General features: G+C 38.5%; 10 protein-coding genes across 19 annotated transcripts; 5 read left to right on the plus strand and 5 right to left on the minus strand.

The window, feature by feature from the left end:
• Positions 1-23645: 23645 nt before the first annotated feature.
• pot (zona pellucida domain protein papillote) lies at positions 23646-163484 on the plus strand. Its single transcript, XM_083110111.1, has 5 exons — positions 23646-23926; positions 73381-73451; positions 145910-146281; positions 150256-150395; positions 159405-163484. The coding sequence occupies exons 3-5, from the start codon at positions 145910-145912 to the stop codon at positions 161608-161610; spliced, it is 2718 nt and encodes a 905-aa protein (XP_082966237.1). The 5' UTR covers positions 23646-23926; positions 73381-73451; the 3' UTR covers positions 161611-163484.
• A 73920-nt stretch (positions 163485-237404) lies between these two features.
• On the plus strand, positions 237405-581952 carry Dhc1 (dynein axonemal heavy chain 1). Of its 2 annotated transcripts, none has more exons than XM_083144626.1 (77): positions 237405-237527; positions 286037-286174; positions 294761-294862; positions 295623-295805; positions 304262-304451; positions 306327-306487; positions 311325-311450; positions 312357-312521; positions 315414-315521; positions 321993-322299; positions 323190-323207; positions 324106-324329; positions 326680-326827; positions 327954-328135; positions 332787-332993; positions 337680-337876; positions 339296-339440; positions 342076-342196; positions 343158-343439; positions 349470-349660; positions 353493-353738; positions 357701-357890; positions 377365-377600; positions 378282-378563; positions 388206-388444; positions 390622-390862; positions 391243-391442; positions 398607-398771; positions 402390-402542; positions 407074-407281; positions 408720-408881; positions 411229-411453; positions 416464-416636; positions 438081-438259; positions 439512-439699; positions 444291-444485; positions 464868-465006; positions 465205-465362; positions 467075-467193; positions 467743-467870; positions 469251-469447; positions 471711-471896; positions 475725-476049; positions 476787-476929; positions 478924-479058; positions 480288-480528; positions 484427-484632; positions 485480-485643; positions 486118-486240; positions 488601-488793; positions 490953-491083; positions 491767-491915; positions 493179-493348; positions 495195-495421; positions 497731-497953; positions 498557-498755; positions 499798-499943; positions 500892-501107; positions 502870-503135; positions 510913-511081; positions 513586-513741; positions 514401-514556; positions 520259-520415; positions 521865-521995; positions 523485-523738; positions 524600-524790; positions 527125-527246; positions 527806-527974; positions 534351-534503; positions 561893-562119; positions 563574-563651; positions 565737-565931; positions 568050-568312; positions 570780-570936; positions 575323-575535; positions 578832-578984; positions 581455-581952. In XM_083144626.1, exons 1-77 carry the CDS (start codon positions 237438-237440, stop codon positions 581839-581841), a joined length of 14082 nt encoding a protein of 4693 aa, XP_083000752.1. In that variant the 5' UTR covers positions 237405-237437; the 3' UTR covers positions 581842-581952. The 2 variants fall into 2 exon arrangements, with proteins under 2 accessions (XP_083000752.1, XP_083000753.1); XM_083144627.1 differs by having other exon boundaries at positions 353559-353738.
• Positions 581953-588597: 6645 nt separating this feature from the next.
• On the minus strand, positions 588598-613256 carry Fbl6 (F-box and leucine-rich repeat protein 6). Of its 2 annotated transcripts, none has more exons than XM_083110032.1 (9): positions 613199-613256; positions 610988-612178; positions 609544-609707; positions 605131-605300; positions 604369-604509; positions 602962-603133; positions 598624-598830; positions 597440-597599; positions 588598-595355 (listed from the first exon to the last, which is right to left on the minus strand). In XM_083110032.1, the coding sequence occupies exons 2-9, from the start codon at positions 612043-612045 to the stop codon at positions 595103-595105; spliced, it is 2325 nt and encodes a 774-aa protein (XP_082966158.1). In that variant the 5' UTR covers positions 612046-612178; positions 613199-613256; the 3' UTR covers positions 588598-595102. The 2 variants fall into 2 exon arrangements, with proteins under 2 accessions (XP_082966158.1, XP_082966159.1); XM_083110033.1 differs by lacking the exon at positions 613199-613256 and adding an exon at positions 613055-613074.
• Positions 613257-623531: 10275 nt separating this feature from the next.
• Positions 623532-884680, plus strand: raw (NDT-like domain-containing protein raw). Of its 8 annotated transcripts, none has more exons than XM_083144445.1 (16): positions 623532-623673; positions 700096-700253; positions 847371-847480; positions 849464-849578; positions 852871-852950; positions 854297-854409; positions 855384-855598; positions 857713-857821; positions 858074-858168; positions 858837-858900; positions 859706-859784; positions 863034-863219; positions 867917-868061; positions 870322-870466; positions 874881-874964; positions 882340-884680. In XM_083144445.1, exons 2-16 carry the CDS (start codon positions 700222-700224, stop codon positions 882475-882477), a joined length of 1710 nt encoding a protein of 569 aa, XP_083000571.1. In that variant the 5' UTR covers positions 623532-623673; positions 700096-700221; the 3' UTR covers positions 882478-884680. The 8 variants fall into 8 exon arrangements, with proteins under 8 accessions (XP_083000571.1, XP_083000575.1, XP_083000573.1 ...); XM_083144449.1 differs by having other exon boundaries at positions 863034-863132; XM_083144447.1 differs by having other exon boundaries at positions 859706-859775.
• Positions 884681-908668: 23988 nt separating this feature from the next.
• LOC145977798 (selenoprotein F) lies at positions 908669-927160 on the plus strand. The gene is made up of 5 exons (XM_083110087.1): positions 908669-908771; positions 915310-915428; positions 917663-917778; positions 923697-923806; positions 926365-927160. Exons 1-5 carry the CDS (start codon positions 908730-908732, stop codon positions 926464-926466), a joined length of 489 nt encoding a protein of 162 aa, XP_082966213.1. The 5' UTR covers positions 908669-908729; the 3' UTR covers positions 926467-927160.
• Positions 927161-949155: 21995 nt separating this feature from the next.
• On the plus strand, positions 949156-1036566 carry Pep (Protein on ecdysone puffs). The gene is made up of 14 exons (XM_083144691.1): positions 949156-949243; positions 976115-976425; positions 977413-977553; positions 982309-982517; positions 991766-991802; positions 992153-992242; positions 994428-994529; positions 997111-997257; positions 1001910-1002011; positions 1003831-1003915; positions 1018267-1018482; positions 1027144-1027283; positions 1028489-1028584; positions 1035528-1036566. The coding sequence occupies exons 2-14, from the start codon at positions 976126-976128 to the stop codon at positions 1035933-1035935; spliced, it is 2073 nt and encodes a 690-aa protein (XP_083000817.1). The 5' UTR covers positions 949156-949243; positions 976115-976125; the 3' UTR covers positions 1035936-1036566.
• On the minus strand, positions 955040-956977 carry LOC146005446 (uncharacterized). The gene has a single exon (XM_083144688.1). It carries the CDS (start codon positions 956975-956977, stop codon positions 955040-955042), a length of 1938 nt encoding a protein of 645 aa, XP_083000814.1.
• LOC146005447 (uncharacterized) lies at positions 957559-959400 on the minus strand. The gene has a single exon (XM_083144689.1). The coding sequence runs from the start codon at positions 959398-959400 to the stop codon at positions 957559-957561; it is 1842 nt and encodes a 613-aa protein (XP_083000815.1).
• A 25120-nt stretch (positions 1036567-1061686) lies between the features above and the next one.
• Positions 1061687-1074249, minus strand: LOC146005373 (uncharacterized). Its single transcript, XM_083144586.1, has 2 exons — positions 1074027-1074249; positions 1061687-1062790 (listed from the first exon to the last, which is right to left on the minus strand). The coding sequence occupies exons 1-2, from the start codon at positions 1074027-1074029 to the stop codon at positions 1061795-1061797; spliced, it is 999 nt and encodes a 332-aa protein (XP_083000712.1). The 5' UTR covers positions 1074030-1074249; the 3' UTR covers positions 1061687-1061794.
• Positions 1074250-1094119: 19870 nt separating this feature from the next.
• On the minus strand, positions 1094120-1111429 carry LOC146005278 (uncharacterized). The gene is made up of 5 exons (XM_083144396.1): positions 1111304-1111429; positions 1108174-1108326; positions 1105019-1105131; positions 1103242-1103663; positions 1094120-1094816 (listed from the first exon to the last, which is right to left on the minus strand). Exons 1-5 carry the CDS (start codon positions 1111352-1111354, stop codon positions 1094791-1094793), a joined length of 765 nt encoding a protein of 254 aa, XP_083000522.1. The 5' UTR covers positions 1111355-1111429; the 3' UTR covers positions 1094120-1094790.
• Positions 1111430-1145277: the final 33848 nt, after the last annotated feature.

A 1145277-nucleotide genomic window follows, 5' to 3' on the forward strand; every position in this document is an offset into this window, starting at 1 on the left:
ATTCGTAATGTTACAGAAACATATCAGTGCAACATTACAGAAACGTGTCAATGTAACATTGCAGAAACATGTCAGTGTAACATTACAAATACATTTCCGTAAGGTTTTGTGATATTTCAGCTACATTACAGTGATATGATTGTACATTACGGTTATATTGAATGGAATCAGTACTGTATTCACGAGTGAAATATTTAAGGGGGCCTATTGGGGTTAAGCCCCTTTACGTCAATATTTATTTGTAAATCATTTCCTGAAAATAAAATTCACAATGTTTGATACCTAATTAGGAATGATATTTAATTATATTTATTTTACCTCTCCTCAAATGACCACGTATCTCAATTGCTACAATTATTCTCGAGGGGGGGGAAGTGCATAAAAGTACGAAATACACATTTATTCACACCAGACAACAGTCACTTACAACTAAAAAAAGAAAAATACTCGTATTCACCACCAAATCCTAAACTACCTTCAAATGTGTGTAAAGTTTTACGTGCAATAATAAGCTCTGCGTGGTTTTTTGCACCCTGTCACAAAGAAGGTGGGATTTGAGTGATGTGATCAGCATAATGCTCCCGTCCCCTCTACTAATAGATGAGAGGCTGGAAGCATTTTAGTGTTGTATGAAATTCATTCATGATTCTATGAGTCACGGTCATCTGAAAATTCTACTCTAATGTCTCTGTATGAATGAAAACATTTTTGCTGGACAGAATACATGTTCCACATGTATGGTTTTCAACCTATATGGTGTTCGAACTTTCAGAATTACACAGCAATATTCCAAATTAATTTCAAACATCACAAATTGAGCACATGTCTTCAAATATAACTTTCGGATACTAAAATTTACTATGTGACATTCTCACCTTTTACATATCTCAAATAAAAATTCAAAATGAATGTAATAATATCCTATATACTTACATAATTGGAGAAATGTAGATACACTTTGACCACAAAATAAATTCAGTAAATGAACCAGTAACCACAACTGGGAAATAAATATCAATTCACAAGTGCAATGTGGAGACAAGCTAAACTTTAGCAATTTTTAGGCAGTAACAATACGAAAAATATAATTGAATAATAACTAAAAATTTATAAATCAATGAAAGGTTTTGACATTCTCTATAATATTAAATGTGCAGTGTGTATCAGAGGTTGTAGTTACTAGTTAGAAAAATTAATTCTCTTAATGATACTTGTGAGCAATTTACATTGAATTATTACTTCAACGATATAATTATATGTTCTCATTTCTATTATTTTTTAATCATTTATATTTCACCCATGTTTGACTTTCAACGTTGTTATGGTGGTTAGGATGGATTGGTCAGTTTCAGAATACACTGAGAAATTGAATTAAGCTCCTTGTAATGAAGGGATTTCTGGTTCGAAACTCTGGTAGAGGCACATTGCAGTGATACGGATCCCATTTTGATTTGTAGGTCCAGTCCCGATTAGCCTATTTGTGCATAAAGTGGACTTAAAACATCAATTCAAAGAACCAAATAAATATCAATAAGCATACTTTGATACATTTTTTTACAACAGCGAGTGATCAGACAGTATCCATGTCACCATTGAACTCTAAAAATTGGATATGCATCACTTCAAAGAAAAATTATTATACGTAAAAATAATATTTTTTCATAAAATATATTCTTTATTTGTCTAAATTTGTCAAAATACAATTGCTTCTGTTCTGTTAAGAAGTATTTCATTGCAGGTTCTCCGCTATAACCTCTTGTTGGAGTGCAGTAACATTCATTTTTTCCTGAAAGGAAATAATGTCATAATATCAATTATGGTCAGAATTTCCATTTCAAAAAACAATATTTTGCACAAGTAAAATAAACATCTTAGTCTTGAAGAAAATTGCAAAGCAAAATCAAGAATTTACATTCTTCATGTCAGCACCATTCAGTTTTTTTTTATAAAATTAACCTTGGAGAATGCCATAAAACCGATTGAATTTTGGCAAAAAAAATTGCTTTTACTTCATATTATTTGCTCAGAACTAGCAAAAAGATTTTTAATGAATGCTCAATATGTTATGTAACATCCATAACTTTAATATTAGTGAAAATCAATGTTTCCATCTACTTTTTTAGAAAATCTCTCAGCATTCCGCAGAAAAAATGTCATATTTCATCTTTATTTTAATATGCAAAATTAAATACAACATCTGCAACTTGTGCAATCGTGCAGTATCATAATTAGATTTTAACCATTCATTTTATTTTTGTCAATAATCCATATTTCTACCTACCTAATTATGAAGAAACGATGATTGTATGGATTTTTAGCATAAAAATAACTAAATATTACCAATTTTTTACCTCTTGAAACTTAATAATACCAATTGAACCACAAATGACCTAAATCTAGTATATTAAACTTGTATTGTTTCATAGTTTTGAATTATTGTAACTTGAAATCCAAATTTTGTCCAAAAATGATCATTCTTGCGAAAGAAACTAATCTTAAATCAGCCATAGAATACTTAATTACTGCTAAATATGCATAAAAACTAACTGTTGGAGTCATAAACATCTTAGCATTGAAGAAAATTGCAAAGCAACATCAAGAATTTACATTCTTCATGTCAAGTTTCAGTTTTTTTTATAAAGGTAACCTCGGAGATCCCCGTAAAACAAATTCAATTTTGGCAAGAAAAATTGCTTTTACTTCATATTATTTGCTCAGAACTAGCATAAAGATTTTTGTGAATGCTCAATATGTTATGTAACATCCAAGTCGTTAACATTAGTGAAAATCAGTGTTTCCATCTACTTTTTTATAAAATTCCTCGGCATTCCGCAGAAAAAAATTCATGTTTCATCTTTCTTTTAACATGCCAAGTTAAATACAACATCTGCAACTTGTGCAATCGTGCAGTATCATAATTAGATTTTAACCTTTTATTTTATTTTTGTCAATAATCCATAATTCTACCTACCTAATTACGAAGAAACGGTGATTGAATGGATTTTTAGCATAAAAATAACTAAATATTACCAATTTTTTACCTCTTGAAACATAATAATACCAATTGAACCACAAATGACCTAAATCTAGTATATTAAACTTGTATTGTTTCATAGTTTTGAATTATTGTAACTTGAAATCCAAATTTTGTCCAAAAATGATCATTCTTGCGAAAGAAACTAATCTTAAATCAGCCATAGAATACTTAATTACTGCTAAATATGCATAAAAACTAACTGTTGGAGTCATAAACATCTTAGCATTGAAGAAAATTGCAAAGCAACATCAAGAATTTACATTCTTCATGTCAAGTTTCAGTTTTTTTTATAAAGGTAACCTCGGAGAACCCCGTAAAACAAATTCAATTTTGGCAAGAAAAATTGCTTTTACTTCATATTATTTGCTCAGAACTAGCATAAAGATTTTTGTGAATGCTCAATATGTTATGTAACATCCAAGTCGTTAACATTAGTGAAAATCAGTGTTTCCATCTACTTTTTTATAAAATTCCTCGGCATTCCGCAGAAAAAAATTCATGTTTCATCTTTCTTTTAACATGCCAAGTTAAATACAACATCTGCAACTTGTGCAATCGTGCAGTATCATAATTAGATTTTAACCTTTTATTTTATTTTTGTCAATAATCCATAATTCTACCTACCTAATTACGAAGAAACTTTGATTGAATGGATTTTTAGCATAAAAATAACTAAATATTACCAATTTTTTACCTCTTGAAACATAATAATACCAATTGAACCACAAATGACCTAAATCTAGTATATTAAACTTGTATTGTTTCATAGTTTTGAATTATTGTAACTTGAAATCCAAATTTTGTCCAAAAATGATCATTCTTGCGAAAGAAACTAATCTTAAATCAGCCATAGAATACTTAATTACTGCTAAATATGCATAAAAACTAACTGTTGGAGTCATAAACATCTTAGCATTGAAGAAAATTGCAAAGCAACATCAAGAATTTACATTCTTCATGTCAAGTTTCAGTTTTTTTTATAAAGGTAACCTCGGAGAACCCCGTAAAACAAATTCAATTTTGGCAAGAAAAATTGCTTTTACTTCATATTATTTGCTCAGAACTAGCATAAAGATTTTTAGTGAACGCTCAATATGTCGTGTAACATCCAAATCGTTAATATTAGTGAAAATCAGTGTTTCCATCTACTTTTTTAGAAAATTCCTCAGCATTCCGCAGAAAAAATTACATGTTTCATCTTTCTTTTAGCATGTCAAGTTAAATACAACATCTGCAACTTGTGCAATCATGCAGCATCATAATTACATTTTAACCTTTTATTTCATTTTTGTCAATAATCGATAATTCTACCTACCTAATTACGAAAAAAAATATGAATATAGTATATGGAGGGCATCACAAGCCTCATGAGAAACAAAACTATACAAGACTACATGAGAGAGAAAGAGAGAGATGATTAACATAAGTGAGTAACCTAACAAGTGATTAAGAGAGAAATATTATTAGGAATTTAGTTTTGTCACAAAAAAATTACCCATGTGGTGATTGATGGCTGGAAATATTGGAAAAGCTAGCTTTGCATATTATCTACCTAACCTAATATCATGCATGAAAAAATGAAAGGATACAACAAAATCTCTTCTCATTTTACATGTATTTCATAACAAGAATGTCTCACATTATAGTGGATAATGAGACAGGTCAAAATACTTATATAAACACTAGCTTGATAGCCAGGCATAGCTAGTCATTTTTTTTTTTTTAATATACACTGTCTAGTCATGGCATACTGTCACTTTCAGAGGGCTGTGTTTCTTTTTTAAAGCCAGTATCATGTTTGTTTTGTTTATAATTGCACTTCATTGTAAACAGAATTTTGATTATGACTGCTATGTTCATTTGAGCTATTATTAAAGGTTTTTTTTCCTAGGATAATTTTATTCTTGATAGCTTGTGCAACCAATCGAGAGCTGATCTAACAAGTATGACCGTGGCTGTGGTGCTGCCGTAGATTTACATTACGTAACGATGTCACAGAACAAATTAGTTGATTCGTAATTTGTATTAGATAGAGGCTCTGAACGTAACAACTTACGTGGTATTCTACGCCTCTTCACTACGCACAGGGAAGTGAGAAACAACATTATTTAAAAAGAAGAGGGCAAATTTTGTGCAAAATTTATGGGGAGGGGTCATATACCGTAAACGAAAACTATATAGATATTTTTAACAGTAAAAACATGCCGGGAAATACTTTGCGTCTCGACCATTCACTTTTTCACTACACACAACGCAGGCAACTTATTTCTCGCGATTATATTTTCATGAGGTGGAGAAGTTCAGTGCTTCTTTACGTCCACATATTTTAATTAAACAAACAAAACAAAATGCTTCTTTAAACACTGGCTTGAATTGCCTTGTTTCCAATCACTTTTTCACACACGTTACACAACACAGATTAAATATATATCGTGCATAAGTATAACACAATTAAACACACTTTGGCATTAATAATATTCAACTTACCACTCAATAAACAACATTATTCTTCATAAGATGTGCACGACTCCAGGTCAGCGTTGAAGGTAACAACATGGCCGCCGCAGAAAATGTCCTGGATGGCCGCCACGCAAGCATGATGACTGAATCCAACGTTGCGGAAATGTCTCTGAAACATTTCTCAGAGATGTAAGAAAAATGAGACGTTGCAGAAACTAGACAATGAAACTATAACATTGCAATGTTTCAGAAACAAAACTGGGACTTCATGTGATGCTTTCTGTAACGTCAACGCGAAACCAGAATGTTAGAAACATAAATGAGAGATTGTAATATTTCTGAAATATGTCTGAAACTTGGTGTGCTGTATGGGATATCGCCAACATGATATTTATCGCCAACACGATATATATCGCCAAATATTGTGACGATATATCGCCGACACGAAATATATCGCTACAATATCTAACGATATATCACCGACCGCCAGATATCGTGACGATTAATCGCCAAAATATCGTTATGATATATCGCCGATACGATATATATCGCCAAAATATCGTTACGATATATCTCCAACACGATACATATCGCCAAAATATCTGACGATGTATCGCCAACACGATATATATCACCAATATTATGACGATATGTCGCAGACACGATATATATCGCTAAAATATAGTGACGTTATATCGCCGACACGATATATATCGCCAAATATCGTGACGATATATCGTCTAGTGGATATCGCCTGGACGATATCTATTCAATATCGCGACAACATAAACTGGAAAGGAGTGCTGGAAGGAAAAAATAAACATGGAACTATTGGAAGCGTTCTTACAAAAAGTGAGGAGAAAAGGGGGCGCTGTACAGAGACGGAAAATGGAAGAGGTAACTTAAGTGAGAACAGACAAAACGAACAAAATTCCTATAACACCTGTACGGAATGTGCGAGAGAGATATTCTAAACTGAAAAGGGGGGGGGGATTCAAAGTGATGTAGTGCGCACAGCCGATGGCTCGCACATGAGATGAGAAATAAATCTAATCTAACAATCTTGGCTGGATTTTTTTCCAGGAGGAGTTGGAATTGTAAATATGGATAGTATATAATAACGATCTACGTTTTAAGAGGGCGGAACACACAATAAGATATTCATATATTTAGATCATTCCACTCTCAAAAATTGCTATCAGGGGTCATTTTAAGGGGAGTTTGTATTTGCCACTTTGGTTTTTCCCGAGTTTTCAGTTTTTATTTAAAAATATAGATTTTCTCAAAATTTCGAAGCGGGCCCTATGGGGCTCCCGGGTACATCAGTGCAAGTACACACACATTACTCGAAATATATAAAATGGAGGTTGATGCTTTTTTTGACCAATCAGTTGACACCGTTAAGCATGTCGTTTCAATTCTTCGAATTGATCATGTCCGATCTTCTCAACTGATGCATTTTTAGTTCATAACAAGGAACAGTAGATGATAAAAAGTAACCTTTAATGCATTTCTGCGCGTATTTTGTGCACAGAAGGGGTGGAGCGGAAAAATATTATTGTCTGGCATGACTCATCATAAGAATGAAATTTAAGTCTCCTGTTCTCTTTCCTTTTTTTATTCTTTGGAAAGGGAAGTTCACGAGATTTCACCGATCATTGGGCAATCTAACGCAAAGAATGTATCTTATCTCCAAATCTGAATGATTTTCTGAAGAGAATACGGGGGCGGGGGGACGCAAACCATCAAAAGAATTCAGTTTCACAAATGGTGTATCTTAATTGCAGAACTTGTGAAATCTTATTTCCTCACCGGTGAAGTGGATGAGCGTCATGTTGGAATTTAGTTCAGTTAACACGGAATTTTTCAATAAATTAACCAGGGTTGTGAAAGGTCCAGGAATTTTAAGTAAATTCAATTCCGGTCCAGGAGAGAAAATCAGTAAGCGTAAATGAGTTCTGGACCGTTAAGAACCTTTTCTTCAGTAAATTACTTCTATTCGGTCCAGGAACCTTTTTTTCCAGATTAATTTCAATTTGGTCCAGGAACCTTTTTTCAATGAAACAATACGCAACTTGGACCGAATTGAAATTGTGGGAGAAAAATAGGTTCCCAATAAAACCCATTAGAATGTATGTGTTTCTGAACCTTTAACACCCCTGAAATTAACCTCATGCGCATGGTTACATTTAGAAGTGTTGCCAGTGTAGTAATTATGCTACCAAAATTAAATGCTCCTTGTTTCTGTTCCTTAGATATTAGAACTTTACTCTACGGAATACCAACGGTGTACAGTCACCTGCAACAGTGGGACACATATATCCTGAAGTACTCGCTTCCCTGCAAGGCGTTATGTGTGTTGCCTCCTCTAAAATCAACTTATCGCCGTATAGTTAGGCTGCATACATAACGCCTCGCAGAGAAGCGAATATTTCAGGATATAGGTGTACCACTTTTGCCGGTGACTGTACTCAATGTACTGGACCACGGAAATGATAGAAGAACGTATATATTTCGGGGAGAGGGGGCAGACAAGAAAAGATGTCTCAGAAATAATAATAGTGTTTCATTATTACGTTAATATAATGTATACGTCCATTAATAACATGTATAATAACTAATAGTCCTCCTCCGTGGCAGTGCGGTCTAAGGCGCTGTGCTTTGGACTCCGACTGCGGGACGGCATGAGTTCGAGTCCCGTCTTCGGGTTCTCGGCCTGTGTGTAGGACCGGTGGCAACGCACCATCGAGAGGAAATTTGGGAGCTACGAGTGAGTAGCGTAATCCTGTCTCGCGAATTTCCTATAATCGACGTGCTGACCCCACGTTACCCCATTACCGGTTCAAGATCTCCACACCTCTAGGTAGGATTGTGGGAGGGAGACTGGCAGTCGGGAGATGGCCCAAGGCCCTTCTAGGGCTGCCGAGCCACGGGTTATTACTATTATTAACATTGCTTGTTATTATTACACGAATAGGTAAATAGACCGAATAAAAATAGAGATAGGGTAGTTCCTATAAGAGTACGCGGTCTTGAAAGAGTACGCAGTGCCAATTTCCAAAGTTGGCAGCATTGTAGGATGGTAGCTTTCAAGCGTTAGCAAGCAGCAGTACGGAAGGTTGTGTATGAGCATGAATGAAGTAACAAGCGGCTGGCAGGGGACTGAGTAATTAGCAGGTAAGTACATTAATGCCATTTCAGTGTAATATTACGCTTGTAGAATATAACGTCTGCACAATAACACTAAAACGGGAAGACAATGACCTGTATAGTAAAGATCTGTGCACGCCTTGAGAATACATAGGTGTGGATTTCACATGTCTAGTCTGATTGATTCTGCCATCTGGTGACCAAACATTAAATGCGGCGTTGTCCTCAAAGAGTACGCATTGAACAGGACCCAAAGAGTTCGCATGCGTACTCTTGAGGGACAGGCAGGGCAGTTTCTACGTAGTAAAATTCCTTGAATCTGTGATATTTTTTAAAAGATATCGGAGGTCACAATTTCTCGATAATTTTCTGTAGAATTATATTACATAGATTGAATCACAAGTAAAATAAAAGTACAGTATCCTATGTGCATAAATTCATACGTAAAAGACAAATTTTGTGACAATAGTTATTATTTCATCTACAGGAAAGATGTCAGGCTACAAAAGGAAAACAAACCGTAAATTGGTGTTCACGGAGGAAGTATTGAATGACTGCTACAGGCGATTACGACTGGGAGAAAGCAAAACGAAAATTGCCGCATCGCTGGGAGTAAATGAGTGCACACTCCGGAAAAGAATGAAGGCTGCCAGTCCGTTTTCATACAAAAATTTCATTTTTTACAATTTTTTTTGGCATGTTACTAGCCTATTCCTCTCCAATCATGGAGGCATAATGACATCATCACCATATCGAACAACATTGGAGTGTGTATCATCCCAAAGTACGGAGCCAAGTGAAGGAGGCAAGCGTTGCAAAGGGGAAAAGCGCTTGAAATTTGATGCCGCTGTACCTTCCACATCTACAGAAGTTGTCAACTGCCAGGATGCCACGAAATCTACGGGAATCCAATTACAGAAGACTGGATTCAATGTGGAGGTTGTGAGCAATGGTGGCATGAAGCTTGCTCTTCATATGAAGGACAGGGTGCCTTTCAGTGTGACATGTGTTAGAGGTTTTATTTCCTTCATCTCCACGACACTTTCAAGTGCGTACTTTTAGACGACGTGTTGCGTACTCTTTAAGGACTAGTCCCCTAAGAGTACTATTTTGCATCCATTTAAAAATATAATTGTATGTCCTATATTTTGTTTCAATTCATTTTATTTTTAGTTCCATACGAAAGTAAAGATACTACTTAAGAGGTAGGTGCAGTTGTTTTGTGTTTCTGTTTGTTTACCTTCCCGTAATATGACTTTAAACACTAAGTGCGTACTCTTATAGGAACTTACCCTATGTATAACAGCACATATTCATGATCTAGCTTATGTGACGCCAAGGGTCCCGGGTTCGAATCCCGCTCGGGCTTTGTTTGTGAATGTCAATTCATCAATTTCATCATTTCATCACTCATCTCCATCTTCGCAAATTAGTCAAGAGGCACAAAACGCGAAGTAAAATAATCTAAATCAATCAATCAATGATCTAGCTTACGTGTAGTTAAAATCTCCAAAATTTGTATAAAAACAACTGTCCTGGAACGGAAATTAATGTCAAAAATATAAATATTGATTGAACAAAAAAGGATGTTAGATCATGTTGACGAAAAGTAAAGTTCCTGATTAATACGTATTTTAGGCACATTATTATTAGTAGTGTGCATACATTGTTACTATTATTCAAAGCCGTATGATCGCAATCTAATCCATGTCTTCCAGAAAGTTTGGCGGAAATAAATAACTCTCGATTATACAACAAATGTTAAACAAGTATATTTTCATTATTTAATTTTAGTACTTGGTCTTTCGGGAGGTGTCCGGACCACCTGGACCCCCTTTAAATACGCCACTGCGCCTGTACAGGATTAATGTATACTCGAACCTAGAGTCGAAACCGCAGCTCCAACTCGATTTCTCCCTTTCCGCCGAGAAAGAGGAAAACTCGCTGCGCAAGGATTCAATCGCTCGTGACAGAAACCGTCAAATGCCTTGCAAAATGTCGACCGATTTCTACAACACGCTGCGAGGGAAAGCAATCAAGCACCCACTCTTTGCCTGAAACCGATGTAGTCAAGATAAAATGCACATTCTGCGGTTCCCTTGCTTCTCCCTGCAATGAGTCATAGAATAAAAACCAACCACAAAGAACGTATAACGCAGGTGCCAACCTTCCACCGAAAGATCTTATAACTAAACACTACGTCAATAGATGGCGTTGTTGTTCTGATAGATTGACTGCTCGACGGATGCGAATGGATGAGCAAAGATAAAATGTGATTGCAAAAGCTGAAAGTGTGACAATTAAGAAAAAAAAGGCAATTGGACAAATACTTCGCAGGGATTGTAAGAAAATAAACGACTGATAACGTATTTCGGTACTATTATCGTATGAGGGAAACGCCTACGAATCATATATTTCGGACTTTTTTACATTGCTAACGTGTTATTTTCGAATGCGGAACATTTCTTAAGGTGAAATAATGCATTTCTAACTAAGATAATGTCTATTTCTTCTATTTACGAGTACTTACTGTTACTTGTTGTTTCGAATCTGTAACACATTATGGCCGTGATAGAGTACTGGTTTAGGGGGCGTTCTGAGAGCGTTTTGTCGATTTATGCAGTGTTGCAATCTCGTTCACCGGAAAATATCTACTTTCGTGCCCGGATTTGAAATTATGCTAATACGTCGCATTTAAGTGTACAACTTGTAAAATAACTTTGCGATTTACCACATACATTGTCCATACACAGCAATTCGGAACCATCTTTCTTTCGCAATTCGTTAATGCTCCTCTTCCTTTACGCACAACAATCTTTCAACCTTGAATATTGACGTCAGACGAGGAATGCCTACGTGGTTAGGTTAGGCCTGTTAGGCTAGGTTCCATTAGCATAAATACAAAGAAAAATTAATATTTTCGCTAAGAGACGCGTTACCTTGTATTGCCTAACATGAAAAAGCTCTCTCCTGTGACGTCAGAACACAATGTTGCTACAGTGTTGTGCGATAAGTGACACCCATTTAGGTCGGAACCATCTTTCTTTCGCAATTCGTTAATGCTCTTCCTTTACGCACAACAATCTTACTGCTGCTGGCTGGTTTGAGTTTTAAGTCCACTTTATGCACAGTAAGGCTAATCGGGACTGGACCTACAGTTTAAAGTGGGATCCGAACCACTTGTGCCTCCACCGGGTATCGAACCCGGGACCCCTTGATTACAAGGCAATGACGCTACCACTGCGCCATGGGGGAGGCCAAGAATCTTGCAACCTTGAATATTGACGTCAGACGAGGAATGCCTACGTGGTTAGGTTAGGCCTGTTAGGTTAGGTTCCATTAGCATAAATACAAAGAAAAATTAATATTTTCGCTAAGAGACGCGTTACCTTGTATTGCCTAACATGAAAAAGCTCTCTCCTGTGACGTCAGAACACAATGTTGCTACAGTGTTGTGCGATAAGTGACACCCATTCGGGGAAAATGGCTTGTTCCGTGGATCTGCTGTTCTTATGGTAGGGTTACGTTACGTTAAGAAAACATAGTTTATTTCGTTTTTTTATCGATTTCCATACTTGACCGCCAATTATTACATGCAGATTCGTGATTAGGAGGTCTCAATTAGTGAGTAGGCGAAATTTCATAGCAATTGGAGAGTGGTCCGGTATTGTAAACGCGTTCCAAAAAAAAAATTAAAAATACTCGACACGTGGTTCTAGTGAAAACACGGCGAGGCTGAACACTGGCTACGGGGTTGCATCATCTTAACACACGGAACATTGCACTCTCATGCAGAAAGCAAATGGCGGGAGCAGAAACAGCGTGTCGGACAGAGATTTTCGCAGAAAACAACACGCATTCACATTAAAATGGATTAAATCTATATTCAGGAACTTCCACAACGCTAAAGAAAATGATTTCCGTAAGTACTTTCTCCCGTAAATTTGAAGGAAATTTGAAGGAATCCGTTTCCCCTCATACGATAATGTTACCCATATTTCTTAAGTGTTACAAACGTTTGTCGTTACTTATTCTTAATAAAAAATAATGTGAAATAAAGAGTATCAACTTATCATCTACTTGATCCACCACGAATGCAACATGCGATTCACCCTCGTACTTCCTTAAATACATCAAAATACAATTCGAACGCTAGGTAACGCTGCAATGAATGACATTCAATGAAGATTTAACTGAAAGTCCTGAGCGTTTGATCCAGAAAGTACCCAACAACAGAGAGCTTTATCGGTGGCGCTGCATTTTACGAGGAGAGACAGCCCTCTTTCTTTCAAGGTCAACAGTTCATTTTTACTTCTTATTTTACGTCACTTATCCGCCTCTTTATGCGCGACGATGAGGATGGATGATGAATAGGTGGTTCTGATGAAAGAGCAAGCATGCCCAGGGAAAGACTCGAACCCGGAACCTTACTTATCAGAAAAAATAAGGTTTTAAGGAATAAGTCTCAACGTAGCAGAGAGAATAAGAGGATAGAGAAAAACAAAAATAAAGGAGGAGACAGAGGAGGAAAAGTGAGATGGAAAAAAGAAGAGAATAAAGACAAAGAAATATGCAAGAGTCTAATTACTTTCGGAACAACTCCAGCGGACTACGCGAGTCTGTCTAGCGAGCCTAGTGGGCGTGTAGAGCCTGAGCAGGGCGCTTAGCGATAGGTTCTGGGTTGAGATGACGTCAGTCGCTCGCTTCGTTCATTGGCTGCTTCGAGAGTTGTGACTCGTTCCGAAGCTTCAAATGCATAACAGCCAAAGATGTTATGGAAATAATCTCCCTCTACACACACACAGAGAGAAATACGGAAAAGGAAGAGAAATAAAACAGCGAAAATATATATAAAGAAATAAAAAGAAAGGAAAGAAGAATAAAATGAGAGAAAGTGAAGAACACAATAACAGACGATTGGTAGAGGGTAAAAAGGAAATGCGACTAAAAACGGGAAGAAGAAAACATAAGAAAGAGTATGATCCAGTAGAAAGAAAGTGAGGACATAGAAATACTCAAACCAAGAAAAGAAGATCGAAAGCTAGATAGAAGACACAAGAAAAGAAAACTGATACAAATAGAATTGGAAACAGAAGAACAAAGGCAATCATTTTTTTTATTCGAAGAAGAAGAGGGGGTCAAGCGATCCTCTTCAGTCCACCTGCCCCTATCACTCTTTCTAGCTTCGTCACCAGGGGTGCCCAAAAAGAGGATAATGGCGCAAACCACGCCATAAGAATTTTGGAAGCTGACTTGTCTTAAAATAATACGAAGTTCAACATGTATATAGTCTACTAAAGGACATGTAAAAAGGTTACACCTTGGCACCATGCTGCAATATGTGCGATGAGGAGGACTCCCATTAACATTAGCTGGTTCGAAGTCACTTTCCGCTGGCACAGCCGTTGCCTTGTAATCAAGGAGCCCCGGTTTCGATACCCGGTGGAGGGACATAGTGTTTCGGATCCCACTTTTAAACTGTAGGTCCAGTCCCGATTAAGCTTAGTGTGCATAAAGTGGACTTAAAACACCAAATCAATCAATCAATCAGGTGCACCATATTTAATCCGTTAAATGAAGGAATGGAAAAATGAGGGGGGAGGGCAAACCAAGTAATGTGTTCAGCAAAGCTCAGAAAAGTGACTTTCAGTAACAGGATTGCACACACGCTGTCGTAATTAAATATTTTATGGGGATTATGACACGATATGGGGGGACGCGCCATTGGTTTTTGGGAGGGGGTATGGGCACCCCTATTTGTGACTGCTACCTGAAATACTTTGTTTGCGACCGTATCTAATCCTATCCTACCTACATATTGTATTATGCTTATGGAGGGCGTTGACCCACTGTACTCCCTCGAGAATTGCGTCGATTTTCTTTTTTACCGACAGGTTTTGATGCTTTACGTTATATAAAATTAGTTCCAGCGCGGAAAATAGAAATAACGGAGATATTTGATCCCAAATTATGACCTGCGAAAATAAAAACTTACCATCTCGAAGTACTTTCGTCGCTTTTATTAGTAAAAACCTGTTGTGTGCACAGTCAAATAGCTAAATAACATGTGTAAAAGGTCTCACCATGAAACATAAGCAATAACTTAACAAAAACGTCGAAAATTGATACCAGCACCAAGCCTAACATCTCTAACCTAATGACGTAAAATTACAAACACCAATAAAACTATCACTCGCAACAATACTTTCACTTCTATTTTGTTTTCATAAGTTTTCAGTCATTCTTGTTTGATTTACTTTATTTTATAACAACTACATTTATGAAACTGTAGGCTGCTGCTGTTGTGAAATTTCGGGGTACAGTCGGTCATCATCCCCCAGGCTTACTTTACTTCAAAATAACAAATTTCCGCGAGCTAAAAATAACTGAAAACGTTCATAAAAAACATAATTTTCATAAACCACGCATTCATTTTCTCGAGGGGCTATATTGGGTCAAGGGTACCGACTTATGCTGGTACAAAATAACACTATTAATCTTACAACATATTCGCTACAATGATACATTCAACACAGTGACGTACGCAAGGGGGGTTACGGGGTTTAACCCCCCCTTGAGCTTGTGAAATGTTATGAAAAATGCTGTGGAAAAAATTTTGAATGGCCAATTTATCACAGTCAAAGATCTGGGACAATACTATTACTACTTCTACTACTACTACTACTAATAATAATAATAATAATAATTTGAATTATTATTTCCATGCAACATGGAGAAAAGCAGAGCATTCCAAACACACGCGTCTTTCAGAGTGAATGCCTTGAAAATAAACACGAATTCTTGAAAATAAAATGTGAGGGTAACTATGATTTAAAAGAGAAAGAAATGTTTTGTATCTCAGTTGCAACAATGTATTGAACATCGGGGTACGCAGGATTTTTTTTCGGGAGGGGCTGGAACAGTAAATGTGGATAGCACATGGCTTCGTTTTGGAGGGCAGGATGCATAATAAAATATTTAGTATTTTTGGAGCTTTTCAGTCTATTAAAATTGTATTCAAAAGACAAAAATGGTAATCGGGACTCACTTTAAAAGAGGTTTCGCATTTATACATTTTGATTTATTAAAGTTCTTAACGGATTTTTATTTGAAAATTCTGATTTTCTCAAAATTTCGGTAGGGGCTGTAACACCATCGGCCACCCCTCTACGTACGCCAGTGTTCAATGAACATGTATTTTTTTGTGTGAACAATGAGAATAAACTAAATAAAGTTCTTGGTTCGTTGTAAGCTGCTAATATATAGACAAAGGCTAGGCGGACAAGAATACAGTTACCAGTTCGCCTTCCCATTGTATTGTTTACCGCGGCACGTTTGAATGTTTCGCCTTGTTGACTAGATAATTATTCAAACGACAATAAGCTTAACTATTGTAAAATGTTTTGTTGGCAAGAACAGCGAGACAATCCAGATGTGAATTATCGGGGACATTTATGCGGGGAAGAAGCCGGAAAAATTCCAACCAATTTCGTGAATCGAATCCGGATCTCCCGCGTGATTGTCAGACGCTCTACCGACCAGACCACCACAGCTCCTTGTATGAGTTCCATACTTTGATTATTTCAATTCAATTTAATATATTTTCTTGTCTTTATGGATTTTCTTCACCCTTAAAATGTCTCACCTCGTTGACCAGACAATTATTTCGTAACAAAGAAACAAAAAAATGATCCCAGGATTTGATAAAAATCGAATGACTAGAAAGTAATTTCGTTCTATTGTTTTCATAAATACTAAGCATTCCCTGACATTCGCTACGAGACTCGGCGGCAAGCGGCCCGGCATCAACGCTTGTCTTTCCCGGTGAACGGGTCAGCGACAGTCTCTAGAGTCGGCTATTAAAATTACAGTTTTTATATTGTGTACTAACCTTGACTACAGAAGGTGTTGAAAATGATGTCCCTCTGCTGCAACACATTCCTGGCATCTCCGAAGGAAATTGGGATTTACACGTGCAAGTTCGTCTACTGTAATTCTCCCGATGTTTCGTACATTACTCTCTTTTAACTCACGGATGGTGTGCGGATTGTCTTTGTGTACTTTATTTTCCCATTTTTCTTTCCACTTTTATTCAGAACTCACCCTGTTACTCTAAACTTTTTTACGAGGTTTAATATAAGCAACTGTCGCGGACCCGTTCACCGGGAATGACAAGCGCTGATGCAGGGCCGCCGAGTCTCGTAGCGAATGTCAGGGAATGATCTGTATATTTATGTAGATTTCTATTACTTAATAGTAGTAGTAGTATTATTAGTAGTAATTTAGCTAATTAATTAATTAATTGTGATTATTATTATTTAATTAAAGTATAATAAAACAATGGTAATGTGAATTTGGAGAAAGTTTTAGACATACCCCCCCCCCCCTTTGATGAAATCCTGCGTACGCTACTGATGCAACAAGGTAGCAGCAGTACTCACCCTTGTTGCCCATGGCTTGATCAGGTGCAAGGAACACATGTCAGCCTCATCGTAACTCTCTAGCCGACACTTGCAGTTTGGACACACATTTCCACCTTTCAAAGAACGTGACACACACACAACACACGCCAGCAAAGAAATATATCCACACAAACACAGAACAATCAAAACTACAATTCACAACGTTCCCAATTTTTCGCCCCGGCAAATACCCAACGCGTTTACTCCCTTCGAACAACTACGCACTGGCGCGTCTTGTGCTATTGCTAAGATCACGTGACCTGTTCACAGAAGCACAACACAGCTGGCGAAGAAGCAAGCTATCAGAGTTACAGGCAGATAAATCCAGCCCTTGCACACAAGGTTTTTCACTGTAATCTAATCGAGGTAAAACATTTGAAGGTCAATTTTTAAAAGAAGGAACGAACTTACATGAGCTTCAAGCTTGTGGTTGACTTGAAAAGTCATGATAATTTTTGTCGCACGTAACTTACTAAATTTAGGGGACCTGATTTAAAAAACGGGACATTTTTCATATTTTCCTGAAGGTAAACGGGACGGCAAAATTGCACACATTTAAATATAAAAACTGTTTCGTCATGAAAAACTCAATATGCTGACCAAGGCAGAAATTTATTTTATTATGAAACATAAACTAAACGTAACGTTTCAACCTTCTAGCAAGGTCTTCTTCAGACTCTGCACCAAGTACAAATGTAACAAGGTACAAAACAGGACGATATATATACACAAACATTACCCCCCCCCCTTGAGACTATTTTAGGTGAAAGTACAGTTGACAAGGGAAAGCCACCTTCTGGAATGTTCCAGAACAACTTTCATCGCTATGTTGTTTCAACCTGTCTTTCAGCCTCTTTTTCGTTTTTTGAGACATATAATTATAAAAAAATTCAACAAATTGAATGGGAATAAGAACAAATCCACTTCGAAAATGGTTGTATATTCCTTGAAAAATCGAAAATATGCTGAATATGACCGAAAATCTATCAAAATATGCTCTATTTCGTAGAAATAGCCAAATATCCCGTTGTCCCGTTTCGCACTAGAAAGTTCGTGTCACATAAATCACGCTAAATTGTATTGGGGGGGGGGTGAAAACACAATAAGGCGAAATGGGATAAGGCGAAACGGGAGGACACGCTTTCAGTAATATGAAAGTAGTAGACACGCTGTCGTAATTAAATACGACGCCAGAGGTCCCGGGTTCGAATATCGGCTAGGACATGGATGTTTGTGCTTGTCGTGGGGATACTACCGCTTTGGGATATTCCTTTAAAAAAAAAGTCGTTTGGGCGTCTGAGTACCATGCGAGAGACCCGGTGAGGGAGAACCGGGAATTTTTCCACCTGTTCAAGCGGCTCCAGCACCCACCCAATAGCAAAGTGGGTACCTGGAGGAAACTCTGGTGGGTAAAGGCTGCCAGGGACGTGGTGCTGATCACATCATCCCCACCTTCGGCCGTGATCAAGAAAGTGTGGGGCCCTAAATCAACTCTATACGCCTTCATGGCGTTGTGCAAAGTACATGGGAGCACTTTACTTTTACTTTCATGGAGATTATGGCTGAGAGGAATGCGCCATTAGTCAGGGGGGATGGACACACCACATCCTCAACACCAATTTCCAAACACTGGAGAGCCGAATCAGTGGCCAAGTGACTTTCCATCTCGACACCGAAATTCACGAGATAGAGTCCTGAGTTTTTATTATGAGTGTCCCTTCATAAAAATCATCACCAATCCTCACCGTCGCGATTAGATAAAAGGTGTAGACAAGCGACGCTAAGTAACGTTACAAGCACAACCCTACCCTTGCCCAAACAGAGTGCATTGCCGCAAGCAGAAAAAACTCGGGCTTGTTCCTCGGAGAGAACAAAGACCTGCTACAGAGCAGCATCCGATCTCATTAAGATGCAGAGGCTCATCTCCAGGTTCCTCTTGGTACAAGAAGCCAGAAAGAAGACGCACGGTTGATTTAAAGATTGAAGAAAAAAAACTCACGTGTCAACAACCAAAGTGGTTGCCCCCTCCTCCCCCCACATGGGGGTCCAAGAATCAACATTCGGTTTCTGCTTTTGCAGGTGCGACCGTCCATGGACCCCGAAGGATTGTGGCGGCAATACCAATGCAGAGAGCACCGCGCATGCGTGCGCAGAGAGTTGAAGAAAGCACCAAGATCCTTATCCCTTCAGGTGAAAACCGAGCCCGCGAGGCAGTGGTGCCAATTCCGAGGGAATAGCGCCAGGCATAGTAATGTTTCTTGTGCTTATTTACGCCACGACGCTTTCGTGTTCTTCTAGGGCGACGGCGGGGATGATGAAACGAAATAGTGGACGAGCGATCGCAATGAAATAGTCAAGCTTTTACCAGTGAACAAGGGCGGATCCACTGGGAAGATGATGGGGCGACATTCTCTCCCAATTTCTAAAATTGGGTTCTTGGATAAATTCTAATTAATTTACACGCATGGGCGTAACTTGGCGGGGACAAGGAGGGCGCTTGCCCCCCAAAAATTAAGGTTACTAAATTTAAAAATTAAGGATTTTTCTCTTAACCTCTTGGGACCCGAGTAACAAGGTATTTAGAGTATATTTTATGATTGCGCAAAAGTAAGTTATTTAGCAAAATAGTTCTGGACTATTTAAAGGATGGAAAACTTGTCGATCCTGACTCCGAAAGTCTGAAGTTCGATTCTGCCCCCAGAAGTCCCAAGTTTAATTCTGCCCCTTAAAGTTCTCAAGTTTGATTTCTGACCCTGAAAGTTAAGCCCCAAGTTTGATTCTGACCCTTAAAGTTAGGTCTCAAGTTTGATTCTGACCCTTAAAGTTCTCAAGTTTGATTTCTGACCCTGAAAGTTAAGCCCCAAGTTTGATTCTGACCCTTAAAGTTAGGTCCCAAGTTTAATTCTGCCCCTTAAAGTTCTCAAGTTTGATTTCTGACCCTGAAAGTTAAGCCCCAAGTTTGATTCTGACCCTTAAAGTTAGGTCTCAAGTTTGATTCTGACCCTTAAAGTTAGGTCTCAAGTTTGATTCTGACCCTTAAAGTTAAGTTCCAAGTTTGATTCTGACCCTTAAAGTTAAGTCCCAAGTTTGATTCTGCCCCTGAAAGTTAAGTCCCAAGTTTGATTCTGACCCTTAAGTCCCAAGTTTGATTCTGACCCTTAACGTTAAGCCCCAAGTTTGATTCTGACCCTTAAAGTTAAGTCCCAAGTTTGATTCTGACCCATAAAGTTAAGCCCCAAGTATGATTCTGACCCTGAAAGTTAAGTTCCAAGTTTGATTCTGACCCTTAAAGTTAAGTCCCAAGTTTGATTCTGCCCCTGAAAGTTAAGTCCCAAGTTTGATTCTGACACTTAAAGTTAAATCCCAAGATTGATTCTGACCCTTAAAGTTAAGTCCCAAGTTTGATCCTGACCCATAAAGTTAAGCCCCAAGTTTGATTCTGACCCTTAAAGTTAAGTCCCAAGTTTGATTCTGACCCATAAAGTTAAGTCCCAAGTTTGATTCTGACCCTTAAAGTTAAGTCCCAAGTTCGATTCTGACCCTTAAAGTTAAGTCCCAAGTTTGATTCTGACCCTTAAAGTTAAGCCCCAAGTTTGATTCTGACCCTCAAAGTTAAGTCCCAATTTCGATTTTTCCCCTACAAAGTAAGGCCCCAAGTTACGTCCATGTTTACACGTCACAGTATTGCATGTGTATCGTTGGTTTAAGATATTGTACTTTGTAAGTCTTGTAATAATGAATGTCCGTTATTGTTACTACTTCTACTATAAAGCTTCCACGTGGTTAGCTCTCTCTCCTTTGGTGTGAGAGGTCTCGGATTCGATTCCTGGTGGGAGCCTCAAACAGGAACACTTCCAGCTAAAGTTTTCACACGGGCAAAGTGGACTTTCAGCGCCCCCAATCTTTCTACTCTGATCCTTTTACTTTTCACCCTTCTCCAATAAAAAAACATAACTATGTTATATATTTACGGTTTTAATGACGAAAATTATTTTCCTTATTTTTAAAATACTTTAAGTGCTACTGTTAATGGTCACATTTATTGTAGGCACTTAATACCTACATAATGACGTCAAGATAAAGAGTAATCTCCTAGCTTAAATTGCTACATGATTTTGCACTATACTTATTGTTACGCAGCAGTAACCTCAATTCATTCTTGTCAACAATAAATCCAACCATGTATTTTTTCAGGATTTTTTCCAGGGAGGAGCAAGCATGGTCATTTCTTTTCCAGGGGGGTGGCAAACGAGATATATTTTCCCCCATAATAGTGCTTCCCCCTCAAAAAACACATATTCAGATTCAAGCTATCATGTTCATGAAACATTCTTCCAAATTAACATACATTCCTGTGAATGAAATTAAATATATAAGTTTCATTTCCCAGGGGAGGGAGGAGTGCCCCCCTTTGCCCGCTCCTCCGGACGCCCATGAATCCAACTATCTTTATAACAAATAGCCACGCACCAGAGGGCACATAGTGGTTGGGAGGGATCCCACTTCAAAATATAGGTTCAGTCCTGATTAGCTTCCTGTCCATAAAGTGGACTTAAAAATAAACTCAAAATACAAAAAAGTACATACTTATGTAATCAGAAATAAGGTTTTGGCAAGGGAGACGTCCCGGGCCTCAAAACATTTTCGGTGTTGGCCCAGCATCGTGAGAACAACTGGGAAGCTTCTTGAATAGAAATAGCGGGCTGCTGTCTCGAGACGCAGCAATCTTACAGATTATGTGGTAAAGACAAACAACAAAGATAATGCCTTCAAATAATTCCTGAAGCTTTCCCGGCAGATGAAGAGATTCTCTCTGAATATCAGTCACGTCAGTTCCAATTTCGTTTTTAGAGCTTACGAGAGCTAACGTCAATTTCATATTCAGGAAATGAATTCCTGAAAATGAAAGTTACGTTAGCTCTCTTAGGGATAGAATTCCTGAAGATCAAAGTGACTTAAGCTCTCTCATGGATGGAATCCCTGCAGATAAGTGACGTTAGCTCTCTTAGGGATTGAATTTCTGAAGATCAGTGTGACATTAGGTTCCTCTTGGATGAAATTCCTGCAGATAAGTGACGTTAGCTCTCTAAGGGATGGAATTCTTGAAGATGAAAGTGAATTTAGCTCTCTCATGGATGGAATCCCTGCAGATAAGTGGCGTTAGCTCTATTAGGGATTGAATTTCTGAAGATCAGAGTGACATTAGGTTCCTCTTGGATAGAATTCCTGCAGATAAGTGACATTAGCTCTCTTAGGAATGAAATTCCTGAAGATGAAAGTGACTTTAGCTCTCTCTTGGATAGAATTCATGCAGATAAGTGACGTTAGCTCTCTAAGGGATGGAATTCCTGCAGATAAGTGACGTTAGCTCTCTCATGGATGGAATCCCTGCAGATAAGTGACGTTAGCTCTCTCATGGATGGAATCCCTGCAGACAAGTGACGTTAGCTCTCTTAGGGATTGAATTTCTAAAGATCAGAGTGACATTAGGTTCCTATTGGATGGAATCCCTGCAGATAAGTGACGTTAGCTCTCTTAAGGGATGAAATTCTTGAAGATGAAAGTGACTTTCGCTCTCTCATGGATGGAATCCCTGCAGATAAGTGACGTTAGCTCTCTTAGGGATTGAATTTCTGGAGATCAGAGTGACATTAGGTTCCTCTTGGATAGAATTCCTGCAGAAAGTGACGTTAGCTCTCTTAGGGATGGAATTCTTGAAGATGAAAGTGACTTTAGCTCTCCCATGGATGGAATCGCTGCAGATAAGTGACGTTAGCTCTCTCATGGATGGAATCCCTGCAGATAAATGACGTTAGCTCTCTTAGGGATTGAATTTCTGAAGATCAGAGTGACATTAGGTTCCTCTTGGATAGAATTCCTTTCAGATAAGTGACGTTAGCTCTCTTAGGGATGGAATTCCTGAAGATGAAAGTGACTTTAGCTCTCTCTTGGATAGAATTCATGCAGATAAGTGACGTTAGCTCTCTAAGGGATGGACTTCTTGAAGATGAAAGTGACTTTAGCTCCCTCTTGGATAGAATTCCTGCAGATAAGTGACGTTAGCTCTCTAAGGGATGAAATTCTTGAAGATGAAAGTGACTTTAGCTCTCTCTTGGATGGAATCCCTGCTGATAAGTGACGTTAGCTCTCTTGGGGATTGAATTCCTGAAAGTCAGAGTGACGTTAGCTCTCTAAGGGATGGAATCTCAGGGTGAGAATGAAGTTTAGCTCTCCAGGTACCTACTGATTAAAGATGGATGAACCTCAGAGCCGCTTATGAAGATACATTATCGACAATATCCCCACCTTGAGATGACCCACCCCCAGGTGTTATTGTTCGGATGCCCAACCTTCCACGTTAATTCCCAGCACGATCTACAAATATCGTGAATACTTTCACGCCGCAAACAGGCATTTCTCAGCGTAGAGGTTAGCAACCGTTCCTCGGCGAGCTTCGTAACCACCTGGTGTGACGTCACGGCAAAAGGAGCCGAGGCACGACATGAGAGCTAGGCCTACGAGTAGTAGTGGTCGGGCCTTGGTTGAGCGCAAGGTACGGTTTTGTCAGAGGGCGCTGCCGTAGCGTGCTTTCGGGAATGCCGTGGTAACGTCGAGCCAGTGTTGGAAAAAAAAAGTTCAAGGTGTAAATTCTTTTGTGTGTTTTTTACGAATCGTCAGCGTATGGATTGACGGAACGCAAGAGAGTGTGTTTTTGGTGACTGACAACAATCTTCGAGTTATTTGAAAGTGTTTTTGTCATTTATGGATTAAAAAACTGTGGCTTTTCTTTCGCGCCAAGCGGATGTAACGAAAACAGGTAAGGGAACTGTTTTTGATTCAAGTTTCGTCACTTATTTTTCACGTTGTTCTCTCTGGCCTACGGTAAGAGATAAGAGTTTCGAAATATATGTTATTTAAAAGTGTTTTTCACAATGAGAAGAAAATTATCAAAACACCAGGAGGATCGCAGGGTTTTTTCTGATGGTTGTCAAAGATTGAGGTGTGTCACATCTTCCAATAACAATGCATTTTTATATTCCCACTGTTACAACTGGATGTAGACTATCAACGATAGAAAGTTTGTATATTGAGGTAAAAACGAACTATACACAGTCAATTAATTGTTGCATTGGAAATGGGTTAAACTTTAGATTTGGCAACATTTCAATCACAACATAACACAGTAATAAATGAACATAATTTGTATTTTTTTTTTCATTTAGCTTGGCTTTATCGCAACTTTTGGGCCAATCGCGACGATCAGGTTGAGTGATGATTATGCGAGATTCATAAAGGGACATTCGCAAGAAACACCTATTCCAAAGCCGGGACTCGAATCCGGGAACTTCGGCGGAGAGATAAAAAGTCGACCGGGATGTTTTCTCCAGGATTCAAACCCAGAATCGTGACGTCGTAGCTCCCTGCACTGACCACTCCGCCAAGGAGCTCGACTACATCGTGCTGGGAATTAAAAATTATAAACTAAATGACAGTATATTAATAGGAAATACATTGTTACTACTCATCAGAAAAATACTAAAAACAATAGTCATCATTCTTTGTGAGTGTCCCTTAATCAATTTAAACATATCATCCCCTATCCTCAATTTCGCAATTAGCCAAAATCACGGAATTTGAGTATTGCATTTTAGACAGTGGATCATGGCTCACTCGCCCCCCTCCCCTCTTGGTGCCGCCTCCTGCAAAACACACCGAAATTCCTATCCTCAAAATCCATTACTATTACGTAAATGTAAAGAAACACCCTACTCATTGCTTGAATTTTGTTTTAAATCCACTTTATGCACTGATATGCTAATCGGGACTGGACGTACAGTTTATAGTAGGATCCGGTGGAATTGCCTCCACCGGGTATCGAAACCGTGACCCTTGATCACAAAGCGTCGACATTACCATTACGCCATCCCTCCGCTGTTATTCATTGCAACATAAGTGAAGGCATATGTGGGAGTTGGAGGTAGAGGCCTACACTTTCACTATCTTTGCCATTTGTGAAGGTGGTGTGATCAGCACCGGCCGTTCAAGCACAATTCCATTCCCTGAAAGGCACGCAGAATGAAGAATAATGATTACGAAAATAGACAATTCGCCTGTTTTCTTTGCGGCTGACTGTCAATTTGGTATACCCACTGATATTCCACTGCGTTATAATGTGTGTTCCAAGTCCTTCTGAGGCCTCTCCGATGGCGCAGTGGTAGCGTCATCGCCTTGTAATCAAGGGGTCCCGGGTTCGATATCCGGAGGAGGCACACAGAGGTTCGGATCTCAATTTAAACTGTAAGACCTGTCCCGATTTCTCTTTCTATGCATAAATTGGACTTAAAATTCAAAGTCTTAATACCTAGTTCTTACACCTCTACACAAAAAAGAAGCCCCCCCCCCCCTCGTGGCGGAGTGGTTAGCGGTTGCGCTACGACGCCAAGGGTCCCGGGTTTGAATCCCGGCCTGGGCATGGATGTTTCTGAGTGTGCATTCATCAATTTCATCACATCATCACTCATCTCCATCTTCGCAAATTAGCCAGAAGTGGCACAAAAAAGCAAATCAATCAATCAAGAAGAAAACATGACGGAAGAGTATGCCCCTGTATTTAGTTAGGTTATTGCTAGCATTAGTATAGACACATCAGCCTGAATATTATTTGTTATTAGCTTCTATATGCACTATTATTGTCCAAGCCAGCTATAGTTGGACCGAAATTGGGCAAATATGCTGCATACAAATTGACTTTCCACACTACTGGCGCGAGTGTAGTCAATGAGAGCTATTTACACTTACCCGTGTTGGTAATATGTGAGAAGATTAGCATAATAACAAACTGAGAAAAATTGTGCTGGTTTCATGTCGATAACATCTACTTTTTTTGTCTCCTATTTCGTGCTTTTCGATGCCTTTGTTATAAAATCTTGCAAAGTTTCTATTCATTTCGAGGCGCTCCAACATGATCATATTCCTTACCAGTACCAGTGTCTTCACATTGCAAGGCCGTCTTTATTACATACGACGTCATTATTCACAGGCCGTGGATCGCAACACGATATCAGCATCACGACTACAAATAGACAGAAAACTGAAGTAGTTTGAGTGTAGTATTCTCAGTGTAAGTACATAAAAATGTACTAATTACAACACGGTGTAATTGTGATGCTTATATATCATGTTGCTATCCATGACCTACCAGTGATGAGGTTGCATGTACACAAGTCTCAGCAAAGGCCTTCTTATAAGACGGCATCGTAGGTGCATAATTCTTTCCCAAGCCAGAAAAAGACACGTTCTAACTTCCGTTAACATTTTCTTTTTCTTCAGATCAAGTGGCATGTTTCCTCGCTGCCCATATGTTAAGATTATTACAGGAATTTGCAGTGTTTCTGCAAACAACGGCAATTGGCGATTTTGTAATTATCTTCTAGTTTGTTTCTTTGGCTGGAACTGGTTTTGAGGGGTGCATTTTCTACACGTCTGCCCTCTGGTGATCGGACGGAGATGGAAGACTCGCTATCATGTAACATGAAGATAGTTGCAGTTGCTTTGAAGCCATGTTTTTTTTTTTTCTTTTTAAATCATTCACTTTCTACTTTTCCGATTCTTCCTCGATTTCTGCGTCTCGTGACTCAACTTTACTTTCATTTTTTAAATAGTTCTTCTTTGAATCTCGCGATGAAATGAGTATTGAACGACGAAGAACTTTAGTCTGGAAGCAAAGGATTTGAAGTTTATTATCTTGGATTTTAGTTTTCGTTTTAACAAGATGAGGCGAAATTCGTGGTGATTGAAAATGGGTTAAATCAGAACACATACTATAGACAATATGTGAAACGTACAATTTCCAGTAAGATGAAGTACGAGTGAAAAACCCTTAATTGTTGTATTTACATATAGGTTAGTAAACCGTACCGCTGAATTATTAGAGTTTTTAGAATTATTATGCGAAGGTTTCTTTTTTTACTCTAGTACACCAATATGCCACTGAGCTCCCACCATAATTGGTGTAAAACCAGTGGCGTGCGTACGATTTTCGTAAGGGGGTGATTGCCCATAAAGGGGGGGGGGTATGTCTTCTTTTTATAGTGACAGTAATGTTGCTATTGTCCTCTTTTCACGAATTCTGAGTCGAACCCCCACTAAGACCTCTTGGGCACGCCATTGTTACACCGAGAGTGAAGTTTAAATACCGAGGACGAGAGAATCTTTCTCGTTGACGAGAAGAGACTAAATGAAACCGAGGACTTGCAATATGAGGTTACCACGCTAACCACTCACCCCTCTCTTCTATCAGTTCGTGTTGTCCATGTCTGTTGGTTACTTTCCATAAGTATGGGAAACGTCAGAGATATAACTGACCTTCCGTACCACAGACGGACATCCTCAATTTTCATGTCACTAATAGTCTAATAATAATAATAAGAAGAAGAAAAATAAATAAATTATAATATTAATAGCAATAATGAGATCTGCTCCATTTTCTTTATCGGCGATGGTCATATGCAAGGTGTAGGTCCAGTCTAAATAAGCCTCTGTTTTATAAAACTTTTGTTTTTCCCATTTATTCTTATGTTATATTTGTTTCATTAAAGGTTTTACATGTGTAGGGCAAAAAATTATCACAACAATCTTTCAAGAGCCTCCCCGTTGGCATAGTGCTAATATCGTCGCCTTGTAATCAAGGGGTCCTGGTTTCGATACCAGTGGAGGCACTTTAAACTCTAGGTCCAGTCCCGATTAGCCTATTTGTGCACAAACTGGACTTAAAACCCAAACAATATTTTAAATATAAAAGAAGTGCGGTATTTGAAAATTTTCCGCCGGTAACTACTTTTGAAGCATTAGAATATCATATAAATTATTTTCATAGCAAGTACCCACAAGTGAATCACGAAATACTACAATTTAATAATAACAACAATAGTAAGAATGTATTGCTCTGTATAAAGCTAAAGCAATATATAAATAAAGACATGCTTCCGTGACAGAGTGGTCATCACAGCGCGCTACAACGCCAGGGGTCCCGGGTTCCAGTCCCGGCCCGGGCATGGTTGTTCTTTGTGAGTGTTCCTTCATCATTTTCATCATACCATCACTCATCCTTGTCTTCGTAATTAGCCAAAAGTGGCAGAAAAGCGACGCTAAATATAAAAAATTTAAAATTAAAACAAATAAGGGCGTTTTTCGATTACAAAAACATCGCACTCCTCATTGGAAGTTCCGCACCCCGATCGCACCCTTGGTACCCGCCATGATGATGTACAGAAACAGAGCCCCATTGAGGAAGTGTTCCGACCGCGAGTTCCTGTGGTGAGCCCGTTCACTGGCAGCAGGGTTGCCGTGTGAAGGAATGTGAAAAAAATCACTATATTTCAATACTAAAATTAATTAATTAATTTTCAGGACGTTGGTGCAATAAATGAAAATATGGAAAAATGGTTCAATAGAAACATCCTTTCTTAGTACTCAGGTAAATTTTGATCTCTTTCTGTCGACCGATTCTCGAGATAATTGTGACCAAAAGTTATCCCGTAAGCTTACACGAAGCGCTCGAATTCTCCCCAAAAGTAGACGATCACCTTAAGAATCTTTATTCGTAACCGTTTCTCGAGCTGTTGTCCAACAGTTCGGGCACCAACTCGGAACCCATTTCGGGTCTTATCTCAAGAAGGTCTCCGGTTACGGGACCGCTAACAATGCAGATGGACGCTTGAGATTTAGAGCATGTGAAGTAAAGCAGGAAGCGGAATCCAGTTTGCTGGAGAGAGAGAGAGAGATTTCTTCCAGATCGTTTTTGGAAAAGAGGAGAGCAATTAGAAAGAAGGAAGCTGCACGCAAAGACGACACAAAGGGAAACCATCTTGAGGAAATGCAGTAGAGACGAACAATTGGAGAGAAGGATTATGTTTCCCGAGCGGAATAATCTCTGTGAAAAAGTCCAAATGCGCCCGCTATGTAACGTTTCGCGTTTTAATATGATGATCGGGAGATAACAAGGAAACATCATTGTAATAAGTGAATTTTCCTCTTTCGAAAAATCATATTGCAAAATCTGAAAAATTACATATGCTTAGAATTCTATTAGAGCTTTTACGTGAATCTTCGTGTTGTTTGCTTTCAGTGTAGTTTAGATCAATTCTTTAATTGACGTTACAGCTGCCCTGACGTCGGCCAAAGGTCCTGCCGAGCCTTGAGAACTTTTGGCGACATTTTCAAAATTAAATTTGAAGTCCTCTTTATTTAAGAATAGGCTAACCGGTGGGAACTACAGTTTAAAAGTTTAGAGTAAGATCAGAAGTTCCACGTGTCACCGACGGGTATCGAATCCGGGATCCCTTGGTTATGATACCGGCTGGCCAGAATTAAAGTTACCCAACTCAGAGCCTGTTTGAGGCATCGTAGAACTCTGAAATTTGGGGAATCCACTATGCAGACCATGGGGAAGAGGATGGCAATAAAAAAGTTCAATTTTCCGCCACGAGGTTGAAATGTAGCGCTGCACTTCCATGATGGTACAAATAATCACGTTAAAGTGATTTAGCTGAGTTATTAATTAGAAAGACAATTGTTAGTGGCTGGAAGTTGCGAGAAAATAATCTCTCGTTTATTGCAAGATTGCAAGGTAAAGGCAAATCCATAACCAATTGGAGCAGTTTACGTCATTATTACAACCCATCATGGAAGTACAGCGCCACATTTCAACCTGGTGGTGGAAAATTGAACATTTTTTTAGCGCCATCCTCTTCCCCATGGTCTGCATAGTGGATTCACCAAATTTCAGAGTTCTACGATGCCTCAAATAGGCTACAGAGGGCTCTGAGTTGGGTAACTTTAATTCTGGCCACCCGGTATATACGCCATCGGGGAGATCCAATGAACGTGTTGAACTTGATACCATATGTTGCCTACATATGGCAACAACTTGTCACGTGGCTTAAGAAAAAAGTCAGTGAGAATATTTTCCTGTGGCTGTAGTTACTGTACGCGTATAATTTTCAAAGGATATAACCGGATAGATGACCAAAAACGACAAGAGATCTTAGCAGAGAAAACTTTCCCAATGTAATAATTATTAATTGTTAAGAAAATGTAACCAAGTAGCCATTGAAAGAGTCGCGAAATTAGCAAACCTCTGAGGAAATGCTCCTCTCACCAACCGTTCAACTTTCGTTATTTATCGCTGTAGAAATTCCTCTGATTTATGGACAGAGCTTACTATGCAAATGCACCTTTGGATGTTTCCTGAAGAATGGCATTTGCATGTTGTAAATGCCCTAGAGAGGCATTCAAGGAGGATATCACTTCGCAGGAGAAATTGCAATGATTCTTCGGTTGTGGAAAGGTAGGGAATGCTAATCTCATTGAATAACAATTAATTTCTAGTACCCTGAATATAAATGTAAGCATTTTCAATGGTTTGTGGTTGAGCATTGCCCTGACGGCCTTGAGCTGAGCAGCTTGTAAGAGGCGCTAGAAGTGTACGAATTGGCGCTAGAAGAGGAAGTGGGGCATTAACCGAGGGTGAACAAGCGCTGCAAGTAGAAGAAAGCCGCTGAGAGGACAAATATGCATCCAAATTGAGAATACAGGCATTTCAAGTGAAAGAGACCCACTAAAAGAGGGAATTAGAGGGCCAAAGTGAGGAGACAGACACTAAAAGTCAAAGAGACCCGCTAAAAGAGGGAATTAGAGGGCCAAAGTGAGGAGACAGACACTAAAAGTAAAAGAGACCCACTAAAAGAGGGAATTAGAGGGCCAAAGTGAGGAGACAGACACTTAAAGTAAAAGAGACCCACTCAAAGAGGGAATTAGAGGGCCAAAGTGAGGAGACAGACACTAAAAGTCAAAGAGACCCACTAAAAGAGGGAATTAGAGGGCCAAAGTGAGGAGACAGACACTTAAAGTAAAAGAGACCCACTAAAAGAGGGAATTAGAGGGTCAAAGTGAGGAGACAGACACTAAAAGTCAAAGAGACCCACTAAAAGAGGGAATTAGAGGGCCAAAGTGAGGAGACAGACACTTAAAGTAAAAGAGACCCACTAAAAGAGGGAAGTAGAGGGCCAAAGTGAGGAGACAGTCACTAAAAGTAAAAGAGACCCACTAAAAGAGGGAATTAGAGGGCCAAAGTGAGGAGACAGACACTTAAAGTAAAAGAGACCCACTAAAAGAGGGAATTAGAGGGCCAAAGTGAGGAGACAGACACTTAAAGTAAAAGAGACCCACTAAAAGAGGGAAGTAGAGGGCCAAAGTGAGGAGACAGTCACTAAAAGTAAAAGAGACCCACTAAAAGAGGGAATTAGAGGGCCAAAGTGAGGAAACATGCACTAAAAGTGAAATAGACCTACCCACTGTCACTTTTTGACTAATCGCGACGATAAGTATGCGTGATGATATTGATGAAAGAACACTCACAAAACACACCCATGACCAAGCCAGGATTGAAACCCGGGACCCCTGCACTCTAGCGCGCTGTGTTAATCACTCCGGCTGCAACTTTTGTTGTCAGCACAGTGTTCCAGGGGTAGTAGACGGTGTGCAACACGTCTGCACATTCAGAGGTCTTAGGTTCGAACTACGGTCTATATATACGTTTTTGTGATCGGTCCTCATTCTCTACGTCATCATTCACCATGCACCTCAGTCAATCTAGTAGTTCACGACGTGAAACTTAAAATAACAACAGCCAGACGCGCACAGGAACCCAAATGGCAGTCCTTCGTTGCGGTGACTGAACATACAAAGGCCATTGTCAATCGTCCGTTTTACTTGCAAGCAGCGACAGACAACGAGTGCATCAGAGCATACGTCACGGTGCCAGTCTTGCCTGTGTGATTACTTCTTCCTCCTTTTCCTTCAGCTTTCACTACCCTGGATACTCACGATTGGATATGTTCCACATATGGACGGCAAAGAAACACAGTTTCACAGTAACGGTTGCTATCTGTCGCATGTTGGCGTTTGCGAGTGGGTTTCCTGATGTTTCCATAAGTGCTTGCTTATGTTCACTGGTATCAAAGGCAGTGTTGCAGCATCGGAGCAAAATTTCCCTCAGGTGAGGGAATTTCAGGAAGAATTTATGTGGGTGGGCGAAAAGAGGGACATTTTATGGAAAATATTACAGGGAAATTTGAAGACAAGCGTCAAATAAGACATTTTTCCTCAAGAAAACTTTTATATTTGAATTCTTTGATTTATGCACAGAGAGGCTAATCGGGACTGGACCTACAGTTTAAATTGCGCTCCGAACCTCGGAGTATCGAAGTCCGGAACCCATATTACAAGGTACGTTACCACTACGCCTTAGGGAAAGCCTGTTATACATACATACATAATATGTGTGTGTGTGGAAGGGGGGGGGGTTCACTGCTTTGATTATTGACAAGTCAAGGGTTGACAACAACTCATATTTGCAATGCCAATGTACAACTCGCCACATAGTGGAAATATATATTTTCCCACTTATACCTCTGACGAAACAGAAATAATAATTTCAATTTATTATTTTTGAGTTCGCTACAAGTTGCTATTATTTCAAATAACAATTAAGATTATTGTTGAAAATATTCTCTCCGGATTCCCTAGTAATGTAATCTTTTCCACAACTCACCTGATCGATAGCCCGAGACAATCTTTTCAGCATTCGTCGCCAGGAAAGCTTCATAACTTACTTCAAGATTATTGTTATTATGCAGTTGTGGTTCTCAGTTTCCTAACATAAAGGGTTTCTTCAGTTTTTGTTCACAGATGGGCTAATCGAGACTGGACTTACAGTTTAAAGTAGGATCAGAACCACTATGTGCCTCCACAAGATATCGAACCCTTGACCCTTTGGTTATAAGGCGATCACATCACCATTACACCAACAGAGAGGCACCTTAACATGAGAAGGATATACTTCACTGTAGCATGGGTAATATAGTTGCATTATAATGAAAGGTTTCCAGACTCGTTGACAGATGGCGGAGTTTATTGTACATTGATTTGGATCCCATTTCTTGCTGTAGATTCAATATCGATTAAGCTATGTGGCTTTAAATCGAGAGTTAGATATGTTATTCAAACTAGTAACGCTTTGTAGTCACTGCTATTTTGTTTCGAAACGTTATACATTACCGTTACACTGTCACACAACAAGAAGATAGAAGTGTTTAAACAAGTATTACATCTTTTTTCCGTGCTGCATGTTTTCCTAATGTAATTTTTCTTCCAGAATTTCGTGCACACGTTTCGTCCTGGGGTGTATCTGGTATCTGAGCGATGTTCTCTGAGCAAAAACACTCGTTGAGTAGACCGATCATTCACTTGACGATGTGTGCTCATTGATCAAAATATCAGTACCTTTGAGTAATGAAATCAAATAAAAATGAAATTTAAATGAGGAAAGCGGCAAATGAAAGTGTAAAAAATTACTCGGGCTGGGAAGCAGCACCTTTGTCTTTCAAACAGCATGGTAACAATCAAAATACATTTTTATTGTTGCACGATCGTCGACGTAAAGGTATATACTTGCGCATAAGACAATGGTAGTAGTAGTAGTATAGTGTAGTGTAAAACTAATACTATAATTATTGATTCTGAAAACAATGACCCGGAGCTCATGAATCAGAACAAAAACATAGTTTTTGCACCAAACGTGCTTCGAAATTTTCTTTTTCACACACTTGCACAAGTTTCCAAAATTACAGTGTATATTTGGAATAAACAGCACTTTCATTTTAATACAATTACAAGAAGTGGAAAATCAAGCAGTTAAGCACAAGTACTTCTTCTTCTTCTGAGGTGCAAGAGGTGACCCTTCCTCAAAACACCCAAATGTCAACCTCACTTCCACGTAGTACACCCTGTACTGCATTTTGCGGACTAACGATGCTCTGGCGTCTGGACTCAAGGCCAATATAATCCTCTATCATCACACAATTTTCTTCCCGAGAACGAAACACAAAAACGCAATATTCTGTGGCTCGAACCTGTGGTGAGCAGGGTTCGATTTCGCTCAGGGATCAAGTGAGCAGCGCTCGCCGAGCAACGCTCATTTGGGCGTCAAGTAGCTGAGCGCTCAGATACTGGATGCGCCCCTGGTCCTCCAGTTCTGAATTTATTCAAGTTAGGAAGAACAGCTACAATTACCCAATTACTCATGTAAATTCAGTAAACACGGAAAGTAACTCGTTGCTTGTCATATGTTATTCCCTAACGCAGGGGTTCTCAAACTGTGGTACGCGTACCCGCAGGGGTACGTGAACTACTTGAAGGGGGTACGGAATCAGCTCGGAGAGTGTTTTTTCATCCATCCATGGTGTACCTAAAAGCAAGAACCGAAATAGACTAAATTGGAGCCGAACCAGACATCTTGAAACTGTGTCAGGCTATGCAGGCATATCCTTCTCACTAGAAACTCTGACGGTTTACAATAAAAACTCCAAGATTGAGCTTGACAGTTTGTTTACAAACTTATTTGTGTTCTTTACTTATTTTTTCAACAACTCTGGAAAAAATATATGAACATTAAAGTTCTTTCATGTACATTTTTATTTTTGTAACTAAACAATCATAAATATTGTAAAGTAGGAACACCCAATAAAATAATAAACGTAGGATTCTAATCAGTGGCGTTTACTGAGTCCAAGATCTGGGATATCTCACAATGTCACGTGGTCCTAGGCTATGAATAGAAAAAAAAATACCAACTCATAAGAAATCAGGTTGCCAACTCATGAGGAATCAGGTTGCCAACTCATGAGAAATCAGGTTGCCAACTCATGAGAAATCAGGTTGCCAACTCATGAGAAATCAGGTTGCCAACTCATAAGAAATCAGGTTGCCAACTCATGAGAAATCAGGTTGCCAACTCATAAGAAATCAGGTTGCCAACTCGTGAGAAATCAGGTTGCCAACTCGTGAGAAATCAGGTTGCCAACTCATGAGAAATCAGGTTGCCAAGTCATGAGAAATCAGGTTGCCAACTCATGAGAAATCAGGTTGCCAACTCATAAGAAATCAGGTTGCCAACTCCAGAATCAGCATCTTCATCTTACTGATATGAATAATATTATTTACAATTTCTGATCAATTTTTCTCCCGTATTTTATTCTAGGCTTCGCAGATAGCCTAGCTATCCTAGAATATACGCTCTTGATTCTAATGTTTCTTTGCTTACCATCTTTCCACATACAGTCCGAAAGCTCCTCTATTGCAGATACACGCCTCTAACATAACAAAAACGCCCCACCAGTCAGACAGCCAAAAAATCCCCCAAAACCCACTATTAGGAGAAAACCTATAATTGGGGTACATTAGATTTATTAGTTACGACTAAAGGGTACAATGAGAAAAGAGTTTGAGAACCTCTGCCCTAACGGCATGAAATAGAGTTAAACGAACTTTGTGTCCGACACGGAGCGAAAAAAATGGGCAAAAGAGGGAAATTTTACACCTGCCACAGGGAAATTGCATCAACACTGATCGGAGGTGTTTTCCGTGTACCACGCAAGCAATGAACAACTTTCTCTTTTTTTCTACGTGGGTCGCTCATCTGAGAAGAGGGCGCTGGGGTGTAATGTCCAAGGAAGTGAATTGGTTGCGAAATAAATATCATCTGTTTGAAATTCTGCCCCGAATTGGACCCTCCTTGATAGTGACACGTTCGCAAAGCTCCGAAATTGCGTGTTGGAACTTGACAAAATAGTTTGTATCGCGTCCAGCCTTCTGTAATTTCTTTAAACGGTTGAAATCTAGGAATGTTTATCAAGGTGTGATGCATCCGTTACACTCGAAGCCGTTTGCAGAGCTGTTGTGATGCAACAACCTATGTCAAAGCCTTGTTAGATTTCAACACAACAGATGGCGCGCATGTTGGTTAATATTAATCGTTTCTCAAATGAAGGAATTTTTGGACTGATCCTAGATACCTTTTAGATGAATATTTCTCTTTTAAAGGACGTTATTTCTTTCATTCATACCTGTTTGCATGGTTAATCCCAAGGAAGAAATAAAATGCAAAATTATCAGTTAACGTAAAAAATGTCTGTGTTTTGTTTTACTTATACTCAGTTTTGTTGTAAACTTATTTGTAGTACAGTATAGTGTATTTGTTTTACTTATGCTCAGTTTTGTTAGTGCAGTATAATGTACACTGGGATCCATGAGTATTACCGTGCAAATTGTCCATCACCATGTTCGTGCAGTTAATTTAACCCAATAAGAGCTTCAAGAATTAATGAAAACTCAAGACAAGCTGTTGATAACTTCTGCACCAGCATACATAAAACTCCATCGCTTAAAAATACATAGGATTTAAGAGAAAAATTAATGAAAATAGTCATGTACAATTTGCACGGTAATATTCATGGATCCCACTGTACGTACTTGAGACTGATTACTATCGGATGTCGCTTGTTTCAGTTCGATCACAACATGAAACAAAAATGCAAATAGAAAGAAGCGAAACGAGTGTAGTACACGCCAGTTCATAAATAGTATTTGTATTCGTTTTTTGGCCGCGGTGGCTCAGTCGGTAACGCGTCTGACTACCATGCTAAAGGTCCCGGGTTCGATCCCCGGCCGGTTCAAATCCGGTAACTTTTCTAACGTTGGAAGCGGCCACGGCGCCCACCCAGCGTCGAATGACATGGGTACCTGGGGGAAACCCTGGGAAGTAAAGGCGGTCAGGGGCGTGATACTGATCACATCTCCCCCACTCACGACCGGATCAAGAAAGTTTGGGGCGTTACTCCCACACCTCCTATATGCCTGCATGGCGTGGTGCTAAGCACACTTTACCTCGTTTTTTGATTGCAGAATATAAACTTTAAATTAAGCTAACTTTATCTAAACCATCCTAGGTGTTTGTTGTCTCTTAATCTATTCTCTCTCTCTCTCTCTCTCTCTCTATGTGTATCCTTATCTCTCTCTCTCTCTCTGTCTCTTTATCTCTCTCTCTCTGTCTCTTTATCTCTCTCTCTCTCTCTCTCTCCCTCTCTCTCTCTTTATCTATCTATCTCTGTCTCTTTATCTCTCCCTCTGTCTCTTTCTTTCTCTGTCTCTTTATCTATATATCTCACTTCGTCTCTTTATACACACACACACGCCCCCCCCCCCCCACACACATGGCATATATATATATATAGGGAGGGAGTAGAGAAAGAGAGAGAGAGGAGAGAGAAAACAAGAGAAGATAATTCCTTGCCTCAGACATTTTCCTGGAGATCATCTTTCCGCTTCATTTCCCCCTGGATGTGCTGCAATCACTCCTTGACCACGGCTCCCTCTTCCGTCCGAGGAATTTACAGCCGGCAGAAGAATTCTTCTTTCTTTGTTTTCCCCCAAGAGCACGCCGCCTGCGTCAGTTGTGAAACATCGTGCTTCACGTTCTCTTTATAACGCGTTTTAAGTGCGCCATATCGGCGTTCCTTTTGAGGATACACTTTCTCTCGGCTTCTGCTCCTCGCAGCGTGAAGAAGCCCTGGCCCATCATGCATCAACTCTTCTGGGTTTCCCATAAGAGGGCTGCTGCAAAAACAAAGTAGCACGCCCTGATACAATGATGGATTTATCAGATGGGAATCCTGCCTCATTGTTGGAAAGGGAAATAATTCGTCAGCGATTGTTGTGCGTAAGAAAGTTGTCGATTATTGCCCAGATAAGGGAATTGTCAACAAGCTATTGGCTCGTAAGTGGAACTCTCTGAGCAAGTAGACCGAAAAGGTGTTTTGCTGATGTCCTTGGGTGTATTGTTACCTGCTTATGTGTGAGACCGTATGAATGCGTCATTATCATTAATTTAATGTCTGTACTCCACTCTCAACATAGAGCGCGGGCTTCATTTGCAAGCTGGAAATGAACTTGCCGTTATCATTGCAGTCGTAAAACATGGAAATTGCTAAGAAGATCGTGTTTTGTGTATCACGACAAGTTAAGTTCAGTGGCACTCATCACAATAACCTATTTCGAGCAATTTCGCCATGTTTGCTACTGTTTTTCCTGTAGAATGAGAATAATCTGGCTATTCTGCATTTGTAGCTTGGAAGCGAGTCGTAACTCCCGACGCATCCAATCGAGAAGCGAGCCGGTGACGTCATCTCAACCCACCACCAATCGCTGACCCCCTTGGTCACGCGCTACACTGTTCGTAGGCTCGGTAACTAGGCACAGTGAGATTATTTCGGTAACTTTTCTGGTTGTTATGCATTTACAGCTTCGAAGCGAGTCTCAACTCCCGACGTATCCAATCAACAAGGGAGCCGCTGACGTCATCTCGACCCAGCACCAATCTATAACTTTCCCTCCCACGCTGTACGCTGTTGGTAGGCTCATTAGCTTGACTCGCGCAGCCAGGGCTATAGATGTTCCGAAATAATAAAACAGTCAAAGACGCAGACTTTGGGGGGTGTTCTCCAAATGTACCTTATCCCACCCCATCAGTATTCACTCTCAGTTATGAATTTTTATTTTCTAAGTGAGAATTACAGTATAGGTTAAATACATTGGCAAACTTCCTGAAGTTATACGAGATCTGTTTAGTAGGTAATATAAGTGAGGTTACACATACGAGTACAAAAGGTTGTTTGCAAAGAAATAAAGTAGCAGGAAGGCAATGTCAACTAAAGAAATGTGAGAACAGAAATGTTAAAAGCGACGCAGGAAATGCAAAGATTTCTTCTTTAACAACTATAAATACTGAATTAGAATGGTTAAAATTTTCAGAATCACCGAGTCGTTTAGTAACAAAATCATTCAAAATTTGCCAATTGGCCGAAAGTTTCGACAGTACTTTTATAGCAATCTTCCGCTTATACATATGAACGTTCACATGTTTTATAAATCTGTCTGTTGTAGTATTGGGTTGAACGATCTTGGAAGCACTCTAATCAACATGCAAATGCGAATTTGAAACCTGGGGGTAAAAATGAATTTTTCAAATCATTTAGAAGTTCATATCATTTGTAAAATTGCTAGAACTAACTCGCTTTATTTCTATTTTTTTTTTTTTTTTTGGCAAAATGCAATTCATATTTAGAATTATCTAAGTACCGGACAGTTTATGCATTCCTGTATGTATGTATGTATGTACGTATGTATGTGTGTGTGTGTGTGCATGAAGCTTTAGTTTCTACACGTTTCATGCCGTGACGACACAGGGGGTAATGTGGAGGCAGGGCCCCACAAGCCGAGAGGAAGTGTCACCTCATCCATTTCATCATTCGACATCATCGCGAATACCCCGATACTTACTATAAGAGCGACGTAACTTTAGCCTTTGCGGAGCTGGTGTGATCAGCACCATGCTCCGGCCTCATTTACCCCTAGTGTTGACCCCAGGCATCCATTCATTCGAGGCTGGGTGAACACCAGAGCGGCTACATGCAGGGATATTATTATCACATACCCCGGGAGTCCAACCTGAGTCTCCCGCGTGACAATCAGACGCAATATCGAGTGGACTACCACGTGTCTATCTCTCTCTCTCTCTCTCTCTCTCTCTCTCTCTCTCTCTCTCACACACACACACACACACACACACACACACACAAATTTGGAGGGGGGTCCAGCCAGGATGCCCACCCTCCAAGGCCAATGGCGTGTCCCGCTCTATAATAATAATACGATGATAGTTATCTCGTTTACTATTATTATTATAGTGTTTTGTTATTCTTCGAATCGTAATTTCAGGATGAATGTCTGCTCACACTTTTCAGAAGCAGTATGAAATATGGGCCTCCCCGATGGCGCAGTGGTAGCGTAGTAGCCTTATAATCAAGGGGTCACGGGTTCGATACCCGGTGGAGGCACATAGTGGTTCGGATTCCACTTTAAAACTGTAGGTCAAGTCCTGATTACTGTGCATAAAGTGGGCTCAAAACACCAGCTCAATCAATCCAGCAGTATGAAATATTTCACTGAACTCTGAAGCAGTTCTGTGACGTCTCTTGGCTAAGAAAGAGCAGAAACTAAATTGTGATGATTGCTCTAAATACTTTGACAACTGTACAGTGAAACTGAAAAACTTTTCTCAGATAAAGAGTACAATTAAGAAAGTCCCCCGTTTCAACCACGGCGGCTAGATTAGTGATGGTTCGCTCGGACAGCTTCGCTTAACTGACAAGGTTGAAGAGATTTAACAAAAATATGAAGTGAATCGTGTTTTACTAGAAATTGATTGAATGATTGATTGAGTTGGTGTTTTAAGTCCACTTTATGCACAGTTAGGCTAATCGGGACTGGACCTACAGTTTAAAAGTGGGATCCGAACCGCTATGGGTCTACTCCGTTTTGAATTCACAAGATGACGAAACGCATGGCGCCGGTCTTCGTAGTGGAGGGACCAGCGCAACGCGCTACGAACCCAGAGGACCCACGTTCGAACTCTCGTTAAGGCAATGTACAGTCACTGGCAATAAAAATCGGACACCTATATCCTGGAATGCTCGCGTCCCTGCAGGGCGTTGTGTGGGTTGCCTAACTGTACGGCGGTGGTAGAACTTGATATTGAAATCTTGCTATTAAAAGCGTCGTAGAGGACGACGTAGATGTCCCATCTTTATTGACGGTGACTGTACGTGTTTGTCCCCTCATCCATCTCATTATTCAAACTCATCGTCGCGAATACCCCGAAATGTAGAAAAGCGGCGTATATTAACCGAAATACATCCATGGCCGCCGAACTTTGTGTCCAGATGAGGGACCAGTTGGGTTCATTCGGGAGTATCTTCAGCATAAGAATAAGTACACGTCTATGAACCAAGGAGAGACGAGGAACACCCCGCGTTCTACTTCGTAAACGTTTGCAACAAGGCCACCAATGGGTGAGGCTTTCCTGCCAATCGAGTGGAACAAAAGCCTTGTTGTGTTGCCGACATCCTCATTTTTCATAGATGACGCAAGCAACACCTACATGCATGGCCCAAAGTGTTTTGATCTTCTGATGACAACAGGCGAATGCGAATATATATTTTGCTAACGGTCATTCCTAAACATATATCTTGCCCTTATCCTTTTTGTATTTGTGCACGACCGAAATTATTACAAATGCAATACTATAGGCGACTCCGTTCTTGAAGCAACTCGTATGCTTCTTGATGTCACGCTCTACTTGTAGGATGTTAGTAAAAATCTCTACGTTATACATTCATGTAGGCTAATTCGGGTGAGATCTACAGGTTAAATTGAGATCCGACCTGCTGAAAAATGGGTTTATCAGTTCTTGATCTGCGAGGCGAGAGCGTTAATCATAATGCTATCGGCAAGGACTTCACGTCAGAGGAATCCATGTTTCTGAAAAGGCCAATGTACATTAGAGTACTTAATGAATCCAGGCAGATTAATGTTAAAAGACTATGATTTCGGATATGCTCATGTTAGATGACTCGATGGATTCGAACAGGTGAAGCCGACTTTAGTGGCGGATTGGTAAGCACACCTCGGGTTCGAATCTCGGTCAGAGCATAGGTGTTCTTTGTGAGTGTCCCTTCATCAATTTCATCGCATCATCACTCATCTTTTCGATAAACCAAAAGTAGCAGAAAAGCGACGTACAATAAATCAAATCAATCAGTGAATCAACAGGTTGATGTCAAGAGGACTCGATGATTTCGAACAGGTTGATGATAGAGGACTTCACGATTCCGACCAGGTATATTTTAAAGGAGTCCATGATTTCGAACACGTTCAGATTAGAGGAATCGTTAATTCCTGATAGGTTGATGTTGGAGGACTCAATGATTTCGTATTGGTTGATGTTCATGGTTGTGAATAACTTTGTTAGTGAACAGCACAGTTATGAACAAATTTTTGCATTTTTACTATCGCTGCTCGTGAGAATTATATAACTTCCAAGTCTGTATCGAATCTCCAGAGGAAGCATTGCACGATGTGAAGTAGTTTATTTGAGAGTAAATCAGCTGCTAGATATACGTAATGCCAGGGCAAGCTTTCGTAATAAATACAAGTATTACTTATGACGAAAAAATGGCAGATTAGAAATCTAACAGGCCTCCACCGTTCTGATTGCAATTAAGATATCAAGCCACTCTGAGTTATGTCCAGGTATCGAAAGTAGGTCACAAGTTCTGCCACCTCTTACTTACCTCTCACTGCATCTGGTCACGATTTAATCGTTCGCTAGGCTGTCGAACCAATATTACATAAAGGCTGTTCCATATGCAATTGGATGTAGAGGGATAAATAATCAGGTCTTGCAATTCACTTTAAGAAGCTATGACTCTCTTATAACTTGACAAGTTTAAAAACAAGACCCTGCAAATAGCTGTTGCGCAGCTCAGTGTTGCAGCCTGGAGGGAGCGGAATGGTCTGAGGATTTTCAACGAAATTTGTATTCGCTTTTTCCTGGCCTGTTGTCTATCTGTCGGAGTACAGAAATGCAGCCCACATTTCGCCAACGACTCTTTTCCTTCTTTTAAAATTTGAGAAACCATCCATTTAGATACTCCCGTGGCGGCGCTTGTGGACTCGACAACATTATACTTAAGTTTATGTAACTCCTTCTGATTTCGCAAATATGTTGCAACATTGTAAACAATTTATCTGGCCTGTCCTCTAAGGGGCTTTCTAGAGCAGATTGTGGATTTCGTTGGACCCGCATGATTTGATTTTTGCATTTCAAATATATACAGCCAAGAGTAAAGAGCAAGAACATTTCAATGCGTTAAAAAAGAACACAGGCAATCGTGTTATCAGATTGCCTTCTCGTAGTGATTGTTGTACGATAAACAATATAACCCCCACCCCACTCTGCTTTTTAAAAAAACCAGGCCACTGCTGGATGTCGCATTCCGAAAATGAAGTCATTCGCCCTGTAATTTATCTTCGTTATAAACGTTAACGCGCGTGCATAATACTGCAGTTTACGATCCGCGCACCGAACGCATTTTCAAAGACCGGATTAAATCAAATGAACCACTGATAAACTGATATGAGCCGGCACCGACAATCTACACAGTAAAAATTGTTTGTCATATTTGTTTTAGCATAATTTTGCTGAGTTGGCACCACTCGTAGTCTCAAGGCCAGACCAGTACGTAGAAGAGTGGTGGGGGAGGATGACGTAATAGGAAGTGCTCCGCAGCGATCTGAGCATATCGGGACTTAACTTATCAGGCTATAGCTGTTTGATACTTCTGATACATTCTTCTCAATCTCAATGTTTTCTAAATTAGAAGCGTATAGAAGCTTAGGTTACCAGGAACATAATTCTGGTTCTATAGCCTGACAAGTTAAGTCCCGATATGCGCAGATCGCTGCGGAGCACTTCCTATTACGTCATCCTCCCCACCACTCTTCTACGTACTGGTCTGGCCTTGAGACTACGAGTGGTGCCAACTCAGCAAAATTATGCTAAAACAAATATGACAAACTATTTTTACTGCGTAGATTGTCGGTGCCGGCTCATATAAGTTTATCAGTGGTTCATATGATTTAATCCGGTCTTTGAAAATGCGTGCGGTGCGCGGATCGTAAACTGTAGTATCACGCACGCGCGTTAACGCTTATAACGAAACGAAGAGAAACCACTGGGCGAATGACTTCATTTTCTGAATGCGACATCGAGCAGTGGCCTGGTTTTTTTTTAAAAGCCGAGTGGGGTGGGGGTTATTTTGTTTATCGTACAACAATCACTACGAGAAGGCAATCTGATAACACGCTTGCCTGTGTTCTTTTTTAAGGCACTGAAATGTTCTTGCTCTTTACTCTTGGCTGCATATTTTTGAAATGCAAAAATCATATCATGCCGGGTCCAACGAAATCCACAATCTGCTCTGGAAAGCCCTTAGAGGAGAGGCCAGAGAAATTGTTTACAATGTTGCAACATATTTGCGAAATCAGAAGGAGTATCTAAATGGATGGTTTCTCAAGTTTTAAAAGAATTGGATTGGATTGATTTGTTGTGTAAAGTCCACTTTATGCACAGTAAGGGTAATCGGGAGTGGACGTACAGTTTAAAGTGGGATCCGAACCACTATGTGCCTCCACCGGGAATCGAACCCAGGATCCCTTGATTACAAGGCGGCGACGCTACCACTGCACCATCGGGGAGTTCTAGTTTTAAAAGAAGGAAAAGAGTAGTTGGCGAAAGGTGAGCTGAAGTTCTGTACATCGACAGGTAGAAAACAGCCCAGGAAAAAGCGAATACAAATTTCGTTGAAAATCCTCAGACCGTTCCGATCCCTCCAGGTTGCAACACTGAGAACCAACGTCTTTGCGAAGAATGGAATGGGGAAATGTGGTGTGAGCTGCGCAACAGCTATTTGCAGCGTCTTGTTTTAAAAACTTGTCAAGTTATAGACAATATTTTTTCCATTTTGCAATCTGTTTCTGACTTTTATTTCCTAATCAAAATTAATATAATTTTTATTTTTTATTTTCTTTCCTCTGACTTTTGCCTTTCAGTAAAATTTGTAGACATCTGATAAATTAACGCATACTAACTAAAGTTTATTATGATCCAGCATATTTAGAAATTTATGAATTATACTATTTTCTGCCTTCATTTGGAGTTTCAGTTGCAATTTTACTGTCCTTCATTTCTGTTGTAGTGTCTCCAACGTTACTGCGCCATCTATTGGCAAACAAACGAATTTTAGAGTTCTCATTTCAGATTGGGTTTTTGTGTTACGTTCACTTTATGCACATATAGGCTAATCGGGACTTGACTTACAGTTTAAGTGGGATCCGAACTACGCTGAGTATCGAACCCAGGACCCCTTAATTACAAGGCGACGACCTTACCACTGCGTAATCGGGGAGGCCCGTCACTGTAATTGTTTGATTGATGGATTTGCTTTGCTTTACTTCGCTTTTCTGCCAAATTTGGATAATCGCGAATATGAGGATGAATGATGACATGATGAAATTGACGAAGGGACAATCAAAACACACGTTAACTCACTGGTTGTGAGTCCAGACGCCAGAGCCTCGTTAGTCTGCAAGAATGCAGTCCAGGGTGTACTACGTGGAGGTGAGTTAGGCATTTGGATGTCTTCGGAATGGGTCAATCCTTACCAGATGACCGTATAAGACCGTTTTTAAACCAGTAACAGGCCTTTACACAGGCGAGGATTTGACACTAGGCTATCCTAGGCTATAGCCTAAGGGCAAGGATGTAGGGTGTCCGGATTCCCCCTCCCCCGAAAACTAAGTACAGTAAAACCTCGATAATCCGGACTAATGGGTGGTATAAGTTGACCGGTTTAATGAAAGTCCGGATTAACTGAAATAACTTAAAGAACAGTAGAAAGTGCATTAAAACTCCGTTTATAGCAACAGAGCACGTTTATTATGGTGTATTTAAAGGGCATAGGCCTAAATACACTACATAGTACAGTACAAAGTCTGCGGGAAACAGTGGTTGACTGCCTTTTCTTTTGGAAGTTCTCTTGTTGACTTCTAGCCACATTTAAAACCTTGCATTCTGTCCGGATTAAGCGAAGTCCGGCTTATCGGTGTCCGGATTGACGAGGTTTTACTGTACTAAAATTAAATAATGAAATAATAAATCAGCTGAAATTAAATAATGAAAACATACTTTTGTTTAATAGAGGGATATTTCTCATTTGTTTCCGCCTAATTTGTAGGAAGGCAAAGGATTATATTGTGATCATACGACTTTGAACGACAGTTCCAAAGAAGATTTATTACTACATATAATAATATGAATAAAATATTACCAGGAACTTTAAATTTCGTAAACTTGATCTAAGATCCTTTTTTAATATTCAATAAATATTCAATCCTTTATGTATTTGACATTAATTTCCTTGCCAGGGCAGTTGTTTTATTTTACAAATTTTGCCGACCTTATCTATACGTAAGCTAGATAATGAATACGTGCTGTTATATCACTATCTTTATGCAGTCTTTTTACCTTATCATGTAATAAAATATATTAATTAATTTGAATATTTTAATTAATACTATTTTAATTAATTGGTATAATTATAATTATTTAATTTAGACATTATTATTATTATTTTATTTTGAGACACTTGGTTTTGATCCCGTCCCCCTCCGAAATATATTCTTTGAGGCCGCAAGTCCAGGGGGGGCCGCACAAAAATGAGACGCTGAAGGGGCAGGAGTGACAAAAACCATCTATCATTAAAATTCCTTAATACTGTGATCAGTGGCGTATGCTGAGTCCAAGATCTGGGCTGTCTCACAATATCACGTGGTCCTAGGCTATGAATAGAAATAAATTTACCAACTCCTAAGAAATCAGGTTGCCAACTCACAAGAAATCAGGTTGCCAACTCATAAGAAATCAGGTTGCCAACTCATAGGAAATCAGGTTGCCAACTCCTAGGAAATCAGGTTGCTAACTCATAAGAAATCAGCTTGACAACTCCTAACAAATCAGGTTGCCAACTCCTAATAAATCAGGTTGCCAACTCCTACCAAATCAGGTTACCAACTCATAAGAAATCAGGTTGCCAACTCCTAACAAGTCAGGTTGCCAACTCCTAATAAATCAGGTTGCCAACTCCTACCAAATCAGGTTGCCAACTCATAAGAAATCAGGTTGTCAACTCATAACAAAGCAGGTTGCCAAGTCCTAAGAAATCAGGTTGCCAACTCATAGGAAATCAGGTTGCCAACTCGTATGAAATCATGTTACCAACTCATAGGGGATCAGGTTGCTAACTCCAGAATCAGCATCATCATCTCACTGATATGAATAATATTATTTACAATTTCTGATCGATTTTTCTCCTGTATTTTATTCTCTTAACTTCAGGCTTCGGAGTATGAATATGCGTTCCTGACTTTGACAATAGCAAAGTAAAACAACATACCAAGCCCTTTTACTTACTTATTTCATGAAAGATGGTAGAATGAAGGAGTTTCTAGCGTTGAAATAACTTATTACATCATAACATTATTGAACCACTTAACAATGCTCGAATACAAGCAATTGTTATTCTACAACAATGAAAGTGAAGGGATATTGACTGTTGTTTTTCAGATCGCGGCCAGTGTGGCTACATTTATGTAGGAAGTGAAGTATCATGATTACAAAATAATGTCGGCAGGACCCAATGGATAGACTAGAGGCTCAAATTTTAAAAATCCTCCCCCTGCCTTTGCATAAAAGTGCGCTGGCATGCAGCTGGATACTTCAGAGGTTAACATAAGGCAAATAAACTGTTTAATTGTATGGTTATTGTTGCGATTGTTTACCGAACGCTTACTACAACTGACGGAGGACCATGTTTCTTATTTCACCTAAAAATCTGATATTTGGACTGTTAAGTCTGTTCAATCGCTCAAATGAACCAACACGTTTGACAGCTGTCGTTTAGTGATTGCAAATAACATTTGACTTTTCACTTGATATAGCTATTGTTTTAGAACGCAAAGAACACTAACACGTACAGTCAAGGACACTTTTGTGTTGTAATGATTTAATTGAAAGTCAATGGTGCTGTTACAACCCAGAAGTGTTCGTGACTGTAAATAATATGATCACATACACTCAGTGGCGGCGATTAGGGGGCGAGGGGGAGCAATTGCCTCCCACGTTTCGCCACTTTTGCCCCACCACTATGCTAAACCTTATCAACAAAGGGAAATATACTGTCTTTGCCCCCCATTTTTTAACCCAATCGCCGCCACTGCGCACACTGCATGATTGCAGCAAGGATGTTTGTTTTTGAGATCATTAACGAACGTCCAAAATGCATACCGGTGCACCTTCTTACCCTCCAGCTTACGTCCATTCAGCTGGCGTGCACAATGTTGCCAACCGCTAGCATTAGTGTATAACCTTAGTCACAAACGAAACAATAAACCAGTAGACAAACATGGGAAAAACCCAGGCTCCAATCTACGCGTACTTAACTGATTGCCGTTAACGCGTCTCACAACTACGGATCATAGAGATTCTTACGGTATTCCTCTCTATCGCTTCCCCCCCCCCCTCCTCACAATACTTCCAGACGCAGGTAAGGTCAGGGACGTCCTTCGGAATAATCTCTCTCTCTCTCTAGCAGCTGAAACAACGCCTGATTAGCTAGCTCCTGCGTACTCCCGTAAAAAACTCCAGAGAAAGATCCAAGGGTCAGCCATCAAATGCGAGTCAATGTTGCCAAAATCCGAGGGCACAATTTCCCTTTCCAAGGGGCAAAATTTCCCTTTCCAAGGGGCAAAAATTCCCTTTCCAAGAGTCGGCCTCCGTAGCGGAGTGGTTAGCACATCGCGATACGACGCCAGGGGTTCGCGGGTTCGAATCCCGGCTTGCGTATGGATGTTTGTGAGTGTCCATTCATCAATTTCATCATCATGTCATCACTCATCTCCATCTTCGCAAATTAGACAAAAGTGGCTCAAAAAGCGAAGTAAAATAAAGCAAATCAATCAATCCCTTTCCAAGAAGCAAATTTCCCTTTCCAAGGGGCAAAATTTCCCTGTTCAAGTGGCAAAATTTCCCTGTTAAAGGGGCGAATTTCCCTGTTCAAGGGGCGAATTTTCCTTTCAGAGGGGCACAATTTCCCTTTCCCTTTAACCTGTAGAAATCACATAATAATAATATTAATACACTAATATTTTCATTGGACCATATTCGTATGTATGAATTAATCACATATGCATGTCATACATGTCAGCATCATCACTTCCGGGCCAGATGTCCTAGGTTTGAACCCTGGTCAGGCATGTGTCAGTTCCATTCATTCAACATTTATCCTCATCGTTGCTGTTAACTGAATATGCATAAAAGCGACGTACAATAAACAAAACAGAAATATAAATAAATACAGGTTATACTTAAAGGAGTGGAAATTAAGTAACATCGAAAATTGAAACTTATATCTAATAATCTGTGCTAACATTGATTTTGATGTTCTCAAATGTCCCTGATAGTTTCGTATTATCAATCAAATTTCCCCCTATCGCTTAAAATTTGCTTAAAATTTCCCTGCAAAAAAGGGATATTTCCCTTTGGGTGGAAACACTGATGTGAGGTAACTGTTTTGCAGCGGTGGGTGGAAGATTAAATTACAAGGCTGGAAGGTGGCGGCAGGATCGCTCATGGCCTTCGCATCGTGACTCGAGATGTGGGCTAGGTGTGATTTGATGGACTTGAATTCCAAGGTTGAAGGACAAGACGGTGGGATGAACGTCGCCTTAGGTGCTGGACGAAGTGGTGCAGGATTTTGAAGGATGAACATGTGACGGTAATAGTCACGTCTTAACTAGCTTTCAGACTGAAGCGACACGTGTCGCATGGAAACGAACTCTCAGAAATAAATGCAACCTTTCGTACCGAAGCGACACGACAAGCTGCACGTGTCGCTCGGACTGGGCCGATTTCTCAACGTGCGCATGCGCGGTGAATTATTTTCTACAGACTGGGTGTGACCCGTATCATTTGTCGTAAGGGAGATTTTAGACCGAAGCGACTAGCGCCACGGGTTCCTTTCGGTGTATAAGAAAATGTTTACCACACATGCGCGAAAGAGCTAGCCGAAGCGATGCACGATGTTGAGAAAACGGATCAGTCTAAGCGACACGCAGGTTCTCGTGTCGCTTTCGTTCGAAAAGTTTCCAAGCAACATGTGTATCTTGTCGTTTGTCGCATCAGTCTCAAAGCGACAAGCGACACAGAGATTTCACAGCGAAGCTACAAGCGATACGGGTCCTTTTAGTATAAAGCAAAACATTCACCGCACATGCACGAGCAACACACCGAGGCGAGAAAACAACCCAGTCCAAGTGACACGCCAAACGACACGTGCAGCTTGTGTCGCTTTGGTTCGAAAAGTTTCATTTATTTCCGAAGGTTGGTTTCCAAGAGACATATGTCACGCGTGGCTACTGTCTGAAAGGTACCTTAGATTGATTGATTGATTGTTTTTCTTCTTTCGGCTAATTTGCGAAGATGAGGTTGAGTGATGATATGATGAAATTGATGAATGGACACTCACAAACATTGATGCCCAGGTCGGGATTCGAACCCGGCACACCTGGCGTCATAGCGCGATGTGCTAACCACTCCGCCACGGGGGGCGAAAGCTACCTTAGAGATACTCCAAGTAAAAGCATAGAAAGGAAAGAATAAGTGGAGAACGAACTGGGCTCTTCAGGCAGATGCTTGAATAAATGCCACAATGCTTGTTGACTCCTATATCTTTGTTTTTCATCAATACACATAATGAGCCAATTGCAAAGAGCTTGGATCTTGAAGAATCTTCTTCTGACACCTTAAGAAACAATAAGATAATACCCAACCACCCAACAAATGCAGTACAGACACAGCAGGTTCACTTAGGGATGGGACAGATTAAATGGAGGGATATGTCGTGATGAAAAGCGACAGACAAGATTCTGGAACCCAATACATAAAGCCGAAGTGGAAAAGCAGATCAGAGATTTGTCGGAGGCACAATACCCACATGGTCAATGCTCATTTTCGTCAAAGACTCTTGCCACAAACCTTCCAATGAGTGGAAAGAATAGCCAGCACAGGCCAAGGACAGACAGCAACCGAACAATAAACCACGCTCAGAAGAAGCAGATAAAACAAGAATTAACAAAAGAAAAATAGAATTATGGACAAAAGCGCGACATGTAGGTTACGACGAAGGCCAGCTCAGACACTGACCTGCTTTTCTGAAACAAGAAAAGAAAGACTAAAGCCGAACTACGTGTGCGAATTCCAAATGCCGAAACGAACCCAACCGTGACAGTCTGTGGAACATGTAGGCGAGTGCTAGAAGAGCAAATACGCATATTCATGTAAACTGTGCTTCTTGATCAACAATGTGCGAAATTCCTCTTTTGACTCATTCCGAGTTTCCGAGGAAACGATGACGCCATATCGGAAATGACCCCACCTCGTCGACATTGCGTCACAAGGAGGAGAACCCAGCCAGAAAAAGAACAAAAACTGCGATTGCTATTCAATGCATGAGTTCTTGAAGAACGTGACGTAACTCTTTGTGGAAAGGATGAACACTTTTTCAGCACACCGCCTGCGGACTTCAGAAGAAACTCAAGTTTACTTTCGTCCGAAAGCTTGATTGGATTGCTCACGGCATACCACGGACACCGAGAAGCTTTTGGAGTCTCCAGACATTCCCCTGGAAGCCTCCAGCACTCTCCAGGGACACTGAACTTGCTATTAGAGCCAGTGTTCGAAAAACTACTTTTAAAAACTCAGTTAGAGTTTCTTCATTCAAAAAGTAACTCAGTTACAGTTAGTCATTTTAAAAAGTAACTCAGTTACTCGGTTCAAAAAGTAACTTAGTTACAGTTACTCAGTTCAGAAAGTAACTCAGTCACAGTTACTCGGTTAAAAAGGTAACTCATTTACAGTTACTCGGTTCAAAAAATAACTCAGTTACAGTTACTCGGTTCAAAACATAACTCAGTTACAGTTACTCGGTTCAAAAAGCAACTCAGTTACAGTTACTCGGTTCAAAAATAACTCAGTTACAGTTACTCGGTTCAAAAAGTAACTCAGTTACAGTTACTCGGTTCAAAAAATAACTCAGTTACAGTTACTCGGTTCAAAAGTAACTCAGTTACAGTTACTCGGTTGAAAAAGTAACTTAGTTACAGTTACTCGGTTGATAAGGTAACTCATTTACAGTTACTCGGTTCAAAAAGTAACTCAGTTACAGTTACTCGGTTCAAAAGGTAACTCATTTACAGTTACTCGGTTCAAAAAGTAACTCAGTTACAGTTACTCGGTTTAAAAAATAACTCAGTTACAGTTACTCGGTTCAAAAGTAACTCAGTTACAGTTACTCGGTTCAAAAAGTAACTCAGTTATAGTTACTCGGTTCAAAAAGTAACTCAGTTACAGTTACTCGGTTCAAAAAGTAACTCAGTTACAGTTACTCGGTTTAAAAAGTAACTCAGTTATAGTTACAGTTACTCATTGTAAAAAGTAGCTCAGTTAATTTCTGTTGGAAATGTCCTTGCAAACAAATTATAATCAATGATTACTACTTGCAATAAAATAAATATATGAAGTTCCTCAAGAAGATTCACTCCCTCGACAAAGACTTCTTTATAGCTCAGGCGTTTCAATTGAATTTTTACCAATGACAGTGCTCAAAGTGAAGGGGGGATGCGGGGGGATGATATCCCCCAGCTAGCAAAATTTTCGCACAGCATCCCCCCCCCCTTGTCTCATTGTGACCATGTTAAACCATAGGAGCATTCTCCCAGTCAACCCCAAGGATCGACCAAACTTCCCCAAACTAACATTTTCCAATTCATGTGCTGACCAATAGCATACAAAAACATTAACTAGTAACCTATGGCCTAGGGTGCAGGGTTTCTAGGAGCGCGGAATCAAACGAGGTTTCGGAAAATTAGTCAATAATAAATAAAGACGTCTTCTTTTCTACCGGTATCTCTTTCACAGGCCGATCGATTATTGAGGTTAGCAACTAAGGCGATATAATTTACATTATCAATAATACCGTATTGTTAGAAGCAATATTTTATCTGATGGGAGGACTGGGTAGAAAAACTCGTATTGGTCTATACTAAGAATAAGGGTCTGACAGAAGAGAGAGATAGAAAGATAATATATATATATATATATATATATATATATATACAGGGTGTCATTTTAATGGCGCCCACGGACCACAGATTCGTATAGAGGACATCAAAACACACAACATTTCTCAGTAACATTTTTCTCGCCGTTCAAAAAAGACTGTTTTGCCGCCTGGATGCTGGCAACCCAACACAACATTTGATCGTATCTGTGACGTCATTTCCTACGGTGAAACAGCACACGGCAGGGTTGCAAGTAACACGCAAATTTTGTGAAAAATTACAAACTACCAACCACATTATTAGCTGTAAAACAAAGCGAGAAACGCGTCCAGTAGACTGAAAATCATAACCTACCAGCCAGAAGATCAGCAGTCATCTCAGGGAAAGGGAGAAGTGAACCAACGATATGAGAAATGGTACAAAACGTATTGAAAATGAAGTGTCAGTATCGGATTTTGTCTCAGCCTACATGTCAAATATCAAGAACAATAAATGTTATTGGACTTACAGCTTACATGTGGCTGTTTACGCCCAACTACATGTCAAATATTTGCAAAGTCGTTGAAAGATTAATATCTACAGGTTTGTGTCCAGATGCCACGTCGTACTTTTGTACTGATAAGGGAAGTATCCGAGGTTCACGTTGTTACATTACGGCTAAAACACGTACAACCACAGTAACAATTTTATGATGAATCAGTAACGAATGTCCTGTTCACAGCTGCAACTATTACATGTGTATCCGGTGCATGGATAAACACAGTCGTCGGAGAGCTTGTATTACTACTACATATATCCCTGTATTTTCAACGATTTTTGCCACTTGCCTCATAATGCCCTGAATATACATTATATTAGCCTATGTGTTGCTTAAATTTGGAATTTAGAGTTTTTTCATTTGTATTTTGTCATCTGTTCTGTTTCACTGTGTCACAGACAAACAGTATCAGAAGGACGAAGTGGATAGACTAAATTGTAGATGCCAACTTGGTAACTAGATTTGCAAATATTTGACATGTAAACTGAAGCAAAATTCGATATGACCACTTCCACTTGAGTTCTATTTTATTTGTACCATTTTTCGTATCGTTTGTTTACTTCCTGTTAGGTTACAGAACGTGTTTTCTCGTCCTTGTTTTACGGTACATAATGTGGCTGATTGTAGCTATATCATTTTTCACAGAATGTGTGTGTTCCTGGCAACCCTGGAACGCATCGCTTCACGACGGGATATGACGTGACCAATGCAATCAAATGTCTGTGTGTGGTTGCCAGCATTCAGGCGGCAAAATGTGCTTTTTTGGGCGACTGTAGCGCCGAAACTACGCACCAACGAGAAAAATGTTACTGAGAAAAGTTCTTTGTTTTGATGTCTTCTGTACGTTTCCGTGATCCGTGGGCGCCATTAAAATGACACCCTGTATATAGATATAGATATATATATATATATATATATATATATATATATATATATATATATATATATATATATATATATATATATATCGTCATGCTTTTTTTCTCTCTTCACAGAGAGAGACGAGGGGAAGGAGAGAGAGGGGCTGGCTGGAGAAAGAGAGATAGAGACACGATAAGAGAAGGATAGAAGAAAAGAAAGAGAGATACAGGATAGAAGAGAGAATGATAGAAGAAAAGAAAGAGAGATACAGGAAAGAAGACGGAAGGATAGAAGCAAAGAAAGAGAGATACAGGACAGAAGGATAGAAGAAAAGAAAGAGAGATACAGGAAAGAAGACGGAAGGATAGAAGAAAAGAAAGAGAGATACAGGAAAGAAGAGAGAATGATAGAAGAAAAGAAAGAGAGATACAGGAAAGAAGACAGAAGGATAGAAGAAAAGAAAGAGAGATACAGGAAAGAAGAGAGAATGATAGAAGAAAAGAAAGAGAGATACAGGAAAGAAGACAGAAGGATATAAGAAAAGAAAGAGAGATACAGGAAAGAAAAAAGAAAAAATGACAGGAAAATAGAGAAAAGAAGAGTGAAATAGAGAGAGAGAAGAAAGAAAGGGAAAGGAAAATAAGTGAGAGGTAAAAAGGTTATTTTATCTGTCCCTCTCTCTCTGTTTTGGTCTCTCCTCTTTCTCTCTCTCTCTCTCTCTCTCCTTCTACACAAGGAATGCAGAGAGATTTTCCAAGAGAACTTCCAAAACACTTGAAAATAATTTAGAGAAACACCTATTGGTTTTCAAGCCTTCTCACACATCAAGAAATCAAGCACTTCCTGCTCTTGTGAACCCCGGATCAAGTTTCACCCGTCCAGACCCTTGGAAAAACATACTTTGATGAAAAATTGATTCATCGTACGATGCCCAAGGGTTATATACCAAGGTTGCACCATCGAATGAAGCTATAGTGTTCGATCATGCGCTAATGACGCTGATAAATCACTATAATCTTCCTGCCAAGCGACGAGGGGGGAGTTTAAACAGGTGGAGGTGCGTGGAAAAACAACCACGCTTTCAAGGACAGCGCAAAATAAATATTCCGGTCACAAAGACCAGACCTTCCTGTTAGGCATAAAACTGCATACGCCCTGTTTTTTTTTTTTAAGTCATGCCTGGATGCTTCCGATTGTTACCAATGAACGCTTATACCCTGGCGGTATGAGGTGTAAATTAATAAACCATCGTATTTTCCTAGCTACATGTTTCTTGTCTTCCGGTCAGGACACAACTTGAAGGATCGGGACACTGAGGGACGAGGTCCTCCAGCCTCCTCTCGCCACTCACACTACGCAACCCTCTGTGTTGATATACTTTTGCGTAGATTGCTTATCATAGCTGTTATTTCGCCAAGAGCGGTAGTGTCCCCTTTAGGATTGGAATATGGAAGAGGATTCGAGTATTTGTAGGGAGAAGTTTCAAACCTTGATGCTTATAAATAAAACCAAGGTGTTTATATATATGTTTGTGTTTTCTAAGATTATTGTACTTGAGGAATAAATATAATAAAAGAAAAGTATATACAGAATATGAATATAAAATATAACAAACAAAATCATATATATGTTTGACCAGTGTTTCCAAAATTTCTAAATTGACTTGTATATGTTAAGGATTTGTTTGGTGCTGATATTCAGCTTGAAAATCTTACGGAAATTTATAATGATAAATATAATAAAATACTAACTTGGAATATATGATATTATCTAGTAAATTTATTGAGTAATATAGGTCCTTAGACCTTAAGCCTCCCAAAGGAACAGGAGTTGCAAGTATCTGGTCTTCCAGAAGTAGGACGTTCCAAAGGCTTCTTCTTATTTTGCTTTCAAGGAATTTAGGCTATCTTCTTCATTAAGAATAAACAAAGAATAAGTAATGAAAGAGAAATTTTATATATATTGAATAATTAGAACATACCAAATTATAAGTCCTTAGACCTTGAGCCTCATAAAGATTCAAATGAAATGGACTTCCAGAAGAGAAGGAAGTTCCAAGGGCTTCTTCTTCATTCCATAATGTTGTGGTCATCTTCTTCATTCTTCTTAATGATTCTCATCATATCAAAGTTCACACTATACACAACTATTTGTTATGCCCCCTCCTTAAAAAAAAGTATCCTGGTAAAAAAAATGTAACATTGACTTTGCTTGTCTCATTGCACTAAGCGCCGAACTTTAGTACATAATAACAATCTGACACTAGGCTAATCGCGACGATGAGGATGAATAATGATTTAGACATAACATAACCTAAATTTGATTTGAGCTTTTGAGCAGACATCCGTGGTGGTGTGGCTAGCACAGCGCACTACCACGCCAAGGTCCCGGTTTTATTTGATTTGCTATTATAGCGTCTCTTTTCTGCCCCTTTTGGCTAATCGCGACGATGAAGTGATTGTAGGATGAAATGGATGACGGGACACTCACAAACGCCCATGAAAAGGTCGCTAATGGCTGAGTGTTAGCACATAGCGCTACAACTCCAGGGGCTCCGGGTTCGAATCCCGGCGGGTACATAGGCGTTCTTTGTGAATTTCACTTCATAACATCATCATATCAAACCAATCAAGCTGTCTAAGCAGCTTCGCTTATATAAGTTCGTTATGAAACGAAACGCCAGCCTTCCTGTTGCTGGAATTCTTGCATCAGTTTCAATGGACTCCTAATTGCTGGAAGCGTAAATGAGTGCGTTTCCTTTGCCAGCTTCTTTCCTGCCGAGGAAATTGGAGGATTCATTGGAACCCGTTTCCTTTCCCCTTCGATTTCTATAACCGCCCTGAGACTCTTGAGGTGTTTGGTTTCTCTTCCAGTGGGCAGACCGAAGCGCATTTCCCCCATTCTTTGGCCAATGACAGGAAGTGGGCGATTGGGCTTCATAAGCAAGCATTACGAAAGCAAAAAATCAGAGTTCCCCCACACTAAAACTTGCCGTTTCTTAAAGCATTGACGACTATTCCAAAGTTAATCTTTTTAATGTTATTCTAAAGATTAAGGACCTTCCCAATGGTGTGTGGTTCGTCGTAGCCTTGTAATTAAGGGTGCCAGGTTCTGTAATTGGTGGAGGCACATATTGGTTCACTTTAAACTGTAGGTCCAGTCTCCATTAGCCACTTGGAACACAGTAATGATTCAGTTTTAACAAATTTATTTAGTTAAGTTGAAATTGAAAACGGTTTTCGGTTTTGGAAAAAGTTTTTTATTCCTATTTTCAAAACTGTTTTTCTTTTTTAAAGCAGATAGTGCCAAATCATTTATAACACGCTGAGAAATTCCGATCTGTATTTATTACAATAAAGATTCTGCACCCACAGAAAACGCTTTCTTTTTAAAGAAAAAAGATAGAGAGATGATTTAAAAAACGAGTTTAAGGTTTTGGAAAGTTTTGTCGATTTGAAAGCCGTTTTTTCGGTTTTAAACAGGAAAGTGTCAAATAATTTCACCAGGACACACAAAATACGGCTATATTGTCTTGCAAGAACATCTATGAAACTTAAGCATGTTGTGGTGAAATTATATGTCACTTTCCGTTTTAAACTGAAAAACTGTTTTGAAAATGAAAAAAAAAACGTTTTTTATGCACGGCATAAAAAGACGATTAAAGTGGAGATTCCAACGCTCGCACGCACAAGCAACCCAATCACATCTCGCCAATCACCGAGAGAAGATGCTCTTGTGCAGGAAGACGAGATGAAAGAAAGATGTACTCACGCACTGGCGAGACGCCTCACATACCGATTATCCTTGGGAGGAAGCGCCTGTCCTGCCCTCTGGTGGCGATGACTTTCGCTGCTCGGCTCCTCCCTTCGGCGTCCGGTGCTTCGGAGAAACTCAGCTTATTCTCTGCAAAGAAGAAAAAGCCAATTAAACCCTTCCCGGTAAGGTAAATATTTGCACTTTTACTTTCTCTGGTCTGTGTTATGTTGCGACTGCACCCAATGCTATCATAGTTTCTCTCTCAAGTACATATGCAGTACGTTCAGCAATGTACGCAAAAAAAATTTAGTATTTTGTGCTCTACGGCTGGAGATGCGTTTATATACAGGGTGGTCCATTTATAATGAAAATTTTAAAATATGGAAAAATACACGTAGTACGAAAAATGTTCTGTATGAACAATATAATGCTGGAAAGATGCCGTAAGATGACGACGCTATTGGTTATGTTGCAGCATAATATGTTTTCATGATGTAATCACAATACACGGTGCAGATGTGCAAATTCTGTCTTGCGTAATTTGATATATAGAGAAGGGAATGCGATACAGGTCTTGAAGACAATTGAATATGCCAGGAATTGAGGTAGAGAGCAAAACACTTAATTTATTTAACCGAATACAGCATTTTTTGATGATATATGACATATACACAATACACAATACAATTAAAAAAAAATGTGTACTACATGATAAAATCTAGAGAGAAGACCAATTTCGTTAAAATAAAGAAAAAACAAATTTCAAAAGTACAATGTACATATATTAAAATACACGTTAAAAGTAAAATTACACAGGTTATTATCATAATAAAAGGTTACTAGGCCCCAGTGGATTATGACAGTATTGGGATATGAGAAAATTAAAATACGTATTATGGCTAAAATAAGAAGTGATAAATTGCAGTTGTTTCGGAATACATAATGACGTGTCTTCAGTGTAATTTTAGATAATAAATATGGTATATTTCACTATTTGAGAGTAAAGGTGAAGTTTTACACGAAACAGGGGAACATAACGAACAAAGACAACCGAGGTGTATAATGAGTGCCAGCAGTCCCAACCATGGTCTTCACCTCTCTACACGATGTGGCATGCTTCGCACCAGGTTGTCCAGTGTATCCTGAGGAATACGGTCTCATTCCTGTATGGCGGCCTGTGTGAGCTATCGGAAGGTCTGTGCTGGGTTGGGACGATTGACGATAGCTGTCTTCAGGAGTGTCCATGCACTTTCGATGCAGTGAGGTTGGGGAATAAGCTAGACACCCACGACTGGATGAATTCTGTGCTGTGCAGAAACTGAATGATGAAAAGGGCATGGTTTGGGGGGCACTCACAATGTTTTCAGAATTGTTTTGAGTACTATACTTACTTTTTGGTTTTTTTTTTCCTGCATTGAGTCTATTTAATCTGCACATTAACGATGACAAAAAACGGTGTAAGGAAATTCGGAGCACTCCATTTTCAACCTAAACAACCTGTTCGACAAATAGTATACTATTTCACATCCTTTGTACAAGATCTGCGTTCGTGAAAGCTGTTTTGTGTATTAGTAGTTTTTTTATAGTTTCTTTTTATGTTATTTTATTTATGTAAGTGTCTTATAATCTTCATGTAAAACAATGTACCTAGCTAATCTGCTATATCTTTCTTTGTCGGGTTAGGTGGTAGACATAGGCGTAACTAGAACTTTATATTTGGGTGTGCACAAAAAAAATGAGGTCTTGTACCTTTTTAATAGCATATTTTCTAACACAATCACTTGGCTCTTTAACTGCACTGATGTTTGTAAAGGAATATAAATTCACTAAATGACAGTGTTGAACATTTCTGAATATATGTAGTAGAACAAAATCAAATTGCATAGAAATTACACACACACATAAAATGTTCATAAATGTTACAAAAAAATACATCAAAATACACGTCATCTATAACAAGTGATGTCTGTCAAAATGTACAATGTTCTTAAACTCATCAATAACTTCATTTACATCAATAGACTAAGCTTTTTCCTGTTCCACAAATAGCAAGAGCATTGCTTCCAATCTATCCTGCTTCTGAGTTGCTCTTAATTTAGTTTTAACTTGGGAAAGCTTGGAGAGAACTCTCTCTCACACGTGCAGCTTGTGACAGGTATAGAAGAAAAGTGCTGTTGTACAGAGTAGAATGCAGTAAATATCTTCTTTCTCCAATGACATCAAAATATCGAAAAACTACAAACACTCGTTTCATCAGCGATAATGCACACGTTTGTACCAAGTAATGACATTTTTAACTTCTTACAAACTGCCGCTTATTTTCTCTCTTATTGAAATATCTGTCTTTAATTCTCTTTGATAAAGCAGCCCATTAGGGTGTGCTACCCCGTAGCTACGCCTATGGTGGTAGATCAGCATTTGCTGTACGTCGCCCAAGAGTAAAGACCATTGAATTGAAGTGAAGTGAAAGTTTGTTTTAAGTCCTATTTATGCACAGATAGGCTAATCGGGACTGGGTCTGCAGTTTAAAGTGGGATCCGAACGACTATATGTCTCACTGGGCATCGAATCTTGGTCCTACAAAGAAATTAATGTCAAAAACAATTTTTAAATGAATTATTTATTAAATACCAAAAAAGTTTGTTAGTCCAGCTGATGAAAAGTCCATGGTCATTATTGATATTGTTTTTTTATATATATTTGGAGCGGTTCGCATGAATTTTCGTAGGCTCTGTCAACGCAAAGCAATATAGTCTCAATCTACTTCTTAGCTTCGTGTAAGTTCTACGGAAATACAGGGTAATTATAAATGATTAATCGGGTTTTAAAGTGAAAATATTTCCTAAACTATTAATATAATATGTGTGTGCTAATCATGAAACGAAAGAATATACCTGAAAGTTTAATTTCTCATATTTGTAACCTTGGCGCCTGCCGACAGATGGCAGCACAAATCTAGTTTCCAATATGGCGTCTATGCAGCAGAAAGCAATCTGTGTGTTGGAATATGAGAAGTGTTTTTCCGTTGTTACCGTAGAGCGTGCACCGCCAGGTCACCAAAGAATTCTGCTATGGCAGGGACAGTTTAAGGAAACTGGTTGCCTGTGTAAAGGTAAAAGCCGTTGAATTGGGCTTTGTGCTAAAGATTACAGCGCTTTTCCTATGGCCTCCAAGGTCTCTCGACCTTACGTTTCGTGATTTTTCCCTTTGGAGGCATGTGAAAGATACAGTGTATGTGCCACCACTACCAACAACTTTGGTTGAGCTGCAGGGTCGCATTACAGCTGCATTTACGACCATTGTTAGGGATATGCTAGAGCGCGTGTGGGGCGAACTAGACTATCGCATAGATGTGTATCGCGTGACGCAAGGAAGCCACATTGAAAATTTGTGAAAGTATGTCCGAAACTTGGACAGTTTCTGTTTATTTTCATGTATCATTCTTTATTGTATGTGTTATATATTTTTTAATGCAGCCCTTTGAAACCGATGAATCATTTATAATTACCCTGTATATCAGTTTCATATTATGAACAGCAAACAAATATTTTTCTGTTTTAATTTTGTACTTGGTTAGTCTTTCTCGAAGGGAGGTGCACCCCAGGACTAAATATGTCTTTGAGGGGAAATACAAATAAGAGGTAGAATGGATAAATAAGAAGGCAATATTACAGTAAAACCTCGCTAATCCGGACTAATACGGGGAATAACTGAAATTACCTAAAATAACTAATAAGTGCATTAGAACTCCGTTTATAGCAACAAAACACGTTTGGTTCATTATGGTGTATTTAAAGGGCATAGGCCTAAATACACTATACAGTACAGTACAAAGTCTGCGGTAACTAGAATTTCATCAGTGGTTGACTTCTAGCCACATTTAAAACCTTGCATTCTGCTTTCCCCCCCCCCCTTTTACCTGTCCGGAATAACGAGGTTTTACTGTACCTTTACCCGTCTGCGCACAAAGCTCTTAATGTAGATTCAAGCTTGGCAAACATGTTCATTTCATTTCGAAGACAACCTTTCGTTGGAAATTAGAGACTCTTGCATAGGCATCTGTCCTCCAAATATTGGCAAGGGATCGAACACTTTCTCTCTTTACGCAGACCAAGCACCGCGATGTCTACCATCACATCTCAAGTGGTCAAGGTTCGTTCGGGTTGCCTTTTGCTCAAGCAGAACAAAGAATTTCACTCCGTGCAAATGATAGAGTGCGTAGGAGGCGCGTTTTGCGATGGAAAGTTGTCCTTTAAGGCTCATTACTATGCCAGGATCGTTTGGACACTGCTTCTGGTTGTGTGCCAGAAAAAAAAGTTCTATCCAAGGGCAAATTCCGTTATTGTCATCTGGTTGAAAATAAGCTCCAAGCACATTACGTTTAAATGAAAGCCAATCCTCTTTTGTCTTGTCTAAAGTTGGCTGCATTTATATATGCTGATTTTAAGATTATTACTAGTTAATCTACAACTGTTGTTTACCCGGGCGTCGGGAAAGGGGGGGAAGGGTCGAACAAGTCCGTCGAATCCCTTTCGAAATTGCATTAGATAATTTCAAGTTACTCAAAAGCAAAAAACTCGTTATTTTTATTGTTAATACAAAGGTTCAGCTACTTAGTATTGGAGCAGAATTACAAAGTAAAAATGCGTTAGATCGAAAAACAATTAGTGCAAAATGCAGGAACTAGGTTATATTTTCATATTCTGCCATTTAATCTAAAGAATAAATGATTCCACTGCTTTCAAAGTTCCAAAAGAGACCACACAACATAAACAGCATGACTGAAAGCTTTTCCTTGAAGGATGTGTCTGAAGTTAATAACAAAATAGAATGCATTTCAGTCCACTAACTGTATTCAAACACTTGGTCTGGATATTCACTCATTTAGTGGATGGGGTAGACAAGTCTCTCAGGATATAAGAATAATATATTTATATGAGTGATGAGCATAGTATGACAACCAAGTACATCACTATATCAAAATAGGAGATACAAACTTGCAAAATTGAATATACAAATAAAATTATACAATAGATCATGCAAAAGTATACATCATCAAAAGTTCATATTGTAAGCTTTCCACAAGTTCAGTTAATAAACCTCTGGCCTTTTTGTGAGATGCTAGAATTGAGATATTCCTTTGCTGCCAAAAAACAAAATTCATTCCAGAATTGTACGATCTATTGTTTTATGTAGGTGTATTTAGGTACTATCATTTTGAAAATCTATCGATGAAAAAGAGAGATTAGTCTATTAATACAGCGTGTCCAAAAAAGATTATCCTGGTTTTATAGTCGTTTAATTTCCCTTATATGTGGGGTACATGGACAAAGTTTATATGGGAGTAAACAAGAACCTAAATGTTAACGGTAGAATATTGTAAATTTTACGGTAACTTCTAACAGTACTCATCGATGAATAAAATATACAGCGTGTCCCAAAATGATTAGGCCTAGCGGGGTTTCAAGTAGTCGGTATATTGCAACAGACGAAGGTGAATGTTTATATCGTACATGTACGATAAGAACGGCTGTGGAGGTTTGCTACCCTGAGAGCTTATCATTTGTTTCCCATCAGTCACAGCGACGTAAGTGTATTACAAGATGGCGACTCCCGTGCAGAAGCCCTTTTGTGTCATTGAATTTGCAAGGTGTGGTTCTGCTGTTTCAGTTCAGCGAGCTTTTCGTCGGCGATTTGGAAGTGATCCTCCGTACAATAACAACATTCGTCGATGGTTTGACAAGTTTCAAACAACTGGATGTGTCTGCAAAGGGAAGAGTCCTGGACGTCCAAGTGTGTCGAGAAACATTGGACTACCGGATGGATGTGTGCGTGTCACGATAGGTGCTCGCATTGAACATTTGTAAGCAGTGTCGGCGATTTAGGTGGGAAGCTTTAATAGTTCTTTATGATTAGTGGTTCAGGTTGCTCTTATTTTTGATTGTTTTTTGTTTTTATTAGTGGTGTGAACCCCCTAAAACCAACCAAAAAAAACCAATTAACTCAAAGAGGAAGAAATCAATACAATAAACCCTAAGAAACCAATTGCTATTATTGCATAAATTATTCCTAGAACTCCGAAATATATAAACAAAGAGCCCTTCACACACACAAAATGAAACAAATAATAAACAAAAACAGAACTCTTCTTGAGTTTAGTTAGAATATTAGCTTTGGGAGTTATTGGTGATGTTATATCCTCCTTGGTTTTTAGAATTATTAGTTCGTTTGTGATTTACAAGACAACTGTTTTTCTTAAGCTGTTCCTGCACCATGTCTACTGTCCTTGTCCACCCTCAGTTTTGTCACTTAATCGTCGCTACTGTTTATAAGGTACACTAGGTAAACTTGCTGAGTTGTTTACTCCCCGATGGTGCAGTGGTAGCGTAGTTGCCTTGTAATCAAGGGGTCCCAGGTTCGCTACCCGGTGGAGGCACATAGTGGTTCGGATTCCACTTTAAACTCTAGGTCTACTCCCGATTAGCCTTTCTGTGCATAAAGTGAACTTAAAACACCAAGAAACTTTGTCCTTGTACCCCTTATATAAGGGAAATTAAACAACCATGAAATCCCGATAATCATTTTGGGACACGCTTTATAATAATAATAATAATTTTGGAATAAAATTGGTTGGTCTTATTAATATTAATAATTATTATTGCATAATCATAATAACCATGTGGAATGTGCATTTCCTGTTACATGGAGTAAACTTTCTCAACCGTGTGCTGGAAGAAGCCTTTCTTCAAGAAGAAAAAATCGCAGAGACCTCGCATGGTTTGCGGGTGTTCTTCATGGATTGCGTGTCAACTTTCCAATTAATAACAAAAACAAGGAAAAGATGAGCGAAATTCGTTCCCCGGAGGGGGGTCAGACTGAGCAAAGCGTGCGAGGCGAGGAACGGACGACTCGAATTGGAGAAAGGATTCGAGCGAGAAAGCATTTTCGAACAGGCAGGGCGGAACCAGACTAACTTGATCTCGAGGCTTGTTTTTTTTCGTCTCTCTTCGCCTCTCAACAGTAGAGGTCACGGCACGCATTTTGTGCGAGTTCGTCGCCGTCTTCTGTTCTCTGTTGGACCATGGTTAGGCCCGGTTCAGACGGAAGCATTTCCCTAAGGATTTTTGCCAGTATATATAAATCAGTGGCGGCCGGCAGCTAGTATGATGGGTGCCAACATGATCAAGAAATAAAAAAAAATCTCCATGACTAATGTCATAGAAATACAGTAAAAACTGCATATCCCGGAACCTCTGTAAGAAGGAAACCTGTAAATACGGAAAAAAAAAAGTCCCCAGAATGGACCGATTTTATACCTGAAAATGACCTGCTTAAGGCGGAAACCTCCTTTACGCGGAAACGGAGCACCATTTAAAGACCAACGAGATGTTTTTATTCTCAGTAAGACGGAAATTTCTTCCTTTATTTTTTTTCGCTCGCAAGAAAACAATGCAATACTGTAAGGAACACGTCTCTGTTGCTACTCGCTTATCGGTAATATTGTCGATATGAAAGAATGCGCTACAATACAATTCTGTTTCTTTCTTTCATCTCTTACCCTCTTTCTCCACCTTTCTTTGTCTATTTCTCCTCTGTTCTTTCGTCTTCTTTCTATTTTTCTTGTTATCTCTTTCTTTCTTCCTTTTTCTTCACTTTTATCTCAATCTTTCTTCACCTCTCTTATTCCATCTTTCAATCTTTCTCTTTCCCTCTATGCACATCGCGCTACGACGCCAGGGGTCCCGGGTTCGAAAAGATACATAAATACGTACTGTACGTTCTTCATATACTGTAAAAAGTATAACAACATGTTGTGTAGTTACATAATTGTAATCTCTGCTATGCTTATTGCGACTATATCGCATTTTTTTCATGTACGTACATGCATTAGTACTCTACATTACAAGAAATGCGAAATGTATATCTGTCTTTCCATTATTTCCTGCAGCGCTCTGTACTGTATTTAAAGTCAACCCTGTATAAGAAGGAAAACTGTTAAGACGGAAAAGTTTGCTCGGAACCATCATGTTCCGGGATAGACAGGTTTTACTGTATAATGAAAGAGGTAATTTAAATGGCATTTTGTTCTCTGAAATTTACATGCAGAAAACAGTTCAGAGTGTCTAGGATTGATGAATTGGGTGATTGTTTTACTTCGCTTTTCTGTCACTTTTGCCTAATCGCGAAGGTAAGGATGAGTAATGATACAATTAAGTGGATGAAGGGACAGGAACCCTCGCAAAGAACACCAGGCAGGAATGCTAAGGAAAATGATATCGTCTAAAGCTGGCGTTACAGGTATGGACCTTTGAAGATGTCCATGACATGATTGTACCCACACTCAGAAAACTATAAGTGCATCATATCGATTGATGCACCAGAATGCATCTATTGATGCACTAAAGTGTGTTTTAAGGCTTATTCAAAGAATGAAATTCACATTTGATGCACTTGGGTGTATTTTTGTATGTCGTGAAAGAAACACTAAAGTGCATAATTTGATTCAAGTAAGGATTTCTTTCAGTCGAGATGCACTTCAATGCATCAGTTGATATTTCTTGATGCATCTTCCTGCATCTTTCTGGATGATGCACTTAAACGTTTGGTCTGAGCTACAGATTTTATGTTGCTCAGACGAAACGTTTAAGTGCGTCATTAAAAAAATACATTCTGGTGCATCAAAACGCATCAAGGTGCATCAACTGATGCATTAAAGTGCATCTGGACTGAAATAAATCCTCACTTGAATCAAATGATGCACTTTGGTGTTGCTTTCACGACATACAAAAATGCACCCAAGTGCATCAAATGTGAATCTGATTCTTTGAAGAAGCCATAAAACACACTTTAGTGCATCAATAGATGCATTCTGGTGCATCAATCGATATGATGCATTTAGTTTTCTGTGTGCAGGAAGTACCAATGTTACTTCGGATATACCAACATATCACATCCTATGTTTGGAAGAATTCATTTCATTGATTAGTTGATTTAATTTTCCCCACTTCGCTTTTCTGCCACTTTGGCGAGTCACGAAGATGAGGGTGAGTGGTGATAAGATGAAATCGGGTGAAGGGACAGTCACAAACACATAAGGAGGATACAACAAGTAAAAGGATTATACAGTGGTTGTGAGTCCAGACGCCAGGGCCTCACTAGTCTGCAAAATGCACTCCAGGGTGTACTACGAGGAAGTGAGGTTGCCATTTGGATGTTCTGGAAAAGGGTCACCTATTACACTCCGCATTCCTTTGAACGTATCTGTAACAGAAAACTAAATGCATTTGATGCACCAGAGGCTCATCCAGTAATGCACTAAAGTGTGTTTCTGACCTTTGCCAAGAGTCAGGTTTACAGTTAGATGCATTTCTGTATTGTAAAGATAATGCCAAAGTACATCATATGTTGGAAGTATGAATTTCTCTCTATGTCGAGCAACTGATGCAATTTTTAAGCATCTTCCTACATCTTTATCGATGATCCACTTAAATATCTGGTCTGAGCTACATACTTTATTCATTTTTTATTTGTGTTTGTTTCAAACGATGCATTTACTTCTCTGGAATATCCATATATGATAATTATATAGATGTTTGCACCATGGTTTTAGGTTTGGACATTTTAAGATTTACGTGGGTTGACTGCGTCGCTATTATGTAGCTGTAGCTGTCGCTACATTTTTAAAGTTGTAACTGCAGCTTAGCTACAAAATCCTTGTAGCTGCAGCTTAGCTACAAAATCCTTGTAGCTGCAGCTTCGCTACAAAATCCTTGTAGCTGCAGCTTAGCTATAAAATCCTTGTAGCTGCAGCTTAGCTATAAAATCCTTGTAGCTGCAGCTTAGCTAAAAAATCCTTGTAGCTGCAGCTTAGTTACAAAATCCTTGTAGCTTGTAGGGAAATTTTCTAATCGAAAATACCTGCCTGTATGATTTCATCGCAAGTTACCAACAAACTTCCTGATAGACAAAAAATTGATCATTTTATTTATGCCGTTAGATGTTATCTTCCACATACCCGTTATTGCCTGCACTTTGCACATTGGAACTCGCTTTCCCACCCGCATAGCTCCATGTGCAGGCAATCTTCGTTCCAGTTTGCTAAGGACAAAACATCTGGTCTTGCCGCTCCACTTGCTTGACATATATATTCCTAGCACCTGCTTTTGCACGTCGTGGTGGTTTACCGGTTAGCATAGCGTGATACGGAGCTACAGATTCTGCATAAGAATGCGAGGTTTTTGTTCATATTTCTCTGTCAATGAAAACTAGTGTGGGACGATATATCGTCCAGACAATATATCGCGATATTGAAAAAATATCGACCAGGCAATATCAACTAGATTATATATCGTCACCATATTTTGTCGATATATATCGTGTCAACGATATATCGTCACGATATTTACGATATATATATATATATATATATATATATATATATATATATATATATATATATATCTTAGTTTTTGATTGATTGATTGAATTGGTGTCTTAAGTCCATTTTATGCACATTAAGGCTAATCTGGACTAGACCTACAGTTTAAAGTGGGATCCGAACAACTATGTCTCTCCATCGGTTATCGAATCCGGGATACCGATATATATCTTAGGGACGATATATCGCCGATATCACGATACGGGAAAAAATATCGTATCGTATCGTCTGTGACGATATATCGCAATATCAAATTTCCGAAATCGTCCATCCCTAAATTGAAAAGTTATACCCCAATTACAGTGCCGAAAATTTGCCCTGGTTTATCGCAACAATTCTTATTTATTGCATATATTTATTATGCACTCCTGTCTAGATTAATTAGATATAATAGAAATGTAACACCAAAGTAAGGGCGACAAATTCATATTTTCCGACAATTTTCTATATTTTTCATAAAAACTACTTTCTTTTATGCTTAAATTTGGACCTAGACTTCCTTGCACAGAGGGAAATTTCCCTTCATGTGGCAACACTGCCTCTGCCAAGTGTAGCACAGAAATCAGGAAGGAACAAGCAGTTTCCTCCCGCAAAGTTTCCAGCGGTGGCAGGCCGCGTGCTTATAAATAGCCACTCGCTTCGGCTCCCTCGCCCTCCCCCCTCCGATCGGGGAGGAAACCCGGTTATCAGAAGGGTGCGACGGAGAATGATCAGTGGCGTGCGTAAACCAGTCTTTAAGTTCTTTAAAAATATTACTTACAATCTGGTTTAGAATCCTGATTTAATAGTTTGTATAATATACAATGAGCAATTACACATATATCAAAGCTAAATGTAGAAAAATGTATTTAAAAGTTTGGTTTACAGGTGGTAAACGCGGTAACATGTAGAATACACACTGTCCAACTGTTACCTTCCCTTTTCTCACCCCCTTTCCTTTGCATTTACACCACAGGCTATTTGGGGGCTGTGCACTACATTGTGCCATGAAGGAATATAAGGAGGTGATGTGGTCAGAACCCCGCTCTATAGCCCCTTGGTATCCATTGATTGGAGGCTATCTGTGGCTGTGTTTTAGGTCCACTTTATGCACAGAGAGGCTAATCGGGACTGGACCTACAGTTTAAAGTGGAATCCGAACCACTATTTGACTCCAACGGATATCGAACCCGGCACCCCTTGATTACAACGCGACAACGCTAACACTGCGCCATCGGGGCGGCCCTGTGTATGCATAAATATTGGAGAAATTTCCACCTAAGATTACACATCTTCGGTAGGAGCTCTAGACGAAACAGGACACCAAGCCGAACCTGTCCTATCTTGTCATACACATACGCACACACACCCTTATATATATGAAATAAGGCGCTAAATTTACAAAATCTAAGAAAAATTGCTCTCTAAAGCTGTCATATCTGAAAAGCATGAGTATTGTTTTTAATATAGGAGCGACTGATATGTTGATTTGCAATATACTTTGAACTTCCGACAATATTATATAAATAGCATATCTAAGTATCTATAAAAGTCCGTAGGTTTTTATCATCAGCATTATTACTTTGTAAGTAGTATTAACACGCGGATGACAGAATTATCTAGAAATATTGAAGACAATTTCTGAAGGCAAAACATAAGTTGGTTTGTTTCCAAAGGTCATCAACAAGGCAGTAATCATTACTTTGAAATCAGTGACATCTCGTGGCTATTTCACGAAACATTGTTCAATGACATTCGTGCATTTCATGCATTTTTGCAGCGACATGCAATTTACAATAGGTGTTATTAACAGAATACATAGCATGTGCCAAAATGCCTTCACAATAAAAGCAGCATACTCAAGGGTATTAATTAGGAGAATGTTTGTTTTGAGATTGCACAGAATGGAGATAAGTTCACATCCATTCCAAATGGTTTCCTGTCAATATGGCATCAACACTGAGTGGGCTATAGCCCCACCGTTAAATTGTCTTATCCCATCGAAGAACCACATTCAGAGAGGGGCAAACACATAAATAAGGAAAGTGAGACAAAGAGAAATGGTAGAGAAATACGAGAAAGAACGGAGAGAGAGAGAGAGAAAAAGACTAAAGAACAAAGAAAGAGAAGTGACAAAACAAAGAAATGGAGAGAAGAATAGAAATAAAGCCAGAGAGAAAGATATAAAGAAAAGTGAAGACAGAGAGAAAGAAGATGAAATAGAGAAACAGGAAGAATGAAAAATGATAGAGAAAGAAATGGAGAAACAGGACAAAGAAGGAGATATATATTGCTGTGTCTTCCTCTGTTTCCTTAGACTGATAGGAAAAGAAAGATAGAAGGGAAGAATGAAAGAGAGGAATAGAAATAATGAAAAAGAGAGAAGTAATAATAGAGAGAAACGGGAGATTTAAAGAGAGAGAGATAAATCGAAAACAAAAGAGAGAAACAGCAAGAATGCAAGGAAGGGAGAGAGAGAGAAGTAGAAATACAGGGACTATGAAAAGATAAAAAGAGGAAAAATGAATGAAAGATAGAAATAGAAAAGAGAAAAACGGAAAGAATGAAGAAAAGAGAAAATAAGAGAAACGGCAAAAATGAAAGGCAGAGAAGGAGCAACTAAAGAAACAGGAAGAATTAGAGAAATAGAAAATAAAAAGAGGGAGATAAATAGAAAAACAGAATAATGAGAGAGATAGTAAAAGGAAGAGTGAAACAGAATGAACGATAGATAGAAAGAGACAAAGAGAAAGAGATGAATAGAAAAAGCAAAAATCTTAGACACCACCGAAGGAGCTCTTATAAATATTTTACCCATCCTTGAACAAACTTGAATGAAATTCTCTGAGACACCACCATGCGGGAGATGTCCGTTCAATTTCCGGGGCCTATATTCCCAATCTAGCATTCAGCCATTATCTTACCTACCAACCATATTAACAAAGCAGTGTATTAGAAAACGCTAAATCACGCAGCGGTGAAAGTCAGTGATGTCTCCATCGAGTGAGGGAAAGGAGGAAGATTCGCCGTAGCCAAGACAGCGCCGAGAGGCGCTTGGAAATTCCTCAAATGTTCCCGGTTTCCGGAGTAGCTCAGTTCGTCATAGCGCCTGTGTGTTCAAGCGGCAAGAGAGAGATGATGTTGCACCATCTGTTGCAAGGATGGTACTGTTTTGCTTTAATGTGTTTCTTTACGTCGCTTTCCGTCCAGGTTTGGCTAATCGCTACGATGAAGATCAAATTGTTATTCCTCTTTTTCTCTTATTCTATTTCTCATTCTTTCACTTCTTCTGTTTATTTCTTTCTTCCTATTTCCCTCTCCTTCACTCTTCCTTTCTTTCTCTCCTCTATCTCTCTCTCCTTTCTTTCATTCATTCTTTCTGTTTTCTTCTCACTCTTTTACTATTTCTCTCTCCTTCATTCTTCCTTTTCTCTCATCTTTCTTTTCCTATTTCTGTTTATTTTATTCTTCCTCTATCTTATTGTACTCTCTCTCTTTCTCTGTTATTCATTCTTCCTGTTTCTCTCTTCCCTCTTTACTTTCCCTTTTAGCTATATTTTTCTTCCTATTTTTCTCTCGATTGGTTCTTTAGTGTCTCTCTCTCTCCCTGTGATTTATCCACACATCCACCCACCCAAAATTTCCTGATCAACCGTTACCATTTAATGCCCAATGTATGATTATTTTGGCTCTAAATTTACCCTTACACCTATAATTATGAACTTACGTCCTCCCAGCTGGAAAAATACTGGATTCTCTGTAATTCTTTTCATTGCATATCTCTTTCTTTATTTTGTTCTCTCTGTTTTTCTTCTACCTTGGCTTCTCTTTCTACCAATCTATTTTTCATTATTTCTGTTTCCTATTCCTTCTCTTTCGCTCTTTTTAGATTTAGATTTATTCTTTCATTTCTACAATTTATATATATATATATATATATTGCATTTAGTTTATCTTATATGCTGTCTCTTAGTTTGTCCCCTATGTACACATTCTTTCCCCTCCTCTAACAGCTCATTCACTCCACTCGTTCTTCTTCCAGTCTTTCTTCCTCGCCTCGCTTTTCTTTTCCTTCACTTTCACCAAAAACACTCCCACTTTCTCTAACTTTTCCACACTTTCTGCACTCTGTTCCACAACTAATTTGAGTGCTTCTTCTGTTCCCACATCCTCCAGCCATTTTTCCTGAAGGGCGCGCGTTCCCGCGCATTCAAACAGATGATCCGTCCCGTCATTCCCCTTACATATTATACATTCATATGTCCCTACCTCTCTTTTCACCGCACTGTCTCTTCCCCCCAGTCTCAGCCATACTCCTTTCCCTCTTGTAATCAAGGGATCCCACGTTCGATTTCCACGAATCACATCCTACTTTATACAGTACATCAAATTGCGATTAGCCTCTGTGCATAAAGTAATATTTTTAGGGAAATCGTTTCCAATGTCAGGATTCAAGCAATAATAATAATTTTCACTTTAGTTTAATGTTTATATTTGATTATTAAATGTTTCGCTTCTAGTTCCTTCGTTAGCCGCGACGATTGCAACCGTGTGGAATTTTATATACATTAGAGGAACATAAATTAAGAGTTTTTGAAAATAAAATCTTTAGAAATATATTTGGACCTAAAAGGGATGAGGAGACAGGTGAGTGGAGAAGATTACATAATTTAGAACTACATGATTTGTATTCATGTCCAGATATTATTAGAATAATTAAATCAATAAGACAGGTGGGCAGGCCATGTGGCACGAATTGGAGAGGAAAGAAGAGTCCACAGGGTTCTTGTTGGGAAACCTGATGGTAAGAGACCTGTAGGAAGGCCAAGAAAATCGGTAGGGATGGAAAAGAGTGGATATATCTCGCTCAGGCTAGGGACATATGGAAGGCTTGTATTGCTGCAGCGATAAATCTTCGGGTTTAAGAAGGCTAGAGAGTTAATTAGTTATATATTTTATAACAATACAAGGATACACCAATACTCTAACCAGGACTCGAACCCAATGGCAGTGCGACAGAGTGGACCATTCATGTTTTTATGTTTATGCATTTAAAATCATCCACATCTTCCGTTAGTTTCATAACAATAGAAATAAAAGAGAATGCAGAAATAAACCACAACAATTTACCAGCACAGTGTATAACATTCTTTTTCTTTCTTTTCAGGATACCAGCAGTAAAAATGTGATATACCCTCCTTCTGACGAGTTGTATTTGGGAGAAAATTTTACTACAAGGTACGTTCATGTAGTAGTGATGAGTTTTGCAAAAATAGGAAGTATATATTTTTCTAGTTTTAGACTAGAAACAACTTGTAGATCTCAACAACACCAATAAGTTTTTTGCATATTTTAATGAAGCTCAGTGACAAAGGGGGCAAAGAAGGGTCGCGGTCCCACTATTTAATAAACATGTCCTCCCAACTACACCCTAAAGAAAAGACAAGGAAAAGTTGATAAATAAAATATTTTTTATTACAAATATGCTTTCTAGACATATTTTGTGATAACTTAATTGTACTTCTCACCATATAAGTATTCTCCCTCCCTTCTGCCTATTTATTCAATTTTTCTGGCGTTTTATGTACAGTCACCGTCAATAAAAATGGGATACCCAGATCTTGAAATAATCTCTTCCCTGCAAAGCGTTATGTGTGTTGCCTAACTCTACGGCGGTATTGGAAGCTGCCATTGAAAATTTGCTATGAAAATCCACTTATCATTTGTGGCATTTTATTTTTCACCCCCTCTTACCTAATACCGATAGGTGATGAACTTGAAGTTGAACCGCATTGGGATTGTCACGAAAACTATGGATTCCACACTAATATAGGTCGTTTTCGCAACATAGCCTGAATGTTAGACAACCCGAGAAACACTATCGTTGTGCGGATTGTGTAGAGTCACGGATGTCTGTTTGTGCGGAATTTAATATCGATGGTTCTCGATTATTTTTACATGTCACCCCTTCCCACCCCACCCCTATGGGTGCCATGGATGTCTTACCCCAAAATATTATTTCCAGATTGCAAGTGATACGTGTACCAAGTTTGGTTGAAATGGCTCCAGGTGTTCGAGAGTTATGCCGGAACAAACAAATATACACACACACACACACATACATCCATTTTTATATATATAGAAGATAGATAGATTACACCATAGCTTCCTTTTTATTCCTATTCTATTGCCATCTCGGTGTCCGAGCGGTTGACTTCCGATCTCTCCAACGTGGGTTCTGGGGTCGAGTCTTGGCCTTTGGTGCGAGTTGCATGTATTCATCATTCATTGCCGTGATTAGCCAGAAACGGCCGAAGTAAAATAAACCAAATTAATCGACCAATGAACACACACATGGACATGACTCAGCACAAGCCCAACAGAGCATTATACTGGCTGTGAGGCCAGACGCCAGAGCCTCGTTAGTCTGCAAGTGCAGTCCGAGGTGTACTACGTGCAAGAGAGGTTGACATTTGGGCGCTCTGGAGAAAGGCATTCCTTACAGCCCTATAGCATTCTTACCTCCAACTTCTGAGTTAGTAGGCCGATATGCTAACAACTCCATTGCAACACTGTACACCCATCGGCAAAAGTAATACTAGGCGAAATGTCATCACCATTATCATTATTTATTGGTTCAATTTTACAATACATAAAGTAACATGCACAAGTATTGTTAGTTTATTACATTGATCTCGCTATTCTGTGAACCAAAACAGTGTTATGAACTTCGTTTGTCATTTGATCAGCTTGTATCTGCGAAGGCGTATTTTGTTATGTTTTCAATTTAGAGCTGGACAACCGGATATGCGTACCACCGACAAAACGTACCTACCATCCGGGCGGCTACCTGCGAAGGGTCTTCTAATGAGTCTTAAAATATTTGCGATGGGACAAAACGTACCACTTGATGGGACGGCAACAAACATCATTTACCGAAATTACGATTTTTTCTAGTTTTGATGGTTTCCATCACACTTTCGACTGGCAAAATTACTATATAATTTTTATATAGCTATTTTGGCGTGTTTAAAATCAGCTGTGGTTAAGGTGTCCTCCACATTTTTTTCTTTTCTTTTATCTTTTCGTCTTTTTTTTCGATCTTTTTTTTTAGTTATGTCAGTTCTAACCTAACCTAACCTAGCCTAACTTAACCTAACCTAACCTAGCCTAACTTAACCTAACCTAACGTAGCCTAGCCTAACCTAACCTAACCTAGCCTAACCTAGTCTAACCTAACCTAGCCTAACTTAACCTAACCTAACCTAACCTAGTCTAACCTAACCTAGCCTAACCTAACCTAACCTAGCCTAACTTAACCTAACCTAACCTAGTCTAACTTAACCTAACGTAACCTAACCTAACCTCACCTTTGTCGTGTAGGTTGCCTAGAGTATCGTTGTAAATCTTGGTAATTGGCGTGTCTTCCTCTCGAACCATTTCCTTCGCCTCTTGCATAGGCTTCTTCGCATCTAACTGATCATCATTCGGGACTCCACAAACGGGTGGCAGAGAGCGCACCGTATTGGAATGTCCGACATGTTCAAGCGTTTTCCTTGAAGTGGTACGTTTTGTCGCGGAGTAAATATTTTGAAGGTAGATGTTTATCTGAGTGGTACGTTTCGTCGCGAAAACCCTAGTGGTACGTGTTGTCGCTGGTACGTTTTGTCGGGACACCGGACAACCGAAGCCGATTAGTTTTAATTCTGGAAAGCAGAATCAGCAGGGTGTAGAAATTGTGTTCCTTAGATTCTTTAGGAAGTGCAATTGAATCAATTGTGTCAGCATCTACCGTCCGTTACGGGATCTCAGAACGTGGCCCCTGCACTCGATCGCAATCAAACCTCAGTGCTTATATTATGCAGGGGAGGTGCTTGGTGATCGTACATATCTCGTTCCTCACGGTTACCTTAGGTGCGGAAAAGAAAACGTAGCATTCCTTCGGCCTTCACCGCGAGACGTAATCCGCTTATCTTGCACGTGCCTATAAGATAGCTTGGCTGGCATTTTTCTTGGGACAGCACCGTGTGAAGTGCATCGCTCGCGCAAAATACATTGTCGTTGGGACTTTCGTATCCCTGCTGAGATGGAATACGCGTTTTTCGTTCATCTGTTCATTTTATTGAGACGCCGTCGCATACACACACTGGGTTCCTAATTAAATTCATTAACCAGTAACTAAAATGTATATTATGTGGTTGTGTTAGTTCTGTGGGTTGGTCATATAGTGTTAGTTATTAGCGGAGTAGTAAGTACATTGGGGTTACGAGCATGAATTTGAAGAAAATAAAAATTGCAATAAATGAGGTGATAAAAAAAACATTAATATTACATAGATTAATTAATAAGTAACAAGATGATAAGTAAAAAGTAATTATTACATGGGATAATATATATATCAACTCCGGTGGAGATTTAATCAAATTCTTAAGTTTTCAAATATTACAATTATATTCATACAGAACAGAGTAAGATTTAGTTGAAGTTTTCAAACAATTACGCCAACTACGCGTAAAAGTATCTTAATGCAACTTTAACCCCTTGAGATTCCACTGGAGTCCAGCGGTTAATAAACAGTTATTTGTAATACTTAAAATATGTATAATGTAATTGTGCCCTCCATCGGTTAAGTCCCCGAAATTTGCTATTTTTTCCCCCGGGTTGTAAGATGAAAGGTCAGTTGAGGGGCACATTCTCGGTTAAAAGTTCGTGAACACTTTCTCTCACGGTTATGAATAGTGATGCACAATTTGTCTACCGTTGCTGTTGACTGTACACAATTAAAGCATACAGCCAACCTCTGTTGCGTAGCGGAGTGGTTAACACAGCTCGCTGCGACGCCAAGGTTCGCGGGTTCGAATCACGGTGTTATTTGTGAGTGTCCCTTCAATATCGCCATATCATCACTCAGCCTCATCGTGGTAACGTCGTCGCCTTGCAATCAAGGGGTCCCAGGTTCGATGCATCGCAAAGTGGTTCGGATTCACTGTGGGCCCAATCCCGATTAGCCAACCTGTGCATAGAAGTGAACTTTAAAACAACAACTCAACCCTACCTAATCGTCGCGAGTAGTCAAAACGGCAGAAAAGAGACGCTAAAGAACAAAAAAATAAATCAAAGCATGCACGCTATGCTGCTATTGTCCTTGTGCTAACACCGTGTCCGTTCTAGTCCTACATTTAACCCTTTATTACCTTCTTGCATTACAGTTTTATAACGTCTGACGTTCTCATTCCACTTAATTTATTTTTTTGCATCTGTTCTAACGTTCTCGTACCAGCACGATGCACAGAATAGTGCAACTTCCGCCATTCGGTTATCCTTGGTGAAAGAAGAAGAAGAGCCTCGGCAAGGTGCACTGCATCCTACCTTGCTAATTATCCAACGACCTTGAAGGGAAAAGTACTTATGCATATACCGTTAAGGGCAAAGGAAGCCTTCGTAAAGGTTTTCCGAATATACTGCTAAGTGTGCGCCTACCTGCTCCGTGCGTTTGATGGTGCTGCTAATTCCTTAGCAGGGACTAAGTGTATTAGAAGCTTATTCTAAATTCTAATTTGTGTGGGAAGAGGATTTTTAGGACAAGGATTTGCAGGAGGAGTGAAGCAGTTTTACTGTCTGCCTCTTCCTTTTCTGATGCAAACGTTTTGGAAGGTGCTCTCTTGTTTGTTGTCCTTTGTTTGTGCACTGAAAAGGCTGGGTTGAAGGGATTGTCATTCAAATCAATGGCTCCATCTATGAATTTTCTATGAATGGGCTCAACAGTACTCTGTTTCCATGTTATTTATACTCTCTCTCTCTCTTTCTACCCGTTCTCCCCTCCTCTCTCTTTGCATTTACATACATATATTACTCTTTCTGTTTTCACTTTCTTCCTTCTTATGTTTCGCCATACCTTTTCTTCTATCTTTAATTGCTTTCCACTCTTCCTTTCCTCATCTGTTTCTTTCTCTGTGTATTCTTTCTATCTTTAGTTACACATCTTTCTCTTTACGTTCTCATTACTTCTTATCTATCTTCATCTTTCATTGTTTTCCTCTGTTACTCATCCCCATTCTCTTTTTATTCTGATTTCTTCCTCGGTTCCACCATCTTTATGCTTCTTCATCTGTTTCTCTATCTTCTTCTTTCTGTCTTTAGCTGTTCCATTGTATTCCATCTCTTCGTTTTTACCATTGCTTTCTCATCTCTTGCTTTCTATCTTCATTTCTTCCTCTACCATTTTCCTTTATATCTTCGTTTCTTTCTCTGTTCTTCTTCCCCCTTTTATCTCTATCCTAATCGCTTCCTCTGATACTCCTTCTTTATTCCTCTTCCTTTGTTTCTCTACCTCTTTCTTCTTTCTGTCTTTAGCTGTCTTCATTTTATTCTCTGTTCACTTCACCTTTTTCTTTCTATCTTAATTTCTTCCTCTGTTTCCCACATTTATCTTTCTATCTTCATTTCTTCCTGTATCCCTCCTCCTTTTTTCCACCTTCACTTATATGTCTGTTCATCCATCAATTTTCTTTCTATCCTCATTTATTCCTTTGCTTTTCCCACTACTGCTCTATCTTCTTATTTCTATCTTTATTTCCATATTTCTTGTTGTCTTTGTATCCTATCTTTCTTTCCCCTCTCTGAATGTGTTTTGTTATTTGCCGTCGCTTTTCTGCCACTTCTTTTGGCTAATTGCGACGATTAGGGTGAGTGATGATTAGGCGAAATTGATGAAGCTTCACGCACCAAGAACATCCATACCCAGACTTCATTTCTCTCTGTTTATCCACCTTTCTCATTCTCTCCTTATATCTTCCTGTTTCCCTTCTTTCATTCTATAATTCTTTATTCCTCCGGTTATTTCTTTCTATCTTCCTTCTCTACATTGTTTCCTTCCTCTATCACTTTATCTTTGCCTGTCTCTTTCTCTCTTCACTCCCTTTCTCTGCTGTTGAAAGTTTCTCATGCAAGTCTAAGTTATTTGGGGTGGGCTGTGGTTATTGCACGAGGGTTGCGTCATCTTTGATTCAAGTAGGTACTTGTCTGCATTGAGAAAATGTCCTTAAGCATCTGGTCGACAATGGAAGAGATTGGATTCGTCTAACTGTAGTTTACGGGTGTGCTAACATAGCACTCCTTTCGTATTCACACTCTTTGTTGGCGACAAGGCTGAAGGTGGTATACTAATTTGCTCTGGCGCTTTGCCGAGGGTTATTCCTGTATTGGCTATAGCGGTTTCTTGTCCTTCATACACAACTCTAGAAATACGTATACCACGATTCTCTATACGTAGTGGGTTTCAATAGTAATGTCCAGCAGTGGTGCCAACTAAAAAAAGAAAACACACATAAACTAGTTTTATGAAGCAAATACAGTACTAGTGAAACAACTCCTGTTCCACACTTACATAGTTCACTGTATCATCTTTCATAATACCGATATTACCAGGAATAGTAATAATGTATGTAGTTCGGGGATACTTTAGCACCACGACACCTGTACACACGGAAAATGTTAAATACTATACGTGCTTCCATCCACGTGATTTAAACATGCGATACTAGCGCCATAGCTCCCATGATAGATAAGTCAGTTCAGCACTGAAATGCGATTCAAAGTCTTTGATCGAATTATACACATAGATTTGGTATATAAACTGACTTGCCAGTGAGAGGTTGGATTTAAGCGTGAGGATTACAATATTGAATTACAAAATGTTTATAGGAAATTATAGGAGGGGCTACTTTCTTTCAACCAACTCACTTTCTTTTTTTCTTTTTGTAAAATAGATAATTAAATGCTTCATTCTCCCGCCATCTCTCGACTCCAGAAATGATTAGGTAAACTTTCGTACTTTGCTTCTTTCAAGCTTATTGTATGAATTTAATAATAAAATGAACCTTGTTTTTCATAAAATGAACTTACTTTTCTCTAATGTGAATCAAAGGCAGTACATTTGAAGCAGAATATGTTCCGCAAATTTTATCTGACCAAAATAATTTGAGTAAATAATTCGGCATAAAGGGTGTGTGTGGGGGGGGGGGCTTATGTTCTACATTTTGGGGGGAGTGCGTCATAGGCCTTGGGGGGGATGAGCGCCCCTGACAGGCAGTACCTCCTACCTAATAATAATACCTATCGGCGCCAAATTTGCATGTGCATTGATAGATTGTGTGAAGTTAATGTATTACGCTAGCAAGTGACAGTTTGAGTAAGGTCTTTTTTTTCAATAACTGAAATATATGAAAATTAAAGTTTTTTTTGTTTCAATTTTTTTAATATAACCAATCATAAAGATTTTAAGCTTAGGAACACCCAATAAAATAATAAACATATAATTTTAATGTTTATTTCTTTATCATCTTTCCCGTATGTCATTTAGCTGTATTGCAGATACACGCGCCACCAATCAGGCAGCCAAAAAATCTCCCCAATACACACTATTTGGAGAAAACCTAGGGTGGGGTTACATTAGACGTTTAGTTACGACTAAAGGGTACAATGAGAAAAGAGGTTTGAGTACCGCTACCCCAGTGAGCTGGCTGGGGCGCCTCAAGTATCTGAACGCTCAGCGAACAACGGCCAAATAAGCATTGCTCGGCGAGCGCTGCTCGCTTCATCGCTGGGCGAACTTGATCTTTGCTCACCACAGGTTTGAGCCAGGCCCGTAGCCAGGCAGAATCCAGGGGGGCTGAGCCCCCTGGCACTTCCTTTAGTTCCCTTGACATTAGGCAAAACTATTTTCTGTAATTTCTTTGCAGTGAAGAGTGAAAATATAGAGATAAGATATTATTTTGCTTACAACTTTTGTGAAGGATAAATTCAGAGAACATGAACAACCGCTAATACATTTGTTCGGAGAAGTCGAAGTAGCGGCAAGTATTTAGAAGATTCTCTTCTCTAGACTCTAGAAGGTTCTTTCACAGGGGAGCTGTACTTTCGCTGCCCCTGTTGCGACCTCCCACAGAAATCTGTGACTTTGATGACATCATGCAAATTCCCTTCGCATCTGTGTCAAAGGTCAACCAACAGCTCCCAAGTTTTCGGAACGAAGGGGAGTTTCATTGCCTCCGCCGGGGGTGGAATGTACTGTAGGCAGTATGATTGTATATCGTACATTCTTTCTTCTGTGATATAAATATCTATATCATCAAATGTAGTATGGGGTGTGTAGTGAGGGATGATGTCAGTAGCAGTCAACACTTGAAAAATCTATGTTTTAAAAGATATAGAAAAAATGTAGTATTTGTATGATGTTTCTAAATTTCATATAACTTCATGACCCCCCCCCCCCACATAATTTACCTTCATTTAATACTGTTAAACTTTTGAAAATTGGACTTGGGTTACAAAGCCCCCTGATAACCTTCAACCCCCCCCCCTGGAGATCAATTCTAGCTACGGGCCTGGTTTGAGCCACAGAATATATCGTTTTTGTATTTCGTTCTCGGCAGGAAAACTGTGTGAGGGTGGCGGGTTGGCGGACAATGAGGAAATATTTATGATTAACGGCTTGCAATATAGAGTAATTACAGAGGAAGTTCAAACAATGGAAGGTAATATAATATTCCACTTTTTGTAATTGTATTAAAATGAAAGTGTTGTTTATTTCAAATATACACCCTAGTTTTGCGAGGGTGTAAAAATGAAAATATCGACAGTTTTGTCTACATCAACTATTTCCATAATTAACAGCTTTTCAAACACTGAAATCTTGTCCACTTAAAGCAACCACATTGATCACAGATTATTCAAAGGCACTGATATTTTGATCAATGAGCACGCAGCGTCAAGTAAATGATCTGTCTACTCAACGAGCGAAGATCTTGCTCAGCGAGCGTCGCTCAGATACTTGACGCGCCCCTGGACTAAATCGTGACATCTGGTAGCCTTGGGACACTGTGCTTGGGACAATCCGCTGACAGAGAGGCGTTGAAAAATTAATCTTGTTGTAGTGCACACGGAAAGGGAACTGTATTTACTGCAAAAGGAAATACAGAAAAGTTATGTAAAAGAGAGAGATATGCCTAAGCACAACTGAGACCAATTAGCTTGCCTCCGCCAAGAACAGAGCCACTTTCACTTTTCGAGGGCGTCAGCGGTTCTTTGTAAAAGTATGAGAGAGAGAGAGAGACAGAGAGAACGGGTGCATGAACCTTTTATGGCTCCTGCCAAGTGCGAGTAGGGGTAACGCATGTGGGTTGCGTACGGCTGTGTCGTGCGTTACCTGCGTTTTACAGCCACGCCCTCGCAAGATCTGAAAACGCAAAACAATGTCGCTTTGTAAACGGTACTCGCATTGTTGTGTTCATGTGGGGCTGAAAAAGAAATGTTTGGATATAAAATAATTCTTGACACCCATTGTTGCCTTGTTGCTCGTATTGTTTGGCGCCCTCTGCTCTACTGATTCTGTGTATCCCGTGCTCTGGTGAGCTGATCCGTCGATCTCCCCCCCCCCCATCTGGAAATTGCCATCGTTCATTTCAAATTATCAAAACAAGAAATCGCTAAATTTTCTTGTTAATAACAAATAAAGTTCAGTTGTTCAGTATTCGAACAGAATAATCATTTCCAACAACATTCTCTTCGTAATTACAGTAAAATCTCGTTAATACGGACCCCGATAAGCCGGACTTAGCTTAATCCGGACAGGCCTAAAAAAGAAAGAAAAATAAGCAGAATGCAAGGTTTTAAATGTGGCTAGAAGTCAACAAGAGAACTTCCGAAAGAAAAGGCAGTCAACCACTGATGAAAGTCTGTTTCCCGCAGACTTTGTACTGTACTGTATAGTGTATTTAGGCCTTTGCCCTTTAACCTTTAAGTGGGTATCTGGGGTCTAAAAATTGTTTTAAAAAAAATAGCCTTAAAAGTTGGCAACACTGTTCATCTTTCCGTTACCTTCATGTTGTTTACTCCTTGAGAGGTAGGTCTTTTACTCGCCCGATTGTTGTGCGCTGGTCCACAATAACAAAGAGCTCCGCTTTCTGGGGTGTTATCAGCACCCCAACTACCTACTTGCGTATTGTTTTAAACTTTATTTTGCTCGAGTGTTGCAATACTTATGGCTTTTCTTTTCTTCGAAATGAAATACAAGAAAGAACAGGAACATGTCAAAAAGCTATTAGAGTTATTCGACGTGGCTAGTAGTGCAAAAGAAAAAAAATATAATAAAATAAGGAATTGTCCCTATATAATAGAAGGAAAAAGGAAAATTATAAAAATGTCCTGAAAAAGTTTCAAATTTAGTTATTTTCATTACTCGCAATCTTACAACCGTACAAATAATGTAAAATTACATATATTACAGTTATAATTGTTACAAATATAACTGTAAGTGTATTTTTTCTGTGGGGTGTCGTGAGCACTTGTGTACAATTTGGCCACCTACCTACTTAAAGGTTAAATACCCCATAATAAACGTGTTTTGTTGCTATAGACGAAGTTTTATTGCATTATCTACTGTCCTTTTAGGTTATTTAAGTTAAACCGGACTTTCGTTAAACCCAGTAGCGTACGCAGGATTTCATCAAGGGGGGTGTTATTTCTAAAACTTTTTTCAAATTCACATTATCATTGTTTTATTATACTTTAATTAAATAATAATAATCACAATTAATTAATAATACTTATAATTAATTAATTAGCTACATTAATACTAATAATGCTACTAATACCACTACTCCTACTATCAAGTAGTAGAGATCTACATAAATATAGTATTTATGAAAACATTAGAACGAAATTACTTTCTAGTCATTCGATTTTTATCAAATCCTCGGAGCATTTTTTTGTTTCTTTGTTACGAAATAATTGTCTGGTCAACGAGGTGAGACATTTCAAGGGTGAAGAAATACAAGAAAATATATTAAAATAAATTGAAATAATCAAAGTATGGAACTCATCCAAGAAGCTGCGGTGATCTGGTCGGTAGAGCATCTGACAAGTGACAATCACGCGGGAGATCAGATTCGATTCCCGAAATTGGTTGGAATTTTTCCGGCTTCTTCCCCGCATAAATGTCCCCGATAATTCACATCTGGATTGTCTCCCTGTTCTTGCCAACAAAACATTTTACAATAGTTAAGCTTATTGTCGTTTGGATAATTGTCTAGTCAACAAGGTGACACATTTTAAAGAGAGACATTCAAACGTGCTGCGGTAAACAATACAATGGGAAGGTGGACTGGTGACTATATTCTTGTCCGCCTAGCCTTTGTCTATACATTAGCCTCTTACAACGTACCAATAACTTTATTTAGTTAATTCTCATTGTTCACACAAAAAAAATACATGTTCGTTGAACACTGGAGTACGTAGAGGGGTGGCCGAAATATTTTATTATGCATCCTGCCCTCCAAAACGAAGCCATGTGCTATCCACATTTATTATTCCAGCCCATCCGGTACGGAAGTGTCTTGAACATTGTTGCAACTGAGATACAAAACAACTTTTTTCTCTTTTAAATCATAGTTACCCTAACCTAACCTCATAAACTCGTGTTTATTTTCAAGGCATCACTCTGAAAGACGCGTGTGTTTGGAATGCTGTGCTTTTCTCCATGCTGCATGGAAATAATAATTCAAATTATTATTAGTAGTAGTATAGTAGTAGTAGAAGTAGTAATAGTAATATTATTGTCCCAGATCTTTGACTGTGAAAAATTGACCATTTAATTTTTTTTCCTACAGCATCTTTCATAATATTTCACAAGCTCAAGGGAGGGGGGGTTTAAACCCCGTAACCCACCCCTTGCGTACGCCACTGGTTAAACCGGTCAACTTATCCCCCCATTAGTCCGGATTAACGAGGTTTTACTGTATGTCAAAACAATGAAGTCAGGGAAAATCACATTAATTGCTTAACTTGTAATAAACCGTACACAGACAATTATTTTTACCTAGTGCAAGGCCTGGGGCAAATGCCCGGGTTGCCCCTCCTTTCAGCCGCTTCTGCTGAGGCTTGTCTTGTCCCTTTCACGATCTCTCATTCAATTTTCAAATATGAATACATACAATAGACCACACGCATATCTTCTATGCCTGCTACACCCGCTTCTCCTGTGCAAGATCCTGGAATCTATTTCTAAGGCTTGATTCACATCTACGCTCATGTAAGGAGGTGTTCGTTAATTCTCTCTAATAGAGCACTGCATCGGACCGCTTTCGCTCGCTCAAACTCGTTCGAATCTCCCACGCTCGAGCGTGCTATGCTCGATCGTATCGCACTCGTAGTGGAATGATTGGCAACGTCCCCTATTACAGAGCCTAATAAGCAGCACTGTGAACCTAAAACCCATACATGGAAGGAACCACTCTATGCAATTACAATTCTAAATAATAATTCCGTATGATATTATGTAAGACTCAAATACAGCACATGTGAAAGCATGCAATATCTACAGACCGAAACGTAAAATGGATACACATGCTGAGAGACCTGCCTAAGCAATTACAAATATCGTATCACAGTGCAAGAAGTACGTGTCATCATTGTTCACTTACCGAAAAGGATAATAATATTCTGCGAAATAATAAAATGCAGTTTTAACCTACAATCGAACATCATTTCAATGTGACAATAATCGTAGAAACATAAAATGTCAGCCTAAGCAGTTTCAGCCCATAATCATTTTATTTTCACGAATCTCGGTAAGATACACAAAACTGCATTTTAACATGGAGATGGTGACTATGTCACTTATTTTTCAATTTTACATCGCCTTTTACTTCACGATCCATACTTGATGGCCCACTACCATAGACAAATGACGGAAATACGTGTACTAATAGGGTTCGAGAGTTCGAGTGTATTTCGCTCTTTCGGTCGTTTTTCGCTCGAGCGGAAGAACTATCAATTCTGTGTGCCATCTATCGTTGCCCGTGCGAACTATTTGCCGCTCCAGCGAAAAAAAAACGCTCATTGCAGCACTCTACTCTCTAACAATCCCACGGATTCAAAAGCAAACATTGTTGCAGCTGTGTTACCCCAATAATCCATCAATACAGGAAGTGCATGTAAGAGGTGGAGGAGTCAAGACAAGCCACCTGTCCATCTTCTGTTATGAGCCGATTACCTTTCGTCTCTGATGGAACAATGGGGTGGAATTACCACCAACCAACTGTTCCAGCACACGCCCAACAATCCACTCCTGAGTCCATGCCGTATTGGTTGATGAACTCAGGAAGTCGATCACGCTGCATGGCTTTTACGGCGTTGACCATTGTTGTGGCAACTCATTAGTCCTCCTTGCTTCCTCGTCTTGATATTCTGATTGTTGTAAAAGCCATGGAAACCTTTTGCGTGCAAACTTGCATGCATGTGTGATCGTCTTTTGTTTCCGTGTGTCAGCTCCTGATGTACGATTACGTTTTATTGCAACTTTATGGTAAGGTTTCAACTTTCTCCCAAGTGCAATCCACCTAAATTTTTAATCTGCTTAATTCGTTTCCGAGCTGCGCCATCTGTATTGTTGCAAAGACATTCAAAAGATCAACTATATTCTCAATCAGTCAGTATTCTCCTACAATGGAAATCAAGGGGTTCCAGGTTCGATGCTCGGTGGAGGCACACAGTGGTTCGGATCTCACTTTAAACTGTAAGTCCAGTCCCGGTTAGCCTGTCTGTGTATAAAGTGGATTTAAAACAACACTCAACTCATACAGGGTCCTCTCCAGAGAGTATCTCCCGAACCAGCTCAGGGACGGACGAAATACTTTTAAAAGTGCTCTACTTTTGTGGTCTTCAACGATTTCTCTCTCTTTCGCTCTGTTGAATTAAATTATTTTCATTCAATTTCGTTTTTTACGTCGCTTTTCCACTCATTGGGTAAATCGCGACGACGGGGATAAAAATGATCTGACTTACAAAATAGTACAATAGTAGATCCATGTCTTGCTGAAGTTTGAAAACCTGGGTCCTTATTGTTCGTAGCGTTTACTACTGAAGTTCATTCTAATAAATGCGTATGTTTATTCTTTTCTTCTTTCCGTCGTGTCTCATTCTTTCTCATCCTTGCATTTCTATTTGATTTTTGCTCTCCATCCATCCTCGTTTCTCTCATATAGTGCATTTGAACATTTCCAATGATCTTGGTACCACAAGCAAAGTAGTACTTCTGATCACTTCTTGCTTCAATAGATGTTATGAATCCCCTAGTAAGAGTGGTGCCTCTGAACATACCTGACGTCCATAGATGTTATTAACTCACCAGAAAGACTGGAACCTCTAAACACTTATGTTATGAATCCTCAATAAGATTGGTGTCTCTGAACACTTCTGGTGCCAATAGATGTATTGAATCCTCAGCAAGAATGGTGCTTCTGAACAATTTTAGTGCCAACAGAAGTTGTGAATCCTCAGCAAGATTGGTTCCTCTGAACATTTCTAGTGCCAACAAATGTTATGAATCCCCAGCAAGAATGGTGCTTCTGAATACTTCTAGTGCCAATAGATGTTATGAATCCTCAGCAAGAATGGTGCTACTGAACAATTTTAGTGTAAACAGAAGTTGTGAATCCCCAGCAAGAATGAAGAATTGTGCCTCTGAACATTTCTAGTGCCAACAAATGTTATGAATCCCCAGCAAGAGTGGTGCTTCTGAATACTTCTAGTGCCAATACATGTTATGAATCCTCAGCAAAATTGGTACCTCTGAACACTTCTAGTGCTAATAGATGTTATGAATCCCCAGCAAGAATGAAGAATGGTGCCTCTGAACACTTCGAATGTCAATAGATGTTATGTCCCCCGGCACTGAACATTTCAAATGTCAATAGATGTTATGAATCCCCAGCAGCAATGGTTCCTCTGAACACTTCTAGTGCCAATAACATAAATATAACCCGTGGCGCTACAGTCCTGGAAGGGGCTTGGCCTATCTCCTGACTTCCAGTCTCCCTCCCACAATCCTACCTAGAGATGTGGAGATCTTCAGCCAGTAATGGAATGACATGGGGTCAGCGCGTCGAACCCTCAGCTGTTATAGGAGATTTCCCAGACCGGGTTACGCTACTCATTCGTCACTCTCCAATTTCCTCACGATGGTGGGTTGCCACCGGTCATTTACACAGGTCGAAAACCCAGAGACTGAACCCAGGCGAACTCGAACCCATGACGTCCCGCAGTCGGAGTCCAAAGCATAGCGCCTTAGAACGCACGACCATGGAGGAGGACCGTCTAGTGTCAAGAGATGTTATGAATCCCCCAGTAAGAGTGGTGACTTTACACACTTTTAACGTCAATAGATGTTATGAATCCACCGGCACTGAACACTTCTAATGTCAATAGATGATATGAATCCACAGCAAGAATGGTGCCACTGAACACTTCTAGCATCAACAGATGCTACGAATTCCCCAGCAAGAGTGGTGTTTTGAATACTTCTTTTGTCAAGAGATATTATGAATGCACCATAAAGGGTGGTACCCTTAACCACTCCTTGCGGCAATAGTCCAATAGATATTGTTACGAATCCACCATCAAGAAGGCGCCATTCAAAAGCGACTGGAATTCCCAGATGAAAAGGCAGCCAACCTGTTACCAAGCACAAAAGCCGGTGTCTTTTTTGTAGCTGGTTCCAGGACCTGGCGACCTCGGCCTGGATTTCTCGGAAACGTCCAGCAACACTCCAGCTGACGAATTTGATCTGCCTTTTCCAGGATTCTCTCAAGGCTGCTGGCCACTTCACGCCAATGACTGAAAGAAGAGTCGGTTTCTCAATATTGCTACAACATAGAACTTTCCATCAGGCACGGCGTAAATGAAGTTACATTGCAACTGCAGCGAAGGATACGAAATCCTGCTTGATTGAGCTGTGATGACTAAGTGTCGGCTTTCGACTGGTAATTGTTACACCTTCGCCTCAGGCTTATTAGCACTAATTTAGAACTTCCATTAATACACGTTGGAGATGTTTCTTGTTGCAAATTAGCAGGTACGAGTGGAGTACATTCATCAAGCAAAGGTTTAGCAGCTATATATATTAATTAAAGCAATTGTTAATTTTGGGAACTATGAAAAACACAGAAGAACTTCAAGGGCGTCTTTCCAATGCCCCCAATTATGATATGGGGTCGTAATCAGCATCACGCTCTGGCTACCTTACCTCCAGTTATAAGATTATTATTGTAGATTGGGTGAACCCCAAAGCCGCTCCATGCAGGGTCATCGTTGAAAAATTTGCACTTGAAATCACCCAGCCTGGGAATCGAACCCAGGTTTTCCTCGCGGCATTCAGACGTCCATCCGTGGTTACGTGTATTAATTTTTACTGTATGTTAAATGTAGCATGGAATAGAATTCACTTCTAGCATGGGCCTTTACAATAATAGTGCATTTTTCTAGACATAATGAAAGAAAATCCCCAGATATCTTGATTGTACTTCTTTTCTCGGCACCTCCTTCCTAGTAACCATCTTCATGATCCCACTAATATTAGTTCGATATAATTTACACTTTTAAAAGGAAGCACAATGCAGATATTAATAACAATATTTCTATCGAACAACCTTTTTTCAGTTACACATGCAAAATTCACAAAACCCAAACCATACATCTTTGGATCAGAATACAGCCACTTCATCATCTCTAAATAACAACTCAACAACTCAACAAATTTCTATTGGACTTACAGTTTCAGAGGGCTGTTTATGCCCAGCAAACATTATAAGTACATAAGATACATTTTTTTAATATACATTTTACACACAAATTTAAAAAACGATCTTAAATACAATTTTATATAACTACATTAACTCATTCAGTAACAGAAATATATTATAATTTTATATCAGCTTTTCTAAAAAAAGCAAGTATAACATATATAATTCTAACATCTGGAGCATAAAACATAGATGTTATATTAATGGGAAAAGGAACATGAATTTTTAATAATATTTTCTGTAAAGACTTTCTTTTCTCTAAGTGAATTGCGCATTCCATCTGTAAGTAACAACAATCTCCTAGCAATCGAAAACCCTGCAGGTTAGTCAATAATCATTTGGTAAGATTCATTGGCTTAGTTTATTTTACTTCGCTTTTCTGCCAGTTTTGACTAATCCCGAAGATGAGGATGAATGATGATGAGATGAGATGATATAAGAACGACACAATATTAGCCCCACGTAGGACTGTACTGACCGTGATTGATTGAATTGAAAATGTTGGGTGCGTCACATTATACGGGGTACAGCCATTCACCGTAACTAAAACCTGAGGACCTTTACCTGGGTTAAAAGCTGAGGCTGTAAAGGGACACTCAGCACACATAAGGATCAAACCCAGGACAACGCACACACAGCCCTACAGAGGATTATACTGGCCTTCGGTTCAGACGCCAGAGCCTCGTTGGCCTGCAAAAAGCCGTTACCGGGGTGTAGCGTGGAAGTAAGGTTGACATTTGTGATATACACTACTTCTCGATATGTGTAGAAACAGTGGATCCACTAGGTCTAACTTTTGCTGGATTTAGAAACAGTGGATTCATTCCTGGACTAACTAGTTAAGCTTTTGCTGAATGTAGGAACAGGATCCCTTGCCCAATTTAACTAGCTTTTGTTGGATTTAGAAACAATGGATTCGTTTCCTGACGTAGTTAATCTTTTGTTGGATTTGGAAACAGTGGATATGTTCCCTGTTTCCATGTTAGTGTACATTCATTTTATGGAACAAATTGATCTTTAAAGGAATGTCTGGTTTGGAAATCAGTAATCGAAGGTAAGAGTTAGCTGCTGATTTAGATATCAACGAACAATTTCAGAAAGGGCCATCCCTTACAACTCTCATTTGGCAAACATAAACAATTGCGTCACAATGTCTTAACATAAGTCTGTTTTAAATCCAACATTGTAAACGCTAAATTACTCACTGATGCGGAGACGAAGCACTATGTAGAGTTAACAGTAGATGTTCAGGATTGAACGAGGGTCACAGACCTCAACAAATGCACTAAGTGGTTGCTGCATTGCACTTGAGTACAAATTTTAATTACATCTGGGAACGGATTGTCGAGATGTAACACGCAATCTAATGCTGTAAAATAATCAGTAGGAAAAAGACGTGGAGATAAACCGATTGCTTTCTACTAGGTATAACTTCCTGCATAGAATTTCAATTGTCGCCTCATCCTGCATTCTCCCCGCTGGGAGAAAGATTGTGTGATGAAGACGTAACACACACGCACACAGGCTGCTACATATTACAGCACCATCATACCAACACACAATGCTCTGCGTGTCATGTTAGTCTGATTATTATGTGCATTACATGATGTATGTAAGGAGGTCACTAACACAGACATGCAATACCATGCCAGTTTGACACTAACAATAAAGTACATTTCCATGGGACATTTCTGATGTAAAACGCCTTGAGAGACAAAGTCGTGGTGACTTGAAATTGCTTGTTGAAATCTAAATTTGCAGCTAAGTTAATATCTCTTGCCTTCAATTACTGATTCCCAAACCAGACATTCCTTTAAAATCAGTTCCAAAAAATTAATGTACACTAACATGGAAACATGGAACATATCCACTGTTTCCAAATCCAGCAAAAGATTAACTACGCCAGGGAACGAATCCATTGTTTCTAAATCCAGCAAGAGCTAGGTAAATTGGGCAAGGGATCCTTGACACGTCCTTTCCCATTGCACTAATATTTATTGTTATTAATTACCTTTTCTCTTGTACAAATGTTTATTGTTCTTTAATCTTAATTTCTGTGATTTACCTATCACTGATAACGTGAGGATAGTGACTAACCTGTATGTACTTATCTTGTTAAGAGCTGTTGCCATGGCAATTACTATTGTCTTTTGGTCTTGACTTTGAAGTTCGGGCTCGGTTTTTGAATAGAGTGATCAAGTTGAATTATAGGAAGTTTAATTTCTTTGAGTGGAATGGATTATATGTTAGGCATATAAGTATTTAGTTTGCAAAGAAGTAAAATAGACTTCCTTTTTCTTAGTGCAAACTTAACTTTGATTTTTATTTGACGAACTAACCGAGAGATATTATTACCCCATACCCTGAGAGGCATCAAGTGAATGCTTTCGAGTCTTTCATGTGAACTTATTATTTGCTCTTTTAGTTAAATCATGTTATTTTGACTAAAATAACGTGTCATCCTGTTTCTAAATTCCGCAAAAGCTTGACAAGTTAGTCCAGGGAAGGAACCCATTGTTTCTAAGTCCAGCAAAAGCTAGGCAAATTGGACCAGGGTGCATATCAACTGCTTCTAAATCTGGAAAAACCTTGACAAGTTAGTTCATTAGACGAATACAGTGTCAGAGTATGGCTCATCGCACATTGTTGTTGATATTTGAGAGTTATTATGAAGGTTGCTGGATGATGGATCATGTAATATTACAAGTTATTGTGTGATTTGGTGGATTGAAATTGTGTTTAATTTGTGTCAATTAAGCGTGTGTGTGATCTTCGAGAAGATATATAAGAATATAAGTAAGAAGTAAAGTAAAAGGCCATTTAAGGTCTACAAACAGAGTCCAAATGGAAGAAGACTCAAACGATTGTCATAATGCTGCATTAATGCATCAAAATGCTAGTGTTCAAGTTAGTTATGTGGATCCCGATGTTCCTCCTTCTCCGGCGCAATATATCGAAGTGGATAACATCAATAGTGAGGAGTATCAATGTAATAATTCACAAGAAGGATCAATGTCTCAAAACACAGAAAATTGTATCAAATCTCAGAACAGAAGGATCTCCTATCAGAATTTATATGAACTCGACAGCTCTGGCCCATACATTGTCTTGATAGAGGGTATAGGGAAAAATATTGGAAATCTAGCTGGGGGAAGCCTAGGAAATAAATTTAGGAAGGCAGAAATACCAGTGAAACATATTGATCAATGTGGTCGTAATAGAGTTAGAATTACGTTTAAATCTGCTCTGGAGGCAAACAAATTCGTCAAAAATACAAAATTTCAAGCTGAGCTCTCGATCAAATCTCGTATACCGCAATCTTTACTTCAACGAGAAGGACTAGTTTACGGGATAGAATATGATGTTAGCGAGCAGGATGTACTTGATGGCGTTCAATCGCCTATCCCAGTCATTGACGTCAAACGCATGAAAAAGAAGCTGTGGAAAAATGATGGAACATTTTTGCTACGAGATACAAAACTTATATGTCTGACATTTTTGGGGCGAATAATTCCCCAAAAAATAATCATAAATAGCATGATATATGAAGTTAATCCAAGGCAAAAAGCTGTTCTTCAGTGCAGACAATGTTTCAGATATGCACACACGGCAACTCAGTGCCGTTCCCAACCAAAATGCGCAACCTGCGGAGACAATAAGCATGGTTCCTCCTGTAACCTACCAGTAAAATGCTCTAATTGCCAAGGAGCTCATTCAGCTCTTGATAAAAATTGTCCAATGTGGCAAAGAGAACAACAAATACAGGAGCGAATGGCGAACGATAATCTCTCTTACCGTGAGGTTAGAGAAATTATTGAAGGCACATATATACAACCACCATCTATAGAGGAAATTCTGAATCCCATTGTAAACAAAACAGATTTTCCTCCTATTCAGTTTCGTGCCCGACTAAATACTTCACCTAGAGGCTCAAAAATTCCAAATCAAAATGCACAACCTACCCTTACATCTAAACCTATCATAATTGCAAATCACAGCCCCAACATTAATAAATGGCAAAATCATTCTGTTGGATCAAATTTAACTCCAGTTGCTTTAACGTTTCATCATCCTATTCCACATACATCAGGGAAGACGATAGAAGTACATAAAAATATCAGAGTGACACCAAAAGAAAAAAGGAAACATCCTAGGAAACCAAGGATACATACTCAATCCAACCCTTCCACAACATCAATTACAGATACTTCTTCTGCTGAATCAGAACCCAAGACCTCTTTAAATATAGCACAAAATGCTTATTCTAATTCTAGCTCCTTAAGGGTACAGCATGCTAATTCAATAGATAAAAACTTAGAACAACCATCCTCTTATCTCCCATCTGAAAATATTCAAGAGGTTTACACCTCATTATTAAAGACAATACCGCTTCTATGGTCTACTCTTGTGCAAATAAAAGAATTACAGCAACAGAAACTTCTTTTACAACATATTAATACCCTATCTACAAACCTGCTGGCCGTTTTACAGAATCTCACCTCATAATAAATCAATTATATAAAAGTTGACTAATATGACATTATTACTTCAATGGAATGTCAATAGTTTCTCTGCACGTAAACCAGATCTACTAAAACTAGTGACGGAAAGACACCCTTTAATACTATGTTTACAAGAAACTAAGGGTCGTCCGCAAGAAATATATAGAATTTCCCATTATCATTGTATAGGACCTCCATACAAAGATACGGAACGGGGAATTGGTATATATGTCCATGAAAAGGTAGCCTACCAGGAAATACAATTACATAAACATAAAAAACTATTCCAGAATTATAAAGTAGAAGCAAGAGCAATCCAAATTTACATAGCAGGATATAAAATTACGATAATCAATGTGTATATTCCTTCCAATTACAATTCTCAAAATATAAAACAAACTGATTTACAAGCTTTAACATTCAACATACCCAGTCCTTATTTAATTGTCGGGGACTTTAATGGGCATCACGATGCTTGGGGTATGCATACAGCAGATAGACTTGGCACTAGTATAGTGGATTGGATGGACGACAACTCTTTCATCGTTTTAAATGATGGATCACCAACACATATACCTCGAAATGGAAGTAATCCAACATCAATTGATCTAACTATAACATCGGACTCATTATTCCCTCAATTTCAGTGGTTCATAGAGGATGAACTCCATGGTAGCGATCATTTTCCCATATATATTCGTGCCCAATTTTTACCAAGCCAACTTTTTCCCCCCGTCCAATTACCAATTCTCCGCTGGAAAACTAACAATGTAAAATGGGAATTATATAAAATATTAATAGATTCCTTTATTTTAAGAAAACATCTTACTTCCTCCCAGCCTATATCTTATTCACTGCTACTTCAATATATTACTAAAGCTTTAGATATACTAACCTCGCGTAAAAATACTCATTGTGAAACAATGTTTCCAAAGATACATTGGTGGACGACAGAATGTGAAGAGGCAAAATCAAATAGAAAAATCAAAGAAAAACAATATGCCTCATGTCCCAATCCAGAAAACCTCATATCATGGAAAAAGTCCGTAGCTCAAGCACGAAAAATATACTTACAAACCAAACGACAAGCATGGATTAACTACTGCAATTCGATAGACATGCAGGAATCATCCCGAAATATTTGGCATAAATTCAATTCTTTACGCAAACCACGTTCTCCTCAAAAAAGACCGATAGATGACAGTTGGCAACATCAATTTCTCTCCCAATTAACTCCACCATCTGTTCACCTACATTATGATAATAACGAGAATCTCCCTTCAAAATTTACAAAAGATTTTCCACCTGTAACCCGAGAGGAATTAACAACAATTCTTAAAAATGTGAAAAACACAGCACCAGGTCTTGATGGTATTCCGTACCAGGCCATAACACATTTACCGAATACCGGAACAGATATTCTTGTTTCACATTACAACAATATATATCAAACCGGCATAGTTCCGTTAGAATGGAAAAATCATGTAGTTGTTCCAATTTTAAAAGCAAACAAATCTCCGGACCATGCATCCTCATACAGACCAATAGTACTAATTTCAGTTTTGGAAAAAATATTTGAGCGCACATTGAAAAATAGACTATCCTGGTTATTAGAACGTGAAAATTTTTTTCATTCCACACAATTTGGATTTCGAAATAATCTTAGTAGTCAAGATGCTATAGCCACTCTAACAGCAGCAATTCAAAATAGTAAAATTACACGTTCCTACTGTTTCAGTTTGTTTATAGATATTGAAAAAGCTTATGATTCTATAAATTTAAATAATCTTTGTCATAAATTAGAGAATCTTCATATACACCCAAAACTTTCAACAATTGTGTGGAATCTATATTCCAACAGGATTATATTCGGATGGTTCGCCGACAAACTAAGCGATCCTCGTTCCACTTCAATCGGCATACCTCAAGGCTCACCTCTGAGCCCTCTCTTATTTAATATCTATACGAATGAGATACATGCATTACCAATTCTACCATTTCATCCCCTTCAGTATGCGGATGATTTCTGTTTCTATAACATTACAGATGATGCTACTCAAGGTATAATAGCAATGCAGAATTTAATCGCCATCATAAGAGCGTGGTTTTTCAAAGAAGGATTATCCATCAGCGAAACAAAATCAAAAATTATTTGTTTTAATAATAAACGATTGGATACTCATCCTAACAATATACCACACATTTCTAATATCCCAGTAATAGAAACACATAAATATTTAGGTATACATTTTGACAGGCGATTCACATGGAATACACACATCACGCATTTAATCAATAAAGGCCGTAAAATAATAAATATACTCCGTAGTATCACAACAATTAAATGGGGTGGCCACCCCAAAATCTTACTGCTATTTTATAGGAATTGTTTTCGATCAAACTTTGAGTATGCAGCCTTTAGTTATGGGGGTGCAAAATTAAGTCTTTTAGACAAAATAGACATACTACAGAGAAAAGCTTTGAGGACCTGCTTAGGTCTCATGCAGTCCTGTCCTAATGTCAGTGTATATATGGAAAGCAGAGAAACTAGTTTGACACATAGACGGATCCAATTAACAATAAAATTTCTGCTCAAAACCTGGGAAAATCATACGCACCCATTCAATAAATTATTTGAAATACAAAAACAATGGACAGAAAATAAAGCCATAGATCCTAAACACACATTCTTTTATTTTGTATATTGCCAATACATAGACCTGGAATCACGTGCAAAGTCTTTTACCTTCCAACATCCTTTAATTTATCAATTAGACATACCCTTATATACCCAATGCAATATCCATTTCAGGGATTTAGGAAGACATATCATGTATAAAGAGAAATGGCCAACACACCTAATCATATATACTGATGGATCCAAAGACCGCCTCGGTGTGGGTTGTGCTTATTTCATTCCAGATCAAAATATAAGCAAACAATTCCGTTTACCACCTGACACTTCTATTTTCACTGCAGAAAGTTATGCAATATATAAAGCTCTCACATACGCTATCCATAATAATTACACAAAAATTCTCATCATAACAGATGCTTTAAGCGTATTAATGGCGCTGAGTTCCTCATATCCTCAGATTTGTAAACATCCTTTATTCATCATACTTATAATCCAACAAACTCAGTATGCTAATGGAAGAAATATCAACGTCCAGTTTAGTTACGTAAAGGCTCACCAAGTAAACACGGGAAATGAACGTGTGGACACATATGCCAAAGCCGCTCGATCATCGGAAACTACCTCACTTGCGAGACTTCCATACACGGACCTTCTTCCAAGAGTTAAATATAAACTTCAAGATAAATGGAAACAGTGGTGTATAGAACAATTTCAATCCACGGGCAACACATATAAATGGTTTGCAGAACATTCACAAAACAAACCTTGGTACTACCCATATAATTTTCCAAGATCAGTTATTACTTTTATAATACGTCTACGTACAGGTCATGTTCGCACTAATGATCATTTATCACGACTACATATTACAACAAAACAAGCCTGCGCATGTGGAGAAGATAATCAAGATGCTACACATCTCTTTTTACAATGTCCCAATTTCGACAGAGAACGAGATAAATTATATAGTGGTTTACGTCGAAACAGAATTCCATTCCCTACATCTCTTACTGCCCTGCTCACGGACCCTACTCCTCCCACCATATGGCTTCTTTATGGATATGCAAGAAGATGTAATTTGACGATCTAACAAACAGTAAAAATAAATATCAATAGATGTTTTTTTTTTCATTCTTGTGAAATATAAGTGAATAGCGAACTAAATACATAAAAAAAAAAATAAATAAAAAAAAACTCAGAAAGATGACTAAAATCGACTACCAGTTGATAGGGTCAGAAAAAGAAGAAGAAGAAAGTTTGAAGTTCGGGCTCGGTTTTTGAATAGAGTGATCAAGTTGAATTATAGGAAGTTTAATTTCTTTGAGTGGAATGGATTATATGTTAGGCATATAAGTATTTAGTTTGCAAAGAAGTAAAATAGACTTCCTTTTTCTTAGTGCAAACTTAACTTTGATTTTTATTTGACGAACTAACCGAGAGATATTATTACCCCATACCCTGAGAGGCATCAAGTGAATGCTTTCGAGTCTTTCATGTGAACTTATTATTTGCTCTTTTAGTTAAATCATGTTATTTTGACTAAAATAACGTGTCATCCTGTTTCTAAATTCCGCAAAAGCTTGACAAGTTAGTCCAGGGAAGGAACCCATTGTTTCTAAGTCCAGCAAAAGCTAGGCAAATTGGACCAGGGTGCATATCAACTGCTTCTAAATCTGGAAAAACCTTGACAAGTTAGTTCATTAGACGAATACAGTGTCTCTAATCAAAATTTGGCAAAAGCTTGATAAATTATACCTTGTCAAATCAGCGTGGTTACACATCCATGGGAACATTTGCATTAATACATTCGTGAGAAGGGGTCAAACCGGACGTGGACAAAGCAATCTTTCGATGTCAGAAAATGCCTCGGTTTGTTTCTCACGACTAAGCGCCATTGTTCTTGAGAAAGAGGTCAATATTTCCCGCCAAAAGAAAAGCGACTGGAAACGGAACACGAGGTCTCGTCGTGAATATTCTTTGCAGTGTTTCTTACTAGTCGCAGACGGAGGCGATGCTAATGATGAAACGGTACGCTGCCTGTTCCTTCCGGGTCGTCTTTGTCTGGAGCTGAATTAGCACAGGAGCATTGCATAATCAATAAAAGAAAGCTGTGCCCGGTGCAACAGGTGATGTTGAATGTAGATGCATCTACCACAATGGAGAAACAACAATCTTGAATACCGTGTTTAAAGATTGGTCAAATGCAAGCAGTGTTAGAACATTATGTTATGCCTGAAACACAACGAGGCTAGATTTCCCGCTGGATTTTCCCGTTGAACTTGGACTAGTTGCGTGGTACTGCCTGATCCGCTAGTTTTAACCTCACACGATACTTGTTACCATACTTGTCAATATACTTTTGTTCCCACAAGACATTGCGCAGAGCAGATCGATTTGAGTGAGTGAGTGAGTTTGTGTTTTAAGTCCACTTTATGCACAGTAAGGCTAATCGAGACAGCACCTAGAGTGAGATCCGAACCACTATGTGCTTCCACCCGGTATCGAACTCGGAACCCCTTGATTATAAGGCGCTAACGTTAACACTACGCCATCGGGAGGCCGAGAGCGATTTTAAGAAAGTTGTAGAAGAATAGCTAAGGATGTTATTTAAAATTAGAACTAAACGAATTAGAAGAAAAGTATGGGCTAGAAATTGGCTCAAAAGAAAATATAGTAATCAAGTTGTATTGTACTCAAGCTTTTTAATGAACTCTGGTATGTATATTCATACACGAGATTCGCAGGATTTATTAATAGCTAAAACATATTTTGCTCAATTAAATATGTGAAATACAGTGGCAATAATGACGTATCATGCCGAAGGCTTGACTCAAACCCCTTCATAAACCTTCATAAAACCCTTCAAGAGCTTCCTTCAAGCACATAACAGCGGCAATCTTCAGCGGATCTTGAAAAATCCGCTGATACGAATTCTTCCGGAAATCGTGTGAAAAATAATGCAAACGAGTCATTCCATGCGAAATCAATACAGCCTCCAACCTGACCATCTCCGATTTTCATGAAATTTGGGGAGTTGAAACTATGCATGGAACTTAGTAACTATGAAAATTTTTAGTCTCGTGCGTCTTGTAATTGTTAAATTATTCAAGGTCAAAGTTAGCAGAAATTGCACTTTTTGAGTCCGCTTACCTGTACTAAATGTGCTGTAACTCCGCCACTATTTCGCCTAGAAAACTCAAATAAAGCTTATTGTACAGGGAAGTGAACAAGCTTTCTAGTGATATATAACAAGCCTACCTTTGGATAAAAATATAATTTTGTCACGTGACCTTGGCTTTTGACCTTGAATATCTCAAAACATGTCATCACCAAAAATCGTAAAATAAATATATTTGGTCCCTCATGCCATACTCTAAAACATATCAAAAAATCATTCTGGGACTGCCATGGCATCAGAAGATACAAAATAATATGTTTAACTATGTGACTGATAAAAGCCTCATTACATGAACTATGACGAGTCAAAAGTCCTTTAACACCCCCTACAAAATGTAAAGGAGTTATCCTGGTCATGAAAGAAATAGGTTAGGCACAGGGAGATATCTAGCTGTGTGTGTCAAGCGCAGGTCCGGCATATTATTGACCGCCATATTGAATTCAACGCAAACATTTGAAACGAGAAATGAAGCAGCGAAGGTTTTCCCAACTTATTTTTTGGCAGCAAAACGTTATACGCATATCTTTCACTTACGATATATGTACATTATAGTGTTGTCACTCACATAGAACATTTGGCAATGTAGCAGGTGCAACAACATCGCAAGCAGCAACTATGCCTTCTCTCAGATGGTCAATATCAGGGACTTTTAGTGCATGCACCATTCTCTTCAAATGTTTCTGAAGGTAAAAGTCCTCCTAAGATGTTAGATCTGGGGAATGTGCAGCCTTTTAATAGATCCCCATCTGCCCATCAATCTACCTAGAAATTTAGCATGAAGAATGTTCACATAGTGTGGTCACACACTGTCCTGTTTCAAAACTCTGGAAAAGTGCAATACCCCATAAGCAAGGATGAAAAACCTGTTCACTTAACACATTCAAGCAGCCCTCACCATTTAAGGTTCCGTTGTTGAATATGGACCAACCATTCCAGTTCTCCATACACTATACCACATCATTAGCTTACCAGCAATATCCATTCGGCTGGGATCTGTCTACTGTAGATTATCAAATCACAGGTATTGTGTATAATTTTTATTAACTTTACCAGGAACATAAAAATTAGCATCGTCACTGAAGAATTTTTCATTCCAAAGGAAGTGTCACGTAATTGTTTGAGATACTTTTCCCAATATTCTCCACTATTCAAGTATTTGGTGAATGTTGCTGATTAGAATCATATGCAATGGTGCGTATACTTCTTTCTGTCCCAAGATGTCAGCGTGATCTCGCCGAGTTCCTGACACATTAGGAGCATTCTTAATACTTTGTTTTTAACACCTCGAAAAGGAGAAAATGATTACAAGCATGCAGTAATAATTTTTTGCTGGTTAAATATACTTTGGAAAAACCTTCGCTGCTTCATTTCTCGTGGAATTCTAACCTGATTTGATATTTCACATCACCCACTTTCCTTTGAAATGTTTGCGTTGAATTCAATATGGCGATCAACAATATGCCGGACCTGCGCTTGACACACACAGCTAGATATCTCCCTGTGCCTAACCTATTTCTTTCATGACCAGGATAACTCCTTTACATTTTGTAGGGGGTGTTAAAGGACTTTTGACTCGTCATAGTTCATGTAATGAGGCTTTTATCAGTCACATAGTTAAACATATTATTTTGTATCTTCTGATGCCATGGCAGTCCCAGAATGATTTTTTGATATGTTTTAGAGTATGGCATGAGGGACCAAATATATTTATTTTACGATTTTTGGTGATGACATGTTTTGAGATATTCAAGGTCAAAAGCCAAGGTCACGTGACAAAATTATATTTTTATCCAAAGGTAGGCTTGTTATATATCACTAGAAAGCTTGTTCACTTCCCTGTACAATAAGCTTTATTTGAGCTTTCTAGGCGAAATAGTGGCGGAGTTACAGCACATTTAGTATAGGTAAGCGGACTCAAAAAGTGCAATTTCTGCTAACTTTGACCTTGAATAATTTAACAATTACAAGACGCACGAGACTAAAAATTTTCATAGTTACTAAGTTCCATGCATAGTTTCAACTCCCCAAATTTCATGAAAATCGGAGATGGTCAGGTTGGAAATTGCACATATCTGTGTTGATTTGGCATGGAATGACTCAAACGCTGCTTTATGTTAAAAACACCGTTAGCGGCAGGACGCGGCTCGCCAACGGTTCTAACGATCGGAAGTTCGAATTTCATATAAATAATTCGAGAGAACATTTCTCGCCCAGTTGTTCTCAGAAATTTATCGCGTAAACAGTCGTTGCCTCCGAATTCTCTGATTTGCAATTGTTACGTAAAAGATCTACCGCTGAGTTGCGACTGCGTTCCCGTTGTTTCTCCGGGGTAGTACCCTAAGCTATAGGTGTACCTCTCGCAGCCAATACTTCTAACACCAGGCTCTCACATAGCCTGAGGTTTAATCCCCAAATCTACTTTAGATTTATAGGATAATTATCGGCGAATCACATTTGTCGTGTACAAATCTCATCGGTTTGGGCAACTTCCTAAAATTATTAAACACGAATGCACATAATTTTTCAATCGAGCAGAGAACAGAAACAACCAACACTCGGAAACCACAGAAAAAAAACTTTTCCTTGCCTCACAGATTATCTTCACATTAACAAACTTTCGCTCTGATTGGCTGTTCCACAGAATCTAGCAGAGAACCGGGTCCTAGTCGTCAAAACCAGCCTTGAAGCCATCATTTCCAACCAAATAGCCAGGCCAGCATCAAATAGGGAATTCGTACTGAAAATCCATTTCAATGTGATTCGTCCTTTTGTCGATTTATTTGTTGATTTGGTTTATTTACCTCGCTTTTCTGCCACTTTTGGCTAATTGCGAAGATGGGGGTGAGTGATGATATAATGAGATTGATGAATGGACACACACAAGCACCCGTGCCCAGTCCGGGATTCGAACCCGGGACCCCTGGCGCCGTAGCGCGAAGTGATAACCACTCTGCTACGGGGGCCGGCGGCCTTTTGTCGAGGCATTGGGTCTGCCCTAACGACGATTTTTTTTCAATTTGTGTCTTGTTTCGGGAAACAAAGATTTAAATTTCGAAAAATTAAACGTGTTCAAAATTCCTCTTAGAACACTGTTCGCAGAGATCTATAGCTAAATAGTAAACCGATTATCGCACTGGCATATGCAGGGAAGGAGCTGTTGGGGCCCTTCCTGAAATTTTTAGAAAGCAAAATTTTCTAATGAAAAAAGTAAAGAACTCGGTGAAAACCAAACGTACTTTAAAATTACTCCCGCTTACCATTTTTGTCTTTGAACAAGTTTTGAAACGAAGGTTGAAAATGGTAATTACGAAATATTTTATACTGTTCCCAGAACGCAGATATGTAATATCCACCTACACAATTCCACCACCTTCTGAAAGAAATTGTGCGTACGCCAGTTGATCAGTGCAAATGAGGTCTTCACAAATCAAAGTTTATTAGGAGACATTAATCTACTGTTTCTAGCTCCACCAAAAGCAAGGAACATCAAGTCAGGATGCAAGCTACTGTTTCTAGATATACGTATTAACGTAAACGATGTTGAGCTAGATTTCGAATGTACTGTTTCTAGATACACCAAAAGGAACAAACATCGGGTCAAGATGTAAACGACTGTTTTTGAATTAATCAAGAGTAGACTTACATTGAGACACATTCGAATCTACTGTTTCTAAATCCATCTTCTTGAAAAAAATAAGCTACATTGGTCACAATCAAAAGCAAACCAAGTAACATTAGATCGCGATGTAAACAACTGTTTTTGGACCAAATTATCCAAGTCAGAATTTGAAGTACTGTTTTCCGATCTTTCAAAAGCCAGTCTCGGAGACGCAGTAACTCGTTACCAAGCTGTTGTCTCATCGTACATTTCAACTGTTCGGCTCCTCACACTGGGTTCAATTTGGTTCTTCAAACTGGGGCATTCATGTCAATGCCACAGTGAAGTACTGTAAGCAAACAGAAGGAAAATAAAAGATAAATCAAAGAAAAGCGGGGGAATCCGTAAAAAAATTCACGGAATTGACGCCCTGGGTTAATTTTCAGGTGCCAGGGCATCAGCTCATACCTCGAAAAGTATGCGGGTGCAGGAGGGAATATTTCGGGGCTTCCCCCTCTTTTTCATTTCGACTGTACATCGTCAAGATAATAATTAACCCAAGAGGTATAAAAACGATGTACAATAACCGAAATAGACCTATCGAAAGCAAGCTAGTCGCCTCCCTGGTAACGTCGTCGCCTTGTAATGAAGAGGTCCGGGGTTCGATACCCTGTGGAGGCACATAGTGGTTCAGATCACAGTTTAAACTATAGGTCAGTTCCAATAAGCCTATTTGTCGGTCTCCGTGGCGGAGTGGTTAGCACATTGAGCTACGACGCCAGGGGGTCCCGGGTTCGAATTCCGGCCTGGGCATGGATGTTTGTGAGTGTCCATTTATCAATTTCGTCATATTATCACTCATCGCAATTAGCCAAAAGTGGCACAAAAGCGAAGTAAAATAAAGCAAATTAATCAACCAATGAAAACCAATTAGCCTATTCGTGCATTAAAGGCCTTGAAACCAAAAGCAAGCCAAAGCAAGCTACTGTTTTTAGAACTCTAAAAACATTGGATGGTTTGCCCGTGCAGATTGTACTGTTTGTGAGTAAGCCACGACACGAGTATCCTTCCTGTACGAGTGTGCAACAAGCAGAAGTATACACTTGGGAATGGAAGGGCAGTTGAACGGATATAGCACAGTGGTTGCACAGGAGACAAGTGTTTCCTTTTGCCATTCTAATGGGTGACTGCGAGGGCTGACAGAAAGGCAGCCATCGGCCTTGAAGTAATAGTGACATTCGTTCCCTACTTCCGCATGTTCACATTCAAGGACGTCTTCTGCGGGCAACGGATCAGATAGCTTCTAGTCGAGGAGCGTATCGTATCCATCTCGTCCTGTGGAACGCTACAATTACTGCTAACAATAAGGAAACATGCTTTCAAACAAATATCTTGCTGAAGGCTGTACTGTTTATTTTAGTTTCAACGTAAGAAGAATGGACAGGAACAGCAGGGCCCGAGCCCACCCAATAATAATAATTCTTATTACATATATGGTATTGGATTCACCCCTTACACCCCAACGTAGTGGTGTGTTCACATTCTAATATCTTTAAGTATTTTTATTGAAAGTGTTAATAGCATGGAGAACAAGTTATTATTTTATTGTTCTTCACGCAAATACAAAAGAATGTTACGTACATGTAATGAAACATATCCACTGGACTTTATATTTACCACATACAATTCAAAATCGTTCTTACATATCCTTTTTGTTGTTTTAGCGTCATTCTTTCTGTCTCTTTCTTTATCCTTTTTCTTCCTCTGCTTCTCTATATCTATTTCCCTCTCCTCTCTCTCTCTCCCTCTATTTTCGTCTTATTTTTTATATCTCACCTATGTAAATGCTGGCGTGGCTGGCTGGCGTGCGTCAGTACTTTGGATGTTTGCACCCGTAACAAGATGTCTCGTCATTGACACTAATGCATATAAACGTTATGTCAAGTGCAGTGCCAGGAACAGAAATAATATAAACCAGGTACTGTTTCAGCGGTTATATTACTGTGTCTGTTCTCTTACACAGATGAAATATTTTAAGCTTCCTTTGCACGTTTTGAGTCATGGAAACCCGAAATTTAACACTAGTGTAAATTATGAAAACATACAGAGAAAATACTTTGTTTTGGGATAACAAAAAATAACTTCTTGTAACCAAATATTTGTTTGAATAGGCGGAAAGCAAATGATGGCTCACCAGAGTGAAGGCTATCAATTTTTTTGTTTGCTGTTTTTTGCTTTCTATTAATATAAATCAATCAGATTTCATACTTATATTTGCCTTGCTTTCTTGTTTTATTTTATTGTGCATATACGTATTGCTATTGATGTAGATATGTTAATGCTCTCTTGAAGATTTTGCACCCTGAACCCATCACATTCACTGCTTGAACATCATTGAAACTACGAGGGATGATCGAAAAAAAAAGTTACAAAGCCTATTATGGCGTATGTGTTAGACATAGCTGGAAGATCAACACCTGATGATGGAGGGCACTCAACACTAGTCCTCGATGTAATCACCTTTTTTGTTCAAGCACTTGTCACAACGGTAGATAAGGTTTTCCATACCGGTTGCACAGAAATCCGCGTCAAGTTCTCGTAGCCACCGTGAGGCAGCTCTTTTGACATCATCACATGTCAGATAACGGTGGCCAGCCAACCAAATGGTAGTCCCAGCTCAGCTGATATTTAGCGTAATGTTCTTCTTCTGTCCTCACGAATACACTCATCCACAAGAGCACAGTTCACGTCAGTGGTTGAGGTACTGGGCCTACCACTGTGTCCAGGGTTGTCATTAACAATACTGGTCCGTCCTTCTTTGAAGGCACGACACCACTTCGCTACATGTTGCCTTGAAATTGTCCCCTCCCCATACACCTCCACAATCTGCCTATGAATGTCAGCAGGTGTAGTGTTTTTGGCCCACAGGAACCGCACCACTGCCCTCACTTTTACTCTTGACCAATTTTCTAGACGAGTCACCATTTTAAATGTCCGCTTCTCGGGTATACATGGTCAGAATCCGAAGTCCTCAAACTCGCAACAAGACAAACATGTTATTAATTTACACATAAATTTTCGTTACGTTAGAGTGAATAAAACAAAAGTTATATGCTTTGTAACCTTTTTTCGATCATACCTCGTACTATTACGCTAATGTGGGTCAGGGGGGTAACAAGTCCTGTCGTTTGCATTACAAAGTGGCCATACAAAAGACCGTTTTTGGCCCGTTATTGTTTGTTTGACGCGATCCCTGCAGACAAGGATTAATTTCTCCAAGAGCGACACTAATCTCCAGCGCTAATTAATGTTAACGAATGTATCTTCTTGGTCTCTGGCTGGTTGAACAATGGAGCCAAAAAGCAACGCAGGAACACGACACGTGCTGTCCCAAGCGGAACGGAAGAAACTTCCACGGCTGGGTTTTACTACCGGATACACAGGAAATAAATGTGTCTGACGACGGGGTGGCCTTCTCCGAAGACCCACAATTCAACTGGCGCGGAACTCTCGCGGTCCCAGGTGAAAGGAAGGCGCTGGTTGTTGGGATCGTTGTAACGCCAAGGTGCCAGAGAGCATGCATCTCGGATGTCCGCACTTAGAGGTCTTAGATATCCACGAGATCTCCACCGAACAACCATATTCGCCTTCGGGCAGGGTTGTCACAGGTCCAGGAACCCCAATGGGTTCTATTGGGTTCCGCTGCAGGACCGGAACCTTTTTTCTCGCACAATTGAAATTCGGTCGAAATACTGAACTTGGACCCTATTTAAATTGATCCGGTAAAAAGGTTCCTGGACCGCATTTAAATTCAGCCGAAAAAAGGGTCCTGGACCGAATTTAAATTCATCCGGAGAAAAGGTTCCTGGACCGAATTTAAATTCATCCGGAGGAAAGGTTCCTGGACCGAATTTAAATTCATCCGGTAAAAAGGTTCCTGGACCGAATTTAAATTCATCCTGTAAAAAGGTTCCTGGACCGAATTTAAATTCATCCGGAGAAAAGGTTCCTGGACCGAATTTAAATTCATCCGGAGAAAAGGTTCCTGGACCGAATTTAAATTCATCCGGTAAAAAGGTTCCTGGACCGAATTTAAATTCATCCGGAGAAAAGGTTCCTGGACCGAATTTAAATTCATCCGGAGAAGAGGTTCCTGGACCGAATTTAAATTCATCCGGAGGAAAGGTTCCTGGACCGAATTTAAATTCATCCGGTGAAAAGGTTCCTGGACCGAATTTAAATTCATCCGGAGGAAAGGTTCCTGGACCGAATTTAAATTCATCCGGAGGAAAGGTTCCTGGACCGAATTTAAATTCATCCGGAGGAAAGGTTCCTGGACCGAATTTAAATTCATCCGGAGGAAAGATTCCTGGACCGAATTTAAATTCATCCGGAGAAAAGGTTCCTGGACCGAATTTAAATTCATCCGGTAAAAAGGTTCCTGGACCGAATTTAAATTCATCCGGTAAAAAGGTTCCTGGACCGAATTTAAATTCAGACGGAAAAAAAATATTCCTGGACCGTATTTAAATTCAGCCGGAGAAAAGGTTCCTGGACCGAATTTAAATTCATCCGGAGGAAAGGTTCCTGGACCGAATTTAAATTCATCCGGAGAAAAGGTTCCTGGACCGAATTTAAATTCATCCGGAGAAAAGGTTCCTGGACCGAATTTAAATTCATCCGGAGAAAAGGTTCCTGGTCGGAATTTAAATTCAGACGGAAAAAAAATATTCCTGGACCGAATTTAAATTCATCCGGAGAAAAGGTTCCTGGACCGAATTTAAATTCATCCGGAGGAAAGGTTCCTGGACCGAATTTAAATTCATCCGGAGAAAAGGTTCCTGGACCGAATTTAAATTCATCCGGAGAAAAGGTTCCTGGACCGAATTTAAATTCATCCGGAGAAAAGGTTCCTGGACCGAATTTAAATTCATCCGGAGAAAAGGTTCCTGGACCGAATTTAAATTCATCCGGAGAAAAGGATCCTGGACCGAATTTAAATTCATCCGGAGAAAAGGTTCCTGGACCGAATTTAAATTCATCCGGAGAAAAGGTTCCTGGACCGAATTTAAATTCATCCGGAGAAAAGGTTCCTGGACCGAATTTAAATTCATCCGGAGAAAAGGTTCCTGGACCGAATTTAAATTCATCCGGAGAAAAGGTTCCTGGACCGAATTTAAATTCATCCGGAGGAAAGGTTCCTGGACCGAATTTAAATTCATCCGGAGAAAAGGTTCCTGGACCGAATTTAAATTCATCCGGAGAAAAGGTTCCTGGTCGGAATTTAAATTCATCCGGAGAAAAGGTTCCTGGACCGAATTTAAATTCATCCGGAGAAAAGGTTCCTGGACCGAATTTAAATTCATCCGGAGAAAAGGTTCCTGGACCGAATTTAAATTCATCCGGAGGAAAGGTTCCTGGACCGAATTTAAATTCATCCGGAGAAAAGGTTCCTGGACCGAATTTAAATTCATCCGGAGAAAAGGTTCTTGGTCGGAATTTAAATTCATCCGGAGAAAAGGTTCCTGGACCGAATTTAAATTCATCCGGTAAAAAGGTTCCTGGACCGAATTTAAATTCATCCGGAGAAAAGGTTCCTGGTCGGAATTTAAATTCAGACGGAAAAAAAATATTCCTGGACCGAATTTAAATTCATCCGGAGAAAAGGTTCCTGGACCGAATTTAAATTCATCCGGAGGAAAGGTTCCTGGACCGAATTTAAATTCATCCGGAGAAAAGGTTCCTGGACCGAATTTAAATTCATCCGGAGAAAAGGTTCCTGGACCGAATTTAAATTCATCCGGAGAAAAGGTTCCTGGACCGAATTTAAATTCATCCGGAGAAAAGGTTCCTGGACCGAATTTAAATTCATCCGGAGAAAAGGTTCCTGGACCGAATTTAAATTCATCCGGAGAAAAGGTTCCTGGACCGAATTTAAATTCATCCGGAGAAAAGGTTCCTGGACCGAATTTAAATTCATCCGGAGAAAAGGTTCCTGGACCGAATTTAAATTCATCCGGAGGAAAGGTTCCTGGACCGAATTTAAATTCATCCGGAGGAAAGGTTCCTGGACCGAATTTAAATTCATCCGGTAAAAAGGTTCCTGGACCGAATTTAAATGCTTTACAGATAAAAAGGTTCTTTACGGTCCAGAACCCATTTACTCTTGCTGATTTTCTCTCCTGGACCGGAAATGAATTTATTTAAAATTCCTGGACCTTTAACAACCCTGCCTTCGGGTGCCGTCGGACATGATTCCTGTATGTGGAATTCCTGGCGTACGCAGGGGAGCTTGATGGGGCTACAGCCCCTCCAGAAATTTTGAGAAAATAAGAAAAAATCAAATGGAAGCAGTAAATTTTATTTTTGATTTTTTTTGTTATTAAGCGTCGATTTTCTGCCACTTTAAGCTAATCGCGACGTTGAGAATGAGTGATGAAGGAACACTCAAAAAGAACACCCATGCCAGGATTCGGATATGGAACAATTGCGTCGTAGCACTCCGCAACGGAGGTCTGCTGGAACCAGTACAACACTCGGGGAAAAGACAAGTTGGTGGTTGAAAACACCCCTTAACATACCCCCTAATTACCATTCTTGTCTTGGAACAACTTTTAAAACGAAGGTTAAGAATGGTAATTACGAAATACTCGTATTTTATAGTTTATCTCACCTCTTCCTAGAACGCAGCTATCTGATATTCACTCTGTGATTCTCCCCCTCCCGCCTCTGAAAAAAATATGTACGTACGCTAGTGTGATTGGGTGTATTTTAGAGATTTTACAAAGAGGATAGAAAGGTCAAAGGTGAAGTATGAGAGAAGAGGGCGGAGACAGAACAAGTCTCCACCCGCATACATTCGAGGGTATGCACTTACTGTCCTGGTGCCTTTAAATAAACCAGGACGTCAGTTGCCCTGAATTTAAACGGTTCCCTCACATTTTTGCCTTTTCTGTTCATTATTCAAAATATACAGTATATAATACAATAATAATAATAATGGTAGTACAATATTGTTTGTAAGAATTTTGCACATTTGGATTTATGTTTACCCATTCGGCCTCCCGATGGCGTCGTCGCCTTGTAATCAAGGGGTCCCGGGTTCGATACCAGGCGGAGGCACATAGTTGTTCGGATCCTACTTTAAGCTGTAGGTCCAGTCCCGATTAGCCTATCTGTGCATAAAGTGGATTTAAAACAGCAACTCAATAAACAATGTTTACCCATTCTGGGAGCCAGAACTGTAATTAACTTTGTTAATATATATAGAATATAATCAATTAGAAGTTGTTTAATGGAGCTTTATTGTAATTAGTATTCTGTAATTAATTGGAAGTTGGTAAGTGAAAAATTAGTAATAATGAGTTATTTATAGATTTGTTTATATCCCTTTCTTTTTGATTCGTGAATTTAGTTATGCGTGAATTTTAATGTAGTGCACATACTTTGTAATGTGAGTTATATTTAACACTGTACGTTGATAATAATAATAATAACAACAATAGTAATAATAAATCTAATTGCCTCTCTTTTCTCTCTCTCTTTCCACAGGAGAGAAGTGGAGAGGAGAGAGAGAGAGAGAGAGAAATAAAAAAGGAATGAAAGGAGGAGAGAGAGAAGGAAGAAGGGAATGAAGAAGAAAAATGAAAGTAGGAAGGTTTTTACTCTCTTTCCTCTATCTATTCCTCTCCTCTATTTTCTTTCTATCTCCCCTCTTCTATAACTCTTCTCTCTCTCTCTTTCTTCTGTCTCCTTCCACTTCTGAGAGAGATAGAGAGAAACATCTCTCTCTCTCTCTCTCTCTTTTTGCCTTTCTTTCCTTCTTTTTGTTTCTTTCATTCTGTCCTTGTTTCTTTCATTCTTTCCTTGTTTCTTTCTTTTTCTCCCTATCTCTCTCTCTTTGCACTTTCTCTCCCTATCTCTCTCTTTTTCCACTTTATATCTCCCTATCTCTCTCTCTCTTTCCACTTTCTCTCCCTATCTGTCTCTTTTTCCACTAGAGAGAAAGAGAGATAGAGAGAGAGAGAGTGAACGGGGAAGGACCCCTCCCCGAAAGATAATTGTCTATTCTGGTAAATCAGAACAGATTTGGTATAATACTTTTCAATTTCTTCGTAAAAAGGTACAATTTTTTAACGTTCACTATTATATACATGAAGACGTCTCCTTCCCGATTCTGGGGACCAGAACAAGGCCCAATAGCTCGGTCGCAATAAGCTAACCTATTTTATATAGAAAAGGTTGTACGCTCCTTATTGAGGTTTTTAACCTCTTTGTAATTCCGCCGCTGTCACGTGCAGTGATGTGTTCGGAACACTATCCTGACAGGAATTCCGCGTCAGCATTCTTGCTCGGATAAGAAAAAACGGATAATCAGAAACATGCAAGGACAGCACTCAACACGAGCGTCACAGAGGATTATACTCGCTGTGAGTCAAGACGCCAGAGCCTCGTGGGGTGAAAGGGGTGACCCTTCCTAAAGACACAATAAAGTCAACATAACTACCAAGTAGTACACCATGGACTGCATTGAGCAAACTAACGAGTACAAACAACGTCTACAGCGGGTTACGGCACACACTACAGCATACAGAAACCATTGTGCAAGTAAAACACTAAAAGGAAGCATGGAAAAAAATATATTATGTCCCAGACAGAAGAAGATAGAAGGAAATACATTGAGAAAAGAAATGAAGTCAAGAAAATAGTGAAGGAAGCTGAAATAACATCCTGGGAAAAAATTGGAAATATGGTTGAAGAGAAAGCTAGAGAAAATAATACAAGGCAATTTTGGAAAGTTGTAAAGAACTTGAGAGGAAAATATGGAAAAACAATAAGAACTATTAAAGATGGAGATAAATTGATCACAGGAAAAAGGGATGTGTTGGATGTATGGCGGAAACACTATGGAGAAAAATTCCGGAAAGAAAATAATAACCCAGAGGAGGTAGGGGTGATATATGGACCATACATGGAGGTTCAAGACCCAGATATAGAAGGGGAAATAAAGGAAGATGAATTACAAATAGCAATAGAACTGATGAAGACAAGAAAAGCAGCAGGATCAGATGGAATAAATCCAGAATTAATAAAATATGGAGGTATGGAAGTAGTTAAGAATTTAACGAAGATGTTTCAAAGAATATGGAAGAAAAACAAAATACCAAATGAATGGAGAAAAATTATCATTATCCCTCTACATAAAAAGGGCAGTAACAAGTACAAACAACGTCTACAGCGGGTTACGGCACACACTACAGCATACAGAAGCCATTATGCAAGTCACGAAAAATTTATAAATTTTGCTGTAAATATTTGAGAAGCAAAAATGGACCCCTCTATACAGGAATAAACTTAATACTCTGGTAAGGACATAAATGTGTTATTAGAAAAGCTATGTTTATTTTGTGTAATAAGTGCAGTTTGTAAATCAAATTTAATATTATATTCACGATTTTAAAACTAACTTTCCATCTGATTTTTCACCGTTATAACAACGAAGTATTATTCTATTTACAGCTTTTGAACCCGAAAGTGATTCTGTTTTTGTGCAGAAATTTTGCTTTTTTATTTACCAAAAATATCTCGACTTATTTGACTTCAACCGTCCCCTGAAACTGAAGAATAGGGGGGCGGGCAAAGGCGTGAAAGCACTGGCGTACGCAGAGGGGGCTGAAGGGGCTACAGCCCCCTCCGAAATTGTGAGAAAATCAATATTTTTAAATAAAAGCAGTGAAAAACTCAGGAAAAAACAGTGCTAAATGCAAAGTCACCTTAAAATGACTCCCGAATGCCATTTTTGAGAGTGGAAAGATTTTATTAAGAAATTTCTTATTGTTTATGCCGCCACCCGTGGAAATCAGCTATGCCCTATACACCTTTACAATTCCAACCCCTACCGAAAAATTATCCTGCGCACGTCGTGCACGTATGGTAAAAGTGACGACTCCAGGCACGAGGGAGCCTAAAGCGCTAGAGGCCTTCTTCTCCTAAATTACACAATGATGATTCAGACCGATTTCATGGAAAGGCAAAGACGTTCCAAAGCGTACACGCACAACGAGAAGAATATGAAGAAACAAAGGAATTCTTCTTTCTTCCTCGTTTTCTTCTCTTTCCAACCGTTTGCTCTGGGCCGCTAGCGTGCTGAGAGCATTCGTCTGCGCGCGTGTTGCCGAGAGCTGTATGAAGTTGTAGTCCCTACGGTTCACAGACCGCCAAGCCATCCCCCCCTTCCCCCGTTGCCAGCAGCCCCTGACCACGCAGGGAGAGAGAGTGTGAGGTGTTTTTGAGCGTGACTCGGTTCCGAAAGACAAACCTTCCAAAAAAACACAGACGAGAGACAGGTAGATTGAAAAAAAAAACTATCTATACTTCCGTTCCGATCCCTCCAAGATAAACAAGGATCTTGGATTGCCCCAAATGTCCTAGGCAGGCACGTATCTTCGTCCAAACCAAGTATCTCACATGTAATTTGATTTCATTTTTATTTCGCGTCGCTTCGTTGCCACTCTTGTCTGATCGCGGCGATGATGAGTGATGATATGATGAAATTGATGAAAGGATACCCACAAGTAGTACCAATGCCCAGGCTGGGATTCGTACCCGGGACCCCTGGCGTCGAACCCTATGCTAACATAAAAAAGAACAATAAAACTTTACAATTAATACGAGGGGGTATCAAAAAGTTGTGATCATCACCATGAAATAACTACTTTAGAAACTTGATGTTATGTTGTGGTAATTAAGACTTCTCTACGTAGTCACCTTCCAAAGTCACACATTTCTCCCAGCGTTTCTGAACGCTCCGTAGGCCTTCATTATATAAGCCCGCAGATTGCATGGAAAAAACACTGTTCGACCTCGTGAATGACGTCATCTGTAGCATCAAATCGCCGACATCGCAGCGGCTTTTTCATTTCTGGAAACAAGAAAAGTCACTTGGTGCGAGATCTGAAGAGTAAGGTGGATGTGACAATAATTCAAAGCCACAGCGGTTCCACCTACCATAGCTTAAGCCTGTTTCATGCATGATCATTTGTAGGGTTACTCGTCGATCTTCCAGAATGCGATCTTCATCTTTCGTCACTGTGGCCGCATCATCAGTGAAAGAGGGTCATCCAAGTCTAGGCTCGTCTGCGAGAGAAATGTGATGTGATCAGTCTGGAAATTTCTTTTCCACCTCACAACCGTGGCGTATGATGGACAATCATCCCCACAGACAGTCTTCATTTCATCGTGTATTTGCTTGGCGTTACAGCCCTTCATATGTAGAAACTTAATCACGCTGCGAGCTTCAATATTCTCCATCTTCCTGGTTACTGACTTCTACCACCACTTGCACAAACAACATATTAACACGGTATTTGCGCTATGATGTACATAGCCTTCATTCACGTAGCTACATTTAATAATTTTACTTGATGATCACTACCTTTTGATACCCCTCGTATATTAATAATATTAATATGCCTATTAATAATATTATTAAAGTACGCCAATAATAATGATTATATTATTATTTTTACATGAACAGGTAAATATATAATATAAGAATAGAGAAAACAGCACACATTCATTATCTAACTTATGTCTAGTAAAGATCACCAAAATTTGTACAAAAACAGCTGTCCTCCAAAGAAATTAATGTCAAAAGGAATTTTAAACGAATTGTTTATTGAATACCAAAAAGGTTGTTAGGCCAAACTGACGAAAAGTAAACACCTTGGTCATCATTATTATGCGTATTATTGATACGCATGAATTTTCGAGAGCACTGTCAGCGCAAAGTGTCATCACAATCTACTAATTTTCTTTACGTAAAACCTGCTGAAATAAATCATCTTCATATTATTATATCGTAAAATTGTAAACAAATATTTCGGTTACTTAATTTTGGTCTTGGTAAGTTTTGTGGGTCCGGACCCCCTGGACACCCCCTCTAACTACGTCCCTGGTCCAAGGGCATTGTCGTCAGTGGCCTGTGTAGGGATGTCCTAACTTCTTACAGGTGGCGAAAGAGAGGGAGGGACAGATATATGACAGCAGACTTCGTTTGATTTTCCGTGGTGCTGGACACACCATTGATACCTAAGCTGTAGGGCCACTCCCACAAAACTTCCACTTCTCTGAGTGTATGGGATTGAGAGAATGATATACTCAAGATCTCACCTCCAACGGTTCCAGGTTCGAGTTCTGGCGTGAGGATGGGTGATCTTTTTTCACACTCTTCATCAGCTTCATCCAATCATTCACCCTCATCGTCGCGGTTAGACTAAAGAGACAGAAAAACGATGTAAAATAAGAAAAATTCCAATTCAGATTGAGAGAGATAAAGACAAGCAGCTGCAGAAAAAAGGGAGAGAAAGAAATTCTGAGAATGAAAGAGAAGAGGGTGGAATACGAAGAAATGGGGATGGATAACTACAAGTGAGGAAATGAAGAAATAAATAATATATAGATATAGACGAATGGAGAGAATGGAAACTAGGAGAGAGAGAAAGACGGGTGGAGAGGACAAGAGAAGGGGACGGAGGAAACAAGATGTAGTAGCGTGAGGAGAGAAGCAGAAGGGAGGAGAGACGAAAGGAAAAGAGATGTAGAAAGAGGGAGAGAAACAGAAGAGGACAGAGATGTGTAGAGAGGGAGAGGAAAAGAGCAAGAGACGCAGAAAGAAGAGAGAGGACAAGCGAAGAGATAGAGAGAGCATATGTAGAAAGGGAGGGATTGTGAGACTTATACAGAAAGAGAGGGAAAGAAAATGAGGCTCAGAAAAAATGTAGGAAAGACATAAGATGTAGAGCGGCAGTGAAGGAGAGATGCAAAGAGAAGATCTAGAAAGATAAAAATGAAGAGAAAGGGTTTAAGGCTCGGCTGGATCTTTGGCATGCAAATGAGCGAATTTTTTCAAATTTTCCTTTCCATTCGAAAAACTTCTTGGATATTTCAAAATTTGAAACATTACATCAGCTTAGAATTCCTTCTAGAGCATTGACATGAATTTTGATGTAGTTTTCTTTCACTGTTGTCTAGATATTATCAATAGTTTTGTGATTACATAAGTCTATTAAACTATTGATAATATATCTAGACAACAGTGAAAGAAAACTACATCAAAATTCACGTCAATGCCCTAGAAGGAATTCTAAGCTGATGTAATGTTTCATATTTTGAAATATCCAAGAAGTTTTTCGAATGGAAAGGAAAATTTGAAAAAAATCGCCCATTTGCATGCCAAAGGTCCAACCGAGCCTACACATCGGACCCCTTTTATAGCAACATCTTCACCTTCGTGTACACCAATCTGGTACCGGGCTCCGATAATGAACGAAGTACAAACCTTTTGATTGGGCAACAGCAATAACAAGAACACCTTAACAACGCCGTAACAATTGGAACGAATTCATAAAGATCACAACAGGATCAAATCCTCATCTTCGTAATAACTCATCTTACCCTAGAAACTTCCACCATATTAATCTTGTCCCGTACACTCACAGAAACATTACACACGCATTAAACTTTGTTTTTATTCGAGAGCCAAACAAATTATTCATGTTCCACATTGGTTACACACGTTTTACAACCTGCTAATGTAATTTTCTCAGCGGAACGAAATTGAGATGGAGAAGATAACGTTGCAGACAAGGAACAAGACAGTGACACAAGAGGTAACGGGGACCGCAAAGGCGCTTCCGGTCAGGCGTCAACCGTGGCGCTTGTCTTTTGTTCTTGCCTACTAGACCTCAGCTCCAAAGACCCACGGCTGCTGACTCCGAGATCAAGTCATGCGATTCGTTTGAGTCATCCCGAGTGACGCGTTCGTGATTCTTTTGTGGGGAAATCGTCGCCTGATTGAGTCGGGTCTGTGACGTTTATTTCGGAGAGGCTTGTGTAATTTCGGAAACACTGTAAACATATAAGGTTGTTTCACCGATAACCTGTGTGCACTACCAGGGGCGGATCCACGGGAGGGTGATGGGGGTGATCGCCCCTCCAAAATAAAAATACTTGGTTTTGCATACATTATATTTAATCTATATATTGTTTGTATGCAAGATGGCTATACTTAATTTCATTAACACATATTTTGTATATCTTGTAATACCTATTATTATTATTTGCATCCAGTGGCGGCGATTAGGGGGCGGGGGGCATGACTTTTTGTCACTTTTGCCCCCGTACTATGCTAAACCTTATGTACCAAGGGAAAATAAACTGACCTCCCCAGTTGTAGAACCACTGTTTGCATCTAATTCTATGTTCGATACCCGGTGGAGGCACATAGTGGTTCGGATCTCACTTTAAACTGTAGGTCCAGTCCCGGTTAGCCTTACTGTGCATAAAGTGGACTTAAAAACACCAACTCAAACTCAAGTATGTAATTCTATATTGTAGTGTTCTGATGATAATCCACATTTCAAAACAAGTAAATAAATAACGAGCCTCATGCTTCATGTATATTTTGACATATTCATGGCTCATCAGTAGCCACAGTATCGTAGCCTGATTAATTGATTTGGTTTATTTTACGTCGCTTTTCTGCCACTTTTGGCTAATCGCGAATTAGAGGGGTGATGATATGAAATTGATGAAGGGGCTCCCTAAGAACACCCAACTCTAACACTAACTCGAAATAATTGGATGTCCGGAAATGGGACACGCTTTACCCCCCCCCCCCGCAAAGTGAATGTGAACCTAAAATACATATTTCCAAAATTAATTTAGTAATTTATGGCAGTTGTTATAAGAACATATAAATTCAAACTCAAGCCTTTTTTTTCGAGGGTACATCAATATTATGTGGGGTATATACACACCTCGTTTGCCCCCCCCCCCACACCCTGGAATAAAAATTAGTTGCTTGCCCCTCCGTGGAAAAAATCCTGCCGACGTCCATTGTTGAGTGTGACATTGTTGATGCGAGGAGATATGGAGATGAATTAAGAAAATGTTCAAACATCAGCTCACAATTCGTGAAATGAGATGTCATTTCTTCCTTTACACACCATCAAATTTCCCTGACATATCGCTGTAATTTAGTTTCTGAGAAAGCAACACACCCCTCAGCCATCGTAACTCGTGGCACGCCGTTTCCTCAGAAATCCTGTGCAGTGAGTAACATGTTTCGCAATGCAATGTGGGAACAAAAAGAGCATAATTTGCATGGAAAATTGTCATGAGAGGTGGCGTGCGTGTGTATACAGAAGCCATTTTCGTTTCATTGGTGCTGTGCCTGCAGTTGGAACATGAATATCTGTAGGCTACTGCAGCATTTTTCAAGATCTGAAAGTAGCATTGCGTAAGCGTTGACAGTTACGCAACCGGAAATGTTGGAATCGTAAGACTTTTACGCTTCAGTGAACTTCAGGTATTAGCGATCTTAACTGAAGAACGAATACAGGGGAAATTCATTCCAATATTTTGTCCTCTTGCTTGGCGAGCTCTACATTGTATCTAACTTCTCTTGACGACTCACCTGACATCTATATCGTTGATGGGCAGGATTTCCCATAAATTTGCAAATTTAAGCCCATTGTATGCTCAGATAAGCTACTCGGGACTTTAAAGTTAGATCGGGACCAAATATTCACTACCTAGCTACAGCAGCAGAATATAGTTCCGCACAATCTTAAAGAAAGTAGGGCCTTATCTTCCTCAAAAGGCGTGAAGATTTTGTGTAAAATAAAATCCTAGTTTCTTTACGTTTGTCTGTAATTAGCTACAGCAGCTCATTTTATTTACTCTGAATTGCCAAGGGCGCAAGAACTATTTTTGGATACTATCTTAGGTGAGGTGTCAGCACAAATGAAGTATAGTGTTGGTGCTTTAGGTATGACGTCATCAAGATGGCCGCCATGCGATCACGCCGCGTTGCATTTAAATGGCAATAACTCTCACCGATTAGAGAAATTTCAGAACCTAGGTGCCCCATTTTTATTGCCGGTGAGTGTACACATGTAAACGCCAAAATTATGACTTCAATGTAACACCACTACAAGAGCAAGTAATAAATTAAATGCCTAGTTTTGGATATCAAATTCTAATATTTTCGTATCAAAAGCATGCGTGAAAAAATATCCAGGTGCACTTCTAGTCCAGAATCATTTCTTAATCTGAACTAAATTAAAACCTGCAGATGGCGTTCTGTTCACTTAAACAACATAGCACCGATGTCCAAAACATATCCAACAATTTTACTCGCAAATAATATCAACTTTTTACAACTTTATACATTATTTAATATGTATGCACCTTTGAAATTAAATATTAATAAATAATTATGGCGCAATTATAAATAGTAATAGTTAGATTATGTCTAGGTTTGTTGACAAATATATAATTAGGTATAAATTAGTTAACCACGATCTAATGAATTGTTTTTTGTTCCCTTAATCAATATCATTAAATAAATTTGATAGTTGCCGATTTCCATTAGCATGCTGCATTTTGAACACCAAAAAATTCCACTACAAAATTTGTTAGCACAAACTAAATAACAGGTTTAAGGAGAAGCTCTCGTGGCACCTTATAATTAATGCCAGGGCTCGGCGGTTGTAAAACGCCATTCTAGAGCATATGTAAATAACAATAATATGATTGAAGTTGATTTTTTATATCTATGGCAATTGAAAGAAGCCTAGATTTTGGGCTAAATTTAATATGCATTTTTGTATGTTATTTAGATGTATTACTAAATGCAAGTGACCTCAGTTTTCCCCCTGGTCAGTGTCACAACATTCTTGGAAGAATATCATTAATCTCTTTTCAACATATTGTTGAGACATTAAATAACCATTACAGCAACGAGTCTAAGGTGAAAAACGCTTCAGCGTGAAATGAGAGATTTTGTAAATCCGTCCACCAGATGTCTCGCGCAGTACAGAAAAAGAAAAAGTGAACCATCTGAAACTTTGACCGCCCTTTAATCGTTCTACTCACAGGTGGCTCTGTTTCCTATTGTCACTGTTTTTCTGGGATAACTTCAAAGGAGCCGACAACATATTGTTACTGTATAAACCAGAAAGAAAATACTTTCTGACTAATCCTCTTCTGTTCCCCGTCCGCCATTAGCGGGACAAGAACGAACTTGCCTTGCCAGCAGTGATCTTCCCAGCAGGGAATTTTCTCAGGAAAGGGGAATTTTAGAGCCGAAAATTACAGGAAAGGGGGGAAGGGAGAAGCATCCAAAAATGTTCAAGAAAAAGATAAATTAGACAGCATGCATTAATTCATTACAGAAGTGCTTGACTCAAGGTTGCTTGTGTTTTTCTTATGGTTGAAACGCCTGAAATAACACTTCGTTTCAATCTGAATTCAGCTGATTAACTGTAACGAAACGACAAAGAACGTTCAAGTTATAATTTTAATTAATAGTGAAGACGCACGGTAAGCAAATTTCGTAAATTTAATATCTAATAAAAAGGAATCAAATTAAGTACGTACATAGTACAAATTTAAGATTTATCCATCCCCAATTAATATACTAATATTTTTTTATGACATGCAGCCATGCATATGTTCACAAAAGCCTAACTTCAAGCTAAATTAGCCTTCACACACCCTAAAATCGTTTGTACACATACCTAGAAGGAAATCTCGGTATAAACCCTCAAGAAGTGTCTTTTTCGTATTTGTTTGTGAAAGAGGGATTTTTCTTAGAAAAAGACAGGGAAATGTACCTCTGGCCAGGAATACACTGCTTGCCAGAAGAAAATGGCTAGACCTGCTGGAATGTTTCCAGAAAGATGGTCATTCTACTGGAAGGCGTGGCAACTCTTTGCCCTCCCGCCATGTTATTAAATGCTGTTAAGCAAGTAAAAAGCAAACCGCAGACGAACTCGGAGAAAAGAGTCCTTACTAGTTTATCCACCTTGTTACTGGCAGTTTGTAGAAAAAAAAAAAGACTGGAATCACGTAAAGGTATACTGTATCGTGTAATGAGCTACGAACAGACGTTGTCCAAAAATCCACAGTCCGTTGTGCCAAGTTGAAACTCAAGGTGTGTCTTGAGGTTCAGCAGGGACCAGGGGCGTGCTGGGGCAAGGGTAAGCCCCTACAGCTTATCGGCAAGAAAGCAGAAAAATGCAATCTTGAACAGCTCTAGAGTACGCAGAACTTTTTTCGTAGCTGGATGGAATTGTGAAGGTGAATATTATGTAGCAGCGTTCCAAGGAGGGAGAGGAGGAATACATTACAAAATATTTTGGAATTACTACATTTAGGCATCGTTTTAACAGTTGTTCAAAGACAACAATGATAATCGGGAATCATTTTAAGATGAGTTTGCATTCACCACTTTGATTTCATCAAACTCTTTACTTGTTTCATTTGGAAATGTTGATTTTATAAAAATTTCGGGGGGCTCTAGCCCCCATCAGCTCCCCCTGCGTACGCCAATGGCTATACACAGTAGTTTAAAACCAAGAAATCATAGCCAACCAACACAGGCGGTTAGGGTAAGATCTTGTTGATTAGAAATGTCCCGTTTATTGAATCGATATTTTTCAAAATATCGAAGGGAAGCGAAGATCAAAACAAACAATTTTCTAATGATGTTCCTGTGCTCAAACAAGCTTCTTTTCGAAGTCCTCAGAAAGAAAATACTTTTCTATCCTGCATATATGAAACCATGCGTCACATACTCTGAGCATTTACTTGCAGTGAGCCTTTGTCGTCTCTAGCAATATTGAAAATTGCTTCAGCGTTAACTTGCTCGAGGCATTTGATAGAGTTAAGCTGTGTTTGGATGACGAAGGAATGACGTCACTCGGCAGATCGGAGACAACGGGATGACTCTCATCTCCCACTTTGGGCGAGGTCCGGCAGTTGTTCCGAAGATGGGAGGAGTGGAGATGCAGGAAGAGGCTGGAGTGGCTCGGCGAGGCCATCCGCAAAGGACATTGCCTTGAAGGCTGGAAGATGGCAGCACTGTTGTGGGTAGAGAATCCTTGCAAAATGGCAATGAACGTGAACTGGCGTGGGTTGTATTGACAATATATATGCTGCACTCTTATATATAACATTATCCACATAATGCAGATGTATATATAAGTAATGTTTTTGAACCTCCTTGACGTTGTAATAAGGATAGCCAAGGTATGTTGACTAACGGAATTAGATGACACTCGTGAAAGAACACTCGCAAAGTAGGGTCCTCACGCAAGAAGCCAGAGCCTTCGGTGACTTGTCTTGGGTGTGGATCCTCCTGTTCGATAGCTTATCTTATGCTGCTGAAAAGCGTAAGATAAGATAGCCAGCAGGAGGGAACACCCAGGCCAAGACTCGAAGCCAGATCTTTCGATGACTAGATCGTGAGTCAACTACAAAACGCTCGACCGCCAAGGTGCGTGTAGGATTGATGGAAAGCACAGAATAAACTGCATACTAGAGTGATTCTAATAAGGAGGGCCTGTAATAGGCTAATTAGTAAAGAATGCCTTTCACAGCAATGCATACATTGATTGAGTGAAACAAGATTATTTCTGCCAACTTCCGTGGCAGAGTGGAGTGGTTGGCACAGCCCGCTACGACGCCATGATCCCGACCTGGGCATGGGTGTTCTTCGTGAGTGTCCCTTCATCAATATCATCATTCATCCTCATCTTCGTGATTAGCCAAAAGCGGCATAAAAGCGAAGTAAAATAAACCAAATCAATCAACGAGATTATTTTTCTAGAAAAATATTTCAGTTATTAAAATTTTCTTTCCATTAGATCAATATTCTAATGCATTTCCTGGAATTTTCTCAATTCTTTGGTCCATCCGCGGGGGTGAGGGGAGCTTCAGGCCCTCCATCGGTACACCCTTTGTTCGAACCTTCTTTTTGAGCATGGATATGCTCACTGCTTTGCTTCCAGTTTCCGCATTTCCAGTGCACGGCAAGAGCAGGTACTGGAGAAAGAACAGTGCCCTAATCGAGCAGAGTCTATAATTTAATGAAATCTAGGTTCAAGGTTTTCCTGGCACAACTGGAGAGAGCGATAGAGTCTGAGAGGCTAAACAATATAACTGCACCTGAAGTTCTCCCAACCTCAGGAGATTACTGGGCAGCGATAAGGAAATGGAGTCACTGGAACAAATGCTGAGGGATCATTACTGGAAAAAAAAATGAATGACTTTCTCTTCCTGCCTGTCCCGTGGAAAGAAAGAATGCCTTAATGAGCATAAAAAAGCTCTTTCTTCAGAGGATATATTTTGTACATCTCAATTGTAGCGGCCGAATCGTTAGAAAGTCATAAGGTGGCGTCAATGACAGCGGTTGTCGTGGGCGGTGTTCGCTCTTCCTTTGATGGAGAACGTGAATAATCATGGAGGTAAGAGAGCTGAATTGCAGTTTGCTTTGCGGCTACCGGTAGCCGATTGAGACGAGCAAAAACAGGGTCACTGTAGTGGATCTCCGCTTGCGAATGGCTAACAAAAAAGGGTAATTTTCCCTAAGTTTGGCACGGTGGCGTGAAGCCACATATTCAATGGAGTTCAGTTGCTCAAGGACTATAAATGTCACTAGAGTCAGAGTGGCAGAAGCCGTTTCCCGCCTGAACCAAATTTAACCCAAAGTTCTTGTAAGTAAACACTGGATTCAGGCCCGTAGCCAGGATTTTATTTTGGGGGTAGGGGGTCATCACTTATCAGCACAGGCGTCGCCAGAAATATTTGTAGAGGGGGCATATTAGTAGAAATAATAATGACAATAATAATTATTACTACGGATATAATTGTCATTTTATGATAATAACTATTATAAGTCATTAATAATAAACCAATTTTAATCAATTTTTTATTATTATTATAGAGTTTGCTACTTGATCCACCGTATGAGTGAATGTCCAACACAACTGTTGTCCATTATTTTCTTACATTTTGTACAGTTAGTGTACTGATATTTATAGTTATTGTATTTTGTTATTAACTTTTACACATTCCGTTAAAAAAAGGCTTTAAAAGTTAGGGGTAAATGTTACTCATAAAGTTTATATTGTGTGACTGACCTCTCACAAAGAATATTATATATATTGAGAGCTGTGGATCCATTTATTCGTTGGATTAAATGGTAGAATATAAAAATATAACCTGGATCCTCTATTATACACTAAACTTTTTTTCTCGATCTAATGTTTAATCCTGCTAAGTAAGTAAAATTAATTACCACTATACACTATTTAAATTAGATATTTGTAGGATTTCGGGGGTGGGGGCTTCAGCCCCCTTAGCCCTCCCCTTGGCTACGTGCCTGACTTGATCAATAGATGGCACTAATTGTCCTCATGGACTTAATGCTGCAAGAAACTGCATGGGACCACTTTCACTTGCTCGAACTCGTTCGAGTCTAAAACGCTCGAGTGTTCTACGCCGCGCCGTGCCGTGAATCACTTCGGCAAAGTTCATACGCAAAATGCTTACCCTGCATGTTTTCAACGCAGGACCTGATCTTCTTTGCGGGAAATATCGCGCAATGTATTGTGGAGGAAGTTGTTCACTGAATATCATTCTTAGGGTTTACGTCATTCAGGGAAACTAAGGACTTATTTACAAAAACAAAACCAAACACAACTTGGAAATTTAGTTATACATTGCCAGATTGTGCCCAAATTCTCCAGACTTAGCGAGTACGTTTGAAAGGGAACGAGACAGATCAACGAAGAGCTTCCAAAACAAGAGCACGCATTTCCCTGCGCGTGGTGCTACCCACTCCATCAATCGTGTCCATCTTCAAAGTTCTGTGACGAATGAAGAAGGGGGAAAGCCAGGGTGAGAGGTCGGTGAAAGTATGTCTCCTAGCAACTCACGATGATTGATACTTGCAAATCTGTCTTTACATAAACGATATTGAAATTGCATTGTCAACATGAAAGCAAATGCATTTGAAAAATGTCTCGCTCATGCTGTGGAGCTTGGGCGGTCGAAAAGGTCAAGAACCACGTGGGTTTTTGCAATGACTTTCCAAAGACAACTGCAGATGTCTTTGCTTCGTTTGAATTGTTTCAGCCGGGAGAAAATATAACAATGCAAATTCTGATTGTGTGTTGTTGATTTGGTGTTTTAAGTCCACTTTATGCACAGTAAGGCTAATCGGGACTGGACCTACAGTTTAAAGTGGAATGATTGTGTGTTGTGAAAGGAAAGTTACAACAATAGAAATGTTAATAGCAGTGGCGATTTCTCTGGGTGTGTAAGTCGTGTGTCAACGGCCAAAGGAAAATTAAATAAAGAAGAAAGTATCTGTACTTTTATAAATTATGATTTTGAGCGTTTTTCTTCAATTGTCAGTCTCGAGCGCCCGGTAGTTTTCGGACGCGGCGCAGCGCGCAGTGGTTGTCAGGCAGGCAGATCGGTCCCGCACTGCCAAGGCGTTGGAGAGGAAATACAACGTCTTACCACTGCCAAAACATAGGATGACCGCGCATGCGCACCCTGCCACCCACCACCATGGTTAGCTTCTCAAGGCGTTGTATTTGTTTCCAACGCTTTGGCTTTCATTCATCCCGCGTTCCGCGTTGTTTGGCTCGTGATTGTTGTGCATTATTTTTTAAACGTGTGGTGTGAAGTAATGTGATTATTTTAAGATGGAGAATAGTGAAACGGTTGTGCAAAATTATTTAAATAATTCATTTTCTTCGCTTTCGTATTCAGAGAAGAAACAAGTGATTGACAATGGTCGACCATGTCCGAATCTCACTATGTCAACGTGTGTTAAAGGAAAAAGTGGTGCTGGAAAAGGTTTTGAGAGACATTTTCGAAAAGAACTCTATGAAATTTGAGACTGGCTTTGCGGGTGTGATGTGTTGAATAAATTTTACTGTTGGACATGTTTATTATTCTATACTAAAAAAGGTGTTGGGAATTATCAAGGGTATATCAAGGGTATGCGGATTTGAATCATCTCAATACTGCAGTGAGAAAACACAGCGAGTCTGAATTGCATCTTTATAGTTTCTTTAAATTTAGTAGTTTTACTAGAATTGACGTTCTTTTGGATACTCAACGAAAAGCTGAAATAGAGCTACACAATGAAAAAGTAAAAGAGAACAGGGAAATATTAAAGAGGTTGATTAACGCCGTCTGCTATTTAGCAAAGCAAGAACTGCCATTCCGAGGCCATGAGGAAAATGCAGCCTCTCTAAATAAGGGCAATTACATGGAATTCCTTATTGCAAGTGCCGAGTTCGATCCCTCATTAAAATAACATTTATTAAATTCTACAGTTTTTCGCGGTACTTCGGCAGGCATTCAAAATGATTTAATAAATTCAGTTTCGGATGTTCTGAGAGACGAAATCTACAATGAAATTCAAAACACAGACTTTGTGGCTATCATGGTCGATGAAACATCAGACATTAGCAAAAAATCTCAGGTGTCAACAGTGTTACGTTTTTTTTCGGCCTCACAGAATAATATCATTGAAAGATTTCTTGGATTTCATGACATGAGCGCCGATCAAACTGCAGGAGCTCTTTTTAGTCGCGTGACTGAAATAATGGATACATATAAGTGTGTGGATAAATTAATTGCCCAGACATACGATGGATATTCTGTAATGAGTGGTCATTTGAATGGCCTTCAAAGTAAAGTTTTGGAAAATTATCTGAAAGCTTTTTTTATGCATTGTTATGTTCATGTCATGAACTTGGTGCTGCAACAATTGTTAGAATGTAACAAAGAGCTTAAGGTGTTATTTTGTGGTCTTAAATCACTTAAACCTTATTCTCCAAAGAGGTTACACGAACTTTCTGCTTTCATGTCCAGAAAGCTCCCGTCATTAGCTCCTACCAGATGAAATTTTACCTCTAGGCTAGTGTGGACAGTCAATGACAACAGAGAAGCACTGCTTATGTTTTTTGAGCATGTTAATGAAAGTGGAGACTTCGATCATTTGACTGCAATGACTCTAAGAGGATTTTCTAGCTTCCTGAAGAATTTCGAAAATATATTTTTAAAAAAAGGCTTTATCCAACTTGCTTGCCTTTTCAGACGTATTATTCAGTATATTGCAGTCTAAAAATGTTGATATTTTGTACTGCAGTAAAAAAATAACTGAATTTCAACAACAGCTGAAAAAGGAAAGTGAGAATTTCGAAACACTATGGAATTCTATAACTGGTGCAGTAGAAGAGGAAGAGGTTGTTGAAATGAAAAGGAGGCGACTGAACAACGAATCACAGAAAGACCACTGCCGGAGGCTTTACTTTGAAATCATTGATAATATCAGCAACCAGATATCAATTAGATTCGCATCATTTGAAAAATTGCAATATTTTGATTTACTAAATCCCACAAAATGGGGCTACTTGAATAAAAGAGAAAACTTTCCTCACCATCTCGTACATAAATTGCAGAAAATTTATGGCAGTGTGTTTAATTTAACCAAACTGCAGAAGAATGAACTTTATGTTTGGTATGCTTCCACTGAAAGATCAGAGAAAACACCAATTGAGATTGTAAATTATCTACTGGACACGAATCTAGTGGGTGAGTTTACAGAAATGTATAAATTAGCAATGTTGATCGCAACAATTGCTTCCACCACGTCATCTGTCGAGAGATCGTTCACATCACTGAAGAGGATCCACACATTCTGCCGATCTACTCAAACTCATAACCGGATGACGAATTTAAGTCTTATCTCCATCCAGAAAGAATTACTTTCTAAGCTGCGAGAAGGGGATAAATCGAAATTTCGAAATTTTATGAGGCGGTGATCAGCGCATTTCTCTCTAAAGAAAGAAGAATGGACTGGAATTCAAGTAACTATAAGTAATGAGCAGTTGATTTTTCACAATTTACCTTTTGGAAGGATAAATGAAGGGTAAGGGGAAAAACCGGAAATGTACATTTTAGCGATTTTTCAATGAATGGGTCATTCTTATGTCCGCGGTGGTTTTTAGGGGTGATAGGAGTTCCACCAACCCCTCTGGTTGCAAACTCGTGCTTTAAAAATTGATTGTATGGCGAAGTATTGAACATAGTATATTCATTTTCTCCTTACCCTTCAAATATATTAATACTTTAAATGAAGTATTTACTTCATTTAAAATAATTTATGTAATTTAATGTTTTTCTAAATATTTATAAAATTACACCAAAAAGGTACGGAGAAAATTTGTAATATTGGTTCACAGAAATGAGAGTGGGAGGGGTTAACATTCCTTCTTTGCCAACGCCTGAAGTTCAGGGTCAGGAGACGCCACTGGTTAATAGGCTACTTTAAAAGTTAATTTGCTCATTCTAATGGGTTTTTCCTGTTCACAACAAAGATAGCCAAACTTTCCAATAGATGGAGCTACTTACTTATTTAAAATTACATGGCAAACTCCCAACGGTTGATCGAATTCATTTGCGATAATTTCTTGGCTTAATTACTTTAAAATATAATGAAGTTGTTCGTTTTAATAGGTAGACCAACAGGTCAATAAATAAATATATATATCGCGATAAATTTGCATTTCTGATAACCTTAACTTTAGCAAATTTGATATCAGCAATTGATAGAAGGTCATAATCACATCGCTTTAGTTAATTTAGGTTATCTGTTAATTTTATATGTTAGTGTCATCATATTCGGAGGCAAGTATGACTGGAACTTGATACAAGCAGTTCATCTGCGACAAAGACATCAGAGTCAGAATACAAGCAAGAATCTTGATGATGATATTTTCAAGCAGTGGTGGCCATTAGGGGGGTGGGGGAGAGCGAGGGAAGGCATAGGGTAACTTCGGTGAATAACGCCAGGCGGGAAACAACGCCATTTCAAAGTTTCAACTCTGAAAGCATGGACGCATGTAAAGTTAAGGGGTGACTCACCGTTTTGCGATAAACAATGGTGCCTGGTAGCATTGCTGATAAGAACGGTTGCCATTGTCGAGCCTTCATTTAAGATAAACACTTCGAACAGTGTAGACGTTTGAGTTGCGTTTCGAGGAAAAAGGGTCCACATTTTCATCGCGCCGACAAAGATGAGTGTTTTTCTATTGTAGGATTAGATTTTAAATGTTAACAATGTTGTACGTACACAATACGTTTATTACGTAAGAGAATTATGTGTGTACGGTTTTCATGGTCGGTGTCGTAAGTTTAGAACAGTTGGTTAAACTGCAATCTGTTGTTTCGGGAAATAACGCAATCATCGTGTCGGGGAATAACGCCACTCAATTTAAACTCAAATTTAAGGAAATGTTGATTTCGAAAATAGGTTTATTCTTGCTCAGTTACCTTCGAGGCGTACAGATATTTATTCTCGGTTAATTTCCTCTTTCAGATGGCGAGAAAATGTAGAAATATACAGGCCAAATGGTCAGTAGATGACTTTAGGCAAGCTATGGCAGCCGTCAAACAAGGAATGAAGATAGCATGTGCTGCACGTTTGTTCCAAATTCCTCGCAGAACTTTGAGGGACTGGGTATCGCGAAAAGACAATAAAAGACATGCTTTTTATAATAAGTTACTACAGTAATTATTTTTCCTAGTACAGTTTAGTAAAGAAAATGTGAATGTTTTTCTTGTAATTAAGATAATGTGAATGTTTTACTTGTAATTAAGAACATGGCGTTATTACCCGACAGGTCTGGAAATAACGCCATTTTGCATTACCAGAGAATTTCGTATTTTATTGCTTTCATTATAACAGTGCAATCGATATTTTATTATTACACAATAGAGGAAAGTTCATTCTCCTAAACATGTAAGTTTCATGTTCCTAACAATAAAAATGTATGAGTTATAGAACAAAATGACCAATTGGTGGCGTTATTCACCGAAGTTACCCTATACTCTATTTGTTCACAAGGTGAATATTTTATGCACATTATTAAAGTAGTAGTGTGCATAAATCCACTCAAGTACTGTAAATGATGATTCTAATCTAATTATTGCCTTCGTGTACGTTAGGTTGAAATAAATAACCCTACATTACACAACAAATGCTAAACAAAAATAATTTGAAAGCATTTAATATTAATATTTCGTAAGTATTTCTGCGGAGAAGGGGTCCAGACTCCCTTGCCCCCTCCTAAACATGCCCTTGTCTAAAGAGACACAATAGTGACATAAACAGTGATGAATTGCGTGCTCAATTCGAATGCTAATCTTTTATAATCCACTTCAGGGGGTGGCCCGGGGGTTAAAATCCCTCCGGAAATTTAAGAGCCCCCCCCCCCAAATTTCAATAACTTGGCAGAGAAATTTGACAACCATGTTCATTTTTTCTTTTTTCATTCACTTCAATTTAACGTAGAATGTACAGGGTGGCCCAAAAAAGGTAAACGAAATTTAGAATCGTTACCTTATGTGTTCGGTTAAATTTTTTGGGCAAGCCTGTACTTTTCTGGCTTTTTCGTAATAATGAGCACTGTTTCAGTTCCCTTTATAATTAAATGTGAAAATAATGAGCGAATTTAAATTTTCGTTTGTTTTGACGACTGCTAACTAGTAATATATAATACAATTCCATTTTATTGAATCTCAACAATGGACACGTGTGGAACGGCAGGACTGGTATAATATGGACTTCTATTGTTGTAAAAAATTTCAACTTCTTTCAACTATTTTAACGGTTAGTCAGTCATCAGTTTTGGTGAGGAATGGTACTGCCTACATGTGCAGTCATTAAGAATTTTACACTGAAATTAACTACGTATTAGAGACAGGGGTGCCCACAGGGAGGTTTCATGACGTGCCTGCGTCATGGGAATTTTTGGCGGGGTACAAAATTTTATACCAATTCTATATATCTTCACACACAAATGGGGGGGGGGGGATCGTTTTGTTCGATTCACTTGTTATTGATTTTTAGTTTTGGTTATTATGTACAGTTTTTCTACCTACCTGTGGGTGATCGCGGCGATAGGATTGCTCTTATGCCTTTAGAATCGGTTTGGAAGGGGGGACGTGCTGTTCGCATTTATACAAGGTTAGTCGAGCAGACAAACTGTGAAGAATAAGGTTCAGTACAGTAACAATGGCAGTGGCCTGTGCAGTTTGGTACGTTTTATGTTAGCAAACATGAAAGTGAGCCTAGAATACGTAAAATAAACATATATTGCTTAAATAAGGCTGTGTTATATTGTTCCGCAAATTTTATCTGACCAAAATAATTTGAGTAAATAATTCGGTATAAATCGGAGGATTGGCACCTCTAGAGGTAAGTGGCTATTTTGAAATATTAGTATTGTTTTTATAGTATTATTATTTGTTGCCTATATTATCCCCCGGGAAGTTTGATATCCCTTCCGTAGGAGTGACTGTATTCAACACTGTACGTAAATTCAGTCCTTCTACAATTTAACGACTCTTACATGAGTCACATTCATTAAAAAAGCTTCTGTATGTGGTGACATCATGATAATCATGTTGACTTAACCCTTAGTAAGTGAGAAAAGAAGTTATTGTTGACGTAATTTTTACACCGCTCCTCCACCCCTCTCGCTGAAACGACTTCCTAAACACGGTCGTTTCGACGGCTTGGGAAAAGTTATGCCAAGTACAAGGTTTTCCACACCGATTTTCTCTTTTTTTTCGAACCCCTCTCCCCTCCCCCCGTCTTCAATTCTCGTCGATTCCCACGCCCACGTTCCTTCGTTCTACAAGACCTGGCCACACTCGATCGCGAAGCATTTTTCCCAGCGACGCGTAATCCGTGCGTGCGATTTCGCATGCTCTCACTCACGCAACCTACTAGGAGAAAGTGCGGCCTGCCAATTGAGAAGAGCTGATCAAAGAACATCGGATGTTTCCCGAAAGGCCACGACGTGTAACTCAGCATTCATGGCAGAAGATACATCGGGAGGGGAGGGGGGAACGGATGTTTTGGTATTCCCTATCTGGAGGGCTGCCACGTCCCGGAGAGGGTAGCACCAGTCCGGCTTAGGCCAAGGTAAAGCATGAGACACTCAGGGCAACTAAAACTGAATGATAACAAGGAATTAAAGGAAACAACTCATTTAACTCACTACAGAAGGTACGAACCGACATATATTCTGAAAACGTTGGCACAATACATTTCAGATACTTGATTAATTTTCCTTTTACAATTTCAAATTAAAATGTTTGTTTTCTTAATTCTTCCAATTTCTTCTTCTATGGAATTCTTCTGTGGGATAACGTCTTCTTTATATATATCTATATTTCCACAGGCTTCTTCTTCTATAGGCAAATCGGCTTCTTCTTGTATGGAATGTACTAATTGGCTTCTTCTTCTATGGAATAATAGGCTTCGTCTTCTAATATGAAATTCCACAGACTTCTTCTTCTATGGATTACTCGGCTTCTTCTTCTATAGGAAATTCCACAAGCTTCTACTTCTATGGAATAATCGGCTTCTTCTAATATGAAATTTCACAGGTTTCTTCTTCTATGGACAAATAGGCTTCTTTTTCTTTGGATTAATCTACTTAGTCTTTCAATATGCAATTCCGCAGGTTTATTCTTCTATGGACAAATAAGCTTCTTCAATACTTCGGGTCGCTGATTAGTACGCCACCGCTTAATACGAGCAGAGAAAGGGATAATCAAGGAGCGCCGCCTTGTCCCGCGCTCACCTTGATCCCGGTCTGGAATATATGCGCCTACACGGAAGTGCTTGGGGGCTGCCTCCGACTTGGCACCACTCCGGGGTGATATGCAAACGGCGCTGATATGCAGTCTGTAAGTTTAGAAAAGACAAGAGACGCGTAGATGAAAAATTGCGTAATGAGGGAACCTTGAAACGAACTATAGCTAGGAAGAAGTGAAAGTCTGAATCGATTCTAGAGAGCTAAGTGGGACACGCCATGGACCAAACTGAAGAGCGGTATTCTATTATTGGGGAAATGAATGACTCGAAGTATAAGGCGAGGGCTGAGATATCACTAATTTCAGTGAAACGATACAGTAAACCTAAGACACGCATGGCCTTTTTTGTGGTCCCTCAAATCTATTCCTCAAATGTGAGGAACATATTACCAGACAGATAATCGCAACTAGATCAACAGTCTAAAGTGGGATCCGAACCCGGAACCTTCTTCAATTGGATTTCCTCGTCTCTCTTAGGTCAGAATATAGGTGTGTAAGGAGAACTGAAGAAAAAACGTCCAAACTATGTTAAAAAAAGCAGGAGATTGGAATTGATACACTCTACTTGTTTTGAGGTGATCGCCTTCTGATGGCTTCTTCACGACCGAGCTGGCGCCTCTAGTCAAGGTCGACTGGAGATTCAAACGTCTTTGTGCCTTCGACAGAATCCGGCTCCTCCACTGGACAAGCAAAAGATTCGGTTTTTATAACCTTACAAAGTGAAAGACTGGACATGTTGCTTCTATAGTGCATGAAAATCGTGTGAGCCATGTCGGAACTAAGGCCAGAATTACAAGATGGCGAACTATTTTCCTAGACATTTCTTTTTTCTGGAAAAATCTTCACATTATATGTTTACACCATGTTCTGTGCCTCTCCCATGTGAAAATTCTAGATCCTCCTATGCTTCTTGAGGTAGATTGGATTGGCATCCATACTCTGGAAGGTAGCGTGATCTTGGCAATTGTCGATGATTAGTCTGGAATCGAAAAAAGAATCATCACGGCACATAGAGAGTTCAAAGAATCAAATGCACCAGACACACATTGCATGATGGAGGCTGGTCATGATTCTCACATGTGAGAGGAAATGGGACACGATCGTGTGGAAATTGCAGGAGCCTTTCCCATTGCTCCGTTCAGGGACCTATTTCTTTACATCAGCACGCTTCTTGAATTCCACTGAAATCCGAGTCACCTCCATTGTCAGTGTCAACATCCTGACAGGCATTTGTAGCGTATCCGGTCATTTCTCTGCGATTTTAACACGAGGCTGTTTTCTCGCACTCGCCTACCGGGCCGATCCGCAAATTGAATAAAATTGTCTCTTTCCTCAAGCGAAACGTGCCACTGCCTATCAAGACTTCGTGTGGGACGTGCGTGTGCGATTTTGGTTGCGTGTGTCTATCAGTGAACAAGCTTTCTCGTTCTATAGTCCGCGAGGAGTACGAGTTTTTTCCATCGAACTCATTGTCCAATGAGAAGCCTATCGGTGGCGCCTCAGCGACAGGTAACGGAAGCTGATTGACACTAGGGGCTAGCGACAGCTATAGCAACTTGTAGATACAGGCTAACAGCACCAAACCTGACCTGCCTAACCTCCTCACGTACTGCTAATAGCAGAAATAAACACGTGAATAGATTAGGCAAGTTACGTTAAATACTGCTATAACGTATAACGTAGCTTGCACAGCAACTAAAATATGTGACGGCTTAACAGCTACTGCTGGCACTATATCTCCTATACTCACGAGTGCGCTTCTAGTCATAGTTTCTGGCGTGAAGAAAATAGTTTACAGACTATAGCACAATTAGTTTATTTTTAGATTAGAGCAAGGATATACAGTGAACAAGCTAATCTTAAACAACTTACCAAGGTTATCAGCTGGATAGTTCTGCAAGCGAAGCATGAAATACCGATATTATGCCTTGTCTGGGGTGTCATTTTACCTAAACTATTCCACGTGAACAATAACTTGCGTGCTTTAAATGCTTACGTGAATAGGGTAGATTGATCAGGTTTGGTGTTCTTAGCATTTCCTTTCTTGTCATGGAAAGATGAGGACTGAGTTGCACGTCTGTACCTCGAGTCCCCTAACCAAGCATAATAAGTTCTCAGGCCGGTTGCAGAATTGTCCAGTCAATAACCTAACCCATTACATTCTTCGCCATGTACATCGACGCAATCCGTTGACAAATTAATGTATTATGCAAAATTATTTGTACTTGTTTACATTTTTATGTTTTCGTGCTAGATAAACAAGAGGAAAGAAAAGTATATAAATCTTAGATTTATCTGACACCTAATCTAAATACTGTTTCTGGCCTACTAACTCCGATTGCTGCATGGTCTTCTTTCAAGCGATTCTACTTCAACCTAAAACCGAAAGTGAACTCGCGTGTATGCAAATTCCATGTGGAAGCTTTATGATGGTGGTTACACTTCACATGCCGCAAGGACCAGTTTTTGTGCTCTACTTAACGATAAGAGAACAAGTCAATCCTGAACTGGCAAATCCTTTTGTTTGCAAATCGTACTGCAAAGTAAATCTTTGCTCGGAATTATAATGCGACTGGCTGCACAGAGTTCATGGCGCAATGCTTTTCGATTCATATGGATGAAGTGCAACTCGATGGGTAAGGTTTTTTTTAACATAGTGCTGAGAAAATGAAAGTTAAATTTGTTTTAATTCGTGATGCTCTTTTCTCATATTTCTGGACAGAATGTCGAGAAACAGCAACTGTCAATGAGCTGCTAGTCAAGCTTACTACGAAACCTAAATTGTTGAGCTCGAAATCCAAAATAAAGCATAAATGTTCGTTCTGCGAACACTTCATAGCATGAAATTTCGGCAACAGTTCGGTATATCGGAGGCACATTTCTTCATTTTTACAGAAGAAACTACTTACGGAAATAAGTTTCTCTAAGGTTTCCAACGTTCGTCGAGGTATTTTCTTTCATCGTGGAATCTATTTGACCGGGAAATCATGTATTTTTCAAGAGAAATGTCTCACCGACGCACAAGTACCATTGCTTTCGCTACGTGAACCGGATGCTGCATACGTTTGATGACGTAACCCCCAGTCAGTGTTTCCAACACCCTTTTTTTTAACTTTGCTTACCTAACCTAACCAAACCTAACCTAACCTTATCGGAAATGGTTCGTGGGGCTATCCGTCAGCTACCCGTGCATAATGTACAATTTGCACACGTGACGAACACGATAGTAGGTATTTTCGGTGGAGAAGGTTTGAAACACTGCATACCTACAACGGTAGTCAACATGTGCCCGCCATATTGTGTGTTACGGAAGCGAAAAAAAAGGAATATCAAAAACTACTTTCTATGTGAAAAATTGTGTTTGTTTTCGTGTAAAAAGCATAATGGCACCTTGAACTATGTTCCACAAAACACAATTGGTAAGTACGAACCATGCGAAACACAAAATATCCGATTTTAATGTGTCTCCGATATACCGAACTGTTACCGAAATTTCTACTTCCAAAAACTGAAAATATGTATTAATCTGCATACAATTATTTGAACCTTTATAATTATAAACATCGTAGTATTACTTAAATATAAATAAATACCTATATACTACTGAAATGTATGCATTAATAATTAAATAATAAGTTTACCTGAAATTGTACACGTACGCATCTCTTCTTCACAGAAATAACAAAACAAATACTATGACGAAAAGATTATCCGTATCAATCAGTTTAATGTCACTGCAAGATATTTGCAAAGAAGTATATTTTTAGTTGTCCCGGTCCGTACTGCTACTGTCGTTTGATTCACTCTCGGTTTGTGTGGCTTGAAAACCGGTTCCAAATTGCACACAAAAAAACAATTCTTTTTAACACTTTTCCGAAACGGAATCTTCGATTGCTGACCTAACTTCCTAGTTGCTAGATTCCAAGAATGTTTAGCAAACAAGGATGATTCTGTTTCCATTAGTGTACGATTTTGTGCATCAACTCAGATTGCAACTTATTATCACCAGGAAGAGCAATACCAATTCCTTTTTCGTCGAAGTTACGTCTCAACCGGTCGCGGAATACAACCAACCATGCCAACCAAATGTTCCTCCTTCTCTCTTTCTCCGTTGTTGGCGCTAGTGATTTGAACACGTAATGAATGAGGGGGGGGGGGAAGTCAAGGAAGTTAGCAATGAAACTATACTTTATAAATAGTGCTATCAATAACAATACGGTCCTCTTGAACAGGAGGGTTTGTTTAACAGTAACACTGAACATGTTCGAAGAAACGTCTTTAAAGTACTGTTTTTCAGGGGAAGTTCTTTGATGTAGTGTGTATTTATTTGTCCAATTCTAGGTGAAACTGATGTACAGTAACTGATACAATTTGCTAAGCGTCAGTCAACATCTGTTCCGCAACGAATTGAACAACCAAATTTCTCGGTTCCGTACTGTTAGTGTCTTTTCCAAGAAGGCGTGTTTGAAGAAAACCTAACCTATTAAACTACAGCACCGTTACTTTAAATGCTTTAAATACGGAAACAACTTCATTGACAAAGGAATTTATTGAGCCGCAGTAAGGCTGTAACCTCAACGTTTACACGATTTTTACGTCATCACTCATTGTTCAAAGCACAGGTCGTGTTAGACATATGGATTTCTTATAATTCTTACACTGGTATGAAATTTCTGAATTTGTTTACTTCGTATCAAAACTCTAACGTGGCGTGAATCACGAAAAGATACATGATAAACCACGCAAGTAAATAAGTAAGTAGATTTAATCCTAACATACGCTATTGATACAATATTTTTTTGCCAGAAAAATATTTCGGATGCTATACAGCAACAAAATATTCCGTGGACCTTAATTTGCTTCCATAAAACGCTCAAGAAATGATTTAATAGACGTATTGCCTGATAAATTTATGCACGCACGAACACACGCCTGATTCCCGTGCAAAGATTGAATAATAAGTGCGACATTTATCCAGCAGGTAATAAAAAACAAACATTCCGGAGTGATTTAAAAGCCTGTGTCAACATTTATAAGCCGACGGTTATCATCTTACACACCATTGATACACATTTTTGTTAATTTGTTAATACATTATGCATTTCGCCTTAAAATCGTTAACATGCTTTGGGATATGCTATTTGGCTATGGAAACAAAAGAGAGAAACAGTTCTCCTCCTTACATTAGTTATATCTAATTCACATCACTAAGAAACATAATCATATACGTCGCATCGGGTGAAAATACATAGTGGTTCAGATCCCAGTTTAAACATAGCCCAGTCCCGATTAGCCTTTATGTGCATAAAGTCGATACGCGGCAAACTCTTGAAAGTGCATGGGCAATGATACAAATGCAATTGATAAAGCATACAGCTTAAGCGGTTAAATTACTTTAACTTGTATAAGATTTAGGACGTGTATTAACTTTAGTATGATATCTCCTTTCCTGGAAAATGTGTTCAATACAATAATCTTGACCAATGATGAGGACAAATTACGTTTGACAATTCACCAATCTGTGCAAAATATCTGTGTATTTATTTTGTTTATTCGAAAATAGTTCATGATTTGTAAATGGTTCATGTTCGCAGTAATTTTGTGCAGTGGCAATTTAAATGAACATTCTGTTATGGTTTATAAAAGCTCATTTCAGCCATAATCATAGAGAAGGATGGTTAGCAAACGTGCAAATGGGAATCAAGATATGGAACGAAACGAATGTACACTCCACGATACTGGTACCGAATCTTATCAAGAGAAATCAATGAAGAATACCCGAAAAAAAATCTACGGCTCTTTCCCTGCTCACAGCTAATTAAGAAATTACTAAGCGTGATTATTTCCCAACATCGTGATTCTTCTCTGCAGCAGAAAGAAAAGTCAAGAAGAAGACGGATGGGCTTCTGCATCCCTTGATTGCCTCTGCGAATCACGGATCACTTGATGCATGACTGTAGAGTTGAAATGAGGTTATGAACCACTGGCAATTTTTTATTAACATTATCAGCTCTCATGTTTAAGAAGGTGAAAGTAAACCGGTGTTTATGCAACCTCCAAGGGGAGACATGCGTGTATGTGGACCGTCGATGAAGTATGAATGTCGTAGAGTTCTGCATCGCTGTTATCAGGTTTCGCAACATTAAGGTTGATTTCTTGAAAGTTGCTTTCCAGTTCGCTGACGAAGCCGGTTCCTTGCTCATTCGAGATCTGACTGGGAGATAAGTTGCACAATGATCCCAATGAGCTTCAAGTTGCTAGTTCAACTACAAGTTCTTGTGCAATACGTGCATATGATCAGTTTTTCATACCACGTTTGTTTCCTGTAGAATCTGTAACACGTAAGACAGTAATTTTGTACAGTGGGATCCATGAGTATTACCGTGCAAATTGTCCATCACCATGTTCGTGCACTTTATTTGACCCAATAAGAGCTTCAAGAATTTAAAGAAAACTCAAAACAAGCTGTTAACAACTTCTGCACCAACATACAAAAAAATCCATCGCTTAAAAACACATAGGATGTAAGAGAAAAATTAATGAAAATAGTAATGGACAATCTGCACGGAAATACTCATGGATCCCACTGTGTAATATGTTGTCCTAGGTGATTCCAAAGGCATCGAAAACTTTGATACCTTTAAATATGCCTCAGGCCTTTAATTTGATATGCAAGCACCTTCACAAACATGGAAGTCCGGCATATTATGCCTTTCCACTACTTAATGACAAATACATTTATGACAGCAGACTGCTTTTGTCTTTGATAGAGATTGGCGATATTGCGAATTTATACACTAATAATCCTCTAATTGGAATGTACGTAATTGTGAAAAAATTAAGATAATACCTAATACGTATGTTGGATTTCAAAATTCACTACCACACAACTCAGCTGGAACCAAACAACCTTGAGAAGCAATAACAATATTCAGAATCAGAAAGATTTAATTCCTGAGGTGCATAGACGGTTTTAAGGCATGGTGTGTTTATAAACCAACATTTGGCTCGTTTAAAGGTTGTGCCATCAACCTCCTGTCAGTGCGGGGATGCTAATCAAACACTCCACCATTTATTTTTCGAATGTCACTTAAGGCAACAACACCGAGACTCTTTATATAAAAACTTACAACACGCACAGGTTCCATTTCCGATATCCTTATCTACATTAATATCTGAACCTCGTACTTGGAAACTTTATAGTTTCGCTCGAAAACATAGGTTTACAATCTAAACAGCTATGACCCTCACGATAAATTAAATCCAAAAGACCTCGCAAAGTCGTTATATCATAAGAACAGAATGGACAACAGCACTCAATACTATACTATAATAGTATAGTACCTGAACTCAGCAACTTTGGCTAGAAATCGCAAAAGTACGCGGTGTGAGCCAAAAATGAAAAGAAGAAGTGATTAATATAAATAGTGATGTAGCCTGTGTATTTATACACTGATATATTTTATACGTCAACGTAAGTATATACAGCCTGAGTATATTGGAGCACATCCTTTTCCTTCATGACATATACTATATGTACTTGTAGTTAGCAGTATGTTTTAATGAAATGAAAGATAATTAGTAGAGAACGTTCTTTTTAGATTTCTTGTAAAGCTGACCTCCACGGAAGTTTCTTTATAACAACTTGCTCATGGATTTTTATGAGATGGCATTATTTCAAACTCGCCGCCAGGCGGCAGTAATTGGCCCTGCGTTTGCAATTCTGGAATGAATCTTCATTGCAATCCTTGAACACGCCACTGTATACAATCAAGCCACAAAAAAGAATAGCTGAATCACGCCTCTCACCATAAGACACCAAATAAACGTCAAGGTGGAATGGCCAAAAATAACAAACTTTGAAAAGAAAGAAGTAAATGCAAACACGATTTGTGGCACTTAACTTTACTTGACGCTCGTTTAACTTAGGTTTAAGATAGTGTAAGTGGGTTACAGGGATAGAGAAACTTGGTGCTCTTGTCCACGATTTAAGTCGTCTCCACTGATAATATTATTCAAGTAAATGTTGAGAAATCATGTCCAATCATCGTGACTTTCGCGAACCTTGTCTGCAACCCGGTATTACGAGATGCTAAAAGGTTCTGAGACATTCCTGCCATGCGAACGGCTGATTGCGTAATATATTTTGACACGTGAGCATCCTTTAACTTATTTTGAAGCTCGTAAAAAACGAAAGTGGTAACGGGCCATGACAATTCTTCTTTACATCTCCTTTGTGTAGATTCTTGCGTATGGTCAGGCCTAACAATAACTGCTGTTTTCTTTGAAAGAGATGATGATACCGTTTTGTAGATAGTGTACGGTGATGACGCAAGAGGGGGACAAGGGTATGAACGCCCCCTAACGCCCTCGGCCTTCCCACACACTTTCTTTCTGGTGCCGTCGCTAGTTGGATAGGACAGTTGACTGTGATTTGAACAATTTACCTCACGAAGCGAGTTGAAAATAGCCTAAAAATAATCTCACTTTTTTTATTTTACCAACCCAATAACTTGATCTGATACATTATATTGAAACAAAATGAGAGAGGAAAAGAGAGGAGAGGAAGGAATGGATCACACAGATTAAAAACATTAAATTAGAAAAAAAGCCAAAATAAAGAAACCGTAGATAGAAGAAAGATAAAAATCTAGAAGAAAAGTAAGAAACAATTTGGAAAAGCAACGAATTTTAGGGCAACTTTATGCACAGATAGGCTAATCTGGATTGAACCTAGTTAAAAGTGGGATCCGAACCACTATATGCCTCTACCGGGTATCGAACAGTGGCGGCTGGCAGCTAGTCTGATGGGTAGTGCCAACGTGATCAAGAAATCGAAAAAAAATCGCTAGCATATGTCATAGAAATCTAACGAAAGAGGTAATTTTAATGGAACTTTGTTTACTAAAATTGCAGACAAAAATTCAAAGTTCCTAAGATTGCTTTATATTACTTCGCATTTGTACTACTACTACGATGCCAGGGATCACGGGTTCGAATCCCGGCCTGGCCATTGGTGTTCTTTATGAGTGTTCACTCATCCTTATCTTCGCGATTAGGATAAGTGAACACTCACAAAGAACACCCATGCACAGGCCGGGATTCGAACTCGTGCATGCTGTGCACGGAGGTCAGCCAGAGTTTCTAGGAAATAAATACTACTATTAAAATTTCGACGCCTGTCACCTATACCACTTGTTTTTTAATTAATAGAATTGATGTTTAAATCTGGCTTGGGACGGCCAAGTTGTTTAACTTTTAATTTAATATCGTATAGTACCTTGGAAAACGGTGTATGTGATAATGCTCTAATCTGACTCATCCATCTTTACTCACTACCCTTTCTTTCACACACCATCGGATACTTTCACTTCACTAAAAAGAAAAACACTGAGACACCGAGTCGATCACGGAATTCTCGCCTTGCTTTGTTTATAATTTGCAATCTCAGCACGGCAGACGGCACATCTACAATCGATGTTACTAACAACTAAAATATGATTATCTGCTAAATGAACTGTGGATCTACAATTTTTAAAATTCAATGCAAGAAATTGAATTATATCTCCAAGTGAAATTCTTATACTGATAGATTTTCGTGTGATTTTTTACAAATATTAAAGTAAAAAATCCCCATGTGATACGAATTCCCTTTGATATTTAGACAATTGTTTTTTACAGAAAATGTCTTCAATATTGTCAACCTCAGTTGCAACACGTGAGTGTCTGTGTGCGTGAGAGCAAGGGATATTTTTTTTCTTAAGGAAGAAATCGATAACAAAAAAGTCTGGATGGCTCTTTAGATGCATCTATCTAAATGGTTATATACATTTGGGAAGATATTACTTTCGTTCTTCCCAAGTATGCAGGAAAGTATCTTTCTCGAGAACGAGTATTACAAATCGGTCAGGATTAGTCACTTCTCTATGAAGTTTGCAACTACGCGTATGTCAACACAATGGCTGGTTGTCTTATGGCTACCACCTCCTTCCTCGTTTCCTGCGGAGACTTTTTCATGCCTCCGCGCATGCCTCTGCGCACAGGCCAGACTATGCTGGCCCAGAGCAAGTGAGAGAACAGCTGGGGATGCGGCGCAGGAATTGATGCGACCCTAAGCTCGAACGCTTACAAGATTCGAATCTCCTTCTTCGTAAATGTATATTAACTTAACTATATTTCCGCGAAGCAAGTGCTTTTTCTGAGGTAGAGCCATGGCACGGCGGCTCTCCCCTTAGAGCTGGTATCGAACCTAGGACTCCTTGATCACAACAAGCAGGCGTTACCACTGCATCGGGGAGGCCCTAGGTAAAGTAATGAAACCAAAATAAATAAGTTCAGAAAAAAAAGAAGCTGGAAGAACTCAAAGAATAATTGTAAAACAATGTAACTATTGTTTTTGTAGTAACAAATGCTATAATTTTACAGCATTTCTCTGCTTTTTCCTCCGTGCACTGTTTCTCTGTACATCGAGTGTATATCGACTTCAATCGAGTACTGCTAAAACTGCCTTTTTATCCTCTTTTCACATATTTGTCGATTGTTGTATTGATCGACCTTATACAGTTAATTTCTGCTAAGGTCCGAAGCATCCACAGCGTAACTGACTGTATTGTTTTTGCTCACAGAACCAACGCGAAGAACTGTAGAAAGAATTGTGCCATGGATTCTGTGCTATCTTACGGACACCATAACGGTCCTCTGCAAGCCACCGAAAGGGAAAAAACACAACATGTAGTCTCATTGTTGACATTTTGCATTTCATGGTACACTTAGTGCGCAGAAAGGTCGAACTATGCAATAACGGGCCAGCAAGCCATGCAGCAAGTTGAGCAATTGTCGCAAAGGCAGCGACAAACGAAAGTAACTCCTCAACGGTTTAAACCGCTCTGAACGACTCCGTTTTACAAGCAATACAACGCAACCAACGTCCAAAAAGCAACGGATGGGCCACTTTTGTTTCCCCATCGCTGGTTCCTAAGGCCGTTCGGTGGCGCCACGCTTCGGTAGGCTCGAAAAGACGAACAGTTTGGCAGTTGCTCTGAAGCAGATTCCTAGACCAGCTGCGAATTCACGAAGCAGAAATGTTTCCACAACTTCCTGCCAGTGTTGTTTTATACAAGACGCCAATTGAGAAATCGCCGTTGGATAAAAGTTGCAGCTGGTAAAGGAAAATGTAAACAATGAGAAAAACGTGACAACACTCTAAGCTCTTACAAAACGCTTGTTCTGCAAAAATGCAGTGGAAACCGTTCAATATCAAAGGACATATCCAAGGAAGGTCCGGACCCCCTCCCGAAAAATCTTACGAAGTACATAAGTTAAATAATGAAAATGCACATGTATTTATTGTATAATCGATGTTATTTATTTCCTCTGAACTTATTGGAAGGCAAAGATTATAGCTACTGGTCATACGGCTTTGAAGGACAATACTAAAGAAGATTTGTGCACATTAATACTTACGATAACATGGACTGGAAATTTACCTTTTGTCAACTGGATATAACATTATTTTTCGTTATTCAATAAATATAAATTCTTTGTCTTTTTGAGCAGTTGTTTCATACACATTTTGGTGATCTTGAGTACACATAAACTAGATAATGCGCACATACCGTTATATCTCTATTCTTATACTGTCTTCTTATCCATTCATGTAATAATAACAATATTAATTACTTTATATATATATATTAATAGTTAATTTAATTTAATATAGTTATTATTATTATTATTACTGAGACAATTGATTCGGATAGTCTATGATGAGGGGAGAATAGATGTAGAGATAGTGCAAATAATGCGATAAACACCATGCTCTTGTAGTATTTTTTCTTACACGCTAATTTGATAAGAAACTGAATGTTTGCTAGAGAATCATTCACTAGACAACTGCAGGAAAACATAACGATACTTTCGAGAAATCGAATGACCACTTGAGCGGAATCAAAGATCAAATCGATTGGGACACTATGGTTCATTCCAGTGTCCAGACTTTCAACAATGTCTGAGTTTAATCAAACTTCCTATAGTCGACTGGAGAGTGGTATTGAACACACTAGCGAAATGCTTTTGTAAGACTTTAACGAGATGTACCGACCGTTGTGACTTGTGAACGAAAGTATCCTTATGAAATGTGCAAAAAACTTCTTTATATTTGCGTCCTCCTCCGTGGCCGTGCGATCTAAGGCGCTGTGCTTTGGACTCCGACTGCGGGACGGCATGAGTTCGAGTCCCGTCTTCGGGTTCTCGGCCTGTGTGTAGGACCGGTGGCAACCCACCATCGTGAGGAAATTTGGGAAATCTCCTATAATGGCTGGGGGTTCGACGTGCTGACCCCACGTCACCTCATTACCGGTTGAAGATCTCCACACCTCTAGGTAGGATTGTGGGAGGGAGACTGCCAGTCAAAGCCCTTATGGGCTGTAGAGCCACGGGTTATTATTATTATTATTATTATTATTTATATTTGCTTCAGGGCATCTAAAGATAAGTTCCAAAATCGTAAATGAAATTAGTGTACTTATATCTGAGAATGTGTTTCTTCTATGCAGTGTTAAGCTGAAGTATACTGAGAAAATGTTCTATCTACTTGCAGATGCCTGGAATACAGCGACTAATCTGCGTGGCGCTGCTGTGCTGTATGTGCCCTCGCAGTATCGTGTCGCAGTCCAACTACGCAAGCCACGGGAACAATATCGAGTATGTTGGAGAAGGGCTTCCCGACACAGCCACTTTGGACGGCAAAGTGACGAAACTGGACGACATTTCCCCTATCATCTTCCTCAACAGAACGAAGGCGGCCCTGAACTGCGCTGCGGGGTCGATGCAGATCGAATTGAAGTTCGAACGTCCTTTCTACGGCATTGCCTACGGTGACTTCGACCGTAACAGCGCCTGCATGGTCAAGGGGAGTGGTGACTACAGCTACCGCCTGGAACTGCCTTTGAAGGGATGTGGAACTAGACAGGTAAGGACAAGGCTTTATAATTAGGACTCTGAAACGGAAAGTCTTTAAAATTATGATCTATAAGCTTGACTTTTGTCACTTATCTTTAGGCTGGTGGAAAATTCACCTTGCTTCCACCGCTTCTTCTCAACCAGGTTCTGATCCTTCTCAAAGTGTGGAAATAACTGAAAAATGCATTTACAGACAATATACAAGTTTCTAATAATTTCCTACGTTTACTCGCTTAAAACTGGAACAGGTGAAAAGACTCATTCTTATATCATTCATCAATCATAAACACAATACATCATCACGATCACAATTAGCACGTGCCTTTAACACGAAACACGGAAGTGTCCATTAAAATTCACTCCAGTCCACTCACTAAACGCCATGAACTCAAAAATGTTCTGCGATCCTTGTTTAATCTCACCAAGTTGTTCGCAACTCCCGTTCTTTACCGTTTGTTCAAGCCACCCCATAATCTTGGTCCAGCGAGTTAGAAATGAGACGTCACCAGCAGTAAATTATGACGCAATTTGAAATCACGAGTTAAATTTGTTTAACTAATGGATCTTTCTTCTAAATAACGTTGTCTGTGACACAATAGATATTTAAAAGAAGTTATAACCGCTAAACTAACTTAACAAGAATATAAATCATTGCATTGAAATTTCCCATAAATGATTTTTAAAAAAAGGTCACGTGCTTGTGACAGTGGAATAATTCGACAGAATCGGATGTTACGTGGTTTGAACTGCTGCAGCTAAGGAAAATATAACAATTAAATGCAAATGTACTAATTTACAGCTTCCATTCCTTCCTATCTGTTTTATTGTCTGCATAAAGTCTCCAAGAAGAGAAAGCATGCATCTTCTGTCTGCATTTGAACCAAAGCAAACCATGCTGAATTTTGTAGAGATAAATATGATTACATGCAAAAAACGTCCGCGAAAGAACAAAATGCAGGAATAAAACCTACAAATGATTTTAAAGATGTGTCGAAATACTGACAACTGATCAGTAACCCCAAAAAGATTTTAAAATTTTCCTGATTTTTTTTTCCCTTCTTGCCACAAATACTTCCTGAATTTTCCTCGTTAAGAACAGCGTGACGACACCGGGTTATCATAGCTATGCACGACAGTCAGCGAAGATGTTCTGTGTCCTCAACTTTCAGGACTGAAGCAGTGTCTTAGTCTGTGGTTGTAAACTTATTAGTGTCCAACATATGAAACCTCAGGTTTGTAAAACACAGTTTTTCCTAGAAATTCACTTACTACAGCCTAACTTTGTCGCTAGAAAAGCGGACATTGAGTGGAAACTACTTCTATAAAATGATTGCAGTGAGGATGAAGTCAAACATTCATATTTGCCCCAAAAAGAACCGATTAAGCGGAGAGGGAGGAAGTGGCTATAGCCTCCTCCGTCGAGACATCTAAAAAGAGGAATTATCCCACACACAGAAAACTAAATGCACCAGAAACGCACCGATTGATGCACTAAAGCGTGTTTTATGGCCTCTGCGAAGAATCAGGTTTATACTTTGATGCATTTTCGTGCACCGTTTGTAAAGGTAACGCCCAAATGCATCATATAATGCAAGTGAGTATTTACTTCTATGTCGAGCTGTACTTTACAGCGCCTTGTACACGATCAAATAAATCATGAACAAGTCCTTGAATTGAAATCTTAAAAGGAAATGACGCTAGACACAACGACATTTTTCTCATTGGTTCCAAGGTTCGGTCGAAGATCCAAGTCTGACTGTTGACCAATCAGAGCATATGCTATTGAAATCGATTATCGAAAAGCGACCTCTAGGTTACGAATGCAGTTGTAATGGCGGCCGGGTGAGATGCAATCAATGTATCGCTTCACATTTTAAAATGACAATAACAATTCAACCGAGAGGAATAACGTTTCGAATTAAATGGTTTTAGGTAGAGAAGAATGGCGCAGCTTAAATACATATTTAACAATGATTACTGCGTGTCATTCTTTAGAATGAAGGGATCTGAACCAGTTAACTGATGGGGTGATGTAAACTACTCATCATTCATCCTCTTGATGAGACCACTCGTCATAGACATGACGAGTTATTGCTTGGCATGCGAAAGGTACAAATTACACAAAAGGAATTAAACTACTGAAAAGACAATGGCAACTCGTTGGATTTTGTGAACCGTTGAACCTGTATCATGGCTGGGTGTAGGATAATTACCTGTCTAACTGAAGTCTCTGAGCTGAATGAAAATAGCGAAGTCCTCTGTAAGCTTCTAACTTGTTGACCAAAGCGTGCTTCCACTATCGACCTCCTGTCTTGCTGACCTCCTCTCTCTACCAACTCAATTCCCAAAGTCCAGTCTCTTCCCAGCTTGTCTCACCTCTATATTCCCTGGCCATCGAGCTCTTCCTCGATGCCGAATCGCCGAATCGTGTTTATTATAATTGCTACCATGCAAACCGCTGACACCAAACCCAGAAGTATTACCTGCTTCCTGAATACTCAGGAGGTTTGCATGGCACAACACAATGCATTGTAAACATGCCTAAGAGGCTTGAGACAGCTGAGAAAAACAAGTGAATGCCCTGGTCAACATGAAGCGTTCAGAGAGACTTAATAAAATAAACATACAATCCTATGGATTGATACGTTCGCGCCCTCTAGGAAAAATTTTCTTCTTTGAAAATTTAAAAGTCAAATCGCAAAGCTTGACATGACTCAGGTTCGCCAATTCCATATATTTTCTTAAAAAACCCAAATATACAAAAGAAAATCCACCAAAACATAACTTCCCTTGTTTGCCGTAGCCTGAAGGAAAGAAAAATTTTTATTCCCTAAACTCTATAATGAATAATACCCTTAATACTAACAAATTCGTATGTTTATACGATGTAAAAAACAATAATATATACTATTATAGGACTAGAAATCACAAAAGTTCGTGTCGTTAAGCGAAAAAACTCTTAATGTACCACATTTTGTGCGTACGTACTGTTTATTGATTACTGTACACGTATGGAAGAATATTTAAGTATTTTTCAATTGTAAGCACCGTGCACTCACCATAGACGGTGTAACTCGATGTGTATTTCGTGCTGTATGTATTATATACATTGTACTCGAGAAAATTCATCATCTCACTTCTTTCCAGTTTCTAATATGTCCTACTTCTCCCTTTGGAAATAAAATTATCTCTGTTACGGCTAATCGCTTATCTATTTATTTATTTCCATGCCGTACACACTGCCACGTCTTGGTCAAATGTGAACTTGTCCAAGTTTCTTTGATCGTGTACATGAGCAATTTCAAACCATTCAAGATTTCCAATAGGAACGCTGTTCAACGACTTCCAATTACGTTCAATTCAACGACTTGTTCTTGATTAATTTGATCGTGTACAAGGTGCTTAAAACATCAATTGATGCATTTTTTCATTATCTTCCTGCATCTTTCTCTATGATGCACTTGAAGTTTTTGTCTTAGCTACAGACTTCATCCATTTTTTCAGCTGATGCATTTACTTTTCTATCTGTATTTGTAACATCTATAGAAACGCCATCCGAGAAGGCATATCTAACTAACACCAAATTTTCATTGAACCTAGCGGGTGGAAGTTAAAAATAAGAGGCTACACATGAGAGAATGACTAATCCGTGACTGTATTTCTCTGTAAATTAGTGTTGAAAGACAAGTGAAGAGAATTTTCAATTAAGAATATTGAAATCAAAACTTTACTTTCATTCTTGTATTAAAATTACAGTCGATCAGTGCTTAAAAGGTTGAAAACTGTATGTACATAAATAATTAAATTTCACAGTATACATTTTGAAATGAATATTGTGCAATGGTTTTTCGAAAATAAACCCATGCAAGTGCCCGAAGTTTCGACTGCATCAAGTTTTAGTGTATACTTTGAAATTAACTACTGATATGTGATGTTTTATGTATCTATATACAGCACATTTGTTTTATTTTCCTCCCTGAACAGGATCCACAACGTGTCTTCACAAACAATATCGTCGTGCGGTTCCATCCAGGATTGGAGATGGACGGAGATGAAGTGATCACAGTCGTCTGTCGGTATCCACCCCCTGTAGCCCCGCTGCCCCCTGCTCTACCGGCCCCTATGTAAGTATATCCCTAACCTACCGTAGTACACAGTTTCTAATTTCTCGTTATAAATCGATAACCTTAGATTCAGCTATTGAGTTTGTGGTAATTCTCTTACTCTTATATTACGTGAAAAGAGATACTTTCTCTGTATCCGAGACAATACTTTCAATAGCCTCAGTTAGAGGCACGTATGTAGAAATATGTTTCGGGGGGAGGGGGGGGGGTCGGGTTCCGAACCAAGTGTCTCAAAATAATTAATAATAATCGTTTATTTTAAGTGTTGAGCACAGTATGAAACCTAATACAGCACTAAGTCAAATACAAAAGTACAAAGTTACACGAATCAAATACATAAGCTGTAGAATAACATAACATAACAAGTTAGCATATTTACACTTCAAGTTACAGTTTTCAATGAGATCTATTATATCTCTGATACTAATAATTGTTTATTGTTATATAATATCTGCAATTAACTGTGTATTGTTCTAATAATAATAATGATCATATTTATTGAAGTGATGATAACGATTAAACAACCACTATGTTATACAAAATTAAAAAAAATTGAATACATAATTATAAAATAAAACAGTGGATCCTACAATTTTATACATCAACATAAATTCAAATTGTAGGTTTCAACAAGATCAGCTACTAAACCTCTTGCCTTGTTTAGGCATGTGAGAATTGAGATATACCTATGGGAATATCTGGGAATTTTATAAGCTATATTATTCAAAAAGTATTCACTGTCAACTTGGAAATTTAATATCTTCTCTACAAAATTTAACCTTTTCATTTTTCTTCTTTCTTCTAAGGAAAACATATTCAACTGTGATAACCATTCAGAGTAATGTTGGTCATAGTAATTTTTTTTTAAACTAATAACCTGATAAAAAGTTTTTGAACTGATTCAACTTTTTGAAGGTGACTGGTTGCAGTCAAAAACCATAATTCATTCGCATATTCAAGAATAGGACGAACTATCGTTTTATACAGGAATATTAAGGTATCTTCCTTTTAAAAAACTTTCCATGAGAAAAATATATAACCAAGCATTCTCTTTGCTCTTTTGCAAATGTGCACATCAAATATGAGAGAGGAGTCTATTACTATTCCTAAGTCTTTATGACTGTCGCACACTTGGATTTTATTTTCATAAATAAATAAAATAGTTGGAGACTATATAATGATGATGATGATAATAATAATAATAATAATAATAATGTTTAAACTAAAATAATTATAATTATATGAAATTAATTAAAATAGTATTAATTAAATTATTCAAATTAATTCATATTATATTTTCATTACATGAATAGGTAAAAGGAAGGTGTTACAATAGTGATATTACAGCACATATTCATTATCTAGCTTACGTGTAGTTAAGAAAAATTAATGTCTAATAGATAAAGAATTGAATATTTTTTAATATAAAGAAGTACCTTAGATCCAGTTGCCGAAAAATACAGTTCCTGGTGATATTTTATGAATGATATAAGTGGTAATAAATCTTGCATAAATCTTCTTTGGTATTGTTATTTAAAGTCGTATGATCACAATATAATCCTTGCCTTCCAATAAGTTTGACAGAAATGAGTAACCTTCGATTAAACAACAAGTATATTTTCATTATTTAACTTTTAGTTGTTTTATTATTTCATTATTATCATTATTTAATTTTTGTATTTATTAAACCTTTCGGTAGGGGGTCCGGACCTCCCTAAATACGTCCTTGCTTCAGTTGTAACGGTAGGTTCATATAAACTTAGTGTTTATCATCACAAGTAAGGGCTTAAATACTGCAGTATATATATTTCTAACTTCAATTTGTATTAATAGACATTCCTCTATATATCTACACACAGAACTCGAAATGAATCAACCCAAGCTACATGCACTTTTAATACATCTATGGACACAGTTAAATGTGTAATTTTGTTATCTTTATCTTATCTTTTATCCTTGGGAAGATAGTAGATCCTGATCTTCCTAATGGATGCATCACAGGGAACAGAATCTGACAAAAGTACCCTTTTATACATTTCTGTGTGTATTTTGACACACCAAATAGTGCATCATTTGCAATTTATGTACGTTAATGTGTTATTGGAGTCAACATATATGCGACAATTGACACGCTTCGGGTTCTGTGTGTAACAGCTCTAGTGCGAATTATAGTTTCAAAACAATAACTGTATTCCTAAATTTTCTGTAATATAACATAAAAATGCGTACGTTTCCTTCAATCCACGCTTTCTTACACGAGCACAAGCACTGGTATGTTTGTTAGATAAACGTCATCAGCCGTAGGTTAAGGATCTCAAGATAGCATAAATAATAGTCGGGTCCCGGGTTCGATACCCGATGGAGGCACATGAATCCACGACTTTTGCGACACCGTCGTATGCGACACTAGCATTTCTGCCGTCCTATGCGACACTGCATGGAAAATATATTCCATGACAGTTGCGACACCGTCATCTGCGACACAAAGTGTAAATAGCTTCCCGTCACACTTTATCCAGGCTTTGGACTGGCAGCATCATGGAAGCTGGTGTGTTTTTTAAAACCTTTATTAGATTTCCTTCACACTGGCATCATGGAAACTGGGTGTTCAAAAGCTGGATGTATTTATCCTTTGTCAATGACGGATTGTTTAGATCCCTTGTCAGTATAGGAGCAGACTGCAATCCCTTGTCAATGTAGAAATGTAGAATGCGTCGTTTCTCTTGAAGTTGAACCAACATCTTACTATTTTCATTCTATTTTCTGAACGTACGCCATTCTCCTCAAAAAGCGCTTAAGGCCTCTATGCATTTCATAGTCGGCAAACGCTCTTTGTATTCTCTCATCTAATGTAATGTACTGACGTCGTCTACGTTTCCCTTTAAGATTCAAGGCCCTCCTGTCACACAAGCAGTCGTTGTACACAGCTTCTAATCTTAAAGTCTCACTAATTGATACACGTTAGGACTTGACTTTTCCGTCAATACATTAACTGTATGGTTCCATCCCTCGACTGCATTGTTAGTGCTGTGCTGCTGTTGGGAGCAGTTCCACATGGAAATGTTGAAAACAGAGTTGTCCATCCACTGTTCAACGAAATAATCCAAAATTTTTTTCAATATGTCGTGGTTTGGCACATCTTCCATCACAGACAGCCATCCATCATCGACGTCAGCCACAGGGAGGTAAGCCAGAGCTGAACACATTCTTATACACAACCGCACGTCTGGATCTGTTTTGTAATCGTTTGTCAGTCCCAACTCCTGCACCTTTCGCCACAAACAATTGGTTAAAGTGATAATTACAACCACTGATCTGAGCCTCGGGAAATACTTTCTTCAGAGACGCTATTGCTGCTGCACGTACGCAAATGTCGCTAATTCTGGTAAACAAATTAGAAATCGTAAGGAAAAATCCAAGCAGTGTCGCTTATGACGAAAAGAAACAACAGTTTTTGCCTTAGTGTCGCAAATGACGGTGTCGGAAATGTCGGAACTCCGAGGCACATAGTGGTTCGGATCCCACTTTAAACTGTAGGTCCAGTCCCGATTAGCCTTACTGTGCATAAAGTAGACTTAAAACACCAAATCAATCATTCAATAAATAATAGTCGTAAATCTGCGCGCGCACACACACACACGCTAGAAAAAGAACCGTTCAAGCTAAGACAATTTGGGGATGTAATGCTGATATCGTATTGTGATAAATGACCAAACAAATGACGTTCCATGTAAACAATCAGTTTGCGCAGGTTTGATAGAACGGCGAAGGATCTGACATCCACTAGAACAGCGGAGAGGGGTAATTTTGACTCATAAGAAATGCATTAAAAAATTATTTTAGAATAGAAACATATTTTTAATTTATATTATTTTCTGTGCTGTATGTGTTATAATCAAAGTGTTTAGTTGCTTTGTGACACATTTTGGTTACAAATAAAAATTATAATAAACAAGTGAACACTCCAGAATACGCAACATTTCACCACGAGAAATTGCTACTTGATGCGACATGTTCCCGGTCCAAGAACACTACCTATATGACGACATATAATCTGTGGCAAGTGTGAACATGCTAAAGACAGGTTGACACAGGAACCGCAACCTAACGCTGATATTGCAGCACGCATAAATTAAACGTTACAAGGGTCAAATTGACCCCTCCCGCTGTTCTAGGAGTATAACATGGAATTTCACAGAAATAAATTATGTTTTGTAGATTTTAATATACCATCTTTCAATGGACAAAGAATTATGAAAAGTCACAAAATTTCGACGAAGAAATAATAAAAACGGGATAGTTATTAAAGAAACGCCGTTCTAGTGTTAAGAAAGTGCCGTTCAACGACACCATATTATCTGCTTGGCTAAAAAAGGAAGCAAATCAAAGGTATAGTGAACATTTAGCATAATTGAAGGGAAAGCTAATGGAAGCATTCGGTACACACTGTCAAAATAATTGCTCAATCTCCACGAACAAAGGCTCCGTTTCATGGTAATTAGGCTTTGTTTCACGAGGGAAAAACGGCTTGAATGAAATTTCGGAAAGAGCGCCAGGTTTCAGTATAATTCTCTGCGTTTGATTCTGTGAGGTTTCGGTTCATAAATTACGTAAATGGCGACGAAGTGAGGGGTAAATTACGGTGCTAAATGTATAACCTGGCAATAAAACTAAGACAATTGCCTATGCCTGGTAAAAGAGCCTTGCGAAACGAGGTAACAATTAATGTGATTTATCTCGTTGTTCCTTTCCCTTTGGATTCTATAAGCGTGCAAGAGATAGAGAGCCCTTGCACATAAGTCTCGTGTATGGTGGCGCCACATTTTCATGACGGTCTGATTGATACTTGTATAAGGTGGGATGTGTAGAGGTGGAACTGTCGAACGCTTTTTTTTGTGTTCGAATACCAGTGATGAGCGTCTACACGTAAACAACCATACTCTACATTCTACACGTAGACTATTTTATACACGTAGATTACGTAATATATGTAAGCAACATGGCGAAAGGTGATAACTTAGCAAAGGGCACCTTGGAATTAAAAGAAAATTATACTGCGTATCAGTCGCTGATGTGCGAGGAGAACTTTTCATACCCTTTCTTCCAAGTTCGAACAATTTCTCAGCTAGGAAGATACTTAATGTAGGAAATATTATAGTGTTTTATGGGAAAAGACCACTCTTTTCTCACGACTGCCATCTGTTGTTGTTTTTTGCATACTATTTGTCTTCTTCCATAGTTGATAATAGAAGAGAAGATAAATTTTGTTGTAAATAGGATTCTTTTCATTTCGTTAGGAACCAATATAGTTGAAAATGTCACTTTCCTTTCATGAAACCCTTGAAAATGCACTTTAGATTGTCTACGTAGTTTATGTAAACTACAACCCAATGTAATCTACGCGTAGATTACGTGTAGACAACGCATGTAGACGTAAACTTATAGTCTACGGCACATCACTGTCGAATACTTAATATATTGTTTAGTGTATCTTGATAGGTTTGGTTGTCAGCTTCACAATAATTATATGCTTTGTAAACTATAGCATAAAGGGCATTCCGAGAGAAGGTTGTGGGTTCAGTCCCCCTCCGAAATAGTTTTGAAGTAATGTTAATAACAACACATCATGAATAATTCCTTTCTACTGCCACCCGGCACGTATCTAGAAATATGTTTCGGGTGAGGGATCCGAACCAACTGTCTCAAAATAATAATAATATTGATGATATAGTAGTAATAATAATAATGTTTAAACAAAAATAATTATTTCATTAAATTAATTAAAATAGTATTAATGAAAATATTCAAATTAGTTAATATTTTATTCTTATTACATGAATAGGTAAAAGGACGATATAAGAATACTGATATAACAGCACGTGTTCATTATCTAGCTTACGTGTTCGGCAACATTTGTACAAAAAACACTTCCCTGGCAAGGAAATTGATGTCAAATAGGTAAAGAATTGAATATTTATGATAGATCCACTTGACGAAAAGTAAAGTTCCCGGTGATATTTTATGAATGTTACGTTGTAAGTAGTAATAACTTTTACATAAATCTACTTTGTCCGTAATTCAAAATAGTATGATTATAATATAATCTATGCCTTCCAATAAGTTTGGCGGAAATAAATAACCCTCGATAAAAAACGATTATATTTTCATTACTTTTAATTTTAGTTATTTTATTATTTCATTATTTTCATTATTTAATTTTTGTAATTAGTAAGTCTTTCTGGGGGGTCCTGACCCCCTGGACCCCCTCTAAATACGTTCTTGACTGCCACTTCTTTCATATTTATTAAAACATTGTCATTAACAGTGTACAATATGAATAATAATTTCTGTTGGCCTAAGTACGGGAAAATGACTGATTAATCAGGAGATTCATAGTTACGGTAATTAAAATATTTGAAGCTGTCTCCAATACATTTAATTCTGACCATCAGTGTAAATTGAAAATAATATGCAAATAAGACTGCCAGGTATTACATGCACCAAAAATAACAGTTGAAAACAGTATATACATAATTTAAAAGCAGAATTATTTAAAAATAAGAAAATCACAGAAAAAATAATATAATATGGGTATGATGAATTTATAAGCGTGTGCATATGAATCTAATCTATACTATAGAACTAATAATAGAAACAATTTGATTAAGTATAACGGAAAATAGTATTAAACAACGACTAATATAAGTTAATCTAAACATTATATCGTTATTTACTCAAATCAAGGATTGAGATGATCACATTTGAAAGGACAAGACAATACTAGCTTCAGAAATAAATTCACTTTGTGAAATAAAATCTAATTGTCAATTGAAATATTTATGGAGTAAGTTTGTGGCTATTGCATTTTTATGGAAGGATAAAATTACCCCTGGCAAGGTTGGAAACTTTCCCGTGTTGCCAGGAATAGCAATGCGTGACGTCATCTTGTGCTCCTTGAATATGCAGACGATCCCACCTCTACGTAACCATCTCGTTGGGTTGGGTTTGTCGGTAGAAATGAAAGTGTATGTTGTTCTTTCTTTTCGGAGTTCTTTTGGGAAAGAGAAAGGCGTGGGAAGCGACATCTCTTGGAGTACGTCAGCTCATTCTTGTACCGATTGTTTTGTCCTTTCTCTGCCATCTCTTTCGAACAGCGGATGAAATTGGTGTACAACACCTCGTACCACAGACTCGGCGACACGAGTGACGCGAACTCGGATACGAGAACAGGCTGCTAACATGACACCCTCCTCCCCCCCCCCCTAAAAAAATCGCCCACTTTCATGGGACCTTGTGTGAAAGTTGAGGACAAGAAGACGGTCCTGGAACTAAATGTTCCTTTTTTCCTTCCGAGCTAGTAACATGCAAAAAAGAACCGCGATTCTTTTGTTTTTTCTTTCCTTTAGAAAAAAGTAGTCCATGTTCTGGTAGAAGTATCACTATTCTAAGGACATGCTCAGGGAGGACTGACGTGTTGTGTTTGGAAAGTAACTCCGTTAGTCACTTTAAAAAGTAACAAGTTACCTTCACTCTTACTTTACTCTAGACAACCCGTATTACGTGTTTCATTTTTAAATTGCAATCGAGTGTTATTTTTTCAATGACATCAAAAAGTAAACATTAAGTTGAGAAGCTATAGCTACTAGGAACATCATTGGCGTATCCGGCGGGGAACAAGGTGGCACTTGCCTACCTGAAAAACGAGTGGTGAAAAATTCCATTCCGATCATTGGGCTTTTTATGTGGAAAGTATCATCTTCGCGATTAACCAAAAGTGGCAGAAAATCGAAGTGAATAAAGCAAATTAATCAATCAATAAATTATGCGAAAAGTAAAATAAACGTTAATCCATTTTAAAACAATTAAAAATAAAGCATTGGCCTCTCCTGGAAAAAATGTTTCACCCGGAATGAAAGTTTCATTGCCCTCATAGAAAATATCTGGATACGTGATAGAAGATAGACTTTTTGCACAATGTGAAACTTATCACAGATAGCTAGAATCACAAGAAGGTACACTTGAATGCTTTAAAAGGAAGTCTAGATAGATGAAGATTTTCATAATTGGGAATATCATAGCGGTTTCTTGAAAAGAAAGAGGAATTTTTTGAAGCGGCTGCAGCCCTAATACAAACCGTAAAATCTCGAGAGGCAAATTTATAACCTGCAACTAGTTGAGGAAACTTGCGGTAGAGGACACTACCGGGCAGCAACAAACAGAGACGTCTGCGGTGAAAGCGTCAACTACTTGCGCTGGAGAAACTTCACGTTGGTCTCCTTCCTTGGTTCGTAATGATTTTATTCGTGTTTTATTTTTTCATCACACATACCTGGTCAGTAGTGAATGTAATCGACACAAAACTGGCCTTTGCGGCGAAGTGGTTAGAGTAACGAAATATGAAGTCCGATGATTTAACTATATCACATTCATAATTACCATGAAATGGATATTCGTGGAGATTTTAGCTACCTAAAAGATCACGCATTAAATATTTGGCCTCATGAGGCCTCCTTCATCCTCCAAAAAAGAATATTGGCTACGACAGCCACTCTGTTGAAGTAAAAGATATGTTCACTTTCCTATTTCATTTATTTATCAGAGATTCAGATTATTTTAATTGAGTTTCCATAAGCTATTACCCTGACACATATACGGAACGAAACATGAGAAGGTGGTGTATTTGGGGTAAAGTAGTGTGTGTGTGTGGGGCGGGGCTTTGGGGGAAGTATATTACTATTGTACAGTACGTCCGTCTACCATTGTGACATCATCTCGATAACTTTCTTCACCGTGGCTCCTGGTAGTTTGTTTGCAGGGGTACAGAAAACTGCGCTACGCCACTGGTCTGTTGTTCTGTCTATCCACTTGATCTTCAACATAGAATCTTCTTTCGAAGGTTTACAGTCATTTCTTTTGTAGAGTTATGCACTATCCGTCCATTGCCTGAAGCATATATGAGTACTTTATTGTGCATGAGTGTAGTTCATATGTTCTTTTCTTTTTTTCCAGCGCTGTCGACCCCGTCCCAGTTCCAGTCGTGGAGCCTCCTCTCAAGGGATTCCACATTCTCCTTATCATCTGCGCCATCTTCTTCCTGAGTCTTCTGCTCCTGGGGTTGGGCTGCTCCTACTACTGCCTGAAGAGAAGGAACATCCGAGTGGTGAGGAGGCGACCTTTCTCGTCCGGAACAGGTTCGGAGATCACGAAGCTTTCTGGGTCCACCTTGGGCAACCTGTCCATGTTCGAGGGACTGAAGATTCCCAGGGCACACGCCACGAGCACTTCCGGATCCGAAGCGGCTCTCATCAGCGGCTCCGGGGAGCAATCCGACACCCTTCCGAGCGACTACCCTTCCGAGTCCCCAAGCTCTCTGCATTCCGAGGTGGAAGACGTCGACACCCGCAGCCTGAGACAAGACACCGTCAGCTCCGGCTCGTACGAGAACAAAGGCTTCGTGGACGAGAGATCCAGCTATTACTCCGACACTTTTGCTCATAGCGAAGGCGAGATTATCGCCCCTCCGACTATAGTGGTACCAAAACCTGAACCTAAATTCGATGTTTCTCTTAGAGTCAAGAGGGCGCCCCCTCCACCCCCACCGCACATCGAAGCCATGCAGATCCAAGAGAGGAACCTCACCACCATCTTGGAGCGGGAGGAGAATGTAAGGACAGAAAAACAAAAGACTACCTTCACGTACGTCCCTGAGATCCACCCACCCCCGACAGTCTACACTAGGATCAAGAAGGAGCCGGAACCTATTGACGAGTGGTCTCAGGGCGAAGACACTATTGATCACAGGAGAAGGTCACTCACGAGCCTCAATACTGAGATGACTGACACTAGGTCCATGACGGAAATCGTCGAGTCGACATCCAAGAGGTACATCCCTCCGCCACCTGAAACGCCCCCACCCCCTCCCCCGATGCCTCATCACCTCTCCCTCTACAGCACCGACATAGAACAGGCGGCCGAGCTGCAGACGTCCAGCATCGTTCCTAGGCAACCGGAAATCACAACCCAGACCGTGGACGATGTCTACCTGAAGACCATCACCGAGACCAAGACTGTCGAGGACATCGAGCGCCACAAGCGAGAGATCACAGAGTATCACATGAAGCCGCGCATACAGCCTCCTCCTCCAAAATGGGACGTTGTGATAAGGAACTACCCCGCGCCGAATCAAGCCAGCGAGACTCAAGGTCCAGAGTGGGAGAGATTCTCCGAACCATCAGAGAGTGGCTCCGAGCATCCAGGAGCGCTAACGGACGTCGACGAACCCGACATGGCCACGGGAACCACGGAGTCTCCAAAGACGAACTGGGACGTCCTCATCAGAGTCCTGGACCCTCCTCACGTTGAGCAAGCCCAAATTGAAGTCCTTACCGAGGAGGACAAGGAAAAGTGGAGGCAGATCATCACCACGGAGTCCACCTTGAGGACTCTCCTCACCGAGGCCACAGTCAAGGAAGACTACGAGAAGATCCGAAAGGACCAACGCTACGAGAAGCTGTTCGAACCGAAGAAGTGGGACGTCATCATCCGTGTCCTGGCACCGCCTGAGGAACCTCGCCAGTCCAGCAACATCCCGTCCCGTTACAGAAAGAAATCCGACTGGGACACCAGGAGCCGACGAAGCTCGCTGCCGACTCTGTACGAGTATGACTCGGATGGTGGGTCCTCCGTAAGAACCAGAGGCCCAGATTCCATATCCGGATCAACGTACGGCATGGAACCTCCGTTCAGATCTCGCAGAACTTCCAGATCCAGTCTACGCTCGGACATGGACGTCCGGTCAATGACTGAGGTGACTGTGGACTTCGCCCGCATGGAGACGGACACCCTCAGCGATGTCAGCGGACCTAGCTACAAGGGACACCGCTTGGACGTTCTCGACGACATGCCGTCCGAGGACGACATGGGAAGCCTCGTGAGGTCCGCTAGCCAGCCGTCTCTCGCCAGAAGCGCCTCCGAGTTCACGGAGCATTGGGTAGCCGAGCGCGAGTCTAGCATGCAAAGGTGGGGTGGATATCCGTCTAGCCCTGAGCTCGACACTCGCTCAACTCGAAGTCGATCGACCGTAGGAAGCAGGAGAATGCTGGAAAGATCTTCCACAGAGATCCTTATCAGCGGTGCATCGATGAGACAAGATTATGAAGATGCATCGTGGTACGGAGAGGGGGACAGCATAAGCAGCTACAATAGGCTTAATTAATATTCACACATTATAATTCAATAACAACCCGAGGCATAATAAACCCACATATACACATAAGATAATCAAGTTTTCATTCAAATATTATTGACATTCAGATCAAGAAACTAAAAAAAGCTAACGATTTTACATTTTGTGACAATTGCAAACAGTTGTCATAACCTGGACATAAGGTTTATTGCTATATCTCAACACTGAAAAGGTGATACACCCAACGGCAAATTGTCCATCACCATTTTCATTCAACATTCAATCTGTTTTCCACAACGTGATGATCAAAAACGTCAATGAGTAGAGGACATCTGCTTCGAATCAAAATAATTCCGTTCCTTAAAACAACACAGGATCTAGAATGGAAAATAATTACAATAGTGATGGGCAATTTGCCATTACATCAAAAACAAAACCGTTGGGGTAATATATACACCATGATGCTTCTTAACACGAAAACATGGTTGCAAAATCGAACAAGTAATAAAACGAACTAGTGTAAGGATTTAACTGACAATAGAAACAATAAAACTAATCCTAGCACAAATTGAAAATTCTGATAACCAGTGCCAAGAAAGCTTTGTAGAATGAGAGAATGAACTAATCGAGTGACCAAATTATATTTTTATGTAAAACAGAAACGCTTTTATTCGATTTTTAACTGTTACAAGGCGTGAGAGACATTTTAAAGAGTGAATGTGTGTTTTTATAGTATGTTGATGTGAATGGTTGTGCATTATATGTTTGCCTAATAACAGTAACGGAACTTCAAGTATCATCAACCATCACTTGAAAAGTGAATGGTGATGTGGAAGAAGACATTTGATCCGCTGACTGGTAAATTCTAACACAAAGTTGTGTTAACTTTTTAAAAAAATATGTGCTTAAGTAAAGCGAAGTTTTCCTATCTATATTTTTACACTAAAACGCGTATAGTTATGTACTGTACAAATCCTTGCACAGTACAAGCACCAATGTTTTCATTATCTACTCTACATAGATATAATCTCTTGACTCCTAGAGTAGAACTGGAGACGTTGGTGTAACCATAAATGGGTTATTAACATTCACTAAATGTAAGCCAATCGCCAAAGGTGATTGGTAGGTGCTTTTCCTACTTATTAACCATTAACCTATCCCTGATAGATCACGTTTACATTTTCAACCGTGCTTCATTTTCAATTGTTTTGCTTTTTTGTTAACAAACTTCCTGCCCTGTCTTTCGCAGATGTACATTATTTATATTAAATAATTTTGCAATAGTCCAGCTAGAAATCAATACAGCAATGTCGATGTGCAACATTATCGTTTAAGTAACGATTCTGTAGTGCTATTGTGATGCAAGTCATGAATGCAAGATCTATGTGCATGAAATTGTGACTTTGAAGATGATCATTTAGTCGTTGGGACCAATTTCTATGTTACGTCGTGGTGTATTGATGACTGTATTAGATGTTATAGTTATAATTTCGCTCACTATTGACAACGAAATGCAGACAATGACTAACATTATAGAATTGTTAAATGCTTTCTTGTTTTGAGAGTATGCGACCAATGTCACGAAACAGTTATGCATGCTAACTCATCTTACTCATAATTATGGATCATTTTTTGAATACATTGTTAACTCACTTATGGTTTACTAAAAAGAAAACTAATAATCTTTCAGTGAAAATAAGTAAAATGATTCAAAAACAGGTACGAAATGCATGAACAATTATGTTTTCCGAGGAATAAATAAATAAATAGAAGTATTAATATTTTTTTATAAATATGGATTTTGTGTCAATAAATTTCAAAAAAATGTTTCTTGAAAATTAGAACTGTGTGATTTATGATGAAATTCTTCCATTCCACAACTATTACTTCAGTCATGTAACAAGCAATGTAATAAAATAAAAATTATTTCTTTTTAAAAATTAAGTGTTTTTCTTTTGTATATTCATAACCACTATATTCTATGAAATATACATGTATCTACTTTTCCCAGCCAGTTAAATAATACTCAATATCCTGCCTGCCTTAAACTCGTGTAAATTCATTACACGAGGCACAGAAAAACTTTACAGGGTCAAAAATATGTTAAACTTGAGATTTGAAATCTTGCAATTGCTATTTGCTCAGTGAAGAATAACAGCATAGTAACCCCCAAGATGACATATTTGTAAGTTATTTTCCTTTTTGTTCACTATAATTTCGGCAAATAGCATCCGCCAGAAATCGATACCCTGGGCTGTTCATTCTGTAATTCGTAATAGTAGTAAAACAGGCAAGATATATATTTACATACCTGTCCCGTAGGTGTTCAAATATTAATTTTCTTTCATAAATTCAATAACAGAGAATTTGCACTCTTCCAGGAACAAGCCAACTAAAGTTGGAAGAAATATTTGTCAGTTCTTGACGTTCTGAAGCTAGCAACCAAGTTGCATTGTTTTCCCCCCTTCATATCACTCTACCAGGTACATCTTGTAGAGTAGGATGCATAAGTATTACAAAGCAAATTGACCATCAGCATGTTCATGCATTTTATTTTCCGGATTGAAACAAAACGTCAAACAAGCTGCTTACAACCTCTGAACCAGCATACGTAAAAAAACAATCCTTAACAACATGTAGGATGCAAGAGAAAAGTGATTCAAAATAGTCATGGACAATATGCTGAACAATACTTGTGCATCCTTACTGTACGCCCCTACCTCTGCCCTTCCCCCGTTCCGCCGCCACTGCTCGCAAGACAGAGCGTTGTCTCCTCAAGATGAAAGTAAGTGAAATACAACGATCTGAACATTTTGTTGACTCAAGGCGCCGCCACCGGGTAAATACTGAACTATTTGAAGCTCTCTCGGCACTCCTCAATTTCAGGCGATGCTTACACGTAAGAGCGAGCGATTACCAATTTCACCTTGAATGTTTTCCCTGTGAAAGCGAAAGTTGTGTTCTTTTCTGCTGCCAATGGTGCTTGTTGATGTACTGTCTGCACACTTATGCACTTTCTCGCTGTGCACATCCCTTTCTTCAATTAACACAGACGACATGCACAGACGCTGACAAAGAAAAAGCTAGAACGAAATCAATGTTTCAGACCCTAGGGAGGTTTAACACGAAGTACGAGGTCTCGCGCCACATACAAATAATTAATTGTTTGTGAACGGTTTGTTAAGAGTTAATAGGACACCGGTGCCATCAATTAAGCAACTAATCTCATTCTTTCTTTACTTGTTTTGACATGAAAGGGTCCCCGGTTCGAATCCCAGCCTGAGTATGGGTATTCCTTGTAAGTGTTTCTTTAATTTGATTACTAACAGTGATTATATCATTATACCGGGTGAGTCACCTAAAATTACCACCGGAAATATTTCGTGAACAACAATAAATATTGAAAACTGCTTTCGCAGATATAAAGGTATGAGCGGGGCTCATGAAATTAGCTGACACAATACGTTCAACTACGTACGTAAGGAAGTACGATTTTCAACACAAACTTAGTTTTTCAAATGCCGTCGTGCATACAGCTTGCACGCTTGTGCTGCATTTTTCCTACCCTCGCCATATCATCTCGGCCTTTTCAGAGTTTGAAAAAACGTATGGTTAATCCGTGTACTTTGTTACGCCCTTGCTTCTTAGATAAAATTGATAAATCAATTAGAAAGAAAGATAAAAATGTACGAGTATAAGATGCAAAGTTTAAAAGTTGAAAACTTCAAGATTTGTCATGACCAAACGAGAAGAGCATGTTTGTTCCGGTGTACTAAAAATTATCACGTAAGTGAATGGGCGCCAATTAAAAATTAGGAAGATGTTAATGTACTAGTCTATATGTATGTAACTCATGGTGGAATGTTTAAAATTTATACTTTTTAATGTACAATTATTTGTTAACTCAGAAAGATCTGTCAGATCCTTTTAGATAATTTGTCAAAGCTTACTTATGTTCAAACTACACATTTTATTGTAAGCCGCAGTTGTTGGAACGTAAGAACTTTCCTAAGCACAACACATAGTATGCAGAAGAGTAACATGTTTGTTACGATACACGAATCACGTCAAAAGGGGGATATGTATGTTACGACACACGAATCAACTTGTGAGAATGTTTGTTTCAATCGTCAACTTCACGTTACAATTACTTGAGAACTACTTGACGTATTACAATGTAACAAACGCCATCCTTAATGCAGACAAAAAGAGAGCATGGCAGCTGTGGAAAAGTTTCCCCAATCCTCCCACACACAACACTTTCAAAGCACTTCGTAAGCATAGTAAAAACCTTATGAAACAGAAATACACAGACTATGTAAACACAGTCACAAATGAACTTCTTACTAATCCGAAGAGATTCTGGACATTGATAAATTCACGGAGACAAAGCAAACGCATCCCTTTGGAAGTAACACACATGGCATTTCAGCTGTTGGTAATGATAGAGCTGAAGCATTCAATCAAAGATTTAAAAAAAATATGTTTCGAATGATGTTTTAGATCACCCGCCTATCAAATCTATCTGGTCTCACTCTCTTTCTACCGTCTTTACAGAACCAGGTGAAGTCTTGCACTTCCTTACCTCCTTTTCTTCTCACCGAGCATCTGGACCAGACAATATTCCTACTATTTTCCTTCAAAAAACAGCTCACTCACTAACTACTCCTCTTGCAATGTTATACAATAGGTGCTTCTCTGAAGGCTGCTTTCCCACTCAATGGAAGAAAGCAAATATCATTCCTATTTTTAAATATGGCAATGCAAACTATACAACATGCTACAGACCCATTTCTCTCCTCTCCACACTTGCTATTGTCTGTGAAAAAATTCTAAAAAAATAGACCTCTGAAATTCACATCCCCTTATATTAACCCAGTAGAACATGGCTTTCTTCCAAATTCTTCATGCCTTACCAATCTGTCTTCTATGCAATCCTATGCCATAAACGCAATTACTAATCGTAATCAGTTGGATGTCGTGTACTTTGATCTGTCCAAAGCTTTTGATTCAGTGGATCACCATTATTTACTGCATAAATTAACTGACAGATTTAATATGACTGGAAACACGTTAAAAATATTGAAAAACTATCTAAGAAATAGACAACAACGTGTTATACTTCCTGGAACTCATTCTAACTGTCTTCCTGTTATATCTGGTGTGCCGCAAGGAAGCGTTTTTGGCCCTCTATTATTTGTATTATATCTGGATGATCTCACAGATCTATTTAATTCCCCAATCAAGCACAATTCTAATGTTCGCTGATGATTGCAAGATTATGAGAGAAATAAAACAGCCATCAGACATGCAACTTCTCCAAAATGACATAAACAGATTTTCTGAATGGTGTAAGCGATGGAAACAGTCCATAAACTCTTCGAAATGCTCTTACATAACAATTTCATTGAAGCAAAACATTCTTGAATGTAATTATACACTCACCGACATCCCTCTAGCAAAAGAAGCAAAAGAAGGTGATTTTTGCTTTTTGAAAGTCAACAACCCAAAAACTAAGAGCCGAATAATCTGAAATTTGGCAGTTTTCGTCAACTTTACTGGTACTACCAGTGCACCAAAAATTATTAATTTCTGAGATGTCAAGGTTCAGACCCCGGTTGATTTGACATGGAATGGCCCTATATGAAAAATTTTACATATATTTTGATTTTCAAGATTGCATCTTATTATGTTTACAGCACATTCTGTGCACTCAAAATGTGGACCCGCCATGCAAACCTAACTGTAATTGTAGCATTGCTACCGGTTGTACATCGAATGATAGCCGATAACAAAATACGTATTTAAACTATGTTGCAAATATAAAATTCAGGTACTCCGCCGTCGAAAAGTTCGGACTCACAATTGGATTATGTGAGGATAACAAGAGAGGGCGGGGGGGGGGGGTAAGTTGACGGGAGGTCGACGGGTCTCACTTATCGCACAACACTTGAGCAACCTTGTGTTCTGAAGTCACGGGAAGAGGCTTTTTTTAATTTTATGCTAAATGCCTAAATTGTTAGGTTAGGCTATCTATGTTTAGTTCTCTAAATAATATTTTTTCATTGTATTTATGCTAATGGAACCTAACCTAACAGGCCTAACCTAACATCGTAGGCATTCCTCGTCTGACGTCAGAACACAAGGTAGCAAAACTGTTATGCGAAGAGGAAGACCCGGAGGTCGACAGCCAACAGTTCTTCCACTTTATTTTCTGATTAAATGTTAAGTATCCCCGAAACGCCTGAAATTCCTTCATTTTCTTCTTTTTCACATTGATACTTACGTATTTTGCATTCCTAAGGATTCTTCAAGGAGCCATTTCGTTTTTTTCGCGGAAATAAGCTATATTTTCGACGTATGAAGTAAGTTTTGTTCGTTTATTTTCCCCTTCAGTAACACGCTAAATGGCGGTCACAGTTTCGCTACCGTAGTCGGCATGCAGTGTTTCAACCCCACTCCACCAAAAAATACCTACGTAGCCCCACAAACCATTGACGCATAGCCCCACGAACCATTCATACATAGCCCCACGAACCGTTTCCGGTAAGGTTAGGTTAGGTAGGGTCACGTATAGGTTACAATAGTAAAAAATAGTTTCGAAAAAATATGCGTAGCCCAACACATCATCCTCGCATAGCCCAACGAACCATTGACACATAGCCCCACAAACCATTTGCGGAAACGTACCTTCTTCAGCTACAAAAACACGTGTTTGGAAACACTGACCGAGATTGACTGGGATTACGTCATCACACACAGGCTATATCCACCTGGAAGTAAATGGATGCAAGAGCTTTCGTGCATCGGTCACACATTTATATCGAAAAATTGAATGAACGATGCGAGAAAACACTTCCCCGAACTTCCACAATTCTAAAGAAACTGCATTCGGTAAGTAATTTCTCCTGTAAATTTGAAGAAATGCGTTTCGGGGATACTTAAATTTTACCAATGAGTTAACTAAATGGTGCTCACGGGAACTGAAGGTCACTACTTTACACGCTAATAGGCTTTCAATTTCACAACTACATCGTGAAACCGGGGTTGAAACCTAAGACTGACCATTCCTTTGCAACAACCCTAAACAAGCACACACCACAAAGACTTCACTGCTGTCATAATATCCGCAGTTTAAAACTCGCCTTCTAACTTACTTCTTCTTCCACACGTAACGAACTGTCCAGTTAGCGAACCCAGTTTCTTCTCTTCGTCGATTGTAGGATCGTCAACTCCATGTCTAATACATGTTATTTATGTGTATCAAACATTGAGTACAGCGACCTCTATTGAATGGGTCTTAACAACTATCATCCAAAACGCCTCCCTTTGCATTACCTCCTGTTCAAAGTATGAGGTCGCAATTGCGGAAATAATACGTAATGCAACCAAACCCAACAAGCCTCAACAACTCAAAATATATAATTAGTAACATTATGAACTAATCTAAGCAGGGTTTGCATGAGCAGACAGACAGCCTTCATAGAGTTGTTACGGGAACTCTCTCACAAATCACATTTAACCTCAATGTTATTAATTATAATTCGTCAAGTAAAATGTTATTCAATTTATTGATTGAATTACTTTATTTTACTTCGTTTTTCTGCAACTTTTTGGCTAATCGCGAAGATGAGGATGAGTGGTGATATGATTAAATTGATGAAGGGGCACTCACAAACACCCATGACCAGGCCGGGATTCGAACCCGGGACCCCTGTCGAAATAAAATGTTTTATCTTTAACCATGTTCTTTTGGCATAAAAACAGCTACAGAATGTGTTAATTTCATATTTTATTTGAAGTCGTTACTGAATATTAGTATAAAGAAATTATGGTTAGTTAAATCGACTGATCCGCCATCTGGCGGTTCTTTCCAAACAAGATTTTTGCACGACGAATAGCATCAAGTTTTCAGTCTATCACAGTCAACGGTCCAGTTGACGAATCTAAGTTCTGTGATTATACTTGGCAGTAAGAGCGAAGAGTGAATTAGTAACATAGAATTTTGCAATTTTAGCAAATTAGATTCGAAAGGAAGGTTTTGTGAAAATCGGAAAAGAAGCGATATTTGACGCACTTAAAATATTTCGGAGATTATTGAAATTCGGAATAAGCCAAGAACTACCAGCTAAAATAGGAGGAAGCATTCTAAGTATTATGTCATTCAAAAATAATTCCCGTGGCGGAGTGGATATCCGAGCGTCACGGGTTCCGGGTACGAATGCCGTTTTGGACATGGCAGTTCATCAATTTCATCATATTATCACTCACTTCACAATTAGCCAAAAATGGCAGAATCGCGAAGTAAAATAAGCCAAATCAATCAATCACTGAAAAATAGTTCGGATGCAGCACAATAGTACAACAAAGGTAAAATACAAGTAAAACAAAATATAAATTTACTCCACACGAAAACTCATGAACGAGCTTTTGATTGACTTGTTGTTTTAAGTCCACTTATGCACAGAAAGGCTAATCGGTACTGGACCTACAGTTTATAGTGGGATCCGAACCCCTTGTTGCTCCACCGAGTATAGCACCCTTGATTAGAAGGCGACGACGTTACCACTACGGCATCGGTAGGCCTGTTTGAACGACCTACCAATGTTTCACACAGAACTAGGATCTCCCGTTTCTTCAGTTCTAGGCCCCTCCCCATATATGTATAGCCTCTGACCTATTAGTCTATATACCACCAATGTATTAGTCTAGTTTTATTTCACCGTTCGAAAAACCGGTTACAGTGGTGAAAATAGTTTACACGCTGTATTGATCGTTGCCAGTTTCGGACAAAGAATAAAACTTTGACCTCCGAGAAGATTTCCAACACCTGCCCCTTTTCACACCAGCCTTCGTCTTAAGTAGAGGCACGCTACTTCTGTGGCATAACTCACTACCGTTCGATAAGGCTGAAAGCATGAAAAATTGGGTGGCTCATTTTCTTCAAGTCTCGAGAACGCCCCTCACCTTAAAGCTTTAAACTTCGTAGCTGTATGATAATGCGTCAGACTGACATGTCAGCGCTAGCTTTGGAGTTCGTTACTCCGTCGGTAGCTGCAGAGTTCAGTGTTTTACACTGAAATAAAGGATCTAAAAATGATCTTGGAAGTGGTGTTGAAGCTCGTTCAATGAATGAGGTTTATCGGAGCCAGGCACCACGCCACCTGTTGAGGAATAGGATAATTAACTCGAGGTTTTGGAAGTGCTGAGTTAACGATTGAATTGATACCATTGCAGATGGGATCAGGCTTTTGATCCAAGCACGAATATAGTTTGTAGTGTGTATGTGGTTGTGTGTGATGAGTAGCAGTGACTTAATTACAGATTACGGTACGTATGTGCACCGAAAATGCTCTTTGAAGCGATTGTGAAGAAGATAAGAAACGACGAAGTACCAGACTGTTATATAGAGAAAGGTAAGTTTTAATGCTAGTTTCATTTACCTAATTGTAATATAATTAAGCCTTGTTTCCATATTAAAACCAATAAGTTGCTGACCAAGGCAGTTTATTAAGATAAAAACACTTAACACGTAACGTTTCGACCCTGTATCAGGGTCTTCCTCAGTCGAAGAACTAAACTAAAATGATCATTTTAGTTTAGTTCTTCGTCTGAGGAAGACCCTGATACAGGGTCGAAACGTTACGTGTTAAGTGTTTTTATCTTAATAAACTGCCTTGGTCAGCAACTTATTGGTTTCATTTACCTTCACAGTAAGAGGGCAAGAGGTTAACAGGGTCATAATTTTCATAAGCGGTGCGTGTATGTGTGTGTACACATAATACGCCTATTGCTGTTATTATATCAGCTCTGACAATCCAGGCTATGTATGTACAGGGTATCCCAGTTAAAATTAGGCCGGCAAATAGACAAATGTCTGAGCCGGACTACTTTCAACTGGGATCTGGAAATCTCGAATGGAACACACTTTTTCTCCATGAAGTGTTTGCCCATTTCTGGAACAAAATATTGATATTTCCAAGCAATTTCCAACACTTAAGTATTTCTTAATTATAATGGTCGAAATGTTCACGATCCTGAAAATCAAAAAAATGTTTCCCGAAGATGGAATCGTGACGGGGTATTTGCAACAACGTACGCCATTGCTACACAGCACACTATATGGCTTTACAAATCTAAATTGCAAAAGGATCATAAAAATCTTTGTGAAACGAAATTTTAACTTTTGGCGGAATGTTTAACGTAGTCGTAAGTGATGTGCCGTACACTAGAAGTTGACGTCTACATGCGTTGTAGGCTATACACGTAATCTACGCGTAGATTACATTTAGTTGTAGTTTACATAGACTACGTAGAGAATCTGAAGTACTTTAGAAATAACTTTGAAGGCTTTCATGAAGGGAAAGTGACCTTTTCATTAAAATTTCGGTAACCACCAAACGTCTCTAATTCCCTTATTTTCGTATTTTTCACATTGATACTCACATATTCTGCATTCGTAAGGATTCTTCTATTTCGCGTTTAGTTTTTTGCAGGCAAATAGTCTCAATTTTCGAAATATCGAGTATTTTTATTTTGTTCGCTTTTGCTTGCGTTACACGCGATATGGCGGAGAAATCTTGACTAGCGTAGTCCATGATCAGTGGTTATGCAGTGTTGCGACCTTCTTCATAGCAAAATATCTAGGTTCTAGTATGCAGAATACTTAAGTATGAATGTGAAAAATACAAAAATAAGGGAATTAGAGACGTTTGGTGGTTACTGAAATTTGAATGATATGGATAACAACATAGACCTTTAGCCTAAAAATAAACTTGAGTCTGCTGACGTCAGAACAGAAGGTAGCAAGAGTGTTGTGCGATAAGTGATTGAAATAAATCAAAGCAACTGATTGTGAAATAGGTAATACACGTCTCGTACTCTCATTTGATGTCAAAGAAAAAGTCTGACGAACTTTGGATTTTTTCCCACCTACTCGGAGCGAATTGACAATATAGAGAAAGGCTCCAATTTTGTTAATTTTCGGTACACTAACTAATTTTGGCCTCCTAATCATGAATCTCTTGTTAAAATGCAGGGTATTTATCCGATTTGTTTGAAATTTGGGATTGTTACTAATTTGGGCCTCGTAATCACGAATCTGCACTTAAAATTTGGCGCTCACGTATAAATTTGGCGTTGATTTGGGGGCAGGTGAATCCGGCCAATTTCTAACATGCCCTTAACAGGGAGTCTATAGAAACAGGCGGGGCCGCGATAGCGGTTGGGGGCGGTAAGTCGATTACCCCAGGGGCGGAGCCTGGAACCGGCGGGAAATTCGGAAATCGAGGATGTGGAAATACGAACTTAATTGAGATTATTTTGCTATTTGCACGTGTGAGCGCCAAATTTTAACTGCTGGCGCTGATTTGGGGGCAGGTGAATCCGGCCAATTTCTAACATGCCCTTAACAGGGAGTCTATAGAAACAGGCGGGGCCGCGATAGCGGTTGGGGGCGGTAAGTCGATTACCCCAGGGGCGGAGCCCGGAACCGGCGGGAAATTCGGAAATCGAGGATGTGGAAATACGAACTTAATTGAGATTATTTTGCTATTTGCACGTGTGAGCGCCAAATTTTAACTGCTGGCGCTTATTTGGGTGCAGGTGAATCCAGCCAATTTCTAACATGCCCTTAACAGGGAGTCTATAGAAACAGGCGGGGCCGCGATAGCGGTTGGGGGCGGTAAGTCGATTACCCCAGGGGCGGAGCCTGGAACCGGCGGGAAATTCGGAAATCGAGGATGTGGAAATACGAACTTAATTGAGATTATTTTGCTATTTGCACGTGTGAGCGCCAAATTTTAACTGCTGGCGCTGATTTGGGGGCAGGTGAATCCGGCCAATTTCTAACATGCCCTTAACAGGGAGTCTATAGAAACAGGCGGGGCCGCGATAGCGGTTGGGGGCGGTAAGTCGATTACCCCAGGGGCGGAGCCCGGAACCGGCGGGAAATTCGGAAATCGAGGATGTGGAAATACGAACTTAATTGAGATTATTTTGCTATTTGCACGTGTGAGCGCCAAATTTTAACTGCTGGCGCTTATTTGGGTGCAGGTGAATCCAGCCAATTTCTAACATGCCCTTAACAGGGAGTCTATAGAAACAGGCGGGTAGCCGGAGCGGAGCGGAGGCGGGGCCGCGATAGCGGTTGGGGGCGGTAAGTCGATTACCCCAGGGGCGGAGCCCGGAACCGGCGGGAAATTCGGAAATCGAGGGTGTGGAAATACGAACTTAATTGAGATTATTTTGCTATTTCCACGTGTGAGCGCCAAATTTTAACTGCAGATACGTGATTACGGGGCCAAAATTGGTGAGTATACCGAATTTCAAACAAAATGAAGAAATTCCCGGAATTGTCAAATCCCTCCTTAAAATTCCATGTTGAGTTACAAATTGTACTGGATTTTGAACCCCATCGAATTTCACCACGGATCCTTTGCACGTCATGGTGTCGCAAGTTCGTTATGACAAATGATGAACAGTAACGCAGGTTTATTTACGTTCTATAACTGTTACACAGTTACAAAACCGCGTATTTGGAAACACTGACCGGTTGTTACGTCATGAAACGCTCGCAAATATTTGGTTCACGTAGTAGACGGATAGCAAGGGAACAGCTTTCGTGCATCGGAATGAAATTAATGTCGAAAATTACATGATTTACCGCCAAAAAAAATTCAACGAGGGAAAAACAAAATTCCAAGACCTTCCTAAAGTATAAATAAACGCATTTCGGTAAGTAATTTCTCCTATAAAATTGAAAAAAGACGTTTTGGGGAAACGAAAATTTTACCAAAACTTTTTTACGCGTAATTGTACTATCTGTCCAGAAAGTAAATGCTCGTTGGATCTGGCCAAATCTGGAACTAACGTCTGTATGAGAAGTTATTTGCAAAATGTAACAATGCCACTTTGCATTTACAATACATGAGATTTGTCACATTAGATCAGACTGGTTAGAATACGTTAGGACAGAAGTCTATTCCAGGTTGTAAAAATAAACTAGTGAGAAACAGCAGGCATGTTAACGAAGTTTGCAAGATTGCTGACGACTCTTAAGACAAAATTTCAACTTGGTTTGATCTAGTGATGAAGTGTGAAAGTGGTAAAGAGCTGGCCCAGTTGTCTGAAGGTCGCAGGTTCAAATCTTTTGTATAATTTTGGACATTTATAAGAGGGTGAATATGAAAACTCTTCTTCTGATAAATATAATTACTTGTCGATATCACTTGGGATGTGTTTTTCCACATAACTTCTCCAATACTCAATTACTTCCTACATGAGGCAATAAGGTGAACAGAGAAATATTCGTGACCCAACAGTGAGGTAAAATAGAGGTTGATTTTTTTTTGTAAGTCATGAAAACCCTACATCTCGTTTACAAATTCCTGGGCACTGCGCTGCAAATCAACCAAGGATTACGTCATACTGCTGAGAGAACATTCGCGTTGACTGTGTGAATTGTGGTCTCAGGCAGAGAGTGCGAAGCTTGCCAATCGTTGAACTTCGCATGCTCAGCTCGCAGGCTTCTAAGTAAGACTGTTGAATCATACACGACATGGGCTATCCTGTCCGTGACCGAATTCTAAATTCCCACCTATTCAATATTTAGAGTTAACAAGAAAACATAATATTTCGTAGTTTCGAAAAGAAAACCAGTTTAATTGTTATATTCTGTTTGAAATATTTTCTATGAATATCAGATAAAATAGTGCAATATGGTTTGAAGACATGAATACGAGTATATAAGCAATAAATCAAGAAGGACGGTGTGGTAGTAGTTAAATCGGGGTTATAGCACACCTAGTCAGCATTTTTGTCGACACCGTGGGAAAATGAGCTTTTTTCCCACGCTATGACGTCATCGATTGATGATATATTGTTGGTTGATGTATTAATTGTTATGAAAGGGAGTGGTCAGGTAATGTATATTTATTTGTTTTTGTGTTGGTTGGGGGCTGCGACAGGTAAACAACGGAGTTTCCAACTAGGGTTATTGATCCATTGCTATGAAAGGGTGTGGTCAGGTATTGTTTATTTGTTTGTTGGGGGGGGCTGCGACAGGTAAACAATTGAGTTTCGAATATGGTTGTCGATTGTTTGTTATGAGAGGGTGTGGCTAGGTATTACGTCATCGAGTGATTATTTGTTGTAGGTCATCGATGGAGTGACAGGTGATGATAGGGATTAGTGTTAGGTATTGTTTATCGATGACGTCACCGATTGATTGGATATGTACGGATTAGTTGTTTACAGTCGGTAGATGTTTCTCGTCTGGCTGTGCTGTGCAATGGCAGGATTAATATATAGCTGTGTGAACCAATAAGAATGCATGTGCGCGAGCAGTCGAGTATCAAATAGAACACTAGAAATGCGGACCAGGTGTCCATCGCAGATGTCGAATGTGACAATGTGCGTGGTCAGCGATTGTTGTTTCCCACGCTAAAGCACGTACGACTTGATATTTTCTCCACGGATTCCGAGAAGCATATCAAATTCCGAGAACTGCAGGTGTCGGTTGTGCAAGAAGGTGGACATGAGACACGTTCGATCGTTGGTTCCCACGATCCAGATGTTGTTCAATGTCAGATTATATGTTTTGAGTTGAGTCACATTTCTTCCCACGGTGTACGAAGATCGCATCTGGTTGCCACATGCAGGTGTTCGAAAAAATGTGGGATTGCTGACGTGTCAATTTTGCACCTGCAGCTAGGGTAGAAGAGTCGTGGGAATGCTTACGTAGTTGATTTCCCACGCTAAAGCACGGATTCCAAGAACTGTCGGTTGTGCAAGAATGCTCTGGGTGGAGAGTATGCCAAAAGAATGCGCGAGCGCATGCGCACATCTGGGATAGAATATAAGTGAGCGTCGATCGATGTGAGCACTTGTGCTACAAGTGCTAACACTGTGGTATTCTTGACATCAAGTGAGATATATGTGAGCCCCTGCGATATTCTGCTGGAGCAATGTGAAAGGGTAGAAGATGGATGAGCGGAGAGGAAAAAAATGATCCTGCAAGAGATTATCCGAATGATGGGTCGAGGTGAACCATGACGACGGCGTGATTTGTTGGAACGTTTGAGGTCGGAAGTGTGTAGTTTGGATGGAAATCAAGAGGGAGCCGGAACATCGGCTAGTAGATATGACAATTTCGAAGATCTCCCGCTAGAAGAGGGGGGAAACGGTGCGTGGTCCGGGAGAGATTCCCCACACGAAATATGTGGACATTAAAGAACTGGACTTTCGTTGACTGAAAAAGTAGAACGGCACGTGCACTACGATGACGTTCACCTTCAGACCACCGGATGAGAAGACAGACGATATGACTTGGGTGCACGAGGGTTTGGACGCCGTACTGAACGAAATTGTGGAACGTCACAAACCGTCGGACAAAGTTGGTGTGGTGTTGGAGAAGAGATCTGACGAGTCGGTTCGACCGATCGGCTTGTCGCTACGCAGGATCGACCAACTGGGGTCGGATATGCTGTGGACTGTGGTGGCCCGTGTGCTGCAATCGAACGCCACGTTTTTGTCGACGGACCTGCTGCAACTGCGTCTGTCTGTGATTGTTATGCCTATCGGGTATGGAACGCGGAAACTGAACTCCCGCGGGCTTCTACCGCACGAGCAATACGCTAAAGTGAAGAAAAGTGAAGAGCGAGTCCAGGGGTGAGAAGATATGTCTGGCAAAAGTTCTGGTGATCGGACGGATGTATACCGACAAAGAGACAGATCCTGAGTATTTCCGGAAATACCACAAACAATTTAAGCTGGGGCGTAGAGTGCTGACGTCGGAGGCGTTGGAGTTGTGTGGAAAGGCCGGGGTGTCACTGGAGCGGGAGGTGGTCTCGCCGAACTAGCTGCGTTCCAACGTTACTTCGGAAGTGAGTACCAGATATTTGTGTTCAGCGATCTGGAGAAGCCGGATGTGTTGTTCGCCCAAGAGATTCCTTAGCAGAAGAAGTCCATATATCTGTTGCTGAATCAGAGAGACAACCACTATGGCGTCATTGTGAATCCTGTGGCTGCGTTCGCCATTCCTTATTTCTGCGAACGATGTTATGCTTTTTCGCGAAACATGCGGCACGTGTGCAAAACTATGTGTCACCTGTGTCACACGTCGCCCGTATGCGAGGAGGAGGATGTGGTGCGTTGCGAACGATGCAACAGGATGTTCAACAGCGATGTGTGTTACAATAACCACCTTAGCACTCGCTACGGTGGTAGTATGGTGTGCACACAGATACGAAGCTGCACGAGCTGTTACCACCGACCCTGAGATTGCAAAACATCGTTGCGGATATAGATACTGCAAGACTTGCAAAGGGCACCGCGAGATGAACCATCTGTGCTATATACAGAGGGATAAAGGAGGCGGCAAAGATACCTGTTCATGTTCTACGATTTCGAGGCTACGCAGTGTACGCCGTACATCGACCGACCCTCGACATATGTGCACGAACCCTGTTTGTGTGTGGTGCAACAAGTCTGCAGTGCATACATCGACAACGCGGACATGATGAAAGGTTGCGTACAGTGTGGTATTCGACAGCACTGCTTCGAGGGAGAGGACACCGTGCAACAGTTTATGGACTACGTGTTCGTGGAGTGACCCTTCTTCAAGAGGATTGTACTGGTGGCCCACAATTTTCGATCCTACGACGGTATGTTTGTGTTATCCGATGTGCTGAAGAGGGATGTGGAAGCACCAGAGGTGATCATGGACGGTACGAAAATCCTGTTTATCAGCGTGGGGAAGAAGTTGCGAGTCCTGGACTCATTGAACTACCTGCAGATGCCGCTGTCGGGTTTCTCCAACACATTCGACTTGGAAGAGACAAAGGGATTCTACCCCCATTTGTTCAACACCAAAGGAAACCGCAACTACAAGGGTCCCTTCCCCAACGAGCGGCTTTTCAATCCGGACCACGTGTCGTCGCAGTACCGCGAGAAATTCTACGAGTGGTACAACCGAGCATCGAAGGAGTACGATTTGTACGACAACGCCTACGAGTGCTGCAAGTATTGCATTCAGGACGTCACAGTTCTTCAGAAGGGAGTGCTCAAATTTCGCCAGTACTTCCTAGACATCGCCCATGAGGACATTCTACAGGACTGCTTCACCATAGCAGCGGCATGCTCCCTGGCGTACCGAAGACATTTCCTTGTGTACAACACCATAGTTGTGATACCCCGCGATGGATACCGCAACATGGGTAATCAGAGTAAGATCGCTCTGAAATGGTTTTTGCACGTGGAGAAGACGGAGAACATAGAGCTGGAGTATGCCGGTAAAAAAGGGAGCATGTGGCTGTGAATGGGATTCCGGTAGACGGTTACGACGAGACTACAAGGACCATCTACCAGTTCGATGGGTGCTAATTCCACGGTTGCACATCCTGAGACCCGTGTCGAAGCATATCCAATCCGACCCTGCAGACACGATGGGTGCCCGATACGAGCGAACACAAAGGATATCGAACCTTCGAACATTGGGCTACACCGTGGTGGAAATGTGGGAGTGCTCGTTCCGAGAATTTCTACGGACCGACCGGATCTCGACCGCGAACTGCAGCAACAACCGCTTTTACAAAGTGCCCCGCTGGTGGTGAGAGATGCGCTATACGGCGGTAGAGTGGAGGTATTTAAAATGCTGGGAGAAGTTGACACTGGAGAGGAGAAGAAAATACGCTACTACGACATCACCTCGCTGTACTCGACCGTGAATAAGTTCGCCAAGGCACCTGTGGGACGCCCAGAGGTTTTTTTCGGCCCAACAGCACCGACCCAGGAAGAGGTAGTATATATGGACGGCATAGCCAAACTCAGAGTGCTTCCTCCGAGAAACCTATACATCCCGGGGCTGCCTATGAAGACTGGTGGGAAACTGTTGTTTCCGCTGTGTTGGAGTTGCGCAACGGGACTCCGGCAGGAAGGAGAGTGCGACCACAAGGAAGTGAAGAGAGCTATTACCGGAACGTGGGTGCTGGACGAGGTTCATCTCGCCGTCGAGAAGGGTTACATGATCCAGGATGTGTACGAGGGGTGGAAGTGCAAAGTGAGCGTGCACAACCCAAACGACAGGTGAGGCGGATTGTTCGCTCAGTATGTGAACACGTTCCTGCAAATCAAGCAGGAGAGTAGCGGTTGGCCAGAGTGGTGCACAGACGACACGAAGAAGGAGGAGTACATTCGCACCTACAAAGATCACGAAGGGCTCGAATTACGTAAGGAGCGTGTCGGCAAGAACCCAGGACTGCGAGCCGTCGCAAAGCTGTGCCTAAACTCTCTCTGGGGTAAATTTTCAAGAACACCAACAAACCACAGACGTCGATCATACGAGAACCCCGTGATCTATTCGAGAAATTGACGGAGCCAGGTGTCGACGTCAAGCAGGTGATGTTCGTCAACGAGGACACCGTGATTGTGAGTTGGGACTACCTAAACGAGTGTACACCCCAAAACAACAAGGGGAACGTCGCGATAGGCACATACACAACAACATTCGCCAGGATTCGTCTGTACAAACTGTTCGACGTCGTACGTGAAGATACATTGTACTGAGTCACCGACAGCGTGATTTTTCGCGAGACGAGTCGATCACGAGGTAAACTACAGTTGGGGGACCATCTGGGCGATTTGACAGACGAAATAGTGGACTTCGGTGAAGGTGCATACATCATGAAATTTGTGTCTGGCGGTCCAAAGAATTATGCTCTGAAGACGTGGTCCCCGACGAAGGGAAAGGAGTTCCATGTGATGAAAATAAAAGGGATCACGTTGGACCACGCCACAAGTTCGAAATTGAACTTTGAGATGGTGAAACATTTTGTGCTGCACATGAACGACAATAAGAAGTTGGTCATCCACTACCCCAGAAGGATTGCGAGGAAACGTCGTTTTGTGCTTGTGACAGAACCACAGGAAAAAACGTAGGTAGTGAATTCCAAACGTCGCATAAGAGATTCCACGTTGGACACCATACCGTACGGTTACCGCAGTGCCCAGCAACAATAGAAAAAGCGGAGGAATTGGAGGGAGAGAGACAGCGGAATGTTTCTGTCGTGGAAACAACCGTTCCGTTGCATTGTGGCCGGTCCTAGCGGATGCGGGCGTTTGTGTTGTACCTATTGTGCAATAGATGCGAACTCATCGACGGGGACTTCAAGAGGATCGTGTGGTGTACGGAATCCAATTTCGCACCACTCAAAGTGGACGGGGTGGGAAAATGTAACGGGATGCCAAATTACGACGACCTGAGGGTCAACCCTCCATGCCTGGTGATCCTGGACAACCTTATGAACGATGCCTATAATGCGAACGATGTGTCCAACCTGTTCACCAAAATGTCCCATCACGATCGGATCAGCGTCATTCTCCTGACTCAGAATCTATTTCCGAGGGGTTCCCAGTCGCGAGATATCGCCCTAAACGCCAACTACATGGTGATCTTCAAGAACCCGAGGGACCATCTGCAGGTGTCGACGCTTGCGCGGCAAATATACCCAACGAAGTGGCGATGCCTCGAAAAAGTATTTTAGGATATCACCCGACAGCCATACAGTTATTGTTTTTTTGGACTTCACACAGGACACACTGGAGCCTCTTGTCGGACTTGTTTCCAGGAACTTACAGATACTGCTCGGTTCACGTTCCCGACCCCGATCGGTGCCTTTCTTACGACCGACATGAGCAAATATATACGCTGCCATAAGTCACTCTTACAGACACTCCGAACGTCGAACCCAAGGATTCGCAAAGCTATTCTCAAGGAGGCGGATCCGAAACTATTGAACGCCCTCTCCGAGTGCTGTCTAAACGTGTTGAACAAGAACGTACCCGTTACAAAAGTCGTCAAGCGCAAGTTGCGACAGTACAAGAACGTGTTGCGGAAACTCGCCAGCAAAAAGATGTCGCTATGACATCGGAAACATCTTCTGGTGCAAAAGGAGGGTTTCTTCCGGTGCTGTTTGGGAGTGTGATTAGCGTTCTGTTGGGAACACTTCTGAAACGGTGATAGAGATGACGTCGACACAGTACAGAAAACTGATCATGATGACCCCGAATCAGTTCGAGAAGATCAAGGGGAACAACCTGAATGTGCAACTGTCGGGTCTCGATCGGGAGATTCACCACATCCTACACTCTAAAATCATAGACGAGCACGAGAAGTGATCATTGTATCGACAGGCCCGGGACAAGTATCTCCGTGTGATTCGGAGGAAGGAGGTACCGATATCGATACCTGTGGCTGTGGTGTCTGAAGGTGGAGAGGTAGCTGCGGCAAAGGTGAAACAAGAGGAAGATAAGAAGATCCATACGCCACCGAGACAATTTCCTTTCGCATCGACGGAACGCTGGTCATGGCCGAAAGTGGAGGACGAATCTGAAGAAGAAGAAGAGGAGGAGGAGGAGTAGAGAGCAAAAAAGAAGAAAAGAGTGGAGAGAACACCTATCAAACTTCGACTACGAAGACAACCCGTGGAAGGAAATAGACCGTGGTCGAAACATGTAGCATGGGAACCCTTGAGGATGTGAACAAGACTCTTCACGACATCTACCATGCTCCCGAGAAGGGGGAGTCCTTCACGACAGCGGAGAAACTCTGGGAAGTAGCAGGGAGACGGATACCGAAGAAGAAGGTCCTGGAGTGGCTCCAGCAACAGGATACATACACGTTGCACCGATCGAGACACATCAACTACCCCAGGAACAAGTACAACGTGACAAACACGGACGACCTTTGGGAGGTGGATATGAACAACATGCAAACCCTGCAACGGTACAGTCGTGGTCGGAAATATGGACTGACAGTGATTGATGTGTTTTCCAAACGTGCGTCCGCCGTGGTGCTGAAAGACAAAACACGTCCTGAGGTGACACGCGGGTTTGCCACTGTGCTACGGAAGGAGGGTCGTAAACCGTTGATCCTACAGACGGACGCGGGCATGGAATTCAAAAACGCCCATTTCTATAAACTGCTGAAGGAGAAGGAGATAGAGCACCGGATCCCCAGAAACACAGATATAAAAGCGAGCGTTGTGAAGCGATTTAACAGAACGTTAAAAAGTCGTATGGGGAAGTACTTCACAGCTCGCGGCACATACAAGTACATCGATGTTCTTGGGAGACTCGTGGAGGGGTACAACTACTGGTACCACAGAAGTGTAGGCATGAAACCTGTGGATGTGAACGAAGGTAACATTTACACTGTGTGGATAAATATGACGAACGGGGATAGTGGTGTTCAACGACAAACGAAAGCAAACTTCCGAGTAGGCGACAGTGTTCGTGTGAACAAGCTGAAGCTCCCCTTCGGAAAAGGATACATACCGAATTGGCCAAGGGAGCACTTCAAGATCCAGCGTGATACAGCGTGATACAGCGTGATACAGCGCCACCCGGTACCGGTGTACTTGGTCGAGGATCTACAAGGGAACATATTGTAGGGTTCTTTTTACACGGAGAAACTACAGAGGTTCATCATTCCATCGAACGGATTCTTCAACGTCGCACTCGCAACGGGAAACGGGAGTATAAAATCAAGTGGCTTGGCTACCCCGTGTCATTTGTCTCGTGGGTAGGTGAAGAGGACATCCGGCGAACGTCGTAGAAGACCAATCATGGATTCGGGCGAATTTATGATGTTCCTACTATAACGAGTCCATTCAGAGTCACTGTTATATTGTCATTAAATATGCTAAGATTGGAAATTTAAATCTTCATTTTTCAATGGGGGCTTTTATTTCATTAAATTCCCCATAATAAATAACCACAGATTACGAAATGTCATCATTTTCGGAGATATATTTAAAAAGTTATTCAAAATTAAAATATGGTCACGTATTTTATTTATTTTCATGCTCCATTGTAAGCATTGCAAAGAACGGGAAATTTTGTAGCAGTAATTCTTGTATTTGTTAATATTTCTTTGCTAATTAGTACTCACATTTGTTTCACAAGGTTTTCCATACATTTGCAATAAAAAAGAGCACAACTTTTAGTTAATTTAACATTTTGATGAAATTTGTCAAAGAAAAATGCTTAATAGTGATTGATCTTAGTTCATGGCTATTTTGCAGTGTTGCTAAATCACTTTTGGTAAAATCGAAAATATCGCAATAATATAAGGACAATAAACACTCAAAATATATTCAATTGGGTTAGTAGATAATACAAAAGTGTCTTAAAATTGTATGAAACATAATTTTATTACATATTTAAACTTGTAAAATAAGTTTACAGCAGTTTCTATTAAAAGGTACATTCGTGCTGTACAAAAAAGTAGTGATTCAATAGTCTGTGTGTCCATATCACAACTTGACAGTGAAGGATACCTGGTTCGAGGCTTGGATAAGAAAAATGGCTTCCAAAAAGACGACAAGTTAGCGTCGGGGCCAAAAAATGGATATTTGTCTGTAACAAATCCAAATTAAAGTTCATAATGGACAAAAAACGGATTACTAGTTGTTGAATCAACAGTGACATCACTTTATACCGAAGGATCTTCATAGCAGAAGTGGTGAAGTGATATTTAGACTTAGAAACCAGATATATTTTTAAAAGCCAGCCCCAGGTAAGGGAGGCTGGATTTTTCTGCTAACATACAATATACTTCTACAAAGAAAGGAACATATTTGATAGGAAGATAGAACATTTAAAATACATAAATATGGCCATCTAAGCTTGCCAACCAATTGTCAACGCTTGGTACATTTGTAACTTACTAGTAAGAGCATTGTAAAAAAGAGCAATGTAAATGTACTCGTAGGCATGGCCATGCATTCCAAATATAATTTTGTTAAATGGTGAAGAATATATAATTGTTCGAAAGTTTGATTTCTGGCTTATTTGTGAAAGCATAATTTTAGAAGTATGGTTAGTTAGTTTATATTGACTGAATATTATTTTTTAAGAAATTGCAAATTGAATAGATTTGTAACATGTTTCAAGATTAAGTTTCTGTTCACGGCACGCCTTGGCATTGGGAGTCACAACTCGCTACTTATTGCGCGAAATTTTTATCAATACTGAGGCGAGGAACATTCATTTCGGTGGTTGTAACCTCATACTACCATCCAACTGTTCGATGGACTATTTTCCCGGAAACACCATCGCTCGGTACACGACCAAACTACCGGAACCTGTAGATTTGGGGCCGGAGTGGGAAGTGGGTCTGTCCGAGGTTCTGTACCCACTGTATTTCGACAACGTACTAGTAGTTCGTCTGGATGAGATCGTGTCTTGAAATTCCCTGTCATGCAGTACGACCATGTGGGGAGCTCACGTTGAGCATGTTCGATTCGTTGAAAGACGAACCTCGCCAGAAGATGTGCTCCTATATCGGCAACTTCATCACCAATATAGAGTCAATTTTTGGAAAGTGCGTGTACCAAGCGGAGGAGGAGGAGCAGAGTGGTCCAAACCTGGTGAGAAGAAAAGGATTGCGTGGAGAGCGAGATAACAACGACCTCTCCTTTAGTCTGGCTTTACAGATTCCGGAAGAACGGATAGTACCCACCTACGAGGAGGAGGAGGAAGACCCGAACGTGGTACATATGCCTGCGGAGGAGGAGGAGAAGGATGGCGACGATCAAACAAACCACAACACGAAGAAAAGGAAGAAGAATGAGCCAAACTACTACCAGTACCGGTACAACGTGAAGGTGCTTTCCACGAGAAACACAACAAAGTTGGTAGTGATGACCACATCTTGGAGCTGCCTCCGCAAATGTACCTCTCCGACCGAACTGTTGGCCAACATGCACAACCTTCTGCCGGACAATATGGATGCTGAAGGTACAAAAATACGCCATGATCAACACAGCGATCGCTCTGAGCAACATCCTCGACCAGATGGATGAAAAAGAGACAGCACCCTTTCCCGGTGTTCCAACCAAGGTTACACCGTTCAACAGTCAGCTGATCTTTGTGTATTGCGACGTTATCGAACACCGATTCACCGGGGAAGTCAGATCCCGCCTGTTTGCGAGTGATTTCCCAGGATTTCTCGGAGTTGGGTACCCGGAGCGTTGCACATCACAAGTTTGAAAGAGTGTACTATCACCCGTTCGATAAATACTCCTTCGAAACCATCGACATCAAGTTCCGGAACGATAAATACGACCCTTTACCGTTTCACGCCAACAACATACCATCCCTGGTGGTGCTTCACTTTCGACGAAGACAACGACAGAGGGATAGATACATAAAAGTTCGAGACGCAAATAGAAGTGGGCATTCGTAGGAAGTACGGCACGATGACCAATTCGATCGTCGACTACTACACCTTCCAGGCTCAGACTGGTCGTGGCGTGGGTCCGTACTACCAAGGACGAAGATACCAACGTGGGCACGGCATCTTTTTTCCCCCTGGTTGTTCCGTGCGGTGACACCACTCGTGTTGTCTGGCGCTAAGGCTATGGGCAGGGGGGCTACAGGAGCGAATATTTTAGCCCAGATGAGCACAAAACACAACCCACGTGGCCGAACAGGGAGCACCCAAAAAGTCGCAGCGGAAGAAAAAACAGCTGATCGAAAGAGGCTAAACCTAGTGCAAACCCTAGACAGATCTTTTCTCCGCGCCCTAGAAGAAGAACCACGGCGACCCCAGGTCGATCGGCGTGCGCTGCAAACAGACGTCCACCGTAGTCGTTGGGGAAAATGACATCGACCAAAGAAGAAGAACCATGCCTGCAGACGATACGTCTGAGTCTTACACTGCGGCTGCTGGAACCCACGGTAGTCAAAACAAACAATTGGGACTGTTTGGTGCACTCGCTGTACCCGCACAACACGTTGGTGGTTGGTTCGAACAACGAGCCGATCCGTTATAATAACACTGTTGTCAAGATGATGAAGTATCCCGACGTGCGGTTTATGCTACCCAACGTAGATCGCGCTGCATACGGAGCTGAAACAACAACGACGACGGACGTCCACCGTAAACCATGGAGGGGATGACATCGACCCTTGATCTGTTCGAAGAACCACGCCTCCAGACAGGGATTGTGAAGAACCACGAGGAAATATGCCACATAAGAAACACATGATCACCAGGGAGATGTTTTCAAACGGATACTTCTTGCTGTGTTACCAACTGACATCCGACCTAGCCGACGACAACAGCTGCAAAAGTCTTCCGGAAAAGGACACTCCCAATGCCGTTCAATTCCAAGACACCCCTGGGGGTGGGGTGGCAAAGGGGTTACGTAAAAATAATCGAAAACGACCGATATTAGTGTCGAATCCATAGTTTCCGGGGTCGATAAGATGAATAGGGACACTCCCAATGTCGTTCAACTCTAAGTTAATTTTACACTATAGTTAGAATTCAATGTTTTCCTGTTTAATAGAAGATTGGGATAAATAAATACCCGAGCAACGACGGGCAATCAGCTAGTATTTAATATAATGTTCGTTAATTACCAATAGGTAGAGAATTAAATCTACTTTGTTGTTTTTCTGCCTTCAATCAACTCTTTTATCCATCGTACACTAAGGGAGCTTTCAGACCGAAGCGACAGGCGACAAGCCGCATGGGAAGTTTGCACCGAAGTTACGATCAACACCGAGCCCCTTCCGTATATAGGCAAATATTCACCCCATAGTATGCATACCAACTAACAGACCGAGGCTATACTCTGCACGATATTAAGTTTCAGCGATAAAGAACACGAACACCTTGTCGTGTTACTTCGGTTCGGGAGGTTACATTTACTGAGGGTTCGATTCCAAGCGGTTGCTTGTCGCTTCTCGCCTGTCGCGTGTCGCTTTGGTCTGCAAGCTCCCTTGAGGGAGCGTTCAGAACGAAGTTACAAGCGACATGGTAGTTCACACGTGACACAGGCAACTTCAGTTTATTAGCAAGCATTCACAGTCCGAGGCAACATGACGCACGGTATTCTGAAAACTGTTTAATCCGTCTAACACGCAAGAAACTGATAGACGCATGATTAGAGGAAGAAGAAGAATTTGTATTCTATAGCATGTTATTGATTCGTTGTTATAATAACCGTGTGTAAGATGTACGTGAATGGCTTCCATGTATTAAAGTTATATTGTTTAATTTGAACCTACGTATTTTGTATGTCTTGTGCATGTATACATAAGAAAACACACACAACAACAAGGCTTACATCTATGGCGCAGTCGTACAGGATATTCTTGGTGATTCTTCGTAAGAAGAAGTATGGATGAAGACGTCGCGAAGAGTACACGACGATCATCATTCCAGCATAGGTTTATGCAAGGAGAAATTGTGTCGGCTTGATCAATTTCTACGGTAAGAACCAAGATTACACGGTTTGTGTATTGATTACAATAATTGTACAAGAACAAAGTTTAAATCAGTGTGATACGGATTGTGTTTAAGATATTGTGATATTTCGTTGACCACAATTATGAATATGTTCGGTTTGAATTTATTCTCCGAGTTCCGGCCAGATTCGGAAGAAATAGAAGATTATTTAACGAGGTTTGAACAGTCTTGCTTGGCTCATGATGTTAATGAAGCCAGGAAGGTGCCCATACTGATTGCAGTTATAGGGTCTGAAGCTTTCAAAGTGTTGAAGACTATACTTGCACCTGAACCAGTCGAACGGCAAACGTATTCGATCCTCAAGGACAATCTGCTTAAACATTATGGCCAGAAAATAAACAAATATGTGGAACGTTTCAAGTTCAGGCAATGCACGCAGGAAAGTGGTGAGAATGCAACACGATTTATGGTACGTGTTAAGGAACAAGCACTAAAATGTAGTTTTGGCCATTACTTACAGGAAGCCATTGTAGAGCAAATAATTGTAGGCGTTCGGTCTGACGCCATTAGAAAGAAATTACTATCTGAACCTACATTGACTACAGCAAAATGTCAAGATACTGTGCTTCAAATGGAATTAATTGAGCGGGAAACACAAATGTTCACACATCGTGAAAAGAAATATAGTTCTAATGTAGTTGCATTTGCTGGGACACAGAAATTTAAACCATGTTTCCAGTCCTCGCAAGCGCACAAAAAGAACTTTGTCAATCCTCAGAATAGAAGTTATAAAAGCACTAAAGAATGTGATAGATGCTCCAGAAGGCATGATCTTGGACATTGTCCAGCAAAATATTCGATATGTTCATTTTGCAAAAAGAAAGGTCATTGGCATGTAAAATGCAAGTTTAGGAAAAATAATGGTGGAGTTGCGAGTAAGACAATTACAAGTGATCAAATATCCACGTCTAATATTAAACCTTTAGACACTATTGTTGAACAAAACATACATAACGAATTTCATGGTTTGTCTTTATTGCACGTCGAAGTTAGTGATTCTCATCCGCCAGAAGATAATACTTGCACTATTTCATCGAACACAGAAAATACACAAGTGGAAGATGCAACACTCACTCGTTCAAAAGCAAGGAGTGTTAGCTTCAAGCCAAGAGCACAAGCTATAGATGGCACTAATGTTCTTGTGTCAGCAGAACCGTGCATAGTTGATTTGTGTATTGATAAGCGAATTGTACAATGTGAACTAGACACTGGATCTACGGTTACTCTGTTTAATAACAAGTCTTTCAAACAATTGTTTGCACATCGGCGAACACAATTTACTTCACTAACGTTACGAGGCGTGAATAATGATACGTTAAAGTTGAAAGGTCAAACCTTAGTGGATTTATCATTGAATGATGTATTATATAAATTACCGGTTATTTTGTGTGAAGAAGAACTGCGTTATCCGTTGATTGGACGTTCATGGCTCGACAGTATTCATCCGGGTTGGAGAAAACTGTTAACACAATGTAACACTGTGTTGACAAACACGGGATCTGAACGAAAGAATAACGAAGATATTAATACTAAAATACCGGAAAGTAAAGGTTTGAGAGTACAGCTGGAGAAGAAACTTGACCAGAAAGAAAAGGAGAATAAGGAAGAGCATCTGAGGCAGTTGGCTCAGAAGGCGAGAGAAGAGAGAGCTGGAATTCGAACACAGGCAATGAGAGATAAGGAAGATGAATCAAGGGAAAGTGACCAACTGCGATACAAGAGACATAAATATATGACTGAGCGGGAAAGGCGAGTGGATCGCCCACCATTTCTTGGATCACGGCGGGGCCGAGTAGAGAGGAAGAGACTTGACAAAACCTATCTTGCATATCTTCCAAATGATCCAGTCTGGGTGCAGACCCCGAAGGTAAGTTCGCCCAAGCATGTACCAGGAATGGTATTGTCTAGAGTTGGCAACAGCCTGATATATAAAGTGCAGTTGTTCGACGGATCGACACGAACGGTACACGTCAGGTGGCTACGAAAACGTGGGTGTGAACCAAACCCCCATCAACAGATCTACCTGATCCAAACCTTGAATCGATACCAGAAGGACAGCCGGAGGATGCAGAGGGAAGATATCACGAAAACCAACCATATACAGACGCTGGGCACACACCAATCAGAAGATCGAATAGACTTAGGAGACCTCCTGATAGATACGGTGAGACCAGCACTTAAAACAAAAAAAAGAAACTCCAGGAGGAGATGATAGACGCATGATTAGAGGAAGAAGAAGAATTTGTATTCTATAGCATGTTATTGATTCGTTGTTATAATAACCGTGTGTAAGATGTACGTGAATGGCTTCCATGTATTAAAGTTATATTGTTTAATTTGAACCTACGTATTTTGTATGTCTTGTGCATGTATACATAAGAAAACACACACAACAACAAGGCTTACAGAAACAATCGACCCCGAACAGTTTGTTGCGTCGCTTCGGTTGCAAGGTTTAATATAAGGGAGAGTTCAAACCGAAGCTACGCGCGACACATTCTGCTTTGGAACTAGCCCATCAACAGCAGTATTGCACACCGTGGCGATATGAGACGCCGTGCAAGTCTGCGTTCGATCGGTGGAATCCCCAAACGACACAAGGGTTTCGCACCGAAGTGACAAGCGACACAAGCTCATTTAGTCTCTAAGCAGGCTTTCCCCACGCATGCGCTACCAACGGAAAGAGGCGACACGATGCACTACATTAGAAAACGGTCAAGTCCGAGCGACACGAAAGCACTCGTCATGTCGCTTCGGTTCTGAAGGTTATATTTATTACTGAGGGTTCATTTCCAAGTGGCAGGCGTCGCTTCTTGCCTCTTGCTTTTTACTCCTTTGACTTCAGGCAATATAGATTCTTTACGTCAACGCAGAGTATCTAACTATTTTGTCCTATTACTAGGTTTTTGGTGCGAAATCTTTAGTTTGCAACCAGTACCGAGGATGGAGCTGTTGATTTTGAGAAGAGGGGTCGCAATGAATGAACTGTTTGTGCTGGCGAGAATTTTATGTAGTTGTCCCCAATAAGGCTGGAAGAGGACCTACACTAAACAATGGCAGTGCCTACCTCCACATCGTTTGGCGCAAGGATGAATCAAAGGAAACAATTGGGTACAGTGCCTTGAATAATGTAGTGCGGAAAACGGACGGTTTTGGCCTCTCTGGCAGGTTCCACTTAGAAAGGATACCGCTAGAGGCGCTGGTGTCGGTACAGGTGCTTGGCATTCGTCTGCTTATAATGGAAGTAAATGGAGTTTTCGCTGCAACTTCTTGATTATTTTACATAAAGCATTTCTATGAATGTGATAATTGCTATGATATTTGGTACAGTGGTCGCGAAGATATTAACGAACATTCTAGACAGTCGACCACGTCCTGTTATCGTCATACTTTCGTTAATAATACGGGAGAAAAAATACGCTTGGAATGTTCTTGGCAACTAAATTTTTGTGTATGAGTAGAGAGGCAGCACTTCGTTCCTACGCGTCAGCAAAAATTCGATGCGACTGGTGTTATGTTACATCCGGTCGTAGCGGTGTACGAGCGATTTTATTGTTGAGTCAGCAGAACGTGTCTGATCAAGTTGAAGACATCGGAAGCGGTGGGGGAGGGGGTCAATGGATTTGTCACGTTGTTTGTTGATGTATGCTAACCTAACACGTGCGTATGTTTGTGTGTGTGTGTGTGTGTGTGTGTATCTGTGGAGGAAATGCGCGCGCAACCATTGCGTATGATGCAAACACATGAAGAAATGATTTAAAGATATCGCCGAATTTTGCCGTACCCCGAAAGCTTAGCGGCTAAGGTTATTGCTCTGTAAAACAAGAGGCGTCGAGGGTTCGATTCCTGGTAGAGTCAATATTGATTGATTGATAGATTGAGTTAGTTTTTTTTAAGTCCACTTTATGCACGGCAAGACTAATCAGGAGTGGACCTACAGTTGAAAAGTGGTGATTCGGACCACTATGTGCCTCCACCGAGTATCGAACCTGGGACCCCTTGATTACAAGTCGACGATGTCAATATTGAATAATTTCGATTAGCCTGTGTGTACATAAAGCCAACAAAATGGCTGAGTTCGAAAATCGAGTTGGATTAGTGGTTAATGTTGTCACCTGGCAATGAAGAGGTCGCGGGTTCGATTCTCTAGGTAGTTAAATTAGGCCAATTGTTTAATCCCGCCATTATAGGTCGCAATTAGTCCATCTGTGCATAAATAGTGATTGAATAAAATCAATATGGCGGCCTTGGGTTAGTGGTTAATGTTGTCGCCTGGTAATGAAGAGGTCGCGGGTTCGATTCTCTAGGTAGTTAAATGAGGCCAATTGTTTTGTCCCGCCATTATAGGTCCCGATTAGTCCATCTGTGCATAAATAGTATTTGAATAAAATCAATATGGCGGCCGCGTTTTGTGTTTAGCGGCGGCGGCGCGGGGGGTGTTTTTTATTCCGCGAGATGTTTTAACCAAGTGGTTGAGGGTTCGATTCCCAATGTTGGTGAAAATTGGATATTCAATTGTATTTGTTTAAAAGTTCCGATTAGCTTTTTGTGCACAAAGAGAAAATGAACTCATTGGAAATAGGATGTTTATGCTGTAATGAAAAGGTCCCGGGTTCGATTCACAATGTCAAATTGGCTGATAATGACGTTGTTTTTAAAATAAAAAAGAAGTAGTGTGGTGAGTCCCCATTAGTATTTATGCAGGAACAGATATTAAAAATCAAAACAAAATGGCTGTGACTGGTGTTTAGTATTCGAAAGGTTCCAGGTTCGAGTTCCTAGTTATATATTTTTTTTTTTTTAGTTTACAGAATTAGTCCCCATTTATTGCATTTTGGCGAACACGTCCTCCCCCTTTGTGGCATTAGGACATGTTGGAGATATACTTAGAAATTGTTGTCAAAGTGCCTAATAATGATTTTCTGTTTAAATAAAAAAGAAGTGTGTTATCAGTCCCGATTAGCACGAACAGATATTCAAAAAGCAAAACAAAATAGCTGATATTGTTGTTTAGTATTCAAAAGGTTTTGGGCTCCAATGCTGGCAAATTTGCAGAATAACATTGATTTGTTTAAAAAGTGAGTTACTATTCCCGATTATTTTTGATACACAAATAGAAAATGGGGTGATTTTGGAGTTTTGCAACCAAGGGGGGTCGAGGGTTCGAGTTTTATTAGGGGCTAATGTTGGCGTTTTTTAACGCAGTCCCGATTAACCGTAATGCATAAAGCTGTTTCAACGAATATCGAACCTGGAACCTTTTCATTACAATGCAAAGACTTTACCACTAATGTATGCTATGTTTTAAAACCAAAAATAAATAATAGTATCGATTTTTTAAAAAAATGCGTTACCAGTCTCGATTAGCCATTATGCACAAACAGATGTGTTTTGAAACCAAAGGGGGGTCGAGGGTTCGATTACAACTGGGTATGTGTGTTGAGGAAACTAAAGGTCAACAGGCATGGAAAGTTTTTACTCGCCATCTCAAAATAAGTTTTTGGGCTTGGTACAGGTAGCTTTTTGTAGAAAGCCCCACAACGACATCAACGTGGCTACCATCTGTGGGGGCCTCTTTTTTTTTAAGTTGGAGAGGGGCACAAAGCCGTTTGTACCATACAACGTTGCACCGAAGAACCAACTTGTCAACTAGTCACTCACTCCATCATTAAAGTGCACAACATAATATCAGATTTGCACTGATAATAAGCAAAAAATTATAGCGGCTGCATAATTATATTTCAATGACAGCAAATGGTTTCAAATGAATGGTTTTCACTTTATTTTTTACTAAGTAACAGATTTGGTAATGAAAAGCTTTAACATCTGCATATAATATGAGATTTCTTTTGGTATCCAGTTTGTATGTTGACCAAATCACAGATATACTATTACTAAGGATAGCATTAACTTAATCTAATAAAAATATATTCCACTGCATTACAAAATTAACTCATTCTGTTTTCTGTTGTTTGAATCCATATGGTAAAGTCTCGAAACTTGATGCACATCTTTTTCTTTTGGTATATACCACCTGAAAAACCCTTATTTCCGGCTTACTAACAACGGAATGTGTTTTTGTGCGTACGATTTTGTTCGAGTTGAGTAAAGTTAAAGAGGAGGTGTTGTTGAGAATAGCATTGGTGAGTGATTCGAAATTGATTGTGCTGCTGTTTTTATGGTTTAGACATATGCCTTTCACCTTGCAAACAGTAGTAACATTAGTATTGTCTGGATTTTATACCTCAAATGCATAACTTTTCGGCCCACTGGATGAAAATGCTCTGATATAAGCATTTTTCCCATAGAGTTCTAGTTCATTTGTTAGAAAAGGCGCATTTAAGAATTCCCCGAGTCATAGGTAGTAAAGTCCAACTTTTGGCCCCATCCAGCAGAAAGTGATTATTCAGTATTTTTAAGTTCAAAAAATCGTTTCAAAAACTCAGTTTGCTGTGCTCTGTAGTGAGAAAAAGTTAAGCCGATTGTTTCGCTGCTATACCTTTTTATTTCTGCTGCAACCCCACAATGCAACTGGAGGTAAGTGCGTGATATAAGTTTGTTTTTCTAGTTAACTGTTATTTCAAACTGCTTACCCTACTTCTCTAATGGTTACTAATTTTAATCTCTAGTGCTTGTGTGTCTGGTGTGTAATTGACCAATGTAGCTCAACCAACAGTAGAATTCACCAACGATAAGATGTAAACCAAATTGAAATGGAATAAAATTAACACTGCAATAAAAAATTCTAGGGTTCGAATCAAAGCGGGGTTATATGTATCTATATAAATTTGTTTTTAAAAACTGTGTCACCAGCACCAATCAACCGCTGTGCGCAAACAGCGAAATTGTTTAGATGGCCGCTTTATGTACAGATGGGGTAATCGGGGCTGGACCTACAGTTTGAAGCGGAGCCTTATGTATGTATTTAAATTAGTTTTTAAAACTGTGTCACCAGTCCCAATCAGCCGCAGTGCGCAAACAGCGAAATTGTTTAGAAGGCCGCTTTATGCATAGATCGCATAATCGGGACTGGAACTACAGTTTGAAGCGGAGTTATATCTATCAATTGAAATTAGTTTTTAAAACCGTGTTACCAGTCCCAATCAGCCGCAGTGCGCAAAAAGAGAAATTGTTTAGATGGCCGCTTTATGCACAGATGGGGTAATCGGGGCTGGACCTACAGTTTGAAGCGGAGTGATATCTATCTATTTAAATTAGTTTTTAAAAACTGTCACTAATCAAAATCAGCAGCTGTGCGCAAAATGCGAAATTGTTTAGAAGGCCGCTTTATGCACAGATGGGGGTAATCGGGGCTGGATCTACAGTTTGAAGCGGAGTGATATCTATCTATTTAAATTAGTTTTTAAAACTGTGTCACCAGTCCCAATCAGTCGCAGTGCGCAAACAGAGAAATTGTTTAGATGGCCGCTTTATGCATAGATGGGGTAATCGGGCCTGGACCTACAGTTTGAAGCGGAGTGATATCTATCTATTTAAATTAGTTTTTAAAACCGTGTTACCAGTCCCAATCAGCCGCAGTGCGCAAAAAGAGAAATTGTTTAGATGGCCGCTTTATGCACAGATGGGGTAATCGGGGCTGGACCTACAGTTTGAAGCGGTACCATATGTATCTATATAAAATCACTCCTTTAAAACTGTTACCAATCCCAATCAGCCGTTGTGCGCAAAAAATATAAATTGTTTGGAAGCCCGCTTTATGCATAGATGGGGTAATCGGGGCTCTACATATAGTTTGAAGCGGAGTCATATGTATCTATTTACATTTGTTTTTAAAACTGTGTCACCAGTCCCAATCAACCGCTGTGCGTAAAAAAAGAAATTGTTTAGAAGGCCAGTCCCAATCAGCTATTGTGCGCAAAAAGATGAACTGTTTAGTAGACCGTTTTATGCACAAAAAGGGGTAATCGGGACTGGACCCCACAGTTTGAAGCAGAGCTATATGTATCTATATAATTTTTTTTTTAAAATTGTCACCAGTTCCAATCAGCCGCTGTATGCAGAAAAAAAAATTGTTTAGAAGGCTGCTTTCTGCACAGATGGGGTAATCGGAACTGGATTTCTGTATTTGTTTAAAAAGCCATAATATACACAGATAGGCTAATTGGGACTGGAACTACAGTTTGAAGCGGGGTCGATATTATCTATTTATCTATATAAAACCGTGTTTGTAAAATTGTCTCCAGCCCCAATCTGCCTTTGTGCAAAAAAAATAATAAATAAATAAATGATTGTTTAAAAAAGCCATATTATACACAGATAGGCAAACTGGGATTGGTCCTACAGTTTAAAGTGTGTTTAAAGTATGTTTTCAACGCATTCTTGTTGAACTGTAAACCATATAGTTTGAGGTTTTTTTTTATGTAAATACATATTATTCACAGATAAGCTATAAAGGGGTGACTCTACAGTTATTGTGTATTTATAGAAAATAAAAACACATGTTGTTAGGTAATTTTGAACTTTATAATTTTCAGATATCTTCGAAAAATGGAAACTGGAAGTACTACTAATTTTGAGAGGGTTATTGAAATAAGCACCCAAGAGGTGTTGAATAAAATCAGAAATGAAATCGGAGAATTTAGTCAAAGTAGCTGTATATCCACCCAGGGTGTGCTCAATGATTTGGATTTGGCCTTGGATACAGCTGGGGGAAATAATTCGATTGACAACATAGACAAATCCGTAAACATTGATACTCAGGATATTTTTGTTGCTGTTGCCAATGAATTGGGGGAAGACATTGCTAATAAATCAACTGGGGTTGATTATTCACAAAAGCATAATAAGCACAAACAAAATGTCTCTTCTACTGTTTACAGTTATGGTAGTTATAGTGACTACATCCAATCTACGCCCTCCACCTCAATGGAAAATGCAGGCACTGCTAATTTTGAGAGGGGTATTGAAATAAGCACCCAAGAGGTTTTGAATACAATCAGAAATTAAATTGGTGAATATAGTCAGAGTAGCTGTATATCCACTCAGTGTATGCTCAGTGATCTGGATTTGGCCTTGGGTACAGATGGAGCAAATAAATCGATTGACAACATAGACAAATCTGTAAACATTGATACTCAGGATATTTTTGTTGCTATTGCCAATGAATTGGGGGGAAATAATGCTAATAAATCAACTGGGGTTGATTATTCACAAGAGCATAATAAGCACAAACAAAATGTTTCTACTACTGTTCATAGTTATGGTAGTTATAGTGACTACATCCAATCTACGCCCTCCACCTCAATGGAAAATGCAGGCACTGCTAATTTTGAGAGGGGTATTGAAATAAGCACCCAAGAGGTTTTGAATACAATCAGAAATGAAATTGGTGAATATAGTCAGAGTAGCTGTATATCCACTCAGGGTATGCTCAGTGATCTGGATTTGGCCTTGGGTACAGATGGAGCAAATAAATCGATTGACAACATAGACAAATCTGTAAACATTGATACTCAGGATATTTTTGTTGCTATTGCCAATGAATTGGGGGAAAATAATGCTAATAAATCAACGGGGGTTGATTATTCACAAGAGCATAATAAGCACAAACAAAATGTATCTCCTACTGTTCATAGTACTGTTCATGACCTCAACCAATCTACCCCCTCTACCTCTACTGCTATTAACAGCAATCAATCCAGACCCTCTGTCTCTATTTCTAGTGAGACCAACCAACATGTTGAAATGTTTCCTAACAAGTATAACAACCAGAATACAGGGATATTTGGGTGTATTGGAACAACCAATGAAAAATGTGGAGATCTTTTCCATTTAGAATCTGTTTTAGAGACTAGAGAATTGGAGCAATGTACAAATCATATTTCGCCAGCGTTATACCAAATGGTTCTTAGGGATTGTATTCAGGAAGCGGAAGTGTGCAGACAGGTAGGCGGTGGCGATGATGCAGTGTTACATCATGTTGAAGTTATAGAAGAGACAAAAAGGCGTTACCAAAGATTCAATATGGAAGGACGAATGGTGCGTGCTCGGTTGCGGGGGGCACCACACAATGAGAATCCGGTGATATGGGTTCAGGAGGGATTGCAAGAACTGATCCAATATGTTCTACGTGATGTGGCCGAGCATGACCAAGTTGGTATTACTATCAGAAATGAAGATCACCCTGGTCGCCCTTTTTGGTTATCTTTTCGGGAAGCACAGGCGATAAATATGGAGATATTGTGGGCAGCATTGGAAAAAGTATTGCAGAGCAATACAACATTTCTTTCTGACAACAATTTCTATGTATATCTCCATCATGTCCAAATGCCACGAGGGGGAGGACGTGTTCGCCAAAATGCAATGAATGGGGAACAATTCTGTAAACTAAAAAAAGGAATTATAACTATTAAAAATTCCGATAGCAGGTGTTTGGCTTATGCGTAGGTTGTGGCAAGAGGTATTAATGTTTACAAAAATGAACCTAAAAAACGTTATCAGTATGTTAGACAACATAAATGTGTTATGGAAGAAGAAGTGGATAAACTGTGCAGAGAAGCTGGGGAAAATTTGAATAGTGGTGGAGGAACTACCGAAATTCAAAAATTTCAGGACTATTTATCTGATTTCAAAATTACCGTATATAATGGATTTTCCGGGAGTGATGTGATATATGAAGGTCCTTTATTACCTAGGCGCGAAACTTTAAATTTGGTGTACATAAACAACCATTTTAATGTTATAACATCTCTTACAGCTGCATTCTCCGCTAATTTCTATTGTGAAACTTGCCATAAAAAATATGATCATGTTTCTAGACATCTAGGATCCTGTACAGCTGTTTGTTCACAATGCCAAGAAAAGCCCAAATGTACTGTTTCAGAAACCAAAATAAAGTGCACTGATTGTAACAGATTTTTCTATGGTCAAAAATGTTACAATAATTATAAAACATGTTACAATAGAAAAAACTCTCTTTGTCAGACAGTAAAATGTTGTGAAAAATGCCTGAAAGCGTATGCTATCCGTACAAACAGAAATCCTCATATATGTGGGGAGAAATTCTGTGTCAGCTGTAAAAATATGGTACCATCTGAACATCTATGTCACATCCAAAAAATTTATAGCAAACAAATATCTTCTCTTATATCAAAAAAAGCAATGCTTGTTTTCTACGATATTGAATCGAGGCAGGACACAAAACTAGAAGGCACTGAAAACAATTTTCTGCATATTCCAAATCTTTTGGTGTGCCAAAATGTATGCTATAATTGCATTGAGAACAAAGATATGTCTCAATGGTGCAGTGTATGCGGGAAAAAACAGCACATTTTTGATAGTACAGAACCTGTTTACAATTTTCTGCAATTTGTTTCAGCTCACCGCACCAAAATTAACAATATTGTGTGTATTGCACACAATAGTAGAGGGTATGATTCGCCCTTTGTACTGCAAACTATGATCGAAAAAATGAAATGGACACCGTCTGTTATCATGAATGGAGCCAAAATATTATCTTTGAAGATGCACAATATCCATTTCATAGATTCTCTCAACATTATTCCAATGGCGCTCAACAAATTACCGAAAGCATTTGATCTCCCAATGTCCAAAGGGTATTTTCCTCATTTTTTAATACTTTGAAAAATGAAGAATATGTCGGATGTATCCCTGGTACTGAATTTTACGCTGTTGATTCTATGATGGAGAATCAGAGAACCAGTTTTTTGGAATGGCATAGTGAACAACAGAAAACAGGGGTAGTTTTCGATATGCAGAAGGAGTTGAGAAAGTACTGTGTAGAAGATGTTAATGTACTACGTGCTGCCTGTTTGAAATTCATGACCACTTTTGAAAAAGAAACAACAGTGAACCCATTATTGGAAGCCATCACCATCACTTCAGCTTGTAATAAAGTATTCCGTAAAAGATTTTTGAAAGCAGAACATATAGGAATTATTCCTAAAAACGGATACAGATGGTGTGATATTCAGTCTATAGAGGCTATTCAATGGTTAGTATGGGAGGAAAAAAAACATAAAATCGAAATCCAACATGCAGCCAGAGGACCAGAAGTAAAAGTTGGAGGAAATTTGAAAGTAGGTGGATATTTTAAAGATCAAAAGGGGCAAGAGCATGTATTTGAATATCAAGGATGCAGAACACATGGTTGTGTCAAATGTTTCCCTACTTCACGTACAGAACCTCTTCATGATGACCCATATGATACTTTATCTTTTCGGTATGAAAGAACAGAAAATAAAATTACCAGATTAAAAGCACTTAACTACATTGTCCATGAGATGTGGGGGTGCGAATTTCACCAGCAGTTGAGAAATAACAAAACCATGAAACATTATGTTGAAAAACATCCGTTATCAATTAAAGCTCCCATAATTCCCCGGGAGGCGTTTTACGGTGGTAGAACTAATGCTACCAAACTACATTACACTGTGAAAGAAAATGAAACAATTCAATATAAGGATGTATGTAGCCTGTACCCTTATTGTTGCAAAGTTAAAAAGTTTCCAGTTGGCCATCCGGTGAAAATTTATGTGGGGGAAGAATGCCCTGATATTTATTCTTTTGAAGGGCTTTGTCAAAGCAACAATACTTCCACCGAGAGATCTGTACCATCCTGTGTTACCATATCGAACCAATTCAAAATTAAATTTCCCTCTATGTAGAACTTGTGCCGATGAAATAAACCAGGCGGAATGTAACCATACTGCTAGGGAAAGAGCTATAACTGGAACCTGGGTTGTGGATGAAGTTCAGAAGGCAGTTCAAAAGAAATACAAAATTTTAGAATTACATGAGGTATGGGAATATAATGTTGAACAATATGATCCTGCAAAAAAATCAGGTGGTGTTTTTGCAGAGTACATCAATACATTTCTCAAAGCAAAAGTTGAAGCAAGCGGCTGGCCATTGTGGTGTATTGATCAAGAATAAAAAAAAAAAAAAAATACATAGCTGACTATTTTGAAAAGGAGGGTGTGTTGTTGGATGAAAACAGAATATGTGCTAATCCTGGATTACGAAGCTTAGCAAAACTTATGCTGAATTCATTTTGGGGTAAATTTGGACAGAGAGAAAACCCTGGTCAAGTTAGTATTATCAACAATCATAAGGATTTTTTCGATAAACTAGAAAATCCCAATGTTGAAGTACATCAAGTTATACCTATAAATGAAGATATGTTGATAGTTCACTGGCAATATCTCGAAGAATCTGCACTTCCATTATCGACTGTAAATGTAGTTATTGCAGCATACACTACAACCCATGCACGATTAGAGCTTTATGAATATTTGGATACATTACGCGAAAATGTATTGTACTATGATACCGATAGTGTTATTTATATTCAAAGGCCAGGTGATGTTGATCTGCCTGTTAGAGACTACCTAGGGGAGTTAACAAATGAACTAGAACTCTATGGGAAAAATGCTTATATCAGAGCATTTTCATCCAGTGGGCCGAAAAGTTATGCATTTGAGGTAGTAAATCCAGACAATACTAATGTTACTACTGTTTGCAAGGTGAAAGGCATATGTCTAAACCATAAAAACAGCAGCACAATCAATTTCGAATCACTCACCAATGCTATTCTCAACAACACCTCCTCTTTAACTTTACTCAACTCGAACAAAATCGTACGCACAAAAACACATTCCGTTGTTAGTAAGCCGGAAATAAGGGTTTTTCAGGTGGTATATACCAAAAGAAAAAGATGTGCATCAAGTTTCGAGACTTTACCATATGGATTCAAACAACAGAAAACAGAATGAGTTAATTTTGTAATGCAGTGGAATATATTTTTATTAGATTAAGTTAATGCTATCCTTAGTAATAGTATATCTGTGATTTGGTCAACATACAAACTGGATACCAAAAGAAATCTCATATTATATGCAGATGTTAAAGCTTTTCATTACCAAATCTGTTACTTAGTAAAAAATAAAGTGAAAACCATTCATTTGAAACCATTTGCTGTCATTGAAATATAATTATGCAGCCGCTATAATTTTTTGCTTATTATCAGTGCAAATCTGATATTATGTTGTGCACTTTAATGATGGAGTGAGTGACTAGTTGACAAGTTGGTTCTTCGGTGCAACGTTGTATGGTACAAACGGCTTTGTGCCCCTCTCCAACTTAAAAAAAAAGAGGCCCCCACAGATGGTAGCCACGTTGATGTCGTTGTGGGGCTTTCTACAAAAAGCTACCTGTACCAAGCCCAAAAACTTATTTTGAGATGGCGAGTAAAAACTTTCCATGCCTGTTGACCTTTAGTTTCCTCAACACACATACCCAGTTGTAATCGAACCCTCGACCCCCCTTTGGTTTCAAAACACATCTGTTTGTGCATAATGGCTAATCGAGACTGGTAACGCATTTTTTTAAAAAATCGATACTATTATTTATTTTTGGTTTTAAAACATAGCATACATTAGTGGTAAAGTCTTTGCATTGTAATGAAAAGGTTCCAGGTTCGATATTCGTTGAAACAGCTTTATGCATTACGGTTAATCGGGACTGCGTTAAAAAACGCCAACATTAGCCCCTAATAAAACTCGAACCCTCGACCCCCCTTGGTTGCAAAACTCCAAAATCACCCCATTTTCTATTTGTGTATCAAAAATAATCGGGAATAGTAACTCACTTTTTAAACAAATCAATGTTATTCTGCAAATTTGCCAGCATTGGAGCCCAAAACCTTTTGAATACTAAACAACAATATCAGCTATTTTGTTTTGCTTTTTGAATATCTGTTCGTGCTAATCGGGACTGATAACACACTTCTTTTTTATTTAAACAGAAAATCATTATTAGGCACTTTGACAACAATTTCTAAGTATATCTCCAACATGTCCAAATGCCACAAAGGGGGAGGACATGTTCGCCAAAATGCAATAAATGGGGACTAATTCTGTAAACTAAAAAAAAATAATTTATAACTAGGAACTCGAACCTGGAACCTTTCGAATACTAAACACCAGTCACAGCCATTTTGTTTTGATTTTTAATATCTGTTCCTGCATAAATACTAATGGGGACTCACCACACTTCTTCTTTTTTATTTTAAAAACAACATCATTATCAGCCAATTTGACATTGTGAATCGAACCCGGGACCTTTTCATTACAGCATAAACATCCTACTTCCAATGAGTTCATTTTCTCTTTGTGCACAAAAAGCTAATCGGAACTTTTAAACAAATACAATTGAATATCCAATTTTCACCAACATTGGGAATCGAACCCTCAACCACTTGGTTAAAACATCTCGCGGAATAAAAAACACCCCCCGCGCCGCGCCGCCGCCGCCGCCGCCGCCGCCGCCGCTAAACACAAAACGTGGCCGCCATATTGATTTTATTCAAATACTATTTATGCACAGATGGACTAATCGGGACCTATAATGGCGGGACAAAACAATTGGCCTCATTTAACTACCTAGAGAATCGAACCCGCGACCTCTTCATTACCAGGCGACAACATTAACCACTAACCCAAGGCCGCCATATTGATTTTATTCAATCACTATTTACGCACAGATGGACTAATCGCGACCTATAATGGCGGGATTAAACAATTGGCCTAATTTAACTACCTAGAGAATCGAACCCGCGACCTCTTCATTGCCAGGTGACAACTTTAACCACTAACCCAACTCGATTTTCGAACTCAGCCATTTTGTTGGCTTTATGTACACACAGGCTAATCGAAATCATTCAATATTGACATCGTCGACTTGTAATCAAGAGGTCCCAGGTTCGATACTCGGTGGAGGCACATAGTGGTCCGAATCACCACTTTTCAACTGTAGGTCCACTCCTGATTAGTCTTGCCGTGCATAAAGTGGACTTAAAAAAAACTAACTCAATCTATCAATCAATCAATATTGACTCTACCAGGAATCGAACCCTCGACGCCTCTTGTTTTACAGAGCAATAACCTTAGCCGCTAAGCTTTCGGGGTACAGCAAAATTCGGCGCCATCTTTAAATCATTTCTTCATGTGTTTGCATCATACGCAATGGTTGCGCGCGCATTTCCTCCACAGACACACACACACACACACACACACACACAAACATACGCACGTGTTAGGTTAGCATACATCAAGAAACAACGTGACAAATCCATTGACCCCCCTCCCCCTCCGCTTCCGATGTCTTCAACTTGATCAGACACGTTCTGCTGACTCAACAATAAAATCGCTCGTACACCGCTACGACCGGATGTAACATAACACCAGTCGCATCGAATTTTTGCTGACGCGTAGGAACGAAGTGCTGCCTCTCTACTGTATGAATTAGGTTCATTCTTATTATCATCATTTCTTTTAAAGATATACACACTGAAGCATTTGTATTTTTGATATTTACTGTCTCTTTTCTTCCGCTTTAAACTAATCGCGGCAATGATGATAATGATGATTGCATGAAACGACAAGGGGTACCCCACAAAACTTTCTTAGTGCCATCGACATGAGTGTAAGGAAACTTTCAAACCAATGGGACAAGCGACACACACTTCCAGACTGTAAAATAGCATTCATTGCACATGAGGGTCAAAACAGCAAACGATACGTTCATATGGCGTATTCGCGTGCTACTTGTTACTTCGGTCGGAAAGCTCCTTAAAGGAAGGGTGCTCAGACCGAAGCGACGCGCTACAGGGGGAGTTCCCAACTAAGTGACAAGCGACATGGTGCCTTCAGTCTATTAGCAAGCGTTCGCTGCTAATTGTGCGAACAACAGATAGGCGACACGATAAACCGCACATTACAACAACAGATCTAGGTGACACGATAAGCCACACGTGTCGCTTTGTCGCTTCTGCGTCGCTCAAACTGGGTAATTTCCTCAATAGATTGCAACATGTTGCCGTGGTTTGTTGTTCGCGCATGCGCGATGCAATGAGTGTATTGCTTTAGGGAGATAGCGCACCAAAGCGACAAGCGGCACGCGACACTTATCGCTTGAGGATTTCACCAACCGAACGCTGGCCTGTGCTTCCCGTCATGTTGCTCTTGATTGGCTCGTTTCCAAGCAACATGTGTAGCTTCGGTATGAAAGTTGCCTTGAACCGAAGGACCCGTGTCGCTTTGGTGTGAAATCCTCGTATCGTTTGTCGCGTGTCGCTTTGGTGTAAAATCTCCTTGAGGAAACGGTGCAGTCAGAGCTTGTGTCCCTACGGTTCGAAAGGTTGCATTGATTACGGACTGCTCGCTTCCAAGCGACACTTGTGGTTTGTCGCCTCGGTATGAAATATCTCTCAGGATACTATTTATGTTCTAATAACATAGAAAAATAAAACTCTAGTACGCAATCCAACACCTGACGTCCGGAATCACTTTGCGATGTTTCTTCTTGTGTTTCGCATGCTATTTATTTATTAATTTTATTTTACTTTTCTTTCCAAATTAATGCCGTTTCGTGACTGCAAATCACTCCACAAATATAACTGTTTCCATCAATTCACGTACCGCCTTTCAAGACAAACAATTCTACACAATATTCGTCCAAAAACTAACTAAGCCACATTACTTTCATAAGAAAATTAGCACTCGTACTGATCGCACTGCCATCTATGTTTGTCATCCGTCTGGGGAACTAGTTTCTTGGGTCGTTTTCCACACTACGTTATTCAAGGCGCTTACCTTGGGATAGCAGTTGTTGAGGAAATTTCAGGATTTTGCAAGTAAAGATACCTGCAACACGAGGGTATAGTCTGGGCAAATTCGTTACAGGCATCGTGTCGCAAATAGGATTTGCGAGGGGGAATCTTACAGAAACAACTCGAAAGAGCTTGCTAAAGAATCGAAGAAATGTTGAAACATCCAGAAATATGGAGAAATAAGAGAATGCTTAACCGACGCAAGAAATTAATTAGAAATGAGATGTTGATGTGGGCAGTGATAAAAAATACGTTTCCCCAGCGACACATGCAGCTGATAGTGCTACTTAGGTTCGGAAATTGACATAGGTTGTTACTTTGGTCTGGTCACTTCTTACTTCGCTCTGACCTATGCGACAAACAACACAGGACAGGCGAAAACCGAGAAGTGTCGCTTGCGAACGAACCAACAGTAATAAATGCAATTCTTCGTGCCGAAGCGCCGCGACAAGCAGGAGAGGATAACGATCACACAGGGAAGTTATGCCACAAATTGATTACATTTCCTCACAGAATTAAGGTGTTTTCTTGCTCCAATTTTAGTTTCCATGTCTTCCCTTTTCACCGAATCCCGTTTCGCCCAATTACCCAGAGGCGCATTATATCATATTTCCCATCCAAGTAAAAATTTCGGCGAAAGGGGAATTCCCGTTTCGCAGATTTCAAGGGAGGGAATTCTCCCTCCGCTGGGAACTTTCATGTTTAAACAGACAGAATGCTTAATAAAAAAGTTAAAAGCTGAGAGATACCTAGAGAAAATGATTACTGAACGCGAGGGGGTTTGGATGGGGAAATATTACAATTGGCAAGGGAGGTTAATGTCAAAAATCTCATCAGTTCCTTCCATGAGAAGACTACAAAAATTTCTTTAGGTCCGTTCCTTAGATGGCACGATTTTATGTGGAATATACCTTACTCCTTGTGCGGGAATAATCGTGTTGTGAAGATAACAACTATTGTATGTCTCACTTAACTGTTCAGTGTGGTATTTAAGAAATTCTACTGACTGTCTAGGGACAGCATGAGACTATGACTTTATGCCATATAACATTTTCCCCCCATGGATAAAATTTATTAAGCAGAGGAGGGATACAAGTACCCAGAGGGGATACAAGTACCCCATCCTCCCCTACAAATACCACCCTGCTCGTTATAGCAGTAGTTTTTACTTTAAAGGCGTTAAATATATTTAAGCTGTTTTAAGGATAAACAAATAATAAATTTCGTTACTATGGAAAAGCAAACAAAGTCCGCAATTTTCGCAATTTTCGTAAGGTTTACAATATTTTTTCATAAATTTTCCATTCAAAGAACGATAATACTTCTCTCTCACAATATTTTTATACAGATAGATATCTGAATCGGTATTTTAGCAAAGTACTTCTATCTGGAGTACTATTACAGCTTAAAATTACTAAACTTTAATACATTGAAAAATGGAAGTAATACTGGATTTCGGAAGAGTATAAAAACTAAATAAGATAGCCTTTTTTGTGTAATAGACGCTGATTTGGGTTTCCAAAGAATATCCTTTACTCCGAGTTAATAAATATTCGCAACTGATTAATTATTTTGTTTGTATTTTATTCGAGACTTTCGAGACGAGCCGTCTCGTGCCGTCCTGTGTCTCGTCTCGTGGGCAATACTATTGACAACCCTAATCTTCTCGATATGCTTACCACAAACTATATGCTTAGTTACTTAAAAAATACATGCCAGAAATAATATACAGATTAAGGGATTTACTTAGCAATGAAATTACTTGTATGTTATTTGTCATACATTATTATACCTCTGCCAAGTGCAAAATTGTCCTGTCGCATATTCTTTGCTGTCTCTAAAAAAAAAAAACTTTGAATGGCGGCCTGAATATTGAACCGAGAGTTGTATTGATTGATTTTGTGTACGCGAACATATCAGTGCATTGTGTTTGCAGTTCCAATGCATTGGCTTGTACATTTCGCGTGTAGGTCAAGTGTTCGTGTGGCATGCCGCTAATTGTGACACGGCACACTGTTTAGTTCGGTGAATCTCCAACGTAGCCCGAAGGAATGCAATCACGAGATAGCTAACTCTTACTCGCACACGAACGAAGAGAAAGAGAGTGACCGCGACTGGTACGACATCTGGTGCCGAGGCTGAATTTACGATGTTCTTTCAAGACTACATTTACGGAGGTGCTCCTAAAAATGTTTGTTCCTCGGCAAACTTCTGTTAACTTCGGAAGTAAACGAAGAATAAATGTAGATAGACTAGTATATGATTGATTTACAGTATGCATTAAACAACTATGAAATAGTATTCTTACGTAACGATCGTTTCCGTCAGTATGTTGGTGTTACTTGTCAATAACTCACGTGACAATTTCGGGAGGGGGTGGGATGCTTCCAGCCTCTTCTTTAACGACGTCCTAGTTCCATTATTGCGAAAAGTTGAAGCAAAAAAAAAAAAAAAATAATAATAATAACCATTCAAATTTTATTTGGGAAATTCAAGTCTTTGCCTGATTTTTAAGTTTGAACAGCAATGTAACTTGGGCTAACTTTAGGAGTTATGGAGGGGCAGAACATGAATCTTAGGTCCGGAAGATTAAATTAATTACCTCAAGATGCACATTTTGATAAACCTGAAACTTTGGAGCGCGAGTGCACCCATTGCCCCCGCCAAGTTACGCATATACGAGGGTTGGAGAGTAAGTCATGGCAACCCAGTAATAATACATCGAAGGATGTATTAAAATTTGTTGTATACAACTGAAAGAGTATCCATTATGGATATTTTGTTGGTAGGAATCATGAAAGAAAATCCAAGCAACCCCGTGACATACACATGTATTAATGTACAAGTTACAAAAACCTGTCTGACCTGTGATATACACATGTGCACTTGTTACAAAAACTTGTCTGATTATGACAAATCTTCGAAATAATCTCCCGCATTGTCCACAGCACTCTGCCATCGATGTGGAAGATTTCCTGCAGCGACATCTACGACGTGCCGTTAGAGAGAAGCGTCCAGATCTACTGCATAATGCAATCATACTCCACGATAATGCAAGGCCACATAAGGCAGCTTGTGTACGGGACCTACTGCGCAACGTGCTGTGGACAATGCGGGAGATTATTTCGAAGGTTTGTCATAATCAGAGAAGTTTTTGTAACATGTGCACATGTGTATGTCATGTCACAGGGCCAGACAGGTTTTTTTAACTTGTACATTAATACATGTGTATGTCACAGGGTTGCTTGGGTTTTCTTTCATGATTCCTACCAACAAAATATCCATAATGGATACTCTTTCAGTTGTATATAACGAATTTTTAATACATCCTTCGATTGTCGAATTATTACTGGGTTGCCATGACTTACTCCCCAACCCTCGTATATAATAATATAATTACGCGTGGCGCAATACCCTGCGAGGGTCAAGGCCTACGCACCGATTGCAGGCCTCACTCCCACCCTTCGAGGTGAGAGATCCAACCAGTCGGTTGTAGGTTTCCATGACTGCATTACGCTGCTTATTCATAGCTCCCCAATTTCATCAACATGGTGGGTGGCCACTGGTCCCATACACTGGTCGAAATCTCAGGAGAAAAGTTGTTATCCCCCATTCATGGTCGTAGGCAGGAAAAATTTCGGGGGGGGGGGGGTTCACTCATAATTGTTCCTATGGGCGTCGCAAGAAATTTGAATAATAGAAATAATAACAATAATAATTGTTAATATAATAATAATAATATTTTTTTAATTTCATAAACTAATTAATTCCAAACGTATTATTATTATTGCTGTCCTTATATTATTGAGGATACTTTTCTACTCTATCCACCAGAATTGTGAATTGTGAATATGCAGCACAACTGTTGTTGTTTATTTATTTTACGTTTCATGCAGTGTGTATTGAAATGAACAGCTATTATACGTATTTTGTTATTAAATTTTAGGTACCTCAAGAGAAAGCTTTAGTCATAAAGTTTATGTTCTTTGGCCATTCACATAAAACTTAATTTTTGGAATTTTGAAAACCGTGGAAACCAGTTATTCTTTGGATTAAATAGTAAAGCATAACCTGTTGCCTGTATCGTAACCTCATTTTTTTGATCTAACGCCGTTTTTCTTTGGTTATTCTGTTGGGATACTAACTGACCGTACTTTATTTCCGTTATTAACAATAAAACTAACAAACGTCTTGTATACGAAATCCATACCCATGAAAAAATGGGTCAACGGATGAATAAAGATTATTATTATTAGTATGCACTATACAAATATGTGTTTTATAGGACCGCATATAGATTAAAGTCGGGCCGCGATAACAAGCGGTGTGCAATCAGAACGGCAGAACGTGACCAAATTCTGTCTCGTTGGCTGCCATGTAGCTGGGGGTTTTCTGCGTTGCCACGTTCGCACAAACAGGCAGACAGGTTAATCAGCTGTTGGCAAGCTCGGGAAAAATAAAACGTCACGCGAAATTAAGCACGTACGTATCAGTATGCTAATATATGTTATTTCCGTCGTTAAGTGATAAATTAACGAATCTAGAAGTTTGAATCTGAAGTTAACTTCCCGTGTGAATTTTACTTTCTGGCAAGCATGAAACATTTTCTCTTCCTGCTCTACACAGCAACCGAAAACCTTCACTGAAAGAATCTTTGTTGTGTTTTTATTATGGTACATTGCAAGCATCAGCTACCGGCATCTTTTTACTTGTATTGTATCGTATCACAATTACCTACAAAAGAAAATGCGCCTTGTATTAACAACAACTTTGATTTCATGCCGCCTCTCTTTGCCTTCTTTGTCACACCGCGACGTTCGTCTTTTTCGCAACTCGATACCGACCGCAGCTAAGCCAGCATATTGTTTTTGTATACGAAACTCACCCTTTGATATGTAACGACATGGAATTTATTCTTCTGTGACATTGTTGAAGCTTCAGAACGTATGTATTTCTTGGAAATTACGTATAAACAAATTACGTACAACTTGGTTTCGTTAACACATTTTTAAATTATATTTTGGGGAACCTACAAAAATTTACCTCTGAAACAGAATTTCAGAGAAGTGAGTTACTGTATTACGGAGAAGAATTTATCAAGAACAAATCAATTGTGTGTGAATTGATTGATTGATTGAGTTGGTGTTCTAAAGTCCACTTTATGCACACTACGGCTAATCTGGTATGGACCTACAGTTGGAAGTGGGATCCTGTGTACCAATTACTTTCTTTCTTCTTTCCGACATTGCAGTACAATTTCTCCAAACAACTCTTACAAACACACACACGAACGCCCGCTCACGCACAAAAGTATTCAATACAGAAATCGGACTGAATATTAATCAAAACTCACTTCACTCAGCCAAAAGCTCTCCGGATATTAACGTTGTTCCTTCAAATATGAACAGAGTCAGAATGAGAACAATGGAAGTGTCCCGTTGTTGACTGTTTAACCAGATGTTTAATCCTACACGTGTTCCTATGGGGTCGCGAAAATTCTGGAGGTCAATTCGGCAATAGCACGTCGCTACCAGAGTGGGTGGTTCCACGCCGGTTGCTAGCGCGTCCCGACTGTAAATGTATGTACTACAATATCGAACCGCTCGGTAAATGTAACGCTCTACGAAGCTGGATATCCTAGATTTGAACTGTTATAAACGGGGAATTTAAAAATTGGAACGGGAAGTTTGGGACAATCACAAGGGAATTTTCAGTCTGGTCCAGGAACAACACTGGGAGAACAGCAGAAGTGAAAATCAAGGGGTCGCGGGTGGGCTGTGATTCTGAGAATTAAATCAATTTCAGAATTCAAAATGTTTGAAAATTCTAGCTCTATCATTCCAGGATTGTCTCCCTGTTGTATTTTTGTGAAACTGCGAATAAATTTTTGAAAATGTGTTACAAATTTTGGTTTATGAACTTCCATTAATCCAACATGCCAGAATTTCGGTGGGGGGGGGGGGGGTGGTTGAACCATTAAAAGAACCTCTAAATACGGCAATGCCCCCATTATAAATAATATATTTACGATAAACTCAAATAAGTGACCTGGGAACCTTCCTACATTACGTCTGGACAAAGAGGGCGAATAAGATGAGGGACGGCAGTGATAGTGCACGAGAACGGTGTGAAGAAAGTTTCTTGCTCGTATAATAACTAGTGCTATTAGTGTCAAATTACGAAAAAACTTAGGTTGATAGATTATAGCGAGGGAAGAACCCACAATTAATATGAAAGGTATAGTTGAACATGTGAGGATATAAGGAGAGGGGTTATGAAAAATAGAAAAAACACACAAAAAAACAGCTTCATTGATGTATGGAAATGTGTGTACAGCCGCATAGGCTCATACTGAAATAAACCTATATTCTATATTTATGGTGGGCTAGTGCTAATCTCCGCCCTCCTGGTGACATCGACCTTGCAAATACACTGTATTTATGTGTTAAAATGTGTTATCGTTTATTGACTGTAAATCAATTCATGAACGTGAAAAACTTAGCAACACTGAAGGAAGATCATATTAACATATTAAGCAACCGTGTCTTGTTGTTGAGGGAATGAAAAGAAAGAAGAAACCTCCTGTTGCTTTTGCTTCGAAAGCAATCTCTATTAGCAATATTATTCCGTGCATTCCGATCGAAATAGTACATTAGGGAATCTCATAAACACGGCCTGACAAATTGTTTCGTGTCGTGTTTCAGGTCGTACCAAGACGAAGGAGTTAAGCTGTCCCAGGGACCATTGATTGTACCTTTAAGCTAGTTCGCTTCTTCGCGCTGGAAATCAGCTCCGTGGCTTCACATTGTCGTGACCAGGAGCCTAGTTTATGTGCTTTTTGTTTCTGTCCTTTTCCTGGTTTAGCAAGATTTAATCAGAAGATCGACCGTTGAATGGAAAGGGGGAATGGGGAAGATTGGTGCGCTGCGCCATCTAACATTTAGAAATGCAATCATCATTGTGGTTGGTGGACGTTACATACCCTCCCTCCGAGACGATAAGTTTTAGGACAATTTGATATTCCCGTGTCCGGTAGACATTCGTAAACATGACGTTGGATTTGGCGATCGTGTTCGCCTTGCAAGAGTGAAAATGTTGAGCTGAACATACATGTAATCATTCAACTGTTAACACTACATATACACTAGTGTTTCGTGACCATTTTTATAGCCATGGATGAAGCCGACGACATGAGTAAGGTAAGTGGTGTTCTTTAGCGTATAGCGTGATAACATGCATTGGACAACAGCAAGTTATGTAGTTTCTCATTATCCTTCTACAAATCAATTTAATGACGGAAACGATATTATTGTTGCGTTCCCAGACTAAAAGATGTCACTTCATTCATAATTAGTACAAAATACCGGAAAACGACAACATTTGTTCGTTACTTATAAATTTACGTATTCTGATTTTTATATGATTATTTCCCCTGACAACACTCTGTCTTATCAAAGCAGATAAATGTTTATCTTTCTTTTGTATTGCCTGTATCATGGAACTGTTTGAGAAAAAAGTACGAATGATATTTATAAATACAGCTCACCATTGTACTTTGTATTTTACCTTGAATTCTAATAGATACTTATGTGATGAGGTTTTACGGAGTTTTTTTGGGGGGTGTAGGAAAATAACTGCTATAACTCAAACGCAATTCTAGAACTTTTTGAACATTTTTTTAACTAAAACACGTGAAGTAACCAGTGACATGGACGTCCCCAGGTCCCCGCCCCCCCCCGGGAGGGAGGAATATTTCCCCATGTAATAGTGTCCCCCTCAAATAACTCCTTCATAGTGTTGCCCACGGGACGAGACGGGACAGGCTTTTAAAAATTCGAGGCGAGACGAGATTGATCATGTGTCCCGAGACAAACGAATATTTTCGAGACGAGACAGCATTTCCACTAGACGAGACAGGCCAAATTCTCGTCTCGTGGGCAACACTACGTCCTTCAGTATGAAGTTATGCTCCTGCCACGCCCTTATAATAATTAACATAAATTATTGAAATTACATAATGTGTGAAATATATAACTTTAAGCCGACATTCAATTTCCGGGCAGTACCCCCTCCTTTTCGGACATCCATGGCCAGTGGCGGTATCAGGGGTAGGGGCAGGAGTTTGCTTGCCCCGTCCGCCCACCCAGCTAAAATAAACTAGAAATAAATAACACTGCGGAAATATTAGTTTGTTTTTTATGTACGATATGTATGGTATGCTCAGTAAGAAATATCCCCTCCATTTCTGTCAACCTGCGCCTTCACTGGAAGCAGATTCAGAAGTGTTTTGCCTCCTCAATAGCGTAGTGGTTATGTCTGTCGCTCTATAATCAAGATGCCCGTGTCAGTGATTGCTCACTTTAAACTACAGATCCACTCCTGTATAGCCATTAGTGCATAAATACAAATTTTTGCCCTCTTTATGCAAGAATATAACTTTACAATTTTAAAATGTTTAATATTTTCAGCGGTTAATATAGACATGCTTGCATAAGGCGTTTCTTATACAATCTTGTCACAATTGATTGGTACCAATAACAATCCATCTCCCTCCTAGTGTGACAGTGCCCAGTGCCGAGGCAAAAGCAGCACGGATGACCAAAACAAAAACGCAGCGGCGGCTCCTGACTCTGAATTAGGTGAAGTGCTAGTAGGCAGAAAATGAGGTAATATAGATAATTAATTATCAATTATTGCACATACCTATTAGAAAATGGGGTATGTGTAACTATTGATGTAATTTTCTCCATTAACGAATTATCTTCCTACTAGCCCTTCACCTAATTCAGAGCCAGAAGCCGCCGGTGCTAAAATATTTGGAAACTGAAGCAGTGTGCGAATTAACTGGGAGGATGCGGGGGATTTACCCCTACAAAAATTTTTATCCTCGTCAGAAGAAAAAAATGTAATCCCTGACAGGTACTTAGAAGTAGGGTAAGGTGGAGTCACGTATGTCCAGTTTACTGATTTTTAAAGACAGAATATTCCTAATAACACATTATTTCCTTCCTCTCTTCTGTAAATTTAATAAATTCAAGTTACAGCATTTCACAGCGTAATCATCCCTCCCTGTTCTTTTCTCAGTCCAAAAATTGGTTTATAACATTTCATAATAGTCGCATAGGCGTGTCAGATAACGAAACCAATTATAGCGGCGCAGAATCTAAGAATCTTCGGAAGATTAAATTTTGTTCTTCCGTACTTCCCAACATTTCGTAATATTTCGACTGTAATACACAAAGCAATTACAACTAATGTGTTCAATTTTGTCCAACCTGAAAACTGTACCTAATCTGTAATGTTCAGTTTCAAGAAAATCCAGGGCATTCTAATATTGCACCCAAGACAATTTAGTAGTAAATGATTTTTAAATACCATTAATACGCGCACCTTTTCTTTTAAAAAAAGAAGCTTCACGTAATGGTCAAACCCCACTTCTTTTTTTAAATTGGTATAAAATCTGCGACGATTATGCGTGAAATGCGGCACGTCGCTTTGGTTCTCACACAAAGACCTGAGGCTACGGTATGTAGTCATTTAATTTACAGTAAAACCTCGTTAATCCGGACTAATGGGAGGGTTAAGTTGACCGGTTTAACTAAAGTCCGGATTAATTGAAATAACCTAAAAGAACAGTGGAAAGTGCATTAAAACTCCGTTTATAGCAACAAAACACGTTTATTATGGTGTATTTAAAGGGCACAGGCCTAAATACACTATACAGTACAGTACAAAGTCTGCGGGAAACAGAATTTCATCAGTGGTTGACTGCCTTTTCTATGGGAAGTTCTCTTGTTGACTTCTAGCCACATTTAAAACCTTGCATTTTATTTTTCCTTTTGCCTGTCCGGATTAAGCGAAGTCCGGATTATCGGGGTCCGGATTAACGAGGTTTTACTGTACTTATAAACAATTTCTGGCAACAGTTAGTTTTTTTTATGTTACGGGGAAAAAGGTTCCTGGAGCGTATTTAAATTGATACGGGAAAAAAATGTTTCTGGAGCGTATTTAAATTGATACGGGGGAAAAGGTACCTGGACCGAAATGAAATACTTTACAGATGAAAAGGTTCTTTACGGTTCAGAACCCATTTACGCTTGCTGTTTTCTCCCCTGGACCGGAATTGAATTTATTTAAAATTCCTGGACCTTTAAAAACCCTGCTTTAATGTTAAAAATGCAGTCTGGGTATACCACCCGTGACAATTTACGGGTAAGATTTCGGTAACATTACCTAACTTGATACGGAAAACAGAAGCCAATCAATAACAGTACATGGCATTTTCGAATTCAGCGCCCAAATGTGTAAAAAAAATGGCCGGCTACTATTGTTTCTATGAAAATGTCATTGTTGAGCACTGTGATTTGCCAAAATTTCAAGAGGGCACCAAGCTCCGTGAGCCTATGCCTGGTACACCAGTAAATGACAAATGATCCTCATAGTTGCGATTAGGCAAGAGTGGAAGAAATGCGACGGCAATTAACAAAAGAGAAAGGATGTGAATATGTAAGGGTTAAAATGGAAATAAGTCATTTTAAGAGAGATAAAACACATTTTCAGTGTTAATTTGTTTGAGTTTCTGTGTTAGTCAACTTTATGCACAGACAGGCTAATCGGGACTTGATCCACAGTTTAAAGCAGGGTTGTTAAAGGTCCAGGAATTTTATATAAATTCATTTCCGGTCCAGGAGAGAAAATCAGTAAGCGTAAATGGGTTCTGGACCGTAAAGAACATTTTTATTTGTAAAGTATTTCATTTCGGTCCAGGAACGTTTTTCCGGATCAATTTAAATTCGGTCCAGAAACCTTATTTTCCGCATCAATTTAAGTACGGTCCAGGAACCTTTTTTCAGGAACAATCAAATTACTGTCCACTAACTTTTTTTCAATGAAACAATACGCAACTTGTACCGAATTTAAATTGTGCGAGAAAAAAGGTTCCGGTCCTCCAGCGGAAAGCAATAGAACTCATTAGAATTTATGGGTTCTTGGACATTCAAAAACCCTGGCTTAAAGTGGGATCCGAACCACATTGTGCCTCCACCGTGTATCGAACCTGGGACCCTTTATGTCAGTTATTAGTCTTGGTGTTCTGTTACAAGCATATTTAAAGCGCATTTGAATTAGCTTATTTTACTTCGCTTTTCTGCTACTTTGGCCAGTCACGAGATGAGGAAGAGTGGTTGGCTACTTACCGTGAATTCCTGGAATTCTGCTTCAATTTTTCTCCATAAACGTGCAAAATTGCAACTTTTATTAATCCAAATTGCATTGAATGTATACATATTTATAATCTATGTCTTGAACATCTTGAGTGGCATCTTTGCTTCCTATATGGCCACGTTTCTGTACTGTCGCCCACATGATTTTTCCGTGATTTATGTTCTTATCAATTGCAGAGTTATAATAGTGAAAGTTGTTGTTTCGCACTATTTTTTTAGCTTTGTTTTTAAAGTATTTATAACTAAGGAGGCTGTCGTTATTCCCGGTATTTATACAGAGCATTCCCTGACATTCGCTACGACACTCGGCGGCAAGCGGTCCGGCATCAGCGCTTGTCTTTCCCGGTGAACGGGGTCCGCGACAGTCGCTAGAGTCTGCTATTAAAATTAAAGTTTTCATATTGTGTACTAACCTTGACTACAGAAGGTGTTGAAAATGATGTCCCTCTGCTGCAACACATTCCTGGCATCTCCCAAGGAAATCGGCATTTACACGTGCAAGTTCGTCTACTGTAATTCTACCGATTTCTCGTACAATACTCTCTTTTAACTCACGGATGGTGTGAGGATTGTCTTTGTATACTTTATTTTTTTATTCAGAACTGACCCTGTTACTCTAAACTTTTTTACGAGGTTTAATATAGTGGTCCTATGTCGAACGGGAACACCAGAAAATCTCGTTGCAAAACGTCGCACTTCTCCACAATTCCTTTTTCCGAAGTAACACTCGACAAGATAAATTCTTTGTTGTAATGTAAACTTTTGTGGTGCCATATTAAGCCACAATCTTCAACACACGGACACGACATAACACAACTTCCGAGGGAGGATTATACTGGCGTCAGTCTGCAAAGTCAACACAAAGGGAAAGGGAGCGAAGGCAGGGAGAGAGAAAAAACAGAACTGTAGCGTGCGACTGTCGCGGACCCGTTCACCGGGAAAGACAAGCGCTGATGCCGGACCGTTTGCCGCCGAGTCTCGTAGCGAATGTCAGGGAATGCTCTGTATATTTCAAATGATAGTAGTCCATAAGTTTCCGAAATTCGAGGACAGTGTTGTTAATCCATGGTGCACGAGGCTTTGTCACTCTGCGCATTTTAACGGGGATGTGTTTATTCGCCATACCTGGCAATGACTGTTGATTTACGTACAGAACCTTTGCCTTTTTAGAACATATTATGACGTCTATTAGCGACTCCGATGTGTCAGTTCCCGGCGTTGGCTTTTTTACAATTTGAATCCCGTCGAGTTCTTTAATTATACCTGACAGTAATTTTGTATCTGGTTCTTTAGGTTTAAAAAAAATCTGCGTTTACATCTCCGATACAGATATAATGATCGTAGTTTGCGAATGTAAATTGTAGTACATCGTGCAAACACGACATTTAATTGTTTGCAAAGATTACTTTCTCTTGGTTGCAACAAATTTCGACTATTAATATTTCGATTTGTTCGTCTAGTTTTAAATAATTGTCAATTTCTACTACTTTACCATCGAATATCTTGCAAATGGCGCCAATTTTGGTTCACACACTGCCACTAGCTGCCATTTCAGTCACCCTGGAGCCGTGGAACGCATCGTATCGCGCTTTGATTGTTGAAGCGCCATTTGCAAGATGTTCTTTTCCACAATAATAATGGCACACATATGGCTCTAAGGCAAGCACATGAATAAAGACGAACTCTTTTTATTTACCGTGTTGTGTCATTTTAAAAATCATCAGGTTTTTCAGTTCCACCCTGTATACATACTGTTTAACTGAATTAAATTAGAATTTTTAGGTACGCTGTAATCAGACATACTCTTTATATTATTTATATTGTTAATATATTTGTGTGTGTGTGTGTGTGTGGGTGATAAGAGGCGGTAATAGGAAAAGTTGAAATAGAGAAAACATCTGCTTGTACGCTTGAATTTTTTTAAAGCTCGCCTTGAAAACTGGGAATTATACTTGAATTTTATCATGGTCATAGACTGGGCACCCTATATTAAGAATGATCTTTGTGTTCCTCTTAGAACTTGGAAAAACCGAGGTACAACATAAGCGAATTTACCGTATGATCTGATATGTGGAAACAGTAATATATCCCACAGATAGATGGAATAATGCTCCCCATTTAAAGTCACGTGATTTCCCGTTAAAATCCACTTATATGTTACTGCATGTACAGTCAGCGGCAATATAAATGGGACACCTAGATCCTGAAATAGCTACTCGCTCCCCTGCAAGGCGTTATGTGTGTTGCCTAACTCTAAGTAATTTCTTCCAAACGCCGTAGTGTTAGGCAACACACATAACGTATGCAGGTAAGCGAGTATTGGAGGATTTAGGTGTCCCACTTTTATTGCTGGTGACTGTACGTAACGGTCTCTATACCCCGTCCCAGCTAACTGTAGAGCAGGGCCGGGCATGGCGGTAGAGGAGGAGGAGGGAAATCGAGTGGTGAAAGCGCAGCGTTGCCAACCGTACGGTCCTGACCGTACATGTACGGACGTACGGTCCAGACCTTAGTCCGTACGCTAAATGCACGGCTTGTCAAAATTTGCTCTTACAGTTTTATCCCTAATATTTCCCTAAGAAATTCTTAGACCAATCGTACGGACCTGGAGACAAAAATACGGTCCGTTTGCCATGTGCGTTCGGTATTATCGTTTTCAAAGATTTGCAACGCTTACAGTGCGAAGGAGGAAATCGGGAAACTCCCGTCGCCCATTGCACAATTCCGTTTCTCTACTGTTCATTGGTGGAGCCGTCTCGTGTCACTACTTGCGCAGAAACTTGTTCTCGTTCGCCTGGTCTACAGTTAGCTAGTACGGGGTTTAGTTCTATTCCTGGTGCTGCACATTTCATGGGTTTGGACCCCCACCTTGTGCAGTAGTTCCAATTCAGAGCGTACACCGGAGGGGCTAGGTGGGACTGTAGTTGTGTGAAAATCTGCACTTGATTGTTTCAAATTAGCATATTCGCTCAACGTAGAAAATATCAAAAAAATAATGAATTAATGTTAATGAAGATTTTTCATTTCGACTAACGACTATTTTAGTCGCAGCTGCCTCTCTTCGTGAATATTATCAACTAATTTTTCTGCCTGTCTCCTGTGGCGTAGTGGTTAGCACAGCACACTACGACGCCAGGGGTCGCAGGTTCGAATCCCGGCATGGGTTTTCTTTATATCAATTGTATCATATCACTCATCCTCATCTTCACAATTAGCCAAAAGTGGCAGAAATGCGATGTATAAACCAAATCAATCAATTTTATTCTGTCATTACTGACAATGATAGTGTGGATATTCACAACTTGATTCTAAAAACACAGATTGACATGCAAATCTCAAAGATTAGTTCCACAAGAAAAATAAACAGAAATTGTTCAGTTTTTTGTGAGTCATCCTGTTCCTCAGAGTTTCATAAACTCTTGCTGTATCGACAGAAAGATCAATTTCAGCTTCTCGTTGAAATCTTTCGTACTTCTGTTTGTTTTGTGGTTGTGACAAGGTTGCTTCGAGCTTGCCTAGTAGCACTTAGTACACCTGCTGAACGCTAGATGGAGCGCAGGAGGTTCTTGCTGGATAGTTGTTTGTTTGAATCAGAGATGTCGCCGCCGTGCACAAATCTGCAACTACTGCCGTCGCCCATGCAGATATTATTTGAAGGAATTTCTTCCTTTGATTCTCTATGTTCGAGTACTGTTACGTGACCTCTGAAAATAGGGATATAATTCAAGAAGTAAACGCTTTTAAACTTTACCTTGTTTCATGAAATAGACAAATAAAAGGATTTTACATATTGTTTTATTTTGGTATTATCGCAATATTAAGGAATTTTAATAGTCAATGGTCTGTCACTTCAGCCATTTCAGCGTCTCATTTTTGTGCTGCCCCTAGCCCAGGATACCCTAGTGGCCAATCCTCTCATGTCTATATTCATCTGTTTCTTTAACCCCCCAATCTCTCCCCCTCTGCTTCTCTTTAACTCTGTCTATATTTATATGTGTTTTCTATTTCTCTCTTTTAATCTATTCATTCATGTGAATCTCTATATTTTTCTTCCTCCTTTCGTCTCTTTCTCTCTCTTTATCGAAATGCTTCTGTATCTTTCCTTCTCCTTTTTTCTATTTTTTAATGCATCCGCTCTCCCTGTGTTTTCCAATTTCCCTCTTTTTCTCACTGTATTCATCTGTTTCTCTCTATTTTTGTATCTTCTCATTCTTTCTATGTTTCTCTGCATCTGGCCCTCTCCCCCCTCGGTTTTTCATCTCTCGATCTTTCTTTATTTAATTGTTCTCTCTTCGTAACTCGTTTTCTCTGGATTTATTGTCGTTTCCTCCTTCTTCCACTGCTTACCTTTGTCTCCCTTTCTTCCTCTTTCTTTATCTTTATTAATATGAAAATTAGCCTATGCTCAAGCAATTTCACTCGGAACTTTTGTCAGCTTCAAAATGCTTCAGCCTTTTAAAAGGGTATGTATTGAATGCGATTAGATCCCTCTGCACCAGTGTTTCTCAATCACCCGGTACCGAGCCCTGGCATCAATTATACCAGGCTGGAGAGGTTCTCCTGAAATTTGCGACTTGCAGCCCGAGGTGGCAATCACTCGGAAAGATCATTCGTTCGGGTTTCTACTGCTATAACCAGTGTGGTATTTAAGAAATTTCCAGAGGAGGGGAAATTTTACCGACTGTCTAGAGACAGCATGAGATAATGCTTATATATTGTTGCATGACCCGATATAATATATATGTAATAATATGTATGTATTTATATATTATGTGATTGGTTGATTTGGCGTTTTAAGTCCACCTCTATGCACAGTAAGGCTAATCGGGACTTTGCCTACAGTTTTTAAAGTGAGATTTTGACACCCACAGCCAGAAATCTAGTCTGGGACCTAATTTTTGGGGATCTGAATCAAACTTAGGCATAACTTTTGGGGGAAGCAGAATCACAAAGTGTTCTACCACATAAAAATAGCGCACAAGACTACTTTGCTAAATTACTGTTACATTTGCGAAATCATAAAATTTACTCATTAACTTGCTTCTCAGGACTCAGAAGCTTAACACAAGTTCTATTAGCCTGTTAATTCTGGAAATTTGTTAGGTGGGCAATGAAAGGTATTGTATATGTAACTTTATTCATCACTAGATACATCAAGCCATCCATGGCCACGTAATTTTGCATTTGTTAAATCTTTCATGGGCAACAAACAAAGAAACTCAATTCTTTACTACTACCTCAATCTTGTGTAGATGCACTTGCAAATTTTCAAAACCGATGTTTTGATCAACACGGCCTTCAATGCCAACAGCTTTATCAGATTTCGTTCATTTTGAAGGCAGATTCCTGATATAGCAGTGTCTGGAACTCGAAATGGTCACTTTTGCTACTAACATTCTGGCTTCGAAATATAGCTCATTATTTATATTATTATAATAATAATAAAAAGGTACACTGTTCTTTAATAAATGACTTCGTAAAGGGTTATCGTGCTTGCGTCAAAAATTCCATGTAGGCTATCTTCGTGTACTATTGTTCCACTCATACAAATTGAGACGTTCTGAGGTGACAAGTTCGAGTCACGTGGCAAAAAAATTGTAACTTTCAAAAGCATTTTCCTGCCAAATTCCGTGGACAAAGAAAATAGCCCAGTCAATAAAGGTTTCATGTCGGGAATAATTCCGTAAAAGCTGAATTTTGGTCAGTTGTTAGAACACTAATAGTAGTGCAAATTCCCAAAAGTCCCCGCCCCTCCTCGCAGTGCTTCCCCCTCCCCCAGTACCCCCCAAACATCAATTTTGCAGACACTCAGTTATTGACCTAAATCTCCGTAACCAATTTTTTTAGTCTTAATTCTCATTAGATGGGCTACAAAAAAGATTCTGTTTAATTTTTCGATGATGTTGTTGGTTTTGCCGTAATTTAAAAAATAATCTTCAAAAATTGAATTTTTTCTAGTACTTTCTGAAGTTTTTGCCTTGTAACTTTTGAACAAATTAAATGACAAACTGTTTCGAATAAAGTTGTAGCCTAATTTATAAGCTTTAAAACGATATCAGTTTTAATATATTTTAATGAAATATGCGTCATAAAATGTGTCTCCAAATGGAGGACAGCGCCAAAAAAGTCTCTCTTTATCACAGTCCGGCGGTTAAGTCCGGAATCATTGACTTTTCGATAAAAGCATGAGACTTGGTAGAATCAATTGTTATACCACTAAAGACATGTTCGGTCGAGTAGCCAATCGCCATCTGCGTGCTGATGGCCGCCATCTTGAAAAGATTCCGCCATATTGGATATTTTTGATTTGATATATCTCGGGAACGGTGGCACCTTTCAACTTCAGGAGTTTTCAGAAATGCTCCAAATAGTGTAAACTTTCATAATATATCAAAAAATATATTTTGAAAAATAGAAATAGTGGTTTTGTAGAAAAACTCACTATACCTAGGTAATACTTTATGTGAATAACTCCGAGTTAAAAGTCTTAATAATTCTCGAACCATGGTATTGTATATTTTGTAATGTTACGAAATGTTTGTTAGAAGACTTTAGACGAACTAAACCCTTAATTTTTTTTCTTTTTTGGTATTTATAAATTTACCTCAAATAACATTTTTAAAAGAAATACAAGATATACATATGTAACCCAATTTGATTTCTGAAAATATGAATGAAAGAAAAACACATTTTCATTGTAACTGATGATACGAAATAGTGAAAATTATTTAGAAAATATTTTGCTATGAATTTTTCATAAGTTCGTTTCCCTTCTTTGATCAGATCTCAGAATCGTATCCTTCACATTCGCATAATGTAGTGGAGGCAAGATTTTCCATTCAACACTTGGAACGTCCAGTTCACTGTTAACTTGGCGCGTATTTTATGATTTTTCTCTAGTTATCACCAGCAAATACTTACATACATTGTCAGCCATTGACGTATCCAAGGACCTCTGTCGCTCTGTATTCCTCCATCAGAAATCAGCAGAGCTGGGTTGACAGCAAAGGCACTTACAAAGATACCAACCCTATGGCTATAAGTGCTGGAGGTTCTTTCATGATACAGAAATTTTATTATTCTAACATCTGCATGTCGACAAAAGTGGATCACAATATCCCATTCTAACCATGTCACAAACGAGTAAAAACGATTGGGATATTTTCCAATAACTACACATTTCCGGATGGCCTTAAGCTCAAAACGCATTCCTCTTCATAAACTTTTATCGTCTCACATAATATATATGAAACAAAGTTAAAATTAACAAAATGAAACAGTAATTTTGCCAGTAGTATTGTATGGATGTGAAAGTTGGTCCATTGTATTAAAGGAGAAACATAAATGAAGAGTATTTCAACATAAAATAATTAAATCAAGAAGACGTAGGTGGGCAGTTCACGTGGCACGAATTGGAGAGGAAAGAAGAGTTTACAGGATTCTTGTTGGGAAACCTGATGGTAAAAGACCTGTAGGAAGACCAAGACGAAGGTGGAGGGATAACGTTGAGATGGACTCGGTAAGAATGAAAAGATTGGATTGATCTTGCCCAGGATAGGGACAGATGGAAGGCTTGTGTTGCTGCAGCCATAAACATTCGGGTTTAGAAATGCTAGAAAGTGAGCGAGTTACTTAAGCTGAGTACCTTTCAGCCTTCAATGAATTAAGATCTTGCAAGTAAATAAACCACCTGTTGCTGACATGTTATGAACTAGATGAGTTGATAGCAATGAGTGGATACCCAAACTTCAACCCATTCACGTGATGTAACAGCACTGCTGTTTTTGTTTCTTAATGATTAAATAAGTCGTAATGATGTGACATGGGTTTGACGTCACTCAAAAAACCGTAAATCTTCTGAAAACAATACAGTCCAATTTTTGCATATTGATATTCAATATACGTACCGTACATAATATGTAGAGCCCGGAAGTTTGGCAAAATGCCTCTTTTTATCTACTGCATATATTAATAAAATTTTTCCGGATATACGTTTCTTATGTTGTTTCGAATGTTTTAGAAGCCTTTTCATTTTGCCTATTTCGCCTATTTGGGACCCCACTGCCTATTTTTAATTATAATGCCTTTTTTTGCCTTTTTCAATGAAATTTGACCATTTTTTTTAAAATGTATATATAAATCATTTTTCTCCCAAAAGACGTTGTTGGCATTTATTTTTCTTCCGTTTATTATGTGAATAATTTTCGCCTTATTTAAGTAATATTGAACTCGTGCATGTTTCAACATTGCTGAAGGAGGAAAGTGTGAGAAAAATGTATTTCATGCTCAGTTAGGATATTGCCTTTCGGTTAACATTTCCTTGTGCATGATTGACTGCTGAAGTGGACAGGTTGATTTCGAACACAAAGAAGATATTTCTGAAATCTCCCTCTCGAACCCGAAAATTTAAGGAAGTTGCATCTGAGCTTAGTTTACCTCCGCAACCAGTCTTGACCAGATGGGGAACCTGGATATGGATATCAGTAGCTATATATTATGCTAACAACCTTGAAAAAATTAGTGAGGTGATAGATGCTCTTCCAGAAAATGAAGCGGCTTCAATTCGTGTAGTGAAAAAAACTCCTGTGCTATTCAAGTTTATTTTTGCACATTATGGTGCATTGCCAGAGACAATTACAATCATAGCATCCATGAAAATCTACGAGGAATCTATGCAGCAGATGATGGAAGTGCCGGGAGAAAAGGGGTCAGCTGTTGCGGAAAAGTGTAAACGGGTAGTGAGTGCAAATGAGGACTTGAAACAATTGAAAACAATTTGTGATATTCTAAAAGGTGAAAATGCTGTTACCAAATGAGTCCAGCTACATTAGCTTGTTTTATGTATGCTCCAATAACTTCTGTCGAAGTAGAAAGATCATTTTCTATTATGAAAAACATTCTCTCTGATAGACGACTATCAATGAATGTTGAGAACTTAAAAAAACACCTTGTAGTTATGTGCAATCAAGACGGAGAAAATTGAAATACTCTTCCCAATGTAGATCTTAACATTTTGCCAGAAATTATAGATAAAAGTAAGCGACTTCCAAATGTGCCTTTTTTCGGTTTATTTTGCCTTTTTTTCATTTTTAGTGCCTATTTTAACGAAAATAAATGCCTGAACTTCCGGGCTCTAATAATACGAGTATGTATTCAAAATATCGAACTGGGTTCAGTGGTTCCCGGCTAGTCACAACTATATGAAGACGATAAGAGAGTCATCATGTTGGGAGGCTCCACCTTGAAATGACTGCCTTAAAATGCCCGGCGGTGTTCTTACTGGAGCAAACCAAAATTCCTTCTTATTTTGTACAAGGGATTCATTTTGTAAAGTTTGACATGCGAGGAAAACAGCACATGCCCATCAGACTACAACGTATGCACTCTACAAACTGCATAAGGATGTATACCTTGTCAATTGTAACACAGAACTTGACTCAAGATATCTCAATTTGGAAGACTAGTGCATGCAAGGAACTAAAAAAGCCCAAAACTCTCAGTGTAACAACTTAAATTGAGAGAAAACTTCACATTGTTCACCTGGGAAAGACCCTTCATGAAATAAACTTCTTTCTATACATCAAAACTTTGTGCAATCCGCAGTGGGGTTTTCCGCTCAAGACCATTACAACCAAGCACAGAGTACTATAAACTGTCCCGGGAATCTATAGAGCAAGCGAACGAAAGTAAGCCTCTGCCCAAGAGGGACTCGAACAATGAAATTTTGCCACGAAACGGGATTGCGTGGACGGGCAAAAGGGACTGCACTTACCAGCTGTTTGCATCAGCGTGTACTGCTTTGCTCCCTTTCTCCCCTTCTTTTCCGTTATGCGCGGGATTGCTCCAGAGATTCCCAGGATAGAGTATAGGTGTTTGGTGTTGAATGGGAAATCTTACCTGTATTATGTTATCCAAATGTGAAGGATTTGAATTTAAAACCTGATCAAAAAGGGAACCGATGTAATGAGAAATTTATTACAAAATATTTTGTAAAACAAATGTCAGTATTTTCGTATCATCAATTACAATGAATGCCTTTTTCTTTCAAATAATAAAACAATTTAATAGAATTTCAATTACTTCTACTTTCAGAAATCAAATTGGGTTGTATATAATTGAATTTATCTTAAAAATGTTATGTAAGGTAAATTTAGAAATATAAATAATAGTATTTTAAGAGTTCAGTTCGTCTGTAATGTTACCAAATATACAATACTATTGAATGGTTCGAGAATTATTAAGACTTTTAACTCGGAGTTATTCACATCAAGTATTACATAGGTATAGTGAGTTTTTCTGCACAACAACTATTTCTATTTTTCAAAATAGATTTTTTGATATATTATGAAAGTTTATACTCTTTGGAGCATTTCTGAAATATCCTGAAGTTGAAAGGTGCCACCGTTCCCGAGATATATCAAATCAAAAATATCCAATATGGCGGAATCTTTTCAAGATGGTGGCCATCAGCACGCAGATTGCGATTGGCTACTCGACTGAACATGTCGTAAGTGGTATAACAATTGATTCTATCAAGTCTCATGCTTTTATCGAAAAGTTAATGATTCCGAATTTAACCTCCGGACTGTGATAGACACTTTTTTGGCGCCGTCCTCCATTTGGAGACACATTTTATGACGCATCTTTCATTAAAATATATTAAAACTGATATCGTTTTAAAGCTTATAAATTAGGCTACAACTTTTATTCGAAACATTTTTTTGTCATTTAATTTGTTGAAAAGTTACAAGGCAAAAACTTCAGAAAGTACTAGAAAAAATTCACTTTTTAAATATTATTTTTTAAATTACGGCAAAACCAGCAACATCATCGAAAAATTAAACATAATCTTTCTTGTAGCCCATCTAATGAGGATTAAGACTAAAAAATTATTTCGTGCCTACGACCATTAGTTACGGAAATATAGGTCAATAACTGAGTCTGCAAAATTGGTTTGGGGGGGCGCTGGGGGGGGGAGCACCGCGAGGAGGGGCGGGAACTTTTGGAAATTTGCACTGCTAGTAGTGTTCTAACAACTGACCAAAATTCAGCTTTTACGGAATTATTCCCGACATGAAACCTTTATTGACTGGGCTATTTTCTTTGTCCACGGAATTTGGCAGGAAAATGCTTTTGAAAGTTACAATTTTTTTGCCACGTGACTCGAACTTGTCACCTCAGAACGTCTCAATTTCTATGAGTGGAACAATAGTACACGTAGATAGCCTACATTGGCCCTTTTTTGTCCTTCATTGACTGGGCTAAAAGGAAAGAGGGGAGGTAATCTTCAATCATGGCCACATGTTTGACAGTTCCAGGAATAGAGGCCACATGTTTGACAGTTGCAGGAATAGAGGCCACATCTGTGTTCGCCAAACGGAGCTTCCAGTTGTCGGACAGAAAATATTGCAATTGAATGGCAAAGTAGGAAAAAGTAACTAAATTGCCAATAATTTCTTATCCCCCCCGGGTTAAAATTTATCAAGCAGAGAGGAGGACACATCCAGAGGGGGGAATATTCCCCCATCCCCCCTACGAATACCACACTGGCTATAACAGAAAATGCTTCAACCTATCCGCTTCCTGTTTATGTATTTTTCTACACGATCGGAAGTTTGATATTCCCAAAAGAACAAGTAAAATAATAATATTACAAGCCTAATGCTAAGTTTTCTCCCCCTCCCATAACCATCCACCACACAGACCTCTCCTTCTCCAGCTCGTCGTGGTATAGGTCGGTGGAGGAGGAGCAGTTTCGGGTTCTCGCTTCTGATTGGATGTGCAAACTGTTCCTCTTGCCCAATGTGTGTCCTTGTCCTAAGCAGGTTGTTTTACAACCTGCACTTTTAATCTTTCTCAAGGCTCTCTTCACACTTTTTTTTTAACTTTAAAGTATAGGGTTTAGATAAGGAGATAATTCCTCGTATCATGCAAAATGGCCATCCGGGCAGAAGCACCTCAAAATTTTAACTAGATCCATTCCATAATTTATTTATTAGAGGAAAAGGTCTAAATATGGGCCCCCCTTTTTATGTTGTCATTTTCGGAAGAATATGAAATATATACTTAAATGTAATAGCCTGCTAAAGTATAGGTCTCCATTTATATATATATATAAAAAATAAACAATTTCCAAAAAATGATAAAATTATGTATTTCAAAATTGTGGTCTAAATATGGGCTACTAGTGGCAATATCACAAAAAGTAATTAAAATTAATAAAACACTCATTTATCGCTAAATCATTATAAAATTCATATTTATGAATAATCTGTTGTTTTGAAAATCACGCGGAATGGGAAGAATCGAAATTAAGAAAACCAACCAAATATTTGTTGAAAATGTGATCTCAACATTAGACCTCATGTCATAGCCCATATTTAGATCATCACGCTATTTTTCTTCGTCAATTTATTTTCGCTCTCTGTGGTACATATTTCACAAACAAATCATGGCGTTATAAAAGCCCACATTTGTTTTATGTACCGCTAATATCATAACCTATACAAAGCAGATGAGAATTCAGAAAACGCGGAGTTAAAACATACCTGCAAAAAGTTTTCGGAGGTCGCAATTCTATAACAGCGTCCAAGGCCGAAACTAATCACCACTTTCTCTTGCGAATTGGCGCCGCAACCTTTATCCTTGACAGATAACCAGTTCCAATAGCTTCTGCCAGCCTGCAGCACTCGGGAGCGCTGATAACTCCAAAACCCATATTTAAACCATCGCCCATATTTAGACCTACTCCTCTAGTATTAAATTTCACATTTCAACGAATCATATTCATTAACGAATAACGTTTTAAAAAACAAAGTTATTTACGTGTAAATATGTGGGAACTGGGTCATCGACCTTTAAGAAACGAATTTACCGGACCACGGATTCACGAAGGTTGAGAACCACTGCTCTAGGTCCAACTTGGCTCCCCCCCCCCCCAACCACCAACTTACGTAGTCGTGCATAATGTCGTACCATTCAGAGCGTGGCAAGTTCAATCATGGAAGACCCTATTGATTTACTTTTCCGTCTCTTCCTACAACGCCGGCCATTCTCCCATTTCCGCCCGCCGTTTCTTCACACGAGGCGTTGTTAGCGTTGCATGGCAACCGTTGCTAGGGACGCCGGAGATGGACATTGTCGCGGGTACGGACAGTCTCCTCGAGTGTACACTTGCTTGTCTCTGTGCGCCTTGTGAATGGCGATCAGGCGAAAGGCATGGAGGAGTCACGAGATTTCCCGTGGTTCCAAGCGCTGCAGATCACGCAAAATCCTGTGGAAGGTAAGTCTCGTGTGAGGAGAAAGTATACGCGCAGGCGCCGGCTTCCGTGACGTAGTGGTTAACACTCCGACGTAAGGGGACCAGAGTTCAAATTCCGACCTGGGCACGGGTGCTCTCTGAGAGTGTCTTCCAATCAAATCCATCACATCGTCACTTATCTTCATCGCCGCGATTAGCCAAAAGTGGCAGAAAATCGAAGTAAAATAAACCAAATCAATCAATATCCGCAGGCTTTGTTACAAGAAGACACCGAACGAAACCAAGAAAATATATGGTTTGTTTGACTGTACTTCTCGTCTCTTTTTCCTATTTTGGGGCCTCCCCGATGGCGCAATGGTAGCGTCATCGCCTTGTAATCAAGGGGTACCGGGTTCGATGCACGGTGGAGGCACACAGTGGTTCGGATCCCACGTTAAACTGTAGGTCCAGTCCCGATTACCCTTATTGTCCATAAAGTGGACTTAAAACACCAGTTCAGTCAATCAATCAATCTTTTTTCAATGTTATTTTAAATCCCTTTTCTACCTCCTGAGTTAATCACGACGATGAGGATGAAAGATGAAACACCCCCCTCAACTTCTTCAACATCCACCTATTTTTTTCAGGAAGGCCTAATATTGTCGTTTCAGTTTGGTGTTAAGTCCACTTTACGCGACATGTGCAGCTTATCGTGTTGCTTCGGTTCGAAGAGTTGCACTACTGAGGTTTCGCTGCCTATCGCTTCGGTCTGAAAGCTTCCTGTGTAAGATACCACACCGGAACAACAGGCGACAACAGTGTTTCATTACCGAAGTGACAAGCGATACGAGATCCTTCGCTCTTCAAACATTCACCGCCCTTGCGCCAACAACAGTCTGAAGCAACACGATGTACGGTATTGAGAAAACATGCGACAAGCGACATGTGCAACTTGTCGTGATACTTCCGTTCGAAATGTTCTATTTACTTTATTAAATACTTAGTTTCCAAGCCACACGTGGCGTTTGCCGCTTCGGTCAGAAAGCTCTGTAAGAGCAATTTTTTCCCATGTTTGTGTTACAGTGACACTCCAATGAGGTAGCTACAATCACTAATCGGTCTTCCAGATAATATAGTGGCATGCAGAGGCGTCTCGTGAACGCATGCGGTCATGCGTCAATTGTGGGAAAAAGGACAGCTTGCTCTGCGCCGATATTCATGAGCGTTTCTACATTCTAATGTCTTCATATAGGAGAAGTATTTATTTTACACGAGAGCGCTGACTAACTAACTAACGCTCTAGCCTTCTTAAACCCGAAGGTTCATGACTGCAGTAACACAGGCCTTCCATCTGTCCCTATCTCGACCAAGATCTATATACTCTTTTCCATCTCTACCCATTTCCTTTAGGTCCATCTCAAAGTTGTCTCTTCATCTTCGTCTTGGTCTTCCCACAGGTCTCTTACCATCTGGTTTCCCAACAAGAATCCTGTGAACTCCTCTTTCCTCTCCCATTCGTGCCACATGGCCTGCCCACCTAAGTCTTCTTGATTTTATTATTCTAATAATATCTGGACAAGAATGCAAATTATGTAGTTCTAAATTATGTAACCTTCTCCACTCACCTGTCTCCTCATCCCTTTTAGGTCCAAATATTTTCCTAAGGATCTTATTTTCAAATACTCTCAATTTGCGTTCCTCTTTCAATGTAAGGGACCAAGTTTCACACCCATATAATACTACAGGCAAAATTACTGTTTTGTATATTTTAACTTTTAGTTTCTTAGATATTAAACGAGAAGACAAAAGTTTATGAAGAGAGAAGTAACATGCATTTCCTGAATTAAGCCTACTTTTTATTTCCTCTTTAATATAATTTTCCTTTGTTAATATTACTCCTAAGTATTTGATTTTGGAAACTGGTTCAAACGAGTTGTTATCAATAATTAGATTTTGATTATTACCTAACACTTGCTTTCGTCCTGTAAGCATATATTTAGTTTTCTCTTTGTTAACTTCCAAACCTATCTCTTTAGCAGTTTTGAAAAATATTTTAGCATTATTCTTAATTGTATTTATATTATCCCCTAATATGCCTACATCATCTGCATATGCTAACAACTGAGTCACACCATTTAATTTTAGTCCTTCTTTAGTTTCGTTTACCTTCCTAACAGCATATTCTAAGGCAAAATTAAAGAGCAATGGAGATAATGCATCTCCTTGTTTTAACCCATCATGAATTGTAAATTTGTCAGACACATTAATACCCACACGAATTTTACTTTCTGTTTCACTGGTGCATACTTTTATCATACTAACAAGCTTCTTAGGTATTCCAAACTCTACTAATATATTATATAATTTATCTCTTTTGACCGAATCATATGCTTTTTTGAAATCAATGAATAGCTGATGGACATTTTGATTATATTCCCACTTTTTTTCAAGTGTCTGTCTGATGTGAAAAATTTGATCTGTAGTTGATCTGTTACGTTTAAATCCACATTGATAATCACCTATAATTTCATTAGCATATGGGATTAGTCTTGTTAAAAGAATGTTAGATAATATTTTATATGTTGTTGAGAGTAGAGAAATTCCACGGTAATTATTGGAGTTCATTTTATCACCTTTTTTAAACACAGGAACAATTATGGATTCTTTCCACTGTTGAGGGATTTCTTCTTTATTCCATATTAAACAAATTAATTTATGAATTTGACATATTAATGAATTTCCACCATATTTAATTAACTCAGCTGGTATTAAATCAATGCCAGGTTCTTTGTTATTCTTTAGCCTTTTAATAGCATCTTTAACTTCAGTCAAGTTAGGTTATGGAACTAAAGGTTCTGCTGTGTGCACTTCATTTACTTCTGATTTATCTCCTAGATGAACATTTAAAAGGTCATTAAAGTAGTTCTTCCATCTATTTAGAATATCGCTTGGATCAGCTAGAAAAACACCGTCTTTATCTTTTATCAAGTTTACTTTAGGTTGCCACCCCTTTCTAAATTCATACACCTTTATATAAATCTCTGATATTTTTGTTTTTGCTGTTTGTTTCAATTTCGTTAATTTTGCTTTTCAAGTAATCTCTTTTTTTACTTACATGCGTCAATTGTGGGAAAATAATTATTACTTTATTTCACGTCAGATCCAAGAAATGTCATATACGCTTAGGTGAGCGCTCTCGTGTAAAATAAATACTTCTCCTATATGAAGAAATTAGAATGTAGAAATGTTCACGAATGTCGTCGCAGAGCAAGCTGTCCTTTTTCCCACAATTGACGCATGCGCAGCATTCACCGCATGAGTTCACGAGACGCCCTCTTGTGGCATGTTATTTCAGTAAGGACGTTCCGAAAGGACTACGCTAGCGGTCCAGGGTTCGAATCCCGACTGGGCATATGTGTGTTCATCCACATCGTCGCGATTAGCCAAAAATGGAAGAAAAGCGAAGCGCAATAAAAAAAAAATCAAAGGAAACTAAACGTTCAGAGACGAACGAGACAGACGTATTTTCTATTACAGGGTGGCTTCTCAACGGGAATTCCTTGAATTCCGGGAATTATGCGTGAATTCTACGTTAAATTTTCTCCGTAGACGTGATAAAATTGCAACTTTTATTAATCCAAATTAATTCATGCATTTACAAATGCCCCGAGGCAAGTTTTTCACAGTTTGGCTTTTATTTTTATCGAGGAAGGAAAAAGGAAACTGCGTGGAAAATGGGACAGAATTCTCTCAGTCCGTTCCGTTTACTTTGTTGTCCTTTGCAGAACAATCTTTCTGACAGGCAGATTATTGCAAGATCTCATGAAGTTGGTTATGTAAATTTGATTTTTGAAATTCTTATACAATTAACAATTTTTCGTAGATGTATTTCGAGTCTTGAGTATGTGTAATGCCAAATGTAAATTTCACACCTTAAATTGAATATATTAAATAGTATATATACCGTTTAATTGAATTGAATTAGAATTTTTGGAATGGAATCACACAAAGCCTTTGTATTGTTAATATATTCGCGTGTGTGGGTGGTGACAGGGGTTAATACGTAAGGTTGAAGTAGAGAAAACATATGCTTGTGTAGCCTTGAATTTTTGGAAACCTCGCCTTGGGAACAGGCAATTATACTTGAAATTTTTCATGAAGCATTTTTCTAAACCCATTTATTTTTACTATTCGACTTAATCAGATATAACAATTATATAGGCAGGTGACAAATTTTTATTTGTTGCAATAAGCCACAGGTTATTATTGTGTGTGCTTATACAGAGTATTCCCTGACATTCGCTACGAGACTCGGCGGCAAGCTGCTCGGCATCAGCGCTTGTCTTTCCCGGTGACAGTCGCTAAAATTACGGTTTTCATATTGTGTACTAACCTTGACTACAGAAGGTGTTGAAAATGATGTCCCTCTGCTGCAACACATTCCTGGCATCTCCGAAGGAAATTGGCATTTACACGTGCAAGTTCGTCTACTGTAATTCTCCCGATTTCTCGTACAATACTCGAGGATTGTCTTTGTATACTTTATTTTTTTAGATTTCCACCATTTTTCTTTCCACAGGAAATTTCGTTGCAAAATGTCGTCGCACTTCTCCACAATTCCTCTTTCCGAAGTTACACTCGACAAGAAAAATCCTTTGTTGTAATGTAAACTTTTGTGGTGCCATATTAAGCCACAATCTTCAACACACGGTCACGACACAACACAACTTCCGAGGAAGGATTATACTGGCGTCAGTCTGCAACGTCAACAGAAATAGAAAGAGAGCGAAGGCAGGGAGAGCGAAAAAAAACAGACTGTAGCTTGCGACTGTCGCGGACCCGTTCACCGGGAAAGGCAATCGCTTATGCCGGGCCGCTTGCCGCCGAGTCTCGTAGCGAATGTCAGGGAATGCTCTGTACTAACAAAAATAGAAACTAGAAATTTTGCACAAAAATTCGGCACGCCCATGTGGCACCACAATAGACCAAAATGAACAAAGAAAATGTAATATGTAGCAGTGGTACAGTCTTACAACCATGCAGAGTTTCGTTGAAAATTGGCTGATGCTTCTTGACAATAACAGCATTAATAGCGTCAGTGTTGCCGACTTACGGATACATTATGGAAAAAAGCTTCTAACACAAGCTCTATGAACGCTTGTTGGACCAAATTTGCAAGGAACCACAAGAAAACATCCCTCTTTCAGGATATGCAATTCCCATGCGCCATTTTGAAAGAAAAACTGAAAAAAACTTAGAAAATCTTAATTCTCGGTCAATTTTAAAAATTGGACGTTTCCCCTCTGACCCCATATTTTTTGAAAATTGTGAACATGTTATTTTGTTTTCATTATTACATGTAAAAGTAAATATATATATATAAAAAGCGGTGGTTGAAGAGTAATAAACCCATTTATAAATTCCTCACTACGTTTTACAACACTAGGGTGACCAGACATACTCTTTTTAAGAGTATTATACTCTTTTAGAGGTTCATATGCTCTATACTCTTTTGAATTTGCAAAAATCCCCAAATATACTCTTTTCCTTGCTATTTAATTTCATTCATTATTTTACGCGTAAAAATGCCTTAAAATCCACAGAACGGAAAACGTCAGGATGTCAACAAACTGAAGTATTTACTCCTTGACTCAAGAATTTCCTATGAACAATTTCATGTGTCACTTTCGTATTCCATCAACAAGCAAAACATTTCAAATTCATTGGAATTTAATGATAATGATTAGGACTGAGCCGATACCACTTTGAACCGATGCCGATACTCTTACCGATACTCACCGATACCGATACTTGAAAATTGCAATAATTAAAATTTGTTCAAATATTGATCAATATTGGTGTGTAAATATTCTCCTCCAATTACATGCATCAACATACCAAGAAATTTGCTTTAGAATATTCAAGAATTGCATCAGAATATTAAAATAGATATTATGTAGTCACAAAATATAGTTTTCGTGCCAAATTAGTGTAAAATAAAAAGGAAGTTTTAATTTTGCATAATTTCCAGGATAATCAGATTGTCAAGAAGTCGCGCGGGATTTTTTCGGACCCCGTGAAAGACCAAAATGCCGGAAAGTATCGGCTGGTATCGGCAGCTGAATTCCTACGGATACTTTCCAATTCCGATACCAGTGGTATCGGCCGATACCGATACATCGGCATCGGTATCGGTTCAGCCCTAATAATGATATTTTTGTAATTTACTGTGCAATTTTAAAAGCCGTTCAAAATCATCTTGCAGATTGAGGGGAAAGAAAAAAATCAAAGATGGGTAAGTGGAGGTCAGTGTGCAAAGATTTAGTACAGGCTGTATCAAATTTTAAAGTGATTGTGCCTCTTATAAAATTCATGTTTACCGTGCCTGGTACAAATGTTGGTTCTGAAAAAAAGTACACTCCTGGTGTCAACACTCGAACAAGTAATGAAAGTGAAATTCAATGTGGACATGACCTGTGAAGAGTTTGGACTGGCAATAAAGGACGATTTAAACATACTCAAGAAAGCAAAATCATCCCAGAAGTTTGAACAATGGTGCCATTGGTGAGAAAGTATTTGTAATTAGCTAATTACATTAGACCCATAAGTAATTTGAATCTGTAGAGTGTAGGCGTATTTTATAGGGGCTATAATAGAAGCAATAACAAATAGCCACCCTTATTTTCGTTTTCTTTTTATGTTTTGTTCATGCGCACCATCAACTTATAGACTATACTCTTTTTGGTCGACAAATATCTGGTCACCCTATACAACGTATAATGTTAGTAGTAAGTCATCTCTCGAAAAGTATGTGCGTTCCTTGCAAAGGCGGCCGCAGGATTATTTTCTCGGGAGGGGGAGGGGTGGCAGAGGAAGATTTCATATATTTTCCCAATTATTATTATTATTTTACAAATCATAAGATTGAAATTGACTTGATCTTTTGGCGTTGTTGACAAGTTCAGACTTGTCTACTATTGAGATAAACTGAATTCACCTTGCTTCCCTTTTCCATAAGCATCTATATTGTCTTTTTTTTCACGATGCACCGATATCAAAGATTAAACAAATCATAGCAGAAAATTTCTCCAATATTTGTATGGAGTTGTGAGATATAAGACCATATATTTCTACTTTATTGCCACAGCATGCAACAAGGTTCGTAGCTGACTCCACCACTTGAAACTTTTACTTTCCGTGGAGGATGAGAGAACTTTTATTTCTTACTTTCAACGTTATTTCTTACCCCCAATCAATGTTTTCACATGACAACACGAACGCTGTCGGGTAGCTCGTTGATAGGCGCTGCGGTGGCGACATCTATATTCCCTCCGTCGAATTTCATGGCAATGGCTCAGTGCTTTCGTTGCCGTTGAACAGTCGGGAGGGTAACGTGTGCGTCGAGGTGCGTGGTGGCGATCGAGCATGTTCGTGGAACCGGACACTATCAGAAGAGACGACGATGACTTCTCGACCACTTCGTCCGATCCGGACACTCTGGACAAAGTTCTGGAGGTAAAAATATCAAGTTTATTTTCCTGGGAATTTTGTTTTTGGCGGGCTTAAAGATGCACAAAGAATTTTCAAGTGAAATTCTTTCTATTTGTTCTCTTATCTTTATTTAATTTTCCCTCTTCATTCACTCCGATTTATTTTCTCTGTCTCAATATGTTTGTTTTTTGTCTTACAATGTCTCCATTTATCTCTCCTTTTCTCTTGGATGTTCTTCCATTCTCTCATTTTCTTCCTTTTTCTGTGTCTTTCATTCCATTAGTTCTTTTTCTCTTTCAACTTTATTTCGCTTTCTCTCTTTCTATTTTCATTTTACTTGTCTTTTTCTAATTCGCTTTCTTGACCTCATTATTGTTTCTCCCTTTAACCTTATTGTTTCTATTTTTATTCCCATTTCCCTGTTTCCTTTCTCTTTTCTCCTCTTCTTTCTCCCCAATTTCCTCTTTCTTTTCCTCCTATTATTTACTTTGTCTTACTCTTTCTCCTCATTATTTTTCTTCATTCCCCTCTTCTTTCTCACCAATTTCCTCTTTTTCTTTTCCTCTTATTATTTATTGTCTTTCTTTTTCCTCATTCATTTTCTTCATTTCTCATCTTTCTCTCCAATTTCCTGTTTTACTTTTTTTCTTTTCCCTCATTCCTTTTATTTTCATACTTCTCTTTCTCTGTAGAGAATATAGCAATATTATAAACGAATATTGTGATATTAAACGACCGTTCTTTCCGGCATATTAGACTTATAAGACGCACCCTCCTTTTTTGGTAAATATTTTTTAGGGAAATGCTTTATCACTGATTAATTTTCAGTGTTTCAAATATGAAGTAACATGTAGGTCTACTTTCAACAAATAACTTAACCTAATCTAACTAGAAAGGAATACATTTTAATCTTCTTAATCAAAACCCCGACATTCATCCCCGGAGCTAAATGAAAGCTCACTTGAAATCTCTTCTCAATCAGAATCTTGAGTTCTCATACAACAAATTGTCTTCTAATTGTATTAATGCCACGCTGTTTAAATTATTTAACCACTGCCTTAGTTTTCACAGCATCCCATGAACTTCTTGTAAAATGTTTAACCTCTTCCATCTTCCTGATGGTGCAACTTAAGTATCGGGTGTATATAAGACGCACCCAGTTTTTCAGACCTATTTTATTGTTTTGGTCTATTTTACTTTTCTTTTCTGCCACTTTTGGCTAATCATGAAGATGAGGATGAGTGATGATATGACGAAATCAATGAAGGGACACTCACAAGGAACACGCTTGTCCAGAAATATTCTCAAATAGACAATTATAAGCTGTTTACATTTTCTCCAACCTTCCGAAGAAAAATTCAAGAGGTGCAAAATAGGTGTAGGGTATGCCTCAAGCTATTTCTCTTTTAGAAGTTCCTCATGAAAACGGATGCGGATATTATAGACGCCATATGTGATGCAAGATACACATTCTTGCTTTGAAGAAATATTTTCTGAGATATTCTTAATGTGCCGTAGCATTATTTTTTTTTCATTTTTAAAGTTCTTTAAACTTTTTGCGAGGGGAGTTATAACCGCATCACTCTCCTTGGGCACAGCGCCAGTTATGAACACATCGTTGAGATCATATTCATAGGTTAAATCTATGTAAGGAGATTTTGAAGGTTTTAACTGTTCTCCAAGCGCGAACGTCCATTGGTTCAACTGGCTTAACTCCTCTACATTCGTCCTCTACGGTAACCCGAAGTTTGCTTGGTTTCATATCAAGCTACGCTAACCAATCCACAATGGAGATTGGTCAAAACCAATGTACCGGGTGTCCCAGAAGTCTCTCCCTGATTACAAACTTTATTCATACCCACTATATGCAGTGTAGAGATGTGAAAGTGGTGCCGAAATGTTGGAAAACTAACCAAGTTTATTTGTTGCAGGTTTCAGTAATGTGGCTGTAGTGTAGCAGTGTCAGTGCCAAAGAATCCGGAATTAATGCTCTTGACATCGGGTGGCATCTTTCCATACAATGTTTCTTGGACTTGACAGGATTTGGGAATGAAGATAAATTCCATTTTTTAAATACCAACTTATTGATGGCAGATATTCTAGACGAAATAATTCTGTACATTTGAAAGTTCCTCTGCACTGTTATTGGTGACCGGGTCTCGTGATACCAGAGGACATGCTGAGCTTTTTCCTGATTTGTGAACATTTCCGGTTTTCTGGGCACTGACACTGCTACACTGCAGCCACGTTACTCAAACCTGCAACAAAAAAACTTGGTTAGTTTTCCATTTTGGCACCACATTCACATCTCTACCTTTCATACAGCGGATATGAATAAAGTTTGTAATCAGGGTATACCCGGTATATTAAGTAGGAGTTCTGTGAGTTTCGGCTGTTCGTTTGCGTGTCTCTTAAGGGCAAACTTAATATATATATATGGATGGGGGTACACTTCAAGCGACTTAGATGGAGTGGACGAAAGAGGAAGTTTGTCCGCAATTCTTGTTACATAATTCCTGACAACGAAATGTTGGAGAAGATCCAAGTTCATTCTAGGAAAGGAAATAGTCTAAATATGGAGTTTGGGTTAACTTCGAGGACAAAATCGTGTAGAGCAGTGTTCCTCAACTGGAGGGCCCTGGCGTCAATTTTACCAGACCGCTAGAGGTTCTCCTGAATTTTGAGACTTGCAGCCAGAGCTGGCAACCAACTGGAAGGATGGCCTTTCGTTAGGGTTTCCACTGCGATAAGAGGATTTTTTCTCGCCAGTGCTGCAGCTAGGCGCCAGCTCTGAAAATCAGGTGCCAGGAAACCACCTATTAGCAATTGTGCATACTACAGTATGTTTCAAAAGTCGCGCAATCTAAACTTTGAAAATGTATATCATGAAAATCGTAAACACCGCGTTTTCTGCACTAAACTAATCCTGCAGGCTATCACTGGGTTCATAAATTTATGTTAGCCTTTAACTAAATAAAAACAATGACATTATTTAAAAAAAAAACATTGTTAATTTGCTGAAAACATCTTGAGAACTGATTTTCAACAAAAATACCAACTCTTAAACAATTTGTGTGATCATATGTTGCTGTTTGACTGGTTGTAAAACAGTTGCTTTGTGAGGTACAGCAGAAGCAGGGCATTTTTATTGGAAAACCTCTTGCACACGAGTGTAAGAATGAGTAGTAAAATTCTCTTCAGCAATGCACACGCACTGCTCCAAGGAATACGCCATGCTGAATCAATTAAGAAAAACAGGCACAGTAGCGGCGAAAGTGAACGAAGAGATTTCAATGTAAACAGGGGCAGTCTATGATTCTCTCAAGAGCTCAATTTCGGCACAAAATCTTGATTTACGATTTTTCACGTAAATGTATAGCCAGTACTTAGACACATGTTGCATGCGACTGTTGACAATATTTCGACCTGCTAGTGTTGCCATATACGGAGATATGTTTCAAAAATGGCACTTTTCATTTACCCATAAAATCGCCAGTCAAAAATTCATCAAATGTTGCACATGACTAATATTGGTCGCAAATGACAGACTGACTTGGCATAAGTCATCAAATGTCTAATTATGACCCTTCGATAATTTCTTACATATTTTTCTTACTCAGAAGTTCATTTCTGGAAAACTTTGAATCTTGCTTTCCGTCAGTTATTAATTTATATAATTTTCTGAACGGGGTGAACTGATAATTTTAAGCATTGAGAAATATCTCAATGAATGGGGCTCTATAATGCAAAAAAACCGGTGTAAATATCTCTTACGGTTTTCATGATATACATTTCCAAAGTTTGGGTTGTGCGACTTTTGAAATACTCTGTATAAGATGCTGAGCATCACGGTATTCAAAACATCCCTAAATTATTTGAGAAAGCAGGAAATGGGGTGTTGGGGGACAAAGGGAAAGAAATTGTTACTGACTCTATGGAATGTTCACAACGTTGATAAAAAAAGAAAAAATATGCTAACTTACGATGTACTGCAATAAGAGTCATCAAAATTTTTTGATCCCTGATATATATATATATATATATATATATATATATATATATATATATATATATATATATATATATATATCTGTGTGGGGGGGGGTGCAGCAGTAGCGATTGGGTACCAGAACTGGGAGGGGAGTGCCAAGGGACATCTATAATTATTCATGCTAGGAAAGAAATTAAGGCGAAGAGTAACTATTTCGCACAAGGTATGCATTTATTTCAATATCAACCAAATCTTCAACCTGTCCTCTTTCCGTTCATGTGTTTTTCTACACCATCGAAAGTGTGATATATCCAAGAGAACTAGGAAAATAATACTCCCATATGTGTAATGCTAAGTTTTCTCCTCCTACTACAGTCATCCAGCGCAGCGGGGAAGAGTCGTTGAGGGAGAAGTGTTTTGGGGTCCTTACATTTGGCTGGACATGGGAACTGTTCCTCTGCTTTTAAGAGGCCATAGTGCGGGTGCAAAAAGTGAGGGGGCAACTGTCCCCCACGCTCTCCATAATCGTCGCCAATGGATATCGTCTCATACCCTTAGGTATGGGGGGATCTTTTGGGAATGTAGCTCACTTATCATCATTCATCCTTGATGGTAAAGCACTCTCTGCTCGTGGTGAGCTTGGTGGTAAGGCGCTAGAGGTACTAAATTTACACACTTGAATGGCAACACATGACACTTGAGTTTCACACCCCTGAAGACTGAATCAGCATGGGTAATGTAAGGATATGTCTGTCTCTGTACTGCAATTGAAGAGGCCGTTAGAGGTTATGCATGTGACTGTACGTAGAGTCTGACTTGCGACTAGCGTTAACACGCTCTCCCTAGAACCTCCTCCTCTTTCTCTATTCAATCGTAACTTCTCCTCAATAACTGAATTGGAACTGACCCCGAACTCTCTGCCTCCCAGATATTTATTGCAGTTCAATTTACTAAACAAATGCACAGTCAGGATTGTAGCCTCTTCCTGGATTTCGTCCGTTTACATGTTTATACCGCTGATGACCAGGAAGAGCTTCAGTGCTGTCTGACACTGCATTCCTGTGATGTTTCTGAATATTTCCTGATTGGAAAACGATGGTTGAATGACTGGAAGTTGGAGTTCGTTGTCCATACTAATTAAAAAGTACTAAGGATCGTTACGATGTCCCTCTCCGGAAAAGAATTCCCTTTTGAATTCGTCTTTATGTCTGATCCAATCTTGTAGGGGTACCGTTTATTATAAAGTAAGAACCAAAAATGAAAAGTAATAAAGTATAAACCATGAACCCATCCAAAGTGAATATCATATAAACCCACTGACACACAAGAACATATGATACAATGCATTATTTCTGCTGAATAAGTGAGTGGATCAGCGCCACATAACATAACGCATGCATTTTTGATGTAGAGACCTGACGTCACATGGCGTCGGCCGTCAAAACACACTCATTTAATACGTCACTTCAGAGCGTGACCAGCCTCTTGCGACACAAGACGTGTTTGTCTACACGAGACAGTCATTGCACCGTTTGAAGGTAAGAGACTCGAAATTACATAATAAATTTGTGTTTAACATTGAATGATAGATAACTAATAGCCTTCCTTCACCGTAAATAATGTGGAGCACTGAATAAGAAATAAATCGAAGCACTTGTATAAATACATAATTCGTTCCACCTGTGTTGCTAGTAATGTTTGGTTACTAGGGCCAACACGTATGCCGAATATTGCGAAATTGAGTTTATCTCACATAAATATAATCGTAGCACGTATCACTATAATTTTCCTGTATTATTATTATCGATGGATCGCCATCTTTATTTTTATATTAACAATATATATTTACTTATTCAACTCCGTCCTTCGATATGAAATATGTACACACTCATATTTAACATATGAATTAATAATTCACGTATAAATAATATTTAAGCATCGCAATTGTTACACCTTTTGTCCATGCATATCAATGTTGTCTTTATTCTTCTATTAAAATTGTTCGTTGATAATTCCATAAACATGCATTGAACACACGCTGAGAGTGAAAAGTCCACCATCGTTAACCTCGATGTCGTTCACCCAAAGTACGATGAACAAATCAATCGTAACATTGTCCATTTAGGATAATCATCCTTTATTCCAGACACGATGTTCAGCTCAGATTGACTATAACTCATGGAATTTTACTGTACCTGAGAGTACAGTACTACTACGTGTCTGCCACACTGAACCCGGATTGTACATTTCCTTCTGTTTGTCACTGTATGCACACTGAATGAACATCTTCCCTGTAGAGTTCTGCTGTCTGCGTTTCTCGTACTTGCACTCTGGGAAGAGACAATTTGGGGAAGTTCAAACTTAAGGGTAGAAATGTGATTTCATCTGTCAATAAGAATTGTTCTGCACTGGAGTATTGATAAATACACTTTTGGTGCTGAGTGTATCATGTAACGACCAATGGAATGTGTGGTCGTTTGTTTTCCCGGAATAGGAGAACTATGTTCCTGGAGGAATAATCACTATGTGTACTGCTTGTTTTTGAGACGAACTTCGTGGGGTGGACCAAAGATTTTACCTCTTTGATGAAAAAAAAAAACTGGAACATTTGGTGTGAAAACTTCTTGTACTGCTAACACTTCGTTGGGCGATTCTTCATTTGAGGCTTTGTGAAAAAGAATAGACGTAAGTTCGTAGAGTTGTACAGTGTCTCTCAAAAGTTTTAGGACAACAACATTTTAAACTAGGCAACCCAATTTACACAAGGCGTTGGTGGGTTGCATATAGAGTTAGGCTCAATTTCAGGGTTGCCACATGCACATTAGGTATTTATAAAATACGCGAAAGAAAGATATCCAAATATTATTGCATACAACTAGAAAAAAATCAGTATTACATTCGTTGCAATACTCTCAGAAAGAAACAACGTCGATTTTCTAGTATTTCATTGTTGATGAGTCTACACAAAGGAAACGTGGAGAGAGGAAACGAAAGGGAACAAAGGAGAGGAGAAAAGAGAGAGCAATAGGGGAAGACGCAAAGTAAAGAAGGGAAGAAAATAGAGGACGGAGGAAGTGGATAGGAGAAGTAATAAGGAGAAGGAAAAAAGATGCGAGGAGAGATGAGGAAAATGGAGCAAAGAGGAGAGAAGAGAGGAAGGAAAGCGAGGTGATGGAAGAGGAGGAAAGGAGTTTGGAGAGGGTAGGAGGAGACGAGAAGAGGGGAGTGGAGAGTAGAGTAAAAGAGAGAAAGAGAGAAGAACGAAAAGATGAGGAGAACAGTGCCGTGGAGTCGGAAATATAAGACAGGAGAGGATATAAGAGGAGTGGAGAAGAGTGGGATGGAGACAAGAGGCGAGAAAAGTAGGGAAGGCGGTATGAGATAAAAATAGAGGAGAAGGACGGGAGAGAAGAAGGAGAAGGAGAAGTTAAGAACAGAAGGAGACGAGATGAGAGAAGGGGTAGTTGCAGAAAATACGTCTCGGCGTCAAGGACTGATGCATTGATAAAATTATCGACATGAAACATTCATTAACATTTTATAATGTATTGGAGAATGTATTAGATCGGTGCGAAATTCCTTTTGGCCGAGTTCAGAGCAAGATAAAATTTTCCACGTAAGATCTTTGATTTTACCTGCGATTATACCACTAAAAACATGAATGTAATTTTCATATTTATAAGAATTATCCAATTTTTCTCCTCTTCTCGGTTCGTTGAAATTGAGATTTTGTTATTTAACATTTCCCCTCCCCCCATCGTTAATTCCAAACTGAATCATTCCGTTTCATACGGCGTGGACAATGAACGCAATGGGATATGTCTAAAACGTACGAAAAGTTTCTGCCACCAGAGGGGTTTGAACCTACGACCAACAAATTATCAATCCTTAACGGTAACCACTACCCCACAAGCTTTCGCTCCTGAATACAGCTAGAAGGAGCTGACCAATGTGAAATGCAGATGCAACCCCCCTCCTACATGTCATGTGCAAAGAATACTTGTTTGTAACAAAGAAGACGAAGGCAATACGACTCGGCGAAAACATTTAATGGAGAATTGCACATGATGGTAACTTTTCAGTCGATGTTTGTGAAGGTATCTTTGCATTGAACTCGAGTGGAAAAAGGGGTAATATTAGTGTGTTCTGAATTGCCACAAATATAAATGGTTATTTCATTAATATTTGTCAATGTCTTTGAAGCAGAACACAATTATTGTTAGAGTATCATAAGTCAAGATCTGATACGTGAAAATATCCCTTTGATCGTGTGTCAATTCATTTATTTGTTTATTTTTTTTTTAGTAAATTCCAGTTTTAGAACAATCTAGCCACTATACACTATTATTACAAACAATGTTGCCACGCTCATGTTTCATAGAAGGAGAAATATTTTTAAAAAGAAAAGGAAAGAACACCTCGTATGGAGGATCGAACCTAGGACCGCTTACAATGCTCTCAAGAACTCTAACCAATACACTACTTTCTTAATTATTCTGTCGCCTCAATATTGTAAACGTTATCCTGCAAAAAAAAAGAAAAAGTTCAATACTCTCATATTGCTCTGTACTTGTATATACTTTATACACATGCATTTGAAATCTTACTCTGAATTTCTTTCTTCGTATTAGTATATCTAAGGTTGTGAATATATTTTATTTGTAATTTTATAACGGTTACATGAACATCTACGAAATAGTTCCTTATAACTTGGTATCTGTAAAGAGATACATTCAAGTTTTCAAATGATTTTAGACCACTAGATTTTGGCAAGGGATTATGTGTGATCCGTGTCCAGTCATCAATGCTGAAACAAACGTTTGAAAACTCTGTGGAATTTTCATTCTGAGATAAGTTGCCTTACTTGCTACATGTATGCGAACTACACTCTGTCCCACTTAGCTCTGGAGCAGGTGAACGAAACAAGTATCTGAGCAGCGATGAACATATGAGAGGAACGGAATTGCATGGAGGGAGGAGATCCACTGCAGTTACCAGCCTTTCCAGCAGCGTGTATTGCCTCGCTCTGTCCACTCGATCCCCCTTCCCCTCTTTCCCCTTCTCTTCCGCTATGCGCGGCTTTGCTCTAGGGATGGCCAAACGGATCAGGATCCGAAAATTCCGGATCCGGATCCAAAAGTTACGGATCTGGATCCGGATCCGAAAATTCCGGATCCGGATCCGGGTCTGAAAGTTTCGGATCTGGATCCGGATCCGAGAGTTCCGGATCCGCGGATCCGGGTATGAAAGTTTCGGATCTGGATCCGGATCCGAAAGTTCCGGATCCGGATCCGAGAGTTTCGTATCTCAATCCCATTATAATATTACCACAACTTAAAAGGTATTATGATATTCGATTACAAAGAAATTTTTCGTTAGTCCTACAAGAATTTTTTTCAAGTGTTGTTCCTAAAATACTTTGCTACGCATCGGCTAACACACTCGTGCACACATGTCAGAGGTGATTTTGTAAATGCCATTAAAACGAATATGTATTCATTCGAATGTATTGGAAATGAAAACACACATAAATGTGAGACATTCCATTCCAGGATGAAACCTTTAACACATATAACAAGATAGAAATGTTATACAAAAATTATACAATTGTTCTACAGTTACACAAATTAAAATAAAACATTATAATATATGTAGTGTTAAATAATTACAAGGGAGGTTATCTAAGTATCCCCCTCCGATTTCCATGAAACTTGGCAGGTGTATAGTGGGGCCCAAAGGCAGAATTGTGTTTTTTTGTTTCAGCTAAAAATCTGTTTTAGGGGGCAAAACCCCCTCAAATGTCAAGATGAAGACAAATTGAAGTGAGGATCTGACCCCTGTGTCCCCATCCGATTTCCATGATACTTGGCAGGTGTATAGTGGGGCCCAATGGAAGAAATACGTGTTTTTTTTGCTTCAGCTAAAAAACAGTTTTAGGGGACAAAACCCCCTCAAATGTCAAGATAAGGACAAATTGAAGTAGGGATCTGACCCCTGTGTCCCCATCCGATTTCCATGATACTTGGCAGGTGTGTGTATAAACGGGCCCAAATGAAGAAATACGTGCTTTTTGTTTCAGCTAAAAAACTGTTTTAGGGGGCAAAACCTCCTCAAATGTCAATATGAGGACACATTTAAGTGGGCATTTGACTTATGTGTCCCCCTCCGATTTCCATGAAACTTGGCAGGTGTATAGTGGGGCCCAAAGGAAGAAATACGTGTTTTTTTTTGTTTCAGCTAAAAAACGGTTTTACAGGGCGAAACCCACTCAATTGTCAAGATTAGGACAAATTGAAGTGGGGATCTGACCCCTGTGTCCCCATCCGATTTCCATGATACTTGGCAGGTGTGTGTATAAACGGGCCCAAATGAAGAAATTCGCGTTTTTTTTGTTTCGGCTAAAAAACTGTTTTAGGAGGCAAGACCCCCCTCAAATGTCAATATGAGGACAAATTTAAGTGGGCATTTGACTTATGTGTCCCCCTCCGATTTCCATGAAACGTGGCAGGTGTATAGTGGGGCCCAAAGGAAGAAATACGTGTTTTTTTTGCTTCAGCTAAAAAACAGTTTTAGGGGACAAAACCCCATCAAATGTCAAGATAAGGATAAATTGAAGTGAGGATCTGACCCCTGTGTCCCCATCCGATTTCTATGATACTTGGCAGGTGTGTGTATAAACGGGCCCAAATGAAGAAATGCGTGCTTTTTGTTTCAGCTAAAAAACTGTTTTAGGGGGCAAAACCCCCTTAAATGTCAAGATGAGGACAAATTGAAGTGAGGATCTGACCCCTGTGTCCCTCCGATTTCCATAAAACTTGGCAGGTGTATAGTGGGGCCCAATGGAAGAAATACGTGTTTTTTTGTTTCAGCTAAAAAACTGTTTTAGGGGGCAAACCCCCCCCCCAAATGTCAAGATGAGGACAAATTTGAAGTGAGGATCGGACCCCTGTGTCCCCCTCCGATTTCCATGATACTTGGCAGGTGTGTGTATAAACGGGCCCAAATGAAGAAATTCGTTTTTTTTTGTTTCGGCTAAAAAACTGTTTTAGGGGGCAACCCCCCCTCAAATGTCAATATGAGGACAAATTTAAGTGGGCATTTGACTTATGTGTCCCTCTCCGATTTCCATGAAACTTGGCAGGTGTATAGAGGGGCACAAAGGAAGAAATACGTGTTGTTGTTTTTTGTTTCGGCTAAAAAAAACTGTTTTAGGGGGGCAAAACCCGCCTCAAATGTCACGATGAGAACAAATTGACGTGAGGATGATCTGACCCCTGTGTCCCCCTCCGATTCTCATGAAATTTGACAGGTGTATAGAGAGTCCGTATGCCCCCTGTTTCTTCCTATGCCATATCTACGTGGTTTCGGGGTCAGATCCCCACTTCAATTTCTCCTCATCTTGACATTTGAGGGGGGGGGGATGAAAACACACATAAATGTGAGAAATTCCATTCCAGGATGAAACCTTTAACACATATAACAAGATAGAAATGTTATACAAAAAATATACAATTGTTCTACAGTTACAGTTCTACAAATTAAAATAAAGTTCTGGATCTGGATTTCGGATCCGCTAGGATCCGGATCTGACCATCCCTTCTATACACCTGCCACGTTTCATGGAAATCGGAGGGGAACACAGAGGTCAGATCCCCACTTCAATTTGTCCTCATCTTGACATTTGAGAGGTGGTTGCTCCCTAGAACAAATTTTTTGCCGAAACAAAAAAACACGTATTTCTTCATTTGGGCCCTGCAAGTTTCATGGAAATCGGAGGGGGAGACTTAGACCTCCCTTGTAAGTGTATTAATTAATTACAAATCGCGCACGCGCGCACACACACACTATATATATGTGTGTATGTATATTATATATATATGTATATTAGCAGGTAACAGTATATTATAAGCACATTGTTACTTTCCAAAGAAGCGCATGTGGGATGGCAAAACGGATCCGGATCCGGATCCAAAAGCACCGGATCCGGATCCGAAAGTTTTGGATCCGGATCCGAAAGTTCTGGATCCTGATCCGAAAATTCTGGATCCAGATCCGAAAATTCTGGATCCAGATCCGAAAGTTCTGGATCCGGATCCGAAAGTACCGGATCCGGATCCGGATCTGAAAATTCCGGATCCGAGGATCCGGATATGAAAATTCCGGATCCGCGGATCCGGATCCGGATCTGGCCATCCCTACTTTGCTCCAGACATGCTGGGAAAGGGCACACTTAATTGTTTTCGCAAGAAGTATGTATGTGTGCCACACATTTAATTCTTTCTCACATGAAAAAAGAAATGTTGTCAATTTGCATTCAGGGGATAGTTTCACAGTTACAAACTATTTTTGCCTTGATAAGAAGTTTAGTGTAAATAGTAATTTTGTTTGTATTTTTTTTTAAAAAAATAGACCCTCTCCAAACTCCTTTCCTCCTCTTCCATCACCTCGCTTTCCTTCCTCTCTTCTCTCCTCTTTGCTCCATTTTCCTCATCTCTCCTCGCATCTTTTTCCCTTCTCCTTATTACTTCTCCTATCCACTTCCTCCGTCCTCTATTTTCTTCCCTTCTTTACTTTGACTCTTCTCCTATTGCTTTCTCTTTTCTCCTCTCCTTTGTTCCCTTTCGTTTCCTCTCTCCACGTTTCCTTTGTGTAGACTCATCAACAATGAAATACTAGAAAATCGACGTTGTTTCTTTCTGAGAGTATTGCAACGAATGTAATACTGATTTTTTTCTAGTTGTATGCAATAATATTTGGATATCTTTCTTTCGCGTATTTTATAAATACCTAATGTGCATGTGGCAACCCTGAAATTGAGCCTAACTCTACATGCAACCCACCAACGCTTTGTGTAAATTGGGTTGCCTAGTTTAAAATGTTGTTGTCCTAAAACTTTTGAGAGACACTGTACATGACATGGAAGTGTGTCAAGTAATATGTATATTAGGAGTGTAGCATGACACTTTAGTGAAGGAATTCGTGTAGTTTACCCTCTGGAACATGTCGTTGTTTGGACTTGTAGATTCAATTGAAGATTTTGTTCGAGACGTAGCACGACAATTTTGAGGGGCTGTGTAGATTCTCTGGAACGTGGCACGTCGTGGTGTACTTTACGAATTGCCTTAACAAGTGGGGGGGGGGGGGGTACTTGATCCCTTGTAGAGTAAAGCTGGAACATGTTTCTGCATTCTGGCTCCCAAGCTGGCGAATGCTGTCAGGATACTGGACGCGCTGGTTCCTGGTTCGACATTTTCCTTTCGGGTTTGGGAATGCCGAATTGTTTTCCTTGCGGCTGACATTGGCTGTTCTCTGGCCGACAGCTGATAAATTTCGAATTTGAGACAGGTTTAAGGTAAAGGTAATATTAGCGTAGATTTAAGATAGGATTTTTTTTCCCGGGAAAGGATTATTTTGATCCAATCTTTTTGGTACAACACTCAAGAATAATATTTTGTCACTCATGATTTAAAAATGCCATTATCAATTGAAATATACTTAAACTAGTAATAAACTCTTATATTATACCCATTAAAATATGACTAAAATGCTAATTCCCAGTGGAAATAATATAAAAAGAAATATGATGAAAATAGCTTCGTGAAAGCTACCACGTTTATTCCAGAATCTAGAAAGAAAATAGGATAGTGCTTCTAAAGCAATCGGAATTTTAATTTTTTTTGTCCCCGTAAAGTACCAGTGATATATGTCGTGATTCGATTAATTGAGTTTAATTCATTATTGCTTGTTGTGAGTTACTATTTGATAACGTTCTAACAATCTGGCAACCTGTTACAACCTAAAGAATTTAGCCGTCATCATTTCTGCTTCAAGTCTACGTGTCTCCCTCGACCGGGTTTTTGCTGGCTGGTTACCTGATCCCCATAACTGGAGAGGTGCGGAGGGGAAATTCTTATGTTAGCAAAATTCTTCGTCGGGTCGTAGATTCGAGCGTGCAAGATATGTAAAGCCGTGTAACTGAACTCTGGCCGCTGCTGTGTTTCTCGGATGCCGTTGAAATGTACCCTTTGCGTCAATAATGTATTGCATGCATCTACATCAATGCCTATGTCCTTAACATGCTTCTGCGTTTAACTGTACAATGACAATGAGGAAATAGATTCGTTTGCGGATGTACGCCAAGTTAGTTTATCGATTACTTCTAAAATACATGACGATTTGCTGTGAAATACTGGTCGCTAGTAACTCGTGCTTGAATGTATTGCTTCTTCTACTTTACTTTTGATGAGAAAACCAGTCTTGTGCATTTAAAATGAAAATACCATATTACTATAAGGACATATGAAAACGTATTTAAAGCTAAACGAGTAATAATGTTATTTTTCGCCTTTCGCTTATTTTCCCTACTGGTTACATTTACTTGTAGAAGCCTGTTTAAACTTTGCTATGTAAAAAAAATATATCTTATTTTAGTCTCTTATGTTACTCATAGTGTGCAAGTGGTCGTTAAAAATGTAATACTTAAATACAAGAGTACACGGGAAACGATGCTTATTTAAAGTCGACCATCCAAAAAAGAAAATAATTAATCTATAAATATGCGATAATTGCCTTATATTATGCTAACATCACTAAAAATGAAGAATCTATCATTCTCTCAACTCATTCTAAAATATGCTGAGCATATTATTGGAGCAAAGCTTAAAACTAAAACCGTTGTGGTTTAACCATAATCATTCTGCGATGGCAGAATGGATTACCAGGATTTTGGTTGCAATCCAATATCCGAAGGACAATACTTGTTATTTTGGCGCAAAAAAATCTTGACGTCGACGTATACATATTCATATAAAATAAATATTCTCAATAACTTGCGCTTGATAAAAAACTTTGCTAATATAAATGTTTACCTTCTTCTGAAGTATAACTAAAATTTTAGTGATGTAACTACTAAGCTAGTATAAATTATACCCCTTAAACAAAATATTATCGCATATTATGAAATTTGAATAAATTAATAGACTAATGCCTTTAAAAAACTTACTTTGTGCACACTTGAGTCGTGTAGGACCTGTTTAATGTTAATAAATGCCGTAACTTGAAGCAAAATTGCAATATTTATATTTTAAGATTTAAAACAATCTACATTTTAAAGTTTTTAACATTCGAAGCTATAACATGCTAAGGGTAAATATTCAACTGTCAAACAAAACAATGTTTCGGACAGAAAAAACAACATAAATATATAATAACAAAAAAAAATCTAGTTAATATGTGAGAAACGTCCACGCCGTGTAAAGTGCTCTCCTAATTATCTTCTAGTTATTCAAATTAAGTTGGCTTAGCCTAACTGTGCTTAAACCATAAGTATATGTATATGTGTGTACGGACTCTTTCACGTCACTACTGCTTACCTGTGTACGGACATCTCTCGTCACTGCAGCCTATTTATACATCTATTACTTCTCAACTAGAACTTTTAATTAATCGGGCGGTTTATACCCTAAATCACGGTACGCCACTCTAACTATATACGCTTGGCGTAATAGCGGACATAATTGTACAGCGTGTCGAGGAATATAATTAGCGTTTCGTTTCTTTACATATTAACATGAATTTAAAAATTGAGGCAATGTATTCGTAAGTTAAGGTAACATAAGGCAAGTGACTATCTCGTATAAACTTGACTATCTCCTTAATCTAAGCTCCCTTCATGAGGTGCTAGGAGACTTAAGTCATTAAGAATATAAATGAGTGGTCCTCGGAGCCTTATTCGTTCCCAAAACTATATATGTATTAAAAATGTAATATCCTCGTTGCAATAATCTTAGCAGTTATAGTTCAAGCATTCTACATCATTTACAAGTTACGCTCAGTTTTAAACAAAATTTTAATTAAACATTTAAGAAATTTCAATTAATAATAATAACAAAAACAAAATATTGACTCAGAAAAGCATACTCTCTGCTATGACTCGATAAAATGCATCATAGTGCCACAGAGTCAAAGTCAATAAACTAATTTATTTTCCTCGTTCATAATATAACTTCAATATTCACTTTTAATCCACGTTTTTAATTAATTAATATGTTAAGGGTAAGCCTAATCACAATCTGAGCAAAATGCACAGGAACGTTAAACATATAAAAAGAATTCGTTTAAAATTACTGTAGCTTACTGCATTATTTTAACCCTCATAAACAACGCTCTGATAATTTTCGTATCCAAGATCATGATAAAAAAAAATCCTATCTTTTACGTTCTAAAACCACTGTAAATGCAAGAAACCATCGAATCTAAATGCCTTTTCTTCTACATTAACTAAAATCCTAAATTTTACGTTCTGGGACCACTGCACATTCAAGGACCATCGAATCTAAATGCCACTGCTCAAAATTAAATTAAATTCTGGAAATGGTGGAAATTTTCCAGATGGTAGATCAGTCATAGCCAGGGTACCGAGTTCGCGAGCGAAGCACAGCGCTACCAGGAGCGGATTGATAGGGAAACGTCCACGGACGTTCCGGGGCCGGCCACATTTTTAACGAAATGGGCCTCCCTAAAGTGCGACATCGAACCTTCCGCCACGCGGAATGACGGACGCTCCTGATACCAAACCGCGACGGAGCTAGGGCGCGGGTTCCTCCACATCTTTACATATTGTGGATGACCGACCCTGACTTGAGGTCGATAGGTTTCATCTGATTCATCCTCGAGTTAAAACTCGACATCTATCATTGTTTACTGCACTATTTTTCCCCCGCTGAAACTTCATACTTAATATAAATCCGCGCGCAACTTTTCAGATTCCGTGCTTCAAAATGCATACTTTTGATATTAAAATAAAACTGATAAAACCTTCATTCTGATAATTTTTAGGTGTGGTTCCACTTTTCATGCTCTAAAATTGAAATTTTCATAAGTGAAATCCTGCGTCTATCACCAATTTTCATCTCATCCATATAATGGATGAAAGCCCTAAGCATCTCCATCCACGTCTCATACCCTTAGGTATGGGGGGATATTTTGGGAATGTAGCTCACTAATCATTCATCCTTGATGGTGAGCTTGGTGGTAAGGCGCTAGAGGTACTAAATTTACACACTTGAATGGCAACACATGACACTTGAGTTTCACACCCCTGAAGACTGGATCAGCATGGGTAATGTAAGGATATACCTGTCTGTCTCTGTACTGCAACCAGTGACGTGCGGTGACGTCGACACTTGGGGTAACAGTCAGTGGTGTGGGTCACACCCCTCCTCCTTTTAGGGCCAGTATTCCTACAAAAAAGAAGAATGTCAATGACAGGAAAAGATTGCAAAATTATGAATGAGTACTAGAAAAAAGTACACGTAATTCCCACCCACATTCGAAAATAAAAAACTATTTGATTTGACTCTAAGCCAGAGATCCTGGGTTCGAATCTCGGATTGGCCATTTGTGTTCTTTGTGTGTGTTCCTTCATCTATTTTGTTGTACCAAAGGTGGCGGAAAAGCGAAGTAAAATAAACCAAATTGAGCAATCAATCAATGATTTGATTTCATTTTTGTTACTTAGCGTCGCTTTTTTGTCACATTTGGTTAATTGTGAAGATGATACGATGAAACTGATGAAGGGACGAGGACAGGGAACGCCCATGCCCGGGTCGGGGTTCGAACCCGGAACTCCTGGTGTCGTAGCGCGCTGTGATAACCACACCCCCGCGCTTGGTTGATTTGGTGACAGGTAACAAAACACAACACACTTTTTTGTAGTTTCTTCAATGATATTCATTTGACTTTTTGAGTTCTGAGATACATTTTTCATTCCAAATTATTTCATTATTCACTGCAACACATAGGACAAGAATGCGCACTCATCACGGGTTCGAATCCTGGCCTGGATTGTTCATATGAGGTCCCTTCACCAATTTCATCATATCATCACTCAATCCTCATTTTCGCGATAACCAAATGTGGCAGAAAAGCGAAGTAAAATAAACCAAACCAACAACAATATGAACACTCGTTCTCTTGCACAAATAAATACATCCGTATTTATGACTGTTAGAGACAAAGAGTAGTATATTTAAATAAAACACTAGATGGCCGCGGTGGCTCAGTCGGTAACGCGTCTGACTACCATGCTAAAGGTCCCGGGTTCGATCCCCGGCCGGTTCAAATCCGGGAACGGTGGAAGCGGCCCCGGCGCCCACCCAGCGTCGAATAACATGGGTACCTGGGGGGTAAAGGCGGTCAGGGACGTGATGCTGATCACATCACCCCCACTCACGACCGGATCAAGAAAGTGTGGGGCGTTACCCCCACACCCCCTATACGCCTTCATGGCGTGGTGCACAGGGGAACACTTTACCTTTTATATATTTTTTTTAAAATAAAACGAGAGTTAGAGAGAGCCTGAGCACATATTTGTAATTTAATCATTATATATTCCATATTTGAAAAAGAAAAAAAGAAAGAAAGCATAACATTATTGTCTGCACATAACACGTTCCCATTTCATAAATAATAAAACTACATCCCATATTATACATACACACATATTGTACACCGTGTAAAAGGTTGTGTAAATACAGAGAACATAAGTACTGCAGAAAATTTTACCCTGTGTTCTTTAGAGGATTTACAAAAAAATTATGAGAAACCAATCCCCTATCTGTCCTATAGGAGATAGACTGGAGGACCTGAAAGCCTGGGCTTTCAACCATTGCAGCGGGGTGGCGAGGGGACAAGGGAGGTAGAGGTAGAAATCTTCCTTTTCCTTGGGCCGGCCGTTTCTACCTGGAAACTGGTCTGGCGGAAGAAGAGCGAGCTAGGGTATCCAGCCAGCTTTGCCCGCGGAGAACACCGATGACGAAAAGAGCGTGGAAAAAAAGGTGTTGCATATGAGCTGTGGTGGCTTTAACAAGACAATAAATATTGTGATTTGAATATAATTCGAGATGTGAGATTGATTGATCTATCTCTGCTAGACTAGCTACTCCTCAGTGCACGTCACTGACTGCAACTGAATATCTGCCGTGAGAGGTTATGCCTGTGACTATACGTAGAGTCTGACTTGCGACTAGCGTTAACACGCTCTCCCTAGAACCTCCTCCTCTTTCTCTATTCAATCGTAACTTGCTCCTCAATAACTGAATTGGAACTGACCCCGAACTCTCTGCCTCCCAGACATTTATTGCAGTTCAATTTACTAAACAAATGCACAGTCAGGACTGTAGCCTCTTCCTGGATTTCGTCCGTTTACATGTTTATACCGCTGATGACCAGGAAGAGCTTCAGTGCTGTCTGACACTGCATTCCTGTGATGTTTCTGAATATTTCCTGATTGGAAAACGATGGTTGAATGACTGGAAGTTGGAGTTCGTTGTCCATAATAATTAAAAGATACTACGGATCATTACGATATATAGAGAGTAAAATAATTTATATTCTTCGCAAATTAGCCAAAAGTGACCGAAGAAGCGAAGTAAAATAAATCAATCAAAATAATTTATTTGTTGTAATAATATAAATATATTAATACTTTATATTATGTATCAGAAGCATAGATAAAACGCCTATAATTCTTCATATTTATTTTATTACAATTGAATTCTTGTTTACAATAAAATTTTCAGCACAGTTACTTTTCAATTGCCAGTAACTGCAACCGAGTTACTTATCAAAATGAGTAGCTGTAACTTTAACTCTGTTACTTAAAGAATTAACTATCCACACACTGTTACTAACATATGCATGCCTGCATATATGCCTTGCGTCGTATATTAGTCGACCTCAATCAATAAAAGTCGCTTCAATGATCGCGTGAGTTATGTTTCCGTAAAGTTCACGTGTGTTCGGTCGATGCATGTGCTGTCTGTTTTGTGTAATGACACTTAAATTAGACCCGTTCGTCGAAACAAAGCTTGCTGTTTCAATACAAGCCCAGCGATAGAAATAGGAGAATGAAAGTAGGCTCGTAGCCAGGGAACGGGTTTATATGTACCAAAATATGTGGTGGATACGTAAACATATTAATTATTTTAATAGAAATGTGGTATTACTGTAGCTATGAGCTCCAATAGCGAAATAAAATGCATTAGACTTACATGACATTAACTGTAGTGCAAAATTCAAATACGAAACGTGTTTTATTTTTGGTTACCAAATCAATGCAGTACAAAACTTTATTTCAAGTGTTGCAAACTTGATTATCCTCCTGTTGTCTCTATAAGGACAGATGCACATTGACCGAAACTTCATTCAGTAGCGCATGAAGTATATTCTGTCCGGGTATATCTGGAGCAAACGTACGAAAACAAGTCTCTGCGCAAGTAGTGACACGAGACGGGCAATGAACACGTGAGAGGGAACGGGATTGCGTGGAGGGAGGGACGCGCCTTCACAGCAGCGTGTACCGCTTCGCTCTGCCCACTCGATTTCACCCCTTCTCTGCCGCTATGCATGGCCTTGCTCCAGAGATTCCCGGAGGCAGAGTATGATGGGAGTATATTTAAATTATACAATGGATTTCACTGCGAAAACTTGCGCTTGCAGTCTTTATTGTTGACAAGATGCATTATCTATTGTCAAAACTTAAAGTAAATAGAATACAGATGGACGGATAACATATTTAACAGAAAAACGAAAATGTTGTACAGTAAAGCTTCTCAATAACGGACAGGCCTGGGGGAAAAATAAATGTCCGTTATTAAGAAGTGTCCGCTATTCAGAAAGAAGTGTAGGATGTTACACAATAGGATAAGCATAAGTATATTACAGTACGTACTTTACGAACATAATGTTTTTTTCCTACATTCAAGGAACAAAATACTGTAATATACCGTGAATTTAAATATACAGCAATTTTTCTTTTTGTGATATTGCCACTAGTGGCCCATATTTAGACCACAATTTTGAAATAAATCATTTTACCATATTTTGGAAATTGCTTATTTTTTTTTAAATGGAGACCTTCTATACTTTAGCAGGCTATTACATTTAAGTATATATTTCATAGATATGCATTTTAAAGGCAGGTGCTTGATATTTTAATTTTTTTCCTCCGAAAATGACAAAATAAAAAGGGAGGCTATATTTAGATCTTTTCCTCTAATATAACACCTCCCATTTCAACATGCGTTGATGAGTCAAATGTGTGCATTCATGTAGAGAGAACACTTAGGCGTCGGGTCCTTTCAGCCACTTCTTGAAAGAAGTTCTATCCTGTGCCAGTCTTTTCACTTCGTCCGGTGTCTTCCCTCTCTTCTGTGCCAGTCCATAAATGTACTGGTTCCAGTTCAACCTGGGTCGTCCCCTTCCTCTCTTTCCTTCTGGTCGGGCCTCAAATATTTGTTTCGGTTTACGCTCTTCCTCCATCCTAATAAGATGTCCCAGCCAGCCTAATTCCCTCTTCTCGATGATTTCAATCAGTGGTTCCTGATTCAGGCATTCTCTTCTTATTGTTGTGTTTCGTATCATATCTCTCCTTGTCTTTCCTACAGTTTTTCTTAAGAATTTCATTTCAGTAGCAGTAAGTCTGCTCTCCAATTTAGTTTGCATTATCCAGCTTTCTGATCCACATAATAGCGTGGGGAGATAGACTGTTTTATATATTTTCATTTTTGTTTCTTTACTAATCTCCTTTTTACCTATAATGGTGTTACTAATATTATAGTACAGATTATTTGCTTTCTGAATTCTGTGATTAATTTCAGAGTCCATTTTCTCGTCCGCAGTTAGTATGGTTCCTAAATATTCAAACTGCTCTACTTGTTCTAAGGTCTTATTATTCCAATGAATGTGCATCCTTGCTGGTTCTTGTTTAGTGAAGTGCATGACTTTTGTCTTGCTAACGTTGATTTCCATCTTTCGTTCTTTGAATGCTCGGCCCCACTCTAGGACAGCATTTTGTAGGCTGTTGCTATCTTTTGCTAGGAGAACAATATCATCAGCGTATACTAATGTTTGTACCCATACCGGTTTCATCTTATAATTTCCAATTTTGCATTTTCTTGTTCTTCTTTTGCATTGCTTTATAATTTGATCCATGAATAATATGAAAAGAAGAGGACTAAGCCCATCACCTTGTTTTACTCCTTTTCCCATATTAAATTCCTTGGAGCATTTTCCATTTATTCTAACCGTTCCTTTAACGTTCTTATATAGACTTTGAATTATTCTAGTCAGTTTTGACGTTACTTGGAACTGATGAAGGGCCTTCCATATTTGTCCTCTTGGTACTCTGTCGAAGGCAGACTTTAAGTCAATAAAAGCTGTAAATATTTCCCCTCCTCTGCTTAATATCTTCTCTATTGCATTCCTCAGGGAGAAGATTAGATCTTGAGTTTGACGATGAGGCCTGAAACCTGCTTGTTCTTCTTCCAATTTATCTTCCACTTGTTGCCTTAATCTTTTTTCTATAATGCGTGAATATAGTTTCTGGGCTACTGGCGCTAAGCATATTGCTCTATAGTTTGAGCAATCGAGGGTATTTCTTTTTTTATGTATAGGAATTATTACATTCTGTTCCCAATCTTTTGGTATTTTCTCTGTTGCCCATATTAGTCTGTATAAGTCCCATATCCATTTTAATATTTCCTTTCCTCCATATTTTATAAATTCTGGATGTATATTATCCCAACCGGGTACTTTACCAGTTTTTAAAGATTTAATTGCCTCTTGTACTTCTTTTAGTTGGATTTCTTCCTCAGCTTCCACGTTCTCATTTTCTTCCCTCATGGGTCTTTCCTCATACAATTCCTCTTCTTCTTCTCTAAAGGTTTCCGCATAATATTCATTCCAATGTATCTAAAATTTCCTTCAAATTGGTTTTCACCTCGTTATTCTTGTTTTTGATATTCCTTATTTTCTTTCCTCGTTTTCCTTCCAGATTTTTCAACACATGCCAAAATTTTCTTGGATTATTTTTATGATTTTCTTCTATTTCCTTTCCAAATTGTTCCCAGGTTTCCTTCTTCGCTGTTCTCACTATCCGTTTTGCTGTATCTCTTGCCTGTATATAATCTTCTTTGTCCTCCATTCTTTTGGTCTTTAAGTATTTTAGCCATGCTTTCTTTTTGATTGCAACTTTTTCTTTCACATTATCGCTCCACCATCTTGTCTGCTTCTTTTTATTTGTTATCTTTACTATTCCACATATTTCTGTTGCAACTTCATTGAGGCTTTCTTTCATTACTTTCCATTTATTTTCCACATTCCATTCTTGTCCATGGTTTTGTTCTTTTTCTCTAAGTTTTTCTTTCAGTTTCCTCTGAAACTCCTTTCTTTTTTGGGTTTCTAATGTTGATATTTTAAGTTTAGTAAGGTTTATCTTAATTGGTGCAGGTAGTGGTTTGAATCGGGTCGTCATTACTAGTAGTCTATGTTGAGTACTGAGCTCGGCGCTGCGAGAAACTCTTACATCCATTACATCATAATGGGTGTTTTTTGTATATACGCAGTAATCTATTGTGCTCTGTGCTCCTCTGCTAATTGCTTCAAAGGTAATTTGATGTATTCTTTTATGCGGGAAGAAGGAGTTTCCGATGCGGAGCTCGTTATCAATACAGAACTCCAGCATTTTATCTCCATTGCTGTTTCGGGTCGTTTCAGCACCATACCTTCCCAAACTTCCATGTCCTCGTCTAATTTCATTTCCCACTCTAGCATTCCAATCTCTCATTATAATAACGTTTTCCGTTACATTTCTAGCCTCATCTAATATTTGTTGAAGGGAGTTGTAATATAGTTCTTTTTCTAGTTCATCTTTATCCTCTGTAGGAGCGTATACTTGTATAATGGTAATCCTACGGTTTAATTCCAATTCCAAATTGAGTCTTATTATCCTAGAGTTAACTGCTTTCTAGTCAGTTACTCTAGTGTTCAGTCTTTCGCTAACAATAATTCCCACACCTTCTTTTGCTCTACTCCTTCTTTCTACTCCTGAATACCTGAGAACATATCCTTTTTCCGTGTCAACCTCTCCTGATCCTTTCTTTTTGACTTCACTAATTCATAATATTTCTAGTTTGTATTTCTCCATTTCCTTTACAATCTCCACTTCCTTTCCTGAGAGAGAGGTGATGTTCCAGGTTCCAAATCTCATAGTCCGTTTTACCTTGCATTGTCGTCGTTCTTTACTCTGTTCGGCTTCTATTCCTGTGTTTCTCTGAATATGTATTATTTCACTTCATGTGGGTTATTAGCCCTACGATGAAGCTAGGGCAGTGGGAGGAGTGCTCCCTTTAAGCCTCTGCCCTTGCTTGGTTTTTTTTCTGGGTTTGCTCCCATAGCCTTCGGGTCAAAACCCTTACCACAAGGCAGTGGGGTTGTGGCTCTTCCGCCTCTTAGGATGTTGGGACTCTACAGTCTTTTCCATCTCTAGAGCCGTTGGCCGGTTTTCTGTTAGGATTCCTTCCCTTAGCCTTTGGGGATCCCTCCCCTCCCTACAAGGCAGTAGGAGCAGTGCTTATTTAATGGCGGCACTTCCTCGCCATGTCACAATGCTGTCATTGGGCTTTTCTGGGTTTTTATTGAGTATGGACTTGCCAAAGACCATCCTCCCCAGGCCCTGTTAGCATTGTCGCCTCGGTCCGGGACTGCTTATTTGGCATTGCCTTATTCGCAGCTAACCACCATATCTGGTGGCCGTTCGTTATCCGCCACCTGCGACCCGCCCAGTTGCTGAGGCTCGCATCGGAAAAAAGCTTCATTGAGGCTTCTACCGCTGGGGCCTATGGTTATATAGAGTGGAAATCAAATTTGTTTTTAAAAAGAGACGAACTAGAAACGAAACCAGCTCTGTTGTTGAAGTACTTTCATGCTCTGGCTACACTTTCTGATAGTGCTGACATCTCTCTTTGAAATCTAGAGTTTGACACGTTCTTTAGTCAAAAGAACATGACTTAACTAAAAGTGAAAATAATAAGTTATCATGAAAGACTCGAAAGCATTCGCGTGATGCCTCTCAGGGTATGGGGTAATATCTCTCTGTTAGTTCGTGAAATAAAAATCAAAGTTAAGTTTCCACTAAGAAAAAGGAAGTCTATTTTACATCGTTGCAAACTAAATACTTATATGCCTAACATAAAATCCATTTCACTCCATGAAATTAAACTTGTTATAATTCAACTTCGTCACTCTATTCAAAAACCGAGCCCGAACCACAGATTACCCGAACTTCAAAGTCAAGACCAAAGACAATCGTAATTGCCATGGCAACGGCTCTTAACAAGATAAGTATATACAGGTTAGTCATTATCCTGACATAGGTAAATTACAGAAATTAAGATTAAAGAACAATAAACATTTGTACAAGAGAAAAAGGTAATTAATAACAATAAGTATTAGTGCAATAGGAAAGGACGTGTCAAGTTAGAATGAGATCAACTCCTTCAAATTTTAAGTAAACCATATCCTAAGCAAACTGAAATTTCCGTATTGCCACCTAAATAAAAATCTATATGCTATGAAGTCCGTGGTTGTATGATCATCACTTATGTATGCAGCAGGTTATACTTTTCATTTAACGCATGATCGAAGTGGAACGAGATTCAAGAGGGGAACGAGACGAGGTGTTAGAACTCTGAATGGGACCGAGACATTATCAACTCAAGATGTGAACGAGTCGGTTGTTAGCAGCTTGGAAGAAAACCGAGAACACAACAAGTATTTACAGTGCGAGACGAAGCCGAGATAAGCACTTGAGACTCATTCCCACCCAACATGTCGGTAGGTGCCGGGGCTTGCCTCTAGTCGATACCTTTCGTGGAGATGAGGCCTGCTCCTGCTCATAAATGGTTTATTAAACTATTTCCAAAGCTTCATCTCCATTGTGATATTGTTATTGTTTCTTCACTACTGTGTTGGTGTGTGAAAGCAACTATGTCTGCAGCAGGACGTAATATGTCGGCGGACTCTTCCTGCTGCGTTTTAGGCTTTGAGCCAGGCAAGTTGCCGAAAATATTTGATAGCATGTCATAACTCTTTTCCTTCTATGTGTTATTACTCCACTCCCCACATACCTTGATGTAAATGGAAAGGTTTTTTTACTTTTACTATTAGAAATGACAATTACAGTAATTCTGATCTAAATTATTAATAACGATGATAATAATTAAGATTATAATAATTACACTAATTAAAGTATGTGAATATTTTAATAATTTATTTGACTAGTTGGATGGGATTTAACACCATTACTGGATTCAATTGAATATTTGCCCATCATTAATGCCGATATATCTGAATTAACAACTGAAGTGCGCAGCTGTGTGTATGACAGGAGCAGTCCAAGGACAGTGTAAGAGTTCATTGAGGAACGTGGGCAAGTAGTACAATGCCTGTAAAGTGCGATATTCCCGAATCAATGCCGTGGAGAGCCATAGGAAGGATGGAAGCTGGACAGACAGCGAGAAGTATCTGTAGCCCTTGGAGTGTCTCAAAGTACCATTTATCGCCTGTACCTAGGTATATTCGGTTCCAAACAGGGGGAAATGTGCGACGAAAGCAAGGTCCGCGAGCAACAACAGCAAGAGACAAGGAACAGACGACAGAGTGCAACGAAACTACAACATGCCATTCTCACAGCAATAGGGCGCAGGTGTCATCTCAAACTGTCTGCAATCACCTTCTTAAAGATGGCCTCTAAACATATAGACCCATGGTGTGTGATCCGTAAAAACTTGGCTGAGGAACATCACAACTGGGGCCGCAACGAATGAGGTTGAGCCGTGTTCTCCGACGAGTCGCGGTTCATCCCCCAGCCTTATAATAGACGTGCCTAATCTGGAGGAAATGTGGGACACGCTATAACCCTGCTTTTGTGCAAGAAACATTCTAAAATGGAGGCGGTGAACTGATGCTGTGGATTGGAATAAAAATTGTGGCACGTACGGACCTCCACGTCATCCAAAATGCCAGTTTGACGGCCCTTAGATATGGGGACGAGAACCTCAGACCTCTTGCCATTCCGTGCGCAGATGCTATAGGTGGTAGTTTCCTTTTCATCGTCGATAACGCTCGTCCTCACATAGTTCTATTAGTGCACAACGTGCCAGAGGACGAGGGAATAGAGAGCATGGAGTGGCCAGCGTGATTACTGGACTTAAATCCCATACAGAGTGTCGGAGATGCACTTGGCAGACGCATTCTAGGTAGGATGTCACCTCCTTCAACTCTTGCAGAGCTGAAATTGCCCAAAGTGAAGAGTGGCGAGGAATCCCCCGAGCTCTCTTCGATCACATCATCGAGCCCATGCCACACAAATGTGCAGTGGTGTTGGCCGTTCGAGATCACACACCATACTAAGGGCGAGTTACTGCTGTGACCCTCTCCGCTTGAGCTGTTTTATTGATACACACATTGCTCTGTAGTGACGAAGATCATGTGAGCATTGGGTCAAGCGACTGTAGGGTCTTTCTGTTACCTGTACTAATCCATACTCTACTATATATCCTCTCTGGGTGTTCTTTCAGTTGCATAAACATCGGCTCTACATGGTTTCCGTCTAGTTCTTTCTGTTCCTCCCTTGACCCAAGAAGAAGGCAGTGGATAGTAATGGCAAGTCAAGTATCAGACAAGGCACTATTTGATCCAATTATTGTGACAGCACACAATCGGAATCTTCAAATGGGCCTTATCTTAAAACCATTATCAGGGGCATTAGAGGCATACTTGCAGAAAAATATTATTCCCCCTGAGGAAATATCTGGAAATTGAGCCACGGCGATTGATGCTATGGCTCTTAGAAGAGGAGTCAAACTTTGGTGAGGTCTATCTGCCTTGTCCATTGCTTTGCGGAAGGAAATAGGAGTCCAAGAATCGATGTCGGTTTGATACGTACAATGAGACGTCTATAAAGAACACCGAAAGGGCAATCACATGGGATGAACTCGGCCATCAGTCACAGAGCATCTCATCTTCCCAGATTGTCAGAAAGTGATTCCTAAGTCACGTAATGAATAAAACAACTCTAATTGCATTTCCCGTTAATGAATGTAGGAAACCAGAGGATTTTGTAAAACGTTTGAATACAATACTTCGCGAACTGTAGAGATATATGATGCAAAATCACATCTGAAGGAAGCCCCAAAGTGCTCAACAGTAAACATGACGAAGGGATGGTAATTTGTTAGTGAATACTGCCGCTGCTAATGATGGATATGAAGCGGTAATGAGAGGCTCAGATGACACAGATGCGTGTGTTGCCGTATATCTCTGAATGAGAGACGAGCCCCCCCCCCCCATTTTTCAACAAGGGATTACATAAAAACTAGTTTCAAAACTTACAAATGGTTAGCTTATTACAAGTAACTGAGAGACAATAAATGAATAAAAGTACCGGTACACAAAAAATAAAATCAGATACAGACATCCCTTAGTCAGATACAGATCCCACTTAGTCCTCCTCACTGGAATGGTCCACAGAATCTGCAGTGTCACTGCCACTGTTAGAGCTTAATGGAAGGTTCTGTTCAGTAAAGAAAAGAAAACCTCCACATCATATGCCGCGAAACCAAGACGACCCAATACTTCTGGGCACCGATATATAGTACCAAAATACCCATGATGGTCCTTGACATTAAGAAAATAGCTTCATTTCTTATTCAAAATGTTTGTCGAGATGTCTCGATACGTATTTGCAGGAAAAGGAAAAGTAAGTGCATTGAAAATCATTCTTGCAGACATACACATGAAATATTTTCGCAGCCTCGGAGATCAATGGGATCTCAATGAAAAAGTAATGGGCAAATTGTAGTTCTCGTGATTACTGTATGCTCCAAAATCTTCCGTACGTCTATTCTGTGCAAAGAAGGGTGAGATAGACATTTATCAACTTGCACCTTGGAGGAACTGTCTTAAGAAACATTCTTAAAGTGCGATTATCAAGCCGCTATAAGCAAGAGATGTCTTCTGAATGACCACGTATACCTAGTCCAAGTGGGAGAAGGTGGTGATTGAAAAAAAAACACGATGGAGAATAGGAGCTGGTAATGGATTGGATGGAATGGCAACCAGCATCTCAAACTGTGTTAGATCTACTAGCTTGCAACTCCATTAGAAACTGCCTCCCCGATGGTGCATTGGCAGCGTCACCGCCTTGTAATCAAGGGGTCCCAGGTTCGATACCCGGTGGAAGCACATAGTTGTTCGGATCTTATTTTAAACTGTAGATCCAGTCCCAATTAGCCTTACTGTGCACAAAGTGGATTGGAAACACCAATTCAATCAACCAACCAATTCATTAGAAACTACAGACTGCGTCTTCTGTCTAAATAACATCAGTTGCACTGACAAGTGCACACTACCCACATGTAAAAATCAATGAGCGATGACACCTGCTCAGAAGGTGATGATGATGAATGTAAATAATAAAATTTTGTTTAAATATTAAAATTTTGTTTATGTTAAATTATAACATACATGCGTATTTAAGATTTAGCCACCATTATTACTGAAAATTGTAAGTACATTTTATGCATATATAAGCAATATAATAACATTTTATTATTATAAGGATTATATTAATATTACTACACTTAATAATTATAATTATTATAAAATAATATTGAATTTAATAAGTCTGTTGAAATTAAATCTATTTATTCAAATATTTTGATGAATTTTTATACTATTTATAAAAAATATGAAAAACCATTATTTTTCGACTATGGTTACTAATTTAATAATATTATATAAAAGCAAAGAGAGATGCTATCACACATTTTCCAGTTCCAGGGATACACACCTTGCAAAAAAAATCATATGAGAACCCATCCCCCCCGAGTGGTACCGATCGCCTAAATTTGAGGTCCTGGCTCATGGACTATTTGTGGGTACTGTACAAGTCCCCAACAAGTGAAACATAACGTCGCCTAGTTTTTCTAGATGAAGATAGTAACAGTTGGGCTGAAAAGTTCGTAGGCTAACATAGTAAAAAATATTTTTTTGACAAAATTCGATTTTATTATTCAATATAGTTGCCTTTGAGGGCGATACAACGATTATAGCGGTCATACAATTTTTCGATGCCATTTTTATAGTACGATTTCTCTTTAGCCTCAAAATAGGCCTCAGTTTCGGCGATTACCTCTTCATCAGTGCTAAATTTCTTTCCAGCGAGCATTCTTTTAAGGCTCCTTCATACATTTGACGAAACTCGAATCTGAGAAAGAAGAAGAAAAAAGGAGGGTCATGTGGGTTGGTTTTTGCGTGGCTTACTCTGTAACGTATCTCGGACGTAACCGAGTACGTCACGAGATTGGCAGTCTTCACAGTTTGCTTGGGTCTCAGCTTCTACTTCCTCGTAGAGCTCCGACACAGTAAATAGTCCCTAACGAACCTACACAAGTTATGTTAAAGAAACAGCGAAATGATTTTAAAAAAGTATAAAAGATTACCTACACATGGAAACAGATCTTCATATGAGATCGTTGAATGTAGGCATTCGCTGTTTACTGTTCACGGCTGACGGGAGAGCAGTTGGGGTGGGGTGAGGTACCTGAGGGGAAACAAACACAATCGCTTGCAAGGGAGGGAGGATGAAAATGTGTTTGTTGTGAAGCAGTTGACCATCTGGCGCGCAGGCGAACGAAGAAAACAAACATGAATTATCGTTCTTTTAACACTAACGAATTTTTCATGGATAGTAAATCCGTAATTTGATGACAAAAGATTCTCAAACATTCATGAAATGGAATAGTAAACACAGCGCGCTTTCATGTCTTGAATCTTGGATATATCATTATGTGGGAGAGGCAGGGAGGGGAAAATGCACTTTCTCTCTCTCTCTCTCTTTCTCTTTTTAATCTTCCATAAAGAGCAATGAAAGAAAAATCGAAAACTGTTCCTATTTTGTATCTACAGTTCCTAAATAGAAATTACAATTTTTGCAACAATAATTGGCGTACGCAGAATTTTGTCGCGAGGTGTTTCAAGTTTGTTTAGATTTTAGTATTTATAGTAATAATAACAATACATTGTTTTTTGATTGATTGATTGATTTGCTTTATTTTACTTCGCCTTTTGTGCCACTTTTGGCTAATTTGCGAAGATGGTGATGATATGATGAATGAACACTCACATACAGTGGCGCAGGAACGGGGGGGGGGGTACAGGGGTACATTGTACCCCCAAATTTTTAAAGGGGGTACTGTACCCTAGTAAATCGAGTTGTACCCCCTTTTGGTAATTTTACAGCAGACGGAAGGTGCTACTGTTAAAAGAACCTATTTTCAATTCACCCAATAAAAAAAGTGTATATTGTTTATAATTTATGAGCATTATCTTTCTTACCACAGAAATTCAATCCATTGCAAACTTATTCTACTACATTGTGCTTGCTACTAGTTAGTTCATTGACCTGTGTTCTTGGTAACCTCCTTAAGGAGATGAAAATTGTTTAAAATGTGTGTGGAACGATGGAACCATATTTGCTCTCAGAAAATCATGCTGCAGACGAATGCTAAAGAAGTGGTCTCGTCGATTCGAAGATAAGATACAAATCTTCATCAGAAGAGTATATGACTGACTCCATTTTCTTTTGAATGTTTAAAATGTAATTTTTCGAAACGAAATATTTACACAAACGAGACGAGACACGACAGACCAACTTGGGGGGTACAATGTACTCCTGTACCTCACCCATATTTTTCATAACTTTGTAAGATGGTGTACGGAAAACTATACTTAAACCTATATTTTAAGATATTTTTTTTGGAAATAGAGTCCCGATTAGCCTATTTGAGCATGAAGTGAATCTAGAATAAGTTTTAATAACTTCAGATGGAAACCGAAACAAAAATAAGCACAAACAAGAACGAGAAAGACCTCACCACACAGAAGATGAGATGAGGCTGTGACAATTCTCGACTCATCGCATAGCGATATCATTCCTAGGTGAAATTAAATTTTTCCTAGACATTTAAACAGGATGCAATTTGCGACTTTATCAGGGGGACTTATTTTTACCTATGTATTAGGGTATACTTATAATTGGATATTAATTGCTTATAATCTAATTGTGATATCGAATGCAACACAAACACAACGCCATTTTAAGTTAAACCCTAAAGTCAAACTGTACATTACATTAGTCAGATGAATGAACGACATAAATGAGATTCACTGCAGGTTCTATTGGTATATTTTGGATTGGATGGATTCACAAGGTGTTTGATTCATTTATTTTACTTCGCATTTCTGCCACTTTTGGCTAATCGCGGAGATGAGGATGAGTGATGATATGATGAAATTGATATACGCTCACAAATAACACCCATGCCCAGGCCGGGATTCAAACCTGGGACCTCTGACGTCATAGCGCGCTATGCTAACCCCCATCGTCACGGAGGCCGGCGAGGTGGGAATGCGTTTTGGATTTTCTCTGTAGATGCGAAAATTTTTAACTGTGACGCGCACATGCTTTTCCTTACATTAAAGTTTACCTTTTCACATAAACGAGAAATTGACATGTCACCCAAAAACACACGCATGCACCTGCATTTAATACCATTACATATGAAAAGAAACCTTGGCCGGCTCTTCATATTGTCCACCAACGATTGAGCATATAACTTCCCTTGTTTCCTCTGAGATCTGAAGGATTTCGGTTTTGTATATGTAATGATAAAGTGCTTGCAGAGTGTCATTAGGTACAGCTAATTGTAATTATATAAGAAATAAATGCTTTGTCAAATGTTTCACAAATATTTCAAACTTAGACTTCTTACGAGTTGATCGGGAACCATCTCAACTCGAGTTTTATTTTCTTTTTTAATACAACGCCCCATAGGTGTCTGAGAAAATACCAAATACATGGCTTCTAAAAGGCATTGGATGTGGTACACATCTGCCATAAATTGTTTAAGATATTTTTATGCGTAGCTATGGCACTTTAAAATTAGAATGAAAAGAACTGAAGTGGAACTCCATAAGTATTATATATTTAATAATTTAATTTCTATATCCATTGGGTGGGAGATGATTATTTCTGGTTGGGGTGGACCAAGATCCTCCTCATCCCCTTTAATCTCAACCTGCATTAAAATGAATAGATGTATCTTTGTTCGCAATTTTCACATTTAAAACTCCTGATTTTCCGTTCCGTTAAATTAAAACAAACCCCGAACGAGGTCCAGAGCTTTATATGTTTCAGAATTTTTATCTGGTTTTAAAATCTGTTGTTTTTTTTAATTCTAAGAAAAACAAAGAAAAAATATTTATGCAAAATATGCATTAAATAACAGGACATTCGTGTGTGTTTTTCTAAAATATAATATTTCACATTATACTTAGATATCAAGGACGTATTTAAGGGGGGGTTCCTGATCCCCCTCCCCGAAAGACTTACCAAGTAGTAAAAGTAAATAATCAAAATATTGTTTGGCTTTTGTTCGATGATTATTTCCGCTGAACTTATTGAAAGGCAAGGAATTTGACGCATACAGCTTTGAAGGGTTCCAAACATTTATGGACACTACTAATATCATCCACAATCAGGAACTTTATTTTTCATTAATTGGATCCAACTCCTTTTTTGTTATTTAATAAATATTCAATTATTTTTCTATTTGACATTAAATTCCTTGCCAGGGCAGTTGTTTTTATGCAAATCTTGTCGATCTTAACTACACGTAAGCTAGATAATAAATACGTGCTGTTATATCTATATTATTTTACTATATTTTACCTATTCATGAAATAATAATAATTCATTATTAATTAATTTACATATTTAATTAATATTTTAATTTAATTAAATATAATAATAATTATTATTATTGTGACACTTGGTTTGAAGTAGTATGTGTGTGTGCGTATATATATATATATATATATATATATATATATATAATATTGAATTTTGTACCCCCCCAAATTCAAAACGTTCCTGCGCCACTGCTCACATACAACGATGCCCAGGCTAGGATTCGAACCCGGGACCCCTGGCGTCGTAGCGCGATGTGCTAACCACTCCGCCACGGGAGCCGGCAATACATTGTTTTTATTATAACATTTATTAACAATAGTAATCTAATAATATGAACTGTTTATATTTTCGTGTGACACTAGTTAGTTTAAAACAGAGCACGAATTAAACATTTCTTCAGTTTGCCCAGTCAGTGATCACAACAGGTTCATTGAATGGACAGTGTTCCATAAGATATACACATATCATTCTGATCATGTACAATTAACTACACGTATGCTAAAATTGTAGTTTTACAACTTTGCTTTTACAACGAGAGCAAAGTTATGCGTTACTGAATTAGTAGTCTTTCTGTATTATTTTCTGCAGATAAAGTTTATTTCGTGGTGAAGAGTAATGAATAGGATGATGAGAACAGACATTGCCATCTACATCGCAGGGAACGGAGTAGACTGGTTTTTCTCGAGGTACATTTATTTTTCTTGCTTAAGTAACAGTTTCTTATGTAGATATACCGGGTGGGCCAGACTCAATTAGACAGCTTTTGATTAGATGTTATTTTTATTTTTTCTTCATTTTATTTTTATTGACAAATGTTAACAATTCCAACGGCTATAAAATTGTTACAAAAATGGAATCACACACACATAAGTCATTGATTTTTAAGATAGTGGTCGACCTGGGCACCATCTAAGTCAACAAAGGCTTGTAGACGCAAAGCAACATTTTCACACGCCTTCCTACGCATGTTAACCTGAACATTCTTGAACTCCTGAACAATTACCTCACGCATATGTTGCTCACTGTCAATGGGATTAGCGTACACCTTGTGTTTGAGGTAACCCCAATGGAAAAAGTCTGGTGGGTTGATGTCGGGTGATCGGGCTGGCCAGTCCACAGGCCCTCGACGGTCAATCCAGCGATCAACCTCGTTCACAGCATACCGTATGATGCAGCCATCTATCGACAACAAAATGTACTTTCCAATTTTTCCGTATGCTGTTGGATTTATTGGTTACTAATGTTCGAAAACTGCCCAATTGAATCTGGCCCACCCTGTATACTGTTCCAATTTTTGCTTATTTGAAGTACAAATAACAAGAAAAGAAAAAATTCTGACAAACAGGTAAAAAATTACTGGGCTACAAAAATAAAAAAATCATACACGGACACAAACAATGAGCTTCTTAAATATTCATGAACAGCAGTGCACGTAGATACACTATGTAATACAATAAGAACAAATACATGACAACGAAATTCTCACAATAATTGGAAAGCGCCCTGTGTTTCTGTACATTACGTTACATAAGCTAATAATAGCTACTTTGCGAACAATTTATATGACAAAATCAGTCTCAAAGGTAAACGTATTCTCTGTTGCTATACAAAACGCCTCCTGTGCACTGCAATACATAAATAAGTTCAAATTCATGAAGAAATTAGCCTCTGAATACTTACTATAGTAAAATCTGTTGCTGTACGTTATGTGTAGGCCTCCCAGAAATAACTACTTCCAACTATGCCACAAACAGTGCATACGTTACCTACAAAGGTTACCTCGTTTAGAAAGATTCTCCTTCTTGATCAGTTTGCCGGTGTTTTTTTTTCTTCCCTTCTATTTTGGGCTTGGATTATTCTCGTGGGATTTCGGATCTGCATTGAACACGTGTGCCGTGGATAGACAAGTTTTGGTAGTAGACACTCAACATAGAATTGTTGTAGCTGCGTTTCCATATTCTTCTTCCAGAATTGATCATCTCTCTGGATGTATTCTATTTTAACACCTTTCTGTGTCCACAGACCAAAGATACAGTACCTTCTCCGTGTAATAATTACTATTACCCTACACGTGGTAATAGTAATTATGTGTGGTGTTCACGATATTGGCGTTAAGCTCTTCGTCAAATTTCCAGAAAGTTACTTTCTTCGTCTTGATGGCATGTGCAGGTGTTACATATTTGACAGAAAAGGGACACTTAATTTCCATAATTGCATAACGAAATAAATGTTAGATACAGTGAAGTTTCTGATAGATATTGTATACATATTGTTATGAGTTGTAGTATGCATAACCTTCTTTGTAATATCATTCAAAGCCGTGCTATCCCAATATAATCCTTGCCTTCCAATAAGTTCAGTCTCTTCAGATAAAGCTAACAACCATCATATACAACAAATGCTAAACGAGTATTGTTATTATTTTATTACTTGGTAATCTTTTCGTTTGGGGGAGGGGGTCCAGACGCCCTAAATAAATCCTTTATGTCTTTCAAAGTCTTATGATCTCAATCCTAATCATTGCCTTCCAAAATATTCAGAGTAAAAATAGTAGTACTTGATAAGTATTTCGGGTGCTATACTTCAAAGCCGTATTATATTTATAGCTATAATCCTTCCTTCCAATACCCGTTCAGAGGAAATTATCCATCGAATATGCAAAAATTGCTAAAGGAGTACATTTACATTATTTAATTTTAGTACTTCATAATCCTTTCGGGGGGGGGGGGGGGTCCGGACCCCCAGCAAACTTGTTCTACGTATTATAGCGTAATATTTGCCAAGGAGACCGATTTAATTGAATTACTCAAAATAACGTTACTGATTTACGTACGTACAATGTAAACGTCTAATGGAAACCGATAAATACTTCCCCATTTGATTATGTAGTAAACGGATAGGTATTATTTATATTTCATTCTGAACCCTTATTTTGCCGGCTATTTTGTAGCGCTTGAAACTTCATTGTTGTTTCTGCAGCAGACGATTTTCTCGGAGCCCACATCTTACGCCAAACACACTTTCTGCCGTCACCCATATTTTGCAATTGAACACGTCCAGTTGACGCAAGCACACTTCCCTGTCTCATGCGATCGTGTTTTGTCTTCACGAGCTATTTTGTTGTATCCCTCCGCGTTCTAATGTGGGTGGGGTTTAGAACGCTTCTAACTATCTGCACGAGATGTCGCCACAGTGCAGGGAGACTTTTACGTATTGCAAGGGTTTCGTTTTTTTCAAACAGTCTCAAAATAGGAAAACTGACTTCTACAGTGATGATGTTAATGTCAAGTACAATGAACATTGCATATCCCCAACAAAACAGTTTTCCATAAGCTTGTGTGGTTAACGAGATAATTGCCTGTGAAAATTACGGTTTTCCACATTTTTATGCCCAATTTACTTATTAAGCAGGTTTTTTTTTTAAATTTCGGCTTTGTAGGAGATACGCAGCCATATTTTCTGAAGGATAGAAAACAAACCCCGAGGTCCTATCTTTGCTCGTAACTGAAAAATCTGTTTAAAACGGAACGTCTGCACTGCGCGTTTTCGTCGCGGTATGAAGGAGCCTTAAGGTCTGCAAACAGGAAAAAGTCACTGGGGCCAGATCTGGAGAATATGGTGGATGGGGAAGCAATTCGTAGTCTAATTCATATAATTTTGCCATCGTTTTCATTGATTTGTGACACGGTGCATTGTCTTGATGAAACAGCACTTTTTTCTTCTTCAAATGGGGCCGTTTTTTCGTGATTTCGTCCTTTAAACGCTCCAACAACGCTATGTAATAATCGCTGTTGATGGTCTGGCCCTTTTTGAGGTAATCGATGAATATAATACCATGCGCATCCCAGAATACTGATGCCATAACCTTGCCAGCCGACTGTTGCGTCTTTCCACGCTTTGGATTCGGTTCATCACGTGCAGTCCACTCGGCTGACTGTCGATTGGACTCTGGAGTGTAGTTATGGAGCCATGTTTCATCCATTGTAATATATCGACGGAAAAATTTGTGTTTATTACGGTTGAATATCGCTAAACATTGCTCCGAATCATCAAAACGTTGTTGCTTTTGATCGATTGTTAGCACGCGCGGCACCCATTTTGCACACAGCTTTCGCATGTTCAAATATTCATGCACAATATGTCCAACACGTTCCTTTGATATTTTTAAAGTCTCAGCTATCTCGATCAACTTCACTTTACGATCATTTAAAATTATTTTGTGGACTTTTTTGATGTTTTCGTCGGTAACAGCCTCTTTGGGGCGTCCACTGCGTGCATCGTCTTCGATGCTCATTTCGCCTCGTTTAAATTTAGCAAACCACTTCTCAACGGTTGATTTTCCTGGTGCAGAGTCCGAATAATGTTTATCAAGCCAAGCCTTGGCTTCAACAGTATTTTTATTCGCCAAAAAGCAATGCTTTATTAACACACGAAATTCTTTTTTATCCATTTTTTCACAATAACAAAAGCTGCTTCACTCACAATGCTATATCTCACGAACTAATTATCCGGCAGCTGTGAAATTTATACACGTATCTTTTGAAGGTTAGTACTAAGTAAAAATCACATGGATTTAATTCTAGTAACGCCATCTATGAGTCAGCCTATGAACTTTTTAGCCCAACTGTTAGAGTTCTGACCAGCATCATACAAGGAAAATATGGTATACCTCCTTGTCAAGAGTTACTACAACGGGAATTAGCATTTTTCCTCTCATGGAACTTACATTTGCAAATAAATTAACATAAATCCAATTACATAAAATTAATTTTAAAACATACATTATTTCCAAATTGCATGTGTACATATGTTTCTACAAATAAGCTTGCGATAACGTAAGTTAATCGTGCGTCTTACTGCCATCTAGTAGTTTTCATGGTAACTATCAATATCTTGCTATTGTAAAAATCCATTTAAGGAAAACCTATTTGCAACATAGCTATTGAAAAATCGACATTTGTGGAAAACTAGTTTCAAATTCGTGATTAAGGGCAAGCTTATTCAGAAAATAATAAAACTTTAACATAAACAATTTCTTGTTGCGCAGTGTAATCATTAGTAACAGAAATGAGACTGCATACGAGACAGGCATTGGCAGATACGAGACGCAGAACGAGAAGACTTTGGCAATCAGAGACGAGAACGAGATTACCCGAGACTAGGCCGAGTACAAGATAAACTTTGCAAAATGTATAGAGAGAAGAAGTGGTGGAGATTAAGGGGACAAGGGGGGCAGTTGCCCCTACACTTTTTGCCACTTCTGCCCCCGCACCATGCTAACCTTATGTACCAAAGGAAATTAAACTGTCCTTGCCCCCCTAATTTTTTAACCTTGCTATCCTAGTTTTGGAACCCAAACGCCGCCCCTAGCGAGAAGGGAACAGATCGTCATTCACAAGTCAGGACAAGAATGTCTTCTCGTCCCGTTCATGGTTCGATACCCGGTGGAGGATCATGGTGGTTCGGATCCCACTTTAAACTGTAGGTCCAGTCCCGATTAGCCTTACTGTGCATAAAGTGGACTTGAAACAACAAATCGTCCGTCCATGTACCATCCCTGCCAGAAACTGTAAGCCAGTTATTTTTGGAATCAAACTGTCCGAAATCTAGAAACTGCCAACAGAGTTGACACAGTTACGACAGTCAGTGCTTGAAACTCTGTGACAAGATAATGACTATTGAACTAGAAGAAAAGCATTCAAAACCCCATTTAGAGAAATTAAAGAGAAAACTTTGCTCGACAATTTCCTGCCCCAGAAGTCCAACACAAAAGGTTACAGGAGCACAAAGGCTTGAAGAAAATTACAGAGGCAAACACGCTCAAAGGTTTCGTTTCAGCAAGGAAACCGTGGGAACCTTTCATAGAAATACAACTGACTCCTCAGGCCAGGTCCATTTCCGAGAATATGTGAGAACCTCTCCTCCTGTTGTTCCCGTAGGACCCCCGCCCCCTCTTTCCCCTTCTGGCACTAGGATGCGCCAGGACTCAGTAGGCACAAACAATAAACATAGCCTCATGCGAAGTAATTAATTTCGGAAAATGAACACTTTGCTGTCTTCATAACGAAGTCATCTTACTTAACACTGCCTACAGTGGCGGCGAATTGGGTTCCAAATTCGGTGGGGTAAGGTGCCAAAACTGAGGGGGCATAGACAGTATATTTGCCTTTGTAGATAAGGTTTAGCATAGTGTCGGGGCCAAAGTGGCGCCGCCTGCCTGCGCAGAGTACTTTTTTAAACATTAAACCAGTGGCAACTCGTGGCTTTTAGGAAGTTATGATCAACAGACCAAAAGAGAGAACAAAGAAAATACTTTGAAAATGTGTTCAATTAAACAGGCACACGTATCACTTGTCCTGTCCACTGCATTTAGAATGTTAGCTGCAACCCTGTACCCAAGGGGGCCATGCCCCTCCAACAATAAAATATTTACATGCGATCCCAAAAACGAAAATATAACATTGACAATTTTTCAGATTATGAAATAATTTTCATTTTTCTCTTGCGTAAACGAATGGGTTGTTTGTGGAGATAGGCAAGCCCCAGAGGTCTGCATTCTGCAATATTTGGTCGTTTTATTTTTTTAACAATTGATGGCAGACTAACAGACGTCCCGATACCCGATTTGAATTCATTACAAGAATCATTGCTAATACGTAGGCCTACATCATTTACTTTATAAATATAGAATTATCGTGGCTGTTCAATGATACTGGTAAAAGAAAATTAAAGGAAATTTGAAAATATGACAATTTGCGGAATACAATACTATTCTAATACTTCCGAGAATTGAGTGTAAACAAGAAACACCAAACTGTACTATTGTGTGACAGCCTTGGTCTGTAAGTGATTGCGTTGCTGCTTGTTTGTCTGGTTGGGAAAGGTGGTGGTGGTGGTGGGGGGGGGGGGGGTCTATGGGGAGTTTTAATTTTTTCCCAACTCTGCAATTGTATGTCCAGCTGCAATACTACCATAGCGTCGTTGTCGCATCTAATACTCCACCAGTATTTCGAATCTTCCCCCACTAAAAGAATACAAAATTCCTGTGTATGGGACTAATTAGCTTGCATAAATTCACACACCGCGCCACTTGTTTCGATAACAACCTCGAACTTTTGAGTGAACCAAGCTGGTTCGACCACAGATATTATGTATATACGTCTATCTGTGGTTAGACGTTCGTGGGGTCATCCCTGCCTGTCGTGTGTATTGAGGACAGCGTTGCCAACCTCCTGATAACAAGAATTGCTGCTTCAGCTCTTAAACTATGCTAAATGCAACTAATTATGTAGTTTTATGTTCAATTTATGCAGCTATTTTGGAGTTGTGGAACTTGGGTTATCTATTGTTTACTACAGTTAAGCAACATTGAGAATTTCGCCCATCAAATCAATTACAATGTATAGTGTGCTTGAAAAAGTTGGAGTTCGACGATTGGGAACGGCGGCCCGTATGTTTTATTTGTGACCTCCAACTTTCTACCGATTTCCTTGCATAAAATGTTCATTTCCTAATCGGGGAGTATAAAGAAAAGATTAAAACAAGAGGATGGACCGGGATGTGATTGTAAAACCTTGTCCTTTAGTCGGCATACTTTCTCTTGTTTGGAACAAGCCCGCTAGAGAAGTACAAATGAGATATAAAATATCTTTCCTCAAAGTACTAGAGACGTTCAATATATAAGTTTCCCTGTGCTATAGAATATTGTATAAAGCAATGCCATTAAAAAGAAGCACATAGTTGACAAGCGCCATCCTTCGTCTACAAGGAGCAACAATCTATTCGTTATCAGACGTGAAGGCGCATGCGCTCAAGGGCGAAAAGTAAATGCTTGTTCGGAAAACGCGGGCTCGCGTCATAAGGAGTTCAGAAGCATGGATGCTAAAGACGTTCTGCTTATGGACTTTTTGGAACAAGAAAGAACAATTAATGCTGACCGTTATTGTAAAACATTGCATAAACTGAAAAACGCAATCCGACATAAGCGACCAGGTCTCCTGTCAGCTGGTGTCATTCATCTTGACGATAACGCTCGCCCCCATTGAGCATTGACAACACAACACAAAATTGAAGAATTGGGGTGGGAACGGCTGCCCCACCCTCCATATAGCTCCGATTTATCGCCGAGTAATTTCCATATTTTTCCGGTGTTAAAGTCTGGATTGCAAGGTTACCGTTTCGAAACAGATGAAGAAGTGAAGCGGAATGTGAGAATAGTGCTCAATAGCCAGAGCCCTGATTTTCTTGCAAAGGGTATGGACAAATTGGTGAAACGGTGGGACAAATGCCTGAATCTCTATGGGGATTATGTGGAGAAGTGAGGAAGGATCCTCCTACACATGTATGTATAGTTTTCTAATGTATCTTAAAAATAAAATGTTTTACAGCATACGGAAACTTATATATTGTACGAACCACGTATCTTCCTTTGAATTAAATTTATCTGTCTCTCAAAGACGCGCGTTTAGAGCACATTGCCAAACACAGTGTGCCGGATGCCAGCGAAGTTCAAATTATGCTAGGTTTAGAGCAATAATCCACGGTTGTCATCGCTGAATGTAGGAAGCCCTCGATGCTTCCTCGCTGGCCATTTAACTGAGCAACCCCGTCCCCCTCCCTTCCACACCCCTCGCCCATCCCGCTGTAGGTGGAAGATCGAGGTTCCTCAGCAGCAGGAACAACTGTCGTCTTTGGGCGGCAGATGGAGCAAGCCATGAGCAAGCGAGTGACAGCGAACAGTAGCAAATCTAGTAAAATGTCCGCATTGCGCTCATTATTTAATAACGTGCATTAAACTCCTAAAAAAGTAGGAAACTGGAAATAAGTGTAAATGAACTGCAGTGGCGTGCGGTGATATTTAGACCAGGGTACGCAACATGGGCGAACTGAAGAGAGGGGTTAGAGGGGTCAGGACCCCCCCCCCCCAATCCATCGTGTTATACAGAAAATTACTTTTTCCAAAATTTTGTAATTGGAAAGTTATCATCCTTGCATCATTTTCAAATAACAGGAATCAATTTTTGGAACGGCACAGCAGCATTTATCACTCCTTGCACCCTTTTGTAACACCTTCATTCATCGCGCACAAAAGTTGTTGCTTGAGAATAAAGAATCACGCCATATTTTAATTATTTTTTTACGAGGAACATGCCCTGAAGATTAAGGGGAGCAGAAGTTATTTAAGCTTGATTTGTGCACACGGAATCTAATTGAAGCTAGTTTAAAATAGGATATAATCTTAAACGCTACCAGAGAGATCCAAATGTAACGAGGTAAGATATATGTATGATCTTTTATATTTATATTCGCAAATATATTCTGATGTAGCTACGTACAGTCCAACAATTGACTTCCATTAATTCCTTCATGCAGCGCAATGAACATTGAACGCGAACGAACTAGCATAATGATTTTTCGTGCTTTCGTATGGCATGTGATAAGTTTGATAAATGTCAGTATCCTCCGTATACTCTACTATTTGACACACCTTTCTCAGAGGAAACCAACGAACAAGGCCAACAACATAGTTTCCGCTTTTTCTGCTGCCAGTCAACTGTATAGTTCTATTTTTTTTCTGAAAATGCGTAACATACTGCTTACCATCATTCATAACTCCTGCTTGAAACAAGTCCTGCAAATCAGGAACACACACACCTACCATTTCGGATTGTTTGCACTTTTATCATTATTATGCCGAAAATCCCATCTCCAGAATGTCATCAATAACTCCCGAATCCTCTCCCCCCTCCCCATTCACTAAACCGACAAACAAGCAAATAATATGAACGAAACATTTGCTGCAAATTTCACACCATAGAAGACAGCAAAGGTCAACCTCCCACGGTAACAAACAAGTGTCTCAGCCCCGAAAACAGCGCGTTCTTGTGGATGAATGGTTCGTGGTGTTGCCAGTCGATGAAATATTTTGTAGAAAGAAGATAATAAAGCTCACGAGAAAAATGCGTCAGCATACAATGGTATTCATCCCAGCACAGTTCAAAAGCTAAAAAAGAAATATTGTGCACAATATACCATCCATATACACCACATTTTTAAATGTCTTGGAGGGGGGGGGGCTCATTATCGAATCCCATAGTAGCATTGTGTTTACTTTTTTTCTATTCATTCATATTGTCGGGTCAACAGTCAACTCAACACCCATCCTCATCAACTTATAGGCTGAAATGCAAATGAAGTTAAATCAAATGTTGATCTCTGGAATCTGATAAACAGATACTCTCAAAGAAAGTATTGTGTGAAACTTGCAAATTGTTCACATAATTTCCCCCTGAGACAGTGACGACGCCAAAAAGGGGTTCACGCGCAAAACTCAATCCTCAGTCGGTCAGTCCATTCTGCTATCCTCGCCTCCCTAACGCAAAAACCTTGCTAGTGTAATTTTAACCTCGCATAAATATTTTATATCTGATAGTTTACGCATATATTCTACCACAAAATATCCTTGCCCTCCTCTTAGCAATCATTTTTTTATTATTATTGCAATCGAGCACAGTGATCTATCTACGCGTGACTTCTAAATGTGAGTAAGCTAAACATTCCAGAAAGATATATATATGTTGACTACTGCCAACACTGCAAACGCTGCCAAAATCCTTGGTATCCTGGCTTCCCAGACCTCTGTGCTTTGAACAGGGAAACGCAGGATGAGGCGAGCGCGGGCATGGTCGGGGCTGATCTGAGCCAATTGGGCTGCCTTCCGAAATTCTAGGGTACTCAAGAGAAGCGGCTGCGTTTGCTCGCGGAAATCGGCAGAAACGCGGATCGGGTATGGGATCGTGTGGGTTGCCGAAGGCACATCGGGATCTTTCGGGACTGCGTCCAGGAAGGCCAGATGGTGCAGACGACACAAGGCAGTCAGTAGCGTGTTCGTGCGGAAATCTGAATTTCTTGCAGTGGAAGTTCGGAACGATAATTGTCGAATTAAAAATTGTAAAATATTTATTATTTTCTTATTGTGTTGTGGGTACGCATTGCGTACCTTGCGTACCCAGAATGCACGCCGCTGATGAACTGTAGGAAGTTCCTCACTTCCTACATGGAGGAATCGCCCCTGAATGAAACGTCATGAGTAGTAGGCCACGGATTGCAACACGATATCGGCAGCACAGTTACAAATGTGTCTTAAATAGGCAGAGAACTGACATGGTTTAAACGTGGTATTTCTAGTGTATGTATGGATAAAGTGTAATAGTTGCAAGATGTGTTGGTTTCGTTGAGCTGATACCGTGTTGCATTTCGTGGCCTACCAGTGATGACGTAAATCAAGCGAATCTGTACAGGCTTTCTTACAAGTAGAGCTCGAATTTGGCCTTAAATGCTTATTTTCTTTTCTTGTTCTTAGCCTTCTAATACAGAATATCGTGTCAGGATATATCAGTCACTACATTTAACATTTATGTCTACAATAGCCTGTTTAAAAATGCTTAAAAGAGGTGAAACGTTTGTTTTGGTGCCTTCCTGCCTCACTGATTGATTTATGGTATAGGAAATTGAAACGCTTGGCACGTATCGTTGTTGATAACCATCTCAGGCTGTTTGAGTTTGTTCAGCCATCTACCATACATAATGTCGAGAATGTGCATGGCCTCTTCGATGACGTAGCGGAACGTCGATGCCTTGTAATCAAGGGTCCCGGGTTCGCTACCCGGTAGAGGCAGTTATACTCTATCCCCGGAACTGTGAAGCAAGGCCACGCATAGTGACAGAGAAGGGTGGATCGAATGCGCAGAGCGAAGCAGTTCCTTCTCATCGTGTGGAGCCGTCTCGCGTTACTACTTGCGCAGAATTGTTTTCGTTCGCTTGCTCTAGAGATACCCGGGACAGAGTATAGGAATTCCGAACGGTATGTCCAGTCCCGATTAGCCTATCCGTGCCATGAAGGCGACTGGTTGTTTCACAAATGACAATGTGTATTCAAAACCGCCCGTTTTATTTGAAACACCCTGTACTTACGAGTGGAACCTCGAAGAGGAAAAAGACGCCTTTTTAGCTTTCGTGAAGAAGTTGGGAAGATCGGGGCGGGCGGGGGGGGGGAGAGGAGGGATCCGTGATTTATTCAGATGTAACATACGATGTTTACTGACGTTGTCAATGTGTCATAAAAGTTGATGGTATTTCTATTTCCACTGTGAAGAGTTCGGGAACGGCCTTCTTCGTTCGGGAATTCAATCTCCAGAGTGTTTACTACCTCTGATCAATAGCACGAAATCCCCATTTATACATTGGCCATTAAAAGAAAAAAGAATGGAACCACCAAAGGTTGAATCCAGGACGATCGTGATACTTTTAACAGCTGCAGTTGCAACTGGCTTTTCAGTTGAGGATTTTGTTACAGTGAGTGAAGTTCTTTCTTAATACACTCGTATTCTCCTGTAAGTATGCTCTGTTCATGTTGATTCACTTGGATTGAGAACCATGTCAATTTTTCTTAAGGCTGCGCTAAGGTCAGTGTTGTCAGTCGCACATAAATGGAGCTAAAAATCACATTCAAGGGGCTAGATTTCCCCGTTTGATTTGAGTTGTTTTTTTAAGTCCACTTTATGCACTGGATTGAACCTACAGTTTTAAGTGAGATCCGAATCACTCTATGTCTCCATCGGGTATCGAACCGAGGAATCCTTGATTACAAGGCGACAACGTTACCACTGTGTCATCAGGGAGTCTTAGATTGTTCCAAAAAAACTTGACTGTCCCTTTTTACTTTTTACAAAGAAAAAAGATTGCGGCTGCATCACGTATCCATCCACATTTATCCTGAATTTCTTGCCGTGACGGAGTAGTTAGCACAGCGTGCTACGGGTCCAGGGCTCCCGGGTTCGGTTCCCGATCTGGGCATGGATGTTCTTCGTGAGTTTCCCTTCATCAATCGTCCTTATCTTCACGAATAGCTGAAAGTGGCAGAAAAGTAAAGTAAAGTAAACCAATCAAATCAATCAATTCAGAATTTTTAGAGACAACACGATATAAATTGGAGTTTTGTGAAAGAATTTAAGGGGTGTTCAGAAGGCATTGAGGAATTTTTGGTAGGGTGTTGAGGGTATGACGTAACTTATCCTAATGGATAGGTATTTTGAAAAGATCCAAAATTCGAACTCGGAATATTTGGAAATCTCTTCGAAAAAGTGGTGGGATACTCGCAAATCAACACCAATTTCCAGGCCATACGCTTTGCCATTTTATTTACCACTTAATCTCGTCGTTACGACTGACCGAAAGCGACGTTAAAGAACCGAAATGTAAACATCTTATTGTTATAGATTAATCCCCCTTTTGGTGTGCACTTGCCTTTAGTTTTTAAAAGTAACAGTTATTCTACGACACTTAAATTGTTAACTCGAAAATTTGTAACGTGGGGGAAGAGCTAAATTTGGCAACCCTGTCTCTCATTCTAAGTCTTCTCTGGATGCTAAGGTGAAAAGATTTTTTGTGGAATCTCCTAAGGCAAGGAAACTAAGCTTCGTTGCATGCAAAATTTAGAACATCCATGCTTTATTGCAATTCGTCATTCCTAATTGAAGATTAGATTGCTACATTCATTTCGAACGTGGTAGTCGAGTATGATAAGGGAAGTCATTGTTTGATATGAGAAAGTATTTAAGCCATATTTATGTATAGAGATAGTAAAATAATAAAAGAATATCATTCATACAAAACTGACTCCTTGTTCCATTATTAATTTGTTGAGTTCCTGCGGGACGGCACGGGTTCGATCCCGGGTTCTGTGTATAGGGCCGTCGGGAACCCACCATCGTGAGGAAATTGGGGAGCTACGTGTGAGTAGCGTAACCAAGTCTCGGAAATCTCCTACAACGGCTGGGGGTTCGACGTGCTAACCCCACGTCATCCCATTACCGGTTGAAGAACTCCACACCTCTAGGTAGAATACGTAAAACTGAATACGTAATCTCTGAACTGTCCAGAGATTGATGAAGACTTTCATTATGCACCAGAAATTTAAGTTGTTGTTGAGTTGGTGTTTTAAGTACACTTTATGAACGGATGGGCAAATCGGAACTGGACCTACAGTTGTAAATGTGAACCGAACAACTATGAGCCTGCACCGGGTATCGAACCTGGACCCGTTGATTACAAGGCGACCACGTTCCTAATACACCATCGGATAGGCCCTTAAAACACAAGTAAAACACATGGTAGTCTTAGTATTTTTTTATTACAATAATGAACATTGGTTGTATGTAATTTCTTTGCAAGAAAATTTGCAGTGGAAAGTAAATGTAAAAGTAACTTTTCAAGTACCAGTAACTGAGTTACCTACTTTTTAAAATTTGTAACTCTATGACCTTTGTAACCTCAACACGGTTACTTTTAAAAGTAACTTTCCGAACACTGGTTCCTATAGGCGTTACTTCTGTAGAAGAGTGCTTTTAGCTTAACCCTAGCTTACGCGAGGGGGATCTGTTAGGCCCAGCCACCACTTTTATGTTTTAGAATTTTCAACTGTGAACATTTTTATAAAAAAATGGAAATAAGTTACATTGTTCTCTAGGGTGTTCAAAATATTTCTGTGTTACTTTTGTTAATGAAAACATAAAAGTAATGAAATAGTAGGGAAAATGTACTAGGTAGACCTATCAGGCGCCATCTTTGAATGCCTGACACTCATGCCAGTGAGAGTGTATACAATTGGTTGTTAATGATGGTAATTTTTGTAATTATTATAAATAATAAACTGCACATATAATCAAGAAAGAAAACAGTGATTCAATAACAAAATTGTTTTTTGTTTTTTTAAATTTAATGATAAGAAAAAGCGTGGGCCTGTGTGCCCCCCCCCCCCTCAGGTACGTAAGTTTCTCGTACGACACAGGTTAAGCTAGGGTTAACACGCTTTCTTTCCTTTTCCAGCGCCGGAGGGAGGAGTGCGAGCGTAAAGCTCGGAGGGGGGAGATGGACCCCCGTCTGGAGTTCACCTTCCAGCTCCTCATGGACGGAACTGGACTCCCTCGGAACGAGATCATGGACCATGTTTTCGACGGCGATATGGTGAGTAACAGAATTCCTAGCCAGGGCGGTTTCTGTAGGGAGATGTGGGGAAGTTCCACTTTTTTTTTTGTTTCAAATATGTATCCCAAAGCTGAAAAGGGAAGGGGGGGGGGGCAATTTTGGGAGTGAACTTCCAATTACACTTTGGAGAGCAGTGGTTCTTAACCTTCGTGAGCCCGGTAAATTAGTTGCTTGTTGTTTTTTTTTTTAAGTTGATGACACGATCCCAACTATTTTACTCGTAAATAAGTTTCAAGTAAAAAAAAACGTTATTAATTAATATGTGCCCTTGATAGTTAATATTAATAAATTTTGGAATTATCATAGAGAATAGGGTGGACCAGGGCATTACGGATCACAGGGCATTATGGATCAACGTAAGGTTCACGTGACCTGCAAAGAAAACTGTTGCAGGCACGAACTTGAAAAATATTGCCGATCATGCTGCCATCTGTCCGCTTACTCGCTGACTGTCTTTGTACGCTGTGGCAGTTGGCGCGCGTCTGTGACAAGTGATTGTTGTAAGCAAGTTGGTGGAGACGGTGCAGGAAAAGTACCCATTGTAAGTTTTGTTCGACGTTTGGTAAGGTTGCATTGTAGAATGTAGGGGTTTAAGTGCTCTACAATTTAACATGTGATAAGGTAGGGTGTGTTTTTGCGATGTGCCAGTATTTGATATGACTAACCCTATTTGTTATTATTTAAATGGACATATGTCGAGAATATGCAGATCAGGGCATTACGGATCGGCCAAAATGGGGCAAAACGGATCTCCCACTTTCAGTACGTTTTACGTACTTTTACTTAACAGTATCTCTTCTAACACGACGCTTTCAATTTCCAGATGGTTCGCTATTATCAAAAGAAGTCTACCAGAAATTCGTGGTCTGTAGTAGGAATGTGTGAAGCTGTGCGTTTGGTGACATCCGGAGAAAAGACTATTCGGCAAGCTGCGGAACTTTGTGGTGTGCCATATACTTCATTGCAACGAAGAACATCTTGTGGATCAGATGACGTTGGTCGTCCTGGTGTAAAGCAAGTGTTTAGTGATGAGTTTGAGCAGGCTTTTTCTTCGAGATTGTGTGATTTAGTTCGAAGAGGATTCGGGCTAACACCCAAAGCTGTGCCAAGATACGTTTTCAAGTTTGCAGAGAAAGAGAACATACCGCATCCCTTTAATAAAGAAAAAGGACTAGCAGGTGAAGACTGGTTCCATGGATTTAAGCAACGCCACCCAGAACTCAGCATACGCAAACCACAAAGTCTCTCGCAGGCAAGAGGTATGGCTATGACAGGTGCTAATGTTCAACAATTCTACGAGACGTTACAGCAGATAATGACAGACTGTAACCTACAAAATCGTCCTGAATGCATCTACAACCAAGATGAAACAGGATTTCCTTTGAACAATCGCCCCCCGCTAGTAGTAGCGCAGAAAGGCGCCCGTAATGTAGTGTCGATAACAACTGCCGAAAGAGGAGAAAATGTAACTGTTCTGGTTTGTGCAAGTGCAACAGGAGTGTTTATTCCGCCATTTGTTATATTTAAATGCATACGACGGCATGATGAATTTCTTGATGATATGCCTCCGGGTACAGATTTTTGTATGACAGATTCCGGATGGGTGACAGAAGATGCTTTTCGAGTGTGGCTTCAACATTTCCAGAAACACCGAGCTCCTGGAAAAGTTATTCTAGTTCTTGATGGACACCGTGCACACGTAGCACTTGACATTGCAGATACATGCCAAGAAAATAACATTGAATTGTTATTGCTTCCTCCTCACACCACACACATATTGCAACCTCTTGATGTCGTTGTTTTCAAACCCCTGAAATCGTATTATCACCAGTATGCAACTCAGTGGCAACACCAACACCATAATCGTACTATTAATAAATTTGTGTTTGGACATATTTTCGACAGAGCTTGGAGAGAGGCCGCAACAGTTGGGAATGGTGTCAAAGCATTTGAGACCACTGGAATCTTTCCACTAAACCGGCGTGCAATTCCAGCACACAAGTTAAATTTAATTGCTAATAGGGACAATTCAGATACAGCATCCAAGGATCAGTTTGATCTCTCATCGAGCAAGACAGCAAGTGGCAGTAGAGAAAGAGGCGATGGCACACAAGAACAAGTTCGATAATTATTGCCATCCCCACAGAAAGTGATGTCTACACGAGTACAAAGACAGTTCCGAACAACATTGCACATTACATCTCCACAACACATTTCAACAAGGAAGGCAAAACAAAACACAAGCACGGCATCCACTTCCAAAGGCAAGCAGAAAGCAGGGCGTTTCAAAAGTCAAGTCGTACGAAGAAATGTCATGTCGAATGTAGACATGATTGCTAGCAATTCTTGTAGTTTTTGTAACATTTCATATGATGATCCAAGATGTGCACAGATGGGAGATTGGATTCAATGTCAGTCCTGTCGTAAATGGTATCATGAGCGTTGCGTAAATGCTGTCGGAAGAAAACAATTTGTGTGCGGTATATGTCAGATCCCAAAACTGTAATACAGTATACGGTACTTTTTTATGTTTTTTTATGTTTTTAATCGTATGTTATAGTATACATAAAATTAAACTGATCCATATTGCCCCGTTAGTGATCCGTTTTACCCCTGCTATCAGGGCAATACGGATCAATTGCAGTGTCTCACAAAATATTTTTTTCTGAATTGTATTTTCAACTTCTGGTTCTTTCAATGCTATGCACATGTAGTAGAAACTATAATTAATTTTTTGGTAGAGTTTTGTGTTGCTAGCCTAATTCCTTGGCCAATAAAAATTGTTGTAAAGAAAAATTGATCCGTAATGACCTGGTCTACCATAGTACGATTATGTCTGAGCTTGTTGATAAAACATAAAATTTTGTTTAAATTTGATGACAACGACTGGGTCTAATGGAATTTTTAGTTTCTTCTGGCTAGTATTTAAGATAATTTGGTAAGTGCTAATTTTCATTGTCATGTTCCATTTCGGACACCGCGAAAATCCAAAGAATCAGAATATATCCACTTCAACATGTTAATGAAAATTGCTGCGCACACTAAATTGACCGTGGTGAGCGTTCATCAGCCTTCAAATTTGAAGGTGGAAAGCAAGACGCTCCCCGGTTAGTTTGATTGCTCAACGCCACTTTTGCGAAAGAATTTACTGTTATCGTAGTCGAAAAGTCGCATGCCATCCTCCAAGGTGGTTTTCCAGCACGGGCAGCAAGTCGCTTCACCCTTCCGCCCCAACTCGTGAACGGCCCCACGCAGTGCAAATATTGCACACACACACGCGCATACATACATGCATACACATATACAATGTATGTGTATGTGGGGGAAGGGGGGTGTAATTCTTGATCTCATGTTGACAAAGTCACATATAATGGCCTAGAGGGTGATTCAAAAGTCCCTTAACACCCCCTATAAAAAGTAAACGAGTTAGGCTGGGTACAATTGGTCATGATAGAAACAGGTTAGGCTTAGAGGGAACCACATTGGTGTGTTCCAAGCTTACGTCCGCCATAATGAATTAACTCAAATCTTTAAATGGGAAGGGGTTGGTGTGATATATATATATGACACTGTTTATCACACCTGGAAAATTATACATTTGTTACAATATGCAGTCATTAGTTTTTCATGATTAAAGATAGGTGGAAGAAACTTTCAGCACTGAATTTCTCATGAAACTCTAGCTTGATTTGATTCTAATCTGACTACCTCACGCGAAATCCAGGCTGGTTGATCTAAGGCCGGAATTTTTCCGGCTTTGTCCCCTCATAAAGCGACTCTAGGACTCACACTGCCTCAAAACAAACGGTACCGGGTGGGGGTAAAGAAGATGATCACATCACCTCCAAGATGGTAGACATAGAAGACATCTGGGGACCTACCCTAAATGTGCCTCCATGGCAAGATACCATTCACAGGGAACTTTACCTTTACCTTTACCTGTATGTATAAATTTGTATTCGTTTCTGTACCCCTGAGTAACTACATTTATTTTTTACATACGCATATACGAACCCTCTACTATGTCAATGGCTGAGGGCCCCCTAAAGGCTTACTTGTCTCCCCCCCCCCGCGCACTGCAGGGTTTTGCGGGTTGTGGATCCGGCACTGGCTGCACGGGTTCCCTCTCAGTGGCTTTGATTCCTCACCAGAACTTTCGGATCCGGATTTTTCGGATCCGTATCCGTTTTGCCATCCCACATGAGCGCTTCTTTGGAAAGTAAGAATGTGTTTATAATATATTGTTACCTGCTAATATACATATATATATATATATATATTAGGGATGGGACCAATTAATCGGTACTCTATCGGTATCAGCCGACATAGGCAAGTAGGTGTATCGGTTTATCGGTAATATTACCGATTATTTTACCGGTCCGACATATCGATAAATATCTGATAATTTAGTGCAAAATTCTGCTATTTTGTTGTTATTTTTAGGGATATTCTCCATGCCCTACTTTCTAAAAAATTAAATGTCTAAACATGCAATTTCTTTGCACTGCAGTCACCTTGAAACACACATTTATTAAGGAGGTCAATGAACCTTTCAGCTTCTTCAAGGACCATTTCTAATCTTATATCGGATCGGTAGAATATCGGTTATCGGTATCGGTAAATTTTATATTGTTACTTTATCGGTATCGGCCAAAATTTCATATCGTCCCATCCCTAATATATATATATACCGCGTGAGGCACCTAAAAGTACCACCTGAAATAGCGAAGAAACCAGAAACAGTAGCGATGTGAGGTTTGCGGGAAACAATAATATCAAATGGGGCTCGTAAATCGGAGGTATGGGGTGGGTCGAAAAATATCGACAAATGGGGCATCTGGAGCAAAGTCATATTTTTTAAATGGAACGATATACAATAACATGCATAATATAAAAGAGCACACGCAGAGAAACACAACGCCGTTGGTCTCATGCATCTACTGCACATAGGAACGAAGATATAGCCATGTGAAAATATGTAAACAAACTAACAAGTGGCCCACTTGACCGTCAGTACCACGGCATGTACAAGTATGAGATGTCGGAAGCCATTGGACAAGATGAAGACAGAACGTGTTAAAGGAAGAAATAATACAGTAGACATCGTCAGCACCATGTATTTGACAGTGTTACAGCATAATGAAAATGACCATGACAGAAGCGAAAACCTGTCAAAGTGTGTGTTCAAAGTGGTGGCCGTCAGCTGCGATACAGGCAACGAGGCGCCCACGCAAAGATCGTTGCACAGAATGTAGCATCTCGTAGGGAATGTCCCTACAGGCTGCAGTAATGCGGTGTTGCATATCCTCTGGAGTTGTTGGCACATCCCGGTAGACAATGTCCTTCAGCTATCCCCACAGCAAAAAGTCTAATGGTGTCAAATCTGGGGAACGAGCCGGCCATTTGACAGGCCCTCCACGTCCAATCCAACGATTTGGAAATGTATTTTCTACACATGCTGTAGCGCGTCTTGCACTGTGAGCTGGGCACCCGTCATGTTGGTACCACATGTCCCTCCTTGTCTGAAGTGGTATGTCCTCCAATAGTACAGGCAGTTCATGTTGTAAAAACTGTATGTATCGGTCAGCATTCAGTGTCCCTTGTATAAAAAAGGGCCAATGAGATGTTCACCCACTATACCACACAACACGTTCATACTCCATGGGCGCTGGCGTTCCACTTGGCGAAGCCAATGTGAATTTTTCACCGACCAATAGTGCATGGTCCTTAGGTTGACATTTCCATGATTGGTAAAAGTTGCCTCGTCAGTGAAGAGGATACGTGACAAATCGGGTGTGTCGTGTCGTAGCAACCATGTGCCAAACCGAACACGGTCCAAAAAATCATTCCCGTGAAGTTCCTGATGGAGGGAGATATGATATGGGTGAAACTTGTGTGTGTGCAGAATGCGCAATACACTTCGCTAACTCATCCCAGCATCCCTGGCAATTTCACGGGAGCTAACGTGCGGATTCACAGCAACAGCGGCGAGAACATTTGTTGCACCTGCCTCACCTGTAGTTGGCTTGTTCCGCACACGTGCTCGTGGTGTTACACTCCCGGTGTCTCTTAATTTAATAAATAACTTACCAAACAGACGTCGAGATGGCTGTCGTCTGTCCGGATATATCTCTGCGTACACACGGTAGGCTTCTGAGGCATTCTTTCGGCATTCCCCATAAATCAGGATCATGTCCACTTTTTCTATGTTTGTGAACACCATAATCTTCGCTCTTACCACTACGACTGCTTGCTATGAACTAACACGATCTCGTGGACCTGCTATCAAAACTTGCTCTGCGTAAAGGCAGTTCTGTCAGGCACCTGAGAAGTCTTACATGCCGTGGTACTGACGGTCAAGTGGGCCACTTGTTAGTTTGTTTACATATTTTCACATGGCCACATCTTCGTTCCTGTGTGCAGTAGATGCATGAGACCAACGGCGTTGTGTTTCTCTGCGTGTGCTCTTTTATATTATGCATGTTATTGTATATCGTTCCATTTAAAAAATATGACTTTGCTCCAGATGCCCCATTTGTCGATATTTTTCGACCCACCCCATACCTCCGATTTACGAGCCCCATTTGATATTATTGTTTCCCGCAAACCTCACATCGCTACTGTTTCTGGTTTCTTCGCTATTTCAGGTGGTACTTTTAGGTGCCTCACGCGATATATAGTGCGCGTGCGCGATTTGTAACTAATACACTTACAAGGGAGGTTATCTAAGTGTCCCCTCTATGATTTCCATGAAACTTGGCAGGTGTATAAAGGAGCCCAAAGGAAGAAATATGTGTTTTTTTGTTTCGGCTAAAAAACTGTTTTAGGGGGAAACCCCCATCAAATGTCAAGATGAAGACAAATTGACGCGGTGATCTCACCCCTGTGTCCCACTCCGATTTCCATGAAATTTGGCAGGTGCCCCCTGTTTCTTGCTATGCCATGTTTACGTGGTTTCGGGGTCAGATCCACACTTCAATTTCTCCTCATCTTTACATTTGAGAGGGGGGGGGGTTGCCCCTAAAACCGATTTTAAGCTGAAACACAAAAACATGTACTTCATCCTTTGGCCCCCTCTATACACCTGCCAAGTTTCATGTAAATCGGATGGGGGCACTTATATAACCTCCCTTGTTAGTCTAACACTTTGTAATTATATAACACTGCATATATTATAATGTTTTATTTTAATTTTTAAAACTGTAACTGTAGAACAATTGTATAATTTTTGTATAACATTTCTATCTTGTTAAATGTGTTAAAGGTTTCATCCTGGAATGGAATGTCTCACATTTATGTATGTTTCCATTTCCAATACATTTGAATGAATACATATTCATTTCAATGGAATTTTCAAAATCACCTCTGACATTTTATGTTAAACAAGTAAGATTATTTTTGTGCACGAGTAAGTTAGCCGATGAGTAGCAAATTATTTTACGAACAACACCTGAAAAATCTTGTAGGACTAACAAATGAAAATTTTCCTTGTAATCGAAGATCATAATACCTTTCAAGGTGTGGGATTGAGATACGAAACTATCGGATCCGGATCCAAATCCGAAACCTTTGGACCCGGATCCAGATCCGGAACTTTTGGATCCGGATCCAGATCCGGAACTTTTGGATCCGGATCAGTTTGGCCATCCCTAGTTTACATTAGTCGAGTGAGCGGGAGAGTTACTGGGACGAGATACTGGCCTGTCTGCTCGACTCGACTCTTCTATGGCGAGTAGCTGTTTACACACGTTCTACTCGACTGTAGCAAAGTAGGATAGTGGGTGCTTTTTTGACAGAATGAACCCAAAGACGTCGTTGTCGATTAGAAAAGGAAGCTCTGAAACGGTTTGCACATTTTTTTTTTTACGAGGAATGAATACAATAAATGTACAAGGACATGTCTAGAAAGAAAACTAACTTCCTTGATTTTTCTATTTTCAATCGTTCTTGGTTGTAGGTAAAACTTTTTTTTTTTAAATTTTACTTCTCCTACGCCAAATACATCAAGTCCCATATCCTGCACCTATGGCCTCAGACGCCAGTAGTTTCTTTTGTTTGTTCCTATAATCGACACAAATTCCATGGACACTCATATTCATGGTACAGTTCTACAAACTTTATGCCGTCTGACTTCGACCAATTCCAATTCATGGTTGATTAAAAATAAATACAAGCAAACTCACAACACTTTACCACAACTGAGTGAGAAACACTGACTTTTTTGAGTACTCTTCTCCCTAATATTGAGCCATTTTCCTGTCATAATATTATAAGATTCACCATCATTTTAAATGTATAACGAATGTATTTTATTTCTACCGTTCTCTTCATGTATCCCCTCCAAAAAATGTTGGGTATCCCTCGCTACTGCACCGCTGGTCACGACTCTTAAAGTCTTTATCTAAAGCGAAACAACTTATTGCCATCGTTGACAGGCAGGACATGTTTGTGAACCAGTCTATCATTCAGTAATTTTTTTTTGGTCATATTTGCTTGCTGAAGTCTCTGAAGTTGAATGAAAATATTATATAATAGACGGTTTTCCTCGTTCCTGTTTCCTTTCAGCTGGATGAAATCAACCAGCTGTTTCTTCCCCACGTATGCAACAAACTTCTGTGGTTTTACCAAGACGTAGAAGAACCAGAGCCCCCTCCTCCACTGGAACCAGTAAGTATTTAGTGACCCGATAGCTAGGGTTGCTATGGGTTTATATTGATATTCACTATAAAAGATGAACCACAGTATAGCATCCATATTCAGTTTTTAGTTACAACAGAAGCCACTGTTTGAGCTTGACATATTTCTTGGGATGTGTAGCTCATATTGACAAGTTTCTTGGGATGTATAGTGAAATCCACGAGTATTACCGTGCAAATTGTTCGTGCACTTTATTTGACCCAATAAGAGCTTCAAGAATTAAGAGAACTCAAAACAAGCTGTTGACAACTGCACCAGCATACATAAAAATCCATCGCTTAAAAACGTATAGGATGTAAGAGAAAAATTAATGAAAATAGTCATGGACAATTTGCACAGTAATACTTATGGATCCCACTGTACAAGGCTATGTTGACAAATTTCTTGGGATGTACAATGTTATATGGACGAGTTTTGGAGATACGAACTTTATGTTGAGGACCTTGGGTTTTGTTTAAAGTCCACTTTTTGCACAGATAGGCTACTAGGGACTTGATCTACAGTTTTAAGTGGGATCCGAGCCAGCATGTGCTTCTACCAGGCATCGAAGCCGGAGCCCCTTGATTAAAAGGCGACAACGTTCCATTACGCTATCGGGGAGGCAGCTGTTGACAAGTTTATTGGGGCATTGACTGATTGGTTTGGGTGTGTAAGGTTATATTATATTGGATGTGGACAATTATTGACCTTTTGTTGACATGGCACTTTTATATTGAAATTATTATTGTAGGCGAAACCAGGAGGGGCTCGAGGGGGACCAAACCCCCAAATGAAGAAGCAAGGATCTGTGCAGTCCACTCCAAGGAAGAAGCTCTTCCTAACTAATGGGTGGGAAGTCCCTCTCACGGGAATTTGCATTTACATGTTTCGATTGAATGTCGGTAAGCAGCTGCCCGAGGAAGGATTCCAGAAGGTACGTAGTTGCTATTACTGCACAGTTTTCTTTTAATGTTAAAGCTTTAGTATACAGTTCTTAATGATGATATGCGCTAGCCTACTGCTTAACAGAGGTAGACAATGCTGCATAGGCGTGCGCAAGGGGGGTAAGGAGGGGCAATCGTCCCTCCTAATCATGGAAGTCCGCAGATTTTTCCCATTGAGGAACAAGCAAAGCATTTTTTCCAGGGGGTAAACGAGGTATATTATCCCATAATAGTGTTTCCCCCTCAAAAAACACCACTTGAGTTTGAAATGATAACGTTCCTGCATCCCCATTACAATAATTCATGTAAATTATTGTGACTAATGTAAATTACTGTGACTGATGTAAATTATATGTGTGAAATATGTACTTTTAGGTTGACATTCATTTTCCAGGGGCAGGTGGGCCCATTCTTGCCTTATATACTTTCACCTAGAAATTTAGTGTAGAGGAATCTTATCGCTGTTATTAAACGATATTATACGTATATGTATACTCGTAAAGAAAATGAAGTATTTTCAAGTATGAAAGTTCCAAGCAATTACGGGGAGGGGTGTACATTATTTCATGCGTAATTGAACTATAATACACCTAGAATTACACTAAGGGGATTTTCGCATTGTCAGGACACACACTATATACGCCTCTGTTTCGTACCCATAAATACAGTAAAACAGTGAGATGGAATGTGTTTTTTCTTTCCCGACTAAACTTTCATCAAGGTTTTTTGCCCACAGGCGGCAACTTCATATAAATATTGGGGGTCAAGATTGACAATAACACATTTTTTACGTTCTGGAGGATTTTTTAGGGGCAGCCCCCCCCCCTAAGTCGGCGCCTATGTTTTTGCCCACCCCCCTAAGTCGGCGCCTATGTTTTTGCCCCCCCCCTAATCAGAGGGTCTGCGCACGCCTATGAATGCTGGGTATTGTGTTTGAATTTGCACTTCTCTGTAAACACTGGTTGCAAGTATTTACAGGCTAAATCTTTGAAGAATCTAATTTGCCAATGAAGATTCAGGTAACTGATCATGAAAACTGATTTCGGGCATCGAATTCCAGTTTTGTTCTGGACTCAGTAACTAATTTGAAATTTCGTCGCTATTACTGTAACTAATTCGAGATTTCGTCGCTATTACTGAAACTAATTCGAGATTTCGTCGCTCGTACTGTAACTAATTCGAGATGATGTAGACTTATTAGGGGATGATATAAATACAATTAAGAATAATGCTAAAATATTTTTCGAAGCTGCTAAAGAGATAGGTTTGGAAGTTAACAAAGAGAAAACTAAATATATGCTTACAGGCCGAAACCAAGTGTTAGGTAATAATCAAAATCTAATTATTGATAACAACTCGTTTGAACCAGTTTTCAAATTCAAATACTTACGAGTAATATTAACAAATGAAAATGATATTAAAGAGGAAATAAAAAGTAGGCTTAATTCAGGAAATGCATGTTACTTCTCCCTTCATAAACTTTTTGTCTTCTCGTTTAATATCTAAGAAACTAAATGTTAAAATATACAAAACAGTAATTTTGCCTGTAGTATTATATGGGTGTGAAATTTGGTCCCTTACATTGAAAGAGGAACATAAATTGAGAGTATTTGAAAATAAGATCCTTAGGAAAATCTTTGGACCTAAAAGGGATAAGGAGACAGGTGAGTGGAGAAGGTTACATAATTTAGAACTACATAATTTGTATTCATGTCCAGATATTATTAGAATAATTAAATCAAGAAGACTTAGGTGGGCAGGCCATGTGACACGAATGGGAGAGGAAAGAGTAGTTCACAGGATTCTTGTTGGGAAACCTGATGGTAAGAGACCTGTAGGAAGGCCAAGACGAAGATGGAGGGACAACGTTGAGATGGGCCTAAAGGAAATCGGTAGAGATGGAAAAGAGTATATAGATATTGCTCAAGATAGGGACAGATGGAAAGCCTGTGTTGCTGCAGCCATGAACCTTCGGGTTTAAGAAGGCTAGAGAGTTAGTTAGTTAGTTAATTCGAGATTTCGTCGCTATTACTGTAACTAATTCGAGATTTCGTCGCTATTACTGTAACTAATTCGAGATTTCGTTGCTATTACGGTAACTAATTCCAGATTAGGTTGGTATTCGGGAAACTAATCAGCATTCGGATAACGAATTGTGAATTCGGTCGGTATTCAGGTAACGGATTCCGGATTCGGTCAGTATTCTAGTAGCAAATCGAGGGATCTATTGGGATTCGTGTAACAAATTTCGGATTTGGTCGAGTTTCGTGTTACTAGATATCAATGATTCGGACCTGACCACCCCAGTCGATTTTTTTTAAAAATTACATTATTTATTGAATTTTTGGGAGGATGTCATGGATACTTTGCCAAGGCTGCCTTTGCTTCTTCCTTTCAGTCGGTTATTTTCATTCTCCCTCCCATGTTATTTATGGCGTTCAGCTGTTCAACATTTTAGTAAATTTTTAATTTTGAAAGTATTTAGATCAAAATACGTCGGGTGTTATTTAATATTCGCCCTTGAGCCAGGGTTGTTAAAGGTACAGGAATTTAAAATGGATTCAATTCCGGTCCGGGAGAGAAAATCAGCAAGCGTAAATGGGTTCTGGACCGTAAATAACCTTTTTATCTGTAAAAGTATGTATTTAAATTTAGCTGCAAAAAAGATTCCTGGACCGTATTTAAATTGATCAGGTAAAAGGTTCCTGGACCGAATTTAAATACCTTACAGATAAAAAGCTTATTTACGGTCCAGAACCCATTTGCGCTTGCTGATTTTCTTTCCTGGACCGGAATTGAATTTATTTATAATTCCTGGACCTTTAGCAACGCTGCTTTAATCATCAGCGGGTATTAAAATGCACTCGAGCAGCTTTACCAACCCTTCCCTTGCAGATCAATAGATCTCTTGTATATTACCAAAAAGAAAGGTAAAAATATTCCCTAGACGCAACACTGTACCACCAACTGGATGGTACACGGTTCATTTTTAATGTACGTGAAGCACTTGCCAGTCCCACGATAATTAACCTTTTTATCACTTAAACCTTGGGGAGGCGAGGTTTAAATAGAAAATGCATCGAGGTTCGGGAAAATCGCTTGTTATGAGGTCTGACAGGAAGTTTTCCACAATGTGAATCGTTTCTCGTGGATAATAAAGTGCCTTTGGGTTACAAGGCAGCCTGCGTACTTCGTTCAGCCAATGAGAAATGGTTTTTCGATCGGGTAAAGGATCCGTTTCCCATTAACAACTCTAATATAACGCATAGGTACCAGCCGAGCACGGTTTTGTGGTAAGGAATGGGTGAACTAAGAATGGAAAGTCGGTGTATTAGAAACAAAATAGAATGAGGGATTAAAGTGATAGACTTGTATTCAGGAGATCGTAAGTTCAAGTTCCTGAACAGGTTTTTTCCACAGTTTTCCTCCGTACAAGTAAAAAAATACTTGTTTACGTTGTACGTATACGAAGTTGATTAATTTTCGCAGAACTTACATGAAGGTAGCTTTGGGTTAGGCCCGTACCCAAGGTGGGAAGGGGGGGGGGAGGCATATGAAATATTTTAATGTGAACCTATAAAAAGCTACGAAAATAACATTAACGATTTTGCAAGAATTTCGATTTTGTCTTTGCAGAATGAATGGGTTGTTTGTGCATAGACAGACTTCAAAAGTCTGCACAAATTCCTGCAGTCGATCCGCATACAGTTATTTTCGCTCTCTGACAGAAGTAAATGTCAGTATTAACCATGAATTTTTGTCATGTGGTTGCATACTTGTAGATTAGAAAATGCCGTTCGTCAACAGTTTGCTTTGGGCCTTGCTTTTTGCCTACGGTATTTAAGCATAGCACTACTACTAATAATACGCATAGGCGCCGATATCTTCCGATATTTGGGGGGGGGGGGACCTAAGCAAAGCATGAAAAAATGTATTTTTCCGTTTGCAGGGAGAGTGGGGTTATAGTAGTAGGGACACACTTGTAATTTTCTTTTGTGAAACATTTTTATAGTCCAGAAGCCGTTCTGATGCCCTCTTTCTTCGTAAGTTCAAGAGCAGAGAGAAGTCCATATTGCTGTAGTGTCCTTAAAATTGGCGAGACACGAGGCAGGCATCTTGCTGGGCAGAGAGGTTTAATATTGGATGGAGGGCCACCACAAGAAGTGGATGCTATATTTTCAAAGTTTAAATCAAAATAATTCACTGTGTACTCGAAACAACAAATACAGAAATAGAGTAAAGCACAGGCATGCTGGACACTATTAAGACAGCTGGGTAATAGACTCCATATTGTTGACGTGCCCATTTTAGAAGAGAATCCCCTGTAATTTACTGCATTTTTAAATCAAAGTTCCTGCGTGTAAAAGTTTAATAATCGTAAATAGAAAAAAATAATTCGAATTCGAAATCTTAGGAAATAAGGACCTAAGATGTTCTCACACAGAATCCTCAATTATTTTATGACATTTTCATCACACAAATAACATGTTGTTCCAAAATGAAACAAAATGTTGAAAGTTATACATTGAGCCTCTTATAGGGGTTTGTGGGTAGGTGGAAAGCCCCCCCCCCGTTTTGGCCCCCTTGATAATACGCATAAAAATAATTATCAGGAACTTTATTTTTCATTCTGGTATAATACAAATAATCCATTAATATTTTTTTACATTAATTTCTTTTGTAGGACAGATTAATTGACCCATTGTAGTACATACACGAAAAGTGCTAACGTATATGCATACCTGTTTATTTAATTCAATTATTTTCGGCGCGGCCACCACTTGTCATCATTCTCATCGGAACACTTCCGGTCTGGGCTGTTACGCTGATGGCCGTTAGGTGCGCTGTTGTTGCTGGGCTGTCTGAAGCACGTCTGTTGCTCAAATAGCGGGAGCTAAATGTGGTGGATGTCCATTACCAGTATTTAGTTAATAATGGTAAATGGCGTGTGATTCTCGTGTCAATTAAGGGAGAATTCACACCGAAGAAACACGCAACACGCGACACGAGTGTTTCACACCGAAGAGACGAGATGCATGTGACACTGGTTTCTTTGCTCAGTTTGCATGATGGTATCGATATAATTGCATTAATCAGTTTATTCGTTACCCGAAAATAACGTAACAAGAGATATTGTTACATGTAAATTGCGTTGTAAAATTTGTGCAAGTTATTGAGACTTGGGAGAGGCATTCTGCGCATAAGAAATAATATGCACTGACCTCAAACTCTATACGCTAAACTTTTCAGCCTGAATAAAGCGAATACCTAAACACTAGAGAAATGGTTCTCAACCTTCGTGAAACTATGTCACGGTATTTTTTTTTAAGTCAATGCCCTTAGCCGAGGAATTTTCCTCGTAAATCTTTACAGTATTTAAGATTTTATACTGTAAATCTTTACAGTATTTAAGATTTTATGCATGAATTAACATGTACCTATGAAATTAAATATTGATAAATAAATTCTAGCATAATCATAAGAGTAATAATAGTTTGATTACGTGTGTTGGATTGTTGACAAATATAAGCATATCGAAGACAAAGTGATAACGTCGTCTCCTTGTAATTAAGTGATCCCGGGTTCGATAACCGGGGAGGCACCGGGCAGATCCAGTTCTGATTAGTCTATTTGTGCATAAAATGGACTTAAAAAATGAAAACTCACAACTCAAATATGATATTGGGATTATGATAGTTGTCAACCAGTTTCAGCAGAACATTTCGGTGCTCAGTATAGTTGATACGAGGGCACGGCATCGGGTCGCGGCCCGGCGGTTGAAAAACAATGCACTAGAGTACTTTACCATGTTGACTAATATATTTTGGACCAAAGTGCCTCCATAAGTTGACTTTTTCAAATAAAAGCAGTCAGGTAAATGGCCAAAACACGGGGCCTCTTTACACGATATTGAAGGCAAATTACAGCCGATAGATAACTGCATCAAAAAAATTGATAAAGCGAAATGCACGTTGTGTAACATAATGCCGGTTGGGCTCTCTTCTAAAGTCTAAATACAGCTCGTTGGAATGAAGCATTCGCTGCGCATGCGCGAACAACAAACTGAAGCAACACGATTCACGGTATTGAGAAAACGGCACAGTCCGAGAGGCACGTAAGCGACACACGACACGTGCATCTTGCCGTGTCTTGTGTCGCATGTCGCGTGTTTCTTCGGTGTGATAATTGATTTGATCGTTGCTATATCTGATGTGTTTACCTAGGCCAGTGGTAGGTTGGAACTTTTGGGTATCGGATAAGTGTTGCTGAATTATTTTGTTTACGAATCGGATTGTAATGGGATTTGCAATGACACTGCATCCATGGGTGTCTGGGGGGGGGGGGGGTTGAATGGGTCCATCAACCCCCCCTCTTGAAAATTGGTAGGCTACCATTCATTTCAAGTTACAAAAAAAGCTGAAGATTGTTGTTTTTATTCTTAATAACAGAAATAATGTTAATTTATTTAGTATGCGAACAGAATAACCGAATTAAAAACTGCTTTAGATTGAAATAATTTAGTGTAAAATACAGGAATCAGGCTATATTTTTTTCTTCTGTCCTTGAATCCAAATAATGAATGGTTGCACATTTTCTCCAATTCCAAAAAAATATAGTTTTATGTGAGAGATCACACAAAATAAAATTTATGAATAAAATTTCTCCATAACTTTTAAAGGCTTTTCTTGAATGAGCTGTGTAAAAGTTAATAAGTAAATACAATAACTAAGAACTTCAGTAAACTAACTGTATGGAAAGTAAAAAAATAATGGAAAACAGTTGTGCAGGAGACTCACTCATCTGGTGGATCAAGTAGCAAAGTCTCATCATTTATCTAATAACAATAATAATAGTAACTTTTATGACAGTTTAATTTAATACTTTATAATATAAATTGTAACCGTGATATATTTCTACTAATGAACTTTTATGTATGATTGTTTGTGCTTTCTTGTATTATGTTTTATATTTTTACTGATGTCGACATCTATTGCATTATTGTAATGCTTAATGATGAATAAACGTATTGATAAAATGACCTCTCCCCACCAAAAAAATTTGTGATGTCTATGTCTGCATCATACACCCCCAGTTTGTCAAGTGGATCAAGGAAGTATCATTTGTGCTTGCTCAGTCTGCTGACTATTATACAAACACTTCCCTAAAATTTCCTCAACTTTTGATTCGATACCTGGTGGATGCACATAGTAGTTCGGATCCCACTTTAAACTGTAGGTCCAATCCCAATTAGTATTTTTGTGCATAAGATGGACTTAAAAACAAACTCAGATGGCAACCTTTGCATAGATTATTTTCATCATCCCCCCATTGGCGTAGAGGTAATGTCCTCGTCTTGTGATCAAGGGGTGCCGGTTTTGATACCTGATAGAAAGAAGCACATTGCGCTGTGGTTTGGATCCCACTTTAAACTGTAGGTCCAGTCCCAATTACCCTATCTGTGCATAAAGTTGACTTAAAATTGAATTTGAATTTGATTTTAAAATTTTGGGTGCATCAGCATGAAGGCTATTTTGCACCAGTCACATTATACGGGGTCCAGCCCCTTATCGTTACACATAACAACTCTAACGTTGCATAATTAAAATCATAAAATATTAAAATCTTCTGACTTTCGTTAAAGGTGAGGCTGTAAAGGAGCACTCAGCACAAATAAGGACAAAACACAGGACAACACAAACAAAATTATACTGGCTATGGGGCCAGTCGCCAGAGCCTCGTTAGTCTGCAGTCCAGGGTGTACTATGTGGAAGTGAGGTTGACTATTGGGTGCACTACGTGGAAAGAGCACCCCTTACACCCCAGTTGACTTAAAACAACAATTCAAACATTTCAAATTAATTTTCCTTCAGAAAATATAACTGTCGCAGTTCTGCATCAGTGCAGCATAATTGTGTGCATACAAGATAAAATTTCCATTTTTTGAGGGTTAGTAGTGTCAACATTACGAAGAAAAATGATTCTTGCATAGGTCCTACATGTGCTATTCAGGTTTGTCAATGGCAACCCCTTTTATTTATAAATAGTTACTGGATTTTTGATGTGGTCTTCTGTCTCTGATGCATTTGCATGTTACAGCTGCCAACCTCCATGGCAGGGTGGTTAGCACACTGTGATACGATGCCAGGGGTCCTGAGTTTGATCCTGGCCTGAGCATGGGTGTTCTTTGTGAGTGGCCCTTCACAATTTCATCATATCACTCATCCTCATCTTCGTGATTGACAAAAAGTGGCAGAAAAGTGAAGTAAAATGAAGCAAATCAATCAAAAGCATCTTCCAGCTATAAAATATAAAATTAAGAGCAAATTGAATTGTCATATTGTTCCATTTGCCTCTGTGTTAAATTCAAGAATCTATGTAGCGTGGTCAATTGATGTGTTGGTTTGCTAACCAAAACTGAGCTATTATTTTTATTATTATTTCCCAGGACCTCTTCTGTGGGGTGATTGATGCCAATCAGATAGGTCTGGTAGCCAATGTTGAAAGGATTATGGAGCACATATACATGGAGGCCTTGGCCCACCCAACTACGGATGCTGAAGACGATGAGTGCAGATGCCCTGTGGTGAAAAATCAGCTTCTTCCTGGCCTACGCTCCTTCTGCAGTGCTCTCAGAGGTTTGAAATCACATGCATTATTCGTTATGGTAGAAACATGAATCTGTTTTATATTCTGATAGTTTAACCCAGCAGTTCTTAACCTTTCATTCACCATGGACCCACCTTTAATTATCTTTTATTGTTAAGATCCCCCATAACTTACATCAAATATTTATTTACCTTTGCTAATGAAGTGTCTTTTATTGTAATTACATAATATATAAAATAATCATGTTTTATTGTTATACTAATAATAGACTCAAACATTTAATTTTGCTCATTCATTTATTCATAGGTTATTACAGGGTTCTCTCATTATGCAAATTTTCAACATGTCATCTCTTGTCCTTTCTAAACTTACAGACTTCCCACCAGTGGCGTACGCAAGGGGGGGGGGGGTTACCGGGTTTAAACCCCCCCTTGAGCTTTTGAAATATGGAAAATGATGTAGAAAAAAATTAAAAATGGCTAATTTATCACAGTCAAAGATCTGCGACAGTAATAATAATAATAATAATAATAATTTGAATTATTATTCCCATGCAGCATGAAGAAAAACACAACATTCCAAACACAGTCTAAGCGGCCGCAAAGTTCAATTTTGCAATTTTTTTTTGCAAAAGTCGCGTAGTGACTCTCGCAAGAATTGTGAAAATTCCTTGCTTCATCCTTATTGCAAACGTTCTTCCCGGTACTGATTTCACATCCCCTTATGAACTCTCAAGTGATACTGAGTCTACATCCACATCATTAAATAATGTTGAAGAAGTGCTTTGTGAATCACCTAGAAGTGATAAATGTGTTGGAATGTTTATAAACTTACTTTTCAACGAAAACATAGACTCAGTGGAATTTAGTAACATGTATTCTCGTGCTTCATCATCATCCTGGGCGAGTTCCATAGGTAAAGGTAATGTAAATTCCCCTGTGCATATAGCACCGTGCCATGAAGGCACACGTAGTGGTGTGGTGGGTCCCAAAGATTCTCGATCTCGAACTATTTTGCAGGTGATGTGATCAGCACCATGCTCCGGTAGCCTTCATCCCCCAGGGTTGCTCTCAGGTACCCATTGCTATGAGGCTGGGTGCGGAGGCAAGGCTGGATAAATTCCAACCAATTTCGGGAATCGAACCCGAATATCCCACGAAGTTGTCAGACTAGACCAGCGCGGCTCCTTGAATGAGTTTCATATTTCGATTATTTCAATAAATTTAATATATTTGCTTGTTTTTATGGATTTTCTTCACACTTAAAATGTCTGACTTATCATATACAAAAAACCGTTGACTAGACAATTATTTTGTAACAAAGAAACAAAATAAATGTAATTTTGTTCTATTTCTTTCATAAATAACAGCTGCATTAGTAGTAATTATTAGTAGTAATTAAATTAATTAATTAATTAATTATAAGAATTATTAATTAATTTATTATTATTATTATTATTAATGAATTAAAGTATAATAAAACAATGGTAACGTGAATTTGTAGAAAGTTTTCGAAATAACACCCCCCTTGATGAAATACTGCGTACGCTACTGCTTCCCACCAAATATAGTTGACTCCCATCAAGTGTAGATATGTTTTTCTTAGTGTATGCCTTTTGTTCTTCCATGAGAACAAATGCTACTAAATAATAGCGAAGTGCCATCTTTGACTTGCTTTTGTTACCCTTCTTTTGTGTTATTTTACTCTTTTCATTGTTGATGATTTTAGCATAAAATGGCCATTTGTGATCTATCTGGAATTTTCTCAATAAATAAATAAATAAATAAATAAATATCAAAAGTGCATATCAGAATTTATTTGGGAAAAAATCTCTGATTCTGCATGATCATCAACAATTCCAGGCCTTTAAAATAATGACTGGTGATACTGAACTCTATTTCCAGTATGCGAGGATGTTTGTAATGAGGAGAATCTATTTGATGATGGGCAGGCCCTGCTGACGTATATCCACTCTACTGATGACATCAAGGAGATGACAAAGGATGCAGAAAACCTCGCCCTGATGGAGCAGAGGGTTAGACTCTGGATGAAAGGCATTCATGAGGTAGGCAGACTTCGATGTTCTTTACTGTCAAAAGGTCTCTCCGAGCACACAGTCACCAACCCTGTAATCATGGGGTCCTGGATTCACTTCCCAGCAGAAGCACATTGCACAGTGGTTCAGGTCTCACTTTAAAGTTGAAAGTCAATCAATCCTAACTAGCTTATATGCTCATGAAATGGTTTTAAAATAAGCTTTGACTTTTGTTGTTTACTATTACTCAGCCTCATAAACTGTCATGAAGATCTGAATATGACGGCCATTTTATTTGCTTCAATTGTAAGTAGGACTGAGTTGATACCACTCTGATCCGATACTCATAACAATGCCAATACTCTTAATTTTCACCAATACTGATAGTCAGGGGTAGAAAAATACAAGGTGCCCGGTTGCCATAGTGCCTGAAAATTTTCACCTGGCACCTGAATTTTCAAATTCTGTGCCAAAAAAATCTTAAATTTTTCGAATTCGCTTATGGAAATTTTGATTACCTTTTTCTAAATAACGAGTACAGTGAGTGTGTTTTCTGTATCACGTGTATCGTTAAATCCGAATAATAAAAAGTAAGTAAAAGAAGTGCTCCCCTATGCTTTGCACTACGGCATGAAGGCGTATAGGAGGTGTAAATCACTGCCGAAGGTGGGTGTGATATGATCAGTACCATGCCCCTGGCTGCAGGGGCGCCGACTTATCAAAATTATTGGGGGGGCTCTGATCACTGAAATACACTGCTGTTTGTGAAAATTGCAACACCCAGAAATAATGGCCCAAATGAATCCAAACTCTGAGGATGTGTAGAACAGTGTACCAGCAATAAGTGATTAGGATTGCAGAGAGATGGCGTGCACGTAGGCCCAGCAGCGCCCTCTCTTGTGTGACTGGAAAGGTCAGTGTTACGCCACGCTCAGTCAGTGAAGAGCCGTCAAAGGAAGTGGAAACTTGAAAGCAAGTGCTGGTATGCCTCGTCGACGTCAAAGGGCACAATATCAGCATGTGAGTGAGTTCGAATGGTGCAGAAAGATCAGTCTCCTGGAAGCAGGTTTGTCATACCATGACATTTCAGCTCGTACAGGGCATGCTGCTACGACAGTGATCCGTGTGTGGAGCCAGTGGATAGAAGAGGGTCGTACACAGCGACGGGCAGGTAGTGGACCATGCAATGTGACCACAGCACGGGATGACCGCCATCTTGTCCGCATGGCTGTAACGGACTGTACAGCTTCATCCACAGTCTTGGCTCGATGCTGGAGCACTGCAACGGCTGCGGACCTGTCTGTGTCGACGATTCGATGCCGTCTGCTGCAGGCTGGACTGGTGGCACACATGCCATTGCGTCGGCTTTCATTGTCCAGAAACCACAAATGCCTCAGACTGAAATGGGCACGCGAACACCATCGCTGGCATGCTGAATGGCAAAATGTAGTGTTTTTAGACGATTCTCGCTTCAAATTGTCCTACAGTGATGGCCGCATACATGTTAGATGCTACCGTGGCTAATGCAATCTGGCAGCCTGCATTGTTGAGCGGCATAGCGGACAAACGCCAAGTGTGATGGTTTGAGGCACCATTGGATACAACATGTGATCTCGCCTCCTACATATTGAAGGCAATCTGAACAGCAACTGCTACATCTGGTAGGTTTTAGAGCCCGAGGTACTGCCCCTCCTTCAGGCAACTCCACATGCCATATTTCAGCAGGTCAATGCCCGACCACATGTGGCGAGGAATGTGCAAGCTGTCTTAGAAGACGACGGGTACCACTGATTCCCTGGCCTGTACGTTCGCCTGACATGTCGCCCATCAAACATGTCCGGGATATGGTTGGTCCGCAACTTGTTCGTCATGGTCCTCCAACAACCACTGTTGATGGTTTGTGGACTCGCATACCAACTGCGTGGAGGGAGATTCCCCAGGAACATATCCAGGCCCTCCTTGATTCCATGCCACGTTGTGAAGGCTCTGTTTGCAGCACATGGGGGCTTCACACCATACTAAATTCTCAAGGTCAGAGATCATGTACAGTTCTGTAACCCTAATCATTTGTGTATTGGCATGTACCTAATCTGTGGTATAAAGTTCATTTCAATCATACGTTTCCTTCTTGGTGTTGCAATTTTCACAAACAGCAGTGTAAATTAATGAATGACTCACTCCCTCCTTTTTTAAGTTTTGTCCTCAGTGTTCGGAATCTCATAGAAGCCCATGAATTCCTCAAAAATATTAAAATTTTCATTTACAGTTCGAATGCAAAATGTCAATTGTTCACGGATGGATATGTCACAAGTTTCGTCAACCATAATAGCAAAATATTCCCGACTTTTAATATCTGCTACCACGGAGAGCAAAACAAATCTCCCTAATATATCAATGATCTCATTCTGAATGTCATGTGAGAGCCATTTGTAGCCCGAACGTCCCATCCACTCTCCTAGTTCATGCACATCTTCTTTTGAAACTCTTTTTAGTAAAAATGTTAACAATACTCATAATTATATACTTAGTATATAGTAATAAGTCATATGTTTTGCTGTCTCTGGTCATAGCCTCCCCCCCAAAAAAAGTTGATGGTTTAGCAGTCTCAGCCCCCCGCCCCCTCAAAGTTGATGGTCTAGTACATTTCAAATGTGTATTTAAAGTTTAGTTCATGAGGGACAATTCAGAGTAAACTTTACAAGAGAAGTAAAATAATACATTAGATTCTCTTAAGCAAAATTATTTGGGGGACCCTGCCCCACATCGATAACATTGGGGGGGGGCTCGAGCCCCCAAGCCCCATGGAGTCGGCGCCTATGCCTGGCTGCCTTTACCCCACAAAGTTTCCTCCAGGTACCCACTTTATATGATGCTGGGTAGGTGCCGAAGCCGCTTGAACATTTGGAAAAATCCCAGTTCTCCCCCACCGGGGATCAAACTCTGGTCTCTCCCATGGTAGTCAGACACCCTAACGACTGAACTACCATGGATCTTCAGAACAATAAACATGCCATTATAATTTTTTCACTGTTCCTAGCTGAATTTTAAAATCGGCAGCAATTATTCATGCTGTTACCAGTTGAGTCTTCTTTAGGAATGCCACTGTTGTGCAACAATTAATTACTTTTATTCCAATCTTGTATTAACTAATAAATTAAATGTTTTAAGATCATATTTCAAAATGTGTAGCTTTATCTTAGTTGGATTCATGGCTTTCTTACACCATATTTACCATCATCTTCCTTCCCCCAAAAGTTGGCTCCTGAGAGAAAGGGGCTTGCCCCTGAATTAGTTTTAGTCTTTTCTACCCCTGTCGATAGTGATGCTTAAAACTGTAACAGTTAAGCAGTTGTTCAAAATATTGGTCAATATTAGTGGGCGAGTATTTCATTCCAATTATGTTCATCAATTTACCAAAGTTTTGCTTGACAGTATTAAAATACCTGTTATGTAATGCCACGTCCTGGAGAGGGTGACACGAGTCTGGCTTAGGCCAGGGTAAAACATGAGTTTCTCTTCTTCTATCAGCTGATTCATCTATTGGTCAAGAGGCTTCTTCTTCTATCAATTAGTTAGGAGGCTTCTCCTTGTACTAGTCGATAGTCTTCTTCTTCTACTAATCAATATACTTATTCTTCTATTCGGTAAGAGACTTCTTCTTCTACTAATCAATATACTTATTCTTCTATTCGGTAACAGACTTCTTCTTCTACTAATCAATATACTTATTCTTCTATAAACTATTTCTTCTATTATTTAATACACTTCTTCTTCTATTTGTCAATAGGCTTCTTCTTTCATTAATTAATAGAATTCTTCTTATACTTCTTCAATATACTTATTCTCACCTTGATTACTAGACTTCTTCTTCTACTAGTCTACAGTCTTCTTCTTCTGCTAATCAATATATTTATTCTTCTATTCGTTAGTAGACTTCTTCTTCTACTAATCAATATACTTATTCTTCTATTTGTTAGTAGACTTCTTCTACTTATTATTCTATAAATATATCCTTTATTTACAAAAGCTCCTATATCCAAATTCCTTCATTGATTCCCGTATCTTCCCTGCTATATTTCCCTTCTTTTTGGGCTTTGTCAAAGATACAACAATAATTCAAATCAATAGTTTTCTGCAGGATGGCTTAATACAAGCAGAGAAAAGGGGTTAATCGAGGGGTGCCACCTGTTCCACGCTTGACCTTGATCCAGGTCAGCAATATATGTGCCGCAACGGAAGTGCTTGGGGGCCACCACTGAGTTGGCACTGCACCGGAGAAAACAACGAAAAAGGTCTAGTAAGAAGGTAGATATATAAAATTGTAATCGCTTTTTAACTTCATTAATCTTTACATACAATCACATATGCTGCAAGTGTCGATCATTTCTTTATCTCACCTTTATCCATCTCCATTGTTTATCTCAGTTCATAAATTTATGTAAGTACAATTAATTTCAGTTCTCCCAAACACTTTCATTCAATTCGCGTGTGCATTGTTACTATAATCTGCGATCCTAATATTTCTTTTGCATGCTGCCATCTATGATTCCTTATTTCAGTCATTGGCCATATGGTTTACATGTGCGGGTACGTAACAGTAATCATATAATAAATTTTCTTCATGCAATTTTTCTGCAAAATAAAGGGAAACTTCGAATTTTGCATAACTTCCAGGATTATTAGGTTGCAAAAGTGCCACATTTTTGTAAACCCCAAGAACTCAAATTGCTGGAAAAGTTTTGACGGGTATAAGTAAATGAAATCCAAACCACTTTTCTGATATCAATACATAGGTATTGCATTGGTATCTTCTTAACCCCAATTGTAAATGAACTCGTCACACTGTTAACAGAATTTGTTTTTCCAGGTGTTGAAAGAGACTGAGCAAGTTCGAAGGGAGAGCAAAGCCAGTGGACCTCAAGATGAGCTGGAGTATTGGAAGAAAAGAGGAGCTCAGTTTTCACAGATTGTCTCCAACCTAAGGTCCCACGAGGTACGTGAAATGATACGCATTAGTGGCAAAACTATAATAATTACATCAATAATATTTCCATAATTAAGTTTATACACTGCAATACATTTATGGAGTAATTTTTACAGACTTTATTTCCAAAAGAATCATCAGAAAAATATAAAATCATATATTTTGTCTCAGCCAATGAGATATGAAATCAATTTTCGATGTACTTTCTGTGGTTTTCTGTTTTCCATGGACTACATTTCTTCACTACCAACAAGCATCTTCCATAGTTCTCTATTCATCCATCCATGTTAATTAATGTCTACGTTTCATGTTAAATATCTGAAGATGATCAGTAGGTTCATTGATTGATTTAGTTTATTTTACTTCACGTTTTGTGCCTCTTGGCTAATTTGTGAAGATGGGGATGAGTGATGAAATTATGAAATTTATGAATGGACATTCACAAACAACCAAGCCCGAGAGGGATTCGAACCCGGGACCCTTGGTGTCTCAGCGCGAAGATGATCAGTAGGAAATGGAGCAAGAAAAATATGTATGAATTTTAATACATGTTTTCCATTGAAACTATATATGTTAATAATTTCATATGAGATTATCATTTAATCGCAAAATTAATTTATCCCTGCAGTCCTGCTGCAAAAATAATGAAAAATATGCGTTAAATTTTCACATGGCATTTTTGAGGATCCCACAAGATATATGAATTCCAGAAATGTACCGACCAGTACTGGTGATTTAATTTGAACTGATAATGATACTTCTGCAGTATGGATTCAGTGCTAATTATCTGAAAAGATCACATCCCCTAACAGTGTATAATTTATGACAGCTTACCTTTGTAACGAAGATTTTTGTTTATTCCTTTACTTGTGAAATTTATATGATAAAAATTTTCACTTTAACCTTACACTTCAGGCCCAGATGACTCTGCTGACTCTGCAAGTGTGCCATTCCAAAGTTCTGAAGGAGTGGAAGGAGACTGACAAGAAGATAACATTTTGCTACAATGAAGCACGTGACAATGCAAAGTTCATTCAGGCAATGGAGAAATGCTGCCATTCGTTGTATTTACATGATCCAGTAAGTCATGTTGCTCTACTTTTCTTCAACGTTGTATTTATTGGTGTACATTATGTTCCATTAGCACTGGCATATGCAGGTTTTTTTGTTTCTTTCTGGAGGGGTCTGAAATTTTAAAGGTGAATATTACATAGCTGCGGGCCATGGGATACACTACAAATGATTTTGTAATTCCCATTTTTAACTTCATTTTAAAAGTTCAAGATCAAGAATCAAGGGCTCGAGTGAAAAACATGACAAGTGACATTTTGGTCATTTCCGAGTTCATTAAGGAAAAAGGTTATTAGAAGCTATACTGTACATAAACTGTTTTCGTGTTGTGTTTACCAATTTCAGAAGGCTTTACTGAGTCCAATGCAAATTGCAATTTCACTCAAAAATTGAATGATGGCACATTTTACGTTGTAACTCAAAAATGAACAAAATGTTACTTACCATGTTTTACACCTGAGCCCTTCAAATGATAATAGTGCTCATTTTAATATGGGAGTTGTCACTTACATTTTTACAGAGTTCTTTCATGCTTTCATTTGAAAATTTACATTTTCTCCAAATTTTGGGAGGTGCTGTAGCCCCATCAGCTCCCCCCTGGAGATGCAAGTGTCCATTACTCTCTATACCAAATGAGTTTTGGTCTCCCTATTGGCATAGTGGTAATGTCAGTATCTTGTAATCCTCTTGTGGAGGCACGTAGAGGTTCAGACTCCATTTTACAACTGTAGGTCCAGTTCCAATCAGCCTATCTGTGCATAAAATGGACTTTAAACAAAACTCCAAACCAAATGAGTTTTGCTGATTGTTTAAGGCAGTGGATTTGTATTCAGAACATTTTAGCTATAACATCCTCTGACTAGCCATCCTGACTTTTTTTTGGCATGTCCTTTAGTGACTTTAGGTGAATGCTGAGGTAATACCTTTAATGAAGGCTGTGCCCCCCCTTTCCTTGGCCACCCCAATGGCCTAGTTGTAACACTATCACATTGTAATCAAGAAGTCCTCTGGCTCGATATCTGATGGAGGCACATTGCATATTGGTTCAGATCCCACTTTAAGCTGTAGGCTCAGTTTCAGTTAGCCTATTTCTGCATAAAGTAGACTTAAAAACACTGCACCTTCCCAATTTAATTTTTTCACATACCTATTGTTAAACTAATAGTGCAAATAAGCATTGTCAGTATCAAACCAATCGACTAGAGACATATTCAGGAAAGTTAGTAGTGGCCATAGCCTTATTTGAATGAAATATTGTTTAATCAAATGAATGTCAAAAGCAGGAGATGATGGTAAAAATATGACTCCACCAAAAGAAATTGGGCATACACCAACATTATTTTCTTTATTTTAAGAAATAATGTTAAATGCAGGGGCAAATGGCAAAATTATGCTAGAGACAGAAAGTAAATAACACACCTATCTGCTCATGTTCCTTCTTGTGTTAATACACCCCATTAGGCATATATCCCCCTTGTGTTCATACCCCACACTGATCCATATAACCACCATTATATATCTACACATGCCATTTCAACAAATGTCAAATTTCAAAAAATTTCAGCATAGTCAGCCACGGTAAGAGACTGCTACCATAATATGGAACATTTCCTGCTTTCTGCATCAGAGTTTCTCTGATGTTTCTAGAAGTTCCATTAACCCTTATCCGGGTAACAGTGTCTTTCAGACACTGTTGATTATATTTTTTGTCAAATACTTCAAACAATACTTCCTGTGAACGTGATATTTTTTTGACTTTGTTTGTTTCTCTCTTTTTTCTCATTTCACAATATTTGACTTTGTTTGATAAAGTAGGTCAGACGTAAAAAAATATTTTCCATTTAACTTACATAAACGGTCAAGCAGTGTCTGTCGGACACTTGTCTGTTGCAGGTTTCAGTAATGTGGCTGTAGTGTAGCAGTGTCAGTGCCAATGAATCCGGAATTAATGCTCTTGACATTGGATGGTATCTTTCCATACAATGTTTCTTGAACTTGACAGGATTTGGGAATGAAGATAAATTCAATTTTTTCAATACCAACTTATTGATGGCAGATATTCTAGATGAAAGAATTCTGTACATTTGAAAGTTCCTCTGCACTGTTATTGGTGACTGGGTCTAGTGATACCAGAGGACATGCTGAGCTTTTTCCTGATTTGTAAACATTTTCGGTTTTCTGGGCACTGACACTGCTACACTATAGCCACATTACTCAAACTTGCAACAAAAAACTCTGTTAGTTTTCCAACATTTTGGCACCACTTTCACATCTCTACCTTGCATATAGCGGATATGAATAAAGTTTGTAATCAGGGAAAGACTTCTGGGTCACCTGGTATTATTAGCGATAAAATAGAAAAAAATAAAAATATATGAGCAAATAAAACAATTTCCTCACACTACCTTCCGGCCTAACATGTTTCATATACTATGCTGCAAAAATTACAACATGCAATTATGATGATGATGATGATGAATACAAGAATTATGGACATAATAATGATGATTAGGTTAAATATTATGTTACTCGGTTGTTTCCACATCGATGGAACATAAAAATCTTGCATTACAAGGGCAAGATCCATTTAAAAAAATGCAGTTTCTGACAGACACTGCTTGCCTGGACACGTTACAAAAATAGTTTGCACGGATAAGGGTTAAGCATGTTTTCTTTGATACAGTCAGATCTCAAACGCCACATACTTACTTGTAATTACCGGTACCTTCATATGTTTTTCTTACAGAAAGGAAGCAAGACTATTCAGTTGTTTTCTTTTGACAGTTTTCTTCAACCCATCTTCAAGCTGTGATTTTATGGTTATTAGCTTCTGACCTTCATCATATATTCTGAAATATTATTGAATGTATTTTTTAATATATATTGTATATTATTTTGCAGGTGAGAATGCAAGATTCCATTTTAAGTTTGTTGCAGACAGTGCGGCTTATTCACAGTGTGTCCCAGTTCTACAATACTTCAGAGAGAACATCATCACTTATGGTGAAGGTGAGTATACCTTCCTAGTTTCCCAGCAAGTATCCTAGTTAGTAGTAGTTTCTACTTTTCAATAGCTAACATTGTTAATTAAAGACTTAAATTTTAGGATTAAGAGCTTCATTTCTATGCATGAAAATATTATTATGTTTTGTTGACTTCAAATTGTCTAAAACTTAGAAATTTTCTTTACTAATGCTCCATACTTGTATTTCAATTGTCAATTATCCTAAGACACAAGCTTCCAAAGTATTCCACCAGAAATTTCCTCCCAGAAGAAGAAATCTTAACATTGTACCAATTGGTAAGTTAACTTGATCTCTGCATGTACAGGGTGTTTAAGTTGCTCTCAGCCTCTGATTTCCACTTATAAAAATTGAACTATTGGTCTTAATGTAATGAAATTTGCTACGGACATACCTTGGTGTATGAGAAGCATGGTGACATCACAGTGAGTGTTGGAAGTGGTCGCCATTAGCTTGCCTGCACATGCTCTCTATGCTATAGAAGGTAGCCACTAGAGTACTGCATTGGACCACTTTCACTCACTCAAACTCGTTCGAATCTCCCATGTTTGAGTGTGCTACGCTCGAACGTACTGCACTCATAGTGCAATGATTGACAACACCCCGTATTTCAGAGCCTAATAAGCATCACTGTCAACCTATAACCCATACATGAAAGGAACCACTCTATGCAATTACAATTCTAAATAATAATTTCGATATTATGTAAAACTCAAATACAGCACATATGAAAATATGCAATATCTACAGACCGAAATGTAAAATGGATACACATGCTGACAGACCGGCCTAAGCAATTACAAGTATCGTATCACAGTGCAACAAGTATTTTCTACGTGTACATCATTGTTCACTTACCGAAAAGGATGATCATATTCTGCGAAATAATGAAATGCAGTTATAGCATTCAATCGAACATCATTTCAGTGTGAAAATAATCATAGAAACATAAAATGCTAGTCTAGATATTTCAGCCCATAATCATCTATTTCAATTTCACATCTCTTGGTAAGATACACAAAACTGCATTATAACATGGAGATGATGATTATGTTCACTTAGTTTTCAATTTCACTTCGTCTTTTGGTTCACAATCCATATTTGAGGGCCCACTACCATAGACAAATTACGGAAATACGTGTACTAATAGGGTTCGAGAGTTCGGTCGTTTTCAGCTTGAGTGGAATAACTACCAATTCTGTATGCCATCTAGCGTTGCCCATGTGAACTATTTGCCACTTGAGCGAAAAACGCTCATTGCAGCACTCTAGTAGCCACCAACACATCAGGAATCACAGCGTCAATTTCCCACCAAATGCTATCTTGCCGTTCCATGATAGTCCATGGCTTGTTCCGATAGACCTTTCCTTTTCCAGTACATGGAAACGATAAACACACAATGTTCCACTGAGTACCAACTCGTTAGTTTCTGTACTGTAATCATGAACTACTGATTGTAAGCACAAACTTTCAACCGAACCTGAACAGACACGAACCACTATTGGCTGCATCACAACAGCAGGGCCAAGAACTCAGACACATCCATACCATTGGCATTTAACAGCAGAATCACCCCGATACACGTGCATGCCTATGCATGGGCTAGAGAGACTGTGGAGCCATCTCGGATAACATCACCATGCTTCTCATACACCAAAGTATGCCCATAACTAATTTCATTACGTTATGACCAATAGTTTGATTTTTATAAGCCAAAATCAGGGGACAAGAGCGAGTGAAATATCCTGTATTTTCGAATTTTATATTCTTGTTATTTAGTGTTGCTATTCTGCCACTTTTGGCTAATTGTCATGAGAATGAGTGATGACTAGATGGAATTGATGAAAAACTAACATTGATCACCCATACCTAGACTGTGATTTCAACCAGTGGCGCAGGAACGTTTTTTTTATTTGGGGGGATACAAAATTCAGTCTCCCATATACAAACACACATATTACTGCACCTAGAAATACATTTGGAGGGGGGTCAAACCAAGTGCTGCAATAATAATAATATCTAATTAAATTAAAATAATAATTAAATATGTAAATTAATTACTATTGTATTGTTATTACATGAATTGGTAAAAGATAGTAAAAGAATATAGATATAACAGCACATATTCATTATCTAGCTTACGCATAGTTAAGATCGCTAAGATTTGCATAAAACAACTGACCTGGCAAGGAATTTAATGTCAAATAGAAAAAGATTTGAATATTTATTGAATAACAAACAAGGAGTTAGATCCAAGTAACGAAAAGTTAAGTTCCTGATTAATATTTTATGGATATTATCATTAGTTGTGTCCATAATATTTGGCCGTATGAGCCAAATTCCTTGCCTTCCAATAAGTTCAGCGGAAATTACCATCGATTATATAACAAATGCTAATCAATTATATTTTTATTATTTACTTTAACTACTTAGTAAGTCTTTCGAAGGGTGGGGGTCCGAACCCCCTAAATACGTCCTTGATACCTATAATGTGAAGCCATGGGAAATATTCTATTTTAGAACAGCACACACGAATGTTGTGTTATTTAATGAAAAATTTGCATTTATTTTTTCTTTGTATTTCTTAGAATTTGTTTTTCTTAAAAAAAAAAAACAGATTTTAAAACCAGATAACAATTCTGAAACATAAAGCTCTGGACCTCATTCTGGGTTTATTTGGATTTAACGGAAATGTGGAATTTGAAATGTGAAAATTGCGAACAAAGATACATCTATTCATTTTAATGCAGGTTGAGATTAAAGGGGGTGAGGAGGATCTTGAGCCACCCCAACCAGGAATAATCATCTCCTACCCACTGGATATAGAAACCACATTATATAGAGTTCCACTTCAGTTCAGTTCATTCTAATTTTAAAGTCCCATAGCTACGCATAAAAATATCTTTAAACAATTTATGGCAGATGTGTACCACATCCAATGCCTCTTAGAAGCCATGTATTTAGTATTTTCTCAGATATCTATAGGGCGTTGTATTAAAAAAGGAAAAACAATTGAGTTGTGATGGTTCCCGACTCGAAATAAGTTTAACTTTGAAATATTTGTGAAACATTTGACAAAGCATTTATTTGTTATATAATTAGCTGTAACTAATGGCACTCTTCAAGCACTGAAAGTATTAATACTAGTCACTACATATACAAAACCTAAATCCTTCAGATCTCAAAGGAAGCCATACGCTCAAAAGTTGTTGTTTTTTTTCCAATCTTTGGTGGACAATGTGAAGAGCCGGCCAAGCTTTATTTTCGTATGTAGTAGTATCGAATGCAGATACATGCGTGTGTTTTAGGGTGACATGTCAATTTCTCGTTGCTGTGAAAATGTAAATTTTAATGTAAGCAAAAGCATGTGTGCGTCACAGTTAAAGATTTTCACATCTATAAAGAAAATCCAAAACAGATTCCCACCTCGCTGTTGTCCATGGCGGAGAGGTTAGAATAGCACGCTATGATGCCAGAAGTCCCAGGTTCGAATCCTGGCCTGGGCATGGGTGTTACTTGTGAGTGTCCATCAATTTCATCATATCATCACTCATCCTCATCTTCGCGATTAGCCAAAAAGGGAAGAAATGCGAAGTAAAATAAACCAAATAAATCACTCAAACATTCCCATCTCACTGAAAGACCTTGTGAATCAAAAAAAAAAATCTACCAATAGAACCTGCAGTGAGTCTCATTTATCTCTTGCATTCATCTGACTAATGTAATTTTCTTACAGTTTGACTTTAGGGTTTAACTTAAAATAGTGTTGTGTTTGTGTTGCATTCGATATCAAAATTAGAATTTAAGCAATTGATGTCCAATTATAAATATACTTAATACATAGGTAAAAATAATTCTCCCTCTGATAAAATCGCAAATTGCACCCTGTTTAAATGTCTAGGAAAAATTTTCATTTCACCTAGGAATGATATCGCAATGGGATGAGTCGAGAATTGTCACAGCCTCATCTAGTCTCCTGTGTGTTGAGGCCCTTTTCGTTCTTGTTTGGGCTTATTTTTGTTTTGGTTTCCACTTGAAGTTTTTAAAACTTATTCTAGATTCACTGCATGCTCAGAAAGGCTAATTGGGAAACTCTTTTAAAAAATATCTCTTAATATATAGGTTTAAGAATAGTTTTCCGAACACCCTCTTACCAAGTTATGAAAAATATGGATGAGGTACAGGAGTGCATTGTACCTTCCAAGTTGGTCTGTCGTGTCTCGTCTTGTTCGTGTAAGTACTTCATTTTGGAAAATTCCATTTTAAATATTCAAACGAAAATGGGGTCAGTCATACTCTTCTGATGAAGATTTGTATCTTATCTTCGAATCGACTTGACCACATCTTTAGAAAAGTGTACCACCCTTCCGCAAAGTGGCATTCCTCTGCATCGTGATTTTCTGTGATCAAATCTGATTCCATCGTTTCATGCACATTTTAAACAATTTTCATCTCCTTAAAGAGGTTTCCAAGAACATAGGTCAATGAACTAACTAGTAGCAAGAGCAATGTAGTAGAATAAGTTTACAATGGTTTGAATTTCTGTGGTAAGGAAGATAATGCTTATAAGTTATAAACAATATACATTTTTTTTTTGGGTGAATTGAAAATATGTTCTTTTAACAGTAGCACCTTGCATCTGCTGTCAAATTACTAAAGGAGGGGTACAACTCGATTAACGGATTTAGGGGGTACAGTACCCCCTTCAAAAGTTTGGGGGGTACAATGTACCCCTGTACCCCCCATTCCTGCGCCACTGATTTCAACCCAGTAACTGTGGGGGCAAGATTGAAAGTTGAATGAGACTTGAGTCCTTGTCAAGTCTGCATTTTGTGCTGAAATTTATAAGTTGGATTGATTTGGTGTTTTAAGTCCACTTTATGCACAGTAAGGCTAATCGGGACTGGAACTACAGTTTAAAGTCGGATCCGAACCCCTATGTGCCTCCACCGAGAATCGAACCCGGGACCCCTTGATTACAAGGCGACGACGTTACCACTGCGCCATCGGGGAGGCCCTGAAATTTATAAGTAAACCTACCTGAATTGTTTTCGAAAAGGAACTTTATGCTGGAAACAAACAGGCCACAAACACACATTATTTACAAATGTGTGTATTCAGCCCCCCCTACCTCCCCAAATATGCACTGCACATGCACTTACATCAACCTGCTCACCAGAATGACATGTTGAATTTTCTCCCTAGGAGAAGAAACAGACCCTTTTATTGTCCTCTTTATGGCTCAGGCGAAATTTTTCTGAATGAAGCTTGGTTGAAACTGTGGACTTATACTATTAATTCATAAACGTCACAACTTTCCAAACATGCACATAGCCAAGGGGATGACTAAGGGGTTGAAGCCCCCCCCCCAAAAAAAAAAAATCAGACAAATATGTAATTTAAATGTTATTTTTATTGTTACTAACAGGAATAAAGTTAGAACCTCAGTAAATACTGCATTACATCGAAATAAGTTTAGTGTATAATAGGGAAACCAGGTTATATTTCTATATTCTACCATTTAATCCAAAGAAAATGTGGATCCACAGCTTCCAAAACTTATAGTTTTCTTTGTGAGAGGTCACAGAATATACACTTTATGAATAAAATTTACCACAAAATGTTAAAGCCTTTTTTGGAACGATCATGTGAAAGTTAATAACAAAATATGTCTACAAAAATAACTATGATTTTCAGTACAGTGTACAAAATATAAGAAAAATAATGGACAACAATTATGTTAGATATTCACTGATACGGTGGATCGAGTCTCCATTTATGTAAAAATAACAATAAATTTGAATTGAAATTGGTTTATTTTAATAACTTATAATATTTATTATTGTAAAATAACAATAATTATTATTGTCATTATTTTTTCTACTAATCAAGTTTTATCTATGGCCTGGCCCCCTCTACAAATATTTCTGGCAATGCCCGTGTCCCCCCACCTCGAAATAAAATTCTGCTTCTAAACCAAAAGTGTCAATGACACAATGACAATTCTGGTCTTTTCTGATGCAAAAGTAAATTTCATTACTGGCAGGACAAAATTTCCTATGTAGTGGATAGGGAGTCTGCTGGTTTGCATATCACAACACTAAAACAACACTGGGAGTCCACTACATAGCCTGATTCATGCTAGAACATTTAATATCTGCCTCTGAACATCTATTCATATATTATTTTGTTTCTTATGATATGAAGTGCAAAAATTTTCCACATAAAATATTTTCTTAAATAATTTGGTGGTTCTTCAACTGCCATTCTTACTGTAGAACCACTCCTGAATGCAAAGCAACTCATTAAAATCACCAGCACATAAATAGCACTAGCAACAGAGAGTAGTGCATCAAATTATTGTTATCGAGATAAACACTTCTCCTTAAAATTATTTTTTGCTTCTCACCTTTTTGCAAAACCAGGCAAAATTCTTATCATCTATCATTTCTTTCAGATCACAAATCAGATGATAGAGACATGCAAGCAGTACATAACATGCCGAGGCCAAGAAACAATCTGGTCCCAGACACGACAGAGTGTGAGAAAGAAGTTACAACACTGCATGCAGCTCAACAATGTCTATCGCAACACTTACATCACAGTGAAGAACCAGCCGTTCCTTCCTGGCCAATCGTCATTCTGCTTCTCTGAGAATTACGTCTTCGGCAAGTTTGATGCCTTTTGTGACAGGCTGGGGAAAATCATTGTCCTCTTTGACATTATAGACGACTATAATGGCCTCTTTGAGCGAAGAATGGAAGGTGAGAATAGCGAACTTGTGTTGATTTGCTTTTATTTCATACTATTTGGTATATTCTCTTAGTTTTCCCCCCTCTGCACCAACTATACCACTTTTGTCAGTACCATTGATACTTTAACTGCTTTTGTAACCATACTAATTAATTTAAACTGGCTATAACATCAAACCCCAAATTTGATTTCTAAATTTTAGATTTTCACATTTTATACATCATAAATTTTTATAAACAAAAACACTATAAAATTTTCCTGGGTTTAACATTTTTTAACATTTTAAGTTTTTTAATTACGGTCCTATGAAAAGTTTAATCGAGATTCATTCATGTTGGTTGCAGTTTTCAGTACTTAACAAAGTCAGTTTATTATATAAACTTTTGTTCATTTTATGGATACAGCAATTTTATTATGTTTCTTTATAATACATCTTAATTAACAGGGCCTCCATGATGGCGCAGTGGTAGCGTCCTCACCTTGTAATCAAGAGGTCCCAGGTTCGATACCCGGTGGAGGCACATAGTGGTTCGGATCCCACTTTAAACTGTAGGTCAAGTCCCGATTAGCCTTACTGTGCATAAAGTGGACTTGAAATACCAATTCAATCCAATCTTAATTAACAAGTAATTGCATAAAGTTAGTATTGAAGATTTCCTGGAAACGAATGATGAAAAGATTCTCTCAGGTAATGACAATGTAGAATTATTTTCCTGTAGTTTACAGTTATTACAAGCGTAAGAAAACAGTTTTTCGTTGTGACATTTATTATGCTTGTAATAACCGTAAACTACAGGAAAAGAATTCTACAATGCAATCAATGCGTACATACAAGAAAAACTATAATGACAATTTATTATATTGTTCCTATAATTAACATGTGCATCTTATTTCCTTATAGGTCTGCTCCTTGGAGAAGGTATGTTACTTCATTCTTGTGTAAGATGGTACGTAACTCATATTAAAATTGAAATATAGAGCTTATAAACTGTTGCAAGTGTTCTTTATAAGTGATAAATTAAATATTCTTGTGGCAAACATTATAATAAAATATTCACTCAAGGACACAACATATATGAGGTAGGTAAATAGGTGAAAAGAAGGAATTGAGTACTAAAATAGAGGGAAAATGTAGATGTAGTGCCATAGAAGCGAGAAAATACACTGAAAGAAGGAAGAAGACTGTAAGAGTGGGGAAATAGTGCCCTAGAAGAGGCAAAATTACAGTAAAAGTGGGAAAGAAGTATTCTAGAAGGAAGAAACTGGCATCCTAGAAGAGGTAGATGGTAGTCAAAGTAAGGAAATAGATGCACTGTAAGAGGAAAATACACTGTCGGAGGGAAAAATGTAATAATGCTTCAAAAAATCAAATTGCAAAATTGACACGAAATGAGGAAAAATGTCTTTCTCACACCTCAAAATAGATACCTGAAATGTTATCAAGAGTGAGATAAAATATCCCTTAGTTCTATGGACATAACTGGGCGGGGGGGGGGGGGGCAAAACCAAAATGTTTTCTATCTCATGCAGGACTATTTTTCTAAATAACTGTTACATTAGGAAAATCATAAAACTACTACATATTAACTTGCTCCTCAGGTCCAGGAGGTTAACTAAAATACACTTACATTTTAAGCCTGAAAATTTGAGGAGGGGTGAGTGTTCCCTTGTCTGTCCCCAATTTATGACTATGCTCAGTTCTATCATTTACATAGAGAATCGTCAGTGGTGTTTTGTTGACTTGGACAGGCAATTTCAATGTGTATTAAATGGCACATGTAAATTGATCTGATCTCTTCTTTTGATTTACTTTTCAGCCCTGGAAGATGTGACGAAGCTATTTGATGAAGCATTGACTCTCATCACAAACAAGGATTATGACTATCTGGAGCAAAGAAACAAGGAATTTGATTTGGACTTCGACAACTTCCTGGACAGAACCAAGGAACTCAAGGACAGGATAAGCTCTATAATCGAAAGGAATTTTGCCAGTGTGTGGGAGAGCCCTCAAGGCATTCGCTTTCTCACCCGTTTTGAGAAGGTATGTTTTATCCTTAGTGAGATTATAGTCTCGACCCATAATATCCATGGATTTGAACTGGATATTGTCAATATCCAGTGGATGTGTTTTGGAGATTTGTGCCATGCAATGGTCTTATTTTTTTAATAAATCTGTTGAGTTGCTCTTATTTGCTTATTAGTTGATTTTTAAACTCCTTGTACATTATGTAGAAATTTAAACAAAACATGCACGTTCGACCAGGACTCAAATTAGATATCTGGCATACTGTGCTATTGCTGTACTACCTGAACTACCAGCCCTGGTTTTGGCTGATTTTTTGCTCTTGCTGTTTTAACTGTGTGGAATTGTCTCTCTCTGCTACCACAATGGGATCTGTTGCCTTTGCAACACAATTGATATCAATGGTGCCTAGTTTTTCCCAGAGTAGAATTGTAAATTATCTTAAGGCAATCTAGATACATTAGTTTTCCAATACTACTGTGTTAAAATACGGAAGTTTTGAACAGAACATCCTATACTCAATTTCAACTGCCAGCCCACGTGGCGAAGTGATTAGCACATCTTGCTATGATGCCAGGGGTCCCAGGTTCAAATCCTGGCTTGGCCATAAATGTTTGTGAGTGTCCATTCATCAATTTCATCATGTTATAACTCATCCCCATCTTCACAAATTAGCCAAAAGTGGCACAAAAAGCAAAGTAAAATACAGCAAATCAATCAATTTCTACTATATCATATAAATGTAACTAAGTTTCGCTGACAAATATTCATAGGTTCAAATAAAATAATTAGAACAACTGTCATTTAGCTACAAAATTTAGTTTTACAATGTGAAATCTGTGCAGACTTACTAGCATATTTTGCATCATTTCTAAAATATTTAACTCTACAGTTGATCAGTCTCTGTTGGGAAAGTATTGATTGGTATTGGTGGTTATTAAACTGGAACTGTTATTTTATGATACCATTTCCACTTATATTGGGCTGCCCTGTTGCGAAAGTGCATGGATTTTGAAGATGGTGCTTGCCTTTGTAGTGGAGCTTCATCCTCATGATCTCTGAAGCCAGAGGTTTCAGGTTTGAAGCTTGGTTAAAGAATGAATTGTGCTTTTCTCTATCCATTTTCATGATTTTTCATTATTATGAAAAATAGCTGACTTCCATGGCAGACTGGTTAGCACAGCATGCTAAGATACCAGGGGTCCCAGGTTCGAATCCTAGCCTGGCATGGGTGTTCTTTGGGAGTGTCCCTTCATTAATTTAATATCATCACTCACCCTCATCTTCGCCATTAGCCAAAAGTGGCAGAAGAGCAAAGTAAATTAAACCAAATGAATCAAAATTATTTAAAATTGAAAGAAGAAACAGAAAGTTTTTGATCGAAAGCATATTTGTGATTTCACTATTTTTCTAATGATGCAAACAATTTTGTTCCCCCATCACCACGCTCCACAATTTTATTTTAGTTGGATTTTAGGACAGTCATTTATAAAATTAATATTTTTCAGGTCGACAAATGGTGGTGAGCAGCAATGTTTTTAACAGGCTCAATCCTGTTTCATTTTGATCATGATTGTTTGCAGAACATTATAAGCAATGTGATTTATATTAACACTATATATATATATCTATATATATAAACCAGTGGCGTATTCTTAAAATTTGACCAGGTTTCCTGCAACAATGCTTATTTATTATGTATACAGGGTGTACACGATGAACCTCCAGGGTTTCGACGCAATGTTAAAAATCAGAAAATAAAGTTACAACAATCCAGTCGTATTTGGTGTCATATAAGCTCAAGTTTGTGTGGTTTCTTTTAGTTCGCGTGCGTCATGCTTTGCAGCGCTGTCGTCGCTTTTGTGAAAATGACATCTTTTCAAGAGAAAGCACACGTTTTCGGGCAAGGGGGCCCTATTCCCTGGCCACTACATAGCCAAGATATCACTCCTCTGAACATCTTCCTCTGCGGGTATGTTAAGGATGCAATTTACTCAACAAAGGTGCCTAATGTGCTTTGCATGACCGAATTTCATTGATACCATTGCCGACGATGTGCTGCATCTTCGTGTTACTTAGAAATGTGGTACTGGATGATCATCATGTACACCCTGTATATTTATTATATATTAATTAGATCTATTAGAAATAAAATACCAATGGTGTAAGTAATACCATGCAAGTAAAATTAAAACAGAATGGTAGAATACACCATTAGGCAAAACAAAACTTTTTTCCAGGGTAGGGCAAGAAGTATGTGCTTCAAAATGTTGACAATGCTTTCTGGGGGAGAGGCAAGTGTGTTGCCTTCCCCCACTGGAGGCGCCCATGTAATCATGCCCTCATTAAGACACTACTTTCTTCTTAGGTTAGCAAGCATATTCCTCTGACCAGGATGGAAGAAAAATATGATCTGATCCTTCGCTATTGCGAAAGAGAAGTTGAAAGGATCCTCAAACTCTTCAAGAAGCAGAAGGATGACCCACCTGTTCCAAGGAACTTTCCACCAATTGCAGGTTTGTGTAATTGGCTTTGTTGTCAGGAAAATTTCCAAAATTATAGTTGAAATATGTAGCTTTCCATTGAAAAATATGTTCTTATAGGCTTATCTGCTAATGGTTAAATGTGGTGAAGTAAATGTTACTTGTTACAAGTTTTTAAGAAAACTTAATACAAGAGTGCATCTGGCACAAGGTACAGTAGGGAAATCAATAATAAGATAATTCCTGTAGCATGAGCTTTTATGTAATATCTCTGTAAATATGTACATAGAGTGTATATTTTGAGATGCATTTAGACATTATATACTCTTAAGGAAAATTTTGGTGAAGAAATTCATCCATATATTATTATTATTATTATTACATATTTGCATAAAATGATTTCATAGTGGCCAGCACATATCCAAAACTACATATTGTGAGGGGTCCAAACAAAGTGCCTCACACTTAATAACAATAATAATAATGAACGGGTAAAAGATTTATAATAATAGAGATATAACGATTATGTAGATTATGTCTAGTTAATATCACTACAGAGTTTGTATAGAAACAGCTGTCATGGCTGAGAAATTAACATAAAATAATTTTTGAAATGGATTCTTTATTGAATACCAAAAAGGTTGTTAGGTCCAGGTGATGAAAAGTACATGATCATTGTTTTTATGCATATTATTACTAGTGGTGGTATGCATAATTTTTTGCAGGCACTTTCAATGCAAACTGTATAATCACCATTTGATGCTTAGTTTATGTAAGTTCTGCGGAACGGAATAAACTTTAAATTATAGAATAGTAAGAAAATAAGTATTTTGCTTAGTTAATTTTGGACGAGGGAGGTTCAGACCCCCCCCCCCTCTAAATATGTCCATGTGAGTGGCTTGCATAATCTCAAATATCACTGCATGCCCATGATAATCTCAAATTTTGTGTAAAGTACCGATTTTTGATTGTACCTGTTACATCTTGTATTTTGTCACTCATCCTCATCATTTCAATTATAACAGGGATAGAATAGCAACTTTAAAAGATATATACTAGAACCTTTTCATTTGTACTATACTGTTTAATGCATCCTAAATTAGCCCGTTCCATACTACAGTGTTTTGAAAACAACACTCTGCGAATCATGTTGTTTCAGGTCGTATCAAATGGGCAAGATCCCTGCACAGTCATCTGGAAGATCTTGTTCAGAGTGTGTCGGAGCATCACGTGCTGAAAACATTGCCTGCAACGTCTGATGTGATTCGGAAGTACAATATGGCTGCTTCCGTTCTCAAAAACTATGAGGAGGATATTGTTAATGTTTGGGTCAATCAGCAAGTAAGTTCATATATTTTAACCAAAAACTCAATATGCTGATCAAAGCAGAATATATTTTATTTTAAAACATAAAACTAAACATTACGTTTCAACCTTCTAGCAAGGTCTTCAGACTCTGTACCAAATACAAATGAAATAAGGTACAAAACAGGAAGATATATATATATATATACAAAAATCACTCCCCGCCAGAGACAAGATTATTAGAAAGTTGTTTATCTGGAACATTCCTTTCCAGGTGTTCCAGTAGGTGGTCTTCCCCTTCAACTGTTGTTTCACCTGACAGGCGATTTAGATAAACATTCCTTTCATCTGGAAAGTGGTTGGACTCCTTATCTCACGCTCTTTTTCCTTAACCTTTCTTCTTCATTCCTCTTCCTTCTTTTCTCCTCCTTCGCTCTTGTCCTTTCCACTCTTTCTAACACCTTCTTCCATTCTTTGTTTATCTTCAGTCTTCCATTCCAGTTCATTGTGTGTTTCTTCTCCTTTCTTCTCTATTTCCTTGGCCTCCTTCCATTTTCCCACCAGTACTCTCTACTCCCTTCCTATCTGCTTAGCCTCATCCCACTCTGTCATGTCCTGTTTCTCTCGTGTGCTTAAATTCTGCCTTGGTCAGCATATTGAGTTTTTGGTTATGGAAACTAGGCTTAATGTTGTTATCATATATTTTATATTCTAAAAGTTTTCTTTGCTTTTGTTATTTTGGTGAATATGAGTATTGTCAGAATCCTTTAAGTGAACAAGGTTGCTAGTCATGACTGATTTTCTGTAGGGAGGCTAGAAATGAGTATGAATTCTTTGAAATCCTTGACTTTGTACTGTCAAACTTACTTACCTTCGTGCCCCTCCACCCTCCCTCACTCCTTTTCTCCCCCTCCCCGCTCTCTCTGGATGTGCATAAGCATGCACATGTATGCATGCACTCACACATGTGCAAGTATACCTGTTGAAATAAAATGTGAATTAGCCAATTACCCTCCTAAGCCCAGTCACGGTCATGGCTAAATTGTCATGCTTTAAACACAATTATTATTAAGGTGAATAAGGAAAATCAGTTTATTAATTATCACTGACTTAGAAAACATGATCTTTTTAATCTTAAAAAGTCAGGGAAGATCTTTTTAATCTTAAAAAGTCAGGGAAAATCTGACTTTTTGTCAGGGAATATCTTTTAAATCTTTCCTTTTAAAGCATTGAAGAGCTGGGGGAAGTAAGCTAAATATGAAAAAAAGGAGAATACTTCACATCACATAACATTCATATTGCAAAATGAGTTTCACATGATCTTATTTTTAGTTGAAATTTTCAAATGCATCTATATTGTTGACTTGTAAGTAAAAATTAGAAGGTCGATTTAAGAAAAGCACATTACAAAGATGGGATGTTCTCATCGGTTTGGAATGCAGACCATATAAATTCAATTACTTGTCAATTCAAATCCAGCTGTCAGGCTGGTATCTTTCCACCACATGAGGCAAGTAATGGAACTTGTAAGGTCTACATTCTAAACCGAAGAGAACATCCTGTCTCTGTAATGAACTTTTCTTGTAACGACCTTCTAATTTTTACTTACAACTCAACAATATTCTCATTGGATCATAAGGCAAAGAACAATGATACCATCGTATCAGGCATGTATCTAGAAATATATTTGGGGCAAGTGTCTCAATAATAATAATAATAAAACAATTATGTTTAATTAAATTAAAGTAATATTAATGAATATTGTATTATTATTATTACATGAATAGGTAAAAAGATTGTAAAAGAATAGAAATATAACAGCACGTATTAATTGTCTAGCTTAGGTGTAGTTAAGATCGCCAAAATTTGTACAAAAGCAACTGCTCTGGCAAGGGAATTAATATCAGATAAATAATTGAATATTTATTATTTATTCTGGATCCCCAGATTCTCCCTAAATACGTCCATTGGCAAAGCGTGACATATTTACGTAGCCATCGTAAGATTTGCCAAACATCAGGGTCGATTTTTCTACAGAGAGAGAGGGGGGGGGGGACAATATTCCTCTGCGATAAACGCCAAGGTCACTACCAATTCAATGTAAAAACTCATACCACCAGTGGCATGCATTCTGGGTAGGCTAGGTAAGCTTCGCCTACCCAGGTAAAATAATGATAAGTGTATGTAAAATTGTAACACGCGCGAGTGATGAAAATAAAACATTTCCATCCTTTTCGCTTCGGCTCGCAAGCCTTGGAAGCACAGCCTGTATCGGACCCAGGGCCCTACAATGAGTATAGGTTCATTGAATGCGGCACCTACTGGCCCTGTACTGAGCGAATGAACATGTTTTACCTAGTTGCATTGGCCAGTTGGCACATGCGTTGTGGACTTGCTTCTCCATTGAATGCATTGTAGACAGTGGTAGGTGCAGCCTACTAGCCGTAGTGTGACAGGATACCATGCTCTTATTTTGTGTATTGCTCTCACTGTGTATTCACAATGAAAGATATTGTATTGCAATGGCAGAAAGTGCATTTGTAATAGATGATGTGTTGAAGAAACCATTTGGATGTCGCACTTTTAGTGAGAAAAGTCATATTATAAATATAGGGGGACCTGCACTCCAAAATTTGAAATTTTTACATAAAGAAAAGGGAAGGGAATACTTTCGCTATTTTAATTTTCATCAGATCAATATGAAATGACTGATAGGTTTATGGGTAGCTGTAAACTCGGTAAATTATTTTGCTGGCCATGCTTATTGCTTTCTAATGAACGGAGTGTGTAGAGTAATGAAGGTTACAACTTGAATAATCTCACCAAGCAATGCTATCACCATGAACGTCCGGAAGGGGGCCAAGGAAGGGCCACGCCCTCCTCCCCCCTGGAAAATGAATGTCTAACTAAAAAGTCTATATTTCACACATAATTTCATTTCAGTCACAGTAATTTATATTATTAATTATTATAAGAGCATTGAAGAAACATGATATTTTCAGACTGAAACTTGCTTGCCCCTCCCTGGAAAAAATCCTGCGGACGTCCATCACAAAACACGAAATATCTCAGAGTTATTTGCGTTCACTTGTTCAGTTACAGCTCAGGCAATGGCGGTTCCAAAACTGGTGGGGGGGGGGACAAGGACAGTTTACTTTCCATTGGTAATAAGGTTTAGCATAGTGCCCCCCCCCTAATCGCAGTCACTGGTTCAGAGCCTACCTTAAGGTCGTGGGCACCGCACGCCCCTGCATAGCACAGACCTTAGGACTATACAAAAGTCACATAATTATATCCCATACAATGAGAATTATTAAATATGATGGAAACTGAAATGCAAACACCTCAATTGTTGTGTTGAAAGGTAAGAACCACCTTTATGGTTCACCTCCAATTGTTGTTTTGATAATGGAAAGCAGATTCATATCGTTCAATGTGTGCTTTTCCTCTTAACAAGTGGAAATAGCAGACATTCGAGTGGTGTGCCCAGGATTCTTGAAGGGGGCGAGGGGTTACATGCACTTTTTAGTAGTCATTCCTGAAGTCCTCATTTTGCTATCTTTTCCTGCCTTTTCTTTCTTCTTTTTTTTTTTCAAAGAATTTTGAGCCTAAGCAGAATTATGATCCTCACCACCCCTCCTTGAGCCACTGGACACTCGGAAGAATCTTGATGACTCCAGACAAACCCTGCCGTGACAATAAACATAAACATGGGGATGGGGGCTGAAAAAAGGGCCTGTTATGATCCAGACCTTCAAGAGTGGGGAAAAGTACAGGTCGTTGGATCTGTCTGCCTGTTCGGAAGCGTTGGGCTGTTCTCGGGACCGGAAGAGCCCAGAGAGATTCGCACCATTCTGTAATGAGCTGGGCCGATGAACACCATTGCCTTCAATAGGAAACTTGGTGGAGGGTTCGGCGTGAGGGGTAGTACTGGGGCCTCATTTCGATGTGCTAAGATTAGTGAATCTCTTGCGTATTTCGAGCTGTTTCATGCTGTCGCTTGGCTTATTTCGCACAAATATGTGAGTATTCTGACATTATTTTTACTGATTCTCCAAAATATATAAAATGCAATATTTTTATTATTTTGCTTGGTCATCGCTGCATCTCCCGATGACCGCACGGCTTGCCTCTGAACACGCCCTTGCATCGGATACTATTAAAGATGTGGCCCGCCTCAACTTCATGCCATCAATGAAGTTCATGAGATTTTATTCTTAGGTTTGAGTCATAGTGTGGTCATGGTTGTTGATTTGTGAGTGTCCTTCATGAATTTCATTGAATCGTTGTTAAACCTGGGCAACTTCCATGGCAGAGTGGTTAGCACAGCATGCTAGGATGGGTCACAGGTTCGAATCGCAGCCTGTCTATGGATGTTCTTTGTGAGTGTCTGTTCATCAGTTTCATATCATCACCCATCCTCATCTTCCTGATTAACTGAAAGTGGCAGAAAAGCCAAGTAAAATAAATCAAATCAATCTTCATTAAACCACATCATCATGATGAGCAAAAAAAGTGGCAGAAACGAAGTGTAAAATGAGAAAATATATGTTTTTGAGTGTGATGAAACCAGAGTGATCTGCAAATTCAGATATAAAAGTGCCTTGACAATGTGGCCAAGTTATGGAGTTTGTTCTGGTATAAAAAGTGGCACACTGTTTCTAATTTATGTTTCTCATTCTTTTAGGTAACCATAGTAGAGGGTTGTCTGAGGCGAAAGCTGTTGACCATCTGCTTGGAGACTGGTCATTTGAAAGTAGACCTAGACCCAAGAATTCCATTGATTGTGAGAGAAGCCAACTGCTTGTCAAAGATGGACCTGCCAAATCCAGTTGTGGCAGTGACTCTTCTGTCGAAGAAGGACTATTTTGTTGAGGTTAACGATTCGATGAAGGTAAAGCATAAATTTTCAATAGTTACTTTTTCAGTCAGGGTTTAAGCTTTCCACAATCTATAGCTTCAATAATATATTCCATCCCTCTCCTCTTTACCTATTAAAGATGCTCTATTGATGATCTGAAAACTAAAAATTGAGACAATGATTGAGACTTTGTCACACTTGCAAATATTAAATGCATTTACATTAATTGCTTTCCAATATTGATACAATAAATTTATACAATGTGCATTCAATAAATAACCGGAAAATTAGTATAAAAAATCTAAAATACGACCATGATTGTTATATGTTTGCTATTTTCTGAAGGCTTCTGTAAACTATTCATAGCTGGGGCTGACACACCTGCCTCGCACACGAGATGCTGGAAAAGAGTTACACAAGATGGCGCACCCTTACAGGTGTGCTGGAGCAGCGATGTGGAGTGAAGGTATGAAACCGATAGAAATACATCGCCTCATGACAGTTCAGTACGGTGACAACTGTATGAGTCGATCACAAGTGTAAGAGTGGGCTGAGAAGTTCAAACAGGGCATAACCAGTGTTGAAGATTCTCCGCATCCAGATTGCTCTGTCACTGCAGTCACGGAAAGCAACATTGCTCAAGTGGAAGACTTGATACATAAGAACTGGCATATTACTGTCAGTGAAATTGCTTCCCAGATGAAAATAAGTGTAGGATCAGCCCACTCATGACATACTGATGTTCAGGAAAGTGTGTGTGTGAGGTGGGTTCCAAAACATTTGACACTGGAAATGAAGGAGAGATGTGTTGATGCGTGCAGGGAGCTTTTGCTCCATTATGAAGCTGTGAGGCATTTCTTAATCGTATTGTCACTGGAGATGAAAGTTAGGTTCATTTCTATGAACCAGAATGTAAGAGTACAACAATAGAATGGCGACATCCTCCGCCTACCAGACCGAAGAAGGTGCATGCTCAACGGAGAGCCGGAAAGGTCATGTTAACTTTGTTTTGGGACCACAAGGGGCCAATTCTTGAACATTACATGCCCAGAATTAATAATGTAAACAGTACCACCTACCTCAACCTTTTGTGCGAAAAACTGAAACTAGCCATTCTGCAGAGACAATGTGGCCTGGTGTCCACTTGTGTGCTTTTTCTCCATGACAATGTGAGACAACACACTGCCGGTGTCACATTGTCTACCATCGAGGACCTAAAGTTTCAGTTCTTACCCCACCCTCCATATTTACCCAATCTCGTACCTTCCGATTTCTGCACCTTTGGCCCACTGAAAGATACACTAAGTGAATCGAGGCTGCAGTCCAGTCAGCGGTGCACGAGTGGTTATGCACACATCGAAAAGAAATTTTTCTCCTGTGGAATCAGTGTTCTTATCAAGAACTGGTGTAGATGCATTGAAAAGGGAGGGGGGGGTGACTATGTTGAAACATAGTACTGTAGTTCTTTTGGTGCTTGCAATAAATATTTGTTACAACATATTTCTGGTTATACAGGGTGTCATTTTAATGGCACCCATGGACCACAGATTCCTATAGAGGACATCAAAACAAACAACTTGTCTCAGTAACATTTTTCTCGTTGGTGTGTCGATTCAACACTACAGCCGTTCAAAAAGACAGTTTTGCCACCTGGATGCTGGCAACCCAACACAACATTTGATCGTATCTGTGACGTCATATCCTGCGGCGAAACAGCACACGGCAGGGTTGCAAGGAACACACAAATTTTGTGAAAAATGACAAACTACCAACCACATTATTAGCTGTAAAACGAAGCGAGAAATGCGTCCAGCAGACCGAACATCATAGCCTACCAGTCAGAAGATCAGCAGTCATCTCAGGGGAAGGGGGAAGTGAACCAACGATATGAGAAATGGTAAAAAACATATTCAAAATGAAATGTCAATGTCAGATTTTGTCTCAGCCTACATGTCAAATATCAACAACAATAAATTTTATTGGACTTACAGTTTACATGTGGATTTTTATGTCCAACTACATGTCAAATATTTGCAAATCTCGTTGCGAGGTTGATATCTACAGGTTTGTGTCCAGATACCTTGCGGTACTTTTGTGCTGATAACTGAAGTATCCGAGGTTCACGTTGTTGCATTATGGCTAAATCAAAGTACAACCACAGTAACAATCTAATGATGAATCAGTAGCGAATATACTGCCCTGTTCACAGTTGCAAACTATTACATGTGTATCTGGTGCATAGATAAACACAGTCGTTGGAGAGCTTGTATTACTACTACTTATATCCCTGTAATTTCAACCATTTTTGCCACTTGCCTCATAATGTTCTGAATATACTTTATATTATGTGATTTTTGGATTTTGAGTTCTTTCGTTTCTATTTTGTCATCTGTTCAGTGTGTCAGAGACAACTAGTATCAGAAGGACGAAGTGGATAGACTAAATTGTAGATGCCAACTTAGTAACTAGATTTGCAAATATTTGATATGTAAGCTGAGACAAAATTCGATATGACCACTTCCACTTGAATTCTATTTTCTTTATACTATTTTTCGTATCATTTGTTTACTTCCTGTTAGGTTAGAGAACAAATTTTCTCGTTTTGTTTTACAGTACATAATGTGGCTGATTGTAGCTATGTCATTTTGCACAGAATATATGTGTTCCTGGCAACCCTGGAATGCATCGCTTCACAACTGGATATGATGTCACAAATGCAATCAAATGTTGTGTGTGGTTGCCAGCATTCAGGTAACAAAATGGGCTTTTTTGAACGACTGTAGGGCCGAAACTACGCACCAACAAGAAAAATGTTACTGAGAAAAGTTGTTTGTTTTGATGTCCTCTATACGTTTCCATGGTCTGTGGGCGGCATTAAAATGACACCCTGTATATTGAATGAGCTATGTATCTTAAGTTTGCATTTGTCCCCCATATTATTTTGGTGTTTGTTTGGTTGTTTACCAAGTTTTTTACATATCATCTCATTATTTTCTTACCATTATTAATATTTTCTGTACATAAGTTGTTTTTGCTTCTAAAAATGATATTACATAAAGTAATTAGAGATGGAAATTGGTCAGTTATGTCAATGAAAGTAAGTTTTGTCAATATTTTTTTTAAAAAATTAGACAATTAAGTCAGTATTTTTTTCTCTCTTTGTGACTGATTTTTTCATTATTGCACATTGGGTCATACATGACAATTAAGACAAAGATTTTTTTTTAAATATGAAACATTCTTTGTACAGGGTGCGGCAAAAAGATCTGATGGTTTGTAAAAGTAGCGAACATATGACACAACATTTGTACATGGTTATGTATTCAACAGATTGGGGTACATATGCCATTTAACAGGCACTGAAAAAAATCTGTACAACAAAGGTTTAGGTTTTGAAGATGACATCATCCAAGTGGTGTCCATTTCTCGCCATGCTCTCTTCAAGTCTCCTGCCGAAGCTGCGAAAAACACGTCCTAACATTTGATTTGGTATGGCAGCTGATCAAGCCACGCCCCTTCCCCCAGACACGACCTCACATTGCTACACACCAATGAAAACTGGCGGATCATTTTGCTGCATGCATGGCGAGAACTGGACACCACTTCGATTACGGCATCTTCAAAACCTAAGCCTTTGTTGTACAGATTTTTTTTACTGCCTGTTTAATGGCACATGTACCCCAATCTGTTGAATACATAACCATGTACAAATGTTGTGTCATACGTTCGTTATTTTTACTTACAAACCATCAGATCTTTTTGCCACACCCTGTATCATTCTCTCCTAACCTAGTATTAAATATTGTGCTACAGACAAAGTAGCTCACTTACGAAAGGATTTCTTGAGCATTGGCTTTATGTAAATGCTGAAAAATTTAAATATGATATTTGAGGATCATGTTTTTCTTCTCTGCTTCCTACTCTGTTATTCACTGTGTTATAATATTGAGTTAACTTCCCTACAATATAAACACACATAGTACAGTAATGAAACATAGTATTGTCTTCATAAACACATTTGTTTTGTGTTCAATAAAAAATTGTCATGACTGGCTTTTAGGATGTTGGATGTCAGATCATTATTTTAGAAAAAACAAAAAAAACAATGGAGTCCCAGTTCTACTCTTACAACACTAATCAATTGATATGCTATAATTTACTTGGTCAGCAATTAATCTGAATTTGTGTTTCTCTGTATGTATTTTGGGCAGTTAACTCTGTTTTAACCCTTTTGGTAGTTTCCATCCCTGAGAAATAACTTCAACTATTGATAAAGGGTCTGCATTTGTATTGATTTTCAAGCTGACTACTTTTCTTTGCATTTTGGTTACTTTATAACTCTTTTGTTTTTATAACTTGTGTTAATTGGGGAATGAGGATGAATGATGAAATGGATGATTGTACAAACATAATGCCATGCCTTGAATGATGTTTGAACCTAGAACCTCATTTCATAGCATAGTATGCTATGCGACTTTTTTTTTTTTAGCAATGATTGAAACAAGGTTACATTTAGCCACCTTTATAGACTAATAATTTGAATTAATTTAGTTTCCTTTACATTAACCCTTTATATTATTATTACTGTCTAGTTTTTCAGCTAACCATATCCAACAGTCATGGTGGTGTAATAAAAATTGCTTGCTTTTTAATGCCTTGTTTATGATATTTTGGAATTCAGAAAGATCGCTGTCGACACTACTTCTCTTCTTCTTGCAGCTGCTATTAAACCGCTACCTGGCCACTGTTCGTCGAGTAAAGCTGGAGGTGAGGCCTCTTTTCCTGCCACAGTTAGTACGGCTGTCGGCCATGTTGACGCCTGGATTGAAGTTGATTACTTGGACAAATCCTCGCTGGAAGAATTTCTTCCGGAACACGCTAGAGGCTATTAACCACTTTGATGTTCTTGTTACCAGGTATGTAAATAAATTGATGTTCCTTTGTTGGTTTGTTACATGAAAAGAAATATTGTTCACTTAGCATATTTTACCCTCTTTGTGCCCAATGGAGCCATGAACTTTTTTCTTCTTCAGATTACCAATGTTTCCTTATTGCAATGCAATGTAATTGTTGAATAAATACACATAAGGAACTTGGAATCAGTAATTTTCATATAGTACTTTGTGCAATAGGGGTGACTTTAACTGAAAGGAGCCAAATGTCAAACTCTCGGATGTAGGCACACTGGTCTGCATTTTGCATACTAATGAGTTTCTGACATCTGAATCCACACCCAGCATAATTCTCTGTTGGGACCATGTTGTGTCCTATTCATGTGTACTTGTGATTGTCCTTTCATCCATTTCATTGTATAATCTTTCATCCTCATCTTTGCAATTATCAGAAAGTGACAGAAAAGCAAAGCAAAGTAAAATAGAATAAATCAAATCAAGTCAGATCGAATTGTGGGTGGTATCAGACTAAAAGTTTATGAATGGATAATAAATTGCAGAATCTGTCAATGCCAATTTACCAAAATGCATAAGATGAGTCAACATGTTGTATTTTGAACACATGTGGTGTCCCACTGGTGGAAGGGTTACCAGGAGGGTAACTTGAAAATTTCAACTTTGAAATGGATTGTGTCATACCTCGTTTCGTAGGACCCTCACTTTCAAACAACTTTTGTGGTGAAACACTTTTTTGATTTGGTAAACTGTTTTTCAAATGGGCATCCAGGAACTGTTTTGTGGCTTCGATTTTGTAACAGGCTGAATTTCCAAAACTGAGAAAAATCTTAAAATTCTTGCTTGATTTAACATTGTATCTGGTAGGTTAAGTAAATAAGTTTTAAAAAAACAGAAATAAATCAATTAAATCTAAGATATATACAAGTATATATATATATATATATATATGAATTTAATTGAATATTAGAATATTTTATCAAACTTTCATTAACTTTTGCATATATTATAGTACTAATCAGTCTTTGTAGACTTAAGTTTTTAGAAGTAACTGAGTTACTTTTTCAGTTACTTTGCTTAGAAAGTAACACAGTTTCAGTTACCCTTTTTGAAATTTAATTTTCAATTTTTACTATTGCTTTGCTCTGTTATAATCATTAGTCTCTTTCTCCTTTTAAAGAAACATGAAACACACTTAGGAAACTGTGTTGACTTTAGTTATTATTATTATTATTATTATTATTATTATTAGTAGTAGTAGTAGTGGTGGTGGTGGTGTTGTTGTATTGATGATTATTTATATCATCCCATATTTAAAGAAATATATACTTCATTACTGTAGTTGTAGACGTCATGCATACTAACACTAAGCACATTTCCTCCTTACTTTTGAGTATGTTTGATGCTAATGCCACCTATTGTTCACAGAGTGCATGACATATATACCAATCGAATCTTGCAAGTCCTGGAGTGCATGCAGAAGGTGAATCTTCACACACTTCCAGAAAAGACTCCCTGGGGCATAGAAGAGTTTCTGGAGAAGACAGACACAACTTGCAGACAAGCAGCTGTTGTGAGTAGAATGATAACATATTCAAAAAGTCCACAGCTTTTATTCTTATTTGCTTGAATACTTATTAGAATCATCTTGCATGCAGAATCGGTGATAGTGCCAAGGGAGCAGGGGGTGTGAGGCTCCTCCAGTCAAGCAGCTCCCCCCCCAAGAAAACAAGAAAAAGTATATAAATAAGTGCTTTTAAGTCCAAATATTTATTTTATATGGTGTGCAATAAATATGACTGCCAATGCCCTTCCAGAAAATTTCCTGCACCCTGATTCAAAACCTGATCATTTGAAAATTTGATTTAATAGAATTTCCTGAAATAATTAGTCACCTATAATAATTAATGTCATGTATTTTGAATTGAAATGAAAAATGCAGCATGTTATTTTCACCTTACACTCACTTTCCAGTGGAGGGGTGACCCTCTCCTTCCCCCTTCCAGATGCCCATAAGAAACAAGTATTTCTGGTACGAGCAGACAAGATCAAGGGTATAAAGTTACAATCAGATTAAAAATTATGGATACTCGAGTTTGGACTCCAGTTAACAAATAAGCAATAGATCTACATAAAAACGAGTTATATCAATTTTTTTTATTCAATTAACCTATGATAACCATTTTTTGTGTTTGTGTTGCATTCTAATACATAGGTAAAAATAATTCCGCCCCCCTGATAATATCGCAAATTGCACCTTGTTTAAATGTCTAGGAAAAATTTCATTTCACCTAGGAATGATATCGCGATGAAATAAGTCAAAAATTGTCACAGCCTCATCTCGTCTCCTGTGTGGCGAGGTCCTTCTCATTCTTGTTTGTGTTAATTTTTGTTTCAGTTTCCACTCGGAAGTCATTAAAACTTATTCTAGATTCACTTCATGCTCAGATAGGCTAATCGGGACTCTATTTTCAAAATATCTTAATATATAGGTTTAAGTATAGTTTTCCGAACACCCCCTTACAAAGTTATGAAAAATATGGGTGAGGTACAGCAGTACATTGTACCCCCCACCCCCACCCCCCAAGTTGGTCTGTAGTATCTCGTCTCGATCGTGTAAGTATTTCGTTTTGGAAAATTCCATTCTAATATTCAAAAGAAAATGGGATCAGTCATATACCCTTCGAATCGACGCGACCATTTCTTTAGAAAAGTGTACCCTCCCCCCCCCCCCCCCCCCGACCTTACGCAAAGGAGCATTCGTCTGCAGCGTGATTTTCTGAGAGCAAATCTGATTCCATCGTTCCACACACATTTTAAACTATTTTCATCTCCTTAAAGAGGTTTCCAAGAACTTAGGTCCCACGACTCCTGTGCACCGTACTCTCGCGAGGAGGGGAGGAGGAGAGTGGACCATGCTTCCTTATGGCCCGAGCTGAACGGAAGAAGGGAAAGCTGCGCGCGGACTTTTCGTCCAAGGTTTTTTCCTTGTGGTCTCTCAATAGTAGAATAAGTTTAGAATGGTTTGAATTTCTGTGGTAAGGAAGATAATGTTTATAAGTTATAAACAATATACACTTTTTTATTGGGCGAACTGAAAATAGGTTCTTTTAACAGTAGCACCTTGTGTCTGCTGTCAAATTACCAAGGGGGGTACAGGGGGTACAACTCGATTTACAGATTTAGGGTGGTACAGTACCCCCTTCAAAAATTTAGGGGGGTACAAGGTACCCCTGTACCCCCCCGTTCCTGTGCCACTGTTCTGTTGTGTGGCATTTTCGTATCATATCCTGCAAGTTATGCTTCCCGCTACATAGCATGGTGAAGTGTGTTGTCTACACAGAAGGTGCGATATTGCTATCCTGGAGCAATTTCAACCAAACTTGGTACATCTATCACTTACAATCTGGAAAGAAATACTGTGTGGGTAAGACACCCCTGGCACCCTTAGAGGTGGGGGTGGGAAAGGGGTGACATGTAAAACGACCGATATTAGTGTGGAATCCATAGTTTTCGGGGTCACTGAGATGAATGGTGACACTCTCAATGCCGTTTAACTCCAAGTTCATTTTACACTATAGTTAGAATTCATTATTTTCTTGTCTAATAGAAGATTAAGATAAATAAATACCCAGGCAATGCCAGGCAATCAGCTAGTTATAAATAAAACTGCAAATGTTCCATAAAGCACCAGAATATCAGAGACCACTTAATTTGCTGAATTTTGTGGCACCCCTCGTCCATGCTTTCAAGCTATAATTTCATCATTTGAATTGTATGAAATGTTTCCAGATATCTCGGGAATGGGGAGGGAACGTGCCTCCCCTGGCTCCCCTCTGTGGGCACCCTTTGTCCTGTCTCTAAAAATATTAACAAATCAAGCCAGATTGTTACTATCTTTTTTTAAAAAAATATTACATGGCAAAATCTAAACATACCAATAAGATCAAATTTGCTAGTGTAGACATTGTTAAATGTAATAACAATTTCCACCCTTTGGTTGTAGCTGTGGATGGTGGTGGTACTTTTTATTGTTGTTATACACACTAAAAGGATGAACTTTTCCTTTAACTTCATCCATTTGACCCGAAATATTTATTAACAGCATTGATCAGTTTAATGTTCCTTATTATAAGTCTCACTGTACTTTCACTCACTGTGTATCTGTACTTGGATACTATAATTACTGGTATATGTTTAATTTGCAGGACCTTCACAGGAAAAGCCTGATGGTAGAGGAAGCTGTTGAAGAACTCTTGGAGCTAGTCAGAAAGGCAGGCCACGCTCTTCCTGTATCTGATTCTGATGACTTTGATATATTGTCTGAAGGTAGTTCACTTTCAACTTAAAATTTCTGGTATTAAATCTCTGACTGTACACCAGGATCTCCCTGACCCTGTACCATTAATATCTTTCTGCATGCATACACAATAGATGATGCATGATGGTTATGTGTAATTTCAGTTTGGAGTGAAATGCGTTAACAAGTGGAAATGCAGCATTTTGCAGCTTGAAATAGAACCAGTGTGTTTCATTTAACTTTGTCACATCTCATAGAATCAGCCAGAGCCTGGTGTACAGAGAATGTTACTATTTCTTGTGTCCTGAAATATACATTTCTGTTGTTAAGTTATTGATGATTAAAATTCCTACCTTATCTTCAGCATTAACATTTGTGTCATTTCAACAGTATTCTAGCACGTTTTTTTTTTCACATTTTATATTCATTTATGACAATCCAAAGATGGAATGTAATATCAGCCTGACCCAGGTGTGCAAATCATGTAACAGAAATATATGTGTACTGATGAAGGCTTAATTATTCATATTTGGAAGTACCGAATTAAAAATAACAGTTACTTTTGGAGTAACAGTAATTGTAACTTATTACTTTTGATACCAATAACTGTAACTTAACACTGTGATGTAGTTATCCAAGTAACCGTTTCTTGTTTTGAGTAATATTAACTGTAACTATTTACTTTTTGAAATGAGTAATGTAACTTAGCACTGTTATGTAATTAAAGTAACAGTTACTTTTTAGTAAACTTAACTAACAAGTTACTTCCTGAAATAAGTGAGTGTAACCGTAACTTAGTACTGTAATGCATTTTAAGTAACAGTTACTTGTTGAGTAATAGTAACCGTAACAAGTTATTTCTTTTAAATGAATAACTGAAACTTAGTACTGTAATGTCATTAGAAGTAACAGTTACTTTTCGAACAATAGTTACTACAACTAGTTACTTTTTTAAATAATTATTAGTACTCATGAAATTTTTCCTTCCAGATCAAGGAGAGGATGCCGAATCCTCTGCGATAACCCCAAGTGAGTCTGGATCACAACAGCAAGACTGGAGCGTACTCTGGGAGCTGTTTGACAACCCTCACACCCTTCACCAAACCCCAGGGGGCGGGCTGAGCAAAGCCATGCAGGAGATGGTGAGGAATGCTGTGTCGGAAATGAGGCGTTACTACAGTCGCAAGGTTGTGGATGTTCTTATAAGGGTGACAAGGCAATCCCTGGAGGCCATACGGAGACGCTTTGTAGCCAACCTAGAGGCAGATGCTGGTATGTTTGCAATTGTAGGAAATTCCAACAGTGTCATTATTTAAAAGATGTGATCTCATATCTCTATACTAAAATAGGGTTATTGTTTTTTGAACAAGAAAATATTCATTCACACAAGATGGAGAAAAATGGTATTCTCTTAAAAAAAGTCAATGAATAAGTGAGGGAGGGAGTGAATGAGCGAGCCAATATGACCTGGTTTACCGTTTACCGCAACAATTCTTATTTATTGTATATATTAATTAGATATAATAGAAATAAAACACCAATTCAGGCGTGCAAGTAAAACAAATACAAAATTTGGCAACTTCAAATTTTCCGGTAGAAATTAATATCTGTCTCATAATATATATTTTCGATCTCTGAAACAAGAAGAAAATTTGTATCTCATGTGATGATGTATTTTCTAATCAATGAGATGCATAGTGCTTACGTATGATCACCTACAATTGACTGCCAATTCGAAAGACAGGCTGAAGACAAAAAGAAAAAAAATACTGGAACTGTTATCGAAAGATGCTGGAGTTTCTCTCCCCTCTCCTTTCTGGTTACATATTTTCGTTTCGCTTCTAGGTTTAGGCAAAGCACCTAGAAATTTGGCATCAGTGGACAAGAAAACTACTTTCCTGGATGTAGCGAGTTACAAGAAAGTACAAAATTAGCTAATGCTTTTTTTTTACAATTTGTTTCGAAAGTTATGAAGAGCTCTCGTACATATTTACATATTCAACAATAATTTCTGATGTCAAAAGTAATTAATAGTTGACAAAATTGGTTTCTTAAATATGTGCACGTTGCTGGGCTTTTTTGAGCTTATAAATTTGATACAAACTTTAATTTTAACAACTTATGTCTTTAAAATTATGTTGAATATGTTCAAATAAAATAAATATCTAGCAGAATTCTTGAAATTGCTGAGATACTCGATTATTATCAATATTACATATTCTATGATTGTACATATTTAGCAGTGGTAGCGTCGTTGCCTTGTAATCAAGGCGTCCCGGGTTCGATACTCGGTGGAAGCACATAGTGGTTCGGATCCCACTTTAAACTGTATGTCCAGTATCGATTAGCCTTACTGTACACAAAGTGAACTTAAAACACCAAATCAAGAACAACAAATCTACATATTTAGCTACATATACTTTTGATAATACATATTTAGGTAAATATTTTATCAATATTTGTTACATATTCATGTACATATTTTGTACTTTGATATTTCATACTACTCATAATGCACCATTACTGGTGAAAGAAAAGTTGTTGATCGAGGGATAAAGAAGCATGAATACAACTGGGAAAATGCAGTTTTCACATATGGGACAACTGATGTCCTGGGGCAAGATTGTCGCAGGATGCAGGACATGTTAATTCAATAAGGGTCCATCCCATGAAATCCAGGATACCTGGCAACCCTGAAACAGAGCCTGCCTGCTGATTTTAAGTCCTTTTAGCTCCTCTTTTAACATTCCAAGAAATGAGACTTGACACTGCTGCCTGAAAGGTAACTAACCATATGGTAAACAATTTCTGTATTCACTTACTAAATACATATGGAAACATTGAAAAAAAAGAATTTACAGACCCTTTAATGTATTATTAATATTAGGGCTGAGCCAATATCACTTGGAACCTATACCAAAACCCTTACAGATTCTCACCAATACTGATACATGCTTAAAACTGTAACAACTAAAAGTCATTCAAAATACTGTTTAATATTAGTGGGCTAGTATTCCCAAGTAACCAAAACTGGTTGGCGCAACATCGTAATCAAGGGGTCCCGGTGGAGGCACTAGTGGTTCGGATCCCACTTTAAACTGTAGGTCCAGTCCCGATTAGCCTTACTGTGCATAAAGTGGACTTAAAACAACAAATCAATTAATCATAAACATAAGAACATACCGTTGGGCAATGCTAATTTTCGCCGTGGTTCCAACGTTGGCCCAATGTGTGGTTTTTAAGTTGGGCCAACATACTGAAAACTAAAGTACACAGGTTTGTGTTACAATATATATAATTTATTGCATGGCCAAATATAAACTTTAGTGCAAATTATTTGTGTAAAATAAACAAATCCACAGAACTTTCTCATTCATGTGGTACCATTCTTTTCAAGGTACCTTCAAGTGATAGCACATAACACTTTCTAGAGTTCACTTACTTTTCCATCTTTCATGGAATTTAGTCTGCACATAACATTGTTTATTTTACATATATAGATCTTGAACCACCCTTACAAGAATACCTGTACGAATATTCTTGTTCTGCCAGTACTAAACAGATAAACCGTAAGCAATTCCCAACACATCTTTCATCCATGACAGCTGACAAAGGACTGGTAAGTGAATACAAGTTAAGAATAGCTTCAATTTTCATGTTATATTTTCAGTATGTCCTGTGACTGAAATATTCGAATAGGAGCACTGTTACATGTAACTTATTTTGCACTCTATAATTTCCAGCATACTCGTGAAAGTTGTCTAAGACGAAAAAGTAATTTTTAAAACTAATTTTGACTCACTTTTCCATGATTGGGCAAACATTGACAACAACCGTTGGCCCAACGAGCTTCAGTTTGCCAACCAACATAAAACCAACCTTTACCATATATCAACAATGGTTGACCCAACAGTTCTGAACTTAGAACCAGCACTACTGGAACTTAAAAACACACAGGAAATTTATAAGACCATCACCTACACCGACGACATCATACTTTTAACTACAGGAAACTCCAGAAGAAAAGTAGAGGAAACTCCACAAGAGCCCCACAGACTCGTATGAAAAAGCCAAACTCAAAATATCAGCTGAGATAATGCAATTCATCATACTCAATGGTAGATTAAGCAAAACAAGAAATCCAGAAATAAAAATTGAAGGAAAAAAGAGCCTTGGAGGTAAAATACCTTGGAGTAACCCTCCAGGAGAACCTATTATTCACTAGACATATCGTTACAATTACAACTAAAGGAGAAGCAATTATTAATAAAATAGCAAGTATCGGCTCTGCCAAATACAGTATTCCCATGATGCACATCAAAACACACATTACCTCAATACACAATGCAATTATTGCCTACGGCTCCTTATCATGGGTCAGGAGTCTGAGAAGAATTACCAATATTAACAAGCTAAGATCCTCTCAACGGAAAGTTATATTAAGGATGATAGGAGCCTTTCAGACAACGTCAACGATAGCGCTCCTTGTCTTAACCAGCCTGTGGCCCATAAATAAACTAGTAAAACTAAGGGCATCAAAATACTATTTCAGGAAAGGGTCTGAAGATAAGATATATGAACTGCTAGGGCAGTTTGCTCCAATAGTAGAAGACATTAGACTGAGCATAATAAGTGAGTGGCAGGAAGAATGGAATACCGCCACCACAGGAAGACGACTTTATACTTTCTTTCCCAACATTCAGGAACGACTATCAATGAACCATATACAGCCCTCTAAAGGGCTTATCCATTTCTTATCTGGACACTGGTCATACGGGCAATACCTAAAAAGATTTAACTTCATATCGAATGAAATGTGCTCTACCTACCCTAATGAAATTTATACTCCAGAACATAAGCTGTTTCGATGAATCCACAAATTGAAGAAATTAGATCGACTCTACCGCATGAACAAATATACCAGCTCTTAAGATCAGAACATTATACAAATTTAAACTCCCTAGCTGATCTAATCTCTAGGGAGCAATTATCCAATTTCACGCCAACAACCCCCCTCTCCTCCTCAACCAACACAAATCCTGCAAAACCAACCACTCAGAATATCAAGAAGAATACACACAAAAAAACCTGCAGCAACCACAACCTCAACCATAATAACCGGAAGAAGATGGAAGTGGAAGTTCCTGAGAAACCCTACAGGATGAGAGACAACCCTGTGCCATCCAGATGATGGAAAGCAGCACAACATAGGAGCACAAGACATGAACATTGCTGCCGATGAGACACACAAGAAATACATCTGGAGGATTCTCTCCAGGGTTTAAATATGTCTAAAATTAACCCTCAATTTCAAACTAACTAAAAATTACACTAATAACATTTTTTTTCTCCTTTCACTTCCTTCTCTCTACATATATGTGTTTTTTAATTTCTTCCTTTTCCCCTCTTATCTTCTAACTCTTCAATATACCTAATTTACTTATGTTCCCAGAGGTCACACCTCCTGAAGCCCTTCAGGAAACCCTTCCTTCCTAGTCAATACTGAAGAATTATCAGTATCTGACTACCCCATGCTGGTTTCCCGCATGGTAGTCTTTATATCTTCACTCACTAACACAGAACATAATCTATATTTATTCTAAGCATGTTGAATACACATACATTTAAATTAATTAATTTTGTTATTAATTAATACTATATGTGCCTCGAAGTAATATGAAATGATCATAGGCGCTGACTCCATGGGGCTTGGGGGAGCTCAAGCCACCCAATGTTAACGATGTGGGGCAGAGCCCTCCAAATAATTTTGCTTAAGAGGATCTAATGTATTATTTTGCTTCTCTTGTAAAGTTTACTCTCAATTGTGCCACATGAACTGAACTTTAAATACACAATTGAAATGTTCTAGACCATCAATTTGGGGGGCTGAGACCACTAAGCCATCAACTTTGGGGGGGGGGGGCTATGACCAGAGACAGCAAAACACATGACTTATTACTATATACTAAGTATGTAATTGTGAATATTGTTAATTTTTTTTACTAAAAAGAGTTTCAAAAGACGATGTGCATGAACTAGGGTAGTGGATGGGACGTTTGGACTACAAATGGCTCTAACATGACATTCAGAACGAGATCATTGATATATTAGGGAGATCTGTTTTGCGCTCCGTGGTAGCAGATATTAAAAGTTGGAAATATTTTGCTATTATGGTTGACGAAACTTGTGACATATCCATCTGTGGACAACTAATATTCTGCATTAGAACTGTGAATAAAAATTTTGATATTTTTGAGGAATTCCTGGGCTTTTATGAGATTCCGAACACTGAGGCCAAAACTTAAAAAAGGGAGAGAGTGAGTCATTTATTAATTTATTTCAGTGATTAGAGCCCTCCCTCCCAATAATTTTGACAAGTCGGCACCCCTGGAAATGATGTTACGGTATTTCACAGTTATTGACCTATAATCACCTATAACCATGCGTATATACAATAATTTATATTACTTTACCCTAATTACTACTAAACAGCAAAACTAATTCTGTTACTCGCTAGTTTCCACACTAACAACTAATTAACAGAATAGAAAAACATTAATACCTTTTCCAGTATGTTTCATCATCAATGAAAAATGCTGCAAGTGTAATTGTAATAAAAATATCAATTGTATTGTTTGTGTAACCAACATTGTTGTTCTGGATCTCCAAACAACGACGTACATACATGTAATGTTCATTTGGAAATTATAAAGAAAGTAAGACGGGGAACCGAAGTTCAACGGATATGACGTCCTGGTGTAAATTTCAGGTACCAGGACAACAAGCACATACCCCTGAATGTATGCAGGTTGAGGCTGAGCTACTTTTGTGGGTTTCCCTTTCTCTCTTTTTACTTGGGTTCCACTCCAATTATAAGCATTGATTTAATAAAGTTTTGCTTTAAAATATTTAAAAAAAATATACAACATAATATAAAAATACCTGATATGTAATCACAAAATTCAGTTTTTTAACATGATATTGGTACAAAATCAATGGAAACTTCAAATTTTGCAAACTTCTAGGATAATTAGACTCCACAAAAGTGTCACGTGGAATTTTTGCAGACATAGTGAACCATCAAAATGCTGGAAAAGTATCACCAAATAAAATCCAACAGATACTTGCCGATACTGATACTACTGTTATATAATTATTTAGTCATTTGCACAGGTCTCCTTGATGGCCAGGCCTTCGATGCTGCGAGTCAGACTCCCCTATGTGGGAGCCATGGCTTAAAGCCTTTTCTGTGGTGCACCTCGAATCACAGGATGTGAATATTAATATTTTGTGATATTACAGGAATGCCTATGGAGGAGATGGAGGACATGCAGGAAAACCCCGTGTTTTTGCTGACGGCATCACTCCGAATACCCAAAGTCATTCTTCAACCTAACCTAGAGGAAGTGCAAGAGGCTCTGATCACTGCGAGTAAAGCCATTGCTGGAGTATCAAAAGGAGTTGGTCAGTGGACAGGTGGGAAAGCGAAACAGGTGAGTGAGGAGTCACAACATTCTCCAAATTGTTCATTCCTGTGAAGGATTATTTTCAAAAGGAAAGCATTGCTGAAACTAGTGCCATGATTGAATAATTACTTTGCTTAGCTCAATACATTTGCATTAGCTTTGCCAATGCTTTCTCACTGTTCAACTTCACAAATTCAGATTGAAAGAGAGGTAAGAATCAGGGAAGAATTTGGTGAAGCTCTTTCCTAAACCAACTGATTCATAGGTAGTTAGGTTTTAGAGATTTTCTCGTCCAGGTTTGGAGAAGGGAGAAGGCTGTACCTTAGATTTTCTTTGACGTGATGTAATCAGCAACATGCTCCACCTATGTTTATAATTTAATGAATAACTAGATAGTCGGATTTATTTGAACTAGGAAACAAATAACTACTCATCTTTGTTGTATGTTATTAAACAGACTACTCTGCTTTCAAGATTTAGTCTTACACAGAAATTATTTATAATACAGAAATCAGATAAAAATATGTATTTTTGTACATACTTAATTTCATTGTGTCACACAAACTAACCTTTGTAAATGCATTCTTTTGACTTTTTTCTGCATGTGTTTGTGCTTGCAAAATGCATGTTTAATATGATGCACACATGTACATCTGACTTTGTGTGGCTGCACACGTACGTGTGTGTATGTGTGCGTGCAGTTTTATACTTCATAGTCTATCTTCACTTCACTATTTCCAGAATACATGTAAGTTATTTCAGAACTTCAATTGCAGATGGGGAATATTATAGTTTTTAACACGTGACTACTTGCATTCTTTTTAAAGCATACAGGGTTTGTCCAATAAGTATCAGGACTGAAGTCATAAAAAGAAATTTATAGAATATATGTGTACAGTGTGTTAATATTCTTCAAAATATGACCCTCCTGCATCAATACACCGCTACCAGTGCTTTTTCCACTCTTCCTGCGCCCCCTGGAAGTCTGCAACTGCAAGGCTGTTCATGCACTCCCTTGAAGTCCCTTCGACCAACTCAATCGTCCTGAAACGATGTCCTTTCAGGCTCCTTTTGATCCGGGGGAACAAAAAGAAGTTGGGGGAGCCATATCTGGACTGTAGGGTGCTTGTGGCAGCATTTCCACATTGTCTCCCTCACAATTAGCGCCGTGTGACTGGGCGCATTGTCATGATGCAGCAGCCAGGAATCCGCGATCTCCCTTCGGACGCAGCAGACCCTAATCATCATTGGCCTCAATTGAATGCACTGTGGATTTCAGTAAATTTGACTCCTGTGCTATCAAACGAACACTTAACCGGTAATCACTGTTTAGAAGTTCTCGCACTTTGGCCACATTTTCAGCATTTCGGATCGATGTCCGACATCCAGCGCATTGTTTTTCTTCCCGGCCATCTTTGAATTTCTTATTCCACTCAAAAACACGCGTTCTGGATATGGCTTCATCTTTGTAAGTCTCCGTAGCACATTTGTTCAGTTTAACGCAAAATTTGATGGCAGAACAGTGCTCGATGGTTCGCTGCATCTTGACTCTCGACGCAAGCACTAAACACACTTTCACTTCAGGTGTGACCTATACACTCCAAAGGCTCGGAGGCAACTGAGCTGGGTCTTCTAGCTCACGTGACATCCCGCAACACCAATCCCACCCACAGAGACTGCCCTCCACCCCTTCCCATTGGCCGGACAAAATCAATCCCGATACTTATTGGACAAACCCTGTAGCTACTTGAAATTTCTATGCACTATGAATCCAAAGATATAAGGTTTGATTCCTGTTTAAGGCATGGATACATCATTGTGGTTTTGCAAACATCTTTTTCATCAGTTCGTCATTCATCTTCATCATTGCCATTAACCCAAGAAGTAGAAAAATTATGTAAAATAATTGAAATAATTTTTCAAAATGCAATAACTGTTTTTGTCAAGAGTTATCACTTACAAGTAATTAGTGATTAACTATATGAAAAATTTGTACCAGCACTGATAAATACAGACACGAAATGAACAGATAACAATATACAACATTAATCTGCATAAAGATATGTATTATTTCCTCACCTCTTTACATAATGTGATTATGTTGAGTTTTGACTTAGACAAATGAAGTGCCACATTGGAAATTTATTTTGGAAGTCAGGATACTTCAATTAAACTTTTATCTTCTAAAAGTAATTATAAAATTACAGAATGCTGCTGTTAATTATGAATATAACTTGATATACCAAGAGCCATATTGGCTAACATCCCTACAAAGAAAAACAGGGCCTCCCTAATGGTATAGTGGTAACACTGTCTCCTTATAATCAAAGGGCCCAGGGTTCGAATCCTGGTGATTTGGATTCCACTTTAAACTGTATGTCCAGCGCAGGTTAGCATAATGTGGATTTAAAACACACCTTGTCCAACTTTTACAAGGAAATACAACATATTTTGTCAACCATTTCAAATTATTTTCTTATAACTTTTCCCAAATTCATCTTCTGATGTGCATTAGTTACTATAAGAATGAAGTTTGCTTCATCTCTGTTCTGTGAGATGTGACTTGCTACACTTCCTGTAATGATTATTGTGATATGAGTAACGTACACAATGAAGATGGTAACATTCAAGATACATTCTTATTCTTTCATATTGTATTGACTGAGTGAACAATTGTGCTTCCTTGTGGTACTTTATTAAGTTTTCAGTAAATACTTTAAATCAATTAGAGTATTTTGCTTCTATTATTCTGTTCTTCCTAGAGCTTATTTTGTTCATAATTTAATGTTTGCTATAGTCACTGTATGCATTCATTGCTGGATATGACACAGCCTTTTATTCCATAAACATTACCTTACACATGATGTTATTTCAAATAAATAAATTGGCTTAGTGATTTCCAAGGCATATTTATAATTCATATATGGATGCCAAACAAGACCCTGTTAAGGATTAATGAAAAACAATAGTTAAAAGGGATTTTTGCAAAATATATTCCTGACAATAACATTTGCCAGATACTTATGTGCCTACCTATGTCTCAGTAGTATCAGAATCTCTTAACTGTACTTAGAAAAACCTGCAAAGCTTTCTAACTTATACAAAATGATATATATATAGCCATAGCCAAATGGCTAGCACTCTTACTTTTGTGTGACCGGTCCAGGTTTGATTCCTGGTGGGAGCCCCCAAAATGTAGGTGCTGAACCAGCATCATAAGGACAATCGAGAAGCTAGAAATAATGGGCTCCAGTCCTTTAAACCAGATGTGATGGAACTCGGCATAATGGCATGTCACCAATGGAAAAGTCGCTTAGCAGACCTTGGTTGTTTTGCACCGTGGGGTACATTTTCCATTCACACTACGTTCATAACGGTCTTCTGAAGACTAAGATCTCAGCGTTTATGTCCCACTGCCACCGTTTTCTGGCTTTCGAGACCAGAGCCCACTACTTCTTCTTTTCAAGTAGCTCCCCAAGTGTCTTCACGACTGAATCAATACCAACATTTTTGGATCTCCTGCTGGGAATTGAACCTGGGAATGCTTGCTTGCACTGAAGGCAAATGCGTTAACCATTAGGCTATGTGGGTCACATATTTCACAAGCAATAACCAATGCATCAATTGGAATATAGCATGGTTGCAGCAATAAGAATTTTAGGAAATTTTGCACCTTGCCAACACTGTGCCTTGACTTATCCATTACAAATCTTCACTGACTGTCTTTCATTCTTACTTGTCACGTCTTAAAAGAGAAATTCTGGGGTAATCCTTACTCTCTTCTTCTTCTTTCTCTATCTTCTTCTTCCTTGTCTGTACTTCTGGTTTGTGTGTGCTGTGTGGACTTCTGTGTGAGAAGTCTGGTTGGAAGAAAATTGCAGCGGCTAGGCCGGCGATACATGACTTTGCATCTAAAATTCGGCAGGCGGGGCATAAGAAGAAAGATGATGCACGGAGGAGAAGGAGGCGGTTCTATCGTGCAGTGTCTGAAGAAAAGCCCAGCTTTCCAACACAGCAGAAGAACTTCTATGGACATGTTATCGAGAATAAGGAAATTGTGAAAACCATGGCGATGTTGTCCACTTGCACGCAGTTTGTGAAGAAGGTACGTGTACTTCATCATCATTGTAAAAGAAGCATTGTTTAAATAGTGGTTACAGAGTTAAAAATTTATGGTTATGATGAATTCACCTGGGAGTGAAAATCCCTCTGCAAATTAAAAAAAAAAACAGAAAATTTAAAAGACCCGTTAGAGGATTCAGACAACAGCTAAGAAATTCTTGGGTTTCTTTCATTTACATTAACATAGGGGAGAGTTGTACAGTACCAGCCACCTTAAGCTTATTGATTATAACTGATAAAGGATTAGGAGATAGTCAGATTGAACATAGAAATATGATACCTCAATGCATACTTTAAGGAACACAGGTTTAATTTCTCTGAAATGTTTTCAAAACTACAAGATATATACAAAATACGAAAAGCTGAATTTTCAATGAGGGGAAGAATTGTCGTCCAGTATCGGCCAGTCAATATTTTAATTTTAGGTGGTGGTAACTATTGATAAATGCTTCAGTTTTATGAAAAAACTATAAATTATGTGTACAAAGGTGTGGTAGTTAACAAATGTGGAAATAAAGTCTGTTAAAGCTGAGTTGAAATCACATTTTTACAATAGTCACAATAATACAAAATATTTTCTTGGTACGCATTCAACATGTGCCGAACTCCACTTTCGGTACACTGAACCCAATCTTCCTCAAAGGACTCGAGACAAATTATGCATTGTGCAGTTTCTACAGTTGTCTTCTTTGTCTTCTTACTTACTGAGGGGCATAGACTTATTGCACAAGTCTTTCACATATGAAAGTAATTGTTTTTCCATTTATTCATCAAACTTCTTCTTAAATCAGCCCATCTGAGGTGTCAGGTCCACATCCATACCACGTTGAATTGCTCTCAATCTATCTCCTAATGTGCTTCTTGGTATACAATATATACTAGCTGCTTGTCTTGCTGTCATTTTGTTTGTCGTTACATCATTTACCGCCGCTTTCATGGCCTCTTCAGTCCATTTACCTCTTTTGTTGCCCTCCTCATCTGCCATTTTACTCTGAAAACAAAAGCAAGCAGGACTGTAATAGGTGCGTAAAAAATTCTGTGTGGCCGATACTGGACGACACTTTGCTGGCCGATACTGTACGATCATTAGGTGGTAACAAAAGTTCCGATTAAACTTTGTTTATAATCAATTTGCTAAACTATTTACAGGTTTTAGTTTTCTTATAGAATGCCGATAGACTGAATCTGACAATAAAATCAAACACTTACCCCGAACATGAATACCAGGGCCTTATAGAAATAACTTCACTTGACTCTTCACAGTAATACAGGCACAGCTCTCACAATACTGCGTGAAAGCAGGTGATCCCGAACTATAGCGCACACGAATACATATCCTTCCCTCCTACTCTCGTGAACTACTGCTATGTAGCGTCAAATGTCCGAACTAACTAGCAATTGGCCGATACTGTAGGATGGCCGATACTGTAGGATGACCGATACTGTAGGATGGCCAGTACTGTAGGATGGCCAGTACTGTACGACTCTCCCCTAAAATTTAAATTTCTGGCTTTTTAAAAAAATAACACTGAGACAGTCCTCTTTATAATTAAAAGTCAATATAATGACATTATATAAAGTCAATATAAGGTATTTCATTCTCTTAAACCTCCGAACACACAGGGTTGTGCTCCAATGTGGCAATAGCACAAACTTCTGCCACCTGTCTAATTGTGTGACCGTGTGTTTAGTATGATTTTTAATGTATTATAATTTGGTGTCTATGACATCCACCCAGGGAGTTTGATATCCCCCTCCCCTCTGAAGAGAGTGGCTGGATTCAGTACTAGTTAAACCTTACAATGAGGCAACGTCAATAGTGATTATTGCAGTCATCTTATAATCAAAAGATCCTGTGTTTGATTCTTAGAACAGAGAATGTACATTTCAATTGATCAAATCTCACTTTAAACTGTTTATTCAGGACAGTGGTGGCAACACCAGCTCTTGACACCCCTGCAGAACGTTCCTTTCATAAATTGAATTGCATGGATTTTCATCTCCGTCATTTGAAAAACTCATATTTTTAAACATACAATTTACCAATGATTTGAAAGAAGGTTGTTTATTAATTGTGGTATGTGAAGAAATGTAGGGCCCCATTCAACTTCTCACTCCCCTCACCATGGGTTTACTGGGCCTTCATTATTGCCATTGGCCCAGGTACAATTAACCTATTGGATCATAAGTGGAATGCAACAAATGTTAAAGAGAGAGAAGACAGTGTTTATAATCTGTGAAATGTATTTGGTATGGTCAATAAAAAACTGGATTAATGCCATGAAAAAGCAAAATAAAGTGACAGAGCGATTAAACTTATGGGATATGTAAGCCAGTTTGGGTACGCCACATCTCTGCGAGATGATTTCCAGACCACGTCGCTAGGTGGCAGCACTGGCAGGGAAGGGAGGTTGCGTATGCGTAATGTGTCTCCAAGGTGCCAGTCATTCAGTGAGGTGAGTCATGGCATTCACAGTGCCAGGTGCCACAAAGGAGGCTCAGCATTCCCAACCCATTTGTGCGATCATGTCCATAGTGTGTCCAGCAATGTGGGGACGTACAGTAGGATGACACCTCGTGACAAGAAACCATGCTGCTTGCGCCTGATTGCAGGTCACACCTCATTTCGCAAGATGTCAGAGTACAGAGCAGCGTTCATGACAATGTGAATGCCATGACTCACCTCACTGAATGACTAGCTCCTTGGAGGTACATTGCACATACACAACCTCTCTTCCCTGCCAGTGCTGCCACCTAGCAATGCAGTCTGGAACTCGTCTCGCAGACATCTGGCATACCCCAGCCTGGCCTACATATCCCATGTTTCATTGCTCTTTCACTTTATTTCGCTTTTTTTTACGTCATTAATCCCGTTATTTATTGACCGTACCAAATAGAAATAACTAAAAGTGATAATCAGTAGTCAATAGCAATGAAGCTTTTGTGAGGTCCACGACACACAAAAATAAAATTATCATCAGTGCAAGAATGAGACATTGGGTCATATTTTGACAAACCTCTTCCAATATAACCCCTGCTGGACTAACATAATGAAACAAGTATCGAAATGGGTTAAAGTATGATATTTAAGTTGATTGCTGTAACCTATTTCCTAACGTAAAAGGGAGCTTTCAGACTGAAGTGACATGCGATGGGTGGTAAGCGACAAGTAACTCATGCCACTTAAAACCGAACCCTCAGTAATCAATGTAACCTTTCGAACCAGAGAGATACAGCAAGCTGCACATGTGGTATGTTGCTTGGATGTTGCTCAGACTAGGTCATTTTCTCAATGGCATGCATCGTGTCATCTCAGTCTGTTGTTGTGCATGCACAATGAAGACTGTAGACTGAAGAGGCCTGTGTCGCTTGTTGCTTGTCACTTTGGCATGAACCCCTACTGTCAATTGCCATCTGTTGCTTCAGTATGAAATCTCCCTAAGAGTTCACTCCTTGGTGGAAAATACTTCCTTTCATTCTTGTTACCCCGATAAAAGTTTTAAACATTGAAATGTTCTAAATTCAACAACATAGGTTAACATTTAATTGCACTAGTGTTGCTACTACAAAACATAACTTCTGAATAGTTTGTATTTTACATATTCCTTGTTGAAAAAAATAACTTGAAATTTCCCTGCATTCCAGCAATTTTATGGGCATCCTTGGTGGCAGAGTGGTAACGTCATTGCCCTTTATTCAGGGGATCACGAGTTCAATACCCAGGATACAAAATTAAACTATAGGTCCAGAACGGATTTACCTATCTGTGCATAAAATGGACTTCAAACAAATCAATCTAATACTCACTGAATTTTGGAGTGTTACAGTGAAATAAATTATAAGTTTTGGTTGTTAAGTCATAACTAAAATCCACTTTAAAGAATAAAAATGCCCTTTCTTTGATACGTTTCTTTTGATTGCTCATTATACTCTTTCTCATTGAAGGACCTAGACATGTTCATTCGAAGCTGGAGGTGCTACAATTTTCTATGGAAAAATGATCATATTCGCCGTGAGTTAAATCAAGCCACTCTTGTGGAGTTTGAATCCTTGTTACGTCACCATGTTGATATGGAACAGCAACTACTGGTGGAACCAGATCTTCACGTCTATGGGTGCCTTGCTGTTTCTACAGGTGTGGACATTGTCTCAAGTTTTTCTTCCAGCATACAGTGTTTGAGAAGTCCCTAGATTATATTACATAATACACATTACCCCTAGATATAAATGACATATATGTATGTATTTATTTACATTATAACTAGACCCCGGATTTTTATGTAATATGAAAGTACAAAATATGTACGTAAATATGTAACAATAATTGATAAAATATGTACCAAAATGTGTATTATCAAAAGGATATGTAGGGAAAATATGTAGTATCAAGGATATGAAATATTAATAATAGAGTATCCAAGCAATTTCAAGAATTCTGCTAAATATTTATTTTATTTGAACATATTCAACCTAATTTTAAGGACAAAAGTTGTTCAAATTAAAATTTGTATCAAATTTATAAACTCAAGAAAGTGCAGCAACATGTACATATTTAAGACATTACCCAATGCATTGAGGCAAACAGAGCTCTTTGTAACTTTTGAAACAAATTGTAAAAAAAAGTGTCTACAGAAAGAACAATCGAATGAAAATACACAGCTACTTTTGTACTTTTTGTACAATAAACATATTGTGTAACTCACTATGTACAGGAAAGTAGCTTTTTGTCCACCAATGCAAAGTTTCTAGGTGCTTTCCCTAAACCTAAAAGATAAACGAAAATATGTAACCAGAAGTAGGTGGGGGGGGGGGGGGAGAAACTACAGCATCTTTCGATAAATAACAATTCCCATATTTTTTTTATTTTTTATTTTTTTGTCTTCAACCTGTCATGGCAGTCCATTTTAGGTAACTGTAAGCACTATGCATCTCATTGGTTAGAAAATATGACATAACATGAGCTACAATTTTTTTACATCATGTTTCAGAGATAAAAAATATAGGAAAATGGATAAAGATAGAGAAAAGATCAAAATATGTTGTTTTATGTCAAGTAAATTAGTAAATATGTAATATCTTGGCAAATATGTAATATCTTGGCAAATATGTAAAACATGTAACATAAAACTCATGCACCAGGAACGCTGTATGAAGAGAAGCTAACAGCAGAGAAAGTGTTAAGTAGTGATGAAGTGAGTAAATTACTTAGCATTATTAATAAAAATAGGAGCGGCTCCATTCCACATCTGAATACCCGAAGTCATGTCAGTTACATAATTCATTGACATTTTCCTGTTCAAGGTATGTATCCAGAAAGAAATAGAATATGTAATTACATACAAATCCGAGCTATAATTATAACATACTTGGAAACATTACTTTACAGTGCATCGTTTGCCTTGTGTGTTGTCATTCGTGCAGCCCAGTATGCTTAAAGCCACTAGACATTCCTCAGCACTGTAACTATGCCCACTCACATTAGGCATGGCGCAACAACTGATTTGAATATTCAATAAGTGTTCCATGTGACCTTCAGAGCAGGGCTGCCAACCACATAAACAAAATCATTCCCAAGCAACAGAATACCGGCCAATTTTCAACATGGTCACAACAGGATACATGCAAGTAGTGGTATAGGAAATTTTCAGATACACTGTATATTATACAGGTGTAACTCATTTATTGCACTTTTCTGTCACTCTTGACTAGTCAGGAGGATGGATGATGTAGAGATGAAATTGATGAAGGAACATGCCAGAATTCGAACCTGGCACTATGGGCACTCCTAAAGTTTACCTAACTTGTTTATTGAAAAACAGAAAATAGTTTCTTAATGTAAGAACTGACAAGTTTGTATATACTCTTCTTCATCTTTATTGAGGAATGAGTGTGTACACCAGTGGCGTAGCGTGATTCTATGAAAGGTGTAAGGCTTCCTTAGATAAACCTGATCTGAATATTGGATAAAGAAAACCCAAATATATTTTAACTAAATGGAATCTATTTGAATGTAAGTCATGCATGGGCATACTCAATTTCAAACACAAAATGCACACACTCTATGTTAACAATAATAGCACATGTATGTATAACTTAATGAAAATTCTCATTTATACTGTAACTCGAGCCGATGATCCTTTAATCTGAACACCTCCATCACGTCGTCGTAGAATCGGGAGTTTCTGGTCAATTTCTTTAGCAGCTCCTTTTCAATGGATATCAGTCCAAAGTCAGATTTCCTTGCCTGAGTCTGTGTGCTGCATTGAAATGTGTGAATCCTCTTCAGTGCAGAAAACTACTTTTCGACCGACGAGCTTGAGGCAGGAACAGTGAGGAAGAATTCTGTTAGTTTGTACACTTGTTCAACAGCTTCATTCAAATGGGTAGTACGCAGGTAATCATGAAGTTTAAACACACTCTTTACTCGATATTCGGCTTCAGAATAAATTACCTGTAGCTCAACTTTCAACTGGTAGCAATTTAAAAATTTTGCATACAGCTTAGTTAAGGATACAAACTCTTCTTCTGGAAAGGTCATGTCATATTTTTATTCTTATTATTCTCTTTCTTTCACTAAAAAAAAAAATTGTGGGAAATGCGTAGAATACAATTTGTAAATGTAAATGCATTCGAGAATATTACTTACAGGGTGGTGACAGACCTGGAAAACCTGGAAAACCGGGAAAAGTCAGGGAATTTGAGGTGTCAAAGAAAGTCAGGGAAATGTCAGGGAATTTCGTCTTCATTGACTTTTTTTTTAAAATTTATTTATTTATTTAAAGATATCGTTATGGAACTCTGCACGGGAACAGGAAATCTCGTTCGTAAGTTGCGACCTCAACTTTTAGGCCCCTTTTAAGCGCAACACAACCACGGCGCCAGAAACCAGTGATAGCAGGAGGAGAGAGAGAGAAATTTCTCTCACCCAGGCTTCTCGGCGGGAATTTTAAATTCGAACACTCTTTGGAGGAAAATTGTTATAACTCGGGCACTATGGGAGCAATCTACTTCGGATAACTTTTGTTTTGCAGCTAAAATATCAGCGCATGCAACCGTGTACAATTCAGAACGCCGAACCGAGGAAGGGGGCTGGGGGGGCGCATCCCCCGAATTTCAATGGAAAAGACATAAAAATCTAGAGTTTGCCCCCTCTTCTCCGCTATTTTGGGGAGAAGGCGCGAACTTTAGTATTCTTTTCAAAGAATGGACATTTCTGAAGAAAATGAAACATGTTTCATGTTCTTGGGTGCATTATAAGATGAATAATAAGCCAAAAATGTGATTTTTTTTTTTACAAAAAATAGGTAATTTCCATTTTTGGAGGAAAATTGTTATAACTCGGGCACTATGGTAGCAATCTACTTCGGATAAGTTTGTTTTGCATCTAAAACATCAGAGCATGCAACCGTGTACAATTCAGAACGCCGAACCGAAAAAGGGGGTTTGGGGGCACGACCCCCGAATTTCAATGAAAAAAACATAAAAATCTGAAGTTTGCCCCCTCTTCTCCCGCTATTTGGGAAGAAGGCGCGAACTTAGTATTCTTTTCAAAGAATGGACATTTCTCAAGAGAATGAAACATGTTTCATGTTCTTGGGTGCCATACAAGTTGAATAATAAGCCAAAATGTGATATTTTTTTTTACGAAAAATAGGTAATTTGCATTTTTGGAGGACAATTGTTATAACTCGGCCACTATGGGAGTAATCTACTTCGGATAACTTTTGTTTTGCAGCTAAAACATCAGAGCATGCAACCGTGTACAATTCAGAACGCCGAACCGAGGAAGGGGTGTTTGGGGGCGCAACCACCGAATTTCAATGAAAAAAAAAACATTAAAAAATTGGAGTTTGCCCCATCTTCTCCCTCTATTTTGGGGAGAAGACTGAAACCTTAGTATTCTCTTTAAAGAATGGACGTTTCCAAAGAGATTGAAACATGTTTCATATTCCTGGGTGCCATAAAAGTTGAATAATGAGCCAAAATGTGAAACTCTGTTCGGAAATGTGGCATGGATATGTTGGGGAGAGGGGGGAGGTTGGTCATAAATATGAATTTCCCAGGCTTGCTTCAGACCTGTGTGAGAGTTTCCACCCAAACATAAGAGTCTGAAGGTCCAAAAAGCACATTCATTTCGTAATCAGCACCATGATACCATATGGTATCATCGGGCCAGTACGACCTTACTCTGATTATACCATATGGTATCATCGGGGGAGTAAAGGTTAAGCCTCTAAATATTACGTGTAAAATGCATTGCATTATCATTTTTTCTTGTCCGTGTGGGAGTAGTAAGGGGGCTTGTCAACAGATGGAGGGGTACTAATAATAAATACGTAAATATTTTAATATCATATTTACTCGAATCATTCAATCATAAAAGCAAATCACTTTCTTCAAGAATTGACTTTTCTCTGCCAGCCCTGCTAAATTTTCACTTTCCATCTACTGATTTATATGTGGGGTGGCCAGAAAGTAATTTCCAATTTGTAGGGACATTGATTTTCCAAAACTGTGAAAAATGTAATTGCTGCGAAGTTATGTTTGGAATGTGCAGTGATGTCTGGACATACTTTTCGCTTCGAAATATCAAAATAATGCGAATTGGCATAAAATGCGAATTGTTGGCATTTTTAGCGATTTTTATTTTAAAAGAAATGTCCTAAAACAACGAAAAATTCCATGAAATCCAACATTCTTGTCTTTTCTAGGCCATGTTTGTGTACATAGAACATGCAAGTTTTCCAACATTTTACTCAAGAGTAAACTATAGAGTTATACGTACATGGAATAATTCCGACAGCCACATTAAATCGTATTTCCCACGATTTTGCAACTTCTATCAAAACCATTTGCATCACAGACCAAAGTGGCAGAGTTCTAACAGGAGATCGAGTGCTGATCTACCGTCACACGGGAGCCATATCTTCATATTTGTCACACAAGATATGTTTTGAATTGCCAAGCTAAGTGCACACCATCGGCATTTGTCGAGCGAGTAATAATGGAGCTCAGTCATTAGGGCATCTGACTACTATGCGAGAGACCCGGAGTCGATCCCTGCGGGGGAGAACCGGGATGTTTTCCACCTATTCAAACTGCTCCGGCGCCCACCCAGCATCATATGAATCTAGTACCTTGAGGAAACTTTGAGGGATAAAGGTAGCCAGGAGCGTGGTGCATTACATCACCCCCACCTTCATCCATGTTCAAGAAAGTATGTGGCCCTAACTCCACCACCCTATGCACCTTTATGGAAAAGTGCTGGGGAGCACTTTACTTTTACTTCCTCAATAATGTGTTCCAACATATCAAACTGTCACGAAAATACGTAGACCATGTGACCTACAATTTAAAATAATAGTTTAAAAGGACAATGAAGTATTAAGTTTCGGCATATTTGGCAGATAAATGTTTTAAAACAAAAACGTGAAACTTGGGAAACATAACACTAACAAGTCAAAAAAAGATAATTCCAATTTTTGGTGCCATAATATATCGGTATCTGTCACGTGAGATTGATTGATTTTTAATTTTTTGGGTGCGTCGCCACTTATGGTCATTATGCACCCTTCAGTATGTATGGGGAAAATTCCATTATCTAAAATCCTTACCTTGAAATTAAAAAAGGGATATGCAAAATAACTTTCCCAAAATAACTTTCAAGATATCAAAGTCTCATGAAGAGGCGTAAGCCATGTGACTTACAATTTGAAACAGTAGTTTAAAAACACCATGAAGGTATAATTTCAGATATTTTCCAGAAAATGCGCTAAAATGAAAATGTGAATTTTGAGAAAAATAACACTGTATAGTAAAAAATAAAAAATAAGAAAATACACCAATTTGAAAAAAAAAATAACAAAATATCAAGGGCCCTACCGATTAGGCATAAATAAAACAAGAATATCAGTTGTAATTTATTGCATTAGTAACAGTGAGTCCTAACATAATTTTCGGCATAATCACCACCGTTTTTCTGGCATTTGTCGTAGCATGGCACTAAATTTTGTATGCCCATGGTATATGTCTCTGACAGCAAAGACTGGAACTAGCTGTCAAATCCTTACCCTGCCAGAAACCTTTTCAGTTAAACAAAGAGATGAAAGTCGGTACATTCAAGGCAAGGGCTGTACAGGAAGTGCTCCAAGATCTCTCACCTGAAGTGATGCAAAGAGCCTGTGTGTACTCAGCTGTATGGGGTTGTGCACAGTCGATTGGCCTTCCGTGAATTGTCTGCATCATCGTCTGACCATACTATCACTCATGACGTCCGGCTGCACGCCTCACACGATTGCTGGTGGCTCTGTGCCAAATTCTGAGCGTGCAATGGAGGCTACGTTGCAGTCGGTGGGAGACTGTATGAGAGCTGCAATCTTTAACCTAGAACTGTCCTAAAACGGCTGCATTGCAACTGTACCAGATTACAGCTACATGCCACTTCTTCCTGCCTGCATGTGTGTGTGTCGCTCTCCGACCACTAGTGCTGCGTATAGGGACCATTGGACCTTTTTTTAGGATGCCCCTCGTATATGAACTTTCAGAAGCTTTTATTATTAGAGTGTTCCTGTTTTAATGTATGCTTAGCTAAATCAGGTACCTATACAATGCAATTCTATAAATTCCTTGCGTTAAATTTCTAATACCTACATACCCTTTTCATCAGCATTAATGGTATAACTGCATGTTGTCAGTGTCACAGTACTTCACTTGGATATACTGTACTGAAGCAGAAATCCCATTGATAATGTAAGGAAATATGACACTTTATTTTGTTCGATTCAATTGTTTCACTTATATGCAAGAGTTAAGTTGTTTGCTTTACAGAAAAGAGAAAAGTAGCTTTATGCATTGAAAAATGAGTCCGCACTCATGCTTCTTGCAAGCAGAGGGTTCCAAACCTCAGTGGAAATATCAACATATAATACCGAGAATGTATAAGGAGACTGATAAATTATAAATTGTATTTCTTAATCAATCACTCTTCACTCTTATCTCATTTAGTCGTAACTTTAAAAATAATCAAGTATTTTATTTTAAGCTTACTGTGTATGACAAAATTCCGTAATCCTTCCCTAGCTTGTGAATTGTAATAATTTTCCAAATTCACTATTTTGCAGTTTGAATTCAAATCATAGAGAATAGAGAAATTAAGTCAACTTCATAGAAGATAATAATGGTACTTAACAAAACCATACGTGGATCTGTAAGAGTTTCTTATTTCCATTTGCAAAAACATAGATTTAGTTTAGTTTGTAATTGTCAGGGAAAGATGTAAATTTTGTCCTGGAGAGCCTGGAAAAGTCAGTGAATTTCATTTCTGCTTGTTTGTAGCCACCCTGTAAAAGTATTATCTTAAAATTTGTGAAGACAGTATTATGACGAAAATAACTGTAATTCCAGAAAAGGCATTCCTATAATATTAAGTTCTTGCCAGTCAGAACTAACCTATGTATTCGCAATGAACAAGACTGTTCACGTGTTCAGCCATTGACTGTTACAAGGTTTGCTTTGTCACTCTAATGGGAAAACCCTCTACCGAGTGGCTGAATTATAGTAAATTCTGCTATACTGCTAGGGCATAATTCATCTCCGAGAAATGGAGCACAGATTTTTGCACTGGAAGTTGTAAGATACTTGTTTTACACAGTAACAAGTGAATTTTCTGTCGCTTCCGCGGCTCATGCTAAGTTGACGGGATGAGCAGAAGCCCCGCCTGCACGCATTTCTAAGTGATGACGTCAGAGAACCTCCTGTCTGTGGAGAGGACGTTTTCAAATCCGTGACGTAGTAGGTGAATTTCAGCGGTGTTTGAAAGCATGTTTCTCGAGAACCGAAGCAAATATCGCCGAGATATTTTGCACATCTCATGTTTGTGTCATTTTCTGTAAAATGAATGGATTTAAAACGTTTTTCATATCAAAGTGGAAATGTCCATTTGTGGAAATAAATATGTTACAGCAAGAGCTGATGGGGAGTGTACTATTGTTGACATGTGAGATTATAACACATCGTCATATTTCGCCAGCAACATAAATAGGCCCAATTAATTCCCATGTTGTTCTGTAATCTCATCAGCTTTCTTCCACAAAACATCATCAGTGCCTCGTAATGTAAGATTTCGTGATACCAGAAACAAAATACAGTCTAATAGTGCCCGTAGTATATGACTCCATTTACCAGTTTCACTCAGAATTTGCTGTTGTAGCACGTTGTCTATAGCAGTGTTGGTCTTCAAACGTGACGACACCTGCCTCCACTCGGCAAAAGCAGTTCTATGGAGTTGTGAATTTTCGTAATCAAGGAATTCGCGGATTAAGTTTATGCCAGTGGAAAAATCCTTGAGCACGGCAAAACTGTGACGAATCTGATTTGACAAACAAGAAACAAGGAAGACAGTAGACATACGCCAAGCAGCATAGACTTTGATTTATTATTGTTGTTCTAAGTGACGTGTACATATTCTCGTCCTGTACACCTTTTATTTGAAAGCTGCCTGATAAGATCACTGAAAGAGCCAAAGACCATCACGACATATTCTTTTAAATGAAATAGCTTTCTTGAAGAGATAGTTTTCCGTCAAATTTCACAAAACTTATTTTGTTTTAAAGGAAAATTTACTACAGTTATTACGCAGGGTGGCGACAGACCTGGAAAACTGGGAAAAGTCAGGGAATTTGAGTTGTCAAAAAAAGTCAGGGAAATGTCAGGGAATTTCATCTTTTTTTTTTTTTTTTTTTTTAATATCGTTATGGAACTCTGCACGGGAACACGAAATCTCGTTCGTAAGTTTCAGCCTCAACTTTTAGGCCCCTTTTATGCGCAACACAATCACGGCGCCAGAAACCAGTGATGGCAGGAGGCTAGAGTAGAGAGAGAGAGAGAGAGAGATTTCTCGCCCGGGCATCTCAGCGGGAATTTTAAATTCGAACACTCTTTGAAGGAAAATTGTTATAACTCGGGCACTATGGGAGCAATCTACTTCGGATAACTTTTGTTTTGCAGCTAAAACATCAGAGCATGTAACCGTGTACAATTCAGAACGCCGAACCGAGGAAGGGGGGTTTGGGGGCGCGACCCCCGAATTTCAATGGAAAGAAAAACATAAAAGTCTAGAGTTTCCCCCTCTTCTCCCACTATTTTGGAAAGAAGGCGCGAACTTTAGTATTCTTTTCAAAGAATGGAAATTTCTCAAGAGAGTGAAACATGTTTCATGTTCTTGGGTGCCATACAAGTTGAATAATATGCCAAAATGTGATTTATTTATTTTTTTTTACGAAAAATAGGTAATTTGCATTTTTGGAGAAAAATTCTTATGGGAGCAATCTACTTCGGATAAGTTTTGTTTTGCATCTAAAACATCATAGCATGCAACCGTGCACAATTCAGAACGCCGGACCGAGAAAGCAGGTTTGGGGGCACGATCCCCGAATTTCAATGGCTAAAACATAAAAATTTTGTTTGCCCCTTCTTCCTCCGCTATTTTGGGGAGAGGGCACGAACTTTAGTATTATTTTCAAAGAATGGACATTTATCAAGAGAACGTAACATGTTTCATGTTCTTGGGTGCCATACAAGTTGAATAATAAGCCAAAATATGATATTTTTTTAAACAAAAAATCGGTAATTTGCATTTTTGGAGGTAAATTGTTATAACTCGGGCACTATGGGAGCAATCTACTTCGGATAAGTTTTGTTTGCCAGATAGAACATCAGAGCATGCAACCGTGTGTAATTCAGAACGCCGGACCGAGGAAGGGGGCTTGCGGGACGCGACCCTCCAATTCCAATGAAAAAAAAACAACATAAGAATCTGGAGTTTGCCTCCTCTTCTCCCGCTATTTTGGAGAGAAGGCGCAAACCTTAGTATTCTCTTCAAAGAATGGACGTTTCCAGAGAGAATGAAACATGTTTCATGTTCATGGGTGCGATAGAAGTTGAATAATAAGCCAAAATGTGAAACTGTTTTTACTAAAAAATAGGTAATTTATAGGTAATGTTATAACTCGGGCACTATGGGAGCAATCTACTTCGAATAAGTTTTGATTTACAGCTAAAACATCAGAGCATGCAACAGTGTACAATTCAGAACGCCGAACCGAGGAAGGGGGTTTGGGGGGCGCGACCCACGAATTTCAATGAAAAAAATTTAAAATCTGGAGTTTGCCCCTTCTTCTCCCGTTATTTGGAGGAAAAGGCGCAAACCTTTGTATTCCCTTCAAAGAATGGACGTTTCCAAACAGATTGAAACATTTCATGTTCCTGGGTGCCATAAAAGTTGAATAATGAGCCAAAATGTGAAACTTTGTTCGGAAATGTGGCATGGATATGTTGCTTTGAGAGGGGGGAGGTTGGTCATCAGTATGAATTCCCAGGCTTGCTCCAGACCTGTGTCAGAGTTTTCACCCAAACAAGAGTATGAAGTTCCGAAAAGCATATTTATTTCGTAATCAGCACCATGATACCATATGGTATCATCGGGCCAGTACGACCTTAGTCTCATGATACCATATGGTTTCATCGGGGAAGTAAAGGTTAAGCCTCTAAATATTACGTGTAAAATGCATTGAATTATCATTTTTTTCTTGTCCGTATAGGAGTAGTAAGGGAACTTGTCAACAGATGGAGGGGATAAGAGCCGGTGGCACCGTCTGATAGTTGTCGGACGTCGTAGTAAGGCATTTTCTTGGGCAAACTGAAGGAACATTGAAACAAATAGGTTCCATTGATACATACGATTTTTGTCGAATATCGCCACCCGACAAAGTATCTCACTATAACATGCGACAGAAATTGCGTGGACTGCAACATCCAACAAAAATTTCATGTATAAACAAGAAGAGCTTTAGACTGCAAATATTCTGTTGGAATTTATTACTCTTCTGGCTCACTTCACCTTCTTTAATGTAGCAGTGCTTACGAAGGACTTCTTTCAACATCCTGATGTATTACTGGTTTCGCACGAGTTAACATACATTTACAATGACATTGCACTATTCTTAGATATCAAGAAGGATCCAACCAAACGGGATATATATTGAATACTATCACGAAAAAGTGAATCGTAAATCTGCATTGGTGAACATTATAAAAATTGGCAAGTGCATGCTCCCAACCTCAAATTTACTGCAACACTAGTATTGCAATGAAATTAACGCCACACTCTGTCCTGTCTGTTAGTAGGGACTTTGATTTTTCGCAAACGCCAAAACCGTGAAAAATGGTAATTCCTGTGAAGTTATGTTTAAGAATGTGGAGTGATGTCTGGACACATTTTGCGCCCGTTAGAAATATCGAAATAATGCGTATTTGGCATAAAATGCGAATTGTTGGCGTTTTATCGATTTTTTTTAAAGAAATGTCCTAAAACGATGAAAAATTCCATGAAATCCAACATGCTTGTCTTTTCTAGGCCATGTTTGTGTACATAGAAATGCAAGTTTTCCAACATTTTATTCAAGAGTAAACTATAGAGTTATACGTACATGGAATAATTCCGACAGCCACATTAAATCATGTAAAATTGGCAGGGTTCTAACAGGAGATCGAGTGTGTATCTACCGTCACACGGGAGCAGCATCTTCAGTATTTGTCGCACGAGATATGTTTTGAATTACCAAGCTAAGTGTGCAGCATCGGCATTTGTCGAGCGAGTAATAATGGAGCTCAGTCGTTAAGGCATCTGACTACTATGCGAGAGACCCGGGGTCGATGCCCTGCGGGGGAGAACCGGGATGTTTTCCACCTATTCAAACTTCTCCGGCACCACCCAGCATCATATGAACCTGGTACCTTGAGGAAACTTTGAGGGATAAAGGTAGCCAGGAGTGTGGTGCTGATCACATCACCCCTACCTTCAGCCGTGATCAAGAAAGTGTGGGGCCCTAACTCCAAACCCCTATACACCTTCATGGAAAAGTGCAGGGGAGCTATTTACTTTTACTTCCTCAAAAATCTGTTCCAACATATCAAACTGTCTCGAAAATACGTAGACCATGTGACCTACAATTTAAAATAATAGTTTAAAAGCACAATGGAGTATTAAGTTTCAGTATATTTGGCAGATAAATGTTTTAAAACAGAATAGCGAATTTTGGGCAACCTAACACTAACAAGTCAAAAAAATACAATGCCAATTTTTGGTGCCATAATATATCGGTATCTGTCACATGAGATTGATTGATTTTAATTTTTTGGGTGCGTTGCCACTTATGGTCATTATGCACTATGCACCCTTCAGTATATACGGGGAAATTTCCATTATCTAAAATCCATACCTTAAAATTAAAAAAAGGGGTATGGAAAATAACTTTCCCAAAATAACTTTCAAGATATCAAAGTCTCACGAAGAGGCGTAAGCCATGTGACTTACAATTTGAAACAGTAGTTTTAAAACACCATGAAGGTATAATTTCAGATGTTTGCCAGAAAATGTGCTAAAATGAAAATGTGAATTTTGGGAAAAATAACACGTTATAGTAAAAAAAAAATACACCAATTTGAAAAAAAATAACCAAATATTAAGGTCCCTACCGATTAGGTATAAATAAAACAAGAATATCAGTTGTAATTTATTGCATTAGTAACAGTGATTCCTAACCTAATTTTCGGCATAATCACCACTGTTTTTATGACATTAGTGGTAGCATGGCACTAAATTTTGTATGCCCATGGTATATGTGTCTGACAGCAAAGACTGGAACTATCTCTACTGCAGTGTAGCTGTGAAATCCTTACCCTGCCAGAGACCTCTTCAGTTAAACAAAGAGATGAAAGTCGGTACATTCAAGGCCAGGGCTGTACAGGAAGTGGTCCAAAATCTCTCACCTGAAGTGATGGAACACCCGCGTGTACTCAGCTGTATGGGGTTGCGCACATTCGATTGGCCTTCGTGAATTGTCTGCACCATCGTCTGACCATACTATCATTCACGACATCTGGTCTGCACACATCACAAGATTGCTGGTGGCTCTGTGCCAAATTCTGAGCGTGCAAAAATCTGATTACTACACGTAGGCTACATTGCAGTCGGTGGGAGACTGTATGAGAGCTGCAATCTTTAACCTAGAACTTTCCTAAAACGGCTGCATTGCAACTGTACCAGATTACAGCTACATGCCACTTCTTCCTGCCTGCATGTGTGTGTGTCGCTCTCCGACCACTAGTGCTGCGTATAGGGACCATTGGACCTTTTTTTAGGATGCCCCTCGTATATGAACTTTCAGAAGCTTTTATTATTAGAGTGTTCCTGTTTTAATGTGTGGTTAGCTAAGTCAGGTACCTATACAGTGAAATTCTATAAATTGCTTGCGTTAAATTTCTAATACCTACATACCCTTTTCGTCAGCATTAATGATATAACTGCATGTTGTCAGTTTCACAGTACTTCACTTGGATATACTGTACTGAAGCAGAAATCCCATTGATAATGTAAGGAAATATGACACTTTATTGCACTCATGGTTCTTGCAAGCAGAGGGTTCCAAACCTCAGTGGAAATATCAACATATAATACCGAGAATGTATAAGGAGACTGATAAATTATAAATTGTATTTCTTAATCAATCACTCTTCACTCTTATCTCATTTAGTCGTAACTTTAAAAATAATCAAATATTTTATTTTAAACTTACTGCGTATGACAACATTCCGTAATCCTTCCCTAGTTTGTGAATTGTAATAATTTTCCAAATTCACTATTTTGCAGTTTGAATTCAAATCATAGAGAATAGAGATATTAAGTCAATTTCATAGAAGATAATATTGGCACTTAACAAAACCATACGTGGATCTGTAAGAGTTTCTTATTTCCATTTGCAAAATCATTGATTTAGTTTAGTTTCTAATTGTCAGGGAAAAATGTAAATTTTGTCCTGGAGAGCCTGGAAAAGTCAGGGAATTTAATTTCTGCTTGTTTGTAGCCACCCTGTACTTATTATCATGGTTACGATATTTGCACACATTTTGAAAAGCATATCAAGCAACTTAGTCAAAGGAAAAGGTAAAACAAATCTGTAAATCATAACGCTACGTATTACGCATATGCTTTTAACATTATGGACAACTGAGATGCACGTGCCTAACTTTGCGTGCGCTGTTGGATCTAGGATTGCCACACGTTCCTCTTTTATCTTTAACTTTGCTGCTTCTAATGAAGGTAATATCCAACATTAAACCATCTCTTTGTGAATTTAATAGTTAGTTTACACATTTAAAATGACACCCATTTTGTTAGCTACACCTCCCATCAAGCATTGTTGAAACAACACTGGAGTCGATTTTCTTGGTTCTATTCCGACCGTGGCAAACAGATGCAGCGGGGACAGAAATCGTGCCAGATAGCACCCACTGATAATGCACCTTACAGTGCTTGAGAATCGGGGTGCCCTGTCATTGGTTGAGAAGATACTACGTAAGCAAACACACCCATCATGGGCGAGTCCAAATCATTTCTTCCATTCACCCGCACGTAAGTCCTCTCAAGAAGCATTACAGAGAAACAACTCGAATCAAAACAAGTCCTCAATTGTTTCGTTAAAAGTTCTACTTGAAGCCTGATATTGCTATGTGTGTTCAAGCGATAAATACGGGAATGAAATACGTTTTCTTCAATAATTTCAACTTGTACGAGGGCCACTATTTATATTTTGAGCCTTGGCAACACTGATTGAAGTTAGGCGCGATTTGACGTTAGCACGGAATCGTCTGGCATTATTGACCATAACGTACTTCAAATGTTTTGTCAATAGCTTCATTTGTGTTGTTTATGTTGCCTTGGAGATTGCGTGACAACAATAAAATGGAATTAACTCCTGAACATTTTCGTGCGATGATTTTTTACGATTTTCGACGTGGATTATCAAGATAAGAGTGCATCGATCAACTTACTTCCACATTTAGCGATGAAGCCCCATCCTTTGCCACTGTGAAACGCTGGTATAACGAATTTAATCGTGGCCGCCATTCGCTCACCGACGAGATTCGCGAAGGTCGTCCAAAATCAGTTGTTGTTCAAGAAAACATTGATGCTGTGCAAAACCTAATACTGCAAGATCGTCATGTGACATACTGTGAGATTGAGGCAACCATAGGCATTAGTTCCACCAGCATATATAAAATATTACATGATCATTTAGCTGTGAGAAAGGTATGTTCTCGTTGGATCCCACACAATTTGACAAAAACTCAAAAAGACGCTCGTATCAATTGGTGCAAACAAATGCTCAATAAATACAATCGTGGTGCTTCAAAAGACGTATATAAGATTGTAACAGGTGACGAATCATGGATATATGCATATGAGCCGGAACGTAAACAGCAGTCGACTGTATGGGTGTTTCAAGATGAACCCAATCCAACAAAAGTTGTACGCGCTCGAAGCACATCGAAACAAATGGTCGCCTGTTTTTTCAGGAAAACTAGTCATGTGGCAACTGTGCCTTTAGAGGAACGTAGAACGGTCAACTCTGAATGGTACACAACAATTTGTTTGCCAGAGGTCTTCGGTCAAATACGGAAAACAAACAAATGACGTCGGATCATTCTTCATCAAGTCAATGCCAGCTGTCACACATCTCGTCTAACAACCGACTTTATGAACAGTCAAAAAATCGAATTGATGGGTCATCCGCCGTACAGTCCTGATTTGGCACCCGATGACTTCTTCTTGTTCCCGAATGTCAAGAATAAATTGCGTGGACAACGATTTTTGTTGGCGGAAGATGCCGTTGATGCGTTCAAAAATCATATTATGGAGGTGTCTCAAGAAGATTGGAAAAACTGCCTTGACAAATGGTTCGAACGAATGCAAAAGTGTATTGACCATAAAGGAGAATACTTCGAAAAACAATAAAGCAGTTTTCAATGCCAAATTCCTGTTTTTTCATTGTTAGGCTCAAAATATAAATAGTGACCCTCGTAAGGTGGACTTACAAGCCTTACGTGGGCACTATGCCGCTGGTGTGCACACACTTATTTTGGCCAGTGTACATGGTGCATTATTTAGTTTAACATGCTATGAAACCAGAGGTCCTTGAACAAACTGGAGATTGATTAAGAGATTGGTTAGTTCGTATGAATTTTCCAGCCTAACTATTGCCTTTTTTTGTTGGAGCAGGAAAAGGTTTAATATCCATTTGCCTTGACTAATCTCACCCAACAGGTTGTTAGTTAGGTGCTGGGGCTTGCTCTGAGTTGATAGCTTCCTGGAGATGAGGCCTGCTTGAAAAGGTTTATTATCCATCCAACCAGAGGTCCTTGGATCGAATCTTGGGTAAAACCTGAACATTTTCATTTTGCTTCTTCCTTCATCATTCATCATAATTATCCTTCAGATGGAGAGAGGCTATTCAAAATTGCCAAAAATACATTACTAGAGATTGACCGGTATGAAATTTCACAATACCAACCAATAAAGTGCTGTTATAAAATTTACTAATACTGATAGCCTCTATTCTACCAACCAGTGACATGCACTGAGGAGTAGCTAGTCTAGCAGAGAGAGATCAATCAATCTCACATCTCTAATTATTTTCAAATCACAATATTTATTGTCTTGTTAAAGACACAGTTCATATGCAACACTTTTTTTCACACGCTTCTCATCCCTCGGTGCAATCCGCGTGCAAAGCTGGTCTAACTCGCTCTTCTTCCGCCTCACCAGTTCCAGGTATAGAACGGCCACCCAGAGGAAAAGGGAAGATTTCTGTCTCTACTTCCCTTGCCCCCTTGCCCCCGCTGCAATGGTTATAAGCCCGTGCTTTCAGGTCCCCCAGTCTATCTCCTATAGGACATAGGGGTTTCCCTTCGATTTCTTTGTAAATTCTCTAAAGAATTTAGGGGGAAATTTTCTGCAATACTTATGTTCTCTGTATTTACACCACAACTTTTTACACGTTGTACAATATGTATGTATAATATGGGATGTAGTTTTATTATTTATGAAATGGGAATGTGTTATTTGCAGACAATAATGTTATGCTTTCATTCTTTTTTTTTTTTTCCAAATATGGAATATATAATGATTAAATTACAAATATTTGCTCAGGCTCTCTCTTTCTCTCATTGTAGTAGTGTTTTATTTAAATATACTAATCTCTTGGCCTCTAATGGATGTATTTATTTGGGCAAGAGAACGTGTGTTCATATTGTTGTTGGTTTGGTTTATTTTACTTCGCTTTTCTGCCACATTTGGTTATCGTGAAAGTGATGAGTGATGATATGATGAAATTGATGAAGGGACCTCGAACAATCCAGGCCAAGATTCGAACCGGTGATGAGCATGCATTCTTGTTCCTATGTGTTGTACTCTGCAGTGAATAATGAAATAATTTGGAATGAAAAATGTATCTCAGAACTCAAAAAGCCAAATGAATATTATTGAAGAAACTACAAAAAAGTGTGTTTTGTTACCCGTTTTGATTCTGTGTATAAAGTGGACTTCAAAAACCAAATCAACCAACCGTGGGGGAGTAGTTATCACAGTGCGCTACGATACCAGGAGTTCCGGGTTCGAACCTCGACCTGGGCATGGGTGTTCTTTGTGTTTGCCCTTTCATTAATTTTATTGTATTTTAATGTATTTGCAATTAACCAAATGTGACAAAAAGTGATGCTAACTAACAAAAATTAAATCAAATCATTGATTGATTGCTTGATTTGGTTTATTTTACTTTGCTTTTCTGCCACCTTTGGCTAATTGTGAAGATGATACAATAAAATTGATGAAGGGACACACACAAAGAATACCCATGGCCAAGCCGAGATTCGAACACAGGATCTCCGACTTAGTAGTCAAATCAAATCATTTTCTACAGTGCGTCCATTTCGATCTTCAGACGAGAGATCGGGAGAAGCGTGGCGGGCGGCGCAAGGGGAGATGCCGACATTTGCGGCCTGTAATGCCCGCTTATTTTTATGGACATATGCAGACATTTATACGTATAAATATTGCAAAACGAGCACTAACCTGTGTTATAATTTATCGTCTGTAATTCATCCAAGTTCTGCCCTTATATACACAAAAAATACGCTTTAGAAACGATGTTAAGAGCCACAGATAATAAAACATTTTAATCATAGTTTTGACCAGTAATGTCCTGCTTAAGTTTATATCCTTGAAAGAGTTTTGTGCAATGGGGATCGTTTGGAGGTTTTGAATGTGCAACACTGTATCAAGATTACGCTGTAGACGAAACCGTTAAAAGTCAATGTTGTTCGTGAGCTTCCTTGCAATCCGAAATCTCCGAGCTCGAGTTTTTTGTTCCTTTCGCAACAGGGCTGTGAATATAGTGGCGAGCAGATGTAAACCAAGAGCGTGTTAATTTCGTACTGTGCGCAAGAGTGTTATTATTGGTTACTTGCCGTTACTTGTTTGTGTTATTGCAATGTGTATGTGTGTTGTGTCTATGAGAGGATTGGAATGCCAGCCACAAGGTTCACGTTACAAGGGGTCTGATAAGTTCTCGGCCCAACCCAGAAGTACTTTAGCTACAGGCACGAAAGTTTCAGGCTATTCAACGTATTCTCCCCGAAAGTCTACACACTTGGCACTTGGTGGATATTAGTTTGAACAACTCTTATAACACAGGTTAGTGCTCGTTTTGCAATATTTATATAAATGTCTGCATATGTCCATAAAAATAAGCGGGCATTACAGGCCGCAAATGTCGGCATCTCCCCTTGCGCCGCCCGCCACGCTTCTCCCGATCACTCGGCTGAAGATCGAAATGGACGCACGGTATTTTTGAATGGGCGTGGGGGTTGCGTGTACTTTTTTTAGTACTCATTCATCATTTTGCAATCTTTTTCCTGTTATTGACGTTCTATTTTTTAGGAATAGTGGGCCTTAAAGGGGGGAGGGTATGACCCACACCAACCCCCCTCCCCCTTGAACATGCCACTGATTGCTAACCCAAGTGCCAACGTCACCGCACGTCACTGCTACCAACCAAATATAGAATTGTAAATGTTTCTTGAAGAACATGTATATACGTATGTAATGTATGTAATGAGGTGTTAGCAGCCAGTGTTTCCCTTAAGAAAGAAGCTGCATATTTAGACATTTACTTTACAAACCAGTGTTTATATTCATAAAATATAATGAAACCCCAATTTCATATTCTTGGATTTTACATTTTCTTGCATTATACATCAATTCTCATTGTCCAAATAGAGCAAAATGTTATAAAAATTTTCTGAGATTTTAGATTTTTCCTTATTTTAAGATTTTACATCTTGGTCCCATGAAAGGTGTATAACCGACGTTCCATACAGACAGAATTTTACACTCAATTGTGTGCTATTTATACACACATAAGACTGGTAAATTGTTTGGTAATTTTACTGATACACAAATATGCCAATACCGATAGAGTAAAAATAGTCCTATCCGTAAGATCTGTGAGATGCAGTAAAGTACTCAATTGAAATTATGAATTTCATCTTCATTTTGGTCCTTGAATCTTCACTTTTTAGAAGTCACAAGATGAAAAAGAAACAGTTTGGGAAGAATGATTGAAAAAAGCAGAAAGAAAATATCGTGGCATTGGTTCTGTGCTTAACAAACTTTGGAAAAGATTTTTAATCTTATTTCTATTCCTATTTTTCAGAGAAACTTAAGTTTGGACTCCTGACAGAAATCAAATCCTGCACCTATGGAATAGGTCAGGCACTAAAGAAGAAATTCAAGAGGGAAATGGATTATGTTTATGCAGTGATGAGTGACATGGACAGAAAACTTGAGAGACCAATCAGAGACCTGGATGATGTTCGACAAGTCATGGACATTCTGAAGAAGGTTCGTGAGCAGGAGGTTGACATGGAGCTTAAGATTGATCCTGTGGAGGTAATTATTTCTACTTGCATTAAATTTCTGTAGTTAGAGTGCGTGAAAGAGGTAGTAGACATTTAGTGGAATCTGTTTCAGAGCTGTTAGCATGAGGATAGGGGAATATTTCTCTTTCAATAAAATGGACTCTGTATATGTAAATAATACAAGGGTAAGTCAGTAAACAGGTCACAATTTTTTATTTAAAGAAAATACTGAGATATTGACTTGAAAACTGTTTTTATTTCTCAACATAATCTTCAACAACATTGATACACATTTCCCATTGTTTTATCAGTACCCCGAAACCTGCTGCATGAAAGATTTTGGACTGCTGTTACAACGACAGTCACACCTCATGTTCAACATCTTAATCATCACCAAATGTTTGTTGCCAAGTTATTGCCAGCTCAAATAGGTGAAAGTCACTGTAGGCTAAATGATAATAACACCCTTTTGCAGAAACTACTCACTACTATTTTCAGCTATGCCACATCAGTTTGTGACCTCTTTACTGACTTCCCCTCATATTTTTGGTCTGTGAGTATCATAGAATGAATATTTTTGTATCTGGCATTTAAGTATATCAATATTTTTGGAATGTAACAAATACCAAAACCCAGAAAGTAAAACTCAAAACCAGGCAGCCCTAGTGAAAAATTAAGACTTGCTAATTCTATGTTCTTCATTCTTTGACAGGAAGCTTTTAATGTTGTGACCCGTTTTGACATTCCTGTAACACGTGAAGAACTGGATCAGGTAGACAACCTAAGGTACACGTGGCAGAAAGTTCAAGCCCGAGCTCTAGATGTTCACGTTCTTCTCCTCACAATGCAGCCACACTTCGAAGATGACTTAGCAAAGAATTTGATCAAGTTCAAGCAGGACAATGTAGATTTCTGTGATGACTATAGGACAACAGGACCAATGATGCCTGGCCTTTCTCCCAGAGAAGCTTCAGACAGGCTGGTGATGTTCCAGGTAATTATGTTTGGAATAGTTCTGTTACACTATAGAAATATCTATCTGAAAGCACTTATTTCTTCTAAGCTAATATCTATGGCAGAGTGGTTATCACAGTCTGCTATGGCGACAAAGGTCCCAGGTTTGAATCCCTGTCTGGGCATGGGTGTTCTTTGTGAGTATCCCTTCATCAGTTTCATCATACCATCACTTATCCTCATCTTCACCATTAGCCAAAAGTGGCAGAAAACCAAATCAATCAATTATTTCTTCTAAGCATCTAACCTGAAATATGTATATATATGAAAAAGCATGTATATTTTGTACATTTATAAATATTTTACCACATTTTCCGCCATCTTAAATACGAATCATCTGAAATAGCACATTGCGGTCTCCATTCCAGCACGGAGGTCGGCACACACAGTATGTTGCAATGTACAGGCAGTAGGTTTACTTGTACCTTTCTATGTAGATATGTAATACATATGTAATTCATTTAAGAATTACAACTTATTCAGTGATATGCTAAGGGGGATATAAGAGATTGGATTAAAATATTCATAATGAACTGATTTTATGGAATTATGAAGTACTTTGTAGTGTCTGCTAGCAAATTTTAAAAAAAATGAGTATGATGGCATAGACTGAATGCATGAAAAGCATTAACAATAGTGTGTTACATCCCAAGTAACCACAACCGTTGGGCCAATGTCAGTTTTTATGAGGGAAAGGTTGGCTTTACGTTGGCTGGCAAATTTACATTGGTCTTACGCTGGGCCAACGGTTGGACCCAACCATGAAAAAGTGAGTTAAAATCAGTTTTAGAAACAACTTTTCCATGCTAAAACAACATTCAGGAGTATGCTGTAAATTCTAGAGTGTAAAATGAGTGATATGTCACAGTGTTTCTTTTCAAATATTTCAGTCACAGCACATACTGGAAATATAATATATTTTTAATGAAAGTAGAAGCTATTTTTAACTTGCAGTCACTCACCAGTCCTTTGTCAGCTACCATGGATGAAAGATGTGTTGGTAATTGCTTATTGTTTGTCTCTTTAGCTGTAGTAGAACAAGAACATTCTTACAGGTATTATTGTGAAGGTGGTTAAATAATTTTATGTGAAGACTAAATTCCATGAAAGGTAAAACTGTAGAACAGTTTTTGTGCTAGAACTTGAAGGTACGGTGCCTTGTAAAAAATGATACCATGTGACTGAAAAAAGTGCTATGTATTTTTTATTTTGATAAATAATTTGTACTATTGTTTACATTTGACCTCACAATAAATTATGTATATATCAGAACAGAAACCTATCCATTCTTTAGTTTTCAGTACGTTGGGCCAACGTAAAACCATATGTTGGCCCAACATAAAAACCACTAATGCGTACCAGCATAAACGGACAAAACTACAAGGTATCAAACCAATTTATACATCGAAATCCATATGAGGTACTATACAATGCAGAAGCTAACCCCTCAACAACAAAATCTGTCAACTTAACGGGGCCAAGCAAAAAAGAAAATGGTAACGAAACTGGTAAACTCAAAAAGCAAGACAAATTTAACCCAAATAAAGAGTTCAAATGCAAGGTCTTAATTTTAGGCGATAGCCATAGTCGTGATATTGCATCAAAAATGTCAGAAAAATGCAATAAGTACGAAATAACTGGATACACTAAACCAGGGGCTCCACTGAATGAAGTAGTGAAATCAGCGGCTTCCATGTGCAAAAACTACGGAAGCAAAGACTGTGTAATCATAATGGGTGGATCAAACGATGTCGCCAAAAACGAGGCAAAAAATGTGATACCAGTACTAAAAAAGTGCCTCGAAAGTGTACAAAACACAAACGTCATTGTTACAGGAATCCCACATAGGTATGATCTCATTCCAACCTCTTGTGTAAACATGGAAATTGAAAGGGTTAACTCAAAAATCTCGAAAGTGTGCAAATTCTTCCCCACAGTAAAAATGTTGAGTGTCAACGACATTGGTAGAGATGGGCATACTACGCATGGTCAGCATCTTAACAGAAGAGGCAAAGACGTTCTGTGTAATAAACTCTGCTTACTGCTGAACAATTCATCTCCACAAAACAACAATGTTACCATAGTCCTCCCCGCACCTCAATCTATTGGAAAGGAGAAGGAAACAATCCTAGTGCAAGTGCTGAATAGTGAAAATCATCTCGAGAAGATAACTGAAAAAGATGCAGTTGAAAGGGAAAAGGGGTCATTCCATGTCAAATCATCCAGAATTTTGTGAAAATGTCACCCACCATCACCGATTTTGATGAAATTCGGTATGCTTATAGAACTTTTGATGTTGATTACAAAAATGACAACTTTTTTAAAATTGGTCAAAGGGTTCAGAAGTTACGAGCTTTTTAAGAACTCCCTGTACGCCACATGCAGCTTCACTTTGAATGACACGCATTAGGTTATAAACGATCGTATCTTCCCTCGGGTTTGCCGTAGAAACTTCAAGTTTGTTTTCTTTTGTTCAGAATAGTATAAGCTTTCATTTAAATAACGTTTCAGATGAATGCATCAATAAACATGTATTTTATATATAGTTTTATGTATTTTTTTAGAAAAATAAATGACTAACTTCAAGAGAGAATTTCATGCAATGCCCCCCCTTCAATTTCCCCCCAATTTTATATGTAGCTAGCTCAGAGTGTGTACTAATGCCTGATGGAAAAATTGGGATGGGCGGTTCAGAGACAGGGTGATAAAAAAATCATATGCATAAAATGACATTAAAAGTAAATCTTATTAAAAATGCTTATGTATTTAGCACAAAGCCTGAAGTACATTATGTTTCAAGCTACAATATTCACAATTTATGTTCACTATGTGTGAATGTAAGCATAGGCGTAACCTGGCGGGTCAAAGGGAAGCACTTGCCCTATCCCAAATTTATATATTAATTAAAATTTACAAGTTAAATATATTTTGTGATCCTCCTGGCACTTGAGGAACGAACGAATAAAGAGTAATAATTGTGATTTTTCAAATGTATTTATTAAATAATCCTGGACACTATTTTTATGCGATGGAAAACTTTGTGATTATCCCAACCCGAAGATAGTTTCCAAGTGACACCCATTAAGATTACTATTTTTGCTCTGACTGTTAAACAACTAGTGTTTCGAAGTAAATAGTTACAAAGTTACAAGTACAGTTACTTTTTATTTAGAAATTCTAACTGTAACTAGCTACTTTTAAAAGTAAGTACCAGTAACGTTAACAATGGTAACAGAGTTACTTTTTGCAGTAGGGAAATAGCTAAATTGGACAATTCTGTTCCAGACTATAAAAATAAAATATGTACCTTCTCCGGATGCTACGTGAAAGGATTTTCTTGGAATTGCTGGCAAGGAAGCTATGCTTTGTTGCATGCTAAATTTAGAACATCCCAACGCGTCTGACTACCATGCTCAAGGTCCCGGGTTCGATCCCCGGCCGGTTCAAATCCGGGAACTTTTCTAACGTTGGAAGCGGCCCCGGCGCCCACCCAGCGTCGAATAACATGGGTAACTGGGGGAAACCCTGGGGGGTAAAGGCGGTTAGGGGCGTGATGCTGATCACATCACCCCCACTCACGACCGGATCAAGAAAGTGTGGGGCGTTACCCCCACACCCCCTATACGCCTTCATGGCATGGTGCTAAGCACAGGGGAGCACTTTACCTTTACCTTTACGCTTTACTGTAATTCATTTCTAATTGTATGTGAAAACTCCATTGTTTTTGGTAGACTGCTGCGTTCGTTTGGAATGTTGTTGTCCAGCTAGGCAAAAGTCATTGTCGAGGGAGTGGATCTTTGGATCTTGTTGAACTTGGAATGGAGGAGAAAGAAATAGGTGCAAGTGGAATCAATGACACCATATTCAAAATAACGTGGTCAGCATACAAATGATTTTTTAATTATAATCGTTCAAGCAAACCTGACTGTGTTTTCCATCATTTATTAGAGTAATAATGTAAATATATGAATGCATATTATGTACTAGAAACATAAGTAAAACACGGAAGTCTTCATGATCATTGATATTGTGTAACTTTTACACAAATCAATGATCATAAACAGTACGTTACTGTTACAGTAACTGTAACAGAAACTCAGTTACTTTCAAAGTACCAGTAACAATAACTGAGTAACTTTTTTAATGATTGACTGTAACTCAGTTACTTGTAAAAAGTAACTTACGGAACCTGTAAATTCAAATTAGTGCATACTTCCTGGTACTGTTGTAGTACTTTGCAATCACTGACACATTGTACTGTGGGTTGTTGTCATTTCACCCTAGATGATTACTAAGAAATTTATGCCTTGAATACTATTTCTACGGAATTGGTACATAATTGCCGTACTTGTTGCTTTATACTATAGAAGTCTATACAAGTATTTTTACTGTTCCAACCATCCCGTCACAAGGATATTTTCTGTGGTATGTGGCGAAAAAGCTCCATTTCAAAAAACTTCAATCAGTTCAAATGTGTAGTATTAATTCTTACTTCATATTACGTATCCCCATGAAGAGTAGCCAAAAAAGAACTTCCATATTTAGATAAAATGCACAAAAAGAATGTTCTCGAAGATAAATTTGCTAAACTTGGAATGTTAATAATGATGATTATATATATAATTATATAATATATAATTTTTTTAAAGAAATGAAGACTGTTGAAACTAATTTACAGTGGAACGTTGATTTTAAGTTATCCAGGAGACCAAGCTGAAAAAACTTAATACAAGGGAAAATGTAAAATCTTGGAAAATTTCTAAACAATTTGCTATGTTGGGACCACCACGATTTAATGCAAAATGAAGGACAATGTAAAATCGAGGAACTTAAATCGGGGTTCCACTGTAATTATTACTTGCAAATTTTAAATTAATATATAAATTTGGGAGAGGGCAAGAGCTTCCCTTTGCCCCCACCAGGTTACGCCTATGCTTACATTCACACATAGTGAACATAAATTTTGAATATTGTAGCTTGAAATATAATGTGCTTAAGGCTTTGTGCTAAATACATAAGCATTTTTAATAAGATTTACTTTTAATGTCATTTTATGCAAATGATTTTTTTATCACCCTGTCTCTGAACCGCCCATCCCAATTTTTCCATCAGGCATTAGTACACACTCTGAGCTAGCTACATATAAAATTGGGGGGAAATTGAAGGGGGGGCATTGCATGAAATTCTCTCTTGAAGTTAGTCATTTATTTTTCTAAAAAAATACATAAAACTATATATAAAATACATGTTTATTGATGCATTCATCTGAAACGTTATTTAAATGAAAGCTTATACTATTCTGAACAAAAGAAAACAAACTTGAAGTTTCTACGGCAAACCCGAGGGAAGATACGATCGTTTATAACCTAATGCGTGTCATTCAAAGTGAAGCTGCATGTGGCGTACAGGGAGTTCTTAAAAAGCTCGTAACTTCTGAACTCCTTGACCAATTTTAAAAAAGTTGTCATTTTTGTAATCAGCTTCAAAAGTTCTATAAGCATACCGAATTTCATCAAAATCGGGGATGGTGGGTGACATGGCCTGGATGAATTGACGTGGAATGACCCAAAGGTAACAAACAACACTACCAAAAAGGTGAGTAAAGAATCTTTGTGTAATGTGCTCCACCGTGAAAATGAAGTGAGTGACAAACTACCGGAAAAAAATGAAACATCTGAAATTGCGAATACAAGTGATGGAGCTCTAAGACTGTCAAGAAGGGAAAAACGTGTACCACAAAAATTTCATGAAGATTTTTTATTGTAGAACCTAGTGACAAGAGTGATGATAAAAAAACAAAAGAAGGGAAAGGTACTCATGATAAAAAAGTAAATGCAAAAGAAAACACATTAAATATATTTCATCAAAACATACAAGGCCTTACCACAGCAAAAAAGCTTAATTTAGAAATATTTATGCAAAATGAATTATGTAACATTGATGTAAATTGTCTGACAGAACACTGGCTGCGAAAAGATGATCTTAACTACATAAACTTTCCAAATTTTACCCTAGCAACCAGTTTCTCCAGAGAAAATAAAATCAGGGGTGGGTCATGCATATTCATAAAAAATAACATTAAGGCAAAAGGGAGCAAACAATTCAACTACCTGAATGAGGAAAAAGAATTTGAAAGTTCCATAGTTGAATTTCCACCACTTAGGCTAGTATTAATTTGTGCATACAGAACACCCGACAGTAATATCAACAACTTTACTAGGAAACTAGATGTAATATTAGATGCTTATTCCAAAAGAAAAATCAAATCCATACTAATAGGAGATTTTAACATTGATTTCCTGAGTCAAAAAATAGAACATGAGGTAGAAATATTCATGAAAGCTCACAATCTGACAGCAGTTGTGAGAGTACCCACACGAATCACATCAAATTCAAAAACAGCAATTGATCAGGTTTTCTTAAACACCAACTTATTTGTATACAGTGTCAATACAATTAGTACTGGCTTTTCAGACCATGAGGCACAATGCATAAAAATTAGTGCAGCACAAAACACAAACCAAACACACACACCTTATAGACACATAAATACCACAAAAAGAGAATATAATGAAGCTAATTTTAGTTACTTTAACTACTTAATAAGTAGAGAATCGTGGGATGGCCTATACTACCAAACTGATGTGAATGAAGCATACGAGACATTGCAGTCTGCCATTTCATACTCATTTAATTTAGCATTTCCCAAAATAACAAAAAAAATATACATTAAAACAAAATCAAATTGGATAACACCCGACATCAAAGAAAACTGGAAAGATTTCATCATAATGAATAAATGCAGACACAAATTCAAAAGTGAAACATTCAATTCATATCTAAAGGAAAAAAGAAAGGAGTTTGAAAACTCAGTCAAGGAAGCAAAAAAAGACTATAATAGCAATATGATCCTAGACTCAAAAAACAAACAAAAAACCTTGTGGCATATTGCAAAAACCGAATTAGGTATGGTAGGGAAAGAAAAATACAAAGACAACATATCACTAAAACACGAAGGCAAAAGCGTGGTCAATCCCCAAGATGTAGCATCAACTTTCAATAAATACTTTACTGGGATAGTAGAAAAAATAACAAAAAACATCCAAAAACAAAATCATAAAACTAGTAATATAACTAAAGTAGATTCTAGTATATACTTACTCCCAGCAGACGAGAAGGAAATATTTAGCTTAATAAGTCGCTTGAAAAACAATTATTCTGCCGGCATAGATGAGATACCTGACATTGTAATAAAAAAATGTGCCGCACACCTGTGTGTCCCAATACGTCATGTAGTTAATCTAAGTCTCCTTACCGGTAAATATCCAGAACAGCTAAAGACTGCCATAATAAAACCTCTGCACAAGAAAGGGTCAAAAAATGAAATGAGTAATTACAGACCAATCTCTCTTCTCCCAGTCATCTCAAAAATACTTGAAAGGGTTATGTACAATAGATTAATAACATTTTTTAACAAATTTTCCATCATTTCTGAACAACAACATGGTTTTTGCAAAGGAAAATCTACACAATCTGCTATACACACATTCGCAGAAGCAATTAGAGAAATTTTGGATAAAAAAGAACACTGTGTAGGGCTCTTTCTTGATCTAACAAAAGCATTTGACACTGTCAACCACAAACTCTTGGTAAAAAAAATGGACCAGTATGGGATCAGGGGAGTAGCAAAAGAATGGTTTAAATCATATTTAACAGACAGGAATCAGATAGTAGAAATAACTCACATCGATGAGGATAATAACAAGGAAAATTATCGATCAAAGAAACAACGTATTACATATGGTGTACCCCAAGGATCCATTTTAGGACCCTTACTTTTTTTAATTTACATCAATGACCTTCCACAAAACTGTAAAGATGCAAACACAACTCTCTTTGCTGATGATACAACTGTTCTTATAGCAGGAACAAACACAGAACGGTTAAAACACAACTTAAAGAATACAATCACTCACATCTCAGAGTGGATAGAAAAAAATGGTCTTGTGGTAAACACTAAAAAAACAAATGCAATTAGATTTCAAATCAACAGCTGTAGCAGTGAAACTCCAGAAATTAACTTTCAAGATCAGGACATAGAATATGTATCTAACATAAAATTTCTTGGCGTACAACTGTCTGAAAATTTAAAGTGGGATCTACACATTGAAGCTACAGCAAACAAGGTTAGTGGGTTTTGTTATGCGATAAGAACAGTAAGAAATGTAGTAAATCTAGAAGCAGCAAAAACACTATACTATGGCATCATTCACTCTGTATTACGGTACGGCATCATTTTCTGGGGGAACATGAACAAAAGCATTACATTATTCAGACTACAAAAGAGAGCTGTTAGAATTCTGGCAAATGCTCCAACAGATGCACCATGCAAACCATTATTTCAAGAATTACAGATATTGCCAGTTCCATGCATATACCTATATGAAATCCTAACAAGCATGAAAATTTGTCAAAATACACACGCAGCAAATAAGGACTACCACACCTACAACACCAGGGGAAAGAATGACTTACATATGGAATTACACAATACCACATTCTACCAAAAAGGGGTAACATATAATGGTATACGCTTATTTAACATGCTACCAAATGCATTCAAAAATATAAAGTCATTGCCAGTATACAAGTTACATCTAAAAAGATTCCTAAAGGAACATTGTTTTTACACAGTGCAAGAGTACATTGATACCGTAAGTGACAGGAATAGCAACAATAATATAACAAAGTAGGACTGACCTATCATCATTTTTTTTATTTTTGTTTTGCTGTTCGATTTAATTTATCTAGATGTAAGTATAGGTGACTATTTGATGCTCAATTTATGTTTGTGTGTATGTATATATATATATACATGTGTGTACATAATGTCATAGCAAATTAAGCAAACATTGAATATAGAAAACATATGTCTCAAGAAAATAACATTGAGCATGCATTTATTCTCTTTATACGATATCTTGTATCTCATACTATCTATTGTATTTTATATTATATTATGCCTATAATTTTATAGATGTATTCTAAATGTACATGTACAATGTGACAATTCCAAACTTTTGTAAAGTTGAATGGATGCTAATAAATCAATCAATCAATCAATAACCACACATTGACCCAATGTAAAAACCATGCATTGGGCCAACATTGGAACCATGGCCAATATTACCATTGCCCAATGGTATGTTTTTATGTTGGGCCAACCATGGGCCAACCATTTTCAGTACGGTTGTCCCAACTTTGTGCCAAACACTTTTGGTTAGTTTGTTTGACCCTTTAAAAAATGTAGCAAATAATTTTGACTTCATTTGTCTCTGAAGCATGTAGGCTGAAGATGCTAGTAACTTTTATTGGTGAAATGTGTAAATTATATATTCATTCACAAACATCTAAACCTTAATCCAACTAAAAAATAATAATAATTTCCATATAATTTATTTTATTAACATGGAGTAGGACCATTTTTCGTGAAACGTTCCTAAAGACAAATACAGAGAAAAGGAAAATGAATGACTGCCAAACAATAATTAACCTCCCTTCCTCCCCATGCACTGTTATAAGAAAAAAATTACTCGGTTCACATTTTACTTATATATTTCAGAATCGTTTTGATGCATTGTGGAGAAAAATGCAAACATACCAAAGTGGAGAAGAACTCTTTGGGCTCGAAGTGACAGAATATCCTGAACTTGCACAGATTCGAAAGGAGCTTAACCTTCTGCAAAAGCTTTACAAGTTGTACAATGATGTCATTGACCGTGTTGCCAGTTATTATGATATTCCGTGGGGAGAAGTCAACATCGAGGAAATCAATAACGAACTTATGGAGTTTCAGAACAGGTTTGTCATCAGAAAAATAATTCATTATTGTTAATGAACTGGAATCATGGCCAGCTCTTTAGGGATTTACACTATTTCATCGTGAAAGGAAACAGTCAAGAAGCAATGTTAAAGTAATATGTACATGATTGACTTTCGTGTCATAGTGTGCGCAGTTTTGGGTTCGAATTCTGGGTAAGACTTGTCATTAAGTTTGTCTTATTGTGTATTTCATAAGTTCATTATAAACCCTGACTATCTTCATTAATGTAAAGAGGTAGAACTGTGATGTGAAATAAATTAAATAAAAGGACCAGTAGTGTATTATATGGGTAGCATTGATTACACTGGGAAACACAGTTTTTGGCACATGAAATATATTTGGTATCTAATGTAAAGTTTTACACTGAATTCAAATACATATTTATGTATTTTGAAAGTTACTCACTGTATAATACAATCAATACAAAATTTGTATAAAATAGTTTTTCTTACGTGAGTCAGTATAGAATTTTGAAAAAAAAAAAAGTTTCAAAATTCTATAATCACTAGGGCCCGGATTTATAAGCACAATCAAACAGTAAACTAAGCAAGTTAATAAGCACAAAAAATGAAAAAATAAGCACTGAAATAAGCATAAACAAATACAGGAAAATCTGAAAAAAACATTTGTTTATTACATCTCTTATCTTATTCAAAGCTGTTACAGTATGTAAGGAAGGTCATCCTGAGATGTTTTTGTGTGAAGCTCCTGTGTCTGTCAGTGAAGAATGATTTGTACAGTGAAAATGTTCTTTCCACGTAGAATGACATCACAGGTGCATGTGAAAAACACCACAGTTCTTCGGTGAATTCCTCTTCAAAGTCTGTTTCTTCACCAGAAATATTTTTATAAAATTTGACACAGTGTTTTGTAACCGGGATTTTTCAGTAATACCTGACTGAACTTGTCGGACACAATTTTAGCAACACCGTGAGTTTCTGAAGACAACATTACTGAAATTTCATCAATGAGAGAAAGCGAATGTTGCAATGGATTATTTCGAGCTTTCAACTGTGTTATAATATCAGGTAATTTGGAAAAATGATTTTGGATGTACTGTATCTTTTCTTGGAAGCCGTTTCTCCTGTGCGGCTATTTAGAAGCATTGATCTCGTCATCCCAATGCCGTCGTGTGATTGAAATAGGATTGAAATATGACAGATTTGGGTAAAATATGCAATTTTAAACCAAAATCATAAAATAAGCAAGCATAACCATTTCCTGCAGAAATAAGCATTTATAAGCACTTTCAACCTTAGTTGAATATGTATGAATTCGTATGTAATACGAAGTATAACCTTTCCCCTTACCATTAGAAGTCTGGAAAAGAAAATGCATTTCGCTTATAAATCCGGGCTCTAATAATCACTCACGTAAGTAAAAATATTTTATACTCACTTACCTACTCTTTCCCTCACTCCTCATGCACTCTTTGTCCACTCTCTCACTCCTTACTCACACTTTTTTCCTCACTCACTCTTTCACTATTTCTCACTCCCTCTCACTACTTGTTTCATGTATTTCTCTCTTGACTCACTCTTTCACTCTTTGGCCATGCTTTCTCCTTTCACTCCTTGGCCATGCTTTCTCCTCTCACTCTTTTTTTCATGTAATTCTCTCTTCACTCACTTTCACTTATTGGCCCTGCTTTCTCCTTCCACTCCTTGCTCACTCTCTCTCACTCCTTGGCCATGTTTTCTCCTCATTCCTTGCTCACTCTCTCTCTCCTTATTTCGTGTATTTCTCTCTTCACTCCTTGGCCATGCTTTCTCTTTTCACTCCTTGCTCACTCTCACCCCTTGGCCATGATTTCTCCTCCACTCCTTGCTCTCTCTCTCACTCCTTGCTCACTCTCTCTCCTTATTTCATGTATTTCTCTCTTCACTCACTCTTTCAATCCTTGGCCATGCTTTCTCATCTCACTCCTTGCTCACTCTCTCATTCCTTATTTCATGTATTTATCTCTTCACTAATTCTTTCACTCCTTGGCCATGCTTTCTCCTCTCACTCCTCACCCACTCTTTCTCTCATCCACATAGTTTGAGCCAACTTTTACTTTTTGAGAGTAGTCCAAGAGAGTAAAACATACTGTTCAAAAAACAAGGTTTACATGTGCAATCTATCTTATTTTTAAAATACTAATTACAAATTACAGATGCAGAAAATTACCCAAAGGACTTAAAGAGTGGCCTGCATTCCATGCCCTGAAGAAGACCATAGATGATTTCAACGACATGTGCCCATTGCTGGAACTAATGGCGAACAAGGCAATGAAACCTCGTCATTGGCAGCGAATCATGGAGGTCACCCAGTACAACTTTGAACTGGAGACAGAAGGCTTCTGTTTGAAAAATATTTTGGAAGCTCCTTTGTTGCAACATAAGGAAGATATTGAGGTACTTTTTTATTTCATACCAGCTCAATCTGAAACAAGATTCACAACAATCAACAATGCGTAAACAGTTGATTAAATTTAGCATGGAATATGGTCCTTAAACAAGGTTTACTATTTTGTAGAAATAAATTAAGTATTTTTCTTTTAAAATGTTGGTGGATGAGCTGTAGGTGAATATAGTATATTTATTCTGAGTGGAAAGGAATAATAGGTTTTAAAAACATGTACATGTACACTCTGTGATGTTAGGCAATCAGTTCACTAACATTTGACTTGTTTGATCAAAATTCATGTTATAGTTGTAAGTAAAGTTGTTGTTGCCTCATGATTGACTTGTGCATGAAGTGAATTTTAACATTTATCCTTCCATTATTATTAAAGGATATTTGCATCTCAGCTATGAAGGAGAAGGATATTGAAGCAAAGCTGAGACAGGTGACAAATGAGTGGTCAGTGCACGAGCTCACTTTCATGACTTTCAACAACCGAGGAGAGCTTCTCTTGAGGGGCGACACCACTGCAGAGACCATTGGGCAGCTGGAAGACAGCCTCATGGTCCTCGGTTCGCTTCTTTCTAACAGGTCAGTGTACATTACAGAATATCCGCTAATGATAAATTTATTCATGACGTCAATGTTTTTCCAGAACTTGATTGTAGAATTGTCAGGGTGTCTACAGACTGGAAAATCTTTGAATTCCAGGAATTAGTGGATGTTTTTAGTAGATGCGGGGCCTGTAATGGGTGACCTTCTTGTAAAGCACTGAAATTTCAACCTAACTTCCACATAACACACCCTGGTAGCAGCTTTTTGCAGGCCAAAGAGGTTCTTGCATCTAGACCTATGGCCAGAGTAATCATCTGTGTGTGTTTTCTTGTGTTTTGTCCTTATATGTGTTGAGCGTCCCTTTGCAGTCTCAGCTTATAACTCAGGCAGAATATTTTAGTCCTCAGCAGGGGCGGCGCCAGAAATTTTCGACCGGGTGGGCAGAAGCTCCATAGTGATAGATTAGGGTGGGCAGTATAAATGTAAGACCATGTATGTGTATGTAAGACGTATGTATCCCCCTCTCTCTTACACTCCCGATTTTCCTCTTACTTCTTTTGCCTTTCCTTGTTTTCCTCTTTATTATTTTCTAATCTATTCTCGCATCTTGTTCCATTTCCTTTCGTTTTGTCTCTGATGGACACAATTATTTTAAGGAAGTGTTTACACATGCGCAGCCATACCCCAGCCATACATTTTAATCACATTCTTTCGTGCATGTTAATACAGTGAAATAAATGTGAACTAGGTTTAAGCTTGTGTTGCAAATACAAGGCACATACTTGATTTTATGTATTTATGTATTCGGCGACAATGATAGAAAGTGCGATGGTAGACAATCATGAAGTTTCTCGTAATTTAAATGCATGTTCCTGAGCATGGTATTTTCATCGTATAAGTTTTTGACTGAAAGAGTTTTCTTACTCCTTGGGGGTTACTTTTCTTAGCCTACAAGGTTTGTACAACTGACAAATCTATCTGAATGTTTGTATTACAGCGATTGGGTGTCAACATTTGAGGGGCAAGGAAAATATACACAGGGGTGTCCATCCCCCCCAAGGCCAATGGCGCATCCCCATAAAATCATGTCCATGTAATCCGTCCCTCCCCCAAATCATATCATTTGCGCCCTGAAACTATATCGTAATCCCTACACCGAAAGTAACTTTTTTCTTAGCTTTTTGTTACAAATGATGCACCTGCTTTAAAATAAGCAGTAAGCACTATATTTTAAGAAGTGATGTTACTCATGAATATGGATAATATCGCCCATGTCTTGTAATGCAGCTATAGCATAAAAATTCACATCCACCTCAGTAAAGCGCCAAACACGCATTGTTGTAACAAACACATTATTGCGAGCAAAGCAAGCAAGAACATTTTTACATCCATTTCTTTGCAGGCTTTCAAGAATATTAATTTAACGGGGTGTCAACACTTTCTTCGGATCCCGGGATATTTAGTCTTTTCCAACTTCTGTTTTGGCACGTTCGGGGTCGAAAACGTGTGGATACCATATCGCTAAGTACAGTCTCCAAAATTTAATGTTCAAACTCTCTCTTCACTACAGAAATCCCTTGACAATCTATAAGATTTAACACTTTATCAAGAGCTTCCTATCTCCCCCTTTAAATTTAATACTCAATCCTACCACAAAAATGTCCATGCCAATTTTAGACTTACTGTTGATATTGAAGACTTCATATTGCCTCCTCCAAAAAATTAATTCTCAGTCTCCACACCAGAATATCTGCAACATTCTAAGACAATAGTAATACACAAGAATTGAATACCTTAATGCTCAATGCCCCTCTAACTAAAATACCCGCCATAATCTAAGACTTAGAGTTGAATACTGTCCCCGCCAATGTTTAATTCAGAATTCTCCCGTAGAACCCACGTGTCAATTAAGGCCTAATATATGAGAGTTGGATATTTATCCCCCCCCCCCTCGCACCTTCAATAATGACCTTAAACGCTTTCTTTTCTTCATCTGATGGATTAAATATGGTGAATTTAAGTTGTAAAATTTTTACCTGTATTTTGGAAAAATATATAAATGTTCAATTTTACATTATTTGAAGGGAAAAAATCCCCCAAAGAATCTTGATGGCGCAGCTTGCGCCATAATCCCCCCTGTGGGCAACCCTGAATATACGTTTTCTTGGTAGAAAAGGCTTAGCATAAAGAGGCCATAGTGCGGGGGCCAAAAGTGGCAAAATGTGGCTGGGGAACTGCATCCCCCACTTCCCGCTCCTCCTAATCGCCGCCACTGAATGTTTGGATTTAAAATGAACGTCTTATTAGGAATGATTTAAAACACACACGGAAAACAAATTATTTGTTCATTGTCCATTAAGTATCCCTAGGCTAATGAAAGGCTATTTTGACAAAATATCACTCGTCATAAGTAATATACAAGTAAGATTGAGAAATTTGTTCAGAATTTAAGAGATTATTAGCTAAGTTGCTATTCGTTTTCTGAAGAACTGTCATATTACTAATGCGGGAGAAGCAATACACGTATGGTTACATGAACATATTTTTTGAGGTAACAAAATGATTTAGGACACAAGGAATTCATCGAAGTTGATCATCGTACCAGTAATACTTCATCTATTTTTCATTGGGTTGTATGGCGTGACCATTTCGAACACACTAGAATGTCAACCTCTATCCTGTGCAGCATACCCTGGAAACTTTATTCTTTCAGGGCAACGAGTCCCTGGCGCCTGGAACCACTGTCAAAGTAATAATTTATGAGGGTTTGTATTTTGAGTGTCAGCGTGTGTTTGTTTTCGCCCCTTCGTTACTTTCATCTAATCACCATTGAACCTTGTAACGTCGTCATTATTAAAATTAGCAGAAAAATGACTTACAATAAAACAAATCAACCAGAACTTACTCTTCCAAAAATGGAGTTTCATTAGTTTAAACCTCTTAGAAAGTTGAGGTGGTAATTTCAATCGCACAGCGTTTCATTAGTGGATCAAGGCAGCTAATTCCGTGAACAATGACGTTGTTTTCCGAAAGTCTCAAATATTTGTCTCAGGCAATCACCCTCTTAAAATAGACGCATCTTCTGTGGTGATAAAATGCCACGTTTGGTGCGAGTTCTTTCTGTATATTTTTCACCAATGGCATCACGCTGTCGCTTATATTGAAGATGTTCTGTGTTTGACTCCCCCCGCCTCTGGTGGAAGCACAATGCACACTGGTTTGGACTACACGTTAAACTGTAGGTTTAGTCCCGATTAGCCTATCTGAGCATGAAAGTGGGCTTAGAAACAAAGTAACAAAATCGTATTCTATATACTTCGTGACATAACTTTTTCTCTTTACTTACAGATTCTGTTGACATTTTCGGCTGATTCATGTGACAAAATTTATGTGTGGAACGAGGATTTCTAAATAGGATAAGCCACTCATTAGCAATTGAATAATTCTGTAGCTTTTTCCATATATAACTGATTTATTAAAATTTATTCACTTCGGTATTGTAGTGATTGTTGTGATTCTCTGTGGTGATTCCTTCTTATTAGTAGAACGAATATAAAGTTGATATTTCGTATACCATATTGATGTTTGAAGATGACAGGTATATAAAAATTGTAATAAAAAAAAGGGACGCTTCTGGAATTTCAATGCAGAGCTAATTAAAATTATATTATACTCTATAGCAGGCATGTCCAACTTCAATCAAGCAGTGATCTACTTTTTATTGTCACAACAGGCAGTGAGCTACTATTAATTGTTAATCTTTGCAAAAATTTGTACCTATACTCAGCCATTATACATTATAGAAGTTGAATTCAAATAACGTATATTCGTATAATTACTCGTACAATAGATAACTGCGATCGACCAACAGACGCCCCGCGATCGTCCGGTCAATCCAAGCTTTCCCATCCTTGCCGATTTCTTTTAGGTCCATCTCAACGTGATCCCTCCATCCTCGTCTTAGCCTTCCTACTGGTCCCTTACCATCAAGTTTCCCAACAAGAATCCCGTAAAATATTCTTTCCTCTGCCATTCGTATCACATGGCCTGCCCATCTAACTGAGTCTTCTTGATTAAATTATTCTTATACTTGTATTAATTCAAAAGTCGAAATAATTTATTGGGTTGCTGGAGGAAGTAACGCTAAGATGATGTTTAGATTTGTTTATTTGGAGATTATTTCAACCATAGCTAGGCCGGAATATACACTGCTGGACAAAAAAAAAACCGGACACTTGCATTTTTTGTGACAACGCATAAATTCTGATTCGAAGGCTAACTAAATTATTGGAAATATATTCAACAGAAAACAAAGTTTGAGGATGTTCTACATTCATTAATAAGTTAAATTAGAACAAAAACGAAAGTTACAGAAAACTACCAAACTGAGAGCTTAATTTATAAGTAATTGCAATTCAGATGTCAAATATTAAGGTGTCCGGTTTTTTTGTCCAGCAGTATATATACGTAGTGTAGGCCCGGAGCTGCAGTCCTCAAGTTCACCCTAAATCCTAATTTAATCTTGATCATACCCTGCACAATTTTGAGACTCCTAAGCCTACTAACTGTTTTTAAACATGGATGTATTCATTTGATCACAGCTTTTGTTTCAACAATGACAAAAGTGGCTTTTTATGGATTGATAATATGTGAACATTTCCAGCATAGATAATATTCACAAGTAAAATATATATGTTATGAACACCAGGTTACACTTAAATATTTAATCATTCATATATCCCCGAGTATATGTACTTATTGAATATGATTGGGTGGGCAATCGGGTGGGCACAGGCACCCCTGTCACCGTCCCTGGTCCTCAGACACATTGAGATGGTCCTAAAGGAAATTGGTAAAGATGGAAGAGATTGGATTAATCTTGCCCAGGATAGGGACAGATGGAAGGCTTGTGTTGCAGCCATAAACTTTTGGGTTTAAGAATGCTAGAGAGTTAGTTAGACACAGTTTTCTTTTAGTTATGGTAAGGAGCTGGTCCCCTGTATAACATGACAGGTGAAAAATAGCCAAAGTGCTGACACACCCACAATTTTCAATTCAATCAATTTTTAGAAGCAATTAAATGTGGTCTCTTGTGTAGAGAAGTGGATGGTGTTCTCAACTTTGGTGTGAGTGATCCTTAGTGAAAACTTCGAACTTTCAGCATGCACGCAGTGTAGTGAAGGCAGTTGGAAAGGTACTTGAAGTAAATTATTATAAACTCTCACCTAGAAAGCCAAATTACATTAGCAATGGGATGTGATGCACTGATTACACATCACCAATCAAAATCCAGAGTTTGGCAGGGTTTTGCCCACAGATGGCTGTTGTGCAGCAGAGTTTTGTTGAGTTTCATAACAGGCTGAAAAATTCAGCTAAGCACTTTTCAATGAAACATTCATAAACATTATAATGTGTGTTTGTCATAGATAATTCATATTTGTCTCAAAATTAATGGAAAAAATATTGTAAACATGGATGCATGCATGTGTCCTTGAGACAAACATTTTTCTCCACATTAAACAGATGTTTGCATCTTCGGGGACTGAGAGATTTACATATTTTTTCCTGTCTTTTTATAAAGTTTTATGATTATGTACTGCATCTCTTCCATTGTCTTCTCCATTCTCCTCCAGTGTTTTTGGAATGTCTTGAGTATTTTTGAGGATATCAAAAGAGAGCAAAGAAGACAATAACATCAGCTGTAAGAGATTTCAACTTTCATATCAAGCAACACATAAACTTTCAATGATCATTATATATTTTGTTGGTGTTTTGCTTATAATATTATTAACCCTAGAAAGCTAACATGTCACCTGGCAGACTACACTTGTAGTGCTGTTTTCTTGTCTCCCCCCCTTCCACTTAACTTTTCCATTTCCTGTCTCTTCTACCTTGATTTGGGCCAGAGAGAGACTGACGGGGAAGTCTCCTTTACAAGCGTTCAGTGTGTTTTTAATTTTGCATCATCTCGTGGATGAATTATTAGTCTCTACATACACCAAAACTTCCATGACAACTTTGCAAGATTTTACTAACGTCTTGAATGTGGAAATGCAAAAAAACGAATGCAGTTGCTCAACAACAACAAGGAAGGAAAATTTGTGCATTCAGCTCCTCAAGCAAGCAGGGGATTACCAGATTCTTCTGCAGCCATTGCTCCAAAGCTATGTGTGGTGAACGCCAGTCAAGGTGTTACTTTGAGTGCACACAAGACTTATAAAAATGTAATTTTGCATTCCTGCATGCTATTCATGTCTCTTGTAAGTAAATTCTAACTTTTGTAATAAAAAAAATCTTATTTCTCTTGTAGTCTATGGTTATTACAAACACAAAAACACAGTTTTCGTTGTGACGTTTCATTAAATTAAATAAAATATGTTTTGCAAAATTTATGCTGTGTTTTGAGTCTGAAAATTAGTAGTCCAGCAGATGAACGGTTGGTTTTAACGTTTGGCACAGGACATGTTAGCTTTCTAGAGTTAAGTAGTTCTTCTACACAACAAGATTAAACAATAAGTATTTAACAAAATATAAAAACCATTTACTTACGTTATGTGAGTATGTTCCGTTTGTAAAAGCAATGTTTCGGGGGTCTACCGCTCCCTTCTTCAGCTGCTTCCTTGCTACATGCAATAATACGTGCCAAGGAAGGAGCCTCAAGAAGGGAGCAGTAGACTCCTGAAACATTGCTTTTACAAATGGAACATACTCACATAATGTAAGTAAACGGTTTTTTATATTTTATTAAATACTTATTTACTTAAATGAGTAATTCGCACATGTACAAATATGGACAACTAGATTATTCTTGACAATGAGGATGCATGATAGAATTCATGAAATAATAAATACAATGAAATTTATGTATGTTAGTAAAGATTTGAACCTAGGACCCCTGCTTCACTGTGTATTACGCTAACCATCTTTCCAACAGAGATGTTAATAAGTGTTGTTATATTACGAGTTTAATTCTCAGACTATGAAAATTACTCTAAACATGAAGTACAATTAAATATAAATGGTTTGGATCTGTATAAAGATCTAAAAAAAATATTTTCAAAAGTAGGAGAAGGGATTGTTTTACCAATAAATTGTCCTTGAGATGTGGGAAATTCATTATGGAAAACCCAAAATTATAATTTAATCTTGTGCCCACAATAGCCACCCTGTTTCAATATGATCAAAATCGGTTCATTGTAGGTACAATGCTCCATTCAGAAAGCAGATCCAGCAGTGGGTGTCAGACCTCTCAAACACCAATGAGATCCTTGAAAGATGGCTTCTGGTTCAGAACATGTGGGTATATCTGGAAGCTGTGTTTGTGGGTGGTGACATTGCTAAACAATTGCCTAAGGAAGCTAAAAGGTATGTACAATTTTCTGTGCAGGTGATGCAGAGATATATGCACACTTCACTACTTTAGCAAAAATAGATTATTCTGGTTCTATTGCTGATGCAAACATGTTTTTCATGTTGTTAGTATTTCTAAAACTAAAGTGAGCTTAGTACTTAGAAGATAATATATATATATTTTTAGTGTCTACTTTTGTTGTGAAGATATTGTTTATGTAGTTCGATGTAAATTATGTATCTTATCATAAAAAAAGTAATAAAAACAAAACAAGTGGATACCAGATCTCATTTCCAATGTTGTGGAACTATTTCTTTTCAAGGATATCTAAATATTGACATAAAAAATGTTAAGGGCAGACCTCTCCCAATCCCATCCCATGTGTGTGGAATATCTTAGAATTCATGGGTTGGCTGTGTTAACTTTCATTAAGTTAGAACACATGTTGGCCCATTTTAAAGTTAGAACGGAAATGTATTCTACATTAATTTCCTTCATTTTTAGACTTAATGGATAAGTATTATCCCCCCACCCCCCAAAGACACAAAGAGATGACCAAGTATGATGGAAAGTAATGTCATTATATCCCAGCAAAGAAATAAAAACCCGACCCAAATAAAATTTCAAGGAAGATAAAATAGAATTTTTTAATAATATATTTTTACAGACTACCAACTTCTGTTGAAATGTGCGGTCACTGGAAATTGAATCCAGAACATCTTTATAACAGGCCAATAATATTAACACTATGATGATAACATCAATACACAGCAGTAGAATTATAGAGGTGATGATACTGGTTTTAGCTTTCCCCCTTGGAGAACTGAACAAGTGGGTCATATATAAATCTATAGTGTAAATCACCAACCCTGAGACCTTCTGTAAACAAACCATCTCATCGATTCGATGTATCACTGAACACGGAGACCCTTGAAAGTGGCACTACTTCCTTGCTGTTCACATGATTATTCTTAGAAAATAACCAATGTTATAAAATATCATTATGTACACAAATCTCTAAGCTCATTGAAAGTTACAATGCATGTTCCTACAAAATGTTCACACTTATCTTGCCTTGCCATGTCACCAAGTTATTTTACGAAGTGCACTATATTTGATGGAACAAAAATCATTATTAGGATGCTTGTCAAAGTTTCCAACCGCAATAAATTTACGAACTTTCTTTGTCTTGTTTTGATCATCATCATCAATATATTTATTGGACTTACAGCATTGGATATGGCTGTTTATGCCCATTATATATTTTATTTACATAAGATACAATTTACATAAAATCTACAAACAAATTTCAAATACACTCCTATCTATATCAAACCTTAGAAATATACATTACCATGTTATATCATTTTGTCTAAAAAAATGCAAGTAAAATATATTCAATTCGCATGCAAGAAAGAAGCCAAATTTATGGGAAATGATTACTGGTGCAAAGAGTTAACCATAAAGGTGAAGCAATAAGTACAGAGTGATCACAAAGTCCCATTACCTCCTATCGCGTGTCCACATCATCATAGAAGGTCGCATTGTATTAATTTGAGATCATGGCAGAGGACAACTCGGAGGTAGTGTGACTATTTGTTATGATTTAGTCCAGAGTGTCTGTGTGTATACCATCGTTTTCATAACAGAGTATGATTCTCCGCCATGTACGATGGGAAATTCTCCTCAACATTGCTGGCGTGATGGCAGTAAATGCACGTCGAACAGCATCCTTAAGTTCGTCAACTGTCTCGTAACGTGTGGCAGCAACCTTCTGTTTAATGAACCCCCATAATGCATTGTCGCAAGATGACAGATCAGGACTTCGGAGTGGCCACCCCAAAGGTGCAGGCAAATGGACAGAACCACGTCCAATCCATGTATCAGGAAATACCTCATTCAGATATTCCCTCACATCAATAGCATAATGGGCTGGTGCTCCATCTTGCTGGAACCATACACGACCGAGCAGTCCCTGTTCTTGCAGATGTGGAATAAACCAATCACGTAACATGGTGAGATACGACATTTGATTCACAGCACCATCAAAGAAATATGGACCCACCAAGTGGGTTGCCGGGTGTAAGGGGTGCTCCTTCCACGTAGTGCACCCAATAGTCAACCTCACTTCCAGGCAGTACACCCTGGACTGCAGACTAACGAGGCTCTGGCGACTGGCCCAATGGCCAGTATAATTTTGATTGTGTTGTCTGTGTTTTGTCCTTATTTGTGCTGAGTGCTCCTTTACAGCCTCAGCTTTTAACGAAAGTCAGAATATTTTATGATTTTAGTTATGCAACGTTAGAGTTGTTATGTGTAACGATAAGGGGCTAGACCCCGTATAATGTGACGGGTGCAAATTAGCCTTAGTGCTGACACACCCAAAAGTTTAAATTCAAATTCAAACCAAGTGGGTTGCAGACATTGCAGCCCAGATCATGACATGTGGTGGGTTGTGTTCAAGTTCTTCATAAAAATATGGGTTTTCTTTACTCCAGAAATAAATGTTTCTTGCTTTTGCACTGCGATATATCACACACTCATCCGAGAAAAACACTTTACCCCATGAAGGAAGAGTTGTAAAGACATTGAGCATTCGCCCACAAGCCTGATGACGTTTTTGCATGTCATTATCACTCAATTCGTTTACAAACTAAGGTTTAAGTGCCTTTAACTTCAAATCCTTTATATGTTTTTATGTCTAGTATGGAACTCCCAATTCCTGTGACCGCTTACGAATGGACTTTTTTGGCGAACGTTCGACAGACGCTGCAGCCTCCACACACGTTTCCAGTCGTGTTGATGGTCGTCCTGGGCAGGGCTTATCTTTTATGCAACCAGTTGCAAAGAGCTTTTTCTCCCACTGTAAAATTGTTGGTTTTGGTGGGGAAGGTTTCTGGAACCTTACAGTGAAATCATGCTGAATATCTCTTATTGATTTTCCTGTATGGGGTCGTTCGTGAGCCCACGTGCTCATGACGATCCGTTCCTCCATGGTGTAAGTGGACTCATCAGCCATGATTTAGATGTAGCTCCTGCAACAATAAGAAACAACAATTCATTAACATCTATGTAATACATAGGGGGTAATGGGACTTTGTGCTCACTAACATCTATGTAATACATAGGGGATAATGTGACTTTGTGATCACTCTGTACAAAAGAAAGAGCATTGGGTTTAAAGTGAGACATCATTTGCGGCAGCATATCCCATACTACAAATTGGCCATTGATATACCTTACGTAATGAATCCTGTAACAACGCTGAATTTTCATGTGGATTATTTTACTTCTACGAGTTCGCAATGCTTTCTGCATGCATGTGGTTTTGTTTACAGAAGGTCCCAGGGTTGGTGATTTGAACTTTAGTTTAATTTTTTCCTCTAGTTTCCAGTATGCTATATTTTTGCACATAAAAATATTCAACTGTACCATTAATGTGAAGAAAAATCAAATAATAATAAGGTTACATTTTACTTACATGTCATGTCCTCCACATGCTGTGAATGGTTATCAGTAATTTACGGCAACAGTCTGTAAAGAATAGCAGTTTCTTGAGTGTTTTTGTTATTAAGTTGTCCACCGTTATGTTATCTGGAAGTTACCAGTGCTCTCTTCTTATCTCATGATAGGTTTAGTAAGATAGACAAATCCTGGCAGAAGATTATGCAGAGGGCTCATGAGACACCAGGTGTTGTTGCCTGCTGTGTGGGTGATGACATGCTGAAGCAGCTCCTACCTCATCTACAGGAACAGCTGGAACTCTGCCAAAAGTCGCTCAGTGGGTTAGTACCAAGTTAAATGAATTAATAGTATTTTTTCCTCTTAATGTTTTCTTCTGTAGTAATAGTAATAATTAGGGACGTGAAGTTTTTGTTTTAACAACACCGAAAAGTTGAGGAAAGCAAAATAAAATGTTTAAAATGTATTTGGGTAGGTAAAGGAGGCAAGTTTTTGTTTCAGAATCACGAAATAACACTAATTTTGCAAGCACTTTAATGCGAAAAACATCACGAGATATGCAATACAAACTGGGGATAACACTTCTTCTGTTGAAAGAGAACTACCTAAAGAGCTATTAGATCTGTCATTTCTAGTTTAGCTGGTGAAAGTTTGATTCAAAAGATAATATCATGATGCATTTATTGCAGTTTGGCGCAGACATGACTGACAGAGTAACCTCATCCTGAAAAAGGAATTCGCTGTGAGATCTTTCCAGAAGGGAAGTTTCATGGGATTGGGAAAATTTTCAGGAAGAAGCATTGTTGTGTTACAGGGGAGGGGGTTAGGGGGCAATACCAAAATGGTATTTCGAGCTCGCAGAGGGATTTTATGGCATTGTTAGGGAAATGTGATGTGTATGATTGTATTCAAAGATTTGGGTGATATCATTCAATAAATATTTCATATTTAGTGGCTGATAAGTTGAAATAGTTTTCCAAATGGTAGAAATTTGGCCATTTCCCACAAAGGTAGGTCATAAATTTATTCTTTTTGTCATTAAAACTAAAATTTTTCTCAATTTTCCAAAACTAAAACAACGTGAAAATTATAAGCATAGAAGGAACAGTAAAAATGCATTTAAAAAAAACCACCCACTTAAAATTAATAACACTAAATTTTGTCATAAACTGCAAAAAATTACACCAAATTGCAGTAAAAAGTAACATCGAAATTTAGGGAAAAATAAAACTAAAACTTCATGTCTGTAGTAATAACTACTCTGCTGCTACTATTAATTAGGACTGACCTGATACTGATGCCAATGTATTGGTATCAGTCGAGACCCATGGTTTTTATATCAGGAACTATTGGTTCGAATTTAATCACCGATACAGACCGATACTTTTGAATAGTCTAGGACACTCATGAGCTCCACAAAAATGCAGTGTAACATTTATTCAATCTAAATATTCTGCAAGTTATACAAAATGCACCACTTTCATTATTTTAGCAAGAACATTGTGGGAAGAAATGAATTTTTTGATTATGAAATTACCTTATGTGAAATTATGAATATTAAAAACTACATTTTAAAACTTTGTACATATTCTGAATTAATTGAAATTGTTTCCATTTTCAAATATCAACATCAGTAACAGCAGTGTGGCATTTGAAAAATTCCCATTGGGGGGGGGGGGGGGTTCTAGTAACTACTCCTGAAACACTGGGGATAGTATATCAATTATATACCATGCGTTCATTTCGATCTTCAGCCGAGAGATCGGGAGAAGCATGGCGGGCGGTGCTGAAGGAGATGCCGACGTTTGCGGCCTGTAATGCCTGCAAAAGCAGCATCGCTTAAACTCTAGTATTAATGTTGCTATTGCTGACAATGACACAGCAATAATAATGAGTGACAATATTTGAATCATTTATTTCAGAAACCCTCCATCAACACTTCTGGCAAAAATGATATTTGTTCAGTTTCATATAGCCCTTGCCAAGATGCATCATATAATGCGGAAATCGATCATGTAACTGCATACTTAACAGCATTAGGTACATGGTTGCATGATTACTTTCAGCATCTTGACAAGGGCTATGTGAAATTGTACAAATATAGTTTCCGCCAGAAGTTGTCGATAGGGGGGTTCTGAAATAAATTATTCATTTAATGAAGATGGCAATTATGACAACAATAAAGATGACAGTAACAAGAATGATGTTCCTTATATGAACAAGGATGGTAACATTAAGGACAGTGATTAAAATGACCATGATAATGCAATTAACTCTGATAAACTTACTTTTCATTTTTCTGCGTAAATTTCTTTCGCAATAGATTTCGCCACCCGTCTCTTGGCTTCGTCAGGCGTGTACTGTGTTGCTGCAGGCGGCGTGGTTCCTTCTTCTTACACTTGTGCTCGTGGTGGTGCTAGTTGACATAGTCCTTACACTTTCTGCCATTCCTGTGGGGGCGTAGTGCTTCTTTCTTTTACTGCACAACGGGGTTTTTGGTGCTGTAACCGGTGGTTCCCGCTCTCGTTGTCTGCTTTCATGGAGCAGCGCTTGTTCACAAGTGCAGGCGGGCTTATTTGCAAATGCTTGAGGTCCGTGCTTGGTTTCTTGTCATGCTTTCCTTTAAAAACCTCCAATGTGGATTTTGCTTGCATGACTATTTTGGCTGAGTCTATGTTATGGTTTTCGTCTATGAGGTGGCAGGAAAGGCCTGTTCTCCTCCCATGTCAGTGGTCAGCATCATGCTCCTTGAGCCTATCATCGAGCCGGCGCTTTGTCATACCTACGTACTTGCCTCTACATGTGGAGGTGATCATGTAGACACCACTTCTTGCGTTGGGGTCGGTGTAATATCCTTTGAAATAGGTTAGGTGGGAGGCTATGGAAGGAGGGGGTTGGTCTGCTATCTTGAAATTGTGCCTGGTTAGAACTTTTTGAATTTCTTTGGTTAGGCCTGGATGTCGGGGGAGGCTGATCCATTTTTCTTTTGTTTTTTTTCTTTCTGGGAGTGTCCAGGAGATGGAGGAGTTCTTGTCGGCTGTACCCATTGCTGATGCCAAGGGAGATGATATGGTTGAATTCAGTTTGCAGGTATTCAGGTTCCAAGGTAAGGTTGATGACCCTCTGGAAGAAGTTGTTCCTAATGTTTTTCTGTCGTGCAAAGTGACCGGAAAGTTTGTGGATGTATTGCATTCCTGAGTTGGGTTTTCTGTACACAACTACCTGGATCTCGCCATAAGCAGAAAGAATGACAAATTCAAGACCAATGTCTACAGAAAACCCAACTCAGGAACGCAATACATCCACAAACTTTCTTGTCACTCTGCACGACAGAAAAACAACATTTGGATCAGATTCTTCCAGAGGGCCATCAACCTTACCTCGGAACCCGAAGACTGCAAACTGAATTCAACCATATCATCTCCCTTGGCATCAGCAATGGGTACAGCCAACAGAAACTCCTCCATCTCCTGAACACTACCAAAAGAAGAAAAATGAACCAGCCACACCCCCAGAAAGAAAAAACGAAAGAAAAATGGATCGGCCTCCCCTGACATCCTGGCCTGACCAAAGAAATACAAAAAGATCTAACCAGGCACAATTTCAAGATAGCAGACCAACCCCCTCTTTCCATAGCCTCCCACCTAACCCATTTCAAATGATATTACACTGACCCCAATGCAAGAAGTGGTGTCTACATGATCACCTGCACATGTGGAGGCAAGTACATATGTATGACAAAGCGCCGGCTCGATGATAGGCTCAAGGAGCATGATGCTGACCACTGACATGGGAGGAGAAGAACAGGCCTTTCCTGCCACCTCATAGATGAAAACCATAACATAGACTCAGCCAAAATAGTCATGCAAGCAAAATCCACATTGGAAAGGTTTTCAAAGGAAACTTATGCAATAGTGACCATGCCCGCCGACCTCAACACTAAACCCGGGGCCCTCAATAAAACCTGGCTTCCCACTATCAGGAATATGCACCCAACCTGCTCCTCCCCCATGACAAGAAACCAAGCACGGACCTCAAGCGTTCGCAAAAAAGCCCGCCTGCAGCAAGACAGTACATGCCTGTCGAAACCACCAGACGGGCGGCAAAATTGATTGCGAAAGAAATTTACACGGAAAAATGAAAGTAAGTTTATCAGAGTTAATTACCTATCTCTGCGTAACCGCCAAATAGATATCTTTAGATACAACATGATAATGCAAACAACAATGATAGTGAAAATGACCTTGTTGATAATGACATAATGGTGATTATAATGACAATGATAGTGATGATGAGGAGAAAGAGTAATTAAAATGTGTGAAAGGTAGAGTAGAGGATAGAGACTAATAATGACATATTTAGTTAATATGTAACAGTAGATGCTCAGTAGGCGTGGACTGCTAAATCACCCAAATGTTTAATTTACCTAATAATAATAATAATAATAATAATAATAATAATAATAAACATTTGAGTATTATTATTATTATTACTTCAGTTGACCTAAATCAATATGTATGGAAAACATCATCATTAATCTGTATGCCATCCTCCATGGTGAAGTGGTTAGCGCAGCATGCTTCAATGTCAGGGGTCCTGGGTTCAAATCCCAGCCTAGGCATGGGTGTTTGTGAGTATTCCTTCATCAGTTTCATCATATCATCACTCGTCCACATCATCGTTATTAGCCAAAAGTGACAGAAAAGCAATGCTAAATAACAAAAATCAAATCATATTTACTTCTGTACAATAAGATGTTTGGTCTATCTACTAATGCTTAGCCTAGAAGAGATCATTGTCAAATCTGTAAAACCTATATATGGGGAAAATAATGTAATAATCTTACTTTTACAGTTATCTAGAAAGAAAGAGAATGATGTTTCCAAGGTTTTTCTTCGTGTCAGACCCAGCTCTTCTGGAGATCCTTGGCCAGGCATCTGACTCTCATACCATTCAGAATCATCTCCTATCCATTTTTGACAACACTCGCTACGTCAAGTTTCATGACATGGAGTACAACAAAATACTTGCTGTAGTTTCTTCAGAAGGGGAAGTTATTCCAGTAAGTATAAATATCCATATGTTAGGTAACACTGAAGCCTGTCCTGTTATTAATTCTTGAATTTGTTACTATTCAGTTTAAAGGGAAATAAGTAATGTAAACATTCATATTAATTTATGCAGTTTTACATGCCGTACACTGACAGCCATTTTCAGCAAATATGAAAAAGTTAGATAATTCTATTTTAGCAAAAAATGTTTTTATATAGCACAAGGATTGTTAAAGTTTGAATGAGATTTTATTTCTAGAAAAAATTGAAAGTCCTACAAATACCAAACTGGGGCAGATTTTCAAAGCATTCTGGCTGAGCATCCAGGCAACACTGTCATTTCCCTGCATCCTTTGCAGTAGAAATGAAGTTGACTGCTGGTGTAGCGACTGCAGGACATCTTTCATCAGTGATTCATCTGCCTTAAATGCCTTACCATTCAGATGCTCTTTAAGGAATTTAAACAAATCTGATAATCACTGAGGGCTAAGTCTGGACTGCAGTAGCATGGGGCCAAACCTCCAGTGCACTTTGGCGAGAGCTGTTGCTGTCAAATTGACCTTATTGAGCTGGTCATTTTCACAACATTCGCAGTCTTTTCTTGCGAATGGCTCTATATATGCCAGCCACCCTTTATCAATGTGCAGTAATACTGGACTGACTGTATCTCAAAAGAATCCACATGAAAACATTTTGCATGTCCCAGTCTGATGAATGTGTCCATGTGATTCATTCATCAACAACTATCGTTCATCACCAAACTGTTGACATCATTTGCACACCCTTGACCATGACAACGTATGTTCCCCATACTGTGCTTGCAGTCTTCTCAAAGTTTCACCTGGCTTCATGTTCTCTTTTACAAGGAATTTGAGTATACACCACCAGACACACTACCAGCCACCATTTTTGCTGACATAACTGCAAATGTGGCAACTACATCAGGGCGAACATGCAATACTCAAGAAGATTTAAGGTACATCCCCCAGCAGTTTTATCATTCTCCAGCTATTTACCATTTATTATGCACAAATGACTCGGTCAACGTTGAATGACCCTTGCGGTATGTTGAATGTGACTTCTCCAAGAAAATATTCCACTCCTCCTCTACCTTCTTACTCATTTTTTTCTGACGCTGACACTGGACTAAACCCATTAAACACATAAACAAGACAACCAAAGAATTATTCATGATTTTCATAACTAATTTGTTATTTTATATCTCACAATTTCTATATCTGCCATACAATTGCTCCATTTTATATCTATAATCTTGATCAGTAACATCAGAGATTTCAGCTCTGGCCATCTTTATTAGAAATATGAAAAAAGAATCATTCAATTCAATAGAGTATTGTATATGGATTAGTAATTCTTAAAAGAGAGACATGTTCGATTGTCTTTATGCATTCGATATGGGATCTGATGTAATGCATGTTTAAATTTCAGTTGGAGAAAGCAGTTCGTGCTGAAGGCAGTGTGGAAACATGGCTGACTGCCCTTCTACAGTCATCACAGCTTTCCCTTCACTGCATAATACGACAATCTCATACAGTGCTCAATGATCCCAATGTGAATATGCTTCAATTTTTAGAGAAGATGCCAGCTCAAGTAAGTATATCTTAAGTATGTTTCATACTAATATCTAGAGACATGCATATTTCATTTTAGACACATGCATGAAATGTAAAATAACATGCTGTAATGTTCATTTCTCATATTTTTCGAAGGTTTCCTACCATGTTTTGTCACAAAATGATGCGAAATGAACTACAAAATGTGGTATTAATTCATAAACATGAAATTTAGAGTTTTTTTTACCAGCACAACACTTTCTCAAGTCTGAATTTATCTGCAAGTTATGGAAAATCATGGAAAATTGATTAATTCCGCTGTAAAAATTTGAGAACTTGCACTTATGGACTTATTTACACAGGAATAACCTTAATAACTCTGTTAATTACATAAATGTGATATTAGAAAAGTAATGTTTATTTCACGTAATAAGTATAAATTTTAATTCAAATTTAGGATTACATTCAACATTTTAACAACGAAATGCTATTTTATATACTTATTTTTGTTTCGCTATGTACATTTTGTACCAAAATCTTGATCTTTTATTCACCATAAATATGCAACCCTACTAATTTCATAGTGATTCAGTGCAAAATGTTAGTTAACATACTAGTTTTATTTTCCATTTGTCCTGAAGATTTAATTGAGAAGTTCCAGAAACATCATGGTTGTTGAAGAGTCTGATTACACCGTCCTGCATTTTGGAAAAAAAAAAATTGGGTGTTTTCAAATCAATAAGTGATTCTGGAAGTATTTTGAATGCTGATCATGCAGGATTTTTCACAATTTCACTATCAAAATAACAATTTATGCCATACAATCTGATAATCAACTCTCTTAAACCTAAACTTTTAGCTTCTTCAATATCTATTACTTCAAAATTTCTCATATGACTGTGCACAGGAATTAGGCCCGAGACACCACTGGATTGAGCTAATACCAATACCACTACTGATATTCTTATCGATTTTCACCAAATTCTCAGTCATCTCAAAGTTGTTTTAAAGTCCACTTTATGCACACTTAAGCTTACTAGTACTGGACCTGCAGTTTAAAGTGGGATACGAACCACTATACAGTGTATCTGGCTTAAAAGTGTAATAAAAGAAAAATTCATAACATGTAAAATTTATACAATAACACAATAAGCTGTATGTAGTTTGAAAGATAATCTCCAATATTTTTTTACCATGCTTGCAAAATGTCAGCACTCATTAGGTTGCGCATGCACATCCAACTTGATTCCCTCAAGGTCTATGTGTGGTGTGCATTGATGAAGAATAAGGTTGTAGGCCCATTCTTCTTCGCGGAACGAACTGTCAATGCAAGACATGTTGCAGTTGTATGCTGTACCTCAGCTTTCACCTGATGTAATCTTCCAGCATGGAGCACCATGCCATTATGCACAAGATGTGAGGGATTTCCTGGACCATTAGTTTCCTGGATGCTGGATTGGGAGAGGTGGTCCTATTGCTTGGCTTCCAAGATTCCAGATATTACTATGCTTGATTTTATTTTTCCTGTGGAGTTTTGTAAAGTCTCAAGTGTACCAAACACAAGTTCGTGCCCTTCCTGATCTACGATATCACATTTGTCCTGCAATCTGGAACGTAACTCCAGTAATGCTACTCAAAATCATTTTTAAATCTTCATAATGATTCATGTACAAGCGGAGCTAGCTTGAATATAGGTTGGACATCTGTCATGCAACTAATGGTGCACATATCGAAGTATAGTGTGTAAAAAAAAAAAATTGAGTTACTCTATAGGTAGAAGAAAACTGTAAGGAAATATCTTAATAAACTTGCAAGTTATTAAATTTTCTTTTATTATACTTTTAAGCCAGACACGTGCCTCCACATATCAAACTCGGAACCCCTTGGATACTTAAAAATTGTAACAATTCAAATTGATTCAGAACATTTTGTAAATTTTCCATTTGAACTATATCGTTGCAGTCTACCAAAGTTTTGCTTTGAAAATTCATAATTTCACATGAAACAATCATTTAATTGCAAATTCCATTCCTCCCTGTAATGTTGTTGCAGAAATAAGGAAAAATATTCATTTTGCATAATTCCCAGAATATTTATACTCCACAAAAGTTTTTGTGAACTTCCCGAATCCCGAGACACTTAGATTCCAGAAAATTATGCTGGTATTATTGATTCAATTTCAACTCATACTTTCAAATACTGATACCACTGATATAGGCTCAAACCTGCAATAAGTATAATGGTAAAATTTTATTACTGTTGTTTTTCTTACTTTCCTTATAATTGCTGGATGAATGTTCTATAGGGTAATAAATGAAATGCACTCCTATGGTTATAGATCTGAATAAGTAATTGGATCTATGATCTGTGTTTTATTCTTATAGATTGGCCTGTTAGGAATTCAAATGATTTGGACAAGAGATGCCGAGGTTGCATTGGCACAGGCTAGATCAGATAAGAAAATTATGGCTGAGACTAATAACAAATTTCTGGAGTTGTTGAACACTCTGATTGACCAAACAACCAGGGATCTGCTGAAGATTGAGAGAATCAAGTTTGAGACTCTGATCACAATCCACGTCCATCAGAGGGATATATTTGATGCTCTGGTAAGTTGTATTCATCTCCGAGTAACCATTTATTTTTTTCTCCAGGTGCTTTGTATTTTACAAGATTGGCCAAAAGTAGGGTGACAATGTTTTGGCCCAAAAACAGGGCATCCCAAGTAGTTTACTTTATGCCCCTCCCCCTTTTTTCCTGAAAAATCAGTTAGGCTAAATTATAAAATTGTTATTATTAATGTATTTTTATTATCTATTAAAGGATGAATCCCTTAAATGATGTATAACAAACAATAAATGAAATATGAACTCCCGGTATGACTTACACAGCATTTCTCGTCCTTTCTGATCAACTTTTGATGTTAGTCCTGAAGCTGAGTAATGTCAGAAGTATTTAGCAGAAGAACTAATCTTCTTGAAAGCAGCTTTATTCTTTGTCAATCGTTTATAAATATAATGAAAGAGTGAAATGGGACAACAATGTAAGTGAAGCTCTCAATAATCAAACGTTTTAGTCAGTGGCGTGGCGTGACTTTTAAAAAGTGTTACCGGCTATCAATCAGTACGACAATTATGCCTGCTAGACATTATTACACCCCCCCCCCCCCCTTTTCGGTAAAGAAAACATGTCGTCGAGCTAGATTTTTGTTCATTTCGTTCTTGTTTTGCAATCAGCACAGTGATTTAGCCAGAAACACTCCTAGAAAGAACTACCACTCATGAGACAGTTAACACAAAAATCCAATGAATAGTGGTAGACCCTTGTCAATTCTTCATCTGTCTCTGTTTCTTTGCAATGAGGTGCGAAGGGGAAGAAGAAGAACCTCACTTTTCTCAGGTCAGTTTGACGTTTGTGTGGTGAGCACTGAGCAGACGACAGAACTCCGCTCCTTTGTGGAAAGGAAGCCCAGCTGTATACGTACTACTGTTGCCAACTTAGTATTTTGGAGCAAGGTTTGTCCAAATCACGAATCACACCAAGGAACTATATTTTCATCTATTACCTAACTGGTCTCAGTTGTAGTTCAATACAACCTTGGCTCTGTAGTCTACCTCTAGTTGCTTCACAGAAATTGTATTCCTATTTTAGGATGGATTTAGCTCTTTTCTGCCAATCCGATATGACAACACTGGCTGGTAGGTCTGAATGGCAACAGGGCCCCTTAACAGGCATATGAATAACCCCATAAAGTCCTTCCCCGCTCTTTCCTTGCATTGGCGCCCTCTTCTCCCTTGTTGCCTCTTCAGGGTAGCGGAACGGCCTCCCTCTTCGCTTCTGTCGGCTGCAGAAAAAATGTCCTAGGCAATATCTACTCGACGGGAACGGTGTTCATTAACGTATTTAATAATGTTGTCATTTTAATGAAACAACTTTTTAATTCTTTACATTTTGCTGTTACCTGCGGTAACACCGGCTACATACATGCCACGCCTCTGGTTTTAGTACAATGATCTCTTGTTGGAAAATCTAATTCCTAACCACAATATTGGGATTGACTGATCTCTTGAGGTAGCTTACTTGTAGCTTGTGAAAGCCAGTTGGATGTGACAACCTTGATATAAACATGATGCAAGCTTGTTTCATGCATGCAGCTTTCTGTGACAAGCTTGCTGCGATTTTGACAACATGCTGTAAGTAGTTGGCTTGATTCAAGTCTGATGCAAGCTTACAGCTTGACATTATATGCTTGCAGCAGGCTTGTTCACTTTACATGAAAAGCTTGTTTCAAGCATGAAGCAAATTTGTCTTATCTGGGCTTGCCCTATAAATATTATCTGATCTTGACTTTTGGTCTACATTGCACAGGGTTAGCCTAAAAGAAATAGACAGTTTAGACGCTTTATAAATTGAAATTTGTTTGTTACGTCAGAAAGCATTTAGTACTCTTGTATAGAGAAAGTCTTAAGTTTACGCCCTTCACTTTTTGTTTGTCTTCGTAACGTCAGCATCACATGAGCACCCTTGATGTAAGTTGAACAATATGGCCGCTAGCCAGGTGGAGAAGGCTTTCTGCATGATTGAATTTGCAAAAACAAATTCTGTTACTATCATGCAGCGTCGTTTTAGAACACGGTATGGTAAGCAACCACTCGCAAGGCAGTCAATCTACGATTGGAGCAAGACATTTAAGGAAACTGGTTGCCTGTGCAAGAAGAAAAGTCCTGAAAGAGGAGAACTGGAGTATCGCATTAATATCTGTTGTGTTACAAAAGGGTCACACATAGAATGCTTGTAACTTACCAATGTAAGCTTCAGGACGTACTCTTCAAACCTTCTAAGTATTTCAGCCCTATTATTAAAACTCTTTCTTCCTGTACAACTTTGAAAGTGTCTATTTCTTTTAGGCTAACCCTGTATATTTATATCTCATATCGATACCTTGGGTAAGTTGTAATCAGCCACGGCTCGTGCATAATTTTCCTGGGGGTTCACCAAAATTATGCAAAGTGGACTAATCTAAACCTTTTGAGACACTACACGCTTTGGTTCCTAGAGATAGTACTGGGAAAATTATCAAATTTTGGCCGGTAGATTACTGACAAAGTTAATTTGCTTTATGTTCAGATAACAGTAACAGTACCAAGGAGAGTGTGGGTAGGGGGCGATCATTTTAAGTTAAGATTTTCGTATGGTACGCGTATTGTATTAAGGGGTATATCAGAATTCAGAAAATATTCTCGCCTCAATTTTGCCTCTTCCACTCTTGTCAACTCTTTCCTGGTCCCACCACTGGCGAATAGACTATATTATTGGAACTGGATCCTGAACCTACAGTTAAAAATACAAATCTCTGCCTGCTAAAATGAGTATGTATCAGTAATCGGCTAAATCAAAGCGATTCTATTCTATTCTATGCAATATGTTAATTTCTCACACAGCAACAACTACACTCCTTCCAATACACAATCCACCTCACTCCACTCAACGTATCACCACGCCAAATATATTTCAATCACCACCCACGCACTTCAAAACAAACTAACAAGTATGGAGACAATGACACCTTACAAAGTCAATCGCGCGCGTCCCCTCGAACACCCTCTCGCGCTAGAGTATAACTGATCGCACGAAACCCAAACAACTTTTTGGTCGTCTTCTGCCGTAAGTGCGAAATGCCTTTATTGTTAGGTTAGGCTTGAATAAATAGTAAATACTACATTTTTGGTCAAGCACGGTAAAGCCCCGAAAATTGCAGTGTATATATTCTAAGACAACTAAACCTAAGAAGCCTAACATGTCAACGAAAGCATTTAGTCTGACGTAAGAAGACCAAAAGGTTGCTTAAGTCTTGTCCGATAAGCGACCCCTCGCCCTCGCGCTATTTTTGACTTTTCGGCTCCTTCCACCTGAAGTGTTTCCATCTTAAAGAAGAAAACTCTGAGTGTGTAGGCAAGTTGTTTTCTATCATATTTATCTTATTTGTCCCATCATCTTTACTTCTAGCTTTCGTTCGGTGTTACCTCTACATTTATATTACTACACCCTCTTCATTAATCTAATAAGTCTTGTAAAATATAAAAATACAAAGAGAATGCCAAATGAATTCAAATTGAAACACATAGTGCAACACTGGAAGAGAGAAGAGCGTGGTTCACTCCAGCTCGCTGGTGATCCTTCGAACTGCGCATGTCCGTTTTGACGCGACGACCTTCCTGGAGTATCAGACTGCATGTATTTTCGCCATATGTACGCGTCGAGCTTCTGCTAGCCGTCCTAAGCTTTTAGCATGGTAGGGGTTGCCTTGCGGAGGTTCAGCGGAGACTTTGCACGAAACGGAACTAGAGGGGAGCTGAGTGGCTCTGGCCCGCGGTTTCTCCTTCTCACTAAGAGAATTTGGCACTCTACGCTTATGAACATGTCAGTTATTGTTTATTTTGTATATTACTGGGGGTTCACTGCACATTTGCGCTATACAGCCAACCGCGCCTGGTTGTAATTGTGTGTGTGTGTGTGTGTGTGTGTGTGTGTGTGTGTGTGTGTGTGTGTGTGTGTGTGTGTGTACATGCACACTCACGTGTGTGTACCATCTCAGTAACTTAAGTATATTGAACAGAAAAGTTATGATTCAGGTTTGAGTCCTGGCTGGGACACAAGTGCACTTTGTGTCCCTTCATGAATTTCATTTAATGATAACTCATTCTTGTCATCCCAGTTCTACAAAAGTGGCATAAAAACTACTCCAGGGAAGAATACATAGTACTATTTTGTGTGAGACTACAGCCTGCTAAATTATTTTTTAAAAGTCAATGCCCTGATCCCAAGTCGTAAATATCTTTATACATTAATTAATATATTACCTTGAAATTAAATATTTATAAAAACATTTATGACATAATCATGGAGAGTAAGAGTTTGATTGTATCTAGGCTTGTTGACAAATGAAGAATTGGGTTTAAATTAGTTGTCAACCACTGGATTCAATTATTTTTTTGTAGTTTCCTCAAGCCCATCATTAAATTAATTTGGCAGTTGCTGATTTTGAACACCGAAAAATTTCAATTAATACTAATTAGAAAATCGATGACTATTTTTTTATACTTGCAGAACTGGTGAATATATGATTAATTTGATTTTAATGATGTTGGTTGAAGAAAAAAATATTTTAGGAGAACCTCTCACATTCGAGTATAATGGGTCATGGCACAATATTTGGCCATGGCCTGGGAGTTGAGAAACACTGGTGTAAGATGTATCTGATGGTGGGGAAAAAAAGAGAGTATCTCAATTAAAAATTTTGCATTTAAAAGAAGAAGTAAAGTTCCCAGTGCATTTAGCACAGAGCCATGAAGGCATATTTAGGAGATGTGGGGGTAAGGCCCCACACCACACCACACCATTATCACCTTTACCCCCAGGGTTGCCCTCAGGTTTGATTTGAGGCTGGGTGAGCCGCAGAGCTGCTTTAAGCAGGTACAAGGCCGAAAAAATTCCAACCTTAGATCACGCACCCTGGAAATCAAACCCAGGTCTCCCACATGGCAGTCACATGCCCTACCGAATAGACAACTGCAGCTCTTAAAAAAAATTTGCATTAAATATTTTATTTGTATTAACAGCACAGGATGAATGTGAGGTCAGTGAATGACTTTGAGTGGCTGAAGCAGTGCAGATTTTACTTCAAAGAAGATGCAGATAAGACTAACATTTCCATCACAGATGTCAATTTCACCTACCAAAATGAGTACCTTGGTTGTACTGACAGGCTTGTTATAACACCACTCACTGACAGGTAAGTTAGTGATAATTAATGCTAAGTGAATTATGTCATATTTTCTGACTTTTGTTATTCAAGCAGTACAAGTATAATATTATGGGGCAGTGCTTCTCAAATGGGTGATCCATTATGCATGGCTGGATTTCAAATTCAATTATTTTCTCTAAAGAAATCCAAAGTAGAGGGTCCATGGTTTGGCTTTGAAAATTCAGGACCTCTGCACCCCATCACTGTTCTAACGATTCCATTGAAAGTAAGTTTGATCATTGCAACCCAGAAGTGACTGTACCAGTAATACTTCACGTCATTTTGTGGTCAATCATATCCTCTTATTACTGGCTTTTGAGTAATGGACCTATTCAATATGAAATTTCATGAACAATGTAGAGCAACAACAACATTGGTGATGAAGATATATACAGCCCTGCAGGGGAGAAATAAATTCACTGCAATATATCAGTCATCACTTCTTTAACTGTGGTAGAGGGTCGAAAATACACTCAATTTTTAACTAAACCCGAAAGGTAAAAATTTAAGAATGACAAATCTGGTGAATGAGGTGACTCTGCAATTGAGCCAGCTCAACCTATCGATCAACCTGGAAATTGATTATCAAAGAAATCTTATACTTCTACAAGGTAGTAAGGTGGTGCACTATCCTGCTGGAAGTGGATTCATCTCTCTTGGTCCTCCTCATCTAAGTATAGAAATGTTCCAGCTATGACAATAAAGCTTATATATTGTCATATTTAGATTTGAGATAGTTAGGCTAAAGTCATAGTTCCACCTTTTGTGATTTAAAGAATAGTTTTGGTCATGTGATTACTCAACATTTATTCATGTAATGTTATGTCTGGAATTGCAATTTGAACCAGTTTGAATAAATATGATGTTTAATAGCAAATTTGTGTACTGGGACAAATTATCTAATTGTGCAATATTTTGAATTCATATTTATAACTGTTATTTTTTGACTGTTAATGCAAAAAAAATTTACATACAGCACATTCAGGTACTCTATTCCTTTGACCATTCTTTCTTAAAAAGAAGAATGGACCTTTAATCAGGCTGTGTTTACAATCCTAATGCCATCACCACAACTCCAAGTTGTGTATAATATAATTTTTTTATTCATAATTTAATAAAGGGTGTCTCAGAATATTAGTGGCTGCGGTGGCTCAGTCGGTAACGCGTCTGACTACCATGCTCAAGGTCCCGGGTTCGATCCCCGGCCGGTTCAAATCCGGGAACTTTTCTAACGATGGAAGCGGCTCCGGCACCCACCCAGCATCGAATAACATGGGTACCTGGGGGGAACCCTGGGGGGTAAAGGCAGTCAGGGGCGTGATGCTGATCACATCACCCCCACTCAGGACCGGATCAAGAAAGTGTGGGGCGTTACCCACACACCCCCTATACGCCTTCATGTCATGGTGCTATGCACAGGGGAACACTTCACTTTACTTCGTCTCAGAATATTTTTCATTTTAAAAACTATTAAAATAAATACTTAAATTTTTTGTATAAAAATAGATTTATATAATACGTAAGCAAGTTACTAATGATATATCCACGAAACTTACTTGTAAATGTTCTATTAATTTCGGTGGCCTCTGCCACCATTGATGCTTTACTGTTAGGCTGACTTCCGGTTCCTGTTGTTGTTTCTCGACTACCGCTAGGGATGCTGGTGAAGCCATTTCGTCTGCTGCTCGTGATGAGTTTGAGCTGTTGTAATAGCGGGAGCCAAACATGATGAACCTGACCACTGTTGATGTGCAGCTCATGCGGAAAGTGCATAATTGCTGTGTCTCTTTGATTCGGAACCTTCGTTCATGAAGGAGCTACGGGAATATGAAAGGAACGAACGCAAACTGTTAGTTTGACGAATGGACATTAGTTTCCTCAAAGCGTGCAAAACATGTGACATCTTCCCAAAGTTCATTCAGTGGAAAGTGCCGATGAACAGCTACAAAATGAAAAATGTCATGTACAATGCACAACAGCGAGCACTTACAGCCGTTATTGCGGACAAACACATAGAAATTCGACAACTGGCGCACGTGTGCGATAAACAAATAACCTACCTCATATCAGTGCCACACCCCACGAGATGGGAACATGCCAACAAAAATATAGATTACATGCTACATACTGTAAAAAATGAAAAAAAAACTACCCTCAACAGCAAACTCCACCACATCGGGGGAAAGTGGCAGAGTGAAAGTGTGAACGACCAAAATGACGGACAAGTAAACAACATTGTCAACTTGACGAACCTCAACGTTCCACAATCCTTCAAAAATCTCCTAGTTTTCGGCAAAAAATTCAATGTACTAACAAGTGAACCCCCCACCCTAGATATCATATGTGCAGCAGAAAAAGCAGAATGTTTTGCACCCAACCTGCAACATGCGGACAGCATACGAACAGCAACAGCAGGCATTTTGCAGAAGGCGGCCCTACAGAAGGCATCCAAATTCCACCCGACCCACCAAAAAATCAGGTCAGTGCTAGCCGAATTCAAATCTTGGCTGGTAGCCAACAACTGTTGGTGCATGAAATCAGATAAATCAAACCAGTATGTGGTCATGTATAAAGGTGACTACTCCTGTAAAATGCATGAAAAACTAAATAGTGATTCATACAAGACCATCGATAGGGACCCAACCGAAAAGTGCAAATGCATAATCAAGCTTTCAGTTGAAAGTTGTGTAATGCTGAACCAGGAAGACTGCAAGCTTCTCTTCAACACCCACCCATCTTCCACCATAGCTTATGGCATTCCAAAAACGCGCAAACAGGGGATTCCGATGCACCGCATCGTTGCAGGGCTCAACCAACCAACAGTCCACCTCACAAAGTGGCTGGAAAAGAAAAATCTCTGAGCACAATCACAAGCTGACCTACATTTTCCGAAACAGCACAGATGCCAAAGAACTAATAACATCAATAGTACAAGCCAACCATGCCAAAATTGCCAGCATAGATATAGTTGAAATGTATAACTCCATCCCAATCGACCTAGCCCTTACCTCAGTGGAAAGATGGCTTTCTGCCAATAAGGTCTCACCAGTGGAAGTGTCCGAGGTATCCAAGTTATTGGAAATCTGCCTCAGGCACAACTATTTTCAATTTCAAGACAAGTATTTCATACAAACAGACGATTTGGCCATTGGCAACCCCCTGTCCCCTCCCATAGCAAACATTGTCATGCACCTAGCTGAAAAAGATATTCTTAACTCACCAGAACTCCGATACATACGATATGGCAGATATGCAGATGACACCTTGGTCGTTTACAAAAGGGAAGAGGAAATAGATCTACTCATGGAAAAACCTAGCAACATTCATCCCAGGTTGAAATTTACAATAGAATGCGAAAACAAAGGCATCCTTAACTTCCTAGATCTATCCATCAAAGGGAGGGGCAACAAATTCACCATCCCTGTCTATAGGAAACCAGGGGCAGGGAACCAGTATATCCACTCCCTTTCCAACCACCCACCCCAACATAAGGCCAATGTATGGCTTAACTTCTACAGAAGAGCTTTCTCGCACTGTTCAAGTGAAGAAGATTTGAAGGAAGAAGTTACCATAGTGATGGACATAGGACTTCAAAATGGATACACAGTACATTAATTCTCTACATGGTGCAGGAAAGCAGAAATGCAAGTATGGAGTAGGTTATACTCCACCCAGCCAGCAGTGATAAAGCTAAATGGATTGCCTTCCCTTACCACCAGACAACATCCAACCGCCTAGCCAAGACCTTGAAACAATATGACATAAAACACGCACACAAACCAACGAACAAAATAGCCAGTGCCCTAAGCAAACACAAGAGATCATTCATTTCCCCACTAGACAACCCAGGTGTATATGATGCCCAGTGTGAGTGCAACTCACACTACATTGGCAGACCAATCAGATATGTCAACGAACGTATACAACAGCACTTGAGGATGCAAATAAATCCCAACCCACTACCGGACTAGCAAGGCACCTCAAGTTCAATAAACACAGGATCCAAAAAGTTTCAGTTAGGCACACATCACACACCCTAATCGACACCAAAATCAAAGAGACGCATGCAATTATGCACTTTCTGTACGAGCTGAATATCTACAGCGGTCAGGCTCATCATGTTTGGCTCCCACTATTACAACAGCTCAAACCCATCACGTGCAGCAGACCAAATGGCTACACCAGCAACCCTACCGGTAGTCGAGGAAAGAACAACAGGAACCAGAAGTCAACCTAACAGTAAAGCATCGAGTTCCCAAGTGGATGGTGGCAGAGGCCACCGAAATTAATAGAACATTTACAAGTAAGTTTTGCAGATATATCTTTAGTAACTCGCTTACGTCTTATATTATCATCCACGTTGTTTATTCCCCTCAACATGAAAAATAGATTTATTACCAAAAGAAAGCTTAAACATTAAATTTTTATTTGTGGAAAAGAGTATTAGACAAATGGTGACCGTTCATGTTTTCACATTCAATTATTCTTGAACTAAAGTTTTTTATCACTCGCCGAAGCCTTGCACGAGGAATAGCAGACTGGCACGCACAGTCAGCGTTTCTGTTCGATCCTAGTGCTTCCAGTGTTTTCAAACCACTGGGACATCCAAGGTCATCAAGATTGAACAGAAACGTTGACTGTGTGCGCCAGTCTGCTATTCCTCGTGCAAGGCTTCGGTGAGTGATCAATAACTTTTGTTCAAGAATAATTGAATGTGAAAACATGAACGGTCACCATTTGTCCAATACTTTTTTCCACTAATAAAAATTTAATGTTTAAGCTTTCATTTAGTAATATCGTAACGAACTGCAAGGTTCTTGGGATCTTACCAAAAATCTTAACCATTATGCTTGGGTGATGTAGCTTTGTCATTCATTCATCCTCGCTGGTGAGCACTCGCCTTTAGCAGATAACATGATGGTAATGGGCAAGAGGTTACTTTTACACATGAAATGGCACAATACTAAGAATTTTGGTTTATATCTTCTAGTTTAGATCAACATTGTTAGAGAAGGATATTACCTGTCTATTCGATGATGAAGAGTTCCTCGGAGAAGACTCTTAGAATTGTTCTATGCAGGCTCGCTCAAGCTCCCCGATGTTTCTCGTTCTTCGATCCAAAGCAAAAGACCCCACGTCGCCCGTTACACTCTAACTTCTCCTTTCTTCCACCACCTGGTTATTGCTCCCTAATACCAGTTGATCAGCAACTTAATTTCAATCAACCAGGAAGATTGATTTGATACTGACTTAGCATTCTTTGAATGCTTAAGAGAGTAACGGCCGACGAAGGAGGTTATTGCTTTTGGCTTTCTACTTTTCTCTAATCAGGGGAAGCTGTTACGATACCTCCCTTGGGAATAAATTTCCAAAATTGAAATTTATATTAGAAATACCCATGTTGATCTATCCTTACAAGTTGGAGTTTTTTTTATTAAAACGTAGAGAAGGAAATAAAATAAAATAAACCATATTTTCCCTGCCCAAACCCAAAAATTAACAGGATTAAAATTGTATAAATACATCAAGTGCAGATGCGGTAACAGGCCATAAGTAATTTGTTAAGTCTTAACTGTTTATGTAACTGGCCGTAAAAACAATGTAAGCAATTCAAACGCACGTGTTTTTCAAAGAGAAAAAAATGTTTTGGTTAGCGTAAGCAATGTTTTCCGCACATAATCAGTCTGTCGGTGTCATAATCACTGGAGGGCGGAGCCCAATGTCTATTTTGTAATGGCCGCCGTGGCCAGTGACGTGCACTGGGGAGTAGCTAGTCTAGCAGAGATAGATCAATCAATCTCACATCTGGAATTATATTCAAATCACAATATTTATTGTCTTGTTAAAGCCGCCACAGCTCATATGCAACACATTTTTTTCCACGCTCTTCTCGTCCATCGGTGTTCTCCGCGGGCAAAGCTGGCTGGATACCCTAGCTCGCTCTTCTTCCGCCTGACCAGTTTTCAGGTAGAAACGGTCGCCTGAAGGAAAAAGGAAGATTTCTACCTCTACCTCCCTTGCCCCCTCTCCCCGCTGCAATGGTTGAAAGCCCGTGCTTTCAGGTCCTCCAGTCTATCTCCTATAGGACAGATAGGGGATTGGTTTCTCATAGATTTTTTTGTAAATCCTCTAAAGAACTCAGGGTAAAATTTTCTCCAGTTCTCTGTATTTACACAACATTTTACACGTTGTACAATATGTTTGTATACTATGGAATGTGGTTTTATTATTTATGAAATGGGGACGTGTTATATGCAGACAATACTGTTATGCTTTCTTTTTTTTCTTTCAAGTATGGAATATATAATGACTAAATTACAAATATGTGCTCGGGCTCTCTTTCACTCTCGTTTTAGTAGTGTTTTATTTAAATATACTACTCTTGGCCTCTAACAGTCATAAATACGGATGTTTTTATTTGGGCAAGAGAACGAGCGCTCATATTGTTGTTGGATTGGTTTATTTTACTTCGCTTTTCTGCCACATTTGGTTATTGCGAAAATGAGGATGAGTGATGATATGATGAAATTGATGAAGGGACCTCGTATGAACAATCCAGGTCAGGATTCGAACCTGTGATGAGTGCGCATTCTTGTCCTATGTGTTGTACTCTGCAGTGAATAATGAAATAATTTGGAATGAAAAATGTATCTCAGAACTCAAAAAGCCAAATGAATATTATTCAAGAAACTACAAAAAAGTGTGCTTTGTTTACTGTTTTGTTTCTGTGCATAAATTGGACTTAAAACACCAAATCAACCAAATGTGCGGGAGTGGTTACCACAGCGCACTACGACACCAGGAGTTCCGGGTTCGAACCCCGACCTGGGCATGGGTGTTCTTTGTGTTTGTACCTTCATTAATTTTATCGTATCAACTTCTCAATTAACCAAATGTAACAAAAAAGCGACGCTAAGTAACAAAAATGAAATCAAATCATTGATTGATTGCTCGATTTGGTTTATTTTACTTCGTCTTTCCGCCACTTTTGGCTAATTGCGAAGATGATACGATACAATTGATGAAGGGACACACACAAAGAATACCCGTGGCCAAGCCGAGATTCGAACCCAGGATCTCTGGCTTAGTAGTCAAATCCAATCGTTCTTTATTTTCGAATGAGGGTGGGGATTACGTGCACTTTTTTTTAGGAATACTGGGCCCTAAAGGGGGGAGGGGTGTGACCCACACCAACCCCACCCCCCTTGAGCACGCCACTAACTGCTACCCCAAGTGTCGACGTCACCCCACGTCACTGGCCGTGGCTATCACTTGATAACACAGAGATGGACACAGTTCGAGGGCATGGCTAGGTACACAAAGATGGCCACTAAAGTGAGAATCATAGAACTTCAGACCTTCTGTAAACAAAAGCACGTGTACCCTTACAGTGTTGCAAACTTATGAAAAAAAATAATCCACATAGCCTGCAAGGTGTAAAAACATTCCATTTTTCAACAGATGCGGAATAAGCAGTGTATCACTGACGACCTGTTGAAAGTTATTGAATGTATGTGAAAAAAAAAAGTTAAAAATGTACATCTTGCCTGGTGGCCGACTTTCAGACTCATCACCGAAGTTCCGGCTCGGGTGTTATTTGTGAGTGTCCCTTCATCAATTTCATCTGACGATCACTCATTCTCATCGTCGGGATTAGCCAAAAGTGGAAGAAAAGCAACTCTAAATTTAAAAAATCAAATACAAAATTTACATCTTATCACCCAGGAGTAAGACGGTTCCGTACCAAAGGATTAATTTTCTCTCATATTTTACTAAAAAAAACCTTGCTAGAAGAATGTGACACATTGAGATAAATTAAGTTTTGAAACCGGGGTCTCTTCATTAAATTTATTTCATGTTTGAAAGTGTTATGATTTATTATTATAGATAATGAAAGTAAGCTAATACATATGATTTGATTGACTAAATTAATAATTATTAATTAGATAAAAATAATGGAAATAACTCATTTGGTTTGATTGATTTGCTTTATTTTACTTCCCCTCGTGTGCCACTTATGGCAAATTAGCGATGGGGATGAATGATGATGATATGACGAAATCGATAAATGGACATTCACAAACATCCATGCCCAGGCCACAATTCGAACCCGGGACCCCTGGCGTCATAGCGCGATGTGCTAACCACTCCGTCACGGGGGCGGCTAACTAATTTGGAATTCAAATATCACCTATCCCTCATCGTCTCGTTACTAATGACAAATGTGCGTGTCGATCTACACCTCAATGTCACACATTCCAGTATCTTCCAGAGTGTACTTCAACATCTCTAAAGTTACTTCATCCAAAAACACACTCGTATGTCCTTATCATCCCGTTCAAAAATGCTGGATTATGCAGCAAAGACACCAAGCGAAACTTAGAGAAGCATAAAAGTGGGGAAAGAAGACTGTAGAATACAGAAATATTTTGAGGTAGTCACATTTTATTGTACGCTACATATAAAACAAAATGCATATTTATGGGTGAATTTTTAAATATTGTCACATTTTTCTTCTCCTTTGTTGAGAGGTGTTCATTTTAAATCAACCTCCCTCACCCTACGGCCTGCCCTCCTTCACCCGCAAAAGTATTCCGGAGTGTGAGGATGTCACCATCCGGATGGTGAACACCTCTGGATTATAGATCGACTCCTGTGTCCCATCCCCGGAGGATCGTCACTGACAATGTGAAATCACACTATCATATGCCGACATTCGACATACCACTTCCGTTTCTGTACTTGACTTAGTGAGAAGTATTGAGGTTGGCAACAGCCTAATAACGGATTTCTTCCGCATCATGTAGTCCGTTCTATGAAAGTAAGCTAATGGAAGAAGAATGTGTAAATTACATTGCATTATACATTTTAAAATATATTTTCATTAAAGGTTTCTGTCTATAATAATAATACGTGGTTATTGTATAAATTACAATCGATCACGTGAACAGTAAGAAAATAGTGCCAGTTTCGAACATGGCGACTTCCATGCGTGCAGGAAGGTCTCCCGTGTTTTCAGAGTAGTCTTTCGGAAATACAGCCGTTTGAAAAGTGGCAAGAAGCAGGTTGTTCTTAACGTTTATGTGACGTTGTGTCGGTGCTATCCTGAGCAAGCAGTGAAGTTGGTGTCCAAGTGTAATTGTGTGTCTGCGTCTTTGTGTTTTCGGTGCGGTGAAATAAAGGAAAACGACCGGTCAAGTTGCGAGTCCCGCGAAAAAAACACGTTGTTGCTCGTATAAACAAGTACACCGATTTTGAGAAGCGCAATACAACACGAGGTGCTTTCGTATTCTTTCAATCAAAGAGCCGTCCTGTCCACTGTTGGGAAGATGTTGATAGTGATGATTGATGACGATCTCCCCAATTTTAGCAGTCGACGTTAAATCGCCTCTTGTGCCACGTTGAGTTCCTTTTTGGGAAGCAAATTTGACAGACCGTATTGTGACAGGATGATGTCTAGCGCCGAAAATGCCTCAAGTTCAAAAAGGAACTGCTGAATCAAGGTAAGAAAATACATTACTTGCATGAGACGTGCGTAAATAATGTGCTTATTATCGTCTTCTTGTTTTCTAGTGCACAAGAAACCGAGTGAAAGATAAACAATCTCTTTTTATTCCCCGGCTTATCTTTGTTTAGCTTCTGTTAAAACTGGCGGTATATTTGTTGCACAAAGGAGAAAACAATACTCTACATGTCAACAATGTTGGGCAATAATTTGGTGGAAGAGGAAGCAATAAGACCAAAAGGCTTGAATTTACTGAAACGAATATCTCACTCTCTTGTATAACTTTGGTGCTGTCATACTGAGAGAGGAGGGGGGGAAGGGGGATCTGTTAACCCAGTGTCAGATATATGGGACTTTTGGCGTAGAAAAATATGTTCATTCTTGAACAAGAACACGTATTTAATCACTTGTAGAAAATGTATTATTCTTCAATGTGTAGATTATCAGTTAAAATAAGAATAAGTTTTTCCATGTTACGTAAAATTAAAGGTTGCGAGTGAGCAGCATATGATGGCCGTGTCATTCACGAACAGCTGGCGTGGAGTGATACGTTACTCGAAGTGAGACGGTTGTTTACAGAAGGTCGGAAGGTTCGTGATTCTTACTGTAGTCACGTGATTGTCCCCAAGAATTTCGATGTCACATGTGTTTGGCAATAGCGCGCCAGAGGCGAGCGGCCTGTTTACACAAGTACATGTTGTGAAGGAACTGTATTGCATACATGGGCATCCGGAAGGGGGGGCAAGGTGGGGCCGTGCCCCCCCCCCCCTCTTGAAAACTAAAGTCAACCAAAAATTACATATTTCACACATATAATTTAATTTCAGCCACAATAATGTGTGTTAATTATTGCACAAACATGATAAATTCAAATTTAAGCAATGTTTTTTGAGGGATGAGCACTATTATTGGGGAAAATATGCCATGTTGCCCCCACCTGGAAAAATAATACCTTCCTTGCCCCTCCCTGGAAAAAATCCTGCAGACGTCCATGATTGCATAACATTGAAACAATATGATGAGTGCAATCCACACTGGTGCTCACACAGTAGTTTTATAAAACACACGTGTTCGCCGAAAGTGTTGTCACTATAGTTCGTTGATCACAAAGGTTCCTAGGATCGCTGAGGCACTAACTGGAATTACAGAAGTAAGTATGAAGTAAGTAAGTAAGTATCCAGGAAACACACACATACTGTTGTGGGTGAAACTTGCCGTTGATTCCCTGTGGGATTTCCCTTTGGAAATTGATACACTTGATAACTTTACTGCGATGTTTTCTTCAAAACTGGTAAGAAAACTACCGACAAAGGCATGTAAACTTTTGCACCACATAACTTTGTGTTATTATGGGTACATGGAGATATATGCCGTGTTAACTGCACTGTTGATTAGCATAGTTCAGTGCACTTAATGATGAATAAATAGTTTCTAAAGCATTTTGCATGGTATACTCCCGTTACACAACTGGTTGCACACAGATTTTGATTTTCAACAGTTCTTTCAAGGAACTAAGAAACTGTCGACAAATTTGTAGACACTGACGAAACAAGAGTTTTGTCATGCAACATTTTCACTTAAACCATGTAAAATTGCACTGTTGATAAGTATAGTTTGTGCATTTATGGAAAAGTGAATGAAACATGATGTGTTGAATCTCATTAAGTACACTCCTGTGCATGACGGTAAAAGACAGGTTGCACACACTGGAAGGTTCTTCTTTGTGCATGTAAAACTGCTTTACATGGAAGTTGTAGAGTTGAATGTTACTCATTAAGTGTCACATAAAATGCACTTTTGTAAACACTGCGGCATGACCTTGTAAGAGGGGTCATGCACATTTTGTAATGTAAGTGTACAGAGGTGAGAAGTGGAAACACTAGGATACGTCCTTGATGAATTTCTGCTTCTTCATTGGGTGAAATTTACAAAGACTGGCAGATTTTGGGGAAAAGTTTACACATAATGATGACTTGCATTATGTAAGTTGCACTTTTGATGGAAGTAGCATGATATTTGTGGAAAGCAATGATGCACTTTCAGAACAGAAGCATATTGTGTGTAGTTTGTGGGGACAAATCTACGGTATTCATTCTTCTCTCTGATAGTCTGTTCTCTTCCCTGCTCCCTCTTCATGTCTTCTGTTCTTCTTTTCTGCATCTCTTCTGTTCTTGTTTTGGGGGGGAACATTGATGGGGAAAAGGACTGAAGAATTTAGTCCGGTGTGGGAGTTTCTTCTTATAGCAAGGGTGGAAAGTGTTTGTTGCATGTACTAAAATACTGGAGCTAGAGTGCTGGCTCACATGGCTGTTGCATGCTGTTTTCCTGGGAAGCAAAACTGTCAGTATGCGTGCCGATTCGGGTTCAAATCTCGTTCTCCTCGCTGGTGATTGGTCAAACTGCTGCATGTTGATTCCCAAATAGATAAGCTGGGAAAATCCTTCTCCTGTTGATAGCTCTTGACTGGTGTGATGAATAGAGAGACTTAGGTAAAGGATAAAGTATAATTTCATAGACGGGAAATGAGGAAAGGGGCGTTGATCTAGACTTATTAACACAAATAACAAAATTCCATTGCTGTGCCATACCTTGTATGAACATTTATAATTTACCATGAAAATGCAAATTAAAAGGGACTAATAACTATTAGAATAATAAAATATATGGATAAGCTTATAATAAATCAGTTTTGTCACATTTATTTGAGAATTCATAAAGAAACCAATGAAATATTTGTTAAATTTATCGAAACTATTACTTCTATTTTCCCTTGTGCTATGAGAAATGTCTTGTTGTCAATAGAAAGATGAGTATAACTTGAAATTGAATTTATTTAGTGACATGCCTAAAGGTGCTAATTTGTGATCTTTAAAACATCATAACAATTAGTCACGGTGCCTATTTGTGACGGTTCACTGCTGGTCCAAATACATGTGATAATACGTATCGATTACCCCGTATGCATGGAAGTGATGCTGAATTTGACTTGCTTGCTTATTTTAAAACCTTGAAATTTCTGTCACACCGAAAATTAGTAAAATTGTAGAACATTTAGATGAAAATTTATTTTGATTGTTATTAAAGTGCCCGCCAATGGACATAAAAGATATAAACTGACCATAATTTTGCTTGAAAATAACATTAAAGGAAAGGGGGGTTGCCGACTTTGCGTGCCCCCTTAAAAAAATAGTCTCGAGTGATTTGTCAACTAGAGTTAATTAATTATGATGAACATTTTCACAAAATAATTACTGAAATTGCCGTAGATTGTGATTAAATCGTTCTAAAATTCCTAATTATTATTTATATCTAATAGCATTAAATTTATCAAAAACTCGCTCAAGTTGTGAAGAATAACAGAGGAAATAACCCTTGGTGTTATATATATAGATGCAGTGATTCTAATAGTGTTGCCGTTTATAAACATTCTTTTGTGCATGTATTAATGCTCCCTTTGCGTGGACGTAAGATCTTGTCATAAAGACAGTTCTCAGAATTTGAACATTAAAATTGGCAACATTTTTAAAATCTGGCACCATTGTGCCACATAAAGAATTTGCTGAATTGTGTTTTCGTCCCGTGTGTTGCTGTTGAGAAAATACATGTCGCCCAAGACTGAAGTTATCCGCTTGTCGGTACGTAATGCGATGCGCGGGGAGCGCGGGTTGTAAAGCTGATATAGCAAATTCCGGGTCTGGCCGCTTCGAGATGAAGATAATTCTGCCTTTTGAACGAAGGCAAGTTTTTCGTTCCGTGGCTGCGCCGACAATTCCTGAAGATGGCTGATGGTTCCCGAAGATCTTTGCCTTTTGGCCAGTGGGGGCGGAAAGTTGGCTAGGAGAGAGAAGAAAAAAAAATGTCACGGGAGGGCAAGAGGGGAAATTCGCTTCGTCGCAGTCATGCTGAGGTTTGATTGTCAGTTGCGGATTGCTGCTTTCGGCTACGCACGCAGAAATTTTAAACCTGTTTATACTCAATGCCCGTCTTCTAAATTGAAATGTTTTAAACTTTTGATTCCGGCGACGTTGCATGTCTCGAGGCGAGTGATAAAGCTTCAACCCGGAGCCATGGTTATTTAAGAATTACCAGGCAGGCAGTCTATGTAGGACGAAGTTGTTCTTAAGATGGGAGATTCTCTTTCAGTCTGAGAGGTCGTCATAAGTGTCATGATTGATGAAACTAATTTTTATTGTTACTGGGGAAGGATTATTATTGCTATTCTCTCTGTTACAAGGATTACTTGGGATTTCATCATGTGAAACGGGTGATTCCTGGCTTGGGATAGGTACATAAAAAAGGAAAGTTAAAAATTGTACTTACGTATGTGAGTATAGTGCTCTTATTGTAGAACGACGTTTCAGAGATTGACTATCTCTTTCCTCAGGTTCGTATAAAAAACTAAGTACTTGGCATAGTACTGCGTCAAAAATGTAATATGAGGATTGTGGTTAAGGGTTGGTTAGGATACATTTATACTATACTATACTATGCCAAGTACTTAGTTTTTTATACGAACCTGAGGAAAGAGATAGTCAATCTCTGAAACATCGTTCTACAATAAGAGCACTATACTCACATACGTAAGTACAATTTTTAACTTTCCTTTTTTAAATTCTGGATTTGTGAGTAACACGCGACTAACCTACAAAATGGGATAGGTACTTGGACACTTGCTATCTTGCTTGCCTGGGTGGGGGGGATGGGAATTGAAGTGGTTTGCGTGTATTGTACACAGGTGCTGGGGTTGGATGGCCTTACTAAAACTTCTTTGTTCCATTCCACTGTACAAGGGGTGACAAACTGGGTTCGCTACTATTTTCGCATATGGATTGATCTGAATTTGCTCTAATTGCAGTTATTTCCGGCGAGTTTTCTTTTTGTCCTAACTGTACAAAAGAAGGGGGAGGGGTAACATTGACATAAAGATGGGCTGAATGTTCCAGAGTTGAATCTACTTTGTCGTACAAATGTTCTACTAATGAAAAGTCATTATTTAGGTTGGTTAAATATATGTCTTCATTACTTTCTTTCTTTGTTAAAACAGGTCTGGTGCTTTTGCAATGAAACTAGCATGTTATCATAAATAAAATGAGGCAAAAGATGAAAACTGCTAAAATTAATCCCGTAAAGATATTATGGGGATATTTAAAAGATTCTTTTAACAATTCTAGGAAGGATAAGGCTTTAACATCTAAGAGAACACAATTTATGATTAGTAGAAATCCTAAAATTTGCATCGTTACTTGGTAACTGAGCTGTTTCCCTATTAATTAAATGTTAATATTACAGCCTCCTTGCTTTGTACTTAAACTTTACAGTTTGATGTTTACGATGAATTGGTACAGGTTTATGGGGAGGTGAAAAACTTATTTGAGCTTGCCCATCTGAAAAGTAAAAGAAAAATTGTTCTATAATTATGCGATGATTACTAATGTCACAAAAAATGGAAAATGTGTTCTCTCTTGTCATTTTTAGATATGTTTAGCATAATATGTTGGTTGTAAAATTATAACTAAAACCAATAGTGGTTTAAACTTCATCATTTTGCCAATAGCAAGATGTTAAACTTTTCTATTTTTTGGATTGTCATCCAAAATCGAAAATTCGTGTTATGTACACCTGCGATTATTGTCGCTTCTCTCTCGTATTCTTGTTTTCCATGGAAAATACATTATAAATACCTTGGCGCTTCTTCTTCCTTCCTCTTTTCCTGTAAACTAGAGATTTTGTGACATAATCTTATGCTGGTGCTTTTTATACCGCTGGGGGTGTATTTCATCGCATTTAGAGTAATTTGATTACCTTTTGGTAAATTAAAGCCGTACAAAAGAAATATTTTAAGCACTTTTGATGTTATAATTTGAGACCTGTTGTTCGAGCATTATTCTTCTTATCTTAATGAACTTCTTCTTCCTCTTCTTGTTCAACGTTCTCGTTCTCTTCGCCTGATTAGTCATCCGTCTTTAGGCGTTGAATCACTACAGAGTCAATAATGGTTTTGCCTTGTTTATTTTTAAACTGGATCCTGTATGTATTGGGATTTTCCTGTTCAAGGATCGTCCCTGGTCCCTTGAAAAGTCCACTGAAGCACTTAGTGGACCGATTCTTTGGTTGGCATTGTATATCAACACCTTGTCTCCTGGAGCGAAATGGATATTTTTCCTTTTCCTGTCATAGTACTTTTTAAGATTCTTGTGTCTCTTCTGTAGATTTTCGGCTTCTGCTGTTCTGGCTTTTTCCAGAACTCGAAATCGAACTTCGTTTGCTACGTTCTGGCATGGGCTGTTGTTATGTAAAGCCTGTTCCCATGGTAATCATGATTCAAAGCCGTGCAACAAGTAGAATGGAGAAAAATGCAAGTTTTGATTTTTCATGACGTTATAGCTGTATACACTTGGTTGTAAGTAGTCCGACTAATTTGTGTGATTTGAGCTAACATAGTGTTTCATCATACTTTGTAATGCGCCATTATTTACCTCCTGTAGGCCTAATAAATTATGCTGTGCAACAGGGGCAAACTTGACCTTTATACCCAATTTGTCATTTAATTCCTGGAATAGTTTTGAGGTGAAACCGGATCCTCTGTCCGTATATATCTCACTTACAGTACCATAGCGTAGTATTATTTTGTCGTATAAAAATCCTGCTGCTGTACTAGCTGATGTATCGGCTACAGCCTACCCTATCATGTATCGGGTGCCAAAATCTGTGGCGGCGATAATATAACGGTGGCAATTCTCCCGATGCTGGAAAGGTCCTGAGAAATCTATTGCAATGCACTGGAATGGCCTTTGTGGCGGAAATGTACACAATTCTCCATAAGGCAATCCCGTGATTCGTTTATTTTGCTGACAAGTGATGCATTCTCTTATTTTCTTTTGGATGAATTGCTTCATATCCGGGAAATACACTCTTCCTAGAGCAGTGCTGTATGTTTTGCTAAAACCTAAATGTGCTCCTCCAATTGGCGAACTGTGCATGGTTTCAATGATTTGGTCTCGCAATTATTTTGGGATACACAAGAGCTTCTTTGTACTGCCACCTAGTCTGTGCTGTCTGTACGAAAGTCAGTCTTCCAATAAATGAAGATAGGCTTGTCTTTAAACTGAGAGGGGGGGGTTGTTCCCCTCCCCATTTTCCTGGTCTTCCAAAACTCAGATTATTGGGCTGAAAAAGGAGTCCTCGCGCTGGTGTTTGGCCACATCTAAAGTGTCGTCCCAAAGTAGTAGGGTCCTGGGTTCGAGCGGCTGTTCTTCGGTGTTGTTTTCTTCAGGCCTGGTTCCACACTCCCTGCTTATTGGGTCCGCGTTGTTCTGCATTGTCTTCACGTGGATAGGAGTAAATGACAACTCTTCCAGTAAAATATTCCACCTAATTAATATCGAACTGAGATTTGTAGTTGATTTAATGTATGTTATAGCTTGGTTGTCCATGTGAAGATTGAAGTGAGATTGTATCAAAAAGAAACGAAAGGATTTGAAAGCGTATAAAATCGCTGTCAATGACACTTAGTTTTTTCTCACTTTCACTAAGTACTCTGCTACAATAGCAGACTGGCTGGTATTCTCCTTGTGCATTAGGCTGCATGAGCACGCCACTGACTGCATGTGAACTTGCATCCGTAAACATTTTGGTATTCTTTTCCGCACTGTAAGGAAATAGGACAGGAGTTGAAATTAATGCTGCTTTTAGTTTTTCAAAAGCTGCTTGTTGTTCCGTGCCCCACGTGAACTTTTTGTCTTTGCCAACCAATTTCTGTAAGGGCATAGCGATGTCTGAAAAGTGTTTGATGTATTTCCTTACATATGAACATAGTCCAAGGAACATTCTAATTTTCTTGGTAGTAGTTGGAGTCCTGTAGTTTTTTATTGATGATATTATCTTATCTGAAATTCGATATCACTGGGGTACCACATTGTGACCAAGCGCTACTACCTCGCTGTAGGCAAAACTACACTTCTCGTAATTTAACTTTAAACCTGCCTTCTGTAAGCAAATGAACATTTGTTCTAGAGTCGTCAGCATTTCTTCAAACGTGCTAGAAAATGTAAATAAGTCATCTACATAAAAAGCAAGCTGTACACATCTTGTCATGGCCGCTGGTGACGTAACGTGACCCATGGGACAAAAGTTCATGACAAATTGACCTTTGGATGGTATAGTGAAAGCGATATACTGCGTGGAATCGTCCGATAATGGTATCTGAAAGTAGCCCGATTTTAAATCTGCCGTACAGTAATACCATTTGCCAACCATATTGTGAAGAATTTCGGAAATATTCGGTAACGCTATGGCATCGAACACAGACCTTGCATTAAGAGCTCTAAGGTCCTGTACCATTCTATATTTACCATTCTTCTTCTTAACAAGTATGATGGGAGAGTTAAAGGGTGACGTAGCCGGACTTATAACGCCATTTTCCAAAAGAGTGTCTATTTGTTCATTTATTTCTGAACACAAGTGTACTGGAATTGGGTATGCTGGAACATGAAATTCAGAATCGTCTTTAAGTCTTATTTTATGAGTGTAATTTGTGGCCCGTCCGATGTCCTGATCTGACCACGCAAAAACATTTATGTACTTTTCTAATAATTTTAAAAGTTTCTGCTTCTGATGAGGCTCCAGTGCTGGATTTATATCCAGTTTACTTATGTCTGGCATTGTACTGGGTTCGGTTCTGGATTCTCTGACTACATTAACCTGAGCACTTTCATCATTTCTTTCCTCACTGGAATTGGGGCTTTCCCAATTTTCAGCTGTACCAATGCGTGCCCCTTAACTATGACATTATAATTATTAGGATTCGTGATCCAAATTAAAGGTGATTCTGTATTTATGACAGCTCTGGGCACTAATAACCCTGTTTTTGCCTGTAATTGCAAATCTGGTTCTAGAAAGCTTAATTTCTTGTCATTTGAATTTACAAGTTCTACTGGTACACACAAGTGAGTCCTGGGTTTGAGTCTAATTTTCTTAGAAGTGATATATTCCGGCACTAGAGCAGTACTCATCAGATTCACAACTTTTACAGACACATCGAAGATTTTCTTGTGTTCAGTTCTAATCTGGTTTTGCGGAGGCGTTCCAAATCGCCGTAAGGTGAGCCGATTTTCATTAAAATCTAATGTTGCCTTTTGGCCCCTTATAAAAATCATTGCCCAGTATGGTCCCATGTTCAAAATTTGGAACAACGCGAAAAGCATGTTTAAAATTGTGACCATTTATAGAAAAGGTGATGATAACAATTTCCTTTATGGCGAGATGATGATTTGACACCCCCCTTATGGCTGTGGAAATTTTGAAATGTTTTGCCTCTGGAGGTATAACCTTATCACTGCAAACACTGATTTCCGATCCACTGTCCACAAGAAATCTTCGATTCTGCCCACTTACACGTGCATTTATGTATATTAAATCTTGTTGAGGAAAAGTAGAGACCGTTATTTGTTTGCTATTGGCCACTATGCATTCATCTCTGTAATTTGTAGTTACGATTGGTTTAAATTGTCCCTATTTTGCAAGCACGTATCGTCTGTGTGATTTGGATAATCACACACCCTGCAGCGCTGCGTTTCACGCCACTCGCTCTGCTCTCCTCCACCTCGCGGCGAGGAAGATGAAAATCCGCGCGGATTTTGCCCGCACCAATGCCCCTGTGCACGTTGGTTGTAATATCTGTCGCGATTTTCAAAGTTTGACCTGTAATTTCTTGGTCGTCTATAGTAATTTGTCCTTCTGTAATTACCCCGGTATGCCCCCCGGTCATAATTGTTTCTTTGTAATTCACCTCTATTTGTATTATCTCTATTTTGGTTATGGCATTCTGAATCAGTAGTCGTTTGCTTTTCCTGTTTTTCAATAACTTCATTTAATTTCAAGGTGAGGCTAGCTAATTGTGCTTCTAGTCCGGTTTCTTGAGCCTGGACTCCTGGGTTCGATGATTTTATTTTCGTTGTTTTTAACTGCTCGACTTCATCTTGCAAGGACTTGACACTTGCATTCAAATAGAGATTAGCCTGTGCATATGCTGAATCGCGATTTCCAGCACTCATCCCTTGAAAGTTGATATACTGCTGTGGCTTGCATGTTCCGCCGGAAGGAAAAAATAAACTGTCCTTCTGAGCTTTGCATGCAATTTCTTGCAGTTTACTTTGCCTCATTAAATATTGAGCCTTCTCGAACGCTTTTAAATCTGTGAGTAATTCGGGCACTGATCCATAACCCTTGTTATATGTTTCCCTTATGTAATCAGGTAATAAAATCTGACTTATGTGTTTTATCTGCTTATGCATTGGCATATTAGGATCTGATTTTACAAGCAATAGTTGCTTGTCTCTAACATAATTAGAAACTGGCTCGTTCTTATGATGTAATCTGTATCTAATTTGCTCCTCTAATTGGAGTTTGTCTAACGACCCAGTGAATTACCGCGAAGTTTGGTCTTTACAATGTCATACGTCCTATTTTGATTTTCCTGTACTTGAGACCAAACTTCATGCCATCTTAAAGGTGGTCAACCCAACAAAGCTGGTAACATTTCTAATTTCTTTGCGTTGTCCCAGCCACTTAAAATGGCTAGGCTCTCAAATTTGTCCAAAAATTTAGAAATATCTTCCCCTGCTACACCCTGAAATTGCATACTTTCTAGCATCATAGGGTGAACAAAGTGTGAAAGAGCCATGTTCCTAATTGGGTGTGGGGATGAATTACTAGCTGAGGTTCCTGTCTCAGGGCTGATCCCGGGAGACACAATTGGGGGGGAGTTATCTTTGTTATTGTAAAATTGCTGTTCGAAGAGCTTGGTGCTTTGTCTGGTATTTATTGGGCTGCGTTTACTTATTGGCGTGAAGCTTGCGCTATTACTGCTTTGATCTAAATTAAAATTTACAGTTCTTTCGGCCAATCTAATTATTTGGTTAAGAGTTTCATTCAGTTCATCCTCTGAGCTAGAACTCGACATTTATCATAGTAAGAATAATTTTCCCTGACCTTTAGCATTAAAAAAAAAAATGCGTGCCGCCTTATGAATTCTCTATTTTAAATGCGTACATAAACAGTTAATGATTTTAACATTTTCATCATGAGTTTCATCCTTTCTTATCCTGATTAAGTGTAACTGAGCAAGCGTAAATAAATAAAAAAATATATATGGCTGAAATCCTGGTTCTAGATTCTTAATTTTCATTTATTTCAAATTGAAATGAATGAAAATTCCAGCACCTCCATCCACGTAAAGAACTGCAAGGTTTGTGGGATCTTACCAAAAATCTTAACCATTATGCTTGGGTGATGTAGCTTTGTCATTCATTCATCCTCACTGGTGAGCACTCGCCCTTAGCAGATAACATGATGGTAATGGACAAGAGGTTACTTTTACACATGAAATTGCACAATACTAAGAATTTGGGTTTATATATTCTAGTTTAGATCAACATTGTCAGAGAAGGATATTACCTGTCTATTCGATGATGAAGAGTTCCTCGGAGAAGACTCTTAGAATTGTTCTATGCAGGCTCGCTCAAGCTCCCCGATGTTTCTCGTTCCTCGATCCAAAGCAAAAGACCCCACGTCGCCAGTTACACTCTAACTTCTCCCTTCTTCCACCACCTGGTTATTGCTCCCTAATACCTGTTGATCAGCAACTTAATTTCAATCAACCAGGAAGATTGATTTGATACTGACCTAGCATTCTTTGAATGCTTGAGAGAGTAATGGCTGACGAAGGAGGTTATTGCTTTTGGCTTGCTACTTTTCTCTAATCAGGGGGAACCTGTTACGACATATCTATTTTTATACAAAGAATTTAAGTATTTATTTTAATAGTTTTAAAAACTAAAATATTTCTGAGACACCCCTTACTTCTCAGTTGCATAATAACAACAAATATTTCCAGCTTTATAATGAAGACACTTTTTTTTTTTCCCCAGATGTTACATTACTCTAGCACAGGCTCTTTCCATGAGTATGGGAGGAGCCCCACAAGGACCTGCTGGAACTGGAAAAACAGAGACTGTGAAAGATATGGGAAAGACTCTGGCAAAATATGTAGTTGTTTTCAATTGCTCTGATCAGATGGATTACAGAGGGCTTGGCCGTATATATAAAGGTAATGTTAAGAAGTCTTTACAACCGCATGGCCACAATATTTGAATTAGCTCTTTCTTCTCCCAGAGAACACCATGTGCGTAATTCTATGTATAGAGTTGAAATGCTCCAGGACTAAAACAAGACAGTCCTAGGTGAAATATTCTCATTTTAAATATCATTGATTATGAAGACCTCATTTACCAATTTTATATCTTTTTTGTTAAAATTTAGAATTGAGCAGATACAATTTATCAATATGTTCTCATTCCAGTAATGGTTATAAATGTTAGAGCAAATACATGTACAATTATCCATAGTTTTGTTATCAGATTATTATTAATGATACTCTACTGCATAGTCACTTGCTGCAAGGGCTGGACTCTCCAATATGTTGTGTTTGCAATTCTTTTAAGTATTCGGCATATTCTTGCTGAATGTGCGATTTTTCTATCTTCAGACAGACTTTCAATCTTCCCAGCTGTCGGTCATCCCTATTGAGCGATGACAAAAGTGTTTTTTCAAATGTTTTTAGCTTTTTGCGAAGAGCTGGTCTCTTCCTCCGTCTGTAAGGATGCCTTTCGTATATTCTGATTTTTTAATGTGTTACATTTGTCTTGTGCAGGTCCTTTTACAACCTTGCACTTTTAATTTTCCCCAAGGGGCATTTTACACCCCTTGTTTTAACCTTTTTAAGTAAGAATTTTAGGTAAGGGGATATTTCCTCGTGCACATTGAAGGGTGCAAAATGGTCTAAAGTGCCAACACACCCAAAACTTTTAATTCAATCAATACTCTAATCAGTATCAGTCAATATGGGTATATCAGTATATTATTTTAACAGTAAAATTGTCAATATTTCGATAAATAACCTGCAACTTTGTGAAAAATTCTATCATTTTGTTAATGTTTTTATCACTGAAAGGGTCCACTTAAGAACCTAATGAAGTCACCTGGTCAATGAACTGAATAAGCCATTCCAAGTTCCTCATGGATCTTTTGAGTTTTATAAAGGACCAGTAAAAATCATAAACTGTGCTATTTGCAAAGAAATCAATCTTTACCATATAGTTTTGGAATAATTAATTTTGGATGTATCACAGGATATTTAGAACTTTGAATAGCATCTAACAGCTACAACCCACGCATTAATCCAAATAGAACAACATTTCGAATTTACTAATTCAGTTTCCAAACAATATGTTCATATCTGAACATGTGATTTTTAAGATTGCATAATTATTAATGCTTACTAATTAGTGTGTTCGTTTCAGGTCTTGCCCAGTCAGGTTCCTGGGGTTGTTTCGATGAATTTAATCGCATTGAGTTGCCGGTGTTGTCTGTAGCTGCCCAACAGGTGGCAGTAGTGTTGTCTGCCAAGAAAGAAAAGAAGAAAACCTTTGTTTTCACAGATGGTGACACCATAACATTATGTCCTGAATTTGGCATTTTCATCACAATGGTATGTTTTCATTGAGTTCATGTAAGCATAATATCTTTTATATTCAAACACGTGTTCTTGGTTACAGCAGTGGCACATCCTGAAAATTTGACCTGGTTTGGCACAGTAATTTTTATTTATTGTTTATATTTATTATACACCGCCTATCTAGATGAATTATATGCAATAGATAGCTCCCTCGCCCTCCCCATGTACAATCGGAGATGAAACCCGGTCGTCAGAAGGGTGCGATGAAGAATGATCAGTGGCGTACATGAACCAGTCTTTGAGTTCTTTACATAATTTACTGAAATTCTTGTTTAAAAGCTTGTTTGAATTGTTTGCATAATATAAAATGAGCTATTTTCCATAGATTAAAGCTAATGTATAAAAAATATATATGTGAACTGGTAAACCCAGTAACATGAAGAATATGCCACTAGACAGGTTAAGTTAGCATGTACTTCCATTTCAAGCATATAGATGACTCTCGTCACCTGGGAATGTCGATTTGAGATCAACTGTAAGAATAAATATATATTTGACGAGGAAGCAGATCTTAGACTTGGTCCTGTGATTCAAGGATGTATTTAGGGGGTCCAGGGGGTCTGGACCCCCTCAAAAGATTTATCAAGTAATAAAATTAAATAATAAAAAAATATTATTTTAGCCTTCATTGTATAATTTCCTCTGAACTTATTGTAAGACAAGGATTATATTGGGATCATACGGCTTTGAAAGACATATTTTGGGGGTCCGGACCCCCACCCCCACCCAAAAGACTTATTAGGTACGAAAATTAAATAATGAAAATATACTCGTTTAGCATTTGTTTTATAATTTCCTCTTAACTTATTGGAAGAAAAGAATATTGGGATCATACGGCTTTGAAGAATGGAAAGGACATATTTAGGGCCCCACCCAAAATACTTATTAAGTATGAAAATTAAATAATGAAAATATAGCCTACTCGTTTAGCATTTGTTGTATAATTTCCTCTGAACTTATTGGAGAGACAAGGATTATATTTGGATCATACGGCTTTGAAGGACAGGAAGGATGTATTTAGAGGGGTCCAGGGGTCCGGATTTCCTGAAAGACTTGCCAAGTACTAAAATTAGGTAATGAAAATATTAGCATTTATTTATTTTACCTAAAGTTTCAGATACAGTACTGCATGACCATTGTTGCATAATCGATGGTTATTAATTTCCTCTGAACTTTTTGCAAGGCAAGGATTATATTGAGATCATATGGCTTTGAATGACATTACAAAGAACATTTATGTACACTAGTACTAAAAATAATATGCATAAAATTTTAATCAGAAACTTACTTTTCTCCAACTACATGTAACGTCATTTTTGTTATTCGATAAATATTTAATTATTCATCTATTTGACATTAATTTCATTGCCAGGGCAATTGTTTTTATGTAAGTTATTCCGATCTTAACTACAGGTAAGCTATGTAATGAATATGCACTGTTATAACTCTATTCTTATACAGTCTTTTTACCTAATCGTGTAATAATAATATAATATTAATTTATGTATTGTATTTAATATAATTATTTTAATTTAAACATCATCATCATTATTATTATTATTATTATTTGTATTCTTCTTATTCTTATTCTTCATATTCTTCTTCTTATTATTATTATTATTATTCCTGAGGCACTTGGTTTGGACCCCCCGAACATATTTCATTGATTGTTTCATTTTTTATGAAGAAGTGAATTCCAGGTGTGACTTAGCTGGAGTCTCTGTTAAGATTGCTGTCCAACGCAATGGTTACAGCTTATTTTACACTTTTGTTCCAGTAACCAGAACATTTGGCTATGATTTTGGCATCTGCAAATAAAATTATGTGACTCTTGACATTTCTGGTTGGAACAATCTGATGTAGGTTTGATGTTCACGTAATCACTGTTGTTTGGTTGGTTAATTCTTCACATATAAAAATTTTTTGCTTTCACTTTTTTGTACATTAAAATGAAAGTGACAAAAATCACATGATCGTAATGTTTATATTTGTGCTTTGTTTCTAGATTTTTCACTCTTGCATATTGATCAGGGACTGGATTGTACCATAAAGCAAGGGGATAATTGGCCCCTGCACAGCATGTCAAAATATTTTGCTCCTCCCATTACTACTGTTTAAAAAAATAAGAGAAAAGCGTATCGTACCTGCAGTTACATGGAAACTGTAAAGACTGGCTCGTCTCCTTGGGTAACATACTCTCGGTACTGGGATCGATTTTCTGGGGTGTGTATGCTCGATCCTATTTACACATTAATACTACATAATGGTGAACCTCCATAGCCTCAGCTGCGAGAGGTGAAAACACAACTTTAAATGGTCTTTAAAGAACCCGCACCTTCAAATGCATTTTTACATCATCAAGATTGGGCTCAGCATATATTTGGATATGAAAGTCCATCGCACCAATTAATGTGAATATCCCCAGAACTCGGGAGCTTGTCCCCTATACCTCCTTCACCAACGTCTCTCCATTTCCCCAATCCCCCTGCACTCTCATTTACAAATCACCAATGGTGAAAGATCCCTGGTTACCTCTCTCATTTCTATTTATTCTCCCCTCTCTCCACATAACAATTGCCAGTTATGCCGGTGTCATCCTTCCTACTTCCCATTTTCTGCTCCTCCTCCTCAGTAAATCCAAGTCAGCAATCTGACATTAGCATTCCATGAATATTTCCTGACTGCACTGCTTGCTAACCATCTTTATATTACTAACTTTTCTCTTCCTGATTTTCAATGCTCATCCTTCCTTTCTTTTTATACATAATGATCATCTCTTTACAAAAGAAACATCTTCAACTATCATTCTGAAATTCAGAATTTGCCATTTCACATTTTTATAGGGGTTACTGTTCTTCAAGGGTTGTTCAAGGTTGACCGGGACTTTTATTTCTGCAGAGGAAATAGGTAGCAGAAGGAACACCAAACTATGTCAGTTTTTCAAAGTATTCTCCGTGCAGGCCGAGGCACTGTTGCCATCGTTCTGGCTGCTCCCGAATTCCTTTGGCGTAGAAAGAACTTGGTTGTTGTCGTAGCCACTGGAGGACATCGCTCCGCAGTGCTTCGTCTGTCGTGAATTTCTTCCCTCCCAGATGGTCTTTAAGGGTTGCAAACAAATGATAATCACTGGGTGCTAAATCCGGACTGTAGGGGGGATGGGGCAGAACTTCCCAGCGCATGTCGGCCAGAGTTGTTGTTGTCACATTGGCCGTGTGAGGGCGGGCATTGTCATGGAGAAGAATGACATTTCCAGACAACATCCCAGGTCTTTTCTTGCGAATGGACTTTCGTACAGCACCACTCAACAATGTGGAGTAATTTTGGGCATTAATCGTGCTCCCTTTGTCCAGAAAATCCACATGGATAACGCCCTTCATGTCCCAGAAGACACTTGCCATGATCTTTCCAGCGAATGGCTGCATTTTGCTTTTCTTGGGGGGGAGCGGGGAACCTTTATGCCGCCACTCCATGCTGCATCTTTTGATCTCTGGGGTTGAATTGTGCAACCATGTTTCATCACACGTGATGATGGATTGCAACAATTCATCACCTTCTGCTCGAAACCGATTCAGAAGCTGTTCACAGACCGTCCTGCGTGTCCACTTCTGATCGAATGTCAGCTGGCGGGGAACCCACCTTGCACAGATTTTGCGGAAGCGTAAGTGGTCGTGAATGATTGTCTCAACACTCCCGACACTGATATTCACCTCGGCAGCAATATCCTGCACTGTTACTCCCCGGTTCTCAAGAATCATTTGCTCAACACGTGCGATATTCACTGGTGTGACTGCAGTCGGGCGAATGTGTCCATGCGCTTCATTTGTCACCAGCTCCCGTCCTTCGCGAAACTGCTCACACCATTCGTACACTCTTGTCCGCAACATCGTTTGTTCACCATACTGTGCTTGCAATCGTCTGAAAATCTCGGTTGGTTTAACTTTCTCCTTCAAGAGAAATTTGATTACACACCGCTGCTCCACAGCCACAGACACACTGCTTGCCGCCATGCTCGCTGCAACTGCTGCGCATGCGCGAAATACGTCATGCCGGGCGCTAGTTACTCGCGAAGGAATACATTACGTCACCCGCACGTTTCATCATGATCCGGCTATTCATCGATTTTTTACGTACGAAAATCCCGGTCAACCTTGAATGACCCTTGTAGTTATATAACTTTCTGCAAATTTGAATGCCATTGAAACAGCTTCTAACACCCACCCTCCCCTTTCCCCTCATCATGCATCTGTTATAAAATATTTTTTGTCAATCTCCTTCCTACAAGGTTCATCAACATCTTTGTTCATTTTAGTCTGCTGAAGTGTCATTGTAGTTTACATTCATATGTAGCTTTAACAGTGGTGTGCCCAAGAAGGGGTTGGTGGGGGTTATAAACCCCCTTTGGCCTAGTATTCCTAAAAAAAGGAACGTCAAAGGTAGGAAAATGTGTCAAAATGAGGGCTGACTGATTACCAGAAAAACTGTACATAACCCCTCTCTTTCAAACATCCTGGGCACGCTACTGAGCTTTAATTAATACAGTATTGCAATTTTATTTATTTTGCAGAATCCTGGCTATGCTGGAAGAAAAGAATTGCCCGAGAACTTGAAGATCCAGTTTCGAACGGTTGCCATGATGGTGCCAGATCGACAGATCATTATCAGGGTGAAGTTGGCCAGTTGTGGCTTCCTTGAAAATATAACATTAGCTAGGAAATTTTACACACTTTATAAGCTGTGTGAGGAGCAGTTGACAAAGCAAGTGAGTATTGAAGCCATTCTTTTAATTAAAGCTTTACAGATGATAATTATGATTTCCAAAAGGAACCCAGCTTCATGAGAAAGTGGTTAGTGTAAAACTTTACAAAACCTTGGATTTGATTCCCAGGGAAACAATTGATATTTGGGTTGTCCTTCACATATTTCAGTGCTTCATCATTCATCCAGAACCTTACTGTTGTTCTAGAGCAGCCATGTCAAACTCTCACCCTGTACCTTCCCCTAATGTGGCCCATCTTGGCCGTACATACATTTCATGTGCGCAGGACAAAATTACACATTTGTAGTTATCCCGCTTTTCCATTTCACATGAAACAAGATCATCTGAACTTCACCAGTTCTATTTTCCCTACACCAGTATATTGTTGCATTCCAATAAAGGGTAGACAACTAAGCAAACTGATTGATGGATTAGTTCTGAAGTACATCTTGCTGGCTGGAGGGAAGTGTGTATACTTTCTGTTGCCAGTGAATCAATTTCTTGATTGTGAAGGGTTTGCCTCAAAGAAAAGTCAGTTTCTGGTAAATTTTCAGACAACCATGTCATGCCTAAGCCTGGTTGGGTAAGAAAAGAATAGGAATGTGAATTTTTTCAAATGAAATGGGGGATTGCACATTTTTGTTGTGAAGTGAACAGTGAAAAGCATGAAAATTTTTGTGTCCTGTGGTGTAACTTGGTTTGGGCAAGTGGAGCACCTTCCCCACCCATTATTTTTTTTAGTTTTTTTTTAAATTTACAATTTAAGAGTTAACTTCCTGAGGAGCAATGTAATAATGAGTAATTTTGTAATTTCGCAAGTAGTTAATTAACAAATAATCCTGGGTGTTATTTTTATGGGATAGAAAGTTACTCCCATGTGTTCTGATGAAGTGAATTCATTCAGAAACATTTATTTTTCACAAAATACTGTTGAGGAGAGGATTGATGAGAAACAACTGAAATTGAACAATTGAAAGCATATATTTCTGTTTTTTTTGCTTGTAATAGATGAAAATAAGGATGTCTGTGGGGTAACTCAGCTGTACTCACTCATTCGAGGATAATTTCAGTAATTTCTAATCCATTCAGGATCTGTGAACCTGATTTATGTCAACATTCATCCAAAGTAAAAATGCTATACTACTTGATGAATCTGAAAGCAAGTTTCACGACATCAAAGGCATGGGCATGCGCAGACCCTCTGATTAGATGGGAGGTGGGGGGGGGGGGCAAGAGCCTTGATGAAAGTTCAGTCTGGAAAGAAAAACCTAATTTTATCTCACTGTTTAAGTTTTATTGCATGGATGAGTGTGTGTATACATACCCAGCCCATATATATGTACATATATATATATACACACACACATACATACATACAAAATCAATTCATCCGCCCTATAACAAACCAACAGCAAAAATCATATAAATTGTCTCTCAAATGTGCATGCTCCTTTTTCTCCAAAAAACTGTTCATGCAATTAAGAGAAAACCGTTTAGGAGCAGTACTTCTCTCCCTGGCAATTTACAATGCATTACAGAAAACAAATTGCGAGCGAAGCAAGCAAGAATATTTTCAGATCAAAATTATTGCAAAATGAAAACAATATTGATTTAATATGGCGCCCAAATGTTCATGGAGTGCCATGGTATTCTCTTTTACAATTTTTTTTAAATTTAGATTGTTCAGCATCCAGGGCCAACTCCCACCGACCCCTAGCTATGGCTCTGAATTTGACAAGACTGCAAGAAAAGCAGATATTGTGAGCGAAGCAAAAGGGCAATTGTAGCTCTCTGCCCCCCTACAGGTGCTCATGGCCATCTGGAAGAAATAATACAAGACGTGAAAACTAATCCCATCTTGAGTATCCATTTGTCCTGCTACTCTTAGATTCTGCTAGTCTTGCTTTCCTTCACTTCGATGTTTGCCCCCCTAAAATTGATTTCCATCCAAGGTGGGGGGCAATGCCCCAGCCAGCTGTGGTTGTGCCACTGCACCCCCTTCCCCCATAGTTGCTTTGAACTTTCATCGGCTTGAAAATACTTCATATTCTTTAAGAGTATAACATCGTTTAATAATGGCGATAAGATTCCTGTATCCTAAATTTCTAGGTGAAAATATAATAATATAGGGGCATGGACGTCTGGAAGGGGGGCCAAGGATGGTTACATCTCCCCCTTATAAAACGAATGTCAACCTGAAAGTACATTTTCACATGTATAATTGGATTTCAGTCATAAAAATATACATTAATAATTATAATGGGGATACAGGAATTCTATAATTTCAAATTCAAGAGGTGTTTTTGAAGGGGTATTATCGGTGTAACATGCCCCATGGAAAAATACCTTGCTTGTCCCTTCATGGAAAAAATCTGTGGACCTCCATGATTAGGGGGGGCATTGGCCCCCTCCCCCCCGCATGCCTATTATCAAAGGTTGTGAAGGACAATTTTTCCTTATTCGCCTCTCCATTTTCTTTTGATGGTGCGTGGTGGTTATACGTCAAAACATCGACGCAAAAACATCGACAACAAAAACATCGCCTACATTTCATCGACAGTACAAAACATCGACAGCACAAAACATCGACAGTACAAAACATCGACAGCACAAAACATCGACGGCACAAAACATCGACGGCAAAAACATCGACACCAAAAACATCGACGCCAAAAACATCGACGACAAAAACATCGACGCCAAAAACAGCGACGGCAAAAACATCGACGGCAAAAACATCGACGTCAAAAACATCGACAGCAAAAACATCGACACCAAAAACATCGACAGCAAAAACATCGACACCAAAAACATCGACGGCAAAAACATCGACGCCAAAAACATCGACGGCAAAAACATCGACAGCAAAAACATCGACGGCAAAAACATCGACGGCAAAAACATCGACGGCAAAAACATCGACGGCAAAATCATCGACGACAAAAACATCGACGGCAAAAACATCGACGGCAAAAACATCGACGACAAAAACATCGACGGCAAAAACATCGACGCCAAAAACATCGACGCCAAAAACATGACAACCAAAAACATCGACGCCAAAAACATCGACGCCAAAAACATCGACGGCAAAAACATCGACACCATAAACATCGACACCAAAAACATCGACGGCAAAAACATCGACACCAAAAACATCGACGGCAAAAACATCGACCCCAAAAACATCGACGGCAAAAACATCGACACCAAAAACTTCGACGGCAAAAACATCGACACCAAAAACATCGACGGCACAAAACATCGACGGCACAAAACATCGACGGCACAAAACATCGACGCCAAAAAACATCGACGCCAAAAACATCGACACCAAAAACATCGCTATTTTTTGTCATTAAAGCCATTAATTTATAATGCAGTCATGTTTTATTATTTTGGAGGAAGGCGGAAAGTAGGAGGAGCAGAGTAGAAAGACTGGGGTGAGTAACAGAATGGAAAGTAGAGGGGCGCTAAAACTCCAACTCGCCCAGGTGAAATTTATATCTTGATTCGTTCCATGAATAGGATTTTTTGTTGTGATAATAGCATCATGAAGCTATAGCTCTTCTTTGTTTCGAACAAACATGCCTATGTTCGTCGATCTTTTTTTTAGATTTCTTATCAGCCATGGTTGTTGTGCAAGAGCGGCATTTTCATTGATTTGATTATTTCGCGCTGCACGCGCACCTTCTGACATCAAAACAATGTTATTATTAGCACCTGATTCTTGCCTCAAAGCTCAAACAATGGAATCGTAAACAATGCGAAGCGTCATGTTCCCTTCTGCTTTCTAGCAAGCGGCTTTTAACTTCATAGACAGGATAGTTGTATGCTCGTTATATTGTGGATGTGGAAGAAATGTTCTTTTATGACTGTGGTACGAACCGACTGAGGACACCTTTGCTTTACCTCCCCCGCCCACCTTCACACAGCAGACCCCTTGTGACAGCCACCGGACAGAAGCCTTCAAAACATCGTCTCTCACAAACATCGGGGTTTATCCGCAACTGATATCAATTCTGCCAGTCACACCAGAAGGGTTTCAAGAATTTTTGTCACAAATGTAGATTGTGCATGAAGTGTTTTTAACAAATAACGTGTTTTATTTTTTAAAAATACACAGCCTTATATGAACTTAACAAAATAAGGAGAATAATTTAGCTGTAATTTTTTGCTAGTAGTTTGTGTTAGACATAAATATACAGGTTGTCGCCATACACATAGGCGGATATAGAACGTGTTTCTGAAATGATGTCCTCCTGTATCCACATATTTATAGGAAATTTTCACTAACACGTATCAGTTCCTCTTTCGAATTGCTTCAATTTATTTCTTCATATTTTCTTTCGATTCTTCTGATATATGGCTTCCAGTATAAAAGTTTGGCAGCTCGCCACGATGACGTTAGAAATATGTATGTTTCTTGTGCAAGGCATCGGAGAGATTTCTGAGGAGTATGTTTCATTCGTGTTCCAACGTCGTCTAGTTTATCCTCAGTAAGCACATGCCGTTTTATCTTAACAAGAGCATACCCTATTTTCCTAAATTTGTTCACAAGTAACAGATCACTCTGTCTGTGTGAAACAGGAACATGTGGGAATTCTGCTGCAAAACGCCTTCTGACTTCCCTACAAGAATTCGTAATGACATAAGAGTCGTATATAAAAATTCGTTGTTTAAAATTGTACGGATAGCGTGGCATTATTAGACTGCAGAAAGAACTGGCAATACATAAAATAAAACAAAACAATCTAAAACACTTGTTAAGAATTTAACACTTCACAAACATGTGCAAACTGGACAACAGCTGTCTGGATACTGAAGCACGGACGTGTCCAATGTCAAGGTCAGCGTACAGTTGTGGGTTTAAATGCCGGCAGATGTGCTCTTACTTTCCGACGCGCTAGCCGCCGCCCAACGGCCACCTCGGCCGTGAAAGGCAGTGTATACGTATATCCTTATCGCTAAAAATTCCGAGAGAGAGAAATACGACGTTATGAAATCAAGGAGTTAACAAACTATGAATTAGAAATATTAAAATTAAGCTCCACACCCAGGTAGTCTGGCAATAAGACTGTTGCCTTGTAACCAAGTGTACCCGTGTTCGATCCCTGGTGGGGGTACATTTCATTAAGTGGCTCGAATTCCACTATAAAATACTGCAATTTGTGCAAAAGTCAGCACGATTGGGCAAGTTAATGCTCTTCGGAGTCTTAGGAGTATGCCTACATTCCCCAAGCGTGCTGATTTTTGCACCGTATTGCAGTATTTAGTTGGTTGGATTTATATTAACCTCATTTCTGAGGTTAGAAAATAATTTGTGCACTGTCATAGTAGCCCATTTCGATTCCACCATGTGAAAGCAGAAGAGCTACATGTGAAGAGAATATTAAAATTATGATTTATTAATTTCTAAATTAAGGGAAGGCTTTACTAATTGTTAATTGGATTTGGCCGTTTCAATTCAGAAAGTTCCGAATTTATGAACTACGGAAAGCCGAAACGTTCAAAATTGCCTTTAACGAACTTTATAAGCTTTGTGTTATTCATTAACAGTTAAATGCAGTGGAGGCGATTGGGTTACAAAACTTTGGGTGGGGGGGGGGGCAAGAACAATTTACTTTCTCTTCGTACATACGGTTTAGCATAATGCGGGGGCAAAAGCGGCAAAAAATGTGTGTGGGGGGGGGGGGCATCTGCACCCCCGTGCCAACCTAATCGCCGCCACTGCACTAATCTAGAATCAAAAAGTTGTTCCATCCATTAAAAATAATATCCAGGACTATTTTGTTAAATAACTGTTACATTTGAGGGAATAAATACAGCACTCAACCTCCAGTTACCAATCCCATTACGAAGGTAACCCATGATTTGCTGGAAAGTAGAAAAATGTTCTTTCACATTTAACTAGTGGCGGAGATTATGGGGGTTTCAATCTCAGGTTCAGATTGAAAACAACTACACTACACTACACTACACTACACTACACTACACTACACTACACTACACACACGCACACACACACACACACACACACACACACACACACATACACATACACACATACACACATACATACATACATATATATATACACAATATATACTGAGCTTGAGCCTCGAAATCTCTTGGCTACAGTTAAACATGGAGGTGGTGGCGTTATGGTCTGGGGCTGTATGTCAGCCTCAGGTGTTGGAGAACTCGTCTTTATTGAGGGAATTATGGATAGATTTGCCTATTTGGATAAAAAAGGTAAAGTGTTCCCCTGTGCATACCACCACGCCATGAAGGCGTATAGGGGGTGTGGGGGTAACGCCCACACTTTCTTGATCCGGTCGTGAGTGGGGGTGATGTGATCAGCATCACGCCCCTGACCGCCTTTACACCCCAGGGTTTCCCCCAAGCACCCATGTTATTCGACGCTGGGTGGGCGCCGGGGCCGCTTCCACCGTTAGAAAAGTTCCCGGATTTGAACCGGCCGGGGATCGAACCCGGGACCTTTAGCATGGTAGTCAGACGCGTTACCGACTGAGCCACCGCGCCACCATATCCAATATCTATTTGGATATTCTGAAGAATAATTTGCAGCAGAGTATCAATCATTTGGGTCTTGGGAATGATTTTTACTTCCAGCAGGACAACGACCCTAAACATACAGCTGAGATTGTCAACCGTTGGTTGTTATATAATACTCCCCACACACTCAAAACTCCACCTCAGTCCCCCGACCTTAACCCCATTGAACATCTTTGGAGCCATTTGGAAACCAGACTCCGAAAACATGACATAACAAGCAAGAATAGACTGAAAGAGGTCATTTTGCATGAGCGGCACAATATTACATCTGAAATAACCACGCCTCTTGTTCATTCTATGCAAAAGAGACTGACAGCTGTTCTCCATAACAGAGGAATGCATACTAAATTCTGACGACATGGTATTTGTTTCTTTCTTTTCTTCAAAGTGAACTTTTATGTTGGTGTATGAATACTTTTGTCCAGCCAAAGAAGCGGGTATTGAGAATGTATTGTATTTTATTTTTCTACAAGCAGCATCTGATATTTATTTTTGTTGTCAATATACTGTTTGGTGCATACATGGTACAGGATTAACAGTTTTGACTTCCTTATTGTTTTCCTAGCTGCTGCAATTCGTCCTTTCGTCCTTTCAGTTCCACTGTATGATTACTTTTGTCCATCACTGTATATTAAGAGCCCGGTCTCTGGCACCGTGAGCGATCAACAAGCTAATTATTCTCGTGTGACCCACGAAGGGTTAATCGGAACTGAACCTATAGTTTAAAGAATCTATACCACTGTGCAAGTTTCCTCCACCGGGGATCGAACCTCGGACCCCTTGAATCAAATACAACAGCAGTACTGATACACAGTGAAGGCGCTTCGTCGTGCGACACCCGGGGAAAATGTCTGGAGAGGAAGGGGGCAAGGCAATATTGCAAGGGGGCAGTTGTATTAGTTGCACACAGTGTGTACCAGTGCATGTACCAAAAGAAATTACTAAGGTCTCCTGCGTCTAATAAACAAGGAATAACAATAGTCGGTGGTCTTTTCATCTTTCGCACGGAGGAGCCTTCCTTTCCCTTTCCCCCGACCACAAACGCTGCCGGCGAGAAGTCAAAATGGTTACCAGAAACTAAACAATCACGTTCACTGCGCAACCTCATTGTTTGTAATTTTATCAACAATAATAATAATAATAATAATAATAATAAAAACGTCTTTATTGAGAGGGCATGTCTCGGCCTCACGGACCATTCTTACAACAATGACCATTATACATTGGTAGCACGGTAGCACTATAAGTTGGAAACTTGAGTTCGCTCATTACACATTGTTCGTTTCACTGAAACACTTCATAATTTAGGGTAGCCAATCTCAAAATATTCGGGATTAGATCTGAATTCATTAGTGTGGAAAACTTTGTAAAAAACTGATTTTCCCGTCGATGTTTTTGGTGTCGATGTTTTGCCGTCGATGTCTTTGGTGTCGATGTTTTTACCGTCGATGTTTTTGATGTCGATGTTTTTGCCGTCGATGTTTTTGCCGTCGATGTTTTTTCCGTCGATGTTTTTGCCGTCGATGTTTTTACCGTTGATGTTTTTGGTGTCGATGTTTTTACCGTCGATGTTTTTGCCGTCGATGATTTTGATGTCGATGATTTTGATGTCGATGTTTTTGGCGTCGATGTTTTTGCCGTCGATGTTTTTGATGTCGATGTTTTTACCGTCGATGTTTTTGCCGTCGATGTTTTTACCGTCGATGTTTTTGGTGTCGATGTTTTTGCCGTCGATGTTTTTACCGTCGGTTTTTACCGTCGATGTTTTTGCCGTCGATGTTTTTGGTATCGATGTTTTTGGTGTCGATGTTTTTGCCGTCGATGTTTTTGCCGTCGATGTTTTTGCCGTCGATGTTTTTGATGTCGATGTTTTTGCCGTCGATGTTTTTGCCGTCGATGTTTTTACCGTCGATGTTTTTGCCGTCGATGTTTTTGCCGTCGATGTTTTTGCCGTCGATGTTTTTGCCGTCGATGTTTTTGATGTCGATGTTTTTACCGTCGATGTTTTTGGTGTCGGTGTTTTTCCCGTCGATGTTTTTGCCGTCGATGTTTTTACCGTCGATGTTTTTGGTGTGGATGTTTTTGCCGTCGATGTTTTTGCCGTCGATGTTTTTGATGTCGATGTTTTTGCCGTCGATGTTTTTGCCGTCGATGTTTTTGCCGTCGATGTTTTTGATGTCGATGTTTTTGCCGTCGATGTTTTTGCCGTCGATGTTTTTGCCGTCGATGTTTTTGGCGTCGATGTTTTTGCAAAAATATCGACGGCAAAAACATCGACACCAAAAACATCGACGGCAAAAACATCGACGGCAAAAACATCGACAGCAAAAACATCGACGGCAAAAACATCGACGGCAAAAACATCGACGGTTAAAACATCGACGGCAAAAACATCGACACTAAAAACATCGACACCAAAAACATCGACGGCAAAAACATCGACGGCAAAAACATCGACACCAAAAACATCGACGGCAAAAACATCGACAGCAAAAACATCGACGGCAAAAACATCGACACCAAAAACATCGACGCTAAAAACATCGACGGCACAAAACATCCACGCCAAAAACATCGACACCAAAAACATCGACAGCAAAAACATCAACACCAAAAACCGCTATTTTTTGTCATTATAGCCGTTAATTTATAATGCAGTCATATTTTATTATTATTGGAGGAAGGCGGAAAGTAGGAGGAGCAGAGTAGAAAGACTGGGGTGAGTAACAGAATGGAAAGTAGAGGGGCTCTAAAACTCCAACTCGCCCAGGTGAAATTTATATCTTGATTCGTTCCATGAATAGGATTTTGTGTTGTGATAATAGCATCATGAAGCTACAGCTCTTCTTTGTTTCGACCAAAGATGCCTACATTCGTCGATCTTATTTTTAGATTTCTTATCAGCCATGGTTGTTGTGCAAGAGCGGCATTTTCATTGATTCGATTATTTCGCGCTGCACGCGCACCTTCTGACATCACAACAATATTATTATTAGCACCTGATTCTTGCCTCAAAGCTCAAACAATGGAATCGTAAACAATGCGAAGTGTCATGTTTCCTTCTGCTTTCTAGCAAGCTGCTTTTAACTTCATAGACGTGATAGTTCTATGCTCGTTATATTGTGGATGTGGAAGAAATGTTCTTTTATGACTATGGTACGAACCAACTGAGGGCACCTTTGCTTTACCTCCCCCGCCCACCTTCACACAGCAGACCCCTTGTGACAGCCACCGGACAGAAGCCTTCAAAACATCGTCTCTCGGACGTCCGCAGGATTGTTTCCAAGGAGGTGCAAGGAAGGTATTTTTTTTCCAGGGGGGGGGGGGCAAACGAAGACAAATTTTTCCCAAAAATAGTGTTGTTCCCTAAAAAAACATTGCTTAAATTTGAATTTATGGTGTTCATGCAATAATTAACACATATTATTGTGGCTAAAATGAAATTATATGTGTGAAATACATATTTTTTGGTTGACTTTCATTTTTCAGGTGGGGGAGGCCACGGCCCCCCTTGAGCCCCCTTCCGGACGCCCATGTCTCTCACAAACATCAGGGTTTATCCGCAACTGATATCAATTCTGCCAGTCACACCAGAAGTGTTTCAAGAATTTTTGTCACAAATGTAGATTGTGCATGAAGTGTTTTTAACAAACAACGTGTTTTATTTTTTAAAAATACACAGCCTTATATGAACTTAAGAAAATAAGGAGAATAATTTAGCTGTAATTTTTTGCTAGTAGTTTGTGTTAGACATAAATATACAGGTTGTCGCCATGCACATAGGCGCATATAGAACATGTTTCTGAAATGATGTCCTCCTGCATCCACATATTTATAGGAAATTTTCACTAACACGTATCAGTTCCTCTTTCGAAATTGCTTCAATTTATTTCTTCATATTTTCTTTCGATTTTTCTGATATATGGCTTCCGGTATAAAAGTTTGGCAGCTCGCCACGATGACGTTAGAAATATGTATGTTTCTTGTGCAAGGCATCGGAGAGATTTCTGAGGAGTATGTTTCATTCGTGTTCCAACGTCGTCTAGTTTATCCTCAGTAAGCACATGCCGTTTTATCTTAACAAGAGCAGACCCTATTTTCCTAAATTTGTTCACAAGTAACAGATCACTCTGTCTGTGTGAAACAGGAACATGTGGGAATTCTGCTGCAAAACGCCTTCTGACTTCCCTACAAGAATTCGTAATGACTAGATCCCGGAAGTTCAGGCATTTATTTTCGTTAAAATAGGCAGGCAAAAAGGCATTTATAATGTGGAAAATAGGCACTAAAAATGAAAAAGACAAAATAAACAAAAAAAGGCACAATTTGGAAGTCGCTTACTTTTATCTATAATCTCTGGCAAAATGTTAAAATCTACATTGGGAAGAGCATTTCAATTTTCTCCGTCTTGATTGCACATAACTACAAGGTGTTTTTTTAAGTTCTCAACATTCATTGATAGTCGTCTGTCGGAGAGAATGTTTTTCATAATAGAAAGTGATCTTTCTACTTCGACAGAAGTTATTGGAGCATACATAAAACAAGCTAATGTAGCTGGACTCATTTCGGTAACAGCATTTTCACCTTTTAGAATATCACAAATTGTTTTTAATTGTTTCAGGTCCTCATTTGCACTCACTACCCGTTTGCACTTTTCCGCAACAGCTGACCCCTTTTCTCCTGGCACTTCCATCATCTGCTGCATAGATTCCTCGAAGATTTTCATGGATGCTATAAGAGTCTCGCCTCTTTTTTCTAGCTTTGTAATTGTCTCTGGCAATGCACCATAATGTGCAAAAATAAACGACAGTTCATTCTTGAGTTCTGAATAGCACAGGAGTTTTTTCACTTCACGAATCGAAGCCGCTTCATTTTCTGGAAGAGCATCGATCACCTCACTGATTTTTTCAAGGTTGTTAGCATAATATATAGCTGCTGATATGCAGGTTCCCCATCTCGTCAAGACTGGTTGCGGAGGTGAACTAAGCTCAGGCGCAACTTCCTGAAATTTTCGGGTTCGAGAGAGAGATTTCAGAAATATCTTCTTTGTGTTCGAAATCAACCTGTTCACTTCTGGGTGCAACGCTCTAACTTCTTCGGCGATTGTGTGCATTGCGTGGGCTACACATGTGATATGAAGCATGTTCGGGAAGAGAATTTTCAATGCTATGGCAGCCTTCTTTATATAGGGAGGTGCATCACTGATAAAAAGTAACACGTCATCATGATGTACACCATCTGGCCAGAGCAGAAGTAGGGAATTTGAAAATAACTGAGCTATTGACGAACCATTGGCTCTCTCTAGTTGTTCTGACGTGAGAAGAAATGACGAGGATTCTCCGCATGTTGGTTCCATAGTTCCTATGATGACGTTGGCTATGTAGCGTCCCATAGCGTCAGTAGTTTCATCTATTTAAGTCCAGATCTTTTTTCCACCAACTTCAGCACGAATTCTTTTCAGAGCTTCTTCGTAGCAGACGCTTAAATATGTTTTCCGCAGCGTAGATTCCGACGACACCGTTTCTTTAGTGTATTTCTCCAGCAATTTCCTCAGTGACTTGTTTTCCACTTTCCAGAAAGGTATTCCTGCTTCCATGAAAGCCTTGCACAGTTCAAGAGAAAACTGAGATTGCCTGTTGGATGAAGTGCCCACTGTTGAAATTAGGGATATCTTCTTCTATCCGATCATTTTAGCAGTTGCAGATTTATGTTTTGCAGTTGACACATGCTGAGATATAAAGTATTTTTTCTCATGGTTGATTGTTTTTTTACATATCTTGCAGAGAAGAATAGTACCGTCTGTCGAAAATGTGCTTTTACCAAATTCACGCACGTAACCATGTAACTTACCACTTAATGGCAGACTAAATTTCGGCATGATGACAATTACACGATCCTTTCCCTCCAAAGTGCAGAACTAAACTAAAGATAGAGAACTTGATTTTGGAATCCATGCAAAGTCCCTTGGGCATTAGTGCTGTTTCTTGTCAATAACCTCCGGACACGGACGCTGGACGTGATGACGTAATTGTGCAGGTGTTCTGCAACAGGTATTCATCAGTCAATATGCACATAGAAATGTTAACGGAAAGGCAATATCCTAAATCAGCCTGAAATACTTTTTTCTCACACTTTTCTCCTTCAGCAATGTTGAAACATACCTGAGTTCAATATTACTTTAATAAGGCGAAAATTATTCACATAATAAATGGAAGAAAAATAAATGCCAACAACATTTTTTGGGAGAAAAATAATTTACCCTACACACTTTTTTAAAATAAATTGTTAAATTTCATTAAAAAAAGGCAAAAAAGGCATTATAATTAAAAATAGGCAGTGGGGTCCCAAATAGGCAAAATAGGCAAAATGAAAAGACTTCTAAAACATTCGAAACAACATAAGAAACGTATATCCGGAAAAAGTTTATCAATATATGCAGTAGATAAAAAGAGCCTTTTTGCCAAACTTCCGGGCTCTAGTAATGACATAAGAGTCGTATATAAAAATTCGTTGTTTAAAATTGTACGGATAGCGTGGCATTATTAGACTGCAGAAAGAACATAAAATAAAACAAAACAATCTAAAACACTTGTTAACAATTTAACACTTCACAAACACGTGCAAACTGCACAACAGCTGTCTGGATACTGAAGCACGGACGTGTCCAATGTCAAGGTCAGCGTACAACTGTGGGTTTAAATGCCGGCAGATGTGCTCTTACTTTCCGACGCGCTAGCCGCCGCCCAACGGCCACCTCGGTCGTGAAAGGCAGTGTATACGTATATCCTTATAGCTAAAAATTCCGAGAGAGAGAAATACGACGTTATGAAATCAAGGAGTTAACAAACTATGAATTAGAAATATTAAAATTAAGCTCCACACCCAGGTAGTCTGGCAATAAGACTGTTGCCTTGTAACCAAGTGTACCCGTGTTCGATCCCTGGTGGGGGTACATTTCATTAAGTGGCTCGAATTCCACTATAAAATACTGCAATTTGTGCAAAAGTCAGCACGATTGGGCAAGTTAATGCTCTTCGGAGTCTTAGGAGTATGCCTACATTCCCCAAGCGTGCTGATTTTTGCACCGTATTGCAGTATTTAGTTGGTTGGATTTATATTAACCTCATTTCTAAGGTTAGAAAATAATTTGTGCATTGTCATAGTAGCCCATTTTGATTCCACCATGTGAAAGCAGAAGAGCTACATGTGAAGAGAATATTAAAATTATGACTTATTAATTTCTACAACCTTAGTGACAATGAAGTTCGACCAGTCACAAATATAGGAGTGCGTTGTGAAAGAAGGAGAACACATGCATATGCTGAACATATTTTATTCAGCAGGCTACATGGAACAAAGGAAAACATAAATTTCCGCTGCAACGCTACAATGTATGGTGTCCACACAAAATAAAACATTTTCATCCATCTACACGTGACATTGAAGTTCGACCACTGTTAGAGGGGATCCTGTTTACCATGGTGTGACGCCGCCCCGTCGGCGAATAACTGTGGCAATGCGTCGGGGCATGCTGCGGACGAGTCGTTCAAGGTATTCCACATCGATGCGGTGCCATTCCTCCTGCAGGCAGGCAATAAGAGCAGCCACTGTCGTGGGTCTCCTCTGTTGCACACGTCGCAACATTCTCAATGGGCGAGAGGTCGGGACTCGATGGTGGCCATGGCAGAGTTCGCACGTGATGGCGAGTCAACCATTCTCTTGTCAGCCGCGCTGTATGAGGCCTGGCATTGTCGTGTTGAAAGATGAGACGCCGCCTGTGGAACAGATGCCTTCGCACTGTGGGAAGATGCCGCTTCAGTATGCGTGTATAGGCGTGTGCATTCACAATGCCCTCACAGACGTGTAGTGGGCCAACCCCAGATGCCGTCATGCATCCCCATTCCATCACTGACGCAGGTTTCTGTACCCGACGTGCATAACATTTTGCTTCATTCTGTTCCTCCTTGCGACAAATGACTGTTTTCCGTATTTTCCCGTACACAACATTGAAAATGGATTCGTCCGTCCACAAAACCCTGTTCCACTGCCGAAATGTCCATCCCCGGTACATTCGTGCCCACCGTAGTCGATTGCCTTTGTTCAACATGGAAAGGAAGGGTTTACGTTTCGCTTTGTACACTCGGTAACCGCATCGCTGTAGGTAATGGCGAATGGTTCTGGTTGACACTTCAATGTGAAAGCGTTCTCGAGTCCACAGTCGTAATTCGGCCACAGAAACATGATTGTTGGTCTGGATATAGCGCCTAAATATCCGTAGGTCACGCACGCTCAGCAGGCGTTTTCGACCGGGGGCCTTACCTGGCTCTGTAGTACCCGTATTTTGGTGGTGTTTGATGATGCAGTGGACGGTTGACTTGGGTAAGTTCAGTTGGCGCCCTATTTCCCGTTCACTGAGTCCATCCCGTTGCAACTCCACCACTCTTCTCCTCACGGTGTTGTCAATAGGTTTGACCCTGGCCATGGTGATGATGCACTGCGGTTCCTCGGTGCACAGCACGCTCTTATATACGGCGGACTCCCTTATCGTGTCCGTGACGTCATGCTTCCGTCGAATGCACCACTATCTGGAATTTCCGTATGGGTCTGGTGCCTGGTCGAAGTTCAATGTCACGCGTATTGTTCCCCGTTTTCGTTCTTTACGTGACCTTGGGTGCAACATGCTGGGATCACGATTCTTGCCTGCTCACACGCCTCCTCTTACACACATGCGTCACTTCTGCGGGTCACCCATTCCACCGCCTATGCCTCTGTGCATTTAATCACGTATTCGTTTCTGGTCGAACTTCATTGTCACCAAGGTTGTAAATTAAGGGAAAGCTTTACTAATTGTTAATTGGATTTGGCCGTTTCAATTCAGAAAGTTCCGAATTTATGAACTACGGAAAGCTGAAACGTTCAAAATTGCCTTTAACGAACTTTATAAGTTTTGTGTTATTCATTAACAGTTAAATGCAGTGGAGGCGATTGGGTTACAAAACTTTGGGTGGGGGGGCAAGAACAATTTACTTTCTCTTCGTACATACGGTTTAGCATAATGCGGGGGCAAAAGCGGCAAAAAGTGTGTGGGGGGGGGGCATCTGCACCCCCGTGCCAACCTAATCGCCGCCACTGCACTAATCGAGAATCAAAAAGTTGTTCCATCCCTTAAAAATAATATCCAGGACTATTTTGTTAAATAACTGTTACATTTGAGGGAATAAGTACAGCACTCAACCTCCAGTTACCAATCCCATTACTAAGGTAACCCATGATTTGCTGCAAAGTAGAAAAATGTTCTTTCACATTTAACTAGTGGCGGAGATTATGGGGGCGTGAGGGGACAGTTGCACCATCTCATACATTTTGCCACATTTTCTCTCGCACTATGCTAAACCTTATGTACCAAGAGAAAGTAAACTGTCCTTGTCCTCCCCCCCCCCCCCCCCCCCCAGTTTTCGAAACCAATCGCCGCCACATTTGGACATCATTTTGACACGAATTATCTATTTTTTTTTTGTTTGACGAGGAATTTCTTTATCCAAGTTCATGGGCGTAACTTGGAATCTAACTTTAGGGGGGTCACAATCGAACTTGCCGCTTAAGTTCTTTGGAGAGGATTAAAAAGTTTTCTAGGCCATAAAAATAGCGTCCAAGATTATTTTTATTTTGTGAAACAACTGTCACATTTGTGAAATCATAAAAATTGCTCCTCTGGCCCGAAGAGGTCAATAAAAGTAGCATTGACTTGTAAATTTTAATAAACCTGAATATTTTAGGCGGCCAATGCCCCCCTTGCTTCCGCCATTCTCATTTGCGAAAGCAGTCCTCTTCTATTGCCTTCACTTCAGTTACTTTTGTATTTGAGACTATTTCCTGATGTCAAATATTTACGGAAAGAATTTATGACTGTCGTAGCATTCGCACAGCAAGCCCATCTTGTTACAGATAGGATCCTTAAAGGAATAAGTTTCTATCCTGCATCTCTTAAGATGCTTTCGAAGATACCATGCCTTGTTGGACTACTTGGAATTAAGCTATATATGTATTGCATTATTAAAAAAAAAAGATCACACTGTTTAAATTATATGTGACTTTAAATTAATCTCTCAGGTTCAGATTCAAAACAACTACACATATATATACACAATATATACTGAGCTTGAGCCTCGAAATCTCTTGGCTACAGTTAAACATGGAGGTGGTGGCGTTATTGTCTGGGGCTGTATGTCAGCCTCAGGTGTTGGAGAACTCGTCTTTATTGAGGGAACTATGGATAGATTTGTCTATTTGGATATTCTGAAGAACAATTTGCAGCAGAGTATCGATCATTTGGGTCATGGGAATGATTTTTACTTCCAGCAGGACAACGACCCTAAACATACAGCTGAGATTGTCAACCTTTGGTTGTTATATAATACTCCCCACACACTCAAAACTCCACCTCAGTCCCCCGACCTTAACCCCATTGAACATCTTTGGAGCCATTTGGAAACCAGACTCCGAAAACATGACATAACAAGCAAGAATAGACTGAAAGAGGTCATTTTGCATGAGCGGCACAATATTACATCTGAAATAACCACGCCTCTTGTTCATTCTATGCAAAAGAGACTGACAGCTGTTCTCCACAACAGAGGAATGCATACTAAATTCTGACGAGATGGTATTTGTTTCTTTCTTTTCTTCAAAGTGAACTTTTATGTTGGTGTATGAATACTTTTGTCCAGCCAAAGAAACGGGTATTGAGAATGTATTGTATTTTATTTTTCTACAAGCAGCATCTGATATTTATTTTTGTTGTCAATATACTGTTTGGTGCATACATGGTACAGCATTAACAGTTTTGACTTCCTTATTGTTTTCCTAGCTGCTGCAATTCGTCCTTTCGTCCTTTCAGTTCCACTGTATGATTACTTTTGTCCATCACTGTATATTAAGAGCCCGGTCTCTGGCACCGTGAGCGATCAACAAGCTAATTATTCTCGTGTGACCCACGAAGGGTTAATCGGAACTGAACCTATAGTTTAAATAATCCATACCACTGTGCAACTTTCCTCCACCGGGGATCGAACCTCGGACCCCTTGAATCAAATACAACAGCAGTACTGATACACAGTGAAGGCCCTTCGTCGTGCGACACCCGGGGAAAATGTCTGGAGAGGAAGGGGGCAAGGCAATATATTGCAAGGGGGCAGTTGTATTACTTACACACGGTGTGTACCAGTGCATGTACCAAAAGAAATCACTACGGAAAAGTCAAGTTGTATATTGGTCCTTTCGGTCTCCTGTGTCTAATAAACAAGGAATAACAATAGTCGGTGGTCTTTTCATCTTTCACACGGAGGAGCCTTCCTTTCCCTTTCCTCCGAACACAAACGCTGCCGGCGAGAAGTCATAAATGGTTACCAGAAACTAAACAATCACGTTCACTGCGCAACCTCATTGTTTGTAATTTTATCAATAATAATAATAATAATAATAACGTCTTTATTGAGAGGGCGTGTCTCGGCCTCGCGGACCGTTCTTACAACAATGACCATTATACATTGGTAGCACGGTAGCACTATAAGTTGGAAACTTGAGTTCGCTCATTACACATTGTTCGTTTCACTGAAACACTTTATAATTTAGGGTAGCCAATCTCAAAATATTCGGGATTAGATCTGAATTCATTAGTGTGGAAAACTTTGTCAAAAACTGAATTTCCCGTCGATGTATTTAGTGTCTATGTTTTTGATGTCGATGTTTTTGCCGTCGATGTTTTTGATGTCGATGTTTTGCCGTCGATGTTTTTGGTGTCGATGTTTTTACCGGCGATGTTTTTGCCGTCGATGTTTTTGATGTCGATGTTTTTGGTGTCGATGTTTTTGCCATCGCTGTTTTTGCCGTCGATGTTTTTGATGTCGATGTTTTTGATGTCGATGTTTTTGCCGTCGATGTTTTTGATGTCGATGTTTTTGGCGTCGATGTTTTTGCCGTCGATGTTTTTGATGTCGATGTTTTTGCCGTCGATGTTTTTGCCGTCGATGTTTTTGGCGTCGATGTTTTTGCCGTCGATGTTTTTACCGTCGATGTTTTTGGTGTCGATGTTTTTGCCGTCGATGTTTTTGATGTCGATGTTTTTGGCGTCGATGTTTTTGCCGTCGATGTTTTTACCGTCGATGTTTTTGGTGTCGATGTTTTTGTCGTCGATGTTTTTGATGTCGATGTTTTTGGCGTCGATGTTTTTGGCGTCGATGTTTTTGCCGTCGATGTTTTTGGTGTCGATGTTTTTGCCGTCGATGTTTTTGTCGTCGATGTTTTTGCCGTCGATGTTTTGTACTGTCGATGTTTTGTGCTGTCGATGTTTTGTGCTGTCGATGTTTTGTACCGTCGATGTTTTGTTGGCGATGTTTTGTCGGCGATGATTTGACGCTACACCGATGTTTTGTGCTGTCGATGTTTTGTACCGTCGATGTTTTGTACCGTCGATGTTTTGTTGGCGATGTTTTGTCGGCGATGATTTGACGCTACACCGTGCGTGGTGACCTTCAACTGGAACTTATTGGATTAGAATGTAACTCAGTATTGAAAGAGAAACATCATGATCTGGATGTTCCTAGATTTTCCTCATATCTCCCACAGCAGTATCACGGAATGGGCTATTTTGCTGCTGCAGTATTAGCCAAATTGGCTACACCTACCTCTGTGAACAGTTGTCCTCCATTATGAAGATTAATAAGCCAGCCCAAAGAATACGAATGATTGACAAACATTTGTTGTCTGCATTAAGAGTTTCCTACTCACAAAAACGTAATGTGAACATTGAGAAGCGAGTTTCTAGAAAAAGCTGTAAAATCTCTGAGAAATGAAACTAGAATTGTCCACAGACGGCTTCTTGTCAAAGTGTTTGCACAATTGTAACCAATTTATAATTGAAACACACATGTAAAATAGTATCACTACAAAAAGATATTTCAGTTTTATTTTATTTCAATAAAATACACAAGGATTATAATTACACAAACGTGCATAATCGTTCAGTTCTGAGAAGGGTGGTATGTAATGGGGGATGAGGGGGATTCCTCCTATGGTTTTTGCATCATACTCCGGTTGTTAATTTCTGGCACTTGGAAGGGGGATCCATATCTTATTTATATAATATGAAGATGATGCAAGAGAAATCACTGGATTTTCCCTTAGTTTTGGACTCCAAGGGGTTGGGGTTCGAGATATGCGGCCTGGAGAGTTTTGACATTATCGTTTTGCAGCCCTGCTACTGAATTGAGTTTTGACATGGCTTTTCTATAGATCCACCAAGGCATCTGAAACCCTGACGTGGGAACAGTGGCACTAGTGTTGCTAGTTAAAGTTACGGGAAAGTCTGTAGTTCGCATATTTTGCGAGGTTTCAGAAACCTTTGTGAGACCGCAGCCCAGTAATTTATGTTTCTTTTTTTTTATTAAGTTGATATTCCGATCCCAGCAGTTTTACTTGGAAATATCTTTCTAATTTTTGTAACTTATACATTAATTAATATGTACTCTTAAAATTAATCATTATTAAATAAATTATGGAACAATCTTGAAGAGTAATGGTTTGGTTATGTCTAAAGGCAAGGGGAATAAAGGCAACCAAATCGAGAATGTGTGAGGCCTTACCTCCACACCCTCCACATCATGGTGGAGTGTACAGGGATGGAGTTGCCCTTTACCTATTGTAGAAACCAAGAGTTTCTTAATTATACACAGCAGGTCTATTTTAGCATTCAAATTGAGCTTATTTGTTGTCCTAACTGTATTAAAATTTTCTCTTCTTCACTTAAAGGTTCACTATGATTTTGGACTGAGGAATATTTTGTCTGTCCTTAGAACCTTAGGGGCGGCTAAAAGAGTAAATTCAAAGGACTCAGAGAGCACTATTGTAATGAGGGTGCTTAGGGATATGAACCTGTCCAAGCTCATAGGTAAGTTTAGGCTTTAGCCCACTAGTTACTGAGATTCCTGATCACGATAATCATTTTAGAATGCCTCCTTGTCTTCTCACTCATAAAGTAGTCTGTGAATTTAAACTCTCACATTATACAACTATAACTGTAGCATACAATTGTTTAACAATAATTCCAACCTTTGTACTTTTTTACACTGACTTTTCATAATTTTAGATGAAGATGAGCCACTATTCATGTCATTGGTTGCAGACTTATTTCCTAATCAAGCTCTGGAGAAAACAACATACTCTAAGCTGGAATCTGCCATTGAACAGGCAACAGAAGAAGCTGAACTTATTTATCATCCACCATGGGTTCTCAAACTTATTCAGGTAAGTTATTCTTAAAGCTTTCCTAGTGGCGAATGTTATAGAAGTTATCTCGGGATATCAGCCAGGTGATTTCCGGATACCCTTCCGAGCTTGTAAGAGCTAACGTCACTCTCATCTTCAGGGATTGCAGAGATATGTCACGGTAAGGTTATATGTATTTGGTGTGGGAGGGGTCCAGTGTATGTAGCGGGCCAATCAAGTGGCGTCTCTATGACATCCGAGCTCCCAGTTGACTATTGTTAACCAGGCTGGGTCCAGTTCTAATCCCGTGTCCCTGTTGATGTTTTCCTTTCCGCTGTGGATGGCTATTGCTTCTTTGATGCTTTGGTCTCAGTAATTGGATTACTTGTTGATGATCTTGGTGGTTGTGAAGTCAATTCTATGGCCCTCCTGGATGGAATGTTCTGCAAATCCCGATTTTTCTGGATGAAAATCCTTGATGTAGCTGGCATGTTCTTTGCAACGTTGTTCGATTGTCCTCTCAGTTTGTCCAATATAGGCTTTACCACAGGAACAGATGATACGGTAAACCCTGGGTGTCTTCTGTCCTAAGTCGTCTTTAGGATTTCGAAGCCTGTTTCTGACTTTCGGTGGTGGTTTGTGGATCGTCTTAATGTTGTGCTTTAAACGAATGTGCCTGATGACTGCAGAGATGTTTCCAGTGTATGGAATGATGACTATCTTCTTGTCTCTCTCTCGTTATCAGATGGAAATTATGGAGGAAGAAATTAAAAGAAGGTGCTGTCTTTTCTTACCAACTAGTACAGAACAATAATACCCCCCCTTTTTTTTTCCTGCTGACAATTGATAGCTGTGTGAACATTTTAGGAAATACAGGTACCAGAACTACAAGATAGGATGTAAACAAGTTTCAGTTGTTCTCATTTCTTTGCCTTTTTTCGCTTCTCACAACAATCAGTCAAAAGTTAAAAAGTTGGAGAAGAAAAGGAAAACATTTGGTACATTACAGCTCCATCTCTATCCGCTATCGAGTACAGGAACTTCTGCTGCAAGATTGTAAGTGCATTGTGGAATGGAAACGTATTTAGTGTAACTTGTTCTGACAAGAATTTTGTAGGGTTTTTTTTCAGATTCAGATCTGCCTTAAAAACTTGTGTTTGTTTTTTGATTGCCTAGAGCTGTAGCGAGCTGCCAATTATGCTTTAGTTTCCACAAAGAAGTAAATGAAACTTAGGATAATTGCAGTGACCTTCACAATATTTTCAGTATTTTCCCATTACATTCTTCAGTTAAAGGGATCCTGATTTCATTTCATACCCCACCCCCACCCTAGTCGATCTTCCCTGGAAGAAACTGACTTCCCATATAATGAGAAATTCGAAAGTACTGTTGTGAATATTTTTGGCTGTACTGGGAATATTTCTGCATTTTTCTGACATATTTTTAATTTTTTATGGCATTTTTTAAATTTTTATGACATATTTTTAAATTTTTATGACATCATTACATACATATTTTACAGTTTTATAGGACATACAGTCCTGAGCCCTATTCATTATTAGTGCAAGAGCACTCTGGGGGAGATATGGATTTTGTGATTATCTCGCATGAAATTATGAATATTATAAAGCAAAACTCCAGTAGATTGTTATGGTATATTTCTAATAAAAAAAATCATATTAAAATGTATAAATACTGTAAACTTCATATTACAGTATTTGCACCACATGATGTTTGGTATGTACTTGTAGCTCTATGAAACCCAAAGAGTGAGACATGGAATTATGACTCTGGGGCCGACTGGAGCCGGGAAGACGACCTGCATCCAAACTCTGATGAAGGCAATGACAGCATGTGGAGAGAATCACAGGTTGGTTATATTTTCAGAATGAAAATTGGTCGCCACAATTGGTGGGCCTGTCTTTGGTATGCATTTAGTGTTGTGAATGCTGAGAGTAAGTTGCAAGCATTATTTTTTTTCGCAAATGTTACACGGTCTAATTATGTATTAGCGTAAGAAGAGTATTCAACTGTGTTTGTGCTCTGAATTTTATTTTATATTTTTAGGACAGATCATGCTTAAATACAAATTCAAATATCTTGAAAATTTTATAATAAATATTAATACACGTAATTATGTATTGCCTATAGTGGCATTCTGATGAATTTTTGTAAATGGGGAGGGGATAATATGACGTTTACCTTCCGTAACCCAAGTGGTGGCACTGAGGGCTGCCTTTTTAAAAATTTTGAAGTATTTTCCTTACCAGGGCAATAATGGTCGGGAAAGCACTAGGTAACCTATCTACAATATTTCCACGTAAACAGAGAGGTGATCGTGCCTTTTTTCTGGATTAAAGAAGGAAGTAAAGTACTTCTTAAATTCTCAATGAGTTTGTTACTTTTTGTTTTGTTTTAGAGAAATGAGGATGAATCCTAAGGCCATAACAGCTGCACAGATGTTCGGAAAGCTTGACGTGGCCACAAATGATTGGACAGATGGCATATTCTCTGCTCTCTGGAGGAAAACGTTAAAAATAAAACCAGGTAAACCTCCACATTGTTCTTCTTGGAATTCATTCTTCATAATATTGTTTACAAATTTGTCATTTTAGTTTCATTTGATAAAGTTATAAGGACCATTATGGTTATGGCACACAAAATTCTTGACTGCCTGCTCAATAGCCCAGCATGTTAAGTGGTTGACTTCTGATCTCACAACCAAAGTTCCTAGGTTTGAATCCTGACCTAGGTATGGACAATTTCATCTAATCATCACTCATCCTAATCATCACAATTGGACAAAGTGGCAGAAAAGTGCTGATAATTAAAAAAAAAGTACAAATAAAATTCTTGTTTCAAATTGTGATTCAGATTCCTACAATGCAAAGTCTCAGGCTTGTGTCCAATGTAGTAATATGTGAAGCATGTGGTTCAACAAGCAATCTGGGAGAAGAAAACATAATGAACACTTCTGTTCTTATAAAGTTCTTTAAAGCTTATTTTATATTGGGTTAGATAACTGGACATACAGTTTAAAATGGGATTCAAACCACCGAGTAAGGTGCCTCCTGTAAGGGATTGAACCTAGGTTCTGTTGATTGCTAGATGGCAGTATTTTTTAATTTTTTTTTAGGAGATCTACAAATTTTGGAGGCAGCAATTTTTTCATATTCATCCTAGTGATTATAGAAGTGAATAGAAATATTTAAAATAATTATTGTTTTTATTATTTTGCAAGTATCTACTATTTTATCTTGCATTTTAATTGGTGTGCTAATTTATTGACATTTCTCTTTATTATTTTATGGAATCTTTTGTCACCCAAAATATGGCTGTGACTGAAGTACCATTTTTAATTTAATATTTTGTTAAAATCATAGAGGTGTCACATAGTCAAGTTGTTAGTGTTCTTGTCATTGGGACAAGCAGTCTCTGGTTTTATTCCTGTGGGAGCTCCCAAAATGTTGGTGCTGACCCAGCATTGTGAGAACAATTAGGGAGCTACTTGTAAAGAAGAAGCAGTGAGCTCCAGTCTCAAAAATCAGAAAACTGTGGCAATGGGACACCATGCACTAACCACATGTCATGCAATAAAAGGCTGCTTGGCAGTACCTGGCCCTAACAAGGCTGTTGTGTCAACGAATTTAGATTTTCATTGTCATTGTCTTCTTCCTCTTCATCTTCTTGTTCATCTTTGTCTTTTTCTTGTTTGTCTTCATCTTCATCTTCTTGTTTGTCTTCATCTTCTTGTTTGTCTTCATCTTCTTGTTTGTCTTCATCTTCTTTGCCTTTGTCTTCATATTTTTGTTTGTCCTCATCCTCTTGTTTGCCTTTGTCTTCTTCTTGTTCATCTTCTTTGTCTTCTACCCCCCCCTGGAAATTTATAAACATACAACTGACCTTGTTTTTTTCTTTCGCCATTAGAGGACCATGTCTGGTTGGTGTTAGACGGGCCTGTGGACAGCATTTGGATTGAGAATCTCAATTCAGTTCTTGATGACAACAAGACCCTCACCCTGGCTAATGGTGACAGACTTCCCATGGCACCAACTTGCAAGATTATCTTCGAACCACATAACATCGACAATGCTTCCCCTGCCACGGTATCCAGGAATGGGATGGTAAGTTTTTTTACTTAACATGCATGACTTTAGGGAAGAAACTGAGTAATGTAAATTTCTGTTCTGAATGTATTTTATTATTTTTTGCATTATTCTGTCACCCCTTTGAATAATCATGGCAGTGTGGGGATGAATAGTGAATAGATTAAATAGGCAAAGGAACATCTCTGCCCAGTTATAACTTGAAATCAGAACTTTTGGTAGCTAGAACATGAGTTGACTGTTCAATGTATTAAATTACTCAGCTATATTCTACATACAGGGTGGTCCAAAAAGGACTTTACAACTTTGTAAGTGTATAAAAATTTATTCGGAAACATTACAAAAGTGGTTGTGGTGTCATTTTGAAAGGAAACATCGAGTTTGACTAGCATTGTGAAATTGTACCAAAATCTACATGAGATGGATAGGTCTGAGTAGGCCAATTGCATAGCCACCTTGTTCACCTGATCTTTTGGGATTTCATTCATTGACCTGGAAGTCGGTTATTGAGGATAAGGGCCGTATCAAGGTTTGTAGAGGCCCTAGGGCAAAATGTTTTGTGGGGTCCCCCCGATTTTTTATTTTTTACTAGGAGTTTTATTAGCTCAATATGTTAACCACCAATTTTCAGCAGTTGAAATGGTAGACCTGATTTTAGAATCAGTAGTCATTCACAATCGAACATATCGCAGATAGGTTTGCAGGGAGAATAGCACAGTAAAATAAAGTTACAGGACGGAAATTGTAGCACTATAGCAGCAGTAAAATTCTGCATCTAAATATCTACAGTATATTACGAATATTGAGCACACCATAACTACAATATATAGTAAATACTAAAGAAAACAGAGAACTGAGCAGTAGACTGTACTATTATTTACAATTAAGAGTAAATATGTCACTACATATGCACGGTCCATCTACTGGACAGTTACTGACAGGTTCATTGTGGAAATTGTAGTAACTACACTTTCTTCAAGAAAATTCCCAAAGGCTTAACACTTATACGAGTAACATGTAGTAAACACACTTTTCTTGCCTTTTTCGCTGAAAATTCATCTACTATATCATCGAAGTCCAATTCATGAAGAAGTTCATGTTCAATCCTTAATAAACAAAGATTGGATAAGCGATCCTGTCACATGGCAGCACAAAGCCTGTTTTTCACTAATTTCATTTTGAGAAAGATCTTTCTCCGCTGCAGTTTGTTACCATTAAGATCAAATACATTCTAAAGAGAATTTCGAAATTGGGAAATGTACTGCAGAACGGGTCCTTTCATAGAATATTATACATAGACAGTTCCATTGGGATGTCTTCCTGATGTTTGACATTGCTACTGTTTAGATTTCTCAGTTCTAATACGATGTTATTAACGAAAGAAAGTTATGTACTTTGTAGGATTATTTATTATCTTAATCGTATCTGAGAATTGAATGTTTGAATAAATGTGCCTTATTTCCAGACCACAGCCAAATCAATCCATGGTATAAAGTATACTGAGCTTCAGATATCTACAAACAGAGCTGTGCTACAATTGGATCCAGAAGAGTGTAGACTTACGACAATATTGAAGTTTTTTTATTTAAAATACTACTTCTTATGTAATTTTTCATAAAGATAGCCAGCTGGTTAAACTATTTTTTGTGGAGGCCCATCACAGCTTCCTTTTGGTGGGGGTCCCGAGGCAATTGCCCCAGTTGCCCATAGGTTAATCCGGCCCTGTTGAGGATATCCCGGACTTCGGTGAGGTAGTGAGGTGGTGTGGCATCTTGTTGAAAGTGGATGCAGCCTTCAAATCAAGACACACGGTGGTCTTGCTCTTGACCTGTGAAAGCAGTCATTCTTAATGGAACTGCCACTTGTGCTTGCAGTAGTGGAATTCGGTATTATTCCACAATGTTAGTCAAACTTGATGTATTTCCTTACAAAATGACACCACAACCAGTTCTGTAACGTTTCTGAATAAATTTTTATACACTTACAAAGTTGTAAAAGTCCTTTTTGGATCACCCTGTATGCAGGGCAAGGTTGCCAAATTTAACTTTTCCCCACTTTACAAAATTTCAGGTTAACCATTTAAGCGTCATAAAAAAACTGAAAAAGTATCTCTTGACAATGTTACTTCTATTGCAGAAAAGTAAGTTTTTTTATAGTTACTTAATTTTAAAAGTAGCTAAAGTAACTGTTACTTGTAATTGCAGTAAAAGTAACTGGTTACTTCCAAACACTGCCCAGAGTAACATATTATTTACAATGTTTTAAAATTTGTACTACATAGGTGTACATGAGTTCTTCAGGGCTTGACTGGAAACCAGTTCTGGCAGCATGGCTGAAAACTCGAAGTGGAAGGGAAGCTGCACTGTTCCATGAACTTTTCCATAAATCATACGATGAGCTTTACTCTTTTGGTACTCAGAATTTTAGCCTTGTAATGAAAGTTCTACAGTGCAACATTATATTACAGGTATAGTATCTCTTTTTTATGTAAATTCTTTGTAAATAACTGAACTAACATGATCACCTTATGATATAATCCTAAGCCATGAATAACATAGGAGAGCAAGTAAGTGCTAAGTTCTGTTCCAAGGGAATGTGCTCTTACTGTTAAATTTCAAGAGTCAAAGAGTAATAGTTAGCTTAACTGATATTTAGGACAAACTAACTCTTTGGGATTCATATAAACTTGGAGGTTCATTGGAACAACACAGCCTACCATCCTTTCCAGGTGGATGAATTTGCTAGAATATTCTTCCTTAATGTGGATTCTGTGTGTTAACATACATAAGTGTGTGTGTGTGTGTTAGGGTGACCATATGTCCCGTTTTGACTGGGACAGTCTCGTTTCAGAGGCATGTCCCAGTCGTCCAATTGATATTATTTAAAGACACTATTTGTCCTGTTTTATAAAAGTCTATGATTTAACTTGAAAAACCAAGTCTAAATTTGAGACACGTTTCATGCTAAAAAGAAATGTAAATGGAATTTTTAAACTAGCATCATGGCTGTCGAGAATGTTCGAAATATATTATTTTATGTGTGTTCCGTTATTTGTAGAGCAATGAATAAGAATGATCAAGAAGTGTACATGTAGTTTCAACATGCACTTGCAACAAAATTTTAAATTCCTGCATCTTGACAAACTCAAAAGTCAAATCTCGCACGGTGTGTCAGATATGTGGGTAGTTTTATGAATGGTTGGAGAATAAAGTTGTTCTCAAGAAGATTGGTTCTTCTGATAAATACTTCTGGCACTCCTCAACTTCAGCATAGGACTAACAACAAAGGTTGATCAGAATTATTCACTATATGCTATTATTGTGCCTAAATGATCATTAATCGATTCTTTATATATTTTGCATTCTTCCATTTTCTTCCATGTTGTATAAGTTACATATTTACTTTTACATTTTATTTTTACACTAAAAAAAAATTCTTCGCTTATTATTGTGCTTGCCTTAATATTGTATGTAACTTCATTCCCATAGTGTATTCTTCCTTTATTTTGATTTCCTTCATGTAGAAGTTCTTCAAATCATTACTGTAATTCTTGTCTATAATTGTATTAATATTTTATTATTGTATTTGGATTTCCTTCATGTAGAAGTTCTTCAAATCATTACTGTAATTTGTGTATAAAATTGTATTAATATTGTTTTACTGTATGTATTGTTATATGACGATTTTCATACCTATGGACATGGATGAACGGAATTAGAGAATTTATTATTATTATTATTATTATTTATTATTTATTATAGAAGGTATGAGAAACACTATGTAAGTCATACCAAGATTACTATAATAATTGATACATCTTGACAATGGGAGATAATATTTCATTTATTGCTTATGATGTATCATTTATCTGACCCATACTTTAACACAATAATAATATGTTAATGGTAACAATAATTTTATAATTAGACCTAACCGATTTTTCACGAGAGGGTGGGGGTAAACTGACGTTCTTGGGATGTCCAGTTTTTGGGTCAAAATATTATGGTCACACTAGTGTGTGTGGGGGGGGGGTGAAGGTGCATGTGTGCCTGTACATACATGCCTGTGTGTGCATACAAATAGTCAGCCAAAAGTCAACCTCATTTTGCACCTTGGTAACTACAGGCTTGCAGGCCAAGAAGGCTCTGTCTGGCACCTGAGCACATAGCCAAGTTCCTCTGTTTAATCATGTTGTCCTGTGTTTGCCCTTATGTGTGCTGAATGCCCCTTTACAGCATCAGCTTTTAACTAGGGAATGGAGATTTTATCATCAGGGACAGTACGTACCGGGTGTCCCAGAAGTCTTTTCCTGATTACAAACTTTATTCATATCCGCTATATGCAAGGTAGAGATGTGAAAGTGGTGCCAAAATGTTGGAAAACTAACCAAGTTTTTTTGTTGCAGGTTTGAGTAACGTGGCTGTAGTGTAGCAGTGTCAGTGCCCCGAAAACCGGAAATGTTCACAAATCAGGAAAAAGCTCAGCATGTCCTCTGGTATCACGAGACCCAGTCACCAATAACAGTGCAGAGGAACTTTCAAATTTACAGAATTATTTCGTCTAGAATATCTGCCATCAATAAGTTGGTATTTAAAAAATGGAATTTATCTTCATTCCCAAATCCTGTCAAGTCCAAGAAACATTGTATGGAAAGATGCCACCGGATGTCAAGAGCATTAATTCCGGATTCCTTGGCACTGACACTGCTACACTACAGCCACATTACTGAAACCTGCAGCAAAAAAACTTGGTTAGTTTTCCAACATTTTGGCATCACTTTCACATCTCTACATTGCATATAGCGGATATGAATAAAGTTTGTAATCAGGGAAAGACTTCTGGGACACCCTGTATTTTAGTTGTTGGTAAGGAATTTGATAGTATTTGTTTTAGAAATTGAGTAGGTTTTTAAGACATGTTTTATTTTCTTATTAGGATCCTCTTCTCAATGTTCTTTTAGTTAACTTACTTATCCCCATATTGTGTGATGGATACTAATAGCCTATGAGTTGATATGCCCTTAATTTAAGAGTCAATGGGCTAAACAAACATTTATATACTGTCAATATTTCTTATTTGGTGGGGAGGGGAGTTCTAGGATTATCTCCAGCCCACGTGCCCCTTTCTGGTGCAATCACTGCTTCTAAAGGGTCTACCAATTTGAACGTCAGAACTTTGAAAGAGTGTTGTGGCAACACTGACTGAAATGACGAGATTAAACTGTGTGCAGTAGTCTGTGGCAAGTTATCATGGAGAGATACACAATGCAACAATGCATAGAAATTATTCGAATTTATTATCAAAATTCGTGTTCAGTTCGACAGACATTTCGTGCATTGAGAGGAATTTATGGTCAACATAATCGACCGACGTGAACTGGCCACCAAGATCATGTGAATTAACCCCTCTTAATTATTTTATATGGGGTTATGTCAAATCTAAGGCTATGAGACTAAGCCACGCACAGTTCGTTACCTGAAACGGAACATCGAACGAACAATTAAGGCTATACCACTCAATATGTGTGCAGTTGTGCTGCAAAATTGGACATTCAGAATCCATTCCACCAACCGAAGCAGAGGAGGATATTTGAACAACATAATGTTCATAACTTAATGCCATTGTTTGCTCTTCAAAAAGACAAAAATATATGTCAATATCACTTGTGGTTTCCATTCTATCTAATTTTAAAGTTCTGACATTCAAATTGGTGGACCCTTTACATAGACTTTGATTTTTTGATTTTGATTTACTTTATTTTACTTCGCTTTTTGTGCCACTTTTGGCTAATTTGCGAAGATGGATATGAGTGATGACATGATGAAATTGATGAATGGACACTCACAAGCATCCACGCACAGGCTGGGATTCGAACCCGTGACCCATAGCATCGTAGCGCAATGTGCTAACCACTCTGCCATGGGGGCGGGCTTCTACATAGATGTATGTATGTGTAATTGAATTATGTTGATACAGATAAGGCATATTCAACATAGTTATGAAATGAACAAAACTCACTCTAAAATTTCTGCAATGTATACCACTCTTGGGCACATAAACAACCCAAAATAATGGTAAAAGTTAATGATAAGTATATCATGAAAAGTTGTCCTTCACATTGCAGTGCAAAATTTCTTCTGACTGTTCATGATGAGAGTCACGAATTAACTAAATTAAAATTGTATTTATTTGATTAAGGACAGACTTTCCTGTGTGTTATATAATTTTACAAAGCATCTAACCAGTACGAGTGTGAAACTACCAACAGCTTATAGAATATCATTTACCATTTTAGATGCTGCTTCTGATGGATGGTCTAGTCCCTCTTCAAGAAGATGAGGAAGAGGAGAAGACTGTAGAAATACAGCCAGTGGAAGAAGAAGACAAAGAACCTGGAGAAGAGGAAGAAGAAGAGAAGAAAGTAGAAACTATAAGATTTTCAAACAAGCATCTCGAGAGATTGTACGTGTTTGCACTTGTCTGGGGTTTGGGAGCCTTTCTGGAAAATGAAGACAGAATCAAGATGGATGTGTTTCTTCGTGGGAAAGTGGAACTTGATTTCCCGCCCGTTGCAGATGTATCTGGTTCCACAGTGTTTGACTTTGTTGTGAGTCCTGAAGGTGAGTTCAATTACCTAAAGGGCCAAATAAGGGTCATTATTTCTAAGTAGCACATGCAAGCATCTTCAGATATGTGTACAGTGGATCCATTGACATTGGGAGGGAGGATCAACCTGGTCCATTGACCCCCCCTGGAAATTGGCATCCTTCATTTCAAGTTACAAATGAAGAAGAAAGCTTGTTATTTTTATTGTTAATAACATAAATAAAGTTGTTAGTTTGTATTCAAACAGAATAACCAAAGGAAAAAAAACTGTCAGATCAAAAAAATTAGTGTAAAATACAGCAAGCGGTTTATATTTCAATATTCTACCACTTATTCAAAGAATTAAATAGTTCCACAGTTTTCAACATTCCAAAAATTAGTATTTTATATGAGAAGTCACACATCATAAATTTTACGGCTGAAATTTTCCCCTAATTGTGTGTAAATATTTATAACAAAATGGAATAACTATTCATTTCAGTTCACTAACTGTATAAATTGTAATAAAATGAGGAACAGTTGTGCTAGATAATCATTAATCTAATAGGTCAAGTAGAAGAGCCTTCTCAGAGATGTAATAATAATAATGTCGATTAAAACTGGTTTATTTCTATTAGTTTATAATAGTTATAGGAATGGTTAATATTATTATTGTTGTTGTAATAATTTATATCTGCACTGTTTACATAACAAATTTTAAACTTTACTCTTGATTCTTATAATATAATCTTTTTCATTTTTGAAATTTTAGGCTATTGGCACCACTGGAATACACTGGTAACAACATATACATACCCAGAAAACACTACACCAGACTACAGCTCCATTCTTGTACCCACAGTGGACAGTGTCAAGATAGATTATCTCATTAACACTGTCATAAAACAGGACAAGGTATAGTATGCTTGTTGATATAAGTCTTTGCGTAAAAATATCTTTAACTCTTGTCTCATTGTTTAGCTCTTAATTTCTTTCGTTGTTTTGAAATTTCAGACAATTGTAACTAACTTATGGGAACTTATCATTATACTCGATCTCCAAAGTGGCAGTTCCTAGCTTGGGGGGAGGAGGGGGTGTATTTGTTCAAGTTTTGGATGTAGGGGTGATGCTTGTATGGTTTCATGTGTGATTGACAAAGAAGCAGATGAGAAGATGCTTAACTTTCTTAACTAGGGGATTTGGCATCCTCTTATTTTAAGCACGATTCTTGAGCATTTTATAAAAAGCTGTTTTTACCAACTACAGTAAAACCTCGATAAGACAGACTTCGCTTAATCCAGACAGGCAAAAGGCCAAAAAAAAGCAGAATATGGGTATCGCGTATGTACGTACTGCATTGTATGCACAGTATTCAGGGTGGCATTTTGTTGGACAAACTGAGAGAACATGGAAACAAATAGGCTCCATTGATACATACGATTTTTGTCGAATATGGCCACCCGACAAAGTGTCTCATTACAACATCCGACAGAAATTGCATGCATGGCACTCTTATGGAATCGATTTTTGTTGGATGTCTTTGGACTGCAACATCCAACAAAAATCGCATGCATAAACAAGAGCTTTAGACTGCAAATATGCTGCTGGAATTTTATTACTCTTCTGGCTCACTTCACCTTATTTAATATAGCAGTGCTTACGAAGGTTTTCTTTCATCATCCTGATGTATTACTGGTTTCACATAAGTTAACATATATTTACAATTACATTGCACTTTTCTTAGATATCAAGAAGAATCCAACAAAACGGGTTAAATAATATCACGAAAAAGTGAAACATAAATCTCCATTGGTGAACGTTATAAAAATTTAGCAAGTGCATGCTCCCAACAAATCCCATTGATAATGTAAGAAAATATGACACTTTCTTTTGTACAATTCAATTGTTTCACTTATATGCAAGAGTTAAGTTGTTTGCTTTACAAAGAAGAGAGAAGTAGCTTTATGCATCAAAAAATGATTCCACACTCAAGGTTCTTGCAAGTAGAGGGTTCCAAACCTCAATGGAAATATCAACATATAATACCGAGAATGGATAAGGAGACTGACAAACTACACTTGTATTTCTTAATCAATCACTGTTCACTCTAATCTCATTTAGTCGTAACTTTAAAAATAACCAAGTATTTTATTTTAAACTTACTGCGTATGATAAAATTGCGTAATCCTTCCCTAGCTTGTGAATTGTAATAATTTTCCAAATTCACTATTTTGCAGTTGAATTCAAATCATAGAGAAATTAAGTCAATTTCATAGAATATAATATTGGTACTTAACAAATCCATACCTGGATCTGTATGAGTTTATTATTTCCATTTGGAAAAACATTGCTTTAGTTTAGTTTGTAATTGTCAGGGAAAAATGTAAATTTTGTCCTGGAAAACCTGGAAAAGTCAGGTAATTTCATTTCTACTTGTTTGTAGCCACCCTGAGTATCGCTTTACATTTTACTGTACTGTATAGTGTATTTAGGCCTATGCCCTTTAAATACACCATAATAAACGTGTTTTGTTGCTATAAACTGAGTTTTAATGCACTTTCAACTGTTCTTTTAGGTTATTTCAGTTAATCCGGACTTTCGTTAAACCAGTCAATTTCTCCCCCCATTAGTCTGGATTAATGAGGTTTTACTGTACCATCATTTTTTTTTTTAATTTTCTAGAAGGTTTATACTTAGTTCACAGTAGAAACAACATGTTTTTGTTGTACTAGCTAATAATAAATTAGAAACAATTTTCAAGAAGGAATTAGGAAAACAAGAAATAACTTAAAATGACAATGAATTTGGAGAGCTTTATATCATGTGAATACACAATGTCTGTAAAGAATGTTTGCTGGAATCAAATAAACTGTTGTATAAGTTTTTCTTATTCACATAATTCTTTCCAGGCTGTTCTACTCATAGGAGAGCAAGGTTCAGGTAAGACCTTGATGATGAATGCTTACATGAAGAAAGGGAATCCAGAAACCCATATGCATCGAACTTTCAACTTCTCTTCTGCTACATCTCCCTGCCAGTTTCAAGTTAGTAACATTTTTCTAGAAATAACTGCATTATTTTTTTAATTGGTCATGTTGTAAGAGTAAGGATTGGCTTCTTGCCCACAAATCAAAACAAAACATTGATTCAAAACAAAAGAAAAAAATGTTCTAAAATCAGGAAAAACTATTTGAAGAAGACTTTTGTACTTGTTTCAAACTGAGCCTTCTCCATAGAGAAGGAGACATATCAAAACAAAAAAAATTGCTCATCAGATGTAAAATTAATGTTCGATGAAAATTGTCAAGGAAATGTTCATTGGAATTGATTAAGAATGTTTGAAGAGAATAGTTGCATCTTTGTTACCCAGGAATAGAAAGCAAGAACTCATTACAAGATTTTTTAAATAACATGCACATTATTGTACGTATATACATGTGTCAATGGTATTGTTCATGAAAAATTTGTTTCATTTCATGGTTCCATGGTTGTGCGATTGCTTTTCCTGATAGTTGTGTCCACAGAATTGATCATTTTTGTGAAACATTTGCTTCAAACAATTTATTTTAACTTCTGTAAAAATAACGTTACATTTTTCTTGTTAAAATATAAACCCATCAATCCTCTGGATATATTGGTTTTATCATGCTGAAAAGAAATTGGGTAAAAATGTGACAATGTTTGTGTAACTCTGTTCTATAATAATAACACTAATACTACTACTAATTAATAATAATATTCAGCAGGCAAGGTTTAGCATATGCTGTTCACCTAACCCTTGTTAGGATACAGTTCACAGTTTACATATGAGGCGTTGCGGATACGAAGGGCAAATTCAACAAATGTACATTGTGAGGGAAATGCGTTTCAAGTTGTCAGGAACAGTGCAAACTCCACAAAAACTTGGTATCAGTAGATTAGAAAGTTTTCCTGCGTGATTTCCAAAGTTTTTTGTTGAGTTTGCCCTGTGCCTCACAACTTGAAACACATTTTCCTCAAAATGTACTTTTGTTGAATTTGCCCTTTGTATCTGCAACGTGTCATATATTTCCTACAAGCAATATAAATATACAATTATAAAGTATAAAAATGGAAATAAGACATAGTAGAAATGAAAAAAAGACCAAAGAGAAACAATATTTGGATAATCATAAAAGGAAAATAAATCTATGAAGCGTAAACATGTATATGCTGAACCTCGCCGCTAAATAAAGATCTATATTATTATTATTATATAATCATACGCTGTGATCATCCCATATGCTTTTTTCAGAAAACGATTGAAAGTTACGTTGAGAAAAGACTGGGAAGCACTTTTGGTCCTCCCACTGGAAGGAAAATGATCGTCTTCATCGATGATATAAACTTACCTAAAATAAACGAATGGGGAGACCAGGTTACCAATGAGATTGTTCGACAAACCATGGACATGAATGGGTTCTACAGCCTTGAAAAGCCTGGAGAATTTACTTCAATCATTGACGTCTTGTTTGTTGGGGCAATGGGACAACCAGGTGGGATGTAATTGGTACTTCCTTGTTGAATGACAATTTTTATTTGAATTTGAATTTTATTTTCTTCCGTTGACCCTTGATTAAAGATACATAATGAAATAATAATTAGTTTAGTACATCATAACAAAAAAGAAGAAACATTGTGTAGTACATTTCATCACTACACCAAAGTAAAAATTGAAAAATACACTTCATTACACTACAATAAAAATAAAAACACATTATCATTGTTGCATGATTGAAATAAGAATACAATTAAAATACATATTGTTTAGTACATTGGCCTTGTATTGTCTTGTTCCATGAATTCTCTGATACTGTAGAGAGCTCTCTGTCAAATATTTTTTTATTGTTTGTATTTGTTTATTTTTTGGAGATATCAGTTTTATGTCATGAGGCAGCTGGTTGTAGAATATTTTCCCGGCATTCATTGGTGATTGTTTTGAGATATTGAGTCTGTGTTGGTTCTGGTAATAATTATCTTTCCCCCTTGTATTGTGGTTGTGTAATTGGTTATTGTTAGTCATGCTTCCAGTATTTGGAACAAACGTTATAGCCTTATAGATGTATAGGGAGTATATTGTCATTATTTGTTTCTCCCTGAATAACTCTTTGCAAAATTCCCTACAGTCTAGTTTGTACATTATTCTAAGTGCTCTCTTTTGAAGTCACAGTATTCTGACAGCATTATTATAAAATGATCCACCCCAAACTATTATGCCATATTCAACATAGGGTTAAATTAGTCCATAATATATGCATTTGTTAATTTCTGTTAAATTATATTCAGCCATTTGTTTTAGCAGGTATAGATTAGATGATAGTTTACTGCAGATGTTAATTTGTTCTTCCCACGTTAATTTTTGATCTAGTGTTATTCCCAAAAACTTTACTGAAGATACAGTTTCTATGAGCACATTGTCTATGCATATTGTTTGTGACTCAAAATCCATGTTTCGGATTGTATTGAATATCATAAATTTTGTTTTATTGTTGTTTATTATTAATCCGTGTGAAGTTAAGTATTGTGCCAGTTGGTTTATGGTGATAAGAGTGTTTATTTCAAGTTTCTTAGGGTCGATATTCTGCCAAGAATGGTTGTGTCATCTGCATAGGTGACAATTTTTGTGTTTGGGTATTGTGGTACATTGTTTATGTACAGAAAAAAGAGCAGGGGCCCCAGGATTGATCCTTGGGGTACCCCCATTAACACTTTCCTACTTCATGATTTAAAGTTAGTGATTATACCATGCATGTTGTAGCTTATTTGAGTAATTTGCATTCTGTCCTCTAGGTAAAATTGGATAAGCTCATAAGCTATCCCTCTTATTCCTATGTTATTCCTATGTTGCTTAGTTTGACCATAAGCAAGTCATGTTTTACCCTATCGAATGCCTTGGAAAGATGTAGATATATAGTGTTTGCAGCTTCGTGTTTCTCTAATGTTTCGGTTACATAATCTATTAACTGTGCTACAGCTGTGTTTATTGACTTCCCTTTCTGGAATCCATGCTGGTTTCTGTTTATTATGTTATATTTGTAACAAAACTTTCAGTATCTTTGAAAAAGCAGATGTTAGGGAGATAGGTCTGTAGTTCTCAATGTCTGTTGCAGCTCCTTTTTTGAATATGGGTATCACTGTGCTGTTTTTTAGAAATTTAGGGAATGTACCATCTTTTATTGAATTGTTGACTGCATACAGCAGGGGTTCTAAAATAGATTCTGAGCAGGATTTAATAAGTTCAGCTGAGCATTCATCAGGTCCCTGAGATGTTTTGTTTTTTAAACCTTGTATGACTTTTTTTAGATCATTAGCACTTACTTCTGGGATATATATACTGTTTGGCCAATCTTTGTCCATTTGGATCTCTAGTGTTTTGTCATTATTTTCATTCTCTCTGTTTGTGTTGGTTAAGTTTATAAAATATTCGTTAAATAAGTTACATATGGTATTCGGGTCAATTACTTCAGTGTCATCCTTAATGACTTTTATGTTTGCTTTATCATTGTTTGTGTTTGATACACGGTGATTGTTTACAATTTTCCAAATGGCTTTTTGTTTATTAACAGACTTTTTTATTTGTTTACTAAAAATATTTAATTTTTGTTTCCTTATAGCTTTCTTGAATAGTTTTTTTTTTACATTTTTGTACTTTTACTGGTGCTTAGTGTCTTTTGTAATTCTAAATTTTTCATATTCTATTTTCATATTTCTTTTCAAAAGTATAATTTCTTCTGTTAGTGGCACTTTCTTCTTATTAGGGTATATTCTTTTTTGTTGTTTTGGGACAAGCTACATTTAAATAATATGTTAAGTGGCTTATTAGCAATTCCCAGATATCATTCGTGTCAGTTAGTTGGTAAAGGTTTATTCAATTTTCCTGATGTAACAGGTATTTAAGATAATCTATATTTTGCTCACATGTATCCCTACATTCTATTGTGTAACTTTTTGAGTATTCTAACCTTTTTCCTTGTATTGTAATTTTTTGACGCGTGTGGTAAGAGATAAGCGTATGTAGTCCTAATCAATGTCGGGAGTAATTTGCAGATGATGTAAATGTGCTCTTAATGTTATTTTTGAAAAAAGTTGCAATATTGACATCAAACAGCATAAAAATTTAAGAGCAAAATAAGTACTCAAACCTGAGTCTCTGGCATACCATGCCATTACTACACTGGTTTGCCAGATTTCTTGCTTCTGCTGTTTTATCTGTGAGTTGTCACTGTCAGTGCTACTGCAATGGGAACTGTTGACTTTGACACTGATGACATCAGTAGCATTCAGGGATTTATCCTCACTCCCCTAACACCTGCCCAAATTTTCTCAACAGCCCCCTAAACTTTTTCACAAAAGCCCAATTTTTGGTCATTCAGGCTCTAAAAACAAATTTACATCCTCCCAGGTGGAAACACTCCTAGAAAGAACTACCACTCATGAGACAGTAACCATGAAAATTCAATGAATAGTGGTAGACCCTTGTCAATTCTTCATCTGTTTCTGTTCCTTTGCAATGAGGTGCGAAGGGGAAGAAGAAGAACCACACTTTTCTCGGGTCAGTTTGACGTTTGTGTGGTGAGCACTGAGCAGATGACAGAATTCCGCTCCTTTGTGGAAGTGAAGCCCAGCTGTACGTACTACTGTTGCCGACTTAGTATTTTGGAGAAAGGTTTGTCCAAATCACGAATCACACCAAGAAACTATATTTTCGTCTATTACCTAACTGGTCTCAGTTGTAGTTCAATCCAGCCTTGGCTCTGCAGTCTCCCTCTAGTTGCTTCACAGAAATGGTATTGCTATTTTAGGCGGGATTTAGCTCTTTTCTGCCAATCCGATGTGACAACACTGGCTGGTAGGTCTGAACGGCAACAGGGCCCCTTAACAGGCATATGAATAACCCCATAGCACACTATGCTCCAAAGTCCTTCCTCGCTCTTTCCTTGCATTGGCACCCTCTTCTCCCTTGTTGCCTCTTCAGGGTAGCGGAACGGCCTCCCCCTTCGCTTCTGTCGGCTGCAGAAAAGATGTCCTACAACGGTGTTCATTAATGTATTTAACAATGTTGTAATTTTATTGAAACAACTTTTTAATTCTTTACATTTTGCTGTTACCTGCGGTAACACCGGCTACATACACGCCACACCTCTGGTTGTAATGTTTCAGGAGAACACATGCTCCCTTCATCAGGCATTTATTATTATTTAATCAAACTAAGAATAACTAAATGTTATATCAAAAATTGTGTTTATGTACTTGTAAAAACCATAAACTACAAGTGAAATATTATTTTTAATTCTAAACACTTAAACATTTTTTTTTTAACCCACAATATTGGAATTAAAATTATTAATACAACTAAAAGTCCGTTGTGTTTTTCAAGTTGTATTTTTGTTTCAGGTGGAGGTCGAAATGACATTCCTTCTCGATTAAAGCGTCACTTTTGTATTTTCAACTGTACTATACCAACCGATGAGTCGATTGACAAGATATTCAGTGTTATAGGTATTGGGCATTACAATGCAAAGAGAGGATTTATTCCTGAGGTACGAGAACTGGTGAAGAAGCTGGTGCCTCTCACAAGGAACTTGTGGCAGCGTACTAGGGTGAGTGAGGATTTTATGTTGTATTAACCATTCTAGACACACAATTGTATTAACCAACACATTTCTTCACTTCATATGTTGAATGTGTATAGCGATGCTTTGGTGTCAGTTTTGACTCATCATGACAATGAGGATGAGTGTGGATTAGATTAAATTCATGATGTGACACTCGCAAAGAACACACATGCCCATGTCGGGATTCAAACCTGAGACCTTTGGTGGCAAGTCAACCACTTAACAAAATCATCCACTGATTGTGTTCCTGAATATTTAAATTCAATATTGAATCAAACGAAACAAATAATGTAATGTTGAAAATAAATGGAAAAATTAAGGACATTTTTTGCAGATTAATTTTAGAAATATCACATGATTAGATTATAATTATTAGCAATTTTACTGATAAACTGACTCCCATCCTCTATGGTAGAGTGGTGTGCAACACCAATATATTGGTGGGAATCTATAAGAGCATCACATTGTTATTGGTATCAGCTCAGCTCTATTCTTTACGTTAAATTTGAATTTTCATTTTCTCCTGAAAACACAAGCTGAGGAATGTAGTCTAGTCAGCATTGTGCTTATTTTCCTAGTTACTCTTACTGATTTTATAGTAAGCAATGAAAAACAATTCAAGTGCATTGATATTTTTTAACTTCCAGCTAAATCCTAATTTCAATTTCATTTTAAAGAAATTATATTCTATACCTATAGTATAATTTACATCTTATTTATATTCTTTAGCAATATTTTAACAATTATTCCAGTGATATCCTAAAAATTGTAAAATATTTTTTTTGTTTTTTATTCAGGCTGTAATATATATATATATATTTTTTTGTTTCAGGCTACATTGTTGCCAACTCCAGCCAAGTTTCACTATGTGTTTAACTTGAGGGATTTATCAAGGATATGGCAAGGAATGGTTGGAACTCTGAGCACTGTAATAGATGCAGAAAAGGTCATGATGCTTCTCTGGAAGAATGAGTGTACAAGAGTATTTTCAGACAGGTAAAATCATGTTATCTCTAATACATGATTAAGTATTTATTATTGTAATTTCCTGTCTAGACAATATGTATATGTATGTGTTTGTGTTGTTATTGTTGTTTGTCAAGCTGGCAGTTGTTTGTCTATTTTATTACATAAAAATTCTGTATTTTAAAATATTCAAAAGGATACAATAAGAATATATGTTTGAAGTACAATATTCATTTGTACATAAAGTGGGTGTCAGGAAAATTATGAACCCCAACCTGTTATTTAGAAAATTGCTTTAAAACCTCAATCGAATACATTCTATACATAACAAATCTTCAAGCATTCAGGATAGGATTTGGAAAACAGAAAAATCACATTACTAGGAAATCTATGCATATTATATTTCAGATGTGCCTGTTGCTATTCACAACATGCAAAAGCTTGGTGTGCTATTGAGTCTTTTTCTCATTTGTTAGTAACAATTTTCAATTGTTTTTCTTTAAGATTCACATTAGAAGCAGATATGAAATGGTTTGATAAAGAGCTCATAAATTCAGTGAAAGATATTCTTGGACCAAAGTATGTGAAAATGTGTAAAGAGAGCAGTGCATTTGTGGATTTTATGAGGTAAGAACTCCATTTTGTTTTATTATACTTATAAATTTAATGAGTCTCTATACAATGCATCTTAGGAAACTAATACAAAATATGATATATGAAAGTGTGTTGAATCCAATATACTTCTCTCAAAAAATTGAAATATGATCAAAAATAATTTCTTTACTTCTTCCTTTCTACTTTTCGCTTTCTGTCTCTTTTTGTTTTCTATCTACCTGTGTGTGTGTGTGTCTCTCTCTCTCTCTCTGTCTCTCTCTCTCTCTCTCTCTTTTTCCCTTTCCTTTCTCTCTCTTTGTATGTAATCACAGGGTGGCTACTCACCGGGAATTCTGAGAATTCTGCGTGAATTATTGGCTCTGGAAATTATGCGTGAATTCTGCTTGAATTTTTATCAGTAGACGTGAAAAATTGCCACTGTTATTAATCCAAATCCTATTGAATTTATACATATTTATAAACTAGGCCTGAGGCGAGTTTTTGACAGTTTAGTTTTAATTTTTATCTAGGAAGGAAAATAATGCTGTGCGAAAAATAAAACAGAATTCTCTCGATCCGTTTACTTTGTTAGTGTCCTTTGTAGAGTAATTGTTGCAAGATATGTTGAAGATTATTAGGTAGATTTGAGTTTGAAATTCTTACACAGTTAACAATTTTTCGAAGATGAGAGTATCTCATAACATTTTTGACTTGTGTTTGTAGATGTATTTAGAGTCTGGGTATGTGAAATGGCAAATGTAAACTACGGACCTCAAATTAAATGTTTTAAATGTACCATTTAATTGAATTGAATTAGAATTTTTGGATACATTTGAATCACGCAGACCCTTTATATTGTTTTTATATTTGTGTGTGTAGGTGTTGAGAGACTGTAATACGTAAGGTTGAAATATAGAGAACATCTGCTTGAATTTTTGTAAAATTCGCTTTGAAAACCGGGAATTATACTTGAATTTTATCATTGTCCTAGAGTAGCCACCCTGAATTATATCACCAGTGCAAATAATTAAAAATGCTTATTAACATTGCTTGAAAATTTCCCATTTAGGCGATTTCGGTTGATAGGATTATGGGTTAAGGCTATTCAAGTAAGGCTAGAACCCACCCCCTGTCGACATGCTTCTCTAATAAGGAACCAACACAGTAAATTTACTATAATTTTTTGATCTTATGGGATATTGTGATGACTTTACATCAAGGTGGATTGATTTAAATAACTTTAAATAAATAATGTATAGAATAATGTACATAAGGATTTTGTAGACATGAGAATCACTTTTGGTGAAAGTACATTCTCGTAATCATTGAATGGTGTTTATTACGCTCTAAGAAAGGAAAAGAAAGGAAACAAAATATATGTACTGATGGGGTGAAGCTCGTATGAAAGGAAATGTAATATGTCATCTGAAGGATACACTTAAATTTCTCTTGATTTAAAATTCAATAATTTTTATAGGCAAAAATAGCAAATATTTTGTGTAGAATAATATGCAAAATACTAATCATGTTAAACCTTAAATAGTGTCATTATCATTAAACTGTAAGCTGATATTTTGTAAAGTATCATTAAAATTGCCAAAATTCAGCTACAAGGACTGTAAAAAATATTTTAAATTACAATTATGTAGTACATTCAGACTGTTTTATTTTAACACCAGTAAGCCTTGTTTCCATGATAACCAAAAACTCAATATGCTGACCAAGGCAGAATTTATTATCTTGAAACATAAACATGTATTTGGTACATAGTCTGAAGAAGACCTTGCTAGAAGGTTGAAACTTAACGTTTAGTTTATGTTTTAAAATAAAATAAATTCTGCCTTGGTCAGCATATTGAAGTTTTGTTTTATTTTCACTGCAAAAAAGTTGCTGAAATTATTATAATTTCATTAACACAGTCAACGAACATTTCCATGGTAGGTATCAGATAGAGAAAAATGTATATTTACATGTATTTTTTTTATTTGCTTTAACCAAACTGTTCGAACATTTTACAAGGTTGTTTGCCAGAAAAGGCCTTTCTATAAATATATATAGTGTCAGAAACCACACGGAATTTTAAGCATTTTTTAAATAAAAAAAATAGATTAAAATAAAAAAAAACATCAAAGATATTTTTTTAGATACAAATTATGGTTTTTATTCACCCTGCTTTATATAAATACAAATTTCTATAAAAAATATATCTATATGTATGGTGTCAAAAACCACACGGAATTTTAAGCAGTTTTTTTAAAAATAAAAAATAGATTTAAATAAAAAGAAAATCATTAGAATTGATTTTTAAATAAAAATCATGAGTTTTATCCACCCTACTTTACATGAATATAAAGTAAATATCTTACATAAAAGTAACCGTTACTTTTCCCCAGGGATGCACCAGAGCCTACAGGTGAGGAAGGAGAAGATGCCGACATGGAACTTCCGAAAGTGTATGAGCCTGTGTATGAACTGGATGTGCTAAAAGAACGGCTAGAAATGTTCCTTGCTCAGTATAACGAGATGGTTCGTGGTGCAGGCATGGACCTTGTATTTTTCCCAGATGCAATGCTGCACTTGGTGAAAGTAAGTAGTTTGTTACTATGATGTTATTTCAATTTAACATCTCGCAGAATCAATGTCCATGAGAAATTAGTCGTGCTGTTTCTATTATAGTAAGTAGAGCTCGGAAGTTCAGGCATTTATTTTTGGTTAAAATAGGCAGCAAAAAGGCATTTATAATGTGGAAAATAGGTACCAAAATAAAAAATAGGCACAATAAACCAAAAAATATGGCAAATTTCAAGTCACTTATATCTTTAATTTCATTTTACAAGTTAAAATCTACATGGAATCAACATTTCTACTGCCAAACCCCGTGACGGAGTGGTTAGCACATCGCGCTACAACGTCAGGGGTCCTGAGTTCGAATCCCAGCCTGGGCGTGGATGTTTGTGAGTGTCCATTCATCAATTTCATCACATCATCACTCATCTTCATCTTCGCAAATTAGCCAAAAGTTGCACAAAGTGAAGTAAAATAAAGCAAATCAATCAATTAATCAAACAATCAACATTTTTACTTTCCTTTGTTTCCTTGATTGCACGTAACCACTAGTTTTTTTTGACAATCATAGATAGCCATCTGTCAGATAGAATGCTTTTCATAACAGAAAATGATCTCTCCACTTGAATAGAAGTAATTGGACCATATATGATACAGGCTATTGTAACCAGATTCATGTAATCAAGAAAAGAATTTTCATCTTCATGAATATCACAAATTGTTTTCACTTTTTCCAATTACACGTTTGCAGTTTTCCACACAGCCTTTCTCTCCTGGCACTTCAATCAGCTGCTGCTCTGATTTCTCAAAAACTTTCATGGACGCTATAAGAGTTTCACACATTTTTCCAGCTTTGTAATTGTCTCTGGCAACACCATAATGTGCTAATAAAGAATGTTTTTGAAAGAAAAATAAGTTATATACAATTTTTTAAAGTCGCATTCTAAAAATTTCAAAAAAGAGGGCATTGAAATTTAAAATAAGCAGTAGGGTACAAAAATGAAAAGCTTCTAAAACATTGCCAACAACATCAATAAATGCAACAAGGAAAAAAACAGGCATTTTGCCAAACTTCCGAGCTCTAATTCGTAACATACCCTACGGTATGTGGGATCAAACACTTGGGTGATGTAGCTCATTCATCATTCATCCTGACTATTGGCATACTCGCTGTTTATAGTAGTCTTGATGGTAAGGTGTGAGAGGTAACAATTACACACTTGATGGCAAAACACAACACTTGAGTTTAAATCCCTACAGACTGGATCAATACGGCTAATGGAATTACGGTATACCTGTCTCTGTATGGTAGCTGAAGTTCTGCAAAGAGTGGTTATGGTTGTGACTATATAATTGAATCTGACTTGCGACTCTCTCAACATATCCTTTCCAAGTCGTGCTTCTCACATTCCTCCCCCTACGTTCGTAACTGACTGACTGACCGATGGATTCAAATTGCCCGATAGGTTATAGGTTAAAACTGACCACTCACCTCCATGCTCCCAGACATTTATTCCAATCGAATTTACTCAGTTATCTGTCGACTCTTCCTTGATTGCGATCGTTTACACCTGTTTGCAATGATGGTGATCAAGGAAGCTTGGCAATGTCTGACAAGACATTCCTTAGATGGTTGTAATGTTTCCTGTCTGGAAAGGTGATTGCTAAATGTCTGAGATTTGGAGTTTGTTGTATGTTACATTTCAAAGATTTTACAGATCATTACGAATTATAAGACTATGAAGTTTCCAGTATGTGTGATGGTGTTACATGTCAGTACATTATGTTAGCCAGCTCAGCACTTTAAGTAGTTGAAATGCAAACTCACCACTGAAGTTCCCAGGCTGGACATAAGTTTTCTTTGCGAGTGTATCTTTGTCAGTTTCATCTAATCATCACTCATCCGCATCTGATAGTGCAGTGGTTGCGTTGTTGCCTTGTAATCAAGGGGGTCCCAGGTTTGATACACGGTGGAGGCACAAGTGGTTCGGATCCCACTTTAAACTGTAGGTCTAGTCCCGATTAGCCTTACTGTGCATAAAGTGGACTTAAAACAACAAATCAATCAATCACTCAACCTCATCCTCATTGTCCAGCTTAGTCAAAAGTAACAGAAAATGGGATATCAGCAATGTCAGTTCAAACCTTTCAAGAACTAACATGTTACGTTTTCATTGCAGGTATCTCGAGTGATACGACACCCCAGAGGAAATGTGATGTTAGTGGGTGTGGGAGGCTCAGGAAAGCAGTCACTCACCAAGTTAGCCTCTTTCATTGCTGGCTACAGAACATTTCAGATAGCTCTCACCAGGTCTGTAAATTGAATCTTCATTTATTTAAGTATTCATTCAGGGATGAGTGAACTATAAGCTGGAGTTACATTTAATACAACTTCCAGAAATTTACAGAAATGTCCATGTAGCTACATTCATCTTATAATTACAATTAATAAGAATTGGTTGCTTAAGAAATATATTTTTCTTTGTTATAATATTCTTGCCTTTATCTGTTGTAATTTACATTTCATCTTATTGTATTATTGACTCTGAAAAATATGTATGTACATTCCAACATAGTGCATGTAACATTCAAATAGCATGCCCCAAGATTCCATTGACAAGAGAATGGATGGACTCCAGAACTGCTTATGCAGGGACTTTGATACATAATTTCTACCTGAAATAAGTAAAAATGAACTGTAGGAAGTTCCTCACTTCTTACATGGAGGAATCGCCTCTGGAACCCACCCTGGAAAGTGGACCAATGTCTCATATTTTTAATATTTTAAAGCAACTTTTTAAAAAATAGACTGGATCTCTGATTTTACATTCTCAGATAATATATTTTTCAACATTATACATTCAGTCTCGATAGTCCCAACATAACGAAATGTTACAAAATTTTCTAGCTTGGTCTCCTGAAAAAACATAAAATCGATATTCCATTGTACGTAGACATATGTTCATTATACTGATTTCATTGTATCTATTGTAGATCGTACAACGTAGGAAACTTCTTGGAAGATTTGAAAACTCTTTATCGTACATGTGGTGTCCAGGGAAAAGGGACAACTTTCATTTTTACAGATTTAGATATTAAAGAGGAAGGTTTTTTGGAGTACCTGAACAATGTACTTTCTTCAGGTAAAATATTAATACTTAAGTCTGCAAATAATTTTATGTGTTTTTTAATATTAAGGAAAGGCACCCTCCAGATTATCATGGATGTTAACACCCTGAAATGAAAGTCCTGGCACTTTTCTATTCATTACATTTTTTATTTAATAATGATATTAATTCCTGCGGCAATTAATCAGATGCTTCTGATTGATATTAGGAGATGCTACATTGTAACATGAACTTCATTAATTTTAACATATATAAATTTCGTTAGCAAATAAAGAAGAATGCAGTGTAATATTTGACAAATTTCCAGTAAAGGGGTTCAAGTAATTTATTTTAAATCATATAGATTTTATACATAGTATAATCCCAGGGATAAAAAGGAATTGCAAACAGAGAGAGGAATTCTCCTTTATCCCCCAGTACAAATATCACTCTGGTAATTTGAAAATGATGTGTTCAGGCTTTAAATTAGTTTAGACTGAACATATGTCATTGGTAAGTTCTTCTAGTAAAACGAGAGCCATGTCAATGTGTTAACATGCGTGATAGTCTGGAGTGGTTCTAGACAAAAATATAGTACTAATTATGGGTGCAATAGATATTTTTAATATTTGGTTTATTTTAGGAGCTGTTTGTTTCAAAGTTTGGTTGTAATCTTAAATTACATGAAAAACAACCCCCCCTCTCTCTCTTTCTCTCACTTTCTCTTTCTCTCCCTCCCTCTATCTCTTTCTCTCCCTCCCTCTATCTCTTTCTCTCCCTCCCTCTATCTCTTTCTCTCTCTCCCTCTCTCTCTTTCTCTTTCTTCTCTCTCTCTCTCCCTTTCTCTCTCTATCTCTTTCTCTCCCTCTCCCTCTCTCCCCCCTGTGAGTGTGTTTGTATCTTTCTCTCTCTTTCACACACATACACTAATTATGAGCCAATGAAGTTTGAACCTTTCCAAATTACACACACAGCTAGTGGCGGCAATTGGGATCCAAAAAAGGGGGGAACAAATACAGTATATTTCCCTTTGAGGATAAGGTTTAGCATAGTGCGGGGGCAAATATGGCAAAAAGTGGGAGCAACTGCCCCCCCCCCCTAATCGCCGCCACTGCACACAGCCATAAACTGTAGATAATGTTATTTCATCATGGACGATTATGAAATTTGTTACATATCTACACATTAATGTTTTCAAACATTTCTTATGTACGTACTTATATGTGATAGGTATGGCTAAATAAACAGATACAGTTTTATTTGTTCATCCAGAGACTTAAAAATATTTTTTCTCTTCAGGTGTGATCTCAAATCTGTTCACAAAGGACGAGCAGCAAGAGGTGATATCTGAGTTGACACCAATCATGAGGAGGGAGCAGCCCAAGAAAAATCCCACCCATGAAACAGTGATGGAATTCTTTCTGCAACGGACATGTCAGAATCTGCATGTAGTACTCTGCTTTTCCCCAGTAAGTTTGTAATGTTTGTTTCAGGAAAGTATATTTTCACACTTATAAGTATAAATAAATGAATTTTGTAAATATTACTTGCAAAAAAAAATGCCTATTGGTTACAGTAACCCACTGCTGCTATTATGATAAACAAAGGTAGAATAACATCAGTGAAAAATCAAGCAAAGCCAGGCTTGATAGCTTGTTAATGAAATGTACACCAGAGACCAAGCTGTGAATTCTGATCCAGCCTGCATTTTTTGCTGAAATTTCTACACAGTTTGGCAAAGCTTGTATTGAGTCTACTTGATGTTCAGACAGGCTAATCAGGACTGGACCTACAGTTTGAAGTGAGATGTGAATTACTTTGCAGTGTGCCTTCACCTGGAATCTAACCTGAGACCCCTTGATTACAAGGTGACAGAATTACCACCATTGGAGACAGTGGCATACCCAAGTGGTGGTTGGTCAGGTCATAACCTTCACCCCTCCCCCCTTGGCCCAATATTACTAAGAAAAAAGAACATCAAAGGCGAGAAAAGATAGCAAATTGAGATCTGATCACTACAAAAATTATACGTAACACCTCCCTTTGAAAAATCCTGGGTACATCACTGATTGGAGAGGGCATTCCCAAAAGGCTGTTTATTTTGGGCCTAGTCTATTGATTACCACTGTAGCAACTGAGGATTATCTGTGTGTTTGTGCACATGTGTGCATACTGGGCCAATCCATGACAAAGTGATCCTACCACTCAAAAAGTAAAATTAGTCCTAATACTATTTAAACAGCATTAAGCTTTAGTTTAGTGCGGGACACTAAATAGTTACTAATTTGATATTTACATGTCCTTGAATGGCTTTAAGAATTCAGATTAACAAAGAGAAGTGAAAAATGTGATGAAGGTTGTCTTTTTACATTAACAATTGAGTGTATAAGCAATGCTCAATAAATTTGTAATTTTCACAAATAAATTTGGTTATTATTAAAATTTATGAGTTGAGGAGGTTCTTTTCCCCTTTGATATTGTTCAGTTAAAGTAATAGGTGAGTAACATGGTATTAAATGGAGTTAATTAATGAGGTATTCACATAGGTCACACCTGGAACTTTCTTTAAAAATTAGTAACAGTAAAAATAAAAATGTTTTCACTGACATGCGATGAGAGGTTGCAATCTACATTTTGCCCCAAAAAATATGATGGATAAAAAAATTGTAAAAATACAGTTTTTTCAAGTTTTGTGGTGGTAGGTGAAGCTTTTACCATCACAACCAGACTCTCGTTATTCTTGAATTGCCCAAAAGCAATGTTGTTCACAGACCTCACTCTTCAGTACAGTAACAATGTTACCATTCTGAAACTATAATGATGATATGGATGAGCTCAATGTCTTTGTTCACAAAATCTTTGGATTTGAAGTGTGTGATTGTCACACCCGTACTAATGGATTGACCCTACTATATACATGGGAGTCGACAGAATTTTTTTCCAAGGAGGGGCAAGCAAGGTATTTTTTTCAGGGGGGACAAATGAGGGATAGTAATCAGTTTGAAGTTATCATGTTCCTGCAATGCCCTTCTAATAATTAACGTAAATAACTGTGATTAAAATTAAATTTTATGTATGTTAAATATATAATTTTAGGTTGACATTTATTTCCAGCGGTTACATGATGCACCCTTGTACCCTTCCAGACATCCTTGACTTATGGCAAATTTAGACCCAAAATAAACAACCTCTCATGTATGCTGGCAGTGAGGTGCAGGTAACACTAAATTAATATATATATTATTATAAGAGGTGAATTTCAACCATGTTTGTGTTATGAATTTGTATTTGTACCTTTTATTTTTGTCATTTCAGGTAGGTGAGAAGTTCAGAAGCAGAGCACTTCGATTCCCTGCTCTAGTCTCTGGCTGCACAATTGATTGGTTCCAGCCTTGGCCACGGGATGCGCTAGTGTCAGTTGCAGAGCACTTTCTGGCCGATTTTGAGATTGCTTGTACTAAAAAAGTTAAGAAACAACTGGTATCTGCTCTTGGTTATATTCAAGATGTCGTGGCTGGAACATCTGTGGAATATTTTCAGCGGTAATCATGCTATGTAATTTCATAGTTAGCAGTGCATGAAATATGAGATTACAGTGGGTGTTATGAAAATGTATATGCAGTTTCTTCCATCTATTTTATTGCTGTGATATTACACTGTACCAGCATCTATTCTCAAATGTTCTAAAAATATATATAAGGGCCTCCGGATGGTGCAGTGGTATCGTCGTCACCTTGTAATCCAGGGGTGCCAGGTTCGATACCCGGTGGAAGCACATAGTGGTTTGGATCCCACTTTAAAACTATAGGTCCAGTCCTGATTAGCCTTACTGTGCATAAAGTGGACTCAAATCAATCTAAAAATATAGATATATATACAAGTACAACACTTGTATACATAACTCCCCCCACCTTCCAACTGTCCACACATCCAAAAAACAAAATGGTCTAGGATTTCAAGGTGTAAAATTACATAATAAGTTGCCAGGGGATTTCAAGAATCAAAATCCATCTAAATTTAAAACCACATTGAAAGAGCTTGCTAATGAAACATTTGTTTTGTGGCACAGAAGATTATGTAATTAAATAATTATTCATGTCACATTTTCCATTAATGGACATTTACTTTAAAACACTTTTTTAGTATTATATTACATATTACATATGTAACTTTCCTTAAGTATTCTTTTCACATTTTCTTCCATTATTGTTTTACTATTTTAATAGATATGAGTAAGTGTTAATTCATTTGTATTAAGACATTAATGTAGGTCTTCTAACTACCACGCAACAGTACTATTGAGCACCAAACACCTTGACACGATACCGTAGCACAAGACTAAACAGGACCCGATCATCTTTTGCCCCACAGACAACTGACAAGCGCATACCAACAGTGTTGCCACTACAAGAAAAATGGTCCTTTTAATTGACTTATCCGTTACCATGGTGCAATTTGTACTTTTATGATCGTGAATGAAAATCAGTCAATCAAATCTGCCTATTTCTCAAGGGTTGGGCAAACATTCTCAGCCTAATAATCAGTGCTTGAAGTGAGGGGGGTAATGCAGGGGAGTGGTATCCTCTCGCTAGCAAAATCTTCACAAAGCTTCCACCCCAGCTAACCGCAAGACTCGACCAAACTTTGCCTCCCCTAACATTTTCCACTTAAGGTGCTGCTAATAGTGCCCATAGAACATAAACTCATGCCACATACCAAAATATTTTTGTAAGAGCATAATTAATAATCTCTGAAACATACCGATTGATTTGCTTTGTTTTACTTCACTTTTTGTGCCACTTTTGGCTAATTTGCTAAGATGGGGATGAGTGATGATATGATGAAATCGATGAATGGACTCGCAAACATCCTTGCCCAGGCCGGGATTTGGACCCAGGACCCCTGGTGTTGTAGCACGATGTGCTAACCACTCCTGAAACATACTGATTAATATAAAGTTTATTTGTGTTTTATAACCTCTTAACATAAACTCTTATTTTTACAATTTTTGAAAACTCATGGATCCATTTAGTACTTAGATTCAGTGGTAATATAAAAACATGAATTTCTGATCTGCTTCATGTCTTTTACATTGTTTCTTCATCTAATTATTTTCAATATTCTTGTAACATACTAATTAACTGAACTATATTTCTGTTATTTACTATAATAATAATAAGCCTTTTCTCTTCTAAAGCCCAAGCAATCAAGGAATCAACTTTAAATTCTCTTTTTTCTTTTTTTTGTCAAAAGACAGGGAGGGTCGCATGAAGCCTTAACTGACCGGTTGAGTCCAGCTGAGGAAAAATTATTGTGGTATTCTGCATTGCCAACTTTATGCCTGACAGCAAAAGTTTTCAGATGGCAAAGACACCACGCAACAAGGCCAAGATGTGGTTAAGCCTAACGGTTACCACAGGGTAGCAAATGAATAGGTCTTTGATTTTCTCTCTCTCTCTCTCTCTCTCTCTCTCTCTCTCTCTCTCTCTCTCTCTCTCTCTCTCTCTCTCTCTCTCTCTCTCCCCTTTCCCTCCCCCTCCCTCCCTGAAGTGCAAGCAAAGGGTTCATGTTGACAGCAGAAGGCATCATTTATGACTGAGCAAAAATCAGGCATGTGGCAACACTGCTTTTTGCACTTCAAAACTCCTACATCTGGAGATGAAAAATCTGGATAGGTTCTTTGATCATGTGGGCCTTAATTAAAAGTACTAATGTCAATTTCCAGGAAGGTCAAAGAACCAGTGTGACACCCCTCTCAATGCCCATGACTGCAATATTTTGTGAAAATGTTTATGAAGATTCAAAGAAGTACATTATTCTGAAAGTATGTTTCTATTAACGTCCTTTGCAGATTCCGCCGAGCAACTCATGTAACGCCTAAGTCATACTTGAACTTCATTGGGAGCTACAAGAACATCTACCAACAGAAACAGCAGGAATTAGGGGAAGGTGCTGAAAGGATGGACACCGGATTGGCTAAGTTGGACGAGGCTTCTGAATCAGTGGAAATACTCAAGCAAGAACTGGCTGTCATGGAGAAAGAATTAGCACAGGCATCCGAAAGAGCAGAACGGGTACGGAAAACTAATTGATAAGCGATTTCATAATATTTGTACTTAAATGTATAAGATGAATGATAGTTAAATGGATAGTGCTCTTACCTTTCGTGCAAGTGATCCTTGGTTTTGATCTTCAATGGCTTGATTTCTGTCATTTAGTGTTGCTTTTCTGCCACTTTTAGCTAATCATAATGATGAAGATGAATGATGATATGATGGGATTGATGAATGGATACTCACAAAGAATATTCAGGATGGGTTTCGAACCTGAAATTCCTTGTGCTGTAGCATGCTGTGCTAACCACTCTGCACTATCTGAATCAGTAAGAAAAACTCATATTGTTATGTAATAACACAGGTATAAAGCAGTATTTTTTATTTCGACATAAACAAAATTATATAAATTCAATAAACCTTATTGCTTGCATACACGCACATAATCTGAAAACATTCATTTTTTAAATTTGGGTCAAGAATTTCTCATGTTTTAATTTATAAATTGTAATGCAATTCCTTACAATTATTATTTCTTGCCACTTTATAGGTATGAAAAATTTGTTTGTATTGCCAACTTTTATGTAGTAACTGCCATTTTTATTATTATTCATGTAAACTAAGGTTTTGCAAGAAGTGACGGAAAGAGCTAGCCAGGCAGAGAAAGTGAAAGACCAGGTTCAGAAGGTGAAGGAGAAGGCTGAAGTGCTTGTGGAGTGCATCGCGGAGGAGAAGGCCAAAGCAGAGGTAAAGCTGGAAGCAGCTAAACCAGCCCTCGAGGAAGCGGAGGCAGCCCTTAATACCATCAAACCTGCTCACATAGGTGAGGACATTGGAGGTCACAATGATGGGTGCCTTCAGCCACATGCAAGTTGATGGATTGATACAGTATAGTTGCGATGGAATACAAGGGAAAGAAAGTCAAGGGAAAACCTTCAAAGACTCAACTTTTAAAAAACATTGTTTGGGGTGAACTCGGAGATTTGTATAATTTTATGCAATAATATATGTTGTAAGCAGGTTGATAATTTGCTCTAAAATGCCTTTTATTTGCCCTTTGGCCAGAAAATGTAGGCTTTTATGTTAAAAAACAGGCCATTTCTGAATTTTATAGTGTCTGTTTTCGCCTATTTTGAAGATTTTTGAGTGCCTAATCCAGGAAAATGAAAAATCTGTTATTATTCATCAACTTTAGTGCGTATTTTGTATTTTCAGTCCTTTTTCCTGCCTATTTTGAGAATTTTTAGTGCCTATCAATCATCGTCCTTTTTATAAGCCCTTATCCTCCCTTAATTTTCTAATAACGACATGACCATAGATGGTTGGTTGGTTGATTTGGTGTTTTAAGTCTAATTTATGCACAATAAGGCTAATTGGGACTGGACCTACAGTTTAAAGTGGGATCCGACCCACTATGAGCCTCCAGCCGGTATCAAACCCGGGACCGATCGTAGATAGTGAAAATAATATATGGCACTGAAAAGTATCATATTAAAGATGTAGCAAATCATTATGAACTATATTGATGACATTGGCAGTAATTAAGTTGTGAGAATTTGTTAAGTGTATAATGATGAAACATTTTGTTTTCTTAAGCCCGGAGACTTTCTATCTAAAATTAAATATACAAACGGTCAAATTATTGGGCAGGCTCAAGCCCAACAGGCCCGTAATTCTGTAAATCATTAGTGTTAAAGCCTCACTAGTGGGAATCTTTAAACTTTATTTTAATTCAAAGTGTCACAGGCTCTAAAACTGAAACCCTTATGATGATATAGTATGTTGAATGCAAATTAAGATGTATTACTCCTACAGTTTATTCTCCAAATATGTTACATATTTATGTGGTTCATCCTGACTTGCAGCTACCGTGAGGAAATTAGGAAGACCTCCTCATCTAATTATGCGCATCATGGATTGTGTGCTCATTCTCTTCCAAAGAAAGCTCCATCCTATAATTGCTGACACATCTGCACCATGTCCGAAACCATCTTGGGCTGAGTCGTTAAAGGTGAGTAATCTATTCATGATGGATGCGGTAAACACAGTTTTAATATTTTGTACGTGAAATTTCATATTTCTGCATTGCAAATTAGATAGCTTTTTCTCAATTAGTTTCGAAGGCTCACTACCTTCATTCACTGAGGCTACAGCACCTGGGACAGAGATGGTAGTGTGTCACTTATTTTTCTCCCGAGTGGTCGTAGTTCCATTTTCTTCCATCTGGCGGTGCTGGTCTGCGTTTCTTGGCTTATGTCGTTTGCTGTGCTGTGCTCTGTAGGTAATCTAATTTTCACATAGTGAGAGATACCATTGATTAAGTTATACTCAATATCAGTGTTTGAAAGCAAGTTTTTACTTGTAATGCAGTTTGAAGAATTGTATTTGTAACTAGCTACTTTTAAAAGTAAGTAGATCAAACTGTAACAGTTACTTTTGTAATAGAAGTAACATTATCAACAGTAACTTTTACAGTTACTTTATGGCACTAAAATTGTTAACTTCAATATTTGTAACGTGATGGAGAAACTAAATTTGGCAACTCTGTTCCCACTATGTGTCTTCTCTGTATGCTAAGGTGGTAGTCTTTTTCATGGAATCTCGCCTAAGGCATGCTGACTTTAGAATATCCATGCTTTATTGCAATTCATCATTTTTAATTGTACTTGGAGACTTCAGTGTTTTGGGTAGATTGCTGCTGTAATGTGGTGGTCAATTTTAGTTACTTTTCAAGTACAAGTAACTGTAACTGAGTTACTTTTTAAAATGAGCAACTGAAACTAACTCTGTTACTTTTAAAGAGAGACTTTCTGAACACCGCTCATTACATTGTTATAGCTAAACTATAAACTTATCTGAGCTAGAAGTTAGAGATTTGGTTCATTATAGAAATATAGGATTTATCAATTAGTAATATTTTGTCAGGATGTTTTGTATAAACAATGTTGATTCTTTCTAGATGATGGCAAGCACAACTTTCCTTCTGCAACTGCAGAATTACCCCAAGGACATTATAAATGATGAAATGATCGAGCTGCTCACACCATACTTTGAGATGGAGGATTACAACATGGACATGGCTAAGAGAGTGTGTGGGGACGTAGCTGGGCTACTCTCCTGGACGAAAGCTATGGCTTTCTTCTTCAGTGTCAACAAAGAGGTGCTTCCATTGAAGGTAAGTCGTGCACTTTCATCAACTCCGTCTTGCAATTTCTATTCCCTGACCCTGGTATATTTGGTAATGAGGTGACATCACTGCAGTTTTCATTTTTGCTCTTTTCCACTTCTTTCCAAAAATACTCTTTCCAACTCAGTGGCATGTTGGGGGTGTGTGGGGGGTCATACCCCCTACCCATTTGTCCAGTATTCCTAAAAAAATGCAGGAAAAAATGGCAAAATGATGACTGACTACTAAACAAAATACATGTAACACCATCCCCCTTTCAAAAATTTTAGTGCATGCCACTGTTACAACTTGTCTATGGTAGTCCCTATATCTCTTTTGTTTCATCTGTATTTTATTGGTAGGCCTGTTTTCCATTATTCTCATACATTCGTACCTCATTCTGTCTTGTGGTTTTTCAGCTGCTACCATTTTCTGATGTCTTTCTGTGTATACTTAACGAAGCCAAAGGCATACAAAAAAGTATCTTATTTGGCTGCAGCCCCGATCCCCCTTTCTCACGTCCTTAATGCTTCAGCCAAAAATTGAGAAAAATGTAGGTTACAGAAGAATATAGTCATCTTAAAAAATATGGAATTAACAATTTTTTTGCCATATTGAAAGAGTGTCTCAACAGGTCACATGGGCGTAACTTGAGGCCTAACTTTTTTTTGGGGGGAGGGGGTAACATCGAACTTAGGGATTTACTTTTGGGGTGCAAAGTCAAAAAGTTTTCTATCCAATAAGAATAGCAAAAGTAATAAAAAGGCTCCCCTGTGCTTTGCACCACAGCATGAAGGTGTATAGGGGTGTGGAGTTAGGGTCCAACACTTTCTTGATCACAGCCGAAGGTGGGAGTGGTGTGATCAGCACCATGCCCCTGGCCACCTTTAGCCCCCAGAGTTTCCTCCAGGTACCCACTTTATACGATGCTGGGTGAGCGCTGGAGCCTCTTGAACAGGTGGGAAATTTCCTGGGTTCCTCGCATGGTAGTCAGACGCCCTAATGACTGAGCTACTGTGGCTTCTCAATAAGAATAGCTCCTAATACTATTTTGCTGAATAGGTGTTATATTTGCAAGATCATAAAAATTACTAATTATGTTCCTTCTTAAGTCTCAGGAGATTAACAAGAGTACCACTAACTTGTAAATTTTAATAAACTTGAAAGAAAATTTTGGAGGGGGGCAAGTGCCCTTTGACTGAAGTGTGTACTCAAAATGCAATACAAAAGTAAGTAAAACCTCAGAGATCATAATGGAGGTTTTATAAATCAATGGCAACCCTGCTGGAAATTCCTCTGTTTATAGTAGAAAAATCTACTGTTATCAATTGTACCCTACACTGTTATCGAAAATCTACTGAAACCCAATGGTTATCTGCTGAACACTTTTAGTAGCTCTAATGTACAGCTACGGTACATGTACAGTAGTGAGACTACAAGTGCAAATATTATCTTTAATATTATATTTAATATGTTATGTAGTGTGTTTGGCTTAACACGGTGGCTGTAAACATAAGTTTCCATCCCTCCTGATTAACAATGTCAATTTATGTCTGTATGAAAATATGAACACAGTAGAGGTTTCAAAACACCTATTGATCTGAAAACATAGACAAAATTTTCAGCATGGAGAGGCTTATCTAATACTGAACACTTAGGTTCGATCCGTGATTGAGCCTCAATTGTGATGTAGCCTTACAAAAAGTCATAATATTAAGTTAGTCAAGTTCAAATCAATGGAAGCTATGATACATGTTGATTTTTTTTGTAGGCTAACTTGGCACTGCAAGAGGCGCGTCTGAAGCAGGCAATGGCGGATCTTGCTCAAGCGGAAAGGGAGCTGGAGGAGAGGGAGAATGCTTTGCAGGAGGTGAAGGAGCAGTACGATGCAGCAGTGGGGGAGAAGCAGAGACTCACCGATGCAGCAAATGTTTGCTTACGAAAAATGACCGCAGCCACGGCACTTATAAATGGACTTGGAGGAGAAAAGATTCGCTGGACTCAGCAGAGCAAAGACTTTAAGGAACAACTTGGAAGGTAAACTTTAATATCAAGCTCATTTATATTAGATTTAAGATAGTAGAGTACTGCAAAGATCACTTTCGCTTACTTGTACTTCTTAGTCTCCCATGTGTGTGCTACGCTCAATCATATACATTTGAACATAATTTTTAATGTGGCAATAATCCAGTGGCGTATGCTGGTTCTAACGAGTGGGTAATCTCCGACCCTTGATCCTCAAACTCCAAAAGTTTCCGTGTAATTTATGTCAGGATCCATATTGGATTTAGGAATATTGTGTCGGAATGTTTGTCTTATTGCTACGACCACAATCAATTAATTCTCGTTATTGCAGTTTAATATATGTGTAGAATTTTAAATAATAAAACAAGACAGTATTATAAAGCTATAAAGAAACAACCTGTGAAATATAAAATGAAAGACGTGCACTAGTGAAATAAAAACCCGCAATATTAATTTAAGTGCAAAATTCAACTTACTCCAGGACCCGATTACTTGTGCTGTACCACATCCAAAGCACGCTGTTTGTCCAGTTGCACGTCAATACATGTCTGTGCGAAAGATTGCAGCTTAACGAAGAAAGTTATGTGACTTTTGGATTTTTCATGTTTGGCACAAGCTTTGCAAAGATTACAGTATCCGCCACGCGTCCATACATTATTTTCAGCCCCGAAAAGTAAGCACGGCCAACAAAAAAGCAAAGCTTATTAACACTTATACTTCCTGTCAACCATGGTGTTTTGTCATAATTTGCTTGCGAAAATGCCTCACATATTCCCGATTTTTGTCTTTTTGTGTAGAAATAAGTTCAAGCGATGACACTGGACTACCTGTATTAACAATTTGCAACTTCTCCTGAAAAGATCTTGTTCCAAAAGGTTTCACCAGCAAATCTTGTATCACATCCATTACCCTTTAACACAGCACTATCACGACAAACACTAACACCTAAATAAATAATAAACACGAAGCCAACGACTACACGCATTCAGTTTCACGCGCCAAACTTCTTTTGTTGTGTTCCTGGCTCAGAATGAAATTCCCTATGAATGATAAAAAAAAAATCCCTTTCAGAGCTCAAAATGACAGGTTTTAAAGTTCGAATCATTGCAGGCCAGAACCAGAATTTTATTTCGAGATGGGGATCATCCCTTATTAGCAGCCGCCACATAAAGTTGAAACAGTGGGGTTAGAAGTCCCGAAGATGAATCTCAGATTATTACAACGTATTATGCAAGGTGTTTAATCCTGCTAATGAAGTAAAATTAATTACCACTATACACTTTTTAAATTAGATATTTGTAGGATTTCGGGGAGGGGGTTTCAGCCCCCCGCGTCCTCCACCTGACAACGGCCTGATGTGTTTTTTTCATTTTAGGTTTAATTCGTTCATCTTCATCACTATTAATCTAAAGAGGCGGAATATAGCAACTTAAATTAACTAATATATATATATATATATATATATATATATATATAATTTATTTTTGATATCTTTCCCTTTAAAAAATATTCAGTTCCGTGAAAGAAGTATTCTCGCTGCTTTTGAGGGTCCCGGTGGGGGCACAAGTGGTTCGGATCCCACTTTAAACTGTAGGTCCAGTCCCAATTAGCCTTACTGTGCATAAAGTAAACTTAAAACAACAGATCAACCAATCGCTGCTTTTGAAAATTAGAGAGGAGAAACAATCACTATTTTTGTAAATATAAGGATGAGGGGAGTCAGCATATAGGTGCTTTAATTGCTTAAGCTTTGAATTTGAATTTTGTTTGCTTCATCCTCAATATTTAACCTTTTTCTTTTGATAAATTTATGTTCAAGTAACAGAAATCAGCAAGACAGAAGCAAATGTAAAGTGAAAATTAGCGTAGCATTGGTTTGCCCATGTTATTCAATTTTCCTGTTCTTTGCACTCTACCGGGTATGTTTTCCCTAGTTCAGCGGAGGGAACGGAACAGGCTCTGAAGGTTGAGAGTGCGACCGGTGGACTCTCACAAGAAGGAGGTTACCCTGGGCACGGAATCACCGTGCCTGAGAAGCAGCGTTTCCTCCCCCTCTTTCCTCTCTCCTCCTTCCTTGCCAAGGGTTGTAAGAGAAGCGGGAGGAATGACGTCAGGGTGAAATTCCCTGAAGTCATTCCACCGGCTGGAGAAAGGTTCCCGAACATTCAGCGGCAAACGGTTGGAAGCATTCGCGCACTGGAAGCAAAGAATGTATGCATCGAAATTGGTTTGGAACAATATTGCGAAGAAATGTGTATATATATTTTTTTTAAAAAAAAAAAAAATACAGCCGGGTCATCTGCGGTTACCTAGATGACCCAGAGTATACGCTGCTGCAATAATCATAGAAACATATATGGGCAATTTCATTGTGATGGGTGAGCCATTCAGACAAATTTACATTCATTTTAAAATTATTTTCTCAGCACCTTCAGATGTGTAACTTGATCAATTCATGTAATTTCATTTTCTTGATGCAGAATATTTCTCTCCCATCTCAATCCTCAGCTACAGAAAATACATTTTTTGTACTTGTGACAGGTGCGGCACTTCTGAGACTTGACTTCATAACCTTCCTCAGTCTTTCAGAAAACTCTGTGAAATGTATGAGTTTACTGAAAGAATTTCATTATATTTTCATAAAGCAAACTTTACTCGACATTTAGATGCTTTTAGTTTCTAAAAATATTACTACATACTATTTTTATAAACATTTTTTGCCTGTGACTGGTGTGACAAATTTTGTGATGGGTGTGACATCATGCACATGTAGGAGTATGGAACAATGTAAAGGCTATTAAAATTATAATAAATAGATTCTTCAAACTAAGTTTTGTATCAGAAATGAAGTAGGATACTTCAGACCTTAAGAAATATAAACAATAAATGAGACAATTAGAACGCAATTTGAATTATTTTAGTTTTCTTATGGTATAATACTTTATCATTGAAACTATATTAAGTGGAAACACCACACATAAAATCGAATTTCTACTATAAAAATTAATAGGTTTGAAGTAATATGTTATTTAAAAGCCATGAAACTAATGTTTGTATTAATAATTCCAAATTCTGCATAGTTTCTTTCATTAATTTCATGTATGATCAGTGATATTTTCAATAAAGATGAATTAACCTTGTTTGTCCACTTTTACATTGAATGGCTCATATGTAAAATATCCAGTGTGGTAGTTTCAGCCCACAATCATGTTTCATTTTCATATATCACTGTATTGGTATAATAGACTAAACTACATTTTAAAATGAAGATGATGATGATGTTCGCTTAAGTTTCAATTTCACTTTATCTATCACTTCACAATCCATATTTAAGGACCAACTACCACAGACAAATTACAGCTATATACCGTGTGTCCATTTCGATCTGCAGCCGAGAGATCGGGAGAAGCGTGGCGGGCGGCGCTGACGGAGATGCCGACATTTGCGGCCTGTAATGCCCGCTTATTTTTATAGACATATGCAGACATTTATATAAATATTGCAAAACGATCACTAACCTGTGTTATAACACGCAAAAGTTCTTCTGTAATTCATCCAAGTTCTGCTCTTATATACACAAATAAATACGCTATAGAAACGATGTTAAGAGCCACAGATAATAAAGCATTTTAATCATAGTTTTGACCAGTAACGTCCTGTTTAAGTTTATATCCTTGAAAGAGTTTTGTGGCGATGGGAATCGTTTGGAGGTTTCGAATGTGCAACACTGTATCAGGATTACACTGCAGACGAAACCGATAAAAGTGAATGGTTTTCGTGAGCTTCCTTGCAATCCGAAATATCCGAGCTCGAGTTTTTTGTTCCTTCGCGACTAGATGAAGACAGAGTTGTAAATATAGTGGCGAGCAATGTAAACCAAGAGCGTGTTAATTTCGTACTGTGCGCAAGAGTGTTATTCTTGGTTACTTGCAGTTACTTGTTTGTGTTATTGTAGTGTGTATGTGTGACGTGTCAGTGAGACGATTGGAATGCCAGCCGCAAGATTCACGTTAGAACAAAGATTTTTTTATGCATGACACGTACCTACGTGAAAACAAACTCGTGTCGAGACGTGTGTAGGTAATTTGTACAGAAATTCCCAGGCGTTTCAACTCCACACAGAGATACGGTTAGACATCTTGTCCTTAAATTACGAGAAACTGTATCGTTAAATTTTAAAACACCTAAGCAAAAACGACGGATTCTAACCGAAGCAAAACTCGATGATATTGGTGCAGCGTTAGAACGTTCTCCAAACAAACCTCTACGCCGTGTTTCACAAGAGGTGGGCGTGTCAAAATCATCGGCACATACAGTCACTAAGCTACTAAAATTAAAACCATACTCTTATAACACAGGTTAGTGCTCGTTTTGCAATATTTATATAAATGTCTGCATATGTCCATAAAAATAAGCGGGCATTTCAGGCCGCAAATGTCGGCATCTCCGTCAGTGCCGCCCGCCACGCTTCTCCCGATCTCTCGGCTGCAGATCGAAATGGATGCACGGTACATGTACTACTTGGTTCGAGCATATTCTGCTCATTTCGCCTGTTGAGCATTATTTGCTCAAGTGAAAAAGCTCTCCATTCTGTGCACTATCTAGCATCCTCTGTGTGAACTCCCCCTCACTGCAGCACTCTAGTAGATAAGGTAGGTAGATATAGCTCATTTTTTTGTTTATTTGGTTTATTGTACTTTGCTTTTCTGCCACTTTTGGCAAATTGTGAGGTTGAGTAATGATGAAATTTGTGTAGGAACACTCATAAAGAACACCCAGAATTTGAACCTTAAATCCTGCATTGTAGTGCACCATGCTAACCACTCCACCAGGAAGGTCGGCATAAGGTTCATCGTGTTCATTGTATCATATTCATGAACAGTGGCAGCTCGTGGTGATCCAAAGTGGAGGGGCGATAGCTCACAAATTTGCTCTATTGATTTGCTTTATTTTACTTCGCCTTTTGTGTCACATTTGGCTAATTTGCGAAGATGGGGATGAGTGATATGATTAAATTGATGAATGGACACTCGCAAAATCCATGCCCAGGCCGGGATTTGAACACGGGATCCCTGGCATCGCAGGGCGATGTGCTAACCACCCCGCCACGGGGGCCGGCACAAATTGCTCTACTAGTAATGCGAGTTTAAATGATGAATTTCGTATAACAGCCAACGTGATAAGAAATTGATACGTTCGTGTTTACCGAATATCATGTTTTACACGTTTTAAATTAATAATTATTTAACAGTAATGCGAAGAAGATGGAAGAAGAAATATAATTTTAACAGATTTAGTCGTTTAACAGAGGGGAAAATTCAGAAGAAGGGATATTAATTTTTACACAACTTGATAAGCACAGTGACGAATATTTACGTGCATTAATCGTGAAAATTTCTAGTAAAAAGTTACACAGAAAATGTCTCCTGTCCAACATAAGTAATTGATATGTGAAATAGGGCACCAAAATAAATATCTCACTGGAAAGGTGATATCTGCGTTACCAGAAGCTCTAAAGTAAAAACTTCAAACTTACCAGAAATCTTCAGACATGCTTGTAACTGAAATTTATCCTTCTGTCCTTGAACGCGAAATTTGCGAGTGAACTCACGACCTCCCTTCTTTGACACTTGTCTAGATTCAAATTCGGACTAGATTTTTTGTTTATTTTTTCATCCAGACTTCCAGACTTCTGGTAGAAAAACTTCGCAGCAACAATTTCTCCACACTGTTCATCGCGACAAATGCACAACTACTGAAAAAGCTTCACTTCACTTTTCCATGGAAAACGAAGAGTCGTTTTATTGTTTCGGGGTTCCCAGACAATTTTGCCAAATTTTAAGAAATTTGTAGTTTACAGGTTCCTGTAGCAACTCTTGGTGACTTTAGATGACGAGTTTTTAATTTATTTAACATCCGCCTTGAAAAGAAATTGGAGAACTTTGTGAGATTATCAGGAATTTTTTCAAACGTGCTAATCAAAACATGTATTTAAATCTACATGATGTACTCCACATCATTGTAATCCAAATGTACTTTTCACTAAATTCAGAAAAAATACAACGCATATAGCTACACGATAGTTTTGCATGTAACAAGAATCTATAGCCGACTTCCGTGGCTAGCATACCGCATTACAAAGCCAGGGCTACTGGGTTCAAATCCCGGCATGGGTATGTGTGTTCTTTGTGAGTGCCCCTCCATCAATTTCATTATACCATCACTCATCCTCATCGTCGTGATTACCGAAAAGTAGCAAAAAGCGACGATAAATAACAAACATCATGCAAGAGTCCGTACTTTTTCAGTTAGCAACATTTTCTTTCCTCGTTCGAAATTGCGTTATTTATTGCTCTATTCTTGTCATAAATGAATAAGATTATGGAATACAGAATAATTTTTTTCAATGGTTGGTAATTTTCTTTCTTACGTTAACTTCATTGCTTCTGGCAACTCTTCATTGTTTACCGTTCTCCGGAGAGAGGGCCAGTTTCGCCTAGGGGGTGGGTTTCGGACGACAAACCCTCCGTACTCCCAGCCACAGATCCCGCGCGTGTTATTCCCACAGTTCCCTCGCCTCTTTCCCCTCGCGGCCGCGCCTGAGAATGCTCTACGTCTCGTAAAGTGGGAGGACGGCGCCCCGCCAGATTTCTCTCGAAGTTCCGTATTCCCCCGCACGGTGGCGCGCAAACTTCACAATTGTCGCGGAAGAATGAATACAGAACCGACTAACCAACGATCTATAAGCAATGGAATATTTGCAATTTAAACAATGTAAAAGCTAACATATAAATGTTAATGTAATGTTTGTTCACTTGCGGTTGCACACGGCAGTGCGGCGTCCGTATCGTCCTTATGACCGGCCACCCCTGTTCATGAAGGTGCATAGAGGAGTGTGGAGCTGGTGGCTCACACATTCGCGACTACAAGAGAAATAATGTTTCTAACTTGAACTAACTTTTCAGCCGTTAAAAAATTCCATTTTTAAAGTGAAAAAGTACAGATAACCTCTGCACATTGACTGATTGACTGGCAATCCACTGTATGCACAGAAAGGCTAGTTGGGACTGGACCTACAGTTTAAAGTAGGATCCAAACCACTATGTACCTCCACTGGGTATCAAACCTGGTGTGCCTTGATTACATGACAATGATGTTACCACTATGCCATTGGGGAGGCCTCCCTGTATATTGCAACATGTTGGGAGGGCATATGAGAGAATGTAGAGTCTCTGACATTTGTGAAGGTGATGTGAACAGTACTAGGCTCCATCCCCATTTACCTCCCAGGTAGCTATATGTGAGAGACTGGGTGAACCCCAGAGCTGCTCCATTCATGGACATTGATAGAAAAATTCCAACTCATCCTAGGAATCAAGCTTAGTAGTCGGAATCCTACCGATTAGAACAACATGGCTCTTTAATGTCAAATATTAAAGAAATATATATTTTTATTATATAAATAAATAAAAGTATAAGGTAAAAGTCAATTACTTACACCAACGTGAATCTCCGTCGATATATGCTATGTTTCGGGGGTCAACTGCCCCCTTCTTCTCTTCAGGCACTATCTAGGCATCAATCACCACCAAGCTGCGTCAAGTTTATCAATCAAGGAAAGTAAGTAATTGACTTTTACCTTATATTTTTATTTATTTATATAATAAAAATACATATTTTTTTTAATATTTGTCATCAGTGAGTAATTCGCACAAAACAAATATATGAATATTTAATGTCATTTTACAAAAGTTAAATTTATCACATGTAATGTAATTTTTCTTCGAAGGCTCGTTGGGGATGTTCTTCTGGCTACTGCTTTCTTATCATATTGTGGGCCATACAACCAGGAATTTCGTGGGGGATTATGTAAGAGTTGGATGGATATTCTGAAAACAAGAAAAATTCCATACACTATTGAATTAAATATTACCAACATGTTGGTGGAAAGTTCAACGGTAAGTTCTTTAAAATATCTTATAATCATAAAATAATCAGGGTCATTCATAAACGTGTAATTTTTCATTATTTTCTCTTAATTTTTATTAGCATTATTATTATTGTTATAATTATTATATGCTGCATTCTAATTCATATTGTAATTTCTTGTTACCACAAAATAAGATCATTATTGGTGTTACAGGTAACATCTTCAGTGTTTGTATTATTGTTACTTTTTATTAATCCTGTAAATTTTTACTCTTATATCAATTTTATTTCACTTTATTAACAATTGTCCAGACTGTTGTTGTTGAAGTTACTGTTATTATATCCAGAGTCTTTGTTTAATTTTGAGCTTTTTATTATTTAAGATTTTAGAGCTAATACATGTCAGTAGGATCAAGGTAGATTATCAGCAATGATGATGATATATATTTTGCACCTTTATTTTGAAAATTTGTTTTCCTCTCTGGAAAAGACTTGGATCATATCTTGCAATTAATAATAGATAGTTTAATGTGTAGAGTCAAATGCCTAGGTCTCAAAATACCATTTGCATCATCGTATATGTGAAACTAATTGAGAAAAGAATATGCTTATGTCTTTTAGAAGTTTTGAGAAACAGAAAAATAATAGCTGTGTTATCTGTGAAACAGTGTAGTGATGTAACACTTTTGTGTACTTTGGAACCTTCGTTTCACCATTTGAGTATAATTTTTTAAAACAATAAAATCAGTTAGCAATTAATGATCTTGAATCATGAAAACTTTGAATATGGCTGACCCAATACCACTTTGAACTGATATATCTTATTGATTACCACTGATACTATACTCCATGAGGCCTTAGAAAGATCGCTTCGTGGGCTTGCAGCAGATGACAATATGGGGGGTGTCTGTGAGAACAAATCAGGCCACGAATGAGCGAACCCGGTTGCCACAGCTAGCTTGCTTCACCCTTCTGGAAGAGTGACCTCTGCCTCTTGCTACCTCGGCCTGTTTGTTCGGCTGAGGAGCAGACGACACGAGAGTATTGGCAATAGTGTGTGAGCAACGTCTGCTGTTAGCCCACGAAACGCTCTTTCTAAGGCCTACTGCACTATAATACCAATACTTGAAAACTGTAACAATGCAAAGAAGTTCAGAATACATATAAATTTTAAGATATAAGTTTTCCATTGTAACTATATCATAACAATCTACAAGTTTTGCTTTAAAATATTCATAATCCATGTTCATAAAATATTCTTAATTTCTCCTCACAAAATTGTTGTAAAAATAATGAAATATTTGCAAAAGTCACATGATGTAGACTCCATGTAAGTTGTCACGTGACATTTTTTGCAGACCTCATGAGCAGGGAACGGATTTATATGATGTAAAAATGTGCTAAATATGTAAATACATATTTAGTTATTTTCATCAAAATATGGAGTTAAATATGGACTTAATTTTTTTTAAATTTACCTTTTTAATAATATATGATTGCACTTCTCTTGACATTGTAACTATTACCGTCACTGTCTTGAAGAGGAATCCAGAAGCAAATCCCGTACATGTGTCACAAAATAGTTGCTTCTGGCACTGCTGTCAGGCACACAACTAGTAGCGAGGATGGGGTTAGCATTTGGGTGCTCGACTTGGGAGGCACTCTCTTGCCAAAATTACATTTGTAATAACCAGAAGTCAATGCTTGACCCGTCATTCTTGGCAACAATTGTAAATACACAGGAATTTCAAATGTCATACAATAGCAAAAGCAAACAGTTGGGAGGTACAAAATTTAAAAAATAAAAATGTTTGAATGACAGAAAACTTGTAATTTGACGCAATTGGAGGGTATAAAAAAAGGCCGTAACCTTTCATTTCTTTAACATTTCTTCTGACTTTGTCAGTTATTTGCAAGAAATTCATCTAACTATTTCGGTCACACTGGAACTGTAGTTGTTGCGTGAATATGGAGTATATGTTGAGAAATGTTCTAAAATATGGAAATAATATGTAAAAATAACCAAAATATGTAAAATATGAGCCAAAATCTAATATATGTAGAAATATGGAAATTATAGACTGTATTTTTCGAGTCTACATGCCATGATGCACAAAGATAATACAAAATATAACAGGTTTCAGCTTCATGCATAAATATGTATTTACATATAAATCTGCTCCGTGCTCATGTGATACCAGACTCCAGAAAAATATCAACTGGTATTGGTAACTACATTTCAACCATCATACCAACCTACTATTGAATTACCTTTTGGTATTAATAATCTTAGAAATGACCACCATGGCAGAGAGGTGTGCCATGAAGCCATATGTCCCAGATTCGTACCCCAGTTAAAACATCATTCATTTCATCATTCATCCTCATTGTCGTGATTGACTGAAGAAGTTGAAAAGCCACATAAAACAACTTAACCAGAAAGATACCCATGATCCTAACGACATGCATAAACATTACCTTTAAGAACATTAAAAAAATTCTGTGCAAACATTGATATAATTTTACACTTCAGGTCTCCGAATGGACACTACAAGGTCTACCAAATGATGAGTTGTCAGTCCAAAATGCCTTGATAGTAACCAAGTCTAGTTCTTATCCGCTCCTAATAGATCCACAAAACCAAGGGAAAATGTGGATTAAGAACAAGGAACTAAGTAATGAACTGCAGGTAATGATAACAAAACTGATTGTGATTATTATTATTTTCATTATAAAGAATAGAGTGTAGATATAGAATGATTCGATTTGCATGCTGTATGTTATTTTATAGTTATTGAAATTGGGTTTAGGTTTGAAATTATTAATAATTTTATGATCAGTTGTGTTAATAATATTTTTATATACAGTATATTTTTGTGGCCGCGGTGGCTCAGTCAGTAACGTGTCTGACTACCATGCTAAAGGTCCCGGGTTCGATCCCCGGCCGGTTCAAATCCGGGAACTTTTCTAACGTTGGAAGGGGCCCCGGCACCCACCCATCATCAAATGACATGGGTACCTGGGGGGAAACCCTGGGGGTAAAGGTAGTCAGGGGTGTGATGCTGATCACATCACCCCCACTCACGACCGGATCAAGAAAGTTACCCCCACACCCCCTATACGCCTTCATGGCGTGGTGCTAAGCACAGGGGAGCACTTTACTTTTTTACAATATATTTTTATCTGGTAACAAATTTTATATATATGCAAATTTGTGTGATTGTATCCCATGTTTTCCTATAACTACTGTGATTTCACTATTATATTTGTTATTGCTGCTGTCATAGTTATTGTAATAATAGAAATTGCAAAGGTTTAAATGACTAATTTTAGCATCTGTTTTTTCAGATAACGTCCTTAAACCACAAGTATTTCCGCACACATTTAGAAGACAGCCTGTCCTTAGGTCGACCTTTACTTATTGAAGATGTTGGGGAAGAACTGGATCCTGTTATTGACAATGTTCTGGAGAAGAATTTCATCAAGTCAGGAAGCATAGAAAAGGTATGTGTCAACTAGGGCATGTAAGATAAGCATGGAGTGTAGGGGGTGTCCTTCTTGAAGGGCACTCAGTTGACCCCTCTTGTAGATAGATCATCTCAGAAACTATATTCTTGTAGATAAATGAAGCTCCAAAGCTTGGACCCTGTATAATCCTTGGTGGGGTTGTGTATTGTCATCACTTCTTCAGTCAGCCTCCATGGTGAAGTGGTTAGCACAGCATGCTATGATGCATCCTCATCTTCATGTTAGCCAAGCGATCAGCCAAACGTGGCAGAAACGCAAAGTAATATATACCTAATCAATCAATTATCTCTTCTTCATCTGCATACTGAGTGCCCCATTGAAGCTTCAGGTTTTATCAATAGGCTGTTCAACTTTTTTTTTCTCTCAAGAAGACTTACTTAGGTGAGCAGACCATGTGTCACAAATGGGAAAGGATAGAAGAGTTTACACAATTCTTGGGAAAACTGATGGTAAGAGACCTGTAGGAAGGCCAAGATAAATATGGAGGGATAACGTTGAAATGGACCTAAAGGAAATCGCTAAGGATGGAGAAGATTGGATTGATCTTGCCCAGGAGAGGGGCAGATGGAAAGATAGTGTTGCTGCAGCCATAAACCTTGGGTTTATGAAGGCTAGAGAGTTAGTTAGATTCATATTTTCATTATATTTACATTTTTTTTGACACGTTTGACTAGGGCCTCCCTGATGGTGCAGTGGTAGCGTCGTCGCCTTGTAGTCAAGGGATTCCCGGTTCGATACCCAGTGGAGGTACATAGTGGTTCGGATTTCACTATAAATGGTAGGTCCAGTCCCGATTAGCCTTACTGTGCATAAAGTGGACTCAAAACACCAAATCAACCAAGCCACATTTGACTACTCCTGACAATGTAGCAGACGCAGATCCACAGGGAGGGCAGTAGGGGTGATCACCCCTCCCAACTGGCAGGTATTTGGATATGTTATTACCAGAGCTGGGAATTTTAGGTGCAAAAATTTGCCAATAAAGGTGCAAAGAAAGGTGTCAACTTTTGTACAAAAAAGGTGCTAAAATAGGTGCTAATTTTCAGATGTAAAATTTATTGTGAGCAGTGCATACATATATGATTCAACTTGTCTGGATAAACACATATAGTATTCTCTGGTTTTAAATCGTTTAATATAACTAAGCAAAGAAAATTTTCTGATACATTAGAAAGCGACATAAAGTAAAACATGCTTCTTCTTACTTGCTTAGAATTAGTCATCTAGAAAACTGTTAAAATAGATTACATTCAAAATTTCTATGTTCTTCTGAGTGAGGCTACATCTGCGGTCACTAAGCAGATACTTGTAAGTTGAAAAAGAACGTTCAACGTCAACAGACACAAGTGATGCGTATTTTGTTTTCAACTGATAATCCACATCCTTGTTGGTTGCGACTTCTTGAACATCAGGGTTTTTGGCTAAACTTTGTTCTAACTTCTCTTTCCCGACCCCTTGCAGCTCTTGTTGCACATCCATCAACACAGCCCACTGTGCTTCCTTTTCAGGACACTGCTCCTCCAGTTTTGATATTGCAGTAGTGAGGAAAGAGAAGCCATGTAGAGTTCATCTTGCAATTCCTGTTTAAGTGCAAGTTTCTTGGCTTTTTCTACAGCTGAGGAATCAATCACTAGGCAAAGCATCTAAAAATTTCGATATTGTATGGAAATGATTGCACACTGCATATTTTAACTATGTACCCCATCTAGTGAGGATGGGATAGGGTGGTAGTGTTAGTTTTGTAATTTCTACATACTTCTGTATTCTAGAAGGAGCCTTTTTCAGTATGTATATTCACCTTTAAGAGCTTCACAAACTCGATGCAAAGCATGAACAATGCAGGTCACATGTTTTAAGTTAGGATACATATTCTTCAGATTGGAAAATGCAGCTAACATGTAAGATGCTTGGTCTGTAAGAACTAACCACACACTATCATATTTTACGCCCTCCGGCCACAATACAAAACATGCATCATTGAAACTTGCATTATCTGTTTTGCTGAAAGGTTTTAAAAGCATGGGTTTCACTTGATGTCCATTGAAAGATGCTACTAAAATGTTCAAAACGTAATTGTTTTGCCTATCTGTGGTTTCATCTAGTATAAAATAGACTGGATGGTCAGCTACTACTTGCCTGATCTGAGAGATTTTAGCTTCATAACGAGGTTGCCTTAAGGTGCTCTCATCTGGAACTGACTTCCCAGTATATTTTTGCAAATATGATTTCATGACAGGATTGTTAAGCTTCGAGAAGAGGAATTCCACACGCTATAAATGTCCTTGCTGTCTCACTGAAAAATTCATTTGTAGTTCTGGAACTCGAAGATGCAAGTGCCTCACCAATGAATTGCTGTCGCTTCCCACCTTTACCATCTCGTAGTTCTTTATTCCTGACGTGCTTCCCACTTTGTAGATGGTGCACAACCCGAGTGTGTTGGTGTTTGTCATCAACAGCAATAGAAATATCACACACGTCACACCTCAGAACAGATCCATCACTCTGAATGCCTTCACCGCTAAACTGTTTAACAATGTACTGCAGTTTCCCAACATTTACTTTATGTTTTGGCATGGTGAACAAGCAAATCCGATGCATCGATCAGTCGATCACAGACTGCAGGTACCTTGCTCGCTGAGACGGGAGAAGGATACGAAAACAAAACAGCTCTCCTACAACAATTCGTAAACAATACAGCATAGGACAACTTCTAGCAATTGTAACGCGTCATTGTTGGCACTGTTTAAAGTCCGCACACTTACTACATTATCGTCCAAGAACTGAAGAAAGCCGATTGTTGTGCGGTAAACAAGAATCGCGTGCCAAGAAGCCGTGCCTCGAATGTGGGTGGGGTTAAACAGTGCGCGAGTTGTATTAAAAAATGATAAAGATGCAAAAAGGGTGAAAAGGTGCAAAAGGTTCTGAGATTGTGAAAAAGGTGGAAAAGGTTCTGAGATTGTGAAAAAGGTGCAAAAAGGTGCAACCGAAACACCATGAGTAGAGTTCAATACGTGCTTATTTTGGAGATGAGTAACTTTTTTACACATTTTCACACAAACAAATTTAAGGTGCAGCACCTAAAATTCCTAGCTCTAGTTATTACACCTAATGTTTTTGAAGGCTTCAATGTTCTTTTATCACCACGTTTAATTCAAGAATATTTTCCAAAGCTTGATTTAAATCAACTTTATCCTCAGATAGGTCAATCGCAACTGGACCTAGAGTTTAAATTTGCATCCGAACAATGGTGCAATGTGCCTTAAAATGGAATCCCTTGAGAGAATAGCTCTCTATTGCCCATCCAAACAAGTTCAAAAAATAAATATTTATGCTCTAGAAAAATACCCTTGTTCAATGAATTAGTATAGACTTAATCTAGTTTTTACAATCAGTTTTTCTCTTTTCACACAATGACCATCTATTCCAGCCCTGGACACTGCAAAGTAGATGAGTGTTGATTGGATGAAACTGATGAAGGGGCATGCACAAAGAACACTCGTGCCTAGCTGGGACTCGAACAATGGAACTTAATGCACTTGGCTTCAAATATGGCTGTAAATTGTTCTTGATAAGGATTTCATCTCCATTATATTTGTTTTGAAGAAAATATTTCTGTTAATTAATCCACTTAACTTGGGCAAAAGAAACTGTCTTGCGCCATGTGTTGAAAATATATTATTTTAAACTGTATATTTATAACAGCATCTTAATTATTTTATAAAAGGTAAAATTTCACAAACTTTTTGTTTGCTTCATTAGACCTAATCGAGTAGAAATAAATACATTTGTACAGGGTGGTCACAAAGTGGGCGTACCCCCTTTTTTTCCCAATACTACAGGGGTAGTTGTTGTTATAGCGATGTGATCATGTACCTGATAGTTCACTTGTCCAGGACATTGGAATGGAGACCATCATGATCGTCGCACAGCTGAATTCTGCGTCATGCCCTGGCAGATGTTTTGCTGAGATATTCTGGTGTCACGTCCTATCAGCATCTGAGAGTTCATTAATGTGACAATGATGGTACAGGTGCTTGCACTTTATATCAAGTTTCATGTGTTTCATCATGGTCAAATGATTGCAAATCCACAACAATTACATGGGCATTGGGAAGGGGGCTTGAACGGGTCAGTGAACCTCTCCTGGAAATTGACATCATTCATTTAAAGATACAAAATAGCCGAAAGTTTGTTACTCTTATTGTTAAGAACAGAAATAAAGTTCATTTAGTTAGTATTCAAACAGAAAAATCAAAGTAAAAATGCATTGGATTGAAAACATTGAGTGAAAAATACTGCAACAAGGTTATATTCTACCATTTCATCCATAGAACAAATAGTTCCACAGTTTTCAAAATTATAATAATTACAGTTGTAGGTGAGAGGTCACAACAAACATAATGAAAAAGAATCCCCCTAATAATTAAAGCCTTTTCTTGAACGAGACGTTCCCATGAATAAAGAAATTCTAATTCTAATTCTAATTCTAAAAGTTAATATTAAAATGCATTTCAGTTACTAACTGCATAAAATGCAAAAGAAATAATAGAAAATAGTTGTGCTGGTATTCACTTGTTTGTGGATCGAGTCTCCCCATTTATATAATAATAATAATAATAATAATAATAGTTATTAATATTATTAGTATCATTTTGAATAAAATTTATTTTTGTTAGTTTATAATATTTATTATTGTATAATAGTATTTATAACAGTGATGATAATACTTATTATCTTTCTACTATTCAACTTTTATCATTTGCCCGACCCCGCCTGCAAAAATTTCTGGTGACGCCCATGAACAATTTAACATACTTTCCGACAAAAAACCAGGTGTATGCCCACTTTGTAGCCACCCTATATATTATACAGTTTGTTGCATCAGTGGCAAGATAATACAATGCAAGTGTTTTCATTCGCTAAACCTCTGTGGCATGGTGGTTAGCATAGTGTGCTATGATGCCCGTGATCCCAAGTTCGAAGCCCAACCTGGGCATTGGTGCTCTTTGTGAGTGCCCTTTTATTAATTATATCACATCATCACTCATCTTCATCTTTGTGATTAGCCACAAGTGGCAGAAGATTGAAGTAAAATATAACCAAATCAATCAACAAAGTGTTTTATTTCCATAGGGTTTGATGATGCAAAGGAAAAGTTTGCGCAACCTTAATTGTTATGAAATAAGTGTGCTGTGTATCAATATATAGTCAATGACAATGACTTAAATTAGTCCTGATTTTGCAATGGGCAAGCCTGTATCTACATACGGAGGCCCAGGATAAACATCATCATGTAACCCCCTCCCCTTACATACAATTTCTGTTGTAACTTTTAGGTATTTCTGTTTAACTTTTAGGCTAAGTTATATTTTTTACAGTTTTACCACTTTTCAAGTACCTTGTTTCTTTAAATTTCATTTTCGGTCCAATTCAAAGCACTTTTCTCTTATTATGTTGCCTCTTTGCAGGTGGAGGCCTAAGGGGCTGTAGCTACTTAAACCTCCACCATAAATCCAGTATTGACTAAGGGGTTTGTAACCCTATTATTATAATTTCTAAATAAATTAATTAGAAAATATTTTTGGGTTTACAGAAAGTGCTAACAGTTACTGTCTTTGTAAATTAATTTTGAAAGCTAACATGTTCCTGTTTTATAATATATATTTTTTCAATTGCAGGTTGTGGTTGGAGACAAAGAATGTGATGTGATGCCTGGATTCATGCTATATGTAACCACAAAGCTACCGAATCCAGCATACTCACCAGAAGTTAGTGCTAAAACAGCTATCATTGATTTTACCGTCACTATGCAAGGCCTTGAGGATCAGTTATTGGGTAAGTTCACTCACAACTTCGTCATGTGAAGAAAATTTGGATGAGGACAGTTGATAATGATATTCAATTGATAATAGCATGTCAGTTTATCACTGAAATATCTGATAACTAGGCTGAGCCAATGGTGATGTGTCAGTATTGTCCAATATCAGTAATATCAGTTGTGATTTATTTACTGATAAATAAAAGATTGATACAAAGTTTAAGTTTGTGACCAAGCTTCCTATTAAATTTAATTCATTGAAGCAAGTTGCAGCAAATATTGAGATAACAGTGGCTTTAATCAAAATTATTAAATAAAAACTCAAGTCTACGTGTGGTTTAATAAAAGGTTCCATCTGTTCTTGCTGGATTCTTCTTCAGGGTTTTCTAATAAGATCACATTAAAAAGTAAAAATACAATGTGCATTACTAATGCAAAATAGCTGATGTAATTGAGGCTGTCTTCTCATTATTTTGGATTTTATCTTTTGTAACATGCAATTTTTTGCATGTACATGACTTTGCTGCAAACTTGTTTTTTTGGTGTGGTTCACAATAGGAAGCATTCATGGTGCTGTGGATTGTATCAATACCTGTGATCACTGTGTTGGTTACTTGGCCCTGATTATGATCAGCCATACCACATGTGAAGACACCACATGCAAATTACTCCAATTTCTGAATGAATCTGTTAATTTACTAACACTGCACACGGCATCACATACTATCAGCCTTCATATCCACATATCCCTGACCTTCTAAACTTCCTGAGAACGTGACGACAAAAATAACTCAGTGTGTGGCTGCTAAGGCCACACCCGAAGTATATATACCAAAGTCACAAAACTAGAGTTGTGGAAGTCGACTAATAGATCTGAAGAGCTGCTGGAGGTGCGACCCAAGTTAAAAGACCACCCCCAACCACGTCCAAGCTGTCTTCAGGCACTTAGAAGATGGACATGGATCATCTCTTACAAGTGCATAAGTATTCTTACTTACCCTTCTTTCGAAGCAGTTCCGTTACCTTTAACTCCCTTAGGTTGAGATGATTTTTACATATGAAAAGTTACTTCTCTCTTATAATTAACCCTGTTATTTTTATATCTGTGTCTAATTGTGTCTACACCCTACAGGTTTTACCCACCCAGCATTAAGGCTCTTCCAAAATAATCAGTGTCTTCTCTTACATCTCAAACCCCAACCATCTGAGGTACGTTTCCCTTCCCTAACAGTAGGCTTTGGGGGTGAAACCCAAGTGACGGTTACACATTTTAACAATTTATCTTTTTTTTTTATTTATGTGATGTTATTGGACTACCCTGAAGAAGAACCTGGCAACGGATTTGAAATGTAGGTTTTAGAAAGGAACATTGTGTTTTTATTTAATAATTTACAAGCTGTGGTTATGTGAACCTTTAAGAAATAATTACTTGAACTTTAATGAAGAGAAAATGGTCTTATTTGCAGGACGAGTAATTCTAATGGAGAAGTCAGATTTAGAAGCTGAGAGAGTGGCATTGTTTGAATCAGTTATGCAAAACCAGAGAAGCATGAAAGAACTGGAAACTAATCTCTTGTGTCGACTAACTTCCATTAAGGTACTGGTGGTTGCTTATTATATGCAATTTTTTTTATTTTTTACTGTAGTACATGTTGCAAGACTCTCTGAAATGGGGTCAACAGGAGCAGCAAATTTGTCTTTCTATCTATATTGTCATGATTAGCCAACTACTTCCAAATCATATGTCTATCTTATATTATATATATATATATATATATATATATATATATATATATATATATATATATATATATATATAAAATGGATGTCTGTGTGTGTGTGTGTGAGAGAGAGAGAGAGAGAGAGTATATATATTTGTTCCGGCATAAGTGTCGAATGCCTGGAGCAATTTCAACCAAACTTGGTACATGTATCACTTACAATCTGAAAAGAAAAACTGTGTGTAAGGCACACCTGGCACCCCTACCGAAAACTACTGATATTAGTGTGGAATCCATAGTTTTCGGGATCACTAAGATGAATAATGACACTCCTAATGCCGTTCAACTCCAAGTTCTTTTTAGCACATCACGCTGCGACGCCAAGGGTCCCAGGTTCGAATCCCGGTCGGGCTTGGTTGTTTGTGAATGTCCATTCATCAATTTCATCCTTTCATCACTCATCCCCATCTTCGCAAATTAGACAAGAGGCACAAAGGAGAAGGGAAGGTTGCAAACGGAGACAAGGGTTGGAGATGGATTTAGTTGGAAAAGTTTCTGAGTGGCCATTTATTCAGGCCATAGGGTGGTTGCAGTTATTGCTGATACGTAGGCCCTTTCCCATTTTTTTCTGTACAGAAGTGTTTGTAAATTGTGGTGATGTGTAGATGTTCACTACTCGGAAGCAGGCATTGAAAGGATTATTCTGACTGTTGGAATGAACGATAACAGTGAAGTCCAGGTCTTGAGTGGAAGAGTACATAAAAAAATATAACGTGAAAAATATTGATGAATAGATTCTCTCGGGCTATTGACCAGGTGAGTGGTGGAAACGATTCGAGGCTTTTGGGAGCTAACGTCACTCTCATCTTCAGAGTAGAGGATGGGTGTGACGTTAGATCTCGAAAACTTGGAATCTTTTCCACAGCACACCTGGTTGATAGCCCGAGAGATAATTTTCATCATTCATTGCCAGGAAAGCATCAAGACTTACTTCCTATGAAAGATATTGGTATGTTATTCAGTATGTCTCCATATCTATTTAAATGTGACAGTGTGTGTATGTCACCATGCTGTTTCATAATTCAGCATTTAAATTTAAATTTTATATGTTAGTTTAATTTAAATATAATTAGTTGCGTGCACCTTCTCTAGAAAGAACCATACATCATCAGGAATAATAATTCAACATTTCTCATATTCCATATTCAAAAATAGAACAGCTGTGGTGAAAGCTATTTCCTACTTTATTGTAGAATAAAATAAGTGATTCATCTCAAATTTGCTTGTGTAAACATATGATAACCATATTATATTTTGCTTATTTCTGATTTTGCATATTGTTAACAAAAAATTGTATTTTTTTAGGGCTCTCTTGTGGATGACGAGGCCTTGATTGAGGTGCTCCAAGTGACGAAGACAACAGCCGAGGAGGTGAACCAGAAGCTTAAGGTGGCTGCACATACAGAGAAGAAGATCAACATAGCACGAGAGGAGTACCGGGCAGTGGCTGCCAGGGGATCCATCTTGTATTTCCTCATTGTGGAAATGAGCAATGTGAATGTCATGTATCAGAATTCTCTCAAGCAGTTCCTTACAATATTTGACAACTCCATAACAAAGTAAGTGGAAATCAGTAGTTTCCAAAGTGAACTAGAATAAGTTTTGTTTGCAGTACTAAGTTCTGAAAACCTGTTTGTTTTTATCCTTAACTTACTGAAAAGTTGATGGAAATTAGAGGTTTAATCAGGAATAGAATCTCGGGCTTTGGCATCTCGTGCCAGTGCTCTATTATTGAGCTCCTAAGCCAACCTCCGTGGTGGAGTGGTTAGCACAACATGCTATGATGCCAGGGGTCCTGGGCTTGAATGCCTGCCTCGACGTGCATGTTCTTTATGAGTATCTCTTCATCAATTCCATCATCACTCATCCTCATTGTCGCAATAAGCCAAAAGTTGCAGAAAAGCAAAGTAAAATAAATTAAATCAATTCATTGTACCTATTTGTCTGCTATGTTTATCTGTGGATGATGTTGAAAACCTTACATGCAAAAAAAAAAATACAGAGTGAAGCAAAAGTCCAGCACCACCCTTTTCATTTGAAAACAACTCAACGTAGGGCGATGAAATTTCGGATATGGGTAATTGGGGTGGAGGCACACCAGATAACACACATGACCCCCTTCCCATTTGAAAATCTGGATGTAATTCCAAGATGGCGGCTTTCAAGATGGCTGCCACGTTACACACTAGCCCCATCTGATGTGACCCCACCCCAATTACCCATATCCGAAATTTCATCGCCCTCCATCAAGTCGTTTTCAAATTAAAAGCATGGTGCCGGACTTTTGCCTCACTCTGTAGAATAGTACAGCTTTCTGGAATATCTTGATCATAACAACAATAATGTAATATGCACTACATGTTATTGTGAGCTACTTTTAATTAATTATGGAAATACATTACTGTGTTTTCTAATTGCAGGTCAGAAAAGAGTTCGTCTACCATTGACAGAATTGACAATATTCTTAAATATCTAACTCATGAAGTGTGGGCGTTCACGATGCGCAGTCTGTATGAAAAACATAAATCTCTCTTCACTCTGATGTTAGCCATGAAGATAGACTGCTTTGCGGGGAAGATTTCACATGAAGAATTTATGTCTTTTATAAAAGGTGAGAATACAATGAAACCTTGATTTTATGTTCCCAGATTTCACTCTATCTCATATTTTAAAATTTTTCATTTTAAAAATCTGAAATCGGATGTTCTACTGTAATTATTTTAGTTTATTATGTAACTATCAATGTTCATTACCTAAAATCTTCCAATAACAATAAAAAATAATTGAAACAAGAAGCTGAAGCAAAGCAAAAACAACCTCACAACCATTTTCAACTTAAGAATTCGAAAATCTAGAAATATGAAAATTTTAACATCAATATGAGGTGAAACCAGCATCGGCTCTAAGGGGAGAGCCGTCGTGTCATGGCTCTACCCTCAGAAATAGAAATAGAACTTGCTTTGCCAAAATATAGTTAAATTAATACATTTATGAACGAGGAGATTCGAATCTCATAAGCGTTCCAGCTTACGGCCGCCTCAATTCCTTCACCGCATCCCCAGCTGTTCTCTCACTTGCTCTGGGCCAGCATAATCTGGCCTAAGCGTAGAGGCCTGCACAGAGGCATGAAAAAGTCTCCGCAGTTAACAAGCGAGGAGGTGGGGTGGTAGCCCAGTGGCAGCCATAAGACAATCAGCCGTGCCAGGTCGCATCGTGGCACAATGAGAGAGCTTTAGCATTATGTTGACATAGTTGCAAACTTCACAGAGAAGTGACTAATCCTGACCGATTTGTAATACTTGTTGGAGAAGTAATTCACGAGAAAGATACTTTCCTCCATACTTGGCAAGAACGAACGTAATCTCTTCCCCAAATTTATATAACCATTTAGATAGATGCGTCTAAAGAGCCATCCAGACTTTTTTGTTATCGATTTCTTCCTTAAGAGAAGATATATCCCTTGCTCTCACGCACACAGACACTCATGTGTTGCAACTGATGTTGACAACATTGAAGACATTTACTGTAAGTACAAAAGAATTGCCTAAATATCAAAGGGAATTCGCATCACCAGGGGATTTTTTACTTTAATATTCATAAAAAATCACATGTAAATCTATCAGTATAAGAATTTCACTTGGAGATATAATTCAATTTCTTGCATTGAATTCTAAAAATTGTAGATCTACAGTTCATTTAGCAGATAATCATATTTCAGTTGTTAGTAACACCGATCGTTGATGTACGTCTACCGTGCTGGGGTTGCAAATTATAAACAAAGCAAGGCGAGAACACCGTGATCGACTCTAATTGTGTGTCTAATTGTCCAGTGTTTTTCTTTTAATGAAGTGAAAGTGTCCGATGGTGTGTGAAAGGAAGGATAGTTAGTAAAGATGAGTCAGATTAGAGCACTATTACATAAACAGTTTTCCAAGGAACTATACGATATTAAATTAAAAGTTAAACAACTTGGCTGTCCCACGCCAGATTTAAACATCAATTCTATTTAAAAATATCAAAAAAATGATAAAGGTGACAGGCGTCGAAATTTTAATAGTCGCATTTATTGCTTAGAAACTCTGGCCGACCTCCGCACAGCATGCTTCGATGCCAGGGATTGCAGGTTCGAATCTCGGCCTGGGCATCGGTGTTCTTTGTGAGTGTTCACTCATCCTTATCTTCGCGATTAGCCAAAAGTAGTAGGGATGGGTCGATATGAAATTTTGACCGATACTGATAAAGTACCGATATAAAATTTACCGATACCGATAACCGATATTCTACCGATCCGATATAAAATTAGAAATGGTCCTTGAGGAACCAGAAATGTTCATTGATCTCCTTAATAAACGTGTGTTTCCAGGTGACTGCAGTGGAAAAGAAGTTACATATTTAGACATTCACTTTTCTGAAAGTAGGGCATGGAGAATATCCATAAAAAATACAACAAAATGACAAAATTTTGCACTAAATTATCAGATATTTATCGATATATCGAATCGGTAAAATAATCGGTAATTTTACCGATAAACCGATACAACGATATGTCTATATCTTCCGATACCAATAGAGTACCGATTAATCGGTCCCATCACTAAAAAGTAGTACAAATGCGAAGTAAAATAAAACAATCTTAGGAACTCTGAATTTTTGTCTGCAATTTTAGTAAACAAAGTTCCATTAAAATTACCTCTTTCATTAGATTTCTATGACATATGCTAGCGAAAATTTTTCGATTTCTTGATCACGTTGGCACTACCCATCATACTAGCTGCCAGCCGCCACTGGGTGAAACTACCTACAAATACTTTATCTGAGTTCTTTGAAAGGGATATTCCTTTGTATGGATGAATGTTAGATGAAATTTATATCCGTGTATACTGGAAACTATTTTAAAACAATGTAATGTATTGACAACGTTTTTTTATAAAAAAAATTATTACAGGTGGTGCATCCCTGGATCTAAATGCTGTTCGCCCAAAACCCTTTAAGTGGATACTGGATATCACATGGCTGAATTTGGTGGAAATCAGCAAGCTCAGCACATTTTCTGATGTGCTAGAAAGGGTAATATATTAATTAGGCAATTTAATCTCATATTCAGTAAATTAGAAATAACTTCTAATCAAAACTTAATTGAAGCTACTACAGTCATTGATATTTCCATCTTTTAGAGAAGAAAATATTATATTCTGTACTTAATCGAAATGTTCATCACTCAAAAATGAGGATTAGGTGAAATTGAAAGTAATTATTACAATTGAGGACTTATCAGTATTGTTGTACTGATACTTTTGCAAATCTCATATATCTGTAAGTAGTAATAATTTAGTGAACAAATGTTGCAAATGTGTGTTTCTCTATATATTATGCTTATATTATGGCACTTTTTATATCTCTAGTTTAATCGTACCATTGAATATTAATGGTGATTTGTTGAAATAGAAGAGGTCGCAAATACAATGAAATGTTCATGACTTGCCTAGAATTAGATTCATGACTTTGTAGCATGCTAACCCCTCCTTAACGGAAGCTGGTTTCACATGTGTGCATTAACTGCACACACATTCCCATGTAATCAAGTTATTGAAAACAAAATAATTTTTTTTTTCTATTTCTTTTGTAGATTGAACAAAGTGAGAAAGAGTGGAAGTTTTGGTATGAACGGGAGAAACCTGAGAAAGAAGAAATCCCCTGTGGCTACAGCAAGTCTCTGGACGTGTTCAGGAAACTTCTGCTGATTCGTTCATGGAGCCCTGATCGAACACTCTCCCAAGCAAGGGAATACATTATGGGTAGGTAGCATCATGAAACTTATCAGGGTATTTTAGATTAAGTTAAGGATGAGACAGATTAATTGGTACATATATAGATATATTGGAGAATCAGTTTAATGGTAAAATTGCCAATTTTTATCGATCTGATATATATCTATAGACAACCTGTAGTTTAGTACAAAATTCCGCCATTTTAAAGTTAATTTTATGAATATAAGCACATAATTCATTTGACCTGGTTTTCTAAAGTAATCTATAAATGCACATATTCTTTTCAAAGATAGAACCCATTGCAATCAGATAGTTACTCACATTGCAATCAGATAGTTACTAACATTAATTAAGGAGGTTAATAAACAACTCATGTGTGTTTCTCAAGGAATATTCACAATTTCATATTGGATTAGTAGAATATTGGTTATTAATAAATAAATAAACAAATGAACCAAGAATAAAGATGGGCACGGAAGAGTTGAGGGTAGTAGAGAGCTTCAAATATCTAGGAAGCATAATTGAGAGAAGTGGAAGATTAGATGAGGAGGTAAACAGAAGAGGACAAATGGGTGGTGGACTACGTATATCAGGGTGTTCGAAGATTAACATGGAACAGGGATGTACCTATGTAATGCAAGAAGGTAATATATAACACATACTATGTGCCAATAATTAACGTAAGGAGCAGAGACTTGGACAATGACAGAGAGACAAGAGAAAGATGCAGGCAGTGGAGATGAAATTTTTAAGGAGTATATTGGGGAAGACTTGAAGGGATAGAATAAGGAAAGAGGAGATCCGACAGACAGTGGGTGTGGTGAAGATTCAGCACAGGATAGATCAGGCACAGATGAAATGGTTCGGACACATGAAGAGGATGGATGCAGAAAGACTACCAGTAAGAGCTTAAAATGAACAAGGAGTGGGAATAAGGCCGAGGTGGAGACCAAGATGTCGGTGGAAAGAGCAGGTAGTGGAGTGTGTTAGGAGAAGAGGACAAGATTGGAACACCTTGGAAAGAGAGGAGTGGTGGAAGACCAGGAAAAACTGGAGAGGCTTGACTTCTATGCCGACCCAGCCAGAGGCAGGGAACTGCAAAGGATGATGATGATGAATAAATAAATAACCCATGGTGCAACAGCCCTAGAAGGTCACGGCCTACCTACAGACTGCAAGCTTCACTTCCATGTTCCTCAACAGAGGTGGGAGATCATGCAACCAGTCAGCAGGTCGAACCCCCAATCGTTTGTTGCAGATTTCTATGACTGGGTTATACGGTACTCATTCGTAGATCCCCAATTTCCTCACAATGGTGACGAATGGTCTCCCCCCAGGAGACAAACCAGGGTGCATCCTGTAACCTGAGCCCAAAGCCTGATGCCTTAGATCTAATGGACACGGTACAGGCAGAATATTGGTTATTGGTGCTTGTAAAATTTATATCTGTAGTTTATCAGTAACATCATAAATTCTATATCGGTCTACCCTTATAATAAATCATAATGCAGGGTGTCTACAAGTCACGAAATCAGCAGGTAGGTCAAGAAAGTCAAGGAAAAGTCAAGAAATCATGCTTGTGGTCAAGAATTTTTGCTATTTTTTACAGTATAGTGAATTTACATTGTTACATACCTGTACTGGGATTTGATAAAATTGAATATTTGGATATCTAAAATTGTATTGATTTGTTCACTTTGTTTTTTAGGAATTACATTCTTGTACATGAAGTTTCGTAAAAATATCAATACAATGTGGCCATTCCCCATCCAGGATGAAGTCTGAAGCATTAATTTTTACATGCATTAGAAATTATAGCAAGTGTAAATCTCTTGTTAAAGTACAGCTTCAGTTTTCATCTCAACCAGCCTTGTGGTAGGGATTTTTCATTGAAGAGAGAATATCCATTTTCTAGGGCTGAGTCGATGCCGATGTATCAGTATCGGCTGATACTAGTGGTATCAGTATCAGAAAGTATCGGTTGGAATTTATTTACCAATACTTTCTGCCATTTTGGTCTTTCATGGTGTCCGCAAAAATATTGCACGGCACTTTCGCAGAGTCCAATTATCCTGATAATTTTGCAAAATTCAAACTTTGGTTTTATTTTGTACCAATTTTGAGGTAAAAGAACTGGATTTTGTGATTACATAACATGTATTTTAATATTTTAATTCTTTCATATTTTAAATCAAAATTCTTGGTACATTGATGCATACAATTGGAGTAGAATATTTACACACTAATATTGATCAATATTTTGAACACCTATAAATTATTATAATTTTGAAGTATCAGTATCGGTATCGGTGGGAATCAGTGAGGGTATCGGTTCAAAGTGGTATCGGCTCAGCCCTACTATTTTCTTAATTTCCAACTATACCACAGTAGGGAACGGTTAAATATTAAGAAAAAAGGAAACGGTAAAAAGAAAGAAGTGAAAGAAAGGTCAGGAAAAGTCAATAATTTTGGATTTGTTTGTTATTTTGGTAGACACCCTGTAGTGGAAGATATCAGCTATCCCATGCATAGATGCATTTGTGAAAGCTAGTGAGGCTCTGGTGCCTGTCTCTGCCCAGAGAATAATCCTCTGTGGTGCTGTGTGGTGTCATGTGTAGTTTTCTGGTACTTTTACTATTTGCTCAAATTACTTCCATTATTTGTACATATCTATAGACTTGCAAGGGAAAAATCCACTGTCGACTTCTGAGGACCAGTTGATTTTCCCTTGCACAGACAACCTTTTTCTATAAACTGTTTGTACTATGCACAAATAGAATTGTCACTAGGTGGGTTCTTATTGAACTGTACATGAAATGCATTTGTGCAGTGATAATGGACCTAGTAGCATGACATTCCAGCACAGTGAATGATTTATCCATGTGTGTATTAGCAATTGCACCCACTAACCTCAGTACTGCCACATAGTGGCAAGAATGTGAACTACAGATTTTAACTACGCGTCAGAATTCAAACTCAGTATTAGCACAATAGGTAGCTATGGTGTTATATTGAAAAGGAAATTTCAATTTACATATGCTGATGAATAGTGTTTATGTTCAAACAATAATAAATATTTTTATAATTATTATATTGATAAAAAACTAGAGATAACAAAAGTTACAAGAGCATCAATTATGCATTTGTTTAGAAGAACATTTATTACATATAAATGTTATTTATATGAAGAAAATATTTCTATATTATCTCCTTGTGAGGTAGAGTAAGTATTTTTCTTAATATCTTGGCATGCATCAGTTCTACATCTGAGTATACTCAATATGTCAATTTCTTCAACCAGGTTTACAAGATGGCTTACATTCTTCAATTTTTAAAACTCCACATATGGTTAATTCACATCCAAAATGCAGAAGATATTTCTCTCACTTTTGTCTTATTTCTCAAAACATTCATTTCAGGTAATGCATTATTCATCTACTAGCTTGATAATGCAGATGCAAGCAGATAATAATTTCCTGCTTCCAATTTTTAAACTTGGCACTTTTCACAAGTTCCAAATCTTTTTTAAAGATTATGCCATTATAAAAGCATTTTCAAGATTCTGTTATGAACAAAATGTCTCTATATAGTTTAAACAAACTATTAAAGATTAACTTGCAAAGTATAATCTTTCAAAATATCAAGATTTATACAAATATCAATCCTTCACCAATAGCCACATTTTTACTTATCTTCCATCCATCATGAGATTCCTCAAAAGTCCAGACAACTAGTATTAGAGCAACTAGTTCAAGCCAGATTTTTTAGTATGTGTTATCTTCAATTGTTTTTGTTTTATATTTTTGTCAATAAGTGCTTAACAGCTTGAATGTTTGTGTAGTAAATGTACATATTTGCTCTGTTACAGCTATTTTACTATGTATATCACAATATACTTATCTAATGATTACAATTAACATTTTTTGAATGTTGATACAAAATACCAAGTATGACATCATATTATACATTGAACAATTTTAAAGAGTTGACCTTTGTATATAAACCTTGATGCCAATGCAAATGTACACAATTTCAATAAATTTAATTATAAATTTGAATGTATCATATCTTTCTTGTCTGAAAGAACACATATGATTGAAGATATTTGTTTTTCATATTGCCAGTCAAAAATAACTGTTATGACTAAATTATTATAAATATTGCACAAATATGGAACTTTGAACTTAGCCTAACCATTTTCAAATGTTGTTATGACAATGTATTATTTTTATTGTCATAAGATGAACAATACAAGGTGAAAAACTGTTTTGAGTTCTACTTTGTTCAGTACTGGTTTCACCAATGTAAGTTTGGTAATTTACCTGCAACAAACAATTGCAAATTTAAATAAAATTTTGAAATGCAGTGTATTTATTTTTTATTACTAGGGGGGGAAAAGCTAAATATACAGTATTATTGCTAACCATGAATTTTCAGAGTTCATTTTTACATGTACGAGGTTTATTTTTTAATTAGGGGCTGTTTTGCGCTTACATTTGCAACATTGCGTGCTTGGTGTTTTGCATATGTGCGTTAGTTTCCAACATGCCTTGCACGTAAACAGATGCCATTTACATGTTGTAAAACGCTTGGTGTGGTTGTGGTGGACACTTGAAGTGGTGCAGGTGATTGAAAATCCCGCTGAGTGTGAGATATGATCAGTGATCAGGTTTTTGACTGCAAAAAATGTGAAAGCGGCAGACATTTATTGCCAGTCTGTCTCTCTACCCCCAAAGCAAAACAACTATTCAAGGAATGGCGGCACACATCATCCCACCACAAAGGTGAAAATCAAGCAAGCAACCTCCACCAAGAAACTGTCTTCTGGGGCAGGTTTGGGATGCTTCTGATTGAGTTTCTGTCGAATGGACAAACAGTTAATGCAGCTGTGTATTGCAACACACTCAAAAAACTTTGCTGAGCAATACAGAATAAATGATGAGGAATGCTGTCTTCCAGTATCATGTTGCTGCATGACATCACATGGCCACACACTGCAGCTGCCACCCAGTCGCTCATTGACTCATTTGGCTGGGAGCGGATGGACCACCCTCCGTACCTTATCATACCCAAGATATTGGGTAAGAAGTATAAAGTCTTAGCATAGCAGGAAGCAGAGAAAGGAATGCGGAATAAGCAATTAGGCAAATGTTAGGTGATTGACTTGGGAGACGAGGAGGCTTGGGGTGTTGGAATTGACAGGGAATGAGATCAGTTGGTGAGAATACGAGAGAGAGTAAGAATGGCAGATTGTGAGAGAGAAGCGAAGTGGAGAACTATTTGAGCAATGGTGTGTGATGAGATTGATGTCTGACAGGGAGGTCAGACAAGTGACATTTGAGAGCACAAGTGTGGGAATGGGAATAATCTTCATCTAATTGTTAGGCAAGTAATATCCTTTTCTAAACCAATCCATATCGGTTCAGTCATGGAGAGTACAAAACCCCAAATCTAAAAAAAAGGTAAAGTGCTCCCATGTGCATAGCACCATGCCATGAAGGCATATAGGTGTGTGGGGGTAACGCCCCACACTTTCTTGATCCGGTCGTGAGTGGGGGTGATGTGATCAGCATCATGCCCCTGACTGCCTTTACCCCCCAGGGTTTCCCCCAGGTACCCATGTTATTCGATGCTGGGTGGGTGCCGGGGCCGCTTCCATCGTTAGAAAAGTTCCCGGATTTGAACCAGCCGGGGATCGAACCCGGGACCTTTAGCATGGTAGTCAGACGCGTTACCGACTGAGCCACTGCGGCCACTTGAGTTAATTTTTATCACCATTCCTTTAAAGGTAACCTCTCGCATTTATCACATTTAGGCCATGCGAGTGATAACCATCTAAAAAATGAATGAGGAATAACTACATCACCCAATACAATCTAAAGGTTCTTGGTTCGATCCCAAACACAGAAGTAACATTGCGTTATGTGATGAAGCTGCGCTACGGTACAGTCTGGATCTTGCCCCTAGCGATTATCACCTATTCCTCCACTTGAAGACTTTCCTTGCTAAGAAGAGATTCAACAGCGCTGATGAAGCCAAACAGACCGTGACGGATTGACTGTCTGACCTGGCGGCAGATTTCTTTGATGAGGGTCTACAAAAGCTCATCTACCACTATGATAAGTGTCTCAATAACTGTGGGAATTACATTGAGAAGTAGCTGAATGTACGTATGAACAGCCACAGAGGTAATTAAATTTCTTGTTTTCGTTTTATTTCAAAACAGCCCCTAATTAAAAAATAAGCCTCGTAAATTTCTCACAAATGAAAATTTTTGGATGTTCTGCCATAGGCTAGAGTTTTGAAAAGCTCTGATTTATTGGGTTAAGTATAGCATGTTTATTTGGCATAATCCTCAAGTGAATAATTTATCAATACATATCCTGTATGCATGCTTTCACAGAATCTCTTGGGCCAGAGTATGGGGAAGCTACTATATTGGATCTTGAACAGACCTGGGCAGAATCGGAACCTAGAACTCCGCTCATCTGTTTGCTATCGATTGGTTCTGACCCGTCACCACAGATAGCATCACTAGCTAAGCAAAAGGACCTCAGTGAGTAATTTTTAATGTATATTAGGTGGGTAAAGATGAAGTTCCCTCTGTTCATTACACTGCCTTGAAGGTGCATTTAAAAAAATAACAAATTACACTTGTTTTATGCGAAAAACCGTAACTCTTACTTGCAAATATTGTTGAACTTATTCTTGAAGCTTTCCTGGCGTCGAATGATGAAGATGTTTTCTCGGAATATCAACCAGGTGATTTCCAAATAGTCTTGCAAGCTTTCGAGAGCTAACGTCACTCTCATCTTCAGGGATTGAAGTAACTCGGAAGCCTATTTCGGAAATCACCTGGTTGATATCCAGAGAAAACCTATTCATTATTGTTGAACTTGCCTACTATTTACAAAAGGAAAGACTTCTATGTACAGTCACCTGCAATAAAAATGGGACATTTAAAACCTGAAATGCTTGCTTCCCTGCAAGGCCTTCTGGTGCTGCCCAATTCTACTGTGATATGAGGTTTTAATATCAGTTTCAATGGCAATTTCTACCACTCAGTGGCAATTTCTACCACCACCTTGCAGAGAAGCAAGTACAGGATCTAGTGATTTTCCGTGGGGATGGGTATATGACCATCGATTGGTTTTCTTGGAACTGATGTACCCAAGGGTGGTGGCGCTGTATGCAGTTTCTTGGATCTTACAGGATTCTTTCCCAAGTGAGCTATGTAGATGGATCATGTTGATCTATGTTTAATATGAATATTATATATATATAAAGGTAAAGTGCTCCCCTGTGCTTAGCACCAAGCCATGAAGGCATATAGGGGTGTGGGGGTAACGCCCCACACTTTCTTGATCCGGTCGTGAGTGGGGGTGATGTGATCAGCATCATGCCCCTGACTGCCTTTACCCCCCCCCCCCCAGGGTCTCCCCCAGGTACCCATGTCATTCGACGCTGAGTGGTCACCGGGGCCAGTTCCAACGTTAGAAAAGTTCCGGGATCCAACCCGGGACCTTTAGCATGGTAGTCAGATGCGTTACCGACTGAGCCACCGCGGCCACAATATGAGACAATCCATAAAAATGATTGATACGAATAAGTATGAATGCATAGATTACTTTCAGAATTTCTTCCACATTGTACACCATGGTAACTACTACATGTCTGCAGGCAAACGAGGCTCTGTGCCTGAACCTACAGCCGCCACTGAAACCTGAGTAGCCAAAAGAAATTAGGAGAAAAACTTGCATCGGTTTTCATGCTTCAAAGAAATTAATAAATGCTCTTCGTGAAACCAGTATTGCTTACTACAATGTGTGTAGAATAAATTTCAGATAAATCAAAGCAACAGGAAAAAAAAATACACGAATATACAAATAGTTGTACAGGAACTAACGAAAATGTTTGATCGACATCATCCTAAACTGACTGACGAGAAAGAATAGAGAAAAGGGGGACAAATCAGAATCTTTATTTGTTAGCTAATTATACAACACTGAAACAAGAACATGTTATTTATAATAGAAGCTATTTCATTTTGTCGAATGGCCAAAAGTGACAGAAAAGTGACGCTAAATAACAAAAATCAAATCAAATAAATTAATGTGTTATATTTTAGCCTTTCCTTTATGTACTTTACTTTTCTAAATTATATAAGGAGTCAAATATGGAATTAGTTAAATGAAATATATAGTCTTAAAATGCAAGTGTATAGTATCATGCTACAAGCATTTTTAAAATATTCTAATGATAAAAACTTTGCCTTAAATGCTTCTAAAGCTAAAGCCATGAAAATAGTCCAGTCAAGGTCACACCACCCACTTACAGTGTTGCCAATATGCAACAATTTCAACCAACTAAATCAACCACATGCGTTCAGGTACACTCAGCTCACTTAGTACTCCGGCAGTTTGTTTCTTCATACATCATATTTGCAGAAGATACAATTCAACCTACAAGTGTATTAATATATGCTGTGTAAAAAAACTTTATTACTAACTTCACTGACCCTGTACAACATGCAAAATGTTGACTGAGCAGCTTAGAAGAAGTGTGGCCACCCTGGAGAGCCAGGGGTGTGGAGGAGGCAAGGGGAAGCTCTGACCTTGACTGGTCTATTTTCGTGGAGAGAGCAATAGATAGATATTCTGTTTGACTCGGCTGCTTCATCACCAGTCAAATCCTCTTCCAGATAATCCCCATACAACTTGTTTCTACACCAGATGTTTATTCTGGTTGATTTCAATTAAGATACAACTGGCCGTGAGCTATTTATAGTCTCCTTATTCGCCATTAGTTTATTCCGATCGGGGACATCTTCCATAGAGCGAAAGAGGCGAGTGGTCTAATAATAATATGTACTGTACAGGGTCAAGTATAATGAAACAAACTGCCGGAGTACTTGTTGAGGGCCAGTGTACAGTCACCGGCAAAGTTCTAAATATACAAAATATATTATTGTGTATTCCAACCCCCCTAGAAAGCAGCATTGTACTGTCAATCTTTACAATTCCATCCCCTCCCGAAAAAAGAAATCCCATGTATGCCAATGGTGCTGTAGGCCAGCACTGCTGCTTGAATCCATGCGCACGTTTTCTTCTAATCTTACAAAAATACTCTAACAATAAATATTGAAGGTATTAAACATTTATTTTTCCCTTGACGTGTACAGTAGCACCTGGAATTGGACGAGGTGGTCTTAGTTTTCAGTGGTTTTCTTCTGGCAGGATCTTTCTCTCTTGACTCTGGAAGTAAAACTGCAAATTATTTTCAATGCATGCTTTACTGAAAAATGCAAGCTGAAAGAACTACACTCTACTCACGTAAAACGGCTTCTAGTTTAAAATTATCTATTCTCTTTGTAATTTCTAGCCAAATTACATCACTCTCGGTGCTCTTTACATAGAATTGTATACTACATTTTGGTTACGAATTTTTAAACCTTAAAATTTGGTAACAAATACTGCAAAATGGAATTTAATTTTGGTGATTCAAATCATGCAAGTATAAAATATATTTGTAAACTAAGAAATAATGTTTCTCTAAAATAGAACTGTAATGTGCATGTTCTTGAATCCTTAATTAACATTCAATGGGACTACTTTTGTTTCTATGTGCAAACTGTTTAACTTCTCAAGGGGTACATATTTTACATGGGTTACATTATATTACATTGAACTGCACAAAGTACAACCTTAGTGACAATGAAGTTCGACCAGTCACAAATATAGGAGTGCGTTGTGAAAGAAGGAGAACACATGCATATGCTGAACATATTTTGTTCAACAGGCTACATGGAACAAAGGAAAACATAAATTTCCGCTGCAACGCAGCAATGTATGGTGTCCACACAAAATAAATCATTTTCGTCCATCTACACGTGACATTGAAGTTCGACCACTGTTAGAGGGGATCCTGTTTACCATGGTGTGATGCCACCCCGTCGGCGAATAACTGTGGCAATGCGTCGGGGCATGCTGCGGACGAGTCGTTCAAGGTATTCCACATCGATGCAGTGCCATTCCTCCTGCAGGCAGGCGATAAGAGCAGCCACTGTCGTGGGTCCCCTCTGTTGCACACGTCGCTTAAGAACACGCCACACATTCTCAATGGGCGAGAGGTCGGGACTCGATGGTGGCCATGGCAGAGTTCGCACGTGATGGCGAGTCAACCATTCTCTTGTCAGCCGCACTGTATGAGGCTTGGCATTGTCGTGTTGAAAGATGAGACGCCGCCTGTGGAACAGGTGCCTTCGCACTGTGGGAAGATGCCGCTCCAGTATGCGTGTATAGGTGTGTGCATTCACAATGCCCTCACAGACGTGTAGTGGGCCAACCCCAGATGCCGTCATGCATCCCCATACCATCACTGACGCAGGTTTCTGTACCCGACGTGCATAACATTTTGCTTCATTCTGTTCCTCCTTCCGACAAATGACTGTTTTCCGTATTTTCCCGTACAGAACATGGAAAATGGATTCGTCCGTCCACAAAACCCTGTTCCACTGCTGAAATGTCCATCCCCAGTACATTCGTGCCCACCGTAGTCGATTACCTTTGTTCAACATGGAAAGGAAGGGTTTACGTTTTGCCTTGTACACTCGGTAATAATAATAAACAAGGAAAACAAAATTGCGCATTCACAACGTTGCACCCACATAACCAATTGTACTTCGTGTACCAGTAATTTTTTAATGTTCTTTTAATAACGCATTTGGGAGTACTTACCTCTTGTACAATGTAGAGGTCGGCTGGTGAGGGCCCATCCTTTTTACTTGAGTTCGTTCTGCTTCGCTCAATCGCGAAAATGACTTTTCTCTCAAACTCCTAACAGTATTCATAGTGTACAAAACACAACACAACACTACACTACACACACACACGCACGTCTGAAAGCCAGTGCAAATAAATTAACCGAACCGCTTGTCAATAGATATCTTGCTCTCGACATCGACACTAACCGCCCTTCACCCGTTGCCGCCAAAGAGCATAGGCTTTTTTGTTGCCCCGAAAAACTAACAGTACTTGATCTTTCCAAAACAAATGTTCCCCTTTGAAGTTCTTCCACAGCAGCAGTGTTGCCAACAATTGAAACGCAGAAGTTTCTAAATCTTCAACATGCGCTAATTAAAAATCGCAGAATCAAATTTGCTGGTGAAAAATACAAAATGTATTTTTAAAAAATGCTGTGCGGAACAACTTACACCAGGTTTATTGAATGTATGTGCATTTATATGCACATTAAAAATGCATTTAATTTCAATTGTGACAATTTAAATGCATATAATATTTCAACTTTCTAACTTCAAAAAAGAAAATGTATGTGTAGCAAAAATACATCTCTACTTTTCTGAAAGTTATATTTTGTTTTTTACAATAAGCATATTCTAATAACGTAGAGAATAGTAAAAATGATTTACTAACATCAATTGATAACTTTTTTCGGTAACAACTATTTAGGCCATACGACCCCATACTATTCTGAGTATGGTTACCAGAAAAATGCACGTTGAATTGATGTAAATGTAGTCAGCACTTTCCTTTGCAATTTAAGTTGGTGAGAGTTATTTCCTTGCCATGAAAAACGTCTATTACTAAAGGAAGTTGCACAGTCTGAATTGCCCTTAGACGCACATGCGCAAATCATACATAATATCTTTCAAAGTTTATAACTCCTGCAGACTAGTTTCTAAAGAAAAGTCGCTCGTCACTATTCCGTGAATTTTAGCGCCCACTGGAATTTAAAATCCGCCAGGTTTAGAGACTTCTCACTAAAGATTGCAACTATGTAGCGCCGATCTTTTCGAGTCCTACTACACGTGCCTGTATATGCTGCGCCCTGGTGCCGAATGTAAGAAGTATTGCCGCTTGGATCAGGGTTCGCACCACAATGTTCGCACAGGGCAGTGAACACTTTCGGGGTATAGTGGCCAACAGCCCCTTAGCTGCCAGTTCACAACACACAACACAGCCATTGTGTTCATCGCAACCGTGGAACACAATGGGAGTCAGTGTTACCAACTATCTAAAAAAGTTATCAGACTTGAAAGACGTCGTATCAGACTGAATTGTGTGTGTGTATACTCGAACATCAAAAAAGTATTATTTCGAAGAAATATAGTTGTGTGCATTTAATATGTACGTAATTTAGAACATATACATGAGTGTTCACGTGCTCATGCGAACATTATCAGGCGACGTGCCTGTGTCTCACTTACATTAAATAGTATTCACTTAACTCTATATTGCACAGCTACGCTTTTTAGAGTGCGACCAGCACATTCTGTTATCCTTAAGTTTCATGTCCTTAACCTAAGTGAGATGTATGTATCACTTACATTATATACAGTGGCGAAGCGTAGAGTTCCTAGCAGGGTAGGCACAGAAGTGCGATAATTTCCATGTTGCTTAAATCTGTTAAAAGAAAGAGAAGGGGGGGCTATGTCATGGAGAGTGGTTCAATGTCTTGCAAATGGCGTGACGTTTTCAAAAGTGTTGTTACCGGCCATCAGTACGATAATTATGTCTTAGACGTTCTCCTCCCACCCACCAGATGTCATCGATCTAGATTTTTGTTCACTTCTGTTTTTTTATTTGTTTGTATTTTTACAACCCCTGATTTATGCACACACCTCCAGAAAGAACTACCAATCATGAGACATCGCGAAAATCCAACGAATAGTGCTCGAGCCCTGTTGTCAATTCTTCATCACTTTTTTCTAAATTTATTTATTTATTTTGCAATTGAGGTGAAAAGGGCTAGAAGAACCCCATAATTTTCGGTTCAGTCTGACGTTTGTGCCATGAGCAGACGACAGAATTCCGCACTTTCAGCGACTGTCAGTTTGGTATGTTCTATTGCTGCCAACTTAGGTTTTTTTTAGCAAGACTTCCTCGCACCGAGGAAAACATCATTTTTATCTGTTGTCTAACTAAAGGAATGGTTGTAGTTAATTCCAGTCTTGGCTTTCTAGATAAATGAATTTCTGACACCTGTATGTGCAAGTAAACATAATTTAAATTTTGAATATTTTCGTCTCATTTGTTCTGATCTATGCTAATCGTGACGATGAGAATGTATGGAGAATGTATTAAAGATGATCAGGAAACATTGACATGACCACAATTAGGTCACCTGACTTCGTAACGTGTTAGGATGACCACCACGGGGCTTTCAAGAAAAAACATAAGTAAAGGTGACCTCTCTCATTCAGTGTGTATACTTCGCATCCTAGTTTGTTCTACCCGTTGTGATAGTAGACACCTTTACGTGATAATAGAACATAGGATCCTTGTTTGGGACCCGGCAACACGACAGGTTACTATGTAACATATAAACAGGTTATAATAAATGTAGTTGCTTGAGAGAATAGAATCCAAATTTTTAGGCGCAATGTAGCTCTTTTCTGCCAATCCAATGTGACAACACTGGCCTGTTCTGCCAGACCTGAAACAGACATGGCCCGCGCAATAACCCCATAACACACTTTGTCCTAACCCCCCCCCCCCCCCAAAAGTCTTCCCTTGCATTGTACTCTAATTCCCCGCCCTCTACTCTTGTTATACCTTCAGGGTAAACGAAACTGCCTACCTCTTCGCTTGTGTCGGCTGCATAAAAAAATGTCTGCTTGTTATATCTATTCGACGACAGTGTCAACGCATTAAATAACATTTCAACAACTTTTAATATTTTTTTTAAAAATTTTGCTGCCACTTGCCACTGCTACTTGCAAAGGAAAATATAGTTGAAAACATTTTAGAAATGATTCTTATAAGAATGAAACGTGAAAGACCAAAAGTGGGTCCTACCTTACCGATGATTACATCTTCACTCAATTAAGAACTCGATTGTTCTTGCATTTCAGTCCGGCACTTCTTGCATAAATCTGATCGCTGCACACGACACGAATCACAAACAAAGCTCTACCGCCACGAACCTCGCGCTCCGAGCCAAGCTCCCTTGTAGCGTCGTGAGCAGGAGGCAAGTTTTCACAAAGAGGGAACGAGCGAGGGAATCCCCATTCACGTTAAAAATAAATTATTCTATTCCCAGTGAAAGTAAAACTACTTTGTAAATATAAGGCGTAACTATCATTTTAATTTACGTAATTTGGTTTAAAGACTTACTTTACAAATATAAGTTCTTTAGTCTTTTTGTTTACGCTACGGTGTTGGGTGAATCGACAAGACCATCAGCACTCTGACCAGAAAACGAAGTCAGAACTACAGTACTCCGTAATTTTCAATTTCACTTACACTTGTCGATGAAAGGAAGGAAAACCTAAGTTTCGTACAAAATATGGAGAATGTACAATGAAATAGAAGTCTCTCTGCACGAACACAGGCTAATGTTTATAAAAAATGCTGGTACACCACAAATTTCCAACCCTGGCGGAAATGCAGTGTTGCTGATATTCTGTTCGTCCTAGTGGGTAACACCGCGAGGCCGGCCTCAGGAGCACGTAATAAGCATACGTACATTACTCGTAAGATTAGACTTCCCGCATATACGACCGTAGGACGGAATGTGAAGAGAAGAGGCCCCAGCAAATGTGCCTCACTCCGTGGAAAGTTCGTATACTGGACAGGGTTAGAATTTCTTTGTAATTATCATAAATGAAAATTCCAAACTTTTCCATTGCATTACATATGTTTGACGAAATAAGTAAATACACCTTTAAAAGAGTAATGCGTGGGTAGGCCCGGCCTCCTGGCCTCATAGGACGCTTCGCCACTGATTATATAGTATTCACTTAACTCTCTATATTGCACAGCTAAGGTTTTTAGAGTGTAACCAGCACACCCAGTTATCCCTAACTTTCATGTCTAACCTTAAGTAAAGTTTATGTCTATATCTTTCTTTGCATGCATATTTCTATATATCTTATTCATATTTACCAACCTATCTAAACCTTGGCATTCTATATATGCCAGTTTTCGTCCAGCTAGCAACTTATATCCACATATATCCTATTTTATACACAGTAATCCTTAGTTAACTAGTAATATTGTTTGACTCTCACTTAGAGATGTTTGGATTGAGTTACAATTAATTCCTAGTTGTATAACAAAGAGTTTAATTGTTGAATAATGCTGGAAATTGATTGTGGAAGGTGTGACGCCATAATGAAGAATGCTTTAGTTATGAACTCAAGAAGTATGGCATTCGAAACATGGACAATTCACAAAGAGAGTAATCTAGTGGAAGACTGAAGGCATGGCAAGAAGAGACAGAGGAGGAACATAGAGGCAGCTCGATCTCCTTTTCCAAGGGTTTGTTAAGAGAAGGGAATGTCATCCGCAGTGTGTCATGGCACAGTGGTTACATAGCATGCCAAGAAGGTAGGTCATATGTTCGAAATCCGGGTAAGACATGGATATTTCATTGAACTGATCATCCATCCTCTTCATCACCATGAATCTAGAGATGTAGAACAAAATATAACCACCGAAAATATAACTACAGGTCGCAGGTTCGCTTCCTGAATAGGACCTGCATGATTCGTTAGTTCCCCATTCATCCTCATCGACATGATTAATGTAACAAGGTAGAAAAGAGATGTAAAATAATGGAATTCTAGCTCAAGAAGGAAATGCAACAATCGGGGATGAGGGAAGTGACATGAAGAAACTATGGTGGAAGAGAAAGAGGATAGGAACAACGATAAATGACATGAAGGTGACTTCCGATGGACAAATTAACAAATAAAATAAATATACCTATATTTAAGTGGCATCGAGGCACACACAAGAAAATCTTCGATCTCTAAATCTGTTTACGATAGGCCTGTCTGCGGTTAGCATCTATCTCAAGAAGCAAGGGGTTCTAGTTTTGAAGCCTGGATAAGCATAGATGTTCCATTATAAGTATATCCTATTAATGTTAAGTTTATAACTCCATTTTATCATCGCGTTTAGCATAGAGAGATACGACAGCAACAAAAAGTTAAATAACAAGAAATAAAATCATCATCACAATAAACCCCCTTTAGACAAAAGCATTTCCTTTAACATTTCTTGATAGCATAAATACTTCCAAAAAACTCATATTTTTATAGTACCTAACACGGAAGCATTTCGCGTAAAATTGTGGTTAGTATTTGTGATTGCGATGTGAAACACGCAGAAAACATAAAACAATATATACAGCATGAAAGGTATACTGAGTTACTCGCTTTTCATTTAACAACTAATAAATTTAAAGAGGAAGAGATGCAATTTTAGAGAGGAAATGTTTATATAGTTTCTGAGATATCGTGTAAACAAACTGAAGCTCTACATATGTTTCTTTCAATATTAAGTAACCATGAGCCAGTGCCCGTTGTTTACAATTGAAGCAAATACTGTATTCTTTCAAACGTGTTTTGTTTGCACTATAAAGTATGGATTTAAGTAACGCTATTGATGTGTACCAAAGAGCTTATCGGTGAAATATGCTGTGGTATAGAGTGACCACAAGGAAAAGAGCCTTCCGCTAAAAGTCTCTGTGCACCTTCCCCTCTGGCCATAAGGAGGCATTCTCCATTCTGCCCCTCCCTTTCAGAGGAAGTATGGTGCACAGGAGTCGTAGGCCTTTGCAGGATCTTTTGCCCTTGGTTCTGCTATATGCTACAAGATTTCTTCAGTTGCAGAAAATGCTTCATCTGAAACAGGTTAACAAACACATGCACATATACAGAACAAACTAAAGAGAGGAACTGTATTAAATTAAATAGTCAAGTAAATGGACAAAATAGGAAAGAAAAGGGAAGAAGAAAAAGTATGTGGTCCAGTGGCTCGTGGTGTGTCACATTCAGTAGCCAGTTGCTTTTGGATATCTACATCCTGAGTTCGAATCCTACATAAGGCATGAACATTGAGCTTATTCCCAATCTGTTTCATAAATTTATCACTCATCCTCATCGTAGAGATTAACGTGGAGAGGTAAGACATATGGATGCACACGGAGGGTGCCAGGGCATCTCCTAAGGCATTTCATTTTGAAAGTTCAAAATGTGTAAAGATATACACTGTCCGACACTTAAATAATGAGCCTTATTTTATGTTGCCCACATGTGCATTCTATCTATGAAGTAACGTGTAGTGTGGTCCATAATCTACAACCTGGAAACACCTCATGAACTTGCGATGGGCATGCTGGGAATTATAGCACTATTTTTTGAGCGAGGTGTAAGGGTGTCGCTCCTTAAACACTATGGAGCAGCGAGTGAACAAGTTTCCTCAAATACATTCTGAAAACTACTTGCGGGAATAAACATTTCTTGAATTCTATTGTGGAGGCCGAATCAGAGCATTTTCTGTACGGTCCTCCTACGAAACAGCAAATCACAGAATGGAAATCGCTAAAAAAAAAGTATATAAATATGTTAAATGCAGCCAAGGACTTCCGTAATACTTAAACCCCATTGCACCTGTATTGTAACAAGTTAACTATATCTTTTGAATGGACAGTACCCGAACATTTTGAATGGGGTACTAATGATCTGGACATCAGCATTCTAGTATGGACTTGGTACTTTAGAAATGTGTATGTGTTCTTCATCAATTTCATCTAATTATACGTTCCTTCATTGCAATCAAGGACTCTTGGGTTCGATACCCCTAGAAGATGCATAGTCAGTGGTTAGGATCCCACTTTAAACTGTAGGTCCAGTCCCAATTAGCCTATTTGTCCATAAAGTGAACTTAGAAATTAAAGGAAAAGTCGTCAATTTCACATAATTATCATCCGTCCCCATTGTTGCAATTAACATAGAGAGATGAAGAAACTAAAGAAATTTGCCAAGTACTAGAACAGAATTCCAAACTATCTCTAGGTATAACTGGGGCCTCCCCCATGGCGCAGTGGTAGTGTCATTACCTTGTAATCAAGGGGTCCCGGGTTTGATACCCGGTGGAGGCGCAAGTGGTTTGGATCCCACTTTAAACTGTAGGTCCAGTCCCGATTAGCCATACTGTGCATAAAGCGGACTTAAAACACAAACTCAACTCAACTCTAGGTATAACTGTCAATGATAATATGCCTTTAACGTAAATTGACCCTAAACATCTGTGTGTGTGTGTTATTGATAATTCGTGATAATATTGTTATTAGTAGCAGCTTGAAATCTATTCAGAAGCTTTGGGGGGGGGACATTTTTGTGCAAAGAAGCATTTACAATGTTACTTCCGCCTTATTTGGGAGCCATTACAATGAGTGATTCGAAAATATACTTCAGAAGTATTGTCCTGGGGGGAAATGTACATAGAAATAGTTTCAGTGAAAACTTTCTGTTGTTAGATAATAATTATTAGGGTATAATATTTTCATTATGAAAGACTAACAGCTAGAAATACAATGTCCATAAGTAGGAGAGAAAATTAGACTGTTAGAAGAGTTTTAGGTCTAGGAGGAATATTGTTCATGTGGAAGGAATATTAATAGACTTTGAGCCTGTCTTAGGTATCTAAAAGGCATTGATTACTAAAGTAAGCTTGGAAGACAAGAAATGTGTAAATGTTGTTTTATGTATTCATATGTAGACTGTTGTTCCGAAGTGTACACAAGCTTGTTGTGTCAGTGATTGAAGCAACTACAACCAAACTCCTTGGCGCAACTGTTCTTTGAGAACAAAGGTTTTCCAGCTGGTTTTCGCATCCAGTCCCATCGCCGCTGTTTTTCTGGCTTTTGAGACCGGAGTACGCTACTTCTTCTTTTCAAGTAGCTCCCCTATTATCCTCACGATGTTTGGTCAACACAGAGATATTTTGAACTCCCACCAGGAATCGAACCTTGGGCCACTTCCAACATTCCCATATCCCACACATATAAAAACAAGTGTTAATCGTGTTAATCTTACCCCCAAAAACCTCCTTTCAGCCTATGTTACAAAATGCTGAATAAATTAATTCTTTGAATGTTCTTCGTGCCCGTGTCTGCAATGGTAGAATGGTTAACTTAACGCGATGTGAAGTCAGGTGATTTAGGTTCCAGACTTGAGCAAGGGCCTTGAATGCCTTGTCTCAGCATTCGCTTTCTTATTCGTGCTTGTTGTAACGTAGACAGGAAGAATAGGAACATAAAATAGCCTATCCAAAATAGGGTGTTTCCTATTTTCAACACAAAATTATGTTGGATGTTCTCAATTCGCCTTTAAATCTGTTTTACTTTGCCAGGTAATTACAAATTTTGATACTAATTAAATTTAACCCTTGTAAGTTTTACTGTAAAAGCAGGAAGTTGAGATTTAGAAGGAGCTAGCCCAAAATCGATATCCAAATTTACTAATTGTATATTTCATTGGAACTGGAACTGCAAGTTGAAGTTTCAGCGATTACAGAAAAGTTTGTCAAGATTTATTTCTATCAGAAAGAGACGTAGAATGTGAAAGAATAGTACTCACCAATCGTCTACGAGTGTTCCGTTTTGGACTTGCAGCATTTTGGGTCTGTCCCTGGATCACTGGGTTGCCTCTGAAAGGTACAAGGTAAGACACAGATAACCCATGTTGTAATGTTGTTTATTAAACTTAAGTTAAAAAAATTGCTTTGATCCAATCCTAGGCACACCCTTTTCTATCTCCCAGGGTTGATTCTTGCTAGGGAAACATTTCAGTGTTCAAATCCCTATTTTAAGCTACAAACACAAATGCCTGTCTCGCCTCCATGTAGCACAATTATCATCTTGGCATCTTCTCAAGTCTGAAAGTAACATGGGAAAATATTTTTTAAAGGTTGTCCAGGTCTTGCCGAAGCTCTTATTATCAGAAGTGTACGGAGACTTTGTTCATTGTCTTCTTTGCTGTTTGAATGAATGAATTTCATGAATATAAGAAGAAATTCTCACCTACTGCTTGTACAGTACTCCTCTTGCCAGGTGCTGTAGCCTGCAGTTCCTTCTGTACGATGTTAATCAGGACCATATACACCACACTTCTTCCATTTCATTGGCTTCTTAGGAGACGCCATGAAGTCCAGTTTAGTAGTGAACTTCTCTCCGTTTCCACAGGCAGTCTTGTGGAAGCCTCGAAGAGTGCTGAGGCTTCTCTCCAGAAGAAAAATGTATTCGAGATGTGGAACAACTTTCTTTCCCTGTGGAAAAAAATGTATATTCGTACTGTTTTACCGCATCTTCAGTGCATATCTAAATGTTTAAAAAGTTTAAAATTAAAGCTGTTTGTAATTTTTACAAAATGATCTCAACTGTTCTTAAGCAGAGCTATCTAGACTTACAACAGAAACAGCTCTGAACACTTCCTGAATAGGATTTCAAAATTGGAAAACTGACCTCATATATGTATATAATAATCTTATCTACCTCCATTGTTTAGTCTGTGTGCAAGGAAATGGGAGTATCTAACACTGAAATAAGTTTTCAGATTTAGGACTCCTAGCTTAATGCATTATGAAAGTAATCTGTTTACCTTGGTACTGTCTTGGCTTGTTTATGTTTATTTTATTTTATTTTATTTTATCGTGTTTCGTGTGTTCTTTTAACACTAGGGTACTGTTTTTACTGTTGTCTTTCCGGTTTAAAATGGCTTCTGCTATACTGGAAATTGCAATAAATAAATAAATAAAAGAAGGTCGTTTATAATTTGTTAATTTTCAGGAGTTTGATTAGGTATATTTAAACAAAGTAATGTCAATTACAATATTCTTTTCATGCTAAATAACTCTACAAAGGAAACAATTAATTTAATGCCATAAATAATACCACATTCCAGAAGTTTTACGATATGAATGTTGGTTCTTCAAACTTATCCTAATTCCATCTTAGATGTATTAAAATGTACAAATAAAATGTGCATGAACCTCAAGATGTTAACTTTAAATTAACAGAAGGGTAAATATCACTTCTTCGAATTAATTCACCATCGTTTAGAATTCCATGATTCCAAAAATATAAGACAAACCACCACCATGTAGCCTGTTAATCATTTTACCCTGTGCATTTTGGCTGCCATCTTGGATATCTCAGAATGCTCAAGCAGATTCGAAATCTGCATGGTCTAAATTTTGAAAATCATTCAAAGAACTGAAAACTCATTCCAGTGCAAAGTTTCCTCATTTTTTTTCATTTGGCTCTCAAACTAATCCTGCATTGAGTTTTGAAAGTATTTTATTTATTTTATTTTTGACATTTCCAGTACAGTAGAGTCCATTTTAAATTACAGTAGAGTCCATTTTAAACAGGAAAGAAATAATTGTAGTCTAGGATAAAAAACAAAACAGTAGAAAGAAAAAAACGGAGCTCTGTTTCAGAATAGAATTACTTATGTACAATTTTTTTTGTAAGTTGGTGATAAACAATTAATAAGGTCTTATTATAGCTTAGGATTACATTGCAGTCAGATTGGTAAGGCATGAGGAAATTGGGAGAGCCATATTGTGCAATGTTATGTAATGGTACAGCACCTAGAATAACGTAGTGTGGAAAACGGCATGGTTCTGCGCTCTCTGGCTGGTTCCACTGGAAAATGATCCGCTAGAGGCGCTGGTGTTGACCCCGGTGCTTGGTGTTCGACTGCTTACAATGGAAATAAATGGGGTTTTTGCTGCAACGTCTGATTCTTTTCCTTGTAACATTTCTTTGTATCAGAAAATTGTTATGATATTTGGTACAGTAGTCGCAAAAATATTAAAGAACATTCTGAACCGTCGATCATGACCTGTCCTTGAGTTTTTTATTAACAGTACGGAAGAAAACATAGGTATGGATTGTAACACGTAACATGACAATTGTTGCGAGAATTAGTATTGTGTATGCATTATCCTGAAAGGTTCATTAATATTGTCATTGACACAAATATTATTTTTATGGAAATTCACACAGACAATACTCGTTTATTTTTCAAAGATTGTTTTACATCCACTCGTGTGTTGTCCAACTTACCGCCCAAAAACTCGCAAGCGTGAAATATGACACTTTTCGTTTCCCGCTTACTGGAAAAATGTAAACAACGCGTTGGTTGAGTTATATTTTCACCATGTCTGGAAACTATCGCCGCTGTTTTGTGCCTGGTTGTTCTAGTGGATATCGTTCAAGTAAAGAAAAGGGTATTTGTATATTTAGTGTTCCCAAACAAAAAGATAAATTAGCCAAGTGGAATCGTGCAATTCCCAGAGCTGACAAGGAACTCCATGACACAGCTGGTGTTTGTGAATTGCATTTCGATGAACAATACATTATCAGAGATTATGCACAGTCCTTAACACCAATGTTCTACTTACCAATCGACACGAATGTAAAGCAATTTGTTGATGGAGATGACAAGGTACATCCTAATCGGCTATTTGAACTCCATAGAATATGAAATTAAATTATTTCGAATATCTGCATTTCGGGAAAATGACTTCATAATATGTACGCCACAAAACATTTTTTTTTCCTTCATGACACTATTTCAATTTTATTAGTATACAAAAATAAACTTGTGTACACAATCCAACGTTTGACGTCCAGCGTCACATGCGATATGTTGATGCTCGTGTTGCGTTGCACATAAAACGTATTTATGTTACTTTTCTGTGTAAATTAATGCCATTTAGTGACTGCAAATCACTCCACAAATATAACTGTTTCCATCAATTCACTTACCGCCTTTCTAGAGAAACAAATCTACACAATATATTCCAAAAACTAACTAAGCCGCATTACTTTCATAACAAAATTAGCACCTGGGTCGATCGCACTGCCATCTACTTGTCATCGTCTCGGGGAACCAGTTTCTTGGGTCGTTTTCCACACTACGTTATTCAAGGCGTTGTAGTAATGGGATGTGAATTTCATTAGTCTATTTTTTTAGAATTTTTTCACAAGTAATAACAAGTGAGGATTTAAGAGTCATGGGGAATGTCTTTGCATTGGCAAATTTAAAAATAGAATTGAGACTCCATAAGATTGTTAGGGAAGCGTAAAAGCAGTTTTTTCTGAATTTGTTAATTTTAATCTGCATTAGGCTTCAATACGAAAGTACTTTCAGCCAGACCACTAACAAAATTTCTGAAAATTTAATAAATCCATTGTTTGTAAGGAATATATCCTCAGCCAGCATTCAACATGGGCGAAGCCCCCTTCCAGGCAAGAACATTTGTGTAAAGCATCTCCCAGCTAAGATAAATTGCCTACAGGTCTCCTTATCTAGGAATTTACATTTCCAGAATAGGCCTTTACAACAACTGAACATCTTGGATGCGTGAAAAATGTATATGCAGTCTTAAAACAGGAAAAGGTTTTGCGAGTGTAACAGACATGAAGTTTACTTACTTTAATTCAAGTTGTAGTTTCAAATGCCATTCTGTTACTGTGAGTCTAGGGCTATCTTATTTTAATTTCTATTGAAGAAATGCTCCATGGTAACAGTTAGCACACAAGCATTGTTGGACTCTCAACACTGCATATTGCTTTATTGTTTAAAATCAGGGATTAGACAATTCATGCTAGAATAATCGCTACAGACTGCGTTTGTGTTAAATTCGCTGTTGGAGTGAATTTAACATGAGCACATGAGGCTCGAGTTCACCTAATAATTTGACAATTATTATTATGATTATTATTATTGTCATTATACTTGTTAACATGGTAGATTGCATATTCAAATCTCTGGAGCACATGCTTTCTCTTCAGTGCCTGCCATATTATGGACACATACATTTTTTTTTTCCACTATGGCCTTTAAGTTGTTCAATAATGGTACAGAAAATAATTAATCACAACGCTGTTATAAATATACATAATACGTTAAGAACTGCAAAAATCTGGATTGAGAGCATTTTTTTTCTGGCAAATTAATACAAAGTGTACTATATTAAAGTGTTTGATATTTTAAGGAATAAAGTCCCTATGTTTTACATGACAAAGGTTTATACAATTGCAATCTTTAAACCCTTAAGTGCATATTGCATTTTCATACGCTTGTGTTTCTTTTGACTATATTCAACTACGGATGGTATATTTTTTCCACACCATTGGTTATGGGTGTATGGAAATAAAGAATTTATTATTATTGTTGTTTATTATTATTACATATTATTATTATTATATTTATACACCCAGACGTTGAGAACATAACAACCACGTTATGTGAGATTATGCTAGCTGTAGCAAAAACAAAAACAGTAGCAGAAGACTAAGAGATGAAGTAGAAGAAGAAGAAAGAATATAAGTTAGACGTAAGAAAAGTTGTCTGCAGTTCGTGCATAATAGAAAACTGAACTATGGCTCAAAAACTAAATTTGCATGATTTGAACATTGAGTTGCACTTGTTTGAAGTTTTAAGTGCACTTTATGCACATATAGGCTCTTTGGGACTGAACCTACGGTTGAAAATGGGATCTGAACGACTGTACAATGTGCCTTTATCAGGTACCAAACCAAAGACCACTTGATTACAATGCGACGACATTACCACTAGGACAATGAATGTGAATTGATTACTGAAGAAGAAGAAGAAGAAGAAGAAGGGAGTGATGAAGCGAAATTGTCCTTAGAAGGCCTAAATTTTTCCAGTAGTGACTTGTTGAGAAAAATAGCACACTAAAGGGGTTAAACATTTTCTGTTAATTGGTCTACTGCACCTTCTGACGATTTAATTACTAAGTGATTGTTACTTCCAGAACAGTTCAAAATCATTGTGTTACATTTGATATTTTTAAAACAGATTTTTCAATGTCTGGTTAAAATTTCTGTTAACTATATGCCAGTTGGGCTGTTAAGCAGCACCGAGATTTTCAATGTGAAAGTAACTAACTAACTAACTAACTCTCCAGCCTTCTTATACCCGAAGATATATATATATATATATATATATATATATATATATATATATATATACACACACACACACACCGTGCGTACATTTTGATCTTCAGCCTAGAGATCGGGAGAAGCGTGGCGGGCGGCGCTGACGGAGATGCCGACATTTGCAGCCTGTAATGCCCGCTTATGTTTATGGACATATGCAGACATTTATATAAATATTGCAAAACAAGCACTAATCTGTGTTATAAGAGTACGGTTTTAATGTTAGTAGCTTAGTGGCTGTATGTGCTGATGATTTTGACACGCCCATCTCCTGTAAAACACGGCATAGAGGTTTGTTTGGAGAACGTTCTAACGCTGCACCAATTTCATTGACTTTTGCTTCAGTTAGAATCCGTCGTTTTTGCTTAGGTGTTTTGAAATTTAATGATCCAGTTTCTCGTAATTTAAGGACAAGATGTCTAACCGTATCTCTATGTGGAGGTGAAACGCCTGGGAATTTCTGTACAAATTGCCTACACATGTCTCGACACGAGTCTGTTTTCACGTAAGTGTCATACATAAGAATTCTTTGTTCTAACGTGAACCTTGCGGCTGGCATTCCAATCGTCTCACTGACACAACACACATACACACTGCAATAACACAAACAAGTAACCAAGAATAACACTCTTGCGCACAGTACAAAATTAACACGCTCTTGGTTTGCATCTGCTCGCCACTATATTCACAGCTCTGTCTTCATCTAGTCGCGAAGGAACAAAAAACTCGAGCTCGGAGATTTCAGATTGCAAGGAAGGTCATGAAAACCATTGACTTTTAACGGTTTCGTCTGCAGCATAATCTTGGTACAGTGTTGCACATTCAAAACCTCCAATTCCCATCGACACAAAACTATCAAGGATATTAACTTAAGCAGGACGTTACTGGTTAAAACTATGATTAAAATGTTTTATTATCTGTGGCTGTTAACATTGTTTCTATTTATTTGTGTATATAAGGGCAGAACATGGATGAATTACAGAATAACTTTTGCATGTTATAACACAGGTTTGTGCTCGTTTTGCAATATTTATATAAATGTCTGCATATGTCCATAAAAATAAGCGGGCATTACAGGTCGCAGATGTCGGCATCTCCATTAGCTCCGCCCGCCATGCTTCTCCCAATCTCTCGGCTGAAGATCGAAATGAACGCATGGTATATATGTATATGGCTGCAGTAACACAAGCCTTCCATCCTTACCAATTTCCTTTAGGTCCATCTCAACTTTATCTATCAGTCTTTGTCTTTCTACAGGTCTCTTACCATCAGGTTTCCATAAGAATCCTGTAAACTGTAATATGCTGACTAAGGCAGAATTTATTTTATTTTAAAACATAAACTAAATGTTACGTTTCAACCTTCTAGCAAGGTCTTCTTCAACCTCTGTACCAAATACAAATGAAATAAGGTACAAAACAGGAAGATATATATATATATATATATATATATATATATATATATATATATATATATATATATATATATATATATATATATATATATATATATATATATATATATATATATATATATATACAAAAATCAGTCCCCTCCAGACACAAGAATATTAGAAAGTTGTTATCTGGAACATTCCTTTCCAGGTGTTCCAGCCAGGGTTGTTTAAAGGTCCAGGAATTTTAAATAAATTCAATTAGAAAATCAGCAAGCGTAAATGGGTTCTGGACTGTGAAGAACATTTTTATTTGTAACATATTTCAATTCGGTCCAGGAACCCTTTTTCCGGATCAATTTAAATATGGTCCAGGAACCCTTTTTTCTGAATGAATTTAAATACGGTACAGGAACTTTTTTCCCAAACCAATTTAAATTCGGTCCGTGCACCTTTATTCTAGGTTCAATTTCAATACAGTCCAGGAACCTTTTTTCCCGAATCAGTTTAAATAGGGTCCAAGTATTGAAATGAAACAATACGCAACTTGGATCGATTACGTACCTGACGATAAACAATTATCCACTTGTGAGCATGAAAGACTAATCCAGGTGCTGGCTGCCTCGAGAATCTAAGGTACAAGGTAGAAATGGGCGAAACGCAAACGCTGCAGTTACGTTACCCCTCTCAATTTAGCCCCATTCTCTCGCACGTGTTCCTTCACTTGGTTGTAGCAACACCTCTGGCAACACTACCTGTCCCTGTTGTGATATCTGCTGGGCGACTCCTATTGGCTGCAGTTCCTGGATCGGATGCCGGAGCAACACGTAACGAGTTTGTTTGAGCTCAATGTGACATCACGCTAATATAGTCCATTGCGTTATGTACAGTAAATCTTCGACAAGGGAGTTTTTGAACCTGGCCCACGAGAGAACAACAGCGTTATTATTTATTCTGTGCTACGCTTTCTACAACAGCAGCGTGACATTCCAATGGAAAACGTACTCGCGGACACTTTTAGAAGGCAACTTTTAATCGGTCAATCCTGGCCCAGGAATTGTAAATAATTTCAATTCCGGACTGGGAGAGAAAGTCAGCAAACGTAAATGAGTTCTTGACAGTGTATAACCTTTTCATATTTAAAGCATTTCAAAGGTCCAGGAACCTTTTTTCCAGAATGAATTTCAATTCGGTCCAGGAATCTTTTTTTCAGGAACAATTAAAATACGTTCCAGGAACCTTTTTTTCAATGTAACAATATGCAACTTGGACCGAATTTAAATTGTGCGAGAAAAAAGATTCCGGTCCTGCAGCAGAACCCATTAGAATTTACGAGTTCCTGGACCTTTAACAACCCTGGTTCCATCATGTAGCCTTCTCCTGTCAATTGTTGTTTCATCTGACAGGCGATTTAGATAAATATTTCCTTTCATCTGGAACGTAGTTGGACTCCTTAACTCACACTCTTTTTCCTTATCTTTTCTTTCTTCATCCTTCTTTTCTCCTCCTTTGCTTTTGTGCTTTTCACTTTTTCTAACACCTTCTTCCATTCTTTGTTTATCTTCAGTCCCCCATTCCAGTTCATTGTGTGTTCTTCACCTTTCTTCTCTATTTCCTTGGCCTCCTTCCATTTTCTCACTAGCATTCTCTTCTCCCTTCCTATCTGCTTAGCCTCATCCCACTCTATGTCATGTCCTGTTTCTTTTGTGTGCTTAAATACCGCATTTCTCTCTCTCTTAAGTCGTACATCATCCCTATGTTATTTAACCTGTCTCCTGAGCGGAGAAGGTTACATAATTTAAAATTACATTATTTGTATCCATGACCAGATATTATTAGAATGATTAAATCAAGAAGACTTAGATGGGCAGGCCATGCGGAATGAATAAGAGAGGAAAGAAGAGTTTACATGATTCTTGTCGGGAAACCTGATGGTAAGAGACCTGTAGGAAGGCCAAGACGAAGATGGGAGATAACATTGAGATGGACCTAAAGAAAATTGGTAAGGATGGAAAAGATTGGATTGATCTTGCCCAGAATAGGAACAGATGGAAGGCTTGTGTTGCTGCAGCCATCAACCTTCGGGTTTAAGAAACCTAGAGAATTAGTTAGTTAGTTTACCCCTTTTTAATTTTTCCAATATTGCATTCATCTTTCAAAATTATACAATCAAATTATGTGGATATACAAAAGATAAACTTGACAAATTATTGAAAACAAATTACCATCATATTTAAGTTTTTTTGTACAATGACATAATTCCCAATTTCTATTTTTTTTTTTTTTACACTTGGATATTATGCAAGTGTGTAACAATTTTTAAACTGGCGTCCATGAGTGGATAACATAAGGTAATTACGATAAAACAATTTAAGTAATAAAAGCATTATATGAAAATTACCGTTATGTCAAAATTCCTGCCGTATCAAAATTACCAATTCCTAAATTTTGTTTTACACAAGTTTAAATTGTGCAAGGGTGTAACAAAAGCAAGAATTACACATTTGGCTTTTTTCTGATAAATACCAATCTCTCGCATCCAAAATTATGGAACGGAGCACAAGCATTCCTATCTTTGTATAGAAAATGCATGACAAACTGAATGGTGGAACATTGGTAAAATTAGTAGTAAATAGTTGATATTGCTATGTATATACATTTTACGCTTTTGAAACCACAAGCTTTGTACGGCCTCTGTGCATTTGAAAAGAGAACAGAGCAACCTCTCTGTGAGTATGCTATGTCAATGAACTCCTAAAAAATATATACAGGGTGTCTCATAAATCTGGACCCATAGGAGAAGAGCACATAGAATTAGAGAGTCTGTTCAAAGTGTTTGCCATTATATTGCATACGCAGTTGAAGGTGAAATCTTGCCTCCTGCAACACTTGATGGATCATAGTGGCAGAAATTTGCTGCCACGCCTGAGCAATGCATTTTTTAAGACTGAGAATGCTCTGAGTCCATCACATCTTTCAAGTTGCCCCACAAATAACAATCAAGCAGATTGAGATCCAGTGTTCTTGGAGGCCTCTTCATTCATCAGGATTTAATTCTTGGCCTAGGATTTGATTCTTGGTAGATGTGTGTGTGCACGCGAGTGTTTCACACGAACACAGGATTTGTATTATTTAATAACACTCCATTGTTATGCAATTTAAGATTGGACAATGCCTTATATAGATGTATAAACAAAATTCCTGAGTTGCTAAAGTAGATTTTGACAACAAAACTACAAGAAAACTAGTAAAAAACATTATTTCAAATGTAGACAACAGTATATAAGGATCTGTTCAAGCCTTTGAATTAGTGTTATATATGTATTACAACACCTTCCCAATAATTGTTAAGTGAGAAATAATACTTATGTGTTTCTTGCAACAACATTCAAACCATACATGAACGTTAAAATAACAACAAAAATGTTTGGTAAGCTAAAATTGCTATTATACTTCTCTTACTATGAAAATTATTTATTTTCTGACTGCAACAACACAGTAGATTATAATTTTTACAAATGTTCATGAACATACACACACATTTCTAATGATATCCAGCATCATGTGCATGTTTTGTGGGTGAATTTATTTCAACCCACTGCTGGATCTCGAGGAGGTGTTTGGTGGGTTGCGAAGTCTTGCTCGAAAATGTATTTACTTTGTCTTAAAACCTATTACATTTAAATTACTAAGATTATATTGTTTTAACAATTTAAATTCAACCCGTGTTGTACATAGTCTAAACTCTACATTTCTGTTATTGGTGCTCTTCCATTGAGCACATTAGTTCGGTGAGTAAAACATTTTTTTTTTCAGTATGCATGTTTCATTAGATGTTAGACTAGAGTAAAATAGACTTTCAAATTACATATTTACTTTTCTAGAATGAAGTATGTGTAATTTGTTTCAGCAGGCATAAAAGAGGACTTCTTAAAGTACTTGACGTTAGCAAAAATATGATTATAAACTGGTTGCACACCCTACAAGTAATTTTGCCAGTGCCTTTGTTTATGGGTTTCATGGTGTAATATCCTTCAAGGTGTGTCCCGAACTGAAAAAGGTTGAGAGCCACTGTTATAACTAAGACTTTCTGCTAATCATCAATTCCAGTACAGTGGGATGCATAAGTATTACCAGGAAATTCTACATCGCCATGTTCATGTACTTTGTTTTTACCCAATGAGAGTCTCAAAAATTAAAACAAAATGCCAGATAAGCTTCTAACAGCCTGTGAAACAGCATACTAAAAAATATATTCCATAAAACAAGATGCAAGAGAAAAATTAATGAAAATTCTCATATCTTACGCATGTGCGAATTACTCACTTAGTAGTGGTAAACTATATTTTGGTATTTTTAAATATATTTTTTAAATTATTAATATTCTTAATGAAAATAGTTACTGAAAATTTGTCGAGTCTTTGAATTAGTGTTATACTTGTGCATCCCACTGTAAATTGTGAATTGTTAAAGTTTGAATGAGAGCACAAAACTTATTACATACACAAACAACACTTACCTTCTTGTTCTTGGTGGCCAATATAGGCTTTTGAAAATTGTATATAGTCAAAAATTACTTAATCTGCTTTTCAGGGACACACTTATTTTATTTGTATAAATATCTATTTTTGTAAGATATGCACTACGGAAACGATTATCACGTGAGTATTGTTGTACTCTTACATTGTCGTAAGCCACCAATGTAAATGTTAAGGCTCGATTTGGCGAATGAATAAATCATATTGTATTTATTTTTAATGAATTACACAATAAAAAAGGAGTGGAATGACTGATGTATGCAAAAATTAATTAATAATAACCAGGGAACGGATTTATATGTAAATACATATTTATGCATGAAGCTGAAATATGTTATATTTCATGTTATCTTTGCGCATCATGGCATGTAGACTCGAAAAATTCGATTTATATTTTCCATATTTGTACATATATTAGATTGGGCTCATATTTTACATATTTGTTATTTTTACATACTATTTCCATATTTCAGGACATTTCTCCACATATACTCCATATTATTGCAATCACTACATGTCCCCATGTTGGGTTGGGTGAATTTCTTGCAAATAACTGACAGTCTGAAGCGACGTTAAACAAGCAAAATTTTACGACCTTTCTTATACTCGCCAATTGCTTTAATTACAAGTTTTCTGTCATCTGAACAATAAGCCTCCCCCATTTACAACTCCCAAGTGTTGTAATTGTTTTTACTATTGTAAGAGGGCTTCCCCAATGGTGCAGTGGTAGCGTCATCACCTTGTAATCAAGGGGTCCCGAGTTCGATACCTGGTGGAGGCACATAGTGGTTTGGATTCCACTTTAAACTGTTGGTCTAGTCCAAATTAGCCTTACTGTGCACAAAGTAGACTTAAGACACCAACTCAAACCAAAATTTGATTCTCATATGAAGCCTTCCCGATGGCGCCAGGGGATGTGGAAGTAGAGCTCCACACATTCACGATTGTGGCTTTTTTTTTTAGCAGCTGATATGATTAGCACCATGCTATAGCTGCCTGAAGCCCCTTCTCCAGGGTTTTCCCCAGGTACCCTCTTATTATATTGAGCCATGGTGCTCTAGTCGGTAAGGCATCTGACTGCCACATGGGAGACCCAGATTCGATTCGTGGTGGGATATCTAAGGTCGGGATTTTTCTCGCCTTGCTCCCACATAAAGTGGCTCTGGGCTCACCCAGCCTCAAATCAATGGGTAACTGGGGAAACCCTGGGGGGTAAAGGCAGTCGGAGCATGGGGCTGATCACATCACCTCCAAAATGGCTGAGATAGAGAATGTGTTGGGCCCTACCTCACGTCCCCTTAAATGTACCTTCATGACAGGGTGATATGATATATGTGTGATATATGCACTTTACCCATTTATTATAGGCTAGGTAGACCCCAGAGGCACTTTATGCAGTGGCAAGGCCAAAAATATTCCAGCCTGCGTCCCCTATAGATTGACCACAAGGAAAAAAAACCTTGGACGAAAAGTCCCCACGCAACTTTCCTTTCTTCCCTTCAGCTTGGGCCATAAGGAAGCATGGTCCACTCTTTCCCTCCCCTTGTCCTGGGAGTACAGTGCACAGGAGTCGCGGGTCTGTGCAGGTTGTTTTGCTTTGTGTTTCCACTGTGCATGGCAGTCAGGCACTCAACCAATTGGACTGCTGTTTAAATTTTGTACAAAAGTAAGTAAATTTGTGTTAATAGAATTCACAGCAGTCAGTACAGTGCTTCTGATTCTTTGAATGTGTCAACCACTAACAAATGTTCTAAACATAATGTATCCTTCACCTTGAATTATGGGGGAGAGGGGTCATAGCATATGATACATCAATATTATACAGGGTGTAAGGGGGCATCTTTTTGGAGGGCACCCAAATATTAACCTCGCTTCCATGTACTACACTGGAAACTGCATCCTTGCAAGCAAATGAGGGTCTGCCACCTGGACTCTGTGGATTTTATGTTCTGTCTATATATGTGTGCGTTTCTTCATTCATCTCATGTCATCATCATCATCCTTCACAATTTCCTGCCTCTGACTGGATCAGCATAGAAGTCAAACCTCCAGTTTTCCTGGTCTTTCACCACTCCTCTCTTTCCACGGTGTTCCAATCTTGTCCTCTTCTGGTGCGAGCCTCAGCAACTGGATGGGTCACAAGTGGCAGATAGTGAAATGTCCCCCAGATATGAGGGGAAGCTGCAAATAAGGTGAAATGCAAATATGCAGTCCCAGACCGAGGCGGGCAAGACTATCAGGGTGTGGAGGGTGTCCAGTTGCATGGACATCCTCAGCAAATACCACAGATACCCATCGACAGCCTTGTGTCATGACGAATAAACATCGCCATGAAACTTTTTGCCTCCACTGCCTTTGTACCTGGAGGGATCTAGAAAGGCTAAGGGAGTTGGAACCCTAACAGAATACAAGGGTATACCTGGAAACCCACAGGTAGCAGCCCCACCACCCAGGTGTAGGCTGTGACAGACCCGATTAGCTGACAGCTGAAAACAAAAAATCGAGAAAAGAAAGAAGCAAGCTGAACTGAAAAAAATTCCAAACCATTGAAATATAAAAATACATTTTGATTGATTTTATCCATTCCCCTCTTCCTGTTTCAGAATCCTGTATTTTTTTAAAAAAATACAGAATGTGTTTTATAGTTAAGATATGAATCATCATGAGAATCGTAATACTTTAAAAAAAAATTTAGGAAAAAAGAAGTTGGGCAAATAATACCCAATTGCGAGAAATATATTAAGGCTCAGCTGGCATGCGATTTTTTTTTCAAATTTTCCTCTCCATTTGAAAAACCTCTTGGATATTTCAAAATATGAAAAATTTCATATGCTTAGAATTCCTTCTAGAGCATTGACGTTAATTTTCGTGTAGTTTTCTTTCACTGTTGTCTAGATATTATCAATAGTTTCATGATTACGTAAGTCTATTAAACTCTAGAAGGAATTCTAAGTGTATGTAATTTTTCATATTTTGAAATATCCAAGAGGTTTTTCGAATGGAGAGGAAAATTTGAAAAAATTCGCCCATTCGCATGCCAAAGGTGCAGCTGAGCCTTAACAGTTAACCATTTAGTTGACCATTTTCGTCATGGATGTCAACGAGTACAAACAACTTTTGAATATGCTTATACCCACATACTTTTCTCCATGACTATTATCATTGCCTTATGGAGATGAATATATACATTTAAGGTTCACATGATTTCATTTTTTTTTCTAGGTCTGAAGGCTGTCTCTATGGGTCAAGGACAAGAAAACCACGCTCGCCAACTGATATCAGATTCCATGGCAAACGGTGGCTGGGTTCTTCTGCAGAACATTCACTTATCCTTGCCCTTCTGCAGTGAGATTATGGATGCGCTCGTGGAGACTGAAACCGTGAAAGATACATTTCGTTTGTGGACAACAACTGAAATACATACAGAGTTTCCTATAAGTCTCTTACAGGTAATATTCACAGATTTCTAGTCCCTCCTTTTAGTAGTCTTTTGAGGGGCAAGCACTTTTAGTATTTGACTCAGCCTTGCCACCATAGATACTGAGTTTGTGTTCTGGCCTGGATATGTTTACTCCCTTGTGTCCCGGATCAATCCAATCTAGTCATTACTTGTCCTGATTGTAGGATAGGTCAAAAGTGACAAAGGTGATAATGAATAAGGAAAATGCAACTAGAATGATCCGATCTGTAGGTATTAGCTGATACCAGTGGTATTGGTATCAGAAAGTATTGGTAGATTTTATATACTAATAATGATAGATACTTTTCCAGCATTTTGATCACTTGCAGGTTCTGCAAAAAATCAGTGCGGCATTTTGCATGGTCTAATTATTCTAGAAGTTGAACAAAATTCGAAATTTCCTTTGATTTTGCACCAGTAATATGTGAAAAACTGTATTTTATTACATAGCAGGTATTTCAATATTATGATTATTTTTTTAATATTTTATTGAATATTTTTTAATATTTTACACTCGGGTAAATTGATGCTTCTAATTGGAGTGGAATACTCACTCATGAATATTATTCAATATTTTTACGGTTTTCAAGCATCAGTATCTGTATCAGTGGGAATCGGTAAGACTATCACTATGAGAATGTGTATCGGTTGAAAGTGGTACCTGCTCAGTCTTAAAAATACCTTTCCTTTTCTATTAATGCATAACACATTACTTGCAGATATAGTAAAACAGCGTTTGTATTTGCTGAAAATGTTGAGCACTAAATATTTTATTGTGTATTTGTGGAAACTCTCTTGCAGATGCGAAAGATCATGTACATGCCATCATGCAACCCGTAAGAGTCCCGCATACAGATGTACGGAGCATTTTCCAGCAATGGCAGTCCTCATGGGACTTGGAGACCAGAAACAAACTTCATGCCGTCAAGCCAACCATACAACTGTGGAAGTCCTCCTCGCATCCCTCCCAGGGCACGAGGAGGTCTCTCTCATGTATATGCGGATCGGCCACTGCCGTTTCACAGATTCCCACCTATTTTCTTAACATGGATCCACCGTTGTGTTTGTTGTGCAGCTTCATTTAAAGTTTCAAACACATTCTGCTGGAATGTGTTAATTTTTTAGCCCTGCGGCGTAGACTTCAGCTCCCGAATGACTTGCCCTCCCTGTTCGGAGATGATTCCACTGTCTTGGAGCAAATCTTGTGACGGGTGCAAATAGCCTCAAGTGCTGATGCACCCATTCCAAATTTTAATAAACAAACAAACAAAATATTTTTTTGTGGAATGCCCCACCTATTTAATGTCAATATTTAAAATTGAGTTATTAAATAGATAATGCTTTGATGTGCAAGTTTTAATATATGCTATTTATTTCATTATAATTATATTTCTTATTGCATTATGTAATAGTGATTTATATGTATGTACATATGTTTTTCAGATGGCTATTAAATTTACCAATGAACCACCTCAAGGAATCAGGGCTAGCATGAAAAGAACTTATCAGAATATCACTCAGGTAAGATACTTAGACGTAAATGTTTGACACACTAAAAGTACTGTGGTTTTGTTAAATAAAATTTCTCACTTAAACATGAAAATTGAACAGCAGTATGCAGATATGAGTTTGATCTATGCAGTCGACATATTGGTACAATTATAAAAATACAATTTTATAATCTGTACTAGCTAATTGCCCGGCATTGCCTGGGTATTTATTTATCCCAATCTTCTATTAGAAAGGGAAATAATGAATTCTAACTATAGTGTAAAATGAACTTGGAGTTCAACGGCATTGGGAGTGTCACTATTCATCTTAGCGACCCCGAAAACTATGGATTCCACACTAAAATTGGTCGTTTTCAGTTATTTTTACGTCACCCCCTTCCCACCCCCACCCCTAGGTGTGCCAGTAGTGTCTTACCCCCACATTAATTCTTTCCATATTGCAAGTGATATTTGTACCAAGTTTGGTTGAAATCGCTCCAGGCGTTCGAGAGTTATGCCGGAACAAACATACACACATACATCCATTTATATATATATATACCGTGCGTTCATTTCGATCTGCAGCCGAGAGATCGGGAGAAGCGTGGCGGGCGGCGCTCACGGAGATGCCGACATTTGCGGCCTGTAATGCCCGCTTATTTTTATGGACTAATGCAGACATTTATATAAATATTGCAAAACGAGCACTAACCTGTGTTATAACACGCAAAAGTTCTTCTGTAATTCATCACACAAATAAATACGCTTTAGAAACGATGTTAAGAGCCACAGATAATAAAACATTTTAATCATAGTTTTGACCAGTAACATCCTGCTTAAGTTTATATCCTTGAAAAAGTTTTGTATCGATGGGGATCGTTTGGAGGTTTCGAATGTGCAACACTGTATCAAGATTACGCTGCAGACGAAACCGTCAAAAGTCAATGGTTTTCGTGAGCTTCCTTGCAATCCGAAATCTCCGAGCTCGAGTTTTTGTTCCTTCACGACTAGATTAAGACAGAGCTGTGAATATAGTGGCGAGCAGATGTATATCAAGAGCGTGTTAATTTCGTACTTTGCGCAAGAGTGTTATTCTTGGTTACTTGTCGTTACTTGTGTTATTGCAGTGTGTGTTGTGTCAGTGAGACGATTGGAATGCCAGCTCAAGTTTCACTTTAGAACAAAGAATTTTTATGTATGACACTTACGTGAAAACAGACTCGTGTCGGGAAGTGTGTAGGCAATTTGTACATAAATTCCCAAGTGTTTCACCTCCACATAGAGATACGGTTAGACATCTTGTCCTTAAATTACGATAAACTGGATCGTTAAATTTTAAAACACCTAAGCAAAAACGAGTGATTCTAACCGAAGCAAAACTCAATGAAATTGGTGCAGCGTTAGAACGTTCTCCAAACAAACCTCTACGCCGTGTTTCACAGGAGATGGGCATGTCAAAATCATCAGCACATACAGCCACTAAGGTACAAAAATTAAAACCGTACTCTTATAACAAAGGTTAGTGCTCGTTATGCAATATTTATATAAATGTCTGCATATGTCCATAAAAATAAGCGGGCATAACAGGCCGCAAATGTCGGCATCTCCGTCAGCGCCGCCCGCCACGCTTCTCCCGATCTCTCGGCCGAAGATCGAAATGAACGCACGGTGTATATATATATATATATATATATATATATATATATATAGATAGATAGATAGATAGATATAGATTAACAACTTGCTTTTACTTTCTCCAGCGATTATATTACAGATTCCACTCTTAAGACCAGTATGAAATTTCATAGGTGCAAAGTTCATTTATTTAAATTTTTGAAACTGAAATAATTTGATTTTACAAATTTGTGGAAAACAGTTATTGTGAATACAGTGGGCATCTGTTTCTAATAGTGAGAAGCACATCTTCACAGAGATTATTTTCATGTTAACATTTTATTTGCGTTCTAACCTTTTTAACATGTAAATTGCGTTTAAAACAGCAAATAATATTTATGTGCAAGTATAACAGTTGTAACTTTCAAAACCAATAAGTAATCAGTTTGAAGAATTGTGGAAAATTTTGTAATCATTACTTTATTATACTTCTGCTCTGCAGGATACATTGGATTATACTTCTCAACCTCAGTGGCCCCCATTGCTGTATGCTGTTGCATTTCTGCACACGGTCGTGCAAGAAAGAAGAAAATTTGGTCCTCTTGGATGGAATGTGCCGTATGAATTCAACCAAGCTGATTTCACTGCATGTGTTCAGTTCATACAGAACCATCTTGATGATATTGACCCTAAGAAGGTAAACGAGATATGATTTTAATTCTTGAAACTTTCCTGGTGGCGAATATTGAAGAGATTTTCTCAGGCAATCATCCAGGTGATTTCCGGATAGGCTTCCGAGCTTTTGAGAGCTAATGTCAATCCCTGAAAATGAGAGTGACGTTAGGTCTCGAAAGCTTGGAAGCCTATCCGGAAATCACCTGGCTGATTGTCTGAGAAAACCTCTTAATGATATGATTTTATTTTTTTAATAACATTATATATATATATATATATATATATATATATATATATATATATATATTATATATGAGGGGTGCATGCACGTAAGGACTCTAGTCTACTATCCCCTGTGGCGTAGTTGCCTTCTAATTAAGGTGTCTTGTATTCGATGCCCGGTGGAGGCCCATAGTGCTTCGGATTCGACTTTAAACTGTAGGTCCAGCCCCGATTAGCCAATCTGTACATAAAGTGGACTTAAAATAACAACAACTCAACTGAACTCTAGTGTACTAGAAATAATTTTGCTATGGAGCACTTGGAAAAAAGTTGCACTTGTTAATTTTTGTTTGGTTCATCATGAGGTGCCATAGCGAGCACCTCTTGTCAACAATTCTTGAGTTCTCATACATCCAGATTTGGTAATAAAAGAGTACATGGATATTCAGAGATTTAAATGACAAGCAGGAGCTATTTGACCAACTGATCATCGCACAAAGGACCATTGCATTTAAATCTTCCCCGCTCCAACATTAGGTTGCATATGTTTGTGTAGTAGGCTCAAAAAGTGATTCAAAAAGACTATAGAGGTATATTTTAGGAACCGTAAATAGTAAATGTGTGAAACTTTGTACATAGACTCACAAACACTACAAGTTTTATCTACAGTTTTTCAATATGTCCTCCACCAGCGGCACGAACACTATCACAGCAGCAATCAAATTCGTCCCAAACTTGGGCAAGCATGTCTTTCGTAACTGAAGCAACCGCAGCACTGACTCGATTTTTCAGCTCGTTCAGGTTATTTGGTAGTGGTGGTACATAAACTGTTTTCTTAATGTACCCCCAGAAGAAGAAGTCACATGCAGACAAGTCCGGTGACCTTAAAGGCCAGATGAAAAGTGCCAAGTCGTTAACTGCATGATGACCAATCCAACGTCTTGGAAGAGTTTCATTGAGAAAAGTGCGCACTTGACGATGCCAGTGAGGGGAAATGCCCTTGTTGGAAAATTATGTTGTCAAAACTTTCTTCATGCAGCCTTGGAAACAACCAATTTTGTAACATAGGAAGATAGTTCTCACCATTAACTGTTTGTTCATTGAAGAAGTATGGACGAATTTTGTATGCCCCAAATTCTTACATTCTGTTTATTAACCTTACCACTAAGGTGGAAAGTAGCCTCGTCACTAAACACAAGTCTTCCCGTGAAACTGTTATCCTCTTCAACAGCTTCCAGTATCTTGCCAGCAAATTCCACTCTTTTTCCCTTGTCCTCATGCTTCAGCGCCTGTAAAAACTGTAACTTGTATGGCTTCATCACCAAACAATGCCGCAAAACTCTCCACACAGTTGTCTGAGGCAGTTGCAACTCCTGACTTGCACGACGTGTTGATTTGGAAGGGCTACATTGAAAAGACGCTTTGATTCTCGGGACATTTTCTTCCGACACCCGCGGCCTCCCAGTGCTCTTCCCTTTACATATGCAACCAGTGTTTATGAACTGTCTCTACCACCTGCGAATGTTCCACTCACTTGGTAACACAAGCGGAAACGTCTTTGCACTGTAATCACAGAGTTACACTTACTGAACTCGACAACACAGAATGCCTTTTGCTGTGCTGCGTCGCCATTTCGACTCGAAATGAAATAGCGGGATTGCGAGAGCACAAGTGTTGCACTCGCGATCTAGCGGCAATTGAATGAAACTAAATGATGTTACCTTCCATTCAGAAGCTCTGGACTGTAATCCGATGAGCAGTTTCAACAGCATACTGGTTTGTAATACGTATATTCTTTTTGAATCACGGTGTATGTATTTCGATGTCAATGAAACTTACTTATATCTGCTCTACTTTTCATGCATGAGAACTATACTATGCATCTTTATATTTTTGTTCTGTTAATTTATTTTAACAGGGAGTGTCGTGGCCTACAGTCTGTTACATGCTGGGTGAAGTACAATATGGAGGAAGAGTCACAGATGACTTCGACAAAAGACTGCTAGTAACATTCACTCACGTCTGGTTCTGCGATGCTTTGCTGAGACCTGGCTTCGAGTTCTACAAAGGATACAAAGTCCCCACGATGAAGAACATCCAAGGATATCTGGATTATATCAACAGCCTTCCTCTCACAGACTCTCCAGAGGTGTTCGGCCTCCACGGCAATGCAGATATTACGTAAGGATTCTGTGCATTATTGTTGTTACTCTTAGCAGTGAGAATGCTGGAGGTATGGGGAGGGGAGAGCATGCACAAGTAAACTTTTACTGGCTTTGAAACAAGAAAACGTGAACTGCACTTACTTTTTTTAAAGATCAGTTGATGAAAGTTGAAATTTGTTACGATTAATATATTTTTATTTGTTTGCATGTTGATATCTTAGCAGACCTCTGTGGCAGAGTGGTTAGCACATGCTATGATGGCAGGGGTCCCACGTTTGAATCCTGGCATGGGTATTCTTTGTGAGTGTCCCTGTCCCTTCATGAATTTCATATCGTAACATACCCTTCGGTATGTGGGATCGAACTAGTGGGTGTAGCTGACTTATCACTCATCCTTGATTATGGAGCAACTTGCTACTCATGGTAAGCTTGATGGTAAGGTGCGAGAGGTGATAACTACACACATTTGAAGGGCAAAACACAACACTTGAGTTTTAAACCCCTAAAGACTGGATCAGCATGGCTAATGGAAATCGGTATACCTGTCTCTTGATAGTAGCTGAGGTTTTGCAAAGAATGGTTATGGTCATGACTACAAAAGAGTCTGACTTGCAACTCGCTCCAACACTTCCTTGGCCAAATCATACTTCTGCATCTCTCTCCGCAATGCTCGTAACTCACTTCTCACACCCATCCTCCCAAACAATTATTCCGATCGAATTTACTAAACAATGCCGAATCAGTTACCTGTAGTCTCTTCCTTGATTACAATTGTTTACACTTGTTTACAAGGATGGCGATCAAGGAAGCTCGGCAATGTCTGACAAGGCATTCCTCAGATGTTTCCAGATATTTCGTATCTGGAAGAGTGATGGCTAAATATCTGGGATTTGGAGTACTTTGTACTTCATATTTTCATTGATTTTATAGATTGTTATGATATCGTCACTACTCATCCATATCATTGTGATTAGCCAAATGTGGCTGAAATGCAATGTAGAATAACTAGGGCTGAGCTGATACCACCATTTGCTGATACCGATACTCTGACCGATTTCTATCGATACTTGTATAATTCTAGTATAAAATAACAAGTAACTAAGTCATACTAACTCATAACATCACCAGACACAATGTAATATAATTTGTAGAGCGATCTAATAATAATGGTGTTTATAATTAATACATTAATAAATACATATGTCTATTCATCATAATATGTAAATTAAAAATAACAAATATTGTTGTTATTATGTGAATAGTGAAAGGATGCCATAAAATTAAGATATATAACAGCAAATATTCATCATCTAGCTTATGTGTAGATAAGACTACTAAAATTTCTAAAAAAGCAACCGTCCTGGCAAGAAAATTAATGTCAAGAAAGTAAAAATTAAATGTTTATTGAATATCAAAAAAATGTTAGGTCCAGTTGATGAAATTAAGTTTCAAATTAATATATTATGTATATTATTTAAGTAGTAGCATACATAATTCTTCTTTAGTACTGTTATTCAAAACCGTATGGTCCCAATTCACAGCAGCCTTCATCCCTCTTTCCCAAGAACTCTGGAACCACCTGAGCCGACCTTAGCGTGGCGTGTTGTTCGAAAACGTCCACCTATCTTACTCCCAGGAGTTTTCAAGCAATTAGCAATGAAGGGCTTATTTTATTTCCACAGCGTTGACCAGGCAGTTACATGTCTTCACGGTCACATTTTGGTTCTGCTTTCACTTGTACCTTGCCTTTGATCTTGTCATCTGCTTCCAGGGGGGGGAGGGGGGGATATCTAGCGCTTCTAGGAATATTTGTGGAACTCCTTGTGCTGGGTTCCCAACCTGTCACAAGGAAGGGTAAACGAACCTTTGAAGAGAACAAATGTTGAAACGACTTGTTGCTTTTGGCCACTCAGAATCTTTGTTATTGGATGGTATCAGTGGAAAAAATGAAACCGATACTTACCGATACCGATACATTGGTATCAGTATCGGCTCAGCCCTAAAAATAACCTTTAAAGGAAAAAGGTAAAGAATTGTAATTCAATCAATTCGATGTATGTTGACATCTTAGTAATGCTCTTTAATTTCATAGACCACTAGTGTTTCTAGTTCACTACTCATAGTTTTTACCACCTAATACAATTAATATATTTCTACAAGACATTCATAGGAAGAAATGCAACATTCTTATGTATTTCTTGAAGATTTTATTACATTGACCTAATTTAAATAGCAAAAGAGAAATATGTGAAATAATTATTTTGAAAATAATAGTTGCCATTTTAACTTGAGATTCTCTTTCAAAAAAAGAACACTGATTATTGGTCATAGTGATACTGTGGAAAGGGATTTTAAATTTAAATTTAAATTACTAAGTGTTAGAGTCATAGTTTCCGCATATGGTCAGTCTGAATTTATGACATTGAAATATGTTTGCACGCATTGTATGCAAAGAATTAGATGTTTGCCTATGCCTTTTTCAGCTACCAGATACAAACTGCCAAAGGAATATTGGACACAATACTAAGTGTGCAGCCAAAGGAAGGAGGAAGCCAGGGAGGAGAGTCGAGAGAGTCTGTCGTCTATAAGTTGGCTGAAGATATGTTGGAAAAGCTTCCAAAGCCTCATAATAATTTTGATGTGAGTTTCTTCAAGGAAAATTAAATTTGAGATATGTTTTCATGTCACATGCGGAGAAGTAATCTGAATATACATCAATCAATATCAGTATGTTAGTGTACTAGTAAAATTTTCAATAATTGCACCTATCCAATAGTTATATACATAGCCAAATGGTTAGCACTCTCACCTTTGGTGCAAGCAGTCCTGGGCTTGATTATGTTTTAGTCCTTAGAAAGAATTATGAACCAGATGAAGGGGGCAGTTGTACCCTGAAACGTCGTGTTTCAACAATTGCACACTCACTTACGTAAGTAGTTCTTTAAACTAATTTTATACTATTTTAGTATTGTTTATATTATATAGTGAGTAATACGCACCCAGCCACAATATGACACATAAATAAAACATATGGAAGTCTTCATATACAGTGGAACCCCGATTTTATATTCCAGGACTTTTACACTCATTTTTGATGGTCCCAACAGCAAAATGTTATAAAATGATCCTAATTTTTACATTTTCGTGCATTTTAAGTGTTTTCAGCTTCGTCCTCTGAAACATTCAAAACCGAGTTTCCAATGTAAGTTGTTTACAATTTCCAACAGAAAGTAATTGTAAAAGTAACTTAGTTAGCTTTCAAGTAACAGTAACCAGTTACTTTTCAAACAAAGTAGCTATACTGTAACTCAGTTAATTAAAGTAACCTTCCAAACACAGACAAGAAAGAACATAACGATTATGTTACTTTCTGCCATCAGTAAAAAATCAAGTAAATACATCCATACTATGAAAGACTCAATATGCTGACCAAGGCAGAAATTTATTTTATTTTAAAACATAAACTAAACGTAATGTTTCAACCTTCTAGCAAGGTCTTCTTCAGACTCTGTACCAAGTACAAATGAAGCAAGGTACAAGGCGATGTAGCTAAACATTTCCTATCATCTGGAAAGTGGTTGGACTCTTTATCTCGCGCTCTTTTTCCTTTATTTCTTCATTCCTCTTCCTTCTTCTCTCCTCTTTCGCTCTTGTCCTTTCCACTCTAACACCTTCTTCCATTCTTTGTTTATCTTCAGTCCCACATTGCAGTTCATTGTGTCTTCTTCTCCTTTCTTCTCTATTTCCTTGGCCTCCTTCCATTTTATCACTAGTTCTCCCTTCCTATCTGCATAGCCTCATCCCACTCTATGTCATGTTCTGTTTCTCTTGTGTGTTTAAATATCTCTCTCTCTCTCTCTCTCTTAAGTCGTACATCATCCCTATGTTGTTTTAACCTGTCTTTCAGCCTCTTTTTCGTTTCTCCTATGTACACACTCTGACATTCTTTACATTTCACTTCGTAGATAATCCCTTCCTCTTCCTCTTCTCTGTTTTCCTTTTTCTTGTTTGTATTCTTCACTATTCTTAAGATGCTTCTCCCTTCCTTCCTGTAAGTTTTAATGCCCACTTTCCTAATCACATTGCATATCTTTTTTGTGGTCTTCCCCATACTCCTTATTCCAAACCACCTCTTTTTCTTTCTCTTCCTCTTCTCCTCTGCCACGTTTCTTCCATCTTCTGTTTATGTCCAGTCGATCCTCCTCCTGCCTTGGTCAGCATATTGAGTACAAGAGAAGTTTATGAGAAAATGTTTGGAGAGAGGCACAGCGCCGAAAGGATTAAAAATAAGTAAGAAGGGAGTGGTTTGCAACACCAGGAGATGGAAGATGGAAATGGAAAAAGAACTGATATGGAATGAAATAAGGGCAAGAAGAAAGGAGATAAAAATAATAAAGGAGGACCTGACAAGAATTGAAAAATCTATTGAAGATGGGCTCACCATTTTTACGAGAGAATACACATTTTACGAAATGAAAAGCTGGCAGAAGAAGTTTAGAGAGAAAATAAAAATAAAGTTGAAGAAGAAAGGAGAGGGACTAGGATGGAAAGAAGAGAAGAGGAAGAAGAGGAGGATACCAGAAGAAGAGTTGTGGTAATAGGGAATGTAGACCTATCAAAAGAAGTGGAAGCTTTTTTAAAACTAGGAAGAGGTTTCAAAGTTAAAGAAAGAAATGTACATTATGAAGATGTCATATATGACATTGAAGAAGCAGTGCTCCATATAAAAGAAGAACCAGAAAGAGACAAGATTAGAAGAACTGAAGAAAGAAATGGAAAAACAAAGAAAAGTAGATAATTTGAGTCAAAAATAAAGGGAAGGGATGAAGAAAATCAAGACAAGAAATGATGTGGTGATAGAGCAGGCAGATAAAGGAGGAGCAATTGTGGTGATGGAAAGAGAATGGTATGAGAGGAAGTATGAAGACCTAAAAGAGAATGGATATGAGGAGATTTGTGGAACAGAAGAAGAAGAAACTATAAGAGAAAGGGTCATACAAGACTGTAGGAGGAGAGGATTCAAGAAGTGCATAAAGGAGACAGGAAGACTGCCAAGATTGAAAGGCTTTCCAAAGATACACAAAGAGGAGATAAAGTTGAGACCGGTAATGGACTGCAGAAACAATATTTTGGAACCCTTGGAAAAGAAATTAAAGAAAGTTATTGAAGTGTTAGTAACACAGCAAGAAGGCAGAGCAGTGAGGAACAGTGAACAAGTGGTGGACCTCATAAAAGAACTTAAGTTGAATGAGATGAAGACGACAATGTTTAGCTTAGACGTAAAAAGTATGTTCCCAAGCATCAAGAGGGGACACGTTTTGGACATTCTTAAAAAGAGAATGGGACAAGAAATTATAGGAGAATGGGATAGTGAAAGGGTAGTGAAGGTGCTGGAAACAATTTGGAATAACGGTTACAGTAAAGTAGGGGATAAAATAATGTTAATGAGTGAAGGACAGAATATAGGTTCTAGCCTAAGCCCAGCATTGGCTGAATTGGTTATGAATGAATGGGAAGAGAAAGTGGTCGAAAAAGGTGACAAAATAATTCTGTCTTGCAAATATGTACAGGATTGTTTTGGCATATGGAAGGGAACGAAGAGGCAGCTCAACATATTTGGCAAAGAAATACAAGATGAAGAAAGAGGGACATTGTTGGAACTCAAAATAGAAGAAGAAGACAAGATAAGCTACCTAGATATATTGATGAAAAGGAAGAGAGGAAAAGAAATTGAAACCGCTTGGCATCAGAAGAAGTGTGCAGCAGGGGTATTCTGCCACAAAAGAAGTGATGTAAGTGAGGTGACAAAAATAAATTTTATAAAGAATATGGAGGACAGAATCAAGAAAATATGCACGAAAGAATGTGAAAAAGAAGGCAAAATAAATAGCCTATGGAAACAACTCGAAAAGAATGGCTCCGAGAAGGAGGATAGACTGGACATAAAACAGAAGAAGGAAGAAAAGTGGCATAGGGGAAGAGGAAGAGAGAGAAAAAGAGAGGTGGTTTGGAATAAGGAGTATGGGGAAGACCACAGGAAAGATATGCAAAGTGCTTAGGAAAGCGGGAATCAAAACTTACAGGAAAGGAGGGAGAAGCATCTTAAGAATAGTGAAGAATGCAAACAAGAAAGAGGAAAACAGACAAGTGGAAGAGGAAGGGATTATCTACAAATTGAAGTGTAAAGAATGTCAGAGTGTGTACATAGGAGAAACGAAAAAGAGTCTGAAAGACTGGTTGAAACAACATAGGGATGATGTACGACTTGAGAGAGAGAGAGAAATGCGATATTTAAACACACGAGAGAAACAGGACATGACATAGAGTGGGACGATGCTAAGCAGATAGGAAAGGAGAACTAGTGATAAAATGGAAGGAGGCCAAGGAAATAGAGAAGAAAGGAGAAGAAGACACAATGAACTGGAATGGGGGACTGAAGATAAACAAAGAATGGAAGAAGGTGTTAGAAAGAGTGGAAAGGACAAGAGTGAAAGAGGAGAGAAGAAGGATGAGGAATGAAGAAAGAAAGGAAAAAGAGCGTGAGATAAAGAGTCCAACCACTTTCCAGATGATAGGAAATGTTTAGCTAAATCGCCTGTCAGGTGAAAGTACAGTTGACAAGGGAAGGCCACCTGCTGGAATTTTCCAGAAAAAAACAACTTTCTAATAATCTTGCGTCTGGAGGGGAGTGATTTTTGTGTATATATATTTTCCTGTTTTGTACCTTGCTTCATTTGTAGTTGGTACAGAATCTGAAGAAGACCTTGCTAGAAAGTTGAAACGTTACGTTTCGTTTATGTTTTAAAATAAAATAAATTTCTGCCTTGGTCAGGAATTTTCATATCATGGAAACAAGGCTTAATAGTGTCATAATCCATACTATGAATAAAATTGTTTTATAGATCTTTTTCCTTTATTTCTTTGTAAGTTTGGGGTATTGATGCAACCCTTGTCTTGCCCTCTTCCACCCTTATCCTGCCCACAAAGAATTTAAGTTATTTTTTATTATTATTTTGTTCATTGTAGGTACGAGAGGCTTTGAGACAGATGGGACCTTTGCTACCAATGAATATCTTTTTACGGCAAGAAGTGGACCGCATTCAGAGGGTGCTTCTTGAGGTTCAACAAACGCTTTCTGATCTCAAGTTAGCAATTGACGGAACAATTGTCATGAGTCAGCCACTCCGAGCAGCACTGGATGCTATGTATGATGCGAGGATTCCAGAAAAGTGGAAAAAGGTTATTATTTCACTTAATTGTCAACTACTCATCATGATGAAAAAATAGACACAATATACATAGAGAGTTTTGCATGTATGTGATAAACAATTAAAATTCTTGGAAAGGAAGATAATATATTTTATGTTCAATACTAATTTAAAGTGTGCTTTTTGTGGTTGCGTTTTCAAAATTGTTTGACCCAAATGCACATTGGCATTGCATAAATAATGAGGATATGAAGAACAATAGTTCAAGAAATACAGTAAGCAACGGGATCTTAAATATAGGCTGCTAATTAAATTATTAGGGCTGAGTGGTGTTGGTATAGGAAAATGTTGATTGGAATTTAATTACTAGCAAAGTATACCGAAGTTTGTGTCTGTAAAAAAAGCTACAAAAATGAAATATGACACTTTCGCAGAGTCTGGAAATTATGCAAATTTTCTTAATATTTGCAACAGCATTGTGGGGAGAAATAAAAAGGTAAAGTGTTCCCCTGTGCATAGCACCATGCCATGAAGGCATATAGGGGGTGTGGGGGTAACGCCCCACACTTTCTTGATCCGGTCGTGAGTGGGGGTGATGTGATCAGCATCACGCCCCTGACCGTCTTTACCCCCCAGGGTTTCCCCCAGGTACCCATGTTATTCGACGCTGGGTAGACGCCGGGGCCGCTTCCACCGTTAGAAAAGTTCCCGGATTTGAACCGGCCAGGGATCGAACCCGGGACCTTTAGCATGGTAGTCAGACGCGTTACCGACTGTAACTGTGGGGAGAAATGGATTTTTTTATTAAATAATTCTCATTAGAAATGATGAATACTTTAAAACAAAATTTCAGTAGATTGCTATACTATAGTTTGAAACGTTCTTGCAATTAGATGCGTCGTATTATTATACTATTAATATTAACTTAATAATACTCAGCGGTGAACGATGAGACTTGGTGAAGTACACAGACTCCTCTCAGGTACATGGATAGTGTTACGCAAAGACAATATTCACAGCACAGAGAAATAAAACCACATTACTGCAGTATGTATAAACTGAAAGGTTTTATTCTTTATTTATTGCAATTATAATGCAAATATACTTGAGACGAAGGCGAGGACTTCGCTTTGTCGATGAATTGACTCAACTAAAAGTCATAAACTCAATGCGTGGCTATCGGCATGCCTATGATCACATAGACCTAGCTTGCATCCCGAACTACCACACCAAGAGAGATGCAATGATAACTGAGCCAATATTTGCTCTTTAGCCTTTTATTTCCAAATTAATCTTTAGGCTAGCTTTATTATTTAACATAGAATGGTTGCAGTATTGTGCATATCATCAATGCATGGCTATCGGCGTACCTATGTTCACATAGGCCTAGCTTGCGCCCCGAACTACCATACCAAGATGTATGCACAACACCGAGGAGTTCTTTTTAACTTTAAAAGCTTTGTCGATCCGTGGCAAAAAAGTGTGATGTTTCTTACGCGATATCCTCGCTTTTATACTATTTTCGAGAACACAGATTAAAGTACAGATGAATCACTCACTATCTACAAAAGGATACTATCAACAAAACTGACATCTATACATCTTTACAAATACAAATTCGTATAGTGCACTCTTGCAAACATGAAGATACATTAAACTACTCATAACAGAGCATAAAATACAATAAATATTAAACAAAAGATATATATTATAAACAGGGTGCAATATTACATATAATAACACAACATTTACGTGTCCTTTCATAAAAGTATAATATATCAGTGACATATTTTAAAGTTGTGACGTCACATAAAAATATGGATCATATCAAGTTCCAATGCAAAACGTGCACATTAAAATTTATAAATATTCTGAACCACTCTGAATTGTTTCAATGTTCAAGTATCAGTATTGGTGGGAATTGGAAAGTGTGTCAGCGGTAGTTTTTTATTATTATACAGCATGTCCCAAAATGAATATTGGAGTTTTAAGTAGTTGGTATATTGCAACAGACAAAGGTGAATGTTTATATAGTGCATGTACAATAAGAACCGCTGTGGAAGTTTGCTACCCTGGGAGCTTATCATTTGTTTCCCATAAGTCACAGTGGCATAGTGGCGACTCCCGTGCAGAAGTCCTTGTGTGTCATTGAATTCGCAATGTTCTTCTTGTGTGGGCTATGTGAAAGATTAGTGTACGTACCACCGCTACCTGCCAGACTTTGAGAAACAGGATTGTTGCAGCTGTTCAGTCTATCACTCCAGACCTGCTGACTCGTGTTTGGGAAGAATTGGACTATCAGATGGATGTGTGTAGTGTCACGAAAGGTGCTCACATTGAACATTCATAAAGCACATTATGTAAACATGTTGAGTTGTTGTTTACTCCCATATAAGCTTTGTCCATGTACTCCACATATAAAGGAAATTGAATGACTATGAAACCTCAATATTCAATTTGAGACACACTGTATTATATTAAAAATACAGAGTGAACCAAGAGTAGGTGGACAGTAGGTGGAATAGGGTTTCTGTTAGGGTTATACTATAACATTTGGTACTCAAGCCCCAAAGAGACAAACCATTTATCGCATTCATGACAAATTTGATACCCCTGGTTCAATTCTTAATGCCCCAAAAACTAGTCGACTCAAAACAGTTTGCACAGAGAATCATAAGCAATTTGTTGCCGAAGCATTTGTTCACAGTCCCCAAAAGTCTACAAGAAGAGCCTCAGCAGAATTGAGCATTTCACAAACCTCTACAGTAGAGGTTTATACAATGTACTTATAATGAACACCATTGTTATAGTATAACCCTACTGTCCACCTACTTTTGTTTCACTCTGTATATGACATGGATGAAGAAGAAAGAAAGAAAAATCAATTTAAAATTAAACATTCGAACTGATTTTCAGCTTCCATTATTACTGGAACTTGTGGAACTACTGTTGTTCCAATCCTGATAGTTATACAAGTTATTCATTTTTACATTGCCTAAACCATTCGTTGCTCTTGACCAAGACACATGTTTTTGCGTCGAAACACTGAACAAATAAAAAATAATTTTTTTGCAAAAACAATCTGCAAATATCTGAACCAAGGATAGGGAAAATTGAGAATTAGAATTCTTTGTATTAAAACCTGTTTTACATAGACCTCTCTACAAGAACATTTCTTTAACACACTAGGTCCATACAGGCCATAGCACTTTTGAATAGAAGTTGGGCTTCACAATTTAGATTTCTGTGTAAGGTTTTAGGCCCATTACATTGTGGTATATTGTATGTAAATACCATATATTTATATATATGATCGCTCCCTTACAGATTTCATGGGAGTCAGCCACACTTGGCTTCTGGTACACTGAACTTCTGGAACGTGATGCACAGTTCCGAAGATGGTATCAAACAGGGAGACCCAAGGTGTTCTGGATGACTGGCTTCTTCAATCCACAGGGATTTCTCACAGCTATGAGACAGGTAGGCTTGAATCCTGTTCAGAATTACATTGTAAAATTCCAAGTACTAAGATGACATTTGCTTTTGAAAGTTATCGAACTTGCTGATACGAGGGTCACTATTTATATTTTGAGCCTAACAATGAAAAAACAGGAATTTGGCATTGAAAACTGCTTTATTGTTTTTCGAAGTATTCTCCTTTATGGTCAATACACTTTTGCATTCGTTCGAACCATTTGTCAAAGCAGTTTTTCCAATCTTCTTGAGACACCTCCATAATATGGTTTTTGAACGCATCAACGGCGTCTTCTGCCGACGAAAATCGTTGTCCACGCAATTTATTCTTGACATTCGGGAACAAGAAGAATTCATTGGGTGCCAAATCAGGACTGTCCGGCGGATGACCCATCAATTCGATTTTTTGACTGTTCATAAAGTCGGTTGTTAGACGAGATGTGTGACAGCTGGCATTGTCTTGATGAAGAATGATCCGACGGCGTTTGTTTGTTTTCCGTATTTGACCGAAGACCTCTGGCAAACAAATTGTTGTGTACCATTCAGAGTTGACCGTTATACGTTCCTCTAAAGGCACAGTTGCCACATGACCAGTTTTCCCGAAAAAAACAGGCGACCATTTGTTTCGATGTGCTTCGTGCGCGAACAACTTTTGTTGGATTGGGTTCATCTTGAAACACCCATACAGTCGACTTCTGTTTACGTTCCGGCTCATATGCATATATCCATGATTCGTCACCTGTTACAATCTTATGTACGTCTTTTGAAGCACCACGATTGTATTTATTGAGCATTTGTTTGCACCAATTGACGTGAGCGTCTTTTTGAGTTTTTGTCAAATTGTGTGGGATCCAACGAGAACATACCTTTCTCACAGCTAAATGATCATGTAATATTTTATATATGCTGGTGGAACTAATGCCTATGGTTGCCTCAATCTCACAGTATGTCACATGACGATCTTGCAGTATTAGCTTTTGCACAGCATCAATGTTGTCTTGAACAACAACTGATTTTGGACGACCTTCGCGAATCTCGTCGGTGAGCGAATGGTGGCCACGATTAAATTCGTTATACCACCGTTTCACAGTGGCAAAGGATGGGGCTTCATCGCCAAATGTGGAAGTAAGTTGATCGATGCACTCTTGTCTTGATAATCCACGTCGAAAATCGTAAAAAATCATCGCACGAAAATGTTCACGAGTTAATTCCATTTTATTGTTGTCGCGCAATCTCCAAGGCAACATAAACAACACAAATCAAGCTATTGACAAAACATTTGAAGTACGTTATGGTGAATAATGCCAGACGATTCCGTGCAAACGTCAAATCGCACCTAACTCCAATCAGTGTTGCCAAGGCTCAAAATATAAATAGTGACCCTCGTAACATTGTAGCTGGCCTCCATTGCAGAGTGGTCAGTGTAGTGTGCTATAAAGCCATAAGTCCCGGGTTCGAACCCTGATGAAGGCATGGATGTATCATCCATTTCATCAGTTCATCAGTGCGTTAATTTTTGGATAAATATTTTGTGATCATTACAATCTTTAGTTGATTGTAAGGTGATTTTGTGAAGGAGCAGTGAACTGAACCTGTTTGAGGATGATATCAAATCATGGACATCGCCTTGTAATCAAGGGTTCCCAGGTTCGATACCCGGTGGAGGCACACAGTGGATCATCCCACTTTAAACTGTAGGTCCAGTCTCGATTAGTCTTACTGTGCATAAAGTGAACTTAAAACACCAACTCAATGAATCAACCAAATCATGGGCGTAACTTGGGGCCTAATTTTGAGGGGGGCAGAATCGAACTTGGAGTTCAACTTTAAGGGGACAGGCTCAAAGTTTTCCAAACTAAATAAATAAATAAATAATATGATGTAACTGTGATATTTGCAATATAACAAATATTACTCTTAACTATTTTGCTCCTGTGGTCCCAGGTACTATTAACTTGAAATCTTTTATCAAACTGAAAATTTGGGGGGGGGGAACAAATGCCTCCCATAGCCCCCGCCAAGTTACACCTATGTATCAAATAATAATTGGTTTGTTTTTCTTGCATTCTATAGGCTTTCGACTTTTATTTGTGTGAAAAGTATATCTAATAAAAATGCATAATGTTGGAAATGACAGTTTTCATTCCACAAATACAAAAATAGTCATTTCAGGGGAAAATAGTGTTTAGAATTTGAGATTTACAGCATCAGGATGCTGAAAATTTTCCCAGTTTCTTGGGACATGACAAACATTTTACATCCCACACACTTTCTCTATTTTCCATCTCGATTCCATCCCGCACAGCCCTAGTTGTCACACAAATTTATTAAAGATTTGAATGCTGCTTGTAAATGCAAATTTTACATTTTTCTTCCAAATAATTATAAAGCTGCTATGAGGACAAACAAGGTACGTGCTGTTTTCATTCTACTTTGAACTTGAATAATGACTAACACTATACGTCGGTTATTTCAGGAAGTCACTAGGGCACACAAAGGCTGGGCACTCGATTCGGTTGTGCTGCAGAACCTGATAACTCGCTACAATAAGGAGGATCTTCAGGATTCACCTCCAGAGGGAGTCTATGTGCACGGACTCTTTCTGGAAGGAGCAAGCCTCGATCGTAAATCAGGGCGACTGATTGAGAGCAAGCCGAAGGTTCTCTATGAACAAATGCCCGTCATATACATCTACGCCATTAACACGACTGCAGGTAAAGACCCAAAACTCTATGAATGCCCAATCTACAGAAAACCTCAGCGAACGGATCAGAAATATGTTGGTTCGATTGATTTTGAAACTGACAACAATCCACGACACTGGACACTCAGAGGTGTTGCTTTATTGTGCGACATAAAGTAAATGTTGTAAGCATGCCTGACACTCCATGTTGTTCTTTTACTCTGATATTTTCTGTTTGGTGGAAAGTCACGTAAAAATCAACATGGGAAGTTATGGATAATGACACATATTTGCCTATTAAGCATTTCTTGAAATGGTTATTGGCAAGTCTTTTAGAAATGATCACTGTTATTTTTATTAAATAATTGTCCAAAAGGAATAAATAGTTTATGAAATGTTTTCAGATACTTTTTTCTTGAAAAATGATTTGTTCCCGATATATCAGAGTAGTGGTTAAAACAATAGTCTGCCTTGGGGAGGGAAGGGGGAGTTTTTCTCATTCTAAATCCATGTGTTTTGTTTTAGTAACTTTAAACCACGCTTATCCTGTGAACATGTTTCCTAGATACTTGTAATAATTTATAACATTTTTAATGAATTTAGAATATAATTGTGGTTATTTGAAGAGAGTGGCATTTGTGAAAAAGGCACAAGCTCCATCTAAGCCTAATAATAATAAAAAAAATTAGTGTATGCAAACATTCCCATGATTGATATGTAATGGTTACAGTAACAGTAAATGCCAAATATGTGCACAATCTGCTTGAATGCATGGTTCAACGCTCCCAGTTGCTAGTGTGGCAGGTGCATAATGGCCTATACGTGTCCCCACAAAGAAAAAGCAATGGCTGTCAGGTCTGGTGACCATGGTGGCCATTCAGCAATATCATCTATGTGACCTGACTTTTGCCTAACTCTATATCTACGAGGGTCACTATTTATATTTTGAGCCTAACAATGAAAAAACAGGAATTTGGCATTGAAAACTGCTTTATTGTTTTTCGAAGTATTCTCCTTTATGGTCAATACACTTTTGCATTCGTTCGAACCATTTGTCAAAGCAGTTTTCCAATCTTCTTGAGACACCTCCATAATATGGTTTTTGAACGCATCAACGGCGTCTTCCGCCGACGAAAATCGTTGTCCACGCAATTTATTCTTGACATTCGGGAGCAAGAAGAAGTCATTGGGTGCCAAATCAGGACTGTATGGTGGATGACCCATCAATTCGATTTTTTGACTGTTCATAAAGTCGGTTGTTAGACGAGATGTGTGACAGCTGGCATTGTCTTGATGAAGAATGATCCGACGGCGTTTGTTTGTTTTCCGTATTTTACCGAAGACCTCTGGCAAATAAATTGTTGTGTACCATTCAGAGTTGACCGTTCTACGTTCCTCTAAAGGCACAGTTGCCACATGACCAGTTTTCCCGAAAAAACAGGCGACCATTTGTTTCGATGTGCTTCGAGCGCGAACAACTTTTGTTGGATTGGGTTCATCTTGAAACACCCATACAGTCGACTTCTGTTTACGTTCCGGCTCATATGCATATATCCATGATTCGTCACCTGTTACAATCTTATATACGTCTTTTGAAGCACCACGATTGTATTTATTGAGCATTTGTTTGCACCAATTGATGCGAGCGTCTTTTTGAGTTTTTGTCAAATTGTGTGGGATCCAACGAGAACATACCTTTCTCACAGCTAAATGATCATGTAATATTTTATATATGCTGGTGGAACTAATGCCTATGGTTGCCTCAATCTCACAGTATGTCACATGACGATCTTGCAGTATTAGGTTTTGCACAGCATCAATGTTTTCTTGAACAACAACTGATTTTGGACGACCTTCGCGAATCTCGTCGGTGAGCGAATGGCGGCCACGATTAAATTCGTTATACCAGCGTTTCACAGTGGCAAAGGATGGGGCTTCATCGCCAAATGTGGAAGTAAGTTGATCGATGCACTCTTGTCTTGATAATCCACGTCGAAAATCGTAAAAAATCATCGCACGAAAATGTTCACGAGTTAATTCCATTTTATTGTTGTCGCGCAATCTCCAAGGCAACATAAACAACACAAATGAAGCTATTGACAAAACATTTGAAGTACGTTATGGTCAATAATGCCAGACGATTCCGTGCAAACGTCAAATCGTGCCTAACTTCAATCAGTGTTGCCAAGGTTCAAAATATAAATAGTGACCCTCGTACAGGCCAACCGCTTGTATGAAATGGCTAGTGTAACATGCTACAAAGTCAGGGACCCAAGGGCCATATCCAGCATAAAGCATGGATATGTTGTTTGTCTAATCATCTATTTCATCATCCCTGTCATCATAGTTAACCTTGACTGGTAGAAAAGCGATGTAAAGTAGCTGAAATAGAAAACAGGGTGACTCAAAAGTATTGATGGGGTTTCCACAGCATGTAATTTTGAAACTTGAATCAACAATGTACAACTGCCTACAGAATATGAGAAATTGACCTTTAAAAATATATACCAACACTGAAGAATGCTAAACATGTGCAACTTTCATAGCACATAAATGTCCTTGCATTCTCTTGGAATTGCTTTAACCAACATCAGTTCTGCAGGATTTGGAGAAACCCAAGCAGACACAGTCTTTCTTTTGAACAGCAGACAATTTGAAGTAAGACGTCATAATTATCCCAGACATCAATGCAGCTAGAACAATGTCACAATTTTTTTTAGTTAACCTTTCATATTCTGTAGGCATTTAGTTCTTTTAATTATAAGCCATGAAAATCTCTACCATAATTTTGAACCAGCCCGTACAATAATTTTTGAGGTAATACATTTTTACCAAAACCATTCTATACAGCTTTCCATATAAGTGGAGGCACGGCCACCAGGAATTCTGGCTTTTTTTTAGAACAATGAGCTAGGTTTTTTTGTGAAGCTAGAATGTTAGTGAAAAAAGTGTGCATTATGAGTTCCAGACTCTGCAATATCGGGAATCTGCCTTCAAAACGAACGAAATTTGATACAGCTGGTGGCACTGAAGAAAGAGTGTGGTGATCAAAGGATCTGTTCTGAAAATTTGCAAGTGCATCTACAGAAGACGGCAGTAGTAGTAAAGTGGTGAGTTCCTTTGGTTGTTCATTGACCATGAAAAATTTAATAATTGGAAAATTGCACAGCCATGGCTTGATGTATCTAGTGATGAAGTTACACACATATAATCTTTCAAACATGGGCAAGTTCGAAGATGGTAACCTTTGTTGGAAATATTTTTCTGTTTCAGCATCCATTGTCAAGTTGGTAGTTTTGTAATTTTGCAGCAAGCTAAACATATTTATAAAATATCATGACTGAAAGTACAGAAGAATCACTATTGAATTCATTCTGTTGATCAGTACCTTAACAATAGTTGATCATGAAATTACGTGCACAATGATGGGCGTTAGATACGAGGGTCACTATTTATATTTTGAGCCTTGGCAACACTGATTGAAGTTAGGCACGGAATCGTCTGGCATTATTGACCATAACGTACTTCAAATGTTTTGTCAATAGCTTCATTTGTGTTATTTATGTTGCCTTGGAGATTGCGCGACAACAATAAAATGGAATTAACTCGTGAACATTTTCGACGTGGATTATCAAGAGAAGAGTGCATCGATCAACTTACTTCCACATTTGGCGATGAAGCCCCATCCTTTGCCACTGTGAAATGCTGGTATAACGAATTTAATCGTGGCCGCCATTCGCTCACCGACGAGATTCACGAAGGTCGTCCAAAATCAGTTGTTGTTCAAGAAAAAATTGATGCTGTGCAAAAGCTAATACTGCAAGATCGTCATGTGACATACTGTGAGATTGAGGCAACCATAGGCATTAGTTCCACCAGCATATATAAAATATTACATGATCATTTAACAGTTGGGCTGAAAAGTTCGTAGGCTAATATAGTAAAAAATATTTTTTTGACAAAATTCGATGTTATTATTCAATATAGTTGCCTTCGAGGGCGATACAACGATTATAGCAGTCATACAATTTTTCGATGCCATTTTTATAGTACGATTTCTCTTTAGCCTCAAAATAGGCCTCAGTTTCGGCGATTACCTCTTCATCAGTGCTAAATTTCTTTCCAGCGAGCATTCTTTTAAGGTCTGCAAACAGGAAAAAGTCACTGGGGGCCAGATCTGGAGAATATGGTGGATGGGGAAGCAATTCGTAGTCTAATTCATATAATTTTGCCATCGTTTTCATTGATTTGTGACACGGTGCATTGTCGATTGTGAGCACGCATCGCACCCATTTTGCACACAGCTTTCGCATGTTCAAATATTCATGCACAATATGTCCAACACGTTCCTTTGATATTTTTAAAGTCTCAGCTATCTCGATCAACTTCACTTTACGATCATTTAAAATTATTTTGTGGACTTTTTTGATGTTTTCGTCGGTAACAGCCTCTTTGGGGCGTCCACTGCGTGCATCGTCTTAGATTCTCATTTCGCCTCGTTGAAATTTAGCAAACCACTTCTCAACGGTTGATTTTCCTGGTGCAGAGTCAGAATAATGTTTATCAAGCCAAGCCTTGGCTTCAACAGTATTTTTTTTCGCCAAAAAGCAATGCTTTATTAACACACGAAATTCTTTTTTTATCCATTTTTTCACAATAACAAAAGCTGCTTCACTCACAATGCTATATCTCACGAACTAATTATCCGGCAGCTGTGAAATTTATACACGTATCTTTTGAAGGTTAGTACTAAGTAAAAATCACATGGATTTAATTCTAGTAACGCCATCTATGAGTCAGCCTACGAACTTTTCAGCCCAACTGTTAGCTCTGAGAAAGGTATGTTCTCGTTGGATCCCACACAATTTGACAAAAACTCAAAAAGACGCTCGCGTCAATTGGTGAAAACAAATGCTCAATAAATACAATCGTGGTGCTTCAAAAGACGTATATAAGATTGTAACAGGTGACGAATCATGGATATATGCATATGAGCCGGAACGTAAACAGCAGTCGACTGTATGGGTGTTTCAAGATGAACCCAATCCAACAAAAGTTGTTCGCGCTCGAAGCACATCGAAACAAATGGTCGCCTGTTTTTTCGGGAAAACTGGTCATGTGGCAACTGTGCCTTTAGAGGAACGTAGAACGGTCAACTCTGAATGGTACACAACAATTTGTTTGCCAGAGGTCTTCGGTCAAATACGGAAAACAAACAAACGCCGTCGGATCATTCTTCATCAAGACAATGCCAGCTGTCACACATCTCGTCTAACAACCGACTTTATGAACAGTCAAAAAAATCGAATTGATGGGTCATCCGCCGTACAGTCCTGATTTGGCACCCAATGAATTCTTCTTGTTCCCGAATGTCAAGAATAAATTTGCGTGGACAACGATTTTCGTCGGCGGAAGACGCCGTTGATGCGTTCAAAAACCATATTATGGAGGTGTCTCAAGAAGATTGGAAAAACTGCTTTGACAAATGGTTCGAACGAATGTAAAATTGTATTGACCATAAAGGAGAATACTTCGAAAAACAATAAAGCAGTTTTCAATGCCAAATTCCTGTTTTTTCATTGTTAGGCTCAAAATATAAATAGTGACCCTCGTATACAGTAGTGGTACTTGCTATTGTCTTGTATTCAACTAGTCCCAGACTAATTAGGCGTAACTTGGTGGGGGCACTTGCCCACCTAACAAATTGTCAGAACTAAGAAGCTAATGGAACTTGTGTAAAGCTGCTGTACAGTCACGGACACTGCTGGGTTGTAACGATTCCATTGAAAGTCAATGCATTCATTACAACCCAGAACTGTCCGTGACTGTACCTGAGAAGCAAGTTAGAGTAATTTTTATGATTTCACAAACGTAACAGTAATTTAGCAAAATAGTCTTGGGTGCTATTTTTATGGGGTAGAAAATGTTTTGGTTCTGCCCCCTCCCCCACCCACGGACACACAGTTATATACAAAAGTTTGATTCAGGTCACAGATTAAATTTCTGGGGGTGGGTGTCAAAATCTGTTTAAAAACTGTAGGTCCAGTCCCGACTAGCTGTTCTGATCATAAAGTGGACTTGGCATTTTCTCTGTCAAGATACAAATTTTAATTGCAATTTTTCAGCAATTGTTAAAAAATATGTTTTGTCCAAGGTTTTTTTTTATTAAAGTTGAGTGACATAAAAAGAAGTGTGGAGTGAGTGACCCCATTTACCATTTAAAATTATAGAGTTACCCCCTGATCTCAACCTCACCCCCCCCCCCACCCTCTCTATAGGATTTCCCCCTTTGGAAATTACTTAAATACCACTCTCCTTAAATGTAAGTAATTAAGGCATGTTTCCTGGAAATGCTGGTGTGACTTATTCCATTACCCCTATTTTTTTACTGCACAACCTTTTTTTAAAAAAAATGTTTAACCTCTTGACTGAAAATTCTGGATAAACCTCCAAATATAGTAGGCTACCTTTCAAAATAGCTTATTTTATTAAATTCACAGTGAAGTTTGGTTGCGGGTAGCAAAAAATAAAAATATTTAATAATAATAGGAATGGGCAAAATCCAATATAACATTCCAAATGATTCACTCACCTCCTTAATAAATGTATGTTACCAGATGAACAAGTTTTTGCAATGCAAAAGAAGCCTTTAGCAATTTAGATATTTAATGAAAAAAAAAGTATGGACTGGAGATTGTTTATATCCATAACCATTATAACAAAATGGCAAAATATTGCACTAAACTAAGATATTTATAGATAGATTGGTAAAATTTATCGGTAATTTTACAGATACACCGATATGTGTATATCGGCCGATATTGACAGAATACCCATTAATTTGTCCCATTCCTGAAAGATAATAATAAAAACATATTTTCTCAGCATACAAAATCGCTACAGTGTATGGAAATTAAAACAACAAAATGTGAACAGTACATTTTTTTTTTATTATATTATGTGCATTTACAAGAAAACTCCAATAATATCAGCTCTTAAAAATGTTTAGTACTGTACATAAAATTAGCAGATCTTCACATTCTACACATATTGAATATTATGTCATAAAAAAAGATACTTCTGTACAATTAACATTTTCAGGTGGGGATCATGGACCGTTTCCTATTTAGCCAATATTTGTTTTTTTTTCACAGTATGCAAAATGAGGTAGGTTACACGCACTTGTTTTGAAGCTGTACACAGGCAATAACAAACCAAGAACTCTTTGTATTGCACAGTAAAACCTTGTTGTATTATACATATGTATTAATATTGCACACACACACACATACACATCTAAAAGCGAACGTCCGAGGAATTATTGAAATAGTAAGACAACATATTACATAATTATAATAGTTACTACATTTAACTGGTGTCATTTTGCACATTTCGTTACCTGACAAGAAAACTTGTATTTATTGCAATGATATTACAAAAGTTGTGGGTCTAGAAACATCGAAAAAGAATAGAATTGACTTGGGTGAGGGAGGGGGGAGGTTGAACCTGGGAATCTGAAATTCCATGCAATTCTTCTAACCAACCGAGCTACGATGTAGATTTGGTAAACCAGTTTATTGTATCACTACCACAGAATAGCAAGAAACCTGGTTTAAACTCTTAAAAAGCCAGCAATTTTTTTAATTATAATTTGTTACATAAAGTACAATATATATATCATTATCTATTTTATTGCATTGAAATTACAACAGTTAGTTCATATTCTGCTTACTAAATAAACTTTAGACATAAAAAAATACATAAATCATTCCATAAAACTTTGACGAGCATAATATATTACATAGCAGAGCCAACATATACTCAATGATGTCCACCAATACTGATCCCTGAAAATTGTAATGCAATTTGTTCACAATATTGATTAATATTATTATCCAAGTATTCCACTTAATTATTATATGCATAAATTGACTAAGAGCTTTGCTTTGAAATATTCAATTACATCAGAACATTAAAATACCTGTTAAGTAATCACAAGATCCAGTTTTTCATACAATACTGGTGGAAAATAAATGGAAACAAAATTTTGGTAACTTTAGTCTGTAAAATTGCTGCATAGAATTTTTGCAGGTCCCGTAAAAAACAGAAATGTCAGAAAAAGTATTGACCAGTATTGGTAAACAAATTGAAGCGCTGATACCACTGGTATTGGCAGATACCGATATATCAGCATTGGCTCGGTTGTAATATATATATTTGATTATTGCTAGTTTTCTCGCCTTAATTGCATAAGCCGTTATACGTAAAACTTAAAGACTGGATTAGTAGCAAGCAAATAACACAGCACTTGATTAGTTATAGTTAGCCCGTAACAAAGTGATGCAAAATACAATTTTGCTTGAGAAGTACTAATGGAGGGAGCTTTAACTTAATAGCTTCACAAAATACGGATGTTGTTCTAAAACACTCATTGGTACAAATTTATTTTGTTCTGGAATTATATAGCAGACTGATCCAACCTAATTCCATGGTGCAACAGCACTCTGACCGTCAGAGTTAGCAAGCCGCATTTTCATTGTCTCACGTATGGTTAGCACTTTGAGCCTTGTCTCCACTTTTTTGTGGCTTTTGAGACTGGAATTTGCTACTTTTTTCTTTTCAAGTAGAGCACCAGTTGCCTCCATGATGCTGGGTCGACAATGAAATTTTGAAGGCAGCCTTCACTGGAAATCAACGCTAAGAGTGCTCACACCAAAAGCTAGAGAGCTAAGCATTTGTCTGTCTAAGGAGGAGCTCCATTTAAAAGAACCATGAAGTGATCACTATTAACTCCAATTTATCAAATTTACAGGGGAGAGGAAATAATGTAAAAAAGTAAAAGTAAAATGCTCCCCTGTGCATAGCACCACGCCATGAAGGCATATAGGGTGTGTGGGGGTAACGCCCCACACTTGATCCAGTCGTGAGTGGGGGTGATGTGATCAGCATCACGCCCCTGACCACCTTTACCCCCCAGGTACCCATGTTATTTGACGCTGGGTGGGCGCCGGGGCTGCTTCCATTGTTAGAAAAGTTCCCGGATTTAAACCGGCCGGGGATCGAACCCGTGACCTTTAGCATGGTAGTCAGACACGTTACCGACTGAGCCACCGCGGCCACTATAATGTATTCTTAGGAATATGGCTGACTTTTAAAAAGAGTCAGTAAATTGGAGATACGTGACTCCACGTTACTGCTAAGGATTATAAGTGGAGATATGTCGAACTGGCACCAAATAGTTCTTCACAGGAGTTTATTTAAACTGAAAACTGCATTTTTGGAGTTCCTCTGGCTCTCGTAGGATGAATTAATGTATTCCTTTCCTAATTAAACCTTGTTTCAATTCCTGTATGAAACACAATGCTTCAGGTTCTACTTTACACTGTAGGTCCAGTCACGATTACCCTATCCGAGCATCAACTGGGGTTAAAACAAACATTATTTACATCAGTCACTCGTCTGTTTTCACCAGCATGTCCACAATAAAAACATGCACAATCAATAAGAAAAACACTAGAATGTTAACTCTTCTCTGAAAAATCTTATTTTCATCACTATCTCTTATACATAAGAACCCAAACTCAATGCAAAACAGTTACAATTTATAATTACATGCCGAAGGGAAAATATCAAATTTCAATTACAGATATTTAGAACACTGCACAAAGCCAGAATTGAACTACAGAAATATGAACATGAGTCATATGCATATAAAATATAAATGTGAAATTTTACAAAATATGTTTTTGAGATCTATACACCTACTAGATCAGATCATATTAAATTTGCATCTACTGACAAACTGTTACTAATACGAAATTTCTCTGCTGTTCTTGGAATACTCTCCTAGTAAGAGTCGAGTTTCATCTCAAGTTGAACTCTCTATTCTAGTACTTCTAGACTGCTTCATTTACCTGCTTCTCCATTTCTTCTTCACAGTTAATCTGTACTTTTGATGTTGCGTATTTGCTTCCTACGTTTGTCATATTCTGTCAATGTTTAATAATTATAAATTAATACTGTGATAATTTACCCACTCAGAAGAAAAACTTGATAATCCACACTATATTCAAAATTGAGTTAACATTGGATGCAGTTGCTGTACAATAGTGAATTAAGTTCCGTTCAGTAGCTGCTGGTAGCCAGAAACATGTGGGAAAATGTGGGTAGCCCATAAGCCACAATGCAATGGATGAACTTTCACTTGTTTCTTTCGGTTTCATACTTTTGTGGGTTATCAAGTTTTACTCCCAAGTGGCTCAATTAGCAAAAGCAATCAATACATGACAGAACCTAACCTATCATTAACATAGAACTGTCATTTGTCGAACAGTATTAAAACAATAATAAAAGCCACGATTAATGGTTCCCACACATCATGTCAAGTTCAAGTATCATGTCTGTATTACAGTCGTCTGTTCAGATATGCAAAAACAACTTATGGTCTTTCGTTAGACAAAGCATTAGTCAACATCTCTTGATTTCTGCTATGCAATGTAAGATTCAAACAAAATAACTGTTTCCACATACTTTTTTTAGGGAATGGAAAGGGTCTGTAGGAGCATATAACATTCATGTTCAATTACAATTTTGTTCACATCTTGATTTACTTTGGTGCCAAAGAGATACGTGTTGTATGATAGGTAAATTTGCACTGAGAATGCATGAAAATAAATTTTAGTCAGTAACCTGTTACGTCAGCTTGTTATTACACGGTCCCAGGTAGGGTTGTATTTCACTGTTTTGGATCCCATCTTAAATGTTGGGTTTAGTCCGTATTAGTCTATGTACAGTCACGGACACTGCCGGCTTGTAATGAAATACAATCATTACAAGCCGTCAGTGACTGTACAAAGTGGACTTAAAATGTGACGCTATGAAAGGAGAATAATGGAAGGATCAACAGGTATTATTACAAGAGATGCTGGGGACTGACCTACAGTTTCATCAGCAATCCGATATGGTAACCAATACATGCTTATGGAGATATGAGATTCATATTGAGACTAGCCTCTGTGGCAGAATGCAACGTACTTTGAAGACCAAGGTTCCAGGTTTGAATCCTGGGTGTTTGTTACCACTTTACCATTCATTCCCATTGTCTCAACTCAAGAGGTGGAAAGTGACAAAATATATAGAGATCGATATTTCAAGGATAACAATATAATATACTGAAACAATGACTGGAAGAAATGTAAGCAGAGTCAACATCTGAAGCAAATTTGAAGAAATGGGGTGAAAGTAAAGTTGGAAAGTGAAAGTCCCCTGCTAGAAAGTTCCAAACAACTTTCTAAATAGTCTGGAGGGAGTAATCTTTGTGTATATATAATGCCCTGTTTTTGTATCTTGTTACTTTTGTACTTGATACAGAGTCTGAAGAAGACCTTGCTAGAAGGTTGAAACGTTACGTTTAGTTTAGGTTTTTAATAAAATAAATTACTGCCTTGGTCAGCATATTTAGTTTTTCATAATCATGGAAACAAGGCTTAATGGTGTTATAAATGAAAGGCAAATGTCCAATGGACAGAGAGATATTTTACTTGAGTTAACCTTCACGTTTATCGCATCTAAAACTTTGCAATTGTCCACGGTGGAACATTGTGTAAGATTGTAATTACTACTGTTATCAGGAGCATTCAGTGCAGTATGCTTATTAAATCAAACATAATGATGAATGCACCAGGTGTACAAAAAAAGACTGTGAAAATAGCATTTAAATAAATCAGTATGTCCTCGGGCATCTGCAAGTTCTATGCTTACAGTGTATATTCTCGCACAAAACAACCTTCATGGGGGAGGGGGGAAGAAACAGTACACTCCTACCTGGGGACACGAGTTATTTTCTTTCATGTGCACCATACTGCGACATCTCTTATCACTATATTTATTTCCTGTGCTTAAACATTATCACTGGGCTCAACAAGCACTCCATACTCCTAAAGCTAAAGAGTTTTAGGATTAACTTTAACAACACATTTAAGTAGATTGTTGCTCGCATGAGCACATGGCAACTTATTACACACTCCCACATATCTTCTGTACTATATACACTTTTGAGCTTGTGCAAATTTAACTCGACATAAACACTTGTTCACATATTATTTCATTTTCTACAGGCCTATGTACGACACACAATTCTTATTCACAATGCCTCCTCTATTTCTAAGCAGTGACTTAACAAAGCATAACCAATTACAAATTATACACTTAAAAACCTTAGCATTTTAACAAGGTTTTACTGCACAATAACATTATTCCTAAAGTAGGAATTTAGTAAAATATTTAATCTGTTCACAGCAAAAAAAGGGGTTGTTGGTTATTTTTATGTACTGAAACTTTGTTTTTGTATTAGTTATACTAATACAAGTACTTTTTTGTCTTGAAAATAAAGAACAACTTGATATATATAATTTTTTTAGTATTTATATGTATAGATATTTAAAATTCATGATCTATATTTGGCAGTGAATTCACTACAAGGTTCAGTTAATTTACTTATTGGCATAAGTAAAATATAGTCTACTGACCAGATATATATTTATATATCTCTGCATTTTATTAATACAAAGTCAACAGATTATCTAATTCAACTTGGAAATTTCCAAGCGCTTATATATGCATTTTTTATATAATCAATTATTTTCATTTCTTTTCCTGGAATGACCTAATAAAAATTGCCTTTGATATAAACACATAACAAGTTATCTAGAATTTTTCTCTAGCAAGTTAAAAAATGACTTATTAAAAAATAAACAAATTCAAACATAATTTTACTCAATATTGTACTTTCTATACATTTTAAAATGACAACACATACAACATACAAAGCTCTTGTGCTAATTAGCAAGTCAATAGCCACTTTACTTTTTAAAAAATAAATGTCGTAAAACATAATCACACAACAATATTTTTTTTGTTTAAATACAGTGTCTGTACAGAATATTGATCCTTTTTTAAAATGTTGAAACGGGCCAATTGAAAATGAATTGGCCCAATACATGTGAAATCACAAATGTATTCTTCACGACACACACACACACACGCACACTCATACACACGCATGCCCTATACTAAAAGTAAACTTTTTGACAATACACATTTTTTTGTTTTAAAACTTACATATACTATATATTTCTTTGACACACAATTAAATACATATTTTGAACAATGTTTCACAAAACAACAAATTTATGTGTAAAAAGGAGCTCCGAGAAACATTTCCTTTAAAATAACTCACCTTGATTATCTTGTTCAAGTCCTCTAGATGGTGGTAGTTCTATACATGTAACGCAGGTACATATTCCGGTGTTCCGAATCACTGGACTTTCATTACTGGATAACTTCCATCTTTACCATAAAAATACTAACACAATAATTATATTTTCTCTCTTTTTATACAAAAGGAAAAAACAAACAAGAGATCTGCATTGACGAAAATATACTATTTCTCATTGTCAGCCGAGGTTTCCTTATCGTGAGATTCTTCCTCCTCTTCCGGTTCCTCTGTTTTCTCGAACTTCCCCCCTTCCATTGCGGTCCGTAGCTCTTCCAGCTCCACCCCCTCGTACAGCCTTTTCATGCCACGAGGCAGGGCACGGCAGGAGGCCAGGTTGAGGGATATCAATTGAGGGCAGCAAGAAAGCACGGCCTTCACTGGGCTAAAGCTTACGGATGAACCACACAGGTTCAGTACCCTGTTAGAAGAAGCACTACATTAGTGAAAAGCACAGATCAATGATAAGCAGGCCACATATTTTCGTGAATAAAAGATCAATACAAAATCTTGGCACATTTTGGGATCAAAAGTGGTATGTATATAAAATGGCATTTTGGTGTTAAAATGGTGAATAAAACCCCAAATTTCATTTGAAGACTATACTTATTATATGGCAAGCATATTTTGTTTCTGACGAAAACACGAAATGTGAAACTACACATTGTAATGTTAATTTTTTCATGTTTATGAAAGAGGCGAGGTGCATTTTCCCACCCTGTTTTGTCATGAAATAATGCAAAATGAACTGCAAAACAGACTCTTAAACATGTAATTTAGATGTTATTTACCGACGCGATACTTTTTGAAGCCTGAATTATCCTGTGAGTTATGCAATTCAAAGAAATTGATTAATTGTGCTTAAAATATTTGAGAAGCAAAAATGGACCCCTTTATACAGGGAAACTTAATATTCTGGTTAACGACATAAATGTGCTATTAGAAGAGATATGTTTATTTTATGTAGTAAGTTCAGTTTTTTAATAAAATTTAGGATTATATTCATAATTTTAAAACCAAAATGTCTTTTTATATACCACTTTTTCACCACTATAGCAGCAAAATTTTATTTTATTTACCGCTTTTGAACCCGATATTGACTCTGTTTTCGTACAGAAATTTTGCTTTTTTATTTACCAAAAATATGTGCCTCTACTTATTACACAAATAAACATTTATAAAGTTATTCGAGTGTAATTTAGTTTGATTAATTCTGCTGTAAAAATATGAGGAGCAGTTTTCTATGATTTTGCATAATGTTCATTCTTTATGTTCTTCCCAAGAAAACAAGTGGAAAACACTTTAACACGAAATATTTTATTTACTGCAAAACACTATCCATGGTCTGAATAACTTTGCTGCTTTGTTTACGTAGAAATAAACTTGTTATCCTAATAATTATAAAATAATATAAATGTATTTTCTAGCTCTTCTATATTGGCGTACTTCAAATAAATTGCTGAGCAACATACAAATAACAGTTACACAGCTATGATTTTCCAAAATCTGAAAAATTACATATGCTTAGAATTCATTCTAGAGCATTCCTGTGAACCTTCGTGTGGTTTTCTTTTACTGTCGTCTACATATTCTCAATATACCGTGCGAGAACCAGAGGGACTTATAAAATTCACAGGGGAGGAAATAATGTATTCTTAAGGATATTTTCACAATAACTTTACAAAGAACGCCGCTACCACGCTGAAGTATACACTCTCTAAATGAATTATTAAAATCTGTTTCATGTTCTAAAGCTACCACTCCTAATGATATCCCTGCCATATTTCTATGATTAGCCCATAATTTATCCAAACCCATCAGCATAATCTTTAACAAATGTTTTTCCGAGGGTGCGTTTCCTCTTGCATGGAAGCAAGCAAATATAGTTCCTATACTCAAACATGGAAACAAAAGTCATGTTACTTCTTATCGTCCAATTTCCTTACTTCCTGCACTTGCACTACTCACCTAAAAAATTATTAGCGTGCGTGCTTTCATTTGTTAATTTCATTTTTCTCTGTTCATATCTTGATATAAAATGGATTTTCTCTGTACTCAGGATTTTTCAAATAAAGAAAGAAATATGTCCGACTCTTAAAAAGATTCAGTAAATAAGGTACACGTGGCTCCGCCGTACTGTTAAGGATTAGAAGCGGCGATATGTCGATCTGAATCGAAATAGAGTCGGAGATAAGTTAAACAAAACTGAAAACCACATTTTTGGAGTTATATTGCTCTGGTTCTCATACAATGAATAGTTTAATAAGCTTGCATAGCCATCAGCGAAAACCATACAAAGATTCACATCAATGCTCCAGAAGGAATTCTAAGGAGATGTAATTTTTCAGAACTTGGAATATCAATCTACGTATTATTCAAATGGAGAGGAAATATTGAAAAGAACTTTATGAGCATTGGCCACAGGTCCAGTTGAGGCTTAAGAGCTCACAAGGGGTATTAAAACAAATTTTTAAGGCAAATAATCTGTAATGAAGTGTAACTCACCTCAGAGGAGACTCTGCACCCCTCTCAGCTAAGGCATTGACAGCCATGTCGAGGGCCTGTGTGGCAGAACTCCATGCCAGATCCACCTCGATCAAACTGTGGCTCCACTTCTGGGCGATTAACTCCAGCCCGTTCCCGGACAACCGTGTTGCATAACAACCTGTGAAAGAACCCTCCAGTTGAGATTTCACGCTTAAGAAATCTATAATTTTATACATAACATCTGCAATACACCCTTCACCTTTCATTCTCCAATATAAGAGGATTTTTCAAAAAGTTAGATGGTTTTAAAAATACATTTGTTTCAAGTTTATTGTGGTGCGATTCCTCGCCCCATATACTAGTTCTCGATATAGATACTACCATTGTTAAAGCACTTCTTAGAACGTGCCGCTTGTACACCTTTATCATAGAACTTAGCTGCCTGATTCAAGTAATTTTTCAGCAACAAATAAGCAGCAGTTGCTAACTATTCTCTGGCCGCTGTACCAACCGGTGTCCATTCACACCGCAGAATGGTTATTTTGACAAAATCCTGTTCCCCTGCTGGCTGTCTTGGAGAGGGGTAATTTTAATATTGCAGTTTCTTGCCAAAGCAGTAGGCCTAATTGGTTGTTTGAGTGCGAGATCCTTCATAGGTAAACGTGGCAACAGAGGGTCACGGCCACAAAGGCAGTCTCTGCGCCAGATCCTAGGCAGTCGCAGCTATAGAACAGTCAAAATGCATGGGACAATGAAGTTAATTTATGTTGTGTTGGGCTATTATCTGGTAGGTCCATTAATGCACCAAATTAAACCTTTATAGCTCTTATCAAGTGTCTGAGAAACCAATAGTTTGAACGAAAGGACAGACACAATTGTCGGGAGAGTTTAATTTTTCAATTAAATAATTATCTTACATGCAATTATGAGTATTTTAAAGCAAGACTCCAGTAGATTGATACGGTACAGTGTAGGTGGAAAACTTATGTATTAAAATTTATAATTATTCTTAAAACTTTTGATGTGTTACAATATTAGTATTGTTGTGAATCGATATATTTTCTCACATGCAAAAGAAAATGGTGAAGATTTCACGTTTAATCTGAGAACTAAACCAGTTCCAGGAATTGCAATGTCCAGAAGGGGGAGGGGGGGAAGAGAGAGAAAAGAGGCGGCAGAAAGTAATGCAAGTCCGAGCTTACCTGACATGAAAAGATGCTCAAGATCCCACGCTGGTACTCTCACCAGACTTGAATCCGATATCTTGGAGCATCCTCGTACATTCAGCAGCCTTAGTTTATGGGAGAGCTTGAGGATTCTTTCCACGGAGCTATCGTCCATGCCAGCCCAGTAGCTCTTACCATCCACTGCTATGCTCAGCTCTTCCAGCATGGGAAATCCAGGAGAGGCTACCTGTGGGTTAAAGATACATTACATGCAGACTCTGTTGTCTAATTGACCATGTTGGATCATACAGGCATTAAGACTCAAGAAACTATATCCATGTCAAGCACCGATTTCCTCTTGTCATTAACCTCAGCTGTTACTAGCAGAAAACAAGTGGCACTATGTACTGTCAACATTATGGTGACCAACTTTCGGCGATGAATTTAAGGGAGATTTCCAACTTTCGGCACTCAATTTACAGAAGATGTAGGCACGACAAATTTTGCGCATTTTTAGCAGTGAAGCGTCACTCCAGTAAATGTTTACGGAATGGACATTTAATTTCGCAATCTTGATTGTTAATGAAATATACAGGATCTGGGAGGATAAAAAAAAAAAAAATAGCTCTAACACAGTTCCTAGGAAATACAAGAGAGAATGGGTCACCCTAGTCAGCACTCACATTGGGAAAAAGCCACACTGTGGCTGAGCTACATGTACAAATGTATTTTGAAGATACAAACCACAACCATGAAAACTGAGCACAATGATACGTCTCAATAATACATTAAAAAGTAAGGATTAAACAAGAATAGCTTTCATTCACTCCTTGCTGCCTAGCAGATAACATTTTGCTTGTATGACAGATCATCATAAGTTGTTGAGTTGTACTAAAATGTTGTATAAAAATTAACTATGCACGATCTCAATCACGATGTATAAATTATAACTTTTTTGGCCATGTGTAGAAAAGCTAAATTGACAATTACATTGTATAAAAGAGAGAAATGTAAAGGAGAGAGAAGTATTCCGTGGTTAACTTCGGGGGAAAGCGTTTTGTAAGTTTGTATATGCAAGTTGAACATCTCTTTTTTTCATGAGGAATTAACTTCTTGTGCATGTTTACTAATGAAAGCATGAAATCACTAACTCTAGACTTATTTTTACGAACTTCAATGATTTTGCGTAATATGATAAAAGCCTGAAAGGTAAAAATCTGAGTCAGGAAGTGGTTCCCTCCATCTGCAAGCAGTATAACAAGAATAGAAGGCAGTCGAACTAGTTTCCAATTGGCACAGCAACTGTCAAGCAATCACTACTGTGTGAAACATAACACATTGGATCAAATGGTTTAGTGCCATCTCCCAGAAAGTGAGGGAATTAATTCAAACAGAAACAAATTATGGCACATGCAGGAGGATATTGTTACATGCAATAATTATGTTTCAATACATGGCTTCTGTTTTTTTCTAGGCAAACCTAAGCAAGCCATCTGGCAATATGTGTTAAATATTTCAAAGAGGTTTTGAACTAAAACCATGCAATTTTACACTCCTCACAAAAAGTTTGGAATATTGCTACATTAGGCACAAGTTTTTAATATTATTATATTAGGCAATAGGTAATCGGCACAGTGGCATATGTCGACGAAAAGACAAGAACGTCCTCCAGACAGATACCATGTGTTGTTGCATTCCAAGGCCATGTCTATCACCTATTGTCTAATAAAACAATATTCCAAACTTTTTGTAAGGAGTGTATATTACATTTTTACTTTCAATAAAATGCTTTATTTCCAAAAAGAGGCAGGAACATAAAATGCTAGCTATCGATGCGTGTAAAATGTACAAGGCATTATAAATTTTTGTCCAGAGATTAATAACTGGTAACTAGGGATGGACGATATCAGAAAATTGATATCAAGAAAATATCGTCACAGATGATACGATACTAAATTTTTTCATATCGTGATATCGGCAATATATCGTCTTCACAATATATATCACCCAATATCATGATTAGAGCCCGGAAGTTTGGCAAAATGCCTCTTTTTATCTACTGCATATATTGATAAAATTTTTCCGAATATACGTTTTTTATGTTGTTTCGAATGTTTTAGAAGCCTTTTCACTTTGCCTATTTTGCCTATTTGGGACCCCACTGCCTATTTTTAATTATAATGCCTTTTTTTGCCTTTTTCAATGAAATTTGAACATTTTTTTTAAAAAAATGTGTAAATAAATTATTTTTCTCCCAAAAAACGTTGTTGGCATTTATTTTACTTCCGTTTATTATGTGAATAATTTTCGCCTTATTTAAGTAATATTGAACTCACGTATGTTTCAACATTGCTGAAGGAGAAAAGTGTGTTTAAAAAAAATAGTATTTCATGCTGATGATTGACTGCTGAAAACCTGTTGCAGAACACCTACACAATTACATCATCACGTCCAGCGTCCGTGTCAGGAGGTTATTGACAAGAAACAGCACTAATGCCCAAGGGCCTTTGCATGGATTCCAAAATCAAGTTCTCTATCTTTAGTTTAGTTCTGCACTTCGGAAGGAAAGGATCGTGTAGTTGTCACCATGCCGATATTTAGTGTGCTATTAAGTGGTAAGTTACATGGTTACGTGCTTGAATTTGGTGAAAGCACATTTTTGACATCTGCAGTTGCCAAAAAGGTTGGACAGAAGAAGATATCCCTAATTTCAACAGTGGGCACTTCATCCAACAGGCAATCTCAGTTTTCTCTTGAACTGTGCAAAGCTTTCATGGAAGCAGGGATACTTTTCTGGAAAGTGGAAAAGAAGTCACTGAGGAAATTCCTGGAGAAATACACTAAAGAAACGGTGCCATCGGAATCTACGCTGCGGAAAACATATTTAAGCATCTGCTACGAAGAAGCTCTGCAAAGAATTCGTGCTGAAGTTGGTGGAAAGAAGGTTTGGATACTGACGCTATGGGACGCTGAATAGCCAACGTCATCATATGAACTATGGAACCAACATGCGGAGAATCCTCGTCATTTCTTCTCACGTCAGAACAACTAGAGAGAGCCAATGGTTCGTCAATAGCTCAATTATTCTCAAATTCCCTACTTCTGCTCTGGCCAGATGGTGTACATCATGATGACATGTTACTTTTTATCAGTGATGCAGATCCCTATATAAAGAAGGCTGCCATAGCATTGAAAATTCTCTTCCCGAACATGCTTCATATCACATGAATAGCCCACGCAATGCACAGAATCGCTGAAAAAGTTAGTGTGTTGCACCCAGAAGTGGACAGGTTGATTTCGAACACAAAGAAGATATTTCTGAAATCTCCCTCTCGAACCCGAACATTTCAGGAAGTTGCACCTGAGCTTAGTTTACCTCCGCAACCAGTCTTGACGAGATGGGGAACCTTGATATCAGCAGCTATATATTATGCTAACCACCATGAAAAAATCAGTGAGGTGATCGATGCTCTTCCAGAAAATGAAGCGACTTCAATTCGTGAAGTGAAAAAACTCCTATGCTATTCAGAACTGAAGAATGAACTGTCGTTTATTTTTGCACCTTATGGTGAATTGCCAGAGACAATTACAAAGCTAGAAAAAAGAGGTGAGACTCTTGTAGCATCCATGAAAATCTTCGAGGAATCTCGAGGGTCAGCTGTTGTGGAAAAGTGCAAATGATGACTTAAATCAATTGAAAACAATTTGTGATATTCTAAAAGGTGAAAATGCTGTTAACGAAATGAGTCCAGCTACATTTGCTTGTTTTATGTATGCTTCATTAACATTTTGCCACAAATTATAGATGAAAGTAAGTGACTTTCAAATGTGCCTTTTTCAGTTTATTTTGCCTTTTTTTCCCATTTTAGTGCCTATTTTCCACATTATAAATGCCTTTTTGCCTGCCTATTTTAACGAAAATAAATGCCTGAACTTCCAGGCTTTAATCATGATGATATATTGCTAACATGATATATATAGTCAAGTATCATGACTATATATTGCCAACATGATATATATCACCTACAGGATATACATCACCAAATATGACGATATATTTCACCAAAATAACTCGGTGGAGGCACATGGCACAGTGGTTTGGATCCCACTTTAAACTGTAGGTCCAGCCTCGAGTAGCCTTACTGTGCATAAAGTGGACTTAAAACACCAACTCAAACAATTTCACCAAAATATCATGATGATATATCGCCGACACAATATATATCATCTAGTTGACATCACCTGAACGATATATTATTCAATATCGCGATATATTGTCTGGACACTATATCGCCCAACACTACTGGTAACATCACGAAAACATCCAGCTTTAATTCTAATCCAGCAAGTAGCAACAATTTGTTATTATTAAACCTACCTGCTCCTTCAATGAAGATGGAGCCAGTACAATTTCACTGTTTGATAAGCGCAGAACTCTGAGTTTCTGGCAGCCTTTCTGAAGCTTTTCAATGTTAATAGATACGGATGATTGAGCCTTGGTTCTTATGTTGGTCACATCAAGAACTTGCAAGTTGGGACAATTTTCCTGAAAATAAAGGAAGACAAATTTATCTGCAATTATGAAACAATACTCCAATGTAAAGAATATCATAGACAAAAAAGTTTACTTGTCCTATAGAAGTTTATATAAGAGCTGAGCCCATACTGCTTTGGACTATCACTGATACTATTACAAATTACAATACTTGAGCTTGGTAAAAATTTAAAGTACTTCAGGATTTTACTCTGATAAGATTACTTTTAATCTTTCTGTGCAAATTTTCTTTGCGATCTATTTCGCCACCTGTCTGGTGGCTTCGTCAGGCATGTACTGACGAAGTCACCAGATGGGTGGCAAAATCGATCCCAAAGAAAATTTGCACGGAAAAATGAAAAGTAAGAGTAAATTACTTATCTCTGCGTAACCGCCAAACAGATATCTTTAGATACAACGTACTTCAGGATGTTTAAAATTTCTGTATATCATTCCATCGGAAACACATCCTGTTAAAATATTATGATTTTTGCTTGAAAATATTCATAATTTCACATGAGATAATCACTTCATCATAAAATCAATTTGTGCATTTGACATAATTTCTAGGATACATAAACTCCAACGAAGTGTTGCGTGGCCCCCTTAATAGATCTCAGTCAAGTACCAGCAGGTATTGGATCAGCTCTACTTTAAACATGAAGATTTCTGTTTTTCAGGAAACGAGTTTTTTGTTCTTAAAAGTATTACAAATAAATGTGTTTCAATATGACCTCTCTAAGGCACAGTGGTAATGTCATCGCCTTGTAATCAAGAGATCCCAAGTTCAATACCCAGTGGAAACATTACACAGTGCTTCAGATCCCACTTTAAACTATAGGTCCAGTCTTAATTAGCCTATCTGTGTATATATGGGATGCCTACTTTTATACTTTTACCGATACTTTTACCGGTGCTGTCTCCACCATATAGGTACTCCTGTTTCAAAATCTATCTGTGAAGAAACCAAATCAACTTGTTAAAATACAGAAAAACAAACAACCTCACAACGTGAAATGTGAATACGTTTTGGTATATTACAATGTTGGTACATGACATGAGCCAAGCTTTAAATGTGTGTTTCACACCATACCCAATGAATGTACAGTACCAAAATTGTTCTTAGAGGCATATTTATATTCTGAGAACATTTCAGGTTCCCAATTCTCAATCCCTATCATTACTAGAACTGAAGCTCGCGGGAAAGTATAAATAAGGAATGACATATGATATACACTTGTACTTACGGCTATGGCTGATACTATCTGAGACATTCCAGACAAATGGTTGTAGGCCAGGACTAGCTGCGTTAGTCTGCTGCCCGTTCCTTTGGCAAGGCTGCACAATGACATCAAAGAGACAGCACTTCGATGGTTAATACTTTCAGTCTGGAATAGGAAGAGAAATGCATGGATTGAGCATAAAACTCCATTCTCAGTACACAAAAGGCAAATTCATCAACCAAAAATGTTATCTTTTTCGCTACGACAAATACAGTATTCAACTAGCTAGCTGGGGAGTACATTTAGCAATTGTATACATGATAAAAATGTACCGTAAACAAATTTAAGGTATGTACTGCCAAAAATTAATTGTTCTATGAATGAATTGCAGAATGTAATTAATATAATCTTTGTGAGTGTCCCATCATCAATTTCATCATGCCATCTCTCACCATCAATTTCATTTCATCCCTCATCCTCGTCATTGCAATTAGCCGAAAGTGGTAGAAAAGCAATGCTAACTAACAAAAATCAAATTAAATCACTATCTTTGTTTTCTTAGGAGAACTAATTTCTGGATGTACCTTGACCCTTCATAAGACACAGATCAAATATAATAAGTGATATTTTAAACAGGTTAGAAAGGTACGTAAAGGAAAACCTCGTGATCAGGTTGGGGGAATGGCCTGCACTACCACAAAATTACTGCTAATTCATCATTCTAAAAATGGACAAACTAAAATAGGAAAAATATAGTTGAAAAAAAAGTAATGTAGTCGAACTTACTGTGATGCTTGATAAATCCAGCTGTGATAACTTTGTACACTTTTCCAAAAGGAATTTCAAATGGTCTGATGTCAACTTCACCCAACCAGCCAGGCTTATTCCCTTCAATTCTGGACAGTGACTGGTTATATTCTCCAGGACAGAGGTAATGTTATCAACTTTCCAACCTCCTGAAATGATAAAAAGAAGTCTACATTATTGTATGTGTTTACCAAAAATACAATTAATTTCTTAAAAACTAATCTCAGCATATTTAGTTATTCACAGAATACACCTCTGAAGAATCCAGTTGCAATAGATCTGGTAGATTGCCATAGTAACATCCTTAAGATTAAGGATGAGAGGGAGATCTATCTGACTTGGTAGCTGCACTTTGTGGGTGTGTTACTCAATATAACTGAACAAATCAAGTGGACAAAGGGAGAAAGTTGAACTGGCTATTATGGAAAATGTCTGGTTTCTTGTATTTTAATTATTTGTTGTTATGTCCATGTAATGTTTTAATTATTTAATTACTTACATAAATAGCTAATCAGGGTGTAGAGTTGGAAGAGGTCGGTCGGAAAAAATCTGGCTTTTTGGGGAAAAAACAGATTTTTTTATACAGCGGCTTTTTTGGTTGGGCTTTTTTCGGCTCTTTTCACAAAAGTGTCTCAAATCAATGAAAATACAGGAGTGGCCAGTATTTTTCCCGTTCCATGTTTTTCGTTTATCTCCCTACTGTCACACACACACACTCATTTCTAAATATAAAATACAATTTACAATATGAAATTCGTAGCTACACATAAACAATGTTTTCAAGAAAGCTGGCTTTTTTGAATGGGCGGTTCTTTCCGAGTGTTATCTTCATATTTCGGTAGCCTTATGTAGTATAAACAGATTCACATAACTAGAGTAGTTTTGTGTGCATTTTTAATAGAACCTAATTGTATATGATTTTCAATGTTTGAATTTTGTTATACGAACATGTACATGAAGCAAAAAAGAAAATACTGCTCTACCTTTTGAAAATCTAGTATCAAATCTCTATAGATTAAATTTTGTGTTCAGTAAAATATATATTTGTATTCTGGCTTTCCAGTACATCATGTGTAATTTGGATAAATGGGTGCTAAACCTGGTCACGGAGTAACTAGTGATGTATTTTGGCTGCTTGTTGCAGTCGTTCTCAACCTTTGTGACACCACAGCCCAGTAAATTTATTTCTTACATGTCGATTCCCTGATCTCAACAATTTCACTCATAAATACATTTCTGATCATTAAAGTTTATACGGAAATTAATATGCACCGTTAATTAATATATCAAGTATGGCATAATCATGGTTCAATTATGTATAGACTTGCTGTCAAATATAAAATTAGATTTAAAAAAGAAAGTCGTGAACCCCTGGGTGCAACGGATCGTTTGCGACGCAGCGGTTGAAAAACACTGGCACTAAAACTGAAGTAGAAGTAGAAGCAAATAAGACGGCACAAACGGCGAAAAATAATCTATTAAAGATATATGGACTGGACTCACAGTTTGAAGCACTCTGCCTCCACAGAGGATTCAACCTCAGACCTCTTCTTATTACAAGGCAACAGCATTACTTTATTCCACTCCAGGGGGTCATTCATGATTATAAAAGGAACTTTATATCAAAAAGCTAGCCTTTTTCCATCAACAGTACTTGCAATTTGTTATCTTGTGATTTACAAGCTAAATTAGATCTTAATCTCTGATGAGGTAGCTAACAATCTTGTTAAGTGTAGAGAACATTCAGAACGAAGCAACACATGACAGTGGAGGGTGTCACATTGTAGTGACAAGGACCCCTTCAGTCTAAGCAAACATCCACCATGCATGCACAAACAAGACCGAGGATACATGATGCATGCCAATGAAGGAACTTTCAGACTGAAGTTACAGATGACAAGCGACACAGTCTCCGTCAGTATAAAGCAAAACATTCACCGTGCATGCAAGAATAACAGACCGAAGCGGCACGATACACACCATTCAGAAAACAGTATAGTCCGAGCAACATGCAAGTGACATGTCTAGCTTGTTGTCGTACTTCAGATCACAAGCTTGAATGGATTACTGAGGGTCCGCTTCCAAGGGACACGTCACTTGTTGCTTCGGTCTGAAAATTCCCTGAAAAAACAGTACAGGCCAAGTGACAATCGACACTTGCAGTTTATGTTGCTTCGGTTCGAAAGGTTGCATTTACTTCTAAGGGTAGCTATCCAAGAGCAAAGTGTCGCTTCCGTCTCAAAGCTCCGTTAAACAGGATATATACACAAATTTATGTAATATGTATGCTTCTGCATATGTGTTGTCAGTAAAGATTTTTAATTGTACCAAAACATTGAATATTTTGATATTAACATTTGTTTCATATTTTATGACAAACATTTATATTGAGACACAAACATGTAAAAGCTTGTTTTAAGTTCATTTCATGTTCGGATGTGCTCATCAGGACTACATGTTTAGTTTTAACCCTAGCTAGCCAATGCCGTACGAGAAACTTATATACCAGGGGGTGGCTCATAGGTCCATACTTTTTTTTATACTAAAATTCAAGAAAACATTTTATTATTGAATCACTGCTTCCTTTCCTGATTATATATGTGCAGTTATTTATTAATTATAATACAAAAATTACTATCATTAATAAAAAATAATAACCAATTATTACATGAGTGTCTCACATATATTTTATCATTCACTAAAACTCACAAAATCCATATTTTTTATTAATCCTTTTTAGTTTGCAGAAGTGTGGTTGTCTATTAAATATAATAATTACCATCATTACCAACCAAGTGTACACTGTCACTGGCATGAATGTCTTGAATGAGTCACATTCAAAGATGGCGCATGATATGCGCACCAAGTGCATTTTGTCTCCTAATTACATTACATTCATTTTTATGAACGAAAGTAATAAAGAAATATTGGGAACACCCTAGGAAACAATGTAATTTTATTTTCAAACAGTTGAAAAATCTAGTAAATAGAGGTGGTGGGCCTGAACGGCCCCCGCTCCCCCTCGGCAAGCTTGATTTGATTTTTGATTTAGTTTATTTTACTTCGCGTTTTGTGCCTCTTGGCTAATTTGCGAAGATGGGGATGAGTGATGAAATTGATGAATGGACAATCACAAACAACCAAGCCCGACCGGGATTTGAACTCGGGACCCTTGGCGTTGCAGCGTTGTGCTAACCACTCGGCCACAGGGTCGGCCCCTCGGCAAGCTACCTGAACCATTAGGCAATATGTGTCCGCTGGGATTAGCCAATATCTGTCTCTTGGCTGCTACATCCTGTCAATTTCTTTTAGCTAGTTGTAAAATATGTCACTACAAATCTGTTAAAAAACATAACAGTAACTTCAAGTGAAATAGGTTAGCTGTAATTGGTAAATAGCCAAAAAATCCATTTTTTTCCTAAAAAAAGCTGGCTTTTTATCGGAAAAAAAACCATCATTCAAAAAAAGCCAGCTTTTTTGCAACTCTAACAGGGTGTCTACCAAAATAACAAATCAAAAAAAATCTGGAATTTTTTATGACCTTTTAACCCTTTTTCTTAATATTTACTTAATAACCCCCTACTGTACAGCTAGAAATTAAGGAAATAGACATTTTTATTCAATGAAAAATCCCTTCCATAAGGCGGCTTAAGATGAAATCTGAAGCTGTACTGTAACAAGACACTTAGACTTGCTTTAATTATTAATGAATGTAAAAATTAATGTTTGAGACTTCATCCTGGTGAATGGCCACATTACTTTAATTTTTTTACGAAACTTCATGCATACAAGGATGTAATTCTTAAAGAGACAAAGTGAACAAATGTTAACCACAACTCAATACAATTTTTGATTTCCAAATATTCAATTTTATCAAATCCCAGTACACTTACGTAACAATATAAATTCACTATAACATAAAAAAAATAGCAAAAATTCTTCACCACAAGCATAATTTCTTGACTTTTTCTTGACAGGCAGACACCTTGTTATAATGACACATGCTGAAGATAACATGTTAAATACAAACTGTAAACATTCAGACATTTCAGCACCTCCCCTCTTCTTTGCTGATGTAAAAGAATAACAAAGCAACTGGAATAGTTAAAACTTAGTTGCAATTTTTGCTTTAAACTGTGTTGTATTTCCTTTTGTAATCCTATTATCTGACAGGAATTTTATGTGAATGTGAATCCAGTAAGCATAATATGAGTATCTTCTATTGTTGTCAACGAAACAAATCATATGAGATATGATAATATTCACACATTTGTTAAGACAAGCAAATCCAAAGTTATTGTCAAAGCACTGTTGAATATGGACTATTACTAGTACCTGGAGAATAAAACATTTTTCCTCTGCGAAAACACAAGTAGGAAGCCTTGTACTCACCTAAACTTAGCTCTTGTATTTGATTCAAGCGGTGCTGGCAGAGCCACATCAACTTATTATCCGTTCTGAAACGTCCCTTCATCCACCTTGAACTCAAATCAGTATTTTGCCACAGGTATGGATCAAGCGACACATTTCTCCACATCTTGCACACGCGAGCTGCCCTGTAATAGAAAAAGCACACTTCTGAACTACTACTCTCAATGCTGTGGGGGGGGGGGGTATCATAATAAAATAAAACATTTTTTTAAAAAATAATAAACCTTTGGTGCAAATTTATCAAAACTTTGAATCCATCAAAAAAAATAGAGATTTAAATATGGCTGGAACTACATTAAATTGCTGCCAATACCACTTAGGTCCCAATATAAAATGTACTGATACCAATAACCAATATTCTACTGATCTGTTATAAAATTACAAAGATCCTGAATGGATTGTTTGTCATCTTAATTAATGAATGTAACTAGGTGAATCCAATGACATTTAGAGATAAAAAAAACCAGGGTACACGAATTACGCTTCTGGATACATTAAAGTAACAAAATTGAGGAATTTTGAAATAAATTATACGCAGGGGTAGTCCAAATTGAAAATAGTTCAGGCACCAGCCACTTTTTCTCTGGATCTAGTAATTTTGGTTTCAAATGCAGGCTAGGCTAAAACAAGCCATGAATTCAACTAAGATAAAGCTACACATTTTCAAATGTAATCTTAAAACATTTAATTTATCAATTACTACAAGACTGGATTGAAAGTAATTCATTCTTTCACCGGATTGGCCTTCCACAGAAGATTCAACCAGTACCAGCATGAATAACTATGCAATACATTCCATATTATTCTGATTTAATGATAGAGAAAACCCACAAACATTAAAAATCACACACTGTAGTACTCGTTCTTTAAAAAAAAACTCATTCCATAAAGAAATTTTAAAATTAAAAAAATAAATATATAATTTAGAACTGAATTTGAAAATTCAGGCACCAGGTCCTCAATTTTCAGACACCATGGCAGACAGGTGCCCTGAAATGTCTCTACCCCTGATTGTAGGGTATCACATCGGTAAAGTTTCCAGCAATCTTGCTTATATAAGACATAATAATGATTAAAGTGACCCGTTCCTGGTGGTATCCAGTCAGTAGGGCATCAGACAGCCATGCTGGAGACCCAGGGCGAGTTATTTCAGGTGGGAATGTCCCTGCATGGAGCAGCTCTGGAGTTCACCCAGGCACTAATAAATGACTACCTGGTGGGTAAAGGGAGCTGGAGTATGATGTTGATCACATCACCTCCACATCCCTACACCTTCATGGCATGTTGTATTATTAATATGCAGGAGATGATGTATGTTTCAGGTGCTAATTCCTTATAATAAATAATTGCAAAAGAAGGTTAGAATCACAAGCACCAAGATCCTAGCATATAAACAGTGACTTACCTGCATAAAAATGGCAAGCACCCATCATCCTGTGCCACCATAGAAAATATCTTCTTCAGGATTTCAGGGTCCAAATCGCATGCCCAACCACTCTGAGGAGTTCCATTCACAGTTTTGCTCACTTCAAACGGTTGGCGAGGATCCATGCCAAATTCTGTTGCATTATTTCTTCTTCTGGACGTGTGTGTACCACCATTCTCCCGCCTCTTGTGTTTCTTGGATTTTTCCTTCTTCCTGTGTTTCTTTGATTGCACTTGTGATGGAGATTTCTTTATTTTAATCTTGATGCAGTTCTTGTCGGGAGAAATCTGGCTTTGATAGACAACTGACAACTTCTTTCTCTTTGTGGGAGTTCGAGTCCTTGAAGAATTTATTCTTCGCTTTCTGCCACGGTGAACACTATTTTCAGTTCTCTCATGAATATCATGAAATTTATCCTCGTCATCATTTGTAATTGTACTCACAGAGCACGAAGTACATGAACAATTAGAATTCACTGATTTTTTACACACAGAACTATCCACGCTACCTTCATTTTCACATGAATTATTACTAGGTTCGTCAACTTCCATTTTCGTATTGCACTTACTATCCTCATCATTTTGTACACTTGATGAATGAACCGAGTCTGGCAAATTTGGAGTTGTTTTGTCGGCAGATTCCTCTAATGGAGGGTCCTTTTCTTTTGTATCTGGGTCACTTTTGACTTCTGCTGAAACTGACTGGTCCATTTCCTCCACACTGTCACACAATTTGTCATCCGCTCCTCGCAAGTGATTTACATTTTTATGAACACCGGCATTCATTTTGTTATCAACCTCGGGCAGAGAACTGTCTGGCACAAGAGTGGGTCTATCCTTTGCATCCACACAATTCACAATCTCCTTTTTCCCAACTGAACCTTCATCACTGTTCTCATCCACACTGTTGCAGCAAGCATTTTGCACTGGTGTTTCCTTTGACACACAATCTTGCACACTATTTTTATCAACCCCTAATGGAGTTTCATCCCCTCGTGTCCCAAATGCTTCTTCACCTAATGTATCTTTATCACCCATGCTGGTAAATTAAACTGCACCTGGCCAGTCACAAAATCCAAACAGCATTTTAAATAATCTTCTGTGTAAAGTGACTTCTCTAAAAATTTATGGAAAGATCCATGAGAACAACTCCGGTGACAGCATGGGCATCCTACAAAAAAAGAAAAGAAAGGACAGTAAGTAAATTTTATAAATGGCAACCCCTATAATATATAATTTGTTGTTGACAAAAGATTGGTAAAAATCACAAAATATAATGTAAACAAAGTGAAAATTTGGACACTAAGATGTACTCTTGCTGTATTCCATAACTTTCAATGCTGTAAGTTCATTCAGGAGAAATAGTGATGTAAAAATTAATTGTCATCCACGTATTTTAGTGTGAACTACAACAGACAACAAAAAATATTATCATGGTAAGATTAATTTGACAGACTGAAATTATTGCATTATCGTCTACAATATTTTTCTGGAAACCACTTTGTATATGCATATATACTCAAGTTAGATCACGTCACACATTTATAACAGAATCGTAAATTTACAGCAAGTCAACATATGATCCACTCAATTGTACCTTGCACTGCTGTGTTTTTTAAAAAAATGGAGGGAACTGTAAAGGCTAACCTGCCTGTATCTCCTAACACTTCAAACTACGCATTTGTGTTATATTTGACGAACGGGTCCACTAGCCACAAATTATGTTAACTTTATTCTAATGATACTTCCACTTGACAATGATAAATTGGTATAGTCTTACGGAAAATCTACTTCTTATCTTACGACAGCCGAAAGAACAACCATCATTCCAGGCTATCGAATAAGAATATTCGATGTATAACTACCAACTAACAAAAGTTTACACTCAGTTCTTATAAAATACATAAATGACAACGTAAGTACAATAATATTTTACATTTCTAAACTATAATTTGATCTATAAACTACGTTTGTTGGGGTTGGGCAAGCTTCTCTTCATGACAGCTTACATCCAACAGAGCCACTCAATATTGATTCGGACACTTACTTGCTTTCCGTCGCGTACAAATTAAGTGAATATGACACCTTTGACTTCAATTGTACCCATAAATATAAAAATTTTGCATGAACATGTAACAAATCACATGAAAATATTGTTATTTTACATAAAACTACACCGTGTGCCACTGACCTTCTACCACCGGAAGCATCCACACTTCCGAATTTTAACACCAGATGCCACTACGACCACCACAACGCTACCAGAGACCATATAATATTCAGATGTGATATGTTTTCTGAAGGTCTTTCTCTTCACTTCAGCAGTAAAATCGAATTCTTGTCTGTTTGGATTTTGAAATACAAATCTGCGCTAACGACGTTGTGTGTTATGTTATTAATATTATTGTTTCTACAGCAATATTCGCAGAAAGTATATGTAGAGCTATATCTAAAAAACATAATATAAAAATAAGTTCGTGCGTGAGAGAAAAAGAGAGGGATGAAGGAAGAGATATGAATAAACGAATTCAGCTTCACCTTTGAAATAACTTTTCTAATTCAATTGAAATGTCTTTTCGTCTTTATAAATAAAATTAAAATCCAAAGATTAGAAACCTACTTGATCTGTGGCAGTAACGACGCGAGAAAGCAAAAGGGGATATTTTCTCGAGCAGTAGCGTACGCAGGATTTCATCAAGGGGGGTGTTATCTCGAAAACTTTTTACAAATTCACATTACCATTGTTTTATTATACTTTAATTAATTAATAATAATAAAAAATTAATTAATAATTCTTATAATTAATTAATTAGTTTAATTACTACTAATGCAGCTGCTATTTATGAAAGAAATAGAACAAAATTACAATTCTTTTGTTTCAAAATAATTGTCTAGTCAACGGTTATTTGTATATGATAAGTGAGACATTTTAAGTGTGAAGAAAATCCATAAAAACAAGCAAATATATTAAATTTATTGAAATAATCGAAATATGAAACTCATTCAAGGAGCCGCGCTGGTCTAGTCTGACAACTTCGTGGGATATCCGGGTTCGATTCCCGGAATTGGTTGGAATTTATCCAGCCTTGTCTCCGCACCCAGCCTATGGGTATCTGAGAGCAACCTTGGGGGATGAAGGCTGCCGGAGCATGGTGCTGATCACATCACCTGCAAAATAGTTCGAGATCAAGAATCTTTGGGGCCCACCACACCACTATGTGTGACTTCATGGCACGGTGCTATATACACGGGGGAATTTACATTACCTTTACCTATGGAACTCACCCAGGGTGATGATGAAGCGCGAGAATACATGTTGCTAAATTCCACTGAGTCTATGTTTTCGTTGTAAAGTAAGTTTATAGACATTCCAACACATTTATCCCTTCTAGGTGATTCACAAAAGACTTCTTCGACATTATTGAATGATGTGGATGTAGACTCAGCATCACTTGAGAGTTCACAAGGGGATGTGAAATCAGTACCTGGAAGAACGTTTGCAATAAGGACGAAGCAAGGAATTTTCACAATTCTCGCAAGAGTCACTGCGCGACTTTTTGCAAAAGAAAATTGCAAAATTGAACTTTGCGGCCGCTTAGATTGTGTTTGGAATGTTGTGTTTTTCTTCATGCTGCATGGGAATAATAATCCAAATTATTATTATTATTATTATTATTATTATTATTATTACTGTCGCAGATCTTTGACTGTGATAAATTAGCCATTTTTAATTTTTTCTACAGCATTTTCCATAATATTTCAAGACCTCAAGGGGGGGTTTAAACCCGGTAACCCCCCCTTGCGTACGCCACTGTTCTCGAGGTCAGTCGCCAAAAGGGCAGTAGTCAAAAATCTTACATTATTTAATCATGGGAAGGCTATATCAGGGAACCCATTAAGTCCACTTTATGCACAGATAGGCCAATTTGAAATGGACCTTAGAGTTTAAAATGGGACCTGAGTCCTGAAGCACTGAGTGCTTCCACTGGGGCCCCTTAATTACAAGGCGACGACGTTGCTACTATATAAAAAAAAATAATACCCCATAGGGAAGAGGTTCCTTTTATGCAGCAATGCAAATTCTTCAATTTTTACTGTGGTGCAGGCCCGGTGTGTGTTGCATGGGCGCTCAGGGCCTCGCGCTTCCGAAATATATTATTCAATCGTTTATTCATTAATTTATTGTGCAAGCGCGATCACATTCAAAAGTCAAAAAAGGTTTACTTCCATCTTATGCTCGGATAAACTAAGATAGTGCTGGATCAGGCACGTATATAGAAATATGTTTGGGGGGGGTCCGAACCAAGGGTCTCAGGAATAATAATAATAATTATATTAAATCAAATTAATACTAATTACAATACATAAATTAATATTATATTATTATTATACGAATAGGTAAAAAGAGTGTATATATATAAGAATAGAGATATAACAGCGCATATTCATTACGTAGCTTACCTGTAGTTAAGATCGGAATAATTTGCATAAAAACAAGTGCCCTGGCAATGAAATTAATGACAAATAGATGAATAATTGAATATTTATCGAATATCAAAAATGATGGTACATGTATTAGTTGGAGAAAAGCAAGTTTCGGATTAATATTTTATGCATATTATTTTGAGTAGTAGTGTACATAAATCTTCTTTGTAATGAAATTAATAACCATCGATTATGCAACAAATGCTAATATTTTCATTACTTAATTTGAGTACTTGGTAAGTCTTTCGAGGGGTCCGGACCAGTGGACCCCCCTAAATACGCCCTTCCTGTCCTTCAAAGCCGTATGATTCCAATATAATCCTTGTCTTCCAATAAGTTCAGAGGAAATTATGCAACAAATGCTAAACAAATATATTTTCATTTAATTTTCGTACTTAATCAGTCTTTTTGGTCGGGAAGGAGGTTGTCCGGACCCCCTAAATACGTCTTTCCTGTCCTTCAAAGCCGTATGATCCCAATATAATTCTTGTCTTCCAGAGGAAATTATACTGATATTTCTGTAGATCACCGCAGTGGCGATTCCTCCATGGAGGAAGTGAGGAAATTTCTACAGTTTCATTTATACTTATTTCCAGTTTTCTACTTTTTAAGAGTTTAATGAGCGTTATAAATTTTTGAGGGCAATCAAGGCTCGCTACTCGACTGTCAAGAGACAATGTGCTAGCTATCACCCGTTCGTTCCAGATCTGTTGCCCAAAGACGTGAGGACGACCGTCTTTGCCTGCCGCTGAGGAACCTTTCTCGTTATCCTACAGGCAGATGGGTGAGGGATAGCGGAAGGGAGGGCGGGGGTACGCGGGGGGGCTGCCCAGTTATACGGTCCGCGAGGAAGGGCCCGTGGGTTCCTCAACAGTCATGCCAACTCTAGCATAATGGTTCCTAACCTAGCAAAATTTAAACTTCTGGCACCTAACACTCTGTGTTTGGCATAATGGGAAATCCAGCATCATCTCAAAAACGGGCGTCCTTGGAAAACAGAGAAATTGAATTCTAATGAAGATATTTTGAGGAAATATTTGTTTTTAAGAAAATCTCCAGATCTTGTTTGTACTTCTCTAGCGGACTTGTTTAAAACAAAAGGAAGTAACAAGGGAGGAACATTTCATAAAAGGAAATCGGTAGAGAGTTGGAGGTCACAAATAAAACAAATGGACGCCGTTACCAGTCATGGAATTTTCTTCAACTTTTTTCAAGCACTATGCTAAACCCATTTTTTTGTTCAATGGTCGAAATTGCTAACGTTGCTTAACTACAATAAATAATCAATAACGCAGTTCACAACTCCAAAATAGCAAAATAAAATTGAACTTAAAAACTACTACAGTCATCAGAAAATGATAATAATAAATTAATAATAATTGGATAATAATAATAAACCCTAGCATAATTTTATAACATTTTAATTAATTTATGAGTTGAAACAGCACCTTTTCTTATCAGGAGGTTGCTATTGGCAAAGCTGTTCTTAATCCACATTAGAGAACATTACAAATCCAATGGCTAATCCAAGGTACAGGCCATACATGTCACTGTGTAATTGAACGCATTTTCGAAAACTTTCCTCGGTCTGTTTACGATAACTTCCTACACCCCAAAAATTCCACGAGTCGCTACTGGATCACCGTTTCAGAGGGGTGTCCCGATCGTCCCGTCGATATTATTTTAAAAAACACTAATTGTCCAGTTTCATAACAATTAAGGAGTTAACTTGAAAACCACATCTAAAATTGAGAGACAGTTCATGCTAAAAATAATTGATGGAATTTCTAAACTTGCGTCATGCCAACACAGTGGCAAAACAGCTGGACTGCGTCTCAAGCACTTCATGACAATGAAAATGTTCCATTGTCGTCGATAATGTTTGAGCAGACAGCAGTTTACTGTTTAAGTTTGTTCGCGAGCGAGTCTCTATAGCTTTTTGTACAAAAATTATGTACATTCGAAGTATCGGTTGAGTGACTTTTTCGACACCCTGTACTTCTGGAATTCCTCAACTTCAAAGTAGGACTAACATCAAAGGTTGATCAAAAGGGGAAGAGAAACACTGCGCAAGTCGAACCGAGATTTTAATAATTCCTTTTGTCAACGGGAGATCACATTTCATTTATTTTTTTATTGATGTATTATTTATGTGACCCATATTTTAATAAATAATAATAACAATACGTTAATTATAACAGTTTTATAATTACTCCTAAGCGATTTTTCTGGAGCGGAAGGGAGTAAACTGACCTCCTTGCGATGTCACTTCTTGGGTCAAAGTATTATGGTCACCCTAGCAAGCACCCCTTCGCACCCCCATGGCGACGCGTCTGCAGTTGCCACTACGTCATATTCGAATACAATGGAAGGAAGAAAAGAAAGGAAACCTACATCAGCAATACAAATACACCTCCATTTGAAACCAGCATAATAATTAATGCTGAAATAAACGAGACCGAAGTTTCAAAAGGGTACAGCAAGACATGGCAACAATCAGTTGCGTGCCCAAGACGGGGATGGTGGGGGCAGTGGCGTGCCCAATGGGGTTGATGGGGGTTATAACCCTCCTTTCGCCCAGTATTCCTAAGAAAAGAACGTCAAAGGTAGAAAAATATGACAAAATAAGGGCTGACTACCAAGAAAAAGTATACATAACCCCTCCCTTTCGAAAATCCTGGGCACTCCACTAGGTGGGGGCATCATAACCGCCCCCTTTTGGCCCTGCATAATGACATCAAAATAACAGTAATCTCTTAGCTTAAATTGCTACATGATTTTGCAATATATTTCCTACTTTTAATATGTTATGCAGTAGTAACTTCAATTAATCCTTGACAACAATTCTTTTAAAACAAATAGTCACGCACCTGGTCGAGGCACGTAGTGAATTGAATCCCACTTTAAACTGTAGGCCCAGTACTTAGGCGCCGACTCCATGGGGCTTGGGGGGCTCGAGCCCCCTCCCACCAATGTTAACGATGTGGGGGCAGAGCCCCCCAAATAATTTTGCTTTAGAGGATCTAATGTATTATCTTGCTTCTCTTGTAAAGTTTACTCTGAATTTTGCCACATGAACTTAACTTTAGACACATTTGAAATGTTCTAGACCATCAACTTTGGGGGGGGGGGGGCTATGACCAAAGACAGCAAAACACATGACTTATTACTATATACTAAATATGTAATAATGAGTATTGTTAAAATTTTTACTAAAAAGATTGATTGATTTAGTTTATTTTACTTCGCGTTTTGTGCCTCTTGGCTAATTTGCGAAGATGGGGATGAGTGATGAAATGATGAAATTGATGAATGGACATTCACAAACAACCAAGCCCGAAGGGATTCGAACCCGGGACCCTTGGCGTCGCAGCGCGATGTGCTAACCGCTCGGCCACAGGGTTGGGCTTACTAAAAAGAGTTTCAAAAGACGATGTGCATGAACTACGTAGGATAGAGGATGGGACGTTCGGGCTACAAATGGCTCTCACATGACATTCAGAACGAGATCATTGATATATTAGGGAGATCTGTTTTGCGCTCCGTGGTAGCAGATATTAAAAGTCGGGAATATTTTGCTATTATGGTTGACGAAACTTGTGACATATCCATCCGTGGACAATTAATATTCTGCATTCGAACTGTGAATGAAATGATATTTTTGAGGAATTCATTGGCTTTTATGAGATTTCGAACACTGGGGCCAAAACTTAAAAAGGGAGAGAGATTGAGTGATTCATTAATTTATTTCAGTGATCAGAGTCCCCCCCCAATAATTTTGACAAGTCGGCGCCCCTGGCCCAGTCCCGATTAGCCTTTCTGTGTATAAAGTGACTTAAAAACTAACTCAAACATATATCCACGCTTATGTAATCAGGAATAAGGTGTTGCTGCTAATTAAGGGGACGCCCCGGGCAGTCGCCCAGCCCCTGCGGACAACAATGCATCTTGTCCATTTTTGGCAAGTATATGCCATGCCACCACCACTATTTCATTAGATTTTGATATTTTTCCTGATCAGACCGATCGGAGGCAGAGAAGTCGGCGGAAGAATAAAATGTGAAGAAATTGGAAAAAATCGCCACTCCAGGCATCGGCATCATATTCAGTGAATATTATTGTGTTTGCAAAGAAATACATCTAAAAGCTTTCTGCGCTTTACTCGCAAAACAATTAATTTCGTAGACCAAGAAATTTATATTTGTTGTCTACAAATAGAAATGACCTCTCTGACGGCGTAGTAGTAACGTCGTCGCCTTGTTATCAAGGGGTCCCGAGTTCGATGCACGGTGGACGTACATGAGACAGTATAGTTCGGATTCCACTTTAAACTGCAGGTCCAGTCCGATTAGCCTACGTGTGCATAAAGTGGACTTAAAACAACAATTCAAACAGAAATGAACATCCAAATATTTTCAATGCTGATTTATAAGGTCAACTAAATATACTAATTTGTCCTGGCGTTCGTTGTATTGCGTGTGTGTATTAAAATGTCGTTCTCTATTTTTACGACGTTGTATTAGAAATACTTGTTGCAAATTGTAATAATAACTCTACTTAATAACTTGTTCAGGGCTTCCCCGATGGCGCAGTGGAAGCGTCGTTGCCTTGTAATCAAGGGGTTCCGGGTTCGATACCCGGTGGAGGCACATAGTGGTTCGGATCCCACTTTAAACTGTAGGTGCCGGTCCAAATTAGCCTCACTGTGCATAAAGTGGACTTAAAATACCAAATCAACCAATCAAATCAATAACGCATTACAAATTACGGTACCCATATAACAGGGAAAGCAGTAATGACAAATGTGAATTTTGAAAATAAATATTTTTCACTCTGGTTGGTTGTTTGCGAATGCAAAGAACGATGCACAGGTTGAGATAAGTAAAAATTCTTAGCTGAGGGAATGCTTGTCAACTTTCAGGATATATGGAGGGCGCTTGTGTGGATTAACATGGAGATACTGTTGTAGGTAGGGGACTAGCACGAACAGTATTTTCTTTCAGAGGCGGCTGCGTTCTAGGGGAAGCGGGTTAGACAATAGAATACAGTGCGTTTCTAAAGTCTCCGAACTCTGACTCTAAAAATTCATTGTTGAGCAACAATGCAATTTTTTTAGAAACTGTTGCTTGTGATTGTTTGTTGGTGTTGTTGGAACATACAAATCAACACTAGACGACAATGAACAACGATGCATGCGCAGTACAGTAGGCAGCAAGAATGAAAGCCAGATGTCTAGTTGAAAACGCTCACGAATTCAGTTCACCATGAGTCTTACACGGGAGCAGAGGGTTGCTGTTTTGGAAGCTTACTTTCAAGTTAAATCATACGAACGCTGTATAGAGATCTTTCATAGGAGATATCCCAACGCTCCTTCACCTGAAAAAACAACAGTGTATGATTTAATATAAAGGTTTCGCGAAACAGCATGGCCGTATTTAGAGGGGGGGTTTCTAGGGTTCAACCCCCCCCGAAACTTCTGACATGTTGGATTAATGGAAGTTCAGAAACCAAAATCTGTAACAAATTTTCAATTTTTTTTCCGAAGCATCACAAAAATACATGGAGACAATGTTGAAACGATCGAGCTAGAATTTTCATACATTTGGAATTCTGGAACTTGAGTGAAACAGGATTTATTCTCAGAATCGTAGCCCACCCGCGACCCCACCATTATCACTTCTGTTGTCATCTTTCCAGTGTTGCTCCCGCATCACAAGGAATATAGACTGAAGATTCCCTTATGATTGTCCCAAAATTCCCTTTCCAGCTTTTAAATTCCCTGTCCGATAAAGTCGAAAATCCCCCTAGATGGGAGTTCAAACCTAGGATCTCCAGTTTTGTAGCACATTACGTTCGCGATTTAGGTTACAATCCATGCACCAGGCTAAGTTTTTAAAAAGAATAACAGGTTCCACACTTTTCAGAATTCCAAAAATTTAATTTTAAAGTCCAACAACAAAAACTTTATGACTAAAATTTCCATCTAACTTTTAAAGCTTTTCTCTTGAAGGTATCTAAAGTTTAATGACGAAGTATAATAATTGTGCATTTCCGTACACACTGTATGAAACGTAAAAAAAAAAAAAAAAAAAAAAAAAAAAAAAAAAAAAAAAAAAAAAAAAAAAACTTGTGCTGGATATTCACTCATCTGCTGGATTGAGTAAGCCCCCTCAAGGATATAACAATAATATAATATTTATTATTATTAGTATTATTATTATGGAATAAAATTGTTTTACTATGAAATTTTAATTATTATTGTACAATTATTGTTATTATTTCTATTATTCAAATTTCTGGCGATGCCCATGGGAACAATTATGAATGAACCCCTCCCGAAATTTTTTCCTGCCTACGGCCATGCGAAACGGGAAACGTTGTAGATAAGCCAAGGAGCGGACGATCATCAATTTTCACAGAAGACTTTCTTGTGGATGTTGGTGAAAAATTGCAGAACTCCCCTAGGAAGTCTCTGAGGCGGCTTTCACAAGAGGTAGGAAAATATTTGTCATCCTGTCACAGGGCTGCAAAACGTCTGAAGTTCCGAGCATACAAGGTGCGAGTAGTTCAAGAGCTACGCCCGTTGGATTTCGAGAAACGCAGAAATTATTGTCAGTAGTTTAATAGATTTACGCGGAACAATGTGGTCAACAAACTGAACAAAACATTTTTCAGTGATGAGGCCTGGTTCCATTTGTGTGGATACGTGAATAGTCGGAATACTCGGATATGGGCTACAGAAAATCCTCATGCATTACATGAAGTTCCACTTCATTCTGAGAAAGTGGGGGTATGGTGCGCAATTTCAAGGAGAAGAATTGTGGGTCCAATTTTTTTCAACACGACTGTTGATTCAGAAGTGTATGGTAACATCATCACTCAATTTGTAGCTTTGCTTGAGGAAGCCGAACGTTACTGTTGGTTCCAACAGGATGGAGCAACGAGCCATACCATATTCTATGGACATACATCAAATGAGTCAATGGAGATGCTCAGACATTTCTTTGGGGATCGATTGATATCGAAAACTTTGTGGCCGCCTCGCTCGCCAGACTTAAGCCCTCCAGACTTTTATTTGTGGGGCTATCTTAAGAACATAGTGTACAAAAACAATCCAAGGACAATCCAGGACCTACAGGAGAATATAACCAAAGCAGTGAGCAACATCCCGGTCACAACGCTGCACAAAGTGGCCTCCAATATGTGTCGTCGTGTTAACTTGTGCCTAAAAGTTGATGGTAAACATTTTCAACATCTTCTCTAAATGTTAAACTTTGTTGTTCATCCTTATGTAAGAACAAACTCTTGTCACATGTAAATATTTTCATGTTATAATAATTGAAATGTGAAGATTTTATAATTGTTTATCATTTTCTTAAATTGGAGTTCGGGGACTTTAGAAACGCACTGTATTTCCTAATTATCATTTTGAACCTTTGTATTGAAAGTTGCTCAACGACCGCGGAAATGGTAATCAGCAGGGATTATTTTATGGACGTTTTGCATGTATTACTTTCCTTTCCCCCTAATTATTTACTGCTTACAGTTGGAAATTTTGAAAAAAATCAAGATTTCGGAGAAATTATGTAGCCATATCAGGTCCCCCTGCATACGCCAGCAGACGAGGAGATGCTTATTCAAATTATCCTAGCTGAGGAGATTCTTGATTAAAGTTTTCTTAAGTAATGGTTTAGCATCTACCGTGTCCCCCACCCTCTTACTTCGAGCACTGACAGAGAATTTGTCAAATATTTCGGGGGTGGGGCAGAGTCCATTTTTTTTCCTAGCCAGCTAGTGCGCATATAAAGTGGAGTGTGCTAAATCTCACGACTGCGTTTATCTGGAAATGTATCATAGAAATGTAGGGTAGGCGGGAAATTTGTAAGTGCCCCTGTTTCCTCCACTGGCAACGCCGTGAGAATACCAATGAAAATATACTTTCATTAACAGTCAGGCTGTTTTTAATATGAACCTCTTGGGCTTGACATAATGTTATAAATTCAAGATACCAGAATTAATTAATTAATGTTTTCGTGCGCCAGTCCTGTGGTGCTGACTTCACAGCTAAATAACTTACTGGTGGAAAATTTGAATTAAGTGCAAAGTTGAAACCATGTCTAGTAATTGTAAATTAAAATGACATGAAGTTTGAAGTCATTGAAGAAATGGTGTGTTTTAGAGGTATGGGTAAAATTTACGTTTCCCCAAAACGTCTTTTTTCAATTTTACAGGAGAAATTACTTACCGAAATGCGTTTATTTATACTTTAGGAAGGTCTTGGAAGTTTGCTTTCAACTCGTTGAATTTTTTTTGCCGATAAATCATGTAATTTTCGACATTAATGTCGCTCCGATGCATGAAAGCTGTTCCCTTGATGTCCGTCTACTACGTGAACCAAATATTTGCGAGCGTCTCATGACGTAACAACCGGTCAGTGTTTCCAAACGCGCGGTTTTGTAACTGTGTAACAGTTCTAGAACGTAAATAAACGCGAGTTACTGTTCATCATTTCTGATTACGAACTTGCGACAACATAACGTGCACAGGATCAGTGGCGTGCTCAATGTGAGGTTGATGGGGGTGATAACCCCCCCCTTTCGCCCAGTATCTCTAAGGCTATTTATGAATGGTTCGTGGGCTATTTATGTATGGTTCGTGGGGCTATCCGTGAATGGTTCGTGGGGCTATCTGTGAATGGTTCATGGGGCTCTTTTTCACTATTGAAACCTTTGCGTGGCCCTACTAACCTATCCACGCGCCAATCGTTCGTGGGGCTAGCGCCAATGGTTCGTGCGGCTATCTTTTTCACTATTGAAACCTTTGCGTGGCCCTACTAACCTATCCACGCGCCAATGGTTCGTGGGGCTAGCGCCAATGGTTCGTGGGGCTATATTTTTAACTATTGAAACCTTTGCGTGGCCCTACTAACCTATCCACGCGCCAATGGTTCGTGCGGCTATCTTTTTCACTATTGAAACCTTTGCGTGGCCCTACTAACCTATCCACGCGCCAATGGTTCGTGGGGCTAGCGCCAATGGTTCGTGGGGCTATCTTTTTCACTATTGAAACCTTTGCGTGGCCCTACTAACCTATCCACGCGCCAATGGTTTCAGTTGCTTTGTTTTATTTCAATCACTTATCGCACAACACTCTTGCTACCTTGCGTTCTGACGTCAGCAGACTGAAGTTTATTTTTAGGCTAAAGGCCTATGTTGTTATCCATATCATTAAAATTTCAGTAACCACCAAACGTCTCTAATTCCCTTATTTTCGTATTTTCCACATTCATACTTACGTATTCTCCATACTAGTACCTAGATATTTTGCTATGAAGAAGGTCGCAACACTGCATAACCACTGATCATGGACTACGCTAGTCAAGATTTCTCCGCCATATCGCGTGTAACGCAAGCAAAAGCGAAGAAAATAAAAATACTCCATATTTCGAAAATTGAGATTATTTGCCTGCAAAAAACGAAACGCGAAATAGAAGAACCCTTACGAATGCAGAATATGTAAGTTTCAATGTGAAAAATAAGAAAATAAGGGAATTAGAGAAGTAAATAGAAAAGCGCGACAGCGATACAACTGCGCAGTGTTGCAACCCAGCGAGAGGGATAGCGGGAGGGATTTTCAAAACCAGCGAGAGGGATAGCGGGAGGGCTTTTCCATTCATTTGCTTGCAATACGTGTAATTAGTGACGCGTAATTATCAATACGTGTAATTAGTGACGCGTAATTATTAATACGTATTATTGATACGTAATTTCATAACATTTCTACATGTTGCTTCAAGAATGAAATATTTCCGCTTCCTGACTGAAATATTTCCTCAAGGCGATTTCTGAAGCTTCGATGCAGGCCGATGTTCGCGCCGCGATTTCTCAAGAAGCGGTCAGCGACTCAAAATGATACACACATGTATCGATAGAATAAACATTAACCTACCCAATTCATATTTTTGGTCCACCAATTTTCTTCAAAATCACGTTTTTTGAACCCACAATCTTCAGATCACAGAATACTTCTTCAATAAGCAGGCCAATGTTCGCGCCGCGATTTCTCAAGAAGCGGTCAGCGACTCAACATGATACACACATGTATCGATAGAATAAACATTAATCTACCCAATTCATATTTTTGGTCCACCAATTTTCTTCAAAATCACGTTTTTTGAACCCACAATCTTCAGATCACAGAATACTTCTTCGATAAGCAGGCCAATGTTCGCGCCGCGATTTCTCAAGAAGCGGTCAGCGACTCAACATGATACACACATGTATCGATAGAATAAACATTAATCTACCCAATTCATATTTTTGGTCCACCAATTTTCTTCAAAATCACGTTTTTTGAACCCACAATCTTCAGATCACAGAATACTTTTTCGATAAGCAGGCCAATGTTCGCGCCGCGATTTCTCAAGAAGCGGTCAGCGACTCAACATGATACACACATGTATCGATAGAATAAACATTAATCTACCCAATTCATATTTTTGGTCCACCAATTTTCTTCAAAATCACGTTTTTTGAACCCACAATCTTCAGATCACAGAATACTTCTTCGATAAGCAGGCCAATGTTCGCGCCGCGATTTCTCAAGAAGCGGTCAGCGACTCAACATGATACACACATGTATCGATAGAATAAACATTAATCTACCCAATTCATATTTTTGGTCCACCAATTTTCTTCAAAATCACGTTTTTTGAACCCACAATCTTCAGATCACAGAATACTTTTTCGATAAGCAGGCCAATGTTCGCGCCGCGATTTCTCAAGAAGCGGTCAGCGACTCAACATGATACACACATGTATCGATAGAATAAACATTAATCTACCCAATTCATATTTTTGGTCCACCAATTTTCTTCAAAATCACGTTTTTTGAACCCACAATCTTCAGATCACAGAATACTTCTTCGATAAGCAGGCCAATGTTCGCGCCGCGATTTCTCAAGAAGCGGTCAGCGACTCAACATGATACACACATGTATCGATAGAATAGACATTAATCTACCCAATTCATATTTTTGGTCCACCAATTTTCTTCAAAATCACGTTTTTTGAACCCACAATCTTCAGATCACAGAATACTTTTTCGATAAGCAGGCCAATGTTCGCGCCGCGATTTCTCAATAAGCGGTCAGCGACTCAACATGATACACACATGTATCGATAGAATAAACATTAATCTACCCAATTCATATTTTTGGTCCACCAATTTTCTTCAAAATCACGTTTTTTGAACCCACAATCTTCAGATCACAGAATACTTCTTCGATAAGCAGGCCAATGTTCGCGCCGCGATTTCTCAAGAAGCGGTCAGCGACTCAACATGATACACACATGTATCGATAGAATAAACATTAATCTACCCAATTCATATTTTTGGTCCACCAATTTTCTTCAAAATCACGTTTTTTGAACCCACAATCTTCAGATCACAGAATACTTCTTCGATGCAGGCCGATGTTCGCGCCGCGATTTCTCAAGAAGCGGTCAGCGACTCAACATGATACACACATGTATCGATAGAATAAACATTAACCTACCCAATTCATATTTTTGGTCAACCAATTTTCTTCAAAATCACGTTTTTTGAACCCACAATCTTCAGATCACAGAATACGTCTTCGATAAGCAGGCCAATGTTCGCGCCGCGATTTCTCAAGAAGCGGTCAGCGACTCAATATGATACACACATGTATCGATAGAATAAACATTAATCTACCCAATTCATATTTTTGGTCCACCAATTATCTTCAAAATCACGTTTTTTGAACCCACAATCTTCAGATCACAGAATACTTCATCGATAAGCAGGCCAATGTTCGCGCCGCGATTTCTCAAGAAGCGGTCAGCGACTCAACATGATACACACATGTATCGATAGAATAAACATTAATCAACCCAATTCATATTTTTGGTCCACCAATTTTCTTCAAAATCACGTTTTTTGAACCCACAATCTTCAGATCACAGAATACTTCTTCGATAAGCAGGCCAATGTTCGCGCCGCGATTTCTCAAGAAGCGGTCAGCGACTCAACATGATACACACATGTATCGATAGAATAAACAATAATCTACCCAATTCATATTTTTGGTCCACCAATTTTCTTCAAAATCACGTTTTTTGAACCCACAATCTTCAGATCACAGAATACTTCTTCGATAAGCAGGCCAATGTTCGCGCCGCGATTTCTCAAGAAGCGGTCAGCGACTCAACATGATACACACATGTATCGATAGAATAAACATTAATCTACCCAATTCATATTTTTGGTCCACCAATTTTCTTCAAAATCACGTTTTTTGAACCCACAATCTTCAGATCACAGAATACTTTTTCGATAAGCAGGCCAATGTTCGCGCCGCGATTTCTCAAGAAGCGGTCAGCGACTCAACATGATACACACATGTATCGATAGAATAAACATTAATCTACCCAATTCATATTTTTGGTCCACCAATTTTCTTCAAAATCACGTTTTTTGAACCCACAATCTTCAGATCACAGAATACTTCTTCGATAAGCAGGCCAATGTTCGCGCCGCGATTTCTCAAGAAGCGGTCAGCGACTCAATATGATACACACATGTATCGATAGAATAAACATTAATCTACCCAATTCATATTTTTGGTCCACCAATTTTCTTCAAAATCACGTTTTTTGAACCCACAATCTTCAGATCACAGAATACTTCTTCGATAAGCAGGCCAATGTTCGCGCCGCGATTTCTCAAGAAGCGGTCAGCGACTCAACATGATACACACATGTATCGATAGAATAAACATTAATCTACCCAATTCATATTTTTGGTCCACCAATTTTCTTCAAAATCACGTTTTTTGAACCCACAATCTTCAGATCACAGAATACTTTTTCGATAAGCAGGCCAATGTTCGCGCCGCGATTTCTCAAGAAGCGGTCAGCGACTCAACATGATACACACATGTATCGATAGAATAAACATTAGTCTACCCAATTCATATTTTTGGTCCACCAATTTTCTTCAAAATCACGTTTTTTGAACCCACAATCTTCAGATCACAGAATACTTTTTCGATAAGCAGGCCAATGTTCGCGCCGCGATTTCTCAAGAAGCGGTCAGCGACTCAACATGATACACACATGTATCGATAGAATAAACATTAATCTACCCAATTCATATTTTCTGTCCACCAATTTGCTTCAATTATGAAGATGAAACATGTATTATGTATTATGTTCTTAAACTGATGAAGTGCTAAGTTTTAATTAAGGGACTATCATTATGCATGGAAGCCAATGATTTTACTAGTATGATGAAACAGACTGATTTTGGTATATCTGTGGTATATCTCTGTTTCTTTCGGTGAAAGAAACAAATTCCTTTGCATGAGAGGCAGCCACCTCTTCCCTCATTATATTCTCCTGTGAAAGACGGGAGCTAGTCTTGAAGCGGAAAGTCTTTTGACCTTGACAAGGAAGGACATCTGAACCTCTGAACCCCCTGTGGGGATTATCTGCTAGCTTAGCATGCTTTCCTTCTTGGCGTTTCGATGGGGACGTAATTAAATTGAAAACGATCCCGTTAACCTTCTATAGTGTTATGGTATTACATCCGAAATTGCTCAACTACTTTATAACCCTTGGCTGATTTACCGGGCTACAATGGCAGGTGCTTTACCCCTCCCACCAAGTCCCATGATTAAATATATAATGAAAAGTGATGAATGACAATTGTTCCCCACGAACGGAGAGACGTTCGAGCAACATAAAAATAAGTTCCTTCAAAAATATCCTTTCAGACTGTGAGGTTTAGTACTTTAGTATCTCGTCCTCCCGAGATATAGTCGCTGGCTACTCTTGTCCTACCGCCTACAGTACAATTAGTCGATATGTTAAAAGTTGAAATGTATCACAACTGAATATGGAATCCAGGCTATCTTGAATACACGTCGATAATATTAGTATACTGACAACATTAGTACCCACCATGAACTGCAATTGCGGTGATGCCCATTTTTTGCAAAGAACAATAATTGAAAAAAGAGAGGGCCGCGGCCGTGTAGTCGGAATGGCGTCTGACGCGTGATACCCGGCTTCGATTCAAATCATTGGGCACTCAAATCGATGTGTGCCAGAAGGCAACGCTGAGGGATAAAGGCGGCTAGACCGTGGTTACAGCGCCAAGGCGCTGTACCGTGGTACTGATTATATAACCTCCAAAATGGCCGATACCGTGTGGGGCCCTAACCCATATCCTCTAAATGTGTCTTCATGGAACGGTGCTATATGCACGGGGAACTTTACATTTCACCTTTTTTAAAAGAAAGGAGATAATTTATTTTGTACTTCGCTCAAACATGGGTCTCGGAGTCTCCCTCGGACCCTAGTTTGCCGTAAAGGGAGAATCTTGCACCACTATAGGCATTGAACTGGTTACGTAAATCATTTTGCAAAATATTATGGGCACTACCAACAAATAATATCTATATGTTAATATTTATCGTTAAAATCATTTACGTGACACTCAACAAACAAAAAGGAACTCTTGATTAATGATCGATTACTGCTGTTACACTGTTACTAATGTCTTGTATTAACTTTCGCATTAGTTTTATGGGGGAATTTTGTATGCTATTTACAGGATCTGCGGAGCTCTTTGCACTGAGCAAAATCCCGCAAAACCTCGTTATCTTTCAAACTGGGTGGCAACAATGGTTTACTTTCCCTTGGTAGATAAGATTCAGCATAGTGCGGGGTAAAAGTGGCATACACTTCTTACCGTATTTGTGCGGTAAATAATTCATAACATTTGAGATATTTACAGTTGACAGGACGCCTGTCTACACGGATCGTACTCCAAATTTTGTTCCTTTCCAACAGAAATAATACTCGTCAGTAGGCAGCAGGCCCGTACCTAGATTTTTTTAGGGATGGCCAGATTAGAATATGTGTGTCTGTGTGTGTGTGCGCGCGTGTGGCGGACTTCACCGACGGCATAGTGGTAACGTGGTGGCCTTGTAATCAAAGGGTTCCGAGTTCGATACCAAGTGGAGGCTAATAGTGCTTCGGGCTCCACTTTAACTGTAGGTCCAGCCCTGAATAACCTTTGTGTGCATAAAATCGATTGAAAATCTAACTCAAACAAACACACATATATGTGGTATTCATAAACCATCAAATTAATATCTGGCCGGCCCCAGTGGCAGAGTGGTAGTAAGCACATCACGCTACGACGCCAGGGGTCCCGGGTTCGAATAACGGCCTGGGCATGGATGTTTGTGAGTATCCATTCATCAATTTCATCATATCATCACTCATCTCCATTTTCGCAAATAGGTCAAAAGTGGGTGGCACAGCAAGCGAACTAAAATAAAGCAAATCAATCAATCAAAAATCACAAACCTTTACTAACATGTTCAAAATGTCAAGAAATTATGAAATATTTGAAAAGTTTGTATTAAGTGTGAGATTTTATTTAATTCTTGCTTTCTATTAACAATGATCAATAAGATTTCATACTTCTATTAGTCTTGCATTCGTGTTTTACTTTGATTGGATATATGTTGCTATTGTTGTAAAACTGTTAGTGGTTGCTCGAATGGAAATATTTCTTTGTCTGCGCGCAGTGCCGGATCTACAAGCCACAAAATCCAGAAGTGAGGGGGGGGGGGGAAGTAAGCCTTTAGGGGCCCTCATCCATGTGCATAGTAGAGGGTTCGTATATGTGTATGTAAAAACTAAACGTAGTTACTCAGGGGTACAGAATGGAATATAATACGTGTATATACAGTTAAGGTAAAGTTAAAGTTCCCTGTGCATAAAGCACCGTACCATGAAGGCACATTTAGGGTATGTGGGCACCACATATTTTCGATGTCGACCACTTTGGAGGTGATGTGATCAGCACCACGCTGCGGCCACCTTTACCCTCCACCACCGGGTACCAGTTTGTTTGAGGCTGGGTGGGCCCTAGAGCGGCTTGATGCTGGGACAATGCCGGAAAATTTTCGACCATAGATCACCCATCCCGGGTCTCCCGTGTGGCAGATAGGCTAGAATTTCGCGAGAAATGCAGAAGTGAAGGTTTCTTTAACCTATCTTAATCAGGAAAAAGTTATCACTGCATGATTTTAACAAATGTATAATTTTCCAGGTGTGAGAAAACAGTGTCACATATACAGGGTGTCTCATCTAACATTGCGACCTGAAATATTTCGTGAGCAACAACAAACATTGAGAAACTGCTTTCGCAGATATATAGGTATGAGAGGGGCTCATGGAATTAGTGGACACAATACGTTCCAGCTACGTAAGGAAGTACGATTTTCAACACAAACTTAGTTTTTCTTAATGGAAACCCCATTTTGTTTTCAGCTCATTTGAAAGCACGGAAAAAATCATTAAGAATGGCTTTTGTAACAAAGTACACTGATTAACAAAACGTTTGTGATAGTGTACGTACGTCAGAACTGTTGCTGAGAAAATAGTATTTTCAGACTCTGAAAAGGCCGTATGATACTTATCTTGGCGAGTGTAGGAAAAATACAGCACATGCGTGCAGACTGCATGCGCGACGGCATTTGCGCTCGGCTCTGCCGACAGGCATAGTGAAGGATGCGCCTTCACGCTCAACTTCAGGTTACAATTACTTGAGAACTGCTTGACGTATTTCAATGTAACAAAAGCCATTCTTAATGATTTTTTCCGTACTTTCAAATGAGCTGAAAACAAAATGGGGTTTCCATAAACAAACACCAAGTTTGTGTTGAAAATCGTACTTCCTTACGTAGTTGAACGTATTGTGTCCACTAATTTCATGAGCCCCTCTCATAAATTCCGCGCGTTTATTATGTCCCCATCGGCAACCCTTTTATAAAACTTAACACTGACAGCAACAGCAAACAATAGCCAAGCCTCTACCGATAAGCGCGTGCACTCAGACGTTGTTGCCACATTTTCTTTACATTTCTTGTAGTTGCAAGGCGCCTCTCATTATTTTTGCTCCATAACCACGTGCGGGGTTGATTCTTTTTAACTAGTTGTGTTGTGTTATGGTGCTGTTTTGTTGCTTTGTTATATTGTTGTGCTTCTAGTTTTTTCCTTAGACTTTGCATAATGCAAGTTATCACTCACGGCTGCTAGTGAAAATCCTAAGTATGGAGACAAAACTGCAGGATATTATTTCCTTCATGGAGAGCAGAGGTGCCCACCCCCCTCAAAGCCAATGGCGCATTCCCCCCAAAAATCATGTCATGCGCCCCCCAGATTATATCATGTGCCCCCCAAAAAACATCATTCGCACCCTCAAACCATATCGTAATCCCCACAAAGTATTTAATTACGACAGCGTGTCTACCGAAAGTAACTTTTTCTTAGCTTTACAGAACACTATACTTGATCTGCCCTTATTCCCTAAACAGGGGTGCCCATCACTCATGACCACCCCTAAAATCGTTCATAAACGCCTCAAAATAGTTTGGATGAATGTGTAATAGTTGATGTCTATTTGAATGAAATACCATGTTACATTGTCCATATTTTTTGATTTTTCGATTTTCGAAAAAACTTAAAGCTAGCACATTGATTAGTTAAATGTAGTAAATTAAAATATGTAAATATGCATATAAATAGTATTTTTGAGTGGGTTTATAAAACTCAATTTGAGTATTTAACACAAATTGTTACACAACTTAAGATAAAGATAGAATAATTCAACCTTGGCAAACCAAATAATATGCTCCAGCCGTATGGCAGATTCAATTTGTTTCACGAGACATTACAGAACCCTAGCTAGAAATTCTTAACCTCAGGGCGATAATATAACAGGGTTCCTCTTTCAAAGAACTCACCCTCACCCAGTGGCGTGCCCAAGGGGGGGGGTTGGTGGGGGTTATAACCCCCATGTGGCCCAGTATTCCTAAGAAAAAGAATGTCAAAGGTAGGAAAATATAACAAAATCAGGGTTGACTACCAAGAAAATGTATACGTAACCCCTCCCTTTCGACAATCCTGGGCACGCCACTGCCCTCACCCCTCGTTTTCCTCGGGTAAATATAATTATTTTAGTAAAAAACCGTAATCCATAACAATAATTACTTGGATTTTATCTTCAGTGCAAATTTAAAATTTTCCTGTGACAAGTTAGAAATACGGATTCGATATATTTTTGTCCCAAATGATGCACCTGCTTTAAATTAAGCAGTATACCAACACTAAGCATTATATTTTAAGAAGGGATGTCATTAATGAATATCGAGAATATCGCTAATGTCTTGTAATGCAGCTATAGTATGAAACTTCACATTCACCTCAGTAAAGCGCCAAAGACGCATTTTCGCAACACATGATTGCGGGTGAAGCGAGCAAAAAAATGTTTACACCCATTTCTTTGCAGGCTTTCAAGAATATTAATTTAATGGGGTGTCAATACTTCCTTAAGATCCCGAGATATTTTGTCTTTTCCAGCTTCTCTTTTGGCACGTTTGGGGTCGAAAACGTGTACTACATACAATATCGCTAAATACAGTCTCCAAAATTTAATGTTCGAACTCTCTTTCCACTACAGAAATCTCTCGACAATCCAATGTTTAACACTTTATCAAGAGCTTCCTATTTCCTCCTTTAAATTTAATACTCAATCCTGCCACCAAAATTTCCATGCTAGTTTTTAGACAGCATTGCCTCCTCCAAAAAAAAATAATTCTCAGTCTCCACACCAGAATTTCCGCAATAGTCTAAGACAATAGTAATACACAAGAATTGGATACCCCCTCAATTTAATGTTCAATCCCCCTCTAACTAAAATACCAGCCATAATGTAAGACCTAGAGTTGGATACTGCCCCCCCGTTTAATTCAGAATCCCTTCCCCCAGAACCCCCGTGTCAATTAAGGCCTAATATGTAAGAGTTGGATATCCCCCCCCCCCTTTCGATAATACCCTTAAACACTTCCTTTTTAATCTTTATCTGTATTTATTTTCTCTTTCCATATTCTTTAATGTTGTTTCTCTTTCCTTTTTCCTTACAATTTCCTTCTGCTTTTCCTCTTTATCTCTTCAATTTGGCAACATTGCTTTCCTACTCCAGTTTGTTGCTTCTACTTCAAAAGAAAACCGCCAGCTTGGGTGTTTCTTTTCAACAGCCTACCTGTTGACCAATTGTACCCAGCCTAACTCGTTTACATTTTATAGGAGGTGTTAAGGGACTTTTGATTTGATTTATTTTATTTTACTTCGCGTTTTGTGCCTCTTGGCTAATTGACAAAGATGGGGATGAGTGATGAAATTGATGAATGGACATTCACAAACAACCATGCCCGAGCTCGATTCGAACTCGGGACCTTTTATATACACTACTACTCAATATGCATAAAATATTAATCAGAAACTTACTTTAATCAGAGCAGGAAGGACGTATTTAGGGGGTCCGGACCCTCACTCCCCACCCGAAAGACTAATTAAGTGCGAAAATTAAATAATGAAAATATACTCGTTTAGCCTTTGTTGTATAATATCCTCTGAACTTATTGGAAGACAATATTGGGATCATACGACTTTGAAGGTAGAAAGGACGTATTTAGGAGGTCCGGACCCCCGTTCCCACCCGAAAGACTTATTAAGTACGAAAGTTGAGCAATTAGAATATTAGCATTTGTTGCATAATCGATGGTTATTAATTCCCTTTGAACTTTTTAGAAGGCAAGGATTATATTGGGATCATACGGCATTGAATTACATTACAAGGGAAATTTCTGTACATTATTACTCAAAATAAGATTCATAAAATATTACTCAGAAAATTACTTTTCTCCAACTAATTGTAACATCATTTTTGTTATTAGATACATATGCAATTCTTCATCTATTTGACATTAATTTTATTTCCAGGGCACTTGCTTTTATGTAAATTATTCCGATCTTAACTACAGGTAAGCTATGTAATGAATATGCGCTGTTATATCTCTATTCTTATACAGTCTTTTTATCTATTCGTATAATAATAATATAATATTAATTTATGTATTGTAATTATTATAAATTTGATTTAATATAATTATTTTAATTAAAACATTATTATTATTATTCCTGAGACACTTGGTTTGGACCCCCCCCCGAAACATATTTCTAGACACGTGTCTGTATTAAACAGACGAATCATAGGAGTAATCAAGATTCTTGTTCTCGATCTGACAGACACACTTACTCAGAACATTTTTCCTAGCAATGTTGCTTTCACACTAATGATGGCCAAAAAATATCCAGATTCCGAAAAATCTAAAATCTCGATTTGGAAATTTTACTATCTGAATTTCGGGATAGAGGCTTATATATAACCACTTTCCATTTTTCAGGTCAAATTTATTAACAAAGCTCTCAATGTGCTGCACTTTAAGTATCGCTTTTATCCCCCAGAGTTTCCTCCAAGTACCCACTTTATACGATGCTGGATGGGCGCCAGAACCGCTTGAACATGTGCAAAAAATCCAGGTTCTCCCACCGGGGATCGAACCCGAGTCTCCAGAATGGTAGTCAGATCATATACTCCGTAAAAAGAAAAAGTCCGCATTTGGCAACCCTAAGTTCACACGTCTTGCAAGAACACTGTCATTGTCACTAAGCTAGTGTAACTGGGATTATCATTGTAGGAACGGCGCCTTTCTTCAGACTCTTCTTTGCTGTAATTCCTACTAATTCGGATTATAAATCACATTCGTAACACACTGGTTTAAAAAGAAAAATAGCAACCTGAAATTGTCTTTCAGTAGCATTTGCTCGGAACTTCTCATCGGACGGAAATATGCGGTAAACAATATGGGAATTTTTCGTTTATATGTATATATGCAGCGGAGTGAGACATTATTTATTGTCACCCAGACACTACAATATGAAACGCATAAAAAAATTACTGGAAATAAACGAATATAAGCGCAACGAAAGAACATAGAAACAAGTTTCCCTTGCTAAAACTAGCGGATACCAAACTTTCCCCAGCGATCTGTCATTACTAGGACGTCATAGTTTTACAATCACCTTGGCTTGCTCAAAAGGGTCGTTATGAATGAACAGACCTTCCAAAGCAGGCGGCAAACAAGTCAACGGACCTTCGGTAATATTTTACGAGGGGTTCAAGATCTGTAGATCCGGCATTGTCTGCAGAGTTGTAGCTCTAGCTAGAAATTTCAGCGCCCAGGACACGAATATATTTTCACACTTCCTGTACCGAATGTTCACTTCCCCACCTGGATGTAGCTGACACATTTGGATATTAAAGAAATGTTATGTTTGAATCTGATGAAAGTACACCTTTGCATTCAAGAATTATGGCTAATATAAGGACAGTCATTTGTGTAGCCAACTTCGTCTTCATTGTACCAACTCGTTCTTAGCGACTCCGACCCCCTTCCTTGTTCTCTGTTTAGATAAAACCAGTTATTTCAGTGTCAGTCTGTCTGTCTTAGTACATGGTAATTTCAGACCAACATTTTTTGATAAGATGGAATTCTGAGGGGAATTTTTTTTCCAAGAATCACTGCATCATCGGCAAGAGCTGTTATCATCAAGTTGCAAAGGAGATATATTCCGGGAAACAAATGGTTAGATATGTAGGAATCAGGAAACAGGAAACTGATTCTTATCTCCAGACACACGGATTCATCCGGAAAGCTGAAAATGTTCATTCTCAACACATGCAATTTTAGAATAAATACCATCGTTTGACTTAGTGTAAATTCTCTATTTACAGCACAAGGCCATTCAACTACGTTTTTAAAAAACTTAACATTGTTGTATTCAGAGCTGAGTTAATGTAAGATGATGGTTGGACACAGTGATCATTGTTTACCATTTATCCTTATTTTCGAAAAGCGCAAGAGGTAGAAAAGTAACTCTGTCCGGGAAACATTTTTCACAGTAGCCAGAAATCACGTCAGTCACGTAGTTTTGAACAAGGCCATTATGTGGGAAAGGAATATTAAATTGTAAAGTAATTAAAAGTTAATATTATATTCTTTATATAAATTTCAGAAAAATACTTTTTCTGTGAATGGTAAAAGAAGCTTCCACAGCAATCAATTGTTCAATTAATACACTTTTGGTCGCCTTGTCCTTTGGAATTTTGAAACGCATGATATCTTCACAGATAACCGCCTTATCCCTTTCACACGCACAAAAAAAAGATGAGGGTTGTCGTCATTTTGACCGAGTATGAGTTACCAACCAGTTGTCCAATTTGCTTACCATGATTAAGCGAAATTTAGAATTTCCGAAGATCTGACATTTCTTGCGACTCTCAATCTGGCGAATCACTTCAATACAAACAAAGACTTACATTCTTACATTCTTCAATGTGGGACCACCCCATGGCGCAGTGGTAGCGTCGTCGCCTTGTAATCATGGGGTCCCGAGTTCGATACCCGGTGGAGTCACATAGTAGTTTGGATCACACTTTAAACTGTAGGTTCAGTCCCAATTAGCCTTACTGTGCATAAAGTGGACTTGAAACACCAATTCAATCAATTCAATGTAGGGAAAGTCACAGCAAAATAGGCAGTTTTAGGTACGATTAAGCCAAATAGGCACTAACCCTCAAAAGAGACATATAGGTATTATAAAAATGCGTTTTAGGACTAGGAACAGCATGATAAGGACTTGAAACATGAAAGCCTATGATTTATTACAAAGGAATAAAGAAGGCAAATTGGCAAAAATTCGCACTCTAGTAATAAATGATACAAATGGGATGGTGGAGGTTGGTCATTGAAGATAAAATACTGTGGGTGGTGGCGATTAGTAACCGAAATAATAATTATATGTCGGGGGTTAGAAATTGAAAATTACGGGGCTAGGGGTTAGTAATTGAAATTAATAGGGTCCGTGGGTTAGTAATGCCATAAAATGGGCTGGCTGGTGTTTGTAAATGAAAATAATAGGGTGATGGGAATAAGGGACATTCACAATACATACGAACGACGCACCATAGTTCCACAGAGGATTACACTGGCAGCGGGCCAGGCGCCAGGGCCTCGTTAACCTGCAAAATTACAGTCACTTCGGTGTACTATGTGGAAGTGATCGATTTTGTTGTTTTAAGTCCACTTTCTGCACAGATAGGCTAATCGGAACTGGTCCTACATTTTAGAGAGGAATCTGAACCACTGTTCCATGTGCCTCCACCAGGTATCGAACCTGGGACCGAGGTGGTGCGAATTATTAATTGAAAAGATGAGGATTAGTAACTCATGATAATGTTGTGATTGAGATTAGTCATTGAAAGTAATAGGGTAGTGGAGAATAATAATTGGTAATCAATGGAAATGTTGAGATTTTTTAATTGAGATACACAAATTTGTGGAAAAACTGAAAATGTACTTGATATAATGATTATTTATTTATTCCTTTATTTTTTGCACCAAGCCTGTCTAAGCGAAGGAAATGTTATAAACATTTTTCATTACATTTTATACTTGTCAATTGTTCGAGCAGAAAGTTAACGATAAGATATAGCGTCAGCATGTCTGAAGGTTAAAAGTCTGCCCTTGTATAAATATTCTGTCGACCTGTAGTCAATGGCCCCCAGTTGTGCTCTAGGATGGGCACATTTTCTGTTTCCAGTTAAAACTGGTACGCTGTCTCGAGTAACCTACGTTTGAAAAACGTGTAATTTGAAGAAGAATAAAGTCAATCTCACTCTCATCTTCAGTAGTTGAAGACAGGTTTGTGTTTAGTCGGCTGCTTTTGCGTTTGTTATTGCTACACATACTGTATGTATAATATGTATTTTGAAACCATTCCACAGGCTAATTCTGTTGTTCGTGTTCTCCGTTGTCCTTCCCCTACTCCAGGTCGGTAATAAGATGGATAGAAATCGCACTAGGAAGTTAGCTATTAAAAGTTTGAAAGAACCACGATATTTCAAGAATAAAAATAAAATACAGAAACTCGGTAACTCAAAGTTTGGTATAATAAATTGTTAGAAATATCGTTGTTAGCATGCATCCAAATTATAATTATTCAGTTCACTGATAACCGAGATCATCGTATCAAATTTGGTATTTAGACTAAAAAAAATATCTCAGCGAGTCATATTATAAATTTATGATGCACGTTAATTACTGTAATGAATGATAAACTGATGAAACAAAGGCCACAATGAAAACCAGAATTCTACCAGAGGCTTCGCAACAACACATTACAGTAAATACTACGTTTTCCCATGGCTGGGCAATTTTCGAATGGAATACATGGTTTTTGTGCCTGTGTATTTTCCGAAGGAAAAATACACTATTGAAGAGAAATTTATGGTGGCATCAGTCTGACCATGAAATATGCGTCTATCTCGAAACAAAATATTTGTTCTAAATGTTCTCAACACGATGTACGTACGTATTATGGTCATTGAATTGAATTTATGTTTTTAGTCCACTTTGTGCACAGATAGGCTAATCGGGACTGGGCCTACAGTTTAAAATGGGATCCGAACCATTATGTGCCTCTACGAGGTATCGAACTCGGGAACCCCTAGATTACAAGGAGACGAAGTTACCACTACGCCATATTATGTTAATCACGTATATAGGGATACACAATTTCCAGTTTTTGCTAATTTTTTACCAATTTAATATCCAGTGCAGACTTCATTCTTAGTGACTACTACAATTCACAACTTACAACCGTTTTAGTGTTGGTAGGGGTATAACTTTACGTAAAGTAATTTAATTTGAGAGTGCATAGTTTAGAAGGGGCATGGATGCCAAATTGGCCAAATTCAAATTTGTTGCCATGGTATCGATATTAAATTTATAACTCTTGAGCTGCAATTATTATAGCCGTTACATACCCTTCTTGACTCATTGGAAATTACATTTCAGCAAAAATCAGGTTTCAAGATGGCAGAAAATAAATAGATTTTCAATGTTTCTTTTTAGCAGTTAGATACGTTTGAATATTGATCCAAATTTCCACTTCAATCTATTTTAATACGACAGACCTACTCTAATCAGAAAATCTGAAAATACACTTGGTGCGGTTGATGCGCTGGAGAACCATAGTGACAATGGAGAGAAAACTCCCGTTTTGACAAGAGTTTGGTTTTTTGCCACTACCGAAATCTGGTCAGGGGCCGTTGAATGAATGGAGGAGAAATATGATCCTTTTCTTGCCTGCGCTCTTAGGGGTTGGTGCGGGGCAGAGAGGGGGGACGGGAAGAAGGTGACACAGGACAAGGCTGAGGGGGCTTTCTTTCTTTATAGCTCCGAAGGAATCCCGCTAGGTGGCTTGTTGTCGAGTGGGAGACGGCAAAGCACAAACCTATTCTTAACGGGACGGGCTATAAAATCATTAGCGGCAGCTCCTGGGTTGCGTCTGTTTTCGACAGGCAAGCAGTAGAAAAATGAGTACAAGTTTTGCTTTGGCGTTCATGGCGCGGGAAATTTGGGAGCAGTGTTTCAAACAGTAAGCAAAATTTACTGAGGAACAATATTTTGCCATCAAATTAAAATTTCCAGTAAAATACAGAAACCTTTGCCGGGGCCACTGCGCCGCCCCCTTACGACGTCCCTGTTTTGTGGACATTTTGGTGTGTGTGGATGTATCAATGACCATACTCCGATGGGCAAGTATCGATCTTATCCAGTGTGCGAATTAACGGGGGATGACGGGGATTTTCCCCACAAACATTTTTATCTTCGGCAGAAGAAAACATTTTTAATCCCTAACATGAAAGTTTTTATCCCCCCCCCCCCACCTCCAAAAGAGAATGAAATTGAAGCAAAACAAGTGCATCCTACTTGGCGCCGTTGCTCTATCCAAACTTTATGAAAACCTGTTGCCATGGCAAGTAGAGGTGATTTATTCAGCTTTAATCGTTGATAGTTGATCACATTTTTCGCCGTAGGTTAAGTTTCTCCAGTGTTACTAGTTAAATAGCTCTTTTGTGCATGAGTTTGTGTTTTCATAGTATATAAATACACTTTCTAAATTACGTGTAATGTCGTAGGCTAGAACCACTGTTCGAAGACACTGAGAACTGCATGGCAATAGCTTAATTTAAACGAACTTGAAACATATACAAATTTTGCACATATCGGCGGCGCCAGGATTAATCATGTAGGGAGGGGGTACGGAATATGACATTTGGAGGGTGCGATGTTAGAGAGTGCCACTGTGGGAAATGATTTCCAATCATCTCTTAGAAGACATCTATGAAAGTATGCCAAGGGAACTGCCAAAGGCTATGTGCTACTAGTGACTTGCTTAATTATTCCTCCATTTTTCCACATGTTTGGAAATTTCAAACGAACAACGTTTATTGAAGGCAGGCAAATGGCATATATTCTTGTCTTAACAGTCCAAGAAAGTCTTCATAGAGTGTATACATACAAACACAAGTTACAGTCGTATTGAACTATATTTTGAAATACGAAACTAAACATCTTCCGTACTTTCAATTTATTTTTTTAACTTTACTTCGCTTCTGTGCCACTTGCACGAAGATGAGGCTGAATGGCGATAAGATTAAAATTATGAAGGATCAATCAAAAGCGTACATGGATAGCACACAACACACTCCCCACAGATGATCATACTGGCGGAGAGTCTAGACGCCTGAGCCTCGTTAGTCTGCTAAATGCAGTCGTAGGTATACTACATTGGAGTTTTGGTTTTAAGTAAACTCTATGCACAGTAAGATTAAATGTACTGGACCTACAGTTTACAGTGGGATCCGAACCACTTGTGCCTCCACCTGGTACCGAACGTGGAGCCCCTAGATTACAAGGCGATGGTGTTACCACTACGCCATCGGGGAGGTCGGGGTGCACTAGGTGCAAAAGAGGTTGACATTTGGGAGGGTAATCCCTTACACCATATTCTTGCTTTTATAAACACTTTTTGAACCTTTGTAATGCAGCTATAATAAGAGTTACAAAATAAAAAAATATTACTACGAGAATGACATGACAACATATTTCTTTGAAATTGTGCTAATTTTTCGTTGAATTTCTAAAATTTAGTTGTTTGTGTTAATAGGAAAAACTACAAATTTATATTTTCCATCTGAGGTAATAAGTTTATCGTGCCTATGAATTTCTTGACGAGACACAGACGAGATCGAAACCTTCTGTTCAAGACCAACATGAGGCCAAGAAAGGGACAGGACAGGATCTATCAAATGGGGTTCCTTCCTGAGTGGCTATAACCCCAGGCGTCCTACCACCCACTCTTAGTATGTGACCGTTCTGCGCGCTTGTAATTATTCCTTATTGGGGAAAAAGTGTGTGTGTGGGGGGGGGGGGTGTGGAAGCAGAGGCTACCAGAGCAAGGATTTAATTACCCCACCTCCAACATGACCTATCGATAATGTGTGGAGCTCTGTAACTCCACACCCTCTATATGCCTTCAAGGTATGGTGCCATGCAAAGACGATACCCTTACATTATTTTTAATGAAGCAATGCTACTTGTCTTGCTTCTATCGTTTTCCACTTTATGCACAGAAAGGCTAATGGGGATTGGACCAGTGGCGTGCGGTGCTAAATCAGACAGGGGAACAGGTGACCTGCACTTGCCCCCTCCCCTCCCATACCCGTCGTAATATAATACAGTAGACCAAGTAAAATTCAACCCTTATTGAAATGAACTAAATACATTGGCCCCAAGGCCAATGGCGCATCCCCTCCAAATCATATAATTTGTGCCCGTAAACCATATCGTAATCCCCACAACGTATTTAATTACGCCAGCATGTCTACTGAAAGTAACTTCTTTCTTAGCTTTACTGAACACTATACCTGATCTGTCCCTCCTTCCTAAACAGGGAGCCCATCACTCAAGACCACCCCTAAAATCGTTGATCATAATCGAGAATATCGCTTGTCTTGCAATGCAGCTATAGTATATAAACTTCACATTCACCTCATTCAAGCGCCAAACACGCATCCTAGTAACATTTATCATTGCGATCAAAGCGAGCAAGAAAATCTTTAAATCCATTCCTTTGTAGGCTTTCAAGAATATTAATTTAATGAGATGTCAATACTTTCTTAAAATCCCGAGATATTTAGTCTTTTCCAGCTTCCCTTCCAGCTTCCCCTTTGGCACGTTCGGGGTCGAAAACGTGTGGATATCATATCGCTAAATACAGGCTCCAAAATTTAATTTTCGAACTCTCTATCCACTACAGAAATCTCTTGACAATCTGAGATTTCACCAAAGTTTCCATGCCAATTTTAGACTTACTGTTGATATTGAAGAGTGGATTATGCCTCCTCCAAAAAATTAATTCTCAGTCTCCACAACAGAATTTCCGCAATAGTGTGTCTAAGACAATAGTAATACACAAAAATTGTATAATTGCCCTCAATTTAAGGCTCAATCCACCTCTAACTAAAATACCCGCAATAATCTAAGACATAGAGTTGGATACTGTTCCCCCCAAATTTAATTCACAATCCCCCCAGAACCCCCGTGTCAATTAAGGCCTAATATGTAAGAGTTGGATATTTCTCCCCCCCCCCATCGATAATAACACCTTAAACACTTTATTTTCTTCATCTAATGCATTAAATATAGTGTATTTAAGGTGTAAAATTTTTACATATATTTTGGAAAAAGATATAAATGTTTAATTTTATATTATTTGAAGGGAACCCCCCCCCCAAATCTCGATAGCGCAACCTGCACCATAATCCTCCCTGTTGGCACCCCTCCTGACAAAATAAACATACGATACATATGTTACAAATTGTCAGAAGTAACATACATGAAGCACGTTAAAATTTGGACAATAACAATGTTAAAGCAAATATGATACTATAATGTAAAAATAACATTAAAAACAAAAATTGTTGATGCGCAACAATGAACATAATAATAAAAGCAATTTATGAGTGATCGGAGAGAAAAAATGTTTTGTCGAAACCTGTTTCATCTCTCTCTTTGTAGATTAAGTTGACTTTTTTGTAGAGTTGAGCATTCTTGTAATTCAAACGTCCTCAATGCAATAATGGCATTCAGATGGCCGAGTTTTTTCATGACGTCCGCTAGATTTGTAGAAATCGTGACAAAACCCGAACTGTTCCAAACTCCCTTCTCGTGAACAAACAAGGACAACAATAATTTGCCACTGGAAGAGTATCCAGTTAATCATTTTACAGAGTTGTTGTAACTTTTTATAAAATGCCTTGTGTACGATTTCGTTTTTGTTTTTAATTCGGTTAGGGTAGGTCTTAGTTTGCTGTCTTTTCTGTAAAGTTCAATGAAAACTTTCGTCTTCAGCCTGTCGATCATACATAATCAACTCTATGCTCGCTACATTCGCTTTCTTGTCCTGCCTCTGCGTGCGCCTGGTCTTGTGGCTGTTGGAACAGGTGGATGCGAGCTGTTCCCTCGGAAGCTATTTCGCAGCATTTAGCCAAGGCATTTAGCAGACGATTAACGGTAGAAGATTTTTCCAGTTCGTTATGAATGTCAGACGCAATTTTGCAATGAGATTAGGAAACTATAGACTTACTACACTCAAAACTATCACTACGATGCAATTAAACTTTAGCACACAGCAAAAGCTCGAAGGAAAAAGAATTCGCTCTCTCTCGAAGGGAACAGCCAGAGAGTTCAGCTTCCGTGATGGGGTAGGTGGGAAGTGGGACTTTGAGGATCGTTTACCTTCGCGCGTGGTCGGAAATACTCGGCGTCAGAGGGTGGAACGACGAGGGTGGGTGAAGTAAACAAACGTCCAATCACGGTGAAAGTTTTCTTCGGCGTGTTTATTTCAAGAGAAAGAAGTGTTCTTATTATGTTAATATAGATAATTAAAATAGCTTCAATGGGCGATAAGTAGGAGGGAACAGCCTGTTCCCTCTGTTCCATGGAGGGACCGCCACTGGATTGGACCCACACTTTAAAGTGGGATACGAACCTAGGGTGGCTACAAACAAGTGGTCACACACACACATGCAGGCAGGAAGAAGTGACATGTAGCTGTAATCTGGTACAGTTGCAATGCAGCCGCTTTACGATTAAAGATTGCAGCTCTCATACAGTCTCCCACCGACTGCGATGTAGCCTACATTGCACGCTCAGAATTTGGCACAAAGCCACCAGCAATCGTGTGAGGTGTGCAGATTGGACGTCGTGAGTGATAGCAGCGTTGCCAGGTCATATTTTCAAAAATCGAGAGATCGTCCCCTGAAAAATCAGGAGATCTGCTTAAAAAATCAGAAGAACTAATAATAGCGTATTATCAACGTTCTGGAGGGGGGGGGGGGTTGAGTGGGAAAAGCTTCTCACTATCAATATTGAACGTTAATTATTAATTTTAGATATCAAAAGATAATACTGTTATGTTAATACAAATTTTATTATGAATTTGTACTTCAAGTGGTACGATAACCCCACCCCCTTAATTCACCTAAGGTAAAGATACAGTTTCCCCCAACCAGTGGCGATGATCGAGTGCCAAAACAGAGGGGGTGCAAGTGACAGTACTGGAAAAAATCCGACCTCGATTTTCTATTCATCTCTCAGAAATATTCTAAAATAAATGGTTGTGACTGTGCATGGATTTATGTACTTGGCGTTTAAAAGTTTATGGAAACATTTCGTGAATTTTGTGTTAACTAAGACTAGAGCTTCAGCCATTACGCATTCGGGGATATATTTTTGAATTACTCTACGTGATAACACCTTTGCTTGCTTTTATTTAAAATTAGACAAAGTTAGAGGATGTAAGAACGCCCACAGTTTTTTTTAACAACACATTCAAAGTATACTCGCATTAATGGTAATGGAGAAGGGCTATCATGCCTGAACCCCAGAAATATCCTTGAATTAAAATTTTACTTTCAATCAAGGAATGTAACCAACCAGTATTACACAGATTGATTGATTGATTTGGTTTATTTTACTTCGCATCTGCCACATTTGTCTAATCATAAAGATGTGAAATTGATGAAGGGACACTCACAAAGAGCACCCATGCCCAGTCCGGGATTCGAACCCGGGAACCAGTATCAGACAAGTCGCAGGTTTTTTCTTCAACTTTTTTCCCAGTCACTCCAGACAATGTAAATGTTAATTAAATCGCCTTTTGCATTCGAGGATTATCTGATCTAAAATCGGGAAAGAGAATTTCTACCGCCACAGTATTGATTGAGTATAAAGGTACATAAGACCAATTGTAGTAGCAGTTACGCTCAGAAATGGCTTAAATAAAAACATGAACCATTATTTCTAAGTTAAGAGACTGCGACGTACAAGCATAGGCATAAGTCTGCAACAGCAGTTTACTAAGCCGACCTCCGTGGCTGAGTAGTTAGCACAGCGCTATGACATCAGGGAACCCGTCTCGGGATCGATTGATTTAGTTTATTTTACTTTGCGTTTTGTGCTTCTTGGCAAATTCGATGGGGATGAGTGATGAAATTATGAAATTGATGAATGGACATTCACAAACAACCAAGCCCGAGCGGGATTCGAACCCGGAACCCTTGGCGTCGCAGCGCGATGTGCTAACCACTCGACCCCAGGGTCCGGCCGTGTCGGGATCGAATCTCGGCCTGGGCACGGTTATCTCTTTATCAATTTCATCATATCATCATTCATCCTCGTCTTCGCGATTAGCCAAAAGTGGCAGAAATGCGAAGTAAAATAAACCAAATCAATAAATCGACATTTTACTAAGAGCTTTTGTAACCATAACCTTTAGCTGCATTCGTTATGTGGACTCCCTTTTTATCCGAGTTGCAATAAACACTACCATAAAACGGAAAACTTGTTCCTATGTGTGGGTGGCAACATTGGTATTTAGTTGTAACCAGTTTTCAGTTACCTCCCCTTTGACAAAAACCGCACCAGATGGGACACCCGTGTTGGAGTTCCCAATGCACAATGGGCTCAAGAAACCGCGCGGCTTTCCCAATGTCATCAAGCCTGGTATAACCATTTTCTATGGTATAACCCTCCTCCACCACCTACCCCTCTCTCTCTCTCTCTCTCTGCAGAATATTCATGGATCTTTGCATTCCATCAGCTGAATATGTAAATTTTAAATAAACTTTCCATTTTTTAAAAATAATTGGTCATTATAAATATTTAAGGAAGCAAAAAATCAGGAGATTTCCACATTTTCATGAAACTTGTCAGGAGATCAGTAGACCGTGCTGAAAATCAGGAAATCTCCTGCGAAATCAGTAGACCTGGCAACACTGAGTGATAGTATGGTCAGACGATGGTGCAGACAATTCACGGAAGGCCAATCGAATGTGCACAACCCCATACAGCTGAGTGCACACGGGCCCTTTGCATCACTTTAGGTGAGAGATCTTGGACCACTCCCTGTACAGCCATGGCCTTGAATGTACCGACTTTCATCTCATTGTTTAACTGAAGAGGTTTCTGGCAGGGCAAGGATTTGACAGCTACAATGCGGTAGAGATAGTTCCAGTCTTTGTTGTCAGACACATATACCATGGGCATACAACATTTAGTGCCATGCTACGACAAATGCCAGAACAACGGTGGTGATTATGCCGAAAATTAGGTTAGGACTCACTGTTACTAATGCAATAAATTACAACTGATATTCTTGTTTTATTTATGCCAAATCGGTAGGGACCTTGATATTTTGTTATTTTATTTTCAAATTGGTACATTTTCATATTTTTTTTATTTTAGCGCATTTTCTGGCGAGTATCTGAAATTATACCTTCATGGTGTTTTTAAACTACTGTTTCAAATTGTAAGTCACATGGCTTACGCCTCTTCTTGAGAGTTTGATATCTTGAATGTTATTTTAAAAAGTAAAGTAAAGTAAAGTGCTCCCCTGTGCTTAGCACCACGCCATGAAGGCGTATAGGGGGTGTGGGGCTAACGCTCCACACTTTCTTGATCCGGTCATGAGTGGGGGTGATGTGATCAGCATCACGCCCCTGACCGCCTTTACCCCCCAGGGTTTCCCCCAGGTACCCATGTTATTCGACGCTGGGTGGGCGCCGGGGCCGCTTCCAACGTTAGAAAAGTTCCCGGATTTGAACCGGCCGAGGATCGAACCCGGGACCTTGAGCATGGTAGTCAGACGCGTTACCGACTGAGCCACAGCGGCCACTTGAATGTTATTTTGGGAAAGTTATTTTCCATACCCCTTTTTTAATTTCAAGGTAAGGGTTTTAGATAATGTTATTTTCCCCGTATATACTGAAGGGTGCATAATAACCATAAGTGGCGACGCACCCAAAAAATGTAAATCAATCAATCTCACGTGACAGATACCGATATATTTTGTTTTAGAACATTTTTCTGCCAAATATACCGAAACTTAATACTCCATAGTGCTTTTAAACTATTATTTTAAATTGTAGGTCACATGGTCTACGCATTTTCGTGACAGTTTGATATGTTGGAACAGATTTTGGAGGAAGTAAAAGTAAAGTGTTCCACTGCACTTTTCCATGAAGGTGTATAGGGGTGTGGAGTTAAGGCCCCACACTTTCTTGATCACGGCTGAAGATGGGGGTGATGTGATCAGCATCACGCTCCTGGCTACCTTTATCCCTCAAAGTTTCCTCAAGGTACCAGCTTCATATGATCATCCAGGTTCTCCCCCGCAGGGAATCGATCAGGGTCTCTCGCATAGTAGTCAGACGCCCTAACGACTGAGCTCCATTATTACTCGCTCGACAAATGCCGATGGTGCGCACTTAGCTTGGTAATTCAAAACATATATCGTGCGACAAATACGAAGATGTGGCTCCCGTGTGACGGTAGATACGCACTCGATCTCCTATTAGAACCCCGCTACTTTGTTCTGTGATGCAAATGGTTTTGCTAGAAGTTGAAAAAATCGTGGGATATACATGATTTAATGTGGCTGTCGGAATTATTACATGTACGTATAACTCTATAGTTTATTCTTGAGTAAAATGTTGGAAAACTTGCATGTTCTATGTACACAAACATGGCCTAGAAAAGACAAGAATGTTGGATTTCATGGAATTTTTCGTTGTTTTAGGACATGTCTTTAAAAAAATCGCTAAAAACGCCAACAATTCGCATTTTATGCCAAATTCGCATTATTTTGATATTTCGAACGGGCGAAAAATGTGTCCAGACATCACTGCACATTCCTGAACATAACTTCGCAGCAATTACCATTTTTCACGGTTTTGGCGTTTGCGAAAAATCAATATCCCCAATAATCGGAAATTATTTTCTGGCCACCCCTCGTATAAATCAGTAGATGGAAAGTGAAAATTTAGCAGGGCTGGCAGAGAAATGTCAATTCTTGAAGAGAGTGATCTGCTTTGTGATTGAATGATTCGAGTAAATATATTAAAATATTTTCGTATTTATTATTAGTATTTTATTTCATAAAATTGGACATTAACTTCACTCAGTGATAGAGTAATGACCATCTCCCACGAGTTTAAACAGACAGGACAGAAAGTGGCGTTAATTTCATTGCAATACTAGTGTTGCAGTAAATTTGAGGTTGGGAGCATGCACTTGCCAATTTTTATAACTTTCACCAATGCAGATTTATGTTCAACTTTTTCGTGATAGTATTCAATATATATCCCGTTTGGTTGGATTCTTCTTGATATCTAAGAATAGTGCAAAGTCATTGTAAACGTATGTTAACTTGTGCGAAACCAGTAATACGTCAGGATGATGAAAGAAAACCTTCGTAAGCACTGCTACATTAAATAAGGTGAAGTGAGCCAGAAGAGTAATACAATTCCAGCAGCATATTTACAGTTTAAAGCTCTTCTTCTTTATGCATGAGATTTTTGTTGGATGTTGCAGTGCATGAAATTTCTGTCGCATGTTGTAGTGAGATACTTTGTCGGGTGGCAATATTCGACAAAAATCGTATGTATCAATGGAACCTATTTGTTTCCATGTTCCTTCAGTTTGCCCAACAAAATGCCTTACTACGACGTCCGACAAATATCCGACGGCGCCACCCGCTCTTATCCCATCCATCAGTTGACAAGTCCCCTTACTAGTCCCATACGGACAAGAAAAAATGATAATTCAATGTGCTCTATGGACCTTCATACTCTTATGTTTGGGTGGAAACTCTGACACAGGTCTGGGGCAAACCTGGGAAATTCATATTGATGACCAACCTCCCCCCTCTCCGCAACATATCCATGCCACATTTTCAAACAGTTTTTCACATTTTGGCTCATTATTCAACTTGTATGGCACCCAGGAACATCAAATATTTTTCAATATCTTTGGAAACGTCCATTCCTTAAAGAGAATACTAAGGTTTGCGCCATTTCCCCAAAATAGCGGGAGGAGAGGGAGCAAACTCCAGATTTTTATGTTTTTTTCATAGAAATTTGGTGGTCTCGCCCCCAAACCCCCCTTCCTCGGTTCGGCGTTCTGAATTGTACAAGGCTGCATGCTATGATGTTTCAGCTGCAAAACAAAACTTATCCGAAGTAGTTTGCTCCCATAGTGCCCGAGTTATAACAATTTTCCTCAAAAAATGCAAATTACCTATTTTTCGTAAAAAAATTAAAAAAATGACATTTTGGCTTATTATGCAACTTGTATGGCACCCAAGAACATGAAACATATTTCATTCGCTTGAGAAATGTCCATTCTTTGAAAAGAATATTAAAGTTCGCACCTTCTTCCCAAATAGTGGGAGAAGAGGGGGCAAACTGCAGATTTTTATGGTTTTTTCATTGAAATTCGGGGGCTGCGGCCCCCAAACCCCCTTCCACGGTTCGGCGTTCTGAATTGTACGCGGTTGAATGCTCTGATGTTTTAGCTGCAAAACAAAACTTATCCGAAGTAGATTGCTCCCATAGTGCCCGAGTTATAATAATTTTCCTCCAAAAATGGAAATTACCGATTTTTCGTAAAAAAAATAATTAAAAAAAACACATTTTGGCTTATTATTCAACTTGTATGGCACCCAAAAACATGAAACATGTTTCAATCTCTTGAGAAATGTCCATTTTTTTAAAAGAATACTAAAGTTAGCGACTTCTCCACAAAAGAGCGGGAGAAGAGGGGGCAAACTCCAGATTTTTATGTTTTTTCCCCTTGAATTTCGGGGGACGTGCCCCCTCCCCCAAGCCCCCCTTCCTCGGTCCGGTCTTCTGAATTGTACACGGTTGCATGTGCTGATGTTTCAGCTGCAAAACAAAAGTTATCCGAAGTAGATTGCTCCTATAGTGCCCGAGTTATAACAATTTTGCTCCAAAGAGTGTTCGAATTTAAAATGCCCGGGCGAGAGAAATTTCTCTCTCTCTCGCTCTCTCTCTCTCTCTCTCCTCCTGCCATCACTGGTTTCTGGCGCCGTGGTTGTGTTGCGCATAAAAGGGGCCTAAAAGTTACGAACGAGATTTCCTGTTCCCGTGCAGAGTTCTATAACGATATCTTTAAATAAATAAATAAATAAATAAATAAAAAAGTCAATGAAAACGAAATTCCCTGACATTTCCCTGACTTCTTTTGACACCTTAAATTCCCTGACTTTTCCCGGTTTTCTAGGTCTGTCGACACCCTGAAACCACTATGTGACACCCCCCCCCCCCCCCGGGTATCGGGTGTCTTGCTTCTTTGTGTCAGAGTGAGATCTGTAGGTAGTGTGGCCTCTGACCTTGGATTTTCGCAATCGGAAGCAGAAAAGAAATGTTCATTTTCAATCCATCTGGTTTTAAGCTAATGTGAACTCGTCCCACTGTTTACGATACAATTCCAATAATTGTCCGAGCTCCTACAGGGAATCTAATCCGGGCACCCTTCATTATAAATGGACATTTCTTGTTACTACTCTATAGGAAAGGATATTCCAGCAGAAATGGCAAATTCGCGATTATTCTGTGCTTTTCGGAGGGTTTCGTACACCTACCGGATGGCGTAGTGTTAACGTCGTTAACTTGTAATAAAGGGGTCCCGAGTTCGATGCACAATTCGTATCCCAGCCCCGATTGGACTATCTGTGCGTGAAATGGACTTTAAACAAACCTTAATAAAATATCAAAGAAAAACAGCTTTCCAGTAACATCCTTGATAAAATAAAAAATCAATTGTTTACAGTTGATATGTAACGAGTACTTTTCACCACGGCGGCAGAGGGCATTAAGCGATCGAGTAACGATCTATCCACCGAAGGTTCCAGATTCGAGCCTCAACTTGGACATCAATTATTCATACTTATCTGGGGGAGGGGGGAATACACAATAATATTTCGTATCATTTTCAACCGTTGTTTTTAAAATTGTTCAAAGGAAAATGTAATCGGGGTTGTTTCAATGAGGGTTTGCAATTACCACTTCGGTTTTTCCTGTGTTCTTTACTGCTTTCATTTTAAAATATTCAAAATTTCGGGAGAGGTTGTTGCCTCAGACTCCCCTCTGCGAACGCCAGTGTACTGATGTCTCTTTCATGCATACAACATTTATCGGCATTTAGTGCGACAGCTTGTCGGATGAAATCTGGAACTTTTACGAATCCGATAATTGTCGAATTTTGACGTACCAACTTTCGGTATTTTGTACAAATTCAATAAATGCCAGATACTTGAAAGTTTGCCTAGAAATATGTAATAGATACAAACCTACATCAAACAAATGCAATATTCAGAACATCACTTATTTCAATGCTTCTCCTCCATAAATCAGGCAAAATGTACTACCAACTCCGAATTTCCATGCCCTTTCACCAAGGGTGTTCGGGAAAAGAGAAAATAAATAAATTGGTATAATGCAGAAAAGGAGCATAACCTTAGGTGGCACGCTTAACCATTTGAAGGTTAACGGAATCGTTTTCACTTTCATTACGACCCCTTCGAAACGCCAAGAAGGAAAGCATGCTGTGCTAACAGATAATCAATCACCACAGAGGGGTTCAGATGTCCTTGTCAAGATCAAAAACACTTTCCGCTTCAAAACTACTAGCTTTCAACCGGAATGAGTTTTGACCTTGACAAGGACTGATATGCATCTGACACACCTGAGATATATTTACATGTAAGAAATTCTGTTTCCGCGATATCTCAAGAAGGGGAGAGCGGCTCAACACGATACATGTATCGACAGAATAAACATCAATATACCCAATTTATATTTCTTTCCACCAATTTTTTTCAAAATCACGTATTTTGAACCTACAATCTTTATATCACAGACAACTTATTCCATAAGCAGACCAATGTTCGCGCCGCGATTTCTCAAGAAGCGCACGTCGACTCAACACGATACACACACGTATCGACAGAATAAACATCAATCTACCCAATTCATATTTTCTATCCACCAATTTGCTTCTATTATGAAGATAAAACATGTATTATGTAATATATTCTTAAACTTATTAAATGAGAAAGTGCTACGTTTTAATTAAGGGACTATCATTACGCATGGAAGACAATGATTGGACTAGTATGATGAAACAGACTGATTTTGGTATATCTGCGGAGTACATTTTCAAACTTGATTGCTTTTTTGACACTATTTGAAAGAAAGAAATTCCTTGCCAGAGAGGCAGACACCTTTTCCCTCATTATATTCTCTTGTGAAAGACAGGAGACTGTGTTCTATCTTTCACAGGAGAATATAATGAGGGAAGAGGTGGCTGCCTCTCTGGCAAGGAATTTCTTTCTTTCAAATAGTGTCACGAAAGCAATAAAGTTTGAAAATGTACCCCACAGATATACCAAAATCAGTCTGTTTCATCATACTAGTCCAATCATTGGTTTTCATGCATAATGATAGTCCCTTAATTAAAACTTAGTACTTTCTCATTTCATCAGTTTAAGAACATATTACATAATACATGTTTCATCTTCATAATAGAAGCAAATAGGTGGACAGAAAATATGAATTGGGTAGATTGATGTTTATTCTGTCGATACATGTGTGTATCGTGTTGAGTCGCTGACCGCTTCTTGAGAAATCGCGGCGCGAACATTGGCCTGCTTATCGAAGAAGTATTCTGTGATCTGAAGATTGTGGGTTCAAAAAACGTGATTTTGAAGAAAATAGGTGGACCAAAAATATGAATTGGGTAGATTAATTTTTATTCTATCGATACATGTGTGTATCATGTTGAGTCGCTGACCGCTTCTTGAGAAATCGCGGCGCGAACATTGGCCTGCTTATCGAAGAAGTATTCTGTGATCTGAAGATTGTGGGCTCAAAAAACGTGATTTTGAAGAAAATAGGTGGACCAAAAATATGAATTGGGTAGATTAATGTTTATTCTATCGATACATGTGTGTATCATGTTGAGTCGCTGACCGCTTCTTGAGAAATCGCGGCGCGAACATTGGCCTGCTTATCGAAGAAGTATTCTGTGATCTGAAGATTATGGGTTCAAAAAACGTGATTTTGAAGAAAATTGGTGGACCAAAAATATGAATTGGGTAGATTAATGTTTATTCTATCGATACATGTGTGTATCATGTTGAGTCGCTGACCGCTTCTTGAGAAATCGCGGCGCGAACATTGGCCTGCTTATCGAAGAAGTATTCTGTGATCTGAAGATTATCGGTTCAAAAAACGTGATTTTGAAGAAAATTGGTGGACCAAAAATATGAATTGTGTAGATTAATGTTTATTCTATCGATACATGTGTGTATCATGTTGAGTCGCTGACCGCTTCTTGAGAAATCGCGGCGCGAACATTGGCCTGCTTATCGAAGAAGTATTCTGTGATCTGAAGATTATGGGTTCAAAAAACGTGATTTTGAAGAAAATTGGTGGACCAAAAATATGAATTGGGTAGATTAATGTTTATTCTATCGATACATGTGTGTATCATGTTGAGTCGCTGACCGCTTCTTGAGAAATCGCGGCGCGAACATTGGCCTGCTTATCGAAGAAGTATTCTGTGATCTGAAGATTATCGGTTCAAAAAACGTGATTTTGAAGAAAATTGGTGGACCAAAAATATGAATTGTGTAGATTAATGTTTATTCTATCGATACATGTGTGTATCATGTTGAGTCGCTGACCGCTTCTTGAGAAATCGCGGCGCGAACATTGGCCTGCTTATCGAAGAAGTATTCTGTGATCTGAAGATTATGGGTTCAAAAAACGTGATTTTGAAGAAAATTGGTGGACCAAAAATATGAATTGGGTAGATTAATGTTTATTCTATCGATACATGTGTGTATCATGTTGAGTCGCTGACCGCTTCTTGAGAAATCGCGGCGCGAACATTGGCCTGCTTATTGAAGAAGTATTCTGTGATCTGAAGATTATGGGTTCAAAAAACGCGATTTTGAAGAAAATTGGTGGACCAAAAATATGAATTGTGTAGATTAATGTTTATTCTATCGATACATGTGTGTATCATGTTGAGTCGCTGACCGCTTCTTGAGAAATCGCGGCGCGAACATTGGCCTGCTTATCGAAGAAGTATTCTGTGATCTGAAGATTGTGGTTTCAAAAAACGTGATTTTGAAGAAAATTGGTGGACCAAAAATATGAATTGGGTAGACTGATGTTTCTTCTGTCGATATATGTGGGTATCGTGTTGAGTCGCTCTCCGTTTCTTGAGAAATCGCGACGCGAACATTGGTTTGCTTTTCGAAGAAGATTTCTGAGATCTGAAGATTGTGGGATCAAAAAACGTGATTTTGAAGCAAATTTGTGGACAAAAAATATGAGTTGGGTAGATATATGTTTATCGTGTTGAGCCGCTCTCCACTTCTTGAGAAATCGCCTCAAGAGAATTTAGTACACGTAAATATATCCCATGATTACGGAAATATGTCTTACTGATTTTAAGAGAAAATGTTCTCTTTATGTTAAAAGTTTGCAACACATTTACATGCATGTCTGTTTGTGATTCATTGCACTGCTTAGTCGTATTACAAGCGAATCAATTCCATGTATGTCCCTCCTTCGTGCCGAAGGATACTTTTTAAAATCCCTCTCGGTAAATTGCAACTTTAGTAAATAGAAAAGTTGTCCTCCAATGTGCTTAAAATTCGCATATTTTGAACTCACAATCTTCAGATCACATAAAACTTGTCCCCCAATGTGCTTGTAAATCGCATATTTTGAAGCCACAATCTTCAGATCACAGAAAACTTTTTCGAAAAGCAGACCAATGTTCGCGCCGCGATTTCTCAAGAAGCGCAAGTCGACACAACACGATACCCACATGCATCGACAGAATAAACATCAATCTACCCAATTCATATTTTCTATCCACCAATTTGCTTCTATTATGAAGATAAAACATGTATTATGTAATATATTCTTAAACTTATTAAATGAGAAAGTGCTACGTTTTAATTAAGGGACTATCATTACGCATGGAAGACAATGATTGGACTAGTATGATGAAACAGACTGATTTTGGTATATCTGCGGAGTACATTTTCAAACTTGATTGCTTTTTTGACACTATTTGAAAGAAAGAAATTCCTTGCCAGAGAGGCAGACACCTTTTCCCTCATTATATTCTCTTGTGAAAGACAGGAGACTGTGTTCTATCTTTCACAGGAGAATATAATGAGGGAAGAGGTGGCTGCCTCTCTGGCAAGGAATTTCTTTCTTTCAAATAGTGTCACGAAAGCAATAAAGTTTGAAAATGTACCCCACAGATATACCAAAATCAGTCTGTTTCATCATACTAGTCCAATCATTGGTTTTCATGCATAATGATAGTCCCTTAATTAAAACTTAGTACTTTCTCATTTCATCAGTTTAAGAACATATTACATAATACATGTTTCATCTTCATAATAGAAGCAAATAGGTGGACAGAAAATATGAATTGGGTAGATTGATGTTTATTCTGTCGATACATGTGTGTATCGTGTTGAGTCGCTGACCGCTTCTTGAGAAATCGCGGCGCGAACATTGGCCTGCTTATCGAAGAAGTATTCTGTGATCTGAAGATTGTGGGTTCAAAAAACGTGATTTTGAAGAAAATAGGTGGACCAAAAATATGAATTGGGTAGATTAATTTTTATTCTATCGATACATGTGTGTATCATGTTGAGTCGCTGACCGCTTCTTGAGAAATCGCGGCGCGAACATTGGCCTGCTTATCGAAGAAGTATTCTGTGATCTGAAGATTGTGGGCTCAAAAAACGTGATTTTGAAGAAAATAGGTGGACCAAAAATATGAATTGGGTAGATTAATGTTTATTCTATCGATACATGTGTGTATCATGTTGAGTCGCTGACCGCTTCTTGAGAAATCGCGGCGCGAACATTGGCCTGCTTATCGAAGAAGTATTCTGTGATCTGAAGATTATGGGTTCAAAAAACGTGATTTGAAGAAAATTGGTGGACCAAAAATATGAATTGGGTAGATTAATGTTTATTCTATCGATACATGTGTGTATCATGTTGAGTCGCTGACCGCTTCTTGAGAAATCGCGGCGCGAACATTGGCCTGCTTATTGAAGAAGTATTCTGTGATCTGAAGATTATGGGTTCAAAAAACGCGATTTTGAAGAAAATTGGTGGACCAAAAATATGAATTTTGTAGATTAATGTTTATTCTATCGATACATGTGTGTATCATGTTGAGTCGCTGACCGCTTCTTGAGAAATCGCGGCGCGAACATTGGCCTGCTTATCGAAGAAGTATTCTGTGATCTGAAGATTGTGGTTTCAAAAAACGTGATTTTGAAGAAAATTGGTGGACCAAAAATATGAATTGGGTAGACTGATGTTTCTTCTGTCGATATATGTGGGTATCGTGTTGAGTCGCTCTCCGTTTCTTGAGAAATCGCGACGCGAACATTGGTTTGCTTTTCGAAGAAGATTTCTGAGATCTGAAGATTGTGGGATCAAAATACGTGATTTTGAAGCAAATTTGTGGACAAAAAATATGAGTTGGGTAGATATATGTTTATCGTGTTGAGCCGCTCTCCACTTCTTGAGAAATCGCCTCAAGAGAATTTAGTACACGTAAATATATCCCATGATTACGGAAATATGTCTTATTGATTTTAAGAGAAAATGTTCTCTTTATGTTAAAAGTTTGCAACACATTTACATGCATGTCTGTTTGTGATTCATTGCACTGCTTAGTCGTATTACAAGCGAATCAATTCCATGTATGTCCCTCCTTCGTGCCGAAGGATACTTTTTAAAATCCCTCTCGGTAAATTGCAACTTTAGTAAATAGAAAAGTTGTCCTCCAATGTGCTTAAAATTCGCGTATTTTGAACTCACAATCTTCAGATCACATAAAACTTGTCCCCCAATGTGCTTGTAAATCGCATATTTTGAAGCCACAATCTTCAGATCACAGAAAACTTTTTCGAAAAGCAGACCAATGTTCGCGCCGCGATTTCTCAAGAAGCGCAAGTCGACACAACACGATACCCACATGCATCTTCAGAATAAACATCAATCTACACAATTCATATTTTTTGTACACCAATTTGCTTCAAAATCACGTATTTTAAACCCACAATCTTCAGATCACAGAAAACTTTTTTTTAAAAGCAGACCAATGTTAGCGCCGCGATTTCTCAAGAAGCGGGAAGCGACTCAACGCGATACCCACATATATCGACAGAATAAACATCAATCTACCCAATTCATATTTTCTGTCCACCAATTTCCTTCAACTATGAAGATAAAACATGTATTATGTAATATGTTCTTAAACTGATGAAATGAGAAAGTACTAAGTTTTAATTAAGGGACTATCATTACACATGGAAGCCAATGATTGGACTAGTATGATGAAACAGACTGATTTTGGTATATCTGTGGAGTACATTTTCAAACTTGATTGCTTTTTTGACACTATTTGAAAGAAAGAAATTCCTTGCCAGAGAGGCAGCCACCTCTTCCCTCATTATATTCTCCTGTGAAAAATAGAACACAGTCTCCTGTCTTTCACAGGAGAATATAATGAGGGAACAGGTGTCTGCCTCTCTGGCAAGGAATTTCTTTCTTTCAAATAGTGTCAAAAAAGCAATCAAGTTTGAAAATGTACTCCACAGATATACCAAAATCAGTCTGTTTCATCATACTAGTCCAATCATTGGCTTCCATGTGTAATGATAGTCCCTTAATTAAAACTTAGTACTTTCTCATTTCATCAGTTTAAGAACATATTACATAATACATGTTTTATCTTCATAGTTGAAGGAAATTGGTGGACAGAAAATATGAATTGTGTAGACTGATGTTTATTCTGTCTATACATGTGTGTATGGTGTTCAGTCGACGTGTGCTTCTTGAGAAATCGTGGCGCGAACATTGGTCTGATTTTCGAAGAAGTTTTCTGTGATTTCAAGATTGTGGGTTCAAAATACGTGATTTTGAAGAAAATTGGTGGACAGAAAATATGAATTGGGTAGATTGATGTTTATTCTGTCGATATATGTGGGTATCGTGTTGAGTCGCTGACCGCTTCTTGAGAAATCGCGGCGCGAATATTGGTCTGTTTTTAAAAAATGTTTTCTGTGATCTGGAGATTGTGGGTTCGAAAAACGTGATATTGAAGAAAGTTGGTGGACAGAAAATATGAATTGGGTAGATTGATGTTTATTCTGTCGATATATGTGGGTATCGTGTTGAGTCGCTGACCGCTTCTTGAGAAATCGCGGCGCGAACATTGGTCTGTTTTTAAAAAAAGTTTTCTGTGATCTGGAGATTGTGGGTTCAAAATACGTGATGTTGAAGAAAATTGGTGGACAAAAAATATGAATTGGGTAGATTGATGTTTATTCTGTCGATATATGTGGGTATTGTGTTGAATCGCTCTCAGCTTCTTGAGAAATCGCGACGCGAACATTGGCCTGCTTATCGAAGAAGTATTCTGTGATCTGAAGATTGTGGGTTAAAAAAACGTGACTTTGAAGAAAATTGGTGGACAAAAAATATGAATTGGGTAGGTTGATGTTTGTTCTGTCGGTATATGTGGGTATCGTGTTGAGTCGCTTTTCGCTTCTTGAGAAATCGTGGTGCGAACATTAGTCTGCTTTTCGAAAAAGTTTTCTGTGATCTGAAGATTGTGGGTTCAAGATACGTGATTTTGAAGAAAATTGGTGGACCAAAAATATGAATTGGGTAGATTGATGTTTATTCTGTCGATATATGTGGGTATCGTCTTGAGTCGCTCTCCGCTTCTTGAGAAATCGCGACGCGAACATTGGTCTGCTTTTCGAAGAAGATTTCCGAGATCTGAAGATTGTGGGATCAAAATACGTGATTTTGAATCAAATTGGTGGACAAAAAATATCAATTTTTTAGATTAATGTGTGCATCGTGTCGAGCCGCTGTCCACTTTTTGAGAAATCGCGGCAAGAGAATTTATTACACGTAAAGATATCCAATGAATACGGAAATATGTCTTACTCTCTCATTTTAAGAGAAAATGTTCTTCTCTTTATGTTAAAAGTTTACAACACATTTACATGCATCTCTGTTTGTGATTCATTGCACTGCTTAGGCGTATTACAAGCGAATCAATGCCAATGTATCCTTCGGCCTTCGTTCCGAAGGATACAACGGAAAATCCCTCTCGGTGGATTGCAACACTGCTCATTTTTATCGCTTATCGCTAACTTCAGGAACATATAGAGACGTTTGGTGGTTACCGAAATGTTAATGAGGTATGTACTTTACCAAACGAGGATTGGACCTATTTTCTTTTTTAGAGCGAGATTAGGATAATTGATATACGAACTACATGTACTGCATGTGACCCAGGACGCAAATGTTTTTAATGATATAAAAGTTTAATCGCTTTCTCCAATGCTCACTAATTATCATTTAGGACATGTACATATTATTTTTTAATACTTCCCCAAGAAAGGTAAATCGTCCAATATATATATTTATCAAGAAAACGAAGCCAGACATTCACACCAAAGTGCAAGGTGCATTCTTTCAGTTAATTTTGGAGGATTTGTGCAGGGTGGATTGTTCTGTACTTCATATCTGGGGCATGATATTAGACTTCTCTTTTTTCTAGATCTTTCATTTTCTTCTAAGCTTAAAGGAATGTTTGTATACCAGTCTCAAAATGTGTAAAGTGAATATGTCTATAGTAACCCTAATATTATAAATTCCATAAGGAATAAATAACCCTATACTATATCTTGCAGAAACCATAGAAAATAGATTTTTTCTCAGATCTTCGCTAAGACTTCAAGTTCTACATTACCGGTATACATATTTGCTACATGCCAATACGCACTTATGTATGATGTGAACTGAGTACATAGTGTATTTTCTGTATCAAACATTTTTTTCATCCTGCATGTATCGGTGAGTGCCATTATTCACCTCTATCCATGGGCATTGCTCGTAACAGGTGTTGTGGACATTTCATGTTTTTCTTCACTCTTGGTTGGAGGCATATTACACAGTAGTTCAGATCCCATTTTAAACTAGGCCCAGTCCCGATCTGTGTACAAAGTGGACTTAAAACAACAAATTTTTCACTCTTGTATGTACATTATGAGGTATTCTCGAGTTATGATAGGTCGGTGCTCCATGGATCACACTTCAAGACGTTAATTTGACAATTGTCCCATTTCAATGAAAGTGTATGCTTTACATCTTTCTTTTCCTCTTTTGGTTATTGTTAAGGAATTTTTGATAACAGTTTCATATATCGGAGACATTTCTTCATTTTTACAGAAGAAACTACTTACGGAAATGAGTTTCTCTAAGGTTTCCAACATTCGACGAGGTATTTTCTTTCATCGTGGAATCTATTTGAGCGGGAAATCATATATTTTTCAGGAGAAATATCACACCGACGCAGAATTGCCATTGCTTTCCCTATGTGAACTGGATGCTGCATACACTTGATGACATAACCCCCTGTCAGTGTTTCCAAGCTCTTTTTTTTTTAACTATGCTTGCCCAACCTAACCAAATCTAACCTAACCTTATCAGAATGGTTCGTGGGGCTATCTGTCAGGTACCCGTGCATAATGTACAATTTGCACCCGTGACGAACACGATAGTAAGTATTTTTCGGTGAAGAAGGTTGGAAACACTGCATACCCACTACGGTAGTCAAGTTTTGCCCGCCATATTGTGTGTTAAGGAAGCGAAAAAAAGGAATAACAAAAATGACTCTCTATGTGAAAAATTCTGTTTGTTTTCGTGTAAAAAGCATAATGGCACCTTGAACTATGTTCCGCAATACACAATTGGTAAGTACAAACCATGCGAAACACAAAATATATGATTTTAATGTGTCTCTGATCTATGAAACTGGTACCGAATTTTTCCTCGAGGTTCATTGCAAGGATGAGGATGAATGATGAAATAGCTGTGACAAACACATGCTGCCATATCTAACCTAGTGCCTGAAGCTAACTCGTGGTGTCATACCATGATATGAAGCAAGTGATACTTGCTATTTTTATTTAGTTCTTTAAAAATGGATATGCAGGTCTTGATGGTGGAGCGCACAATCTGGTACAATGCCAGAGGTCCCAGATTTGAACCCTATTTAAGACATGAATGTAACATTGTGCATTTCTTCATTGAGCCTCATTGTCACAATTAGCCCAAGAGATAGGAAAATAACTTTAAAAAAAATCGTATGCAGTGCTTTTTAGATCTTCAGTTATATTCCTTGCCCTAATATCTTTTCTTCATTACATGCCTTGAATGACCCTATATTACATCATTAATTATTTGGTCGCATATAGTACAGAGATTTTAGAATTTCTTATTTGTACCCAAATGGAAAGAAACACACATGCAATATCTGAAATTTTAAACTGTAGGAGCTGTAACAAGTGCATATGTCCTTGACACGCTATGCTTCATATCAATAAATTTACTATAGGTCTACAAAACGTATATGCTTAAGCAGCAATGTATTAGAAGAGGTATACGATGTCTTCAACAAAAATCAATGTTTATTGTCTATTAAAAGTGAGGTGCTATAACAGATATTTTGATGCATAAAAAAAACCAGTGCTCCAGTAGAAGCGGTAGATCAATAGTTAGTGTTATGGCTTCATGATCCAAATATTGTGTGTTTGAATCAGTGCAAAGAAGTTTATTGACTTTTTCATTGGCCAATGCCAACCTTCACCTGGTGTGTTAGAATGTGCACGTTAATTGAGTAACTTTTCATTTTTATTGTACAAAACAAAAAAAATTGAATCTGAAAAATCTCCCAACCTCTTGTCTTCACATCCAGGCATGATGTCTGTTGTTTGCTTCATTAAAATGATTTAAAACTTAGTTCAGTTGCCTTATTCCAGTAGAAATACTTTTTAAGATTAGATAAACTATAAGAAAATGCAACACTAGTTTCCAATAAATAAATAACCGTGCATTGCACAAGTGTCCACGAAGCACACATTCTAATCCACGGTATTTTCTTCTCTTTCTTCAAGGGCCTGTCAGCATCAGAACATTAGTGTTTTTCCATATATTTTTTTGTTTGTAGAAAGGTTTTTAAAAGCTGGGAAAACTTTGTAAGTAATTATGCAGTTCACCATATATGACAGCTGGTGTATCCACATGCACTGCATGCAGTGGAGAATCATGTGACTGCATGGGCATCAGGAAGGGGGGTCGAATGGGTCTGTCGCCCCCCCCCCCCTTTGCTTAAAACCGGCATCCTTCATTTTAAATTGAAATATGGAGAGTGTTTGTTATTTCTCTGATCAATCAAATAGCAAGATCTCTCCACTTACATAATAATAATAAGTTTGGAATACAATTGATCTATTTTATTAGTTTATAATATTTATTATTATAAAGTAACCATTGTAATAATAATAATTGTTATTATTTCTACTAATCAAGTATTTTCAATAGCCTGACCACCCCTACACAAATTTCTGGTGATGCCATGGATGACTGCAAAACCCAATCCATGTTGTTTGTATATGCCTCCATAAATTCTGGCAATGTTGCTAATCTCTTTCCCATTGTTTCTCTCTTTGTCTGCATGCGTAGCCATCAGCCATTGTGTGTCGCAACATTTGTAGGTGAATAAATATAGTTCCACATACAAGTATTATAAAATACCTCCAGATATAAGTACTTTACATAAAATACAAACCTACAGTATTTTCTTTTTACAAGCTACAAAATTAGGCTTTGGGTTCTGTAACTCAGAACTAGACATGAGCGGAAACTTATTTCTTACTTCCATCCATCTACTCGCATAGTGTAAACGTGAAGTATCAATGTTACCTGCTACCAGCAATTTCTCATCAGTGAGCCTTAGTTTCTTATCTATTTCTTCTGTAAAATTTCACAAAGGAGTCCTTAGTTTGAATCTGTGCATAAAACATAATTGACCAGGTGTTGCTTATTTCGTGATTAGAAACGCTGATCCTGGATGAGTTGTTAGTACAGCATCCTACAACACCAGGGGTTCTGGTTTTGAATCCTGGCATGGGCATAGGTGTTCTTTGTGAGTTTTCCTTCCTTCATCACTGACTCTCTTCTTTGTGATTAGCCTAAAGTGGCAGAAAAGCGAAGTAAAATAAAACAACCAATCAAAACATGATTAGAATCTTTTGCATTGCATCCACTGACTCGTTTCATTAAATAATAATTCTACTTCTTCTTTTGCATACAACTTGCTAGATTGTTGTTCAGGTCAGTTCATTTCTAATCACTATATAATAAGTTTTTCTTCCCTGTAAAACTTGGATTGAAATGAGCAAGAAAAGATGAAAGTTGAGATATGGCATTCAGTTTCAATGTCCTTTTATCAGCTCTTAAGTGATTCTGATGCTAGAAGATGAGATTTGTTTCTCCATAGATAGAGAGTGGAAGTGTTTGAAGTTGGGACGAGGATTCTGTTTTGAACAGATATGTTTGTTATTAATAATGACACGTGGTGCAACAGTCCACCGAGGGCCCGAGCCTAGCTACCAACTGCGGGCCTCTCTCCCACCTGCCGAGGTGGGAGATTATGCAACCAGTTACGGGGTGCCGTGTGGTCAGCACGGCTAACCCCCAGTTGCTGTTGTAGATTTCCATGACCGGGTTATGCTACTCATTCGTATCTTCCCAATTTCCTCACGAGGATGCGTGGCCACTGGTCGTATACCCAGGCCTAAATCTCAGAAGAAAAGTTGTTATGTTTCCCTCAGGAGACTCAAACCTGTGTGCCAGAACCTTATACCACATGGCCACAGTTCGGGACAGATATATTTTGTTGCTTTTATGTTATAGGAAGAGCACACTCATCTTGCATATGGCATATGTACATCAAATGGATGGAGAAACAAACCCCACATTCAAAAATTTTACTGATCTGATATTTCTATATAAAACTTGGTGCAAAATTGTGCTCTTCTATTATGATATAATGAGATTAATGGTATAATTTGTGCACAACTAATTTTGTAAATTAAAACTCTAAATACATTTTTTTTAATGGAAAGTCCATTACAGTCTCATGGTTACATACATTTATGAAGGAGGTGAATGGACCTTCAGGTTCTTCAAGGAACATTTGTACTTTTATATATTTGATGTTGATATCAGTAAATTTTATATTGGTAATTATCAGTATTGGCAAAAATCACACATTGTCCAAATATTTTATATTACTTTGGCCCAATCACAATGACGATTACATGAAATTGATGAAGGTACATGTACAAATGAACATTGATATCTTTGCCAGGGCTTAGGTCCTTCGCGGGTGAGGACAATGAGTCCAACACTCAACATGCTTTTCCACTGAAGCAGGTGCTATGTTGGTTTGTTCCGTAGCTTGGACAAAAATGCACTCTCACTAACTCACGCACTTTCAATCATTCACTCTCTCCCTCCCTCCCTTCCCCCACTAGAATATATGGGTTCTAGCCGCATTTGTTGATCATATTTTCCAAACTAATTTCTGAACTTAAAAACTAAGTTCCACTCGTATGTATGGTGTAGCCAGATGTGCACAATCTAGTATGACTGAGGCCCTTTTTAAAGTTATGAAAGTGCTCGTTGGTATCACTTTATAATATTTTTCTCTTCTTGATTGTACACTTGTACTTGGGTGAGGTATAAAACGAGCATAGGCACCAACTTCATGGGGTTTAGGGGAGCTCGAGCCCCCCCAATGTTAATGATCTGGGGGCAGAGCCCCACAAATAATATTGCTTAAGAGGATCTAATGTATTATTTTTCTTCTCTTGTAAAGTTTACTCTGAATTGTGCCAAATGAACTTAACTTTAAATACACATTTGAAATGTTCTAGACCATCAACTTTGGGGGCTGAGAGCGCTAAACCATCAACTTTTGGGGGGGATATGACCGGAGACAGCAAAACACACGACTTATTACTGTATACTAAGTATATAATTATTATTTACTATTATACATACATTTATCAGAGACATAATGAATTTAGCCAAGGACTTGTTAAAGACTGTTTAGGAATCCCCGAGAAGAATGCAAATATTTAGGAATATTATTGATGTGAATGAGAAGGCTGGCCATACTGGACTGCGACCACTTTGCCCTCGTCGTAAGTGGACATTGAGAGCCTTCAGTATGCAACACATCCTAAGGAACTATGAAAACCTTCTCAATTTTCTTGAGAAATTTTCTGAAGAAGATTCTACTGACGCAGCATTAAAATGTGCTGGATACCTGGAGACAAGACATTTTTCTTTCTCTTCCTCCACTGCCATGTGATGGGTCCAATAGAAGAGGTAAACTGTATGATTCAGTCTCAACGGATTGGTGCTACAGAAGTGGAATCAAAACTAAAATACTTGACTGACATCTTTCAAGAAAAGCGAATGTGTTTTGAGCAGTTCTGGCTGAAATGCACAGAGGGCAAACCGAGCCTCGTTGATGAGCCAGAATTGTCCCGACAACGTCATGTCCTTAAGAGACTTGAAAATCCTGATGCTGCCAAACATCACAAGTTCTACACTCCAAAATAGCATTATAAATCAATATACACTGATGTGTGTGACACAGCAAAATCATGTGTTAAACAAGGACATGAATGTACAGGACTACAAAAAGTAACAGCCGTAGAGAAAGAATGCATCTCAGCTGTGAACAGTTGCACAATAAACTTTCAGCAAACGCGAGAATTCTTTTGCCAAGATTTGGATGCTGATAGGCTCTCCTTACACATGTCCATGCTTGGTTATATCGCCAAACAGAAGAAAGTGGTTCTAACTACCATGTGTGACCTAAGGAAGTTTCTTTTGGAAGACAGCACCCTCCAATAGCCAAATTCATGATGGTCCTCCACACTGTGCCAGTGACGAGAGCCACAGGTCATTCAGTGCTATTAGCTGACTAAAGACATATTTGAGATCTACAATGAGGCAGAAGAGACTAAGCAGCTTAGCAGTACTCCACATACATATAACTGTGCTTGATAATTTGGACCTGAGACCACTCGTTAATGAGTTCATAAAAAAATAACCCACTGCGTAGAGCAACTTTTGCTTTATTTTTAAATTATGTTCATATGTTTCTGTTGTGTATGTCACTTTATATCTTAGTGTACATGCTATTTTCTTTTTATTATTGCAAAATTAAATTTAAAAAGTAAAATATTGTAGCAAGAACAATAAGAAAAACTATTTTCCTGCAATTTGTGTTTGCATTTATGTAAATAATTAAATAAAACTGTTAAATATTGTAAATATTCGTTATTTTATGGGTTATTTGCAACCCATCACATGTCTCTTGCGGACATTAAAACACACCCATGCCCTCGCCGGGACTTGAACCCGAGACCTCTGGATCAAAGCAAGTTGAGTCGACCACCCAACACGCTCGGCTACCGAGGCCGGCATAATACTGTTAGGTTGGTCTCTTAATGTAAATACTTACTTTTCAATAAAAATGTTAATTGCTATCTAAAAAAGCAATGAGCAGACACAAAATACATAAAGAGAATTTGAAACATTTTCTAAACGTTTTTCATGTTACATTTCATTTGCATGAGGAATATAATAGCTGCTTAAAAACTGCTATATGAAGACGTAATTTTTATTTTTGAAAAAGGGAGGGAGTGAGCCATTGATTGATTTATTTCAGTGATCAGAGCCCCCCCAATAATTTTGACAAGTCGGCGCCCCTGAAAACGAGAGCATGTTCAATAACAAGATGCAAGATTCAAGTAAATGTCTAGTGTAAGGGGTGACTCTTTACAAAGTTACCCAAATGTAAACCTCTCTACTATAAGCTGTCACTCTTTGCAGACTAGTCAGTATCATTCTTGGTGGGGCTCATTTTGTGCCATCCCTTAATTCGTGTCATTTCCAGTCCTGCTCATCTTCATGATTAGCCAAAAATGGCAGAAAATCGAAGTAAAATAAACTAGATCAATCAATCAATCCATCAAATAAATGTAAAGAGATTAAGTTTTACGTGATATATGTGTGAATACTCGATCTGCCGCCACGCCACACCTGTTGTGTTACGTTATTCTTTTCAAATATTAATATATTTCTAAAAAATAATCATGTGGCAGATACAAGTACATTTGATGCTTTTTAACTTCCTTTTTTACATGTAATTTATTTATCAAATTACAAATAGAATGGAAGAGCTTCCTATTTTCACGTTCTGTATTGAACATTTTGTCAACCCCAAAAGCTGTTGTGAAAGATGAAATGTAGCAGGCAGAAATGAACATCTTCCTTGTTTAATGCATATTTTGCTCAAACTAAACTTGACAAGCTATGCTCCCAATTAAGATAAAGGGAAAAATATAACAGGATGGTAGCAGTGGATATGATTCCTCCAATATTATTTAAGAATGCTTAGTTGCTATTTTCTTATATTGTTCAAATGAAAGCATCTCTAATCAAACTTGTAATGCATGAATGTGCACAACAATTTCTTCCATATTTTTTAATTTGTCTCTGTGACTTCCTAGTAAAGATGTTTGAATGCTTGATAACCCCACAAGCATACAGGGACAGGTATATTCCATAAAATTAGTTCCAGAGAATTATTTTCTTAGCCCTCATAAACTAAAAAAGTTGTATAAGGAGCTCTTAACCATTTATACTTTTCAAATGGGGTTCACGGGTTTGATACGTGCTGGAGGCAATATACACATGCATAGTGGTTTGGATCCTACTTTAAACTGGAAGTCGAGCCTATATATGCAAAACGTGGACTTAAAACATTACAGCAAAATTCAAATGGGGTTAATTTGGTCTGAGGTAGATGTTAGCTTGCACCTTATTATTCAAGAAATATTTCCTGGTGGGCTTTTTACATCTGGTAATACCCTAGGGTTCCACATTTCAACCCTGTAAGAGCTCTATCCAGCTTTTATTTCGATTTGCAGTAATTTCTTTTTGACAGAAATATGCTGTTCCTACATTTTTGTGTGGCTATATTGCTAATTCCCTTCACCTTCCATCAGTGCCTGATCTACAAATCTTCCCCCCCCCCCTCTGCAAAATATTACCAAAGGCCCCCTTCTATCTACCTACCTTCACACACAGATATATATATATATATATATATATATATATATATATATATATATATATATATATATATATATATATATATATAGTGTGTGTGTAATTCTTGATCTCATGTTGACAAAGTCACATAAGGGCCTAGAGGGTGATACGTAAAGTATAAAAAGTAAAGGAGTTAGGGTGGGTACAATTGGTCTTTATAAGGGCTAGGATTTTCATGACAGCATATTTTTTTAAGGGCATATTTTGATGGATTTTCGGTCAAATTCAGTATATTTTTGCTTTTTCAAGAAATATACAGTCATTTTCGAAGTGGATTCGTTCTTACTCCCATGTATACTCGAGAGTTAGTTTTTTTTTTTGGACTGCAGCAATTTTTTTTTCATTTTTATTTGAAAATTTAGAGAAAGTATTGATTGTGCATTGCAACTCAGGGTCCATAAAGTGAACTAAAAATAGAACGTATGTGAAAATATCTCACCATTTAGATATTGATGTTTGAAATAGTCCAGTTATAAGGACATATTTTTCAAATTATAGTGCATATTTTGTAAACTTTTAGGTCATAAGAGCATATTTTATTTTGCATAATTTGGTGATTCTTAGGTCATAAAGATCCTAGCCCTAATAGAAACAACGGGTTAGGCTTAGGGGGGGTGTGTATTCCAAGCGGCGTCCGCCATATTGAGTTCAACTCAATTCTTTTTTAATGGAGAAGGGGATTGATGTGCATTTCTTCAGAGATGGGGGTGGGGGGGAGTCAAAGCTAAGTAAAGCATAAATACTGATTTATTTGTGTTTGCGGGGGAGCAAAGGTTGTTTTTCTTTTCAAATTGGGACCTAATGCACTTGAGTTAACCTTGAAAAATTGTAATTACAATAGCTTTGACAATAAAACATATATAGGGGTACATCGAACTTTATTAGCCGGACAAAAAAATCACTGTACTACTGTGATTATGTAATTATACAACATAATACTTTACATGTAACTTCTGACTGAGAATTTGAGTATTATTTTCGGTTTATACTTATTCCTACAATCCTTTATAAGAGTTTAATATCGTCACACATATTTACATCCAGGCGAAGTAAATTTTTGGCACCCCAACTGTCCACCCTGTCACCCCCCGCCTCAACTTTCTACCCTGATCCTACTACTTTCCACCTTGGGTCAATAAAATACATGACCTTGCTGTATATTTACGGTTTTAAAGACGATAAATAATAGCCTTGTATTTTCAATGCCTTAATGTCAAAGAACGCGTATATTGTAGGTTGATATCAAAATAACAGTAGTCTTAAATTGCTACATGATTTTTCAATATACATTGGTCATTGAGAAGCAACTTCATTTTTTTCTCTACACAAATCCAACTCTTTATAAAACAAATATCCAAATTTATGTAATCAGAAATAAGGGTTTGGCTATACTATAAATCGGGACGCCCTGGTCTGGCGCCGTCGAGGGGCCGGTGCCCCGGTTAAAGACCCCCCCCCCCCACACACACACTTATTGTTTTGAACGTTGGTTAAGCATTGGTATAAATATGTAACACTGCAACTTTCAGCCAAATCAATGCAGTATGAAGTAGTACACACATGTTTTGTTTACAGGCACATGTAAAAAAAATATTAATCCTGATTATATAAAGCAGTGGCATATTGAAAATGAATATTTCAATATGCAAGAGTTATGTATTATGTTGAAAGTTATACACTGGGCTCCTTATAGGCGCGGAAGGGGGGAGAGGACTGGATGGGCCCGGACTTCCTGCCCCCTCCGGTTTCGGGGCCCGTGGTGATGTGATATGTGCTATATATATAATTGGTTTCTCACACCTGGAAAATGATACGTTTGTTACAATCATGCAGCCATAACTTTTTCCTGATTAAAGATAGGTTGAAGAAACCTTCACCACGTCATTTCTCGTGAAATGTAGCCTGACTACCACGGGGGAGACCCTAGGTGGGTTATCTAAGGTCGGAATAAGGGCACATAAAGCAGCTCCATGGTCCATCCCGCCTCAAATCAAATGGCACCCGGTGGGGAGTAAAGGCAGGCAAAGCGTGACACTGATCACACCTCCTCCAAGATGTCCGACATCGGAAATTTGTGGGGCCCCACTCCACATATCCTAAATGTGTCTTCATGGCACGGTGCTACATATATGCAAAGGGAACTTTACCTTTACCTGTATATATTGTATTCGTTTCTGCACCCCTGAGCAACTACGTTTATTTTTTACATACGCGACTACTATGTCAATGGCTGAGAGCCCCGCACCCTAAAGGCTTACTTGTCTCCGCCCCCCTTCCCCCCGCACTGCGGGGTTTTGCGGGTTGTAGAACTGGCACTGCCTGCCATGTGTAGCAATTAATATAAACATTTCTAGAGCAACTTTGTTTCACCATTGCACATTTAGAAAAGTCACATTACTAGCGATGCATATATTTGTTTGAGAGATGCAATCATGCAGAATATAATTCCCTTTTGTCTTTTTTCTTTCTTTGTCACTTTTCTGCCTCTTTAGACTAATCGTGACTATGACGATTAATAGTGATGGTTCAAATTAGTAAAGGGGGAACTCACAAAAGAATGGCAGCTGGCTACATATACAGGTCTGGATTCATGTAGGCTACATATATTTCCAGTATAGTACAGAATCCAGATAGAGCAAGTTTTCTAATCTGAAAGTGTAACACTCAAATTTTAATTTGCTTCGTAATTTAAAAACTTTGAAACAAAGGTATTGATTACATTGCTGAGCACTATGGTAGCATCATATTTATTGCTTGATGATAATGATACAATATAATTGTATACCATTAACACATACAAGAGAAAATGTTCAGCACATGCTTAGGCATCTTATATCAGTATTGATAAGTAAATTATTGTAGGTTGTGATTTGTCTGGAAACGGAAAAATATATGAAAATCCATGAGCTGCCACTCTTTACGAGAAGAAACCTCTCGCACTCATTGAGATTTTTCTGTCACTAATCGTCGCTCATCTTCATTGTTACGATTTACTTAAAAACAGTAGCGTATTCAGGATTTTATGAAGGAGGAGGTTAGTTCTAAAACTTTCTCCAAATTCACATTACCATTGTTTTATTATACTTTAATTAAATAATAATACTTATAATTAATTAATTAGCTAAATTACTACAAATAATACTACTACTACCATTACTACTATTAAGTAGTAGAGATATACATAAATATAGTATTTATGAAAGCAATTGAACGAAATTTCTTTCTAGTCATTCGATTTTTATCAAATTGTGGGAGCATTTTTTCTTGCTTTGTTACGAAGTAATTGGTCAACGAGGTAACATTTTATGCAGGGCCGGATTAACCTATGGGTAACTGGGGCAATTGCCCCAGGGCCCCCACCAAAAGGAAGCTGTGAAGGGCCTCCACCAAAAAAATCTGTTAACCAGCTGGCTATGCTTGTGAAAAATTACATAAGAAGTTGTATTTTAAAAATAAAAAAAACTTCAATATTGTCGTATGTCTACACTCTTCTGGATCCAATTGTAGCATAGCTCTCAGTCGATCTGTTTGTAGATACCTGAAGCTCAGTATACCTACTTTATGCCATGGATTGATTTGGCTGTTGTGTGGAAATAAGGCACACTTATTCAAACAATCAATTCTCAGATACGATTAACATAATAAATACTCCTACAAAGTACATAACTTTTTTTCGTTAATAACATCAAAAATGAAAATGAGTGAAAAACAGGCTTCGTGCTGCCATGGGACAGGATCGCTTATCCAATCTTTGTTTATTAAGCATTGAACATGAACTTCTTCGTGAATTGGACTTCGATAATATAGTAGATGAATTTTCGGCGAAAAAGTCAAGAAAAGTGGGTCTACTATAAGTGTTAAGCCTTTGGGAATTTTCTTGAAGTAAGTGTAGTTACTAAAATTTCCACAATGAACCTGTCTGTAATTGTCCAGTAGATGGACCGTGCATATGTAGTGACATATTTACTCTTAATTGTAAATAATATAATTTATAATAAATTATGTACATAAGTACAGTCTACTGCTCAGTTCTCTGTTTCCGTCTGAACCCCCTTAGAATTTACTATATATTGTAGTTACGGTGATCACTCTTCATAACATAGGCGCCGATTCCATGGGGCTTGGGGGGGGGGGGCTCGAGCCCGCCCAATGTTAATGCTGTGGGGGCAGAGCCCCTCAAATAATTTTGCTTAAATGATCTAATGTAGTATTTTGCTTCTCTTGTAAAGTTTACTCTGAATTGTGCAACATGAACTTAACTTATGTTCTAGACCATCAACTTTGGGGGGGCTGAGACAACTAAACCATCAACTTTGGGGGGGGGGAGGGGTATGACCGGAGACAGCAAAACACATGACTTATTACTATATACTAAGTACGAGTATATAATTATGAGTATTGTTAATATTTTTACTAAAAAGAGTTTCAAAATAACGAGATGATATGACAATTATACCACTATGTTGTTTAGTGAATTCTGAACAATTTGAGATCGTAAACACGACATTCAGGCAATATTGATATGTACGATATTTAGTTATCCTCGAAATCTCTTCCTCTAGTACAAAGATTAAGGGGAAAATAATTCTTTGAGTTTATTTAACACTGGTTTGCAGCAAAGTACGCAAGGAAAGGTTATGAAAAGTCTGTATTGCGAAAGCGGGAACGGCTATGATCAAAGGCATTATTGCTAAAGCACAGCGTGCTATGTGTTTTTTTTTTATTATTGCAAAATTAAATTTAAAAAGTAAAATATTGTAGCAAGAACAAAAAAGTAAAACTAATTTTCCTGCGATTTGTGTTAGCATTTATGTAAATATTGTAAATATTCGTTATTTTTTACAGGTACGTCAACACTAAGGTTATTTGCACCCGTCACATGTCCTTTCTTTACAAGTCTGTTTCGGACATTAAAACACACTCATGCCCTCGCCGGGACTCGAACCCGAGACCTCCGGATCAAAGCGAGTTGAGTCGACCACCCAACACGTTCGGCTACCGAGGCCGGCATAAAACTGCTATGTTGCCCTCTTAATGTAAATACATAGCCTACTTTAAAATAAAAATGTTAATTGTTATATAAAAAACAAATGAGCAGACACAGAAGACATAAAGAGAGTTTGAAACATTTTCTAAACGTTTGTCATGTTACATTTTATTTGCATGATGAATATAGCTGCTTAAAAACTGCTATACGAAGACGTAATTTTAATTTTTTAAAAAGGGAGTGAGTGAGTCATTCATTCATTTCAGTGATCAGAGGCCCCCCCCCCAATAATTTTGACAAGTCGGCGCCCCTGCTTCATAATATACTGTAGAGTAGACATTTAGACGCAGAATTTTACTGCTGCTATAGCGCTACAATTTTCGACCTGTAACTTTATTTCACTGTGCTATTCTCCCTGCAAACCTATCTGCGATATGTTCGATTGTGAATGACTACTGATTCTAAAATCAGGTCTACCATTTCAACTGCTGAAAATTGGTGGGTAACATGTTGAGCTAATAAAGCTCCTAGTAAAAAAATAATTAAAAAATAGGGGGGGCCCACAAAACATTTTGCCCAGGGGCCTCCACAAACCTTGATACGGCACTGATTTTATGTGAAGAAAATCCATAAAAACAAGAAAATATATTAAAATAAATTGAAATAATCAAGGTATGGAACTCATCCAAGCAGCTGCGATGGTCTGGTCGGTAGAGCGTCTGACAACCACACGGGAGATCCGGGTTTCGATTCCCGGAATTGGGTGGAATTTTTCCGACTTCTTACCCGCATAAATGTCACCGATAATTCACATCTGGATTGTCTCGCTGTTCTTACCAACAAAACATTTTACAATAGTTAAGCTTATTGTTGTTTGAATAATTGTCTAGTCAACAAGGTGAGACATTTTAAAGAGAGACATTCAAACGTGCTGCGGTAAACAATACAATGAGAAGGCGAACTGGTGACTGTATTCTTGTCCGCCTAGCCTTTGTCTATACATTAGCCTCTTACAACGAACCAAGAACTTTATTTAGTTAATTCTCATTGTTCACACAAAAAATACATGTTCATTGAACACTGACGTACGTAGAGAGGTGGCTGATGGGGTTATACAGCCCCTACCGAAATTTCTGAGAAAATCAGAATTTTCAAATAAAAATCCGTTAAGAACTTTAAAAAATCAAAATGTGTAAATGCGAAACCTCTTTTAAAGTGAGTCCCGATGACCATTTTTGTCTTTTGAATACAATTTTAATAGACTGAAAAGCTCCAAGAATACGAAATATTTTATTATGCATCCTGCTCTCCAAAACGAAGCCATGTGCTATCCACATTTACTATTCCAGCCAATCCCGAAAAAAAAAAATCCTGCGTACGCCAGTGTATTGAACATTGTTGCAACTGAGATACAAAACAACTTTTTTCTCTTTTAAATCATAGTTGCCCTCATATTTTATTTTCAAGAATTCGTGTTTATTTTCAAGGCATTCACTCTGAAAGACGCGTGTGTTTGGAATGCTGTGCTTTTCTCCATGCTGCATGGAAATAATAATTCAAATTATTATTAGTAGTAGTAGTAATAGTAATTGTATTGTCCCAGATTTTTGACTGTGATAAATTGGCCATTTAATTTTTTTCGCAGCATTTTTCATAATATTTCACAAGCTCAAGGGGAGAGGTTAAATCCCGTAACCCCACTTGCGTACGTCACTGCTTAAAAGACTAGAAAGGCGATGTTAGACAACCAAATACAAACAAGCCAGAAAGTGGAAAACACACGGTCCAAACATTATATTAGGTGTTTTGGGCGATGTATATTTGATGGGTTGAAGAAAATGGTATGCCATTAAAAATAGTTTTGGCGAATTGACCTAATGCTAAACAAAGCAATTTTCAGTTAATTCGTAGAAGAGCGATAACTTTGGCCTAATAAACTTATTGATTTCATTAAAAATAATGACTAGCCCCCTCCCCGTACGCCTGTCATCAGTTAAGTTGTCCTCTGCATCTGCATGATCAGGTAATTTCATATGCAGAAGTTTCAGCGTGGGTTCCCCAGTCTTGAAATTGGTTCACTTTTTTCTTTACCCACTGATCCTTGAACACTGATTTGACGATGTGGAAGCATCTGGAATCTAGATTCCAGCCGGGTGTATGGAGGAGGTGAACGAATGCAAAGTGGTTCGGGTGTAATTTGCGGGAAGGATAATGTTTGGACGTCTTGACACCTGTTAGCAAGCCCATCTGGTGTGTTTTTACCGAACTAAGCTTCCACCTAATGCCAATCATGAATATTTATTAACTTGTGTGGGCTTTATTCGTTAACGCTTAACCGAGCCCGAAAGGGGAATGAATTTGAGGAAAAAACAGGTATTGATTTGATGATACACGCCTCGGTTAGATTTATGGGAATGTCTCAACTTTTTATCTCCTAGTATACATGAAACTTGTTTGTGATTTTATCCCACGCCTGGCTAGAAACTAAGATTTAAAGTTTGATGCCACTTAAAACACCTGACGCGTTGGGATACATGACCTCCTTATCTGCAGGTAGTTTGAAGTAACTGATGGAAAATCGAGTAAAATTCTTTATGGAAGGTCCAGAGCATAAAGTAAGAATTCCACTCAGTTACGTACATTTACGTATATACAATGTAGACTATGTAATACACATTAAGTACAGAGACGAAACGAAACCTTGTTAAAATTGAGACTCTTCGTGACTTGATGACTTCGTGCATAAACCAAATTTTATTTACTATGAGACTTCTTCAGACACACTGAACAGATATCTACCAGATTATTAAGACAACTCATGTATTGGGTTTATCGTAATTACAATGTCAGTCTATTAGTAGGCAACCTGTTCTGCGTGGTTGCATATATCCAGGATAAAGTTAACTTCTTCGATGACTCGTTGAAGATAAGTGTTGCCTTTATGGCCTGGTAGGCTGTGAAAGTTTGTACGGAAACACGCTGTACCGTGGCGTGCCCAGTGGGGGGGGGGGAGGTCGTGAAGATCATACCCCCCTTTTGGCTTAGTATTTATAAAAAACATCATCAAAGGCAGGAAAGGATGACAATATGAGAGCTTAGTACTAAAGATCCCCCTCCCCTTTCGAAAATCCCGAGCACGCCACTGACGCTGCATATGTTTGTACTAGAAGTTTCGTGACTCGAGACAGTCCTAAATTTTGTATTTTTTTCTACATTTACACTATTTTTAGGGATGCCGGACGCGGGGGAAGAGGGGTGGGGGTTGGTATGCTCTTGCACACGATATGGATAAGGACTGCTTTTCAAAATTTTTCTTCATCCCATTCTTCGTGTCGGTCTTGAGCCCCCGAAATGTACTCGAACAATGAGAATTATTACTTGTTGACTTTATGTTTTTACTTCGCAAATTTTGTACACTTCGCAACATCTTATTTGACCGCCCCGATAGAATTCTAAGTCCCGAAATCGTAAACTTAGCAACATTGCACTTCTGCTCCAGGTGAGAGTAGCCAACTTTGAGTAAACAAAAAACGCTGCGGTTATAGGTTTTCAATTTAACACTTTAATGAACTTAGAAACTATAAACCGCTATTATAATACACAATCAAACAGAAATAATAAATTCGAAAAAGAACCTTGAAAGATATTTACGATTCTGCTTGCTCGACTTGAAATTTAGGGGGTTTGAAACACTGAATAGAGTTTTTCTCCACCTGGAGGAAATTGCCATCATGTTTGTGCAGAAAGAAGCAAATTTGTGAGGAGTTTATGCGACATTTTATTTACAATACCTTGCATAATATCGAACAGTTCTCAAAAACATATGTTTTACACGACTTGTCGAGAAAATGTGCTTGAAACACAGGAAGGTGGGAGTCTTCATAAACGTCAACATGTTTTTAAGGGTATAACGTCATAAAGTTAACGTTGAGCAATTGGTTAGGCGCTGCTATCCTTATTTTTCATCAAGCGTGAAAGGTCACGGGTTCAAATCCCGCCCTCTCCTCTTTCTTTTTTTCTTTTTTTTTGTTTGCTGAACAGATACCGTTGATATTAGAATATTTAAAAAAATGAATCCGATCCACACTTAAGGAACGTCCCTTCTGCGCATATTTCCCCTTAGAAGTTGGAGATTTCCAGGATTTAAAGTTAAAACTTTTATTTTTAGTTATTGTTCATATGTTGTGTTAACACACACATCATGATTAATTCACAAATCACATATATGTATTCAGGGTGCAAAATGTAATTTTATTTAAGTTATGTATTGTTTGTTCTTCACTGATACCTAAAATATTGATTATTTGATTTCGATATACTAAAAAAAGATATACAGTTATGTTAAGTAGTGATGTTGTGAAGTACTGTAATGAAGGAGAGCGTTTTATGAGTTCAAATTGCTAAGATTGGTAATTTTATGTCCGTTCCTTCGTAATGACTGTTGTCAATCCCCTCACCACCATCTTACCATGCGTCTAAAAATAATAGTAAATCGCTAATAAACATAAACAAATTGTTATTGCGACGAAGGCCGATTCGATAAGAAACTACTAATAAGTATTTATATAGTGAGTGACAAACAAAAAATTCAAAACCTCATAATGATCGTTAATTCCTCACTGCTTCGTATCTAAAATGTTTGTCTTCATTGAACAGAAAGTACGAGTATCAGATATAACAAACTTTCAGCACTAACTTTGCAATATTCGAAACCACCATTACAGACTTAGCTCTATGTAACTTGATTCTGCGCATTCCACGTGGCATGTGACTTCCTCCTATCATCGAAATAACTTTCTCTTACATTTCCTTTCCTCTCGTGAAATACAGAGACCAATGTTAACTTCTTAGCACGGTGGATAAACTTTACACCCAACGATATACTCCTGAAAAAAAATCCTGCCTAGGTGGAGAATCGAACCTACGACTTCCCTCGTAAGAATCAAGCACGCTACCTCTTCTCCAGGTAGCTCATGTTAAAATTTGTTACCAGTTTGAAGAAACCAATTCACACATAATGTCATATCTATAATTTCCTCATTATAATTTTCATGAGGAAACGAATTCAGATAAAATCGAGAAACGCTGAAAGGGAAAAATGATGAACATGTCTATTGGCGTTTTGTCATATTTTGTAAATTGTGTAAAAATTCCGTGTTTTGAACAAGCAATCGTTTAGTTACGAAGTATTTTGTTGGTTGTTTAAAGTAGGAACAGGAGAGCGAAAAGGAGTAATTTGAACCAGACCCCGATTGACAAGAAACTTCAGCTTTTTTCCAAAGACTGTATGAAAAGAGAGAGGAACGTTTGAAATATAAAATATGTGTGAAATTAAAACAATGGAAACCTTGAAAGGTAATAGCTACTAACGACCTTCAAACTATGAAAAACATATTTTCGTGGTGGAAAACTCCAAGTCATTTTCGAAATATGGACTTGATGTTTTTCTTTATTATGAAGTGAAGATATGGGACGATACGATCCCTCAGCAAGAAAATTTTAAGTAAGCTACCTCCAACTTTTTCAATGGTCATAATTACTAATTAGGGTCCGGAAGTTGATGAAAAAACAACTTCTTTTCTGACCCTTAAAAACAATGCTAAACCTGATATCATGTCCGTTTCCCTTCAGTTAGAGCCGGAAAACACTTTCTATTTTACATTTTTTTGCATTTTTCGGGCTTTTTTGGCTTTTAGTTTATTTGTCAGTATTTTTAACAGTTTTGTTGCATTTTTACTTATTTTTGAGGTTTATTTTTCTCCTCCCCTGTTGTTTCGTGCATTTTAAATGCATTTACTAGTAAAACTTACATTTTTAGATTTCTTGACATAGTCCTTTTGGCAAATTCACCATGAATCGAAAATACGGTCATTGGAAAAGCATAATATTATTCTTAACTGAAATGTTTGGCAATGGATTAAAATACTTTGTGTGAAGATCTACTTTGAGCTTCTTTTTCTGGACACTATTATCGCTTAAATCTGTAGTTTTAAAGTAAAATTAGTCACAATATTAAATGCAATTACACTCTGGACTACGCGAAGCAGAACTGTATTTTCGGATGCTGGCCGACTACAGTATCATAAAAGGCCCAATTTGAAATTAGATGAATTGGTTGATTAGGTGTTTTGTTTTAAGTCAACTTTATGCATAGTAAGGCCAGAGCGTATAGAAGAGGAAGTGTGCGCACTTCGGTTTCTTCCCGTAAGCCAAGTGAATAGAGCGGTGCCCCACCGAAACACTGGCAGCACCTTCGCTTGCGACGAGCGTCTTCTGCTTGCAGTGCGGCCGCGCATTATGTAGAGCGTTGTGTTGTGTTGTGCTAGAATAACATTGTGTACTTTTATTAATGACAACGTTGTTACGTTATTCAGTTTAGTGTCGTTAGATTTGTGATTGATCCGTTGTGACTAGTTTGTGTTGTGTTCAACGCATTATTATTGTGTTTGAGACAGCAGCGAGCGAAAACTACAAGATGCCTACGTGTTTCGTACCCGGCTGTAGATCTGGATATGACTCCTGCACAGGCAATATATAAAGGATCAGAAGCACATACAACTTTAATAAAATGGAATGCTGTCCTTAGAGATAATCGAAATTCCTTCGCTTCAGAAAAAAAACGCTGAGTCCTTAAGAGTGACTTTAGAAAGTACTTTAGAAGTGTCCGAATATTTGTGGAAGAACAATTACAAGTACGTTTTGACAGGAAAATTTAATCAAGATCCTCTAGAACGCCATTTTGGTATATTGCGGTCGTTCACTTGTGGTGATCATCCCTCCACTGTGGATTTTCTGCACTTACATATGTGTTATCAATTTACGTACCAGCAAAACTTGCTTTATTTTCGGGCGGAAACTGTGAATACAGTGTCCTCTGACGTCTTTTGTTAATGAAATGCGAACTCTGGCAAGAGCAACCGAAAATAAAAATCTTTCGGTGAAGAAGCAAGCTGAAAATAATTTAAGGGAAAAAATTTCCATTGTTGAAGATGAAATTCAAATACCGGACTGGGAAAGCAACATACCGTACTTAAATGAACAAAGTGTTGGTAAAGAATACTTGGTGTATCATTTGGCAGGATACACAGTACGGTATATTTCAAAAGTGACGCATTGTAAACTGTGTACAACTTTTCTGCACGGGGAACCAACTAACGTACCTGCCTCACTTACGCTAATCCAAGACCATAGGCGCCGACTCCATGGGGCTTAATTGTGCCCCATGAACTTAACTTTAAATTCACATTTGAAATGTTCTAGACCATCAACTTTGGGGGGCTGAGACCGCTAAACCATCAATTTTGGGGGGGGGGGGGCTATGACCAGAGACAGCAAAACACATGACTTATTATTATATACTAAGTATGTAATTATGAGTATTGTTAAAATTTTTGAGAAATTCATGGGCTTTTATGAGATTCCGAACACTGAGGCCAAAACTTAAAAAAGGGAGAGTGATTCATTCATTAATTTATTTCAGTGATCAGAGCCCCCCCCAATAATTTTGACAAGTCGGCGACCCTGTCCAAGACTATGGTTCGGGTGACGGCTGTAAATACCTTACCAATGCATCGAAAAGTGTTTATGATGTGCTGTTACGAGTGGAAGATGTTGTTGCAGAGAAATTATAATGTGCTAATAGTTTATGGGGGGATATATTTTTTGAGTGTTTGGACAATTTAAATATAATTGCTGTAAAAACTTCGCAATTAGGATGCTGTGAAGATCATGTGCTGCGTACGCTACCTAAACTCGTATTTCACTATCTGAAATGTCGATTTTTCTTCCGCACCAAGGAGATAAGAAAGGAATTAAGTGCCTCGAAGACAGCAAAATCACCTCCGAAATTCTCCAAACTATCCAGCTGCTGAGCTCTTCTCCAAACGTAAGTAGCGTGCATTTTTGTTTCTTATGTAGTTAGTTATGTAAGCAACGCGAGCATCTTCCGCGCCGTCTCAAACGTCACCACTGCCATCTAGGCGGTGGACCACGGCAACTCAGGGAGTGCACACACTATTCCTTCTATACGCTCTGGTAAGGCTATTCGGGACTGGACCTACAGTTTAAAGTGGGTCCGAACCGAGTGCATAAAATAACGTGAACCGTGTGGTATAGGGGGATTGTTTGCTTATGGAATGGAAGGTCATGGGTTCAAACCTACTTCTTTTCAAAATCTTTTTCGGGAAGTAAACGGTTTTGGACGAGAATGCTTATCTACGTTTCTTGGATATTTCCGTTGGTATTTATGCGATTTATGTCCAGCATTTCCGGATGCAGAAAGTTGACATGTAAGTTCTTAATATGTGTTAACTTATAACAGCTGAATGAAAGGAAAAGTATTTCCGAAAACCCTCCCAATCACTGAAAGATTAAAAACATTAGTAGAAGCATTACTTGAGGCTTGCACAGTGGCGACGATTAAGCAGTGTAGAGGGGCAGATGACCCAGCACTATGCTAAACATTATCTACCAAGGGAACGAAACTGTCCTTGCCCTCACCCCCCTCCCCCTCACCTTGCCCCATCAGTTTTGAAACCCAATCGCCGCCACTGAACATGCTTCGCATAAATATTTACAGTAATATCATATAATATTATATTACGTTATTAGAACACTTCGTACTCGGTAAATAAAAATAAAAAATAAGAAGGAAAGGGTGGGATTTGAACCTACGATGTTTCGATCTTGACAAAAACAGTAAAAACCAAAGTGCTGTCGGCTAACCAACTACTCCAGGAGATTGCTAACAAAAAGCTCAGTAAAACATGTTAATCTCAGTTGAAGCAACATTGTGCCGGAGTTTCGAACCATTTTTCGCCAAGAACCAAGGAAAATACACACACTTTGCAGAATCGTTTGGTGTTGTGCAAGGTATCTTTACTAAACATTTCGCATTAAATCATCATAAATTTGCCTTCTTGCATTCAAATGTGACCGCAATTCTTTCCAGGTGGATGAGAACCTGTTCAGTGTTTCACAATGCACATACATTTACCTATTTTCAAATTCAGAACGAAGAATCTTGAAATATTTTCAACATTAGTATTCCTACTTAACATTCTATTGTCTACTCACATATTTTATTACTGCTTTAGGGTATCTTTACTTTATGGAATGTGGAAGAATGAAAAAAAAAATCACGAGCGTTTTCATTCAGGAAGAAGAAATGTTGCGAAGTTGGCTACTCTTAGTTGGCTCTGAAGCGCTATGCTGCCAAATTTACGAATTCCGGACTTGAAATTTTTTCAGGGCGGTCAAATAAGATGTTGCGAAGTGTACGCTTATATTGTGACTGTTCCGGAGACACAACTGCTTTGCTACCGTGGAGTGTGTGCGTCAAGTTTGAAGGAAAAACTTAGAACTCCTCTAGAAATGCAGCGCTTTTAATAACGTTGACAACTGTTAGGTATCAAGTAGAGATGAGTGTTTGACCTCGTGTCCAAAATTACTCCAATCCATTGGAATTCGAATCCTGGAGAAATCCGAATTACAAACCCTGGCTCAGATATCCCAATTCCATTGCATGGCTCAGATATCCAAATTTCTATCCATGGCTCAGATATCCAAATTCCAATCTCTGGCAGACATCCCAATTTCTATCTCTGGCAGACATCCCAATTTCTATCCCTGGCTCAGATATCCCAATTTCTATCCCTGGCTCAGATATCCCAATTTCTACCCATGGCTCACATATCCAAATTTCTATCCATGGCTCATATATCCCAATTTCTGTCCATGGCTCATATATATCCCAATTCCAATCCATGGCTCATATATCCCAATTCCAATCCCTGGCTCAGATGTACCAATTCCAATACCTGGCTCAGATATCCCAACTCCAATGCCTGGCTCAGATATCCCAACTCCAATGCCTGGCTCAGATATCCCAACTCCAATGCCTGGCTCAGATATCCCAACTCCAATGCCTGGCTCAGATATCACAATTCCAATGCCTGGCTCAGATATCCCAATTCCAATGCCTGGCTCAGATATCCCAATTTCTATCCATGGCTCAAATAACCCATTTCCAATCCGTGGCTCAGATATCCCAATTTCGATCCCGGATTAGATATCCGAATTCCTTACCCTCTGGTACGTTGCACAGTGCTATGGATCTCACTTTAAACTGTAGGTCCAGTCCCGATCAGCCTATCTGTGCATAAAATGGGCTTAGCATTTCTATTCAGTTCCTACCCCAGCTAAGACATTCGAATTCCAATCCTGAATCAGATATCCGAATCTTGAATCAGATAACCTAATCTTCATTTTTCGAACGCAGATCCACTCGTGGTCAGTAGTGAGTAGACAACAGTAATACCCATTTATGACGTCTACTTTTTTTTTCACGGTTTCGGAATTACCAGCTGAAGTAATGTGCGTTACCGTGCGACAGTCTGTTGGCCCACGCACAGCATAGTTTCAACGCCATCGACCGTGTAATCAGTCAAGATCAGCGAACCTTTGTTTCGCAAACAAAAACCAAACAAAAGGCTACCTGTTTAAAAAAAAAAAAAAAAAAAAAACTCCTCTTGGCCGTTGTTTATCCATTTCTCCGACAAGTCCTCGGGACTCCTCGTGCGAGCTTAGGAGAACACAGGTGTCCCCGTCCCTTGCATACTTGTAGGCCGACCCACGTGATCCGAAACGTCATTTCCTGCCCTGCATCGATCGAATCCGCACGGCGCCGTTTGTGGAGCCTGGACGTCTCCTCCCGACTTCGATCACGCTGTTTTGTTTTGTTGTGACGTCTTGACGAACCAGGTATGTACTTTGCTTCGTAGCCTGGCAATGTGTTAGCAAGCACGTATGGTTATTGTTGCACGCCGTCAAGAGCGTTTCATTCACGAACTTTTTCCGAATTTTCCACGCCCTCCGCAAAATTTTGCGTTCGTTTAAATTTAGTTTGGCAAAGTTTTGTGTCTTTTCGTGGTTTCTCTCGTACTTAGAGACAGTCATCTGTCGCGAATATTAATTTCTAAGGATAAACTTTCTCAACAAGACTGAGCCGCATTGTCAAGTTGAAGCTGCAATTTTTAAACAATTCGCTTTCGCACAGCAGGCCAGTACGCAATATTTCCAAAGTGATGCCATTGCCCTTAATTATTTGTTTGCAAAAACGTATTTTAATGCTGCTTAAAAACTAGATTAATGGCTTTGACGAGAATAAACTGTCGGGTCTCCTGATGTATTGGAAACCCTGTCGCCTTGTAATCGAGAGGTCCTGGATTCGATACTCTGTGAAGGCGCACTAGCCTTCGTGGCGGAGTAGTTATCACAGCGCGCTACGACGCCAGGTATCCCGGGTTCAAATCCCGGCCTGGGATGGGTGTTCTTTATTGAGCGCCCCTTCATCAATGTCATCCGATATGATGACGCGATAAAGGTAAAAAAAAAAGGTAAAGTGCTCCCCTGTGCTTAGCACCACGCCATGAAGGCGTATAGGGGGTGTGGGGGTAACGCCCCACACTTTCTTGATCCGGTCTCATCATCGGGATTAGCCAAATGTGGAAGAAATGCGCCTACCTGTGCATAAACTTTGTCGAGATAGACGTCACAAAGACAAACTAGAACTCGATGCTCGATACCCAGCGCTTTGGTTTAGCAACAGGTGATGATTTTGAAACACTTCTTTTTTCGATGCATATTGTATGGATGTGTCTTTACCAAGTTTTGAACCCAGAACTTTCATATTAGAGACTGGCACGCGTGGAAGTTTGCCCACGGCGCAGTCATAGTTTATACGTTTTTCTACCTTAAGAAAGTCTTTTTAGCCACATGTCTCATCAAGACCTTTTCGAAGTTTGGTCTGCTTTGTACACACAAAGTGATTGGAACTCAAAACACAGTTAATTAAACTGGATTCTAAGCACAGATCGTGTTAGTGCAGACTGAAACATAGGCTAAAGAAAAGACACACATATGTTAAACTCTCCCTATGTAGTACACCCTGCATTGCATTCTTGCAGACCAACGAGGCTCTGGCGCCTGGGCTCACAACCAGTTTTTTATCCCCATCTTCGCGATCAACCAAGTGGCAGAAAAATGGAACGAAGAAAACAATTTTAGGGCACCATGTATCAAGGGTATGGGTGAAAAAAAATCTACTACACTAACACATTTCTTAAAAAAATTAGCAAAGCAAACTAAATTTAGTTTATGGTTTCTGAAATCTTATGGCATCCTCTTATCAGTGGCGTGCCCTGGAGGGTTTTGTGGGGTGATAACCTCCCTTTTGGCCCAGTATTCCTAAGAAAATAACGTCAAAGGCAAGAAAAGATGGCAAAATGAAGACTGACTACTGAAAATAATGTACGTAATCCGCCTCTGTCTTCTAAAATCCTGGGCACGCCACTGCCTCATATAATTTTATTCCAAGGTTTTCTTCTGCGCTGTGTGTTTTTTATGTACGAACGATATTGTATGATTAGGCAATGGGTAATGGGTCTGAAGAATAAAAATGTCAGAGATTTTGTGACTTTTGTTGAACATTTGCACCCTGTTGGTGCACAAGAGCTACTAGGAACTTGCAACAGTGTTTTAATCAGATTGATGTTACTCAATTCATCCGTAGCTGCCCATGGCAAAATTGAGAAAGGAACAAATGACTGTGTGTAAATACCTGACGAGCAAACTGATTTTGACAACGAGTTCCAGAATTGTAAGGTGCACAAAGGTCGTTCACTCATTTTTTTTTAAACAACATAGTTGACTTGTACGGATACAAGTTGTAACAGCTTATACGTTCGGGCATTGCGAAAAATCGGATGTGTCTGGTGGCCCAAACATGGCACTGCCGGGAAGAGAAGTTACTTGTGCGGCCTGACGTCATTGCGTGGTAAATAAACATGACGTCAGAGCGCCGTGTGGCCAATAAGGCGGTGGAAAACTTTTGTGTGGGAGGAGCGTGCGCGTCGTTGAGATCTCCGCCGAAAGGAAGTGGCGTGTAACCAGTGCGAAGGGCTACAGACGCAATTTGGCTGCTGAGGTGATACGCAGAAGGATGCTGTCTGTGCTGATTAGACAATTCTCTCTCTCTCTCCCCCCCGCCCTCCCTTCCTCCCCCCTCACTGGGAGCGAAAACACAGAAGACTGGTGAGGGGAGGAAGAACTTAACCACACACAAATATGTTTATATATGAAGGACTCGGGTGTTAAGTGACATTTTGGTCATTTCTGAGTTCATTAAGAAAAAAACGTTATTACGGCTATAACAACCCGTGGCTATACAGTCCTCTCCTACCGAGAGGTGTGGAGATCTTCAACCAGTAATGGGGTAACGTGGGGGGTGAGCACGTCGAACCATCAGCCGTCAAAAATTTTCCACACCCTCCCCAATTTCCTCACAATGATGGGTTGCCACCGGTCCTATACACAGGCCGATTACCTATATTCCTTTTCCGGAATGTCTGGAGTAGGGACGCGCAGAGGCGAAAGCTTGTGGGCGGGGCCAGACTATGCGGCGCTCTCCTGAATGCAGAATTCCCACAAAACTACTGGACTGCGAATACCCAGTCGAGTCCCCCCTCCCGCGCGACCCTTCCCCTCCGCGCGCTCATTGGACGAGGCACACACCGCAACGTGCGCGCAGGACGCGTTCGCGTTCTCTTACTCCAGACATTCCGGAAAAGGAATATAGAGACTGAACCCAGGCAGACTCGAACCCATGCCGTCCCGTAGTCGGAGTCTAAAGCACAGCGCCTTAGACCGCACGACCACCGAGGAGGACTTATTAGAGCTACACTGTAGATAAATTATTTTCGCGTTGTGCTTACCAATTTCAGAAGGCTTCACTGAGTCCAATCCAAATTGTATGACATGGCAACTTCACTCAAAAATTGAAGAATGGCACATTTTACTTTGTAACTCAAAAATGACCAAAAGGCCACTTACCATGTTTTACACCCATATATAATACACATATTTATAATGTTATTAAATGTAAAAGTAAATTACTAAATATATTTTTTGAAAATACACCATTATTAAATACATATAAATGTCAAAATATTAGTGAACACGAATACACTTCATTTTTTTCCGTCGAGCGGGAACATTCGGAAAGCACAGGCAATAGACCCTTTACCTCTCCAAACCAAATTTTTGCTCTGATTGGCTGTTACCACAGCAGCTAGCAGAGAAGCCAGTTGCAATTAGAACACGCTCTAGTCGCCAAAACCAGTCTAAAGTCGTTTTCACGTTCAGAAGACACAATGGGCTCTTATGGGCAATGCTTTTCTTATGGGAAATACGAGCGCACTGTTGTGAAATTTCTGGATTTACAAATTTAGCTTAAGTAAAATCGGTACCTGCAATTTTGCAGGAAATTTTGTAGAGAATACGATGGTGAACACAAATAACTGGTAACTTGCTTACATAATTTTAGATAAATTAAAAGCGCAAATTTTCTGTGAAAACACAATTTTTACACATTCCTAACGTTGAAACATGCCGTAAAATTGAAGCATTCATTATTAAAAAAATTGACACTGTTTTTTAATTATTATAGGTGACGGTGGTACTCAGAATTTATCAATACTTTAAAGCATATTTGCATTAAAAAATATTCAAATAAAGTATGTGGAGATTTTTTATATTCGTGCAGTAGAAAATGTCGTCACTGGCCATTTTTTGTTCTGTAATTCCAAGTAAAAACTTCCAGCGACAAAGTTGTGGAGAAAATAATGAAATTATTTTTTATAACCACTCAAAGGTTCCCAGAAATATTACTTCCATGCATTTGGAGTTTGTTTTTAACCCGAACCGCGCGCGAAGTAAGGAGACGTTGTCTGGCCATCTTGAGCTGGCTCACCGCAGCATTCCGGCTAATCACCATCAAGTTTTCGAGTTGTTATTTTATTTCCATTCAGCAAAAATATGAACTTCATGCAGTTTGTTATAATAGAATTGAAATTACTTAAATTTAATAATTGACAATTATTTCCAATGCTGCTGTTGTGAGCAACATTAGTGCTGTCGCAAATACACGTTGTTTTTGTTTACATTACTGTCGACATTAATACTGAAATGAAGATCACCTTTCAGTTTCCAACGTACACATAAATTCATAGACACCATATTAACCTTTGAAAGGCTTTCCAACACGTGACAAAATATGGGGCTTCAAGATAGAAATATGACATGCCTTGCTTGAGTCATTCACGTCTTTTCAGTTCACGTGGGCCATAACTCATTTGTTTGTTTGGGTTGCAACTTGAATCTAACCCATGTGCCAGGTTCCCCTTACTTGAGTGAGAGATCTGCTTTGGTCTGTTTAGAATTTTTTTCTCTCTCGAAAAAGTGTTTTCAGTTGTGTGAGCGCTCAGTGATTTTTACTTTTTTAAGTGATTTCTGAAGTGTTATATTCGTGCATTACACTCGCGTGTGTAGTGATCGCAATGGATCATAGTAAAAAGGGTAACTGTAACGTTCACAGTATAATATTAATATTTACATATAATTATCATTATAACTATATACAAAATACGTAACACCTTCATTGTGAAGGAAGGTCATTATTTCCCGGCGACATGAGCTAGCACTGTATTGGCAACACTGTGCGGTTTCTCCATAAGCGCCGTTGTGTCTTCTGAACGTGAAAACGACTATAGCAGCCAACCTGTCAGCCATCATTGCAACCAAGTAGCCAGTCCAATGCCAACTAGGGCATTCGGCCTATACAAAACTTAAAATCTCTCTCACCACCTTCCCCCCTTCCTCAGTGCCGTCCTTTTCTACTGGTCACTGCTTTTAATTTTAATCTCTATTTTTTTTAACTCGCTGAAATTTCTTTCCTCTCTTCGCCGTTCTCTATTTTCACTCACCCCCTCTCTTTTCTCTGTCTCTTCTTTTCTCTCCCCTCTGTGTCCCTCCTATCCTTTCTCTCTCTTTTCTTCTCTCTCTCCCCCACTCTGGCTTTCTGTCCCTTCTCTCTCGCTCATTCTCCATCCTCGCTTTTTTTCCTCCTTCTTTCTCTCCCTTCCTATGTTTTCCTCTTCGCCAGCTCGGTGACGCTTCCCAGCCCTGTAGCTGGATATTTTGGCGCCCCAGGCAGAATTGTGGTTTGGCGCCCTGTCCCCATCCTCTCCCCCCCTAGCACCGCCATTGTATGTGCCACTTTCGCCATGGTACGCAATGGTTTGTGATATTTACGTCCTACAAATTTTGAAATGAAGAAACAAAGTAAAAACTCATGAAAATGATAAAGTTTATATTTAAAGATTTGCATTTCTGATTAAAAAATAAAAAAGTTTAGCATATTTCAGAAAATTTCAGTTATGTCGTAGTGTCTGCAGATCATCGTTAAAGACGTACTATTGCCACTCTTTTGGGAAACAGAAAATTCCACCAATATGTTACCAGAATATCAGCCTACAAGAAAAAAAGGGTTAAGAATAATTTTATCGAGTTCAATTCAAGGGTGACACTTGTCGTCTGGTGACCCTCCAAAGGAAGTATCTAGGGGTAACTTCAACACTTGAAAATTTTCAATGGGAACAAGGGTCGAGTAACACCGGTTTGTTGTCTTTTTTTATATTTTTTTAAAGAAATACTTTTAAAGGCGCCCTAGGCTTCAGCCCCCAATAGCCTGCCCCTCGCTACGGTCCTGACGCTTTCCATCTCGGTACCGAAGTTCCCGGACTCGAATCCCGGCCTGGGCATGGGTGTCAGTAGTTTCATCCATTCGTCACTCATCCTCATCGTTGCCAAAAGTGGCAGAAAAACGACGTTAAAAGCAAAAATACCGTATCGCAATGTTAAAACTGCGATGGGATCGAACCAAGAACCTTTAGATTGTATTGGGTGGTGTAGTTATCCGTCATTCATCTTTCAGATGGTTATATCTCGATTAGCCTAAAGTATAATGTATGCGAAAGGTTACATCCAAAGAATTCACACGTACAGTAATTGGGTTTCTGTGCTCTCCATGACTGAACCGATATGGATATTGGTAAGAAGAGGATAATACTTGCCTCACAAATAGATGAAGGTTATTTCCATACTTGTCCTCTCAATTGTCACTTGTCCAACCTTCCTGTCAGAATTAAATCTGTTCACGTCACATTGTCCAATAATCGCTACCCACTACCCTTCTCTCTCACAATCTGCCGTCCTTACTCTCTCTTGTATTCTCGCCAACTCTCCATTCTCTCTCCCTTCCAACTCGCATGCCACATTCGCCTCCCAAGTCAATCACCTAACTTTTGCCTGATTACTTACTCAGCATTCCTTTCTCTGCTATGTTAAGACTTGACACTTCTTACCCAATACCTTGGGTACGATACGATACAAATACTCTCTTTTGCTTGCTTTTTTCTCGTATCCATCTCATTTTCTCTCTTTTGTTGTCTTCTCTTCTCTCCCCTCGCCTTTTCTTTTTTTCTCTCTCTGTACCTTTCGGTGCGCTCTTCTCTCAGTATCTTCTCTGTGCGTAGCTGCTTTTTCGACTGTTTGGGCCAGACCAATATTTGTTTCCAACTGAGATACTAACGGAAGCTATAAATCGCGTTGGTGAGCTTAGCGTCACGCCATAAAACATACACACTTATCTTTGTAATATAGTAGACGAATGAAATAGCAGAACATCACCGTGCACCAGTCGGCTTTATGAGTGCTCACGGTGAATATTACCGCTGGCAGTCTCTTAGCCAGAGACATAAGTTCAATAACAACATGTTCTCATTATTCACATCATAGTTAACCAATGTTTCCGACAATTCAAACACTTTCCTCAGTAAACATTTGCCTGGAACGCTCCTCTAAGCTACAACGCTCATAACCCGAAATAAATACATCACGTTGTTCCATAGTAGTTAGTAGGGTCCCAGGTTAGATCGTTGATGAAGGCACAGTGGTTCTGATCGGCAGATCCAGTCCTGATTGGCCTATCTGAGCATAAAGTGGACTCCAATCAAACCTTTACAAACTTTCTGTTTCCTGGTAAGTTTTAGATTTCTTAACAGGCCGGAAGTTTTGCACGGATTTTTTTTGACTTGTTCGCTATTCTCACAAGCTCCCATTCCAACTTTAATACCTACCGTGGGTTAGTGGGCAAGGGCCCTTGTTTCCTTCTCTGTATGCAACCATCTTAATCCAACTACTTGTTTGGTTGCATAAGAAGCAAGGCGAGAATAAGACTATCTTTGGCTTTTGTATCGCTGACAGTGACAATGTGAATGCAAGAACAATTTATTTTATTTTTGTTATTTCACGTCCCTTTCTGCCACTTTTGGCTAATCACAGTAATAGGGATGAGTGATATGATTAATGAAATTGATGAAGGGACTCTCACAAAGAACACCCATGACCAGTCCAGGATTCGAAACCGGGACCCCTGGCGTCGTATCGCGCTGCTGCGAAATCGACATCACATTTACTCTTCCAGAATTTAGTAAAGTAGGAAGTGTTATATTTGACGACGAGAAATTGCTTTACACAGAGATACGTTCCGCTTGATTATTTACACGTGGGCCAAATATTTTGGTCATTGTAATTCCAAAGTGAATCTATTGGTAACAACTGAGCATTTGTACACTCCTGTTCACATAAAGTGGCACATTTTGTAAGGTTTACAGTTGAAGCATGTGCCACAGGAGTGTACAACGTGGTTGCATACATCGAGGATAAAATTAAGTTTTTCATGTGTTCGTAACGGCGAAACGAGGCGTCAAACATAAAAAAGAATATTTTTTTTCTGATTGACGATTGATAAACACAATATGCGACACATCCACCCCTGGGCATGAATGTTCTTTGTGAGTGACCCTTCATCATTTCCATGATATCATCATTCATCCTCATCTTCGCGATTAGCCAAAAGTGGTTGAAGAGAAGTGAAGTAAAATAAATAAATCAAATCAAGGACACACACACTATAACCAATCAGTTAAGCCAGCCAACTAATGTGTTTGTGGAGTAAATTAATTTTTGCACAGGTGAAATTTTCAAGTTGTTGGCTGAAGTCTCTGTCTCATCTCGATTTAACGGAAGTGTGTCTTCTTCTTGGCCTGGGGTCGTCGAATCTCGAATTCATAAAGTCTGCCACTGTACAGTGAGCAGGCGTAGTTCCACAGGGAGGGCGATAGGAGCGATCGCCCCTCCCAACTGCCAGGTTTTTGGACACATTATTATGCCTAATATATTTGAAGACTGTAATGTTTTTGTCTTCTATCACCAAGTTTACCCCGAGACCCGTTGAAAGAATACCTTTTGTTTCTTTATTTATTCATTTTACTCCTCTGATCGGGCCTCCCCGATGGCGCAGTGGTAGCGTTGTTGCCTTGTAATCAAGGGGTCCCGGGTTCGATACCCGTTGGAGACACATAGTGGTTCGGATCCCACTTTAAACTGTAGGCCCAGCCCCGATTAACCTAACTGTGCATAAAGTGGGTCTTAAAACACCAAATCAATGAACCAACCAATCATATCTGATCGTTCAGTTTCTCGTAGTAATGAGAGGAATTTCGATATCGGCGTACATGTAGACCCCAGTTTTTGCAAAACAATAACATGCAGTCCATGCAAGTCAGCTTGTAGGAACATTCCATGTGAAAGTGCCTCTAAACCTCAATTTTTAATATTAAATACAATGCTGTTACTTTATCCTATCTTGTGAGCACCTGGCCCCCCAACTTAAAGAAGACTAAAAAAATAACACATGATTAAGGTCAGTTACTACATTTTTGTTATGAAGCCATACCGCAAATCTTGACGTTTGGCATGATTGAATGTGCGGTAATTGCGCCGCAATAGCGGTGTCTTAAACGATTTGATTGATGTGTACAGTTTGAAGAAAGAAAAACGTAAAATTACTTTTGTGTTGAGTCAACCGTTACTGCTGGAGCATCAAAGGAACTTTTCAATTTAATTTTTCTAAAATTTCTGAAGCTTACTATTGTACCGTACCTTTTTTTAAAGTAATACGAGTATTGTATCAATAAAAAGATAATGAAATGAAAAAATGCAATAATCGTACTGTTTTTCTTATTTTAAAACTGACAACCAATATACTAATTAATATTTGTTTACTTAAGCGAGGGAATTTAACATTTTCAAATCTAAAAGGCCTAAAACTCAAGTGTTTTTAAGTTGTTTTTTTTTTTAATTTTCGGGGGAAGGCCTCCGGACCCCTTATAAACTAGGTGATATTCAATAACCCTCAGGTACATCATATGCTTCCCCCAAAGCAAAAGCTCAAACTCCGCCCATGCTTGTGAATGAAAAATCTAAAATTATAAATTGTATAAACATTCAAGTATTGTGCATAATTAAGTTAGAAGGGAGAAGGTATTTTACATATTGCTCGATTATTTGAACTTTTTTGTTTACCTTTTTCTATTGTGTCCCACCCGTGGCCTCAAAAAACAATTTATTCTCCTTTAACTGTTACATTTACCTTTCAACTCCACTTGAATATTCAAAGCTCAATTACCTTCTCTCTTTGTCTTAAATAATTTATTTTTCATTCACAGAACAAATTTCTTATTAAGTGAAGAGGCAGTGTTTCGTCTGTCCCACCCGTGATACAAAATTCTTCATTTATACAGTAAAACCTCGTTCATCCGGACCCCGATAAGCTCGCTTAATCCGGACAGGCAGAAAAAAAGCAGAATGCAAGGTTTTAAATGTGGCTAGAAGTCAACAAGATAACTTCCCAAAGGAAAGGCAGTCAACCACTGATGAAATTCTGTTTCCCGCAGACTTTGTACTGTACTGAATAGTGTATTTAGGCCTATGCCCTTTAAATACATCATAATAAAGATGTTTTGTTGCTATAAACGGAGTTTTAATGCACTTTCTACTGTTCTTTTAGGTTATTTCAGTTAATCCGGTCAACTTATCCCTCCCATTAGTCCGGATTAGCGAGGTTTTACTGTAGCTACAAATCTAGGAAAGTATTTTAAAGGTAGTTATGTTTAATAAACAGTGTTAAGTTTCATATTCCATTGCACAGAAACTGTAAGAAGAACTACCAGAGTAGAATAGTTACTTTAATATCAAAAATGTAGTCCGCGTGTCCGACTCGTGACAGTGGAATGCCCCAGTATTATGTATTGTTGTTTACATATAACAGCACAAGGCAAGTGTTGGTTAGAAGTGATTGTCGGTGAGGTGAGGTACTCGACTAAAATTCGCTCCTTCCAACTGTAACTTCTGGATACGCCACTGAGTCAGCGAGTTCATCCTATACGATTTTAAGTGATTTTTACGTATTCTGGTGCAAGGATTTTCCATCAGCTTGTAGCTCTCAGCGTGAAACAAAGAGAATATTCACCGTGATGGCCCAGTTTGGTAATACTCATACGGGTAACTTGGCGGGGGCACTTGCCCCCCAAAATTTTCTGGTTTATTAAAATTTACAAGTTGGGAGACCTGAGGAGTAAAGTACTAATAAAGAGTAATATTTGTAATTTCGCAAACGTTATAGTTATTTAGTAAATAATCCTGGATGCTGTTTTTTTTTTGGATGGAAAACTTCTCGAGTCTATGTTTGATTCTACCCCCTCAAAATTAGGCCCCACATCTTATTCTGCCCCCTCAAAATTAGCCTAGCTAAATACTGCCCCCTCACCATTAGGCCCACTTTGATTCTGCCCCCTCACCATTAGGTCAACTTTGATTCTGCCCCCTCAAAATTGGGCCCAAGTTTAATTCTGCCCCCTCAAAATTGGGCCCAAGTTTAATTCTGCCCCCTCAAAATTAGGCCCAAGTTTAATTCTGCCCCCTCAAAATTAGGCCCAAGTTTAATTCTGCCCCCTCAAAAGTAGGCTCAAGTTAAATTCTGCCCCTCAAAATTAGGCATAAGTTTAGTTCTGCCCCCTCAAAATTAGGCCCAAGTTTAATTCTACTCCCTAAAAATTAGGCCCAGTTTAATTCTGCCCCCTCAATATTAGGCCCAAGTTTAATTGTGCCCCCGCAAAATTAGGCCCAAGTTTAATTGTGCCCCCTCAAAATTAGGCCCAAGTTTAATTGTGCCCCCTCAAAATTAGGCCCAAGTTTAATAGTGCCCCTCAAATTTAGGCCCAAGTTTAATTCTGCCCCCTCAAAATTAGGCCCACGTTTAGTCCTGCTCCTTCAAAATTAGGCCCAAGTTTAATTCTGCTCCCTAAAAATTAGGCCCTAGTTTAATTCTGCCCCTCAAAATTGGGCCCAGTTTAATTCTGACCCCTTAAAATTAGGCCCAAGTTTAATTCTACCCCCTCAAAATTAGGCCCAGTTTAATTCGGACCCCTGAAAATTAGGCTCAAGTTTAATTCTGCCCCACAAAATTAGGCTCAAGTTTAATTCTGCCCCTCAAAATTAGGCCCAAGTTTCATTCTGCCCCTCAAAATTAGGCCCAAGTTTAATTCTGCCCCCTCAAAATTAGGCCCAAGTTAAATTCTGCCCCTCAAAATTAGGCATGTTTAGTTCTGTCCCCTCAAAATTAGGCCCAAGTTTAATTCTACTCCCTAAAAATTAGGCCCAGTTTAATTCTGCCCCCTCAATATTAGGCCCAAGTTTAATTGTGCCCCCTCAAAATTAGGCCCAAGTTTAATTGTGCCCCTCAAATTTAGGCCCAAGTTTAATACTGCCCCCTCAAAATTAGGCCTACGTTTAGTTCTGCTCCCTCAAAATTAGGCCCAAGTTTAATTCTGCTCCCTAAAAATTAGGCCCAAGTTTAATTCTGCCCCTCAAAATTGGGCCCAGTTTAATTCTGGCCCCTTAAAATTAGGCCGTTTAATTCTGCCCCCTCAAAATTAGGCCCAAGTTTAGTTCTGCCCCCGTCAAAATTAGGCCGTTTAATTCTGCCCCCTCAAAATTAGGCCCAGTTTAATTCTGCCCCCTCAAAATTAGGCCCAAGTTTAATTCTGCCCCCTGAAAATTAGGCCGAAGTTTAGTTCTGCACCCTCAAAATTAGGCCCAAGTTTAATTCTGCTCCCTAAAAATTAGGCCCAAGTTTAATTCTGCTCCCTAAAAATTAGGCCCAAGTTTAATTCTGCCCCTCAAAATTAGGCCCAGTTTAATTCTGACCCCTTAAAATTAGGCCCAAGTTTAATTCTGACCCCTCAAAATTAGGCCCAAGTTTAATTCTGCCCCTCAAAATTAGGCCCAGTTTAATTCTGACCCCTTAAAATTAGGCCCAGTTTAATTCTGACCCCTCAAAATTAGGCCAAAGTTTAATTCTGCCCCTCAAAATTATACCCAATTTTAATTGTGCCCCTCAAAATTAGGCCCAGTTTAATTCTGCCTCCTCACAATTAGGTCCACTTTAATTCTGCCCCATTAAAGTTAGGTCCCAAGTTACTCCCATGGCTAATACTTATGCATCGCACTCTACACGATAATCATTTGGCTTTGGAAATCAGCTGTTGGAGAAGATCATGACATTGGAGAGTGTCTGGAATCAAACTGAAGTTCTTAGGTCATTCCTTTTCTCGTGAGTGATTCAACAGGTCCTTCGGGAACGCTTCAGGAAATGCCAGTTCCCTAAGGATGTGACCTCGTCCGCGTGGTGTCCTTGGTGCACCTGACCGGCACTTTCAACGCTTGTAACCTTGGGTGCTGTACAACCGCACCTGTCACCCAGCCTTAGCCCCGTTTTTCCACTGATAGTGTTCCACTCCAGCCTTCTTGACGTAGGCAACCGAATGCAACGTTGTGTACTTGGGGTTTAGAACGGGGAGCAGTGTTGCCAACTTTTGACTTGTCAAATCACTAAACTCCACGCAAAAGTCACCAAATCGTGTGTGTGTGGGGTCAACTCGGTGTTTGAGTATGTTGAGTGTATAATCGTAATCCAAAATTTCTGGGTTCGAATTCCGACCGCAGCATGTTTGTTCCATTGCTAAATTTTATCTAATTATTGCCATCGCCGCGATTAACATAAATACGACGCTATTTAAGCAAATGCAAACAAATCTACAAATGATTATATTTGCTAAAATTTGTGAGCATCTATTCGTTGAATTTAGTGGTCGATCTTCTCGATATACGCAACGAAAGTTCCGAGTTCGTAACCCGGCCTGGACATGGGAAATTCAATCCAGAGAGAAATCTCTGGATTCCCCTTCATCAATTTTTATCCAATCATTCATCCTTGTCGTCGAGATGAACCGAAAAAAGCAGAAAGTGACGTAAGATAAATAGAAATATGAAGGGTCGAATAATATACTTATTACTGAGCCACCGCGACCCTAAGAAAATAATGGTGTCTGTATCGCATTATTTTTCGATGCTATAAGTCTTGCGTTAGTCCAGATCTGGTAATTATTCTGTGTTCTCTTACGTTTTAAAACATTCTCATTGGAAGGAGGTAAATAATTCAAGTCATGTGCAAGAATTATGTTAATAAAATAGTGTCACACAACAACAACCGTTTAAATTAGATATATGCGAACCAAACCTTGAGGATTTTGGGTATCGGATTCTAGTGCATTCCGTTGATCTAGAATTCAGATACTGCATCAAGAATTGGATTAATGCATCCACGATTGGAGTGTAGGATTCAGGATTGGAATAATGCATCCACGATTGGTCTATATGATGCAGGATTGGAATAACGCATCCACAATTGGACTGTAGGATTTAGAATTCGATACCGCATCTAGGGTTGAAATAATACTTCCACGATTGGACTATGGGATTCAGGATTGGAGTAATGCATCCACTATAGGACTGTAGGGTCCAGGATTGGAATAATGCATCCACGATTGGAGTGTAGGAACCAGGATTGGAATAATGCATGCACGATTGGACTGTAGGATCCATGAATCGGACACTGCATTGGATTAATGCATCCACGATTGAAATACTACGTCCACGATTGGAATATCGGATGCAGAACTCTGTAATCGAATTCAGGATTGGAATAATCGGAATCAGAATCGGGTATTGCATTCAGGGTTGGAATACCGCATCCAAGATTTGAAAGAAAAATAAAAGAGGGAAGTAAATACAAGCATTGAAAAAGGAAAATAAGTAGGAAAAAATATTAAAATATATCAATTAAATACACATAACCAACACTTTGGATGCCCACCCCTCTGTACACTAAACCACCTAATTTTTTTCAGAGTTTTTTCCTTACAGTTTGCAACCACGACGGGCAATCGCGGCTTGTGACCTAGAATCGTAACGTTTGGCCCGGCTCCGCACCACTTTTAGCCGTGACATCACCTATGTTGGCTGGAGTATTTCGAGTGCCAGTTATTTATTCGGTCTGTTCCTTCTCTTGGCAGGTGGAGTGAAGTGTGCGCCCGTATGTGTTGCTGCACCCACATGACGCCGTGGCCCACGTGAATGTGTGCGCGTACGTGTGTGCGTGCGCGCGCGCGCGGGCGGCTGGCCTGAGAAGGAGTCCTGCGATGTCCATCCGGGTGCTGGGCGAAGTGACCAGGTGAGTACCGAGTGACGTCATTATGCTGTTGCATGTCGGGAGAGGAGGAAGGGGGTTGCTTGCATGCGTGTTTACAGGCTAGAAAAAGGGGCGGGCCATTGTCCCCTCGCCGAGTGCATATGTGCAAGCCTGCAGGGCTTTGAGATGCATTGTGCCACACTACAATTTACATAAATTTGTTGTGATTTTTGAAATTCGTGACATTCGTTTCTGCCGTGCCTTGTAATCAGGGGGATCCCGGGTTCCTTCCCCGGCGGAGGCACATAGTGGTTCGGACCCACTAGCGTACACAGGATTTTCTTTCGGGGAGCTAGAATTGTAAAGGTGGATATGACATACCTGTGTTTGGGGGGGGGGGCAGGATATACGCACAATAAAATATTTTGTAATTAAAAATGTTATTCTTCGTTTCACAAGTTGTTCAAAGACAAATTACCATCGGCGATCTATTTAAGGTGGGATTGCATTTACCACTTTTGGTTTTTCCCAAGTTCTTGCCAGCTTTCATTTATTTATTTTTTTTATTTATTTTTTCCCCCCCAAAATTTTGGATGGGACTGTAGCTTCATCACACCCCTCTGCTTACGACAAGTGTTCGGGCCCCAGTGTTAATCTTTCCCTTACCAGTGACGCAGATACCGCGGACTTTTGTGTCTGTCCCGATGGCGTAGTGGTAACGTCGTCACCTTGTAATAAAGGGGTCCCGGTTTGATACCCGGTGGTTCGGATCCCACTGTAGACTGTAGGTCCAGTCCTGATTAGCCTTTTTGTGCATAAAGTGTAGACTCAAAATCAAATTACCACTGATTTTTTTATTAAGTTTCCACGAATCGCACTGTTACATTCACAAGCTTCCTGAGAAAGTATCGTAATTACGTTAGAAAAGCAAAACAAGAGGGTGGACAACAATAGATATTTCAATGATTTCAACAAGATCTAACATGAACAGCAGCGACCTATAAGATCACCTGTCAAACTTCATCAAATATAAAATTACATATTTGTTATTTTTGCTGTTTCGCAAGTTGCAAGAGACGCATTTTTTACGTTTATATTCAAGTTAGTCTATATCTTAAGGAGCAAAAAAGAAACATTAAATCGCTAGGCAAAAGTCTTCTAAATATATACAATTTTATAATTTTCCAAAATAGATCCTTTAAACGCTAACGTAAAATTTCCTCCAAGACATGGAAAATTTGGTGGGGATGGTCAATAGCCACTCTTCATGGATGCCCTTGTACACTTTGCCATTATATGTCCGTACCGCCAACTTCCGAGGCGCAGTTGTTAGCACAGCACGGTTCGACGTCAGAGGTCCCTGGTTCGAATCCAAACCAGAGCATATACATTGTGAGTCTCATTAATGCCATCGCGTTGTCACTCATCCTCATCGGTCGAAATTAGCCAAAAAGTGGCAGAAAAGCGACGTAACCAAATCAGTCAATTGTAAGTTTGTATCGATGGCGAATCATTTAGCTGACACGTAGAGGTTTCTTTCTCAAACCAAGGCTCCCAAAGCAGAGGCTAGGAATCTGTTGATCTGGGAATTGGAAGAACCGGCCGTGGGTGTATTGGCATTTTCACATTTCTGGTTCCAGTTCAGAATCCGCCACGACCTGCGTGTGTGGGTCTCCTGGACTTGGCCCAGAAGCAGAAGTACGTAGTTTGGTTCTGTTCTTGTGTATCTTGCGAGGATACAGGATAAATTTAGTAATCGCTCCTGGTTATTCCAGATTTCGAAGCGGCGGAAAGTGTTGTTTCGTTCTTTTAGACTTTTCGAAGCCCACGGAGTTATACTCTGTCCGCTGGAAGAACAAAGTCAACAAATGCACGTGACTTCTGATAAGTCCTGTTGGTTGTTCGAATGGCAGCTGCGCAGGAATTTTGAGCGTAGGAGTAAAACCATGCCAGTCTATTCGCGCTACGTCGCCAAGGGTCCCGGTTTCGAATCCCGGCCTGGGCTTGGATGTTTGTGAATGTCCATTCATCAATTTCATCACATCATCACTTATTCCCATCTTCGCCAATCAGTCAAAAGTAGCACAAAAAGCGAAGTAAATTAAAGCAAATCAACCAATCAATCATACCAGTCTATCTAGTATCTATATTGAAGTTGTGCGACCTTATCCAATATATATATAAAGCCTCAATCTCACCACTGACTGACTCACTGACATAAATGTTCTCCATGAAGGAAGTTCCGGAGGCCAAAAAATGCCTGATTACGACCCCACATGAAATTGTCCCAAAAGGCCGATAAAATTAAAACATCTCTCACTTCGCCCTTTTTTAAGGGTGAAAATGCCCTTTTTTATGTCCTTAGCAACCCGTTGCCACGGACATTTTTTGCAACACACATTGTTTCCTTCAATTCTTAATTGTCTAGCTACATTATATTTCTCACAAATCACACACTGATGAATGAACTCCTGGTTTTGAAAAGGTGCCTCAAACAAGACTGACATCTACATAAGAAGATGATTCAGTCCAGATACAATTACCCATATATTGTTATACTCAATGCGAAAATATCTACATCGTGCTTGTTTTAACTAAATGTTAGGGGTATAAAAACAAACAATTGTTTAGATTTTGCGGTGCTTGTTGTTCACCATGGAAACGGACGTTGCTAGGGAACTTAAAGAAAGTTTATTTTGAACCGGAAAACTACTGTAAGGGAATTGTGCTAGACTTTTCGATTTTCAAAACATGAGCATCAGAATTTATTACAGAGGAGAGATAGAAATTTGGTGGGGAATGACTGAAAACAATTATTTTTCAATTACGTTTACAAATGTGAAAATGATAAAGGACGTAAATATTGCTTTTTCAAATTAGTGTCGCTATTGAATTCGTTTATACAAGAAATCTAATTATCTTGAAACTGTTATTGCTTACTCAGTTTATTATTAAGAAATTAGACAATACTATTTTGAATATTTGTACCTTATTAGAGCCCATAAACAGATAAAGTTACTTTCCAAACTTTTCAATTTAGCGAACTTATACACTTGTTCCCCTTCATCCAATACAACATGCAGACATTTTACCCCATCTATATGATTACGCCCACAACTTGGACGAAGGTCACGCATGTGAGCGTACAGTCAAAATTACGCGAGTATTATTCATAAGCTGTACAGCTACCACCAATGTATTCATGAGCAAGATAACACCAGAACTAGCACATAGGAAATGAACTATTTCGTTGAAGTCACGTAGTATTCTTCGAAGTAACTTCGTACTTGCAGTCGATGAAGAAGTTTATTCATATTAATAAATAAGTTTGAACTCTCATATATTTATTAATGAGTAGGGAACGGATTTATATGTAAATACGTATCTTCATATGATGGTAAGAACAATATTATTTTGTATATCCTTTGCGAATAGTGATATGTAAGCCCGATAAATACTATTTTTTATTTTCCATATTTTTACATATATCATATTTTGGTGCATATTTTACACACTTTAGTTATTTTTACATATAATTTCCATATTTTCAAACATTTTCCGACATACCTTACATCCATATTCATGCTTTTACTACACACACACACACCACACATCAAGGGAATCGCACGATGTTGTCCACCGCTTGTCTCCACATCCTGGCCTGAAGGTGTACCTCCCTCCTGTGACGTCGCTTCATGTCTACCGCACTTGGGCCTCATAGTTTCTATGTAAAAATAGTAACAAATATAAATAAAGTGATTATTCCAGTGAACATTATATGTCGGGTACCCTCACTTTTGATTTGAAGCATGGCTCTTTATATTTGCTTTTGAAATATTTAATTGTTAATAGTTAATACTAATGATGAACAAATAAAATATACTCAGTTGATACTCCTAATGTGAGAGTAATTTAAAGATATTAATATTTGTTGTTCCAGTGTCAAATTTTTTGTTCTGATGTAGCTAAATGACATGAATCGGTGCATTGCACATATTGGACGTAGTCGTAAACTTAGAATGAAATAACATTGTGAAGATAATTCAACAGTGAGTAATGGTTATAAAATGGTTGTCAAAGTTTTAAAATTCAAAGAAATGAAGTCTTTCCATTGAAGGGAGTCCGACCAGATTATAGGAGAACCTGTCCCCTTGTTCCCCTCTGTTTGACGCTTAAGATTGATGATAGAAAGAAAAACTGAAAGGTTTTCTCGTGTTTGCACGACAAAGATGACAGAACAATCATAAGGAGCACACCATCAGCTTCAGTGGTTAGCGTAGAGCGATGCGAAATCATAGGTCCGAGGTTCAGATCCTGAGTAAAGGACAGGCGTTCGTGCTCGTTCCTGCATCTGTTCTATCAATTCTCCATTCATCCTCGTTGTCGCGATTAGATTATAGAATTGGCGACGAACAGTTCAGAAGAATCAAAGCAAGCGTATATGCTGTATGAGAATGTGAATGGACGTCCTCGTTAGTATGCTAGGCTGCAAGGAGCCATTCTTTCGGTGAATGCGTAATGCATTGTGTTATTAAAATGACATGAAGTTGGCTCCTTGCCACCCAGACCTCTTGTCACCTCTCACCTTGGCGGACAACCCTCGGCATTGTGGGTTGCCTTTGTGGAACTGGGATAGGATGGGACTGTTGCTAGCGTTGTCGCTAATGTAAACGTTATGTAACGTAGATAAGATGCCTACTTTGAGCGTTAACGGAATTTGTCTTTCTTTGTGGTGATGATTGGGGATTGTACCGAAGGACCAATTTTGAGGATTGAATCGAAGGACCGATCTTGAGGTCCGGTCTAGAAAACCAGAACAGAGGAGATGAGACTGGATACGGTAACTCAGTGAAAGGCACACTTGACAATCCTACGTTCTGTAACGGGTGTTGCACCATGAAGTTTAGTATCAATATGAAAACTTGTATTTTTATATTGTAATTATAACAGCAATTTTTACATGAACTTGGGTTTTTAGCGAATTGTTAGAGGGTGTTATGAGAATTTTAGCGTGTTCCGATAGTTGGCAACTCTGATTCCACGCCTGTTCTACGATTGTTGATTTGGTTTATTGTACTTAGCTTTTCTGCCATTTTTGACATCGCGAATATGAGGATGAGTGATGGTAAAAGTGATGAATGGACATAAAGAACATCTTGCTTGGCCCCCCACACTTTACCTCCGCACTCAAGGTTCGGTGCACTCCGTTCTCGGCTCTGATTTGTCTAGGGGGTATCTTTCTTTGTACGACAATGCACGTGGGTTGCAACAAGTCAACATAATTATATAATTAACTACATGAGACAACGGATAACATTTGCGAAACCTTTTTGATCAGGGGGATAAATTACCTTGTCCAGCAACTGTGAAATTAAAGGTACCGAAATTTTGGGTATTTTCTAAAGTTTAATTAACGTAAATTTAAATACATACAAGTCGTATCCGAACGTTCGTTTCTCTAATTATCTGGCCAAAACTATAATTTTAGTGATGTTGGAATCTCTAATGTTCGTACCTGGATGCTTTACATTTCATGAATTACATCGGGAGTACGCTTGTCACAAGGTAGACTTGCGTTACTCCATGCGCGAGGTCGCCCGACGTGTACATTTTACAACACTCCACGGTAACAAGGCACTAGGCTGCCCTGCGCACCGTAATTGCTTCCAAATAACATCCAGAACAAACTACCTTTTACATGTAAATCGGACACCAAGGCACTAGCCTGCCCGGCAATCCAATCCCTTACAGCATCCGTTGTGGGAGATCTGTCCTCCGATCCGAGCTAACCGAAGAGAAGTCACAGTTCCAACAGCCGACCTCCCCCACTCTCATCTGGAAGTTTATTTCGTACGTTTGGTTGGCGTCTGTTGCCAACGGCCCTTCTTTCAAAATTTCTAATCTTTTACCTGCTAAAAACGTCCGCCTTTCTCTGAATATCCGAGACACAAAGAAAGAACAGAGTGCTATATGGTTTCTATTAGGAATGTGACGAGACTGAAAATTTACCGATGCCGATGTACTCACCGATAATTTTTGGAACCGATACCGATGCCGATATTTAACCGATTCCGATACATAAGATTCTTAAGCAGAAACGGAATATTATTTTCAGCATGACAAAATAAATTGCTATGTACATTTCTATTGCATATCATAATGTATGTGGTTATGTGAACCTTTAAGAAGAACACAGATTCTCAAGAGATTTAACATTAGTACACAAGCAGTTCTTTGAAATGCAAAATGAATTCCTGTTCTTAATGTTGGAAATTTACTGCTGCCAGATTCAACTTCAGAAACACGAGTTTTGGAAGCACTTCTGGAAGTAATATACTTCTTCTCTTATCGCAAATCTGTTCAGCAACACTGGAACTCTCATTCACTGAACACTGGTGCAGCAGGTATGCCCAAGTATTTTCTCAGCACTTGCTTCAGGTCTGAATACTAATTTTTGAATTTCCAACACAACAGCATATCCTGGTCACGTGGACTGGTTGGTTCAGCAATGTACTGTTTTATTTCCGATTTTGAGTTAGGTTGATCCTCTGAATGAGAGTTTGCAATAATTTTATTACAAAAACTCTACAATGATGAAGAATCCTAATTTTTAATAAATCTTACACAAGTAAAATATAAAACTTATTAGAAGGTAAAACCACAGATTGGTAAAACTCTAGTATAATCTGTACCGGTTTAAATATCGGATTTTTGCCGATGCCGATATGTCAATTTCTGCCGATTTTCATACATCTGTAATCGGCTTCGACACATCCCTAGTTTCTATACATGGAATATACGAACCTAAAAATGCGTAATAAATAGAGTTACATTAACCACACATACATATTTTTATAGACATAATTACCTAATTGATTAACATATTAATAAAATATTTCAATAAGAATAAAACACTGTTGCCCTGACAGGGGAGCAGGGTAACAACCAGGTCGGGATCCGTAGCGCGACATGCTAACCATTACGCTACGGAGGTCGGCCTGTATTCTACGACTCTGGCTCCTGGATCCACGGCCAGGATAATCAACTGTGAAGTTCTGTTGTCCTTGTGTGTGTGCTGAGTGCCCCTTTACAGCCTGAGGTTTTAATAGGTAAGGAGATTTCAGTCCTCAGAGATAGCATCTCTGTAAGTAATGAATGAATGGTTTTAGAAATTGAGTTAGAAAGTCTTTAACAGACGTATTTTCTTTTCTTATTAGGGCCTGTTCTTAATTTTGTTTCAGTAAAGGGGCTTAGGCCCGTACGCTGAAATGCCCATAATTTGAACACCAATGAAATCAATGAGGCCCGCCCTTGTCATGGGTGTTCTTTGTGTTCCTTTCCATCATATCATGACTCATGTTCACGATTAGCCAAAAGTGGCAGAAATGCGACGTTAAATAATAAAAATCAAATCAAACCAACCTAAAAGCACTAAAGTTGCTGCCTTGATCAGCAACTTTAGTGTTTTTAATATGGAAACAAGGCTTAATTATATTGCCATGAAGTCAACCTATCTCGAACTGAAACAAGTAGCGTTCCACAACCATCCTGTCATTTCCTCACCGTGGCGTTAAACAGCTGGGTTTGGGCCGATTACCGTGTGGATCAGGCAACACCCTGTGATGATGAGACCGTTGCGGGTTGCCTTATTTGTTCTGGGAATCCGAAAGAGGCGCGTCTCTTGGGAGATTATATTGTTTGAAGAGGCGAAACTGTTTCCGTGGGTGTGAATTACGAAAACGAGGTTCGATCTTGTGAAGTCAACATTTAACCATCTTCGTCGATGCTTTCATCTCCCGTTGCGAAAGAGTTTTTGCTAAATTGCTGAACGAGCTCAACTTGGGAGTCAAGATTTTAGCGTGTAAGGGGGTGGCCGGAAGCGTAACTTGGAATCTAACTTTAGAGGAGGGGACAGAACAGGAATCTCGGATCCCTGGAGGTTAAGAAAAATACTCTTGTAAATTTTAATAAACATGAAAATTGGGGAGTCGGAAAAACCGCTTTGATATTCCTACTTCTGAAAAATTTCCTCTGTTAGAATTTTGATTTGACTTTTGTTACTTAACGCCTCTTTTATGCAGTTTGTGGCTAATCACGACGATGAGGATGAGTGATCATTGATTTGGTTCATTTTACTTCGTTTTTCTGCCATTTTTGGCTAATTGCGAAGGTGATGTGCGATAAGATGAAATCAATGAATGGGCACTCACAAAAACGCCCATGCCCCGGCCAGGATTCGAACCTGGGACCCCTGGCGTTATGCTTTGCAACGTCCTCCAGTCGTCACAAACATAGCCCGCTACTTCTTTTGTGGGGATCATGAGACTCTTAGTAACTCATCAGGCCCTGCTGGGTAACAAGTATAACAACACCAATATCTGAAATTATACACTGTTGTAGGTTCACACATGAATTTTTCTATTATATAAGGATACAAACCACATACACATAGATAATCCGTTTCTTCAGGCTAACCCCTTAAAGCCGGAAAAGATGAAATATCAATTCTCATAACATTTCATAAAACTAATAATTAAAGCACTATAACTTTCAAACTAACGTTGTGCAATTCATTCACATGTCGCGAAAGTCTAATTACATAATTAGTTCCTTACTTTCAACTTATCGGCAAGAAGAAAACTCGAAATCCGAAAACTATTCTTGAATTCTCCCCGTTATACTCCACGCGTTTACTTCGTTAACGTCGAAGAAGTGAAGGAAGCCGCCGCCACGAACGTGGGTGGGGATAAATAGCGGGTGAGTTGTTTTCGTCCAATCACACTCAACCTTCAGCCAATGGGCGCAGCTGTCATTCTGCTCGTCTACTCCACGTGGAGTCTCAGTCACATGACTGCGGATGCGCTGTTGCCGTACTTTGCAACTTCAATGTGGAGACCGTGGGAAGGCGTTTGTGCGCGGAGGGACAAGGTGGCGTAGAGTAGATGTGTGGCAACACTGTGCGTTGAATGTGATTGTTGCAGCTGGTGGGCGCGCTCCGTGGACTTGAACAAAGCCAGCCGGTCGTTAACGTAGCTAGCGCGTCGACTTACCAAGTTCTTGTTGATTCCTCCCCTTTTGTTGTTTCGATGCAGCCCGTCGTTAGATGAAAATTTTCAGGCGGGTTCATACACTTCCTCTGTCGAGATGGAAAAATGACGTCAACACGAACAGATTATGACAAGTTTCAATAACAACTTTACCAGTCTAACTATAGTTGTCTGTGATAATCTGAACATTATTTGAAATAACAAACATTTTACAAATATAAATCCTTAAATACTCAGGTTCGTTACAGCTTGCAATTGTTAGAATTCCGTTAGAGCATTCACGTGAATCTTAGTGTGGTTTGCTTTCGCTGTTATCCAGATATCTGGGATAGCTTCGTGTCATCATAAGTCAATAGTTGGGGTGTAAAGGATGACCATTCTAGAGACACCCTAAGGTCAAGCTCCCTTCCACGTACTGAACAGTGGACTGCATTTCGAAGACTTATCGAGGCTCTGCCGTCTGGATTCACAGCCAGTATAATCATCCGTTGCGCTCGTTTTGTCCATATACACAGTGCGGCAATTTGAAATCGGGACTGATTTTTTTCTCGGTAGGTGTCGCCACTGTGCAAGCGTTCTGTGGTGCAAACAAGTGACTGGTATCTCACGAACAATCGACGCAGAGCTCGTTGACCTTGAGCGACATTGCCGTTTTTTTGTACAGTACCAGTCTCGATTTCAAATTAGGGCCTCCCCCATGGCGCAGTGGTAACTTCATTGACTTGTAATCAAGGGGTCCCGGGTTCGATACCCGGTGGAGGCACAAGTGGTTCGGATCCCACTTTAAGCTGTAGGTCCAGTCCCGATTAGCCTTACTGTGCATAAAGTGAACTTAAAACAGCAACTCGATTTCAAACTGCCGCACTGTGTATGTTGGTGATTGTCCTTTCATCCATTTCATAATATCACAATTCATCCTCATCTTCGCGGTTTGCCAAAACAAATAAAAAATCATAAGTAGGGCTAGGATTTTTATGACCTAATAATCACCAAAATGTGCAAAATAAAATATGCTCGTACAATATATGCACTATATTTTGAAAAATATGCCCTTATAACTGGACTGTTTGGAACATCAATATCTAAATGCTGAGATATTTTCACATATTCTATTCTTAGTCCACTTTATGGGCCCTGAGTTGCAATGCACGGTGAAAACTTTCTGTAAATTTTCAAATAAAAATGAAAAAGATTTTGCTGCAGTAAAAAAGAAACCTCGAGTGAACAATGGAAGAACGAATCCACTTCGAGAATAACTGTATATTTTTTGAATAGAGCGAAACTGTGCTGAATATGACCGAAAATCCATGAAAATATGCTCAATCACGCAGAAATGGCCAAATATGCCAAAATATGCCCTTAAAAAGCACCTTAATTTAATTAGTTTATTCATAATATGAATTTCTATATGTTTAGGGAACACAGCACCCTTACCAAAAGAAAATATGCCAAGTCATGAATATCGTAGCCGTAATCATAAAACAATAGAGAGAGCAAACCACAGAGGATTCACTCGAATTCTCTATGTAGAAGGAATTCTAAATAGGTGAATTTTTCCGAATTTGGAATATCATAGCGTTTTCTCGGCAGGAAAGGAATTTTCGAAAACTCCTTTGCTGCATAGGCCCAGCGCAGCTTCAACTTTTACTTTTGATGGGGACAACCGCCTCCAGGCGTTCCGGTGCGTGTGTGAACAGCAGTGATACAATTAGGGGCCACAGCACAATTGCATCACAAAAGAAACAGCCCTGGAAGGCATTGGCGGACTTGACTGGCCTCGAGTGGCATTGACCTACATTCAGTGACTCATCCACATCTTGTTTGCTTTCGTGTGTGTGTGATGTTTCAGCAGCGTGCCTCAGCGGGGAGAGAGGAGCTCTTGTTTGTGTCTTCCTTTTAAAGTCCGCGCGTTCATTATATCCCCAGCGGTTAACAAAGGGAGCGGTACTCTTTGTTAAAAGAAACACCCAAGTTGGCGGTTTTCTTTTGAAGTAGAAGGAACAAACTGGAGTAGGAAAGCGATGTTGCCAAATTGAAAAGATAAAGAGGAAAAGAAGGAAATTGTAAGGAAAAAAAAGAAAGAAACAAAATTAAAGAATATGGAAAGAGAAAATAAATACAGATGAAGATTAAAAAGGAAGTGTTTAAGGGTATTATCGAAGGGGGGGGGGGAGAAATATCCAACTCTTACATTTTAGGCCTTAATTGACACCGGGGTTCTGGGGGGATTCTGAATTAAACGTGAGGGGGGGGTCAGTATCCAACTCTAGGTCTTACATTATGGCTGGTATTTTAGTTAGAGGGGGATTGAACATTAAATTGAGGGGGTATCCAATTCTTGTGTATTACTATTGTCTTAGACTGTTGCGGAAATTCTGGTGTGGAGACTGAGAATTAATTTTTTTGGAGGAAGCAATGCTGTCTAAAACTAGCATGGAAATTTTGGTGTATTGTATTAAATTTAAAGGAGGAAATAGGAAGCTCTTGATAAAGTGTTAAACCTTAGATTGTCGAGAGATTTCTGTAGTGGGGAGAGAGTTCGAACATTAAATTTTGGAGACTGTATTTAGCGATATTGTATGTAGTACACGTTTTCGACCCCAAACGTGCCAAAGGAGAAGCTGGAAAAGACAAAATATCTCGGGATCTTAAGGAAGTATTGACACCCCATTAAATTAATATTCTTGAAAGCCTGCAAAGAAATGGGTGTAAACATTTTCTTGCTTGCTTCACACGCAACCATGTGTTGCGAGAATGCGTGTTTGGCGCTTTACTGAGGTGAATGTGAAGTTTCATACTATAGCTGCATTACAAGACACAAGCGATATTCTCGATATTCATTAATAACATCACTTCTTAAAATATAATGCTTAGTGTTGGTATACTGCTTAATGTAAAGCAGGTGCATCATTTGGGACAAAAAATAAATCGAATCCGTATTTCTAACTTGTCACAGGAAAATTTTAAATTTTCACTGAAGATAAAATCCAAGTAATTATTGTTATGCATTATGGTCTGTTACTAAAATAATTATATTTACCAGAGGAAAACTGGGGGTGAGTTCTTTGAAAGAGGAACCCTGTTACATTATCGCCCTGAGGTTAAGAATTTCTAGCTAGGGTTCTGTAATGTCTCGTGAAACATATTGAATCTGCCATACGGCTGGAGCATATTATTTGGTTTGCCAAGGTTGAATTATTCTGTCTTTATCTTAAGTTGTGTAACAATTTGTGTTAAATACTCAAATTGAGTTTTATTAACAAACTCAAAAATACTATTTATATGCATATTTACATATTTTAATTTACTACATTTAACCAATCAATGTGCTAGCTTTAAGTTTTTTCGAAAATCGAACAATCAAAAAATATGGACAATGTAACATGGTATTTCATTCAAATAGACATCAACTATTACACATTCATCCAAACTATTTTCGGGGGTTTATGAACGATTTTAGGGGTGGTCTTGAGTGATGAGCACCTCTGTTTAGGGAATAAGGACAGATCAAGTATAGTGTTCTGTAAAGGTAAGAAACAAGTTACTTTCGGTAGACACACTGTCGTAATTAAATACTTTGTGGGGATTACGATATGGTTTGAGGGCGCGAATGATGTTTGGGGGGGGGCACATGATATAATCTGGGGGGACGCATGACATGATTTTTGGGGCGAATGTGCCATTGGCTTTGAGGTGTGTGGGCACCTCTGCTCTCCATGAAGGAAATAATATCCTGCAGTTTTGTCTTCATACTTAGGATTTTCACTAGCAGCCGTGAGTGATAACTTGCATTACGCAAAGTCTAAGGAAAAACTAAAAGCACAACACTATAACAAAGCAACAAAACAGCACCATAACACAACACAACTAGTTAAAAAGAATCGACCCCGCACGTGGTTATGGAGCAAAAATAATGAGAGGCGCCTTGCAACTACAAGAAATGTAAAGAAAATGTGGCAACAACGTCTGAGTGCACGCGCTTATCGGGAGCGGCTTGGCTATTGTTTGCTATTGTTGCCAGTGTTAAGTTTTATAAAAGGGTTGCCGATGGGGACATAATAAACGCGCGGACTTTAATTGACAGCTTGGGGTCGAGGTCAGGACGTGCGCAATAAAATGGATATTGTTGCTTTAGTTTACTCTCTGCCGGCCACTGTTGTTCCTCTTCTGTGGTTTTCTGGCTTCAGCATCAACGTGCTGAAGTATTCGGACAAGGATTGCCGCAGGAGCGTATATTTCAGGCTAGCTAGGCTATCTGCGAAGCCTAAAGCCTAGAAAGTAAAATACTGAAGAAAAATAATTAGAAACTGTGAATAAACCTGATTTCAATAAGAAGATAATGGCAGTTCTGAAGTTGGCAACCTGAATTCTTGAGAGTTGGCAACCTGAATTCTTGAGAGTTGGCAACCTGAATTCTTACGGAGATGGCAACCTGAATTCTTAAGGAGTTGGCAACCTGAATTCTTAAGGAGATGGCAACCTGAATTCTTAAGGAGATGGCAACCTGAATTCTTAAGGAGATGGCAACCTGAATTCTTAGGAGTTGGCAACCTGACTACCGTTGGGATGGCAACGTGGCTTCCTTGAAGACGTCAAGAATGAGCCTAGTCTTGTCCCCTCCTCCATACCCAGGTGTCAAAGTGAGCTAGTCCAGGTCTTAGACTCAGCATACGCCACTGGATTGCCGATAATGCTGCTAACAAACCTAAACTGTTTATATATTTAAAAAGATAAAAAAGCATGCAGTTTATAGTTTACGGTCGTTACAATCATATAAACACAATATTTGTTTGCCAGGTTCCGGGTTCGAATCCTTTCCTGGGGGTCATCATATCATCACTTATCCTCATCTTCGCGATTAGCCAAAAAGTGGCAGAAATGCAAAGTAAAATAAACTAAATCAATCGATCAATGAACACCAATGTTTGTTGTAACGTTTCTGGAGAACACACCTTAATGGGATACATTTTACAAAAAACACAAAGGGAAGAAGCAGTTTTAATTTTTTGTTACATTTATCCCACTGTTATAACTAGGGCCCGGATTCTCAGGTTTTAACCTATTTTATTCCTTACTTCGTAATGTCACTATTCTAACATATATTTTCGTTTTAGCCATTTCTTAATGAAATACATGAATCCTATAGGTCCTAAAAACTGCTAAGAGGAGTTTAGATCCTAAAAAAGGCTAAATTGAACTTTCCAGCTAAATAAATGTAAAATAAAAAATTAAAAATTCTTTAATCTTGTTTTGTTTCATCAGAGTGAACACATTGTTAACTGTACGGCAATATGAAATCGTATTCTCCCCCCCCTCTTTCTCTCTCTCTCTCTCTCTCTCTCTCTCACACACACACACACACACACACACAAATGGGGGAATGGAAATGAGAGAAGGGAATAATAGAGAAAGGAAAGCAAAGTTGGCATTACAAAAGAAATAGCTTAACAATGACACGTTTTAAATTTTTGTTATTTTCTGTATTTTCTAAAAACAGTGTTGTTTGTATGCTTTAAATTTAGTAAACATGTAATATGTGAAGGTAAATGTGTTTGCAGTATTGATGCTCATGTAAATGCAAAGATTTGTGATTAATTTCAATAAAAATGCGGGTAGGTAAAAAAATCCTAAAAAGGCTAAATCATCACTTTATAAAGCCTAAAATGGTGTCTATAAAATCCTAAAAGTTCCGGCCCTAGTTATAACTGTAACAGTAATCAAAATACAAATAAGTATGTGATAACCTCTAGAACAATAGATTCCAAAACAAATCACAAAACATCACTATACGTTCAGAACGGAAAGGTCAACAAATTGAATAAGTGACAATGGGGAATATAACTTCCTGAGGAAAGTGAATAAACATACACTGGGTTTGGCACCTTTGGCTAGAAATTGCTTAAAGGCAGTGTGAGCCAAGAAAAGAAGAAGAAGAATTATCTGATAAAGAGAGCGTGTGTTCTCCTGAAATGTTACAACAAATATTGTATTGTCACATGATTGTAACAACCGTAAACTGCAAGAGAAATAATTCTACAATGCAACCAATACGTGCATACAAGAAAAAAATATACAAACACGTGGCTTGAAATACAAAATATAAATGCTCTTCTGTAGTTAAATAACAATATTCTCTAGCCGCACAACCTTATTCTGACATTGAAGGAAACCAATCTTGCAAGAAACGAAATAATACTTTGCGAGCATGTCATCATTTTAAAATCTTCATTTGCTCTCGCTCGCATCCGTTCTTGACGTGACTAGATGGGAGGGGGGGTCTTTTGTCTGGTTTTTGCTGAAGTTTGTCTCGTAAGTGTTGGATGGGGTTGATGTCAGGGTCCTGGTGAGGGATATGAGGCCGTTTGAGATGTATAGAAGACATACACCGTGTGGGTCTTATGCTGAAGGTTCTTGTCGTGGTAGCATGTGAATCTATCAGGTATGATTGATCTTGTATTATCTTATTGAATAAATGGAAAATATTGTAAGATGAGGGATGGGAGAGAGAGGGGGGAGTGGAAAAAATGAAATCGAAAAGGATGGAGAGGGAGATAGGGAACTGGGGAGAAGGAGAGAAAGTCAATGGGAAAGAGAGAGAGAGTTGATCAGTTGGAAAGAGAAAGAGTGAGAATGTCGGAAGAGATAAACAGGAGTGGAAAGAAAGGGAAGAGGGGGAGAGATAGATGAATACAGAGATAGAGAACTGGAAAGAGAGTGAGAGAGAATAAGGTGGGAAGAGTAGAGAGTTGGAAAGAAAGAGAACCAGGTCGAAAAAGAGAAAGGAAATGAAGATAGAGAGGTGGAAAGAGAAATGGAGGGAAATTGAAAGAGATGTTGAGAGGAATAGAAAGAAGTGGAGAGGAAGAGAGATATACAGGGTGAGCATAAAGTATTTCCCTGATTACAAACTTTTATTGCTAAAGAACTATCCTAGATACAGATATGCGGTTTGTTGGAAATGGTAGCTTAACTCATAATGTTAATTATCAGTACACTTCAGTACACTTCGACATGTGCTCCATCTTTGTTACCCTTAGAACGTCTAGGCGATACTCAATTTCTCTCCATGTCTTTGCCAACATATCTTCCGTCACCGTCTCTATAGCATCCCGTATTCGTGTCTGAAGAGTTTGCATATCAGGAACTGGTGAACTGTGTCCTTAACGTAACCCCATAAAAAAAAGTCAAGAGGAGTTATGTCCGGCGAACGCGGTGGCCATGATATGGGACCGTCTCTACCGATCCATCTGTCTCGAAAGGTGTCGTGCAAGAACTGGCGAACAGTTAACTCCCAGTGTGGCGGTGCACCATCTTGTTGAAACACTACCCATGGTTGAAATTCCTGTAACTGAGGCGCAACGTCATGCAATATTCATAATCAGGGGAAGACTTTATGCTCACCCTGTATAGAGTACTGGAAAGAGAGGGGGTTAGGAGAGAAGCAGGTGGAAAGAGCGAGAGACATAGATAAATGAATCCAAAAGTAGAGGGGGAGAGAGAAACAGACTGACGGTTGAAACTTTCCTTTTCGCTCGTTGAGATCATACCTAAAATCTGCGAAGAGCCGCCAGAATCTAAAAGTGAATCCATGAAGCTTTCCTGGTACTGCGTTGATGTGACCTTGCGGATGCTGTGCCCGAGCCCCAACCTGGAAATGCCTGGCGTTCCTTCGGCTCATGTGGGAGGCCGTAATGCTTTGTGTAAGGTCGCACGGGCGCGTCTGTTTCGATTGGTGGGGAAATCTTCCTCCCCTCCTCCTGTTGTTATTGTTGAGGAGAACGAGAACCGAACTCGATGGTGAAGCGCGTTTCGTGGTCTCGCCAAAGTAGGTTTCGGGTTCGATTCCTGTCCTGGGCGAGGTGAAGTGAGTGATCCTTGGTCAGTTTCGTCTGTCATCACAAGAACCCAACAATGGCAGAAAAACTACTCAAATTAACCACGGTTCAAAAGTTTGTTTGCTAGAGTTTGGTTTTAAATCCACTTTATGCACAGAGAAGCTAATTGGGACTAGACCTACAGTTTGATGTGGGATCCGATGATGTGAGAACTGTATGGAGTGGATGTAAACAGATGCGCAAGACCCGAGATAAATTCTATTGTTTATTTCCAAAGTCAGCTGTTCCAAAACATTAAAAAATGCAGCGTTTGGCAAAGGAATGTCATTTACCTAAGCTTCTGTACTGAAGCAGGATGGGGAGAGGGACTTATTTCGCTTACCTTATCTAAAAATGAGCCTACATCAGAAGTGTGGTATTTATTGATTTGGTGTTTTAAGTCCACTTTATGCACAGTAAGGCTAATCGGGACTGGACCTACAGTTTAAAGTGGGATTCGAACCACTATGTGCCTCCACTGGGTATCGAACCCGGAACCCCTTGATTACAAGGCGACGGCGCTACCACTGCGCCATCGAGGAGGCTCAGAAGTGTGGCATCAAATCAGAACTTCAAAAGTTACATAATTTTCTTTACATTTCGTTCTTAGAGTGGATGGAGAAAGCACACACTGTAGTATTTTAAATATTTCCAGGTCAGTAAATTCTTTAGAAGAATAAGTATATATGGTGTACATACACATATCTCGTATACACACACACCGTAGTAGAGTACTACATTGGACCACTTTCGCTCGAAAATACTCGATCGAATCTCCCACGCTCGAGCGTGATACGCTCGAATATATAGAATATCAAATATAATTTCAATTGGACAATAATCGTAGAAATATGTGTGTAAGAATTCATCCTGGTAGTTTCAGCCCATAATCATGTATTTATTTTCATATATTGATTGATTGATTTGGTGTTTCAAGTCCACTTTATGCACAGTAAGGCTAATCGGGACTGGACCTACAGTTTAAAGTGGGATCCAAACCACTATGTGCCTCCACCAGGTATCGATCCCGGGACGCCTTTGTTACAAGGCGACGACGCTACCACTGCGCCATCGGGGAGGCCCATTTTCATGTTTTGCTATGTATTTGTAAGATAGAGTAAATTACATTTTAATGTGGAAATTATGACTATGTTCACTTGAGTTTCAATTTTACTGCGTCTTTCACTTCATGAAGCATATTTGAAGGCTTGAATATTCGACGACCCCTTCCCCTCAAACAAGTACCACTCAGACGAAGATAACGTATCAACAGCTAACCAAAAAATAATGCCACTCTGCTGCAGTCATTAGCATCTGGAACTGTAACTCGTTTCTTTTTTATGTCGGTTATTGGTGGGAGAGTGGTTTTCTTGATCTTCGCAACTGTAGTTTCCAGTTACTGGATGGCCTTGACCCAACCAGGGCGTGTGTTACTCTTGACACAAAGAACAATAAAATCGGTAGTGGCGCTCTAGAAATAAACAATAGCATTACTTATTACTTCAAGTATATGGAAATAATATGCACATTAAGCTCAAATATGCACTAACGCCTGAAATATGCATTTATATGCACTACAAAAGTTTGCTGCAGTGTTCCCAATCAAGTAAAACGAATGAATCCGTTGAAAGCATATGAATTTTCCCCAAGGGGAAAAGAACCATGCCAATATGAAAAATCCGCCCCCTAAACATCAATCATGCTCATGGTCACCATTAGCCAAAGGAGGCAAAAAAACGACGTTCAGCAGTGAGTCTAGGCTAGAATTCAGCAAACTTGTACAACCGTTCTAAAGTAAATGTATAGTGGAACCACAAGCAAAGAACCCTGCGCAGACCCGCGACCCCTGTGCACCTTACTCCCGCGAGGAGAGGAGGGGGAGAGTTGACCATGCTTTCCTTATGGCCCGAGCTGAACGGAAGAAGGGAAAGCTGCGCGGGGACTTTTCGTCCAAGGTTTTTTTCCTTGTGGTCGTTCTATTCCACCCCTTCAAATATCAGGCTACTGTCTCGTGTCGATTTATTGAGGTTCTCGTTTCGATATTTACAAACCCCTTTCCATCTCGGTATAATGGTTACCAGGGGCTAAACGCTCGGTCTAACTCTGCAACACTACTCGAGGAGAGAGAAATTGTTCCGAGCAGTCGGCAAGGACACTGAATAACAAGATAGATGCCAGTCTGTTTACATCCACGTATAGACTTAGCAGTCATGAATAGCAATCCGGTTCTATAAATAGGAATGAAGGATATGGCACTTTGCACGTGAAGTCCGCAAGTGCATTCGGTCGGAAACCAGATTATGTCGCCTGGCTTATTTTGTAATCATGGCAAAGTGCTCTTTCCAAGATTACCTCTCGAGAAGGCGACGGCCTCACCCTCCCAGCATCTTCGTTCGTCTTGCATGACGTAATTGAATCTTATTTGTTGGTTTCTCAGATTTGTTTGTGTGTGGATGAAACATCCTGTCTCGTTCTTGTTTTGAAACTTACAGTACAGGGTGATCATAAAGTCTCCATTCATTTTCGAGAACCAATACATTGAATGAAACCTCTACCACAGTGGTTCCCAAAGGGTTCCAATATTTTCACTGAAATGCTATGATTGTTCCAAATATGAGCTTATTTAGTACTTTTTACACATAAAATTTCTCTGATTTTGAAATGTCTTTATTTTTTTAACTTAAGGCAAGCAATCTAGGCACACTAACTGAGCCTTGCAAGTGTTAGATAGGTGTCACAGGCATTCTGTTTTATATACACCGCCCCAAAGGGCTCTGTACAATACTAAGGACGCCGTGAAACAAAAATGTTTGGGAGCCCTTGCCCCATCACATATTAACACATGATGCCTCCCGCTGAAACTGTCCGCAACGTAACCAGCCACGACAAATTTTGACGATCCCCGATGACGCATTGGTAGCGTCGGCGCCTTGTAGTGAAGGGGTCTCGGTTCGATACCCGCTCTAGGCAAATATGAGACCCAGGGGAAGAAGGGAATGGGCGCAAGTATAAAAATCGCAAGTTTGGCCATGGATACCGATAAAACGTGTGAGTTTCATATTGTGGTTGTTCATTTTATATTTTATATGAATGAACGAGTGAAATTAAAATTGTGGATGCGTCAGCACTTAAGGTATTTTGCACCCGTCACGTTATACGTGGCCTAAAATCAACATGTGTTTCTGAGGACTAAAATTTGCATACCCAAGTTAAGGGCACTCCATGACATAACACATATAAGGACAAAAAAAAACAGGATACATAGCCCAACATAGGATTATATTTGGTGTGGGTCCAGGCGCCAGAGTCTTGTTGGCCTGCACGAATGCAGTTTGCCGAGGTGCACTACGTGGGAGAGAGGTTTATACGAGGGCTATATTTTTTCAACCTCCGATAGGGCTTGAAATCAAAACCACTTTTTCGTTGAGCTTCTGTACTAATTATTGTCTAAGCTAATTTTTGGTTGTGCACAGTGAATAGCAAAATGGTTTTATTGACAAAAGTTACGTACACGTATAATCTACTTTTCAACGTAATCACCAAGAAGATTCAGACATTTATCGTAGCCTGTATGTTGAAACAGGTCTGCACGGTGTCCTGAAGCTCCTCCTCATTGGTGTGGAAGCGCCGTCCTCCCAACCACTTCTTCATCGCCAGGACTGGGGTGTAGTGATCAAACATTTCCCAGTGGAATCGTTGAAGTCTTGAGTTGACCCAGCAATATGCAGTCTGGCATTGTCATGAAGCAAGACAATGCCCCAAGACAGCATGCCTCTCCGTTTGTTCTGGATGGCTCTGCGTAGTCTGCGCAATGTCTCAAGAGTTTGCAGCCGCACTGATTGTAGTCCCGGGCTCCATAAAGTCAACCAGTAACACACCTCGCACTTGGCCGGAGAGTCGATTGTAGCAGACATCTCTACGCGCCCGTCGCTCAACTTCAACTGAAGCGTTGGCCTTGGCAGTGGCGGTGGTAGTGGCAGGGGGGACGCCAATCACGCTGCGTAACGCCCCGCTTCCTAGCGGTTCACGGGCCACCTGGCGGCGCCATCGGAGGTTGAAACAAAATAGCCCTCGTATTTGGATATCTTCTGATAAGATCACCCTGTACATTTTACAGCTCTAAAATTACTGTAAGAACGGAAACGCAAAATAGTATACGGGGTGATATTCTCCAAAGGCACCCAAAAGTCAACCAACGCGATTCTGGCGCCTGGACATACGGCCAGTATAATCCTCTGGGGTTGTCCTTTGTTTTGTCCATACGTATTGAGTGCCCCTTTGCAGCCTCAGCTTTTAACATTGTAAGGAGATTTAAGGCCTCAGAAACAGATGGTGATTTTAGCTACGGCAAGAGACTGGATCGCGTATAATGTGCGGGGCAAGTAGCCTAAGTGCTGACGCACCCACAATTGTAATTTCAATTTATCAATCAATCGAAACCGTATACGGTGACGTAAAGTGACCTCGTATCATTTTTTTAAAAAATATTTTATAATTTCATGGAGTGGAGTGTAAGGGGTGACCCTTCCACGTAGTACACCCTGGACTGCATTTGGCAGACTAACAAGGCTCTGGCATCTGGACCTGTGGCCAGTATAATTCTTGTTGGTCTGTGTGTGTGTTGTCCTCTGTTATGTCCTTATGTGTGTTGAGTGCCACTTTACAGCGTCAGCTTTTAACCCAGGTAAGAATATTTTAGTCCGACATTACAGTTATGGTAAAGGGCTGGACCCCGTATAATGTGAACTAACTACCACTAACTCTCTAGCCTTCTTAAACCCGAAGGTTTATGGCTGCACCAACACAGGCCTTCCTTCCATCTGTCCCTATCCTGAGCAAGATCCATCCACTCTTTTCCATCTCAACATTATCCCTCCATCTTCGTCTTGGTCTTCCTACTGGTCTCTTACCATCAGGTTTCCCAACAAGAATCCTGTAAACTATTCTTTCCTCTCCCTTTCGTGCCACATGGCCTGGACACGATACAAATTATGTAGTTCTAAATTATGCAACCTCCTCCACTCACCTGTCTCCTCATCCCTTTCAGGTCCAAATAATTTTCTAAGGATATTATTTTCACACACACTTAATTTATGTTCATAATGTGAGACGTGCAAAATAGCCAATGTGCTGACGCACACAAAATTACAAATTCAATCAATCAATCAAACCAAGTGTGTAGTATAAAGAGGTCCAGATACTGGGAAACGTGTATATATGCAAAAATCCGCCCCCAAGTTATAATTTTGGTAATTCTTTGGCGTCATTGTTTCGATCACTAGAAACCTTTTCAGTGTGCCGCCCAAGCGGTCTTGTGTGGTCCATTTCCCTTCAGGAATGATTTCAAATTCTTCTAGATTAATAATGTGGAAATGAAGACATGTGAAAACGTTTATCTCAAAGTCCCACACTCGATCCCACTTGCCACATCCATCAGCTCCATACATAGACGTGACAGGTGCTTCCTACCGTCAGTAGGTGATGCAAAATGCCATGTAACAATTGCACAAGCGAATGGAACCTGTTTGAAGCGGTAGAGGGTGTAGAAAGTGTGATTTTCCCTCTCAGCCTAGTCTTCACAGTCAACAGAGTGGGTGTTGCCTTTGTGGGTGATGTTGGGGGCTGCTGAGAGGACGAAAGTGCGAATCTTGTCCACGCAAGTGCGTGGGTGAGGAGAGATTGAGGTAAATGAACCACCGTCGACCACGTACAGGAGGTAGACAAGTGGACAGGTCGCTACGTCATCCTAATTTTGTTCCCAAGTCACTTCGCCCACCCGCGAATACTTGTCATGCGTAATTCCCAGCTAGAGATTCTTTCACCGTCTCAAACGAGACATGTTGACTTTCAGTTTTTGCGCCTTTTTTCTAAACGACCTTTTCTCAAGTGGTTAATTGGATCCCGAAGAACTTGGTCATTTTATTTTGGCTCATTCCTCTGAATGTCAGTAACCCAGATCTATCCTATAAGCCCGCCCCCCTGCACGTTAACAAACAAGACTAACAAAGCATTTCGAAAATGTTTCTTCTATGTACTGCAAAAGTTCGTTCATAGGAGTATAGACGGCCAATACGATAACCGTTAGGAGTGTGCGATGTGTGCCACCGCATAGGGCCTCACGCCCTGGGAACATAACATTTGAATCATACTTTTAAAAGGCTAAAATCGGCCACAAAAATGATGCGCTTTTTTTTCTACCAAAATACAGTGTGTTCCGCTTAGAGTGATCGAGAAATAATTGATAATTTGAAGTGTAAATAATTGTTTATTAACACCCTTTTTACATACCTTGATGTAGAAACTCTCCCGAGTTTAGGAAAGTGGTCAAGGCAACTCGATGTGTGCGCCTTGCAGATATCTAAACGGCATTCAAGCTCCCGCCAAATGTTCTGTAGCATCTATGCAGTGACTAGTGTAGCTGCATTTTTAATGCTTTGTAATGCTTGCGCATGGGCAGGTTTATTTTTTAATATATTTTTTTTTTTTATGGTGAGCATTTATTTCTCGTTCCCTCTAAGCGAAACACGCTGGATTATTACTACGTGTGTAAGCCGTTCAACGATGGATGAATTCAGCGAAAGAGTTAAACGGGCCCTCTCCTATACCTCACAAGGTTTGTCCTGGCACCGCTCCCGTCACTCGGTAGTCTGTCTTCAGTCACGTGTGTGTTTCCACCCACTGGCAGGTGCTCTGGAGACAGCACGCGCTTTGTTCTGTGCCAGGCATAGCTCGCCGTTCCCTTTGCGACGGAAATTTGAATAGCTGGTTGCCGCATAAACCGCGAAGGGATGGGGAAGGCAACCGACACATAGGAAGTAGTTGTTGAAAAGAATTTGCCCACTAAGGGCTTCAGTATATTAATTTACTTGCCTTTTGGGTTAATTCAACCTCTATTATTCCATAAAATGTCAATTGTTTCACAGACAACTTTTTAAAGAAGGTAGCACCATTGCTTAAACTTTTTCAGTTTTAGTTTTCAAGTTGCGTCATAATCTCTCATCGGCCACGTCACCCTTATCAAGGCCAAGTGGGTGGACCAACCTGGATATACCAATCTAACGATGTGAACCAAGTAATAATAAAAGTTGTCTCAGCGATCTTCAAGTCAATAGCCAATAGGAACGCTCGAAAACATAACATCGCTTTGTAAACAATAAACATATTTACAAACTCCTACAACTATTTAGACAAATCTACAATACCATAAGACCAGAATAGGCAATAGCATTTAATAAGTAAGACAATGATGTCCTGATGAAAGTGAAATATATTAATTAACGTGTCGGGACATACATAATAGTACCTGAACTAAGCAACTCTGGCTAGAAATCGTAAAAATTTGCGGTGTGAGCCAATAAAATAGCGATGATCTTCAAGTCAACGAGGAAAAAAGTGTACGTTCCGAGGCAGACGCTAACTGGGGGCCATTTTATCATCTTCAGTCGAAATGATTTAATCAAAAGAAACAGTGTAAATGCAGTATATAAGGAATTAATCAATCTTTTAGTTAGGTTAATATTCGACTTATGTGTTTAATAAAATCTGAGACTGCTCAAGCTCATTCAAGTTTACTTGCTCACTCCTATAGGAGCAGCAGGTAATTCCGTTCAGCGGCGTGTAGCTACGTCATAAAGTCCGTCAGTCATTTACGAACACGGCGTATTATGGTGTATCAGAGCAGGACAGCTGAGTACACTCACGTGATACAAGCTTAATTCGCTTGGTGTGATACATGCGGAGTTTATTGGGCGGATGCCATTTCAAGCCTGTTGCCGGTCGAGATAAATTGACATGAAAGTGTGTGTGTCTTTGTCTTAAATTGCCCTCTTTTCGGCGACGAGAGAAGTAACAATCAAATAACGCAATTTACAAAGTGGTCCAGTAGCCTAATTTTATTCGAGACTGCGCAAGATTTGGCTCCGGGCCACTGAAGAACAATATCATCAGGAATGTCTGCCAACATGTGCTCTATTCGTTGGCCATATCTGCTTCGTTTAGGATCGACCTCCAAGGCGTGCAGTCAAACAGATCCCAGATCCATTTTCAAAGTACATGTTAACCACTTTTATTCAGTGTAGCAAGGTGGTCCCATTAAACAGGGAAGGAAACTGGCCTTGAAGAATTTAAGGCCCCAGTGGATTACATTTAGGCCAGCTTTAGACGAAAGCATTTTCCTTAACATTTGTGCCATAACCAAAATGAAAAATGTTATAGCATTTCAGATGCCATGGCATATTTCATGGCTTTTCTCAAGGATAGGCTCGCTCCGTAGCATTTTTCGTAGCGTAACCAATCAGAAGCGACCTCTAGGTCACGAGTGCAGGTGTAATGGCGGCCGCGTGAGATGTAGACAATGTATCACTTCACATTTTTAAAGGCCGATAACTATTCAACCGAGAGGAATATCGTTTCGTATAAAACGTTATTAAGTACAAAACAATGGCGCTGCTTAAATACATACTTTACAACGTTTACTGTACACGTATGGAAGAATATTTTAGTGTTTCAATTGTAAACACCCTGCACTCAGCATAGATGGCGTAACTCGACGTGCCTTTCATGCTGTATATGTTATACATTGTAATCGCAAGAGCTAGCCGAAAAGTTACGTGAAATTGTTCCGCTATAAGATTTTTGGAAGCATTTACATAGCATTTATGCTAGCAAAAATGTTAAAGGAAATGCTTACGTCTAAAGCCGGCTTTAAGTGGCCAAGCCGATTTGATGCTATGAGAAAAAGCCAAATACAAGTAAAGTTTACCTGAATATATTATGAGGGGTTCAGAGCACAAGTGTCGGAATTCCACTTTTCGTGAAAATTGAGTTACATGTAAAACTTAGAACTGTGAAGCATCAACATTTCAGTGCTAGAAGTAAATATCTCCTAAGTTTCAAATTCTTGCTCATAGAGGCATCACTGTGTTTGTGCTGCAACAGCTAAGCATAGTATAAGCTATTTAAACGTGCCTTTTTTCCCCCTCAAAACTCTCGTAGGCCCACTTTAGATCATGTTTGAATTATTTTCGTTTAGAAATGTGTTACAGTAAGTGACTATTGGAATTTACCACTTTATTGGGTGTTGTGTTTTGGTAGATGTTAGGAGTAATACATATGTTTCTAAATTTGCTACATCGCGCTACGACGCCAGCGGTCCCGGGTTCGAATCCCGGCCAGGGCATGAATGTTTGTGAGTGTCCATTACTCAATTTCATCATAGCATCACTCATCCCCATCTTCTCAAATTAGCCCAAAAGTGGCACAAAAGGCGAAGTAAAATAAAGCAAATCACACACTCACACTAAATTTGTTATTTTTTAATAAATAACTTTCTAACCATTAGTCAATGCATAGAAGCTCACCTTTACCACTATCCAACAGTTAATTTCTATTTAGTTCTCATTCTCATTATTAATTTTAAAATGTTATGTTAAGTGAATATGCTAAAAGACTTGGATTAAGTGAGATTCTAAGTGTAGTGTTTATAGCTAAAATATGATGACATTCTTACACACATGTTTAACTACATCAATTCCCTTAATGAATTGGTCTGGGTAATTTTATTTCTTGATCTGGAAAAGTCAGGAAATTTTGTTTTTACAAAATGGTAAACACTCGAGAGTGAATGTTTATTAAAGATATTGCTATTATCACATATCCTCTCAAGAAGACATACATTTCCTCTTTACGCTTGATGACAGCTGTAGATAGCATCCCATCATCCACAAGTATAAAGCTCAATGGGTACGCTGCCGTTGATAGCGTGGTGAGCATTACGCGTGCTTATTCTCTTCCCTGGAAAGGATAAAGAAAACCATTACCTGAAATCCGTATTGATTCTTTTTCGCTTGATGCAAGCAGTAAATGAGAGCTTCCTGCGCAATACCTCAACTTTGCGAAGTTCCTGAATGACTCGACGCATTGATTTTCTTCTGAAGGTTGCGGAGAAAGTTCACTAGCGAGACGGTTTCCATGAAAGGCGTCTAGACTCTAGAGAACTCTAGACTGGCTTGAAGCAATATTTCACACCAACCAGGGGACCAGGTAAGATGAAACGTCCCTAGCAAGCTGACAATGTACTCTGAAGGATAAGCTATATAAGCAGTGCCTTCTTATAATAAGGCCTGTGCACTCGCTCTCTGTTCTCATGTGACGTCATCATTGGTAGGTTGCGAATCGAAATGTGATATTAGCATCGCAGTTGGAAATGGGTCTTGAGCAGGCGGAAAATTGACATACTTTGAACGTAGTTTTCCTATTGCGTGCTGATAAAGTGTAATAATTGCAGTATGATATCCTGCGACTGCAGTGGTGATATCGTCTTACGATCCTTTACCTTTACTAGTGGCGGACACGTGAAGCACGTTTTACATTAACAGTTCTCCCTCCCACTGCCTTCAAGCTTTATGGTCACCCTGTATATTTCAGGACAAGACCGAGACAGGCATTTGTCTCTCGAGATGAGACCGAGAACGAGACGACTGCCGTGTTTAGTTTGGTCTCGTCTCGATAATCTAATGCCTACACGTGCATTAACATTTCTCCCACTGGTTCCAGACTATGTAATTTCACCCTGTAGATTTCGAGACAAGACCTGGACAAGCATTTATATCTCGAGACTTAATCTCGTGTGCGAAACGAGACGATTGCTGTGTTTAGTTTGGCCTCGTTACGATACCATCCCCAATACCGACACTTGTGCTTGAGTTGGAATTACAGTCCCAAGCGCTGGAGTGAGTAATGCGAGTTTTATGACAGTTCTCTAAAGATGAGCAACTTTTATGGGATTTAAGTTGCTCGTAAAAGGCTCGCTGGTTATCTGTTGCTGACAAGCACACACACGCGTCCAGGTACCGCTTCTGTCAACTACCGCCACCTTCCTATCGAGTTAATTGTCAGGAATCTTTCTCACCCACCTGAGCATAGGCGGTACGCGTGGGCGTGGTTTGCACGTGGGAGCTTCCCACATTTTAACTAGATCCCTTTTAAGGAACATTGTAGCAGCGACATGTGACGTAAGCAGGACGTCACGGTACGAAGGCGTGATACTTTGGGTCCATTCAGTACCGGTCAATGTTGCCACCTGAGTGCAGCTATCGCTAAATTGTGGTACGAGCATGACGACCTTTCTTCATCATGGTTTTGATGCTGGAGTGGGAAACCGTGAATGCAGGTTGTGGTATCGCTCTAGAACCCCCCCGGATTACAAGTCGACAAAGTTGGCCACCTCGTCAGTTTTCTAGCGCCTTGAGCTTGGCGGACTGGTTAGCATAGTGTGCTACAACGCCATGGGCCCCGGGTTCGATTCCCGGCCTGGGCATAGGTGGTGTTTGTGAGTATCCATTCATCAATTTCATCATGTCATCACTCATCTCCATCTTCGCAAATTAGCCACAAGTGGCAAAATAAAGCAAATGAGTGAATCTTCTAAGTAGTCAGTCAAATATTCTCTTGGTACATACAAAGGGATGGCATAGCAATGTAAATTTGTTTTAGGTAAATTAAATATCACACCAAAGTCTCGAACCAGACCTATAGTCTCAGACAATAAGTCTCGTATCGTTTGGATTGTACAGAAGTCTGCCTCGTTCTCGACTCGGTACCAACAAACTTAGTTTCGAAGCACAATATGTCATCAGGGCCCGGGACTTTACGTCCTATAAAACTGTAAAATATGTATGTAATTATGTCATATAAATTGGAAAATATGTCATGAAAAATTACAAATATGTCAGAAAAATGCAGAAATATTCCCAGTAAAGCCAAAAATATGCACAACAGTACTCTCGAATTTCTCCCATACCCGATAGAGTGGAGTAGGGGCCGTAATGTACCGAATGTTATATTTACTTTTGACTGATTTTTGTGAAAAGCGAGAAAGGCAAAGAAATGAGAACGAAACTTCTTTACTTCCCGTGCAACAACGAGAGAGAACATTTTTCCTCAATTATGATTGCATGGCTATCAATTGTCGGCGTGATAAAGAAAAGTGGAGTATTATTGTTCTGTACTAAGAAAAGACGGCACCTTTCTTCCTGCCTTTTCATATCCTGCCATCGGCAATATGAACTATCCGTTGTGCTAAAGCTAGGAAGAAAAAAATATGAAATAACCGATTATGTGCAAGAGAATTACGAAATTATACAGAAATATGTCTTATTACAACAAAATTGAAGAAATATGTTGTAAAAACGTGAACTTGGTGAAATATGTCAAAATATGCTTTGTTAAGTTTGTCTATTTTGGCAGATTTTCATCAGATATGTAAAGATCTCTCCCCAATATTAGATCCAAAGCCAAATGAAGAATATGTTATAACATAAAAATCCCGGGCCCTAGTCATCACTGTATGCTATAGAGACCATCTCTCAGTTCAGATTAAATTGCATTCAGTATTATACAATCGTGCAGCAATAGTAGCATGTGTAAACAAAAATCGCGCCGTATGCCCCTCTCCCCGACTGCCACTCCGTCTCGTTATGTCTGTGTGTTTCCGTTCCACTCCTTGTTGGATGAAGTCTTATACGAATAATCGATTTAGACCAGGGGCGATGCGCAATGTGGCAATTGAGGCCACCGTAGTCGCATAGTTAGTGTTTCTGAAATGATAGGTTGGAACTCGTTTGGTAATGTCCGGCGCTTGCTAATTTTCAGTTGGAACTGTCTCAACTAGGAGTTTATAAAACGATTTGTGCATCACACTGCGTGGTCTGAATATTAAGATGCAGCCTACATTTGAAGTAATATACGATGGGTTTCAATATGAAGCTTGGCCCTCCCCTATGGCGTATGTGTAAATAGAGATGCCCATAAAATCCGGATAATGGATATCCGAATTTCAAATTATCCGATATCCGTTTCGGATGCAACGGATATCCAGATAGTACAGATTTGATAAAGGTTGCTTGATTTGCTCTATTTTACTTGGTTTTGTGCCACCTTTGACTAATTTGCGAATATGGGGATGAGTGATGATATGATGAAATTGATGAATGGACACTCGCAAACATTCATGCCCAGGCCGGGATTCGAACCCTGAACCCTGGGCGTCGTAGCCAGATGTGCTAACCACTCCGCCACGGGGGCCGGCAGATTTGATAAAGGATTTGTAGAACATTCCTACAGGGAAATATGCCGATTAAATGAATATGTGGATAGCCTGTAAAACGGACAAACGACAGAACTGCCGGGATAAAGCACACATCGGATATATAGGATAATCTGAATATCCAGATAATTCGAAATCCGGATAAAATTTTATCCAGATTTGGCCATCCCACTTGTGACGTCGTCGTCTTCTAATCAAGAGGTTTCGGGTTCGTTACCTGCTGGAGGCACACATGGTTGTTCGAATTTCGCTTAACCTGTAAGTCCAGTCCCGGTTAGTCTCTCTTGAGCATAAAGTGCACTTGAAAGCAATACTCAAACTCAGTATGAAGCTTTTACAATTAAAGTTTATGTAAAAAAACTTGTAATTTCTTTGATACTTTTATTACTGCCACTTTTGACTAATCGCGACGATGATAATGGACCGTGATTTTATGAATGATATGAGGGCAATCACAAGCACAAATGCTCTAACGAGAAGAGAAGCGAGGGATGCAATCAGCTGCTTGCCATGCAATCCTGCCCCTGCGTTGCCAACATGTGTTGCGTTCCTTTATCCGGTGCCACGTGTTTGTATCATCAAGAACGGGACAATAGATAATATTTAACGTTGCTGATTTCTTGGGGGGGGGGGGGGCAACGAAGCAAGGTAGGGAAGGTATTAATATGGCAACGCGGAGGCACTCGGACACAAGCGAAGGTGAACATTTTCCTCCGCGGTGACTGCGAGAAGCTTAAATAAATGACTGTGAACTTTAGTTCTCGAATTGGCATTTGCTGTTTCTTTTTTAGGAACTGCTTTAGAACAAAAAGTATATTTTTATTATTTAATCTTAATTAATTTATTATTTCATTATTTTCATTATTTAATTTTTGTACTTAGTAAGTCTTTTGGGGTGGGGGATCCGGACCCCCTGGATCCCCGTGTAAATTCGTCCTTGCGAATAACCATTTGCATCGTGCAGCCGACCTCCGTGGCGGAGTGGTTAGCGTAGCGCGCTACGACACAAGGTTTTAAAAGTGAAGCAAAATAAACCAATTCAATTTATGAGCGCCGTAGCTAAATTAACCTAGGGAAGTATAGAATCAACCCAGAAATAGTATGTTACGTTTGAGTTCTCGGTTCCAGTTCACGTCGTGGGAGTGGCAACACTGCGCAGTTAACGTTGGCGGGTTCCCCTCTGCGAGGTTCGGACCGGAGTTTCTTGTTTATGTTTTTGCGCTCCCCCTCACAGACGCGATAGTAGGCTCAAGGCATGTTCGAGTGGAGGTGTTAAATGTTTTGTTCCACCTTCGCTGTGTTTCTTGTCCGTTATTTCAGGCTTGGAATTCCAATTCACTTTTACACCATGTTCTGCCAAGACCTCGGAGCTTCGCGCTGAGACATGGTAAGTTATTTTATGTAACGTGTTGTATCCTCCAGTTCTGTAAGAGTTTTATTTCGGTGCAAGTTCGTTTATCACGTCTCCTAACTGCGGTGAATGTATTCCTTTTGTGTTCACAAGGAAAGTGCGTACGCGAATTTTCTCATCTGTGCTTTTTGTCCAATTTGTAAGTTGCCGTTGTTGGGATGTTCTTGATTTGGTTTCTTTTACTTAGCTTTTCTGCCATATTTCGCTAATCGTCAAGCTGAAGGTGAGTGATGATGATATGATGAAATTGATGAAGTGACACTCCCAGAGAATATCCATGCCCAGGCCGAGATTCGAACCCGGGATTAGGATGTTATTGAGAATCGCCTAAAAACTTCTACAACTTAACACTTTTTCTGAAAAACACAATTGCATAGCTCTTTGATTCTTGCCATTATCTGGTCTACCTGCAAAAAAGAAATATAAATTGATAGTTTTCGTCTATGTAGCGTCGCTTTCTCTGTCACTTTTGTCTAATCGCGAAGGCGAGGATGAGTGATGACATTAAATTGATGAAGAGACACAATGAACGCTCATGCCCAGGCCGATATTCAAACCCAGGAGCCCTTGCTTCGTCGCGTGCTGTGCTAACCACTCCGCTACGGAGGCTGGCAAAATAAGGAGTATAAATTGTGTGAATGTATGTCGTGTTTTCATAATTTCTTACAAACGGCATTTTTCTTTAGTAAGGATATGTTTGTACAAGATTGAGTTCTGTTGCTGTGAATGGTTTCGGAGTATTTAATTCTTTTTAAACTGTGATTCCGATTAACACTGTTGTGCAGTCGAGACCATTAATTAATAAAGACTGGACCTACAGTTTAAAGAGCCGGACCCTGTGGCCGAGTGGTTAGCACATCGCACTGCGACGCCAATGGTCCCGAGTTCGAATTCCGCTCGGGCTTGGTTGTTTGCAAATGTCCATTCAACAATTTCATCATTTCATCACTCATCTTCATCTTCGCATATTAGCCAAGATGCACAAAACGCGAAGTAAAATAAACTAAAACCATAAATAAACAATAAATACAGTTTAAAGTGGGATCCGAACCAGTATGTGCCTCCAGCGCGTATCGAACCCGGGACCCCTTGATCACAAGGCGACGACGTTGCCACAACGCCATTGGCGAGGCCACTACATCACTATTGTAAGGGAGCCGGACATTTTGGTGCCTTTCTCTTCGTATCCTTTCACCTCTTACCTCTGTCATTTTTTGTTGCACATCCTGTGTTGTAAAGAAATAGAATTCTGTTGAGTCAAAGCAGAGGTCATGGGTTCGAATCCCAGCCTGAGCATTGTTGTTCGTGAGTGTCCGTTCATGAATTTCGCCACATGATCGCGATTAGCCCGAAGTGGCAGAAAATCGACGCTAAATAACATAATTCAAATCAAATTTCAATTCGTGATCATCATATTTCAGAAAACAGATTGAATTGAAATGACGATAGACGATTCGCCTACTGTTACTTTTGTTGTTGTGTGTTCGCACCTTCGAAATACTGTATTCCACATATTAATGTCGTGTATTGCTAGTAGTAATTTCAAAGTTTTACTAAATGATCCACACTCACCAAGTAATAGCTAAGATTTTTTTGGAGCGCAGTTCAAGCATACTGCAATCCCAACTAACTTCTCCCTTAAACGATATTCTTGTTTTTCAAAAATATGTCTGCAATTATTCATATCAGGGATAAGGCTCATAGGGTGGGAAAAAGTTAATAGACATCGCGGTGTATGAATCACATATAACATATCGAAAATGGTATATCTGGACTCCTATTCACCTTTGATTGCACTGCTGTAATTCTTCCGGTCTCAAACACTGGCGTACGCAGGATTTTTTCGACGGGGGTTGGGGCCGGTGTACGCTAAAAAAATAATAATTCAAAATTACCATTGTTAACCTTCGTTTTAGAAATGGTTGAAAAAGAAAAATGGTAAACGGAAGTGATTTTAATGGAGGGTTGCATTTACCGCTTTGATTTTTCTCATTCTTCTAGAGTGCCTCCCCGATGGCGTAGTGGTAACGTCGGCGCCTTGTAATGGAGGGGTCCGGGTTTGATATCCGGTAAAGGCATATTGCTTGTTCGGGTCCCACTTTAAAATGTAGGTCCAGTCGCGATTAGTCTATCTGTGCATAAAGTGGACTTAAAACATCACCCCTCCTGCGTTCGCCAGTGGTCTCAACGGTAGAGTGGTGTGTAAGTAGTGACCTTCTGAGAATTCACCCAAAGGGCAACCTCACTTCCATGTAGTACATGCAGGTAACTCCAACCCTGCAGGCCAACGAGGCTCTGGCGCCTGGACCTACAGCCAGTATAATCAATCCTCTATGGGGGTCGTGTTGTCGTGTGTTCGCCCTTATGTGTGCTCAGTGTCCCTCTACAGCCCCAGCATTAACTAGGGTACGTAGATGTAGTCCTCGGAGACATCGAACGAGGTTCTAGAAAGATGAAGGAAGGTTCATTGGGAAGAGGACATCATTTCGAGTCCAATGACGTTTACATCATCTCTGTACGTCAATTAGGGCCGAGGGCGTGCTGGAAAGTAATGCCTCCTATATTTTTGTGTCGGTGTAAAGACATTTTGGATTTTGAGCAACCGCGCATTGTACTTTTCAGACTTTCTCCCTTCTCCATTGCAAGTTTCAAACTTCTATCACCAGGGGTTGCTGAACTAGAGCGAGGAAAATGGCAGCATGTAACCATACTATGTTGGTGCACCTGAAACTGCGTGTGGTGACCGAGTTTCTAACTGCAGAAAATGTGTCCCCCAATTGAGAGAAAGAAGCAATGAATGTATAACGTCAGTACTGTATGATATTGGGCTGTTCATGCTCACAATGAAATCCCCTGCCGAGGAACTCTCAACGTGTATGACAAAGAACTTCTTGTACAATGCATGGTTGCTCAAATCAAAAATGTCTTTACATCGTCACAAAAAAATAGGAGGTATTACTTTTCAGCATGCCCTCGTAGTAAGGGGCTTATGACAGTATTAGTTATAGAAATTGTCCAAGGATGTTTTAACAGACACATTTAATTTCCTCGTTAGGAGTGGGAACTCCTGTATGATGTTTTCAGACAGTGCGCCCGCCCGGCTCTGTGACAGATCGCGTTTAGTGTTCGCCTTTCGATCTTTCTACCGAAGTTATCAGGTTCGAATCCCGGCCTGGGTTGGGTTTTCGTTGTGAGTGTGCCCTCATCAATTTAAGCTAATCGTCACTCATTCTCATCGTTGCGACTAGCCACAAGTGACAAAAGCGACGTAAAATGACAAATCCTGTTCCGATCTTCGACCGATACCAACCCCCTTCCTACCAATCCTCTCTTCCCTATCTGTATCCAGTACAAATCATTCAGTTAAATAAATAAGCCGCTATAGACACGAAGGTGACCACATGTGTGGTGCTGATCACATCACACCATTTTCATCTGTAATCGAAGTAGACACCGTGTGCAACTTTACTGAATATGTCTGGCGGAATGGTTAGCGTATCGTGTCACGAAGATGGGGGACGTACGATTAAATCCTGGCTAAGTTATGCATGTTTCGATATCTAATTTATCATTATTTCTCATCGCCGCGAGTAACCCAAGGAATAGGAAAACTTCGAAAAAAGAATAAAATTGAAGTAGAAATATAAATTTCTGATTTCTTAATGTTTATAATGGCAGTTGTGTCAGCCGAAAGCACACAATATTTGGTTCAATTTGACAAAAAATATCCGCAAATAACTGATAACACGTTTTATATTAGTGTTGGTTAAGTTGGGAAGTGAACAATGATAGAATGTGAACACATATGTGCGACCGACCCTTGGCCTTTTTTAATTTATTTTTTATTATTATTGTGATTCGGTTAAAGATAAGCTTTTTAATTGCTCCAGCTGCAGGGATTGTACGCACGATTTCTACTCGTCACGCACATGCGTACCTTCGCAGCAGTGCAAACTGTGCCCATTCATTCTGACGTAAATACTCTCTCTTGCCCGGGCAAGTTGACTAAATGATTCACGTTTAACTCGACAGATGGCAGTAGCATTCTGTTCTTTACAAATACGGAAGTTGCCCTTTCAAATGTCAGTCCCCATTCCCCCATCCACTCTCCTTTTTTTTATCTTTAATTTGGAAAACATTTAGAACAAAATACTTACCAGTGATCGTCACATGTTTATATTAATTGTCACATTTGTTTCGTTCTGTGACATCCGTATGATGGGACTAATCTGCGATTAGTCGTAATGTGTGTATTTCCGTTTTAATTACATATTCTACAACTCAAGATTATACGTGATGGAATACAGAAGAGATGAAATGCAAATAATCATTCATGCCTTACCCAGGTTTCCAGATATCGGCCTGGATATCGATGTATTTTGTTTGTCGATATCGATAAGTCGGCGGAGTGGTTAGCACATCGCGCTACGACGCCAGGGGTCCCGGGTTCGAATCCCGGCCTCGGCATGGATGTTTGTGAGTGTCCATTCATCATATCGTCTCTCATCCCCATCTTCGCAAATTAGCCGAACGTAGAACAAAAAAGCGAAGTAAAATAAAGCGAATCAATCAATCTATATCGATATATCGACTCTATATTCAATCGGTATCGCACAGCTCAATTTTCAACCCAAGATGGTTGACATCGCTCTGTTTTCGTTAATGAGTACGTCACTAGTCGGGAATGGATCTAGAGTGCAGAGTCGAATTCCCAATATTGGATTGTGCCTTTCCCGCTTCGGGAATCCATTTTTTTTAGCGTCACTTTTGTGCCACCTTTGGCTAATGGTGACGATGAGGATGAGTGATGAAATTAATGAGAGGACACTTACAAAGAACATCCATGCCCTGGCCGGGATTCGAACCGGGGAATCTAATCCGTGGCCGAGCACATTGAGTTGACCACTTATAGTATTTCGCCACGCGACATTTGACCCAGGACCTGGCCGTTTCTTTGTGTCCATTCAATCTAATAAATGATTTATTCTCCTCGTCGCGGTCAGTGTAAAGGCGAAAAAGGGACGAAAAATTCAATGTAGAATACCGAGGGTAAGACTTTTGAACCACCCTGAATTTTGCACCATGAGAAGACCGAAAAATTCGATGACCCTGCATCCAGAAGCGCTAGAAAAGCGATAAAAGTTTCGAAACATCCTGTGTCGTTAGACATCCCCTACATCGTTAGAAAGGCAGGATAGTTTCGGAACACCCTGTACTTTCGCATACAGTTTACACGGCGAGATCACCTGATGCGCACAGTTTGCTCTCTGAAGTGTCATTTGCATTCATATGCTAGGTCATGTGTGGACATTTTGACTTTATTATTGACTGAGTAATAGAGCCTGCTCTTTGTGGTACCCTCTTACGTCACGTACGGGCAAGAATCCTCCTATGTCCTTGTAAAACAAGTGCACTTTCATGTATTTGTTGTTTTAACGGAGACGAATGAACTTTCAAGTATTTTCTTGACGCCTCTGTGGTATCCTCACGCCTACGATATACAGAGGCAGCGAAAAAGATGTTGTGGCCCTTGACCTTGTGTCGAGATATCACTATTTTATCATGGGGACGTTCGACGGATCCCATTTAAATATATTTTGTTGTTTTGGACCACCCTGTGATGCGCATAAGTGTCGGCCATGGAATGAGGCGGGTGGCAGAAGTTCGCGCTGTTGCCACGTCGGAGCACAACCCCGTGAGTTCGGAGGTTTAAGAGAATGAAAGATGTCGTTGTAGAGTTTGTCTTTGTACTCCATGTGATACAAATGACAGTAATTGCTCGAAAGGTCAGGGATGACACAAAAGTGGCCCCGAGAGAGGTCGGTCTGACGCTAGAACTAGGCAACGCAGCCCGGTTGACGTTGCCACACATTGCGCGGGAAAAAGCTGCTTTTATCCCGCCCTCGCTTTGCTTTTCTCATATGTGGCACCAGCGCAATTCTGCCCAGCTGCCTACTTTCATGGCCGTGCGTTTAATACTCTTCTGCCCCCTCCCCCAAGACATAATTTACATGGAGAATTTTCAGTATCATTTTTAGTAAAGAATCAGGCTCACATAGAAGGAAGGTCAAAGACAGAGAAGGAAGAAAATATACAGGGAAACAGGAACAAAGAATGGGATGGAGTACCAGAGGGATGAAGATAAATAGGTAGCAAGAAAGAACGAGAGAGAGAGAGAGAGAGAGAGAGATAGGGAAGGGAAGAAAATTAGGGAAACAGGAAGAAAGAGAAGGAAATAAAGAAACTAGAGGAAAATGGAGAATGAAGGAAGGAAAGATATGTGGAGCGAGATAGGATAAAACATAAATAGGGAAACAGGATGCAAGATGGGAAGGAGAAGGGCAGCGAGAAAGAACCAGAAAGAGAGGAAGAAAGTGAGAAAGAGAGAGAAGGAAGGAAAAATAAAAATGGAAAGAAGAATTAGGAAAGAGAGGGATGGAGAAAGAGATCTTGAGAGAAAGATGAAGAAGGAAAGAAAGAAATAGGGAAACGAGAAAGAGAGAGAGTGATAGAAGGAGACAGTTGGAAAGAAAAGGGGGAAATCCCATGAGCCATAATCACTTGTGAGAGCTCACCTGAAAATATTTAGCTTCATCTTTGAGCCACGTCAGAACTAAATTATCTGGCGTTTATATTTTGTTTTGCATTGTAAAATGTTGGCAGGTTATCGTCTCATAATTTTTAATCTGTGTACTTATAATTGACAATGTATTTTCCCGAACTTTCACGAAAGGCGTATTGAAGCATTCAAGCCTTCGTGGACCCCCTGGGAGGACCTACAGTCATCCCCTAAAGATCCACGGACCATACGCCAAGAGCGATTGAACTAGAGAGACTGTATATGCATATGGATTGTAGCAAATATCCTTTCAGAGTACAGTTGAGATGAGTTCTATCATTGACTTTGAAAAGCAGTAGTTTATTTTGGAGCGTGTGTACTTTACTAAGCTGCAAATGAGATATTTTGAAAGATGAGGCCACGTGCCTGTAATGCATTATTTAACTCCGCCATTTTGTTGACTCTACCTTGTCCCACTCCATAGAAATTACCTACTTAATATGACTGGCACCAAAAATACTAATTGGATATTTTCTCCGTATTTGAACCTGATAGAAAGTGTCTGTTGGCCGCCTCCGTTGTAATTAACATATCAAGACATCCACAAAAAAATTGCAAGCCTCTTTGGTTGCCTAGCGTGTTTGACTCATGATATCGTCATCGTTGATTTTGGGTTGGAATCACCGCCTGTACTACGCCCTTGTACATTTGCGTAACATTTAAGTTTGGAAATTTTCTAATTTCTGATGACGCCATGATCAGCTGATCCTAACGTATTCCCCTGCATATAAGTCACTAATGGAAATAGTACTTCCTAAGAGACGAGATTTGGGTCTCGTCTCGGGAAATTGCCGCCTCTTCTCGAAAATATTAGTTCGTCGTCTCCCCACGTGACAAGAGGAGACAAGCAAGACTTTGGGCTGTCTCGTCTCGGCCTCCCTTGTGGCGTAGTAGTAACATCGTCAGCTTGTAATGAAGGGTTCGATACCTGGTAGAGGTACATCGGGGTTCGGATCACACTTTAAACACGTCTCGAAACGAGACGTGACGGTATATGGAAATCTGTTAGCATAATTTCTTGTTATACAGATTTTCTTTTTAAAAAAAATGAAACGAATGTTAAAGTGTAGAAATTCTAGCGAAAGATGCAGGTTTGGCCAGGACTCGAACCCGGGCCTCTGACATACAGTGCCATTACTCTACCAACGGAGCTAACGAGCCAGCCATGGCGTCGCCTGATTTTTCGCTGTCTCTGTTCTGTGTAGTAGAGCAAAAACACGGTATGCCAGAGATCCGGGTCGAGCCTGCATTTTTCGTTACAGTAAAACCTTGTTAATCCGGACTAATGGGGTGGACAAGTTGACCGGTTTAACGAAAGTTCGGATTAACGTAAATAACCTAAAAGAACAGTAGAAAGTGCATTAAAACTCCGTTTATAGCAACAAACACGTTTATTATGGTGTATTTAGAGGGCATAGGCATAAATACACTATACAGTACAGTACAAAGTCTGCGGGAAACAGAATTTCATCAGTGGTTGACTGCCTTTTCTTTGGGATGTTCTCTTGTTGACTTCTAGCCACATTTAAAACCTTTCATTCTGTTTTTTTTTCTTTGCCTGTCCGGATTACGCGAAGTCCGGCTTATCGGGGCCAGGATTAACGAGGTTTTACTGTATATCTCCTGTGCCAAATCGTAAGGGAATGTTAATATGATTATAATAATTTTCAAGTTTTATCTTCAATTGAAAAAAAGAACCCGTGGCGCAACAGCCCTTGAGGACCATGGCCTTCCTTCCGACTGCCGGTCTCCCTCCCATCTGTCGAAGTGAGAGATCATCCGGCGGGAACTCCTCATTCGAAGCTCACCAATTTCCTCACGATGGTGGGTGGCCACCGGTCCCATACACAGGCCGAAATCTCAGGAGAAAAGTTGATACGCTTCCCCAGGAGACTGGAACCTGCGTGCGTCCCGTAGCCGGTGTCAAAAGGAGGACGCCCACTGAGATGCGTCGAATCACGGAAATTTCTTGCAATCAAAATGGTGTAACGCCCACTACAGGGAAAAGCGCAGAAGTGAGGCACGGAATTTCCGGCTAGAAGTCTGCAGGTTATTATAAGTAGGGAACTGAACTTTAGGTAAATAAATGTTTTTTCTGCGATAAGATAGACCCAAAATTCTGATCATAGTCTTATATGTCAACACAGCAAATTTTATTTTACATAGAAACACATATTTTCCAGTTTTCCGTATGTAAATACAGATTTTGCGAATTTTCATTGTGTGTACATATCGAGAGTGTTGTTTTGTCTTTGAACACGCTCGCTGGCAGACTTCTGGCGCCTCGCCTACGATCCTATTGGGGGAAAATATTACCCCCACTGGATCTAACGCACAAGTGCTAATGTCTAAATGTACAAAATTTTTTGGGAAAAACCAAGGTTTTGAAACTTTGTGCCAAATTGCACGTGTTTTTTTGAAGATGAAGTATAGGAAGAGGAAGCTTTGGAAAACTTCAGCGTTAGTGACATTTCGTGTTTAAAATATGAAACAATTTTTGCTTGTGACGTGGAGCGATCTTTCTCACAATATAAGATGTTTTTTAGAGATAATCATCACAGATTTACAATGGAGAACTTGGATGAAACTATTGTGATCCACTGCAACTCTTCCAAAAAATAGCTCGCTAAGAGGTAAGCATTTAGAAACTGATTTCAGGTGTTTAAAATGCATGTAAAATTTTGTTTTTGTTACCAAATGTTTTTTTATTTTGTCACATATTTTCCTGTTTTTATCGCATATTTTCAACATTTATGACACACAAAAAAATAAATATTTCTGAGTTTTCTAGCACATAAAGTTCCGTTCGCTAATTATAAAGGTTATCGCCCACTGAGACTCCGGAAGCGAAACTGTTGCCGCGCTTCCGGCGTCGCAGTGGGCGTCAAGCTTTAGACCGCACGGCCAGTGTGCGAGACATTTTTGATGTAGCGTATTTGAAAAAGGATGACATAACTCCTCTTCCTTTTACGAGAGTTCTGGGTAAGTCACTGCATTGTCCAATGGATTGGTTTCAGGTTTCGTGTAAGGGTGTCATATTGCACTGCGCAAGCTGAAGTCGGTTTCGTATTTCACCTGTTTCGTTAGCATCTACCCATTCCCACGATTACACCGATCAATCTCGGAGGATGACGTAATCTCAGGAAATCCAAAACAAACACATTGGAATTCCTGCTGCAGTGTGTTGCCCTAAGAGTTATTCCTGTCTTGACCGTCGGGACATTTCAGCATGCGTGAAGATTTAACACGGATTTTTGTCACTCGAATACCAGACGTGCTGGCTCGATATCAGACTCCTACGAGCGGCGTCTTTTTTCTCCTCTGGGGTCGGGGCATACCTGTGCGGGAATTTGCAGTCGAGGACTTTCGGGCAGTTCCTACTCTCTGCCCACATGCGCATAGTTGCCGTTTTTGTCGTCTGCTCTACCCTTTCCTGCTTTCAACCATGTAAATTGAAGCGTTCTTACAGAGATGAAGTAACAGAAATATGCAGAAGGTAACGTGGTTACTTGACCCCTGGAATAACATAGAAATTTCCTACGATTTTCCCCTTCTTTTGTTTCACTTCCTTGTATCCTTTCCGCTTTTCTTAAATTTTAGAATGTCACCTTCTTTTCTGTCTTAGTGCATATCTCATTACTTGATTTATGTCACGGTGTGTCTTCTATTGTCTCTTCCTGTCTTTTTCTGTCCTGTTTCTTCCTCTTACACTCACTACCTGTCTTCTTTCATTTATCTCTCACCCTTCTATTTCTCTGCTCTCTTTATATTTTCTTCGTCTCTTCCCCACCTTACGTGACACACACTTACTTACTTAATGAATTACACTTGTATCTTTCTCTCTTACATATTTTATTTTTGTCCGTACTTTTTCTCACATTACTTGTCTTAATTATTTTATTTCTCCTACTGTCAGTCTCGCTCTATTTCTCTGCTCTTTGTCTTCTCTTTCCCTGCGTGGTGGTCACACACGCGCACGCACGCACACACATAAAATACGGTAGCACGTCTGACCGCGACATGGGAGACAGGGTGCCCCTGCTAACCTATGACGGAGGGAAGGAGATGTGGAGGTTGGGAGGTGAAGTGATCAACACCACGCACCGACCTCCTCAGGATTGCCCCCCGGTACCCATTTATGGGTGAACCCCACAGCCGCTACACGTTGGGATATCGCTCGAAAGATTCCCTAGATCATCGAACCCGGGTGTTCCGCGTGACAGTCAGACGCCTTACTGACCGGATCACCGAGGCTCTAGCAAGAAAAAGTAAGTTGTAATATTATACGGTAAAAGATAGAGCTACTCGCGACCCATTGAACGTACATACCGTGTGAAGATCGGGGCCCAACACATTCATGATCTCGGTCATTGTGTTGGGGATGTGATCAGTACCAAGCTCCTATCACGTTTACTCCCAAGGTTTCCATCACAGTGGAGGCAGGGACACGTCCGGAAAAAAATCCAAATGAAGATCACCCAGCTCGGGAGTCAAATCCGAGTCTTCCGCATAGCAGTAAGACGCAATAGAAGCGTGTCGTCGCCTTGTAATCGAAGGGTCCCGGGTTTCATAGTGTTTCGGGTTCCTCCAGTTCCGATTACCCACCCTATCTGAGCATAGGCAAGGTAAAGTCCTCCGTGCACTTTGCGCCATGCTATATGAGGAACATATAGGAGGGATGTGGGGTAGGGGCATTCTCGACCTAGGCTATTTCGGTGGGGTAGGGGCATTCTCGATCTAGGCTATTTTGGAAGTGATGTTATCAGCACCACGCTCCGCCCGCCTGTATTTCCCAGGGCTGCCCCCAGGTACCCATTTAATTGAGTTAGCCCCAGAGCCGCTTTATGCGGCGACAAGCCCGGACAATTCCAACCTTAGATTACTCACTCCGGGAATCGAACCCGCGTGGCAGTCAGACGTCCTACCGACCACCGCGGCTCCTTCTCTGAGCATAACGTGGACTTAAAACTTTGTCAGACGCAATATTTTATACTACTCCCTCTGTCCCATAAGTATTGTCCGGTACACCTTTGGTTGTTGTCTCATAATAATTGCCCGATATTCAAACTGTGACACTGGTGTATACAGAAGAAGAACATAAAACAAGGGAATGAGTCATACAACTTCACTACTCAAGGATCAGTACAAATTGTGCTTTCCATCTGCCTCTTCGTCTGTCATTTCTGTACTACCATTTTGGCATACCGGACTATAAATATGGGACAGAGAGAGTGTTACAAATGCCTGGAAATGCCAGGAAATATGTCTTGTGAAGATGTGTGGGAGTCCTGCGTTAGTTTTTCCTTCCATCATCGAAAGACAAGGTTATGGCACGCCCATACGAAATTTCAACCTACATCAATAACGGTTTCGGATGCGAGTATAAATTAGTTCTATTAAAAGGCATCGCGTCATCATCTGCATGGGAGGTGAAAGGAGACCTTCCTGGCGTTTCGGGGTTTTCGAGACAGGCGAAAACTGTCAGCAATTAAATAGCATTTTATTGTCACCGGAAAAGTCGAAGCTGCTGGGTGGAGATAAGAACGCGGCCATGTTTGGCGGCAGTGTGGGCTCAAGTCAAGGTCCGACCCACTTGCTCCATTGGAGCAGCTGGCGTCCAGAAAGTCAGGCGGATGGGAATTTTAGATTGGGGGCCATACCATACCATGGGCGCCAGAACGAATTTTTATTATGGGAATCAGCAGAAAAGGAGAAAGGACAGATGCGAAAAATGTAACCACACGCAGAGAAAGTACGTAAATAAGGAAACGAGACAAGCGAGAATTGGAAATTAAGAAGAGAGACAAGAGGGAGTAAAGAAACAAAAGAGAGGGAATGGGAAATTAAGGAGAGACAAAAGGAAGTAAAGAAACTAAAGGGGGAGAATGGGAAATGAAGAATAGAGACAAAGAAAGTAAAAACAGGGGAAGGAATGGGAAATTAGGAAGGGTCAAAAGGAAGTAAAGAAACAAATGAGAGGGAATGGGAAATTAGGAATAGAGACAAATGTCAAATTTAGGAAAGACAAAAGGAAATAAAGAAACTAAAGGGGAGAATGGGAAATGAAGAAGTCAAAAGGAAGTAAAGAAACAAGAGAGAATGGGAAATTAAGGAGAATCGAAAGGAAGTAAAGAAACAAAGGAGAGAATGGGAAATTAAGAAAAGAGACAAAAGGAAGTAAAGAAAAGAGAATGGGAAATTAAGGAGAGACAAAAAGAAGTAAAGAAACAAAGGAAAGCAGAGTAGAGAGAAAAGTGAAAATGAAGAAACCATGAAGCGAAACGGAAATGAAAAGCTGAGAGAAAGCAAAGAAATAAACAGAGTATGAGCAAGAAGGAACAAGGCAGAGAAGAGAAGAGTTCCGAGCGAGAGAGAGGTAAATGAAGAAACGAGAGAATGGGAAAGAAGTGGAGAAATGTGAAACTGAAATTAAGGAGTGACGAGAAGGGAAAAAGAAACGGGAGAATGTGAAAGAGAAACAAAATAGAGAGGAAAATTAAGCGAGAGAAACAAATAAAGATGCAAAGGGAAGGGAAAGTGAAGCACTAGAGAATCGGAAACAAAGGAAAGAGACAAAGAAGAAGGAAAAGAAGAGAGGGAGAAATGGAAATGTAGAGACGAAAGTAAAGAAAGAAGAGAGAGAGGTATATAAGGAAACGAGACAGAGGAAGGAATAAAGAAAATCCAGAGGAAGGAACGGAAAGCAGCCAGAGAAAAATTAACAAAAGGAGAAATGAAGATAGGGATAAAAGTGAGTAAGAGAGAGAGAGAGAAAGATGAAAAAGAACGAGACATAAAGTGAATTAAAGTGCGGACAGAAACGAGACACTTCGATCCGCGTTTTAGATAATAGTTCACCTTTCCCACTCAGGTAGTTGGAAGCTTCTATACTTTCCGTTTTGATGCGCGCCGTCTTACGCCACGCGGGGAGTCGAATGTCAAGTGACGGTTCTGCAGAAAGAGTGGGTTCATTTTTAGCGATGATGCAGCTTCTATTGTGTGTGGAATTGTACACAACAGAATGCAGAGGGAGAGAGGGAGTCAGACGGTGCCTGCCTAGCTACAAAAGAGAAAGGGAATTATATATTACGGGTATTTAAACATGACGTCATTATGAGTGAAGGGAGAAGGAAGGTTCATGTGCACGACTTGAAACCGCAGTGCAATACTGCAGATGGTTCCAGTCATGAACACCTCACAGATGCTGCACGGAAGGTTAGAAACTGTCCAGTCAGTGGCGCAACCACAGGGGGCGCCATGGCGTCCAGTGAAATTTTTTTTGCCCTATTAAATCAATATTGTTTTCAATTGCAAAAATTGGATCTAAAAATTTTCTGTAATGTAAGGTATAAATTGAATGAACTTTGAATACGTAATGCTAGCATGTTGCATATGTATTTTCTTATTTTGTGTCGTTCCATGTTGCATATGCTGTGTATACATATGCTGTAAATGAAAGTTATACATGTTATATATACAGAAGGAATTATCTTCGGAATGCATTTATCATTAATTTTCTACCATTCAAAAATACAGTTTGTGTCCTTGTTTTCCATTATTAGCTAATGTGAAATTGACTGTGTTAAAAACATATTTCAAATAGTTTGTTCCAAACAAATGCTTTAGTACAGACTTCTACCCCCTCTTTGCGTAATTTATGAGGATAATAACGTTTTTATACTAGTAATAATAATCCCATTATTGCGTCTTATATTCACGACCTTAAAAAAATGACATTTCTTAAAATCATATGCTGTTAAAAATGTGCTGATTTCTCATTTTGAAATAACGATAATGCAACAATAGCATTGTAGAAACTGGCCTTATTGTAGATACCATAATGTTATTCAACAATAGCATCGTTGTTTCTAACTGTAACAATAGCATTGTTGTTAACATAAGCTACCTTTGAAGTAGGTATGGCACACAATAATTGTAACCTTAATTTTTCAATAATGATACTGTATTTTGTATGTACTGTATTTATTGTATTTATGATAAAATAAAATACGAGGAGCGCTCAAAAAGTAATGCCCCACATTTTTTTCTCAGCTAATATTTAATTCACGTTAATGATATTGCTACAGAATATTGTTGTATGTATCCTCGATACATGTTATTTTTAAACATAATCTCTTTCACTGCTACCGCCTTACGCCACCTTGGAACAAGGGCTTGTATACCATCCCTGTACCAGCTTGCGGGCTGTTTCTTCAACCATGTTTTCGCAGCACGAACCACACTCTCATTGTCCTCAAATTTCACACCGCGCAGTGCATCCTTCATTGGACCGAAGAGATAGAAGTCGGAGGGAGCGAGATCAGGGCTGTAAGGAGGATGAGGGAGTACAGAGAAGCCGAATCTGGCGATTGCCTCGGTGTTTTTCAGGCTCGTGTGTGGTTTTGCATGCAGAAGCAACACATCCCTCACATTTCTGTCTGGTCTCACTCTCCTGTAGTGTTTCTCAGTTGCTCCAACGTGTTGATGTACCTGTCAGAATTTACTGTTTCACCTTAGTCCAAAACATCAACAAGAACGACCCCAAACATGCCCCAGAACACTGTGATCATCACTCTGCCGGCAGAGGCTGTTGTTTTGAACTTCTTCTTTCTTGGAGATTGTGTGTGGTGCCACTCCGTCGATTCTTTCTTTGTCTCCGGTTCGTAATGGTGTGCCCACAACCCGTTTATGAATATTCACCACACTTTCGTTCTCGGCCATCAAGAATTCAATTACCACTCTCTGTTTGTAACGAGCGTCGCATAGACCCGCCATCTTTACTCGCCGCTACACTGCTACCGCCTATCGGTCGAACGTGAAACTCTGCTCACAAGGTAAGGAAGCATCACAGTCGGACTGAGGAACAGGACACTTCGATATCTTGAAGCAGTAATGAGAAAAGAAATGTGGGACATTACTTTTTGAGCGATCCTCTTATGTACATACCTAATTACCTAGGTATGTTTCTGTGAATCTGCCGGTAAATGGTTACCGGTATTTTCTTCTTTTCCCTCGGCTTATATTCGGACCAATACGGTATTTACATATTTTACTAATAAATACAGTCACCTGCAATAATAATGGGACACCTAATTCCTGAAACAGTAGCTTCCCTGCATCCGTTATGTGTGTTACCCAATTCTACGGCGATGAGTGAATTTGAATAGGAAATTTTCAACAGAAACTTCTGCTTCCGACGTAAATTTAGGCAACACACATAACGCCTTGCAGGAACTAGGTGCCCCATTTTCATTGCTACTGACTGTACATATATTTGCATATTTTACTGTATAAGTGCATACATTTACATCATTCCTGACACTTTCGTATTTAATACGCATACTTGCAAATATACACCACGTGATGTAATGCTCAGAGTGGAAATTGATTGATTGCTTGATTAATTGTGATATTATGGACGCGTCAGCACATAGGCTATTTTTGCCCGTCACATAATACGGGGAGAAACCCCTTAACTAAAGAACAAGAACATAAAAGATAACTGTCAAAATTCCTCACTCAATTTTTTTAAAAAGTAATTCCTTGTTTTGTGATTTCAAATTTGGAATATATCTTATCAGCATGTAAGCCTGAGCAATCTGATTGGAGCCCCCATCCCTTAGAGGGCTGGTTCTCAACCTTCGCGAGACTGCGGCCCGGTAAATGCGATTTTCTTTCTAACTTTTTAACTTTATGAGTTAAAATTTAATATTAATAAGTATAGTATGGTATAATCATAGAGAGTATTAGTTCAATTATACCTAGACTTAGTGACAAATATAAAATTTGGTTTAAATTAGTTGACAACAGCTTGATCTAATAGAATGTTTTAGTTTTCTGTAGCCAATATCATTAAATTAATTTGGTAAGTGCGGATTTTCACTGACATGTTTCATTTCGGACTCCGAAAAATTCCAATTAATCAGAATATTTCCACTTAATATATTTGTTAATGAAAATTGCTGCGGAAACTAAATAGACAATGGGGCCCGTCAGTCAACCTCCAAATTTGGAGGCGGGAAACAACACCCCCCCCCTGCCCCCCTGCGGTGAGATAGTTTGATTTCTCACCAACACTGGCGAGAGAAAAAAATCCTCTTATCGCTGGTGAACCCCTAAATGTCATCTTTCCAGGTGGTTGCCAGCTCGGGCTGCAAGTCGCAAGCTTCAGGAGAACCTCTCGCGGTCCGGTATAATTGACGCCAGGGTCCGCCGGTTAAGAAACTTGTAATCAGTTCAAGGGGTTCTATGTTCAAATCCTGGCTCGTTTTTTAAAACTTTGCATGACTTTGCAAAGTTATCCACGACGATGACGCTGAGTGATATCTTAAAATCGCAGTGGATTCGAACTCACAACTCCTGCTCGGAAACAACCGAAACCATTTTGACCAACCGGTATTGTTCTGATAATCTTACACATTGCCCAACTCACAGGCGTATGACCGCAATTTTTTGTTGCGTGGTCTTCCGCTGTGTGGAAGAGATCATAAGCGTGCTTGTACTGTATGAGCAACGAGAATGACGCGATGCATAGTTTGGTTCCGCATAAACCACTTCCGCTGCCTGGACGGAATGCATATGAGGTGTTCCTCTTCTCATGTGAAGAACCCTGCCATGTGGGGATTGTGGCACTTTCAATGGAGGAGGCATTCCGAGTATGTTGCGTGAAGGACGACCATCCGGGTGACCTTATGCGCTCTCTTGCCTTGTTCCCGTTGCGACCTCCTCTGCGTAGAGCTGTGCATGTTGTAAAAGGTACCTTTGGGTACCGTTTGGTGTTATATTTTCTTTAACCGTCTGTTAATTATTCGTTGCGGGCAACAGCGGAGGAAGGAAATAGTAAATAGTTACAAGGGAAATCAATCTGTGTGGGAAATCAACTTACGATTAGAATTGGGGAGATTTATGGAAATCAACCTATGGCCAAGAAATCAATTATACGGGAAAACCATGGTCATGCAAGCAATCTGATCAAAGTTGATTGACTTTTCGTGCGTTAAACGTGTAACTGCGGGTTCGTCGTGCTGACCACACATCGCTCCTTAACTGTTTGGATGATCTTCACCTTGGAAGGTGGGAGTGAGGCCCTGGCCCTCACGGGTTATTGTTGTTGTTCTTATTATCATTATTATTATCCACACTAGATACGGAACATTAAATTCAATCCCATCCAAGCTGTATGAAAACTGTCTAAATTGAGTCAGGTTTCAAAAGTCAGGTCGTAGAAAAAAAAGTAGCCGTATCCTAACTTCTTTAAATAACAAAATATCATTGTGGACTCCAGAATTGTCGTCGAGCTAGCATAAATGAATGTCATTGATATGGAGCAAAGTTCACAGATCTATGCAAAAATTACCCCTTTCTTCAAGTATACATAACAAGTTCGAAGAAGACAAAGGTTCATTGAGGAGGTCATTCCTTTGACTTTTTGGTACTTTGTGCGTCACAGGCGGCCCATTGAGACCAGCAGTGCCGTTTTTCAAAATGCCCTTCCCGATAGTCAGTCCACTTCATTTAGAAGTAAAAATTTCAGGAATTACCTCTGGGAAGAAAAAGACAGATGTCCTTGCACATGCTTGGCGCTAATCTTGACAACAATGGACGCTTTCGAGTGAAAGGTTGACACTGTTAGAGGCCTCTTGCTTTTATTTTTGGCTATTAGTAAGCATTAGATATCAGACATTTATTCTCGACCTCGGCTATACTTAGGGCGATGTGATCAGCACCATGCTTTTATCCCCCAAGGTTTCTTCAGCTGTCCATTGACTCGCTTTTATACAGGCCAATTGTCGGAATTTTTACCACAGGGATCGAATCTAAGTCGCCCTATTAGCAGTTAACCGTACTGACTGGATTGCTGCCACTGTAAACGTATTGTTCATAAATTTTAGTGTAGTGTAGAACTGAAGTTTCATTTTCTAGGTTTTTGATTCGAAACTATATTTTCTAATAAAAAATAACATCTGGAATATGAACTTCCGCGTACCTTATGGCTAGCATTCTCGTCTTTAGTGCGAACGGTCCTTGGTTCAATCCCTTGAGTTCCAAAAGATTCGGTGTTGATCTTCCATCGTGAGGACACTTGGGGAGCTCCGGTTTCAAAAGTCAGATCGTAGCTGCGATGGGCTGACCGCGCGTCACTCAACGTGCTTGGCACGTCCTTGGCTGTTTTTCTAAACTGAGTTTACTTTAGAATATTGCAAATATGCTCTAAATAAGTTATTTTATTTTAGAGATGGTACGAGATCGGGATCAAGGGTTCGATACCCGTTGGAGGCACCGAAGTGGTTTGAATCATTATTTAAACTGTGTAGGCCCAGTCCCGATTAGTACTCAAAGTACTCAATCAGCAAGTTTTAAGCCTGCCTCCGTGTCGGAGTGGTTAGCACAGCGCGCTACGACACCAGGGGTCCAGCGTTCGAGTCCCGGCCTTGGTTGATTTGATGGACTGATTTTGTTTAATTTACTTCCCATTTCTGCCACTTTTGGCTAGTCGCGAAGACAAGGATGAGTTACGATAATGATACTCACAAACGCGCATGCCCATGCTCGGATTCGAACCCAGTACCCCTGGCCTCGTAGCGCACTATGCTAACCACTGTGCCACGGAGGACCCAGCCTTGACATGGGTGTTCTTTGTGAGTGTCCTTATGCACAGAAGTCTAACCAGGACTGGACTTACAGTTTAATGTGGGTTTCGAACCCGGGACCCCATGATTACGACGTTACCACTACGCAATAAATACGAAGTAAAATAAACCAAATCAAGCAATTTGTTTTAAAAAAATCGTCTTCCACTTCACAGTCCATAAATAAATATCGGTCTTGTTTTATGAGCCGTAACTTGCCTTGAGAGTCCATTTGTACTTGAAGTTCTTGTCTTTCCTTCTTAAGCCATTGACTGGCGAGGCAGGAAGAACTAGATCTTAAAATGAACCAACATTATACTTGAATTAGCCAGGCGTTACAAATGCGAGCAATAACAATAGCGATAAAGGGAACCAGCTCCATCAATCGCTATTCTTGAAACGGCGATGGGGTTGCGAAGACAATTAGACGGATGGGCAAAGGTGGCGAGATCCGAAAGGTGACAAGATAAGAAGCTCCTTGGTATGCGTGAGGCATCGGCGGGTGTCATCTGTTAACAAGCCAACCAACACGCAGGGCGGTGCCCGGCATCAATCCACGTTCAAGGTCTGCTTTTGGAGCTGCTGCAGCAATTTAATTAATTTCTGGTTTCTCTCTCTTTTTATCTTATACCCAACACTGGAAGCGACGATAATATCCCGGTCTTGATGTGACTGCTGACACCGGTGTTGGAAGATATTGCCTGGGAAAATGCATTGGTTGCTGCGTGGAATTACAACCCCAACTCCGGTGGTTTTTCTCTAATGAGGTTCCTGTTGTTTGGGATGCTGTTTTCTGCACGGACGCTGAGATGAAGTTTTTTTGAGTAGGTTGGGCGAGGTGCAGTTTGAAGTTTTAGCCTTTGTAATGGCAGAACGGGGGAGGTGCCATATTTTAGCCGAAAACCTGCAGATACATGCTAATCATTAGACCTCGGATTTTTAGGTTCTTAGAAGTGTTCTTTTGGGTTCCTAAAATAGGTTCGAAAAACCCTAAAATAGGTTCTAAAAACCCTAAAATAGGTTCTAAAAATCCTAAAATAGGTTCGAAAAACCCTAAAATAGGTTCTAAAAATCCTAAAATAGGTCCTAAAAATCCTAAAATAGGTTCTAAAAATCCTAAAATAGGTTCTAGAAATCCTAAAATAGGTTCTAGAAATCCTAAAATAGGTCCTAAAAATCCTAAAATAAGTTCGAAAAACCCTAAAATAGGTTCTAAAAATCCTAAAATAGGTTCGAAAAACCCTAAAATAGGAAAAAACTAAATATGCTGACCAAGGCAGTAATTTATTTTATTAAAAACATAAACTAAAACGTAACGTTTCAACCTTCTAGCAAGGTCTTCATCAGACTCTGTATCAAGTACAAAAGACCTTGCTAGAAGGTTGAAACGTTACGTTTTAGTTTATGTTTTTAATAAAATAAATTACTGCCTTGGTCAGCATATTTAGTTTTTTCATAATCATGGAAACAAGGCTTAATGGTGTCCTAAAATAGGTTCTAAAAATCCTAAAATAGGTTCGAAAAACCCTAAAATAGGTTCTAAAAATCCTGAAATAGGTCCTAAAAATCTTAAGTTAGGCTCTAAAAATCTTAGATTAGTTCAGAATTTCTTAAAAATGCTCATTAGATATAGTCATTGGCAATGAAAATGGGACACCTATATGATATCCTGACTATCTTGCATAACGTTATGTGTGTTGCCTAACCCTACGGCGATGGCAGAACTTATCATTGGAAATTTGCTATTAAATTCCATTCTTCGCCGTATAGTTAGGCAACAATTTTTTTTTCATGTTATCCACAGTCAAACCGCAATTTTGTCTGATTTAAACCGCAATTTTATATGCTGATAATAATATTTCAACAAAAACATAGTCAGTGGTGCAAACTTCAATGCTGAAATGTTAGTTTGCAAGGCGTGAATGCCACAAAGCACCGAAGTGACGCGAAAGTGAGCAAGACCACACTTTGTATTGTACAGGTACCAGTGGCACAAGACATTTTGCTTTGTTTAGAGCTTTGAAACATCACCATGAACTTGAAGGAAGGGAAATCGACAGAGAGTACGTTTGAAACACGTTCGTCATTGAATTTTTTCGTGACCAAACAAAGCAAATGCCTCTGTGTGACTTAAAAATCCTGTAAAACCTCTAAAATATATAAAAACCTAAAAAGAGGCTTGATTTAGGCGCATAAACCTAAAAAGGTTAAGTAAAATAGGTTTTTAGGCACTATAAAGCTTCATCAGTTGTTGCGTCTTTTAACGAAACACTGACGTATTATTTCTTACATACCTGTAAAAGAAAAAAATAGGTTAAAAACCTAAATCCGAGGTCTACTAATCATGATAGAAAAACCAATATTATTTTCCACGTCTTTCTTCTTTAGCCAGATATGCAGATAAAAGCATACTGGAGGCGTTTATTTTCGAAGGCAGTTATGAAGAGGGTTGAGTGATGAACTGCATTGATTGATTGATTTGGTTTACTGCACTTCGCTTTTCTGCCACTTTTTGCTAATTGCGAAGATGAGGACGAGCGATGACATGATGAAATTGGTCAAGGTACACTCCAGAAGAACGCCCAGGCCGGGATTCGAATCCAGAAACCCTGGCGTTGTAGCGCGATACGCTATACTGCACTGTAGTCTCTGTCGAAGGTTTTGGCTTCGAATTCCTTTCTCCCACATATATTCCTGGAATAAGAGTTGTTTTTTTTTACTTTTTGATTATGGCGAGGCAAGTAATATTTAATTTGATTTTTTTATTTAGCGTCGCTTTTTCTTCCACTTTTCATCAATCGCGACGGTCAGAATGAATGATGATCAGATGAAATTGATGCAGGGCCGTCATTAGAACATGGGACCCTTCGTGTCGTATCACGCTGTGATAGCTACTCCACCGCAGAGGTCGGCGAGGCAAGTAGTAATTGTGCAAAGTGGATTATTAGATACTATTCTCAGATATGGAAAAGCCTACAGCTGTACGTCTTCTTCTTTAGCTAGAGAAAATCGTGTTGTTGTATGTACCTAACTCTCTCTCCCTCTCCAATATGCCTTCAATCAGTTTCAGGTAGCCTTACTAAGGCTGAACCGATGCCGGTACTCTTAGCGATTCCCACCGATACCGATATTTGAAAATTTCAAAATGTCAATGTTGTTCAAAATATTGACCAATGTTAGTGTGTAAATATTCTACTTCAATTATATGTGTCAATTTACCAAGAATTTTGCTTTGAAATATTAAAGAATTAAATCTGAATATTAAAATATATATTCAGGGCTAGGATTTTCATGACGTAGCATATTTTTTCTTGGTTAAGGGTGATGTGTTCCCTAAACATATAGAAATTCATATTATGAATAAACTAATTAAATTAAGGCGCTTTTTAAGGGCATATTTTGTCATATTTACGTGATAGAGCATATTTTGATGGATTTTCGCTCATATTCAGTATATTTTCTCCCTTTCAAGAAATATACAGTCATTTTCGGAGTGGATTCCTTCTTAATCATGTTTTTGGACTGCAGCAAAATATTTTTAATTTTTATTTGAAGATTTACAGAAAGTATTCATTGTGCAACTCAGCGCCCATAAAGTGATCTAAAATAGTACGCATGTGAAAATATCTCAGCATATGTTACATATTGATGTGTGAAACAGTCCAGATATAAGGGCATATTTTTCAAATTATAGTGCATATTTTGTACAATTTTAGGTCATAAGAGCATATTTTATGCTCATTTTTAGGTCATTATAGGTCATAAAAATCCTAGTCCTACACAAAATCCACCTTTTCATTCAAAACGGATTCAATTTGTGTAAAAGATTTTCGAATTTTGTATAGTTTCCAGGATAATTATACTCCCCGGAAGAGTATCGGCTGGTATCGGTAACTAAATTCCAACGGATACTTTCCGATATCAGTGGTATCGGATCAGCACTGCGTGTATGCGTTTGTAAAATATGCATGTTTGTGGATATTATGGAACGGTTGTCAAACTTTTCCAAAATATTCCCCTGGCCTTCTTAAAGGTCCAAGAAGCTAAAAATTCTAATGGGTTCCGCTGGAGGACCGGAACATTTTTTTTCTCGCACAATTTAAATTCGGTTTAAGTTGCGTATTGTTACATTGAAGAAAGGTTCATGGACCGAATTTAAATTCATTCTGGAAAAAAGGTTTCGGATCGTATTTAAATTGATCCGGAAAAGAGTTTACGGGACCGAATTTAAATTAATTCTGGAAAGAAGTTCCTGGACCGAACTTAAATTCTCCCGGAAAATGTTTCCTGGACCGTATTTAATTTGATCCGGAAAAGAGTTCCTGGACCGAATTGAAATACCTTACAGATAAGTAGGTTATTTACGATCCAGTGCCCATTTACGCTTTCTGATTTTCTCTCCTGGACCGGAATCGAATTTATTTAAAATTCATGGAGCTTTAACAACCCTGCTGGCCACTCCGTGTACGAAGATTTACATACTACCAAAGTAATTGCATTGGGTTCGTTGTTAAAACGAAAGTTTCGCAAAAGCTGTTTGGCAATGGGCTGCATTATCGACGCGAAATATTTGACGACGCAGAAAAGCGTTTGCAACGATTTATGCTCCGTGATTTCCAACATGTAATAAGCAGGCCCTGAAATTGTTCCTTAATTACGTCATGGTGACACAGTTTCCCTTTTGGGCGCTTACGTGAGTAAGATAACCAGCTTTAAAAGAAGCGAGATAAACAAGATTGACGCTTTATTTTATTTTAAAACAAATTGTTGGCCAAACAAAATGCACGCTACCTCGTGCCAGCATTATATTTTTTTTGGCGAAGACACAATTATATAACTTATAACGTGATGGTGTTTGTTGTGTCAGTGTGGTGACGGAATACTGCAGATGTGTAAACAAGTAAAATGCAGCAAACCTCACTACAAATTTATGTAAATTGGCTTGATCGTGGATTCGGATGTCTAACCCCGAATTCTGAAGATTCGCGCATCCAAGCCTGGATTCCTGGGAGTTTTGATATGTAACCCTGGATTTACGCGATCCTGATACACAACCCTCCATTCTTGGTGTTCAGATATCTAACTCTAAATCTAAATGTAACCCTGCATTCTTGGCAAGAATTTTAGATAAGATTTTTCATCGTATCCTTAGAAGGGTGCAAGAGGGCCAATACGTGTCGAAGCACTCAAAAATCTTAACTCGTTTATTCATTTATTTTCTGCATTGTTTGAGTTCGGTTTTTCTTACTCCGGATTCTTGGTGTTCGGATATACAGGGTGATTCAAAAGTTCCTTGACAACCCCTATAAAATGTAAAGGAGTTAGTCTGGGTACAATTGGTCATGATAGAAACATGTTGGGTAGCCATATTATTGCGTTCCAAGCGGACGTCCAGGGCCTTCCCGATGGCGCAGTGGTAAAGTCTTCGCCTTGTAATCAAGGGGTCCCGGGTTCGATACCTGGTGGAGGCACATGGTGGTTCGGATTCCACTATAAACTGTGGGTCCATTCCCGATTAGCCTTACTGTGTACAAAGTGGACTTTTGAATTACCCTGTATAATCCTGTTTTCTCAGGTTTGGATATCCAACTTAGAATTACAGCTGTATAATTCTGAATTCTTGAGATTTGAATATGTAATCCCGGGTTGTGGTTTGATGCATTCTTGGAGTTCGGATATATAACCTATATTCTTGGTGTTCGGATATGTAACTCCGCGTTTGTGGTGGTCGGATATATAACCATGGATTCTTAGGTTTTTATATCCAACTTCGAATTCTCGAATTCTTGGCGTTCGGACCATAGATTCTTCAGTTTGGGACATGTCACCCTAGATGCGGGGTTTGGTTATCTAATCCTTGCTCTGCTCCTGGCACTCCCTTTATTTGATGCGCGCGCACGTGTTATACACGCCGAAATAATAACATTTTGCGAAGAAACATCCATCCATCATGGCGACGTTACTTTCAAGATAGAGATGCATAAACTGTGTATAAATTATTTCGTTTTCATATTGTATTGATTCAGCGGAGTAAAATATTGAAAATAAATTTTAAAGAATGTTCACCGACGTGGTCTGGTGGAAATTTATGTTCTTTTTGATCGGGTTTGCTTTCTGCTTTATTGATCTTTGTTCATTCGGTCTCATGTGGCAAAATGTAAATAAGGTTGTGTGCACGATATCAATTTTCCTTGATTTTGCACACTCCGGTCTGTCTCAAAGGATGTTGCGTCACACTCAATTCCATCAGTAATCTATGGTCTTGAAAGACGTATGAATGGTAACGAGACGCGCTTGTGAAAATCAGGACGTCGCTTTTTCACATTCTCTGTTAATAGCGACGATGAGGATGAATTATGGACTTATGAAATGGGTGATGCATCAAATATAATTGTGCATTCATCCCTGACAAATGTTCGAACCTTGCGGGGAGTCTGGCTTTAAGCATGTATCTTATAAATTTGTTTAATTTTTTTTCATATATATGAACGTGGATCAGCGAAAATACTATTACTTACCATTATTGTATGATTTCGTTAGATGAAGGGATAATTGAGATGCATTATCTCCATTGCTCCTTAATTTTGCCTTAGAATACGCTGTTAAGAAGGTAAAAGAAACTAACGAAGGACTGAAATTAAACGGTGTGACTCAGCTGTTAGCATATGCAGATGATGTACACTTACTGGGGGATGATGTAAATACAATTATGAATAATGTTAAAATATTTTTCAAAGCCGCTAAAGAGATAGGTTTGGAAGTTAGCAAAGAGAAAGCTAAATATATGCTTACAGGCCGAAACCAAGTGTTAGGTAATAATCAAAATCTAATTATTGATAACAACTCGTTTGAACCAGTTTCCAAATTCAAGTACTTAGGAGTAATACTAACAAATGAAAATCATATTTAAGAAGAAATAAAAAGCAGGCTTAATTCAGGAAATGCATGTTACTTTTGTCTTGTCATTTAATATCTAAGAAACTAAAAGTTAAAATATACAAAACCGTAATTTTGCCTGTAATATTATATGGCTGTGAAACTTGGCCCCTTACATTGAAAGAGGAACATAAATTGAGAGTATTTGAAAATAAGATCCTTAGGAAAATATTTGGACCTAAAAGGGATGAGGGGACAGGTGAGTGGAGAAGGTTACATAATTTAGAACTACATGATTTGTATTCATGTCCAGATATTATTAGAATAATTAAATCAAGAAGACTCTAGGTGGGCAGGCCATGTGGCACGAATGGGAGAGGAAAGAGGAGTTTACAGGATTCTTGTTGGAAAACCTGATGGTAAGAGACCAACCAGTAAGACGAAGATGGAGGGATAATGTTGAGATGGATCTAAAGGAAATTGGTAGGGATGGAAAAGAGTATATAGATCTTGCTCAGTATAGGGACAGATGGAATGCCTGTGTTGCTGCAGCCATGAACCTTCGGGTTTAAGAAGGCTAGAGAGTTAGTTAGAAGGGATAATTGCAAGATAAGGGAATTTTTTTGCCCCTTGCACAGGGAAAATGTGCTTTCAGATTGTGACAACACTGCTTGAATGTAACACCCTGTATAGAAAAAGCAACAGGTTCACAAGTATCGACATTGGGCGGGATTGGAGACTTTTTTTCTACTGTAAAAAAGCTGTACACTTCGGGATCGCCAATTAAATGCAGACACAAGTTTCGCTACCACCACTTAGGATATTACGCCACGCTTAATGTCATTTTCCCGTTTCACAGTGCTTGCTGATAATTAAGCGCTGCTGTAAGTACCCCTTAGACCGGATGATGGATGATGTTGAGCAGCGCTTGAAACAACTTGTAGCGGGGTGGAATCGTGAACTGCTCGAAAGAATAGTTGGTGTATGCTGTGTGTTTATTATGTGCATCATGAGAGTAAAGAGTACTATTGACCGTTAAGGGAATAAGTATTTCCTATTCGAGGTATAGTGGCTTTCAGCGCTTTATTACATATTTATCTCGAGCTATTAGAGCGAAGTAAAGCCAAATACTTGAGGATAATGCGGTCCCATATATGTAGGGTTATTCAAAATAATTGTCGGGGTTTCAATATTTTTTTTTCCTGAGTAGGTTATGAAACATTTGGCCCGTACCAATTCGCGATTCTAATTATCTGATATGCCATCTGGTGAGATTTTTGGGAACTACTGTTTGTAGGACACTGTGCTCTGTTGAAGTCGTTCAGAGCATGGGGAATGTGCGAAACTTCTACTGTTCAGGTTTTGGCTGTAAATCGTTTCATGTGTCAGAGCATAAGAAAAGTTGTAATTGTGTTTTCATCCCGTGGAATCTACAAAATGAAATTTGTAAATAAATCTGGGGAGACAGAACAGGATTGACAGAAGACTCGCATGGGGGATGCTACTAAAATGCAGCAAGGAAATTTCGAAGAATGCGTCTGTCTCTATCAGATTTACAATGGCCTCTCTTATCCTGGCCTCGATTTTTATTGGAGACAGATTTAGTTACCTATACCATCCCTGGTCGCAGTTTACTACCTTCAGATGTGATCGTATTAAAAGAGCGAGTTGGCACGTGAAAGTGACGTCATGCGCAGAGGAGCACAATGGAAACTATGCGCACGTAGCACGTGGTTCCTCTGCACTACGACACATATCCATAATAACATGCTCTCGCAAGGGAGGAGAGGGGGAGGGGTGGCTTGCTGGGGCATTTTCCGCCGCGCATCTTCAAGGTGATGTCACCCTATGACGTAACGGAGCAAAATGATTTTAACTTCAGAGGTGATGTAAGGGAAAAAAAAGAAGTTGAATGACCACTTTGCAAATGGATTAAAAGAGGCATGCGTCTCGTAAGGCTGTAGCTTTAAGTTCATTGGTATCCACTCTCCCCCTCCCCCTATTCTTGTACCAAAACTCTCCTCACATCATCGTTATATTTATCGTACGTCTCCCAGATGTTGCCATAGCCGGCGGTTACCATTCTTGCACAATGGTACATTTGCTTGCAAAAGCACATGCTATCTCTTCCACCTTACGGAATCACTCGTTGTCGTGTTTTTAAGCTTTCACTCGTATCCGCCGAACCTCATGACAGAGTGGTCAACATATTGCCGTACGAAGCCAGAGGTCGTAGGTTCGAATCCTGGTCGTTGATTGATTGATGAGTTAGGTGATAAATTGAGAGCAGTTGAAAAAAACATCCTTAGGAAAATGTTTGGGCCTAAAAGGGATGAGGAGACAGGTGAGTGGAGAAGGTTACATAATTTGTATTCATGTCCAGATATTATTAGAATGATTAAACCAAGAAGACTTAGGTGGGCAGGCCATGTGGCACGAATGGGAGAGGAAAGATGAGTTTACAGGATTCTTGTTGGGAAGCTTGATGGTAAGAGACCTGTAGGAAGGCCAAGACGAAGGTGAAGAGATAATGCTGAGATGGACCTAAAGGAAATCGGTAGGGAGGAAAGCTTCCTCAGGACAGGGATGGATGGAAGGCCTGTGTTGCTGCAGCCATGAACCTTCGGGTTTAAGAAGGCCAGAGAGTTAGAGTTTTAGTTAGATTTATGATATCATTAAATGATGACCCACAAAGAATTCCCAGGCCGTAATCCGAACCTGGTACCCCTTCGTAGCGCGCTTCGCTTTCCTAACCACTCCGCCATAGCGAGCTGTGATCGTGCATGGCTGTATCAATATGTTTTGCGCATCACTAGTTCATCATTTCCTCATCTTCGTGATTAACCCAAGAAATAGAAAGCTACATAAAATAACGAAAGTAGAAGTAGAAATGTACTCGCATATGCCCCCTGCGCGCGCGCACTCTCTCTCTCTCTCTCTCTCTCTCTCTGTGTGTGTGTGTGTGTGTGTGTGTGTGTGTGTTAGAAGTCATTGAAAAATTAACAGCCTGCTGTTAATTTATAAAAACGGGACGCGGCCGTTTTATGATTCAAATTTGTTTCGATTGATTGATTTGCTTTATTTTACTGCGCTTTTCTGCCAATTATGGCTAATGGCGAGGATGAGGAGGAGTGGTGATATGATGAAATTGACGAAGGAGCATTAACAAAGAAAACCATGCCTTCACTAGACACTATTTTTTTAAAGGATTCTTTTATTGCCTTACATAATTTTGTACCATAATGGAAACATTCTTATTATCGTCGATCATAAAATTTCTGGTGGCTAGCTGTGGGAATGATGGAAGCCAGAAAATAATTTAGAAGAAGTGAAATCTCATTTGAACTTTTAGAGGTGTGGAGTTAGGGCCCCACACTTTCTTGTTCACGGCCAAAGGTGGGGTTGATGTGATCAGCACCACGCCCCTGGCCGCCTTTACTCCCCAGAGTTTCCTCCAGGTACCCACTTTATACGACTCTAGTTCGGTGCCGGAGCAGCTTGAACAGGTGGGAAAAATTCAGGTTTTCCCCCGCCGGAGATCGAACCCGGGTCTCTGGCATGGTAGTCAGGCGCCCTAACGACCGAGTTAGATCAGTAATTTTGACGACTAGTTTCTACCTGTGACAAAACTATATTTCGTATTAATACACAGTACCGACACCTCCACTGAAAAGTTGACCAGTGCATCGCCGTAAAGTTCAGGACATTTTTTCCCCTTCGCTTGAAGTGTAATCCTGAAAGTTGAGCAACACTGAGTTGGCACTTTTTTGCACGAATTGAGTAAAACCTCATGGGAACACTTTTTCCTGGAACTAAAACAAAACACGAGTGTACCGCAAGTCTTTTGCCTCAAGGCAATTAGTTCTTGGAAAGTCTATAATTTGTTGCAGGAATCCGTGTTTCTCCTGATTAGGCTGAAACAATTAAGGCAGTGGGTTCAGGACTTTCTTCCTATCCACCCACACGTCCTTTTTCGGCACCGTGTGTGGTCAGAGTTTTCGAAAAAAGAATTTCCTGGATTAGTTCATCGCCTGGTTTGGATGTGGTGTGCTCTCGATGGGGAGCGATCTTTCGTCGTCTCAAGAACAGTCGCTGTTCTTTATCCTGGTTGACGGGAAGCCGCTCTGGTACTGGAAAGCGTGGATTCTTGTCCGTCAGCACGTTAGCTAACTGTTTGGTGCTGTTTGAGCTTCTGCAGGCGACCACATGTGCCACGTGAGGAACCTTTGGTTATGGAGGTGAGTCCCGTTTTCCCCTTCATTTTTGCTGGGGATCTCGTATCCATTTCTTTACTGCTTGAAGTCGAAGCTGATCTATAATATTTTTTTCCTATCTTGCCTTGCATACTACATACCCACACACATCTTACGAGAACCTTAGCCAAATGCAGCGGTTTGAGAAAGAGCACGGTCGAATATTCTAGCTAAGACACAGGCACGTAGCCAGGGGGAGGGCTATCTAATTTAAATAGTGTATAGTGGTAATTAATGTTACTTCCTTAGTAGGATTAAACATTAGATCGAACAAAATTAGTGTATAATAAAGGAACCAGGTTATTCCTACCATTTAATCCAATGAATAGCTAAATGGATCCACAGTTCCAAAATTTATGGTTTTCTTTGTGAGAGGTCGCACAATATAAACTTTGAGTAATGTTTGGCCCTAACTTTTAAAGCCTTTTTTAAACTGAATGTGTAAAAGTTAATAACAAAATACAATAACTATAAATTTCAGTACACTAACTGTACAAAATGCAAGAAAAATAATGGACAACAGTTCTGTTGGACATTCACTCATACGGTGCATGAGGCTTTCCATTTATATAAAAGTAATAATAACAATAATAATAAATTTGTATTATTATTATTTTTAATAACTTACAATAGTTTTCATTGTAAAATGACAATTTGGTCTATAACCGTGGTAAAAAGGTAAAGTGCTCCCCTGTGCTTAGCACCACGCCATGAAGGCGTATAGGGGGTGTGGGGGTAACGCCCCACACTTTCTTGATCCGGTCGTGAGTGGGGGTGATGTGATCAGCATCACGCCCCTGACCGCCTTTACCCCCCAGGGTTTCCCCCAGGTACCCATGTTATTCGACGCTGGGTGGGCGCCGGGGCCGCTTCCATCGTTAGAAAAGTTCCCGGATTTGAACCGGCCGGGGATCGAACCCGGGACCTTTAGCATGGTAGTCAGACGCGTTACCGACTGAGCCACCGTGGTAATAATAATAATAATTATTATTATTTTTACTAATGAAGTTTTATCAGTGGCTTGCTCCCCTCAATAAAATATTTCTGGCGACGCCTGTGCTGGTTAGGGATGAGCCCCCCCCCCCTGAAATAAAATCCTGGCTACGAGCCTACTGCATTGGTTCATACCCACTACTTCATACGATATTGAACGCAGTGTCAGTCAACATAAATCTGGCTTAGGGACACCAGGAGGAGATTCACGTTGGGTATTTCCTATTTGAATTTGGCATTACACTTACCGTCATGTAAGCGTAATATATTTTTTTAGTTAGGTGAGCTACTGCTTAGTGAAAATTGCCATTTTCCACAATTGTAAGTCCAATTTTTTTTCCATATTTAATTAAATTAACTATAAATATGCATTTACATATCTAAGACTGCTTTTGTTTATATAAATCCGTTCCCAGCTAATAATACATTTGATACTCATTAAAAAGTTGATTAAATTATTTTAAATCTACCGACTACCAGTACTTGTATTTCATTTTGATAACTAGTCAATTTTTCCGACCCTCCAAAATTTTGAGGAAATTAGAGTTCATTGAGAAGCTGCCTATCGCTAGTAGATTCTATCTTTAGCGTTGCCCAGACCAAATTCTTAACGTGGCGCTGTGTTTATGGACTGTCTTATTTTAGGGAAGGGGGGCACATTTTTAAGCATCCTGTTTGTTGTCGTTATTTGATTTAACCCGCGCGGCTGCTGTCTTGGCAAAGAAGCAACCTGTTTATTTTTATTTATAATTCCGCTAGGAGGCCAGATAATTAACTCGGTTTATACGAAACGGAGACCCTGTTCGTATTTTAGTTTGATCTCGACCCTCTCTCTCTAAGAATAAGATGCGTGAATTTTTATTGTAAAGACTGTTGTGCAGATCTTAAAGAAATGTTGAGAATTTTGGTCACTCTTGAAATGGCTCGGATTCTGTTTTGGAAAGTCGAAATGTATTCCTTTGTGGTCGTTTTATTTAATTTGTTTATTGTTCCAATTAAAAACCGCGGGGTTAAAGTTGTAAACAACAGTGCGTTGCAGAATTGGTTTGAATTAGATAGTTTCCAGCACGCTGTCCAATCTCTTTTGGTTCACTTAACCCAGTTGATACAGTCCGCCTACGTTCGTCGAGACCGTGGACGCTAGTGCGCATACGCCAACGGGATCAACCCAGTGAGAAAAGTGAAAGGAATACGAGAACCAAGTTCTGTGATGATACAGAACAGCCGATGCGGTGCTTATCCTTTCCCGGGGATAATACAGATCCAGGATTTTCACAGCATACACCGCATATTTCAAAATTACTCATTCAGCAAAGTTGAGGTCAGGTGATCGTGGTGGCCATTCCACAGAGTCCATTTCATCACCGAAAACACGGTCTGTAACGGCATTTGCTACAGACTTTTTGGCCACACTGTCGAACACCCAAGCTGATGTCTTTGGCCCAATGTTTGGCTCTTCATGCACCATATTAGTAACATCAGCCGCAAACAACTGAGCAAGATTGAGTCCAAACAAACTCGTCACGTGGTGTTTCTCGATGCGACAGCATTGGAAAATCCATCGCAAGGGGTAACTTTTAAAATTGTGACAGCAGTGATGAAGTGAAATTGTGATGCGTATCGTACATTAATTTAAAGATGAGATTTTGGTCAATACGTCTATATACGTATTACACACGCCGTACAGAGGATAAGGTAACGCTATGTCCAACGTGGATACGGGCAGCGCGGTGCGTGCGGTGCGATGCGAGCAACGCGGCAGTCGTATCCGATCAAACCTGTAGTCAGCAATGAGCCCGTCCTACGTAGACACGTGACGCGTGCGATTCGTCCGCTCGCAACGCACGCAACGTTTGATTTTCAAACAGGTTTGTTTTGTATCGCATTTGCCGTCCGGTGGCCAGTCGCCAAGAAATATGGAAGGGCTTATTGCAGAAGTGCAAAGAAGAAATGTGTTATGGGATAAAAGAAACCCTCGTTACAAAGATCGTTTAATTGTTGATAAGGAGTGGGATTCCGTAACAGTCTTCACGTTTTAAGTATTTGAAAGTCGTGAGTGGATGAACAAAAACATCAAATTGTATTCACTGAGAAGTAATCACAGAATACGGTTCGTACATTTTCTGTTGCTCTCGAAGCGCGGTTCTTTGCCTTCGAGAGCTGTAGGTTCCTGTCCATCACATTTTCGTCCAAGACGTTTACAAGAGAATCTTTTTCTATGTCAGTTATAACATTATGCAGAATGCGAATTGCTTTAACAATATGAACAGCATGCTGTACATTAGTTTCAATTGGTTTCAATAGGATCCTAAATTTCGCAGAACTTATGCCGAAAGCACACTCCACTGTCATTCGAGCACGCGATAAACGATAATTGAAATATGAGGCGGCTGCATTATTTGAACTCTTCTTTTAGAATATGGTCTCATAAGATATGTTCGTAATGGAAATGCTTCGTCTCCTACAAACACAAATGGGTCTTTTTGATGGAAGTTGGACAGCTGCAAATCTTTTGGTAACGATAAGAAACCATTTTCGACATTTTGATAAAGTGCTCAGTTAAAAAATATTCCCCCGCATGACTTTCTTTGCCATGTGCACCCACATCGATCATTAAAAATCTGCACCTTGCATCAACAACGGCCAAAAGCACCGAACTGGAAGCCATGTTCGTCGCAACTGCTCATCACAATCGCACGCAGTAACGTTGGACACTCCCGGCGTTCACGCACATATCTGCGGTGCGGCGCTCGCATTACACCGCACGCACCACGCTGCCCGTATCCACGTTGGACACAGCGTAAGGAATAACTGGAGTAGGGAAATCACGCTTTTTAAAAGAAAATCGAGCCATTCCGGTTTCACATCTGAACTGAAGCGATGTTACCGCGGTGGCTGATGGGAGTCCAGCAGCCTCACGTGACTGCATCGGCGCCGCCTATTGGCTGCTCTTCCGGATGCTAGGGATGGCCAAACGGATCCGGATCCGGATCCAAAAGTTACGGATCTGGATCCGGATCCGAGAGTTCCGTATCCAAAAATTTCGGATACGGATCCGGGTCTGAAAGTTTCGGATCTGGATCCGGATCCGAAAATCCGGATCCGGATCCGAGAGTTTCATATCTCAATCCCATTATAATATTACCACACCTTAAAAGGTATTATGATCTTTGATTACAAAGAAATTTTTCATTAGTTAGTCCTACAAGAATTTTTTTCAAGTGTTGTTCCTAAAATACTTTGCTACGCATCGGCTAACACACTCGTGCACAAAAAAGATCTTACTTGTTTAACATAAAATGTCAGAGGTGATTTTGTAAACGCCATTGAAACGAATATGTATTCATTCCAATGTATTGGAAATGAAAACACACATAAATGTGAGACATTCCATTCCAGGATGAAACCTTTAACACATATAACAAGATAGAAATGTTATACAAAAATTATACAATTGTTCTACAGTTACAGTTTTACAAATTAAAATAGAACATTATAATATATGCAGTGTTATATAATTACAAAGTGTAAGACTAACAAGGGAGGTTATCTAAGTGTCCCCCTCCAATTTCCATGAAACTTGGCAGGCGTATAGTGGGGCCCAAATGAAGAAATACGTGTTTTTTTGTTTCAGCTAAAAAACGTTTTTAGGGGGCAAGACCCCCTCAAATGTCAAGATGAAAACAAATTGAAGTGAGGATCTGGCCCCTGTGTCCCTCCGATTTCCATGAAACTTGGCAGGTGTATAGTGGGGCCCAACGGAAGAAATACGTGTTTTTTCGTTTCAGCTAAAAACGGTTTTAGGAGGGCAAAACCCCCTCAGATGTCAAGATGAGGACAAATTGAAGTGAGGATCTGACCCCTGTGTCCCTCCGATTTCCATGATACTTGGCAGGTGTGTGTATAAACGGGCCCAAATGAAGAAATACGTGTTTGTTTTGTTTCGGCTAAAAAACTGTTTTAGGGGGCAACCCCCCTCAAATGTCAATATGAGGACAAATTTAAGTGGGCATTTGACCTATGTGTCCCCCTCCGATTTCCATGAAACTTGGCAGGTGTATAGTGGGGCCCAAAGGAAGAAATACGTGTTTTTTTGTTTCAGCTAAAAAAAAAACGGTTTTACAGGGCAAAACCCACTCAATTGTCAAGATGAGGACAAATTGAAGTGGGAATCTGACCCCTGTGTCCCCCTCCGATTTTCATGAAACTTCGCAGGTGTATAGAGGGGCCCAAAGGAAGAAATACGTGTTTTTTTGTTTCGGTTAAAAAACTTTTTTAGGGGGCAAAACCCGTCTCAAATTTCAAGATGAGGACAAATTGACGTGGGGATCATCTGACCCCTGTGTCCCCATCCGATTTCCATGAAATTTGACAGGTGTATAGAGAGGCCCTATGCCCCCTGTTTCTTCCTATGCCATATTTAGGGTGGTTTCGGGGTCAGATCCCCACTTCAATTTCTCCTCATCTTGACATTTGAGGGGGGACCTCTATACACCTGCCAAGTTTCATGCAAATCGGAGGGGGAGACTTAGACCTCCCTTGTATTAATTAATTACAAATCGCGCACGCACACACACACTATATATATATATATATATATATATATGTATGTATATTAGCGGGTAACAATATGTTATAAGCACATTCTTACTTTCCCAAGAAGCGCATGTGGGATCGCAAAACGGATCCGGATCCGAAAATTCTGGATCCGGATCCGAAAGTACCGGATCCGGATCCGAAAGTACCGGATCCGGATCCGAAAGTACCGGATCCGGATCCAAAAATACCGGATCCGGATCCGAAAGTTCTGGATCCGGATCCAAAAGTACTGGATCCGGATCCAAAAGTACCGCATCCGGATCCGGATCTGAAAATTCCGGATCCGAAAAATTTTAGGATCCGGATCCCAAGGATCCGGAACCAACCGGATCCGGATTTCGGATCCGCCAGGATCCAGATCTGGCCATCCCTAATGCCTACTAGGAGTAATCTCTTTATTCGATTTCTTACTCCAGTAATTCTTTGCCTTATCATGTCTAAGGTATATGTAATATAGATGTATTCTCCGACATCTCATCTTTGCATAGATATACGATACACATCACAATTTCATTTCACTACTGCTGTCACATATTTAAAAGTTCCCCCTTGCGATGGATTTTCAAATGTAATCGCATAGGGAAACACCACGTAACGAGTTTGTTTGGACTTAATCTTGCTCAGTGACGTCACGCCAACCTAGTCCATTATTTAGCGGTGCGCTACTAAAAGCAGACAATGAAATCAAAGTCGAACGGATTGAGATAAAAGCCAAAGGCTTGTTACTTTGGTCGATTCATCAAAGAAATGTCAGGAAAGCTTTCCGTGATTGGTTTATCTGTGGGTGTTTTCTTAATCAGTGAAAAGTTGAAAATCGCTCGCATATTAAGTGACAAGATAACTTTTTTTATATTTCCCGAGATTTGGGATAAGATTACTCATCAGTCTTATTTTAGTTGTGCATTGTTAGCGCAAAAATGTTTGGTTAAGTTTAAACCTAATAATTTTCTGAGTGTTAGTTACAATGGTTCTTATTAGCATGCAATTTTAATTGGACACAAATAGAACAAATTTCTTTTTGCCGATGGTGTGGATCGAGCCTACGACAGATCTGTGATTTTACTACAAATCCGATGCGCTAACTATGTAGCTACTCCACAGTTGCCACTCCGAAAACCCTATTAAGTCATCCCAATGTAGAATTGAAGAAAATATGTTCGCCTCTTCTCAGAAAATAGAAATAGTAAATTAAGTGGAGCAAAATATAGTTTGGAACTGGCTTCCCAGATGGCGGAGTGGTATCATCGCCGCCTTGTAATCAAGGGGACCCGGGTTTGATACCCGGTGAGGCACACAGTGGTTCGGATTCCACTTTAAACTAGGTCCAGTCCCGATTAGCCTTACTGTGCATAAGGTGGACTTAAAATAACAACAAATCGTGAATCACGGAACAAATTCAGACTAATAGTCTGTTGTCTTCAATTTTTTTTCTGAAATGTTGGTACTTTTCATCCAATTCCCAGCAAAGAGGAAAGGTCCCTTCATGTTACAACATTGAGCGAAAATGCCCTTTCTTCATTACCAGCGTTTACATATGTTTTTGGTGGAAATGGTTCCTCTGCCGTCAGAGAAAGGCGTTATAGTTTTAAAAAGTGGACGTATGCACCAGGCAACAAAGAAATACATAGAAAGATCACACAGGATCCTTAGAACTACAAGTACCCTACCGGATTTCTATGTAACAAATTGTTTGGTTTGCCCCGTCTTACCTCGTCTGGAAAATAATATGCTCTTTTCTACCCAGCAACTATGAGCTTACCACTCCGCCACGTGGGTAGTTCAAACACTAGATTTTGAATCTTTCGTGTAAGCCCTAAAGAATGTTTGACATGTTGATGTTCACCTCTCCTGAGCAACACTAATAACAAATCACAACATAAAAACTCATGCACGTAATTATTACCGTGACAGGATTCTTGTTGGGAAAGCTGATGGTAAGAGACCTGTAGGAAGACCAAGACGAAGATGGAGGGACAACGTTGAGATGGACCTAAAGGAAATCGGTAGGGATGGAAAAGAGTATATAGATCTTGCTCAAGATAGGGACAGATGGAAGGCCTGTATTGCTGCAGCCATGAACCTTCGGGTTTAAGAAGGCGAGAGAGTGAGTTAGATAGTGTGTTTAGCATATCGCACTACGGCTCCAGGGGTCCCGGGTTCGAATCCCGACCTGGGCATGGATGTTCTTTGTGAGTGATCAATTTCATCATCTTCTTCGCGATTAGCCAAAAGTGGCAGAAAAGCGAATTAAAATAGACCAAGTCAATCAATCAAAAACATAATCAATACCTTGATTGATCGCGAAAATACACAACGCAAGTAATGCTGTGTGCAACAGCATTTGAAGTACCATACTGTGATTCCATTGTCTGCGAGGCAAGGACTTTCAACGTGAACGGAAGTGCTTGGCGAAAACAAATGGTATTAGGTGTATATTTATGCATGATGTAACGTTTTGATCGGGTGGATTAAGTTGGCCATGAAAACTAGTTGCCACAGCCAGGTGCCTTGTACAATTAAGACAACGCAAGGAGAGAATTGCATCTGGGAGCCAAGAGACGCCGATTTCGATTTCTACTCTTCGGAGCTGAAACGGATTAGCTAGTGAGTTATGTTTCCTGTAACACAACTCTTCAATTACTGGCCCTGTTCTTGTTTTTTCCCCCTCCAGTAGATTAAGAAAACTATCTCTCGTTCACGGGTGGTGAAGATTTCATCGCGATGATGAAGATGAGTGATGATATCATGAAATTGATGAGACACTCACAAAGAAAAGGAACTTACAATGTGTAAGCAATGAGCTTACCACTCCGCCACGTGGGTAGTTGAAATACTAGGTATTGAATCTTTCGTGTAAGCCCTAAAGAATGTTTGACATGTTGATGTTCACCTCTCCTGAAATGTTGCAGAACTTAATGGTTTCCTTTTTTTAAAAAAAGTAATCCACTACAGTGGATTGCAGATACTTTTCAACTGCGAGTTATCCATTCATGTTGTGTGTTTTTGTATTGTTGTAAGAACGTAGGGAATGGCGAAATCTGGATAAAATTGTAACCAGACATCGGATAATTTTTTATCCGTATATATGGAATATCCGAATGTGTTCATTATCCGAACAGTTTTATCGTTTATAAGTTTCACTGGCTCTCCGTATATTCTTTTATTAGTCAAGTTCGTATTTCACTGTCTTTTGTAACGAACCTGAGAGTTTAAGGTTTTATATTTGTAAGAAGTTAAGATTTTTAAAATGTTTGTTACTTCAAATAATGTGCAAGCTGTCACAGATAATTATAGTTAGATTGATACAGTTGTAGTTGGAACTTTTATATATGTTTATAAATACGTCAAAATCTGTTCGTGTTGACGTCACTTTCTCATCTCAGCAGAGGAAGTGAACCCACCTGAATGTTTCTCACCTGACGACAGACTGAGTTTGGAAAACAGCTGAAGGTGAAGAATCAATATGAACTTGGAAACTGAGAGAATTGAAGTATCGATTTTGGGTTTTCGAGTTTTCTTGTTGCCGATAAGTTGAAAGTAAGTGTATGTTACGCCCTCCCTTGCCCGGGAAAACAAATGCTACCACTACCTAGATAGAGGCGGCAAAATCTCCCTCGGACAAGCGAAATAGCGTTACGGTCCAGGTTAAGTTCGTGTGTAGGAACCGGTGACCAACAGTGCATAGTAATAAGCCATATCGAATAAAAACAAAGACATATGTACTTTCAAATTACCACCTCTTTACCTGTAGCCGGGAAGCGGCTAGCTGCATACCTGAAAATCACGGGTAGCGACATGCATACGAAAATGATATAGCCCAAAATTAACATGAAAAATAAAAAGTATATTCTATTCATAACCAACAAAAATGGAATTATTACAGGTCCCCACACTTGCACTCTCACATTCTCTCTCAGATTCAATCCTCATGGGGTCATCGACACAAGAAATTATACATGACATGTACAGGTTTTATGACGACAAGCCCTAATTATTGCATTCTCAATTAATTTTATCTTACTTTTTGTCTAATCAGGTCATTTGTGATTTTGCTCCAGTGCTACTTAAATCCTAGCCAGCCCTTACTTAAGTTCACCTTTTGTTTTTTAAAAAAGAAACTAGTCGGCGCGGTGACCATACATTACTTGACCAGTATAAACAAAGGCGTCTCAACGGCAATTACATTCACGTGGGCGGACGTTTTCCTTTTACAAGACCTCACGTGGTTCCAAACATAACAAATAACCTCCGTTGAGTGGCGCAAACATATACTCTCTAGCAGGCGGGACTTAAACACTTCGCCGCGACGAGCAATTCACATTACCAGGCAAATACTTTAACAAATAATCACATATGCGACCGGACATAGCTAGCAGCGACACAGCGCTGACACATAAAAATGAACAAACCTCAAGTAGAATATGCAATTAAGCGGGCGGCGCTTTACTCTAATAGTACGCACTTTAAACAAATACAAAGGAGCACAAACAACAATGAATTTAAGATCATAAAAAAATATCACAAGGAATACGAAAAATTGACCTGAGACGAATAGATTACAAATGACAAGCGCGACGGGAGTTTGGTATGAAGTTCGAGTTGAGTGGGCGTTTTCAAAAGGTCGACGAATTTCAAGGGCGTTCTCTAAATCAATCGGGCCGTCACGTGTTAAGGTTCACACAGATGAATACTTTACCATCTCTCAGCTTCCGGGGTGCATCCTGGCGTCTTTATGGGCGATTGAAAACACATAGTATCCACGCGAAAGGTTTCCTGGGTCGTGACGATGAAGATGCAAAAAGGGTTCAAACACTTAGTTCCCCGGCTCCTCTTCCTCTCGGGATCGGTGGATCTCCGTGGTATGGCGCGGTTCGGACGTCGCATCTGAGCGGGCGTCGTCGGTGTCGTCGGGGCGTCAACATCTCTCTCTACGTCTCTCTGTCGCGGTTGGTAGGCGTCGTCGGGGCGTCAACGTGGCGGATGGTAGGCGTCGTCGGCGTCGTCGGGGCGTCAACATCTCTCTCTACGTCTCTCTGTCGCGGCTGGTAGGCGTCGTCGGGGCGTCAACGCGGCGGATGGTAGGCATCGTCGGCGTATCAATAGGGCGGCGTTCGACGTTCTCTCTCTCTCCATGGCGGCGGATAGGCATCATCGGCGTAGCTTCTTCTGACATCGGGCGAATCGACGTAACGCCCCCATCTCTCTTCTTCCTCTAGCCCGCCATAGTTTCCGGTGTTCCTCGTTTCTCAAAAATTATAAATGGCGTAAGGTAATCACTGAAACACGGTTTCGCTTCAACTTCCCCCAGCGGTTGAGGTAGGCGCACTCGTGTAGACTTACTGCCTATCACACACACTGGTGTTCGCACAACACAACAAAGTCCACTGTACACGAAAGGTAGCACGAAGGCAAAAAGTATACACGGAAAGAGCGCCGAGTCCGCCTAAAAATGGAAATTACGCCGCGCATGCGCACTTCATCTCTCGAGGTCTGCGACACTAGCGACGTCGCACCTTAGGTACAGTGAACTAACATGCGCTCTACTGTTAACAAATGAATGCAGCATCGCGTGAGTGTATTCGAATTTGAAATAACGATTGTCTGGTTTCGTTGAGCTGCTACCGTTGACGTCGAACTAGAGTATCATAGTTCGTTCTAGTTCGGGTTAATGTTGTCAAAAATTGAAACTATGAAGATTGATAATTATTTGAAGCAGTTTGTAATGATGTTTGACCGAATATGCTGGAAAAAAGCGATGGATATACATACTATATAAGAGAGAGGTACGTATTTGTGTGTGTAGTTGCTTCTTCACGTGTATTTTAGTTCCTATGTAACAACAAATTAAGCAAATATATGATATGGGGATATATATACTTTCATAGGTGGAAAATAAAATGATGCTATGCTTTGGTGTGTGCACAGACAAGTGAGATCAAATTTATCATTGAAAGAAATGGGAAACCAAATAAACATTACAACGCACACGTGGTATTTAGATAAATTGACCACATATTTATACTAAAATTAAAAGTGCTGGTATTATTTTGAATCTTTCTATATCTTTAATTTTTGTTTTGCCTTTATTTCCCAAATTATTATTTTTTTAAAGTTCAAGCTTGTGAAAGAGTGGTTGTCATTCACTAAATACATAGAGATATAAAATGTTATTTAATTTATACTATAGTATATACTGTGATTGTAAATGTATTTTTCTTTTTATTAAAATACTAAAATTTCGTTTTTTTTTTTTTATTACAGATATTCACAGGTGTTGAATGGAATGGAAAGTCTGGACTGCAAGGACACATTTCGCCTGTTTTCTGCAACAATAATACTGAAAAAATGTTTCAGTGTGGTCGATTTTTATCTTGTTAGTGAATCTCCATTGAGGTGAAAGGGGTCAATTCTGTTTATACGTACCGTACAGTGTTAGTGAATGAAGAAATTTTTATATAAAGATGATATATGATTTCATTGAAGATTGTGTTTCCAGACAGTGTATAGTGTTAGTAGTAATAGTATGTACATCAAAAGGGAGTGAAGACAATAGCATACTTTTTATGGTGGTTATGTGAATCTACACAAGTGCAGGGAGCATGGTGATGATCTGTTTTGATTAGTGTTTATTTGTGGCTGCTTTGTGGTTTCATGTAGTGTGCTAAGATACGTGGTTCTAGTGTATACATGGATGGAATAATGAATTCTAAGAGAGTAATTCTATTTGGTTTGTTCTTTTTCCTTACTAAGGTGTAGGCATTAAACAGGAGAATATATTGAGGTGGAAATAACACAGGAAATATATTTAAAAGCACAACCATATATTATAATGGAGGGACTTGCTTCATCGCTGTGAAGCTAGCTTTCGGGCTATTTTCACCAGGTTTTAAAACTCTGCATGTGTATGATCTATGACCTGGCTTGGTCTTTTACATGAATATAATTGTTGATGTGAATCAAACTTACGTTAGTGTGCATTTATATTCATGGAGTTTGAAAAAATACCACCAGGTATTCTGATAATTATGGACTGCTGCTGCTATGTCAGTGAATGCTAATGTTGTTAGGTTAGGCAGCTCAGGGTCTCACTGCAGAACATGGGCTGCTTTTTGCCTCTAAATAGATTAACAAAATTACGTACCTTCTACTTCCATTTTCCGGTGTTACTTTTCCGATTACTATTAGCCTATATTATTGCACGTAAAAAATGTTTTTACTGCTGCTAAAAGCAATGCATTTCTCCATTCGTTCGCGTCCATATTGTTTACACACAGTTGCTGTCATTTGTTTTGTTTTTCCTGCTACTAAAATATTGCATTTCTCTTATTCGTTCGCGTCCATATTATTTACGCAGTTACTTTATTTCGACGAGGAATGCCTACAAGGTTAGGTCTGTTAGGTTGGGTTCCAATAGCATAAACACAATGAAAAATGTTTTTCCTGCTACTAAAATAATGCATTTCTCTATTCGTTCGCGTCCATATTGTTTACGCACAGCTACTTTACTTATTTCGACGAGGAATGCCTACAAGGTTAGGTTAGGCCTGTTAGGTTGGGTTCCAATAGCATAAACACAATGAAAAATGTTTTTCCTGCTACTAAAATAATGCATTTCTCTATTTGTTCGCATCCATATTGTTTATGCACAGCTACTTTAATTATTTCGATGAGGAATGCCTACAGGTTAGGTTGGGTTCTAATAGCATAAATACAATGAAAAATGTTTTTCCTGCTACTAAAATAATGCATTTCTCTATTCGTTCGCGTCCATATTGTTTACGAACAGCTACTTTAATTATTTCGATGAGGAATGCCTACAGGTTAGGTTGGGTTCCAATAGCATAAATACAATGAAAAATGTTTTTCCTGCTACTAAAATAATGCATTTCTCTATTCGTTCGCATCCATATTGTTTACGAACAGCTACTTTAATTATTTCGATGAGGAATGCCTACAAGGTTAGGTTAGACCTGTTAGGTTGGGTTCCAATAGCATAAACACAATGAAAAATGTTTTTCCTGCTACTAAAATAATGCATTTCTCTATTAGTTCGCGTCCATATTGTTTACGCACAGCTACTTTAATTATTTTGATGAGGAATGCCTACAGGTTAGGTTGGGTTCCAATAGCATAAACACAATGAAAAATGTTTTTCCTGTTACTAAAATAATGCATTTCTCTATTCGTTCGCGTCCATATTGTTTACGCACAGCTACTTTAATTATTTCGATGAGGAATGCCTACAGGTTAGGTTGGGTTCCAATAGCATAAACACAATGAAAAATGTTTTTCCTGCTACTAAAATAATGCATTTCTCTATTCGTTCGCGTCCATATTGTTTACGCACAGCTACTTTAATTATTTCGATGAGGAATGCCTACAAGGTTAGGTTTTATTAGCATAAATGCAATGACAAATTATTATTCAGGCTAAGAGAACTAAACCTAGCTACCTAACAACGTAGGAATTTTTTGCTTTCACTAAATTTGTGCAGGAATGTGCACCACCATGTCACTTTTTCCTTCCAAGAGCGCCCAACCTGCATGGGTATTTCTAGTTTTTTCAAAGAAATAAAATTTTCCGTACCTTCAAACTTACTTTTCCCAATTACTAACTACAAAACATTACCAAAAAATTATGAACCACGTTCCTCCTAAGCAGCCCATATTCTGCAGTCTTACGCAGCTCAGGTTTATGGCTGTTAGCATTAAAATTTCTTCCATAAATACTTTCAATACCTGATTGTGTAATTTCTGATCTTCAACACCTGGTGAAAATAGCCCAGATGCTCGCGTCGGTGGTGGAAATAATTCTCCATATCGAATATTGAAGACTTTTTTTTAGCAGTATAGTTCACATGTTGTGGTGAAGACACTTCTGACTTTACCAAGATATTCCATAGAAAACTTACATTTGGGGGTGGGGGTGAAAACTAACTTAAACAGCTTCAGGGTAAGTACCTCCATGTGTTTCAGCAAGTTTTAACAGGAGTGGCACATAATGCAAAGTGCACATCCAAGAGCTGTTGTGAAAAGTGAGTTCCAGTGTCTACTTATATTTATTTGGATTTTTCCATATTGTTAGCCATCAATTTGCTACAACAGGTAGTTGCATGTAAGATTTTTTTCTTAAAAAAAATAGGAGCCAACGATTAAGTATTTCCGAGAGGTCTTCCTTCTCGCAGATGACGATACCAACCTTGTGTTATGACGTCAGACGTGATATGCCTACGTTGTCAAGTTTGGTTCTCTTAGCATAAATACACTGCAAATGTATTATTTATGCTCAGAGAGCTAATACTAATAAGCCTAACCTAACAACTTATGCATTTAGCCTAACAATGAAACCATCCCACAGTGACTTCAGAACGCAAGGTTGGTATCATTAAAAACTTACCGAAATGTAAGTAAAAGAAATAGAACCATTACAGAATGTCCTGGAAATAATTGTTAAAATGTGAAAATAAGTTTTAATAAAGTGAGCAGGGGATCTTCCGTGAGTTGGCATTTTGATGGTGGTGTCATCAGATTTGAACCTACATGTACTTCACATGTGGCCTCTTTTTTACTCTGAATTTACATGATTTTTAGTGAATTACACTTGTTTCACTTAATGAAAGGAGAGGAAGGAATGATTGCTTTTATTTAGGTATTATATAGACACTCCCATGTTCATTACCATGGTAGAATCTAAAAAAAATAATTTTTGCATTAAAAAATCTAGTGATTTTTTTGTTACACAAAAGAATTGTTACACCTTTCACTTGTTTAATGAATATACAAAGTAACACAATATGGGGACATAATACAGTAAGTACACTGTTCATGTAATGCAAATAAGATAACAAAATCATTATTTGTGCAGTCTCTGCAATGCATATGTTCAAGTAAAATACGTGCATACTTTTAGTAAGAATTAGCAGAATCTTACTGAGGAATATGTAACATTCGATAAGTTTTCATAGCTATTTATGTTCATTTATGTAATGAAGGGGCCACCAAAGTAAACTTTTTTTAAAACAAAGGGAGCCTCCTCCTTGTGGGCAAATATAGGTTAGCCTGTAAATGAAAATGGCCAGTCTATGTATTTGGACTGCTTGACATCTTTATTGTTGCATGATAGTGGTGAAGTCAGTTTCTGCATTAATTTATTCTTGGGCACTTACTCCTTTGATGATTTTTTTTCATTGAACAGTAGAAACACCTGTAAGCGAACTGAATTGATGGTTTGTGTGTTTTTAGTTCCACTTATGCTAATCAGGACTGAAACTACAGTTTAGTAGGATTTGAACCACTGCTTCAACCAGGTATTGAAGTCAGGTCTAATGCACAGGTTTGGCCTTGATTACACTTTTAGGTTGTGAGGATGGGAGAGAGATTTAGCACCAGGTATGTTTTTAAGATGTATGAAAAATTCATGCATTCTTTATCTGCGCTACTCCTGCATGCATATCGTAGTCAACCATCGTTTTTTGTGTGTGGTGTTAGAAAGAGAGCACCCTGTGTTGCTGCATCTCCTCTTCCCTCCCGACCAGTAGCAGACATGATTAACTAACATTCAAAGATGGAAGTGTATGGGACCGTTTTACAACTTGATTCCAGTATGTTCCAAACAATGTTTGTTAACTACGTAAATATTTTCAAAATACAAAATATAGGGGATTTTTTACGTAAAAGTCGGTAAGTAGGAAAGTTTTAAAAATAAATTTGATTCATAATGACACTATGAAGTTGATAAGTAACTATCTGAATTATGATTATAGCTCAAATTAATTATCCAGAGTACTAGATTTTCTTCATATAGGATGAGTAGCAGGCTAAAAATTTCCATTTCTTGTTACCAAAAATGGACATTTTGCCAGTGCAATTTTCAGTATCTTGAAGACATTGTGCATACTATTATTACTTTAAAAAATATTTATAAGTGTGAAGAAACAACCTTTTTTTTTTCCCTGTATACACCAGGGTACTTCAAGATTTTCATGCGTACTGCCAATGAGGCCGATGGAACAGTTGGTTGCAGGTCTTGTTGCATTTTACTTTCAGCGAAGATAATACCTCAGAATAAAAATAATGAGGTTTCATAATTACTAAAGTAACTTTAGCAAGCCAGAAGCAACTCTCAGGCTGCATTTTGGACAATCCTCCTATGTACTGAATGGTTGTCATTTATATGTTTTATTTGTTTATTTACTTGTGCTTTTCTACTGTTAAACAAGTAAATAAGGAAATACTGGTTTTAGTTTGTTGGAACGGTAGGAGAGCATGGTTTCATGCACTAATTGTGCTTTTTCCCCACTCTCAAGAACATTCTCGACTTCGAATTTATATAGGTTTACAATTTTATTGCAGCTGCATGAAGTGTCCAAAATTGTGCCTAAAATTATGAAAAGACAATTTTTCGGGGAGCAACAAAAAAAATACATAATAAAACTGATCTCATGGGTACAAATTAATTTACTCATATCATAGTGATAACTAGGGCTAGGATTTTTATGACCTAAAAATCACCAACATATAAAAAATAAAATATGCTCTTATGACCCAAAATTTTACAAAATATGCCCTTATAACTGGACTGTTTCAAACATCAACATCTAAATGCAGACATATTTGCACATATGTACTATTTTTAGTTCACTTTATGGGCCCCGAGTTGCAATACACAATGAATTCTTTCTCTAAATTTTCAAAGAAAAATGCAAAAGATCTTACTACAGTAAAAAAACTAGAGTGAAAATGGGAGTAAGAGCGAATCCACTACAAAAATGACTATATTTGTTGAAAATGTAAAAATATGCTGAATATGACCGAAAATTCATGAAAATATGCTTATCACGTAGAAATGGCCAAATATGCCCTTAATAAGCACCTTAATTTAATTAGTTTCTTCATAATATGAATGTCTACATGTTCAGGGAACATATCACCCTTACCCTAAAAAAAATATTCTGTCATGAAAATGATCCTAGCCCTAGTGATAACTATTATCAAAATAGATAAGTATATCCTCCTTAAAGTATAGACAATTAATTGATTTTAATAATCGAACAACATATTTCAGTCCTTTAATGTTTTGCGCAACACGAAACTACTAAATTCAATATCCAATTGACTGTAGTGTTGAATCTGAAAGACGTCTGCATATAGCGTGCTTGCTGCGTTGCTATGGCAACCAACGTAGTTCGGTACCTAGACGGCGGCGGCAGCACCAGTCCACCTGCCTGTTCCTCATTGGCCGGTTTGTTTCAAAATTTCTGACGTCATCTCAAGCTGTCTGCTAAAATGTTTCCATTGTAGGGATAGGGAGTTATTTCTCTCCCCTAATCTTATTCTCTTTGCACGAAGGTGCTCTCGTTCCAAGAATCGCGGCAAAACTGTATATGGAGAGGTAGCACGGAGCTGCTCTCGCTACAAGGATCGCGGTAAGACTGTGTGTCGAAAAACCATGTCCTTCGTTTTATTTAGATTTTGAAAAACGACGCTAGGCGTTCGTTGAAGCGACGCTTCCGAAGAGGTCAGTCCACTTTGCTCTATTGTCTCCCAAGTGGGACGAGCCGTGCTCGAAGTTGAGTTTGTGCGGATTAACCCTCAGCCTCGCTGTCGCCCATAGCTCAATTGCAACCGGTGTCCGCAAACTGATCAATTACAACCGATTTGATCTGGCGTCCGTAATTGTTGCTTGATCGCGACGAAACTCCACACATCCGTCCTTGCACACATGCCGCTGCGCTGGTATAAGTTTCACGTGAATCTGACCGCTGGAAACCGAGATATTTAAATGTTTGTCATTACGGTCGAATTTCCTAAGCTTTAGACGCATAGCGTGACCCTTCAGGTGCTCGCCCTTAACACACGCGAACGTCTCGTTCCTCCCGTCGGCTTGGCAAAAATGAAATATGTATTCTTACAACTTAAAACTCTCAACGCTTTGAATCAACACATTTTATTTTACCGCTATGGACAATAATAATAATAATAATAATGACGGTAAATCTGACTGTCACATAAGCAATTAATTATGTAATTTGACTTACGCTATTTGAGAGTGAATTGCCCAACGTTAGTATTGAATGTTCTAGTGTTTTATTGGTAAGTGATTATGAAATATACGCAGGGTGGCGACAGACCTGGAAAACCTGGAAAACCGGGAAAAGTCAGGGAATTTGAGGTGTCAAAAAAAGTCAGGGAAATGTCAGGGAATTTCGTCTTCATTGACTTTTTTTTTTAAAAAAAAATATTTATTTAAATATATCGTTATGAAATTCTGCACGGGAACAGGAAATCTTGTTTGTAAGTTTCGGCCTCAACTGTTAGGCCCCTTTTATGCGCAACACAACCACGGCGCCAGAAACCAGTGATGACAGGAGGAGAGAGAGAGAGAGAGAGAAAGAGAGAGAGAGAGAGAGAGAGAGAGAGAGAGAGAGAGAGAGAGAGAGAGAGAGAGAGATAGAGAGAGAAATTTCTCTCGCCCAGGCTTCTCGGCGGGAATTTTAAATTCGAACACTCTTTGGAGGAAAATTGTTATAACTCGGGCACTATGGGAGCAATCTACTTCGGATAACTTTTGTTTTTCAGCTAAAACATCATCGCATGCATCCGTGTACAATTCAGAACACCAGACCGAGGAAGGGGGTTTGGGGGGGGGGGCACGTCCCCCGAATTTTAATGGAAAAAACATATAAATCTGGAGTTTGCACCCTGCTTTAGGAGAAGGCGCGACCTTTAATATTCTTTTCAAAGAATGGACATTTCTCAAGAGAATGAAACATGTTTCATGTTCTTGGGTGCCATACAAGTTGAATAATAAGCCAAAATGTGAATATTTTTCTTACGAAAAATAGGTAATTTGCATTTTTGAAGGAAAATTGTTATAACTCGGGCACTATGGGAGCAATCTACTTCGGATAAGTTTTGTTTGGCAGCTAAAACATCATAGCATGCAACCGTGCACAATTCATAACGCTGGACCGAGAAAGGGGGCTTGGGGGCACGACCCCCGAATTTCAATGGAAAAACATAAAAATTTGGAGTTTGCCTCTTCTTCCCCCGCTATTCTGGGGAGAGGGAGCAAACTTTAGTATTCTTTTCAAAGAATGGACATTTATCAAGAGAATGTAACATGTTTCATGTTCTTGGGTGCCATACAAGTTGAATAATAAGCCAAAATGCGATATTTCTTTTACGAAAAATAGGTAATTTGCATTTTTGGAGGTAAATTGTTATAACTCTGGCACTGTGGGAGCAATCTACTTCGGATAAGTTTTGTTTTTCAGAGAGAACAACAGTGCATGCAACCGTGTACAATTGACAACGCCGGACCGAGGAAGGGGGCTTGGGGGCGCGACCATCGAATTTTAATGAAAGAAAACCACAAAAATCTGTAGTTTGCCCCCTCTTCTCCCTCTATTTTGGGGAGAAGGCGCAAACCATAGTATTATCTTCAAAGAATGGACGTTTCCAAAGAGAATGAAACATGTTTCATGTTCCTGGGTGCCATACAAGTTGAATAATGAGCCAAAATGTGAAACTCCGTTCGGAAATGTGGCATGTATATGTTGCGGAGTGGGGGGGGGGGGGGGTGAGAGACGGAAGGTTGGTCATCAATGTGAAGAACTTTAGACTGCAAATATTCTGCTGGAATGTTATTACTCTTCTGGCTCACTTCACCTTATTTAATGTAGCAGTGCTTACGAAGGTCTTTTTTCATCATCCTGACGTATTACTGGTTTCGCACAAGTTAACATACGTTTACAATGACATTGCACTATTCTTAGATATCAAGAAGAATTCAACCAAACGGGATATATATTGAATACTATCACGAAAATGTGAAACATAAATCTGCATTGGTGAACGTTATAAAAATTGGCATGTGCATGCTCCCAACCTCAAATTTACTGCAAGACTAGTATTGCAATGAAATTAACGCCACTCTCTGTCCTGTCTGTTTAAATTCGTGAGAGATGGTCATTAATATCTCACTGAGTAAGGTTAATGTCCAATATTATTAAATAAAATACTAATAATAAATACGTAAATATTTTAATATCATATTTACTCGAATCATTCGATCATAAAAGCAAATCACTCTCACTTTCAAGAATTGACTTTTCTCTGCCAGCCCTGCTAAATTTTCACTTTCCATCTACTGATTTATACGAGGGGTGGTCAGAATGTAATTTCCAATTAGTAGAGACATTGATTTTTCGCAAACATGAAAAAAGTGAAAAATGGTAATTGCTGCGAAGTTATGTTTAGGAATGTGCAGTGATATCTGGACACATATTTCACCCGTTCGAAATATCGAAATAATGCGAATTGTGGGCGTTTTCAGCGTTTTTTTTAAAAAGAAATGTCCTAAAACAACGAAAAATTACATGAAATCCAACATTCTTGTCTTTTCTAGGCCATGTTTGTGTACATAGAACATGCAAGTTTTCCAACATTTTACTCAAGAGTAAACTATAGAGTTATACGTACATGGAATAATTCCGACAGCCACATTAAATCATGTATTTCCAACGATTTTTTCAACTTCTATAAAAGCCATTTGCATCACAGAGCAAAGTGGCAGGGTTCTAACAGGAGATCGAGTGCGTATCTACCGTCACACGGGAGCCACATCTTCGTATTTGTCGCACGAGATATGTTTTGAATTACCAAGCTAAGTGTGCACAATCGGCATTTGTCGAGCGAGTAATAATGGAGCTCAGTTGTTAGGGCGTCTGACTACTATGCGAGAGACCCGGGGTCAATCCCTTGCGGGGTAGAACCGGGATGTTTTCCACCTATTCAAACTGCTCCGGCGCCCACCCAGCATCATATGAAGCTGGCACTTTGAGGAAACGTTGAGGGATAAAGGTAGCCAGGAGCGTGGAGCTGATCACATCACCCCCACCTTCAGCCGTGATCAAGAATATGTGGGGCCCTAACTCCACACCCCTATACACCTTCATGGAAAAGTGCAGGGGAGCACCTTACTTTTACTTCCTCAAAAATCTGCTCCAACATATCAAACTGTCACGAAAATACGTAGACCATGTAACCTACAATTTAAAACAATAGTTTAAAAGCACAATGGAGTATTAAGTTTCGGTATATTTGGCAGATAAATGTTCTAAAACAAAAACGCGAATTTTGGGAAACGTAACACTAACAAGTCAAAAATGATAATGCCAATTTTTGGTGCCATAATATTTCGGTATCTGTCACGTGAGATTGATTGATTTTATTTTTTTGGGTGCGTTGCCATTGATTTTAATTTTTTGGGTCCGTCACCACTTATGGTCATTATGCACCCTTCAGTATATACGGGGAAAATTACATTTTCTACAATCCTTACCTTAAAATTAAAAAAAGGGGTATGGAAAATAACTTTTCCAAAATAACTTTCAATATATCAAACTCTCACAAAGAGGCATAAGCCATGTGACTTACAATTTGAAACAGTAGTTTAAAAACACCATGAAGGTATAATTTGAGATATTTGCCAGAAAATGCGCTAAAATGAAAATGTGAATTTTGGGAAAAATAACACAGTATAGTAAAAAATAAAAATAAGAAAATACACCAATTTGAAAAAAAATATCAAGGTCCCTACCGATTAGGCATAAATAAAACAAGAATATCAGTTGTAATTTATTGCATTAGTAACAGTGAGTCCTAACCTAATTTTCGGCATAATCACCACCGTTGTTCTGGCATTTGTCGTAGCATGGCACTAAATTTTGTATGCCCATGGCATATGTGTCTGACAGCAAAGACTTTAAATATCTCTACCGCAGTGTAGCTGTCAAATCCTTGTCCTTCCAGAAACCTCTTCAGTTAAACAAAGAGATGAAAGTGGGTACATTCAAGGCGAGTGCTGTACGGGGAGTGGTCCAAGATCTCTCACCTGAAGTGGTGCAAAGGGCCCGTGTGTACTCAGCTGTATGGGGTTGTACACATTCGATTGGCCTTCCGTGAATTGTCTGCACCATCGTCTGACCACACTATCACTCACGACGTCCGGTCTGCACACCTCACACGATTGCAGGTGGCTCTGTGCCAAATTCTGAGCGTGCAATGTAGGCTACATCGCAGTCGGTGGGAGACTGTATGAGAGCTGCAATCTTTAACCTAGAACTGTCCTAAAACGGCTGCATTGCAACTGTACCAGATTACAGCTACATGCCACTTCTTCCTGCCTGCATGTGTGTGTGTCGCTCTCCGGCCACTAGTGCTGCGTATAGGCACCATTGGAGCTTCTTTCAGGATGCCCCTCGTATATGAACTTTCAAAAACTATTATTATTAGAGTGTTCCTGTTTTAATGTGTGGTTAGCTAAATCAGGTACCTATACAATGTAATTCTATAAATTCCTTGCGTTAAATTTCTAATACCTACATACCCTTTTCGTCAGCATTAATGGTATAACTGCATGTTGTCAGTTTCACAGTACTTCACTTGGATATACTGTACTGAAGCAGAAATCCCATTGATAATGCAAGGAAATATAACACTTCCTTTTGTACAATTCAATTGTTTCACTTCTATGCAAGAGTTAAGTTGTTTGCTTTACAGAGAAGAGAGAAGTAGCTTTATGCATCGAAAAATGAGTCTGCACCCATGGTTCTTGCAAGCAGAGGGTTCCAAACCTCAGTGGAAATATCAACATATAATACCGAGAATGTATAAGGAGACTGATAAATTACAAATTGTATTTCTTAATCAATCACTCTTCACTCTTATATCATTTAGTCGTAACTTTAAAAATAATCAAGTATTTTATTTTAAACTTACTGCGTATGACAAAATTCCGTAATCCTTCCCTAGCTTGTGAATTGTAATAATTTTCCAAATTCACTATTTTGCAGTTTGAATTCAAATCATAGGGAATAGAGAAATTAAGTCAATTTCATTGAAGATAATATTGGTACTTAACAAAACCATACGTAGAGCTGTATGAGTATATTATTTCCATTTGCAAAAACATCGATTTAGTTTAGTTTGTAATTGTCAGGGGAAAATGTAAATTTTGTCCTGGAAAACCTGGAAAAGTCAGGGAATTTAATTTCTGCTTGTTTGTAGCCACCCTGTATACGCGATTATAAAACTGCGTTTTAACTTTGAAAACAGTGTAGTGTTTCTTTTCTACACAGCAAGCCCTGATGATTTGCAAAGATTCTCATGTTCCCGACTAAAGGAGTAGCGGACTAACTTTGTGACGACTGGTGTACAACCGGGGGGGACGTTGCACTTTAAATGTTTACTTTTTTTTGCTGCCTAAAACGTATCTCCGCGTTACTAATGCACGAAGTTTTTTTCATTTTACCGTTTAAAATATAACATTCTCAGTTTGGTGTCCCGACCCTTTATTTAGTAATTATTTCCTTAATTTCAGACCCCATTCTTACCAGAATAACTTACTGAACTTGAAAAGGTAAATAGCGATCCATATACACAGATTTTTATCTGGCACTCGGATATCAGGAATAACCGTATTAGTCCGATATCCGGATAATTTGAAATGTGGATATCCGTTATCCGGATTTGTTGCCATCCCTAGTTAAAATATATGTTTGACCCAAGTTCCGGCTAGATTAATCTGCTTTCGGGGTCAAGGAATTGTAAATAAACTCAATTCCGGTCCGGGAGAGAAAATCAGAAATCGTAAATGGGTTCTGGCCCGTAAAGAACCTTTTCATCATTATAGTATTTCAAGATATTTATTTAAGGATACTCAACTTGGACCGAATTTAAATTGTGCGAGAAAAGAAGGTTTCGGTCCTGTTACAGATCCCATTAACATTTATTGGTTCCTGGAGCATTGACAACCCTGGATTAAAGGGGCGGTAAAAATTAATGTGGAAGCAGGTGTTGAAAACAAGTGCGAAACGGAGAACGGGGGTTCAATGGCAGGGTGGTGCCCGTGGGAAGTGGGGCATCAGGATGGAGGTTGGAAGGAAGTGGACCAGGTTCTACAGAGCGTCGCCCACGCGGCAGGAACTAAACGGAAAATCTGGCGGCACAGGAACTAGGCAATCTGCGGCTGATAGCGTCTTCCGCCGCGACCTTCCATTCACAACACTTCTTTGCCCATTACCCGTGACGTGACTGGGATGCCTAAGTGGTGCAATTAAAAGGCGAAAGATAATAACCACTTCACGTGGCATCTTAAAAGAAATGTCAAGATCTCTTATCTACTTGGAATTAAATAAAAAAGCAAATCAGAGAAACTCGTATTCAGAGGTTGGAAAGTGGTAATCAAAATCATTAAAAATCAGTATTTCATCCACAACCACTTCACGTGGCATCTTAAAAGAAATGTCAAGATCTCTTATCTACTTGGAATTAAATAAAAAAGCAAATCAGAGAAACTCGTATTCAGAGGTTGGAAATGGTAATCAAAATCAGTAAAAATCAGTATTTCATCCATATCCACTTCACGTGGCATCTTAAAAGAAATGTCATGATCTCTTATTTACTTGGAATTAACTAAAAGGCAAATCAGAGAAACTCGTATTCAGAGGTTGGAAAGTGGTCATCAAAATCAGTAAACATCAGTATTTCATCCACAAGTGATATGTAAAGTCCACACCTTGTATTAAGGACCCGGGTTCGCTACCCAGTGAAGGTACTTAGTGTTCGGATCCAATTTTAAGCTGTTTGTCCACTCTTGATTAGCTCTTCTGTGCGCTATAATGGACTTACAACAGAACTCAAAAATAGATCATCACAAAGCCACCACTTTCCGGACTACCCTCGTACCAAATTAATGCAATGAAAATAAGCTTCGAGTCGAAGCTGTGTTTCCAAGAATGCATTTCCACTTCGTTCCAGTGCCACACCCACGTGAGGTTCTCATTAAAGCGTGTGCTTTCTTTTAGCAGAGCAATGCGCGAGCACAACTCTAGCGAAGTCATCACGAAAACAATGCATGCTGAAGGAGCAATAGACAAATGAAGTCTCGTGCAAATTACAGGGTAGATGAAAATTTATGCATCCTTTCTACGAGTTGCAGCGATCGTATCTCTAATGCATAATTGAAAAAGTCATTCAGATCACTGATGATAAATCTTCAATTTTGCCTTTCTGCATTCTTCCATTTTGGTACTTGGCTCCGCTTCTAGACGGCCAGTGATAATAAGAATTTTAATTGGAGGACGCAAACTATAGGAGTAGTTAATTCATGACGTCAGGCTATATGTACTTTTATAGGGTAGTATTGCATTCACCTGGGTTTTATTCCTAATCGGAAAAGCTGAAGTTTTCATCCGTCTGAAGGTGTAACAGTTATCGATATATAAGTCAGTCAAAATTGCGTTACCCTATGGTTACATTGGGTCCGGTTTCGGCCAACTTTTACCATACTTTTCTTCAGTCTTGACGAGGCCTGTAGCCACCACATTTCCCTTCGATGTTGCCGATTTTTGGAAGGAAACCCACGTGTACATGTGGTGACTACATACTCTTCACGCCTCATCAATATTGTGAGAAAGGTAAGGTTAGGGATAGCCAATTCAAATATCCGGATATCGGATATTCTGATATCCAGTTATACGGATTATCCTGATATCCGAATTACACAGATATTCGGATTATAAGGATATTCGGGTAGGGCCTCGCAATGGTAGCGTCGTCGCCTTGTAAAAAAGGGGTCCCGGGTTCGATACCCGGTGGAGGCACATGGTGGTTCGGCCGTACTTTAAACTGTAGGTCCAGTCCCGATTAGCCTTACTGGGCATAAAGTGGACCTAAAACATTAAATCAAATCAGGATATTCAGATATCCGGATTATCCGTTGCATCCGAAACGGATATATGATAATTCGAAATCCGGATTGGTCATCCCTACTTAGGTTCAAAAATTTTTAAGTATGTTCGGAACTTTATATCGGATGATTTGAAGAGTATGATTGCTTATCCTGAGTATGTACACTTGGTGGAGTTCGATTTAGTTCATAAATAGTCAGGTTTACTCATAAAACCGGTCAGCGAGTCCCTTTGAAGTGAGCTGCGCAGAAACGTGCGCGGTAGCTTTCTGCACATGCGCAGAAAGATCTCCCGAGTGCAAACTCTCAGGTGAGCTATCGTCAGGTATGTGGCGGAGGGGCAACCAGTTCTACCATAATCGAAGTTTGAATTCGTCCATCTCTGCCCAGCAAGTGTTGAAACTCGCTTCCAAGAGCCTTTGCGAAAAGCGGCAGTGCAAACGCCGTATCGCCCATTATATAGCCATTTGTCATCATCATCTGCGATAGGCGTCAATGGTGTGTAATGAAACAATGACCGTCGTTCAAATGATCTCTTTCTGTGGTTTCACTGCCGTGATTATCAACTCCGTGTATAGATAAAACGAATGAAGCTATTGGCCTTAGGGAATTTGTATCGTGTAAACAGGTGACCAGATTGATGCCAGAGAAAAGTTTATTGTGCCGGTTTATTGAATGATCCTGCAGTACTGTGACTGCGTACTTATCATCGCTTATATATGCCCCCGTCAGTTATCGAACCCGGGACACCGTGATTAGAAGAGCTTGGTGCACTCGTGTTGCCTCAATTGACACAGTCAAATGTGTAATTATGGTTTCTTAGAAATGTTGGTGCCTGCTCTTCCCAATTGATGCATTTTAAATACATCACACGGAACAGCATCTGATAATAATATACACTTTATAGATTTGCCTGCGTATTTGCACTGAAAGTCCGTCATTAACAGCGTATGCACTTTAATGCGTTAATGGAACCAACATAGGCCTATTTGTGTCCTTTTGGGTACTGTGTGTGTCATCTCTAGATATAGCGTGCACCTCTTACAAATCTTCACGAATTTGTGAGAAATAGTTGGATTTCTGGCTTTCCTCTAAAGTGTATTTGGTGGATTTTTTCCAATTAAAATAACGGTTTTGTTAATCTCTTTTACAGCTATAGACCTACAGTGTGGCCCAAACGTTCCGCACCAATGGGTAAATTACATTATTATTATAACAATTACAATATATTTTCAATGAGATCTCCACCAATGTCAAGATAGCTTTAGATGTGCATATTTTTTTTTTCGCAGTGTGAGCAGCGAAATGGCGCGCCACTCTACAGAGATTGGCTCACGCAGTCCGTGCTCTTCACAATGTACACTTTGTATTTTAGTTGGTCCCATTTCGCAAAATACATCGGATTTAAGTCAGGTTATCGAGGAGACCATTTCACTCATCCCCTGCAGAATGTCGTTACATATCACAGACCTCCCAATTGAAGCGGAACTTGCTAGTCAAATTGAAATTTTAAGCAACATTTTGAAGCTTTTTTAAAGATGACATTAGTTTCTGAGCCTGGTTTACGCAACCATGCAGATAGGAAGGCTTTGTGTTGGACATTCTTGAAAGAAAACAGAAGAGCTTAAAAATTTCAAAGCGTCGTGTTGAATCTGTGTCACTCTTAGCATTTATTTTAGTGGTGTTTATGTATGTAAATGGTTACTTTTGTCAGTGGCTGTTATGTTAAACTGTATTCTTCTTTTTTCAGGTGAGTGTGCACCGCTCCGGAGAAGTCAGTGTGGGGTAACGTATATCTGTTATTTTTACGGGTTACTTTACAAGGGTGAATGAAATGAAATTGAGCCGAGACGATGTTCAGACGAAAAACAAATTTGTGTACCAGAAACACGCATCCTCAGCATTGAGACACTTGCCCCACTGTGTAATGAGCTCTGTGATTCTACGCTCATGGAAGTATTTTAGTGGCTGGGTTAATATTTCTATAACTGCCTCCTGTAGGTCATGATCCGAAGTACTTCTCCAACCTTTCAGCTTCCTCTTTATTTCACCAAACACGTGGCGAGAGGTACGGAATGTAAGGAGGGTGATGCATGGGGCCTAGCATTGTCCTGAGACAATGCACAACGGAGCGTCCATTGCAATACACAATTGTTTAACACCCAGTAAGGCTGGATCCGCTGTGTGCATCATTCACCGGTATTGCCACGTCACTGGACGAAATTATTAGACCTAGAGAAAGACCTGCTCACTTTCATTTCACTCGGCCTCGTATTTTCCATCATCTCAGTAGTCGACCGAGTCGAGTGCTGGACACATGATCTCGCTATCGACGGATAATGGTTCCTGGTTCGAGTCTTGGCATGGGCATGAGTATTCACTTGTGAGTGTATATTCATGTAATCACAGTTCATCTTCATCGTCGCCATTATCCTAAGGCTGCAAGAAACGACGTAAAATATAAAAAATACAAAGTACAGTTTATATTGGTGGGTTCTGTTTTTGAATGATCGAAATGCGAAATTATGCATGTTTTTTCAGATGTTACTGTCAGTTTTTACAAGGATTAATTCAGAGTCAGTCTAGAGTGAGATTATTTCCACAGCTCTTGCTGTTCTGCATGTGCAGCTTGGGATCGAGTCACAGCTCCCGAAGCCACCAATGAAAACGTGATCCGCTGACGTCATCGCAACCCAGCACCTATTACTAACCCTCTTAGTCATGCTATAAACTCTTGGTAGGCTCGCTAACTCTCAACTCGTGAGGCATTCTGGGCATGTTTCGAAAATATTGTGACTGTACTGCTGTATACCGAGAGCCTTCTTTATTCATCTAACCTATCGACTAGGTACGTTGTCTCTCCTGGAAATCCTGGAACCTGGAAAAGTTATGTATATTAAATATAGTTGTATTTAATGTGCATTTTGCACATATTCGTGAACCCTGATTTGATAAAAGTGCTTGTAAGTCTAAAAGAAAAACATGGGATTAGGAGTTTTTTTCCTTCTTTCTTACATCTGGAGGCATTGCTTCCAGAATTTTTGCTGGAAATTTGAAAATACGTGGATAACGTGAAAGAGACAGGAATTTTGCTTTGGCAAAATAAGTTGGACATGTGGCCAGCCCAGAAGTTATTCCAGAACCTTCAGGCGAGGAAGTCTGTACCCACGTGTAATTTCGCATGGTTTCTTACGGAGAAGTTATGCACCTTTAGATTTTTCATTACAACCATGTTTCTTCTTTTCATGTCTCCTGTGCATGTATTTGCAAGTTTAGATCTGAAACGGAATTGAAAGTGTGTGAAAATTGTTTACACGCTATTTGTGCTTCAGTTAACTTATCTGGCTGTGATATATTGGTTCTGGGTTAGAGTTCCGATTAAAGCATGAATGTTGGTTCTCTCGTTCTCATATCCGACGAGAAATATAGCCAAAATATAGCAACGAGTTGTTTGCAAAGCATTGCGGTCACCAGGTAACGTTTTCCGAGATCTTTTGTTTTCCCAGGTGCAGTGGACGATGAGCACCCACGGGACACATCTTGAGATTCAACTCGCACATCTTTTGACCACAATTCTTTGGCTTGTTTTTGGGGAGAAGTGGTAAGGAACGTCCTGGTCGCACCCCCAACTACCACCACCTGACAGGAACTGGCGAATTCGTCCTGTCTTTATAATTCTGTAATTTTATGTTGCCTCTTGGGTTAATCGCGGCGATGGAGAATGATGAAGTGTAAAATGGATGAATGGACATGGTTCGAACCTGGGACCTGTAGGAATCTAACAGTTTTTAATCTGCCTATTCTTTCCTTCTCTGGCTATCTCTCTCGTTCTGTTTCCAATTAGCATATAAGAAAATGTTGTTGTCTAAAGTTAAGCAATCACCCCATCCTAAAGCTAATCAAGTGTAAATTAATGTAAGAGTGACAACTTTCGTCCCCTTGTTTGGGAACTAGGTGGTCGTCCTTCACCTCCCTCTTCCTACTCCCCAGCCGTCTAAATGGGAGCAATAATCGTACCATAAAAGTAAATGGCGATCTCTCCTCTCTCGTCCCTTGTCGACTATACCTTGGTGCAACCTATCTTGACAGTGACGTCAGCTGGGATCGCACTGCAACTTGATGTATCACTTCGCGCCAAGCATGAAAAATGTTCTCCGTCATATTTGCGTCTCGGAGTCTGCAGAGAAAGCGCATAGGAGGAGCGGAACGTTCTTGTGTGCAGCTGATCTTCATGAGGAAAAATGTCAATGCTTGGCGCTAACGATATACGAACACTAAAAGATAAACAAATTACAAAGTTAAAAATATATTTGGACAGAAATTAACGGTCTTTTAATGTTTTCAATACGTGTAATAAACGAAGAACTGACATAAAGTAAACTTTGTGTTTACCAGTCTTCCACGAAATCCACTCTTGATGTACTCTTTTCTCGAAGCATTGTTTGGTACATTCTCATTGCGAACAGAATGATACGGATAATCCTTTATCCATGACAATTACGCTGTTTGGTTGCAGTTTGGGTAGAATATCGACGACATAGAATTGAGTATTTATTGAATAACAAAAAAAGGACTTTGATCATATTGTAATAGGCAAAAATAATTGTACTGTGATCGCTTTTAATTGCCTATTGGAATTTGGTGATTAACATTTCAAGTATATTATCATACGTAGTAGTGTGTATAAATCTTTGGAAGCCGTATGAGCCAAATTCATTGCCTTTCAATAAGTTCAGCGGGGTATAACCATCGATTTGATTTGATGTGTTTTTTTTTTACTTCGCTTTTTGTGCCACTTTTGGCTAATTTGCGAAGATGAGAACGAGTGATGATATGATGAAAGGACACTCAGAAACATCCATGCCTAGGCCAGGATTCGAACCCGGGACCCCTGGCGTCGTAGCGCGATGTTCTAACCACTCCGCCACGGGGGGCAGCGGGTATAACCATCGATTGTACAACAAATGCTAAACAATTATATTTTGAATATTTAATTTTAGTACTTGCTAAGTCTTTCGTGAATCCCATAGACCCCCCCTAAATACATGCTTGCAATGTCAAACTACTGATGTGCACTCCCAAGCTTTGTTTACAGAATGGCCGAAGGCCGACATTAACTCTTGTCTCATACATTTAATGAAGATTTTTCTTTCACAGCAATCCGATATCGCTTTATTGGCGCAGATATTGGTGGAGCCAAGCAACAATGTCGTCTACGAACGCTTCCTTATCTCAATTCAAACCCAGGTCGTACAAAATACGCCTCATTGTTGATGTGCTTATGGATCAGGATCTCAATCAATTGTGGCAGCCACTTTTCCCACTGTTGGAAATTTAATTTTCCCATTGCCCCTAAACGTTTTTGTGACAATTGAAATCGGCGTTTCATCACAAGTACGTCGCAAATACGAATACGTTTACACATCCTCCCCCCTCCCGCACACATATGACTATTCAAAGCCCTTTACAATGCGATTTAAAGTAACAGGCAAGCAAAACACTTGCCCGGATCTCGCTCGCTTAGGACGCGTATTAACCAGCAGACAAATATATAGTCGCCCTTATCGCCCTTACCCTCACTTTGACCTGCAACCCTGCTCCGATATTCGGGTTCACGCATATTTTTTTAAGCTTTGACAAAACAATCGTACCGAGGTTTTTCAGAATCTAACATCTGTAATACATTTCTATGTACTGTATACGATGCAACGTGCTTCAAGTAAGGAACTATATTTTTGTGCCCAAGTCTCGCGAACTTGCCGTTCGAAGGCGCGTTGCCTCCTGCATTCATTATCTGAATCCGAATCACTTTCGTACAGTTTATTATGTTTATGTATCGTGCTCGTTTTAATGGTTATTTATTATACGTTATTATATTCTGCAAGAATCCTCGCATTGACAGTTTGAAATTCCTTCCCTTGTATATCTTAATCTATTGAATTTCATTCCCTTGTTTTTCTTTTTTCCGAGTGCAGACAGTGAAAGTATGAACGCTGTAAGTTTGCAATGCTGTTACGACGTCACTGTCAAGTTAGGTTGAGATCACTTCTAGAGACTATATTTAAAACTATCAATAAACATTATATGAACCAACAAGAGGCAAGTAAAGAATCATGATTTAAGGACTATGAAGATTAGATCCTAGAAGATTTGAGGAACTCGATGATTCAACAATGTAAATTTGAGGACCGTGAAGATTAAAATCTGGATGTTTGTAGGGTCATGAAGATTGCAGGCTGTAGATTTGAGGACGTTGAAGATGGAAGTTGGATGATTCGAGGAACGTGAAGATTAGAGGCTGGAATATTTTAAGGCTATGAAGATTAGAAGACGGTGGAATAAGAATTGAAAAGGAGTATTGGTGACTGGTTGTGTAGGTTGATTCTCACCAAGGGTTACCGTGCCTGAACCTGAATGTGCTAAGATTTCCATAGCTTACGAGGGTAGTTTGAAAAGTAGGGTAAATAAAGCAGAGATGGCAGCACCATAATCGAAATCGATGGACGGTTATTTGATCACGCGAAGTAGGTGAACGTGCAAGCGTTTTAAAAAATGATGGAACAAAACCACCAGGACAATGCACCTATTCACACGTCAATGGTTTTATGCCTAAAATCCATCAACTTAAGTTCGAATTGTTGGATCATCCTCCCTATTAGCCCGATCTGGCTCCCTCTTATGGTTTCCATTTGTTCCCTATCCTGAAAGATGGCTCGGAGGACAATAATTTTCCGATGACGATGAAGTGATTCATGCTGTGAACTGCTGTTTGGAGAGCAGGAGAACTCATTTTATAAACAATAACCTCACAACGCACTGGGCTGAAACTCTGCAAGGGCTCGTTTGAAGGATCAGACTTATCGACCGTGCGTCGATTTCGATTATGGTGTTGCCATCGTTTCGCTTACCTTACTTTTCAAACTACCCTCGTATCTTAATTTATAGGAGGGTGGAGGCTTCTGCTGAAACTCCCAATTTTGGAAAATGGTAACGTATGACCTGTTAGTTCTTATCGCTGAATTCCTCGCAATGACGTAGCTCGATCGCAAACTGTGGAACCACAACCTCGGCAAGGTCGTGCCAACTTGTATCCTTGCCAGGAGCGCAGAAATGCTTGCTTGTTGAATACTTTCACCTCAAGACGTGCACCGGTTTCCTCCTCGTTCGCTGTTCATTAGAAGGCGCGATCGTCCCATAAACATTGAATTTCATGAAATCAGATGTCCAAATTTGGCGTTATTTGCCTCCTACCCCCCCCTTCCCGAGTTGCGTTTCAATTTGTATGCCGAGGCGAGTGACGGAACTATGTTGTTCTCACTCTCGGGAACGCACAAGGCGGTATCGCGGACTGTAATTGGTTATTGGGCAGTGGAAAGTGTTTTAAGGCGATATCAGGTGGGCGTTCGACTCTGGCATGTGTCCAAAGAAACTTGCCAGGTCCTTGTCAGTGTTTCCATCCTTGAAGGGCTTGATTTTGCTGTGGGTGGCCGAAAATGTAACTACGGTAGTTAGAGTGCCACACACGTAAATTTGCCGTTGCGTAGAAACGAATTTTCGTTTCGTCTCCCTCTCTCTTAGCATCATGTGTTCTACCCTGCTCGAAAACCTTCTCTATTGTTGCCATATTGTCATTCCATTCTTGGACACACTCGCGCAAACATCATTGAAAACAATTGAATAGCGCTCCAGCTCGCGGTTCCCACCGTTCGGTAGGGACGCTAATGTGGCAATATAGCACGGCGTAGTGCTTGCTTCTTTTATGCAGTGCATGTTCATTGGCTAGCTAGTAACTAGTGTTGCCAACTGTAATAATGAAGCACTATTTCTGTCACGGAAGGGGAAAAGGCAGGTAAAGTGGCGGTGAGTTTTGTTGGATTGGAAGCACCACATTTTTATTTTATACTAAGTATTTGACCGGTTTGACGTTGTGTGCGTGTATTGCGTGTGTGTATGTAAAAGTGTGTGTTTGCTAATGAACGTTAAATTCCATAATGCCTCCAGTTCTGTCGAAGTTGAAATCAAAAACCTTGCATAGCCAAGCTCGGGAAACTCTAAGCAACGTGCACGAGTTCATGAAGGAGGAAGCCAGTCATGGTGTTAGCATCCCAATAAAGCATTTTGGCAAGAGAGCAGCGAACAGCAGCAACAAATTGTTCATATTTCATAATTTTGGAATTATTCAAAATAAATAAATTATGTGGCTCCAACATCATTTCAACTCTGGCTCCGGCACGTGTTCTTGTAGAAATTGCATAGACGAGGCTGTCATTTTTGCTGCTTAATGCGATACATATTGTTTTCTGTGTTAAAATTGCCATGCTTTGATGGGTGACCAAGTTCATAGCAGGGCCGGCGGAAGGAGAGGGCGTACCGTGCCATCGAAAGAGCGGCAAACTTTGAAGAGAAGAAAAAAATAAGCCTATTGAAAACTGTGATCGAGCGAGATATTCTTTTGCGCTGAATAGTATTGAAATAGCATAAGAAGTCTCATTATTTATTTTATATTTTGATGTTTTAGTTAGGAATATATTGATTTTCAATTTTCCGTTGCTGCGTAATGACCGGGGGGGGGGGGTCGAATAGAGCCGCCACCTCCCAGGGAGGCAAAATGACTAGAGCGCCGGCCCTGGTTCATAACAAAAGAAAAAGCCGCGCAGCTTATCGTCTAGTGGCAGTATATGTACTTGTTATTGTTGTGGAAGCCGGCATCCTTTGTAAATGTACAACAAAGGCAACCGACTGTCGCAGATCTCAGAGAGGAAATAATAATACTGCTTGAGGAGGAGTGTTATGGTGCAATTGTAGCGGTTTAACACGTTGGCATGTTATTATCTGCCGTTGCAGTTCCATACCAGTGTATACGGGTTTTGGGAGTGAAAAGTTAGAACGCCACCAGTGCATTAATGCAATGAAAAATAATATACATATATATATTTATTTTGTTTGAAATCACTCAAATAAGGAATCGTATGAAGAAGTCTTCTTTGCAGCATTTTTGGTAATTTTACTTATGTGTTAGTTCATATTTTGCGAATTTTTAGTCCATATGTATGTAGCTACATACAAAGCCACTTGTTAGTACATATTAATCCTAGTCCTGGTATAATGCATGACGTTTAAAACTCAACGTTAAATAGACCTGAATTCTCTAATTTTATTGTTGTACGTAACAGCTGTGCATCGGCGCACTGCAGCGATTTTTCTATCTGCTCCATTAGCAACACTGCTTCTTTAGTTGTTTCGCGCATCGCACGGCAGAATTATCTGCGCTGGACTCTAGCATTGGTTAAATGCAGCCAGCGGTGAAGAACATTATTTTTTTTTTGAGGAGGAGAGGTACAGTAACTCCTCCAAATTGTACCCCTTCTACCCGATGGAGGCACATAGTTGTTCGGATCTCACTTTAAACTGTAGGTCCAGTCCCCGTTAACCTTCCTGTGGATAAAGTGGACTTAAAAACTCAAACTGTGACTGAATTTGAATTGTTTTAAGTCCACCTGATGTGTGCTCTCTAAAAACTAAGAAGAAGGAAAACCAATTTTAAAAAATGTGTCCAAAGGGATTGAATGAAACCTGAAGCGTGTATGTCCCTGGAAACCGAAGATGGAATACTGGGTGTTCTTGTGAGTGTTCCTTCAGTAATTTCATATCATCACTCACAAAGAACACCCATACTCAGAGGCCGGATTCCAAACGGAAACCCCTTGTGCTCTGACGGAGTGGTTAGCACAGCGAGTTAAAATGCCAGGAGTCCCGGGTTCGAATTCCTGGGCATGGGTATACCTTCATTAATTTCATCATATTATCACTCATCGTCATCTTCCCGATTAGCCAAAAGTGGCAGAAAAGCGACGCTAAATAACAAAAATTAATTCATACCGTCTTCATGCGTTCATAAAATATACATGATAATTACAACCGTACTTGTCTTCAACTGTTTTTGCATAAACAGACATGATAACTCATTATACAATTTAGGCTGGAATGATAAGGTGGGTGATATTGTGCAGGTCGATCAAAATATTGGAGTTTCCTATACTGGCAATCGCACATTCAATTACTGTAGGTTTAGTGTTTTTCTAGTAAGGTTGGCAACTCCGTTTTTCATGTCAACACACCTAGCTTGGCACTTCTCCACGTCCTGCAGACGGCGCTACGGTCTCCTCTTGTGGTTTTCCGTACTTCGATACACCGGAGTAGCTTGTTTGTCGTTCATTCTTCTTCTTTTAGGTCTTGTGTCTCGCTTTGGCTATTACGTGGTTCGTCTGTTGTTTTCCGTTGCATTCAGGGGGAACGCGTGGGACAAACATGGTGTTCGTCCTTTTAACAGTATGCACGTTACGAAACGATCGAGCGTCGTGGGTTTTGATTGGCGTGGGGGGAGGGATCCAAATTTGCGCAATTTCGGCCTCGCAGACCCCACGCTGGCCATACTTGCGTATTTTGTGAGGTCAGGGACCTCCAATCTCATCTTCAGCTGCGACAGGCGTTTCTTTCTTAAGCAGCTTCGTTGTTTTTTTTTGGCAGTGACGTCGTCAAGTTTCTTAACTTGTGACGTGATTTTATTGTTTTGATTCTTAGAATTTTGTTTTGTAATAGAGGAACTTCTCAATGAGATCGGTAGGACATAAACAAACCATAAAAAGAGCAACTGTTGCAATGTCCAGAGCGATACCAATGACGAACGTGTCAGTGAATTGGCAAGAATAGTTCTTTCTGCGTAGAAATTTCAGCGACAGATGCAGGCTAGACCAGGACTTGAATCCTGGCATACTGTGCCATAGCTCTACCATAAGGCGGATTGGTTTAAATCAGATTTTTTTAAAAAAAAATCTGACAAATCACTTTAAAGGAATAATTTGTAGAATAAGGTGCATGAGAATTTTGTAGATATTAGAACCACTTTTCTTGAAAGTACATTATTTTTTAATTATTTAATGCTGTTTATTACGTTCTAAGAAAGAAAACAAAATATGTAGCCTACTAATGGGGTGAAGCTCATACGAAAGGAAATGTATTGTGTAAAATGTAAACATATTTACATTTTGTGTAGAATAATATACAAAATGCTAATCATTAGGCTAGGATTTTCATGACTTAGCATATTTATTTTGGTAAGGGTGATGTGTTCCCTTAAATATGTAGAAATTCATATTATGAAGAAACTAATTAAACTAAGGCGCTTTTTAAGGGCATATTTTAGCATATTTGGCCATTTCTGCGTGAAGAGCATATTTTGATGGATTTTCGGTCATTTTCAACATATTTTCGCTTTTTCAAGAAATGTACAGTCATTTTCGAAGTGGATTAATTCTTATTCCAAGGTTCACTCGAGGTTTTTTTTTTTTTTTTATTTATTTATTTCAGCAAAAAAAAATTCATTTTTATTTGAAAATTTTGAGAATGTATTCATTGTGCATTGCAACTCAGAGCCCATAAAGTGAACTAAAAATAGTACGAATGCGAAAATATCTCGGCATTTAGATATTGATGTTTGAAACAATCTAGTTACAAGGGCATATTTTTCAAATTATAGTGCATATTTTGTACAATTTAGGTCATAAGAGCATATTTTATTTTGCATATTTTGGTGATTTTTAGGTTATAAAAATCCTAGCCCTAATAGGTTAAACTATAAATAGTATCATTATAATTAAACTGTAAATAAAAAAAAATTGCCAAAATTCAGCTATATAGAATATTAAAATATTTAAAGTTACAATTTCGTAGTACATCCAGCATGTTTTATTTTCACTGGGAAAAGGAATAATGAAATCGTTAACATACTCAACAAATATTTCCATAGTAGATTCATATTCAGAAACAGAAAAATGAAACAGCTTTAATGAAATTGCTCACCCGTTTTCCAGAAAAAGCCTTTCTATAAAAATATACAGGGTGATCCGATTGGGTATGGATAAAATGAAATGAAATGGTAGGAGTTTTTATTTTTATACACTACTAACAGTTTGGTACAGTTTTCAGTTTTCTACATGGCCTCCATTGCGAACTCTGCGCATCTCATAACGGTGATTCAATTCATTCCACGTGTGGTGTAACATCTCTGGGGTGATTCTGTCGAAAGCCTGTGTGATTTTGAGTTTCAAATCATCAATATCTGTGGGTTTCTGTGAATAGACAGTGTCTTTAACGAAACCCCAGACGAAGAAGTCTAGATGGGTTAAATCTGTGGAGTTGGGAGGCTGGTCCCCCACGGCCACACCAACGAAGATTGAAATGTTGGTCAAGAAAATCACGAATCAGTTCAAACTTCATTGTTGCCAACACACTACAGCAAAACTCCCATGTTTCACGCACGAGAACACAAACACGAAAATTTTCCTACTGTCACATTTACGTTTCTATTAATGTTTTATTTTATCCATACCGGCATACCCAAATGTATAACCGTGTATATCTATAGGCTATGTATGGTGCCAAAAACATACAAGCAATTATATGCGTGTTTTCTTTTTTAAAAAAAATCGATTTAAATAAGAACCAACCATCAAAAATGATTTTTTTAAAATGAAATCATGATTTTTATCCACCCTGTACGATTTATATACGAATAATCTTGGTATATTTGAATAATTCCCATATTATAGTAAATTTGATTTTGTTAAACTTTTTAATTCTGTTTCGTGTCTGGAGATGAGATCGAAATTTCTCGGTTCATCCATTTAATATCATCAATGTAGCGATTAGCCGAATAAGTGACATAAAAGCTACACAAAGAAAGGGAAAATACAGTTACAAGATTTACTGAATTATATGTAGTTTTTTTTTCCTTGCATAAGCCAAAAGGAGTGCATTGTTCCGGCATGCATATCCCATCTTGAAGGTCTTCACGTCGAAGATCCGGGTCCACTGCATTAACCTTCCCACACCTTCACCCTGAACTCCACATGAAAGTCACTGCGACCATCCACGGACCGTGGTATATTATTTTCCTCGTTGTAAGCAACATCGGAGAAAATCAAGAATGTGCTTATCAGGATTCGAAACTAGACTCGGACGTTTAGGCGTCTTTCAGCGGCTAAAGTGTAACACGTTAGGCGCCGTTTGGAAACTAACATAAGGTTTCCGATGTTTCGCTTTATGCTTCATGTCAGCTTTGGATGCACTTAATTTAATATCGTTTATCGCCTGATATTCTTTCATTGCGTCTTTCAAGAGACAGGTTGTTATTAGCCAGTGTTCCAGTTAATTTCTATCTCTTTGATCACTTCCAGCATTGTTCTTCTTTCACAGATTCTTACCAATACAGTTTTATTTACTATGCATGCCCGTTTCACACTCCATTCTTCACCATGGCCACATTCCTAATTCTTCTTTTCGTTTTTTCCTCACTTTCTTTGGGGTCAAGGTTTCTGCTCCCCCACACAACGACGACCTTAGTGACCAAATGGTTAGCACAGCCCGCTAAGACACCAGTGGTCCCAGGTTCAATCCCGGATTGAGCGTTCTGTGAGTCTCTCGGCCATCTTTATCTTCGCGATTAGCCAAAAGTGGTAGAAAAGTGTAGTAAAACCAATCATCAGTGAATAAGCGGAACACAATAAATATTTTTTTTACATTAAGATTTGGTGAGGTGTTCACATAAAGTGGTACATTTCATAGAGTTGAACATTTGAAATGTGTGCTACTTTATGTGAACAGGAGTGTACTATGAAGAAATTTCAGCGAGAAATGCCGACTCGAACCCGGGTCTCCGGCATACCGCACCATTGCTCTACCAACTGAGCATTTGTCGCTGAAATGTCTACATATCACATTTCCTGTGCCAAATGTTATTGTAATTTACATCTCTTCGCTGGGAGGAACCAGGGAACGTCAACATCTACAGTGTTTCAAAGGCAACAGATCCCATTGCGGTAGCATTGACAACTCCGCACAGGTAAACCAGCGACAGCGAAAAATTAGGCAAAGCCAGGGATGGCTCGGTAGAGCAATGGCACGGTATGCCAGAAACCCTGGTTGAACCTGAATTTTTCGCTGAAATTTCTATGAAGAAATATTTGATAGCGTCCTCACGGTATTGTCAACTCTGAACCTCCACGTATATAAATCCGGACCTGTTCAAATCAAAATTTTAACAAAAACTAAATCGTCTTTTATCTCTAGGCCCTCCCGTCCTATCCCCCCCCCCCTCTATGAATGCCAGGGGTGTCTTACCCCCACAGTATTTCTTTCCAGATTGTAAGTCATATGTTTGGTCATCGTGAATGTCACCAATTAGCTCAGCGACTCCAAAAACCATGGATTCGACACTAATCTTGGCCATTTTTGACATTTTAATTTTCATCCGTTCTCATCCCCCATCCCGATAGGTGATGAGCTTGAAGTGGAACGGCATTAGGAGTGTCACTATTCATCTCAGCGACCCCGAAAACTATGGATTCCACACTAATATCGTTCTTTTTTAAAATTATTTTACATGTCACCCCCTCCCACCCCCACCCCTAGGGGTGCCAGGGGTGTCTTAGCCTCACATTATTTCTTTCGAGATTGCAAGTGATACGTGTTCCAAGTTTGGTTGAAATCGCTCCAGGCGTTCGAGAGTTATGCTGGAACAAACACACATACATACATATATACACACCATCCATTTTTATAGAAGAACTGCAGAAATTGCAGATAAAAAGTTGTACCATCCGTTCATAAGCAGGAACCCCTTTCAGAAGATGAAACAAAAGTGTTTTTCCCCCGTTGCTGTAGCTATCTCGAATCCTGCACGAGAACAATTAACCCGTGCATTGCGGCGCATCGCAACATAAACAGCGCCTTTCTTGAATTTGCGTTGCTTTGACGGAGCATCAAAGTTCACTCCCACGTCAGCCTCCAGGCGGGCATGTGCTCACCGTGTGGCGGCGGGGGCTCTATTTCGGGCGCGTGACGTCAGCTGCAAGCCCGGCAGCCACCTGGCCACTCTGCCAGGGGGCTTGACCGTCAAAACACGGCGCTTCTCTTCAACGTGCCTCTTACTTTTGGGTATTTAATGTTGTTGTCCAGTCCTTTACCTTTCTGGCTGTACACCTGCTTCGCTCTCATATTCCCAGGGGCGGAGATGGATCTGGGTCTGGTGAGGCGAAGGGGTTATCCACAATATTCCACCTGCGGGAGTGTGTAGGTAAATTTAGCGGCAATGGGCTTCTGCGAATATCCAGGGGTGCTCACAGAGCAGTATGGTGCCAAGGTGTAAACTTTTGTTACACGTATTTCAGAAAAATATGTACCTGGTCCTACCATAAATACTGTCACAAAGTTTTAAGTAAATTGACACAAAATGCTGAGAGATATTGTAATATCCTAATAACATTACTGAAATGGATGCATGACAAATCAAAATCACAAATCATTATTCAAAATGGCCACGCTTAGCACGCACATATTCCGTAAGTCTTTGTGGCCACGCATCAATTGAATTACGCAACACATCGACTGGAAAATGAGCAACTGCCTTCAGAAGAGACCGCTTTAAACTTTCAATATTGGGATGTCTCTTCTTGCAAGCCATCTCCTGAAGCTTTGACCACAATTTGTAGTCCAAAGGGTAAAGGTCCGGACTTGCATAAGGCCAATCCGAAGTGGAAATTAAGTCTGGTACATTTGCCTCCAGCCACTGCTGTGTTGTTCGGGCCCCATATGTTGGGGCTGAATCCTGCTGGAAGCTCCAGTTCTTACCATGGAAGAGAGTGTTGTTGACATTCTTGACTAGTCTCTCAAGCACTGTCTGCTGGTACACTTTGGCTGATGTTTTTACCCCTTTTTCATAGAAATGGAGCGTGCCCTCATAGCAAATGTTCTAGACTTCATTTCCACTTCGGATTGACCTTCTGCAAGTCCGGACCTATACCCTTTGGACTACAAATTGTGGTCCAAGCTTCAGGAGATGACTTGGAAGAAGAGACATCCCAATATTGAAAGTTTAAAGCGGTCGGTCTCTTCTGAAGGCAGTTGCTCATTTTCCAGTCGATGTGTTGCGTAATTCAATTCGTGCGTGGCCACAAAGACTTACGGAATGTGTGCGTGTTAAGGGCGGCCATTTTGAATATTGATTTGTGATTTTGATTTGTCATGCATCCATTTCAGTAATGTTATTAGAATATTAAAATATCTCTCAGCATTTTGTGTCAATTTACTTAAAACTTTGTGACAGTATTTATGGTAAGACTAGGTAGATGTTGAATATTATGTTATTTTAAGAGAAATCCCCTCCAAATTGTTTGTAGACGGTCCGCGCCATTATATCCCCCGCGAGCTTCCCTGATACAGGGGGGATTATCTGGAGCGCGTCGATTATCTGAGCGGTCAGCGAGCAACGTGATCCACTCAGCTACTTGCCGGCCAAATAATCGTTGCTCAGCGAGCGCTGCTCACTTGCTCGCCGAGCTACCTTTAACCTTGCTCGCCGCAGGTTTAAGCTACAAAATATATAGTTTTATTTTAGGGAGGAACCAGGCAACGTCAAAGTCTACTGTGTTTCAAAGGCAACAGATCCCGTTCGTTGCGGTAGCACTGGCAGAGACGGTTCCACTACGCAGGTAAAACAGCGATAGCGAAAAATCAGGCGAGACCAAGCCGGCTCGGTAGCTCAGTGGTAGAGCAATGGCACGGTATGCCAAAGATCCGGGTTCGAGTTCTGGTCGAGCCTGCATTTTTCGGTGAAAATTTCTATATAGTTTTATGTTCCTATCTCGTGAGGCACAGAGTAACAAGATGAACAATGTGTGTATGGCGCTAATGAAGAAGTATTAACAGCTTGTGGATAGCGTAATTACACAGGAAGGTCAAGTAACACAAGGTAATATAATTTTCCACTTTTTGTATTAAAATGAAGGTGTTGTTTATTCGAAATATACACCGTAGTTTTGAAATGTTGTGTAAGGGTGTGAAAATGAAAATTTCGACAGTTTTGTCCACATCAGCTATTTCCATAATTAACAGCTTTTCAAAATCGCTGAAGCCTGCCTCCGTGGCGGAGTGGTTATAACATCGCGCTACGACGCCAGAGGTCCCGGGTTCGAATCTCTGAAGGGTGTTTGTGAATGTTCGTTCATCACATCATCTCCATCTTCGCGATTAGCCAAATGTGGCAGAAAAGCGAAGTAAAATAACAAATGAAATCTTGTCTGTCCATTCGACGCAGCCACATTGATCACAGATTACCCAAATGCACTGATCAAAGCCGTACACGTTGCTGATTTGTTGGTGGTGGACAACAGGAGAGCGTGGCATATTAAAAAGTAAGAATCTAATCAATGGCGTGGAGACGTTCTCTTGGCGCGTTGAAAACCGCCTCCGCTGATGATAATGCTCCGCGCGGCGATTTGTTTACTGTCGACGTCCATAATTCGCTTGTCAGCTGGGGCCAGCGTACCATTTATCCTCCGATGCGAAACCCAGCCATGAGGTCAAGGGCGAAACCGTCACTTAACAATGTAAGTGCTCGCTGCGAAGGAAGAATCAAGTGATACATGCTTTTCTTGCTTGCACTCAGAGAGCGTCCAGGCGCACTGTTGCGAAGTGGACAAAAGTTCGTTTTCGCCACGCGTTTTCCTGCTAAAGGTAAAAAAATCTTGTTTTAGCTTTTGCTCCTCACTAAAGAGCTGTTTTTCTCCGGTCATATATCATCAGAGTCCTTATTTTCCTCTTCAGCTCATTTCTACTTGTATTCGCTTTCCTCCCTTCTCTTCTCCACTCTCCTGTTCTTTTACCAAGTTTCCTATTGCTTTCTCTTTTCTATTCTCTTTCCCTCTCCTTCTCTTTTTTCTTTCCACTGTCATGTTCCTGTCCCCAATTCTCGTATTCCGTTCATTTTTATTTAATTTCCTCTCTCCTCTTCTTTGTTATTTCCCTTCTGATATTCGTCCCCAATTCTCGTATTGCTGTATTCCCCCTTTCTATTATATTTCCTCCTCGTTTCCCTCTCATATTTGTCCCCAATTTTCCTATTCCTTTCTTCTCATTTTCTATTCTTTCTCCTCTCCTTTTTCTTTTCTTTTCCCCTCTCCTGTTTCTGTCCGCAATTCTCCATTCCTCGTCTCCTATTCCTTTCTTTACAGTTTCTATTCTCGTTCCCTTCTGCTGTTCTTCCCACCCCCACTCCTTCTAATATCCTCTTCTTCCTTTTCCTAATGTTTTATTCTCTTTCCGGGCGTGTATGGCTGATCACTGACCAGGAAATCCTGCAAATGACTGATATATAAGCTTAAGGGTGAGACAGTCATGGAAAAGTAATTGAAATTTAATTTTTTGTGCTTGTTAAGAATAGAGACCGACGTCACGTTATCGATATATTTTGTGTGCAAATAGTACTTTTTTATATTTTATTTTTTAAATTTATTTTAAACAGTGGTGAACAAACGTCATTCATTCTCATGAAAAGTTGAAGGGTTAACATGTTTGTGTGTTAAAAGTATTTGAAAATTGTCTGATGAAATGGATTGATTGATTTGGTTTATTTTACTTCGCTTTTCTTCAACTTTTTGGTAATCGCGAAGATGAGGATGATTGATTACATGATGAAATTCATGAAGACAAAGACACCATGCTCAGACCGGGATTCGAACCTGGGACTCCGGCCATCGTAGCGCACTGTGATAACCACTCCGTCACTCGCAAGGAGTACCGGGTTCGAATTCAGGCCTGGGCATCCTTTGTGTTCCATTCATTAATTTAGTCATCACTCATCCTCATCGTCGCGATTAGCCAAAAGTGGCATAAATGCGAAGCAAAATAAATCAAAACAAAAAATGAAAAGAACATGGAGAAGTTCGTGAATTTGCTTTCGTTGAAATAAAATTACAGATGAAAGTCCCGTTGCTCTTCGCTTCTTGCTCTCCAAAGAAGTCAACCTTGCAACAAGATCGACCAGAAACTATTATTATGTCTATTTTTCGGCCGGAACTAGCCCAGGGCCACCGAGGAGGCTGGGAGGGAGGTGGCGCGGAGGGCGTGTCGATATCTCGTTATATTACGTGATCATTACCGGGTAGGACCAGATCTCTTTCTTCTCTGCGGAGATAGCATCTACAACTGCACCACATGACTTAACTGATAAACTTGGACGCGCCGCTCGCTATTTCACACGTTGCTGAAGCATTACGTCAAGTCAGCATATACCGGGTTTGGGCGCAAGTGTCACGCTTTTATTTAGACCTTAACATGCGTAGTATTTTTTCCCCTCTCTTGTGCCCCGAGGTGTAAAAATAGTAAATATCTTTTAGCTGCCGAATGTAGATGCTCTTGAGAATCTTAGGGTGTGATGCAATTGTTTTGTTTTGCAAGATTTTGTTTATAATTGAGACGTTTTTGTTTACTTCATCCTTGTAGCGGAGTTACTTGGATATTCCCCAATAAGGGTGTAAGGGGTGGCACTCAAATTTCAACACCTCCCTTTTGCCGACGTTTTGGACTTGTGTGGGAATACTTTTTTCTATTTTTCACTTATTTTTAACAATGTTGAATAAACATAATTTTTTTGATACGCGAGCAAAATTAAAGAATTGGCATTTTTTATGTTGGTGTGTTAAAAGTACAGTAAAACCTCGTTAATCCTGACTAATAAGGGAGAGGGATAAGTTGATCGGGTTAACGAAAGTCCGGATTAACTGAAATAACCTAAATGAATAGTGGAAAGTGCATTAAAACTCCGTTTATAACAACGAAACACGTTTATTATGGTGTTGTTAAACGGCATAGGCTATACAGTATACAGTACAAAGTCTGCGGGAAACAGAATTTCATCAGTGGTCGACTGCCTTTTCTTTGAGAAGTTCTCTTGTTGACTTCTACCCTTGCTTTCTGCCTTTTTCCCGGTGGCGTATTTCACATGTGCACATTGAAATAGAGATTGGGGACGTGGTTTGTAATGGAGAAGTTTCTGGTTGGCTGGAGTGACTTTATTTACTTTGTTGAGTATTTCCATGGCGTGCCTTACAATTTAACTATAGTCTTGAACTTGTTAAAAACTGAAAACCACTTATATTTTCCTTTCCTATCATCTACTTTTAACACATTGCTTTAATCTTTTCTACATATTTCTATTACAGCTTCACTTTCACTAAATCGATACTTATCCTCCAACGATTTATTTATATTCTATCACCTCGTGCTGCCATCTACATTTCTTTATCGAAACTCCTTTCTTTTCATTTTGTGTTGTTATATCTGGTTTGTACCGTAACAACTCTTTTTAAAACAAAAAGGCGCGCGCTTATACAGTCAAAATTAAGGTTTTGGCGCTAAACAAGGGTTTGATAGATTTTTTAAGTAAGAATTCAAAATGTTTCTTGCTTGCATCTGACGAAAACCGGAAAACGACCCAATATATTTAGTAATTTTATAAGAATTTTCATCAAACGCAACATTTTTAAAATTATTTCCTTTATTATTTCCAATAAGAAAGTCTATTCGCTTTCCGAGTATTGATTACTATTCGAGTACGTTGTATTCCCCCACCAGATAGTTCTGCTTGTGCTGGGGTATAGTAGTCTGTGGTTTACAAAACGTGTTCGCCCTAGTCAATGAAAAAAATGCCAGTTTCCTATCATATAATAGATTAACATTGAGACAGTCTGCTAGCCAATAGGGAGTATTCATGCACAAACCACGCCCCCAATCTCTATTTCAATGTGCACATGTGAAATACGCTTCCCGGTGCCTTTTGCCTGTCCGGATTAAGCGAGGTCCGGCTTATCGGGGTCCGGATTAACGATGATTTACTGTATTTGAAAATGGTCTGGAGAGTTATTTAAAGAACCTTTTTCGTGGCGAAGTAGTTAGCACAACAAACTTCTACGCCAGGGGTCGTGGGTTTCAATCCCGAGCTAGACATGCGTGTTCTTTGGCGATTAGCCAAAAGTGGCAGAAAAGCGAACTTAAATAAACCAAATCAATCAATCAAATGAAACCCCCTTCCAACCTGGAATGCATTATGAAGGCTATCGAGGTTCTGGCGTCTAGACTCTCAGCTAAGTATAATCTTCTGTGGGGCTCGTGTTGTACTGTCCCGCCACGTAGTGGTAAGGTCGTCGCCTGTAATCAAGGTATCTCGGGTTCGATACCCGGTGGAGGCAAAGCAAGATAAGTCAATGTATCAATATTCCCCAACAGCCAGCCCTCGTGGCAGAGTGGTCATCATGACGTGCTGCGAAGCCAGAGATCCGAGGTTCGAACCCTGATCAAGGAATGGGTACATCTCATCGTGTGGGTCGCATCACCCATTTCATCTGTTCATTTTCATCGTCGCAATTAACCCAAGAAGTAGAAATGTGATGTAAAAATAGAAAAAAAGTATAGATATTTCCCAATAGAAACTTGTTTCACGTTTTGAAACCTATTTTTTATGTGACTAAGATGCAAGAAGTAGTCCTGATTCGTTTGTAAGCAAAGAACAGAAGGTGCAAAATCAGAATATGTTGGACTAAAAAAACTGTATTGGTTAAGAATCAATTTGCCACGATTCATTGATTGTCGTAAACTATTAGGATTACAAAATTAAAATCTGATGGACTGTGATAATGTTAATAATATATCGGTATAATTATAAAGTACCTCATATTTTCATCAGCCTGTCAATTAGAATCTATACATCGATACGATGTGGCATTTATATATCAGAAACATATAGATCTGTAAAGACCGCGCAAACTCTGCTGGATCAATACACTCAGTACGTACGACATAAATAATATATAATATTCCGTCTGACTGTCAAGATTTACATCACCGAGACATCAATTTGTTTATATATGTTTTTAAGTACTGTGCATGTATATATCGTACCCTCAGTGATCAATGCAACCTTTCGAACCGAAGCGACTCGCAAGATGCACGTGTCGCTTGGACTGGACCATTTTCTCAGTGGCGTGCATCGTGTGGCCTCTTGTCTGTCGTTCGCTCATGGACGGTGAATATACTTTCTTATAGACTCAAGGAGACCCTGTCGCTTGTCACCTCGATGTGAAACCCCTTTGTTGCTTGTCGCCTTGGTCTGAAAGTTCCCTTGGGGAGATTTATGGCCAAAACTACACGCGACTCATTTTGCTTGGGAACGAACCAATCGAAAGCGAAGTTTCACACCGTTGTCATGACAGGCCGCACAAGCCTGTGTTCCACTGGCGAAATCCTCAAGCGATGTCTCTTCTCTGTGAAATCTCCCTTCTCTGTCTCTATGTTTTTTTTAAAGTCTACTTTATGCTCAGATAGGCTAATGGGTACTAGAAAGTGGTATCAGTACCCAAGTGCAATGTGTCTCCACTGTGAAAACAGGAGCCACTTATTTACGAAGCGATAGCATTACCACTACCCCATCGTGGAGGCTCGTCTGATGTTGCTACCACCTCTGATGCTTTTATTGATTTAGTTAATTTTACTTCGCTTTCCTGCCACTTTTTTGGATAATCGCGACGAATGACGATGAAATTGCTGAAGGGGAACTGGGAAAGAACACTCATTTCCAGGCCATAATTCGAACCTGGGACCTCTGGCGTCGTAGCACGCCGAGCCACCATGATGCGGCGTGACGCGACCTTCATTTCAGATTACCTAACCAAGCAGTTAGCGTGACTATCCTCGCGATGGAAAGAGATGATGATGACTGTGATGATGTGGAAGTGATGAGGTAACGAGGAAGGAAAGGCAGAAAACTGAAGAAACCCACACTCGCTTATTCACAGCGATGGAAGATGGTTCCGTCACATCCCAGCGCTCCGTTCCCTACTCAATTAGCATTAACTGGAAACCAATTAAGTAACCAGGAAGCGGACTGGAAGTACGATTCCGTCATTCTGTTCCGTTTCACATGATTAGGCAACTGTTACTTCTGAGCGCAGTGGCGTGCTTACGATACACTGCCTTGGACCGTCAATTTCGGCAACCATTCGAGTATACCGTAAAAAATGGCCATACCGTTTTTAAGGTATGCACGTAGTTGGGTTTCATGTGACGTCAGGATGCGCATAGCCGCCATGTTTGAGGCCAATTTTATTTGTTGTTTGCAAGGAAATATCCACCACGTACTGTTCGTTACATCTCCACCAACTGCACGTTTGTCTTTCATCACGAATGTGCGTGTTAGCATCTCTCGTCCGCCCGCTTGAATTCTCTATGCTTACAAGAACTGGCCTCATTCATGGCTGCTCGAAACCACAATGCAACAGTTTGTGACGTAGTTGAAACACACGTATAAACAGCACATACGAAATTAATGCAATTTTAATCATTTAGTTTCTAAAAGTTAAGTATTTCTGATGCACACAACTGAAATTTATAATCATGATATGCAAGATAAAATATTAAAGTTTAAAAATGAAAGTTTTTCTTACATGTCTCAATTCTGTGCTACACTGTTGAAGTTGACGTAAAATGTACAATACCGTCGAAATTCTCCCGAAATTTTCCCTATCTATACCCTTGGTGTTCTTTGTGTCTCATGAATTTCATCCTCATCGTCGCGATTAATGGTAGAAAAGCGACGCTAAAAAACAAATACACATGCAAGTATTTGTCTAGGATAATAACAACGATGAGGTTTAATGATGCCATTTGACCAATACAACGAAAAGACAAGTCTCATCTCCAAACGTGCCTCCCTGAAGTAGTGGTAACCACTCCTTGTAATCAAGGGGTCCCGGGCAGGATATGCAGTGGAGGCACATAGTGGTTCGGATCCAGTCCCAATTAGCATCTGTGCCTTATGTGGACTTAAAAAGTTCAAAAATAAAAACAAACAAAAAACATCTCTTATTGTTACTTACAACAAATTTATTTACATAGTTTGTACAATAATTTTTACCAATCACATCTTTAATCTTGTGGTGCGATTTGCAACTTTGCTGTAAGGTTACTTATTAATGCTAAGATGAAGTAAGTAGCCAAAAATTTCAAGATTTTCTAGATAAAAAAGAAGTAAGTATGACAACTAGAAAATATCTTGGAACCGCCACCCCTTTCGTTTCTGGCACTTACGAATTATCCTTATGGCTGAGTCAGTCAATCCCAAACAATCTTGAGCATTGCGATGAAGCACGTCACCGCCAGGATTCGAACCCAGGAACGACCTTCGGCTCGTCGCCTGGCACGATCACCCATTTTCGTTACCTGTATTTCGCTCGCACGAGCGGAACGTATCATGACGAGAGTGCCGCATGTTTTGTTTATGCCGTTCACGTTTCTGACATCACGGTTATTTTGTCTTGTGTGCGCTCCACGCAGGCATTCTCTGTGGAAATAAACTTAAGTTTGAATTAAATCCAAGAAGAATGACCTTTTCCTTTATTCATTTTTTATCTCAATTTTTTGTTAGTAGCAAGTCACGTAGAAGTAAGTCTTTGCCTCGATCCCATAGCGGTTAGCGCAAGGGGCTGCCAAGCCGAGGGTTGTAGGGTTCGATTCCCGATGAAGCACTCTTTTTTTGGTTTCATTGTCTCAGCTCTTATTAAAACATTACTTTGGGGCTATCCATCCATGAAAATAATGTAGAAGACTGATGTAAAAGTACAATTATTGTGTACCAGCCCCCCCCCTCCCCCAGCACAAAGACAGACACCTATCGAATTTCTTGAATTTGTAAAGGGCGTGAAGAGGAAACCTCTTCCTATGGGTACTTGAGTGTCCCCCCCCCCTTTCCTCATCCTTCCGGTTCCAACGATTGCAAAGTGTTGGCAGTTTTACCCCAGTAATTCTTTTAAAATTATATTATTGTAGTATCATTTTGAAGACCATATGCACTTCAAATTGTATACTGAATATATTTTATTTCGTTACTGTAAGCAGAAAATTATAGTTAGATGACTTCAAAAAGGCGACTGAAAAGAAACAATCCCAAGTGTCGTGTACAATAAATGGAGTACGTCAAAAGTTTGGTAAATTGTGCTCGGATGAGCCAAATGTCCCATTACCCCCTATTTATTTTTTTCATATTGATTTATATTATTCATAGTCCAGTATAGTATAACAGGAGATACATTTGATCAGATGAGGCTATAGACAACAACTTATTCCAGAGTGTGTCTGTGTGTACGCTATCATTTTCATAACAGAGAATTATTCGCCTTCAAGTATGTGATGATGTGGGCTGCAATGTCTACCACATCCCTGTTTGGTGCATATTGCTTTGAAGGTGGTGTGAACCAAATTACATAACTGGTTTATTTCTGCATAATGTTCCTGATAATGCATTGTGGGGTTACATCAAACAGAAGGTGACTAGCAAACGTTACGAGACAACTGAGGAACTTAAAGAAGCCACTCTTAATGCATTTGTCCAGCAATGCTGAGGAGAATTTCTCATTGTACTTGGAGGCGAATAATTCTCTGTTATGAAAATGATGGCATACACAGATACACTCTGGAACAAGTTGGTTTCTATAGCCTCATCTGATCAAATGTATCTCCTGTTATTCTATACTGGACCATGAATATTATTCATCAATATGAGCAAAATAAACAGGAGGTAACGGGACTTTTGGTTCATCCTGTACAGTGCTTTTTTCTCTGGCGGTTCGCCGTACGTTTTTACAGGTGAGAAGGAAACTAATAACTTTTTATTTTCACGAAAGAAATGCGCGCGTGTGTGTGTATTGGGCTCATTTGCGCAGCTTTGGGGGAGCGTCAGCGGGTTCTTGTACACCCCAACCTGGACGTGGGTGTTCTTTGTGAGTGTCCCTTCAGCAATTTCATAATGTCGCCCACCCACCCCCATCCTCGCAATTAGCCCAAAGTGGCAGAAATGCGAAGTAAAATAAACCAAGATTTGAGTATTGACTCAGCACCGTGAGGGCAATTTGGGAGCTACTTGGAAAGAAGTAGCGGGCTTCGGTCTCGAAAGCCAGACAACAGCGGCGATGAGACTCGATGCACTGATCACGCGTCACCCAATGGTGCACCCTACTGAATACTTCTCAGTTCTCAAATACCACATAGCCGCACTGAGAGTTCTTGCATATCTTCCTCTGGACGACCCGTGCTTGTGTGTTGAAACTGAGTGTAGCCGTGAAGAAGCTCTCAGGAGAACAACCATTAGCCTTCCTTCCTCAATGGAATTTGCCAGGCAGTTTATTGCATATTGTGTTTTAATCTGTCAGACGGTGATGGATGTTCTGCCTTGAGGCAGGCTGGGAGAAGCTCAATGGCTGGAGACAAGGAGAACGTCGTCACAATGATGATGCTAGAATGAGTCCGCTGGGGTGTTGGAACTTTTTTAGTGCTCCGATGGCACGTTTGTAGAATGCAGACTATTTTTAAAAAGTTTGTTGTGCTTGATTTCAGAGGCAATTGTAGTTTCGAATTGCAACCACCGAAGAGCTGCGGTGGTCTAGTCGGTAGGGCGTCCGACTGCACGCGGGGACCCGGGTTCGATTCCCGGGCAGGGTGATCTAAGATCGGAATTTTTCTGGTGACTACGGGGCTAACCCTGCCTCAAATCAATTGGTACCTGGGGGCAACCCTGCGTGTTAAAGGCGGCCGGAGCGTGGTGCTGATCACATCACATCTAAAATGGTCGAGGTCGAGAATGTGTGGTTTCCAACCCCAACATCCCCTAAATGTGCCTTCATGGCACGAGTAACTTAGCTTTATCTTAACTGCAGATTAAGTAGGACGTAGATAAAGAATAATCGTTTCGTTCGTTCGTTCTCAAGACAGAACGAGATTGTTTTTTTCATTTTCAAGATAGAACGAGATTGTTTTTTCATTCTCAAGACAGAACGAGATTGTTTTTACATTCTCAAGACAGAACGAGATTGTTTTTTCATTCTCAAGACAGAACGAGATTGTTTTTTCATTCTCAAGACAGAACGAGATTGTTTTTTCATTCTCAAGACAGAACGAGATTGTTTTTTTCATTCTCAAGACAGAACGAGATTGTTTTTTTCATTCTCGAAACAGAACGAGATTGTTTTTTTCATTCTCAAGACGGAACGAGATTGTTTTTTTTCATTCTCAAGACGGAACGAGATTGTTTTTTTTTCATTCTCAAGACGGAACGAGATTGTTTTTTCATTCTCAAGACGGAACGAGATTGTTTTTTTCATTCTCAAGACGGAACGAGATTGTTTTTTTCATTCTCAAGACGGAACGAGATTGTTTTTTTCATTTTCAAGACGGAACGAGATTGTTTTTTCATTCTCAAGACGGAACGAAATTTTTTTTTCATTCTCAAGACGGAACGAGATTGTTTTTTCATTCTCAAGACGGAACGAGATTGTTTTTTTCATTCTCAAGACGGAACGAGATTGTTTTTTTCATTTTCAAGACGGAACGAGATTGTTTTTTTCATTTTCAATACAGAACGAGATTGTTTTTTTCATTTTCAATACAGAACGAGATTGTTTTTTCATTGCCAACACAGAACGAACCTGTTTTTTCTTCCCCAAGACAGGACGAGACTTTTTCATTCTCAAGACAGAACGAGATTGTTTTTCATTCTCAAGACAGAACGAGATTGTTTTTCATTCTCAAGACAGAACGAGATTGTTTTTTCATCCTCAAGATAGGACGATGCAGTTTTTTCATTCTCAAGACAGGACGAGATTGTTTTTTTCATTCTCAAGACAGAACGACATTGTTTTTCATTCTCAAGACAGAACGAGATTGTTTTTTCATCCTCAAGATAGGACGATGCAGTTTTTTTCATTCTCAAGACAGGACGAGATTGTTTTTTTTTCATTCTCAAGACAGAACGAGATTGTTTTTCATTCTCAAGACAGAACGAGATTGTTTTTCATTCTCAAGACAGGACGATACAGTTTTTTTTCATTCTAAAGACAGAAGAGAAAAAGGACGAGACTGTACTCCTCATTCCCAAAGCAAGACGAGACTGTTTTCAAGCCTCAGCGTGGTTCTATCCATACTTACGGTTGCGTAGGGAGCATTGCACCCAACCGCAACATATGAAGCACCACTAATTGCGATGAGGTCATTGCTGCTTGTTGGGGCGCAGAGCTGGAGTCCGAGCCGAACGTTTTACGCGTACGAGATGAAATCGGGGTAATGTTCCTGCGTACGCTCTGCAATCCAAGGTAAACCACCTTCAATTGAGCGTTAGGGGGGGGGGGGGTAGCCTATCACCGTGCCTCGATTCTCAAGTGACGTATTCGCGTGCGTTCTTTCGGTTTTTCTCTCGCACGGCTATGAAAGCCGAGATGTATTCGTGAGCACTGATGGGAACGTACTGGTGTGGTGTGGAATCCAGAGTGCCTTTAATATGTGATTCTTCTCTAGCTGCGTGGGATCAAAGTACGGTGCATCGTGTGACCGTGACCTTGTTTCGTGTTTATCCGTGTATCTGCCGCGAGAAGCTTTATGACCACTTTATGCTCAGACCGGCCAATCGGGACGGGACCTATTGTTTAGAGCAGGATCCGAACCACCGTGAAATGCTCCTCTACCAATCGAACCCGAGACCCTTTGATTACAATGCGACCTACGTTACCGCTATGCCATTTGGGAGGCCCCGTCTGCTGCGAGAAATCGTGTGAAGTTTTTAAGGTAAAGTTCTCTCCTGTCAAGGGCTCCACGCATTCTCGATCTCAACCATTGCGGTGGTCGCGTATACAGTGTGTTTCAAGTGTCGCAGAACCCAAACTTTGATGCTTGTAACCATGACAACCGTAAGAGATATTCACACAGTGTTTCTGCATTATAAAACCTCATCCATTGACATTGTCAGTTTACTACATACAGGAAATTCTATAAATTAATCAACATAAGCGAGAAAAATATGCAATAAACTATCGAAGGGCCATAATTAGGCGTCTTATGACTGATGCCATGTTAGTGTGTTGGCGATTATGTGGGTTAAGTGGAAGAGTGTCATTTTGTGGACATATCACCTTAGCTGGCAACACTAGCAGGTCTAAAATTTGTAAACCGACGCAGGCAGCATGTGCCTAGTATTGGCGACCCATTTACATGAAAAATAGTTTTGTGATTACACACCTCTCCCCCCCCCCACCCGGAAGATAGCCATTTAGAGGCTGTGTGAGCCGAAGAACATTCCTGCCAGAGATCGCCCAGGCCCGGGAATCGAACTCGAGCCTCCCGAATCCGAATATTTGTCGTTTGGATTTCGTGTCCGTCCCTAAAGTTGTTTAGTAGGGACAAAAGTTTACCATGTGTCTGTCAACGCTCGCGTGAATTCTTGACTGTCTGAACAAGAGCCGAAAGGAAGAATAACGTTGAAACTTTTACGCAAGTAATATCTCGCCGATTTGAACAGGAGCCTTGAGGAAGAATCACGTTCAAACTCTGACCCAAGTGATATCTCGCTGATTTGAACAGCAGCCTAGAGGGAGAATCGCGTTCAAACTTTTACACAAGAGATCGATTGCAGTTTCTTTTTAAGTGTAATTTATGCCCAAAAAGTCTTATCGGGACTGGTCCTACTGCTTTAAAGTGACATCCGAATCAATATGGGCCTCCAGCGGACATCGAATCCGAAGCCTCTATATTACAATGCGATGACGTTACCACTACGCCATCGGGGAGACGTTTACACAAGAGAGATCTCGCTCATTTCAACAGAAGTCAAGGGGAAAGATCATATTTAAACTTTTCTTCAGCAACTTAATATAATTTAATAAAAAGGCACCCCACCACTCCGTAACCTCTCCTCGAAGGGACTGCATCCCCCCTGAATCAAAGATGTCGATCATCTTTGTTTACATGTAAACGCGTAACACTTCACGTCACTACGTGTTTATTTCATGTTCACTAAAGAAACGCAGTTCACCTGTGAAGCACGTACCGGATTATTTCGTTTCTGGCAACAGGTGGAAGGACTCCCCCCTCCCCCACTGCTGTAAGATTCTCTTGCCTCTGGGGTCCGTTGTCTTGTCTGGAGAAGTTTCAAGTCAGGGGGCGATGACGTAATATTCGATTTCTACAAGAAGGGTTTTTGCAATGTTGCCACGTCGACTCGTGCGAGTAGTGTGGCAAATTCGTATTCTTTTTTCCTGTCTTTTCTCCCATCTCTTTATAGCTGTTGTGTTTGTAGAGGGGAATTGTCCTGACCCCCTTTTTGGTTTTAGTATGTAGAAGTGGACATGTTGGGAGATAGGCAAGATGAAAAACTTTGTTGCGACAGTGTAACATGTGATATGCGCTAAAAGAGATTTAAAACTAAACACGAAACGAAATATTTCATCTTTTGTCATTATATACATAATGTCCATTTCGATGTATGAGTATACAGGGTGCACCAAAAGTCGCAATACATAGGAAAAATAAATATGTTATGATAAGAAAAAATGTATTCATATACTATGCTCTACGTGGTTACCATTGGTTTGCAATACATTCCTCCCACTCTTGATGAACACGCATTAGAAAAGAACACGTTAAAACATAAATAAATATGGAAACTTAAAAACAAAATTCTATTTCCCTCTGTATTGCGACTTTTGGTCCACCCTGTATTTATTTTTCCTATGTATTGCGACTTTTGGTCCATCCTGTATTTGTATTTAACTTTGCTCAAATTTGGGAATTTTAGGATGATTGGTTCAGTAGCAGTAACCTAACCCTCTAAAAACTCCACTGTGTGGTCTTAACCTGAGACATTAATGAAACATAGTCCCCCCCTCCCACACACACACATACATACATAATTTGCAATACAGGGTGTTCCGTTCAAACCTCCCACATTTCAATTCATCATTGCTAAAAGGTTATGAAACCTAATGAACTGCGAGTGGTACTAGACGAAGGAGAAACTCAAAGAATTTTATTGCATGAAGCACGAAACACGAATACACCTCTACACTGAACTCTAATACACCTCTATGTGTGCACAGTTTGTAGCACGAATAATATCCAATCTGAGAACCTCCAGATTGTTTAACCATTAAGGCATGGTGTGCAAAGTTTTTGGCGACTGGAACACTTCCAGTCGCCAAAAACTTTGCACACCATGCCTTAATGGTTTTCCCATTAGGTGCTTCACCTCCCTATTCTCTCCGGTAATTTCTTTGCACTGCAATGATTGATTTGGTCTCTCCATACCAGAATACAGAGTGCGCGCGCTGCTACGAAGTCGCCATTGTGCTTTATGCGATTGTGGCGCTGCATAGTGAGAGAACGGTGAACTCCGAGGTCATGCAATGAAATCTTTGAGTTTCTCTTTCGTCTAGAGTCGTTTTCACGTTCAGAAGACACAATGGGCTCTTATGGGCAATGCTTTTCTTATGGAAAATACGAGCGCGCTGTTGTCAAATTTCTGGATTTACAAATTTAGCTTAAGTAAAATCGGTACCTGCAGTTTTGCAGGAAATTTTCTAGAGAATACGATGGTGAACACAAAAAACTGGTAACTTGCTTACATAATTTTAGATAAATTAAAAACGCAAATTTTCTGTGAAAACACAATTTTTACATTGTTTTCATTCCTAACGTTGAAACATGCCGTAAAATTGAAGCATTCATTATTAAAAAAATTGACACTGTTTTTTAATTGTCATAGGTGATGGTGGTACTCAGAATTTATCAATACTTTAAAGCATATTTACATTAAAAATATTCAAATAAAGTATGTGGAGATTTTTTATATTCGTGCAGTAGAAAATGTCGTCGCTGGCCATTTTTTGTTCTGTAATTCCAAGTAAAAACTTCCAGCGACAAAGTTGTGGAGAAAATAATGAAATTATTTTTTATAACCACTCAAAAGTTCCCAGAAATATTACTTCCATGCATTTGGAGTTTCTTTTTAACCTGAACCGCGCGCGAAGTAAGGAGACGTTGTCTGGCCATCTTGAGCCGACTCACCGCAGCATTCCGGCTAATCACCACCAAGTTTTCGAGATGTTATTTTATTTCCATTCAGTAAAAATATGAACTTCATGCAGTTTGTTATAATAGAATTGAAATTACTTAAATTTAAAAATTGACAATTATTTCCAATGCTGCTGTTGTGAGCAACATTAGTGCTGTTGCAAATACACGTTGTTTTCGTTTACATTACTGTCGACATTAATACTGAAATGAAGATCACCTTTCAGTTTCCAACGTACACATACATTCATAGACACCATATTAACCTTTGAAAGGCTTTCCAACACGTGACAAAATATGGGGCTTCAAGGTAGAAATATGACATGCCTTCTTGAGTCATTCACGTCTTATCAGTTCACGTGGGCAATAACTCATGTTTGTTTGGGTTGCAACTTAAATTTAACCCATGTGCCAGGTTCCCCTTACTTGAGTGAGAGATCTACTTTGGTCTGTTTAGACTTTTTCCCTCTCCCGAAAAAGTGTTTTCAGTTGTGTGAGCTCTCAGTGATTTTTACTTTTTTAAGTGATTTCTGAAGTGTCATATTCGTGCATTACACTCGCGTGTGTAGTGAACGCAATGGATCATAGTAAAAAGGGTAACTGTAACGTTCACAGTATAATATTAATATTAATAATTACATATAATTATCATTATATATACAAAATATGTAACACCTTCATTGTGAAGGAAGGTCATCATTTCCCGGCGACATGAGCTAGCGCTGTATTGGCAACACTGTGCGGTTTCTCCATAAGCGCCGTTGTGTCTTCTGAACGTGAAAACGACTCTAGTACCACTCACATTCCATTATGTTTCATAAACTTTTAGCAATGATGAATTGAACTGTGGGAGGTTTGAACGGAACACTCTGTATAATAATATAGTTTTGGTCTCCATCTGATAGTTTCTAAACCAGCTTCCATGGCGGGGTATTTAGCACACTCTAATAATAATAATAATAACAATAATTTTAATTTTGTATTAAAATACAAAGCCATCCTAGATTTGAGCCCACCTCCTTGACGAGTGGTGAGCACAACGCGCTGCGACGTCCGGGGTGTCGGGTTCGATACCGGTCTGCACATGTGAGCGTCCCTTCATCACTATCATCATATCATCACTCGTCCTCATCGTTGCGATTAGCCAAAAGTGGCAGAAGAGGCGACACTAAATAACAAAAATCAAATCAGGCATCCCAAGTTTGAAACCTGGTAAGGCGTTAGTTACGTCATCCATTGCAACAATTCGTCCGATCTGCCAGGAGAGGTAGATAACCGCCATAACTGACGCTTTCCAAGAAGTCATTGGACACTCCTCCACTCCCCAAATACCACACCGTGTAGCAGAAGGTGTGAAACAAGATACCCTGCTTACAAGGGAGTGAGTAACTGCAACATTTCGCTATTTCAGAAAAGTCCCTCACTCTAGAATGAAAGAGGTGTTCGAAGGGAGTCGACCTTTCCCCAGCGATAGCCAATGCTTGGGTTCATTGTTTGAGGTACACATGTGTGTGTATGTATATATATATATGAGTGTGCGTGCAAGTGTGAATGTGCACATCCCGCATCAGCAGTGTTGGTAACCCCTTATCTCTACAAATTTCCCTCGCAGAAGGGAAGAAATCCCCTTCAAGGAGTAGAACAGCTGGGTGGCCGAGTCGGTAGGAGTGGCTGGCGTAAGGCAGAAGAGATACAGATCAGAATGCCTGTAAAAGTCTTGATAATCAAGCTATGAGTGAAAAAAGGGGGAAAAACATGGAAATGGAGTGTTTTGTTTACTTGTCAGGATTTAAGAATAAAAATTCCACTTCTTCAACCAGCTTTTTGGTGGGAACACGTTCCATGTAGAAAATGTTATATAAATCTTGAATAATGTTAACTTTATTCTCTTGAATAACAAAAGCTGGTCAGTACTTAAAAAACTTTATCATCATGTTGAATCACTACAGAATTAACTGGAAATGTAATTTTAAAGTGGCCTGGTAAAGTCTGGAGATTTGTTTTTGCCGGGTGGGACGTTGCGGGTTCGATTCTCGGAGGGATGATTTCTGGTAAGAATTTCATTCTGTTTGTGTCCCTGCGCAAGCAGCTCTGGGACTCAATCAGCCTCAAATCTATGAGTATCTGATACAGGATCTCGACAGTTGTTCATCACCAGGAATTCCTGGAAGTCTGAATTTTTCTTAGTAGACGTGAAAAATTACAACTTTTATTAATCCAAATCCCATTGAATTTATAAATGCTCTGAGGCATGTTCTTCACAATTTAGTTTTTATATTTATTGAGGAAAGAAAAGAAAGCTGCGTTGAAAATAATACAGAATTATCTCAGTCAGTTTATTTTGTTAGTGTCCTTTGCAGAACAATATCTGGCAGATGGAAGATAAGATAACTTGAAGATGGTGTTAATTTAATTAGAATTTTTGGATACATTGGAATCACACATGCCCTTTATATTGCTAATATATTTGTGTGGGTGATGAGAGGCGGTAATACGTAAGGTTGAAATAGAAAAAAAACATGTGCTTGTAGCCTTTTTTTAAATTCGCCTTGAAAACCGGTAATTATACTTGAATTTTATCATGGTCCTAGAGTAATGAATGATTGATTTGGTTTATTTTTCTTCGCACTTCTGGCTAATCGCAAAGATGAGGATTAGTGATGATTTGATTAAATTAATGAAGGGGGACAGACTCTCAAAGAACACCCATGCCAATGGATTCGAACCCGGGAACCCCCGGCGTCGTAGCACGCTGTGCTAACCACTCCGCCACGGAGGCCAGAAGTTGTTAACGTAATGTAGTCCGTGCCATCCCGGTAACGACTCACTATCACCACCACCAAAGGTACTAGGTTCGAATCTCGACAGGTTTTACACAATATAAGTATGCAATACGCAGGGGTCCCGGGTTTGAATCCCGATCTGGTCATGGGTGTTCTTTGTAAGTGTCCCTTATTAAATTTCATAATAGTATATCAGTCATCTTCATCGTCGCGATTAGCGAAGTAAATTAAAATAAATCAATCGATCAGTCAATAAGTATTCAATACACATATTTTAAAACAACATCTCAGGACTACTCAAGTGGCTCAATGAGAACGTAACGTAACGTGACCCTGTAATCGAGGGATGACGTGCACACAGTCCCATAGCGTATCTTTGCATTAGTGGATTCGAAGCTAAACACATACTCAAAACAACATAGAAAAAAATAATACTACATACATGAAATAAGTTTTAAAAAATTGGATACAAAATTACAATTCAGTTATTTCACAAGGCAATAACCAGACGTTCGTGGCGGAGTGGTTCCACAGCGCGCTACGCCGCCAGGGGTCTCTGGGTTCGAATCCTGGCCTGGGTGTTCTGTGAGGTGTCAATCAATTTTATCATATCACTCTTCGTCGCGATTAGCCAAAAGTAGCAGGAAAGCGACTTCAAACAAAAATCAAACTAGTTACAGGCAAAACCCGCCTTGTAATCTAGTTTTTTCTGCTTCGATTCCCAATTTTTAACTGTAGTTTCACCCCAATTAGCCCAGTGAATAAAATTGACTCGCAATTTTTAATAACAAACGAACTTCATGGTACAGTGTCTCTCAAAAGTTTTAGGACAACGACATTTTAAACTATGCAACCCAATTTACACAAGGCGTTGGTGGGTTGCGTGTAGAACTAGGCTCAATTTCAGGGTTGCCACATGCACAATAGATATTTATAAAATACGCGAAAGAAATAAAAACAAGTATTATTGTATAAAAGTATTAAAAATATCACTATTATATCGCATGTGACAAAATTCCTTCTCAAAGAAAAAAATACGTTTTCTAGTATTTGATCGCTGATGAGTCTACAGAAAGGAAAAGAGGTGAGAGAAAACGAGAGGTGACAAAGGACAGGAGAAAGAGAAAGCGAAAGGAGAAGACGAAAAGTAGAGGAGAGAAGAAAGAGAGGATAGACGAGGAGAGGAGATGTAGTGAGGAGAATGGAAAAAGATTCTAGGAGAGATGAGCAAAGAAGATAAAAGAGAAGAAAAACGAGATGAGAGAAGAGGAGACGAGAAGAGGGGAGTGGAGAGTAGAGTAAAGGAGAGAAAAAGAGAAGAACGAAAAGAGGAGGAGAAAAGTGCAGTCGAGTCGGAAATCTAAGACAGGAGAGGAGAGGAGATGAGTGGGATGGAGATAAGATGCGAGAAAAGTAGGGAAGGCGATTTGAGAAAAAAGCAGAGCAGAAGGAGGGGAGAGAAGAAGGAGAAGGAGAAATGAGGAAAACAGAAGGGACTGAAGAGAAGAGGTAGTTGCAGAAAATATCGTCTCAGCGTCAAGAATTGATGCATTGGTCAAATTGTCGACATGAAACATTCAATAACATTTTGAAATGTATTGGAGAATGTATTAGATCGGTGCGAAATGCCTTTTGGCTTAGTTCAGAGCAAGGTAAAAATCTTCCATGTAAGATCTTTGATTTTACCTGCGATTATACCACTAAAAGCATGAATGTAATTTTAATATTTATAAGAATTATCCAATTTTTGTCCACTTCTCGGTTCGTTGAAATGGAGATTTTGTAATTTAATATTTCCCCTCCCCGCATCGTTAATTCCAAACTGAATTATTCCGTTTCACACGGCGTGGACAATGAACACAATGGGATAGGTCTAAAACTTACGAAAATTTTCTGCCACCGGAAGGGTTTGAACCTACGACCATCAGATTGACAGTCCTGAACGGTAAACACAACCCTACAAACTTTCGCTCCTGAAAGTAAGTAGGAGCAGCTGACCAATGTGAAATGTAGATGCAACTCTCCTCCTACATGTAATGTGCAAATAATACTTGTTTGTAACAAAGGAAACGAAGGTAGTACGACTCGGCGAAAACATTTAATGGAAAATTGCACATGATGAGAACTTTTCATTCGATATTTGCGGATGTATCCTTGCATTGAACTCGAGTGGGAAAAGGGGTGGTAAATTAGTATGTCCTGAATTGCACAAATATAAATAGTTATTTCATTAATATTTGTCAATGTCTTGAAGCAGTACACAGTTATCGTTAGAGTATCATAATTTACGATCTTATACATAAAAATATCCCTTTGAACGTGTGTCAAATCGTTTATTTTTTTATAAATTCCATATGCAGAACAAAGTAGCCACTATACACTGTTATTACAAATAATGTTACCATGCACTTGTTTAATAGAAGGGGATTTAAAAAAAAGCAAAAGAACCCCTTGTATGGAGGATCGAACCTGGGACCGCAATCAATACTTTCAAGAACTCTAACCAATACACTACCCCTTTATTTCCCTTGGAGCAACAGTTTTTAATTATTCTGTCGCGTCAATATGGTAAACGTTATCCTGCAAAAAGAAGTCCACTACTCTGATATAGCTCTGTACTTCTAGAATTACTCTATACACATGCATTTGAAATTTAACTCTGAATTTATTTCTTCGTTGTTAGTATATCTAAGCTTGTGAATATATTTTATTTGTAATTTTATATCGGTTACATGAACATCTACGAAATAGTTCCTTATAATAACCTCAGGTTGACCAAGTTGCCAATATAAACAAATGGAATACAGATTGTCTTCGAGCTTACATTGTTAAAAAGGAGCGGATACACGTATTACTATCCCAATACTTATTCAATAAGGTTTCTTGTTTGTCAGATATTACCACTTAAACTATTGCATGTTTAGCTAGTGCCCACCTAGCCGCCTCTGATGAAATCTATCATTCTTCAGATTCTCTTTTAAATTCGACTCTGGTCACTTGTAACTTGCTGGGTGCAGACACTGTGCATCGACGGACAGTGTTTTGCGATAAGAAGCGGCCTTGAATAGCGTGAGTGAGTCACTTTGAACGCGAGCAAGCTACGCTACCAAGGTTGTCTGCCTTTGAAAACCAAGTTATTTTTTTTCACCGTTTCCGAACGCGATTGCTATTGTAGAAGTATATATTCTCTCAAAAGGGCACGAAAGAAAATTAGACCAATGTTCTCCAGTCGTTTAAAACCAAATATTGTCTATTAAACAAAATGTTCACGATTGTCAATAAACCTATCTGAGCATAGGTTGGAATAATTTAATAGAGAGATTCTCCAAAATTTCTCTCCCACTGTCTACGTCTGACCAGTACTCAGGAAGGCATGGGGTTTATGCCCCCCTCGAACCCTGAAATATTTAAATGTTGATTTTAGAAATGTGTAAAAATTTCAATTTTGTTTTTTACATAAATGAACCTGTTTCTTGCGCAAAAGTCTTCACGCTGCAATATTGGATGGTTTTAGTTTTATAATGCAAGGCTAGCAGACGTCAGATTCACCGATTTAGTCAGGACAGTGCGTTACTTTCAATCCCTGTTCCGACTTTTTTCGAACTGCAATCGTGATGCGAGAATGTTTCTTTATTATTGTTTTTTTTTCTTAACTCACAATTAGACATGTTCTTTATTGTAATAATAATTCCTAGTACGCAACATTTAATTTATAAATATATTATTTTCTAAACATAGAATTATCATGACTTTTCAATGGCGCTCGCACTATTTGAACTATCTTGTAATATCTGTCTCTCTCTCTCTTTTATATATATATATATATATATATATATATATATATATATATATATATATATATATATATTTGGGCCTGGCCCCTCCCTCAAAGAAATCTTGCGTACGGGCCTGGTCTGCGTCAATGACAGAAATGCAAGCAATATTTTTATTTATTTTTAACCCAATTAAAGTAATGTGGAAGAATTGAAAAGAAATAAGAAAGAGCAGAACGACTCTTACTCTACTTTAAAAATTGTTGTTCTTCCAGGAAGAAAAATAAGAAGGATTTACTCCAGCACCTTAACACAGTGTTCCACGAGTCTCTCTTGACTAATACTGTCAAATGTGAAGTGATTTTATGAATAAAATTTTCCGCCTGTTTACGTCTAACGTTGCGCAGATTTGTTAGTTCGCAAACGGTGTAATTATTTCGTGTTACCTTACGGAACAGCAAATACATTTCATAAGACTGTTCTGAACACGAGACTTGCGTCAGTAAACAAGCATTTCGTCCGTTGCAGTATCACAGGAAAATAATATCGTCCTCCAATGTTCAAGCCTCTAGATATTTCCCATTAATAATGTCTAATCACAATAATAAGTTAGAAGAAATAACTCGCATTTTACAACTACCAATATTCCCGTTTTTCTTCATCACTTCGAAAATTATTTCTCGAAGATATGTGCTATACTACAAGAAAGCAATTCAAATTAAAGTAAAAGTTCATCTACATGTATACCCAACGACATTTACAATACTGGAGGGACAGAATACTTAAAAAATGTTGTTTCAATCGAAGGTAACGGCATGGTGTATTGGTTAGTGTTCTCGATTGGGTTGCTAGCGGTCGCAGGTTCGATCCTCCATGTAAGGGGTTCTTTTGCTTTTTTTTTTTAAGTCCCGTTCTATAAACAAGAGCATGGTGACATTATTTGTAATATGGAATTTATAAAAAAATAAACAAATAAATGATTTGACACACGTTCAAAGGGATATTTTTTATGTAAAAGATCGTGAATTATGATTCTCTAACGACATTCAAAGACATTGAAAAATATTAATGAAATAACTATTTATATTTGTGCAATTCAGGACATACTAATTTACCACCCCTTTTCCCACTCGAGTTCAATGCAAGGATACATCCGCAAATATCGAATGAAAAGTTCTCATCATGTGCAATTCTCCATTAAATGTTTTCGCCGAGTCGTACTACCTTCGTTTCCTTTGTTACAAACAAGTATTATTTGCACATTACATGTAGGAGGAGAGTTGCATCTACATTTCACATTGGTCAGCTCCTTCTACTTACTTTCAGGAGCGAAAGTTTGTAGGGTAGTGTTTACCGTTCAGGACTGTCAATCTGATGGTCGTAGGTTCAAACCCTTCCGGTGGCAGAAAATTTTCGTAAGTTTTAGACCTATCCCATTGTGTTCATTGTCCACGCCGTGTGAAACGGAATAATTCAGTTTGGAATTAACGATGCGGGGAGGGGAAATATTAAATTACAAAATCTCCATTTCAACGAACCGAGAAGTGGACAAAAATTGGATAATTCTTATAAATATTAAAATTACATTCATGCTTTTAGTGGTATAATTGCAGGTAAAATCAAAGATCTTACATGGAAGATTTTTACCTTGCTCTGAACTAAGCCAAAAGGCATTTCGCACCGATCTAATACATTCTCCAATACATTTCAAAATGTTATTGAATGTTTCATGTCGACAATTTGACCAATGCATCAATTCTTGACGCTGAGACGATATTTTCTGCAACTACCTCTTCTCTTCAGTCCCTTCTGTTTTCCTTATTTCTCCTTCTCCTTCTTCTCTTCCCTCCTTCTGCTCTGCTTTTTTCTCAAATCGCCTTCCCTACTTTTCTCGCATCTTATCTCCATCCCACTCATCTCATCTCCTCTCCTGTCTTAGATTTCCGACTCGACTGCACTTTTCTCCTCCTCTTTTCGTTCTTCTCTTTTTCTCTCCTTTACTCTACTCTCCACTCCCCTCTTCTCGTCTCCTCTTCTCTCATCTCGTTTTTCTTCTCTTTTATCTTCTTTGCTCATCTCTCCTAGAATCTTTTTCCATTCTCCTCACTACATCTCCTCTCCTCGTCTATCCTCTCTTTCTCCTGTCCTTTGTCACCTCTCGTTTTCTCTCACCTCTTTTCCTTTCTGTAGACTCATCAGCGATCAAATACTAGAAAACCTTTTTTTTTCCTTTGAGAAGGAATTTTGTCACATGCGATATAATAGTGATATTTTTAATACTTTTATACAATAATACTTGTTTTTATTTTTTTTCGCGTATTTTATAAATATCTATTGTGCATGTGGCAACCCTGAAATTGAGCCTAGCTCTACATGCAACCCACCAACGCCTTGTGTAAATTGGGTTGCATAGTTTAAAATGTCGTTGTCCTAAAACTTTTGAGAGACACTGTACAAAATAGGCTGCAGATTTTGTCTGAACGGATTCGACTTAGGCGACAGGGTTTTTCTCAAAGTGCACTTTATGCACATATAGGGTAGTCGTGACCGGATCCACAGTTTAAAGTGGGATTCGAACCACTATGTGCCTCCACCGGATGTCGAACCGTGAACCCAAGGCGGTGACGTTACCCACCGGCAAGAGGTTACGTCAATTTTTTCCCACCTTGATTTTTGCACTTTCGGAAGAAAAAGTCTCCCCTTGAGACGCCGTGTTATGAAGAAGAAAAAATCCCTCCAGCTGCCACCGCTGCGCCTCCCCCCCCCCTCTTGACGGATACGCCGCGTCGGAATGTTTAGTGATGACGTCATCTTTTTAAACTTCGGTAGGGTAGTCGCAGTGTGTGCTGGGCGGAAGGCTTGAGCTGCCTCTCAGTCTTGGCTGATCGCTGGGCCAAAGCTGGCGCGAGTGGCAGTCGGTATGACTGCACGAACACGACACACGATCTCGATCGTCAAGGTAGGGAGTTTTGCAACCAGCTTTTTTTCGTAAAACACGTTCAATATCGTCGTCTAACTTTATTTTGGAAGAGGGTCAGAATATGACCATGAACGTTATGTAAATACTGTGATTTGATTTCTTGTATAGAGCTGCTATTACAAACCTTTTTTTTTTTTTTTTTTTTTTTTTTTGCTGCGGCATTTAAATATCGTCGACATTCTTATCGTACTTTCAACACTAATACCTTATTATTATCAGTGGTTTATTTTAATTTTTTTTTGCCTGGTCAGTGTAAGGGTAAATTTCAACCCAAAGTGACCAAATATTTGTGTAGTGATCCTGGGGAATATTTGGGACAGTGTACGCAAATCATTATTATTATTACGCTATTATAAATGTATATAATTGGTACCCAATTATTAGTCAGGTCTCCCCGATATAGTGCAGTAGTAATGCTGTCCCATGCGATCAAGGGCTTTCAGATTCGATTCCGACCCATAGCACAAGGATTCGTTTTCCAATTTGAAGTGTAGTTCCAGTCAAGATTAGCTTGTCCAGTATTACGTGATCTTGAATTAATATTAGTAATAATCAGTGAACGGGTTTGTACGCAAGTACACATCTTCATATGATCCTGTTATTGTGTTTTATCTTTGCGAATTGTGTAATGCAAGCTCGAAATCGTCACTTTTACATATTTCGGTGATTTTTACCTAAATCTCCATATTTTCCGATATATTCGCCACATGTTCATATCATTATTTCATTTTCCCATGTGTTAAATACCGCTTTCCGTTCAGCTGTATTCTCTTAGTTTTGTACTGTGATTATTTTAAATCTTGACACTGCATCCCATATTCTAACATTCTTGTCAACATGTTGAGAGAACGTATGCTCGAGCTTTCGCTGTGAAATCCATTGCATATTTAAATATACTTTCATATTCAATGCAGTTTCAGTTAATGCAACTCTATTGAAAAAATATCGCCCAGGCGATATCAACTAGACGATATATCGTTACGATATTTTGGCAATATATGTATATCGTGTAGGCGATGTATCGTCACGATATTTGACGATCGTGTAGGCGATGTATCGTCACGATATTTGACGATCGTGTAGGCGATGTATCGTCACGATATTTGACGATCGTGTAGGCGATGTATCGGCACGATATTTGACGATATATATTGTGTAGGCAATATATCGTCACGATATTTGACGATCGTGTAGGCGATGTATCGTCACGATATTTGACGATCGTGTAGGCGATGTATCGTCACGATATTTGACGATCGTGTAGGCGATGTATCGTCACGATATTTGACGATCGTGTAGGCGATGTATCGTCACGATATTTGACGATCGTGTAGGCGATGTATCGTCACGATATTTGACGATCGTGTAGGCGATGTATCGTCACGATATTTGACGATCGTGTAGGCGATGTATCGGCACGATATTTGACGATCGTGTAGGCGATGTATCGTCACGATATTTGACGATCGTGTAGGCGATGTATCGTCACGATATTTGACGATCGTGTAGGCGATGTATCGTCACGATATTTGACGATCGTGTAGGCGATGTATCGTCACGATATTTGACGATCGTGTAGGCGATGTATCGTCACGATATTTGACGATCGTGTAGGCGATGTATCGGCACGATATTTGACGATATATATTGTGTAGGCAATATATCGTCACGATATTTGACGATCGTGTAGGCGATGTATCGTCACGATATTTGACGATCGTGTAGGCGATGTATCGTCACGATATTTGACGATCGTGTAGGCGATGTATCGTCACGATATTTGACGATCGTGTAGGCGATGTATTGGCACGATATTTGACGATATATATTGTGTAGGCAATATATCGTCACGATATTTGACGATCGTGTAGGCGATGTATCGTCACGATATTTGACGATCGTGTAGGCGATGTATCGTCACGATATTTGACGATCGTGTAGGCGATGTATCGTCACGATATTTGACGATCGTGTAGGCGATGTATCGTCACGATATTTGACGATCGTGTAGGCGATGTATCGGCACGATATTTGACGATATATATTGTGTAGGCAATATATCGTCACGATATTTGACGATATATCGCCGATATCACGGTACGGAAAAATATCGTATCGTATCGTCTGTGACGATATATCGCGATTTCAAATTTTCGATATCGTCCATCCCTAGAGACAACAGTAAACAGTAGCATTTTCACCTTTCATCGCTTAGTTTGATATTCCATTGGTTTGGCACCAAAAAATACAGCACATTTTGTATTTGAATGTTGCTTCACATTTAATTCATGTACGTTAAGTCTGTAATGTAATTTATTTTATTTAGCTAGGTAAGCGCTGCGTAATGAAAATTGCAATCTTTCATATTTAATTCCATATTTTGATTAAAACAACTAAATATATTTACATATCTAACACTTTTTAGTGCATAGGAAATCCGTTGTCTGGTTATCACTTAAGAGTCTGAAGACGGAGGGTTGAAGCTTTGGTGGCCGAGTGGTAGACTTGGACAGTGCCTAACCCCCCCCCCCCCTCCCTATTGTGTCTCAAAACGCCAATTATGGACACCCTAATTGAAAACAACCTCACACACACCCTCTCCCCAAGATGGTAAATTCTGCGTAAACCCCCCCGAACTCTGTTCTCGTTATCTTACGTTCCGAGTGATGTTGAATGGTGGTTACATGAAATTGATCACAAAACAAGTGATTGTTTTCTTCGGTGTATGGACACCTTTTACTCCTCTTTGACAAACTGTGTTGTGGTTGAGCTTTAACTCCAGTAGTGTTAGCCGACTTCCGTGACGGAGTGGTTAGCACAGCAACCCCAGATTCGAATCCCGGCCTGGGCATGGATGTTCCCCACCTTCATCTTCGCTATTAGCCAAAAGAGGCAAGAAAAGCGAAGTAAAATAAATCAACGTGTACTCGCTTGGGACAGATCGAAAACAAATTAACTCTGAAAACAAAAGTGCGTTTCCTTAACAAACAGTAGTAGAGCAGTTGGAATACTGTGCATCAACTTATAAAAATTAACACGGCTTCATTGTCTTTTTCATTTAAAATACTTGTGCACGATTTCTCACATCTTCATGCTTTTATAATCGAAATAGCCGGGCAAGGAAGCGCCAGAAAATATGAGTGGGGAGGCATACACAGAAAATAACTTCCTTTGTTCGAATTATCAAAACATGCTTTGTCAATCTTTTTGTGTTCTGTGCTGTCCCATGTGTGTTTGTGATTGTCCCTTAATCAATTTCATCCTCATCTCCGCGATTAGCCAAAAGTGGCAGAAAAGCGAAGTAAAATAATTCAAATCAATCAATCATTTGTTTGGTTAGCCAGAAACATTTTTTGGTCCTTCTAAACTTTGTCCTTTGTGTAGTCTAATTTAGTACCCCACCTGCTTAAATAATGCATATCTGAGCTTTTAAAAAAAGGCATTTTATTTAGTTTTCTTGAGTGTTGGAGGGTGGTAAGGGGTTGAGTAGGGGGTGTTCGCCGCCCATACCAGGCATGGCCAGGATTTTCGAAAGGAAGGGGTTACGTACACTTGTTTTGATAGTATGTTGTCATTTATTTATCTTTTCCTGCCTTTGATGTTTTTTTTTGTTTTTTTTTTAAGAATACTTGGTCGGGGGGGAGGGGCTTATGACCCCCACCAACGTCCCTTGGGCAAGCCACTGCTCTCTCTCCTCCAGTGTCGTCACTACATATGATTTTGAATTACGAGTTGTATTATTTTTAATGTTTATCAAAATGTCTAAATTTGTATATTAGTGTCCGTGAAAGGTTTCGATTATGTCACAGATATGGCGTGTATGTGTGTGTTGGGGAGAAATACATATGTGTTGGAAAGTGCATTACGTGTGTGTCCTGTTTGGCGAGAAAGCAGCGGCCACGACAGAAGCAGGTGCGCCCACGCAGACTGGCCACCGTCAACACGCTCGGCCTTTCCTCCTGAATGACAATTAACGAAGTCTCGCTTCAAGCGTTGCTAATAATGGAAATCTTGAAAGTGTGTACATATGGAAATATTTTAAACTGCGTCATTTGCAATCTAGCCCCTTCCCGTCTCGTGAAAGCCGTGTGGACACACTTCCGCGCTTAATTCATCAGCCTGTCAGCTTCTGGTTGTGTTATCAGCACGGACAGCTTGCTGGTATCATTCGTTACGGGGAAGTGAGTGGCTGGAGAAATGATAGTTGTCTCTGGACTGTGAAAAGATTAACGTTTTAACAGGTCGTTGTAGTGGGATGCGAACCGAATCGAGGCCCCAGGTAGAATGGAACCTGGTGCTACTTGTTTCCATGTCGTATTCGAATTTAATTTGGGGGCAGGGAACCCCCACTCCACCCATTTTCTATGTAGCGTTTCCCAAGGTCTACATTTCGGCGTGTAAAGGATGAGCTTCTGAGGAACCCAAAAGTCAATCACGTAGTACCCGTCCACAGAGAAATAAATTATTACCCTCTGGGAAGTGCGTCCTTGAGGGCTAACGAGGCTATGACGTCTGGACCCACAGCCAGATGGTCCTCTGTGGAGTGTGCTGAGTACGATTTATCGATGCTTAATCCCGGGAAATCCAACTATTGGCCGCGTGCACCAACGCCGATTATTTCGAAGTTCGGATGAACGAGATCAATTTTAATCCACTCTAAATGAACTTTGTTTAAAGATTTGCATTGCACCAACGAAAATCCTCGTTCACGAGATTCCGTTCAACTGATCCGAGATTAATATGTAAGGCTATACCTGATTGGTTGGCTGAAACAAATTACAATCAAGACCCGCGTAGAGTAGTGTGATGTGTTAAAGTATCAACATGTAGGAGAAGAAAGTAATTCGGGCTGCAAACTTATCTGAATTTGAGAGATGTGCTGATCAACCTTGTCGACGAGTACAAGGATATGTAGTAGAGTGTAAAACAAAATAATATTAAAAAAGAACTAACGGCACAACACAAAAGGAGAAGGAGAAAGCATGGAACCTTCTTCTACGGGACTTTAATGCCTTATGAAATGCATTCGATTTCGATGCTACTTACTGCACTGTGGTAAGTATTTGAATTTTTCAATTTTTAATTCTTATATGTGTATATTGTCGTATCGTGTAAATAGCCAGTAACGTGTATTTTCGTAAATTTATACAATCATATTTTCAACACCATGTAGCAATATCGTAACATTGCTCTGTTCTAATTTACCTAGCACTTGCACGTTATATTATGACATTTATACTATATGTTTTGTGTTCTGGGATAGAAAGTACAGTGTTTAGAAACATTACGACTTTGCACCACAGAACCACAAATTATTGTTATTATTTTGGCAATTTTTACACAGTTCTCAAATTATCAACATTGTATTCAAATTGTACATGTACAATGTAACAATTACAAACGTTTGTAAAAGTTGAACGGATGTTAATCAATCAATCAACATCTCGAGCATTTGCACGCCCTCGATATCACTTTCCGCTCTTTTTATATTCAAAAACAACTGCTTGCAGTCGAAGCGTCAGTATCGTGAACCAGGATCAGCCACCAAAACGCTGGCGAATGGCCGATCAGAAGATAAACTTGTTTTGATGTTCCTAGATCATGATCAAGTGTTGAACCGTTTTCGTGCAACGGAATCTTCCAGTGATCCTTTGCCGATCCGAGTTTAAAATTTGATCTTCGTTCGTGCACACGGCCATATGACGCTTTTAACTTTGATCCATACGAACCCTCCTGGATAACCCCAATAATTGATCACCTGCGGACAATAGTTTTATACCATAAACTATTAACAAATAACTAACTAAACCCAGCCTTCAAACCTACAACGACCATACATATTCTTTACATAACCCTACATTAACATTCTAATAAGCCCCATGTAAACCGCGTTCACTTCTGGAGAAGCGAGCGTGGCTGATCACTTGTCCGAAAATTTCCCACGACCTCTCCATTTAATCTCCTAAATTGTCACCTAAACATACACTCGTCTACTAACACTAGCTAACTTCAACACTAAGAACTTATGTGTACACCTTTTTTCTTCTGGTAACCAGGACAAACTGGGTACTTTTAGTATAAATCTATGTAATCACACATAAAAAAAATGGTATAATGTCAAATGCGAAACAAATGAACCAATAAATCAGCACAAAAACCCCGGGAGAACAGCAATTTTGAGAAAATTACGTCCTGTTTTATTATTAAATGTTACCAGGAGATAAGGGCATGTCACTGAATGTATGCGGATGGAGGAGGGTTTCTTCAGAGGCCCCTCCCATGAAAATTTTAGTCTTATAAATTCGTTCCCGGTAAGGAATGTATCCACGTAAGTTTTAAATAACAATATTTGTTTTATTTAAGACACCTCCTTCATATATTTATCGATTTATCGTATGTCGTGACGGGGGCAAATAGCCTTAGTGCCAAATCACCCAGTATTTTAATTTCAATCAACCAACCAACCAATGTCGGGACTTGAAATTTCATTCCTACCCATTTTCTGTGATTATATTCTCTATTTCTTGTTAATTATGAAAGACAATTAATACTGCAGCTGGAACAGATTACAACATTGCACCGTGACATGAAGGTACAAGGGGATGGGACCGGGAGAGCTCCCCACGTTCTCGATATCAGCAACACTGAATATCAGACAGAACTGAAGCCCGAAGCTGCTACACATTCTCAAGATGTGAATGTACTAGTTTTGCATTCAGAATTTCCTGGGATAATTTTATAATAGTTGTGTTCTACTGTGTGAAATTTATAATATTGTGTATTTTCGAATAAGAAAGGGTGGTTATTTTTTTTAAAAAAATACTTTGCTGACGGAGGTAAACGTCCAGCAGTACCTTATGAAGATGAGCTGTGCGAGAAGAGAGAAGACGTATATTCTCGATGACTATGACATCAGCAGTTGAAAAAAAGAAAGATCTGCGTCAATTAAATACACTGTTCACGTACGCATTTCTTCAGGTCCATGTCCGTGCGACAAAGGATGCGTCAATTTGATATTCACGACCGCACAATGGCGTAGCAGGCTCGTGCGAAATTATCACCGACAACTCAATTGTTCCTACTGCAGCTACACTGTACATCTGACAGCAACATCTGAAGAGATACTCTGTCCTTTGGGACTTCTTGTACAGTTCTTCCCTCACAGGGTGAGTGCTGTTTCGTAAAGCTAGCGGCGTGTTTACGACTATATGGAGCAGCAAAATGAAATTCTACCAATTTTTAAAAACTTTGTATAAGCACCGGCAATGTGTTTGTTATTTTACTTGGAGGATTATGTCCACATAAAAATGACTACTCGGAAAAGTGTATTCTTCAAAGATCTAAGCCGACCTCCGTTGGGAGTCGTTATCACAGCTCCCTTCGACGCGAGGGGTCCTGGGTATTCTTTGTGAGTGTCCCTTCATCATATCATCACCCATCCGCATCTCGAAATTATCGCTAAATAATAAATATCAAATCCAACCAAATCAAAGATCTAAACAAAATTCAAATTCAAGAGGATTATATATATATATATATATATATATATATATATATATATATATATCCCAACATACACACACACACAACACGAACAACGATCTTATCCAGTCGGGACAGTACAACAAAGATAAGCAACTAGTTTTGACCTTAAATATACATTTTGCTAATAATGATATTGTCGACCTCTCTCCCCCCCCCCCCCCCCCCGCTCACACAACAACAAACACATACATACATACATACATACAAGGGTTGATCAAATGAAAAGGTACGAAACGTCGTAACAACGTAATCGTTTATATAATACCGATGCCGCGATGGGAGAACGTAGCGTGATATGTAGGGGTGCGATTGGAGTCGCCACGCGGCATCGGAGCATGCAGGGGAACGCGCATGCGCAGGAGAGAGCAGAGGCTCCGATACAGAGCGCCGTCCAAGTGACGCGGCAGTGCGTGTTCGGACAGGATGGCGTTAATATTGGCAAATTCGACTGTTGAGGAGCAGCGAGGCGTTATCCGTTTTCTGACAGCGGAAGGTGTTACACCGGCCGATATTCATCGCCGGATGGTGAACGTTTACGGGGAAGACGAACGACCGGGGTTGCTCATGGAGGGTGTGGTTCTGCTCCATGATAACGCACGTCCACACGTCTCCAGGGTCACACACGCGGAACTGGCCAGGTTCAAGTGGGAGCAGCTAGACCATCCGCCATGCAGTCCGGACTTATCCCCCTGTGACTTCCATGTGTTTGGTCCCCTGAAAAAGCATCTCAAAGGAAAGCCCTTCACCTCGGACGATGAACTCAAGGACGCTGTGAAGTACTGGGTCGCGTCACGGCCAAAGGAATTCTGGGAAAAAGGAATGATTCGGCTCGTTCATCAATGGGATCAATGTGCTCAGGCCTATGGAGGATACTTTGAATAAAGTATTAATTTACACCGACAGTGTCGTTTTGTACCTTTTTCATTTGATCAACCCTTGTACATACATATACAGTCATGGACATAAGTATTCATACAAAGGCATTGTCTGAATGAAACATGTTATTATACAAAGAAGACCGTAAAGGCAAGTCAAGTCTGTAGCACATATGCCCCATTGGAATGGCAAGAATAGAAACGCAAAGCAATTGTGTGCATACAATTGAAATTGTCATGAGAAATGTGGGTAATCCTTAGATAAACTGCTTTCTGGATGGTCATAAGTATTCATACACCAGGTTATAAACCCCAGAAAAAGTTCGTGAAACAACCATTTCCATCATTCAGTGCCAGATATTTGTTTACTGCAGTTTCACCTGTGTAAGGAAGTGGTTGGTTTAGTGTTGGCGTGCTGCAGGAAGTCAAATGGGCCGCAAAGGGAAGGGAAGCACGATCGAAGAGAGGAAAATTATGATATCATTATACCACAATAAGAAATCATATTCTGAAATCGCAGACATAGTTGGGAGAAGTCGTGCGACTGTGCAAAGTGTCATCAAACGATATAAAGACACAAAAGTGCTGATAAATAGGGAAAGGGTTGGGAGTCCTCAGAAACTTACTTCGAGAGAAAAACAAGAACTGTTGAGAATGATCAAGAAAAACCCAAAATTAACATCGTCAGCAGTGTCGGCACATGTTCACGAACACCTGGGAGAACAAGTGTCCTCAAGAAGTATTAGAAGGCTTTTCAACCGAGCAGGGTACAGAGCTAGGGTACCTAGAAGGAAGCCATACATCAGTAAGAAGAACAAGAAGGCCAGATTAACATTTGCAAAGGAGTATGTGAGTAAGAGTTTGGACTTCTGGGATAAAGTGTTGTTTACGGACGAGAGTAAATTTAATATTATCCATAGTGATGGTAGAATTTTGGTGTGGAGAAAGCCCAATACTAAGCTTGAGCCTCGAAATCTCTTGGCTACAGTTAAACATGGAGGTGGTGGCGTTATGGTCTGGGGCTGTATGTCAGCCTCAGGTGTTGGAGAACTCGTCTTTATTGAGGGAACTATGGATAGATTTGTCTATTTGGATATTCTGAGAATAATTTGCAGCAGAGTATCAATCATTTGGGTCTTGGGAATAATTTTTACTTCCAGCAGGACAACGACCCTAAACATACAGCTGAGATTGTCCGCCTTTGGATGTTATATAATACTCCCCACACACTCAAAACTCCACCTCAGTCCCCAGACCTTAACCCCATCGAATATCTTTGGAGCCATTTGGAAACCAGACTCCGAAAACATGGCATAACAAGCAAGAATAGACTGAAAGAGGTCATTTTGCATGAGTGGCACAATATTACATCTGAAATAACTACGCCTCTTGTTCATTCTATGCAAAAGAGACTGACAGTTGTTCTCCATAACAGAGGAATGCATACTAAATTCTGACGACATGGTATTTGTTACTTTCTTGTCTTCAAAATGAACTTTTATGTTGGTGTATGAATACTTTGGTCCAGCCAAAGAAGCGGGTATTGAGAATGTATTGCATTTTATTTTTCTACAAGCAGAATCTGATATTTATTGTTGTTGTCAATATATCGTTTGGTACATATATGGTCAAGCATTAACAGTTTTGACTTCCTTATTGTTTTCCTAGCTGCTGCAATTCGTCCTTTCTTCCTTTCAGTTCCACTGTATGATTACTTTTGTCCATCACTGTATACACCTAGGTATATAGGCATATGTTGGTAAAAAATTTTGTATCGCCTTGTCTGTCACTTTTAGCGAAAAATTCCCCATCATAACCAAGTTTCAGGAAGCTGGATTCATACGATATTATCACCCATATGATAAACCATTATAGAGTAAAGACCTTGACATTAAAACCTTCACTGTTCCTTGACGAAAGATTGAGGTTATAGAATACTCGGAAGTAAAATTCTGGAGATAAGTCCGTCCCCCTCCCCCGTTTCCTTTTACAGAATGGCCGTGTGAGTAACAAATTATTTACTCGAGGACACTGGCAATGCATGATGTGGTTCGTTTATTGTATATGTGTATTATTTGTTAATGTACGTCGTCTAATCGTGACGATGGTGATGACCAATGAATTTAAGTGCCCCCTCTCCACAAACGATCGTATCCGAAAATGTCCCCACACTAAATTATTTCGGCGGAAGAAGATAACAAAGATGAGCAACTAGTTTTGACCTCAGATATACTTTTCTTTCACCAAGGATATTGTCGATCTATCGCTCTCCCTCCTATCCTGTCTGTCTCTCTCTCTCTCTCTCTCCCTATCGACGAGGGCCTTCCCGATGGCGCATTGGTAGCGTCGTCGCCTTGTAATCAAGGTGTCCCGGGTTCGATACCGGGTGGAGGCACATAGGGGTTCGGATCCCACTTTAAACTGTAGGTCCAGTCCCGATTAGCCTTACTGTGCATAAAGTAGACAATCCAATCCCTATCGATGATGCTACAGACAGAACCAGAGCCGCAGTGGTGTCTAGTCGATAGGGCGTGTGGCTGCCACGCGATTCCCATGGTGAGTGATCTATGGTCGAAATTTTTCCTGCCTTGTCCCCGCATAAAGCTTATCTGTGGTTCATCCATCCTCAAATTAGTGGATACCTGGGGCAACCCTGAAGGGGGGCGGTAAAGGCGGTTGGAGCGTGTTGCAGATCACGTCACCTCGAATAATGGCCGAGATCGAGAATGTGTGAGGTCCTCTCTCCTCATACCCCCTATATGTGCCTTCATGGCACGGGGAACTTTACACACAGTCAAGTTTGGATGGAACACCGAACCTTCGAGGTTGTGAGTTGATCGTTCAACGCGTTCGCTTGTTTAGAACACCTTCATATACGTGCAGTTACTTTACAAAGCATTCATCTTCATTGACCAAGTGGTTGGAATACGCTGTGATAGTGACAGACACGTGCTACGGCCTATGCAGTAGAGAGTATTTGAGTTTCGATTTAAGGTCCACTGCACGCTAACTATGATTATACCTACAGTTTAAAGTAGGATGTGAATCACTGTGTGCCTCTTGATTACAACTACAACTATTGTATATTCCCCAGTACCTTGTGAATACTATCAAAACTTGGCGCATGTGGTCTCAAGTACTGGCAACAGTGGTTGTATGATGTGTGAGCAGTGAGCTAGTAGGCTAATATAAAAAGTACTACGAATACCCACTGGTTCGGATCCTACTTTAAACTGTAGGTCCAGTCCCGATTAGCCTTACTGTGCATAAAGTGGACGTAAAGCACCAAGTCAACCAACCAACGAATACCCACTGCAATCGTCGTAATGAAAACCGTGTATAAGCTACAAAGTCTTACTTTCACTTGAAGATCCAACCCATAATGCACCTCGTTTGGTACGAACGGCATTGAATGAACTCGTCTTGCGTCATAATCGCTCGTGAAGGTTACGAGAGAAATCTCTTCTCGAGCGCCACAGCTGATGCAGACGGAATAATTTTACGGTCGTAAGCTCCGACTGGATTGATTAGGTCAATCAGTTGGAGTGGGCAATGTGTCATAAACCTTGAGTGGGACTTTAATTTCGAATCACTGACATTTGACCGACCACTGTTGTGTCAAGTTCATCCGTATCAACTCGCGTAGACGCGTCGCAGTACGTCCCCCCCCCCCCCCCCCTTCCCGGTGTATTGGTGCTCTGGACGCGCTTGTGCCTTTCGAATTTACTCACAGCGATCTCGTCGAACTTGTAACAATATCGCCCAGATTTTCTTTGCGGATAGATTTGTTTTGTTGACATGACCGTACACAAAAAGTATGGCGCGTTGTAATTTGCGTGACATCACTTCCCATTGTAGAACATTACGTCATTGGTTTTGAAGCTCTTGTCCGTCTTATCATGCAACGGGCGATAACGCATGCTAGGCTTACAAGAGTCAACATTCAATAGTAGCGCTTTTGGCCGCAGGATGGAGGTAACTAGAGTCGTTTTCACGTTCAGAAGAGACAACGGCGCTTATGGAGAAACCGCACAGTGTTGCCAATACAGCGCTAGCTCATGTCGCCGGGAAATGATGAGCTTCCTTCACAATGAAGGTGTTACATATTTTGTATATATAATGATAATTATATGTAATTATTAATATTAATATTATACTGTGAACATTACAGTTCATTAGCATGTAATTTTCCCATTAGATTTAATTTAATACACAGGCACATTGAATATTCATTCACCTTTCTCTGTAATTATTTCATAGAATAACATTGAGATATGGTAATGTGTTACATATACGTATATATAAATTCATTTTTGTCTATGAATTTATTTGTGTACGTTGGAAACTAAAAGGTGATCTTGATTTCAGTATTAATGTCGACAGTAATGTAAACAAAAACAACGTGTATTTGCGACAGCACTAATGTTGCTCACAACAGCAACATTGGAAATAATTGTCAATTATTAAATTTAAGTAATTGCAATTCTATTATAACAAACTGCATGAAGTTAATATTTTTACTGAATGGAAATAAAATAACTCCAAAACTTGGTGGTGATTAGCCGGAATGCTGCGGCGAGTCAGCTCAAGATGGCCAGACAACGTCTCCTTACTTCGCGCGCGGTTCGGGTTAAAAAGAGACTCCAAATGCATGGAAGTAATATTTCTGGGAACCTTTGAGTGGTTATAAAAAATAATTTCATTATTTTCTCCACAACTTTGTCGCTGGAAGTTTTTACTTGGAATTACAGAACAAGAAATGACCAGCGACGACATTTTCCACTGCACGAATATAAAAAATCTCCACATACCTTATTTGAATATTTTTTAATGCGAATATGCTTTAAAGTATTGATAAATTCTGAGCACCACCATCACCTATGACAAGTAAAAAACAGTTTCAATTTTTTTCATAATGAATGCTTCAATTTTACGGCATGTTTCAACGTTAGGAATGAAAACAATGTAAAAATTTTGTTTTCACAGAAAATTTGCGTTTTTAATTTATCTAAAATTATGTAAGCAAGTTACCAGTTTTTTGTGTTCACCATCGTATTCTCTACAAAATTTCCTGCAAAACTGCAGGTACCGATTTTACTTAAGCTAAATTTGTAAATCCAGAAATTTGACAACAGCGCGCTCGTATTTCCCATAAGAAAAGCATTGCCCATAAGAGCCCATTGTGTCTTCTGAACGTGAAAACGACTCTAGGAAGAAGGAACATGGCCGGACTCTTACCTGAATTTACGAAGCTTGGTGTCGCCACTTTCGCTTCTTGCTCGAGGGAAGACGATGCGGAACTTCAGGCGAGTTTGTTTAGTTTTTTGTGTGTGCAACCGACATGGCACGAGGTGGAGTTATTGCTTTCGTTGTGTTTCTTGTATGGGTTAGAAAAGGATTATAGCGATCGTTTCAGTGTTTTTGTTAACTTACCGTGATACAGTGTTGCTATGTGAAGGAAAATTTCCCTCATTGCGGGGATATTCAGGTAAAATTTTCGGTAAACATGGAAAATAATTTTTAAGAAGTTCCAATTTGAGTGTCGCTCTCTCTGGGAAAGGTCGTTTACCCTCCTCCCGGAATAAGTGTTTGTATTATTGGTACGCCCCAGTATCCCTGCATTATTATTTAATTGAAATTTTTGTTATAGCATCCTAATGTTTATGAAAATTTTCATTTTCGTAAATATTTTCGCAAAATGGACAATTTTATAACATATATTTTTTTGTTTTCCTCTTGTTTATGTCTTAGTGTTTCCACGATGAATTCGTGTTTTCTATGATATTTTAAAATTTGTGATCGCTGCTTCATTTTTTCCAAGATGAAGGGAAATTTTCTTGTGAGAGGGAAATTGTGCTTCGCACTCCTTGCAACATTGCTGTGATATTATACTGGTGGTTTTTACACTACATAGTAACTTCATTTGTATTTTGTTGGTGCCGAATCATATGTTGTGAAAGCGTTCCATTCATTGCACTCAGGTCGGGACGTTAAACAACTGAAGCCAGGCAAACAGGAAAAAAAAAAAACGTTGTTGGCGCTGCAAGGTACGTTGGATCTGGGAAGGTGACAGGCAACTTTGGCAAATGTTCACATGCTGCGGCGGAACAGAATGAAGTCACTGCCAGATATAGAACGGCTTGCCGCACGAACAGCTCGTATTTTTGTTTACTTGGCAAGACGTTGACCTAGAAATAAAGGTTCGGTTCTTAATTGAAGGTGATTTTATTTTCACGTCACAGCTTAATTCGCGTAAGCTGGAAAGTGTATTGCTTGAATACGTTGTGTTAGCGTACGTAGTTGAACAACTGAATGCATTGATTGTGTTCGTTTTTGCTTATTGATTGAAAATAATTTTGAAGATGTTGTAATTAAGGAATTGTCCATTGAGGATTGATTTTGGATTATCTGCATAAAAAGCGCATTGAAGCGTATCCTAACAGCCGAGAGTAATTGCATTGGATTCTGCTGTTTCTTGTTTCAGCGTCCTTGTCGGTTTCTGAAGGGTTCATTTGAACGTAAAATACACACCCTTCTTCAGCTGTATTCATGCATTTGCATAATTGAAGGGCTCGGATGTAAAACATGGTAAGTTACATTTTGGTCATTTCTGAGTTCATTAAGAATAAAGGTTATTAGAAGCTACACTGTAGATAAATTGTTTTCGTGTTGTGTTTACAAATTTCAGAAGGCTTCACTGAGTGCAATGCAAATTGTTGAAAATGTTAGTTAATAATAACATAGGTATGTCAGACCTGAATTATCCGCATAGAAGATATTTTTAATTCCACGTATGACTTGGCAATTTTACTCGAAAATTGAAGGATGGCACATTTTACTTTGTAACTCAAAAATGACCAAAATGCACCATGTTTTGCACCCGAGCCCTTCAATTCATCCTTGATTTATTGTTAATTCTCATTTTATCCCCTGATAGGAGGACGCTGTTTTATTATTATTATTTATTTATTATTTTAAAATGACCCAGCGGCACGCCCAAAGTTAATTGTTTCTTGTGAAAACTTCACTGTCTGGCTCGGTGGACAAGCACGCTAAGTGGTCGACATTTTTATTTTATCTTAGAATCTAAGGGTACGAGTTCGTCCCGTCCTAGACATGGACTGTGTGTGTGTCCCTTGATCAATGTCATCTAATCTACCATCGATAAAGTTTTGGGGGCGGGTGGTATTTCCTTTGTGATTGTAAATAATATGTCAGTAAATACCATATAAAAATGCATATTTCGGCTAATAAAGCATTTACTTCTCTATGTTTTTCTTGTTTGATGTGTGTCGTCACTATCGTATCGTATTTTAAAATTGTACCGTCAGCAAAGAATTCCTTCTTTACAGATTTTGTTATTGATTTTCACAGAAAACATCCTTTCGAACATGTTTCTGATTTTCGTACATCATTGTGTAAAAGTGCATGAATATGTCCAGTCAAGGGCGTATACAGGAGTGGGTTCAGAGGGTCCGAACCCCCCCAAAGAAATCTTTTATTTTCTTGTGGATTCTGAAAATAGTAACATCCACTAATTATTATTATTATTATTTTCACACTGAGTAGTGATACAGTATATCAGCGAGAAACTGGTTTGGTACAGTAAGTGAAGTTGATGATTTTTATTAATATATGCAGGTGAAATGCTACACGTAAAAACAAATACGTTGCATTATGTACCAGACTTAAAAAAATACTGTTGTCAATGTGTGAAACTCGATTTCTAGAAAAACATGATTCACTTCATGTTTTTGTTAAATTTCTTCAACCTTGTCAGTTAAGCGGAGCTGTCCGAGTGAACCATCCCAATCAAGTGACCTAGCCGCAGTTGAAAATGGGACTTTCTTAATTGTACTTCTTATCTGAGAAAAGTTTTTCAGTTTTCCTGTACAGTTGTCAAAGTATTTAGAGCCCTCATTACAATTTAGCCTCTGCTCTTTCTTAGACGCCACAGAACTGCTTCAGAGACTTCGGGAGATTTCGATTGAAGAGTTCAGTTAAATATTTCATACTGCTTCTGAAAAGTGTCAACAGACATTCAATTCTGAAATTACGATTCGAAGAATAACAAAAGAAAACAACAATAATAATAACAATAATTAGTGATTACCAGCATCGTATTATTATAGAGGGGGACACGTCATTGGCCTTGGAGAATTGACACCCCTGGCTGGACCCCCTCCAAATTTTCTTTCTGGATACGCCTATGTGTCCAGTCATAGTAGAAAAATTATTGCATTTAAAAACAGCAAAAGGAGGTTCATAAGTCAAATTTTTGTATGTTGAATTTCAAACTTAAACTTGCCAGTTTATTTTGTCTTGCAATGTTTCAGCTTTCTGTTTTAATATACCGGGTGGTCCAAAAGTCATTTAAAATTTCACAGTTGCCCCCCGTCCCACCCCCAGGGGGCTGGGGTGGCGAATCAAGTGTGATATCATTGAATAGCTTTCTTTCACTTATTAAACACGTATTTTTTCGTTTTCCAATTTGATGTGTATTTCTCACGATATTTGACCGTTCCGGGACTTTTGGACCACCCGGTATGTTCTTGTAATCTTTTCCTTATGCCTCCTCCAACATTTCCTATCAGGGCATACAAAACCAGCAACTAGTGTTAAATTTTTTCTAGTGGTAACATTCTACAGGGTGAGCCAAAAGTCCCAGAACCCCGTAGGTATTATCTCACCATGTTACGAGACTGGTTTGTGTCTCAACTGCAAGCCAAAGGACTTATCGATTGCGTCAGGTTTCAGCAAGATGGAGCACCACCTCAGTATTCGATTGCCGTGCGAGAATATCTTAATGAAGTGTTTCGTAACAGATGGATTAGACGTGGTTCTCCACTGTTACAAGTCCAGATCTTTCATGTGTGATAATGCATTGTGGGGTTATATCAAACAGCAAGTTGCCGGCACTCGTTACCACAAAACTAACGAGCTGAAAGAAGCCGTTCGGCATGCATTTGCCACGATCACTCGCACATTGCTGCGTAGAATTTCACACCGTACCTGGAGGTGTATAATTTTCTGTTACAAAAATGATGGTCTCCACACAGACATTCTGGACTAAATACTTGTCTGTAACCTCCTTAGCTAACATGTCTCGTCGCAAAATACATACAGGGAAATGGGACTTTTGGCTCACCCTGTACAACCCGGTCGCAATTGCCTAAATCATATAAAGGCGAGACAGGCTTATTTTAGACCTTAGAATAACACCCTTCTCATTAAATCGTACAATCTTTATCATCCTTTTCTCTGCAGGGAAGTCTATGCGGTGTGGTATGGGAGGGTTGGAGCAACAAATTATATTCCATCTGATAAAGTGCAGCAGCTTTTCAATGACATGGAATTATACCCATCTAAATCCCAAGGTAAGCTTACATATATATTCTAGTAACGATATTTTTACAGTTTGCACATTCTTATCGAATATATGAACCTTCATATCCCAAGGAATCTTACCATCTTCCGAACTGAGTCATTCATGTTGGGAGGGGGGTTGGGGTCAGAAACTCTATTCCTATGCTAAGCTAGCAGATTGTAGAAAAAAGTTTCAGAATCGCACAAAATAACTTTGGTGTAAAATACGGTAGAAAATGAAAAAAGTAAATTTTAAAAATATTAAGATTTTCCCATAATTATGAAATATGATTTTTTCATGCAAATTGACGTCTATTCCCTTCAAAACATAAATATTAGTTTCTTCATCACTGAGATTAAATATACAGAATATGAAATTTCGTATAAATCCGTTCTCTAGTTGTAACCAATGCTTGGGGGTCCTAGAGAGATTTTTAGTATTACATGCCAGATATTTAATAATACAGGTAGGTTTCAGTGGTATATTATTGTTCATCGACTTGCTAAACAAGAATAGTCACATACTCTTAGTAAATTCCTGTACATGCCAGATCATCCATGTTTGGGGAGGGGTTCAGAAAGTGTATTGTGTTACCAGTTGATGTCTATAATAAGTTAGCAAATTGTATGACAAGTTGTAATCAACACTGGGGACTTAGAGGTATTTTAGGTGTTATGTGCCACATTTTTCATAATATAGTAGATTTCATGGGTAATATAGTATTTTACACTGACTTGTTTTTAAAAATATCCATATGTACTCTTACAAAAATTCCTAAACATGCTGCTGTGATATGAAATTTCAAGTTCTGAGATTCAAACCACTCTTGAAACCGTTTTCCTAACTAAAGTTTACTAGACCTCTCAACACAGTGTCCCATGTACAATGATTAACTCTTGCGTAGACATGACGATGAAATGTACTGTAAAAAAATGTTATTACAGAAGATTAATTGGATATAATTATTGTAATTGTCATAATTAACCCAAGAAAAGAAATTGGAATGAAATTATTGATTTTTTTTTCAAGGTCATAATAAGTTATCCACTCAGAATTCTGCAAGTGTTAATATTAACATTTGCAACACAGAATCTGTATTTTTCTACTTTTAGTTGCTTTTTAATGCAACTTTTGGCTAATTGCAACGATGATTGAATTGATGAAAGGCACAATTGGTGCAAAATGTAAGTCGACCAACCAGCTCAGCTACTTAGTCAGTTTTGATGTAATGGAGAAACTGAAATTATTTTATGAGGTAAATTTCCAACCCTATTCCTTTTATTTACTCCATTTTTAAGTACAGGGTGACACAGGGAAGTGTCACTCATTTTTGAATTAACGTTATACAGTTGATGTGACACCAAACTTTATTCCTGGGGTTTGAATAGGCGAGGGAAGTAATGCCATTTGTGTTACGTAGAAAAGATCAAATCTGGAAGGTGATGTCCATCTTCCATAATGCAGTTTTCCGGTCGAGAGGCGAAGCTGCCCCACACGCATTCCAATGTCTCCTGAGTGATTTGCTTCACCTCCCTACGAATAGCTGTCTTCAGTTCGTCTAATGAACGGGAATTTGTCGACGTAAACTCGCTCCTTTAAATACCCCCACAGAAAGAAGTCGCACATACTCAGGTCGGGAGATCGGGGAGGCAAGGCACATCTCCGAACCTGGAAATCAAATGACCAGGAAACAATCCCCGTAGGCTGTTCATGGAAGGGCTGTAAATAAATAAATGGCAATAGATCACAAACATTATACAAAAAATATAATACAGTTTGGTGTACAATTAACTGTGTAATGTTCATTCAAAACTGAGTACACTTGCCTGTGTCAACCTGTATAACCGATAGTAGTATCAAGACTGGGAACACCTTTAAACTTAGAATGCCAATGTAACTGAACTAAACATAATGTAAATTCATGGCTGCTAGCTTACTTGATCTTCCTACAACAAAACAACTAATAGACTATTTATTGTGCTTATATTTTCAGTCTATGAAATGCTGCAGTGTGCTAAGGAATGTGCTCATCGTAATACAGCAGCTTACTTGACATTTGGCGAATTTTGCGTGTTTGCCACAGAACTTAAAAGATGCTATGAAAGAGGGTGAGTTGCAACTGTTTTTAACTACTCACATTGATGTAGAAGTTTTCCTCCTTTGCTTTGGTCGAGTTTTGGGTAAATTATTTGATTTGAAAGAGCGTGTGAAAGAAAATAACCATGAACAATTTGTCATGGACTATAAAAGTTGTTGCATTATGTATTAAGGTACAGTAAAACCTCGTTAATCCGGACTAAAGGGGGAATATGTTGACCGGTTTAACGAAAGTCCAAATTAACTGAAATAACCTAAAAAAACAGTAGAAAGTGCATTAAAACTCCGTATAAAGCAACAAAACACGTTTATTATGGTGTATTTAATTACATTACAGTACAAAGTTTGCGGGAAACAGAATTTCATCAGTGGTTGACTGCGTTTTCTTTGGGAAGTTCTCTTGTTGACTTCTACCCACATTTAAAACCTTGCATTCTGCTTTTTTTATTTTTTTTGCCTTTTGCCTGTCCGGATTAAGCGAAGTCCATCTTATGGGAGTCCAGATTAACGAGGTTTTACTGTATTCATTTTGTGTAGAATATGTTTTTCATGATTGAATCAATGGTGCTACTGCCAGATGGGCAAGTGCAGGGTCAAGGCTGTTGTGAAATTGTCTTAGCTCACATATCTTCCCAAATAAATCTTACGTGGAAAATTTTCAAAGAATGCCAATGCACATTTTAATATGAGAGAAGGGCCTCCCCGATGGTGCAGTGGTAGCGTCGTCGCCTTGTAATCAAGGGGTCCCAGGTTCAATACCTGGTGGAGGCACAAGTGGTTCGGATCCCACTTTAAACTGTAGGTCCAGTCCCGATTAGCCTTACTGTGCATCAAGTGGACTTAAAACACCAAATCAATCAATCAATCAATAATATGAAGGAAAAGAGGAGGCGGGGAGCCAAATAAGAGGGGAACAAGGAACAAGAGTGAGAAAATCAGTCATTCATAGTAGACTTAAACACTGAAGCAGAGTCCTTGAAAATCCTCTGGTAATGCCACTTCTTGGTCGTTGTTACTTTCTTTGGCTGGTAAGGTAAAATTCCCCACATATAGCACTGTGCCATGAATGCACATTTAGGAGATGTGAATGTAGAATGCCCCACGCATTCTCGATCGCGATCATTTTGGAGGTGACGTTATCAGTACCACACTCCAGCTACCTTCACCCCCCAGGTACCCATTGATTTGAGGCTGGGTGAGCCCAAGAGCCACTTTAAGCGAGGATAATGCCAGAAAAATTGCGACCTTAGAGCATTGAACCCAGGTCTCTCACATGGCAGTCAGATCCCCTACCGATTACACCATCACGGTTCTGCAGCGTTTCTTCAGCTTATACATCAAATATCAAACATCTGCCGTGCAAATGTGCCAGCGGAAGAAGTAACAATTAAATCAACATATTGATTAATATTATAGCGATCAATTTAGCAGTTTTCTCCTTAAAGACATTAAAAAATTACCTCAGAATATTAAAATACAGTTTTTTCAAATAATGTTGGTGTAAAATCAATGGAAACCTCGAATTTTGCATAATTTTCAAGGTAACTTCCACAAAAGTGCAACTTGGCATTTTAGTGAGCACTGCGAATGGTTCAAACGTCAGGAAAGTATTGACTGGTCTTGGCAAATAAAATCCAACCAATTGGTCGATACTGATACATCATCATCAGTATTGACTCGGCCCTTCAATGGACATAAAGCTTCTTTGATAGCCAACAAGTTTCAAAGTCTGGGTGTCTTCTGAATTATGAAAAATATATCAATTTCAATAATCCTAACACAAAATGTCGTTTAGAAAATACTCAGTTAAAGGGGTTCTAATTTTTTAATTGGATACTCCAATAAGTATATAAATTGATTGTAAGATTTATTTAAATCAGAGGTGATGTAGATAGGCATGATCATCATCAGGGTTGGCAGGATATATACTTTTGTGAATTATTTTGTAAAGTAATGACGTTTCAGAACAATAATAAGCACTAATAATGACACTGTTTTTTTTTGTGAATGCAAATATATTTGTTTAGAAATTCAGAGCAGATTGCATTCTCATATTTTAGTAGCACAAATAGCTATGATAAATTAGTTTTGTACTAAGTTCCAACAGCCTTATCAGTTGTTTTTTTTAACAGAGCTACTTTACTATAAACCAAATCTATCACTATATAGATTATAGAAATTTTGAGGATTATGATTGCGTACAATGATGTATACTTTCTTATCTCATTCTGAATTACCAAGGCAGTTGAGATGTAATCTTGTCCTTAACTGGTTCATTGTTTAGAACCAAGTGATAAGTTGAAGTACAGTAGTCCATGTCATACTTTGATAATACTTTATGCTTTTGTATCAATTAAGGAAGTGTAATATTATTATGATTTTAAAATGTGCAAGTTGATAAAATATTTGAAAGAAAAAAATGTTACTGATAACGCACTAAAAATAGTGATGACTTGTATGATGTCATGTGTGTATAGAGTTATCTACTGATAACTGTAGTTATTTGTAACCACCATATTGTGGATAGCCTTGTGTCCTCCTTGTTGTATGTGCAAGCTTGAACAAGCAATTATTTTTTTAAAATTCATGATTACCAGATGTTAAATTGGCGAATGAGAGTGTTCATTCATTCAGATTTAATATGTGTAGGTTGGTGAGAGCCCAACACTCCCAACATCCATGTGTTTCAGTAGTTTATTAGAGAAATGGCATAATATACCAGAGACTCAGGTTGGAGTCCTGTTTGAGCCTACATTTTCACTTTAAATATCCAAATAGTACTGTGCTATAGGTACAGATACTCTTGTTTAAACAAAACCAAATTGGAAAAATTTTATCGGTTCTTTGGAGAAACCTGCAAAGTTTTAAATAATAAGTTCGTAAGGATTTTCAGGCCAGCGGAACCCATGTTGCCCTGCAGACAGTTGGTATGTTGGGAGAGGATGGAATTTACCAAACCCCTGGACACAGTTCATCTGTCGTTTATACAATTTCCTGTAACTTTTTGAATCAATGCAGCCTTGTCCAGCAAAACAAACTTCGATTGAGAGCTTTGGAAATGGACTAATGTGTTTGCATTGATTCAAAATGTTGACTGTTTCTCCTCCAAGCTGTGCTAAAGGAAACAATTATGTACATAAATTGCTCTCCGGGCTGGTTAAATCTCGCATACAAATGACATTAAAGAAATTAGAATGAACATATCGTGTTTACAACAATTTTTCACTCTTTGTTTGCTGTGTTTTTCATTGCTGAAGTCTAGTTCCAACAGTTGAAAACAAAACTGTGATTCACTAATTTCAGAGTGCCTCGTCCAGTGCAGCTATCCAAATTACGGGACAGAGATGGAGAGGATAAGAAATGGAGAAATAGAAAGATGTCAAGTAAGTCATATGTATAAATAATTCGTTTGAAAAAGATCCCTGATATATACATTTGGTCCAAAAGTGGCACTTATAAGAGCAGATATAAGAATTATCCGCAGAGAATACCACAGGTAACAGCAAAATGTAAAAGAATTAAGAAGTTGTTCTAATAAAATAACAACATTGTTAAATACGTTAACCTACAACGTTGCTGTCGAGTGTATGTTGCAGAGGACTTTTTTTCTGCAGCCTACAGAAGCAAAGAGGGAGGCCATACTGCTACCCTCAAGAGGTAACAAAAGGAGAGGGTACCAGTGCGAGGAAAAAGCAGGGAAAGACTTTGGGTCAAGTGTGCAATGGGGTTATTCATTTGCCTGTTTAGGGGCCCAGTTACCAATCAGGCCTGTCGGACACAGGCCAGTGTTGTCACATTGGATTTCCAGAAAAGAGCTAAATCCCACCTAAAACGGGGATACTATTTCTCTGAAGCAACTAGAGCTAGACTGCAAAGCAAAGGCTGGATTTAACTACAACTGAGACCGTTTACGTAATAGACGAAAAGATAAGTACCTGTTGCGATTCATGATTTGGACAATCCTTGCTCCAAAGAACTAAGTTGGCAACAGCAATACATACAGATGGACTTCCCTTCCTCCGCTGGAGGAGCGGAATTCTGTCGTCTGCTCACTGCACAAACCTCAAACTGACCCGAGAAATGTGTGGTTCTTCTTCCCCCTTGCCATTTCTTTGCAAAGAAACAGAGATGAAGAATTGGCAAGGCTTGACCACTATTCACTGGATTTTCATGGTAACTCTCTCATGAGTGATTGTGGCTAAATCAGTGAGCGGATTGCAAAGAAGAGCGAAATGAACAAAAATCTAGATCCAAGACATTTTTCATTTTTTGTGGGGAGAGGTAGGTTGGAGATGATAATGTCTGATGGCCGATAACACTTTTGAACCAGTCACGCCACACCACTGCGTAACGAATATAAAGCCTTAATGTTACACAATACTTGATTTTCCCAAATGCAAACCTTGTTTATGTGGAATACAATTTAATAGTATTGGATCTTAATTTAAATCACTTTTCCTTGTTATAGCCTAAAGACAGAACAAGTACCTTAGGCTCTTTACCAGATAAAATCTGAGGTAATTTGGTATTACACAGTTTTAATGATTTACTTTAGAACTCTCTATCTTGTTCTGAATTTATTTAAATAATATCATGTGTGTGTAATTTAAAATTGGAAAACTCAAAGAATATTCTGGAATAAGACTGTTACAAAGTGAACTAGTTTTTAGAAAGACATCAATACATCTGTTCTCGAATAAATTTTTTTGTTTTCTAATCGGTTTTCTAGAGTGTGTGCCAAAGTACGAAGTATTTTTGGGCGGATCGTGTAATCCTACAACATGGCGGCAGGATATTGCGATTCCTAGGCTCAAGAGCTATGGAATCACATATTACAATCCAGTAAGTATTAGAAAGTAAATTGATAATTTTAAAAATTATGTGTTATGTGCATATATTATGCTGTACCTTACTTGTACTTCTTATCTTACGTTATTTCAACATACCCTTCTATATAGTACCCCAGCACAGGGCTGTGAATGCAGTATTAATTATAATTAAAGGATGCCCTTCTGCTAAAATATTATTTTTAGGATATACTTTTAAGATAGATAAAGCTACATACAATTTATACAGAACATAAACGTAAGGAGCAATTACTAAGTATGAATTTTACAGATGCATTGGAGTGCATAATTTGAACTGCACTGTAATACTAAGGACTGTCAACATTATATACAGCACAGAAATGGAAACAATTTATGCATGAATAGCAATGAAATTCCTCACTTTGAATAAAACAGTTCAATTAATGAAGAATAATAACAACCCGTGGCTTAACAACCCATGAAGGCCAGTGTCTAAGGTGGAAGATCATCCAATCAGTTACATGGTGATGTGTGGTCAACACGACAAACCCCCAGTTGTTGTAGGTTATCCATGACCAGGTTATGCTACTCATTTGTAGCTCCCCAATTTCGCACGATAGTGGGTGGCCACTGGTCCCATACACAGGCCGAAATCTTAAGAGAAAAGTCCATCCCAAAGATATCTCTCGGGACATTGGGACCTCCGGGTGAAAACCATGACATATGGTCACCCTATTTAGACATATGGTTGAATTGAAAATGCTTACCTTTCATATCCACTAGTAAGCCTAATTCTTTATACATGATACGTCTGCTTTATTAATGTATGCATTAATTTTCTAAATTCTAAATGTTTCTCTGTGCTCCTAACCTTAAGTCTTAATGTTATAATTATGATTAAAATTCTGTGTAGACTTTAGGTGCCGACTAAATTGTTTGTCGCATGAATCATTATTGTTGTTTGTAATTATTATTTTGAGCAAATGCCATTTTCTTGTATGCTTTCAGCAAGTATCTCATTGGGGCCCCGAGTTGATCGAATTGGAATATCAAGCGAAGCAGAATGCATCTGTGTTATTTTTTGTGATTGACAACGAAACCAGGAGTGTGGCATCTATCATTGAGGCAGCCCATTCTTCAGGTCGACAACGAAAGCTAATTCTGGTCGTCCATGCGTACGAGGGACCAGGACAGAAGATCTGGGGAGAGCCATTATCAATAGAGTAAGTGTTATGCACTTCTGGAAGAGCTATAATAGGCTGCTTACCTGTATTAAAATCGGGACACAAGGGCAAAACAGCACACGACAAGAAAATAAGGCTGCAAAAGGATTATCAAAGTTGCTCATCTATGTCGTGAAGAAAATTTAAAAAAAGGGGAGGATATACACAAGGTGAACTAAATTTTGACAGAAACTAAACTCAGTGCATACAAATTATCTGGAATTGGTTAAATGCCTCATACAACTTATCTGGAATTGGTTAAAGGCCTCATACAAATTATCTGGAATTGGTTCAATGCCTCATACAAATTATCTGGAATTGGTTAAATGCCTCATACAAATTATCTGGAATTGGTTAAATGCCTCATACAAATTATCTGGAATTGGTTAAATGCCTCATACAAATTATCTGGAATTGGTTAAATGCCTCATACCAATTATCTGGAATTGGTTCAATGCCTGCCTACCAAAGCTTATGTTCATCACTTTGCTTCCAGTGACCTCGAAATTCTGGAAAAGCCAGAGAATTTTGTAAGAACAAGGAAATGTCAGAAATATTAATTACCTTTTTTTCTTACTTGCCTTGGGAGATTCTACTTTATTTTTTATTTATTTATGTTCAACAATGGTGAATAAACTAGATCCATTTTATTGACACCCGAATTGAAGACTTACCACATACTTAGTTGTATGTTAAATCATTGTAGAGTGGTCTGGAAAGTTATTTGAAAGTACTCTGAAAGTGAGCATTAACCCTGTCATTAATTATGTAATTAATTATTTATGAGATAAGAAAATGAATGAAAAAAATATGTGAAATAATTGTAGCTTGCCCCCCCCTTTTTTTAATTTCCCGAACATAAATTTGATTGCGCCTTGTAATCAAGGCACATTGCACGGTGGTTCAGATCCCACTTTAAACTGTAGGTCCAGTCCCGATTAGCCTTTCTGTGCATAAAGTGTCCCTAAAATAACAATTCCATTAAATTAAATTCAAGAAATTTGATTGCTTCTTGAGAGGGGTTTCCATTAAAGATAAGTTGTACTAACCGGTATTTTTTTATTAGGAAAGGCATAGATGAATCGCTACACTATCTGTATTGGCCAATGTGGGCATCGTGCTGTAGTTAAATGTGTTGATATATATCTAAAAGTATGCCTGCAATCCAGTGTGTGATTCTTTTCTCAACCTGAATTTGGTTTGTCCAAACTTTGTCTTTCTCATTCAAAATTTTTACTCTCTCCTCCACCTTTATTTCCCTGATAACTTCTCTACTTTCTACTTTGTTTCTCTGTGCCTTCATATTTTCAGAAGGGGGCTGTTTATATTACTTCTTTCTACTTTAAGCAAACATATAAAAATGCAGTTTTATTTTTCAAAGGGCAAAACCCACTGCATTCATAATGGGAGCGTTCCGAAAGTCTTAACGAAACGAACGAATCGAACGAAAGTAACTGGCCTCGAACCTGGTGAAACCAGTTATTTTTCAAACTTATGGGATGCTCTAGACGAAAGCGCAGGCACAGCATTTTGTTTATAGAAATTTTCCGCATGTCATCCAGCGGAAGGCATGTCCTTTTGGCAGAAATAAACTCTGCTGCGAACACTGTTTCTCATTTTAATCACATTCTAAGAAGAGTTAAGGCACGCATGTTGCTTCATATCGCTCTGTTTATATTATAATACATTTTCCGAACTAGTGCAGTTTGAAGCCATCATGCACGTGTGTTGTCTGCAAGCAGCAGACTATTCTCACCGAACAAACCAGCCTCCTGGCCCGTACATCTAGTTCTTTCACGAGACGCATGGAATGCGACTTTTGGGACAGCATAATGAACCTCACGAAATACACGGAAGCACTTATGGGACAGCCAGTTACCATAACTCGTTTAACGTGTTAGACTCGTGTGACTTTTGGAACGGACCCATTGGTACAGAGATGCATTCATATTTCAACAAACATTTACAATTTTAGGCCAGTTTCCCCCCCCCCCCCCCCAGAAAAAAATAAGCCAATCGTGGTATTTATGGTATGAAATTTTATGTGTTTGTATGTGTCAACGTTTCAGTACTGGTGTTTCTGTGTGTCAGTACTGCATCATTTATAATTGCAGGGAGTATGAAGACTTAACAAATGGCCAAATGGTCCTCCAGGATCTAGTGGAAAGGCAGGGAATCCCAGTGTTCAATAACATACCGGTTGCTCTCAACTGTACAGCCAAGGTTAGTGCAATGAACTTTTCCCTGCAGTGGGATTTGTCCATTGATAAAGTTCTTCCACGTGAAGTAAAGTAAATAAGAAATGCATGCATCATACACAAAACATAGTTGTTCAATCTGAACAAAAATATTCAGATATATCTGTATTTATCTATTTATTTATTTTTGCTTCACATGCCTACTGTTTTCCATATTGCCCTTATGCAATAACTAACTATGAAATGCAATTATTTTTTATTTTGTTTATTGTTGTAGGTATTACGTGAAAACATCAGTGTACAAGATCTGGGACTGAAAGACTATGTGCAGCCTGTTAAAATGGCTCATGTTCAACTGGGAGATAAGTTAATGTAAGTATTCGAACTTCCAAGGGCAGGCACATTGAGTGAATTAATAAATATATATTAAACTTGGCATTACTCATTTGCAAAGAAATTTGTGTTATGGAGTCGTTAAAGGAAAGGATGTATGCAAAGTGAAATGTAAGGTAACATGACACTTTGCAACTTGCTATGGAGGCAGGATCCCACACATTCACAATCTTGGCTATTTATGGAAGTGATGTGATCAGCAACATGCTTCCCGTTAGCTTCATCCACCCTAGGATTGTCCCCAAGTATCCATTTATTAGAGATGCTGCTTGAAAAAATTATCATCTGAAATCATCCAGCCTCTAGGAATTGAACCAGGTCACTCTGTAGGTTACTTTGGAGGTACGCAATTATTTGTTGCTTCATTTTTTAAAATTAATTTCTATGCCCTTCTTGAGTACACATTTAGATTAAATTTTGTTTCTTTCTTCATATATTTCATCACTTCATTCTTCATTGTGATGTATGTAAAGAGAGTAAAAGAAACATAAAATAGCGAAAATACAAATACAAATTCAAACAAATTTCCATGTTATGAAATACATAATTAGCATTTATTTGTTATCCTTCTTGCAAGTTTGATACTAATTTGTGATTCTCTTGGTATTGTGTTCGAAAGATTTTATGTACAAACTTATTATTTTCAGAAAATTGAGGGAAGCATTTGATGCGCTTGACACAAACAGTGCAGGGGAAATCAGCTTGAAAGATGTAAGTACAAGATTGTTTGTTATTATTTTTGTAGTATTCTGTATAGGAGCAAAATACTTGAAAATATGCCAGGAAATTTTGCTAGTTTCTGAATTTTAAGAATGTGCAGGAGTATTTCAATTCTGTGTGTCAGAAAACATATTGAATATTAGAATATATATATTTCATTTATGCTGTAAAAATAAGTTAACTGATGTGGCCGCGGTGGCTCAGGCGGTAACGCGTCTGTCTACCATGCTAAAGGTCCCGGGTTCGATCCCCGGCCGGTTCAAATCCGGGAACTTTTCTAACGGTGGAAGCGGCCCCGGCGCCCACCCAGCGTCGAATAACATGGGTACCTGGGGGAAACCCTGGGGGGTAAAGGCGGTCAGGGGTGTGATGCTGATCACATCACCCCCACTCACGACCGGATCAAGAAAGTGTGGGGCGTTACCCTCACACCCCCTATATGCCTTCATGGCGTGGTGCTATGCACAGGGGAACACTTTACTTTACTTTTTTTTGATAGTTGAGAATTTTCTTATTACAGTGTCTTAGATACATCAAAATTTGTTCAAAATACAGGGTGGCACATGATAAACCAGCCAGTTTTTCATGCACCACCCTGTATAAGTTAAAGAATATACTTTTTAACAGATGAAGAAAGCACTATTGTTTGGTTCCTTATCCCTTTCAAGCCTTTGTGTAGTTTCAAGTTTAATAAGTGTTTCATCAAATTTCTTAAATTGTGATTATAAGAAAAATGATTATATTATGCTGCTGTAATTAATGAAGAATCTTAACATATGTCTCTTGTGTATTACAGGTATGTATGGCATTCAGGATACTGACCAATCGGAATCTATCAATTGCTGATCTGAGAACAATTGTTGCAGGTCAGAAAGGTGTGTTTTTATGAGTGTTCATGAGATTAACAATTTAACATCTTTCTACATTTCAAATTGATATTTTGTTTCATGAAATGCAAGGCAGTTTTCAGACAACAGGTGACAAAGGACTCAAACGTTTCACACCAAAGTGACAAGCAACTTAAGCAAAATGTGCCCCTCCAGTCTGTGAAACAGCATTCACTGTGCATGTGAGACTGAGGTGACATGAGAAAATTGCCCAGCCTGAATGACACACAAGTGACATGTAGAAGTCCTGTCACTTCAGTACAAAAGGTTTCATTTGTTTCTGAATGTTCATTTCCAAGTGAAACATGTCCCTTGTCATGCATGTGCTGTTGTTTTGGTCTGAAAGCTGCCTATCTCCGTACGCAACTAATTATTACTAATCATCAGAAATGTGTTAATGTATTGCTGTCTTTTTTGTGTTTTAATGTGGCATTGCTTCTTACTAATGGACTACATCTCTACTCTCTCAGGAATGATAATGTCCTTCTAGTATTGTATGCATAAGTAATTAATTTGAATTTGCAAATGCTTGGTAACCACTACATAATCTGACCACTAACATTCAGGGTTCAATACATAGTCAGAGCATCAATGTTACATTTGTCCTTTCATCGTCAATCATAATCAGTGTTGCAATTAATGTAAAGAGGTAGAAATCATCATTAGAGAAGTACATGTATATAGGGTGACCAACTTTCGACCATGTATTTAAGGGATATTTCCAACTATCGGCATTGATAAAAACGGAGAAACTAGTACTCACTTTATCCGCGAAACTTTTTTTTTCTTCTTTGTTCTATTAATTTCAGTGGCCACTGCCACCATATTCGTTTGAACTTGTTGTACTGTTGCTTGCCGTGCTTCTATTGTCCATCTCCGGCTGCCGCTAGGTGCGCTGTTGTTAACTGTACGTCTGCATCCGTGTCATCTGCTATTTCCTGCCACTAACTGTTGTAGTAGGGGAATCCATGTGTGGTGAGCCTATCCGCTATTGATGTTTAGTTCATATGGGAAGTGCATTATGGCATGTGTTTCATTGATTTTCGTGTCTACGAGTGTGTGGGCGATGTGCTTGAGTTGTACCTTTTGTATTTTTATGGCTATTGTATTTGATGTGTTTAACAAGACCAGTAGTGGGTTTTTTTTTTTTTTTTAGCATCAGTTAGGTGTTGTTAGATTCTTTCATTGACAGATCTGATGGACCTGCCGATGTAATGTGCCTTGCACTCGCATTCTGCGTCATATACGTCTGAATTATCAAGGGGGGAGAGGAAGTACTGTTTGTGTTTGTTTAGCTTATCAGCTATTTTGGCATTGGGTTTTGTGCGCTACTTTGATGTCATAGTGGAGAAGGGATTTGGATATGCGATTGGATGTGGTGGGATGGTAGGGGAAGGCAAACCACTTATATTTGCCATTGGAGGTTGATTGTGGATGGGTTGATTGTCGCTGAGTAGGGTGCCTGACCTATATTTCCACTTTACTGCACCAAGTTGAAAATTGTGTAGCTATGTTTCAGGGTTATTTCAGTGATGGTGGCTATCTCTTCTCGTAGATCTTCTTCTCTGCAATAGTAGGAGAAGGCTCTTTTCTCTGCAATAGTAGGAGAAGGCTCTTCGATAAATTTCAGCCAAACATTAGCTTTTCATTGGGGGGGGCTGGAAAGAGCGTGTATGTACTGGTTGCCTGAATCTGGTTTTCTGTACACAGTGGTTATAAATTTGTTATGTGTGCGGCTGGTGGTTATAGTTTCTCCGTATTTATCTACTACTATGTCTCTCTTCTCCTAATGATGAATTTCGGCATTGAATTTATAGGAGATTTAGTCCCGACAAAGTTTGTGCATTTTTAGCAGGGCAACATCACTCCAGAAAATATATCAATAAATAATATATTTTTTTACAATCTACAGGTCATAAAACTGCATAAAAATTTACAATTTTGCATGTTTATTAGTCCTAACCTAAAAGTGTTAGTCCAAGCATCTAGCATCAATCAACTACTGCAAGATATGACGTCACTTCGCCCACTAAAGACTAAATGTGCAAGATCTCGCAGTCGACTAAAAATATTAGTTTTTCTTGTATGTACGCATTGCTTGCATTGTAGAATTATTTTCCTGTAGTTTACGGTTATTACAAGCATAAGAAAACATTTTTTGTTTTGAAACGTCACAAAGAAAACTGTTTTCTTAAGCTCGTAATAACCGTAAACTACAGGAAAATAAGTCGACTAGAAAGTTTTGTATGTCTCGCCGCACTCGCATCATATTGGAATGAATTTAAATTTCATGATCTTGATTGTTAATGAAATATTAGGGATAAATAGAATGTCAATACAGGAAATATGGGAGAGTTGGTCACCCTACATGTGCAACAAAATGAAGATATCCTATACCCAGTATCAGCTATCTGTAAACCAGGTGAACGAGAACTAGTGTCTATGCAAGTAGTGATGCGAGACGGCTCCACCAATGAACAGTGAGAGAAACGGGATTGTGTAATGGGCAACAGGATTTACCCGATTTCCCTGCTTCACTCTGGAAGCTTTGACAATGTAATACTGTACGCACATGGCAAACGGACCATATTTTTGTCTCCAGGTTCATGTGATTGGTTTAAGAATTTCTTAGGGAAATATTAGGGATAAAACAGCAAGTTTTGATAAGCCATACATTTAGCGTATGGAATAAGGTCTGGACCATACGTCCATACATGCCATGAATTTTCTTTACATGTACAGTCAGAACCATACGGTTGGCAACGCTGCACATTCACCATTCGATTTCCCTCCTCCTCCTCTGCCACTATGTGTGGCCCTGCTCCACAGTTTGGTGGGACAGGATATAAATCACATTTCAGTGCATGCAGATCGTGAATTGAATAGTTAATTTCAATAAATTAAATTTTAAAAAAAGAATGAAAAGTTATGCATTTTGCATAATTTCCATGATAGGTTTCATGAAAGTCTCTTGAAGCATTTTTGTGAAAGTAGCGAGAGTCCTGGAATCCAAAAAGTATATACTGGCATTGTTGATGAATTTCGAACTCACCCTTTCCGATACGACTGGTATCAGCCAGTACCAAATACATTGGCATCAGTTCAGTCGTAATTGTATCACATGCATAGTGGTGCTGTTATCTAATAAAGTAAATATTTAGGTTAGTTGTTCTCTAAGTGTGTGTATCTGTTAAAAAGTGTGAATTGTATTAAAATTCCTCTCTTTTTCTATTGCAGGACTCCTTGGGAAGGAAGTGAAAGACATTCCATATGATCGCATCAATGTGAACTTCGACCAGTTTTGTTCCATCGTTGCAGAATTCAAGATGCGTGAAAGTGAGGGTCGGAAATTGTGGGACATAGTTCTAGCCAAAGCTTACAACCTCTTTCAGGCTATTTTTAGCCCTCTGATTAAGATTTTAGGTATTTTAGTATCTAAAAAACTCTGGATGTTCACAGCAGCACTCTGTAGAAGTCTACCTGCATCTTCACCAAAAGATCCCAATGAAATCCTAGCCATTTCCACTTTTTTTGTTCATGTTGTATGCACTTCCTGCTAGTTGAGGGAGCACTGTTTCACTTTTGCTTCCCATTTCTTTGTATGTTTCCAATATTTTTAAACAAGTTATTTTATGGTAAGTGTTGTTTAGGCTTTTGAAAATGTGAGTAGACTTTGCTTATGTTACTCTTGCTGTACATTTGCACACTTAAAGAACAAGTTGACGAGCTGCTGGTTTTGCTTCAATCATTTGTTGAATTTTCTGTCTCGTAACCTATTTTTCTGAATGGTTTTCTCCCGTTGTCTAGTCGTAATTTGTTCATTTTTCTTGTTCATAATTATTTTGCTTATTGTGTGTTCGAAAGCTTTTTATTTATGTTGATTTTTGCCAGGTGAAAATTAGCATCTTGCGCTGTTTTGATTCAGTATTTTATTTCATTTAATAGTTCAACACAGAATCAAAATTTCCCTTATGTTCATCATTTGTTTACCCCATTGCTTGTTTCTAGGGCAGAGCTGATGCCAGTGCCAATGTGTCAGCATGGCTAATACCAGTGGTATCGGTAATCAGAAGGTGTCAGTTCGATTTTATGTACTGATATTGACCATTGCTCTTCTGGATTGGTCTTCCGTGGCAACAATGTCACGTGACACTTTCACAGTCTGATTATACTGTTAGTTATGCAGAATTTGAAGTTTTTATTTATTTTCACCAATATTGTGTGAAGAAAAGACTATTTTTTGATTACACAACAAGTGTTCTCATATTTTGATTAGGGCTGAGCCCGATACCGATGCCAATGTATCAGTATCGGAAAGTATCGGTTGGAATTTATTAGCCGATATTGGCCGATACTTTTCTGGAATTTAGTCTTTCACGGGCTCCGGTTAAATGTTACGTGAATCTTTCGCGGACTCTAAATATCCTGAAAATTATGCAAAATTCGAAGTTTTCTTGTATTTTGTACCAGTTTGTGTGAAAAAAACTGAATTTTGTGATAACATGTAACTTAATATTGTAGTGGTAACACAGTCGTCTTGTTTTCAAGGAGTCCCGGGTTCAATATCCAGAGGAGGCACATTTCACATTGGGTTGAATCTCAATTTAAACTGTAGGTCCAGTCCTGATTAGAATATTTGTGCATAGAGTTGACTTAAAACAACAATTCAGTTCAAACAAACCATATTCTGATATAATTCTTGAATATTTTAAAGCAAAAATCTTGGTAAATTGATGCATATAATTAAAGTGGAATTATTATTATTATTTTGAACAACTTTTAATTATTACAATTTTCAAGTATCGGTGGGAATCGGTTAGAGTATCGGTATCGTTTCAAAGTGGTATCGGCTCAGCCTTAATTTTGATATAATTCTTCAATATTTAAAGCAAAACTCTGTTAAATTGATACTTACGGAATACTCATCCAGTAAGATTAATCAACACTTGTTATAATTTTCAAGCATCTGGATCAGTATTGGTAGCAATCGGGAAGAGTATTGGCCATCGGTATGGGTATCAGCTCAGCTCTATTTTTTTTCCTCATTTTCTGTCCATATCTGCCACCAGTCTTCTGGTATAAATCAGAGTCATTGCATTCATCAATTTTCCCCTTTGTAAAGAGTACATTTTACAGGAAGCTTATCACATATTTGTGCATTTATGTTAATATTTCTGTTGTACTTTACCAGGTTTATGTATTTTTCTGCATAATGTCTTCTATCTGTAGGAACTTGAATTCATGTGTACTGGGTTCAGTTCCCAGTGAGGGCACATTTCAATGATTCAATAAACTGTAGGTCCAGTTCTTATTAGCCTATCTGTGCATAAAGTGGCCTTATAACAGTGTTAAGAATTTCATATTTTGATCTGTTCTAGGGCCTCCCCCATGTCACAGTGGTATCTTCATCGGCTTGTAATCAAGGGGTCCTGTGTTCGATACCCGGTAGAGGCCCATAGTGGTTCGGATCCCACTTTAAACTGTAGGTCCAGTCCCGATTAGCCTTACTGTACATAAAGTGGACTTAAAACAACAACAGTTCAATTTGATCTGTTCTTTTGTGAATGAAGAACACAAGTGATACTTCCACTTCTCATGTTTATTTCCCCCGCACATAACCATTTTATCCTAATATTTCCACTATTCAGTCTTCATCATTTAGTAAAGGTGATCAGCCTGATTTAGGTTCTTTTCTGATTATAGTTTTTCTATTTGTTCTCTAGACCTTGTTGTAGCAAACTATATGACTTTATGTATGATTGTCCTCTTTTATTTTCCTCTCCTACTGGTTTGCCGTTGTAACATTAACAGTTGAATTAACCACTTTATGCAAATAATCTTATTAGTTCTGTTAAATTCATTACATCAAAATGTCCCTATTCCAATAACAGTGAATATAGTCAATTCTCTTCTTGCTATTATAGTCTAGCCTTCAAGAAGATCCCCTTTGTCAAATTGTGTGCTGTGAACAACTGAATGAGTGCCAGAAGGGGTGTGTGGAAGATGGTATTTTGGCGTGATTGTTAAGTCCTTTTTAACTTTCAACCACTTTATTTTGTATATTTTTATATTATTTCTGTTTGTATTTTTGTAACTGGAGTGCATGTCTATTGTCAGATAGGCTTAGCATTTATTATTAATTTTTATGGGTATCACAATCGCCTTTACTGTACATAGTTCAGAAATGTTTCTCTGTGTTGACACTGAAAACTCGTTTATCCAAAAATCGAGTGTGTCCGAAATAATTTTAAAATTACACGAGAATATTTTTCCATCACTATAAATCAGTATTTAATAGCATATAAAAGCAATTCCATGTTATATAACATGGTACATGTACTATACTCTAACTCTATTAATAACATTATTTTATTGTGTTATATTCACTAATTTTTCAAGGTGCAGCACATGTTTACAGTATATTCCAGATTATATAAAATGTGCACTCCCCATTAAATTTGTATAAAGGAGTTTTTAGTGAACATTATTCGTAATATTTGTATAATTGGCATTACTGTAGAAACTTAGTGAGATGTATAGGTATAGGCATACCATGTCATTCCTCTATCAACTGAGCCACCTTGGATTTGGCCAATTTTTTGCTATCAATTTGTCAGTTACAATGTAAGATGTAGTGGAATCATATTGCCTCCTTCTAACGGCAAACTATCCAGTATTGAAGATGCTATTCGACACACTAATGGAAACATAGTGCTTTGATGGAGACCAAATTCAAGTGAGTGGATAAAGTTGCATCCAGTGTTGTCTTTGAATTACTGGTGTTCATTGTGGACCTGATTTGGTGGAGCAATGACACTGTATGCCAGACACTGGTTTAGATTACATTTTCTGCTAAATTTCTATTAGCATTGAGTTTCAAGTTTTCCTTCTGCTTCTTTGGGGGGGGGGGGGTTAAAAACTATTGGTAGTAATTGGAGAAAGTTTTGTTAGGCTTTTATGTAATATAAGTAAGAAAAACATGTACATAAAGAGCACACTTCCATCATATTTGCACATACACACACACAATAGAAATCACAGATGCATTTGTCATGAGTTTAAATCATGTTAGCCTCAGTATGTCTTAGGTGCAGTCTCCTGAGTTGCACATTTTGTGATATTTCACGGCATCTAGGCACTATAGTGGAACACCACTGGCAAGAGAGCCCGTACAGACCCACGACTCTTGTGCATCATACTCCCGCATTGAGGGGAGTGGCAGAGTGGAGCATGCTTCCTTGTGGCCCAAGTTGAACCGGTGGAGCTGAAAGATGTGTGGAGACTTTTTTTTGGTGAAGGGTTCTTTGTCTTGTGGTTGCTCTATATGCTGTCTGACGACCCAACTTCTTTCAGTATCCATTTCAAATGTTCTCCGACCCAAGAACAAAAGAGCAAAATGACCTTTCCATTCCATTTTCCAGATGACAACTTCCCAATTCTCATATTGAGTTCATATGTGTTTGATTGGCATCTGTCACCAACGACTTGTTAGTTTGAAACATTAACTTTTAACAGCTAGAAATGGTTCACTTCAAGAACATTTAAGATATTAGAACACAAATATATGGCATGGTAAATGTGCAGAGCATATATAAACCTAAAAGAAAGAAAAGTATAACACTAATTTAATATGGTCCCACCTACACACACACACACATTCACAACATTGGAGGATCCTGGGTTCGATTCCTGGCCTGGGCATGGGTGTTCTTTGCGAGTGTTCCTTCATCAATTTCATCATCTTTGCAATTAGCCAAAAGTGGCAGAGAAGCGAAGTAAAATAAACCAATTAATCATTCACATGCACATACTTATAGAAAAGTGTACAAATATTTTGCATGTAATTATAAAAATAATACACATGACCTGCCTTGGAGGTAGTGTAACATGATAGAAATCAAAATACTGAAATGCTCCAACTATTGACCAACTTCTTGCTACCTTCAGCTATGCAAGTCGTTAATTTGATATTTTCCTTAATTCATAATGCTGAACTGTTGGCAGAATAAACATTTTGTAGATCAGGAAATGAATAACTTAAAGCTTTGGATTGAATTAGTGTATTCTGTGCACATTTTTCAAGCAGGTGGTTGCTTATAACATATTTTTGCTTCTTGCAGAATGGGTATTTCCGCAACAGAACTTCCGGCCTCTCCAGATTGGATCATCAGTAAATGGACAGACCAGTTGCATGAGGGATGTCTATTTAGGAGGATCGTGTGGGGAGAGTACTTGGCGAGAAGACATAGCCATTCCATTGTTGAAGTAAGTTGATGACAGCAGTGTACTCTGTGTTTACTTCTTACTAACTACTACTAAACAAATGAATGTTAAAAACTTGGAGTCACCAAGATGACAGTTTTTGGTTGCCTCAGTGTAACACAACACATGCATTTGTTGACATGTAGAAGCAACGTGACGTTGCGTCAGCCATTTGACGTAATACAATTGCTTAACATGTCACTCCAAGTTACAGGTCGGTATCGTTTGCTTTTCACAGCATTGAAGTGAAGCTTCTCTAGCTTCTGTTCTTCCACAACTTCGCTAGGTTCAAATCCTGCGCTCTTCTTCTCACACTCCACTCTGAACTTTCCACAAATGCTTTGATCTTCCTTTTGCCTTTTCTCCACTCAGCATATGCTATTGATGGCAGTCTTTCTTTCCCATCCTCGTGTGTTGCTGTTGCTTGTCACTTTCTTTGAAAGCTGCCCACTCTCTCCTTACCTCTTTCTCCAATGAACCCAAAATGAACAAAAATTACAAAGAAAATCAATGTTTTCAAGTTCTAACTAAAGCAAAACAGACATATATTATCTGTAGTATCGTTTCCAAGGTCCTCCCCTTCTGTGAAAAGATGACCCTGGTTGTACCACAGAAGCAACCCTTATTACATGGATCATTCTGTGTAATGTTCTCCAAAATTAACCTTCATCAGTCGTACTTCAAAAAGTAAGACAATCTGTTGTGCTATAGCTGTGAGATACAAGTAATGTTTTGCTAACATATTCATAACAAATTTTTAATTTTCACTTTATTTTATTTTGCTCCAACTTATAATGATTCTTAAGCACCTTCAAAACTTTTCTTTAGCACTACATGTTATATTTATTGCCACCTTACAAAACATTTATTTATGTGCATCACTCTGATGTTCATCGCAGTTGCCATTGCATTCCGATTCAGTCTCTGAATTATCTCTGCATTATCACCACCACTGCTACAAGAGCATGGAACAAATTAAGTTCAGCATTTTTCCGGATCCACGTAGAAATTTTGAGCAAAAAATGCAGGTTCGAACAGGAGCCTACATTTTTCGCTGAAAATTTCTACATAGTACATCTCCTGTGTGTGCCTAATCTTCAATACCTAACAGTCCACTTTCCAAGCAGACCGTGCTACCATTAACCCAAACAAAATTGGTCACACTGTATCTCGCAGATACAAACAGCCTACTAAGCCCAGACATGAAAGAGTGCCATGCGGAGACTGTTGTCATCTGTATTCAGACAAAGAGGGAAGCAGTTACTGAGAAGCTTAGAACTGCACACCCAATCAATTGTTTCCAAAAGATAAACAATTTTAGTTGTGTGTATCTCAGAGATACAGCATGACAAGTGGAGAGTTAAATAAGTGTGAACAAATCTACAAGGAGAAACATGGAGTTTACCTTAAAATGTTACATGATGAATTTATGATACCATATTTACTCATGTATAATGCATACTTTTTTCCAAAATTTTTGCCCCCGAAGACTGTTGTGTGTATTATGCACGGAATAATTTGGACAGTCAACATGAAATCACGCATGTTTTCACTATGTCACAGTGTATAACATGTATATATCAACAGGCGCAAATACAAATTACTAGGTTGTATTTGTTAGTAATAATAATTTTAAAAAAGCAAACTATAATAGTGAAATAGCCATTTCCCATGAGTTTTTACTTTGTAACAGAACTTTTGCGACACAGAGAAAAGCGGCACCGTTCTGACAGAGTTTGAGCATGTACCACCTGTCACACAGGATGTGTATCAGCAGTATTTGCCTGGCAAGAAATAATAGAAAATAACTTCCTGATCATTGCAAACCCATAACATAATATTGATCCCTCTTTCTTCTACTACAGAATAAACAAGGTGTTTACAGAAGTGAAAGCATTGGGATGCTAGACACAGTGGAGGGAGAGAGGGGGAGATTGTGTAGGGTGGTGACCCAAGATGATATTCTCCTTTTGGTCCACATAGCAATGGGTCTCATTGAATAGGTATGAAGTCATTTGCTCTTGACCTGCATATAAATAACTTTATGACAAACAAGAAAGCCATTTCTTGAACCTCAATTGTACTGCATATTATGTATGAGATGTAATTGTATGTTGCTTTTCCCAATGAAAAACCAGTGTGAGCATTATACACATGCAGATTTTTTGTCCAACATCAGATCAGACACCCACTTTATATAAATATAACAAAGTTTCAGTGTGTTTTAGAAGATAAGCATGTTACAATTTGCATTTTGTTTCAGGAAAAGTGGCCTTACATACTTCAACCCTCAAATGTCGCAATGGAGCAAACGTTTAATACCTATCGAGGCAGCTGCCATGGATAACAGCTTCATGTTGTTGTTCGTCATAACAGACTCAACTCGTTCATTGGCATCTATGGCTGTGGTGAGTGTAGTGTTTTTAGTATTATTCCTTTGCTATAAAATTATTGCGTAAAGAATGAGTAAGAACAAGCAGAAACTTCTCTTTATCTTCTCCAACATAATGGACCTTTCATCATTGTGCTCAGTTTTATGGCTAGTGTAGTGTGATGCCGGTATGGGTACTGGGATGTAGTATCACACTAGGGATTGTTTCTGGCTGTGGTGGGTGATCAATGGTGCAACCACAAGGGGGGGGGGGGGAACCTTGGATGGAAATGAGTTCCGTGTGGGCAAGGGGGACAAACATTAATGGCCAAGTGTACCTGCAGGGGAGCAATTACCGCTCACAACTTCATATTTTGTGCAAATAAAGAAACTTCGAAAAATTTTCTTAGTCTTATCAAGTTCAGAACCGTAGCTAGGGGGCTGGTGATCAAGGGGTCCTGAGTTTGATAACCGGTGGAGCCAAATAGCACACTTTAAACTGTAGTTCTAGTCCCGATTAGCCTTTCTGTGCATAAATCAATCAATTAATTTTACAACGTATTTCCATTTAGATCGTTCGGTGCCCAGGGTCGACTTCCTGTCCCGGGTTCGAATCCCAGCTTGTGCATGGATGTTTGTTAGTGTTCATTCATCAATTTTTATCATATCATCACTCGTCCCCATCTTTGCAAATTAGCCAATAGTAGCACAAAAGCAAAGTAAAATATAGCAAATTAATAATAACAATAATAATGTTATAATATTGTGATTATTGTTATTAATGTTATTTTTACGTTTATCCTGGTACTTGCTCCCCCCCCCCCAGACAAAAATTCATGGTTGCGCCTCTGTGGGTGATGTGAAGTGACCAGCAGGTACATGGTGTGTTTTATCATTGTTTTTTAATATGTTAACAATGCAGATGTAAAGTACAGTACCACCTTTTTTTATAGTTGATTTTGTGTTGGCTTCAATTAGACTAGTACAACCTAGTTGTTTAGTGAATTAGAGCTGAGTTGATGCCTCTTTAAACTGATACCAGTACTCTTGTCCAATAAAATGCTTTGATATTATATCAATTACAAGTTTCTCAGAATATTGGATTAACCCTTAGTCCGCCCCAGTAACACATATGTTACAAAAAAAGTATGTCCCTTGTAGCCACTGTAACACATATGTTACAAACAGCTTTAGATACAATTATCGAGGGTTTGCCACACTTATATTTGTATATTGAGGTTGAAACACTGACAGTTCGTTCGGGAACATGTTTTGCAATCGTGTTTACGAAAATTCCAACTCCCCCCCCCCCCCCCCCCCCCCCGCTTTCTCGGAATATGTCACGTGTTTGGGCTTGGGCCCAGGTGTTGGCTCTCGTCAGTTGACAGACACAATAAATGTTAAGGTATTTACGATGCTGTTTTCACTCAAGCTTCCAACGCTGTGATTTAGTACTGATAAGGCACACATTCTTCTTTGTGTTTAGACCTGGTGATCTAGCTGAAGTAGTGGCGGGGGGGGGGGGCAAGGAGAGAGGGGATTGGATGAGGTTTGGCAGTGTCAGCTTTCTGTCGCATCTATGTTAGAAATGCAATGAAGCTTGACGATGGCCAGAGGCGCAAGCGTGAGTCTATCCAGAAGTAGAGACAAAACAAACGATTGCAAAGGCTCCCTTCCCTCCTCTGTTAGGAAAGGCCTCACCATAAACAGTTCGTATCATATAACAGCTCATCGATTTCCCTAAGGCACAATTGTTTCCTTCCGGACATATTTCCACAAAGAGCCGAATCAACAGGGAAGAAATAGATTGACAGTAGCTACACAAGATGCAAGTGCGAACGAAAAAAAGCAAAAGTTCGGGTTTTCTCCCCAAAGTAGCTGGAGAAGAGGGGGCAAACTCCACATTTTTATGATTTTTTCATTGAAATTCGGGGGATGCAGCCCCCGCCCGTACCCCCCCCCCCCCCCCATGGTTGGGGCATCCAAATTTTACATGGTTGCATGCACTGATATTCTACCTGCAAAACAAAAGTTATCCGAAGGAGATTGGTCCCATAGTGTCAGTTATATAACAATTTTATGAATAATATGCAAATTGGTTAAAATTCGCCAGAGTTTTACGTTTTGCCTTATTATTCAAATTGTATTGCACCCACGAACGTGAATCAAGTTTCATTCTGTTGCGGAAGGTCCATTCTTTGAACAAAAAGCAAAAGTTCCGGTTTTCTCCCCAAAGTAGCTGGAGAAGAGGGGGCAAACTCCACATTTTTATGTTTTTTTCATTGAAATTCGGGGGATGTAGCCCCCGCCCGTAAGCCCCCCGCGGTTGGGGCATCCAAATTTTACTTGGTTACAGTCCGGCCAAGGAAGACAAAACTACCTGGAAAGGACGATTCCAAACGCGAGAGGGGAAGCAGGGAGAAGCACTCGCCGAACTACCCTGTGGTATTTCGCTTGTGTGGGTTTGCTTGTTGTGTTTATTACCGCTTGCTGCGTTGTGTTTGTGATTTGCGATGGATCTTATACAATTGGCAACAAACAGTTTCGAAATGGAATGAGGAAAATTGGGACGTTTTGGCCCCTGTTGCACAATCGACAAAACACCCTCGTTATGCTAGAAACTGTCACAAGCCATTCAGTTACTACATTTATACTTATAATACTATATACAACAATATAATTATTAATAAATACTATCCTGATTAATGTTGTGTTCATCTGTGCTAATTATAATATTTACTAAGAAGAACAATTTAATTGAATGATCTAAAATAAAGCTACTTCTTTACAAACAAGTTTATCTACTAATGTGACGATATGAATACTTTCCTGATATGTTCTGTTTGCTGATGTAGTATATGACCTTACATAATTCGTAAACATCTCTGTATGTATCTTGGCGGCGATGTTACTACGTTGAAACTTCTACAGCAGACGATTTTCAAGGAACCCGCTTCCTGTCACCCCTATTTAGCCACTGAACGCGTCCGGTTGGCGCATGCGCACTTCCGTCCATGGTCTCGGTTAAGGCAGCCAGACAGTACATGCACTGATGTTCTACCTGTAAAACAAAAGTTATCCGAAGTAGATTAGTCCCATAGTGTCAGAGTTATAACAATTTTATGAATAATATGCAAATTGGCTAAAATTCGCTGTTTTGAGGAAAAAAACAGAGTTTTACGTTTTGCGTTATTATTCAAATTGTATTGCAGCCACGAACATGAATCAAGTTTAATTCTGTTGTGGAAGGTCCATTCTTTGAAAAAAAAAAAAAAGCAAAAGTTCCGGTTTTCTCCCCAAAGTAGCTGGAGAAGAGGGGGCAAACTCCACATTTTTATGTTTTTTCATTGAAATTCGGGGGATGCAGCCCCCGCCCGTAACCCCCCCCCCCCCCGCGGTTGGGGCATCCAAATTTTACTTGGTTGCATGCACCAATGTATTACCTGCAAAACAAAAGTTATCCTAAGTAGATTGGTCCCATAGTGCCAGAGTTATTACGATTTTTCTCCATTATGTATACAAATTCAAATTTCGCGCTCAAAGCCTCGCATGGCGTACTAAGGGTTAATAATGATGTATAAGTATCCATTGAAATTATGCCACATCAATGCTAGAGTTTTGCTTTAAAATATTAAAAAAAATTACATCAGAATATTAAAATTGTTCTTGTTTAATCACAGAATTTGTTTTTCCACACAATACTGCTGCAAACTAATTTGAAATAATACTTTCTGATACCTAGGGACACAAATTTATGGTAAATAAAAACTGAGGAGAGCGGTAAATAAAATGTTAGATCAGCGGTATATACCAGCAGTGGGGAAAAAAAATTGGCACACACTTCATCATGAGAGGAAACAATATACAAAAGAGCTATAAATTGATAAACTATTTCTTGATTTTTATGTACTGTACATCAACAGAAAATCACTTCATTTCTAAAATGCATATTCGGCGGAAGAAAGGAATGCAGCTTGACAGGGAGCAAAGTTTTCGAACTGAGATTATGTGCATGGGAAATCCCAATTTGCAGCGTCTTCCTGATGTGATCGAAGATAAAACGTTCTTCAGCTGCAAGTGGTAGGAAACTTTAGGCAAACATTTCGTTATAAATCGACAGTTTGCGCGGACAACCTCAATTGCTGGTTTTTGCATGTTTTCTACTTAATTTGATGATATTTCACGGTTATTTTGCGAAAAAGCATTCATTTCATGGAAAGCCCACATTTCGCATTACTTCACGAATAAAACTCATGCATATTTCATCATTGGGGGTGTAGTTACATGCAGAATGTTCAAAATTGCATCTTTTTTTCACATTTCGCGATTTCGCGCATCGCGAAAATTCAATGTCCCTACTGATACCAATATATAGGCATCTGTATCCGCTAAGCCATACAATGTAAATAATGCAAGATTCTGTTCAACCATGTGTTTTTCGTTTCACCTAGGCTGCACACTACATAGGACTCGGTTGCAAAGTTGTGCTTTGCGTTCAGCATCTTGCAGAAGGTTGTGTACTGGGGAATGACCAGGTGAGTTATGTATTATTCTTGCTAGAAAGGTGCATTTTAGTTCTTCATGCTACCCATTGCTTGTTTATATCACTAATATTATAAAAATACAAAGAAACTCTGTTTAAAGTAGCAAACATTTCAGGTAGCTTTCGTCAGGCTCAGTTTACAATGATGTATGAGGCGTATTTTTTAAGTAAGTACCGTTTTGATATGTACAAAAAACAAGTAAACTTTTTGTAACAATTTTATTGTTACATGAATGACCACACTTTTATCTACTTTTCCACATAATTGCCACCAATATGAAGGCACTTATCATATCGAACAACAAGCTTTTGTATTCCGTCATCATAGAAGTTTGCCGCCTGAGTTGACAGCCACTGCAACACGGCCGTTTTGAGGCTATCGTTGTCATCGTGGCGCTGACCTCGGAGATGCTTCTTCAGTTGCAGAAACACGTGGTAGTCACTGGGCGCTACATCGGGGCTGTATGGAGGATGATCAAATTGTTCCCAGCCAAATGATGCGATGAGATCTTGACAAGAAAAGTCAAGGTGCTACCTAAACGTTTGCTTTTGTGCGCCTCAGTTAACATTTTTGGTACCGATCGTGAGCACAATTTTCGATAGTTTAAGCGTTCGGTAACAATTTCGTAGATAACACTTCTTGAAACTTCAGGGAACTCCTCTGATAACGAAGTAATTGTGAAGCGTCTGTTCTCTTTCACTTTTTCGTCGACTTTCTGCACCAAATCGACAGTGATCACTGAGGGTCACCCACTCCGTTCCTCGTCATGAACATTTATTCGGCCATCTTTGAAAGCTCTTACCCATTTGCGTACCATTCCATCACTCATAATGTTTTGTCCGTACACTTCACAAATCTGACGGTGAATTTCAACTGCTTTCACGCCTTTAGCACTAAGAAAACGAATAACAGCACGTATTTCACAGTCGGCGGGATTCTCAATCGGCGGAGGCATTTTAAATACGCAAAAGCAAATGTATACACGGTCGATTGTTGCTGCAATGGCGTCTGTGGCTTGCCAACAGATGTAGGTACACAGTGCGCATGCACGGGACACTGACCGCAGCGCTGCAGCGGTGGAATTTCAAAACGGTACTTACTTTAAAAATACGTCTTGTACAAGAGAAGGTCTGTAAACAGGTTACATACAGAATAATGACCTCTTTTCACACAGTGTGTCCAAAAATAATGTTTACACTCTTTGAACATTAGTAACAGAAAAACTATTCAATGTCTATGTTGAGCACATGTAGGCATTCTGTTGTTTTTAGTTAGGTAGGCATAAGTTTACACCAAATGGCAGGGGTGAGCAATGTTTCTTTCAAGAAATGTTGAATATCCACCCAGATCTCCTGATTTAACACTGTTAGATTTCTATCTGTGGGGAACTGTAAAAATGATGTGAACATTACAAAGCCATGGATACTGGATGACATAAGACATGCGATTGAGACCAGAGACCACCTGTGCTTCCGTTGCTATGGAAACCATATCTGCTTTTTGTCGATGTATTGCTGCCAATGCCAGTTATTTTTATAGAACTTTAAGGTATGTGACACCAAAAAAGTTCGTTGACTTACTTGACTTAAAAAAACTTGATTTATTCCCTTTCGCTCTTATTGGAGCATAGTGATGCATTTTGTCCGGATCTTCGCCAAGCTCTTGATCTCCAACCACGTCTTCTCTTGTTGCAGCAGCTCCTACTTGATTGTAGCTATTCTCATCTTCCTCTTCAGGCAAAAAGTTGTCGTCAATCGATGAGTCCGGCTATGCTTCACTTTAGTTTCTCTAATAATTAGAATTTTGGTGAGTGTTGGTTATAAGCCCTAAGCTCCCTAGTACCCTGATGGGGTTGTCATCTAAGCCTGGGCACCTGCTGGTCTTTATGTTGATTTGTATTTGAATTTAAAATTTTGGGTGTGTCAGCACTTAGGCTATTTTTATACAGGGTCCAGCCACCATAACTAAAATAGCATAATTGCAATAAGGGGTGGTCCGTGACTTTTACAGCAAGGAAAGCACATGTCGTAAGAAATTTTAAAAAATATTATTATTATTATTAACTCCACCAATTATTCTATCACTAAATTGTAGAATTCATCTTCTGCATTTTCACTTCAGTTTTAGCAGTTTTTTCTCAATTACTGTCCTTGAGTATTTCTACATTAACAGTGAATTGTGAAATCATGAAAAGATCGTTCAGCACTAGCACTAGACACGGTAATTGTTCAAACCAACGAACTTAACTTGAACAATTCGGAAAACCTTTTCTTCAAGTAAAACAAAGGTTTTTGTACACCCATCGAGATATATTAATCTGAGGAATAAGCGACACTTAGTTCACTTCTGTGACGAGCAATGTCAAATGATGACCATAACTCAATTTCAAAGAATAGAAAGTGTTTTCAAGAACACTTGTTTTGCGTTCTTTATCTACTAATTGTAAAAACTTTTAATTTCTATTTTTGATTCATTGTCACCAGTTTGCGCTGTTGATCGTCCAAGTTCATTCTCATAGTTGCAAATATTGTCAGGAGAATTTCGGCACGGATTTGAGTTTGCCGATGATGCTGTGATATTTAAGTAAATTGTTCATGTCATCAAAACCTGGACTGCTCCACACACCCTTTTCATTTGAAAATAGGTCCTCCTGGATGGTAAGTGGTAACGTTGTCGCCTTGTAATGAAGGGGTACAGAGTTCAATACCAGGTGGAGGCACATAGAGGTTCGGATCCCACTGTAAACTGTAGGTCCAGCCCCGATTGGCCTGTCTATGCATGAAGTGGACTTGGGAGCAGAACTCATTTGAAAATGAGACCCAAAGCCAACAGTAGAGTTTTAATGCTCTTCTGCAACCACTTATTATTCCATATTGGTCTGGATTAAAATATCGAACACATTTTTTTCTTTATTACACCCAGTAGAGTCTAAATTGGACATTGATTTACCACCAGAAATAACTCCTCTCTTCTGTTCAAAACTTCTTGGTCTCATGCCCTGGACGAAGAGTGCTTCCAGCACCCACCTACTCTCTTCCCCGCACCATTAGCTAGTTGCTGCAAGACCTGGAATGAGTTCTGTGGATTCATTCCCTTCGAGTCAATTGAACCGCGCTGATTTGGTCAACTGTTAAGTATGATTTTAAACCTACGTTTTTCATACAAATTTCAGAAGTAACACACATGAAATTTATTGGGATAACTGACAACACAAAATTTGCTGTAAATGAAGAAAAAATATTGCAAAATATTTCTTCTTACGCGGATTTAGTTCGAAAGAAACTGCGAGACTGGAATGAGTGGTGGTCATGCATTCCCCATGCCGAAGATCTACAAAGAATGCTGAATGCTCCCTTTCTCTTTGCCGAGGGTGAGCGACACGAACACTGATGGTCGGTCGTCTGCTGGCTGCCTAGGAGGACCATGACGAGGACACACGTCTCACGGTTTTTACAACAGCCCTTAGAAGTAGATAGATATACGAATACATAAGAATAGTTTGAATGAAACTGTAAAAATAAATTGACCACATAAACACAGTTAATAATTCTACATTGTAAGGGAATGACTCATTCCCTTCATTCCATGAAATAATCGTCCATGATTGCAATGTCGTGTTCCTAAAATATTAAAATATTCTGACTTTCGTTAAAAGCTGAGGCTGTAAAGGGACACTCAGCACACACAAGGACAAAAAACAGGACAACACACACAAAATTATACTGGCCATAGTGCCAGTCGCCAGAGCCTCATTCGTCTGTAAAATGCAGTCGACGATGTACTACGTGGAAGTGAGGTTGACAATTGGGTGTACTATGTGGAAGTACACCCCTTATGTTGATTTGATTTGTTTTTGTTGTGCGATGGAAACACATATATTAACAAGATTAACTGAATTTATTAAGGAACTCACAAAACAACGTAACACTTTACATTATAAGGAAACTACGTTCACCATTCTAGGTTCTGTTTGCACAGACTCTTGTCTAGCAACAGTAGCTTGCTTCTTCTTCCTCTAGGAGGCAGCACTACATTCCTCCCAGAGTTACAAAAAAAACAAAAAAACATTGAACAATGGTACCTGTATCTGTCAGGGGGTACCTTAATCCTGGTCGATCTTCTAGGTACATGAGGAGTGTATATTGGTCGTGGAGCAGCGTCAGCATCTTGGGGTTGATGGTCATCAACGTCTGGTTGAAGTGGGTTAGTTTCGGAATCCGAATTTCGATCCTCCGCCGTGCCTTCTGGTCCGGGTGGACTATTATCATCCCAGGTTTCTGGACTGTTTTGTTGTCTGTGTGTCCTTTGACGAATCCAACGTGAATGTACCACTCTTTGAGTTCCATCGGTAAAGCGCACTTTGTAAAGGTGAGTTCCACCCAACCTTTCTACAATATCTGCCTCCTTGAAGTTAGGTGACAAGTGCTTCGGTGATGGAATCCATAGGGTTTCAGTAGGTGAAATTGTCCTGTATGGTTTGTTGTGGTTGATACTAGGTTTCAAGAAAGGAGGAGCTTCTGTCCTCTCGGCATCTCTATTATGATCACCATGTATACAGTTCCACCATGTTCTTGGACTAAAGGTGAGTACTGAGGCTGCAGGAAGACTACGTTCCTCTCCCAACCGGGAATTCCTCAAAAACAGCAGGTACTCTGCTAACTTAAAGAAGTCAGATGTGCATGTTCATGCAACACCTTAAACATGCCAGTCTTTACCGTGCGTACGTACCTCTCTGCAAGCCCGTTGCTAGGACTTTGGTACGGCGGTATTGTGATGTGTTCAATCCCGAACTGCTAGCAAAAGGAACGGAACGTGTGGCTGCTGAAAGTTGGGCTTTTGTCAGAAACTATTGTCTGTGGAATTCCGAGAGTCGAGCATGACTGAAGAATCCAGCGTATGGTCTCTGGTGTATCTAACGACGATACTGGCCAGACATATATCCAGTGACTGTAAACATCCACAAGCAACAGGAACTTCCTCCCAGCCAAGAAGAAATGGTCTACGTGGAGTCTTTGTCCTACGGATCTAGCTTCCGGCCACCTATTACCTGAACTTTTCTTGACTTTTGGACTTTAGGATTGACAAGTTTCCTCTTCAACTAATCCTTCCTTGTTAAAACACAATCCGCTATCCGAGGTAGGTGTAGCATCTTCACTTAATGGCACGTGTATGGTGTTCGACATCGGCTTCGTTACTTCTATACTAGTGCTAGAAGTAAAGGCTTGATCAGAATTGGACTGCGAGTGTTGAAGTTTCTCAATCTCTGTAGGTATCCCTATCATAGAACTTGCCGACTCTGAGCGTAACAGTAGCGTTCTCCAATCCGGAGTAACGATATCTAACCAGGTACGACCTATGAGTGGATAATTTAGATGTTCCTTGCACAAAATAACAGGAAGTGAGTAAGTCGATCCAGAGTGTGTAAGTTCCAGTTCAGCTTGTCCTTGCACTGAAAGAGCCTGTTTCCCTACGCCATATAATTTTATACAGGAATGGTTAATATGTGTCGTTGGGAACCAATTCCTGAATGAATCTGCTTGGAATAGAGTCACGGCAGATCCTGTATCGAGCTCACATTCAATAAACTTGCCGTTAATAAGTAAATCCTTTAACATTGGATTCTTCGATAAAGGGTAATTGGACGTAGGTGACCCGATGATGTGTGAGTCACAACTGTATGAAACGACACTAGGCAACCATGCTGTTTGCTCGCCAAGTGAAGTATGAGAAGTTGACATCTTCAAATTTTCGATTTCAGTAGTTTGTCCTACGTTATTATTACTATTGTGCTTCTGTTTAAACTTCTCTCTCTTCCTACACCGCTTTTGCCAGTGACCACGTTTCCTACAGAATGAACAAATAGAATCCTTGGCTGGACAGTTGTCTTTAGAATCATGTTTGTATGTACAGTTAGGACAGCTGTAAGCAGTATATTTCATTCCATGAATCGTTGGATTAGGCGAACTATAAGTATGTTGTTTTGTTTTGTCCCCTTGCACTGTTCTTCTTGGAAATTGGGTTGAGGTGCATGAAACTGCTGACTCTTGCTTTACATTTTCTGATCATATTAACAATCGGGTTTCTTTCTCTTAACATTTCATTCTGTAATGTCAATTCCTGACATCGCTGAAAGGTTAGTGAATGTACTGAAAGCAACTTTCTTCTAGTAACTTCAGATCGTATGCCCAATACTATTTGTTCAACTAAAGCTTCGTCCAGATAATTGCCGTAGTTACATTTTATGGCTTGTTGCTTCAGCCTTATGAAATAAACAGAAACGGTTTCACCTTCCTCTTGTACACAACGTTGAAACTTATATCGTTCAACAAACTTATTAGTTACAGGTTTGTAGTGTGACAAAAGACTATCCTTTAGACGAGAATACGACAGATTCTGTACAAGGTCTGGTGCTACTACATTTTTCAAGACTTTAAAGGCCTTTGCACCTATAAAGGCGATGAGTATAGGAACTCTCTGATCATCGCTGAACTTTTGAATGTTACACAACTGTTCGAAACGTAAGAGATAATCTTCATTTCCACTACAATGTCCTCTGAATCTTCGTCGAAAGCGTTAAATATCATGTTTGTGTACATATTTATGACTGTTAATCCAAACGTTTAACCTAATAACTACGAAAAGTGAGTTTTCACTTATAATTATACTTGATCTGCATCGGATAAACAATGTATCTATGAACGTGACAAAGCCCTTGTACGCTTCATGAATATAACTTGTTTCCACGTTAGAAGAAATGTTGATATATATATATATTTACATCACACTATTTAGACGGTTAATCCTTACCGTGTTATGTCAAATTGTGTCAAAGCAACACGTTTATGATTGCTACAACATCTTGTTGTACGAATGAGGACAGTCAGTCCGAATAGAATAAACTTACGGAAATGTAAGGTTCTTGCAAATCCTGCAATCCATGAAGAGAAAAGTTCTTTTATACCGACTGCACCATAATGTTGTGCGATGGAAAAACATATGTTAACAAGATTAACTGAATTTATTAAGGAACTCACAAAACAATGTAACACTTTATATTATAAGGAAACTACGTTCACCATTCCAGGTTCTGTTTGCACAGACTCTTGTCTAGCAACAGTAGCTTGCTTCTTCTTCTTCTAGGAGGCAGCACTAGTTTTATGCTGTGGTTTATTAATTTTTCTGGGCCTTCCACACCAACCTTCCTCCTTTCTCAACCGGGCTTAGGACCATCTATGGCAGAGTTAAAAAAGTTCATACTTGCTGTTATTATAGTTAGTGTAAACACTATTTTGGGACACTGTATTTTCTACACATTAACAAATTAAAATATCATGCACTATGTGCATTTTATTTGTATTTTTTTTAGCTTTCAAAACAAGCCACAAAGGACTATAACCGAGGGAGAATGTATCTGTCCGATTTAGCAAACCGAGAAGGCGTTCCCGTGTTCGAAGACATTACGGAAGCAGTAGAGTGTACTGTGCAGAAGTGCAAGACGCGGTAGTGAAATTTACAGTGTGGACAATTTAATTTGGATGTGCACGCAGATGAGCACTCAGTATTTAAAGTGTATATATAAGAAGTAAAGAAGTGGATACACAAAGGAAAGATTGGATACGCAAGCTTTTATTTTTCGTTCATTGCTTCGGAAGACGTTGATTTGGTTCTACCTCAGTAGATAATGTGAGATTGAAATCCTAGGGAGTTCAAGCATGCGCAGACAATGTATTTATGTTGTGTTATTTATGTACTCGGGAGTGTACAGTGAAAACTTTGAGTATTGCCGAGCTGGAGATGGACACGAAGAAGATGAAGAATAGGGGACCAGGGTGTTCATGCTGGGAACGGACGAGTGTGTTCAGTACCTGAGAACTATACGAAGAGGGAAATTGCACTGATATTTCTGTTTGTACTTACAGGTGTTCGCATTTACAGATGTAGATATTCATAAATATATGTATGTGTGTGTATATATATATTGTGTAGTGATTTGTGTAATATTCAGATGAGTTGCTTTATTATAGACAAATGACTACAATGGTTGCAATTAAAATGCAAGAACTGTGTGTAACAGGTGGCAGCTGTATCTAGCTTTATTATAAACACAGATATCTTTGCATTGTAATGCTAGACAAAATAGTCAAAATATGTATGGTGTAATTTACTAAAGAAATTTTGCACTGAAAGTCTATGTGCTAAATCACTACTTTTTTTTTTGTTCTAACGTATAATCAGGGAAGAGGCAGAACCCATATGCTAACAACTGATGGTTATAACAAAGAGCTAGGCACTGTATTTATTTTATTATTATTATTAAATGTTGATAGCTTTTAAGTTGTGCATTTGTATATAAGTCAGATTCTAATCACAAAATCAAATTATGACCCCCCTCCTTTTTTGTGTAAAATAAGTAGCGTGTCTGTGGTAGGCCCTCATTTTTTGTTTGATACATTTTTGCAAGTTGATATTTTTGTTCCCGTGGCAGCAAGTAGTTGCTTTAAATTTTGTCTAAAAGAGTGTTTTACCTTTTTCGTTGTAAACAGTTTTTTTTTCTTAATTTAATGAAGGGGAGAAACTACGTCCTAACACACATTTTGTTTTTTGCTTGTATGAAGTGTTTAATGTAAATTTTTCTGATGGAAGTTAGTTCTTTATAAAGATGCTATGCAAAAATGGCAACGTATTATTTAAAAATAACTTGCATGGTCATTATTGGCTTTCATATTAAAAGTTAATTTCTGAACAATAACAACAAACCCTGCAGAAGAGAAGGTAACAATTAGAAATCTATGTATTGTATAAGAGGCATCTTTTTGTACTTTTAAACTACACAAAACTTCATTTGCACAGTTACTGTTAATTGTATTTAAATGCAAATGTTGAACAAACAGCAAATATAATTGTTTATAGGATTAATATTGTATATTTATATGTAACTGGAATTCACATCGTTGTATGCACATTGTTAAGATGCATTGCTGTTTATCATGCTCAATGCATATAAAAGGGCTCATTAGAAAATGTTGAGTAAGCACTACATTATCTTTCTTATTTTATTTTCTTCTAAAATATCTGTGATAATGAAGCTTTGGTTGATAATATGGTTATTCGAAATGCATATTTTTGTGTGAGATGAAGGTTACGTTGGAAAGACAACTAACTGAACACACCATTGTTCTGGGAACATAAGGCTTGGTTGTTTATCGGTGCAGGAAATTTCGTTGCAGTACAATTATATGCTAGATTGCACTAAAAAAATCATTTATTGTGTAGCTGATAAGGCCATATACATAACTTCAGTAATTGTTATACATTTCCTTTCAGCTTGCCGTATTAATTAGCTTATAAGTTACTGGTTGCAGCTGAAAATGATGAAAATAATTCAATATTATTGTAATGGCTTTGTTCCCATGCCGGATGTGTTGCAGCCCTACAAATGTCACATACATATTTGATGAACTGAAACCAAAAGAATAAATACCGTATTGGCCCGAATATAAGCTGCACATTTTATCCAAATTCCAATTTTGAAAAATTAGGATGCATCTATATTTGCGACCTTAAAAAATATGACATTTCGTCAAATCATATGCTGTTAAAAATGTGCTGATTTCTCATTTGAAATAATGATAATGCAACAATAGCGTTGTAGAAACTGGCCGCATTGTAGATACCATAATGTTATCCAACAATAGCATCCTTGTTTCTAACTGTAACAATAGCATTGTTGTTAACAGAAAGCTACCTTTGAAGTAGGTATGACACACAATAATTGTTGTTTCTAACTGGGCATTGTAAAAACAGTTGTCATTCTTTATAACACACTCTTTGATTTTATTAAGATTGTGTTCGTTCTTCTCTAAGCTTATTCAGATATTCATTTCTACTGAATATGTACCTACCTAATTATATTTCCCTGAATCTGCCAGTAAATGGTATTTTCTTTTCTTCCCTCGGCTTATATTCAGGTATCATCTTTTTTTTTTCTTTTCGCTCCTTCAAATTTTAGGGTGCAGCATATATTCGGGGGACAGCTTATATTCAGGCCAATATGGTAATATCTGTAGTTTCATACTGTGATAAAATATGTTCATTAAATCCTGTTAATAATATAATATTCAGCTGCATTGAATTATATAAAATTCAAATTACGTTAAGACTACGTAGGTCATGCTGTGTGCATATTTGTTTATTGCTATTTCGGTTTTGATATTCCCGCACACTATTGGGGAATGTAAAACAGTGCTTTTTGTTTTTTCACAAGTGCATATTTTTGAGAAGTGTAGTGAATATTTGGTGGTGGTTCACATACATATGTTCAATATTTGTGGAATTACAGTTAAATCATGGTAGAATCCAACAGTTTTGGAGTATGTATTTGCGTTTCAATGTTAAAACATATACTTTGATACAGCCGTACTGCTTAAAATTACCGCAGGTTGGGTGCACAATATTCATAGATTAATTTGTTTCCTTCAGTATTAAAAAAAATTGAAACCTTGATTTGACATAGGTATCAACAGTCGGGAAAATACACAATCAAAGCAGTATATCTAGTAATAAATATTATTATGGGCAGAAGAATGCTATCAGATCATATGTTTTGTCACAAACACAGTCATCTTGCTCTGATGATATGAACAAAAACTTTGGGAAACATTGCTGCCTATCATAAACTGTGCTATCACAATGTACTATATTTTAAATTTATTTTAGTTTTTCTAATCAGTATATTCATACTAAATGACATAAAGGTGGGAATTCAATCATAGTAAACTTCTTTCAAGAAAACGAAATAATCTTTTAATATTAACTTTTCAAATATAAGCAAGAAACTGATTCATATAATGTTCTTATATCATGGGTGCCGTCAGTAGGGGTACAAGGGACAAATCTCCCATATCAGTAATCCAAAAAAATGTATTACCTACATGCAAGATATTGGTGTATTATACAATGTGCCCCCATCCCCTTTCCTCTCCCAATAACTGAAAGACAACTATGATACTTGTCACTCATATTGTGTTGAAGTTAGAACTGATTGCTTCAGAATTGTTGAATTCTGCTATGTAATTTAACTAAACATGTACAGATTTTTTTTGCATTCACAGCCGAAACACGTGAAAGTTTCATTTGCAGTACAGCTATTTTTTTTTTATATTAATAGTAGTAGTAGTAGTAGTAATCCATAGTATTACTGGTCTGTGTTACCAAGTGTGGCCTTCTGTGTTTACATTTCTGATGTAATACACATTAAATCATATTATTTAATAGTAAACACAGTTGTCCGTTGAAGCATGGTTCTTTGGAGGCATTTTTTTTTTTTATTGCCATTGAACTGATGGTAATATCAAATGCAGGTAGAATAGAACTCACTGTGATAGGCTTGTTTTGCTGCAAACTACGATAAAGGTTGCTGGTTATTAACCAAATGATCTCTGTGCACACACAGACATTCTCTGTTCTGTATCCGAGGTTGGTGATGTCATGAGAAAAAAGGATTGTACAAAACTATTAGTTCAAGGACTCAGCTATTTTTCCGTATGTTTACATACAAAGGTTACCATTTTTGTTTCAATGTACAATACGTTAATCTGTTTTAAGTGTACTTAGGAGCATGTGAACATTTTGTTAAATCCTTAAGTGCAACAAAAGTAATGTTATGGCAGGCCTATTTGTTATACTCTGTTAACTGGTTGAAACTGAAAGTTGGTTAATGTCGGTTCCTAAATTTTGATTGGGCATCGTTTTGCAGCTGTAGATTTGTTGTCTGATCAGAATTTCAAAACTTTTGTCAAAAATTGTTTAGTAGTGTGATTTTATGATGCAAAGTGTATAATTTTATGAGGATTTGAAATTAGCAATCGATTTTCTGCTGTTATTACAGTACCATCTCAGGAACGTTTGCAAGTTTCAGAATTACCCGTATGCTGAAAAATATTTACTCCATTTTGATACATAAATTCTCTTTTCAGTGTCGGTGATCGTGTCTTGAAAATAAGCACATTTTATTTCATTGCTATTGAATGACCAATCTGTTCTGTGAATGAACCTTGAAAAGGGTAGTAATTTTGTTATCTGGGCCTAAGGATGTTTGTGGATATTTCAATTACTTCCCATATTATTTTCCATTGTTCTTTATATATTAACATTGATCAAGCTACTTATGAAGGGAGTGTGTGCTCTCCTGAAACATTACATAAAAAAAGTAATTAATTGTTTGTAACAACCGTGAATTAAAGGGAGAGTGTTGCAATGCAGGCAATATATCATTACAAGGAAAAATAATTCTTCATATATTCAGTTGGTAACAAAGTATTCAATTTGAAACCTAAACATGACTGTTGGGTTGGTTCAGTGGCATGCCCAAGGGAGGAGTGGTTGAAGGGGGTTATACCCTCCCTTTCACCCAGTATTCCTAAAAAAAAAAGAATGTTAAAGGTAGGAAAATATGACAAAATGTGGGCTGACTGCCAAGAAAAAGTATACATAACCCCTCCTTTTCGAAAATCCTGGGCACGCAACTGGTTGGTGTAGAGATTCGAACTGGTGGCTGCCACAAGGTGAAAATGCAGAAAAACAAATACCTGTTCTTTAGCTATGATTGAACCAGGCAGTATATGTTAGTTTCTAAGGACAAAACAGATCAAATGAAGTCTCAGATTAATGAAAAGTTAGGTGATATGCATGGCAGCTAAGCATGAGAGTAGTTACAGAAACCAAAGGCATTCTAATAAATTTTGTACTTGCCTCAGTTGAGCATTAATAGTACAAGAATCTGTAGAAAGGATTGTCGCAGCAATTGAGTGTAGTTGAGAACCTGGGTACAAAAGTAACTCTAATATTATAACATATTGCTGTCAAATAAGAAAATGCTATTCTTAATGGCATTCGCAAGGGAGTACACCTAAGATACTATGCATGCTCTCAAAGACAACTAACATAAGATCGTGGATATGTCTATATAATAATGCACTTCACCTTGCAAGAAATGCATACTATTTGTTTTATATTTAATCATTTGCAAAAGCTTATTCTAAATTAACTCTGAATAGCACTAAGAAAAGGTTGGAAATTGTAAAATGTAGCAGTGTTATTGTTTACAAAAATGTCATTGGTAATTAAAATATAACTCGCAACAAAATTAACATAGTGTGCTGCAGAAATTTCTCATCTAAACTGATTCTTCATAGAAGCCCCACATGGAATTATGAAAAGAACACCTGATTCAAGTTTAAAATAAAAAATCAAGTTATTATTTTCAAGAGATACTTTCACAAATTGATTCTACAGAGTGAACTTTTCTCTGTTAGAATGAGGTTTTTGTCATAGCTTTATTACGTGGCAATTTTTTTAAATTGTTTGTTATTGTAATTACTGGATTCCTGTTCAGTGTTTGTTATTGCTAATGCAAGTTTGCCAACTTTTTTGTATTATGAAGATTTTCCCCTTCTTTTAACCATTGTTTGTATTAGTATTTTCTGTAAAATTGTCTTACCCTGATAAAAGTGTTTTGCAATATATTTTGACTTTTTCTTTGTGATGATTTTGAACCCTTTCCCCTTTTTATTTTTATCCACATATGTTTTGTGTTTTGCAACATTCCAGTATAATTTCATCTTTTCAATCCCTATTTGTAGTTTGTCTTTCTTGAAGGTTCGCATAACCACTTTTTGTACATGTAAAATAATCTAACACAGTTATTTTTGGTCTAATCGCAGATAAAATCAATAAAAACCACTAAAGATATATGTGTTAGATTATTTTGCATGTAGTTTGTTATTTTTGTAAGCATTAATTTCACATTCTATATGCCTTATTTTTGGACCTATGTCCCAGCATAATGTGGCACTAGGTTTAACCCAGTCTCTATTCAATGGATAGGGGGAGGAAGGGTGGCTGAAGGATGATGCTGATCACATCACATTATGACACAGATCATTGCACAGGAGAAAACTGCACATTTATTTTTTTTTAAATTGAATGTCTCATTTCTAACCAAAAGGACATCTGAGTCAGCAGGAAATTTAAAATAAGAATTGAAAGCAATCAAATGCAACAAATTCAACTACTTTGGTAGAATTTTCGTTGGTTTCATAGAATAAATATTAGAGCAAGGAATCCTTGGAATTCCTTTGCACACCAAGTTTGCAACACATGGAATTGTCCAGGCTTGACAGTATTTCGATTACCACCTCAGAAGGCCAGATTGCTGTCAAAAATTCAGTGTTTGATTTCCGGCCAAGTCATATGTGTTTCTCCTTTCACCTGTTTTATCTACATTCGTTCTCATCATTGCAATTAGCTTAGAGAAGTACAAAAAGGACAATAAATAATCGAAATAAACTAGATGTAAAGTGTTTATTACACATTACACACTGAACTAGGAATACAGGTTTGATGTGGTGTTATACACAGTTTGACACTACAGGTATATATATATATATTTTTTTTTGGCACTTATGATCAAAATTTAAATTATATTACAATAAATAATACTAAAGACCGAAAGTCTATAAATAATAAAGTATGTCCAGGTAAATATAGAAAATTCTTTATATTTAGCAATTTTTGTCAGTGAAAATGTTATTCATTTATTCTTTGTCGGAAAAAACATTAATTTCCCTTCAACAATTATTAGCATCAAAATTTGCCAGGTGATATACAGTATCATGTTTTTTGCAGTCACCATTATTAAGGGTGTGTCTTCCTGAATTTAGAATAAAAAATTAAGTTTCAAGTAGATATTCCAGCGATCGAAGTAAGTACCATATAACAAAAGAATAATCAAAAGTAAGTCTTGTAGCTTTCCTGGCAACGAATGATGAATACATTCTCTCAGGCTATCAACCAGGTCAATTCTGGAAAAGTTTCCGACCTTTCGAGAGCTAACGTCCTGGTCGATAGCCAGAGAGAATTTATTCATCAAAAGAATAATCATTGTGGAACGGTAAGTGATGACACCAAAGATGGTGTGGACACCTTTTTGTAGACAAGACTGCCCCACAAAAAATACCCCTTGCCACCCTACTCATATTTTTCTGGCAGTTACTGGAGACTTCCTGGAAGAAAATGAAATATTGGATGTGTGAAAAGTTTGTGAAGTATTGTACTGTCCGATTTGGTGCTCTCAGACATTTTGATTACAATTGAAAGGCAAGTCTTATGTTTACCAGTTTGCTCTAGCTGTATGTAGCCATTGGATGTGTAAGGGGTGATCTGTGTTGATGATAACCCATGTTGCAACAGCCCTTGAGGGCCAGGGCGTACCTACCGACTGCTGGCCTCACTCCCACCTGCCAAGGTGGGGGATCCAACCAGTTTTATGGTGATGTGTGGTCAGCACATCAATCCTCAGTCGTCGTCGTAGGTTTCCGTGATTGGGTTACACTACTCATTCATAGCTCCCCAATTTATTTACGATGGTGGGTGGCCACCAGTCCCATATACAAAATCTCAGGAGAAAAGTTGTTACTCTTCCCCCAGAAAACTCAAACCTGTGTGCGTCCCATAACCAGACCCCACAGCCGCCGTGACGTTTGTTGGAAAAGGTAAAGTTCCCTGTCCATATAGCACCTTACCATGAAGGCACATTAAGAGATGTTGGGGCAGGACCCCACACATTCTCCATCTCGGCCATTTTGGAGGTGATGTGATCAACTCCATGCTCCAGCCACTTTTACCCATTGATTTGAGGGTGGGTGAGCCCTGGGGAGCCACCTTGTGTGGGATCAAGGCTGGAAAAATTCAGACCTTAGATTACCCAGCCCGGGTCTCCCATATGGCAGTCAGATGTCTGGCTGTGACCTTTGTTGGTGGCACCCAAATAGAGCCAGCCAAATGGGGGGGGGGCAACTAGGGCACTCACCCGAGGTCCTGCACCAGATAAAAATAGTTTTTTGTGTAAGATTTGTAGGATTCTGGTGCTTCTAATTAAGCAACTAATTTGATTTTTTGTGATTTCATTGTTTTGACATACTAAAATGACGGAAATCATATTGTATACAAAGTACTACGTAAAATTATGTTCAAATATATCAATCAAAAATAGTTTGTACTATTTGTTTAATTATAGAAGGAAATTGTCAAGTCAAAATATATGGAACAATGTAAATTCACTAAGGTGTCAAAATTCAAAGAAAAGTAAATAAAAGAATATTGTGATAGATTGGTTGGTTGATTTGCTGTTTTAAGTCCACTTTATGCACAGTAAGGCTAATCGGGACTGGACCTACAGTTTAAAGTGGAGTCCGAACCACTATGTGCCTCCACTGGGTATCGAACCCAGGACCCCTTGATTACAAGACAACGATGCAACCACTGTGCCATCGGGGAGGCCCCTATTGTGATAGAGAATGTTATTCGATATGATTAAAAATTGTTACTGAAAGATACCCAGTTTTGTAATTAAATATAACGAATGTCGAAACAGTGGTGCCTCGGAAATGAAAAATGAAACAATTTTTTAAACTTTTATTTGCACCCCATAATTCTTAACCTCCTTCCACACTGTTTACTTCTCTTGAATAATAATAATGATATGTAAAGTGCTCCCCTGTGCTTTGCATCATGACATGAAGGCGTATAGGGGGTGTGGAGTTAGGGCCCCACACTTTCTTGATCACGGCCAAAGTGGGGGTGATGTGATCAGCACCAACCCTCCGGCTGGCTTTACCCCCCAGAGATTCCACTTTATACGATGCTGGGTGGGCACTGGTGCTGCTTGAACAGGTGGAAAAATCCGTTCTCCCCTGCCGGGGATCGAACCCAGGTCTCTCACATGGTAGTCAGACGAATATGATATGTATATACATGTATTATATATATAAATTAATAATTTATTAATTGAAGGGCTCGGGTGTAAAACATGGTAAGTGACATTTTCGTCATTTCTGAGTTCATTAAGAGAAAAGGTTATTAAAAGGTATACTCAGAGGCGAGGCATGCATGTAACCGGTGTTACCGCAGGTAACAGCAAAATGTAAAGAAATTAAAAAGTTTTTTCTCAATAAAATAACAACATTGTTAAATAAGTTAACCGACAGCGTTGCAGTTGAGTGTATATTGCAGAGGACATTTTTTCTGCAGCCGACAAAAGCGAAGAGACAGGCCGTTCCACTACCCTCAAGAGGCAACAAGAGGAAAGGATGCCCGCCAATGCAAGGGAACAGCGGGGAAAGACTTGGAGGCAAGTGTGTTAGGGGGTTATTCATATGCCTGTTTAGGGGCCCTGTTGCCGCTGCGGCATACCAGATCAGCAAGATCACATTGGATTTCCAGAAAAGCGCTAAATCCCGCCTAAAACGGGATACTATTTCTCTGAAGCAACAAGAGCTAGACTGCAAAGCCAAATCTCGATTTAACTACAACTGAGACTGTTTAGTAATAGACGAAAAGATAAGTACTTGATTCGTGAATTGGACAAAAAACTAAGTTGGGAACAATAGTACATACATCTGGACTTCCTCCCACCGCTGGAGGAGGGGAATATATCATTGAGCAGATTGCCCCCCCCCAAAAATCCAGATCAAAGGCATGTTTTTTTTGGGGGGGGGGGTAGGGTGGAGATGATAATGTCTGATGGCCGGTAACACTTTTGAAAAAGTCACGCCACGCCACTGGCTATACTGTAGATAAATTGTTTCGTGTTGTGTTTATTTATTTATTTATTTATTGAACTCAACAGGTACATACCTAATTACAGAGCCCATATGAAGGATACATAGTCATTACAATTACATATATTTCTGTAATATAGAGATAGAAATTATATATATATATATATATATATATATATATATATATAGACATATATATATATAAATATATTAAAATATTTATTTTATATATATACACTTTATCATACAATTTAGATACGAACTTATGTGTTTAAGCTTAAGCCATTGTGTTAATAGTGGCTTTACTGAAGTCCCTTAGGTTCATAGAAAAGATGTCAATGGTGTTATTCTTGAATAGCAAGTTATTGTAACAGGTGCACATTCTCCACAATGGAGATTTCTTTTTAATTTCGGATCTAGCCTTCTTTATAAGAAAAACTTCATTCTTTAGTCTAGTTTTCGACGACGGGATTCGAAAATTAATCTGGCAGAGTAGATGTTCAGCATCTATTTCGTGATTTAACAATTTCTACAAGAATACTATTCATGTAACCTTCTTCTGTGACACAGCTTTGTAAACCGACATTCATATATTAGGTTGTCGTAGTGTTCAAATGTGGGGTAAACTTTCTGAAATTTGTATTTTAAAAATCTAAGAAATCTCGATTGGACTCTTTCAATTGCTACATTGTACTTTGCTGTGTCTGTATTCCATATAACAGATGCATATTCGAGTTTGGGTTTTACATATGAATAATACAAAACTTTTAGTGTCTCTATACTCTTGAAATCCTTCCCCAATCGAAGAATAAACCCAAGGTTCTTGAACGCTTCACTATTTATTTGTTCAACGTGTTTATTAAAAGTAAGATTTGAATCAAAAATAACCCCTAAATCCTTGACTGTAAAATTTCTTGCTAGAGTATTGTTGTATATTTGATACTGAAATTCAACTGGGTTTTTCTTTCGAGTATATGTTACATAATGGCATTTACTGATATTTAGTGTTAAATCATTGATTTTTGTCCACGTTTCTAACTTTGTAACATCATTTTGAAGTTGCACACTGTCATCTTGTTTGCTTATTTTCCTGTAAAATTTCAGGTCATCTGCAAACAGCAATTTGTGTGAGTTTTCAAATGAATCCGGCAAATCATTAATAAGTAATGTGAAAAGAAGTGGCCCAAGGTTAGACCCCTGAGGTACTCCTGATGTGACTCTTATCTCGTCGGATGTGTGGCCTTTATACGTTACGTACTGCTTAGGGTCCTGCAAATAGGAAGCGAACAGTTGACGCAGTGGTTCAGAAATATTGAAGCATGCTAATTTACTTAATAGAATATCGTGGTTAACCAAGTCGAACACTTTGCAAAAGTCAGTATTACCATAGAGTAGTTAGGTATTACGTCAACCTGACCTTCTTCGTCCAATGTTGAACCATGTTGAACTAATAAAATTGGTAATATCGGAGAGATTGGTCAACACCGATCTACGTGGTACAAAGCCATGCTGAAACGATGATATTACAGGTTTTACGTGGGTAAATATGTAACGGTGCATGATTTTTTTTGGAATATTTTTGCTGGGGCTGATAATATACTTATTGGTCGGTAGTTTTGTACGTCATTAGTGTTATTGCTTTTGGGAAGTGGACAAATTGCCGTGGCTTTCCATTTTTCAGGAAATTTGTGTTTTGCAAGAATTAAATTGAAAATGAGATATATAACGGGTATTTCAATATATTACTGCAACCTTTGACTACATAGGGCGGTATCTTGTCCGGTCCGGCTGATTTCTTAGGTTTTAAGTTTTTAATTGCTTTTTCTACGTCTTCAATTCGTATCTGTGTCCGAAAGCTGCAAGACCATACTTGAAGCGAGCATACTTCGAGAGCATACTATCGCAGTGCGGTCTTGAAGCCTGGAAGCGGAAAGCTTTCGAACTGCACTTCGACTGCAGCGCCAACACAAGTGAGGAATGCAACAAAAGTTGCTTCGAAACTAAAATTATCAAACATCGACTGTATGTGCCACTCTTGTTTTCCGTGAACAACACACACATGACTCGGCGTGCAGTTTATATAACACAGCACGTTATTAATTATAGAAATATGAAAGAAATTTGCTCTTTCAAATTAATTTTCACACATTCCGCAACATGGTTTACGATCGCGGGAAAAGAAATTGTTTTCTCACTTTTAAACACCTTCTCACTATAGAAGAAAGAAACCACGCATATATGAATAAAACCAATAAATAAAATTACATAGTATTTTAAAAACTTGTTTACTTACATTTCCACACAATGGAAGAACTACAACTACCAGCTGATTGACTTCAGCAGGGCGATTCACGAAAATGACTACAAAATCGAGGCTACAACGATGTAGTAGTTTTTAGTAGTAAAAGATGTAGTAAAGTGCGATTCACGAAACCGTCTACTAAGAATCGACTACATCTTTAATTGTCTACAGCGCACGGCTACAAGGAAAGTGGTAAACTTGGCGAAACTAATCAATATCTATGGAAAGAATCGATATTTTTATCGATTGTTGCGCTATTTCCTCGACATTATCGATGCATGTCGTACTTCGAGATTCCGAGAGTTGTTTGTTTACGTACGCAGAATGCATAGAAAACTATTTTTTTTTAGTTTAGTTTGTTTAAACTGCGAAGTAATCGTTATGTACACGTAACCGTGAAGTAATTTGTTTAAAATGAAAGTACTCGTTGAATTAAAGCAATTGTGTGTAAATAAACTAAATTTAATAACAGATGCTATGTTTTATCTTACCTTCTACCACTGCTTCTACTGTATGTCACTGTTGAAACATATGCGGCAGAACTAGAAATACTATTTTTGTTATGTTGCAATTGAATGATGCAAAATGTAAAGGCAGCAGATTTTTCATGCTTTGCCATTATTATCTATAATGCAGGGAGTAAGAAAGCATTAAATTATCCACCCACTGCATATCTCGTGAAAAAACTTTTTTTTTTTTTTTTATACAAATGTCCCGTTTTTACTTGTTTGGCATTACATTCCTTAAGGTAGGCGTTCGTAGCAGGAACGTCTACGTTTTCTTAACCTGTTCAAACCCCTGAAGATAAGATTAACATTGCGGGCTTCGTACGTACTATTTCTCTTTACTCAACTTTATGCACAAATAGCCCTGTTGAAAATTCTGTCTACTGTTTTCAGCAGGTCGATAGGTGGTTTAAAACATCTAATGTGTTCATATTTTCAAACAGACGTAGCTAAATAAAATTTGTTAATAAGGAGGAATGAAATGTTATACATATTTGCAGCCATCATCTTATGCTAAGCACACTACATACACATTAAATATAATACTAAAGAAATGATTTACACTTTTAGTGTGTCTTCTGTACTGTTTTCAGTACATCAACAGGTGTTTTGAAACATCTACTGTGTTTAGATTTTCAAGCAGATATGAAAACAAATCGTTTATCATGAGGAATGACAATTTATATTTACAGCCAATATGTTAAAGAAATGGTAGGCGAGTTGTCCATAACAGTTTTCATTTGGTCTGTTCTACACAATGTGAAACTTAAATGAAAATGTAAAAAAGTGGAGGACAATATGTGCTTCACTTCAACAGAATTCCATTCTTTAAAACAACATATGATGTGAAATGAAGAAATGAAAACAGCAATGAACTATTTGCCTACTATTTTTTCTCTTGGCTGTACATTATGTCTACTGTAGGTGTTTGGTAGAAAACCAATCAGTTCCAGTAATTTCCAAGAAAACAGTAGAGTACAATTGATAACAGTTGTAAAGAGAAATTCCCAGCTAATCGGGCCACTATGTACCTCCACTGAGTATCGAACCTAGCAAAATAGAATCTGAACCATTGGAATCACTAGCGAAAATTAAGTTCAAGGTTCAGGATTACAAATGTTAATAATTATTAGAACACACTTTTGAATGTTTTTGTGCTTGAACTTGGCCCAACTTCTAATTGATGAATAAAATTATGTCATGTTACATGCTACATTTGTACATATGAATTTGATTTCTGACAATGTACATACTACGGAAACATAAAAGATAGGCCTACATGTTACTTCTTTTTTCTTTAAGAACGATTTTCATTTCACATGTTATACTGTATGGAATTCTCGGCAGACAGTCATTCATTGTCTGTTGCCAAGAAGATGGACTAGTACTGCCACCACCTGGCAAAAAACAACAACATACATTTGCATTATCTATGAGCAGCTAGTTACAGCAACTTGCTAAAAGCACCAAACCCTAATGTACCTAACCTACTCACACCTGCATCTGAGAGCAGAAATAAATCAAACTTAACCAACCTAACCTTTTCAAATGTTTATTTTTGCTATCAGATGCATATGCGAGTAGGTTTGGTGTTTTTAGCATGTAACACCAAGCTGATATAGCTGTTGTAAGCTGCTCATTTATTATCTATGTATAAAACAACCACTCACATTTGCTTACACCTCCAATTTACAGAAATTTCATTCAATGAGAATGTCAAGAAATTCTTAGAAGTTACACACATCACAATTTGATCCACCCCGAATATACCTTGCATTCCTGTAGATAACTAAAAAGAAATGTTGACATTTGTAACCAATTTGGATTAGAAATCACATAATAATGAAAGAACTAACCATATGGGATTATAGATTTAAAATAAAAATGCTCTCTTCACATATTTCTTTAACCTATTTATTGATTTATTGGCTAATCATGAAGATGGGGATGAGGAATGACATGTTTAAATTGACGAAAGGACACTCACAATAACATCCATGTCCTGGCAAGGATTTGAACCCTTAACTCCTGGCATCATAGCATACTTTGCTAAACTCGGTAACAGTTCGTTATATCGGAGAGACATTTCATCATTTTTACAGAAGAAACTACTTACAGAAATGAGTTTCTCTAAGGTTTCCAACGTTCGTCGAGGTATTTTCTTTCATCGTGGAATCTATATGACCGGGAAATCATGTATTTTTCAAGAGAAATATCTCACCGACGCACAAGTGCCATTGCTTTTGCTACGTGAACCGGATGCTGCATACGTTTGATGTGGTAACCCCCTGTCAGTGTTTCCAACCCCCCTTTTTTTAACTATGCTTGCCTAACCTAACCAAACCTAACCTTATTGGAAATGGTTCGTGGGGCTATCCGTCAGCTACCCGTGCATAATGTATAATTTGCACACGTGACGAACACGATAGTAGGTATTTTTCGGTGAAGAAGGTTGGAAACACTGCATACCTACAATGGTAGTCAACCTCTGCCCGCCATATTGTTTGATACGGAAGCGAAAAAAGGAATAACAAAATTACTCTCTATGTGAAAAATTGTGTTTGTTTTCATGTAAAAAGCATAATGGCACCTTGAACTATGTTCCGCAATACACAATACGAACCATGCGAAACACAAAATATTCGATTTTAATGTGTCTCCGATATAATGAACTGTTACCCTAACCTCTTTACCTATTTACACTAGAATGCTTTGGTGAAACAAATTAATTTTAAAAAAAATCATGTTTTAATGCAATTTCCTCTCATGTATTAACTATTATGAAAGTTATGTTGTTTTACAATCATTGCTACCACAAATTTTTAACCGTTAAAAAATAAGTAGTGTTACATAATTAAACATGAATGTGCTGAGGGGTTGCCAATAGAGGAAATATAGTGCTTCTTGTTTATAATAGTGATATCCCTAATATTTTATATGCATCGAAAGATTTTTTTTTGCTGGCTGATACAGGATTTGAACTGAGAAGTTTATGTACAATACACTTCCCAAGCACAAATCCCATACCGTGCCTTGCATTAATGCTCCTGAGTCTGGATCCCACTGAAGCCAGAATAAACTTGGAACCTGAGAAAAATAAAAAAAAATATATAGTTTGCACATGGTAATGAACACATAATCGTCACAACAAACTCTAAATGTTTACATGTGTTTGTATCAGAACAGTGTACTGTTTTGTTCTAGCAGATAATACGTTCTCTATCTACACTATGCCCTAAGTATACAACGTGCTCTATCTACACTATGCCCTATGTATACAACGTTCTCTATCTACACTATGCCCTAAGTATACAATGTGTAAATAAAACCTGCTGTAAAGTACAATTTTTATCCACATCTAATTTTTAAATGACATATGTTTCAACAATTTATATTAATGCATGATCATTATAAAAATTATTTCATAATAAATGCATAATCATTGTGCTGTGAATTTTATTTCTAAATTAAGTAAATGCTTAATAAATTTATGTAAAACTATATTTCACACAAATCTTGAGCACTGCACAAAGAAGAAAAATAGCTCTCATGGGACTTCATTGAAGCCCATGTTAACAATTGAGATGGTTAGGTTGATTTGATTTGCTTTATTTTACTTCACTTTTGAGCCACTTTTGGCTAATTTGCAAAGATGGGAATGAGGGATGATATGATGAAATTGATGAATGGACACTCAGAAACAGCCATGCACAGGCCAGGATTCGAACCCGGGACCCCTAGCATCATAGCGCGATGTGCTAACCACTTCGCCATAGGGGCTGGCAATTGAGAAGGTAAATGGAATGGCATGGATAAATAACAATAATAAAAACATCATCACAACGATTGTACATAACTGGCAAAAATATAGGCTGCTATGATAAGTGGTGTGTGTACTGTGAACATTTTTGATGCATGCGTTTGTATGATTTAGCAACCTTAAGTAGCCTATCAAGAGTTTTCATTTCTTTTCAGAAATGTTTTCACTATTTGTACTGTTCCGTTTACTTTTGTCCTGTTATAGCCATTGATAACCTATGCACATTTTTTTTTTCACTTAAGTTTGTGCTGCTTCTTCTCATCCGTCTGCCTGCAAGCACGTTCATACAAAACCAAACTGCGTACTGTTGGGGCTTCACTTCCGTATAATTACGATTTTGGCATGGCTTATGGCATGCATAAGATTCAAAATTAGTGGTTATTATTTATGGTCTGTAGAAGATGAAATTGCTGTTTTTAAATCACAGGAAATCCTAGGCAACAGTTCCGAATGTTTCATGATTTTTCACAAATTTTATATGAGTATTAGGAAGTGTTTACAAAACTGGAAATGATTGTGGGAGTAAGTTAGAAACTTGGAGAAACTAATTAGCACAGTTAAAAGTTGCACAAAGTATTAATTACAAGATAAATTATGTTTTGAAATGTATTGTGCACGAGCAGGAATGCCTGCAAAGAGGTGCTAACAAATTATGCCTACCAAACTTAATCTGCTCGTGGAAGTGTATTTTAATATAAATCAGTGCAAGATATGGGTAATTATTATTATTATTAACTTGGATTACAGGAGGTTGAGAGAAACAATCCTTTTGTTGGGAAAATGAGGTTCCACAATTTTGATCAATCCTGGGCACCTCCTGTTCAGTGACAAATTACTATGAAGATATTTTCGAAACAGAAAAAGGATTTCCGATATCTCTAAGATGTGTTTTAAGTACACGCAAATGCCCACTGTCTTTTCCTTCTGCTTTTCGAAAACGTGAAAACACAGATTATGGGTCATTTTGGTAGCTCTATTTTCTTCTTTGAAGTTGGATGTCATACACAAACACAGAATATGAGGAATGTAGTTCGCTGTAGCCCGCTCTAGGAGGGTTAAAAAGGGTCCTACAAGAACTGTCTACAACTGTGGCCCGATATGTAGTCGACTGTAGCCTGTAGACCGCTGTAGACAGTTTCAAGAATCGCAAATTCAGGAAATGACTACAAATTTAACCACAAGCCTGACGTGGCTACATATTAGACTACATATCGGACTACTAACAGTTCGTGAATCGCGCCGCAGACGTCCATTTTTTTAACAAATGAAAAGCAAGCACAGATCGCAAGTGTGCACCGCTCGTGTGCTGCGTCCTCTGGTCTTGTACACTCGTTTGCTTGGCGCTTTCGAACTGCACTAGGTGACGTCACTTCCGTCAAGACTGTACTTCAAGTATGTACTTTGTACCTTTTGGACACAGATTGGGCGCCTCCAGGACCACTCAGCAACCCAACATTGTTGAGTAGCAAGAACCCTGGAGGCGCTTGCTACCTGGTTGTTGAGAAGGAGCGACCGCGGCTTCACTCAACATAAAATTCTCTCGCTACCTGCGGTCAACTGTCGTGCGGTCGTCTGCAAGTCGGTTGTCTTCTGTTAGTTGCAACATGGCGCGGCGGAACTAAAAGATGCGTGGAGTAAAAAGTATTTGCAAGCGCACCTTTAGGTCGCGCATCCAATAGCCTTAAATAGTAATAACTTTTTCGCCACTATATTCTCGGAGAATGAGTGATCTGTCAACGGATAATTATGCACTGGCTTCAACTGAAGTATATTTAAAAATACCAACAAAATAACGCAGTTAAAAAAAGTAATGAACCCAAATACTGTTCACAACATTAATTTTTTTTGGCTAAAACGGATGAGGATGCTCTTGTAAACATGTGTTCATCTTGAGGTGGAGACCACTTTTTATCTCGCTACGTAAGTTTCGGGTTCGAGTTCCGGTATAGGCATGGATGTTATTTGATTCATTTAATTTATTTTACTTTGCATTTTTGCCACTTTTGGCTAATCGCGAAGATGAGGATGAGTGATGATATGGTGAAGGAACACTCACAAGGAACAGCATGCCCAGGCCGGGATTCGAACTCGAGACCCGGCGTCGTAGCGCGATGTGTTAACCACTCCGGGATATTATTTGTGAATGTCCCTTCTTCAAGTACGTGTCAAGCTTCTTTTTGCAATAAAAATTGACATCAAGTATCGACGCCTTTTCCTGGGTGAAATACATAGCTACTTTTCAAGGGAGCGTGATATCAAGAAATGCACTGTGTGATATTTGAAAAATCCATTGGAAGGAGTATGGTATTACAATAACTTAAGCGATGATCATGCAGAGTTAATCATAAAGACAACTAAAAAATGTGGTATATTCATGTATAAACGCCAATTCGTACGTGTTTATTTATATTGCTTTAAGTTACATTTTTTCGCAGCTACGAAAGCACAATCAGCAATTGATAATTTAAATTATATCAAACATTATTGCGTGAAAACAACGTGAGAACACCGTTATACAATCTTGCACACATTTTGCAACTTATTACTCACTGTTTAACATTTCTGTTCGTAAGCTAACCACCGTGGCTACGACGCCAGGGTCACGGGTTTGAATCCCAGCCTGGGCGTTCTTTGTTAGTGTCCTTTCATCAATTTCATCATATCATCAATCATCCTCATCTTCGCGATTAGCCAAAAGTGGCAGAAAAGCGACGATAAAAACAAAATTCAAATGATAAAACGGATGAGGATGCTCTTGCAAACATGTGTTCATCTTGAGGTGGAGACCACTTTTTATCTCGCTACGTAAGTTTCGGGTTCGAGTTCCGGTATAGGCATGGATGTTATTTGATTCATTTAATTTATTTTACTTTGCATTTTTGCCACTTTTGGCTAATCGCGAAGATGAGGATGAGTGATGATATGGTGAAGGAACACTCACAAGGAACAGCATGCCCAGGCCGGGATTCGAACTCGAGACCCGGCGTCGTAGCGCGATGTGTTAACCACTCCGGGATATTATTTGTGAATGTCCCTTCTTCAAGTACGTGTCCAGCTTCTTTTTGCAATAAAAATTGACATCAAGTATCGACGCCTTTTCCTGGGTGAAATACATAGCTACTTTTCAAGGGAGCGTGATATCAAGAAATGCACTGTGTGATATTTGAAAAATCCATTGGAAGGAGTATGGTATTACAATAACTTAAGCGATGATCATGCAGAGTTAATCATAAAGACAACTAAAAAATGTGGTATATTCATGTATAAACGCCAATTCGTACGTGTTTATTTATATTGCTTTAAGTTACATTTTTTCGCAGCTACGAAAGCACAATCAGCAATTGATAATTTAAATTATATCAAACATTATTGCGTGAAAACAACGTGAGAACACCGTTATACAATCTTGCACACATTTTGCAACTTATTACTCACTGTTTAACATTTCTGTTCGTAAGCTAACCACCGTGGCTACGACGCCAGGGTCACGGGTTTGAATCCCAGCCTGGGCGTTCTTTGTTAGTGTCCTTTCATCAATTTCATCATATCATCAATCATCCTCATCTTCGCGATTAGCCAAAAGTGGCAGAAAAGCGACGATAAAAACAAAATTCAAATGAAACTATTGTTCTTAAATCGTATTTATTATTGTCCTATTAACAATGGTTGATTGATTGATTTGTTCTATTTTACTTCATTTTCGTGCCACTTTTGACAAATTTGCGAAAATGGGACTGAGTGATGATATGATGAAATTGATGAATGGACACTCACAAGCATTCATTCCCAGGCCGGGAACCACACCACCACGGGTGCCGACCTATTAACAATGGCATGAAACTATTGAGGAAAAATGATCCCATTTCAAAGCACATTCTCGAAATTTATCTTTCTTTCACTTCTAGTGTAGCGTATGCGTATGTTATAACTGTTTAACGAAGGTTTACAACCAATAAGGTCACACACACACACAAAAAGCGTTTCGGGTTCGATACCCGGTACATAGAAAAGTTATTCTATGCCCGGTATAGGCACATGGCGGTTCGGATTCCACTTTAAACTGTAGGTCCAGTCCCAATTAGCCTTACTGTGCATAAAGTGGACTTAAAACACCAAATCAAACAAACAAACACACAAGAAGTAGAGTGTTGTGTCAAACCTGCACTCCTATACGAAAATAATCTTTAATTTAATCACATATATCCTTAAATAAAACTGGCCACTACCTTTCTACACTCAATGTCACTCCTCCATGGATATTAAGTATTATTTTGGAGAAATAAAATTGTAACCACAGAGAATTTGTTGTAACCAAAGCTCTCAAATCAGGAATATCAAATTTCCCCCCAATTGTATCTCTAGTCACAGATCTAGATCTACTCATGCTTTACTTCGAGATTAACCACATACTTTAATTTGAAATAGCATCCATATATATGTCATCACATCGATTCATAACCCATTACACCGTATTCAACATCCCAACACGCCCTGCCATTTTCGCTGCAGACGCCACAAGGCAATGCGATTTTCAATTTGTTTTCGGGAGGAACGTCGCTACTCAAGGTAACTTAATATACTATAAGGTAGCGCCATCCGAAAATTGCCGATCATGCACGAGCGCGTGACGTCATGTGGGAGGATCGGTTATGCTCGGTGCCCCTTCGGTTATGTTCGTTCGGGGCTTGGCCGAAGCAAACGGCCGCTATCATTTCTATGCGAGTTTCAGAGAGGGAAAGTGTTTCATTACTTTGAGGGGTAAATATTAATTATCATACTTCGGTATGGTATTGAGGTATTCCTATAATGATTAGTAACATAATTAAAACATGCTACTTTTAAAAGAGGGAAAATTGCACATGCAAACGTAGTGTAAAAATTCATGTTTCTGAAACCTGACCGATATATTACAAAGAAGGTTGTCCGTGTTCTCATTAGAATTTCAGATTTCATTTCATAAATCGTATTTTGATTTTAATAAGAAACGTTGCATTCTAAAGAAGAATTGCATAGTGAAAGAGTTACAAAGAAAGAATTGATTGACAGATTTGGTTTATTTTTGCTTTTCTGTCTTTTTTAAATATGAAAGGAAAACCCATAAGAGGATCTCTTTCTTTGTTTCCACAAGCCGGCCTCCTTGGCGTAGTGGTTAGCACATCGAACTTCAACGCCAGAGGTTTGGGTTCGAATCCTGGCTTGGGCATGGATATTTGTGAGTGTTCATTCATCATTTCATCACTCATCCCTAGCTCGCAAATTAGCCAAAAGTGGCACAAGAAGCGAAGTAAATGAAGCAAATCAATCAATCAATATTTGTTTTCACATATAATATCACATTTACTAAATTCTCAATTTTCTCATTAAGGACAAATCAATATCAATGTCTTACCCGATTGGATTCGAATCCGGGACCCCTGGCGTCGAAGCACGATGTGCTAACCACTACGCCAAGGAGATCGACAGAGGCCTCCGAGGTACTACGGGCCTCACAGAACGTCACAGGAGGACTATCGGATTATAAATTATGGATATTAGAGATTGGATAACAAATAAATAAATTATATAATATATAATTTATATATAAAAAACACCCGTTCTTTATTTATAGAATCTCAAAGAGAGCGATAGCACAGATTGCGATAGTTTGCCAAATTAAAAATATCCTATTTTGTTCTCACGATGATAAAAATAAATTGGTAACTATAGATTGGCACAGAATTGAATAAGCCGAATTTTGATGTAACTCGTTTTTATGTGGTTCTACTGATTAGCTTTTAATTGGAGTCCAAACTTGAATATCCGTAATTTTTAATCCGATAGTAGTCCGGTATAATCTAGTTACAGCATTTAACACAACGCAGTACAAAAGCCTAATATTTAGTTTTCCGACTGAATAGTTCCTTCTTATTCATTCAAAACGTTGCAATCATTTCCAGGAACATTTCAAATTTTACATAACATCAGAAAGTATTAAAATTATACTGATATACTTAAAATCTAATCTTTACCATTCTCCATAATGTAACTTTATTTTTTAAATTATCAAGTGAAAGAAGCAATATACAATCTAGATAAAATTTTACTCTGCATTTGAAAGTTACTCTAAATTCGAAAGAATTCCCAACCTTCTTCATATATTTATTTACTGTACAATAATTTACGTACGGATCAAAGTTCCACATGCAAAAAGTTTTTGGAAAGTTTTATGTGGAGGAAGAATGATGAAATAGTTTGTAAGATAGTAGTTTCAGACTTTGAAAACGCAATTCCAGTTTGTAATTTGCAGATATTTTAAATTTCTCTGGTTCAAATTTGGCTGCAAGTTATCATTGTCATAGTTCTAAAAAGTATTTTTTCGTATTAAGAACTTTACATACAAACGAGTGCAGAATACGAGCCAAAGTGTACAAGTACTAATTTAACAAAGTTAACCTACTCGAAATACTTGATGAGTACTAGGAACATCAAACTTAAATGTCTTAACCTACTAATTCAAGCCTATAGAAATAGATTTATGATCACACGGTAAATGAAACGCTTTGAGAATATCAATGAAAATATCTTAGTTTAATTAAACAATAAAGGAGAAAAGTTACATGAACTCACAATGATTGACCGTGCAACTGTACGAATCATTAATCGTTAAAGGACTTTGTCCGCAGATTTTCCATTTCCATTTACATGTGTGTCTGAGATGTATAACCGGAAAATATACTCCAAGGCTGATATGCGACACACTTGTACATTAAAGAAGTAACTTGTATTACACTAATCTTAGATCTTGTTCTTTTTGACAGAAATGTACTACAAAGAAATAATGTAACATCCATTGGTCTATATTGAGTACAAGGGTACAAAATTATTCACAATATATTTGTGAAATACCAAAATTGAACGAAGTTGCAAAAATTTCAATGATGGGTGTAATATTCACTCATGCAATTTTTACCATCTTGCATACAACGCTATGTAACTCGAATTGAAGATGTACTAGGTGAATTTCATTTCGAATAGCGTGAAAGTTAGTACACGATCTTCGAAATGCCCATTTCCGACAAGGTTTTTCACAATAATGTGAACGTACAAATCACAATCAACATCGGTCTGTGTTAAAGTGTAAAATGAAATTGTTAATAATTATAAATCCGACTTACATAAAATGTACATAACAAATCAGTTAGGCTCACTACGTACTTCGCACTAGTTGAACACATTTTCAAGATATTGACTTTTCTTGTGGTACTGTCGGTTAGGTTACGTTGTAGATTTTGAACTTCTTTATTCATTCAGTTAAATCAGGTTGATAGAGGTTGTTTGTAATCTTTAATTTATTTGCTTCATTATGCAGACGTGTGTTTCTCCTTTGTAAACGATTGAATATGTTTTCCAACAAAGAACCATTGCTTGCAGTTTGTGCATATACCTTCGTCTATATATTTTTCTCTTTTCCGGCAGCATAGTCTTTATAGCTTGTTTAGAGCACGTCTCCTTATTGCATATCTTTCGTAGCGTACATCTCTGCTAACCTTAGGAACACGTCCTACAAGCGAATCATATTGTGAAGATAAGTGTTCAGGAGAACTACACCATTTCCTCGATTATTTGGTACTAAAGTAATTGGGTGTAATTTTAGCGATGGCACTGCAGTTGGCTTCAGCACGTTCTTTGGTGGAAAATACAGAAATTCTGCTTTCAGATCTCGCACATAGTCTTCTTTACAATAATTGGCACTGCACACTTGCGTTTTTTACATTTCGTCTAGAAGCATGAATCCACTGTTTACTTACGCAATTATCGACTGGAAATCTATGATATTTTATGTCAGTTACTTTAGTTTTCATAGCTTGCTACAGCACAATTAGATATGATTGCAGTCTACAAGTACAAAAATACAATAAAAATAAATCGAACGCTACAAAATCAACAACCTGCTTGTTCCGATTTTTGCGACGTGTTAGTAGCTAAATGTACCCCGCACCATACTTACTGCACATAGCAACGAGCACCGTCAAACCCGATCCTCCCAGATGACGTAATGCATACGTACTTCACATAGCAACGAGCACCCCCTGGTCGCTACTTCTCAACCCTGCATCCAGGAAAGGCCATAAAACTGTGACGTAGCAGGTCAACATTTGCTACCATATCTAGGGGGATCTTTTTTACCAATTTCACACGGCTTCACTGAGTCCAATGCAAATTGTACATGGCAATTTCACTCGAAAAGGTAACGATAGTATAAGCCGGAGACGGATTTCTTAAAATTTACAGGAGGAGAAAAGACGAGAAAGTACTTACGGAATTGCGTTCTTGAGGACTTCCTGAAGCCGGGGAAATTGTTTTTTAGAATCGTGCAACGTATTTTGCCTCTCGAAAATTGAAGGTTTGCACATTTTACTTTGTAACTCAAAAATTACCAAAATGTCACTTGCCATGTTTTACACCCGAGCCCTTCAATTGTAATCCAGTTTCAATTGTGATCATGTAGGACAACTGTACTTCAGACTAAAGGATAATAATTTCTCATTTTTTGAGACGTCTGGCAAATTTTGGTTGCAAGCCCTACGTTGTTGTATTCCCCTAGCCCCTCCCCAAACTTACGGCTGGCCCTACCCAAATGTCAGTCTCGCTTCCACGTCGTACGTACAGTGGGATCCATGAGTATTACCGTGCAAATTGTCCATGATTATTTTCATTAATTTTTCTCTTGCATCCTGTGTGTTTTGAAGCGATGTATTTTTATGTATGCTAATGTAGAAGTTGTCAACAGCTTATTTTGAGTTTTCTTTTAATTCTTGAAGCTCTTATTGGGTCAAATAAAGTGTACGAACATGGTGATGGACAATTTGCACGGTAATACTCTTGGATCCCACTGTACACACAGTGGAATGCACAAGTATTGCAGGCCAACGAGGCTCTGGCGCCTGGACCTGCAGCCAGTATAATCCTCTGTGGGGCAGGCTTGTGTTGTCCATATATGTATTTAATTGTCCCTTGATCCATTTAATATTATCACTATTCATCCCTATCGTCCCAATTAGCCAAAATAGGAAGAAATGCGACGTTAAACAAAGTAAATAAATCAATCCATTTTGCAACCAATGAACCAATCAGGAACTGCAACGTTGTGAGATAAGAAGTTACGGCTTGTTAATCGTACGGCAATCCTGCTCTCCTAAAGATAAATTTTGCCAATTAAAACGTTTTTGTTGCTGCGTCGGATTACTAGGAAAATAATTAACTATAATGTGTATAAATGATAATTATCAACTGAATCGTAGACGCAGTATTCAGATAAGAATGTAATAGCATAGCAACTTTGCAATGAATGAAATGACATTACCAACATACTGTTTTCGAGAATGAGAATATTATCTACACAGGTACAGTGATGATCAGTAGATGTGAAAAAAGCAAGCAAGTTGTGGTCTGCTGCGATTGCATTTCGGTCAAGTACTTAATTGTACATTAATATAATAGTTTATGTTGCAGTGAGACGAAAAAGTTAAAATGGTGACCTTAATACCTGGACTGGTATTTTTGTATTCATTGGTAAGTAGTATTTTAATTTTTTACTTGCTTTGATATCAGAAATAGCAATAAGTAAGGGTAAGGGGGAAGCTCAATTATTAACTTAGAAACACAATACGCTTTAAAAAATTGCATCCATGAGGGGTGGAGAGAGAGAGATGTGAATAAATAAATGGTAAAAATCTGATATTCCCCGGACACCTATAACTTCTTCGTTTTTTCAATTTTTGACATTTGTACTTACCTTTCTTCTTCGCGGAACGTTCTTTGTTAAGAATTTACAATATAGAGATATTCTGTAATTACTTTACTAGTTATACTCACTAAATATGCAGTCGTACTTACGTCTATGCACATAATGTTTGGGGCTAGCGTCAATGGTTCGCAATTATTTTGCAATTTCTAGATCCTGATACTACCACGACACGAAATTTTAACTATATTTGCCTAACCTAACCACACGTCAATGGTTCGTGGGTCGGAGAATTAATTTTCAACAAAGAATATGAATTTCCGCTATGAATCATTCCCACGTCACATAAAACAGATGTTAGACAATGCTACAGGAACTTATTAACGTAAGTAGTTTCTTCTGTAAAAATTAAGAAATCTGTCCGGGAATATCAGATTAGTACCTTGGAAACATATCGTCCATTGAGAATGCAAATGTTCTATCTCCAAATTGTAAACGGTACTAGTATAGTATGGGGGTGATACCTATAAATCATATATTTCGCAGTTTTTTACATTGCTAGCATACTATTTTGGGTAAGTCTGTTATAGGGAAAACACAGGAGAAAGTACTTACGGAACTGAGTTTCTGTAAACTTTTGAAAGGTCATGAAAGTGTTTTCTCCCTTCGTTCAATTTATTCGGCCGGTACATGTATTTTTTGATATTAATGTCTCTCCGATGCACAAAAGCTCTTGCCTCCATTACCTTCGACTACATGAACCAAATTTTCCATGCGTTCGATGGCGAAACCCCCGGTCAGTGTTTCCAACGACGCCATTGTTTTCCCAGAACATGACAATTTTAACTGTTTGCCTAACCTAACAGAACCTAACCTAACCTTGCTGTGCATGGTTCGTGGGCCTATCCATAAATGGTGTGTGGGGCTATCCGTGCATGGTTCGTTGGGTTTTGGAACCCGGAAAAAATACAAAATCTGTAACACGAAAGTAGGATTTTTTTGGTTAAGAAGGTTGGAAATACTGCATACCCACAGATGATAGACAACGCTAGTCAAGATTTGCCCGCCATATTGCATCTAACGGAAGCGGAAAAGCAACGAACAATAAATACTCGTAATGTGAAAAAAGCAAATCCCACCTTAAATAATGTTTCGCAATGCATAATAGGTAAGTACGAAAGTAAAAAATGACGAAATGGATGAGTGAAATGTGTTTTCCCTATAACAGATTGGTACCCAAATTTATAATGAAATTGTTTCATCTCTATCTCATTTCCAGAATGCATGTATCTGGTAGATAGAACCACAGAGAAAATATCTGTGATAGAACACTGGCACGCTCAAATCAAAGCTAGTGTTGCATGCAATTGTTCTATTTGAAATTTCAATTGTTAATTACAGCATAAGTACCTAATGACCTAATGAAACAACTACTTGTTTTTAGAGAGGTTTCAACATATCTGCCTTTACAATACACAAACTTTCAGCGCAATGATGACAAAGGTTCAATAAATATATCATGTCAAACTTTAAAGGTATCTCCTGAAAAAATGAAAAATTGGACATAGAACATGTACATTCTCGGTGGACAATATATTGACGAGGATTATACTGGCTGCGAATCCAGATGCGAGAGCCTCGCTACTCTGCATAATGCAGTAGTACTTGGAAGGGAGGACAGCTTTTGCATATTTTAGGGAGAAAAGATATGTCCAGATCATGGAGCAGCTGTGGTGGCGCCAGACTTCCTGCTGTAGATGAGTCACTGGATAATTGTCAAAAGATGAGGGTGGGCCCCATATTCAAGTAACAATGTATTTTCTTATTGATATTGTTATTAAGTGATACAAGGAAGAAAGTTTCCCATCATTCATCAATGTCTGTATGCTTTCATTTTAGTTTTTATAACGAAATTTTCATATTACATTTTGATAAGGTGGACCATGGCACATTCAGGCACACGAGAATGGTGCCATCCCTGTAGATAAGTGAAATGAAATTCATGCACAAGTCTCTCGAGTATTTAATTCCCAACTAATAATGGCACACATGCAGTTTTACATGGTTCGATTTCTATTTATTGGGCGACGGCACAGAGGTTGATACGAAAAATGTAATAAATAGAAGTGAAAAGGGGTAACTTTTGTGGGCAATAAAATTAAATTGTTCTGTTTTTATCTGGTTTTAAATTCTAGTTAAACGTTATAATTTGAATGAATACATCAAATTAGGGGCGTAACATACAGGCAGGCGGGCCTAAATGGGCCCAAAAAAGTAAAAAAAAAATCGTCATATGTCTCGTGTGAAACATTTCTGCAAAAATTGGTAACAGTTCATTATATCGGAGACACATTTTAAATTGGATATATTGTGTTTCGCATGGTTCGTACTTGCTGATTGTGTATTGCGGAACATAGTTCAAGGTGCCATTATGCTTTTTACATGAAAACAAACACAATTTTTCACATACAGAGTGATTTTTTTTATTCCTTTCTTCCCTTCCGGAACACACAATATGGCAGGCACATCTTGACTCACGTTGTGGGTATGCACTGTTTCAACCTTCTTCACCGAAAAATACCTACTATCATGTTCGTCACCGGTGGAAATTATACATTATGCATGGGTAGCTGAGGGATAGCCCCACAAACCATTCACATATACAAGGTGTACAACTTTGCTTCCGCCGTTTTCCGACAGGTGGCAACAACAGGAAGTAGCGGTCGAAAGAAGCAGATCGCAGACGTCACGCAGTTAGCTTGGACCTCTGTCAAGATAACCCCATTCAAACATTAGTCGAGTGGTGTGTGCATCGTGAAGTTGTTCGCGATTGAAAATGTCAGTGTACGAGCCAAATTCTCGCCATTTGCGGGAGGTTCTACTTTTTTGTTTCAATATGAAGAAAACTGCGGCTGAGGCTCATCGAATGCTCTCCACTACGTATGGTGAGGACGCTATAAGTGAGAGAACCTGTCGTGAGTGGTTTCAACGCTTCAAGAACGGTGACTTTAACGTCGAAGACCGGCATAGTGGTGGAAGACAAAGTTTTCGAAGATGCAGAATTGGAGACATTGCTGAGTGAAGACTCGCGTCAAACTCAAGAAGAATTGGCACGATCATTGGGAGTGACACAGCAAACCATTTCAAAACGTCTGAAAGTGATTTTGCAGCATGACAACGCACGACCCCACGTTGCCAAAGTGGTGAAAACGTACTTCGAAACATTAAGATGGGACGTCCTACCCCACCCGCCTTATTCTCCAGACATCGCTCCCTCTGATTATCACCTGTTTAGATCAATGGCTCATGAACTGGCTGACCAACACTTCCGATCTTACGAAGAAGTCAAAAAGTGGATCGATTCGTGGATCGCCTCCAAAGATGAACAATTTTTTAGACGCGGCATTCGTACGCTGCCCGAAAGATGGGAGAAAGTAGTGGCCAGCGATGGACAATACTTTGAATAATGCCTGGGTAAGCAATGTTTTTCATTACAGCGTCATATTTTTGGGGAAAAACGGCAGAAGCAAAGTTGTACACCTTGTAGCTCCATGAACCATTTCCATAAGCTTAGTTTTGGTTGGGTTAGGCAAGCATAGTAAAAAAAAAAAAAAAAAAAAGGAGTTTGAAACACTGACAGTGGGTTACGTCATTGAACGTGCGGAGCATGCAGTTCATGTACGGAAAGCATGGCAATTGTGAGTCAGTGGGATATTTCTCTTGAAAAGTATATGATTTGCCGGTCAAATAGATTCCACGATGAAAGAAAATACCTCCACGAACGTTGGAAAGCTTGGAGAAACTCATTTCTGTAAGTAGTTTCTTCTGTAAAAACGAAGAAATGTGTCTCCTATATAACGAACTGTTACCCAAAAATTCACGATAACTTGCTTTTACATTGTTACCTATTTATCCTTTTATTGAATAAAAAGCACTTTGTCTTGTCCTTTCTTCTTTCTCTCGATCTTGCACTCCCGATTGTGGTAAGTTAGGAATAAGGCACCTCCAACTGTCATGAAGCAAATGTGAGGAATTTAAATACTTGCGTTGTTTGCTTTCTTCCTACAGTAGGCCAGTACCCAGGATTTTTTTGAGGGGGCATATCCGAAAATGTGGAACAAAGGAAAGATCCAAAATGCTGTTGGTTGGATTGATTGAGTTAGGTTATTTTATGTCGATTTTCTGACATTTTTTGCTATTCGCGACGATGAGGATGAGTGATGATATGATGAAATTGATAATGAAAAACTCACAAAGATCACCCATGCCCAGCCCGGGATTCGAACCAAGGACCCATTGCATCGTAGCTTGCTGTGATAACCACTCCGTCAGGGTAGTCGGTGAAATGCTGTTGGAGTATTAGACGTGACCACCAATGTTATGGGAGTATTGCAGCTAGTGCTAACTTTAGTGTACACCCAACGGCAAAAGTAATATATGTCCATTGTATTTTTAATCAGTGTGTTTTCCATAATGGGTTGAAATAGAAATGCCACTAAGCAGATGTCAACATCACCTTCGCATCAAATGAATTCCATCCCTCAGAAGGACACAAGATGTAGAGTATTATCTTTGCTATTGGCTGTACAATTATAGAGTTGCAACGTTATGGTCCAAAGTAACGGGGGAAATTCAACTCGCGGATAGACCCCCTCCCCCGATCCGACAATCAGCAACACAGTTGCTTACAGACAGAGGTTGTCACATGTCATACAGCTTGATGCTTATTGTTTACACTCAATTATCAGAAGTATTCGAATAGTACTGTGTTCCGCAAATTAACAATGTTTTCATTTTTTTTTTAAAAATATATTCTAGCAACATTCAACAGCCATGATGATTCCAGGGCTAGAAAATAAAAGAATTAAATATTTAATATTTTTCACATAAAATTTAATTATACGTATTAGCAATGATTATTAAAATGAATAACATTGTTCAATGTGAGTTAACCAAAAATGAAGAAAAAAACATTTTCGCAACACAACTGCAGTTTGAAAAAAGTTGAGACAGGGATTATAAAGAATGGACTATCCCGACAAGTCTTGTAGACTTGCATCAATGATTATAAAACAAAAATTACTCAATGTTGCAGAATGCAGACTTCTGGAGCCTGCCTCTCTCCCCCAAGAACCCATTCATACATGCAAGCACGAAATCCAAATTCTTGCACAATCTGAAATATCGCCAATGTTATTTGACCTTTTATATCTTCACTTAATAATATTTCATAGTTCAAGGGGAATCATGGCCCCTTCCCTGGGTACAGGTCTGTTGTACAGCTTCAGATTTCAGCTGCTGACGTGTCCCTGAAGATTTCTGTATCGATTCACATTGAGATTTCAAAATTTAAAGAACTGATGGGGGCATCCCATTCTAATCTCACCCAGGGCCTCACAATATGTTGCTACGCCACTGGCTGCTACTTTATGACATGAGGTGTGAGGGGGTTTTATGTACCCATAAGCTTTTGTTGTTAGGTTAGGTGAGGTAGGTTCAGGGTTCTTAGCATTGAAAATAACATCCCTGAATGCTTCTAACACCTTATTACATAAGCATGAATATGGTCTCAAGCATGAAACCCCCTTCAAACCTCGCTTGAAAATCTGCCAACCCTACTGGAAATTTCTACTGTTTACAGTAGACAGAATCTATTGTTATCAGTTGTATTCCACGTTGCCTCTTTGATTGATTGAGTTGGTGTCTACTTTATGCCAATAAGGCTAATCGGGACTGGATCTACTATAGTTTAAAGTGCCCATGTGCCCTCCACCAGGTATCGAATTTGGGACCTCTTGATTGCAAGTCGACAACGCTACCACTGTGCCATTGGGGAGGCCCAAACCACTGTGCCTCTGAAACTCACTGGTTTCCTATTGAACACCTTCAGTAGGCCTAATGTACAAGTCCAGTAGAAACTACAAGTAAATTATTCTCTTCAGTATTACATGTAATATGGTATGTAGTGAATCTGGCTTTAAATATAACTTTTCATTTCTCCTGATTAACAATTTGATAGCAGGTTTTTACTTATGCAGGCCATAATTTGGGCAGCTTCCCAGCAGGCAGAGTGCAGATGCTCTCATAAGCTACTCTTCAATTCGTTTCCAGAGTATTAAGAATGATACTATCATAAAACTTGTAATAATCATGAAGCATTTGGAAAGATTTCCAAAATTCAAATTCTGCAATTAACTTAACTTACATGTAGAAGATTTTATTTTATGTTTTTCAAGGGGAACACTACTTCTAGAAAACTTGAAAATAAAGTTTCAGTTAATTTTGAAAATCTAAAGTATGCTGGACAGTGCAAATTGAATTACGGCACCAGTTTGCTTCAAGAAATCATTTTTTTTATATTTACAGGTGAGTTGGGGTTCATGTGAATTCACAGCAGAAGATTGCTGGGCCTTGGGTTTAAATAAGGCAAATCTCCTATGTTCATCATGTGACCAATTGGGAAAATTTGATTTGGATGTTTTGAAGTAAGTATCAATTGAATTTTTGCTTTACCTAGAGTTGAATTGCTGTGTAACTTAGTAAATCGTGAGTGGTATGCTGGTATGTTTTGTTTTATTGCTTGTTATATGGTAGATTTTAATATTGGATATGTCTTTGGTGCAAGTGGTATTAGGTTTAATCCTTGGTGAAAGCCTTGTAATTTTGGTGTTGATAAGGCATTCTGAGGCAAGTTCAGAAACTATTTCAGTGTTATATATACACATGGCAACAGATTTCAATCTTTTACGTAACACAAAATTGGTTCCAGCATGCAGAGACCACAAGTAACTGAGATATTTGATCCCAAAGTATTGGCCGCCTAAGTAAGAACTTGCCATCTCGGAATACTTCTGCTGCTTTTTATTAGTGAAAACCGGTTCTATGCACACTCAAATAGCTAAAGATCTCATGCAAAAGACTACACCATCAAACTTAGCTCTCCTAACTTAACAAAAATGTGAAAAATTGATATCAGCACCAAACCTAACATCCCTAGCCTAATGGCATAGAATTATAAACAACCAATAACTCTAACAATACTTTCACTTTAGTTTTGGTTTCATAAGTTTTCAGCTTCATGTTTAATTTACTTTATTTTTATAATACATTTATGAAACTGTTGTCACATCCCATCTGCTGCTGTTGTGAAATGTCATGTTGGGCTCTATATACACTTGGGTGAAGTCTTTGGGCTGTTCTGCTTCACGCTAAGGTAACAGACGTACTTTACTTGACAATAACACATTTCCTCAAGCTAAAAACAATGAAAAATGTTCATAGATGACATAATCTTCATAAGCCATGCATAAGATTTCATTTTCTCGAGGGAGTAGAAAGGATCAAGGGTACCACCAATTCCACATAGCATTTGAGTTGAGTAGTATTGTTAAGTTCCTGGGATTTACTTTAAACTCTACATGTTTCTTTTTCCCACTCCCCATATATTTATTATAGTATTGTCATTGTTGCTTAGAAGATAATATCTTTCATTTGTGAAAAAATCATCAAAAACAGGTTACTTTAGTTTACTTCACCGTATTAACCATAAATGTCTTCTACATAAATTATCATCCAGATTTAACATCCATGGAAAATTTCTCTTTATTGCTGGACTACCTCCATGAGCGTGAACAACGTGTTGTTCTTTCAGGTACCTCTTCTAACTTTCTTCCCGTTTTGTCTGGAGTTCTTCAGGGGAGTGTCTTAGGCCCACTCCTATTCCTTCTGTACATGGATGACCTCCCTGAAAAACTGTCCTCCCTTCCTATCAATATACTTTTGTTTGCGGATGATCGTAAACTCTTCACGATCTCATCGCATCATGACGTGACGATTCTTCAAAATGCTGTCACAGAACTTAAGTGGTGTCATCAGTGGAATCTAGAATTAAACCCTCAGAAATGCTCTTTCCTTACTTTTTCCCTTACAAAGAAAAAAGTGGTGTCTGCTTGTGCTATTGAAAACAATTCCACTCAAATGAACCTAGGTATTAACATGGATGAAAAACTCACTTTTAATTATCATATTATAGCTACCACTAAAAAAGCCATGCACCTTCTTGGTCTTCTATACATATTTAGTGAAGTTCAAAACCCATCATCTCTTGCCTTATTCTTTAAATCTTTCATCTCGCCCATCCTTGAATATTGCTCCCCAATTTGGGCAATGGCCTCAAAAACCAATCTTACCAGAATAGATTCTGTTGTCAGTTTCATCTTGTCATTGTTTGCCATGGAATACATTCTTTCCGACATGTATCCAAATCAGACACCATGGCTGCTCTGAACATTCACTCTTCATCCTTTCGTCGTGATCTAGCTGACATGAATTTTTTATACAAGATAATAAATGACAAAATCAGAACAATCTCCTAATCAGTGAATTCACACTTAGGGTACCCCAAAAGCAAACGTGCAACCTGCAACTCTTCCACAACCCAACCACTAGGCTATCCCTTCTACAATGTTCCTTGTTTTACAGGCTGCCAGAAATCTACAACAAACTTCCCCTGGATGTAGATATTTTCCTTCCAGAACGTAATTTTTATATATTACTGACCAAGAACATGTAAATCTATCCCATATTGTTATTGTTTTTATCTTTTGTTATTTTTTGTTTCTACTTTGTTGTTTCAGGGTAAAATTGCCAAATAAGACTGTATCTGAAACTCTTGAGTAAATATGTAAATAAATAAATAAACATATGTTGCTTTTTGTAGAGAGAATTGCAAGGAGTGCTGCCATAGGGATGAGAGTGGCGATGTGATTAAGCTGTACCCACGGGCACAGCTTGAAGTTTGTACCTGTAAATTTGGTGCATATCCTCAGATACAAGGTAAGTTGGCGTTTGTATTTGCCCCCTTTGGCATCTTTTAGTGTTAATAAGCTTTTCAATTTAAGTGTAACGTTGGCAAATTTTATATGTAGTTTTTGCTACCCCCCTTTGCATGTTGCACCATGTCATGAAGGCATATGCGGGGATGTGAGGTGGGGTCCCACAGATTTACAATATTGTCCATTTATGGGGATTATGTGATCAGCACTGTATTTATGCCCCATGTTTGCCCATAAGGTCTACTCCGTGCAAGGACGTTACTGGAAAATCACCCTCCCCAGAAATTGAACCTGGGTCTTCCACGTGGGAGTCGTGCACTCTGCCGAGTGGACCACTGGAGCTCCATTTTATAGGTACTATTATTCATACATTATGAATGTGAAAATGTGATACAATGGTTGATTATAGTCTGTTGCAGCGGCGGCTCGTGACTTTTCACAGATGCGTGCTACAAGTAGATGTTGTTTCTTGCATTTACAATTATCCCCTCCCCACACACACACACACACACACACACACACACACACACATTTACACACTCACTTGGAGCCGCTAGCGTACGCAGGGTTTTTTCCCAAGTGGGCTGGAATTGTAAAGGTCTGTATCACATAGCTGCTTTCTACGTACGGTTGGAATAAACTATAAAATATATTGTAATCACCAATTTAAACCTTCATTTTAAAAGCTATTCAAACACAAAAATGGTAATCGGAGACCATTTTAAGGCGTGTTTGCATTTAACCTTTTTTTGTTTTTTTTTGTTTCAGAGTTCTTTGCTGCTTCCATCAGAAACTCAAAATTTGGAGATGGGATGTAGCCCCATCAATTCCCTAGCCCCAGCCTCCCGTATGCCACTGCTTGGAACAACAGAGCACAACTGATCCTTTACAATGACTGCTCTATTTGCCACGTGCATGACTATGAGCCGTGCGAAAAAAATTCGTGTGTGATTCTGTAAAGCTATGTGCAAACTTTCTTCTTATACTAAGATGACAACACTTACCATGCTGTGAATCTGTGTAGCACGCTAGCAGACTGATTCCCGAGCTGATTGACTCAAACCCTACCTCCCCGGCAGAACCGAGGGGCATTCAGCCAGATTCGGCGCGTGACATCTTAGAGTGTCAAGGCACACTAGCATACTGCATGGGACCACTTTCACTTGCACGTACTCGTTCGGGTTTCCCACCCTCAAGTGTGCTATTCCTGAGCGTATACAATGGAATATTATTTTAATGTGACAATAAACATAGACACACATGTGTAAAATATCCACCTAGGCAGTTTCAGCCTGCAGTCATCTATTTCATGTTCATGCATCACTGTATTGATAAGATAGACTAAACTACATTTTAACATGGAGATGATGACTACGTTCACTTAAAGTTCACAATAGTCTTTCATTTCATGATCCATATTTGAGGGCCCACTGCCACAGACAAATTACGGTTATATGTGCAATACTGGTCTTTGAGCGAATACCGCTCGTTTTGCCTGTTCAAGCATTATTTGCTCAAGCGAAGAAGCTCTCAATTCGGTATGCTATCTAACACCGTCCGTGCTAACTATTTGGCACTTGAGTAAAATCCTCTCAGTGCAGCACTCTATAAGGCACCCCAGTGCATGTAAGACGGGAGGCATTACTTTAGGAGTACACAATTCCAAGATTTTACACTTTGCCACCTGTCTTTTGGTGCCATACTCTGTATACCACAGCTAATCTCCAGGGTTATGGGTTATTTTCTTTGGAATGCGAATCAAATAGCAGCGATATATGCCAATGGATATATATTCTGAGACTTCTACGATACAAAGACTATATGCAGGAATTCTTAGTACGAAATTTTCTTCCTTCTTCTTTTATTGAAAGATCATCTTCTTCTTTCTTCTTCTTTCCTGCTATTGAAAGATCATCCTCTTCTTTCTTCTTTTGTGGGAAGATTATATTCTTCTTTCTTTGGTTATTGAAGGATCATCTTCTTTCTTTTCTATTTTATGGAATAATAGCCTTTTTATTCCTCCATGTTGTTTCTACTGTTACTCGATGTGCTTTGGGGCGACAAATATTGATATAGCGCCACTAAGGTAACGATCAAGGATCAAGGTTATACCAGTACGACAAATGTATAATAGCGCAACCTTAGTGCTTTCGTGCGACAAATATGGATATAGCGCCACCAAGGGAAGAAACCAAAACTCGAAAGAATAGTTTCCTTCTTGCCAGAAGGAAAAGACACAGATTTGAATCAGCTGCTTAACTTCTTTAATCTTCTATATGTACAACGTATGAGGATTTTGTTGATCATTGAGCTTCCTTTATGTTTTTTTATTCTTTATTTACAACTATTTAATCACTACTCATTCCCTTTTATTTGTTTTATTTGGTTTTAATAACTTTCAGGTTCCTCTTAATTCATTAGTAATTTCCTTTCCGTTTTTCCACTTGTGCTGCCATCTATCATAGTTTTCACCAACTATTTCCCCATATGTTTATTGTTGGCTTCGCTCATTTCGGCATGTAACAACTTACATAGTAATGTGAGTTTTAAAATCATTTGTTTCAAATTCTTGAATTGTGAAGAATACATATCATAAAAATATAATAATAGAAAAAACGAGTAGAAACTAGCATGTATATTGGTTAATGTTTTTGCATAGTACCAAATTCCTGGGTTCCGGCATCTGTGGGCCCAAGATTTTTTATGTTAGCTCTGCATTATGAGCAGGGCTTCTTGTTATGAAAAACTACAAGGATCCAACATGAAAAATCTGCTCATGTGGAATTTTATGAACATCCCCATTCCTTAGGGTCGAATACAAGGTGCAGTTGCACCAAATGGATTCTGTCATGACTGCCTCGAATGCAGTGGCGTGCGGTGACATTTAAACTAGGGTACGCAACATGGGCCAACCGAAATGAATTATGGGGGCCAGAATCCCCCCCTCCCTGGCCATCATGTTATTCAGAAAATAACTTTTTTCTACAATTTTATAATGGGAAATTTCTCATCCTTGTATCAATATACAAATATAACGAGGTAAAATATATGTATGATATTTTATAGTCGCAAATATATTCTGATAGTAGCTACGTAGAGTCCAACAATTCAACTTTGATTATTTCCTTCATGCAGTGCGATGAACATTGAACGGGAAGGAAATGGCTCAATCATTTTCCGTCCTTTCAAATTTCATGTAATAAATTTGATAAATCTCAGTATCCTCTACTATTTCACAACATCTTTCGCAGAGGAAACCAACGAATAAGGCCAACAATAAAGTTTCACTGTTTTTCTACTCAGTCAATCACTCTGTAGAGATATTTTTTCTTCTTCTCAAAAATCAAAATGCCTAATATACTGCTTACCATCCTTCCCAACTCCTGCCTGAAACAATTTTTCCAAATCAGGAACAGACCTTCCATTTCGGATTGTTTACACTTTTTTCGTAAATTCCGAAAATCCCTTCTCCAGTATGTCATCAATTACTCCCGGTCCCCCTATTTTATCACTTCACAGCACCGACAAACAATAGAGATCCTGTAATGTAAATAATATGAACGAAACACTCGCTGCAAATTTCACACGACAGAAGAAAGCAAAAGTCAACCTCCCACGGTACGTTGTGTCCGGGGTCCTGCTATGCCCGAAAACCACGCGTTCTTGTGGACGAATGAATCTGAGTTGCCAGTCGACAAAGTATTTTGTAGAAGGGAGATAATTAAGGACAAGTAGAAAATACGTCAGCATACATCCCAGAACACTTCAAAAGCTAAACTACTGTACATCACTTTGCAATGTCTGGCGGGAGGGGGCTCATTCTAATCCCATTGTAAGCATTGTGTTTTATTATGTTTTTTTTTTATCATTCATTCATATCGTTGGGTCAACAATCAACACCCATGCTATGGAACTCAAAGGAAATGTTGATCCCGAAAGGAGATAAACAGATACTCTCATACTCTGAGAATTGTGCGAAACTTGCAAATTGTTCACATATTTTCCCCTCGATACAGTGACAGTCCATTCTGGTCCTCACCTCCCTATACGAAAATAAAAAAAACTTGCTAGTGTAACTTTAACCTCACATAAATATTTTATATGTGATAGTTTACGCGTATATTAAATATGATCTTCCACCTCTACATATTCTTGCCCTCCTGTCTGATTCCTGTATCACTTTTTATAATGTATTTTTATTGCAACCCAACAGTGATATATCTACGCGTGGCTGCTAAATGCTAGTAAGCTAAGCATTCCAGAAAAAAATATGTTGACTACTGTCAACACTGCATACGCTGTCAAAATCTTGGGTACCCTCGATGCTTAGAACCGGGAAAGAAGTGGGAGAGAGGGTAGGCGCGGGCAGACCCAAACACTTGGTCAGGGCTGATATGAGCCAATGGGGTTACCTTCCGAATTTCTAGGGTACCAAGCAGAAGAAACAGCGTCTTTCTGCGGAAATCGGCAGGAACGCGGATCGGGTGGGTGCCGAAGTCACAATCGGGATCATTCGGGACTGCCTTCAGGAAGGCAGCAACGTGTTCGTGCAGAAATCGGAATTTCTTGCAGTGGAACTGCTTTCGGAGCGATAATTGTTGAATTTTCATGTTCCGGGAAGACGAAAAAATGTTTATTTTTTCTTACTGTGTTGTGGGTACGCAGAGCGTACCTTGCGTATCCTGAATGCACGCCGCTGCTCGAATGTTCCTTTTGGGAGCCTCACGCAAATGCATCTAGTTAAATCTGTTCAGGATGATGCATGCTGTACAGCCTTCGAAACAATTCCCCATAGACGTGTGTTTCTAAATATGTGTAAAGTGGAACTCACACTTTTCTTGCACCGCTTCTAACCAACAGGTCTTCTGCATAGTAGCATGGAGTGTAATCCACTTTAGGATATGATATCTTTGAACTAACCACTCACATGATTGCTCATACTGTATTTTACCATGTAATCAACCACCTTGTTTCTTGAGTTCAGAAATTTATTTATAACCTTTCATCATGTAATCGTCACACATGATAATGAAACCAATGATAGCGGCGCAGAATCTTGGGACACAGAGGATAAAATTTTTGCTTTGCAACACTGCAGTAAATTTTCTCAAGTGTAATATTTCGACTATGAAGCACAAGTCAATAACAACTAATGTGTTAATTTTTTTTAGACCAAAAGATATTTGCTAAACTCTGGCCGTGTCCGAAAGGTGCAAGACTGTACTTGAAGTGAACATCCTTGGAGTGCGGTCTTCAAGTCGTGGACTGGAAGTGAAAGGCTTTCGAATTGCACTTCGACTGCAGCGCCAAATACGATCAGTAGATAAAACTGAGGACTTGTTGTTTTCCTCACATTTTAAACACTTGTTTTTCACCATAGAAATCACATAGAATTTTCAAATGTTCGAACACATAAATTTCCACACATTAGAAGAACTAGAACCAACAACTTGCTGGCTCATAACGTATATTTAACATTGTTGCCGCCTTTCTACCTCCGCGATTTTAAACAAGTGAACAACGAGTGTGGAAACCACGTGATCTGTACTGCAAGCTGTGCACTTGTGTACTTCTGTTCTTGTCGGTTTCGAACTGTACTAGGTGATGGCACTTCCGCCAAGACCATACTTCAAGTCTGTACTTTGTACCTTTGGGACAGAGCCTGTCTTTGAGAAATGATGTGCATCGAATTTAATCTTATACCAAAGACAGTTTAGTAATAAATGATTTTTAAGTACTGGTAATATGGCACAATATATATAAAAAAAAGCTTTATATAATTGTCTCATCCCAGTATATTGCAAAAAAAAAAGTCTGCAACGATTTTGTGCCGAAATATGATATTCTCAAACAGGAACAGAAATTGTAATTTTCAAATAGATAGTTTCATTCAGATAAGTATTATTCATTCTATTCTAGCATTCATCAAGAGCGATAGACCAGCCAAGTTTCCAAATTTGAAGATTAGATATGTTAGAGGCCTGGACCCGATCATCAAGTTAATGGATAAGGATGGAAATGTTCAAGATGTAAGTATATATTGTTCATGAATAAGTAATGTTTTGCAATTGCAGTTTGCTTAGTGCGTAGATCGAGCAGCATTACTGGAGTTTTATAAGAGGGGTGGAAAGGAGGGCATAAGTGAAAGTGGCTGCATTTGGGCAGTGGGAAACCTCTCGTCACCTGATTCATGAGTAACAGTGCAATATGGCATTGTAATCTTAGCATATGAAACAAGTATTTTTCAACTCTCAACACCAGCAACTTCCCCACTCCTTCATTGATGTTTACTGGCTTTGAGGTGCAGTGTGTTGGCTGGCTTGCACTGCACGGAGCATTTGCTGGCCTCTAGAAGTGCAACTTAGATGCTGAAGTCTACGCTGATATTATTCAAATGAAAGTGAGCCAGGCTGATGTTTTATATGGGAAAAGAAGTATATTTATTTGTATTCAGTTAGAAAAGAGAACCATGCAGAAACATACATGCAGTAAAGTAAAGTGCTCCCCTGTGCTTTGCACCATGCTATGAAGTGGGTGTGGAGTTATAGAGCGGCCTTGGATGAAAAGTCTCTGTGCAGCTCGGGCCATAAGGAAGCATGGTCCACCCTCCCCCTCCCCTCCTCACGGGAGTATGGTGCACAGGAGACGCGGGTCTGTTCAGGTTAATTTGCTTGTGGTTCCACTATAGGGCCCCACACTTTCTTGATCACAGCCGAAGGTAGGGGTGATGTGGTCATCACCATGTCCCTGGCTGCCTTTACCCCCTAGAGTTTCCTTCTGGTACCCACTTTATATGATGCTGAATGAGCACCGGAGCCATTCATTTGAACAGGTGGAAAAAAATCCCGGTTCTCTCCCACTGGGGATCAAACTTGGGTGTCTCGCATTGTAGTCAGACACTTGTTTTATTGTTGAATGAGCCTCGTAATGCCAGACTCACAAAACTCTATTGGTAGCTGGGCATGGCCGTAGCCAGGACAATTAATTTTTTTTTGGGGGGGGGGAGGTTCACTCATATTTGTTCCCATAGGCGTTGCAAAAAATTTGAATAATGGAAATAATAATAATAATAATTCAAATTTCATGATAATGAACCAATTTGTTCCAAAATTATTATTATTATTATTGCTGTTGTTATATCCTTGAGAAGACTTTTGTACTAGATCCATGAGATATGTGTATGTATACAACTGCTTTTCTTTCTTTATCTTTTTTACGTTTCATACCATGTGTACTGAAATGCACTGTTAATATATTTTATTAAATGTTACACACCTTCAAGAAAAAGCTTTAAAAGTTAGAGGGAGATTTTAGTAATAAAGTTAATGTTGATTGACCTGTCACATACAACTTAATTTTTGGAATTTTGAAAACTGTGGAACCATTTGTTCTTTGAATTAAATAGTAGAATATTAAAAAGAAAAAATAATAATGTGGTTCCTGTACTGTGGCCTCAATTGTTTGATCTAATGCATTTTCTACATTGATTAATCTGTTCGAATACTAACTAGATGAACTTTATTTCTGTTATTAACAATAAAAATAACAAACATTCCACTATCTTGCAACTTGCAATAAAGGATGGCAATTCTAGGAGAAGGGAGAGTGTCCTATGGGCTGATTCAGTCCCACTTCTCAATGCTCATAATTGTTCCTATACTTACCAAACAGCATTATATACAACCACCATGCGCTGCAGAAGTATGTGTTTTACAAGACCGCATATAGGTTAAATGTATGTCCTAGATCGACCGCATAGTGAACGTAATGCGCTACAAATCTGGAGATCCTAGGTTCGAACTCCTATCAAGGGAGATTTAAAATGTTACTAAATAGAGAATTTAAAGATTCAGTCTGACCCAGGAACAACACTGGAAAGAGGACAGCAGAACTGAAAATGGAGGGTTCGAGGGTCCGAGAGTTAAACTTCTTGTGCTCAAATTTCAGGAATTCCAAATGTTTGAAAATTCTTGCTCAATCGTCCTAGCATTGTCTGCCTGTTGTATTTTTGTGAAGCTTCAAATCATTTTTTGAAAATGAGTTACAATTGGTTTCTGACTTCACTAGTCCAACATGCCAGAAGTTTCGGGGGGAGGGAGGTTTGAACCCTAACCCCCCTCTAAATAGGGTCATTTAGCTGGGTGAGAATGTATGTAACGGTCTCCTGGATATCCTTGCTGAAAACGTTTACACCATCGTTTCACAGTGGCTAACGACATGCAATGTCTGAAATATCTGCAGACATGCGATGATAAATCTCATGTGGTGATATGCCTTTTCAGTGGTTAAAAATCTCACAATGCTGTTCCTCTTTTGGAGCCTCCACTGCACAACAGACCGGTGTTTAACATGCACCAACTCCAGAGCCGTGTGCCTTGCCGTGCAACCATGCACAGAATGAAAGCAGAGAGGCTTCTGCAGCCTGCCAATCTAATGCAATGTGACAAACCCATTTGCCCCAGAGACAGGTCGCCTCACTTTCAGTTGACTCTTCCTTATATTTTCAAACTTTCAAATAATAATTTTATTCCTGTTCATCATTTGTAATTTTTCAGTCTGAAAACATTTCCATATTCTTTGTTTGCAGGTACTTGCCATTGATAAATGGAATACGGATTCAGTTGAAGAATTTCTTAATACGCATTTGATTAATGATGATGACAACAGTATAGAAGATAATATGGTGTGATGTAGGGAAAATATCAAGAACTGCAATTGAATAATGAATGATACAGTTTTAGTATGGAAGGAGAAATTGTTCAAAGAGAAGTACAATAAGGTATCGGGCATGGACAGGAAGTCAACACCGTGTCTGCAAAAGGTGTGTGATACAAGAGCGACAACAGTCTTTGAAGTTTTGCACCAGATTTACTGTTTTCATTTTTGCGAAGCAGTTGACAAAAAAACTACAAAGTGATAAAATGTAATGCAACTATTGAAAGTGATAGTGTTTTTTAACAATCAGTTTTTGCCTGTTCTTTGATCTTGCTGAACTCTGGACATTCTTCAGGCATAGAGATTACAAGTGAGAAGCGTGTGTTTATGTGTGTGTGTGTGAATTGAATGATCTAAATTGAACGTTTCTATCTATGTTCATGCACATTAATATTTTTTCTGTTATACAAGCCAAACATGACAAACATGTTGACATTTCAATACAGATAGATTTAACTTGTTGAGTACAATATCATATTCTAGGCTCAATTTTCATACCATCTACTACAATTTTCTGATAAAGGTAAATTTATTTCAGAAACTGCAACAGTTTCATAGTTAAACATTTGCAATTGGTGAAATAAATTAGTTTGGATTACAATTTGTTGTTAATGTTGAACTTAGTTATATTATAATGGATTTAATAAAGCTGATTTCTGATATAATAATATTTAAACTGATTACAAAATTCATTTTCTTACTTTCACAAGTGTAATGCATCATAAGGTAAATCCTAAAAAGAATGTTTTTCAAGCTCTGATTGCTTGTAATGAATTTAAATCTTGTAACTTAATACATTCTTGCAAATATATGTAAAATATCTAACTATATTTATTAACACTGAGCCCAATAACAATGCTGAATGAACTTGTTACCTATGCTGATACTTGAAAATTGTAACAATACAAAGTTGTTCTGAATATTCATAAATTTTTATACATAATTTTTACATTGGATCCATACCATGGCAATCTACCAGAGTTTTTGAAATATTCATAATTTCAGATGGGACAATCATCTAATCACAAAATACATTTCTCCCTACAATGTTATTAAAAGATATATAGATGATTATGCATTTTGTAAAATTTTAAGGATTTTTGGACACCATGAAAGTGTTGGTTGGCATTTTTGTGGAGCTCATGAGATTTCTGGACTCAAGAAAAGTATTATCTCTTATCAGTGATTAAATTTCTGTTCATAGCACTGGTAGTGGACAATTCTTATTTATCAACCATTTACATTATGTTTTAAGTTTGCCGTTGCAAAGATCGCATTGTATTTCTGATCTTTTTTTATCAGAACTAGTTGAGAAAACTATCTGCTTAGTTATATCATTAAATAATATGGTATAGAAGATGTGTTGTCATTGATATTTGTAAAATGGAAGTTTTTCTCACAATTCACATGTGACATCTCAGGAATGTCTGTCTCGTAGGGTAAAAAAAAAAACAGTCATAGGATTGAAAATGGAAGGTAAAATTAATTCCATCCAAGCTTTCGACTCCTTCACAGTCGTGTTGAAGGTAGTTACATCAGGAGAAGCGCTGCACCTCTGTCAAGAAGTTCCTCTTCCACCACCTTCTATGGCCTTGATGATGACTTCACAGAAAAGGCAAAAGCTTGCAACTAAATAATTTTATCACTGTTTTTGTGCTCTGTACTTTTAACTGTGCGAGCAAGATACGATGTTGCCAGCATGTGGTGTTATTTTTTTTATAATAATATCAAGAATAGTGATAGAAAAATTTAACATATTGGCCCAAGAAGACACCATGGAATAGATTTACAAGAAGAGAGAAACTGAGTTTGAGATGGGACTTTGTGTACAAATAGAGTACCCTGTAGGTATTGATATGCCAAAGTACTAGCGTACACTAGCCAGCCATTTGAAATGAAAGCACTTCAAATTTTTGAAGATTTCCATGCACACGAAGAGGCGAATATATTGTTCGACTGGCAAGTGGCCAGGTGGTAATGTATCAGTTACACATGCTGAAGGTTCTGGGTTCAATTCCCGTTTGATTGCCTTTACTCTTTTTTATTAACTCTAGCAACTGTCATGGGCGTCCGGAAGGGGGGGGCCGTGGTCCCCCTGGAAAATGAAAGTCAACCAAAGTATATGTATTGCACACATATAATTTCATTTTAGCCACAATAATATGTGTTAATTATAGCATGAACACCATAAATTCAAATTTAAGCAATGTTTTTTAGGGAACAACAATATTTTTGGGGATGATTTGCCTTCGTTTGCCCCCCCCCTGGAAAAAATACCTTCCTTGCCCCTCCCTGGAAAAAATCCTGTGGACGTCCATGGCAACTGTTTATTACATTTTATTTAATAACTTATTGAAATAAAATTTTATTCCAATTTTTTTGGGAAAAATGCTATTTTTTTTAGTGTTTCTTTGAATTTTTTCATCACTTTACAAACATTTCCAGATAAAAACATCAACATGTTATTTTTGACAAAATATAGCGAAAGGTATATATTTTTTAAGGAACAAAACACAATAAAACTATTCACAAGCAATGCTTTCATTCACATTTTTTTTTGTACATGATCCAGAGTTTGTAATTATCTTACAAGAATCTAAAACAGAATTTTTCTAGACAATTTGACAATTTGCATAGAAAATATTAATGAATTTTCACAATAAATATTTGCTTGAGCAAATAAAATAGAAAAAAAGTAGGGGCAACCAAACCCAGAACCTTCGGCACGTGAAGTTGATACCACCAGGCCACTTGGCATTCAGACAATATATTTGCTCTATTGAAGGAGTGCTTGGAAAGCTTCAAAACTGTGAAGCGCTTCTTCTCAGAAATGGCTGGCTAGTGTGCGCTAATACTTTGACATATCAATACCTACAGGGTACCCTGGTATTACACGAAGTTCCATCCCAAACTCAATTTCCCCTCTCCTTGTTAGTGTCACATCTACACTTAATGATTGCTTACCTACATGCCTCTAGTCCCTCTTAGGGTGCTTGCGTAATCTGTTTTTCTGCTGTGGTGTCAATTAGTGTGTGATGCATACATGTCTGACACTGTACAGTATTATTGTAGGTTTTGACTGAGTTCTGGTGTTTTAGTCAATCTTACTCAGTTTTATTGAAAAGATTGACTCAAGATGTATTATCACTTGAAGCAAACCTCATCGACTATGCGGCACCTTATAAAACTGGAGCACCACATTACCATTATCACAATACTCCACCCAACAGGTGTCTTATAAACATTATCATGTGATGAATTCATGATATCCTGAAACAGGGGTTCCCACATAATCAAATGTATAGCAGTCTCATATCCAGGTTCATTTCCTGGTGAGAGCTTCCCCAAAATTTCAATGCTGATCCAGCATTCTAAGGACAATTGGGGAGCTACTTCAAAAGAAGAAGTGCTGGGATCCGACCTAGAAAGCCAGAAAACAGTGGTGATGAGATTCAATGCACTGACCAGGCATCACCCAATGAAATTGTCACTTGGAGGCTTTGGCACTCGGAGGGCTGTTGCACCATGGAGGTCAGCTGAGTATCCTGAAACATATCCTTAAACTACACCTTGATATAGCCAAGAACGTGACGCATGACATCCATAACCAACAATGTGCTGTAAGAATCTATCTATGATCTTTCTCAGTGCAATCATCCTCCTCGCACCATCCCTTCTCAGTGGAACAGTGATGGAATATAATCTACACCCAAAGGTATAATCTATCTGAGGTAGGATTGAACCAATGCACTTGCGAGTTTTCAGTGCTACTGATTCTTGAAGGTTGTAACAATTTTTCAGAATATGATAGGTAAGGTACCCCTGTGCATATGCACCTCATGAAGGCATATGGGGTGATGTGGAGGTAGAGCTCCACATATTCTTGATCTCAGCCATAGTTGTGATTATGTGATCAGCATCATCCCCAGCTATCTTTACCCCTCAGGTTTGGCTCCAGGTAGGTACCCATTGATACCATGCTGGGTGGGCCTCGGAGCCATGAAGAAACTGAAATGACACGAAAATTCCAGGTCCAGATCACCTGTCCTGGTATTCAAACCAATGTCTTCCACATGGTGGCCAGATGCTCTACCGAGCTACCGCGGCTCCTTTTTTCAGAATATGAATACAGTAGATTCTTATGAATCCAGCTTCTACCGGAAACATTACATCTCATTTGTAAAGTTGTTGCCTTGTTTGTGGCCCTGCTGCAAATACAACTATATTTAGTGTTCCAAGTCTTTCCAGGTTTGTACATACCATTTCAGTTACTTTTTTTTTTCCATTTTTTTTCCATATATTTTCAGGTTAATGCTCATTCTAAAGCAAAGCACCCTCATGCTTCGCTAGCCTGAGATCAGCTCGATCTCAATGTGTTCTGCCTGCGTCAAAACCATGCTGTGTTACATTACCTGCAAGGATAAAGCAAACAAAGAATCATTAATAACTTCATCACAGCAACAATAAGCATACCATTGAACTCCTGAGAAAATTTCCTGTTCAATTGAGGTGTCACAAGTTATGGGCTCATTTAAAAATCTGAAGTTGAATTCAAGATGGCGGCTGTCATTGTCATATGCCCTATAACATTTCAGCCTCACCCCTATTACAAACCTACAGTGCTAGTTTTGCTGAACAGTATGTCGTTCAACTTTTATTTGAGTGTATTCATACTTTTGGACCACCCTGTACAATCTACCTTGTGAGTAAATCACTATGAAAATGGTAATGAAGTACTGATGAGAGAAACACAATGATACATCCATGGTTCAAACCGGGAACTTATGGCTTGAATGAGGTGAAGAAACAGAAAAATAAGTAAGGGAGGAGGGCCCTTCGCATTTAACAACACCTTACGAAAATGCATATTTGCGTTAAAGAGCAGTGCTGGCGATTAGGGGGGCAGTTGCCCCTCCACTTTTCGCCACCTTTGCCCCCGCACTATGCTAAACCTTCTCTACAAAGGGAAATATGCTGTCTTTGGCACCTTCACCCCCCCCTGGTTTTGGAACCCAATCGTCACCACTATAAAAGAGCATCTACTTATGCTGTTTATACCCAACCCATCCCCTTCCACTAAGCTGTCATGTGTCACTTTGGCATGTAGTGGCCTGTCATCTTAATAAGCTCCAGGAACTTTAAGTATTTCCTACCCCAGTATGAAAGGAATGATGTGCTTTTTGTGAAGAATGCTAATGAGCTCAAGCCCAGATACAAAACCTGGAAATATTCTGTATTAAGTTTTGAACATCTTAAAAAAAAAATGTGTACCCCAACTCCCCTCCACTTCTAGAGACACACCAGGAGCGGCATCAGGGGGGTGCGAGGTGGCATGCACACCCCTTAATTTTCTTCCGCACCCCCTACGTTCAACTGAAAAGACTTAACCCTTACAATGTCATGTCATGTCATATTGAGCGCCGAATGTTAGGTACTGAAGTAAGACAGTTTTTATTGTATGCAACATGCAAGCTCTGAAAGACATGCCTATATACAAACTTTTCTACACTGGCGTCAGCCTCTATAAAGATCACTTATTTCTTCAAGTGGCAGTGGCGGCGTCAGGATTAATCATCTAGGTGTGTAGAAAGAAATTTAGAGAGTGCGATGCTGAAAATAAAACATGAGACAGGCATGCAACCTTTCAAAACTGTGGGAGCAAGGTGTCAAAACTGAGGGGGCAGGTTGCGCCCCCCTTGCCCTTTCCCTAGACGTCCATGATGATGAGCAGTGTGGGGAGTGGAGGAGCAGGAGCGACAAGGGGGGGGTTTAAACCCGGTAATTAATCACAGTCAAAGATCTGCGACAGTAATAATAATAATAATAATTTGGCTCAGTACGTTAACAACATTGACCATCGTCAGTATATAGGATCTCACCCAGTGGCGTACGTATTTTTCAGTAAGTACAACTATCATACTAGAGGCTTCTTTTGAATATCCATGTGGTTGTTTTTAATTTTCTTATGCAGAAGTAGCGAAGTAGCGACTAGCGAACAGGAGTAGCGTAGCGAGCTACTTTTTGGTAAATGTAGCTGTAGCTGTAGCGAAGCTACATTTTGGAAGAGTAGCTGTAGCTGTAGCGAAGCTACTTTTTAAATTTTTAATTTTTTTCTACAGCATTTTCCATAATATTTCCACTGTGTCTTCGGGGAAGCAATCCAAACATGAAAACTTACGTAAAGCATCGCTCCACCTGTTTCTCATCTAAGAAGCATACACCAGCTATCCCCAAGGTTTGGGTAAATCCCCCCCCCCCCCAACTAGCATTCAATATAAGTGCTAAGAAGATAGAATTGATAAATATCACATTTTTTATCTTATTCCCATTTGCACAACACGTTATAGTTAATTTCAATACATATGATAAATTTCAATACATATTTAAAAAGTAGTCAGCCACATAAATATTTGCGATATGACAATGAGAACAACACGCACACGTGTAAGACCCCATTTTCATTAATATTCCATGATAGCAGTATGGATATTTAATAAGAAAATTATCATTATAAAGCATAGATTACCCTTCAATATGTTATAAAGCATAGTTTAAATTTATTGAAATAATCGAAATATGAAACTCATTCAAGGAGCCTTGCTGGTCTAGTCTGACAACGTGGGATATCCGGGTTCGATTCCCGGAATTGGTTGGAATTTATCCAGCCTTGTCTCCGCACCCAGCCTCATAGCAATGGGTGGGTACATGAGAGCAACCCTGTGGGATGAAGGCTGCCGGAGCATGGTGCTGATCACATCACCTGCAAAATAGTTCGAGATCGAGAATCTTTGGGGCCCACCACACCACTACGTGTGTCTTCATGGCCCGGGGGAATTTACATTACCTTTACCTATGGAACTCGCCCAGGATGCTGATGAAGCGCGAGAATACATGTTGTTAAATTCCACTGAGTCTATGTTTTCGTTGAAAAGTAAGTTTATAGACATTCCAACACATTTATCACTTCTAGGTGATTCACAAAGCACTTCTTCAACATTATTTAATGATGTGGATGTAGACTCAGCATCATTTCAGAGTTCACAAGGGGATGTGAAATCAGTAACGGGAAGAACGTTTCCAATAAGGTCGTATTTTTAAATGCAAGGGTAATTTCATTTTGTATTTCACTATATAGTTCAATAACTGCAACGTGTATCTGAATGTTTACGCTGTACGACCACTTTCTTGAAGTATATAATCATCAGTGATCAGAACGCGTAGATTCTGTTATTTATTATCATGATTCCCGTCATTCGATAAATTTGATAGCAGTGTTTCTTCAGTTACTTATTTTACTATAATGTTTGAGAATAACGTATATATTCAAGAGGCACATCAATTCAAATTTGATATATGAATATTGCAAAATTCCTTGCTTCGTCGCAGTGTGCCGATTTTTGAACCTTTTCAATGTAATCGATGGAGGTACAAAATACATAGTACATGGAATGGATGTGCGCACGAAGGAAATGGGGGCAATCCCCCCAAATCATGGACATCCGCAGATTTTTTCCACACAGGGGCAAGCAAGTTTTTTTTTCGGAGGGGTAAACGAGGTATATTACCCCGATAATAGTGATGCTCCCATATAAAACACCACTTGAATTTGTAATTATTGTGTTCCTGCATTTCATTTATAATAATTAATGTAAATTACTGTGGCTGAAATCAAATTACACGTTAGAAATATGTACTTTTACGATGACATTCGTTTACGAAAGGAAAGGTGTGGCCATCCTTGTCCCCCTTACAGCTCCTATATTATTATGCTTTCTCCTAGAAATTTAGTGTAGAGAAATATTATCGTCATTATTAAACGATATATTGTTCTTATAGAAGTAACAGATCAACTACAGATCAAATTTTTCACATCAGACAGACACTTGAAAAAAAGTGGGAATATAATCAAAATGTCCATCAGCTATTCATTGATTTCAAAAAAGCATATGATTCGGTCAAAACAGATAAATTATATAATATATTAGTAGAGTTTGGAATACCTAAGAAGCTTGTTAGTATGATAAAAATATGCACCAGTGAAACAGAAAGTAAAATTCGTGTGGGTATTAATATGTCTGACAAATTTACAATTCATGATGGGTTAAAACAAGGAGATGCATTATCTCCATTGCTCTTTAATTTTGCCTTAGAATATGCTGTTAGGAAGGTAAAAGAAACTAAAGAAGGACTAAAATTAAATGGTGTGACTCAGTTGTTAGCATATGCAGATGATGTAGACTTACTGGGGTATGATATGAATACAATTAAGAATAATGCTAAAATATTTTTCAAAACTGATAAAGAGATAGGTTTGGAAGTTAACAAAGAGAAAACTAAATATATGCTTACAGGCCGAAACCAAGTGTTAGGTAATAATCAAAATCTAATTATTGATAACTCGTTTGAACCAGTTTCCAAATTCAAATACTTAGGAGTAATATTAACAAATGAAAATTATATTAAAGAGGAAATAAAAAGTAGGCTTAATTCAGGAAATGCGTGTTACTTCTCTCTTCATAAACTTTTGTCTTCTCGTTTAATATCTAAGAAACTAAAAATTAAAATATACAAAACAGTAATTTTGCCTGTAGTATTATATGGATGTGAAACTTGCTCCCTTACATTGAAAGAGGAACATAAATTGAGAGTATTTGAAAATAAGATCCTTAGGAAAATAATTGGACCTAAAAGGGATGAGGAGACAGGTGAGTGGAGAAGGTTACATAATGTACAACTACATAATTTGTATTCATGTCCAGATATTATTAGAATAATTAAATAAAGAAGACTTAGGTGGGCAGGCCATGTGGCACGAATGGGAGAGGAAAGAGGAGTTTACAGGATTCTTGTTGGGAAACCTGATGGTAAGAGACCTGTAGGAAGGCCAAGACGAAGAGAGTTAGTTAGTTAGTAATTGTTCTTATAGAAAGTGAAGAATTTTCAATCTGATAAAAGTTCAAAGGAACTAAGGGGGTTGGAGTTCATTATTTCCTATGAAATTGCAGTACTATTCCACTTCGTGGGTCACACACACACACACGCCCATTTCATACCCATCGGTACAATAAAATAGTGAGATGAAATGAGGTTTTCTTACCCAACTGAACTTTCATCAAGACTCCCCTTCCCCTTCCCTAATCAGTGTGTCTGCGCACGCCTATGGTACATACATAGTAAGTACATAATATGTACCTTCTGTCTGCCACTTCAGGACAAAACGCGAAGTGCACAGCAAGTTCGCCTTCGTTAAAATCCTTTCTGCCGCACTATCCCAGACCCCAACAACGAACTGTAAAATTTATTCGTGAATACTGGTCCTCTTCCTAAAATTGTTCGTTTACCAGACATGTTACGAGGAACAAATACATAGAAGAAAACTGCCCTTCAGGTTACAACTTGCATTAAATAATTTCCCAAGCACGACTTGGTGATACCATAGAATAGTTAGTATGGTGATACCTTGAAAGCAGCTGCAATTTTTGCTCCAATGTGAGGAAGAACAAGTAGGTGGAAAATAAACCATTTATCAACAATGCAAAAAAGAAAAAGAAAACAACATCAATCACATTAAGCTATAGGCAATTATCGAAAACCACAAACAAACCATTTCAACAAAAGAAGAAAAATCATAACAACAATGCTGACGGAAGAAGAAAACTGTTGCTGATTTCTAGAGAGGCTTCCGCCGTATGTATATCGTATCGGCATCTCTTTCAGTGCTTGCCTGTTGCATACAATAATAACGGTCTTATTTCAGTACCTAACATTCGGCGCTCAATATGGCATGACATAATGACACTCTAAGGGTTAGTGTTTTCAGTTGAACGTAGGGGGTACGGAAGAATATTAAGGGGTGCTTAAGCAACCCCTCGTGCCCCCCTGGCGCCGCCCCTGTCAAGTGGTCTGTTTGCGGTTTTTGATAATTGCCTGTAACTTAATGTGAGTAATGTTTTTTTCATTTTCTTTTTTGCATTGTCGATTTTCAGTCTACTTGTTCTTCCTCACACTGGAGCAAACATTACTTTCAAGATAACACCAAGTCGTGCTCGGGAAATTATTATATATACGAGTTGTAACGTGAAAGGTAGTTTTCTTGTTAATACGTTCTATGTATTTGTTCCACGCAGGGACGTCATTAGGGCGTGGAAAGGCCACTTTCTGAAAATTCGGAGAAACATCGAGCGGTCGGTTCATCTGTTGATATGGTGGACAGTTGATATCTGTCAGTTTGCAGTAGGATTTGTTGTCCGAGCGGTGGTATACTTCTGTAAACGCGAGAAGATAGCATCACGAAGTGTTTGTGATCTCGTTTTCCTACATCGCGAGTAAAATGTCGAATGAGAAGCTGCCAGATTGTCTTCCTCTGGAAACAATGGATCAGGATCGACTGATCGACCAAATATCTAACATATTGGCATTCTAAACGAGAGTGACTACCACACAAGATCCTAGGTTCGAATCCCAGGGTGGTTGATCTCCTGTATAATGAAGAATAAACCACGTTTCAATTAAGGAAGGAAACTAGGTATGTGGCAATTGTTTTTACAGCCGTCTGCATGCTCTATAAGTACTCGTATTATGTTACAAAATTTGTATATATTTGTGACTTTCTGTGATTTTTCTTCATTTAGCCTCCACCTGCAAATGCGAAAGCTTCTGCTGCTTAGGTGGCTAAGTTGCCTAGACATACAAATATAATTAATCCCTAGTCATACAGCGAATAATACTTATAATATAATCAAGAGTTATGGAGAAGCCAATAACTTATCAAGCATTTTCTGTTTCTATTTGTTGTGCAGTGGTTAACAAGGTGCATTACGATGCCAAGGGTCCTGGGTTCGAATCCCGGACTAGGCGTGTGTGTTCTCTATGATGGCCCTCTCATCAATTTCACATCACTCATTGTCATCTTCATTTTCACGATTAGCCAAAAAGTGTCAGAAAAGCGAAGTAAAGTAAACCAAATCAATCATTTATATATTTCTACATAACGCCGCTTTTCTACCTCTTGGGTTAAATGCGACGATGAGGATGAATGATGAGCCGAAGGAATGGCGATGGGACAGACATGATACAACCATACCTGTCCAATGACCGAACCTTGGACCTCTGGTTTTGTAGCGTGTTATACTCAGTCGAATTCTTAGAAAGAAAAACTGTAAAAGTAAGGTGAAAAGAAGCAAAGTTGTACGATGCATAAAAAGCCATGTTTAGTTCTAAAACCTTCCAATTATCGAGTTCGTGTTTAAGTCCACTGTAAGCACAGTAAGGCTAATCGGGGATCCGAACCACTATGTGCCTCCACCGGGTATCGAACCCGGGACCCCTTGATTGCAAGGCGGTGACGCTACCACTGCACATCGAGGAGGCCGAGAAAAACTGCAAAGAGTTCCTTCATTCTGTTGCGCGTGGTCATCACATCGAGTCCCATAGTTTCGAGAGCAGAATTTGCTTCCATATCGCTTTCAAGTACTTCCCAAATTGTACTCACGATGTTGAAACAGCACAGAAATTTTGGAACTAATACAAGCAGGCACATACCCTGGGAAGGGGCTCGGGGGCTGCAGTCCTTTCCCGAAATCCTACAAATATCTGATTTTAATAATGTGTAGTAGTAATTAAATTTACTTCATTAACATGATTAAACATCTTGTATATGGTAAGTTACAATATACCAAGAAATTCATCTTCAGAGCATTTACTCCTCCCCCCAACCTTTTCGTCTTTAGATGGCAGCTGCCAATAAGGGATAAGCCCCTTCCGAAATCAAAGTTTGGCCGGCCTGACCACCAGCGATCGAACTTTGAACCTTTCGATTGATTGATTAATTGAACTGGTGTTTTAAGCAGTGGCGGTCCCTCCATGGAACGTTTTCCTTCGAGTTTTTGCTATGTGCTAAAGTTTATTTATTTATTTATTTATTTATTTATTTATTTAAAAGTGTTTTTAAACTGCCGAGAACAGCTTTCCAGCCTTAATACAGCAGTATTGCATGTTACATGGTTACAAGGTTACAAAGTTACATATTTCAAGGTATCCAAAACCAAAGTATTGGACTACAGAGCATTTGAAAATATTTAGCAAAACATAACCTAAAACTACTAGAATTTTAAAAACGCATAAAGAAAAGTACAATTGTTATATTTCATCTATAGAACTATAAAAGAGTTCTGAAATAGTTATCCTTATATATGTCATTAAAATGGTTTTAACAACGTTATCACTATCTATTTCACAGTATTCGAATTATAGCTGTTTATGAGATACAGAACATATTGTTATTTTTGTAGTTCTTATCCAGACATAATAATTCGCTATTTCCTCTCAAATTATATGATTTCACCTTAAGGCATATCATTCGAAGGAGTTTTGGTACGATATATTTTCCCTCCAAGATTCCTTCCATATAAGATAAAATTCGCTCTTCAGCTCTGACATCAAGTCTGTCTATTTCTAGGTGATTCAGTAGGTTATCATACTCATAATAGTATTTGAATAGCTTGAATTTGTAATATATGAATGTGATAAATCTGTTTTGTATTTTTTCTATTGATTGTTTCATCTTAGCACTACATGCGTAATACCAAATCGGAATGTTGTATTCCACTATAGGTCTGACAAAAGTTGTAAACATTAAAATTAGAAATTGTAAGTTGTTTGAACAACTCCATTTTTTTATAATATAGGTACATTGCTTTCTTGCTTTATTTATGATGTGATTAATATAGTCTTCAAATTTTAAGCGTCTGTCCAAAATAATGCCCAGATCTTTCATGGATTTCACATCCTTGATGATATTATTACTGATAAAATAATTAAAAATTTTGAAGTTTTCTTTCCTAGAGAATGCTAGCACAGATGATTTTATGGTCAATTGGTTTGCATTAACCCAATCATAAACTGAGTTAATATCATCCTGAAGTTTCTCATGAGAAATATTATCATCGATTTGTAAATATAATTTAATGTCGTCGGCGTATGCAAGATATTTTGCATGTTTTATGACATATTCAATATCATTCAAAAATATATTGAAAAGTAAGGGCCCTAAGGGCGACCCTTGAGGAACACCTCTTGACACATTTCCAGGGATGGAGAAACTAGACTTAAATTTTACTCTGAAAGTTCGCTGAGACAAGAAACTCTTAAACCAGGAACAGTACAAAGGAGCACACCCATAGTTTGCCAGTTTAGTTAACAGAATTGAATGGTTGACACTGTCGAAAGCTTTGGAGAGGTCTAAGTAGATTACATCTGTTTGTTTACTATTGGCAAAAGACTGAGTAAGGTCTGAGAGCAGTATTGATAAATTAGTATTAGTAGATCTTCCAGAAACAAAACCATGCTGAGATGAACTTAAAATACATTTCATGTTAAAAGACAAAGAGTTAAAAATTAACTGTTCAAATATCTTGCTAAAAATATTACAGATTGAGATTGGTCTAAAATTACAAATACTGTAATCACCCTTGCTCTTTGGAATAGGTACAATCGTACTCTCTTTCCACATTTTGGGAAAGATCCCTGTCTTTAGCGATTTATTATATATGTGACTTAATAGTGGTGCAAGGATAGAGCTACAACCTTTGAATATATAATTGGGAATTTGGTATATACCAGAGTTGCCATTAGGTTTAAGTTTCTTGAAAACTTTCATAATATCATTGTCACTAATGTTAGGTGACACTATTGGTAAATGATGCCATTCACATGGATCTACAGAAGCATTGGCAGGTTTTTGAAAATTAGTACTAAAATATTGGCAGAAAGCATCAGCAATTACATTTTCTTCAAGCTTTTCACCATTGAGACCCAGAACATAAGGAACCTCATTTCTCTTAGAACTAATATTTTTCCAAAACATCTTTCTGTCAGAGTAATAACAATAGTTCAGATAATTAAAGTAATTTTTCTTAGCTTGCCTAATTTCGAATTTAACCTCCTTTCTTAGGGACACATATCTCAGATACCAGGATAACTTGTTGGTAGACTTGAACTTATTATAGCATTTTCTCTTCTTATTGAGCAAACATTTAATTTTACGAGTTATCCATGGTGACTGCTGAGGATAACTTTTCTTCTTAGGTGTATTATTCCCCACAGATTGTAGTACCACATTATGAAGAGACTCTACAATTTCATTTAATTCAGATGACAGATTAATGGAAACAATACCATCCTTTATATCATTATAAAGTTGAAGAAAGTTACATCTTTTAAAATCATATGACTCATTTAAGGGAAGATCTGCATTAGTTTCACATGATATATGAGGAAAGCTGACATCTAAAACAAAAGGTGGATGGAATACATCAACCTTACTTACAGGTACAACACCAGTATTAAAAATAATTTCATCAAAATTGCTTAAAGCTAAATCAAGTGTGGACAATTGGTTAGATGCATTGTAAGGACTATTGTATTGATTAAAATTTAGGAGATCACACATTTCAATAACTTTGGAGCTTTTAGAACTATATCTGGTTTGACAAATTGCTTGTTTGTAAAGTGACCAATCAATTTCACCAACATTAAAATCTCCCAAAATGTTTAATTGCGTCGTAGTGATAGTTTTGAGTGTAGTAAGCCTATAGTTTCCTAATCTGCAAAATTGCGTCTGACATTCATAACGAACTGGAAAAATCTACAGTTATTCGTCTGCTAAATGCCTTGGCTAAATGCTGCGAAATAGCTTCAGAGGGAACAGCTCGCATCCACCTGTTCCAACAGCCCCAAGACCAGGCGCACGCAGCGGCAGGACAAGAAAGCTAATGTTGCGAGCGTAGGGTTGAGAATGTTTTATGATCGACAGGCTGAAGACGAAAGCTTTTGGTTCATTGAACTTTACAGAAAAGACAGCAAACCAAGACCTACCCTAACCGAATTAAAAACAAAAATGAAATCGTACACAAGGCATTTTATAAAAAGTGTTGTCCTTGTTTGTTCCCGAGAAGGGAGTTTGGAACAGTTCGGGTTTTGTCACAATTTCTACAAATCTAACGGACGTCATGAAAAAACTCGGCCATCTGATTGCCATTATTGCATTGAGGACGTTTGAATTACAAGAATGCTCAACTCTACAAAAAAGTCAACTTAATCTACAAATAGAGAGATGAAACAGGTTTCGACAAAACATTTTTTCTCTCTGATCACTCATAAATTGCTTTTATTATTATTTTGTTTGTTGCGTATCAACAATTTTGTTTTTAATGTTATTTTTACATTATAGTATCATATTTGCTTTACATTGTTACTGTCCAAATTTTAACGTGCTTCATGTATGTTACTTCTGACAATTTGTAACATATGTATCGTATGTTTATTTGGTCAGGAGGAGTGCCAACAGGGGGGATTATGGCGCAAGTTGCGCTTTCGAGATTTGAGGGGGGGTTCCCTTCAAATAATATAAAATTCATTATTTATATATTTTTCCAAAATATATGTAAAAATTTTACACTTTAAATGCACCAAATTTAATCCATTAGATGAAGAAAAGAAAGTGTTTAAGGGTATTATCGAAAGGAGGGGGGGGGTGACAAATATCCAACTCTTACATATTAGGCCTTAATTGACACGGGGCTTCTGGGGGGATTGTGAATTAAACTTTGGGAGGAACAGTATCCAACTCTAGATCTTAGATTATTGCGGGTCTTTTAGTTAGAGGGGATTGAGCCTTAAATTGAGGGCAATTATACAATTATTGTGCATTACTATTGTCTTAGACTGTTGCGGAAATTCTGGTGTGGAGACTGAGAATTATTTTTTTGGAGGAGGCAATATCCACTCTTCAATATCAACAGTAAGTCAAAAATTGGCATGGAATTGGAAACTTTGGTGAATTCTCAGATTGTCAAGAGATTTCTATAGTGGAGAGAGAGTTCGAAAATTAAATTTTGGAGACTGCATTTAACGATATGAAATCCACACGTTTTCGACCCCGAACGTGCCAAAGGGGAAGCTGGAAGAGAGTAAATATCTCGGGATCTTAAGAAAGTATTGACATGCCATTAAATTAATATTCTTGAAAGCCTGCAAAGGAATGGATTTAAAGATTTTCTTGCTCGCTTCGATCGCAATGATATGTTATTAGGATGCTTGTTTGGTGCTTGAATGAGGTGAATGTGAAGTTTATATACTATAGCTGCATTACAAGACAAGCGATATTCTCGATAATGATGAACGATTTTAGGGGTGGTCTTGAGTGATGGGCATCCCTGTTTAGAAAGGAGGTGCAGATCAAGTATAGTGTTCAGTAAAGCTAAGAAAGAAGTTACTTTCAGTAGACACGCTGTTGTAATTAAATATGTTGTGGGTATTACCACCCAGCGTCGAATAACATGGGTACCTGGGGAAACCTGAGGGTAAAGGCGGTCAAGGGCGTGGTGCTGATCACATCACCCCCACTCACAACCGGATCAAGAAAGTGTGGGGCGTTACCCCAACCCCCCCTATACGCCTTCATGGCGTGGTGCTAAGCACAGGGGAACACTTTACTTTTACTTTACTTTTTACTTTTATTACGATATGGTTTAAGGGCACAAATTATATGATTTGGAGGGGATGCGCCATTGGCCTTGGGGGGGGGGGGGACCCCTGTATTTAGTTCATTTCAATAAGGGTTGAATTTTACTTGGTAAAATTACGGGGAGGGGAGGGGGCAAGTGCAGGTCACCTGTTCCCCTGTCTGATTTAGCACCGCACGCCACTGGTTTTAAGTCCACTTTATGCACAGTAAGGCTAATCGGGACTGGACCTACAGTTTAAAGTGAGATCCGAACAACTATGTGCCTCCATCGGGAATCTAACCCGGGCAAGTTGTTGAACCTGCCGAACCAAATACGAGAGCGTAATTATTTGAGCGTGTGGGAACTTTGTTTTATCCAGTGCCATCATATATTCAGTTTTCCACACACAAATAAGATTAATTTTAAGAAATTAGACGTGTGCATATAGTTTCTTATCGTCATCATTTCCCAAGTGAACATATCAGATGCCATAGAAGACTTGGGGCCCGCCCTTCAACTAAGAGATACAGGATTCGATTCGGGTATGAACTGTATAGGGACTATCCACCGGAAGGAAGTGCCTTCGCGAGGACGCCATACTTGTAGCACAACTACTTCCGGTTCGTAGGCTCACATGTCGCTAAAGGGAGCTGAGATTGTGTCTTGTATGAAAGGAACGAATGGGTGTGTACAAGGAGGATGTAAACTACGATCAGGGCTAAATAATCTTACACGGATTGCTCTTCATCCATTTCCTAGAGATCTAGGCGCCAAAATTATTGCATTCAAGCTGTCAGGCGTGAAAATTGGAAGCCCATTAGCAGGAGTAGACTCCGCAGTAATGACAAAGGATGTGCAGGAACCCAAAAGGTCGGGACTGAAAAAAAAATCCCGTTCGGATCCAGACTTCGGAAAAAATGATAGAGTTTAAACAAAAGTAGTATATTCCCTACATATTTTTTTTTGTACTAAATGTCCGAAATTTATTGAAATTAGCAGTTTTTATTCCAGAAATGCAAAATAAATTATCACCGGAGGGTGAAATTGTGTGTATAATTAATTTTTTTTAGTATCGGGTAATATTGAAAATTTTCCGCTCCTATATAATCTCCTAATTTAGTGGGGAAATAACATTATTTTCCCGTTTTGAACGTCAGGACTTAAAAAATATCCCGTCCTGTTTCCTTCCCAACCAAAAAATTTGCGTCCCGCACCCTCTGCACTTCATTAAAGGTAGAAGAGAAATCATTCAAATCTCGATTTTCTCTCTGTTTTAGTGATATGAGCAAAAATATTTCTTTTCCTTTCAAAAGATGCTCAGTCATAGTCAGATAGGTTACATGTTATGTTCTTGAAGTACAGACGATGTTAAAGGCGGAGCTACTGCGGAGCATGCGCACTTGTCTGGTCCCCCTCGAACATCCGGTTACGCTTACGGTGCTATGGACGTTAATATGAAAGGGCAAAGTGGAGATTATTTTACAAGGAAATAGGGTGTCAGCTGTGTAGCATATAGTTGTACAGTTCGATCGGGAACAAATTTATTGAGTCAAGTATCACTTCGTAGGTTTCCGAAGGACATGGAGAGACGATACCTGTTGATACAAGCGGAACAAAGAAAGGATTGGTACCCGGAAAGGATTTGTACGACTTGCATTTTGTTACAAACATGTTGATCGTTTATCTGCGTATTGTGTTGTGGTGAGAAACACGCCTCTTAGTGAGGTTTCAAACCGAAGCGACAAGCGACAGCAGTGGTTCGTACCGAAGTGACAAGCGACACATTTAGTCTATAAATAAGCATTTACCGTTCATGGGAAATCAAGTCTCAGGCGGCACAATACACGCCATTCGAAATCTGAGCAACACGTGCAGCTTGTCGTGTCGCTTCGGTTCGAAAAATTTCATTGATCACTGAGGATGAACTTTTAAGTGGCACGGAGATTACACACCGAAGCGACAAGCAACAGCCCCTTAACTCTAAAGGAAACAATTCATCTTGCACACAAGTACAACAGACTGAGGTGACACAATGCATGATACTGGGAAAACAATAGTCCAGTCCAAGCGACACGTGCATTTTCTCGTGGTGAATTGGTTCCAAAGAGAGCTTTCAGACTGCAGCGATACGTGTCTCTTGGAAACCAACATTCAAAAATAAACAACACCTTCCAAATTAAGCGACACGACAAATTGCAGCTTCTTTCTAAATCCCTCAGATGGAAAGGCGACGCTGAAAGCACTTATATTTACTAGCATTTGTTATGTGTCATTTCATCATTCTGCAGATTTGTTGGCAAAGATTAACTTAAGCATACTTTATAATATAATAATATCACTAGTTTTATAGAATTATCTTTCCCTCATTTTTCCATTTAAAAAATAATTGAATATATATAAACTTTCGTACGTTTTGAGTTCGTCGTGCCTGTACATGAGATACACAACTGGCGGCCACAAAGACACGTCATATTTTAATAATCTGCTCTGCAGTCGATCATCCGACGGATTTTATACTTCCACTCCTTCATAATAGAACTGTAAGAAATACCTTTCTTGACTATCGTCGCACAACTGATGAAAACAAGCGCTCATTTCTTACTTTGTATGCCGGTGAATCTGCACTGGCAACAACGGGGACTGGCCTAAACCGGAAGTTCCGGGGGGACCGGGCAAGACCTCACCAATGTTTATGTTTACATTTTTAACACGGTCTACACACGAACTGTATTAAATTTTTATGTAACCAGAGGAAATAAATTTTTGTGCAACTAGAGGAAATATTTTCTTTCGTGTAGCCAGAAAATTAAGTGCGGGTACTATTATTAATTTTCGTCTTTTGCAATGGAAGTCTTTTCAACATTGATAGATATCGTGCCTCCCTGATGGAGCAGTGGTAGCGTCGTCGCCTTCTAATCAAGGGGTCCCGGGTTCGATTCCCGGTGGAGGCACTTTAAACTGTAGGTCCAGTCCCGATTAGCCTTACTGTGCACAAAGTGGACTTAAAACACCAACTCAATCAATCAAATCAACATTGATAGAGAAGAGGTCCTAGGTTTGAACACCATGGTGAGGCAATGGTGTGTCATTGTGTTTGTCCCATTATTAATTTTTAGAGTTTATTATTCATCTTCATCGTCATGTTTAACACAATTAGCAGAAAATTTACTTAATATAAGAATGAGCGTTTTGTATTTCTGCGTTCAAACGGGAACGAAACAAGCAAGTGTGCATTACCGTATCCCTCTGACTCGCCCTGACTGAAGAAAGAAGAAAAGAAGCTCCTTTTTTCGTTTTTTATATGTCCGTACATCTCGCACTTTTTCACTTAAAACATAAATGTATGCATTTAAGCGCTCTCACTCTGTAGGAAAAATTACTTTCTATTTAATATGTAGGCTACAAATATCGCCAATGAAACAACGATCAGCAAATGGATCTCATCTTGGAATAATGCCGTAGTACTTCCTAGTTGCTCATCCAATTGATATGCAAAGCCTCTACTTTGCCCTGATATATTTTATTCTCCTCGTCTTCAAGTGCTTTTATATGATCCATTTCATCCGATATACAAAACGAGAAGAAAGGCTGCAAGTACGTGCTTGAATTACCCGGCCACCGTGAACAGGAAGTTGTTGTGCTACAGTTGCACAATCGATTGTGCCGTTCGATATGTTTTTGTTTACTCGTGGATAGAACGCTATATTCCTTGACTACTACGCACACATTTCATATTTGCACTGTTGCCAATACTACTTGTAAACCTGGATCCAGCACTTAAAATCACGGAAAAGGGTTTTATCTACTTGTCAATTTTTTCCCAGCAAATTTACAAATCTAGAGACTAATAACATTGTTCTTGGTGTATAAGCCATTAAGCTAATGAGTTCATTCTGCATTTAGTTTCCCGAATAATGGCTGTGTATTTCGCGAGTGTATATCCGTAGACTGTTGGGAGCTACAGAAGAAAATGATGTTCCTTTCCAATTTATTGATTGATTGAGTTGGTGTTTTAAGTCCACTTTATACACAGTAAGGTTAATCGGGACTGGTTCTACAGTGTAAAGTGGGATCCGAACCACTATGATCATCCACCGGGTATCGAACCCGGAACCCCTTGATTACAAGGCGACGATCCTACGATGCGCCACCGAGGAGGCCATTGTTTCTTTTCTTTCCAAGACTATATATATATATATATATATATATATACACACACACACATATAATGTATGTATACAGCATAGGCCTATATGGTGTATAAATAGTTTGTTAATTTATAATAGTTTGATAGAAAAATCTTAAGTTTTGCCCCCCCCCCCAAACTGATCAACCTAGCTACGTCCCTCCTGGTTCCACGTAACATGTCTATTTAGTAAACGTACCATTTCAGGCTTTTTCAAAAACTGTTAGGAAAAGGCCCAATGTTCACGAGGAAATTTTACAGTTCGTTGTTGGGGATAGTGTGGCCGGCAGAAGGGATTTTAACAAAGATGAAGTTGCTGTGCACTTCGCGTTTTATCCTGAAGTGGCAGATGGAAGGAACAATGTACTATGTATTTTGTAACCCCATTGAAAAGGTTCAAAAATTGTGTTTTAGAGGCAAGGATAATTTCATTTAGTATTTCGCTACATAGTTCAATAAGACTGCAACGTGTATGTGAATGTTTACACTGTATGACCACTTTCTTGGAGTAGAAGACTTAATACATATCGTCATGGACGTCCAGGGGAAGGGTGGGGGAGGGGCACAGCATCCCTGGAAAATGAAAATAAAGGTATATATTTCACACATACTTACTATAATTTAATTTCAGTCAATAATTTATGTTAATCAGTGGCGGCGATTAGGGGTGCAGTTGCCCCCCGGTTTTTCCTATTATTGCCCCCGCACTATGCAAAACCTTGTCTACCAAGGGAAAGTAAACTGTCCTTGCCCCCCCCCCCCTAGTTTTGAATGGTTGCATACGTGTTTCATGTTTTCCTTATTTTCAGCTTCGCACGCCCTAAATTTCCTTCCGCACCCCCTCAGCACCCCTAAATGAATAATCCTGGCGCCGCCGCTGAGACACACAGTCCTATACATAAATACATAGTACGTGTTACGTATATACAGGGTGTTCCGAAAATGTATATACACGTTAACAGGGATATCAAAATCAAGGGTCCATTGCCTTTTGAAGCACTGGCATTGGAAGAGTTACATTCCAAGAAGAGTCCATACTCTTAGTGCAGATGATCCATACCGGAGAGTGCAGTTTTTGTAAGTGGTACTTGGCGAAATACGCCGAACAGGTGGATTGGACCATAAGGTTCAGAAGAATACCATCTGCGTACACCAGACCTCATGGTACAGGGATGCATAAAATTTAAAGTTTATGGTACAAAACCGGCAAGAGTCGACGAATTGAAGGCAGCCATTGAACGAAATTTGTTTCCAGCAGTGCCTGGACCAGAACGGTCATCAATTTGTAAACTTCCGTTAACATGAAAAATTGTTCATTCTAGACAAGAGAGAAAGAGGAGAGAAGAAGGAAGAGAAAGGAATAATCTTTTTTTGTTCTCTTGCCTTTTTCTTCCTTCTTTCTTTCTTTCTCTTCCCCTTTCTCTTTTCCTTCCTTTCTTCGGGAGGAGAGAGGAAAGAAGGGGAAGGAATTATTTATCTTTCTTTCTCTATTTCCTCCTTCTTTATATCCCTCTCTATCTCCTCTTTCTCTCTCTCTCTCTCTCTGATGGGGGAGAGAGGGGCAGGTACAGACGAAAAAGAGAGGAAGAAAAGAAAAAGAGTCTCTCTCTCCCTCCCTCTCTCTAAAGAAAGAGAAGAAAAGAAAGATAAGAGAGAGAGAAAGGGAGAGATAAGGAGAGAGATAGAGAGATAAAAGGACTGTATCTTAATAAACACTGATGTTAATAATTCAAAGCGTGAATACATTTTATTGGGACACCCTGTATACGCACATAGAGTACACACATACATCACGTGTGTTCTCGAACTGCAACCATTTTATCTCTATTGCAAACGTTGAAATAATTTATTTTTTATGTTTCCATTTTAACGCATTACAAATATAACGAAACCTAGTTAAATATCGTTGATATAAATTTATGAAAATCATATTGAGAGAGCGATTTCGCATTCTACCTATGGTGAATAAAATCCATGTGTATTGGTACCACTGCTTGCGAATACGGCGTGTTCGTTTCTTTTCCGTGCGTTGAAAACCGGACATCTTGTGCAGGAGAAAAGTGAGTATTCAAAATTGAAATTTTACTGAAGCCACATTATGCTCCATGTTATTAGTTGCTCGGGGTTATTTGCATTACGATTAGGATTTTGGTGACATAAAGACATCTGAAGTTGCTTAAAATTTCTGATGGAGAAAATACCGTACATGCCGGCATCGCTTTCGCGTTGTTTGAGTTGTGAGAGTTACCGGCAATTTTTGTTAGAGAAAGATGTAATAAAAATTGTAGATAAAAAGAATGGAAACTGCATAATTGGTTTTGCATTTTTATACCGAGAGCGAGTATATTTATGCTCTTCTAAGCTAGGAATGAGTGTAATTATTGTCGAATTGGTAAATCGTCTTTGTGTGCAATGTGAACGGCCATTTTCATTGAGAGGCAACTTTGCATTGGTCAGAAATTAAAAATGATATGTATGTGGTATGGTCTATAGAATTTTAATCAAGAGAGAATGTAAAATTTTTATCGTTCACCTCTTGTAGTACTTATTACTTCAAAATATTTCAACAGCGCATGTTTGATGTATGCCATATTGTTGTTTGATATGTCTACGCATGAGCGGTTCAAACAAAAATGTAAATGGGTGCGGCGATGTATATTCTGAAATACTTGAAATTTTACCACATAAAGTAGGTTTTTTTTTTTAAAAGAAAAGAAAAACTTTGTGAAAGGGTTTGGGAACTGATAATACATATAGCCGAATTCTCGGAATTCGTTCGTAATTCGGATTCAATGTTAGTGGTCATGGAATGAAAATCGATATGTGGAAGTACGAGAGCATCGTATTTGCGTTTGTGATCGGAGTCTGGAGAATATCAGGCGCGAAGCGAGGGGTGGCTATGGGGCTGGAGCCTTGGGCCCCATGCGCAGAGGGCATGGGCATTGGAGAAATTTACACTTGGCAGAGGTAAGGGGAGAAGGAAAACATATAAGGGTAAAACTATCAAAGCTGGGAATGCGATTTCTTCAAATTTAAAGGAGAAGGTGCTTACGGAATTGAGTTGCTGTGTAATTTCGGATGTTCGTAGGAGTGTTTTATCGCAGTTTTCAATGTATTTGGCCCCTAATTCTTGTATTTTTTTATAATAATGTCCGTCCGATACACGAAAGCTGTTGCTTGCATTTCCATCCATGTACTTGAACCGGATGTTGCGAGCATCTGATGACATAATCCCTGGTAAGTGTTTCCGAACACAGAGTTTTTCACTACATTGCCCAACCTAAAGCAACCTAACCTAACCTTACCGTGATGGTGCGTGGGGCTATCATGAATGGTTTTTGGGGCTATTCGTGGATGGTCATACTATCCCAAATGGTTTTTGGGGCTATGCGTGAATGGTGTTTGGGGCTATGTGGGAATGGTTTTCGGGGCTATGCAGGAATTTTTCTGTTAAGAAGGTTGAAACACTGCTTTCCCCGTTTGATTTGGCCACCATTTTGCATGTTCAGTAAGCGAGAAAAGAACGAACAATAATTACGCGATACGTCGACAATAGATACTAATTTAGTTTAAAAAAAGTGAAATCCCTTGTTAAACAATCTTTCACAATGCAGAACAAGTAAGTACGAATGTCCACAATTACAGAATAAACGAGTTACAGACAATTCCCGGCTTTGATAGTTTTACCCATATAAGGTGTTTACTCGATCCATGACACGCTTGTTAACGATTTTTCTCCTTTGACAGCAAGAAAAGTTAAATTCTCATTATTTTCTGTAAATTTCTCATATCGGACAAACTGCTAAAATTTGCTAGTTCATTGAATTTGAATATTCGTACTTATGTATTCTGCATTGAGAAACATTGCTGAAGATGGCATTTCGCTTATTTCACGGAAATAAGCTCTATTTGCGACATATCGAGTAAGTTTTCTTCGTTTCTTTTTGCCTTCGGTAACACACAAAATGGCGGTCACAGTTTCAATGCCGTACTCGGCATGCAGTTTTTACACCCCACTGCACCCAAAAATACCTTTGTAGCCCCACAAACCATTGACACATAGCTCCACGAACCATTCATACATAGCCCCACGAACCATTTCCGGTAAGGTAAAGTTAGGTAGGGTCTTGTATAGGTTACAATAGTTAAAAATTGGTTTCGAAATAATATGCGTAACCCCACACACCATTCTCGCATAGCCCCGCATACCATTTGCGGAAACGTGCCTTCTTCAGTTACAAAAACACGTGTTTGGAAACACTGATTGAAATTTACCGGGATTACGTCATCACACACAGGCTACATCCACCTGGAAGTAAATGGATGCAAGAGTTTTCGTGCATCGGTCACATATTTATATCGAAAAATAGATGATTTACCGGCAAAATTCAATGAACGATGTGAGAAAACACTTCCCTGAACTTCAACAAGTATAAAGAAACAGCATTCGGTAAGTATTTTCTCCTGTAAATTTGAAGAAATCCATTTGTCCGATACAAGAAATTTACCTTCTTTCTATGATTTTAGTCTGGTTTTATAAGTATTTTAAAAATTTTACTTAGAATGTTGTGTAATACATAGTTTATTGCTATTTTTTTCAGAATTGAATAAATTTCAGGTAACTGTTCCAATTGTTTTATGATTTTTTTTTCAAATTCTCCTATCAGGAACACTGATTATCATAGAATTTTGGAAATCATTGTCACACAAAATTCAAATCTTCCTTAAAGTAATGTTTCGATTCGCAAAAAAGTTATTTATGTTTGAAAAAAAAAAACAACTTAAAAGTCAACTGACGCAATCATGCGCACTTCCCATGGACATGTATTTTCCGTTGGCAAGTGACTGTAAGTATCGTAGACTATTGGGAATTAATGTAGAAGTAAATCGGAACCATAGAAGAATGCATTTAGAGACTTTATTTTTTGGTATCTGCAAAATGTATTTCTTCAGTTTTACAGGAGAAAGTGCTTACCGAACTGACTTTCTGTGCACTTTTGAAAAGTCGTTGAAGTGTTTTTTCCCATCACTTAATTTATTTTGCCGGCAAATCATGTATTTTTGAAAATTAATGTGTCCAATGCACGAAAGCTGTTGCCTCTATGTCGTTTCACTACGTGAACCAAATGTTGCGTTCTTTCGATGATGTAACCCCCGGTCAGTGTTTACAACCATGCTGTTGTTTTGCAAGAACATGACAATTTTAACTGTTTGCCTAACCTAACCTAACCTTGCCGTGCATGGTTCGTGCGGCTATTTATGAATGGTTTGTGGGGCTGTCCGGAAAAAAATACAAAATCAGTAACACGAAAGTAGGTATTTTTTGGTGAAAAAGGTTGGAAACACTGCACACCCACTGATCATAGACAACGCTAGTCAAGATTTGCCTGCCATAGTGTGTAACGCAACCGAAAAACCAACAAACAATAATTACTCGATATGGAAAATTGAAATTATTGTCGTGAAAAACGAAATCCCACCTTCAAGAATCCTTAGCAATGCAGAATACTTAAGTATCAATGTGAAAAACAAGAAAATAAAGGAATTTCAGATGTTTGGTGAATACTGAAATTTTAATTTTATTTTAATGCTAAGAGAACTTAACCTGGCCTGCCTAACCTAACTACAAAATCATATATTAAACAAGATCTTAGTAATTGCTAAAACTCCGCAGTTTGTGTTAACAGAAGTACATCAAAATCGAACCATGATGAAATTGCAATAAAACAAAAGGAACTTGGGCTTAAATTTAATTACATTTTTTTTACTGAGAACATACTGCAGATTGCATATATATATATCTATATCTATCTATCTATATATATCTATCTATCTATCTATATATATATATATTTTATTATTCTTAACCTTTTCTTCTTTTACTTGAAGGATTATATTCTGGTAAAACTACTGGAATTTTCTGTTTCCTGAAGTAGTAGTAATAGTATTTTTTGAAACATATTCTTCAGACACTAAGCCATAACTTAAATAGCTATTTATAAATATGGTACACAATTTCAAAATTGTAGAATACTTCATCAATGGCAGTACATACTTGGATATATTAGCATTTGACATAGGCAAGATATCCACCCAGAAATGCTTGACGCCAACATATATTATCAATCAAAGTATTGGTCAAGACCGATTTTGATTTATCAGCTATTCCGAGTCACTGATTTAGTGTTGATTTTCCAATAAACAAATTAATTACGTATAAAAATAAAAAGATTTAGTTTACTATCAACTCCACGTATATGTTTAGTATTTTTTTACTATGGGTAATGGAATAAAAATAATGTAAGTTGTGTTACGGACGGAACATGATTTGGGCCCCATCATTTTGCTTGCAATTTCACCTTAACATTCCTGTGAATTACAAAGGAATTAATACATGCTAGGGCACAACATTTAACATACTATAATAGGTATTGTAATATTGTAAGTGTTCTGATTAATTTAGGAAAAAAATTGTTTAAAGACTGTACCTGTTAGGTACGGAACAAAAATGCGTCAGCTCAAAAATGATGGAAATTCAGCATAATACAAACTTGTTTTATTACTTGTTAACATAAACACAACTTTATCAGATGCTAAAAAAGGTAAAGGTAAAGTGTTCCCCTGTGCTTAGCACCACGCCATGAAGGCGTATAGGGGGTGCGGGGGTAACGCACTTTCTTGATCCGGTCGTGAGTGTGGGTGATGTGATCAGCACCATGCCCCTGACTGCCTTTACCCCCCAGGTACCCATGTTATTCGATGCTGGGTGGGTGCTGGGGCCGCTTCCAATGTTAGAAAAGTTCCCAGATTTGAACTGTTCGGGGATCGAACCCGGGACCTTTAGCATGGCAGTCAGATGCGTTACCAACTGAGCCACCGCGGCCACTTATCAGATGCTAACAATCTAAAATAAACCATTTGTCTCTTTTGTCATTTTTCACTTTTGGTAAATACTGAACAATAACAATTAAATGTTCTCTGAAAACTTGAAAAAAATTCTGTCGCCTGCTTGAACAGCTTGGGGTTCTTCAAGTAGTCAACCACTTCACAGAATTTGATCATATATGACTTGGTTTCAATGTAATACAGTAGTTATCTTTTTTTGTCATTTGTGACTGTGGCCAAATAGAACACTTCAGTTTCGTAGTTTTCTTCAACAGCTCCTTCAGTCACAACAATGTGACTTAACTTTTTTCCTTGTGCGACATGTTTGATTAACAGGTATTGGCCTTTGTGAATCTTCTTTGGATTTCAGCTTTGTTGTGGGTTCTTCTAGTTCAGACTCATTGTCACTGTAGACATCTCTAATGAGGCTAATCTTGATGTACCGGTACTCTTTGAGGTGATTAGATCTATATCAGTGTTCGCGCCCGTCATCCAACAAGAAAACACCTTTCTTGTTTCGGCCGCTTGTTGTAGCATTTCCAGGAAGGTACTGGTGCTGTAGGTAGACTAATACACATAAATGAAAAACTCAATTACATCAAACTGATGTATTCGTTGCAAAATCTACATTAATTGCAGCCAACCTGCAATACATCTCTGGTACAGCGTCGCTTCTCCTCTTCACAGACTCTTCACTCTCTCACTTTCAGTAGGCACTAGTGTCCAGAGAATAATGTGGCGGCCATCTTGGCTCCAAAAGCATAAGGTACGGAACATACCGCCCACCTTGAAATAATTAATTTCAACACTTTACTAAATACACAATATAGAACACATTTTTGATGAACAAATGTAAATTGAATGCAATTTTCCCAAAATTTGCTACTGAAAATGACAACACAAAATTAAAAAGAAATTGAACAAACTAATGATTGCCTTTTATGCCTAAATTTTAAAGTTTAAGTTCTTTCTCATCGGTGTTCAACTTCACTCACTGGTAAAAGGGACAGCTTCACTGCTGGCCTCTTGTAGGTTCCTTCACTGGTTCTCACTGTTGCTGCTCTAACCAATCCATCTTCACCTGGATGAACGTTGATTACTCTGCCAAGTTTCCACTGTTGAGGTGCAAGTTGATCATCTCTGACCACAACCAAGTCATCGGCCTGTAGATTCCGTTGCTCCCTTCTCCACTTAGGACGTTGTTGTAACTGAGAAAGATAATCCCTACACCATCTGCGCCAGAAATGCTGTGTCAGCCTTTGCACGAGCTGCCACTTCGACAGTCTGTTCAATTTTATTGTAGCAAAGTCCCTATCTGGAGTAGCTATCAATGCATCTCCTATTAAGAAATGGCCTGGAGTAAGTGCCTGCATGTCATTGGGATCACTGGATAGGGCAGTTAACGGTCTGGAATTCAAACATGCTTCTATTTGTGTTAATACTGTATACAATTCCTCAAAGGTAAGTAGGGCATTCCCCACAACTCTTTTGAGGTGGTATTTAACTGATTTGACACCACTCTCCCACAAACCTCCTGCATGAGGATTACGAGGAACATTAAAATGCCACTGGATGCCTAAGCTGCTTAGAGCACTTGAAATAGTTTCATTGTGCTTTGGTTGTTTTGCCAATCTCATGAATTCCTTTAACTCTCTATTAGCGCCAACAAACGTTGTTCCACAATCACTGTAAATATTACTGGGTTTTCCGCGACGAGATACAAATCTCCGAAGTGCAGCCAAAAACGTCTCTGTAGTACCACTGCTCACTATTTCTAAATGAACTGCTTTCGTTGCGAAACAAACAAATAAGGCAATATAACCCTTATACTGCTTACGAGAGCGTCCAACCATTTCCTTCAACAGTATGGGCCCTGCATAATCCACTCCACAGTTTATAAATGGACGAGAAGGATTGATCCTAGATTCTGGTAAGCTAACCATTAATTGTTCCCCAGCTTGTGTACAAAAGCGATGACAAGTTACACATTTCTTCACAATGTTACGCACTGTATCTCTCCCTCTCAGTATCCAGAATGTTCGTTGCAATGAGGAACACACTAACTGAGGACCAGCATGAAGATTAATTAAATGTTCATTTTCAATTAATAAGCGAGTCAATTTGTGCTTTGCAGGTAGCAACATTGGATGTTTATGGTCCACTGTTATTCTTGCTTTGTGTAGCCTCCCTCCAACACGAATGACACCTGCCTCATCAACAAAAGGAGCCAAACACAATAACCTGCTTTTTGTTGGCAGAGGAATTTTAGCTTGTAAACAATGTAATTCTGCTGTGAATTCACTTTTCTGAGCTTGTTTTACAAGAGAGGTTGTTGCTGTCATAAGCTCTTTAGTTGTCAATGCTCCTTGCCTTCTCTGATTCACTGACTGACGAGCATTGAACACAAATCGTTGGATCCATGCCATTATTCTCTGCATTTTAGAAAAGCTTGAATATCTACTGATCAGATCCTCTTCTACTGTAATGTACATAACTGTAATGGCAATCTTCTTCTCTTCTTTTGTAACTTCTTCCAAAATTTCGTTGCTTGTCTCATGATGATCGAACGTTGCCAATGAAGTTGCTCGTAAGAACTCTGGTCCCGCCCACCATAACTCACACTGAGCCAAGGCTGAAGCACTGATACCTCTTGTAGCAAGATCTGCAGGATTTGATTTTCCCTTGATGTGTGACCATTGTTCACGACGAAGACTCTCCTGCACTTCTGCCACTCGATTTGCTACAAATGTTTTCCACCTGCTTGGTGTTGAGGATAACCAAGCAAGCACAATGGTAGAATCAGTCCACACACATGCATCTTCCAATTTGTAGGATAGTGCATTGGAGATTACTACGAGCAATCGTGTCAATAAAACTGCCGCTGATAGTTCTAGTCTTGGTAAAGACATTTGCTTGATTGGAGCCACCTTGGTCTTTGCTCCTACCAACCTCACTTCAACATGACCATCGACATAAACTGAGCGAAGGTACACTACCGCACAGTATGCTTGTTGTGATGCATCACAGAAACCCACTAATTGACAAGCTATAGCATTTGCAGATACAATAGCACGTTTGATTTGTAATTGTTGCAGTACAGGAAGTTCACTACAAAAATGTAGCCACAGTTCGCATGTTTCCACGGATAATGCCTCATCCCAGCCCAACTTTTCCTTCCACAATTCTTGAATAAGTATTTTTGCTTGTATGACTGTTGGGGATAAGAAACCAAGAGGATCAAACAACTTTGCAATGTCAGATAACAATAGTCTTTTCGTCAATGTGTGACGTTTTGGTGGTAAAGTCACAAGAAAAGTGAAGTGGTCAGCACCAGGATGCCACCTTAGACCTAACGTTTTCACAAGTTCACTGCAATGGATATCTAAAGGCACATTAGTTTCTCTCAACTCTACAGGTACTGCTGTCAACACTTGTGGCTCACTAGAGGACCATTTACGTAACTCAAAACCACCCTTTGCTAGTAACTGTATCAATTGTGACTGCAATTCGATAGCTTCTTCCACATGCTGGCACCAGATACCAAATCGTCAACATAAAAATCATTTAATAACACTGGGGCTGCTAATGGAAATGCATTCATTTCATCAATAGCTAATTGCTGAAGACACTTAGTTGCAAGATAAGGTGCACTGGAAGTCCCATACGTCACCGTGAGTAGCCTATAGTCCCGTATCAATTCTTTAGGATTGTCGCGCCACACTATTCGCTGAAAGTCTGTATCTGATGGATGAATCAAAATTTGTCTATACATTTTGGAAGTGTCTGCACACAAAGGAATTTGATGCTTCCTGAACCTGAGTAACAATGGAAAGATATCACCTTGCAATTTTGGCCCAACTTGAAGCTTATCGTTGAGACTAATCCCTGTTGAAGTCACTGAACTGGCATCAAAAACTACACGAAGAGGTGTACTGGTGGAATTTGGATTGATTACAGCATGACGTGGTAAATAGAAACTATCACATGGCTTCTTTTTCACTTCACTTGCAGGAACAGGCTCCATATGTCCCAAGTCTAAATATACATGCATGAATTCTGAGTACTTCTGATGAAAAACAGGAGACCTTGCAAATTTTCGTTCCATTTGCTGTAATCTCGCCACAGCTGTTTCACGAGAGTATCCTAAGGGAGGACTGTCTTCCTTGAATGGAAGGCTCACACTGAACTTATTGTTTTTTCGAACATGAGTCACCGAAAAGTGCTCTTCACATTGTATTTCCTCTAATGTCAGATGTCTTTGCCTTGGGACCTCTTCTACCTCCCAGAACTGGCGAAGTGCACTATCAAGACTACAAGATGCATGAAATGATGCTACTGCCCTTACCTTGGGAAAGTCCACACTGCCACAAAGAATCCAACCAAGAACAGTACGTAGTGCAGTAGGTGTTCCCTTTGGCCCAACACGTTTGCCACTTTGCATAAGAAAAGGAAACAAATCTGCTCCAAGTAAAATGTCCACCGGTTCCATCACATAAAACCTTGGATCTGCCAACTTCAGTCCTTGAATATGTGTCCACTTCCTGAAGTCTGGTAAAGGTTCCCTGGGAATGTTTCCTGTTATTTTAGGAAGTACGATTGCCCTTGTGGTGAATGTTTTCCTTCTGCTACTGGGTTGGAATTGTAGATCCACTACTGCACTGCCTACACCTACACCCGTTGCTGTAATCCCATTCACAGTGATGTCTGCCTTATGCTGATGTAAACCTAACCTTTGCACACAGCGTGAGGTGACAAAGGAAGTCTCTGAGGCACAGTCTAGGAGTGCACGCACTGGCTGATAAACACCATCTCTTCCCTGCACATACACAACTGCAGTGGATAGCAACACTGGCTTTAGTCCCTTGTCTCCTTCTCCAGCCACATGAGAAGAAACTTCTTGGGGGGAAGTTGTTGTTTCACTAGAGTCACTCTGCTTATAATAGTGTAACAAAGTATGATGCTTTTTATTGCAAACGCGGCACGCCCCTGAGTCACATACGGATGCCCTATGATGACTTTGAATGCAATTATAACACAAACCCTTTTCTCTAACAAATCTCATTCTGTCCATTACCGAAAGGCTTTTGAAGTCTTTGCACTTGTATAGCGCATGATGCAGTTTACATTTTTCACAGGTATCATCCGACACTGCATGATACACACCCTTGAACTGGGAGCTATTGTGAGTCGACTGCTTCAATCTCTGAGCACTGAGATTTGAAGCTGATAATGCACGAGAACGCTGATCAAGAAAGTCACTCAACTCCTGAAACGTAGGCAACTCGGTTGTCTTTAACGAAAGTTCCCATTGTTGTCTAGTATCACTGTCCATTTTTTCTGTCACATGAAATACTAGGATAGGATCCCAATGTTCTATGGGAATGTCCATCACTTTCAACACGCGAACACACTCGGTAGTTGTGTCTAGCAGGCTACGTAAGGCTGCTGCGGATTCACGTTGCACTTTGGGTTGCGCGACTAAACGCTTGATTGTGTCCATAACTTGTTTTGATAATGAGAATTTAGAATGTTCCACGCCTCTGCATAGTTATCATCAGTCACCGACATGGACTGGATAAGCAATGCAGGTTGCCCCTTTAACGAAGCTTTCAAATACTGTAGCTTTTGCGCACTGGATAACTGTTTGTTTTTGTCCACCGACGCGATAAACAAATCACGGAAAGAAAGCCACTCTTGTAATTGTCCCGTGAACACAGGCAGCGTGAGCTTCGGGAGACGCACTTCACTTGTTCGTGCTTCTGTCGATGACGTCACCGTAGCTTGAGTCTGTGGCTGTTGCAACGAACAAAGCCTGCACATGGTTGCATCCAAACGGTCTTGAATACAACCGATTTCACAGTCATAACTCTCAAAAGTTGCATCATCACACGCACTAGCCAGGTCTAATAATAACTGTTTACAATCGTCCGTTAATTGTTTGGCTTTGTTTACCGCTAACGCGATTGTCACATTGTTCAATAAACCCGCGTTCACTTTATTCTCAAGGCGAGTAACTTCTCGCTTGAGCACAGTCTTTGCTGCCGATATGGCTTCCATGTTTATTGAGTTGCGCACGGATTGCTGTTGTCCAAACTATAATGCACGCACGAAACACTTCCTGGCACTACAAAAAGTGCACTGAAATTGGTTACCCGTAGCAAACCGTATGTCAATGTATTTATTCACAGTTCACGAATGCACGCTAACACAAAAGTTCAACACAACACAACGAATGCTGATCGCAGGCAACATCCGGCACAAGGAGGACCATGTTCGCGCCCGTCATCCAACAAGAAAACACCTTTCTTGTTTCGGCTGCTTGTTGTAGCATTTCCAGGAAGGTACTGGTGCTGTAGGTAGACTAATACACATAAATGAAAAACTCAATTACATCAAACTGATGTATTCGTTGCAAAATCTACATTAATTGCAGCCAACCTGCAATACATCTCTGGTACAGCGTCGCTTCTCCTCTTCACAGACTCTTCACTCTCTCACTTTCAGTAGGCACTAGTGTCCAGAGAATAATGTGGCGGCCATCTTGGCTCCAAAAGCATAAGGTACGGAACAATCAGTGTCAGATTCATCTGACTCTTCATCAAGACAAACATGGTGTTGATGAAGTTCTGATATGCGAGTCCTGCCACAAACAATATTGCCTTTATAAAGGGCGGAAGCGTGGAAATAATGACAGGATTGTATCTGTGGAATTGATTTGATAAGTTTCCACCTGTTTTCTAAGAACAATCTGTTTTTTGATCTCAGTTTTGGGTACAAACATAGTATGAATACCCTTCACAACATCTTTACAAACATTGAAAAAAAACCTCTGCTGTAGCTACATGAGCTTGTCTAGTCTTTCTTGACTTGCTCCCAAACCATTCTGTTTACTATGCCTCCCACACCATTTACAGCTCCTTTTCCATGGGAAGTGACAAAGAAGCACCTCCATCAACACCAAAGTCTTTTTCTAGGTAACACAGATTTGTCATGGTGAATTTATTTTTAAACTGGCTCGAAGGCCCATCTGAAAACACTGTAACATCTTCAATGTTGTAGTTTGCCCTTTGATTATAGTTTTTAAGAAAACCCAAATGCAGTATTTATCGTGGCTAAGATCATCACTCACCAGTGCAAAACATTTCTTCTCTGTTATTTAACCATGCAATGCATGTAAATATAGTTACCAAAGTGTTGCTCCAATGCGCTCGTTGAATTTTATCGTGTGATACACAAGTATAGTTTTCAGCAAAATCTATTTGTATTAGTACTTCTTTGTCCAATAAACTGGCTTTTTTGTCCTCAAAACGTTTGCTTTGAGCCTCCCCGATGGCACAGTGGTAGTGTTGTCGCCTTGTAATCAAGGGGTCGCAGGTTCGATACCTGGTGGAGGCACAAGTGGTTCGGATCCCACTTTATCCTTTTGAGTCCCAAGGCCTTTTTCACATGTAAGCCTCTTGGTCCCGAGCCGATTTTGAGCAAAATGCAGAGTTTCAATTAAATTAGTGTAGATTGGAGACTAATTGCCCAAGAGAGATGAGTGATATACCGTTGTACGCGGAATGAACCAGAGATTCAGACTATATGAAAGTTTATGCAAATTCGGCGTATATGTACCGGGGGGAGGGGCTAACTCTCAAAATTCCAAAATTTCGGAAAAGAAATTGGTTCCCCCACCCTCCCCTCAAGAAAAAAGTACATGACAGTGTCGACATGCACATGGAAATGATCGCTGACATGTAAGGAACACAAAAATATTTGCATTATTATCATATGACCAATGGAATGGTCGGCACACCACTGATTCAAGCTTCAAAATGCAGCGGTACCTTGAAATGACTTTAGCTCGGAGACTATTTGCCCTGGCGATATGAACGATATACCGTTGTATGCTGAATGAATCACAGATTCAGACTATATATAATTTATGCACATTCGGCATATATATGGAGGGGGAAAGGGGGGAAATCCCCTGAAAATACTTTTTTTTAAAAATGGGGTTTCTCCCCCCTCCCCGAAAAAGGATATGAAAAGTTCAAAATGCACATAGAAATTATCGCTGGCATGTAAGAAACAGAAAATATTTTCATTTTAGTCATATGACCAATATTACGCGAGTTGTACCCCTGAAATGAAAGGCTTGTACGCCACTGTCTCAAGCTTCGGAATTGAGCGAACTGCAGAGTTTCATTGAAATGACTATAGCTCAGAAACTAAATGTCCTAGAGATATGAAAGATATACCATTGTACGCAGAATGAATCACAGATTGAGATGATATATAATTTATGCACATTCGGCGTACATATGGAGGGGGAAATGGCGGGAAATCCTTTCAAAATAATTTTCTTTAAAAATGGTGTTTCCCCCGCCCCCCCAAAATGCAAAATTTATGCAAATTTGGCGTATATATGGAGGGGGAAGGGAGAAAACCCCCAAAAATTATTTAAAAAAATTGTCACTTCACCCAAAAAATGTCCTCGCACTTGGGCACAAAACGACACCTACGCACAACATTCACGAACGAAAAGCTAGAACGCAGTGAAAAATGACCGCCGATTCTTGCAGCTGCTGAAATTCTATTTTTAGACAATGCAGGGTAACCCCTGTTGCAACTTGTGGACACTTGTGCTAAAAAACAAAGGTTTCCTTCAGCGTGCTTCGAAATTCCATTCTCACAACGCAGATTCAACAACCAGTCTTCCCCCTCACCCTGCTTGCGCCCTCATGGAAACTTTCATTTTGACATCGGATACTGATAAAACAAGCTTTCTTCGAATGCAGTTAACAGGTGGGAGTGAAAAAAAACAAAAAAAAAAAATTGCTTTAGAACAACAAAGACCGTGTTACAAAAATTTGACCTTGAAAAGAGATGCAAAAGAGAAGTCCCTTTTCCCCTCCATTTTCATGGACAAAAAAAATGCAAAAAAAACACATTTCTGTTAAATACATGTGTTAGGAACAATATTTAAAAAAAATCGAAATTCTAGCCAAAAATAGAAAATTTATAACGTAAAAACTACGACCTTGACACAGCGTCTAGATCAAGATGCTTGGGAAACTAAAGGTTAAACTGTAGGTAAAATCCCAATTAGCCTTACTGTGCATAAAGTGGACTTAAAACACCAAATCAATCAAAAATGTTTTCTTTGATCGTTCGTTGTCAGCTCAAAATTTGCTGACAAAATACTCAGCAAAGTATTTTCATGACATGTTGGACAGGATCCAGTCATACAGAGTTCATTCTCTTTGTTACATACTAATTTAGAAATCAAAACACCTCCTGTGTGGGCGAAACTTTCAACTTCTTTTTTTTTTGCCAGGGGCTGAACAATAAAATTGAAATTGGCGTGCTCTTCACATACTCATACATTATGGGGCATTTCTGACTACAACAAGACCAGGGTGGTGACAGACCTGGAAAACCGGGAAAAGTCAGGGAAATGTCAGGGAATTTCGTCTCCATTGACTTCGAACACACTTTTGACGAAAATTGTTATAACTCAGGCACTATGGGAGCAATCTACTTCGGATAAGTTTTGTTTTGCAGCTAAAACATCAGCGCATGCAACGGTGTACAATTTGGAACATTGGACCGAGGAAGGGGGTTTGGGGAGGCACGTCCCCCGAATTTCAATGAAAAAAAAATCTGGAGTTTGCCCCCTCTTCTCCCCCGCTATTTTGGGGAGAAGGCGCAAACTTTAGTATTCTTTTCAAAGAATGGACATTTCTCAAGAGAATGAAACATATTTCATGTTCTTGGGTGCCATACAAGTTGAATAATGAGCTAAAATGTGATTTTTTTTGTACGCAAAATAGGTAATTTGCATTTTTGGAGGAACATTGTTATAACTCGGGCACTAAGGGAGCAATCTACTTCGGATATGTTTTGTTTTGCAGATAAAACATCATAGCATGCAACCGTGTACAATTTAGATCGCCGAACCGAGGAAGGAGGGTTGGGGGGGGGGGGGATGCGACCCCCGAATTTCAATGGAAAAAACAAAAATCTGGAGTTTTCTGCATTCTTTTCAAAGAATGGACATTTCTCAAGAAGGCGCGAACTTTAGTATTCTTTTCAAAGAATGGACATTTCTCAAGAGAATGAAACATGTTTCATGTTCTTGGGTGCCATACAAGTTGAATAATAAGCCAAAATGTGAAACTGTTTTTTTACGAAAAATAGGTAATTTGCATTTTTGGAGGAAACTTGTTATAACTCAGGCACTATGGGAGCAATCTACTTTGGATAACTTTTGTTTTGCAGCTAAAACACCAACGCATGCAACGGTGTACAATTTAGAACATCTGACCGCGGAAGGGGGCTTGGGGGGGGGGGATGTCCTCCGAATTTGAATGAAAAAAAATCTGGAGTTTGCCCCCTCTTCTCCCGCTATTTTGAAGAGAAGGCGCGATTTTTAGTATTCTTTTCAAAGAATAAACATTTCTCAAGAGAATGAAACATATTTCATGTTCTTTGGTGCCATACAAGTTGAATAATATGCCAAAATGTGATTTTTTTTACGAAAAATAGGTAATTTGCATGTTTGGAGGGAAATTGTTATAACTCGGGTACTATGGGAGCAATCTACTTCGGATAAGTTTTGTTTTGCAGCTAAAACATCAGAGCATGCAACCGTGTAAAATACCTCCTCTTCTCCCACTATTTTGAGGAGAAGGTGCAAACCTTAGTATTCTCTTCAAAGAATGTACGTTTCCAAAGAGATTGAGACAATTTTCATATTCCTGGGTGCCATACAAGTTGAATAATGGGCCAAAATGTGAAACTCTGTTCGGAAATGTGGCATGGATATGTTGCAGAGAGGGGGAGGTTGGTCATCAATATGAATTTCCCAGGCTTGCTCCAGACTTGTGTCAGAGTTTCCACCCAAACATAAGAGTATGAAGGTCCAAAAAGCACATTCATTTCGTAATCAGCACCATGATACCATTATGGTATCATCGGACCAGTACGACCTTACTTTGATGATACCATATGGTTGGTATCATCGGAGGAGTGAAGGTTAAGCCTCTAAATATTACGTGGAGAATGCATTGAATTATCATTTTTTTCTTGTCCGTATGGGAGTAGTAAGGGGACTTGTCAACAGATGGAGGGGATACGAGCGGGTGGCACCGTCCGATAGTTGTCGGACGTCGTAGTAAGGCATTTTGTTGGTCAAACTGAAGGAACATGGAAACAAATAGGTTCCATTGATACATACGATTTTTTTCGAATATCGCCACCTGACAAAGTATCTCACTACAACATGCGACAGAAATTGCATGGACTGCAACATCGAACAAAAATCGAGTGCATAAAGAAGAAGAACTTTAGACTGCAAATATGCTGCTGGAATTTTATTACTCACTGCCTCACTTCACCTTATTGAATATAGCAGTGCTTACGAAGGCTTTCTTTTATCATCCTGACGTATCACTGGTTTCGCACAAGTTAACATACGTTTACAATGACATTGCAATATTCTTAGATATGAAGAAGAATCCAACCAAACGGGATATATATTGAATACTATCACGAAATAGTGAAACACAAATCTGCATTGGTGAACGTTATAAAAATTGTCAAGGGCTTGCTCAACCTCAAATTTACTGCAACACTAATATTGCAATGAAATTAACGCCACTCTCTGTCCTGTCTGTTTAATCTTGTGAGAGATGGTCTTAAATCTCTCACTGAGTGAAGTTAATGTCCAATATTATGAAATAAAATACGAATAATAAATATGTAAATATTTTAATATCATATTTACTCGAATCATTCAATCATAACAGCAAATGACTTCCTTCAAGAATTGACATTTTTCTGCAGGCCCTGCTAAATTTTCACTTTCCATCTACTGATTTATACAAAGGGTGGCCAGAAAATAATTTCCGATTAGTAGGTACATTGATTTTTTGCAAACGCCAAAACCGTGAAAAATTGTAATTGCTGCGAAATTATGTTTAGGAATGTGCAGTGATGTCTGGACACATTTCTCGCCCGTTCGAAATATCGAAATAATGCGAATTTGGCAAAAAAAAAAATGCGAATTGGTGGAGTTTTTAGCGATTTTTTTTTAAAGAAATGACCTAAAACAACGAAAAATTCCATGAAATCCAACATCATTGTCTTTTCTAGGCCATGTTTGTGTACATAGAACATGCAAGTTTTCCAACATTTTACTCAAGAATAAACTATAGATTTATACGTACGTGGAATAATTCCGACAGCCACATCAAATCATTTATTTCCCATGATTTTTTCAACTTCTATCAAAACCAATTGCATCACAGAGCAAAGTGGCAGGGTTCTAACAGGAGATCGAGTGCGTATCTACCGTCACACGGGAGCCACATCTTCGTATTTGTCGCACGAGATATGTTTTGAATTACCAAGCTAAGTGCGCACTATCGGCATTTGTCGAGCGAGTAATAATGGAGCTCAGTCGTTAGGGCATCTGACTACTATGTGAGAGACCCGGGGTCGATCCCCTGTGGGTGAGAACCGGGATGTTTTCCACCTATTCAAACTGCTCCGGCACACACCCAGCATCATATGAAGCTGGTACCTTGAGGAAACTTTGAGGGATAAAGGCAGCCAGGAGTGTGGTGCTGATCACATCACCCCCACCTTCAGTCGTGATCAAGAAAGTGTGGGGCCCTAACTCCACACCAAAATTCCATTATATAAAATCCTTACCTTAAAATTCATAAAGAGGTATGGAAAATAACTTTCAAGATATCAAACTCTCGCGAAGAGGCATAAGCCACGTGACTTACAGTTTGAAACAGTAGTTTAAAAACACCATGAAGGTATAATTTCAGATATTTGCCAGAAAATGCGCTAAAATGAAAATGTGAATTTTGGGAAAAATAACACGGAATTGTAAAAAATAAGGAAATACACCAATTTGAAGAAAAAAAGATCAAGGTCCCTACCGATTAGGCATAAATAAAACAAGAATATCAGTTGTAATTTATTCCATTAGTAACAGTGAGTCCTTACCTAATTTTCGGCATAATCACCACCGTTGTTCTGGCATGTGTCGTAGCATGGAACTAAATTTTGTATGCCCATGGTATATGTGTCTGACGGTAAAGACTGGAACTATCTCTACCGCAATATAGCTGTCAAATCCTTGCCTTGCCAGAAACCTCTTCAGTTAAACAAACAGATGTAAGTCGGTACATTCAAGACCAGGGCTGTACAGGGAGTGGTCTAAGATCTCTCACTTGAAGTGATGCAAAGGTCCCGTGTGTACTCAGCTGTATGGGATTGTGCACATTCGATTGGCCTTCCGTGAATTGTCTGCAGCATCGTCTGACCATACTATCACTCACAACGTCCGGTCTGCACAACTCACACGATTGCTGGTGGCTCTGTGCCAAATTCTGAGCATGCAATGTAGGCTACATCGCAGTCTGTGGGACTGTATGAGAGCTGCAATCTTTAACCTAGAACTGTCCTAAACCGGCTGCATTGCAACTGTACCAGATTACAGCTACATGCCACTTCTTCCTGCCTGCATGTGTGTGTGTCGCTCACCGACCACTAGTGCTGCGTATAGCCACCATTGGAGCTTTTTTCAGGATGCCCCTCGTATATGAACTTTCAGAAGCTTTTATTATTAGTGTGTTCCTGTTTTAATGTGTTGGTTAGCTAAATCAGGTACCTATACAATGCAATTCTATAAATTCCTTGCGTTAAATTTCTAATACTCACATATCCTTTTCGTCAGCATTAATGGTTTAAGTGCATGTTGTCAGTTTCACAGCACTTCACTTGGATATACTGTACTGAAGCAGAAATTCTATCGATAATGTAAGGAAATATGACACTTTCTTTGTTCGATTCAGTTGTTTCACTTATATGCAAGAGTTAAGTTGTTTGCTTTACAGAGAAGAGAGAAGTAGCTTTATGCATTGAAAAATGAGTCCGCACTCATGGTCCTTGCAAGCAGAGGGTTCGAAACCTCAGTGAAAATATCAACATATAATACCGAGAATGTATAAGGAGATTGATAAATTACAAATTGTATTTCTTATTCACTCTTCACTCTTATCTCATTTAGTCGTAACTTTAAAAATTATCAATTATTTTATTTTAAACTTACTGCGTATGACAAAATTCCAGAATCCTTCCTTAGTTTGTGAATTGTAATAATTTTTCCAAATTCACTATTTTGCAGTTTGAATTCAAATCATAGAGAATAGAGAAATTAAGTCAATTTAATAGAAGATAATATTGGTACTTAGCAAAACCATACGTGTATCTGTATGAGTTTCTTATTTCCATTTGCAAAAACATAGATTTAGTTTAGTTTGTAATTGTCAGGGAAAAATGTAAATTTTGTCCTGGAAAAGCTGGAAAAATCAGGGAATTTCATTTCTGCTTGTTTGTAGCCACCCTGTTAATATAAGTATCTGCTCTTTCACTCACTAGTAAACAATGTCTCAAACTAAGCAGTTGGTAAACCTGCCCGCGCACGGCGCATCTGGAACTCGCTCCTTCCCTCGGACCCCTAGGAAAGGAGGTAACGGTTTCACAGGCTGCCCGTCACCCCCGACACTTCACAACCGGACCCCTCCCCTCCAGTGTCTCACAATCGCGTCAGTAAACATGAGGCCCATCTCGGGGAAAATTGACGAGTTCAGACACATTGTTCTCGAAAGCGAATATCATGTAGTAATCGTCACAGAAAGTTGGCTGAAAGACAACGATGACGCTTCCAGTTTCCACGTCGAAGGCTACACGGTACTTTGAAAGGATCGAGTTCACAAACGTGCCGGTACCATTGTTGTTTACTGTCGTGCTGAAATTCCTGCCCAGATGCTTGACTGCGAAAATATTGCTCCCGGCGAGGACATAGAAATACTATGTGCCTCATTGAAAGTAAATAACAAATCACTTGTCATAATTGCCGCATATAGACCCCCAAATATCCCCTATACTAGGTTGTCAGTTCTTGAAGATTACATTGCGCACATGTTTCCTACTGTGGATAATTTAATTGTAGCCGGTGACATGAATAGCGATTATTTATCACCTAATAAACCAGAAACAGTTTTCCTCAAATCAATAGTAGATACTTTCGGCATGACGCAAGTCATTCGTAAACCCACTAGAATCACAAGAACCTTTAAAACATTAGTGGACGTCATCATTGTAGATGATCCATCCACTGTACACTCCGCTGATGTAACGGTGCCGATCAGCAATTCAGACCATTGTTTGACTTCCATCACGGTCCTTCTTGAGAAACCCGACAAACGTTTCAAAATAATTTCGTACAGAAACTACTCATCGTTCGATGTGGAGAGTTTTGAAATGGACGCTAAACATTTTCACTGGGACAATATTAAGCATTTCGAGAGTATTGACAAAAAAGTAAACTTTCTTAATAATGGTATTAAGACTATTTTCGATAAGCATGCCCCTGTACGTACTGCACGAATAACCAAGAAAAAAGTACCGTGGATAACCGACAATACCAAACTATTAATGAAACTTAGAGATAATGCTCTCAGAAAATATAAACTGACGAACAATCCGTCACATTGGGATTATTATAAAGAACTGCGGAATTTTACCACGTCGGTTATAAGACAGGAGAAGAAAGCCTACCTCTCGTTCCACATAAATAGAAACGTCCATGATTCAAAATTAATGTGGAAAGAGATAAAGAAATGTGGTATTTACGGAAAGGTGGAGCCGAGTGTCCCACACTTTTTAAATGATCCGCATCTGTTAAACACCCACTTTATTGACAGCGCCAGTCCCTCTAACCAAGAAACCAATCTCATCCTCGAAGACTGCGAACGCTTCCTTACAACTACATTTACTGAAAATGGCGACACCTTCTTTCGACCCGTCAAAGAAGTAGAAATTACACAACTCGTGTCCAAAATCCGTTCCAATTCCTGTGGCACAGACGGCATAAACCTAAAAATGATAAAGCTAATTCTTCCACACATTCTTTCACCTCTGACTCACTTGATAAATTTCTCGTTAGATAAGAACACCTTTCCCCTTGCATGGAAGGAGGCTAGAATCCTGCCCTTGCCGAAGAAACGACACGTGACCGACATGAACGATTTACGACCAATTAGTATATTACCTGTCTTATCAAAAGTTATCGAGAAAACAGTGTACAAGCAGATAGAAAGTTTTGTTACCAAAAATCAAATATTGCCTGCAGTACAGTCTGGTTTCCGACCTTCCCACAGCACCGCAACGGCGCTCATGAAAGTAACAGACGACATTTTACAAACACTAAACGAAAGTAAGGCTGCAGTCTTGGTGTTGCTTGACTTGTCCAAGGCGTTTAATCTTGTATCTCGTCAGCTACTCCTTTCGAAAATGAGTTACTACGGTTTTTCGCCGGGAGCAATAAAATGGTTCCAGTCTTACCTTACTGGGCGAGTGCAACCGGTGACGCTTCCCTCAGGAGCTACATCGACTCCCCTCAGGGGTTGCGCAAGGAAGTATTCTCGGCCCTTTTCTATATTCCCTCTTCACCGCCGACCTTTCCCTAAATGTACGACACAGTGTACCTCATTGTTATGCAGATGACACGCAGCTGATGATGCCAGTAGACCCCAAAAATGCAAAACCAGCAATCGGTCTCCTGAACCGTGACCTTCATGCTATTTATAAATGGTGTAAACGTAATGGTCATGTAATCAACCCCTCTAAATGCTGCTTTACATTAATTGGTTCTAGCGCTGCCTTAAATAAAATTCAAATAAATGGGTTATCAATTAATATTAATGATGAGAGGGTCCCACACTGCACAACTGTTAAGAACTTAGGTGTGATATTTAATGAGAAACTTGACTGGCAAAACCACGTAACGTCTCAGAGTTCAAAAGCTTACGGTATACTTAGATCACTTTATAAATCATCGCACTTACTTTCGACTGATGTTAAATTGCGCCTTATGCAAGCTCTAGTTCTTCCAATTTTCGATTACTGTGACGTTGTTTACGGTGTTAATTTAACAAAAAAGAATGCTAAAATTGCACAAAAAGTACAGAATTCTTGTATACGTTTTGCATTTAGCTTGAAACGAAGGGATCACATACTGCCTTACTTAAATGACGTTAATTGGCTGAATATGACACGATGCAGAAAACTACATCTGGCCTGCACAATATTCAAAATTCTGCAAACAAAAACACCCACATACTTATACGACAGACTCCAATTTAGACACGACATACACAACTACACGACTCGACACTTTAAGAAACTTAATCTGGACAGATTCTCAAAATCCATATTCCTGTCATCCTTCAAAGCTGCTTCTGCATATTGTTGGAATGCGCTGCCACCAGATGTTGCCTCGTGTGCGACATATAACAGCTTTAAAAGGGCAGTAACAAAAGTACTTCTACACGAGCAAGGACAAATCCTCAGTACACATGACTAGATTCAGCATTCTTACGTTGAAATCAAAACAAAAAATGAGCAGATTCGAACCCAAGATGAACATTTTGATGTGTGTGAATGAGAAAAATTGTTTTTTTAATCTTTTTAGTGTGTTAATTACTGAAATATTTAGAAGTGAAAATGTAATGGAATCCGTATGTTATAGTAGTAATTGTATTTTGTTTGTTTTATTGTAGTAAATTTTGCGGGTTAAGTGGTAGAGCAGCCACAGGCTGAACTTCGCCCATGAATAAAGAAATTCTAAATTCTAAAATGCGGATTGTTGGCGTTTATAGTGATTTTTTTAAAAGAAATGTCCTAAAACAACTAAAAATTCCATGAAATCCAACATTCTTGTCTTTTCTAGGTCATGTTTGTTTACATAGAACATGCAAGTTTTCCAACATTCTACTCAAGAGTAAACTATAGAGTTATACTTATACGTACATGAAATAATTCCGACAGCCACATTAAATCATGTATTTCCCACAATTTTTTCAACTTCTATCAAAACCATTTGCATCACAGAGCAAAGTGACAGGGTTCTAACAGGAGATCGAGTGTGTATCTACCGTCACACGAGAGCCACATCTTCGTATTTGTCGCACGAGATATGTTTTGAATTACGAAGCTAAGTGCGCACCATCGACAGTTGTTGAGCGAGTAATAATGGAGATCAGTCGTTAGGGCATCTGACTACTATGCGAGAGACCCGGGGTCAATCCCCTGCAGGGGAGAACCGGGATGTTTTCCACCTATTCAAACTGCTCCGGCACCCACCCAGCATCATATGAAGCTGGTACCTTGAGGAAACTTTGAGGGATAAAAGTAGCCAGGAGTGTGGTGCTGATCACATCACCCCAACCTTCGGCCATGATCAAGAAAGTGTGGAACCCTAACTCCACACCCCTATACACCTTCATGGGAAAGTGCAGGGGAGCACTTTACTTTCACTTCCTCAAAAATCTGTTCCAACATATCAAACTGTCACGAAAATACGTAGACAATGTGAACTACAATTTAAAATAATGCACAGAGAAAAATGTTTGGATTAACCAAAAAATGGTAGTGGTGAACAAATCGTTTGTTTAAATAGGCATCAACCAAACAATTGTTCACCATTACCAAAAGATTTGGTTAAGTTCTATTTGTTTGTCGTAAACAATTTTTTGGTTACAAAAACCAAATATTATTTTGGTAAATCTAACAAAATGTAGCCCATTTGTTTAGGAAACCCAAATAATTTAGTCAAAATTACCAAACGATTTGTTCAATAATTTAGCAAGGTGGATAGTTTGTAGAAAATAACTGAAGTACTGCGGCACACTTACCTTCTACTTATATAGTCCAGAATCAAAAGGTTGCTCATGGGAGATTCACTTTTATTCACTGCAGTACTTTTTCTTCTTTAATTTATAGCTTTGATGTTCACATATCTTTCGAAGAATGTTAAAGCACAATTTTTCAGTATGATTACAATCAAACGTTCCATTATTTGCTGTACAAAAACTTATGTTTCTTCTACACATTTTGACAGAACCATCTAGTGGCCGGTGTAGGAAACTCAGTATAAAGTAAGTATATTCTGAGGTTTTTTTTTTTTTTTGTTTTTTTTTTTCAGAATATTAGGTTACACAGCAACATAAAGACTCGCTTCGAGTAATTATCTATATACATGAGTTTCAATTTTCGACAAAAGATTTTCATACTACACTCGACGAAACTGGACAATCGTTATTTCAAATTCGAAAGCATGCTCACGCACGTATAGTAAATTTAACCAAACGTTTTGTTTCTCTTTACTAACATATGTAAAAAGGTAAAGTGTTCCCCTGTGCTTAGCACCACGCCATGAAGGCGTATAGGGAGTGTGGGGGTAACGCCCCACACTTTCTTGATCCGGTCGTGAGTGGGGGTGATGTGATCAGCATCACGCCCCTGACTGCCTTTACCCCCCAGGGTTTCCCCCAGGTACCCGTGTTATTCGACGCTGGGTAGGCGCCGGGGCCGCTTCCAACGTTAGAAAAGTTCCCGGATTTGAACCGGCCGGGGATCGAACCAGGGACCTTTAGCATGGTAGTCAGACGCGTTACCGACTGAGCCACCGCGGCCACTTACTAACATATGTATCATTTTGTTTACGATTTTTGATTGTTTTTTTATGCCCATGTTATATGTGTCTGACAGCAAAGACTGGAACTATCTGTACCGCAGTGTAGCTGTCAAATACTTGCCCTGCCAGAAACCTCTTCAGTTAAACGGAGAGATGAAAGTCGGTACATTCAAGACCATGGCTGTACAGGGAGTGGTCCAAGATCTCTCACCTGAAGTGATGCAAAGGGCCCGTGTGTACTCAGCTGTATGGGGTTGTGCACATTCCATTTTCCTTCCGTGAATTGTCTGCCCCATCGTCTGACCATACTATCACTCACAACGTCCGGTCTGCACACCTCACACGATTGCTGGTGGCTCTGTGCCAAATTCTGAGCGTGCAGTGTAGGCTACATCGCAGTCGGAGGGAGACTGTATGAGAGCTGCAATCTTTAATCTAGAACTGTCCTAAAACTGCTGCATTGCAACTGTACCAGATTACAGCTACATGCCACTTCTTCCTGCCTGCATGTGTGTGTGTCGCTCTCCGACCACTAGTGCTGTGTATAGGGACCATTGGAGCTTTTTTCAGGATGCCCCTCGTATATGAACTTTCAGAAGCTTTTATTATTAGTGTTTTCCTGTTTTAATATGTGGTTAGCTAAATTATGTACCTATACAATGCAATTCTATAAATTCCTTGCCTTCAATTTCTAATACCTACATATCCTTTTCGTCAGCATTAATGGTATAACTGCATGTTGTCAGTTTCACAGTACTTCACTTGGATATACTGTACTGAAGCAGAAATCCCATTGATAATGTAAGGAAATATGACGCTTTATTTTGTTCGATTGAATTGTTTCACTTATATGCAAGAGTTAATTTGTTTGCTTTACAGAGAAAAGAGAAGTAGCTTTATGCATTGAAAAATGAGTCCGCACTCATGGTTCTTGCAAGCAGAGGGTTCCAAACCTCAGTGAAAATATCAACATATAATACCGAGAATGTATAAGGAGACTGATAAATTACAAATTCTATTTCTTAATCAAGCTCTCTTCACTCTTTATCTCATTTAGTCGTAACTTTAAAAATAATCAAGTATTTTATTTTAAACTTACTGCGTATGACAAAATTCCGTAATCCTTCTGTAGCTTGTGAATTGTAATAATTTTTCCAAATTCACTATTTTGCAGTTTGAATTCAAATCATAGAGAATAGAGAAATTAAGTCAATTTCATAGAAGATAATATTGGTACTTAACAAAACCATACGTGGATCTGTATGAGTTTGTTATTTCCATTTGCAAAAACATCGATTTTGTTTAGTTTGTAATTGTCAGGGAAAAATATAAATTTTGTCCTGGAAAAGCTGGAAAAATCAGGGAATTTCATTTCTGCTTGTTTGTATCCACCCTGAAGACGTACTTTGGCCTAAGCTCATAGAATTTACTTTTTGTAACATTCAAATCCGGGTGTTCTTTAACGAAACAGGCATATGACAGGATTGTTTGTTTCACCATCATGACCATGTGTCTTTTTTTTTTTATTTTAACACGATCACCAGATTGAGCTCTTATTGTTTGAAGGTCATGCTTTTCAGGAGCTTGGTGACTAATATCATCGCAGTTGAAATAGGCAGTCAATCTCTGTAATGTTTCATGTTCTAGCTCACGAGGGGTAGGCCTATTTATTTTTCTGATGAGATTTGAACATTCAGAAGGGAACATTTCATATATATTTTTTTTTACAATAGCTAACTTCTTACTTGGACTATATGAAAGTTAATCAAATGGTAAAACCCGTTTGACTTTTCTTGTGGCATTTAAAAGAACCAACACTACGTGGATCTGATTTTTCCTTTAGTTTCTGCCTGTATCGATTCTTTCTCTCAGTTTCTTTCAATCGTTTTAACTTCAACTCTCTTTGTGTATCTTCATCGTTGATATTAGCTTTCTTGTCTTTAGCTATTGACTCCCGCTTTCGTTTGGTCTGTCTACTTTCCTCTAGTTTATTTTCTCGGGAAGTTTCACACTCTTTTCTTGACTTTTTCTGGATCTTTCTTTTCCATCTTCTATCAGACCTTGGGCCAAAATCATAGGCTACCTGAAAATCAAACAAACATTGTTACCTGGGTCTAAACTTTCTATAAAACTATTGAAACACAGTAAAAATAATGAATAATAATAGCAGGGTTGCTACGCGACCGGAAAACAGGGAAAAGTCAGGGAATTTCGCATATTTTCTGGAATTTACGTGCATTTTGGAGTTGCAGGAAAACCAGTTACAAAATGAACGAACTGTTCATTTCCACTTTATGTATATTTGAAAATAAAAAGATTGTTAAGTAAAACGCTTATGAGCTGTCAAGCACTCATTTCTGTTAAGAGGCCATTTGGTCAAAATTTACACATTCGCATCACACTACTTAAGGTTTAGTATATACTGTAGTTACTTTTATGTGATCCATTGCTTGTTAATATTAAGTCTTTCATTTTATAATTTTTTGTTTTTTACCACCAGGTTTCTGAAACATGTCTCAGAATAGAGGACCTCGCCGTGATAACAGGCCATATCGTTCCAACTTTGGAGGTGGGTCTGGATTCGGAGGAGGATCCAATTATGGAGGAGGGGGAGGTGGTGGTCGATCACACGTGAGCCCATGGGAGGGTGGTGTTGTCCCCGGAGGTGTTGGTGGACACAGGTCTGGAGGGTTGTTGCCGACACCACCTCAGTCGAACCTCCTCAATCAGTTGTCTTCGCCTGAAGCTCAGCTTGCCTTGGCAAGCAACTTGTTGACATCCCTGTTGAGACCACAGCAGCAGCAACAACAGGTGTGTAGGGTGCATTTAAGTTATTGTTTGACAAGGAAAGTACGGTACAGTGAAACCTCCTTTTTATGTTTTAGGGGACCAAAGTGAAAAGACATTTTTGTCCATCAGGCCGGTGAGAATTTCATTCTTAATGCAAGAGAAATTCCAAAATGTGGAAACATAAAATGAGAGTTACCCTGTATATTGCTCAAGGAATTCTCGTAGAAGAGATAACACCCAACTCATGTCCCTGTGACAATGAATTTAGCATTCCACATATTGGCATGTCCACCCTTACTCTTGTGACCATCAGATAATTTTTACTTGTCATAAAATTTACTACTTGAATACAGTACTATATATTCTTATTCAGTGTAGTTGTTACTATAAGATCAAAACCTTCGTGTTTAGTAACCCTTCAGTAAATAGTAGTATAGTAATCTTCAAAATAGATAAATGAAATGCTCATGACTAGAAAAAACTTGCTAAACTTGAAGATCAGTTTATGTTAGGGGGATAAAATATGCAGTTGTATAATAAAAAGTTGGTAACTGGTTTACATATTTATTTGAAGATCAAATTAACATTTAAAATGCTATGAATTGTACACTGATATTTTAATGTAAACAACATAAATTGAATACAGACAGAATTTGACATTAAAGCCAAAATCAAAGATGCTTTGAAACTGTGCGCATCTCTCTCTTTTCGTTCTTTTTGCTGTGTTATAAGTTTTATGCTGATATGTTTTGAAATCCAAACAAGGTATTATGTTGTGCTTTGGTAAGTATGTAGCTACATGAAGGATAAACAAAATAAAACTTATAATGTAACAATATGGGTAACGATATGGCCAACAGTGTTGCAAACTCAAAAAGAATTCTAGAAGAATGTACATCGACAGACAGTCTGCAAAGATTTGAGCATTGAATGTGCTACTGTTCAGTTTACTACTCATTGATACTCATTAAGGTCTCGTTGAGTAAACTGAATTTTTCTTTTACGCAGGCACCCCCTTTGCTGAATTTGGGTTCAATGAACCAGTTGGGTGGCTCCATGAACCGGTTGGGAATGGGAGGTGGAGGAAGATTCCAGGATGGCCCAAACAGACGCAGGAGGTTAGATGGACGCAGGGATCAGTTTGGCAAGGTTAGTACTCTGTTTCAGGGAGGTGTCGTTGAATCACCCACATGAAGTGAAGTTGTCATTGTACAGCAGCGGTGAGCAAAAAGGATGGGGGGGGGGGGATAGGTTGCTTTTGATCTGCCACTAATTTCTTGTGTATGCAATCAGTTTTGAATGCATCCGTAGGCCTTTGGAATTAAAGTTCATATTCAGAGTTCAAATTGTTCTTTAGCCATGTGGCAGGAGTGGAGTCCTAACCTTATTTTCTTATGAAAACTAGTGGTAACAGAAATGAACATCTTAATTATTATGGCACTATGTTTGTTGCCAATGGAATGAAAATATTGTGTTTTGTTCTATCCAGTGTATACCGAGTTGATGAAATGCAACTTGCTGATGTCTTTCTTTTTAAAGGGGGCACCTGACCTAGTCACGCATGTTCTTTGTGATTTCTTCAGCCATTCTGATAGTTGTAATTAGCTAAAAAATGGCAAAAGGTAGTTAAATGTAGATTCTGATGTGGCAAAATTACTTTTGACCACACTTTTTCTGTTTCCTTATTGGATAGTTACTGGCAGCTAGATTCCGGAAACTGGGGTTTCAATTTCACACTCCGTTAACTTCTGTTCATTGTGATTTCAACCAATTGAAGTAGCACATCCAAGTGAAAGACACTTCAATGAAAGTTAATGCTGCCAATTGCCATTTGTATTGCAACTATTAGCATTGTAATTTTTGCTTCCTGCTGTATTTACATTCTCTATGTATGTAGCATTTGCTTCTTACGGGGTCAAGAGTGTTAAGGCTGGTGAATACATTACATACAGTCACTACAGAGATATATGTGTGTGCACAGCTTGACTCGAGCCTTTTTGCAGATACTAAGAACTTTTGCACCATGCTGATTGTGTAATGATGTCTAATCAATATAATTATCTTCATTGGCTAATATAAACTAGCATTGAGTGTGTGGGTGCTAATTTACATGAAGACAATTTTGGTGTCCTCAAATGCTGTCACTCATGTATGCTTGCATGTAGTCAGAATCAGCTATCAAATTCAGACAGCTTTTTAAACCTATCAGAAAAATATGTAAGATTTCATGTGCAGTACTTGTGATTTCCTGGTATCACTTACTTGGGGGAAAAAAATGCTTTTGGTAGCCTATGTTATTTTTGTGGAATGTAGGAACCTTGCCTACATACAGACCAATCATAATGTTGTGCTAACATGCTGTTGTCAAATTGTTTCATAATGTACCACACATTTCCGGCTCATTGATGTGTGTAACCATAGATCAGAGTGATGAAAGTTTTTTTACAAGATCGGGTGAAAAGTATCCATGAAATGAAACAGGTTTCCATATTTCCAACCTGCCTGATTTCTAACAAAATGTGTGAGATTTAAGTTTTGAAACTAGACTTCAATATTTACCCACCCAAAACTGTCAACTTAGCAAAATATGATTTGGTAACAAAAATGTCAGTTGCGCAAAGTTAATTTATACACTTCCTAGGGCCACACAATAAGGAATAAAACAAATACAATTATTACTTATTCTTTATTTTTTCCATGATATATATTTTGCAAGATGAATTCTTTCGATCAGCATGACGCTTTGAAAATCTGCCGAAGCATTATATTTTTTATGTTTGACAATGTAAGAAACAATTGATCTTGTGAAGCTAAAGGCTATGGATTCGAATCCAGACTAAGGCAGTATTTATGGTTGTTTCTCATAAATTTTGTCCAGTATCAATTTACATCAATGAAATTGCCCATTGTCTAATAATCAGAATTGCATAGCAGCCCAAAATAGCAACTTGCAACATTTTCTACACTGCTTGGATTAAACTTTCACCATAAAAACAGCTGTGGCAATTATCACAGGATATTTTCTTTCTGGACTTATTCTTTCAGTGCTGGGAAGCTCCAGGAATCATATGTTGCTAAGTCTGAGTTGTAAGGAGGATGTTTCAGTACAGAGTTTTTGCACACCTTCACTTGTCTCATTTGCAGTTCAGATACTACAATCAGCTTCTCTTGTTAAGATTCCTAAGTGCTTACTTCACGTGCATGCGATGCATTTCTATAATGCCAGTGTGTTGAGAATGAGGTGCCAAGGAAGCTAAAAGGTTGTATAAAGTGTACATTCTTCCTCGTACAACAATTTATTGGCCATCCATAACCACAGTGTACAACCTCCCTAAACACACTTCATTATTCACTTATATGTTCCTGCCCTTCGAGTGCATCAATTGTTTAATCGAGTTTCGTAACTTAATAATATCACATCTCTTCCTTACTCACAGGAATGTTTTCTTCTGAATACTGAACCTACGGCAGCTTAGCTATAAGTTCAGGCATGTTCTAGTATGGCCACACCACCAACACTTTGCAATGTCCTCTTTCTGGAATTATAAAACGGACATTCTCTTTCTTTGCTGTTCTTTTACTTAGCTTTTGTAGCTCTTTGGTTAATCACAACAGAGGCATTGTCCTTGCTTTTGAATCTGCATTTGCATTAACCAACAATTTGAAAGATTGAAAATTGTGTGGGAGGAGAGAGGTTATAGCTTTGAACACACGTCATTCTGTTGCTATGTATAGTGGATGAATTCAGCTGGATGCTTAACACATGACCAATATAACCTTATATTTTCAAATTCTCTTATTCCTAACAATTGTGTCATCAGTTAACCGCTTGCCCTCCCCTTCCTTGTGCTGTTATTCACTCATTTTTATGTCATCGCCATTGTCACAGTTTGAGAAAAGTAGCAGAAAGTTATATGAAATAACTAGTCAAAACAAATGTGTTTATTTCTAAGTCCAGCATATTTGAGTATTCATTGTTATATAAATCCCTCACATATATCATTAAGTCAAGCACATTCTGTTTTCACCTCTGCCATTGCCTGGAAAATCATATGTACTAAAATTTTGTGCATGAATTCTATTTTTTGGACAATATTGTAAGTTTGAACAGAAGACAGATTTCTTCCAATTTATCTTGATGCATTCCTAACCATGAGAATTTAACCAGAAGTAGAAAATAATGATGTAACACAGAAGAATTTATTTTGACACGTAAAATACCCTTGCAGGAGCATTGAATGTTCTTTTTCACTTTTTTTTTTAAGTATCTTTTCTTGCTGACTAATTGGCTATCAGGAAGAATCTATGTTAAACCGGGATTGAGTGAGTGGTAATCTAGAAATTACAACTTAATCTCGTAAAATCTTCACGTTAGAATTTATTGGTAATTCTGTTCTAGCAGGGTGTCAGTTAAGGCAATCTTCGGCTGGGTTGTTGATCGTTTGTTTGAGTAATACTTTAATACACTTTTTGTAACACCAGCAACAGGAGAGCCCTATTATTGCTTGCTGGGCTTACGTACTAGAGAAATATGTCCTAAGGGTTCAATGCTGAGCAGTGCTCAACATCGTAGAGCTTGCATTTTCTGGTAGGCAAAGTTTGAAGCGTTGCTTGCATCTTACCATCTACATTATATTTCTGTAATGTCTTGAGAGGCAGGACGCATTGGCACTGATTGTATATATGGAGATATGGCAGATAATATAAGCAGTGAATTGGTGATAGAAAAAAACTTCGGTGTGGGATTTATTGGATTTGATAACTAGAAAAGTGACAGGTACCTACAAATGATGGAGTCCAAATGAGAGCATGAACACACATTCAAAAATCCAGATCTGAAATCTGGTTCACTTCCAGTTCCAAAATTCCGTACTCTTTTTACTACAATTATCGCCCATTCCTGTGGTTGGTGTTCTCTTTCATTGTTCTTGAAAACCTTTTTACAGGCATACACATTTTTATCTCTCATATGAGGAATGTGAATGCCGGCCTCTATTCGAGCATTGTGGTTTTTTTAATGTATATTTTATCTCCAAATATTCCTTTACCCAATATTCATCTGCTGTATATTGACAAATGCGGTCACATGGTCTTTATATAAATGAATCATTCATGTGCACACCTAATTGTGTTAACTAGTTTTTGCAAGTTTTCTGTTCTCAGTTTTGCCATGTTACCTGATTCAGCACATCAAAATGCCTTCCGCCAAAATGTAACCAGTGAAGAAAATGGTAACATTACTTTAAAACATTGTTTAATAACAGTAATCTTGTGTGTAGATACCTTACTTTGACTTAAAAGTATCTTCTCAGATTATCTCTTGATACCAATGTATGTACCTCATTTTTCATCTGTTTAAGTTTAACAATATATTTGCACAATATGATTACTAGATTTCCATTTTGAACTTCAGTGTAAGCACAAAAAAGCAGATTATATAAATCATTTCTTTTTCTTTATCTGAAGGCATCATTACATGAATTCATTGCCTAGATAAAACATCTTGAAAGTTTGTAATTTTTTTTAGAAAAAACACTAATTTGAATAAAGCCATGTTTTATGCTTCAGGCTGATGATTGAAGACTTGTGCAGTCCTTTACCTGTTGTAAACAATTCTCCTACCCTTAAAAATTTCAGCAGCAGCTTGCTTGCTGAGTTACTGACCCAAGTACTAAATGTTCTTCATTTAAATCCAGGCAAGCTGAACACCCCTCAAGCACCTTGCTTTAAATCACAGTTTAAAATCATCAGCTGTACTTTACTGATTTTTTCTACCTTCAGGTGTTCCCTGCAGCAAATTTTCTTTCTTGCTGTCCATCGGATGGCAACACTGTTTGCTGTTCCTCTGAAAAGTTGTTAACAGTTTTGTTCATTTCATTACCCTTTTCACATTGCGCCATATAGATGGGAAATCGTAATCGTGACACCATGCAAAATCGCCGATCTCCCAAAGGTCAAGATCGAAAAGGAAACCAGGGGATGGGGAAAAGCCGAACCAGTGATGGAAAAAGTATCTCGAAATCTGGCAAATCTGACAAAAAGGATGATAAAAGTGAAAAAGATAGAGAGGATGCTAAGAGTGGAGACGAGCAGACCGAAGAGGACTCGAAGAGGTAAGCTGTGGCCATAAACAGAATACTTTTATTACTCCTCCAGTTCTTCTTCTGTTAGTCTTTCATTACAGTTCACAAAAGTTTCTCGCCCAGATCTCTCACTGTTCACAATCTGAAGTGTACACCTTCCCCCTTCCAAAAAAGAGAAAGCAATTTTTTAAAAATCTTGCATGTCTCCTGAACCATCTGTTCCACCGTATCCTCCATGGATCAACGTCCGAAGATGCTGGACCAATCGGCAGAGGTGGTTTGGTGAACATTTTCCTGCATATATCCTTGTTTCTGTAAGTTACATCAAACCATCTTTTCTTTTAATGTTGTTTTGTGTAGTATGAAATGACTGTTTTCACGCAGTCTCTTCCACATCTTTAAGTAGCATTTTTTATCACTTATTTTTTCCAGCAAACCAAATGCACATGACTGTGCAGAAATATTTTTTCAATTCGAATTTAAAATCTTCAACTTCGAAGAGAACATGTGCATTTCGTACATATGGTAAGAATTGCAATATTGATTTTTCATGTGAATTCCCATGTGTTAATAACCAGTGCCTTGATTGGGTGATTTGTCTTCTGTGAATTTTATGTATTTACAATTTATGTAAAATTATTCACATGAATCAACTATAAGAAACAAAAACTCAAAAATTTTATTTACAGCTTACAAGATATCTTCAAGTTTTATTTTTTCAAAAGAAAACATCATCAAATACTCTAACAATTGTATTGTAATCTTTCTTTTTTTAGTTTCATGTAAAATCGCTAACATGAAGCTAAATTCTTTTACTGCTAAATCAAATTCGATGTGCAGCTTCACTTGTGTTTTTCTGATGAGACAACTGAAGCTAAGCTATAATGTTTCAACAAAGAAACTACTGAACGTTCTTCTGTGTTCCACTTGTATTCACACTGCTGTTATGTAACAAAATTCCATAAGAGGTGGCAACACTGTGAAACACTGAAAATGGTGTGCTTAGATGTAAAAGGCGCACCAGAAAACAAAAAACAGGCTTTCTGTAATCATGTCTCAATGCCCGATAAACAACAGCTCCTTTGATTCAGAAACAATAGTTACATCTTTCAAATGGCCTCAGCTTATTTGGATATCTTAGAAAAGAAGTTTTCGTAGAAAATAGTGTGTGTAATTTGTGTTGTAAGTATAGTTCGGTTGTAATGAATATTATAATAATATAAAATGAGAAATAATATGACTGCTATTGAACTCGAATGGAATAGAGGGAAATAGAAACAGGGATGAGGAAGAGCGAGAGAGAATGAAGATAAAATACATTTTGACAGAATGTGTTATTGGATGTTTAAATGTTTTGATGAATTTCAGTAACAATTTTACAAGTATATGGGAAGACATTGTAGTCAGAAAATGTGCAGTGTGATCTACTTTTATCTCTTCTTGCTACAGTGTCTTGACAAAGCTTCTATTTTTACGAGTACCTAGTATCATCTTTAAACGTAAGGCAATTGCAAAAATATGTTAATGTTGACAGTTGCATAATACCCAGGCTTATATCAGAATTTTTTTTTTTTACGTGAGCTAAATTAAGAAATTAAACACTATGCTCAGGATGATTATTGTTTGTGTAACTTTAAAGTTAATGTGTACTTTTCTATTTTTAGTCTAGTGTACTTTTTATAACTAATGTTTATAAATTTGTTGGGTAAGAATATTAACAGTATACATGTGGGAGGCAAGTACTTTTTATTCATTTTGCAACTTGTTTCCGTTATCTTCCTAATCTTCTTTGCCCTCCTTTTAAAGTACAAGAGAAGTCCGTAAATGGGACACAAAGTTATGAGATAGCTGATAATTGGTAGTTAGTAATTTTATAAGTTGTCAGTATATGGCAGAACAATCCAATTTGATATGCAACACACTAGATTTTTCCTGTGCATGTGAAGGCAAGAAGTTTCCACGTCATAAAGCAGTACACAGGTGCATTAATAGTCTGCGAGACACTCCATAAAGTTAATGATGATCACCGAGAGGTCCTGTTGAGACTACATTGGAAGTAAATGTGTGGAGGGTGGGAGAGATGAGTCACAGGCATTGTAGCAACTACATAGAATTGGGTATTGTCGTTTGGCCAACAGCGTAACTGGTAGAATTTCCAAAAAGTGTGCCTGCGATGGTGCACATCTGACTGAAGAACACGTCATGAAGTCTTGCGATATCAGTATCCAAAGATTTTGCTGCTACAAGTTCTGTGGCACTAATAAAATGATGTGTAAGTTTACGGGTATTTACATAAATTACATTAAGAAGTATTTTCAGGTTTGTATCTTGCATAGTGCGTTTTCCTGCTGTATAAATTGAACCTTTCTGGTCCCGAAAATGCAAAATATTATAAATTTTGTGCCCCCTGAACACTGCCGGATCCAAATTTTGACCTCCCCCCCCTCTACCTACCTACCTTCAAACACACACATGTATATGTGTGTATATATATGAATGGCGTATTGCAGAAAGGGACCTGAGTCACTTTTGCACAATTCTGAGAAAAACAATGAAAAATCATATAATATTAATAGTGTAAGAAAGAAATGTGCCGTTGTTGGCTCAAATATTCAACATAATGAATAGTTAATTTTGCAACCCTCAATGCACCCCCCTGCAGTATGCTGCTAGACACAGTGGAGATGAAAAAATTAACTCCGATACCTCAAAAATGTGACTCAGGTCCCTTTCTGCAATAAGCCATTCATATATAATCTGTGTGTGTGTGAAATTCTTCATCTCATGTTGACAAAGTTGCATACAATGTCCTACAGGGTGATTCAAAAGTCCCCCTGTAAAAAGTAGTGGAGTTAGGCTGGGTACAATTGGTCATGATAGAAACAGGTTATGCTTAGGAGGAACCACATTGGTGTATTCCAAGCGGACGTCTGCCATATTGAATTCAACTCAAAATTTTTAAATAGGAAGGGGGTGATGTGCATAGACACAATTTCTTTGGAGATTGGAGGGCGGGTGAAGCTGAGTAAAGCATAAATACTGATTTCTTTATGTTTTCTGGAAGGGGGGGGTGGGTGTGGGGTTAAGTTGGGACTTAATACATTTGAGTTAACCTTTGAAAGAATGTAATTACAATAACTACCTTTGACAACAAAACATATATCAGGGTATTCTACATCTAACTTTATGAGCTTGGCAAAAAATTCACTGTATTACTGTGATTATGTAATATGTAAATTAAATGTAATACTTTACACATAACTTTTGACTGAGAATTTGATTATCATATTTGGTTTTAATATTTATTCCTACAATCCTTTATAGAAGTTTAATATCTTCACACATATTTATACACAAAAAAGGAAGGCCCAAGATAAAATTTCCATCCAGACTAGATGAATTTTTGGCACCCCAACTGTCCACCTGTCATAATATATCAAGCATTTTCATTAACTCATTGTCGGTTTGAAAAAGGAAATAGTAAGCACAAAAAAACATTCAAACTGAGTGAATTGGACATTATTGATTCTGTGTATTTCAGAGCAGAATCTTGCGTAATTTCCCACTTCTTGTGTACAGGAAATGTGGGAAAGTTTCCCACCGTATTTGACTAAAGGTTCAGTTCAAACATGCAAATGTAAATTGGTTGATGACACGAAGCATACAACTTCATTTCTCTTTACACTCTTCAATAGTATTGGTTATTACCATATATTCATCTGTTCATAAGCTTTTTTCATTTTGTAGATTCTAAGTTAGTGGTTAGTGCTAAGGAAATGTTAATTTTTCATGTTTCTGAAAGGTGTGAGGTGCATTTTCCTACCCTGTTTTGTCATGAAATGATACGAAATGAACTGAGAGATGCGAAATAGACTCTTAAACACGAAATTTACCGTTTATATACCGATGCGACACTTTCTGAAGTCTGAAGTGTCCTGAGAGTTATGCAATTCACGGAAAATTGATTAATTCTGCTGTAAATATTTGAGAAGCAAAAATGGACTCCTTTATACAGGAATAAACTTAATATTCTGGTAATGATTTAATGTTCTATTAGAAGGGATATGTTTATTTTGTGAAATAGTGCAGTTTTTAAATCAAATTTGGGATTATATTCAAATTTTTTAGAACCAAAATTTCATTTTATATGGCACTGTTTCACAGGTATAACAGCAAAATTTCATTTTATTTACCGCTTTTGAACCGAAATTGACTGTTTTTATACCAAAATTTTGCTTTTTTATACCAAAAATATATGCCTTTTCGTATTACAGTACTTTACTGATATGCATCTGTGTGTGTATAGTATTTTATTCATATACAGAAGCTGAATTTGTGTTTCCAGAATTTCATTATCCTTTTCTTAAAAGGCAATCTTCTAGATGTGAAAAAAATGTTCCCTTATTCATAATGTACACAGATCAACAATTTTTTTGACGTGTGATAAGTGAGAGGTTATATCTACCAGTTTGAAGTGTTAAATACCGTATTTAGCCATGTATAATGCGCACTTTTTTCCAAAAAATTTGCCCCCAAAAACTGTTGTGCGTATTATGCACGGAATAATTCAGACAGCCAACATGAAACCGTACAATCTAGTTCCATGATTTTGGGACACTTGCATTGATTTTTCATGTGTACGGAACCCTATCATGTTATATATTGTTGTAAAGCTTAAATCCTGCATCCTGCAGTTTCTGAATAGGGAAACATTATTCCATTCAAGATAACGACACTAATGTGAAATGCAGTTGAAATAAGTTCATCACAAAATGAAGGAACATTCTGATTTTTATGGTACTTTGGATGAAAGAAAACTTAGGGAAGAAGATAATAAAAATTAAAATGTATTACTGGCCAAATATGACATACATGGAGTGTGTAAATTCCTTAATGGAAGAAATCTTGTGCTGGTAACTGCTATTTAGAAGGTCCTGAATGTGCCTCGTATAAATGTTACATTAGTTACGGAAAGAAAAAGTTTATATCTTGAAGTTCTTTTAGATAAAGTAAGAAGGAATGAGCAAAACCACATATAAAAGTTTGAAGGGGATTTCAAACGATTTTTCACTTTGTAATGTAATGTTCTGCTACACCAAGAAAAGCAGTGCAATTCTGGCGGAATTCGAGCATGCACCTTCCGTGACATGGGATGCATATAAGCAGTATTTGTTGGGCAAGAAATATAGAAAATAACTTCCGGAGCACTGCAAACCCATAACGTATTTTTGATCTCGCTTTCTACTATTACAGAATAAATAAGGTGGCTAAAGAGTGAAAGCTTTGGGATGCTAAACACAGTGGAGAGGGAGGAGGTGGCATCGGTGGAGACTTATTGTTTACACAAAGGATATTTTCCTCTTGGTCCACATAGCAACAGGTGACTCATTGAATAGGTATGATGTCATTCACTCTTGATCAGCATAGCAACAGCTTTACGACCTACAACTAAGAAAGCCATTTCTTGAAACTGGATTGTACTGCCCATTATATACGAGAGATAATTTTTTGTCAAAAACCAGGGTGCGCATTATACACGCGTAAATACGGTAATTGTTGTTTTAAGTCTACTTTATGCACAAATAGGCTAATCAGGACTGGACTTACAGTTTAAAGTGGGATCCAAACCATTAAGCCTCCACCGGGTATTGAACCTGGGACCCTTTGATTACAAGGTGACGACGTTACCACTACGCCATTGGGAAAGTGGACATATGGAGTGTTAAGGTGCTTATTCTTCAGCATGTGGTGAAATTGTAGTCTTTAATTTCATAAGTCACTTCTTTCCAATTTTTGTATTGTTCACGTACCTTGAACACACAAAAACCCAGAAATACTGGCTGTGATCCAAAAACTCGTTCACCTGCAGTTTCCATGGTGAACTTCTAGATCTGCTGTTCTTGTCCATTTAATTACACTTTTCATTTTTCTTATCTACAAATCTTGCTACAAAATAAAATTAGATTGGCTATTTCTCCAAAGAGTTGATTATATTATGGATATCTCTAAAAGACTATTACACTGGCTATCCTAACAGTACTGCAATTTACAATTTTGTACTAATATACATTTTATCATAGTTCCTGTAATATTCTCACAGTTTTGTAGATACATCGGCGATGTTAATTTGTTCATATAACATTTGGTGGTACATATGTATTTTAAAATCAAAGAAAAATGTTATCTTCATTTTTAAAAAAGAAAATGTGTTCAGAGGCAGGCACATTTTTCTACTTTTTGTGGTACTTCTTTAACATATAATTAGAAAGGGATGTATGTGAATTCTTTAGGATCAAGTCTTTTATTGTATTCCGTGAATAACATATTAGACATATCTAAGGACATGTTACAAATTTATTTACATATTTATGAATTTATGGGATTATGTGTAGTGGGTGACTACCAAGTGCTGTAAGAAATCAAGGCTATCTTGCTCATCTAGAATTGAAAGATGTTGTTGCTCAATGGTACACCCTCATGCTAATTTCACTTTTTCCGTGTGGAACAAAGAGTGATTGAGAATTTTATTTCTCTCTCTTCAGTCCACATTTGAATTCTAAGAAAATGCCATACGCACCATGTTTCTTCTTTTTTTTGTTTAAGAATATGATGGTAGCATTGTGGTGCCACCTACAAAAATTTTTTGTGCCTTTCTTCCAAACCAGCTGAAATATAAGATCCTTCTTGCTTCTAAGTGTGTGTATTAATGAACTAATTAATGATACTCCTTTGCCAGATTTATTATAGTGGAATCCCGATTTTACATTTTTCCACATTTTACATTCAATCTTTATGGTCCCAACATGGCAAAATGTCATAAAATGTTCCTCGATTTTACAGTTTTTTCGGATTGGTTCCCTAAAAACCGGAAAGTTGTGGTTCCACTGTATTATTATTGGACTGAGGATTTATGTGCATTGAGGCCTGCCCGATGTCGCAGTGGTAGCGTCGTCGCCTTGTAATCAAGGGGTCCCAGGTTTGATTCCCAGTGGAGGCACATAGTGGTTTGGATTCCACTTCAAACTGTAGGTCCAGTCCCGGTTAGCCTTATGTGCATAAAGTGGACTTAAAACACCAATTCAATCAATCAATTATGTGCATTGAAAACTAGCAATGCTGTAAAACCTTAAAATTATTAAAGAAATGAACACGTAAAAACAATTACAAATAAAATTCTGCTGATATCCTACAGAAAACAAAAAATAGAACTGGTACATAAAGCTTTCCATGTACTGGAAATAGTACATAAAAAGTAATTACAATGAGTCATGTTGTAGTATGCAACCAAGAGGTGGCTCCCCCTCCCCAAGTTACAATGGTCAATTTCCTACTAATTTGTATGCACCAGTTGTAGGGTGAGAAAAATCTCCAACATTACATGATGTAACAGAAGTGAATTTCATGAGTGTAACAGAAATGAGTATGATGGAAACATTAGATATGGTTCGTACTGAAAATAATAATACTTCGTACCTAGGTATTACTACCTCCATCTAGCAAACAACTTTGCCAGTGAGGTTATCAGAAGAGAAGAGCAGGATTGGACAGTCTGTCCGGTCCCTCTTATAAGGGACATGGAAAGCTTTTCAAATCTACTTTTGCTTCAAATATTGAATGTAAAACTTATAATGTAAATCTAATAGAATTGCCCTCGCACAAAATATTTGTCATCTTTTCCCTTTTCTTCAAACATTAATTTTTCTTGGAGTTGTCACATGTAAAACTTCTGCTTTAGTCATCTTGGAGATAAGGATGGATTGTGTAAGATGAAATTGATGGACCCTTTAAACACACTTGGTGTATCAAAATTATTTTCTGTGGGTTTTGTTACACGTCTTTTCAATAAAGACGCGCAATTGCATATAAATCATGTCTAATTATTAGAGGCATGCATATTTCATTTTTGACGAAAATGTGAAATGTGAAATAACACATTGTAATGCTAATTTTTCATGTTTCTGCAAGGTGAGAGGTACATTTTCCCACTGTTTTGTCATGAAATAATGCAAAATTTAGTTTATTTACCGACACGACACTTTCTGAAGTCAGAATTATTCTATATAATTCACAAAAAAATTTATTAATTCTGCTGTAAATATTTGAGAAGCAAAAAATGGATCCTTGTATACAGAAATAAACTTAATATTCTAGTAGGGATGGGCTGATATGAAATTTTGGCAGATACCGATAAAGTACCGATACCGATAACCTACTGATCTGATATAAAATTAGAAATGCAAAGACCTACTTAGTAAATGTGTGTTTCAAGGTGACTGCAGTGCAAAAGAAATTGCATATTTAGACATTTACTTTTTTAGAAAGTAATGCATGGAGATTATCCATAAAAATTACAACAAAATTGCAGAATTTTGCACTAACTTATCAGATATTTATCGATATATCAGATTGGTAAAATAATTGATAATTTTACTGATACACCGATATGCCTATATTGGCCGATACTGAAAGAGTACCGATTATATATATCCCTATATTCTAGTAACAACATAAATGTGCTGTTAGAAGGGAAATGCTTATTTTGTGAAATAAGTGCAGTTTTTAAATCAAATTTGGGATTATATTCACATTTTTAAAACCAAAATTGAATTTTATATACCGCTATAACAGCGAAATTTTATTTTATTTACCATTTTTGAACCCGAAATTGACTGTTTTTGTACCAAAATGTTGCTTTTTTTATTTACCAAAAATATTGTACATCTAGTTTTCTTTCACCTTTTTCCAAATGTTATTCACACATGTATATATAAATAAATTGGGGTGATATTTCACTCAATTTGGTAAGTAGGGTCTTGCAATTGTGGTTCAAAGTACATTACCTTGAAATATGTGATTCTTTTTTCCAAATATAAAGTTGTACACAAATATTATAGTCATGTTTCTTATAGGTTCCGTGTTGATTTTTCCTCTAGTTGTACAAAGTTGACAATTTCTTATATCCATCAGTTCTAGGATGTTCGGGAAAAAGTATTTGTCAAAAAATGCAATTTTACAGAAAATTGTTATTTGTTTATTCTTTCAGTAGCAGAGATTACAGGCATAAAGCAACAGAAAATCTCAGTTTGTGACTTATGTACATTTTTCCGAATACCCTAAAGTTGTGTGATAAAAGCACCTACCTGGTCCCTACATGTTGGCTACAGAATTCCTGTCCTTCGTAAATTATATTTCAAGGAATAGCTTTTTAAATCATCTCTTTCGTGGGTTTGGGTTTCTATTGTGGAAGTTGGGTTAAAATTACTTTTATTATTTTTCAGGGATGATGGTGATGACGATGATGAAGATGATGAGAAGGTGAGTCTTTGTTGGTTTTACTTTGTTAGTTTACTGATTGAATTCTAATTTATTTCTTACAAGTGTGTAGTATGATGACGTATATGATACTGTCAAGTTTTTACCTATAACTTTGCAAGCATAAAGTCTGATTTGAATCAATATATATAATAGGGATGGACTGATATAAAATTTTGCCCAATACCGATAAAGTACCAATATAAAATTTTTATTTTTAAAAAAGCAAAAGTCCCTCCAGTAAAACTAAAGGAAGATGCATGCTGTGTATTGCAGTGTTGGTTTTACAGTTATTGAACTCTTGCCCCACAAAGGGATATTAATGTAAAGTTATTAATTTTTTTTCTCTTTAGAGTGGAAAGGACATTGCCTCTAGATATGCTGGAGTACCACAATCGTTCCTCTTCTGCCATGTTTGCAAGAAGCATATGTGGGATGAAACTGTAAGTATTTTTTTTTTAACAAATAAAAAATCTTGTATAGATCAGATTGTAACAAAATTTTTAAGTGGTTCTTATGGATGTGAGATTTTTTCATAGTCCTCTTCATTTAATTCTGTTGACTGGTCTTTTTAGTGTCTTTCATAATTGCACCTCGTTAATTTTGCACATGTTTATTGTACAAATTGCTATAAACTAATGTTTGTTTAGATTATAAGGAATATTGCCAAAAGGGTAACTAATTTTACATACATGATTTATCTTTATAAGTATTGTTTGGAGGCCAGTAGTTTACAGTGTTTGTTTATGTAATCGTTCTTAGAATAGGAATTGTACTTATGCTAGTGTAGAACATGTTCTCTGGCATGTTTAACTTTTGTTTCAATTGGTGAATCTCGCGTTGTGTAAATAAAAGTGAATGAACATAGTAATGGGAAATTTGGATAAAAATATGTTTGTGGTAGGCCAAGCAACTGATGTATATAGTTGTATTGAAACATTTGCATTGCTAAAGTTAGTATGAACTTTTATTCTGTTAAATATGAAATGCAGTTTAACACTTCAAATTGGGATATTAAATGTTGAAACTCCACAAAATTGGCTGGAAAAATCTGGGAATTTGTTTTGTCAAAGTTTTGTGCGAACTACATGTCTCTTTCCAATATTATTCTCCAACCTTTCGATGGAATTGAATAGTGATGTAAACTTGGGTGCAGATAAAAACACAAATTTCACAAGTATTTCAAACCCAGTACGTAGTAGACTGTTGGAAGAGCTTACACAAAAAGTGTGTGTATTCATCAGGATTTATTTGAGTTATGGGAATTATGCATGAATTTTCTTCAGATATGTTAAAAAGGGACTTCTTTTCTTTGCAGTGTGGTTTCGTTGAGGGTTTGTGTGTACAGTGAAACCCATATTTTACATCCCCCCCCCAAATTATACATTCAATCTTGATAGTTGCAGCATAGCAAAATGCTGATGTAAATTTTTTTCTCGATTTAACATTTTCCTGCATTTTGAGTTTTGAGCTTGGTCGCCTGAAAAACATAAATTCAAGGTTTGACTGTATTATTATTTTGAGATGATGTCTAAGTGCAAGTGGTCAGTTTAATTTAGGACGAGAAAGCGTAGATGATTGCTACCTACTCTTTCCTTAACAAACTATTTTTTTATTATGTGAATGTCGAAGAGGTAATTGGTAAATTTTAAGCCTGGGGTAATTTTTTAAAAATTTGAAAAGTGTGATTGACACTTACATTAAATTTCTGTTTTGTTAGTTTTAGTCAACTCTGGTAATATGATTTCTGAATTGTGAATGTCAAGGTGTCAATTGTCATTTACTTGTTAATAAAACATTCCAATGCTGACCAAGACAAAATTTATTGTAGAAAAATTTATAGACTAAAACTTAACTTTTCCACCTTCTAATAGGGTGAGAATTATTGAGAATCTTTGTCTGAAGAAGACCTTATACAAGTAAATACTTGTATGTTAATTGTTCGTTTTCAACAATGTCTTTGTTAGTCCATAAATTATTACATACCTGATAAGCTGTACAAGGAACTGGAATATTCATAAACATTTAGTGCAAAATGTTACACATTATTTTTTTACATTGGATTTTTTGAAAATTCATGTTGGAAACCTGGATGTAAACTATAATGTTATCATCCAGATTTTCTGATCTTTATGCAGAAGTCCAGTCTGTAGTTCAGTTATTGTAGTTGTTCCAAGGTAATTTGTAGACTGAAAACAAAAACCGAGCTAAGTGCCAAAATCTAAGTTCCGAGAAAAACAGGAAAAACATTGTCTTGGAAGATATCCTACAAGGTTAACATTACCGTTCTAGGCTTACCTCATTAGACGGGGCTTGTTTTGGAGGAAACGCAGCACACAATAACCTCCAAGACGTCCAAGTGACCACAAAACCAGTCACATGTCGCTTGCACATAGCCCGTATTTTGATACAAAGCAGGTGGCACTTAGAGCAAGGCGCATTCTTATGGCTAAAGTTTGAACTACTTGCAGACTGCATATCACATAGCCCGGTTTATACCGCACTGGCATAGGCCCGTAGCCCATATTTTAGCAATAAAATGGAAATCGATTGTTGTGGCACTTAGCCTGGTTTTTATTTTCAGTCTACATTTAAAAGCAGTAAGTAATGGCTATTGTTCTTTCCCAGTCCTTTGAGAACCATGTGAAGGGACGAGCCCACCAGTTGATGATGGACAAGCTTGAGGAGAGCTACCGCATCAAAGTGGAACTCATGAGACACGAGTTGAAGGTATGCTGTTTTTTATTTTATTGGATCATATCAGTTTCAGCCTGTATGCTTGTTGATGGCATGTAAAATTTTGTTTCTTCCCAATTTGTATTATTACGTGATTGTCATTTGGACGCTTCCAAAGCATCTTTGAGCTCTTTCATAGCTGCATGGTTATAACTTTTGTCTTGGGTGCAAGTGGTCAATGGTTCACACCCCATTGGGAGATCCAACATTTTGTTGGCCCAGGATCGTGAGGACAATTACAGGGTGGCTACTCACCTGGAATTCCTTGAATTCTAGGAATCACGCATGAATTATTGGCTCCCGGAATTGTGCGTGAATTCTGCTTGAATTTTTCTCCGTAGACGTGAAAAATTGCAAGTTTTTAAAATCCTGATTCCATTGAATTTATAGATATTTATTAATGACCTGAAGCAAGTTTTTCACAGTTTAGTTTTTATTTTTATGAAGGAAGGAAAAGAAAAGAAAGCTGCGTAGAAAATAAAACAGAATTCTCTCAATCTGTTTGCTTTCTTAGTGTCCTTTGCGGAACAATCTATCTGATGGACGGAAGATTATTGCAAGATAAAGTATCTTCAAGTTTGATATGTAAAATATAAAAAATACATTAAAAACTGTACTTACATATGCGAGTATGTTGTTCCTATTTTTCTTTTCGTAGAACAACGTTTCGGAGATAACTATCCCCTTCTTCAGGTTCGTATGAAAAAACTAGCATAGTACCATGTCGAAATGTAATATAAGGATTGTGGACAAGGGTTGGTGTGGATACATTTAAAATATTATATCCTAGTTTTTTCATACGAACCTGAAGAAGGGGATAGTTAATCTCCGAAACGTCGTTCTACGAAAAGAAAAATAGGAACAACATACTCGCATACGTAAGTACAGTTTTTAACGTCTTTTTTATATTCTGGAATTGTGAGTAATATGCACCAAACCTACAAAATGCTATTGATATGTAAATTTGAAATTCTTATAGAATTAACAATTTTTTGTAGATTACTATTTCCCATAACATTTGTTACTTGTGTTTGTAGATGTATTTATAGTCTGAGTAGCTGTGTAGAATGACAAATGTAAACTATATATATGTACCTTTAAATTGAATTGAATTAGAATGTTTGGATTCATTGGAATCGCACAGACAATTTATATTGTTAATACTATAAGTATTTGTGTGTGTGGGTGGTAAGAGAAGGTAAACCCTTAGTTTGAAATTATAGAAAACACCTGCTTGTGCCCTTGAAGTTTTGTACAGTTCACCTTGCAAACTGGAAATTATACTTGAATTTTATTATGGTCCTAGAGTGGCCACCCTGAATTGTCGACCTCCTTGGGGGCAGAAAAGACACACTTCAATCTAGACAGCCTTAATGTCTAACCATGATACATAATGAAAAATTGCATGGCAGCCCTTGGTTCTTGGAAGTCTGTTGTGGCATCGAAATTTTACTACAAGACAACATACAGCATCATTGCCTGCCTCTCAACATGCCAAATGGACTCTTGGCTCATGCATTCTGTGTATGTGTTTATATAACACTACCTTTGACATACTGCATAAATATATTGAAGGTATTGTTATCAGCCTTGCAATTATTGGCAGACAACAAATTACTTTTAAATTGCAGGAACTTGTCCTTTTAATACTATTTCTTTGTGCGCATGACCAGGTCGACACAGTGGAACACCAATTTTATGTTCCTGGTTTTCAGTTTTACTGCATTTTATATTCAGTCTTCGTAGTCGGACAAATATGTATTGAGTTTCCCGATTATACTTCTTGGTCCGCTGGGAAAACAAAAAAGCAATGTTCCACTGTAGTTCTATTTTTAAAGTTTGTTTTTTATATTAAAAAACTTTCATTGTGTAGTGACATTTTTTGTGAGTTGTAAATCTTTACAATACATATAAAATTCTCTCAAGTAACTTTAAAATGTACATGTACAGTCAGAACCATGCCTGCTGATTGCCTGAAACATATAACCACATGTTTGTAATGAGTAAAAGATCAAGATTTCGTTACTGGGCATATTTTGGGTATATAAAATGGCATTTCGGTGTTAAAAAGGTTAATAAAATTCTAAATTTGATTTTAAAAAATATACTTATTACGCAAAATAAACATTTCCCTTCTAATAGCACATTTATGTAGTTACCAGAATAATAAGTTTATTCCTGTGTAAAGGAGTCCATTTTGTTCTTAAATATTGACAGCAGAAATAATCAATTTTCCGTTTGCATGACACTCAGGATAATTTCGACCTTAGAAGGTGTTGTGTCCATAAATAAACCCTAAATTATCTGTTCGACTTTATTTCACATTTTGCAGTTAGTTTCGCATCATTTTGTGACAAAAACATTGTCGGAAAATGCATCTCACACGTTTCAGAAACATTGAAAATGAACATTATGCTTTGTTATTCACATTTCATATTTTCGTCAAAAACTAAAACTGCATGCCTCTAAACCAAGCTAAATGAATATGAATGCCATGTTCATATTATGAGCTGTATGCTAATGATAAAATGATATAATGATAACATCATGATAAAATGTTGTTTGGTCTTTGCAGGTAGCAGAACAGCAGAGAGAGATTGAACTTGAGCGTATGAGACGCCAAGGAAAGAAAGTCAACACAAGTACTCGAGAATACTGCATGATGTGCGATCTTCATTTCTTTGGAAATCTTCTTGTTCACCGTAAAACAGGACGTCATCAGGTTAGTATTATGTGTAATAAAGTTCACTTTTTTAAAATACAGAAATGTCAAGATTCATTGTTTTTTTTGTTTTTTATAATGCACACGTCTCAAAAAGTTACTGTATTTATGAGTGTATAATACGCACCCTCGTTTTTTATGGGGAAAGCAACAAAAAAAAATATCTCGTATATAATGCGCAGTACAATTCAGGTCTCAGAAATGGCTTTCTTAGTATCGGACTAACATTTCGTAGCTGCTGCATTCACCACGCGACCTTGAACTTCCAGATGTTAGGCTTTTAATAGGAGAGTAGGGAGCAAAGTTATCAATCACCCGTTCAAGGTTGCAGTGCGTGATGATTACAAATAGATGGATGACATCAACGCAGCATGAACTCCCACCAAGCGGGAGGGTGGAACATGAGTCGATGCCGATTGTGAATGGGTTCGTGAGGCATGGAACTCAATTTCCCTGGAAATGGTGATCAAAAGTTTTAAAGTAACGGGAATATCTGAACAAGATGGATGGAAGTGAGGACATTTCAGACAGCTTGTATTAGTAACTGGGAGTGGATGACGAAATTAAGTGAAAAAATATTTATTTATGTATTTACGTGAGTCAATCTGCAATAGTGCACTTTTCCCGAATCAACTAGAGACACAGTAAGAAACTAGAGTAAAGTCTTGGTGCAAGAATGTATTATCAATTCCAACAATTTTCGGAAGCGGTATCATCGCACTTTATTTTGCCTGCTAAGTTGTGACTGTGACTCAAGATGCTTGGAACTAGTCACTAAGGCAACTTTGCAAGTATGAAAGTGTGATGAGGGATTTGTCACAGAAAGCGTTAGGGCTCTGTGGAGCACACTTTGAGAATCGCTGGTGTATACCAAAATTTTGTATCCCAATTGTATAGATAGAACAGGGTGGCGACAGACCTGTAAAAGTCAGGGAATTTTGTCTTGATCGACTTTCATTATGGAACTCTGCACGGGAACAGGAAATCTTGCTAAGTTTCGTCCTCAACTTTTATGCCCCTTTTATACACAACACAACCAAGGTGCCAGAAACCAGTGATGGTTGGGGGACAGAGAGAAATTTCCGGAGGGACAGAAAAATGGGTTAGGCCTCTAAATATTATGTGGAAAATGCATTGACTTATAATTTTTTCTTGTCTCTATGGGAGTAGTAAAGGGACAGAACTGTCAACAGATGGAGGGGATGGGAGCGGGTAGCCCCGTCCGATAGTTGTCGGACTTCATAGTAAGGCATTTTGTTGGACAAACTGAGGGAAATAGGCTCCATTGATACATACAATTTTTGCCGAATATCGCCACCTGACAAAGTATCTCACTACAACATGCGACAGAAATTGCATGCATGGCAATCTTATGGAATTTATTTTTGTTGGATGTCTTTGGACTGCAACGTTCAACAAAAATCGCATGCATAAACAAGAGCTTTAGACTGCAAATATGCTGCTGGAATTTTATTACTCTTCTGGCTCATTTCACCTTATTTAATGTAGCAGTGCTTGCGAAGGTTTTTCTTTCATCATCCTGACGTATTACTGGTTTCGCACAAATTACCATACGTTTACAATGACATTGCATTATTCTTAGATATCAAGAAGAATCCAGCAAAACGGTATATTGAATACTATCACGAAGAAGTCAAACATAAATCTGCATTGATGAACGTTATAAAAATTTGGCAAGTGCATGCTCCCAACCTCAAATTTACTGCAACAACAACAGTATTGCAATGAAATTAGTGCCACTCTCTGTGCTGTTTGTCTAAACTCATGAGAGATGCTCATTTATCTGGCACTGAGTGAAGTTAATGTCCAATATTATGATATAAAATACTAATAATAAATACAAAAATATTTTAATATATTTACTCGAATCATTCAATCATAAGAGCAAATCACTTTCTTCAAGAATTGACTTTTCTCTGTCAGCCCTGCAAAATTTTCATTTTCAATCTACTGATTTATACGAGGGGTGGCCGGAAAGTATTTCAAATTCATTTTTTGCAAATTCGAAAACCATGAAAAATGGTAATTGCTGCGAAGTTGCGTTTATGAATGTGCAGTGATGTCTGGACACATTTTTCGCTCGTTCGAAATATCGAAATAATGCAAATTTGGCATAAGATGAGAGTTGTTGGCGTTTTTAAAGAAAATGTCCTAAAACAACAAAAAATTCCATGAAATCCAACATTCTTGTCTTTTTTCTAGGCCATGTTTGTGTTCATAGAACGTGCAAGTTTTCCAACATTTTATTCTAGAGTAAACTATAATGCTTGTTATACGTGGAATAATTCCGACAGCCACATTAAATCATATATTTCCCACGATTTTTTCAACTTCTATCAAAACCATTTGCATCACAGAGCAAAGTGGCAGGGTCCTAACAGGACCGCATATCTACCATCATACGGGAGCCACTTCTTCAGTATTTGTCGCGCGAGATGTGTTTTGAATTACCAAGCTAAGTGCGCACCATCGGCATTTGTCGAGCGATAAATAATGGAGCTCAGTCTTTAGGGCATCTGACTGCCATGCAAGAGACCCAGGGTCGATCCCCTGCAGGTGGGGGGGGGGGGGGGGGAGGAGAACCGGGATCTTTTCCAAGTATTCAAACTGCTTCGGCACCCACCCAGCATCATATCAAGCGGGTACCTGGAGGACATGTTGAGGTATAAATTTAGCCAGGAGCATGCTGCTGATCACATCACCCCACCTTTAGCCATGATCAAGAAAGTGTGGGGGCCTAACTCCACACCCCTATACAGCTTCATGGCAAAGTGCAGGGGAGCACTTTACTTTTACTTACTCAAAAATCTGTTCCAACATATCAAACTGTCAGGAAAATATGTAGACCATGTGACGTACAATTTAAAATAATAGCACAATGGAGTATTAAGTTTCGGTATGTTTGGCAGAAAAATGTTCTAAAACAAAAATGCGAAATTTGGGAAACAACACAAACAAGTCAAAAAGAGAGAATGCCAATATTTGGTCCCATAATATATCTGTATCTGTCACGTGAGATCGATTGATTTAAATTTTTTGGGTGCACCCTCCCAAAATAACTTTCAAGATATCAAACTCTCACGAACAGGAATAAGCCATGTGACTTACAATTTGAAAGGTAGTTTAAAAACACCATGAAGGTATAATTTCAGATATTTGCCAGAAAATGTGCTAAAAAGAAAATGTAAATTTTGGGAAAAATAACATTGAATAGTAAAAAGTAAAAAAATACACCAATTTGAAAAAAAATATAAAAAAATCAAGGTCCCTTCCAATTAGGCATAAATAAAACAAAAATATCAGTTGTAATTTACCGTATTTATGCGTGTATAATGCGCACCCTGGTTTTTGATGGAGAAAGTGTCAAAAATTTTATCTTGTGTATAATCCAGGTTCAAGAAATAGCTTTCTTAGTTGTAGGTCGTATAGCTGTTGCTATGCCAATCAAGAGCTAGTGACATCATACCTATTCAATGAGTCAGTTGTTATGTGGACCAAGAGGAGAATATCCTCTTGTATAAACAGTAAGTCCCCCTCCTCTCCCTCCACTGTGTCTAGCATCCCAAAGCTTTCACTCTTTAACCATTATACAGTCAAACCCTGATTTTATGTTTTTCAGGGGCCTATAAATAAAAAAACGTAAAAAGCAGGAAAGCATAAGGGTGGGGTGAAACAAATGTCAGTAAGAAAGTACTACACAATCTACTTTTTAGGGGGTACTTTGGATGAAAGAAAATAATAAATGTTTCACTGGCCAAATAATATGACACATATTCGGTTTGTAAATGTCTTAATGAAAGAAATCTTGTTCTGCTAACTGCTAGTTTGAGGGTCCTGAATGTGCCTATTATAAATGTTACATTAGTCATGGAAAAGTATATATTTTGAAGTGGTACATGCAAAGGGCCCGCGTGTACTCAGGTGTATGGGGTTGTGCACATTCGATTGGCCTTCCGTTAATTGTCTACACCATCGTCTGACCATACTATCACTCACGATGTCCAGTCTGCACACCTCTCACGATTGCTGGTGGCTCTGTGCCAAATTCTGAGCGTGCAGAAATCTGATTACTACACGTAGGCTACATCGCAGACAGTGCGAGACTGTAGGAGAGCTGCAATCTTTAACCTAGAACTGTCCTAAAACGGCTGCATTGCAACTGGACCAGAATACAGCTACATGCCACTTCTTCCTGCCTTCATGTGTGTGTCGCTCTCTGACCACTAGTGCTGCGTATAGGCACCATTGGAGCTTTTTTCAGGATGCCCCTCGTATATGAACTTTCAGAAGCTGTTATTAATAGTGTATCCATACCTGGATCTGTATGAGTTTATTATTTCAATTTGCATAAACATAGATTTAGTTTAGTTTGTAGTTGTCAAGAAAAAATGTAAATTTTGTCCTGGAAAAGTTGGGGAATTAATTTCATTGCTTGTTTGTAGCCACCCTGAGAATATCATTTTGAATTTTGAGAATATCCATAAAGTGAAGCATATCCAGGTGAAGGAATTCCGGATGTGGGATTGTGAACCTGTATTTAGCAATGCTTGCAAATAATAAAAATGACAATTATTGTAAAGTAGTTGGGAGAAGATCTGTACAAGTTTTAAGTGTATTTCCTTCAATTACAGAAACTGAAGACGTTCCTTCATCCTAAATGCGGACCATGTGCAAAGGAGTTTGCTACTCGCGTTGAGTGGGACAAACACAAACTGACCCCTGTTCATTTAAGAGTAAGTATGCGTGTCTAGTGCGTTAATATGTTTGGATTTCCACCTATGGCTTCTATGCTAGCTGTGTCCATTAGAACATGGTGTTCATCATACATGTGTAGACAAATCGTGGTTATCTGTACCAAGTGGGTTTTAAGTTGACTTACATTCATATTGCAAAGAAGATTTTTTTAAATTCTCTATTTGCTTGTGGCAGACCTTTAAAAATATGTTTGTGCTAAAACGTTATTATCAGTGATGCCCAAACTACTGCCCACAGGCCACATCCAGTTTTTTGTACTTATACACTCTGTAAAGAAAAAATAGGGACACTTTCCCGGATATGGTTTTCACGAGATTCATTAACTAACACCCCAGCTTTTTTTCTATTTTCATTTATTTTTTATTTTTCGATGCAAGAGGCTCCCTCTGGCGCTACTCTGTTGGATGGAAGCCGTTGAGTGCTAAGTGCGATGCGAACTTCCCGCCTGCACAATGCACCTCAAAAGCAATAGAGTAGCAACAGAGGGAGCCTCTTGCATAGAAACTTAAAAATAGAAATGAAAATAGAAAAGAACTGGTGGTGTTGGATAAATGTCATCATTTTCGCAAAACCACCTCCAGTTTCATTTGCGATGATAGGAGGGAGTGAGAGAGGCATCACATAACGAGAGGTTTTCCATCGAATGAACACTACCGATGATGCTTCCTGCCTCTCACTCCCTCCTATCCGCTTCCTTGCAACTCTTCAGCACCCCTGCTCATTCTACAATTTACTAATGAATTCGAGAACGCTCCTTCACAAATACTACTGGTGGACAAATCCTGCTTTGCTTTAATTCACTTCATAATCTTGTGAAAACCATATCCGAGCAAGTGTTGCTATTTTTTCCTCACAGAGTGTAATACCCATAATGTTATTTCAAGGCATTATTTTTAGGCAGCATTCAAATCGAAGTGGCAAGCAACATGCGTTAGTTGGAATCAGGCCTTCAGAAATAAGTTCAACAACAAGCTTCGTGTGTCACTTGTGTGGTGCTTGGACTGGGCTATTTCCTCAATAGCATGTATCATCATGCTGCTTAGGTCCCCTGGTTTAAGTGAAATAACTCAGTTTTTGACTAAAGACTGCACACACACACACGTTAGAGAAATATGATTAGTAGTTGAGTAGAATATTTTGATAAGAAAATCCAATTTTTTTAAGAACCACATGTGCACTTCAAGTTTTCATCTACGTACATTTTAGTATAATGGTACTAAAACTAATCAAGACAAGATGCTAAATTGTAGGGGTGAGGCAGATTAATCGGTACTTTATCGGTATCGGGGGATATAGACATAATGATGTAACAGTTTATTGGTAAAATTAGATTATTTTACTGATCCAATAGATCTATAAATACCTCATAATTTAGTGCAAAATATGCCATTTTGTTATAATTTTTATGGATAATCTCCATGCCGTACTTTTTAAAAAAGTAAATGTCTAAATATGCAACTTCTTTTGCACTGCAGTCACCTCGAAACATTCATTTATTAAGGAGATCAATGACCCATTCTGGTTCCTCAAGTCCCACTTGGAATTTTATATCAGATCAGCTGTCGGTATCAGTAAATTTTATATCTGCCCATCCGTACTAAATTGTAACAAATAATTTACATAGGGTTATATTAGTAACTTTTCGTTGTATGGTTTATGTTACAGTGGATACATATTGAATATTAATAATTGCCAACTCAGTGTTGGGTTGAAGTCCTGGCCTGGCCATGGGTATTTCTTTGTGTTTTGTCTAATCATCATTCATCCTCATTTGATATGATATTCCTTGCATTGCAGAAAGCAGCAGAAGCACGAAGAGCCAGAAGAATTGGCTTGGATGATGATGATTTGGATCTCGAAGATTTTATTCCAATTGACCATGGTAAGAGTCTATGAATCTGAATAACATTTTTTTTTTGCACATGAATTTTCTTCACTGAATAAAATACTTTGTGTTATTTGTCAGTAATGCCTGCATAGTGGAATTACACCAACTCACAAAGTGTACAATGAAGTAGCTTCAAAATGTAAGACATGTTTGTGTACCTGGGTTAATTTTACAACTGAGCTGGTAACCATGTTGAACTTATACTGATATTTGTATGGATTCACATCAATAACGATGTTCGAAAATTATAACTATTCAAAGTACGTAGTTAAAATATTTATAAATTTTAATATGTAAGTTTTCCATTGGAACCATATTGTAGTATTCTACCAGAGTTTTGCTTCAATGTTCATAGTCAGAGGTAGAAAAAAACAAAACAATTCAACCACCAACCCTTTTTTGTGGGTGGGAGGGGACACAGATATGGTGTATGAAAGTCGTGAATCCAACTAAGATAGAGCTACGCATTTTGAAATATGATCTTAAAATATTTAATTCATTAATTAATACAAGACTGGATTGAAACTAAGTAATTCTTGCACAGGAGTGGCCTTCCAAATGAAGGCTCAACTATTCAATACTTTCCATAATCAGGCCATATCGCTGCAAATTATAAAATTTGACTAGCAACAGTGAAAATAATTATAATTGCATGCCCTTAGTGCCACCTGCCACTCATCCAACCTAATTTACACCCTCATCTGTCAAATCTGCGGCAACTTCTACCTAGGCGAAACCTCCACCACCTTGAATCTAAGGATAAATAATCACCGTTCCTCCACCCAAAACTCCGATTTCACAGTTGCCATCCACACCAACAGCCATAACACCACCTTCAATAACTGCTTCCGTGTTGCCATCATCCACCTTTTACCCCCCCGCTCTGACACATCTTTCCGCAGGCGATGGGAAAGGGCCTATGTAGCAGGCATGCACGCCACTATACCCCCCGGACTCAACCTAGCCAACCAGTAACTCTTTCCTCTCCTCCCCGAAACTACCCACCCACCTTACAGTAAACACTGGCTAAAGTATTTTGTGTTTCCTTTCAACTGTTTCTGGCAACACTGACCGTAGAGACGCTACGGTCAGTATTCTGTGCCTCTACTCAAAGTGTCGTCGATCTTTTATCTACCTTCTTGAAAATGCGACTCAGATCGCAAAATATTGAATTATTTCTATTCGTGTGATAAGTGTTTACTGTCTCCTTCATTATTTGTATATATATATATATATATAAAAATCAAATAAGGTAAAAGGAAACACTCACCGGACAGTAGGAAAATTCAAAATTTTCGCTAATTTATAGCATCATCGGTGTGAGAAGAAACAAGACGGAACCGGAAGTTGGGGTCCTGCAGAGTTGCCAGGTCCCCATTGAAGAAGAAGCGGTGCGTAGAACGAAAAAAACACTGTTTCGTCACCAGGCTCGTCGTAAACTGTGAGTGTGTAGGATGAGCTGGGAGGGAGGGCGGGAGGGTGGGTGAGGGTTGGGCATTACTGGGTGGCCTTGTTCAGGCCAGGTGGAGTGGTTGCACTCATGGCCGATATATAGGCCCTCTCCCATCTTTTGCGAACATAGGTGTTGGCTGGTTGGGGTAGGAGGTGGATGATCGCTACCCGGAAGCAGTCGTTGAAACTGATGTTGTGGTGGTTGGTGTGGACGGCGACAGTGAAGTCCAGGTTGTGGGTGGAGGAGCGGTGGTTATTGATGCGGAGGTTGAGGGCCGTTGATGTTTCCCCCAGGTAAAAATCACCACAGATGTTGCAGGTGAGGATGTAGATAAGGTTTGAGGCATGGCAGGTCCCTTTGGGATGGAGGGTAAATTTGCCAGTGGCCGTGTGCACCTGGAGGGTGTGAGAAGTGATGAGGATGGGACAGGTCTTGCACCTGGGTCGGTTGCATTTATGGGCAGGGGGGTGTTGGATGTGTGGTGAAGGAGTGTTGTGGACCAGGATGTTTTGGAGGTTAGGGGTGCGTTTGAAAACCACCCTGGGTTTGTCGGGAAATATGTTTTTGGTTTCGGGATCACTGTGGAGGATTGGGAGAAGAGAGTGCAGTGTGTGCCTGATTTTGTTGAGGTGGGGATGATATTGGGTGATGAGTGCAGGTGGGTTGGTGGCAGCAGGTTTCTTTCCATCCACATAAAACCCACCAACCACATGCAATACCTACACTTCTCCAGCTCCCACCCGTTCCACACCAAAAAAGCAATTCCATTCTCTCTGGCCCTCAGGGGACAGCGCCTGAACACTTCACCCACCTCCCGCCAGAATTATAACCTCCGCCTACACCAGGCCCTGGTTAACCGTGGATATCCCTCCATCCTGGTCACCAAGCAAATATCACGAGCTGCCTCACATACCACTACCACCAAGAAACCTGCTGCCACCAACCCACCTGCACTCATCACCCAATATCATCCCCCAATATCATCCCCACCTCAACAAAATCAGGCACACACTGCACTCTCTTCTCCCAATCCTCCACAGTGATCCCGAAACCAAAAACATATTTCCCGACAAACCCAGGGTGGTTTTCAAACGCCCCCCTAACCTCCAAAACATCCTGGTCCACAACACACCTTCACCACACATCCAACACCCCCCTGCCCATAAATGCAACCGACCCAGGTGCAAGACCTGTCCCATCCTCATCACTTCTCACACCCTCCAGGTGCACACGGCCACTGGCAAATTTACCCTCCATCCCAAAGGGACCTGCCATGCCTCAAACCTTATCTACATCCTCACCTGCAACATCTGTGGTGATTTTTACCTGGGGGAAACATCAACGGCCCTCAACCTCCGCATCAATAACCACCGCTCCTCCACCCACAACCTGGACTTCACTGTCGCCGTCCACACCAACCACCACAACATCAGTTTCAACGACTGCTTCCGGGTAGCGATCATCCACCTCCTACCCCAACCAGCCAACACCTATGTTCGCAAAAGATGGGAGAGGGCCTATATATCGGCCATGAGTGCAACCACTCCACCTGGCCTGAACAAGGCCACCCAGTAATGCCCAACCCTCACCCACCCTCCCGCCCTCCCTCCCAGCTCATCCTACACACTCACAGTTTACGACGAGCCTGGTGACGAAACAGTGTTTTTTTCGTTCTACGCACCGCTTCTTCTTCAATGGGGACCTGGCAACTCTGCAGGACCCCAACTTCCGGTTCAGTCTTCTGTTTCTTCTCACACCGATGATGCTATAAATTAGCGAAAATTTTGAATTTTCCTACTGTCCGGTGAGTGTTTCCTCTTACCTTATTTGATTTTTACTTAGCCATTTTGGCCCTCCTTGCTTTTATCCATTATATATATATATATATATATATATATATATATATATATATATATTTACCACTAAATTTAAAAATTCAGGTAGCAGGTGAAAATTTTCAGGAGCCAAGGCAACAAAGTGGCCTGTATTTTTCTACCCCTGTTCATAGTAATGAAAATTATACATTTTGTGTAGTTTGTTGTATAGGTAGTCTAAGCAAAACTGTAGTGTTACATTTTTGCAGGCTGGAAAAGTATATGCCGTTAATGGTACACAAATTCCAAGTATTACCGTCTGCCGGTATGTTGCATTTTGTGACCAAACATGGTAGGAAAATGTACCTCACACTTTTCAGAAACAAACATCACAGCATGTGATTTCACATTCCATGTTTCAGTCAAGAATGAAATACAGTGAAATCTCAATTATACGTTTTATTGGGGACAGAAGGGTAAAAATGTATAACTGAGAAAAACCTATTATTGAAATATAATTGAAATGGTAAAATAGAAGAACACAAAGAAAAGGAATACTATATATATATATATACCGCGTGAGGCACCTAAAAGTACCTCCTGAAATAGCGAAGAAACCAGAAACAGTAGCGATGTGAGGTTTGCGGGAAGCAATAATATCAAATGGGGCTCGTAAATTGGAGGTATGGGATGGGAGGATGGCACCCCTGAGAATTATACACAGCCGCGAGAAAACTATTGAAGCTCTTCCTCCGAACACATTTTGCCTACGATCTCTTCAGGGCAGTGGCGGACTAACAACTAACAACCTCTTCACATGGAGCGGGAGGGGGTATAATCGATTATTTCTTACACCTCCCCGATGGCATTGTATAGAATTACGTTCTGACATCAGACCAGGAATGCTTTTATTGTTAGGCTAATACCTACGTTGTTAGGTTAGGCTAGCTGGGTTAGTTTTTTTAGCATAAACAGCCCTAATCTAACAATGTAGGCATTCCTCGTCTGACGGCAGAACGCAATGGTTGCTCCAGTGTTGTGCCATAAGGGAGACCCCTCTCTGTCTTTTACCAAAACAATGTGATATTGTTTACTATAATAATCAGTGATCAGGTAGCACAGATCTTTACTTTCTAAATCGCACAGAGTATTAAATAATCAAATGATCAGGTACATTTTATATTTTATGACGTAATGTGCATTAGGAAACGAAAAATTGAATATACAGATTTAATGCTAAAGTTACAACGATTTTGATTGATTGATTTTTTTAAGTCCACTTTATGCACAGTAAGGCTAATCGGGACTGGACCTACAGTTTAAAGTAGGATCCGAACCACTGTGTGCCTCCACCGGGTATCGAACCTGGGACCTCTTGTAAAGTACAACGAACGTTAAAATTTCACAGTTTCCGTATAAAAGGAACATGAAGTTAGGACAATTAGGCTAACATTGTCCAGATAGGCAACTGAAACTCTCCCCTTTAGGCATTCAAATAAGTTAGCATGCGCATGCCTATGCACACTGCACAGCGATTCGGAATCTGATCCTACTTTAAACCCAGTCCAGTCCCAACTTGCCTATCTCAGCGTTCGAACAAACAAATTACCCACAAAAAAAAGGGCTAAAACTACCCAACAGGGTGCTTAGTAATTAACTTCAAAACACGTCATTGTCTTTTTCGCGCGCAAACAACGCAATCTTCGCACCGGATCGTCATCTGACGGCAAAATGACGACCCATCGCTACTGGGAACACCCTCTTTCTCCATCATTTCAAACATGGGTCGAAAAATATCGACAAATGGGGCATCTGGAGCAAAGTCATATTTTTTTATATGGAACGATATACAATAACATGCATAATATAAAAGAGCACACGCAGAGAAACACAACGCCGTTGGTCTCATGCATCTACTGCACATAGGAACGAAGATATGGCCATGTGAAAATATGTAAACAAACTAACAAGTGGCCCACTTGACCGTCAGTACCACGGCATGTACAAGTATGAGATGTCGGAAGCCATTGGACAAGATGAAGACAGAACGTGTTAAAGAAAAAATACAGTAGACATCGTCAGCACCATGTATTTGACAGTGTTACAGCATAATGAAAATGACCATGACAGTATGTCGAAGAACCACTGCGTAAGAAGCGAAAACCTGTCAAAGTGTGTGTTCAAAGTGGTGGCTGTCAGCTGCGATACAGGCAACGAGGCGCCCACGCAAAGATTGTTGCACAGAATGTAGCATCTCGTAGGGAATGTCCCTACAGGCCGCAGTAATGCGGTGTTGCATATCCTCTGGAGTTGTTGGCACATCCCGGTAGACAATGTCCTTCAGCTTTCCCCACAGGAAAAAGTCTAACTGTGTAAAATCTGGGGAACGAGCCGGCCATTTGACAGGCCCTCCACGTCCAATCCAATGATTTGGAAATGTATTTTCCACACATGCTGTAGCGCATCTTGCACTGTGAGCTGGGCACCCGTCATGTTGGTACCACATTTCCCTCCTTGTCTGAAGTGGTATGTCCTCCAATAGTACAGGCAGTTCATGTTGTAAAAACTGTATGTATCGGTCAGCATTCAGTGTCCCTTGTATAAAAAAAGGGCCAGTGAGATGTTCACCCACTATACCACACCACACGTTCACACTCCATGGGCGCTGGCGTTCCACTTGGCAAAGCCAATGTGGATTTGTCACCGACCAATAGTGCATGTTCCTTAGGTTGACATTTCCATGATTGGTAAAAGTTGCCTCGTCAGTGAAGAGGATACGTGACAAATCGGGTGTGTCGTGTCGTAACATCCATGTGCAAAACCGAACACGGTCCACAAAATCATTCCCGTGAAGTTCCTGATGGAGGGAGATATGATATGGGTGAAACTTGTGTGTGTGCAGAATGCGCAATACACTTCGCTGACTCATCCCAGCATCCCTGGCAATTTCACGGGAGCTAACGTGCGGATTCACAGCAACAGCGGCGAGAACATTTGTTGCACCTGCCTCACCTGTAGTTGGCTTGTTCCGCACACGTGCTCGTGGTGTTACACTTCCGGTGTCTCTTAATTTAATAAATAACTTACCAAACAGACGTCGAGATGGCTGTCATCTGTCCGGATATCTCTCTGCGTACACACGGTAGGCTTCTGAGGCATTCTTTCGGCATTCCCCATAAATCAGGATCATGTCCGCTTTTTCTATGTTTGTGAACACCATAGAACACCATAATCTTCGCTTTGCTATGAACTAACACGATCTCGTGGACCTGCTATCAAAACTTGCTCTGCGTAAAGGCAGTTCTGTCAGGCACCTGAGAAGTCTTACATACCGTGGTACTGACGGTCAAGTGGGCCACTTGTTAGTTTGTTTACATATTTTCACATAGCCATATCTTCGTTCCTATGTGCAGTAGATGCATGAGACCAACGGCGTTGTGTTTCTCTGCGTGTGCTCTTTTATATTATGCATGTTATTGTATATCGTTCCATTTAAAAAAAATATGACTGCTCCAGATGCCCCATTTGTCGATATTTTTCGACCCACCCCATACCTTCGATTTACGAGCCCCATTTGATATTATTGTTTCCCGCAAAGCTCACATCGCTACTGTTTCTGGTTTCTTCGCTATTTCAGGTGGTACTTTTAGGTGCCTCAAGCGGTATATGAAAGTTTGCTGTATTGGACTGATCTGTTCTAAATCGTTATTGTAAATTCACAAATTCATGAGAAATAGACATTGAAGGTGCTGGGGAGTAAGAGGGGTACAAGCAAGGATTACGTGCTAATCCATTCAGCCAATTCCGTGAAAAAAAAAAACATTGCTGCTGAACATTAGGGCGTTTATCTCGATCTTATGTTTACTGTAACGTCTCATTTCCCGCTTTATACGTTTTCCAAACTCGCCGATGAGAAAATTTGCTAGAAGCCTGTCCCGTATGCCAGTTGACCTCTCCCTTCCCTCTTCCTTGATTTTGTAGCAGCCTATTCATTCACCATGCAACTTTCAACTCCTGCCTTACGAAGGGGGAACAAGCGAACTATTGCCAAAACAATAGTCATAAAATGCTGCTTTCTCTAGCGTTTTACGTTTGACTCTGGTGTCTTTGTTGTGCCTCCCCCCACAAAAACTTATGCAGACAATTGAGAACATGGCTCAATCACTATTCGCATTTCGTTATCTACATAAGGGTTCCTAGTAGAAGGGGGAAGGAGAGCAGGGGTGGGGACTTACTTGGAAAACTTTCCTTTCTTGTTTGCCAGGAGAAAAGTAAGAATAATTTGCCAATCCCGGTATCCTATATTGGTTTAGGAAAGAGTCAAAAAAGTTGCTAATCTCCTCTTACAAGAGATAATGAATCTGCAACTCCTGTGCAGGGCCAGTGGCGTGCCCAGTATTTTTGAAAGGAAGGGGTTTAAGTATACTTTTTGAGCCATAATTGTGCCATCTTTTCCTGCCTACAACGCCCTTTTTTTAGGAATACTGGGCCGAGGGGGCTATGATCCAAGACTACTAGAAGGAAAGGCTGGGGTCAGACATGCCTCTTTTCGCGACTGCCGCGGGTGCGACGTCATTGGCGGAGAAAACCCAGCTGGGTCTTTACCCCATACGGAAAGAAATGTGGAAAGGCAGATCTGTTTTGTTCTTTTCGCTTCTTTTTTCTTGTATTTCTGGATTGTTGGGTCCAAGGTGCGAAATCCTGGAGGGGACGAGGGCGATTTCCCCCCCCCCCACCAACAATCTTGGCCTAAAAAATCCCCCACCAAAAATTTCCCGGGGGAAAGAGTTTTTGTTATAACAATGAAAAGATAAGCAATTACTTTTAATTTCAATTATACTTTACTAAGAATAATATCGAAAACACACAAATTAGTGTGGTTGTGAGTGTTGAATGCTTTCTGTCTCAAGAGATCATTAACAAATCTACATCAATACGCACAGTAAAAGTAAAACAAGAATGCGAAACAATAATAACTATGAAATCTAATTGATTTATATTAACATAGTGCACAAACTAAACAAAAACTTACACATAATAAAACCACTTCTACTATGTCATAATTTATTAACATCTTTAACCGGTTAGTAATGGAATTAGTTAGCTGCTTTACACTATCTGATAAGTATGAAAGTAACAAATTAATTTCTAATTAATAATCATAATAATTATTTTAATTGAGTAATTTCTTTACTTTTAATAACATTACAAATATGTACATCGTATAATTCACACATATGTTTGTGGGGAGGGGGTTCTAGGTTAAGAACTTACTCCCCCTCACCAGTTTTCAATGATTTCGCACCCTAATGGGTTGTGAGGTGTTGCAGTTCACAATGCCTTCAGTGAGGTGTTGCGACGTGTCGTGATCTCCGATGAAAAAATAAAAACAGCGGGTGACAATATATAACTGAACACATCGCATCTAACGAGACTTGTTAGTGGATTGCGATACCAGTAGTCTCATTACACAACATCAGGCTACCATACACTTCAATTGGGTTACAATTATTAGAATAAAAAATAATAATATTGTAATTTTTTAATATAGGCTCTCACGAGTATAGTAAGATAAAAACTGAAAGGATACCCCTCCCAATTTAATATCCAGTCCCCCACCAAAATTCCTATGTCAATTTTAGGTTCACTGTTGGTATTGAAGAGTTGTATCTCGACCTCCTTCAAATAATTTAATTCTCAATCGCCATACCAAAATTCCCACAACAGTCTTAAGCGCAACAGTAATTAATACCTACTCAAGACTTGGCTATCTCCCATCCTAGTGCTTAATTTCCTTACTATAGAGTTGGAAACTTCCCCAACCAAGGGTAATTCCACATCAGAATTCACGATAAAAATTTAAGGTTTAATATGTAATAGCTGGCTGGATATTGTGCACCTCAAATAGTAGATACTGTGTTGCCGAGAGACGACACTGGTATGTCTCGTCGCGTGAAAATTCGATCTCTTCTCGTGTCTAGTCTCGTTAACAACACTAATAATGCATAGTAACTGTTATAATTCCCTTGGAAATACATAACTTGCTATTTATATAAGAGTGATGCTTAAATGACAACGTAGTTCAATTTCCGTCCTCCATTGTTCTATTATTTATTCATTCAAATTTTCATCACAATCGCCCCCTCCCCCAAGTTAAGTGGACTCAACCAGCTTTCACATACCCGCCTGTGGGCACCCCTGTTCGACATCCCACTGATTATATATATACGAATATAAAGTGAGCCTCGACTTCAGTTCTGTGTCTCAAGTTTTCGTTCAGTCAAAAGTTGTTTAAAGTGTTTGTGACATAATACACACGGAACTTCCTCACATTCCTCCCTGTGTAGTTCAAAGATTCATAAGACTCATAATTGTAATCTGAATAAGGAAAATTAATGATGAAATAAATATCAATAGTCGAAGCAAAGTTACCAAATTTGAAGAAGTTGAGTGAAAACAGCTCCTCTCTCACTCCTAAAAGAGAACAATAGATGAGGTGGTTTACTTTTACATATTCAACTTATCCATAATTTTGGCTTTCTGCCTTTTTTTATTTAACAAAATTATTTTACGCATTCAACATATATTTTTCTTTCTGCCCTAACAAAACGCATTACTAGGTGTATTAACCCCAATTTTACATGAAACCTAATGTTTCACAGGGGAATGTAACGACATATAAACTGCCGATAAAATGTGTGCGTAAATGGCTGGTAATCCAACTGTAAGGACATACGTTATGTCGGATCCAAACTAAGTCTGTGTATTCATTCCCAATTAGCTTCTGGGCATAATTGCAGCTCTTTTTTGTTCATAATTACTGCTTTGATTCGGCTGCGAAACCGGAGCGTAGAGTGATCTGTCCGCCCCGTGACGTCAAGGACCACGTGATCAGGTATGGCCCCAGCCTTCTCCTCTACTAGGCTTGGGTATGATCCCACCAATTCCCCTTGGGCATGCCACTCTGCAGGCCTGGCAATTCACGAAGCAGCCTTCTTTGTATTGCTCGTGTGTCCCTTAAAATACAATAATGCTTCGCCATTTCTTTCTGTAACTTGGTTCAGGAATAAGCAAGCTGCTGACTAAGAAAACTAACACTTTGTCCAGCTTTTCTTGTCTTCAACAAGTGCTTCATCTTTATAACGTGCAGAACATTCTATTCCGCCACCTGTGCGTTGGTGCCAGTCTGTCTGGAGGGAGGCTGCCGCCGGCGCCAGTGTTATGTCTTGCTCTTCCAAAGCAGTCCCTTGCCGATATCCCTTCTGACAGCAATGACTCATCCAACATAAAGGATGCAATTTTTCCTTCTTGTCTTACCATAACTTATCTTGTGGATAACACAAGATTAATCCTTTTGAACATGAGTCAGTGGCGTGCCCAGGATTTTTGAGGGGGGTGTTACGTAGACATTTCTTTCTTGCCTCCCCGATGGCATTGTGGTAACGTTACAGCACCTTGAATAACGTAGTGTGGTAAACGGCACAGTTCTGTGTGCTCTGGCTGGTTCCACTCGAAAATGATCCGCTAGAGGCGATGGTGTTGAACCCGGTGCTTGGTATTCGTCTGCTTAAATGGAAGTAAATGGAGTTTTCGCTGCAACGTCTGATTCTTTTACATGAAATTTCTATGAATGTGATAATTGCTATGATATTTGGTACAGTGGTCGTGAAGATATTAACGAACATTCTAGACAGTTGACCACGTCCTGTTATTGTCATACTTTCGTTAATAATACGGGAGAAAAAATACGCGTGGAATGCTCTTGGCAACTAAATTTTTGTGTATGAATTAGGTTCATTATTATTATCATCATTATCATTTCTTGTAAAGATATACACACTGAAGCATTTGTATTTTGGATATTTACTGTCTCTTTTCTTCTGCTTTAAACTAATCGCGGCGATGATGATAATGATGATTCCATGAAACGACAAGACGAACCCCACAAAACTTTCTTAGTGCCATCGACATGATTATAAGGAAACTTTCAAACCAATGGGACAAGCGACATGGGATGTTCACACTGTCACACTAGTGACACACACTTCCAGACTGTAAAATAGCATTCATTGCACATGAGGGTCCAAACAGCAAACGACACGTTCCTATGGCGTATTCGCGTGCTATTTGTTACTTCGGTCGGAAAGCTCCTTAAAGGAAGGGTGCTCAGACCGAAGTGACGCGCTACAGGGGGAGTTCCCAACTAAGTGACAAGCGACATGGTGCCTTCAGTGTATTGGCAAGCGTTCACTGCTAATTGTGCGAACAACAGATAGGCAACACGATAAGTCACACGTGTCGCTTTGTCGCTTGTGCGTCGCTCAAACTGGGCCATTTCCTGAATGGCTTGCAACATGTTGCTGTGGTTTGTTGTTCGCGCATGCGCGATGCAATGAGTGTCTTGCTTTAGGGAGATTGCGCACCAAAGCGACAGGGGGCACGTGACATTTATCGCTTGAGGATTTCACCAACCAAACGCTGGCCTGTGCTTCCCATCATGCTGCTATGATGTGAAATGTTGCTTTTGATTGCCTCGTTTCCAAGCAACATGTGTCGCTTCGGTGTAAAAGTTGCCTTGGACCGAAGGACCCGTGTTGCTTTGGTGTGAAATCCTTGTATCGTTTGTCGCGTGTCGCTTTGGTCTAAAATCTCCTTGAGGAAATGGTGCAGTCAGAGCTTGTGTCCCTACGGTTCGAAAGGCTGCATTGATTACGGACTGCTCGCTTCCAAGCGACACTTGTGGTTTGTCGCCTTGGTATGAAATATCTCTCAGGATACTATTTATATTCTAATAACATAGAAAAATAATAAATCTCTAGTACACAATCCAACACCTGACGTCCGGAATCACTTTGCGATGTTTCTTCTTGTGTTACGCATGCTATTTATTTATTAATTTTATTTTACTTTTCTTTCCAAATTAATGTCATTTCGTGACTGCAAATCACTCCACAAATATAACTGTTTCCATCAATTCATGTACCGCCTTTCAAGACAAACAAATCTACATAATATATTCCAAAAACTAACAAAATCCGCATTACTTTCATAAGAAAATTAGCACCGACATTGATCGCATCTATGTTTCTCATCCATCTGGGGAACCAGTTTCTTGGGTTGTTTTCCACACTACGTTATTCAAGGCGCTGTAGTAACGCCATACCCGGTAGAGGCACATAGTGGTTTGGATCCAACTTTAAACTGTAGGTCCAGTCCCGATTAGCCTTCTGTGCATAAAGTGGACCTAAAACCTTTAGCGGACAGTGCCTTGCATGCCTATATTCCCGTTGAAGCCGCCACCTTTGCAAGCGTGCGCTTTTCAGTCTTGCCGCTAGTACAAAAAAATCTTAGCTCCAGAGGATATGTAATGCCCGTGTGACAACTTTGAAAAAAAATACTGAAATGACAGCGTTCGGAAATTTTGCATAATTACGGAATTTTGCTTTCTTCTAGCGTCCGCCCTATGGATGCTGGATGGACCAAATTTTGAGGGAAGCACAACAAAAGAGCACTCAATGAGGATATGTAATGCTTGTGTTGCAACTTTGAAAAAAATATTGATAATACGACATTCGGAAATTTTGCGTAATTATGTAATTTTGCTTGCGTCCACCCTATGGACCGTGGATGGACCAGATTTTGAGGGAAGCACAACAAAAGACCACACTATGAGAATATGTAATGTTTGTGCCGCAACTTTGAAAAAGTAAAACTGAAATCACGCCATTCGGAAATTTTGCGTAATTACGGAATTTTGCTTCTAGCATCCGCCCTATGGATGCTGGTTGGACCAAATTTTGAGGGAAGCACAACAAAAGACCACTCTATGAGGATATGTAATGCTCGTGTCACAACTTTGAAAAAAAGATTGAAATTACGGCGTTCAAAAATGCGTAATGATGGAAAAATTCGAACTTTGGGATTTTGCCCCTGCTTTGCCCTTGGACTCTTTAATTGTTGGAAGTTACTTAAAACGTTGCTTTTTGTTCATTTGTACATTTAGCAAATTTTTTAAAAAGATGCAGTGGTTGAGCAGTTATAGCCTTTTATCTTCAATTTATCCCATAGAAACAAAAGGGAAAAAGTGCTTATTTGAAATGACGCTTGCAGAAAGAGAAAGGCACACAGTGTAGGATTGCTGCTTTACTTCAAAACATTCACACGTTAAAAATAAGTCACAGTATTTAGTAATTCGTTTATCTGTGATTTCATTTTGCATAATAAAAAGTACTGCAACGTCTGTCTTCAACAGTATTATCTTAAAATATGACTATAATAAGACCCAACTGAACTCCCCCTCCCTTTCTTCAGCTTGTTTGTAATGTTTAAGACAGGCTGGTAAGTGTGGCACCAGTGACTTATCTGACAGCTTGAAAGATATCAATCTCCGATCTGTTTCAGGCAGATACAACTTGCCGAAAGCAATGCAAAGAAGAAAAGCTGGATTATTTACCACAGCCCAATCTTGTTCAAGGATGCATAGCCCCTCCCCTTCTCTCCCATGCAAGCAACAAAAATAGAATTCCAAGTCGAGAGTCTGGTCCTATGGTTGCAGCTGATAAGAAAACCTGTGTGAGAATGGGTGGCAGATGTTGTCACGGTAATCTTAAACTCTAAGAGCAGCATTCTTTCAAGCAAGTCAAACTGAAGTCTTTTCCTTGTTGGTACTGAACTCGTCGAACGTATTAACTGGAAAAATCCTATATCTGAAAATTGTATAACTGAAATATAATAGCACGCAGCCTTATGGGAATTGGCAGGGACCGCCAGAAAAAACTTACTAATAAGAAAAACGTACTATCGCGAAACGTATAATTGCAATTTCACTGTAATGGATGTGTCTGCCTATTCTTATTCACTAATGTGAACACTATTTTGTCATTGCTTTACCAATGATCATGTAATTTTAATTTATTCTCGCTTATTTAATATTCTATTCTTTACTTTACTATAAATTTATTTTTTAAGTATTACAATTACATTATAAGCACTTTAGTTTGGAGATACATTTACGAATTAAAGTTGAGCTTGTATCCAGTGATCTGAACACAGGGTTATTCTATCTTTTCTCGTTACAGATTCAGACTTTGACGAACGAGATATTCAGGTGAGAACTAAAGAAGATGAAGAGGAGGAGGTTGTGGAAGATAAGTCCAAGACAAAGGAGGAAGGTGACGAAGACAAGGAAATAAAGGAAGAACCGAAGGAGGAGGGAGAAACCGAGCAGAAAGAGTTGGAACCAGCAGCTGATGGAACCTTCAAGATTCCCAAGTACAATCCTGATGTTCCGGTTGGTTAGTAGAATGAATTTTAACTACTACTATTACTGTATATTTCTGCTTGTCAGTGGCAAATCGAAGCGATAAACTTTTCTACAAACATTTCCTTTCTAGTAGCAGATTTATGTAGTTCTCAGAATATTAAGTTTACATCTGAATTATGAACTTTCCATGATTTTGCAAACCTGCAGGATAATTCAGATTTCACAAAGAATTGTGTCTAAATCCGAATTTCATGTTTATTTCGCATTTAGCAGTTCATTTCACAACATTTCGTGACAAAACAAGGTAGGAAATGTACTTCGCCCCTTTTAAAGCAATGAAAAATGAACATTATTGCTTGTTATTTTACGTTTCCATCAACAATTAAATATGTATACCTCTAGCTGTACTAGTAAAGTATATTGATATAAAATTTCGTGATAACTGATCTACTGGTCTGGCAAAAAATTGGCGACTGTTCCTTGGAACCTGAATGGTTTGTTAATCTCCTTAATTATTGTAGGAAACTAGGTAATTATGGTGGTTGTATATTTAGACTTCTACTTTTCAAACTCAGGGTATATGTATTATACTTTTCAAAATAATAAATTGGCAGAATGTTGCACTAAATTGCAGTCTTTTTTACAAATGTATTGTAAAATTACATGTAATTATGAGCCACATATTAATGTTTAATAAAAGAAATTAAGATTTCGGTACCAAAACTGGGCACACGTCAGGATCAAAAGTGATATATAAAATGGCATTTCATTGTTTAAATGGTTAATTCTAAATTTTATTTAAAAACAACAGTATACCTGTTACACAAAATAAGACATTTCTTATCTAATAATTAGAGCCCGGAAGTTCAGGTATTTATTTTCGTTAAAATAGGCAGGCAAAAAGGCATTTATAATGTGGAAAATAGGCACTAAAATGAAAAAAAGGGCAAAATAAAGCAAAGAAAGGCACATTTGGAAGTCACTTACTTTTATCTATAATCTCTGGCAAAATGTTAAAATCTACATTGGGAAGAGCATTTCAATTTTCTCCGTCTTGATTACAGATAACTACAAACTGTTTTTTTAAGTTCTCAACATTCATTGATAGCACTGATGAACAAATTCAAACTTTTTTTTGCTCCTTTGAACGAAAATAGGTGATTATTTATAATTCGACCCCGCTGAATCCAAATCTGAAAGTAGAAATGCTGTATCACCTATCATTTTCCCTGGATTTTCATTTTTTGTTTTTAATGAAAATTTAATTCCCTTTGTAATAATACATCGAAATTTGAAATTATTTTTGTTTGTTTGCTCATGAAATAAGATTTAAATATTGTAGTGAATAACTATGAAATATGAAAAAATTAAAAAATATATATAGGACTGATTTTGACTGTTCAATGAAGAAATTTCATGCAAAAAAAGGAAAAAAAACACATTTTTACTCACATTTTCAAAATTTCTTTCTTGAACTCTGCTGTTTGTAACTGCCACCAGAAACCTCTTCCTTGAGGTTCCAACAGTAGTCTGCTAACATGTTCTGTACCGATTTTCCTGCATATAGTTTCTCCATGATAGAAATATTCTGGTGAAATCTCCCGCCGCATTCATTACTAACCGCGTCCAAGTTAGGGGGGAAAAAGTCCAAATGCGAATGTAAAAAGTGAATTTTCAAGGACATATTGCACCCCATGCGCTGATAACACTTCATTACTAACAGAAAGAAAATGTGTCAGTGATTTTTGGCGTTTCCGATATGACACCTTAACACCATCTTGTAATAAATTCCACCCTCGGAGACGAGAACCTAATAATTCAGCTTGAACTTTAGAAAGGTTGAGGTCTCTGACTAGATCATTTAGTTCGGATTGGGAAATAAAGTGAGGTATATTTGGATCAGGAAAATTTGGATCGGTGTTTGAATATGAGAGTCCAGGTTCGTCATCTGGAGAAGCACTGCTTGGTTCGGTTTCATCCACTTGTCCATTCTTTAGGAGGCTTAGGAATTGGTATAAAATCATGACACATAGGCTTCTTAGCTGAAGGAACATCAGGATAAAATATAGAATGTTTTATCCCACTATGTTTGTTAAACAGAAGTAACAATTCGTAGTATGATCCATCTGTTCTGTCCATATTACAGGGTCTCCGAATGGCATTTATTTGTGAGTGCCATTAAGCCAACCACGTAAAGTTCGTGAACAATTACAACAAATTTTACCTGGTGCCCAGCTTTTTCCCTCGTCTACTTTACTTCCAAAATACAACTCATATGCTTTTTTCACTATAGGAGTGATAGTATTTCTCTGTGACTTCGGAGTAAATTCCCCGCAAATATAACAAAACAAGTTCGGGTTATTCACACATTTGTGTGACATGGCAAACTCATTAATTGAGTTATAATATATTTCTTTAAAAAACGATTATGAATGCTCTGATCGTTTTGTTAAAATACAACTTACACTTCACTTCATTCAGGGTGGCGACAGACCTGGAAAACCTGGAAAACCGGGAAAAGTCAGGGAATTTGAGGTGTCAAAAAAAGTCAGGGAAATGTCAGGGAATTTCGTCTTCATTTACTTTATTTATTTATTTATTTATTTAAAGATATCGTTATGGAACTCTGCACGGGAACAGGAAACAGGAAATCTCGTTCGTAAGTTTCGGCCTCAACTTTTAGGCTCCTTTTATGCGCAACTCAACCACGGCGCCAGAAACCAGTGATGGCAGGAGGAGAGAGAGAGAGAGAGAGAGAATTTTTTCTCGCCCGGTCTTCTCGGCGGGAATTTCTAAATTCGAACACTCTTTGGAGGAAAATTGTTATAACTCGGGCACAATGGGAGCAATCTACTTCGGATAAGTTTTGTTTTTCAGCTAAAACATCAGCGCATGCAACCGTGTACAATTCAGAACACCGGACCGAGGAAGGGCGGCTTGGGTGTTGGGGGGGGGAGGGTCACGCCCCCCGAATTTCAATGGAAAAACATAAAAATTTGGAGTTTGCCCCTCTTCTCCCGCTATTTTGGGGAGAAGGCGCGAACTTTAGTATTCTTTTCAAAGAATGGACATTTCTCAAGAGAATGAAACATGTTTCATGTTCTTGGGTGCCATACAAGTTGAATAATAAGCCAAAATGTGAAATTTTATTTTTACGTAAAATAGGTAACTTGCATTTTTGGAGGAAAATTGTTATAACTTGGGCACTATGGGAGCAATCTACTTCGGATCAGTTTTGTTTTGCAGCTAAAACATCATAGCATGCAACCGTGTACAATTCAGAACGCCGAACCGATCAAAGGGGGTTTGGGGTCGCGACCACCGAATTTCAATGAAAAAAAAACATAAAAATCTTGAGTTTGCCCCCTCTTCTCCCGCTATTTGGGAAGAAGGCTCAAACTTTAGTATTTTTTTTTTTCAAAGAATGGACATTTCTCTAGAGAATGAAACATGTTTCATGTTCTTGGGTGCCATACAAGTTGAATAATAAGCCAAAATATGATTATTATTTTTTTTACGAAAAATAGGTAATTTGCATTTTTGGAGGAAAATTGTTATAACTCAGGCACTATGGGAGCAATCCACTTCGGATCAGTTTTGTTTTTCAGCTAAAGCATCATAGCATGCAACCGTATACAATTCAGAACGCCGAACCGATCAAAGGGGGTTTGGGGTCGCGACCACCGAATTTCAATAAAAAAACAACATAAAAATCTTGAGTTTGCCCCCTCTTCTCCCGCTATCTCGGGGAGAAGGCGCAAACCTTAGTATTCTCTTCAAATAATGGACGTTTCCAAAGAGATTGAAACATGTTTCATGTTCCTGGGTGCCATACAAGTTGAATAATGAGCCCAAATGTGAAACTCTGTTCGGAAATGTGGCATGGATATGTTGTGGAAAGGAGGGGGGGGGAGGTTGGTCATCAATATGAATTTCCCAGGCTTGCTCCAGACCTGTGTCGGAGTTTCCACCCAAACATAAGAGTATGAAGGTCCAAAAAGCACATTCATTTCGTAATCAGCATCATGATACCATATGGTATCATCAGGCCAGTACGACCTTACTCTGATGATACCATATGGTATCATCGGGGGAGTAAAGGTTAAGACTCTAAATATTACCTGGAAAATGATTTGAATTATCATTTTTTCTTCTCCGTATAGGAGTAGTAAGGAGACTTGTCAACAGATGGAGGGGATAAGAGCGGGTGGCGCCGTCCGATAGTTGTCGGACGTCGTAGTAAGGCATTTTGTTGGGCAAACTGAAGGAACATGGAAACAACTATGTTCCATTGATACATACGATTTTTGTCGAATATCGCCACCCGACAAAGTATCTCACTACAACATGCGACAGAAATTGCATGGACTGCAACATCCAACAAAAATCGCATGCATAAACAAGAAGAGCTTTAGACTGCAAATATGCTGCTGGAATTTTATTGCTTTTCTGGCTCAGTTCACCTTATTTAATGTAGCAGTGCTTACGAAGGTTTTCTTTCATCATCCTGACGTATTACTGGTTTCGCACAAGTTAACATACGTTTACAATGACATTGCACTATTCTTAGATATCAAGAAGAATCCAACCAAACGGGATATATATTGAATACTATCACGAAAAAGTGAAACTTAAATCTGCATTGGTGAACGAGAGCATGCTCCCAACCTCAAATTTACTGCAACACTAGTATTGCAATGAAATTAACGCCACACTCTGTCCTGTCTGTTTAAACTGGTGAGAGATGGTCATTAATCTCTCACTGAGTAAGGTTAATGTCCAATATTATGAAATAAAATAATAATAATAAATACGTAAATATTTTAATATCATATTTACTCGAATCATTCAATCATGAAAGCAAATCACATTCTTCAAGAATTTACTCTTCTCTGCCAGCCCTGCTAAATTTTCACTATCCATCTACTGATTTATACGAGGGGTGGCCAGAAAGTAATTTCCGATTAGTAGGGACATTGATTTTTCGCAAACGCCAAAACCGTGAAAAATGGTAATTGCTGCGAAGTTATGTTTAGGAATGTGCAGTGATGTCTGGACACATTTTTCGCCCTTTCGAAATATCGAAATAATGCGAATTGTTGGCATTTTTACCGATTTTTTTTAAAGAAATGTCCTAAAACAACGAAAAATTCCATGAAATCCAACATTCTTGTCTTTTCTAGGCCATGTTTGTGTACATAGAACATGCAAGTTTTCCAACATTTTACTCAAGAGTAAACTATAGAGTTATACGTACATGGAATAATTCCGACAGCCACATTAAATCATGTATTTCCCACAATTTTTTCAACTTCTAGCAAAACCATTTGCATCACAGAGTAAAGTAGCGGGGTTCTAACAGGAGATCGAGTGCGTATCTACCGTCACACGGAAGCCACATCTTCGTATTTGTCGCACGAGATATGTTTTGAATTACCAAGCTAAGTGCGCACCATCGGCATTTGTCGAGCGAGTAATAATGGAGCTCAGTCGTTAAGGCGTCTGACTACTATGCAAGAGACCCGGGGTCGATCCCCTGCGGGATGTTTTCCACCTATTCAAATTGCTCCGGCACCCACCCAGCATCATATGAAGCTGGTACCTTGAGGAAACTTTGAGGGATAAAGGTAGCCAGGAGCGTGGTGCTGATCACATCACCCCCACATTCAGCCGTGATCAAGAAAGTGTGGGGCCCTAACTCCACACCCCTATACACCTTCATGGAAAAGTGCAGGGGAGCGCTTTACTTTTACTTCCTCAAAAATCTGTTCCAACATATCAAACTGTCACGAAAATACGTATACCATGTGACCTACAATTTAAAATAATAGTTTAAAAGCACAATGGAGTATTAAGTTTCGGTATATTTGGCAGATAAATGTTCTAAAACAAAAAACGCGAATTTTGGGAAACGTAACACTAACAAGTCAAAAAAAGATAATGCCAATTTTTCGTGCCATAATATATCGGACCCGGTATCTGTCACGTGAGATTGATTGATTTTAATTGTTAGGGTGCGTCGCCACTTATGGTCATTATGCACCCTTCAGTATACCGGCTGGTCCATTTATAATGATAGTATGGAATATCGCATGCAGAATGCATCCAATCGAAAAATTGCACAAAAAAAATTTGATACTATTGAGGGGGTAAGTCAATGCCGCAATGTGAAATTTCAAATGGAACACCCCCATTCGTTTTACATATTTGGATTCCATGTTGAAAAAGAAGTATTTTTTGTTCGAAAAATTTTGTAAAAAAATTGCAACCTTCGAACATTTATAAACATTTGGTAGTTTCAGTTTCATTTTGTTATCTTTATGTAATAACAGTTTTGGTTTCCGTTGAGAACATTGCAAAAACGAATTTTATTCATATTCATATTCTTTATTTTGTTCGATTCAATTGTTTCACTTATATGCAAGAGTTAAGTTGTTTGCTTTACAGAGAAGAGAGAAGTAGCTTTATGCATTGAAAAATGAGTCCGCACTCATGGTTCTTGCAAGCAGAGGGTTCCAAACCTCAGTGGAAATATCAACATATAATACCGAGAATGTATAAGTAGACTGATAAATTACAAATTGTATTTCTTAATCAAACACTCTTCACTCTTATCTCATTTAGTCGTAACTTTAAAAATAATCAAGTATTTTATTTTAAACTTACTGCCTATGACAAAATTCCGTAATCCTTCCCTAGCTTGTGAATTGTAATAATTTTCCAAATTCACTATTTTGCAGTTTGAATTCAAATCATAGAGAATAGAGAAATTAAGTCAATTTCATAGAAGATAATATTTGTACTTAACAAAACCATACGTGGATCTGTATGAATTTATTGTTTCCATTTGCAAATACATCAATTTACTTTATTTTGTAATTTGTCAGGGAAAAATGTAAATTTTGTCCTGGAAAACCTGGAAAAGTCAGGGAATTTCATTTCTGCTTGTTTGTAGCCACCCTGTTCATTATACACAATATTACATTCACAATTTCACGAACATACACAAACATAAAATATGGCTACTCGCGAAGTTATCGGAAAGGAAGTTAAGACTCAACTAACCCACAAAAGAACAAATTTTAACAGAGAAACAGGAAATTACTCTACTGCCACATGTTTCCTTCATGAAATATTAAGTGTCAGTCATAAACACACAAGGTCCATAAAAGGTTCTTATCCATTTGTTAGGAACGAAACGTTAAGCTGGATACGGAGCAGGCTGCAGAGACCTGAAACCATAACACTATAAAATGTGGGTGTTCTGCAAAAAATTTAGGTGATACAGGAAAACGGATGCGATATTCGTTATCAGCACATCTGAATACATAAAGATCACTTAGTTTTATTTAAAGGAGTATTTCATTGTTTATCAGTGTAGTCGTCTGTCAGAGAGAATGTTTTTCATAATTAGAAAATGATCTTTCTACTTCGACAGAAGTTATTGGAGCATACATAAAACAAGCTAATGTAGCTGGACTCATTTTGGTAACAGCATTTTCACCTTTTAGAATATCACAAATTGTTTTCAATTGTTTCAAGTCCTTATTTGCACTCACTACACGTTTGCACTTTTCCGCAACAGCTGACCCCTTTTCTCCTGGCACTTCCATCATTTGCTGCATAGATTCCTCGAAGATTTTCATGGATGCTATAAGTCTCTCATCTCTTTTTTCTAGCTTTGTAATTGTCTCTGGCAATGCACGATAATGTGCAAAAATAAACGACAGTTAATTCTTCAGTTCTGAATAGCACAGGAGTTTTGCACTTCACGAATTGAAGCCGCTTCATTTTCTGGAAGAGCATCGATCACCTCACTGATTTTTTCAAGGTTGTTAGCATAATATATAGCTGCTGATATCCAGGTTCCCCATCTTGTCAAGACTGGTTGCGGAGGTAAACTAAGCTCAGGTGCAACTTCCTGAAATTTTCGGGTTCGAGAGGGAGATTTCAGAAATATCTTCTTTGTGTTCGAAATCAACCTCTCCACTTCAGCAGTCAATCATGCACAAGGAAATGTTAATCGAAAGGCAATATCCTAACTGAGCATGAAATACTTTTTTCTCACACTTTTCTCCTTCAGCAATGTTGAAACATGCGTGAGTTCAATATTACTTAAATAAAGCGAAAATTATTCACATAATAAACGGAAGAAAAATAAATGCCAACATATTTTTTTTAAAAAATGGTCAAATTTCATTGAAAAAGGCAAAAAAAAAAGGCATTATAATTAAAAATAGGCAGTGGGGTCCCAAATAGGCAAAATAGGCAAAATGAAAAGGCTTCTAAAACATTCGAAACAACATAAAAAACGTATATCCGGAAATTTTTTATCAATATATGCAGTAGATAAAAAGAGGCATTTTGCCAAACTTCCGGGCTCTACTAATAATACACTTATGTAGTGATTAGAGAATTAAGTTAATTTGTATGTAAAGGAGTCCATTCTCAAATATTTACAGCAGAATTAATCAATTTTGCAGGATTTTGCAGAGCTCAGAATAATTCATACTAATAAGTATATGTAATTTTACTGATATAGCAATATTCCTATGTCAACTGATACCAATAGATTATTGATTAATCTGCCAAGATTTTATCAAAAGTAACACTGCAAAAATTAAATAACATTCATTTTGAGAACAGAGCATGGATCAAAATCTCTAATTATTGTTTTCTATGTTATTTCTAGGTCAGAGTCTCCTGAAGAAGGTCAGTGGTTTCTTCTGCCGTATCTGCCGCCGCTTCTTCTTGCGTGAAGATGATGCAATGAAGGTGCATTGCCGCACACTTTTCCACTACAATAACTACGTGGCACTGATGAAAGCCAAGGTAGGCAATTTAGAAATAGCTGCATTACATTTCAAGATGGTATTTTCTATCCAGATATCCAAAATATCCGAATGAGTGCATTATTAAGACAGTTTTATTGTTTATCTGTTTTATGGGCTCTGTGTGTATTGTTTTTGTCGTCGTCTTATTTCTACCACACAGATTCTCAGCAAATCCATCATCCAATCTGTTATCCGTTTTACAGATCTCTGCATTAGGGCATTTCAGCATTACATGTGTAACATTTCACACACAGAATATAAGGTTCTAGACATAAGATTGGATTAAAATATTCATAATAAACTGCCTTCATAAAATTATGAAGTACTTTTTGGCATCTTCTAACAAATAAAACTTCAGTGTAATGACAGCCTGAATGCATGAAAAGCATCAATAAAAATGTGTTGTGTGTGTGACGCTTTAAGAAAGTGTAGGAAAATTTGACTTTATTTTTCTGTGATGTATATAAGCTACAGATGCTAATAATTTTTGTTGGTGAAATAAGAAAATTATGTTCATTCACAACATTTTATCCTTAATGAAATTAAAAAAATAATTTTCAGATTAATTCATTTTGTTAATTACATGGAGTAGGATAATTTTTTGTAGTACAACTGTTAAGCTCAAATATACATTTTTTTTCCTGTTCCAAAAAGGCTTAAATGAGATACACTTTGGAATATAACATTCTCGGTTTGTTGTCCCAAAGACCTGCAGCCTGGGACATGAAGCATCACTTGACCTGACAACCGCCATGTCACGCCTCTTCCTTTCTCCGCATGCCAGATTGATGTTGTAGATGGACTTCTTTTGGTGCATCTGAGTTTGTGTGGATTTATCACTTTTGCTTATTTTTCAATGTGCACCATTTGTGCAAGGATAATCTCAAATCTTTATTTTGTATTTCCTTAATTTAAGGAACCATTCTTACCAGAATAACTTACTGAACTGTAAATAGCAAGCCTGTATACACTTATCATCTGTATATTCAGATAACAGGAATAACTGTATTAGTCGGATATCCGTTATCTGGATTTAGTGGCCAACCATACTACAAATGACATTTTATGGTACTTTTCAAATCTTCCACGAAGTGTTAAATTTTATAGCTTTAAAGTAACAAATGAGAAGCATGGTAATTAATTCTTTGTAACTCTGCATATGAAAAGGTCATGAATGAGCTCATTTGGGTTTCTGCATTTCAGGTGCGAGCCATGGAGGCTAGAGAGAGGAAAGCTAAGGAGAAGGCTGATGCAGAGGCAGAAGCAGCGGCTAATGCAGAAGACGAGGAAAAGAAGAAGGCAAGTACAGAGTTGTACCACTTTAATTACATTCAGTGATACAGTACAGAATTCTATCACTTGCTCAACAGATAGGGCACAGGTAGAATCAAATTAAGACACATAAGGTTTCCATATGCCTGGAAATCTTGAGAAAATCATGTAATTGATCAAGTCTCAACGAAGTTTATCTGAAGGATTAGAATATCAGGGTGGCTGCTTATGACGGTCTGCCCAAATGGGGATGCCCACTCCTAAAGGTTACATGAAATCTCAAATACAGCTATCAGTCAGTCAAACTTCCCAAGTTTAGTACATATCCAAAATCAGCTTGAGTTTCATGTTTCAACCGTCTGTGGCACTGGCATCTATTCTCTGGAGTTTCACAGTGATTTTCTTGCTAATCGAAAAAAGCTAGTCCCTTGTATAAACAATGAAAGAAATGATGTCAATTTAAATTTGGTCACCCTGTACACTGACCACCCTGTACCATAGAAATATGGAAGTAATCACCGCAGTACCCTTGGAACCAACTATTTTGAGCCTAGGGAACTTTCAAACATACAAACCAAATTCTGTTGACAACAAATTCCCCCCCCCCCCCCAATTTTCTTTCACTATGCTGGAATTTCATATAGAATCATGCTCTGAGTCTGATTAATATTGGGTGGAAATTTCAGATTACAGGCTCAGTTTCTAATCAAAATCTCATCCCATTCTATCCATCATGCACTCAGATGTTCCCCCACTGAAAGAGAATGACATGATTAGATTAAAATCACCTGTGTAGTGTTTACCTGGAAAGCATTGATTATTAAATGGAAATGCAAACCACAGATTTATTTAGAAATAGCTCGAATTGAAATATTACAGCTGATCTTTCATTACACTTTCGAAAAATTATACGAGGAAACTAGAATTTTCTTTTACCTGGTGTAAACTCTTTTCTGGTGAGTATTTACATTTTCTCACACATGTGTGCCTTTGAGCAATCAACAAATAAAGAAATACCCAAATAGATTTGCAACTTTCTGTAAACTTAAAACACTATTTAAGTTCAACTTATCTATCGGTATGCTATTAAACCACGTGATGTGTCTAGTTTAACAATAGCAAAATGCTAGTCTGAAGAATGCATTCTTTAACATTGCATTAACTCTAAAACTTTTCAGGTTACATGATAATTGTTGCATAAAGACTATACAGTTTTAAGGTTAATAATTTCAGATAACCATAAGATTTTATGTCCTTGAATTACACAGAATATTCGTGTATTATCAGATTAATGTTCAAACTATACAAAGGGAGGTACCTCCATCAAGTAACACACACTTCGTTAAGCAAAGTTCGAACAAATCAAATATTGTATGAAGTGCGACAAGTGTTCACTGGAGTGTTTTTGCAATGGTTATTTGCATTTCATTTATGCTGCGCAATTGCTTTGTGGTGGGAAAAAGTCTACTCAATGTGGCTGCTGAAATGACTAGTAACGACACACGCATGTCTGCTATGCATAGCATGTTTCATGATCACTTTGCGTTTACTAACATATACAGGAAAACCTCGTTAATACGATTTTGGTTAATCCGAATTTCTTCCCATCCCCCAGCCGATATGATACGATTTATAATACTGATAAATCGAAATACGGATAATTTTTAATACGAAGTTGTTTACAAGACCCTTCGAAGTCGTTTAAACTGGTTTAGCTTAATTCGAAGTTGTTTAAACTGGTTTCGCTTAATTCGAAGTAGACACCTGTGTAAGTCGACAAGAGAAGATCCAATGTGGAGAGAGCTTGGACGTTATTTTAACTTGACATGTTTCCTTGTCCTAAGAGCTGCTGACAACTCGAGGGAAGCAACCCGAAATGCCTGCTGGACATTGACATTCTTTGTCAATGTGCATGGCAGGTCAAGCTCTTTCCCCGCTGAATGCGCCATCTTGGAAATATTCACCAGTGCTAGATGAGAAATGCAAGATAAGATCCCAGGAATGTTCCAAAATACAAGATGCTTGGTGCCTGGAAGTCTCACCCATCTGTCTAGCTGTGAGCTCGAGATTCAGCAATTTCCCGTGAGCGAGCAGCTTTTGGCCTGGTAGCCGACAACTTCCGGTAACCACTTTCATTAAAAGTGTGTTCTTTGTGCCCTCTAAACTTCATAAAAAAAATAGTTTTTCTTGTATGTACGCATTGCTTGCATTATAGAATTATTTTCCTGTAGTTTACGGTTATTATTCTTTAGTCAAAATGAAAATAAATGTCTGATGAAAGGAGCGTGTGTTCTCCTGAAACGTCACAAAGAAAAACTGTTTTCTTATGCTTGTAATAACCGTAAACTACAGGAAAATAATTCATAAAAAAAGGGAAACTGTTACAGATAAAGCTGCATAGGCCAACTGAAGATCGGCAACCTGCGTAATGCGTTGTCATCTAGGTTTCCCACAAAAGTTGATGTCGATCTTACATATGTTGCAACTCCAGTTTCCCGCTTCATACGTTTCCCAACTGTGCCGGGCATAAAATTTGCCAAAACAGTGTTCTGTTGGCTGAGTGACTTCTCCCCTTTTTCTATCAGCAAACAGGGGGGGGGGGGGTGTCCGTTGCTAATTGTTTCGGCCACCATTTTCTTGCTCATGTGCGCACATGGGCTTCTTTCCTTTGGCGTCTAAGAAAAAGCAAACAATTCTGAATACCTTATTCAAAACGAACAAAAACCGCATTATAAGTAAAAGAAAAGTGACCCCCTTCCTTCTACAACAGCTCATTATTCGCCACTGGTGTGCATGGTAATGTGATAATTGCAGAATTCAAGTCCCTCTTTCTTTTTTGAATGCAGCTGTCTGGATAGGAAATATTGCCCGTATTATTGTCTGTTGCATGGTAAAAGGTAATGCAAGGATCATTTTTCTTTTCCACACTGCATAAAAGTTCAGTCTTCGGTCTTCGACAACTGCATCATCTATAATATGCGGATGATTTCCCTTCTTCCACCTGCTGCTCTAACTTCCAGCCTGTCTCATTGTGTTTACGCTGCAGCTGGCACCAGTGTTCAGTGTTTAGTCTAGCATCTGGAAAGCTGTCTAGTTGTCAGGAAAGCTGTGGCTTGGAAATTCAATCTCCAGAAAGAAAAACAAACAACTCCATGATGATTCAGAAAGAAAAACAAACAACTTCATGATGCACATAAAGTTCATATAATCACCACTTTCCTTCAAAACCATTAACAGTGCTGTTGTTAAAAAAAAAAAAAAAAAACTCAATGTAGGAATATGAGAGGAAGAGAGGAAAAGTTTTGGCGGAGGGAGTGTTTGACCTCCAGAATACTCCTGAATCCTACAATAAATTGTTGATTAATCTGAAAATAGGGAAAGTAAAGTTTGTTTTGAGTTCATTTTATGCTGATGAGCTAAGGGGGACTAAATATACAGTTTAAAGTGGGATCCAAACCAGAGTGATTATCGAGTGCGGCACTGTGTCCTAGGATGCACATTCGGTGAAAACAGATCGCAAGTTGGGTGTTTACTTGTCAGAGTGGATTACAATGCATGCAAGTTGAGGAAGAATTTGGAGTGATCCCTGCAAAGGGGGAGGGGGGGGGGTGAATATGAAGTTCACTGAAGCAAAGAAAACGTGACTTTTTTTTACGATGTGTTTCCGCTGAACCAGAACAAAATTTACAGCCTCCCCCCTTTTTTTTGTGCGAGGGAAAGGTTGTGTTCTCTCCCAAGAGAATCTTCTCTTACCAGTTAATCCTGTAACGGACAATGTTCTAGTGAACGTACATAAAATCCAATATTCATTCTGTCCTATTATCTCCCGTCTCTTGCTCCTGCCAGTGTGACTACTGTCAAGATTCTTCAGAGTTACACTTCTTGCAATAAACGAGATTGTTTTCCTTTCCGTAGGTCTCCGTGCAAATGGGTTTCTTATGAACTAAAATTGTAAGAATTTCGTGGAAGAGCAACGACTTTGCACAATTAAAAGAAAATACAGTTTTTTAAAAGACTTTTGCCACAACATGCATCCCGTGCATAACCGGTTGTATAACTAGGCAGGATAAATGGTGTTAACAGTCTCCTTGGAATCTTTGTCTCCGCGTAAGCTCAGTGTTCTCATTTTGTGTAACATTTTTTACACTTTCTTTAAAACGTACAATATTATTATATAGTACATATAAAGTTTATTTTCTGAGCTACCACCAAGTATAAAACATCCGTTGTGGGGGTAATTTATACTCTACTTTATTTACACCTGAAAAACACGCGCCATCTTGAAAAGTTTGGATAACTTGAAGTCGTTTAATTCGAAGTTGACATTTTTTGGTCCCTTGAACTTTGTATCAATGAGGTTTTCCTGTACATGGTCATTTACTTGCAACTGGTAAAATCGCTAGATGCGGGACAATGTCTTGACTGCCCTTTCTTGTTTACCGGAGGCAAATGTCCTTACCTTATGACTGCATCATAGCAAACCTGCTTTTTTGCTCCCACCTTACTTTGGTGATCGCTCGTCAGCCAAGCCACATTCTACCAAAATATTGAGTTGTGGCTTTACTACTCTTCTTTGTGAACACGATGGACGATATTACCAATCGTCTCCATGCCCGTACAATCCAGATGCCGAACGATTAATTCGCACTGTCTTCCTTGACTCTCGTACCGCTTTCCACCATTGTTTCCGGTACCATGAGGTCAGGTCTCTCTCCTTCTTCTTGCACCAAACTTCCTTAGTTCCTTTCATTAAAACTAAAATTTCACAAATCACACCCGTACGTGCGAGAAAACATCCTTTTTTGTACACTTACATGAACAAATCAACAACCACACATAAATTACTTTAAATATAGTATTTTAAACATTCCAAACGTAATTGCATCACCCCCATGTACAATTTGCATGATACAATTTGCCTGGATGAAACATTACAGAGAAGGTAGCATCATTATAGTGTCCGTTCGCATCGATTCACATTAACAATCATATACTTTTATCAATTTGTTACGTTGCAAAGTAAAATTTTATTGTTTTGCCTGTATTACAGAAGATATACATCTGTTGGCACTTTTATGTGCTACAAATACAAACTCCATACCACTTGCATTTCTCTGACATCTAGCAGCAATCCTGGACACTAAATGCAATTACTCTACTTCGGGTAAACAATGCACATTTTTAATTCTCTCCTTTTCGTTTGTTCTTCATATTAATTGCAATAACAAAAATTAAGAATTACTCTCAAAAAATCAAAATTATGACAGAATCGTCATATGCTCACCGGGAATTATGCATGAATCCTGCTTGAATTTTTCACGTGAAAAATTACAACTTTTATTAATCCAAATCATATTGAATTCATACATATTTATAAGTGCCGTGAGGCGAGTTTTTCACAGATTAGTTTTTATTTTTATCGAGGGAGGAAAAGAATGCTGTGTGAAAAATAAAACAGAAATAACTCACTCCATTTACTTTGTTAGTGTCCTTTGTAGCACTTACTTCCACCAACTTTCCCCTCTTTTGTAGCACCTACTTCCATCAACTTTCCCCTCTTTTCATTTTTCGCTATGTGCACTAATAACGGAGTTGCCTATGGAATGGGACTTTCGAGTCACCCTGTATTTCTAATAAATGGGAATTTTAACATCATATTCATGTACATTAATTCAAACAATATTGTATTTGATTTCTATTAGACTTTTACTTTTGAATATTAGGAATTTGTCTATCAAATTCTGTTACCATCCATCACCTAACCTGCCATACCTTACCCTAACCTAAATCTAACATATCTCCGGATCCCATTTGCATCCCATTTTTAAAGTTTGTATACTTATCGAGTAATAGTGTATATATGACATGTAATTTTTTGAGAAAAATTAAAAGACCCATTTTGGAGAAATGCTTGGATTTTGCACATTTTGAAAGCTGCACATTCCGAGAGATTTAACAGTATCTATCTGCTAGAGGTTAAATTAATGACTTTGTGTTCTTTGGATAGATGCATGTAACAATCAAGGCTATAATTTTGAATCCTTGTTAATTGTAGGTAGAGCCACATGTTTACGGGTGAATAAAATATATATATATTTTGGTTCAAAATCTGGGCACGTTTTGGGATCAAAAGCAGTATATAAAACAGCATCTCGGTGTTAAAATGGTGAATAAAACCTTAAGTTTGATTTAAAAACTACATGTACTATACAAAATCAACCTTTCCTTTCTAATAGCACATTTATGTAGTCAGAGTATTAAGTATGTAATGGGATCCATTTTTGTTTCTGAAATATTTACACCAAAATTAATGAAGTTTTAAATTAAGTTCATTTCGCATCATTTTGTGATAAGTAGAGGCACATATTTTTGGCAAATAAAAAAGCAAAATTTCGTTAGAAAAACAGTCAATTTCGGGTTTAAAAGCAGTAAATAAAATAAAATTTCAGTGTTGTAGCAGTAAAAAAAACTGATCAAAGCAGTATATAAAATTTCATTTTGGTTTTAAAATTTTGAACATAATCCAAAATTTGATTTAAAAGCTGCACTTATACAATAATAAATATAACCCATCTAATAGCACGTTTATGTAGTTACCAGAGTATTAAGTTTGTTCCTGTATAAAAATGTCCATTCTTGCTTCTCAAATATTTACAGCAGAATTAATCAATTTTCCATGAATTGCATACCTCACACGATAATTCAAACTTCAGAAAGTGTCACGTTGGTAAATAAACTCTAAATTTCGTGTATAATAGTATTTTGCAGTTCATTTTGCATAAATTTGTGACAAAACAGGGTAGAAAATGCACCTCACACCTTTCAGAAACATTAAAAATTAACATTAGAATGTGTTATTTCACATTTTATGTTTTCGTCAAAAACGAAATATGCATGCCCCTAGTGATGAGACATTGGAGGAAATTGTAACAATAGTAAATAATATTGTATTGTTGCCATTTAATTGCAGAAAAGAGCATCTGACGAGGAGGAAGGTGAAGATGACGGAGGAAACTGGAAGAGGCGTAAGCTGTCGCCAAAGGAGGAAGATGCAGAATTAGATGACTCTCAGCAAAACGAAGGGAAGAAGTCTAGCGGGAGTGACAAGTATGACCCCCTGGAGGCTGATGCTGAAGAAGAGGAAGAGGAGGAAGCCCAGGAGAATGGCGAAGAAGAAAAGTCGAAAACCGATGAAGCTCTCTGGGAAGATGTCGATCGTGACATCAACACACTCTTGGACACAACCGAAGGTGAAGCAGAACCGGATCAAGAGGTGGACGAGTCCCAAGAGGAGTCACCAAAACGAGTCTCGAGGTCGGCTGCTAAAAAGAGTGCTGCACCGACTGCAACAAGAGGCAGAGGACGGAGGAAGAAGTAAATTCACTGCCAGCACAATTCCGTTAAACAGAATTCCTCTGTTTAGTGGTGCATTTTTTTTCTTTAAAATTATTAATATCACATTCTGACAACAAAAAATCTTTTTCTTTGTGTTCTTAGGAGAAATGAACTTTAATGTGCATAATAGCTGATCCATGTTGTCTTTGTCAAAGGTTCTTTTTCCATACATGAATGGAAGCATGTAAGGTGTCAGGCATGTTTTTATAATAAAAAGTTTTAAAGCTTGAAATGAAGTTGCTCATTGTTCATGATTAAATGTTGTTCATTAAACGTTTGTAGGAAATAAAAGTGACGAGGCTATTTTCTTTGGAATGATATTTTCCAATTTCCCACACTATTTTAATTGTAGTGCTGTTTGTAAGGAACTTAATTGTAACATGCATTAGGTGTTAAGGATTGTGGAATCCTGTGCAGAAAACAAAGTATTTGTCCTTAAATACGTATGTGTTTTAGTAATAACTTGATCAATGTTTAAAAAAAAAACTTGCTTATTGTGCAGTGATTTTTTTTTTAATTGAAGAAACAACTTTTCTCTGGTCCATATGTTAATCTGGATATTTGACATTGCTTTTAATGTGGAAATAAATATTAGATATATATATGAAAAATAACTTGTTTCATTTCTCTAAAGCGTAGAATAGAGGACTTAATTGACAGTTTCTTAATGAATTTTAACTTGTCTGTATTATCTCTTTACTGTGCAACCAACATTATTTGCAATAGCAATACCGCTGAGGTAGGGTGCTGAAGGGATAAAAAAAACTGGAAATGTAACAAGGAGTATGAGACAGATTTATATAATTTTTGCTACAGATTCCTTACAGTGCCAGGTAGTTGCTGTTTGCGGGAGAATTTTAAAGGGAGGGTAAACATTAGAATAATATAAGCTCACCGGACAAAAAATTAGTCACCCCAGCGCAAAAAGCAAGGGGGTTTCCTGATGCCCTTACAGATGGCGTTGCAGAGGAGTGGCGTGGTGCAGTGTGTCTGGATCAGTGGCGGCTCATGGTGAACCAAAGTGGAGGGGCGATAGCTCACAAATTTTCTATTGATTTGCTTTATTTTACTTCGCCTTTTGTGCCACATTTGGCTAATTTGCGAAGATGGGGATGAGTGATATGATGAAATTGATGAATGGACACTCGCAAACATCCATGCCCAGGCCGTAATTCGAACCCGCGACCTCTGGTATCGTAGTGCGATGTGCTAACCACTCCTCCACGGGGGCCGGCACAAATTTGCTCTACTAGAATGTGAGTTTAAATTATGAGTTTCGTATAACAGCCAAGGTGATAAGATATTATTGATACGTTCGTGTTTACCGAATATCATGTTCTACACGTTTGCACATACGATAATAAATTAATAATTATTTAACAGTAATGCGAAGAAGATGCAAGAAGAAATAGAATTCTAACAGATTTAGTCGTTTAACAGAGGGGAAAATTCAGAAGAAGGGATATTAATTTTTACACAACTTGATAAGCACAATGACGAATATTTACGTGCATTGATCGTGAAAATTTGTAGTAAAAAAGTTACACAGAAAAAGTTTCCTGTCCAACATGACTTATTGATATGTGAAATAGGGCACTAAAATAAATATCTTACTGGAAAGGTGATATCTGCGTTACCAGAAGCTCTAAATTAAAAACTTCAAACTTATCAGAAATCTTCAGACATGTTTGTAACTGAAATTCATCCTTCTGTCCTTCAACGCGAAATTTGCGAGTGAACTCACGTCCTCCCTTCTTTGACACTTGTTCTAGATTCAAATTCGGCCTAGGTTTTTTATGTTTATTTTTTCATCCAGACTGGTAGAAAAACTTCGCACCAACGATTTCTCCACACTGTTCATCGCGACAAATCAAGGCATATAGACAAATGCAGAACTACAGCACACAAGTACCGAAAAAGCTTCACTTCTCCATGGAAAACGAAGAAGCAACAAGTGTCAATACTATCGTCTTTCCATCCGGTCGTTTTATTGCTTCGGGGTTGCCAGACAATTTTGCCAAATTTTGAGACCTTTGTAGTTCACAGGTTCCTGTAGCGGCTCTTGGTGAGTTTAGATGACGAGTTTCTAATTTATTTAACATCCGTCTTGAAAAGAAATTGGACAAATTTGTCACATTATCTGGATTTTTTCAAACGTGCTAATCAAAACATGTAATGAAATTTACATGATGTACTCCAAATCATTGTAATCCAAATGTACTTTTCACAAAACTCAGAAAAAAATACAATGCATATACAGGGTTAGTCAAAATTATGTTAACATTAATGGGACAAACCAATCCATTAGTGTTAACATAATTTTGACTAACTCTGTATATACGATAATTTTACGTGTAACAAGAATCTATAGCCGACTTCCGTGGCTAGCATACCGCATTACAAAGCCAGGGCTCCTGGGTTCGAATCCCGGCATGGGTATGTGTGTTCTATGAGAGTGCCCCTCCATCAATTTCATTATATAATCACTTATGCTCATCGTCGTGATTACCAAAAAGTAGCAGAAAGCGACGGTAAATAACAAAAATCGAGTAAGAGTCTGTACATTTTCAGTTACCGATATTTTCTATCCTCATTGGAAATTGCGTTATTTATTGTTCTACTCTTATGTCATAAGTGAATAAGATTATGGAATACAGAATGATTTTCTTCAAGGGTTGGTAATTTTCTTTCTTATGTTAACTTCATTGTGTACCGTTCTCCGGAGAGAGGGCCAGTTTCGCCTAGGGGATGGGTTTTGGACTACAAACCCTCCGTCCTCCAAGCCACAGATCCCACGCGTGTTATTCCCTCAGTTCCCTCGCCTCTTACCCCTCGCGGCCGCGCCTGAGAATGCTCTACATCTCGTAAAGTGGGAGGACGACGCCCCGCCAGATTTCTCTCGAAGTTGCATATTGCCCTGCACGGTGGCGTGCAAACTTCGCAATTGTCGCGGAAGAATGAATACAGAACAGACTAACCAACGATCTATAATGTAACGACCCTGCGTGGTCGCAATATTATATTTTGTTAAGAAAGTATGGATGAAGAATGCATGCTAAATGTCTAAATGTGTTAACGGATCCACCTCTACGTTTATTAGTTTCGCTTATTATTATTTGACCCTGCGTGGTCGCTGTATTCTGTAAATGTTAACGGGTCCACCTCTACGTTTATTAACTTCGCTCATTATTAGACCCTGCGTGGTCGTTGTATTTGGTAAATGTTATCATTTATTGTCATTTACACTGTTCAACCCGATGTTTAGGATTGCAGAGTCCTGCGAGGCTCATTATTAATTGTATTGTCTGAATGCACACAGTTTTAGTTTATATTGACACGTGCAACTAGTGATTTTCCCACTAGTGTTTTCTTAATGTCACTTCTTGGATGTTTCTCAGTATGAAGGTTGCAATATGTAAAAAAATGAGTTAGCAACGCGTACTTGTAGTTAAAATTTTCACCACCCATGCGCCACCGCGAGTATAAAGCCAGCGCAGCGAGGCCCGAAGTTCAGTTGGCTTTCAGGTCGGCTACCGATAAGATCTCTCCTACCAACGGACCTGGAAGAAGGATAACTCCGCTCTTGCGAGAGTCCAAGCATCCTAAGGAAGGAAGGAAGTTGCACTCCTCTCTTGCGAGAGGCCAAGCACCCGAGAGAAGCCGCACTCCGCTTTCCAGGGAGAGAGGTTGAACTCTGCCTTTGGCAAGAGAACCCACTCCACTTTCGAGTGAGAGATAACCCACTCCACTTTCGAGTGAGAGATACCCCACTCCGCTTATTGGCGAGAGAGAACCAACTCCACTTTAGAGTGAGAGGACCCGCTCCGCTTGCTGCAAGAGGTTTCCTTTCCCTATCAACCTGTGGCGTTGGGTTTCCAGACAACCTACTCTCTCTTTCAGGGGAACCCGTGACGACTGCGGCGACCAGGCCCTAAATAAAATTAGGTCCCCATACTCCCCATTGGCGCCTCACTGCGAGGAATAAAGTGGATGTTCCCTGCTCCCCCCTTATCTCTTCGAGTCTAAAGGTGGTACAGGTAAAGGTAAAGACACGTGTGTAAGTGTGCTAACGGACATCCTTGTGATAGGATTATAATAAACTGTTACATCTATATATAAACCTGGTTTAGTCTTTCTTTACACCCAGCAAGCCCTGAGATATTTCTGAGACTTTGTACTACGACTGAATCAGTTAGCACATATGGGTAAACTTTTGCCGACCACCCAACTGCAGTGTTTAGCGTGTTGAGCGCAGCCAGTACCAGTACTCCTGTGCCGTGGTGCTGAGCACTGCGTGGGTGGACGTTGCAATAAGCAATGGAATATTTGCAATTCAGACAATGTAAAAGCTAATATATAAATATTAATGTGATTATACACGGCAGTGCGGCGTCCGTATCGGCCTTATGAGCAGCCGCCCCTGGTCTGGATCAGTGCTATGTGACTATAGCAGTAACGTTGAGTGCGGAAGACGTCCAGTACGGGAATAGTGTGTCAAAATGGGCAAAGCCAGATATGTGTCGGAGTGGCAAAAATGGGCTATCGTGTTCGGGCATGCTCATGGTAGGGTTACCAGACGTCCGGATTTTCCCGGACATGTCCTACATTTTAGCCTTACTATGTCCGGCGTCCGGGAGGAATTTGAAAAATATCATAAATGTCCTACATTTTGAGCGTCACACAATATTAATTAGGAAAGTAGGTAACAGAAAAAATCATGCAAGTTACAAGTCTATGGACTGCGCTTCCAAACTCAATGGTGAAATTTATTTTGATTCAGTCATTGCCCAAAAGGAAAAAAGTTTGTCCTGCTATTAAAAATGCGGAAAAACGGAGGCACATAATGAACAAAGTTTTGGGACCACTTTCTGATAACGTCACTGTTCAATGCCTGAGCAGAATCTCTTGCCTTAGGGTTTATACTGATGGAACAAGGTGTTGCACATTCTTATTCAATATAATTTGATTGTAAAGTAGGGGTATAGAGAACACAGTTATTCAGTGTGTCTACCAGTCAAGAAAGTCATGGTAGTCAAGAAACAGTAAAGAAATCAACAAATAGGTCAAGAAGTCAATACAAAGGCAATAAATTATTCTTGTGGTCAAGAATTTTTGCTATCATAATGACTGACTGGTTGATTTAGTTTATTTACTCAACTTTTTCTGTCACTTTGGTTAATCGCGAAAATGATAATGAATGGCGGTAAGGTAAGATGGATGAAGGGACAGTCACAAACATATAGGGACAACCGACCCAATCCCCACATAAGATTATACTGGCTTGAGTCCAGACGCCAAAGCCTTGCTCGTATGCCAAACACAGTTCAGGATGCATTAATACGAGAAAGCAGATCTAATTCTCTTCTTAAATTCAGCTTCAGTTTTCATCTTAACTGGCCCTTTGGTAGGGGTTTTCAATAAAATAAATATTTATTTTCTTAATTACTAATTTCCAATTTTACCTAAGTAGGTGTCGTATAAATAAACGTTAAGAAAGAAGGGAAGAAGGTATAGAAAAGTCTAGAAAAAGTCAAGAATTCTGGATGTGTTATTTTGGTAGACGCCCTGTTATTGAACTAAAGATTACCCAAGATGAAACTTATCGAACTTTAAACTTATCGAATTTTAAATTACGGTAATTGCTGAATATTTGTTTAACATTACAGGTCATAATTCAAATGTTCAGAGAGTACTTTTATTACCATCACCCCAACAGACTAACGAAGAAATTATTTTTTCATAAAGTCTGTAAAATGTCTGTCACTGGTCCCTATAATTTCAAAGACTTTGTCTGTCCACTGTAACATAAATATAGTTTGACTAAACCTGAAATTTTGATAAAAAATGTCTCCTCAAAGAAGTACCACTTAAATCATGTAGTAAGAGGTGCATTGATTAGTTTGATTGCAAGTCTTGAAATTTTGCATTTAGAGATTCATTAAGAATTCATTTTTTTATAACTGAAAAGTTTAATTTTTCAACTACTTTCTAACGTGCTCTATAGAAATATGTATTATTTATTGAGAATGTTTTGTGTCCTACATTTTTACTTAATGTCCTATATTTTGGGACAGCATGTCCTACATTTCCCTTACAGCGATCTGGTAACCCTAGCCCATGGTCACACAGTGAGCGAAGTTGCCGGATTTGTTGGGGTATCGACGCGAACTGTCCAACGTGTGTACAAGGAATGCTGTACCACTGGTGGCAATGGAACACGGCGTGAGAACTGTGGTCGGAAAAAGATCCTAACCCATAGGCACCGGAGACGAGTGTCACTCGAATGAAATCGGTTTCAAACCAGACAGGAATTGTTGCAGTCAGTGAATGAAGGTCCGTCTCAACCAATTTCCGAGCGAATATTGCGACGAGAACTTCATTCCATGGATATATGGAGTCGGGTATCTCGAAAGAGGCCTTTGCTCACAGCGACACATAAGTTGCACGTCTGACATGGGCCAGACAACACCGAACTTGGACAGTGGCAGACTGGAGGCGTGTAATGTGGTCTGATGAATCGCGATTTTGCCTCTTTTCAAATGACGCAAGGCGTCGAGTGCACCGACGGTCAAATGAGGCATTTCATCCGCAGTGTGTGGAGGGTGTAGTTCAGGCAGGGGGTGGTTCTGTGATGTTCTGGGGGTGAACATGAACCAGTATGTTTATTTGAACATTGTCGGTGATCAGGTGCAGTGGCGCAGGAACGTTTTTCATTTGGGGGGGTACAAAATTCAGCCTCCCATATATATATATATATATATATATATATATATATATATATATATATATATATATATATATCGAATCAAGTGTCGCAATGATAATAATTAGGATAATTATATGTAATTAAATTAATATATTAATTATTTAAATATGTACATTAATTAATATTGTATTGTTATTATTACATGAATAGGTAAAAGATAGTAAAAGAATATAAATATAACAGCAAGTATTCATTATCTAGCGTACGTGTAGGTAAGATCGCCAAGATTTGCATAAAAACAACTGCCCTGGCAAGGAATTTAATGTCAGATAGAAAAAGAATTGAATATTTATTGAATAACACAAAAAGGAGTTAGATCCAATTAACGAAAAGTAACTGATTATAATATTTTATGGATATTATCATTAGTAGTGTGCATAAATCTTTGGAATCCTTCAATGCCGTATGAGTCAAATTCCTTGCCTTCCAATAAGTTCAGCGGAGAAAACTATCGAGTATACAGGATGCAGCAGAAAGAACTCCCGGATTTCATTCGTGAATAACAAAGCAACGATAGATGTTATGCAAAATTTTATTTCACAGTTGGAAAGAACAAGGATTACCATTTTGTTTCCCATATGTACCGAGACAACTCCATGAACGACTACTTTTTTGAGGAAGACTGCATTCAGTTAATGTAACGTCTGACGCAAACCAAATCAATCAATCAAATATTCCCATCTTTACCTTGTAAATCCAATCCAAAATCTACCAATCGAACCTGCAGTGAGTCTCATTTATCTCGTGCATTCATCTGACTAATTTAATATTCTTACAGATTGACTTTAGGGTTTAACTTAAAATGGCGTTGTGTTTGTGTTGCATTCGATATCACAATTAGATTTTAAGCAATTAATGTCCAATTATAAGTATACCTAATACATAGGTGAAAAATAGTCCCTCCTCTGATAAAATCGCAAATTGCACCCTGTTTAAGTGTCTAGGAAAGATTTAATTTCACCTAGGAATGATATCGCGATGCGATGATACGAGAATTGTCACAGCCTCATCTCGTCTCCTGTGTGGCGAGGTCCTTCTCGTTCTTGTTTGTGCTTATTTTTCTTTCGGTTTCCACTCTGAAGTTATGACAACTTATTCCAAATTCACCTCATTCTCAGATAGGCTAATCGGCACTCTATTTTTTAAAAAATATATATCTTAATATATAGGTTTAAGTATAGTTTTCCCAACACGCTCTTACAAATTTATGAAAAATATGGGTGAGGTACAGGAGTGCATTGTACCCCCCTTCAAGTTGGTCTGTCGTGTCTCGTCTCGTTCGTGTAAGTGTTCCGTTTCGGAAAATTCCATTATAAATATTCAAAAGAAAATGGGGTCAGTCATATACTCTTCTGATGAAGATTTGTATCTTATCTTCGAATCAACGCGACCACTGCTTTAGAAATGTGTACCCCCCTCCCCTTACGCAAAGAAGAAATCGTCTGCAGCGTAATTGTCTGAAAGTCAATCTGATTCCATCATTCCACACACATTTTAAACAATTTTCATCTCCTTCAAGAGGTTTCCAAGAACTTAGGTCAACGAACTAACTAGTAGCAAGCACAATGTAGTATAATAAGTTTACAATTAAATGTTTTGAATTTCTGTGGTAAGGACTATAATGCTTAAAATTTATAAACAATAATACATTTTTTTATTGGGCGAATTGATAATAGGTAATTTTAACAGTAGCACCTTCCGTCTGCTGTCAAATTACCAAAGGGGGTTACAGGGGGTACAACTGGATTTACGGATTTAGGGGGGTACAGTACCCCCCTTCAAAAATTTGCGGGGGTACAATGTACCCCTGTACCCCCCCGTTCCTGCGCCACTGATCAGGTGTTTCCCTCCAGTCAACATCTTCATGATGAGCACGCTGTGGACACCCCGATTTGCCAAGACCACAACTGCCGTGTTCACAGGGCAGCACGCGTATGTGAGTGGTTTGATGAACACTCAGGCACCCTATCGCACCTCGCCTAGCCTGCTAAATCACCTGATCTTAACCCCATAGAACATTTGTGGGACAACGGGTGAAACGCCGAAATCAGCATCCCGGCAATTTGGAGGTCTTACGTGATTTTCTGATCAGCGAGTGGTGTCAACTGGATGTGAAATACCTGCAGAACCTTGTGGACTCCTTACCTCGCCGAATCGAGGCGGTTATCAGAGCCAGAGGTGGCGTTACTCAGTATTACAGTGATGTCTCCAGGGGGTGACTAATTTTTGTCCGGTGAGCTTAATTTGGGCATATCTAACCGGGGAAGGGGGATGAGGATATTCTGAGTAAGATGTACCGAATTCTAGTGTCGCCCAGGATGTAAAAGTTTCTAGCTATGTCTCCACTTAACAAGATAAGTAGAACAATTGCATCGCGTTTGTTTATAGCTTGCGTGAATATCTGTGACTGATGAAATTTACACTTTTGGTAACAGTATTGTACGCTATAAGCTACACACAATGATATTCAGCAAGTAAGTTGTAATAATATGAAGGGAGATATCAAAATATTACACGGAAAAGTGCCCTTTGGTGCCATTACAAGACAGGGGAAGGTATCGTAGTAGAATTGCTTTCTATTGATCCAGATTCATCGTGTACCAACCATAACTAAAAGCTGAAAATTACTTGAGTAAGCCATTGGTTTCCGCTGAAAAAAGAAAAAAAAAACGAGTTTATGTCAAAACGAGGATCTAGACGAAGAAACTTTTGCGAGATTTTTCTTCGCCTAAAGTTAAGGAAATGGCAGACATTGATAGAAAAATAGCGGTGAAAGGATGGTGTAAAAACCTAAATGTTCTACTTGCACTAAAGATGAAAGGGTGTAGAAGATTCTGCAACACTTCGTTTTCGTTCATGACCTTGACGTTTTCCGAATAGTAGAACAGTTAAACTTGACCTACAAATGAGCTTTTGATGCTACGAAAAACGATTTTACGCAAGACAAAACTGCTGGTGGGAAAGGAAAACTGTTCTTATCGATCAATCTGTGGCTGTTTGTGTGGTGTCTTTGAACGAAGAGAATAATCAAGAGTTCGAATCAAGATTGCAGAGAATTTGAGTTCTTGAAGTGTAGTAAGTATAACAATTTTTATTAAATGTAGACAGTGTTGCTCAAATTTTTTGTTTCGAAGCTCTTGTGCACAGAGGCAATGACAAGTTCGAAAAACCAATGCGATCTGGATTATTGGAAATGTGTACGTTTGACACGAATCAAACATGGGCCACAAATACTGGTGGCGATTAGGAGGGGCGAGGGGGGCACTTATCGACGCTTTTGCCCCCGCACTATGCTAAACCTTATATAAAGGGAAATATACTGTCTTTACCCCCTTTTTTTGGAACCCATTCGCCGCCACTGGCCACAAATATTGTGTATTTGATATGTAAATAATGCTTGTAAGTGTATAATGTTGAGAGATAACATAATGGCTGCGATCTTTCGTCTCTTTTAGCGCAAAAGTGAAAATAAGAAGGGAAGGTGTTTCAGCGAAGAGAAGCAGCTTTTTTGAAAAATACCAGCTTCGTCTAGTTTGTTAAGTTCCGAAAAGCCTAAAAGCATATGGACTTTACCCACCACTCATCTGTCCACGGAGCTAAATTGAAGTAGAAGTAATTAATTTGGAGTTTTTTGCAATATGGTAAGTGATAGTTTCGTCCTCTTTATTATTTATATTCTTCTCTTGGGGGGTGGGGGGACAACTCTGAAGCGTTCGAAGATAGATTTGTAAGTTTGTGGAGTTGATAAGAATTTTGTGTAAAATCAGCGAGGACGTATTTAGGAGCGGGGAAGAGGGCAAGGGTTCGGACCACCCGAAAGATTTACTAAGTTCAAAATTAAATAAGTAAAATACTTGTTTACTGTTGTATGATATGAAATTGATTTATTTCCGCTGAACTTACATAAAGATAAGGATTAGATTGTAATTATCCAGCTTTGCGTTGACAGCGTTTATGCGCATCACTACTACTAATAATAATATGCATAAAAATAATGATGATATACTTTACTTTTCTGTAGTGGAGAGAGAGTTCGAACATTCAATTTTGGATACTGTATTTAGCGATATGATATCCACACATTTTCGACCCCGAATGTGCCCAAAGAGAAGCTGGAAAATACTAAATATCTTAGGCTCCTAAGAAAGTATTGACACCCCATTAAATTAATATTCTTGAAAGCCTGCAAAGAAATGGATGTAAGTTATGCTGCTCGCTTCGCTCGCAATGGCATGTTCCTAAAATGCTTATTTGGCACTTTACTGAGGTCAATGTGAAGTTTTATATTATGGTTACAATACAGGACATAATGATATTCTCAATATTCATTAAGAACATCACTTCTTAAAATATAATGCTTAGTGTTCTTACAGGAAAATTTTACTTTAAGAAGATACATTTCCACTGAAGATAAAATCCACGTAATTATTGTTATGGGTTACTAAAATAATTATTTTTATCTGAAGAAAACGAGAGGGGGTGGGTGAGTTCTTTGAAAGAATTTCTAGCTAGGGTTCGGTAATGTCTCGTGAAACAATAGTTGAATCGGTCATACGGCCGGAGCATGTTATTTGGTTTGCCAAGGTTCAATTTCCTATCATTATCTTAAGTTGTGTAACAATTTGTGTTAAATACTTAAATTGCGAGTTTTATAAACCCACTCACAAACACTATTTATATGCATATTTACATGATCAAATTTACTACATTTAACCAATCAATGTACTAAGTTTAAGTTTTTTCGAAAATCGAACAATTATAAAATGTGGACAGTTTAACATGTTATTTAATTAAAATAGACATAAATTATGACGTATTCATCCAAACTATTTTTTGGGGGGATTATGATGAACGATTTTAGGAATTGTCAGATCAAGTATAGTGTTCAGTAAAACAAGAAAAGTTACTTTCAGTAGACACACTGTCGTAATTAATTACTTTGTGGGGATTACGATATGGTTTGAGAGTGCGAATGATATGATTTTTTTGGGGGGGGATTCGCCATTGGCCTTGGGGATGGGCACCCCTGTGTCATGTTCAGTGGCGTGCCCAAGGGGGGGGTTCGTGGGGGTTATGACCCCCCCTTTTGGCCCAGAACTCCTAAAAAAAGAACGTCAAAGGTAGGAAAATATGACAAAATGAGGACTAACTACCAAGAAAAAGTATACATAACCCCCCCCCCCCTTTCGAAAATCCTGGGCACGCCACTGGTCATGTTACAGACTTGGTTCTGACCTCTCCTCCCGAAATATAGTTCTAGATACGTGCCTGAAGATAAGATATTATAATGATATTATTAATAGCCTATTTTTTTCGAGACATTCTTGGGCAATAAGTTACTTAAAAGAGAATTCGAAACTTCTCGAAAATAAATTAGAACATGTTTAATTAATTCAACATATAATTTTTGTAGCAACAAATTTCAAATCAACCTGACATTTCTTCTTTGACAGCCAGGTCATTTAAAAAAATTGTATAGAATTTTCAATGTGGCAGTGTAAACTGTAAATATAAACTTTGTACTAAAATAACAATAAATTTAGCCTCTGTAAAAAAAAAAAAATCAGACCGGTGTGGCGCGAACAATTTGTATTGGAAATGTGTGAAACTTGTTTGAGTTCTGTGTAGACATTATTCAATTCGATTATGCTTTAAAAAATAAAATAGGAGATGCTTGCCAAACGCATGTATGTTCAGAAAATTAATATCCCTAATCATCTATGCATTTTTTTAAATTGTTTTTTTTTGTTATTTTACGTGTAATTTTTTTATTCTGATTTAATTAGGATGAATGACGAATGATGTAGGAGGAAAGATAGTAAAATTCAATGCTTTACCCTTCATTGGACCCTAGTATTTGTGATGTGTGTGTATGCGCGCAAGAGTCCCGGGTTGGAATCCCGGCCTGGGCATGTTTCTTTTTTAGTGTTCCTTCATCAATTTTATCACATTATCACTCACCGTCGCGGTTAGGCAACAGTGGCAGAAAAGCGGTGCTAAATAACAACAATCATGTCAAGTATATACGCGTATCAACCCAATACATGTCCATTGCATACTTGATATTCCATTTTGATGGTAACGTTGTTTTTCCCCTTGTTTTCAGATGATTCAGCACATTGCCTTGAAATTAATGTTATTGGCACTAGTGGGATGTTCGTTATCAACAGGGTTGAGGGTGAATTCTGATTCGTCGGCTTCAAGACACAGTCACAGGTATTTATAATGATACTTATTTATATTAGATATCGAATATTAGTTGGGGTTAGAAAATGGGCACTGACATATTCATGAGTTTGTATGCTTGGGTTATATGATTGACCTTCACCGTATTCATAAATGTTTAAGGAAGAATTCACACCCAAGCGACAGGCGACACGTGCCGCTTGAGGATTTCACCAATCGAACGCAGGGTTGTGCGGCCTGTCATGCCGCTACGGTGTGAAACGTTGCTGCTGATTGGCTCGTTTGTGTGAATCCTCCCTAAGGCTGACTTTAGAGACTTTAGACGAAAGCATTTTCTTTAACATTTTTGCTAGCATAAATGCTATGTAAATGCTTCCAAAAATCTTATAACAGATAGTATTTTAGGTAAGATTTTACAATACCGGACGCTTCCGTAATTTTTTTCCTACTTCTTGTTCTCACGTAGTCCCTATGAAGTATCTGAGGTTAACATGTGAGGGTGACGTGTAGAAATTGTTAATTTACGTGTAGAAGTTGTAAAATAATCTTTTCAATTACCGCGATCATTCTCCGTATACAAGCATGGAAACCATGTTTCATGATATGAACACGAAAATGGCGTCTTCCGTGAGGAAAACTGGTTTGCCGTTATAGTGCTACAAAACTAAGATTTCGTTAATGTATGTGCTCACACTTGGTCATCAAACAATTCCCTGATATCCCCACGAACCATTCCAGGTAAGGTTAGGTTAGGTTAGGTTAGGCAAGGCAAACACAGTCAAAATTCTGTTCGTAAAACAATCCACATGTATTTCGAAAAAAAAAAAAAACATTCTTTCCGCTTATTTCCCATTTTCAAAACGCGACCCCAACAGTTTAACTTCAGATTCGTGATTACGACGCCTCAATTAATGATTATGCCAAATATGAAAGAAATCGGAGAGGCGTCCGGTGTTGTAAAATCGCTCCGTATTTTACACGAAAGCATTTCATGGAACATTTCGGTTAGCTTTTGCGATTACAATGTATAATACATACAGCACGAAAGGCATATCTAGTTACACCATCTATGGTGAGTTCACGGTGTTTACATTTGAAAAAACTACAATATTCTTCCATACGTGTACAGTAAACGTTGTAAAGTATGTATTTAAGCAGCGCCATTGTTTTGTACCTAATAACGTTTTATACGAAACGTTATTCCTCTCGGTTGAGTAATTATCGTCTTTTAAAAATGTGAAGTGATACATTGATTACATCTCACGCGGCCGCCATTACAACTGCGCTCGTGATCTAGAGGTCGCATCTGATTGGTTATGCTACGAAAAATGTTACGGAGATAGGATCGGTTCTATCCTTGAGAAAGGCCATGAAATATGCCACGGCATCTGAAATGTCATAACATTTCTCATTTTACACGGTAGCATTTTGGTCATGGCGTAAATGTTAAGGAAAAAGCTTTCGTCTAAGGCGGGCCTAGGATTTTCGTGCCCAGCAGTTTCGTACAACGAAGAGGTGTCTCGGCTGCCATATGTAGTGAACGCTGATATCATTACAATGAAATGCATAAGTATTGGAAAATTGTCCATGACTGCTTTCATTAATTTTTCTTCTAAATCCAATTTTTAAGGAATTGATTTTTACGTATTTTGGTGCAGGTGTTGTCACAGCGATTTATCCAGAATTTTCCAACCTGGTGGAAGTAAGCTCTTATTTAGGATTGTGAGGGTAAATTTAGAGCCAAAATGATCATAAATGGGGCCTTTGTGAAGACAATTAGGGAGTGTTGAGAAAAGTTTTGGAGGTGTTGGCCCATACAGCACACACATATCCAGGAGACGTCTAATGGACGTCCTCTGGATATCCAAGCCGAAATTCTGGATATTCATAGGATGTCCCGGAATGTCCAGTAGACATCCATAGAATGTCCCCTGGATATCCATATGTCCGTCCAGGGGACGTCCATACGATATCCAGGGAGAACGTGTTTTGGACATTCTGTGGATAATTTTTGGATGTGTTTTGGACATTCTGTAGATCATTTTTGAACATGTTTTGGACATCCTGTGGATCATTTTTGGATGTGTTTTGGACATTATATGGATGACTTTTGGACATGTTTCGGACATGAGTTCACGTGATTTTCTGGATGTTTTTATTTCATTGTGGATAAGGATATATTCTGGACTAAAATTGTACCTGATCTGGACATTATGCTGATATTTTTCGCACATACTTTGGATACGAAAAGAACATTCCTGGACTAAATTTACATAAATCGAAGACCTCGAGTACACATATGCTTATAACAAGCACTTCACTCTCTCTCTATCTCTCACTCACTCACACACACACACACACGCACGCACTTACGCACACAAATTCACACACACGTATCTACACATCCGAAAAGTACTTTGTATTCACACGCATAAGCATGGTAAGCAGAGCTTGTTCTTCACTACCACTCAAGGCAATGTTCTCATGCAAACTGCCGTTGTGTTCGAGACGAGACACAAAGAAAGCCCCGTGGCAACTTTCACCTGCTTGGCGCGCATGCGTGACTCGCTGAATAGACAATGGGCGTACGGTCAACGCAATTCCTGTGGGAAATGTTTTTAATTTACTATTTATTACTGCATAACAGAGTTTCAGTGCTAACATAATTGACACTAGATACTATGACTGAATCTTTATACGGATATCAAAACATTTATGTCAAATTTGTGATAACACGTGGACGTAATACCACATATCCCATGAATATCCAGAACGGGACGTCCTATGGATATCCAGGATGAGATATTCTCTGGATATCCAGGAAGGGATATCCCATAGACGGGACAACCACAGGACGTCTTATGGACATCTACAATATCCATGGATCTGAATTGGACATTGTGGACGTCCTGTGGACGTTCCTTGGAGATGTGTGCTGTATGGGGGGGGGGGGGGGGGGTTGCGGAAAAATCGTTGGGTTGTCATAAGCTTGTTTGGCGTTTTGCTTTAATTTTCTTGCCAAGAGTTATTTGTGCTAACTTTTTTTCAACATTCTTGTTAAAATTTTAATTCTGTTTCTGTTTTGTTATTGGGATTTATATTGTTCTTTCTTACTCAAGTTACGTAATTTAATTCCCTTGAGGCTCATTGTTAAATAAAACTCACATTGAAAATAATCCTTACTTTCTGTTATTGGAAACCTACAATTTACGGCTTAAATCTTACATAACTATTGTCTTCCACTAATTTAATTTTATATTAAATAACTATGCTTGGTTATTTGACCGCCCTGGGTTTGAAGTTATTCTGACAAAGCGAGTTAATCTCAAAAACCAAATAACACAGAACTTCAAATAAGTTAGCTGCCGGCCCCGTGGCGGAGTGGTTAGCACATCGCGCTACAACGCCAGGGGTCCCGGGTTCGAATCCTGGCCTTGGCATGGATGTTTGTGAGTGTCTATTCATCAATTTCATCATATCATCACTCATCCCCATCTTCGCAAAAGTGGCACATAAAAAGAAGTAAAATAAAGCAAATGAAATCAAATAAGTTAGCTGGCCGCAACAGACATCCCTGTGCACACCTATGGTTAGTGTTGGTAAATTATAAAAAAAAACGATAACCAGAAATAAAGTTATAATCATTATGTTCTCGATTTTATCATTTTTGCAGACATTCATCACCGAAAAGTGGAGGATTTGGATCAAACTCAAGGGTCAGTTTTCGAAGAGAACCGTCCAAGAAAGAGCTCGAGCATTCTCCGTCTTCCAGTCACGAAAGAAGCAAGGTAAATGTCTTAAGTTCAAAGTTAATTTTATCGATTAACATTACTGATCGCAGTCCCAACCGGTGGCTGGCATATATAGCTCAATCTGTCCACATAATCTTCGGGTGTGTGTGCCTGGATGAGTGTCAACAACCTCAGTGACGATGTAAAAGCTGTGCCGTTACAACGTTGCCAAGCGTACGTCTGTGTTTGTCATGTGTTTCTATTAGCTTCTTTGTACAGTGTTTGGGGGGTTTCTGTACTATTTGTTCGTGCTTTGTGTACTGTTGTACGAATTTTAAGCAGTAACTGCGCTGATCAACTCTCTCCCCTGTTTTACAGTACGTCTGGCAACACGCGGGGCGCCCGACTCTCATTTCTTTCAACTGATCGCTGATTCGTTGTTTCCCAGCCGCTAGTTGGAATTGCGAACAGTATAGTGACGAATATAAAGCCCCTATCACACGGAACTGGATATCTAGTAGGAATGCCCTAGTTGGCGCTGAACTAACTTTCTAGGTAGCAATCATGGCCGTCTGGCTGACTGCTTGACTGGTTTGGAGGAATAGGACATGTTCTAGTTGCTACTTGCTTTCCTCGACTGGATTCTGTGGAACAGCCAATCAGAGCAAAGTTTCTCCATGTGAAGATAATCTGTGAGTGTGCAAAGGAACGCTTTTGTCTGTGGTTTCCGAGTGTTACTCCAGCAATGTATAACTATACAGCATGAAAGGCGCGTTGAGTGACGCCATCTATGCTGAGTGCACGGTGTTTACATTTGAAACAACTAAAACATTCTTCCATACCTGTACAGTAGACGTTGTAAAGCATGTATTTAAGCAGCGCCATTGTTTTGTATCTAATAACGTTTTATACGAGACGTTATTCCTCTCGGTTGAATAGTTATCGGCTTTTAAAAATGTGAAGTGATACATTGTTTACGTCTCACGCGGCCGCCATTACAGCTTCCCTCGTATGGGAACAAAAGTCTATCGACAAGTACGTTGATAAGTATCGTGTGAGGTGAAAACTAGCAAATTGATAGCCAGTGCAGCGCCAACTAGGGCATACCTACTGGAAATCCAGTTCCGTGTGATGCGGGCTTTAGTCCTTGGTGAGACTTGCTACAGTCAAGTCTCGTGAACAGTGTTGCCAACGGAAGGGAAATTTCGTAGGAAAAATCAGGTAGAATTGTAGGTGAAAAGGGAATAGGAGAATTTCCTAAAAAAATACCGATATTCCTTTCTTTCGTCGCTTAATTTACTCCCCTCTAAAAAGCAAACCATAATCAAAATTTGTCTTTGGAACAATTAATATCTTCCAATACTAAGTTATTGTAATAAGTCTGCAATTATGACCTTAATATTTGTGAAAATTGTCATATTTTTAACGAAGTGCACAAATTGCTATTAATAATGTTCATTACTGTATTCTTTTCATATATTCTTTCATCTGCCAATACGTTCTACGTACTTCTGTAAAACAATAATTTATGTGAGACAATGGAATGACATAGTGGAACCAGAGGCGAAAGAGACTGCGCAGATCTACGACTCATGTGCATCTATCTCCCGCATGGAGGGGAGGGAAGAGTGGAGCATGCTTCCTTATGGCCAGAGTTGAACCGATGGAGGGGAAACTGCACCGAGACTTTAATAATAATCGCTCTATAGTAATAATTTTACTCTACTAATAATTATAATAATATTTGGTGAGGCCTCTCGATGGTAATCAAGGGATTTCGAGTTCGATACCCGATGGAGGCACATAGTGGTTGGGATTCAACTTTAAGCTGTAGATCCAGTCCCGATTAGCCTTCCAGTCCACAAAAAAACTCAAAGCAAGAATGGAAAATAACATTTGATAAATTTTGTGCTCGTGATCAATTTTTCTAAGACCTTTAACCTTTCCGGCTGTTTGTTTTCCCTGTTAGGCGATGATAACAGTATTTTATGAAAGGTTTTTAGTTTTTTGCGAAGAGCTGGACTCTTCCACCGTCTGTGAGGAAACTTTTAGTTGTTCTTTTCTGACCATTTAACCTGTTGCGTTTGTCTTGTGCAGGCCCCTGTACAGCGTTGCACTTTTATTTTTCCCAAGGGGCTTTTTACACCCCTTGTTTTAATTCTTTTTAAGTCAGAATTTTAGATGAGGGAATTTTTTCTCGCATACAATGAAGGGTGCAAAATGGCCTAATGCGCCGAACCACCCAAGACTTTTACTTCATTCATTCTAAGATGAGGGAGGGAAAAAAGGGAAATTTAGTAGCTCTTAAGGGAAAATTTCCGATTATGGAAACACTGTTCGTGAATGAGGAAGCATGTCTCTACAAAACTTTAAGAATATATTAATACTTAATAAAATTAACTAAGTACTTACGCTACATTAGAAAGAAAACCCCTTCTCCCTTTGGTATCCATAGTAAGTGCATGTACATTTAATTTCTTTTTGTCTATTGCGGCTATTTTGCGCAATTTTCTACCTCTTATGCCAGTCGCGACGATGAGGCTGAATGATGAAATAGATTTTAGGATAATCACAACAATACATCCATGCTTTACGAACCTTGGACGATCGGCTTCTTAGCGCGTTAAGCGGTTCATTCCACCACTGAGGCCGAAAATTTTGATTTAGTCTTAATTTTAAACAATTTTCATTTTAAGTCAGTACTCAAACGAGATAAGATCCTTAGGCAGTAAGTCATGGCCGTATTTAGAGGGGGGGTTTCTAGGGTTCAACCCCCCCCGAAACATCTGACATGTTGGATTAATGGAAGTTCAGAAACCAAAATCTGTAACTCTTTTCAATTTTTTTTTTGAAGCATTACAAAAATACAAGGAGACAATGTTGAAACGAGCGAGCTAGAATTTTCATACATTTGGAATTCTGAAAGTTGAGTGAAACAGGATTTATTCTCGGAATCGCAGCCTACCCGCGACCCCTCCATTTTCACTTCTGCTGTCCTCTTTCCAGTGTTGTTCCTGCGTCACAAGGAATATAGACTAAATATTCCCTTATGATTGTCCCAATATTCCATTTCCAACTTTTAAATTCCCTGTTCGATAAAGTTGAAAATCCCCCTTGATAGGAGTTCAAACCTAGGATCTCCAGTTTCGTAGCGCATTACGTTCGCGATTGAGGTTACAATCCATGCACCAGGCTAAGTTTTTAAAGAGAATAAATGGTTCCACACTTTTCAAAATTCCAAAAATTAAGTTTTAAGGTCAAACAACAAAAACTTTATGACTAAAATTTCCATTTAAATTTTAGAGCTTTTTCTTGAAGGTATCTTAAAATTTAATAACAAAGTATAATAATTGGTCATTTCAGTACACACTGTATGAAACATAAAATAAACAAAAAAAACCTTTATGCTGGATATTCACTCATAATAATAATAATAATAATAATAATAATAATAATAATAATAATAATAATAATAATAATAATAATTATTATTATTATTATTATTATTTTGGAATAAAATTGTTGTATTATTATGACATTTTAATTATTATTGTATAATTATTGTTATTATTTATATTATTCAAATTTCTGGCGACGCCCATGGGAACAATTATGAATGAACCCCCCCCCGAAAAATTTTCCTGCCTACGGCCATGCAGTAAGTCTCCGCCTCATCTCTCCTTGTCTCGTCAGTCTCGTATCGAAGGTGTCTCTCGCCAGCCTCCGTAGCAGAGAGGTTAGCAGTAGCACAGCGTGCTACAACGACAGGGTTCTCGGGTTCGAATCCTTGCCTGGCCATGCATATTCTCTGTGAGTGTCCCTTCATGAATTTCATCATATCAATACTGATCTTCATCGTCGCGATTAGCAGAAGTGGCAAAATGCGAAGAAAAATAAACCAATCATTCCCGTCTCGAATTTCGATACAAGATCGAGACGAAACCGAGAGTTGTCTCGTTACTATCTCTACTCTACATGATTTAGGCTCCTATTGTAATCCGGAATTCGATACCCGGTGGAGGCAAATAGTGGTTCGGATCCCACTTTAAACTGTAGATCAAGTCCCGATTACCCTATCTGCGCATAAAGTGGACTTAAAACTAAAACTCAAACCTATTGTAATCCTTTTCTTCAATCAGCACAGGTATGTCCAGTTCCCTTCATACTGTACATTCAACGCCAGTGGAATATTTGAGGCAAGGGCTATCGGCTCTAAGTTCCCTCGAACCACGAAAATCATTATGCATATCATGACCTTTGTTATTGTTATCTCCCCATCCAAAGCGCCATCTTTACAACAGCTCTAAGGCAGCGCGATGCACAAATATTACCAGATAAACTTTCATTTTAGACCCCTTTTAAATAAACACAGAAGGAACTGTTATACTTGCTAGCTTTGTGGTAAGTTTATGTTTATCTCTTTTCAGAACAGAGCGCCGGCCCAAGACGATGGCTTGAAAGCTCCGTATCACTATTGCCGTGACCAAGGTGAGACAGTTTCTTTCCTGCAAGATTAAAATTTAATGGGAGAAGTATTGATTTTCAGTTGTTTTAGAATCGTGAAAAAGATACTGGAAAAGAAAGGTGTCGAAACTTCAGTTGGGGTAGGATTCCGCCTCTTGCGACTAGATAAGTGGGTTAGTTTAGTATTCACCGTTGACGGGGTGTATTTTAGATGTTCGTTAATTCCTTATAAGGAAACACACTTCTAAAAAATACTGGCACACGATTTAAAAAGTATCTAGTTTCACGATCTGCTATTATATCTTCGAGAAATTATTTGTGCCTTTATAAACAGGGGAAACTAGTGCAGTGCAGTGGGACGACATACAGTCTTGAAGTTCACATTTCTACTTCCATTATAGGCTACAACGTTATTTGAGTTCGACCTATGTTACTGAAGGACGTAATTTGCCTCAAAATTAATTAATGCATCAATAATCCATATTACAAATTTTATTTTCCTTGAATATATTGCACTTTACATATCCATATATTAATTAAACGACGAAGTTAAAATTATTAGATTATTTTATTTTGTCCACTTGTTTCTTTGCATATTATACCACTGGACAATGCGAGAATATCGATACGCTAACTGTTAAGTCAGGAAAACAACCCTCTATCACATTTTTACCGATTACTAGGAATCATGGCTTTATTGATAGAAATGAATAGTATGTTATATAGCAAACGACATGAAGAATGTACATAAACTCGTTTTTTTCTTATTTTATATATCAAAAAAATATAACGAATAATAGAATATGGCAACGTATTATAGTTGCCTGAATTCAAACATGTTATGAATGGATTTATGGAATTATTATGGGAAGATTCTAGCTTTAAACCCGTGGCTATTCGTCTTGATTTTTCGGTAGAACTCTGGATTGCTACGTTTTGTGAAATTACGAGTGGTTGTTTTGAGCCTTTTATTCATTATTGGAATCGTTCGTTCAAATTTAACGTAACGTGCCACATAGAAAATCGATAAAGTATTAAAATGACTTGTTTACACACTTTGAGGTGTCTTTTTTGTAGATTTTTCTTCAAATGAGATTCTGTTTAATTATTCTTTCGAACTTTTTTTTAAACTTAGTAGAATCAATTATAAATCGCCTTGGCCTGATATTAAGAGATCTAGAGGAATGTAAATAAGTGTGTATATATCTAACAATAAAAAGTATTTTACTGCGTTATTTTTTAACTGAACTACGCATTCAAATCACTTTAATCTTATCTTTCGTTTTCAGAACAATGGCAACCTGTTAATCCTTTTCAACGAAACAAAAGCAAAGATGTAGAAATAAGAAAAGTACAGAGCAGTGACAGCCCTGTCTTTTCCTCACACCCACACTACCAAGGAAGCCAAAGAGATACTAAAACGAAAGATACCAATGAAAAACGAGTGACAAGTGGTAGCTTCAAAGGCAAGGAATCGAAGGCACCAAAGGTGAAAGTATTTCCACATCAAAGATCAAAGAACTTTGGATCACGCAATGAAAGTGGTGGTCGATCACAGTTCAAAAGTTTGCCTCGTGGCAGAAGCAGAAACAACGAAGAGGACGTCGTGTATGGTTCACCATCTTCCAGAACACATCGAAAAGAACACAAATCTATTGATCCTTTTTACCGTAGCTCTCAGCCCAATGGGAGACACGATTCTAGGATACATTCAGTAACACATGCTCGAGATGAACACATATCCCCGACACCCACTTCTTACGATCTCGTGCCACCAAAATTACAGGAAGAAAGCCACAATAACTCTCCTAGGGAAGAAAATGGTGGCAGTTCCCAAGAAGACAAAACACTTTCTCTGCGACCTCTGACTACTGTTCCAGAGTATATACATGGTATGAAACCTCCCACTCGTCGGCAATTCGCTTCTGAAACCTGGCAAAAGAAGGAAGTAATCGCATCGCCGAAAGAAATAGTGAACAAGAAGCCAACAAAGGCCGTCAGCAAAGACGAAACGTTCACAACCGAATTAAGGCAATCGAATACTGAAAGGTATCTTTCTACACCAGATAGATGGTTGAAACCACCATCACTGCGCCAGGCAACAACATATAAACCACCGTCTAAGGAGAGTAATGACAGGAAGGGTATCAGCAACGCTTCGAAAGACATCAGTAACACCAAAAGGCCTGCAACGCCTTTAGAAACGAAACAAAATTCTGTTTCAAGCTTCGATTCACACCCAACCCGAGATCGTGTTTCAGAAAGACAGCAGAGCCAGAATCAAGTAAAAATAGACATTCCACGTCATCCAGAACAGCAGTTGGAAGGCGAACAAGAAAAACATACGGAATATGTGAAGCATGATTATCATAAAGACTTGCAGAACGAACCCGCGCTTGAGCATCACAATGACCTCCACGACACACCCTCATATCATCAAACTCCTGAAGGCGGTGACTTCGATTTTAACTACAACTGGATAAAGCACCACGGTTGGCAGCTTCCACCATTCTCTTTCAAAAAACCTGGCTACTTTCACCCTCACGATTCGTTTTTCAGAAGCTTCGTAGACGGGCAAGGCGAAGAGAATGGCAATTACAAGGAATACAAGATTCCTGAATTTCCTCGCAAGAATGGAGGCCACGGCCATGTTTTTGTCAAACACTATCACAGGGAGAATGCTAACTTCACCGTTGATGATACGCACGATTCACCTATCCCGTACCATCAGAGCCATCAACCGACAGAAACTGGAAACTACGTGGAGAAAGAAGACCGAGACCATGAGGTTATTGGTGCGGAAACTTTCGGCAAAACACCCGATAAGGATTCTCGCCGAGACAGACATTTCAGTCACGGCTACGATAGTTTTTCCAAGCAGGTCTCTTTTCAGGAATCTGACAACTCATTTGCTGCTTCTTCCCCAGTAAGGATGAGTCAACCCGTTATCATTCCATCGTTTGATAGAGGAAGGACTTTTCTCTTAACGTTGCATCCAATCGAAGATGTAAAAGACCACGAATTTCATCCGATTCGAGAGTCATGAAACATGCTTAATTACAAGATGACACAAAACGAATTATTTTTCGATTACCAAAGAGTTCATAGAAATGTGTGAATTATGTAATGTAATAACCACTAGGCTATCATTGCATTCTGTGACTTAAGTACATGCATGAATTTCACATTTTTCTTCAAATAGAATCCAGTTGTAGACATCGGATTATTTTGTATGGTAGGATACACAAAAATTATAGCAGGTGTAACGCCACTGTTGAAGGATGTTTCTAGTATGGTTCTGTTGTCTATGGCTTAAAATTCATAAAGTTCATTCACTTTCTAAAAACATCATTAACTGTTTTTATTAGATCTTCGTTCGAGAAAACATCATCTCGTTCTTGTGACAGAAAACAACCACATTTTGCCATGATGTCGCTATTTACAGTCTACTTGTCTTGCAATAAATATTTGGTAGCCACGAGTATTTCTGTAAATAATTTGTAGCTTCATAAAACAAACTATAAAAATTCAAGATCAAGTCATATTTTCCTTGGTTACCTCAATACACGTGCGAGCACACCCCTACATACGCACACACACACCCGCTCACAACCTATTTAAAGAAATGAACCAAGGCATTTAAAAAAAAATACATAGGACACACACACAAACTCACACTCTAGTGTGTCTGCTATATGGTGCCAGTTTTGTACTTATTCATGGTCTTGAAAAGAATTTGTGACATACAAAATGAACTACGCGTGACTGCATTTTTTTTTGGTTCTAAACAAATTTCTTAAATATGATTTCATCGAAAGAAAGTGTCGTTTTTTTTAAATTAAGCTTTGTCTAATTGTACACTGAAAAGCGAATTTGCTTAATTTTCTAATACTGTATTATAAAGACGCCACACATGTACGTGTGCATGTCTACTGTATCCGAAATTAATTGTGTATAACTTTTATATTATTAAAATTATTGCGAGGGAAACCACAACCAACGATTATGCTAGTTCGAGAATTCTAAATACATTGTATGTTCTGCTGAAAGATAATTTGTACCCAACCGCAACAACCAGAAGCATCATAAATCATCCCATGAATATTTGAAGTAATAAAATCATTCTCAAGTATATGCAGTTATCTCTTTTCCTCTTTCTCTGAATATGAATAAGATATCACGGAAGATGTCAAGTCTCAATCCGGAAATGTGTATCCTTCTTCCATTGGTCAACTTCGATGCTGAACAATTTCATCCTAATCATTGTTAACAAGCACATTATTCCGTTAGATTTTTCATGTATGAAACAGTTTTCACGCCAGATCTACAGAATATTTATTTGACATTCAAACCACCATGATTACAATTGGCATCGTCAAAGCATGCATGTCTTCAGCTATAAACTATTTCCGGTATGAGCCTAGATGTCTTGTTGTAACAAAGATATCAATAGAGTTCAATAAAATAAGTTAAAAATATAAAGAAACTATTATGTTTCGTAATTTTATCCTCATTTGTATGAATATAGCGAAATAAATTACACTGTTTATAAAATAATTATTTTATTACAAAAATGATATGTATACATATGGGTTACCAAGATATTTTCAAAGTACTGGTAAATTAATTTGATATATTTTTGATTGTCTGACTTTCATAAAACAGTATGTTTTCTTTGGATGCTACAGGTGGATTTTAGAGAGGCAAGGGAAAGGGAATTTTTGGTTTCGGATAATTGTATCCTGTATTAGAAATTTCACCAGTGTCAGTGTCGGACCGTGATGTTGATGGGAAAGGATTATTTGGTCTTTGACGGTCGTCTGCTCCACTAGAAATGCCAGGACTTTGAGATGTTGCTGATGGTAATGGGAAAGAAAGTTTAGGTGGGAGATAGTCGTATTCTTCACTAGAAATGTCTGAACCTTGATTTTTGTTCGTGGTCTGTGATATTAAGGAAGTACTAGAGGTTGGGTGATCGTTTGCACTGTTAGCAATGCCAGCAGTCTGCGATTTCTCAGTCTCTGTCGTAGAAGAAGAAGAAGAAGAAGAAGGAGTGTCTGGTCTTGGACGATTATTGTCACCAGCAGAACTACCAGGCGTCTGTGGGTTGTTCTCGGATGCTGATGGTAGCGAGAATGGAATCTTTGGCTTGGGGGAATTGTATCCCTCATTAGAAATGTCCGATGTCTGAGTTTTTTCTTCGGTCGCTGAAGTATGCGTTACTGATACTTCAGACATAGATTCTGTTGATGTCACAGATTGTTGTGACGCTCCCGGAGTTAAATTATTATCAGTATCTTCCTCGGTTGTGGTTTGTGGAGTCGTCATTGTAGATGATTCTGTTTCCGAAGTGAACTCATCATCACTTGAAGGTTCGCCAGACGTTTGTTCTAACTGTTGACTCGACATTGAACTCAACATTGCAGAAGACGAGGTTTGACTTTGAATTGTCGAGGTTGGACTATCAGTAAGTTCTTCAATGGTTGAACCGCTTTGTTCAGCAGTCGCTGCAGTTGATTCGGGTTGAACACTAGTGGTCCTTATAGTTGATGACGCTCCAGCTGGTGATTTTGTCGGCAACAGAAAAGGTTTATCCGGTTTTGGATAGTAATATCCTTCGCTCTGCCGTACAAACCTGACACCACCGTTGCAGTCTATTGCAAGGAGTAAAACCATTGCCAATATACGAATCTGAAACAAAACCCAGAATGATTAATGTATACTAGAAGAGAACACAATCAACATTTTTTAAGTTAGATTTGTTATTCCATTCACATTGTTGAACCAAAGGTTAGAATGTGCAATTGTCTTATTTTAGGAATGTTGCTGCTATTGAAATTGATGAAGGTACACACAACTATGCCCATACCGAAAATTGAACTTGGAACATTCGGAAGCGAGATCGTGAATCGGTCACTGAAAGACTTCGGTCACCGAGGCGACGTCCATGCATTGTTAGTGCGTCAACAATAATTTAATTTTAGGTAAAGTACATACAAACTGATCTAATGTGAGTAATTACTACGCGACTGGTAATGGTGCAAAGAGGGGAAAGATGAAAGAAAACTGCTTAGGACGGAGACAGCAGTTTTTGATATGAGGAGTGCAAATCGCAAAATGAGATTGTCATTTTTAGTTTGGTGCCTATGTCGAGCTGTTAGGTCACCACTATCAGTGACTTGACAAGTCGTCCATTGAGAATGCAAATGTTCTATCTCCAAATTGTAAACAAATCGAGATATTTTGGCTATGGTCTATATAGGATGTAATTGTTTCATCTCTGCAATCTACATACAACCAATATTGATATATTGAGAGTCTTTTTGGTCCATGTGCAGAATTTGGAAACAGACACGAGAGTGCAAACTTCAACAGCCAATGAAAGCTTACGACAATTTCCTCAACCAAATATACAAGCGCCATGCGAGTATGATATAAACCACTTGCATTCTAACTTCAGTAACTTCTGGGAGCTGCTTAGCAATAGCAGTGGTCTTCGGTTCTTACTTTTGTTGTTAACAGACAAACATTTGGAATAGTAGTGGAATTTATGTAGTTTATTGATTTCCCCGAATATGAATTATTTATTTTACTTTGCTACCAAATGACAAATTTATAATGAAATTGTTTCATCTCCATCTCGTTTCCAGAATGCAGTGTTTTATCTGGTAGATAACACTGACACTCTCAAATCATAGCTGGTGTTGCGTGCAATGGTTCTACCTAAAATTTCAATAATTAATTGCAGCATAAATACCTAACCAAACAACTACTCATTTTTAGAGAGGCTTCAATATATTACTCTTTGCAATTGCTCAAACTTTCAGCACAATGATGACGAAGGTCCAATAAATATATCATGTCAAACATTAAAGGGCTCTCCTGAAAAAATGTAAAATTGGACATAGAACATTTACATTCTCAGTGAACGAAGTAGTGGAAATTTTTGAATTTTGTTTCTGTATCATTTTAATGCAGGAACATGAGATTTTTTTTTTGTTTTTAGGTACTTGAACAGCAGGTAATTTAATTAACGTTTCTCTTGTCAATCAAGTATGCATTCTATTTGGTTATTTAGTTCCGTCTGTATACACACTTTGCTTAACCGCAATGTTAAGTAGCCTATGAATGAATATTCAATTTCTATTTGTATCTTTTATGCCACTCTTCCACATTTCTTTCACTAATCCCGACAACAGGCGTGAAATTGATGAGACATTTGCAGAGTAAACCTCGAACTTTCGGTGGTAAGATCTTGAGATCGACATGACAAATGAACATTCGATAAAATTCACGCAAGAGCCACCTTATCTCGGATTCCAACTGAGGACCTGAACTTCGCAGAAGCAATGAATAAGCTACCGGTAGATATTTAAAACTTTAGGTTGACAAGAAAGTTGTACTTTTCAGAAAGCAGTGCAATATGAAACTGAATACAGGAGTCACGAGTTCGAATCCCGGCCTAGGCAGGTGTGTTCTTTGTGAGTGCCCCTTCATCAATTTCATCATATCATCACTCATCCTCATCTTTGTGATTAGCCAAAAGTGGCAGAAAAGCGAAGTAAAATTAACCAAATTAATCAATCAATAAAAGTGAATAATATGTTAAGTAAGTGTCAAATATATTTATTTGTTCCGTGGTACTACAAGACAGAATTACAAATTTTTTGCATACACTAATTTTAGCATGTGAATATTTACTTTTGGGTCTCGTTTTAGCGGGTTTTTCATCGGTCACTAAATAATGTTATATTTTACAATTATGTGGGAACCATACACTGTCCCGGGAATATTTGGAGTAAGTGAACGAAAACGGGTCCTCTGCGCGAGAGTTCGAAAGTGTACGCGTGAGAGGGGAAGTTAATGCATGGAGGAGAAAACGCGGCTTCAGCTACCAGCCGATTGCAGCAGCTCTGCTTTGCTCTGCACAATCGTTTTCTCCCCTTCTCTATCGTTATGCCCTGCTTTGCTCCACAGGTTTCCGAGACAGAGTGTAAAGATGAGGTGCGGTTCCAAACCCTGGGGTATCAGTAATGGAGACGTTGAATATTTGGGGAGGACGGTGACATTTGGTAGATACCTATATACCAAGCGGGCAGGGGCTTCGTCTCCTAGCGATATTACTATCGTAATAGAAGATTGATCCTGAGCCATTTATTCTGGTGGAAAATATGCGCTGAAGCTTTCCCCCTCTTCCATCGCCACTCAGTATTATGTTATTACTCCATTAAAATTGTTGTATAGAAGCAAGTCTTGTAATACATGCCACCATTGTACGTACACCCAACAGAAAAAATAAGCAAATTGTCCATCACCATTTTGGTTGTCTGTTTTCCACAATATGATGATCATCAATTGAAATTAAAACTTCAATAAGCATCAACAGAATTTCGTTACTTAAAACAATGCAACACGTAGAATAAAAAACAATTGAAATAGAGATGGACAATTTCCTGTTATCTTTGCCTTTGGCTGTACAAAAACTGCTACAGATTATAATTATGCTATTTTTGAGTCATAGTTAATGCTAACTTGGACAGAATGCAGTGGGATCCATGAGTATTACCGTTCAAACTTTCATCACCATGTTCGTGCACTTTATTTGACCCAACAAGAGCTTCAAGAATTAAAAGAAAATCAAAACAAGCTGTTGAAAATCCATCGTTTAAAACCAAATACTCATGGACAATTTGCCGAGCAATGCTAGTGGATCCCACTGTACTTCTTGCATTAATCGTATTCTGCTTCTGCAGCATACTTTAATTGTGCCATTTAGATTAACATTGCAGTGTACGATAGTTTATGGTCTGTTACTTGCCTTCAAAGGACAGTCCTGATGTAATTTTAACGACTTATTCAGTAATTTTCCCAAATATATGCTAAGTTAATTGAAGAATGGTAATTAAAAAGACATTTCTGAATTATGTTTGTTGCTAATTGGCAATTTGTTTGCGTTGAGCGCCAAACACGTATACAGCGAAATGCTGCAAACGTACAAAGTTCCTTATCGACTCACCTGTCATTTCTCGTCTTGGTTGCACTTAAATACATCTCGAAAACTGTGTATTAAGACATAGGTAAATATCAATTGATTTGGTTTATTTTACTTCGATTTTCTGCCACTTTTGGGTAATCGTGAAGATGAGGATGAGGGATGATATGATTAAATTGATGAAGGGACAATCACAAAGAACATCCATGCCCAGGCCTTGAATCGGGACTCTGGTGTCAGAGCGCGCTGGGATCGTTGGAAATATCTTATAATTCTCTCATTTCTAATAATCACTGCTAATAATTAATAATAATAGCCAGTGGTTCTACAGCCCGTAAGGGTCTTGTCCTATCTCCCAACTGCCAGTCTGCCTCCCACAATCCTACCTAGAGGTGTGGAGATCTTCAACCGGAAATGGGGTGACGTGGGGTCAGCACGTCGAACCCTCAGCCGTTATAGGAGATTTTTCAGACCTTGTTACGCTACTCACTCGTAGCTCCCCAATTTCCTCACGATGGTGGGTTGCCACCGGTCATTTACACAGGTCGAAAACCCAGAGACTAAACCCAGGTGGACTCGAACCCATGCCGTCCCGCAGTCGGAGCCCAAAGCACAGCGCCCTAGACCGCGCGGCCACGGAGGAGGACGCTAATGGGTAAAAAAATGAAAATAAATGTGGATGTTAGCCAAATTAATTTTTCATATTACTGTAAAACTCTACAGTGGTCTAATATACAGCCGGCCTCCGTGGCAGAGTGGTTAGCACATCGCGCTACGACGCCAGGGGTCCTGGGTTCGAATCCTGGCTTGGGCATGGATGTTTGTAAGTGTCCATTCATCAATTTCATCATATCACTCATCCTCATCTTCGCAAATTAGCCAAAAGTGGGCACAAGAAGCGAAGAAAAATAAAGCAATTCAATCATATGGTCTTATACACTATGCCTTTTACATTTAATTGTCAACCAAGTTCTGGGTTTGGTCTAAAACAATAAACTGTATTCAGAATAGATCAGGAACCACACATTCAATACCGATATTCACCCATCACATTAAAACTTTAACTTTAAGTGATAACAATAAGAAATTCTCGGACCGGTGGCAGAACGGGTTAAGTGGTCGACTTCGGACTCGCCACCGAAGTTCCCGGGTTCGAGTCCCTACCTGGGCATGGGCGTTCTTTGAAAGTGCTATTTTATCAATTTCATCCAATTATCACTCATCCTCATCTTCACGATTGGCCAAAAGTAGTAGAAGCGAAGTAAAATAAACCAAATCAATCAATCAATTAATATTTACGATAAATAACGAAAAGGCGATAATAACAGTATGACGGTAGTAGTACGCACACAAATTTAGTAAAGGGGGAAGTGAGGAACTTCCTACAGTTCATTTATACTTACTTCCAGTTCTCTACTTTTTAGGAGTTTCATAATAATGCGCGTCATAAAATTATGAACGCAATGTACTTACAATGGACCTAAAATATGTTTTTAACTTATCACTGCATGTCATTCATTTGATATAAACGTTGTGCAAAATAGTTTGTGTTAATTCGAAACAGTTTGCGAGAAATTGGCCTTACAAGTTGTCAAATTGATGCTGTACGTCACGAAACTGAACGGCCTCTGATTGGATATTCCAATTATGACGTTCTCGTTCGGCAGTGAACTCGCTCGTCTGCTTTAGAGCTCTAGAAATTCATGCACCAAGGCGTTCGTCGCTCCTCGTGTTTGTAACGCTGAATATTGAAGAGGATTCTCTGTGATTTTCAAAATTAACGTTTTGATTATGACATGCGAGAGATGTACGAAAGCCAATTCCGGCAATCTAACATGTGCAGATGCATTCGCGGTAGCTCCATATTTTGCACAACTGATATTGGATGGAGCAGAGATAAGAGGAGCGAAAACAGCGAGTTAAGTTTTGGAAGGGAAATTTGACATGGTGTTTACTTTCATCGACAGCTTATTCAAGATCATTTAATATTATTCTGTTGAAAGATTTTTCTCAGTAGCAATCATTCCAAATTTTCAGTTATTATTAGTAGTGCTGGTATTACTGCAGTGCAATAAGTTTACCTGAAGAAAAATGTCAGCGTCTTTTAGCACGACGGTATAAACCTGCGTTTTTTCTATTTTCTTGCGTAGCTGAAAATAAATGTATGTAATGCAAATGAGCGTCGGGAAGGGCGGGGGTTCGAACTGGTCCGTTCACCAGCTCCTAGAATTTAGCGTCGTTCATTTCAAGTTACAAAAACAAAGTATAATATTTTCATTGTAAATAATAATAATAGAAATAAATTAAAGTTAGATATTATTCCAACCATGGACCTTGCCAGAATTTTTTGCTGGAGCTCGGGAAATGATAAAACTTGAATAGTAGAAATAATATCAATAATAAAAATTGATAATAAAATTGTTATTTTACAATGATAAATATTATATACTAATAAAAATAAACAGATAAGTGAATATCTAGTACAAAGTTATTTCATACATTTTTTGTTCACATTTTACTCAGTGTACTAAAATTTACAGTTATTGTATTTGTTATTAACTTTTGCATACATCATTCGCGAAAAGGCTGTAAAAGGTAGGGAAAAATTTTACTAATAAGGTTCATGTTGTGGCCTCTCCCATAAAACTATATTTCTTGGAATATTGAAAACTGTGGAACTATTTATTTCTTGGATTAAATGGTAGAACTTGGTTCCTATATTTTCCTTTAAATTTATTGATCTACGTAACACATTTTCTACTGTCGCTATATTTTCTTATGTGAGAGGTCGCATTATACTGGGTGAGTCTGTTAAAAGAAGCCCCGTGGAAAATGTGCTCCTTGCATGTAGGCAACCCTGGTACACCGAAGAGAAGAGCGGGGTAGAGAACATTCCAGGATATCGGTTCCAAGCAGTTTTGACTACATGACATAGAGGGGGGACTATGGCACATGGCACCTGGCACCCTTCTTTTGGCATAATGGTAATATCTAGCATAATCTGCAAAGTGAGTATCTGGGAGAGGGAAATCTTATTCAAAGGAATATATTTTCAGGAAATAAAAATAAAATTACGTCCAAATCTTATTTCTACTTCACCAAGCTTTTTACAACCATGTCGCTATCCATCCTCTATCTTTTCTTTATCCTGCCCGATTTTGTTCGTGAGGAAATTGTATGGCAGGAAATTGGTAGAATGTTGGGGGTAAACAAAACCATTTTCTTAAACCGTTTCAAGTTCTAGGCTGAACCCATTTCGTTTGTTGAGCCATTGTACACAATCTTGTGGGGAAATTAACAATATTACATAACTGTAGTGAATAATAAGTAACGCCAAGTTCGAAACTCGAAAAGTATATGCATAATTAAACTTAAAACTGCTGTTATCCGAAAAAAATAATTAATAATAAATCCTAGCACAATTTAGAAGCATTTATAGCATAATTTCAGAGTTCAAAGAGATCTTTTTATTATCCACATTTCACACGGCAGGGAGGGGGAGAAAATCGAAATTCTTGCAAAATCTAAAATAATTATTTTATTATGTTTATTATGTTATTATGTTATTTTCCTAGGTTTTTATAGGTTCACATATTAAAATATTTGGTCAATTCCACGGAAATGTCAACCTCCAGTCCAAAAACTGAAATGATTTGTACTTAAAAATGAAGATGATATTATACAAGAGTTATACTTATAGTTAATGGAACATGCCGTTGTTTCATTAAAAACAATACCGCATGTGGTTAGAAACAGTATTTGTCAAGATGGCCGCAATATACATGGCATGATATGTTAATTGCGAATTTTAAGGCCCGTAGCCAGGCAGGGGCCAGGGGGGTTCATCCTCCCCTGACAGGGTCGCCAGCCTCCCCTGGCATTGCCGCCAGATCCCCCTGGCATTGCCGCCAGCCACCCTTGACATTAGGTAAAACTATTTTGTATTCTAATTTGTTTGAGGTGGAGAGTGAAAATGTAGACAGAGTATATTTTGTTGTTTACAACTTCGTTCGTTCATCTTCTTTATGAGCAGAAGTCTAAGCAGCGGAAAGTGTTTCGAAGATTCTCTAGACTAGAAAGTTCTTTCATAGGGAGCCTTCTTTATCAGTACCTTCCCTGACCCTGTTGCAGTCTCTCGTTTGACAGAAATCTGTAACTTTGATGTCATCATCCACATTCTTTCCGCATCTGCGTCAAATGTGAACAGATCCCAAGTTTTATTCCTTTGGCCGGGGGTGGAATGTACGGTAGGCACTATGATTGAAATGAATATTATACATTTTAACATGTATGATTTAAATATCTGTATCATCAAAAATAGTACGGAGTGTGTGTTAAGGGATGGTGTCAGTACTAGCAGTCATTAGCACTACAAGAGATGTTTTAGAAGATATAGAAGAAAACTTTAGTATGATATTTCTAAATTTTATATTTCAAATTAACTTAATAACCTCCGACATACATTATTTACCTTCAAGTAATACTATTAAACTTTTGAAAAATGAACTTGATTTACAAAGCTCCCCCTGATAACCCGCGAGCCCCCCCCTGGAGGTCAGTTCTAGCTACGGACCTGATTTTAACGATTCATGAACTCACTGTATATGGCAAGAAGGAACGGTAAGATTAATGTGCCCTACAAGAACAAATTGGTGTATTTTTGTGTATGTATATGAGATGTAGCTACTCGTCTTTTAATACATAAGGCAAAATGGTAATTCCGTCACAATTTTTCAGTTTTTTTCGCATAAAAACGTGGGTTAATGATACACGGAAGTAAAACGTTTCCTGCAAAGGTAGGTTTTGGTACTACTCACATGTGTAACACTTACATGTGCAGCAATGTTCATGTAATGGCTGTACATCAATGTGACGGAATTACCAGTGATACCTAGGAATTGCTCCAAGTGGTATTTGTGAGGTATCATAATGTTAGCTTATTATCTACATATTGCTAACTCATTTTCAGTTTAATCTATAACGTTTCTGGAGTATAACGACTAAGACAGCAGATTAATGTCAATGCGGAAGTAGGCAGAGAAGGAAGAAAATTATTATGATCAAATGAAAGGGAAGGTCCATGAACGGAAGCGATTGAAGAGGCAGAAGATATGTTCACGACAACTGATAAGATTAAGGGAACATAACCGAATGGCAGTAAGGTGCTATGGACACTCCAAGCAGCAATAGAGACCATCAGGAGGCTTTCAAGGCTATCTTGCCATACAATTTGCTGGCGTTGATTTTTGGAGTCTCTTTGGCAGGAAGTATTTTCATTGTTCCCTGCAATCCAAGGTGTTAAATTCTTCTCTGGTAGCCACTTCAACCAAAGATACTGTTTGAAAATATATAATAGTATTCTCGGAAACATTATTTAGCTTGACTCTCATGGAATGGAATTTCTTTGCCAGTTGACTGAAGGAGATCGTTTAACACATCTTGACCAAGATCCCAACAAACAGTATTGTTTGTTTCTGAACAGTGTGTTCGATATGTTTTTGACAGTCCAGTAATTGAAACTTAGACCTATCCAAACAATTATGCCAATATAGTTTCCAAATATGTAGATTTCGTTTAAAAAAAGTGAGAATTTTGGTTTACTTCTTGATTCTTTCTTACCTGATACTAAATATTTTGTCATATTGTTATTGCATTGTTGAGAAGACCAATATTGTATTAGAGTACGATGATTAAAATCAATTTTCAGTTGGACTACATTATATGATTTTGAAAACAACCCAATTAAATACCCCGATGGCGTAGTGGTATGGTCATCTTCTTGTAATCAAGGGGTCCCGTGTTCGATACCGATGGAGGCACATAGTGGTTCGGATCTCACTTTAAACTTTAGGTCCAGTCCCGATTAGCCTTATTGTGCACAAAGTGAACTTTAAACACTAACTCAATTAATCAATCAATGACAATTACGTGTGTATAGAGTATTTGGACAAATGGTAATTCCGTCACGGTAATTCCGTCACACACTGTTTGGGATAAAAATAAGTATCAGAATACAGAAACAATTTATGCTGTCGTGTCCTCGCATGATGAGCATGCTTTGAACTATTTTTCCCAATATTAACATTTCAGACAAAAGTTCATAATTCACAAAAATTGGAAAATGTCTGTATGCACCTGCTAAGATGGTTTCCATGAAGGTAATTCCGTCACACGGATTTTAAACACAATTATCTGCCTAGTACATCCAAATAATTTAAATTCTTTGCAAGCTTGAAGTTGTACTACATTGTGGCAATACACATATCACGATAAGTCACATATTGTACCATATGTGTAATCGTATGAGGGAAATATGTAATTACATAGCTGTCCAAAAGGTAATTCCGTCACACATGGAATTGCCCATTTCATAGTTCAAGGGGAGGGCAAAGACCTCTTGTCCTACCTTGTGCGTGAGTCTGCAGCTAACATTCTAAATGTAATGGATAGTACAAGCGATACGTGTGACATTACTTGAACGCATTTTTCAAACCTTTCTCGGTTTATCATAACTTCTTCCTACACCCCAAGAAATCCAAGAGTCGCCACTGTCTAGTAGTCAGTACTGAAATATGTGGTAAGAAATACAAAATTTTCAATGATTTTCCCAACCACTACAATCAATTTCCGACAAGGATTAAGATTTTTCGATATTTGTGTTGTGAAAAATGAGGATGTAGAGCATGCAATACACCATTTGCAGATAAGGTGTAGCATATCCTTGCATGAGATGAAATCAAGAGCCAACCAACAATGGTTATTGTTGTTTTCAAACCCAGTACTCGCAGAATTTTAAGAAACAGGTAATTTTGTTTCTGTAAAAATATGGATGTTTCAGTGTAATTGGCCAAATTTTGGGACAGAAGGAGGTGAGACCATGCATACGCAGATCTAGATTTTTTCTGGGAGGAGCATAGAACGTACACTCTCTCTCTGTAATGAATCACATCATTTCCCAGGACACTTTCATTACACGGCGCTAGCATATTTTTGTGATTTGATTTTTTTGTTATTTAGGTGTCGCTTTTCTGCCATTTTGGCTAATCGCCAGTGAGTGATGATGTGATGAAAGTGATGAAAGAACACCCATGCCCAGGCTGGGATTCGAACCTGGGACCCTTGGTGTCGTAGCGCGCTGCGATAACCACTACACCACATAGGTCGGGTAGGTTTTTGTGAAATACAAGTACTTTTACGTTATTTGTATGATCAATGATTGAAGAAAGGAATAATTTCGATAATTCATTTTCTCAGGACAAACGGTCACAAACATGGGGAATATTTTATCTTTGTATCATTCATCAGTTAACATTTATTGCCTTGTAACCAAAAAGTCCCAGATTTAGGGTGTCTTAGTAAATCTAGTTCCGATTAATGCATTTGTGCTAAACCTTGTTTTATTAATTTACTATCTGGAAATGGATTGTTCGATCATTTTTTGTTCGTTGTATAATGCTATCAATACTTCTTATAGAACTTAATATCCCTTTTGGGAGGGGCACGTACCACCATACCCTTCGCACTAAATCCGCCAATGAGCCCATGTCTCACTACACCATAGGAATGAACGTGCTGAGTTTGCCTGCTAATATTTATGCATCCCCTTTACGTTCCTGATTCATCGACAAGGTGGATATATACAGGTGGGGTCATCCAGAATTCTGATCAAGCACTGTTAGCTGACGTTAATGTGAAAGCACGTGGACAGTTTTCCGCATTTATAAAGTTAAATTTACTAGATTTTCATTAATTTATCTTGATTTATCCCTAGAAAGACTTTGTTTTGAATAAAATGCGTTGTAGAAGTGTTGTTTAGTGCACATTTGAATGTACCTGCAACTTACGTCACAACTAATACGCCAGAAAGTCTTCAACGGATCAACACAGTTTGATTAAGCTAAACAGTTAGAGACAAAGCTGTTAAATGCATCTTACCATGTTGTTTACGGTATCATTGGTGCTCAGGTTCCAGTCTTGAACGCTAATGCAAAAACGTGCAAAACTTCTCACTAAGGAATAAATAAGACTGAAGGATACTTATACGGATGCTGGTTCCCTTGGAAATTACTCTCAGTCGAATCAAGTTAGCAGGAGCGTCGTTGAATATCACCGTACTGTGTCAAGGTCCACTTTCCGATTCATCCAGCAACGCACCAACTAACCAACTTCTTACTTCTTTGCTTAACACTTTTGTTGAGGGCGTCGCACGAATTATATTTCGTGGGAAAATTCAGTGGTGCCTTCATAATGCATTTTTCACACGGAAATATAGGTCATGCTCAACTCACGCAAACATTATAAAAGCTAAATGGCCATGGGTAGAGACTAGGATTCAGTGTTTGTAGGTTGTCTTATGCAACTTCTTGTTTTCGTACTCAAATAAAGAGAAAACTTTGTTTTTGTACAAAACGAGGCTGTGGTAAGGAAAATCTCATCTTTGTATCTGTTTTACCAAAATAAAACATAATGTACTCTATTTGCCTGATTTACAACAGGAAGAAAAAATGAAAATGTGCTGCTTGCAATAAACCATGGTCTGTTTACAGTTTCCATAAAAAAATGTGACAACGTGAGGGACACCATAAATCAATGTGACGTAACTCTGACAAGATCAGTCAATGCCTTTATAACGTTGTGCAAGTCTTAATATGAACCTATAGATCCAATAACCTTGTGTTTTTCATAGCACCATATGTCAACACTATTCATAAGATTTTTTTATAGCTATACTCAGGAAGTTATAAATTTGTCAGTTAAAAAAAAAGTTGTTGACCTGTGAATCAGAATTGCAGCATTTCGCATCGAGTTTACAGAACAATCAGATCTTTCACATTATCTACGTTTTGCTTTGTTTATTTATTCTTTACCTGTTCATTGTTGGGTTATTTTCTGATAGAATAGCACGCTACCTGACGGTCTCGTTGCTTGGTGTACTGTGGTTTCAAGCATAGGCGTAGCTAGAACTTTATATTTGGGTGTGCACAAAGAACAAAAATGAGGTATTGTACCTTTTTAATGGTATATTTTGCAACACAATCATTTGGCTCTTTAACTGCACTGATGTTTGTAAAGGAATATAAATTCACTAAATGACAGTGTTGAAAATTTCTGAATATATGTAGTAGAAAAAAATCAAATTGCATAGAAATCACACACACAAAAAATGTTCATAAATGTTACAAACAAATACATCAAAATACACGTCATCTATAACAAGAGACGTCTGTCAAAAGGTACAATGTTCTTAAACTCATCAATAATTCCATTTACATCAATACACTAAGCTTTTTCCTGTTCCACAAATAGCAAGAGCAGGGCTTCCAAGAAGAAAGCAAGAACGAATCTATCCTGCTTCTGAGTTGCTCTTAATTTAGTTTTAACTTGAGAAAGCTTGAAGAAAGCTCTCTCACATGTGCAGCTTGTGACAGGTATAGAAGAAGGGCGCTGCAGTACAGAGTAGAATGCAGTAAATATCTTCTTTCTCCAATGACATCAAAAAATGGAAAAACTATAGACACTCGTTTCATTAGCGATAATGCACACGTTTGTACCAAGTAATGACATTTTCAACTTCTTACAAACTGTCGCTTATTTTCTCTCTTATTGAAATATCTGTATTTAATTCTCTTTGATAAAGCAGCCCATTAGGGTGTGCCTAGGCACACCCGGCACACCCCGTAGCTACGCCTATGGTTTTAAGTTGACAATGGCCAAAATCCGCTTGACAATTTACGGTTTGTAGAGACCTGCAATGGACGATATTTAATTTGACGTCATCACGGAGTGCACTTTGGGAAGAAACAGCATGAAGTCAGCAAACAGATTTGCACGTGTTAAGGAAAGCGTTTGAGAAGCAGTGACGGCGCAAGGGAAAAGTGACTGGCGGCGGAAGGGGGGCGACAAAATATTGTTGGGGGCAGTCACATTAAAATGTTTGAAAACACTACATATATTGTAGAACGCATCAATATATAAATATATAATAATAATACTTATAATAATAATAATAATAATTATTATTATTATTATATTCATGTACGTACGCTGTTTTGTGTTTGTCCCTTATTTAGAGTGGACGTTTACTGCCTAAATTTACTTCTTGATTACGAGTTTATCTCCATATGATTCGCTTTAATAAAGGCATTAATTCTTTTTTTTATTTGTGGAAACTGCCGCAAGTTGCGTTGTTTCTAGTGGCCTATTTCAGTATTGGAAGACATTTATAATTTTATAATTAATCGTCTTTCTTGAGATGAAACTACTGATATAAATATTCAAGTTATAAGATAATCTAAATGACGATAAATAATGTTTCGAATAGTTTAATTTTCTTGCAAAATAAACATGACGTTGGAAGAAATTAATCTTCTTAAAACAACGAAAGTCACTTAGTGAAGTGCAATTCTCCTGTAGAAGAATTCTGGTGAATGTGCTTTGGAGAACACATTGCCCACCTTCGGTACGTCCAGAACTTGACATTTCTTCTCAATAGCAAGGACAGCCAAATGAGGCAGCTGGCATCCAGCATCCTGTTTCGAGCAAGGCTTTTCAAAGGTTTCAAAGACGAAAAGGTTCTTTCACACGCTGCATTGGAAACTGGAATTGTTACAGAGAATACAACTAGAGTGTGAACCTTGTGAAATGCCAATTTATACTTTCCTAGGATTTCGAAGAAATCCATTAAGTGGAGTACTTTCGTTCCGTCTTTGTAACGCTGAAGAGTTTTGGGCAAAATCTGTGTTTCACCTTTCAGAGAAATGTTATCACAGGAATTAGAATCTGAAAAAGGTTACAGTTATCTTATAATTCAAGAAATATGCTGACCCTGGTGCATACCAGTCCAAAGTATGCTTGTTCTACACAATTACAGGCACCTATGGAGTTCTTGGGAAGAAGTTCTTCGATTTTGATATGTACGAGAAAGAGCGAACCTACATCTAATGATTGAAGAGTAGCTAATCCTAAAAAGCGTTCTTTTACCTGCCCGCGATACAAATATCTGTCCATTCTCGCAATGTGTTTTTTTTTTCATCTGATATCAGTGGGAATACTTTCTCTTCTTCTACTTCCTGGCTTATTTTGCTGAGAAAAAGTGTGGACATCACGCAGATTAACTTGTTTTCAATCGAATTTTGAGTGTAATTTGCATTTTAAGGTTCAAGTTCAATACATTTCCTAATAATATCCCCTCATTTTGAAATTAACTTCAGAAGTATCGAAGAAATTCCCTTTGTTAAGGTTTGCATCAGACTCATCATCTCGAAGTTAAAGTCCCTGAATAGTAAGAAACCGTGATGCATGTAGTGTCGGTTTTCTTGGATCACCTTTGGTCCCGGGTTCGATACCCGGTGGAGGCACTATAAACTGTGCGTAAAGTGGACTTAAAACACCAAATCAACCAAATCTTGAATCACCTTTGAATGTCTTTTACTAATTAGCGTTGTCACTAACCCACGACTAGAATAATTTGCCCTTACTACAGTTGATGTTTTGTGATCCTCAGAATGTTCGTGATGTTTTAAAAGCATCCACATTAGTAGTACGCTACGGTAGGGGCTGGCACCCTCCTTTTGCCTTAAACTTGGCAACGCTGCAAATGCTAAATTATTGTAAGGCGAAATAACCATAGCTTTTCTTGCTTTAGTTAAACCTACAGTCTTACTGCTAAATTATTGTAGTAGTAGTCAATATGTACCTTTGACTGCAACTCTGATTTCTTGACCCCACGACCGCCAAAACCACAAAAACTCACTTTCTCTCCACGTTCCGCGCCTCATTTATTGCGCTGACGATGTTTCACAGCGTAGAAAAGCAGTGATGAGTGAAATTCACTCTCTCATCCTCTCATCCTTTGAAGGATGAATGCACCTTATCGTAATTTTCCAAGTCCGGGGGGTCATGTTTATATATCGTGACCTTTGTAAACCTCTCTCGGGGGAACGATGTGCCACACGCGCGCACGTGCCTCTCATTATTTCCGTATTGTGACGCAAACAAACAAATAATAATTGTTTTTTTTTTTTTAGGATTCCTGGCCCCTATAAGCCCGCCAGGGTACGTGGTACCCAACCCAGTTCTAATGGCCATGGCTATCAAAGCCATACCTCTGTAGAGTTTCACGTGCTTTTTTTTTATCCTATGGAACACCTCTGTTTGTCAAAAATTCGAGATATTTGCAATTTAACGCAGGACTTGGAAAAAAATTTCGGAAAATTTTTGGTACCATGACGATCTAGGTTTATTTTGGTATGGGAGGACAGAGGACACCGAGACTCGACCGATACACTAAACCCGACCTCTCTACGACTATTCGTTCAAAAGTTACGAGTGATCAAAGTTTTGGAGGTGGGTGGGCTAACTTCTTACCCCTTGACCCCAGGACCACCAAAACTTGGTATACGTATTCTACACCTCCAAAATCGACAGGGGGCATCTAACGATGCAGTATGGGGGTGTTTTTCGATATATTTTTTCGATAACTCTTACCATTTTCGAGATATTTGCAATTTAAGATTTTTTTAACGCTGGACTTAGAAAATTTTCGGAACATTTTTTTTTGTTCCATGACGACCTATGTTTATTTTGGTATGGGAGGACAGAGGATACCGAGACTTGACCGACGCACTAAACCCGACCTCTCTACGCGTACTCTACGTCACCAAAAAAGGTTAAAGGTTCCAAATAACAATAGTTAGAGTTTCCCCAATCTAGTAAAGTGGATTGGTTGAAATCTCCAAGGCGTATTTTGCATTTTTTTTTTCAAATATGAACACGTTAAAACTGAACTGTCTCGGATTTTTGAGTTTTGTATTCGCCCTGAGAAAATTCTATATAAAATAACATACCTGAAAATTATATTCACAGTAGATTGATTTTTTTGAGTTTTGTAATCACCTCAAGAAATTCTATATAAAATAACATACCTGAAAATTGTATTCGCAGCAGATTGAATTCTTGAGTTTTTGTATTCGCACACAAGAAATTCTATATAAATAACATACCTGAAATTCTATTTACAGTAGATTGAATTTTTGAGTTTTGTAATCACTCCAAGAAATTCTATATAAAATAACATACCTGAAAATTGTATCGCTATATACTAGACTTTTTGATTTCTGTGATTTTGGAGAAAGCAATGGCATCCACCACCAGTTTCAATCGTAAAAATGATAAAACTGAATGTGTTACTTGCGAAAAATTAATATCTAAAACTAATATTAGCAAACACAGGGCAAGATGTAGCGAAACAGGTTCGAGAATTAATCGTTCGTTACCTTCTAAGTCTTGTGCTCGATGCGGAAAGATGATCAGCATTGCACATTTAAGTAAACACCTCAAAATTTGCAAACCATCGACCGAACAAGGAACATTGAAAAGGAAAATCGATGATTCAGAAACGGAAGCTTCCACTTCGAAGCAAATTAAATTATCTAATGAACGCAAACCAATTAGATCTGCATTCAACGACCAACTCCAGGATTTTTCAATTAAGTCAGAACCAGGCCGTGACATCCTTAGTTTCTTGGATGAAACGAAAACATCTGTACTAAATATTTTAAAAGATAAACTTGAAAACAACTCTATAAAAGTATACGTTGTTCTGTTTTCTGAATACGAGAAAGTTGATGGCACAACGAGTATTTTTTATCATCGTACAAAAAACCAGACTCTTCATTTGGCGGACGTCGAAAATTTAGACAACTTCTATTATAAAGTTACCAATGAGCTGGTTAAGAAACATGACGATTTCGAGGCTAAAGGGTCGGGATGGTCTCTGTGTGGAAGTCCTCACACTTTAACCGTTTACGTGAACCGATTCTCGCCTCTTCGCGCTTCCAGCTATGTTCCTCTTCCACCGAACATTCAACACAAGAGGGCTGTGTTAAATATACAGAACAGCGATAACAAGTGTTTTCTTTGGTGTGTGTTGGCGGAACTTCACCCGATTCATTGGTCAAATAATCCAGAACGGGTTTATCATTACAAGCAGCATGAACCTGAACTGGAAAATGCAATGGCTGGCATCGAATACCCGATGACCATTTCTGATATATCAAAATTCGAAACACGAGCACGAGATGCAGAAGGAAAACGCTTAATCATCAACGTGTATTCCTATACGTTGGATAAACATGTCGTGCATCCCGTCAGGATAAGCGATGTCGACGATGACGATGCTCGTGTGATTAATCTTCTTCTCATTTCAAACGACAGTGTTCACCATTACTGTCTCATTCGTTCACTATCACGCTTGGTCAGAAGTCAAACTACCAAGTATGCAAACAACATCGAAGTTTGCCCGAGATGCCTAACCACATTCAACGATATAAATTAAGTCGATTATCGAAAATACACCGGACGTCAGATTGCTGTCGAGAAACTTGCCGAACATAAAATATATTGCGGTAACAACAGACCGGTTCGAATGTTGATGCCCGAAAAGAACGAAGTGGAAGAATTCAAAATGCACAAGGCGTTGTTGGAGCATCCGGCCATCATCGTTGCTGATTTCGAGGCGTTCCTCAAACCACTCTCGTACTGCGATCCGGATCCCGAAGTTTCTTCCACCACACCTTACCAGCTTCACGATCCAAACAGTTTCGGTTACGTTGTCGTGCGACAGGATAAAATAGATGAACCGTACGTATACCGAGGACCCGATGCAATCAAACGCTTCTTCGAAAAGATGATCGAGGAGGTTGGGAAAATTGGATGCATGCTGCAAACATCGAAACCGATGCTTCCCCTATCTGCTATCGAACTTCAAAATTACTATGACACTGTCAAGTGTCCTGTGTGCGATAACCACTTCACAGACGACAATCGTAAAGTGTTTCACCATTCGCATACGGACGGTCGCTTCATAAGCGGAATCTGTAATGCATGCAACCTCAAAATCCAAATATCAAAATTCGTCCCCATATTCTTTCACAATGGTTCTAATTAAGACTTTCATCCCTTAATTAGGAAACTCGGATACGACACTCAAAAAATAGATATTCTTGCTCAAAACGAAGAACGATACATCTCTATAAGTAAGAAAGTTATGATTCCTGAGACTAAAAATACCATCGAGATGAGGTTTCTGGATTCATACAGATTTCTCTCTGCCAGCCTGGACGCTCTTGCCAGCAAACTTTTAGACGAACAATTCAAAATTACAAAAGCTAGTTTTCCCAACGTAGACATAGAACTCGTTAGACGTAAAGGGATTTATCCTTACGAATATGTTAGTGATAATTCTAAATTTAACGACGACGCTCTCCCACCTCCAAGAGAATTTTACAGCAGACTCAGAGAGAAAGGAATTACGGACGAAGAATACCAACACGCGCAACTCATGTGGGAGAAATTAGAATGTAGGACACTCGGAGACTACCACGATGCCTACTTAAAATTAGACGTGACGATACTCGCGGATGTTTTTCAAGCGTTCAGGAAAACGGCAACGAATATTTATAAATTAGATCCAGCGTATTTCTACAGCCTACCAGGATTAGCGTGGTCGGCAATGTTATTCCAGACAAAGGTCAAGCTGGAACTGATATCGGACGTGGACATGTTACTTTTCATCGAGAGGGGGATTCGGGGCGGGATGGTACAATGTGTACAGAGATATGCAAAAGCCAACAATGTGCACATGAAAGAAGATTATGATTCAAATCGAGCATCGAATTACATCTTCTACGCCGACGTTAATAATCTCTACGGACATGCCATGGTACAGAAACTTCCTTACGGGGGATTCGAATGGGCATCAATGGACGTAGAAAATTTCGATGATAGTGAGTATGGCTTCTTCGCAGAGGTGGATATCGAATTCCCCGACCATTTACACGATCTGTTCAGCGATTTACCACCGGCATCCGAGTTCAAATCTTCGCCTCATTCTAATCAATGCAAGCTTTTATTGACTCTAGAGGGGAAAAAGAGATACGTTGTTCATTACTCGAATCTCCGATTCTTGATCGGGAAGGGTGCTAAGGTAGCGAAGATTAGAAGAGTCCTCAGGTTTAAACATTCCGAGTGGCTCAAACCGTACATTGAAACAAACACGCAACATAGGACGGTTGCCACTTCCGATTTAGACAAAGATTTTTTTAAATTGATGAATAACGCGGTGTATGGCAAGACGATGGAAAACGTGCGGAATCATGTAGACGTGAAATTGGTTTCAGATAAAAATAAATGCATGAAGTGGGTGGCCGATCCTAGATTCAAGTCGAGAAAAATTTACATTGAGAATTTGGCACTTTTCAATCTAGATATAAAATTGATGAAATTCAGGAAACCAATTTACGTTGGCGCAACGGTTCTCGACTTGTCGAAACTTTACATGTTCGAATTTCATTACGACGTGATGAAACCCTTCTTCAATGATAAGATATCACTTTTGTACACGGACACCGACAGCTTCATTTACAGCATACAAACACCTAACCTCTAAGAAGACATAAAAAATCCTTCCATGCTTGAGTATTTCGATACTTCTGCATATCCTCAACCCAACAGATTTGGGATTCCTTCCCTCAACAAGAAAGTCCTAGGTAAACTGAAAGATGAATGTAACGGTGATATTATTGTCGAGTTCGCGGGTTTGCGTTCGAAAATGTATGCCATGAGAACAGAAAGTAGCGTCACGAAGAAAGCAAAAGGTGTGTGCAAGAATACGGTGGAGAACAAACTCACCTTCCACGATTACATCGATTGCCTTTACTCACAATCGACGATACTATATATAAGTTATTTAAGTTTTTTTTTTCAATTGCATTGCATACAATTTTTACTAATTTCTAAACGATAGTGCCCCCAAGGCAACGTGTGGATTCCACAAGACAAAATACATCTTTTATCGTCATGCGGATCTAATGCTACTTTCCTAAATTTGTTTGTTGTAATCACATGGTCTACACTTTGGATTCTTTGTTCTATACTTAGTATCGTCGATTGTGAGTAAAGGCAATCGATGTAATCGTGGAAGGTGAGTTTGTTCTCCACCGTATTTTTGCCCACACCTTTTGCTTTCTTCGTGACGCTACTCTCTGTTCTCATGGCATACATCTTCGAACGCAAACCCGCGAACTCGACAATAATATCACCGTTACATTCATCTTTCAGTTTACCTAGGACTTTTTTGTTACGAGATGGAATTCCAAATCTGTTGGGTTGAGGATACGCAGAAGTATCGAAATACTCAAGCATGGAAGGATTTTTTATGTCTTCGTATAGGTTAGGTGTTTGTATGCTGTAAATAAAGCTGTCGGTGTCCGTGTACAAAAGTGATATTTTATCATTGTAGAAGGGTTTCATCAAGTCATAATGAAATTCGAACATGTAAAGTTTCGACAAGTCGAGAACCGTTGCGCCAACGTAAATTGGTTTTCTGAATTTCATCAATTTTATATCTAGATTGAAAAGTGCCAAATTCTCGTTGTAAATTTTTCTCGACTTGAATCTAGGATCGGCTATCCACTTCCGACATTTATTCTTATCGGAAATTAATTTCACGTCTACCTGCTTTCTAACATTCTCCATGGTCTTTCCGTACACCGCATTGTTCATTAATTTAAAGAAGTCCTTGTCTAAATCGGAAGTGGCAGCTGTTCTATGTTGTGTGTTAGTTTCTATGTAAGGTCTTAACCACGTGGAATGTTTAAACTTTAGTATTCTTCTAACATTTACTATCTGAACACCCTTCCCAATCAAAAACCGGAGATTCTTGTAGTGGACGACGTATCTCTGTTTAGGGTCCAATGTTAACGAAAGCTTGTCTTGAACCGAGTCGCGTGGACATTTGATTTCGGGAGTCGGAGGCAAATCCGAAAACGTGTCGTGCAGGTGGTCGGAGAATTGGAGATCTACCTCTGCGAAGAAACCACACTCGCTATCGTCGAAATGAATAATGTCTATCGAAGTGGGATCTAACCATTCGAATCCCCCGTAAGGAAGTTTCTGAACCATGGCATGTCCGTAGAGATTATTAACGTCGGCGTAGAAGATGTAATTCGATGCTCGATTTGAATCGTAATCTTCTTTCATGTGTACGTTATTAGCTTTTGCATGTCTCTGTACGCATTGCACCATTCCACCTCGTATCCCTCTTTCGATAAATAGCAACACGTCAACGTCCGATATCAGTTCCAGCTTGACCTTTGTCTGGAATAACATTGCCGACCACGCTAATCCCGGTAGACTGTAGAAATACGCTGGATCTAATTTATAAATATTCGTTGCCGTTTTCCTGAACGCTTGAAAAACATCCGCGAGTATCGTCACGTCTAATTTTAAGTATGCGTCGTGGTAGTCTCCGAGTGTCCTACATTCTAATTTCTCCCACATGAGTTGCGCGTGTTGGTATTCTTCGTCCGTGATTCCTTTCTCTCTGAGTCTGCTGTAAAATTCTCTTGGAAGTGGAAGAGCGTCGTCGTTAAATTTAGAACCATCACTAACATATTCGTAAGGATAAACCCCTTTACGTCTAACGAGTTCTATGTCTACGTTGGGAAAACTAGCTCTAGTTATTTTAAATTGATCGTCGGTGAGTTTGTTCGCTAAAGCATCCAGACTTGCAGAGAGAAATCTATACGAATCCAGGAAGCGCATCTCGATTGTATTTTTCGTTCCCGGAATCGACACTTGCTTGCTGAGACTAATGTAGCGTTCTTCATTCTCGGCCAAGACACCTATACGTTTCGGATCGTAGCCAAGATGTCTCACCATGTGGTGAAAATCATATCCGCTTCCGTTGTGAAAGAATATGGGGATGAATTTAGGTTTCTGGATTTTAAGATTGCACGTGTTGCAAATTCCACCTATGTAGTTTCCGCTGAAATGATCGTGGTGGAATATTTTTTTGTTCTCATCAGTGAAATTTTGATCACATACCGGACACACCTCAGTGGAATTGTAATTTTGAAGTTCATTTTCAGTTAAAGGTGCCATCGGTTTTGATGTAAGCAGTACGCTACCAATTACCTCAACCTCCTCCACCATTTTTTCCAGGAAGTGTTCGATTACATTTGGCCCGCGGTATATATATGCTTCATTTATTTTATCACGTCGCACAACAACATAGCCGAAACTGTTTGGTTGATGAAGCTGGTACGACGTTGTGGAGGAAATTTCGGGATCCGGTTCGCAGTACGAGAGTGGTTTGAGGAAAGACTCGAAATCTGCGACGATGATTGCGGGATGTTCCGACAATGCCTTGTGCATTTTGAATTCTTCGACTTCGTTCGTTTCGGGCATCAACATTCTAGCCGGTCTGTTGTCACCGCAATAAATTTTATGTTCGACAAGTTTATCGATAGCAATTTGACGACTATGAAGATTTTGATGATCACGTCGGTCACGATCGTCGAACGTGGTTAGGCATCTCGGGCAAACTTCGATGTTGTTTGCATGCTTGGTAGATTGACTTCTGACCAAGCGTGATAGTGAACGAATGAGACAGTAATGGTGAACATCCTCGTTGGAAATTAGAAGAAGATTAATCACACGAGCATCGTCATCGTCGACATCGCTTATCCTGACGGGATGCACGAGATATTTATCTGACGTGAAGGAATATACATTAATAGCGATGCGTTTTCCTGCACGATTTTCAAACTTTGTTATATCCGACAATGTCACCGGGTATTCGATGCCAGACATTACACTTTGAAAGTCAGACTCGTATTGTTTGTAATGTCCAACCCACTGTGGATTATTTTTGCAATGAACAGGATGCAGTGCAGCCAATATACACCAAAGAAAACACTTGTTATCGCTGTTCTGTATATTTAACACAGCCCTCTTGTGTTGAATGTTCGGTGGAAGAGGAACGTAGCTGGAAGCGCGAAGAGGCGAGAATCGGTTCACGTAAACGGTTAACGTGTGAGGACTTCCACACAGAGACCATCCCGACCCTTTAGCCTCGAAATCGTCATGTTTCTTAACCAGTTCATTTGAAAGATCAGAATAAAATTCGTTCAAATTATCGACGTCAGCAAAATAAAGTGTCTGGTTTTTTGTACGATGATAAAAAATACTCGTTGTGCCATCGACTTTCTCGTATTCAGAAAACAGAACAACGTATACTTTTATAGAGTTGTTTTCAAGTTTATCTTTTAAAATATTTAGTACAGATGTTTTCGTTTCATCCAAGAAACTAAGGATGTCACGGCCTGGTTCTGACTTAATTGAAAAATCCTGGAGTTGGTCGTTAAATGCAGATCTAATTGGTTTGCGTTCATTAGATAATTTAATTTGCTTCGAAGTGGAAGCTTCCGTTTCTGAATCATCGATTTTCCTTTTCGATGCTTGTCCGGTCGATGGTTTGCAAATTTTGAGGTGTTTACTTAAATGTGCAATGCTGATCATCTTTCCGCATCGAGCACAAGGCTTAGAAGGTAACGAACGATTAATTCTCGAACCTGTTTCGCTACATCTTGCCCTGTGTACCGATAAATTGTTCCTTGAGATTAGCTTCCCACAAGTAACACATTCAGTTTTATCATTTTTACGATTGAAACTGGTGGTGGATGCCATTGCTTTTTCGAAAATCACAGAAATCAAAAAGTCTAGTATATAGCGATACAATTTTCAGGTATGTTATTTATATAGAATTTCTTGAGGTGAAATAGAAAATGCACGATCACGTCAAAATTCAATCTGGTCGAAATTACTATGAAAAACCACGTGAAACACCTTTGAACTTGAAATAATAGATGGTATGTAGCTTCAAAGAAAGTTAAATACCTATTTTTTTTTTTACAAAAACGAGGAGCGCTGCAACAGGACGTCCGTACTCTTCGGCTGCTCTCACGAGACTGACTGATCTGCAGTGTATGCCGTCTTATATAATAAAAGCGCGGACCGTATTGAAAACACCTGTAATAATTAACCAATCAGAAGACGCCACGTTAGATATGACTCATCACATTACGTCATAACTTGTTGCAACATGTTGTGTAATAGTTTACTCCCTTATAGTTAATACAACGAAGAGCATTAGATATGAGTCATCACAATGTTACGTAATAACTTGTTGCAAAAACGTTGTGCAATAGTATACCCTTATAAGTAATACAATTAAGGGGTGCTTAATATGAGTCATCACAATGTTAGTTACATGGTTCTAGTTAGGATGATGATTTTTTTTTTTGGTTTGTTGGATAGGGGTTGAAGAAGCCTATTTGTTGTAGTGACCACAGTATTGTTTTTTTTTGGGTTTTTTTTTGTGTTTTCTGTTCTCTTACGAGAATTAATATAGGTTGCCATAGAACCCTCCAATTCATGACTTAGGAAAAATCTGTTTTGCGGATTCATCACGTACGCCTATACGTGAGAAAAAGTATGAATAGAACCTATGTTCGGAAATCCAAAATGGCGACCGGAAGTGGGATTATCTTGGAAACGGTAAGACTTAGGAAAAATCTGTTTGCTGATTCATCACGTACGCCTATATGTAAGTAAAATATGAATAGAACCTATGTTCGGAAATTCAAAATGGCGACCGGAAGTGGGGTTATCTTGGAAACGGTAAGACTTAGGAGAAATCTGTTTGCGGATTCATCATGTACACCTATATGTGAGAAAAAGTATGAATAGAACCTATGCTCGGAAATCCAAAATGGCGACCGGAAGTGGGGTTATCTTGGAAACGGTAAGACTTAGGAGAAATCTGTTTGCGGATTCATCACGTACGCCTATATGTGAGAAAAGGTATGAATAGAACCTATGCTCGGAAATCCAAAATGGCGACCGGAAGTGGGGTTATCTTGGAAACGGTAAGACTTAGGAAAAATCTGTTTGCGGATTCATCACGTAAGCCTATATGTAAGTAAAATATGAATAGAACCTATGCTCGGAAATCCAAAATGGCGACCGGAAGTGGGGTTATCTTGGAAACGGTAAGACTTAGGAAAAATCTGTTTGCGAATTCGACGACTGCAAGATCAAGAACGTTTATCTCAAGAATGGCAGGAACGAAGTGTTCCCGCGCAAAAATTACAACCTCGACATGACCAAAGATGATTACCTCAAACTTTACGAAGCTTATACCTCTTACAAGCGCGTGACCGAGGGAAGCGTGGACATGTACTACACGCCCAGCGAATTCAAAACCCACAGACCCATGTCCGTCATCAACACCACGAAGCGGAAGCAGGTGGTGGTCAATGATCGAACCAACATCAAGATCGTGTGCGAGTTCCACGACGCGCTGCCCGAGGATACCGTGTGCAGCGTTATCCTGATCGCCGAGAAGTCCTTCGCGTACGACGTGAAGAACGAGAGGGTGACAGAGCAGTTTTAAAATATATTGCCTTCGTCGAGCAAGAATGGCTTTTTCTACATCCTCCATTACAAAATTTTTAATCTAAAAAAAAAAAGGAGAGAGGTCCCGTTAGGTCGTAGCAGGGGGGGGCACACATTGTAGAAGATCACACATGAGAGTTTTAAAAAACATCGTGGCAGATTACGCTGAGAGCAAGGTCGTAGTAGATTACACTGAGGGGACCTTACAGTAAGAGGAGACAGCAGACTTATAGGAAAATGTCGTAAGTCATTTCAAAAGAAGGCCAAAGGACGAGTTAGCATAAGAGCAAAAATTTGCAGGAGGTAAAAAAAAATAGCTTAAAAAGGTATGCCAGAGCTTCTTCTGTCCACTTTTCTCTCATTGTAGGTTAGTTTAGTCCGTAAAACGTCGTAAAATAAAAAAGTAGTAGGTCAAAGGGCGAGTTAGCATAAGAGCAAAATTTGCAGGAGGTAAAAAATAGCTTAAAAAGTGATGCCAGAGCTTTTTCTGTCAATTTTTCTCTCATTGTAGGTTAGTTTAGTCCGTAAAACGTGGTAAAATAAAAAGTAGGTCAAAAGGAGGGTGCCAGCCCCTACCGTAGCGTACTACTCTAAAGTAGGTCAAAGCACGTAGAGGCTCTCGTGTAGTTTAGCACGAAAAAAATGGATAGGTTAAGTTATATCACGTAAGATCGTGGCATTCGTTCCAAGTATGAGTGGGAAAAAAGGGAAATTTTACTAAAACATCGCTAAACGCTAAAACATCGACAAAAATTGTCAAAATATGTCAAAAACTGATATTCAATCGATAAAAAAAAGAGGATACAAATGCATACCTACAAAGTGCGAGGTGGGAAAAAAGGGAAATTTTACTAAAACATCGCTAAACGCTAAAACATCGACAAAAAATTGTCAAAATATATCAAAAACTGATATTCAATTGATAAAAAAAGAGGCTACAAATGCATACCTACCAAGTGTGAGTGGGAAAAAAGGGAAATTTTACTAAAACATCGCTAAACGCTAAAACAGCGACAAAAAATTGTCAAAATATGTCAAAAACTGATATTCAATTGATAAAAAAAAGAGGCTACAAATGCATACCTACAAAGTGTTATTTTGAAACAACCCAATTACACTACTCACATTCAACGCTTATTTCCAGTTCTAAAAAACTGGTTAAAACTTATGTTTATCGCGACGATTACAGGACATAAATGAATGAGAAGTCACCTATGCTCAGGTCGGCGCTCGAATCTTGAACGAAAGTCACACACACACATATATATATATACGTAAACAAATTAATATTTGTTAGTCAAGTTGCTATTATAAGCAGGAAAAGTGATATCATGCAGATTACACCACTTAGAAAAGGTGAAAATCGTCATACTCTTATAAATGAACTCTCTTATTATTCGATATTTAATTAACTTCAATTGGGGGGGGTTGTGTCTGACTGGGGGGCACCCGCCCCCTCCTCCCTCTGGCGTCGTCACTGTTGAGAAGCCTTATTACAGTGAGAAATTTGCCATATTTTATACGTATACGTACTTTGTACACATTCCTCACATGATCAAGACCTTGAATCATTTCGGCAAGGATCACACTCATAATGTTTACCCGACCCGGCATGTTTGCCAGAAATATGGCTGCAGAACGCGATGCGCGCAATGAATTGTGGGGGAAGTTGTTCGCTTGATATCATTCATTGATTACGTTAATACACTTAGAGTATTGCGTGTACGTTAACTTAAGTGATAATTGGGGTGTAAGGGGTACCTTCCACGTAGGCGCCCAAAAGTCAACCTCACTTGCATGTAGTACACCCTGGACTAAAGACTAACGAGGCTCTGGCGACTGGAACTATGAACAGTATAATTTTGTGTGTTGTCCTGTTTTTTGTCCTTGTGTGTGCTGAGTGCCCGTTTACAGCCTCAGCTTTTAACAGAAGTCAGAAAATTTTAAGATTTTTAGTTATGCAACGTTAGAGTTGTTATTTGTAATGATAAGGGGCTGGCCCCCGTATAATGTGAAGGGTGCAAAATAGCCTAAGTGCTGACGCACCAAAAATTTTAAATTCAAATTCAAATTAAAAAACTAAATTGATAATTAGCTATGCATCAATAAAAAAATCGCAATCGATTAGAAGTCTTTCATATAATTTGATATTTCGTATGCTCATACTGCTTTCTCTTTGTGGTACTCTTACAACTAATGACTTCATTTTATTTATTTCTAACACGTACTTCCGTATGCTTTCCTGAAAAAAAGAAACCTCTATGAACTCATGTTTTTAGAACAAGATACTTGAAGAGTCTGAATCTTCTCAAGGTTGCGGGTAGATTCACCCCGGAAGACAAGAAAACAAATGGTGTTATTCCTCTACAAAAAATTGGTTTTCAGAATTCATTTGAAATTTTTGCACGTCATTAGTTTTTGAAATGACCTATTTTCCGATTTTTCATTTGAAATTTCTATTGGCGAAACTTGGTTCTTTCTCCAAACTCGTTGTGAACGATCTCTGAGTTCACTATTCCTGTGTTCTAGAAATAAACCAAGAATGAGAATTTGATGTCTACTTAATACATTGTATTTATGTAACTATGGCAAGGAATATAAGGAAAGTCAATTAATTTTATACATTTCACTTACACTTATGCTCAACACTATGTGTATTTGAATTACATTCATTGTCGTTTACAAAAGTTTCTTCACATCGTTTGAAAGACATGCACTGCACGCGACGATATTTTACATTCGAAAGGTGAACTGATGTGAGATGATAGGCATTAAGAAAGTGTGAACTCTTCATGCAAAGACAATTATTTTCAAGCATTACATTTTCAAGAGCCATAAAGTGTTAAACCACTTTTAAAATTATATCGTTCCTCACTGCTCTATATATTCATTGAATCGGAAATACACTGCCTTTCAAAAGTTAAGCACGCAATGCAAATTTTCGAAAGCGTATTTGAATTTGAGTGGCTGAAAATCGCTGCGGATGTAGATGTCAGTTGTTATGTGTAGTTTCCTTCTTGCAAGTAGAGAGTGAATCATCTGTATTTAGGTGCTTAATCTGTGCTCTTGAAATAGCATAAAAGCGAGGATTTCGTGCAAGAATCATCACACTTTTGTTGAAGACGCCAGCATTCTGAAGGTTTGAGGTGCATTTAAAAGCTGATGCGAAGTGTTTATAACTTTTGTAGGATTATTTTTGATAATATTCGTGTTTCTATGGCTGAAAGAAGACGAATGACGGATAGTGGGCGCTGGCGTGCTGTCGGACGCATTGAAGCAGGACAGTCAATCAAAGATGTCGCTATTTTCTTTGGCGTTACTCATTTGGTAATTTCTCGATTATGGAAACAATTCAAAACAAGTCAAACAGTTATCCGGAGACCTGTGCCCGGTTGTGCAAGGGTTACCGCTCCCACCGATATATTGCTGTAGTAGCCAAGCGGAATAGACGAGCGACCTACACAACTGTTACATCCACGGTTGCAGCGGCACTTGGAAAGACAATATCTGTCAGTACTGTGCGACGAAGGCTCCACATGAAGGAATTGTACGCCCGAGTACCACGTGTTTGTATTGCACTAACCGTCCAAGCCAGAGGGGCAAGATTATAGTGGTGTCGTCAACATGTCAATTGGACTGTCTCAGATTGGTGCAACGTCCTGTTCACGGACGAGTCCAGATTTGCCCTGGAATCAGATGATAAGCGTGTAAGGGTCTGGAGAGAACGAGGTACACGCAACCAGGCCAAGAACATCATCGAACATCACGCATTCAGAGGTGGCAGCGTCATGGTGTGGGCTAGAATTTCACCGAGCTGCACATTTGTAAAGGCGATTCTGTGACTGCTGCGCTGTATCGGGATGAAGTCCTAGGCCCCATTGTGAGACTCTACGCTGCAGCAGTTGGTCCTGATTTCCTCCTTATGGCCGATAATGCCCGTCCCCATCGAGCCAACATCATTGACTAGTACCTGGAAATTGAGGGCATTTCTCTTATGGAGTGGCCGGTGTATTTCACCGACCTTAATCCCATTGAAAACCTTTGGGATGCCCTCGGGTGTGCTGTCTCTGCACGTTTACCTCCTCCAGCCAGTCTCGGAGAGTTCGAAACTGCCCTAATGCAGGAATGGCCATTGCTCTCATCTGCCATGGGCGATCACCTCATTGAAAGCATGGAAAATCGTTGTAAAGTTTGTGTATTTAGGTCCGGCGTGGTCACATACCATATTAATGTAAGTTTTGTTTTGGTCACATACCATATTACTGTAAGTTTTGTTTGGTTTCTTTGCCTTTATACATCATTATGTTAATGACCCAAATGTGACGTCATCATATAACGTACGAAAAGTAAATATTTTTTTCATCTTTGTACACAATTCTTGTTTACTTTAATGCTTAAACACATTTGCTACCTTCATGTGCAATTTTGTGTTAATCAAAGCTTTACTTTTCCATTTTTGTTGATTTTACCATCGCATGCTTACTTTTGGAAGCGTGTTTACTAAGTATACTCTGTATACTATGAGTTGATAAGTAAAACAGTTTTTTGAAACAATTTTTTCAACATTGGAAAATACAAATAAAAATACTCAAATATAGTGTATAATGTACTGGCTCCTTGAAAAGACTACAAACTATTCTATTTCATTAATATTTTCTAAAAGCATAGCCAAGACGAAAAGTCTGGTGTGAAGAACAAGGACCACATACAATATACTTGTACTTATTAATAGATTATGTCATATTAAATACATGTTTCTTAAAGAATATTATATGTTGGAAACAATATTTGTAAGTAACTAGATACTTTTGGAAATGAATAATTGAAATTCAGTTAATTTTTGCAAGTAACTAGGAACGAAACCCATATATATTTGTAACAACTTTCCCATCTTTCTATTTCTCGCTATGAGCACTAATAACGAAGTTGTCCTACGGGAACGTACTTTTGAATCACCCTGTATGTGTGTGCATATGTATACATACGAATATATAAAATCTAGCATATAGGAGTATGTGATCTCCGACAATCATCCTATGTAAGCGTACTTGCTACCAGTATGCGAATTAACGGGGGAATGCCGGGGATTTCTCCCCACAAAAAAATGTTATCCTCTGCAAAATATAATTATTTCCATCCCACCTCCCCTCAAAGAAAACCGAATTGAAAGCATATCCACCATTTCTTAACTAGCAAGAAACACAATTGAAAAAATATTCTCGTTCTTTAATGATCCAGTCATCAAAGATTTCCCTACCGAAAATTATTCTTGTGGATTAAACACAGACACCATTCTGCAACTGATCAACCTCACCGAGTCGAGAGAACAGAAAGCAGGTTTCATGCCATAGTGCTGATATTTAACATGCATTAAAGTCTTCACAAGAAACTTCTAGTTAGGATAGATGGACGTTACGTTTGAACTTGGCAATATAAAATTGATCAAGTTTTCAGTGTTTTTACTTCGATAGCTCCTTTTTTGTGTGTATGAGGGATTTTCTTAGGATGTAAATATAGTAAATGTTTCTAAAATATGTGCAAATGTTATCATAGATTAAATGACCTAGGCTAGAACCAATGTTCACTACAGTACTTAGAACCGCAAGGAAATAGTTTAATTTACTGACTAGTAACATATATTCAAAGTTCCATACCCCCTCCCCGCAAATCAGAAAGTTTAATTCGCAGTTTTTTGATACAACGGCAATTTATAAAATTAGGATTTGCTAAAAAAAAATGAAATTTTAATTTTAATTTACAATTACAGAGGTCTACATTTAATTTTAGTAACATTAGTAAGTCTTTTCTTAGTGCAGAAACTGCAACTGTACCTCGGCCACTTTTTAAAAAGTAACTTTCCAAACGCTGATTACAAACGCCAATCTTTCATCTTTCTTCACGAAGTTCACTGTCGTTTCTTCTTTCTTCACTTCCGCGGAACTTAATAATATTAATTCGTACACAGATATCTCATCCGTAGGAACTTTTCCCGTGCAGAATTGACCCAACAAGCCCTTGAAAAGATAATTAAAGCTGATATAAACGCGTGTTAAAGATGGCGTGGTAGGTTTCTTTTTCTTAGTTCTCATTTGCTGTTTTCGCAATCGTGAGAGCTGTTCACAGTCTCACAGTTATTAGTCCATGGTTTGACAAACACAGTTTCGTAATTCTATCATGCACATTATACAAACTTTGGCGATCCGCCACCGAAAAACTTCCACAGCACAACTTAATTTTAACTTTTTCATTTGAAACAGTTCAATAGTGGTACAGGTCGAGCTATTTGCAAGTTACACATCTCACTCAACAGCACTTCTGCATACAGCCTCAACGTTAAAGGTGATAGATTATAACGCGTACCACTAAAATTTCGTTTTATTAATAGAGTTCTTGTAAGTCTTCAGAACTTCAGTGGTTCATAATAACCTGAAAAGACAAAATAATATTAGGTAACCCTTCTTATATTTACTTAGATTTTTCTTTACATATTACTATTGAATGTGCTTAGCGGACTCTACAGTTTCACACACACGAATAATAATAATAATAATAATAATCTGTCGTATATTTTAAGGTATTCTTAAATGTGTAGTTTAGCGTATTTTTTCCTTAAAATTTCTCCAGAATGCTCTTTCTAAATACTGTTACAATGTAGTGAGGGAAAGTGTGTTATGATAAATTGATTTACGAGTAAGAAGGAAGTATAAGAATTATACTTATGATGTTCGTTAGAAGAAACAACTTTCACACAGTATTGTAACATTAGAAATGTTGATGAAAGCAGTGCTCGGTGTTGGAGGGATGCAAGTGTATGCAATCTCCCAGTTAAGATAATTGTGTTAGCATCCCCTCACACATTTCATTGTCTCCATGTTGAACTTATACAAGCATCCTCCCGCCTATCCCCAAATTCGAAGCACCGTTCATGGATGAAAGCAACAATATATGAACAAATGAAAGGAAAATTAAGTTTGTCTCAGTAATTATAAACCTATTTTGTGGGAGTCTTACACGACACGACTTCCCCATGTAGTACATACAATTCTCCATATGGATTTCCCCGTGGAGAAACAGCGCGTGTTGCGTTTCACTTCAATACTCAATGTTTTCAAAATTTCACAGTATTTATTATTGGGCGAAGTTCGGCAAATGCTGATCTATCACCTAACTTCACAAAAGAAAGGATGATATATCTGAGTACATGATTATGTAGGAACTCAAAGCACCTAAACCCACCAAGATACGCCCAGTGTCCAGTACACAAAGAATTGATAAAATACAATATCATTTTATGGTGCGTTCGTGTATATAAATGACAGAAATAATAAGAATAAATAAATTATTCCTTAGTTTCAGTCCAGTTTAAGGTAATATATTGTCTAATAATTCACAGAAATTTTCAATTTTAATCGAATCTTGTCTTACTTCCACTGATCATCAATCACGCGAGATATTATTAAAGGTATAAAGGTCAAGTCATACATGAAGCTAACTTTAGAGCCCTAAGAAAGAAATTATAAGCGGAAATAAACTAAGCTTACCAAAACTACCTTAACAGCTGCAAAGCTAATCTGACTCGGAACCCATCTATTTTGGTCTTTAGTTAAGAATCAAAGGAAGAATCCACCAGATCAACCACCCAAACTCAATGGTGAACCTATTGGTAACAATAACATCCACAATCTTCTTGCTACATATATCGAGTCTGTCTTTTCCGCAGAACCATCCTCTTACGAAACCACACATACGAACGCGCTCCCGAAATCCCAACTTAGTCTCTTAAGCATCCCGGAAATCTCACTAAAATAAATCGAACAAGCCCTCAAAAAACTCAAACCGAAAAGAGCAGCTGGACCGTACCTCATCCCCCCCTACGTTATTAAAGGTTGCTCAGAGGCGCTCAAGTTCCCTCTCCACACAGGAACCTAGGATTTGTGATGAGAATGGATAGCCAGTTTAAGCAAAAAGAAACCTTTTTGCTACTTTACTATATAATGGTCAGATCAAAACTTGAATATGCCTCGGTCATTTGGGACCCGTTATTTAAAAAGGAAATCGAAAAAATAGAGAAACTCCAAAATAAATTCTTAAGGTATTTAGTATATAAATTAGATGACATTTATCCAAAATTCACTTCGGGTGACATCTTACGCAACATGTTGAGTGTCTCGTCCCTTGAAAAAAGAAGACAGATGCACCAGTTAACCTTCCTTTCCAATGGAAAAACAGACTCCTCCGCACTTCTCGCAAAAATAAACTTTTATGTTCCATACTCAAAATTAAGACCCAGAAATGACCTCTTCCAAATTCCATGAGGTAGAACCAGGATGGCCGAAACAGATCCCATGAGGAGGATGTGCGTGTTGTACAGTGTCTCTCAATAGTTTTAGGACAACGACATTTTAAACTAGGCAACCCAATTTACACAAGGCGTTGGTGGGTTGCGTGTAGAGTTAGGCTCAATTTCAGGGTTGCCACATGCACATTAGATATTTATAAAATACGCGAAAGAAAGATATCCAAATATTATTGCATAAAACTAGAAAAAAAATAAGTATTACATTTGTGGCAAGAAAGAAACAACGTCGATTTTCTAGTATTTCATTGTTGATGAGTCTACACAAAGGAAAAGTGGAGAGAGGAAACGAAAGGGAACAAAGGAGAGGAAAAAAGAGAAAGCAAAAGGAGAAGAGGAAAAGTAAAGAAGGGAAGAAAATAGAGGAAAGAGGAAGTGGATAGGAGAAGTAATGAGTGGAAAGGAAAAATATGCGAGGAGAGATGAGGAAAATGGAGCAAAGAGGAGAGAAGAGAGGAAGGAAAGCGAGGTGATAGAAGAGGAAGAAAGGAGTTTGGAGAGGAGAGGAGGAGACGAGAAGAGGGAAGTGGAGAGTAGAGTAAAAGAGAGAAAGAGAGAAGAACGAAAAGATGAGGAGAACAGTGCCGTGGAGTCGGAAATATAAGACAGGAGAGGAGATAAGAGGAGTGGAGAAGAGTGGGATGAAGACAAGTGGCGAGAAAAGTAGGGAAGGCGGTATGAGATAAAAATAGAGGAGAAGGACGGGAGGGAAGAAGGAGAAGGAGAAGTTAAGAACAGAAGGGACTGGAGACGAGAGGAGAGAAGGGGTACTTGCAGAAAATACGTCTCGGCGTCAAGAACTGATGCATTGATAAAATTATCGACATGAAACATTCATTAACATTTTATAATGTATTGGAGAATGTATTAGATCGGTGCGAAATTCCTTTTGGCCGAGTTCAGAGCAAGATAAAATCTTCCACGTAAGATCTTTGATTTTACCTGCGATTATACCACTAAAATAATGAATGTAATTTTCATATTTATAAGAATTATCCAATTTTTCTCCTCTTCTCGGTTCGTTGAAATTGAGATTTTGTTATTTAACATTTCCCCTCCTCCCATCGTTAATTCCAAACTGAATCATTCCGTTTCATACGGCGTGGACAATGAACGCAATGGGATATGTCTAAAACGTACGAAAAGTTTCTGCCATCGGAGGGGTTTGAACCTACGACCATCAGATTATCAATCCTTAACGGTAACCACTACCCCAGAAGCATTCGCTCCTGAACACAGGTAGAAGGAGCTGACCAATGTGAAATGCAGATCCAACCCCCCTCCTACATGTCATGTGTAAAGAATACTTGTTTGTTACAAAGAAAATGAAGGTAATACGACTCGGCGAAAACATTTAATGGAGAATTGCACATGATGGAAACTTTTCAGTCGATATTTGTGAAGGTATCTTTGCATTGAACTCGAGTGGAAAAAGGGGTAATATTAGTGTGTCCTGAATTGGTTATTTCATTAATATTTGTCAATGTCTTTGAAGCAGAACACAATTATCGTTAGAGTATCATAATTGAAGATCTGATACGTAAAAATATCCCTTTGAACGTGTGTCAATTCATTTATTTGTTTTTTTTTAGTTTTTTTTTTAGCAAATTCCAGATGTAGAACAATGTAACCACTTACATACACTACTACTACAAATAATGTCACCTTGCTCTTGTTTAATAGAAGGAGAATTAAATAAAAGAGAACGCCTCGTATGGAGGATCGAACCTGGGACCGCTAGCAGCCCATATCATTTCATTCAATTCTCAATTTCTGGACAGACAATCACAAACATCCATGCCCGAGCCGGGATTCGAACCCGAGACCCCCGGCGTCATAGCGCGATGAGCTAACCACTCCACCACGGGGGCCGACACCACTACACCACGCCCTTACCTTCCGTTGAATCAACAATGTTTAAGTATTCTGTTCCTCCAATATTGTAAATGTCCTTGGATATACATGTAGTTGAATTTTACTTTAATTTTGAATTGTTTCTTGTGGTATAGCAGCTATCTTCGAGAATATATTTTGGAAGTGATGAAGAAAAACAAGAATATTGGTAGTTGTTGTGAAAATGCTAGTTACTTCTTCTAACTTATTATGTTGATTGGACATTATTAATGAAAAATATCTTGAGTCTTGAACATTGCAGGGCGATGTTCTCTTCTTGTGATACTGCAACATACGAAATGCATGTTTTCTGACGCAAGTCTCGTGTCCAGAACAGTCTTATGAAATGTATTTGCTGTTACGTATGGTAACAGGAAATAATTACAGCGGTTGCAAAAACGTTTGGGAACTGCCAAATGTGCGAGATGTTATACGTAAACAGGCGGAAAATTGTATTCATAAAATCACATCACATTTGACAGTGTTAGTCAATAGAGAGTCGTGGAACAGTGTGTTAAGGTGTTGGATTAAATCCTTCTTATTTTAATATTTCGAAGAACAACAATTCTTAAGGTAGAACAACAGTCGTTCCGTTCCGCTCTTTATTTCTTATAAATTCTTACACATTCCTTTAATTGATTTAAAGAATAAATAAAAGTATTGCTTGCTTTTCTGTCATTGGCCTAGACAGTGGAATTATGCGTGAAAAGTTTCTGAAAACTCAGATTGGTTAAACCGTTTATTGACAATCGTGAACTTTTCGTTTAATAGATAATATTTTGTTTTATACGACGGGAGAACATTGGTTGAATTTCCTTTCTTGCTCTTTTGAGATAATATATATATACTTCTACAGTAGGAATCGCGTTCGGGAAAGGTTAAAAAAATGACTTGGTATTCAAAGGCAGATAAGCTTGGTAGCCTAGCTTGTTCGCGTTCATGAGTCACGCTTCACAAGGTCGCTTGTTATCGCAAAACATTGTGGGTCGATGCACAGCGTCTACACCCAGCAAATTACAAGTGACCAGAGTCGAATTTTAAAGACAATCTGAAGAATAATAGATTTCATTAGAGGCGGCTAGGTAGGCACTAGCTCAACATGCAATAAGTAATGATTCCTGGCAAACAAAAATGCTTATTGAATGAGTACTCGGATAGTAAGTAATACGTGCTTTATCGTGTAACATGTAAGATACTTATTGGGATTACCGCGTAGTAGGGCAACCGATCCATGAAAAACAAAATAAAATTGAATGGTTGGTTTAATTTAGATAAATATTTGTTTATTAATTTTTCCTCATAAGGCAACTTATCTCAGAATGAAAATTTCACAGAGTTTTCAAACGTTTGTTTCCGCAATGATGACTGGACATGGATCACATATAATCCCTTGCCAAAATCTAGTGGTCTAAAATCATTTGAAAACTTGAATGTATCTCTTTACAGATAGTAAGTTATAAGGAACTATTTCGTAGATGTTCATGTAACCGTTATAAAATTACAAATAAAATATATTCACAACCTTAGATATACTAATACGAAGAAAGAAATTCAGAGTAAGATTTCAAATGCATGTGTATAAAGTTATTATAGAAGTACAGAGCAATATGAGAGTATTGATTTTTTTTTCAGGATGACGTTTACAATCTTGATGCGACAGAATAATTAAGGACGTAGTGTACTGGTTAGAGTTCTTGAGAGCATTGTAAGCGGTCCCAGGTTCGATCCTCCTTACGAAGTGTTCTTTCTTTTTCTTTTTAAAAATATTTCTCCTTCTATTAAACAAGAGCATGGCAACATTATTTGTAATAATAGTGTATAGTGGCTAAATTGACCTAAAACTGGAATTTACTAAAAAAAAATAAACAAATAAATGAATTGACACACGTTCAAAGGGATATTTTTACGTATCAGATCTTGAATTATGATACTCTAACGATAATTGTGTTCTGCTTCAAAGACATTGACAAATATTAATGAAATAACCAATTCAGGACACACTAATATTACCCCTTTTTCCACTCGAGTTCAATGCAAAGATACCTTCACAAATATCGACTGAAAAGTTTCCATCATGTGCAATTCTCCATTAAATGTTTTCGCCGAGTCGTATTACCTTCATTTTCTTTGTAACAAACAAGTATTCTTTACACATGACATGTAGGAGGGGGGTTGGATCTGCATTTCACATTGGTCAGCTCCTTCTACCTGTGTTCAGGAGCGAAAGCTTCTGGGGTAGTGGTTACCGTTAAGGATTGATAATCTGATGGTCGTAGGTTCAAACCCCTCCGATGGCAGAAACTTTTCGTACGTTTTAGACATATCCCATTGCGTTCATTGTCCACGCCGTATGAAACGGAATGATTCAGTTTGGAATTAACGATGGGAGGAGGGGAAATGTTAAATAACAAAATCTCAATTTCAACGAACCGAGAAGAGGAGAAAAATTGGATAATTCTTATAAATATGAAAATTACATTCATTATTTTAGTGGTATAATCGCAGGTAAAATCAAAGATCTTACGTGGAAGATTTTATCTTGCTCTGAACTCGGCCAAAAGGAATTTCGCACCGATCTAATACATTCTCCAATACATTATAAAATGTTAATGAATGTTTCATGTCGATAATTTTATCAATGCATCAGTTCTTGACGCCGAGACGTATTTTCTGCAAGTACCCCTTCTCTCCTCTCGTCTCCAGTCCCTTCTGTTCTTAACTTCTCCTTCTCCTTCTTCCCTCCCGTCCTTCTCCTCTATTTTTATCTCATACCGCCTTCCCTACTTTTCTCGCCACTTGTCTTCATCCCACTCTTCTCCACTCCTCTTATCTCCTCTCCTGTCTTATATTTCCGACTCCACGGCACTGTTCTCCTCATCTTTTCGTTCTTCTCTCTTTCTCTCTTTTACTCTACTCTCCACTTCCCTCTTCTCGTCTCCTCCTCTCCTCTCCAAACTCCTTTCTTCCTCTTCTATCACCTCGCTTTCCTTCCTCTCTTCTCTCCTCTTTGCTCCATTTTCCTCATCTCTCCTCGCATATTTTTCCTTTCCACTCATTACTTCTCCTATCCACTTCCTCTTTCCTCTATTTTCTTCCCTTCTTTACTTTTCCTCTTCTCCTTTTGCTTTCTCTTTTTTCCTCTCCTTTGTTCCCTTTCGTTTCCTCTCTCCACTTTTCCTTTGTGTAGACTCATCAACAATGAAATACTAGAAAATCGACGTTGTTTCTTTCTTGCAACAAATGTAATACTGATTTTTTTTCTAGTTTTATGCAATAATATTTGGATATCTTTCTTTCGCGTATTTTATAAATATCTAATGTGCATGTGGCAACCCTGAAATTGAGCCTAACTCTACACGCAACCCACCAACGCCTTGTGTAAATTGGGTTGCCTAGTTTAAAATGTCGTTGTCCTAAAACTTTTGAGAGACACTGTACAATATAGTCTCTAACAATGCCCCTGACATTGATCTATTTAGACCTGGAAGCAAACATATTATGTGAACCCTGTATAATAGCATTGTAACCAAATATGTTGTATACTTTATTATATACCACCCTTGCATTATATATTGTTGTTATGTAACGATTATTTTGTTTCTTCTTATAGTTTCTTCTCTTATTGTTTTTGTTTTCTATTTCCAATTCTTAATTACTTTTGTTTTGTCAACATGTATGTGAAGTTAACTCAGAATTTAACCTCAAGGCACTGTAACTGGGCATTTGCCTGTACTGTTTAATAACTAAATAAATAAAGTAAATAAATAAAGTACAGTATCTTGCAAAAGTGTTTGTAACGATCGAATGCAGGCATTTGCAGCGTGTCATGATGCTACGCGACGTGAAACGTTGCTGTTGATTGTTCCTTGGACAAATGACATGTATCGCTTGCCACTTCGGTGCGAAATATATCTAATACAGATATGAAGGGGGAATTGATACATGTAATCGCAGTCGATCTTTTATCATGGGAGAGTCCATGTGGAGAAGCACACGAGGAAGTTGTTATTGTAATAACTACATACATGCATATTTAGTTTGATTTTGGAAGGTGTGAGGCACATTGTCCTGCCATGTTTTGTCACGTCATGAACTGCAAAATGCGAAATAAATTCTTGAATACAAAATCTAGAGTTTATATACCGACACAACACTTTCTGAAGTCTGAATTATCCTGTACGTTATGCAAAGTTACGGAAAATTGATTAAATCAGCTGCATAAATGGACCTATTTACACAGAAACAAACTTAATACTCTGGTAGCTAGCTACACAAGTGACCTATGACAAAAGGAAATGTTTATTTTTTCTAATAAGCAGAGCTTAAGCTGGAAATTTTTGGGTGGGGGATATTTGTCGAGTCTTGGGGTTAGCTGGGGATGCTCCTAAGGTTTAACACGGTGACAGTGAGACAGCTGGGGGAATGCTTTGCAAAAAATGGGGGATACCATTCCCTCTCACTTCGAGCACTGGTAATAATTATGTTACATTCACCATTGCACAGCGAAATTCCATTTTATATACGCCTCTGATCCCGAAATGTGCTCAGTTTCTGCACATAACTCTTGATCTTTTATTAAACATAAGAACAGCAAGAACTTACGAGGTGCTTGGGGCGCCTGGTATTTCTTTGCGTGACCCGCATCCCTCTCTCCAAAATCTTCTGGACCTCTTAGATTCCAGTTGCCTCCAGAATGTGCAGGCGGTGCTCCTGGATTCATCTGCCTTCGCTGGTTGGGAGGGGTGTAGTCCGGACGAGGGATGTTGACGTCATTAGACGGCCGGGAAGGAATATAGGGCACGGACTGATGGAGGGATGATGGGGGTGGTTGTTGTCTTGGCTGGAAACCGTCGTCCTGTTTCCAAGGGGCTGCATCCGGTGATCTCTGAGGAGGTGAATAGGGCCAAGGAGCGTTGGGTGAACGTCGCAGCTCGACACCCGGGTCTTCGAGAGACCCTGGGAAGTGTTCTGGACGTTGTGATTGGTAGGCCGAGTGTTTCCTTGACGGTACGGTAATATCATCCCTAGAAATAAAGAAAATAAATATACACTAAGTACCCTTAATTACAAGACCACATATAATCTTATTAGTTCAATTAAAAGTATTTACAAGCATATTTTTTTACTTCTTTGTAACTAATCAGTGGCGATTCATTCATTCATTTTGGACTTTTAACCACTGTGTTAAATCTTTAATTTCCTTCGTCTCGGAGGCTGATTTCTGCCTCCGTCTTCAGGGTAGTGTGTTATCTAATAAATCATAATTCAGTCCCTGGACACATGATGTGATGTGTTTGGGGACAGTGTCTTTTATGGCAAATAAAAAGCTGTTGCCTTGGAGGATTATTCGGCGATTGGGTTCCAAAACCAGGGGGGGGGGGGGGTAAGGTGCCAAAACTGGAGGGAGGGGCAAAAACGGTATATTTCCCTTTGTAGATAAGGTTTAACATAATATGGGGACAAAAGTGGCAGAAAGTGAGGGGCAACTGTCACCCCCCCATTCCCGCCCCTAATCGCCGCCACTGAGTTTTAGAATTTTGGGTGAGGATGTTCTGAACAAACATACCTTATTTTTTCTTGTTATCGTCATGTCTTTAATTTTTGTTTTAGTAAAGGTACTCATCCTCAATTTGTGTGGGGCCTCCCCGATGGCGCAGTGGTAGCGTCATCGCCTTGTAATTAAGGGGTCCCGCTGGAGGCACATAGTGATTCGGATCCCACTTTAAACTGTAGGTCCAGTCCCGATTAGCCTTACTGTGCATAAAGTGGACTTAAAACACCAACTCAATCAAACAATACACTATTGGTTCAATTTTAATCATAAAAGCTACTAAAATTATTAGTTTTTTCCGTGCATCTCTTTCGTTAACCACTAGCTGCAATTGTAATGGTACACATCACATATGTGTGTTCTAGGTTGGGCGGGACACATAATAAAATATTTCGTAATTACAATTTTCAGCCTTCGTTTTAAAAGTTATTCAGAGACGAAAATGATAATTGAGGGTCATTTTATATGGAGTCTGCATTTACCATTATTTCCTGCTTTCATTTGAAAATTTTGATTTCCTCAAAATTTTGGACGCGTACGCCAGTGGAAGAACGATTATTTGCGTTTATTCTTATCTATGAAGAAGAGTGTAGGTAGGCCATTAAAACTGCTACTGCACCGATTAAAACCTTTTAAAACTTTCAGCAGAGTTAAATATATGAAATTTATTTTCCAAGTAAGGAATTTGGGATTATAACTCCCTAGATACGCCACCACAATTAAACTTTATTGTACTTGATTAGATATAGAAATCATAACTTCTGACACGAACTCAGATGCAATTGTTCAAAATGCATCTTCTGATGCAGTTTCTTCCTTCAGACTTACCTCGCATATGGTTGTGGATCGTCCCTGGGCACCTTTGGAGAGGTCTCTGGCATCAAGTAGGATGGCCTGAACTGTGGCTGGTGGAATAAGGAGGAGGTTCCGGTAGTCCATGTCTGAAAAAGATCTGATTATTAGTACATAGCTACTTATCATTCGATATCAACAAATATTCCTGTTTTTTTCCCTCAGTGTTAGAAGTTAACCGTAAAATTTTCACTATTTAAGCTGTATAGACTGGAATCTGTGGAGCAAGGCCGCGTATAACGGCAGAGAAGGGGAGAAAGGGAGTGGGCATTGCTGAAACGGTTGGTAGCTGCATCCACGTTTTCCCCTCCACGGACTCACTTCCCCTCTCACGCGTTAATTGGCCTAGCCCTCTCGAGTCACTACTTGCGCAGAGGACTTGTTTTCGTTCACTTGCTCCAGATATTTCACGGGCCGGAGTGTAAGTTAGAATGCACGATAAACATGATACGGGACCTTGTATATCATCATCCATTGACACGTCTTTCCCTTGTGCACATATTTATTGTTGTTATTTTCCTTTCTCTTTGTACAAATATTTATTATTCTTCCCAGTTGTAGAAATATCTATTGTTATTTTTCATATCTGCAATTTGATATGCGTATTCTGTGTTAATTCAATATTTTGGCCTATTACTGATGATGTCACGGAATAGCAATTTATCTGTATGTGTACTACATCTTGTCAAATCTGTTGCCATAGGAATTATGGACATAGGGTCACCACCCAAACCGGAACATCCCAAGGTAATCAGTTTAGCCCCTCCTGAAAATTTGGTTAGGCTTAATTATAAAATTATCATCATTAACGTATTATTATTATTTATTAAAGTATGGATCTCATAAAATGATACATACAACAAAATGATATATGATCTCCCGTTGTCAAAAGGTATTAATTATTATTATAATCGCGGTATAACTGGCCCCTTCTGAACTGCCTTTGATGTTTGTGCTATGCTGAAGTTGAGGAATGTCAGAAGTAAAGGGTATTCCGTATAGGACGCCGCATTTGAATCGAGTGCTATTGTTTTGTTTCGAGGTTGGCACACCTGTTCTTACCAATGTCGGCATCCGTTGTCATGCCGATTAATGTAGCCTCAATTGTTTTGACTCGTTTGTTGTTGTTTCCTTCCGAAAATCCTCGAATAATCCAGGAGCGTGAAATCCATCCATCCGTTGAGAACGACTGTGTGGTGTGAGTTTTGAAAGGTAGAGTGTGATCTTACACCTGTGATTTCTTCTTATGGGGGTTTGTGAAATCACAGGTGTACGCCAACAAACCACGAACCCTTTTGGAGCTGAAAGCGGAAATCATATGGGTGATTGGAGGCATCGGGACAGACATCTGCGAGAGGGTTATCAATAATTTTGTTGAGCGTATAAATGCATGCAGACTCAGTAGGAGTGGACATATGCCTGACATTGTCTTTCTTACGTAAGTGGGAGATGTTACTGCTTACATATATGTCGAATATAACTATTTTCATGATATTTTCCCTATTTTTATTTAATTTTCTAATTCGGCGTCCTATACGGAACACCCTATAGCTATTTATTATTTGTGGAGCAGTCAATGAAAACAGCTTCATATTTCACCAACTGCTCATAAACTTCCCAGAAAAATTAACCCCGCATGTCTGACATAACGCAAGTTACTGTGAAGATTCAGGATTTACATTGTTGTTGCAAGCCCATATTAAAACTTCATGTACGCTTCTTGGCCATGATTATTCACTGCTCTACAACTAACGGAACACACAAAACAATACTTTTTTTTAGCATGAATATCTCAAATTTACACTTCGTTATCATCTAACTCCTAGACTTTTTATAAAACGGGACAAAAAGTTGTTTTAAATAACATCGACGGGACGACCGGGACAGAACTCTGTCACCCTAAATATGGACTGTGTTTTGTTTTTAGTTTTGTCTTTGAGTTTTTGATGGTGTTGCAAAGAGTTGTTGAGCTGAATTGAAATTCGTTATGATTTCACATAAACAATCTCAATTACAAATTAATTTGTTTGCATAGAAGAGAAATATACTTCTTTTTCTTAGTAAACACTTGACTTGGATTTCAATTGAATAACAAACGAATAAGTATTGCCCATACTCTGAGAGGCATCTAGTGAATGCTGCGAGTCCTAACTTGAACGTATTCTTGTGTTTCATTTATATTATGTTACGTGGTTAAAATAACGTGTCAACATCATGATCAAATCGCATACGTGAACTGTTTTCATAACAGGCAACAGAAAAAGTTGCATTGCATGCAAAGCGAACAAGGAAATTCTTAGATTTCGCTGCAAACTGACAATAATACTAATTTAATAGAGCGCCAATACTTGCTTTTTAGGAGAGCCGTGATCTTTACTACTCTTTCATGAAAAAATCAGTCAATCTCTCCCCCACTGTGCGAAGATAACAGTGGGGGAAAAAACTAACTCCATGGTGCAACCCCCCTCTGAGGGCCATGTCCTGCCAAGCGGCTTTTTCAGTGGGTGGCACGTGGTCAGCGCCTCGAGTCCCATCGCCGCTGTTTTCTGTCTTTAGAGACCGAAGCCCCCTAATTCTTTCTTCAAGTAGCTCCCCAATTGTCATCGCGCTTGCGGGCTCCCACCAGGAATCGAACCCGGAAACACTTGCACCAAAGGCGAAAGCGTTAACCATTTTGGCTACGTGGAAGCCCTGGTATATAAACCATTAAGCAATGTAATTTCACATGTTTATTATCAAATTCTGTTCTCTTTGCCCCTAACTCCCCCCGAAAAAATCTCAAGACGTATCGATCGTCACGAACCCTCTCCCTTGATGGAATGATTTTGTTCATTTTACTTCGCTTTCTGCCACATCTGACTAATCGCAAATGTAAGGATGAGTGATGATATGATGAAGTTGATGGATACTCGCAAAGAACGCCCATGCCCAGGTCGGGATTCGAACCCGGGACCTCTGGCGTCGTCGCACGTTGTGCTAATGCGTCAATGCTAACATGTTCATGTGTAGCGTTAACAGCATGGAAGCCTCGATTTTTGATCTCGCCACCCTTATCGTCGCGATTAACCAAAAAGTGTTAGAAATTCGACCTAAAATAAGTATACAAATATAAATGAGATAACTTTCCTTACCTTTGTTGGTCTCACTATCAGAAGTTCGCGTCGAAGTTGCCATGTTGAATATCCGATGTATGACACAAGAGCAACGTTTATTGCCCAGATGGTGTAACCGCGGAGAAACATGGACATCATAAATGCAGACGGGGCATCATACCCTTTGTTTTCCTGAAAAAAAGGGGGGGATTACGTCAAGTTGGAGCACACAAAGGTTAGCCCATAGGCAACTTTTTTTTGCTTTCGTGTGACGCAGTAAGTCTGACGCACTCAACTGTCACAAGACAACAGTTATATAGCGCTTTTTCTTAACTTAAGGTTTAGGATAATTGAACTCAAGTTAACGCATATGTTGGCAATTAACTGTTAAATTATTATTTTTTTATTATGAGAATCATGGAAGTTCACATGTTGTCAGCTAATCGTCATCCTATAATATTCTGGATGGTGTAGACGTAGCGAGTTGGGGCAGGGTGTTAATCAATCAATCGCCCTGCTTTGGAATATACCAGGATTCATTTATTGTAGGGGCAAGCATATAATTTTGATAGTTATTAACAAAAATTAATGTTTAGTATCCCAGCAGAATAACAAAATAACAATGGGTCAACTACAATAAAATAGTGGAAAATTTAGTAACCAGATTGGAATAATGAGGTTTGTGTGCGCAATGGTAAAAATGTGAGACGATGAAATGACAGTGTTGCAATAAGAAAATATTCAAAACGCCAACAAGATAAGCGATTTGAAAGAAACAAATTCAATAAATTCAGCGAATTTCTAAGTACCTTCTGGAAAGGAAATTCGGAATTCAGTAGCGCCATCAAAAAATGTATTTTTTTGTGATTTATTAAATTCCATCATTTCGCATTGTAGAGTATTTTTTTTGGTATTATATTTCATGTATCACTGTGTAACCGAATCCACAAATTTATCAATTACAGTAGTCGCGGCTTCGGTTGGTTCGGCCCGTTCCGCCGCCTTGCTGGCGACAATCACCACTTGTTTGTCTAGCACTGGAAAGTACTGTGAGTACATATCAGTCGTCTACAGCTCTTGCTATTGTGTGGACTTACAGCTCGCGTTTTTGTTACTTACACTTACACTTAAACATGGTTTAAACTACCATATAACTAATTTTAATGTATGGCCGTACCGTTTATAGGATTTATTGTTCTTTTTTGCATTACTTTGGTTGGTTCGGCCTACGGTTCGGTCTCGAGGTGGCTGAACTAGAGGTCGCCTAAGAAATCAACTTTTTATGTTATTGTATATTTTAGTTAAGATTCAATCTACTCTCTGAAAAAAGAATTAGGTCTTATTTCATGTCTACGAAAGCTACAATAATTTATAATATGAAAATCCTGCGCAACTGGATTCTAACTGACGACCTTCAGGTTACAAAGTAAAAGTGAAACCAATAAGACAAACTGCAACAGCTGTGAACTACAGTTTTGATCGAATCTTTTGTTTTTTTAAAAATATTAACCAGAAATGATAATATAGTTATATTTAATTATGGGTTTATTATTTATACCTTTTCTGGGTAGAGAATGTACACATTTTGGAAATGCAGATCAAAAGATTGAATTTATGAACTTACAAGTGTTTTTATGTTTCATAAGTTAAAATTTCAGAAAATTGAACTGTAAAATTTAATTTTCTTTACAATCCTTGTTCCCGTGTTTAAACTTTCTCGATTTTAAATCAGCAAAAACCAACGGTTATGTAGGTTGTATTTACCTTAGTTTCCCAACATCGAGGTTTCAGAACAGGATGTGCATGACAACATACTTGAAAATTTAGTGAAGAAACGGAGGAAGAGCGAGAATATTTCGGGGGTTGGGGGTGGGAGTCCATCTACGTACTTACCACATTAGGCAGCGTCATTAGATTTGTATTTTTTCATGCATATAGGCTAAGCCGATATCAATTCCGATGTATCGGTATGGGAAAGCGTCGGTTCTTTATATTCTGATGTAATTTTTCAATATTTTAAAGCAAAATTGATAAATTGATGCTTGTAGTTGGAGTGAAACACTCACACACTAACAATATTTCGAACAACATTTAATTGTTCCGATTTTCAATCATCGGTATCGGCCCACTGTGGGACCGCCTCAGCCCTAATTTATACGCCTGGGTAAATATGATTGCACATAAATGTGTAGCTTACATCAATCAAAATTTCATGAGTTTTGTCAGCTATATTTATTCGCGATTTTTGTGATTTTATGTCGTTTTTTTTATGTTTTTCTAGTAGAATTTTAGAGGTTCCCCTAATCATACGTGTAACTTGGCAGGGGCAAGGGAGGCACTTTCCTCCCAAAATGTCCATGTTTATTGAGTATATATTTTATCTTTCTGGAACCTGTAGTTTATGTTCTAACCCCCTTCCATCCCACAAAGTTAGGTCCCAAGTTATGCTGCTGTGCCTAATAATAATTTTATAAGTCAAGATGGTGTAGCGATTGCTAATTCTTTTGTCATTATTAGTGACTTATTATAACTTTATTGGAGGGGACAAAGGCTTTCTCCGTCCTACGCCGCTATTTGTATAAAATATCTAAAAATGAAGGGGAAAATGCGCAGGCTGCAATCTTTGAAAATTGTAAGGTTTATAGGTCTATTAGAAAACGTTAAATTCTAATCACTATACCATAGGCATACTACAGGGTGAGTCATAAGTCTCCATACAAATGGTGAAAACGGTGACTAATGTTTATTTTTCCTTTTCAGGCAGGTGAACCAATGAAAAAGAGATGCCACTAACGAAGGAAGAACGGATTGACATCATTCTGTTGGCTGGGAGTGATACCACCCGTCATGTAGCACGTACATTCAATGCAACCCACAGAACGCAGATAACCCATGACACCGTGGCCAAACTTATCAAGAAATTCAGAAGGACAGGTTTCGTCGCCGACGAAAGCAGGCCTGTAAGACCAAGACAGCAACAGATGAAAGGAGGGTAACGCAGGTGCCACGGTGTCATGGGTTATCTGCGTTCTGTGGGTTGCATTGAATGTACGTGCTATGTCAGATGTCAGAAAAAAGATGACATTTCATCAACTTCCGCTCCCTACTTATGACTGACTCACCCTGTATATCCACATTCAACACTGAATGTGTACAATGAATAAAGTACCTTCATGGTTCCATAATCAAGTCCATAGCATATCCCAGCAGCAAAATCCATAGCACAAATTCCCGCCGAGAGAACAGTCCATGCGTACAGCTTTGGCAGGGAAGACTTGCTCAGGTTGAAACGGTAGAACTCTGTGAACGAGACAAAAGAACGAAGATGTCAAGCATCAATTTCAGATACTCGTACATATATATTAGGGCTGAGCCGATACCAAGGGTATCGGTATCGGAAAGTATCGGTTGATATTTTTGCACCGATACTAGCTGATACCATTGTCTTTGATTCGCTAGAAACGTGGCCGAAACCATTTTTTTTTTCCTTTTCAAAGGTTCATTCACCTTTTCCAACTTACCTTTGGCTTTGAAAAAACTGAAAAATACGTATTTGTGCATTTGTTAGTTGAACGTAGACTCAAATTCCGTGAACGGCAAGTACGTGACAATGAATCCATACGCAGATAAGACTCCCGGTCAAGTATCTTGCAAATCAAGGGTAACGTGAAATTATCCCCATAGGAGTTCCTTCGAAGTCTATCAGGCTTTGATCCTACAGATGTGGCCTCGTGTAACAATAATCCCAACAAGGCACCTGGTGTATTATGGACATCTCTCTCCTTAGAGACCTTCCGCAGTCAAAACAGTCATCTCCCAGGTGGTGGACGTGTCTCAGACATAGTACCTAGCATATTCCTGGAAATTCAAATACCTGGGCTAATCCCCTTTTCCTCTCCAACTTTAGACTTTTGTTTGTCCTGATCTGGATAACTGGGTTTCAGCAGACATAGGGTGCGTTCCGAAAGTCATAACGAAACGAACGAATCCAACGAAAGTAACTGGGCTAGTGAACCTGGTGAAACCAGTTATTTTACAGACTTATGGGACGCTCTAGACGAAAGCGCAGGCGCAGCGTTTTGTTTAGAGAAAGTTTCCGAAAGGCATCCAGCGGAAGGCATTTCCTTCTGACAAATAAACTCTACTGCGGATATTGTTACTCATTTTAATCACATTGTAAGAACAGTTGAGGCACACTCATCTTGTGCATGTTGCTTCATATCGCTCTCTGTTAAAATTATAATACAATTCCCGAACTAGTGCAGTTTGAAGCCATCATGCACCCGCGGTGTCTGCAGGCAGCAGACGATTCTCACTGAACAAACCAGTCTCCTGGCCCGTGCGTTTGGTGAATCTCGTTCTTGCACGAGACGCACGGAATGCGACTTTTGGGACAGCATAATGAACCTCACGAAACGCACGGATGCACTTATGGAATGGCCAGTTGCCATAACTCGTTTTACGCGTTAAACTCGTGCGACTTTCGGAACGGGCCCATGTTTCGACACAGGGACGCGGCAGGGGAATAATGTTCTTTAAACGACAAATGATGGCAGGTACTTTCTGGAACATGTAGTGATGGATTTTCCTCCAAGCCAATGGATAGAACTATGCAATTCCTTTTTTTTAAAAAAAAAAAAATCATTTGCCGAAAGTATGTCGAAAGCAAAGTCACGTCGGAATATCATTGTACTGAAGTCAATCACCTGATATAGAAGCAAGAGACTGGGTAGTTATCATTCTCTCCATACATTTCGTTTATAAATGTTTATTCTCTTTGTTAAAGGACAAAAAAGAGACGAGATTGGTTTTACATTACAGCTTTACTGTTAGTTTTAGACGTCGTGTCCGGCCGGGGCTGATAAATCGCCAATTATTCTTGTGTTCACGGATGATTTAATGTTACTTTGGGAAGAGTAATCCCTTAGCACTGGCGGTTTCAGGATTCGTGAACACTTGTGGAATGCTAATTTCGAACCATGTCTCCAAGTCATGAAGGGCCTACAGGTAGTACACAAGTGTATTGCGTATGCAGATGACTTATTGCTGGTGATAACTGGAAATTCCAGACGGGAGATTGAATCACGCACTTCTACTGCTCTTAATAGATTGACGCAATGGTGTAACAAAGCCAAATTGGATCTTTCTGCGAATAAAACCAACTATGTTTTACTAAAAGGAAAATTAAGTTTTAACAGAAACCCTACAATTAAAATAAATAATAATTCCATCAAAAGAGTGAAGGAAGTAAAATATCTCGGAGTCACTCTCTACGAGGGGCTGCTTTTCAAGAGGCACATCGAAACCATTACCTCTAAAGCAGAACTAATAATGAACAAGGTGGCCACGATAGCCTCCAACAAATTCCATCTGCCACCCTCAACTTGGAAAACGTACTTGGTCTCCATTTATGACTCGATAGTATCGTATGGTGCATCTGCGTGGGCATCGACATCCCTGGGGAAATCGACATACGTGCATAGACTCAGATCGTCGCAGAGAAAGGTTCTGCTCAGGCTAACCGGGGCGTTCAGAACAACATCTACCGAAGCCTTGCTCACAGTAACGGGCACCTTGCCGTTGGATTACATTATAAAGCTCCGGGCCCTTTCCTACTTTTTCAGGAAGGGCAACGAAAGAAAGATAACCGAGATGCTAGGAAACTTCTACCCAACATTCCGTGACATAAAGCATAGAGTAAGAGAGGATTGGCAGAGGGAATGGAGCTCTTCCGAGAAGGGTAGGAGACTCTACCAGTTCATGCCGAACACGAACGAGCCTTTGGTGCATAAAAACAAGGGGTTCTCAAGGGGCTTGATCCATTTTCTCACGGGCCACGGCCCATACGGCACCCATCTTTTAAAAACGGAGAGACGAGACAACGATCTCTGCAGGTCCTGCACGACGGAAATCGACACCCCAGAGCACAAGGTATTTTTCTGCCAAACTTCGGACGAAATTATCATCGTAGCGAGGCGGGAACTTCCCCACACGGACGTCTACAATCTGCTAAGGAGTCCACATTTTGATAAACTAAATGCTCTGGCAGACACGGTGTCCGATGCGAAGCTGAAGATATTCATGCGAGATAATCGCCGGCGACCTTTTGCCCCCCTGCCACGCCCAGCCCCCGCCGAAACACCAAGAAGGAATCCGAGGAGAGGAATCCCTGCGCCCCCTCCCGAGCCCCTCCCGAAGAGGAGTCGCCGGAGGGTGCGTCGGGGCGTCGCTGCTGCGATGTCGCCGCTGGACGAAGGAGGCGGCCGAGAGAAGAAGAATCCACCCACCCCGCACGCCTGGGGAGCGACACAGGAAGTACATGAGACGGATGGAACGGCGTTAGGAGGAACAGCAGTGTTAAGTAAATGATCTCAGCTCGATCCCCAGGGAGGACCAAAAAATGCTAAAGAAACAAATTTAAAAAAATAATTTTTAATTTACTTAAGAAAGCTTATCTGATCAAATTAGATCAAATAAATGAATCACCGCTGGAAGCCAGTGGACTCCCTGGGAGTTGAGCTCGGGACTGAGATTAGAATTACAATTTAAGATTATAATTTAACAACATCTAATATATGTATGTTCATTGCGTTCAATTAACTTACACAAGTTGTACGCTTAGCATGGTTAAACATATTCTATTTTTCTTATGTAATATATTAATGTTTATATTTCTTGTACTTTAAACATATATAATTTTAACAGGTGAAGGTAATAAAGGGATATTTTTAGTTTCATAAACATTAATCACTCCCGTTACATTGATTAAATAATTAAATAATAATGTAATAAAACAAAAAGTTATGACCCCTGGTAGTGAGACGGGCGTGATAGGATGCCATTTTATAATGTAGAGAAGCAACGACAATAAAGCATCGTTCTTCACACGGACATTGCTCCTTGTCCGTCGTGATCCATTGTCCCCTCCCTGGAATGCAGACGCTGCACTCTTGCATGGACGTGTGCCAGATCAGCAGTTGTGCACGCGGCGGTAACGACCCTAAAGAATTTAAATACAAATACAAATATCACACTCCAAAATTTTAATTTTATCTCTTCTTTCTAATTAATGAATAGCAATCAGTGTGGGCGCAGGATGCGGCCTTTCTTTGGGCTCCCTGCTCTGGTATGCCAGACTGGGGTTCTGGACTTGTGAATTGGGTTCTGTGGGTTTGATGAGGAAAATGATCTTGTACATCAAACCGCTCTGGAATGCCGGAACGGAATCTTCTGCGACTCCAATATTATGCATGCTTGTCTCACTGCCAGGGAAACGTTATCGAGAATGTTATTGAAGATGTTCTTCATGATGTTGTTGAAATAATATTATTAATATTGTTATGTAATGTAATGTCATGTCATCTGTTCTGGATTCCAGAACAGAAATAATATCACATAAAGTATTGTATACATCAATTATATCATGTATATATTCCTTGTATAACATTACAATTTATTATTATTATACCTATTTTAAAATGCAAATAGTAATAAATAGAGGAAATAAAGTCGGGGGAACCGTCAAATTCGGAGCAACTGACGTCCTGGTATATTTTTAGGAACCAGGACAATAAGACCATACCCTCGAATGTAGGCGGGAGGAGCCGGGCTTACTTCGGGGGTTCCCCCCTTATTACATGTATTGAATAGCTGTATATTTGTGTATGATTGTTGCTTATAGTTGATAATTGTCTAAATTATATGATAATGCAAATTCAGTATGTAATGTAATAATGTAATAAAGGGAATTATTATTCGTGAACAAGGGTACGATAAGCAAAACAGCGACCCCCTGTACTTATACAGAATGAAAATTGATTACACAGTTTCACACAGTCTTTTATATATTACAATACCTTTACCAATTGACGTGACTAATGTACAATTTACTGCAAAAGCGAAGCAAGTGCAAAAGCAAACCTATTTTTGCGTAAGTGCTTAACCTAGTTTTGTTCACATTGAATTTCAATACATTTAAAATTTCCTGCTTTTCCGTTGATCCATTGATAATTTTGTACAATAGAGTTTGCTCGTGGATTTCTCTTCTAGTAGAATCTAAATTTTTTCTAGCAATTTTATTTGTACTTAGTATCTGTATGACGATTTTAATAATACAGTATAATTAACGTAAGAACGTTTTGAAGTATACAGCACTAGTAAAAAGGATCCCATATTATACAGGCATTTCTATATGCGCCTAACTAAACTATTAACATTTAATTAGTCATATTTAATAACTAAATAATATATTGATTGCTTGAGTTGGTGTTTTGAATCCACTTTATGCACAGTAAGGCTAATCGTGACTGGGCCTACAGTTTAAAGTGGGATCCGAACAACTATATGCCTCCACCGGTATCAAAGCCGGGACCCTTTGATTACAAGGCTACGACGCAACCAGTGCGCCATCGAGGAGGCACTATAATAATATAATTAATAACAATATAATTAATGTCTCTTTATTGTTAATGTCGTTTGTATTTCTTATAATAAAACCAAGTAAGTACGAGGTATTACATACAATATTTTTTCAATATGTGTTCCGAAAGACGAAAGTCAACTTATGATCGATCATTGATTTCTGTCCTTTCCAAAATATTACCATCCACCTTACACTCTAAGCAGACGAAATCTACCTTTCTCTTGTGGCGCCGGTAAGGTTTATCTAACTTTCCTCTATTTGTACTGAATTGTTTGTACATGTTAAAAAAACAAGGTTAACATTTGAGTTTACAAAAGAAGCCTACAAGGGCCCTACGATCTGAATCTATCAATGCAATGCGAAATATAAACATTTTTGCACAAGTTTTGTTCAACAAACATCATCAATAATTCCTCGAGTTGATCTTGTGTCATGGTGGATCTTTTTTTTGATTTCACCAAGGTCAACTTCGAGAAACTTCTCTCTACGCTGGCTGTCGAAATGGTGTGTTTCATTAAAAATGGACATTTCACTTGCTCGCTTCAACAATAATATAAGAAAATCAGACATTTAAATGCTAAATTCGAAGTCAAGTTCTCGCATCTAGGTTTTTCTCACATAACACATATTATCACAGATCAATTGTGTCTGGTGCGCATACAATATCATTTATTAAACCTTAAGTTATTGAGAGACAATCAAACCATGTAACCTGTTGCCCCTGCGAAGAAAAGTTAAAGAAATGCATAATAATTTTTGCAAACATCTTCCCCATTAGCTACTGTGTTAATCCTGAAAATTAAGATTTTTGGTCCTACGTATATACATACGAGGGTCACTATTTATATTTTGAGCCTTGGCAACACTGATTGAAGTTAGGCGCGATTTGACGTTTGCACGGAATCGTCTGGCATTATTGACCATAACGTACTTCAAATGTTTTGTCAATAGCTTCATTTGTGTTGTTTATGTTGCCTTGGAGATTGCGCGACAACAATAAAATGGAATTAACTCGTGAACATTTTTTACGATTTTCGACGTGGATTATCAAGACAAGAGTGCATTGATCAACTTACTTCCACATTTGGCGATGAAGCCCCATCCTTTGCCACTGTGAAACGCTGGTATAACGAATTTAATCGTGGCCGCCATTCGCTCACCGACGAGATTCGCGAAGGTCGTCCAAAATCAGTTGTTGTTCAAGAAAACATTGATGCTGTGCAAAACCTAATACTGCAAGATCGTCATGTGACATACTGTGAGATTGAGGCAATCATAGGCATTAGTTCCACCAGCATATATAAAATATTACGTGATCATTTAGCTGTGAGAAAGGTATGTTCTCGTTGGATCCCACACAATTTGACAAAAACTCAAAAAGACGCTCGCGTCAATTGGTGCAAACAAATGCTCAATAAATACAATCGTGGTGCTTCAAAAGACGTATATAAGATTGTAACAGGTGACGAATCATGGATATATGCATATGAGCCGGAACGTAAACAGCAGTCGACTGTGTGGGTGTTTCAAGATGAACCCAATCCAACAAAAGTTGTTCGCCCTCGAAGCACATCGAAACAAATGGTCGCCTGTTTTTTCGGGAAAACTGTTCATGTGGCAACTGTGCCTTTAGAGGAACGTAGAACGGTCAACTCTGAATGGTACACAACAATTTGTTTGCCAGAGGTCTTCGGTCAAATATGGAAAACAAACAAACGCCGTCGGATCATTCTTCATCAAGACAATGCCAGCTGTCACACATCTCGTCTAACAACCGACTTTATGAACAGTCAAAAAATCGAATTGATGGGAGTAGTATAAAATATGATATAACCAGGACAGGAAAGTATGAACCCCCCTCAAGCAGATTTGGCTACACTTAAAACAAGCTCAACATGCCCATATGAGCTTTTTGCTCAAGTGTGGAACCCTGCCTAATCCAAGATTTTTGTAAAAATGCCCTCATGGATTCCATGAGAAAGTATGACCCCCCTCAGATTGATTTGCCTACACTTATAAAAGGCACTTCTGTGAGATTGTTGTCCATAAACTTGTCAAAAATATGCCCCTCTTGATATTTTTTTTACCACACTTAAAACTAAGCCACCCACACCAATATACACACCCACACCCACCCACACCCACCCACACACACCCACACCCACCCACACCCACCCACACCCACACATATTTACTTCCGGTTCACTTCCGGTTCACTTCCGGTCCACTTCCGGTTCACTTCCGGTTCACTTCCGGTCCACTTCCGGTCCACTTCCGGTTCACTTCCGGTCCACTTCCGGTCCACTTCCGGTCCACTTCCGGTCTACTTCCGGTTTGTCGCAGAGACCCTCTAGAATTGCTCCGTGACTCTCATTTCTCACATCATAAACATATGATTTTTCTCCTATGAGAATAACACTACATATGGTGTCATCAGGTAATGCTTCATGGAATTCACAGATAATTTTAATATTTGTCCTGTCATTCACCACAACTTGTTTCCTTTTTGAAGTGTTGATTACAAACATGGGTCTCTGTGCTTTGAATTCATCTGGAGTGTAATACATGTCAGTATTGCCAGTAGTGACTCTTTTGAAAGCCGAAAATGCTTCATATAATTTGAGGAAATCATCCTTGGACATGTCTAAATTGTAATTTTCTCTAGGAAAGACCTCATTTCTGCCATTTTTAAGATATATGTTCTTGATGTTGCAGTTATCAAATTTGCTTGAATTTTTTTCCTGATTGTTGTGTCTTCCAGTCTGAAACAATACCACTACAAAATCAGGCATGTCATATTGTATACTGGAGAATGAATTTGTAGCATCAAACTCATAATATGTACCAGATGCAGGCTTCTGTACACATTGATATGTATAAAATTGCAGAGGAATCTGTGGATTTTTTATTATATCTGCTTTGTATTTAAGAGCATAACTGGCTTCATATTCAACAACAGGGATTCTTAACTCCATAGTCTGAATAATGCATTTGCCCTCATCAGGTAGGGTATTAGGCAGAGCTTCCCCTGTAGGGTTTATTGCACTGTACCTCATCAAAGCATTGTTATCATTGGCAGCTCTTCTAAATGTGATTCTTAAACCACCCTTCCACATAATATCTTTGTAATCTGAGAAGAATCCTGGCAATAGGCGCATTGGGAACAGTACTGTGTGGTTCTTAGATAATATCTTATCACCAGCCTCAAATCCACCTATTTTGTAGTAAGAAGCCTCGGTTTTGGATAATTTTAATGTGGCCAAAGCTGTGGAGGTAATGCCGGGATAATCCACTCTGTTTATAACAACGCCATGCTTTCTGACCTCAATTTCAGAGAATAGATGCGGCTCAAAATTATCTACAAGTCTTATATTTGAATTTGCCGGATAATCTGTACCATCGAGCTTTACAACATCAAATTTGATGTATAGATCTGCTCTGTGGGGGTGTATAAAGCCATCCCCTACATCAAGATCAACCTCAATCTCTGTGTTGGGTTGATTTAAATTTGCAAATGTCCTCCTGTTTGGGGGGAATGATTGTAGCTCATAACTCTCAATATTTTCCATTTTTTTTTCTTGTATGTATTTTTATTTAAATATTAATCTCTATGATTGCAGTTGTTGTGGCTCCAGCAAAATCAACTAATTCTTCTTTTTCATTAGTGACCATCAATTCAATATAATCTATTCTATTATGGCACACAGGAAAATATAATGTTGGGGATGGATTGTAGATGATGGGCTCCATAAATTCAGAATTAGGTTTGAATGTTGCAATGATGCCGGTTTGTTTGTGAGTGCCTATGCCATTTGATTTGGTGATCATACCCTCAGCCACATTACAGTGAATATTCAGAGTCTCTATGGCCAAGAATTTAGGTATATTAATAGCAGTGTGTTTGATGCCTGGTTCAAGTTTTGTGTTGTTCTCAAATCCTAACAGCTCTCCTATAGTACCCAGATTCACTGTTTCTGTAGCAGATACAATCTCTACTCTGTGAGTGACAGAATTTTGACTTAACACTACACCTCTGGGTAATTGAGCATTTAGAGTGGAGAGATTATACTGCCCTGGAGTAATGACAATTTTTTGATCCCCAACTGCAATTGTGTTGTTGTGGTGTGTAATATTAGGAATCAAGTACATGCCGTAAAATGCTCTGAGAGCTATTGTTTTGGGATACACTATATCATCATGCAATTTGAGTTTCAATATTGAATTTTGGCTGGTGAGATGGAATACTCCCATGATGTTTTAAATACCACAAGGCTTTTTGAAAATTTTCAATTGATGGTTTATTTATTCGAGACATATATCTAAGAACAGATAAACACAAATGTCCGCAATTAACATCTTTGAAGTTTTGAACACGGGCATTATTGTAATAAAGATTAGCTGAATTTAGATATTTTATTAAATTTTCAGGCGGAACACCTCCAAATGAATCAAACACAAATGCCTCATTTTTTAAATATTTAAGATAACAGATCCAGTGAGTGCCCTGATTTTTGTACTCATCCAAATTAACAATGCCACACTCTTTGTTGAGTGGTTGTTCCGGTAAAGAATCAGACATGTACACACCTCTAAAATTTTTGATGCCCAGTGGCTTGATTAAAGCTTCAATATCTTGGTTCGTAAGTGGCTCTTGTTTTTTTTAAACTTATTCATGGCTCTCTTAACACCTTTGCCTTGTTTCTCCATTGCCAGGTTATGGCGCCTCTGCTCATCTAATTCTGCCTTATTCTTCTTGGCATCTATTACTGTTTTTGCTATGGCGGCTGATCCCCCAGCCAAGCTCCCAACAGCCCCGAGAGCAGCTAAGATGGCAGGGATGGTAAATATGAATCCCCCCACATGTGATTTTTTTCTTGATTGCTGTAATTTTTTTAATTGGGGGGTACTAAGCAACAATTTCATACCATGCCCCTTTGCAATACAAGAGCTTTTTTTCTTGCGTTGCTTTTTGGTCAAAAGGCTATCAATAGGCCCAAGAGATTTGAGACCTGCATAAGGTATTTGATACATAACACCCTTGGCCTTCATTGTAGGTTTATTATATACATATTCACAACCCCCACCCCAATTTTTGTTTGGTATTCATAGCTATGGTGGTTCCCAATGCTGCTATTTTTTCACTCAAAGATGCATCTTTGCTTACAAACCTACCAAATGCAGCCTCTTCTAATTTCTTGTCTGCAACATGTCTTTTGTCAAGATCAGAATGTGTGTTGTATGCTATGTCATGGTCTCTGCAAGCAGCATCTAGAGGATTAACACCAGGATCACCTCTGTTTAATCTATGGTCCAATTTTGTACCTGGACCACAATACTGATAGCCTGGAATGTGTAGTTCAAATGGCAGCTTGTTAATAATGTCATTAACGAGGCCCCGACCCTCAGAAATATTCCAAAATTTAGGTGGTAGAGTATTAATAATTTTTATGAGATATCCAATCCCCTTAGTGTCATTCACTATAAAATTAGACAATTTGGTGCTTATCATGTCCATAATTCCAACCTTTTCATTGTAAAAATTGTGGTTCCCAGCATTTTCCTCCCCAGCTATCACCAATAACCTATCTACAAGTTTCCTGACATCATCAACCCACACAAATTCTTTAGGCAGGGTGTTGTATTGTTTGATCCCACTGCCAGTCTTGATCTGTGACCATATGGGCTTGATCAAATTATTGTATTTTGCTCCACTGCTGGACTTGACTCTTTTTTGTGTGGGATCATTGTTCTGGTATAGAGCATCTGATTTTATTAATATTCTTTGTAATATTCATAATCTTCATCTGTATAGCTGCCAGGCCTTTTCCGAGTCATCAGTTCCCACAATCCAGGTGTGCCGGGGTACTTAACAAAAGCACCTTTTTCTCCGAGACGAGATTCTGAATATACAATCAGATCATCCCCCATAAATGTTACTCTGAAATTGCCAATTCTATGTATGATGCTCCCATCAAGCTCTGTGTCAGCATATAAGCCAAACACCTCATCTTTATTGTCTTTAGGTGTTGTTAAATATTTTTGAGCAAGAAGACCCAATTCAATAGGATCCTGAGTAGCTTCAATTCTTCTAGGAGCAATAGGACTAGGTGTATGAATACTGGAAAGTGGGGTGAATGGATAATCTAATATGTTTCTTGCAGCTACAGGTACAAGCTCTGTGATCAAATCTTGATTTTGCTCTGTAACAGTTTTAATATTTTTACCTAAATTATTAATAGCATCAATTACAGGCTGTTCTGTTTGTTTGTGTTTTTCATAAATTCCCCGGTTCTCTGATTTCCATCCCTTAAATCTTTTTACAAGATAATCTCTTAACTTAAGATCATCAATTATTGGCCTTTTCATGGTTATTTATATACGTCTCAACGTCTAGAAAATTGTTGATTTTATTTCTGTATTTGCCACTATTGGGTGTTCTTGTCATATCAATTGTGACAAACCCATAACTGTCCTGGTTCCAGCACCTGCTGCAAAACTTGGAAAAATCATTGTAGCTCAGGTCCCCACCTACATATTCATCATGTATATGTTTGAGGTTGGTATGGTCTTGATGAAACACACATATAAAATTGCTGTTGTCTCGGATCAGCTGCTTCGGAATTTTAGAAAAAGTCTGTGCCAGGTAGAAGCAATCAATGTTTTTGTGTCGGCCCTGTGTAAAATAATTCCAAACCTTGTTTTGATTATCCAGTATAATGTCATCAAACACAACAACAGAATTATCGAGACAGTCATGAAGTGGCTTAACATCTGGTTCAAAAGTGGCTATATCCAATCCATCATATAGCTTCATCAGCTGCTGATATTTTAATTGTTCCAAGCTCTTAGAGAAGATATACAAGTGCCTGTTTTTCCAGTCTAACCAGTTGGGGGCCAATAAAAAATTATCAACCATTAGTGTAGTTTTACCACAAGCAGATGGCCCAACAATAAGACACCTAATATTATCAGGCAGCAAGTTGCCATTTCTCTTATTCTGTTGTTCAGGTTCTGGCAGCCTCTTTATAACATCCCAGGTGTTCATATTATCACTTTGTTTGCATCGATCCAGCTGTTTTCCGGATGACCCAGCCATTTGACAAGTAACTTGTTGCCTTTTCTGCGGATGATTTTTTCTATGAGATATGTGTCAGGCTGTTTAGTTTTGCTGAGTTCTTGTTCATAGAACCTGCCTTTGAGAATTTCTCCTCGGTGATCCTTTATTATATATGTGTTAAGGGTCCCGGGTTTAACTTGAACCACTGTAAATAATTCAGTGCTCCAGTTTCTGGTAAAGCCTCTTTTGAATAAGTGCTTATATTTGCTGATTCTTACTTGATCACCCACCCTGTATTTGGCCTTTCTTGTTGTTGGCTGGTATTTAGGATAATAAACAGTGCTGATCAATTTTTGCTCATCAGATGAAGTTACTTCAGAGGGTTTCATGTTGATTGTGGAATGGACCGAGTTGTTATATTTTTGTAGAAGTTCTGGAAGAATATTAATCCATTTATAATTACCTTGCAGGGTAAATTGTTTATACATAAGATTTTTTAAGGTTCTGTTGAATCTCTCTACAATTGAGGCTTTGAGATCACTGTAACTCGAATAATGTTGTATTGACCGGCTTTTAATAAATTGTTGAAACACTGAATTATAAAATTCTTTGCCATTATCTGTTTGCAAATAGCGCGGGGATCTTCCACTCTGATTGATGATTGTTCTGATGGCTTCTGTAACACATTTTCCAGTCTTGGATTTGAGTGGCACAGCCCAGGCAAATTTTGAAAATGTATCTATGACAGTAAGTAGATACTTGTAGCCCTTGTTGATTTTGTCTAAGTTTTTCAACTGTCCACTTGCCATCTCAATCAAGTCGCTTTGCCATAAATCATCTATGCCCTTTGTGACTACTGGGAGCCTCTTATAATTATGTCTGGCCTGTCTGTGTAATTCATCAACAATAATTTGTCTAGACATAATATGTAAACAAGAATATTGCAACTATGGGGTGTTCAGCAGCTGAAACTGCAGGATTTTCTAAATATAATTTGTCTCCAATATGTATTTTAAATTCCAAAGTGCCATCATCTTCAGTATAGGCTGTTTCTAATGTATTGGGGTCTGTAAAATCCTCCAATTCTACACTAGTGATTTTTACTTTGTTATCAGCATTTGTTATTGATAAGGTAGGGTAGTGGTGTGCCTGTGGCTGATGCCAATATTTGATCTTGATTGGTCTCAATGTGCCCCCAACAAAAAACTGATAATAAAATTGTGCAGGGGACAGCATATATATTTTGCCACCTGGTGTAAATGGTGAATCATATTCTTTGTTGGGGATGCTGTACAATTCAAGAATTACTGTATGTTTTGGATTCTCGATTATGCCTGTTATTTCTTTTTCTGCTGTGAGCAATCTGCTTGTTACAGATTCAAGGTGCTCATTGATGGTCCTAACAACATCATCATGGCCTGGCTTGATTTTTATGTCCACAGCAAGTTTTTTGTATTGTTGCACAATTTCTTGAAGCTGGGTGGCAAAAACAGACAGAGCATTTGCTTGATTGGATTCCATGGTCCCTAGCTGTTGCTTGATATTAGCTACAATTTGCTGTAAATTTTCAACAACTGCCAATTTTGAATTTTGAGCAGTAAGATCATGGACCTGTCTTCTGATATCCTCAAACAGGGCATGCAGTTCATTAATATGTTGATTGGTTGGAAGAGTGGCAACTGTCTGAGTGAGTTGTTTGATCTCTGCTTGGATATTCTTGATATCTTCTGATTTCAATATCCTATTCACTGCTCTCTTTATATTTTTAAGTTCCTGTGATGTAGGAAGATTTGACACAGTATTTTGCAAAAATTCAAGTGCCAATTTCACATTGTGTAATTCAGAAGCATCAGCCACATTTTGCATAGCATTTTGGAGCAGGGCTATATCTGCCTGAGTGGGTGTTGATTGTTGTAAAATTTCAAGTTTTGTTTGGATATCATCGATCAAGTGATGAAAATGAGATAGTTCAGATTCAGTGTTGAGGTTTTCAAGCTTTGTGATTTGTTGCTGGACACTGACAAGGGTGTCTACAATGCCAGGCAAGCGGGATTCTAGTACATTTGCCAAATCACTTTGCACTGCTGCTATTGTACCTTCAAGATGGGTTATGGAACTTTGAATTTTTCCAAAATCTTCATATGTTTCAAGTTGCAGCTTAATATTTGCAACACTCCGAGTTATTGCATTCAAAGCATCAGAAGATGGCAAGTTGTTCATAAAATTTTCAAGTGTCTCAATTTTTTCTTTAACTTCGGCTATGGCATTGTTCAGAGGATCCAGATTAGGTATTTGGAGTGATTGAATCTGTTCCTTTAGAGTGGAAATCACTAGATCAAAATCTTCTTGTGATTTTATGCTTTTGACAATTGTTTGGAGCTGTGCCTGGACATTATTTATCTGCTCTTCCAATTGTTGTTTCAATTGCTCAGAGTTGTTAGCCTGGGTCTTAAATTTGGCTTGAAGAGCTGCTACAGCTTCTTCTAAACTTTGAAAATTATCCAATGTGGCCAAGTCAGTATATTTCTGAAGCAGCAATTTGAGTTCAGAATCAATTTTAAGAAGAGGGTCCATGCATTGTGATTGCAAATTTGTAATTTCTAATTGAAGACTGGCATTGAGTGTAGTTTGTAAAGCTTGTAAATCACTTCTTAATTTCTTGACTCTGACATCAAGCATCAGAATCTCATCACTGTGATCTTCATGTCTTGTATGGCCAAAAATATCATTAGGCATTTTTGTTTTATTGGTTATTTATTATAGAGTATCTAATTCTTAATTCTATAAAAAAGGGAATAAGCTTGTCATAGGATCCAGGGACCTCAATATATAAGCAGTCACCAGCAGAAACAGTATATACAGTGCCAGAAATCATGTTTGAGTGCTTAATTCTATAAATATTTCTCCCTACTGAAATTTTGACATTGCCCTCAGGGGTTGTAATAAATTGGAATTGCCCACCTACAGGTAATTGGTAATGATTTAAATTATTGTTAAATATGTACAATGTTTTGCCTGTTTTATCATCAACATCTGTAAGTATGCTGTTCAGATGAATAATTAACAAGCCACTCAGCTTAGACAGCATATCAGGAGAGGGTTGTGGTGTTGGCAGGTCCATAATAGCCTGTTTTTTGAACCCAAATAAGTTCATAGGCATGTTTATTTATTTCAAATCATGCTCTGTAATTGGGCATTGATTCCCTTTTTTCAAATCACAATGACCCCATGGTAAAGTATGTATGCTACATGATAAAATGCATCTCTTATCATCATGTGGGTCCAGAGCCACTTTTCTTACAACATTTGAAGTCAATAAGTGATCCACACTCTGGATTCTGGATTCTGATGTTTTGATTGAATTCTGGGATTTGATGCAATTTTTATAATCTTCAAATTGGAGCTCTTTGTCAACAGTCACTCTGCCAATGCCCTTGGCCTTTTTGACAACAGCACTACATGTTTTAAAACTGTACATCTTGGCACTTAACCCAGCAAATTCCACAATAACATCACCAAGTGTCTCATCTTTTAACTTGCCAGGCACTTTTTTGTTGTGGGGTTGAATCTTTGTATGTTCACTGGTGTCAAAATATTGAAACAATTCAGGCTGGGCTATATCTTGATAAACATCTTCTGTTTTAATATCAAGAATAAAACTATCCGTGTCCATGTACATCAATTTTACATTATCACCATAAAAAGGTTTCAACACATCATAATACAATATTGACATATGTAATTTGGCCAATTCCAATATTGCAGCCCCTACATAAATAGGTTTATCAAACTTGATCTTTGTTTTCTTCATGTTGAAAAGTGCCATGTGCTCATCATAAATTCTTCTGTAATTGAAATTAGGCTTTGCAACCAATTTTTTGCTCAGGCTGGGGTCAGTAATTATTTTAACATCGGTATGTTTTCTGACATTTTCAATTGTTTTGCCATACACAGAATTGACCATCAATTTAAACAAGCCCTTATCAAATTGGCTTTTTGCAGATGTTCGAAGCTCTGTGTTTGTATCAATATATGGTTTCAACCATTCTGAGTGCCTGAACCTCAAAACTTTGCCAAGTTTGGTCACTTGAACACCATGATGCATCAGGAACTGGAGGTTTTTGTAATATATGACATAGCCCTGTTTTGGCTCCAGTGTCATCATGAGCTTCTTCTGTTTGGAGCCAGGTGAGTACTGAACCTCAGGAATTGGGGGCAGATCAGAAAATTTGTTATGTAAATCATCTGGAATTGTCAGATCAACCTCTAAGAACAGTCCATAGTCACTGTCATCAAAGTCCTGAAGATCTTCAATATTGAAATCTTCAACCCATTCAAGCCCTGCATATGGCAATTTATCCATCATAGCCTGACCATAGAGGCTGTTTGCATCCACATACAGTATATAATTTGATGGCCGTGCTGGATCATAATCAGGCATATATTTGTTATTTGCTCTGGCATATCTCTGAGAACATTGCACCATCCCCCCTCTTATATTTTCCTCCATAAACAGATACATATCTTGATCTTGGATAAGATCCAATTGTATGTTAGTGTTTAAAAACATTGCAGGCCATGCTAGGCCCGGGGCACTGAAAAAATACATTGGGTCCAGTTTATAATTTTGCATTGATGATTTTCTGAATGCCTGCATTATATCAGCTAAGAGGGTCGCATCAAGTTTCAAATAAGCCATGTGATAATCACCAAATGTCTGGCATTTTAAATTGTTCCACATCAACTGAGCATGGTGATAATCTTCATCAGTGATTCCAGATCCTCTGATTTTGCTGTAAAACTCTTCTTGTGGTGGCAGAGAACACTCATCAAATTTAGAAAAATCTGTAACATAGTCATATGGATATACACCCTTCCGCCTAATTAATTTCAGGTCCTGATTTGGAAACAATGCACATGTGATTTTGAATTGATCATCAGATAATTGAGTGGCCAGTGTAGCCAGGCTAGCAGATAAAATTCTGTAAGAATCAAGAAATCTTATGTGAATAGGAACACCATTAACTTTGATTATCTTGCTAATAGATATATATTTCTCATCATTTTCAGCTAAAATATTTAAATTCTGCTTGTCAAACCCCTCGTACCTGATCAGATGATGGAAATCATAATTGGATGCTCCATGGCAAAATATGGGGACAAATTTTGGTCTCTTGATCTTAATATTACAGCTATTACACAGGGCCATTAAGAATTTACCATCTGTATGAGAATGGTGATGTATCTTGATATTTGTATCTGAAAATTCAGAATCACATACCGGACATTTTTCTGCATTGTTGAAATCCTCAATCTGTTTCTCTGTTAAAGGCAACATAGGTTTTGATTTTAATAAGATGTTAGATGCTATGTCATGGCACTCATTTTCTATTCTATGTGCAAATATTTTGATGGCATTTGGTCCCATGTATAAGTATGGTTCACTAGCTACACCATCCCGTATAACTATATAACAAAAGCTGGAAGGTTCATGTAGCTGGTATGGTGTAATTGAAGATTCTTCAGGATCTGGATTGCAGAATGCAAGAGGCTTGAGGTTCGATTCAAAATCACAGACAATATATGCTGGGTGTTCCAACAAGGCTTCAAACTTTTTGAATTTGCAATTTTCACTTGGATTAGGCATCACCATATGAACAGGTTTATAGTTGCCACAGTATTTTAAATGTTCAATTAACTTGTTTTTAGCAATTTCTGTGTTACATTCACAAACACCATTTATTATTTTTTGACCATCAAATACAGTTAAACATCTTCTGCACAACTTAAATATTCTATTAGATTTGTCTAGTTGTGTTCTGACTAAGGCTTCAAGATTATGTATCAGAGTGTAATGATATGTGCCATCCCCTTCAATTAAGAGCAGATCAATCGGAACAGCAGAATCATCATCAAGTGTACTGATTCTGAGAGGTGCTATCAAGCAATTGCCAGTGGAACAAATAAATACATTAATAGATAATTGTTTGCTATTCATATCCCGGGCCTTTTTCTCAAATTTATCAATATTCTGAACAGACATTGGATATTCTAAACCCTCCATTGCATCATCAAAAAGATGTTCATGTTGTTTGTAATAATTTATTCTCTCAGGATGCCTTGAAACTGGAAACAAAGCAGCTAATATACACCACAAAAAGCATTTCTGGTCGGTATTTTGTATATTAACCACGGCTTGTTTGTTTTTAATATTGGCAGGTAATGGCAGATATGTAGATCCTTGTAATGGGCTGAATTCAGAAATATTAACATAGAGCCTGTGTGGAGAGCCGCATAGGCTCCATCCAGACTCTTTTGCTGCAAATTCAGAGTGTTTAATATTCAATTGATTTATCAAGCTGCTTATTATTGTGTCTGAATTTGCATTTGAATATACCGGTGCAGTTTCTGTTATGTGGGGCTGTGTAAATTTTGTGCCATTTGGTTTCTTATATTGAGTATACAATTTGAGGGACAGTTTATAAGAGCCATTTTGTGCATTAAGAATTGCCTGCAGATCAGAATTTATACTGTTCAAAAAATTCTTAATGTCACATCTTGGCTCTGATACAAACCGGTAATCCCTAAGTTGGGCATTAAAACTGCTATGGATGGGTGCATGGCGTGGCTGCTTTGCAGGTCCAGCATTAACAGGTGCTTCGTGCTTTCTTTTCAGACCAGATGTAGATGGTTGTGAGGGCAATGTTGATGACTGTGCAGAGCAAGTATCTTTATGTGTATATGTGAAGTATTGCATGCTGTATTTTCTATTGCATTTGGGGCAAATTTTTGTGGGAGTTCTGTATTTGTCTGGGTTACAAATCTTTTGGTGCTTGGCCCAATTGGGGCTGGATATATTTTTATTGCATTGATTACAATATTTTTGATTCGGCATTTTTGTTGTTGTTTATTATATACAATTTCCTGGGTTTCAATTCAAAACTTTATACTGAATAAAAAATATCAGCTGGGTTCAACACTGTGCTTTGTGTGTGTGTATGTGTGTATGTGTATATACACTTAATATTTTTGGCTTTGGTATTTATATACAATTTCTTGGGTTTCAATTCAAAACTTTATACTGAATAAAAAATATCAGCTGGGTTCAACACTGTGCTTTGTGTGTGTGTATGTGTGTATGTGTATATACACTTAATATTTTTGGCTTTGGTATTTATATACAATTTCTTGGGATTCAAATCAAAACTCTATGCTGGATGAAAAAAGCAGAAATAGGCCACAACTTGGCCACAAGTGGACCGGAAGTAGGCAAACCGGAAGTGGACCGGAAGTGGACCGGAAGTGGACCGGAAGTGGACCGGAAGTGAACCGGAAGTGGACCGGAAGTAAACCGGAAGTAAATATGTGTGGGTGTGGGTGGGTGTGGGTGGGTGTGGGTGTGTGTGGGTGGGTGTGGGTGGGTGTGGGTGTGTATATTGGTGTGGGTGGCTTAGTTTTAAGTGTGGTAAAAAAAATATCAAGAGGGGCATATTTTTGACAAGTTTATGGACAACAATCTCACAGAAGTGCCTTTTATAAGTGTAGGCAAATCAATCTGAGGGGGGTCATACTTTCTCATGGAATCCATGAGGGCATTTTTACAAAAATCTTGGATTAGGCAGGGTTCCACACTTGAGCAAGAAGCTCATATGGGCATGTTGAGCTTGTTTTAAGTGTAGCCAAATCTGCTTGAGGGGGGTTCATACTTTCCTGTCCTGGTTATATCATATTTTATACTACTGATGGGTCATCCGGCGTACAGATTTGGTACCCAATGACTTCTTCTTGTTTCCGAATGTCAAGAATAAATTGCGTGGACAACGATTTTCGTCGGCGAAAGACGCCGTTGATGTGTTCAAAAACCATATTATGGAGGTGTCTCAAGAAGATTGTAAAAACTGCTTTGACAAATGGTTCGAACGAATGCAAAAGTGTATTGACCATAAAGGAGAATACTTCGAAAAAGAATAAAGCAGTTTTCAATGCCAAATTCCTGTTTTTTTCATTGTTAGGCTCAAATTATAAATAGTGACTCTCGTACCAACATTAAAAAACTGGAAGCCACAGAGAAGAAATCGGGAACTTCAGAGTTCCTTTCAGTATAATTACATGTCTAATCCTAATCTTTGATTTCTTTGGGTTACGATAAAAGATAATTTGTTTCTTGCTTATAAAATCATTAAGACAACCGGAAGTATGAGAAATTAGGTACGACTACTTCACTAAAATACTCGCCCAAAACGTATGATTTGGTTAACTTTTCTTCTCAGGGGCGAAATGTTACGTGTTCTCATTGTCTCTCAATAACTTAACTTGACGGAAGAAAGGTTGGTTAACTCACGTTTCGTTTTGTTGTTGTTAGCCGTACCTAATACTATACGCAGTTTTACCAAGAAATATCCAATTCTTGCAGCAATATTTTGTTGTGATTTCAAAAGAAAAAGCCAGGAGAGAAGCAAAGACAAAAACAACACTAAAACTGACATAACTAATGGTATCCAAAATTCAAGTGTCATTATCTCTAGTTTCGAAACTCGAATCGCAAAAAAAATTTTCACTGCTACTGTTCGGGAAAAGTGTACAAAAATGATTCGCCAGAAGTAGGCCGTTCTTCAATGATTTCAATAACTCACCTGATTTCGAACGTTTCAGAAAACTAATTAAAGTCTAATTAACCGCAAGTAATAGAGACATACCTGCGGCAGTAATAATATTTTAGTCTCTACTTTCTCGTCTGAAGACCTCATTTATGTACATGCCAATGTAAATGGGGAACACATAAAGTTTATTGTCGATTGCGGTAGCCAAATTAGCGTAAGAAGTGACAAGTATAATCCGGCCCATGCTAAGAGGTTTCAAATAAACACTAGTAAAAGGAGTCACCAATAATTGCTTAACAAGTAAAGGAATTGTAATTTTAGATTTTTCTCTAAATGGCTTCACATTTAGACACCCCTTTAGGGTAGTGCAAAATTTTAGTCATCATAGCATCCTTGGTAATGATTTCCTCAAAACCCAAAATGCAAATTTTGATTTCGAATTTAATGAATTGGCTTTGAGCAGATTTTGCACCCCCCCTCCACCACGCAACCGTATTCGGTTTGATTCTAAGAAAACTTTTGATCTTTCCGTTAAATTGGCAGGATTGCTTATACACAATGTTGAACCTGAATATGTGGCTTCTAAAATAATTGTTGTGAAACTGAGATCACATTTGTGTATTCCCTTGAAATTGGTAAACACAGAAAGTCAAGATCTAACTTTACTTGAACCGGATGTAAATTTTGAAGCTAAATCGGGCTTACTGGTGCCCCGGGCGATACTTAACCCTGCCACACAGCTTTTTTGGGTATCCAACCCTTTAAATTATAGAATCGCTATTCGCAAAGGTACTCGGATCGGTAGTGCGGAATATTGTGAGTTGGCAACAATGGATCAGGAAAATAGTAATGTCACAGCAAATATAACAAAGGAAGAATCAGGAAACGACGATATCCCACAAGTGGATATCTCAAAATTTGATATTAATCCGCAATTGGCGGAAAATGAGAAAAATCAACTCTTAGAGCTTCTGTTAAAATATAAACATGTTTTCAGTTGGTCAGAAAATGACATGGGTCGAGCCACAAATTATGTACATAGTATAAAGCTCTCTGATCCTACGCCGTTCCATAAACCGCAATATCAGATTCCGATCCATTTGCGTTCCGAGATTAAAAACCAAATAGAGACCATGAAAAAACAGGGAATAATCCGTGATAGTACAAGTCCTTATAACTCGTCAGTTATTCTTGTTAAAAAGCGTAATGGAAGTTACAGCTTTATTCAAGACGGAAGATTTTTAAACCAGCGTTCCGTGTTCAATGCCCTGGCCATGCCTTCCATTCAATCTATCCTGCATGACATGGGCGGTAAGCAATACTATTCTAGTGCTGATCTCCGTTCGGGATTTTTTCAAATATCACTTACGGTAAACAGTACACAGCGTTCTCTAATCCAAACCTAGGAAACTACGAATTTGAAGTATTACCCCAATTTCATATACTGAGAACAGTCCAGTTAGCCTGTAGTGGCATGCAATGTGACAATTTTGCCTACTATATGGATGACTTCTTTGCATGGAGACATAGCTTCAATGAAGTGCTGGTAACACTGGAGCAGTTGTTTTAGTGTTTACAAAATTCGGGTTTAAAGATTTCCCCGAAGAAATGCCGCTTTGGATACAGCGAAATATTGGCCTTAGGCCATTTGGTGGGGAAGTATGGTTTTCGCTATTGGGAAGTAAAGTGTAGGGAGTTGTAAAACTAAATATTATACTTTTTTCTATGGTGGTACTGAAAATCATAATTTTGGAACAGGCTTTTTCATAAATAATAGAATTATCTCGGCTCTTAAAACAGTAGAATTTATTAATTATAGGATATCATATGCAGTTTTACAGGGTAGGTGGTGTAAAATTATTTTAATAAACATACATGCACCAACGGAAGATAAAAATGATAATACTAAAGGTGATTTTTATGCAGAGTTAGAACAGGTCTTTGATAAATTTTCTCAGTATGATATGAAAATTCTGTTAGGTGACTGTAATGCACAGATTGACAAAGAAGAGACATTTAAACCCACGATTGGTAAAGAAAGTCCTCATGAATTAAGTAATGATAATGGTATAAGATTGATTACTTTTGCAATCTCAAAGAATTTAATTGTGAAAAGTACCACTTTTAAACATAAAGATATCCATAAATATACCTGGTCTTCTCCAGATGGTAAAACTCATAATCAGATAGATCATATTCTCATTAATAAGAGAAGGCATACTAGTATAATTGACGTTCGTACACATAGAGGTGCTGACTCTGCCAGTGACATATTATTTAGTAATTGCTAAATTAAGAGAAAGACTCGCAGTGATAAATCATAAGCAACAAAATCTAAAAGTTATAAAATTTAATACAGGAAAATTTGCTGATGAAAGAATTAAGAAAGATTACCAAATTAAACTGTCAAATAGATTTGATGTTTTCCAGGACTTAAATGATGATGAAAGTATAAATGAAACAGACGTAAATACGAATTGGGAGCACATACGAAATGCAATAGAATCAGCAGCTAAAGAAAGTATAGGATACCATAAACCAGAGAAAGTAAGCCATGGTTTGATAATGAATGTCATAATCTAATAGAAATATGAAATCAGGCTAGACTTAGGTGGTTAAATAACTCTGATGATACAAATCTAAGCAATTATAATAGAATAAAGCGAGAGGTTAACCGCACGTTTAGAAGTAAAGAAAGAGATTACTTGAAAAGCAAAATTAACGAAATTGAAAGAAACAAAGTAAACTTGACAAAGATATAGACGGTGATTTTCTAGCTGACCCAAGCGATATTCTAAATAGATGGAAGAACTACTTTAATGACCTTTTAAATGCTCATGTAGGAGATAAATTAGAAGTAAATGAAGTACACACAGCAGAACCTTTAGTTTCAGAACCTAACATGACTGAAGTTAAAGATGATATTAAAAGGCTAAAGAATAACAAAGCACCTGACATTGATTTAATACCAGCTGAGTTAATTAAACATGTTGGAAATTCGTTAATATGTCAAATTCATAAATTAATTTGTTTAATATGGAATAAAGAAGAAAATGGTGATAATATAAACTGCAGTAATTACCGTGGAATTTCTCTACTCTCAACAACATATAAAATATTATCTAACATGCTTTTAACATGACTAACCCCATATGCTAATGAAATTATAGGTGATTATCAATGTGGAGTTAAACGTAACAGATCAACTACAGATCAAATTTTTCACATCAGACAGACACTTGAAAAAAAGTGGGAATATAATCAAAATGTCCATCAGCTATTCATTGATTTCAAAAAAGCATATGATTCGGTCAAAAGAGAAATTAGTCGAGTTTGGAATACCTAAGAAGCTTGTTAGTATAATAAAAGTATGCACCAGTGAAACAGAAAGTAAAATTCGTGTGGGTATTAATGTGTCTGACAAATTTACAATTCATGTTGGGTTAAAACAAGGAAATGCATTATCTCCATTGCTGTTTAATTTTGCCTTAGAATATGCTGTTAGGAAGGTAAAAGATACTAACGAAGGACTAAAATTAAATGGTGTGACTCAGTTGTTAGCATATGCAGATGATGTAGACCTACTGGGGGATGATGTGAATACAATTAAGAATAATGCTAAAATATTTTTCAAAACTGCTAAAGAGATAGGTTTGGAAGTTAACAAAGAGAAAACTAAATATATGCTTACAGGCCGAAACCAAGTGTTAGGCAATAATCTAAATCTAATTATTGATAACAACTCGTTTAAACCAGTTTCCAAATTCAAATACTTAGGAGTAATATTAACAAATGAGAATTATATTAACAAGGAAATAAAAAGTAGGCTTAATTCAGGAAATGCATGTTACTTCTCTCTTCATAAACTTTTGTCTTCTCGTTTAATATCTAAGAAACTAAAAGTTAAAATATACAAAACAGTAATTTTGCCTGTAGTATTATATGGGTGTGAAACTTGCTCCCTTACATTGAAAGAGGAACATAAATTGAGAGTATTTGAAAATAAGATCCTTAGGAAAATAATTGGACCTAAAAGAGATGAGGAGACAGGTGAGTGGAGAAGGTTACATAATTTAGAAGTACATAATTTGTATTCATGTCCAGATATAATTAGAATAAATAAATCAAGAAGACTTAGGTGGGCAGGCCATGTGGCACGAATGGGAGAGAAAAGAGGAGTTTACAGGATTCTTGTTGGGAAACCTGATGGTAAGAGACCTGTAGGAAGGCCAAGACGAAGATGGAGGGACAACGTTGAGATGGACCTAAAGGAAATCGGTAGGGATGGAAAAGGGTATATAGATCTTGCTCAAGATAGGGACAGATGGAAGGCCTGTATTGCTGCAGCCATGAACCTTCGGGTTTTAGAAGGCTAGAGAGTTAGTTAGTTAGTTAGAAGTAAAGTGTGTATCGATGTTGTACTGGCACAACCAAATTTTATTATTTTACGAGTCAGTAGCGTGGCGTGACTTTCTTAAAACTGTAAGTGATTCTGGTTAAAAGGGAAAAAAAAAATCTATTTTCACAGAACCGCACAACCAGGAAACCGGTTCATAGTTTTGTTTCCTTTAGTATCGTTTGCACTGCTTTGTCACGGTAAAAAGAGCATGTGGATTAATGGAGTTGATTTCCCTTTGAAATAATGTTCAGTTTATCTCTAAAATGTCTTGTATTAGACAATTTTTACCATGTAATGATTCTATAATAAATGAAATAAAATGTTTCTACACATGTGTTTTATAGATTACATGTGATTTTAAGTGAAAATGTGTTGTGAAGAAATTACCTGTCCAACCCTTGATGATATAATTACTATAGGTCTTTTCTACTCTTACGGCGGCCGGTCCTAATTCTGGCAAGAGAAGTGGGTGGCGGGGATTACGCCTCAGACCAAACAGCTAACAGCGGTGGCGCCGAGAGTTACGACGAGTTACCACCTCGTTCTACATGTTGCTGCGTTTCTTATCGCGTTGGATTGGTCCTTTCCTCGGTCCCCACTTCCCTTGCGAGCATGTAGGACGCCCGCCGTAAGAGTAGAAGAGACCTATAGCAGCAAATGAATTACTCAGTTCACTTACCCTGTAGTAGGAGGACGGAAATTATCAACCAGGCCAAACTAAACCCCAAGTATGATGCCATCCATCTATTGGTTACTTCTGGTGAGATGATAGGATTATCTGGTGAGATGCACAATCCTGCCTCTATATAGAATCCTGAGGTACAATCACAATCTGAAATTAGTAAAAATAGATTTCGTGGTTTAAGAAAAGGATCATTTCCTTGCAAGTTACTCTTCGTAATCGTGATAACGTTTTAAATTGTAAAACATTGATTGGTGTCATAAAGTTGATATAAATGGATACCATGACATGCTAATTACATATTTAATGCATATGAACTGGCGGAACATGGCGAATTTTGTACTTCTTGGTATTTCTCGCTATTTCACCTCTTTTTATTTTCGTGTGGCGAAAAATGACTGAAAAATCTGTAGTTGGCGCCCACTACGTTAGTCCAACAGGAAATTAACTTATTAAGTTAACACGAAGAAGTGCTTAAAATATATAGCTTCAAACAAACGGCTAAGACATTGGATATGCACTAAAATGTATAAGATTTTTATGAATATTATTTATATAATATTACTCGACTCAATAACATGGGTCAAATATTTTTAAAACTTACTTTCAAACAAAGCTATGTAATTTTGAATTTTTAAAACATAATTAGTCTTTCCTGATGTGTATAATAATGTTTCCTTTTTGAAATGAAGTACTATTAAATGTTAGTCACTTTCAACTTACTATTTGATCGAAATCTATTTTTTTTTTTTTTTAGATCTTTAGCAACAAATTAACAAGAATAGCATTAATAAGTAGTAAAAAGAAAATTCACCTAAAGTAAATCAGTCATGTGAACTAATGTTGCAACGAACACATGAATACAAGAAAATGTTTTAAGTTTAGATTCAAGTACAGAAATGCATTCCAATGTTTCTGGATTCACTTCATTTTCTCTTGATGCATTCAAATACAGGGATGAGCGTAATTAGTTGACGGTTTTAAAATAGCAGAAACAAAACGAACACGTTTCACTAGATCATATTATGTAAATGAAATAATCTTCTTGGAGATTAATTCAAGAAACAAACAATTAATATGTGCACTTGTTGGACATAAATTTACACAACACAAACACACACAAACTGATACTAACCAAAAATAATGTATTTTAAGTGGTCACCTTGTGATGCTACACAGGATTGGAGTCTTATCGAGCTAGCAGTTGAGTTATTGTTGATTTAAGTGTACGAGGACGGGTGATGATTAGATGAAAATAAACAGCCATGTCCAGATCAGGTCTTGAACCTTCAGTATGAAGATCATGCATCGACAGGGGCAGCGAATTTTTCAGTCACACCGCATCTAATTTATTTTTACATTACACAAATTAGGGCATTTTCAAAATAATCTACAGTGTGTCCCAAAAGTCTGGACTCATAGGGAGTGTTATAGAAGCTGTTTAAAAGGACCCCCGTTATTCGCATCATGCTGTACCGACCTCTGTGGCGGAGGGGTCATCACAGAGCGCTACGACGCCAAGGGTCCCGGGTTCGTATCCTGGCCTGGACATAAGTGTTCCTTGCGAGTGTCCCTTCGTTAATTTCATCATACCATCCCTCATACTCAACTTCACGATTGGCCAAAAGTTCAAGGAAAGCGACGCAAAATAAATCAAATCAATGAATCAGTCGATGCTGCCATTCCCTTAACAATCGGCTCATTATATCGTAGGATCAATTTACTGACAAGAGTGCTCTATTCTGTATGCCACGTGTTGCAGGTCGCAAATCTTCTCACCATAAACGAGGATTCTGGACACCCTGTAGAATTTGGCATGGGTTTTGTCCGTTCATCAATTCAATCAATCGTCATCCATACACACCGTCGTGATAACCTTGATATCAATTTTCAAACCGGAATATCTTCTCCCCTTTTTTCACTGTCGCTATGAAAGTCGAAATGTAGTCCGATTATTTTGGAACATCTCCTGCTTACTCTGCTAGTCTAGCTAGCGAGCCTGTCAACAGTGTGGACCGTGAGCGGGAATGTTAGCGATAGGTGCTTTGTTGAGATGACATCAGCTGCTCAGTTGCTGATTGGAGGTTTCGGGAGTTACGACTCACTCCCAAGCTGCAAATGCATAACAGCCAGAGATATTACGATATGATCTTACTCTGCCTAGCTAACGAGCCAACCAACAGAGTTGAGCGTGGGCAGCAGGATGGTTCTGCGTTCAGATGACGTCAGCAGCTCACTTGTGTATAGGAGGCTTCCGGACTTGTGACTCGCTCCCAAGTCGCACGTGCTGAACAACCAAGCACATTGAAAATCTAATTTCACTCTACAAATATTAATAACGTGCAATTTTAAGAATACATTTACATGTAATAATCACTTTATGCGCATAATTTAGTATGAATTCAACAACACTTCTCTCCGGGTATTTTTTCTAACTATTTCCATGATTTTACTTCGCTTTTCATTCTCTTGAGTTAATCACTAAGATAAGGATGAAGGATGTAATTAAACAAACACAACCCATAATTACTTACCCAGGGTTCGAACCTGAGACTTCTGGTTTCGCAGCATGTCACGATTATCCCTCCACCACGGAGGCCTCTTGGTATTTTTATACTTCTTTGATCGGACTAAGTAAATGCCATTACGCAATGCAAGAAAATCACATGAATATGGTGTACTTACTCAGAAAATACATGAGATATAGTTGACCATTAAAAGTGCCATTAACTTGAGGATCAGGGGCATCAATGACACAAGTGTACGTCAAAAGTCCAAGAAGAGACAAAATGGACCATCCTAATGCTTGAACCTAGGGGAAAAGTAGGAAAATGTGGTTACAAAACCACAAAATATTTTAGCACATTTATTGTACATTAGAAAATTTTAACATTGAATAGTTTTTAAAGCAGATCAAGCAATTAAATTACTATTATAGGTTTTGCTAGGCTTTAATTTATCGAATTTATGGAAAGGCGCCATCTCGGAATAAACAAGCGAGACAATAGGTCGTATTTATAGGTGTAAATAGGAAAGGGTCGTCTGGACATCCTTAACCTACTACCAATCCGCTCCTCGAAAATCTAATTGTATATGGGCCATTACACGAAAAGTAGTCCAACTCCATGTTAATAACAAAATGAATTAATATGAAAATTATTATTGTTTTTAATTGCATTAAGGTTTAGATGTTTGTGAATGCATATAATTTGTTCATTTCACCAATAAAAGTTACTAGCATAGCATCTGCAGCCTATGTGCTTCACAGACAAATGAAGCCAAACTTTGCTACATTTTAAAGCTTCACTTTAAAATTTCTTAGCAGACACCATAAAGTACTTAAAAAAATCTATGAAACCAGTTCATTATGAATATTTTAATCCAATCTCTTGTCAAGAATCTTAAATTTTGTGTGTAAAATGTCACACACGTAACGCTGGAATGTCCCATATTGGAATTTTGCATTTGACATACGTAAACAATTTGTATAATTACAAACATTAATAATGCGGCATTTTTAAATACAGTTCATTTGCAAAGGATGTAACTTCATCGACAATAAGCTGAATTCTCTATAATTTCATCCAAAGTGTCATTCATTCTTCTTGGTGAAAGTGAACACTTTGTTACGAGTTCGATAAGAGTGGAAATGAGTGCATTAGTAATATGTTGTATAAATAACAAAGTACTTTTATCCTATAAATAACACATGGTCCAATCTACGCAGACACCCCCACATATTATATATATTTGATATACATAGGCCAATTTATAATGTTATTAAATGTAAAAGTAAATTGCTAAATATTTAATATATAATACTAAATACATAAAAAGGAATTAAGTTTGTTACTTTTATTTGTATACCAGTATACAGATATTTTTTGAATTATAAAACTAATTCCTTTTCTAACTATTTAAAAATTTCTATAAATTTAACAAAAATCATTGCAATGCTTTTATTATGTCAAAGTTTTGGTTTATTTTAGTTATATTTTTCTTGCATGTATCTTTTTCTTTTATTGCGCGTTTGTTCTTATTGGCGTAAATTTGTTAATTATCTCTTGAAAGAGAGAGAGAAAGCATGCAACACTGACGAACACACTACTTTGTGTGTTTTCGATATTATACTTAATAAATTTGAAGCGAAGAACTAAGTGCTCTTTTATTTTGTTTAACAAGAATCTTCCACCCGAAAATTTTTGGTGGACAGGTTTTTTGAGGACAAGTTGTTGGTGGAGGAAAATATCCCCCTGTCCCCTATGCAGGATTTCGCACCCTAACTCTGTCAACTTAATACATCCCGAAAATAAACTCTTATTTATATTAACTTGATATATCCCGAAATTAAACTATTATTTATATGAAGGTCATATAGTCCTGGGCAAACTTAACGAAATTCCGACCTTGTCATCCACAAAATTTTGACGAGGCCTGAAGAGGCCACCACGTACCCCTTCAATGTTGCCAGTTCTTGCAAGGAGACTCACGTCGATATCTCAAGATTTTGAGGAAGATGAGGTCCAAGTTTCTTTAGGTATGTCCGGAACTATATTGATAAAGAATCAGTAGGTAGAACGCGGACTTGCATTTGCTCCAATCAGAGAACTTTAACGGATCGTATACTCAGGTACAGTCATCCGCAAGAAAAACGAAATACTTCAATCCTGAAACACTCTCCACCCTATACGGCGTTTTGGTGTGTTGACTAACTGCACGATAAAGAGTGGATTTTAATAGCAAACTTTCAATGGCAAATTCGGTCACCGCCGTAGAGTTAGGCAACACACATAATGCCTTGCAGAGAAGCGCGTATTTTAGGATGCAGGTGTTCAATTAATATTGCCGTTAACTGTACATAGGAGCAGAAGCTTTAAAAGAATGTACCTACTGATCGCGTTGTTCCTCCCTTACAATCGTGTTCTTATTGGACAAAAATATAATGAATAAGAGTTTGAATTGAAAATCTCTTACTATTGTGTAAAAATAGTCATGCAGTGAATACTGAAAATTCGTCACATCAAATCCTTGCAGAAACTGTTTCTGTAAATTTACATGAAAAACCCTGCAAATGTTAATTCATTTCATTTTAAATTCTGAGTTCTGTTTAAAAAACTGTTAATATATTCCCTGCATAGAGAAAACGACTAATATAGTATGTATGGCAAAATGCGATAACGATTCGCGAGAAATGAGAAATCAATACGTCAAGTAGTTGTAGAGTGGGAGGCGTAAGTATTAACAAGAAAATTGTCCAAAACATTGTTTATTTGTTAATTTTTTAATGTTTCATTGTTAATTGTGGTATTCAATGGCGTTGTGGTAACTACATCGCATTGTAATCAAAGAATCCCGAGTTCTATACCCGGTGGAGGCAAGTAGTGGTTCGGATTCAACTTTAAACTGTAGGTTCAGCCGCGATTAGCCCATTGGGCATAAAATGGACCTAAAACTAAAACTCAAGAAAAATTAAATAAATATAGTCATGGACTGTTTGCTTTGTACATTCCATTACAGTGTGAATACTCAGGAAATGTATTTGCGTGATGATATGGAATTCTATTTTAAAAATTTCCTTGTAGTTATCCTAGGTTATATGAACACCTAGTTCTGGCAGCGGATGGCATGCCCTGGCATCACCCCAAAAAACAAGAAGTTTGAATTATAAACTGCTACAGATAGTCATTCTCACACATACCGGTAGAACCTCAAATCTTTCAATTGATACAAATATCTTGAATCCAGTAAAACATAAAAGTGCATAAACTGCTAATATGCATTTTTGGTGCATCAGAATACATACAAAAATGCATGCACTAAAATGCACAATTTCAGAAAATCAGACACCATCATTTAAAAGAAACGAAACCTAAACGTTCAACTTTGTCAATTGATATACTAAGAATGAATGAACCTTAATTTAATACATTTCTGTGTGAAGAATGCCTTTTTCTTGGTGCACTGAGTTAAAGAGTGATTGACAATTAATGATTTTCCAAAGCGATCAACCCTATACACGCTTAGATTAGATTCGAGACTGGATAACTTACAGTGCAGAATGCCCCTGTGAAGACTCCTATTGGCTTCAACAATGGAGACGTGGTAGCCATTTTGGAAGAAATCGCACCAGTTAAAAAAAAATCGTATTGTCCAACTCAATTGTTAAACCAACAAACGGAGAAGCAATCCGAAGATTTACATTATCGCAACCGTGAAGAATTTTATCACTGAGTGAAGTTAATCTTTCTCTCTGGTAGGAAAAACGTTATCAGGAATCGAACGGATATATGACGTGTCTGATAACGGCTCGCTGTTCTTCCCTCTATCTGTGAAGCACGTTCCCTAACTTCTCTGTTATTGACGTCATGTTTAATCGTAATGTTTTGCGAACTTCAATTCCAGCTAGTAAATATGTACCACCATATCTAGCAATAGACAATGGAATTCAACGTCATTCATCATGAAAACTGACAGTTATAAGGCTTTGTGTATAAAACTACATATTTCCGACAAATTGAGAGTATTGTATTTGGAATATGGATAAAAATACTATTATTTGTCCTTCGGAATTTTGTCTAATATTATTTATAACTTTGAATGATAAATATATAGGTCGCCTACTTATAAACAGAAGGGACATGAGCGTCGGGGGAGGGGGGATTGTGTCTCCTAAATAATCCGGAAAACCTTTGTATAATTTGTGTTGGTCATTTTATTTTACGTCGCATTTTGCCACTTTTTGCTAATCGCCACTACGAGGATTAATAACAATTGAGACTGAACTGATTAAGGGACACTGACAAAAAACACCAGAGACTCGAACCTGGAACTTCTGTGGTGAGATCGAAATTCGACCGCTTAACGCGTTCGGCCACCCAGCCCATTGTGTGTCTATAAATTTTTATTTTCTTTCATGAGTGGCTGATCAAGTAGCAATATATAAACCTCCACATTGATTTGTGATAATAAAGGTGTGACTATATAAACGAGGCCTCTGAGATACTACCTCGAATATGCCGATAGAAGGCGGGGTGGTCTGGTGTATTAACCGAACAGGATTAGATTATGTCTTTGATATCTTGGATTTTCTGAAAAATTAGATTATTATTTTATGTAGTTAATATTCAACATATGTGTTAACCCGTGTACGAATGAGGACCTCCAAAATCAGGCAGTTGAAATAAAACCGAGCAGTAGAATTATAATAGTAACAATTATTATTATAAACCGCTAATAATAATAATATATTGTTAATATACCCTTGCGGAGAATCTTCTATTTGATACACCAGGTAACTCGTGCACGTATCTGGTACACCTCTGTTTTCTTTATTTTGTCATATTTCAACCCATTAATGCTCTTTTTTGTTATAATATTTACCCTCTTCAACCAAGGAAAATTTTGAAAGTAATGGAAGTGTGTATGTTAGTCACGAATTTGATGTTGGATGACCTCTCACATAATATCCACGTTTTGGAATTTGAAACACACACTCATCTATACTTTGGATTAAGTAGTGGAGTATGAAAACATCAAGTTCTGTCCTAGTTCCTACCATTTGCATTTACTTATTCGAGAGCTAACTAGCTTTCCTTCTCGATTATTCCGCTGGAATACTATCAACAAGTTGATGCTATCAATTTTCTTCAATGCCTTTTGCATTGAATGGGTTAGTCAACCCTTTCTCCCCGCGATACCCTTGAACAAGCCCGCGTTTATATATCCACCTCGGAAGCTAGTTATAAGCCAGATGGTTTGACTCTTCATGTTGACTCCAGTTTTAAGTATTATTAATAATGAATATAATCTACTGATAACTCAAGACATCCACATGTCAACCTCATTTCAATGTGGTATATCCTGGACTGCATTTTGCAGACCAGCGAAGCTCTGGCGTCTGGACGCACAGCAAGTATATTCATCTGTAGTGCCCGTGTCATCCCTATATGATTGTGCTTCTCCCTTCATCCATTTAATCTTCGC

The sequence above is a fragment of the Lepisma saccharinum genome, chromosome 23 (assembly GCF_977018435.1).
Source record: "Lepisma saccharinum chromosome 23, izLepSacc3.1, whole genome shotgun sequence".
Taxonomy (NCBI): Eukaryota; Metazoa; Arthropoda; class Insecta; order Zygentoma; family Lepismatidae; genus Lepisma; species Lepisma saccharinum.

What these genes read in the sequence shown, in the direction of transcription:
- LOC145977798 (XM_083110087.1), top strand. Translation starts at nt 908,730, where the DNA reads ATGGTGACCTTAATACCTGGACTGGTATTTTTGTATTCATTG. An exon ending in TGGTATTTTTGTATTCATTG is followed by an intron (nt 908,772 to 915,309) that starts GTAAGTAGTATT and finishes TTATATTTACAG; the next exon opens with GTGAGTTGGGGTTCATGTGA. An exon ending in AGGATGGAAATGTTCAAGAT is followed by an intron (nt 923,807 to 926,364) that starts GTAAGTATATAT and finishes CTTTGTTTGCAG; the next exon opens with GTACTTGCCATTGATAAATG.
- Dhc1 (XM_083144626.1), top strand. Translation starts at nt 237,438, where the DNA reads ATGTTCGTGGAACCGGACACTATCAGAAGAGACGACGATGACTTCTCG. An exon ending in AAGAGGTGCTTCCATTGAAG is followed by an intron (nt 501,108 to 502,869) that starts GTAAGTCGTGCA and finishes TTTTTTTTGTAG; the next exon opens with GCTAACTTGGCACTGCAAGA. An exon ending in TTTAAGGAACAACTTGGAAG is followed by an intron (nt 503,136 to 510,912) that starts GTAAACTTTAAT and finishes TTTTCTTCGAAG; the next exon opens with GCTCGTTGGGGATGTTCTTC.
- LOC146005447 (XM_083144689.1), bottom strand. Translation starts at nt 959,400, where the DNA reads ATGGACAGTGATACTAGACAACAATGGGAACTTTCGTTAAAGACAACC.
- LOC146005278 (XM_083144396.1), bottom strand. Translation starts at nt 1,111,354, where the DNA reads ATGGATTTTGCTGCTGGGATATGCTATGGACTTGATTATGGAACCATG. An exon ending in TGATAGTGAGACCAACAAAG is followed by an intron (nt 1,105,132 to 1,108,173) that starts GTAAGGAAAGTT and finishes GATCTTTTTCAG; the next exon opens with ACATGGACTACCGGAACCTC. An exon ending in CCAGGCGCCCCAAGCACCTC is followed by an intron (nt 1,094,817 to 1,103,241) that starts GTAAGTTCTTGC and finishes TTGTCTTTTCAG; the next exon opens with GTTATTATGAACCACTGAAG.
- raw (XM_083144445.1), top strand. Translation starts at nt 700,222, where the DNA reads ATGTCCATCCGGGTGCTGGGCGAAGTGACCAG. An exon ending in GTGCTGGGCGAAGTGACCAG is followed by an intron (nt 700,254 to 847,370) that starts GTGAGTACCGAG and finishes TTTTCTCTGCAG; the next exon opens with GGAAGTCTATGCGGTGTGGT. An exon ending in ATAGCCATTCCATTGTTGAA is followed by an intron (nt 868,062 to 870,321) that starts GTAAGTTGATGA and finishes ATTTTGTTTCAG; the next exon opens with GAAAAGTGGCCTTACATACT.
- pot (XM_083110111.1), top strand. Translation starts at nt 145,910, where the DNA reads ATGCCTGGAATACAGCGACTAATCTGCGTGGCGCTGCTGTGCTGTATG. An exon ending in AGGGATGTGGAACTAGACAG is followed by an intron (nt 146,282 to 150,255) that starts GTAAGGACAAGG and finishes CTCCCTGAACAG; the next exon opens with GATCCACAACGTGTCTTCAC. An exon ending in CCTGCTCTACCGGCCCCTAT is followed by an intron (nt 150,396 to 159,404) that starts GTAAGTATATCC and finishes CTTTTTTTCCAG; the next exon opens with CGCTGTCGACCCCGTCCCAG.
- Fbl6 (XM_083110032.1), bottom strand. Translation starts at nt 612,045, where the DNA reads ATGGGTGATAAAGATACATTAGGTGAAGAAGCATTTGGGACACGAGGG. An exon ending in AATACAAGAGCTAAGTTTAG is followed by an intron (nt 605,301 to 609,543) that starts GTGAGTACAAGG and finishes TTATCATTTCAG; the next exon opens with GAGGTTGGAAAGTTGATAAC. An exon ending in TTCATTGAAGGAGCAGGTAG is followed by an intron (nt 598,831 to 602,961) that starts GTTTAATAATAA and finishes ACCCACAGGTAG; the next exon opens with CCTCTCCTGGATTTCCCATG.
- LOC146005446 (XM_083144688.1), bottom strand. Translation starts at nt 956,977, where the DNA reads ATGTCTTTACCAAGACTAGAACTATCAGCGGCAGTTTTATTGACACGA.
- Pep (XM_083144691.1), top strand. Translation starts at nt 976,126, where the DNA reads ATGTCTCAGAATAGAGGACCTCGCCGTGATAACAGGCCATATCGTTCC. An exon ending in CACAGCAGCAGCAACAACAG is followed by an intron (nt 976,426 to 977,412) that starts GTGTGTAGGGTG and finishes TCTTTTACGCAG; the next exon opens with GCACCCCCTTTGCTGAATTT. An exon ending in GTAAAACAGGACGTCATCAG is followed by an intron (nt 997,258 to 1,001,909) that starts GTTAGTATTATG and finishes CTTCAATTACAG; the next exon opens with AAACTGAAGACGTTCCTTCA.